The sequence below is a fragment of the Macaca fascicularis genome, chromosome 9 (assembly GCF_037993035.2).
Source record: "Macaca fascicularis isolate 582-1 chromosome 9, T2T-MFA8v1.1".
NCBI classification, from domain to species: domain Eukaryota; kingdom Metazoa; phylum Chordata; class Mammalia; order Primates; family Cercopithecidae; genus Macaca; species Macaca fascicularis.
In genome coordinates this window covers 18,636,384-19,789,816 of record NC_088383.1, presented here as the reverse complement: position 1 = coordinate 19,789,816, position 1,153,433 = coordinate 18,636,384, and the positions used below count along the sequence as shown (strand labels likewise).

At 40.0% G+C, this 1,153,433-nt stretch overlaps 6 protein-coding genes, 1 long non-coding RNA gene and 1 pseudogene across 33 annotated transcripts; 2 read left to right on the top strand and 6 right to left on the bottom strand.

Annotated features, from left to right (window-relative positions):
• Positions 1-137,278: 137,278 nt before the first annotated feature.
• On the bottom strand, positions 137,279-140,165 carry LOC102136148 (apoptosis-inducing factor 1, mitochondrial-like; annotated as a pseudogene).
• Positions 140,166-195,472: 55,307 nt separating this feature from the next.
• ARL5B (ARF like GTPase 5B) lies at positions 195,473-218,277 on the bottom strand. The gene is made up of 6 exons (XM_005564762.4): positions 217,992-218,277; positions 211,514-211,574; positions 209,302-209,449; positions 204,948-205,031; positions 203,262-203,413; positions 195,473-201,906 (listed from the first exon to the last, which is right to left on the bottom strand). The coding sequence occupies exons 1-6, from the start codon at positions 218,038-218,040 to the stop codon at positions 201,858-201,860; spliced, it is 543 nt and encodes a 180-aa protein (XP_005564819.1). The 5' UTR covers positions 218,041-218,277; the 3' UTR covers positions 195,473-201,857.
• A 7,839-nt stretch (positions 218,278-226,116) lies between these two features.
• Positions 226,117-336,613, top strand: NSUN6 (NOP2/Sun RNA methyltransferase 6). 7 transcript variants are annotated; one of them, XM_074001154.1, is made up of 12 exons: positions 226,117-226,608; positions 229,100-229,255; positions 232,400-232,476; positions 249,543-249,652; positions 251,216-251,369; positions 256,471-256,552; positions 261,635-261,754; positions 278,786-278,930; positions 330,246-330,394; positions 333,949-334,074; positions 334,814-334,929; positions 336,032-336,613. In XM_074001154.1, exons 1-11 carry the CDS (start codon positions 226,534-226,536, stop codon positions 334,907-334,909), a joined length of 1,290 nt encoding a protein of 429 aa, XP_073857255.1. In that variant the 5' UTR covers positions 226,117-226,533; the 3' UTR covers positions 334,910-334,929; positions 336,032-336,613. The 7 variants fall into 7 exon arrangements, 6 of the variants coding, with proteins under 6 accessions (XP_073857255.1, XP_005564818.1, XP_045217788.1 ...); XM_005564761.5 differs by having other exon boundaries at positions 232,397-232,476; XM_045361853.2 differs by lacking the exon at positions 334,814-334,929 and adding an exon at positions 228,123-228,349 and having other exon boundaries at positions 232,397-232,476.
• A 2,402-nt stretch (positions 336,614-339,015) lies between these two features.
• On the bottom strand, positions 339,016-745,646 carry CACNB2 (calcium voltage-gated channel auxiliary subunit beta 2). 12 transcript variants are annotated; one of them, XM_005564746.5, is made up of 14 exons: positions 745,214-745,646; positions 735,139-735,231; positions 480,753-480,872; positions 383,837-383,959; positions 381,437-381,573; positions 375,910-375,986; positions 368,049-368,182; positions 363,997-364,077; positions 363,446-363,504; positions 354,741-354,850; positions 347,600-347,751; positions 345,936-346,031; positions 343,741-343,926; positions 339,016-342,892 (listed from the first exon to the last, which is right to left on the bottom strand). In XM_005564746.5, the coding sequence occupies exons 1-14, from the start codon at positions 745,331-745,333 to the stop codon at positions 342,398-342,400; spliced, it is 1,983 nt and encodes a 660-aa protein (XP_005564803.1). In that variant the 5' UTR covers positions 745,334-745,646; the 3' UTR covers positions 339,016-342,397. The 12 variants fall into 12 exon arrangements, with proteins under 12 accessions (XP_005564803.1, XP_005564806.1, XP_005564804.1 ...); XM_005564749.5 differs by lacking the exon at positions 368,049-368,182 and adding an exon at positions 367,888-367,907; XM_005564747.5 differs by lacking the exon at positions 368,049-368,182 and adding an exon at positions 367,375-367,436.
• LOC102134003 (uncharacterized) lies at positions 595,818-617,994 on the top strand. 5 transcript variants are annotated; one of them, XR_010577855.1, is made up of 5 exons: positions 595,818-595,927; positions 608,035-608,198; positions 611,429-611,527; positions 612,614-612,708; positions 617,051-617,994. It is a non-coding gene; the product is annotated as an uncharacterized lncRNA (long non-coding RNA). The 5 variants fall into 5 exon arrangements; XR_280474.4 differs by lacking the exon at positions 608,035-608,198; XR_012417521.1 differs by lacking the exon at positions 608,035-608,198 and having other exon boundaries at positions 595,853-596,240.
• Positions 745,647-849,444: 103,798 nt separating the features above from the next.
• SLC39A12 (solute carrier family 39 member 12) lies at positions 849,445-930,039 on the bottom strand. Of its 6 annotated transcripts, none has more exons than XM_005564744.4 (13): positions 929,934-930,039; positions 928,429-928,775; positions 920,063-920,344; positions 916,178-916,385; positions 905,621-905,793; positions 902,221-902,392; positions 895,978-896,150; positions 892,294-892,446; positions 890,327-890,437; positions 887,892-887,958; positions 882,892-883,050; positions 882,139-882,326; positions 849,445-850,028 (listed from the first exon to the last, which is right to left on the bottom strand). In XM_005564744.4, exons 2-13 carry the CDS (start codon positions 928,687-928,689, stop codon positions 849,900-849,902), a joined length of 2,076 nt encoding a protein of 691 aa, XP_005564801.3. In that variant the 5' UTR covers positions 928,690-928,775; positions 929,934-930,039; the 3' UTR covers positions 849,445-849,899. The 6 variants fall into 6 exon arrangements, with proteins under 6 accessions (XP_005564801.3, XP_045255584.2, XP_045255585.2 ...); XM_045399649.2 differs by having other exon boundaries at positions 890,327-890,434; XM_045399650.2 differs by lacking the exon at positions 890,327-890,437.
• Positions 930,040-969,320: 39,281 nt separating this feature from the next.
• Positions 969,321-1,066,965, bottom strand: MRC1 (mannose receptor C-type 1). The gene is made up of 30 exons (XM_005564743.5): positions 1,066,788-1,066,965; positions 1,052,623-1,053,024; positions 1,049,892-1,050,065; positions 1,043,946-1,044,110; positions 1,036,767-1,036,880; positions 1,032,182-1,032,328; positions 1,027,826-1,028,011; positions 1,024,449-1,024,606; positions 1,021,253-1,021,363; positions 1,015,946-1,016,061; positions 1,013,483-1,013,631; positions 1,010,183-1,010,382; positions 1,006,653-1,006,780; positions 1,006,091-1,006,178; positions 1,004,896-1,005,040; positions 1,003,242-1,003,283; positions 1,001,794-1,001,957; positions 999,007-999,074; positions 997,124-997,224; positions 996,280-996,425; positions 995,766-995,880; positions 991,416-991,582; positions 983,055-983,157; positions 979,120-979,352; positions 976,423-976,588; positions 975,558-975,707; positions 973,375-973,488; positions 972,677-972,841; positions 970,994-971,035; positions 969,321-970,269 (listed from the first exon to the last, which is right to left on the bottom strand). The coding sequence occupies exons 1-30, from the start codon at positions 1,066,846-1,066,848 to the stop codon at positions 970,019-970,021; spliced, it is 4,371 nt and encodes a 1,456-aa protein (XP_005564800.3). The 5' UTR covers positions 1,066,849-1,066,965; the 3' UTR covers positions 969,321-970,018.
• Positions 1,066,966-1,081,778: 14,813 nt separating this feature from the next.
• On the bottom strand, positions 1,081,779-1,129,415 carry TMEM236 (transmembrane protein 236). Its single transcript, XM_005564742.5, has 4 exons — positions 1,129,084-1,129,415; positions 1,110,019-1,110,091; positions 1,104,423-1,104,564; positions 1,081,779-1,083,826 (listed from the first exon to the last, which is right to left on the bottom strand). Exons 1-4 carry the CDS (start codon positions 1,129,338-1,129,340, stop codon positions 1,083,243-1,083,245), a joined length of 1,056 nt encoding a protein of 351 aa, XP_005564799.1. The 5' UTR covers positions 1,129,341-1,129,415; the 3' UTR covers positions 1,081,779-1,083,242.
• Positions 1,129,416-1,153,433: the final 24,018 nt, after the last annotated feature.

The following is a 1,153,433-nucleotide window of genomic DNA, read 5'->3' as shown; positions in this document are numbered from 1 at the left end:
GGAGCACCCAGATTCATAAAGCAAGTCCTTAGAGACTTACAAAGAGACTTAGACTCCCATACAATAATAATGGGAGACTTCAACACTACACTGTCAACATTAGACAGATCAACGAGACAGAAAGTTAACAAGGATATCCAGGAATTGAACTCATCTCTGCAGCAAGCAGACCTAATAGACATCTATAGAACTCTCCACCCCAAATCAACAGAATATACATTCTTCTCAGCACCACATCGCATTTATTCCAAAATTGATCACATAATTGGAAGTAAAGCACTCCTCAGCAAATATACAAGAACAGAAATTATAACAAACTGTCTCTCAGACCACAGTGCAATCAAACTAGAACTCAGGAATAAGAAACTCACTCAAAACCGCTCAACTACATGGAAACTGAACAACCTGCTCCTGAATGACTACTGGGTACATAACGAAATGAAGGCAGAAATAAAGATGTTCTTTGAAACCAATGAGAACAAAGATACAACATACCAGAATCTCTGGGACACATTTAAAGCAGTGTGTAGAGGGAAATTTATAGCACTAAATGCCCACAAGAGAAAGCAGGAAAGATCTAAAATTGACACTCTAACATCACAATTAAAAGAACTAGAGAAGCAAGAGCAAACGCATTCAAAAGCTAGCAGAAGGCAAGAAATAACTAAGATCAGAGCAGAACTGAAGGAGATAAGAGACACAAAAAACCCTCCAAAAAATCAATGAATCCAGGAGTTGGTTTTTTGAAAAGATCAACAAAATTGACAGACCACTAGCAAGACTAACAAAGTCATACTTCTACCTAACATGATAAAGTATTCTGCGTACAACCAAAAACATACTCTTTCCCCAGAAGAGGATACCAAGTTCTAGAGTGATGTTAACTTTTCTCCTCCATATTCTATAACTTAAATACTGTGTTGTAAAATTAAAGAGTACCAAAATACTATAAGTCAGTATCTCTTACACTACATAATAACAGGATAACAGAGGGAAACAAAACAAAAATGCACAAATGTATTCACAACAAAATAAGGAAAAAATACTCGTAACAATTACAGTCTTCACTTCTGTAACTGATCATGTGGTCATAGCTGATATTAATATGTATAGCTACCTTCTCCCATTACCCATTCTGTATTTCTTTTGCCCTCAGCAAGTACCTCAAGTGGTCATGATTCTTTACCAGGTAGAGTGATCCAAGCTTCTTTCCTGAAGAGTCTGGGCCATTAGTTCTTCCTGGATTGGGTTGTTGTCATTTTCTATTGACTATAATCACAGGGCATAACAATAAGACACACCCTAAGTGACTTCCTCTACTCCAGATATACTCTTTCTTGCTACCATTTTAGCACAGCAGTCCAATTTCCCTTTGACAGTTGGGATCAGTTGTGCCAGCCAACACCATAACACCCTGCTTAGCCTGTTGACTCAGAGATATGAGGAGTCCAAGGGGTCCAGGTGGCAGTCTTAACTTCCCATTGAATGGAATAATTGTTTTAGTTTCTGGTGAATGCATTCCTCCCTCTGCAATTAAGACCCCTGCAGGAACAGGAAGCAAAAAATTTGCTAGCAGATTACTAGGAGTAATAGTGAGTAGTACCATTCCCATTTCCGCTCCTTGATACCTGGACCTGTGACTCCTGTCTATGGGATAAACAGCACCATAGACTGGATTCTGATGCAGAGTATATAAAGCCTCCTGGAGAATGTTGACCCAGCCCTGCAAGTTTTTGCCATCTATCTGGTGCCATAACCGAGTCTTCAAAATGCCACTCCATCATTCTATCAAGGAAGCCACTTCAAGATGGTGAGCAATGTGGTAAATACAATGAACTCCATGAGCATAGGCCCATTACTACACTTCATTTGCTGTGAAGTGAGTTCCTTAGCCAGAAGGAATGTTGTATGGAATACCATAAGGGTGCAAAGGCACTCTGTAAGTCTACAGGTGGTAGTTTTGGCAGAAGAACAGTGTGCAGGGAAGGCAAATCATATCCAGAAGGCCTATTCCAATAAGAATAAAACACTATCCCTTCCATGATGGAAGTAGTTCAATGGAATGACTTGCCCCAGGCAGCTGGCTGATCACCCCAGAGAATGATGCCATACTGAGGATTCAATGTTGGCCTCTGCTGCTGGAACACCAGACACTCAACAGTAGCTATAATCAGGTTGGCCTTGGCAAGTAAAAGTGGATATTGTTAGCCCATCCCTAATCTCTCTCTTTGCTGTGATGGTCATTTTGTTCATGGGCCCATAGGGTAGTGACAAGAGTGGCTGAGGAAAGAGATTGGCTGGTATCAAAAGAATGGATCACGCTGTCTACATGATTATCAAAATCTCCCTCTATTAAGGTCATCCTTTAGTGAACATTCACATAGTATACAAATATCTTCATGTTTTTTGCCCATTCAGAGAGGTCTATCTATGTATCTCTCTCCCAGATTTCTTTATCATCAATTTTCCAATCCTGTTCCTTCCAAGTCCCTGACCATGCAGCCAAACAATTGGCCATGGCTTCTAAGTCAGTCTGTAATTGCTTATCCAGTCAATTCTCCTTCCAAGCAAAATGAACAACCAGATGCACTGCTGGAAGTTCTGCCCAGGGGTAAGATTCCCCTTCACCGCTGTCCTTCAGAGGTGTCCCAGAAAAAGGCTGTATTGCGACAGTTGTCCAGTTTTGGATATTACATGCATATTATGCAAAACTATCTGTAAACCAGATTAAATTTACCCTTCCTCTGTTATTTGATCATATGGAACTCTCCAAGAGACTATGGGTTCAGGCTGAAAGAGAAAAGAAAGTTGTAGCAGGAGTGGAGACCATGGGCATTTGGGCCACTTCTTCATGTAACTTACTTGTGCCTTCAGGGCCTACTTGGTCCTGATCACATGTACATCACCTCCATTTGATGATGGAGTGCTGCTATGTACATGCTATATATGCCCAACTTTATGGCTTAGTATGAATTTTGGTGTACCATTTTTCTAGATCAGATAAAACCCAGTTCATGATGGACAGCTCAGCTTCCAAGGTAACATGATGGCCCATAACTCTACTAAGGCCCAGAAGCAAGTTAAGAATTGTTTATGAAAAAGAGAGTAAAGGCCACGGGCAATGGCTCACGCATGTAACCTCAGCACTCTGGGAAGCAAAGGTGGGAGGATTGCTTGAGCTCAGGAGTTCAAGACAAGCCTGGGTAACACACACACACACACACAAAACGCCAAAAAAATTAGCTAGGCACAGTGGTACCTGTAGTCCCAGCTACTCAGGAGGCTGTGATGGAAGGATTGCTTGAGCTCAGTAGGTCAAGGTTGCAGTGAGCTACGATTGCGCCACTGCAATCTTGCCTGGGCCACAGAGCAAGACCTTGTCTCATAATAAAATTAAATTAAAATTAAATAAAAAGGAGTGTAGTTATCCTCTTCGATTCTCCCATAAGGGTCAGCCAAAGGCATCAAACAGCATTCCTACCTACCACTGACACCTCAAACCCCACTGGATCTGCTGGATCATATGGCCCAACTGGCAGAGCAGTTGGCAGAGCAGCCTGGACCTGTTGCAGAACCTTCTCTTTTTATAAGCCCAACTCAAAACTAGTAGCTTTTTGGGTCACTTGGCATACGGCTGGAGTAACACATCCAAATGAAGAATATGTAGCCTCTAAAACTTAAAAGAGGCCCACTAGACATTGAGCCTTTTTTGTTATAGGAAGGGCCAGAGGCAAACAATATATCCTTCACTTTAAAAGGAATATCTCCAGAAATTTCACTGAACTAGAACACTCCCAAATTGTAGACTGATTTATATCCCACCCTCTCACATGCAAAAGTCTTACCAATAAGTCTAGTGTTGTTTCTACTTCTTGCTCTCTAGGTCTAATCAGCAAAATATCATCAATGTAATGGATCAGTGTAATATCTTGTGGAATGGAAATTCTAACAAGATCTCTGCACTGTAAATTATGACACAAGGCTGTAGAGTTGATGTACCACTGAGGTGGAACAATGAAGATATATTGGTAGCATTGACAACTAAAAGTAAAATCTTTCTTATGGACCTTATGGGCAGGTATGGACGAAAAGGCACATTTCAGATCAAAAGCTACATACCAGGTGCCAAGTGTTAATTTGCTCAAATAATGAAACCGCATCATCTGATATAGCAGTTGCAATTAGGGTCACCACCTGGCTAAGATATAATAATCCACTGCCGTTCTCCGAGATCCATCTGTCTTCTGCACAGGCAAAATAAGTGAACTGAACAGGACTGTGGTGGGAATCACCACCCCTGTCTCTTTCAAGTCTTTTCTGGTGGTACTCATCTGTTGAAGCTCTCTAGGAACATGATATACACTTTCATTTACTACTTTTCTAGATAAAGGCAATTCTAGTTGCTTACACTTATCTTTTCCCATCATGATGGCCCTGATTCCACAGGTCAGAGAATCAGTGTGGGAATTCTGCCAGTTGCTGAGTATGTCTATTCCCATTATGAATTCTGGAACTGGGGTAATAACCAAGATGGCTTTGGGGATCCACGAGGCCCACAGACCTCAGCTAAAACTCCACTGATGACCTCTAGAAGCCCCTATTGGCTTACAGACCACAGTAATGGTTTGAGTCTCTTGAAATCAGTACCACTTCAGTCAGTGTCCAGTAGTCCCCTCAAGTCTGATTAGTTCTTTTTCTCTTGTGCATAGCTACCATAATAAAAGGCTATAGTCCTTTGGGGGAAAGCTAGAAGAAAGGTAACAGTATAAATTTTTAGCAGTAGACTAGAGTTCTTCCTCAAAAGGACTTAAACACCCCTTCATTCAAGGGGCTTCGTGTCTATAAACTGGTTCAAATCTAAGAATTGACATATGGGCTATGACTCTCTGTTTTTGTGACTCAGGTTAGACTTTTCTTCTCTTGACCTAGAGCTTTCTTACTTATATAGATCAAGGATGAATTTAATAGTCTTCCTATCTATTTCACCTCTGATAAAATAACATTTAACTAGCCAATCCCATAGCCAGCATGAGTCAGACTAATGAATCACTGCTTTGCCTCTACTGTTCATTACAGTAACTGTATCTACCTGCCTCGGGTTGTTGAGTGCCACCACTTAGCCCCTACCACCCCAGGATGCAATTATTCCCATTGCATTTAGTTTTCCTAATTCAGTGGCTGTAGCTCTCACTGTAAGTTCTGGCCTACAGGGAACAGGGATCACAGAGCTCTTCAAGAATATTGGGGCTCCTCTAACAAATTCATTTCCCATCATTGTAGGGAAAGCTCCCAGGGCAGGTAAGTAGGTCTTAGATGACAAATTCATTCTAACATTCCAAACTCCCTAACCCTTTGAATGGCTTCCTCTATGGTAAACCAAGGCAGATATGGTATTTCAGGTTCAATCAGTATGGGCCTCCTTTTGCTCCATGTTCAAATCAACCAACCAACCAACCAATCTGTGAGAATTCTTTCTAACTCCCTGAACTATGACTTTAAATGCAGAATGTCTGATTAGCGGACTCAAATCAATCAATTCAGCCTGATCCAACTTTATTGGTTCCTTCCACCACTATTCCACACCCTTAATATTCATTTCCACACATATCTACAGGTTCCAGTTTGTATAAATTAAAAAATAAAGAAGTTCTTCTGGACAGTATCATACTTATGCATGACTCACACTTTGTAATTCACCTTTGGGGACCTCTAAAACTTCAGTCTAGTTATAGGCTGAAAAGCAAAGATGGGTATTTGGAATGAGTCCTAAGGAGTCTGAGCATTGTCCTGCTTGGCAACTGCCTCAAGGGAGGCTGTTGCAGTTTCTTCAGGCAATGCAGGGTTAATCTCCTCAATTGTGGTGAAGAGGCTGCTTTTACAGGCAAGGGAGATGCATGCAAATTTAGGGGTTCAGTGTCCCCAGCTTTTCCATGGTTTTCACACACACACATTCTCCAACTTCCTGAATCCCATTCCTTTCTAATCAATTCCCTCACCTGAAGAGCAGACAACCTGTGAGAATGATAATTCAATTTGCTTTGTAATACAGTCACTTACAGGTTTGGTCTTCAGCAATCTCAGCCCCACAGCTGTAGAAGTTAAGTGTTGCATTCTGGGCAGACATAGAAGCTTTCGGTTCATTCATTCTATGCTTGAGTTAGGAACTTGTATCCCTGAGTTCATCCTTTTCTTTTCCCACTTTTACCAGCAACATTAGGAGCAACCAGCCAATCTCATTACACCCAGTTTGACAAAAATGTTCAAAGATATCCTATGCCTCATCACCTAGATCTTTGCCCTTTTACGGTGTTTAAATTAGGAGTATCCAACGGTGATATTGTGCTTATGTCCATTGCCACATCATGCCAAGGATGGTTAGACAATGATATTACATCTAGGTCAAATTTCTTAGGGTTGTTTTGTTTTGTTTTTTGTTTTTGAGATGAAGTCTTGCTCTGTCACCCAGGCTGGAGTACAGAGGCACAATCTCTGCTCACTGCAACCTCCATCTCCCAGGTTCAAGCAATTCTCCTGCCTCAGCCTCCCAAGTAGCTGGGACAACAGATGCCCGCCATCACGCTTGACTAATTTTTGTATTGTAGTACAAGGCTGGTCTCAAACTCCTGACCTCAGGTTATCCACCTGTCTTGGCCTCCCAAAGTGCTGGGATTACAGGCATGAGCCACCATGCCCAGCCAAATTTCTTAGTTTTGATCACTGTTCTATGGTTATTGTAAGATATTCCCATAATTGTAAGCTGAATGAAGGTCATCTGAGAATTCTCTTTACTATTTCTGGAACTCTTCTGAAAGTCTAAAATAATCTCAAAATAAAGGGTTAAATACTAATTTTTAATTTGAGGTTAAACCCAAAACCTCAACTTCCACAGTTCTTTGCCTGACCTAGATGGTTATATGGACACCAACAACACAAAAGAAAAGTATTTTTAGTTTGTAGCTGGACCGTATAATGGAACTTTCAATATTCAAAGACAATACATTTTTTAATGTCTGAATTAACAACAATTTAGTATACATTGGATTTTTGCCTGTATGAATTTTTTAACCAATATTTTGCAGCAATTCAAAACCAACAGAAAACTTAAAAGCAAACATATCAACATTTTGTGTTACCAAAATACTGAAAGTAAAATTCTAGAAAATGTTAAAGAACAATATGGAGTAATTCCTGCCCCCAACCCACCATCTGCTCTTTGCCTGGGAACTTTTCCCTTAACCAATCACAGGCCCTCTTGCCATGGCTAACTGGGCCTGGAATACACACTTGAGCTTGAAGGCCACAGTCAGCTGGCTGAACCAATCAGGTTCTCTCCAGGAATTCAGAATCTGGACACCAGACACTCTAGTACTGTATTCTGTTGATGCTAAATACATATTTTTCACATATTTTTATTTCCAAAATCATAATGCATCTTACAACAGCTTGTGCATTACATTTAATAGACAGCATTTTTCCTTAGTAATACATTAAGCAATAGTGCATGTTAGCATATCTGAGGTACAGGATCTAGCATGTGCCTCCTGAGCATTTTAGTGGGAGACCACATATGTCTGTTGCTGCCACTTCTCTTTCTGTACACATAAGCAAACAAGACAAGCCTATGAAGAGAAAAGAAAGGATGAAGCAAGGATACAGAGGAAAAATGAAGAGGAGAGACTTGTAGCTATAGAGAGAGACAAAAGATTTACATGGAAGAGTAAGATTTGCTGCTTTGGCTTCAGACAATATTTCATTTTGTTTATCTCATTTTTTGTGTGGCCAAATGGTACTTTCATCCTTAGGCTCTCCAAATTGCTTTTGTATATTCATAATAAATCCTTCTTCATTAAAAATTATACACTGAAAGATATAGGTTACTCAAAGACACCACAGAGATCAGTAAATCAGCCAAGTTTTCTAGAATTTCAAAAAGAAATTTGTCATTTGTATTGAATGTGTTTAATAGGAAAGGTGCTAGTGTTCCTTAAACATTCTAGCAAAGTGGCTTTCACCAGGCCAAAAGAATAAAGATTACAAAAGAATGTTTAAAGAGGAAATCAGATCTCATTAAGAAAGGACAAAGGAAAAATAAAGAAGAAATTAAGAAGACATGCAAGCACATAATCATCTTATACACAAATCCAATTAAACTGCTAAAATGAAGAACCGAGACATTATATGTGTCCTCCTTTGCAAAAACATCCCTGGGATAGTATATTCTTTGCCTCCTATATTTTCATCATTTTTCATAACAGCAATGTTTCTAATTTATGTCATGATTTTAGTATTTCAATTCTATAGGCATGGAAAGTGAATTCCTTATAAGTTTGCCTATCTGGTATCACCATTTTTATTGACTGACTTGCCTACTTGAATTTAGAATTTGGCAAAAATATATATATAAATAGGACACGAGTCATTGATACTACAGACTAATTTTTATTACATACTTAAATGCTCACTTGTAAATACCTAAATGAGATCATTACCATAGAAACTGAGGAAGTGTTATGCAGCACGTTCTTTTGCACAGAATACATTTTGCATAACAAAATTTAAAAAAACAGCATTTCAAAGGCAATGAGGGAGAGGCAAGTGAACTACCAAGGCTCTCCATGTTGGGGAGTACTTTTGGTACTTTCCTGCTTTTGTCTTTTTTTCTGATATCTTGAGTCAGGTTGCCCCAAAGACAAGAATTTGTGTACAGGTAGTTTATTCTGGGAGGTGATCCTAACACACAGGAATGGGGGACTGGAAAGAGTAAACAGAGAAGGAAAAGCACATCACAATGTACATTTTTGAAATGTGGTACATATACACAATGGAGTACTATGCAGCCATAAAAAAATAATGAGATCCTGTCATTTGTAACAACATGGATGGAATTGGAGGTCATTATGTCAGATGAAATAGGTCAGGCACAAAAAGACAAATTTCACATGTTCTCACTTATTTGTGGGAGCTAAAAATTAAAATAATGGAACTAATGGAGACAGAGAGGAAGAGAATGGCTACCACAGGCTGGGAAGGGTAGTGGGGATAGTTAATGGGTACAGACACATAGTTAGAAAGAATAAGACCTAGTATTTGCTAGCATAACAGGGTGACTATAGTCAAAGATAACTGTACATTTTTAAATAACTAAAAGAGTACAGTTGGATTGTTTGTAACAAAGGACAAACGCTTGAGATGATGGATACCCCATTTACCCTGATGTGATTATTATATACTGTATGCCTGTATCAAAATATCTCATGTACCTCATAAATATATACACCTATGATGTACCCACAACATTTTTTTTTTTTAAGTGCATGTTTGACCTGAGCACCCCTGCGGGCAACTGGAGCTGGGTCCTGCTGCTCTTATTGGATGCACTTCATAATGTCTGAATGAAGGACTGAAGAAGAAAGTATTCATGTACAGGCTCCTGCACCATGGGTCAAGGGCTAGCCCATGAAGTGTTCATGTTCTCACTCTTCCATTTTTATGCATAGCTTAAAGGAGTGGGATAGATTTCAGTGGACATCCTACAGAACAGCAGCAGAGAAGTCCTGGGGCAGTAATATGAGATCAGCTGAGGCAAAGTGTTATCAGGTTATGCCTGCATATAGCTGGTTGCCACAGCAACAACTGTAGTACAAAGGTCATGATGGTATCAGGAGGAGAAGACAGAGGTTGAGCAATACTGCTGAGGTCCTATTCCTCTTCATATGACATAAATTCTATACCCTGGCCAGGTGCAGTGGCTCACACCTATAATCCCAGCACTTTGAGAGGCCAAGGCAGGAGAATCACTTGAGCCAAGGAGTTTGGACAAGCTGTGCAACATAGTGAGACCCCCATCTTTACAAAAAAATAAAAATAAAAAAGTAGCTGGACATGGTGCACGCCTATAGTTCCAGCTACTCAGGAGACTGAGGTAGTAGGATCCCTTGAGCCTCAGAGGTTCAGGCTGAAGTGAGCCACGTTCACACTGTTGCACTCCAGCCCAGGCAACGGAGTAAGACTCTGTCTCAAAAGAAAATGTTTTTAATTTAAAAACATATAGATAGATAGATAGATAGATAGATAGATAGATAGATAGATAGATAGATAGATAGATATAGATATGCATGCTGTATTTATTTAATAAAGTTTCAAATTAATGATTTAAAAAGTGAATTGGTTATCTATCTTATTGTCCAATAACAAAAGCAAAAATAAATAAGTAGATCTTTCTTTTTAATGGGACAAATATCAAAGCATTTACTCTTAACATCATTGTGCATGATGCTGTGGTTAGCAATTGGCTGAAAGAACAATTCTAAATTATTAGTGGATATGAGTATGATTAATCAATTTATGATTCACATGGTCCTTTCAAAAGATGATTATATAAGTAAATTTATTCTGTTAGGATAAAAGGCAGACACAACCCTACTGTAATAGTCAGGGTTCTCTAAAGGAACAGAAGTAATAGAATAGATAGATAGATAAAGGGGAGTTTACTAAGGAGTATTAGCTCACCACAACGTGAAGTCTCAAACAGGCCGTCTGCAAGGTGAGGAGCAACGATGCCAGTGTGAGTTCCAAAACCTCAAAAGCAGGGAAGCCAACAGTGCAGCCTTCAGTCTGTGGTCGAAGGTCGAAGAGTCTCAAAAGCTGAAGAACTTGGAGTCTGATGTTCAAGGGCAGAAGGCATCCAGCACGGGAGAAAGATGGAGGCCAGAAGACTAAGCCAGTCTAGTCCTTCTATGCTCCTCTGTCTGCTTTTATCCTGGCCACACTGGCAGCTGATTAGATGATGCCCACCCAGATTGAGGGTGGGTCTACCTCTCCCAGTCCACTGACCCAAATGTTAATCTCCTTTGGTAACATCCTCACAGACACACCCAGGAACAATATTTTGCCTCCTTCAATCCAATCAAATTGACACTCAATACTAACTTCAACCATGTAGAAGAACAAAAAGGTGATTTCATGCCAATAATGAAGAACAAGTAGATTTAATAAAGTAGCATGAAAAGCTCCATATTCATTCAGTCATTATGGTAAAAAAGTACATTAAGTGAAGGAGATGCACATGCAACCCAATAATCTGCAACAGACATAAAAGAGCCATCTGATGAAGACTAACTGTCAAGACAGCAGAAAAGAGTATGAAGGTAGCAGAAAAGAGTATGAAGGTATTAGTGCTTGGGGAACCAGGGAGGTCCTCAGAGAAGGTGTCCGGGATACCAGCTACCTCACGTGGCCACCTCCTTCTTCCTCAGGACCCCTCGAAGAAGATGGCCAAAACAGATGCTCTCACTATTACAGGAGTCTTGAGATTTTGCTTTGGCTGGTATTTTTAATACCTAATGTTAATGTAACCTTCCCCTCTTTGACTCATATTTTCTCCTACAGAAAAAAACTCATCCCATTTTAGACCATTTCATATCAGGTTTATTTATCTTCCCACTTTAACTGTTCTAAAGCTGTACTTGTGCTCAAGCTTCCGAAATTGCGCCCCAGTGAACGTTGTAAAGGACTTGTGGTCATTTTATCCATTTAGTGTCTCTACTCTATCTTAATATTCTGGAGCTATTTAGAAATCCTCCTATCTACCCAGAACTACTGTTCACAAAGCCTTCTTTACTTCAATGTGTAGAATGCTTTCCCAACCTTGATAGGAACTCCTGCCCTTTCCTGTTGAGGATGTGTATCAGTGACATTGATTAAATAGTGAGAGTGTTCTCATACAACGTGTATTTGTGTTACAATTTATTTATTAGACTGACTGCCACTAGCTCTATTCTGACTTTTTTTTTTTTGTTTGTTTTTTGTTTTTTGAGACAGAGTCTTGCTCTGTCACCCAGGCTGGAGTGCAGTGGCGCAATCTCGGCTCACTGTAAGCTCCGCCTCCCGGGTTCACGCCATTCTCCTGCCTCAGCCTCCCCAGGCACCCGCCACCACGCCCAGCTAATTTTTTGTATTTTTAGTAGAGACGGGGTTTCACCGTGTTAGCCAGGATGGTTTTGATCTCCTGACCTCGTGATCCGCCTGCCTCGGCCTCCCAAAGACTTTTCCTTTTAATGATACATTGATGTCACTGATTGAGAGTTTCTCAATATGTTTTATTTTTCTGAATTAAGTTGAATGATAATTTTAAATTAATTTTTCTGAATTAATTTATGAGTGTTTTAATACTCAGAGGTAGGTGACAACAAATTTTTCTTCTCTCTTCTAGTTCTTTGTCCATTTGCTTCATTAGAAATTCATATATATATATATGTATAATAACTATGGTGAGGAAGTTTCAAATTCAGAGATATAGGCTATCAAGGGGAACATTCCTATTTTAAAGAAAAAAGTTAAACATAGGAAATGCTACTTAAAAGGATGCATGATAAATTGTCAGTAGTTCAGAAACTGTCTACTGGTGTGGTGGTTTTAAAATGGCCTCCACTGAGGTGAGTAGATTGCCTGAGGTCAGGAGTTCAAGACCAGCCTGGTCAACATGGTGAAAGCCCATCTCTACTAAAAATACAAAAATTTGCCACGCATGGTGGCACAGGCCTGTAATCCCAGCTACTCAGGAGGCTGAGACAGGAGAATCGCTTGAACCCGGAAGGCAGAGGTTGCAGTGAGCCAAGATCACGCCACTGCACTCCAGCCTGGGTGACAGAGCTAGACTCTGTCTCAAAAATACATACATACATAAATATATAAACAAATAAATTAAAATAAAAAACTTAGATAAATTTATTTAAATTTTTTTTTAAATGGCCTCCAATTTTTTTTGACACACCTCTCACTGAAAGGTAGCCTCTAGGTTCTCTCCTCTTGAAATGGAGCTTTGTAAAAACTTTCAAAACAGAATATAGCCAAAGTAACACTATACCTGTGTGTGACTCCAGGCTTTAGGAACTGGCAGCTTCCACTTGTCTCTTGGGGTACTTGCTCTTGGAACCTGACATCGTGCTGTGAGGATCTACAAACAGCCCATGGAGAGGTCCAGCTGAAGCAGAACCAGACCCCCAACCTACAGCACTGAGGTCCCTGCCAGTGGCCTGCACCAATTTGCTAGCATCTTAAAAATGGATCTGGGCCAGTCACAGTGGCTCATGCCTGTAATCCCAACACTTTTGGAGGCCAAGGCAGGAGGATCACTTGAGCCCAGGAGTTCAAGACTAGTCTGAGCAATATATTGAGACCCCATCTCTACCAATGAAAATGTTTAAATGAACCTGCTAGCCACCATCATGCAGCCCCAACTGGTACCCAGCAGAGATGAGCTCCTTGCTGTCAAGCTCTGTCCACATTTCAGATCCATAAGAAAAAAAAGAAGAAAACATTACCATGCCAAGCCACTATGTTTCAGGATTATTTATTTTACACTAATAGAAACTGGAACAGAGAATTTTATATAATATCTTAATAAATTCTTATATGTCACACAAAGTTAGAAGAAATAAAATTAACAAGTAATAAAAGACGTTATATGCACCTATCAGTTTTAGAGATATTCAGGTGCTCTCATTATAAATGGAAAGATGGTCACCAAAAGGTTAAGAGATTTGCCCAAAATTAAGAACTTAATGAGAAGAGGCATTAGGATTAAAATGCAATCCTTTGGCCTCCAACTTTGGATATTTCAATGTCTTGCCAATAGCCTGTGCCCCTTTGCTGGCAGCCTGTGTTTGAAAGGAATTTGTTTTCTAGGGCAGGTCTGCACTTAATTGGCATTCTTGAAAAGATAACCCCAGAGTTAATCAAGTTAAAGGAAACTCACATTACATTGAAAGTCAAATGCATGTCCCAGATGTAAACATTTATTTTAGAATCAAAGTTCTTTTCTTAAGCCTCAAGTGAAAGTATTTATTAATTACTGGCAACAAGACTGTCCAAACACCTGGGTAGTACAGTCAATTATACCAACAAGCAAGGAACACAGAACAGCATAAGCTCCAGCAATAACAAAAACAATGGCCAAATGAAAATGTTAACTCTTAGCAAAACAAATATGTCATGTGACAGGCTGTGATTGGATGCCACTTGAGAATCTAAATGACCCATCACTGAAAATAAATTAAAAACAGAAATATCCACTTGCCATCTTTATTAGTCCATTCTCATGCTGCTAATAAAGACATATGCAAGAGTGGGTAGTTTATAAAGAAAAGAGATTTAATTGACTCATATTTCAGCATGCCTAGGAAGGCCTCAGGAAACTTACAATCATGGTGGAAAGGGAAGCAAACATGTCCTTCTTCACATGGTGGCAGTAAAGAGTAGTGCTGCACAAAATGGGGGAAAGCCCCTTATAAAATCATCAGATCTGGTGAGAACTCACTAGCATGAGAACAGCATGAGGGTAACCACCCCCAAGATCAAATTACCTCCAACTGGGTCTCTCCCACGACATGTGGGGCTTATGGGAACTACAATTCAAGATGAGATTTGAGTGGGGACACAACCAAACCCTATCACCATCCTAGAATATATCACTTGATGTTTCCATTTCTATCACAAATGTACTGAGAAGGGATCCTATGTAACTGGTATTTTCTACAGTGCTTGCATGTGATTAATGCCTAGTAAATTTATACCAGCAACACCAAAGAAAACACTGAGTGGTAGAGATGAGACAAACCTGATAAAGCCAAGCACACATTGAGAAAATGTAAGCATACAGTAAATCTCATGTGTATACTCAACCAAAATACCTAGAGCACTGCTCAGGAGTCCCTTCTACACCAAGACAATGAAACAGAAAATTTTCTGCTCTTCTGACTTGCAAAATAAAATAAATAATTCTCCACTCTTGTCCCTGTTTTTTCTCCCGCTTCGGCAGATATGAATCAAATGAATATATAAATCTGAATTATAGTTCACATTCACTGGCTGTTATAGCAAAACAATTTCATTAATTAACAGATAATGTCCATGCCCAGAGGTATGACAATTCCTTTTTTATATCAAATTTTTCTCTGAAAACAACTTCTCTAAGGGCAATGACAGATGTCTGTTTTCTAGGGATGTTCTCTACTTTGATTTCTCTGATGTTAACACAACTGTATCTTTGTCTGTTTCCAAGAAATAGTTCAGAATTCATTTTGGAAATCTGTTGACTTCTATAAATTCTAACTACTAAATTATGACTACTAAATAAAAACACCTATTATTAACTACACAAGGTACTTTACATCTTTGTCATAATAAAGTAGTTAAGAATCAGGAACCAGGTAGACTTGGGTTTCAGTCCTGATTCTCTTCTGTTAGCACTATGACATTGGGAGAGTTACCAAAGCTCTTCGATCTGATGTGTTTTTGTAAGGATTAAGTTGGATTCAACAAAGAAGCAATATTTTTGTTTTTTGGTTTTTGTTTTTTGTTTTTGAGACAGAGTCTCACTCTGTTGTCCAGGATGGAGCATGGTGGCGTGATCTCCGGCTCACTGCAACCTCCGCCTCTGTGGTTCCAGTGATTCTCCTGCCTCAGCCTCCCAATTAGCTAGGATTATAGGTGCCACCACCATGTCTGGCTAATTTTGTATTGCTAGTACAGACGAGGTTTCACCATGTTGGCCAGGCTGGACTAGAACACCTGACCTCAAGTCATCCGCCCACCTCAGCCTCCCAAAGTGCTGGGATTACAGGCATGAGACACCGCACCCAGCCTAAGGGAGCAATTTTGAAGATTTTTTTTTTTTTGCCCATGGATGAAGAATTGACCCAATGAGTGATAAAACTAAATTTTGTCTGTCTCCAAAGCTCCTACTTTACCTACCATACAATACCATTTTGAGGACCACGTATGAATTATACATTGAAGTGCACAGAGTTATTGTTCTATGCAGTGATGTTGTAACAACAGCATTTAAATATATTGTCACTGTAAAACTTTACACAAATCACCACATCTTCTGAAAAATATTACAACATCACCATATGTGTTTTCATGAGGAAATAACCCCTCATAACAATTGTTGGAAGACAATTCTCCAGGAGTCCCTCTGAAACAGACAACAGCCATGCTTTCTGCCCATTAAAAGATTCAGGTTCCCTAAACTCAGTATCTTTCTCTCATAATGTAATCCATTGAGTGTGCAAATGTCATCTGATTCTCTTCACATCACCAAGTGGGAAGTGGGGCTTGGGCAATGGATGCCAAAATGCTGGTATTTTGACTACTCCTATTGCTATGGTTAATAAACTCTCCTTCATCTTTGACCCAAGATGTGTATTTGTTCTGCCAGCATTCATAAAACTGTGGTAGGTGAAAAAATAAACTCTTAGGAGATACAGGCACTATAAACACCAAAAAGTAATTGGGTCTAAAAGGAATATCAGCAGGCTTCATCATTTCCATCATCATTGTGAGTTGAATTGTGTCCCCTAAAACATGTTGAAGCCCTGGTCCCCAGTATTTAGAATGTGACCTTATTTGGGAATGGGGTGGTTATGAATGATTAAGATGAGATCATACTGGAGGAGGATGGGTCCCTGATCTAATATGATTGGTGCCCTTATAAGAAGAGGAGACGACAGGGATGCATAGGAAGATGACCATGTGAAAACAGGCAAACACTGCAGTGATATATTAATATCTACAATCCAAGAAAAACCAAGGGTTGCTGGCCACCATCAGAAGCTAAAAAACAAGGGAGGATTCCACCCAAAGTCTCAGAGGAAGCATGACAATGGCAAGTGAATGACCAATCTGAGGCTTGGGGAGTAGCCCATGAGAACAGCAAATATGAAGGCTGCATAAAGCCCAAGCTGAACTCTCCTCAAGAGTCTCCTCCCTCCCATGCCCACACACTCCATCCTACAACCACCTCAAAGAGACAAAAAGGAAATAGAGTAAAATGTATTGCTCTTCTGCAAATCAGAGAAGATAGCTCTTAGGTTGATCTGTTTTTCTCACATCACACACCCAATCCATCATGAAATCCTACCACTAGCAATATAGATATCTAGAACTCCGCATTCCTCACCAACTTCCCCACTATCACCTCCCCCCAAGTCCACCACTGTCTTTCAACTGAATTATTGTAGTGCTTTTTAAACTGAAATCTCTTACTTTCTTGTGTCCCTACATTCTATCTCCACACTGCAATAAGAGTAATCCTGGCCAGGTACAAGGGCTCATGCCTATAATCCTAGCACTTTGGGAGGCCAAGGTAGGCAGATCACTTGAGGTCAGGAGTTTGAGACCAGCCTGACCAACATGTCGAAACCCCATCTCTACCCAAAAAAAAATAGAAAACTTAGCCAGGCATGGTGGCATATGCCTGTAGTCCCAGCTACTCGGGAGGCTGAGGTAGGAGAATCACTCAAACCCAGGAAGCGGATGGAGGTTGCGGTGAGCTGACATCATGCCATTGCACGCTAGCTTTGGGCAACAGAGTGAGATGTGTCTCAAATAAAAATAGAGTAATCCTATTAATTGTAAATCAGATTACATCTCTCTGCTCGAAATCCTTCAATGGCTTCCCATTTTTCTCCATATTGAAACCTAAGTCCTTTGGGAGGCCGAAGCAAGAGGACTGCTTGAGGTCAGGAGCTTGAGACCAGCCTGGACAACATAGTGAGATCCTGTCTCTACAGAAAAATTTAAAACATTAGCCAGGCACAGTGGTGCACACCTGTACTCCTAGCTACTTGGGAGGCTAAGGCAGTAGGATTGCTTGAGTCCAGGAGTTCAAGGCTGCAATGAGCTATGATTGTGCCACTGTACTCCAGCCTCGGTGACGAGAGTGAGACTCAGTCTCTAACAACAACAACAACAACAAATTAGAAAATTTCTAATCTAAAATTCTTAGATTAGAACAAACAAAATCTAAGTCTTAAAATAACCACAAGGTTCTGTATAATCAGGCTACCTGCTACTCTCTCCTATCCCTTCCTACTGCTCCTTCTCTACAGTGGCTTCCTGGAAGATCCTTAAACATGTCAAGCCCACGCCCATCATGGCATGTTCCTCTGCCTAGAACAGAATAGTCTGTTCTCTTGTATTTCACAGATCTCTGGTCCAAAAAAAAAAATCTCTTATAAGAGAGGCCTCTCTTAACCACTCAAAAACAGTAACACTTTCTTCCTTAACGCTTCCCTACCCTGCTTTATTTTCCTAATATATGTTTATCTATATCCACCTAAGATATAGAAATTGGTTTATACATGATTATTGATCTGTTGTCTGTTCCCCTATTAGGTTGTAAACCCCTTAAGGTAAAGGGCTCTGCCTATTGTTTTCACTGCTATATTCCCAATGCCTAGAATAGTTTTTTAAAAACAATACCCACTGAACACATATTTGTTGTTAAATGGGTGAAGATGAGATCCATGAATTATTTAGTGGATATTTTTGTAAAAGTAACTGAAAAGTCTAGACAGGCATGCCCCACATGAACTAAAATAAAATGTGCTTCAGTTAAAAAAAAATTTAAGGAAGTCTTAGGCTATAGTCCCCAAAAGAGAGATGACAAAAAAGAGAATATGTCTTATGTCTCTTCAAATCACAATTCTTACTTAATATATACCCATTTAATTAACTTTATCAGTATAGAAAATTTTTTTCTTTCTATTTTCTATTATAGCAATAGTCAAATCATTGGGCAATTCATATTTCCCCTTCCTGCGGTCTATATATGATGGTTAATTTTATGTGTCACCTTGACTGGGCTAAGGGATGTCCAGAGAGCTGGTAAAAAAATTATTTCTGGATGTATGTATGAGGGTGTTCTGGAAATGATCAGCATTTGAGTCAGCAGGCTGAATAAAGATCTGTCCTCACCCATGTGAGTGGGCCCCATCCAATTTGCTGAGGGCCTGAATAGACCAAATGGAGAAGAAAGGGCAAATTCTCTCCTCTCTTTGAATTGGGACACATTCATCTTCTCCTGCCCTCAGACATCAGAGCTCCTTGTTCTCAGGCCTTCAGACCTCCATCCCCACCCCCAGGCTAGCCACCCCCAACATCCCCAACTCAGTTCTCAGGCTTCAACCTCAGACTGAGAGTTATATCATTACTTTTCCAGTTCTCAGGCCTTTGAACTCAGTGTTTCGAATCCTAGCATTTCTGTTTCTCTGAAGAACCCTAATATACTATAATACAACTTTTCTTTTCCAGAAAACAACCAATATTTATAATAATTCAGTTATAATCCCATTCAGTCAGCGACAATATGAAAAAACTAATCCTCTACAAAAACTGATTCTACCAGACAATGCCACGAAAATAATCTCAGTATCTAAAATGAATGCAAATTCAGCAAGTAGTTCTCTTTCAAATTGGATATTTAACTCAAACATAGAATATATTGAATGTTTTCATGATATTGATTAAAATCCCTAGTGGGTTAAGTCTCACTAATGGTACAATTCATTTTTCTCTCAAAGTCAAATTTACCTTTTTAAACTTTCATGCTTTTTAATAACTATATATAGTAAAACTATATATAGTAAAACACGTTAATATTTCACCATGTCTTCTCCTCATTTTCATTAGCCACATAATAATTCATGGTATTGCACAACAATAATTTTGAAAGACATATACTCCAAACTCATCAAATTGTACATTAACTATGTACATATGTCAAGCACACCTCAATAAAGTGATTTTTTTTTCAAAGAGGCATGCAATGTAAGGAGTAGAATTTGCAATGATGTTCTTCAAATTCTGCAAATTTTTGAAGAGTAGAGCATTCTTCTAAATAATGATTTCAAACCTTGAGATTATGCAAACTAACAGAATTCTAATGTTTCACTAGCAATATATGACCAACGGGATGTAAGCAAAATTCCTATTGCCCAAAGTTAATGCATAAACTTGTCAAATACAGTAATGAGCTCTATACAACCATGTACATCACAAGCCTAGCAAGGCATTTACAAGTGCATAAACTGTTGGGATAAATTATTTCCTTCACTTCTTGGATTACAATGTTATTGGAACTTGGCATGTGGGGGAACTGGAACTTAATGAACTTTAGATGAACTGGGATATGGGCGGTTGCCTCTAGTGAATCATTGTGACAGAGGCTGCTTTCCTTCTTTCTTTTTTATTTTTATTTTTAAATAGGAAAGTGAGCCTACTGAGTTACAGTCTCTTTCCATCAAAAGCTCAATGAGAATTTGGAAGGTGAGTGGGAGTGTAAGAGTTTGTTTTGATGAATAACTAAAATGGTTTGCTTACTGAACACTACTCTCCAGCAGCTTGCCAAGCATCTAGAAAATACAGCCTTCCATAGAGTTTTACAAAATAAACTTGGAAGCAATTTAGAGTATAACATGTCTTCAAGCCAGTTCATCAGTCAGAAGCGACCTGACTTCCCACTGGCACACTCTGAATCAGCCAAGAAGACTGCCTTTCAGTTACCAGGATGAATAGAAGGTTTGGCTTGAATTTCTAAGAAATAAATTTTCAAGACAAAGTAAGATTGCAGCAATTGCACAATTCTGGACTTCAAGTCAGGATATAAAAATTCTAACATCAACTGATTCCTCTAAGAAGAATTTCATTTGTAAGGGATCATTCTCATACACCCAATATTGTGATTCTTAACAAAGGAGAAAAATTGTATTCTACGACCTACTCCTTTCATTTCCTCTCTTTTCTTTTCTCCTTTCCCTCTTCATATCAGCACTGCAGCTATAAGTTTGCATCCCTATCTATTTGCCTTTGAATTGCAGGGTAACAGAGCTGCCGTTTTAGTCTCCAGAGCAGGGGCAAAAATCGCTACTAATCACATAAGCAATTAATCTGAGTGCTTGTCACATAATAACTGAATATCCATGGGGAGCTAAGAAAATAAATCAAGAGGAACGTCTTCTTCCTAATGCAATTTTTCTACTCTTCACTACTCCAGATGAAAGAATAATGCTTATTAATGACTGAGATATTATTTAATTTAAAGTAACATGATGATACGGTGAACAAGCTGCCGATAAAGCCCAGCTCTTTGGAATTCAGCATAGCTGAAACAATGTCTAGCTGGCAGTTAAAAAGCAGTCCCAGTTTCATCCCCCTGAAGGCTTTTCAGAGGCCGGCCCTGCTAACTTATACTAAATGTATTCAGTCATACACATTATTCAGTTAACACCTTCTGAGAAACCAAGCAGGCCAAAAAGTCTGTCATTAACTTCTGAATTTTCTCTACTTTCACTTTGACTTGGCTGCACAAACTACCAAAGAGATAGACCCAGCCAGGCCATGGTTCTAATGATGTGGTGGATGCCGTTATACAAATGTTTGCTTACCTTGCAGGATTTTATCTGGAGATGAAGATGAAAAAGGTAGCAGAGAAGGTTACCAGTTGGCCAATGTCACCAAAAGGATGAACCTTCCAGATCCTTTCCTCCTATCACCACTAATCATTCCAAATTCTTTATAGTTTGCTCTCCCTACCTGACTGCACCAGTTCTGGAACCAGATCATCTGGGTCAGAATTCCAGCTTTCCCATTCTTGGGTGGGTCATTTTATCCTCTCTGTAACTCAGTTTCCACATCTGTAAGACAGCGGTAATACCAACCTTATGGGATCATGGTAATTATTAACTGAGTTAATTCTCACAGAAAAATGGCTAGCAAACACTTGTTGCTGTTTGTGGTCATACTGGAAGGGACCAGATATTCCGTCTATACTCTCAATTGCTCATTTAGTATTTAACCTGTAGAAGATATTTATAAAGTCTGTTGGTTGAGTGGACTTGGGCAAGGCATATAAATTCTCCAAGCTGGTGAGAAAGAGATGTATCTGGGGGTGACAGAGTAGGGGTAACAGAGCTGAAACAAGATGGGCAGATATCAGTAATTCTTGTATCTGGAATCCATAGGGGTTATTCGCACTATTTTTCTATACATTTAAATATTTCTATGGTAAAATTTGAACCAAAAAAAAGAATTAATTTGAGCTTTAGTTCTTTCACCTATGAAATAATAATAGCCTGCTTGCAAAGTTACAGAAAGGATGAGAAATATGTGAAGTACAAAGTGTGCAACAGAAGGGCTATACAAACAGTAATTATTATTTTTATTATTTTTATTAACTGAGGAACTAAACCATTATCCCTATTTGAACCAGTGATACTTAAATGCAGGCACCTTGTTCTTCAGTCTATACCTTAGTTTTTGAAGGTCCATAAACTCCATTATATCCACGTACCCAGAAAACTTCTCAAAACCCAATTAAAATTAACTCAACACATAAAAGATTAATAAATAAACCTCGGCACCAATTTATTAACTTGCAGTGGAGATGGTGGGGAGACTTAATTAGTAGTGAGAGAAGCCAAAACTCAGGAGCAGTATTATCCCAATAGGCATTTCTTTCATCTACGAAATGCACAATAAACTGGAATTCCTTCTAACTTCAGCCTCTCCCTCTCTCTCTCTCTCTCTCTCTCTCTCTCTCTCTCTCTCTCCTTCTCTCTCTCTGCAGAATAAAAGTTGCCAGATCCTTAATATCAAATTTCCCTTTTCCCAGGCTACAGATCACCTCTCTTTCTTCAGATAACTTAATGCTACCAATTAAGCTATGATTATATTTCATTGCTCCATCTTTCCTAGAGTGAAAAATAGGAAACCAACAAACTAAACTCTCACCTCATCTCCTTCCTCTTCCAGGTACGGACCTACCCTCTCTCAGGCTTTCTTTTCATGCCGTCCCCTTAAAAGATTGTCTGCATATGCCTCCATTCTCTCACTTCCAATTATTCCACCCATTCTAATTTGGCTTCCACAATTGATCAAAGTTACTCTCCACTTAAGGAAACCAGCGACCGTGCTGTCTGTTTAATGTCAAGAATAAAATAATTTAGTCTTAATCTTTGTGCTGTGAAGGTATGAAATATCTTAGTTATGAAGTTATAAAAAAAATCTTCACAACATTCTACACTGGTACACTGATGATTCCTTCCCTCCACCATTTCTTCTTTTTTTCATTTATTTATTTATTTGTTTGTTTATGTATTTATTTTTGAGACAAAGCTTCATTGCTGCCCAGGCTGGAGTGCAGTGGTGTGATCATAGCTCACTGCAGCCTCAGCCTCCCTAGCAGCTGGGACTACAGGCATGTGCTACCACACCTAGCTAATTTTTTATTTTTTGTAGAGATTAAGTCTTGCTATATTGCACAGGCTGGTCTCAAACTCCTGGCATCAAGCAATCCTCCTGTCTGGGCCTCCCAAAGTGCTACGATTTATAAGTATATGCCACCATGCCCACTCCCCATTTCTTTCTAAAGCCTTCTTTTCCCTGATCTCAAATTATTCTCTACTTTCTGGCCTTGCCTTTGCTGGCCCATCACTCCTCATTACGTTTAGATGCTACAGGTTGTCTAGATTCATTTCTGCCCCATTCTTTCACCATTATATGCTCTCTTCCTAGGTTTACGAAAGTTTCCTAAATCAGGGTTTTTCACCCAGAGTTCTACTCTAAATTTTAAATCTATGTAATAAATGCACACTTAACATCTCCTCTAAGATGTCACAAAGTCGCTTTAATTGCAAAATGTACAAAAGTGAATTCATCCACCTTGCCTTGACCCAACTTGCCTCGTGTGTTCCTCAAAAGATATCTGGGCCTATATGCCAGAAAAAGCAGTAGTTTCCCTGACATCTCCTTTTCATTTATTTCTTCATTTCCTATCTATCTATGAATTACATGTACTTGTGCAGGTATGTGTATGTGCACTCATGCCTCCTGGGGGATTGTTGGGTACTTTTCAGTGCCTGTTTAGGGTTTACTATAACTAATTCAAAGTGAAATCAACCAACAAGGTTGGGTGATTTGCTCTAGAAACATTCAGCTGCTCAGAGCAGGTACAAAGGTCAGATCATAGAGTTTAATTAGGATTGAGTTATTCCAGGTTGTGGGAAAGAGAGTTTCTGTGGTGCCAGTTGAGTTGGTCTCCCCTGTGTGAGACACCTATGGGGAGCCATGGGCAGCCTCTGAGGAGAAAAGTCTCCTTATTGCCTTCATGTCTTTATGCCCTGAGAGCATAACTGCTCAGCGGCATTCCACAGGTTGCTCAGGGAGATAACACTCCCTTGAAGCAGTGGAGTATAATCAAACATCTCGGTTCCTTCTGAAACCCGCTCCCACCCATTTCAGTCCCCATAAGTTAAAGATTTTAAGTAGTTTAGACACACATCTTTGCTCAAGGAAATTCACAGAAACTGCCATTGCTATGCATCTTATTGAATGACTCACGAGTTCTCCTACAATGATTAATCCTTTTCCTCATCCCTCCCTCCCTCTCCCATCTGCCCTAAGAACAAAGAGCTTGTAAACCAATTAATTGGGCGGAGCCCGAAAGCTCTGGGCCTTGAGTAAGCCTCTGACACTCCGGTCCCCTGGACCCGCCTTTTAAATGCTTAATCTGTCTCTTTCTAACTCCTTTGTCTCTGCTGGACTCAGGGTACCAGCTGAGTGATGAGGGGCTGGTTTTCCCAACACAGATGAGTATATAGAAGAGAAGGACAAGGAATAGAGGGTTATTGCAAGAAAGTGATTATAATTATGAATCATAAAATCTATGATGAGTAGTAGAGAAGTTAATCTAAAAGGCAGTGGTGATTGATAAAAATAATAGTGGAATCAGTGGATGAAGGTCTCAAGAAAGTCAAAGAAAATGAATGGAACAGATTGGAGGTCAAGAATGAACTGCTAGGCTGGGTGCGGATAGCTTATGCCTGTAATGCTAGCATTTTGGGAGGCCAAAGTGGATGGATCACCTGAGATCAGGAGTTTGAAACCAGACTGGCTAAGATAGTAAAACCCCGTTTCTACTAAAAATACAAAAATTAGCCAGGTGTGGTGGCAGGCACCTGTAATCCCAGCTACTCAGGAGGCTGAGGCAAGAGAATGGCTTGAATCCGGGAGGCAGAGGTTGCAGTGAGCCGAGACTGCACCACTGCACTCCAGCCTGGGAGACAGAAGGAGACTCTGTCTAAAAAAAAACAAAAAACAAACAAACAAACAAACAAAAAACTGCTAAAAATCAAGGAATTGAGGGCCAAGTTTTGAAGGAGAAATATGTTAAAATAGGGGATAAAGACATCACCAAATTCTTACAATTTTACTTTCTAAATATCTCTTTAATCTATTCATTTGTTCCTGCCAACTCAACCCTATTCAATGTTACCATGTATGGGAATGTCTAACAATTCACTAATTTAATACAATACATATAATTGTTTTAAATTTTATTTCTAAATTGTCTATAATTGAGAGCACTTTTCTAGAAAACAGAAAACAATAAAAGGTATATCCACTGAAAATATCAACGTTTACTAGAGCCTTATATTTAAAAAATTCATAAGCATGCACATTACAGAACAGGCATAACCTATAATATGCACATTAGTTAAATTCTGTACTTGTAAAAAGTCTAGGGGAAGTAACTGAAAATATAAATTTTAAAATATTTCTGTAGTCACAGATTAAAAGGTAAATGTGGATAAGCAATATAATTCTCAATGTATTTTATTCTTCAGAAATACCTTAAACAACACTGCATTGTCAAAGAATAATATGTCTTCTACAATTAAAAACAAATACAAGAAATTGCATTCTTAATAAACATGGCATTGTGGCATAAGAGGATGTAGCTTAGTGCCTCTTGCAAGGCAATGGAAATATCAGAGTTGACAAATGAATCTCGTAGTAGAAACTCTATTACAAAACAGGCCAAGACATTCTGGCATATTGTGAAGATATTTCAAAGGTTCATAACTATTATTTCTGGTAAACTGTTGTAATTATATTTTTATATTTAAAAAGATATTTTATAAATATGCTTGGTTGTGTATAATGAACATATAAATATAAACATCTTTATTAATGATTACATAACAGTTTAACCATATAACTTGCAGACAGAATTATTAGTTTTACATGTTTGCAAAATGCTTCTAAAGAAGGACTTTTTAAGTTACCCTGCAAGCATATCCTTTTAACTAATAGTCATCCTTCTAAATGGCCAGAACTGGGTGATAAAATATGCCCTGCCAAATTTCACCTTTACAGATAAACTCTTCAAAATATAAATTTTGCACTGCTTTAAAATATTTTATTTTATTAATATAACAGTGACAGACAAAGAGCAGGTACAAAAATCCAAAGATGTGAACACCATATCTTATCACTGCTTCCCTTGAAGTTTCATCACAGAAATGGCTGTGAGAGCACACAGATTGATCTTTCTTACTTTTGAGACTGCATGAGGAAAAGACATTTTTCTAAGGTAACTAAAGCCCAATGGTAACATTTTTTATTTCAACTCAACATCTAGAATTGCAACCTGGAGGTGAATCACAAACCCTCCATAATGCATATAAGCCTCATAATTCTCAGGGAAATTGAGCAAAATGTCTATCTTAAAGGAAGGGTGCTTTAAAGGACACCTTATTCCACAGGTGTCATAAGGCCCTTGCTAAAACAGAAAGGAAAAAGCCTGAAAATGCAAATGATACTTTGTGTGATTTTTTTTAAGTACTATAAAGGGGACTGAGAGAGGAAATTACAGAGATTATGGAAATGAGAAAATAAAAATGAAGTAATAATACTAGGTTATTTATATGGTTCCTATCCTTAGATGATAGCTATCACTAATGTTACTGATGATAGAGTATTAATCATTCAAGTAATTCTTTTTAAAAAAACATATTCTTAAATTTTTAAATATAAAATTTAGAGAAAAATAGTGTTTCAAAGTACAGATTACTGTTCTTTTACCTTTTGGTCATTCTGCTACTCATTATCAGAGAATGGAGGGAGAAAAGCTGACTCCCAAACCAGATGCATTTTGCTACTTACTTCTAGTTCTCAAGAACATTTCAGTGGCCAGGGCCAGGTGTATCATGGAGGGGCAGTAATTTACAACTGGAAGCTGACTGAATGAGAGTAAAGTAACTCATTGTTCTGGCCCACATCTTACTGTAGAAATATCATAGAAATACTGTCTTGATTCTACTTACTTGATATTTAAAGAATGAAAACACGAATGTCCTACTAGATAGCACTAGTACTATGTAGCTATGTACATATGTACTATGAAGCTAGTGGATGTTAACCACAAGGTATTACTATTGTGTAACTGTCACCAAGTATTGTAATAAAAATCTCTGACTCATTAATGATTTTAATAAAATTGACTCTAATTTTTTTGAGACAGAGTCTCGCTATGTTGCTCAGGACTCAAACTCCTGGGCTCAAGCAATCCTTCTGCCTCAGCCTCCCAAATAACAAGGACTACAGGCACACCATCACACCTGGCTCTCTTTAATTTTGTTACTCTGAGAGGTTCAAGCTAAATTCCCTAAAATAACATGGAAATAGGGAATGCACTAAAATATAAATAAAGTCTCCAAACACATTTGATTCAGATCCGTGTCATATCCATGCTAATTCTCTGGGAATAGATTATTTTGATTCACTATGTCATTAAAATTTTTTCAAAATTTGTGTTCTGGTCTTACTTCTAATCATACAGATAACTGCAATGTGACATGAAAATGGATGTTTCACTGAGATCCTAAAAGTGTGGTTTCTTGGTAGAGAAACAATTGATATTTGAGGTAGAATAATTCTTCAAACCTGGTTCACCAAGTCCAGCTTTGACATCTCTGAACTAGAGCAGAAGCCATGGTGATAAAATCCCAGAGGACTGGGCATTCAAGGGAAAGACATTTAACCAGCACATCACTCCCTGCTCTATCTCATTCCTTCAAGTCCTCCACCACACCCCCAGGCAACCACTGATCTGCTTACTGTCACTGCAGTTTGCATTTTTAAAAATTTCATATAAATGAAATCATATAGTGTATAATATTTTTATCTAGTTTCATTTAGCGTATTTTGAGATAAACTGACATTGTAGTATGTAACAATAGTTCATTCTATTTTATTGGTGAGTAGCATTCCATTGTATGGATACACCATAATCTGTTTATCCATTCATGTGCTGGTGGACATTTGGGTTGTTTCCAGTTTTTGACTATTGCAAAATTGGACACATGTTTTATTTTCTTGTGGTTATATGGCAGGTAATGTGGTAGGTTATATGCTACGTATATGTCTAAGTTTTTAAGAAACTGACAGTTTTCCAAGGTGATTATCATATTTTTTATATTCTTACCAGCAGTATATGAGGGCTCCACCACATCTTGATAAAATTTGCTTTCTAATTTTATTAATTCTATCAGGTAAAATAGTGGCATCTCACTGAAATTTTACTTGCATTGCCCTAAGCACAAATTATGTTAAGTGTTTTTTATGTGCTGGTATGCCAAACATACCTTTTTGGGTGAACTGTGTTCTTACTCATATGCAATCTAACAGATAATAGTTTATTCAAAACAATAATAGCAACAATGAATTTGGTGACTATAGCTTACGAATAAGTAAAATGAATGAGTCAAAAGAAACAGTATTTTCTTCTTTGTGATAAAAACTGTTATCCCATCAAAATAACCTGTTACGACAATAAGATGGTTTTTGTAAACTTCCTGGTAACAACAAAGCAAAAATCTGTAATAACTACACTAAAAACAAAAACCAAGGAATCAAAACATACTGAGAGAGAAAATTGCTTAACAACACAGGACGACAGTAAGAAGGAAAAAAGGAAGAATGGAGCTACAAAACAACTAGAAAACAAATAATACGGCAGTGCCAAGTCCTTAGCTGTCAATAATTACCTTGCATGTAAATGGATTAAATTTTCCAATTAGAAAATAGAGTGGCAAAGGCCGGGCTCAGTGGCTCACGCCTGTAAACCCAGTACTTTGGGAGGCCAAGATGGGTGAATCACAGGGTCAAGAGATCAAGACCATCCTGGCTCACATGGTGAAACCCCGTCTCTACTAAAAATACAAATATTAGCTGGGCATGGTGGTGCATGCCTATACTCCCAGCTACTCAGAAGACTGAGGCAGGAGAATTGCTTCAACCTAGGAGGCGGAGGTTGCAGTGAGCCGAGATCGCACCACTGCACTCCACCCCAGTGACACAGCAAGACTCCGTCTCAAAAAAAAGAAAATAGAGTGGCTGAATGAATAAAAATGAAGACCCAACTATATGCCACCTACAAGAGACTCACTTCATTTGGAAGGACATGCTTAGACTGAAAGAAAATGAATGAACAAAAGATATTCCTTGCAAATACAAACCAAAAGAAAGCAGAAGTAGCTAGCTATATTTCTATCAGATAAAATAATCAGAAGTTTCTTTTTAAACTATAAAAGGAGACAAAAAATACCATTATGTGATGATAAAGGGGTCAATATAAAATGATATATAACAATAATAAAAATACATGCACCCAACATCAGCACACTCATATCTATAAAGCAAAAGTAGATCTAAAGTGAGAGACAGAAAGGAATGTAATAATAGCTTACTTCAACATTCCACTTTCAGCAATGAACTGATCATCCAAACAAAATCAGCAAAGATATATCAAATTTAAAATGCATTCTAGACCAAATGGACATAAAAGATATTTACAAAACATTATATCAAACAGCTATAGAGTTCACATTCTTCACAAGTGCACATGGAACATTCTCCAGGACAGAACATATGTTCAGTTACAAAATAAGCCTTAACAAATTTGAAAAATCAAAATCAAGTATCTTTTCCGATCATAATGAAATAAAACTAGAAATCAGTATCAGGAAGAACATTGAAAACAGTATATACAGAAATTAAACAAAATGTTCCTAAACAACAAATGGGTCAATAGAATTTTTTTTTATTTTTAAAATTTCTTGAAGCAAATAAAAATGGAAACACCAAAGCTTATGGGACACAACAAAAGCAGTCCTTAGAGGGAAGTTGATAGCAATAAATGCCTACATCAAAATAGAAAAGAATCTCAAATAAACAACCTTACAATACATTTCAAGGAACTAGAAAACAAAAACAAAGCCCAAAATGAGTAGGACAAAAGAAATAATAAATATCGGAACACACATAAAATAGAGCCTAAAAAATACAAAAGATCAGGAAAACAAAGTTTATTTTATAAAAGACAATCTCAGAGTCAACAAACCTTTAGCCAGATTAACTAAGAAGAGAGACTAAAAAAAAAATACAATCATAAATAACAAAAAAAGACCTTAAAACTGAGACTACAAAACTTGAAAAAATTGTAAGATTCTGCTATGAACAATTATGTCAACAGATGGAAAGCATCGAAGAAATCAAGATTGAAGCAGTAATAAAAAGTCCCCATCAAAGAAAGTTTGGCACCTAATAGCTTCACTGCTGAATTCTACAAAAACATTTAAAGATGAACACCAATTATTTACAAATTATTCCAAAACAGTAAAAAGGAGGAAACTCTCGTAAACTTATTCTACAAGGCCAGCATTACCCTGACATCAAATACAGACAATAAAACAACTACAAAAATTACAGCCCAATATCATTGATGACTGTGGATGCAAAAGTCATCAACAAAATACCAGCAATCAGAATTCAATAGCACACTATAAAGATCATCCACTATTATTATCTATGATTTATCCCAGGCATGCAAGAATGTTTTAACATACACAAAACAATAAAGTGATGCATCATATTAACAGAATGAAGGGCAAAAACCATATGATCACTTTAATAAATGTAGAAAAAGCATTTGACAAAGTTCAACACCCTTTATGATGAAAACTATCAACAAATTAGGTATAGAAGGAACATACAACATAAAAAAGGTCAAATACGATAAACCCACAGCCAACATCATAGTAAATGGGAAAAAGTTAAAGATTACAACAATGTGTAAAAATAATTATACACAACAACTTAGTGGACTTTAATTCAGGTAAGCAAAATGGGCTCAACATTCAAAAATCAATTAAAAATCAATTAATGTAATCCACCCCATCAACAGGCTAAAAAAGAAAAAAATTACATAATCATATAAACAGAAGAAGAAAAAGCATTTGTTGAAATCCAGCACCCATTAATGATATAAACTCTCAGCAAACTAGAAATAGAGAGTAACTTCCTCAATCTGAGGAAGACCATAAAATAAAAACTACAGCTAACATCATACTGAAATCTGAGAAAATAGGTGCTTCCCATTAATATCAGGATGACAGCAAGGATGTCCACTTTTAGCACTCCTATTCAACATTGTACGAGAGGTCATAACTAAGGCAATAAGACAAGAAAAGAAAAGAAAACATATACGGATGAAAAAAAAAATCAAACTGTCTTTGCTTGCAGATAACATGATTGTTTATGTGGAAAAGCCAAAAGAGGCAACAACAATAACAAAAACTCCTGGAACTAATAAACAATTACGGCAAAGTTGCAAGACACAAGATTAATATTAAAAAGTCAATTGCTTGCCTATACACCAGCCTATACACCAGCAATTATCAATTGTGATTTGAAATTGAAAACACAATACAATTAACATTAGCATCTTTAAAAAAGCTTATGTATAAATCTAAGAAAATATATACAAGTAAGGAAAACTACAAAACTCTGATGAAAGAAATCAAAGAATGAATAGAGAGTAATTTCATGTTTATAGATAGGAAGACAATATCATCAAGATGTCAGTTCTTCCCAGCTTGATCTACAGATTCAACACAATCCCAGTCAAAATTCCAACAAGTTTTTTTTTTTTTTTTTTACAAGTGAGTTTTACACAGTTGGATGAGTTTTAGTAATTGTGTATGCTCATGTAACTACCACTCAATTCAAGACATGGAGTATTTCCATCATATAATCCCAGAAATTGTTTTCATGCTTCTTTCTCATAAATTCCACTACCACCTCAAGTCATTAACTTCTGATTTTTACTACCATAAATTAGCTTTCTCTGTTCTTAGGTTTTTAAATTTTTATTTTATTTTAGATTCGGTGATAATGTGCAGATCTGTTACATGGGTATATTGCAGAATGGTAGAGCCTGGGTTTCTAGAGTACCCATCACCCAAATAGTGAAGATACAATTGATTTTTGCATATAGATGTTGTGTCTGGAAACTTTGCTAAATTCACTTATTAGCCCTATTAGGTACTGTTTGTTTGCCTGCTTGCTTGAAGAGATTCCATCAGATTTTCTAAATGGACACTCAGGTCATGTGTAAACAAAGATGTTTTAATTATTTATTTCCTTTATCATTTGCTTTTCTTTCATTTTCATGTTTTTTTGCACTAGTAAAAAGTTCCTGTGTAGTGCTGAAAAGAAGTGGTAAGATCACACCTCAAGGAAAAACATTCTGCCTTTCACTATCAAGTATGACATTTGTAAATTTTCCTAACTGCCTTTATCAGTTTGAAGATGTTTCTAGTCCCACTTACGGAGAGTATTTATAAGGAATGGATGCTGAATTTTGTTTAATGCTTTCCCTGTATAAATTGATATGATCATATGGTTTTTCTCTTATAGTTTGTTAATATTGTGAATTACACTGACTACTTTTCTAAGGTAAACCAACCTTGTGTGGCTAGCAACCACTTATCCAAGCTATATTATCCTTTTCATATATTGTTGAATTTGGTTTGCTAATATTTTGTTTAGGGTTTTTACATCTATGTTCGTAAGTGACATTTGTAGTTCTCTTTTAATGTCTTTCTAGTTTTGTGATAATTATATTCTTGATCTCTTGGAAACAGTTGGAAAATATTCCTTGTTCTTCAATTTTTTGGAGATATTTACTTCCTTAAATGTTTGGTAGCATTCACCAAGGAAGCCATCTGAACCTGTGATTTCTTTTTGAGAAAGTTTTTAACTACAAACTCAATTTCTTTAATAAACCCAGGACTATTCTGGTTGTCTATTTCTTCTTTATTTTTACCATGGCAAGATTTCATCATGAGTCTGTTTCTTCTTGAATGGTATTTGTAATTATGTACTTTTCCCATTTTTTCTAAATTGTTGAATATATGAGGATAAAGCCGTTCAGAATATTTCCATATTATCCTTTTAGTGTCTATAAAATCAACACTGATGCTCCCTATTTCATTCATTGTGTATCTCTTTATCTCTTTCTTCTTTTTTCCCCCAGTTTCTCTGGTTAGAAATGTATTGATTTTATCAATGTTCTCAAAGAATCATGGATTTCTGCTCTGAACTTTATTTTCTTTCTTCTGCTTATTTTGAGTTCAGCTTTTTTGTTTTTCTAGTTTCTTAAGGAGGAACTGAAGTCACTGATCTGAGAAATTTCTTCTGTTACAGTAAAGACATTTGGGGCTATACATTTTGATATGTTGTACTTTTAAGCTTTTTTTTTAGATGGAATCTCACTTTGTTGCCTAGGTTGGAGTGTAGTGGCGCCATCTCGGTTCACTGCAAGCTCCGCCACCTGGGTGCAAGCGATTCTCCTGCCTCAGCCTCCCGAGCAGCTGGGACTACAGGCACCTGCCACCATGCCCGGCTAATTTTTGTATTTTTAGTAGAGACAGGGTTTCACCATGTTGGTCAGGCTGGTCTGGAATGCCTGACCTCAACTAATTTGCCCACCTTGACCTCACAAAGTGCTGGGATTACAGGTGCGAACCACAGTGTCTGGCCCAGCTTTTATGCTTATTTAGTTTAAAACATTTTCAAAAACTTTTTTAGTTAGTTCTTTGACTTACGGGTTATTGGAATTATGGTATTTAGTTTCCAAATATTTGAGAATTTTCTAGAGAACCTTCTGTTAGATTTGTAGTTTAATTCTGTGTGGCCACAGAATATATCTTGTATGACTTAAATTGTTATAAACTAATTTAAACATGTATTTTGAACCAAAATATGACATATCTTAACAAATGTTCCATATGACTTGAAAACATGCATTCAAGTCTTGTTGTGTGGTAAGCTCTATAACTGACAATTAGATCAAGTTGGTTGAGAATGTTTATCAAGTCTTTTGTATTTTTGCTGATTTGTTTTATCAAGCGTTTTATCAATTATCCAGAGAGGTACTCAAATCTCTAATTTCAACTGTGAATTTGTCTATTTCTCCTTATAGTTCTATAAGGTTTTGTCCTGTTTTACTTTGCTTCACATATTTTAATGTTTGTTATTTGGTTTAAAAAAACATTTCAGAATGGCATGCCTTTTTTATACAATGATCATTTATTCTTTTTTGGTAATATTCCTTTCTTTGAATTTTATTTTGTCTCTTATTAATAAAGACACTTTCTTTTGACCAGTGTTAGTACTGCATATCTTTCTTATTCTTTCACTTTTAAACTATCTGTGTCTTTGTATTTAAAATTGATTTATTGAAGGCAACATATAAATGAGGTCTTGCTTTTTTATCCAAGCTATCAACCCTGCTTTTATTGGGCTGTTCATAACACTTACATTCAATATGGCTATTACTATAATTAAGTCTATCATCATGCTATTTGTCTACTATTTGGTTCATCTGCTTTTTTCTTTTTTTCATCTTTTTCTTGTTTATTTCAGATCGAGTATTCTTATGAATTCATTTTCTCTCCTGGCATATTAGCTATAAACTTTTGTTTTGATATTTCAGTGGTTGTTTTAGGGTTTATAGACTACATTTTTAACTTACCACAACACATCTTCATCCATACTATTATATACAGTATAACAAAATTTCCAATAATGTACTTCAATTTCTCCCTTCCTTGTCTTTATGCTAGTTTTTACATTTTTACTTATATAGGCTATAAGCCCCATAATACAGCTTTTGTTTTAATAGTCAATTATATCTATAAGTGAGATAAATAAGGAAAACATCACATGCATTAACTGATACAGTTACCATTTCCAGTGCTCTTTATTCTGCTGTGTGGAGTTTGAATTTCTGGTTCTGTGGATCTACAGTTTTCATCATATTTAACAAATTTTCAGCCTTTTTTTTTTTTTAGTATTTTTCTCCTCACCCACCTTGGGGCAATAACATGCACATTAGTGTACTTGAAGTTGTCCTACAGCTCACTGATGTTCATGTTTTTACATTTCTTTTTCTCTGCGCTTCAATTTGGATAGTCTATTACAGTACTATGCCTTCAACTTAATTCATCTTTTCTGCCATGATATCAAACCTTACATCAGTCCAAGTCAGTGTACTTTTTATCTTCCACATTGCGGTTTTGATCTAAAATTCTGACTTAGATCTTTTTTATATCTTTCACATCTCTACTTAAGTTTGAAAAACTGAATATTTAAAACAGTGTTTAACAGTTGGTTTACTTATTCCACACTTCTGAGGGAATACCCTTCTAAATACTCTACTCAATGTCCTATTAATTGTGTAGTTTTCCAGGCTGGCTAATAAGGAAAGTTACCCTTCCAACCTTGATGGATTGCCACAGACTGACCTGCTATTCCTTTCAGATACTTATTTCCCTGGACTCAAGTCTATTGTTTGCTCACATGCATATGGTGATAAGCACTTGGCTAAATATCCTATGGAGTCCTCATGCGGGTCTCAAGGGTTCTTTCTTTGTGTAAATCTCTCTTTTCCAGGACTCTGTCCTGTACACTACAGATGATTTTGTCACCTTGTACTGTCAGCTCCTTGTCTTCAATTCAGGATGTCTACTGGGCTCTGCTCACATTCCTGCTTCCTGCACAGAAGCCTGGAAATTCTCTCAAGGCAATCTTGTGTGTTTCCTGTCTTTCAGACATCACTGTCTTTCATTACCTGACATCCAACATCTTCGAAACTGTTGTTTCATATATTTTGTCCAGTTTTTGTGTCAGGAGGTAATGTAAATTCAGTAGAGTTAAAACATTTTTAATTTCAGAAACGAAATTTTGCTTATGACTTAAGTGACAGTAGGACTTCCTATTTCCTAAGAGTAATCAGACAAGGACTGGTTTTCAGTCAGGGAAGAGGACAAAGTATACCCACCAAATACATGTAGAGACATTACTAGAGAAAAAAATAAAATTATCTTTTCATTACATCACAGGTTGTTCTTGTTCATTGTACTAGTTATTCAACTACTGAAAAAATTTCATGCCCAGAAGTATGGGGTTTACTCATCCATGCCATCCTTTACTGCTATTACTATAACTGTAACCTCTCTTTATCAAACAATAGTTGCAAAACATTGTCACGGAATGAGACATTTACTTTTCTCCTTGGAAAGTTTTCCAGTCAACATTTTCTGTCTATCAGCTGTCACTGGAGCTTAAAGAAAACCTGCTAGACCCTGGGCATATTTACTGCTCTCACAAAAGAGCTTGATAATGGAATCGGGATTCACTCTGCAAGTTGCTTCTGCAGCGCCACAGACACTGGAATATTGCCGAATTGGATGTGAGCTCTCCAGGCACTGTATTTGATAGTACTCTGACATAAACCTAACTGGCCTGTCTTAGACTACATGGAACTCCTGAATCAAAGGTTTTAATCCAGAACTTTTTTGTACTACAGCAATAAAAATGTTTCTAAAAGCAAGAAAAACATTTATTGTCATTGAATATGTCCTTATTTCTAGACTTTTGTCAAAATTTCCATGCATTTAAAGCAGCCTAAAAATGTTTAAACACTTGATGCTTCAATTAAAATATCTATTACGTACCTATTTAGTGATGGGTACTGTGCTTTGGGAATAAAGAAATGAAGTAAATCAGTTCTGTCTTCAGAATGCATTGAGGCTAGAATGGGTCCCAGAGTTATACAGACAGACAAAAATCAATTAAAGAGGCCAGGCACAGTAGCTCGTGCCTGTAACCCCAGTACTTTGGGAGGCTGAGGCAGGGAGATCACCTGAAGTCAGTAATTTGAGACCAGCCTGGCCAACATAGTGAAACCCCGTCTCTACTAAATATACAAAAATTAGCCAGACATGGTGGTGGGTGCCTGTAATCCCAGCTACTTGGGAGGCAGAGGCAGGAGAATTGCTTGAACCCGGGAGGTAGAAACTGCAGTGAGCTGAGATCGCGCCACTGCACTTCAGTCTGGGCAACAAGAGCGAGATTCCTTCTGGAAAAAAAAAAAAAAAAGGCAATTGAAGATTTGACTTGTTTCCACAAAAGATCATACCTATAATAAGCTATTATAGAATGTTTAGAACTGTAGAATAATCAAGGTTTTTTTTTAAAGTCACAGAAATGATAACTTTTTATTTCATTTTCCTTAAACCCTATCAAGCAAATTTTCATGTTTCCCACAGGAAAGTAATCTCAAACTAGGGGTCAGGAAACTATGGCCCAAGGGCCAAATCCCTCCTGCCTCATGTTTTTAAAAATAAACATTTATTGGAACATAGTCATGATCAGTCATTTACATATTGCTTACGGCTGCTTTCCTCCTGCCACAGCAGAGTTGAGTACTGCAACAGAGGTTACATGGCCCCGGAAACTGAACACATGTATCGTCTGGCCCTTTACAGAAAGTTTGCTGACCTCTAGATTAGAGGATTAACTTCTCAGCACGGCATCTCAACAAAGAGCTCTACCTAAACTAAGATAAACACTTGGATGCTCTGAAATCTGCAATAAAAAATATTAGACAACCCAACAGATTATTTCATATTTAACAATTTGATAACTTTTTACATGTCACCCACATCATTTTTGTTTGCTTATATGAAGCCAATTAATTGCCTTTACTCCACCTACAGAAAAGGTAGAAATCACCCGACCATTAAACCCTTCATTTTCACGATATTGATTCTTCCTATCCATGAGCATGGTATGTTCTTCCATTTGTATGTGTCCTCTTTTATTTCACTGAGCAGTGGTTTGTAGTTCTCCTTGAAGAGGTCCTTTACATCCCTTGTAAGTTGGATTCCTAGGTATTTTATTCCCATTGAAGCAATTGTGAATGGAAGTTCATTCCTGATTTGGCTCTCTGTTTGTCTGTTACTGGTGTATAAGAATGCTTGTGATTTTTGCACATTAATTTTGTATCCTGAGACTTTGCTGAAGTTGCTTATCAGCTTAAGGAGATTTTGGGCTGAGACAATGGGGTTTTCTAAATATACAATCATGTCATCTGCAAAGAGGGACAATTTGACTTCTTCTTTTCCTAACTGAATACCCTTGATTTCTTTCTCTTGCCTGATTGCCCTAGCCAGAACTTCCAACACTATGTTGAATAGGAGTGGTGAGAGAGGGCATCCCTGTCTTGTGCCAGTTTTCAAAGGGAATTTTTCCAGTTTTTGCCCATTCAGTATGATATTGGCTGTGGGTTTGTCATAAATAGCTCTTATGATTTTGAGGTACGTTCCATCAATACCGAATTTATTGAGCGTTTTTAGCATGAAGGGCTGTTGAATTTTGTCAAAAGCCTTTTCTGCATCTATTGAGATAATCATGTGGTTCTTGTCTTTGGTTCTGTTTATATGCTGGATTATGTTTATTGATTTGCATACGTTGAACCAGCCTTGCATCCCAGGGATGAAGCCCAATTGATCATGGTGGATAAGCTTTTTGATGTGCTGCTGGATTCGGTTTGCTAGTATTTTATTGAGGATTTTTGCAGCAATGTTCATCAGGGATATTGGTCTAAAATTCTCTTTTTTTGTTGTGTCTCTGCCAGGCTTTGGTATCAGGATGATGTTGGCCTCATAAAATGAGTTAGGGAGGATTCTCTCTTTTTCTATTGATTGGAATAATTTCAGAAGGAATGGTACCAGCTCCTCCTTGTACCTCTGGTAGAATTCAGCTGTGAATCCATCTGGTCCTGGACTTTTTTTGGTTGGTAGGCTATTAATTATTGCCTCAATTTCAGAGCCTGCTATTGGTCTATTCAGGGATTCAACTTCTTCCTGGTTTAGTCTTGGAAGAGTGTAAGTGTCCAGGAAATTATCCATTTCTTCTAGATTTTCCAGTTTATTTGTGTAAAGGTGTTTATAGTATTCTCTGATGGTAGTTTGTATTTCTGTGGGGTCCGTGGTGATATCCCCTTTATCATTTTTTATTGCGTCTATTTGATTCTTCTCTCTTTTCTTCTTTATTAGTCTTGCTAGTGGTCTGTCAATTTTGTTGATCTTTTCAAAAAACCAACTCCTGGATTCATTGATTTTTTGGAGGGTTTTTTGTGTCTCTATCTCCTTCATTTCTGCTCTGATCTTAGTTATTTCTTGCCTTCTGCTAGCTTTCGAATGTGTTTGCTCTTGCTTCCCTAGTTCTTTTAATTGCGATGTTAGAGTGTCAATTTTAGATCTTTCCTGCTTTCTCTTGTGGGCATTTAGTGCTATAAATTTCCCTCTACATACTGCTTTAAATGTGTCCCAGAGATTCTGGTATGTTGTATCTTTGTTCTCATTGGTTTCAAAGAACATCTTTATTTCTGCCTTCATTTCGTTATGTACCCAGTAGTCATTCAGGAGCAGGTTGTTCAGTTTCCATGTAGTTGAGCGGTTTTGATTGAGTTTCTTAGTCCTGAGTTCTAGTTTGATTGCACTGTGGTCTGAGAGACAGTTTGTTATAATTTCTGTTCTTGTACATTTGCTGAGGAGTGCTTTACTTCCAATTAAGTGGTCAATTTTGTAGTAAGTACGATGTGGTGCTGAGAAGAATGTATATTCTGTTGATTTGGGGTGGAGAGTTCTATAGATGTCTATTAGGTCTGCTTGCTGCAGAGATGAGTTCAATTTATGGATATCCTTGTTAACTTTCTGTCTCGTTGATCTGTCTAATGTTGATAGTGGAGTGTTGAAGTCTCCCATTATTATTGTATGGGAGTCTAAGTCTCTTTGTAAGTCTCTAAGGACTTGCTTTATGAATCTGGGTGCTCCTGTATTGGGTGCATATATATTTAGGTTAGCTCTTCCTGTTGAATTGATCCCTTTACCATTATGTAATGGCCTTCTTTGTCTCTTTTGATCTTTGATGGTTTAAAGTCTGTCTTATCAGAGACTAGTATTGCAACCCCTGCTTTTTTTTGTTCTCCATTTGCTTGGTAAATCTTCCTCCATCCCTTTATTTTGAGCCTATGTATGTCTCTGCATGTGAGATGGGTCTCCTGAATACAGCAGACTGATGGGTCTTGACTCTTTATCCAGTTTGCCAGTCTGTGTCTTTTAATTGGAGCATTTAGTCCATTTACATTTAAGGTTAAGATTGTTATGTGTGAACTTGATCCTGCCATTATGATATTAACTAGTTATTAGCTGGAGGCATCACGCTACCTGACTTCAAACTATACTACAAGGCTACAGTAACCAAAACAGCATGGTAGTGGTACCAAAACAGAGATATAGACCAATGGAACAGAACAGAGTCCTCAGAAATAATACCACGCATCTACAGCCATCTGATCTTTGACAAACCTGAGAGAAACAAGAAATGGGGAAAGGAGTCCCTATTTAATAAATGGTGCTGGGAAAATTGGCTAGCCGTAAGTAGAAAGCTGAAACTGGATCCTTTCCTTACTCCTTATACGAAAATTAATTCAAGATGGATTAGAGACTTAAATGTTAGACCTAATACCATAAAAATCCTAGAGGAAAACCTAGGTAGTACCATTCAGGACATAGGCATGGGCAAAGACTTCATGTCTAAAACACCAAAAGCAATGGCAGCAAAAGCCAAAATTGACAAATGGGATCTCATTAAACTAAAGAGCTTCTGCACAGCAAAAGAAACTACCATCAGAGTGAACAGGCAACCTACAGAATGGGAGACAATTTTTGCAATCTACTCATCTGACAAAGGGCTAATATCCAGAACCTACAAAGAACTCAAACAAATTTACAAGAAAAAAACAAACAACCCCATCAAAAAGTGGGCAAAGGATATGAACAGACATTTCTCAAAAGAAGACATGCATACAGCCAACAGACACATGAAAAAATGCTCATCATCACTGGCCATCAGAGAAATGCAAATCAAAACCACAATGAGATACCATCTCACACCAGTTAGAATGGCAATCATTAAAAAGTCAGGAAACAACAGCTGCTGGAGAGCATGTGGAGAAATAGGAACACTTTTACACTGTTGGTGGGATTGTAAACTAGTTCAACCATTATGGAAAACAGTATGGCGATTCCTCAAGGATCTAGAACTAGAAGTACCATATGACCCCGCCATCCCATTACTGGGTATATACCCAAAGGATTATAAATCATGCTGCTATAAAGACACATGCACACGTATGTTTATTGCGGCACTATTCACAATAGCAAAGACTTGGAATCAACCCAAATGCCCATTAGTGTCAGATTGGATTAAGAAAATGTGGCACATATACACCATGGAATACTATGCAGCCATAAAAAAGGATGAGTTTGTGTCCTTTGTAGGGACATGGATGCAGCTGGAAACCATCATTCTTAGCAAACTATCACAAGAACAGAAAACCAAACACCGCATGTTCTCACTCATAGGTGGGAACTGAACAGTGAGATCACTTGGACTCGGGAAGGGGAACATCACACACCGGGGCCTATCATGGGGAGGGGGGAGGGGGGAGGGATTGCATTGGGAGTTATACCTGATGTAAATGACGAGTTGATGGGTGCTGACGAGTTGATGGGTGCAGCACACCAACATGGCACAAGTATACATATGTAACAAACTTGCACGTTATGCACATGTACCCTAGAACTTAAAGTATAATAATAATAAATAAATTTTTAAAAAACCCTTCATTATAGCCCTCCATGTGTGTTTGTATATATCACTTCTTTCCTCAAAAACCAAAATATTTTGAGAATCTTAGTGTATCATAATGTAAATGGCATAATGCAAATGCAAATTAACTCATTTTACCTGCACATGACTTCCCAAATACGCAACTTTTGTTAAATCTTTTCTTTTTATTACCTTGATTGGGTGAATTTTATTTAAAAGTGTCAGCTATCTCTAGAACTATTTCTTGAGAGGTTTTCTTGGAGTCTTTTTGTAATAAGGGAACTAGTTCCTCAAAATCAATTTCTCACATTCTGCTTTTTCACCTTTACCTTTTACAAATAGCTATTTACAAATAATTTTTTGAGCTACCTAACAGTTTAGCCACAATATAGCACATCTCTTCAAGTCATTCCATTTGGAATTGCTTGCAGGATATAAAGTCACATTAAAATGTTATCAATTACTCCCAAATAGATTATTAGGCAGCTAAACAGACTATGGTAACTTCAAATATCAAGAAATTTAGAGAACACATGTTCAGGAAAAAAAATAATTTGGAGCCAGGCACGGTGACTCACACCTGTAATCCCAGCACTTGCAAGACCAAGGCAGGCAGATCACCGGAGCTTAGGAGTTTGAGACCAGCCTGGGCAAAATTAGCTGGGCGTGGTGGCACATGACAGTGGTCCTAGCTACTGTGTTGGCTGAAGAAGGAGGATCGCTTAAGCCTACGAGGAGGAGGTTGCAGTGAGTGAGCCAAGATCATGTCACTGCACTCTAACTTGGGTGATAGAGTGAGACTTTGTCTCCTTGTCTCAAAAAAAAAAAAAAAAAAAGTGTTAAACAGGGATTTTTCAGCCTCACAGGGGTCGGTGTTCCTAACCTCAGCATTTTGTATGGGTCAACTGTATAAATAAGTTTCCTTAAAAATAATAAGCCCTTGGCATTAACATATGTATCGCTCATAAAACAATAGTGGAGAAAATATTATTTCTATTTAGATAGATTCAAATTGGTAGTAATTAGCTGCTACAATGAAAATACATTTAGACAAGAAATATTCATCCCTATAAACCCCATTATTATAGGTGAGCTTTATTTCTACTTCAACTAACCTACTCCCTCCCCAAACTTGTTCTGGAGTCTCAAAGCCCACTTTAGGCAAAATGAAATTGTCTAAAGTTTCCTGAGCTGAAGTAACGACTTAGAAAGAGTCCAGATTTCTGTTTAGGAATTTGAGTGGGTCAGTGAGTGAGCTGACAAGCTCAGCTGAGTCATTTCCCAGACCTCGCCACTGAAATCCTTCAACATAATTAGGGACTTTAACCATTTTAACAGCATTATGCAGTTTTAACCATTTTCAACAGCATTATGCTCTATCCCTGAATTATTCATGTTACTTCTTAGAAAAGTCAAAAATCCATTCTGAAGTATCCAAAATAAAAAGGCAGAGCTACTTTTCTAATTTAGTTTTTTTTTTTTTTTCTTATTTCAAGACCAGGTAATAGGATGCAGTTCAATTCAATTTTTTTATTTGTTTTATATTTTTACACAGCAACATTTGCACATATTATATGTAATAATATGCAATAAGAAACTGAATGTCATTACTCCAACTCCATCTTAATTAAGAAAAAAACTTATTCCTCCATGGTTTTACCCCTAAAGTACATTCTGCTTATTTGGCAATCAAGTTAACTTTCACTATTGCTTCTCTTTTGAACTCCCATTTTAAAGTAAATATTTATATTTTTTAGTTTAAGTACCATTAGAATATCTATAAAAGTCCATTGCTTTGTCCTAGTTCTGGAGTTATTTCAGAAATGACTAGATAAAGATCACCAGTGTTTTATATATATATATATATATATATATATATATATATTCATTCTCTTGATTTGGCCTTCTGAGAACAGATATAGAAGAGTAGAAGGAAAATAAGAGGCAGGGGCTACTTTTTCTCTAACAATTTCAAATGCAAGGACATGGTATCCATGAGAAAGAAAATACTGCATAGACCAGAGGTCCCCAACTCCTTGAGCCATGAACTTGTACCAGTCTGTGGCCTGTTAGGAACCGGAAGTACAGAGCAGGAGGTGAGTGGCAGGTGAATGAGTGAAGCTTCATCTGTATCTATAGCTGCTCCCCATCACTTGCATTACCACCAGAGCTCCACCTCCTGTGACATCAGTGGCAGCATTACATTCTCATAGGATCACGAACCCTATTGTGAACTGCACATGCAGGGGATCTAGGTTGTGTGCTCCTTATGAGAGTCTAATGCCAGATGACCAGTCACTGTCTCCCATTACACCCAGATGGGACCATCCAGCTGCAGGAAAACAAGCCCAGGGCTCCCATTGGTTCTACATTATGGTGAGTTGCATTATTATTTTACATTATGATGTAGTAATAACAGAAATAAACTGCACAATAAATGTGATGTGCTTGAATTATCCCAAAACCTTCCCTCTCTTCTCTGGTCCGCAGAAAAACTGTCTGCCACAAAACCAGTCCCTGGTGCCAAAAAGGTTGGGCACCACTGATGTAGACTACTTGAAATATCAATGCTTCTGTGCAGTTCCTCCCTCTAAACACCGACCACTTCAGAAACATCAAGGCATCACACATATATGGCTTTTGACATTAACGATTTCCCTCAAGCTGACTTTTTAAGTGCATAGCGAATCCACCCAATCCACTTATACAGGATTCATATTCTAAAAGACTTCTCCAAAAGATTTTATTGAAAATATTAGCAAAATATATCCATATTGAAAAATATCAGCCTTTGTGTTTCTACTATTTACTTATGAAACTCTGAAATCATAGCTTCTGTTTCAGAAATTATTGTTGTATCTAGAAAAGATGAAATTGAATAACAACCATAGCTATACCTTAATGAGCACTAAAATGTGCCAAACCTATAATAGATACATTAAACATAATATATTTAATGTCTATAAAAATCCTAATAATAGTTTCCTTTGAGAAATCCAAGATTTCTTTTAACAAAGGATCAAAAACAAATAGCTGGCCAGGCACGGTGGCTCACACCTGTAATAATCCCAGCACTTTAGGAAGCCAGGCAGGTCAGGAGTTGGAGACCAGCCTGACCAATATGGTGAAACCCTGTCTCTACTAAAAATACAAAAATTAGCCAGGTGTGGTGGCACACACCTGTAGTCCCAGCTACTTGGGAGTCTGAGGCAGGAGAATCACTTGAACCCAGGAGGCAGAGGCTGCAGTGAGCTGAGATCATGCCACTGTACTCCAGCCTGGGCAACACATTGAGACTCCATCTCAAAAAAAAAAAAAAGAAAGAAAGAAAGAAAGCTAATAAGCCACTGAGCTAGACTATGCATCAATGTCTGAGTCCCAAATCACGTCTGAGTCCCAAACCAAAACCTATGCCCACCACTATAGAATATGATCTCTCATTAACAATGAACTCACTTAGTTTTAGACTTTTAGTAGTTTCTATGTGAATACCAAAAGGTTCTGAATGTGAATCTCACTAAAATTAGCACTTGAGCTAAGAGTAGGCTAAATATTTCTGAGCAGAATGTCTATTATTTAATGTCTTAAAATATCTATTATTTTAAATAGTACCAACTACTGTAGAAAGCTCAAATGACAAGTTTACCTTCAGAAGAACCACAGTCTACCATGAACGCCTCGCACTTAGTTTATCATACTGAGTTCTTAAGAAAAATTTAGGATGTTATGGTTGAGTGTCTCTTATTTGGAGTTTTAGAAATTTCTTTAAACCATGGGACAATTAGCAGCCCCTCTGGACATATCTCCTGCCCTGAACTGTTTTGCTCAGATTCTCTTCTAATTCTCTAGAAAGCTATCTTCTAGATCATTTCCATCGAATCCTAAAAGGTACCATAATAATCTGTAGATTCACAAAGCACTAAGCATTGAATGTAGTGGAATAAATAATGTGTCTTACACATATACTTGTTATTACATTTCAAATTTATGAAGATTTTACTGATTAACAAATTACAAGTTATATGAAAATATTTTCATAGCATTTTTGTTATGTCAACCACCATGAAAAATACTATTAAGTAATAAAATGTGAATGTTTCCATTAATTTGTTTCTTACTTTAAAAAGAATTTCTCATAGCTGAAAAAGCTAGAAACCACTACACTAATCCTTAAACAGTAAAATTTCCATTCTATTAGGTTTATTGTAATTTGACCAGGAAAAGTAGTGTAATATCTTCTTCATAAGTGTTCAAGATTATAATATCAGACAAAGAAAAAACTCACAAGGAAAACATGAAAAGCCCCTAAAATATAATACTTCATCACCTGCACCTAAGAACTTAAGCGAACAAAAAGCTCCAATACTGACATTTAGGATACCCTTCCATTCTCTCTTCCAGCATAAATAATATCCAGTTTTGCAGCCTCTTAATACAAATAACTGAGATAAAGGGCCTGAAAATAAATGTAGTCTGGCCTTTGTTTCTTCCCAGTTATTGGCATGGGTTTTTGAAAGAATTTAGCAGTATGAAAGTGATGCATGGATATTTTGAGCAAAATATGCAAGAGTCACTCTTTAATTAACATCACCAAAGATATTCAAACACCATACAACAGTAATTAGAGTGTGGAGCTATTTGTCCTGTAGTATTAAAGAATGTCAAGACTTCCATTATTTATAAAGCTGTATTTTTTCAGCCCTTCATTTCACTTGCTCAAATTGATTCTGAAACGATCTAGCTCCACCGTAAAACAAAATCGTTTTAAGACCCCAATATGTTGCCGTTGCTAGAAATTGCCTAGATATTTACTTTATAGTCAGAAGTGATTAACCTTGATGAACTCTGAATTAATGTCCTTCCAAAAGTGATTTGAGAAAAATAATTCTGGCTGTTGGCTAAACCTTTGACCCACATAATTTCCCTTAGTTTTTTATCCTGAAACAGTAGAAAGAAGTTAACTTTGAATATATACCTATCAGACAATCTCAGCTTCATTTTCTGCCATTATATTATCTAATGCAAGTTGTTTGACTTCTTTGAATGCCCACCAACAGACTTCCTTCACTGTCTAACGAGAATTACATCAACACTGTTTCTTTATGCACAACTGACATAAAGTAGGATTTCGAAAAACAACCTATACTCATTTTCCTATAGGCTTTTTATTCACATCTCCTCTTCAGCTCTCAGCACTTGACTTTGACCTCTAGGCACATGGATTTGACCAGATCCATGAAATCTGGGGCTTACCTAGTATCAGCAAGAAGGAGGAAGAGCCAGTGAAATCATGATCATGGATCTAGCCAGTCTGGTTTGCAACCGTTTCTCTTCATTTGCTTAATTCATCCTCAATGGATATGTTTATTTTCAAGAAACTTGTAAGTAGTAGTTGCTAGTCATATGACAAGAAGAAATTCACATTTTTTTCAAATCCAGTCAAAAAGCTAAAACATATATCTATAATATTTTTTCATCTGTAACATCATGCGTTAAATTACAAAAACAAAACGGTTGCCATCAATAAATGTTGCTGGAGTTCATGGAATTTAAAAAGTTAAATGTTTGGATGCTGTGAATCAGCTATGCAAAAATCTTTCATAAGTTTGTTTTCCCTGAATTTTCTCTGAAATGGAGCCTAGAGTGTTAAAATATCCTTCCAGAATCCCTCACAGCTGGGTTTAGCCATGAAACTCACTTCCAGCCAGTGAAACTTAAGCAGAAGTCATTAGATAGGTTTTCTAAAATGCAAAAGGTATACGTTTTGGCATTTAGCTTTTGCCATTTATTCTTTCCCTTTCTTCTGCCTGGAACATGGATACAATGCCTAGAGGTACAAGAGCCTTTTGGAACCATAGCCATAAAAAACACAATTTCAGCACAAAAGGAACCGAGGTATGAAGCTATTATACTGTTCAATTAGCCTAAGATATCCTACTTCCAAATTTCTTGTTGTATGACATAAATAAACTTCTTACTCATTTTACCACTATCAGTTGAGTTTTCTGCTATTTCTAATTAAAATTTATCCCAGTGGACGCAGCCTGAGTAGAGAATAGAATTTTGTTCAACAGAGAAGAATGAGAAAAAAATCCAGGTGGGAAAAACAGGAGGAAACATAGCCATATCCAAAAATGAACATCCTGTATTTGGGGGAAAAAAATGAATGCAACAAATTCACTGACGTCAAGCATATATAGGAAGTAGTAACAGACAAAATAGGTTTGTATCTATGGGAAGGGGTCCAAATATAGTCTCTGAATGTCCACAAAGAGTGGGAAATAGAGATTCATTGAAGGGTTGATGGGGCAACAGAGGAGGGGATTTAAGACATGTATATAGTAGTCTGCAAGGAATTTTTCAGTTGCTTAGTCCTCATATACATAGGGCTGGCATATGTCATTTTTAAAGACCTAGAATGGCACATCTATTCAGCATGTATTTCTAGTAATTTGCTCTATGTATTCTGTGAAGCAGTCCTGATACTTGATCCATAGTAAAACTAGGAAGAGGCCTCAAAATAAAAAAGCAAGGAAGTATTTATCCCTTAGGCACTTTTTTTTTCTTTTGAGACAGAGTCTCTCTCTGTCACCCAGGCTGGAGTACAGTGGCACAATCTCAGCTCACTGCAACCTCTGCCTCCTGGGTTCAGGAGATTCTCCTGCCTCACCCTCACAAATAGCTGGGATTACAGGCATACACCACCACACTCAACTAATTTTTTGTATTTTTATTAGAGATGGGGTTTCATCATTTTGGCCAGGCTGGTCTTGAACTCCTGACCTCAGGTGATTCACCTGCCTTGGCCTCCCAAAGTGCTGGGATTCAGGTGTGAGCCCTTTAGGTACTTTTGTTCTTTACATGGTATAAAAACTCTTTACTTTATGTTACCTCTCATATCACTTCTGTCACCAACTGATTTAGTCATTCCAGACTGCTATAACAAGATACTCTAAATTGGGTGGCTTAAACAATAGAAATTTATTTCTCATAGTTCTAGAGGCTGGGAAGTTCAAGCCCAGAGTGCTGGCAGATTTGGTGTCTGGTGAGGGCTTTTCCCTGGTATGAACTCACAGGGCCTTTGCTTGGTGCATGCACAGAGATTGGCAGGGGGCGCGGGGGAAGGAGGTTCTCATCTTTTCGTCTTCCTCCAAAGGCACTAATCCCTCCATGAGGGCTCAACCCTCATGACCTAATTACCTCCCAATACCCCACTTCCAAGTACCATCACATTGGGGATTAGGGTTTCAACATATGAATTTCAGCAGACACTCACATTCAGTCTATAGCACCAACTAATGCTGTAATGGTGGCAACTAGTCCCCAGTACCTGCTGCACCTGCAGAACAGATCAAATTGGACTTTATCAGTCCAACCTTTATACAATGGAAGAACCTGTAGGCCTAAGCATGGGTTCCCCTGGAAGCAGAAGCTGATATAAGTATTGGAGCCCAAGTCTTTTACTTGGGGAGGGAAAGAACACCAGTTAGGGAGTGGAGAAGTCGGTGAAGGAAGGGGAGGCATTCAATACAGAGAGTTTCTAGAGCTCAATCCCACTGGAAAAGCCCTAGATTTAACCTGAGAAGGAAGGAACATGGTGTATTTATTAGTCATTGGTTGGGCAATGTCATTTCTCGTGCACTTTGGGCCAGTCATGGGTACAGGCAGAGGTGCATTCTTTAGTAGGAGAGAAAGTCCTCTCTCCTCCAGCAGGCCATAGTGTATGGAAGTCTGATGGCAGGCACTAATGTAGTAAGGAAATAGGAGTGTAGAAATATGAGTGGAGAACTGTATTAGTCCATTTCCTGCTGCTGATAAAGACATACCCAAGACTTAGCCATTTGCAAAAGAAAGAGGTTTAATGGACTTATAGTTTCATGTGGCTGAGGAAGCCTCAAAAATATGGTAGAAGGCAAGGAGGAGCAAGCAAGTCACACCTTACATAGATGGCAGCAGGCAAAGAGAAAGAGCTTGTGCAGGGAAACTCCTCCTTATAGAACCATCAGATCTTGTGAGACTTATTCACTATCATGAGAACAGCACAGGAAAGACCTACCCCCATGACTCAATTACTTCCCACTGGATCCCTCTCACAACATGTGGGAATTCAAGATGAGATTTGAGTGGAGACACAGCCAAACCATATCAAGAACCAACAGCACGCTTGGGCTGGCCAATGACAGTCCAGGGATGATTTTAAGCAGCAAAGTTCTAGTTCTGCAGACTATAAAATGACCCAAACACAGGAATTGAGGAGAGACAGAAAGATTAAGGACACACCAGCAGAGCATAAGACTCTAGTTTTCCTTTTCTTTGCTGTATTTCAGAAACCAGATTATGAAACCCAAAATTCCTCCAGAAAGTAGCTAAGAGGGAATATTCAAGTGGGACTTGCTTATACTCTAGAAAAATTATAATATACCAGTTGTAAAAAATGCCCTTTTAGATAAAAGTTAAAAAACAAATACTGGTTAAAATAACAAGGTTTACAATTATTCCTTTCACTTTTGACAAACCCAGGATGTAATCAATATGATAAAGAATAAGTCAAATATTAAGATCAGAGTCTAACATCTCAATACTAGGCAAGAATCAGGACAGGAAGCCGTGCTTGGAAGCCTCCAATGTGCTAAGAACTTCCACCACTATAACTTTTTTTCCCCTCAAACAAACACCAATATAAGACTATGTGCCAGGCACTGTTCTATAAGTAAAACAGAATAAAATTAAAATAGAACTAAATAAACAAAACAAAATAGAAAGAAAAATAAAACTCAATTCCTTCTCCTGTATATATGAATTACTTACTATGATTTATCCCCATTTTACAGGTAGAAGCATAAAGAGGTTAAGGAACATCCTGAAGGAAAATCTATCTCCAAAGTACATGGTTTTAATCATTATAGTCTTCTGACCTCCTCTAAATAATAATTTGATAGATACTGGAGTATATGGCTATGCCTAAAATCCGTATTATTAAGACAAGTTTTTGCCTTCTTATTACTATCAATGGCCTATCATTAGGCTGCAGGGGGAAGGCCAGGAGAGAAGAGCTGAGTCTGCTGGGCTAAGTGTAACAATCACATCATCTCTATCTTCCAAATGTTTGGTATACCAGAAATAAGCTCAACTGGCTAAAGTAAGAGTACAGTAACTGAGACTCACACTAGACAATCTTGAATGCCAGCCAATAAGTTTCATCTTTATTATCCTGGAAACACAATCATAAAGAACCATTGAAGAATCTGAGCACGAACTTACAAGCCCTTACATGTGATCAGGTGTCAGACTGAGCAACACAAATAGTGGCCATGTAGTAGTAAGTGTCAGGCAAGAGGGATTCCAGAAAATCACAACTATCTGAAAAAGTCTACCTCCTTCTGAAGGTCACAACATAATTGCTACTGTCACTCTAGTCTTCTAACATGCAAAATCCTATAAAGCAATAACAGTTGGGTTCACATTGAAGAAAAAAAGACAGCTCGTAATTGTCATGTAAACCTTCATCATCACAGAAGCCAATTATGTTCTCTGGATCCTTGAATTCATTCTCAAAGCAGAGAGAAAAATGCTATTTTCTTTCAATAAGAGCCACCCGGAATGACAAACATTCTTTCCTCAAGGTTGGGTTCCAGCTAGACCCAGAAAGGTATTCAACAGCTGGTTTCTCACATCTCCATTTGACAGCCCAAGGCTTTTAGAAAATACTCATTTTGATATTAACAAGTTCAGGGATTGGTAGCTTGAATTATGTGTCTCTAGTCATCTAATTTCTATAGGAGATCGCCATTCACACTTATCTTCACATTTTTCTACCTACAAACATATCCCAGAACTGACTGCCTCTCCAGATCCCTGTGGTTTTTTTTCTATGCATGCCCACTTTCCAGTGCCAGAAGTTTTGCTTAATCGGTATGGGTTAGATCCTGAGGATGTACATTTTTTCAGATACCGCAGGTGACTCTGATGCAAAGCAGGCTTGAGAACTACACCACAGCAATAAAATGATGATGGTTGTTAACACTGTGTGCATTCCTGCATGTGCCAGGGACTTGGCTAAAGGATTTAAGTGTCTTAACTCATTTTTATCTTCACTGCAACCTTCTGAGGTTGGGACTATTATTACCTCCATTGTTAAGAAATCTGAGGCAGAAATAAACTGGGTAACTTTCCCAAAGTAATACAGTGGATCCAGGATTTAATACCAGGCAGTCTGCCATAAACACATACACATGCTCCTTACACCAGCTAAGAAAAAGCCATTATTTCTATAGCCCACGCAGTAGTTTAAGATCTTAATTCTTAAAGCTTAAATAATATTTAAATGAAATTGACTTGAATTATCCATATTATATTGCATACCTGAGATGTCTACACGGGGCTGACAAGTGGTCAGGTGTGGCTTTCACTGAATTAGCTCAGTTCAAGCAGCATCCTGTCTACTGCATTCACTTGCCCATGTTTCATTCAAATAGAAATAAAGAAAAAACTAAACTAAATGGTAGGTTTTATAGGGTAATGTATAGCAAACTTCTTTACCGATTTCTTAGGTGAAACAGAGAGTTTATTACTTTTTAAGTGTAGCAAGATAACTTAAAATTGAATAAGGATGCCCTTTTATTAAAATTTCTCCAGCCACCTAAGCTGGTTGCTCAGCCACACCCCACTGTCTTGTTTTCTCTCTCAGTTTCCTTCTATCTTATCTAGTCTTTGCTTTCCCATCACCCCTGCATTTCTCTTCATTCTGAAGTAAAGGCTGGGTGCAGTGGCTCACACCTGTAACCCGAGCACTTTGAGAGGCCGAGGTGGGCAGATCGCTTAAGCCCAGGAGTTCAAGGTCAGCCTAAGCAACATGATGAAAACCATTGCTCAAAAAAAAAAAAAAAATACAAAAATTAACCAGGTGTGGTGGCGTGCACCTGTGGTCTCAGCTACTAGAGAGGCTGAGGTGATCAGATCGATTGAGCCCAGGAGGTCGAGGCTGCAGTGAGCCAAGACTGTGCCATTGCACTCCAGCCTGGATGACAGAATGAGACCCTATCTCTAAAAATAAAAATAAAGACATTTAGCAATTGCACTGACTGTCTCAGGTGTAGTCTTCAGCCTTAGTGGCCCACCATCAAATACTTACATTCAATTATAAGTGGCTTATCAAAGTTTTTTTTTTTTTTTTTTTTTTTTTTTTGAGAGGGAGTCTCGCTCTGTCGCCCAGGCTGGAGTGCAGTGGCCGGATCTCAGATCACTGCAAGCTCCACCTCCCGGGTTCACGCCATTCTCCTGCCTCAGCCTCCCGAGTAGCGGAGACTACAGGCACCCGCCACCTGGCCTGGCTAAGTTTTTTGTAATTTTTTAGTAGAGACGGGGTTTCACCGTGTTAGCCAGGATGGTCTCAATCTCCTGACCTCGTGATCCGCCCGTCTCAGCCTCCCAAAGTGCTGGGATTACAGGCTTGAGCCACCACACCCGGCCCTATCAAAGTATTTTCTTACATAAAAGTAGCACTTTCCCTGGATGATATTGTTTGTTTTGCTTGTTTTCCATCTTTAAGAATGTTCTCTTTACCAGGGACAGGGCTGTGTCTTTCGTTTTACAAAATAAATATGAGATATAGTCCCTAATCAAAGGTGGTGAGGTAAGACCATATGATTTGATTATGAATGACACAAGAAAATCTATAATGATAATATTATAAAGTACGCTAAACATCAGTCAGGATATATGACTGAATATAAATGAATGAAAAATGTAAAAACATTAAAAGTTGAATTAAGAAAAAAAAAAGATGATTTAGTAAGAAATGAGTATATACATAAGAGCCCTGGGAGTATTGTAAACTTGGAAATTCAGAGAAGAGAAAAAATACAGTCCAGAGACGTAAAAGAAAATATTACAGAGAAGAGGACACCTTGACTAAGTAGGATTCAGAGGATCAGGAATATGAAGTGGAAGACATTTGTATCTCACCCCAGATCAATTCAATCAGAATCTCCCCAGATGGGACCTGAAGCATGATCTATTGTCCAAACCCTCCAAGTGATTCTAATACATATCCTTGTTAATCATCATGTTTCATCTAGTGCCTCATGGCTTACCTACTGAGAAAAATGTCAGTCAGGGTAACGCAATTCATGACAAGGGATTATCTAATATGGGATGGTTTGTCAAATTTTCTAATTGTCTTTACGTTATACACACGATAGGCTCGAAATACTGCATCTGGACAACATGGCAAAACTCCGTCTCTCCAAAAAACTTTTTTTTAATTTTTTAAAGATCTAGTATATTCTAAATTATAACCAGAAGATGGGTTAGGAAATGCTCCTGAATTCTTATCACCTTATCTTACTGTGTGTCATTCTTCTAGTTATACATTAGCAGCAGCAGCTTTGGAAGTGGGTACCTGTCAACTGCCTGTCAGATGGACAAAGCTTACCCTGTAAGAGAAACACTGTAGAAGCACTACATACTTCCAGCTTTCATGGACTGTGCATTGTTATTGGTAGAATACAGGTAATAACCAAATCAATGTGATTCAAAATAATACTGGAAATTGCTTCCAGAACAAACTCAAGCTTCCAGAAGGACTCCAGGAAAGACTTCCACTTACAGTTATAGAGGACTACCTGCAATCAGCCATCTGTTGCTGAAAACAGCTAGAAATCCTGGATATAAAAAATATTAACTAATTAATTTAAAACCTGAAGGCAATGTGCAACCAAAGTTTCAAGGACTTGACAGTTAACATCCCTGAGAGAAGGGAAGTACAGAGAGTAACTCCCAAATTCATCATCATATTTTTCCTCAAGTCATTTGACTTTTTAAAAAAATTCTATTTTTTAATTGACACATAATAATGGTACATATTTATGGCATACATAGTGATTTTTTGATACATAAAATGTATAGTGATCAAATCAGGGTAATTAGCCTATCTATTATTCAAATACTTACTATTTATTTGCTTTGAGAACATCCAATATCCTCTTCTAGCTATTTGAAAATATATATATTATTAACTACAGCCATCCTTCAGTGTTATGGGACACTAGAACTTATTCCTCCTAACTAGCTCTAATTTTGTATCTTTTAACAAATCTCTCCCTATGTCCCCCCTCCCCTCTCACTTCCCAGCCTCTAGTATCCTCTGTGCTACTTTTTACTTCCATGAGATCAACTTTCTTAGCTTCCACAAATGAGTGAGAACATGCTGTATTTATCTTCCCAGGACTGGCTTATGTCACTCAACGTAATGTCCTCCAATTCCATCCCTGTTACCATGGATGACAGAAATGACAGGATTCCATTCTTTTTATGGTTGAATGATATTCCACTTTGTATATATATTACATTTTCTTTACCCATTCTCTGATATTGTATACCTGGGTTGATTTCAAATCTTGACTATTGTGAATGGTGCTGCAGTAAACACAAGGGTGCAAATATCTCTGATAGACTGATTTCCTTTGCTCTGGACAAATACCCAGTAGTGGGATTGCTGGGTCACATGGTAGTTCTATTTATACACATAGACTTTTTTTTAAAAGTGCTGGCTGAGAGACTAAAAAGCTACACAGGAAGCAGCAATTCAAAGGCTGAAAAGTTGAGCAGAGTTCAGCAGGGAGTTCAGTGGTTCATGGGACTGGGAAAACAAAAACTGGAGAGGGAAAGAGCTTAGTAAACACTCCTAACTTTCACCTGGGACTCACAAAGGGATATGCTACTGGATCAAGGGCAACTAGAAATAGAACAGCTCTTCTAAAAACTTAAAATAGAGCTGCAAATCAACTTAATTTCTGAATAGACTGAATTGTTCTTCCCCAGACTACCTGCATACCAGAATCAAAGGCAAATTCTCTGTGGAAGGACATAACATTGTGCAGAGTCCCAAAACTGTTCTATAATTTTCACATAAGACTACAAAAAAGAGTAATTTCTGTAAAATAGGGATAACAAAATTTATCCTATACCATAATTATGAAGATTGTAGAAGTCTGTAAATTGTCTGGTACACTGATGCTCAACAAATGAAAACTCTAAGAGTGGGCAACAAGAATATATTTATAGAATATGTAATTTTTAAAATACTTCCTTTTATTCTTTCTGCAGGAGACACTGGGGAGCTGATTAATAACTGTGTTATATGAGACAAAGGTGTGCTGGTTTTATGATTAGACTAACACTAGTATTAGAAACTACAGACAGATACTTTCTCTTGTCAGCACCTAAGCAAGAAACCAGAAGTCAGCAAAGACAGCAATTCTGCATGAATGAAGCGAGCACAGCTTGAAAAGCACTTAAGCCTCACTTTTCTAACCATTGTCACCATGTCAAATCCCAAGCTGTTATGTTTATCATTAAACAAAATTTCTGCATATAACATCACAACCTAATGTTTCATAATCAAGGGAAACTACCCTTTCACTATGGGTGTTCCCTTAAGGACTAAAAATGGAAATGCATTATCCACACTTTTAAAGATTCTACATTGTACCGCTCTTAGAATGTCAGAAAATAGGCCAGGTGTGGTGGCTCACACCTGTAATCTCAACACTTTGGGAGGCCGAGGCAGGTGGATCACCTCAGGTCAGGAGTTGGAGAAACATGGCAAAACCCCATCATCACTAAAAATACAAAAATTAGCTGGGCATGGTGGTGCACGCCTGCAATCTCAGCTACTCAGGAGGCTGAGGCAAGAGAATTGCTTGAACCTGGGAGATGGAAGCTGCAGTAAGCTGAAATCACGCCACTGCACTCCAGCCTGGGTGACAAAGACCCTCAAAAAAAAAAAAGTCAGAATAGTGTTGAATTAGGAATTAAATGTACCTCGAATTTATTAAGTGCTTGAAAACACGAGTTCTTGTTTTTATATTTTTAAAAATTGATATAAAATTTTTATATCAAAAAATGATAGTTTCTTTTGCTATGCAGAAACTCTTTAGTTTAATTAGATCCCATTTGTTAATTTTGGTGTTTATATACTAGTAGCTAAGAATATAAGGCATAAGAAACCTAAGTGCCAACAACAGCCAATGTAATACTAAATTATACTAAATTTAGGTAAACTTAAGGCTGAATTTAGTAGAACTCCTGGCTTCAATTTTACTTGTGCCATTTAGTCATCAGATTTGAAATATCCAAATGCTACTTTCTAGGTTGTACCCAAGAAATAACTGTGCCCAGAATAACTATGTCCAAGATTTTAGAAACACCACAACATAGAACGTATATTGATAAGATACACAAGATGCCAAAAAAATTTTAGATTAAAATGTTTTTATAAATAAACAACTGTTTACAACTATTATGCCACAAACACTGCACTGGTGGTGACACATTTGAGAGGACGCACTAAAAAGGGTTGGGAAAATTATGATTTTTCAAGTCAGATTTTTCTTATAGCCTGCACTCTTGAACTCTAATAAGACATTCAAAGAAGTAAGATGTTCCTAAGTACAATAAAATTACTGTACTCTGTATGATGAGTTTCTTTCCCCCAAAGGATGGAGAAAAATTGAGAGATGCATGGAAAGTTCATGACTTCTGATGAATGCCAATAACAGACAAAACGTGGAATACAGAACAAGAAGATTGAATAAACAGGGAATGACAATGACATATATTGACAGTTTCAAACAAGTATCAAACAGGATTTTTTGATCACAGAAAAATGAAATACTAGATCCTTGATTTTTAAACAATTTTCAAAACCACTTCCACCTTAAAATGTATTCTGAGACTGGCAAACGAGACATAACAGCCGTTGAATATTTCAGCAAATGGACAACAATTTTTGGCTGAAGCACTCTTTTTACTTTAAGAAAGATTCAGTTTATAATAGTAACGAAAACTAGCACAGACCTAAGAATTAACATGAGACTATTCAAGAGATACATAAACAAAGTTATTATATTTTAAACCTTGTTCACGGGCATAAGATGAGACCAGAACACAGAGAGAGGAACACCATGTTTTGGATTGAAGGGAAAAGTACCATAAGCCTATTTATTTTTCTCAAATAAATCTATCAAACCAATGTAATTTTCATCAAATGCAAACTTAAATTTTATAGAACTTTACAAAGTTATTCTACATTCAATTGAAAAAGTAAATGGGAAAAATAGGCAATAAAATCTTAAAGAAATAAAAAAGAGTAAAGAATGATTCACTTGACCGCTCAAATACCAAAACATAACAGCAAGTTTGGGAACCCCAAAGAAGGGTGAAGTAGATAAATCACCCTAAACAGTACAAAACAGGCCTATGCCCATACAAGGAATTAATACATGATCACAGTGCTATTTCAGATAATTGGGGAAGATTGCATTAAAATAGTCAGCTATACACTTGAAAAACTAAAGACAGATCTCTATATCACTCATATAGAAAAATAAATTCCTGCCATGTTAAGGATCTAAATGGTCTGGGAGTGGTGGCTCACACCTGTAATCCCAGTACTTTGACAGGCCAGGACAGGAGGATTGCTTGAGCCCATGAGTTCAGAAACAACCAGGGCAACACAGTGAGAACCTATCTCTACAAAAAAGAAAATCTAATTAGTAAGTCATGATAGCATGTACTTGTAATCCTAACTACTCAGGAGGCTGAGGTGGGAGGATCACATGAGCCCCAGGAGTTTGAGGCTACAGTGAGCCATGATCTTGCAACTGTATTGCAGCTTGGATGACAGTGAGACCCTGACTCAAAAAATAATAATGATAAATAAATATCTGAATGTAAACAATAAAAATACAAACTTTTAGAAGAAAATCTAGGAAATTATATTTTGATAGGAAAGGCCTTAAACAACTAAATCCCAATACCATAAAAATTTCTAATTTGACTTCTAAAAAGCCAAATTTTGAATCACAAAAATCCCTTAATTATACTGTATAGAGAATGTCTATAAGTTATTTTTAAATAAATACAATGTCTCTGGGATATATGAACAAGAAATTAACAGAAGAAATACAAATTTCAAATAAACATTTGAAATGATAAAATCTTTAGGAATCATAGGAATTCAAATTTATCATCAGCCTAGCATAAATTTTAATAACTGATAAAATTTACTGTTGTCATGTCTTTATACTACTGACAAGAATATAAAATATCACAACCATTTTAGAGAACATTAAAATGTGCACAAACATAGATCCAACGATGTCACTGCTATAAATTTATCCCTCTGAAATACTTGAATATGTGCACAAAAGCATTTATTAAAGCATTGCTTATAACAATAAAAAGATAAGTGACTCAATTTAAAAAACTGTATATATTATGATGATCTACTATGTGGAATTATATTTAGATGTTAAAAAGAAAATGGAAGGCTTAGTGTTCTAACATAAAAAATTCTCCCAAAATATAAGTAAAATAATTAAGGTGGCACACCATATATACATTCAAATAACATTGTGTTTGAGAAATACAGACATATTATGCATACACATGTAGATTAAAAGAAAGCTATCTGAAAATATAACAGTCAATATTAATAGTAATTAACCTTAGGAAGTAAGAGATAACTTCCTTTAAACTATGCATAGAGTAAGTGGCAAAAAATTATAGCCAACCCACTGAATTACATTGTAATATGTACTTAACAAGTCTATACTGTCAATAAAATAATTTGATACATAATAAATATGTAACTAACCTTATATATTGACATTTTTTATTAACACAGAAAAAAAGCAATACTAACATGCATTCACAGAAATGGAATTTTGAGTTTTCATTTACATTCTCAGTCTTATAGAAACATACTGGTGACAGTAGGCTCCAGATGTATAAATGCCAAACTATGGAATCAAAATGAAGCCAAGCTTAAAATTATCATTCTCCTCATCAGTTCTATAGTATTCAGGATCAAAATTAATCTTGCAGAAGGTAAAGAGATACCATATATTTATTTTTTAATGGTTATTTTGCTTTTGCAATTTGCATACATTCATAGGTAAACTTTAATAACACTCTGGTTTCATGTAGTTATTTATTTTAACCAGTATTTTAATGCATTTCAAAGAGACCAGCTATTTATGCTGTAATAACAGTCTGAAACTGGCTAGAACAAATCCTCCAAATCTTTATAGTAAATACAATCTCAATCCAATTTCTAATACATATTTATTTTTTGACTGGGGAATAGCATACTGATTTTAAAGTTCATGAGGGAAACTAAGTACTCAAGGAAAACCCATACATTTTTGAAACAAAAATAGTAAAGAATCTCAAAACTTTAACAATAAAGACTCAGTAATTAAAATGGCCTATTGTTAATTCAGAAATAAGCATAAAAATGAACACATGCTTATAATTTCACATTCATTGAGAATGTGATATATAAATTATTATCAATAAAGAAATAGAAAGCCATTCAGTAAATGCTATCAGACAATTGGCTATTTGAGAAAAAATAAGTTGTACTCACTTAAACATAAGTTCTAAGTAGTGAATACAAAACAAATATTCCAACAAATACAGTAATAATTTATAAGATTTAGGTGAAGAACTTTATAAGCAAGATAAGAACCATAAAAACTAAGGTCACCAAATTTAAAATTCAGTTAAACACAAATACCATAAGCAAAGGTTAAAATTTACAAAAACATTGAAGCTATATACACTCTATAAAGCAAGTAAGTAATATCTGTATTACATTAAAAGTTCCTATAAAATTATAAGAAAAAGACAAGCATCTCAATAGAAAAAAATGGACAAATAATATAAATTGGCAATTTAGCTAGGAAGAAATATAAAACCTTATATGTGAATAAACTTTAAGCCAGCCAGTCTGCTTCTGGGATACTATTCCACAGAAATATTAGAAATTAGTACCAGCACAAACACGAAGTTTCCACTGACATCCTACTTGTCATAGAAAGAAATCTTTGTCCTTTAAAATGAAAATATTCTGGATATTAACCTTTGTCAGATGGATAGGTTGCAAAAATTTTCTCTGATTCTATAGGTTGACTGTTCACTCTGATGATAGTTTCTTTTGCTGTGCAGAAACTCTTTAGTTTAATTAGATCCCATTTGCTAATTTTGGCTTTTAGAACTTAAACAAATTTACAAGAGAAAAAAAAACCCCATCAAAAAGTGGGCGAAGGATATGAAAAGATACTTCTCCAAAGAAGACATTTATGTGGCCAACAAACATATGAAAAAAAGCTCATCATCACTGGTCATTAGAGAAATGCAAATCAAAACCACAGTGAGATACCATCTCATGCCAGTTAGAATGACGATCATTAAAAAGTCAGAAAAAAACAGATGCTGGAGAGGATGTGGAGAACTAGGAATGCTTTTACTCTGTGGGTAGAAGTATAAGTTAGTTCAACCATTGTGGAAAACAGTGTGGCGATTCCTTAAGGATCTAGAACTAGAAATACCATTTGGCCAGCAATCCCATTACGGGGTATATACCCAAAGGATTATAAATCATGCTACTATAATGATACACGCACATGTATGTTTATTGTGGCACTAATCACAAGAGCAAAGACTTAGAACCAACTGAAATGTCCATCAGTGATAGACCGGATAAAGAAAATGTGGCACCTATACACCATGGAATACTATACAGCCATAAAAAAATGAGTTCATGTCCTTTGCAGGGACATGGATGAAGCTGGAAACCATTATTCTTAGTAAACTAACACAAAAACAGAAAACAAAACACAGCATGTTCTCATTCATAAGTGGAAGTTGAACAATGAGAACACATGGACACAGGGAGGGGAACATCACACACTGGGCCTGTCAGGGGGTAGGGGATAGGGGAAGGATAGCATTAGGAGAAGTACCTAATGTAGATGACGGGTTGATGGGTGCAGCAAATCACCATGGCACATGTATACCTACATAACAAACCTGCACATTGTGCACATGTACCCCAGAACTTAAAGTATAACTTTAAAAAAAGGAAAATATTTAACCAAATTAAACAACAAACAGACTATCATGAAATCATTTAAGGAATGAGGAAAATCATATACTACACCCAAGAGGGGAGGATTTAATTGGCCAAGCCAAAGTCACATAATCAAAAGCAAGTTACTGAAGAATATCATTATATAATATCATTTGAAATATCCAAATGGCAGAAAACCAAATACCATATGTTCTCACTTATTACTGGCAGCTAAATGATGAGAACTTAGGAACACAAAGATAGAAACAACAGACATTAGGTCTACTTAAGGGGTGTGGGAGGAGGGAGAAGAACAGAAAAGATCACTATTGGGTACTGGGCTTAATTTCTGGGTTATTAAAAATAATCTCTACAAAAACATTGGGATGAAATTGTACTGCTGTTGAGTTCTTTTAAAGATATAAAAACTAGACAATGTCCATAGTGTTTAAAATATTTCAGGAATAGACAAAATGGGAAGCACCCGAATTCTTATTATACAGCTCAACCCATCTGGAAAATAAGATTAGCAGGCAATAAGCAAACAGACAAAAAAAGTCAGATTAATTTGACATATAATACAATCAAACAGACTAAATACCTTACAAATCAAATCAGAAATGTATAAAAATATAATATATAATGAATAGCTTGTTACTAGTTTTATATTAATATATCTACCAATAAATGTATTAATAAGTAAAATAGAAAGCATAGGATTATCTTGAGAGATGCTGAAAAGTCATTTGATACAAATCAGATTTTTTTAAATCTCAATAGAACAAAATAGAAAATACTTTTGTGGTATATCAGCAGACCTCATTGGTTGTTTACACATTAGCCATTCTTTTGTCCTTCTTTCCTTCCTCCAGAACCACCCCTCCTTCCTCTGGCCTTTCATGTTTCATTCCTTAATCAGCAAAAGTCTTCACTGTTTCTTTCTAGGGAAATAAAATAAGTGTTTTCCATTCTCCCCTTTTATGAATGTATAGACAATACCAATGGATTAGCATTTCTAATCCATTAATGTACCTGTGAAAAAGAAGATTAAGTTCTATTTTCTCTATAAACCTGAACTATGGGGAACCAGATTGATACTTGAGGGAGAAAAATTATACATCATCCAAAGACACTGGGCATGGAGTTAGATGCAATAGCTGAATAAGATCTTGGAGTCCGTTCCTGTGAGAAAGATGTTAACAAGTTAACAAGGTGTGCAATGAAACAGTTGGCCATTTAGCTGAGTCCTTAAAAAGACATTTCTCAACAGAAGACGTACAAATGGCCAACAGGCATATGAAACGTTGTTCAACATCACTAATTATCAGGGAAATGCAAATCAAAACAACAGTGATATATTACCTCACACTTATCAGGATGGCTATTACCAAATAAAACATTAGATTTGGTGAGGATGTGTAGAAAAGAGAGCCCTTGTAGACAGCGGAAATGTACATTGGTGCAGGCACTGCAGAAAACAGTATGGAGGTTCCTCAAAACGTTAAATATAGAACCATATGACCCAGCAATCTCAGTTCTGGATATATACCCAAAGGAACTGCAGTCAGGATCTCAAAGAGACACCTGCACTGTCATATTCATTGCAGGATAATCAACAATATTCAAGACATGAAAACAACCTAAATGTCCACCAATGGAGGAATAAATAGAGAAAACGTGAAATATACATACAGAGGAATATTATTCAGCCTCAAAAAGGAAATCCTGCCATATGCAACAACATAGGTGAACCTGGATTATAATGCTAAGTAAAATAATCCATATAGTGAAGGACAAATACTGTGTGATCCTACTCAGAAGAGGAATCTAAAATAGTCAAACTCATAAAAGCTCAGCAGAGTGGTGGTTGCCAGTGGCTGAGGGTGGAGCGATGGGGCAGTATTGGTCATAGGGTACAAGAGTATGACGTTTCAGTCATGCAAGATAAATAAGTCTTAGAGATCTACTGTACAGCATGAGACCTATAGCCGACAATATTACATTGCATACTTTAAAAAATTTACTAAGAGACAGATCCTATATTAAGTGTTCTGGAAGGCAGGAAGGCAGGGAGGCAGGGAGGCAGGGAGGGAGGGAGGGAGGGAGGGAAGGAGGGAGGGAGGGAGGGAGGGAGGGAGGAAGGAAGGAAGGAAGGAAGGAAGGAAGGAAGGAAGGAAGGAAGGAAGGAAGGAAGGAAGGGAGGAAGGGAGGGAGGGAGGGAGGGAGGAAGGGAGGGAGGAAGGAGAGGAAGGGAGGGAGGGAGGGAGGGAGGGAGGAAGGAAAGGAAGGGAGGGAGGGAGGGAGGGAAAAGAAGAAGGGAGGAATGGATGGAGGGAGGGAGGGAGTGACAATGAGGGAGGATGGGAGCAGAGAGGAAGGATGGGAGGAAGGAAGTCTTTGGAGATTATTGGAAAGTTTACAGCATTGATTGTGGTCATTGTTTCACAGGTGTACACTTATCTCCAATCTCATCAAGGTGTATACATTAAATATGTACAGCTTTTTACATGCCCATCATACTCAATGAAGTGGTTTTGTTTTTAAAGGGTGACAGGAAGTTTCAGCCTCCATTTAATCCAATATCTTTAACCAGAATTTTTTTTTTTTTGAGACAGGGTCTCACTCTGTTGTCCAGGCTGGAATGCAGCGGTGTGATTTCAGCTCACTGCAACCTCCGCCTCCCTCTAACTGGAATTTTATAATATCCACTCCTTTTTTATTTAACCCCTAATGCATTATATAAAAAACAATTCCCTTAATATCCTATAATAACTTGTTGTATCATAATAGCTCACTTCCTAATGAAATCGAAATTTTTGCTTCAACTCATGATGGAAATTAAAATCACCAAATAATTACTGTTCAATAATACAGTTATAAAACATGTGCCTGGGATACCGCACTACTCCTGCTTCCAAGCATAGTTCGTGTGTCTTATAAAGCTAAAAGGTAAATTTCTCTGACTTGTGAAGGGTCTATATTAAGGTGATTTCTAACAACAAGAATGTACTCCCTGTAAAAATAAAATTGATTGCCTCAAGTCTTCATGATGAGTCAATTTAATTAAATAAAATCCCTCCTGAGTGAAATACTTAATATTCCACCTCAAAATGTATTTAATTACCTGTGTTACCATTTTTACTTTCTGAATAATACCCATAAAAAGATGAGAGTTCCAGAACATTATAAAATTATAAATCCATAAAGAAAACTTTATTTGGGTTCAACTTGGAGAGTAAATGCCACCGACCCACAGGAGTTATTAGAATGCACGTACTTGCTATTTACTTTAAACTATAATGGCATTTTCTAGGCAACATTAGAGCAGGAGACAGTAAGTCATTTTCCTTGAGAAAAATGCAGTTTTACTCTGATGGTTTTCAAGCCCAGTATTTCCTCAAAGGATGAACACTCTGCTTTCAAACACAATTTGTGATTGTTCCCAAAAGAATGAACAGTGTGAAACAGGAAAAGATTATTATTTCTATTCTGACCATTATTCTCTCCATTTATCCCACTAAATGCATAAGAAATGAAAGAATTTTAAGCAGCAGCCATTAAACAAGCACAGAGAGTGAAGGAACTACACTGAAAAATAATATCCAGAGGGGAAATTTTTTCCTTACAATAAAGGTTCCATTAAAGTGCTGTCTAACTTTAAGAGTTTAATAATTGAAGAGCATCTTTTCCATTATCTTACCAACTATCAAATATACTGTCCACATTATGTACCCACTGAATACCAAAAAGCCCAAGCATCTCCTAGGATAAGTAGACCAAAGTCTTAGGGGATGACCATTGTCCATTTTTCTCTGAAACTATCTCCAAAATAGAAAATGAATAAGTATTAGACCATTCATTCTTTAATTATTTGAGATTGTAGAATTATTTTCAAAGTCCCAGAATAGTCTTGATCTAAGTTATTATGGAACTCATAATCTGTCCCATTAAATACAAGGGATTTAAATACAAAACCAAAATGAATGAAAGATCATACAACCAGCCCCTTACAAGCAAGATTTTTCTTTTTTCCTTTTTCTTTTTCTTTTTTTCTTTTTTTTCTCTTTTTTTATTTGTTGAGACAGAGTCTGGCTTTGTCACCCAGGCTGAAGTATAGTGGTACGATCATGGCTCACTGCAGCCTCAACCTCCCGGGCTCAAGAGATCCTCCCACATCAAGTAGCTGGGACTACAGGAATGCACCACAAAGATCAGATAATTTTTTTTATTGTTTTGTAGAAATGGGATCTCTCTTTGCTGCCCATGCTGGTCTTGACCTCCTGGGCTCAAGCAATCTTTCCACCTCGGCCTCCCAAAGTGCTAGGATTACAGGCACGAGCCAACATGTCCAGCCTTTTTGTCTTACTCTTTAGTGTATCCCTACTGCCTTGCACAGAATTGAGTTGCGTCATTAATAAATGATGTCTGTTTTTAGAAAGAAGTTTTAACTGAATTGACCCAAATAAATAGGAAAATAGAGAATTCTCTTTCCAATTTCCATCTCTGTCACACACACACACAACACTCCACGGAAGGGGAGTTAGCAATAATTATTTTACTTCGTTCATTCTCTCTTCCTTTAACACTGCAGCTATATTTCCATGTTTCCTCACATGCAACTTTCTACGTTTCTCTTAATTATGCTTCCAGAGAGTTGAGGGAAAAGAGATTTGTGTGGAGGAGGATGTCTGTTTGACGTGCACTATAAATTGCCTCTGACAATAACATTTATACTTGCCAGAAATTCAGTTGGGCAATATGACTGCTGCGGCAATGTAAATTTATGCAAACCTATATAATTGCTGATGATGGGGGAAAGACAATTGATCTTCATATTTGATGAGAAAGACAGAAAAAACTATGATTCCTTCCAGTCCCCAACATGCTGAGTTCCCAATTATCAGGATTTGAAGCTTGAGTGCCACACTAAAATGAAAAAAAAATAACAACAGTGATGAGTATCATCAAGAATTATAAGTGAACCAGGGGAAGAGATTGAAAGCCGCTAACAACAGGTGAAGAATTAGTCTAGGAAACTCAGCCTGGGTCAGAACCAGAATACTCAAAGTGTGTCTAAATCACAAACTTCAGGTATTGTAGATAAGACTGAGCCTGTAGGACAAGGACAGTGAAGGGATGGGGTAATACTAGGAGCAACCTGCATGCTAGGACAACAAGAGCAGGTAGTTTTGAGCCAGTGGAGCACAGAAGGTTTCTCATTTCCATTTCAATCCACCGCTGGCCAGCATTCCCAGTCTGTCTGTGTAACAGAACCCAGCGTCAACAACTGGCTGCTGTACTCAGGTGTGATAAAATCAGCGTGGCAGTTCCAAGGGGCTTCACTCCAGAAATGCTGGACCATCCTTGGCCTCATTATACAGGGATGTATTCCTCCTTGTGGCCAATTCAGTCAGGGGAGAGTCTTTAGTATTAGCAAAATCTCACCTCCCTGGGAAAAATACCATCTTATGCACATATCCATTCAGTTGAGCCTCACTAAGCCTTTTCGATTTTGAAATGAAGATTTTGCTCTTACTCAGTGCTATAGCATCACAAGCAGGAGCTTTGTGGTATGAATGGGAGCTTAGAAATAAATAAAATTTAAATATCATTATATGGTTGTGACTGTAGAGAGAGTTTTTTCTCAGCCAAGACATTCTAGCCTTCTCATATTTATTCAGCACCAATTTAAATATGTCCAAATTTGCTTTTATACAGTGCAAATTTCTGCTAAAAGAGAGTAAGATACTTTTTTTTCTCTTTTTTTGTTACCCTTTCAGTCTTTAGTTAGGGCCCTCGTTGAACTAATTTACCTGATTATTTACTTCTCTTGCAGTGACATAAAAGTTAATAATGACACTGTCATAATTCAAACAAAACACTAAAACATACATTGATAGATATAGCTGACAGACAGATGGCTAGATAGATGGATGATTTTATCCATCTCTGTTTGTATAGATATAAAAGTACATTTAGTGGCTGAGCACAGTGACTCACACCTGTAATCCCAGTGCTTTGGGCGGTTGAGGCGGGCAGATTACTGGAGCCCAGGAATATGAGACCAGCTTGGGAAGCATGGCAAAATCCTGTCTCTACAAAATATACAAAAAGTAACCAGGCATGGCAGTGTGCACCTGTGGGCCCAGCTACTCAGGTGACTGAGGATGGAGGATCATTTGAGCCTGGGAGGTCAAGGCTACAGTGAGGCATGATGGTGCCACTCCACTGTACTCCAGCCTGATCAAGACCCCATCTCAAAAATAAAAAAATCAAATAAATAAAGTACATTTAGTTTATCTCCACCTGATCACAGTTGACTCTAACCTTATATTCAAGACAGAGTCCATGACACAAACAATATTTATCTGTGATAAAAATACAATCTTCCCTTTTGATTTTGCTCTCCCTAGACTATGTGGCCAGAGTTGCCTCAAATTTGAGGGAAAATCTCAACGTAATTGACTGACAAGGTAGTATATCAACTTCATAATCGCTTTCCACTCTCTCACCTTGAACACCACTGCAATTGTTCCTATTACTGGCTCCAAGATCCACCCTCTCATGTATGTTTCCTCCTGTAACCGTGGCCTCCTGAGAAATCCTAAAATAACAAAGCTAAAATAGAGCTGAGTCTGCAGGCTGAATCTGAAGAAATGCTAAAGATACTACCTTGATTTTCCAGTTTTGTGGAAGCAAGAAAAATGGTCTCAAGCCCAGATCAATGATGCAAAGTTTGAAAAGTTTAACTATTATTCTCTTTACTTGCTGGATTAAATTCCTATGGCTGCTACAATTACCATAAACTTAAAGCATCAGAAATGTGTTTTGTCACAATTCTGATACCAATCACTGAGTTCATATATATCTTTACAACAATCCAAATCAAACTGGTTAAAGGCTAAAATCCCTCCCCTGCCCTCTGCAACTAGTTCTAACTATCTATATTGGAAATTACCAAAGGGTTTGCCACGGACTGCTTTGACCCTAAAATGTTAATAGATAATAATGAGAAAAAATATGTCTCATGATGAAATCAGTTTGGGAAATCCAGGGTTAAATACCAATTTTATTCCAAGCCTACTGAGAGCCTTCAGTGGACTGACGGATGCTGAGGCTCCGCTGGAGAAGTTTGGTGTCTGTAGCGCGTTCCAGTTGTCGGTCCCATTTAGGGGGGATTAACCTCAGGAAGCAATGAGAGTGTATAGATGGTAGTTTGCAAAACACTTCACTAGACCACACAAACATTACAAAGTTAACATGGGAAGGTCGTATCTATAAAGGAATGCAAGATGTTAGAGAGCTGTAGCCATATTCTCCTGGGAGCTGCAGAGAAGGAGAATGGAGTCTAGAGAAAGTCTGAAATTATATCCTGACATCAGCTTTCCACTTCGTTCAATTTGATGCTCAGTGTATCTACTCAATTTTGTTTAAGCCACAACCTATTTTAACTTGGCATAGGTGGTGTTGACTCTCCGTAAACAACAAAAGTAATCAAATTCTAATCACTACCAATATTACAAAAAATATGTCCTACAGTATATCAATATATAGGACTAGATAAATGCCTGAAAGAAAGTATTTTCTGAGTGATCTTTAGGGCAGCATGGCTGGTTTTTACTTTATGGTGCAAGAGAGGAGTAAAATGTTCAGCAGTCTTCTGTACCTCCAAACACAATCCATCTTAGGGCATACACAGCTGAGTAGAGCTGGTCCAATTAAAAAACTGTAGGAAAACCAATGAGTGACCTTTTTGTTATGCTTCCAGTGGCAAGATTTTGACTATAAGATTATGTTGCTAATAAATACAGACAATAACAAAAATAAGTATGGAGCATTACAAACATAACAAAAATATTTTCCATACTAGTTTCTTAGATCACCTGGAATTAAAAAAAAAAAAATCCAATAGGCTCTTTCAAAAAGACATTAATCCCTGAAGCACTTAGAACAATGGTCTTTGTAAGAAAGTGTCATTACAGCTCTTGTGCCTAGGGGTGGATATGAACAGTGAAAATCACAGTAGAAGCACTCAGATGCATGGGGAAAAGAGAACAAGGAAAATGTGAGGATATTTTTATTCTATCCACACATTTCAAAAGAAAACAACCTGATAGCAAGGAGAAGACAGGGAACATCACTGAGTAACAGACAGGGCCAGCTGCATAATTTGCGAAGCCCAGAGCAAAATGAAAATGCAGGGCCCCTTGTTAGCAGCACTGACAAAAAGCTTTCTCCCCTCTTTCCAAGTTTTGTCTATTGACCTGCCACAGTGGGTTTTTGGGTTTTTGGGGGTTTTTTTTCTTGCTATTTAATGTTGCATAAGTCCAACTTTAACCTCTGACATATATACAGATCCTACTTGGGGGTGGGGTATAGGTCACAGGTGGTGTTGGGAGGGGCAGGGGAGCAGGTGCCTGAGAATCCATCCTGGGAAGAGTGAAGGAGGCAGGAGGTGCAATCCCACCTGCACTGAGGCTCCAAGCCCCTAACCCATACTCAATTGTCCAACTGTCAGACCTCACTTGCATAGCACAAATGGAAAAACTAAATTGTTCAGAATTTCAAGACGGCAATTGCATGTGGAGCATTTGGTATGGTTTGGCTGCGTCGCCACCAAAATCTCATCTCAAATTGTAATCCCCACATGTTGAGGGATGGACCTGGTGGGAGGTGATTGGATCACAGCGGTGGTTTCCCCCATGCTGTTCTCATTATAGCGAGTGAGTTCTCATGAGATCTGGTTGTATGATAAGTGTCTGGTGCTTCCCACCCCCGTCTCCTGCTGCCATGTAAGAAGTGCCTTGCTTCCCATTCGCCTTCCACCATGACCGTAAGTTTCCTGAGGCCTCCTCAGTCATACAAAACTGTGAGTCAATTAAACCTCTTTTGCTTATAAATTACTCAGTCTCAGGTAGTATCTTTATAGCAGTGTGAAAATAGACTAATACAGCATTAAGCCCTAAGTGCTGTGAGCTGTACTGGTGGCATGTCCATGAAGCCCATCCTGATAACAGAGGAGGGTCAGAGCCCAGGGCATATGAACTGATTAAATGATGATAAACTAGAGCCAAAGGCACTGGTGGAAATGGCTCCTCTGGCACCCCAAGTCCTCCTTTCCATATTTTACCTTATTCTGCTAAGCTGCTGGGTCAAGACAAATGAGATTTAACCAAATCTGCAGTGAAAGTAAGACTTTCTGGGAAGTGCTCTGAATTGGTTCATGTTTATTATTCCTGACATATTTAATTAGCAGCTTTGCTGTCACTGGATATGAAAATGTTTAGGAAATAAATATATTTTTCTTTCTCAGTTTCTACCTATTACTCAAGCCAAATTTACTTTTTTAGTCACTGTACTGCCATGGAGATCCACAAATCTTAATCTAATTTCCATTAAATTTAATTCCCCACTACTTGCAAGTTCATTGTTAAAAAAGAAGTAGAAGAAGGCGGTGGCCAGGCGTGGTGGCTCGCGCATGTAATCTCTGTACTTTGAGAGGCTGAGGTGGGAGGATCACTCGAGCCCAGGTGTTTGAGACCAGCCTGGGCACTATAGTGAGACCCTGTCTCTATTTCAAAAACAAAAATTATTTTTAAAAAAGAAGATGTAGTAGAATTATGTATATGTTCTATGATAAGGTAATTGGAATAATTTTGCCTGGTTATCTTGTAATATCTGCTGAAGTTATCTAACAAGATTTTTCTATATTGCTGAATTCATTTCTTCCATTTGGTAAAAATTCACCATACAGTGATTGAGACCCATCAATTTCACAAAGATTGCCGTTAATTATTTTTTTAATTGAAAGTTTTCTTTGCCAAAGTCAGAGAATCTGGAGCACATTAAATAAGTCATCAAAAGATTAAGTCCTCAAAGCTAGAGGAGACTGTCGGTAACAAAGGGTTGCTAATGAGAACAGCAAAGTTTTATTATAACTTCCTGCAATACTTTCAAAATTATGAAATAATTTATAATGTTCTGACAAGAGAATAATATAGCATCCAATGCAGTCTTATTAACTGGAAAGCATCTGATTTTTGAACAGATGTACTATCCCTTTTCAACCACCTCCAGGGACTAATTCAGAACCACAGGGTGTAATTTGAAGGAAAAGGAGAGTACTTTTTTCTTAATAATATCACAGTTTCAGCTTGCTCTGCTGCAATTTTGGGAAAAGGACAAAGAAAAATTGTGCTATTTGTATCCCAGCAGCAAAAACACCTGAAGCCTTCATAGGGCTTTTGTCTGTTATTATTTTCAACCCAACTGTAAAGATCCGGAAAGATCAACATAGTGTCTAAAGTGGATAAAAACAGAGTGAAACTGAGTTTCTAATGGGGCGAACATTCAGCAAAACACAAGATTCATGACCTTTGCAGGTTCAGCTAATAACACAGATTTCTACAAAGAAAAAGTAGAAATTGCACTCTTTAGAATGAGCTCTTCAGAGGAGCCTTAAATTGTTTCCTGTTAATTTCAACCAGAACAATCAGAGTAAACAGATTGTTGACTTACCTTTGGTAAGATGAGCACACCTATAAAGACAAATAAAGGTGAACTTCAGCTGTTAGTAGCTGTTTCTCAAAGAAAACATACGTTTATTGAACAGCTACGTCTCCTTAATCAACAGCATGAAGGAGATATTAGGTAGCCCTGATTATAAAGCACAACTTTAAAGCTTAATTATTCTTGCAGGGCTTCACATCCCCCAATTCTGACACAGAATCATTTATTAACTGTACTTTACCCTGTGGAATATATTACTCCAATGACTATACAAATGTTACAGAATTCTTCATGAAGGCCTATAAGATAACATTCCCTCAGACCCATGTATATAAAAAAAAGAATATATTCTATTAAGAAAATTATTTCTTTTTATCCTGTGATCATTAAAGATCATGTAACACCATCATGAGTCATCATGAAAATGCAAATCAAAATCACAATGGGATACCACTTCACATCTACTAGGACAGCTAGAACCAAAAAGTTCAGCTAAGTGTTGAGAAATATGTGGAGAAATTGGACCCTAATACACTGCTGGTGGGAATATACAATGGTGCAGCTCCTTTGGAAATCAGCCTGGCAACTTCTCAAATGATTAAACATAGAGTTACCATAGGATCCAGCAAGTCCACTCCTGGAGATGTACCCAAGAGAAATGAAGACATGCCATGTGCAAGTGTTTATGACATAATTATTCATATTAGCCAAAATCTGGAAACAAACTATATGTTTACATGTTAATGTATGGATAAACAAAATCTATATGAATAATATAAAATATTATATATGAAGGAATAATGTAAAATATTATCCATCCATAAAAAAGAATGAAGTTCTGGTAACATGCTACAACATGGATAAACTTTGAAAACATTACGTTAAGTGAAGGAAGCCAGCCACAAAAAAGAATACATGCTTAATATTTTCATTTTATGTAAAATCCTAGAATAAGGAAATCTATAGAGACCAAAAATAGATAAGTGGTTGCTTATTGCTGAGGGGTAGAGGATACTCAAGGATAGAGAGGAAAAGCCAGGTTGTGCAGGGTTTATTTTTGGGGTGATGAAAGCTCTAAAACTGACTACAGTGGTAAGTGTATGTATTTATGAATATACTAAAAACCACTGAATGATATACTTTAAATGTGTGAACTGTATGCTACGTGAATTCTATCTTAATGAAGCTGTTATTTAATTAAAAGGAAGAAAATCACAAAGCATATTTTAGCTCCTACTTTGAAGGAGTCAGAATCAAGGTTCTGCACAACTTTGGCAAAATGTATAAACTTTATAGATTGCTTTTTTCCTTTTCTACTTCTATTTCAGGTTCAAGGGGCACATATAGAGTTTTGTAGGTAAATTGCATGTCACTGAGGCTTGTGTGTAAATGATCCTATCACCAAGGTAGTCAGCATATTACCTGATTGGCAGCCTTCCAACACACGCCTCTCTCCCACCCTCCCTCCTCAACAGCCCCCAGAGTCTATTGCTCCCATGTTTGTATCCATATGTGTTCAATGTTTAGCACTCCACTTATAAGTGAGAACATGTATCATTTGGTTTTCTGTTCCTGATTTAGTTCACTGAGAATAATGGCTTCCAGTTGCATTCATGTTGCTGCAAAGGACATGATTTCATTCTTTTGTATGACTGCATAGTACTCCATGGTGTATATATACCATATTTTCTTTACCCAGTCCACCCCGATGGGCATCTTGGTTGATTCCACATCTTTGCTATTGTGAATAGTGCTGCAATGAACATACATGTGCATTTGTCTTTTTGGTGGAACAATTTATTTTCCTTTAGGTATATACCCAGTGATGAGACTGCTGGGTCAAATAATAGTTCTGTTCTAAGTTCTTTGAGAAATCTCCAAACTGCTTTCCACAGTGGCTGAACTAATTTATGTTTCCGCCAGCAGTATATAAGCGTTCTCTTTTCCCCACAACCTTGCCAGCATCTGCTATTTTTTGACTTTTTAATAATAGCCAGTCTGTCTGGTGTGAGGTGGCATCTCATTGTGGTTTTGATTTGCGTTTTCTCTAATGATTAGTAAAGAATATTTTTTCATATATTTGTTGGCTATGTGTGGGTCTTCTTTTCAAAAGTATCTGTTCATGTCCCTTGCCCATTTTTTTATTGGAGTTGTTTTATGCTTGTTATTTTGTTTAAGTTCCTTACAGATTCTGGATATTAGGCCTTTGTCAGATGCATAGTCTGCAATTACTTTCTCCCATTCTGTAGGTTGTCTGTATACTCTATTGATATTTTCTTTTGCTGTACAGAAGCTCTTTAGTTTAATTAGGTCTCACATGTCAATTTTTGTTTTTGTTGTAATTGTTTTGGTTTTGTTGTAATTGTAATTGTTGTAATTAGTCATACATTCTTTGCAAAGTACAATGTTCAGAATGGCATTTCCTAGGTTTTCTTCTAGAGTTTTTATTGTTTTAGGTTTTACATTTAACTATTTTTTTTTTTTTTATGAGACGGAGTCTCACTCTGTCGCCCAGGCTGGAGTGCAGTGGCCGGATCTCAGCTCACTGCAAGTTCCACCTTCCGGGTTTACGCCATTCTCCTGCCTCAGCCTCCTGAGTAGCTGGGACTACAGGTGTCCACCACCTTGCCCAGCTAGTTTTTTTGTATTTTTTTAGTAGAGACGGGGTTTCACCGTGTTAGCCAAGATAGTCTCGATCTCCTGACCTCATGATCCGCCCGTCTCAGCCTCCCAAAGTGTTGGGATTACAGGCTTGAGCCACCGCGCCCGGCCTTAAGTCTTTAATTTTGTCTTTATTTTTGTATATGATGAAAGGAAGGGGTCCACTTTCAATCTTCTGCATATAGCTAGCCAATTATCCCAGCACCATTTATTGAATAGGGAATTCTTTCCCCATTGTTTGTTATTGTCAGCTTTGTCAAAGATCAGGTGGTTGTAGGTGTGTGGCTTTATCTCTAGGTTCTCTATCCTGTTCTATGGGTCTGTATGTCTGTTTTCATACCAGTACCATGATGTTTTGGTACTGTGGCACTGTAATATAGTTTGAAGTCGAGTAGTGTGACACCTCTAGCTTCGCTCTTTTTGCTTAGGATTGTTTTGGTGATTCGGGCTTGTTTTTGGTTCCATATGAATTTTAAAATAGTTTTTTCTAATTACGTGAAAAGTGTCATTGGCAGTTTGATAGAAATAGCATTGAATCTATAAATTGCTTTAAGCAGTGTGGCCATTATCAATATTAATTTTTACATTTGTTTGTATCATCTCTGATTTCTTTCAGCAGTATTCTGTAATTCTCATTGTAGAGACTTTTTACCACCTTGGCAAGCTACATTTCTAGCTATTTTATTTTATTTTATTTTATTTTTTATTTTTTTTTTTTTTTGAGACGGAGTCTCGCTCTGTCGCCCAGGCTGGAGTGCAGTGGCGCTATCTCGGCTCACTGCAAGCTCCGCCTCCCGGGTTTACGCCATTCTCCTGCCTCAGCCTCCCGAGTAGCTGGGACTACAGGCGCCCGCCACCTCGCCCAGGTAATTTTTTTGTATTTTTAGTAGAGACGGGGTTTCATTGTGTTAGCCAGGATGGTCTGGATCTCCTGACCTCGTGATCCGCCCGTCTCGGCCTCCCAAAGTGCTGGGATTACAGGCTTGAGCCACCGCGCCCGGCCACTATTTTATTCTTTTGTGGCTATCGCAACTGAGACTGTGTTCTTGATTTGGCTCTGAGCTTGAACTTTATTGGTGTATAGAAATGCTACTGATTTTTGAACACTGATTTTGTATTCTGAAACTTTGTTGAAGTCATTTATCAGTTCTAGAATCCTTCTGGCAGATTCTATGAGGTTTTCTAGGTATATAATCATACTGTCCGCAGAGAGAGATAGTTTGACTTGCTCTCCTCCTATTTGGATGACCTTTATTCCTTTCTCTTGCCCAATTGCTTTGGCTAGGATTTCCAGTACTATTTTGAAACAAAGTGGTGAAATTGGACATCCTTGTGTTATTCCAACTTTCAAGGGGAATGCTTACAGCTTTTGCCCATTCAGTATGATGTTGGCTGTGGTTTTCTCTTAGATGGCTCTTATGATTTTGAGGAATGCTCCTTTGATGCCTAATCTGTTGAGAGTTTTTAACATGAAGGGATGCTGAATTTTATTGAATGCCCTTTCTATGCCTCTTGAGAAGATCATGTGATTTTTGTTGTTAATTCTGTTTATGTGATGAATCACATTTATTGATTCATATATGTTCAACCAACCTTGCATCTCAGGAATAAAGCCTACTTGATCATAATAAATTAACTGTTTGATGTGCTGCTGTATTCAGTTTGCTGGTATTTTGTTGAAGATTTTGTATCTATGTTCATCAGTGATACCAGCCCAAAGTTTTCCTTTTTTGTTGTGTCTCTGCCAGGCTTTGGTATCAGAATAATGCTGGTTTCATAGAATGAGTTAGGGAGGAGTCCCTCCTCCTCCATTTTTTGGAATAATTTCAGTAGGATTTCACATCTGGTACAATTCAGCTGTAAATACATCTGGTCCAGGGCTTTTTCTTTAGTAGGCTTTTTACTACTGATTCAGTTTTGGAATTTATTGTTGGTTGACTGAGGATTTTAATTTCCTCTTGTTTCAATCTTGGGAAAGACTGAAAGAATTTACTCATTTCAAGAATTTATTCATTTCTTCTAGGTTTTCTAGTTTGGGTGCATAGCAGTAATAGTCGCTGGTAGTTTTTTATTTTTAAAATTTCTGAGGGGTTGGCTGTAATGTCACCTTTGTTGTTTTGTTGTTTCTGTATTTATTTGGATTTTCTCTCTTTTTTTCTTATTAATCTAGCTAGTGGTCTATCAATTGTGTTTAATCTTTTGAAGAACAAATGTTTGGTCCCATTGATCTTTTGTACAGATTTTTGTGTCTCAATATATCATTCAGTTCAGCTCTGATTTTGATTATTTCTTCCTTATGATAGTTTTAGGGCTGGTTTGCTCTTGTTTTCTAGTTTCTTTAGGTGCAGCATTAGGTTGTTATTTTGAGATTTTTCTAACTTCTTGATATAGGTGTTTAGTGCCATAAACTTTCCTCTTTAACACTGCTGTAACTGTGTCCCAAAGATTCTGTTATGCCGTGTCTCTGTTTACATTTGGTTTCAAAGAACATTTTTATTTCTCCCTCAAATACTGTTTTTTATCCAAAAGTCATTTAGGAGCAGGTTGTTTAACTTCCATGTAATTATATGGGTTTGATAGATCTCTTTGGTATTGATTTCTGTTTTTATTGTGCTGTGGTCTAACAGTGTGGTTAATATGATTTCAATTCTTTTGAATTTGTTGAGACTTGCTTCGTGGCCAAGCATGTGATTAACATTAGACTTTGTGCTGTGTGGAGATAAGAATGTATATTCTGTTGTTGTTGGGTGGAGTGTTCTGTAGTTGGTTATCAGGTCCAATGAGTCAAGTGTCAAGTTTCAGTCCAGAATGTCTTTGTTATTTTTGTGCCTCAAGATCTAACACTGTCAGTGGGATGTTAAAATGCCCCACTATTACTGGGTGGTTGTCTAAATCTCTTCATAAATCTATAAGAACTTGTTTTATGAATCTAAGCACTTCAATATTGGGTGTACATATATATTTGGGATAGTTAATCTTGTTGGATTGAGCCCTTTATCATTATATAATTCTCTTCTTTTTCCTTTTTCATTACTGTTGGCTTAAAGTTGGTTTTATCTGACATAAGAATAGCAAGCCCTGTACCTTTTTGTAACCTGTTTGCTCTATAAATCTTTCTCCATCCCTTTACTTTGAGTCTAGGGGTGTCATTACTTGTGAGATGGGTCTCGAAGAGAGGGTCTTGCTTGTATATTCAACTCGCCACTGTATACCTTAGCCAATTTACATTCAGAATCAATATTGAGATGTTAGATTTTGATCCTGTTATCATACTGTTAGATGATTGTTATGTAGACTTGATTGCATAGTTGCTTCATAGTGTTAATGAGCTATACACATCAGTGTGTTTTTGTGGTGGCAATTATTTTATTATTCTTTCATTTCCGTGTTTAGCACTCCTTTTAAGACTTCTTGTCAGGTAGTGCTCATGGTAATAAATTTCCTCAGCATTTGCTTCTCTGAAAAGGATTTCCTCTCTCCCTCGCTTATGAAGCTTAGTTTGGCAGACTATGAAATGTCTTCTATTTAAAGATGTTGAAAGTAGGCCCCCAATCTCTTCTGGCTCGTAAGGTTTCTGCTGAAAGATCTGTTGTTAGCCTGATGTCATTCCCTTTGTAGGTAACCTGCCCCTTCTTTCCAGCTGCCTTTAAGATTTTTTCTTTGCATTGACCTTGGAAAATGGTGACTATGTATCTTGGGGATGGTTATCTTACATAGTATCTCACATGGGTTCTCTGAATTTCTTGAATTTGCATGTCAATCTCTCTAGTGACACTGGGAAAAATTTTGTAAATTATATCCTCAAATATGTTTTCCAAATTGGTTACTCTCTCTTCTTCTCTTTCAGAAATGCAAATGAGTGACAGGTTTGGTCTCTTTATATAATCCCATATTTCTTGGAGGTTTTGTTCCTTTTTTGAAATTAAGTTTTCTTTATTTTTGTCTGCCTGTGTTGCTTCAGAGAAGTGGTCTTCGAGCTCTGAGATTCTTTCCTCAGCTTGGTCTATCCTGTTGGTAATGCTTACAATTGTATTTTGAAGGTTCTTTCTCATTCGTGAATGCTGATGTTCCTTTATCCTTTGGAATTGCTGTCCTGTGGGTGGGCTTTTTGCTTTTACAATCTTTATTGACCTTGAGAGTCTAACTGTAGTGCAAGTTGGGTATAGTTGAATGGCTTCCTTTCCAATGCTTGGAGAGAAGCAAAGCTCAGCTCTGCACTCCTGGCCTGTGTGCTCTAATCCAGGGTGGCTGGGACTGGGTCCATGGCTCTGTCTTCTGGTCCCCCAAGGTCAAGCCCCAGCTAAGCTGGAAGGGCCAAGGTACTCCCAGACTGCCGGCAACAGCACTTCATAGGAAACAACAAGGAAGGGCCGTGGACATAAGTGCTCCAGCAGGGACAGCAGGAGTGCAGCAGACGGGAGGCAGTCCAGCAGGGGTGCCACAGGCAAACGTGCTTTGGAGGGATGGTGGTGGGGCTGCAGGCAAACATATTCCAGTGGGAGGCTGTCAGCAAATGTGCTCAGTGGGGCGGCGGGGGCCGCTGCCGAAAGCACAATGGCGGTGGCTGTTGGCAAAAGCATTCCAGCAGGGTAGCAGAGACCACAATGGATGTGTCCCAGCATGTTCAGGCAGGGACTCTGGCAGGGGCTGGCATGCACATTACACTCATCCCTGTCCCATGGGAAACAGCCCTGCTTTCTCCAGGTCAGGCAGATTACATAGGTCAGAGCCGCCCATTCCTTTAGAGCTGTTCAGGGCCTGGAATATGTCCCAGCACTCAGCAACCCCATGCGTGGTTCCCAGCTTCCTCCACCTTCACTCCTGGCATCTGCACCATCTCTACACCCTCTCTCAGTGTGTTCTCTCAGATGATCTGTTTGGAGTATGCCCATCTACTCAACATTCTGGTCTGTCTCGAGGAAGTGTCTAGCCAGCCATCTTACCCAGGTCCCTAGATTTTTAAAACAGTTATTTTAACCTAGCTTCATCTTCCATTTCCTAACCCTTATACTTCCATCTCTCCTCTCACAAACCCGTTAAGCCTAACGTTTTCACTTACTTATTTTGCATCTAATTATTCTCTAGATAAACTTGTACACTGCCTCATTTTTCTCTCTGGAATGATGTGTACTATTAATTATCAATTAAACTTGTTATTATTAATTTAATTAAGCTTTGTTCTTTTAACCAGTTGGCTTGGGCAAACCTGGTCTTATAGTAACAATATATACCAGATTTGAAATTTCTTTTTCAAGGAGAGAAAAATTAAAATGTATGTAAAAATTTAATTTGTTGAGTTTCACCTATTTGAAAAATCTCATCTTCATTTAATTACAGAGCAATGTTTTACCTTTTGTGGCTTATTTTTTAAGAAACTGGTTAAGTCTGTGCTATTTCAGGGATTTCTTTATATCTGAAACAGAAGGACTGAAGAACTGTCAAAAGTATTTATCTGAAAGCAACTGATAGATTGCTTAAACTACTGTTATTTTTGCTGTGTTATTTCACACATTCATTTTTAGCAGGCAATGCAAAATGAGCACAGCCTTCTTAAAATCAGTTTTCTTTCATTCTAAAAGTATTGTGTAAAGTTAACCATACCCTTCAAGTAAATGTATAGTGTATAAAACTTCAATGGAAGACAGATTGACACGATCCAGTCCTTTCTTAAAGAAAATGTTACCCAAGGATATTTTAGTCAAAAATGTGAACCTACTCATTGCCACACATCAGTTCTTGAAAATCAGACATCCCTTCCAGGATTCTGGCAGAAAGCAGGAAAATCTATGAACTTCACAAAAGTAAACAGGAACAAAACAATATTTATTATCATATTTTCTTTAGTTTGTCGATTTCAGTCTCATATCTAATTTCATAAAAGCATGATACAGAGATTCTCCTGAAAAAAAAAGTAATTGATCCTAGTTACTAAGTTAGACGGCACACTTATAATTTTGATTTTTCACCCTATCAGAGTAAAGCTTTTAATATCACTCAGTCACTTGTGCAAAAAATCTTAACACTATCAAAAATCCAGTTAACACACTCCCTCTGCTGGTTAACAGCTGTCTTCCTCAAGCTTAAGGACATCCTAGCTCATCATCTCTTCCTTGAATATATGGTTCCCTGACACACAGATTTCCTATATTATACTTCTTTTTAAAGAACCAAGTTACCTAATTCAGCTATGAATGAACAGATAAATAAAAACTTCTTTAAAAATAGATTTTTTTTGAATGGCTTATTACTAAACTAATGCTAACTACAAAACCTTCCTTCTTTCTAAATTCAAACCGTTTTTGAGAAATTTGATAGCACTGAATATATTTTTACCCTCCTCTCTTTTATCCTTCAAATTAATCTGGTGAAAAATACTATTTTTTCTTCATTTACAATGATCACTTCTAAAAATGATTACTACAGTTTTACTGCTTCTTAAGATAGCTAACTACATAACCTTTGATATCATAGAATACTTCCTAAAATATTTGGAACATTAAATGTAAAAATTAAAATGCACACAAAAAAGTATTAATTGCATTCTATCTATTCAAAAGACTCATTGTCAGCTAATTAATGTACAATATCTTTATTTTATTGCTTTAATCTCCATCCTGACAACTGCCTTCCCAGTCTAGGTCACAATATTCCTCCATTTCCAGTTATTTCCTGGCTCTGATGCTTATAATTACACCAATACAAGGAAAGTTTCCCCAAACCAGGAAAATGTCCCTAAACCAAGATAATAATCTCACTTCCTTGCCCATAAATCTATAGTCATTTTGAAAAAGAAAGAAAAAAAAAACACATAGTTTATTTTCTCCATTTGCTTTTAAGGAAGCTGTAAATCCCCTAAAATTAGTTACAAAATTTTGCCTCTTTATATATATGTATACATGTGTATATCCTTCCTCTGGAGAAAGGGTTGCATGGACTTCATTCAGTTATCAAAAAAATTAATGACACCCCTCCAAAATATGAGAACTTATTTCTTGGCCGGGCACGGTGGCTCACACCTGTAATCCCAGCACTTTGGGAGGCCGAGGTGGGTGGATCATGAGGTCAGGAGATCAAGACCATCCTGGCTAATACAGTGAAACCCTGTCTCTACTAAAAATACAAAAACAAAATTAGCCGGGCGCGGTGGTGGGCGCCTGTAGTCCCAGGTACTTGGGAGGCTGAGGCGGGAGAATGGTGTGAACCCAGGAAGTGGAGCTTGCAGTAAGTGCAGATCACGCCACTGCACTCTAGCCTGGGCGACAGGGCAAGACTCTATCTCAAAAAAAAAAAAAAAAAAAAAAAAAAAAACCTTATTTCTGTGTCTGCATATACCTTGCCCTGCTACACATACAGGTGATGTATATCCTTATTGGATAGGTCCAATATCCTTATTGGACCTATGCTCTGCTAAGTCCTATGCCTGGAATGGCCTCCCCTTCCACACTCATCTAGCAAAGTCTGTCCTTCCTTCAGGACACAGTAAAGTAACACCTTCTCCATGATGCTTACCCCAACTACTCTAGCCCATATTGGACGCTATACTTTCTGAAGTCCTATTACACTTTAAACAATGGCACTTTATTTTAGCACTTAATCATTCTCTAATTATTTTCCAATTATGATCTAATAACAATTTCCTAATATTTATTTCATAAGTATTGATTTTATTTCCCCAACTAGACTGCACATATCTTCTTCGTATCCCTTAGTATGTCTTTTTCATTCATTTGGTTGTGAGTTTCCTATGGGAATTCCCATAGGAATTTCCTATACCCATTCCCAATGTCCAGCAACACACCTAGCACAGAGATTCCCTAAATGTTTGATGAATAACTATAAATTCTCTGAAGGAAACTGATACGGTTTGGCTGTGTCTCCACCCAAATCTCTTGAATTGTACCTACCGTAATTCCTACATGTTGTGGGATGGACCCACTGGGAGTCAATTGAATAATGGGGCTTCCCCCATAGTGTTCTCGTGGTAGTGAGTAAGTCTCACAAGATCTGATGGTTTTATGAGAGGTTTCCCTTTTCGCTTGGCTCTTATTTTCTCTCTTGCTTGTGACCATGTGAGATGTGCCTTTTGTCTTCCATCATGATTGTGAGGCCTCCCCAGCCACGTGGGGCTGGGACTGTGAGTCCATTAAACCTCTTTTTTTTTTTTTAATAATTACCCAGTGTCAGGTATGTCTGTATCAGCAGGGTGAAAACAGACTAATACAGAGACAAACATCTCATTATTATGCTTCCTTCAATTTACAGGTATTCAAATAATATTTATGGATTTAAAAAAGATTTTGTTAAAATACTCACAATCTAAGCTTTTCCTTACTTGGAAAATAAAACAAGAGGATATGCCACAGCATGTCTTGGAAGTTATAAGCACTAAATACTTCAGACTCTAAGGAAGATGCATAGTTCCCTACAAAATATTTATAATTATACAGGAAAAGAAATGGACAAAAGAAAACCCAAAATCTTAGTTTTATGGGGATAACATCCATATTTTCCATACATGATGTCAGAGCCTGATGGTAAGTTTTCCTATTACAAGATATAAAGTAATGTCTCATTACATGGTTTTCTCTTTGGCCTCAATGCAACAGTTTACTGTCTCATTAGAGGCTATCCAATATAACACAATTTTTGCATTAAAAAGATACAGAGGTGAAACAAAAAAGGCAGAATGCAAAATACCTCAGTTCAAGTTCAAAAACTTGAATGCATTAATGAAAAACAAAATAAACTAGTTGTTCTCAAGCCTGAACACCATTCAAATTAACTGGAAAACTTTCAGAAAAAATACACATACCAGGATCCCAACCCCAGACTTAATTACCGTAAGGTGAGGTTTACATATTTTAAAGCTCCTCAAGTAATTATTTTTATGTATATAATTTCAACATTTATTTTAGATTCAGGGGGTGCATGTGCAAGTTTCTTATATGTGTGTATTGTGTGATGCTGAGGTTTGGGGTACGATTGATCTTGTCATCCAGACGGTAAGCATAATACTCAACAGATAGCTTTTCAACTCTTCTCCCTCCCACTCCCACATCTAGGAGTCCCCCATATCTATTGTTGCCATCTTTATGTCCATGTGTATCCAACATTAAGTTCCCACTTACAAGTGAGAACATGCAGTATTTGTTCCTATGTAAATTACATGTTCCTATGTAAATTTACTTAGGATAACAGCCTTTGACTGCACCTATGTTACTGCAAAGGACAGGATTTCATCCTTTTTTATGGCTGCATTGTATTCCATGTGTACATGTACCACCTTTTCTTTACCTACCCCTGATGGACATCTAGGTTGACTCTATGTCTCTGTTCTTGTGAATTGTGAATAGTACTGCATGTGCCTTCTTGGTAGAATAATTGATTTTCCATTGGATATATACTCAGTAATAAGACTGCTGGGTCAAATGATAGTTCTATTTTAAGTGCTTTGTGAAATCTCCAAACTGCTTTCCACAGTGGCTGAACTAATTTACATTCCCACCAGCAACATACAAGCATTCCCTATTCTCTGCAGCCCCACTAGCAACATCATTGTACAAAAATCAGCAGCATTTCTATACACCAATAACATTCAAGCTGAGAGCCAAATAAAGAATGCAATCTCATTTACTATAGCCCCCAAAAAATAAAGTACCTAGCAATACATCTAACCAAGGAGGTGAAAGATCTCTACAAGGAGAACTACAAAACACTGCTGAAAGAAATCACAGATGACCCAATAATTGTAACATAAGGTTAGATTTGAGAACCTCTGCCATGAATTTAATGAAAATTGTATCTCAACAGTGTTTTCTGGGATAAATAATATAACATAATAAACTTTAAATTCTGTAATATATATTCCAGACATGAATGAGAAAAATGAGGGAGGGAGTTATGAAGGGAAACAGGGAAAGGAAAGACTAGAGGAATCACAGAGGAAGAGAAAGGTAAGAGAGATATGATATGGTAAAACTCAACCTTAGCCATCCTCAGATCAACAATTAGAAAAAAAATATAGCTCTAGAATTTTACAGGCTCCCAGATATTAGTTAGCAGGATACTGGCCCTTCCAAAGATCATTTAATTAAATTGTCTCATTGTCTCATAAGTCCTTTATTCCAAAGTCCCTTGATATTCACATGTGGTTCTCAAATATAGCTGATAACGGATGCAATTCAGATTTTTCTTTTAACTATAATTTTCCTATTCCACTCCATAGGATTCTGATTCAATAAAACCACCATGGGGTTCAAAAGTTTATTTCATAATAAGTTTTCCAGGGATGTTACCATCAGGATAACTGATCTAGATTATTAGGTAATGAACTCCTTGAGGGTAAGATCATGCCCACTTCAGGGTTTCTCAAGTACAGCATACTAAAATGTTAATGCAACCCTACTGTATTAGTCTGTTTTCACACTGCTGATAAAGACATACTGAGACTGGGCAATTTACAAAAGAGGTTTAATGGACTTACAGTTCCACATAGCTGGGGAGGCCTCACAATCACAGCAGAAAGCAAGGAGGAGCAAAGTCACATCTTACATGGATGGCAGCAGGCAAAGAGAGAGAGCTTGTGCAGGGAAACTCCTGTTTTTAAAACCATCAGGTTTTGTGAGACTTATTCACTATCACAAGAACAGCACAGGAAAGACCTGCCCCCGTGATTCAATCACCTCCCATTGGGTCGCTCCCACAACACATGGGAATAAAAGGTGAGATTTGGGTGGGGACACAGCCAAACCATATCACCAACCATGTCATCTACTTAGCAAATCAGATTTTTGAAACAGGGGAGGGTGTCTTGAGATTGTGTATTTTTAACAAGCATTTCCAAGGGATTCTATGATTAGGGAAGTTTTGGAAACACTGAACTAGGGGGAAATAAATGCAATCTAGGAATAACCAAATAATATTTAGACCAATAAATACACAGAAGCAGTTAGTTAATGTAGATTGAAAGGTATGAAAACAGTGCCTCAGATGTAAAAAACAAGGAAGACACTATTTCACCAGAGCATATGGGAGAGTAGTTAAGAAGCATAGCTTTTAATACTAATCATTCTCATTAAATCTGCTTATTCCTTCCACTTCAATTAATGATTTGAACTGGCTAACAATAAAACCACAAATATACTGATATCAAATAAAACAAAAATGCCAATTTATAAAGATGGAAGGTAGAAATTACATCCAGAAAACTCTGACTAATGAACACTACCACAACTGAACTCAAAGCTTTGCCCTGAGCTTCCTAGCAGCCTAAGCAAAGGGTAATATGATATGTTACACAACTCTCATTGTCTAGTAGAAGAAATCACACCAGTTCATCAAGAGAAACAAATATTTTTTAAACCTGTGTGTTAGAAAAAATTTGTCCCAAGGGTCTTAATAGAAGGAACATTGAGAAGGTAATGGGCCATGACCTCTAAAGCAATAAAGAACAAAGAATGTCATTCAACATATGGCTATTTTTTATATCAAAGCCTTAGTAAAAACAAAGGTCACAATGATTTTGTAATGCTATAAGGACTTCTGGTAACTTCCTCCAACAGAATAATGATTAATATCACATAATAACTCAAGAAATCTTAAGAATTAAGTTCATTAAGCCTGTAGTTTCCGAAATTAATTTTTCTGCTAAGAAATGGAAGTTCCTATACTGCTAGAACCTCTGAATTGGGACCAGGAAACTATATGTAGAACAAATGATTCTCAGATGATGGTGGAGGCACCACCTCCTAGAAATGTCAGTCAAAAGTCAGTTGCTGGCTGGGTACGGTGGCGTACATCTATAATCCCAGCACTTTGGGAGGCTGAGGTGGGTGGATCATGAGGTCAGATCGAGACCATCCTGGCTAACACGGTGAAACCCTGTCTCTACTAAAAATACAAAAAAAAATTAGCTGGGGGTGGTGGCTGGCACCTATAGCCCCAGCTACTTGGGAGGCTGAGGCAGGAGAATGGTGTGAACCCAGGAGGCAGAACTTGTAGTGATCTGAGATCGTGCCACTGTACTCTAGCCTGGGTGACAAAGCAAGACTCCATGACAAAAAAAAAAAAAGTTGCTGCTGCTTCAGTTGCTCTGTTTCGAGACAGCAGAAACTAGCAAGGGACTGGCAGGTACACAGTTGAAGGTAAGAGGAACCATGGTCTCTGGGATCAGTTTGTCCAAGTGCGGCCCATTCCCTTTGGTAGCCTGCTAGAAATGCATATTCCTTTGACCCACCCCAGAGCTGAGGACTCCTTCTCAGTGGTGGAATAGAGGAATCTGTATTTTAAGTAATACAATTGCACAATAAAGTTTGAAAACCTCTATACTAGCTATTGACCATATTAATGGAGAAGAAGGAATAAAAAGATAACTTAATATGAAAAGTGACATTCCTGGCCAGGCACAGCGGCTCACGCCTGTAATCCCAGCAATTTGGGAGGCGAAGGCAGGTGGATCACCTTAGGTCAGGAGTTTGAGACCCTCCTGGCCAACATGGTGAAACCTCTTCTCTACTAAAAATACAAAAATTGGCTGGGTATGATGGTACACACCTGAAATTCCAGCTATTCAGGAGGCTGAGGCAGGATAATCGCTTGAACCCAGGAGACAGAGGTTGTAGTGAGCCCAGATCACACCACTGCACTCCAGCCTGGGAGACAGAGCAAGATTGTCTCAAAAAAAAAAAAAAAAAAAAAAAAAAAAGAAAGAAAGAAAGAAAACAAAGAAAAGAAAAGTGACATTCCCGACTTGAAATATAACTATGGGGGAGGCCTGCTGGAGGAGTTTTCACAAGGAAAGTCAAGATCTCTTAGCAATTTCAATTGTTTCAGCCCTCAAACCAGAAATCAACTGAAAGTTGCATCATGCATGATGAATAATTAGTTTCCAGCACCTTTCAGCTCCAGGAAATGTCCTAATATAGTATCAACTGGCATCCCAGACCTGTGCTTCCAAATTTAATCATCCTTCCTCAGAAATCCTTCTTAACACCAGAGCCAGAAGAGAATTTTTAGTTCATCTAATTAAATTTTCTCAGTTAAAAAAAAAAAAATCTGAAGGTAAGGTCATGCCCAAGGTGACACAGCTAATTTTGGCACATAGAGCTCAAAACATCAGGTCCCTAATACTACCATAGCCAGTTATTTCTATTACAGACTTGCTAATTCAAATTAAAGTCATTGGTTTTTTAATGAAAGGCAGAACCTAGGGGTTATGAAAGCAAGAACTTAATTCTTTTAATATACTACTTTTTATATACTAGGAAGATACTGGCCTGTCCCCCTTAAATGTTAATTTTTTAAGGGAGGGGATGGGACTTGGCTTAATACTAGCTTTGATTTTGGTTTTTGTTTGCTGTTTGTCATGTTGTGTTTTGGTTTGAGCGATAATATATTTGCTGATCCAGCCAATATCTTTACCCAGACTCCACATTTATCAGGTTACCACTTTGAGTGGGAGTGAAATACAGGCCTTTGAAAAAACTGACCCTAAAGGGCTTCTTGTTGATCCGGAGTACTGCCTTGACATTTGTGGTATAACGTTATAAAAGTCCGGATGCCTCTGCATCAAGCAGAAACCTACCCCATGGTAAAAAGAGTTCCTTCCTGAGATTTTCTAACAATACTTCCCAGCCTTCCTGGTGTGAATTAATCCCGCCTATAAATGAGTTTAGCCCAAATAACCTAAATATAGATCTAACCCTGAAATGATACATTTTGACCTTATATTCAATACTAACACAGAAAGAAATAACACTTTTTCACTAGAGTTTTTATCTACTACTGTTATTCAGAAGCCTTCCTAATGATCTACAAATCTGCTTCTAAAAAGATGCTTTCGAAGTGAAAACCTCAAAGTAAACACTAATTATTTTTCTGAAACTTTTCATGAGTATATATATGTATGTATATACACTTTTTCTTTTTCCTTCAACTTACATTTATCTGTGCATCAGCCTTGTTAGAGGTTGATTGGAGTGGTCTTAAAAGCCTACTAGTGGAAGCTCTGAGTAAGAGAAAAGATTAGCACACATCTCGAGAAAACAGGCTTAGCAAACAACTCCTGCACTTACCAGAGGCTGGGAAACTCTGATGGGAAGTGCTGTTTTACCTGAGATTCTATTCCGGGAAAGAAAGTGTTTACTAAAACTTAATGCAACTAACACTGTGAATAGATGTGTCTTGTTTAGATTTGTGGAATTTTTAAAAAGTTATCAAATGGGACAATCATAAAGAACAAATTCCACCCAAAAAAAAAGTTGAAGTTTGGTGTAATTTCTATCGTCATGATGCAACATTTGTAAACTACTATAGATGCAACATTTGTAAACTACGATAGGTAGAGACATTCTTAAGAATTTTCATTGATTATGATTACATTTTTAAAAGACCCCTTACACTATATCTCCTGAAGGAGATATAGCCAAAATAGAAGCCTTTCATCTATTGGCCATACAATGCACATCAATTAATTATTTACTAGATGGAATGCATTGTTTTCTGTACCACCAATTGGAAAGAATTCTTTGTATTCATTCAAACATTTCCTATAAGTCTTCTTTGATTCTAAGATTCAGAATACAAATAACAATAATAATAATAATAATATTTGAGTTTATCCTCTCTGGAGTCTGTTGACATGTAAGAAAATAACTACAATTCTTCGTGGTAAGTGCTAGAAGATGTTTAAATGCAAACAAGCCTTTGAAATAATTGACTCCTTTCCTAGGATGAAAACAGATTTATTTCAAAGCCCTCTCCAAACTGAGGTTTATAAGATGAAGATTTGTGCAACTCTGAGAAGGCCTTCCCAGCAAAGAAAATGCAAGACTATGGATGCAAAGGCAGGCTTTAGCGTGCTGAGATGATGATAAATATTTTGGTACGTGTGTTTGTGTGCATGTGTGTGTCTCTATGTTTGGAGTGGGAATGGAAAGAGATTAGGGCAGAAAAATGGAAGCCAGATTCTAAAAGGGCTTATATGTTCAGTGCTCTATGCAATGGCCTTTTTCTAAAAATGTATTCCATAAGTGCTGGGAGTTACAGAGAATCAAAACTAAAAGAGTGGGTGAGTGGATGTGGGGACAAAGATAATGAAAAATATACACAGTATAGTTATCTGACTGTTACATGTGATAATCTGTAGAGTTTAACCAGAAATATGTCTCTGTTTCTGGAGTTAACATATCTGTGGACAGAGGTTTGAAGCAATTCTTAACTTTTAGAATCATAGTGAATTTATTATAAAACAATAAATTTTGGAATGTTTTAGGGCCAATATCTATGCTGTCTTGAAGTTAGTGTTTATGCTTTCACTGAATTTAGATGTTTCTATCCCTTTTTATCTGTAGTCTCTATCTCTGTTCCACATTTTTATCTTCTACATTCTGACTTCTACCCATGTCCAGCTGCAATGGGGCTTCAATGGGTCCTAAGCCATTACTCTTCCTTAGCAGCACGTAGAGACTTCTGTAAAACAGCTCAGGTGCATGTCAACTGAACACTTGTCTAAAAATAAAATAAAAATACATAAATATGAATTGAGTGCTTTAAACACAGAACTATAAACAACCAATGCTAAAAACAGAACAGAAATATAAAAATGCAATTTGTAAGGGCTTTTCAAGGTCTAAGAGAAGTAGTGCTCATAGAATATAGATTGATGAAAATATTGACTTCCAATCAGCCCAATCAGTCCACCATCAATTGTCTCACTTTCAAAGTATGAGGCTAACCAGAGCAATGAAGCAAGAGAAAGAAATAAAAGTCATCCACATAGAAAGAGAGGAAGTCCAACTATCTCTTTTCAGAGAGATATAATTCTACGCCTAGAAAACCCCATCATCTCTGTCCAAAGGCTCCTAGAACTGATAAACAACTTAAGCAAAGTTTCAGGATACAATACCTACTAATAAAGCTTACCAAGGGGGTAAAAAATCTCTACAATGAGAATTACAAAACACTGCTCAAAGAAATCAGAGATGACACAAACAAATGGAAAAACATTCCATGTTCACGGAGAAGAAGAATCAATAATGTTAAAATGGCCATACTGCACAAAGCAACTTACAGATTCAATGCTATTCCTATCAAACTACCAACATCATTTTTCACAGAATTAGAAAACAAACTATTTTAAAATTCATATGGAACCAAAAAAGAGCCAGAACGGCCAAAACAATCCTAAGCAAAAAGAGCAAAGCCGGAGGCATTACAGTACCTGACTTCAAACTATACTGTGAGGCTACAGTAACCAAAACAGCTTGGTATGGTATAAAAACAAAAACAAAGGCCAATGGAACAGGTTAGAGAACCCAGAAATAAAGTTGCCCACCTAAAACCATCCGATTTTCAACAAAGTTGACACAAGCAAGCAATGGGGGAAACTCCTATTCAATAAATGGTGCTGAGATAACCAGCTAGCCATATTCAGAAGATTGAAATTGAACCACCCTTTCCTTTCACATACAAAAATCAACTCAAGATGGATTAAAGACTTAAATGTAAAACCTAAAACTATTTTTTTAAAAGCCCTAGAAGAGAAGTTAGGAAATATCATTTTGGACGTTGGCAAAGAATTTATGAGTAAGTCCTCAAAAACAATTGTAACAAATACAAAAGTTGACATGTGGGACCTAATTAAACCAAAGAGCTTCTGCACAGCAGGAAAAACTATCAAAAGAGTAAACATAAAACCTATGGAATAGGAGAAAATATTTGCAAACTATGCATCCAACAAGTGTTTAATGTCCAGAATCTATAAGGAACTTAAATGAATCACAAGCAAAAAACAAACAACTGCATTACAAAATGGACAAAGGACATGAACAGATACTTCTCAAAAGAAGACACGCATGTGGCCAATAAGCGTATGAAAAAGTGCTTAATGCTAATCATTAGAGAAATGCAAATAAAAACACAGTAAGTTACCATCTCCCACTAGTCAGAATGGCTATTATTAAAAGTCAAAAAATAGCAGATGCTAGACAGGCTGCAAAGAAAAATGAATGCTTATATACTGCTGATGGGAATGTAAATTAGCTCATCAGTGAAAAAAAGTAGTTTAGAGACTGGAAAGCTGTTTGAGAATTTCAAAGAACTTAAAACAGACTACCATGTGACCCAGCAATCCCATTACTGGGTATATACCCTGAATAATATAAATCATTATACCATAAAGACACATGCATGGCATATGTTCATTGCAGCATTATTCACAATAGCAAATACATGGAATCAATCTAGATGCCTATCAACCTATCAATGATGGACTGAATAAAGCAAACATGGTACATATACACCATGGAATACTACTCAGCCATAAGAAAGAACAAAATCATGTCCTTTGCAGCAACATGGATGGAGCTGGAGGCCATTATCCTAATCTCAATAGTGCAAGAACAGAAAACCACATATTCTCACTTATAAGTGGGAGCTAAACATTGAGAACACTATGAACACAAAGACAGTAACGACAGACAGTGGAGCCTACTTGTGGGTGAAGAGTGGAAGAAGGGGGAGGGAGGGAGGAGAGTGAAGATGGAAAAACTACGTATCAGGTACTATGCTTATTTCCTGGGTGACAAAATAATCTGTACAGCAAACCCCTACAACATAAAATCTACCCATGTCATAAACCTGCATATGTATCCCCTAAGCCTAAAATAAAAATTGAAAACAAAAAGTGAGGCTATCATTCATGGTTGACTTCCAGGTGTGTGTTAAACTGAAGCAATTTGTCATTAGTCCACTAAAGAGGTTTGAAACTACATCTGATTATTACTTCATACTACGGCTATTGAACTGTCATTGGATGATTAAACAGGTTTAGAACCAATTTTGTTCATTTACTGGCTGCCAGGAGCATAGAACAATCAGTCTTTTCCTTAAGTTTATCTAAAGACAAACCATATTCTAAGACTTTTGGCTCCATGACTTCCCAAATCACATCAGCATGGGCTAAAGACCCATAATCTCCTCTCGTAGCTAAGGTGTCCTCTGCCAAGTTTCTGAAATGATTGCATTTCTTCCTGGCCATAAAACTGATCAGAGTGGTAAGTAAACTTCACGTGAAAGAAATAGCTCTAATTTAACACAAACTCCTTAAAGACAATTGAGCCATCCACTTGTCCCTGACACAAATCAGCACAAATGCCAAAAATATTGCCCCTTTAGCAGCAACTCCTGCTCCCTAACATCAAAAGATCACATCTTCTGCTACCACCTGGTCCACTTCGATGACTGCCCAACCCTTAGCTAAGCCTCCAACAAAAAGATAAATGGACTGTGGTTCAGCAAGTGTAGAAGAGGCTCAATACCAAAATCAGTAGGTCCCTCAAAAGGAAGGAGGCCATAAACCAGAGAGAAGTTCTAGAGAGATGTTCATCTCAGAATATCTGCTCTTTACAACCCTGATGGAATACCAGTGTTTGACTAAATTAGAGAAAGCATGGTGTTCTGCCTCATGCTCAGTCCTTGCGTATCCATCCTGAGTTCCAGCAGACCCTCTAAGTCTGGGTCCACCGAAAGACTTCTTTACAGTTACAACCCCTTAGTAGAAATTCCATTATAAAATACTGAGAATCTTAAGGCAGTAAGTTGTCAAATAAGCTTTAGAGATTTAGAGGATTTTGGATCCTACCTTTCTATCATTTTCTGTCCATTCTTACATTATTAGTAGAAACAAATTCAGCTTCATAAACTGCTACTAGTTTATCTTGCCAATTAATAACCATTAAATATTCTTGTAACTTAACAGTACAGGAGTCACCAATGTCATCAGTCAAAATAACCCATCATTTTGCCAAGTCAATGCATGGCTCGTCAGCCAAATGAATCCTCCACCACAGATCAGTATCCAAACCTATGGGTACGATGCTCGTCGGAACAGCTTTGTGCAAATGATACAGAGATCTCAACTAAATCCTGTAGGTGATATAAAAGCAGCATTGTGAAAAAATTACAGAAATGAAAGCCTAAGTTAAATTACTCTCAAGCCCATGATGTTCCTATAAGTCATTTGCAAAAGGCTAAGCAGGACTATGAGCATAAATATGCTCTATATAGTTATTCAAGTGAAATAGAAAAGCCATTTTCTGGCCTAAAGCAGCATATAATTAAACGGTAGAAAGTGAACGAACAAATTAAAAACTAGATACTACGTAAAAAGAAAACCTAAGTATAGCTAATACAATTACTCATCCTTCAGTTCTCAACTCAAATACCAGTTCTTCAGACAAGTTATCTTGACCACAATCAGTGTATTCTTGCTCTCAGAGAACTGTTATGACCTCCTTCATCTGGTATTCCCAGTTGTTGTTTTATGTACATGCAGGATTACTTGATTAATGTCTGCCCCTGCACTGGCCTGTAATCTCCATGCAGGTGGAACCCATGCCTGGTTTTTGCTCACTATTGAACCCTCAATATCTAGTCTAATCCCAGCACCTAGTAATATTTCTCAATATATATTTATGAATAAATGATTGATGTAAAATGTCTCCATTATATTTTTATCACTAGTTATAACTCTGAAAAAGTATGGAAAAAATCCACTAGTGGACTAATATTAACTTATTAGGAAATCATATGTGATGGTTAATATTATATGCCAACTTGACTGAACTAAGGGATGCCCAGATAGCTGGAAAAACATTATTTCTCAGTGCATCTGTGAGCGTGTTTCCAAAAGAGACTATCATTAGAATCAGCAGACTATGTAAAAAAGATCTGTCCTCACCAATGAGTGTGGGCACCATTCAATGCCTGAACAGTCAGAGCCTGAAAAGAACAAAAGTGTGGAGGAAAGGTGAGTCCTCTGTCTTCTTGAGCTGGAACATTCATCTTCTCCTGCCCTTGGACATCTCAGGGCTTCTGACTCAGGACTTATAGCAGCACCCTACCCAACCCTTCCCACCCTCTGTTTCTCAGGTCTTCAGAATCAGATTGAATTATACCAAATACTTTCTTTGTTCTTCACTTTGCAGATGGCAGATAGTTGGACATACCAGTCTTGCAAGTGCATAAGCCAATTTTATATATATATTAAATATTTTGGGTGGTTTGTTATGTAGTAATAGGAATTGGAACAGCTACCATATAAGGAAAAGTAGATGGGTTAGACATTTTATTATTGTTTAAATTTTTAATGTATATAATTTATATATATCATATACAACAAATTATTATATATAATTTAATAATATATAATTTTATATATGTGTTATATTTATATATGTATAGAGATACACACACACACATATCTCCATCCTATTGGCTCTGTTTCAATAGAAAGCCCTGATTAATACATCCAGAAAATGCCACTCCCCTCTCTCTCTCTTTGCCTGTATTTCCTGAGCATCCTAAAATGTGGACTAGAAATACCTAACCATTTATAGCAATAGAAATACAAAGAAAAAATTTAAACAATAATAAAATCTCTAACCAATCTACTTTTCCTTATATGGGAGCTGTTCCAATTCCTACTGCTACATAACAAACCACCCAAAACTTAGAAGCATAAAGCAACACTATTATATCATGCACAGGTTCTTTAGGTCAGGAATTCAGACAAAGCAGAGTGCACTTGGCTGTTTCTGCTCCAAGATATTTACAGCCTCAGCTGGAAAGACTAGAAGGTTGGAGGCGACTCAATTCCTTGGAGCCAGAATCACGCAGAGGCAACTTCACTCACATATTTGGCCATGGGTGCTGGTTGTTGACTAGAACCTCAGCTCAGCGGTTGGCTGAAAACCTACCAGTAGCCACTCAAAGAGGGCTAATTTGGATTTCCTCACATCGGAGTATCTGAACTCTAAGAATGAGCATCCGAAAAAAAAAAATCCAGGCAGGAGCTATGGCATCTTCTATGATTCCTCTTCAAAAGTCACATGGCCTGGCTGCACAGTCCCCAGCCCACCCAGATTTCAGGCCGTGGAGTCACTGACCCTAGCACTTAGTGGGAAGGTGTCAGACTCATGGTGCAGGGTGGGGAAAGCTGCTGTGGCATTTTTGGAATACAAAATCTTCCACATTTTGCTTCGGTTACCAAAGAAGGCTACCAAGTGAAATGCCAAACATCATCTTTAAGCATAATTTGTCACCCAAATCTTGTCACTTTGTGAATCTAAGAAAATCTATGAATTGTGCATTTCTGAGGCTTCTTCATGGCCCCTATTGATAACTTTGCTTTTGTATTAGCTTTTAGCAGAAATGCAAATCCTAAAGGAATTAAAAACTGAAACCCTGACAGAAAAATGGATAAAGGTAAATCACCATTGGAAGAAGAAAAAAAAAGATTAATAAACATGAGAAAACTATCAACCAAAATGTACAAAGTAAAACAATAAGATGATTTTTATCTGCCAAAATAACTGGAAAATGACAATGTCAGCAAGGATTCTATTACAAATGCTGACAGGAAGGAGTATTAGTTATCTACTGATGTGTAACAAATTATCCCCCAAATGTAGCAAATTAAATATTTATTATCTTACCATGTCTGCAGGACAGGAATCCAGGAATGGCTTTGCTGGATGGTCCTGGCTCATCAGCTCTCATGAGGAGGCCATCAAGATATTGGCCAGGGCTGCAGTCATCAGAAAGCTAGGTGAAGATTGAAGGATCTGTTTGCAAAATGGCTCACGCTTACAGTTGTTGACTGGAGAACTCAAGTCCTTGCTGACTCTTGGCGGGAGGCTTCGGTTCCTCATTCACCACGTGGACCTCTCCTTAGTGATGCTTACATGTTCTCATGATATGGCAGCTGGCTTCTCCCAGGGCAGGAGATCTAAGAGGAAGCAAACCAGATGCCATCATGTCCTTTATGACCAGTCTGTGTTTCTGTAACCGCATGTTGGTTTACATAGGTTGATGCTATTCATTATGAAAAGGACTACACAAGGGCATAAATACCAAGAGGTAGGTATGTTTGGCATAACCACCAATAAGTTGGCAGAGTCACTTTGGATAGCAATTTTACAACATGTATCAAAAGACTTAAAAACGTTTTATTGCAAAAAAAAAAAAGTGTGTGTGTGTATATATGTGTGTGTGTATATATATATATATATAAAATATATATCTCCAGGGTAGGCAGATTCTAGAAATGGAAAGCTCATGGTTTCTGTGCTTTACAGGGGATGAGGAAAAGGCAGAATGGACAGTGACACTTGAATGGGTATGGAGAAGGGAGGCAGCAGAATATATTTCTGAGGATTTGAAAATGTTTAAAATTAGATAGTGGTGATGGTTGCGTAACTTTGTGAATAAACTTTAAAAACAGCTGAACTGGAAAAAACGTTTTATAGCACAAAGTTAGCACTCGAAAATATTTTTGTTGCAGGAATTTTTACCAGTCATGAATCCATACAGGTCTGAGGCAACCTCAATTCTTGCCTCCTCAGAAGAAAGAATTCAACTGAGAGGGGTAGGGCAAAAGGAGAGACAGAGGCAAGCTTTAGAGCAGAAGTGAAAGTTTATTAAAAAGCTTTAGAACAGGAATGAAAGGAAGGGAAGAACACTTGGAAGAGGACCAAACAGTCGAGTTGAGAGATCAAGTGCCCCATTTGACCTTTGAGGTAGGGTTTTATATGTTGGCATACTTCCGGGGCCTTCCATCCTTTCTCCCCTGACTCTTCCCTGGAGGTGGGCTGTCCGCATGTGCAATGGCCTGCTAGCGCTTGGGAGTGAGCATGCACAGTGTCTTTACTGGAGTTACATGCACGCTCACTTGAGGTGTTCGTCCCTTACCAAATGTACTTAGGAGGCCATATACCAATTAAACTCTGCCATTTGGCCTCTTAATGGGCATGCTTGCGCCCACTCACCCTAATCCTGAGATCTTATTGGGAACCTGCTGATCACCAGTTTCTGGTGTTTTCTATTAGGAGGCTGCCTTTCCCTGGCACCAGCTGTGACCAATTATTATTTTAGAAAAATAGTGTAACAACGGTCTGACCACCACCTGATGGTCGCCTGATATTCCTGGTGGGGGTGGGGGGCCTCTCCTGACCTGCTCATTCCTGACTAGTTACCTACTGTAACAGAATTATTAAATGAATAAATAATCCAGTAGTTCCAATTCTAGAAATCAACTCAGAAGAAACAATGAGGTGAAGATGACAAAAATGTATACATCTAGATGGTCATTATCCATTATTTGTAACTAAGATGAAGTGGAAGTTGAACCAAATGGGCAAATAAAAGTCATTGAATAAATTATAACACATTATATCTTGATTATTTTGCAGCTATTAAAAATTAAATGTCCAAAAAATTTTAATATGGTCCTGATATAATGTTAAGTGAAAAATGAATAAAGAAAAAAATATAATTAAATATGATTCCAATCAGTTGTATCCATATGGCAGAATAAAGAATGCTGGAAGGAAATATAATAGAGTTAACAACAGTTTCCAGGTTGTGGGTTATAGGTAGTTTTTCTTCCTTCTTTCTGCTTCTCTGTACTTTCATGTTGTTGATATTGCCAATGTGTTGTTTTAATAATTGGAAATATAATTTAAATATTCATTTATTACTTTTCCTCCCAGTGTACTTTCTTCTTACCAACTCATGCAGCCCTGTACAACTTTAGCACTAAGGTCATAACTAAACTTCTGCATTTTCCTATCATGTTAATATTGAAATATTATGCATATGGAGAAACTATATTCCTTATCCTAAGATCTACAATGACTAGAAAGTCATCAATATACATAGCAACTTATCAGACTATATTTTTGCTATCATAAATCTGGGCTGATTTTATTTGCACATCACAAAACTTGCAGCATAAGTCACAGCAATCACTGCTTGAGTAAATATCAGATGATATTACTGCTTGAGTAATATCATTTGGAGACAAACAGATCTTTCGTTTTGTTTTATTTCTTTTTCTTCTTCCTTCCTTTAGGTAAATCTAGTGAGTCAAGACTTTACAAAAATTAGTGTGATGTTTTATCTCCTTGCAACTCTGAAGTTACCTTGCCTGTTGTGTTTACATATAGGAACACTAAAGTCTTTCGCTTAGAAATTCCAAGTGTTGTTACAAATGGTTTATTAAGCCACATATTCCTGCATGGAAATGAAATAACTTGATTACATTAGGTAACACAAACAAGTGTGAAATAACCAACAAAACTTCCAAAGCAAATTCTGAAAATGCCTGGAAAGAGAAGTGTTTTTCCTGAAAAGACAGGCTTCTTTTGTCAAGAGTCTTGAATATTCTTCTCCTGTTTTGCAAATAACCCCAAACGTAAGAAAGAACTTGAATCTTTGCACTAAAACATCTAACACGTCCAAAATTATCTATACAGCAAAGAAAATTTCAATTCTCTTAAAAGTAAAAGTTACCCTGATCTATTACACTTTAATAAGACTATTCTCCATTCTTCTTCAAACATTAATTAAATAAAAGTCTACTCCTATGTATCCACCTTGTTTGAAGTAAAATATGCTTTAAACCAAGAACAAAGATAAAAAGAAATTATAATTAGGACAAGATCAGTAAAATGTTTTCATACATTCATTTTGAGATCTTTAATATTTTATCTCTCCCATCATTAAGCTCAGAAACACAAATCCAGTCAAATATTATATTAATGGAAATGTTCTTCCAGGGTTGGTTTGTAATCTAATAAAACTACTAGAGTTTATAAAACAACTTAAAATTTTCCCCCAAAGAAAGATGAAAACTACATACTTAATAACCAATGCCGAATGAGAGATTGTCTTTTCTTTAGAAATGTAATTCCCCACTTAAACAGTAAGAACTGAGGAAGTAATAAAAATCTTCTTCTCTATAGGCTTTTTATGTCTTCAAATATAAGGATAGAGTATTCTTATGACAGTGGAGCTAAAAACAGGCTATTTACTGGCACATTAGCAAGTTACCCAAAAGCTTTGTGGCAAATTGCCCACCATGTAAGGAAAATGTGTGGATTTTGCTACAAATCCTACAATCAACTAATGTGTTATGAACAGAAGGCCTCCTTTGGGTTCAAGACATAGTATAAATCAATCATTTACACTTACAATTCCAAATTGCATTTCTGACAAATCAACACCTAAAAATGCACAAGTTATTCCTGGAAAATATAAAAACCTATCACTTTAGAAGCATTTGAATAAACAGATTTAAGTTTTCTCTATTCCTTTAAAAGCAAATCACATAAATTTTTAAATTTATCTACCATCATTCTATTTTAAAAGTATATTACATATCTTTAATTCAAATAATACACTATGTTAAAAAAAAAAACAGTTAAAAGCTATCCAGAAAGTGATGCTGCCATTATAGATTTTTCAAATAATATCTGTGTTTCTTCACAAACATCTCCTCTACCCATCCTGGAGGCAAAGGGATTTAGCAGTTAAGAGTACAGACTGTGTCATCAGTTTGCCTGATTGGATCAAGGCTCTGCCACGTGCAATGGAAAAGCTACACAACTGCTCATGGCCTCAGTTTTCCGATCTAGTAAATGGGTGAGGTATGTACAATTATACCAATGTGGGAATGATTACATTGTACATACCTCATTAAGAGTTTTTCCAAGGAACAAATAAGTAATATAATTATGGTAAAAGACAGAAATGCATCTGGCACATCATAGTGCTATGTTTTGGGTTTTTTTTTTTTTCTTTTTTTGAGACAGGCTGAAATTTTTGTATTTTTTGTAGACAGGTTTCCCATGTTGTCCAGGCTTACGTTATTTTCTTCTAATCATTTCTGTCCTCATTGCCACAGCTTGAATCCAAGAATATTTCATTCCCTTAAAACTGCTAAACCAGTCTCCCTAGCGCCTTGCTTCTCAGCATCTAAAGCACTCCTTTTTTCCAATAAATTAATAAGTAAATTTATCCATTCACAAAACTCTTGCTCAAATAACTTCAAGAGTTTCTAATTTCTCTGGGGGAAAAAAAAAAAAACAAGAGCAACCATCTCATCTTTATAGTCTCCCGTAATTTAGTGGTAACACGGCACTGCCAACATTGTCTTTCCCTGCCCCACTTAATTCAATCAGGCTGTGTCCTTCTCTCCTTGAGCTTCATGCCCATGTCATTCTCCCAACACTCTGCTGTGCTGCTTCTCCTTCTGGAATGTCCTCCCACCAACCACTCTGTCTACCCAACTCCTATTCATTCCTCAAAACCAAGCCCCAATTCATTCACAAAACCTTCCTGTATTATACCATGAACCCACACTGATCTGATGTACCCCACACATACTAAAATTCCTTCTCTAGCAGGTTCATTTGGGTCCTTTGCTATGTATCTTCCTGAATTTTAGTGTTTTGGTGTAGAATTCCCCTGTAAACATAAGACTCCTTCATGCTTAATTTTTAGCATCCCCTCTTTTCCCCCCGCAAACAATTACCCTGTTTCTCTGAGGATCACAGCTATGTTTTACTCATCTTTTGTCAGTGCCATAGCTGAGCACATAACAAGTACTACATGGAATTGATCTGAATATTTATGATCCCTGTCTAGGCAGATGCCATCCTATTAGCATCTTTCAGATAAGGCAGTGTCTTGGAGCTGAAAAAAGTGGAATAATTCTCTGCTGGAGAGTTCATGAAAAAGGGCACAAAATTAGTTTGTCGATTATCCCAGGTTTGTATCTGGGGCCTAAGGAAAACAATAGCGTAAACGTGGGAACCGGGAGCTCAGGCAGCTATCATGGTGTCCTATAGGGAATTACTAATGGGATAGATTTCACCTGTTAAAATCCTGTCAAAGGGGTGAGGCTTGATGGTGACTATTTTAACTTTCTCCTGTCAAATGGCTTGGTTTAGAATGTCTTGGTTTTTTCCTCCCAGTAATTGGGTCTGTTTGATTGAAGGAAGGAATTACTTTATTGTAATGAAGGTGGCAACTTGGAGTTCTGTCCATGCCCTGACCTCAGGCCCCTTGGAATGGCATGGGAAAGTTTCACTCCAATCACTCCAGCCCCTCCACCCTCCTGGCAAGGCAGGTGTTCTCTCTCATCTACAGCCTCAAGGATGGAGATGCAACACTTCCCTCCCTTCTGAAAGCCTCTCTTCACTGTCTTCCCACCTCAGTACCCTCCTCTGCTCTTTTCTAATCTCAACCATGAGCTTCCTCCCCACTACCTTGCAGTTGTCTTTCCTCTGTGTGCTGGTACTACTCACAGTGTAGCAGAGTTACATATTTATCACCACTCAACAGGCAGTTCCTTGAGGTCAGAAATGATAGTTTTTTCATCTGTGTACCCCCAGAAATGCCTTACATATTGTACATCCTTTTTTTTTTTTTTTTTTTTTTTCTGGAGATGGAGTCTCACTCTATCGCCCAGGCTGGAGTACAGTGGCACTATCTCGGCTCACTGCAACCTCCACCTCCCGGGTTCAAGCAATTCTTCTGCCTCAGCCTCCCAAATAGCTGGTATTACAGGCACATGCCATAGCATCTGGCTAATTTTTTTGTATTTTTAGTAGAAACAGGATTTCACTGTGTTGGCCAGGCTGATCTCAAACTCCTGACCTCAAGTGATCCACCCGCTTCAGCCTCCCAAAGTGCTGGGATTACAGGTGTGAGCCACCGCACCTGGCCACATCTTGATAAACAAATAAGTTAATCAACAAATAAAATAATGAAAGGACGAATGCATTCTTCAGCATTTGTCATTTTAGACAGAGAGAAAACTGCTATTTCTGAACACTGCTAGGACTGAGTCAGGCTCTGGCAAGTAGGGTGAACTGATGATACTAAATGCAGCCTTCTCACTGACCATGAGCACAGAGCAAAGCTGCCTGCAGACACCAAAATGTACATTCAGAAAACCAGGGACAACCCTAGGAGAGACACAAGGCTGATCCCCCTCTCATAACAGTAGGACCTCTCAAGGAACTAAAATCTCTTTCCAACCAGAGTTAGGGAATAAGTCACCGGGCACTGCTGATGTTTCTCACTTAAGATATTTTACACTAGAATGGGCTTTCCTGCTTAGGTGGTAAGCCCTTTGGGAAATGACTGCAACAATATTGTGTGCAGCAGAAAGCCCGTTATCACCACAGAGATAATAGCAAAGCCACCTCCAAGGGTAGCGATAAGAAGTCAGTTTAAACTCTTACGAAAGGACTGAGATTAAAGACAAAAATAATTGCAATCTTTGGGGGCAAATCTGTTCCACAACCTTGAATAAAGGAAAGAGAAAAGATAGCAGGTCGTATCTCTATGGATTACTAGTCTCTGCAGTCAATGATTTGAAGTGCAGCAATGGTGTTTTATCCTTATCAATGAATTAATTCTTACATTATACATAGGCCTAAATTAAAAAAAAAAAAAAAAGTTGGGTTTTATAATGAAGAGAAGGGAAGACTGCTGCCAACAAGTAAGATCCTGATTCTTTCTCACTTACTAGTTTGCTCAATGTTTTTCAGAAATCATGCTTAGGAACTTATCTGATGCCCCCGCTCAGAAAATACAATTGACTTTTGTGCTTTCAAACAAAAGACATCTCATCAATGTCAAAGAAATTAATAAGTCTAGCAATACTGACAAGGCTAAATTATAGAAACAAATTAATGGTATTTCAAGCCGTGCCATTTGCATATATTTCTTCATTTTTCCATGAACTAAGAGACTCAATGTTTAAAAGTTTTTTAATATTTTAACTTAGAACATATAGAACCAATAGCAAAGTATAAATATAATACATGCTGTTCATCTTCAATCCAAAACACTCTCTAAAATGAAATATATACATATAAAATCTTCTTTGATTATAACAAAAATACATTTGGTATTTGGTATTGTTACTATGTCTTACAGGTTAGAAAGCTTAGGTGCAGAATTATTAAGCAGAATGTGCAAAGTCATATAACTCACATGCAGTAAAACTCACATTCGAACTTTTCATTCTTGAATTAATAAAATGCAAGTAAGGATGCGTGTGGTGGCTCACGCATGTAATCCCAGCACTTTGGGAGGCCAAGGCAGGTGGATCGCCTGAAGTCAGGAGTTCAAAACCAGCTTGGCCAACATGGTGAAACCCCATCTCTATTAAAAATACCAAAAATCAGTCGGGCATGGTGGCAGGCACCTGTAATCCCACATACTTAGAAGGCTGAGGCAGGAGAATAGCTTGAACCCGGGAAGTGGAGGTTGCAGTGAGCCGAGATCACGCCACTGCACTCCAGTTTGGGCAACAAGAGTGAAACTCTGTCTCAAATAATAATAATAATAATAATAATAATAATAATAGAAGAAGAAGAAGAAGAAGAAGAAGAAGAAGAAGAAGAAGAAGCAGCAGCAGCAGCAGCAGCAGCAGCAGCAGCAGCAGCAGCAGCAAATAAATACGGAGATCTGGTTGATGAATTAATCAACTTTTATTGGCCAGGTGCAGTGGCTCACGCCTGTAATCCTAGCACTTTGGGAGGCTGAGGTGGGTGGATTGTCTGAGCTCTGGAGTTCAAGACCAGCCTGGGCAACATGGTGAAACCCTGTCTCTACTAACAATACAAAAACATTAGCCGGACATGGTGGTGCACACCTGTAGTCTCAGCTACTCCAGAGACTGAGGCACGAGAATTGCTTGAACCCAGGAGGCAGAGATTGCAGTGAGCTGAGACTGCGCCACTTCACTCCAGCCTGGGTGACAGAGTGAGACTCTGTCTCAAAAAAAAAAAAAATCAACTTTTATTCAACTATTATTCAAATATTCTAGGGTTTTTTCCTCAAAATAAATAAGAACATGATTCATCATAAATGTTACAAATGACATCAACAAAGCTCTCCAAATGATGTGAAAAAGCAAATAAGCTGAAAGAAAGATTTTTCCAACAGCAATAACAACAAAAAATATCTCCCTTTGAGAGGTATTTCCAAAGCTTATTGTTTTGAGTAGTGAACTGTGCTTTTCAGAACACCAGTTTTAAAGGATGTTGAGGTATTATGTGGGAATAAAAAGAACTCAACAAAAATCCTTTGCTTCCTATACACTAACAATGAACAATCCCAGAAGGATATTAAGAAAGCAATTATATTTACAATAGAATCAAAAGAGGATAAAATGCTTAGTAATAAACTTAAGTAAGCAGGTGAAAACTTGTACACTGAAAAAATGTTATTGAAAGAAATTAAAGAAGATGTTAATGATATGGTTTTGATTGTGTCCCCACCCAAATCTCACTTTGAATTGTAATAATCCCCATGTGCCAAGGGCAAGGCCAGGTGGAGATGATGGAATTATGGGGGCGGTTTCTCCCATACTGTTCTTGTGGTAGTGAGTAAGTCTCAGGGGATCTGATGGTTTCATGAATGGGAGTTCCCACACACACACTCTCTTGCCTGCTGCCATGTAAGAAGTGATTTTGCTCCTCATTCACTTTCTGCCATGATTGTGAGGCCTCCCCAGCCATGTGGAACTGTGAGTCCATTATACCTCTTTTCTTTATAAATTACCCAGTCTCAGGTGTGTGTTCATTAGCAGCGTGAGAGCAGATTAATACAATCAGCAAGTGAAAGACAACTCATGTTTATGAATTGGAACAATTAATATTGTTAAAATGTCATTACTACCCAAAGCAATCTATAGATTTAATACAAGTCCTATCAAAATCCTAATTGGACTTTCTGAAGAATTAGGAACAACCATATTAAAATTCATATGGAATCTCAAAGGACCCCAAACAAACAAATCAATCTTGAAAGAAAAGAAAGAAGTTGTAAGTTTCACAATTCCTGGTTTCAAAACTTACTATAAATCTATAGTAATCAAAACAGTGTGGTATTTGCAAAAAGACAGGCATATAGAGAGCCCAGAAACAAACCCTGACATATATGACATATATATATGGCATACATAGTCAAATGATTTGGACAAAGGTGCCAAGGCCATTTGATGGGGAAAGAACAATCTTTTCAACAAATGATGCAGGGAAAGCTGGATGTCCACATGCAAAGGAATGAAGATGGACCCTTACCTTACACCACAGACGAAAGTTAACTCAAAATGGATCAAAGATCTAAACATAAAATCTAGAACTACAAAGCTCAGAAGAAAACATAAAGGAAAAGCTTGATGACATTGGATTTGGCAATGATTTCTTAGATATGACACCAACAACAGGCAACAAAAGAAATATAGATAAACAAAACTACATCAAAATTTAAAATTACTGTGCATCAAAGGACAGAATCCACAAAAAGGCAATCTAAGTAAAGGGAAAAGTCATCTGCAAATCATAAATATCTAGAACATATAAGGAACTCCTACAATTGAACAAGAAAAAAATAATTAAAAATAAGCAAAGGACTTGAATAGATATTTCTCCAAAGAAATTATACAAATGGCCAGGAAGTACATGAAAAGATGTTAGACATCACTAATTATTAAGTAAATGCACGTCAAAACCACAACGAGATACACCTTACACCCTTTGGGATGGCTACTATTAAACAAATGAAGATGAAAACACAAAATAACAAGTATTGGTGATGATTTGGAGAAACTGGAACTCTCGTGCGCTGTTAGAGAAATGTAAAGTGATACAGCCACTATGGAAAGCAGTATGGCAGTTCTACAAAATATTAAACAGAATTACCAGATGACCCAGCAGTTCTACCTCTGTGTATATACCCAAAAAATTAAAAGCAGGTTCTCTTTCATAGGATGTTTGTACATCCATGTTCATAGTTGCATTTTTCATGACAGCCAAACATTAGAAGCAACCCATGTACCCACTGATGGGTGAATGGATAAACAAAATGCAGTACATACAAACGATGGAGTATTATTCCACTTTAAAAAGAAAAAACATTCTGACAGATGCTACAACATAGATGAACCTTCAGAACATCATGCTAAATGAAAGAAGCCAGTCACAAAAGGACAAATACTGTATGATTCCACTTACATGAGGTGCCCAGAACAGTCACATTGACAGAGCCAGAAAGTACGATCATAGTAGATGGAGGTGAGGGGAGAGAAACGAGAAGTTATAATTCAATGGGTAAAGTTTCTGTTTTACAAGATCAAGAGTCCTGGAGATGGATGGTGGTGATGATTGCACAACAATATGTATGTACTTAATGCCATTAAACTGTATACTTAAAAATGGTTAAGATGGTAAACTTTAATACTATGTGTATTTCACCCTGAATTAAAAATAATAATACAGTAAAAATAAAAAGAATTCAGTTATCAAGTTGCTTGGGAAATACAAGATTATACTAAGAAAAACTGATATTTTTTATTATAAGACTTCTTGCTATGCCTGTGACTCTGCAAAAGAGAGACAGTATACATAGTGTTTTTCAACCTTCTTTTGTCCACACAGCATTTAATTGGCAGAGTTCCCATCTTTGTTACTGTTCTGTGGAAAACTTTTGAAAACATTGCCTTGGGGGATATTGGGGAAACGGCATTCAATCAGAAACAGAATTTTAATATCTAAAAATAAATTAATTTTATTAATGGAAGAACTGGTACAACATAGGTAAGTAGAGATAGTCACTAAAATGATGAATGATAGAGTTGCGTGTTGTATTGAAGCAGCCTTGAAATGCTGAAGAATAAGTTATGAAGCACAAATTCACATGTATGAGTCCTTTGGGATCCAATTAACTTCCCACTATTCTGTGCCATCTACCATTTTCTAAGTGCCTTCCGTATATCTCACAAGGTGAGGCACATCACCAATGTTATCTAACTTGATTCGATCCTCCCAACAACCTCATGAGAATTATTTTATGGTCACCATTTTCTGGATGAGGAAACTGATGCTAAAAGAGTTTAGGTACCAAGTTACTCAGTACAAAAGTGAGGAACTGATCTCTGCCCCCATCTATGGACTCCAGAGGCCAAGTGTTCATTCATTACTTTGTGTACCTGAGATCACAGTAGCACTGACATTAGCAGTCACACATGGACTAAATCCCTAGGCACAATGAGTAACAAGAACAAAACAATACTTTACATTAATTATTGTTGTGATAAAAAGATAGACGTGAATGAATATTATAAGTATATATACATGTTTCTACTTTATCCAACATTAGATTTTTGGTTTTCTGTTTTTTTGTTTTTTGAGATGTAGTTTTGCTCTCATTGCCCAGGCTGGAGTGCAATGGCATGATCTCAGCTCACTGCAACTTCTGCCTCCCGGGTTCAAGCAATTCTCCTGTCTCAGCCTCCTGAGTAACTCCTGCCACTACACCTGGCTAATTTTTTGATATTTTTAGTAGAGACAGGGTTACACCATGTTGGAGGCCAGGCTGATCTTGAACTCCTGACCTCAGGTGATCCACCCACCTCGGCCTCCCAAAGTGCTGGGATTACAGGCATGAGCCATTGTGCCCAGCCCCAACATTAGTTTTAATTACCATAAATAACGTTTATAATACAAAAGATAAATGCTTGAGGTGACAGACATCTCATTCATTTACTTTGATGTAACTATAATACATTGTATGCCTCTATCAAAATATCTCATATACACATAAATATATATACTTACTATATACCCAAAAAAAATTAGAAATTAAGAAAAATAATAGGTGAATATAGTATTTTTCTTTTTAACATTTCAAAGCTGAAAAATCCATCAATCAAAAGAGTCAACACTATACCTAACTCAAAAATTTTGAAACTTGCAGTTGAAAGTGAGGTAGTCATTTTCCAAGTTAACATAGCAATTGTAGAACATACCCAGATATAGATAACAGAGACATTCAAAATGTCTTCATAGGCCGGGCATGGTGGCTCATGCCTGTATCCCAGCACTTTGGGAGGCCGAGACAGGCGGATCCCTTTGAGCCCAGGAGTTCAAGACCAGCTTGGGCAATATGGTGAGACTCCACCTCTATAAAAAAATGCAAAAAATTAGCCCGGCCTGGTGATATGCACCTGTAGTCCCAGCTACTTGGGAGGCTGTGGTAGGAGGATCACCTGAGCCCAGGAGGCAGAGGTTGCAATGAACTGTGTCCATGCCACTGCATTAGAACCTGGGCGACAGAGCAAGGTCCTGTCTCAAAAAAAAAAAACAAAAAAATAAGAGACAGTCTTTAGGTCTTCAAATATTTGCCTTATCTGTCCAATTTCTATTAATCCTTCGGACACTTACTAATAATTGTAGTTCTAGAATGTCTTCCTAGTGGAGGTCTTGTACAGATATCTATTATTTACAAGAAGCCGATGCAAGATTGGCTTGATGCAAGATTGGCTTGATGCAAGACTGTCACATAGTCTCTTTTTCTCTGATGCTTGTCTTGTTCTATAACTGGACCTGCAGCATCCTAGAACAGGAGAGAGATGGCTTGCATCCAGTGGTACCCTAATAGATGGTAAAAGCTGCAACATTGTGTACCACCACTGAAAATCTCATGACCCAAAGACTGAAGAAGAGCAACCCTTAAGACTCATTGGAGGTGAAGCTGATGCAGACAACTACAGACAAAACCCTTCTTCCCCTAATACCAAGAAAGCTGAGGCTGGTGCTGATTGACAACAGAATTTAGGCTAGCTGTAAATCTCATCTAGGATGTAGTCAGACACCTGTACGGAAACTATCAAGGATTGTTCCTGGACAATAAAATTTGGAAAGAAAAAACAAAACTTCATATGTAACCTTCCTAATAATGCCTTTTCCTATTTAAAATTATAAAGCCAGTCTCATTTTCCTGGTCTGTTTTTTCTAAATACCACCATCTAGTATATATTTTACTTATATTTTTACTGTCTGTATCTTCCCTACAGAATGAAAGTTCCACAGAATTTTTTTCTTTTTTGTTCACTGAAACATCCCCAACACAGAGCATAAAGGCATACATAGTAAGCATTCAGAATGAAAGAATGAATGAATGGCCATCAATATCATACAGAAATGTTTTATCCAAATGGATGACCACGTTGCATTTGTCTCATGGATTCATAGAACGTACTTCTATTCGGTACAATTTATTGAGCTCCTCAGTTGACTGGTCTGGAAGGATAATCTTACAGGTCCCTTTCTATATCCTGCTAAAAGGTATCAGATAAATAAACAAATTGTAAAATAAGTGAGTACAGTAAGTCACAGGGGATTAAGAAACACTCCCAGACAGATGGGTCAGTGTGTCTAAGGGGATGCCCATTACAATCTTCTGGATCGTCATTCAGGGTCCCCTGTTGGCCACACACTGCTGTCTGAATACTCTGGGACGTTCATTTTTCATTCCAGGGATCTGATTACTCAGTTTCGGTCTTTGCTGATTGCATTAGTCCATTCTCACGCTACTATAAAGAATTTCCCGAGACAGGGTAATTTACAAAGGAAAGAGGTTTAATTGACTCAGAGTTCCACATGGTTGGGGAGGCCTCAATCATGGCAGAAGGGGAAGAAGGCATGTCTTATATGGCAGCAGGCAAGAGAGCAAGTGTGTGTTAGTGCAGGAAAAACTACCACTTATAAAGCCATCAGATCTCATGAGAATTCACTCACTATCACGATAGGAACATGGGGGAAACCACCCCCATAATCCAATCACTTCTCACCAGGTCTCTCCCTAAACACCTGGGGATTATAATTCATGATGAGACTTGGGTGGGGACACAAAACCTAATCATATCACTAATGCTCCTGCTTTATGAACAGACTTAAAATATTTATATTTCCAGAACAAACTTCTGAGCTTTAGATATATCTTAAACTGCCTATGCAAAATCTCCATTTAGATGGTTAATAGGCATCATGAACTCACACGTCCCAAATCAAGCTCTTGGTCCCAGCTGCACCCATACCACACTGATTCTTCCACACTCTTCTGTATTTCAGCAAAGGGCAACCTCAGCCTACCAGATGCTCAGACCAGAAGCATCAGTTGTCCTTGCCTCTCACTTAACATGACACTTTACTGTCTGAAGACCTAACAGCTTGTCCTTCTAAATACATCCTGAATCTGACCACTTCCACCATGTCAAAGCCACAATTGCCTCTTTTCTATAGATTGCTCACAGGCCTCTCTTTTTCTGCTCCTCATCTTTATATTGCCTATTTTCCACACAGCAGAGTCAATCTTTTAAAACAAACCAGGCATGTCCTTCCTCTGTTCAAAACCCTGTAATGGATTCCTATTTCACCCTGGGTGAAAAATAATAATAATAATCAAAGTAGTCTAAAGCTCCTATACCATCTGCACCACTAGCCTCCCAACCTCCCTGTCTCCTCAGACCACTCCTAACCTCAGTCACTCTGCTCCATTCCCACCTGCCTCATCACTTTCCCTGGGCGATGCCCAGAATGCTTCCACAACACCTTGGGACATGTGACTCTTTCACCTGGAGCATCTTTTACCTCTTAATGGCAGGCTGGTTCTGTCTCCTCTTTAGGTCTTGATTCAAATATCTCAAACTTGGAAAGACCTTCTCTGACCACCCTATATGAACCAGGTCTTCTTCCAGTGTTTTTAGTTTTATTTTTTACTATACATTCAAAATTGGAAATTGTGTATTGTATTTGCTTGTTTCGTGTCTGTCACTCCACTAGAAAATAAACTCCATGAGGGTAAGGACTTTGTTTTATTCACCACTTTGTTCCCTAAAATAGTGTCTGACACACACAAAAAGCTCAAAAAATATTTTACATGAGTAAATGAACATAATTACTGCGATATTTATACACACGATTTACAATTCATGTAATTTACAATTTACTTCATTGCTCTAATTAAATCCTTAAAATTGAGTGTTATCATTTTGGTCATAAATGGCCACTGCTGGACATAGGTGAACAACAATTAGTTTTTAAATTATAACACAGCCATTAATGGAAAAAGATGTAATTTAATTGCTGCTTGTATACTGCCTTACAATTTAAATGAACCCTTGTTCCAGTGATGTCTTAGTCATTTGGACTGTGAAAGAATCTGAAAAAAAATAGATCAGTGTCTAAAATCTTGCTAGTCATTGTTATTTTCCTCATGATTTAATGACAAACAACGGAACTGACAAGTGCAGCTCTGACTTTACTGATTTGAACCACCACATCACAGTCATGTTCCTGTGTTATAGTACATTTAGGATTAGGTAAATTTATTATTTTTCAGCCCACACTATGATATGCATTGTGAATCAGTAACATCTCCTTAAACTTCTTTCAGCCCAAAGACAGGAAAAAAAATATTTATAGCTATTTATTTTCATTTATAAAGTTTTCATCTACATAACACCAAACTCCATAAAAATTGTACAATTTTTATACCTTGTCCAGTAACAGATTTTATACTGCAAATGAAGTGTCCCCTCTGACCCTTGGGGGTGTCCATCCTTACTCAAAATCCTTTCTCAATGTCAACCCATCGGATCTGGTCTCCCAACTTGAGCCTAGGTTCAAACCTTATTGTTGTGTCTTCTCTGTTCAAAATGTATTTTTTATATTTGGCTGGAACCAACATGCTAACTGATCCAGGCCAGGGTATAACTTAACATGGAAACTCTGAAATGAGAAATCTCTTTTGTCATTACTCCAATCATACCACATAGCGAGTTATTATAACTAAATATTGTGAGTGCCTACGCAGAAAGCAAACAGAAAGTGACTGAGTACAGAATTAGAAAAGTAGTTTAAGCAAATTCCAGCAATCTCCTGAGTGAAATAGCAAGTGATCACTAAAAATGATATTCATGGTCAGGCGCAGTGGCTCATGCCTATAATCCCAGCACTTTGGGAGGCTGAAGCAGGCAGATCACAAGGTCAGGATTTCGAGACCAGCCTAGCCAACATGGTGAAACCCTGTCTCTACCAAAAATATACAAAAATTAGACAGGCATGGTGGCATGCGCCTGTAATCCCAGCTACTCAGGAGGCTGAGGCGGGAGAATTGCTTGAACCCAGGAGGCGGAGGTTGCAGCGAGCCGAGATTGCGCCACTGCACTCCAGCCTGTGCAACAGAGCGAGACCCCATCTCAAAAACAAACAAACAAAAAATGATATTCATAAAAAGTCACGTAGCAAGATATAAAAATATATATGACTTTAAGTGAAAATTATAGCTATAACATAGCATGTACCTTATGACTATGTCTGTTAAATATGTGTATGGATTTAGATAAGTACTAGAAAAAATATGAAAAATAAATGTAATTTATGTGTCAAAATGTTCACATTTCTTTCATTTAAATTTTTAAATTTTATAGTAATTTTAAATTTGAAATAATTTGATTTTACACACTATCATTAACAGTGTTTCAGTAATGTGTTGTCTTCTAGGTTTCCTTCTGTAATTATTCTATATTCTTCAGAAAAAAAAGTTTTATATAATATTTTTTGCTATTCTAACCTATCATATTTTATAATACATTACCAAGTCTAACAAATGTTTTCCCTACTAAACATGGAATATTTTTAATGAATGAAATAGCAAATAGCATTAATTTTTTATTAATTTTAAAATGTACAAAGTTCCTATGGAGAATTTTAATCATCTTCCTGTTGTAATATTTATTCCATTATGACTTTTCTGTCATTAGCTTTAATGGTATGTTTTCCTGAAAGCAATTCTGATCTCAAATAAGCATTTAAATTATTTATTTATTCTGACTGTGGCATTCACTATTAGAGAAGAACATATCTTTATCATTTATAAAAATTATTTATAATTTCTCCATCTTCAGGATTCATCTGAAAATGGCAGATTTAATGCAACTTCTGTCAAACTGTAACTTGAAGAGATATACATCACAAAACTCCTGTAAAATGTTAATCCAATGAAGTCATGAATTTCTACCAGTAAAATGTATCCCTCTGATTGATGTTTTATTTGGGCTGCAAGCAATTTTGATAAGCCCTAAATATTCAATAAAAATGTTGACTCAAGGCCAAGCATGGTGGCTCAAGCCTGTAATCCCAGCACTTTGGGAGGCCAAGACAGGCGGATCACGAGGTCAGGAGATCGAGACCATCCTGGATAACCCGGTGAAACCCCATCTCTACTAAAAAATACAAAAAATTAGCCGGGCGAGGTGGCGGGCACCTGTAGTCCCAGCTACTCGGGAGGCTGAGGCAGGAGAATGGCGTAAACCCGGGAGGCGGAGCTTGCAGTGAGCTGAGATCGGGCCACTGCACTCCAGCCTGGGCGACAGAGCGAGACTTCATCTAAAAGTTGACTCAAAAGTCAAATTTGGACAAGTTCCTTTACAGAGAAAACACTTCCAAAGTGTCCTTATTTTAGAGCAATTTAAATACCTTTGCCCAGTACCCCCACTGTAAAATAACAGTTCTGCAAAATAAGGTTCCAGCAAATAATTACATAGAGTTAAAAATAAATCCTGCTCTTGTGAAGAAGTGACCAAAGAATATGGCTCGTGCTCAACCTCTAATCTATTCTTGAAGGAGTGAGAGTGATCATCAATGGTGTTGCTGTGGAAACTACATCATGTTTCTCAGCAGTAGTAGATCAGTTTCCCAGGAGAACTCCAAGCAGCAAGATACTGTTCTAGCAAAAAGCATTTAGAATGACCCTTCCATTACCTCTGCGTGGGCTCACCAGAGGAATGTGGGATGCCCAGGGTGAAGCATCATCAAGTTGATTAATCATATAGCCACAACCAGCATTTTATGGATACATAAGAATAGCAAACACTTCCATTCCAACACACTAAAACCCATTCATTACTTCTTCCATTCATTCATTGGAAACAACATCTGTTGAGTACCTGCTATATACAGGTCAGGCACTCTTCCAACACTGAGGATATACTTTCAAAAAACACAAAGGCAACATCTCTGCTATTAGGGAGGCTACATTCTACTGAAGAAATGTAGCCATCAGTCAACTGAATCAATAATTAATATTGATAGGTGACTTAAAGTAGGGGTCCCCAACCCCCTGCACCATGGACCAGTACTGGTCCACACAGCAGTTAGGAACAGGGCCACACAGCAGGAGGTGAGAAGTGGGCAAGCGAGTGAAGCTTCATCTGTATTTACAGCCGTGTTCATGGCCGCTCACATTACTGCTTGAGCTCTGCCTCCTGTCAGATCAGTGGTGGCATTAGATTCTCATAGGAGAATGAACCCTATTGTAACCTGTGCATGCAAGGGGTCTGGGTTGCATGCTCCTTATGAGACTCTAATGCCTGATGATCTGTCACTGCCTCCCATCACCCTCAGAAGGGACTGTCTAGTTGCAGGAAAACAAGCTCGGGGCTCTCATTGATTCTACATTATGGCGAGTTGTATAATTATTTCATTATATATTACAATGTAATAATACTAGAAATAAAGTACACATCAATGTAATGCACTTGAATCGTCCCCAAACCATCACCCCACCCCTTTCACCAATCCATGGAAAAATTGTCTTCCAAGAAACTGGTCCCCAAAAAGGTTGGGGACTGTTGCTTTAAAGAAAATAAAGGTGAGTAAGAGGATGAGTAGTGAAAAGGCTGGCAGGTCCCATGTTTTTGATTGAGGGGCAGGGAAGGACTCTCTGATTAGGTGGCATTGAGAAAACACCTTGATGAAGTAAGAGTGTGCTAACAGGTTATCATGTGAAAGTACTTCAGGCAGAAGAAGCCCCATATGCCACAGCCCCGGAAGACTTAGCATGACTAATGATATCACAAAGAGGCAAGTGTGGCTGAAGTACTATGGGGGAGGTCAAGATTGCTAAGAGATGCAGAAAGAGAAATAAGTCAAGTTCATTTCATAGAGGATATTAAATGTCATGGTAAGCACTTAGGTTTCATTCTGAATGAAACTGTAAGCCATTGGTGGCCCTAGGGTGAGGAAAGCAAGAGAAGAAACTGGAAAACGCAATCAAAACTGATTGCCATAGACCTAGTAAGAAATGAAACTGCCTTGAACTCAAAATATGTCATTGATAGCTCAAAGTTAGGATATATTTTTAAGGAAGAGCTGACAGATTTTCTGATATTTTGAAGTATAGGGTTTAAAAGAAAAGTTGACAACCTTTGACAGCCAAATCTCTGTACTCAAGATGTATCCTCCCAGAGGAAAAGAAGTCATTATACAAAAGATACTTTGCACACATGTTTATAGCGGCACAATCAGCAACTGCAAAAACGTGGAACCAACCCAAATGCCCATCAATCAACAAGCAGATAAACTGTGGGGCGTGTGTGTGTGTGTATATATATACACACACACACATATGATAAAATACTACTCAGCCTTGAAAAGGAAGGAATGAATGAATGGCATTTGCAGCAACCTAGATGAGATTGGAGCCTATTATTCTAAGTGAAGTGACTCAGGAATGGAAAACCAAACATCACGTCTTCTCACTCATAAGTGGGAGCTAAGCTACGAGGATGCAAAGGCATAAAAATGATGCAATGGACTCTGGGGACTCAGCAGGAAAGGGTGGGAAGAGGGTGAGGGATAAAAGACTACAAACTGTGTGCAGTGTATGCTGCTCGGGTGATGGGTGCACCAAAATCTCACAAAGCACCACTAAAGAACAATCATGTAACCAAACACCACCTGTTCCCCAATAACCTACGGAAATAAAAAAATATAAATAATAATATCTCAACAGAATAAGTACAGATAACTTAAAAAACTAATGTATGCCTTAATTTACTCTTTAAGTTTATTAAAATATCGGCTTTATTGAGATATAATTTACATAAATAAAATGTACAAATTTTGACTTTAAAAAAAAAGATGATCCCAGCACTTTGAGAGGCCGAGGCGGGCAGATCACAAGGTCAGGAGATCGAGACCACGGTGAAACCCCGTCTCTACTAAAAATACAAAAAATTAGCCGGGCGTGGTGGCGGGCACCTGTAGTCCCAGCTACTTAGGAGGCTGAGGCGGGAGAATGGCGTGAACCCGGGAGGCGGAGCTTGCAGTGAGCCAAGATCGCGCCACTGCACGCCAGCCTGGGGGACAGAGCGAGACTCCGTCTTAAAAAAAAAAAAAAAAAAAAAAAAAAAATGAGACAACCAAGTGAATGAATATAGACAGAGAAAAGATCCAAAGGCTATCCCCTGCAAGGCTGCAGTATTTGAGGTCATGATAGGCTGAGTAGAATCCAGTAGAGAAAACCGCGCAGCAGCCACCCAGTGAGGTCCATATAAAACAAAAAGGGAGGGCTATGGTGGTGAATAGGCGCGGACACAGCTTCAAAGAAGGAAGCAACCAATGACGTCAAATGCTGTTACTCAGTCAAGTTAAGATGAGGACTGGGAATTGGCCCCTGAATTTAGCTACACAGAGGACATGGAACATAAACACTTGTATTAATAGAAGCACAGAAAGGAGGCCCTAATGGAGTGGTCTCCTAATGGACAGAAATTATTTATAACCATTTCAAAGAAGTTTGCTAGTGAGGAAGGTAGTGACATTAGACAAGAGCTGATAGGAGACGAGGGGGTCAAGAGAAGGTTTTGGGAATGGGAAAGATTTCAAATAGCCTTTATATTCCAAAGTTGTAAAAAGATTCATATTATCCCTTGGCAAATATCAGTTATGTAGCTTCATTATAAAATCAATACGCAGCTTCATTATAAAGTCATTAGAAAGTCAAAGGAAAAAAAGCCAAATAGTTATTTTTCTCAATCTTACCATTTCCATGGCAACCTTTAAAACATACTTTTTAAGGACTCTTTAAGGTATATTTCCTTTATAAAACTGTCAGAAAGAAACTTTTTTTAAATTCTTGGTAGATCAGCTAAATATAAAATTTAACATTTGGCTTCCCACAAAAATAGTAAAACTATTCATGAAATGGAAAGTAAAGAAAGAAAATGATTATTACCTATTGCACTTTTCATTTTCAGGAGAGAGGCTCCTGCCAGTTACTTTATTGAGAATATTTAACAACATAATGAAAGCTGTTAAATGTAAGTATCTTCAATAACAATTTATTTCATGTGGCTTTTTTTAAAAAATAATCTTCTAAAAGCAAAAGCTTAGGATATATGTTGTCATTCTCTGAGTGACTATCTATGTCAAATTAATGTCACCTACAATGCCAATCTAAGTTTCTGATGAGCTAATATAGTATCAGTTCATATCTTAGAAAATCCAAAAAATGAATGATGGTCAGGCACAGTGGCTCACGTCTGTAATCCCAGCACTGTGGGAGGCTGAGGCCACGGATCACCTGAGGTCAGGAGCTAGAAACCAGCCTGGCCCAACATGGTAAAACCCTGTCTTTACTAAAAATACGAAAATTAGCCAGGCATTGTGCTGGGTGCCTGTAGTCCCAGCTACTCACTCCTCAGGAGGCTGAGGCAGAAGAATCACTTGAACCTGGAGGCAGAGGTTGCAATCAGCCAAGATCATGCCACACTGCACTCCAGCCTGGGTGACAAGAACAAAAAAAAAAAAAAGAAGTAGTAGTAGTAGTATCAGATTCTAACACATCCACTTTTAGGAGAAGTGCTGCCAATGGTTTAATGGCTTATAAATCCCAATGGGAAGAAGAACAAGAATCCCCATGAAAATGCAATTGTTGTCTTCATGTACGTCTATATTCCACCATATTATCAGCGCTTAGAAAAGTGCCTGGCTCAAAGTAACTGCTCAGTAAATATCACCTACAAAATGTATCAAGAATTATTCATTCACTAAAGCTTTTATTCAGCTCTTACTACACACTAGGCACTGCTCTATATAGCAGTTTAGGAATAGAACACTGGGAATGGGTTGTGTATTATGGAAATCTTATACAGAAAATTATACACCAAAAAATTTTTTGCCATCATGGAATATTGTAATACTATCTGAGAACATGTAGCCTACAGGATATCTTGCTTTATTAATAAGCTTCTTCAGATTTATTTGCTTCAACCCTCATCACAACCTAATTCTTGAACCTGCCTGGATTAGGACTTACCAACTTCCTTGGTGATCACTGGCTTACCCTTCCACACAAATGATTGCTGCTATGATGTTACCATTTTTGTTGGAAATATCAAAAATCTTCTCAAAACAGAATATAAACCAGGTGCAATGGTTCACAACTGTAATTCCAGCACTTTGGGAGGCCAAGGCAATGAAATCACTTGAGCCCAGGAGTTCGAGACCAGCCTGGACAACATGGCAAAACCCCATCTCCACAAAAAATACAAAAATTAGCCAGGCGTGGTGGTACATGCCTGTGGTCCCAGCTACTCAGGAGGCTGAGGTGGGAGGATCGCTTGAGCCCAAGAGGTCGAGGTTGCAGCGAGCCAAGATAGCCCCACTGCAATCCAGCCTGTACGACAGGGCAAGACCCTGTCTCTTAAAATATATATATATTTTTTTAATTTTAAAAAATGTTTTATTCAAAATATAAAACTCCAGTAGTTTCTCCTAAAGTAACAACTATTAAACAACGTCTTATTTCATTTTCCTATGGAGAGTTTTTTTTGTTTGTTTAGGCTGTACTCTAAAATGAAGTAAGTATGCCTCCCATGCTGTTGTATTTCTTCAGAAGGCTTACAACACTGGGGAAAAATGCTCTACTTAACTTTCTAAAGCCATATAATTTTCTCCCCAATAAAACCAAAAGTGAGAACCCAATAGGATGCAAAGCCTCTTCAATGTAATGATTATACAAAGACAAAAAGAAAACAGAAACATCTGCGGCAGTTTGTTACGTGCTGATGGAGACTGCTAAGGTCAGGATTCCAAATGAAGTTTCTTATTTCAGGGTACTTTGCTTGTGCTGGGAAAGCCAGAGGAAGAATGAGAACCCAGCACAGAAGCTGAGAAAGGATGAGGTGGCTATGAGAAGACTGTTATTTACACTCCCAGAACAAGTTTATTTCTTAGTCCAGTGAAGCTAAGAACACCCACAAAAATGAAATACCATCAATGCCCAGAATTTAGTCAAGTATATTTTTATCGAGTTCTACTACTCAATGTGAAATGAACTCACAGTAGGGTTATAATCCAGGCTCAGACACTTTAGATCACCAATTTCCCCAGGGCTATGAAAGGGCATGATTTTTATACCATGATGTTTTACAGCAGAAGATTTTTTAAATATGCAATTTCTGGTAAACTTGGACTTTGACATTTCTTCACTATTAATATATAGATATGGTTAACAAGAAAGTGTTATTAAGAAACAGGGTCAGGTGCGGTGGCTCATGCCTGTAACCCCAGCACTTTGGGATGGCAAAGTGGGAGGATCACGTGAGATCAGGAGTTCGAGACCATCCTGGCCAACATGGTGAAACCCCGTCTCTACTAAAAATACAAAATTTAGCTGAGCATGGTGGTGCGTGCCTATAATCCCAACTACTCAGGAGGCTGAGGCAGGAGAATCGCATGAGGTCAGGTGTTTGAGACCAACTTGGCCAACATGCTGAAACCCCATCTCCAGTAAAAATACAAAAATTAGCCAGGCATGGTGGTGTGCACCTGTAATCCCAACTACTTGGGAGGCTGAGGCAGGAGAATCGCTTGAACCAGGGAGATGGAGGTTGCAGTGAGCCAAGATCACACCACTGCACTCCCGCCTAGGTGACAGAGCAAGACTCTCTCAAAAAAAAAAAAAAAAAAAAAAAGAAAGGAAAAAAAAGATAGAAAGTGTTATTAGGAAACAAACTTTATCATTAAAAAAATAAAAGCAAGACTTTTTCTGGATTTTATACTATCTCTCAGGATAAGCATATTATGTCACTTAAAAACTGATGGTCTTGATTCCTTAATACTTACTTGGTCAAAGCCTAGTTACTCATCAGCCCCATAACCATGACATAAGCACACACATACACAAGCACACAACTTAGAATATCCACTATCACATTACTGGTAAACTTTAAAATACAGAACATTTAGGAACAAAAAACTAAAAGACAATCTTTTGGAAATCATTCAATTCAGATTTAGAAAGTTAATGTAAGCACGAATGTCTTCTTGACAGAGAAGCAATCCTATTAAGTATTATTTTCAAGGCCCCCAAGTTCTATTGTCACTTGATTATGGGGAGACTGGAATGGTCCAGTGACAGACAGGCACTGTGACTCGAATGCTTTTCTCTGTATGTGAATCATGTTTGTACACTTGTAGTACCTTACCATGTGAAGATCGTATTTAATACTTTTTTAAATTGCACAGAATAGTCAATTGTGACATAAACCATTTATAGATGATGAAGTTTGTTTGAGAAAGGCTAAATAGGCCTGACGAATTAGGATCAAATTCAAAACCAAACCATTTGTCAACATTTAGTCACGTAAATGTCCATGTCTTTTGTTTTTGTTCAGAAAATAATATCTTCACAATAAACTGCTGGAGATTTAAAGACCTTGCCCTAATGGCCGTGGAAAGTTTTAGAAACAGTTTCTACAGGGATGGAAAAGTGTAAGGCTAAATTTAAGCCAAAGCCAATAATCCCAATGATCTCTAAGTTCTAAAGGGTAGCCACATTTGGACAGAGTTCTTTCCACTACCATTTAGAGGCAGGCAAGCAATGTAGATTATATCTTCATGACTGATTAGATTGGTCCATATGAGCCCTTGTTGAATATCTTTTTTTCAGACAAAATTATATACTTTTAATTGTAGTTGTTTTGGTTATGTAGGTTATTTCTTTTCTCATTGTTGATATTATGTTCATGAGTGTTGTAAATTTTTAAGATATTTGTATCCATTAACTACTAATGAGTAACAAACTACTCCAAAACTTTGAGTCTATGGAATTCTGAGCAGTTCTGCTTATCTGGACCAAACACTGCTCATCTCTGGACTTGCCCATGCTTCTACTGTCAGCTGGCAGGTCAGCTAGGGACTGAATGATCTAATGTCCTCAGCTGGGGCAGCCTGGTAGTCTTCCAGCAGGCTACCCTGGGCTTGGGGATTATTCTCCTCATCAGCATTGCATAATGAGGAGTGTGTCCTATAACTTCAGGCTGCCCCACAGAAAGAGAGAGAGCCATCAGTCTCTTCCTTTGATATGGTTTTGCTGTGTCCCCACCCATAGTGAAGCGGCGTCATCGTCTGGGGTAAACACCCGAGGTTCGTCATCTCACGCCAAGGAAACGAAGCACAGGGACACACAAGAAGTGAGTTTAAGAGCAGAGGTTTAGCAGGCCAGAAAAAAAGAGAAAAGCTCTCTCTCCTGCAGAGAGAGCAGGGCTCCCAAGTGGGTCTTCCTGTTCCATGGTTGTATGGGGTTTTACAGGTGGGCTTGAGGCGGCAGTGTCTGATTTACATAGGGTCCAAAAGATTAGTCAGACCGGGTGTTCCATTTACATAGCACACGAAGAAGCTAGCCACCCCACCCTAATCTTTAATTATGCCAATGGATTCTCTTCCTGACCAGTGCCATGCTGCCTGCTTCTTTACTGTACACGTAGTTGACAAAGAAAAGGGAAGATGCAGCCACCATGGTGAACATGCCTGGTCCCCAGGTAGCCTTTTCCTATTGACACAGCTGCCAGCATTCACCAGTGCAAGCTTCTAGCTTGCTTTTCCATGTCTGCAGCCTGATTTTTCAGTCTGCTCTTTGTTAGAAAAGAAATTATTTTGGGGCTGCTTTTTGTTAAAAAGGTAGCCTTACTGAGGATCTCTTACCCTCACTAACTGCCTAAATAATTTCTTTTTAGCTCCTGTATCAAAATCTCATCTTGAATTGTAGCTCCCATAATCCCCACATGTCCCCTTGTTGAATATCTTAGGTCAGGTAGATTAGATTTATCCATATGAGCCCTTTTTTAATATCTTATTGTTATATATAAAGTTCCAGTGCCACAAAAGAAATAGCACTCAAATATAAAATTTTCTTTTTAATTCTCAGCAAGGTAAGGTACTTCTGTAGAATGGTGCACCCTTACAGATGGAGCAATGGTGAGAGCACACTTGGACAAGGGAGGGGAAGGGGTTCTTATCCCTGATGCACATGGCCCCTGCTGCTGTGTCGTTCCCCTATTGGCTAAGGTTAGACCGCGCAGGCTAAACTAATTCCGATTAGCTAATTTAAAGAGAGTGACGGGGTGAGGGGTTTGGCGCGAAAAATGGTTCTGACAGAGCATGTAATGAGTCAGGGTGGAGTAGATAATCGGAATGAGTCAGGGTGGGGCAGGTGATCAAAAAAAGTTGCTTTATGAGGAAGTTAAGTTTAAAAGTAGAAGGCAAAGAATTGAACACACTGACATACTGATTCTTTGAAAAGAAATTTAGAACTCATATCTAACATTATCTTAGGTCAGGTATTCATTTCGGTTGTGGGTACCAGAATAGCCTCTCACCTGAGTTACAGGCCACTTGCCCTTCAGTCTTCCTGCTCTCTTCACCAAGTCTGTTTTTCGTATGGATACACCTGGACTCAGCATAATCCTACTAAGGACTGCAAAGTTTCTCCACTGCCAGCAGTGTGAAATCCAAATTTGTTACAGAGATAGACATTTTTGGACTAATTTAGTATTTCAACCTAATTTCCCCAGTCTTAAATATAGGCACACATATTTATCTCCAGTCTCCTCAGATTTCTCAGTTGTTTCCCAAATGTCACAATACTCCTGCTTTCAAGCCTTTGTTTGTGACATTTTTCTCCCTAGAAAGGCTCTCCCCTCAAAACCTAGAAAACACTGTCTCGTTCTTCAATGCCCAGATAAACATTGTGCCCATTGTGGTAACTGACGGATTCTAGGCAGAGACAAATCAGTCTTTCCTTTGTTTCTATGACTCTTGACATCTTTCTCTTGTAGTGATATATTACAGTTGTCTATCTCTCTTTCTAGCTTGATTTTTAAGTTCTTGAGAATAAAGAATTCACTCACTTGAGAAATCATTATTATTATACTTTTATAAGTTTGTGATCCTATTTACTATAATTATTATTTAGTACCTACTAAACGACAGGTACTAGTCCTAGGGCAGAGGATACAGCAGTGAACACAACAGACAAAATCCCTACCTTGTTGGAGTTCACATTCTAGTCTGAGGAGAAAAACAATACACAAAATAAATAAATAATATGACAGAAGTGATAATGCCTAGAAAAAATTAAGCAGAGAAGCAGGATAAGAATGACTGAGAGTGATCAGGTGTGGTGGCTCACACCTGTAATCCCAGCACTTTGGGAGGCCGAGGCCAGTAGATCACTTGAAGTCAGGAGTTTGAGACCAGCCTGACCAACATAGTGAAACTCCATCTCTACTAAAAATACAAAATTAGCCAAGTGTGGTGGTGCATGCCTATAATCCAAGCTACCTGGGCGGCTGAGGCAGGAAAATAGCTTGAAGCCAGGAGACAGAGGTTGCTGTGAGCCGAGATCGCACCACTGCACTTCAGCCTAGGCAACAAGAGCAAAACTCCGTATCAAAAAAAAAAAAAAGAGAGAGAGAGAGAGAGAAAGAATGACTGAGAGTGCTGGTTGTAATTTTAAATTGGGTGAACAGACATGAACTCACTGAGAAAGTGGTATTTGAACCAAGATATGAAGACAGTGAGGCAGAAAGCCATGCAGCTATGTAGAAGAAACATACTACAGGGAGAAGAAATAGCCAGTGCAAAGGCCCTGAGGTGGGAGCATGCCTGGCACATTCAAAGACCATCACAGAAGTCAGTGTGTAAAACAAACCAAAAAATGAACAAAAAATAAAACAAAAACCAACCAGATCTGTCATTTGCAACAACATGGATAGAATGGAAGATCACTATGTTAAGTGAAATAAGCCAGGCACAGAAAGACAAACATCACATGTTCCCACTTATTTGTGGGATCTAAAAATCAAAACAATTGAAGTCATGGAGATAGAGGGTAGAAGGATGGTTACTAGAGGCTGGGAAGGGTAGTGGGAGGTTGGGGAGCAGTGGGGATGGTTAATGAGTACAAAAAAAAGTACTTAGAAAGAATGAGTAAGACATATTTGATAGCACAACAGGGTGACTGTAGTCAATAATTGCACATTTTAAAATAATGAAGAGTATAATTGGATTGTTTGTAACTGAAAGGATAAATGCTTAAGGGAATGGATGCCCCATTTTCCATGATATGACTGTTACACATTGCATGCCTATATCAAAATAGCTCATGTACTCCATAAATATATACACCATGTACCCACAAACACTAAAAATTAAAAAAAAAAAAAATTAAAAAGCCAGTTTGACAGGAGAAGAGAGAACAAGGGGAAGAAAAGCAGAAAAGCAGGAAATAAAGTCGAAGACCATGTAGGGTTCCATAGCCCACTATACAGGTTGACTTGTTTCTTTTTTTTTTTTTTTTTTTTTTTTTTTTTTTTTTTTTTTTGAGAGAGAGAGACAGAAAACATTGGAAAGTACTAAGCAATAAAGCAATTTGATGCTTACATTTTAACAGGATCACATGACTGCTATGTGTTCATCAAATAATTTTATTGCTTCCCTTAATATATAGCTACATGCTATTTCCCAGTTTCCCTTGCTAGATAGGACCATGGAACTGACTCTGGCCAAAAAGAAGTAGTCAGAAATGATGCTACTCTACTTCCAGTCCCAGCCCATGAGAAAACACATGCATACTCTCCGCCAGATGCAGAAAATCCAATACAGAATTAATTCCATGTTGTAGAGAAAGGTGGATCCACTATATGGAAAAATTCTGGGACCCTGAATGGCCATGTAGATCAAAGCTCCTTCACCTACTCACTCTCATATGAGAAAATGATAAACATTTATTGCACTAAACCTCTGAGACTTCGGAGTTGTTTTCTAAGCAGTTAGTGTCATCACTAACATAGGAGGCTATTGCAATTATCCAAGTCTAATACGGTGGTGGTTTGGATCAGAGTGTTAACAATAGTTATCAGTCAGACTCTTGATATATCTTGAAAATGAACCAATAGGAAGACTGACAGATGGCACTTGGAATGTGAAATTAAAAGTGGAGTTGAAGATAACTCCAAGATTTTTGGCCTGAACAGCTATCTGCATTTACCTGACTTAGTGAAGAGTCTGAGAGGATCCAGCTTTGGAAATAATTGTGAGCTAAGTTTAAGAAATGGAAGGGTTGACCAGTTGCAGTGGCTCACGCCTGTAATCCCAGAAATTTGGAGGCTGAGGCGGCCGGATCACTTGAGGTCAGGAGTTTGAAACCAGCCTGGCCAACATGGTGAAACTCCATCTCTACTAAAAATACACACACAAAAAAAATTAGCCAGGCATAGTGGCACATGCCTGTAATCCGAGCCACTCGGGAGGCTGAGGCAGGAGAATCACTTGAACCCAGGAGGTGGAGGTTGTAGTGAGCCAAGATAATGCCACTGCACTCCAGCCTGGGTGACAGAGCAAGACTCCATCTCAAAAAAAAAAAGAAGAAGTTTAGGGGCAAGGTCTGGAAATATAAATTTTGAAGTTGTCAGCATAATATATTTAAGCCACAAGACTGTGTGAGGTCTCTTAGGGAGCTGGTCTGAAGAAAAGCACCCAAGGAGTATTCCAGTTTTCAAAGACCAGAGAGGTTTTTTTTTTGTTTTTGTTTTTTTCTACCAAGCAGGTAAATTAGAAAGGAAAGTCAGTGAGGTAAGAGAAAACCAGGACAGAATGGACTCCAAATAAAGAATTTCGGGCCGGGCGCAGTGACTCACGCCTGTAATCCCAGCACTTTGGGAGGCCAAGGCAGGCCGATTACCTGAGGTCAGGGTTGGAGACCAGCCTGACCAACATGGAGAAACCCTGTCTCTACTAAAAATACAAAATTAGCCAGGCGTGGTGGTGCATGCCTGTAATCCCAGCTACTCGGGAGGCTGAGGCAGGAGAATCACTTGAACTCAGGAGGCAGAGGTTGCAGTGAGCTGAGATCACTCCATTGCATTCCAGCCCGAGCAACAAGAGCCAAACTCTGTCTCAAAAAAAAAGAATTTCAAAGATGATAATTAACGGCACACCCCTGTGGTAGATCACCTAAGAATATTATCATCCTTTTTCTAAAGACAAAAAGGATGATACACAACTAAAAAATGAATAAATATTAAGAAATTTTTGATGACTTCAAACTATAGCTAAGATTTTCTTCAAGCAGTGAGATTACTAAGAGTTCCATAAGGGACACATCAGTCAAGAATTATGCTTATGGGAAGTGATCAAATGAAATTTGCTTTAAAAAGTTTTCTTTAATTAAATGGCAGTTTCATCAATCCCCAGAAGCAAAGCATATTTTTATTATCTAAATGGTAGAAGAAAATTGCTTATTTGTGAGGAAGGAAGTTAGGGGATTCACAAAATACTCAATTGTAAGCACTGTGATTTATAACCTCAGAAATTTTCTCTTTTGAGATGTATAATATTTTTATTTTTTAAAAAATGACAATTATTTATTAAAAGACTGGCTCTTTGAAACTATAAGGAATACTGAATGTTATGTAAGTAGGTAATAATTATTTCCTTCACATCACTGTCTTCCCAAATAGCTACAACTATTAAGCTTTCCCATGTTTACATAATTCCAATTTCTCTTCGTCCTCAATTCTTTTTAATATGTTAAAAATATGACCCTTAGTAGTAAACTGAAAAATATGTCGGGAATTAATACAAAGAGTAAACTAGCATTGACAGAATGTTGATAATAAAAGAAATGTTCTTTAGAGGAATCACCTATGTACATACACACAAAGACACAAAAAAATATGAGGAACTGACAAAACACTGATGAAAGACAAAATTAATTCAACAAAATAAAAAATAAACACATGAAAATAAAACAAGACAAACCATGATATATCTGAACAATAAGACCAACCACTAGTATATAGTTATAGATATCATAGATATTATTATAATTTACTAAAATTATAAAATTGGACCCAAGTTAAGTCCAAGTTGCTGATGGCCAACAAATCCTCCAAAGGAGTGATAATTAAATCTTTAATTTCCATATGTGTCTTGGATCTTCTTACAAGGGCCACCGTGTTACATGGTAGTTGACAACTTCAACTGCCTCCCTAAAATAAACACAAGAATGGGCTGCATTACAAAAATACATGCATCCAACAATGAAATTAACTGGAGGGGCATATGCAAAAGAAATCTAGAAGGAATTTGGGGAACAAACCAAATGAAGCTAGGCATGTGGCTCACGCCTGTAATCCCAGCACTTCAGGAGGCTGAGGCAGGAGGATCACTTGAGATCAGGAGCTCAAGACCAGCCTGGCCAACATGGTGAAACCCCATCTCTACTAAAAATATAAAAATTAGATGGGTGTGGTGGTGGGTACCTGTAATCCCACCTACTTCGGAGGCTGAGGCAGGACAATCCCTTGAACCCGGCGGGCAGAGATTGCAGTGAGCAGAGATCACACCACTGCACTCCAGCCTGGGTGATGGAGTGAAACTCTTGTCAAAAAAAAAAAAAAAAAAAAAAAAAAAACACCAATATGGACTACTGCATAGCTTTTTGATATTCCAGTTTATTTCACAGAAAAGAACGGGCTGCTTCAAACAGAAATCATGTTTCAGTGGGGCTTAGAAAAATACTAAAACTACAAGGATCTTGACTAGGCGCAGTGGCTCATGCCTGTAATCCCAGCACTTTGGGAGGCAGAGGCAGGAGGATCACCTGAGGTCAGGAGTTCGCCACCAGCCTGGCCAACATGGTGAAACCCCGTCTTCACTAAAACTACAAAAATTAGCCAAGCATGGAAGCACTTGCCTGTAGTCCCAACTACTCATGAGGCTGAGGCACAAGAATCATTTGAATCCTGCAGGCAGAGGTTGCAGTGAGTGGAAATCTCACCACCGCACCCAGCCTGGGTAACACAGTGACACACTGTCAGAGGGGAAAGGAGGGGAGGGGAGGGGAGAACTCACTGTGTGCTGCCCTCAAGTTAACACCTGTCTTCACTGTGCTGTCTATGGTTGCAAATTCCTTGGAGATGGGAAATCTGCTATTTTACTTGTGTACAGTGCCTAGCATGGCATCTTGCAGAAACAAAGATTTTCAAATGGCAAAAAACATTCACTCTTATATAAAGATTCTCTGACAAAAGGGTGATAGAGTGCTGCCTCTAAGCTGCAGAGGTTCCTTTCCTCATTGTTCACAGTTGTGTGGATTGTATGATGTTCCTTGATTGTCACCCACTGGAAGTAAATGGAATAAAGACAGACCTGGAAATTAGCATTTCTCCTTGCAGACCTTTAGAAACTGCCACTAAATGTTCTAACCACCAGCTGTATTACACAGCTTTAAGCATAGGTTGTAGAGTCTTATAATCCTTGCCCCACAAATTAAATAAATTTGAAATAATCTGCAGAGTTGACCCAAAAATAGTAAAGCTCATTTTTAATACCTATGTAATAGTCATCATACACATTATACTTAATTGAAATGCATTACAACTCTGTTGGGTAGACAGTATTCAACTCATTCTAGCTTTGAACTAATGAATATTTGTAAAACACTTTTTCTGGTGTGGACATAGCCAGTGAATAGTACAGCCACCCTCAAACCTCAAAACTGTGTTCATTCTACAATATCCAATATTGTTCTCTATCTTCCATATTATTTTTTGCTCAGAAATTTAAAGCAATGTTTATTAAATTAATGGATACTTTTTTTTTCACATTCAGGATAATTTATTGATGTTTTTCTTACAAGATTAATTTTTGACCTGAAATCTTTTTTTTTTCCTATCATTGATACTTTTTATTTATTTATTTATTTTTTATTATTATTATACTTTAAGTTCTAGGGTACATGTGCATAACGTGCAGGTTTGTTACATATGTATACTTGTGCCATGTTGCTGTGCTGCACCCATCAACTCGTCAAATTACAGCCTGATGTAAGTCCATGCTCCTTTCATAATTCAACATGGCTCTAAAGTTTCCAGTTGATATTCTGTTTAGAAATTTAAAGTAGTGCTTATAAAATAATCCTTTTTCACAACTATAGCACGACATAAAATTATGCATCTAAAATATGAATGCAGAAATAACAAACTCTAGAATGCACTGGAAAAGGTGACAACTTAAGAGATATTTTGTCCAAAAAAAAGAATCTCTTCTAGAATGACACACAATGAGATGTAAATTCAAGGTCTCCTTCATATTAACAAACCAGTCACATTTAGGACACTGATATCAGTAATAAAAATAATACAGAGATATAAATTAGTTCATTTAAAATGTTTATATAAATATTTCTGGACTAAAAATAAACACCGAAATGTGAATGCATATTTCATTGATACATTTGTTTTTGTGTGTCTATGTGATCAATTATATAAGCTAGAAGTACAGTAATTTACCTTACAGATTTGGAAAACAGCTAAAACTGGCAAAAAGATGCATAAGATAAGATGTGTTCAATGCACATTAGGAATGCTAGTGCTCAAACCTGATTAACACCACCAAAGGATCTGAAATTCAAAGGTGTTAAAATAAAGTAAAATGGATTATAAAGTCAAACTAGGTACCAAATTCCAAAATATTAAGAATAACTGGTCTATTGAATACAGGCTTAACATTGATATGAGTTGAATAATAATAAAGTTAAAGCTTTTGATCTGTAAGATCTGTCATTTCTGAAATATTATTTCACTAACCTAAAGAAAAGAAATGAATTGTTCCTTTTTCTTTCAATATCACAACTGCCTCCAAACGTTCTCTTTACAGCTACCAAATTTTGCTTTTTATAATTCTGAGACCATTTTGAAATGAAGACACATTTTCTAAAGTGAATCATTAAGAAATAATGGACTCTTAACAATGTAATCTCCTGTTCAATTTAAAATGTTTTAGGACTCATTGCAATCTCACTGTAAATGAGCCTCAGATTATCCAATACCATCAAAGCAAAATCTGTCCAGGAATTTCTCATGTGTTTTGTATTTATAAACTTTTCTTCAGCCTGTAGAAACTATTTTAGACCTTGAGCTTTTTAGTGACTAAAGAATAATTGCTAAATAATTTAAATATTAATAGATATATCATAATACAGCTTTTAAATGGAGCGATATGTACCATGCAATTCTATTTTCTGATAGTACAGACCAGGTTCTATAACTAATCCTCCAACCAAAAACAAGTTAAAATGCCAAGTGAAATATATTTGTAATCTTTTTAAATGTCTATAGCTTGCTAGCAAGAAAAGTAAGGAATATTCAGATGTCAAAAATTAAGTGAGGAAAGAAACGCATCAAGGTAAGCAGAGAATTTAAAACAGATCATTCCTTAAAGGACAGCAATTTTTAAATTTGGTAATTTTAATATTTGGAATTTTTCATGACTTTAAACATACAGGAACAGATAACAATGTCCAAAGCATATCCAGTGAAGTTTAATAGAAGGAGAGAGGAAAAAGAATGATATAAGAAATATTTGAAGTAATAATGACTTCAAGTTCCTAAAATATCTGGAAGATCCCTCTCCACAAATTCAGAATCCTCACAAATAACAAGAAAGATTAAAAAGAGAAATATACATCATAAAGAAATTGCCAAAAAACAATGAAAAAGAGAAATCCTAAATAAAGCTAGAGAAAAAATAGATATCACATGCAAAGGAATTGTAATGACACTGACAGCCAATTTATCCTGTGCAACAATGGGAACCAGAAGAAAGTGGAATTATATGCACACTGAGACAACTTAGGTGTAAGAGTTCTAAACCTAATGAAAAAAATTAATCAAATGTATTAAGGTATATCTAAAATAAGCTGTATTAATGTGTGCAATTCAGTGAGCTTCGACAGATTATTATTACCATGAAACCACTGCCACAACCATAATACAGACTATTTTATCACCCCAAAACTACCTCACGTGCTTTTACATTACATACCACTCTACCACTGGTACCAGACAATTGTTGCTATATATTTTTTATAGTATAGCATTTTCTGCACTTTTTTACATGAATGGCATCATATAATGTCCATTTCTTGTGTCTTGATTCTTTTACTTAGAGTAATTCTGAGGTTGATGCATATTGTATTATTAATCAGTAGTTCATTCTTTATTTCCGAGGACTATTCAATTGTACAGATATACCACATTTCGCTTATCCATTCACTGATATTTAGGTTGTGTCCACTTTTTGACTATTGGGCAAAAAGCAGTCATTAACATTCATCTTTGTGTAGATCCATGTTTTCATTTTATACCTAGAATAAAATGCCTGGATCCTATGGTAGGCATATGTGTACTACTTAAAATGTGACAATCTTCTAAAGTAATCTGAAGTGTAGGAGAGTTCCTGTTGCTTCATATTCTCACCAATATTTGTATTCCCAGAATTTTTACCATAAGCATTCTAATTATATGCAGTGTTATCTTACTGCAATTTGGACTTTTATTTTCCTGATGATGTCAAGCACCTTTTCATGTCTTATTGACCATTGTTTCCTAAAGCACCTGTCCAAATTTTTTGCCCATTTTCAAATTGGATAGTTTGTCTTCTTACTTTTTAATTAAAAGAGTGTTGGCCAGGTGTGGTGGCTCACACCTATAATCTCAGCACTTTGGGAGGCCAAGGCAGGCAGATCACCTGAGGTCGGGAGTTCCAGACCAGCCTGACCAACATGGAGAAACCCCATGTCTACTAAAAATACAAAATTATGATAGTTTGCTGAGAATGATGGTTTCCACTGCATCCATGTTATGCACATGTACCCTAGAACTTAAAGTATAATAATAATAATAAATAATAATAAAAAAATACAAAATTAGCTGGGCATGGTGGCACATGCCTGTAATCCCAGCTACTCAGGAGGCTGAGGCAAGAGAATCGCTTTAACCCGGGAGGTGAAGGTTGCAGTGAGCCAAGATCACATTACTGCACTCCAGCCTGGACAACAAGCGCAAAACTCCATCTCAAAAAAATAAACAAATAAGTTCTGATTTATCAATTTTTTTCTTTTATGAGCCATGCTTTTTGTGTAATGGCTAAGAAAATTTCCTACTCAAAGTTGCCAAAAAATTTTAACCTATGTTTCCATCTAAAAGTTTTACTTTTTTAACTTTCCCATTTACATCTATACTTCATCTCCAGTTAATTTGTGTGTGTGAGGTAAAGGAAAGGTTGATGTTTATTTTTTTTTCCATACAGACATTCATTTGCTTCAGCACCATTTGTTGAAAAGACATTTCTTTCCCTGTGGAATTGCTTTAGCATCCTGAAGAAAACTATTTAGTAGGAATAGGCATGAGTGTATTTATAGATTTCCCATTCTGTTCCATTGGTCTATATATCTACTTCTTCACTAAAATCATACTGTGGATGAAGTACATAAAAATCATAAAAATAATAAAGAGTATTTCAAATATATTAATTTAAAAACTTATGGAGCAAATGTTCCCATTTAAGAAAGAAGAAACTTATAAACTGTGTTTTCTAAATCCAGCTATATTTTGTTTATAGACAATATATATCTGTAACATAAAGATATAAAGTATGAAAGAAGAAAAACTGTTATGTATGTCAAGCAAATACTGAGGAAAGCTTGTATAATTCCATTAACAGCAAACAATTTGTTTATAAATGAAGAGAATTGATAGAACAGATCAATTCATAATGATAAAAGTTTCAATACACATGGAAAACTATCAGTCCCAAAATTATAAGCAACTAATAATATAAGTTCAATGAATACAAAGCAAAAAATTATGTAAACACAAGAAAGAAAAATACACTCTCAACATAGAATATTTTAATCTACCCCTTCCATTAATCAATGTATAAATCAGACATCTTGTTACAGTCCAGCTCAAATGAAAGTACAAAAGTGTTTCTAAAACCCATAGGTCAAAAAAACTACCACTGAAAAAATGCCACATCCACAAATACCTGAAGCTCTCCAACCTCAAGGATGAATCACCCCATTATCCTTTTACCAAAAATTCCAACCTTTTAATATGCCTTAACAGGTAAGGAAGTGCTTGTTCCTGTTTGGTTTAGGCTAAGTAATACAAAGTGCTGTAACAAAGAAACCTAATAAATTTCGGTTGGCTTAACAAAATAAAGGTTTATTTTTTATTCATTTTACAATCCAATTGAATGACCACCAATTGATATGGTCACACAGTGACCCAGATTACTTCCATCTGGAGGTTCCACTATACCAGAGAACCTCAACTAAAGAACCTCATAGAACCTCATGGTTTCACCATGCCATAGAACCTCAACTAAAGAACTTCACAGAACTTCATGGTTCCACCATGCCATAGAACCTCAACTAAAGAACTTCATAGAACTTCATGGTTCCACCATGCCATAGAACCTCAACTAAAGAACTTCACAGAACTTCATGGTTCCACCATGCCATAGAACCTCAACTAAAGAACCTCACAGAACCTCATGGTTCCACCATGCCATACAACCTCAACTAAAAAACCTCAGAGAACCTCATGGTTCCACCATGCTATAGAACCTCAACTACAGAACGTCATGGTTCCACCATGCCATAGAAACTCAACTATAGAATCTCATGGGTCCACCATGTCACAGAACCTCAACTAAAGAACCTCACAGAACCTCATGGTTCCACCATGCCATAGAACCTCAACTAAAAAACCTCAGAGAACCTCATGGTTCCACCATGCCATAGAACCTCAACTATAGAACGTCATGGTTCCACCATGCCATAGAAACTCAACTATAGAATCTCATAGGTCCACCATGTCACAGAACCTCAACTAAAGAACCTCACAGAACCTCATGGTTCCACCATGCCACAGAACCTCAACTAAAGAACCTCATAGAACCTCATGGTTCCAACACGCCATAGAACCTCAACCATAGAGCCTCATGATTTCACAATACCATAGAACCTCAACTATAGAACATGGTTCCACCAAGCCATAGAACCTCAATTATAGAACCTCTTGGTTCCACTATGCCATAGGACCTCAACTATAGAACCTCATGATTCCACCATGCCACAGGACCTCAACTATAGAACCTCATGGTTCTATAATGCCATAGAACCTCATGGTTACACCCTTCCATAGAACCTCAACCTCACAGAATCTGTTGCTGGATCTTGTGCATATATCTAGAATCTGGGGGAAGTGAAAGAATGGAGGTTCGCAAGAGGTTTTAATGGATCAGTATTGGAATGGCACACATAACTTCACAAGATTTAGTTACATAGCCAGACATAATTACAAAGGAGGCTGGGAATTATTTTGTAATAGTGTGTACCCATGAAGTAGATAAAATAGTTTTGGGGAACACATAGAATACAATAAAACCACCCTTTTTAGTGGACAGCTCTGTAAGTTTTGAGAAGCACATTTAGTTGTGACATCTGTAGCAAAATCAAGATATAGGATAGAATTACCCCCAAAAAAAATTCCCCTTTCCTCTTCACAGTCAACTCCTCTGCCCCAACTCCCACCTCTAGCTCCTGGCAACTATAGATCTATTTTCTTTCTAGTTTTGTCTTTTCCAAAATACCAGATAAATGGAATCATACAACATGTAGCCTTTGGGGGCAGGCTTCTTTCACTTAATTTAGCATGTGTGTGATTCAACCATGCTGTTCTGTATATTAGTAGTTTGCTCCCTTTTGCTGCTGAGTTATACCCCATGATACATGACACCAAAATACCAATTCATAAAGAAAAAATATAGATGAATTTGACTTCAAAATTAAGAACTCCTGCTCTATGAAAGACACTTTCAAAAGAAGAAAAGATAGACTATGAGACAATATTTGCAAACAGCATATCTGATAAAGGACCTATATCCAGGATATATAAAGAGTTCTTAAAACACAATAACATTGTTCCTGTTTGGTTTAGGCTAAGTAATACAAAGTGCTGTAACAAAGAAACCTAATAAATTTCAGTTGGCTTAACAAAATAAAGGTTTATTTTTTATTCATTTTACAATCCAATTGAATGACCACCAATTGATATGGTCACACAGTGATTTATTTAATGGGCAAAAGATTTGAACAAACACTTCATCGAAGACATATGGATGCCAAGAAGCACGTGAAAAGATGCTCAATATCAGTAGTCATCAAGGAAATCAAAATTAAAACCATAATGAGATATCACTGCATACCTATTATAATGGCTGTTTTTTTGTTTGTTTGTTTGTTTGTTTGTTTGTTTTGAGATGGAGTTTTCTCTTGTCACCCAGGTTGGAGTGCAATGGCACAATCTCGGCTCACTGCAACCTTTGCCTCCCAGGCTCAAGTCATTCTCCTGCCTCAGCCTCCCAAGTAGCTGGGATTACAGGCACCTGCCACCACGCCCAGCTCATTTTTGTGTTTTTTTAGTAGAGACGAGGTTTCACCATGTTGACCAGGCTGGTCTCGAACTCCTGACCTTAGGTGATCCGCCTAAATGGCTGTGGGCTGTGATATTTTAAATTGGCAATACAAAGTGCTCAAAATGATGCTGAGCAATTGGAAATCTTTTCAATTCCTAGCAGTAATATGAAATATATATCCACCCAATTTGGAAAACAGTCTTGCAGTTTCCTTAAAATTAAACATACATTTACCATACAATCCAGCAATTCTATTCCTAGGTATTTACACAAGTGAAACAAAGACTCAGGTTCACATAAAAACCAGTAAAGGCCGGGCGCGGTGGCTCACACCTGTAATCCCAGCACTTTGGGAGGCCGAGGCGGGTGGATCACGAAGTCAGGAGATCGAGACCATCCTGGCTAACGGGGTGAAACCCCATCTCTACTAAAAATACAAAAAAAGAAAGCCGGGCGTGGTGGCAGGCGCCTGTAGTCCCAGCTACTCAGGAGGTTGAGGCAGGAGAATGGCGTGAACCCGGAAGGCGGAGCTTGCAGTGAGCCGAGATTGCATCACTGCACTCCAGCCTGGGAGACAGAGCGAGACTCCGTCTCAAAAAAATAAATAAATAAAATAAAATAAAATAAAATAAAATAAAAAATAAAAACCAGTAAAAATGCTTATAGCAGCTTAATTCATAAACACCAAAAACTGGAAATAATCTAAATATCAATCTACTGGTGAAAGGATACACAAAAACTATTGTTTTTCAATGCTAAATTAGGTAATGTATGGATATATATTAAGGGCTCCAAAGTTTATTAGATGAACAAGTCTATTTTATCTCACATTAAACTGTAATCTTAGTTCTAAAACACTATTGTTTTAGAAAGTAAAGATTGTTATTTTGTTTTTATTTTCTCATTCCAGTGAACTATCAGTTCTCTTCAAAGAAACAGTGAGAAGAAACAAAGCTGAAGTCTGGCAAATGTGTGAGACTGAAATATCTATTAGGCCAAAAAAGATTGTGAGAAAGATTACTCCAGATGAGACAGCCAGTCATTGGCACTAAGCAATTTCAGCAGTGTCCTAGATTCCAAAAGTAAAGTCAATACTGAGAACAGTGTTTCTTCAAAAGCCTACGGAAGGTTCTCACACAACCCTCATAATGCGTATCTGTTTCCCAATCTTTAGGCAAGAGCTGCATTCAACATATTCTGAATAAAATAGGCCAATGGCCATTTTAAAGACATTATATGTGAATCACTCAAATTTCCAACGTGCCTGGCAATAAGCCTAAAACTACATGGTTTACAAGAAATGCTTGTGAAATGTTATCTTGGTCACCCCTAAGTTTTAATGTCATTTTTTGTGAAGTTTCATTGTTTAATGTCTAATTCCTAATTCTTTAATTTTTTTAAGAAGGATCAGATTTTTTTCATGATGTGAGAATTAAGAATTTGCCTACATGGTTGAAAATATTCACAAGAGACTTGATTATTCACATTCACATACACAGAGTAAGTTTGCTGAATTTAAAAAAAAAAAATGCTCTTTTACCCATGCAACCCACTCTCAGGGACACTGAAGTGCTTGTCTGTTCCTCTGTGGGCTTCAGTTTTCATCAATGTTGAATAGTTTGGCCACTTCATTAAGATCTTCAGATTGCTCACCATCCTCAGTGGTCTTCCTTGCTATTGGCATTCGGTTAAATATGTTCCATATAGCATGATCCCCACAACCACTTTGTCCCTGGAATGGAAAATGCCACCTTTGCTGTAGTCCTCCAAGGCTCCTGGGAGAGGAGCCTTGGAACTGCAGGGGTGCTGGGAGGAAGAGTAATTTCTGAGGCCTCGTACTCTGTTTCACTCTCTGATCGGGTAACAGCTCCTGATTGCTCTGTGGCAGATTTTGGGTTGTCTTGTGCAGCTGCTTTTGCAAAAGCACCAACTGTGGGCCAAGAGCTTCACAGCCAGCATCAGGGCTCAAATCATTCCAGAACACTGACTGATGCCAGTACGACTTAGCAGCTCCAGTTATATTTTCCCCAGCCAATCTTCCACTCACAAAAGCATGATCGTGGTGCTCTAACCGCCTCCTCCCAGATTTATATCATAGAAGCATGCAGCATCTCCTGCTGCCCACGTTTGAGCATGCGTATAGCTCTACATTTACGCAGAAGCCACCAAAATCTGGGTCTATTTCCAGCCCACCAGTTCTCTACCAACTCAACACTGCGCTTCAGGCTCATGGCTGTGGTCAGTTTCTACCATCCCACCATCTTTCAACCTGATGAGTAACTTGACACTGCACCGACTCCAACCTACTGCACAATAGCAATGGGCATCATCTTAACCCCATCTCATCTGACTTTTTCCATGGCTCAGTTGCAGAGCGATTTGCAGAAGACCTTTCCCATATTTCCTTTCTCAGAAAACAGTTGAATCACTTCTGCCCCCAAGGCTCCAACCCTTTCTGCCAAGAGCACAGGACAGTTCACCACCAAGCAAGCCCCCACTGATAACCGTAATTGACTTTAATTCCATGAAATCTTTGGAGTCCTACAGTCTCCAATCATTCTAGAGAGTGTTGCTCTGCTCTTCACCTCTGATCCAGCTTCATCAATGTCAGACAGACTTCTTGGAGGACCTCTTGTTGCAATCAAGCAGTTTTCATAGGCTATTTGAGAGCCATTGTTAAGTTTCACTGTGTTGCCTCTCACTTTCAGCTATACCACCTTCTACCTGGTGAGGATAGCCACAACACCATTCTCGATGTGAGGCAAGTCCTGAGCAGAGACACAGAAAGAGGTGGCTGGAAATACATGCTTCTCTCTTTTTCCATTCCATTGTCTGGATCACAGCATCTTTGTGACATCTGAGTCATCTGAAAACCACAGTTCTTTTGGAATTTTTGTTTTTCACTTTCATTTTAGGTTCAAGGGTACACATGCAGGTTTGTTACACGGATAAATTGGATGTCATGGAGGTTTGGTGTACAGATTATTTCATCAGTCAAGTAATAAGCATAATACCTGATAGTTAATTTTTCGATCCTCACCCTCCTCCCACCCTCCACCTTCAAGTAGAACCCAGTGTGCATTATTCTCTTCTTTTTGTTCATATGTACTCAATGTTTAGCTCCCACTTATAAGTGAGAACATCTGGTATTTGGTTTTCTGTTCCTGTGTTAGTTTACTTAGGATAGTGGCCTCTAGCTCCATCCATGTTGCTGCAAAGGACATGATTTCATTCTTTTTATGGCTATGTAATACTCCATGGTGTATGTATATGTACCACATTTTCTTTATCCAGTCTACCACTGATGGGCATTTGGATTGATTCCATATCTTTGCTATTGTGAATAGCACTGCAATGAACATATATGTGCTATGTGTCTTCATGGTAGAATGGATTACATTCCTTTGGGTATATACTCATTAATAGGATTGCTGGCTTGAATGGTAATTCTGTTTTAAGTTCTTTCAGAAATCACCAAACTGCTTTCCACACTGGCTGAACTAATTTGCACCCCCACCAACAGTATATAAGCATTCCCTTTCTCTGCAACCTCACCAGCATCTGTTATTTTTTGACTTTTTAATAACAGTCATTCTGACCAGTGTGAGATGGTATTTCATGGTGATTTTGATTTACATTTCTCCAATAATTAATGATGTTGAGCATTTTTTTATATGCTTGTTGGCTGTGTCTTCTTTTGAAAAGTGTTTATTCACATCCTTTGCCCATTTTTTTTAATGGGGTTGTTTATTGCTTGTAAATTTGTTAAGCACCTTATAGATTCTGGATATTAGACCTTTGTTAGATGCATAGTTTGCAAATATGTTCTCTCTTTCAGTAGGCTGTTTACTCTCTTGATAGTTTGTTTTGTTGTTGCTGTTGTTGTGCAGATGCTCTTTAGTTTAATTAGGTCCCGTTTGTCAACTTTTGTACCATGGTTCTTTTGAAAGAGGAGATCGTATGTATGACAGCTCAGGATCTTCAGACATAATCAGGACCCCAGCCCCAGCATCCCAAGCCCAGATGGGTCTGGCTGCAGCAAAAGCAGCAGTTCTTCCGCCAGTGAGCAGGAGAGGGACATGATTTGGTACGCTGGCTTGAGGAACTGGCTCTCCACCTAGAGCAGATAACATGGTCCTTTTTTGCTTCTCTTCTGATGTAAGCCCTAACCCTAGCATTCTTTCATTATATCTTTTTTGGTTATCCTTTATAGTCATGTAGGTATATGCACTAGCTCCTACTGTTGATAAGCCCACAATAAGGACTTAACACAGAATTATCTGTTCTGCCTCCTGGTGCTCCAGAGCTAGCCATTTGTCATGTTATCTGGAGTTCTAGAGGAATTAGAACTTGTGCCATTGCTGGAACAAGTTGCCTAGAAGCCAGTTTCTCTGCCTCGGGGTGCAGACGCACACCATCTGCACCAAGGGCACCAGCTTCTCCTTCAAAGTACCCACCACAAGGTGTCCACACCAGAACATTTCAGCAACTGCTACTCGGAACTTCTTCCTTTAGTTTCCTTGGATTCACATCAGACCAACGGGTCAAACGCCATCTAATGTTTATGTTTTTACACTTAATTTTTTCCCGAATGATTGTGGAATACTCTTAATTTAATTATTCACAACATACTTGCAAAAGTCTACATTGTATATTAGGAAGTACAAAGCTAGTCACCTACTTGTTGTAAAAGCTTTGAGAAGACCTACATCTCATCTGTTGGCAGAATCTTAGGGAGATTATTGGCCAAAAATATATATAAATAATAAAGGACCGAGTTCCAGAAAAGAAGTGGAGCTGATGCAAGATGGAAAGATCTCAATCAGAGTTGAAGTCTGTGAGAAGGGTTCAAGTACACATACTGAGACTGGAGGATTAATTTTCCATCCTAAAAACCATTTACAGAGCAGACTGCAAGTATATAAAAAAGGATCAAGGAGGCCAGGCACGGTGGCTCACGCCTGTAATCCCAGCACTTTGGGAGGCCGAGGTGGGTGGATCATGAGGTCAGGAGTTCAAGACCAGCCTGACCAACATGGTGAAACCCTGTCTTTACTGAAAAAAAAAAAAAAAAAAATTAGCCAGGCCTGGTGGCGCACACCTGTAATTCCAGCTATTCGGGAGGCTGAGGCAGGAGAATCTCTCGAACCTGGGAGGCAGAGGTTGCAGTGAGCCAAGATCACGCCACTGCACTCCAGCCTGGGGAACAGAACGAGACTCCATCCCAAAAAAAAAAAAGGATAAAGGCTGCCACCTGTTGTAGGAGTCTGAATTATGCCAGCTCAGTGGCTGATCTCAGCCACTCACAAAGAGGCTCCTTGCCCAGATAACATCAGCAACTGGGCCACAGAGAAATGCTCACGATATCCACAAGAGCATTAGTGCAGCACTGCCATTAGCTCCAAGCTTCAGATTCTTAGAGGACCCCTTCAGTGAGCATTTCAAATCTGACATCCCTGACATCAATAAAACAAAGAAAATAAATGGCAGTTTGCATAAAATTGCAAGGACCACTAACCCCACTCCAGATAGAGAAGGACAGAGGCTATGCTCAAGCAACCCCTAGAGGACATGGTGGGCTGAGCTGCAGAATTGCAGGTTCATTTATATCTGTCTGTTAGAGTCTTATAATCTTATATGGCCAGGAGCAATAGCTGTTAGAATAATATTTATGGCTACATAGTATTCAGCAAAAAAGCAGACAGCTCATTCAATTATTTACTTTGACTATATACATGGTAAATAGCTCTCAGAAAATGTCTCTCAGAGTGACCTTGGGCTTTTAGTCTCCACCAAAAGAACTTCAGATTTCAAATGGAATAGCATCCAATGTTAAGTTTCCCTTGTCACTTCTTATAATTTCTTATTAGGTTGGTGCAAAAGTAACTGCAGTTTTTGCCATTGACAGTAATGGCACTTTGGGAGGCCAAGGCGGGCCAATCACCTGAGGTCGGGAGTTTAAGACCAGTCTGCCCAACGTGGAGAAACCCCATCTCTACTAAATATACAAAATTAGCCAGGCGTGGTGGCACATGCCTGTAATCCCAGCTACTCGGAAGGCTGAGGCAGGAGAATCGCTTGAACCCAGGAGGTGGAGGTTGCAGTGAGCCAAGATCGCACCATTGCACTCCAGCCTGGGCAAAAAGAGTGAGACTCCGTCTCAAAAAATAAAATAAAATAAAGAGTCACAGGTAATCAACTATATTTTGCCAAGCTGAAAATGTATTTATTGAGAGCACAAGACAAACAGAGTAAGTAAACACTCTAATCCCTTTTTAAAAGTCAACTACAGGCCAGGAATGGTGGCTCATGCCTGTAATCCCAGCATTTTGGGAGGGTGAGGCAGGTGGATCATTTGATCTCAGGAGTTCAAGACCAGCCTGGGTAACAGGGCAAAACCTCATCTCTATAAAAAATTAGCCAGGTGTGGTTACATGCACCTGTGGTCCCAGCTACTTGAGAGGCTGAGGTGAGAGGATCACTTGGGCCTGGCAGGTGGAGGCTACAGTAACATAATTGTACCACTGCACTCCACCCCGGGCAACAACAGCGAGACTCTGTCTCAAAAAGAATAAAAATAAACAACAAAAACTTACGACTTCTAATTCACACCAACTTAGGATTTCTCCACAAATAAGACAGCAGAGGTTTTTCTACTGTGGTTAACTTTCTCTTAGTATTTATTGGATAAAATCATACAAGTAAATGCAAGCATCATTCTCTGGATGGAGTAATATTTTAGAAATAAAAATGGAGTATCTCATATCGCCAAAATAATTTGAAATTAATTGTAAATTGCATCCCTGTTCGAAAACATCGTGTTTAGAAATCCTAATCAACAGAATGACTTTTTTTTTTTTTTTTAAACTGGCTAAAACCAACAGAAGAGCAACTCGGTTCCATTTTGAGGAGGTAGAATACCATAGGGGTTAAGGACAGTCTTTGAGGTCAAGGACAGTCTTTGAGGTCAGTAGATTTGAGTGGAAATCCTGCCTCTCAGAAGCACCTCAAACCATGTGTGTCTTCTTTAACAATTTACTTCTTTCCTTTAAGCTTTACTTTCCCACCAGTAGGAAGACAATATTAATAACTACCTCAAAGCAAAGCAAGTCAAGTAATCTATATGAACTATAGTTCCTCCTGCTGTAAAAATGAGCTGTTAATACTGACCTCAGAGACTCATTGTTCGAACTTAACAAAAAACCTGCTGAAACACATGAAATGTCAAGAACTACATAAATATCATAATTAAGTTGCTTCATATCATTTGTGGAACGTGGCGGTATATAAATTAAGTAATTAAATATATAAGTATTAACAACAATTAGTCTGTAGAATTTTCTAGTCAATTCTCATACCAGGGTCTCGGGCTCTTACACTGATTGGAAAACCACATTTGGACATGGCTTGATACACAGGATCCTTGCCTTTATATCACTGAGTGAGCTTGTTGTGGAGACAAATGTCCAACAGGCATAAACAGACAAACTCATTTCCCTTCATGACTACACAATCTGAATATGGGTGGACAAGTGAGGTCAAAACGTAGCTGAACCTTGGCACTATTCTTGCCTCATTGGTTTTCAGCCCAGGTTTCTTAAGAAAGAAAGCTTCTTTTTTATTGCATCATCTCAGCCTCTCAAACCCCAAAGGGCAACATTTCTAGAGATTTCTGCACAGCAAGGAGGGTTTTCTCCCACCCAAAAGCAATGTCTCAAACTTTTGCTGCTGTTGTCCTGACAGACTCCTTATATCTTTTTCTCCTTCAGAGACCAATGCTAAACTCGAGGGTGGCTTATTTAAACATTTTTTACTCACCTTATTAATATCCAGTGGAAATTATCTGGACTGCCTTTCAAAGAAAGTTCTATTAGTGTCAGGTAACAACATGCTCTGCAGTTTAAATGCAACTTTTAAGCATTTCAGAATTGATGCTTAAGTAATCACAGGATTTGCATTTTAAAACTTATGCTAGCATAATGAAGTAAAAGAGAGGCACAATACCTGTGTTCTAGTCCTGATAGTCATCAAATTCTACAAACTTCGGCTTTCTTATCTACACACGGATTTTTGCCACGATCTAATGTGTGTGCGTGTACACACACACACTCCAAATCCGTGGGTCCCGTGGGTCCCATGGGTTCTGCATTCATGAATTCAACCAATTGCAGATCAAAACTATTCAAAAAAAAATTGTGTCTGCACTGAACATGTACAGACTTTTACTTGCTTGTCATTATTCCCTAAACAATATGTGACAATAACTATTTACATTGCATTTGCATTGTATGAGGTATTATAAGTAATCTAGAGATGATTTAAACTATATGTGAAGGGCTGGGCGTGATGGCTCAACGCCTATAATCCCAGGACTTTGGGAGGTGGAGGGGGGTGGATCAACTGAGGTCAAGAGTTCAAGAACAGCCTGGCCAACATGGTGAAACCCCATCGCCACTAAAAATACAAAAATTAGCTGGGTGTGGTAGCGGGAGCTACTCAGGAGGCTGAGGCAGGAGAATAGCTTGAACTTGGGAGGCGGAGGTTACAGTGGGCCGAGATGGTGCCATTGCACTCCAGCCTGGCAACAAGAATGAAACTCCATCTCCAAAAAAACAATATAAAATAAGGTATATGTAAGGATGTGCATAGGTTATATGCAAATACAAAGCCATTTTATATCAAGGACTAATGCAACTACAGATTTTGATATCTGCAGGACATCCTAGAACCAATGCTCACAGATACCAAAGGATGACATTATAACATAAATGTGATTTTGTATACAAAGGTAAGGTTAAAAGGGATTTGGTTATCTCTAAAATTTCCAAATTGCTTTTCAAATACCACAAATTATTCCCAAGTAGTTATGATAATAATGCATGGGGGAGAAAAAGCCACTTGCAAACATCAGAATTCATGTTTTTAGCACCAATTGTGGACAGCCTCTGTCCCTGGACCAGAAAATGTAAAACTGAATTAGATACCTATCTACATTCAAGAAGCTCATGGCACATCATAAACATTATCTCTGGTATTGCTGTAGATACTGCAAAGGTTTGCAAGGATTGCAAACAAACCATCTATTCCTTAGGTAGCAAGATGAACCATAATAAAGGACTTAACGTCTATAACTTTCACAATATTTCTGCTTGACCTCTCCATTACGGAGCAGCACACATTAATTTCAAGAGGATCTTCCCATGAATAATCTGGCACACCCTTTTTTCCACCCTCATGATTAATAAAAGGCATTCTACGAATGTTTTATAGCAGTTCCCAGAAGGAACAACTCATCTGCCCTGTGCCTGAGAGCTGACTGTGAAAGACCTCAGGGCTAGAGAAATGGCCTGGGATCTTCACCTTTTAGCAGGAAAACTTCCAGGGAATCCCTTTTTTCTGTCCACAATTCATTTTGACCCTCTGCTGCTTCATCATCCCCACTCATTGCCTGGGGAGTGGGAAAAGGGATGGCTATGAATTGATCTATGTCTCCCCAAAATTCGTATGTGGAAGCCCTAACCTCTGATGCTATTGTATTTCAAGAGAGAGTCTTTTTTTTTTGGCGGGGGGGTGGGGTGGCGGACAGATCTTGTTCTGTTGCCCAGGCTGGAGTGCAGTGGTGCAATCGCTGCTCACTACAACCTCCGCCTCCCAGGTTCAAGCAATGATCCCGCTTCAGCCTCCTGAGTAGCTAGGATTACAGATGTGCACTATGACACCCAGCTAATTTTTGTACTGTTAATAGAACGGGGTTTCATCATGTTGGCCAGGCTGGTCCAAACTCCCGATCTTAGGTGATCCGCCTGCCAGGGCCTCCCGAAGTGCTGGGATTACTGGCATGAGCCATGGTACCCAGCCACAGGATAGTCTTTAAAGCGGTAATTAAGGTTAAATATGACCATAAGGGTGGGGCCCTAATCCAGCAGGATTGCAAATGCACACAGAAAGGGGTATGTGAGGACACTGTGATAAGGCAGCCATCTGAAGGCTGAGGACATAGACTTGTGGGAAAGTAAGATGCTGACACCTTAATCTTGGACTTTCAGCCTCCAGAACTATGAAAAAATAAATGTCTATTGTTTAAGCCATCCAGTCTGTAATATTCTGTCATGCCAGTCTTAGCAGACTAATATAGGGGATTCACCAAGCTTTGGAATCAAAGTGTTCTTCCGACAGACACAAACACTTCCTCTGTTTTCAGCCCCAGGCCTGTGTCACCATTTCCATAGAAGCCAGTGCCTTCCATTCCTCTGGGCTGCAGAGCAAGTGGGCAAACTTTGCATTAGTATCCCACAAACCTTAGGCAATTAGCTATTAACATCACCCTTTTCTTCTCTGCTAAATCAATTTCTATTCTTATTTCTTGTGATTTATAGCTAATGGCACCTCTGATTGCCATCAAAAGTGAAATTCCACCCGTAGCTCCAGCTACTAGGGAAGCTGAGGCAGGAGAATGGCTTGAAACCTGGAGACAGAGGTTGCAGTGAGCCAAGATTGTGCCACTGCACTCCAGCTTGGGCAACAGAGCAAGACTCCATCTCAAAAAATAGTAAGTAATAAATAATAAGTAATAAAGTTCCATGTCACCACACTGAAGGTAAGTTATACATTATACATCTGAACTTTCAAGAAATCAGGGAGAGAGAATATAGCCACATCTCCAATTAGGCCAGTCTCAGTTGGCATGACAAGGAAGTCCACCTGCTTTAACCTTTACAAGAAAAGTAACTTTGAAACTATCAATCTGCATTTCGTTTTCTGTTTCTGCTTTCTTCAGCTCTTTTCTGTCTATAAAACCAAAGTGCCCAACTAAAATATTTAAACTAAACTTGCTGGCCGGGTGCGGTGGCTCACACCTGTAATCCCAGCACTTTGGGAGACCGAAGCGGGCCAATCATGAGATCAGGAGATCAAGACCATCCTGGCTAACACAGTGAAACCCCATTTCTACTAAAAATACAAACACTTAGGCAGGGGTGGTGGCGAGGGGTGGTGGCGGGTGCCTGTAGTCCCAGCTACTCAGGAGGCTGAGGCAGGAGAATCGCATGAACCTGGGAGGCGGAGTTTGCAATGAGCTGAGATCACACCACTGCACTCCAGCCTGGGCAATAGAGTGAGACTTCATCTCAAAAAAATAAAATAAAATAAAAAAATAAAAATAAACTAAACTTGCTATGATTTTGTCTTTTGCCAGTCTGGCGATCCCAAAGGGACCCAGGGTACACTGCTGATCACCCCCAAGACTCTTTGAGGAATGCAGGAAAAGCACCACTGACCCCTTTTCAGGTTTCCTGTCTTCCTCGTGGAGCCCTGACAGTCGTAAGTAAGTTTCTCTCAAGTCAGACTCTGCTCTTTTTGCATTGCACCCCTGGTTTTTTTTTTTGGCTTTCAAATCCAGTTAGTTTGTGCTATGAGAAGGGACTTGGCCTTTGAGTTTGTGGTGGCTGACAAGTAACTGGCAAGAGCTGCATCTTTCTGCTCCCACTTTGGAGATGTCTTGGTTAAAGTTATAGAGGCTTATTTGTTTTGGTCTTAAGCCCCCAAGAATACGGCCAGACAGAAATGTGGGTGTACCCGACGTGCAGCTAGTGTATTGACTGCTGCCAGCTCTCAAGGAATTGTCTAAGTCTTCCTGTCTGTTGGTTATCTTTGGGAGAAGCTCTGGATCATGAAAGAGCTACAATTTTAAAGGTAACTGACAGCAGTTGCAATAAATGGTTGTTATTGTACGAGGCATGAACTCCTCAAAAATCTTAAGTATTTGGGTTTCTGTCCTCTTCTTTTTTCTTGAATGCCTCAGTAAGGGAGGCTTCAGGGTACTGACTGGGTCAGACAAAACTGGGTATTGGCTAAATTGATCAAGGGGATCTCAGAGCCAAAGCTACAACCTGACTGGTGGGCATAGTTTGAGCAAACTTAAAAGCTATTACAGCTGTGGCTGGGTGCAGTGGCTCATATCTGTAATCCCAGCACTGAGGCCGAGGCAGTCAGGAGTTCGAGACCAGCCTGGCCAACATGGTGAAATCCTATCTCTACTAAAAATACAAAAATTAGCCTAGTGTGGTGGTGCACACCTGTAATCCCAGCTACTCGGGAGGCTGAAGTAGAAGAATCACTTGAACCTGGGAGGCGGAGGTTGCTGTGAGCCAAGATCGTGCCACTGTACTCCATCCTGGGTAACAGAGCGAGACTCTGTCTCTCAAAAAAAATAAAGCTATTACAGTGCTCACCACTAAAAAAATAAGACTTCCATGAAAAAATAAACTGGTAACAGAATGGGCTAACTGACATTAGGTTGCTCACCACCCTCAAGAATATTTTCATGCAATGAGGTAGGCCATGAAAGCATTACACGACACAAGCCCGTGGTGCTTTCTTCAGGCTTTAATCTTGGCTCTAAGACAGCCAAAATTCAATCTACAAATTTCACCCTTAATTTCTAAAGACCTGAATACTCCATAGGCCTACCTTTTAGATGTGTAAATACTAGGTCCCAGAAGCTGCTTACAAAAATAGCAAAATCATACTACAGATAATTTAGAATTATGATGGCCATGACATGGAATTTTCCAGATGAACCACACTGCACTTTAAGAAATGCATTTAAAAATGAGAGTCTCTCATGGGGGGACTACCAAGGGTTGTCTATTGATGTGTATACTCTTCCAAAAAGGAATTTAAAATTTTTTATACTTTTTTAAAAAGACTCCTTACAAAGGCAAATGGAAAGCTTAAGTGACTAATTGATGAGAAAAATTGAATCTGTTAACCTTTTCACGTAGTTATTCTCCCGTCCCTAAGGCAAAAAAAAAGTGAGATAAAGTATTTATAAAGGTCAGGGTGGATCTGCTGCTTGTTCAGAGCTATCCATCCTGAGTTCATGTGTAGAAAATGCTTTTTTTGCCCCATTTGTTAATGGGCTCCAGCCTGAACTCAGTAAATTCAGTTGAGAAGCAAGCACTGGCCAAGGGCAGTGGTTCATGCCTGTAATCCCAGCACTTTGGGAGGCCGAGGCAGGCGGATCACCTGAGCTCAGGAGTTTGAGATCAGCCTGGTCAACATGGTGAAACTCCATCTCTACTAACAATACAAAAACTAGCCAAGCGTGATGGCGTGTACCTGTAATCTCAGCTACTCAGGAGACTGAGGCAGGAGAATTGCTTTGATCCCAGGAGGCGGAAGTTGCAGTGAGCCGAGATCGTGCCACTGCACTCTAGCCTGGGTGACAGAGCAAGACTCCATCCTAAAAAAAAAAAAAAAAAAAAAAAAGAAAAGAAACTAACTCAAATGCTTTTTAAGTTCACATGACTTCAGTAAAATTTCGTAAATAAGAATACTGTTGGTTTAATTAAAATGAGATGGGGGAAGGTGACGATGGTTAATGGGTACAAAAAAAATAGAATAAGACCAACTATTTGATAGCACAATAGTTTGAATACAGCCAATAATAACAACTGTGTATTTCAAAATATATTAAAGAGTGTAATTGGATTGTTTGTAACTCAAAGGATAAAAGCTCTATGAAGGATAGATACCTCAATCTCCATGATGTGCTTATTTCACACGGCAAGCCTGTATCAAAACATCTTACATACCCCTTAAATAAAATACCTACTACGTACCCACCAAAATAAAAATAGAAAACAAAAAAATGAAAACAGTCATGTCTTCAGAATTGTCGGCATCAAATATAATGCAGAAACAATCTTTATTTCTATTAGATCATTCAGATCATAAAATTACGAGTTCGACCTCAGAAAAAATGTGCGAGAGGATAGTGCAGTGTCCGCTACTTTGTGTGTATCAAGCACAGAAGCAAAACAAGGACCCATATATTTAATTTTGGGGGCTTTTAATGATACTTGCCCAATATGCATGTGCTATGAGACAGTTCATGAGAAAATGGCTTGAGATGATGGCTAAGTCTGTCAAATGTCTCAATCTTTATGAATAATCTAAGTGTAATTGTTAAGGACAAAGGAAATAAACGTGAGATAAAACTTTACAAATGAACTTGCCATAGTTATCAAAATCTTTTTCAGCAACTTGAAATCTTAATCTCACGTAATATTAACAGATATTCATGAAATATGAGTCATTTCTAAGTTAAAATATTAACGTTAATTGCTGAACATATGTTTAAAGTATATACACTTTGGCATCTTATTTTTACATGATATAAAGAAGCTAAATATATTTGAGTCTGTTGGTAAACATGAAAAAATTGTTCCATGAAGAAGCACATGTTTTTGGAAGTTATAAAATGTATATTCATAAAATGTTGATATATGACAGTTTAAAATTGCTTATTCCCTAGGTTTTCATTAGAAATTAAGGTTATTAAGAGTCAAAAATTCGCCGGGCGCGGTGGCTCAAGCCTGTAATCCCAGCACTTTGGGAGGACGAGACGGGCGGATCACGAGGTCAGGAGATCGAGACCATCCTGGCTAACATGGTGAAACCCCGTCTCTACTAAAAAATACAAAAAAAAACTAGCCGGGCGAGGTGGCGGGCGCCTGTAGTCCCGGCTACTCGGGAGGATGAGGCAGGAGAATGGCGGGAACCCGGGAGGCGGAGCTTGCAGTGAGCTGAGATCCGGCCACAGCACTCCAGCCTGGGTGACAGAGCGAGACTCCGTCTCAAAAAAAAAAAAAAAAAAAAAAAAAAAGAGTCAAAAATTCTAATCAACATATGGTAATTAAAACTAGAAATAAAAAAAGAAACACTTCATACGGTAAGGAAAGTAAGACATGTTTCTGCTAAGTGAAGCTATGTGGTATGGAAGATGTGCTCTGGCTAAGAGAAAAAGTGAGTAATTTTTGTTTGGAAGTAGAATAACTGGTTTGTCCAAAAGGAGAAAGAGGAAATGTATAGGACAAAGGACTGAAGTAATATAAGAAAGTTATAGATTTGTGGAAGATAAATCTTATGAGAGAAATTTTATGTGTAATCAAGTTGCCTAAAATTATAGAATTACTTGTAAGTAACTGATGCGCTTAAGCATTCCTCCTGCCTCAGGCTCCCACCCAGGCATGAGCCCCCGCACCCAGCTCTTATTTTTCAGAATACTTGAGCACTTTGTTTGATTCCAAATATGATTAATAAAATTTCAACTTGAGGGGAACAATCGGAGAAGTCCATGAAGTTCACTCAGATATTTTTCAGGCATGACTGGAACCATTAGAGGGTGCTGTCACAGATTAATCAAATCCTGACTCTGATACATACAAAAATTCATCCACTGGTGGCCTTAAATATAAAATAATTTACTCAGCTTCCTAAAATGAATAAATCATTCCCAGTCTAAACACAAAGAAAATGATGATTTATAGGATGTCATGTCTTGAGATATTTTAAATATAGGTTTTTGAAATTTTTTTGGAGACAGGATCTCACTCTGTCACCCAGGCTGGAGTGCAGTGGTATAATCATGGCTCACTGCAGTTTTTAACTCCTGGGCTCAAGCCATCCTCCTTCCTCAGCCTCCCAAGCATTCAGGACTACAGGAGCATGGCCACCACATTGGGATTTTTGGGGTTTTTTTAACTTTTTGTGAGATGGGTTCTTGCTCTGTTGCCCAGGCTGGTGTCAAACTCCTGGGCTCAAGTGACCCTCCTGCCTCAGCCTCCCAAAGTACTGAGATTATAGCCATAAGCCACCGTGCCTGGCTGGTTTTTATCTTTATGTAGAATTCTGATATTTCTTAATGGATCCTGAATCACCCTTAATATTCTTATTTTTAAATTTGACAATTCAAATTTAGTCACATTTTAATAGATATCTGAGTCAGTAGGTAGGTTTCTGTCCCACCTTGTCCCACCTGTGTGTGGAGATAAAGCACTTTCTACATAAAGCTGCCCAGAAGGCCAGGCGCAGTGGCTCACGCCTATAATCCCAGCACTTTGGGAGGTCAAGGCAGGTGGATCACCCAAGGTCAGGAGTTTGAGACCAGCCTGGCCAACATGGCAAAACCCCATCTCTACTAAAAATACAAAAATTGGCCAGGCGTGGTGGCGCACTCCTGTAGTCCCAGATACATGGGAGGCTGAGGCAGGGGAATCACTTGAACCCAGGAGGTAGAGATTGCAGGTGAGCTGAGATGGTACCACTGCACTCCAGACTGGGTGACAGAGCAATACTCTGTCTCAAAATAAATAAATAAATAAAACTAAAGCTCATAAAAATAAATGCCCATAAATCTAGCCACATTGGCAATGGTGTTAGGAAAAACAATCTCAGATTTGACAAAGTTCTCCTAAAGCTATCCAAAATATTATGACTGATAAATGGTTGTATAGAATTATCAAATTTGTAATGTGTAAATAAATTACCTCAGGTTTTCTCAGAATAAAATGTTCTAAAGTTGGCTGGGCGCAATAGCTCACACCCGTAATCCCAGAACTTTAGGAGGCGGTGGTGGGAGGAACACTTGAGGCCAGGAATTCGAGACCAGTCAGTCTGGGTAACATACTGAGACCCCCATCTCTACTTTTTTTTTTTTTTTTTTTTTTTTTTTGAGAAAGAGTCTCACTCTATCACCCAGGCTAGAGTACAGTGGCATGACCTCAGCTCACTGCACCTCTGCCTCCCAGGTTCAAGCGATTCTCCTGCCTCAGCGTCCCAAATAGCTGGGATTACAGATGAGCACCACCATATCCGGCTAATTTTTGTATTTTTAGTAGCGACAGGGTTTCACCATGTTGGCCAAGATGGTCGTGAACTCCTGACCCCAAGCAGTCCACCTGCCTCAGCCTCCCAAAATGCTGAGATTACAGGCATGAGCGACTGTGCCAGCCCCCCAAAAATATTTTTAATTGAAAAAAAAAGTTCTAAGAAGGTAAGATTATGACTAAGAATGCCATATTTTAAACTGAAATTTTCATTTTAAAAATGCATAAAAGAACTAGAGTTTTGTAATACAATAATCATCTAACATGTGATAAAGTGGGCCTTTCATTCTAGAATTCAGGATATCAATTTCTTCTGGATGGCACATGTACGCCTAAGCACATGAACAAAGACATGCACATACATGTTCTCTCACACCTGTCTCTTTTTTTCTGTGTCTCCCAGAGAAAAGCAGCAGAGTTAATAAGCAATAGGTTTGGTGTCTGCTCGAACTTAATTGCTGGAAAGTAAGTACTGGGGATTATTCTCACGTTGGCCATACATGATCTGGGGAAGAAAAGTGACAACAGCAAAAGTTCTCAGAGAAATGAATACAGGAAAGTAGGAAGGTTACGTCCTTGGAAGTCAGAGTGTTCAGCTTTGTGAAGACATTTCTAAACTTTCCACATTCTGGAATGCTCTCTGGGTTCTGCAAGGAATAAGTAGCTAAAGTGAAGCAGAGAATGACAAGGTGATGCAGACACTTGAGAATAAGAAGGTGACAAAATCTTGATGTCTAAAGATCAGCAAAAGATAAGTGGCGATGGAGTAGCAAAGCACAGGAAAACCTCACTGCAGATTCATTGATCCAGGGAGCCAAGACAGGCAGTGCTATTTTAGACAGCACCATGAGGGCAGCCTGGCAGATCTGCGCTGATAGGGCACCCTTAAGGCTGGCTGGAATGGAGGGAGTTTGAGTGACAGTTGGCTTCTCAATATAAGTCCTTTCTTATCAGATAATAATACGGAGTGAACAGCCCAAAAGGTCTCCGCAGAGAGAACCTGCAGTGTACATTAAATGAAACGTTCGCATTGGTACATCAGAGCCCCTCTGCAGTGAGAAGGGCCATCTGAGAACATGAGCTGAGGAAATTAAAAAAGAAAAGAGTGGTATAAGGGATTTTCAGCTTCTGCTGACTCAGATTAATGGAATTGGCTCTCTTTTTTCTACTTTAAGTAGGTCACATTTAATATAAACTCATTGTTATATATATATAACATATATATTTAAAATATATACATTTAAAATGTATATATGTATATATGTGTGTATACATATGTATACATATATATGTGTGTATATATATATTTAAAATGCCCACAAAATTCAAAAAAAAATTCAAATCCAAATTGACCCTCAGGTTACACAGCTCTCAGAAAAGAAAAAGTGTGCTTTTCTTATCTGTTATTGAATTAGGTGTGCTGTTTTCCTGTCTTATCTTTCCAGGATAGGTAAAGGATAACAACAAGCTATATTTATGAAATCTGATTTGCCCAGTGTCTAGGCAGCTCCCTGGAAGAAGAGGCATGGACTTTTTTCAGGCTTACATGGCAATATTTATTTAAAGACTCCCTAAAGATTTTTAAAGCTAATGTATCACCTGCAAATACCAAACAGAGTAACTGAATTTAAGGAGCCACAAGGCATCTTGGTACTTCTGATGTCGGGCTAGAACAATTCATTCTACCCAATAAATCAACATTTTTGAGCCCAAACCCTAAGATAATAAGCACCCCATGTTTTATAAAGAATTCCCAATAAACACTTGAGTTTTCACAAAACAATATTTCACAAAAATAGTTGTTTAATCATTCTAAATTGCAACAATAATTGAAGTTACAAGCCCCCTGAAACCATGTATTACCAAGCCAGTATGTACCCACCATAAAATGCAGATTCACAAACCTTTTGTGCTTACAGTGAATTTTGAATCTGCTGACTTTTCTTAGACAAGGGTAAGAATAAAAACATTCTTTTCTCTGCTTACAGTGGCAAAAAAGAACAGGGAGAAATAATACATTTTCAAAAGTACTTCCATCATACTTTCAGCTCCTAATAAAAGCATCTGCCCACAAAGATGACATTTTCTCTTTGTTTCTTCCCTTTAAATTGTTTGCTATCACACTGTCAATCAAAAGCAAATTTACACCCTAGACAGATGCAAAGCATAGCCTTTTCCATAGTAGTTTTAAAGATAGTGAGTCATTTGTCTATCAGCCAAAGCCTACAGAGTCTCATTGATTCTGCAACAGGAATGCTCTTTTCAGAATTACTGAAAGTCACAGCTACCTTCAGCCTAAAAGGTTGAAGCCTTCCCCTTGGCTACAAATTTACTAAGCTATAGAAAGTTTTTTTAGTACCAATTTTGTCCCCTTGGTGGATCTAGGATTCTTCCTGATTGCTGCTACCTAAGACAGAAGTGGCAGAGTTTTCTCCTAAAAAGTGTACCACTGGGCAGGGCATGGTGGATCATGCCTGCAATCCCAGCACTGTGGGAGGCCAAGGCAGGATGATCACTTGAGCCCAAGAGTTCCAGATCAGCCTGGACAACATAGTGAGATCCCATCCCTGCAAAAATAATAATAGTAATAAATATACAGGTATAGTGACACGTGTCTGTAGTTCCAGCTACTCAGGAGGCTACAGTGGAAGGATCACTTGAGGCCAGGAGGTCAAGGCTGCAGTAAGCCATGATCACACCACTGCACTCCAGCCTGGGCAACACAGTGAGACCCTGACTCAAAAAAAAAAAAAAAAAGTATACCACTGGACAGAGCTATCCAACAGAGTATCTTCCCTTTTAAAATTCACAGACCCCTTTGAAAATCCAAGAAAAAGTTACGACTGATTTTCCGAGAAATAAATACACATAAGGGATCATCATAAACATGTGTGATATGTGGGTTTCAGGATTTCACATATTCCTGGAGTTTACTCATGGAACCCAGGTTAAAACTCCTGCCCATGGGTTTTGGAATAGGTTCACCTGCCCAGGGAGGTAATTGTTTGTCATTTCTTTGCTGCCTGCATCTGCAGAGGCTGACGAAGGTGAACCAGTGGACAGAAAACATTTGACTCTATTGACTGGTTTCAAATGGCTGGAGTTTCATTTCCCTGCTATCAGTCTCCTTACACTACACTCCATTTCTCCTCCTTAATTATCATTAAGGACAAAGTTTGAGAGAGTAGCTTCCTCCTTTCACACACAATCTTACCTTCCTTCTCAGAACCTAATTTCCAGGAAGGCCACACACACAGGCAGACTCATTCTCTAACATTCTATCAATTGCTGCATCCTCCACTTTTTCTTTTGTGGAAAACTTGCCCTTACTGAGTATTTACCTCTAGTTAAATACACAGATTGGGCAGGCACAGTGGCTCACACCTATAATCCCAGCACTTTGAGAGGTCAAGGCAGGTGGATCACCTGAGATCAGGAGTTCGAGACCAGCCTGGACAACATGGAGAAACCTCGTCTCTACTAAAAATACAAAACTAAGCCGGGCATGGTGGTGCACCTGTAATCCCAGCTACTCGGGAGGCTGAGGCAGGAGAATCACTTGAACCCAAGAGGCAGAGGTTGCGGTGAGCTGAGATCATGCCAGTGCACTCCAGCCTGGGCAACAAGAGTAAAACTCTACCTCAAAATAAATAAATAAATACACAGATTGGCTTTCTCACTGTGTGCCTCACATTGTGCAGTTTTCCTGGTATATCCAGAGAGCATCACAGGGTCACCGCGAGGCTCTCTGTCAAGGTCCTTTCAGGTCACAGGCCTATCTCCAGGCCTTGGCAATGAGAATAAGCATATTCTTGGCTAATCTGGGTCAGGCATGGTGACCCATGCCTGTAATCCCAGCACTTTGGGAGGCCGAGGTGGATGAATCACTTGAGCTCAGAAGTTCTCGACCAGCTTGGGCAACATGACAAAACCCCATCTCTACAAAAAAAAATACAAAAATTAGCCAGCCATGGTGGAGTGTGCCTGTAGTCCCAGCTACTTTGGAGGCTGAGATGGAAGGACAGCTTGAGCCCAGAAGGCAGAGGTTGCAGTGAGCCAAGATCATGCCACTGCACTCCAGCCTGGGCGACCAGACCCTGTTCTGGGGGAAAAAAAAAAAAAAGAATTTTCTTGTCTAATCTCTATACATGCCCACCCTACAAACTCAGTTGAATTCCCTCCTTAGCCCCCTTTTGTAATTTTTATTGTCTGATTGATTAACCCAATGAAAACAGACTTTTAATAAACTCGTTTTTTTTTTTTTTTTAAACACACAAAGGCTTACTCTTACTAAGTCAAGATGCGCCTGATCTCCTAATCGTTGATAACCGTGATGGGGTTCAGAACAGGCTACCCTAAAATATAGCACCTTGGCATACTGAAGAAAACAGCAGGAGCAGAAAGTTTACTCTGACCTTCTATAACCTTTTCCTAAAGGAGGTCATAAAACCTAGGAAAGATGTTCTGACCTTTCCCTGAAGCAGTTCATAAGACCTTCATATGATTGTCAGGAAATAATACTTTAAAAAAACACCCTCGGCCAGGCGCAGCGGCTCACATCAGGAATCCCAGCACTTTGGGAGGCCAAGGCAAGTGGATCACCTGAGGTCAGGAGTTTGAGATCAGCCTGGCCAACAAAGTGAAACCTCATCTCTACTAAAAATATAAAAACTAGCCGGGCGTGGTGGCAGGCGCCTGTAATTCCAGCTACTCGGGAGGCTGAGGCGGGAGAACTGCTTGAACCCAGGAGACAGTGAGCCGACACAGTGCCAGTGCACTCCAGCCTGGGTGACAGAGTGAGACTCTGTCTCAAAAAAAAAAAAAAAAAAAAAAAAAAAAAAAAAAAGACCATCTTATGAGATAGACTTTCCCAATTTCTGGAGGAAAAGAACATCCTTATCTCTGAAGATGGAGAAAGGACAGAGAGAAGGATCTGAATGAACAGGCCTTGCTAAGCCTCCCGTCTACTGCCATTAGATCGTACCCCTGTCGTTCAATCAAAATTCTCCATGACTGTCCACTCTTCATCAAACTTAGCATAAAAATATAAAAGTTTCACCATTTCTTCATGTCTTCATTGCTTTATGAAGGCTCTTGTGTCACATACAACTAATAGTCAATAAATCTGTAGGCTTTTCTCTTATTAATCTGTCAGTTTTCCTTTCAGACCCAGCCAGGGACTCTGGATCAGGGAAAATTTTTTCTTCCCCTACACTAATTTGCCAAACTGTGGATATAAAGTAGTTGAAACACATCTAGTTTACTGGTGCATAATATTGGTGGGTTGTGAATTAACCAACCAAGAAGAAATAATTTGCTCATTTAAGAAATGTTCAAATTATTTCTTCTTGGTTGGTTAATTCACAACCCACCAATACTATGCACCAGTAAACTAGATGTGTGAAATGTTGGCCGGGCGCAGTGGCTCAAGCCTGTAATCCCAGCACTTTGGGAGGCCGAGACGGGCGGATCATGAGGTCAGGAGATCGAGACCATCCTGGCTAACACGGTGAAACCCCGTCTCTACTAAAAAATACAAAAAACTAGCCGGGCACGGTGGCGGGCGCCTGTAGTCCCAACTACTCAGGAGGCTGAGGCAGAAGAATGGCGTGAACCCAGGAGGCGGAGCTTGCAGTGAGCTGAGATCCGGCCACTGCACTCCAGCCTGGGCGGCAGAGTGAGACTCCGTCTCAAAAAAAAAAAAAAAAAAAAAGAAATGTTTATGAAGGCCAGGTGTGCTCACTCCTGCCTACAATCCCAGCACTTTGGGAGGCTGGGAAGGGAGGATCAGTTGAGGCCAGGAGTTCAAGACCAGCCTGGACAACACAGCAAGACCCCATCTGTACAAAAACTAAAAATTAGCTGAAAATGATGGCACACACCTATCATTCTAACTAAAACTAAAAATGGTGGCACACACCTATCATCCCAGCTACTCAGGAGGCTGAGCCAGGAGGATTACTTGAGCTTAGGAGTTTGAGGTTGTAATGAGCTATGACTGTGCCACTGCATTCCAACCTGGACAACAGCGAGACCCCGTCTCAAACATTAACCAGGCATGGTGGGGCACCTGTAATCTCAGCTACTTGGGTGGCTGAGGCAGAAGAATCACTTGAACCTATAAGGTTGAGGTTGCAGTGAGCTAAGACCATGCCACCACACTCCAGCCTGGGCAACAGAGTGAGACTCTGTCTCCAAAAAAAAAGGAAATATTTATGTATCTCCTACTCTATGTCACACTTCTGTTATTAGTCTGGAAGCACAGGAGGGGGAAAAGGTGACAGATAATGCCCTTCATCCATACAGATTACATTGTTATGAAAAATGACACAAAATAAACAGAGGCTTGAACAAAATAATTTCAGATAATGAAAAGTGATATTTAAAAACAAATAATTTTAGAAAGCCAGATGTCATGATATTGACTACGATCCAGGTAACCTTAGGTTTGGAAAGCAAGAAGACCTTACAGGGGAAGTGACATGTGAGTGGAATCTGATTGACAGAAGCAGCCATGCAAAAACCTGAGAACAGAGCTTTCTAGGTAGTGTGAACAGCGAAGGCAAAATTCTAAGGTAGGGAGGAGGCAGGCAATTCATCAAGAAACAGAAAGATGGTCTGTGTAATTGGAACAGACTGAGCCAGTGGGAAAGTATAGAGAGAATGGGTTTATTTTTTTAGCTTCGGGGGAAGAGTAAGGGAATTTGGATTTCTTTTTCTTTTTTGTTTTTTGAGACAGAGTCTTACTCTGTTGCCCAAACTGGAGTACAGTGGGGCAATCTCGGCTCACTGCAACCCCGGTCTCCTAGGTTCAAGCGATTCTCCCGCCTCAGCCTCCCAAGTAGCTGGGATTACAGATGACTGCCACCACACCTGGCCAATTTTTCTATTTCTAGTAGAGACAGGGTTTCAGCATGTGGGCCAGGCTGGTCTCAAACTCCTGACCTCAGGTGATCTGCCCACCTCAGCCTCCCAAAGTTCTGGGATTACAGGCATGAGCCACTGTGGCTTGCCAGAATTTGGATTTTAAATTCCAAAAAAAAAAAAAAAAAAAGGGAGAATTTGAAGCAGAGGGTGGCATAATCCTATTTGCATTTCGAAAAATTCACATTGCATAGTTGTCATATGCAAATAGATTGTAATGGGGTAAGAGCAGAAACAGGAAATGAGAGAAAACTAAGTTGACATACAGTACTCTAAAGAAAAGAGTATTATTCCTCACCTAATTTTTGAAAATTGATTTTTGTTGGCATCTTAACAATTCAAATCCTAACAACAAAAGTCACTACCAAATCATAGCACTATAAAGATTAAAAGCTCAAGTTGGTACCACTGTCTAATGAAATGTTGTTGAATATCACATCTAAAGAGGGGACCCTTTTTGCATGACCTTGCCCACTAAGTGTTCTTTGCAGTTCTTTGGAGCATTTAATTTTTAGATGTAGACAATTACCTAAAGCTAACGGCTGCTTCTAAGGTTTTATTACTTGATTCATTTTAACTAAAATATGCATAATGTAATATTTCAGTTGTGTTTTGCCTACAGCATTGAAGCTTTAAATAACAGTAGATTGCTTATAATATTATATAATTAGAGAGAAATTTTTTTGGAGTCACCTGGTATTTATGCAGAACTGGGATCAACTGCCTAGGAAAAAATGGTTTCTACTGATACCACTATGCTTCAGTCATATTAAGTGCGTTTCAAATAAAAGTAACAGCAAGTATGGCTAATAGTAAAAGATAAATAAAAGGGAAACAAGAAAATAAAAAATATAAGATTGTACTCATGACACAAAGACCTATTTTTCATTCAGCACATCTAGGTATCTGAATGTTCAAGATTCACAGTTGAGCTCTTGCTCTAGAATGTTTTGTATATTTGTTTTTTTGCCTCTTCTTCCACTTTCAGGAGAACTATCCCCACTTTCGTAATCAGTTACTGTCCAGAGTAACCCATCCCGTTTTAGAAGGTTTTTCTCAGTGCTGGCAGGTTAGCTGCGGATCCAGAATTCTGATAATTTTTCTTCTTTTTTTGTCACTCTTGTCACCCAGGCTGGAGTGCAGTGGCACAATCATAGCTCATTGCAGCCTCAAACTCCTGGGCTCGAGTGATCCTCCTGCCCCAGCCTCCCAAAAGCTGAAACTACAACCATGTGCCACCACACCTGGCTAATTTTAGGATTTTTTTTCAGAGATGGAGTCTTGCTGTTACCCAAACTGGTCTCAAACTCCCAGCCTCTAGCAATCCTGCAACCTCTACCTCCTAAAGTGCTGGGATAACAGGTATGAGCCACTGCATTCAACCTTTGGTGGCTATTAATGTTTAAGATATTTCTCTGTTCTGATAACCAGAGCATTTGGAACCCCAACCTATGATACAAAGTCATAATTGTTATTCTAATGGGAGAAATTTTGAACACCACTGAAAATTCTAGAAGCACAGTGATGTGGGCAGGTCCCAGGCACCGCACAGATCCCACCAAAGAAGTCCCACCCATCTCCCACATGGAAAGTTATCTCTGTCAATCATCATCTTCATCACTATCATTCGAACACAGGGAAAATGTTCCATATTTTTGAACGTGGACCACCTAAAGGAGAATCAACCATGCGGTAAATACTACCAGCTTCTTCTTCCTTGTAAGTTTAAAAGGTGCTATCTTGGAAATGTAATGACTTCTTCTTCTCACCTTCTTTTCCAAAGATCCTCTTTCTGAAATCTCAATTCTTACTATGCCAAACAGTATATTTTCAGCATGGTAAACTTTTAAAGCTAATTTACTAGCAATTTTCAGCATTCAGATTTGACAGGCCCAGATTTTTAAAAATTCAATTTCTGTCTCTGATGATATCTAAGGAAAATCAAACTATAGTGAGCCATTGGCCTTGTCATTGTTTAATGAATACCACCACACAAAAGGAGTATCCTGATGTATTTTTTCTCAGTAATCGTTAGGCTCCATTTATTAATCCATTCTGCATGATGACCTAGAAATTGCAGATTAAGGCTTTCGAGTATCTGTACTCATTTTCCATCCTGTTCTATTTGGTGATGTGTTCCTTACAGACATTGAGCAGTTGTCACTTGTCCCGGCATTTCACCAGCTCCCTGCAAACAAGTTATCTGCTGACATGCCGATCTATTATGTAACGTAAGAGAACCGCAAGCTTGTATTTCAATGAGTCATAAAAAGCTTGAGAAAGCCCAGCAAAACATAGTAAGCAAAGAAAAACTTAATTAGTTCAAGTGATACTGACTCAGACAAACATGCTAACTTGCCAACTCCACCAAGATCTGGTTTTCAGAACAGGATGCAGAGGCTATGTCACTTGTACTCAACTCTGGACTTCTAAGCCACGTTTGTGACTGTAGATTGTCACAGGACTTCAGAGCCAGGGTCAAGATGGTTTTAACAACAGTGAGGAGCATTCAGACAGGAAGGTATGGTGAGAAAGCGTTCATTTATCCAGCTTCATAGCATAAGTGAGGGAGTTTGGAGTTTTTTGGTGGGTGGGGGGGGTTAGGGGTTTTTTTTTTGAGACAAGGTCTCACTCTGTCCTCCAGGCTGGAGTACAGTGGTACAATCTCAGCTCACTGCAACCTCCACCTCCCGGGCTCAAGCAATCCTCCCAACTCAGCCCCCCAAGGAGCCAAAACTACAGGTACATGCCACCACACATGGCTAATTTTTGTATTTTTTGTAGAGATGGGGTTTTGCCATGTTGCCCAGACTGGTCTCGAACCCCTGGGCTCAAGCAATCCGCCTACCTTGGCCTCCCAAAGTGCTGGGATTACAGGCGTGAGCCACTGTGCCCAGCCAAGTTTGGGTTTCAAATTCAAGGAAAACCAAAAGTCTGAAGCAGAGGGTAGCATAATCCTGTGTTCTTATATCACACAAACAGATCTTCTACTAGGAAGGGAGGCTGTTGCCTCCTACCCAGGAGCAGCTGAGAAGACACACCAGGCTGATAGCAGAGTTGGTCCTAACCAGGATAGGATGTCAGAGTGCAGGTCTGGGCTAGTTAGTGAGATCACAAGAGGAGTCAATGCGGGGTTGGCTTGGGATGAAAGGCTTTCCTCTGCTCACCATGAAGTGATCTCAGGAATCACCAATGATATGACAATTATATTTTGGTCTGAAGTAAATCCTTTGCAGTACCTCTGAAGCAGCACCTGCCTTGCTAAGTGAGCGTGTCTTGGGGGCAGGCTAACAGGAGAAACCCTGGAACTCCAGAATTAAGATCTAATGAACATCTGCCTCAGAAGCTTTCCTGGAAAAGACAGATTCAGTGGGTGGCTTTAAGCTCCCAAGACTGAATTCCAAGACAGCCGTGTGGTCCCGTCTTGATTCCCATCTGTGAAACCTGCTTCTTAAAAATAAGTTGCTCCTCTCCTTTCCCTTTCCTGCGGGGACAGCAGCACTGAGGTCACTGGAGGGGAGAAGGGAGGAGGTGCCAAAATGGTGAGTTGTGATAATAGAGTGTGGTCAGGAGATAGGGATCACAGAGGGTCATGTGTAAGCAAATTGATATATTTGGGTTAATGGGAGCCAGGTTTCTCACTGTCAAACAAGGAATGTACAAATATAGAAAGTTGAGAAGACATAAAGAATTCAGGTGTTGAATTGGAATGAGGTTGAAGGAAATAATGTATACAGTGGTCCATTTCTAAGACAAAGCACCTAAGTTGGCTTATGTCAGCAAACTATTTAAAAAAAAAAAAAAGTATACACTAGACTGGGTGCAGTGGCTCACGCCTGTAATCCCAGCACTTTGGGAGGTCAAGGCCGGTGGATCACGAGGTCAGGAGATCGAGACCATCCTGGCTAACACAGTGAAACCCCGTCTCCACTAAAAATACAAAAAATTAGCCTGGCATGGTGGCAGGCGCCTGTAGTCCCAACTACTCCGGAGGCTGAGGCAGGGGAATAGAGTGAACCCAGAAGGCGGAGCTTGCACTGAGCTGAGATCGCACCACTGCACTCCAGCCTGGACGACAGAGCGAGACTCCGTCTCAAAAAAAAAAAAAAAGAAAAAGAAAATATAGGATACACAAGGCCTCTGCTTGGATAACCAACACTTGCTTGTCCGCCACCCCACTTAGCTGTCCTCACCGGAACCAAAGAAGTTTAGTCTAAGATGAAAATTTACTAGCCTGCAAAATAGCTTGCTTTGTCTGTTCTTATCAGACTGCCCAGCTACTTAGGTCATAAGTCAAATACTTAAAGAGCCCCTGAGCTAACTAGAATTGCTATACACTGTGGGCTGCAACAAAATGCAGCAAGACAACCCTAAAATAAAAACATCTAAAGCCCCAACCCAACAACCGATAGGCAATGTCCAGGAAGACCGTGACCCCGTAGTACTCAGCCTGTGAGGAACCAGTGGAGGGACCTGAGAGGATGAATTGCTTGTTTTAACTGTGCTGGGTATGCCTACCCATCAGACACCCGATCTTGCAAGACCGTCATTAAGTCTCACTTTCACTGTTCTTCGGGTCTCTGAGTCCATTCTTTGGGTTTGGACTGGTGAGTTTGTTTCTCACAGGGTGACTGGTATAAATTCATGATTTGCAATTGAGAGAGACAGATGGAGACAGATGTGCCGTAATCCCCCTTAGTCACCACGATTTTTATTTCCAGACGTTCAGTTATCTGCGGTCAACCACAGTGGGAAAACAGGTGTGTACAGAGGGAGAGGGAAGGGGAGGAGGAGGGAGAGACCACATTCACATAACTTTGGGTGGGGGTTGGTGGTTGTTTTTGGTTTTTAAATTGCAACACCTGGGAACAGTGGCTCACACCTGTAATCCCAGCACTTTGGGAGGCCAAGGCAGGCGGATCACTTGAGGTCAGGAGTTCAAGACCACCATGGCCAATATGGTAAAACCCCATCCCTACTTAAAAATACAACAATTAGCCAGGCGTGGTGGCACGGGCCTGTAATCCCAGCTACTTGGGAGGCTGAGATAGGAGAATCGCTTGGACCAGGAGGGCAGAGGTTGCAGTGAGCCAAGATCTGTGCCACTGCACTCCAGCCTGGGCAACAGAGCGAGACTCCGTCTCAAAAAATAAAATTAAATTAAAATAAATGGCAACACCTGAAATGCCTAAAAACATAATAAGGAAATGGGTTCCCCCACTATTTCTGAGAAGGGCAAACATCTATAGTAGTTTCAGGACGCGTAAAGTGATGAAGTCGAGCTAGAAACAGGGACGGGCTCGGTCCTTTTTTCAGCTGTCTCTCACTGACTAGGGGAGGAGGCCGCTCTGTGTATTTAGCTGAATGCACGCTGGAACAGGGAGAAGAGAAAAATGGGGCTGTGGAGTGTAATTCCATCTGTCCAAGGCGGGGAGGCTTAGACTTGGGGCCTCTGTGTTGGAAGTGAACACCAGTGTGACACACCATGCTGCCCGGGCCGGGGTCAGCGTCCTCGGCTCCACGAAGGTGGGAGGTGGCAGTCCTGACTGGTGGCATACCCTTGCCCTGGGCCCTACTGCAGGGGACACCCACCAGCGGCAGCAGGAGCTTCCCGGGGGTCCCCTCCCTGAGGAGGGCAACGTCTGGGGTCGCTGTGGGGCCAAGTGTCTGTGCCCCCTTCCTCCGCGACCACCCCTCCAAACCTGCCTGCACGCCCGGGTAGGGGACCTGGCTCCTGAGGCTAAGGCACCTGGGGCGAGCGCTGTTCTCTGCGGGCCACTCACCAGGCCGAGGGGTCCTCCCAGTGCTTCTTCAGACCCCGGGGTTAACAGCGGCTGAGGAAAGCGCGCGACGGCGACGCCGCGGAGCACGTAGAGGGGAAGCCGCCTGGTTTCCCGCGCCTTCCCGCGCAGCCGCAGAGGAGGCCGAGCCTTCCCGCGCAGCGGCAGAGAACAAGGCCGAGCCAGCAGGCAATGCTCTTCAGTTTCGTTACCGTTTAATGTTAGTATTGTCTTGTTTTATGATTAGTTATTGTTGTTCATCTCTAATTTAATTGTGTCTCATATATATAAATTAAACTTTATCATGAGCGTGTATGTATAGAAAAAAACAATGTGTGTGTATATATATAGGTTTTGGTTCCATCTGTGGTTTCAGGTATCCACTGGGAGCCTTGGAACGTGTCCCCTGCAGATGATGGGGGAACCACGGTTGATAGATATGCATATAAACATCGCTATATTTGTGTGTATATGAGTCCATATATATGCACATAGACATGGATTATATTCTCTAACTGATTCTAATTCTGGGACAGGAAAAATATAAAATGGGCATCTTTAGGTGCCAGAAAGTGAGGAACTGCTCCAAATACGTTAAAAAGGCGGGGGGGCGTGGTGGGGAGACATGTGAAAGGGATAGAGGAACCAACCTGAAAAAGCTCCCAATGTCCAAAGCTAGAACAATTAGGGCAATAAAACAGACAATAGTAGTGGGTTATAACCCAAAGAATAAAATAAATACCCATAAGTAGGTGATTGAACACATAAACAAGTGGGAGAGAAGGGACAAATCTTTTTTACAGAAGAATTCTAAATAATAAATGTGGAAGAATGAGAGGAATAGAAAAGCAGCATTAGAATTCCACAGTAATTATCACTGCAGGCAAACTTCATTGATGAATGCTAAAATTAGCAGCCAAAACTTTAAGGGGACATAGAATATTTGCGTAGGAATGGGAAAAATGGTAACTTTACAGGAGAGAAATGTGGCGGACACCACCTTAACCAAGTAATCAAGGTAAACATCACTGGTATGAGTCAAGTACACATTACATCTTCAGTATTCTTCCTGAAAGCCTGTATCATGAAATATCAGACAAACACACATTGTGTCTACAAAAGCCCTGACTGATCCTCCTTAAATGTGTTGAAGTCATGAAAAACAAAGACAGATAGAGAAAGCATAAAAGATCAAAGGTTGCTAAGGAGATGTGACAACTAAAATGTAACATGGTATCCTGGATTCAGTTCTGGAACAGCTGGTCAAATCCTAATAAGGCCTGTAGGTTAATAGTGTTGCTCTAATGTTAATTTCTTTATTTTAATCATTGTGTCATTGTTACGTAGGATGTCAACATTAAGGGAAACTGGGTGAAGGATAAATTAGAATTCCTGGTACTATGCAATTCTTCTGAATGTTTAAAATTATTTTGAAATAAAAAGTTGTATTAAATGACTAGAAAAACAAGCTACTACCTCGGTGTTTTATAGTAAGCACATACACACACACAGACATACACACACAACCTTTTTTGGCTGTTCAAGCACTGTTTCTTGTCACTCTCTGGTATTTTCTTTTTTATTGTTATTATTTTTATTTTTTGTAGAGACAAGCAAGGTCTCACCATGTTGCCCAGGCTGGCCTTGAACACTTGGGTTCAAGTGATCTGTCTTCCTTGTCCTTCCAAAGTGCTGCGATTACAGGCATGAGCTGCTGCATCAGGCAGTGGTATTTTCTAACTTAAAAATTTTTTAGGGCCAGGCACAGTGGTTCGTGCCTGTAATTCTAGCACTCTGGGAGGCTGAAACAGCAGATCACTTGAGGTCAGGAGCTTGAGACCAGCCTAGCCAATATGGCAAAATTCCATCTCTAATAAAAATACAAAAATTAGCCAGGCATGGTGGTGCACACCTGTCATCCCAGCTACTTAGGAGGCTGACGCAAAAGAATAGCTTGAACCTGGGAGGCAGAGGTCGTAGTGAGCTGAAATCACACCACTGCACTCCAACCTGGGCAACAGGGTGAGACTCCATCTCTTAAAAAAAAAAAAAAAAAAAATTTTAAATAAAAGATTGGCCTGGATCAAGAAATGAGAAGACAAGTCACAAACTAAAAGAAAATATTTGCAAGAGATATATATGATAAAGGACTGATATCCAAAATATACAAGGAATTCTTAAAACTCAGTAATAAGAAAATAAGGAAACAAAGAACCCAATCTAAAATGAGCAAAACACCTGAATCGGTACCTCATTGAAGAAAATGTACATATGGTAAATAAGCTTATAAAAAGATGCTTAGCATCACATGCCATCAGGGAAATGCAAATTAAAACAACAATGACATACAACTATACACCTATTAGAATGACCAAAATCCAGAACAATGACACCACCAAATGCTGACGAGGATGTGGATCAACAGGAATTTTCATTCATTACCAGTGGAAATCCAAAATAGTGTATTGGAAAAACAATTTGGCAGTATTTTATAAAATTAAACATATCTTCACCATACAATCCAGCAATCGAGTCCCTTGGTGTTTATCCCAATGAGTTGAAAACTGATGTATACCTAAAAACCTGCACCTGGATGTTTATCCATAAACACCATAAATAGGCCAGGCACAGTGACTCATGCCTGTAATCCCAGCACTTTGGGAGACTGAGGCGGGTGGATCACTTGAGGTCAGGAGTTCAAGACCAGCCTGACCAACATGGTGAAACCATGTCTCTACTAAAAAAAAAAAAAAAAATACAAAATTAGGCGGGAGTGGTGGCAGATGGTTGCAATCCCAGCTACTTGGGAGGCATCCCTGTAATCCCAGCAACTTGGGAGGCTGAGGCAGGAGAATCACCTGAACTCAGGAGGTGGAGGTTGCAGTGAGCTGAGATCGTGCCACTGCACTCCAGCCTCAGCAACAAGGGCAAAACTCCATCTCAAAAAAATAAATAAACACCATAAACATGTAGCAGCTTTATCCATAATTGCCAAAACTTAGAAGCATCCAAGATGTCCTTCAGTAAATGAATGGATAAACTATGGTACATCCAGACAATGAAATATATTCAGTGCTAAAAAGAAATGAGCTGTCAAGCCATACGAAGACATGGAGGAACTTTAAGTGCACATTACTTTTTTTTTTTTTTTTTTTTTGAGACGGAGTCTCGCTCTGTCCCCCAGGATGGAGTGCAGTGGCCGGATCTCAGCTCACTGCAAGCTCCGCCTCCCGGGTTCACTCCATTCTCCTGCCTCAGCCTCCTGAGTAGCTGGGACTACAGGCGCCCGCCACCGCGCCCGGCTAATTTTTGTATTTTTTTTAGGAGAGACGGGGTTTCACTGTGTTAGCCAGGATGGTCTCGATCTCCTGACCTCATGATCCGCCCGTCTCGGCCTCCCAAAGTGCTGGGATTACAGGCTTGAGCCACTGCGCCCGGTCTAAGTGCACATTACTAAGTGAAAGAAGCCAATCTGAAGAGGCTGCATAGTGTATGATTCCAACTATGTGGCATTCTGAAAAAGGCAAAATCATTAAGAGATCAGTGGTTGCTAGGGATTAGAGGGAGGAGGGATGAAAAGGTGGAGCATAGAGGATTTGTGTGGCAATGAAGCTTTTTTTTTTTTTTTAAACAGAGTCTAGGCTGGAGTGCAGTGGCGTCAGCTCACTGCAACCTCCACCACCCGGGTTCAAGCAATTCTCCTGCCTCAGCCTCCCAAGTAGCTGGGATTATAGGTGCATGCCACCACGCCCAGCTAATTTTTGTATTTTTAGTAGAGATGGAGTTTCACCGTGTTGGTCAGGCTGGTCTTGAACTCCTGACCTTGTGATCTGCCCACTCTAGCCTCCCAAAGTGCTGGGATTACAGGCATGAGCCACCACATCCAGCCTCTTTTGTATAATACTACAATGGTGAATACATATCATGAAATATTCTTGTTAAAACCCATAGAATGTTCGGCACCAAGGGTGAACTCCCATGTCAACTATGGACTTGGGGTGATAATGATGTGTTCATGTAGGTTCATTGATTATAAGAAATGTAACCACACCAATGAAGGACGTGATGGTGAGGGAGGCTGTGCATATGTGAGGGAGGGAGATTTTAGGGAATTCTATGCTTTCTGCTTAAGCTGTCTGTGAGCCTGAAACTACGTTTAAAAATAAAGTACATTTTTTAAAAATTGACCCACCCAGGGTAGGCTGGGCACAGTGGCTCATGCCTGTAATCCCAGCATTTTGGGAGGCCAAGATGGGCAGATCACCTAAGGTCAGGGGTTTGAGACCAGCCTGGCCAACATGCTGAAACCCTGTCTCTACTAGAAGTACAAAAATTAGCTGGGCATGGTGGCACACGCCTGTAATTCCAGCTACTCAGGAGGCTGAGGCAGGAGAATCGCTTGAAACTGGGAGGCAGAGGTTGCAGTGAGCTGAGATCAAGCCATTGCACTCCAGCCTGAGCAACAAGAGCATAAATAAATAAATAAAAATAAGAACCAGAGTAATGAGTGAAGAAAATGTCTAAGAAAAGAAAGCAGCTTAATCCTTTTTAAAATATACATTTACTGAGACACAAAATTTGCTATGTATCACACATATTCAAAAAATTTTATGTACGTAATTACACTTCATAATTACATTTCTGTGAGGTAGCTGCTTTTATTCAGTGAGGATCAGTAACTTGCAGAGAAGGTACAAACACATGGGTGGTTCTTGCTTTCTGGGAAAACAAAAGATAGAACTGTCCTTAAAAAATTAACTATTGGCCGGGTGCAGTGACTCATGCACTACAGGTCATGCCTGTAATCTCAGCACTACAGGGTGGACCACTTGAGCCTAGGAGTTCAACACCAGGCTGGGGAACATGGTGAAACCCTGTCTGTACAAAAAATAATAATAATAATTTTAAAAATTAGCCAAGCATGGTAGCGCACACTTGTAGGACCAGCTACTCTGGAGGCTGAGGTGGGAGGATCACCTGAGCCCAGGAAGGTCAAGGTTGCAGTGAAGTATGATCATGCCACTCCACTCCAGCCTGGGCAACTTACTGAGACCCTTTTCCTAAAAAAATAAATAAAAGTAGCTGGGCACGGTGATACGTGCCTGTAGCCTCAGCTACTTGGGAAGTTGAGCTTGGAGGATCACTGAAGCCCAGGAGTTCAAGACAACAGTGAATCATGATTGTGTCACTACACTGCAGCCTGGGCAACAGAGTGAGACCTCATCACACAAAAAAGAAAGAAGCGAGAAAGGAAGGAAAGAGAAAGAAAGAGAGAGACAAAGAGAGAGGGAGGGAGGGAGGGAGGGAGGGAGGAAGGAAGGAAGGAAGGAAGGAAGGAAGGAAGGAAGGGAGGGAGGGAGGGAGGGAGGGAGGGAGGGAGGGAGGGAGGGAGGGAAGGAGGGAAATAGCAGAAGGAAGGAAGGAGGAAAGAAAGAAAGAAAATAGCTCAATCTGGGGGCATTAGAGTCTTACTCATAATAACCACCTTGAAATTTTATATTCCATATGCTAAATTATAATACTAACAAGAATTTTAAAGTACATGGCAGTATGATAATCTCAACAGAAAATTACATTGCTTTTCATGGATCCACAATGCAATTTTTCTTCATATAGCATTACCTTAAACTTGAGCTTTATATAGATTTGTAATGCAAGTACTTAAAAAGCGAACTCTATTTCAAAAGAAACCCAATTTTATGCTAATATAAGAAAGCATTTACCAATTAGTTTACATTATCAACATTTGACTCAAAGCAAACTTGATCTATAAGGTATTTATTCCAAACTAATCATGGAAGAAGCTGAATTCATTAGAAGACACATTGCATCGCAAATAATGTTCCCTTTGCATTTGTCATTTAGAAAATGTAAATATAAGTTAAGAGATCACAGCAAAGGGTAAATAACCTTAACCGAGGATACTCAGAACTCCCTCCCTAGGATTCTGGAAAATCTAGTGTTAAGACAAAGGGTAAAGTTAGGATGGGTTCATCAAGTGCTCTTAATGAAAGCAACTCTTTCATCAGCGGTAAAGAAAAAGACATGGGTGGGGCACGGTAGCTCACACCTGTAATCCCAGCACTTTGAGAGGCCAAGGCGGGAGAATTGCTTGAGCTCAGAAGTTTGAGACCAGCCCAGGCAACACAATGAGACTTCCATCACCACAAAATAAATAAATAAATAAATAATAAATTAATAAATAAATAAAAATTTAAAAATTTTAAAAATTGATCAGCTGGGCATAGTGGCACATGCCTATAGGCTGAAGGAGCACTTGAACCCAGAATTTCGAGGCCACAGTGAGCTATGATCACACCACTACACTCCAGCCTGGGTGAGAGAGCAAGACCTTGTTTTAAAAAAAAAAAGTGAACAGAATGACAGAATAGGAAGAAAGAAAGAAAAACACTGGCTTCGCCCCTCCTTGTTCTTCTTTTCTGGTGGCTTCTCATTACCAGTAAAATAAATACCAACGTCTTTAGGATGTTATGCTCGTCCTTCTGTCACTGATTCCTAGGCTGCATTTCCAGGCATGATTCTCTAGGTTCCAACTTGACAGAATCACTCAGATTCTCCAGGCTCATTCTCGGTTTTCTGGCCTCAGTGCCATTGCTCACATATTCCGTCGTCTTACAATGTCCTTATGCAAGGACAAATGCAAAGACCACAGTGACTGAAAAGCTTTCTCAGATCTTATTTCATTCTCCAAATTGAAATTTAGCTCTCCTCCCTCTTCTTGTATTACCAATTCATTTTAGACACAGGTAAGAGCACTTAATGCATTCTGTGTGGTGCTACAATTAGCTGAGATGGTCGTATCTGCTGTGCGGGGCTGTAATCTAAGGGCAGAGACCACATCGTATTCATTTCATACTCCTCACCTCCAGCACATCTATTACAGTCCTGGAGTCATAAACTCACTGTTGGAAGGAAACTTAAAGAGCTATTAGCAAATGTCATAAGGTGTCAAGAAACGTTTTTGCCGGGTGTGGTGGTGGGTGCCTGTAATTCTCGCTACTCTGGAGGCTGAGGCAGGGAGAATTGCTTGAACCCAGGAGGCGGAGGTTGCAGTGAGCCGAGACTGCGCCACTGCACATCAGCCTGGGCGGCGGAGTGAGACACTGACTCAAAAAAAAAAAAAAAAAGAGAAAAGGAAATGTTTGCTGCAAGAATGATGGAGTGAAGATTTAGGAGAAAGGCTAGGAAACGCGAATTAGAAAGAACAATCATAATTTTAAAATATTTATTAAGAACTTATCTGCCACACAATTCCAAGCCCTTCACATATATTATCTCATTTAATTTGTACAACAATTCCATAAGGTAGGTATTGTTATTCTCATTTTAACAGAGAAGCAAACCAAGACACAGAAGGGTTAAATAATTTGCCCAAGGTGATGGAACTAAGGAATGATGGAGCCAGAATTCAAACCCAGGCAGTCTGACTCTAATATCTATGCTTGTCAGTAAAATACAGTTTAGATAAGGGGCATTTCATACAGAGACAAGGAACTTTCAGGAAGTATATAAAATGTACTTTCCATCCTGCTAATCTTTGAATACCCACAGAGTACACTGGGTGCGATTACCTTGAAGTTAACATCATTATCCGAAATGGTTAACATGCACATAATGTTATAAAATATTCACATAACTTACTCAGAAAGCACCTTCCTGTGATTTTTAATGCAAAATCTCCATGAAAGCAACACATTTAGCAGCCAACCCAAGCATCACAGTCACAATGCAGAAAACTCAGTGAATTTAATCAAAAGCATGTACCCCGTGGTCAGGGTCCCGTGAGGAACACTTGCTAGAAAAACCACATGTAGTTTTCATTTTCTATCATCTGGCCCTAAAGTGGCCCTTATTTTTTCTGCTTAGGCATAATTCAAAACAAGCTGCCTACAGGAACAATTTGTAAAAGGACTAATTTTTTTTATAACTTCAATGCTAGATAAATATTTCAAAATTTCCCATTTCAATCAAAGCTCAATAAAATATTTATAAACTACCAAGGCTAATAGTTTATTCCTTTTCAATTTTTAACCAGAATGGAATAACATCAAGTATTGATGCCATATACATTCTCTGTGGCCCCAACATAGAAGAGTTGTTAAGTCTATTTGACTTTAGGAAATGTGTGGATCAATTCAGGTTTCTGGAACCTTCATAAACTCAACCCAGTGTAATCAGAGTGCAAACTCTTTGTTGTTGTTGTTGTTGTTGTTGTTGTTGTTGTTGAGACGGAGTCTCGCTCTGTCGCCCAGGCTGGAGTGCAGTGGCCGGATCTCGGCTCACTGCAAGCTCCGCCTCCCGGGTTCACGCCATTCTCCTGCCTCAGCCTCCCGAGTAGCTGGGATTCACCGTTTTAGCCAGGATGGTCTCGATCTCCTGACTTCGTGATCCACCCGTCTCGGCCTCCCAAAGTGCTGGGATTACAGGCTTGAGCCACTGCGCCTGGCCAACTCTTTTTTTTTTTTTTTTTTCCGAGACGGAGTCTTACTCTGTTGCCCAGGCTGGAGTGCAGTGGCACGATCTCAGCTCACTGCAAGCTCCACCTCCCGGGTTCACACCATTCTCCTGCCTCAGCCTCCTGAGTAGCTGGGACTACAGGCACCCGCCACCACACCGGGCTGATTTTTTGTAAATTTAGTAGAGACGGGGTTTCACCGTGTTAGCCAGGATGGTCTTGATCTTCTAACCTTGTGATCTGAGTTGGCCTCCGAAAGTGCTGGGATTACAGGCGTGAGCCACCGCGCCCCGCCCAGAGGGCAAACTCTTACAGTTGATCATGGAAGTGCCTTGGAAACTAGTATAAGAAGTGTTTGACAAGGAAGCGAAGTATGTCCTTGGTTCCTCTTCAATTAAACACACACACACACACACACACACACACACACACACACACACACACTTTTCCTGGACTCCCTGTCCACCACTGTGTTGAGAATTTTCTGGGAACACCATTCACAATGTAGTCTAAATAACTTGTTCCCATTCTGAGCTCATTCTTTTGCTTGCAAATAGTCTCTTCCGTTAGATGGTCTCACAGTATTTCTTGAGAAAACCAGATCCCTTGCCTGTCATTCATATTACAAATTACAAATACCAAAACTGATTTATGAATTAAAGATGTACCCTTCCTGCATTTTAACGACAGGAAAAAAAATATTTAGGATTAGAGTCTAATGCTTAAGGCCCTAGAATTTCAGCATCAGTTGGCAGATAACAGGAAAATATCTGGGGAGATCCAAGCATTTCATCCTTCATGATTAATCACATAGAAGAGCATCTCACTCTCTTATTTTAAGCCAATCCTGCTCCTTATTTTTCATGAAACCTCAAAAGCCTTTAGTCCTGGTGTTTCCCTTGGTGAAATGGAAATGTGAGGTAGCATAAAAAGAAGTAGGTGGAGAATGAGAAGCCTGAGGCTTAAGGGTCACTTCTTGTCAGTAGCCCTAGCCTCAGGTTTCCCATCCCTGGACATTGTGCTGGTGGGTTCATTCATTTCTTCAGTTCATACTAATAAAGCTCCAACTGTAAAATGAGAATGACAATAACACCATCTCACAGGGCTGTGATGAGTGTTCAGGGAGTTGACACATGTAAACATTTGGCATACTGTCTGTGACATTCCATAATTATAACCAATTGTATTAGCCCATTCTTGCACAGCTATAAAGAAATATCTGAGACTGGGTAACTTCTAAAGAAAAGAGGTTTGGCTGGGCACGGTGGTTCACGCCTGTAATCCCAGCACTTTGGGAGGCCGAGGCTGGCAGATCATGAGGTCAGTAGACGGAGACCATCCTGGCTAATACGGTGAAACCCCGCCTCTACGAAAAATACGAAAAAATTAGCTGGGCATGGTGGCAGGCATCTGTAGTCCCAGCTACTCCAGAGGCTGAGGCAGGAGAATGGCGTGAACCCGGGAGGCGGAGCTTGCAGTGAGCCGAGATCGTGCCACTGCACTCCAGCCTGGGCGACAGAGCAAGACTCCATCTCAAGGATCTAGAACTAGAAACACCATTTGACCTAGCCATCCCATTACTGGGCATATATCCAAAAGATTATAAATCATGCTGCTGTAAAGACACATGCACACATATGTTTATTGCAGCACTATTCACAATAGCAAAGACTTGAAACCAACCCAAACGTCCATCAATGACAGGCTGGATTAAGAAAATGTGGCACATATACACCATGGAATACTATGCGGCCATAAAAAAGGATGAGTTCATATCCTTTGTAGGGACGTGGATGCAGCTGGAAACCATCATTCTCAGCAAACTATTGCAAGAACAGAAAACCAAACACTGCATGTTCTCACTCATAGGTGGGAATTGAACAATGAGAACACTTGGACACAGGAAGGGGAACATCACATACCAGGGCCTATTGTTGAGTGAGGGGACGGGGGGAGGGATAGCATTAGGAGATATACCTAATGTAAATGACGAGTTAATGGGTGCAGCACACCAACATGGCACATGTACGCATATGTAACAAACCTGCACATTGTGCACATGTACCCTAGAACTTAAAGTATAATAAAAAATAAAATAAAATAAAATAAATAAATAAAAGACTCTGTCTCAAAAAAAAAAAAAGAGAAGAGGTTTGATTGGCTCATGGTTCCGCAGGCTGTACAGGAAGCATGGCAGCATCTGCTTCTGGGGAGGCCTCAGGAAACTTACAATCATGGCATAAGGCGAAGGGGAAGCAGGCTCATCTTACATGGCAGGAGCAGGAGGAAGAGAGTGAGAGGGTAGGTGCCACACACTTTTAAACAACCAGATCTTGTTAGAACAGCACCAAAGGACTGGTGTCAAACTCATTCATGAAGGATCCACTCCCATGACCCAATTTCCTTCCACCAGGCTGTACCACTAACATTGGGAATTACAATGGAACCTGAGATTTGGTAGGGACACAGATCCAAACCACATCAGTAATATTATTAAGTATACCTAGTTATATGAAATTTATTCTCTAAAGAAATTGTCCCACAACTTCCTTCTCGTTTACAAAAGCTTGCATTTACTCTGCCCCAGGTTTTCATTACTCTCTCCCACCAATATGACAAGGCTCCAGATGTTGTTTCCCCTTTCTCAAATTGCATAATACCTCTGATGCTTCATTTTCAATCAGGCTGAATAGGCTCTAATTGCAAACATTATTGATGTGAATGGTGCTACTTCCTGATAAATGAGCTGCCAGCACAGGGTGTCCTGCCACCCCATGTAACTGAGCACAAAGAGAAGTGTCATTCCACAGTTCTCTCTTGGCACCTAGGACGTGGCTGATGGCACCTGGAAGCCTCCTTTTTGCAGGCCACATTGCTTTACCAGCCACTGATTGTCATCAAAGAATACACTCTAGTATATTCTATGGTTTGCTTTTGAGAAGAAATTATTTCTAAAATGGTCCAATTGATTGATTTCCAAGCTACTGGCAAACAGAGTTACACAGTGCAGACAGAATAATAGAACATTTTAGTGGCTCTCACATTTGTCTGGGATGAAATTAAGTAAAAGACTGTGTTTTGACTCAAGTTTCAGAATGAGAGTTTCTAAGATCAAAGGGCAGACACACACGTGGCTCTATGATACTTTTTGCAATAATTTTGAGTGACTCCTTTGATTAACATTCACACAGAAAATTAAACATTATCTCTACCACAGAATCTATTCTACAATTGTTTAAAGCTTGAGCACTTAAGCTCTCAACTTTCCTTACATGTGAATATGTTACAGATGATTCTAAATAAATAGAATTGCCAGAATGGAGAGCTTGAAGCAAATACAGTACATTCAGTCATCAGTAAAACTTGAAAAAAAAAAAAAGAAAGAAAATAATGCATTTGATCAAATTCATTCCACAGAACATGGACAATCCTAAAGAGAGCTGTCAAAATCAGAAAGAAAAAAATTCTTTTCTTTTTCCTGTTGGATTTGGGAATCTCTAGCCTGGGAATGTCTTTTCTACAAAGCTTCGCTGACCATGATAAGAGGCTGTTGTTAAACTTGGGCCCTGGAAGATCACTTGCCTCCAGTCATCCTGGTCTTACTTTAGATCCTCTAACTCATTCAGCTTTTCCTCACCTCAGAGCCTTCACATTTGCAGTTCACTCCGTTGTGAACATTCTCCATGCCTGTCCCCCTCCCAATCTAACTCCCACTTATTCTTCACTTTCTTTTTTTTTTTTTTTTTTTTTTTTGAGACGGAGTCTCACTCTGTCACCCAGGCTGGAGTGCAGTGGTCGGATCTTGGCTCACTGCAAGCTCTGCCTCCCAGGTTTATGCTATTCTCCTGCCTCAGCCTCCCGAGTAGCTGGGACTACAGGTGCCTGCCTCCTTGCCTGGCTAGTTTTTTTGTATTTTTAGTAGAGACGGGGTTTCACCGTGTTAGCCAGGATGGTCTCGATCTCCTGACCTTGTGATCCGCCCGTCTCGGCCTCCCAAAGTGCTGGGATTACAGGCTTGAGCCACCGCGCCCGGCCTATTCTTCGCTTTCAACTTGAACATCACTCCCTCACCAAATCTTCTCCAACACGGTGTCCCTCACTCAGGTTTCCTTCTCTTGCACCCTTAAACTCTCACTCCTTCCCCACACTGCCTTCATAATGCCCTTCACGCTTGTTATGATTTTCAGCACTGGTCTTCTCCATGGCATAGATATTCTATGAAGACTGAGATGAGGTCTTCTCCATCTTTGCGTCTTAACACTTAACATGAGGGCTGGCATATTTTTAAGTACTCAATAAATGTTGAATTCATTGATTAATATATGAATGAATGAATCCAGGCATTTCAATGTACTTTTAAAGGATCAATGTGAACTGGAACCAGGAGATTGTTGCCTTAGAAATGTGACTGCATGGGGATTTTCCCAGCCTGCTCCATTGAATATTCCATGTCTAGATTCCCAGGTATAGATGTGGCTTATAAGACAAATGTGAAACCAGAAAGCTCATCTTATGAACTGGGCTGATTCCACATCAATCATCAGGACTAAGGAGTAAGTTGTTCTTTATTAAAGCACATATTCTTGCAATTTGTCATTTTCTAAGGAGTTGAAGGAATAAAAAAAATGTATCTAAAAGAAAAACCAAAAGGCATACAAAATTGACTAAAAATCCTGTATTAGTCTGTTCTCATAGTCTGTTTAACTACATGAGACTGGGTAATTTATGAAGAAAAGAGGTTTAATTGACTTACAGTTCCACAGGCTGTAAAGGAGGCATGGCTGGGGAGGCCTCAGGAAACTTACAACTATGGTGGAAGGCAAAGGGAAAGCAAGCAGGTCTTCACATGACCAGGAGGAGGGGTCGAGGAGGGAGTGCTATATACTTGTATACAGGCAGCACTAGGGGGATGGTGCTATACCATTGGAAACTGTCCCCATGATCCAAACACCTCCCACCAAGCCCCTCCTCCAACACTGAAGATCACAACTCAACACGAGATTTGGGTGGGGACACAGAGCCAAACCATAACAATCTAAGTTTCAAACTAAGTAAGCTGGCCATCAGGGTTAGATGGCAGGTGAAGGGGATCTGTAAGTAGCACTGATTTCCACGGGCACAGACTGCAAGTAGGCCCCTCTAGACTGTATAACTGGACCACTGTGGAGGAAGAGAAATCTCACTGGGGCAGGGTGGTAGGGGTAAAATGAAAACACACAAAGAATTTGACCTGAAATTGGGATAGTTTTATTGTCTGTATATGGAGACAGCAGTCAGAATACTTAAAAACTGTTATTCTAATGTCTTTTGCATTATGACTGTCAGTGGATATGGTAGCCAACATAAGATGAACTACACTGTGGTAGCAAATAAAACCTGAAAGCTTGGTGCTTAATACAACACAAGTTTGTTTTTTTTCCTCTCTCTCTCTTGCTACATACCTCTTCCACCTGGAGGTCCCATCATCTTCTGGTTTAAAGTTTAGCCAGAATATAGGGGGAAGAAAACAACCTGGAAGGAAAACAATTTACTTCCACTTACAGTCCACCGAACAGAACTAGTCACAGGTGAATGTAACTGTTAGGACGATGACAAATGTAGAGGAAAACACAGATACAGTCTCTTCCATGATGTCTGTTGGCATTATAAAGCCATTCTGCTTTTTGGCACATGGGTTTGTTTTTGGTTTTTTTTTGTTTTGTTTTGCTTTTTGTTTTTGTTTGTTTGTTTGTTTGTTTGCAACTGAGTTTCACTCTATCACCAGGCTGGAGTGCAGTGGCACGATCTTGGCTCACTGCAACCTCTGCCTCCCAGGTTTAAGCGATTCTCCTGCCTCAGCCTCCCGAGTAACTGGGATTACAGGTGCCTGCCACCACACCCAGCTAATTTTTGTATTTTTAGTAGAGACAGGGTTTTGCCATGTTGGCCAGGCTAGTCGCAAACTCCTGACTTCAGGCAATCTGCCCACTTCAGCCTCCCAAAGTAATGGGATTACAGGTGTGAGCCACTGCACCCAGCCTGACACATGGTCTTAATGTTTAACTAAAAGGTCTATATACTTTATGATAATTGAATTTAGCCCAGATGCTTTTAAAATATACTTTCAGAAACTCAGAGCTTTGCATTTATATTCTTTGGCATTGTGCTCCAGGATATGCTTAAGATACTATATTATTTATTTCTATATAAACGATCTCAAAATTTAGCAGCTTGAAACAGCATGCATTTATTATAATATTTCACAGTTTCTATGGGTCAGGAATTTGGATGTGGCTCAGCTGTATACCTCTGGCTCAAAGTCTTTCATGAGGTTGCAGTCACACTGTTGTCTGAGGTGAGGTCTCATCTGAAAGCTCAGCTGAGGGAAGATTCACTTCCAAGTCCATTCATATAGTTATTGGCAGAATTCCGTTCCTCACAGGTTGTTGGACTGAGGGCTGTGGTTCCTCACTGGCTGTGGGTCAGAGGCCATTCTCAGTTTCTTGCACAAATGCCCCTCCACAGAGCAGCTCACAACACGCCAGCTGGCTTCCTTCGGAGAAAGTGAGCAAAAGAACAAGACAGGACAGCCAAAGAAGGAAGCTACAGTCTTCTGTGACCTAATCTCAGAACTGACAGTTTTATGTGTCATTTGTCATATTCTATTAATTAGAGGTGAATCACTAGGTTCAGCCCACATTCAAGGGGAGGGGACTATACAAAGGCATGAATACTAGGAGGCAGGAATCATGGGGCTATTTTAGAGGCTGCTTACTACAGACGTTCTTCCGGGCTACCTCATTTTGGCCTCTGTTAGATTCTATTTCAACTCTTTTATTTCATTGAAGGTTATTATTTTTTTCTCAAAGTTAGTCCAATGAGGGTCACTTTAGTGCTGACAACTAGATTAATTTTAGTACATTAGGTTTAGATTTCTTCTTAATTCATGATGTTGAACATGGCCATAGATGACAGAAAGATTGAAGAATAATATGTGAAACCTGTAGTATAGCCAAGGTGTGCCGTCATTGGCAGGGCATGGTGGCTCATGCCTGTAATCCCAGCACTTTGGGAGGTCGAGGTGGGTGGGTCACCTGAGGTTGCTCACAGGAGTTTGAGACCATCCTGGCCAACAGGGTAAAACCCCGTCTCTACTAAAAATACAAAAATTAGCCGGGTGTGGTGGTGCCTGCCTGTAATCCTAGTTACTCAGGAGGCTGAGGCAGGAGAATTGCTTGAACCTAGGAGGTGGAGGTTGCAGTGAGCCAAGATTGCACCACCAGCTTCGGCAACAGAGTGAGATTCCGTCTCAAAAAAAATCCAAGATGTGCAGTCATCAAAAAAGGAAAATGCACAGGGTTTCTTCAGCTGTCTAGTGTTTTGTATGTATACTTTCCTAGTTAACCTCTTATATGACTTGCTGGGGCGTTTTAAAATTCCACCTGGTGTTACACTGCTAAAATATCTTTGGATAAGTGAAAAGGCCTATTATTAAATTTGAGTACAAACATGCTGATTTATTAGCAATGGCATTAGAAGGGCATTTCCACTCATAGAGAACTTTGTTGCCTGCATCAGGGGCTAGGTTAGACTGAGTAACAAACAACCTTAAATATTAAGTGGCAAAAAACTACCAAGATTTGTTTTCTACTTCTGCTACCTGGAGGGCATGGTGAGGGTGGGGAAGAATTTGCTCCTTGTGATCCAGAGGTGCAAGCTGGTTGAGGAGCATTATCCCAAATGTTGGTCATGATTCCAGAGAAAACTAGAGGGTCTTACAATAGCAATTAAAGATTTGGTCCTGAATTGACAGATGTCATTTCCACTCTCCAATCACTGTCCAGACCTCCATGAATGGCTTCCCAACCAGAAGGGATCAGGATATTCAGTATTTCCATTTTCCCAGAATTGGGAGAACCAGAAATGTTTGAAAATAACTCTAATGACAACCCCTCATATTCCCCATCAAATATCACCATATCACTATAAGAAAATCTTTTGGCCGGGCACGGTGGCTCATGCCTGTAATCCCAGCACTTTGGGAGGCCGAGGCGAGCAGATCACGAGGTGAGGAGATTGAGACCACCCTGGCTAATGCAGTATAACCCCATCTCTACTAAAAATACAAAAAAAAAGATTAGCCGGGCATGGTGGTGGGTGCCTGTAGTCCCAGCTACTCGGGAGTTTGAGGCAGGAGAATGGTTTCAATCCAGGAGGTGGAGCTTGCAGTGAGCCGAGATCACACCACTGCACTCCAGCCTGGGTGACAGTGCGAGACTCCGTCTCAAAAAAATAAAAAAGAAAAAAAAAAGAAAATCTGTTTCTTTTCAACTTGAAGTTCAAGCAATACTATTAATATATTCAGATTTCATTGTGTAATAATAACAATTAATATTCTTTCTTCAAGGTTGGGCACGGTGGCTCATGCCTATAATTCCAGCACTTTGGGAGGCTGAGGAGGGCGGTTCACCTGAGGTCAGGAGTTCCAGACCAGCCTGGTCAACATGGTGAAACCCCATCTCTACTAAAAATACAAAATTAGTCAGGCATGGTGGCAGGTGCCTGTAATCCCAGCTACTCAGGAGGCTGAGGCAGGAGAATTGCTTGAACCCGAGAGGCAGAGGTTATAATGAGCCAAGATCACGCCACTGCACTCCAGCCAAGGCGAGAGAGGGAGACTCCATCTCAAAAAAAAAGAAAGAAAGAAAGAAAAAGAAAAAGAAGGAAAGAAAGAAAAGAAAAGGAAAGGAAAAAAACGACAGAGAGATCTTCCCTGAGCAGCCTTTTGCTTCCTTTTTTTTTTTTTTTGAGACAGAGTCTCGCTCTGTCGCCCAGACGGGAGTGCAGTGGCGCGATCTCGGCTCACTGCAAGCTCCGCCTCCCGGGTTCACGCCATTCTCCTGCCTCAGCCTCCGGAGTAGCTGGGACTACAGGCGCCCGCCACCTCGCCCGGCTAGTTTTTTTTTTTTTTTTTTTTTTTTTGTATTTTTTTTAGTAGAGACGGGGTTTCACCGGGTTAGCCTGTATGGTCTCGATTTCCTGACCTCGTGATCCGCCCCTCTCGGCCTCCCAAAGTGCTGGGATTACAGGCTTGAGCCACCGCCCCCGGCCAGCCTTTTGCTTCTTATTACCTTGTCCTGCTTTTCTCTATAGTATGTAGCCCTGGCATTACACTATATATTCATTCATTTATTATTCCTGATAAAATGAAAGCCTTCTAAAAGCAGGAACTTTATTGTAGTCACTGCCACCTAGAGTAACAGATGGACTCGTTAAGAGTCAAGAGCACTTAGAAGATCCAGTCAACAAAGTAATTATAGCAGAACTCAAATCCAGAAAGGCAAGAAGTTTTTGTCTCTAGCACTTTAAACTCTCTTACCTAACAAAGTGCCATACTGTGCAATCCTTTATAAGTATCTGTTGTTGAAATTTATGAATTAATGCCCAAAGTGAAAAGAATTTGTGTTGCCGATTCTTCAAAGGAGTAATAAAATATTTTTCTCAGCTAATACCTTCTAACTGCATGCCAGCCAGGAAAAAAAAACAAAAAAACAAAAAAACATGCAATTGCAGAGAGACCTGGTAGAGCCTTCTGAAAGTTATAAAGAGATTAGAAATTCAAAATTGCTCATCTCTGGCCTAAATTATTAGCAGAGTGGACCTGAAAAGACCTCTTAGTGGAGCTAGCCTAATTCTGCAGTCTAAAAGCAACATTGCTACATTCCTTTGAAGAAATGAACTTGAAATTTTCTATCACTGTCAGAGCCTAGAGGAGAAGGCAAATACCTGTGCACCTGCACTAATCATTATTCCTCCAACATGACAGAAAATGCTTGTCAATGGTAACCTCTTTTCCCTCTGAACCTAGCCTCAACCCCAGATTCCTCAGCAGGACTCTATTAGAAGCCATGACAATCAGGACTTGAATCCGTCCCCCAGAAGTTCAAGTTCTCATGAATGGATTGATGGATTAATGAGGGTGCTGCCTTCATAAATGAATTAATGTCCCTATCACAGGGATGAGTTTATTATCACGGAAATGGCTTTCTTTTTCTTTTTCTTTTTCTTTTTTTTTTTGAGACAGAGTCTCAGTCTGTTGCCCAGGCTGGAGTGCAATGGTGAGATCTTGGCTCGCTGCAACCTCCGCCTCCCGGGTTCAAGTGATTCTCCTGCCTTAGCCTCTCAAGTAGCTGGGACTACAGACATGCACCACCACGCCTGGCTAATTTTTGTATTTTTACCAGAGATGGGGTGTCACCATGTTGGCCAGGCTGGTCTTGAATTCCTGACTTCACATGATATACCCACCTTGGCCTCCCAAAGTGCTGGGATTACAGGTATGAGCCACTGCACCCAGCAGAAATGGCTTTCTTACGAAAGCAATCTCTCTATGGCTGTCTTGTATTTGCTCTGTGTCTCCATGTGATGCCTCCTGCCATGTCATGACACAGCAGTAAGGTCCTCACATGACCCCAGCACCATGCTCTTGAGCTTCCCAGCCTCCGGAACCATGAGCTAAATCAACTTTTATTCGCTATAACTTACCCAGCTGATGATATTCAATTATAGCAACCAAAATGGTCTAAGACAGTACTCTAGATGACATATTTCATTGTTGCTTATACAGTCATGTGTCACTTAACGACAGGGATACATTCTGAGAAATCTGCCCTTAGGTGATTTTGTTGTTGTGTGAACACCATAGAGTGTACTTTCACAAACCTAGATGGTCTCGCCTACTACACACCTATGCTGTATGGTATAGCCTATTGCCCCTAGGCTATAAAGCAGTACAGCATGTGACTGTGCTGAATATTGTAGGCAACTGTAATACAACAGTAAGTATTTGTGTATGTAAACATATCTAAACATAGACAAGGTGCAGCACGGCCAGGCGCGGTGGCTCGTGCATGTAATCCCAGCACTTTGGGAGGCCAAGGTGGGCGGATCACGAGGTCAGGAGTTGGAGACCAGCCTGACCAATATGGTGAAACCCTGTCTCTACTAAAAATACAAAAATTAGCCAGGTGTGGTCGTGCGTGCCTGTAATCCCACCTACTCAGGAGGCTGAGGCAGAAGAATCGGTTGAACCCAGGAGATGGAGGTTGCAGTGAGCCATGAGCCGAGATCATGCCACTGCCTCCAGCCTGGGCAACAGAGGGAGACTCTGCCTCAAAAGAAAAAAAAAAAAGTCAGGGGGCGGGGGTGGAGGCAGGTACGGTGGCTCACGTCTGTAATCGCAGCACTTTGGGAGGCTGAGGCAGGTGGATCACCTGACATCAGGAGTTTGAGACCAGACTGCGTCCAATATGGCGAAACCCCATCTCTACTAAAAATACAAAAGTTAGCTGGGTGTGATGGCCTGCGCCTGTAATCCCATCTGCTCGCAAGGTTGGGGCAGGAGAATCGCTTGAGTCCAGGAGGGGGAGGTTGCAGCACTCCAGCCTGGGTGACAGTGTGAGACCCTGAAAAAAAAAAAAAAAAAAAAGTAAAAAGAGAAAAGAAATAAACAGAGAAAGAGAGAAAGAAGGAAAGAAAGAAAGAAAGAAAGAAAGAGGAAAGAAAGATAAAAGAAAGAAAAAAGAAGAAAGAAGAAAGAAAAGGAAGGAAGGAAGGAAGGAAGGAAGGAAGGAAGGAAGGAAGGAAGGAAGGAAGGAAGGAAGGAAGGAAGGAAGGAAGGAAGGAAGGAAAGGTACAGCAAAAACATGGTATAAAAGATGAAAAATGGTACACCCACATAGGGCCCTTACCATGAATGGAGCTTGCAGCACTGGAGATTGCCCTGGGTAAGTCAATGAATGAGCAGTGAATGAATGTGAAGGCCTAGGACATTACTATACACTACTGTAGATTTTAAAAACACTGTAAACTTACATTACACTGAATTTGTTTTTAAAAAATTTAATAATAAATTTACCTTAGCTTACTTTAACTTTTTTACTTCATAAACTTTTCAATATTGTTAACTTTTTGCCTCTTTTATAATACACAAACATTCTACAGCTGTACAAAACTATTTTCTCTCTATATATCCTTATTCTATAAGCTTTTTTCCTATTTTAAATTCATTTTATTTTATTTTTTACTTTCTTTTTTTTCTTTTTGAGACGGAGTCTCTCTCTGTCACCCAGGTGGGAGTGCAGTGGTGCAATCTTGGCTCACTGCAACCTCTGCCTCTTGGATTCAAGTGATTCTCCTGCCTCCGCCTCCCGAGTAGCTGGGATTACAGGCTTGCACCACCACACCTGGCTAACTTTTGTATTTTGGGTTTTTTTTTTTTTTTTTTTTTTTTTGGGGTAGAGATAGGGTTTCACCATGTTGGCCAGACTGGTCTCAAACACCTGACCTCAAGTGATCCGTCCACCTTGGCCTCCCAAAGGACTGGGATTACAGGCGTGAGCCACCACGCCCGGCCTATTGTTTGGTTTTTTAAATGTTTTTATTAGAAACCGAGACACAAACAAGCATATTAGCCTATGCATGGTCAGGATCATCAATATCACTGTCTTCCAGCCTCCTATTTCATCCCACTGGAAGGTCTTCAGGGGCAATAACACGGACGGAGCTGTCATCTCCTATGATAGCAATGCCTTCTCCTGGAATATCTCCTGAAACACTTGCCTAAGACTGTTTTACAGTTAACTTTTTAAAATCAATAGAAGGAATACACTCTCAAATAACAATAAAAACTATATTATAGTAGATACAAGAAGTAGTAATATAGTTGTTTATTATCATTATCGTGCAGTATGTACTCTATGTAATTATATGAGCTTTACTTTTATATGACTGGAAGTGCAGGTTTCTTTATACCAGCTTCGCTACAAACCTGTGAGCAATGCTTTGTGCTGTAACATTATGATGGCTACAATGTCACTAGGCAACAGTAATTTTTTAGCTCCATTATACTTTTTTCTTTTTTCTTTTGAGATAGTGTCTCATTCTGTCACCCAGGCTGGAGTGCAGTGGCGCCATCTTGGCTCACGGCAACCTAAACTTCCCAGGTTCGAGTGATTCTCCTGTCTCAGCTTCACGAGTAACTGGGATTACAGGCACATGCCACCACGCCTGGATAATTTTTGTATATTTAGTGGAGATGGGGTTTCACCATGTTGACCAGGCTGGTCTCAAACTCCTGACCTCAGGTGATCCACCCGCCTCGGCCTCCCAAAGTGCTGGGATTACAGGTGTGAGCTACCGTGCCCAGCCTGTTCCATTATAATCTTACGGGACCATAATCGTATATGCAGTCCCTTGCTGACCAGACCATTGTTTGCAGCACATGGCTGTATCAATCACGCATAGGCAAAATTATCAGAGTGAGAAATCATAAATCATTACCTTGCTCTGTTGCTAAAACAAAACACACAGACCTCAGATCTCAATACGGTAAATCTAAAATTCAGAAATCAGTTTTTGTTACTTCATCCCTGTACGAGTGGATAAAGAGTGATCTTCATTTGGGAGGCATGTCATGCAGGCTCTTTGTGGGGAAAAGATGATCCCTTTTAAAAAGAAAGATGAAGTTTCAACCCTTGAGTGTATCTTCTTAGATGTTTCAGATCAAAGTTGGGAATGTGACCTGTATTCAAATCAATTCTAATTCATAAGTATTTCTAGAGTGTCTTTTATGTGGAAAATTCATTTTCCGGTAGAAACAGGTTATTGAGAAATGGAAGGAAACTAATAGATCCCCAATAGCAATTGTATTCAAAGACAACACTGCACAATATGATAAACTCTTATAAATAAATAATGATTGCTAAGGGACCTGATTTGAATTCCATCTTTCAGATACAATGAATTCAAATTTCTTAATAACTAAGCCAAGTCTATTCTAGTCTATTGAAGTAAACTCTCAAAAAGTTTATTTTTGAAATTTCTATGGGGAAAAAATGTGGTAGTAAACAAATTTGCAACCTAAAGGCAAATGTAACAGTGTATTTCACCAGTAAACACATTTGCAACATGAAAGTAAATGCAACAGCGTATTTCACCAAATAAGAGGGTAATTTTCAAGGACTCCAGCAACATTCGTTGGGTAGCAATAATAAATGTCAGTTAAGGAGTCTCATCTACCCATTAAAGCCAGTGTAGTGGGATCTCTATTTTGGCAAAGTAACTAGCAATGTACTCAAGATAGCATAGCTTTGATTATCAAACATTCTGAATTTTTTAAAAAATGTATTATTTAGATTGATCATTTGTATACCTAGGCCTATTCTTCCTGTGATTTTAGGCTGGCCAGCTGTTATCTGTACAAAGAAAATTTTAAATATATATTCAGTTACCAAATAACTAAAAACCTTCTGTAACAGGAAATGTTCAGTTAACCAGCCAAGAGGATTCAACAGTGCAAAACAAAATCCTATTCTGCCATCTAGAGGAAACACAATATCTAGAAAACTAGTTTACCTCTTAATGGCCCCTGAAGCTTAAAATTAGAAGAAATATTCTGTTTAAAATGAGAGAGGAGGAGTTATGAGAGGCTGTATTTTTTTTTCTATGCCACCATATCAGATTTTATCAAAGAGAAGAAAATAATATTTCAGAAAGCACTTTTTAAAAAACAGCACTCCCCTATGTTCCTCTTCTGATTCACATTTAAGTTACATTCACATTTAAACTCCTCTGGAGTTCTTTATTAAATGACAAATAAACAAAAAAGAGAGAGAGAAGGAGAAGAACAAGAAGGTCGAGAAGAATAAGAAGATCAAGAAGAACAAGGTCAGCCGGGTGCAGTAGCTCACGCTTGTAATCCCAACACTTTGGGAGGCTGAGGCAGGCAGATCACTTGAGGTTAGGAGGTCAGGACCAGCCTGGCCAACATGGTAAAACATCACCTCTACCAAAAATACAAAAATTAGTCTGGTGTGGTGGCACATGCCTGTAAACTCAGCTACTTGTGAGGCTGAGGCAGGATAATTGCTTGAACCCGGGAGATGGAGATTGCAGTGAGCCGAGTTCACGCCACTGCACTCCAGCCTGGGTGACAGAGTGACACTCTGAAAAAGGTAAAAAAAGAACAAGAAAGACATCCCTTAACTTATTCTGTGACATGGGCTTACTGACTGCCAGCACTAGGGAATAGAAAAAAGGAGAAGGCAGGAGAGAGAAAGAGAATGATGAGAAGGAAGAGGAGGAAGAAGAGGGCACAGGGAAGAAGAGGAGAAGTAGGAAATGAAAGAAGAGGAAAGAGAAGAATGAGGAGGAAGGAAATAAGAAAGAGGAGAAAGAGGAGAGAGAAAGGATGAGAAGGAAAACAAACCCCAAAGCCTCTCACTTACTGATTACATATTTTATTGCTAATGCTTCAGCTTAAACTATCTTTTTGTGATTGTTTAGATTTCCAATACCATATTAAAATTGTTTTCTTTTTCTTTTATTTTTTTCAGATAGATTCTGGCTCTGCTGCCCTTGCTGGAGTGCAGTGGTGCAATCTTGGCTCACTGCAACCTCCGCCTCCCAGGTTCAAGCAATTCTCCTGCCTCAGTCTCCCGAGTAGCTGGGACTAAAGGCATGCACCATCGCTCCCCGGCTAATTTTTGTATTTTTAGTAGAGACGGGGTTTCACCATGTTGACAGGTTGGTCTCAAACTCCTGACCTCAGGTGATCCGCCTGCCTCAGCCTCCCAAAGTGCTGGGATTACAGACATGAGCCACCGCACCTGGCCCAGATTTTAAAATTTTCTTAGCCAATATATACCTACTGTTAAACAACATTACAAACTGCAATATATCTGTTACAGGTACATTGTATTTGATTTTCAGAGCATATTACATATATAAATTTTTAAAAATCAGGAACAAAGGGCATCCTGTATAATCAAATAACTTCATAACAGAAAGGAACATTAAGAATAATCTATGTCAGCCGGGGGTAGTGGCTCACGCCTGTAATCCCAGCACTTTGGGACGCCAAGGCAGTGGATCACCTGAGGTCAGGAGTTTGAGACCAGCCTGGACAACACGGTGAAACCCCATCTCTACTAAAAACACATACAAATTAGCCGGGTGTTGTTTTATTTGTTTATTTCTTGTAGAGATGAAGTCTCACTATGTTGCCCAGGTTGGTCTCAAACTCCTGGGATCAGGCAATCCTCCCACTTCAGCCTCCCAGAGTGCTGGGATTACAAGCATGAGCTACCAGGTTGTTGCACAAGCCACCTGGCTTGTTCTCCTGTTCTCTTTCTTGATCAGTGTGCTGCTGACATGCATAGTTTGGATCTGTGAAAATTCCTGAACTGTCCACTTCTGGAATGTGCACTTTCCTGTACCTATATTACCCTTCAACTTAAAAACTCACAAATAAAATGAAAAGTTAATTTGGGGAAAGAAAAAAAAAAAAAGAGCTGTCAAGCAATGAGAAGACATGCAGGAAGTTTAAATGCATATTACCATGAACGAAGCCAATCTGAAAAGGCTACATACTCTGTGATTCTAACTATATGACATTCTCAAAAAGGCAAAATTATGGAGACAGCAAAAAGATCAGTGGCTGCCAGGGGTTAGGTGGAAGGGAAGGACGAACAGGCAGAGCAGAGGGATTTTAGAACAGTGAAAGTATTCTGTATGATATTATAATGGGGGTGTATGTTATTATGCATGCGTCAAACCCCATAGGATCTACAATACTAAGAGAAAACCCTATGGACTTTGGGTGATGATGATGTGTCCTGTAGGTTCTTCAGTCATAACAAATGCACCACTGTGGTGCAGGATGTTGATAGTAAGGGAGGCTGTGTGGGGTGGGAAGGAATGGCAGGTGGTATATGGGTATTCTTTATACTTTCTGCTCAATGTTTCTGTGAATCTAAAGGATAAAGCCTATTTTAGTCCAGGTGTGGTGGGTCACGCCCATAATCCCAGTACTTTGGGAGGCTGAGGTGGGTGGATCACTTGAGGTCGGGAGTTTGAGACAACATGGTGAAAACCCATCTCTACCAAAAAATACAAAAATTAGCCAGGCGTAGTAGCTCATGCCTGTGATCCCAGCTACTCGGGAGGCTGAGGCAGGGGAATTGCTGGAACCCGGGAGGTGGAGATTGTAATGAGCCGAGAGGGTATCACTGCACTCCAGCCTGGGCGACAGAGTGAGGCTCTGTCTTAAAAAAAATAAAATAAAGCTGGATATTGCCATTTTCCAGGCTCTCAGATTGGAGTTTGTAGGCTCTTTTTCCTACTGTAAATCCAGCAAGCTTGGGTTGCTGTGGCTAATGTTGACGTATTCTATCTGAATTCCCAATCAATGTTCAGCCCAGGAACCCTTCTTTTCCTTTCTCAGGGTTCTTCCCTGTGACTAATGACCAGCACCCTGTCCCCTCCACCAGCTTTCTCCCCGCACAGTGTGTTCGGTCCATCTCTTGACTTTTTCTGCAGAAATAATAATGGTCTCACTTTGTTAAAGCAGAAGGCCACCAGTAAACATCTAAAACAGATATTTCTTCCTCAGCAAGGAAGAGTTGGGTTTATAAGGCAGTGGTTCTCAAGCTTTAACCTGCATAGGAATCATCTGGAGGGCTTGTTGAAATAGATTTCTGGGCCCTTACCTTGAGAGTTTCTAATATAGAAAGTCTGGGATGGAATCTGAAAATTTGCATTTCTAACAAGTTCCTAGTTGATGCTGACAGCATTGTTTGAGAACCACTCTAAGGGTTGGTCTCTATGAGCAAAAATATGGTTTGAATGGAACACAGGGAATTGGAAGAGTTTCAAGCTCCTTACCAAATTCTCCCAAAGTGGAAGCACGATCATTCACTGACTGGCTGACTTTCTGAAGCATTGACTTGTCACTGATTGTCAGAGACGTACGCATTCATGTGAGGCTGTCGTTCTTACCTGTAAGGATTATAGCAAAAAGACAGTCTTTTTCCTTTCTTGAATCTGGAGTACAAAACCTTTTCATTCTCACTTTTATAGGCGCATATCCATATTGGCCCTTCCCCATCAAAAGCAGGGATATTAGTTTCTCCCATTAAAAGGTGCACCAAAATGTGTCTTAGTAGTAGGTAATCATCAAAGGAGTCTCATCTGGAAATGTAGGGGCCGGTCTACAGAGTGGGATTCATTGGAGTCACTGGAAGTTTTAACTCTACTGAGGATTCCATCATTCAGTAAAATTTATCAGGGCCAAATTGTTGTAATTCTCTGTCTTTCCTTATTAACTCAGACCTGAACAATCTGTATATAACCATCCAACAGGTGAATTTGCCTTGCTTGCTGCCTAGACAGAGATGACTTATCAAGACAGGAGAACTGCAACAGAGAAAGAGTAATTCACGCACAGCCTGACAATTCAGAGATTGGAAGTTTTAAGGATAATTTGGTCGGTAGGGGGCCAGTGAATCGGGGTTCTGATTGGTCAGGTCAAAGATGAAATCACAGGGAGTTGAAGCTGTCCTGAGTCACTTCCTGGGTGAGGACCACAGACAAGAGCCAGTTTATCAATCTGGGTGGTGCCTGCTGATACATTGAGTGCAGGGTCTACAAAATATCTCAAATACTGGTCTTAGTTTTTAAAATAGTGATGTTATCCCCAGGAGCAATTTGGGGAGGTTTAGAATTTTGCAGCCTACAGCTGCATGACTCCTAAACAATAATTTCTAATCTTTTGGCTAATGTGTTAGTCCTACAAAGGCAGTCTAGTCGCCAGCCAAGAAGGGGATTTGTCTCGGGAAAGGGCTGTTACAGTTTTTGTTTCAAACTGTAAACTGAGTTCCTCCCAAAGTTAGTTCAGCCAGCTCCCAGGAATGAACAAGGACAGCTTGGAGGTTAAAAGCAAGATGGAGTCGGTTAGGTCAGATCTCTTTCACTGTCTCAGTTATTATTTTGCAATGGTGGTTTCATGTATGCCACGGGCTCCAGGAAATAAAGCAGATGAATGGGAAATCAACATCTCTTTTTCCCTATCAAATTTCTCCTTACCACAGTCATACGCATAACACTGGGGCATTCTGTGGGTTTTGGAGGGAGAATCAGCCACAGCCCTAATCTCATCCTGGGAAACTCTCAGAGGTGGAACATAGTCTCAAGCACTTTTGAATGAGGGTGGTAACTACAACCACATGAAGCCAGCCATTTCCAGAAAGCAATACTAGATACGATAATAAGTGGTGGGGACATATGTTCACTTTGATTTGTTAAATTGTGCACATTGTTTCAGGCACTTCATGTAAGTTATAATTTTCTCAAAGGAAATTATAACTTTGACAAGGAAAGAAAAAACAGGTTTGAAATGGAGCCACGTTCTTGTTTGCATGTTTTTGTTTTTTGTTTTGTTTATAGGCGAGGGAGTTAGAGTTCCTATTTAGCTTGGGCAGGCATATAGCTAAGATTTCCCTCAGAATGTGAAATCCTTCTCCAAGCCTTTTCTCTCCACCTCTTCTGAGCCACAGGGTCCCTGTTCTGAATACAAATTGCCTTTGCTAGCCAAGTGACTTCCATTATGCCTATGCATCCCCTGAACTTCCTTTTTGGGCAAAGCATATCTGGAGGAAATTCTTTCATTTCCCTTTCATTCTGTTAATAAGAGAAAATGAAGCCAGAGCTCAAGTTTCTTGAACCTTTCTCCACGGTAGTCAATAGCTTTAGAACCACATGCATCTGGGCCAGGCGTGGTGGCTCACGCCTGTAATCCCAGCACTATGGGAAGCTGAGGCGGCCAGATCACCTGAGGTCAGGAGTTCGAGACCAACCTGGCCAACATGGAGAAATTCCCGTCTCTAATAAAAATATTTTTTAAAAGCCTGTAATTGGTGCATGCCTGCAATCCCATCTTCTTGGGAGGTTGAGGCACGAGAGTTGCTTGAACCCGGGAAGCAGAGTTTGCAGTGAGAGTTGCAGTGTAATTTTAAATTGAATACAAAAATATCATAATTCAGAAGAGTCAAAGAATATATTAGATGATCCCTATCAAGTATCTTGAGTTATACAGTGTCATCTGCCAAAATAAGGTGATTAATTTGAAAGAAGCGATAAAATAGCCAATCCCATTTTGGAAGACAAGGATTCATTGTTATTATCGAACTCAAACTACATTTGTTTTGGTGGCAGAGGAATCCTCAAGTATAGCAATATCATCAAGTCTCCAAGTCCTCACAAAAATGTCAGGTCAAAAATCTCAGATGGGAAATTTGAGATGGAAATTCAAATTTGCTGAGGAGTATACATTTGTTTTCTTAGTGGGAAGGGTCTTTTAAACAAAGAAAGGTTTGTTAAATCAAGAATCAGTGTATGAGCCAGGCACAGTGGCTCACGCCTGTAAACCCAGCACTTTGAGAGGTCAAAGCGGGCAGATGGCTTCAGTCCAAAAGTTCAAGACCAGCCTGGGCAACATGGTGGGACTACATCTCTACAAAACGTACAAAAAATTACCCGGGTGTAGTGGTACATGCCTGTGGTCCCAGCTACTCGGGAGGCTGCAGTGGGACGACCACTTAAGCCTGAGAGGCGGAGGTTGCAGTGAGCCAAGATCGCAACTGGCCACCTGCCAGCATGCGAGGTTTTTGTTCAGGATGCTCTTTTAGCTCACATGAAGTAGAATTCCCCAGGACATGTGAATGTGTTACCTAACTGGCATAAGGGCCTCAAGATGGGAAGGTTATCCTGGATTATCAAGGGAAACCTAGTTAGAAACACAAGGGTCCTTAATATGAGAAAAGCATAGGATGCTCACAATGGGTAGGAGATGTGTTGACAGAAGCCAGATGGTGGAGTGATGTGGGGAAGGGGCCATGAGCCAGCCTCTGAAAGCTGAAAAAGGTGATATGAATTTTCTCCTGAACCTTGAGGAGAAACACAGCCCTGCTGGCACCTCAATTTTAGACTGTTTTAAACCACAAAATTGGTGGTAATTAGTCAAAACCAGTGATTATCTGGGGATGGGGAGTGGAGCAGAAGGGAGGATTACAAAGCAACACTAGGAAACTTTTGGAGTGACGGATATTTTCATTACCCAGATTGTGGTGATGATTTCGCAAATGTATACACATCAAAGCTTTTCGAATTGTACATTTTAACCATGAACAGTTTAATGCATTCATTATACCTACAAAAATACCTACACATACCTACATAAAACATGCTTTAAAAAATAGATATACCAATCTTAAAATCGCTGATTAAAAAATAGGCAGAATGAAATGTTTTTAGTTTCTGGTGTCTTTCAGAAGAAATCTGAGTGTTCTCTGTGTAGCAGAACTCTTAAGCCTAGGTACCTGAAATTCCTAACCTTCCACTCAAAATTCCTAACTCCATAAATATGAGTAATTTTTCTATGTAGGCAACTTTTATCACATTCCCCAAGAAGTCTGTGAACAAAAACGGTGGGAGTTAAAACCACTACTTTAGAGGAATCTGAAGAATGAACATAGTGAAAATGTTATCCCACTCATTATCAGATCTCAATTCTATTTTATTTTTTACAAGGACACAACTTAGGTAGATGATCCCAATTACATCCCACAATGGAGTACACACCAATCTGGATCACCTTCCCAGGCCAGGGATTCCCGTTCTCTGGTAAATGCACCTTTCACTTGGCCAGCTGTTTAGATCAGAGAGAGGAAATGACCCAATGCTGGCTAATGAATAATTTCCCTGGGGAATATGGAGTTGTAACTAAAAATCTAACAATAACCTGACTTCTTCCTTGCATAAATTTAGGAGGCTACTGGACTTGGGACATTATCTGTCACGTGGATCAGGAAACAGACAAATCCAGTCAGATGAAAGAAACAGATGAGTAGGAGAAAAGGTAACTTCCTGCTTGTTCCTAAATGGTCCAGTCTCTAGTCCCCTTCTCTTCTACAAATCCAGTTGTTCCATGGGTTCCGTGAGCCCCCACCACCTCACACCTGTAATAAAATTCTCCGCTCTTTGTTGGCATAGGTGGGTTTCTATCATTTGCAAACAAGACTGTTAAAGCAGATTTTATCTTTAAAAGAAAACACTGGGTTCACTTTGTATTGGAAAAGTAATTATTTATTATGACAAAAATAAAACTGTTGAATGAAAACAAATGAAAGTTACACTATATTGCACCATGATTGGAAATGAGCCAAAACCTGTCTAAAAGATGAACATTCCAGAGCAAATAGCATCCTTTTACTTGGGTTAAATAGGCATGCAAACAACTCATTATAACATAATTGCAGAAATAAAAATTACAAGTACTGGCAAACTAAACTTAACATATAAAAGCACTTCATAACAGTAATAAAGTATTAAAAACTTTAAAACATGGCATTTAAACAATCCCACCATCAGGAAAACATGCTTTGAACCATTTTCAAGAAGTGATAATGTGAATGCATTAATTTACTTGCTTTAAATTTTTGTTGTTGTTGTTAATGCTTATATATTGGACCAATGGAACACATCTGTTTGGCTGGGGTTCAGATGTGCAGTCTGTGGTGTAAAAGATATTTTTCTTTCCTCTGCACAATACCAGAGGACCCACAGAGCGATCCAATTCCTAATTCTGACCTATTAATACCATCTTCTAGTTGACCAAGCATAGAAACTAAAATATTCTTAGAGCTTTCGCAGAAAGTCTGAAGCTTGAGGAGTAACAACAGTTTGTATTTAAATCTTAAGAAATGCACATAAATATGAATACAGACACTTTAAAGTTGTTTTGCATTCTGAGGCAAGAAATAATAAATATTGAGTACAGGGCCTGCTGCTTCCTCTTTAATGCTCTAAAGCACCAATTTATGCTAAAATAGTAAAGTGTGATTATAATGATTCACTCTGATTACAATAAACCCAACACCGAGGTTGTAATTGCTGTTAGGTTTTTGTTGTTGTTCTTGTTGTTTTTAACATGCTCTGTGGAATAGATGAACATGGTAAAATCTGTAACTATTCTGTAATTGAAAAAAAAATGACCATTTTATTTCACACTTTCAATGAAATAGCAGTTAAACTTTTTTAAAACCATAAATACAAGTTTTTGTAACTACACTCAACAGTTTACTCCAAGAGAACAAAATAGGGGCTTTCGGAGTCCCTACATTTCCTGAGGGAAAATATAAAGATTAAAATGATTATGGTCTCTTGTGAATGGGGCTTACACATGCAAAAAAGTCACTGATGACTGGGATCAACTGATGGTCATTTGATATCTTACCAACACTGATGGAAATATATTCACAGTACAATAGAATCAATCCAATTTAGGATTTCTCCTTTTCCTTATTTAATTAAACTAATTAAATATTGACTGAGCACTTTCCTATGTGCTTTAATGAAAACCATATGTGTATCTGATATATATACCATGTTGGCCCAGCTGGTGGTAAACAAGAGTAAAACAAAACAAAATCTCCAAGGAATGCTATCCCTTAGTTATGAATTCTGCATATTTCAAATACAGTTTGGGTGAAGGGGGTTTTTATGGGATGGTACAACATCCCACAAACTTGAGCAAAGCACCTTATGGGTAGAAAAATGAGGTAATTTTTTAATTAAAATTTTACAAGTTGTGCAAGAAAACACATCCATTCTTTTAAAACTTTGTTTTCTATTCCAAAAGCTATACACAGCACATTTTATATTTCTCCATTTCCAGGAGAAAATGTAGATTACTGGTTTAAGAAATGCAAAAGATGCCTTCATGTGACTACAGTTCCAAATTCTAAATCCCTAATCAGTCTTTACTCCTTTGGCCACATTAATAATAATACAGGCCATCTAGCTCTACGGTAAAAAGACTGTATTTTCTAGTAATTTTAAGTACCCTAAATACGGGGAGAGGCAGAAATTCATTGCTTTCATTCACATTTTCTCTTATCTAATATCCTTTTGAAGATTTTTCGACCCCATGGTATTGTCTTTACTTGCAAGTGCTTTGAATTTGTTTTTCGGTATGCTTCTAAACCTCCAAATTAATATTTCTCAAATGTTTCACCAAACTATATACACTTAAAGCTGCCTTTAGGTCTGATGGGCACAATTTTTTTTTTTTTGGTCTGCTTTAAATTTAAAATGGAATAGTTGAAGATTTTTTTATATTAGTCTTTTTCTATTTATTTTGGTAACCTAAAATTAAAAAAAAAAATACTTTTGGGGGGAACCTGGCTTTTGGATTTCACTTTTCACAGTAATAGTGAATCAATAAGGATGAGACACTACTGAAAAACTAACCTTGAATATAAACCACTTTCAGATTTATGTAGACATTTGTAAAAGATTGACAACCTGGCTACTGACCCTACTCTTTCAATATGGAAAGTCACACAGAACTGTAGTTTGGGGTGGCATCAAAAGGCAATAAACTCTGAACAAACTAACCACTTACATTCAATTAGTACAAGCCAGGAAAATAAGGTAAATTCTCTAGAAGAGAATTACTTCCAACACAGGCTGGTTCTCTCTAAGCAGCTTACTATCCTTCTCTTAGCAATATGGCTTGTTTTCTCTTTTGCATTGTCATTAGCTATTCGCTGAATTTAAGTTGAATAGCAGTTACTGATACTTTTTTCCCTACTTGGCTGTATTCATAATCCAAATAAAATAACAGGTGGGAATCAAATAATGGATAAAGATACATTTAATTTCATATTACATGTATTTCCCTACTATTTGGGGGATTTTTAATTTTTAATAGTAGTATATAAGAATTCAGAATTTTAAAACCAAAAGACATTTTAGAGCTGTAGTTTAAGTTCCTCAGTATGAGAAAAACAAAAGGAAAACCGTGGACACGAATTGTCTAAGGTCAACCAGACAACTGAGAAACGGCCAAATTAGAGCTCAAATCCACTTTTTTAGATAGCACAATATTCTACTAGATACAAGACACCATGCTGTATCTTGAAGTCACTTTACCCCGGCAAAATGTAAAATAGCCTTTAGAACTGAATCAAGGTGAAGTTTTTTTGGTTCCAAAGCCGTAGACGAACAGTCTGCCTCATAAAGTTAGTCTTCAAAGATAAATTCCAATGAAATTTATCCATCTTTAGACATGACACCAGTACATTTTTCTACTGATATGGTTTTACATAGTTAAGGACTAAATAAAAATTGATTATTCAGAACAATTATATTTATAATTTGTCCTAAGAAACTACAAAGATTTTTTTTAAAAAGCTTCTATATTCTTTAAAATTTTCTTTGTGAGCCCCACAACTTTTCAGAGAATATTGTTTACAGCACTGCCTAGCACTGTTTCCATAGTAAAATAGTTATTTTCTGTTTATGCTATAATGAAAGTTAAATTATGCTTAATCAAAATGACTATGGCTATGGGGTGGCACCCACTGAAAATTTTTCAGCAATGAAACAAATTTCTTACCTTTCTTCTAATGAATATAGAATAAAAATATTGATACCTTTAAGCATACTAACACAAGAAACTACAAGCAAAAATTACATATTTCATCTTCAGTTTTTAATAGATTATATATATTAATATTCCAGGTTTTAAGGAATTAAGTTACATTAACAATAAAAAATATTCAGTATATTCCCTTATAAAAGGTTCTATTAATTCTAAGAGTTCTCAAATGGGCTTCAGTATGACTGATGGGTTTAAAGATGAAGGACATGACATGCTCAAAATTAAGAAAAATGCTGTATTTGAACTTGCAAGGATAACTGAACACTTTGGTTATAACATACTTAAAAGATTTCTGTTGAAATTTAATTTCCTTTTCAAATTAAAAATAAAAGGTAGAACAGTCTCCTGAAGGTAATGTAGGTGGGTCCCCTGCTTTTCACTTACTCTAAACTGTGCTAGCCAATACATGGAGGTGAAGGGGGATATGAAACACAAATTATTTCATCATTGAAATAATTAGCTGCTAATGTGACTTCCAAAGAACAGGTATAATATAAAACTAAGAATGTATTTCAAAATATGAATAAAGGCACTAATTACAAATGTACATTTTTCAGACAGTATCTTATAGTTCATTGATTTACAATGAATGGCAGAACCAATGCTCTAGTATTAGATACTTGCTTGGGTTAAAACATTCTCTTGGAGTAAAGAATAATTGGTTTTCACGTTACTGTAACAGGAAAGATTAAGTGAAAACCTAAAAAATACTCTTAAAAAGTCTTACATGAATTTCCTAATCATGAACTTTTCCCAATCAGCACAGTCTACACTGATGCCAATTTCATCTTCAACACATGGCTAACATAAATCACTTCTAATCCAAAACTAACCAAATATTTTTTAAAGGATTTAGAAAATAAATTGTATTTTAAAAATTAAATAGCAAATTTGAGTCTATACTAGTAGTTGGCAAAATACAATCAACTATTAAAAACACTTTTAATATAATGCTGATGTGGCAATATAAAAAATAACCATATAATCTGACAGAAGAAAATTGAGCCAGCCAATCTTACTAGATACAAGAAGGCAGATAATCATTTCATAAGAACAAATACAGGAGTACTAAGTATGCTTTTTCTCAGGACAGACTTAGGGGAATTATCCTCAGTACTTATGGTAAACAACATAACCAAGTAGAAATTCAGGCAAACTGCGCTTAGGTAAATGGCATTTTCTTAATTCCCCCACACCGCACAGACACCACAAAGTATCCATATTGATTTATGTCTGCTTTTTGCTCATGTTCTTGATTATGGGTTATATTAAAAACTAAGTTAAACTAAACTTATCCTCTACTTGATATAGAATCACTAAGAAAAAGGTTTAAAACAAAGTTAACTGCTTTCCAAAGCCCAGAAAGCTTTCCTCTGGCCACTGTTCAGTTCAAGAGTGTGCTACAGCTAAAGATAAATCAGAAAAATGTTACCACATTCGACTAAATTAACTTGACTAAATATAATAAATCAAGAACACCTGAAAAAAGAGCAAAATTTAAATCAACCTACAAAAATATTAAAAATAAAATACCAATTTTGAAAACATATTTTGAGATTACAAACACTGAATCTTTTTCATCAAAATTAAAAAATACTGCAAAAATGAAGTATTATACTCTAAGTATTCATTTTATCCCTTTCATTTCAGCAAAATCACACATTTGAATAAACAGGATCGAAATACAACACTTGTCTTTCCTCTTAAGGAATATACTGTCTAGATTATTGTTCATATTAGACAACTGCCTCAAAAACATTTTAATGCCATCCAATAAACTTTTGATAGATGATGACTTTTTAATTTATAAGTTGTTAAGAATATTAACTTTGAGTCTCATATTAATATTCTAAAAGCTAGGATTAAATTCAGCAGTTTCTGATACGATTTTAGAACCCAAGGCGTAACTACAAAGATGGCAATTGTTTCAAGTCTATTACATAATACCGTCAAATAAATTCAAGGAAACCCATGTAGTTTTTTTAAGTAATATACTGTTGGTGGTAAAAATGTTATGACAGACACAACTTCAAATTGTAAGAAACAAAATGGACTGTTCATACTTCAGCTTTAGCTACTGCCCAAAGTAGCTGTGATATATCTTGCAAAGAAAAGAGCTAAAATTTCTGTTGATAATAAAGTTGTAAACTGAGACTAAAATATATTCCAATTGTCTTATTTTTAGTGCTGGTATGCTTTACTAACTTCTGATAGTTTTATATGCATTGAATAATGTGACGTTCTTAAAATATCAGATTTATTCAAGAATATTTAACATCAAAGCTGGGCTTTTCAATAAATATTTTACCTTGGTTAGTTTTTGACCAAATGTTGCAGGCAGAAGAGTGAACTTGATTCCTTTAGAAAAATAAACAGCCTACTTAATTTCCATGCAAATAACAACTTAAATATTATTCCATGACTCGCAGTAATGTGGGGGAAGTTAAAAGGCAAGCACTCATGATGTGGAATCTTCCTTACATATATCTTCTAGGCAGATTTCTTTCTTTGTAGTAAGTTCTGTCCGAAAGATGAATGGTTTATAGAAGGAACAAATATTTAGTGCTGGAGAAGTTTGCAGACAGTACCTGATGGTTTCCATGACTACTCTATCAAACCAGTAATTCTCTGGTTGGGAGGGCGTGGTGGTCAAGAATTGAAAGCAATTGGTCATTAAGGTTATAAGAATATTTCAGACGACATCACGCATATGACAAACATTTCTTACAAGGTAGTCACTGAATAATTAGAATAAACAGAAGAATTGTTGCCGAAAACATAGTTATACATTATGTTCATCCAACTCAAGATTAGTGTATTAAAAAAAAAAAAGTTAAGAAAAAACCTTTTATGTTCCAGTTCAGCTGCACTTGATTCAAGTGTTGCTCTCAGAGGTTTGTGTTGTTATAAATTAAACATGCTGCTGCCTTAGCAGCCAAAGGTACTAGGAAAAAATGTTCCTGTCACACAATAAATAGAGCAGTCTCTTTCAAGCAAAAAAGTTATCTCACACCAATCCGGGAGGTCATCCACTCTAGACCTTGGCATAACCTGAACAAAAGATAGAAATATTTTTAAAATTAAAAACTTTATACTTAAAAATTGAAAGGATACTTATTATTTTTAAGTCTTAACCAAAGGCTGGTAGCACAATCATTATTTATATACATCAGTGTCAACATTTAAGCCACACTATAATAAGTTAAATTTTTAAATGGAATGTTTTCTTAAATATTCTTAATCAGTTTGTGGGAAACTGCTTCAGTCTCATCTGGAAGACACAACTTTGCCAGTTTTGCCATGAATATTGCAAATACTCCCCGCCTTTTAAAATTAACTGAGACTTAAACGACTAGGGAAAGTTAACAGGAACTTCACCTTACCCTCCTCAATTCTAAAGAATGGAATACTTACGACTCAGTCTTAAAAGTATGAGTCAAAAAGGCCTACACACAGCTATTACTGCAAGCTATTTCTGATAAATACTAAGAGAAAAATTAAGAAGGTGAGGTTGATTTGTGGATAAGTTCTCTGGTATAAACTGGGTAATACATAAATAATATTGGGTTCTTCTTGGCCTAATACCCACATTTAAATTGTTAGAAATGGAAGAATAGACTATATGGCATTTGTCTCAAATGTTTATTGTCTAGAATTATGCTTCCCAAAAGACCTTCTAATAATAAAGATGTTCTCTTGCAGAAAGCTGACAGCTTAGGTTTAAGTCCTTGCAGAAAATGTGAACTTCCTTTCAAGCTTCCTCTTTAAAAGAAAGGTGACACTACAGTTTTTTTCTCAGTATATGATAAAGGCAACAAAGAACATCAAAAAATTTGGATTATGAAAACTTAATTCGGCTGGGCGCGGTGGCTCAAGCCTGTAATCCCAGCACTTTGGGAGGCCGAGGCGGGTGGATCACGAGGTCAGGAGATCGAGACTATCCTGGCTAACATGGTGAAACCCCGTCTCTACTAAAAATACAGAAAACTAGCCGGGTGTGGTGGCGGGCACCTGTAGTCTCAGCTACTTGGGAGGCTGAGGCGGGAGAATGGCGTGAACCCGGGAGGCGGAGCTTGCAGTGAGCCGAGATCACGCCACTGCACTCCAGCCTGGGAGACACAGCGAGACTCCGTCTCAAAAAAAAAAAAACAAAAAAACAAAAAAACTTAATTCAATAGTTTATTGCTTTTTGGTAAAACGTTATATTTACATTAAAGTTTTTAAGTTGCCAGTGATTTTAGAAGAATTATTTCTATGTTGTAAGCCTGAGACACATTATAAAAATCACCTTTAATTAAGAACAAACAAACAGAAAAGGAACAGGACCTAAGAAGAAAACAAGTTGGCCTAAAAAGTTGGAAGAAATCTGAAAGAAGTCCCACCTCCCCTCAGACCGATGAACTTACCCTTCTCCTGTGAGAGCACAGCAAGATTGAATGTGCCATGGATGATCCTTAATTGAACTAAGGGTGAGGTATTTCGAGATTTCAGCTGCTGTCATACACCCTTTCATATCCTGTTTATTTGCAAAGATAAGGACTGCAGCCTTCCGTAAATCCTGCAATCAAGAAAAAATATTTCTAATATGTGAAATACCACAATTTAAATTTAAATTTAACCAGCTGAACAGTTATAATGAAATGCTTCTACTTTAACATAATTGGGCACTAATATTTAATATAATCTCAAATATCTATAATTTCAGTATTCATTCTAACAGATAAATATTAAATAATTATTTTTTATTTTTGAGTCAAATCAGACAAACTGAAAAAAAAATACATTTGAATTTTAAATACTGACTCAAAACTACATAAGTAATATTCTAATAGGTAAATATGGTAGTACGTTGCCAAACACTAGAGTTTCTCCAAAACTTAAAAGTAGAGTACTGGTGGTAGGAGCTGGGCAATACTTCTTACTTACTAGTCTTTGTATAACATAAGCCCATTGGTTAATATTCACTTCAGTATTGTTTATACTATGAAAACATTAGAAGAATAGATTGACTGTGATATATTCATACTGTGGAAAACTATACAGTTGTTAAAAGGAATGAACTAAAGCAGTACATATTAACATGGATAAATCAGAATGTATTATCATGGATAAGTCACAATGTTGTACAAAAACAGCAAGATTCAGAAAGATATATATTATATAGTATTAGTTTTAAAAACATGGAATACAGGCCAGGCACAGTGGCTCACACTTGTAATCCCAGGACTTCGGGAGGCTGAGGCAGGTGGATCACGAGGTCAGGAATTCAGGACCAGCCTGGCCAAGATGGTGAAACCCCATCTCTACTAAAAATACAAAAATTATCCGGGAGTAGTGGCGGGCACCTGTAATCCCAGCTACTCAGGAGGCTGAGGCAGAGAACTGCTTGAACCGGGAGGCAGAGGTTGCAGTGAGCCAAGATCGCGCCATTGTACTCCAGCCTGGGTGACAGAGCGAGACTCTGTCTTAAAAAAAACAAAAAACGAAAAACAAAACAAAAAAACATGGAATACAATACTCTGTATAACTTCAAGACATAAAAATGTAGTAAAAGTATAAAAACATGCATAAGAATACCAATCACTACTTTTAGGATAGTAGATATCTCTGAAAGAGAAGGGAGGAAAATCAGATTGGGAAGGTATCTTAAGATATTTCATATCTTATGTTGATATGGTACATGAATGTGTTTTACTAAGTTTTCTTAAATATCTGAAATACTTAGAATTGAATTAAGTGATCTTGAGTTATTAAAAAACTTTCAGTTACTATAAACTTTTGGGGAAAAGACCCTCAAGTTTTCCTTTTGTTTATCTCATTTATCAGACTTTTAAAGGCATGCTTAAGTAACTTTAGGTTTGAACATTTTTTGTAATAACAGTAGTAATCTACAATTAATGTCTTAGAGTTTTTTAAGTTTGAAAAAATAATGAGCATTTTTTTTACCTCAAAACTTTCATCAGTTTTGTATGTAAAGTTGTGTTAATAATAAAATAGCCAACATCATATCACACTAATCTTTGTAAAAAAGCAAAGGCAATGTACAGATACTTTACTACATTGTTTTTTAAAGATTTACTTTAAAAATTTACCTCATGAGCCAACATTCTGTATAATTCTTCTTTTGTAATAGCTAGTCGTTCCCTGTCAATGCTATCAACAACAAGAATGATGAACTAGAAGAAAATTAAAAGGAAAGACAGAAAATTGAATGGGATGCTGAAAAGTTTTCTGTAAAACCACTCAAGTAATCTAAGTACTTTTCTACACAGCATCATCATTACTATAAAACATTTACTGCTTTTTCATCATAAACAGCTTTTACAATACTGAATCACATCAAGTAGTAAAATCCAAATGTTAACGATAAGAAAATAACTCAAAACTTCAACAAATAAAAACTGTGCCCAACTTGATTTTTTTAAAGTGATGCCTGAATACATAATACTATGATTTGTTTTCAAATGCTGGTAGTAAAAAGTAATTTTTTAAAAGAAACATATTAATTTCAGTAATATTTTCCACTAAAACTTCAAAGTACTCCATTACGTTCATATAAACAGTCAATAATCACTTACTTCTATGTACCACAATCTCCTAACTCTTAGAAAGAAAAGCTAGTTTGAAAGAAAAAGATAAATGCATCTTAAAAATAAGACAATTTTATAAAACAATATCAACTACAAATGCTCAAGATTGAAACATAGATACTTAGGCATTAATATACTGGAGATGCAGGGGAAATTAAAGGCAAGAAGCCAGAAAAAAGAGGAGAAATCTGTCGGTAAAGCTATACATGAAAAAAGGTAGATCTTGCATATTAAAAAGTAAGAAGATATAGGCCAGGCATGGTGGCTCACACACATGTAATCCCAGCACTCTGGGAGGTGAGGTGGTATGATCGCTTGAGCCCAGGAGTTTGAGACCACCTTGGGCAACATAGTGAGACCCTGTCTCTCTACAGAAAATTAAAAATAAAAATTAGCCATGCATGTAGTCCCGCCTACTTGGGAGGCTAAGGTGGGAGGACTGCTTTGAGCCTAGGAAGTTGAGGCTGTACTGAGAATCATGCAACTGCACTCCAGCCTGGGTGACAGAGAGGCCCTAACTCATTTTAAAAAAATGTGGAGGGGTGGGTGAGAAGGAGGAGATGGAGGAGACGATGCAGCGAAAAAGGGCCCTTAAACCGAACACTTTATACAGAATAAAAAGTTAAGAAATGAGATGAAATGATGCTATTACAGCAGGAGATAAGATGCAAAATAAACAGACATGAAGGGTAGAATTAGATTACAGAGATGACTTTAAAATTAGGGAAACAGGCTAGGCGCAGTGGCTCATGCCTGTAATCCCAGCACTTTGTGAGGCCAAGGTGCGGGGATCACTTGAGGACAGTTCAAGACCAACCAGGCCAACATGGTAAAACCCTGTCTCTATTAAAAATACAAAAATTAGCCAGGTATGGTGGTGTGTACCTGTAGTCCCAGCTACTCAGGAGGCTGAGGCAGGAGAATCCTTTGAACCTGGGAGGCGGAGGTTACAGTGAGCTGAGATCGAGCCACTGCTCTCCAGCCTGGGGGACAGAGTGAGACTCTGTCTCAAAAAAATAAATAAATAAAAAATAAAAATAAATAAAATTAAGGGAACAGACAACTAATCTGAATATAAACTGAGTTGGGCTTACAAGGGAATAAATGGAAAGAATGTCATATGGCAAAGGAGGAATCGACAGAATACGGGGATGCAACTGTGAGTTAATGAGAGGAAGGTGTCAGGAATTACTTAATACCTGTAACTTCTTGTAATATAGTGGACATACTGCAGCTTTTAGGGGACTCTTCCACATGAAGAATTTTCAAAAAGCAAACTGACACGGGCCACTGTTCTTTGTAGTAATTTTGATATTCTTGTAGAGATCACTTATTAAAAGAACATTTCATGCAAATGGCATCAGTAATGGGTATCTCTTTCTGGACCCATGCTAAGTCCTCCAGAGTTTCCGTCATTTCAAGAACTACCCTTTTGAAACACTTTAAGTACATATGGATTCACTAGGATCAACTTTGACCTATTCATTAATGATAACTGTCCTTTTCACAGCTGGAGTTAACTGTGAGCTTTGAACTACTAACAGCTCTGATGTTTAAATTAATCATATGCTACAATGTCGTTTGTCCCTTACTTACTTTTTTTTTTGGAGAGCCAGCGAGACTCTGTCACCCAGGATGGAGTGCAGTGGTGCTATCTCAGCTCACTGCCACCTCTGCCTCCCAGGTTCAAGCTATTCTCATGCCTCATCCTCTCGAGTAGCTGGGACTACAGGCACATGCCACCATGCCTGGCTAAGTTTTCTGTTTTTAGTAGAGATGGGGTTTTGCCATGTTGGCCATGCTGGTCTTGAACTCCTGGCCTCAAGCAATCTGCCCACCTTGGCCTCCCAATGTGCTGAGATCACAGGAGTGTGCCACTGCAGCTGGCCCTTCCCTTACTTTCTAACTTATTCTAGTTTCAGAACATTATTTTACTGTATAAACATGTAAGCTACCCTTTAACGACACTATTTGCTTACCAACATCTTCTGCATACCCAATAAAATAATTAAGTGCTACCACAAATTCTGAGTATCTATGATATGCCATCTTCGTTTACTACTTACATATTGCATTGGAATATATACACATATGCTATTATAACATAAATCTAGAACAATACATGTTTTTTATTTAAAAAGGCAACTCTGTTCACCAAAAATTCTTCATATTACATCCTTTTCTACCTCCTCCTTTCCAACTCCTTTTTTTTTTTTTTTTTTTTTGAGACAGAGTCTTGTTTTGTCACCCAGGCTGGAGTGCAGTGGTGCCACCTCAGCTCACTGCAAACTCTGCCTCCCAGATTCAAGTGATTCTCCTGCCTCAGCCTCCTGAGTAGCTCAGACTACAAGTGCACCCCACCACGCCTGGCTAATTTTTTATATTTTTAGTAGAGACGGGGTTTCACTTGTGTTAGCCAGGATGGCCTCGATCTCCTGACCTCATAATCCGCCCGCCTCGGCCTCCCAGAGTGCTGGGATTACAGGACTGAGCCACCGTGCCCGGTCCAACTCCAATTTTTAAAAGGTCTCGGCCAGGCGCAGTGGCTCACACCTGTAATCCTAGCACTTTGGGAGGCTGACGTGGGCGGATCATGAGGTCAGGAGATCGAGACCAACCTGGGTAACACAGGTGAAACCCCACCTCTACTAAAAACACAAAAAATTAGCCAGGCATGGTGGCGGGCACCTGTAGTCCCAGCTACTCGGGAGGCTGAGGCAGGAGAATGGTGTGAACCTGGGAGGCAGAGCTTGCAGTGAGCCAAGATCGTGCCATTGCACTCCAGGCTGGGTGGCAAAGTGAGACTCCGTCTCAAAAAAAAAAAAAGGTCTCATTTTAGAAAAAATAATTGGTTAGGTGTACATCTTTGCAAAGAACAATTAAATGGATGCAATTGTGAACTCATACTCTCAAGGATAAATCTCTCTAAACTATACTGAATGGTCTTAAAAAAATATCTGCCTCTAAGAAGAAATAAAAGCGGAAATAAAATATGAATATATCCAGGTTTGTTCCCCAAGTTAGCTCTGAACTCATAAGCGGCAGAGAACTTTGAGAGATGATTTGCAAATCCACTTTTTTTAACTAAAAAAAAAAAAAAAAACTACCAACATTTTTAATGTTCATGTTATGAAAAATTTTTAAATTAATAAAATACTTCATTCCTCTCCCAGTCAGGGTCTCTTAGAAAGTTGTGAGATGATGGGGAAAGCTATATAATTTCTCCATGTGTCAGATCTCTCCAACCCTGGAGACATTAAAATCTTGTGAAGATGAACAGAGAAAGCCTGGCCAAACAGTAAGCACTCAACTAACAATAGCTCCAAACAGTCTTTCTATTCGCCTTTTCTTTTATTTGAAAACCCAAATTCTTAAGTCTCATTTATGAATTTTTTTTTTTTTTTTTAATAAAACAGAAACCCAAATTCCTTACAAAAAAGGATCTTATTAAAAGGCAACTGTCAGGACGGCTGCAGTGGCTCAAGCCTGTAATCCCAGCACTTTGGGAGGCCAAAGAGGTCAGATCACGAGATCAGGAGTTCAAGACCATTCTGACCAATATGGTGAAACCCCACCTCTACTAAAAATACAAAAATTAGCTGGGAGTGGTGGCACGCCCCCTTGTAATTCCAGCTACTTGGGAGGCTGAAGCAGGAGAATCGCTTGAACCCAGCAGGCGGAGACTGCAGTAAGCCAAGATCGCGCCACTGCACTCCAGCCTAGCGACTGAGCAAGACTCCTTCTCAACAACAACAACAAAAAAGGCAACTGTCAATACACCCAGGTCCAGCCTATCTACTTTCTAGGTTTACTCTTCGGACCTTTTGATTAAAATTCAAAATTCATCTTAGCATACCTCTGTGTTTGAGTAATATGTGTTCCAGGATGATCGCAGAGACTCCTGACCACCAATATCCCACATGAGAAAATGAGTGTTCTTCACAACTATTTCTTCAACATTGCTTCCTATGGTTGGAGAAGTATGAACCACTTCATTCATTAAGCTGTTGAAAGATACCATAAAAGCTCTTGTAAATCTTGAGAATCTGAAGCAACTTTTATCTCTGTATTTTTAAGATCAATGAACCTTCTGCACCAATGATGATAATCGTTAGCATGAAAATGAGAAACCTGGAGAACATTTGTGCAAATAAACATCTAGACAACAACTCCAGAAGAAAGACTTGCTTTATTTATTTATTTATTTATTTTAAATGGGAGGAATTGCAAGCTTGATGGAAAAGAAAGGAAACAATGTGGTGTGAATTTGCATTTCTGTGGCCAAAAATTCCAATACTACCATGCCCTGTTATCGGTGAAATAAGACCCAATGTCCCATCCCATCCTGAAAAGCAAGTTTCTAGGCGACTGTGACACCAATACTTGCAAAAGAGAAAATATTGGATAGTAGGCTATCCGTAATTTTGAAGACTGTCTAAATTGAGACTTAGCCACAACAATTAGTTCAGGCTTTTTAATCTAAAGTAGTCCTAAAAAGACGACGATGGGCAAGTGAAAATTTAAATTAACTATAAACATATTTAGAAGGCCAGGCGTGGTGGCTCACGCCTGTAATTCTAGCACTTTGGGTGGATCACTTGAGGTCAAGAATTTGAGACCATCCTGACCAACATGGTGAAACCGTCTTCACTAAAAATACAAAAATTTGCAGGGTGTGGTGGCGGATGCCTGTAATCCCAGCTACTCAGGAAGCTGAGGCAGGAGAACCGCTTGAACCTGGGAGGTGGATGTTGCAGTGAGTGGAGATCACGCCATTGCACTCCATCCTCAGCAACAGAGCAAAACTAGGTCTCAAATATGTGTGTGTGCGCGCACACACACACAGACACACATATACATATATTTAGAATACTGATGCTCATACCTCTTGTATTATCATAATCATTGGTAAAGCTACATTAATCAATTAATTCAACAAATATGCCCTTGTTGGTAACACGTCAGTTCTGTGTTGGAGGAGGCTTGCAATTCTCTCTTGCATTTTATGTATATTTTTGAAGCCATATGTAAAATTATTTCAACAAAGATGACAGGTTTCTGAAATGTTTATATGTGATGTTTAAAAGCTAATTCATATTTAAACACATAATCACCAATGAATGAAAATGTTTTCAATAGAAATAAGTAGTTACGCAACTCTGAAACAACAAACTTTAAGTCAGTAGCTTTTTAGCAAAGTAGTTGAAAAATGTGTTAATTGCTGGCTAATGAAGTACTTCTGGCGAGCTGAAGTACGTCTTCAGCTAAAGGGCTGTCTTCTAATGCAAGATGAGTGGGAAGGAGTACACAATGGTGCAAAGAATTGTAGAACTATTTTGTTAAAGTGATTGGTAGATCCATTTCTATTGCTTAATAAGGATCATTTCATTGGCACTGAAAGGATAATGGAAGGTACTCTGACAAGCGGAATGATGAGCTGTGAAAATGTCCTAAGGTATTAATAGATTTCTCTGAAAGTCTCAAGGCTTTCCCTCTTGCAAGCTACTACAGCAATATTTTCAGCAGTGATCACATTTCTTTTGACTTGACAAGTCTGGCTATGTTAAAAAATTCCAAAGCTATTAGTCAGGAGGGTAGCAATGGCTTTCTAGAGCTATCAATTTATTTACATAAACCCAAGTGTGGGTAGAACTAAGTGAAATCCACTCTATCACCTCATCCCAGCACTTTAATATGCGCTTTATTTATTTTAGTTTAACATTAATTTCTTTCAAGGCCAGAAAACAGTAAGTGTTTGTGAAGGGTTTAGCAAATGTTTATTTCACTCACTTTTCTATAGATTGTGTTTGGTAAAATTAAAAACAAAACCAGATGAGTTAATCGGTACAGCACACCAACATGGCACATGTATACATATGTAACAAATCTGCACGTTGTGCACATGTACCCTAGAACTTAAAAGTATAATAATAATTTTAAAAAATTAAAAAAAAACAAAAAATACATATTTAAGTTTTTCCATCACTATTATAATGCATCTCTTATTAATTATAAACACATTAGTTTCAATAACTAGTGAAAACTGTTTAATAAACACCCATACTTACAATTGGTAAAGAATGGTGGTTTTCCCTGCATTATCCAGTCCCACTATAATTACTTTGTGTTCTATAAAAAGAAAGCAAACCATAAACATTTAACATTACTGCAATTACATGCGTTCAACAATGATTATTAGTTAGCTCATTAAGGAGAATCATTCACTGAGTATCTATTACTAGACTGTTAAAATACAGAAAGAAATGTTATGATGTTAAGGCTACCCAGGTTAAGTAACACAATCAATTATCATTGATTCTCTGTCTAGTTCTCTTGTAAAAGAATGTGGGAGATGGGTAAGCAGGAAACACCAGCAAAGTTGGTCACTTATATTGCATCTAGGGGAGAGGAGATCCAAATATTAATCTAGGCAAAAATTAAAACCTAAAATGTAAGTTTTCTAAAAAGCCTGTTTTACAGACCTTTTTAGCTCTGTAGCAATCAAGTTAGCTTTTTATCAAAATGTTTTCATATCTGTAAGTTTTCCCACCTATGGATACCAGGATCTGTTTCTTCCTCTCACTTAAAAATCCCATGTGAGCTTAAAATGAAAATGTTTCACCTGTCACAAAGACAAACGTATACTCTCAAGTTTTTATGCAATTGCTCATTGTTTAACAATTTTTCAATCGGCTTCTACAGTTCTTTCAAGCAGATTCTGTTTCTGCTCTTTGTACAACAAAAATCTCTTCATTTCTTTCCTTCTTTGGGTGCCATGCACTACATATTCATCTCTTTTTTTTTTTTTTTTTTTTTTTTTTTTTTTTTTTTGAGACGGAGTCTCGCTCTGTCGCCCAGCCCAGGCTGGAGTGCAGTGGCGCGATCTCGGCTCACTGCAAGCTCCGCCTCCCCGGTTCACGCCATTCTCCTGCCTCAGCCTTCATCTCTTTTAATAAGTGGTTGCTAAAGTTCATCTTATTATTCTGTTAAGCGGTACATATTCTGCAATGTCCTTTGAATATAGAAAACACCCCAGATACCATCTTTCCTAGATTTTAACTTATGCCAAATACACTAAAGATCCCCTTCTCCAAGGCAGAAGAATGCTCTAAAAGTTACAAGTTAACATCAAAGGGATAAGTAGGGAAGTTGCCACAGAATCACAACACAGTTGATTTAAAGGCAACGACTGGGCACATCTCATAACAGAACCCCACTCTTCTTGATGACCTCTGGTGAATGTCAACATTCTGGTCATACAATCAACTATCAGCTCATATTCCTAAAGTTGTAAAACTTTATCAGCTAAAAAAAGAGGGACCAAGAAAAGTTAAGTTCTTGAGACGTGCAGGTCTTCTAATGACCTACACACTCTAGGTACAGCCTATAACAGTGCAGGATAAACAGACATGGTCCTCTAGAAGGGCTATTTTCACTATGGTAGAAGCTGCTTTGTAAAACAAAACAAAACTTGCCTGCTTAGTATAACCCACTATAATTCTCCTTATTTATTTATTTATTTATTTGAGACAGGGTCTTGCTTTGTTGCCCAGGTGGGAGTGCAGTGGCATGATCAAGGCTCACTGCAGCCTCGACCTCCCAGGCTCAAGTGATCCGCCTACCTGAACCTCCTGAGTAGCTAGGACCACAGGTGCACGCCACCATGCCTGGCTACATATTCTCTAATTTCTAATGAAGCCAATCTTTTAAGTATTACCCTGTTTGTTATCCCTTAAAGTACAAGAACTTGTATCAGTGAAGGAACAAATGGACTGCCTGGCACTGAGCATTCTACATTTTGGTGACAGCTAGAAGCTCCACCTACCAAGCATCTAGAGAAAACAACATGTCTGCAGTGGTGAGAAGGAAGCCATTAGTTTAAAGATAAGCAAAACTTGAAGGCAGATAATTCCACTGGGAGAAAGGAATGGAGGGATAGTACCAGATGGCTCCTTGTTGAAGCAACTCAAGTGAATACCCAGGTCATTTTCAAACAATCCTACTCCTTGCTTCACATTTTGCATTGTGATGCTTCACACCATACTGAAGGCCCATGATGGTAAAACTCACCAATTATGCATCACTTTGAAAGGCAGGTCCCAATGTGAAGTAATTTTAGGTTAAGACACTACTGTTACTATCAGTTATAGTAAATCAGAATGTTTTAGGCCAGGCACAATGGCTCGCACCTGTAATTCCAACACTTTGGGAGGCCAAGGAGAAGTGATCAGTTGAATCTAGGAGTTTGAGACCACATTGGGCAATACAGTAAGACCCCATCTCTTTAAAAAAAAAAAAAAAAAAAAAAAAAAGCCAGGTTGGGCATGGTGGCTCACACCTGTAATCCCAGCACTTTGGGAGGCCGAGGTGGGCGGATCACAAGGTCAGGAGTTTTACACCAAGCTGGCCAATATGGTGAAACCCTGTTTCTACTAAAAATACAAAAATTAGCCAGGCGTGGTGGCAGGTGCCTATAGTCCCAGCTACTCGGGAGGCTGAGGCAGGAGAATCACTTGAACCCAGGAGGTGGAGGTGGCAGTGAGCCAAGATCGTGCCACTGCACTCCAGCCTGGTGACAGAGCAAGACTCCATCTCAAAAAAAAAAAAAAAAAAAAAAAAGAATAGTCTGGAAGACAGGATGCAGATAGATGATAAGTTTAAGTTTGGTGTGAGTGAAACTGGGTTAAAGTCCAGCGTTAAGGCAGAAAAAGCTAAAAGAAGAAATGTGAGCCACAAGATTTGAGATCTGAGCAGTCAGAAGTAAAGGACAACAATCATACACAGTTGGCAACTAGTATTCAAAATAACATGAAATTCATGGATTTGAAAGAAATGATTAAATTATGAAATTAAGATGTTACTGTTACATAGTTCTGAAAATGAACTACAATTAAAACTGTATTTCATTTGTTCTTAATTCTGGGTAACACTAGAAATAACTGGCCGGGTGCAGTGGCTCACGCCTGTAATTCCAGCACTTTGGGAGGCCGAGGTGAGCAGATCACCTGAGGTCAGCAGTTCGAGGCCAGTCTGGCCAACATGGTGAAACCCGTCTGTACTAAAAATACCAAAATTAGCCAGGCATGGTGGCAGGTCCCTGTAATTCTACCTACTCCAAAGGCTGAGGCAGGAGAATTGCTTGAACTCGGGAGTCAGAGGTGGCAGTGAGCCGATATCATACCATTGTACTCCAGCCTGGGTGACAGAGTGAGGCTCCATCTCAAAAATAAATAAATAAATAAACAAAATTTAAAGACATAACTAGGCCAGGAATAGTGGCTCATGTCTGTAATCCCAGCACTTTGGGAGGCCAAGGCAGGCGGATTACCCGAGGTCAGGAGTTCAAGACCAGCCTGAAAAACATGGTGAAACCCCATCTCCACTAAAAATACAAAAATTAGCCGGAGTGGGGGCGTGCGCCTGTAATCCCAACTACTCAGGAGGCTGAGGCAGGAGAATTGCTTGAACCCGGGAGGTGGAGGTTGCAGTGGGCCGAAATGGCACCACTTAACTCCAGCCTGGGCGACAGAGCGAGACTCCATCTCATTTAAAAACAAACAAGTAACAAAAAAAGAAATAACTGATGACAGGTTTGTACAGTCATAACACTGAGAGAAAAAGACTATGCCTACGAAAGTTCAAAAGAAATTTAAAAAACAATGCAAAACTTTAGAGATGAGCTATCATACACACATACGTATTTCATAGAACTACACTGATACATAAAATGTTTGCAAAGATAATCAGATTTTGAAATTATTTCCTTGAATAATAACTTTCGAAGTAAACAGTCTTCTAGTTTAAACAAGACAATATTGCAGGAATTAATGTACTTTTAGATTGCTTTACTTAGACAACATATGCTTTAGTATACTTATTCACAGAAAAGTATCTAATTTATAAGATGCATGAGACTCTAAAATGCTACAGAAAAAAAAAAGATGAGAATGTGGAAATATTGGAAGAAAGACAAGGGAAAGGAGTACATAAAGTAAGATCAGTAGTTCACTGGCTGCACATTCGATTTACCTTGGCACTGATGCCCAGGCCACCTCACCCCATTCTGATTCAGTTGGTGTGAGGTGGGGCTTTCAGCCTGTTATTCTAATACATCTAATTCCACTGAAATAGGTATATATAGTGACAAAAATGGAAAATGCTGAGATTGGTAGTTAAATTTGTTGACTCAGAAAACAAAAATACAGGCTAAGAGACATCTGTGGATTAAACTCTTCAATGAGTCCCATTCCTTGCTCTAGATAGTTTAATGTCCTAGTCAACACTGGAGGCCCTCTGTGATAAGGTTCTCCTGGCTGTCTTTCCAATTTCATCTCCTCTTCACTCCTCTCAAGCAAACTAACACACAGCCAAGCTCAACTATTTTCAGCTTCCCTAAAAGTACCAAACTAGCTCATTCCTCTCCCTTTTGCATATTAGTCCTTCTGCCTAGAATAACATGTCCCTTCTACTCGGTCTGTCTAGCATGCCACCCAAATTCCTAGTCATCTTTACATTACAGTCCAAGTATACCTTATGCTGCAGCCAACGTTATATTTTTACACATATCTGTTAAATAATTTACCACACTGCATTTTTTTTCATGTTTGTCTCGTTTATTGATGTTTGAGTACTTTGCCAGGAAGTAAGACATCTTTCTTCTTTAATTTTGTATCTCCTATGTTAAACTCTGAAGATTGGCCTATGGCTGTATGAATAAGAACAAAATAACAGAATAACCACTGGTTCTAAATTTTCCAACAGGAAAGTTAGAGGAAAAGAAAAATTCTAAGTAGAAATGGAGATTTAGGAGGCCTGAACAATTATGTGATTATAAAGGGAGCCATTGAATGTCTTTCATCATCTTCTAAATTTTCACCTTATATCTTTTATTCCCTCTAGTCTGAGTAAGGACGCCTCCAACGAAAAATCAGCGCAGCCATGTAACAGAAAGGGCGAAAGGAAAATGGGAAAGGATATACAGGGAAAACCAACGACTTTGGTAATGTTTCAATTCTCCAGCTCAGGGGAAAGAGAAAACTGGTGACTTTTGTATTAATCTTTATACCTTTAAGCACGTCTTAAAATGCTGCTTTACAGCCGGCCGCGGTGGCTCACACCTGTAATTCCAGCACTTTGGGAGGTCGAGGCCGGTAAATCACCTGAGGTCAGAAGTTCGAGACCAGCCTGGCCTACATGGCGAAACCCCGTCTCTACTAAAGATACAAAAATAGGCCGGGCGTGGTAGCGGGCGCCTGTAATCCCAGTTTCTTGTGAGGCTGAGGCATGAGAATCGCTTGAATCCAGGATGCAGAGGTTGCAGTGAGCTGAGATCGCACCACTGCACTGAAGACTGGGCGACAGAGAGAGGCTCTGTCTCAAAAAAATAAATAAATAAATAAAAATATGTTAAATGTATGGATAATACCCACTAAGTGTGAAGCTCTGCTCACTTTGAAATCATTTGATAAGTAATACTATCTCTGGTTACTGGATACAGGCACATACATATACACATGTGGGTGCCTGAATCTATATTTATAACCTTGAAAAAGACTATTTTAGTGTTCTTATCAATCTACAGAACAAGTCAACTAAAGCCATTCCATTACCTCCACAACTTCTTAAATCCAGAAAAAGATTAGATACCTACATTAGCAGTAACAAATTGGTACCAACATAAAAAGAAATAAAACTGGCTTCTTAATTATGTCCGGCTCTTAAATGTAAAATGAAACGAGTTGATTTTCAAAATTGGTTTCGATTACTAAGGAACCATTCTGTTTAAAGGACGCCTAAAACTTCTTATCGTCGGCCCCTTTTTTGGTCTGGGTTTTTCTCTCTTCAAAAGTCATCACATCTCATTCTGACTCAGAACAGGTTTTGCAACTTCTCGGCCCTTTGGACCTGCCACTTCCAGGTGTCTCATTACCTGTTCTAGACTAATTACGGACACGTAACGTCTTACACAAAACAGAAAAGCATTTAGTTTCTGAATGCCTTAAAAAAAAAAGTTTAGAATGAAGATGCTGGAAAACTCGTGTATCTGAATAGGACAACTCACTCCCAAGTCCTAGAAGAAAGGGGAAGAAATCAGAGTGAAAGTGCCCTGGCTTACGGCTCAAAGGGCAGGGCGGGAAAACAAAGCACCAACAGTATTTTTTTAAAAAAGTTATAGGTTTCTGGCCGGACACTTATCCTGGAGCTACACATAGATACAAGTACGCTTCAATAACGACAGGAAAGGCCCTCCATACGCCTCCGGGCATCATTAACTGTATCCCGCTTTACTTCGCCAATATCCAAACAGTCTCAGTTTGGATTCTGGGACACCAAATGCCTTCTCTTCTGCCTCCCTGTTTCTCCCACACGTCAGGTCTCTCTTGTACGTCCTCCAGGTCTAAAACACAGAGTTTCTGCCCACCCCCTGGCCTAAGTCCCTTCCTCCTCCGCTTCTCCGAACGCTCCGTCCCCTGCCTCCGGTGTCCCCATCGGCGGCCGGACCCTCCGCCTCGGATTCGAGCCGCCGCGCAGCTCCATCCTTCTCACCTTGGTTACAGAAGAGGCTCCACAGTTTGGCGAAGATCAGCCCCATCATGAGCACCGGGGCGGGCCGCGGGGTCCCTTGGCAGCAGGTGCCGCTGCGCCGGGCCCCCCACCGCGGCGCGGGCTGCGGGGAGCCGAGGAGAACCCGCCTGAAATCGCGCAGCTAGGGCACTGCTAGGCCGAGAAGCCTCGACCTGACCCGTCAAAAAGCGCCGCGGCGAGTCCCCACCGGATAGCCCTTTGTTTCGAGCCCACTGAGCCCAACGCCGACCCGTAGTCCCCTCGGTCTGAACCCACCTACCCACCACAGCCTCTCTCAACCCCAAGCCCCGCCTCCACCCCGCCTCCCCTCCCGATCCCAGGACCACCCATCGCCGGAAGCTAGGCGCGTGACGTCGGCGCGCTTACGGCAACACACGCCTTCGACGTGGCGTTTTCTTCGGTTTCACTTCCGGTGGGAGAACCCCAAACTGCCAGCGACTGCGAATTTGCGGTATCACAGGGAGGTGGGGAGTTTCCCTCGGTGCGTGCTCCCTCTGATGTCAGCCTTCAAAGCGTTTGTGGGACTCCTCTTTGATTTGAGTCTCTCTGCTGCTAGCAGCTGGGGACCTGACCTCTAAAGCCAGAAAAGACCATAGGTTCTCTAATTGAGCAGCCGCCGTTTGCTGCCCTTAGAAATCTCACAGAAGTGAAGAGTGTTTCTTTCTTGACTTCTTCCTGTTCCTCTAGGCAGGCGTGCTAGGGATTAGGAGTTCTGCCGTGATTCTTTTTCATTCATTTATTCATCTATTCATTCACGTATTCATTAATTCGCTTATTCATTTATGTACTCATTGATTGACTGATGGATTGCAGACGAGGTAGGGCTGTGTTGCCCAGGGGGTTTCAATCTCCTGGGCTCAAGCAGTCTTCCTGCCTCGACTTCCCAAAGTGGTGGGATTACAGGCGTTGAGCCACCGCGCCCGGCCCCTGTCGTGATTCTTAATTCTGAAAAGAATTGATTGGGAGACGAGCCATGGAAGGCCTGTAGCCACAGAGTTCAGTTATGTGATTAATAATAACACACAGTGCCCCTCCCCATTTTGCCAAGCATTAAGTATGTTCGTGGATCCCAGATCGAAATCCACGCATAAGCCAATTCGCTATATAATTGTTTTCAATTCCACTTTCCATGGTTAGGTTCTAGCATTGAAAAGAAAAGCTTCACAGCCTGGAATGAAACGAAACTGAATGTCCTTGAAACCATTTGACGGAGGAGCAACCTTAAGAGACTATGACTTCAGTCAGATAGTTGGATTTTAACCTTGGCAACGTGGCCTTTTAACATGCCAAACTGTTGAGTTAACTTGTACAAGGAGAATGTATGACTTATGTCCTCCCAGTGCTATAGTTTAAAGACTCTTTAAGACTTAGATGCAGGATAATATGCTCCAACGTTACGACAATGAAGGCAAGTTTCATCCTCCTATGTAGAGGAAAAATAATGTACTGAGCCTATGCAAACGTAACTGTCATGACTATCAGTTGAACCGTAAATGTGAATAATTTTGTGTTTATGTAAGTAATGGCTTAAAAGGACATTTTTAGTCCTAGCTTCATTATCACAAAACAAACTAGATTCTTTAACAGCTTCTTCAGCTTCTTGTTAGACATGGATGTAAACCACATTCTGCTTTTTTTTTTTTTTTTTCTGGCTTTCGGATTTCTAAGAAACCATTTCTGAAAAGCAAGCATTTTGGTATGCAAATGCAGACATTTGGCCGGGCGCCACGCTTGTAATCCCAGCACTTTGCAAGGCCAAGGCGGATGGATCACGAGGTCAAGAGATGGAGACCATCCTGGCCAGCATGGTGAAACCCTGTCTCTACTAAAAATACAAAAATTAGCCGGGTGTGGTGGCGCGTGCCTGTAATCCCAGCTACTCGGGAGGCTGAGGCAGGAAAATTGCTTGAACCCTGGAGGGAGAGGTTGCAGTGAGCCGAGATCACACCACTGCACTCCAGCCTGGTGACAGAGCAAGACTCCGTCTAAAAAAAAATACAAAAAAGAAAGAAAATTCAGAGATTTGAAGCAAAAAATCTATAGATTGCTTAAACATTTTTATGATATTTTAGAGACCGAATTATCCTTCTACTTTTAACTAAGTGGAATGAATGTATTTATTTGAACATGGCTCTTGATATTTTTATTGGTTTTGCTTCTTTGAAATTTCAGAAAACTTTAGTGTTGAAGTTTTCAATTTGTTAAAATTTACTTTTAACTTACTTTTAACACCTTTCTTATGAACAATTTACCTGACAATAGGACTGTTCTAATATTTTAAAAATATTTTTTCATATTTAAAAGTTTTATTTGCTGATTTGGAAATCTAAAATTTTTAGAAACTGAAGGGAAAGAAAACTAGCCACAATTATCGAAAGTAATATGATTGATTAACAGAATATAGTCGTGTATTATCTAAACAGAAATCATACTGATGTACCTGTTGATCTATTAGAAAAAATACTTTCTTTTTTTTTTTTTTTTTTTTTGAGACGGAGTCTCGCTCTGTCGCCCAGGCTGGAGTGCAGTGGCCACATCTCAGCTCACCGCAAGCTCCGCCTTCCGGGTTCACGCCATTCTCCTGCCTCAGCCTCCCGAGTAGCTGGGACTACAGGCGCCCGCCATCTCGCCCGGCTAGTTTTTTGTATTTTGTTTTTTAGTAGAGACGGGGTTTCACTGGGTTAGCCAGGATGGTCTCGATCTCCTGACCTCGTGATCCGCCCCTCTCGGCCTCCCAAAGTGCTGGGATTACAGGCTTGAGCCACCGCGCCCGGCCAGAAAAAATACTTTCAATTACATTTTGTAGGACAGGCGCGGTGGCTTATGCCTGTGATGCTAGCACTTTGGGAAGGCCAAGGCAGGTGGACTGCTTGAGTCCAGGAATTTTAGATCAACCTGGACAACATGGGGAAATCCTGTCTCTACAAACAATACAAAAATTAGCTGGATGTGGTGGTACACATGTGTAGTCCCAACTAATGGGGTGGCTGAAGCAAGAGGCTCATTTGAGCCAAGGAGGTCAAGATTGCAGTGGGCTAAGATCGTGCCTCTGGACTCCAGCCTGGGTGACAGAGTGAGACCTTGTCTGAACACCCCCCCCCCCAAAAAAAGGGATTATAACTAACTAAGTGTTCACTGGAAATAACTTCCTTTAATTAAATTGGAATTCCAGTAAAATCTCTGTCCAGTTTAACAAAATATTTTAAAGAGTTCAAGGAAGAAAAATGTCAAACAACTCGGGAATTTAAAAAATAAAACTATAGTATGTTTTTAAAAGGAACTATTATAAACTAACTTCAAATAATACTTGGAAGAGCTAGCTGTAGCTGTAATTGAATTCAATTTATTACTCATACAACTCTGATCAATTTGTCCATTACTTTTTTTAAATGGAATCTCACTCTGTACCCTAACCTGGAGTGCAGTGGCGTGATCTCAGCTCACTACAACCTCTGCCTGCCAGGTTCAAGCGACTCTCCTGCCTCAGTCTCTTGAGTAGCTGGGATTACAGGCACGCACCACCATGCCCGGTTAAGTTTTGTATTTTTAGTAGAGACGAGGTTTCACCATGTTGGTCAGGCTGGAACTCCTGACCTCATGATCCACCTGCCTCAGCCTCCCAAAGTGCTGGCACCATTTTTTAGCTTTTCTCAACCTTTAAGGTAATGCCCATTGTGATTTTAGTTCAGTTGATCAGTCTCCAGACTAGGTGTGACTGATACATTTCCCATCAGAAAATTCTCCCTGCCATATGGTCGGAAATCAATATGATCTCCTTCCGTAAATATCTATTGAGAGACCAACAATTTTTTGATGTTGTAAGTAATATAAAAGAAATTCACGTCTCACTCCTGTCATTTTGAAAAGTATGTTGATAAGTTTCTGATAAAGTTGCTTTATGTTTACAAAGAGAAGCCATAATATCCTGAGTTTCAAAACATCTACTAGATCAAAATAGCCATAGGTCTGTGACTTTGGTCATAATTCAACCAATAAGAATTGACATCTCTTCTGTAGTTTAGGGCTCAATGTGACCAGCCTTCCTACATTTGATAAATGCTCTTTCCAACAGGTACTTCAAAGCTTCCATCATCAACACATGTAGTCCTTTAAGGGCTTGGCTGCTCAGTGGCAGTCATGGTGGCTTATAAATTACCCATTTATAGTAGGTTTTTGGCTTTTGAAGCTGAGTCAATTTCTTGAAGTTTCTGGTCCTCTCTTCTCTGGAAACAGCTTTGCCCCTCTTTACTACAGTCCCATTCCTTCGGGTGGAGCCTCTTACATTTCCTAAACACCTGAAATCTTCACTCCTCCCTTAGATAAAAAACTCTCTTGATATGTCAGAATTTGGGTCACTTTAGTTCTTTCCTCACAAATGACTTCACTGTCTTATAGCCATTCCTTCAGTACATGTATGATAACACTTGTATGATGATACTATCTAACATTTACAGAGGACTTTGTTCTAGCACCGTTTAAAGCACTCTACCTAATTTGTTTGGTTTATAGTAAAATTATGAAGCAGGAGCTATTATTTGTATTTCACAGATGAAGAAATTGAAGTGCAAAGAACTTTAATACTTTGCCTGAGGTTGCAAGAACTGGAATCTGCACCCTAGTAGCTTAACACCAGAGGTCAAATTCTTAAACATTGCAAAGATATAGACTGCCCAAGAACCTTGCTAAACTTCAGTCATACATTAATACCATTTTCTTTGCAAGAATCTATGTTGTTTGTTCCTTACTTAAGTGGGAAGGATATGTGCAAGATAAGGTAGCCAGGGATTTAAGTCTGGCAACAGTTGGACTGCTGGGTTTTCAGAGAAGTGTTCCCCAAAGCAAATTATGGTGCTAATTTCCAGTGTTCCATAAGCACAGCAAGAAAAATGGGAAGTTCTCGGTAAGGTATATAGTATTATTTCTAGAAATAAAGATGAACCAATCCAAGATTGGTTTTTTGTTTGTTTAATCCTGGCAGTATTCTGAACTAAATCATATTTATTCTTCCCTTTACCTTCCATTTTTTCTTTTTCTTTTTTTTTTTTGAGACAGTCTCGCCCAGGCTGGAGTGCAGTGCCGCAATCTTAGCTCACTGCAACCTCTGCCTCCCAGGTTCAAGCAGTTCTCCTGCCTCAGCCTCCCGAGTAGCTGGAACTACAGGCACGCGCCACCATGCCCGGCTAATTTTTGTATTTTTAGTAGAGATGGGGTTTTACATATTGATCAGGCTGGTCTTGAACTTCTGACCTTGTGATCCACCCGCCTCAGCCTCACAAAGTGTTGGGATTACAGGCGTGAGCCACTGCACCAGGCCACTTTCCAGATATTATAGGCCCTAATTTAATGTGTCTCAAATGCCAAATAAATTTGAGAAGCTTAGACTGGAGCTGCCGTACTGATACAGATTTGGATTTATGGGTGAATGGGTGACTATAGGTGTCATGTTATTTTCATAGAACCACGCAGGGTTGAAATTAGGAAGGAAAGAAGTTTCCTTGAATGGAGATAGCCAGAGTCAGAATTAAGACCTTTCTTCCAGGATCAATCTGAAATAACATTTTGACAAGTAAAAAGAGGCATGCCTGTCATAGAAGAAATAAAAAGGCAACCTGGAAGAATAGAAAAAGGGAGGTCTACATAGAAATTAGTTACTGTCTACCTGGGCGTGGTGGCGGGCACCTGTGATACCAGCTACTCAGGAGGCTGATGCAGGAGAATCACTTGAACCCAGGAAGCGGAGGTGCAGTGAGCCAAGATCATGCCATTGCATTCCAGCCTGGGTGACTTGAGGGAAGTGATCACCTAAATCAGTGTTTTATCAACCTTTTAAAATTATCATCCTCCTAAAGAGCCTTTCTAGACATTTTTTTCCCATTAATTCTCCCATACCCCCACCACGAAATTAAATGCTCAGGAATGATTGTTTTGGTAAGGTTAAGCTTTGGAGTTCCACAAACTAAAAATTAAGAGTGAGATTATATCAAAGATTGTTTCAGTCCCCACTGAGTTCCCCACACCCTAGGGAGCCATATCACCCATATTAAGAACTTGTAGCCTAAATAAATCTTATATGGGTGTATTATTCATGGAGTTGTTTTCCACTGCTTACATAGCACATATCAACTATGCCAACCTCTGATTTGTAATATGCTTTTCTTGGATCCAGCCTTAGGATACCAAGAGATATCTTCATCAACATTAACTGTCATTACAATAACATCTAGTCAAGAATAGTCTAAATGGCCGGGTGTGGTGGCTTATGCCTGTAATCTCGGCACTTTGGGAGGCCGAAATGGGTGGATCACTTTGAGCTCAGGAGTTCGAGATCAGCCTGAGCAACATGGTGAAACCTCATCTCTACTAAAAATACAAAAATTAGCCAGGCATGGTGGTGGGTACCTATAATCCTATTGGGGAGGCTGAGGCAGGAGAATCACTTGAATCTGGGAGGCGGAGGTTGCAGTGAGCTGAGATAGCACCACTGCACTCCAGCCTGGGTGAAAGAATGAGACTCCATCTCAAACAAACAAAAAAGTCTAAATGTCCTCAATACTGTCTGTGTGTGGCACTAGTGAAGTAATTTCTGGCCATTAGTGGTGCTATGTTCACCATGAAATTGAGGCTACAGAAATTCCTTTGGAAATGTCTGATTTAGACATTTATCACTTTCAGATGTTTTAGCCATGAAAGAATCTCATGGATTTATTGCAGAAATATGCGATGGTCAAAGACAAGGTATTGGCTCTAGAAGCCAAATTACTAGTCTTTATTCTGGCTTTTTATTTGTGAGACCATGGAGAGTCGTTTCAACCCTGGGAACCTTGATTTACTCTTTAAAAACAGAGAAAACAGGCTGGGCGCGGTGGCTCACGCCTGTAATCCCATGGGAGGCTAGGCACTCAGATCACTTGAAGTCAGGAGTTTGAGACCAGCCTGGTCAGCATGGTGAAACCCTGTCTTTACTAAAAATACAAAAATTAGCTGGGCCTGGTGGCACATGCCTGTAATTTTAGCTACTCTGGAGGCCGAGGCAGGAGAATCTCTTGAACCAGGAGGTGGAGGTTGCAGTGAGTCAAGATCCCACCATTCCACTCCAGCCTGGCGACAGAGACTCTGTCTCAAAAAAAAAACAAAAAAAAGAGAAAATGATAAACACCTTGCAGGTTGTTGTATGGTATAATGGTCATACATTATTTTCTACTCTTTCTGGTAAAGAGTTGGTGTGTCATAGAAAGTACCTGTTCTGTGTGTGTGTGTCTGTGTGTATAATTCGGTGTGAAAAAGAGAAACAATAAGAAAACCCCTTTCCTATAGTTATGTGTAAATTAGCATGGTGTGCTGCAAAAAACATGTGTCAAGGTGATAGGAGAATTATTTTGACTTTCCTGTACAATTATAAAATGATTCAGTGAGTTTGGTTAGGTATCCTCGTTCTCTGAATCTATATCCCTGTCTGCTTATGACCAAAAAAAAAAGAAAAAAAAATCATGGCAAGGGTCTCTCAAGCTCTAAAGAATATGTCAACTATGATACAAGTAGCAGTTAGCCTTATAACTAACTGTAAACACTATCTGTGGGTTTTAAGTTTTACCTGAGCATTGGCTATTAACACACCATTAACCCAACTTTCAAAAATATGAACTCTATAAACTTCACAACTGAAGTCAGATCTGTATGCCTGAGAAAGGTAAAATCATTTCATGAAATCAAACGGTGGTGTTGCGCCCAAATTCTGGCCTCATCCTTTAATTGGAGGACATCCGGCAGGACATCAACTGGGCCCTGCCTTTTTTCAGGCAGCAACATCTTCCACTCAACCCACACCATTTGACAGTTCCCCATTGCCCCTGGCACCCAGCCCTCCGGTACCAGGAACTAAATATCCTTGTCCATTCCGCCAGCGGCCACTGCCTGCTTAACCCGAGGCAGGTGAAAGCGCCTCACGCAGAGTGTGGAACCTCGAGGGGCGTGGCGTGGCGTGGCGTGGCGTGGCGTGACGTAGCGTAGCGTTGGGGAAACTTGGGCCTGCCGATTGGGGGACCGGAAAGGGAGGGGTGGGCCGCAGGCGCTGGACGTGACGTAAGCCGGAAGCGACTTTCCGCCGAGAAATAGGGGCGCGTGTTTGGAAATTGATAGAAAAGATAAAGCGAGCGAGCTGCTGTCAGCCTGGCTTACTGGTCTGCTTCCGTTTCACCACAGATTCAGTTATTAAGCATTTTTTTCTTTTTTTGGTTCTTTGCAATGTGAGCGGCATTGGCTCAGTGATTTCCGTGAGCATCTCCACGAGAAAACATTGCCTCGATGAGGTGCGGTGGAAGCCAGGCAGCCGCTTCTAATCGGCTAGGCTTGAGAAAGCGTGTACCTCTGCCTTTCCGAAATTAACTCAGCGTGATCGGCAGGATTTTCCGGAGCATCTGGTGTCAAGACACTCGTCACTATTAATTCGGAAAGAAAACACCGTTTTCCAGCATTTCTCTTGGTGGAGAACTAAACAACAGGAAAAATGTCTATTTTCCCTAAGATATCTTTGAGACCCGAGGTTGAAAACTATCTTAAGGAGAGCTTTGTGAATAAGGAGGTAGGTCAGGTAAAGATGTTAGATGATGTTTTGCAAAAACTCAAATATTCACACACTCTAGAGAAATAGAAAAAAGTGTAAAGGGAAATCTTGACAGCCATCGTTTCTTACTACTTGTCTATCAAGTGTAAAAATACCAATATGTTTCTACAGGTATTAAAGCTTACTGAGATTCAAAGTGAATAAGGTATATGTTTTAACATTTAGGAGTGGAAAAGAAGGGAAAAAATGCATGTGCCTGTCAAGCATGACACAAAGGGTTACAAGGATGAACAAGAAAAAGTCCTTGTCTTCAAGAACTCAAGTCGAATTTTAAAAGAGCGCTCGCTCTGGCACTCAGGTGAAAAGGATTCTGTAATTTTTTGAGTGCCTCTTAAATGCCAACAGTTGTGCTAGGTTATTTGCATCTTTACTCTTCACAATCTTTTTTTTTTTTTTTTTCGTAGAGGTTTGTTCCTATTTTAATAGATAAGAAAACTGTTAAAGGAATTGTGTAACTGACCCAAGTTGACACGGCTATCAAGTAACTATTGAAATCTGGAGGGAAAGGGTTCAGGTGTAATGAACAAAGGTACAGCTTTTGAATCTCAGGCACTTGATTTGCCTTCTAGTGCCTTGTAAATTACTTTACGTGGCTTAACCTCGATTTTTCTCTTCTGTGAAAAATTGAGAATGGTTAAAAATATCTTACCAGGTTGTTTTAGGATCTTAAACGTAAGTAAATACAAGTAGCATTGTTTTGGCATGTAAGTCCTCAAAAAATGTTAATGTTGTTTGCTGAAGTCCCCAGTAAATGTTGCTTGTCTTTGATTGCAAAGCCTGCTGTCTATTCCACTTTACCATGCTGCCTCTGAACAACTTTGTTTTTTCCAAATCTTTAATTTTTTAGTCAAATTAAAAGTATTTTACCAGGTTGTTTTAGGATTTTAAACGTAAATGAAAACAACTAGCATTGTTTTGGCATGTAAGTCTTCAAAAAATGTTAATTTTGTTTGCTATTGGCAGTGCCTGCCACAGAAGTCCTCAGTAAATGTTGATTGTCTCCGATTGTAAAGCCTGTCCTCTCTTCCACTTTACCACGTTGCCGCCAAGCAAAATTTTTTTGAAATCCTTAGTTTTTTTTAGTCAGGTTAACACCACTTAAATGTTGCTCATTTTTGAATATGTTATTGAAGCCATGCCTTTTAGATTTGATTTCTGTGTTTCATTTCCAAAGATTATGTTGAGAAACTAGACTGTATGGAAAGATAAAATATATTCTGTTGATTTCAAGGGACTTAAAATATAAGGCACATATTAAGAGAAGTAGGGGCATTCTACAGTTTTTTTCAGCTGATTTTAAAATGGAGAACATTGTTTTATAAAGAATATCCAAACATCTTTCTTTTGACACTCCTTCTGCCTCAGAGCCTCATCAATGGTATGGTTTTACAAAATGGAAAGCTATGTCTTTGTGAAAAGTATTGAAGGGAAAGAATATTAAGTTTTATGCCTTTTTTTTTTTTTTGAAACAGGGTCTCGCTCTGTTGCCCAGGCTGGAGTGCAGTGACGTGATTACAGCTCACTGCTGCTTCGACCTCTGGGACTCAAGTGATCCTGTCACCTCAGCCTCCTGAGTAGCTGGGACCTCAGACAGGGGCCACCACTCTGGCTAATAATATTTGTATTGTTTGTAGAGATGGGGTTTCACCATGTTGCCCAGGCTGAAAGTTCAGCTTTGATAAGACTAAACCTTGAGAAAGTATGAATACTTTTAAGGCTAGTGGATGAGTAGGCTAACAAGTGGTTTGTGAAGATTCTGTAAAGCAGGGTTTAGTCAAATAGGGAAAAAAAATATGTTATTTGAAAAGGTTCGGTTAATTACAAGGGAATATTGTTGTTTAAGTCTTTATACCATCATATCTGACAGGTGTCTTTGCTACTCATCTTTTTTGGACAATATATATTTGTTACATTTAATAATACCGTATTAAAAAGCTGATGTCCTAGGGGAATCTTTGTATGACAGTGACTATATCAATGTTACTTACTCTTTAAATATTGGTGTTTTAAAAGGATACCACCCAGTTTGCTGTTGGAGATGATGTTAGCTAATTAGCAACATCTAGCTAACTTGGATATAATATTAGCTCTACAGAGATACTGTAATGGTAATGCATTATAAATAGACTGAATTTTTGAATTTATGTGAGTAAATGTAGCAGATATTAATATTTGGAAAATGTGCATAATGCTTTGAAGTTTAGGCAATGTTTTTCTAAGCCCTTTATTTCAGGCATTTTCTTAGATGTTTATTACCACGTTTAAGCCCAAGAACCCTGTGAATTATTACTATTTCCTTAGTGCTGTTAACATATAAACAATACAGCAAAAAAGAATGGAGCTGAACAATTGCTAAGCGATGTTTCATTAGATGGAATTAATATATAAGCATGTTCTGCTGACTGTTTTTAATTCTCAGGAAATTTAAACATTAACTTCTTCTTTTTAGATTGTGACGGCTTTAGGTAAACAAGAAGCAGAAAGGAAGTTTGAAACTTTGTTAAAGCACCTGTCACATCCTCCGTCATTCACAACTGTCAGAGTGAATACACATTTAGCCTCAGTACAACATGTGAAAAATCTGTTACTTGATGAACTTCAGAAGGTTTGTGGAAATTTTCTGTCATTTGTACATAATTACATTTTTGCAGTCTGCCATGTTCTCCATTAAAATCTTATGAATGATAGAATACACTTCCAATTTTATAGATAAGGAGATTAAGGATCATGAATGGTAAATTCTTCAAAATTATCCTAGGTGGTAATGCTAGAACTTGAACCTAGTACTTCTGATTCTAAATTTATTCATTTTCGGTGACTAAATAGCTCTTAAACCCCTTTGGGCTGCATTAAACTGGGCCTCAGTAGCTTCATCATTAAAATACATGTGAAGAAGTCCAGTCTAACCTTAAAAACCTGTGGCTTTGTGATAAGTAGCATATAATGACCAGGAAGACAGATGGTATAGCTGAGATAAGCCCAGAGATAAGGAGGTACATAATAAGTACCTGTGAGATTATATTGTTAATTGACATAAAAAATAGATGTTCGACCAGGTGTGGTAGCTCACGCCTAGCACTTTGGGAGGCTGAAGTGGGTGGACTTCAGGCCAGGACTTTGGGACCAGCTTGGCCAGCATGGTGAAACCCTGTCTCTACTAAAAATACAAAAAAATTAGTCGGGCATGATGGCACATGCCTATGATCCCAGCTACTCAGGAGGCTGAGGCATGAGAATCCCTTGAACCCAGGAGGTGGAGGTTGCAGTGAGCCAAAATTGCGTGACTGCACTCCACCCTGGGTGATGGAATGAGACTCTGTCTCAAAGAAAAAAAAAAAAAAAAAAAGATGCTGAGCGCCTTATGTTTCATAAAACCAGGAAATTACAACAAGATAATTAATCTGAATCTATTTTCAATGTAAAACAGCATGAGACTTTTTTTCATCCAAACAATAAAATAGTTTTGGCAAAATATTCCTCTTACAGATGAAAACAGTATTATAAAATGGCATTTATGACTTCTAAGAAGAAAAGTATTTGAGTTATCTTGTTTGTATTTTTTTGAGTTACCTTGTGTATACTTTTTTGCTTTTGAAAGCTTTGCCTTATGTGTTTCTTACACTGTACACTGAAATTTACCTCGGAGGAAATGTAGGATGTGGAAAAATAGATGCTGAGAGGTACCACATAAATTGCATATTGTAGTTATTCAGTGACTTGTAACATGTAACTGGTGGGCGTCAGCAGACTCATTTCTGCCTTATTTGTATCTGAACTAAAAGCAAGAGGCAACCATCATTAAAGGGTTTCCATTTGTAAATCACAAGCTGTGTTTAGTTATTTGGGAAACTTCAGAAAATTATCACTGAGTCACTTATCCCCTTTTAAAAAATCTCTCTATTACATTTATGGACTCTTTGTCATACTCTCCTTAAGAACAATTCTATAAGTACCAAGTTGTAAATAGACGACCATGTCATGAGAAGAACCAGCTATGGCATCTCAGTGTATGACACCAAACCTTAGTATAATAATTAAATAACACTTTAAAAAAAGTAATCTGATTTTTATTGATAGTGATAATCTTATTGAGAGTAATCACAGGCATAAAACATAAGTAGTTGCCCTAAGCAACTAAAATCATTACTTTTCCATAGTCATGCGTATGTTTTCAGCTAACAAAAAGGAAACTGTTCTGAGGCCCGCTGGAAGTATCCATAACTCAGATCCAGATTTTTTTTTTTTTCTGAGAAGGAGTCTCACTCTGTTGCCCAGGCTATAGTGTGGTGGCGCGATCTTGGCTCACTGCAACCTCTCCTTCCTGTGTTCAAGTGATTCTCCTGCGTCAGCCTTCCAAGTAGCTGGGACTACAGACGCCCACCACATTTTCGTATTTTTAGTAGAGGTGAGGTTTCACCATATTGGCCAGGCTGGTCTCGAACTCCTGACCCGTGATCTGCCCACCTCGGCCTCCCAAAGTGCTGGGATTACAGGTGTGAGCCACTGCACCTGGCCTTATTATTTTTTTTCGTAACAAATGATTTCCAGAACCTGGATATTTTAGTATTCTAGTCTGGATATACAAGATCCCATGGGCTAGGATCAGTCACTCTGGGCTTTGGGCCCCTTTCCTTGAAGGTTAACATTGTACAGGGAAACATGGGTCAAAGTCACTAGACAGGAAACTAATGGTAAAGCAGTACCCAATTCTAGCAAGAAAGAGTACTTGGAGGAGGCTTTAGGCTGTAGATTTTCTTTCTCCTTTCATGTTGAAAAGTTCACGTGTCCTAAAGTAATGTTTGTTGATTTCTGTGGTATAAATACTCACCAGGTTCCTTGGTAGTTACACGCATGACCATGGAATTGGAAAGAGATGCATGCAGTGACTCTCCTGAGCTGGTGTGAGCTGGCTCCCATACGTGTACCTGCTTTCAGTGTGACAGTCTTCTGGTTCCCTTATGATAGAGAATACTGAAAATCCCAAACCTCTACCATAAACATTTCTTTTTTTTTTTTTTTTTTTTTTTTTGAGACGGAGTCTCGCTCTGCCGCCCAGGCTGGAGTGCAGTGGCCGGATCTCAGCTCACTGCAAGCTCCGCCTCCCGGGTTCACGCCATTCTCCTGCCTCAGCCTCCCCAGTAGCTGGGACTACAGGCGCCCGCCACCTCGCCCGGCTAGTTTTTTGTATTTCTTAGTAGAGACGGGGTTTCACCGTGTCAGCCAGGATGGTCTCGATCTCCTGACCTCGTGATCCGCCCGCCTCGGCCTCCCAAAGTGCTGGGATTACAGGCTTGAGCCACCGCGCCCGGCCAACATTTCTTTTCCTCACCAAAACTGACGTGGATGCCAGTGTTAATTGTGTATATTAGGTAGTATTTATTAATAGTAATCTCAGTCTTTAACATCCTATTCAGAAATTTTTCTTAAAGGAATACTACATGTAATTCTATATTAAATAAAAGTTTTTAAAATAAATCACTTAAGGTAACCATGGTTTGTGTTTATAATGCCAAATAGTAAGCAAAATTGAGTCTTATAAAGAAGTCAGGATACTTCAGAATTAAAATAGAGAAAACACTGTTGTTTTGAGGTCTTTTGGATTTTTACAGTATCCCGTGGAATAAAGTGAAAGTGCCCCAGAGCTACTAGGGCTTCATGCTGTGGTAGATGATGATACTGAAAAGTTCCATAAGTTGAAATGTATCAGATGTATGAATTGCTTTATAATCATGTTTATTTTTAACAGCAGTTTAACGGATTAAGTGTTCCTATTCTTCAACATCCAGACCTTCAGGATGTCTTACTTATTCCTGTTATTGGACCCAGGTTTGTAAGAACTTCATTTCCAAATTATATTCTTCTCAATAAAAGTTTGTCACAGGGAGCTTTTTAACTGTTCGATGATAAGACTAAGTTTCCCCATTGTTAGCAACTTTCTATAGATAACAGGAATTCAAAAATTTAGAAATGCAGACTTTAGACTCTGTCATGGAAAATAATACAAAAGAAGACTAGGAATGGGCCCAACGACCTTGAGAATAATGTATTTTAGGTCCATTCAGTGCAGTGATGTTTTTCCCCCCCTCTTTCTGCGAAGTTTTATTTCATTTGTTTACTTGTATTTTCATATGAATTTTCAGTGCTAAATTAAAACCTTTTTTTTGAGCTGCAGCAAAAATATAGAGTAACCTATTTTCTACTTTCATAGTTGATATGTTTGTAAAATTTTATTTTTTGAGACAGTGTCTTGCTCTGTTACCCAGGCTGGAGTGCAGGGGCACAATGATTGCAGGCTTGAACTTGTGGGCTCAGGCAATTATACCACCTCAGCTTCTGAGTAACTGGGACTACAGGTGTGCACCACTGCACCTGGCTAATTTATTTTTTATTTTGTAGAAACAGTCTCACTATGTGGCTGGTATTGAACTCCTAGCCTTAAACAATGCTCCCACCTCAGCCTGCCAAAGTATTAGGATTACCAATGTGAGCCATTTCGCCCAGCCTGTAAAATTTTATTCATAATTCAACAATTATGTGTAATGCCATTTATGTTCTGCTCTTTTATGTATTTGGAAAGCATATGTTTGAAAATTGGAAAATAGGTTTTTGGGCTGGATCCAGTGGCTTACTTACGCCTGTTATCCCAGCACTTTGGGAGGCTGAGGTAGGAGGATCCCTTGACCCCAGGGTTGGAGACCAGTCTGGGCAACATGGCAAAACTCCATCTCTACTTTAAGAAATTACAAAACTTAGCTACAGGTGGTGTGCACCTGTAGTCATAGGTATTCAGGAGGCTGAAGTGGGAGGATTGTTTGAGCCTGGGAGGTGGAGGCTACAGTGAGTCATGATTGTGCCACTGCAATCCAGCCTGGGAGACAGAGCAGGACCTTGTCTCAAAAAAAAAAAAAAAAAGGAAAAATAAGTTTTCATAGTATAATGATTATAATGGAATTTTATTCCTATGGAGCGTTTTAAAGTTCCTAATTATGGTCTAAAATCTTTTTAAACTCCTAAGAGTTATGATAAATATAGAAATGCTTTTGTTAAAACTTTAATTGAGTGGACAGCAATAGAGCAGTGGTTTAATAAACTATGATTTGTCCATGCAATGGGATAGTATATGGCCTTTAATATGGGAGAATTATACATACCAATCAGAGAAGATGTTTATGATCAGTTGTTAAATATCAAAAACAAATTGCCATACTTGGGATAATTACTTTTTTTGCAATTAAAGAAAGTATACAACTATGCCTTTATGTGTATTTATATACAGGTAAAAAAAAGTCTGGCACCTGTAACATACCCAGCTTTTAATAGTGGTTGACTCTGAGGAAGTTAGATTGAGAGAGAGGGGAAAAATAAAAGGAAATTTTTTTTTTTTTTTTTTTTTTTTTTTGAGACGGAGTCTCACTCTGTCGCCCGGGCTGGAGTGCAGTGGCCGGATCTCAGTTCACTGCAAGCTCCACCTCCCGAGTTTTTACGCCATTCTCCTGCCTCAGCCTCCCGAATAGCTGGGACTACAGGCGCCCGCCACCTCGCCCGGCTAGATTTTTGTATTTTTTTTAGTAGAGACGGGGTTTCACCGTGTTAGCCAGGATGGTCTCGATCTCCTGACCTCGTGATCCGCCCGCCTCGGCCTCCCAGAGTGCTGGGATTACAGGCTTGAGCCACCGCGCCCGGCCGGAAATTTTTATGTGTAATATTTTCGTTTTATTTTTTACTGTAAGAATGTATTTTTGCAATTAAAGTTGATTTGTATAGGCTTCTCATTCTATTTAGTTTAATTTTTAAAGTTTTTCATCTTCTATTCAGTTTTTTAAAGGTGAAATTTACATACAGTGAAACAAAGAGATCTTAAATGTATAGTTTGTTGAGTTTTGACAACTATATACAACTGTGCAGCGAAGACACACCCCAGTCAAGACAGAGCATTTCCATTATCCCAGAAACATCTCTTGTACTCGGCTACCCTACCAGGAAATTGCTCTTCTTATTTCTGTCATCTCGTAGTTTTGGACCAGTTAGTTGCTAGTATAATAGACAATAATCACAGATCTTTGGAGGTTACTACACTCCTTATGAGGATGCAAAATTGTACTTATTTAGGTTCAAACTTTGGACATTTCTTACTCTGTAAAACACCTCTTCTTTATTCTTTAGTTTTGTTTAGTTTTTTAAAGATAGAGTTCAATTAGGTTTTTCTTTATAGAAGTAAGTAAAAATTAGAGTTGTACATAAATATAAAAGTAATCATCTGTTACATCTCCTGTCCCATCTCCCAGTTTTGTTTCTCTGAGCATCAAATTTGATTTTTTCTAGACCGTCTCTATGCTTATATCTGCATACATGAATGCACATGTACAGTCATTTGTACTCATTTTTAGAAAATAGAGAAGATTATAATGTTCTGCAATTTGTTTTTGTGTTTACTTAAAAATATATAATGGATATTGTTCTACGATTATGTAACATTTCATTCTTTTTAATGGCTGCATAAACAGTATATTTTATCATTTAGCTCAGTTTTAATTTTTCTATCCTCCATTGATAGACATTTAGTTTTTTCCTGTTTTTCATTATTACCTGGTAATAATAATAATAAGTGTTGGAGTGAGTATTTGTGGACTTGCATAAGCATGTCTGCATAACAAAGTGGATATGACACAGAATAACCAGTTCAAAGGTCTGTGCTTATTTTAGTTGGAGACATATTACCAGATTACTCTTTACAAAGTTTTACCAGTTAATGTTTCAGCAGTATATGAGAGATTTTGATGCTTGCATTCTTGCCAATACGGGCTATTTTAGGTGTCTAAAATATTTGGATGATTTAACTTTAATTATTTTCAATACTTACTTTTATGTGACCTTAGTCATCCTTTCATTCTGTTCTTTGTAGTGATCTCGGCTACTCATCAGAACATGAGTGAATGTATAAATACAAATGGTGAGCTATTGCAGGGAAGCCTGAAAAAATTATTTAGAATTGTAAATTCACATACCTACCTTTCATTCCTAAAATGAATAAGTCAATTCCTTTTTGTTTGTTTAACTCCTGATTTTTATTAAGTATCTTTTTATTATTTATTTTTCATTTATTTATTTTTTTGAGTCGGAGTTTCACTGTTGTTGCCCAGGCTGGAGTGCAATGGCACGATCTCAGCTCACCACAACCTTCGCCTCCTGGATTCAAGCGATTCTCCTGCCTCAGCCTCCTTAGTAGCTGGGATTACAGGCATGTGCCACCATGCCAAGCTAATTTTATATTTTTAGTAGAGATGGGGTTTCTCCATGTTGGTCAGGCTGGTCTTGAACTCCTGACCTCAGGTGATCTGCCCGCCTCCGCCTCCCAACGTGCTGGGATTACATGCTTCAGCCATCATGCCTGGCAAGTATCTTTTTTACAAATTTTTTTGTTTTTATGTTTTTGAGATGGAGTCTCAGTCTGTCGCCCAGGCTGGAGTGCAGTGATGTGACCTTGGTTCACTGAAACCTCAGCCTCCCAGGTTCAAGCAGTTCTCCTGCTTCAGCCTCCTGAGTAGCTGTGGCTACAGGCGCGTGCCACCACACCTGGCTTAATTTTTGTATTTTTAGTAGAGACTGTATTTCATCATATTGGCCAGGCTGGTTTTGAACTTCTGACTTCATGATCTGCCTGCCCCACCCTCCCAAAGTGCTGGGATTACAGGCATGAGCCACCGTGCCCAGCCTATTAAGTCTCTTGAACTTTCCATTATGACAAATGAGGAGGTTCCTGGAGTTAAATTTTCCCAAAAATTCCTACCAGCTAATTTGTATTTACTGTTGTTTCTCTGGTTTTTTTTTTTTTTTTTTTGAGATGAGGTCTCGCCGTGTTGTCTAGGCTGGTCTGGAACTCCTGAGCTCAAGTGATCCACCCTCCTCAGCCTCTCAAAGTGCTAGGATTACAAGTACCACCCACCATGCCTGGCCAGTTTTTTTTTTGTTGTTTGTTTGTTTGTTTTAACATTGTCAAGCTTTATAACATTGTTATTTCCCAAGTATCATTCACATGAATGCAGTGCTTGCTTTCAGTCCTTATGTCACAGTTTATTTCTCATTTCTTTATTAATGTCTTTGTTGGTGAGTACAGTCACTTAGCAGATCTCCTGCACCCTCTGCCCTTTCCCAGAGTGTGCCTCTTATGTACTGCATTACTTTCTTGGTTGAGAATGTCTGCCTGTTGCCTTTATATTTATACAACAAGTTGGCTGAGTCTGGTTGTTCCAGGCCACCTAGTATTTCCCTTAGCACTTTGTAGACATTGTTTTTATAACCTGTGGTATCAAATGTTACTGTGAAGAGATCTAAGACCCACCAAAAACTTTTCCTCTTTCTAACAGTACCTTGTCTTCTGCTTGGAGATCTGAGGAATTCTTACTTATTGAATTTTAGACATTTGGCCAGTGTAATGCTTGGTTTTGATTATTTCCTCTTAGTTCTTTCTTCTTCTTTTTTTTTGTTTTGAGACAGAGGCTCACTCTGTCGCCCAGGCTGGAGTGCAGTGGCACGATCTTGGCTCACAGCAACCTCTGCCTCCTGGGTTCAAGTGATTCTCCTGCCTCACGCTCCTGAGTAGTTGAGATTACAGGTGCCCGCCACCACACCCAGCTAATTTTTTGTATTTTTGGTAGAGACGGGATTTCCCCATGTTGGACAGGCTGGTCTCAAACTCATGACCTCAGGTGATCCATCCGCCTCAGCTTCCCAAAGTGCCGGGATTACAGGCGTGAGCCACCTCACTGGGCCAACTTTGGCCATTTCTTATTCTTAAACATTTCTTAAACACCTCTGCTTTATTCTTTAGTTTTATTTAGTTTTCCTAAAGATAGTTCAGTTAGGTTTTTCTTTATAGAAGCAAGTGAAAACTAGAGTTGTACATAAATGTAAAAGTAATCATCCATTACATCTCCTGTCCCACCTCCCAATTTTGTTTCTCTGAGCATCAAATTTGATTTTTTCTGGACTGTCTCTGTGCTTACATCTGCATACATGAATGCACATGTACCATCATTTGTACTCATTTTTAGAAAATAGAAAAGATTATAATGTTCTGCAATTTGCTTTTGTGTTCACTTAAAAATATATGACAGATATCATCTCATGATTATATAACACTTTCGTTTTTTAATGGCTACATAAACAGTATATTTTATCATTTAGCTCAGTTTAAATTTTCTATCCTCCATTGATAGACATTTAGTTTTTTCCTGTTTTTCATAATTACCAGAAGTGTTGGAGTATTTGTGGACTTGCGTAAACATGTCTGCAGAACAAATATATCATGTTATGAACACAGAATGACCAGATATGACACAGATGTAACACAGATATGACACAGCATAGCCAGTTCGAAGGTCTGTGCTTATTTTAGTTGGAGACATACTACCAGATTACCCTCTACAAAGTTTTACCAGTTTATGTTTCAGCAATATATGAGAGATTTTGATGCTTTCTTCATGCCAGTACTGGCCATTTTAGGTCTCTAAGATATATGGATGATTTAACTTTAAATTATTTTCAATACTTACTTTTACATGACTTTAATCATCCTTTCATTCTGTTCTTTGTAGTGATCTAGGCTACCAGAACATGAGTGAATGTATAAAATACAAATGGTGAGCTATTGCAGGGAAGCTTGAAAAAATCATTTAGGATTATAAATTCACATACCTACCTTTCACTCCTAAAAAGAGGCCAGGCGTGGTGTCTCACGCCTGTAATCCCAGCACTTTGGGAGGCCAAGGTGGGTGGATCACCTGAGGTCAGGAGTTCGAGACCAGCCTGAGAAACATGGTGAAACCCTGTCTATACTAAAAATACAAAAATTAGCTGGGTGTGGTGGCGCATGCCTATAATCCCAGCTACTTGGGAGGCTGAGAAAGGAGACTCGCTTAAACCTAGGAGGTGGAGGTTGTAGTGAGCCGAGATCGCGCATTGCAGTCGAGCCTTGATGACAAGACTGAAACTACATCTCAAAAAAAAAGTCAATTCCTTTTTTTTTTTAACTTCTGATTTTTATTAAGTATATATTTTAAAATTATTTTTATTTTTTTGAGATGGACTCTCGGTCTGTCGCCTAGGCTGGAGTGCAGTGATACGAGCTTGGTTCATTGCAGCTTCCGCCTCCCAGGTTCAAACACTTCTCCTGCCTCAGCCTCCCAAGTAGCTGGGACTACAGGCATGTGCTACCACACCCTACTAATTTTTGTATTTTTAGTAGAGATGGGGTTTCACCATATTGGCCAGGCTGGTCTCAAACTCCTGACCTTGTAGTCTGCCTGCCTCTACCTCCCAAAGTGCTGGGATTACAGGCGTGAGCCACTATGCCTGGCCCATTAAGTCTCTTTTGACTTTCCATTTTGAGAAATGAGGAGGTTCCTGGAGTTAAATTTTCCCCAAAATTCCTAACAGCTAGTTTGTATTTACTGCTTTTTGTTTTGTTTTGTTTTTGAGATGGGGTCTCTCTGTTGCCCAGGCTGGTCTCGAATTGAGCTCAAGTGTTCCACCCTCCTCGGCCTCCCAAAGTGCTGGAATTACAAGCACAAGCCACCATGCCCAGCCATTTTTTTTTTTTTTTTTTAAACATTGTCAGGGTTTATAACATTGTTATTTCCCAAATATCATTCACATGGATGCAGTGCTTGCTTTCAGTCCTTATGGCACAGTTTCTCATTTCTTTATCTTTATTAATGTCTTTGTTGGTGAGTACAGTCACTTAGCAGATCTCTCGCATCCCCTGCTCTTTCCCGAAGTGTGCCTCTTATGTACTGTGTTACTTTCTTGCTTGAGAATGTCTGCCTGTTGCCTTTATGTTTATACAAGTTGGCTGAGTCTGGTTGTTCCAGGCCACCTAGTGTTTGTTTCCCTTAGCACTTTGTAGACATTGTTTTTATAACCTGTGGTATCAAATGTTACTGTGAAGAAATCTAAGACCCACCAAAAACTTTTCCTCCTTGTAAAAGTACCTTGTCTTGTGCCTGGAGATCTGTGGAATTCTTACTTATTGAACTTTAGACATTTGGCCAGTGTAATGCTTGATTTTGATTATTTCCTCTTAGTTCTTCTTCTCCTTTTTTTTTTGTTTTTTAAAACAAAACCCCCCCGGGCACCAAGCCCAATAAAACCCCTGGGCACCAAGTCTCTGATGAGCTTTTTTTTGTTTTAAAAAAAAACAACAAAAAAAACCAGAGTGTCACTCTGTCGCCCGGCTGGAGTGCAGTGGCACAACATCGGCTCACTGCAACCTCCCCATCCTGGGTTCAAGTGATTCTCCTGCGTCAGCCTCCTGAGTAGCTGGGATTACAGGTGCCCGCAACCCTACCCGGCTGATTTTTGTATTTTTAGTAGAGACGGAGTTTCACCATGTTCGCCAGGCTGGTCTTTGAACTCCTGAACTCAGGTGATCCACCCACCTCGGCCTCCCAAAGTCCTGGGATTACATGTGTGAGCCACCACACTCAGCCTGTTTCCTCTCAGCTTTTGATGAGCCACAGTGTAGCTTTTCAGTTATAGGTCTTCCATTATTTCTTTGAATATTTTTCTCTTACATTTTCTGTATTCTCTGTTATGAAGACAGCAGGACTTTGTGTGCTGCGTTTCTAGCACAGATATTCCCTGCATCAGGGATTCCCAAGACAGTGATTGGCTAGGACTCACAGAACCTAGCATACAGACACACTAATGGCTAAGGTTTATTACATGAAAGCATACAAAAGCAAAACCAGCAAGGGAAAAGAAGCATGGGGCAAAGTTTGGAAGAAACCAGACACAGGCTCTCTCAGTGAGGTCCCATAGGACGTGCTTAATTCCTCCAGCACCTAATTGTGACATGTGAAATAGTCGCCTAGCAGAAAAGCTCATCAGAGACTTGGTGCCCAAGGGTTTTATTGGGCTGGTCCCATAGGCACCCTCTGCCTAGCATGTACCAAATCCCAGACTCCCAAAAGGAAAGCAGGTGCTCCAAATAAGCATGCGTTTGTACCTTTCTTGTACAGAGTTTAGGAATTGTGAGCCACTCTCATTGATCATTAGGGAAGGTTTTATGTCACCGCTGGGAACTGTTTCTCATTCCACTTTCTAGCTGCTTAGCTAGCCAAGACCCAGCCTCTCAAGCAAGCCTTTCTAAGAACCGCAGTCTCAAGCCTTGTTACTGTAACTTTTTTTTTTCTGTTAACACATTCTTGAACTCCATTCACTGATCTTTTTCTTTTGCATTCGTTCTTTTTTGTTTGTTTGTTTTTCTTTTTGAGACGGATTATTGCTCTGTCTCCCAGGCTAGAGTGCAGTGGCGCAAGCTCACTGAAAGCTCTGCCTCCCAGGTTCAGGCCATTCTTCTGCCTCAGCCTCCCTAGTAGCTGAGACTATGGGTGCCTGCCACCAAACCGGCTAATTTTTTTTGTAATTTTTTTGGTAGAGACGAGGTTTCACCATGTTAGCCAGGCTGGTCTTTGAACTCCTGAATTCAGGTGATCCACCCTCCTGGGCCTCCCAAAGTGCTGGGATTATAGGCGTGAGCCACCGCGCCCAGTCTGTTCCTTCTTAAGCCTGTCTTGGTCACGGGCTCTGTTTAAAAGTGGGTGTCTCGTCAATAGTATAGGAGATAAGTTTTATCTTGTCTATGCTTTGCTTTTCTTATCTCTAAAATGGGGATTCAAAATCCTATCTAGTCATAGGGATGTATTACCTCTCTCTGCTTCTAAATCTTTATTCAGAGGTTTTATTGTTCTTTATTTTCTCAGCTGCTAGTTTACTTTGCCTTTGTTCTTTTATCCCTCTTTTTTTTTTTTTTGAGACGACTCGCTCTGTCGCCCAGGCTGGAGTGCAGTGGCCGGATCTCAGCTCACTGCAAGCTCCGCCTCCCGGGTTCACGCCATTCTCCTGCCTCAGCCTCCCAAGTAGCTGGGATTACAGGCGCCTGCCACCTCGCCCGGCTAGTTTTTTGTATTTTTTTTTAGTAGAGACGGAGTTTCACCGTGTTAGCCAGGATGGTCTCGATCTCCTGACCTCGTGATCCGCCCGTCTCGGCCTCCCAAAGTGCTGGAATTACAGGCTTGAGCCACCGCGCCCGGCCTTATCCCTTTTTTAAGGTTTTTCCTTTAATTGCTCTGAAAATACAGAGGTACTTGAAATAGTTTTCCTTTTGTTTGGTTTACATTTTTAAAATCTACCTTCTGCCTACTAAGGCTTTTTGTGTATGTGTGTGCCACCAATGAATGCAGAATGAATTCTTTCTGCTTATCATGATTGAATGGAAACAGTTACAACCTCGTTTGCAGTTTGCTCAATGATGATCCAGAATGGGGGAAACAGCATGCCTATGGGACTAATCGGATATGTTTTCTCAGAAGTACTGCAGATCTTCTCTGCTGGCTCATCTCTAGTGCTGGTGAGCAGAGTGGAGGCTGTCTGTGAAGGTACCTTTTTTTCTAGGGGGCGGGGAAGGCTTTCTTTTTTGTTTAATCTCTGCTTAGTTAACTTAAGTCAGGAGCAACAAAGTTGGTTGCTATTTCTTTTCTCTTTCTTGGGTTGCTTTTAGGCAGTTGATCCGGGTTTGCTAAAGAAAATAACAGATTGTCTGGTTATGCCATTTTTGACAATCCATTTCTTCTTTCAGACTTGTCTCCTCTGAACAGGACACTGACAAGACATTCCTAGATTCTGATTATTTTCCACCAAGCGTTATGGTCCTGCTCCTAAGTAATAAAAGTTTGATTAGGCCCCCAGGAGCCTCTCCTTTTCAGAGACTCTACACCCTGCTGAGAAACTAGGTTTGGCTCAAATTTCACTATCAGCCAATTATTTCTCATCATTGGGATTGTAGCTGTTTCTTAGTTTTATTGCAAATGGAATTTTCTCCTCAAGTTTTTATTCTTTTTCCCCTTTTTTCATTTCCATGGGATTTAGAAAAACGAGTTTTCTTCCTCTGATTTTTTAGTAGAACCTCAATATCACAGTTATTTAAAATATAAATGCATCAGTTAAAGTTTATATACAGTAAACAATTTTAAAAGTAATGCATCACTGAATTACTGGTTTCTTCAGTTTGCTTAAAATGAGATTTAAAATAAAGTTTTGGTTTCTTCAGTTTACTTAAAATGATATTTCATGTGCTGGTGAAATATATTTTAATTTCTGGAGGAAGATTTTTGTCTGGTAAATTAATTACTTTAGGAGATAACTAAATGCCAGACTTCTCTCGATACAGGAGCCTTTAAAACATCTCAACCAGCGTTTTCTAAAGTCTACATTTGGATCAGTAGAAGTTCTTAGGCCAAAAATCAATTTGTAATTTTAAGGAATTTCTGTATTCTCTCAATTAATGCTCCTTCCTTTTTGATAAAAGTCTCAAAATAGAATGCCAGAAAATTAATTTTCTTTTTTTCTGTCACAATTGAATACGTAATTCAGCAGCATAAATCTCTTGAAATCCAAATGAGACTGGATTCGTCTTATCTTTCAACCTTCTTGATTTCCATCCTTTTTCCCCCCACCCAGGAGGGAGTCTTGCTCTTGTTGCCCAGGCTAGAGTGCAATGGCGTGATACCCCCTCACTGCAACCTCCACCTCCGTGTTCAAGTGATTATCCTGCCTTAGCCTCCTGAGTAGCTGGAATTACAGGTGCCTGCCACCACGCTGAGCTAATTTTTGTATTTTTAGTAGAGACAGAGTTTGACCATGTTGGCCAGGCTGGTCTTGAACTCCTGACCTCAGGTAATCTGCCTGCCTCGGCCTCCTAAAGTGCTGGGATTACAGGTGTGATCCACTGTGCCCCGCTGATTTCCATGTTTTGTAGTTGCCATGTAACGCATGTCAGTACTGTCTTAGATTGTTTCTCACGGTTCTGGAGGCTGGAAATCCAAGACAGGTGCCAGTATGCTTGGGTTCTGGTGAGGGCCCTCTTCTGGGATGCAGATAGCTGACTTCTCATTGTATTCTCACATGCCAGAAAGAAAGTGGGTGGCTGTTTGATCTCTTATAAAGGCACTGATCCCATTTATGAGCATTCTACCCTCATAACTAATTACCCCCCAAACACATCTCCAAATACCATCACATTGAATTCGGGTTTCAGCATGTGAATTTTGGGGACACAAACATTCCATCCATAACAAGCACTTTAAGATATATATATATATATGGTTATTGCAATAGAATATTGAAAAAATGCTGTTGCACAGAAACTACTGATTAAGTAAAGGTGGCAGTCCTGCTGCACTGCAAGGAAGTATTTGGCATATGCAGCAATATCATGTGTTGTTTCAGTTTCATCCATCACCTTCCATTTGGTGTAGGGTTGTTAGTATGTGTAGGGTTGTGAATGTGTGCAGTTAAAATACCACATTAATAAAAATATATGCTTTTAGATTCCTTAACAGGACATTCCCATAATCTGTTTTTAATTCCTTAGCAACTTCATTTTTTAGCTATTCTAATACTTTTCTCTTAATCTAGGTGTATTTATAGTTGTTTTCTCTAACCTGTATTACTAAACTATTGGAACGTCATCTTTCTTTAATGTTGTTGATGCACTCTATTTGGAAACATTTCAATAAAAATCAAGCTTTTAGCATGTTTTATGGCCCTGCACCAACTTTTACATTTCCTCTTTTATTTTCCTCGTGAAAACTCCCTTTCAGCAAAGCTGACTTAAATATTGATACTTGCATGTGACATACTATGTTTTTATGTTGTCAGTCCTGGTGTCGGTGGATCCCCAAAACCACTCCTTGGTTCTGTGATTCTCTAAGAGGACTTAGGGAATTCAGCACATAATTGTACTTACGGCTATGATTTGTTGCAGTGAAAGAATATGAAGCACAATCAGCAAAGGGAAAACGAAACACAAGCTTCCAGAGTGCTCTTCCAGTGGAGCCACACAGGACTCCCACAGGAAATCCTCCACTGATGAGTTGTGACCACATAGACTCACTGCCAAGATTCCTATTCAGGGCTCATCATGTAGATTCCCACTGCCTGGTACATACCCAAATTCCAGATTTTCAGAAGGAAAGCTGGTATTTACCATAAATCATAGTTTGTTCAGTAATTCAGGCACAGTGAGCCACTCTTACCAATTAATAAGGAACCCTCCTGAAATCTCAGTTCCCAGAGGTCAGTCAAGGGCCAGCCTTATAAGCAGGCTTTTCAAAGATAACAGATCAGGCCTACTCTGTTAACTCTTTTTCTCCACAGTTCTCTGTTCCGGAATTCATCTTTTCCCCTCCCTGTTATTTTCATAAAATCTAACACCACAGATTTCACTTTCACAAAACATGTTTTTGAATTTGTGCTATATGTGAGATGTGTTGGTGTTACAAAGATGAATGAGACATAGTTCTGTAGTCTTAAGTCGGGAGACTTTGGTATAAGTCAAAGTGTTATGATAGCCACAGTGGAAGTGTAAATTAAATGCCATTGGAGCATAGAATAGGAAGGACTGAGTACAAAGAAACTGTTAAATATTTTCTGCAAGCAGGTATTATTTCATCTAATCCTTGAAGGTGAGGAGAAATTAGGCTGAAGGGCTGTTAAGGTGGGCAAGGTTGTGCTAGGCAGAGAGAAGGCATGAGGAAAGACATGAATGCATGAAAATATGGTGGCTCCTGATAAAAGTGATCAGGTTTGGCTGTTCGTTTTCAGAGTTGGGGGATGGGTGAAAGATGAAACTGAAGAAGTTGGGAGAGGCAGGTATGAAGTATGCATAATTTTTTTTTACTAAGGAATTTTTCATAGACTTTAGAAGCTACAGAATTTTTATTTTCGGGCGCAGTGGCTCATGCCTGTAATCCCAGCACTTTGGGAGGCTGAGGCGGGCGGATAACGAGGTCAGGAGGTCGAGACCATCCTGGCTAACATGGTGAAACCCCTCTCTACTAAAAACACAAAAAATTAGCCAGGTGTGGTGGCGGGTGCCTGTAATCCCTGCTACCCAGGAGGCTGAGGCAGGAGAATGGTGTGAACCCGGGAGGCAGAGTTTACAGTGAGCTGAGATGACGCCACTGCACTCTAGCCTGGGCAACAGCGCAAAACTGTCTCAAAAAAAAAAAAAAAAAGATTTTTATTAGTAATGACTAGATGTGTATTTGTGTATTTTAGAAATATAATAGTGGTCGTAGTCTTCCAAACTGCTTAGAGATCATGACCCATTAGTAACTTGTGAAATCAATTTAATGTTTTCAATGAATATTTTAAAAAATAAATGGGATGTTTTATAATATATTGCATTGCACGTAGTAAAAATATTTAATGAAATGTGAGTGATACCACACACATACAGACATGTATGTGTAGCTTCTTATATCAAGTTCTCAAATGATGTAAGAACTTGAAATGAGTTCTTTTATCAGGCGTGTTTCTTATATCAACTTACAGTCAAAAGTTTCAGAAACTTTTTCGAAAGATGAATTGCAAACCTGGAGAAAAGTTGGGAAGGTATTTCAGAGTCTTTTAGCTTCAGTCATATGTATGGTGAATTAGATAACATGAAAATGTTTTCGCTACATACACCTAGGAGTGCTAAGTGAAAAAGAACATAGTAGGCCACAAAATGATGTAGTTGAGTGATTAAAAATGTAGTTGATATATTAGAGGTTAGAAATGCAGAATAATTGAAAAGAGAACAGCAAGCATGTGAGCTAATATTGGGGGGTTGGAAGTATGGGAAAGGAGGTGGTCTGTCTTCTAAATTTAGGCTCTTTGGTTTTAAACAACAGAGTGTTAATAGTAAGGATGAGAAATACCCAGTAGTCAGTACAAGGCAGTAATGAAAAGTAGGTCTTTCTTGCCTTAGGATATAGGTTGGAGAAAAACGTGTTACTGAGAATACACAGCCGTAAGTTCCCTCCCTCATAAAGGTCTGGAATGCAAATTGCTGCAACCTAAATTGTCTTGGAACTTGCAAACTGGGAAATTAACTATTTGATCCCAAGCCAATTCCTGGGTGCTTGGCAAAAACGAAGTAACATCACTCTGGAGCAGCACTCATTCAATCTAAGCCAAACACTTCGCATTGTTAAAAGCTACACTAGGAATCAAACCACGGTGAGAATCAGCATATATAATAAGCTGCAGGATTAGATTTCCCTCAGAGCTTTTAACAAATAGACCTCTCTGGCAGGGACTATAAAAATAGTTTTCTTCCAAGATCACATGAGATCGGGCATTTTCAGAGTGGTACGGCCGTAGACAAAACAGTTTTCTTAAAATGATTAAAAATGAAAGAATAAAACATAAAAGACCCTAAGGATAAAAAGGTAGAATTGAAAACAAATTTCTGGAAATAAAAATATCATCATTAAAATTAAAAACTCATACAATGAATTAAACAGTAGATTAGACCCAACTGATTAGAGAATTTTTGAATTAGGAGATGACCCTTAGGAAATTATCTAGAATGCAGCAGAGAGAAATTAAAAATATGAAAGTGAAATTGAGTCATGAAAAGAGCACTTTATATTTCCTTTTTTTTTTTTTTTTGAGATGGAGTTTTGTTCCTGTTGCCCAGGCTGGAGTGCAGTGGCACCATCTTGGCTCACTGCAACCTGCGCCTCCTGAGTTCAAGTGATTCTCCTGCCTCAGCCTCCCAAGTAGCTGGGATTACAGGCAGGCCCCACCATGCCTGGCTAATTTTGTATTTTTAGTAGAAACGGTTTCTCTATGTTGGTCAGGCTGGTCTAGAACTCCCAACCTCAGGTGATCCACCAGCCTCTGCCTCCAAAAGTGCTGGGATTACAGGCATGAGCCACTACACTACACCTGACCAGCACTTTGTATTTTTAATGAGTCCCAGGTATAGAGAATAGGAATAATGGGGGAAAGACAATAATCACAAATGTAATGACTTTGAATTTCTATCGTTGATGATAAATTTAATAAATGTGAGCTTGAAGCCAAAAGTAAAAGTAGGTTCATATCTACATACTTCAGAGTGAAACTGCAGAACACCAAAGACATAGAGAAAATCTGAAACCAATAGTAAAAGGCAGGAAGCTATTTCAGTAATCACAAAGAGATATGTGTCTAACATCAGGAGATAGGCCCACAAGACCTATCAGAACTAGAAGATAGCATGATTCCTAAATCAATCAATGTCAAGGCTTAGGAGGGCTTTAAGATGATGCTGAGTGTCTTAGTTTATTTTGTGCTGCTGTAACAATACCTGAGACTGGATAATTTATAAAGAACAGACATTTACTTTTTATAGTGTTGGAGGATGGGAAGTCCAAGATCAAGGCAGTTGCATCTGGTGAGGGCTTTCTTGCTGCATCCGTACATGGTAGAGGGCACAAGGGCAAGAGAGAGCAAACTCACTGTTGCAAGCCCTTTTTATTATAGCGTTAATTCATTCATGAGGGCAGAGTCCTCATGACCTAAACTGTTCCCAGTAGGCCTCACATTCCAACACTGTTGCACTAGGGATTAAGTTTCCAGCACATGAATACTGGGGGACACATCCAGACCGTAACACTGAGGCATCTAGTTTGGTTATCTGGGCAGATAATGATGACTCATTCAAGATTGGAAACAGGATGAAAAGATTTGGGATCCTGCCAAGGAGTGGAAGAATGGATGAGGGAAAACTAACATTGTTTAGGACTTGCTGAGTTTGAAGTAACTGTGAGACATCTCTATATAGCTGTCCATAGGTAATTAGAAATATCAACTAAGAGTCTAGGCCGGGCATGGTAGCTTATGCTTATAATCCCAGCACTTTGGGAGGCTGAGGCTGGTGGATAACCTGAGGTCAAAAGTTCGAGACCAGCCTGGCCAACATGGTGAAACCCCATCTCTACTAAAAATACAAGTTAGCCAGGTGTGGTGGCGGGCACCTGTAATCCCAGTTACTCAGGAGGTTGAGGCATGAGAATTGCTTGAACCCAGATGGCAGAAGTTACAGCAAGCCAGTATTGTGCCACTGCACTCCAGCCTGGGTGACAGAGCAAGACTTGGCTTAAAAAAAAAAAAAAAATCTAGAAAGACTAAACATTAGAATTTGTGGATTGTTTTGTGAGTGATTACTGAAATCATGAGATTGCCAAGGGATAGAATGCAAGGTGAGCACAGATGGTCGCATGTTTTGGAAGCTGGCGGGGAGGGCCTCTAAGAAGTAGGCAGAGAATGAGCAATGAGAATGTTTGGGAGGGACCAGGAAGGAGTAGGTATAAAGCTGAAAAATTAGTAAGATTTGATGATTTGGCGATCATGGAATAGAAGACGGGATGCACTTAATTCCCCTAGCAATGAGTTGTGACAGCCATCCAAGGAAGCTTATTAGAGACTCAGTGTTAAGGGTTTTTATTTAGGACTGATCACATTCGGTCCCTGATCTTTGGAACCCTGAGTGTTAGAAGTAATACAGATTTTAGTGGTCTAAAAAAATGAATAGAATGTGAGAAATTGGAAAAGACTCAAAAAGGTGGGGCAGCAAAGGAAGGAAAAAATGCTTATCTTCTTTTCCTGTCTTGTTGAAATTATTCATAATTTACCGTGCAACAATTTACTACTTTAGAAATGTTTTTGTAATTCCTTGTGTATTTTTCTATTTTAGTCTTTGAAGACAGAAAGTCTATTTTTCTTCTAATGCTATGAGAAACAGTAATGCTTGTTAAATGATTAAGCAATTTCTGGTGCCACTGTATTGCCTTCCACCAGATGGACCTCTTGATTTTTCCTTCCTCTCAAGTGCCCATCTCTGTGTTGCTGTTTTTTTCCTGTTTCCTCATTATGTATGCCTCTTTTTTCAGCTTTTTCTTATGTATTCAGGACAATTAAGACTAAAGAGGCTATTCGCGTTCAGACAGAACATGGGAAAAATTGGTAGGCATTGGAGGTATGTTTACTATTAAACTTCTTGTGTCTTACATTTCTAGGAAGAATATTAAAAAACAGCAGTGTGAAGCCATTGTTGGAGCCCAGTGTGGCAATGCAGTTTTAAGAGGAGCCCATGTCTATGCCCCAGGAATTGTGTCAGCATCAAAGTGTAAGTATCATGTTTATATTTGTCTTTAAGGTTCTCTAAAATTTATGTGCATTTTCAAATGGAAAATTTATTGATTTGTCACTAAGATGTATTCCAAATTAACCTTGGTCGGATATTTTTCCAGCTTTGCATTTAGGGTTTTATCCGATGAGGACTAACTAGTCATCATATAAGGTTTTCTGACAGTTTTTTTTTTCCTTCCAAATAAGGATATATTTGATGACGGTTGTTTTAGTGGATCATTACTGATGAATAGAGAGTACGTCAGTGAACTTCTGTTTTGTTTTCTTGACTGCATTGCCTTGAAACCTCAGAAAGCTGTCGTATCATTAGTGAGAGAACATCCAGAACCTGGAATCTGAACATTGGGATGAAACTTAGTATTCTTAATGTATTCACACAGTTGGCGACATACCTGTATTGCATATGCTTAGTAAGCTAGTCACTGTGGTTCAGTGGTACCTTATTGGACTTGAAATCAAGAAACATTTGCTTTGATCTGTAGAAAAGATATTCAGTATCTGGGCCTCAGTTATGGTGTCCTTGAAATGAATGATTTGATCTGTATCAGAATTGGGCCAACTACTGCCTGCTGGCCAAATCTGGCCTATGTCTGTTTGTGTGTGGCCCATAAGCTAAGAATGGTTTTTTCATTTTTAAAATGCTGTGAAAAGATACATATATAAAGAAGAATATGCCGCAGAGACCTTATGTGGCTACAAAGCCTAAAATATTTATTTGCCCTTTGTAGGAAAAGTGTATTGACATCTTATCTACATTATTTTAACAGTTTTCTTAGCTCTAGCTAATAGGCTGTTCACTACTGTTGTCAGGTAATAGGCCAAATAAATTTATGATAGATTAGCTTTAAAAATGTTTTTTGGAAGTGGAATATAATTTCCCATCATAAATACCACTGGGAGTTGTTATAGAAAATATTGAAATGCCTACAAAAACTGGATTTAATCAGCCATGTAAAGCAACTCTGTACACTGTATACTGTAAAAGGTATTCTAAGTGTATACACACACATATATATGTGTGCATGTGTATGTGTATATATATATGAATGGCTTTATATGTTTATCATTAAAGTCTCTGCCTTAATTGTGCTGTCACAGCAAAATAGCAAAGAAATACAAACAGGGTTATGAGAAGATTTCTTTGAAGGATTTTAGGGTACATATTTGACGAATCCTTTTGAAGGAAACTTAGAACTTCGAGGTTTGAGTTGAGATGTCAAGATTTATAAGAACTCTTTTAAGACGTGGGGGAAATAATTTGGATCAGCTACAGATTTCCAGTTGAGGGCAGGATGTTTTGAAGCTGTTCTATTTCTTTGTTTTCACTGAAAAAGATTCTTCAGTGAGTTTTATTGTTAGGGAATATTTTAAAGTAAACGTCAGATTTTCTATTAAAGATTATATTGAGATAATGAGCCAGTTTGAACTGCTTCATGCCCACTATTGATGCCTCTAGAGATCGCCAGTGTAGCTCAAAGAATGTTCACAATTCTTCTGCCAAAGTATAATTCAATGTAATCTGATTTTCTTCCTTCTCTAGTTATGAAAGCTGGAGATGTTATTTCTGTATACTCTGATATTAAAGGAAAATGTAAGAAAGGAGCCAGAGAATTTGATGGAACAAAAGTATTTCTTGGAAATGGGATTTCTGAACTAAGCCGCAAGGAAATCTTCAATGGATTACCTGAACTGAAGTATGTCATCAGGTGTTTTGGGGAAATCAGCATCCTTTTTGTGGGTCAATGAAAATTACAAATAATGTAAAATGTATCTAGTTGCATTATATGAGGTTTTTTTTTTTGCTATAAATCCAACTGGAAAAAAATTGTTTTACCCATATATCCATGATTTTTGTTCAAAAAGGGTAACTGATCAAATTAAAGAGCCACATTAGGCAACCAGTTACATTTTAATTGTCAAATCATTTTACTTGTCCTTCTGAATTTTATTGTTTTTGAAATATTTTCATCTTTAAAAAACAATGTTCATTTTGATGAAGAATGAATTCGATGATCGATCTAGATCATTTTTTTTTTTTTTTTTGAGACGGAGTCTTGCTCTGTCATCTAGGCTGGAGTGCAATGGCATGATCTCAGCACACTGCAAGCTCTGCCTCCCAGGTTCACACCATTCTTCTGCCTCAGCCTCCTGAGTAGCTGGGACTACAGGTGCCTGCCACCACGCCCGGCTAATTTTTTGTATTTGTACTAGAGACGGGGTTTCACCGTGTTAGCCAGGATGGTCTCGATCTCCTGACCTCGTGATCTGCTTGCCTCGACCTCCCAAAGTGCTGAGATTACAGGCGTGAGGCACTGCGCTCATCCTATCCAGATCATTTTTAACATTCTTATTTGTCAAGAAAAAGTTTGATTTTAATATAAATTAAACATATTTTTTAATTAAAAATAAATTTTACCAGAAACCTAGCACTCACATGAATATTTGTGGTGAAAAATGAATGTTTAGGCTTGTTCAAACTAAATTAAAATACAGTCTGTTGTAAATCATTTCTGATTGCTAGTGGCCCTAAATAAATTGGTGGAAAGTCCAGGCTCTTATTTTACTTAGTTTTTTCAGGCTGTTTTGAGTTCAGTGGACAGCTCCATTACTCCAAAGTTCATGGCTGACATAGACATGCTAAAAACTGTGAATTTCTCTATTTACAATTGGACAGTATCCCTGATTGGTAGAACAGTTGTTCATGTTGTAACAGTTTGGGTTTGTAGTTGAAATTCATTCGTTCTTCTGAAGTTGACTGTTGGATTCCCTAGATCTAGGTAGCAGCACTTTCCAAATGACCAAGAACAAAGATTTTATTCTCCTTAGAAGGCTTCATGAATATAAAGATTATGCATATATCTGCTATGTTTATCTTTGGACCTGTAATAGGTAATTGATATTTTGACTGCCTCCATTAGTTCATTGTTAATGGTATACTCTTCATTCTCTTAGGTTATTTGATGTGGTTCCAGTTATTGTGTTGAATAATGTTTTCTGAACAATGTTGTGAATAATTTTTTGTTATTGGAAGTTAGGAGGCAAACAACTTTCAGCCAACTTTTGGCCGAGCGCGGTGGCTCACTTCTGTAATTCCTGCACTTTGAGAGGCCAAGGTAGGCGGATCACTTGAGGTCAGGAGTTCAAGACCAGCCTGGCCAACACAGTGAAACCCCCATCTCTACTAAAAATACAAAAATAAGCTAGGTGTGGTGGTAGGTGCCTGTAATCTCAGCTACTCAGGAGGCTGAGGCAGGAGAATTGCTTGAACCCAGGAGGTTGCAGTGAGCCCGAGACTGTACCACTGCACTCCAGTCTGGGTGACACAGCGAGACTTCAGAATGTCAAAAAAGGAAAAAAAAAATCGATGTTTAAACTCAATGTATTCAGTTACACTTTTGCAAGTTTTGTCTCTTCCTGTGTGAGAAGCAGGCTGCTATGACAGAAATGCTACATGTACACCCTGTTTCTTATTTATGTTCCTTAAAAATTTTTAAACCAACACAACTAATGGTACAATTGTTTTTCAGTTAGTGAATTTGAGCCTTTTGCTTTCTTGAATTCCAGGTGGGTTGAATCATTCATAGATTCATGAAGGCAGGTTAATTTACTAACAGATTGCATTAATATATGCAATCTTATACTTTGCATTATAATATGGAGATATGTGGCTACAGAAATTTTTTTTTTTTTTTTTTTTGAGACGGAGTCTCGCTCTGTCGCCCAGGCTGGAGTGCAGTGGCCGGATCTCGGCTCACTGCAAGCTCCGCCTCCCGGGTTCATGCCATTCTCCTGCCTCAGCCTCCCGGGTAGCTGGGACTACAGGCGCCCGCCACCTCGCCTGGCTAGTTTTTTGTATTTTTTAGTAGAGACGGGGTTTCACCGTGTTAGCCAGGCTGGTCTTGATCTCCTGACCTCGTGATCCGCCCGTCTCGGCCTCCCAAAGTGCTGGGATTACAGGCTTGAGCCACCGCACCCGGCCTACAGAAATATTTTTTAAAGAAACATGCAATCTCATACCTGAATAATAATTGGCTTAAATTATTCTTTATTATGTTATTTTGAGTTCAGTAATTTATAGCACTCACTTGTTCTGGTAGGCATGTTCAGAAGGAGATAGTCAAAGAGCACCAGAACCTAAGGTGGCAGTTAGGAACTGAGTAGGATGACAGGTGTGAACATTTGCAAGTTTCAGTATTTTTTTAGAGGACTGGAGTCCTGCAAGTCAGAAAGTCATTTAAATTATGGAGTGATCAGACTCTGGAATTCAAGATATTCAATAATAGCTGTAGATTCTGGGTGTTGATCAAGGTAAGAGTACCAGGTGTCACAACAAAGGACTGACTTGCTTTGGTTTTTCTTTTAGAGACAGGGTCTTGCTCTGTCACTAAGTCTGGAGTGGTGCGATCAAAGCTCACTGTGACGTTGAATTCCTGAGCTCAAGTGATGCTCCTACTTCAGCCTCTGAATAGCTAGTTCTATAGGCACATGACACCATGATCAGCTGATATTTTATTTTTATTTTTTCATACATATGGGGGTCTTGCTATGTTACCCAGTCTGGTCTTGAACTTCTGGTCTCAAGCAGTCCTCCCACCTTGGCCTCCCAAAGTGCTAGGATTATAGGGAGGAGATGCCACACCCAGCCAGGACTGGTTATCAAATGTGAGTCAGTGACATTTCAGAAGCTTCGTTTGTATATTTTCTGCTCAGGGGCAGGGACTATTTGCCTTGGAAGTGAATACAGTGGTTTAATTTGTTCCTGACTTGAGCAGTGACTGAGTTTTAACCTCTGATTAAAAGTGCACATTCATGGATTTCAAGTGGTAAACAAATGAGTAAGGTGGTAAAGGGGTGGGAAGAGGAGGAAAAGGAGTCAGCATTTATTATATGCTAAAGGCTGTTAGAGCTGAGGGAGCCAGGCATAGTGGCTCATGCCCATTATCCCACGAGCTCCGGAAGCTGTGGCAGGAGGATTGCTTGAGGCTAGGAGTTTGATGCCAGTCTGGGCAACATAGTAAGACTCTGTACACACAGACACACACACACACAACATAGTGAGACTTTGTCCACACACATGCACGCAAACACACACACTTACCTGGCGTGGTGGTGTGTGCCTGTAGTCCCAGCTACTGGGGAGGCTAAGGTAGGAGGATCACTTGAACCCAGTAGTTAGAGGCTGCAGTGAGCTATGATTGTGCCACTGCGCTCCAGCCTGGGTGAGAGAGTGAGACCCTGTGTCTAAAAATAAATAAACAAACAACAAAACCAAGGGGAGTTTATAATCATACACTTCAGTAATAGTCCACAGATATCTACTGACGTTATTTTACTGTAAAGACCAACATAAACTTATCCTGCCAACATTAGAGTACACACCATCAGTGTAGATGCATCTCTGCCAAGATCAACTCATAAGCTGTTCTATAAGCTAGCTATGAACTTGTCTACTATACTGCTTCTAAGACTTATCTTTGCTCATCCTAATGGGTCTCTCCTTTGATTGTACCCTTAAACCAGGTTTAAGTCATGATTTTTAAAAATCATTTTATAAAAATTGTATTTATTTGGGTGCTCTGCCGCCCAGGCTGCAGTGCAGTGGCAGAATCATAACAAACTGCAGCCTCCAACTCCTGGGCTCAAGGGATCCCTCCGCTTCAGTCTCCCAAGTACCGAGACTACAGGTACACTCCACCATGCCTTGGCCATTTTTTAAATTTTGTGTAGAGATGTTGCCCAGGCTGGTGTCAAACTTCTGACCTCAAGTGATCCTCTTGTGCCAGTCTCTCAAAGTGCTGGGATTACAGGCATGAGCCACTGTGTCGGCCTAAATCCTGATTTTTATACTTAGACTGTACTTTTTTCTGTGCTGTCCTAATCCCCGGAACACTCTTTGAATTTCTCCTTTTGCTTGTTCTCTCTGGTTTGGCCTGACACACGAGGCCAGGCTTGGCTTTGTCTGACAGGATTTGGGTGTTCTTTCTCTGCTTCAGTAGCCTCTGACAACATCTCTGAGATTGTGATGTTTGTCTTGATGAGTCACTCTCCACCAGGCCATCCTGAGTCCTGGCCCTTCCTGTTCTGATCAGTTCCACTGCCACTCCTAAAATGGGCCAAAGTGGAAGAGGTTATCCTTGAGATTGTGTCAGTACTGGGCAATTATTCTATAAAGAGCTGACAGGAAGTAGTAAAGAATGAGGTAGTGTTTGCTTTTTAGTCTGTTCAAGTCTCTGTAGACATTTGTGCTTAAATGAAAAATTTATGTAACTTTTTCCTTTTAAGTTCTGATGGCTTCCTATTCTGCGGGTAAAAATTCAAAAACAATTAACAGGACTACTTTATGTATTTTGTTGTTGAATAAAAGAGTTCTTTTTTTTATTTTTTTATTTTTTGAGACAGAGTTTCACTCTTGTCGCCCAGGCTGGAGTGCAATGGTGCGATCTTGGCTCCCTGCAACCTTTGCCTCCCAGATTCAAGTGATTCTCCTGTCTCAGCCTCCCAAGTAGCTGGGACTACAGGCACCCACCACCACGCTCGGCTAATTTTTTGTAGTTTTAGTAGAAACAGGGTTTGTCCATGTTGGTCGGGCTGGTCTTGAACTCCTGACCTCAAGTGATCCTCCCGCCTGTGCCTTCCAAAGTACTGGGATTACAGGCTTGAGCCACCGCACCCGGCCAAAAGAGTTCTTTAGAAGAGCATCTTATGTTTGACAGGCTATTTGAGAATGTTTCTGGAAACATAGTTTGTATAGACCCTGGAATTTATACGACTAATGTTAGATTTCCTATTTTTCAGAGGCATGGGCATAAGAATGACAGAACCAGTATATCTCAGCCCTTCGTTTGACAATGTACTGCCCCGTTACTTATTTTTACAAGTAAGTATGTATAAAAGTAAAATATTTAGTGACATTGAAACATACATCAGTGAATTATTTGAAATCTGGGATTTTTTAAAATTTAAGATTTTTTTTGGAGTCTGCTTATATACACTGATCTACCTTTGGTTAAGCAGTAAGAAAAAACTTTACAAGCATTCTTCTTTCTTTAGTTTTTCTCTGTTGATTTTTAAACTATTTTTTCTATCTTTCTTTGCCCAAAGGTGATTTAATAACTGATTAAATATACCGCTTTCCATCTCAAAATATTAATCCCTGAATATTGCATGCATTTTATATACATGTGTAGTGTTCCATTAGTAAATCATTTGATTTGTTATAGTCTGTTAGATGGGTAGTGTTATAACTCACAATATAAGAGGAAGATAACTGAAGACCAGATCTGTTAGGGCTCTTGTCCTATGTCACACTACTGGTAACTGGTGGTATCTGAATTCAAACCTTAAGTCCAAATGTTGTGTGCTGCCCCACCTTCTCTGTCCAGTAATTATTATTATTATTATTTTGAGACAGGCTCTCTGTTTTCTACGCTGGAGTACAGTGGTACAGTCATAGCTCACTGTAAGCTCGAACTCCTGGGCTCAAGCAATCTTCCTGCCTTAGCCTCGCAAATAGTTGGGACCACAGGTGTGCACTACTATGCCCCACTGATTTGTTTGATGTTTTTGTGGAGATGGGGTCTCACTTTGTGGCCCAGACTGGTTTCAAACTCCTGGCCTCAAGTGATCCTCCTGCCTTGGCCTCCCAAAGTGTTGGAATTGTAGGCGTGAGCCACCATACCTGGCCTTTGCCCAGTATTTAGCCAACAGACATTTTATGAATTCAGAGATTATTTCTGGTGTGAACAAATGGAAAAACAGATGTTTATTATCTAATTGCACATTGGTGATGTTCTAACACATTAGAATATGTAATCTAACATATAATTGTTTATGAATCATTTTGGGGATTTTTGTTTGCTAATTTTAGTTTCAGTGTTTTTTTCGTGGTTGTTTATTATATAATTTATTTGAAACACTTGTTTTCATTTGGCAACGTAGCCCTGAGTCATTGCTAGTGGTACCTGCACTCCTTCAAGTTAGTAATGTTTAATGCAATGTTAGTTTTCTGTGTGGTTTGACAGTACCTGCTCATCTCATAGTTTAAAGTGTGTGTGGGTTTTGTTTTTTTGTTTTTGTCGTGTTTTGTTTTTTTTTTTTGAGACAGAATCTTAATCTGTCACCCAGGTTGGAGTGCAGTGGCATGATCCTGGCTCACTGCAGCCTCAACCTCCCAGGCTCAGGTGATCCTCCCACCTCAGCCTCCTGGGTAGCTGGAACTACAGCATGCACCACCACAGCCAGCTAATTTTTTGTATTTTTAGTAGAAATGGGGTTTTGCCATATTGTCCAGGCTGGTCTTGAATTCCTGGGCTCAAGTGGTCATCTCGATTTGGCCTTCCAAAGTTCTGGGATTACAGGCATTAGCCACCGTGCCTGGTCATTATTTAGTTTTGAGTTTATAAAAAGAAATCTAGTATAGTGCAAATTTTCTTTTTACATTTTTTGCTATCTGTAGCAGCATTCTTTCGTCTTAAAATCAGTTTAATGATGACTTTATGAAATATTGTGAGTCATTTTGTGATTCATACTGTCCAGACTACCATAGAGCCATATTCTTTGTCACCTAATAGCAAGGGACATAAGAATTTCCTGCCAGAATAAAACTTTTGTGTCTGAGGGCAGAGTTTAACTTTTTGTCATTTCTCTAGTGAAAGCTGTTTTATTTTATGTAGTCTATTTTGATGGGCAGTTTCTGATGGCCAGTGAAACTTATAAGGGATACTAATGGTAATCGCAGCTAACACTGACTGAGTGCTTATTATTGTGGTCCATGTACTGAGCTGAGTGTTTTACATATATTTTTTCATTTACTTCTTACAAACCATCAGTTTCATAGAGAAGGAAATAGAGGCTTAGAAAATTAAAGTGCGTGGTAGGCATTAGTAGTTTTTGGGCGATTAGAGGAGTGGTTTGCTGTATGCTGCATAGGTAAAAATTTGCAGAGTCAAAATTTGAATCCAGGTCTTTCTGATTTCAAGCCTGTATTTTTGGCCCCATGCCAGTGCTCCAGAAGTAACCCATGGAAGATCTGCATCTGAATCACCTGCAGGGCCTTTTGAAAATGCAGTTCTTGGGTCCTAAGTTAGATTTACTGAGATCCAAGTTCAGGGGGTGAGGACTTTAAACAGTTCACATATTACATTAAATTTCTCAAGTGCTTCTTTGACAATTTCCCAAAAACTCTGTGGTCAGTGTTGAGTTAGTATTAGTTGATCTTTTTATGTTATATCTTCCTTTTCAAACTGGTTCAGGACTACCAGATTCTTAACTGGGTCTTATCCATAAAATCTAAATAGCTTAATTCAGTGCAGACCAGAACCAGGTGATACTCGTTTCTCTAAGGAAAATTCTGAAAGAACGTGCAGAACAGTACGTTTAAGAAGAATGTGGAATTTTAAAAATTTATTATTATCCTTAAATTTTTACATACGTAAAGATTCTCACAGATGGAACAAGTTTCACATTTACATATAATGGTAATATAAAACGCATTTGGAATGTTTCAACAAGTTGCCTTTCTTTTCAGACAAACCTACTTGAATATTCAAGTGACTATAAAGTGGATTAAATGACAGTGTCTAAAAGTACATCATGTGAGAGGCATCATTTAAATGAAGTACTTTTCAATAGTGTTAAATCATTGCAATAGTTGCTGATACTTTAATAACAAATTGAAAATTATTTTTGCTTTTGTCAGTATCCATGCTTTACTTCTCTAATAGCTAAGAAGCTCCTGGTAGCCATAATTAGCAGTTTTCATTTTGGTTTTAGAAATTGATTAACTTAGATCTAATATGGAAGATGCCCAAGCCTTTCACAGGTCTCAGCCAACAAAGGGAGCCTCGTTATCTCATAAATTTTATAATGTAATCACGCCATTCACCAAGACTGCAGTACATTTGTATGTATCAAATCACTTGGAAAACTTGTGCTATAGGTACCTACAGTCTATTCCTGGATTTTTTTTTTTTAATAAAGATTTTTTTCCTACTTTCTCTCATAAGGTTGAAAAGTTTTTATTTTAGAGTAATTTCAGAATTACAGAATAGAATTTTAGAATTATAGATTTGCAAAGATAGTCATTTCTATATACCCTTCACCTAGTTTCTCTTAAGGGTAATATACTACCATGGTACATTTGATAAAACTTAGAAACCAACACTGGTGTGTTACTATGTTACGAATGTTGTGGGCGATAACTCCAAATGCTGTGAATACCACATTACCATAAACTCCAAGTGAATTCAGATTTCACCAGTTTTTCTCATAATGTCCTATTTATGTTTAGGATCCAATCCAGGATCCCACACTGCATTTAATCATGATGTCTCTTCTGGCCTGTGATAGTTGCCCAGTCTTGCCTTGTTTTTAAGACCTTGACAGTTTTGAGACTGAGGTATTTCGTTGAATGTCCCTCATTTTGGATTCATCTAGGCTGGGGTTGTTGGATTTTTGAGAAGAATACCACAGAGATGAAGTGTCCTTATCATATTAGGGGGTACATGTCATTTGTATTTATTTATATATTTTTAGACGGAGTTTTGCTCTTGTTGCCCAGGCTGGAGTGCAATGGCCTGATCTCCACTCACTGCAACCTCCACCTCTTGGGTTCAAGTGATTCTCTTGCCTCAGTTTCCTGAATAGCTGGGATTACAGGCATGTGCCACCACATCCAGCTAATTTTGTATTTTTAGTAGAGACTGGGTTTCTCCATCTTGGTCAGGCTGGTCTCGAACTCGCGACCTCAGGCGATCTGCCTGCTTTGGCCTCCCAAAGTGCTGGGATTACAGGCATGAGCCACCACGCCTGGCCATCTCACAGTTCTTGAGGGTGTACTCATGGATGTATTGTTCAGTCTTTTGTTAAGAATGAATTGAAACCTTTAAGCTTTAAGAGGCACAATTGGGAGGATCCCAAATTTGAGCCCAGCCTAAGTAAAATAATGAGACTCTGTCTCCAAAATAACCAAATAAATAACTCCATGCTTATTAGACTCTCTTTTTCTTACCAAGTAATTTTAGAAATGAGTTATTTTATGATACTATTCCATCTGTTTTATTCAAGGCTGTCATTCTATAGTAAGTAGTCCTTATATAATTAATACTAATAACAAATTAATGATTTAATATGACTTACTGCTATAGATGAGGTATGTTTTGGTCATATAATCTCATAATATATTTTTAGGTGCCAGTCAGAAACAGCCAGGTTTGGGGGTTTTTTGTTGTTGTTGTTTGTTTGTTTGTTGCATTTTAATTCGTTTCCTATTGAAATGTGGTGGAGGCAGGGACCCAAACATGCCTTTTGGATGATTTAGCAGCATAAAACAAGGCGTCTTAAATGAGAGTTAGATGACAAGGTGGCCAAAATGGCAAAGTTATATTCTTGGTTAACTGGAAGAAACCAGTTATTTAATATTTATGTGTTCCCAAGTGGAGTTTAAATTATTAAAGTGAACAGTGCTGAGACTGAAGTACTCTCAGATGGTATGCCTATATGAAAATGGCATGCTTTTGCACTAAAATGTTGAGTAGTGACCACTGAGACCAAAATTTTGTATGTTTTTTGGGAAAAAGATCCAGAGTGGTCGTGTAATTTTAGAGGTCTCTGGCTTCCAGAATGTTGAGAACCGTTGGGATTCAGAAAAGGAAATAATGTGGGTTATTTATTTATTTATTTTTGCTGGTACCCAGAAAATACTGATAAGGCAGAAACCCTGAGTTGAGTGAAAAGTGTGTCATGTATGTTTTTGTGCAGGTGGTATGTATGTAAGTCCTGGGAGATCATAGGATATTCTAGGAAATTGTGAATTTCCTAACCTGAGTATATTTATGAAAACCGTCCTCTTGGCAGACGTGAGGATGCTATAGTGGATTACCCCCAAAAGATTCTTTATATTCTCTGGTTCTCAGAAATGCTTTAGGATTATTGATAATCAATTACATTTTTTTCCTTATAGAATTTGCCATCTGCCTTAGTAACTCATGTACTAAATCCTCAACCTGGAGAGAAGATTCTAGACTTGTGTGCAGCACCTGGAGGGAAAACAACACACATTGCAGCACTAATGCATGATCAGGTGAGACCGTCTTCACAGCAAAACCACTCTCAAAGTAGTGTATATTTCACAGTGTGTAATTTCTGAAACATAGAGCCATTCACAGTCTCATTTAGTTCAGATTCAGCCAAAATGAAAACTATTCAGTTATGTCTGTCAGTCATTACATACTAAGCTCAGTAGACAATGATCATTTATGAAGACTGTCTCAAGACCTTCTTGAATTTTACAATTTCCTAATATGATTATAGACTTCTGTTATAAAATTAAATTTAATACATTTAGAGATTATTTCATATTCTTATAAGATTTAGTACTTGTTTAAACTATTAATATATATTCTGCCATTAAAAACTAATTTCACAGTACATTATCAAAGTGTGAAATATGTGTATGTTAAGATATATAAACAGTTCTATAATACATAAACATACACATACATATAGAATATTTGCTATTTAAAGTTATCATTTTGGTCTAAGAAATATCTCTAATAGAAAAGGATATTTTTTAAATACTGAGAATGAGAATCAAAAAAAAGAAAAGGATATTTGTTGTTTAAATTTTGAGGAATGTAATACTCATTAGAGAGGATATGCCTGTCTGCTTATTTATACTCTTTTTTGCCTGAAAAGAATTTAAGGTGGTAACAAAAACTCTTGAAGGAAAAATGCATTAAATACCACTAGGGCCTAAAATAAAGCACCTGAAATAAGAAGAGTTGATTTTTGTGGAGTTGTGATGTTTAATGCAAATTGTTTTTCAGTTTATATGGAAGATTAAAGATTGATCATGATAGGAATTGAGAAAGTGTTAATTCTCCATTAAATTATGGCATATTTATTGTATTTGCTTGAAGGTAATTATTCACAGAGATTTGATTCCCTCTTAGTAAAAAAGTCTTTCCAAAGGGAGTCTGGATATTATGGGTGTATCAATTTTCTGTTGGTTTTATGATATGTGAAGACACAAAATTGTGGCGGCATAAAACTAAACATTTTGGGGGCTCAGGAGTCTGTGGGTTTCAGCTGATCGCTGCTGGGCTCACTTGTGGACTGGTCAGCTGCAGGTGAATTAGGTGTTTTTGATTATCTTGGCTGGGCCTATTCACCTGGGCTTGGATGGTTGTTGGCTCATCTAAAGTGGCCTCAGCTGAGACGACAAGGATGCCGATGTGTAGGTTCTCCTCTGGCTAGGACCAGCAGACTAGCCAAGCAGAGGGCAATAGTTGGGGTCTGGTGATGGCAGAGAGCAAAACAGAGCAAGTCCAGCTGTTCAAGTGCTTTTTATGGTATTAAAAAATATCTCTGTTTACATCATATTTACTGTCATCCTGTTTATTGGCCAAAACAAATCACATGGCTGAATCCGATCAGAGTGGCAGCATATTGGGTATTGCAGGATTATCTAGTGAAGGAGGAATGTACATTCAAAGTTGAAGAATTGAGGCTATGTAGGCAGTCAGCCACAGTGGGGCAGCAATGCAGCCACAAACAACCGGAATAGAAATATTTGAGCCAGAATTGGATTATGAGGTTAAGAGATCGAGACCATCCTGGTCAACAACGTGTGAAACCCTGTCTCTATTAAAAATACAAAAAAAAAGTAGCTGGGCGTGGTGGCATGTGCCTGTGGTCCCAGCTACTTGGGAGGCTGAGGCAGCAGAATCGCTTGAACCTGGGAGGCAGAGGTTGCAGTGAGCCAAGATCACGCCACTGCACTCCAGCCTTGCGACAGAGTGAGACTCCATCTCAAAAGAAAAAGAAAATTTTGAGCCAGAAATGAATCGTAAATTTTGTTGCTGCTTTTGTTGTTTGTTTTAGTAGGTAAGGAAGTCTTTTGTGACTGCAGCCTCCAGGCTTGTAGTTTTATAGAAGTAGCCTTCAGCTAGTTTCTCCTTTACTGTGTAATACGTTTGAACCTTATTCTAGCTGTTGACCACTTTTCGAGCTCAAATCACTTTAAATGGTTTTCCTGCTCATCAAGATATTAATTGAAAGTGTCTATCACTAAACCTGGTAGTATTTGAGGAATATTTACAAATTTTCTGCACTGTAGGCTATGCCATTGCTGCATATGGCATACAAGGGCAGTATAAAAGAAAGGGGAAAAAAAGCAAGAAAATACATAGAAGAGTCATTCTCACTGTATTTGCAATTTCATTTCATAGAATGTTTTAAAATATATGAATGTCACAAGGCTGGCTGGCTGGCTGGCTTTCTTTCTTTCTTTCTTTCTTTCTTTCTTTCTTTCTTTCTTTCTTTCTCTCTTTCTCTCTTTCTCTCTTTCTCTCTTTCTCTCTTTCTTTGTTGCTCTGTTGCTCTGGCTGGAGTGCACTGTGGCCCAATCTTGGCCTTACTGCAACCTCCGCCTCCCAAGTTCCAGTGATTCTCATGCCTCAGCCTCCCAAGTAGTGGGAATTACAGGTGCATACCACCACGCCCAAATAATTTTTGTATTTTTAGTAGAGACAGGGTTTCACCATGTTGGTCAGGCTGGTTTCAAACTCCTGGCCTCAAGTGATCTGCCTGCATCAGCCTCCCAAAGTGCTGGCATTACAGGCATGAGCCACTGCACCCGGCCCACAATGCATTCTTAACATTTTGGCCTCTGTTTTTTTTTTTTTTTTGAGACGGAGTCTCACTGTGTCACCCAGGCTGGAGTGTAGTGGCTGGATCTCAGCTCACTGCAAGCTCCGCCTCCCGGGTTTACACCATTCTCCTGCCTCAGCCTCCCGAGTATCTGGGACTACAGGCGCCCGCCACCTCGCCTGGCTAGTTTTTTGTATTTTTTAGTAGAGACAGGGTTTCGCCGGGTTAGCCAGGATGGTCTCGATCTCCTGACCTTGTGATCCGCCCATCTCGGCCTCCCAAAGTGCTGGGATTACAGGCTTGAGCCACTGCGCCCGGCCTGTTTTTTTTTGTTTTGTTTTGTTTTTTTGTTTTTTTTTTGTTTTAAATTGTGCTTTAAGTTCTGCAATACACCTGCAGAATGTGCAGGTTTCTTACATAGGTATACATGCGCCATGGTGGTTGGCTGTACCTATCAACCCGTTATCTAGGTTTTATGCCCCACATGCTTTAGGTATTTGTCCTAATGCTATCCCTCCCCTTGCCTCCAACCCTCCGACAGGTCCCCGTGTGTGATAGTCCCCTCCCTGTGTCCATGTGTTCTCATTGTTCAACTCCCACTTATGAGTGAGAACATGCAGTGTTTGGTTTTTTGTTCCTGTGTTAGTCTGCTGAGAATGATAGCTTCCAGCTTAATCCATGTCCCTGCAAAGGACAGGAACTCATTGTTTTTTATGGCTGCTTAGTATTCATGGTGTATATGTGCCACATTTTCTTTATCCAGTCTGTCATTGATGGGCATTTGGGTTAGTTCCATGTCTTTGCTATTGTGAATAGTGCTGCAGTAAACATACGTGTGCATGTGTCTTTATAGTAGAATGATTTATAATCCTTTGGGTATATGTCCAGTAATGGGATTGCTGGGTCAAATGGTATTTCTGGTTCTAGATCCTTGAGGAATCGCCACACTGTCTTCCACAGTGGTTGAACTAATTTACAATCCCACCAACAGTGTAAAAGCATTCCTATTTCTCCACATCCTTGCCAGCAACTGTTGTTTCCTGACTTTTCAACTGACATTCTAACTGGTGTGAGATGGTATCTCATTGTGGTTTTAATTTGTATTTCTCTAATGACCAGTGATGATGGGCATTTTTTCATGTGTTTGTTGGCTGCATAAATGTTGTCTTTTGAGAAGTGTCTGTTCATATCCTTCATCTACTTTTTGATGGGGTTGTTTTTTTTCTTGTAAATTTGTTTAAGTTCCTTGTAGATTCTGGATATTAGACCTTTGTCAGATGGGTAGATTGCAAAAATTTTCTCCCATTCTATAGGTTGCCTGTTCACTGTGACGATAGTTTCTTTTGCTGTGCAGAAGCTCTGTAGTTTAATTAGATCCCATTTGTGAATTTTGGCTTTTGTTACCATTGCTTTTAGTGATTTAGTCATGAAGTTTTTTCCTATGCCTGTGTCCTGAATGGTATTGCCTAGGTTTTTTTCTAGGGTTTTTATGGTTTTGGGTATTATATTTAAGTCTTTAATCCATCTTGAGTTAATACTTGTGTAAGGAAAGGGTCCAGTTTCTGTTTTCTGCATATGGACAGCCAGTTTTCCCAGCACCATTTATTAAATAGGGAATACTTTCACCATTGCTTGTTTTTGTCAGGTTTGTCAAAGATCTGATGGTTGTAGATGTGTGTTGTTATTTCTGAGGTCTCTGTTCTGTTCCATTGGTCTATATATCTGTTTTGGTACTAGTACCATGCTGTTTTGGTTACTGTAGCCTTGTAGTATAGTTTGAAGTCAGGTAGTGTGATGCCTCCATTGTTGTTCTTTTTGCTTAGGATTGTCTTGGCTATATGGGCCCTTTTTTTGTTCCATGTGAAGTTTAAAGTAGTTTTTTTCTAATTCTGCTAAGAAAGTCAGTCTTTGCTTGATGGGAATAGCATTGAATCTATAAATTACTTTGGGCATTATGGCATTTTCACATAATTGATTCTTCCTATCCATGAGTGTGGAATTTGTTTCCATTTGTTTGTGTCCTCTCTTATTTCCGTGAATAGTGGTTTGTAGTTCTCCTTGAAGAGGTCCTTCACATCCCTTGTAAGTTGTATTTCTAGGTATTCTATTCTCTTAGTAGCAATTGTGAATGGGAGTTCACTCATGATTTGGCTCTCTGCTTGTCTGTTGGTGGTGTAAAGGAATGCTTGTGATTTTTGCATACTGATTTTGTATCCTGAGGCTGCTGAAGTTACTTATCAGCTTATGTAGTTTTTGAGCTGAGATGATGGGGTTTTCTACATATACAGTCATGTCATCTGCAAACAGAGACAACTTGACTTCCTCTCTTCCTATTTGAATACTCTTTATTTCTTTCTCTTGCCTGATTAGCCTGGCCAGAACTTGCAATACTGTGTTGAATAGGAGTGGTGAGAGAGGGCATCCTTGTCTCCTGCTGGTTTTCAAAGGGAATGCTTCCAGCTTTTGCCCATTCAATATGATATTGGCTATGGGTTTCTCACAAATAGCTCTCATTATTTTGAGATGTTCCATCAATACCTAGTTTATTGAGAGTTTTTAACATGAAGGGATGTTGAATTTTATCAAAGGCCTTTTCTGTATCTATTGAGATAATCATGTGGGATTACGTTTATTGATTTGAGTATGTTGAACCAGCCTTGCATCCCTGGGATGAAGCTGACTTGATTGTGGTGGATAAGCTCTTTGATGTACTGCTGGATCCGGTTTCCCAATATTCTATTGAGGATTTTTGCATCGATATTCATCAAGGATATTGGCCTGAAATTTTCTTGTTTTGTTGTGTATCTGCCAGGTTTTGGTATCAGGATGATGCTGGCCTCTTAAAATGAGTTAGGAATAATTTTCTATTGTTTGGAATCATTTCAGAAGAAATGGTGCCAGCTTCTCTTGGTACCTCTGATAGAATTTGGTTATGAATCCATCTGGTCCTGGGCTATTTTTGGTTGGTAGGCTATTACCGACTCAATTTCAGAACATGTTATTGGTCTATTCAGGTATTTGACTTCTTCCTGGTTTAGTTTTGGGAGGGTGTATGTGTCCAGGAATTGATCCATTTTTTCTAGATTTTCTAGGTTATTTGCATGGAGGTGTTTATAGTATTCTCTGATGGCAGTTTGTATTTCCGTGGGATCAGTAGTGATATCCCCTTTATCATTTTTTATTGTGTTGATTCTTCTCTCTTTTCTTCTGTGTTAGTCTAGATAATGGTCTATCTATTTTGTTAATCTTTTCAAAAAACCAGCTCCTGGATTCATTGATTCTTTGAAGGGTTTTTCATGTCTCTATCTCCTTCATTTCTGCTCTTAGTTGTTTCTTGTTTTCTGCTAGCTTTTGTTGGCTCTTGCTCCTCTAGTTCTTTTAATTGTGATGTCTGGGTGTTGATTTCAGATCTTTCCAGCTTTCTGATGTGGGCATTTAGTGCTATAAATTTCCCTCTTAACACTGCTTTAACTGTGTCCCAGAGATTCTGGTACATTGTCTCTTTGTTCTCATTGGTTTCAAATAACTTCTTTATTTTTGCCTTAATTTTATTATTTACCCAGTAGTCATTCAGGAGCAAGTTGTTCAATTTCCATGTAGTTGTGTGGTTTTGAGTGAGTTTTTTGTTTTTTTTTTTTAATTCTAGGGTACATGTGCACAACGTGCAGGTTTGTTACATATATATACATGTGCCATGTTCGTGTGCTGCACCCATTAACTCTTCATTTACATTAGGTATATCTCCTAATGCTATCCCTCCCCACTATCCCCTGCCCACAATAGGACCCGGTGTGTGATGCTCCCCTTCCTGTGTCCAAGTGATCTCATTGTTCAATTCCCACCTATGAGTGAGAACATGCGGTATTTGGTTTTCTGTTCTTGTGATAGTTTGCTGAGAATGATGGTTTCCAATTGCATCCATGTCCCTACAAAGGACACGAACTCATCGTTTTTTATGGCTGCATAGTATTCCATGGTGCATATGTGCCACATTTTCTTAATCCAGTCTGTCACTGATGGACATTCGGGTTGATTCCAAGTCTTTGCTATTGTGAACAGTGCTGCAATAAACATATGTGTGCATGTGTCTTTATAGCAGCATGACTTATAATCCTTTGAGTATATCCCCAGTAATGGATTGGCTGGGTCATGGTATTTCTAGTTCTAGATCCTTGAGGAATCGCCACACTGTTTTCCACAATGGTTGAACTAGTTTACAGCCCCAACAGTGTAAAAGTGTTCCTATTTCTCCACATCCTCTCCAGCACCTGTTGTTTCCTGACTTTTTAATGATTGCCATTCTAACTGGTGTGAGATGGTATCTCATTGTGGTTTTGATTTGCATTTCTCTAATGGCAAGTGATGATGAGCATTTTTTTCATGTGTCTGTTGGCCATATGAATGTCTTCTTTTGAGAAGTATCTATTCATATCCTTTGCCCACTTTTTGATGGGGTTGTTTGTTTTTTTCTTGTAAATTTGTTTGAGTTCTTTATAGGTCCTGGATATTAGCCCTTTGTCAGATGAGTAGATTGCAAAAATGTTCTCCCATTCTGTAGGTTGCCTGTTCACTCTGATGGTAGTTTCTTTTGCTGTGCAAAAGCTCTTTAGTTTAATTGGATCCCATTTGTCAATTATGGTTTTGTTGCCGTTGCTTTTGGTGTGTTAGACATGAAGTCCTTGCCAATGCCTATGCCCTGAATGGTATTCCCTAGGTTTTCTTCTAGGGTTTTTATAGTTTTAGGTCTAACATTTAAGTCTCTAATCCATCTTGACTTAATTTTTGTATAAGGAGTAAGGAAAGGATCCAGTCTCAGCTTTCTACATATGGCTAGCCAATTTTCCCAGCACCATTTATTAAATAGGGACTCCTTTCCCCAATTCTTGTTTTTGTCAGGTTTGTCAAAGATCAGATGGCTGTAGATGTGTGGTATTATTTCTGAGGGCTCTGTTCTATTCCATTGGTCTATATGTCTGTTTTGGTACCAGTACCATGCTGTTTTGGTTACTGTAGCCCTGTAGTATAGTTTAAGTCAGGTAGCGTGATGCCTCCAGCTTTGTTCTTTTTGCTTAGGATTGTCTTGGCAATGCGGGGTCTTTTTTGGTTCCATATGAACTTTAAAGCAGTTTTTTCCAATTCTGTGAAGAAACTCACTGGTAGCTTAATGGGGATGGCATTGAATCTATAAATTACCTTGGGCATTATGACGATTTTCACAATATTGATTCTTCCTGTCCATGAGCATGGTATGTTCTTCCATTTGTTTGTGTCCTCTTTTATTTCACTGAGCAGTGGTTTGTAGTTCTCCTTGAAGAGGTCCTTTACATCCCTTGTAAGTTGGATTCCTAGGTATTTTATTCTCTTTGAAGCTATTGTGAATGGGAGTTCATTCATGATTTGGCTCTCTGTCTGTTACTGGTGTATAAGAATGCTTGTGATTTTTGCACATTGATTTTGTATCCTGAGACTTTGCTGAAATTGCTTATCAGCTTAAGGACATTTTGGGCTGAGACAATGGGGTTTTCTAAATATACAATCATGTCATCTGCAGACAGGGACAATTTGACTTCTTTTCCTAACTGAATACCCTTGATTTCTTTCTCTTGCCTGATTGCCCTAGCCAGAACTTCCAACACTATGTTGAATAGGAGTGGTGAGAGAGGGCATCCCTATCTTGTGCCAGTTTTCAAAGGGAATTCTTCCAGTTTTTGCCCATTCAGTATGATATTGGCTGTGGGTTTGTCATAAATAGCTCTTATTATTTTGAGATATGTTCCATCAATACCGAATTTATTGAGAGTTTTTAGCATGAAGGGCTGTTGAATTTTGTCAAAGGCCTTTTCTGCATCTATTGAGATAATCATGTGGTTTTTGTCTTTGGTTCTGTTTATATGCTGGATTATGTTTATTGATTTGCATATGTTGAACCAGCCTTGCATCCCAGGGATGAAGCCCACTTGATCATGGTGGATAAGCTTTTTGATGTGCTGCTGGATTCTGTTTGCCAGTATTTTATTGAGGACTTTTGCATCTGTGTTCATCAAGGATATTGGTCTGAAATTCTCTTTTTTTGTTGTGTCTCTGCCAGGCTTTGGTATCAGATTGATGTTGGCCTCATAAAATGAGTTAGGGAGGATTCCCTTTTTTTTTTATTGATTGGAATAATTTCAGAAGGAATGGTACCAGCTCCTCCTTGTATCTCTGGTAGAATTCGGCTGTGAATCCATCTGGTCCTGGACTTTTTTTGGTTGGTAGGCTACTAATTATTGCCTCAATTTCAGAGCCTGCTATTGGTCAATTCAGGGATTCAACTTCTTCCTAGGTTAGTCTTGGGAGAGTGTAAGTGTCCAGGAAATTATCCATTTCTTCTAGGTTTTCTAGTTTATTTGCATAGAGGTGTTTATAGTATTCTTTGATGGTAGTTTGTATTTCTGTGGGGTCGGTGGTGATATCCCCTTTATCATTTTTTATTGCGTCTATTTGATTCTTCTCTCTTTTCTTCTTTATTAGTCTTGTGAGCGGTCTATCAATTTTGTCGATCTTTTCAAAAAACCAGCTCCTGAATTCATTGATTTTTTGGAGGGTTTTTTGTGTGTCTATCTCCTTCAGTTCTGCTCTGATCTTAGTTATTTCATGCCTTCTGCCAGCTTTTGAATGTGTTTGCTCTTGCTTCTCTAGTTCTTTTAATTGTGATGTTAGGGTGTCAATTTTAGATCTTTCCAGCTTTCTCTTGTGGGCATTTAGTGCTATAAATTTCCCTCTACACACTGCTTTAAATGTGTCCCAGAGATTCTGGTATGTTGTATCTTTGTTCTGATTGGTTTCAAAGAACATCTTTATTTCTGCCTTCATTTCGTTATGTACCCAGTAGTCATTCAGGAGCATGTTGTTCAGTTTCCATGTAGTTGAGTGGTTTTGATTTTCTTAGTCCTGAGTTCTAGTTTGATTGCCCTGTGCTCTGAGAGACAGTTTGTTATAATTTCTGTTCTTGTACATTTGCTGAGGAGTGCTTTACTTCCAACTTTGGAATAAGTGCGATGTGGTCAATTTTGGAATAAGTGCGATGTGGTGCTGAGAAGAATGTATATTCTGCTGCTTTGGGGTGGAGAGTTCTGTAGATGTCTCTTAGGTCCGCTTGGTGCAGAGTTGAGTTCAATTCCTGGATATCCTTGTTAACTTTTTGTCTTATTGATCTGTCTAATGTTGACAGTGGGGTGTTAAAGTCTCCCATTATTATTTTATGGGAGTCTAAGTCTCTTTGTAAGTCTCTAAGGACTTGCTTTATGAATCTGGGTGCTCCTGTATTGGGTGCATATATATTTAAGATAGTTAGCTCTTCCTGATGAATTGATCCCTTTACCATTATGTAATGGCCTTCTTTGTCTCTTTTAATCTTTGATTTTTTAAAGTCTGTTTTATCAGAGTCTAGGATCGCAACCCCTGCTTTTTTTTGTTCTCCATTTGCTTGGTAGATCTTCCTTCATCCCTTTATTTTGAGCCTATATGTGTCTCTGCATGTGAGATGGGTCTCCTGAATACAGCAAACTGATGGGTCTTGACTCTTTATCCAATTTGCCAGTCTGTGTCTTTTAATTGGACCATTTAGTCCATTTACATTTAGGGTTAATATTGTTATGTGTGAAGTTGATCTTGTCATGATATTAGCTGGTTATTTTGCTCGCTAGTTGATGCAGTTTCTTCTTAGCATCGATGGACTTTACATTTTCGCATGTTTTTGCAATGGCTGGTACCTGTTGTTCCTTTCCATGTTTAGTGCTTCCTTCAGGATCTCTTGTAGGGCAAGCCTGGTGATGACAGAATCTCTAAGCATTTGCTTATCTGTAAAGGATTTTATTTCTCCTTCACTTATGAAACTTAGTTTGGCTGGATATGAAATCTGGGTTTAAAATTCTTTTCTTTAAGAATGTTGAATATTGGCCCCCACTCTCTTCTGGCTTGGAGAGTTTCTGCCGAGAGATCAGCTGTTAGTCTGATGGGCTTCCCTTTGTGTGTAACCCGACCTTTCTCTCTGGTTGCCCTTAACATTTTTTCCTTCATTTCAGCTTTGGTGAATCTGACAATTATGTGTCTTGGAGTTGCTCTTCTTGAGGAGTATCTTTGTGGCGTTCTCTGTATTTCCTGAATTTGAGTGTTGGCCTGCCTTACTAGGTTGGGGAAATTCTCCTGGATGATATCCTGCAGAGTGTTTTCCAACTTGATTCGATTTTCCCCATCTCTTTCAGGCACACCAATCTGACATAGATTTGGTCTTCACATAATCCCATACTTCTTGGAGGCTTTGTTCATTTCTTTTTCTCTTTTTTCTCCACACTTCTCTTCTCGCTTCATTTCATTCATTTGATCTTCAATCGCTTTCTTCCAGTTGATTGAGTTAGTTACTGAAGCTTGTGCATTTGTCAAGTATTTCTCATGTCATGGTTTTCATCTCTATCAGTTCTTTAAAGTCTTCTCTGCATTGATTATTCTAGTTATCCATTCATCCATTCTTTTTTCAAGGTTTTTAGTTTCTTTGTGCTGGTTACCTAGTTCCTCCTTTAGCTCTGAGAAGTTTGATCGACCGAAGCCTTCTTCTCTCAACTTGTCAATGTCATTCTCCGTCCAGCTTTGTTCTGTCACTGGCGATGAGCTGTGTTCCTTTGGAGGGGGAGATGCGCTCTGATTTTTTGAATTTCCAGCTTTTCTGCCCTGCTTTTTCCCCATATTTGTGGTTTTATCTGCCTTTGGTCTTTGATGATGGTGACGTACTGATGGGGTTTTGGTGTGGGTGTCCTTTCTGTTTGTTAGTTTTCCTTCTAACGGTAAGGGCTCTCAGCTGTAGGTCTGTTGGAGTTTGCTTGGGGTCCACTCTAGACCCTGTTTGCCTGGGTATCGGCAGCGGATGCTACAGAAGATGCTTGGGGTCCACTCTAGACCCTGTTTGCCTGGGTATCGGCAGCAGATGCTACAGAAGATAGAATATTGCTGCACAGCGAATGTTGCTGTCTGATTCTCGCTCTGGAAGCTTCATCTCAGCGGTGTACCCCGCCATGTGAGGTATGAGGTGTAGGTCTGCCCCTAGTGGGGGATGTCTCCCAGTTAGGCTACTCAGGGGTGAGGGACTCACTTGAGCAGGCAGTCTCTCCGTTCTCAGATCTCAACCTCCGTGCTGGGAGATCCACTGCTCTCTTCAAAGCTATCAGACAGGGGCATTTACCTCTGCCAAGGTTTCTGCTGCTTTTTGTTTAGCTATGTCCTGTCCCCAGAGGAGGAGTCTACAGAGGCAGGCCGACCTCCTTGAGCTACGGTGAGCTCCACCCAATTGGAGCTTCCAGGTGTCTTTGTTTACCCACTTAAGCCTCAGCAATGGCAGGCGTCCCTCCCCCAGCCTTGCTGCTGCGTTGCAGTTAGATGTCAGACTGCTATGCTAGCAATGAGGGAGGCTCCATGGGTGTGGGACTCTCCGGGCCAGGTGTGGGATATAATCTCCTGGTGTGCCATTTGCTAAGACCCTTGGTAAAGCGCAGTGTTAGGGTGGGAGTTACCCAATTTTCCAGGTGTTGTCTGTCTCAGTTTCCCTTGGCTAGGAAAAGGGATTCCCTTCCCCCTTGTGCTTTCCAGGTGAGGCAATGCCTTGCCCTGCTTCTGCTCTTGCTGGTCGGGCTGCACCAGCTGACCAGCACCGATTTTCCGGCACTCCCTAGTGAGATGAACCCGGTACCTTAGTTGAAAATGCAGAAATCACCCTTCTTCTGTGTCTCTCATGCTGGGAGCTGGAGGCTGGAGCTGTTCCTATTCGGCCATTTTGGGCACGCCCCCTTGAGGAGTTTCTTAATCCTGAGTTCTAGTTTGATTGCACTGTGGTCTGAGAGACTGTTATTTATTTCCATTCTTTTGCATTTGCTGAGGAGTGTTTTACTTCCAGTTATGTGGTTGATTTTAGAATAAGTGCCATTTGGCTCTGAGAAGAATGTATATTCTGTTGATTTGGGGTGGAGAGTTCTGTAGATGTCTATTAGGTTCACTTGATCCAGAGGTGAGTTCAAGTCCTGAATATCCTTGTTAATTTTCTGTCTCATTGATCTAATATTAACAGTAGGGTGTTAAAGTCTCCCATTATTATTGTGTGGGAGTCTAAGTCTCTTTGTAGGTCTCTAAGAACTTGTTTTATGAATCTGGGTGCTCCTGTATTGGGTGCATATATATTTAGGATAGTTACCTCTTCTTGTTGCATTGACCCCTTTATCGTTATGTAATGCCCTTCTTTATCTTTTTTGATTTTTGTTGGTTTAAAGTCTGTTTTACTAGAGACTAGGATAGCAACCCCTACTTTTTTTTCCTTTCCATTTACTTGGTAAATATTCCTCCATTCCTTTATTTTGAGCATCTTTGCATGAGATGGGTCTCCTGAATACAGCACACCAATGGGTCTTGACTCCAGGCTGTGTATTTTAATTGAGGCCTTTAATCATTTACATTTAAAGTTAATATGGTTAGGTGTGAATTTGATCCTGTCATCATGATGCTAGCTCATTATTTTGCACATTAGTTGATGCAGTTTCTTCATAGTGTCATTGATCTTTATATTTTGGTGTTTTTTTGCAGTGGCTGTTACTGGTTTTCCCTTTTCATATTTAGTGCTTCCTTCAGGAACTCTTGTAAGGCAGGTCTGGTGGTGACAAAATCCCTCAGCATTTGCTTGCCTGGGAAGGATTTTATTTCTCCTTTGCTTTTGAGACTTAATTTGACTGGATGTGAAATTCTGGGTTGAAAACTCTTTTCTTTGAGAATGTTGAATATTCGCCCCCATTCTATTTTGGCTTGTAGGGTTTCTGCAGAGACATCTGCTATTAGTCTGATGGGCTTCCCTTTGTAGGTGACCTGACCTTTCTGGCTGCCCTTAACCTTTGTTTCAACCTTGGAAAATCTGATTATGTGTCTTGGGGTTGCTCTTTTCGAGGGGTGTCTTAGTGGTGTTCCCTGTATTTTTTGAATTTGAATGTGGGCCTGTCTTGCTTGCTTGGGGAAGTTCTTCTGGATAATATCCTAAAGTGTGTATTCCAACTTGGTCCATTCTCCCTGTCACTTTCAGGTATGCCAGGCAATCATGGCTTTGGTCTTTACACGTAGTCCCATATTTCTTTAAAGATTTGTTTGTTCCTTTTCATTCTTTTTTCTCTAATCTTGTCTTTATGCCTTATATCAGCAAGGCATAAATAGTCTCTGATGTCCTTCCAGTTGATCGATTTGTTTATTGATACTTGTGTATGCTTCAAGAAGTTCTCGTGCTGTGTTTTTCAGCTCCATCAGGTCATTTATGTTCCTCTCTAAACTGGTTATTTTAGTTAACCATTCCTGTAACCTTTTATCAAGGTTCTTAGCTTCCTTGTGTTGGGTTAGAACATGCTCCTTTAGCTCGGAGAAGTATGTTATTACCCACCTTCTGAGGCCTACTTCTGTCAGTTTGTCAATCTCATTCTCTATCCAGTTTTGTTCCCTTGCTGGAGAGAAGTTGCGATTATTTGGAGAAGAGGCATTCTGGTTTTTGGAATTTTCAGCATTTTTGTGCTGGCTTTTCCTTATCTTCATGGATTTATATACCTTTGATCTTTGAGGCTGGTGACCTTTGGATGGGATTGTTGTGGGGGGTCTTTTTTGTTGATATTGTTGCTTTCTGTTTGTTAGTTTTTCTTCTAAGAGTCAGGCCCCTCCTCTGGAGGTCTGCTGTGGTTTACTGGAGGTCCACCCCAGGCCCTGTTTGCCCGGGTATCACCAGTGGAGGCTGCAGAACAGCATGCAGATTGCTGCTTGCTCCTTCCTCTGGAAGGTTCATCCCAGAGGGCACTGCCCTGATGCTAGTAGCCAGAGCTCTCCTGCATGAGGTGTCTGTTAACCCCTTTTGGGTGGTCTCTCCTAGTCAGGAGGCATGAGGATCAGGGACCCACTTGAGGCAATCTGTCCCTTAGCAGAGCTGGTACACTGTGCTTGGAGAATCCCCTTTGTCAGGATCAGCTTCTCTCTTCAGAGGCGGCAGGCTGGAAAGATTAAGTCCGCTGAAGCTGCACCCACAGCCACCTCCCCCTGCAGGTGCTCTGTCTCAGGGAGATGTGAGTTTTATCTGTAAGCCCCTGAGTAGGGCTGCTGCCTTTCCTTCAGAGATGCCCTGCCCTGTGAGGAGGAATCTAGAGAAGCAGTGTGGCCACAACCGCTTTGCTGCACTGTGGTCAATTCTGCCGAGTCCAAACCTTCCAGTTTTCTTAGCATTGTCAGGGGAAAACAGCCTACTGAAGACTCATAATGGTGGATGCCTACCAAGCTCGATCGTCCCATGTTGACTTCAGACTGCTGTTCTGGCTGTGAGAATTTCAAGCCAGTGATTTTTAGCTTGCTGGGCTCCATGACAGTGGGACCTGCTGAGTGAGACCACTTGGCTCCCTGGTATCAGCCCCCTTCCCAGGGGAGTAAATGGTTCTGTCTCACCGGGGTTCCAGGTGCCACTGGCATACAAAAAAAACTCCTGCAGCTAGCCTGGTGCCTGCCCAAATGGCTGCCCAGTTTTGTGCTTGAAACCCAGGGTTCTTGTGTAGGCTCATGAGGGAATATCCTGATCGGTGGATTGCAAAAACCATGGGAAAAGCATAGTACCCAGGATAGGTAGCATAGTTTGTTCCTCACAGCTTCCCTTGACTGGGGGAGGGAGGTCCCCCAGCTGCTTGCACTTCCTGGATAAATGACGCCCAACCCTACTTCTGCTTGCTCTCCATGGGGCACCCACTGCCTAACAGTCCCAATGAGATGAACTGGGTACCTCAGTTAGAAATGCAGAAATCACTAGCCTTCTGCGTTGGTCTTGCTGGGAACTGCAGACTGGAGCTGTTTCTATTTAGGTATCTTGGCCCTCCGAAATTTTTACCTCTTATCTTTATTGACTTTGACTTAAAGTGTTACTACATAAAATTTTCTTGAACTGCGTTTTATACCACACCAGAATATTTTGCTATGCTATACAGAGGTTTTGGCTCATATTTTTCCAGTTTTGGTTGCCAGAATTCACAGGAATTTTATGTGGCTAGCTGGAAAATATTAAAATGACCAATTTTACAAGTAGCATTCATTTGCATCTCAAAGCACTTTAAGGCCGTTGTCTAATAGCATTAGCTCGTGTTTGTCCAGAGGTGAACAAGGCACATCATATTGGTGATTTTTAATGTTTGCCTCCAGTGGGTGTTTTTAAGTTTCTTTAGAAGATTACAAATACTTCTTGGTTTTGAGTTTTGTTGATTAAAAGTTGCTAGTCATTATAAGATTATTTTTCTGGCAAGAATGTGTATTTTCTTAATGGAATGACACAAGTATTTAATGTAAATTGGATATACATGAGAAGTGAAGCCAGCTGGACTTCCTGGGTGGAGTGAGGACTTGGAGAACTTTTTTGTCGAGCTAGAGGATTGTAAACGCACCAATCAGTGCTCTGTGTCTAGCTAAAGGATTGTAAATGCACCAACGCACCAATGGACCAGTCAGTGCTCTGTAAAATGGACCAATCAGCGCTCTGTCAAATGGATCAATCAGCAGGATGTGGGCAGGGCCAAATAAGGGAATAAAAGCTTGGCCACCTGAGCCAGCAGCGGCAACCCGCTGGGGTTCCTTTCCACGCTGTGAATGTTTTGTTCTTTTGCTCTTCATGATAAATCCTGCTGCTGCTCACTCTTTGGGTCTGCACTGCCTTTATGAGCTATAACACTCACTGCGAAAGTCTGTGACTTCACTCCTGAAGTTAGCAAGACCACGAACCCCCCCGGAAGGAAGAAACACTAGACACATCTGAGCATCTGGAGGAACAAACTCCAGACACACCATCCTTAAAAACTGTAACACCATGAGGGTCTGCAGCTTCTTTCTTTTTTTTTATGTTTTTAAAAATTATTTATTTATTTATTTATTTATTTTTTTGAGATGAGTCTCGCTCTGTCGCCCAGCCTAGAGTACAGTGGTGCGATCTCGGCTCACTGCAAGCTCCATCTCCCGATTTCACACCATTCTCCTGCCTCAGCCTCCTGAGTAGCTGGGACTACAGGCGCGTGCCACCACACCCGGCTAATTTTTTGTGTTTTTAGTAGAGACGGGGTTTCACCTTGTTAGCCAGGATGGTCTCAATCTCCTGACCTCATCATCTGCCCGCCTCGGCCTCCCAAACTGCTGGGATTAGAGGCGTGAGCCACCACACCCATCCAGTGGCTTCATTCCTGAAGTCAGAGAGACCAAGAACCCACTGGAAGGAATAAATTCCGGACACATATATTTGGTTAATGGATAGAGGTTTTAAAGTAGGGATGGGAGGATGGTGGAAAAGGCCATAATTTTTCATCAGTTTTTCTCATTGATTTTATGACTTGACTGCTTTGGATTTATAGTGTTCTTTTTTTTTTTTTTCTCTGTGTGTGTGTTTTGTTTTTTTTTTTAGGGAGAAGTTATAGCACTGGATAAAATCTTCAGCAAAGTAGAAAAAATAAAGCAGAATGCCTTATTGTTAGGGCTGAATTCCATCAGGGCATTTTGTTTTGATGGAACAAAGGCGGTTAAACTTGATATGGTGGAGGACACAGAAGGTGAGATATTTTGATTTTCTTACTTTTTAATTGACAAATCATATATATTTGTTGCATACAGTGTGTTTTGACATGTATATGATTTTGTATACAATGTGAAATGATTAAAGCAACCTAATTAACATATCCATCACTGTACTTATCCTTGTCTTGTGGGAATTTGAAATTTACTCTCTTAGCAGCTTTGAAATAACAAAATACATTAGTATAGTCACCATGCTGTGCAGTAGATCTCAAAAACTTACTCCTCCTGTCCAACTGAAACTTTGTACCCTTTAAACAACTTCTCCCCATTCTTTTCTCCTCCTTCCTCCCCCAGCCTCTGGTAGCCACTATTCTACTCTGTTTCTATGAGTTTGACTTTTTTAGATTCCCCACTTAAGTGAGATCCTGTAATATTTGTCCTTCACTGCCTGGCTTGTTTCACTTAGCATAATATAATGTCTTCCAGGTTTATCTATTTTGTTGCAAATGACATAATTTCTTTTTGTTTTAAAGGTTGAATGGTATTCCATTGTGTATATGTACCACATTTTCTTTATCCATTCATTTCTTGATGGATTCCGTATCTTGACTGTTGGGATGAGAGTGCAGATATCTCTTTGACATGCTGATTTAAATTCCTTTTTCTGTATACCCCGTAGTAGGATTACTGGATAATATGGTAGTTCTATTTATTTTTGAAGAACCTCCATACTATTTTACATAATGGCTGTATTAATTTACATTCTTACCAACAGTGTAAAAGAGTTTGCTTTTCTCTGCATCCTTGCCAGCATATATTATTTTATATGTGTGTTTTTATGATAGCCATTTTAACTGGGGTGAGGTGATATCTCATTGTGGTTTTGATTTGCATTTTCCTGATGATTAGTGATGTTGGGCATTTTTTCATATACCTGTTGGCTATTTATATGTCTGTTAGGTCCTTCTCTTTCTCTTTTTTTAAAAATAGGTCTTTACTTTTGAAAGACCTATTTTGAAATAGGTCTTTATTTTTGAAAGATAGTTTTACTGAATATTAAATTCTTGGTTGACAGGTTTTTCTTTTTTTTTTCTTTCTCTACTTTGAATATGTCATGTTACCATCTTTGGGGCTCCATTGTTCTAGATTAACCATCACCTGCTAATCTTTTACACTTGCCTAGTACATGACGAGTTGTTTTTCCCTTGCTGCCTTTAACATTTTCTCTTTTCTTTTGACTTTCAACATTTTTACAATGATGTATCTGGTTGTGGATCTTTTTGCATTTGTCCACCTCAGAGCTAGTTGTTCCTTTTGGATGTGTAGATTGCTTTTCATCAAATATGGGTCATTTTCAGCCATAATTTTTTGAATATTTTCCTACCTTTTTTTCTTTCTTTCCTTTTGGGACTACCTAAGTTGTGTTAATAATGCCTAAGTTGTCTTAATAATGTCACACATTTCTCTGAAGTTTATGGTAATTTGTCTTCATTGTTATATCTCTCTGACCTTCAGATTATAACCAAAAAGCAGGTTAGCTGCATGCTGCATTTAGAGTCTGATTAACAAGAGTAAGATCTGGTACAAGGAAAATGGTTTATTCCAAAGCTAGCTTAGGGAATGAGGCACAAAGCATCCTGCCTTTATATGTGCTGCTTCACCTTTGGAGCAGAAAGCAGACACTTTTATAAGATAAATGGGGAAGTGAAGGAGGGCAGGGCTCCCACTGCTAGCTGGTGCCTAATCTAACAGTTTAATTGGCACCTTCCTGGGCAGAAATAAGTTGTAATAGTGGCCAAGCCGGCATGATTTGGATATGTTCTCCTGGTGGATGGAAGTCCCCCCTACTCCCCACAAGAGTGGCAACCCCTCGAGGGTGGAAGTTTCAAGACCACCTCCTGGGGGTGAAAGTTCGCTGGCCAGTATGGTTTGGTCTGCAAATTAACTGTTAATTCTCTAGGAGAGATGTGTCTTGGAGGCTTAGTTAGAAGAACTTGCCCTGCAGAGAATGTCTAGTGAGGGGAAAGTGTGTAAAAGGTTAAATTTGCATTTCTGAAGGGCTAAGTAGGAAACAAACAGGAATGGGGAAAGGAGAGAAGATAACAGAAAATAAATTTTAAAATAGTAATTCATTCCTTTTTTCTTGGAAAAATGCAAGCACTCAGTTACAAGAGTACGTAATCTGTATTCATCTGTCTTCAAGTACACTCATTTTTTTCTGTCAGCCTGTTTGAGCCCCTCTAGTGGAATTTTTAAGAATTGTACTTTCAACATCTTGATTTCCTTTTTTAAAAATTTCCCTCTGTCGATATTCTCTATTTGATGAAACATGACGACCATATCTCCCTTTACTTTTTTAAGCATGTTTTCCTTTGCTTTAATTCTTTGAACATATTTTTATTGGCTGCTTTAAAGTTGTTGCCTACTAAATCTGGCAGCTAAACTCTCTCAAAGTTAACTTTTGTTTGCTGCTTTTATTTCCCCTACCAACAGGTCACACTTTCCTTTTTCTTCGCGTATCTCTTATTTTTTTTTCGACTGAAAACCGGCACATTTTAGGTAATACTGTCAAGTGCATCCGTGTGAAGAGACACCAAACAGGCTTTGTGTGAGCAATAAAGCTTTTAGTTCACCTGGGAGTGGGTGGGCTGAGTCCAAAAAGAGTCAGCAAAGGGAGATGGGGAAAGGGTTGCTTTATAGGAGTTGGGTAGGTAAGGGCAAATTACAGTAAAAGGTGGTTATCTATTGTTAGCAGAGGAGGGGTTGCAAGATGCATGGTGGAGAGATCATAAGACTTATTGTCCAGAAGAAGAACGTCACAAAGTTCATCAACTAAGGTAGCGCAAGGACAAGTCACAATAGTAAAATAGTATAATTTTAGTTAATCAGTTAAGGCAGGAACTGGCTGTTTTACTTCTTTGTGGTTTTTCTTTGCTCCAGACTTCTTGGCTCCTGCAGGCCACCTGGATGTGTATGTGCAGGTCACAGGGGTTATAATGGCTGAGCTTGGGCTCACAGGCCTGACAAATACATTGTAACAACTTGAATGCTAATTCTCCTCCTCCCCAGGCTTGTGGTGATAGTTTGCTTATTTGTTTACTGTCATGGCTCTATGACACTATTTTGGTAAACTGTATTCCTTCAGCATGTGCAGCTGAGATGTCATTCTTCAGTGGCTTTTTTGACATGGGCATAGTAATCCTGGGATCACAGTGGTTTTAGTTTTAGCAGGGCTCACTTTGTCTCTTTCCCTGCTCTTTGTGTTTAACTGTGTGCTTCAGTTGGCATTACAAAGCACTGTTACCCTCCACTAATTGCAGATTGATTGCTTTATTCTTTTCAACAGTGCCCTGGGACATAAGTTGCCCCACCATCTGATCCAATGAATATGAGATCCTTTGCATTGGTCATCTTTCTGACCAGTCTGTGAGGTTTTTCCCAACCTAGAAGGCTCTTCTCACTGTCTCATACCTTGATTCTCTCATAAACTTCTCTGGTCTTTGGTTTAGCTGATTCTTCTCATGGAGCTCGTAGTGTGTCCGGAATTGGTGGGTTCTTGGTCTCGCTGACTTCAAGAATGAAGCCACGGACCCTCACAGTGAGTGTTACAGTTCTTAAAGATGGTGTGTCCGGAGTTTGTTCCTTCAGACGTTCAGATGTGTTTGGAGCTTCTTCCTTCTGGTGGGTTCATGGTCTCGCTGACAGGAGTGAAGCTGCAGACCTTCGCAGTGAGTGTTACAGCTCTTAAAAGCGGCGCGCCTACTCGGGAGGCTGAGGCAGGAGAATGGCGTAAACCCGGGAGGCGGAGCTTGCAGTGAGCTGAGATCCGGCCACTGCACTCCAGCCTGGGTGACAGAGCAAGACTCCGTCTTAAAAAAAAAAAAAAAAAAGCAGGGCACCTGGAGTTGTTTGTTCCTCCCGGTGGGTGGGTTCGTGGTCTCGCTGGCTTTAGGAGTGAAGCTGCAGACCTTCGTGGTGAGTGTTACAGCTCATAAAAGCGGTGTGGACCTAAAGAGTGAGCAGCAGCAAGATTTATTGCAATGAGCAAAAGAACAAAGCTTCCACCAGTGTGGAAGGGGACCCGAGCAGGTTACCACTGCTGACTTGGGCAGCCTGCTTGTATTCCCTTATGTGACCCCACCCACATCCTGCTGATTGGTCCATTTTACAGAGAGCTGATTGGTCTGTTTTACAGAGAGCTGATTGGTCCATTTTACAGAGAGCCGTTTGGTCCGTTTTGACAGAGTGCTGATTGGTGTGTTTACAATCCTTGAGCTAGACACAGAGTGCGAGACAGAAAAGTTCTCCAGGTCCCCACTAGGTTAGCTAGATACAGAGTATCAATTGGTGTATTTACAAACCCTGAGCTAGACACAGTGCTGATTGGTGTGTTTACAATCCTTTAGCTAGACACAGAGTACTAGACAGAAAGTTCTCTGAGTCCCCAATAGCTTAGCTAGATACAGAGTACTGAATGGTATGTTCACAAATCCTGAGCTAGATACAGAGTGCTGAATGGTGTCTTTACGATCCCTTAGCTAGACATAAAAGTTCTCCATGTTCCCACTAGACTCAGGAGCCCAGCTGGCTTCACCTATGGGATCCTGCACCAGGGCTGCAGGTAGAGCTACCTGCCAGTCCCGAGCTGCGCCTGCACTCCTCAACACTTGGGTGGTCGATGGGACTGCGCACCGTGGAGCAGGGGGCAATGCTCGTCGGGGAGGCTCAGGCTGCGTGGGAGTCCACCACGGGAGCTGGGCGGGGAGTTTGGGCATGGCAGGCTGCAGGTCCTGAGCCCTGCCCCGTGGGGAGGCAACTGAGGCCCGGCGAGAACTTGAGTGCAGCGATGGTGGGCCGGCACTGCTAGGGGACCTGGTGCAACCTCCGCAGCTGCTGGCCCAGGTGCTAAGCCCCTCACTGCCCTGGGCCGGCATCACCTGCTGCTCCATGTGCGGGCCCGCTGAGCCTGCACGCGCTGAAACTCGCACTGGGCCGTGAGTGCCTGTGCCTCTCCTTCCACACCTCCCCGCAAGCAGAGGGAGGTGGCTCCAGCCTCGGCCAGCCAGAGAGGGGCTCCCACAGTGCCGTGGTGGACTGAAGGGCTCCTCAAGCACTACCAGAGTGGATGCCGAGGCCGAGGAGGCGCCAAGAGCAAGGGCTGCTAACACGTTGTCACCTCTCAATCCCCCTCTTAACAGGACACCCCAACTGCTGTTGGGAATTTGGCCAATGATCCCTCTAGCTACTTCCTGCTGGATGGGGTGATGAAGGGGCCCTGCGTTGTGGTGTCCTCCAGAGGGGAGCTCTCTAGGCCAGTGAAAGTGCCAGCGGGTTGGTCCAGGGGTCCTTGGTAGAAGTTGTTAGTTGAACTCATTTGGGGTTCCATTTGTAAGACCATCTGTTGCTTGATGGCCTTGATTCTAGAGGAAACAAATTTAACAAGAAGGTTAAAGATACAGGGCCCAAAGGGGAGTAACAGCAAGATGGCTGCCATGGGACCTAGAAAGGGGAGAAGCCATGTTGCCCCACTCCGGAGGTTGGTGTAAGAATTTGAAAGGCATTGTCTGATTTCAGAAGCCTCCTGTAAATGCCGGGCGACATCTCATACTATCCCTGACTGGTTAGTGTAAAAACAACACCCTTCCCCTAAGAAGGTGCAAAGTCCTCCTTTCTCAGCAGTGAGGAGGTCTAGGCCTCCGTGGTTTTGGAGAGTCACTGCTGCTAAAGAGTCTATTTGGGATTGTAGAGTAAGGATCGATTTCGTTATTTCTTGCAAACTGTCTGAGAAATCCTTTGAGAGTGTGTAGTACTAGGATAATCAAGTAGATAAACTGGCTATTCCGGTTCCTGTAGCAGTAGCCTTTCCTAAACCTATAAGTAGGGGTATTAGTTGTATGGCTCTGTGCTGATGGACTTGAGCTTTGAGGGGTACTGATAAGGTCTGATTTCCTGGGGCAATATTAATGTTGGGATTTAGACTAAGGGGCAGGTGCCTGTCCAGTTAGTGGGGAGGCAGATACAGGTCGATGTTCCACATAAGAAGAATATACCTTGGCTGGGTAGATAGAAATGTACCCTGGCTTTTAAAGGAATAGGGTACACTGTTTTTTCTTTACTACTTCCATCTCTCTTTCTTTCTCTTCGACTTGTCCTTAGTCTCTCTTTCTCTCTGACTTCCTCTTTCTATCTTCTTTGACTCTCTGTCTCTTTGTCTCTCCTGTTTCTTCCTCTCTCTTTCTCTGACTTGCTATCTCTTTCTCTCTTTCCTTTCTGCTGGTCTTTCCCTGCTTCTGCCAGCTGCTTATGCTGCTGTTCTCCCCTCTCCTTCCCCTTTTGATGGCTTCAGCAGTGTAAGCCTGCCATCTCCTTGGGTTTTTGCACTGAGTGCAAAAACTCTATAATTTCCTTGTAGTATTTAATGAGGGTTCCCCCAGAGGTTAGGAACTCCCTTTCTTTCCATATTGCAGCATGGGCATGTAGGATTAGATAAGCATAATTGCTATCTGTATACACATTTATTCTTTTTCCCTTTCCCAGTTCTAAGGCTTGGGTAAGTGCCACTAGTTCTGCTAACTGGGTGCTGGTCCCTGGGGCAAGAGGCTTACTTTCAAGTACGGTTACATCACTAACTATGGCATAACCTGCCCTTCGTATCCCATTCTCCACAAATGAACTTTCATCAGTATGTAGGTTAAGGTCAAGATTAGCTAAGGGGACTTCTAAGAGATCATCTTGGGCAGCGGAAGTCTGGACTATAATTTGGTGGCAGTCAGGCTTGATTGGTTCCCCATCCTCTGGGAGAAAAGTGGCAGGGTTGAGGGCCATCCATGTATGCATTTGAAGCACCAGTCCCTCAAGGAGTAGCGCCTGGTATCTAGGTAGGCAGTTGTCTGATAGCCATAAACTTCCTTTGGCACCAACTTTGCCATTTACATCATGAGTAGTCCAGACAGTGAGATCCTTTCCTTGTATTATCTTGATAGCCTCTGACACTAAGACGGCCACCGCTGCAACTACCTGTAAACAGTGAGGCCAACTTTTTGCTACTACATCAATTTCCTTACTTAGGTCTGCCACTGGTTGTGGGGTTGTCCCCTGAGTCTGAGTAAGGACTTCAAGAGCTATCCCGGCTCTCTCTGTGACATATTGAGAGATGTCCTGTGGGAAGGCTTAAAGTTGGAGCTTGTACTAGGGTCTGCTTTAAAGTTTTGAAGGCTGTTTCTGCCTCTGGTTCCCATTCTGCTAGATGAGTAATTGCCCTCTGGGTTTCCTTGATTAAAGTATAGAGGGGCCTGCTATCTCGCTGTATCCAGGAATCCATAGTCTACAAAAGCCAGTGATTCCAAGGAACCCCCGCAACTGTTTTAATGTCTTAGGGTGAGGATAAGCCAGTATAGGCTGTATTTGTTCCTTGCTGAGGTCCCTGGTCCCTCTGGTTAAGATTAGGCCTAGATATTTGACCTGCTGTAGGCAAAGCTGGGCCTTCGACCTAGACACCTTGTAGCCTTGATTAACTAGAAAGTTCAAGAGACCTAGAGTAGCCTGCTGGCATGAGGCTTCCAAACTGGTAGCCAAAAGGAAATCATCCATATACTGAAGGACCAGAGTGCCTGGACTTGAGAAGTGGCCTAGATCTTGGGCCAGTGCCTGACTAAACAGATGAGGGCTATCCCTAAACCCTTGGTGCCAGCGGCAACCCGCTCAGGTCCCCTTCCACACTGTGGAAGCTTTGTTCTTTCGCTCTTTGCAATAAATCTTGCTGCTGCTCACTCTTTGGGTCCACGTCGCCTTTATGAGCTGTAACCCTCACTGCGAAGGTCTGCAGCTTCACTCCTGAAGCCAGCAAGACCATGAACCCACCGAGAAGAATGAACAACTCCAGACGCACCGCCTTTAAGAGCTGTAACACTCACCACGAAGGTCTGCAGCTTCACTCCTGAAGTCAACGAGACCACGAACCCACCAGAAGGAAGAAACTGCGGATACATCTGAACATCTGAAGGAACAAACTCCGGACTACCATCTTTAAGAACTGTAACACTCACCACAAGGGTCTGTGGCTTCATTCTTGAAGTCAGCGAGACCAAGAACCCACCAATTCCGGACACACTAGCCTTCTCTCAATTGCTCACCACCACAATCTCCGTTATTTTCAAGAGTGTGCTGAGGCTGAAAATCCCCCACCTTCTGTTCTAAATAAAGTTGGTTTGTTACAGTAGGTAGCTAGTCAGACATAAACAGGGCAGGAGAGGGCCTCCACAACCAGGAATGTCAGGCAAGCATCAGGTGATGGTCAGGTGTTGTTAACTGTCTCTCTAAAATAATAATTGGTTGCAGCCAGTGCCAGGGAAAGGCAGTCTCCCAGAAGACAGAAAAAACATGAAACTGGTGATCAGCTTTCTGATAAGATCTCAGGAGTTGGCCGAGCGGGCTCACACATGCACACTAAGAGGCAAAGTCATGGATGTTTAACTGGTATATAACCTCCTAGGGACTTTCGGCTGGTAAGGGAAGAACGCCTCAGCGAGAATGCACACAACTCCAGTAAACATGTTACTGGAAAGGGGTCCGGATCCAGATGCCAAGAGAGGGTTCTTAGATCTCCTGCAACAAAGAATTCAGGACGGGTTCATAGAGAAAAGTGAAAGCAAGTTTATTAAGAAAGTAGAGGAATAAAAGAATGGCTACTTCATAGAGCAGCCCTGAGGGCTGCTGGTTTCCCTTTTTTTTTTTGAGATGAAGTCTCACTGTGTTGCAAGTCTGGAGTACAGTGGCGCTATCTTGGTTCACTGCAACCTCCAACTCCCAGATTCAAGCGATTCTCCTGCCTCAGCTTCCCGAGTAGCTGGGACTGCAGGCGCCCGCCACCACACCCAGGTAATGTTTTGTTGTATTTTCAGTAGAGACGGGATTTCACCATGTTGACCAGGATGATCTCAATATCTTGACCTTGTGATCCGCCCATATCGGCCTCCCAAAGTGCTAGAATTACAGGCGTGAGCCACCGCGGCTGGCCTGTTTGCCCATTTTTATGGTTATTTCTTGATTATATGCTAAACAAGGGGTAGATTATTCATACCTTCCATTTTTAGACCTTATAGGGTAATTTCCTGTTGCTGCCATGTCATTTGTAAATTGTCATGGTGCTAGTGGGAGTGTAGCAGTGAGGACCACCAGAGGTCACTCTCATCGCCATCTTTGTTTTGGTGGGTTTTAGCTGGCTTCTTTATTGCAACTGTTTTATCAGCAAGGTCTTTATGACCTGTATCTTGTGCTGACCTCCTGTGTCATCCTGTGACTAAGAATGCCTTAATTTGCTGGGAATGCAGCCCAGTAGATCTCAGCCTTATTTTCCCCAGCCCCCATTCAAGATGGGTGGTTCAGACGCCTCTGATAAACACACTGTGCGTGCTCCCCTCCCAAGTGCTAGCAGGCCACTGTGCATGCTGGCAGCCCACCTCAAGGGAAGAATCAGGAGAAGTAACACCAGACCCCAGAAGTATGTCAACATAAAAACCCCAAGTCAGACGGTCAGACCATGCACTTGATCTCGCAAGTCACCCAGTTGGCCCTCTTCCAAGTGTACTTCACTTCCTTTCATTTATGCTTTAAACTTTTAAATAAACTTTCACTCCTGCTCTAAAATTTGCTTCAATCAAGATCACTCTGCCTTACACCCCTTGGTCAAACTCTTTCACCCAAAGGGGCAAGAATTGAGGTTGCTGCAGACCCACACAGAGTTATTCCTGCTAGCAAGTTCACTTGGGGAGACCTTCAGAACTCTGTTCTTCCTTTCTGCCTCTTGGGTAAAACCTCTGGGCCACTGCTCCAGAGATGGGGGCAGGGCAGTGGTTTGTTTCTCTTGGAGGCAGACTCTTGATGCTGGTCTCGGGTGGCAGCCTCTAGTCTTCTTGGCTTGTCTCTCCTGGGATGGAACCTCTTCACTTTGCTCTTGGGTGAGGGCAATCAGGGCTTAAATATTCTCAGCCTACTGTGCCTGGGGTAGAGCTTCCCCATATGAATGGGGGCTGGGTGGAGGAAGATAGCACCAGTTCTCTGGCTCTTATCTGAAATTATAGCCTGTGCGAGGTGGAGCTGGGGCAAATGAAACAAGCTGACAAGCCTGTCCCTCTTAGGGAGAGACCACAGTCCTTGCATTCCTTGACTGGGAGCTTAAGGAGAGAGGGAGTCTTGTGTTCTTGGCTGCACCCACATGAACTGGATCTTATTCTGAGCTTCAGAGAAGAGGAAGGCAGTTGGGAAAGGGAGAAAAGAGTGGGTCATAGCACAAATGCACAGATTCTCACTGTTCTTATTAAGATGTAGTTGATTTTCTTAAATAAATGTATCTTCATTTGTTGTATGGTCTTAGGACATTTTCCAGAGACTTCAAAGGGTTGTTTTTGTTTTTGCCACTGGAGAGAGGGTCTGCAGAACTCCCAGTGCCCTTATTCCAGAAGTCACGTCAATATCATTTAACAAAAAATTGCTCCTAAATTACACACCACCTCAAAGTAATGCAGTTTTAGAGATCCCTAAGTGTAGTTTCAGGTGCGAAAGGAAAATAAATCTTGGGACCCAAATCACTAAGCTAAAGGGAAAAGTCAAGCTGGGAACAGGTTAGGGCAAACTTGCTTTCATTCTATATCAAAGTTATCCCTCTGCTCACCTGAGACAAATGCACATCTGATTGCCTTCTCTCCCCTGTTTATGTAAAAATGCAGATTTATTGAGCCAGACTAAATTGTGTATTCAGTGGAAGGCTGATCAAGACTCAAAAGAATGCAACCCTTTTTCTCTTATCTACTCGTAACCTGGAAGCCACCACTTACACCTTACCAGAGAACCAATGTACATTTTACACATATTGATTGATGTCTCATGTCTTCCTAAAATGCATGAAAGCAAACTGTACCCCCAATCACCTTGGGCACATGTCTCAGGACTTCCTGAGGCTGTGTCACGGATGCGTTCTTAACCTTGGCTAGATAAACTTTCTAAGTTGACTGAGACTTGGTTCAGATATTTTGCATTCACACAGGACTATATATTATGTGAAGAAGCATTTAATAAATACAAATATGAGGCCAGGCAAGGTGACTCATGCCTGTAATCCCAACACTTTGGGAGGCCGAGGTGGGCAGATCACGACATCAGGAGATCGAGACCATCCTGGCTAACAGGGTGAAACCCCGTCTCTACTAAAAATACAAAAAATTAGCCAGGCATGGTGGCGGGCGCCTGTAGTCCCAGCTACTTGGGAGGCTGAGCAGGAGAATGGTGTGAACCCAGGAGGTGGAGCTTGCAGTGAGCTGAGATCACGCCACTGTACTCCAGCCTGGGCGACAGAGCGACGTTCCATCTCAGTAAATAAATAAATAATAAAAATATGAGTATTCTTAAACTACAAATAATCCTTAGTATATATCTCATGCCTTTCTAATTTTGAATAAAGAAACTTCACTTACACCAGGTATGTTTGGGGGTCATTTTGGTGATCCTAGCCTGTTCTAAGAAAGGTCTGGAATATTTTTAGGAGTTTCATAATTTAATGTGTGTATAATCATCATCTGGTACTTCAGTGAGAATATTAGAAGTGGTGAGTGCAGAGATGACAATTACTATTACCTTTCACAGGTTCACTATTTACAGTTGTGTCCTATATAAAAGACATACGATTGAGGGTGAGTGGGCTGAAATGCAGCCCATAGTTTCTTCGTCATGGTACAAGACCATTGATATGGAGCTTGGGCACCTTACTCATTTTTAACACAGGTACCTTGTGGGCTTTCAGGTAGCCTGGGCCTTTAAGGAAATGTTGTGAGTTATGTTTTACAGGAATTCAGCTGGCCACAGGACTAAAAGACAACCAGAAGGTATTTCAGTAGAGAGAATTTAATACAAATTTATGCCAGAGAGAGATAATATAAACCAAGAGTCTAAGGAACTAGTTGAATCGATGTTGGCGGGCTATAAAGCAAAGGAGAGCCCTGGGGCAACCTAAAGCTGATGAGTGCAGGGAGCAGCCTTTTCCCCTGAGCCAGAGAAACGAAGGGAAGGGCCATCTACCACAACTGAAAGGCTTAGAGGATTCAAGACCAGCCTGGTCAACATGGTGAAACCCCCATCTCTACTAAAAATACAAAAATTAGGTGAGCATGGTGGCATGTGCCTGTAATCCCAGCTACTCAGGAAGCTGAGGCAGGAGAATCGCTTGAACCCGGGAGGCAGAGGTTGCAGTGAGCCAAGATGGTGCCATTGCACTCCAGCTTGGGTGACACAAGTGAAACTCCATCTCAAAAAAAAAAAAAAGCTTGGAGGAGAGACTCTGTGGAGCTAGGCTTCTCATCTCAAAGGTCCTTTCTAACTGCAGCTTTTTCCGCGGGACTCAGAGCAGGGCACCTCCTGGAACTGTGTTATAAGTAGAGTTTTGGTGCCGCAAAAGAAATAGCTCTCGAATATACAATTTTCTTTTTTTCTTCTCCGCAAGGCGATTTACTTCTATAGAAGGGTACATACACCCTTACTGATGGAGCAATGGTGAGCTCACACTTGGACAAGGGAGGGGAAGGGGTTCTTATCCCTGATGCATGTGGCCCCTGCTGCTGTGTCATTCCCCTGTTGGCTAGGGTTAGACCACACAGGCTAAACTAATTCCGGTTGGCTAATTTAAAGAGAGTGACAGGGTGGATCAGAATGAGTCAGGCAGGAGCGTGTAATCGGAATGAGTGAGGATGGAGCAGGTGATGGGAAAAGGTTGTTTTACGAGGAAGTTAAGTTTAAAAGTAGAAGGCAAAGAATTGAACATACTGACATTGATTCTTTGAAGAGAAACTTAGAACTCATATCTTATAATTCCTTCTTCTCGCATTTTCCTTACAGCTCTTTCTCTTCAAACTTCTTTAACATGTCTTGGCTTAGTTGTTCTGCTTGATTTTCCAAAAGAAGAAGCTTCTCTGGATAAGGTGGAGATAGTTAAGGGAAATTTTTATTAAGTGTCGTTTCTATGAGCATCTGCACCAACCCACGGATGCATGATACGGCACAGCACCCAACAAGAAGTACACCCATTATGGCTGCGAGGGAAGTAAGAATTGAGGCTGTTATTCCTATTTACCGAACCACTTTTCTAGCCATCCTGTAAAAGGGTCATTTACCCTTGAGTTCTTGGCTAACTCAGAGCACTCAGACCTTGCAATGCCTTTGTTGTACTTCCATCAGGGGCGGTGTTGTTTGGGATGAAGGTACAACACTGAGTGTTAATCATGAATCAAACTCTTCCTCTTTCTGCTAGTATCATGTCTAAGGCTATCCTGTTTTCCTAAGCCATCTGACTAGTAGCCCCTAATTGCTCAGCTATTCCTTTAACAGCATGTCTAGCGTAGTTAATAAATCGCCATTGGTTGTAATAGATGTAGTTTATCCAATCTACATTTTTGTTAATTGTCACCCACCAAAATATTGACTCAAATCCTGCAGCTATTTGATTTCGGGCTTTAAATTGATCTGGTATTCCCCATGGGACTCCAATTGCGTCTAAATAGACATGAGAGTCGAAGGACCCATAAGGGGCTTCTCTTGCTTTACGATGTCCTATTTTTTCTTCCTCTGGTTGATGACATGCCAGGGTGAAAGGGATAGCTAATTGGACTAAAGCACAAGTGCCACTCCAGTTACTCAGTAGAGTGTCCAGTAAAGGTCCACCACAATACCACCACACATCGACTGAGGGACGAACAAGGGCTGACTGATTGGTAAGCTCTTGAAAATTCTTAAGCTCACTGCATCCCTTCAGGTCTTCAAGGAACACTGTTTCCTCCTTGTCGTGAGAGACACAAAGTGAACTTAGTGTTGGGGGATGACCCATGGGGTGTCAAACTTCAGGATATAGCAGAGAGAAAGCTTGGCATGACTTGTTACCCCAGGCTGTAGAATCCTGGAAAAGATCTACCATGCATCCCATGCCCGGTCAACTGGAGGACCACCCTCGTGGAAAGGGGGCAGTCTGGGCCTCTGGCCTGCCATGCACAAGCATAACAATTGCTTTTGTTTACCGTGCGGATGGAATATTTGACCCATTCCAACCAGGCATTTGCATCTTGGTATCCTGTCTCAATTGCCAAAGTTTAAGTCTTTAAATTCTACAGTAGCTGTCTTGGTCTTGTCGTTAGATGGAGGAGAAGCAATTGTTCCCTTGTGAGAAGTTTTGGAAGAAGGCTTAGAGGAAGGTGCAGGCGGTGGGGGGATCAAAGAAACTCGTTTCAAAGAATCCAACAGAATCTGTCCCTGAAACATCAGCCCCCATACCATAAAACTTGCTTAAAGAAGGGAACCGGCTTAGAAAGGGGTAAGAACCTTGAGGATTTGAGATAATAAACTGTATAGGATTGCAGTGGTTTAGCTGAGAGTTGGCGGGGGAGGGGAGTGTCTCTTTAGTAAGATGAATGTATGGTTTTAGGAAATTACAAAAACAGATTGGACCAACTACGACATAAAAGCTCTACATTGGGGCACATGACACCTGGTTGACACCGGGGCCTTTATCGAAATCTCCCCAGATTAAGTGGTCCAAATTCACTAATACCCAGTCTGAGGAGAGCCAGGAGGGACAGAGGTACTTTTCTGAAGAGGAGAGCTGTCTTTGACTTGGGAAGTCCTCACAGGGTATAAGGAGACAAGCATCAAATGCAGTAGTTTGAGGTGAAATTGACTTGCTTATGTTAATAACTAGGTGGTGAGCAATAGAGTGAGGAAAGAAGAAAGAGTAATAGATGAAAGAGTTAAATTCTTCTTAGTTTTTGTTTGGTAGGGTTTTCCCCTGGGACTATGGTCCATGACTCTGGATGGGGAGGTGCTTTCTTGACTCAGGTGTGATGAGTGCATCCTCTCTCTGCTGTACGGACTGCAGTTTCAGTAGTTAGGAGCACTAAGTAAGAACCTTCCCAGACTGGCTCGAGCTTCTCCTTCCAGCTTTTGATGAGGATGTGATCCCCAGGCTGATGTTAATGCACCAGGAACTCCAAGGGTGGCGCCTGTACTAATAGACCTTTAGTTTCAAGAGAAAGGAAAGTAAAAGATAGACCAAGTATATAATTTTTAAGGGATTGATCTTTTGTTTCAAAGGTAGGAATATCAGAAGCGGAGTGTAAATAAGGCAATCCATAGAGCATCTCATAAGGAGAAAGACCAATATCTTTCCATGGCATAGTTCGAATTCTCAGCAGGGCAATTAGGAAGACACTTGGTCCATGGCAATTGAGTCTTTAAGACTAACTTGGTTAAGTGGTTCTTTAAAGTCCGATTCCTTCTACTCTCCCTGATGAGGCTCAGTGCCAGGGAGTATGGTATTGCTATCTAATGTCTAATGTTTGGGATAGCTTTTTAACAATGTGTGTGGTAAACTGAGTTCCATTGTCTGAATCAATGTTTTCTATTAGTCCAAACCTGGATACTATATTTTCAATTAGGGCCTTAACTACATTATTGGCTGTCGCATTTGAAACGGGGATAGCTTCGGCCCAGTGAGTGAGGTGGTCTGCTATCACTAGTAAATATTTTAGACCGCCTATTGGAGACATTTCTGTGTAATCAACTTTGATACTTTGGAATGGACTTAAGCCTGGATTCCTTCACCTGAGAGGTAATCTTTTTATAGTCTGTTTATTAGTTTTCTTACACACTAAGCAACTATTTATATCCTGTTTGGCCAGGGTATAAATTCCTATACAACCATATACTCTGAGAATTATGTCACAAATGGCCTGGGGCCCCCAGTGAGTCCCTTGATGTAGCTGGGATAAGACTTCCCTCATAAGGGGTTTAGACAACATTTCTCTCTGGTCTGGCAATATCCATTTTCCTTCTGAATTTTCTTTAGCACCTATTTTTATTAGTTTTTCCTTTTCGGTGGAAGAGAAAATGGGGATTACAGTAGGAGGAGGGAGGTGGGGAGTTAAGTGAAAAGTACGCATTTCAGAAGACACAGCAGCCTGATTGGCTACCTGATCTGCTAGGTTATTTCCTCGACTTTCAAAAGAAAGGCTTTTCTGTGTCCAGGAACGTGGACAATAGCTATTTCTTCTGGCAACTGAAGATTATTTAATACTTGGGTGATTAGCTCCTCGTGAACAGGGTCTTGGCCTTTACTATCAGTGAGACCTTGTTCAGTCCAAATTTTCTCAAATGTATGAGCCATTCCAAAGGCATACCTGGAATTGGTATAGATGGTTCCTTCCTGGTTCTGTAAGCACTTTAAGGCTTGGCTGAGTGCAGACAGCTCACACGTTTGAGCAGACCAACTGTTGGGCAAGTTTCCTGACTCTATTTCTGCAAGAGTTTCTCCATCAATCACTGAATGCCCATTGTGTCTTTTTCCCTAAATCACCCGGGAGGAACCACCTATGAATAAGTGCCATCCAGTCTGGAAGGGAGTTTCTTCTAGGTCTGGTCAAACCTTTGTATGGTAATAAATTAAATCTAACGTGTGTTCCCTCCTTAGATTTGGATTCCCAGTTAGGAAACCTGCTGGACTGAGTGAATTTTCAGTGGTCAATGTTAAATCATTCTTTTCTAACAGAATGGCTTCATACTTTAAAATTCTCGACTCAGTAAGCCATCTCTCTGCTTTCTGGTTTAAGATATTCTAACTTAGTGAGGCGTGCTTGCTGTCAATTTTCCCCCAAAGGTTAACTTTCTGCTTTCTTCGACTAATACTGAGGTAGCTGCGATGGACTGGATGCACTGAGGCCATCCACAAGTGACTGGATCTAAGACCTTTGATAGGAAGGCTATGGGCTGCTGGCGGCCTCCATGTTCTTGAGTCAGCACTCCTAAAGCTACTCCACTGTCCACATTAACAAAAAGGTGGAATGGCTTTTCTTGGGAGGATGAGGCTAAAACAGGGGCAGTTATGAGCCTTTCCTTCAGCTCCTTGACTTGATCAGCTTCCTCAGAAGTCCACAAGATATGATTAGGCTTCTCCTGGGCAAGTTTTTGATATAACAGTTTACTGTACAGTGCATATGAGTCAATCCATAAGTGGCAGTATCCGACTAACCCTAAAAATTTCCTGAGTTTGGGCTGGGCATGGTGGCTCATGCCTGTAATCCGAGCACTTTAGGAGGCCCAGGCAGGCAGATCATGAGGTCAGGAGATCGAGACCATCCTGGCTAACACGGTGAAACCCCATCTCTACTAAAAATACAAAAAATTAGCCGGGCATGGTGGCGGGCACCTATAGTCCCAGCTACTCAGGAGGCTGAGGCAGGAGAATGGCATGAACCCAGGAAGTGGAGTTTGCAGTGAGCCGAGATCGCGCCACTGCACTCCAGCCTGGGTGACAGAGCGAGATTCCGTCTCAAAAAAAAAAAAATTCCTGAGTTGTTTAGTTTGAGGCAAGGGTAGGGACATGAGTCCCTCAATTTGTTCAGGCTTTATTCTTCACTTGCCTGCACTTATTAAGTGGCCTAAATATTTAAATTTGGACTCTACATACTGGAGCTTTCTTTTTGAGACTCGTAGCCCCTCAACCTGCAGATGGTTAAGAATATGTGTAGAGAAGTCAGTTAACTTCCCTTATCCTCACCAGACATAAGAAGGTCATCCACTTACTGGCGAATGCATATTTGTTTTGGGATGACAACTTTTTCTAGAACTTGTTCTAAAATTTGGGCAGAGGGAGAATGCGGTGGAGAATATGGAATGGTATGGAGAATGCAATGGAATGGAGAATGGAATGGAATATGGAATTGAATGGAATGGGGAATGGAATGGAATATGCAATGGATGGAATGGAGAATGGAATGGAAGAGAGAATGTAATGGAGAATGGAATGGAATTGGAAATGGAATGCAATGGGAAATGGAATGAAAAGGAATGTAGAATGGAATGGAATGGAGAACAGAATGGTATGGAGAATGGAATGCAGTGGACACTGGAGAATGGAATGGAAAATGCAATGAAATGGAGAATGCAATGGAATGGAGAACGGAATGGAATGGAGAGTGGAATGGAATGGAGAATAGAATAGAATGGAATGGAATGCAGAATGGAAAGGAATGGGGAATGGAATGGAGTGGAGAATGAAATGGAGAATAGAATGGAGGATGGAATGGAACAGAGAATGGAATGGAGAAAGGAATGGAATGGAGAATGGAATAGAGTAAAGAATGGAATGGAATGGACAATGGAATCCAGAAAGCAATGGAATGGAAGGAAATGGAGAATGGAATGGAGTGGAGAATGGAAAGGAATGGAATGGAGAATGGAATGGAGAGTGGAATGGAATGGAGAGTGGAATAGAATGGAGAATGGAAGGAAATGGAGACGATAATGGAATGAAATGGAGTGGAGAAAGGAATGGAATGGAAAATGGAATGGAATGGGGAATGCAATGGAGAATGGAATGGAATGGAGAATGGAATGGACTGGAGAATGGAACGGAGACTGGAAAATGGAGTGGGGAATGGAAAATGGAATAGAGAATGGAATGGAATGAGGAATGGATTGGAATGGAGAATGGAAAGACAATGGAATAGAATGGAGAATGGAATGGAATGCAGCATGGAATGGAATGAAGAATGGAATGGAATGGAGAATGGAATGGAATGGAGAAACAGAATAGAATGGAATGGAATGGAGAATGCAGTGCACAATGGAATGGAGAATGAAATGGAGATGGAATGGAGAATGGAATCGAATGGAGAATGGCATGGAAAGGAATGGAATGGAGAATGGAATGGAATGGAGAATAGAATGGAGATGGAATGGAGACTAGAATGGAATGGAATGGAGAATGGAATGGGGAGTGGAATGGAATGGGGAATAGAGTGGAAACGGGAATGCAGTAGAGAATGGAATGGAATGGAGATTGAACTGGAATGGAGAGTGGAATGGAATGGAGAATGGAATGGAATGGAGAATGAACTGGAATGGAAAATGGAATGGAATGGAGAATGCAATGGAGAATGGAATAGAATGTAGTGGAATGGAGGATGGTATGGAGCATGGAATGGAATAGGGAATGGAATAGAATGGAGAATGGAATGGAATGCATTGGTGAATAGAATGGAATGGAGTATGGAATGAAATGGAATGGAGGATGGTATGGAGAATGGAATGGAGTGGAGAATGGAGTAGGAATGGAATGGAGAATTGAATGGATTAGAGAAAAGAATGGACTGCAGAATGGAATGGAATGCAGAATGGAATGGAATGCAGAATGGAATGAAATGGAGGATGGAATGGAATGGAGAATAGAATGGAATGGAGAATGAAATGAGTGGAATAGAATGGAATGGAATGGAAAATGCAATGGACAATGGAATGGAATGGAAAATGGAATATGCAGTGGAGAATGGAATGGAATGGAGAATGGAAAGAGAATGGAGTAGAATGGAACGCAATGCAGAAGGGAATGGAATGGAAGGGAATGGAGAATGGAATGGAATAGAGAATGGAAGGAAATGGAGAAAAGAATGAAATGGGGAATGAAATGGAGAATGGAATGGAGGATCGAATGGAGGATGTAATGGAGTATGGAATGGAATGGAGAATGGAATGGAAAAGAGATTGGAAAGGAATGGAAAATGGAATAGAGAATGGAATGGAATGCAGAATGGAATGGAGAATAGAATGGAATGGAATGGAGAATGAAATGGAATGGAGATGGAATGGGGAGTGGAATGGAATGGGGAATTGAATGGGGAATGGAGTGGAAACGGGAATGCAGTGGAATGGAGAATGGTTTGGAATGGAATGCAGAATGGAATGCAGAGTGGAATGCAGAGTGCAATAAAATGGAGAATGGAATAGAATGGAGAATGCTATGGAATGGAGAATGGACTCGAATGGAATGGAGAATGAACTGGAATGGAGAATGGAATATAGAATGGAATGGAGAATGGAATGGAATGGAATGTAGTGATGAATAGAATGGAATGGAGAATGGAATGGAATGCAGTGGTGAATGGAATGGAGAAAGGAAAAGAATATGGAATGCAATGGAGAATGGAGTTGAATGGGGTATGGAATGGAATGGAGAATGGCATGGAATGGAATGCAGTGGTGAATAGAATGGAATGGAGGATGGTATGGCGAATGGAGTAGAAAGGAATGGAAAGGAGAATGGAATAGAATGGAATGCAGAATGGAATGGAATGGAGAATGGAATGGACTGCAGAATGGAGTGAAATGGAGAAAGGAATGGAGTGAAATATAGAATGGAATGGAATGGAATGAAGGATGGTATGGAGAATGAATGGAGTGGAGAATGGAATGGAGTGGAGAATGGAATAGGAATGGAATGGAATGCAAAATGGAATGAAATGGATAAAGTAATGGAATGAAATGGAGAATGGAGTGGAATGGAATGGAGAATGGAGTGGAATGGAATGGAGAATGGAATAGAATAGAGAATGGAATGGAATGGAGAATGTAAAATAGAATGGAGAATGGAATAGAGCAGAGAATGAAATGGAATGGAGAATGTATTGTAATGTAATGGAGAATGGAAGGAGAATGGAATAGAATGGAGACTGGAATGAGGAATGGAATGGAGAATGGAATGGATTGGAATGGAGAATGGAGTGGAATAGAGAATGGAGTGGAATGGAAAATGGAATGGAGATGGAATGGAATGGGATGGGTAATGGAATGGAAAGGGGAATGGATTGGAATGCAATGGAGAATGGAAGAGAATAGAGAATGGAGTAGAATGGAATGGAGAGTGAAATGGAATGTTGAATGGAATGGAAAATGTAATGGAATGCAGATTGAACTGGAATGGAGAGGTGGAATGAAATGGAGAATGGAGAACGGAATGGAATGGAGAATGCAGAATGGAATGGAGAATGGAATGGAATGTGCAATGGAATGGAATGTGGAGTGGAATGGAGAACGCAGAATGAAATGGAGAATGGAATGGAATGTGCAATGGAATGGAATGTGGAATGGAATGGAATGGGTAATGGAATGCAGTGGACAATGGAGAATGGAATGGAATGGAGAATGCAATGGAATAGAGGATGGAATGGAATAGAGAACAGAATGGAATGGAGAGTGGAATGGAGAAGGGAATGGAGTCGGGAATGGCATGGAATAGAATGGAGGATGGAATGGAATAGAATGAAGCGGAGAATAGAATGGAGTGGAATGGAATGGAATCGAGAATGGAATAGGGTGAAGAATGGAATGGGATGGAGTGAAAAATGGAATGGAATGGAATAGATAAAGGAATGGAATGGAAGGGAATGGAGAATGGAATGGAATAGAGAATGGAAGGAAATGGAGAAAAGAATGAAATGGGGAATGAAATAGAGAATGGAATGGAGGATCGAATGGAGGATGTAATGGAGTATGGAATGGAATGGAGAATGGAATGGAAAAGAGATTGGAAAGGAATGGAAAATGGAATGGAGAATGGAAGGGAATGGAAAATGGAATGGAATGGAATGGAGAATAGAATGGAATGGAATGGAATGGAGAATAGAATGGAATGGAATGGAATGGAGATGGAATGAAGAATGGAGTGGAATGGAATGGAGAATGGAAGGGAGTGGAAAATGTAATGGGGAATGGAGAATGGAATAGAAAGGAGAATGGAATAGAATGGAGAATAGAATGGAATGGAATGGAGAATGGAATGAAGAATGGAGTGGAATGGATTGGAGAATGGAAAATGGAATGCAATAGATAATGGAATGGAATGGACAACAGAATGGAGATGGAATGGAGAATGGAATGGATTGGAGAATGGAATGGAGAATGGAAAGGAATGGAAAATGGAATGCAATAGATAATGGAATGGAATGGACAGCAGAATGGAGATGGAATGGAGAATAGAATGGAATGGGGAGTGGAATGGAGTGGGGAATTGACTGGGGAATAGAATGGAGTGGGGAATGCAATGGAAAGGGGAATGCAACGGAATGGACAATGGATTGGAATGGAATGGAGAATGGTTTGGAGTGGAATGGAAAATGGAATGGAACGGAGAATGGAATGCAGAATAGAATGGAATGGAGAATGGAATAGAATGGAATGTAATGTAGTGATGAATAGAATGGAATGGAGAATGGAATGGAATGCAGTGGTGAATGGAATGGAGAAAGGAAAAGAATATGGAATGCAATGGAGAATGGAGTTGAATGGGGTATGGAATGGAATGGAATGCAATGGTGAATAGAGTGGAATGGAGAATGGAATGGAGGATGGTATGAAGAATGGAATAAAAAGGAATGGAAAGGAGAATGGAATGGGATACAGAATGGAATGGAATGGAGAATGGAATGGACTGCAGAATGCAATGAAATAGAGAAAGGAATGGAGTGAAATATAGAATGAAATGGAACGTAATGGAATGGAGGATGGTATGAAAAATGAATGGAATGGAGAATGGAAGGAATGGAGTGGAGAATGGAATAGGAATGGAATGGAATGCATAATGGAATGAAACAGATAAAGGAATGGAATGGAGAATGGAATGGATAATGGAGTGGAATGGAATGGAGAATGGAATAGAATAGAGAATGGGATGGAGAATGGAATGGATTGGAATGGAGAATGGAGTGGAATAGAGAATGGTGTGGAATGGAAAATGGAACGGAGATGGAATGGAGAATTGAATGGAATGGAGAATGGGATGGAATGGGATGGGTAATGGAATGGAAAGGGGAATGGAATGGCGAATGGATTGGAATGCAATGGAGAATGGAAGAGAATAGAGAATGAAATGGAATGGAGAGTGGAATGGAATGGAAAATGTAATGGAATGCAGATTGAACTGGAATGGAGAGTGGAATGGAATGGAGAATGCAGAATGGAATGGAGCATGGAATGGAATGTGGAATGGAATGGAGAATGAACTGGAGTGGAGAATGGGATGGAACAGAGTGGAAAGGCACCGAACAGAGAATGGAATGGAGAATGGAAGGGAATGGAATGGAGACTGAAATGGAATGGAGAATGCAGAATGAAATGGAATGTGGAATGGAATGGAGAATGAACTGGAATGGAGAATGGAATGGAGTGGAGAATGGTATGGCACAGAATGGAGAATGGAAGAGAATAGAATGGAGAATGGAAGGGAATAGAATGGAGAATGGTATGGGATGGATAATGGAATAGAATGGATAATGGAATGGAGAATGGAATAGAATGTGGAATGGAATGGAATGGAGAACGGTATGGAGAATGCAATGGAATGGAAAATGGAATGGAATATAGAATGGAATGGAATGGATTGGAGAATGGATTGGAATGGAGATTCAACTGGAATGGAGAGTGGAATGAAATGGAATGGAGAATGGAAGGGAATGGAATGGAGAATGGAATGGAATGGAATGGAATGTGGAATGCAATGGAATGGAGAATGAACTGGAATGGAGAATGGAATGCATTGAAGAAAGGAATGGAATGGAGAATGCTATGGAACGGAATGGAGAATGGAATAGAATGGAGAAAGGAATGGAGAATGGAATGGAAAATGGAATGGAAAGTAATGGAATGGAGGATGGTATGGAGAATGGAACGGAATGGGGAATGCAATGGAGGAAGGAATGGAGAATGGAATGGAATGGAGAATGGAAAAGAGCAAAATGGAATGGAGAATGGAATGGAATGGAGAATGGAAAAGAGCGAAATGGAATGGAGAATGGAATGGAATGGAGAATAGAATGGAATGGAAATGGAATGGAATGGAATGCAGTGGAGAATGGAATGGAAAGTAGAATGAAATGGAATGGAGAATGGAATGGAGTGGAGAATGGAATGCAGTGGAGAATGAGCTGGAATGGAGAATGGAAGGGAATGGAATGGAAAATGGTATGGAATGGAGAATTGAATGGAATGGATAATGGAATGGAATGGAGCAGGGAATGGAATGGAGCATGGAATGGAATGAATTGGAGAACGGAATGGAATCAAGAATGGAATGGAATAGAACAGAGAATGGAGTGGACTGGAGAATGGAATGGAATGGAGAATAGAATGGAATGGAGAATGGAATGCAGAAGGGAATGGAATGGAATGCGGAATGGAACGGAATGAAGAATGGATAATGGAGTAGAATAGAATGGAGAATGGAATGGAATAGAGAATGGGTGGGGAATGGAATGGACTAGGGAATGGTACGCAATGGAATGGGGAATGGAATGGAGAACAGAATTGAATGGAAGGGAGAATGGGATGGAATGGAGAGTGGAATGGAATGGGGAATGGAATGGAGAACAGAATTGAATGGAAGGGAGAATGGGATGGAATGGAGAGTGGAATGCAATGCAGAATGGAATGGAGAATGAACTGGAATGGAGAGTGGAATGGAGAATGGAATAGAATGGAATGGAGAATGGAATGGAATGGAATGCAGTGGTGAATAGAATGGAATGGAGAATGGAATGTAACGGAATGGAGGATGGTGTGGAGAATGGAATGGAATGCAGAATGGAAAGGAATGGAATGGAATGGAAAATGGTATGGAAGGGAGAATTGAATGGAATGGATAATGGAATGGAATGTGGAATGGAATGGAGTAGTGAAGAGAATGGAATGGAGAATGGAATGTAACGGGATGGAGGATGGTGTGGAGAATGGGATGGAATGGAGGAAGCAATAGAATATGGAATGGAATCGAAATGGAATGGAATGAACAATGGAATGGTATGCAGTGGTGAATAGAATGGAGTGGAGAATGGAATGGAGAATGGAATGTAGAATAGAATGGAATGGAGAAGGGTATGGAAAAGAATGGAATGGAATGGAAAATGGTATGGAAGGGAGAATTGAATGGAATGGATAATGGAATGGAATGTGGAATGGAATGGAATGGAGCATCGAATGGAATGGAATAAAATGACGAATGGAATGGAGAATGGTATGGAATGGAACAGAAAGTGGAGAATGAAATGGAATGGAATGGAGAATGGATTGGAGAATGAAATGGAAGGCAGAATAGAATGGAAGGGAATGGAACAGAGAATGGAGAATTGGAATGGAATGGAATGGAGAATGTAACGGATGGAGAATGGAGTGGAATAGACAGTGGAATGGAATAGAGATGGAATGGAGAATGGAATGGAATGGAGAGTACAGTAGAATGGAGAATGGAATAGAATTCGAAATGGAATGGAGAATGGATTGGAAAGAAATGGAAAATGGAATGGAATGAAATGGAGAATATAGAATAGAAGGGAATGGAACAGAGAATGGAATGGAATGGAGACTGGAATAGAGAATGGAATGGAATGAAGAATGGAATGGAGAATTGAATGCAATGGAGAATGAACTGGAATGGAGAATGGAGTGGTGAATGGTATGGAATGCAATAGAGAATGGCATGGAGAGTGGAATGCAGAATGGTATGGATTGGAGAATGGAATGGAATTGATAAAGGAATCGAGAATGGAATGGAATATGGAACAGAATGCAATGGAATGGAGAATGAAAAATTGAATGGAGAATGGAATGGGAAGGAGAATGGAATAGAATGGAATGGAATAGAGAATGGACTGGAATGGAGAATGGAATGCGGATGGAATGGAAATAGAATGGAATGGAGAATAGAATGGACAATGGAATGGAGATGGAATGGAGAGTGGAATGCAATGGAGGATGGAATGGGGAATGGAGTGGAATGAGGAATTGAATGGGGAATGGAATGGAAAGGGGGAAAGGAATGGAATGGAAAATGGATTGGAGAATGCTTTGGAATGGAATGGAATAGAGACTGGAATGGAATGGAGATGAAACTGGAATGGAGAGTGGAATGAAATGGAGAATGGAATGGAATGGAGAATAAAAGGGAATAGAATGGAGAATAGAATGGAATGGACTGGAGAATGGAATGGAATGCGGAATGGAATGGAGAATGAACTGGAATGGAGAATGGTATGGAACGGAATGGAGAATGGAAGAGAAAAGAATGGAGAATCGAATGGAATGAAGTGGCGAATGGAATGGAGAATGGAGTGGAATGGAGGATGGAATGGAATGGAGCATGGAATGCAATGATAGAGAATGGAATGGTATGGAACAGAAAATGGAGAATGGAATGGAATCTAATGGAGAATGGAATGCAGTGGCGAATAGAATGGAGTAGAGAATGGAATGGAATGGGGAATGAATGGAGAATGAAATGCAATGGAGGATGGAATGGAATGCAATGGTGAATAGAATGGAATGGAGAATGGAATACAATGTAATGGAATGGAATGGAGGATGGTATGGAGAATGGAATGGAATGGAATGGGGAATCGAATACAATGGAGAAAGGAATAAAATGTGAAATGGAATGGAGAATGGAATGGAATGCAGTGGTGAATAGAATGGAGTGGAGAATGGAATGGAATGGAATTAAGGATGGTATGGAGAATGGAATGGACAATGGAATGGAATACAGGATGGAAGGGAGCAGATAAGGGAATGGAATGCAGAATGCAATGGAGAATGGAATGGAGAATGGAGTGGAATGCGGAATGGAATGGAACGAAGAATGGAATAGAGAATGGAATGGAATGGAAATAAAAATAGAATGGAATGGAGAATAGAATGGAATACACAATGAAATGGAATAGAGAATGGTATGGGGAAATGGAATGGAATGGAGAATGGAATGCAGTGGAGAACAGAATGGAATGGAGAACAGAATGGAATGGAGAATGGAATGGAATGCAGAATAGAATGAAATGAAGAATAAACTGGAATGGAGAATGGAATTGAATGGAGAATGATGTGGAGTGGAATGGAGAGTGGGATGGAATGCAGAATGGAATGGAATGAAGCATGGAATGCAGTGAAATGGAGAATGGAATGGAATGCAAAATGGAGAATGGAATGGAATCAGTAATGGAATGGAGAATGGAACGGAAAGGAATGGAATGCAGTGGGGGAATGGAATGGAATGGAGGATGGTATGGCGAATTGAATGGAATGGGTAATGGAATGGAATCGAGAAAGAAATGGAATATGGAATGGAAAGTGGAATGAAATGGAATGGAGAATGGAATGGAATGGAAAATGGAATGTTGAATGGAGAAGGGTATGAATGGATAGAGAATGGAATGGATTGGAGTGGAATGAAAGGGAGAATGGAATTGAATAAAGAATGGAGAATGGAATGGAGAATGGAATGCAGTGGAATGGAGAATGTAACAGATGGCGAATGAAATGGAGTAGAGAACGGAATGGAATAAGGAATGGAGATTGGAATGGAATGGAATGGAGAATGGAATAGAATGGAGAATGGATTGGAATGGAATGGAGAATGGAATTGAATGGAGAATAGAATGGAGTGGAATGGAACGGAGAATGGAGTGAAATAAAAGGAATGGAGAATGGAATGGAATGTGGAATGGAATGGAGAATGGAGTGCAATGGAGAATGAACTGGAATGGAGAATGGAATGGAATGGTGAATAGAAAGGAATGGAGAATGGAATGAAGAATGGTATGGAATGCAAAATGGAATGAAATGGTGACTGGAACGCAGAATGGTATGGAATGGAGAATGGAATGGAGAATGGAATGGGATGTAATGGAATGGAGAATGGTATGGAATGTGGAATGGAATGGAGAATGAAATGGAATGGAGAATGGAATGGAATTGAGAATGGAAGGCAATGGAATGCAGAATGGAATAGAAGGGAATGGAGAATGGAATGGAATAGAGAATGGAATGGGGAATTGAATGGAATGGGGAATGGAATGGAATGGAGAATGGGTTGGAATGGAATGGAGAATGGACTGGAATAGGGAACAGAATGGAGAATGGAGTGGAATGGAATGGAATGGAGAATGGAATGGAATGGAATGGAGGTTGAACTGGAATGAACAGTGGAATGAAATGGAAAGTGGAATGGAGAATGGTATGGAATGAAAGGCAATGGAATGAAGAATGGAGTGGAATGGAATGGAGAATGGAAAGGAATGGCAAATAGAATGGAATGGAGAATGAATTGGAATGGAGAATGAAAGGAAATTGAATGGAGAATGGAAGGGAATTGAATGGAGAATGGTATGGAATGGAGAATGGAATAGAATGAAAAATTGAATGGAGAATGGAATATAATGTGGAATGGAATGGAATGGAATGAAGAATGGAATGGAATGGAGCATGGAATGCAATGAAATGGAGAATGAAATGGAGAATGTTATGGATTGGAAAATGGTATGGAGAATGGAATGGAGAAAGGAATAGAATATGGAATTGAATGGAGAATGGAATGGAATCAAAATGGAATGGAGAATGGAATGAATTGGAGAATGGAATGGAATGGAATGCAGTAGTGAATAGAATGGAATGGAGAATGGAATGGAAGGGAGAATGGAATGGAATAGAATGGAGGATGGAATGGAATTGAATGGAGAAAGGATAGGGGAATGGAATGGAGAACAGTGAATGGAATGGAATTAATGGAATGGAGAATGAAGTAAAATGGAGAATTGAATGGAATGGAATTGAATGGAATGCAATGGTGAATAGAATGGAATGGAATGAAATGGAGAATGGAATGAAATGGAAGGAACTGGAGGATGGTACAGGGAATTGAAATAATGGAGCATGGAATGGAGTAGAGAATGGAATGGAATGGAAAGGAGAAGGGAATGGAATGGAGAAGGAATAGAATAGAAAGGAGAAGGGAATGGAATGGAGAATGGAATGTTATGGAGAATGGAATGGAATGCAATGGAGACTGGAATGAAATGGAATGAAATGAAATGAAGAGTGGGATGGAGAGGTATGAATTGGAATGGAGAATTGAATGGAATGGAATGGAACGGAGAATGGAATGGAATGGAGAATGGAATGGAGAAATGGAATGGAATGGAGATTGGAATGGAGTGGAAAATGGAATGGAAAATGGATTGGAGTATGGAATGGAGAATGGATTGGAATGGAATGGAGAATGGAAAAGAGAATGGAATGGAATGGAGAATAGAATAGAAGGGAATGGAACAGAGAAAGGAATGGAATGGAACGGAGAATAGAATGGAATGGAGAATGGAATGGAATGGAAAGGAGCATGGAATGTTATGGAGAATGGAATGGAATGGAGAATCGAGTGGAATAGAGAACGGAATAGAGAATAGAATGGAATGCATTGGAGAATGGAATGAAATGACACGAAGAGTGGAATGGAGAATGGTATGAAATGGAATGGAAAATGGATTTGAATGGAGAATGGAATGGAATGGAATGGAACGGAGAATGGATTGGAATGGAGAATGGAATGGAATGGAGGTTGGAATGGAGTAGAAAATGGAATGGAATGGAGAATGGAATGGAATGGAAATGGAATGGAGAATGGAATAGAGGATGGAATGGAACGGAGAATGGAATGGAATGAACAATGGAATGTTATGGAGAATGGAATGGAATAGAGAATAGAGTGGAATGGAGAATGGAATGGAATGCAATGGAGAATTGAATGGAATTCAGTGGAGAATGGAATAAAATGGAGAAGGGAATGAAATGAAATAAATGGAATGGAGAATGATATGAAATGGAATGGACAATGAATTGAAATGTAGAATTGAATGGGTTGTAATGGAATGGAGAATGGCATGGAATGGAGATTGAAATGGAATGGAAAATGCAATGGAGAATGGAATGAAATGGAGAATGGAATGGAGTATGGAATGGAATGAGGAATGGAATGGAGAATGGAATGGAATGGAAGGGAGAGTGGATTGGAATGGAATGGAGAATGCAATAGAGAATGGAATGGAATGGAGAATAGAATAGAATGGAATGGAATGGAGAATGGAATATAATGGAATGGAACAGAGAATGGAATGGATTGGAGAATGCAATGGAATGAAAAATGGAATGAAGAATGTACTGGAATGGAGAATGGTATGGAATGGAATGGAGAATGGAAGGGAATGGAGAATGGTATGAAATGAAGAATGGAATGCAATGGATAATGTAATCGAGAATGGAATGGAATGCAGAATGGAATGGAGTATGGAATGGAATGGAGCATGGAGTCGAATGAAATGGAGAATTGAATGGAGAATGGTATGGAATGGAATGGAAAATGGAGAATGGAATGGAGTGGAGAATTGAATGGAGAATAGAATGGAATTGAGAATGAAGTGGAATGGAGATTGGAATGGAAGATAATGAAATGCAATTCAGTGGTGAATAGAGTAGAGTGGAGAATGAGATGGAATGGAGAATGGTATGGAGACTGCAATAGAATGGGGAATGGAATGGAAAGAATAATGGAATGGAATATGGAATGGAATGCAGAATGGAATGGAGAATTCCGCATTCCATTCTCCATTCCATTCCATCCCATTTGCCATTGCATTCCATTCCACTCCTTCCTCCATGCCATTTCATTCTCCATTCCATTACAGTCTCCATTTCATTTTCCATTCCATTCCATTCTCCAATCCATTCCATTCCATCCTTTATTCCGTTCAGTTCTACATTCCATTCCATTCCATTCTCCATTCCATTCCATTCCATTCCGCATTCAATTCTGCATTGCATTCTCCATTCCATTCCAAACCATTCTCGATTCCATTCGATTCCCCTTTCCATTCCATTCCCCATTCCATTCCATTGTCTATTCTATTCCATTCACCATTCTATTCCCATTTCCATTCCATTCCATTCTCCTTTCCATTTAATTCCGTTTTGTTCCATTCCATTCTCCTTTCCATTCCATTCTACTCTGCTCCATTGTCTATTGAATTCTCTATGGAATGGAGTGGAAAATGCAGTGGAAAGGAGAACTGAATGAAGAATGGAATGAAATGGAGAATGGAATGGAATGCAGAATGGAAGGGAATGGAGAATGGGATGGAATGGAGAATGTAAGGGAATAGAGAATGGAATGGAATGGAGAATGGAAGGGAATAGAGAATGGAATGGAGGATGGAGTAAAATGAAGAATAGAATGGAGGACGAAATGGGATAGAGAATGGAATGGAATGGAGAATGAAATGGAATGGAGAATGGAAGGGAATGCAATGGTGGACAGAATGGAATGGAGAATGGTATGGAGACTACAGTGGAATGGGGAATGGAATGGAGTGGAGAATGGAATGGAATATGGAATGGGATGGATAATGGAATGGAGATTGGAATGGAAAATGGAATGGAATTGAGTGGAATAGATTGGAATGGAGAGTGAAATGAGGAGGGGAATGGAATGGAGAATGGAGAGTGGAGTGGAATGGAATGGAAGATAGAATGGAATGGAATGAAGAATGGAATCGTATGAATGGAGAGTGGAATGGAATAGAATCGAATGGAATGGAATGGAAGATAGAATGGAATGGAATGAAATGGAGACTTGAGAATTGAATAGAGAATGGAATGGAATGGAATGAAGCATGGAATGGAATGAAGAATGGTGAATGGAATGGAGAATGGAATGGGATGGAGAATGGAATGGAATGAAGAAAGGAATTAAATTGAATGGAGAATGGAATTGAATTGAATGGAGAATGCAGTGGAGAATGGAATGGAGAATAGATTGGAATGGATTGCAGAATGGAATGGTATGGAATGGAGAAAGGAATTGAATGGAAAGTGGAGTGGAATAGAATAGAATGGAGAATAGAATGGAATTGAGAGGGAAAGGAATGGAATGGAGAATGGACTGGGAAATGGAATGGAGAATGGATTGTCAAATGGAGAATGGAAGGGAATGGAGAATGGAGTTGAGAGTGGAATGGAGAATGGAGTGGAATGGAAAAAGGAATGGAATGGAACAATGAATGGAATACAATAGAGACTGGATAATTGAATCAAATGGAAAATGGAATGAAATGAAGAATGGAATGGAGAATGAATGGAATGGAGAGTGGAATGGAAAAGAGAATGGATTGGAATTGAATGGAGAATGGAATGGAGAATGCAGTGGAGGATGGAATGGAGAATGCAGTGGAGGATGGAATGGAGAATGGAATGGAATGGAATGGAGAATAGAATGGATTGGAATGGAATGGAATGGAATGAAATGGAGAGTGGATGGATTGCAATAGAATGGAGAATGGAATGGAGAATGGAATGGAATGAACTGGAGAATGGGCAGGGAAATGGAAGGGAGTAGAATTGAGAATGGAATGGAATGGAGAATGGAATTGATTGGAATGGAGAATGGAAGAAATGGAATAGAATGGAGAATGGATTTGAATGTAGAATAGAATGGTATGGAATGGAGAACAGAATGGAAAATGGAGTGGAACGGAATAGAATGGAGAATGGAACAGAACGGAGAATGGAATAGAATGGAATGGAATGGAGAATGATATGGAATGGAGAAAGGAATGGAATGGAGAATGTAATGTCATGTAATGCAGAATGGAATGGAATGGAGAATGTAATGGCATGGAGGATGGTGTAGGATGGAATGGAGAATGGAATGGTATGGAATGGAAAATGGAATGGAATGGAATCAAATGGAATGGAATAGAATGGGAAGGAATGGAGAGTGAAGTGAAATGGACTGGAATAGATTGTGGAATGAAACGGAGAATGTATGGAATGGAGACTTGAGAATTTGATGGAATGGAGATTTGAGAATTTAATGGAATGGGGAATGCATTGGAATTGAATGAAGAATGGAGTGGAAAATAAAATGGAATTGAGAGTGGAATGTAATGGAGAACAGAATGGAACGAAGAATGGATTGGAATGGGATTGAGAATGGAATGAAATGGAGAATGGAACGGAATAGAGAATGGAATGGAATGGTGAGTGGATGGAAAGGATTAGAATGGAGAATGAAATGGAATTGAATGGAGAATGGAATTGGAATGGAAAATGGAATGCAATGTAATGGAGAATGGACTGGGAAATGGGATGGAATGTAATGGAGAATGGAATGGAATGGAGAATGGAATAGAGAGTGGAAGAAATGGAATGGAATCAAGAATGGAATGGAATTGAGAATGGAATGAAATGGAGACTGGAATGAAATGGACAATGGACTGGAATAGAATGGAAAATGGAATGGAGAGTGGATTGGAATGGAGAATGGATTGGAGTGGAATGGAGAGTGGAATGGAAGAGAGAATGGAATGGAATGGAGAATGGAATGGAACAGAGTGGAGAATGGAAAGGAATAGAAAATGGAATGGAGTGAAGAATGGAATGGAATGGAGAATGGAAAGTAAAGGAGAATGGAATGGAATGGAGTGGAGAATGAAATGGAGAATGGAATGGTATGGAATGGAAGACGGAATGGAATGGAGAATGGAATGGAATGAAAAGGAGAAGGAAATGGAGAATGGAATAGAATGGCATGCAGTGGTGAATGTAATGGAATGGAGAATGTTATGGAGAATGCAGTGGAATGGAATGGAGAACGTAATGTAATGGAATGGAATGGAGAGTGTAATGGAATGGAATGGAGAGTGTAATGGAATGGAATGAGAATGAAATGGAACGGAGAATGGAATGGAATGGAGAATGGAATGGAATAGAGAATGGAATGGTATGGAGAATGGAATGGAATGGAGAAGGGAATGGAAGGGAATGGAGAATGTAATGGAATAGAGAATTAAACAGAATGGAATGGAGAATGGACTGAAATAGAATGGAGAATGGACTGGGAAATGGAAGGGAAAATGCAATGGATGGAATGGAGAATGGAATGGAATTGGAAATGGAATGGAATGGGAAATGGAATGGAAAGGAAGGTAGAATGGAATGGAATGGAGAACAGAATGGTATGGAGAATGGAATGCAATGGACAGTGGAGAATGGAATGGAAAATGCAATGAAATGGAGAATACAATGGAATGGAGAATGCAATGGAATAGAAGATGGAATGGAATAGAGAATGGAATGGAATGGAATGGAGAGTGGAATGGAATGGAGAATAGAATAGAATGGAATGGAACGGAGAATGGAATGGAATGCAGAATGGAATGGAATGGAGAACGGAATGGAGTGGAGAATGGAATGGAGTGGAGAATGAAATGGAGAATGGAATGGAGGATGGAATGGAACAGAGAATGGAATGGAGAAAGGAATGGAATGGAATAAAGAATGGAATGGAATGGACAATGGAATCCAGAAAGCAATGGAATGGAAGGGAATGGAGAATGGAATGGAATGCAATGGAATGGAGAATGGAGAATGGAATGGAATGGAATGGAGAATGGAATGGAATGAAGAGTGGAATAGAATGGAGAATGGAAGGAAATGGAGACAGGAATGGAATGAAATGGAGAATGGAATGGAGTATGGAATGGAATGGAGAAAGGAATGGAATGCAAAATGGAATGGAATGGGGAATGCAATGGAGAATGGAATGGAGTGGAGAATGGAATGGCCTGGAGAATGGAACGGAGACGAAAATGGAGTGGAGAATGGAAAATGGAATGGAGAATGGAATGGAATGCAGAATGGAATGAGGAATGGATTGGAATGGAGAATGGAAGGAGAATGGAATAGAATGGAGAATGGAATGGAATGCGGAATGGAATGGAATGGAGAATGGAATGAAATGGAGAAACAGAATAGAATGGAATGGAGAATGCAATGCACAATGGAATGGAGAATGAAATGGAGATAGAATGGAGAATGGAATCGAATGGAGAATGGCATGGAAAGGAATGCAATGGAGAATGGAATGGGAATGGAGAATGGAATGGAAAATAAAATGGAGATGGAATGGAGAATAGAATGGAATGTAATAGAGAATGGAATGGGGAGTGGAATGGAACGGGGAATTGAATGGGGAATGGAGTGGAAACGGGAATGCAGTGGAATGGAGAATGGTTTGGAATGGAATGGAGAATGGAATGCAGTAGAGAATGGAATGGAATGGAGATTGAACTGGAATGCAGAGTGGAATGGAATGGAGAATGGAATGGAATGGAGAATGGAATGGAATGTAGTGGAATGGAGGATGGTATGGAGCATGGAATGGAATGGGAAATGGAATAGAATGGAGAATGGAATGGAATGCATTGGTGAATAGAATGGAATGGAGTATAGAATGAAATGGAATGGAGGATGGTATGGAGAATGGAATGGAGTAGAGAATGGAATAGGAATGGAATGGAGAATTGAATGGATTGGAGAAAGCAATGGACTGCAGAATGGAATAGAATGGAATGGAATGCAGAATGGAATGAAATGCAGAATGGAATGAAATGCAGAATGGAATGAAATGGAGGATGGAATGGAATGGAGAAGGAAATGAATGGAATAGAATGGAATGGAATGGAAAATGCAATGGAGAATGGAATGGAATGGAAAATAGAATGTGCAATGGAAAATGGAATATGCAATGGAGAATGGAATGGAATGGAGAATGGGATGTAATGGAGAATGGAAAGAGAATGGAGTAGAATGGAATGCAATACAGAAGGGAATGGAATGGAAGGGAATGGAGAATGGAATGGAGAATGGAATGGAATAGAGAATGGAAGGAAATGGAGAAAAGAATGAAATGGGGAATGAAATGGAGAATGGAATGGAGGATCGAATGGAGGATGTAATGGAGTATGGAATGGAATGGAAAATGGGATGTAATGGAGAATGGAAAGAGAATGGAGTAGAATGGAATGCAATGCAGAAGGGAATGGAATGGAAGGGAATGGAGAATGGAATGGAGAATGGAATGGAATAGAAAATGGAAGGAAATGGAGAAAAGAATGAAACGGGGAATGAAATGGAGAATGGAATGGAGGATGTAATGGAGTATGGAATGGAATGGAATGGAAAAGAGATTAGAAAGGAATGGAAAATGGAATGGAGAATGGAATGGAATGCAGGATGGAATGGAATGGAGAATGAAATGGAATGGAGATGGAATGGAATGGGGAATTGAATGGGAGTGGAAACGGGAATGCAGTGGAATGGAGAATGGTATGGAATGATACGGAGAATGGAATGCAGAGTGGAATGCAGAGTGGAATGGAGAGTGCAATAAAATGGAGAATGGAATAGAATGGAGAATGCTATGGAATGGAGAATGGACTCGAATGGAATGGAGAATGAACTGGAATGGAGAATGGAATGCAGAATAGAATGGAATGGAATGCAGTGGTGAATGGAATGGAGAAAGGAAAAGAATATGGAATGCAATGGAGAATGGAGTTGAATGGGGTGTGGAATGGAATGGAGAATGGAATGGAATGCAGTGGTGAATAGAATGGAATGGAGAATGGAATGGAGGATGGTATGGAGAATGGAATAGAAAGGAATGGAAAGGAGAATGGAATGGAATGCATAATGGAATGGAATGGAGGATGGAATGGACTGCAGAATGGAGTGAAATGGAGAAAGGAATGGAGTGAAATATAGAATGAAATGGAACGTAATGGAATGGAGGATGGTATGGAGAATGAATGGAATGGAGTGGAGAATGGAATGGATAATGGAATGAAACGGATAAAGTAATGGAATGAAATGGAGAATGGAATGGACAATGGAACGGACAATGGAGTGGAATGGAATGGAGAGTGGAATAGAATAGAGAATGGAATGGAACGGAGAATGTAAAACGGAATGGAGAATGGAATAGAGTGGAGAATGGAATGGAATGGAGAATGTAATGGAATGTAATGGAGAATGGAAGGATAATGGAATAGAATGGAGACTGGAATGAGGAATGGAATGGAGAATGGAATGGATTGGAATGGAGAATGGAGTGGAATGAAAAATGGAATGGTGGAATGGAGATGGAATGGAGAATTGAATGGAATGGAGAATGGAATGGAATGGGATGGGAAATGGGATGGGTAATGGAATGGAAAGGGGAATGGAATGGCGAATGGATTGAAATGCAATGGAGAATGGAAGAGATAGAGAATGGAATAGAATGGAATGGGGAGTAAAATGGAATGTGGAATGGAATGGAAAATGTAATGGAATGCAGATTGAACTAGAATGGAGAGGTGGAATGAAATGGAGAATGGAATGGAATGGAGAACGGAATGGAATGGAGAATGCAGAATGGAATGGAGAATGGAATGGAATGGGATGGATAATGGAATGCAATGGACAATGGAGAATGGAATGGAATGGAGAATGCAGTAGAATAGAGGATGGAATGGAATGGAGAGTGGAATGGAGAAGGGAATGGAGTGGGGAATGGCATAGAATGGAATGGAGCATGGAATGGAATAGAATGAAACGGAGAATAGAATGGAATGGAATGGAATCGAGAATGGAATAGGGTAAAGAATGGAATGGGATGGAGTGAAAAATGGAATGGAATGGAATAGATAAAGGAATGGAATGGAAGGGAATGGAGAATGGAATGGAATAGAGAATGGAAGGAAATGGAGAAAAGAATGAAATGGGGAATGAAATAGAGAATGGAATGGAGGATCGAATGGAGGATGTAATGGAGTATGGAATGGAATGGAGAATGGAATGGAAAAGAGATTGGAAAGGAATGGAAAATGGAATGGAGAATGGAAGGGAATGGAAAATGGAATGGAATGGAATGGAGAATAGAATGGAATGGAATGGAATGGAGATGGAATGAAGAATGGAGTGGAATGGAATGGAGAATGGAATGGAATGGAAAATGCAATGCAATAGATAATGGAATGGAATGGACAACAGAATGGAGATGGAATGGAGAATGGAATGGATTGGAGAATGGAATGGAGAATGGAAAGGAATGGAAAATGGAATGCAATAGATAATGGAATGGAATGGACAACAGAATGGAGATGGAATGGAGAATAGAATGGAATGGGGAGTGGAATGGAATGGGGAATTGACTGGGGAATGGAATGGAAAGGGGAATGCAACAGAATGGACGATGGATTGGAATGGAATGGATGATGGTTTGGAGTGGAATGGAAAATGGAATGGAATAAAGAATGGAATGGAATGCAGAATAGAATGGAATGGAGAATGGAATGGAATGGAATGGAATGTAGTGATGAATAGAATGGAATGGAGAATGGAATGGAATGCAGTGGTGAATGGAATGGAGAAAGGAAAAGAATATGGAATGCAATGAAGAATGGAGTTGAATGGGGTGTGGAATGGAATGGAGAATGGAATGGAATGCAGTGGTGAATAGAATGGAGTGGAGAATGGAATGGAGGATGGTATGGAGAATGGAATAAAAAGGAATGGAAAGGAGAATGGAATGGGATGCAGAATGGAATGGAATGGAGAATGGAATGGACTGCCGAATGGAATGAAATGAAGAAAGGAATGGAGTGAAATATAGAATGGAATGGAACGTAATGGAATGGAGGATGGTGTGGAGAATGAATTGAATGGAATGGAGTGGAGAATGGAATGGAGTGGAGAATGCAGTAGGAATGGAATGGAATGCATAATGGAATGAAACAGCTAAAGGAATGGAATGAAATGGAGAATGGAATGGAGAATGGAACGGACAATGGAGTGGAATGGAATGGAGAATGGAATAGAATAGAGAATGGGATGAAGAATGGAATGGATTGGAATGGAGAATGGAGTGGAATGGAAAATAGAATGGAGATGGAATGGAGAATTGAATGGAATGGAGAAGGGAATGGAATGGCGAATGGATTGGAATGCAATGGAGAATGGAAGAGAATAGAGAATGAAATGGAATGGAGAGTGGAATGGAATGGAAAATGTAATGGAATGCAGATTGAACTGGAATGGAGAGTGGAATGGAATGGAGAATACAGAATGGAATGAAGCATGGAATGGAATGTGGAATGGAATGGAATGGAGAATGAACTGGAGTGGAGAATGGGATGGAGCAGAGAGTGGAAAGGCACAGAACAGAGAATGGAATGGAGAATGGAAGGGAATGGAATGGAGACTGGAATGGAATGGAAAATGCAGAATGGAATGGAATGTGGAATGGAATGGAGAATGAACTGGAATGGAGAATGGAATGGAGTGGAGAATGGTATGGCACAGAATGGAGAATGGAAGAGAATAGAATGGAGAATGGAAGGGAATGGAATGGAGAATGGTATGGAATGGATAATGGAATAGAATGGATAATGGAATGGAGAATGGAATAGAATGTGGGATGGAATGGAATGGAGAATGGAATGGAATGTAGAATGGTATGGAGAATGCAATGGAATGGAAAATGGAATGGAATATAGAATGGATTGGAATGGAGAGTGGAATGAAATGGAATGGAGAATGGAGAATGGAATGGAATGGAATGTGGAATGCAACGGAATGGAGAATGGAATGCATTGAAGAAAGGAATGGAATGGAGAATGCTATGGAACGGAATGGAGGATGGTATGGAGAATGGAATAGAATGGAGAAAGGAACAGAATATGGAATGGAATGGAATACAGTGGTGAATAGAATGGAATGGAGAATGGAATGGAAAGTAATGGAATGGAGGATGGTATGGAGAATGGAATGGAATGGGGAATGCAGTGGAGGAAGGAATGGAGAATGGAATGGAATGGAGGATGGAATGGAATGCAATGGAGAATGGAATGGAATGGAAAGTAGAATGAAATGGAATGGGGAATGGAATGGAGAATGGAATGGAGAATGGATTGCAGTGGAGAATGAACTGGAATGGAGAATAGAATAGAATGGAAGGGAATGGAATGGAAAATGGTATGGAATGGAGAATAGAATGGAATGGATAATGGAATGGAATGGAACATGGAATGGAATGAATTGGAGAATGGAATGGAATCTGGAATAGAATGGAACAGAGAATGGAGTGGACTGGAGAATGGAATGGAATGGAGAATAGAATGGAATGGATTGCAGTGGTGAATAGAATGGAATGGAGAATGGAATTGAATGCAGAAGGGAATGGAATGGAATGCGGAATGGAACAGAATGAAGAATGGATAATGGAGTAGAATAGAATGGAGAATGGAATGAAATAGAGAATAGGTGGGGAATGGAATGGACTGGGGAATGGTACGCAATGGAATAGAGAATGGAAGGGAATGGAATGGAGAACAGAATTGAATGGAAGGGAGAATGGGATGGAATGGAGAATGGAATGCAATGCAGAATGGAATGGAGAATGAACTGGAATGGAGAATGGAATGGAGTGGAGAGTGGAATGGAGAATGGAATGGAATGGAGAATGGAATGGAATGCAGTGGTGAATAGAATGGAATGGAGAATGGAATGTAACAGAATGGAGGATGGTGTGGAGAATGGAATGGAATGGGGAAAGCAATAGAATATGGAATGGAATCGAAATGGAATGGAATGAACAATGGAATGGAATGGAATGCGGTGGTGAATAGAATGGAGTGGAGAATGGAATGGAATGGAGAATGGAATGTAGAATAGAATGGAATGAAGAAGGGTATGGAATGGAATGCAGAATAGAAAGGAATGGAATGGAAAATGGTATGGAAGGGAGAATTGAATGGAATGGATAATGGAATGGAATGGAGCATCGAATGGAATGGAGAATGGAATGGAATAAAATGGCGAATGGAATGGAGAATGGAATGGAATGGAACGGAAAGTGGATAATGAAATGGAATGGAATGGAGAATACAATGGAAGGGAATGGAACAGAGAATGGAGAATAGAATGGAATGGAGAATGTAACGGAATAGAATTTGGAATGGAATGGAGAATGGATTGGAAAGAAATGGAGAATGGAATGGAATGAAATGGGGAATATAGAATAGAAGGGAATGGAACAGAGAATGGAATGGAATGGAGACTGGAATAGAGAATGGAATGGAATGAAGAATGGAATGGAGAATTGAATGCAATGGAGAATGAACTGGAATGGAGTGGTGAATGGTATGGAATGCAATAGAGAATGGCATGGAGAGTGGAATGCAGAATGGTATGGATTGGAAAATGGAATGGAATTGATAAAGGAATCGAGAACGGAATGGAATATGGAACAGAATGCAATGGAATGGATAATGAAAAATCGAATGGAGAATGGAATGGAATGGAATGGAGAATGGAATAGAATGGAATGGAATGCAATAGAGAATGGACTGGAATGGAGAACGGAATGCAGATGGAATGGAAATAGAATGGAATGGAGAATAGAATGGACAATGGAATGGAGATGGAATGGAAAATGGAATAGAGAATAGAATGGACAATGGAATGGAGACGGAATGGAGAATGGAATGCAGTGGAAGATGGAATGGGGAATGGAGTGGAATGGGGAATTGAATGGGGAATGGAATGGAAAGGGGAAAGGAATGCAATGGAAAATTGATTGGAGAATGCTTTGGAATGGAATGGAAGAGAGACTGGAATGGAATGGAGATAGAACTGGAATGGAGAGTGGAATGAAATGGAGAATGGAATGGAATGGAGAATAGAAGGGAATAGAATGGAGAATGGAATGGAATGGAGAATGGTATGGAATGGAATGGAGAATGGAAGAGAAAAGAATGGAGAATCGAATGGAATGAAGTGGTGAATGGAATGGAGAATGGAATGGAGCATGGAATGCAATGATAGAGAGTGGAATGGTATGGAACAGAAAATGGAGAATGGAATGGAATCTAATGGAGAATGGAATGGAATGGAAAATGGAATGCAGTGGTGAATAGAATGGAGTGGAGAATGGAATGGAATGGGGAATGAATGGAGAATGGAATGGAATGCAATGGTGAATAGAATGGAATGGAGAATGGAATACAATGTAATGGAATGGAGAATGGTATGGAGAATGGAATGGAATGGGGAATCGAATACAATGGAGAAAGGAATAAAGTATGAAATGGAATGGAGAATGGAATGGAATGCAGTGGTGAATAGAATGGAGTGGAGAATGGAATGGAATGGAATTAAGGATGGTATGGAGAATGGAATGGAATGGACAATGGAATGGAATGCAGAATGGAATGGAGCAGATAATGGAATGGAATGCAGAGTGCAATGGAGAATGGAATGGAGAATGGAGTGGAATGCGGAATGGAATGGAACGAAGAATGGAATAAAGAATGGAATGGAAATAAAAATGGAATGGAATGGAGAATAGAATGGAATACACAATGAAATGGAATAGAGAATGGTATGGGGAAATGGAATGTAATGTAATGGAGAATGGAATGCAATGGAAAATGGAATGGAATGGAGAACAGAATGGAATGGAGAATGGAATGGAATGGAGAATGGTGTGGAGTGGAATGGAGAGTGGGATGGAATGCAGAATGGAATGGAATGAAGCATGGAGTGCAATGAAATGGAGAATGGAATGGAGACTGGTATGGAATGGAATGCAAAATGGAGAATGGAATGGAAAGGAATGGAATGCAGTGGTGAATAGAATGGAATGGAGGATGGTATGGAGAATGCAATTGAGTGGGGAATGGAATGGAATGGAGGATGGTATGGCGAATTGAATGGAATGGGTAATGGAATGGAATTGAGAAAGAAATGGAATATGGAATGGAATGGAGAATGGAATGGAATGGAAAATGCAACGGAGAATAGAATGGAATGGAGAATGGGATGGAATGGAGAATAGAATGGAATGGAATAGAGAATGGAATTGACTGGAATGGAAAGTGGAATGAAATGGAATGGAGAATGGAATGGAATGGAAAATGGAATGTTGAATGGAATAGAGAATGGAGTAGAGAATGGAATGGAGTGGAGAATGGAGTGAAAAGGAGAATAGAATGGAATGAAATGGAGCGTGGAATGGAGAAGGGTATGAATGGATAGAGAATAGAATGGATTGTAGTGGAATGGAAGGGAGAATGGAATTGAATGAAGAATGGAGAATGGAATGAAATGTAGTGGAAAATGGAATGGAGAATGGAATGCAGTGGAATGGAGAATGTAACAGATGGCGAATGAAATGGAGTGGAGAACGGAATGGAATGAGGAATGGATAATGGAATAGAATGGAGAATGGATTAGAATGGAATGAAGAATGGAATTGAATGGAGAATAGAATGGAGTGGAATGGAACGGAGAATGGAGTGAAATAAATGGAATGGAGAATGGAGTGCAATGGAGATTGAACTGGAATGGAGAATGGAATGGAATGGTGTATAGAAAGGAATGGAGAATGGAATGAAGAATGGTATGGAATGGAGAATTGAATGAAATGGTGAATGAAATGCAGAATGGTATGGAATGGGAGAATGGAATGGAATCGAGAATGGAATGGAGAATGGAATGGGATGTAATGGAATGGAGAATGGTATGGAATGTAGAATGGAATGGAGAATGAAATGGAATGGAGAATGGAATGGATTGGAGAATGGAATGGAATTGAGAATGGAAGGCAATGGAATGCAGAATGGAATAGAAGGGAATGGAGAATGGAATGGAATAGAGAATGGAATGGGGGAATTGAATGGAATGGAATGGAGAATGGGTTGGAATGGATTGGAGAATGGACTGGAATAGGGAACAGAATGGAGAATGGAGTGGAATGGAATGGAATGGAGAATGGAATGAAATGGAATGGAGGTTGAACTGGAATGAAGAGTGGAATGAAATGGAGAGTGGAATGGAATGGAGAATGGTATGGAATGAAAGGGAATGGAATGAAGAGTGGAATGGAATGGAGAATGGTATGGAATGAAAGGGAATGGAATGAAGAATGGAATGGAATGGAGAATGGAAGGGAATGGCAAATAGAATAGAATGGAGAATGAATTGGAATGGAGAATGGTATGGAACAGAATGGAGAATGAAAGGAAATTGAATGGAGAATGGAAGGGAATGGAATGGAAAATGGTATGGAATGGAGAATGGAATAGGATGAAAAATTAAATGGAGAATGGAATATAATGTGGAATGGAATGGAATGGAATGAAGAATGGAATGGAATGGAGCATGGAATGCAATAAAATGGAGAATGTTATGGATTGGAGGATGGTATGGAGAATGGAATGGAGAAAGGAATAGAATATGGGACTGAATGGAGAATGGAATGGAATCAAAATGGAATGGAGAATGGAATGGATTGGAGAATGGAATGGAATGCAGTAGTGAATAGAATGGAATGGAGAATGGAATGGAAGGGAGAATGGAATGGAATAGAATGGAGGATGGAATGGAATTGAATGGAGAAAGGATAGGAGAATGGAATGGAGAACGGCAAATGGAATGGAATGGATGGAATGGAGAATGAAGTAAAATGGAGAATGAAATGGAGAATTGAATGGAATGGAATTGAATGGAATGCAATGGTGAATAGAATGGAATGGAATGAAATGGAGAATGGAATGGAATGGAGGATGGTACAGGAATTGAAATAATGAAGCATGGAATGGAGTGAAGAATGGAATGGAATGGAAAGGAGAAGGGAATAGAATGGAGAAGGAATGGAATGGAAAGGAGAAGGGAATGGAATGGAGAATGGAATGAAAAGGAGAAGGGAATGGAATGGAGAATGGAATGTTACGGAGAATGGAATGGAATGCAATGGAGAATGGAATGAAATGAAATGAAGAGTGGAATGGAGAGTGGTATGAATTGGAATGGAGAATGGATTGGAATGGAGAATGGAATGGAATGGAATGGAGAATGGAGAATGGAATGGAGAAATGGAATGGAATGGAGATTGGAATGGAGTAGAAAATGGAATGGAAAATGGATTGGAGTATGGAATGGAGAATGGAGAATGTATTGGAATGGAATGGAGAATGGAAAAGAGAATGGAATGGAATGGAGAATAGAATAGAATAGAATAGAATAGAATGGAATAGAACAGAGAATGGAATGGAACGGAGAATAGAATGGAATGGAGAACGGAATGGAATGGAAAAGAGTATGGAATGTTATGGAGAATGGAATGGAATGGAGAATCGAGTGGAATGGAGAACGGAATAGAGAATAGAATGGAATGCAATGGAGAATGGAATGAAATGACATGAAAAGTGGAATGGAGAATGGTATGAAATGGAATGGAGAATGGATTTGAATGGAGAATGGAATGGAATGGAATGGAACGGAGAATGGATTGGAATGGAGAATGGAATGGAATGGAGTGGAAAATGGAATGGAAAATGAAATGGAGTATAGAATGGAAAATGGAGAATGGATTGGAATGGAATGGAGAATGGAAAAGAGAATGGAATGGAATGGAGAATAGAATAGAATGGAATGGAACAGAGAATGGAATGGAATGAAACGGAGAATAGAATGGAATGGAGAATGGAATGGAATGGAAAGGAGTATGGAATGTTATGGAGAATGGAATGGAATGGAATGGAGAATCGAGTGGAATGGAGAACATAATAGAGAATAGAATGGAATGCAGTGGAGAATGGAATGAAATGAAATGAAGAGGGGAATGGAGAATGGTATGAAATGGAATGGAGAATGGATTTGAATGGAAAATGGAATGAAATGGAATGGAACGGAGAATGGATTGGAGTGGAGAATGGAATGGAATGGAGGTTGGAATGGAGTAGAAAATGGAATGGAGTATGGAATGGAGAATGGAATGGAATGAGAAATGGAATGGAGAATGGATTGGAATGAAATGGAAAATGGAATAGAGGATGGAATGGAACGGAGAATGGAATGGAATGGACAATGGAATGTTATGGAGAATGGAATGGAATGGAGAATAGAGTGGAATGGAGAATGGAATGGAATGCAATGGAGAATGGAATGGAATGCAATGGAGAATGGAATGGAATTCAATGGAGAATGGAATGAAATGGAGAAGGGAATGAAATGAAATGAATGGAGAATGGTATGAAATGGACAATGGATTGAAATGTAGAATTGAATGGATTGTAATGGAATGGAGCATGGCATGGAATGGAGATTGGAATGGAGTGGAAAATGGAAAGGAGAATGGAAAGCAATGGAGAATGGAATGGAGTATGGAATGGAATGAGGAATGGAATGGAGAATGGAATGAGGAATGGAATGGAGAATGGAATGGAAGGGAGAGTGGAATGGAAGGGAAGGGAAGGGAGAGTGGATTGGAATGGAATAGAGAATGGAGTGGAATGGAGAATAGAATACAATGGAATGGAACGGAGAATGGAATATAATGGAATGGAACAGAGAATGGAATGGAATGGAGAATGCAATGGAATGAAGAATGGAATGAAGAATGTACTGGAATGGAGAATAGTATGGAATGGAATGGAGAATGGAAGGGAATGAAGAATGGTATGAAATGAAGAATGGAATGCAATAGATAATGTAATCGAGAATGGAATGGAATGCAGAATGGAATGGAGTATGGAATGGAATGGAGCATGGAGTCGAATGAAATGGAGAATGGTATGGAATGGCATGGAAAATGGAGAATGGAATGGAATTGAGAATGAAGTGGAATGGAAGATAATGAAATGCAATTCAGTGGTGAATAGAGTAGAATAGAGAATGAGATGGAATGGAGAATGGTATGGAGACTGCAATAGAATGGGGAATGGAATGGAAAGAATAATGGAATGGAATATGGAATGGAATGCAGAATGGAATAGAATGGAGAATTCCGCATTCCATTCTCCATTCCATTCCATCCCATTTGCCATTGCATTCCATTCCACTCCTTCCTCCATGTCATTTCATTCTCCATTCCATTACAGTCTCCATTTCATTTTCCATTCCATTCCATTCTCCATTCCATTCCATTCTCCAATCCATTCCATTCCATCCTTTATTCCGTTCAGTTCTACATTCCATTCCATTCTCCATTCCATTCCATTCCATTCCGCATTCAATTGTGCATTGCATTCTCCATTCCATTCCATTCTCCATTCCATTCCATTCTCCATTCCATTCCAAACCATTCTCGATTCCATTCAATTCCCCTTTCCATTCCATTCCCCATTCAATTCCATTGTCTATTATATTCCATTCACCATTCCATTCCCATTTCCATTCCATTCCATTCTCCACTCCATTCCATTCTATTCCATTCCATTCGCCTTTACATTTAATTCCATTCTGTTCCATTCCATTCCATTCTACTCTGCTCCATTCTCTATTGAATTCTCTATGGAATGGAGTGGAAAATGCAGTGGAAAGGAGAACTGAATGAAGAATGGAATGAAATGGAAAATGGAATGAAATGGAGAATGGAAGGGAATGGAGAATGGAAGGGAATAGAGAATGGAATGGAGGATGGAGTGGAAGGAAGAATAGAATGGAGGATGAAATGGAATAGAGAATGGAATGGAATGGAGAATGAAATGGAATGGAGAATGGAAGGGAATGCAATGGTGGACAGAATGGAATGGAGAATGGTATGGAGACTACAATGGAATGGGGAATGGAATGGAGTGGAGAATGGAATGGAATATGGAATGGAATGGATAATGGAATGGAGATTGGAATGGAAAATGGAATGGAATTGAGTGGAATAGATTGGAATGGAGAGTGGAATGAAGAGTGGAATGGAATGGAGAGTAGAGTGGAATGGAATGGAAGATAGAATGGAATGGAATGGAGAATGGAATCGTATGGAATGGAGAATGGAATGGAATGGAGAATGGAATGAAATGGAGACTTGAGAATTGAATGGAATGGAATGAAGAATGGAATGGAATGAAGAATGGAGAATGGAATGGAGAATGAAATGGGATGGAGAATGGAATGGAATGAAGAATGGAATTAAATTGAATGAAGGATGGAATTGAATTGAATGGAGAATGCAATGGAGAATGGGATGGAATGGAGAATGGATTGGAGAATGGAATGGTATGGAATGGAGAATGGAATTGAATGGAAAGTGGAGTGGAATGGAATAGAATGGAAAATGGAATGGAATTGAGAGGGAAAGGAATGGAATGGAGAATGGACTGGGAAATGGATTGGAAAATGGATTATCAAATGGAGAATGGAATGGAATCAAATGGAGAATGGAAGGGAATGGAGGATGCAGGAAATGAAATGGAATGGGGAATGGAATGGAGAATGGAATCAAATGGAGAATGGAAGGGAATGGAGAATGGAGTTGAGAGTGGAATGGAGAATGGAGTGGAATGGAAAAAGGAATGGTATGGAATGGATGGTAGAATGGAATGGAATGAAACGATCAATGCAATATAATAGAGACTGGAGAATTGAATTGAATGGAGAATAGAATGAAATAAAGAATGGAATGGAGAATGAATGGAATGGAGAGTGGAATGGAATGGAGAATGGATTGGAATTGAATGGGAAATGGAATAGAGAATGCAATGGAGGATGGAATGGAGAATGGAATGGAATGGAGAATAGAATGGAGAATGGAATGGAATGGATTGGAATGGAATGGAGAATGGAATGGAATCAAATGCAATGGAGAGTGGATGGATTGCAATAGAATGGAGAATGGAATGGAATGAACTGGAGAATGGACAGGAAAATGGAAGGGAGTAGAATTGAGAATGGAATGGAATGGAGAATGGAATTGATTGGGATGGAGAATGGAAGAAATGGAATGGAATGGAGAATGGATTGGAATGTAGAATGGAATGTAACAGAATGGAATGGTATGGAATGGAGAATGGAATGGAAAATGGAGTGGAATGGAATGGAATGGAGAATGGAATGGAACGGAGAATGATATGGAAAGGAATAGAATGAAATGGAATGGAGAATGATATGGAATGGAGAATGGAATGCATAGTGGAATAGAATGGAATGGAATGGAGAATGGAATGGAATGGAGAATGGAATGCATAATGGAGTGGAATGGAGAATGGAATGGAGAATGTAATGTCATGTAATGCAGAATGGAATGGAGAATGTAATGGCATGGAGGATGGTGTTGAATGGAATGGAGAATGGGATGGAATGGAATGGAGCATGGAATGGTATGGAATGGAATAGAATGGAATGGAATGGAGAATGAAATGAAATGGACTGGAATAGATTGTGGAATGGAAAGGAGAATGTGTGGAATGGAGACTTGAGAATTTAATAGAATGGGGAATGCATTGGAATTGAATGAAGAATGGAGTGGAAAATAAAATGGAATGGAGAGTGGAATGTAATGGAGAACAGAATGGAATGAAGAATGGATTGGAATGGGATTGAGAATGGAATGAAATGGAGAATGGAATGGAGAATGGAACGGAATAGAGAATGGAATGAAATGTAGAGTGGATGGAAAGGATTAGAATGGAGAATGAAATGGAATTGAATGGAGAATGGAATAGTATGGAATGGAAAATGGAATGCAATGTAATGGAGAATGGACTGGGAAATGGGATGGAATGTAATAGAGAATGTAATGGAGAATGGAAAGGAATGGAGAATGGAAGAAATGGAATGGAATCAAGAATGGAATGGAATGAAATGGAGACTGGAATGGACAATGGAATGGAATGGACAATGGATTGGAATAGAATGGAAAATGGAATGGAGAATGGATTGGAGTGGAATGGAGAATGGAATGGAAGAGAGAATGGAATGGAGTGGAGAATGGAATGGAACAGAGTGGAGAATGGAAAGGAATCGAAAATGGAATGGAGTGAAGAATGGAATGGAATAGAGAATGGAAAGTAAAGGAGAATGGAATGGAATGGAATGGAGTGGAGAATGAAATGGAGAATGGAATGGTATCGAATGGAAGATGAGATGGAATGGAATGGAGAATGGAATGGAATGAAAAGGAGAAGGAAATGAAGAATGGAATGGAGAATGGAATAGAATGGCATGCAGTGGTGAATGTAATGTAATGGAGAATGGAATGGAGAATGGTATGGAGAATGTTATGGAGAATGCAGTAGAATGGGGAGTGGAATGGAATGGAGAATGTAATGGAATGGAGGATGGAATGGAATAGAAAATGGAATGGAATAGAGAATGGAATGGTATGGATAATGGAATGGAATGGAGAAGGCAATGGAAGGGAATGGAGAATGGAATGGAATGGAGAATTGAACAGAATGGAATGGATAATGGAATGGAATGGAGAATGGACTGGAATGGAATGGAGAATGGACTGGGAAATGGAATGGAATGGAAAAGAGAATGGAATGGAGAAGGAAATGGATTGGAGAATGGAATGGAGAATGGAATGGAATTTAATGGAATGGAATAGAGAATGGAATGAAATGGAATGGAAAATGGAATGGACTGGGAAATCAAATAGAGGATGGAATGGAAAGGAGAATGGAATGGAATGGAGAATGGAATGGACAGTTGAGTGTAGTGAAACGGAATGGAGAAAGGATTGGAATGGAGAATGGAATGGAAGGGAGAATAGATTGGAGAATGGAATGGTATGGAATAGTGAATTGAGAATGGAATGGTGTGTAGAATGGAATGTAATGGAGAATGGAATGGGATGGAGAATGGAGTCGAATGGAGAATGGAATGGAATGAAATGCAATGGAGAATGGAATGGAATGGAATGGAATAGAGATGGAATGGAGATGGAATGGAGAATGGAATGGAATTGAATGGAGAATCGAATTCAATGGGGAATAGAATGGAATGGAATAGAGAATGGAATGGAATGGAGATGGAGTGGAGAATGGAATGGAATGGGGAATGGAAGGAATGGAGAATGGAATAGGGAATGATATGGAATGGAGAGTGGAATTTAGATGAAATGGAGAATGGAATGAAATGGGGAATGGAATGCAATGAAATGGAATGGGGAATGGAATGGAATGGAATGTGGAGTGGAATGGAATGGATTGGAATAGAGAATTGAATGGAATGGAGAATGGAATTGATTGGAGAATGGAGTGGATTGGAGAATGGAATGGAATGGCGAATGAAATTGATTGGAGAATGGAATGGAATGCAGAATGGAATGGAATGCAGAATGGAATGGAATGCAGAATGGAATGGACAATGGAATGGAATGGAGAATGGAATGGAATGGGGAATGGAATGCAGAATGGAATGGGAAATGGAATTGAATGGAATGGAAATCTTGCTTGCAGGTAGACAGCCTAAATATATAAACAGACCACTTGATTTCATACCTTCCTCCAATAACATTAAATAGGTCAGAAGTTAGGGAAAATTATTCAAGTGAATGCAAAGGAAACCTTCGTGGAAGATTGAATCTAGGGGTGGTACTGACTCATTCTACCTATTCTAGACCATAGCCCTTCTGATGGCCACAGAAACAAGGAGACTCAGGAACACCAGAATCAGCATGTTTCACAATGATTGAACAGGCATTTTTTCGGGGGCTGTCTTCAGTAGAAATTACCAAGAGAAGTATCAGTTTCCAGAACAACTAGAATTAATTCCAAGTCCTAGCTTTGATAAATTGTGGCTTCTGAATTTGGGGTACAAGGTCTTGTGTGATTAGGCCTTGGTTTGTACTGTATCAACAGAATAAATTTCAACTATTACTACATTTTTAACCTTTTTACCACATCAAATCTATATTAGGTATAAGTCAAAATTAGTTTAACCAGCTGCTTGATTGAAGGGAGAAATTGTTTTATTTTTGATTCTAGATTATGATTTTAAATTCCTGATCATCTCAGGAGTTTTCTAGTTTAAACCTATATGGCAGATAGTAAACATGTTTATAATTCTCTTTATAGGGGAACCTCCATTTCTACCAGAATCCTTTGACCGAATTCTTCTGGATGCACCCTGTAGTGGAATGGGACAGAGACCAAATATGGCCTGTACTTGGTCTTTGAAGGAATTGGCATCATATCAGCCATTACAGCGAAAACTCTTCACTGCAGTATGTGGTGGTCTGTTGTTGTGAAAGAAAGTTAACTTTTGCTACTTTGGTGTTTAAACCACTGAGAGCAATCTCCATAGCAGCATTCATTACAATAGCCAAAAGGTGGGAACAACCCAAGAGTCTGTTGACAGATACATGGATAACAGAATGTGCTATATCCATACATGGAACATTATTCAGCCTTCAAAGGAAGTGAGATTCTGATACATGCACAACATGGGTGAACCTGGAAAACATTATGCTCAGTAATATGAACCAGACACAAAAGGAAAAATGCTGTAATATTTTGCTTATATGAGTAGCTGGGAAATTCATAGAGACAGGAGGAAGAATAGATATTACCAGGCATTGTGGGGCTGGAGATTGAGGAGCTATTGTTTAATGCATATAGACTTGCAGTTTGGGACAATGAAAAAGTTCTGGAGATGGATGGTGGTGATTGTTGCCCAACAATGTGACTGTACTGAAGGTCATTATTGACTTAAAATGACTAAAATGGTAAATTTTATGTTATTTATATTTTACTATACACACATACACACAAATACAACTGAGAGGACCTAGTTTTAAATATAGAAGTTTTCCTTTAAGTTGATTCACCTTTAAGATATACAGGCAATAGTAGAATTTCGTCACATATTTAATAAATTTCAAATATTCTGCTCTATTTGAAAAGTCACTGAATTGTTAACTTGTAGTTACTAATTGATGTAAAGAAATAGATATAAACTAAATTACTCTTTTTTAAAAAAATAGAGTTCTTGCTTGGGTATGGTGGCTCACACCTATAATCCCAGCACTTTGGGAGGCCGAGGTGGGCTAATCACCTCAGGTCGGGAGTTCGAGACCAGCCTGGCCAACATGGCAAAACCCCGTCTCTACTGAAAATACAAAAAGTTAGCCGGGCGTGGTGATGTGCACCTATAGTCCCAGCTACTCAGGAGGCTGAGGCAGGAGAATTGCTTGAACCCAGGAGGCGAAGGTTGCAGTGAGCTGAGGTCACGTCACTGCACTCCAGTCTGGGCAACAGAGCAAGACTGTCTCAAAAAAAAAAAAAGAAAGAAAGAAAAAAAGTAGATTTTGGGGTCTTCTTTAGAAGAAGAAGTTCCAATAGGAAGCAAAACTCATTGATAAAAACAGGAAGAGACAGTGGCCAGTGTAGGATATAGGAGAACCATAAAAACTGTACACATTTAACTTGTCTCTAGTACTTTCAGAAGAAGCCCAGATAGAACATTTGAGGATTTCTCCTAGTCTTGCAAAAATGACTCAGTGGATTTCAGAGTGTATAGACAGTGTTTGATCATAGATGAATTCATTATTTCATCCCAGCCCTCCAAAATACAAGGCTAGAGCAACAATGGATGTTCTGTAATGATTTAGTCTCTAAAACTGTCTTTGAGTACATTCCGATTCAACTCTCTTGGTGTTTCCTTTCATACACAAAGGTAGCACTGGTTGTGGATTATTTGACTTCCTCTTTTTCTGTGAAGTCTTCAAAGAACTCATCCTCAGAATTAAAACAGCAAGCAGCAAAAAGGAAGCTTTACTTATAGCTGAAACCCACTTTGACTTGAGAATAAAATTAGGATACTTCTGTAAAGGACTTGGATTTCTGTTCTTTGTAGGTCATAGCAAAAATAGTATTTTAAAAGGCTACTAGGAGTAGACGAATGATCTCAATGAGAAGGAAAAGCTGACAGTATATGAGAGAGAACTTGAGAATATAGCAGGTGTGCCATTTGGCCTGGAGAGAAATCGAGAATGTGGATGTTAGAGTCAGACACATGTTGACTTGAGCCATGGCTCCTCCTCCTAAGTGACTTTATGTACATTGCTTTCTATATCTGAGTAGTAGGGATAACAGCTCTACCTACTAGGAATACATCTTTGGTGATAGTCATCTTACTTTGTGGTTGTTATAAGGATTTGTTGAGAAAAATTCATGTACAGTGTTTAACACAGTAACTGGCACATAGTAACAAAGTTTAAATTTTGATCAGCATACTCTGATTTAAAAAGCACAAGTGTGTACACTCTATTTTTAAAGATTTCCTTTAAAATTTTAAAAATCAGGAGCTTGAAAAGTTGAACTTTAGGTATTTGAGACAAATCTATTTTAGCATAGCACCTTATCTCCTGATTCATCTATTCAACAAATACTCATAGAGCACCTACTGTGTGTAAGATGCTATTCTAGACATTGACGGTACAGTATTGAGAAAGTAGACAACATTCCATGCCCTTATTCACGAGGTTTCTGTTCTAACTAGGAGAGGAAATAAATGAGTTTTTTAGTATATTAGAAGGCAATAATGCAATGGCCTATGGAGCAAGCCAAAGGAATTGGGGATAGGAGTGTTGGATTGGAATAGTTGAAAATTTACAGAGTGCCTGGGAACGTGACATACATGCAAAGATAAGGAGAAAGCAGTGCAGAGAATTAAGAGAGCTTTCCCAACTGCTGCAAAGATTCTGAGGTGCCACTGTGCCTTGTGTGTTCCAGAAACAGCAGAAGGTCAGTGTTGCCAAAGTAGAACGGGCCAGGGTAAGAGGTATACAAGAGGAGGACCAGAGAGGCAACAGGAGACTTGTTTATGTCTGGCCTCAAAGGCCTCTGTAAGGACTTTGTCTTTGACTCTAAGTGATCATGGAGGACATGTGAGGGGCTTGGGGCTGAGAAGGGACAAGCTTAAAAGGACTGCTTTGTCTGCTGTACTGAGACTAGATTGCAGGAGGGCAGGGAATAAAGCAAGCTGATGAAGTTGAGGCAGTTGCAATAATCCAGGCAAAAGATAAAGAGGCTTGGACCACAATGATAGCAGTGGAAGTGGAGAGAAGTGGCCAAATTCTGGCTAGAATTTGAAGGTAGAGCCAATAGGACTTGCTGATGGTTGGGGGAGTCAGAAAAAGAGGCATAAACGATCATCTGAGGTTTGGCACGTGAGATTCTGGAAAGATAGGAAGACTCCTGCAGTAGGTTTCAGAGGGAAAGGAGGAGTTCATTTTGGCACATGTCAAGTTTGATAGGATTATAGAAATGTTGAGAAGGGCCAGACCTATGGCTCATACCTGCAATCCCAGCGCTTTGGGAGGCCAAGGTGGGAGGATTGCTTGAGCCCAGGAGTTTAAGACAAGCCTGGGCAACAGTGAGACCTCATCTCTATTTAGAAAAATAAGAATGAAAAAGAAATGTTAAGAAGCCAACTGAATGTTTAAGTAGGGAATTTAACAAGGAGGTCTGGCCTAAAAATGTAAATTTGTGAGTTTTCAGCATAAAAAATGGTATCGGAAGGCATGAAGGTGAATGATTGTGTTTGGGGAAGTCTTGGTCCATATGGAGTATGACAGTTCCAAGATGATGAAATGCACCTAGTCTAGTCTGCAAGTATTGCTCTTGCAAACTCTAATTACAGAAGGAATCCTTGTCACATAGAACATCATTTTATTTATCCCAAACATTTGAAAGATATTACACCTTATGCTATGAAATTCATGCAGATGTTTATTTGGTTTTGTGCTGTGTGTGGTCTAATCACAGTTTTCTTTAGGCAGTTCAGCTGCTGAAGCCAGAGGGTGTGCTGGTTTATAGCACATGCACTATAACGCTGGCCGAAAATGAAGAACAAGTTGCCTGGGCCCTGACAAAATTTCCTTGCCTTCAGCTTCAGCCCCAGGTAGGACTAATTTCATTTTTCTCTGTGTAATAAGATAAATCACAGAAACTGAAGCACTGTGGTAAACACAGGGTGTTAACGAAGAAAAAAGTAAAACTTCCAAAGTGAACACTGTAATAAACAAGAATGCTTACCTAATTAGATCCATTTTAGACTGCCCATAATTTGCATGTCCTGACAAAGTTTTTTCTCATCTTTGTTCCTTGCCATTGTGTTAAAATGGCACAGAGCTTGGGAGTATTTTTGTTATGTGTTTATTCCACTTGTAGCTATTCATGTTACTCGGCACCTTTTTTCTAAAAAGACTTTTTTCTTCTTTCCCAGTGCCGTATTTTTCTGATGTGGAAAATGTTGAGCATTTTCTCTCATGTCACATCAAAGCTCAAATGAGCTTTAATAACTGTGGGATATCAGAAGACCAGCCGAAAGGGAAAAACATGCTTCTGGATTATCGCTTATTATATACAATGTATAATATTTAAAAAGCTTTCTTATACTTTCTTTTACCTAACACAACTCTTTCTGTTATGGTCTTTATTAGAAATGTATTTTTGATTCAGTTTTTAGCCCAGGATATTTGAGATTAAGTTTAAATCTGTAATAATGCTCACATACATTCAGATACATTGAGCATCTAACTTTAGTACCTTTCTATACAGAAGTAGGTAATGGGAATACATAAATATAGATAATTCAGAGATGGTTTCTAGACTCATAAATTAAGGTAATTACATTGTAGATGAAAGGAAGACTTCAGAATTCACTTGGAAACATACACACTCAAAATATATACCTAAAAGAGATGGGAAGTTTTCCCCTGACCTCCATGGGATAATAAACGATCTGTTTTCTTAAGTATGTATCTAAAAACCTATCTTCATTAACATGCAAATGATTGTCTGTGATGGTGACTTAGGATTATAGATCTTCTTCAAGATCTATAGTAGTTTGCAAGTATCACTCAAGGCCTTATGATTCCTCTAAACTAATTAATACAGCCTTAAATTATGTATCCCTTTCTAATGTTTGTTTTTCTAGAAACTTTTCTCACTCACCTGGTATGGGTCAGAGAGAGGTACCTTAGATGCCTGAAGACCACCTTTCAGTTTTGGAAAATGTTAAATAAAGCTGAGTTTTTTCTGTTGCTTTCTTTTTTTTTTTCTTCTTCCCTTCCCCCTCCCTGCTCCCTTCCTTCTCTTTTATTTTCTTTTCTTTCATTTTTTATTTTTTGAGATGGAGTGTCACTCTGTCGCCCAGGCTGGATCGCCCAGGCATGATCTTGGCTCACTGCCACCTCTGCCTCTCGGGTTCAAGCAATTCTCGTGCCTCAGCCTCCCGAGTAACTGGGATTACAGGCGTGCACCACCACACCTGGCTAGTTTTTTGTATTTTTGGTAGAGACAGGGCGTCACCTTGTTGGCCAGGCTGGCCTCAAACTCCTGACTTCAGGTGATCAGCCCGCCTCGGCCTCCCTAAGTGCTGGGATTATAAGTGTGAGCCCCTGTGCCTGGCCTCTTCTGCTTTATTGATAATAATGTTCCATTTACTGAGTTCCTGCTATGTGCCAGGTGTGATACCACCTTCTTTGCTTAAGCCTTGTTTAATAGATGAGGAAATGTGGTTAATGTTACCTAGTCATACAGCTAAAATGTGATAGACCTGCAATTTGAGTCTACTTGTTTCCAGCTAAGAAGCTCAGGCCTTTAGTAATGTCACAGTGCCTGATAAGCATGTAATCATAGGTATTTGTTCATCAGGTGACGCATAGTATTGCTTTCCCACTTTACTGTCTGGAAAGCAGCACGTATTTTCCACCAAAATGAAACGCATTTACTCATTTTGCTATTTTTGGAAGATGTAGTCGTTACAGCCCAATTTGTCTTTTAACTTAAATAGTAGCAGGCATACTTGCTATTTATGGGATGTTCATCCATATTGATTCACTTTCTCCAAACAGGAACCGCACATTGGAGGAGAAGGAATGAGGGGAGCTGGTCTCTCATGTGAACAATTGAAACAGCTGCAGCGATTTGATCCATCGGCTGTGCCATTACCGGACACTGACATGGACTCTCTCAGAGAGGCCAGAAGAGAAGACATGTTGCGTCTGGCTAATAAGGACTCTATAGGTTTTTTTATTGCAAAATTTATAAAATGCAAAAGCACATAGGAGAGGATGGATGCTCAGAAATGAAAATTCCAAACATTTGCTGTCTGTGCTTTTTTTTTTTTTATACCAAAGTGTTGTCAGGCCAACTGAATGATGACGTAGTTGCTAAGGAAACAGAAAGGGCTGCCAGCTGTTTTACCAGGGATCCAGAGACACAGAGGAAGTAGGGGGTGGTATGAGATTATATTTTCCGTTTTTAAAAGAAATTTTTGCTTTATGTATTTGGAGTATAAAGAAAAACAGATGCCTGTATATGTCTGGAGCATATTTTCATTTGCGAGCTAATGTTTTAATTTGTGAAGAATACAAGTCATTTTTAATGTTAAAAATTAGTGAATCTAACAAAAGGAATAAATTAGCAGCATTTGATGTGGTTATGAAAAGTGGTTTTTGTTCCCAGGTTCCTAAATAGTAGTTTCTTAAGGATTCAGGGCATGGGAAATCAAACATTGACTATGTGCCAATAATGGAGGTAAGTATTTTACCTGACTCTCTGCTTATTTAGTAGGTCAACCCCCTTTCAAATGAAGTCTGGACTTCCTCTAAATGATAGTGTGAAGTGATAGTCTAAAGACTATCACCGTCTAAATGATAGTCTGTTTAATGTTTTTCATAATTTTAAAAAGTAAAATGAATATTTTCTTTGTAGATTTAGAAAATGAGATTGTTCCACAATTTGGGTAACTTATCATGTGTTTGAAACATGTAAGTTATTAGAAAATGGTTGGTGAGAGGAAAATTTAAAAAAAACCCAGCTCTGGCAGCTGGGAAGCAGCCTGGCCTGACCCTTATAGCTGGGCCTTGGTGTTCTCCTGTTGAACATAAACAATTTCACGTAACACCAGCATCAGACAAGGCAGCTGTACCTATCATAGATTCAGACAAAAAAAGACCACAATCAAATCTGAACTCAGACAAAAAGCAGATCATCCTTCGAACTGCAAAAATACCCAAGCATCCCACTGTAGTGGCCAAAATAAGTGACTGCTTTTCAATTTAATTTTACTTTTTAAAGACAAGGTCTTGCTCTGCCGCCCAGACTGGAGTGCAGTGGCATGATTTCATAGCCCTCTGCAACCTCAAGCTCCTGGGCTAAAGCAATCTTCCTGCCTCAGCCTCCCCCACAGTTGTGTGCTACCTTGCTTGGCTAATTTTTTTTTTTTTTTTTTGAGAGAGATGGGAACTTGTTGTGTTACCCAAGCTGGTCTTGAACTCCTGGCCTGAAGCAGTCCCCCCGCCTTGGCCTTCTAAAGCACTGGGATTACAGATGTTAGCCATGCACCCAGCCAGCTTTTAAAAAAACATTACAGCCTTAGGATTTTGCTTTTCTATTGGCTTTTTAGACCAATCAGAACACTTAGTACCCAGCCATAGTTTTAAGGCTGTCTCATGGTGTTTAAATCCATCATACGGTTTTGTTAGCTTTTATTCAAATCGCCCAAAAGTTATCAGGCCTTGGGCATAAGAAATGGACAATTACTTAATAGTCTGATTTTTTTTCCCCCCTCACAGGTTTTCTTTAGGAATTTCTCATGACTATTTATTGTATCCATAAGGATTGCAAGGTCTCTTAGATCAGGTAAGACCGATAGATGGCCTCTTCTTTAAAGAAGGCTTTCTTGAATACCCTTCCCTGAGGTTGGATAGGCACTGTTCCCCTTCTGTGTGCCCCTGGCACCCACATCTAATGTTCTCCTGGCTTATGACACTCTCATTCAAATTTTCTATCCATGCCCCTTAAGCCCCAGCTTCACACCTAGGAAACATCCTCCAGGCAGAGACCCTGTACTGCCTTTTCTCTCAGTCACAGCTTCAGAGCAGTCAATAGATGCTTATTGTTTAAGAGAAAAATTATTTCAAGCAAACCTGTGTCTTTTACATCCCTCATTCTGCCTTATATCCAGTAGATGTCATTTGACTAAAGAGAAACAATTTTCCTGTGCGACTTATCTTTTTAGGGCTCAGCATACCTCCTTAAACTTTAAATGTGTTTTAAAAAACTCTACAAAAATCATTTTCTGTAATGCTCGCTGCACATCCTTATTTGCTAAGCTGGGATGAAAATGGCAGAAAATCAGCCTAGCAACAAACTTGTACTGGTGTAAATGTTTGATTAATACCAAAAAATGTCAAAATACAACCAATGCCAGAAAATAGAAGAAAAATATTTACATATTGGAAACAGGACAGAGAATACTATTCGGAATTTTTCCTTGAACGTGGCTAATTTTCAGTGGGTTTCTTCCTTTCAAAAATTTAAGCAAATTGGAAAATCACATAAACTTAAGGGACATAGCAATATAAGAAAAAAATGCAGGAGGAAGGTGAAAAAATCAGGGAAATGTGAGGGAAAATTAATATATATGTTAACATATTTAGTATTAACATTTCTATGAAACAGAAAAAGTACTTAAGTTCAACAGTGAGTACATTTACTTCAAAACCCTGTGTCATGTTTTAGTTTAAATAATGAATCTAAGTACAAATAGTTAAAAGTACAGCGTAGCAGAAATTAAACACTTGATCCAGAACCCATAACTGACCCAGATTATTCTACTAGAGCTCACATTGAAAAAAAAAATGTTTCTACATGGAGCTATCTTTTTTTTTTTTTTTTTTAATCAGACATAATAGGAAGATTACTAAAGGAACATAAAGTGTTTGACATTGCCCCAAGAAAGATGCCCCACAGATGGGAAGTGTTGAATATTTAATATAGTCTCAACTACATGAATCATTTCTAACATGGCAATTAATACTACTACTAATAAACAGTGCAGAAGCCAGCTCTTTATTTGTTTTATATGAATTACTTTAAACCAGGTTTGTTAGACAGTTCAGTGTAGCTGACAGTGAATGTTGAACAGGAATGCATAGCAGACCATGTTAAAAATGTGGCATTGTCCCAACGTACAACATGACTAAGACATCCTACATTTAGCAGCACCTTTTTGTAACAGTAACTTAAATGAGCAGTAGAGAAAGAGCATAGGAAAGACTGAAATGGGTATGACCAAAAAAAAAAAAAAAAAAAAAAAAAAACTATTAAATACATTTCCAGCATTTTCTAGGTTGACTACAAAAATCATGGTTCTACAGCTGAGTGGGTTAAGATTAAGCCTTTGTTGTGTGAAAAGACTATATACATTCCACAGGTCAGTAAATATCGCATTACCATTGGGATTATTTCCTCATTTACAGATTTACTACACAGTTTACACATATGTCCACTATACAGTTTTTCACATATAGATGCTCTTATGTCAAATCCTTCAAGCTAGTTTTTTGAGGAATATTCTAATTTGCACTCATACATTCCACAGTAAAGTGCAAGCTAAGAATCTAGATACAAAATTAAAAAGATGGCAACTCTAACCACTACTTTTTGAAAGGGATTAATGATAGCAGCAAGTAAGATAAATACTAGCTGTGTTTCAATAATTTAAATATTCCAAAATAATTAATTGGGATGAAATAGTAAAGGATTGAACCTAGTAATTGTGAATCTCTTACCATGACAAAAGTTTTATCAGAAATACTTTATAAAAGCAATTTTAATTAGAATATGGTTTCCTACTGGTAGGACAATGTAAGAATTGTCAAGTTTATTATGACTACTGTTTTTATACTCGGTAAAATAAATTCATGTAAACAGTATAGAGCTAATTAACAAATTGAGGGAAATTTTTCATATATAAGCTGATAAAACATTATATATGTAACTAATTTTTATTTTCGTTTTTTAGACATCAGGTTGTCACCAGGATAGAGTGCAGTGGTACAGTCACGGCTCACTGCAACCTCCACCTCCTGGGCTCAAGGGATCCTCCTGTCTCAGCCTCCCAAGTACTGGGTCTACAGGTACATTCCACCATGCCAGCTTAATCATTTTTTAATACTGAGTTTTCTTGGGGATAAGGAAATAAGGTGTTAAATGTAAAACAGTTTTACTTATAAAAGTCTAAGAATATTTGGCAAGAACTTGGAATAATCAAGGAAGCAAAATAATTGATTTTATAACTATAGTTTTGCTGATTAGGTTTGTTTGTTTTTTGAGATGGAGTCTCACTCTGTCACCCAGGCTGGAGTACAGTGGCACGATCTTGGCTCACTGCAGCCTCCACCTCTTGGGTTCAAGCAATTCTCCTGCCTCAGCCTCCCGAGTAGCTGGGATTACAGGTGTGCACCACCATACCTGGCTAATTTTTTGTATTTTTGGTAGAGACGGGGTTTCGCCACATTGGCCAGGCTGATCTTGAACTCCTGACCTCAGGTGATCCACCTGCCTCGGCTTCCCAAAGAGCTGTGATTACAGGCATGAGCCACCATGCCCGGCTGATTATTTTGTTATATAAGTGAATATGTAGATCTGAAGTTAGGCAGTTAAACACAGGCATTTTATTGGGACAAACTTCAAGTACCAGGTACTTGCACTCTTAATACTGTCTTACCATCCAGTTATAACTGGACAAAATAAACACGAGACATGGAAAAGGTCTTAGCCTTAAACATGATGACATTGTAAGCTTCTTACAGCAGTGTAATTGAGGCATGGAGATAATGTCTTCAAGGTTCCCCTTCCATGTAGATGTCTTATGTAGGATAATATTCTAAACATTTTATTCACTTCAAGTCACCCCATGTTGCCCTGATTACTTCTGAAAAACAGAAACTTTGGTTATAAGAAGCACTTCTGGGTTCTGACAGACAGTGAACCTGCTGGAGTCGGTGGTGGGGAGGAATGGTAGGTAACTGGGAGGTAAACAACAGGAACAATAGGCAAGGTTAGAAAATGAAGTGGGAGAAGTTATAAAAATTTATTTTCCCACGAAATAATTCCACAAGCTGTGTAAACATTTCTTACTAAAACAAATACTCTAACACACAAAGATTGTACATTTCCAGTGAAACACTCACAGTAAAATTGCCTGTATTTTTACTCTCTACGAGCAAAAACAAGGAGGCAGCAGATGAATGCTTTCCTAGTTACCTTTGGCAGCAAGCTTACTCACATTCCCTGACTGCTCAATGGGTTATTAAAGCAACATATAGCACAATTAAATACAGAGCCAGGTGGGCAGAATGCTCGATATCAGTCTTTAGTTTCTTCACTAGTCTTCAGCATTTCAATTCATCTCAGCCATTCAGTCACTCGTGCACACTCTTACATACGGACACACACACGTGCATATAGCGAGTTCCGGCTCATAGACTCCAGTGCAGTGACTAGAACAGACACTAGCTACTAAGAATGTGTCACAATCAGTGTGAACTGTATGGAGTAGAACAACCTCTGGAGTTTTATATTTACCATAATTTATGGTGAAAATTACAAACTTACAAGGATGGTATAACATTCAGAATTCAAACCTTTTCAAGTCAAGCAATCACACATATTTACAGTATGTACAATCTTTCTACTAGAATGAGGATAGGTGTCTAGACAATGTTATTACAAATTTCCTGAATGTGGGCATTTCTAGTCCCTGTAATTCATAAAGCAAATCTGCTGACTTGGCATTAAGACTCTAAAATAGTGTGATCAAACTTATATATATATATATATAATATAATAAGAAGGTGTTTGCAGAAATAACATTTACAAACTGTCTATACAGTACACAGTACTAGTACATAGAAAATAGATTCTAACTTTATGATCCCCTTTGTGTAAGGCAAGACTGAATCTGTCCCCAAATTTAGTCAGCCAGAGGTACAAGCAAGAAACAGTGGTCCATGAATGAATATGCAAATCAGGTGCCTGCGTATTAAAAATCTGGAGAAACGAGAGATTCCACTTTTTATCTGTGCTGATTCTGGCTTGTTGGATACATCAACTACATTTCTTAAAACACCAACATCACCTGGGTGGCAACAGATTTTGTTCAAGTGGCAGCTACCCAAAACAGTTTTTGAAGAGTCCAGTATACAACCGGAGGACTGCAGCCATACCAGGCCAATTTATGTAGCACTTACAAAAGAAAAAGTATCTTAATACTCTATTCATGCTATTGCTATTTAAGCAACAGCAATACAAAATATTACAAGACAGATCACATATGATTGCAGTGTAGACCCCAAAGGCTTTGTTTTGGGGATGCTGTTATACAAGACTTCAAAAAAAAAAAACAAAAAAACACAAAAGGGCAAAAGTCATTGGCGGATGTAAACATCCCTGTTCCACTCCCCAGCCTCATTCCGTTTTTTGGATATCACTTCTCCATCCTTTTCACAGTAGCGATCCTTAGATTTATGACGGCTGCGCTGTTTGTTGCACTCATTGTGGTCCTGCTCTCGATCCACGTCTCGGGAACGGTGCCGAGACTCCCGGTGTCTGTGGTCACTGCTCCCGTGGGTCTCGTCTCTGTGGTTGTGGTCACGGTGTGAGGCATAGTGGTCCACGTGGTCATGGGAATAATCTTCCTTTGGCTCTATGTAGGCAGAGTCTCGACTCTCCTGGGTTTCCGAGTCAAATGTCTCTTGCCTGGAGAGGCCGCGACTTGTCCCACCGCGATGGTTGTGGTGTGGGGCTGAGGAGGAAGAGCGGTGCTGGGATTTTTTGACTGGTTCCACACTGGGTTCGTCTTCAGCTTGGGAAGCAGAACGGATAGGAGCGGAGCGATCAGTCCTTTGATCACCTTGAGAACCCTGGCAGCAAAAGGAGCATACCAGGCATTAACCAAGGTCAGTGTGTAAAGAACATGTCCCAGAGCAAGCGCATTCAAGTGGAGTCCTTTTTAAGCATCCGAAATGAAGTCTAACCTAGCTTCATCCCTTTGGTAACATCCAGTGGCATTTATAAGGCTTGTAGTGTATTAAACTGGACTTTGTAAGTGCCTAGAACAGTGTGCATGGTAACCTTTTCCTTAAAAAAAAGAAAAAAAGGCAGGGCAAGTGTTCTTTTATATATTCTCCTGCAGCTCAAATATAGATGCAGGTCCCTGAGATTTTTCTATACAGGGGTGTAAACTTAACTATCTCTGCTTGACTGTGATAATATTAAAAATAGCAAATCCTTATATGATACAATGATACAATATGGGACAGGCACTGTTCTAGACCGTTTGTATATAATAACTCATTAATACAATAGCCCTATAAGATCATCTCATGAGATTACTAATTCCAGCAGCCTCATGGACAGGTTGCCATTATTATTCCTGAGGTAAGAACAGTTAAGAAATTTGCCCCAGGTTATCTGCCCCACAAGTGGTAAGAGGTGGAGCCAGGATTTGAATCCAGGTGATCCGCTTCCACAGTCTATATTACTGTTTAAAGTAGAAAGTTTCTACTGTAGAAAGTTTCTGTAATCTATGTTTGTTCTGTCAATGGTGCTTTTCTTACAGGTACATGGCTCATGCTGGACTTGCTTTGAGTTAATATACTAGAACAAGCCCCAAGCAGGCTACTGGGCTTGGATCCTGGAGGTGTCACCATAGGCTACCTTTTTTCCTATGAAGATTGTATATATAGATATATATAAAAACTTCCCTTACCTGTGAATTAGAGGCTAGGGTGGGGCTAAGAGGCAGACTTGAAGTGGCTAATGTACGGCTAAGGAGAGGGTTGGGGAGGCTGCTGCTGGGAGGATGGGTGGCCTTCCAGTAGGCCTCCAGATAGTCGGCAAGGTGCTCACAGGCATCCTCAAGCTGGTTCTCATCCAAGATCACATCGAACAACTCCTGCAGAGGCAGACATTCCAGACCACATTGATGCAGCCCCTTCCCACCTCCATAAGAGGAGGAAGGGGCTCATGAGCTGCACCCCTTTGTACTTCCTCCTGCTTCTATAAGCGCTGCTACTATCTCCTTTTTTATTTAGTTAGCAAGTGTCTGACTACCTCAAATCATTGTTTAGGGCACTGAATGCTTAACTAATAATGGCCAGAAAGGTAACAGTTGTTAAGGGCATGGCAGCACAGAAAAGTTGTCTATCAGCAATGAAAAAAGGCATGGATACTATGATACAAACGAGATGTATATATATTTGAACAGAATAGGATAGAAGCCTATTCTTGACATCAAGATCATGAAATCTTTTTTCTTTTCTTTTTTTTTTTTTTTGAGACAAGAGTCTCACTCTGTTGCCCAGGCTGGAGTGCAGTGACCTGATGTTGGTTCAGTGCAACCCTGGCCTCCCAGGTTCAAGCGATTTTCCTGCCTCAGCCTCTCAAGTAGCTGCGGTTACAGGTGCCTACCACCAAGCCTGGCTAATTCTTGTATTTTTAGTAGAGATGGGGTTTTGCCATGTTGGCCAGGCTGGTGTTGAACTCCTGGCCTCAAGTGATTTGCCCGCCTTGGCCTCCCAAAGTGCTGGTATTACAGGTATGAGCCACCATGCCCAGCCCAAGATTATGAAATCTGAATTTAGAAATTAATAAGGTAAGATTAGGATGTGAAATTTGGCAGAAGCAGCCAAAACCACTGATAATTTGACGTTGTCCAAACTTCACAGTTGAGAAGAAAAAAAGTCACTTTTCAAAAGATTTTTTAGTGTTTATTATAAATTTTAACATACATTAAGCAATCAAATATTCATAGTGCCTGAAATAGCTATGCTTGAAAAAAAAGCCTGGCGCAGTGGCTCATGCCTGTAATCCCAGCACTTTGGGAGGCTGAGGTGAACGGATCACTTGAGGTCAGGAGTTTAAGACCAGCCTGGGCAACATGGCAAAGTCCCATCTCTACTAAAAATACAAAAATTAGCAGGGCATGGTGGCGTGTGCCTGTAGTCCTAGATACTTGGAGGGCTGAGGTGGGAGGATCACTTGAGCCCGGGAGGCAGAGGTTGCAACAGTGAACCGAGAGGCCACCACTGCACTCCTGCCTGGGCGACAGAGCAAGACCCTGCCTCCAAAACTAAACCTAGGAAAGCTCTATAGCCCCAAGGCATTGTATGTAAAGCATAGACGACAAGTGAGAATCTAGTTAACTTATTCCTTAGAAATTGATTTAAGACCATGTGAAAATATGTCTCAGTTACTAAGAGCAGACAACTTGCTCTCTATGATCAGAAATGAATAATATACCAACTCCAAATAGACTCATCATACAAGCCAAATTTTTGGAACCAGGATCTTGTGTTAGATATTAACAGCGTGAAGTTACTGCAGGATGTACTGAAGCTTTTTGTAAGCTATAAGCATCATTTGGATTACTTGTGCGCAAAACACATGATCATGGAAGGAACATGATCATGGAAGGAGGGAGGACAGTTTACTTTGGAATGAATACCACTTTAAGTGATGAGGATTCTCTTCTGTGACAGGTGTTTGACGGTTTTTTTCAAAATATAATGCCAGTTCTGGCCAGACATGGTGGCTCATGCCTGTAATCCTAGCACTTTGGAGGGCCAAGGCAGGAGGATCACTTCAGGCCAGGAGTTCTAGACCAGACTGGGCAACACAGGAAGATTTAGCAGGGGGGAAGGACAAAGATCTCTATAGGGGGGAAAAAAAAGTTAGCCGATCATGGAGGCATGCACCTATACCTATAGTCTCAGCTGCTTGGAAGGCTGAAGCGAGAGGATCCCTTGAGCCCAGGAGTTCAGGGCTGCAGTGAGCTGAGACCATACCACTGCACTCCCAACATGGGCAACAGAGCAAGACCTTGTCTCAAAAAAAAAAAAAAAAAAAAAAAAAACCAGGTCTGATCTCTGTAACTGGATTATGCTGTATATAGAGATAACTTACTGGAGGACACTGAGCCAGTTTATCAGCTGCTACCATCTGGACGTTGAGGTGTTTAGCTTGAGATTTCCCTCGAGATTTTATTAACCTTTGTAAAACCTGTAAAAGATAATGAGTTTTTAACAGAGTAGTAACTACACCCAGGTAAAGAACAAGGTACATTATTGACTCCTTTCTCTGGGGCCTTTTTATATACAGCACAAGGGGCTTGTAATAGATGGAGCTATAAGATTATCTGTAAAATTAACATGTTAACGTAAATCACAGTTGCAAGCTTTAAGCACTCACATTCTTTTTTCTAAGCTAGCAGATCTCAAACATTTTGTCTCACAACCTCTTTAAAGAAGCTAAAATGGAAAACTATTACAACATTTAAAAATTCACAATAAATCTGCTACATGTTAAAATTTTTTTTATAAAAATAGCTACATTTTTTATAAATCTAACAGCTGGCTTCATAGAAGACAATTGCAGTCTCCTGTTTGCTTCTACAGTCAACCTGCTGCAGTGTCTTGTTTTGGTTGAAATATGTGAAGAAAATCCAACCTCTTACAGATTTGTAATTGAGAAAAGGAGAAACAATTTAGTATAGTCTTCTTTGATACTACACTAAAACTCAACAAATGGTAGTTCCGTTGTTATGTGGAATCTGAAACCTGCAGTGAAATTTTCTTACTCCATGACATTCCATTGGTCTATCTTGAAATTAACATTATTCATTGATCATACAAACAATAATGGTTCACTGACTTCAGATCTTCCAAATGTTGACATATTTCATTATACAGTATTAAAACATCATATTCATTAATATTACCATTGATTTCATCAGAGAAATCTTTATTGGGAAGCTTCTAAGTCCTCAGAGGTGCATACAAGTTTTCTAAAATTCTGATTGTTGTCTGAAAGCTTGAGTTTTATCATTGGCAACACATGCTGTTCTCCTTGAAGTGACAGGCTTATTTTGTCCAAGAAAATATCTGCTACACCAAGTCTGAATAAGCATAGCCTGACAGTTGTTGTTGGAGATAAAAATGGCATTCCATGAAAAACATGGCTAGTTTAGTTCAAAACTCAATCACACCAGTGCTTGTCCTTCAGACACTTTTTGGTATGCAGCAGGAGCTTTGTGTGTACTTTATTACACTGAATATTAAAAGTCAAGATTTAATAAAAGTAATAAACTATACTACTTAATCAGGACAGTAAGTGAAATTGGCTTTTTTCCCCCTTAAACTGGGAAAGCACAGTGGTGATGAATACATGAACTTCTGGTACTTTGATACCACAGTCTTGATTCATGCTTAGATGCCAGCAGTTTTACCCACCATTGCTTTTGCATCAGCCTTGCAAATGTCAAAACAGTGAAAATGTCAAATAGTGTCCTAGTATTATCACGGAAGTAGTTTTGACTAATTAAATGGACCCTCTAAAAGTGTCTCAAGACCCTCCAGGGATCCATGGACCACACTTTGAGAACAGCTGTTCTAAGCCATGAAACTAACCATGCCTTGTTTATATCAATTTAAAAATTGTTGACCATCATGTCTCTTCAAATTCTCTGTACCTCATAAAGGCTATTACAATAGCCTAATTATAGAAAGCAGAACATAAAATACATTTTACTAAAATTTGATTATAGAGAAAACTGTAGCAATCCTACTTACCTTAGGAGAAGAAATCTTTACATATACTATAATAGGGGCCAAGGAGGTTTTACTGAGTTGAGCTGGATGATTAATCGTATCTGCATCAAGGACCACCAATTGCAATGTTCTTGCAAGTTCAAAAATCCTTTCAATTTCACTCTGAACTTCCGCTGTAAAGGGTGAAACGGTTCAGTTAAAGTGCAGTATTTTTAAGATAAAGTAAAATGGTATGCTGTTTCTTCAACAGAAAGGTGAGTAGGTCAGCCATTATGTTAATGCTTATAGGCAACAGAATTGATAAAAGTTTACAACAGTAATTTATCCTCTTAGAAAGGGCTCTTTCTCCACACATCATTAGGATGTAAGGAATTTTTCTCTCAACCGGCTGCAGAATTTACTTTTAGTATAATACTTGGATTGTGGAAATTTTTAGCTCTCTGCTGACATTCTTTGTGCTTCCACTCTATGAAATCATTTCATAAAACTGCTGTAAAATAAGAACCTTGAGCTATCTTCCATGTGTTCATTGCAGACCACATTGCACTAGCAACCATGACAAGTTTTCCTTTCAGTGCATGGGCTGATCTATGTTTACATGTCATCTGTATGCCGTCTAGATATGTTTATTAATAAGATGAAATACAAAATCAAACAGGAAAGACATGAATGGCACCAGTAACAAACTTATCCAAAAACACACCTCATATTTTCCAATCAGAGGAATACCCCTTTAGTAGTCACGCTTTAAAAGGGCAGTTTTCAGAGGCAGCACTACAGAAATCTAAAGTATAAAATTTGTAGAAACTTATCACAAAACATTTAAATATCTACTTGAACTCCAAGAAAATTACATTCAGTTCATTTACTGTTCCATGATCTCCAAAGAGTCAAAAACAGGACTGACAGAATTTTCTGCGATGAGGGAAATATCCTCTATATGTGATCCAGCGTGGCAACAGCTAATGGGCTACTGAGCATTTGAACTATAGCTAGTGTGAACAGGCAACTAAATTTTTAAAATTCAATAAATAGCCAGAAGCTACTATTACTAGGCAGCATAGGTCTATAAAGCAGAGTACATAGCTTACAGTTACCACTGCAGTCATGCAGGTTGAATTCCATGAGACTTTTATGCTAGCAAATGTGGATTTACAATTATGTTTTAATTCCTCTTAGGCAGTTTGATTCATGCCAGAAGCTTCCTGGAGATAATTTTAACTAGTACATTATTGAAGAAAAGGTATCTCTCTGGTCACTAATCCATCTGCCTCACGGTATGTTATGACTTGAGTCCTTTTGTTTACCTAGATATCTTTAAAAAATCAGGGCCCAAACTACATGAGATACTAGCTTTAAAATGACATTGGGCCACTGAACCCCAGTCAAGTTCCAACGTAAAATAATGTTTATTGTAAGAATTAACAAATCTGATCACAAAGATTTTCATCTTTGTTTCATCTGTTAATAATAAGTGTTCAGATAGTCACAGCATCCCATGTAACTCCTTGCTTTTAAAGGATTGAGCACTATTTTTATTGATTATAAGTTTAATATGTGTGTGTGTGTGTGTTTTTTTTTTTGGAGACAGTCTCGCTCTATCTCCCAGGCTGAAGTGCAGTGGTGCAGTCTTGGCTCACCTCCGTCCGCCTCCCCAGTTTAAGTGATTCTCTCACCTCAGCCTCCCACATAGCTGGAATTACAGGCATGTGCCACCAGGACCAGCTAATGTTTTGTATTTTTAGTAGAGACAGGGTTTCACCATATTGGCCAGGCTGGTCTGAAACTCCTGACCTCAAGTGATCTCCCTCCTCAGCCTTCCAAAGTGCTGGGATCACAGGCATGAGCCACTGCGCCCGGCCCTAATATGTGCTCGTTGTATAAAATCTGGATAACCTTAAAAAATATTACATATACAGATATTATTTCTATTATGTCAATATATTAACATATGTTTTAATATATACACATATATAAAGATATTTCTGGTAGCCTTACATACATACTTTATACTCCTTTAATTAAAGGGAAAGATTTTTTAAAAGATTTTAAAGTGGACTTTCAGAATCCTGGTGGAACACCATATTAGTAGATACAACCTTAAGGATCAATGACAAATTCTGATAATACTTTTGACTTCAAAGTAAAAATGATGCTTTTAAAAAGGAATATATCCATGCATGGAATTTTCCTTTGACAGAGTATATCATGATCAGAATTTACTATAATAAAGAAATGTCAGAAACTCCCCCAATGTTTGTTTCTGAAACTGAAAGTCAATTTGATTCTTTTGAGTTGGCCTAGTGTCAGGCCTCTGAGCCTAAGCTAAGCCATCATATCACCTGTGACCTGCATGTATACATCCAGATGGCCTGAAGCAACTGAAGATCCACAAAAGAAGTGAAAATAGCCTTAACTGATGACATTCCACCATTGTGATTTGTTTCTGCCCCACCCTAACTGATCAATGTACTTTGTAATCTTCCCCACCCTTAAGAAGGTTCTTTGTCATTCTCCCCACCCTTGAGAATGTACTTTGTGAGATCCACTCCCTGCCAGCAAAACATTGCTCCTAACTCCATTGCCTATCCCAAAACCTATAAGAACTAATGATAATCCCACCACCCTTTGCTGACTCTCTTTTCAGACTCGGCCCGCCTGCACCCAGGTGAAATAAACAGCCTTGTTGCTCACACAAAGCCTGTTTGGTGATCTCTTCACACGGACGCACATGACCCTAGCTAATGAAAGAATGGACCTCAGCATCTTGAAGAGGGGACAAGCTTTCCTCAACTCCCACTGTTTCGTATACCCACTGAATTAAAACAAACTGAAAAATGAATAATACCTTTCCATGCTTTATATCTCTAATATCTATAAACAACACCCAGGAAGAATCAATGTTTCCTCTAAGATACAGAGGAGAAGCTACAACACTGATCATGAGAGAAATGCAAATCAAACCACAGTGAGATTTCATCTCCCACCAGTTAGAATGGCTATTATTAAAAAGTCAAAAAATAACAGATGATGCTGTTGAGGTTGTGGAGAAAAAGGAACGCTTATACACTGTTGATGGGAGTGTAAATTAGTTAAACCATTGCGGAAGACAGTATGCCAATTCCTCAAAGACGTAAAGATAGGAATACCATTTGACCCAGCAATCCCGCTACTGGGTATATACCCAAAGAAATATAAATCATTCTGTTATAAAGATACATGCACGTATATGTTCACTGCAGCACTATTCACAATAGCAAAGATATGGAATCAAACTGAAGGCCCATCAATGATAGAGTGGATAAAGAAAACATAGTACATATACACCATGGAATACTATGCAGCCATAAAGAACAAGATCATGTCCTTCGAGGGACATGGATAGAGCTGAAGGCCATTATCCATAGCAAACTAACGCAGGAACAGAAAACCAAATACCACATGTTCTCACTTGTAAGTGGGAGCTAAATGATGAGAACACATGGACACATAGAGGGTAACAGTACACACACTGGGGCCTATCAGGGTGGGAGGAGGAGAAGACTCAGGAAAAATAACTGATGAGTACTAGTCTTAAAACCTGGGTGCTATGAACTTAAAAAACAAAAAACAGAAGTTAACTTATTTAGAAGGAGGTTTCTGTAGTCAAACAATACTGTAATAATAGAGAGTGGAGATGGTTACTTTCATTGTGGCTAGTGTTGAGGGACACCTAAGTGGTCAGTTAGGAATTAAGACCTGGAGATACCTCTAGTATAAGTTATTTAATGCCATATGTGTTATTCCAATGCCATTTTCATAATTACTACACACAAAACTCTTAATTTTGACCAGTACCTGCCTTATCTTACAAAAAATCTGTAAAGCCTTCTCTAACTACCTTTCTCCCCACACTAGTAAATTCTGCTACTCTGTCCCCACTGCTACATATCAAAGTGACTTCGGGGGGCAGAAGTGAAGCGTCATCACTTCATAGAGCTGTAAGGTCATTGGGTAACATATTGAACCTCTTAGAACCTAAGTATTCTTATCTGTATTATGGAAATGAGGACTAAATGAATCCATACACAAAGCTTCCCTTACAATTATTACAGTACTTGGCCTACAGTAAGTGCAGACAGTCCATGACTTATGATGGTCTGACTTAAAGATTTTTCAACTTGAGAGAGTGTGAAAGCAATATACGTACAGTAGGAACCGAACTTTGAGTCCCCATACAACCATTCTGTTTCTCACTTTTAGTATTCAACACATCACATGAGATACTCTACACTTTATTATAAAATGGGTTTGGTGTTAGATCACTTTATCCAACTGCATTTTTTTTTTTTTGCATTTTTGTACTTTTTGCATTTTTATTATAATAAAATTACAGCCTCCTCCTTGGCTCACTCTTTACTCCTTGATCTGCTGCTTTTAGAATTCTCAACCACTGACCAACCATCTGTCTGTCTGTCTATATATACAAGATTTTGTCCATGTCTTCCTGTAAAACAAACACTCTGAGAAAGAGTACTTTGTGTCCTTTACTTTTGTGTCCCTGGCACCAAAATAATGCCTGGCACATCGTTGGTACTCAAGTATTTGCTAAATGAATGAATCCCTCTGGTCTGTACATGGTCACCTACCAACTTAAGAATAATCATATGGTTTGGCTGTGCCCACCCAAATCTCATCTTGAATTGTAGCTCCCATAATTCCCACGTGTCATAGGAGGGACCTGCTGGGAGGTAACTGAATCATGGGAGCAGGTCTTTCCCATGCAGTTCTCCTAATAGTGAATGAGTCTCATGAGATCTAATGGTTTCATAAAGTGAAGTTCCCCTGCACACGCTCTCTTTTGCCTGCTGCCATGTAAGACGTCACTTTGCTCCTTCTCCACCGTCTACCATGATTGTGAGGCCTCCTTAGCCATGTGGAATTGTGATTCTGTTAAACCTCCTTCCTGTATAAATTACCCAGTCTCGGGTATGTCTTTATTAGCAGTAATTCTTGTGAGCATCAGATGATGTGTGGAAGGAGTTTTAAGTGTGACAGATAAGGACATAAAAAAGGAAATTGCTATAAGCAAAACACATGATCACATTTTTTTTTTCCTGTGAACAGACTAATACAAATAAGCTCCAAACTTTTCACATCTTACCCCTGCCTATCTCCCTGGTGTCATCTCGCATCTCCCTCTTTTTAAAACCATATATTTTAGCTTAAATGAAGCACCTACGTTTTTCAGAAGACTGTAGTGGCTTTCACTGTCTCGAATCACTGTCACCCGTCTGCACACGTTTCCCTTTTTCTTGGCTAAATCCTGTCATCTTTAAGTCTCAGCTCAGGATCAGCTCCCTGGAAAAGCCTTTCCCTGTGCCTCCTGCAGCATCAGCTCTTTGGCAGCCAGTTCATGGCTGGACCACTTTGCTCATTACCCTCTATTCGATGGGCTCTTCAATGATTCGCCTTATGGCTACACCCAGCTCCTTGAGGGAAGGGGCTTCATCAGTTCATTTTTTTATTTGTGGGCTTTCGCGTGATATTTGGCATCTAGTGTATGCTCTATGAAATACATAGACTGGAAGATTCATTTAAAAACAATGTATAATCAGTAGTTGCAAAAAAATCTTGGCAATCTAAGGAAATCTGTTAAGTAATTGATTCCACTAATGAGTCTAAAAAATTACCTGACTTGGTTAATTCAGTTTAATCTATGAAATGAGCATTTTAATAATAATTCTTGGCCAGGTGCAGTGGCTCATACCTGTAGTCCTGGCACTTTAGGAGGCCAAGGCAGGGGGACTGCCTGAGCCTGGGAATTTGAGACCAGCCTGGGCAACACAGTCAGACTCCATCTCTTTAAAAAATTAGCCCGATGTAGTGGCATGTGCCTGTAGCCCCAGATACTCAGGAGGCTGAGGTGGGGGGTTTGATTGGGCCTATGAGGTCAAGGCGCAGTGAGCCCTGATCCACACTACTGTACTGCAGCCTGGGTAACAGAGTGAGACCCTCTCTCAAAAAAGCAAAATAAAAAGTAATTCTTGTGAGCATCAAATGATGTGTGGAAAGAGTTTTAAGTGTGACAGATGATAAGGACATAAAAAGGAATTGCTGTAAGCAAAACACATGATTACATTTTTTCCTCAAATATATTTCTAAACCTGTTACTGAAGTTTTGCCAATGAAGGGTTGTTAGGTGAGAAACAAAACTGAGTTCTATAATGTATCATGCTCATTGCTAACAGATAAAGCTTATTATTTATAACAGTTTTTCTATTATTTATATAATCATACTTCAGAGTAAATGAAGAACTTCTATGTTAGAAACCAGCCTCTCAGAGGATTTGTATATCTAACCTATAAACAGAGAAAAATTAAGCTCAAAGATCTGACACAACTCTCAGAAAGTTTACTTTATAAAAACAGAAACCCAACAATCCAATAAGCAACTTGTGTAACAGTGATTAACCTAAAACTCCAAGCACATACCAAAAAGATTAAATAGCAGCAGAAGGGTTTCAATTTGATCAATTCAGTACATGTTAATAAGCAGTATCCACATACCACCCTGTAAACACAATAACTCCCTACACTGTTTTTACAAATAAAACATATCGATATCTATCAATAAATATTTATTTATCAATAAATAAAAATTGATTTCATCCTTTACCGATTTCCAAACACACAAATTATACTCTCCGAGTATGATTTCATTATTGATATACATCAGGAATTAAGGAATATTTAGCATAATAATGGCTATCATTTATTGAGCACGTATCATGTTTAATCCTTGCAATAATTCTAGGAGGTAGTTATTTCTTTTTTTAAGATGAGGAAATGGAAACTTCAAAAGGTTAATAAACTTGCTCATGGTAACACTGATGCAAAGCCAGGAGATCTTAGAGTCTGCAGACACGAAAGCTCACATTAGTGAAAACAAACCACAACCAAAACATTAATGCTGACAGCCTGTGGAATTCTTAACTTCAAACTATCATAACAAATCCTTCCACACCATGAAATCAGTAAGACCATAGCAACAGCTACTGGCAGCACACGCCTGTTTTTCCTATACTCTGTGACACATAGAATTATCATCTTGTTAGATCTTCTCATCATCAACATCAGGAGAGGAGAGTTTAAAAAGCGTAAGCTCATTGCACAGACTTACCTAAGCTTGACCTTGTGTTGGATCTTTCTATTATTGCGTGCTTACTGGGATTGTTTAATACTGAGCGTTTGGCAAGCGAGATGTCAGCGGTGACCCTTGTGATGGATATCCTGTTGGAGAAAAAAGTCACAGAAGACCCTAAGGTTATTGGTCTAATCAAAGGGCATAGAAGTATATGCCCCCAATTCATCTAAGTTTGAAATATATATAGCGACCATATTTTCAAACCATATGTGTTAGGATACTTACTCATTTTTTTTTCTTTTGACTTACTCATTTCTGTTTATCTTACACCTGCCTTACTTTGTTGTTTGTTTGTTTGTTTTGAGACAGAGTCTCGCCCAGGCTGCAATGCAGTGGCGTGTTCTTGGCTGACTGCAATCCCCACCTCCCAGGTCCAGGTGATTCTCCTGCCTCAGCCTCTGGAGTAGCTGGGATTACAGATGTGTGCCACCACACCTGGCTAATTTTTGTATTTTTAGTAGAGAGGGGGTTTCACTATGTTGGCCAGGCTGGTCTCGAACTCCTGGCCTCAAGTCATCCGCCTACCTCAGCCTTCCAACGTGCTGGGATTACAGATGTTAGCCACCACACCTGGGCCTGTCCTGCACCTGCTTTACATTGCATTTATTGGTTGCTTACAAGTGTCAGATAAGTACTAAACACTTTATTTGAATTATTAAATCATCCAAAAAGCTCTAGGAGAAACATCTATTATTATCTCACTGTTGCTGATGAAGAATGAGAACCACAGAGAGATTATTTATCCAAGGGTATGTACTTACTAAGTGGGAGAACTGGGATTTGAACCGAGACTCCTGACCCTATATTCCTAGCCTCTGTGCCATAGTTCAGTGCTGTGATAGGCATGAAGAATAAATAAGAACCGGTCTTCCCTCAGAGAGCTAATGGTCTAGTGGCAGAGATAAATAATAAAGGAAAATAATTAAAGATGATGATTGTTGTGGAAAGAACATACAGGGTATTATGAAAGACAATAATGAATTGGGAGTATCATTTTAGATAAGGTAGAAATGAGAGCAACAAAATTTGGGAGCTGGAAATAGCAAATGACTTAGACTGGAGAAAGCTGAATATTCAAGTCAGCAGTAGGAAAAAGCTGTGAAGCAAAATTGAAGGCTCACAATATTTCTAAAGAAGGTAGCAAATGAAGGTGGGGCGAAAAGGAAAGGTTTGGTTTAAAAGTCTGTTTCAGTTACAGCCCTCCACCGCCCCTTCACAATACTAAATAGCCAGGTGACAGTTCTTTTCCTGTGTGGTACAAGACCCCAGATTTGTTACCTTGCAGGCAATACAAGAGGGCCTCTGACCAGGAGACCCTAGACAGAACAGGAGCAGGGAATATTGGATGGAAAAGAAAGGATTCTGAATGTTGAGTCTTCAGCCTTTTTCCTCATTGCACAATTTTGGTAACCAGGCTTATATTTATATCCCCAGGGGTCAGAATGGATGATTCTTCTCTGGGGAATCTGACTGCCAAAGAGTAAAGACCCAAAGGTAATGATATTGGAGGTTTCCTATGTAAATTGTCTAGCAAGATTGCCATACACAGAAACACAAAGTTGACAAGCTCCACCTATGAGCACAGAACTTCTGATTAATTATTTTATGCTTTATTTTAAAATTCGAGCGCAGGACTTTTGTCAGGCATCTTCAGAAGACCTCTAACATGAGAGACCAAAACAAACAGAAAAATCAACTATGACAATTATTCATAGTTAAAAGCTAAGAGATGGTTTTATCTATGAAACTAGAACAAATTTATATTTAAAGACTTAGAATAAGAGCTTTTGGAAATAACGTGATAATAGAAATAGAAAAAAATCAAAAGAAGGGTTAAAAGAAAAGTAACATCTCCAAAGGGTAAAACAAAAGAGTTGGAAGACCGGAGAAGAAAGGTAAGAAAAGTAGAGATCACCCAAGAGGTTCAAATTCCAAATTACAGTAGTTCAGAAAAAGATAATAAAGAAGACAGAGGAAAGAAAATAAAGAATTAATTCCAGAATTAAGGGTCTGATTTTCCGAATTGAAAGAGTCCGGCACACGGGTTGAAAGATCCACACCAAGACGTATTTTTATAAATTTCATAACACTGGGGACAAAGAGAAACCCATAAGGTTTCAGAGGAAAAAGACAGGTCCCAAAGGGTCAAGCACTAGAATGCTTTGTACTTCTCAAAGCAACAATGGAGGCCAGAAGATAATGGAGAAAAAAGGCTTCAACATTTGAAAGGAAAACTATTTCAATCAGAATACCATAAGCATTTAAACTAGCAATTAAACAGAAAGGTTTGTAAACATTCAGGCTATTGAAAAAAACATGTATGTACTCTTCCTAGGGAAATTACTGGAGAAGGTTTTTGACTCAAATGACAGGAAAGCTTGAAAGAAATCAAGGGATCTGGGAAAGAGGAGCTTCGACCCAAAAGAAAGGTGAAAGGAATCCCCAAGGACATAACACAGAATGTTCCAGAATGACACCCAGCACAGAGAGAAACAGTCTAGACTGCAGCAGGCTAGAATGTCCCAGAGAGATTCAAATAGACAAACTGTAATTTTGGCTGCCTCCATATTTAATATTTATTGTAATTATGTAAATAATAGTCAAATGAACTATGTCATATAATGTGTGTGTGTGTGTGTGTGTTTAGACAGCATCTCACTGTCACCCAGGCTTGAGAGCAAGGGTGTGATCATAGCTCACTGTAGCCTCAACCTCCCAGGCTCAAGTGATCCCCCGGCTCAGCCTCCCAAGTAGCTGGGACTACTGGTGCATGCCACCACACCTAATTTTTTTTTTTTTTTTTTTTTTTTTTTAGTAGAAACAGGGTCTCATTATGTTGCCCAGGCTGGTCTCAAACTTCTGAGCTCAAGCAGTCCTCCTCCCATGGCCTCCTAAAGTGCTGGGATTACAGGTGTGAACCACTGCACCCAGCCTAATGTACTTTTTCTTGTGTATTTTCCTCGTGGTTTCCATGAGATAAACAACTTTTTACATTTGCTTAAATTTTTTTTTTTTTTTTTTTTTTTAAAGACAGAGTCTCGCTCTGTCACCCAGGCTAGAGTACAGTGGCACAACCTTGGCTCAGTGCAACCTCCGCCTCCTGGGTTCAGGCGATTCTCCTGCCTCAGCCTCCTGAGTAGCTGGGATTATAGGTGCCCACCACTGCACCCAGCTAATTTTTGTACTTTTAGTAGAGACAGGTTTCACCATGTTGGCCAGGCTGGTCTCAAACTCCTGGCCTCAAGTGATCTGCCTGCCTCAGCCTCCCAAAGTGCTGGGATTACAGGTGAGAGCCATTGCGCCCAGCCCTGGGATTATTGATTTCTAGTAAGATTGTACTGCAGAAGATTCTGGCAATGGTATATTTATCCCTATAGCAATTCAGTATGCATTCCAAACACTTCAGGGCTGATTGCTGATGTTTTGAAAGTCACTGAATTAAAAAAAAAAAAAAAAAAAAACAAAAGAAACTTGACTTTATCCCAGGTAGCTTTCCTTCTTGTTCTCAATTTCCTTGTTAATTTACCTGTCACCATCCTACAAGGTGAATCTGAAGATTGCTTTGTTTACATGACACAGTTGGTTACTGTGAATCGAGTTTTAAATGGGCTACTTTATTACACACAACAGAAGGAGGAGAAGGATTTATTTCTTCTTTGATCTGACACACTGACACTACTTAACCAGAATGTGATTCTCACAAGCCCCCAGGGCTTCTGCATATGAATATAAGTGGGTTTCAGAAAAGAAAAGGAATTCTTGACTACTTAGAACCTTTTGCATAACTAACATTTCCTTTCATATTTTCTCCTCTTGGGCTTAAACTTTAAAAAAAATAAAATAAATTTAGCTTATTTAATAGATGATTAAGGAATAATTCATTTTTCTCTTTTAGAATGTCATGTGTGCATACACACCTGATGCTTTTGATGAATTTTCATCCTCTACTGCTGTCTTGCCTTGCTAAAAGCAAAAACAGTCAATAATTCAGTTACTCTAGATGTCTTGCCATGGGTAAAAATGTTAAATTTGTACGTGGCTTTTCAAGTCTGCCTTACCGACTCGTTTCTTCCTCTGAGGACTGTTAACTGGGGACAACAGGGCTAGAATATTGAACCCCAATCTCTATAAGTCAAGATGAGCCAAGACAGGTCTATTAAACCATACGGAAATTACTTCTGGCTAGAAAAAAAACAGATACTTTAAGATATTTTGTTCATCTGTTTCTTAAATAAAACCAATCTGGGTGGTTGATACACTTGAACATGGGTCCAAAATCCACCCTCTCTGGCTGGAATGTGTCTTCCAAGTTCAAAACTTACTCAGGTTTAAGTACAAGTTGTAATCCAGGAAATTCCATCCCATTTCCCCATCTTTGGCATTTAGGAAAGGGCAGTGGGTTGACTCAGGCATGGAAAACACAATGCCTTTGTTAGCAGAATTTTTTTAGTGTTCAGGCTCATTTGACAATTCCAAATTGTGATAAATGACAGAGCCAAGGATAAAGAAACAAAAGCTAAATGGAGCGGATTAGAGGTACGCCTTTTATACTTGGCCAGTGTCTGGTAGCCTTGGTCCAAGCTAAAGGTTCTATGTTCCTGGCACAAACTGAAAAAATATTTCTTAAAGATATGGAAAATTTAAAAATCTAATTAGGAATATTTGGTTATGAAGTCCTTGATTATAAAGCCTTTTCATACCTTGAAACTTATAATAGTTTTTGTTTTCCTCATTCTCTCCTTTCAGTTCTTTGCCTGATCACTTTTTTTGTTGTTGTTTTGTTTTGGTTTTGGTTTTTGAGACAGAGTCTCACTCCGTTGCCCAGGCTAGAGTGCAGTGGCATGATCTCGGCTCACTGCAACGTCCGCCTCCCGGGTTCAAGCAATTCTCCTGCCTCAGCCTCCCAAGTAGCTGGGACTACAGGCACCCGCCAATGCGCCCAGCTAATTTTTGTATTTTTAGTAGAGACAGGGTTTCACCATGTTGGCCAAGCTGGTCTCGAACACCTGACCTCGTGATCCACCCACCTCCCAAAGTGCTGGGATTACAGGCGTGAGCCACTGTGCCCAGCCTGCTTGGTCACTTACTAACAATACTTGTCCTCCTACAAGTTTCCCTCCTGCCCTTGCATCCCCTGCCAAAAGTCAATATAAATTAGAAATGGTTGTAGTAGTAGGTGTGGTCTAGAAAGAAAGTACTATACTAAGAAATGTAAAAGAATCCTGAAACCAAAAAATACTAGCTACTGCAGCAGTCCCCAACCATTTTGGCACCAGGGGCCAGTTTCATGAAAGAATTTTTCCATGGACCGGTTCAGTCGGAGTGGGGAGATGGTTTTGGGATGATTCAAGCACATTACATTTATTGTGCACTTTCTTTCTATTATTATTACATCAGAATAGATAATGAAATGATTCTACAACTCACCCTAATGTAGAATCAGTGGGAGCCTGAGCTTGTTTTCCTGCAACTAGATGGTCCCTTCTGAGGTTGATGGGAGACCGTGAAAGAACACCAGACATTAGACTCTGCTAAGGAGCGTGTAACCTAGATCCTTCGCATGCACAGTTCACAGTACAGTTTGTGCTCCTATGAGAATCTGATGCCGCTGATGATCTGACAAGAGGCTGAGCTCAGGCAGTAATGTGTGAGTGATGAGGAGTGGCTGTAAATACAGATGAAGCTTTGCTCACTCCCCTGCCACTCACCCCCTGCAGTGTGGCCCCTAACAGGCCATGGACCAGTACTGATCCGTGACCCAGGGGTTGGGGAGTCCTGATCTATTGTAGTTGCATTGTTAGGATGGGAGGAGGAAAGGAATGTGGAGAAGAAAAGCACTGCATTTATCTGGTTAAAAATACAGAAATATACACTAGCCTGTGTGTTCCAGGTCCCCTGTAATAAGCTACTCTTAAACTTTGAGGTTTCCATTTTGGACTCTAGTCATGTCTTTGATGCTTCAGGAGCTGGCTTAACATTCAATGATGGCACCCATCAATTATTTGATTCAAGACTGACTTTCAATAGACTTTAAGCTTCACAAAGCCAAGGCCCTTGTCTATTTTTGCTCCTCACAATGCCTGGCACACAGAATATACTCAATAAATATTTACTGAGGCAAGTTGAATAGTGACGGGGGAAGAGGAGGAGAGAGAAAGGATTAAGTCCAAGCCCATTGGCGTGACACACTAGATATAACCCTTGGATTTGTTAACGGTCACATCTTGCCCAGGTCCTTAAGATCTGGGTGTGAGTTGCCTTACACATAATGCTGTGTCATACCTCAAAACCTTCACACACTATATACCATCTGCTGAACATACCCTTCTCTCCCCTGTAATCCATTTGGTCAAATCTTAGGCACCATTTAAAAACTCTTCCAGGATGTGGATGTCCTTAAGTTGGTGTTAATTACACCTCCCTTTATGCTACCTGTACCTTATGCATGCATATACCAGGTTGCCCTTTTACTTATATTCAGTGTTACTGCTACAGGTTTCAATTTATGGTTTCTATGAGAGCTCTTCATAGGGAGAGACTGGCTTCACCATCTCTGCATTTCTCTAGCAGAGAGTATGCAGCAGACATTCATTCAAAATTCATCTGGCCACTGCTCATGTTGAGTACTGCTCCAGGCACTGAGAACACAACAGTTCACAAAACATTCTCAAACCCTGCCCTCATAGAGTTTATCGTCTAGTTATGGGAGAATGACAATAAACAAAAATAGTACTGGAAATACATAAAAGAGCACTAGAAAACAAAGTCAGGGAAAGGAGAGACACAGAATGAATGTGTGCATGTGTGCATACGTGTATGCACTTATACCAAGAAGAATATCTGAGGGAAAAGTGTTCCTGCAAAAGGAACCGCAAAGTGCCAAGGCCCTGAGGTGATTGTGTAATCTGTCTGGAACACTCATAGAACAGCAACAGAGTAAGTACGGCAGGGTGAGAATGAGCGAGGGAAGAGCAGCAAGAGAAAGTCTAGGTACGGTTGTGTGCAAGAATAGACCATAGGAGGTCAGATAGGCCACTGTAGGACTTTGGTTTCTACTCAGATAAAAAGAAGTCATTGGATGGTTTTGAGTAAAGGAGTGGTGAGCACTAGCTCACATCTTAACAGGGTCATGCAGCAGCTGACCTGAGCACAGTCTTTAAGGAAACAACCACAGAAGCAAGGAGATGAGGCGGGAGGCTGTTGCAATGATCCAGGGAAGAGATGAAGATGTCTCAGACCAAAATAGTGGCAGAGGATGTGTGAGAAGGGCTTCGATTCTGAATATATTTTGAAGATACAGACAACACCATTTGCATGTGAAATATAACAGAAAGAATAGTCAAGGATAATGATCTGGGCTGAAGGGTGTCGGGACTGAAAGATAAGCCATTAATTGAGATAGGGAAGACCATAGGAGGAGTAGGTTTTGGGGGAGGTTACGTTTGAAAAGTCCATTAGACATTTTAGTAGTGATAATGAATAGGCAATTGTATACATGGGTCTAGAATTTAGAGGAAAGACTGGCAAAGGAATGGAATTTAAAAATCTGATGCTGAATGAAATCACTAAAGGAATGTAGATAAAAGACATCAAAGAATTTAGCCCTGGGCTGTCCAAGATTTCCAGTTGATGAGGAAGTACCAGCAAAGCAGAGAAAGGAGTAGTCAGTGTGACAGAAGGAAAACCAGAAAAGTGCGGTTCCAGAAACCAAACAAAGTATTTCAAAGAGGTGGAATAATCCACCATGTCAACTATTGTTCATGGTCAAGTAAGATTCTGGCTGAAAATTTATCCCTAGATTTAGCAATGTGAAGGTCATGGGTGATCTTGACTAGTTTAGCTGAGTGGTGTGGGTGAAAACATAACTGGGGTAGGCTGAAGAAAGTGGAAGGAAAGCCAGTACACTCAATTCTTTCAAGGAATCTTCCTGTAAAGAAAAGAAAAAAAAATGACACACCTAGAGCAATATGAGGTCGAATGTGAGAGGAAGTAACATTTTTACATGGTGATGGAGTTTCCATTAGAACAGGAAATACTGATGAGAAGAGAGCAAAGGATGATTACGGCTGTGTATGGATACTTCTAGCAGAGAGGCGATGGGGAATGAGATCCAGTACCCACATGGTGGGTTGGCCCTTGCTGGGAACATAGTCATTGGAGATAAAGCAGAGCACCCAGGCAAACATGCAACTCCACAGGCAGAGTTGTGGAAATGCCTGGATGTTCTCCTCCATTTGCCTTTATTTTCTCAATGACACAGGGAGGCAAGTTCACTGGGGGATCGTGAGATGAGAAGGGGTTAGCAGAGCTTTAAGGAGGGGGAGATGACACAGAAGTCTTTTAGAAGAGTGGAAAATTGAATGGAAAAGGGATATTTAGTGCAATCCCTGGGCAGCAATAGAGGGCCAGTTGACCATGCATTGAGGATGAGACCGGCCAGTGGTGTCCTGCCCAAGGTCTGCTTATGGATGCAGGTACAGGAACTAGACATCAAGGGTTAAGGATGTACAAAGCAAATATGATAAATATTGATTGAATCAGACTAAATTGAGTGAAACTTATTTCCTGTCATTGTATAGACATCAGAGGGCTGTTTTCTCTTGGAATCACATGCCTGTCCCACCAGGGTTTTGCTATCTTTAAGACAAAATCCACAAAACCCAGTATGCTGAAATACTCACCGCCCTTCAAATCTGTGTTTTAAAAAATCAAACAGCGCTTTTTGCATCATATCTGTGACCTGCAATTGAGCAAGGAATAAATTAAGATACGACCAAAAAAAATTACTAATGATGATAAAATAATTTTACTTCTCTCAGGAACACTTGAAAACCTGAGCTTTACATTTGGAAAGAGTGGCAATATGAGGTTGCCGCATTTTTCTGCTTCTGAGTTCTGATGCAATGACAATTAAACTGAACTTATCATGATATTTTAGGGACAAGACTGCAAGTGGTTTCAATCGGTCTCCATTTGACACTATTTTCTGGACTGAGTACATTGCAGCTAGCAGAAATCTTCAAAGCAACAGCCAGGTAAACAAAACAGAAAAAGGACGAAGCAGTGTATTCCACAGCTTGCAGAACAACATGCTTTGCTGCTATGAGCTCTCTAAGCTCTAAAGTTGGCTCCTTAAGCTTTAAAATTCAGAGAGAGGGTCAGGAGTAGGAGGCAGCATCACAAAGAAGTTAAGCATGCAAAAGTCAAGCTTATGTTGAAGGCTGCTACCCACCTCATAGCCCTTCAGAGAAGGGCCTACTAGGACCACTGGTCGCATGGAAGGTACCACATCATATGGAGGAGTGTGCTCTGTCTGCAGAGAGAGGAGAGGCTTTAAGACGTTTCACAGGCAGGTGGAACATAAATATTTTATGTATAAGGTACTCTTTCTGAACTCTGTAATATGAGGCACTGGCTTTCCAGACATTTTTTTTTTCCCCCACTTGTCTCTTTTCTACATACACCCAATCAAAGATTGGTGGGTTCATTTTCCTAAAGTTTCAAGTTAATGTTGTCTACAGTTTTCTTGCTCATCTCAAGAAATGCTACAGACCTATTCGTTCCTAAAGCAAGAGATGCTGCTTTTGAACAAAAACTAGTTGATAGAACAAAGAGAAACATGCCTCATGCAAGATAGGTGCTTTAGGCTTGACTAGAAGTTAATATTGCTTTTTGGCTGCATTTGAATTTTCTAAAGAGTTGTAGTGATTAGACCTAATATGGTTAATTACAGAGGAAAGAAAGATTTCATTACCTTTGCATCTTACGTGTTTGTCTTACCTGTGTAAAACCTAATTTCAAAATATTGTAACTCTCACTACCAATACTTTTTACCTACTCTCAAAATATTGTAACTCTCACTACTGTCAAAATTCTATTTTATTGCAAGAGTGTAAATGAGCATGCATGCTTATTCTAGTAAACAGTAATCATGATCCCTGCTCACAGCTTAGAGATCAATGCTTTTGGATTTTTTGGCTTCTATGCCTTGGTACTTCAAAGGTAAGGTTTATGTGTCTTCGAGGGTAGGTGATTAATGTATAATAATATATTCAACCATGCTATAGTGGTCTCAAAAGGTTCATTATCAATGTGCGTATCTAATATGATTCTCAAAAGTAGTGTTTCTGTTAGATAACAGATCATGTCTTTCTGCAGTAATTTCTTTTTAATAAGAGGGGAGGAGCTAAATTTTGTAGCAATTTCTAAAACTGTCAACACTTTTCAGGTTAATTGCTTCAAATAAAATGGTTAAATAACATCTTTCAAAAATTAAGTAACAGCTAATTGGTTTATATTAAAATTAACTCTTTTGATAGCATAAAATATTAAATTGACCCAAAGATGACTTTTTTAAAAAGAATGCAGAAGAGCAATATGCCCTTAGACACAGGGATAAGCAAATCATTGCTATATGAATCTTCCTGGCTAAGGAGTGTCAAAAAATATAACTTGAGAATGACACACACCAACAGAAAAATGTTGTGTAAACGATTTTAAGAAATCAATACACTGATGTGCAGATATGAATGTCATTTTTCCATCTGCCCATCACTCAAGAACATTTTATTGTTGCTTAAAATTGCCCATTACAAACTTTTCTGGCTTCATTTGAATTCACATTGCCTCAGGGGGGAATTAAAAAGCATTTCAAATTCAAAAGCTTCCATCTGAGATATCACCCGTAGTCATAGACGATATAATCAGAGGGGAAAAAAATATTACCATGACTATGCTGTCAAATTTCACTGCCTAAAATTTCATCTAGCATTCAGAATTCATTTTAATTGACATAATCAAGGTAGAATACAGTTTTGAACAGAAAAAAAAAACAAGACGAACATAATATAGTGACAGCACACATATACCACACAAGCATCACTCTAAAAGCAACCTAAAACACAGAAAACAATCTTCTCATTGAATCTTAGGCCATTGTTTTGCTTTTGAATTCTACATTGATTTTAACCACATTATTAATAACATAAGAAGAATGAATACCAGTGCCGAAGGCATCATAAGCATATTTCTTAAATTATTTCATGTCTACCACCTGGGATCATACTGAAAATGTTTAGAAGCCAAGTCCTTATAACTATGCGGTGTAAGAACACCTTTTCCACCGTTGAGATTAGGAATGTAAATTTCCTGCATTTTAGTAACAGCTACCAAGAAATTTTATCTCAAGACTTTAATTCTGAAGTGGCCCAGTGTTTGATAGGTCTTTGGTTCCTTCGATCTATAACTTCCAACTAGCAAAGGATCACCCATTGCTGGTAATCAATCAGCTTCTTAATCAATAGGGTAGCTACAGAAATTACCTTATTTGATGGAATATTGGTGCGTTGTGCCCTATGAAGAATGACACCATCATTTTTATCTACTCTTTCCTGTTAACCCTATTTAGCTGACTTTTTTGTGGGGGGAGGGGGAGACAGAGTTGTCTAGCTGTGTTGCCCAGGCTGGAGTGCAGTGGCATGATCTCGGCTCACTGTAATCTCCACCTTCCAGGTTCAAGCAATTCTTCTGCCTCATCCTCCCAAGTAGCTGGGATTACAGGTGCCCGCCACCATACCAGGCTAATTTTTTGTATTTTTAGCAGAGACGGGGTTTCACCGTGTTGGCCAGGCTGGTCTCAAACTCCTGACCCCAGGTGATTCACCTGCCTCAGTCACCCAAAGTGCTGAGATTACAGGTGTGAGCCATTGCGCCCTGCCTGCTCAAATTATTGAAAAAAATTGTGATAAACGTTTTTAAAGTTTTAGAATTTAAAGGTAAGCAAACTTCAAAAACCTATCTTGACAAACATGGTTTTAGTTCACATTCCTGCTCTGTCAAGTCCAGAATGTCTTAGCGATGCCAATTTTCTAAGCTTCTGAATGATGGACACTGTTAGTCGCTTGGCTGCAAGCTTTAGCTATAACAAGAAGATCAGACCTGAGAGATGGGCCCACTGTTGTGGATGAACATCAAGCTGAGGCTTCTGTGTTAACGCAAATTTCCAAGTGTTGCAAATTTGGCCTGGAGTGCTGAAGTCTTCCCTTGTTAAAGTAGTCATAGCTGATTCAAAAAAGCCAACTCTACAGTTCACTATCTGACACCTCATTAATGACTTTAGAGTTCCTCCACAAACCAAAATACTTGTTTGCAGAGGAAAAGTGTTCATTATGTGGAGAGTTTGAGGGCAGAGGATAGACAGACTTGACATCACATCTGCGTGTGAGAATATATCCACGGTTTTTCCAGACTTGGCGACATTAGTATGACTCTAAAAGACAGCATGGTAGCTGTAGAAACTGATGGGTCAAAGAGGGAAATAAAAGGGAAATTTGGGGGGAGGGTAGTGGTCCTTAAAAAATAATGCTATGAAGCTACAAAATAGGTAAGAGGAAACAGGCTTTGTCTGAAGTAACGAGAGCTCAGAAATACCCTATAGTTTCCATGTAGGGGACAAGGAGCCTCACTGTGTAGCATCTTGGATGGCCAATGGCAAAGGCTCTACGCGTGACCACCGGCTGCACTGTCCAATGGGTGAGATGCTAAAATCTGACTGATGGAGAAGGCAAGAACATGGGGAGAATATTTATATATGACAATAGGAAAAACTCACAGTAAACCGCCAAAACAAGCCTGCAGTTTTCCACTGGTCTTGTTCATCTGCAGATTTTGCACCTAGTGGATTAGAAGTTTAAATACTGACTAAATTAAAACTTGAATACTTTTGTTTAGTACAAGCTATGTATCTGGATATCATAAGTCAGAGTTTAATAACTTCTTTAATATGTTTGATCATAAGTTAAATTTCTGGATAAAAGAAAGAGACAGACAGAATAAGCATGCACAATTTAGGTGCATTATGTGGAGCTGTCAGTGTTTGACATCCTTGAATGTTGAAACAAATTCCCTTGGTGGTAGATATTATTCCATCAAAAAGGATAAGTACTGTAATAGTGTTTTAACAGGTCACTCCCTGAATTTAGTTGGTTTGAAATGCATGAACTCAATTAGCTGTTGATAAGTTCTTTGCTTGGGACAGAAATGATTGTATTTAATACAACTGTGGGAATTAATGCTAATGATGCCAGTGGCAGGATAAACACAGCTTATGTCAATGTAAACTTACCGATTTCTGCTTCTGCTTAGCTACAGCAGCGTGGAAAAGAAACAAATAACAGAGCATGCACGTTATTGGCTTGTCAAAGGACGCAGACAGTCAACAGGACTAGAAATGTGACGCAGTGCAGTTGAGCAGGTGGACAATGGGAGCTTGGAAGTTAATGTTACCTTCTTAAAGAAGGGCATTCGTTTCTCTTTGGAGTGGGGTGACGTTACACTGTTTGCACTGGGTTTAGGGGAGCGGTGGTTTGCTGGAATATCATTTTCTTCTGCATCTAAGCCAGTAGCATCTATGTCTACAGCTATATACAGACAAACAGTTCAAAAATCAGGTGGACAGGAGAGGAAAAATAGGTTATAAAGAAAATAAAATGAAAGCAAATAAAACTAACCATAGTAAAAAAAAAAAAACTATCATGAATACTCAACACAGTACGCAAAGAAAATAAAATTTAAAGGTAAAGCACGTTAAGAATGCAAGGTAATCAAATCTAATGAAACTGAAAGATACCCTTATAACCTGTTTGCTTGAATGAATCAGTTTCATGCTAGATCTCTCGAATATTTTCAGAGAAACATTTTAAATCTGTAGTTTCAAATATAATGTTGATATTCTCTGTATCAACTATATAAAAGTGCAGTACAGGACATTTGACTTCAGATCTTACAATATCTTAAACCAGCTTTGAGATAACAAGTGACTAGTTTGAAAACCTTTATTATAGGTGAATGCAAAAGTAACTGCGGTTTTTGCATTGTTGGAATTTGCCATTTGATATTGGAATACATTCTTAAATAAATGTGGTTATGGTATACATAATTTTAATGGGCATTTCTCGTGTTATGCATTTTTTGCTAATGACTTATTACTTGCTGTTAATGTGTATTTTAGACTATGGAAATGATGTCAGACAAAAAGCGAATTTGAGTGACTTTCTTATTTTAGTTCAAAATGGGTCGTAAAGCAGTGGAGACAGCTTGCAATATCAACAATGCATTTGGCCCAGGAGCTGCTAATGAACGTACACTGCAGTGGTGGTTCAAGAAGCTTTGCAAAGGAGAAGAGAGCCTTGAAGATGAGGAGCAGAGTGGCTGACCATTGGAAGTTGACAACGACTACTCGAGAGCAATCATCAAAGCTGATTCTCTTACAACTGCACGAGAAGTTGCTGAAGAATTCAACATCGACCATTCTATGGTCATTCTGCATTTGAAGCAAATTAGAAAGGTGAAAAAACTCGATAAGTGGTGCCTCATGAGCTGAGCAAAAAAAAAATTGTTGTTTGGAAGAGTCATCTTCTCTTATTTTATGCAACAACAATGAACCATTTCTCAATCAGATTGTGACAGGCGACGAAAATTGGATTTTATAAGACAACCAGTGACAACCAGCTCAGCTGTTGGACTGAGAAGCTCCAAAGCACTTCCCAAAGCCAAACTTGCACCAAAAAAAAGAAAGGTCATGGTCACTGTTTGGTGGTGTGCTGCCAGTCTGATCCACTCTAGCTTTCCGAATCCCAGCGAAAACATTACATCTGAGAAGTACGCTCAGCAGATGGATGAGATGCACCGAAAACTAGAATGTCTGTAGCCAGCATCGGTCAACAGAAAGGGCCCAATTCTTCTCCATAACAACTCCCAACTGCACGTTGCACAATCAGCTCTTCAAAAGTTGAATGAATTGGGCTACGAAGGTTTGCCTCATCCACCATATTCACCTGACCTCTCGCCAACCGACTGCCACTTCTTCAAGCATCTCGACAACTTTTTGCAGAGAAAATGCTTCCACAACCAGCAGGATGCAGAAAATGCTTTCGAGAGTTTACCGAATCCCAAAGCATGGATTTTTATGCTACAGGAATAAACAAACATATTTCTCATTGGCAAAAATGTGTTGATTGTAATGGTTCCTATTTTGATTAATAAAGATGTATTTGAGCCTAGTTATGATTCAAAATCCATGGTCCAAAACCGCAGTTACATTTGCACCAACAATAAAATGTGCAAAAAAAGATTTTTCTTTTTGCAGATTTTGTGTAAAATTAAGGACAGTGTGAAAAGTTTCACTAAAATTGCAACAGACATTTGAGAGAAAGAGAGAATGGAAAATTCTTAATCCAGTCAATGCAAAGGAGTCATACACAAGGCCAGTGATTCAGGGAGGGCTCCAGGAAGGACAGGATTAAAACGATTTTAGGCTGATTAAGACTAATGGGAAAACACTGGGACCCAAGATATCTGAATGAAATCAGTCTAATAAAATGACACTGGAAGACTTCTGGTGACTTATGCAAAGCCACTGGGTTTAACAAAAGAGGCAGAGTGAAAGGGCACGAGGACCCAGGAGGATATGCCACTGGTTTCCTCATCTGTAAAATGAAGGGTTTAGCTTTGTTGCTTGACATGCTTTTACTTTTCCCATTGTTCCACCTGAAAATACAGTACTTAAAAAGTGTTACAAGAAAAAAAGATGCATAATCTCACTTCAAATTTTACAAAATGCTTCCACGTGCAACCGTAATAGCTACAGAATTTTATCAACTGCAGAATCAGAGATGGAAATACTTTAAAGATCAACTTCAATGCTCTTATTTTTAAGATTAAAAAACTCAAAATTTAAGGGACTTGTTCTTGGCAAAAACTCGGCAGTCAGGATTCAGACCTACTCCTCCTGTGTGAGTCTATAACCCTCTGTATACCACACTGCCCACCAAAGTGAGCCTGTAACCGTCCCTATACCACACTGCCCATCCAGGCGAAGTCCCTTCTCAATCAGGGTGCCCTCTTTCAGTTCCCTTCACATCCTGAATGGGGTCATGTCCTTGGTGACAGGATTCAGGATGACATCATAGAGCTGGGCTAGCTAGAAAATTATTCTATGATTAAGAATCAGTCAAGGAGAAGAAAAAAAATTTACTCACCCCAGGAAAGCATCACATTATACATGTTAGCTCTCTAACAAAAACCACGGTACATTTAGATTGAAGGAAGGAACAAATTACCACTTCGAAATAACAGACAGCTTGGTGTTACAATACAGCTACCATTCCCTGTGATACACAAGCTGAACTGCTCAAAACAGTTCTAACCTTTTCAAAGGATGGGAGATCATCTGACAGGCATCACAATATTTTTCGGTTTTGAAGTTGTTATGGATATTAAATACCAGCCGTTTGAAAACTAGGATCTCTTATTATTCCTTTTCATTTGATTAGGTAGGAAACCTGTGATGGAGTGAATACCTGCCACTGTTTGTACACTATTACAAATATCAGCTATTGCTTGCATAATGCAGGAGGTGTGATTTTCTATCAAAAGAAGGTAATAATGGCCTGAATTAATTCCAAATAGGTAGACTTAACATAGTAAGTAGTATGTTTTCTTCTTTGCCCCATCTATGCATACTGATGTGCTAAAAGGTTTAGCATGTGGTATGTAGGGAAAACATAAAATGTGCCTAGGGGGTTAACCAATGCTGACTTGTATACCATCCTATAGCTAATCCTTTGCTCATATAGGAAAGTTTCCTTATGGGGCTTATGGAATGGCATAAGCCAGGAAAGAGTCTCAGAAAAGTCTTCAGGAATGGTTTTCCTTGAATCTCAACTCAAGCGGCATGTTGTTAGCGCTTTCCTGGATATAAAGGACAAGATCTGGGTCAGGATTTCATTATTCCTACAATACATGTTAACCAAAATCAAGAGTTTCCTTTCTGGTGGTAAATTCCCATATGTTTTATCTTTCTCATCTTTTATTGGGCTTATAAAGACCACATTCAAGGGACAGTACCCTTTGAGGGCTTTTCTAAAATTGAAGATAACCAATTAGATGTCAGAATTTACAGGACCCTGGGATGGTCACATTCATGAGTTGGACTTTGTGATTTGCCCATTGAATCTAGCCTTCTGTGATCACCAGGTGTATTTTTGTTTTTTAAAGAAAGGGTGAGGCTGGGCGTGGTGGCTCATGCCTGTAATCCCAGCAGTTTGGGAGGCCAAGGTGGGCAGATCACCTGAGGTCGGGAGTTCGAGACCAGCCTGGCCAACATGGTAAAACCCTGTCTCTACTAACGATACAAAAATTAGCCAGGTGTGGTGGCCGGTGCCTGTAATCCCAGCTACTTTGGATGCTGAGGTGAGAGGATCACTTGAACCTGGGAGGTGGAGGTTGCAGTGAGCTGAGATTGTGCCACTGCACTCCAGCCTGGGTGACAGTGAGACTCCATCTCAAAAAAAGAAGAAGGTGGAAATGCATAAATCTTTGGCTGCAACATTGCCCAGGTGTTTGGCTTTCCACACACATAGCCTGAGTCAGGTTTGAAATTTACCTGTATCTGGACATGAGGACTGGAAATCCAAATTGAGAACTTTCTATAATTTACTAGTTCTGACATTTGGTTAACTCAGGTCTAAAAACATCTTGAGTTCATTTTGAAATATGTAGAATTCTGAAACATGTGGTCACTTTCAAAACATACTATAGAAACTTATCAAGACAGTTAAGAAGCATTTTCAAATCTGTTTGGCTACATGCATTGTATTAGACTCGGATGGTTCTCCTTTTTATAAGAGATGTTACCTTTTTTAAATTTCATACTTCTATTTCCATACTTTAACAAACATTAGTATTTACTTGGAAAGAACTGCTTTCATATATTTGAAAAGTCTCATTCCTCACTAGCATGCATATTATTATTATTAGTGATAGAAAGCCTTGGGAACATTCTATCTATCTATCTATCTATCTATCTATCTATCTATCTATCTATCTATCTAAGACAGGGTCTCCCTCTGTTGCCCAGGCTGGAGTGCAGTGACATAATCATGGCTCACTGTAGCCTCAACCTCCTATACTCAAGTGAACCTCCTACCTCAGCCTCCCAAGGAGCCGGTACTACAGGCACACACCACCATACCCAGCTAATTTTTTTTTTTTTTTAAAGAAACTGGGCCTCACTACATTGTCCAGGCTGGTCTTGAACTCCTGGGCTCAAGTGATCCTCCTGCCTCAGCCTCCCAAAGTGCTGGGATTACAGGCGTGAGCCATGGCACCCAGCACATTGTTTTGAAATTTAAGTTTTGGTCTTAAAGGCTTGGGTCAAGTTAAGCAGAGCTTGGGGTTGAGACGTATGTACGCATGTGTGTGTGGGTGCGATGTACGTGTTCTGCAACTGGCTATGACACCATTGCCCAGATGTCAAGTGGGAAATTTTCCAAGTTCTTGACAGCATCCAAACCTATATACTTTAGGTAGATACTTATATTCTTTGGTCTGGCAATGGGTGAGGGGAATAGTAGACAGGACCTCTAGAAACAAGATGAAAATGATCATTCCAGGCCCATCCACACTTGATAGCTGGAGCAGTTGTGCCTGGAGGTGGATTGGGAGAACTTCTCTTTAGAGCTCTCTGAAGGTTTCCTTTAAATCAGTTGAGCTATTGATATAAAAATTATCTCAGAGTCCTGATATGCTTATTATACATTTTGTAGTTGGTTATAGCTCCAATTGACTCAGTCACCAGAAAAGTCACTTGAAAGTTGGTGTATCTCTACAAAACCTTGGTGAACATTTAAATCACCTTTTTAAATATTGCACTCTTCATGGAACTTTACTTTTAGTAATGTCAAACATCTGCCTACAAAATGGAATGTTATTTTACAAGTATATGAACTTGTTCTTCAAAATGCATGCACCTCCTTTCATTATACAGACGGTCCTTGACATACAATGGTTCAACTTAAGATTGTGCAAGCTTATTACGAATTTTTCAGGACATAACTTCATCAGAAGTCAAGGAACGTCTGAACTTTACGATGGTTCGACTTAGGACTTTTTACTGGGTCTGTCCACATGTTAAGTGCATTTTGAGTTACGATATTTTCCATGTATGAAGGGATTATTGAGGTGTATCTCTATCATAAGTGTAGGAGCATCTGTGTTGCCAAAACCACTGGAGGGCTACAATATGGCTGGAGGGAATGGAAGAATTTTTCTGATATATAGAAAGAAGTGAGGCTGACATTTGCGGGCAGAACTGCTGCTTTATCGCAAGGTGACATAGTCTTTTTCCATTTTAGGAGCCTAGTAGCAGTCCCTAGAAATCACCGAAATTGTCTTTGAGATATATAAGAAGAGTGTAAGGTTTATATAGGAATCCCTGCAACTTCACACATCTGAGAAGGAGCAGGATAGGCCTCCCTTCCTCTGTGGATTCAGGGGCTCCTTAATTATCAAGGGAAGGTATAAGCTTCACATAATACCTACAGGGGCTTTCATTTGCATTTCATGCATACTATTTTACTTAATTTTGAGCATCTTAGAATTGCTTGCTTCAAGTTATAAGTAGGTAGGTTTTGAATTAATTTGCTTCCTAAAGCAATTCATTTATTGTGCTCAGATTTTGCTCACTTAAAAAGTCCTATGTTACTGTGTAGAACTGGGAATTCCAAATAAACAGGAGACCAATGGTTTGAATTGCAAAGAAAGCCCATGATCAGTATCTTAGTTTGCTAAATGGCTGGGCATGCCTGTCATCCCAGCAGTTTAAGAGGCTGAAGAAGAGGATCCCTTGAACCCAGCAGTTTCAAGACCAGCCTGGGCAACATAGTCAGACTCCTTCTCTTAAAAAAAAAAAATCCTGTAGTTTTTGCTAAGAAGTCCTTGATTGGTCTCTAGAGGCCACCATCATTCAGGAATGAAGCTGATTATCAGTAACAGAGAAATCTTGTCCTTGAAGCACCTCCGTCACTGTGTGACTAGTTCCTTGATTTTTCCATAGTTGTGCAACTCTCTGTTTTTTATCTCTTCCCATTTCCAGCTTTCTAGAAATCACACACCGTATCATTTTGCTGAAATGCCCTGGCAGCCAACCTTTACAATCTTACTCTGATTCCCAAGTACAATTCTCTTAGCAAACTGAGATACTGATCATGTGCTTTTTTTGCAATTCAAATCATTGGTCTCCTGTGTATATAGAATTCCAAGTTCTACACAGAATAGGAGAGTTCCCAGATTTAGCAAATATAAATGCAGTTAAATCTGAATTTAAAACAATGTTTTAATATAAGTACGTTCCATACATTTTTAGTGTAAGTATGCCCCATGCAATATGTACTTAAACTAGCAAATTATTGTTTATCTGAAATTGAAATTTAAGTAGGTGTGCTTTATTTTATCCAGCAACCATTAAGATGAACCCACCACTTTGGAAAGACAACAGTAGTTACTCTTCCCACAAACATTTTCCTCTTTTTTCTATACTTCTTGTCTGTGTCTTCCACAGAACTTCCCTGGAAGAGCCCATGGCAGGCCAATCCTCTATCTTCAATTTACTCTCTGTTCCTTACCTTTCTAAAGCTTTTATCCTTCTATTCAATGTTAAGATTCTATCTCACATTGTGCTATGGTTGTTGGCGAGTATTCACCCATTAACTGCCCATGACAAGCGCCGTCACAGGGACTAGGGATTAAAGGTTAAATATGGCTGGGTACGGTGGCTCACACCTGTAAACCCAGCACTTTGAGAGGCTGAGGCAGGTGGATCGCTTGAACTCACGAGTTTGAGACCAGCCTGGGCAACATGGTGAAACTCCGTCTCTACAAAAAATACAAAAATTAGCCAGGCATGGTGGTGTGCACCTGTAGTTCCAGCTACTTGGGAGCGGAGGTGGGAAGATCGCTTGAGCCCTGGAGGCAGAGGTGCAGTGAGCCGAGATCATGCCACTGCACTCCAGCCTGGGCAACAGAGCGAGACTCTGTCTCAAAAAAAATTAAGAAGTTAAATACATTAATCACTTTGATCATCTACAGCAATGTAGAGTAAATACTTTGACATACTCTTTTTTCCAGCCAGAAAAAACATTTCCCCATATTGTTTGTAACTCCAAAAGGGCATGCTTACTTCTGATTCCTTTTAATGTCTGTAGGGTTAACATAGTGATTCAGTGCATATGTAAATTCACAAAATTGGATAGGACTGGGGAAAGCATGAAATGCAATATGTATTATTTAGCATTTATCACCTACTTACCAGACGATGGAGGTGTTGATTTTCTGGAACTAGGTACTATGTCACCCAAACTGGATGATGAATTTCCTCCTGATTTACTGGAGTAAAGCAAAAATTTCTATTAAATCTGATACTTATTTCAGATCCTCAAACGTTTGTGTTACTCAATAAACATGATAATTCATTGTGTTTTTATTCAACTTTAAATTTATCTTTCATTTAAGGAAGAAAACAGTATTTCCCAGTGGAGATTCCTGGAGTACTTGAAATAGGCACATGATGGTCTCTGATTTCAAATTGAAGGTTTAATTTTAAAAGGCCCTGAGAGAATGGAAGAGAACCAGTGTAATTTCTGCAGCCCTCAAATTATCTGCCCAGATCACAGATAGCGAAACAGCACAGATTTATTTTGCTTTTTATTTTAGAGACCCTCAGAGGTGATGCATAGAACCTTAAGGCTAACACCCAAGATTAATATTTCCTTCTTGTTTGGTTGCAGCTCCTCTGTTTTAGGCTTATTTTATTAATAGTATACTAAGATTGAAAGCACGCAAGCTTTTATGAGCAACCTATCAAAGAACAACAGAGCCACATGAAAACTTGCCAACCACTAAAAGACACACGAAGAGACACGACTAAACAGAATTGATATGATGCAGTCATCAGATAGTGCCCAGAATATTTCTCAAGCATGACTCACATGGAGAATGAAACTTGGTTAATTTAGGAATAATCTGAACATCATACATTTCAGAACTACCAAATTCGAAAGTTTGATGTAAGATAAACTTCAGTGTCTCAGAAACATTGGAGTTAATATTAGAACAACAGCATTTGTGTTTTTCACCAGCATACTGGCATGCTAAATAACATGTTACTGAATGACCCCTCTCTCAGATGAAGATGAGAAGAACATTTTAAATTTGGGCAAAATGATCTCACTGCCTAATGTTTATTATTATGGCCAAGCCAGGGTCTAGTTGAAAGAATTTGCTACAGCGTTTATGCATCAAAGGGCAATATTTGCTTATGTAAATATTAATATGAAAATAAAAGTTTTATTAAAGTATCAGTAACAGGCTGAATGTTATTGCTACTGTTCTAGCATTTTTATGCATAAACATCAAAAACTATTAGGCAATTAGCAAGAGGGCTCTATATCTGTTTAAGGTTAAGAGATACTCAAATACATTTAGTAAGGGCATCAGACAGTATGTGAAATTAATGACAAGTGATATTTATAAAAGCAGTTTCTGGCAGTTATACAAGGACCTATTACCAAGACCAAAACATTTTTTTTTCCCCCTAAAGTATTAAGTCTAATTTCAGTTCAAGTTCATGGGTTTTATATTTCCTTTGAATTTTAGTAACAGCCAAATATTATTTGAGTTATATAAAATTGTGACAAATACTGCAAACGGTGACCATGGCTAGGATGCAGATTTGTCCTTGACTTTTAATTCTATTAAAATGCCAAGTTCTTGAATTGTACCCCAATTCCATTTCCATTGAGTTCTGTCAATTTTTATAATTTCTGTATCAGAGTTTTTAAAGACTGCCAGATTCTGGTTATATCCTCAAAACAAAACTGCATTTAAAATGTTAGGAGAGGCCGGCACAGTGGCTCACGCCTGTAATCCCAACACTCTGGGAGGCCAAGGTGGGTGGATCACCTGAGGTCGGGAGTTTGAGACCAGCCTGGCCAACACAGTGAAACCCTGTATCTACTAAAAATACAAAAATTAGCTGGGCGTGGTGGCGCGTGCCTGGAGTCCCAGCTACAGAGAGAGAGGCAGGAGAGGGACTGAGGCAGGAGAATCACTTGAACCCGGGAGTGGAGGTTGCAGTGAGCCCAGATTGTGCCACTACACTCAAGCCTGGGCACAGAGCGAGACAAGGGGGAAAAAAAAAAAAAAAAAGAGAAATGTAAAAACCTGTGAAAGCAAGTAAAAGTATTTTCATATACTTAGGCAAAATCTTGAGACAAAATAAAATGAAGAAAATCAAAGAAAAAGATATATGGCTGTAAGAAAAGGTAACCTAGTTCTCTGGAGTAAGTTCTGAGATGTTACATTTCCCCAAATACGGATAACTCAGAATCCTAAGGAAAAAAATGCAAGAGCAAAACAACATATCTAATCAAGTAAATAGTAACAGATGGCAATAACCATTTGTCCTGGGCTTGCTGTGCCTGGCAAGACCTGGCTCCTTAATTTGCAGTACAGCATGGAGGTCTGTACAGCATGGAGGTCTGTACAGCATGGAGGTCTGTACAGCATGGAGCTCAGGTTGCCATCTTGGTTCTGACGCTTACTAGCTCTGCGACCTTGGTCAAGTTCTCTAACTTCTCTTAACCTGTTTTCTCATCTGTGACCTGTAAGATCTAATACCCACTGCTCCCACAGGTCCTTATAAAGAGGAGTGGAGCACTAATGTTAGCCTAGGGAAGCCCATTTGGGAGACACAGGAGACTACATTTCTCTGACAATTTTGGGAAAAATTTCTACTCCCTTTGAAGTTGTTCTCATTTCTTAGTTTCTGTATGAAGAGGCAGAAAAAGACACAAGCCTGCCTCTGCAAAAATCCATCCCAAATTTTCCAAAATGCGTTCTACAAAACACTCTTCCTAAGACATCAACCAGAGGAGTTTTGATGAGAAAGTAATTTTAGTAAATACTTAAAAAAATTCCCATTCCACCAGAGATTCACGGTGTCCATGATCACATTAAAAGGCTCTGAAAAATCCTAAAGTAACTTTCTATTACCTAGAACTATCCTAAATTTATTTTATCTTGGAACCCCTTTCTCAAGTGATTTGACAAGAAAATTCTGAAAAATGCTGAATTGTCCTAACTAAAAACAAAACATCCCCCAGCTGGGATAACTTCAAACCTCAACAAACTATATACTACCTAGTTGATAAGAGCAATGTCTACACCCTATTACAACAACATTTTTCCATATAAGGTGGCTTTTGTTTGTTTGTTTTTTCAGACGGAGTTTCACTGTCGCCCAGGTTGGAACATGATCTCGGCTCACTGCAACCTCCGCCTTCCAAGTTCAAGTGATTTTCATACCTCAGGCTCCTGAGTAGCTGGGATTACAGGTATGCACCACCACGCCCAGCTACTTTTGTATTTTTAGTAGAGACGGGGTTTCACCATGTTGGCCAGGCTGATCTCAAACTCCTGGCCTCAAGTGATCCACCTGCTTTGGCCTCCCAAAGTGCTGGGATTACAGGCATGAGCCACCGCACCTGGCCATAAGGTTTTGTTAACTAGTATTATGATACTATTTTCAATACAGAGGGTAGGAAAACACAAAATAAGGTCAATGGAACATTAAGAATTGAAAGAATACTATCAGGTCTTCGAACACCCTGCAGGCAAAATGCAGATACGTTATTTATCTACATGCCTCTACTTTTTTTTCTCATTAAGAAATGCATTTTCAACAAAAGTTTAATATTTAATATTGCATATAAAATATGCATTATATATATGTTGGCCTAATGAATAATTTACTGCTGCTAATGATAATAATGGTACATGTCCAGGTTTGTTACACAGGTAAATTGCATGTCTCAGGGATTTGGTGTACAGATTATTTTGTCACCCAGATAATGAACATAACACACCAGGAGGTGGTTTTTCTGATCCTCACCCTCCCCCGATCCTCCACCCTCAAGTAGTACCCAGTATCCAGTGTTCCCTTCCTGGTGTCCGTATGTTCTCAATGTTTAGTTCTCACTTACAAGTGAGAACATGCAGTATTTGTTTTTCTTTGTTTGTTTGTTTTTGTTTTTTTGAGATGGAGCCTCACTCTGTCGCCAGGCAGGAGTGCAGTGGCGCGATCTTGGCTCACTTCAACCTCCGCCTCCAGGGTTCAAGCGATTCTCCTGCCTCAACTTCTCAAGTAGCTGGGACTACAGGCACATGCCACCATGCCCAGCTAATTTTTGTATTTTTTTTTTTTTAAGTAGAGATGGGGTTTCACCATGTTGCCCAGGATGGTCTAAATTTCTTAACCTTGTGATTCGCCCGCCTCAGCCTCCCAAAGTGCTGGGATTACAGGTGTGAGCCACTGCGCCCGGTCCCCGTATTTGGTTTTCTATTCCTGTGTTAGTTCGCTTGGGATAATGGCCTCCAGCTCCATCCAGGTTGCTGCAAAGGACATGATCTTATTTTTTTTTTTTTTTTTTTGAGATGGAGTCTCACTCTGTCGCCCAGGCTGGAGTGCAGTGGCACGATCTGGGCTCACTGCAACCTCTACCTCCCGGATTCAAGTAATTCTCCTGCGTAGCTGGGATTACAGGTGCCCAACACCACACCCGGCCAATTTTTGTATTTTTAGTAAAAATGGGGTTTCAACATGTTGGCCAGGGTGGTCTTGAACTCCTGACCTCAGGTGATCCGTCTGCCTCAGCCTCCCAAAGTTCTGGGATTACAGGCATGAGCCACTGCGCCCAGCCAATCTTGTTCTTTTTTATGCACGCCTCTACTTTTATCTGACTGAATGCATCTCACCATCTGAGCACTCTCAATAACCCAGGAATTAATGAAAGTCAGTTCTGGGGTGGAGGTCTCAAAACACAGAGGAATCCATCTGAACTAAATGAACTTGACAATTATAAAAAGCCAGTTAATGAGGATGGGTATTCCAAACCACAAAGCATATTCTGTTTCACTCATCTGCTGATGCTTGAAAAAAATACTTGCTAACATTAAAGTATTATCACTGACAAAGGGATTTGCATCTTAGATAAACAAATAAGATGTAAGATGGCGAAAACAGAAATCCAGCGATTCACATTTAAGAAAGGCCTTGCCCATGTCCCATTCTTTCACATAGGGAGAGGCATGCTGCATCCCTAGACCCGTCTGCATATGATTCCATGTAAAATTCAGTATGTGTATGAGAAGGCTTTCTAGCGATTCTTTTAGAGAGGGGCAGACAACCTCACGAATCCTAGGAGGGATTATTCAGCCCCAGCTTCTTACATAACTCATCTAATTGCCATCTGCACAGGCAGTTTTTACTTGTTTCATACTTTGCTTCTCTTTAAGTGCTTAACAGTGGGTAGAACTGAAAATTGAGTTTCTCAGGTGAAAATGAAACTAACAGATGACAAGAGCTGCCATTTCCTGATGATGTCTGAGACTGTCATCTCCCAAACATCTCCTAGCCATACCGGGCAGCTACAGACAGTGGGATTAGTCACCAGGGCTATTCTGTGCCAGACTGTTTTTCAGTAAACGATTAAGGTTTCAGAATTTTCTCAGCACTGGAGCCTGGATTTAATACTCTGTGACCTTAGCTCTTTTCATTAATGATAATAATTTGATACTTCCCCAAATAGGATGAAAATCAGGTGGTGGATTGAAGTTTTTTAAATGCAGGAAAATGCAAGATTTGTGATGCTATCAATAAACCATATCACCAGCCTCCTTGTTAATACATAATAAAGGATATAGAATACAGCAGACAACAGTACACAGATAGTGGTATAATCTAAGTTTTATGCAAACACTTGACATCTGTCTCATACCTGGAGTAGAATTTCCCTTGCTTGGCTCTCTGTTCATGCTGCAGCCTCATATTTTCTAGTTTTACTGGGCTTGGAATGAATCCGATTTCACAGCCTTCTTTTACCAGTCTCCCTATCCACCAGTCATTGTTAAATTTCTAAACACAAAATCAAAAGCATTAAAAATCAGTGCACAGAAGGTCAAATCCTTGTTCTTCCACACTATTTTCAGTGGAGAGAAATATGGCAATGACAACGAACTATGCCTCAAATATTATCATTCAAGAAACCCTTTGGCTCATGGGTTTCACATGTAAGAAATGTTTTTAGTGTCCTCAGCAATCTGTCAAAGGCTCTTCGTTCCTTGTCTGTCCTGGTGCTGCCATAGGACCAGGCTGAATTCCATTGCAGCAGCTGCTGTCACCTTGAGTAGGGATAAGCTCTCTGGGTTCAAAGAATAACAGCCCATCCTACCAAGAGATCTTTAGGAAGTAGTGTTACAGAAATATTCCCCTTATATAATCAGAAGTATTGAGAGAAAGAGATAAATATTGAAGTCTACCTTAAATATTTCATGTCACAGGACAATTTACCTTTGTGCAAACAGTTTTATAATTACACAGTGCGATGTTCACAGATGATTTCTCTACTTGTGTGATGTTGACAATTTATCTCTTGCAGGTGGAATATGTATCTTAAATCTTTATGATCTGCCTTCATTTTCCTTGATGGAATAAATCTGTCCTTGAACACCTCAAAGAAGAATATACATTCTGTTTTTCTCCTTTCCCCTTTCAGCACCAACCATCAAGAAGAGGCCCCGTAATAATCTAACTTCCCGGTGTTAAGTGAGATTCTAGGCACAGCATCACTTCTGATAACTTTTTCTATTGTTCCCACCAAGCCAGTATTTGACATCTCTTTTCAGAGGTTACCAAAATGGTAGGCTCTAAATTCTCTAGGTTGTTTTATTTTTAATCGAGATAGGGTCTTGCTCTGTCGCCCAGGCTGGAATACATTGACATGATCCCAGCTCGCTTCCGTCTTGAACTCCCAGGCTCAATCAATCCACTGGCCTCAGCCTCCTGAGTAGCTGGGACTCCCAGTGTGTGCCACCATGCCCAGCTAATTTTTTTTTTTTTTTGTAGAGATGGGGTTTTACCCTGTTGCCCAGGCTGGTCTCAAACTCCTGGGTTCAAGAGATCAGGTTTCCTTGACCTCTCAAAGCGCTTGGATTACAGGCATGAGCCATAGTATCCAGGCTTCTAGGTTCTTTTTTTTTTTTTTTTTTTAGACTGAATCTCACTCTGTCGCCAGGCTGGGGTGCAGCGGCGCGATCTCGGCTCACTGCAACCTCCGACTCCCTGATTCAAGCTATTCTCCTACCTCAGCCTCCCGAGTAGCTGAGATTACAGGCATATACCACTACACCCAGCTAATTTTTGTATTTTTAGTGGAGACAGGGTTTCGCCATGTTGGCCAGGATGGTCTTGGTTTCCTGACCTTGTGATCCGCCCGCCTTGGCCTCCCAAAGTGCTGGGATTACAGGCATGAGCCACTGCGCCCGGCCCTAGGCTCTTTTAATTGGCAGTCATCAACTCCTTTGCTGACAGCCTTTAGTGCAGTGAAGAGATTAAATTTACACATGCTTCCTATAACATATTATACCCTACATGGAAGGGCTCCAAGTATAAATTCCTCCAGGTCCAAGAAAAACCTCAGGATCACACACTGAGAATATTCTACAGGGGAAATTTCTGGTCAGTTAACACAGTGCTCCACAAGGCAGGCATTTGATAAATGTTGACTCCAAGCAAAGCTTAATTAAGGATGAATGTTTCCAGTTTGCAGGTTGTATCATTGCTCACTAAAAGGTGGAGACATTTAGCATGTGGGAAAAGGACTTTTCCTGATACCTCTTTGTTGCCTTACTGGCATCAATGCTTACCATTCTCTCATCCACTGCAGAAATTTAGCATTTAAGGAGGAAAAAGGGCATCAGTAGTTTGAGTTTAGACACTGCCAGCAGAGAGGAGTCACGAATTCTAGATATTATTATTAAACCTTCCCCAGATGGCTAGACTTCAGGCATCAGAAAACTACACCTAGTCAAGGTGAAACATTAAAAGAAGAAGTACAGGGTAAGTATAAAAAAGGATCATCTACTCTAGCAGTTCCCAATTTCTGGGCCACAGAGCCCCAGGGAGCGCTGAAGTTATTGCAAGAGGCCCGTGACTTCTTTCCACTTTAAAAGGTATATTTATATTAGCAGAGGTTGAGAGCCATTGATTTAGTATGTATGTTATACAACTGCAGTGATGTGTGATGCTGCTTCACAGAAATGGCATCTGAATAGGAAATAAGAAATGGTATGTCAAGGTGAAACATCATGCTGATAGAAAATGAAATTATTCTCCTTACTTCCTTAACATGCAGAAAATCTTTTGCTTCGAATGAGATGGCCATGCCAGGCACTGGAACATCATCTTCATGGGCCGCACTGTAGCTGACATTTGTCCGAACCGCAAATGCCACGGGCTTTGTCTAAAGTGGGAACAGAAAGAGGGAAAAAAATAAGAACAAAACAACAGTGTCCCTCCTTCTTCCCCTCAAATACAAAGATACACTGAATAACTGCTGTAATCGATGTTGGTTTCCCCGCTGCATTGGTTCTTTATCACAAAACAGTTTGTTCATATTCACAACACGTGAAATCTCCTAGCTCTGAGCTACGTAGCACCCATTTCTGAACTAGAAAAAGCCATTGTTCTCTTTGAAAGCACTACAAGTAAAGACGGCGAAGATGAGCCACAGAAATATGTGTTTTCAACATTGGCGCTTGTAGCAACTGTAAATCAGGAAACACAAACGTGAATAAAATGCCCAGTTCTTCGGTTTCAGTGGAAAGGACTTAGTAACTGCCTCACTACCCCAAACATCTACTTTAATTAATTCATCATTAATGACATAATTCCGAAAGGTACAGTCTTTTGAATGAAAAAAGAACCGGGGAATATATGCTATAACTATAGCAGCTCTTACTCATGGCTGCAACGAATTATGAAAGCCATGACCTTTTCTTCTATTATTTCTCCTCCTTGAGTTCGTTCAACTACTAAAGATGATATTAATTAAGCTCTCTTTCCTTCTTTGATGCTTCGAAATTTTACAGATAAAGGGCCGGAAGTGGTGGCTCACGCCTGTAATCCCAGCATTTTGTGAGGCCAAGGCAAGAGGATTGCTTGAGCCTGGGAGTTCAAGATCAGCCTGGGAACACAGCAAGACCTCTTCTCACTAAAAATCAAAAACAAAAATTAGCTAGGTGTGGTGGCAGGCACCTATACGCCCAACAACTTGGGAGGCTAAGGCAAGAGGATCACTTCAGCCCAGGGGGTCTAGGCTGCAGTGAGCTGTGATCACGCGACTGCACTCCAGCCTGGGGGACAAAGTCAGTCCCTGTCTCAAAAAAAAGAAAAAAACAAATCAAACCAAAAGAATTTACAGATAAGCATTTATTCTCTCTTTAGCTAATATCTATTTATCCACAAGGTGGAAAAAACAGGTAAGCTCAGAAATGGTGAAAATTGTATTGTTCTAAGTGGTATTGTATTTCTTTCCCCATTATGGGCAAGTGGATTGCTTCTATATATTTCTTTCTTTCTTTTCTTTTCTTTTTTTTTTTTTTTTGACAGAGTCTCACTGTGTAGCTCAGGCTGCAGTACAGTGGTGCAATCTCAGCTCACTGCAACCTCCTCCTCTGGAGTTCAATTGATTCTCCTGCTTCAGCCTCCCGAGTAGCTGGGATTATAGACGTGAGCCACCGCACCCAGCTAATTTTTTGTATTTTTAGTAGAGACAGGGTTTCACTGTGTTGGCCAGGCTGGTCTAGAACTCCTGACCTTGGGTGATCTGCCTGCCTCGGCCTCCCAAAGTGCTGGGATTACAGGCATGAGCCACCATGCCCGGCCTCTTCTATATATTTCTTATATACACCATATATACAAAGTAACATAGTTTTTCATGTGATATTCCTTTTAACCTATTTTTTTTTCTTTTTTTTTTTGTGGAGACAGAGTTTCGCTCTTGTTGCCCAGGCTGGAGTGCAATGGTACGATCTCGGCTCATTGCAACCTCCACCTCCTGCGTTCAAGTGATTCTCCTGCCTCAGCCTCCCAAGTTGCTGGGATTACAGGTGCCCGCCACCACGCCCAGCTAATTTTTTGTATTTTTAGTAGAGATGGGGTTTCACCATGTTGGTCAGGCTAGTCTTGAACTCCTGACCTCACGTGATCCACCTGCCTCGGCCTCCCAAAGTGCTGGGATTACAGGCGTGAGCCACCACACCCGGCTTAACCTATTCTTTAAAAAAATTATTTCAACCTCTCAGGAGGAGGGAGCAGTTTCTCCCTACTCAATGAGCTTTTTACCTGGACTTGCCAGAGAAGACAAGGAGCTGGAGTAGAGAGAACCCATGTTCATTTCCAAATTTTCCAAAGTTAATTTGTTCTACCTGACTGTTGTCTGGGTTGAAGACTGAGTTAAGGGCCCTAATGTTACTAAGGTCTAGTCACAATTTGCGGATTGGGAAAGGAGGACCAAATTCTGGATACAGGCACAATCGACATGAGGTGAATTTAAATATTTGGAAGCCAGTTCTTGACCTCCACTATAATTTTTTTTTTTTTTTTTTTTTTTTTTTTGAGACTGAATCTCACTGCGGCGCCCAAGCGATCTCGGCTCACTGCAAACTCCGCCTCCGAGGTTCACACCATTCTCCTGCCTTAGCCTCGCGAGTAGCTGGGACTACAGGCGCCTGCCACAACATCTGGCTAATTTTTTGTATTTTTAGCAGAGACGGGGTTTCACCATGTTGGCCAGGATGGTCTCGATTTCCTGACCTTGTGATCAGCCTGCCTCGGCCTCCCAAAGTGCTGGGATTACAGGCGTGAGCCACTGTGCCTGGCTGACAGTATGATGTTTCTATTTTTTTCTAGAAATTTTCTTAAATATATGAAGTTTACTTCTAGAACTACAATCATAATATATTGCATTTCATCCAATATTAAACAAAAAAAATGAAAAAACAAAACATATATATTTTTAAAAAAGGCCAGGTGCTGTGGCTCATGCCTGTAAATCCCAATACTTTGGGAGGGCATGGTGGGAGCATCGCTTGGGCCCAGGAGTTTGAGACCAGCCTGGGCAACAAAGTGAGACCTTGTCTCTTACACACACACACACACACACACACACACACACACATACACACACACACACACACACACACATACACACATACACACACACACACATACACACACACACACACACACACATACACACACACACACACACACACATATACACACATACACACACACACATACACACACACACATACACACACACACACATACACACACATACACACACACACACACACACAGTTTTTCAAGTGATGTACTTTTAAAAATATATTTTGGCCGGGTGCGGTGGCTCATGCCTATAATCCCAGCACTTTATGGGAGGCCGAGGCAGGAGGATCACCTGAGGTCGGGAGTTCAAGACCAGCCTGAACAACATGGAGAAACCCCATGTCTACTAAAAATACAAAATTAGCCAGGCATGGTGGTGCATGTCTGTAATCCCAGCTACTCAGGAGGCTGATGCAGGAGAATCACTTGAACCTGGGAGGCGGAGGTAACAGTGAGTCAAGATCGCACCACTGTACTCCAGCCTGGGCAATAAGAGGGAAACTCTGTCTCATAAATAAATAAAATAAAATAAAATAAAATAAAATATATTTTAAAACTACCTTGGCCAGGTGCAGTGGTTCACGCCTATAATCCCAGCACTTTGGGAGGCCAAGGCAGGCGGATCACATGAGGTCAGGAGTTTGAGGCCAGCCTGGCCAATATGGTGAAACCCAGTCTCTACAAAAATAGAAAAATTAGCTGGTCACAGTGGCTCATGCCTGTAATACCAGCTACTCGGGAGACTGAGGCAGGAGAATCGCTTGAACCCAGGAGGCAGAGGCTACAGTGAACAAAGATCATTGCGCCACTGCACTCCTGCCTGGGTGACAGAGTGAGACTCCATCTCAAAAAAAAAAAAAAAAAAAAAAAAAGATTACCTCAACCATTCACCCTTCTTTGATACTTAGATTCACGACATTATTCAGTATGAAAAATATTCTGCTTTGAAAAATCTTTGTACAAAAGCCTCTATTTAGAATTCTTTCCTTGGGATGGAGTCCCAGAGGTAGCATGTGTCAGACATGAATTATTAAGACTTTTAAAATCGTATTCCAAACTACCATCCAAATGGGCCACACTGTTTTATTCTGCACCCAGCACTAAAGCATGGTGCTCTTTTTAGTGAGATGTAACCTTAAAAATATTTTATTTACATTTTATTAAAAAAAAAAAAACTTTTTAGAGACAGGGTGTTGCCATGTTACCCAGACTGGTCTCAAACTCCTGGCCTCAAGTAATCCTCCCCCCTCAGCCTCCCAAGGATGTAGTCTTCATCAAACTCAGTTTTACCACTAGAAATACAATTTCCATGAGTAGATCCATCCATTATTCAGAAAAGTTTCTGATCACAAAAGTATAGATTCAAGATTAAAAAAAAAAATAATAATCCTAGCATGGCCTTTTACTTCTTTCAGATGTTTCTTTTACTCCTTGGAAAAAAACAGAGTTTAAGCATCACACATAGTTTTTCATCAGTGCAAGACAAATTTTTAATGCCTGACTCGACAGAAGACCCCAGAGAAAATCTTATGACTTTTACCAACTTTATATCACTTTTCAATCATCTGAGTATCAGAAAGAGGGGACTGAAAAAGTAAAAAGAAATCAAAATGGTGGTGGAAATTGGTGTATAATTCCAGGGATCATAGGTAATAAGGTTATACTCTTAGATTAAGATGTCAAGTTGGAACATGCCTCCTTTCTTGCCTCATCTCCTGTAACCAATGATGTTACCATTAGATGTGGTTTATATAGAATTAGCTTTACAGAACTAGGAAAGAAGAGCAGCAGATACCTATTCCTCAGTATCTTTACTTCAGGAACTGTATTTCTAAAATTAGACTAGAGTACAGTCAAGGAATGCAGGGGACAGACGTAGCCAAGATAAAAGACCCCAGGATGCTAAACCAGAGAGGCCCATGACAATGTCACTTCTGATTCCCTGGTCTCACTTCAGCTTGCAGTGTGTCTACAATGTGGAAGGTATTCTCCATATTAATTTCATTCCTATGGGTTCAAGAATAAGGGATTTTAAGTGGACTTGGATTTGAATGTTGATTCTGCCATTTATTAGGTGAGTGGCCTAGGCAAATTCTTTAGTCTTATTGAGCATATTTTCACATGGCTAAAACTAGGGTAAAAGCACCATTCTTTAAGGTAATGAGAATATAGAAAATGGATTGCATCAGGCTAGGCTAGTATTGGGTATATAGTCATCCCTTGATATCTGCCATGATATTGTTTCCAGGACCCCCAAAATCTAAAGATGTTCAAGTCCTTGATATAAAACAGTGTACTTGGCTGGGCTCAGTGGCTCACACCTGTAATCCCAGCACTCTGGGAGGCAGAGTTAGGCGGATGAGATCAGGAGTTTGAGACCAGCCTGACCAACATGGAGAAACCCTGTCTCTACTAAAGATACAAAAATTAGCCAGGCGTGGTGCGGACCTGTAATCCCAGCTACTCAGGAGGCTGAGGCAAGGGAATTGCTTGAATCTAGGAGGCGGAGACTGCAGTGAGCCGAGATCGCGCCACTGCACTCCAGCCTGGGCAACAGAGACTCCATCTCAAACAAACAAACAAACAAAAAAACAGCGTACTATCTGTGCATAACTGCACGCATCCTCTGTATGCTTTATCTCTAGATCACTTGTAATACCTAAGACAAGGTAAACGCTACACAAATAGTTATTCAATTGTATTGCTTTTTATGTCTATCATTCTTATTGTTGTAACTTTTCTTTAACATTTTCAATCCACAGTTGGTTGAATCCATGAATGTGGAACCCATAGATAAAGAGAGTTATGAAAGTGCTTATTAATAGGCATTTGCTATATACCAAAATAAATGCTACACAAAAGTAAATATTTCTCCATATTTACCCCTCATTAAGACCCAGCACAAGTCATTTCCTGTGTGCTCTTCCACTGTAAACGTCCTCAAACCAAACTCATCAACACAGTTTAATATCTGCCCCATGCACGACAGAAATTGACTCGCTGTTAAAGATGCTTTTCCGTAATACAGATTCTTTCATATTCTCTGGGACTTTAGCAAATGGTAAGGTTTTCCCATATTCATTTTCTTTTCTTTCCTTTTTTTTTTTTTGAGACGGAGTCTTGCTCTGTTACTCAGGCTGGAGTGAAGTGGTGCGATCTTGGCTCGCTGCAATCTCTGCCTCCCGAGTTCAAGTGATTCTCTTGCCCCAGCCTCCCAAGTAGTTGGGACTACAGGTGCATGCCACCACACCCGGCTAATTTTTGTATCTTTAGTAGAGACGGGGTTTTGCCACATTGACCAGGCTGGTCTTGACCTCAGGTGATCTTGACCTCAGGTGATCCGCCTGCCTTAGCTTCCCAAAGTACTGGGATTATAGGCGTGAGCCACCGTGCTCGGCCAGGTTTTCCCATACTCACTTTGTTTACAGTGTTCTATCTTGATAGGGTTTGAAATTGTGTCCCTGGCCAAAGTCGTGTCAAATTGTAATCCCCAGTGTGGGAGTGGGACCTGGTAGGAGGTGATTGGATCATAGGGGTGGATTTTCCCCTTTGGTGCTATTCTCATAAGAGTTCTCACAAGATCTGGTTGTCTAAATGTGTGTGACACCTCCCGCCTGTCTCTCTCTCCCGCCAGCGCCAGCCATGTATGACATGCCTGCTTTCCCTTCACCTTCTTAGATGACTGTAAGTCTCCTGAGGCCTCCCCAAGAAGCCAGATGCCAACATGATTCCTGTACAGCTTGCAGAACTGTGAGCCAATTGAACCTCTTTTCTTGTTACTGAGTCTCAGGTATTTCTTTATAACAGTGTAACGATGCAGGAATGTACTGATACATATCTCTTTAATTCTGATTTTCTTTGATAGTCCTCAAATGCTGAGGTTTTTATTTTTGTTTTTGTTTTTGTTTAAACCAACTTGAAGTTCCAAGGGAATATCCCTTAAGGAATCATTGAATTTTTATCCATGAAACCATTTGTTAATCAAATGTACCCTGTTTTTTTTGTTTTGTTTTGTTTTGTTTTTTGAGACGGAGTCTCGCTCTGTCGCCCAGGCTGGAGTGCAGTGGCCGGATCTCAGTTCACTGCAAGCTCCGCCTCCCGGGTTCACGCCATTCTCCCGCCTCAGCCTCCCGAGTAGCTGGGACTACAGGCGCTCGCCACCTCGCCCAGCTAGTTTTTTGTAGTTTTTAGTAGAGATGGGGTTTCACCATGTTAGCCAGGATGGTCTCGATCTCCTGACCTGGTGATCCGCCCGTCTCGGCCTCCCAAAGTGCTGGGATTACAGGCTTGAGCCACCGCGCCCGGCAAATGTATCCTGTTTTAAGTTGACATCTTCATTTTTGGCTTAATCTCAAATGGTAAAGAGCCACATGGAACTCTTTCCATTTACCATCCAGGGCTCTTGCCCTTGTTCACATTCCAAAATTTACTTTTAGTCTGGAAGCCTATCAGATTGTTTTTTCCCCAGACAGGGTCTTTCTGTCACCCAGACTGGAACGAAGTGGTACAATCATGGCTCACTGTAGCCTCAACCTCCTAGGCTCAAACAATTCTCCAGTCTCAGCCTCCTGAGTAGCTGGGACTACAGGCTCATGCCACCATGCCCAGCTAATTTTTTTTTTTTTTTTTTTTTTTTTTTACTTTTTGGAGAGATGAGGTCTCGCATTAATGCCCAGGTTGGTCTTGAACTCCTGGCCTCAAGTGATCCTCCCACCTTGGCCTCCCAAAGGGCTGAGATTATAGGTGTGAGCCACCGCACCCGGCCCTATCAGATTTTTATGATTTTCCAGCATCATGGCCCTGGGGCATGGTTCAGCTCATTCCTAGTTCACTCCTACATGGTCCTTCATAAATACTGATGAATATAAGTGATTCTTGGATATGAATGTTTGAGGCCAGTGGGCCACTCTTTCTTCTTATTTTGCTTTCTCTTTAAGGTAAAGAAAAGTCCCAAGAAGCAAGAACAAACAGAAGCCAAGAAATCTTGGTTTTCCAGAGGCTTTACAGGAACACCAGGAACAGTGGGGACTGTGATAAGACACCGACACAGTGCTCTGGGACATGCTGGGACACAAGAGGTGCTCTGGTTCTTGAGGAAAGCAAACCTATTCCAGATTCCAAGGCCAAATGTAACTGCGGTCCACTCTAGTTAATAGGTTCTCCTTCAAGCTGTCCTTTTCCTGCCACCCTCTAACTCTGGGGCCCCACAGGTTTGTCTGAAAGCCTTGGTCACAGCTGTAGGGTAAGATGGGGAAGAAAAGCAGAAGGCACAGATACAGATATAGCCCACAGCCCTATGTAGGATACTGTAGAAGGAGCTTCAGGGATGGCTGTTGTGGAATCGTATTGAAATCCACATTTAGATTTAGATTCATCCTGCTCTACAGAATCATTAGGATACTACATTGGTTGGGAGACAATATGGTCCTTCATTTCACTTCCACTGAACCTCTATTAACATCCTAAGGACTTTATCGCCAGGCCAGTGTCAGAGCTGGAGTCTGCTTTTGCAGATTCTACCTGGATTCCTGGCCAACTTGTTTTGCGGCTATGGAGGGTCAGTCCCATGAGGTGATGTCAAACTTTTCTACCAGTTTTTGCTTCTCCCTGTTCCAAGCCAAGACAAAAAGGAATTGATTCCTTTTCCAGTTTCTGCTACTGTCGACATGGCATATGAGGGGTTACACAGCATGAGGGTGACTGGTCAATCACCTATGCATTGTGGCCCCCTCTTTGGGATAAAGAATTAAAAGTTTGCTGCATATTGGTTTGTGGACTAAACCTGAACAGATCCTCAAAATAAATTCGTAAATACCAATTTGCAGAAGAGTGGCAACTCTTTATCTAGACAGTAATGTAAAAGTGCTTTAAAAAACACCAAGGTTGGTCATGTGCAGTGGCTCACATCTGTAATCAGAGGCAGGCAGATCACTTGAGCCCAGGAGCTTGAGACCAGCCGGGGAAACATGGTGGAACTCTGTCTCTACCAAAAACACAAACAAGAGCCAGGTGTGGTGGTGTGCACCTGTGGTCCCAGCTACTCAAGAGGCTGAGGTGGGAGGATCGCTTGAGCCCAGGAGGTCAAGGGTGCAGTGAGCCATGATCACGCCACTGCACTCTAGCCTGGGTGACAGAAAAAGAACCTGTCTCAAAACCCAGAAACTAAAAACCAAGGCCATGTCTTGTTCAACACTGTGTCTCCAGTATGTTTCCAATCAATATTTATTGAGAATGGAATGTGTAAGTGTTAAAAGATGTTAAGAAATTCATATTCTCTTCTTTCAGGTCCTTCTTTACCTTGATATGACATTCCTACTTTGGGAATGTCTGCCAATGGACAAGCAGTGTGCTGTATATTATACATAGATTGCTGCATTTCATTTCACCCCAGCTACAATCGTTTTATTCCAAGGTGAAGAAACTGAGGCTGAAAAAAGTTCTCCCAGCCATTCATTGTGGCACACGCCTGTGGTCTCAGCTATTCAGGAGGCTGAGGCAACAGGATGGCTTGAGTTCAGGAGTTTGAATCTAGCTTGGGCAACATCACAAGATCCTTTCTCTGAAAAAATAAAAAAGTAAAATTTTAAGACAACATTTGTGAATTTTTTTTTTTTTTTTTTTTTTTTTTTTTTTGAGACAGAGTTTCACTCTTGTTGTCCAGGCTGGAGTGCAATGGTAAGGTCTCGACTCACTGCAACCTCCACCTCCCAGGTTCAAGCAATTCTCCTGCCTTAGCCCACCAAGTAACTGGAATTACAGGCACCCACCACCATGTCCAGCTAATTTTTTGTATTTTTAGTACAGACGGGGTTTCACCATGTTGGCCAGGCTGGTCTCAAACTCCTGGCCTCAGGTGCTCTACCGCCTTGGCCTCCCAAAGTGCTGGGATTACAGGCATGAGCCACCGCACCTGGCTGAAGATTTTTTTTTTTTTTTTTTTTTTAATGTTCTCCCAGGCCATAAGCCTTAGAAGAGGTGTTAAAATCTCTCTCTAAAGCCTGTGTTCCTCCTATAGTACTAGAGTGCTTTTCATTTAAAGAGGTGTGCAGATGGCAATTCGACAGCATTTACATGTTTATGTGAAATTTTGAAGACTTGAAAGTTATAATCTACAAACTGCTAAAAATTGGTTGGTAAAAAGAAAGGCAAAAAACGATTGGGCCCAGGTCTGCCTTGTAGTGTGACACTAAATGAGTACATGTTAGAACGATGGGTGTCCCTCACAAAGGTAACCTATTCCTTTTAAGTGCAAATATGTACTTAAAAAACTTGAGGTTCAGGAAATCAACAGCAATGTCAAATCATGAATTTTTTTTTTTTTTTTGAGACAGAGTCTTTCTCTGTGGCTTAGGCTGGAGTGCAGTGGCACAATCTTGGCTCACTGCAAGCTCTGCCTCCCAGGTTCACGTTATTCTCCTGCCTCAGCCTCCCGAGTAGCTGGGACTACAGGTGTCTGCCACCATGCCCAGCTAATTTTTTTGTATTCTTAGTAGAGACGGGGTTTCACTGTGTTAGCCAGGCTTGTCTTGATCTCCTGACCTCGTGATCCACCCACCTCGGCCTCCCAAAGTGCTGGGATTACAGGCGTGAGCCACTGCGCCCGGCCCAAATCATGATTTTTATTTATTTAGATCTACCATTTCTCTCTTTACACCTCTTTTTCACCATCTATAAAGCTATATTTCATGAATGGCTGGGTGCGGTGGCTCACACCTGTAATCCCAGCACTTTGGGAGGCCAAGGCAAGAGAATCACCTGAGGTCAGGAGTTTGAGACCAGTCAGGGCAACATGGTGAAACCCCGTCTCTACTAAAAATACAATTTGCATGACTTTTTGCTCCCTCTTTAGAACTAGGGTTGCTGTGGCCTTTCAGTGTTTCCTGTGCAGGGCCCTTGGCGTGGAACTTTATAAACTATGAAACCATGTATGTCTTTTTTCTTTTTTTGAGACGGAGTCTCGCTCTGTTGCCCAGGCTGGAGTACAGTGTGGCAGGATCTCAGATCACTGCAACCTCTGCCTCCTGGGATCAAGCGACTCCCCTGCCTCAGCCTCCAGAGTAACCGGGACTATAGGCGTCCACCAACACACCCAGCTACTTTTTGTATTTTTAGCAGAGACAGGGTTTCACTATGTTGGCGAGGCTGGTCTCTAACTCCTTACCTCAGGTGATCCACCCACGTAGGCTTCCCAAAGTGATGGGATTACAGGCGTGAGCCAGCACGCCCCGCCACAAGTCAGTCATCTTGAGAAGGCTGCTGAAGAGACCAACCACCTGGTTTCACCACCTCCCTTCCCACCCTGACTCCAGCACCATCACTGATACATGAGCTAGAAATAAATTATTTTGGCAAATAGTAAGGGTAAGAGAGTCCTCGGTAAGGCTTCCTTCTAATAAAACGCAGACCCCAAATCGTTTGTTTTCTAACAAAAAGCAGCCTGAAAAATCAAGCTGCAAGCATAGATGAGCAAGTTAAAAGCTTGCATAGGTAAATGCCGCAGCTGTGCCAATAGACAAAGGCTACCTGGGGGCCAGGCACGTTCAACCTGGTGGCTTCATCTTCCCTTTTGTTTGCCAATCACGTGTACAGTGAGGAACAGACAACACGGTGCTAGCCAGGTTGAGATCCCATCTGCATAATAGAAGATTAGGGTGGCATGACCAGCATCTTCATGCACTATGCAAATGTCACACCTGGTCCGAAGAATCTCTTGGGCTCTATGTAAAGCAGACACCGCCTCCTCAAGCTCAACTATGAAACCCCGTGCATTTCACCATGAAACCAGAAGACGCACTCAGGAGCCCCTCTCTCTTCCCGAGAGAGAGCTATTCTCTTTTCTCTTTCTTTCACCTATCAAACCTTCACTCTTAAACTCACTTCTTGTATGTCCACGTCCTCGATTTCCCTGCCATCAGACAACGAACCTCGGACATTTAGCCCAGACAACAATGCTTCTTTACTATCTGGCCTACAGACCCAAAAGGAGGGCCCAGAAACATCTATTCAAGCTCCCCAAACTTCCCATCTTCTAGATGCTTCTGCCCTGACTCATGCCCTCCATCCCCTGGCCTTGAAGTCCTTTATCTCACTGCCATATGCTCTATTCTGCCTAGAGACAGATGCCTGGACCCCGTCATTAACAGATGGGCATACGCAAGAACCAATCTGGCAGGGCTGGAAGGATATTAGTGGACAGCTTTTTGGCCACAGGACTTGCTTTTTCTCACATCCAAAGGAAACTCTATTTGTTCCACAGAGGCCTGGTGTGTGGAGGCCCACAGGCTCCTGTCAGAGATGTGGGTAATGTTTAGAGCAGGAACAACTTTTATTTTCGTATAGCCTTCTGGAATCACTAGGCCTAAGGCTGCTAAGCACCAATTATTACAAGAGGAGATAATTAACTTAAAAATATCTTTGGTTATGAAATAGAATAAACACATTATAATTTCATGGCACTATAGTTCTAGCTTTCTTCCTAAACAATGACTAATGAGTTAACAGTGAAGCTAATAATTTGAATGCTATAACACAATGCATACCTTAAGTTTAATAAAAATGTGCCAGTGGTAGAATGAATACCTACTATTAAAAAGTGAAATGAAATTCACTCAAGGATAGAAATAAACTTCTGATCATGATTAATATAATTACTTAGATTTTTATGCATTGATTTCATTTCCTAATACGAAGGTGAATTTTACTATGCTAAATAGCAAAGTATGATTTTCAATTTTCATCCTGAAACTGTCAATCACTAATAACATAAAAGGAAAATTCATAGTTTGTTTTAATGTCTATAATGGATTTGTCTTAAATATTAACTACTTTCAATTTGCTCTTTTTAGAGAAAATTTTAAAAAATGACCCAGATCCCTATTGTAAGAGACTACAGAGGCCAGGCACGGTGACTCACACCTGTAATCCCAGCATTTTGGGAGGCCGAGGTGGGCAGATAACTTGAGATCAGGAGTTCGAGACCAGCCTGGCCAACATGGTGAAAACCTTCTTTAGTAGACCTAGGAACCAGGTCTACTAAAAATACAAAAGTTAGCCAAGCATGGTGGCAGGCACCTGTAATCCCAGCTACTTGGGAGGCTAAGTTGGGAGAATCACTTGAGCCCAGGAGGCAGAGGTTGCAGTGAGCCAAGATCGTGCCACTGCACTCCAGCCTGGGTGACACAGTGAGGCTCCATCTCAGAAAAAAAAAAAAAAGAGAGAGAGACAGAGACTATAGAGAAGACAGGTCAAGAAGATCGAATCCGATTTTTTATCCGCTTTCTTGTTGTGTACAATAACTTCTTATAAAACTTGTTCTACTCTTTTATTATATTAAATGCCTCAGGTGGGAGTACAGCTATCCAGTCTTATATAGGAAGCACCCAGGAACTGAAGAGATACTGACTGTACTTAAGGAACCAGGTCATAGCCATCTGCTTTATTAAGCACTTACTGATATCTTACTTTCCAGTTATCTTTATCTGATTATAACTTCTCAGTATCATCTTGCTAACTCTCAATAATAAAAAATCCTTCCATTATAGAAGGAAATTTTTCAACTTCATTTTATTCTTTATATATGGGAAAAAATTCCTACAATATATTTTGAAACAAATATACATATATTTTTTTAAGACAGAGTCTCACTCTGTCACCCAGGCCAGAATGCAATGGTGTGATCTTGGCTTATTGCAACCTCTGCATTCCATGCTCAAATGATCCTCCCAAGTAGCTGGGATTACAGGTATGCACTATGGTATCTGGCTACTTTTTGTGTTTTTTGTAGAGACAGGGTTTCACTATGTTGTCCAGGCTGGTCTCCAACTCCTGGACTCAAGCAATCTGCCTGCCTCAGCCTCCCAAAGTGCTCAGATTACAGGTGTGAGCCATCGTGCCCAGCCAGGACTTTGTTTTATATGATCAACATGTATATATGTAAGTGCAAGTGTACATACATATTTATTAAATTTAAAATGATTAAGAATTAAGCAAAGGGGTAAATACAACAAACATTTTACTTTGCACCTGTTTAAAATCCAGCATTGCGCAGTTGAAAGGACAGAGTGGCACAAGAGACAGGGCTTCAATCCTTAAGTCTCCTGAGACCCCAGTGAGGGAGCTTGTGTCTACACCAGGCCAAAGAACTTTAGCTACAGCGATTGAAAAGTTTAGATTCTCAGGTGTCTGTGTTCAAACTAATTTGCTCACTCTCTTCTTCCCTTGGTTGGCTCCCATTTCTTAGTTGGTTTTCCCTAATACTGTATCTTTTTTTTTTTTTTTCCTTTTTTCTGAGATGGAGTCTGGCTCTGTCACCCAGGCTGGAGTACAGTGGCATGATCTCAGGTCACTGCAACCTCTGCCTTCCGGGTTCAAGTGATTCTCCCGCCTCAGCCTCCCAAGTAGCTGGGACTACAGGCATCTGCCACCACACCCGGCTAATTTTTGTATTTTTAGTAGAGATGGGGTTTCACCATGTTGGCTAGGTTGGTCTTGAACTCCTGACCTCAAGTGATCTGCCCACCTTGGCCTTCCAAAGTGCTGGGATTACAAGTGTGAGCCACTGTGCCTGGCCTTGTTTTTCTTAAAGTACAACATTTCAAAAACAAAATAAAAAGCAGCCTGATATAAGGCTATCGTGCTAGACACCAGCGACATCATTTTTTGAAGAGTCTCAGCCCATGAAATGTGACCCAGCGAATATTCACAGTACCCTGAACACTGAGTTGTTTTAACTTTTTGCCACCATGGTTCCACTCAGTAGTTGTATTCTGTGGCAAGGACAGTAATGAAAAGTTAAGAGACTCCAACAGTGGTATCCCTTTTAAACTGATGCTGGCATTTAAATTGTTATAAAATGTCTATTCTGTACTTATTTAGAAAATTATACGCTACAAAGAATTTCCAAGGAAGCATTCTAAACAAACACCAGGAAAGTCTTTACAAAGTACATGCTGACAAGCACAGGGAGACACATAATATTTTATGTTAATTCAGTAATCTTCACTTTCTTCTCCACTACAACAGCTGTGGTTTTAGCTAAGTTCCCAGAGGTCTAGTGATCAGAAGTTAGACAAATTTCAGCATGTTTATTTCACTATTTATTTTACACTCATGTTTTCATTTTCTTTTCTTTTTTCTGAGACAGAGTTTCACTCTTGTTGCCCAGGCTGGAGTGCAGTGGAGTGATCTTGGCTCACTGCAACTGCAACCTCTGCCTCCCGGGTTCAAGCGATTCTCCTGCCTCAGCCTCCCAACTAGCTGGGATTATAGGAACCCGCCACCACGCCCAGCTAATTTTTGTACTTTTAGTAGAAACGGGGTTTCACCATGTTGGCCAGGCTGGTCTCGAACTCCTGACCTCAGATGATCCACCGGCCTCGGCCTCCCAAAGTGCTGGGATTACAGGCATGAGCCACTGTGCCCAGCCTGTTTTGGTATTTTTTAAACTAATGTGATTGAGCTGAGCATCTCCATGACCCAAACCAAAAGTTTTGGCAGGGATTAGATTAGTGCAGAGAGAGTTGTGGGTGGTGAGTTCTGAACATGAAACCCCATATGATCGCTCACTCTCTAGAAACTCTTAAAACCTTTGCTGCTGCCCTTACGTCAGTGTTGAGAGACTTTCTGAAGGAAAGCTTTGTGACCAGTTGTTGCTCTGTTGGAAGGGACAGAAACAAGGTCCAAAGAGGAGACACTGGAGGAAGGCACAGGTGAGCTGAACATATGAAAACTTTTCTAAAATGACAGATGCTCCACTATGACTGGGGTGCACTTTTAGAGGCAAAGTTATCATTGGAACATCTACAAATAAACTCTGAGAATAACTTGTAGTAACTCTAAAGGTCTTTACTAAAGACACCCCAGACCTGGCGTGGTGGCTCATGCCTGTAATCCCAACACTTTGGGAGGCCGAGGCGGGCAGATCACTTGAGGTAAGGAGTTCAAGACCAGCCTGACCAACATGGTGAAACCCTGTGTCTACTAAAAATACAAAAAAATGGCCGGGCATGGTGGCAGGCACCGGTAATCCCAGCTACTTGGGAGGCTGAGGCAGGAGAATCGCTTGACCCCGGGAGGCGGAGGTTGCAGTGAGCCGAGATCATACCACTGCACTCCAGAGTGGGCAACAGAGCGAGACTCCATTCCCCCCTACCCTGAAGAAAAAACAACAAAAAAACCCCCAAATATCTGCTCAAAGCATCTTCAGTCTAGCCAGGAGATATTCTAATTTCTGCAGGTCCCTCTGTCAGTTGACATTTCAGAAGCAGCAGTTGGTTCTTCGGTACAAATCTAAACTTCCCTGGGGTATACCTGTGGCAGTATACAGATGTGATTCAGCTTGATAAACAGACTTGTTTTTTTCAGATACTATTAGACTGTAATAATTAATAATTTCCTTAATTTGCCACTCTATTGTGCTTACTATGTAGAAGGCCTGGTGCTTAAACATACTTCAGTTAGTCGCTGTAAAAACTGATAAGAGACAAGGTGTGGTGGCTCACGCCTGTAATCCCAACACTTTGGGAAGCCGAGATGGATTACTTGAGGCCATGAGTTTGAGACCAGCTTGGGCAACATGATGAAACCCCATCTGTACTAAAAAAAAAAACCCCAAAAATTAGTAGGGCATGGTGGCAGGTACCTGTAATCCCAGCTACTCAGGAGGCTGAGGCAAGAAAATTGCTTGAACCCAGGAGGCAGAGGTTGCAGTGAGCCAAGATCACACCATTGCACTCTAGCCCTCCAGCCTGGGCAACACAACAAAACTCTATCTCAGAAAAAAAATTGTGACCAGCTTATTTCATTTATTGCCTTTTCATGTCAATTGTAATGGTTGTCCATATCTGTAGCCACTCAAAACATACTATAGCTTACTTAATCAATAAGACAACTTCTTAGCTCTCCAGATAGCAGATACTGAGGCACTGAGCTTATATTAAGAGTACAATCTCAGGGAAAAGAAGTGAGGGGTCAGAGAAGGAATAAGGGAAGGAGAGGAAGAGACCATCTGAGGGACTGTAATAGACTTGGCTGCCACTAGGTGTGATTGACTGATGGCTCAATCCTTCTACACTATCTTCTGCGAAGCCATAAGACACATCTCAAGACACTCTGTTAAAGGGAGGATGGGCCAGGTACGGTGGCTCACGTCTGTAATCCCAGCACTTTGGGATGCCAAGGCAGGCATATCACTTGAGATCAGGAGTTTGAGACCAGCCTGGCCAACATGGTAAAACCCTGTCTCTACTAAAAATACAAAAATTAGCTGGGCGTAGTGGTGCACACCTGTAGTCCCAGCTACTCAGGAGGCTAAGGCGAAAGAATCACTTGAAGGCAGGAGGCGGAGGTTGCAGTGAGCCGAGATCATGCCCCTGCATTCCAGCCTGGGAGACAGAGAAAGATTCTGTCTTTTAAAAAAAGGAAAAAAAAAAAAAAAAAAAAAAAATATATATATATATATATATATATATATATATATATAAATTTAAAAAGGGAGGATGTAATTTATCAGTTTTGTTCACTCCTTGGTAAAGATTTTCTGCACTGGGTGCGTCTGCCCAGTGCTTTATGTACACAAGCATGATGAGCACAGCCTTACAGCACACCACCTGTGGCCAACAAGGAAAACCTGTTGTCCTGACGCAGAGGAATTGCCACAGAGAGGGGTGGAACAGATAGGTGAGGCTGAGAGGACCTCAAGGGGTGCCAAAGAGGGGTCTACACTGTTATTAGACATTTCTTTTGATATTAAAAACATATCTAAAACATTTTATCCTTATTTCCTTAGACAAATTATTGACCAAAAGATGTTTCTATAAGTCTCCGATGTGGTTAGAAAAAGCGTTTATGTCTGAAAAGATTTCATACATATTACCAAGTTTTCCTCCAGGGAGATGTGCTAATTTTCATGCCCACCAGCAGGGGATAAATTCATCTATTTTCTCTTAGCCCTAACCATAGTTCCTAAGTGGTAAGAGTCAAAATGATGCACTGGAAACATAAGAGTTCTGGATTCTGTTTTCTGCAACTGAACTAGCTACACTTGGTAGATTTAGTTCTGTAATCAAATCATTTCCTTTGTAATTCATTAAGTGCTTAAGTAAGTGCCTCTTATGCTCATGGTACTTTCTTGGCAATGGGAACACAGAACTCAACAAGACAGATTTTGCTCTGTGAGGCAAGAGAGAAACTCGTTGGACTAGTAACAACATCATTCATTGACCTTAAGTTTTACAAAGGAGACACACTGTGTTTGATGGTACTTACCACAGATAATTTAAACCAACAGGCTTGTCTACTCTGGATGCTCAAGGAGAATCAGCCTGTTAGTAACCAGGCTGACAACCAAAAGAGAAAAAAAACAAATCCCACATCTTCAATATTTAAAAAAAATTAAAAATGAATTGTGATCCTAAAACAATTTGAGTAATTTTAAAAAGTCAAGCATATACAAACTTATCCAAGTGAACGTGAACCCCTTCAAAAAATACTTGGAAAAAAATGAATATATATTTGAGGGTTGCTTCTATCATTTGAAAATTATTTAAAACTCACTTTTTGAAAGTATCATCAGAACCAAAGTCATAAAATTTTGAATACCCCTAATATTCATAACTCACTTTCCTTTGAGGACAGGTTAGTTTTAGGAAACAACCCAGAGTCATTCAAAGCCAAGCTGAATGAATACAGCTTATGATCAACCTGGGAGATAACATTTTTAAATTAAAAACACTGCTTGACTCTAAAAATAATGAGTTGCCTTCCTTGTGTACCTCATATACTGCATTAGTCTGTTCTCACACTGCTATAAAAAACTACCTAAGACTGGGTAATTTATGAAGAAAAGAGGTTTAATTGATTCAGTTCCTCAGGCTTAACAGGAGACCTCAGGAAACTTACAATCATGACCAAAGGAGAAGCAAACATGTCTTACCACAGCAGTGCAAGAGAGGGAGAGTGAGAGAGAGCAAGAGACAGAGACAGACACGCACTTTTAAGCCGTCAGATCTCATAAGAGCCTCACTATCATGAGAACAGAAAGGGGGAAATCCACCCCCATGATCCAATCACCTCCCACCAGGCCCCTCCCTTGATATGTGGGGATTACAATTCAATGTAAGATTTGGGTGGGGACACAGAGCCAAACCATGTCATGTACTATCTGAGCAGACAATCTCAACAATTTGTCAAGATTTGTGAAGAGAAAGTTAGTCCCTACTAGAGATCCTAGGAGTTTTCTTAAGTTTTTTTTATGGTTCTCAAAAGTCATCTAACTAGAATTTTTATTAAGGACTCCAGGTATACCTACAGTAATTTCTCAGCACAGATCTGTTAAGAGATAAGATCACAGATTCTGTGGCTCTTTGCATTTATCTTGGCAGAAAAGAATTCAGGGAATGGGTGTCAGGAAGGATAGACATATAAAAAGATATATACATATACACACAGATATATATATTATATAATACAGATATATGTATACAGATAACATATATACACACACAGATATGTATATTATAAAGGATCCATATTACATAAAATATATATTATTTTGATGAAAGAGTCAAACTCTGTCAAAATTTGAAGCAATTTCTTCTTTTTTAAAAATTTATTAGAGACCGGGTCTCACTCTGTCACCCAGACTCGAGTGCAATGGTAGGATCATAGCTCACGGCAACCTTGAACTGCTGGGCTTAGAGCAATCCTCCCGACTCAGCCTCCTGAGTAGTTGGCCTGTTGAAATGAAGAAGCCGCCTCAAGGTCCCCCACATCCCTCCCACAGCAAAGGCTATATCTGCCCAGGACCCAGAGGCACCAAAGAGACCAATGGTTTTTGCTTCCCCTCCCTGTTAAGACCAAGAATGCAACCAAACCTGAACTGTCAAGAAACTATTTACAAATTTATCTCTGTTCCTGGATCTATTCATTCTCCCTAGTAATCCCCTCAATGGAATTCCTCTTCTCCCTGCTCCCATAATTTGTTTGGCCACGATGCTGTATAAGCTTCTGAACTCTGTTAGGGAACAAGTAATCTGAGATTCTCCCCATGTGCATGTTAAATACATTTGTGTGCCTTTTCTCCAATTAACCTGTCTTTAGTGAGTTGCTTTTTCTGCAAATTTTCACAGGGTGAAGGGGAAGTTTCCCTTGACCCTTAGAGCAACAGCTTCAGAAGTTCACTACTCATGCATTTCACACTCAGTATCAAGTGGTGACACCACCATTCTACATATTTTTCACCATATACACTTCAGATATATTTATCACGTTCTGAAGAATGTCACAATTGGAGACAATTCTTAAGGGAAAATGAAAATCACAAAACATGTAAGAATTGTGAGCTGTGGTCAAATAGAAGTCACGGTTCTACTCCAGTAGTTTTCCAGAATGTTCTGGGGGAAAGTAGAAGAGGATGCAGTTGTAAAAGGAAAATAAAAAATCCAGACAGGTGCAGTGGCTCATGCCTGTAATCCTAGCACTTTGGAAGGCCAAGGCGGGCAGATCACTTGAGGTTAGGAGTTCAAGACCAGCCTAGCCAACATGGTGAAACCCCATCTCTACTAAAAAAACAAAAATTAGCCAGGCGTGGTGGCCACTGCCTGTAATCCCAGCTACCTGGGAGGCTGAGGCAGGAGAATCGCTTGAACCCAGGAGGCACTTGGCAGTGAGCCGAGATGGCGCCATTGCACTCCAGCCTGGGCAACAAGAGTGAAACTCCGTTTCAAACAAACAAACGAACTCCAATTCACTCTACCAAAAGAAAAAAAAATGAAGCTGAAAGCTGAGCCATGCAAGAAGTTGCCTTCCCTTTTGTTCCTAAGCAGACAATTACAACTAAAAGGTTAAATATTTCCTACTCTATGTCCACCTTATCTTTGTAAAGTGCCAATTTACTGAGAGCTGGGGGAATATATAATTGACTCTTCCCCTACCTGCCCCTTTTCTTCTGCAATATGTGAATTACCACACCCTCCATCTTCCCCCTGCAGCCCCACTCTTCCCCTTTAAATACTGAAGCCCTCAAATTCACCTTTGGAGAAAGGCCCAGAACACAGACTGTTTCTGTGATTCCATGTTCTTTTCTCCTGGGCATATCCTTAATCTTGGCAAAGTGAGCTTCTAAATTGATTGAGACCTGTCACAGAGACTTCTGGATTTACACAGTCATGGCATTACTCAAAAGGCCTTGGATGAGTCCAGCTGTCGGAGACATTCAAACAACAGCGACTCCATCTTGAACAGGGAACAAGGGCTGGATAAAATAAGGCTGAGACCTACTGGGCTGCGTTCCCAAGAGGTTGGGCATTCTTCTTCACGGAAGGTCAGCACAAGATACAGGTCTCAAAGACCTTGCTGATAAAACAAGATGCAGTAAAGAAGCCGGTCAAATCCCACCAAAATCAAGATTGTGATGAAAGTGACCTCTGGTCGTCTTCCCTGTTCATTATGAGGCAGGAGAATAGGGTCTGGAGGCAGAGAACCTAAGGCTGATTCACTCTGACTTCCTAAAACTGAATCAAAAGGAAAACCCCAACTTTCCATGCTTAAATAACAAAAGGACCAAAGGCTACGCCCTTTGCAATACCCTCCCCCTCCTTTTTCTGTGTGGCAGATGAGATTTGTTTTGAGACGGAGTCTCACTCTGTCACCCAGACTGGAGTGCAGTGGCACAATCTTGGCTCACTGCTACCTCTGCCTCCCAGGTTCAAACGATTCTCCTGTCTCAGCCTCCTGAGTAGCTGGGGATTACAGGTGTGCGCCACTACACATGGCTTGTTTTTTAAATAAATATTTTTGGTAGAGATGGGGTTTCACCATATTGGCCAGGCTGGTCTTGAACTCCTGACCTCAAGTGATTGGACTGCCTCAGCCTCCCTAAGGGCTGAGATTACAGGCATGAGCCACCGGGCTGCGCCACTGAAATTGAAAGTACCTCTGTTTAGGACCCTCCTGCAACCAATCAGGCTGGTCTGGGGCCAAACTCATTTGCAAAACAGTATATAACTTTACAACTTCACTTCAGCCTCTGATTGGTCACTTTCTGCAACCAACCAGATGTTTGCATAGGGTGTAACTTTGTAACTTCGCTTCAGCCTCTGATTAGTCTCTTTCCACAACCAATCAGACTGATCGAGAGCCGCTACTTCATTTACATAGGGCTTATACCAGGTAAACAACAGGAAACCTCTAAAGGGTACGTAAACCCCAGAAAATTCTGTAACTGGGCTTTTGAGCTGCTTGCTTTGGCTGCTCTTACCCTGTAGAATGTACTTTGTTTTCAATAAATCTCTGCTTTTGTTGCTTCAGCATTTCCTCGCTTTGTGCGTTTTGTCCAATTCTTTGTTCAAGACACCAAGAACCTGGACACCCTCCACTGTAACAATTATTAACTAATTACAATGCATTAACATGCTAAAAGACACTCCTACCAGTGCCAGGACAGTTTACAGATGGCACGGTAATGTCAGGAAGTTACCCTATATAGTGTAAAAGGGGGAGGAACCCTCAGTTTCAGGAACTGCCTACACCTTTCCTGGAAAAACTCATGAATAACCCACCACTTGTTTAGTATATAATCAAGAAATAACTATAAGTATATTCAGTCAAGCAGCCCATGTTGCTGCTCTGCCTATGGAGTAGCCATTCTTCTTCTTTTTTTTTTTTTTTTTTTACTTCTCTAACAAATTTGCTTTCACCTTACTCTATGGCCTTGCCCTGAATTCTTTCTTGCACAAGGTCCAAAAACCCACTCTCAGGGTCCGTCTTGGGATCCCTTTCTGGTAACACGACATCCTTTTGTTATTTGGTCCTTTTGTTATTTGAGCATGGAAAGTTGGGGTTTTCCTTTTGATTTAGTTTTAGGAAGTCAGAGTGAATCAGCCTTAGGTTCCCTGCCTCCAGCCCCTATTCTCCTGCCTCATAATGAACAGGATCCCTTTCTGGCCAGTGTACCTAAACCATTTCAAGCCCAGTTCCCACATATTAAAGAGGGTTTTGTAACTGTGAAGTGAGTCTGAACACACAAAGCTGTCAGCACAGTGCTTGGCACAGGGCACACACTCAAAACAAGGTAATCATCATTATACAAAGTTTCAGAGGGTCTTTCCTAACCAATCTTGAGTTCTGCCAGTTTAGTAGTAGTATGATTTGTTATTTGGGGTAAGGTCAGAGAGAGGATCAATAAGGTACCCCTTCATTCAAAGATCAATAAGTAGAGCCATACTCTTGGAATGTGGTCCAACGGTGAGCATCACCTGTGATACTGTGATACAATAAGAAATGCTTATTTGGTCTGCACACCTGTTTACTGGAATGCAGCTCCTAAAACTCTTATACTTTCCAAAGTGTTAAGTGTCTGTTGGCATGCTAATGAATGACTGGTGGCTGGGGTCTCCTGGAGAGCCTTGTGAGGGGGCCTGGGTGCCAGAGGAACCAACCCTAATATTACAGGGTTTGAAGTTTCCGTGCCAACACCCTGACCTCTAGAGACAGGAAAAGGGTTGGAGATTGACTTAATCACCAGTGGCCAATGATTTAGTCAATTGTGCCTAAGTAACAAAGCTTCCATAAAACCCCAAAAGGATGGAGATCTGAGAGCTTCCAGGTGTGTGACCCCAGGGCCGTGCTGGAAGGGTGGCTGGCGCATCTGGATAGGGCATGGATGTTCTGCACCCTCTCCCAACCGTCTCCCCTCTGGCTGTTCCTGAGTTGTATTCTCTTATAATAAACTAGTCATCTAGTAAGTCAGCTGTTCTCTTGAGTTTTATGAGCTCTTCTACCAAATTATAGAACCTGAGTAGGGGGCCTTGGGAACCTCTGATCTGTAGCCAAGTTGGACAGAAGTTGAGGGTAACCTGGAGACTCATTACTTGTGCGACTGGCATCTGAAGTGGGGACAGTCTTATGGGACTGAGCCTCCAACCTGTTGGGTCTGCACTAACTCCAGATAGATAATGTCAGAATTGAATTGCAGGACATGGCATTGGTGTCTGCAGAGAACTGGAGAATTGCTTGCTGTTGGGGGAAAAAAACAACCCACATCTGTTGTTGGAAGAATTGAGAGTACTGGGAGAGCAGAGAGGAAACAGTTTTCTTTTCGGTGCCCCAACATTGAGTGGCATGGGGTTAAGGAAGCCAACACTGAGTTGGATCTTTCTCAAGGCAAGGTAGACATGCTTCACAGCTATAAGGTCACCCACCCAGGTCAGGAGCCATGAGCTGTTAGTAAGGAGAAAGTGCATACATGGGAACACAACCCCCAGGAAAACAGTTGGGTAGTTGGCATTTCCACCTTTGTACAGTCTAACAATCCATGCTGATTGCATAATGGCACCTTAGTTTAGGAGCCTGAGCACCTGGCTTGGTGCACCTGTCTTAGTTTAGGAGCCTGAGCCTAGGCATGCCCTTAATGTTGGCAAAATAAGCTTCTCCATTGATTGAGACCTTTCACAGAGACAGGTCTTGCTTGCTACCAGAAGGTGACCGTGGAGCCAGAGTCCACTGTCACTGAGAGTCCCCCTGCCCCTCCAGCCCTAGGCTTCCTTGTATGTTAAACAGCAGGTCCACAGGGTGCCTTTCAATTCTAATACATTATAATCCCGCCAGCTGCGTTCATGTTCAGATTTGCAATGTTCCCCTTCACCACCATGACAGCTTCTTCCTACCCAAAACTATAATTATATGTTTTCAGAAGGCCCATTTTCTATGTGAGAAATTTCAGCAAAACATCTCAAAACATCATGTTCCCTCATCTTAACTATTAGAGATAAAAGAGCTCTTAGCGAGCAAATCCAACCCTCGCATTTTAAAATGAAAAACGGAAGCCCAGCAATTTTGTGTCTCACTCAAGGTCACAGAGAGCAGCGTGGCGGGGAGCTGCACCTGCAGCTTCTAGCTCCTTGTCTGGCACTTAAATCCAGTTACATCCTGGCCCTGGTTCTGATACATGAAAAACCCTATTGGAACCTTTGGAAATTATTTTTCATGTTAGATGGCAGTTTTCAAGTGCTATTTTACAGCTAAGAAAAGATAAGTCTATTTTTTAAAGAAATAAACACAACTGTAAAGTCCATCTCCTTCTTCACTTTGGCTATTTAAAGCAAGTTACGTTAATTCTCCGGGTGACTGATAAGAGAAGGCATGCATTTCTGGCATCCCTTACTAACACACCAGTGCACCAGTTGAGTATTGACTGATGGCTCCAGACACTAATAAGTCCAGAGTCTGTTCCTAGGAAAATGCTCTGCATGCGTCAGTAAGGCTATTTTCAGGCTTGCTGTCTTGAATTGAAAGTAAACTAGCGCTGGTGATTCTGAATTTAAATGTGATTTCAGTAAGGGAAGGAGAAAGTGTAACATATTTTCAGGGCTTGGGGCCTGGCAATAGTTTTTAAAAGGCTGTAATAAATCTATAGACGTTTACAAGACACTAGTTTTATAAGTTCTTTGAATAACAACTCAAATATCACCTGTGTATTTATCAATTCATATTAACTTGAATCGAAATACTATCTGAAACAGGCATTTGTTTCCACTGCAGATGGGTAATACCGTATTCTACCAAGTAGAAATCACCTGTGATACGTTAACAGGTGAGCTGGGCCCCACCTGAAAAGTATTTCACATAATTGCCAGTGGGTGGAGCCAAAGCATGGACAATTTTTAGTGATGACCTTCAAAAGCGCCACAGTTGATTCTCATACATGTCTTTAAGAACCACTGATATTACCGAACAACAATGCAAATTTGGCTGCACCATTTCAACATCTCCCACATTCAGGAATGGAACTCTCCATTGGAAGAAAGAAAGAATGTACTCTACAGCAGCGATGCTCAAATTCGATTTTGCATCATTTTCAGCAGCTGGGGTGGGGCTTGTCGAAAATACAGATGGCACATCTCACCCCAAACCTAATCAACTGAAATGGCTACAGAAAGGTGAGCTCAGGTAGCTACATTTTGAACAAAGGTATAAAGAATATTTAGAAGCACACAAAATTGGAGAACCAAATCTCTCTGAAAATTTTCCTGAAAGGCTCCTTGTTTTCTCAAGATTGAACTGAAAATAGTAAACCAATATATTCATTAAAGAGATGTAGTTGTATCAGACACAATTTTAAAATAGACCCAAATTTAAACCAAAGACACTTTTAAAGCTCTTCTACCCACTCCCTAAACCTCCATTGTATGGGTTAACAGGCTAAGGAGGTGGCTTTTATTGTGGAACCAAAGTAGGCAAGAAGAGTAGAAGAATGGGCTGGGGACCAGGCACAGGGGCTCATGCCTGTAATCCCAACACTTCGGGAAGCCAAGGCGGGCAGATAACCTGAGGTCAGCAGTTCAAGACCAGCCTGGCCAACATGGTGAAACCCCTCTCTACTAAAAATACAAAAATTAGCCATGTATGGTGGTGTGCGCCTGTAGTCCTAGCTACTCGAGAGGCTGAAGCAAAAGAATCACTTGATTCCAGGAGGTGGAGGCTGCAGTGAGCCGAGATCGCAGCACTGCATTCCAGCCTTGGTGACAGGGCGAGACTCCATGTCAGTTAAAAAAAAAAAAAAAAAAAGAAGAAGAAAAGTGGGCTGGCTATTAAAGGAATTAAGACTCCTTATTCAAGAATGGTTTAGCTGATCAACCATGGGGCTCAGGACAGACAGAAAAGAAAGCAAAGCCAGGAAGAGAAACTGAAATCTCTAAGGTGCGTAAGACATCAAAGACCAGATGTATAGGAATGGGGGCTGTGAAGGGGCCAGAGAGATGACTAATAAAAAAGGGAGATATGGGAGTCTAACACATCTGGGGTGAGACATATTTGTTACTTTACATGCAGGTCTTCCAAAGGCAGTTAAACAGAAAACAAATGCCTAGTGATGTTAGGATGTTGCTTGACTAGTATATGATATCTGTAGAGGTATTTATAATTGTTAAAACATCTTTATAGATTTCATCATTTACTACATACATTTCCCTACCCAGCCATTTCTTCTTTACCTCAATTATAAAAGGACATTTTTAAGATCCCTTCTGAGTCAGAAAGTCAAATATTTTCAACAGGTATATTAAGTACTATTATGCCCACTTTGCAAATGAAGAACATCAGATGGCAGGCCATAGTTATATATGGTAGAGACTGGATTCTAAGCTGTAATTCCAACTCCACTGCCCCATAATTTCTGCTCCAATTTTAGACTTTGGCTAACTAGTGCTCCAGAGAACACGGGGAAAAAATACAAAGGCGTAAACCATGGGCAGTTTCACAAACACCAGTGGCTGCAGGATAATAGCTTCCTATCTTGCAGAAAATGATACTGACAAACAAAGAAGAATTTTTGGGGTATAAAAATATTTTAATTACATTCTGTAGAGAAAAGGGTAGTCTTTATTATGAGCAAATAATTTCTTAATTTTAAAGTCTTCCAGAAACACTCATCTGACAAACTTTTCAATTCTGTTCAATACCTTTCTTTATTTTTTGAGATGGAGTTTCACTCTTGTTGCCCAGGCTGGAGTGCTGTGGCGTGATCTTGGCTCACTGCAACCTCCTCCTCCTGAGTTCAAGCTATTCTCCTGGCTCAGCCTCCTGAGTAGCTGGGATTACAGGCACCCGCCACCATGCCCAGCTGATTTTTTGTATTTTTAAGAGACGGGGTTTCACCATGTTGGCCAGGCTGGTCTTGAACTCCTGACCTCAGGTGACCCACCCACCTTGGCCTCCCAAAGCTCTGGGATTACAGGTGTGAGCCACCGCACCCGGCCCTGTGTAACACCTTTCATTTGACCACATCGATGGCTGTGGGACTTGAAATGGCATCTACCATAAAATTAATGCTGCTGTTGGGAACCAGGAGAATGGACACTGGCATGCTTGGCTCATACATTCATACCCTTTCCCCTTGCATGTCAGTCTCTGTGACCAGGGTGAGTTCCTTTAAGGACAGATGGCTTCCTTTATCTTTTAATTCTGCTGCTGACACCACCACCATCCACACCCAGTATTTGAGAAAGATTGCAACAGACATCTCAATGCCTACCAGGTGCCAGACGCTGAAGACACCAAGCTGAGTGCTTGTGAAAAATTGATTTAAAGGGGGAACAGACATAGTGTAATAGGATCTGGTGAACTGTATGTATAGTTTAGGGGTGAACAAACTGTATGTAAAGGCTCCATGCAATGCAAATGAAGCAGGTTTAGAGAAGAAAGGCCAGAGATACAGTGTATATATAATATATACAGTATAACATAAATAGTATATATAATATATACAGTATATCATAGTTTATCTAGTATATCATATATAATACATACAATACAGTGTATCATATATAGTCTGTATATAATATGTATCACATATATAATATATACTATATGTAGTATATGTAACACATGCTGTATATCATAGTCTATATATAATATATGCAATATATCACAGTCTATATGATATATACCATACATCATATACAATGTATATATTATATACATGTTGGCCAGGCTGACCTAGAACTGCTGACCTCAGGTGATCCTCCCACCTCAGCCTCCCAAAGTGCTGGGATTATAGGCATGAGGCATCATGCCTGGCCCTAAATACATTTCTTTTTAATGTATATTTTACACTTTTTTATTCTGGCTAGGGCAATTATTTGGTTTCCTTAAATAAAGATGAAAATGCATTCAATAAATATATTTCTAGGCATCAATTCCTAAGGTGAATACTTTATTTTAAATGTTCATTAATTTTCATAGATATTAATTGCAAAGTGGATTTATAGCACGATGAAGAAAAATATTAGTATAATTAATCTATGGTTTTGTTGTTGGGGTACATTCAAAGATGAATAGAACCAGGACTCTTAACCTCAAGATCCCAGGACTTATTGGGGTGGAAAACATTGTACATAAACATGTATAAATGTGGCTAAATAGGTTTTAATAAAGAGTAGGGAGGATTTAGAGAAACTGTATCAACCATTAAATTTATTATTAGTAGTAACCAGATATTCCTTCCATGGATGTGGTTACGATTTTATAGTGACTTTTGGACCAAACCATGAAAACACTGTTGAACTTAGTTTATTATCACTAACTCTCCATCTCAAGAACGTCATCTCTCTCTGAGCCTCAATTTGTACAAATGTAAAATTAAGACGTTAGAACCGAACAATTTGTAATACTGTCTAAATAAGTTTTCCTAAGAACCACCCCACATAGGGGTCAGAATTCTAGATTTGGATATGGTTTAAGGAATTTGCTAGAATTAAGCAAGAGAGACTTGGAACATGAGGTTGGTTTTCATTCGAAATATAGCTGCTAAAAAGTTCAGCTATCTGCCATGCTTGCCAACAACATATTAAATACATACATCAAGTGGGATGACACTAGAGAGGCATAAATATTACCAATGAAATAAAGGAAAATGGGGTAACTGACAGACTGGTGTGAAGGAAGGAATGATAAAAACCAACGCATCCAATGGCGATGTCCATGGTGCTGACCTTGAAACCCCAAGGGTGATATGCCAAACTAGGTCTGCTTTCTTTTTTTTTTTTCCTCCCTGTCACCCAGGCTGGAGTGCAGTGGTGGGTGCACTTATAGCTCACTGCAGGCTGGACCACCTGGGCCCAAGCAATCCTCCCACCTCAGCCTCCAGAGTAGCTGGGACCACAGGTGTGCACCACCATGCTTGGCTGATTTTTTAATTTTTATTTTTGTAGAGACAGGGTTTCACTTTGTTGCCCAGGCTGCTCTTGGACTCCTGGGTCAAGCAATTCTTAAAATTATTAAATTTTAAAATATTTGCTTGTTCACAGCAACCAGTGCCAGTTATCTGCAAACATTTTATCGTAACCACCTGCCCCAGGTGGCCCAGCCTGCAGTGAGCTATGAGTGCACCACTGCACTCCAGCCTGGGTGACAGAGGGAGACCCTGTCTCGGGGAAGAAAAAAAAAAGAAACCACAGAGCCTAGTTTGGCATTTCACCCTTGGGGCTTCAAGGTCAGCACCATGGACATCGCCATTGGATGCGTTGGTTTTTATCACTCCTCCCTTCACACCAGTCTGTCAATTACCCCATCTTCTTTTATTTCGTTGCTAATATTTATGCCTCTCTAGTGTCATTCCACTTGATGTATTTAATGATGTCGTTGGCATATCAGTGTGGAATTTCTCATTCCCAAAAGCAACAACTAAATAAAATATTTTTGTATACCAATGATTTTCATACTTGGCTGTACATCACCTATGGCACCTTTAAAAAATTCGGATGCGGCCGGGCGCGGTGGCTCAAGCCTGTAATCCCAGCACTTTGGGAGGCCGAGACGGGCGGATCATGAGGTCAGGAGATCGAGACCATCCTGGCTGACACGGTGAAACCCCGTCTCTACTAAAAAATACAAAAAACTAGCTGGGCGAGGTGGCGGGCGCCTGTAGTCCCAGATACTCGGGAGGCTGAGGCAGGAGAATGGCGTGAACCCGGGATGTGGAGCTTGCAGTGAGCCGAGATCTGGCCACTGCACTCCAGCCTGGGTGGCAGAGCGAGACTCCGTCTCAAAAAAAAAAAAAAAAAAAAAAAAAAAAATTCGGATGCATGGCCAGGCATGATGGCTCATGCCTGTAATCCCAGCACTTTGGGAGGCTGGGGCGGATGATCACCTGAGGTCGGGAGTTTGAGACCAGCCTGACCAACATGAAGAAACCCCTTCTCTACTAAAAATACAAAATTAGCCAGGCGTGGTGGTGCGTGCCTGTAATCCCGGCTACTCGGAGGCTGAGGCAGAAGAATCGCTTAAATGCGGGAGGCAGAGGTTGCAGGGAGCCAAGATTGTGCCATTACCCTCTAGCCTGGGCAATAAGAGTAAAACTCCATCTCAAAAAAAAAAAAAAATTCAGGTGCTCAGGTTTCATGCCTGCAGATTCAGATTTACTAAGTTTGGGGTGAAGTTTATATTTATCTGTACATTTTAAAGGTTGTTTGTTTTGCTTTTGTTGTTGTTGTTGTTGTTTGAGACAGGGTCTGGCTCCAGGCTGGAATGCAGTGGCGTTATGTCAGCTCACTGCAACCTCCACCTCCCGGGTTCAAGCGATTCTTCTGCCTCAGCCTCCAAAGCAGCTGAAACTACATGTGCATGCTACTATGCCTAGCTAATTTTTTAGTGTTTTTTGTGGAGACGGCGTTTCGCCATCTTGCCCAGGCTGTGCTCAAGAAATCTGCCTGCCTTAGTCTCTCAAAATGTTGGGATTGCAGGCGTGAACCACCACACCTCACCTGTATAGTTAAGTTTTTAAGTAACCCTGAGAAAAATTGGTGTCTGAGCACCCCAGTTCTACAGGTTACTTACTTTCATTTATTTCTGATCAACGTGTGCCTGGTAAAGGTATGGTGTTTATTAAATTTAAAATGTAGGAATGCAATCTTCCTCAAGGCCCAAGTCATACATTGTGAATTCATTCATTTATTTAATTCACGCACACACAAAAAATACTTTTTGGAGGCACTAACAATATTGTATGTATCATATTAAGCAGTAAGGGAATTCAAAGATGAACATAACAAAACAGAAATCAGAATCTTGTAGAGAAGACAGGCTTACAAACAATTGCAATGCACCGTGAGTACTTTAGCATAGTTAAGAACAAAAAATGGAAGTATTGCAAAGAAGGGGTTGATAGATTGTGCCTGGGGAGGGGTTTAGAAGAGGAGCAAGTTGATAGCAAAGTTCTTAAAGGAGAACTCATTTGAGTTGGGTTGAGAGGACAAATAAGTAGGGATCCAGGCTCCTGGCTGCCGCTGTCAGTGGAGAATAGTAAATTATTTTCCAATTTCTCCTACTGCAGCCCACCAGATTCTCCTTCCCCAGAAATCCTGCAGCACTTAACGTGTATGTTACTCAAATGGCATCTGACATCTACGGTTTTGCATTGCTTTGTATGTTTTATGTAGGTCTGCTCTTACTAGACTGTAAATTCACCAAATTGCAAGCTTTTTGAGGTAGGAACCACCTCCTATTCATTTTCCCAGTTGCTGGCATACACCTGACACCAATAAGTATTTCTGAACTTCAAAGTTAGACTTAACACCCTCTGGGAACACAGACAGTCTTCAAGTGTGAAATAGCCAGTACTGAATTTGAACACCAGTGGTGACCCCAGTTAGTAAATATTTGGATCTTGTGGCAAAAGGAGAATGCAAAGTGATTTTATCATTTCAACTGAATTACTTTAGAATAGATTATTTCAGACTTTTCAAAAACTAACAATGTTTTTCTGCTTCATCCTGTTTCATTTATTTATTTAACAAACACAGAGTCTTGCTCTGTCGCCTAGGCTGGAGTGCAGTGGTGTGATCTTGGCTCACTACAACCTCCACCTCCCAAGTTTAAGCAATTCTCCCGCCTCAGCCTCCCCAGCAGCTGGGATTACAGGCACCTGCCACCATGCCCGGCTAATTTTTGTATTTTTAGTAGAGACAGGGTTTCACCATGTTGGCCAAGCTGGTCTCAGCTCCTGACCTCAAGTGATCTGCCCGTCTCAGCCTCCCAAAGTGCTGGGATTACAGGTGTGAGGACCACACCCAACCTCATCCTATTCCACTGAAAACATTATTTCCACATTATTCAGACATTATTAAATTCCATAGTTTGTTTAGACTTGCTTCAATCTGGGGCCAAGTTTATGAACATATATTTCTAACAGTTGTGGGTCTGGAACTTGTCTCCCCACCAGGGAGCTAGAATTTTTAGATGAAAGATTGTGAAGTCCCATTAAAGTGTGTATCTCTTATTCCTTCAGAAATTGCTAGTATCTACAAGAGATTCTCCAATTAATGGCTACAAAGGAAATCAATTTTCTTACATCTGCCAAAACACCAGGAGAGAACCCTCTATGTAGGACTTTCATATAATGCAAAAATTAACCATGATCAAAAAAACCAAGCTGATGAGAAATATAGGTAAAATATTGAGAGGCTGAGGCAGGAGCTTTACTTGAGGTCAGGAGTTCAAGACCAGCCTGGGCAACATAGTGAGACCTCGTCTCTACAAAAAAATTTAAAAAATTTAGCTGGACATGGTGGTGTGCACCTGTAGTCCCAGCTATGCAGAAGGCTGATGCTGGAGGGTTGCCTGAGCCCAGAAGTTTAAGGTTGCAGTGAGCTATGATCATATCACTATACTCTAGGCTGGGTGACAGAGCGACACTGTCTCTAAAAAATAAAAAAAATATAGATTAAATGGACAAAAGACGAACTCCAGCTTTAGTGCCTGGAAGTTATAATTCTACTTTGATGGTTGAAAGGTTTTATTTGCTGCTTTGGGATTCTTGGCTTCGTGTACCATAACTGGAATGTCAGATAAGTCATTCTGGGGTAGGGAGGTGTGCCTGGATGTGTTTGTCAAGCGTTGTCACTCTCTTGGGAGGTTTAGATAATTTTATTAAGTGCCAAAATGTTCAGCAACAAAACCTTTATAAAGAAGTTGGGGCTGGGCGCAGTGGCCCACGCCTGTAATCCCAGCACTTTGGGAGGCTGAGGCAGGCAGATCAGTTGAGGTCAGGAGCTCGAGATCAGCCTGTGAAATATGGTGAAACCCCGTCTCTACTAAAAATACAAAAATTAGCTGGGTGAGGTGGCGGGTGCTTATAATCCCAGGTACTCGGGAGGCTGAGGCAGGAGAATCGCTGGAACCCGGGAGGCGGAGGTTGCAGTGATCCGAGATCGTGCCACTGCACTCCAGCCTGGGTGACAGAGTGAGATGCTGTCTCAAAAAATAAGAAAAAGAAAAAAAAAATCGGAAGTATGGGTTTATCTCTGGGATCAACAATACTGAAAGGGAACACGGAACACTGTGCTTCTTTTGCATACATCCTGGGAGGAAGTAACCAGGACTGCACGAAGGCGGTGTAGTGCTATAGAGAGAAGAGGAGCATACGCTTAGGTCTAGAAGATAGAATGAGGGTGCTGCAAAAAGTCAACCTGCGACGAGAAGCGGGATTCCTCTCTCATCTTTCTCATCTTCTCATTGCTACATTCTTTTCCCAGGTGGATTGTATTCGCTTCCGTGACTTCAGGTACATCCTATCATGGATGATTCCTATGTGTACATATTTAGCCCTGAAGTCTTGTTTCTAGTTTTGTTTTGGGACAGAGTCTTGCTCTGTCACCCAGGCTGGAATGCAGTGGCGTGATCTTGCCCACTGCAACCTCTGCCTCCCTGGTTCAAGCGATTTTCCTGCCTTAGCCTCCCTAGTAGCTGGGACTACAGGTACATGTCACCATGCCCAACTAATTTTTGTATGTTTAGTAGAAACGAGGTTTCACCATGTTGGCCAGATTGGCCTTGAACTCCTGACCTCAGGTGATCTTCCTGCCTTGGCCTCCCAAAGTGCTAGGATTACAGGTGTGAGCCACAGTGCCGGGCCATTTCTAGTTTTCTACATCCAACAACCTCCAAGAATATCCATGTGATTCTCCCACAGCTCAGCAAGTTCCAAGACGAAGTCACCTGTTCAAAGCCTGGCCTTCCTATCTGTCCCATTCTGTGGAATATCCCTTTAACTTGGACTCCCTCCTCTTAGTACCTTCCCACTTTACACTGATTCACTAGAATCTGCATGTTCTACCACTAAAGACATAGTTTTAAAATGCCGCCCCGCCTCTCCCACTCCTACTGCCCCTGCTTAAATGCAGATGCTGTCAATTTTCTCCAGTTTAATTGTTTGAACAAGTTGGAAAGGAATAAGAGCAGAAGCAGAGCCCATGTGAGAGTGGACGGTGGCTTGGAGCTGTGCGGTAGTGGTGAAGTGGGGTGTATTTTAGAGCTATTACAGAAACAACAGGGCTTATGGATGGCTAGGGCCGTTATTGAAAAGGCAGAGCCTGAGAGAGGAATATGTTGAGGGGGTAGAGGTGGGCAGTCAAGTGTTCTGATTTGGGTAAGTTTGAGGTCCATGTGAATATACAAGTGGGGAAGCTTGGAAATAAAAATTGAATTACAGAGTGGGAAGTAAAGAGAAAGGAGCCAATTTTTTTTTTAATGTTTGAGACAGGGATCACTGCTCACTGCAGCCTTGACCTCCCAGGCTCAGGGGGTCAGCCTCCCAAGTAGCAGGCATGGACCACCACACCTGGCTAATGAAAAGAGCCAGGTTCTAAGTGCTAAAGAACCCTAACTTTGAGAAGTTATGTAGAGGATAGGAGTCTGTCTCTCCCTACCACTCCCTCCCCAAAAGGAGGAAGAAAAAAAAAAAAAAAAAAAAACCCTGGAAAGGGATGTCCAGAGAACATGATGTCACAGAAGCCAAGAGCAGAGAACATGTCAAGTTGGAGGGAGGGTTCAACTATTCTGAAGGCCGCTGACAGCTTGGGTAAGATAAGACAATGTTTATGACTTCTCTGACAGCACAGAGATTGTTAGTGGCCTTGTTGGGAGCAATGTGTTGGAGCTGTGGGAGGAGTATGTGGACATGAAGAGGAGAGGAAGGGAGAAGTTAAGTGCAGACTACTCATTTGTCAAAGGCCTGGCTGAGAAGGGGGTAGAGCTAGGAGGCTGCATGGAGCTGAAAGAGCTGGGAGGTGGTATTTTGGTCTCTGATGATGGGCCACCCCATAATATCCATAATATGTCATGCTGATGGAGTGATCCAGTAGAGAGGGGATGACGAGATGCTACAGGATAGTAAGTCTTGGGGCCAGGCATGGAGGCCCCCACCTGTAATCCCAGCACTGTGGGAGGCCAGGGTGGGCAGACCGCTTGAGCCCAGGGATTCCAGACAGCCTGGGCACCGTGGCAAAACCCCATCTCTACAAAAACAAATTACACAAATTAGCTGGGCATTGTGGTGTGCACCTGCAGTCCCAGTCCCAGCTACTCAGGAGGCTGATGTGGGAGGATCACTTGAACCTGGGAGGTGGAAGCTGTGAACCTGCAGTGAGCCATGATTGTGCCACTGCACTCCAGCCTGGGAGACAAAGCAGGACCTTGATTCCAAAAGAAAAAGAAAAAGAAAAAGAAAAAAGTCTTGGAAGGTGAGAAACAAAGAACAACAACAAAAAAATTTTTTTTAATAGATAAGAGGTCTTCTATATTGTCAAGGCTGGTCTTGAACTCCTGGGCTCAAATGATCCTCCTGCCTCTGCCTCCCAAAATGTTGGGATTAGAGGTGTGAGCCACCATGCCTGGCCAAGAACAGAAGGATTCTGACAGGAGAAGTGTTTCTTCTAACAGGAGGGAAGGAGGAGAACACACAAGGGGCACAGATGAAGGCAGGTTTACAGATTTGGTGGTGGCAAGATGAGGGTGTTGCCATCTGCGAAGTTTTTATTTCTTAGTGGAGCATGAAGTGAGGTCAATGAATGAAATAAGTGGCCGGGCATAGTGGCTCGCGCCTGTAATCCTAGCATTTCGGGAGGCAGAGGCAGGCGGATCAGGAGGTCAGGAGTTCGAGACCAGCCTGACCAACATGGTGAAACCCTGTCTCTACTAAAAATACAAAAATGACCTGGGCGGGGTGGCATGCACCTGTAATCCCAGCTACTCAGGAGGCTGAGGCAGGAGAATTGCTTGAACCCAGGAGGTGGAGGATGCAGTGAGACTAGATCATGTCACTGCACTCCAACCTGGGCGACAGAGAGAGATTCTGTCTCAAAAATATAAATAAATAAATAAAAATAAAAAATAAAATACATAAGTAAAAAATACAAAATACTAAAAAATGAAAGAGATACTTTTCACTTTTTAAAAGTAAAAAGAGATGCTAAAAATACTAAAAGCAAAAGAGCATACAACGTTTGAGGGAGAGGGAAAGGTACGAAAGTCCTCTCAGATTATATGAAAGTGAACACTGTTTACATTTGCTTAATAAATAGTTCCTAGACCAGGTGTAGTAGTTCATGCCCATCATCCTAATACTTTGGGAGGTCCAGGTGGAAGGACAGCTTGAGCCCAGGAATTACGAGGCCAGCCTGGGCAACATAGCAAGACCCCATCTCTACCAAAAAAAACCAAAGTTACCTGGGTGTGGTGATGTGCACCTGTAGTGCTAGCTACTTGGAAGCCTAGGTGGGAGGGTCGCTTGGGCCCAGGAGTTCAAGGCTGCAGTGAGCTGTGATTGTACCACTGCACTCCAGCCTGGGTGACAGAGTGAGACCCCATCTCAATCAATCAATCAATGCCCCTATTTGCTGTCTTACAGGCAGTGTAAAAGCTATTTCTGTTTTTAGAGAGCTTAATAATGTCTTATGGTGAATATTCTGTCCCAGAACTTTTTACAAAGTTCTGGAGAAAGATTATGAAATCAAGCCTGCTGGGAATCTCACGCAAGAAGTTTGTGTGCGCAGGGAAAATGAGCAAAACAGTACCGATTCTCTAGAACTGGATGAATTCCTGGCTGTGAGGGTGGAGAGGTATCTCTTCTTAAAATAAGTGAACATCCAAGATGGAAAAAATAAAATTTCAGACATCTCTCCAGAGCTCCAGGAAGGTTTTCAGATGCCAAGGCAGCTATGTCTTGTCAGATACTGGGTAAACTCCCTCCTGGAGTGCCAAAGGATAGATTGGAAGCCACTGGCATTTCCCACTCATACTATTCGAGGAGTTCCAGAGTTGGGTGATGGTACAATGCCAAAAAAAATTAAAAAAAAAAAAAGAAAAGCTTTATCAAAATGCCTAAAGCAGGGGTCGCCTGCACAGCGGGGGGTGAGCAGTGGGCGAGTGAGCGGCATTAGATTCTCATCGCAGTGTGAACCCTGTTGTGAACTGCATATGTGACTGATCCAGGTTGAGACTCTAACTAATGCCTGCTGATCTGAGGTGGAACAGTTTCAGCCCAAAACCATCTACTGCCCCTCCCCATCCGTGGAAAAACTGTCTTTCAGGAAGCTGGTTCCCTAGCGCCAGAAATGTTGGGAACCACTGGCTTAAAGGACACACATTCAAAAAATATAAATATATCTCGATAGAATCAGGGAAAAGTCATGAACACTGGATTTGAAAGTAACTGAAAAGGGACAATGCTATCAAACAAGAAAGTTAAAGCCTCAAAAGGGGTCTGTCCAGAGAGTAATCTGTTACAGCAACAGAGTCACTCCGGACAAAGTTCAAAAGATAAAGGTGGAATAATGCCCAGGAGCTTGAGGATAGGGATCGAAAGAATTGAGGGTAATTGAAGAAGGGATGCTGGTGTAAAGAAATAGAGCAAGAAAAGCTGGGCGCAGTGGCTCACGCCTGTAATCCCAGCTCTTTGGGAGGCCGAGGCAGGCGGATCACCTGAGGTTGGGTGGCCAACACGGAGAAACCCCGTCTCTACTAAAAATACAAAATTAGCCGGGCGTGGTGGCACATGCCTGTAATCCCAGCTACTCAGGAGGCTGAGGCAGGAGAATCGCTTGAACCTGGGAGGCGGAGGTTGTGGTGAGCCAAGATCACGCCATTGTCCTCTAGCCTGGGCAACAAGAACGAAACTCGGTCTCAAAAAAAAGAAAGAAAGAAAGAAAAGAAAAAGAAAAAGGAAAGAAAAGAAAAAGAAAAGAAATAGAGCAAAAAGCAGATTTTTTTTTTTTTTTGGAAAGGTCTTGCTTTTTCACCCAGGCTGGAGTGCAGTGGCACTATCACAGCTCACTGCAGCTTTGACCTCCACAGGCATGCCCCACCACACATAATAATTTTTGCATTTTTTGTAGAGATGGGGTTTCACCACATTGTCCAGGCTGGTCTCGAACTCCTGGGCTCAAGTGATCTTCCCGCCTTGACCTCCCAAGGTGTTAGGATTACAGGTGGGAGCCACCATGTCCACCAGAATCCTTTATTTATTTATTTGTTTAAATGGGAGGGTTTCAAACACTTTTTAACCTGCCATAAAGAAAATCTTCCCTGGCACCATCACTGAACTCAACCTCTAGGTTTGTATACATCAGAACTCCCACAGGAAAAAATAGAAATAATTTTGAAATATCCCTACATATATTAGAAAAATCAGTCTTACTTAAATATCAGAGCTGTATGTATCAATGTTGTAAGCGATGAATTTGAGAAAGCCTTCCCTTGGAACTTATCCTACTAAACCTCTGAGAGCTCATCATTGAGAGAAAGAATGTAAATGTGCAATTGGAAGTTGAATACATTGGGCTGGAAGATAATCCCTGGTTCTTTCCAACACGCTTTATGTTAATCTACTGACAGCCACAAACAAAGAGGTAAAACACGAATTAAAACAACACTCGTAATCTCTCCCAGGCCTTTCTTTTATGCACTATTATAGATGTCCATGATCCCACTTGCCATTTGAGAATATATGTGTGTGTATATATGTATGGACATATACATACATATATAATAATGTAAGACATTTTCTTAAAGGAAATGCAGATATGTTAGTATTTGACTTTTTTTTTTCTTTTCCATTTTTTCTTTTTTTTTTTTTAGATGGAGTTTCGCTCTGTTGCCCAGGCTAGAGTGCAGTGGCACAATCTCGGCTCACTGCAACCTCTGCCTCCTGGATTCCAGCAATTCTTTCATCTCAGCCTCCTGAGTAGCTGAGATTACAAGCACCCACCATCATGCTCAGCTGATTTTTGTATTTTTGTAAATACAAAAATACAGGCTGGTCTTGAACTCCTGACCTCAGGTGATCCACCCACCACGGCCTTTCAAAGTGCTGGGATTACAGGCATGAGCCACTGTACCTGGCCAGTATTCTACTTTTACAAACAGCTGGAGAGTAAGAACTGCCCAAATAATTACACAACTATCTGGAACATTACAGATCTTTTTAGTTAGCAATAATATGATACATAATAATAAAAAAGGGAGAAATAACTATTTGCTCTTTTTGGTGAATTTCACCACATGCAAATTAATAGTAAAACATGAAAGTGAACTAGAATAAAATTTTCACATTTTCTAGACGTTTACAATACTTGATTTGCCAAATTTGTTTTCTAACTTGGATCTCAATATTTTTATCTTAAATCATGACTCCACAGGAAGATATAAATTTATTTGCAACAGAAAACCTTAATAGATTTTATTACTTAGTTTCAAACAAGTTTAAATGTTTGCATAGTCTAAAATACTTGTATATTTTTAAAGGGAATGTTTCGTAAAAGACAACGAAGTAGCAGAATTGGTTAAATGATTTCTCTGCATCATCAAAATATTTCAAAAATAATTTTCTGGCTTAGTAAAATGTATCTGTAGTCCAAGGCTGGTAATTATCTAAAACAATTAGCTATGTTGAGAACAAATACATTCTACTAAAAATAAGTTGATTTTTATATTTAGTACTTTTCCAAACATTTTCTCCTAATTTTTTTTTTTTTCTTTTTGAGACAGAGTTTCGCTCTTGTTGCCCAATGGCGTAATCTCGGCTCACCAAAACCTCTGCCTCCCAGGTTCAAGCAATTCTCCTGCCTCAGCCTCCCAAGTAGCTGGGATTTCAGGCATGTGCCACCACACCAGGCTAATTTTGTATTTTTAGTAGAGATGGGGTTTCTCAATGTTGGTCAGACTGGTCTTGAACTCCCGACCTCAGGTGATCCACCCACCTCAGCCTCCAAAAGTGCTTGGATTACAGGCGTAAGCCACCACGCCCAGGCCTCTCCTAATATTCTTTTACTCTAAAAAGTTAATGTAAAAGATCGCTGCTGTGCTAAGGAGAGCTGGGATATATTTAAACTAAGGACTATGACCCAGCAGCATTTTTAAAAGGAGGCATTGATGTGTGCGAGGAACTTAATTTATGCCATACAGCCTCAGGTGATAGCATTGAGTTTTCTGAATATAATTAATAGAGTTTCTTTCAAAAGTTCTTGGAGGGCCAAGTGTGGTGGCTCATGCCTGTAATTCCAGCACTTTGAGAGACTAAGGCAGGAGGATACTGTGAACCCAGGAGTTCAAACTCAGCCTAGGCAACATAGAGATATCCCATCTCTACAAAAAATGAAAAATTAGCCGGTCGTGCTGGTGCATGTCTGTAGTCCTGGTTACCCAGGAAGCTGAGGCAGGAGGATCACTCAGCCCCAGGAGGTTGAGCCTCCAGTGAACCATGACTGCACACTGCACTGCAGCCTGGACACAGAGTGAAACTCCGTCTTTAAGCATACCCCTCCACACAAAGTTCTTGGAGGTGTATTTGTGCACCCATGCTTATAGCACCATTACTGACAGCAGCCAAAAGGAAGTCATGATCTGTGTGTAGACTACGCCCAGTGGTAGAAGGCAGAGGTCTGAAGGGCCCTTCAGGGGAGAAAGAAGACAGGAGGAAGGCTGCATTATTTACAGTAGCCAAAAGGTGGAAGCAAGCCAAATGTCCACCAACAGATGATCTAATAAACCCAACTGTGGTATATGCATACAGTGGAATATTGTTCTGCCTTAAAAAGGAAAGAAATTCTGATAAATGCTATAACATGGGTGAACTCTGAGGACATTATTCTAAGTAAAAAAAGCCAGTTGCAAAAGGACAAATATATGATTCCACTTTACCAAGTAGTTAGAATAGTCAACATCATAGAGGCAGAAAGTAGAATAGTGGTTGCTAGAGCTGGAGGAATGGAGAGTGATACAGTTTGGATCTGTGACCCCATCCAAATCTCACGTCCAATTGTAATCCTCAATGTTGGAGGTGGGGCCTGGTGGGAGGTGATTGGCTCATAAGAGTGGCTCATGAATGGTTTAGCACTGTATCTTGGCGTTGTTCTAGTGATAGAATTCTCATGAGATCTGGTTCTTTATTTTATTTTATTTTTTTGAGATGGAGTCTTGCTGTGTCACCCAGGCTGGGTTGTACTGGGTGTGATCTTGGCTCACTGCAACCTCCACCTCCCAGGTTCAAGTGATCCTTCTGCCTCATCCTCCCAAGTAGCTGGAATTACAGGCGTGTGCCACCACACCCGGTTAATTTTCATATTTTTAGTAGAGACAGGGTTTTGGCCAGGCTGGTCTCAAGTGATAAGCCTGCCTCAACCTCCCAAAGTCCTGGGATCACAGGTATGAGCCACCGTGCCGGGCCAAGATCAGTAGGAAGTTTCTTAAGGGAGAGGCATTATGAAAGTGGTCATGTACACTTATCTGTCAAGAAAGTGAAGATTCCATTAAATAGAGGAAGAAGAAGAATTGACAACAATGAGACTAGTTCAGTGGGAAATGGAAAAAAAGGCAAGCATGTACATGTCTGTAAATGCAGGAAATATCTTATTTCTGGTGTAACTGCACAAACTATCCTTGGTATAAATAGAACCATCAGCTTTAACGGAACAAAATGTCACCCTCAGTGAACATCCTTCATGGACCATCAAGCTAGACCATGCCTCATTTCACTGCCAACCACTGAAGCTCAATTCTACTCGGCTAATGAAAAGAAATTCTGCTAGAAGGATAGAGTTAGAAGCCCACCACTTTTGCTGGGTTATGCCCTTCTTATTATCATACTAAAGCAGAATCCATTTGCAGTTGCAGAATAGCAGCTGGAACACAGATGGGACCTGCAGAGTTAAAACACTTAAGGAACCTTAGTGCCTTAACCTTCTTAAAATTCCTGAAAGATAAGCAAGTGAAAAGTGTTGAGTGATACACAATTTGCCCTCGGGCTAAGTTCCATTATGAAAAACTCCTTCCCCAGCATTTTCTGCACCAACTTTATACACTATTTATCCCGTAAGGAAGAGCCAGTTGGTATTTACCTGTGTGAATGCGGGTGTTCCAAACAGAATTAACCTCTAACAACAGCAATAGCGGAATGGAAACCAGATTACTCACTCTTTCTCTGAAAATGCTTTCTTATCTCCAGGAATCTTCAAACACAGCTTCTCCTACCTCAGTTCTTCCAAGTAACTCTATCAGCACTCATCTACCTAATAACTTAAGTGCCATTTCTAAATCAAAGTTTTAGGCAATACTTTCTTACTAAGTCACCAACCCCATGTGTCACCAAGCACTCTTGGAGTCAACGGGCCCCCACACGTTCCTTTCCAAACTGTGCAATGGCTGATGTGCAATTGTCTGTCACACTTTTTCCTAAAAATATAAGTTCCTCTGATGTACCTTTTAATGCTCTTTACGGAGGGACATATTGGTGGATATTATTATGTGAACTCTCATTATGACTTTGGTGTTGACTTTTCACTTCAATGAGTATGAGTATCACCTTTTATTTTTATTTTTTTAAGAGATTGGGTCTCACTCTGTCACCCAGGCTGGAGTGCAGTGGCACAGTCATAGCTCACTGCAGCCTTGAACTCCTGCACTCCAGTGATCCTCCCACCTTGGCCTCCACAGTAGCTGGGACCACAGGTGACTGCTATCACATCTGGCTAATTTTTTGCTTTTTTTGTAGCAGGGGGCAGTCTTTCTATGTTGCCCAGGCAGTCCTTGAACTCCTGGCCTCAAGAAATCTTCCTTGGCCTCCCAAGCCTCCTGCCTTGGCCTCCCAAAATGCTGAGATTGCAGGTATGAGCCACAGTATTCATCAATATCATGCTTTAAAAAAAAACCTATATCATCTTTCTCCTCCACTGGAAAGAAAACTGTGCATGTGTGTGCTTTTTAAATAGTACACAGTCCATTGACATTTCAAGTGCAAATACTGTGCAGATGTACCAACTGCATTTTCCTTAAAACTTGGTCCTATGATCGATATTAAATGCTTTAATGTATGAATTCTCAACAGGGGGAATTTCATCCCCAAGGGGGCAAACATTTGTTCTTAGGGGGTAAAAATCAATCTTACTCATTCTGAGTATAAAGTACAGATACACATACAGCACCTAGAAACTACACAGTGGTATAGACATGTCTGTGGTATAAAATTTTATGGAGGGAAGGATGGTGATTAGGAAAAAAATTGCCTAGAAAAGGCTCCTTAAGGGGGCAATAATGACAAAGGTTGAAAAACGCTGGTCTTAAATGAAACATTAATGTTAATACAGTAACACAATATAGTTACTTATTACAGATCCTTGAAATTTGTAGATATCATTTTCTGTCAGACCCTTTCTCTCATTCCTGAGTATTTGGTACTACTTCTCCTGAATGTTCCTAAGGGACAGAACCCTTCTTCCATCAAAGCACCCATCACTCTATATGATTACTGTCCATTTTATTTTACCCCTCACTATCCTGTTTGCATTTCAAGAGAATAGAGACTGTCTTCATTCATTCATTATTTATACAATACCTGTTGTGGGAAAGGCAATGGGCTTGTTCCTGGGAGTATAATCAGAAACAAGTGAAACACAAACACAGACCTCCCAGCACCTCCATGCTATTTGTTTAAAAACAGACAAAGAATCAGCTGGCCATGGTGGCTCACGCCTGTAATTCCAGCACTTTGGGAGGTCGAGGCAGGTAGATCACCTGAGGTCAGGAGTTCGAGACCAGCCTGGTCAACATGGTGAAACCTGGTCTCTACTAAAAATACAAAAAATCAGGCAGGCGTGGTGATACACGCCTGTGATCCCAGCTACTTGGGAGGCTGAGGCACAAGAATCATTTGAACCTGGGAGGCAGAGGTTGCAGAGAGCCGAGATCACGCCACTTCACTCCAGCCTGGGTGACAGAGCAAGACTCTATCTCAAAATAAAATAAAATAAAATAAAATCGGACAAGAAAGTGGTAAGTACGTGCATGAAACAATCTATAAACTCTTTCATCAATCTATAAACATTAATGAAATAAACAGGGTGACAGGAACAACAGTGCTCAAGAAGTCTCTGAGGAGGTGACAATGAGTTGGGACATAGACAACAGTGAGTAGGTAGGAGGTAGGAGAGATCGCAAGCCTCATGGAGGGACAGAAAGAGCTCAAAGGAGCAGGCCTGCGGAGGCAATGGAGGGAGACAAGAGTACCTGCTAGGCAATGAGGTGGGACTGGCAGGAAAGGACACTGGAAAGTCAGGCTGACACGAGCTAGTTTACGCACTGCCTTTTAAGCCATGAGAAGTAGTTTGATTTTTCTAAGAGCAGTAGACAGTCACAATAGGTTTTTAGGCACGACAGAGACAGGACCCAATTTAAGTGGTAAGAAAATCCCTCCAGCTGTTGTGGGGAGAGAAAATCAGGAAAAGCAACAGAGACAGGAAGAGACAGGTCAAAAGGTTGTTCTAATATTAAGAGTTCCAGGGAGACAAAACATGGCTTGGACTAATGAGGTAGCAGCAGAGATGGAGAAAAGGAGATCGTACAGATCATCTGAGCAGGGGAGAGAAGCAGAGAGGAATCAAGGATGCTTTCAGCTTCAGCAACTGCATGGCTGCTACGGTGTCGCGGAGATGAGATTTTTATCTTGGTTTTATCCCTGACTCTGCTTTGTGTTGGCCTCTTCAACCAGGTCTGCTGTCAAGCGTGGGATATTCTAATATTCTCCTGCACGAAGGTGTAGTCCAGTAAGAAATCTACCAGGTATACTCATTAAGGAATGACTAGAGTCAGCAAAAGCAGCCAGGGTGCTGCTAGTGGGCCAGGAAACCTTTTTTGGTGAACAGAAATGTATAAATCATCCTAGATAGAGAACTTCCGTTTTTAAGGCCAACCTTGCCTGGTGTGTTGGCATGCACCTGCAGTCCTGGCTACTCAGGAGGCCAAAGTGGGAGGATTGCACAAGCACAGGAGTTTGAGGCTACAGGGGAGCTATGACTGTGCTACTGTACTCCAGCCTGGGTAACAGAACAAGACTCTGACTTTAAAATATTAAATTTAAAAAGGTCAACTTTGATAACCTTTATTTTTGCAAAGATTAATGGAAGACAGTCTTTCGATGTGATATTAGCTAGATAATGATTTTTAAATGTGCTATGGTTCTACTTATTATTATTATTTGAGACAGGGTGTTGCTCTGCCACCCAGACTAGAGTGCAGTGGCGCCATCATGACTTACTGCAGCCTCAGCCTCCTGGGCTTATGCAATCCTCCTGCCTCAGCCTCCTAAGTAGCTAGGACTAGAGGCATGCTCCACCACGTGGGCCCATTCAATTTTTCTTTCTCTCTTTTTTTTTTCCGTAAAGACAGGGTCTCACTCTGTTACTCAAGCTGGTCTCGAGCATCTGTGTTCAAGCAATCCTCCGCTCAGTCTCCCAAAGTGTGGGGATTAAAGGTGTGCACCATGGTGCCCAGCTGTATTTTTATTATGACTTGTTCTGTAAGGCCATTAATTTACTAATATAGGAACAATTCATTAAGATGCAAACTTTTTATAGGAGATAGAATTAGGGCATTAAGAAAAGACAGGTACACGAGTGTGGGAGGAGAATACAGCCAGATGGGAGGTTGGGTCACCTCTTTTACCCTTGGCAACCTGAATTTATACAGCTGTTAGAAGCTGAACTGAAGACCACAATAGATTATGAAGATGACATAACGGCATATAAATAGAGCCCTATCTAGATGTAAGCTATGACATTAGCACCTAGCATTCTGTTCAACAGATGTGTGCCTTCAAAGTTAAACGCAATGAAAATGCAAGTTTCACTAGCTTGTCAATATCTGTAGTGGTGATAACGAACTACGTGATGAGTGAGTGTAAGACGCACCCCAGAGCTGTGACACAGCAGAATATGTGGGCGTGAAGGGAACTGCAGAGCAAAAAGTCCTTGCAGGTGAGAAGTTCCCTCTCCTCTGGGAGAGGAGTAACAAAGAAAATGGTCAAACATCCTCTGTAGGGGAAAAATATGTTTATCAGAAAAACACAGTCGTAAAGACATTGAGCTTAATATACACCCAATCAGAAAAACTTCACATTGAACAAATTCTGTCACAATCTAGTTTAGAACAGTGCTAAATTGACATGGCAGATTTGATGTGTCTTCATGACAGAAACTGTCTATCCATGACTGCGACAAACAAAATTTGAAACAGAGCAGGGGGCAGGTGGGAGGCAAGAGCTTGTGGGTCTACCTGGTCCAGGAACCTGAGACCCACTACTAGGCTTCTAAACCTCTTCTTAAAATTGCAACTGGTTATTTATAAGATTAAACTATCCAGATGGCTGTTTTTTTATTTTGGATCTCTTCATTAAGTAGTTACTTTTCTCACATCAGGAGGCTGAGAAACAAGGAGAAATGCAAGAACCACTGAGGAAATGCTCAAATGTTTCCAATTCCCACCATCCTTCAAATTCCAGCACTAATTTCCCCCCAAGAGCTGCTCCAAGATTCAAGCAATCTAGTTCCGACTTTAATAGATTTTTATCACGTGTGTAGGTAAGATGACAAAATTTGCCAGTGATTCCCCAGTTATGTATTATCCTGGCTGCTGAAATATGCCCCAAGTAACACGTTAAAATACTGGTAGTGATTCTTTTCAGAAAAAAAGCAAACATGGCTGGGCGCGGTGGCTCACACCTGTAATCCCAGCACTTGGGAGGCCGAGGCTGGTGGATCACCTGAGGTCAGGAGTTAGAGACCAGCCTGGGCAACATGGTGAAACCCATCTCTACTAAAAATACAACAACAACAACAACAAAAATTTGCCGGGCATGGTAGTGCACACCTGTAATCCCAGCTACTCAGGAGACTGAGGCAGGAGAATCGCTTGAACCCAGGAGGCAGAGATTGCAGTGAGCCGAGATGGCACCACCGCACTCCAGCCTGAGTGACAGATTGAGACACCTTCTCAAAAAAAAAAAAAAAAAACTGGAGCTGGCGAGGGTCATTATTACACAATTTTGCCCCCTCTCCCTTTCTCTGACAATGCTTTCTGAAGAAGCAGTGAGAAGGAACACCCAGTCCTGGGGGGTTCCTTACCACCCACGTCTTCTCTGCCTTCAGCTGCAACCGTGCGTGAGCTCCTCCATCACACCGTTTCGACGTTATTCACCACAGGCTCTTCTTATTCTTCAATAATTACTAAAAACACAGGCTTTTAGGTGATACAACGGTAGTGTTTTCCCCAACTCAAACCCTGTGATTTAGTAAACATGCACTTTCAGTTTTTAAAAGACTGACGTAAAGAGAAATACAGCACACAGGCATTTTACATACCATTTATGCCTTAGGCTGGTTGGAACTGTACATTAACCAGATAGTTTTGGGCTTTACAGACTTCTCATTTTGAGAATGATATAGACCCAAGGGATATACAGAGGAAACAGCAAAACTTTTCCACTGAAGAGATTTGGTGCCACTGAGCCTGATGAAGTGCTCTCTTTCTGCCTCACGCCACCAGCCCCGGGTCCTCCACGCTGGTGAGAATGGGCTCCTTCGTGGGCTCTGAGCTAGCCTGCCTCATCCTACCTCTTGTTCTCAACACTGGTCCTGATGTGTGACCCTGCTGAGGCCCCTTCTCTCCTGTAACTGGCCTGCATCCTCAATCACACAGTGCCACTCTGGGAACAATCCTATGACACACAGTGCAGCCCCTGGGATGTGCTCCGGGTTCCTTTAACCTGGTTAAAGGAAGTGGGGAGTTCCACATGCCAATAGGCACAGAGAGATTCTATCAAGTTCCTACAGACTGCTCGGATTCCGTTCCTGGCCTCATCACTCAGTAGTTGTGAACTTAGCAAGTTACTTTATTTCTTTAACTGTAAAATGGGGATAATAGCAGGAATCCCACAGGGTCCTTGTGAGGACAGAAAAAGTGGGTTTATGCAAACCACGATGTAAGTATTTACGGTTCTTATCAACCCCCCCCCCGACTGTGCCTTGGCTTAAAGAGAAATTTACCTTCATCATAGCAAGTTTCTCCAGACTTGTTGCGGTGGAGGTAGAACTTGCATTCTGTTTTTTGTTGTTGTTGTTGGTGGTGGTGTGTGTGTGTGTGTGTTTGTTTTGGACAGAGTGAGATGGAGTCTCGCTCCGTCACCCAGGCTGGAGTGCAGTGGTGCCATCTCGGCTCACTGCAAGCTCCGCCTCCCGGGTTCACACCATTCTCCTGCCTCAGTCTCCCAAGTAGCTGGGACTACAGGTGCCTGCCACCACGCCTGGCTAATTTTTTGTATTTTTAGTAGAGATAGGGTTTCACCATGTCAGCCAGGATGGTCTTGATCTCCTGACCACGTGATCTGCCCACCTTGGTCTTCCAAAGTGCTGGGATTACAGGCATGAGCCACTGTGCCCGGGCACGTTCTCTTTTTAACATAAGGAGTTTGGTAGGGGCTCTGCTGCCCCAACACCATTTCCAGACCACAGGACATGATCTATCTTCATAAGGTCCATTTGTTCACTTCTAGTCACCTTCCTGGATGGTTTCAGTACTGAGCTCAGTGTCATCTCTACCTGTCCCTCTTCACTGTCACAACTTCACAATCTACAGTGACAACTTTCTGGACTCTAGGACATAATTCTCCAATTTCAGTGACTATCATCTCTCTTCTAACCCTACTTCAAATTGTTATGTATTTTTATTCACCCTTTCTTCTTTCATTCCTGGTAACTTCGTGACAAAGATGTGCCTTTTCTTTCTCCCAAGGCACACCTTGACCTGCAACCTCGATTCTACATTTTTCCCTTCTCCGGCGTGGAGGTTGTCAAATTGTCATCCCCAGGTCAACTGCATCAGCACCACCTGGGAACTTGGTAGAAAGGCTGGTTCTTAGGTTGTACCCAGTTTCTGCTAAACAAAAACTCTGGGGCTGAGGCCGGGAAGTCTGTATTTAAACAAGTCCTGCAAGGAATTCTGATGCAGGCTTTTTTTTTTTTTTTTTTTTTTTTAATGAGACAGAGTTTCACTCTTGTCACCCAGACTGGAGTGCAATGACACAATCTCAGCTCACCACAACCTCCACCTCCCGGGTTCAGGTGATTCTCCTGCCTCAGTGCTCCCCAGTAGCTGGGTAATATTATAGACACTCACCATCATGGCCCACCAATTTTTGTATTTTTAGTAGAGGTGGGGTTTCATCATGTTGGCCAGGCTGGTCTCAAACTCCTGACCTCAGGTGATCCACCAGCCTTGGCCTCCCAAAGTGCTGGGATTACAGGTGTGAGCAACCGTGCCCGGCCCAGGCTAACATTTAAGAACCACCGTTCTAGGGAATTTAGTAGTAGGTCCGGGTACAGTGGCTCACACCTATAATCCCAGTACTTTGGGAGGCTGAGGTAGGAGGATTGCTTAAGCCCAAGAGTTTGAGGATACAGGGAGCTGTGATTGCACCACTATGCTCCAGCCTGGGCAACAGAGCAAGACACTGTCTCTATTAACAAACAAAAAGAAAGTGTCTTTCCTTCTCCATTATCCCTTCTTTTCTGCTTCTTTTCTTCTACTTAATCCTGTTCATTTTGCCCATGCCCTTAAAAGAGAAAACAAAAATAGCTCTTGGGTTTGGAGGCAAAGGATTTCCCTATGTTGAGCAAAACGTAAAGATTTTTTAAAAAGAAATCTGAATCTTGTTCTTCCTCTAAACTTTCATTAAATCCTTATTTTATATCATTAACAATGCTCTAACCAGGGATGTGATGTACTTTCTGTTCATGCTTTTTTTTTCAAAGTCACTCCAAGATTTCTTAAATTGGGCTTCCACACCTACCATGTTCTAGTAAAACAATTCTTTCCAAAGCCAGTGATCATGCCTTATTTTCCAAACTTTAAAGCTCCCCCACTCCTCTTTGTGCAGCATTTGACATTACTGAACCCTCCCTGACTCTGCAAAGTCCTATTCTAGTTTGCTGAAAGTGCAAGATCCTAGTTCTCCTTCTTCCTGACCATTTGTTCTTAGCCTTGCCAGTTCTTCTTCTGTCTCTCACGGATCTTTCCCAACATTCTCTCGTTTGCTCCACTCATATTCCTTCCCTACTATTTCACCTTTATGAATTCAATGATCACCCCCTAGGTGATAACCCCAGATTAATCTTGCTATCCAAATCTCTCATCTTAGCTCTACTTCCACAAAACATGCGACTTCCTCCATACTTCCAAATACATGGTCTAAGGTACCTCAAATTTAACACATTTTAACATCAAGATAAGGTGATGTCAAATTATCTTCAGCTGAAACCATATTCTAATGTCAACTTCCCAGTTTTTATAAATCACACCGTCATCCTCCAAATGTAGTACACCACGTCTCAAAATAGTGTTCCAGAAAATCCTAGATCCTTTAGACATTCACTTATCGACTTTTTTTTGGGACAGAGCCTTGCTCTGTTCACCCAGGCGCTCTTTTCACCCAGGCTGGAGTACAATGGCACAATCACAGCCTCACTGAAGCCTCAACCTTCTGGGCTCATCCAATCCTCCTACCTCAGCTTCCCAAGTAGCTAGGACCACAGGCACACACCATCACACCTAATTTTTTATTTTTTTTAAGAGACAGGGTTTCACTGTGTTGCCCCAAATGGTCTCAAATTCCTGAGCTCAAGTGATCCTCCGGCTTTGGCCTTCCGAACTGCTGGGATTACAGGCATGAGCCACTGCGCCTAGTTTATTTATTTTTAAAAAAGTGTTTCTGTGGACAAATAAGTATGGGAAATGGGACAACACCATCTTCTTGGAGTATCACAGTTCGTATTAGCATATTATAGGCTCTGAGAAGTCTTACACAGAAAAACAGGGCATGCAATTACAAGTTGACTTGAGCAAAGACTCAGTATCATTTGTGATACTAAGTAATGTCACTGGAAACATCTACCAATACACATTAGAAAGCACTGCTTTTATCATCCATCTCCTCTCTTGTCTCCAATTATTTGTCCAGCCTCATTGATTCCTTTCCTTGCAGAGATCTTGTTTCCAGCCTTATGGTCACCTTACCATGTCAGGCCCCTGCTACTTACTGCCCAAGTATCGCAACAGACGACCTCACTTGCACACTCTTGAACCTTTACTCCAGCCTAATTAGTTTCAAGCCAGATTAGTTTACTTAAAATTCTGCTCCAATGATTTCATTTCCTGGTTCAAAACCTTCACTCAATGAAAGAAAATAGTCAATCATACAGAAGATACCATTTCAGGTCCTTTCTCACCCAGACTGCCATCCCTTTCCTTCCCTCCATTCATCCGTGTTTCATGCTTCATCCAACAGGACCCCTGGTCCTTAAACTTCCTCTCATCTGAGCTCTGGCTCTAGCTGTTTCTTTATTTCATCATGGAAAGTCGTCCTCAGGTATAACAACTTCTCCAAGTCTTATTTATTCTCCAAGGCTCAGCTATAATCCCACCACTTCTTCTTCTTTTGAGTTGGAGCTTCACTCTTATCACCCAGGCTGGAGTGCAATGTGCGATTTTGGCTCACTGCAACCTCCGCCTCCCGGGTTCAAGCGATTCTCCTGCCTCAGCCTCCTGAGCAGCTGGGATTACAGGCATGTGCCACCATGCCCAGCTAATTTTTGTAGTTTGGATAGAGACAGGGTTTCATGATGTTGGCCAGGCTGGTCTCAATCTTCTGACCTCACATGATCTGCCTGCCTTGGCCTCCCAAAGTGCTGGGATTACAGGCATGAGCCATCACACCTGGCCCAATCCCACCACTTCTACAGAGCTTCCTGGTGCCCTGGTCATAAATTATCTCTGCTCTCTTTGACATCCCAGAGCACTGTATTCATTGCGCTTGTTACATTTGGCCTTCCGTCTTCAGAATGAGGCATCAAGAGGACACAGAGCGGTCTCTTGTTCATATTTATCTCCCCAGCTGTACTAAATGCAACATCTTGCTCAGAGAGCTCTAGAAGTAACCTGAATCATGAATAACAATCACATGATATACCTAGGAAATTTCCTGTATATAGGAAAGGAAACTCATGGTTTTCAATTCAGAGCCAATGGCACTGGAAACTCTGTTGCCAAAAATGGCCAGTACATGTGCAATGGAAAAGAAAATTCTCCACATTCTTCCTTAAAGTGCGAGCCTCTTTCAGTACTAAGTACTGTAATTTTTGTTAAATTGATGTACTGTTGGTAGTTACAAACACCATAGTTCAAGAAAAACTATCAGACATAGTAATTTGTACCAGTTCTCAGGGTGCCAGCTGCTAGACAATTTCCCCTCTTGTTCCTGAGTGGAATCAGATGTGTTCAAATTCCCCCAAACGACTTTAATAATGAACTGAAAAAATAACAGAATAATGTGAGCATGTCAGGTATTACCCAAAAAACCATGGGCAGAAGCAAAACACCTGTCTCACTATATTAGATACTTGTAGTAAGGAAAGAATGGGACAAATTCAATTTATGTAATAAGTGGGCAACAAACACTTGGTAAAAACAAAATTAAAAGCTTGGAATTACCAGTTCAACAAAACCGTTTTTAATCTTTCCAGAAAACAAATGGTAAAACCATAGAAACTCAGTACAACTGCTAAAGTCAAAAAAAGTCCTTTTTGCTTCTCATGACATTATTATTTACTCTGTTCCCTCAATTTACGATTCTAAATGCCATCATCTTTCACAAATACTCAAACCAGTGTGTTACTTTACCCTCTCTATGAAATGGAAGAGAAGGAAGCTAGCTTGCATTGGCTGAATTCTCACAGTGATCTTTGTCAAGCTGTTATGTTACAAATTACTTACAAATTACTGAAATCTAGAGTAGCATAGCAGAGCAGATTAAGTGAACTCACTCTGGTACTAAACACCTCTAGTACTAAATATGTGGGTTGGAGTCCTGCTTCCTCTTTTCCTAGCTATAGGACCTTGCACAAGTGATTTCATAGTCTCCCCATGGCTCCCGCCATAAAACTTGGATACTAATAGTTTCTATTTTTTGCAGTTATTGCAAGCATTAAATGAATTATCATCTGTGAAGGACTTGGAATAATGCTTGGCAATGGTAAGCTCTTTGTATAAATATTTGTTAAATAAACAGAAAATACAATCAATTCAGTAACTTGCTGAAGGACACACAGTGAAATAAATAATAGAATTGGGATGTTAACGCGGATGGTTCTGGCTCTTTGCACTCTACTGTCCTCAGTGGAAAGAATGACACCCTCTCTCTGCATCCTCTCCTGGTGGAAAGGATGAAGGAGCTCTCTGAGGCTTCTTTTCTAAGGGCACTAATCCCATTCATGAAAGCTCCACCCTCATGAGCTTATTACCTCCCTAAGGCACCCCCTCCTAAAACCATCACTTTGGGTGTTAGGATTTCAACATCTGAATTCTGGGGACACAAACATTTAGACCACAGCAGGTAGAATCCTTAAGGGCAGTGGGAGTGATGAAAAGGGACTTTTTTCAGGGTCTAGTCTAACAAAGGGCATGGCTGGGCTTGGTGGCTCACACCTGTAATTCCAGCAATTTGGGAGGCCAAGGCAGGCAGATTGCTTGAGGTCAGGCATTCGAGACCAGCCTGGCCAACATGGTGAAACCTTGTCTCTACTAAAAATACTGGGTGTGGTGGCAGGCACCTGTAACCCCAGCTACTTGGGAGGCTGTGGCAGGAGAATCTCTTGAACCCAGGAGGTGGAGGTTGCAGTGAGCTGAGATCATGCCACTGCACTCCAGTCTGGGTGACAGAGTGAGACTCTAAAAAGAAAAAAAAAAAATGTACGTAGGAATTTAATCATCTAGTTCCTTCCCTGCACCTGGATAAGGGCAGAAGGCTCTCTTCTATTGTTATACTGAGTGATCCTGGGAGGAAAGGAACAATAAAGGATTCTCAACCTTTGGAGAACAATATTTGCTCAAATTACTTAATGCTCATTAAGTTACTCAAATTACTTTAAGACAATCTGAGGAGTTGGGTCTACACCTTCCTCTTATGCCAGTCAGGAAACAGAACTCAATAACCCATAGCAGCAGAAGCCCAGCAGAACAGCACAGCTTGCTGGAAAGGCAGCCTGGGCTCCTGCTGGCCCTGCACCCAAGTTCCCTGCTTGTCAGAAGCCTCAGTGGTCCCCTAGTCAACCTGATAGCGCACCTCTGGGACTCCAGGTGAACTGATGAGCGTGCTGTCACTGGAAATGGCCTCTGCCTTCAGTTACGACACTAGGGTGTTTCTCACTGGCCCTCGTTTGCACAGACCCACTGATTCACTCTCCGGGTAGCACCAGTCAGCATTCAGGCACTGAGTTGGGGATTAAAACATAAAAAAGCATATCTCATACCCTGAAAAACTTCACGACTCAGTAAAATGCATGCTAAAGTAAAACAAAAATGTGTAGAAAAAGAATTAAGATCTGTTCAGCCCTTATACTGCAGAAATTATGTATCGTTAAGTTATTTATATATATATATATTTTTACATGTAGACCCAACAACATGGATACACTTAAGCTCTTTAATAGTCTCCACTATACTTATTTCCTTCCTTCCTTCCTTCCTTCCTTCCTTCCTTCCTTCCTTCCCTCCTTCCTTCCTTCCCTCCTTCCCTCCTTCCCTCCTTCCCTCCTTCCCTCCTTCCCTCCTTCCCTCCTTCCCTCCTTCCCTCCTTCCTTCCTTCCTTCCTTCCTTCCTTCCTTCCTTCCTTCCTTCCTTCCTTCCTTCCTTCCTTCCTTTCTTCTTTCCTTCCTTCCTTCCTTCCTTCCTTCTCTCTCTCTCTCTTTTTTTCTTTCTTTCTTTCAGGTGAAGTCTCACTTTGTCGCCAGGCTGGAGTGCAATGGTGCCATCTTGGCTCACTGCAACCTCCGACACCCTGGTTCAAGGAATTCTCCTGCCTCAGCCTCCCGAGGAGCTGGGATTACAGGCACGCACCACCACACCCAGCTAATTTTTGTATTTTTAGTAGAGACAGGGTTTCATGACGTTGGCCAGGATGGTCTTGATCTCCTAACCTCGTGAGCCGCCTGCCTCAGCCTCCCAAAATGCTGGGATTACAGGCGTGAGCCACTGAGCCTGGCCTACTTATTTCTTAGAGAAGCATTATCTTCTTTATTTTATGAACAAGAGAAAATGTAATACGATTACTCTACCTGAGCTAAATAAGAACCAGATTTGGCCAGGTGTGGTGGCTTACACCTGTAATCCCAGCACTTTGGGAGGCCGAGGCAGGCGGATCACCTGAGGTCAGGGGTTCAAGACCAACCCGGCCAACATGGTGAAACCCATCTCTACTAAAAATACGAAAAATTGGCTGGGTACCTCCAGGTACCCAGGAGGCTGACGCACAAGAATCGCTTGAACCCAGGAGGCAGAGGTTGCAGTGAGCCGAGATCGCGCCACTGTCCTCCAGCCTAGGCAACAAGAGTGAAATTCTGTCTCAAAAAAAAAAAGAATAGTCAAGCCGGATTCAAACAAGGTGTGTCCACTACAAGGAACAGATCCTTTCCGCCTCCCTCATCCTGTCTTGGTATGTCCACCTCATTCAGGGGACTAGCTTTTCAATCAAGGAAGGTCCTAGAAGGAATTATGAGGAGAAGTGCTTGCAAATACTTAGAAAATAAAAGCAGATATATTAATTACCTTAATTGTATGTGTATACAACACACATGTATATCAAAACATCACACTGAGGCTGGACGCAGTGACTAACACCTGTAATCCCAACACTTTGGGAGGCCAAAGCAGGCGAACCACTTGAGCCCAAGAGTTCGAGACTGGCCTGGCCAACATAGTGAAACCAAATTGTCTCTATTAAAAATGTAAAAATTAGTTGGGTGTGGTAGTGTGTGCCTGTAGTCCCAGTTACTCGGGAGGCTGAGGTGGGAGGATGGCTTGAGGCCAGGAGGTCAAGGCTGCAGGGCTCTCTGATTGTGCCACTGCATTCCAGCCTGGGCAACAGTGAGACCTTGTCTTTAAAAAAAAAAAAAAAAAAAAAAAAGCAACAACAAAAACCCCACAAAACTACATACACTATGTATCGTAAGTATATACAATTTCTGTTTGTCAATTATACCTCAGTAAAGCTAGCAAGAAAAAGAAAAAAGGAAATTTTGTAATAACAAAAAGAAAAAGATGAAAAGCAGAATTGCTAGGAGCCAGCAAAAGATGATGAAAAATAAACCCCATCAAGGAAGCTGTATTGCTCAGTTTTTGGATAGTTATTTTTTTGAGATAGAGTCTTGCTGTGTCACCAGACTAGAGTGCAGTGGTGCGATCTCGGCTCACTGTGACCTCTGACTCCGATTCAAGCAATTCTTCTGCCTCAGTCTCCTGAGTAGCTGCGATTATAGGCATGTGCCACCACGCCAGCTAATTTTTGTATTTTTAGTGGAGACGGAGTTTCATCATGTTGGCCAGGATAGTCTCGATTTCCTGACCTCATGGTCTACCTGCCCTGGCCTCCCGAAGTGCTGGGATTACAGGTGTGAGCCACCGTGCCCAGCCGGATGGTTATTAAACTGGAGTAAGGACTGAGGTCAACAACACCCCTGAACTACTGGCCACCTGACCTATTTCCCGCTTTCACACTGGTTCCCAATCTCATGCTTTTTCCCCACAAAGCAATCAGTGCTTTTCTTTTATGAGGGTTTTTAAGATTTAAAGTTTATATCAAATCATGCCACTCTTGCTCGGCACCTTCCATCAGACAGTCTAACATTCACAAGATCGTCCAAAGGCTTCCCCATGGTCTGCATCTCTGGCCTGCAAGTCCCTGTGTGACTGTCAGCCTGCTTCTCTTTCCCCTTTCTCTGCACTCAGACACACTGGGCTCTGGGCTGTTCCTAGAATGTGCTTCAGAGCTTTGCCTTTATTGTTTCCACTGCCTGAAATACTCTCTCCTCAAATATCCACATGGACACATTCTCACTCCATTCACAATTCTCATCAAATGTCTCACATTCTCACAATTCTCATCAAAAGCTTTTTATTGGGAGGTGGGGGATAGGGTCTTGCTCTGTCGCCCAGGCTGGAGTGCAGTGGCACGATCACAGCTCACTGCAACCTCTAAGTGATCCTCCTGAGTAGCTGGGACCACAGGTGTGGACCACCATGCCAGTTAATTTTTTGATTTTTGCAGAGTGAGGAGTCACGCTATGTTGCCCAATCTGGTCTCGAACTCCTGAGCTCCGGCAATCCTCCCACCTCAGACACTTCCAATGCTGGGATTACTGGTGTGAGCCACTGCGCCTGGCCCACAGAAGCCATTTCTAATCACTCCCCAACTCCTCATCCTCTTGACCTTCCTAGTTTATACTATGGACTGAACATGTTTCCCCAAAATTCATATGTTGAAACTTCATCTCCAAGGCAATCGTTATCAGCAGGTGGGGCTTTAATGAGGTAGTTAGGTCATGAGTGTGGGGCCCCCAAGAATAAGATTATGCCTTTATAAAAAGGGACTGAAGGAGCCTGTCCATCCTTTTTTGCCCTTCCACTCTCTCTCCCACATGAAGACACAGGAACAAGGTGCCATACGTGAAGCAGAGATCAAACCTTCCCCAGACACTGAATCTACCAGTGCCCTGATCTTGGACTTTTCTGCCCCCAGAACTGTGAGCAATAAATTCTTATTGTTTATAAATCACTCAGGTGAAGATATTTTATTATAGCAGCAGGAACAGAGACTATTTTTTTAGCACTTACTGCTACAACACATTATCTACATATATATTTGCATGTGGCCTATTTCTCCCAGCTAGACTATAATCCTACTGATGGCAGGGGTTTTGCTTTGTTTACTCTGTTCCTGGTGGCTGGGAGATCACTGGCACACAGTAGGCGGAAGGAAGGGAGGGACGGAGGAAGGATGAGCGAATCTGGATTTCAGCCGAGTATCAGATGAGTTTTCTTATTCTTGTAGAGAAGCTATTAGAAGCTGGATGACAAATAATGAAGCTGATTTACACCTGCAAAGACAACCAAACTTTAAAGATCCCGATTTATAGTGTGATAATCTGAAGGGCTACTTAGAGCACGATTTCAAAGGTAATAGGGGGAGGTGGGGAAATTAATGTCTCCAGAGGAAAGCAATTCAGAATTCCTGGAGAAGGTTTCAAATAGTACCTTGAAGGGGATCAGAATAGGTCATCCCCAGAATATGCGACCTTGCCATAAGGATTATTTTGAACTGAAGGCGGCTGAGAATCTACAAGTGCAGGAGAAATTCTCTGCCTTCCCCTCATCTGCCTAAACCCAGGACTCCCAATTTCCCTTGTAAAATTCCCCTCCGCTGTACCAGGAACAGAAAAGTTGAGTCCTATTGCTGGAGATGGTGAGTTGGCATGGAGATGAGATGCAGAAACGCACCTTACTAAAATAACCCTCATCTTCCATTAGCTTCCCCATATTCTTCCTAGTCACCTTCCTGCAATTCAGCACCCCGTGAAACACAGACATGCTTTTCTTTGTTAGAAATGCTATATAAGCCCCCAATCCTCCCACTTCGACTTTCACTCCTTTTCTGTGAACTCCTGTGCATGTAAAATATTAATAAAAGTGCATGTCTTGTATCCTGCGAGATGTGTCTTTTGTTAGTTTAATTCACTGGCCTTAAATACTACACCTAAGAGGGTAGAGGAGAAGTTATTTTCTCCTCGATGACCTTCACTTTACCACCGACTCACGTGCTGGCCTACGCCATTCTATTCCGTGCCCTGCCAGATCACAAGTATTTAATCTGATGTGTTCTGCTTTGGAAGAGCTATATTTATAGCACACTCACATGGGACGAAATCAGGTAAGAGGGCATAAAAACATGTCACATGAGGACTTCGGGATTTTTAACCCAGAGAAGAAAAAATCTAAAGAGGAAGAAGGTGATTGTATACTCCATAAAGCCCAGAGAGAACAGAACTGGGATCAAAGAATTGATGTTTTAAAGCAAAGTAAACCTTCGTTCTATATAAATCTGAATGCTCGAACAGAACTGTGAGCAGAGGGCACAGGCTGCCAGCCAAGAGGAGAAGAAACGGCCTTTTTGGGAAGATGTGGTGTGGGAGAACAGATGGATAACTGGCTTGAATCGCTATTGGCGGCACGCAGGGTAAACACAAGCAGAGCACAGGTGGTGCGGGACCTGGAGGCTGCGCTACCACCCATTGGCTGTGGGGCCTTGACTGCCAATCAACAGTTTTGGGCGTAAGTTCTCTCCATCACAGCAAGATGCATTAAATCGGTGGTTGGCCAGCCCAGTTCCTGAGAGCCCAGGGTTCAGAGCAAATGGCACAGGAATGCTTTAGTAGTGGTTGGAAATAAAAATCCAACCAGGAGCCAGACCCAGTGGCTCACGCCTGTAATCCCAGCACTTTGGGAGGCTGAGGCGGGCAGATCATGAGGTCAGGAGATCGAGACCATCCTGGCTAACACGGTGAAACCCCGTCTCTACCAAAAATACAAAAAACTAGCCGGGCGAGGTGGTGGGCACCTGTAGTCCCAGCTACTCGGGAGACTGAGGCAGGAGAATGGCGTAAACCCGGGAGGCGGAGCTTGCAATGAGCCAAGATGGCGCCACTGCACTCCAGCCTGGGAGACAGAGCGAGACTCCGTCTCCAAAAAAAAAAAAAAAAAAAAAAAAAAAAAATCTAACTGGGCCAGGTAGCCAGATACTCCCAGACTCAGGACCATTCCCCTGAGTTTTAATATATTTCCAGTTATAATAAGTTTCCAAACATTTTAAATAAATTTCCATGTTCTATGTCAATTTGCCTCGATTACAAAAACCCTTTAAAAGATCTAGCCATAAATAATTTTCTATGACTTTGAAGTTTTGAGGCAACTGCTATATATGCCCAAATAGAAGGAGACTCCAAATATAAGGTGATGTCACATTTTACAAAGAATAAATATCTTGTGGCTGACTCTCAGTGCTGTCAGAGAGAGTCAAATACTGTGGCAGAGATTCAAGATGCTTACTAACTCCATTTTCTTCCTCAGAATATAGACAACTAAATGCCTAGCCTTCCTTGCAGTTAGATTGGCCCAAGTGATTGAATTTTGGCCAGTGAAATATGTGCAGAATGGTGTCTGCCATTTTCCAGCCTGGCAACAAAAGGATCTGTGTGGTCTTCCCACATTTTCTCTCTTCTCTGGGGACAGTATACAGTATCTAACACAACAAATATGTGTTAACCAACTTTTTATGATATTGGTAAAGCTTTGGGTCAACAGTATGCTATTCAGTTAAATTTCTGAGGAGTCAAAAGTTACACATGGATTTTGGCTGTGTGGGGGTTTCGTGCCCATAACCTCTCATTGTTTGAAGGCCAACTTCACTAACTTAGAAGTATCCTTCTCTCCAAATCCTTATTTATATTTAACTAAAAAAAAGCCATCTGAAAATTTCTCACCTGTCTTGTGGATATCACTAGAGATACTGGGTCACCTAACCCCTTTCTAATGGAAACTTCTATTCAACTAATTGGAAACAGTATTTGTTTTGAATATTTGAGTTTATCATGGCATCTAATATTTACAATTGTGACATCATGTCTCTAGAAATAAATGTTAAATCTCTATTTAAACATGTAAGTTGAATGTATCAGGTGACTTATATAAACACACCAAAATAAGATTGATTGACATCATGCAGGCCAATGTATCTCCAGCAAGGAGCACACTGTTGTTCAAAATAAAGTAATGGAAAATGTACTTCTTGTGCCATGGGAGATCTTGTGAGATTTCAAATATAAGGTGACTCTCTCTTTTCTGAAGAATAATTCTGAGGGGAAAAAAGCCTCATCTTATATTCAGGCATATGTGGCAATCTTTGGCAAATTTTTATTTCTGAACATTTATTTTTGCATATTCTCTAAGTGCATATGGAAAAAATAAACATGATTTATTTTTGTTCAGTTGTATAAGCTCATTTGGCTTTGGCATCTACATGGAATGGGAACCCAGTAACATTTTATAGGTACAAAAACCTCTGATTATTTTTTCAGGTGCTTTTGAGTTAAAAAAATAAATAAACAAATATGCTTTGCAAGCAACAGTACTTCTGACTATAAAGTCACATGTAAGTCAAATGAAAGTAATCCACACATACCTTCTCAAGGGCCAATTTTTACCTGCAAGTCCTATTCTAATTTTGATCTATTGATGGAGGACAGGGAAGAGAAATGTGGCAATGATTAATAGAAAAGAAGTAGCATTGTTCTGATTGATTAGATTTTTGTTTTCACTATTGTTCTCTGCTTTGTTCTCCATGAATAGATTATCCGATAAGGCTCAAGTTTATACTTTCTTGCCAAAATTGCTGGGTTAGCAAAGTATACTTGAAATGGCCTCTAGGATTTTGTTCAAAGTTGAAATGAAACAAAAGTTTCTAAACTTCGCTACCAAAGAGGGGAAGAACTCTTACTGGCAAACTCATCATTAATGACCATACATTTTAAATTAATTAATTCACTATTTGTGAGTTATTGCACCCAGCTTAAGATTTTCAAGGTAATAGCTAACAACTTTTATCTTTTAAAACATTCCTCATAGAAGGTGGAAAAGTCATTTTCATTCCGAAATTCTCCTTTTGTTAAACTTATCAATTCTCTAAAAATGATCTAAGCACTTTATAGTAAAGTTATCATACTTTCAAGAGTTCATTTATGCAAAACCACTAGTGTTCTGGGCTCACAGATGCTCTGAGCCCTCCAAAGAGGATCAGAATTGGTCGGGCTCCATGTAGATCTCAATAATTTTGATGAGTGATTGCACATATAGGTGCACACAAAAACAAAGTTTCAGGATAAACAAACCTACTAAAAATTTTGGGTTGGTTGGGGGGCAGGTGGAGTGCCTCATGCTTGTATTCCTAGCACTTTGGGAGGCCGAGGTGGGTGCATCCCTTGAGTCTAGGAGTTTGAAACCAGCCTGGGCAACATGGCAAAACCCCATCCCTACAAAAAAAATACAAAAATTGTCTGGATGTGGGAGTGTGTGCCTGTAGTCTCAGCTACTTGGGAGGCTGAGGAGGTGGGATCACTTGAGCCTGGAAGGTTGAGGCTGCAGTGAGCTATGATCACCCCACTGCACCCCAGCCTGAGTGACAGAATGAGACTCTATCTCAAAAAAGACATGCAGGGGAAAGCAGTCAAAGATTTATTTGATAGTTATTTCATGATCTTATTACTATCAAAGATGTGATAGTAATCACTATCACTAAGAAGTGATCACTGGAAAGGAGTAGGGAGTTTCAGGAAAAGTGAAGACCCTACTCTCAGAAATTTTTCTGCTCACATAGATGCCACCTATTGTCAACTAAGGTGGATTTTCACAGTTTTTAATGAAATATGTTGGAGTGTCTATTGCCAACTTGGCACTATGCCTCCACCTGCCTCATACTCTCCCATCTATCAAACGGCATGAATTCCTAGGGATGATATTTTCAGAGTCTCTGCCAACGGGGTTCCAGGTTGGACTCCTTGCAATGAGAAGCACTTGTGTGACATGCAGAAGGCAGGGGAGAAGCCAGATTATTGCTCCACTATCAGCAGAATGCATCTACGTGGGCTCCAGCAGACCAGAGACTTTCCAGTTCCATTAGGCCAGCAGTTCTCAAAAGTGTGGCTCAGGAACCCCTAGAAGCTCTAGAGTCCTTTTAGGGATTCCACAAGGTTAAAACTATTTTCTTAATGGCACTAAGACATTATTTGCCTTTTAATACTCTCGTTCTCTCATGACGGTAGAGTGGAATTTTTCAAACACTACGTGACCTCTGATGATGTTATCACTCTGATGGCTAGGGGAGTGCCTGCTTGTATATGCTTGTGATTTAAATTTTTCTGTTTTAATTTCTAACGCAAAAAATACCAATAGGTATAATCTATATAAGCAAAAGCTCTCTGAGGTGTTCAATAAATTTTTAAGGGCCAGGCACAATGGTTCATGCCTGTAATCCAGCACTTTGGGAGGCCAAGGTGGGTGGATTGTTTGAGCCCAGAAGTTTGAGACCAGCCTGGGCAACCTAGCAAGACCCTGTCTCTATAAAAAACATAATAATCATCATATTAATTTTTAAGAATGTAAAGTGGTCACAAGACTGAAACACTTGGGGAATGCTATTCCAGGTTATGTCCTGAAAATCACCCACCCAATGCTTTAGGTCACTGCAATTATCAGCATTGATTTTTAGTAATTCTGGCAACTTCTTGATTCCCCAAAAGATACTGGCAACCCTAAGAACTGGCAGCTTTCTCTGACTTTATTCCTTCAGTCCTTTCAGATTTTGTACATTCCTAATTCCCTGTGTTAAATCACTTTATCCCTGAAATATTTGAAATGGTTTCTGTCTTCCTGACTAAACCATGAATAGAGTTCAATGCAAAATACTATAAATTTGTTTTTAATATATCTTTAAAATCATACCATATGAGAAATCTCTTCCCCACTCTGATAATGAATTAGAAGATCCTATCTTCAAACCATTTTCTTTAAGTTTATGGCCAAAATTCTCAGTGTTCTATGTTTTAAAATGGTTTTTCTGTATAAAACATGCCATATGCTTTTCAGAGAAAGCTCAAAATTAACTGGTAAAGCTTTATGTACAACTCTACTGAAGCTCTTGCTGGAATGGATAGGAATACTGTAGCACAGTATGTTCTAACACAATTGTGTTCCAAGAAGTTCCAAGCTATTAAAACAATAACAACAACAACAACAACAACAACAAACATCTGATTTAATAGTTTTGATGGTAGAAAAAAGGATTAGGGGATAGACAGTTTCAAACTTGCCATAACACGTTTACTGTTCCCTATAAGTATTTACATAATTCTTAAAATTATTTTTGTAATGTAGCTACAAGTTACAGATTGGACTCCTTGTTCCACTCTTTCCTCCTTCTCAACACTGTACTTGACTAGCTTAAGAAAAAAATATAGTTATAAACCCTAAATATCGCTCACAGACCCATCGTTTCATCACATCTAGTATTTGCATGAGAAAGGGCTTTTCTTTACCAAGACCAGCTATCACCAGCACAGACAGATTCTTATACCTTCTTAACACTCTATAATAAACCAAAGCAACTCATACAAAGCTTCTGAGTTGCAGAAACATCAGCTATTTTTCCTAAGTGCTTGGTCTTGGATCACAACAGCACTACAATCAACGGAGGTCTGTGCAGGGCAGAAATGGATGCTTAATCCATCACCTGGTCTCCACTAAAATTGAATTATGAGAAATGCTGTAAAGTAGCCTGGCTTTATAGAAGACAAACTGGTTCTTTGTGGTCGCTGATACAGTTATATTAAACTGCTTGCCATTTCTAAAACCAATCTTGCTCTTTCTCCTGCTCTTGGGAATATGCTGGTCCCCTTGCATGAAATATTCTATCTTGATCATCTTGCTGTATCTACCCGCATGCGGCATTGGCATACTGCCTTGTACCTAATAAGATCTCAAATAAATCTATATCAATATATGCATGAACATATATTTATTTTAATGAATAGTGTTATCTAAACAGTCACTTTCTAATAAGGCAAAAAACTGTAAGCACAGAGACAGGAAGCCCGAAGGGAAGCAATATTTGGGCAATCATAAAAGATAGCTGACACCAGTCATCTCTTTTATCTAAAAGGTGTTAAAATATTTATTTTGGCCATATTTCCTGTTGCTTTGAAATACAATGAATTTCTTTTTACCAGAGTTTTTTGTTTTTGTTTTTTTTGTTTGTTTGTTTTTGTTTTTTTTTTGAGACAAGGCTGACTCTGTCACTCTGGGTAGAGTACAATGGCACAGTCTTGGCTCATTGCAACCTCTGCCTCCTGGCTCAATCCATCCTCCCACCTCAGCCTCCCAAGTAGCTAGGACTACAGGTATACCCCATGATGCTGGGCTAATTTTTGTAATTTTTTTGTAGAGACAGGGTTTTACCATTTTGCCCAGGCTGGTCTGGAACTCCTGAGCTCAAGCAATTTGCCCGCCTTTGGCCTCCCAAAGTGCTGGGAACACAGGTGGAAGTCCCTGGATCTGGCCTGGAATGTTTTTGAAAATGTATTTTTCTATTTTTGTTTTTAACAGTAGTATTGAGGTATAGGAACAGCAACACACACACACACACACACACACACACACACACACACACACACACACACACACATCCATCCCTCCACAGAGTGCAATTTGTGTTAAGTTTTAACTTATATGATTACCTGTAAACCATTACTACAACCGAGATAATGCGCAGATCAGGATATCAGAAGGGGCAGGAGGGAAGGATTATCAAGGAGTGTGGAGAAGCTTTTGGGTGACAGATTTGTTGTCACATTTAAAATTTTAAATCTTACTTCAAATAGAATATATGTGGTATTTGTTTAAACTGAGGCTAGTTACAAGTCAAGGGAAAAATCTTAGTGAGTAGCTTGACATTTTCGATAATTAAAACAGAGCTTTTTTTTCCCCTAAGACTTGGAATCACCATCTCTATTTCTAAAATTAATTGATATTTCTTTAAAAACATAAATAATAGTCTTGGGCTGGGTGTGGTGGCTTATGCCTGTAATCCCAGCACTTTGGGAGACCAAGGCAGGCAGATCACGAGGTCAGGAGTTCGAGACCAGCCTGGCCAATATGGTGAAACCCTGTCTCTACTAAAAATACAAAAATCAGCCGGGTGTGGCGGCATGTACCTGCAGTTCCAGCTACTCGGGAGGCTGAGGCAGAAAAATTGCTTGAACCCAGGAGGCAGAGGTTGCAGTGAGCCGAGATTGTGCCACTGCACACCAGCCTGGGCGACAGAGCAAGACTCCATCTCAAAAAAAAAAAAAAAACCAAAAAAAACCCAAAGAAATGAGATTCAATGGGGTCAACAAAGATATCTTTGGGGCTTATCCATTTTGTTTCTTGAGTTTTTTATCAAAGGAGAAGACAATAATTCCATCTCAATTAATTTCCTCGTCTTGGCTTTTTTAAGGAGAAAAATATTGTAATTTATATGTAAAGCTCTTAAAGCAAAGAAGCCTAATCAGCTCTTGATTTTTCATATCATAGATTTTCAGAGGAAAAGTCTATGTTTATGTTGACATTTTCACTAACTTTGCTGAAGTTCATTCTAGATATAAATCGAGTTCGTTTGTTCTCACAAGCAGTAACCATAGGAAAAGGCAATAGATTTTTATACACTTATAAGAAGAGCTTGGGACCTACTTGAGGCATCAGTAGAAAAGCAGATTCTTTCTGGACCCACATGCAAATGTGAATGGACGAGAATCAATACTGTGTGGTTGTTTCAAGTCTTACAAAATCTCAGACAGGCCAGGAATGGTGGCTCACACCTAAAATCCCAGCATTTTGGGAGGCTGTGGCAGGAGGATCTCTTGCCTATGAGTTTGAGACGAAGCTGTGCAACACACCGAGACCCATCACTACAAAAACATTTAAAAATCAGCCAGACGGCCGGGCGTGGTGGTTCACACCTGTAACCCCAGCACTTTGGGAGGCCGAGACAGGCGGATCATGAGGTCAGGAGATCAAGACCATCCTGGCTAACACGGTGAAACCCCGTCTCTACTAAAAAATACAAAAAACTAGCCAAGTGAGGTGGCGGGCGCCTGTAGTCCCTGCTACTCGGGAGGCTGAGGCAGGAGAGTGGTGTAAACCCGGGAGGCAGAGCTTGCAGTGAGCTGAGATCCAGCCACTGCACTTCATCCTGGGCAACAGAGCAAGACTCTGTCTCAAAAAAAAAAAAAAAAAAAAAAAATTAGCCAGACGTAGTAGTACACTACTGTTATCTCAGCTACCCAGAAGACTGAGGTGAGAGGATTGCTTGAACCCACGAGGCTGAGATTACAGTGAGCTACTATGTGATCATGCCACTGCACTCCAAGCTGGATGACAGAGTGAGATCCTGTCTCCAGATTTAAAAAAATATATAAAATCTCAGATAAAGGAGGCATCAAATAGAAATATAAATACAAAAGCATCTCACCAGACCCAAATATAAATGATAGAGATTATCTTCTTAATCCCTTTTGTTGACATTAACTGCAAATACAAAAATGGTTTCCATGTGAATAAGTAGGAATCAAGTAATATGTACTTTTCACCTTTCCCTCAACACATTTACATGTTAGAATTATATGTACCCCTCTTAATAGTTTCTTGTTAGGATTGTATCAGAGCAACACAAATCACAGGACAGAAGGCTTCCTTCTACTCAGTCCTATGTTGAGACATTGAACTGTAATGAGATAACTTTACTACTGATTGACTGATGGATTGAGACAAGGTCTCACTCTGTTGCCCAGGCTGGAGTGCAGTGGTGCAATCACGGCTCACTGCTGCCTCAATTTCCTGGGCTCCAGGGATCCTCCCATCTCAGCCTCCCAAGTACTTGGGACTATAGGCCTCCAACACCACACCCAGATAATTAATTTCTTTTTTTTTTTTTGAGAGACAGGGTCTCCCTATGTTGTGCAGGTGGCAGAAAACTTTAGAAGTTAACCTGCACCTTCAAAAGAAAAAAAAAAGAAAAAAACTCCTGATATGTAATTTTAACTAAAGGGGATAAAAATAAATGTCTTTTCTCTCCCTCCTCACTCCACATTTCATGGAAATATACAATGCAAACAATGCAAAAATAATGAGATGTGTCTAAACACACAAACCTGTGACTAGAGGTTCGAAGACAGGTTTGTGTGTTTAGACATGTCTCATTATTTTCTAGTAGCCTGGATGTCTGTTGACATTTGGCCTATTTTACTTATAAAACAGTTTCTTCTTCCCTAGTATTTTAGGTAATATGTCCCTTTTTAATTTTTTTTGCATTTTCTTGATTTTCTGCTTAAGCAAGCAAATAATTGTAAAATAAATAGAAGATTATACCAAAATTTAGATAAAATAATGTGGTGTAAAACCTCATTAATGTATCTGCAAATTCTGGCAATGGAGCTAAGTTGACTTTTTTTTTTTTTTGAGACAGGGTCTTGCTGTGTCATCCACAGTGGAGTGCAGTGGCATGATCACAGCTCATTGCAGCCTTGAACTCCTGGGCTCAAGTGATCCTCCCACTCCAGCCTCCTGAGTGCCTGGGACTACAGGTGTACAACATCATGCTTGGCTAATTTTTTTTTTTTTTTTGGTAGAGATGGAGTCTTGCTATGTTGCCCAGGCTGGTCTTGAATTCCTGGGCATAAGTGACCCCCTGCCTTGGCCTCCCAAAATGCCAGGATTATAGGCATGAGTCACCATGCCTGGCCTAACTTGACATTTTGAACAAACATTCCACCGAAGAATACCTAACAATGCTGGATTACTTCATTTACTTTTCAATTTTTAAGAGTTAATGGTTGAGGATTTTCCAGGGTTGACAAAATACTCAAATCCTCATATTCAGGAGGCACAATGAATCCGAAGCAGGAAAAAGTGAAACATAAACCTGTACCTTGATGGATTACAGTGAGATGACACCACACCAAAGACAGAAGACTTGAAAGAGTTAGAAAGAGAGACTGCATACGAAGAACTGATGTGGTTATAATGAGAGTTGACTCCTCAACAGTCAGAAGCCAACTGTCAATCAAATACCATCTTTCAAGTTCTAGGAAAAAGTATAAACCTACAATCATTTTCAAGCAAAACTATCTTCTATAAATAAATTTCCTTCAGACACATAGAGACTTCATTGTCAAAAATTTTCTCATGAAAGAAACTTGTCAATGACAAGCTTCAAGAACAACAGTGATATCAAAAGGAATCTTTGATATGTGGAAGAAATGGTAAGAAAAGGGAGTAGTAATTTAGTGAATAAATGTAAACAAATACAGACTTATTTTTAAAAGATAAATGGTAAAAATATTTGGTGTGTAAGGTTAAGAAAATATAAAACCAAATTATTGGCAAAAATATAAATCAAGTAGGAGTTATCAGGCTTAAATGCTCCAAAGTCCTTAACTGGTTAACTTTAGATTTTAAGAATGCATGCTGAAATTTCTAAGGTATCCATTTAAACAACCCCAGAACTATAATGTATAACTTCCAAACTAATAAAGGGTAAAAATCTGATTAAAATAAATAAATAAAATCATTCCTGGATTTTTTTTTTTTTTTTTGACAGTGTCTTTCTCTGTCACCCAGGCTGAAGTGCAATGGCGTCATCTGGGCTCGCTACAAACTCTGCCTCCTGGATTCATGCAATTCTCATACCTCAGTCTCCAGAGTAGTTGGGATTACAGGTGTGTGCCACCACACCCATCTAATTTTTCTATTTTTGTTGAGAAGGGGCTTCACCATGTTGGCCAAGCTGGTCTCAAACTCCTGGCCTCAAGTGATCCACCCACCTTGGCCTCCCAAAGTGCTGGGATTACAGGCGTGAGCCACTGTGCCTGGCCAGAAAATAATTCTTAAAGAAAGAAATGGGGAGCTGAGAGGTGATGAAGAAAAACTACAGCATGCAAAAAGGACAAAATAGGTTTGTAGTGCAAACTAAGCGCAAATGTGTAATCACAACCAAAGTAAGATGAGCAAATGCTACATTTTAAAAAGATAAATATTGTCCCACTAAACTAAAAAAAAAAAAAAAATTGAGCTATCTCCCATCTGAAATCAACAAACCTGAAATCAGAGACAGAAACAACAGTAGGATCACCTACATACCTTTGGAAATTAGCACACTTATAAATAACTCACCATCCCAATAAAAAAAACAAAATGAAAATAGAAAATACTTAGAACTGAATAATAATGAAATACTACATATGAACTTTTGTGAGATACAGAAAACCAGGTTCTCAAAAAGAAACGTAAATAGCTTGTGTGATTAACAAAAGAGACTTTGAGAAATAATGAGCTAAGTACCTGACTTAAATGAAAAAGAAATTAGAATCAAATTTAAAAATAAGTTAATGAAATAGAAAATAGAATTAAAACTACATTTTATTCTCTGAAAATATTATTCAAAAATATCTAGTAAGATTTATCAAGTAAAAATTGAGAGAAGGAAAAGATGTAACTGTAGATACCGCAGAGATTCCTAAGAAAATGAGATAATAAATTCATGCCTAAAATTCCGAAAATCTAGATGAAATAGAAAAAGAACTAGGAAGCTATAATGCCCAAACTGGCATGAGAAGAGAGTGAAAACCCTAAAGCGTTCTGTTAAAGAATTTGAATCAATAGTTAAATCTTCCCAAAGTACAAAAAACGCAGCATGTTTAGGAATTTTCCCAATGAGTTATAGAAAATACTCATGGAATCCATAATCAGAACATAACAAACTCTTCCCGAGAAGAGAGATCAAAACAAAGAAACATACAAAAACTTCATGACAGTAGCTTCAGTGTCAAACAGCTTGAGGAAAGGATAGGAAAGGAAAAGTAGAGGCCAGTTTCCTTCATGATCATACATACAGTAAGAACCCCACCGTCCTCTCAAAATCTTCAAGAGTCAAATCCAGTGACATGTTAAAAAAGGTGATGTTAAAAACATCATGAAAATGTTGTTTATCCAATTAAACAGTTCCATGTAGAAAATCTATTAATAGAATTTGCTGCAATAAGAAATTCAACAAAAAAAATCATATGATCATCTTTAAAGATGTAGAAAAGGGATGCGGGCAGATCACCTGAGGTCAGGAGTTTGAGACCAGCCTGAATAACATGGAGAAACCCTGTCTCTGCTAAAAATACAAAATTAGCCAGGCATGGTGGTGCATGCCTGTAATCCCAGCTACTAGGGAGGCTGAGGCAGGAGAATCGCTTGAAGCTGGGAGGTGGAGGTTGCCGTGAGCCAAGATTGTGCCATTTTGCACTACAGCCTGGGCAACAAGTGCAAAACTCGGTCTCAAAAAAAAAAAAAAGAAAAAAAGAAAAAAAAAAAAAGATGTAGAAAAGGAACATTTGATAAAATTCAGTATCAATTCATAATTTTTTTTTAAAAACCCAGCAAACTAGAAATAGAAGAAAATTTCCTTAACAGGATAAAGTACCTCTACAGAAAACCCAAATCAAATACATGCTTTTAAAGAGTATCACTAAGACAAGAATAACCTAATGTTGCAGTGAAGAGTCTAGCCAGTATAGTAAGATGAAAAATAATTGACAAGTTAAAAGGATTGGAGTGGAAGAAACAGAATTTTATTTTTTAATTTATTTTTTATTTTTTTACAGACAGATTCTCACCATGTTGCCCAGGCTAGGCTTGAACTCCTGGCCTCCAGTGATCCTCCCAGCTTGGCCTCCAAAATTGCTAGAATTACAGGTAATTTTGAGACACTGTACCCAACCAGAAACAAAATTTTCATTACCCACGTGCTATGACTGTCCTATCTACGTCTGATAGAAAACCCAAGAATCTACAGAAAATTCATAAGCATTTAATAAGTTTAGAAAGACTAATAAATACAAAGCTTCTCAGACAAAAACAGCTGAATTTCTCTACATTAGCCAACAGAAACTGTAACTTGAGAGGGAAAGAAAGGTAAGAGAGAGAGACTGTAGTAACTAAGAAATTAAGATATTGAGAAACAAATCGAAAAAACATAACTATGACCTTTATAGAAAATATTCTAAGACATTCAAGAGCTAAATTAATGAAGAGATAGTTCCTATTTGTGGATAAGATGACTCAATATTATAACAAAGGCATTTTCCTCCAAGGTGCTTTACAGACTTAAATGCAACCCCAAACAAACTGTCAGCGGGGTGTGTTTGTTTTTTCTTTTTCTTTTTTTGTTGGACTTCATACATGGTATATACAATTTACATGGAAGAGAAAGGTCCAAGAATAGTCAGTTCAATCCGGAAGAATATGGTGGGTTGATATGTCCAAACTGTATCAATATTTATTTTAAAACTACAGAAATTCAGGTAGTATGGCATTGAAACAGGAATAGCAGCCCAGATACAGACCTACTCATATGTGGAAAATTGATTTATGACTGAGCAGGCATTTCAGACCAAGGGGAGATAACAAGTTATTCAAAAAATAGCTCTGGAACAAACAGGTATCCTACATGAAATCAGATTGCTACCTCACTCCATATACAAAAGCCAGTTCCAGAAAGATCGAGGAATTAAAGATGAAAGATGAAATGTTAAAACTATTAGAAATATAGATAGAAGAACTCTTTCTGAGGCTAAGGTAGGAAAGAATTTCCTTTTTGCTTTTTGTTTTGTTTTGAGACATGGTCTAGCTCTGTTGTCTAGGCTGGAGTGCAGTGGCCTGGTGCAACCTTGACCTCCCGGGCTCAAGCAACTCCCCCAACTCAGCCTCCCAAGTAGCTGGGACCACAGGTGTCTGTCACCATGGCCAGCTAATATTTCAATTATTTGTAGTAACAAAGTATTGCTACATTGTCCGGGCTGGTTTCAAATTCCTGGGCTCAAGCAGTCCTCCTGCCGTGGCCTCCCAAAGCATTGGGATTACAAGAATGAGCCACCACGCCTGGCCAGAAAAGAATTTCTTAAACAAGAGGCCAAAAGCACAAATAACGACAGAAAAGATGGACACATCGGACTTGATTGGTATTAAGAATGCTATATAAATATGACAAGAGCAGCTACAAATTAAACCCTTTCAGCAATATGAATAACCAACAAAAATAATGACATGCAAAATATAGGAAGTCCTGTTGTACATTTATAGAAAAATACAATTTAGGCCGGGCGCGGTGGCTCAAGCCTGTAATCCTAGCACTTTGGGAGGCCGAGACGGGCGGATCACGAGGTCAGGAGATCGAGACCACGCTGGCTAACACAGTGAAACCCCGTCTCTACTAAAAAATACAAAAAAAACTAGCCGGGCGAGGTGGCGGGCGCCTGTAGTCCCAGCTACTCAGGAGGCTGAGGCAGGAGAATGGCGTGAACCCGGGAGGCGAAGCTTGCAGTGAGCTGAGATCCGGCCACTGCACTCCAGCCTGGGCGACAGAGCAAGGCTCTGTCTCAAAAAAAAAAAAAAAAAAAAAAAAAAAGAAAAATACATTTTAATAATTAAAAAATAGTCCAAAGCCATGCACTGTCATTTCATAGAAGAAAACAAAAGGTTAAATGCGAAAAGCATTCACTGTAAGTAATGGTGAAATAAAACTCTCCTACCGTGATAGTGTGAGTATAAATGAAGGCAACCACTTTAAAAACTGCCCAGTAAAGGTAAAGATACACATACTTTATCAACCCACAATTCCACTGCTAATTACAATATCCAAGAGAAACTCTTGCACACATGCGTCAGGAGACACGGATAAATGCTTCCAGAGTGGGATTATTTGCAGTACCTCAAATGCCCATGGACGGAGAACAGAGAGACTGTGCCACATCCCCTGCTGGAAGACCACATATTGGTAAAAAGAAATTACGGTGACACAAATCAACAAGAATGAATTTTACACATTCAATGTTGAACCAAAAAAGCAGTCTCAAAAGAATACCTTGATTATTCTACTTAAATAATGGTTTGAACACAGAAAAACTAAGCAGTATGTCATGTAGAAAATAAATATAAGTGGTAAGACATAATATAATGAACAGGAAGGGAGTGGGAGACACCACATTCAGCATAATGATAAACTCTGATAGAGGGGGTTGAAGTAGGAGGTGGGTCTCAGACACCCTACCAGATTGAGGACTAGTTAAAACAGGGCCCAGGTGAAAGCAGCTTTCAATCAGACACGCCCACCAGTGTGCCACGTCAATTTACCATTGCCATGGCAACACCCAGGCGTTACCACCCCTTTCCATGGCAATGACCCAATGATTACTACTTCTCCCTTAGAGATTTCTGCAGGAGCAGCCCTTTAATCTGCATGCAATTAAAAGTGGGTATAAATACGACTGCAAAACTCCCCTCGACTGTTACTCTCTGCCTACGGGGTAGCCTTGCTGTGCAGGGGCAGCAAAGAAGCTGTAACACTGCTTCTTCAGTAAAGCTGTTTTCCTCTCCCTCTGGCTTGTCCTTGAATTCTTTCCTGGGCAAATCCAAGAACTCAGTGGGCTAAGCTCCACTTTGGGGCATCTCTGCTCTGAATCAGGGTAGGTTGGGGAAGGATAACATGAGAGCCTTCAAAGCTATTAGTGACACTCTCTATCTGTAATTGTGGAGGTAGGTACATGAGTTTTTATTATTGCACTATAATAAATACACATATATTATTTAATTTTTCAAAAAAATTGAGAAGATGACATCCTACTTTCAATAAATTTTTGTTATATAGGAATATATTTATAGTCAACACCTGCAGAAAAATGTTATTACATATTGATCTCCAATGATGGCAGATTTATTGGTAAATAAGAGAAAAAACTCTTTCCAGTAATCATGAGGTTATGTCATTGCATTATTTTCTTCAGCCATATTCCCATATTACAAAAGCAAATGGAATAATCCAATAGTCTGCACATGAAGGGGAACATTAGACATTTTTATGTCTGATGCTTGAGTCCTTTATGTTACTGTATATTTCATATAAGTATAGTATAATATATCCCTATATATAACATATCCCTATATATATAGTATAATATATCCCTAATTATTTCCAAAATTGCAATAATCAAACTTCACATGGACCAAGAATTCAGGACATTTGCTTGTGGAATGCATATAATGTGCATTTTAATATACAGAGTTAATTTTACTTGAAAGATACCCCAGTGTATTTATAATTTCATCTTTATATAACAGAACAGCTTTGCGGGAACTGGGCTTGAACGGACCGTTGCTTATGGCAGGACACAGAAAGCCTTGGCAACTGCTAGTCAGGAACTTGGCTTCCTAGAGGGGGAGTTCTTTCTGCTGGGAGAGACCGCCTCCTACTATATCTTCCTCCAACCCATGCCTTGGTATCGTACTGCACTAACAGAAAGTTTTCTAAAAACATCTCTTCATGTTACCTCCACCCCAAACCATTTAATCACTACTTTTCACTAAAGAGTGTACTAAGGCAACCAAAAGTCAATTCTACGTATCACTCACTACACTGGGAATGGAGACATAATTGACAATCCTGATTCCCCACTGAGGTCACATGTAATTGTGGAAACAAGACATAACTTCATAAAACAGGTAAGATACAAGATAAAGATGGCAAAATATGATGACCTCCAAACATTTAGGATTCCATTCACACATTTCCTATCACTCAGATCATGTGATTCATTCAGTCCACACACATTTATTATGCCTCTACAAAGAAATTAAATTGTAAGTGTTGGCCAGGCGGGAAGGCTCACATCTATAATCCCAGCACTTTGGGAAGCCAAGGTGGGTGGATCACCTGAGGTCAGGAGTTCGAGACCAGCCTGACCAACATGGTGAAACCCCATCTCTACTAAAAATACAAAATTAGCTGGGTGTGGTGTCGCATGCCTGTAATCCCAGCTGCTTGGGAGGCTGAAGCAGGGGAATCGCTTGAACCTGGGAAGTGGAGGTTGCAGTGAGCTGAGATCGTGACATTGCACTCGTACTATAGCCTGGGCGACAAGAGTGAAATTCCGTCTTAAAAAAAAATTTTTTTTAAGTGTCAACAGGCCACTCCTCAGTCCCAGGTACACCAAATTGTACATGTTTGGTGAGAGAAACAAATAACCCAATACACTATGAAACAGGCTGTAAGAGGAATGCGCAAACAAGATATTTGGGGTGGGAAGTGATGAGTGAGGAGAGACAGAAAGTTGATGAGAAAGAGCAATAGCATGCTAGACCAGGAAATGTGTCCATGGAATCTTAAACCTTTGGGCAGGAAAGAGTCTTGCTGCTGCAAACGTTTCATATATCATTTATTTTCCCAAGAAGCCAGAAAGATGGCAAAAGGTTTCTTTTTAATCCAGGGAAAAAGGACAACTGGGTATCAGACAGCCTTACCCTTCTGTAATCTACAGGTAGAAGTCCCTCCAGAGAGCTACTGAGTGTTCTAGTTATCCAAATGGAATAGATCACCCAGGCAAGAATAAACAGAAATCAATACGGAGATTGTATCTGATAGACGTTAACACAAGATAAAGCAACTCAGAAAGTCACAGACTAGTAAACCAACCTAATGCAGGTGACCAAACCAAACCACAGAAAAGATTAGCTCCTACTATCTGCTAAACTTGAAACGATTCTTTTGGTTTTGTTCATGTTCGTCTAGACCATTACAAAATCTTAAAACAGAACATCAAAATCGCTAATCACTGACAACTGTTTAAACTAGAACACGCTTAACAGCTATAGCACAAGAAAGTATTTAGAGTAGTGTTATATTTGCCCAACCTCTGCTTCGACACTAGACTAAACACTATAGCTAAACCCAGAACTCTAAGAATTTATGTGGTAATCTTCACAAGTATCTGAGAGCAAAGAAATACACCCCAACGTTCCATAGTTCTTCAAGCATCAGCCACTCTAAAAGGATAAAGGTTGGGCTTATTAACAAGAGATTCTTGTACTTTGTATACCCTTAGGGTATATGGGTTTGTTTCCGAGGTCTGTGGAGACCCTGGAAACATAAACCAAGCTGTTTACATAGAAGCTATTTTTTGGAGAGGGCTCACAGATTTTTATCATATATTCAAAAATATTCATGAGTCAGAAAAAAATAACCACTTAAAAAACCTTTTAAAAATACCATACTGAGCCAGGCGTGTTGGCTCAGGCCTGTAATCCCAGCATTTTGGGAGGCCGAGGCGGGCAGAACACCTGAGGTCAGGAGTTGGAGACCAGCCTGTCCAACATGGAGAAACCCTGTCTCTACTAAAAAATACAAAAAATTAGCTGGGCATGGTGGTGCATTCCTGTAATCCCAACTACTCGGGAGGCTGAGGCAGGAGAATCACTTGAAACTGGGAGACAGAGGTTGCGGTGGGCCGAGATTGCACCATTGTACTCCAGCCTGGGCAACAAGAATGAAATTTTGTCTCAAAAAAACAAAAAAACAAAAAACAAACAAACACATACTGGTAATACTACTCTGAACATTTTTCAGCCAATGAAACAAATAAAATATATGTATTTCAGAGAAATTGAAAGAAAAATTTCAAGGTTAAGATGATTAACTGTTTTTCTAACTCAAATTGATAGTTTTCTTGGACCAGAGTTAACAAGGGCAAATGGACCTTTACTAAGATCAAGATATTTTACATACATATGAATTTTTAGGGGAAAAATTCTTCAAATTCCTCTCTTAAAAAATACATTTCCTTCTTTTGTATTTTATCAAGTCATTAATCAAAAGTATAATATTAATAACAAATGGTTGATTGGTAAACTTTAATTTCTAGAATATTTAGGAAAAAAGTTAAAGTATTATTTTGAGGCATAAACACGACTATAGTTTAAATTTAAAAAAAAATTCTTTTCAGTTCTTCTTGTATTTCCTGGAACCCAAATTCCTATGGATAACGGTCAAACTCAAATGAATGTCTAACTAAATTCTAGACTGAAGATGGTCATATAAGTAGAGTAGAAACTTCAATTAGCAGACTGTGATGGCTAATTTTATGTGTCAACTTGATTGCACCACAGGGTGCAAACTTAAATGTATTTCTGGATATGTCTGTGAGGGTGTTTGGGGTGAGATGAGCATTTGAACTGGTGGATTTAGTAAGTTGAGTGCCTTCTCCAATGTGGATGAGCTTGATCCAATCTGCTGGGGGCTTGAATAGAATACAAGGTGGAAGAAGGAGGAATTCACCCATTTTCTTGCTGCCTGCCTGCTTGTGCTGAGACATCTGTCGGTCTTTTTCCTGCTCTTGGAGTGGGAATTATACCATCAGCCTTCCTGGGTCCCCAAAAATACAGTTGGCAGATCAGATCGTGGAACTTTTTAGCTTCCATAATCATGTGCACCAATTCCTTATAATAAATCTCCATATACTTCTCTGTGTGTGTGTGTGTGTGTGTGTGTGTGTGTGTATCTCCTATTAGGTCTGCTTCTCTGGAGAACCCAGACTAATACACAGACTCCTACTTAAAGAATAGGTCTTGGTTTCATAACAAAAGATTAATGCTGGAGTATACATTCATCAGTGTATTAGGCTGAGATAAAACATTCAAGTTTTGGATATGTCCTTTGGTCAAAGGCATCCTAACCAGAGTGACTCCATCTTGAACAAAGGCCAGATAAGGCCAAATTGGCTGGGTTACATTACCAGGGGGTTGGGCACTCCTGGTCATAAGATACTTACAGTTGAGGGAACGAATTAATGATGCTAACTAAATAAAAACCTAGAACTTATAGAAATGTCCTGACATTTTAAGAACAAAAAGCATTCTTAGTTTAATAGAAGTTTTGCTTTAAAAATAGTAGTACACTCCTAAACTCTTGCTGAAATCAATAGTAACATAGGAAAATAACAATACTAATAGCCTGTCACAGCTGATCACGAGCTTTTGTAATGAAGTTCACTATTCTTAACGTTAATAACCCATATAAGCCAGCATTCCATTTAAGGTAGGGACATTCCTCCTCCTGCTTTCTGAGGCTGCTCTACTCTGTAATAGAGCAGTTGCTAATAAATTGTTTTAAATATATTCTGTGACTTTCCCTGAATTCTTTCCCATGTGAGATTCAAGAACCCGCTCTTGGGGTCTGGACAAGACCTCTTTTCCAGAGACACCTTTATCGGACTTTTGATCATTTGAATAAGAGGGTCCTGACTCAATTACCACCCCTGAAACTCCAACTCAGTAGGTGGACCATGTGGTAAAATGGACACTAGTTCATAACCTTAGTCCAGTCATAGCTGCGTGACCTAGGGTTCCGTGTCACCTTCTCTCTCTCCCATTTTAAAGTAAAGAGTTGAAGAGAATGGTCATGTACATTATAATACAGTTACTATTTCATTTTCTATCTCTTAGCCTAACATACACCACAATGTCGGGGATCCATGCAAGTGTGCTGAATATAGCACGTGGAGATTTTTACTTACTAAAGGATTTCTATACTCCATTTTGCGTATCCATTATGTGCTCTATTGAGTCCTCAGGCTACTTAAACTCATAGAATTAAGCACGTCACAGCATGCTCAGAGGAGAAGCAAGTAGTTCTTACCATCTAGTTCAACCATGGTAACTTTCCTTGTTCTGTCGTAGACAAAGATCTCCTTTAATTCTGCCTGGGGATGCGTGTCACTGGGTTGCCTCATAAAGGATCCTGTAACTTAACTCTCATCCGTAAGGAATGTAGGTTGACTCAAATGTAAGGTTACAACTGGTCCAATAAATATTTCATTCAGGGATGACTATAGTTCTCTCAGAAGACAAAGGGATAGTTGGTTGTTTAAAAATCCAGGGAATGAAACAAGAAAGCCAAAGACAAGATCAGAGTTTACATTTTACCTACTTCCTGTTGAATTCACTTCCTGTCCAGTCTAGGGAGGGCAGGATGAGACCATGATACTGGTCTCAAACATTCAAGAATTGACCCCCATTTTTTTTTTAAAGCAATGAGTGTGTTAAAAAAACTTCAACCAAATTACATGTAAAGGAGTTTAACTAAGCAGTGAACAATTCGCAAATCGGGCAGCCGCCAGAATCAGCAGATTGAGACAGACTGCAGGGATGCCCTGTGGTCAGAACAAATTTACAGACCAAAAAAGAGAGGAGTGACATACAGAAATTCGCAGCAAGCTACAGAAATAGCTGGATTGGTTACATATTGGCATTTGTCTTATTTGAACACAGTTTGAACACTCAGCAATCTGAGTGGTTGAAGTGTGGCCGCTGGCAGTGGCCAAGACTCAGTTACTGTTACAGGCACATACTTCCAAGTTAGGTTTTCAATCTTATCTGCCTATTGAGCTAGGTTACAGTTCGTCCACGAGGACTCAACTGTAGAAGTATGGAGTCCTTCTCAGGCCATATTTAGTTTGCTTTCACAGGTGTTAATCCTGCAAATATCAGTCAAAATAATTTTTAGCAGGAAATCAGAATAAACAACTGACAGCAGATTATGTGATTCATTTTCCTTTCTTACAAATAGGGTCTAGTAAGGCGGGCGAATCATGAGCTCATCCTGGCTAATATGCTGAAATCCCGTCTCTACTAAAAACATAAAAATTGCTGAGCGTAGTGGCGCGCACCTGTAGTCCCAGCTACTCAGGGAGGCTGAGGCAAGAGACTCGCCTGAACCTGGGAGGCGGAGGTTGCAGTGAGCCAGGATGGTGCCACCGCACTCCAGGCTGGAGACAGAGTGAAACTCCATCTCAAAAACAAACAAAAAACCACAACCTTGCACTCCTGCACTACAGCAGTCTCCTAATCTTCCTTTATAACTCGTCCTCATCTTTCTCTAGTCAATTGTTACATCTAACTTTATATTTTTGGCTGCTTTAATTTTTAGTTCATTTTTTTCCCCTTAGGAATAGGCAACACTTAATAAAATCTTTTTTTTTTTTATCGTTTTATGGTAACTTCAATTTTCTCTTCCTTGCTCTATTTAAATTGTTTCTTCAGCATTCTTCAATCTGTTTCCTATATGTTTGATTATTTTTCCATTTCTCTACAGGAAAAGGCATATTTGAATAGTTTTAAGTACGTTCCATTTGTATCTCCATTTAACCATGAAAAGGGTATACACAGACATCCTGGAAGGTCTTCCTTTAACAACATATTAAATTCAAGAATTTTTATCTCCACTTTGGGAGGCCGAGGCAGGTGGATCACCTGAGGTCAGGAGTTTGAAATCAGCCTGGCCAACATGGTGAAACCTGTCTCTACTAAAAATACAAAAATTAGCCGGGTGTGGTGGTGTGTGCCTGTAATCCCAGCTACTAGGGAGGCTGAGGCAGGAGAATTGCTTGAACCCAGGAGGTGGAGGATGCAGTGAGTCAAAATCGCGTGACTGCACTCCAGCCTGGGCAACAAGAGCGAAACTTTGTCTCAAAATAATAATAATAATAATAATAATAATAATTTTTAGCTCAAGATTTTTGTTTAAATAATGTTGAAGTGTAAAAATGGACTTGTTTCACATCAGTGGTGTTATGACGATAAACTAAACTTTAACAAGCAGGACAAAAGGTGAGTTTTTTGCTTGTAAACTCTATCCAGACTCAATAGCAAAAAAAGTTGCACGATGGTGTTTGTACTTTTAAAATTGTCTTAATAGCTGCCCTGCTTTATTTTTGCTTTTATAGTTAAAGAGGAAAAAAAGCTTTTATTTCCTTAATCTCTCTAGACCATGAAACAAAGAGGAAACATTAATGTATTCTCAGCTGGTGCCTTTTTTTTTTTTTTTTTTAAATGTACTTTCTGCTTTCATAAGCCTGTGTCTTTCTAAAAGCGGCTCCTTGATGAGGTGAAAGAACATTAAAAAAAAAAAAAAAAAAAAAAAGCCTTTGAGACAGAAGCCTGGGTCCTTGCCCTAATTCTGCCACTTACGAGCTCAGTGATCTTGGGCAAGTTCCTTCAATATCCACCATCAGTTTGCTCACCCATAAAATGGGGTAACTATATCTGCTTTCCCTTCCTCACTTAGTACTTGTAAGGACCAAGCAAAACAATGCAATGGGAAGTTAAACACTGAGCCACTGTGAAACATACTCTATAGTTCCCACTTGCTGATGGTCCACCTTCACAGACTCATTGAAAAAAAATTCAAGATTTAAAAAAACTTTGCAAGGCTGTCACTGCTGGATCACCTGAGGTCAGGGGTTCAAGACCACCCTGGCCAATATGGCAAAACCCCGTCTCTACTAAAAAAAATTAGCTGGCCATGATGGCGTACACCTGTAGTCCCAGTTACTCAAGAGGCTGAGACAGAAGAATCGTCTGAACCCAGGAGGCGGAGGTTGTAGTGAGCTGAGACTGTGCCACTGCACTCCAGCCTGGGTGACAGAGTGAGACTTTGTCTCAAAAAACAAACAAGCAGACAAAACTTTACGGCATTATTCACAGTAGCCAAGAGGTGGAAGCAGCCCAAATATCCATTGACAGATAAATGGATAAAGAAATGTGGTCTATACATGTAATAGAATATTACTCGACCTTAAAAAATGATGGAAATTCTGTCACATGGGACAACATAGATGAATCTTGAGGAGATCATGCTGAGATAAGCCAGTCACAGAGGGACAAATACTGAACATGTGGAGATAAAGAGTAGAAAAATAACAGAATGAAAAGGGTGAGAAGGGGGTGCCAGGAGGAGGAAGAGAAGTGGGTTAAAGGGTACAAGCATACAGTAAGATGGAAGGAATCAACTCAGAGTTTGACAGCAGAGTAGGATGACTTGATCACAATGCATTATATACCTGTAAAAAATGTCTTAGGTAACCCATAAATTTGAGCAGACAAAAAAAGGAAAAATATTGTAGCATGGTAGTTGTCAGGGGCTGTGGGGGGTGGGGGGATGAGGAGTTGTTCAGATGATGTAGAGTTTCACATTTGCAAGATGAAAAGGTTCTAGGGATCTGTGGCACAACAGTGTGAAATACTTAATACAATTGTACACTTACGAATGGTTATGAGGATGAAAAAATGCTTGGGCCGCCGTTAAGTAAATTGTGAATTGAGATTTAAAATGAAATTAAACTAAAATAACAGCCTTTGTTGGACCCCACAGTTAGCAATCATCTTGCTAACTTTAGAGACAATCACACTGCTGGTTAACGTAGGCTCTTCCTCCAGAGGGACAGTCACTAACAGTGGGGGCTTATATAATTTGTGCCCTTCTGTGGTCATCAGCACTTCCTTCTCCAGCAGTGCTGGTGTCCACCCATTTGCCATTTGGCCTATGATGCTCTTTTTTTTTTTTTTTTTTTTTAAGAGACAGGGTATTGCTCTGTCACCCAGGCTGGAGTATATTGGTGCAGTTATAGCTTATTGTGGCTTCTAACTCCTGGGCTCAAGCAATCCTCCTGCCTCAGCCTTCTGAGTAGCTGGAACTACAGGCATGTACCACGATACCTAACTAATTTTTCTTCTTTTTTGTAGAGATGAGGTCTCACTGTATTGCCCAAGCTGATCTCAAACTCCTGGCCTAAAGCTATTCTCCCACCTCAGCCTCTGAAAGTGCTGAGATTACAGGCATGAGCCACCAAGCCAAGCCTACAGTGCTTTAAGTCTCATAGCTACCACATTACTCAGTGATACACATTTTTAGCAAGACCATTAGACCATGAGCTTCTTGAGGGAGAAACCACATCTAACATCTCCAATTTCCCTTCCTTAAACTCCTAGCTCGATAGCATAATACCACTCATCAAATGTTTGCTTATTAAACAAATTCTACTTTTTTCCAGAGTTTTCAACATCTTTTATTTGGCCATTGATCAGGCGAAAACTCATAAGAACAGAGAGGGTTCACTGTTTTAAGCTCTGCATAAAAGTCTTCATGTCATTCCTTGTTCATATCTGGTGGAGAAAAAGGGAGGGAAGAATTGCATACTTATAGCTGTGTTTACAATGATACAGCAAAGATACTCAGTTATCGTGCTCTAAGATTAAAAAAAAAAATAAGCTTGAGCTGCAAAGTTTATAATAATCCTTCCTTAATCCATGTATGGTTTTGAAAGAGCCAGAAGTCTATGAGAGCAGCCTGGCCAATACAGTGAAACCCTGTCTCTGCTAAAAATACAAAAATTAGCAGGGCGTGGTGGTGCACGCCTGTAATCCTAGCAACTTGGGAGGCTGAGGCAGGAGAATTGCTTGAACTCGGGAGGCAGAGGTTGCAGTGAGCCGAGATCACGCTGCTGTACTCCAGCCTGGGCGACAGAGATTTTGTCTTAAAACAAAAAAAAAACAAAAAAACAAAAAACAAAAACAAAAACAAAAAAAAAAACAGTAGTAGTAAACAGTCCTTACAAGGATTCTGGAACAAGAACAGTTTTAAATCTGGGCAAATCTCAGCCTTCTAGAACTTCCATTAATAAAACCCACAAATCCATGTCAAAGAGCACAGAACCAGATAGAGTATCAGGTTCCTTTTAAAACATGTGATTGTTACCCATAAGAAAATTAAAACTAGCTTAACAGGTAGATTGCCAAGATAAATATAACAATAAATAAACAGACAGCAATGTATAATTTTTTCCCGAATACTTGGTATTACTCAGGAAAGAGCATGTGAGAACAAGAGAGAGTTCAATTGCTCTTGATAACTAAGACAGAGATCTGCACCCGTGCGACTAAGAAGCAGAGAACACATCTCAAAGTTAGAGTACAGAAGACAAGGGCTGTGCCTTCATCACTGGGATGGATGGGGATGCAACCTGACTTGCCACGGCAACTGCTGTGAGATCAAGCAAGTGTGTGAATGCCAGTCACATCCCAGGCAGGTCTGCAGTCCCTGGACATCTCAAATCTACCTTACAGCACTCACCACCAAGTGGCAAACAACTAAGCTGATAGTGACCATGTAAAATAGTGTAAGACCACACCTAACTACAGAAGAGGCAAAGACACTTGTTTGATCACTTCCCATTCAGATTCCTCACTACACCCTGAACTGCTCCACGGCAGGTGCTGTGTGTCCCAGTTTCCTGTGCCCATCACAAGGGCCAGAGTAGGGAAAGACGGGTCTAGGAACCTTGTGCTTTGTAAGTAACAGCTTACTCAATTATCACTGGAATCCTGTGAAACAGAGGTTAGTGTCCTTTTACAAATGGCAAAACCGAGCTTCACCTGTAATTTATCAACAAGACAGGCAGCCAGTCCATGGCAGAGATGGAATCCAAATCCAGGTTTCTGAGTAGTTGCAGTAGAGACAGCATGACCCGTGCCCCTAAAATATTTCCCTTCTGATAATCCACAGGAAAAGATTTGCTGACCCTTCAACAAAGGTTTCAGGTTTGGAGGGATGGAGGTAATGTGAGTGGAAATGGAAAATGCAGAGAAGAAAGGGTTTAAAGGAAAAGACTGGGAGCTCGATTTTAAGTGGGTGGCAGAACCAACAGAGATCCAAAAAGAGGACCTGAGATCCAAGCACTCAGGAGAGAGGCGAAGACCAAAGGGACCAACTACAAGTGACGGCTGAAGCCTGGAGAAGGATGGCAGAGCAGAAGGGAAGACGGCAGTGGTTTAAAGCTCGCTCTGGAGGTGAAACTCTTTACTCAAAGGAAAAGGCACATAAAGGTCCCAATACATAAAATACGTGTGACTGGGCACAGTGGCTTATGCCCGTAATCCCAGTACTTTGGGAGGCTGAGGTGGGTGGATCACCTGAGGACAGGAGTTTGAGACCAGCCTGTTCAAGAGGGTGAAACCCCATCTCTACTAAAAATACAAAAAATTACCTGGGCGCGATGGCATGCGCCTGTAATCCCAGCTACTTGGAAGGCTGAGGCAGGAGAATGACTTGAACCTAGGAGGCGGAAATTGCAGTCATCTGAGATCATGCCACTGCAATCTAGCCTGGCCAATAAGAGCAAAACCCCACGTCAAAACAAAACAAAACAAAACAAAACAAAGCATGTGAAAGTAGCACTGTTCTGGCTGAATCCTGGATACAATGCGCAGACCACAGCCGGCTGGGCATTCCCCAAGCCTCTGCAGTGACTCCAGAAAAATCCATGGATCTCTTGGGGCTATACAGAGCTCAGTCTGGAAACCAATGGCATGCCTAAAGCAACAAACATCAGGAGGCCAAGGCCCGAGCATTTAATTGAATGGACTTCCACATTTCAGGTGAGGGAACAAAAAGCTGAAACAGAAGGGACTGAACAGGAACCACCGGAGTAGTAGTAGGAGTGGACTTTGTGTGTAGCCAGCACCTGCAGGACAAAAGTACTTACCAGAGAAGAAAAACAAATTGAGGTTTGCAGAGATGTTAAGGGAAGGCTCAATAAAAGGTCAGTGGCTTTGTGATTAGGAAGTCACTAGAGACCCTCAGTAAAGAGATGGAGACAGAAATCAGTTTCATGGGGTTAAAGAGTAAGTAGGGAAGAAATTGGAGCAGGAGAATAAAGCCTGGGGTGATAAGGTTGGCAGCAGAAAGAAGGAAAAAAAAATAGGATAGAAGGGATGACAGTGTTGTTTATTTCACAAGGCATGGAGACATTTCTTCTTCCAAAGGGGTAAGGAAGAAAAAAGATGAATGTGGCAGGTTGTTTGCAGAAAGTGGTTGCAACATATCCCACCTGAATCCACACCCTTGGTAATTCCCATTTGACTCCAGGCTTAGCCCTGCGACTTGCTTTGGCCAATGGGACATTAGCAAACATGACACAAGTGGAGAGGTGATTATCACCCCCCTTGGAGCTTGCTCTCTCACGAAGTAGCCCTGAGACCAGCATGCGAACCCTAGCCAGCCTGTTGGAGGATGAACAACCATATGGAGGAGAACCAGATACCCATGCTGACAGCTATCAGCCTCCAGACACATGTAACAAGCCATCCCAGGTCACCTGGTCACCAACTAACCGGACAGCTGGCCAAGGATGTGTGGCAGAGAATTGTAACCTAAATAAAATGGTGACTTAACACCACTAGGCTGAGATCTGTTCGTTTTGCAGCAAGAACTTCGAGAGTAAGGATTTTGCTAACAGTGTAGTCATCAATGCTGTATGTATTGTATGGTCATGACTGCTCAAATAATTTCAACATGCTTAAAGAGGCTGGGCACAGTCGCTGACACCCGTAATTCTAGCACTTTGGGAGGCCGAGGCGGGCAGATCACTTGAGGTCAGGAGTTTGAGAACAGCCTGGCCAACATGGTAAAACCCCATCTCTACTTAAAATACAAAAATTAGCCCACGTGGTGGCAGGGGCCTGCAATCCCAGCTACTCCGGAGGCTGAGGCAGGAGAATTGCTTGAACCTGGGAGGCAGAGGTTGCAGTGAGCCAAGATGGTGGTGCCACTGCACTCCAATTTGGGCAACAGAGCGAGATTCTATCTCAAAAAAAAAAAAAAAAAAATGCTCAAAGATACAAGTTTTGCCTTTTCCTTTTATATCTTTCAAATTGTCTATAATGAGCAGCGATTGGGCATTAAGTGCTATTACTGTTGTCATCATTAATATTATCATCAATTAACATTAGCGGTGAGTAGAAGAATGACAGTACCAATGTGTGTGATTGTTACCTACCCAGTCATAAGTATATGTCAACAGGGAAGAGAAGCCTAACACAGGTACAGCAGGCTTCTGCATATTTCTTCTTTATCACACGTAGAAAAACGCCATCTAAGCTAATGCGTATTTGAACAATACACAAACTAATGCTGCTGGAAATTAGACCTATTCAGCCAGTTTTCTAACTCTACTTGAAAGGTATATGCTATAAGCAAAGAGTTGACAATTTTTTAATGCAAGAAGCATGAAAATGTACATTGTGAAAATAATTTCAGCCTAAAATATTTTTCATAAGAATGTGTGACATATTTTGTGCTTGTGTTTTTCATAAGATATTGCTGCTGGATTTTTATCTTAAAATTTTTTTGGAGACGGAGTCTTGCTCTGTCACCTAGACTGGAGTGCAGTGGTGTGATCTCAGCTCACTGCAACCTCTGCCTCCTGGGTTCCAGTGATTCTCCTGCCTCAGTTTCCCTGTAGTTGGGATTATAGGTGCCCACAACCACGCCTGGCTAATTTTTGTATTTTTAGTAGAGATGGGGTTTCATCATGTTGGCCAGGCTGGTCTCAAACTCCTGACCTCGTGATCCGCCTGCCTTGGCCTCCCAAAGTGCTGGGATTACAGGCATGAGCCACCGCGTCTGGCCAACACATTTCTTTTCCTCTGTAAGTAGCCCTCTAGTTTCACACCTGCCATGTATTCTTTGGATTCTCCAGTAGTCTATCTTGTAGGTTTAAGAACATATGCATTGTAGACATACGTGTATATTTCTCTCCTACCTCCCACATAATGTTCGCAGTAAGACATATTTTTAAAACATGTTTAATATTTTTTTGAAATAAAAAAACTATCTTCAGGCTGATGGGACATAAAGATGTTCATGTTTCTTCTTTCTTCTTCAAAGGCTAGTTAGGGGAATTCTCTCAATCTGTAAGGCATTTATGAACTAAGGCAAGATGAGAAATATTTTTTCTTTTTTGTAGTATGTTTATTGAAAACTATTGGGAATGAAACACGGTCAACAGAACTAATGCTTCCTCCTGAAAATATGTTTTTAGAAAAAGTATAAGCCCACAGATACAAAGAACAGGAAACCAGATGAGAGTATGTGGAAACATAGAATATAGAATGCAACGAACAAGCAGTAATTAGCAGAGTAGAAAGAGTTAGAATGAGAGTACCTGCAAGAGGCAGGCAGGAGGGCTAAGGAGTAGAAAGCCTATTGCAGCTGCATGGCTCTGGCAAGGACGAGGAACTGGAGGTTCCAGGCACCTCTGAAGGAAGAAGTATGGCTGGGGCTGAAAATAGCACTGACTGGACATTGGACTTATCAGAATCCATTTTCTCTCTCCCCTCACTTCCGGAAGACCAAAGGTTTTTCTCTGGAGAGGATGACCGGGAGATTTCAGACAATCAGAGGGACAGCTGAGAGTAAAGGCGAGTGACATACTGAACATAGGAGGATTAAATAATTTTAAGATCTCCATCCTAAGTGATGAAACTTTAGCCACCTTTTCCTGGACTACTGCCAGAAGCCTGTGACCGGTCCAACAGAGCCAGACAGGAGGCTGGGGGAGTCCTGTCTGGGGCATTGGCCAGATTAAAAGATAATGGTGCCCCCTCCCACCAGTTTTTCGGTCCCTCCCCAATTACCCTATACGAGATGACCTGTCAAGAAGCTTTGCCACTGCATTTAGAGCTTCCGATCAGCTTAACAATGTCTTCCTCTTAATTATGAATAGATGATCAAAAATTAAACATTTGAACCTTGTCCAGAGTCAGACAGAGTCTCGGCCCAGCTGACGGCCTTTCTGGAAACTTCAAGTCTTCAGGCTTTCTTTTAGTCAAGATAAATGATAAGCCGGACTTGTTGAAAGTAGAGAAGTTTGATAGGTCAAAACTGAATGAACTCCAGGGCATAGTGGCTTGCACCTGTAATCCCAGCACTTTGGGAGGTCGAGGCAAGAGGATTACTTGACCCCAGCAGTTCGAGACCAGCCTGGGCAACATAAGGAGACCTTGTCTCTACATTTTTTTTTTTTTTTCCTGGAGACAGAGTTTCACTCTTGTTGCCCAGGCTAGAGTGCGATGGCATGACCTCGGCTTACTGCAACCTCTGCCTCCCAGGTGCAAGTGATTCTTCTGCCTCAGCGTCCGGGGTAGCTGGGATTATAAGTGCACACCACCACACCCAGCTATTTGTTTTTTGTATTTTTCGTAGAGACGGGGTTTCACCACATTGGCCAGGCTGGTCTTGAACCCCTGACCTCAGGCGATCTACCTACCTCGGCCTCCCAAAGCACTGGGATTACATAAAACTTTAAAAAAAATGTTAGCAAGGCATGGTGGCACATGCCTGTGGTCCCAGCTATTCTGGAGGCTGAGGTGGGAGGATTGCTTGAGCCCAGGAGCTTGAGGATGCAGTGAGCCACTGCAACTTCAGCCTGGGCAACAGAGTAAGACCTTGTTTAAAAAATAATAATAATAAACAAACCTGAAGAAAACAAGTACTGAAGAAAAAACACTCCTCCCTTCAAGGAAAAAATCTGCATCATAATATCATCCCTAAAGAACCTTGTAGACTCTGCAGTTTTGGCCGTCTGTATCTGATGACATGTGATCCAGCAGGAGAAAGAATGTTTTCAAACATCGTGAAACTGGGATTTCCTCCCAAGAGCAAATTTCAGCACTGCCTGAGCATCTTGATTTTAGGCTTGTGTTCTGTAAACCTATATGTAAGAGATTTTCAACATCTTCTCATGTCTTCTCACCTATACTCCCTAGCTAAGAAGTTGGGGGTATGGTCAGGCACAGTGGCTCATGCTTGTAATCCCAGCACTTCAGGAGGCCAAGGTGGGCAGATCACTTGAGGTCAGGACTTCAAGACCAGCCTGGCCAACATGGTGAAACCCCGTCTCTACTAAAAATACAAAAATTAGCCGGGCACGGTGGTGCGCACGTGTATTCCCTGCTACCCCGGGAGGCAGGAGAACTGCTTGACCCCGGGAGGCAGAGGCTGCAGTGGACTGAGATCGTGCCATTGCACTCCAGCCTGGGTGACAGAGTGAGACCCCATCTCAAAACAAAACAAACAAAAAAACAAGTCAGGATAGTGAATGTTTCCTTAAGTTCATTTGAAAACTTCTCGTTGGTGTATAAATTCCAAATAGCAGTCAATAATTTCTCCACTGATGACCTTTGTGTAGGTAGTCCTTGCACTTCCCACAGGAAAACCCAGTTTTAACCCTCTACAATAGGTGCTTCCAATTCATAATCTTCATGAAGTTGCATGCTTTTGCAGCTTCTTACAGTTTATTTTCACTTCAAATATACCAATGAAATAATAAATATAGTCATTAAAAATCAAACATTTGAAGAAAGTCTCCATTATGTAAAAGTAACATCAAATATTTAAAAAGCTTGAAAAACAGTGACAGTACAGGAAACTCTAAGAAAATTAGTATCTTAAGAGACATAAGAGAAAATATTATGGCTATGGAATAAAAACAAGAAGCTATAAATGAAGAAAAGAAGAAAGCTCTTGGAAATTAGACATTTTGACAAATATAATTTTAGCAGATGGGTTAGAAGTTGGGAAAAATTCAGGTACAACAAAAAGATGGAGAAAAACGATTACAGAGGGGCTCAAATCAAATACCTCACAAACCAGAGAGCCAATGAAAAGAGGAAAATATAGGGGAAGAAATTATTCCGAAAAAAAAAAAAGACGGTTTCCAGAACTGAACTAATCAGCCCTTCACAATGAATGTATGAGAAGCTGAGTACAATACACAAAAAGGCACAAACCAAGGCATGTCATGTCAAAATGTCAAAATACCAAAGGAAGAACAGTTCTCAAAATATTAGAGAATTTTAAAAACCAAAAATCACACTTAAAGACAGAACAGGCCGGGCATGGCGGGTCACATCTATAACCCTAGCACTTTGGGAGGCCAAGGCAGGTGAATCACTTAAGGCCAGGACTTTAAGACCAGGCTGGGAAACATGAAGAAACCCCATCTCTAGTAAAAATACAAAAATTATCTGGGTGTGGTGGCACGTGCCTGTAATGCTAGCTACTCAGGAGGCTGAGGTGCGAGAATCACCTGAACCCGGGAGGTGGAGCTGCACTGAGCAAAAAAAAAAAAAAAAAAAAAAAGAGAAAGACAGAACAGCAGGGCTGGACTTTAGAAGACCATGAAGTAAACCTTCACAAATCTGAAGAAAAATGTTTTTCATTCTTGAATACTATAACCAGCCAATTTGTTAATTAAATGTGAAGGTAGAGTAAAGACATTTTCTCAAGAAACTAACCTTTCTCTGGAAGGTTCTATGTTTTCTTGCCGTGGAGCCTTTACTTATACTGACTGTTATATACATTGTATTCCAGGGTCTGGGAGGCATTTCTCACTTCATATCCCCCTTTGTAACTTCAAGAGCCAAACTTAATCTCTCCATCCTGTAAGGCAGCATTCCTCTACCTTTTTGGCACCAAGGAAAACAGTTTTTCCATGGACTGGGGTCTGGGGATGGTTTCGGGATGAGTCAAGCACATTACATTGATTGTGCATTTTATTTCTGTTATTATTACATTGTAAAATATAATGAAACAATTCTACAACTTACCATGACGTAGAATCCGTGGGACCCTGAGCTTGTTTTCCTGCAACTAGATGGTCCCATTTAGGGGCAATGGGAAACAGTGACAGATCGTCAGGCATTAGATTCTCATGAGGAGTGTGCAACCTCGATCCCTCTCATGCACAGCTCACAAAAGGGTTTGCACTCCTGTGAGAATCTAATGCTGCCATTGATCTGACGGGAGGTGGAGCTCAGGTGGTTATGTGAGCAGTGGGGAGTGGCTGTAAATATAGATGAAGCTTCCTTTCTGGATGCTGCTGTTCACCTCCTGCTGTGTAGCCTGGTTCCTAACAGAACACGGACCCCTACTGTGAGGTCTACTTTTAAGCCACCACCTCCTCAAAGAAGGATTTTCTGTTCCTGCCAGTAGGATGCAGTCTAAACCTGGGTGCTCACAGACCTCTCTAACCCTCCCTTCCCCACAATGTATTGTATTCCACCTTTTATGACCACGACTTTCTCCTGAAACAATGGAGGCTTCTCACATGCAAAAGACCTGCCTATTTCTTCTTTGTGGCTCTGGCCTTGCAGTCCCTTCTACTCACCAACTGGGTCTCACATTTTCTTTAATATAGGAGATACTCAATGATAAAAGAACAATGGACTCAAGATTGAAGGTTATTCTATTCGGCTAAGAAGATCACATTGAGTCCATCGTTGCTTTTTTTGTTTTTTGTTTGTTTTTGACAGAGTCTGGCTCTGTTGCCCATGTGAGAGCAAGAGATCTCAGCTCACTGCAACCTCTCCCTCCCAGTGTCAAGTGATTCTACTGCCTCAGCCTCCCAAGTAGCTGGGATTACAGGCATGTGCCAACAAACCCAGCTAATTTTTATATTTTTAGTAGAGATGGGGTTTCACCATGTTGCCCAAGATGGTCTCAAACTCCTGACCTCAGGTGATCCACTTGCCTTGGCCTCCCAAAGTGCTGGGATTACAGGCATGAGCCATCATGCCCGGCTGAATCTATCTTATCTCTGCTTCAATTCCTTCTACATCCAGATTTCCCAACTCAGAGTCTCTGTATATAGGGCAGAAGACAGCGTTTTTTGAGAATTAAAGGAGAAAAGAAGAAAATTATTATTTCAATTAAAAAGAGATGATCAGGTGACCCAGCAATTTCACTCCAAAGTACATACATATGTGAAATGAAAACATATGCCCACACACACAGAAAATATATACAGGAATGTTCATACTAGCATTATGCACAATACCTAAACAGTGGAAACAACCGAGATGTCCAAAGGCAGCCACTCACAAAAAAACCTATTGTAAGATTCCATTTATATGCAATATCCACAATAGACGAATCTGTAGAAACAAAAGCTGAATAGTGGTTCTAGGCCTGGGGACGGGGGTGGTTGGGGAAAAAGGAGAGTGACTGCTGACAGACTTGGAATGTATGGGGCAATGAGAATGGTCTACAACTGATTATAGTGATGGTTGAACACCTCTGAACATACTAAAAACCATTGAATTATACACTTCAAATGGGTGAATTATATCTCAATCAAGTTGTTTTCAAAGAGAAGATCAACATGGGAATAAATTAGATTCATATATGACTTGTCTTTAAGGTAATATCAGAGAGCACAAACTGAAAAACCAGGATTTGCCAAGTATGCCATAACTGCACAATTTCAAAACACACATTGGGAACCAGAAAACACCACGTTAAAAAACAATGTCATGTCAGTTGGTATGTATTGGCCTCAAAATTAACATCTAATCTGTTCACTGCAGAGTTTAGTCATTAAGAAAAGCCTTAACAAAGTGGTAGCGGAGAGTATTAGGTTTATTGACAGCACAGAGTACTTCGTTATATAACCTTTTGCAGGTCACTTACATTTTAAAAGACAGTATCTCTAGTCTCACTTCTTGCTAATCACGTTCTTTCATAGAGGTATTATTAGGCAATTAGTGGATAATGTGTTTGTATTTATACAGGACCAGGTCTGCTAAGGTCATCGGCACAGACTTATTTATTACATGTGATCTGTAAGGTGAGTAAAAGCACTGACTTGTAAAGTCCTTCTGTTTGAGAGATGCTTTGATGGTTATAAAGTAAATGTAGAAAATGTCTGATTCTTCCAAAATGGCTGTGCAAAGTGTTTTTAACCATTTAAAGTTAAATAGCGTGAATTGTTATGTTTTTAAACTTTAAGGCTTCATTTTGAAGGTTTCATAAAGGCACAATGATATTTTGGCAAAGAATGAGGCTATTTTAATAGATAAAAGTAAAAATTTATAGAGGGAGCTAGCACTCTACAATCCCTATTTTGCATTATTTCTTCAAGAATATTGGGATTAATAAACCAGACCTACCAAACCATGATTTTAATATAAAGGAAAATTCAATCCTCATCTTTGTATTTTTCAGACACATTTAAATTCTCACTTACCCTCGTGTATGTCATTTGAATACATCAAAGGTTTAAGATATTGACCTAATTTTAAAGAAAAAATATAAACTACTTAAAATAATTTTTGTGGGTACATAGATGTATATATTTATGAGGTAGATGAGATGGTTTGATACAGGCATGCAATATGAAATAAGCATACCATGGAGAATGTGGTATCCATCCCCTGAAGCATTTATCCTGTGAGCTACAAACAGTCCAATTACATTCTTTATTTAAAAATATACAATTAAGTTATTATTGACTTTAGTCACCCTATTGTGCTATCATATAGGTTTAATTCATTCGTTCTATTTTTTTTTTTTTTTTTTGAGACGGAGTCTCACTCTGTTGCCCAGGCTGGAGTGCAATGGCCGGATCTCAGCTCACTGCAAGCTCCGCCCCCCGGGTTCACGCCATTCTCCTGCCTCAGCCTCCCGAGTAGCTGGGACTACAGGCGCTCGCCACCTCGCCCGGCTAGTTTTTTGTATTTTTTTAGTAGAGACGGGGTTTCACCGTGTTAGCCAGGATGGTCTCGATCTCCTGACCTCGTGATCCGCCCGTCTCGGCCTCCCAAAGTGCTGGGATTACAGGCTTGAGCCACCGCGCCCGGCTATTTTTTTTTTTTTGGTACCCATTAACCATTCCTATCTCACCCATTAAATAAACTATCTGTCATTAAACACAGGAAATAGTTTTTCAATTATTTTGCCTCTGTTTTAAAGTCTCTTCATTTTCTTTTGTCTTCTACATCATTCCTAACTAGCAACTTTTTAGGCAGTAGAACAAGTAACATGACCCTGGTTTGATTTAGGAGCAACATTTCGATCCATGCTTGGTTGAAATATATTTTAAAAGGTCTTTGCAGCAGTGTCATTTAACTTATGACGTAGCCACAGAGTCAGGAACAAAAATGCCCCAATTAGATAACAATTGAGAACCAAACCTACAGTCTATTGGGCTGTATCATGATGGGACATGAGCCCGAGAAACTGTTCAATTTTGGTATGTGAAACTTACATGAATAAATTAGCCACAAATAGAACAATCTTATTTTCAGAATACAAATTGTAGTTTTTTCTTACTTTTCTTTACACACAATGCAAAATATAGAATATAGAATTCAGACTCTCAGCTGCAACCTATATTAACTACAGTGCTGACTGTCATACATTATTTAATGTTCTTCATTATTTCATTTCAACTTCACAATGTTCTAAGTGGCTAACATTGGTAGAGCAGATTCGTTGTTGGCAACTGGGCCACATCCAGTTTTACCAGTTTCCACCATCACAAAACCCTCCCTGCATCTGCTATTTATGAACTGCCTTTCAGAGAAGACTGTCAGTCCTGGAGAAAATTTCCCTGCCAGTTGAGGTAAGAACATCATTCTGATATACAGAAGTACTGCTTTTTAGAAGTCAAGGTCTCCTGGCAGTTCCTCAGTAGACTAGGATGGCAGCCGCGCTAGAGGTCATGAATAATGTATTACATAAGGGCTGTCCATGCATTCAAACCAGAATCTCCTAACCACAATTCCCATAGCAACACACATAGATTCTACTCATCTCAGAGATGAAGCAGCCAGCAGAAATGCTATCCTGGTATTTCTAGCACGATCAACAAGGCACTTAGCCTTTTTCAAAACAAGTTTTTCAAAGGAAAATCAACAACCATGTTAAAATAGGTTCATTGGGAAGCGACTGAGTATCCCAAAAACCAAGCTACCTTCAACTCGAACAATCTATGCCTTAGAAATCGCCACTATTCCAAGGACAGCATGGGAAAAAGAATTCAAATCGTTGCAATGAGTTAAATGAGACAAGACCTGAGATAAATCCTGGAACTATCTATTTCATAGCTGCTTTGCAGTCTCCCTTCCATATATACACACTTTATCCTGCAGAAGAACATGTTCTAAGAGAAGAAACTTCTAAAAATCAATAAAATCCTCTGTTGCTCTTTGAAAAGCATAATGTAATCAATTTTGAAAGTAAGAGGATACTAATATAAAACACCTATGAAGTAAAATTCAGGGGAAAAACTGTTCAAGTCTAAGAAAATAAACAATAGCTTGAAGTCAGTCTGTTTTTTTTTTTCTTAACAGAGATATAATTTACTGGGGAAATGAAGTAAAATGTGTTGGTATTAGGTGCCGTTTTTCCTCTTTGCACATTCAGGGATCCTTTCGTATGTGTCCAAATAAGCCATCCACCCACAGAAACGAGTTGCTTGGATTATAAAACAACATAGACGACCAGTCTTACACAACACACTTCCCTTTTCTACTAAGGGAAGAAACTAGGCTCCATTTCTTGTACCTTTCTAAAACCCGACGATGAAATGCTCTAATAGATCAAACAAGCTTTAGGGGAAACTTCCACAGGTGGTCTATCAGGGGCACAGCACAACTTGCAAAGAAAGATCTTGGCAGGAAGGAAATGATTTTACCTTTGCTTTTTCCAACTGTGCCTGGGCCTGCCGCTCCGCTTCTCTGCGCACTGCTTCCCGGTCCTCCTCCAGAGATACATCGGAATCGGATGGACGGCTAGTGTAGGAGTCTGCCGAACCCTGGAGAGGAAAATGTACATTTTAAAGTAGATTCAATCTATGATGTTTGCATTGGAAAAGTCTCATCGACACAGCAGTTAGCTTCCCGGATTGTGCTATACGTTCCTGAAAAGAGGAGAAAATAATTCATTTTGCAGCAACCTATCTAGAAAACCATGCTCTGATTTGCAGACATTAAATAGAATAGTTGTGTCTACTGAGTTGCCATTCCTTCCTAAGCTTTATATTCCAAAAAACCACCCTTCCTGGAAGCCAGAACAAGTTGCTTTTATAATTAAACAGCTTGATGGTGCAGTGCAGAACTGAAGGACAACGATGGGTTTCAAGGATAGCTTCAAGAACAATCTACATGCTAAAGCAGGTATTTAAAACTAGAAAGACATTAAGCCTAACAAAAACATGAAAGAAAGTCTGAGTTATCAACTTGAACTCTCCCAAATGTCACTACCATGACATGATTCCCACTTTAATCTGAAGAATCCTTGTTTACCTTTTTATACACCTGCTGTTTTCTCTGATAAAACTGTAAGATACTAGCAGCTAACTTCACTCCATCTTCCAGCAACACATTTTAAAATACCTTTACCTAGATTTAATAAAAAGCCGTCTACAGAAAACACCTGCCTGGGATAGCTCATCTGGCAATTAATCATAACACAGGGAAAGGAGCTCAAAAAACGAGATGAATCTCCCTAGCTTCCCTCTCTTGCAATCTTGATCCGATTAACCAAATCAAACCACCCTCTCTACCTGCACTCACTGCAACAACAGAAAAGCAGAACAAAATAACCTCTCCCCCCAAACGAAAGCCCTTGCGCTTACACAGATATCAGAATTCTTCAGCCTTCCTCCCTTGGCTCTTTTCAGAAGCCTGATCCAGGTGGCCTTCATGAGCCAGACAGCGCCTTTATCGTCCGCAGCTGCAGCCCCGGGCACAGGTTCTCAGTGCGCGCTGAGCCCCGGAGAACCCCAGCTCCTTTCCTATCCATGCTCTGGGCAAGCCCCTCTGCTCCGTCCCTTTCTGCCTCCGGGGCTTTCACTCCCTGCCCCAGAGGACTCCCATCCAGGGAAATTCTTATTTTCCCTTTCCAGGAGGGGCTGAAAACACACACTCGAGTGCTTTATATTTCTTTAAAAATAAAGAAGACTTCAAGTGCATTCAGAAGCCGGGCATCAACTCGTTCTAAACTTAATGCATCTCATAACCCTAAACATTCTCTTCCCTGCGCTCAAATTGTTAAAGGAAATTAGTTGTAAAAGAATCGCAGGAAAAAAAAAAAAAAAAAACTAGTGCAAAAACGTATGCAGTGACATTTGCAAGTGCAAAGTTCAAGCCTTATCTTTGGAGATCTCGAGGGGAAGGGGGGAGGCGGAGGGAGGAGGACGCACTCCCACACTGGGCATGCTCCATATGTCGCCTTTTTACGCAGATGCTCACATCACACTGTTAGTCTATGTCAAATTGCCATTTTACATCCGAAGTGTAAACAGCTGGAAAGGTCTCTTCGGTTCTATAGTAACCGGGCTCGTGGTATGTGTGTCTGTTTCTGTTTCAGATGAAACCTTCTCTCAAAAACAAAGCATGAGATCGTTTCCTTTAATAATCCCTTTCCATTACCTGCTCCAGAAACTGTGTCCTATGCTGAAAGCAGGTTCACAGGTAGTAAATATCATATGCAATATTGCATAGCAAAAATCAAATAATGCTCATCAGTCATAATATAACACAGTTCTTTATTGCTTGTGACTTTCCAAACAAGATGCGAGAGAGAGACGTGGCCATTTAATTAGGACATGAAAGTAATCACAGCTCTATAAAGCAATGAGTTTAACGGAGCTCAAAATGACTTCGAACTGCTTCTCCAACTGAGAAACTACCATTTGAAATAAAGCCACTGGCATAAACAGCAATGTGAATTGTTATAACCATACTTACAAAGAAATTTCAAAGCTTGGTTAATTTATTAGTTGGAGTTAAAATTCACAGAATAATTGAGTCCCAACTCTGCTTGTAGATGAGGGGAGTGAGGCTGAAGAAGGAAAGACACTAAAGTTATTAATTTCCTGTACTAATGAAATTGCATTTTCAAAGTTTACTTGTAAAGAAATACACTTTGTTTTCTTGACATAAACAAAATGCTATCACTGTAGTCTAAACTGCATTTGTTTGAGGGTGGTGGGAGAAGATTTTGTACAAATAAAAATGAAAAAAAAAAAGTGTTCTTAAGAATACTTAAGAACCACGGCTGGGTGCAATGGCTCACGACTGTAATCCTAGCACTTTGGGAGGCCGAAGTGGGAGGACTGCTTGGGCCCATGAGTTCGAGACCAGCCTGGGCAACATAGAGAGACCCCCATCTCAAAAAATCTTCCTCCCTCCCCACTTGGCACTCTGCACTAATATAATCTTCAAGAGCCAAATGCTAGAAACACATAGAATAGGGGTTTCAGAATGAAAGTTAGTGATTAATTGTACCTCCATTGTGGTATCTTGATGTAAATTAACAGATCACCTATTGCTATGATGTGAATGTAAAATGCGTGGTGGGCAAATTTACAAAGGAGAAATGAGTGTGTCAACACAGACACACCTGGTAGGGGATTCCTGATCTTCCTAGAGGACTTCTTACAGTAATAGTAGCACAGTAGAAAATTACCAGGAAGCATAATTATACTCCATAAGGGACCCTTGTTCCCACTGTCACCAGTCTTGCCATGTTAGAGCCAATCACCCCACTACAGGTTCAGGTCACACCTCAATGAAAAGACGAAGCTTCTATCAGTAGGAACCCAGCAATGACAGGAAGTACATAAAGATAGGGTCGCATAACACCCACACATAATTTTGTGTGGTCTCATTCCCTTTTAAATATAATATGATATAAAAAGTCCTTTGCTAATATTCAGATGGAGCTTTTACATTGCATAGTCACTTTGAGACCTGTTTCCAGGTTTAAATAGCAGTTAAAAACAAAAATCTCTTCAATGACTTTTGGCAATGCCTTGACTATTTTATAATACAGGATGTATTGATCTTTAGAATAGTTCGCAGAAGCTTAGAAAGAGCCGGATTAGTTTCATTCCTTGTATCTCTGATAGTACATACTTTCACACACAAACAATTTTTTTTTTTTTTTTTGAGACAAGGTCTCATTGTCACCCAGGCTTGATAGAGTGCAGTGGTGCAATTATGGCTCACTGCAGCCTTGACCTCCTTGGCAAAAGTGATCCTCCCACTTCAGCCTCCCAAGTGGCTGGGAATATAGGCATGTGCTCCCATTCCTAGCTAATTTTTAAATTATTTTTTGTAGAGATGGGTCTCACTATGTTGCCCAGGCTGACTGGTCTCAAACTCCTGGGCTCAAGCAATCCTCCCCCCTCAGCCTCCCAACGTGTTGGGATTACAGGTGTGAGCCACCTCACCCGGCCTCAAAATATTTTTCATTATAGAAGTTATATGCACCCAGCATTGAAAGAGACACAAATAACCATCCCCTGAAAGTCTCCCATACAAAGACAGCCACAGTCAAATAGTAGCAAGTTTCATTCTCTGGAGCTGTTGCATGTTTGAAAGTCACCCTCCTGACATATGCCTTACAGTTAATCTCCTTTCTTCTGGGAGTGTGGATTTATGCAGTTAGAAGTGATATATCTAATTAAGCTTTTGCCTTTGGAACCATATGGACTTTCTGGGTCATCGTGCCTCAAGTCGTCTTCAGTCGGGAACAGCTGGCGGTCATTTCCATAACTCCAGAATAGGTTCATTACAAGATGTACCCTTGATCTCTACGGCTGTTAACAACGTGATTAGCTGGTCTTTTGCAGTGTTTGTCCTTGCCGGTGCATCACATTTCAGCTACCCAGTGTTCCTTTTCTACATCTTAATACCTGCATTTCTATTTGGACATTTCCAAAAGTGTAACTTGTACTACTATGTACTAATAGTTCCTCCCAGGATCATCACCTTTTATCCTCAGAGCTCTCACTTTGTGGGTTCATTGCTCATAGGAAAATTCCATATCGTTGGATTAATTTATGCTTTTATCTACTCTTCAGTTTCTTTTTCCACTTTTATGTCTAATGTTCACACAAGAAAGCGTCACCCTTTTTTTCTTTTCTTTTTTTTCTTTCTTTTTTTTTTTTTTGAGATAGTCTCACTCCAGCCCAGGCTGGAGTGCAGTGGCTCAATCTCGGCCCACTGTAACCTCTGCCTCCTGGATTCATGTGATTCTCCTGCCTCAGCCTCCCAAGTAGCTGAAATTACAGGCGTGTGACACCACTCCCAGCTAATTTTTGTATTTTCAGTAGAGACACGGTTTTGCCATGTTGGCCAGTCTGGTCTTGAACTCCCAATCTCAGGTTATCTGCCCACCTCGGCCTCCCAAAGTGCTGGGATTACTGGCTTGCGCCACTACGCCTGGCCACCCTTTTTCTTTAATACTTTAAAAAATGTATATAGTTTGCTGTTTTGATGCTATACTCTGCTGTTTCACAGTCATCTATATTTTCAGCATCAGTATTTTGGAGCGTTCTTATATTTTTCTCTTTTAAAGCCCAAAGGATAAGAGTTGTAAGCCTATTTCATAGCGGCATCTTGGATCCTAAATTGTGTCTGTGTCTTCTCCTGCTGCAGGAAATCTTTATATGAAGCCTTAAATCCACATTCTTGAGCAAAATCAACTTTTTATGTATCCAAAAGCCAGTCTGATTCTAGACAAAGTTGTAACTCATCAAAATCCTCAAGATTTTAGACCCCCTCCTCATGCATAGGATGATGCTAACCCAATGGCAAATTCATTGCCTACTGGTCAGGCCCACATCTTTTAAAATAAAGCAAAATGGGACCAGGCATGGTGGCTCACGCCTGTAATCCCAGCACTTTGGGAAGCCAAGGTGGGTGGATAACCTGAGGTCAGGAGTTTGAGACCAGCCTGACCAACATGGTGAAACCCTGTCTCTACTAAAAATACAAAAATTAGCCAGGCGTAGTGTCACATGCCTGTAATCCCAGCTACTCAGGAGGCTGAGGCAGGAGAATCGCTTGAACCCAGGAGGTAGAGGTTGCAGTGAGCCGACTGTGCCACTGCACTCCAGCCTGGCGACAGAGCGAGACTGCATCTCAATCAATCAATCAAAATGGGATAGACTTCAGAGGGCCAGGACCAAGGGGAAAGGGTTCTATCTTGTATTGTCTTTGTGGGGAGGGAGATAATTCTTTCATTTTTCATGGTGTTGTCATCTCTTTTCACAGTTTAGAATCAACTTCTGTTCTCTGGTGCAATTTAGATGTAAGAAATCTGAATTGCTATTCTCTGCTTTACTGGTTTCTTCATAAATAAAATAAACTATGGGCTGCATGCTGGCTCATGCCTGTAATCCCAGCACTTTGGGAGGCAGAGGCGGGCAGATCACTTGAGGTCAGGAGTTCAAGACCAGATGGGCAATATGGTGAAACCCCATCTCTACTAAAAATACAAAAATTAGCCAGGCGTGGTGGCAGGCGCCTGCCATCCCAGCTACTTGGGAGGCTGAGGCAGGAGAATGGCTTGAACCTAGGAGGCAGAGGTTGTAGTGAGCAGAGATTACAACACCGTACTCCAGCATGAGGGACAGACGGAGACCCTGTCTCAAAATAGTAACAATACAATCATCAACTATGTGCTGATGAGAGATCCTGACTCTAAACATTGAAAAATCCAAGATGAGGTACAGTTGCATAAACATTGTATACCTTAGTTTGCAAATTGTCACGTAATTATTACTCAAATTCATATGATGATGAGAATTTCAAATGCGATTGACCTATCATTTAGCTGAGTGTCAAAATAGTAACAGAAGTGATAGCAATACATGGCTGCAGGGTCATCCCTGTGTGATACTTTTATGATCCTGTAAAAACCAAAATGTCAGTTTCAATTTTCTCAAGACACGATGAAAATTTATAAACATATAGCTACAGGATGTACTAATGAAGAGATTAAATTTTATTTAACAACTCCCCAAACCACATGCGATTATTGAGTACTGATTACTTGGAAACTCTGCTGTAACTGTAAGCTAAATACTGAAAACAGGACTGTGAAAAAGATTAAAGCTTTCTGTCATGAAACTTAGTATCTCAGTGAAGGAGACTGATTTTTTTAAAAAGGCAGCAGAAAAATAATGGCTATGAGAGACAAGAAAAAAAGCTGAGATAATAAAATGATGGTGGGAGGGATGGTATTTTAGTTAGAGTAATGAGATGACAATCTGAGATGACACTAAGCTGAAATCTAAACGATGAAAGAAAAAAGTCAGCCCTGCAACGCACTGAGAAGAGGGATGTCCAGGCAGAAAGAACAGCATATGCGAAGGCCTTGTGTACAAGAAATGCTTGCATGTCTGAGGAATTGAAAAGAGGTCAGTGTATCTAACATGCTAACATTAATTTTTAGGAAGATTTATTTAAACTTGCTCAGTCTCTCTCTTTCTCTTCTCTTTTTCTCTCACTCTACGTGTGATATATACTCAGGTACTCCTGGAATACACATGTGAGACTCCACTGACATGGATTACCTCCCAGAAAAACTCCTTCAGCGTGTTTGAGTTCCTTAATTTGGAGTTACATTTAAGTTATTGTTAGCGAACTCCACGTTACTGGAAACATGACGTCTCCTGAGAAGGTAAACAGAGGTCTTGTATTTTCTTCCGTCTCAGTCCAGCACAATTACTTATAGGCTAAAAGAGTGTGTTTTGAAGATTGTTCTATATTATGCTTATAATTAGGATAATCAATTAAGATCAGGCTATGCACATATTAATACATCTTATTAATGATGATAATTGCAAATATTTCATAAATGCTTACACTGTGTCAGGCACTGTGCTGATTCACCAGTATTACCTAATGTAATTTCAATTATCTTCATTTTTACTGATGAGAAAACTGAGAGACATAGAGAAGCTACCTGAGCAAGGCTGCGAAGCAGGGGACTCATTGCATAGCCAAATGCAAATCATATAAATAACTCCCTGGTTAATTCCTCCCTTTGTAAAATGAGTATAACAAATTGGATCCATAGAGTTAGGAGTAAACCTTTAGCAGTCAAAATTCAAGTGCCATGCATGCATCAGCTCGTAAAAAGAAAAGCTAGGACAAATTCCTACATGCATCTGATGTTTTTGTTAATCAAAAGCATATATTTTTTCTGTTTGTTGGTCATAGATATACCCATTTCTAACAATCATAAAGGCATTGTGATGGTTTCCTAATGCTTAGTTATGTCTTTGCTAAGCTTTAGGCATGCTCGCTCGCTCGCTCTCTCACACACATCTTTATAAATTCTCAAAATTGGGCCAGGCGTGGTGGCTCACGGCTGTAATCCCAGCACTTTGAGAGGCCAAGGCAGGCCGATCACCAGGTTAGGAGTTCGAGACCAGCCTGGCCAAGAGACCAGCCTGGCCAAAAGGGTGAAACCCTGTCTCTACTAAAAATACAAAAATTAGCCAGGCGTGGTGGTGCATGCTTGTAATCTCAGCTACTTGGGAGGCTGAAGCAAAAGAATTGCCTGAACCTGGAAGGCAGAGGTTGCAGTAAGCCAAAGATCTTGCCATTGCACTTCAGCCTGGCAACAGAGTGAGACTCCTACTCGGGGAAAAAAAAAAAAAAAAAATTCAAATTTGATCTTTCCAAAAAGGCACAATGAAAGTAAACAGTATGGCGATTCCTCAAGGATCTAGAACTAGATGTACTATATGACCCAGCCATCCCATTACTGGGTATATACCCAAAGGATTATAAATCATGCTGCTATAAAGACACATGCACACATATGTTTATTGCGGCACTATTCACAATAGCAAAGACTTGGAATCAACCCAAATGTCCATCAGTGACAGACTGGATTAAGAAAATGTGGCACATATACACCATGGAATACTATGCAGCCATTAAAAAGGATGAGTTCGTGTCCTTTGTAGGGACATGGATGCAGCTGGAAACCATCATTCTTAGCAAACTATCACAAGAACAGAAAACCAAACACTGCATGTTCTCACTCATAGGTGAGAACTGAACAATGAGATCACTTGGACTCGGGAAGGGGAACATCACACACCGGGGCCTATCATGGGGAGGGGGGAGGGGGGAGGGATTGCATTGGGAGTTATACCTGATGTAAATGACGAGTTGATGGGTGCTGACGAGTTGATGGGTGCAGCACAGCAACATGGCACAAGTATACATATGTAACAAACCTGCACGTTGTGCACATATACCCTAGAACTTAAAGTATAAAAAAAAAAAAGAAAGTACACTGAGGGTTCACTTCACATTCATTAATAGAATGCTGTTTTGTGGACAGACTTGGCTGCTCCTCTGAAATTTTCCTCACTTCAGAGTATCTCAGCATCATGAAGCATTCTTTTCATTACTTATCTACAAGGGAAAGTAGATCAGAATCGGAAAACAATAGAAGCCAAGATACCAGCTATTTAAGTTTTTCTCTCTTTGCTGAAAATGAATAGAACTTTGGCAAGCTGGCCTTCAGTAGTCTGGTCGGCAGCTCGTCCTGCCTGAAACTGGCTAGGATTCAAGTGTCTTCTTTCAGTTCCAAAGGAACAGTTGCTGGTTTTCAGTACTGAAGCTGAAGTCATTATAAAGTGCTAATAGTAGGTAAAAAGTTCAGAGATGTGACTTTCATTTTTTTTTTTAAATGAACATATCAAAACACTGTCACCACCAAATTATTCCTTACTGTGAGGGTATGATGGCTGTTTACAGTTTATAGAAGAGCCTCTGGTCAATATTTGCAAAATTTGACATTGTCCAAAAGAACTATTTTGGAAAAGTTAAAATTAGAGGGGCAATTTTGATATTGAGTTTTGGATTTCAGTCACAGGCTAAATAATTTTTTTAAAAATTAGAACGTTATGTATGTATATGTGTGTGTTGGGAAAATTTTCTAGGCCTTTAATATGTACCTACTGATGATGATAGATGACACGAATTTTTTTTTTTTTTTTCAAGATGGAGTCTCACTCTGTCGCCCAGGCCGGAGTACGTTGGGTGATCTCAGCTCACTGCAACCTCCGCTTCCCGGATTCAAGCGATTCTCCTGCCTCAGCCTCCTGAGTAGTTGGGATTACAGGTGCCCACCACCATGCTCGGCTAAGTTTTGTATTTTTAGTAGAGACAGGGTTTCACTACGTTGGTCAGGCTGGTCTTGAACTCCTGACCTCAGGTGATCTACCCGCCTCAGCCTCCCAAAGTGCTGGGATTACAGGCATAAGCCACCGCGTCCAGCCAATGACAAGAATTTTTTCATGCTAATATAATTTCTTATATAAAAACTACCTTATCAGTTATGAAACTGAAAACAAGTAGGCAGGGAGCAGAAAAATAGTAGCTTGGGAGAGTTGAATTGTCTCAATATATAGCTGCAGAAAATTCAATTAAATGGGAGAAAAGGAGTGAATAAATTGTATGTAGGGAATTTTGGGTATAGAAATTCATGCTGGCTACAGGGACTCCAGAAACTGCACGGACGTCACTACACTTAGGCTTTTTCTATTGAATCATTCGAATCAGCACATGTGATTATTTCTCTCTTCCTAAGAAAACCTTTCCTTGACTCCATTTTCTCTGCCAGCTCTTGTGCACATTTCTCCTCTCCTTTGCAGAAAAAAAAAAAAATGCATAGAAAAACTTGGCTCTACTCCAATTCTTCTCTTCCTGTTCTCTCTTAAATATACTTCCTCCTGTTCCTCCTACCACTCCACTAAAACTGCTCAAGGTTATCAATGATGTCTCAGGCTACATCGATGGCTGATTCTCAGTGTTCATCTTACTCCAGCAATCAGCAGCCTTTAACATCAGTGATCATCCCCTGTCCTCTCTTCGTTTTTCTCAACTTGACTTCCAAGAAACCACTCCCTCTTGGTCTTTCTCTTTTCCCATTGGCTGTTCCTTCTAAGTCAAGAAACCACTCCCTCTTGGTCTTTCTCTTTTCCCATTGGCTGTTCCTTCGAAGTCTCCTTTGTTAGTAACTTCCTGTTCCACTGATTTCTACACCCTCTCCCTGCCATCTAGACCTCCCTTCTTTCTGCTGTAACCTTGTTGGGCCCCTTGATGTTCCTCAGAGGCACCAGACACTCTCCTCCCCTAGATTTCTACCCTTCTAACTCTATCACCTCCTCTAAATTTTTGCTCAAAAGTCTGTTTCTCAGTGAGGTCTTCTGCAACCATCCTATTTCAAATTATAATCCTCACTGCCTTGTGGTATTTCCAGTCTCACTTACCCTGTTCTACTTTTTAAAAAATAGTGCTTTTACCTTCTTCTTCTTCTTTGACAGGGTCTTACTCTGTCACTCAGGCTGGATTGCAGTGGCACAATCTTGGCTCACTGCCACCTCTGCCTCCCGAGCTCAAGGGATCCACCCACTTCAGCCTCCTGAGTAGCTGGGACTATAGGTGCACACCACCATACCCAGCTAATTTTTCGTATTTTCTGTAGAGATGGAGTTTTGCCATGTTGCCCAGGCTGGTCTCGAACTCCTGGACTCAAGAGATCCATGTGCCTCGGCCTCCCAAAGTGCTAGGATTACAGGTGTGGCCCACCATGCCCAGTCTATTAGTGTTTTTACCTTCTAACATATAATTTACTTATAATATTGTTTAGTATATGTCTCCCTTGATTAGGATATAACACCCACGAGGGCAGATTTTTTAAAATGTTTCACTTACTCGTATATCCCAAGTGCCTGGAATAGTGCCAGACATGGAATGCACGCTCAACAAACATTTGTTGAATGAATGAATAAGGACAGAGAGAAAACCTCTTCTCTCTTATATCCTATATTTTAAAGCTCTCCCAGTCTACAGGAGAGCTCTCCCACTCCCTTTTAGCATTCCTAAACATTCTTAAATATTCCTAAATGTGCTCATGTCTCTTCCTTAATTAAAAAACACAAACAGAAATGTGACTTTCCATGATGAATGGATGATAAATATTTATAATGAATAAAGAATAAAACAAAGGCTTCAGCTTGAAGCCATCCCCAGTGTTTTATCACAAACCTCCACAAATGCCAACTTCATTAACTTTGTGCAAATGTCAACTATAGGCCAGTTGATTAAATAACCATGTTCCATAACAAGCAAGCCACTCCAAAAACAGTCATTATACTTGAAATTTCTTTAGCATCCTTTTTCCAATGAATCTCAGAAAGACTTTATATTTTGAAAATATGATTACAACTTATTTTCTGTGAAGCTTCTTTTCCCATTAATTCTACTTCTTCATTCCAGGAACTTAAAGTTCCAATCCTAAAAGTACCAGTGACTCATAGCCAAAGGCAAGGCATGTAAATAATTCCCTGGCTAATTCTCCCATTTGTAAAATGAGTATACTAAATTGAAGCTACTAGAAAGAATGCTCTTGCAAATTTTCTTACAGATGGTTGCGAATATATTGTAAATATAACATATTGTGTGAGTGATTGTTGATTTACTTCTTATGCACTACCCCTGACATTCCTATAGAGATGGAGTTCAAATTTACAGCACAAAATATGACTACACATATAACTTATAATAATTCAGAATGTTTAAAAAAATCAAGCCAGTACAGGGAGAAGATACGTCTTCAAGCAATGTTGGGTAACATCATTTAAAGGAATGCAACTGAATAACTGGGCAAATACATATAAAACTCTGGAATATCTTAATAGGCTCTCTACTACCAAAGAAAGACCATGTTGGCCGGGCGCCGTGTCTCACACCTGTAATCCCAGCACTTTGGGAAGCTGAAGCGGGCAGACCACGAGGTCAGGAGTTCGAGACCAGCCTGGCCAATATGGTGAAACCCCGTCTCTACTAAAAATACAAAAATTAGCTGGGCATGGTGGTGGGTGCCTCTAGTCACAGCTACTCAGGAGGCTGAGGCAGAAGAATCACTTGAACTCAGGAGGTGGAGGTTGCAGTGAGCCAAGATCATGCCACCGCACTCCAGCCTGGGTGAAGGAGCGAGACTCTGTCTCAAAAAAAGAAAGGCCACGTCAAAAGATGGTACGTTCAAGTGCCAGGCCTTTTCTCGAGCAGCAAAACAATCAAACAAATGAATCTGGGCTCTTTCCTTCCAAGTTGAGTTCTCGCAGGTGGCAATGAACAATTAATCTACAGGCGCGAATGAATAGCTAACTTATGTGTTCTCCAGGGAACTACACACCTGTGAAAAGGGATATGGCTTCAGTCCTTAAATATTTCACGTTTAACATTTTCTTTGCATATATAAAAGGCACACTAATTGATAAGTAAGTAAAACAGTAAGAGATGAATTGATAAATAAAGGCTATGAATAGAAAATTCACCAAAAAATCAATTAGCCATAAGCATCTGGAAAAGGTGTTCAACCTCATTAAATTAAACACAATACCATTTTCCCTCATTAAACCAATGCTCTTTGCAAAGTCCCAATTCACAATGTCAGGGGGACGCACTTCAACTGATACTTTCACACCTTGTTGATAGTTTTTGGCTTTCATGCAACCCTTTGGGAAGACAATTTGCTTTCTGTGTGTATCTAGACATGCATTTAGATGTACCTAGGCTAATAATTTCACTTCTGGGAACTAGTTTAAGAAAATTTTTAAATTACGGTTCACATATTTAGTAGACTATTAGATAACCTTAAAAATAGTTACAAAGACTAAAGGTGATTACAGGCAAATGTTTATGATGACTATATTTGATAAAACCAGAAAACAACAACAAAAACAAAACGGAATCATTTCTATATATACATACATTCAGGTATGTAAAACAAATAACAGAGGCAAGGCACAGTGACTCATGCCTGTAATCCCAGCACTTTGGGCGGCCCAGGTGGAGGATCGCATGAGCCCAGGTGTTCAAGACCTGCCTGTGCAACATAGGGAGACCCTATCTCTACAAAAAAATTTTAAAAATGAGCCAGGCACGGTGGCACACATCTGTAGTCCTAGCTACTTGGGAAGCTGAGGCAGGAGGATTGCCTGAGCTCAGGAGTTCGAGGCTACAGTGAACTCATTATGCCACTGCAATCCAGCCTGGGTGACAGAGTGAGACTCCCACCTCAAAAAAACAAAAAACAGTAACAGAAGAGATAGGGTTGGATTCCCTGTTCTCAAAAAAATGTTGGGAGCTCAGTTAAATTCTTTTTCTGTAATGTTCCTATGTTTGTGAATAAAAGGCCTTTCCTATTGCAACTGAAATTTCTCACAAAGCACTCTGAAAATATTTTTGATGTTGCAAAAGAGATGATTTATATATACATATTTTCTGTAATTGATTGATTTGACCTTCATAGTTGTTTGCATATGGGGAAGGGAGGCAAGGACCAGGTCTCCTGAAAGCCTCTTTAAGCACATTAAAAACAATAGAACAAAGTAAAGGGTGCTATGGGAATTATGACAGGTAAGAAAAGAATTAAAAGAAAATTACTTAGACATAAAATTTTATGATGATGAAGTAAATTTCTCTGTGTATAATGTATAGAAGTGATTATTTAACTGTCCACCTGAAATACTGGATTTTTCTCCTATGATTGCTTAAATAATTTGTTGGTACTAGGTTAGGTACTTAAGCGGGCCAAAATGACTCAGTAATTTGGTAGTAAAATATTAATATACTGTTCTAAAAGTCTAACCTTCCAGAAAGATATGACTTTGGTTCAGACAGACTTAATATTAAAAAAACAGGCTACACCATCAGGGATTTGTCTGGAAAAATGCCAGTGGTGTGGAGTACTCAGAAATAAAGCACTGGAAAGTACCCTAGGGACCTAATATAGTTAATACATCCCTTAAGCAGCAAACCCGCCTTCAGGAGGTGATTTCAGAACTAGAGACAATCTGGTTCATTCACCTCTGTGTTTTAAAATGGCTGCAAATTTTAAGATTATTTAGCTGCAAATGTGCCACTGATATATAATATTAATGTTAGAAAATCTAAACTATGTTCAGAACACTTAATAAAATACTGGACATATACCATTGGTCAAAAGTAGTTTATATCCTATTTTTTGTCTTGCAAATGAAAAAGCATCTTTTGTTGCATGAAACTATCTGCTCTATTTTGCATTTGAAGGTGTAATGGACTTTAATGATAGCAAAACTTCCATCGAGCAGGGCAAAAATGGCCTGACAGTTCGCTAAGACGACAGTGTGGGCAAGGATGAGAAATGGCTTGGGCCAGGTGCAGTGGCTCATGCCTATAATTCCAGCACATTGGGAGGCCAAGGCAGGAGGACTGCTTGAGCTTAGCAGTTTGAGACCAACGTGGACAACATAACGAGATCCCGTCTGTACAAAAAATTTAAAACTTAGCTGGGCATGGTAGCATACACCTGTAGTCCCAGCTACTTGGGAGGCTGATGTGGGAGGATCACTTGAGTCTGGCAGGTGAAGGCTGCAGTGAGCCTTGACTGTGCCAGTGCACCCCAGCCTGAGTGACAGAATGAGAGCCTGTCTCTAAAAAAAAAAAAAAAAGAGAGAGAAAGAAATGGCTTGGTGACTATGCTGACAGCTGCCTGTTGACTTGCACGAGGGTGACCACAGTCTCACAGCCTGGTAGTGTATGCATATGTTATGTGCTAGATCCTTTTACTATTCACACACCAGACTCAGATACTCCAAACCACAAATGCATCTACTGGCTTTTCTGCTTCATTTAAATGACAATCATTGGATATGATGCACAACTCAGTATTATTATTATCTCCTTTTCCCAGCACATATATACAGTAGAATGTAATACTCATAGGAGGGCAGGGAGCTTGTTTTGTTTACCTCTGTTCCCCAACCCCAGAGCACTCCCAGTGGACATGAAGGAAGAAGAAGTGACTGGGGTTCCCAGTCAACTGAGGGAGACACATCACAGAGGCCGTAACACAAAACATTATTTTATGACAGTTTTGATAACTACTATAAAGGAAAGGTATGGGGCACTATGAGGGAAGATGGCAGGGAGGTGGAGATGGGACTCAGAAGAAGCTTCTAAAAGGAAATAGATATTTAGGCTGTGTTTTGCAGCTGGCAAGAAACAGTCATAGAAACAGGTAAGGAAACAACATTCCAAGGCAGAAGGACCAATGGGAAGAGGTGGAGGATCTTCGAGTTTCTAAGGAGCAAGAACTTACTGACCAAGATGACGGCTCTGAGATGAATCTGAGATGACTCAGCCAGATCTGCCTTCTGAAACTCAGTACTTCCAGTTTGTATCAGAAGTATTAGACACTGTTATTATACACTGGAACATTTAATTATGAAGGGAATTAAATGACGATAATACTGTTGCTGCCTTAATTTCTTCTGGATGAATACCTGGGATCAACTTTCATGATCCTTCATCATCATCACATTTACATCCAACCATTCTGTCAACAAATATCTACCATGTGCTGGGCACTGAGGATCTAAGAATATAGATGACATATTCTCTGTTCTCCAGTAGCTTCCAGTACCTAGCTCTCTTACCAACTGATACTTGAAACACTCCAAAACATAAAAGCTATCCATTTTACATCAGATTAAAAATCATAAATAAAAGAGCAACAGTAAAGTTGTTCATATACTGTTGATATATATGGAATGTGTCATCATATGCTGTTGACAAAAGTCTGATGCCTTCATATATTAATACGTCTTATAATCAATAAGAAAACACCAACAACCCACTAGAGAAATAGGCCAAGAAAGCAGGGGAGGGAGAGAGAGTCACAGAAAAGGAAATGGTTTTAAGCTAATAGAAAATGCCTAAGTTTAGTCCTGATGTTAAAATGGCGCAAAATCAAAGACAACACTAGCTTTAATTTTTATTGGCAAGATTACAAGCAAAGTGAACGCACAGTTAGCGTGGTCCTCTCACACACTGCCCCTTATGGATAAAATTTGGTAGAATTTATCAAAACTGAAAACTTACCTTTGATCCATAATTCTAATTCTGATTCTGGGACTTTTATACATATACACAAATATGTACATAAGGATGTATATATAAGAATGCTTATTTGTTATGGCACTATTTGTGTTAACAGATTACATTGAATAACATAACTGCTTATCAGTAGGGGACTGATAAAATTATGTTGCATCCATATGATGGCATGTCATTCAGACATTTAGAAAAATAAGTTATCGGCCGGGCGCGGTGGCTCAAGCCTGTAATCCCAGCACTTTGGGAGGCCGAGACGGGCGGATCACGAGGTCAGGAGATCGAGACCATCCTGGCTAACACGGTGAAACCCCGTCTCTACTAAAAATATAAGAAAATTAGCCGGGCGAGGTGGCGGGCGCCTGTAGTCCCAGCTACTCGGGAGGCTGAGGCAGAAGAATGGCGTGAACCTGGGGAGGCGGAGCTTGCAGTGAGCCGAGATGGCGCCACTGCACTCCAGCCTGGGGCACAGAGCAAGACTCCGTCTCAAAAAAAAAAAAAAAAAAAAAAAAAGTTATCTTTAGCTATACATGCGAATGTGAAATAATCTCCAAGATATATTTTACAGGTGAAAAAGAAAAAAGCATCAGAAAAAGAAAAAAACATCCGAGAGTTTTTTGCCATCATTTGTAGAAATATACTGTTGTGCTGTCATTTGAATAAATACTTTTTTTTTTTTTTGAGATGGAGTTTGCTCTTGTCACCCAGGCTGGAGTGCAGTGGCACGATCTCGGCTCACTGCAAGCTCTGCTTCCTGAGTTCAAGCGATTCTCCTGCCTCAGCCTCCCTAGTAGCTGGGATTAGAGGTGTCTGCCACCACACCCAGCTAATTTTTTGATAACTGCATTTTAAAGAATGCATACATTTATGAGTATGTAGGCTAGCTCTAGAACATTTAAGTAGCTGCACATTTTTAAAAACTGCTGAGCAGGGTGGGGGGTATTTCAAATCTCTATGGTATATTCAAAAGCAATTTAATTAGAGCCTCTGGAAGTGGGATAAGGCAATCGTTCATTTATTTTTATTTTTATTTTTCTTATACAGAGTCTCCCTCTGTTGCCCAGGCTGGAGAGCAGTGGCACAATCTCGGCTCACTGCAACCTCTGCCTCCCGGGTTCAAATGATTCTCCTGCCTCAGCCTCCCAAGTACCTGGGATTACATGTGCCCGTCACCAGGCCCAGCTAATTTTTTTTTTGTATTTTTAGTAGAGATGAGGTTTCACCAGGCTGGCCAGGCTGGTCTCGAACTCCTGACCTCAGATGATCCACCCACTTTGGCCTCCCAAAATGCTTTATAGGCGTGAGCCACCGCACCCAGCCGGCAACTGTTCTTTTCAAAGCTCTGCATGTGATTCTACTGTTCAGCCAAGGTTGAGAACCACAATGCCAGAGTGACACCAAGAACCTGGTCACCGTGGTTGCTTTAGGGGAAGAAAACTGAGGAACCTGCAGCCAGAGATGGGAGGGACTTAACTTTGCACTGGGTGACCTCTTGTAATGCTTGATTTTTCTTTCTTTCTTTCTTTTTTTTTTTTTAACCATACTCATATTACTTTATTTTTGGTTTTGTGGGTTTTTTTGTTTTTTGTTTGTTGCTGTTGTTTTGAGACAGGGTCTCACTCTGTCACCCAGGCTGGAGTACAGTGGCACAATCTTAGCTTGCTGCAACCTCCACCTTCCAGGCTCAAGTGATCCTCCCACCTCAGCCTTCCAAGTAGCTGGGAGTGCAAGTGTGCACCATCATGCCCAGCTAATTTTTTTTTTTTTTCTTTTTTTTTTTTTTTTTTTGTAGAGACAGGGTTTCACCATGTTGCCCAGGCTAGTCTTAAACTCCCGAGCTCAAGCGATCTTCCCTCCTTGGCTTCCCAAACTGCTGCCATTACAGGCATGAGCCACTGTGCCTGGCCAACCATATTCGTATTACTTTAAAAAGAGACATTTAAAAGGAAAATTTCTAGGTCATTTTCTATGAGAGACTTGTGATACCCTTCTCCACTCTCGATTTCTGTGGTAATTTTTCATGTAATATACACAGCCATTACTTGGAAATTGTTTCATTAGGGAAAAAGAGGTACACTGTATTTTTATCATGAAAAATATTCAAGTTGCTCTTAAAACATGGCCGTAGATCCTGACGATATGGCCTAGACACCGGACGCCGGTCCCATTGATCTTCAGGAGTCTCGGTACTGACTCTACCTGTGACTACAGGTTCCTTGGGAACACGGTGCCTTTTTGGCCCTGACAGCCTTGCTTCTGGACTCACTTTTTACTTTCTCCTAACAATGTGAAAGATCATAGATTTTTACATAAATAACTGTGGCATTTTAAACAGCACTCTATGGCTGGGCATGGTGGCTCACGCCTGTAATTCCAGCACTTTGGGAGACCAAGATGGGTGGATCACCTGAGGTCAGGAGTTCGAGATCAGCTTGACCAACATGGGGAAACCCCGTCTCTACTAAAAATACAAAAATTAGCCGGGCATGGTGGCGCACGCCTGTAATCCCAGCCACTTGGGAGGTTGAGGTGGGAGAATTGCTTGAACCCAGGAGGCAGAGGTTGTAGTGAGTCGAGATTGTACCACTGCATTCCAGCCTGGGCAATAGAGCAAGACTGTGTTTCAAAAACAACAACAACAACAACAACAACAAAAATGGCACTCTATCAGCTACTCTGTATTCCTCTTCTCTGCTTAATATCTTCCCAACCTTCTGGTGCACCATATATGTACTTATGTATTTATTTATGGTTTAATTCTTGCTGCTAATATGAAAGCTTCATGAAGGCAGGGATTTGTGTTGCTTCTGTCCCTGTTGAATCCCCAAGACCTAGCACAGGCCTGGCACATGAAGATGATGTTGCTCTGTTATTCAACTCTATGAAAATGTCAAGGCTCACTCTTTCCACTTCACTACCACAACCCTAGTCAAGTCACTCATCTCTACTGTGAAGATTCTTACAGTGCCTTTGTAATTAGTCTCTCTGCTTATACCCGCTTCCTCTAGCCCCTCTATATTCCAGTGGCCAGGTTCATCTTCAAACATACAGCAGATCATTTCATTCCTCTGTCTAAAAGACTTCAATTTCTTTCTATTCCACTTAAAATAAAATCCAAGCTCCTTACCTGTATAATGTGGCCTTTGTCTACGCCTTTAAACATGTCTTGTACCAGAATAAATATTTGTAGCTAACGGAATAAAGTATGTGTCTGTCATATCAAACCTTGGATGATACCAGCTGTTAAGCAGGTAAAAAGACAACTTTTGTGTCTTCGGTGAGTGTTCTATGGATTTTGTAGCATATAATATAACACACATATTTCCTACCAATAGGGAATGCCATCATGAGTGAAACAGCACCCGTGCCATCCTGTGGGCTAGGAAAACACAGAAAAGACACCAAGCTTGTGGCAATTCCTTAAAGATCTAGAACCAGAAATACCATTTAACCCAGCAATTCCTTTACTGGGTATATACCCAAAGGAATATAAATCATTCTATTACAAAGACACATGCACACATATGTTCGTTGCAACACTATTCACAATAGGAAATCCATGGAATCAACCCAAATGTCCACCAATGATGGACTGGATAAAGAAAAGGTGGTACATACACACCACGGAATGCTATGCAGCCACAAAAAGGAATGACATCATGTCCTTTGCAGGGACATGGATGGAGCTGGAAGCCATCATCCTCAGCAAACTAACATAGGAACAGAAAACCAAACACCGCATATTCTCACTCATAAGTGGGAGCCAAACAATAAGAACACATGGATACAGGAAGGGGAACAACACACACTGGGGCCTGTTGGTGGGTGGGGAAGGGAGAGGGAGAGGATTAGGAAAAATAGCTAATGTATACTGGGCTTAATAACTAGGTGATGGGTTGATAGGTGCAGCAAACCACCATGGTACAATTACTTACATAACAAACCTGCACAACCTGCACATGTACCCAGGAACTTGAAATGAAAGTAAAAATGTTTTTAAAAAGAGGCACTGAGCAAACTCACCAAAGGATACTCAATACAGAGAAAGACACAACTGTCAAAGCAGAGAAAAATGCAGTTCTGGAATGATATACATTCATAGAAATTATCAGAAGAGACAGCCCTCCTGAAAAATCTGGAAAATTTCAGACAATGCTGGAGGACACAAGATCCAGACTGAGCAAGTATATTTTATTATTATTGTTGCTGTAATTTTGCTATGTTTAAAATTAATTTTTAGCACTCTTTGGTGACTTGAAAAACACACACAAACATCAGTGGTCCACCGTGTACCATTTATAACATATTTAATTTTGCTTAAGATGACGATATTATAAAAACACATAAAAGTCTCATTCTAATGTAAGTTCAATCCTTTTCAAGTTATGCTTTTGTGCTTTTCACCAAGAACCAAGTAAAAGAACACGTCCATACTATATCCCAAGCAATGCCAGAGATAAGTGTACCCTACCTGCTATGGCCAGCAGGATTTCGGAGCCCCGGATGAGCCACATCATGAATGTGCGCTGTTAGAGAATGCATTTCTTAGCACCTGTTTCTGTGGGTATAGCATGATGTAATACTCGAACACAACACTCATTAATACAATCCTATCCCTTCACATTCCAAACTCTACAGTCAATCAGTCAATTAAGTTACATTAAAATGAACCTTTATTTTTGAGATGGAGTCTCACTCTTGTTGCCCAGGCTGGAATGCAGTGGCCTGATCTCGGCTCACTGCAACCTCCACCTCCCAGGTTCAAGTGATTCTCCTGCCTCAGCCTCCCGAGTAGCTGGGACTACAGGTGCAAGCCACCACGCCTGGCTAATTTTTGTATTTTTAGTAGAGATGGGGTTTCACCATATTGGCCAGGCTGGTCTTGAACTCCTGACCTCATGATCCACCTGCCTTAGCCTCCCAAAGTGCTGGGATTATAGGCATGAACCACTGTGCCAGGCCAAAATGAACCATCTATGAGGCAGGAGAGGTGGGACTTGTGACCTGCCATTACTGACAACAGAACCAAGGAATGGCAGCCAGCAGTAGAATTTCCCCAGCTGGCACTGTGTCTGGAGATTTGGTCTCTGCAGTTAGTATTCACAGCTCTGTCCATCTCACTTCTGTCTCTCAGAACACCTGCTGCTGTCATTCTTCAGAAGGGCTCCTGGGGGTGCTTTCAAAGCAAGGCAGCCTACCACAGATGAAGGGCATTACAGATTTCCTCACATAGGAGAAATGTGCTAATTAATATAAGATCAAGATTGTATGAGGATTGCATGGAGAAAAGTCTACACGTTTTCTTAAAAAGTAGGATCCCCCAGTTGGGATATTATCTATTTCCTTTCCTATTCATCTTTACTTTAATGTGCTAAAAAATTAAGGATATTATGATGCATCTTTCTCTAAACCTAACCTCAAAAATACATGTTTTGGCGGGGCATGGGGGCTCATGCCTGTAATCCCAGCACTTTGGGAGGCCGAGGTGGGCGGATCACCTGAGGTCAGGAGTTTGAGACCAGCCTTGCCAATATGGTGAAACCCTGTCTCTATTAAAAATACAAAAATTAGCTGGGCATGGTGTCACGTGCCTGTAGTCTCAGCTACTGGGAAGGCTGAGGCAGGAGAATCGCTTGAACCCAGGAGGCAGAGGTTACAGTGAAGCGAGATTGCACCATTGCACTCCAGCCTGGGCGACAGAGCGAGATTCTATCTCAAAAAAAAAAAAAAAAAAAAAAAAAGGAAGAAAAATACATGTTTCAAGTTAGCAATTTCTCATTTATTTTAGAAAGCAAAGCAGAATTTATTCTTGAAATAGTTCCTGACCCCCATGCAAAGAATACACTTTGGTTCTCCTAGTTAGACTGTGATATTCAAGGGTTTTCAACCAATAAGACCTTTTATTTTATTTTTGCTAAGACAAAAACAAAATGAAAATGCCATTTGGTGGTTCAAAAAACATTTTTAAAAATATGTTAAGAAGGAATGAGGAACACTGTTCATTCTTGAGATATAACCTTTCACCTGATGGACTTAAAACTAAAAATTTTCACTGAGAAAACTTTTTAAAAATGTAAAGTTTCTGACGAACCTTGAAGACATTATGCAAACTGAGATAAGTCAGTCACAAAAGGGCACCTACTGTATAATTCCACATATATGAAATCCCCAGAGTAGTCAAACTCATAGAAACAGAAGGTAGAATAGTGGGTCAGGCACGGTGGCTCATATCTGTAATCTCAGCACTTTGGGAGACCAAGACAATAGAATTGCTTGAGCCCAGGAGTTTGCGACCAGCCTGGGTAACATGGTGAAATTCTGTGTCTACAGAAAATACAAAAATTAGCCAGGAAACGTGGTGCGCGCCTATAGCCCCAACCACTTGGGAGGCTGAAGTGGGAGGATCACTTGAGCCTGGGAGGTTGAGGCTGTAGTGCGCTATGATCACCTCACCGCACTCTAAGCTTGGGTGACAGAGTGAAACCCTGTCCCCTTGTCCAAAAATGTAGAATGGTGGGTGCTGAAGCTGGGGAGTGGTGAGAATGGAGAGTTAGTGTTTAATGGCCATGGAGTTTCAGCTAGGAAAGATGAAAATGTTCTGGAAATGGGTAGTGGTAATGGTTATACAACAATCTGATGGACTTAATGCTGCAGAACTGTACACTTAAAAGTGGTTAAAATGGGGCCAGGTACAGTGGCTCATGCCTGTAATCCCAGCACTTTGGGAGACCAAGGCAGGCGGATCACCTGAGGTCAGGAGTTCGAGACCAGCCTGGTCAACATGGTGAAACACTGTCTCTACCAAAAAATACAAAAATTAGCTGCATGGTTGTACACGCCTGTTGTCCCAGCTACCAGGGAGGCTGAGGTACGAGAATCGCTTGAACCCTGGAGGCAAAGGTTGCGGTGAGCCAAGATCACACCACTGTACTCCAGCCTGGATGACAATGAGACCTCTGTCTCAAAACAAAACAAAAAAAGAATAAAAATAAATAAAAGTGTTTAAAATGGCAAATTTTGTTATGTATGTCTTACCACAATAATTTTTTTTTTTTTTTTTTTTTTTTTGAGACGGAGTCTTGCTCTGTCGCCCAGGCTGGAGTGCAGTGGCACAATCTCGGCTCACTGCAAGCTCCGCTCCGCCTCCCGGGTTCACACCATTCTCCTGCCTCAGCTTCCCAAGTAGCTGGGACTACAGGCGCACGCCACCACGCCCGGCTAATTTTTTGTAATTTTAGTAGAGACGGGGTTTCACTATGTTAGCCAGGATGGTCTTGAACTCCTGACCTCATGATCCACCCGCCTCGGCCTCCCAAAGTGCTGGGATTACAGACGTGAGCCACCGCGCCCGGCCTACCACAATAATTTTTAAGAAAAGACAAACCCAAATTTGATTCCAGTTGGAAAACTCAGAGTAAGCCTCAAAATTTACAATAAAAAACTGACACACAGAAGAAATTCTCTCTAGTAAGCAAATAGATGCATTATAATAAAAGTCTGCTGGAGGAAAGCCAGGATTCTTGGCTTTGGAACACTGATCTGTGCTGTTGGCTCCCAGCACCTAGAACAGCCCTGGGCTGGGCAGGCACTCAACGCAAATTTGTTCTAAGGAGTTGGGAGCAGAAAGAGGAAGTGAGGTAATTTTTGGTTTAAACATTGAAGTTTATAATTCTGAAGAGCCCCTTTCAGAACCCCCTGACCTGTGAATTGGCTGATTTAGACAGACTTAACCGTCAGGCCACCATGGAGTTTATTTTCTATATATTGAGACAGGGTTTTCCCAGACTGGAGTGCAGTGGTGCCATCATAGCTCACTCCAGCCTCGGCCTTCTGGGCTCAAGCGATCCTCCCACCTCAGCCTCCCAAGTAACTGGGACCACAGATGCACACCACCACTCCTGGATAATTTCAAAAAATTACTTGTAGAAACAGGGTCTCACTATGTTGTTCAGGCTGGTCTCCAACTTCTGGGCTCAAGTGATTCCCCTGCCTCAGCCTCCCAAAGTTCTAAGATTACAGGCATGAACCACCATGCCCAGCCAACTGTGGAGTCTAATAATTACAGCTCTGATTAATTGATGTACATATTTTGTATAAAGCAATTAAATCTAGAGAAAAAAATTTTATAGGTGCTACACAATTATAAAAAGCAGAGAATGTCAGGCTGTGTGTTATCGGTAACAAATAATTTCAAGCACTAAAATACCCAATTAGCACTCATTCAGAATGAAAATGTTGACATATCACCAAATACACTGTCACTGGTTGAGTATAATAATTCCAATGTGAAAACTGACAGGTTCCAAACTTTGCATGCAGGCCTAGGGGGAAGTTTATTATAATTATCGGTTGGGTGTCCCTGTAATTCAACCTCTCAGGTTTCCTAGCCTCCAGGCCCACACCCCACCTCCCATGCAAACTCTTGATTAGATCATTTCCCTAATGATAATGCCTTCCCAACAAGCAGCTGAAGCAGAATGTTCCTGGCTCCTAATTAACATGAAGACAACGACCTTTCAAAGCAGCCAAAAGAAAGAGTTCAAGGGCCATGTGTCTATCATAATTATAATTTTACTCAGTTCCCAGGTCTGGGTAAAAATTTAAATGTAACACCTGAATAAAGGAGCGAAGGTTAATGTTTGTGTTGGCAAGTCTAATTTTCAGAAACCTTAATAAAAGAGCTTTCTACCAAGTAGCATCTGTAGCACATTCCCAATTTTTATACCAGGCTTGTGGAGAAAGCATAACGTTTTTGCTGGTATAAAAATACCTTCCCTGCTCTAACCACACAGACTATATCAGAGATCAGCCAACTATAGCTCATGGGCCTAAGTTGATCCACTGCCTCTTTGTATGCTTCTTGAGCTAAGAATGATGTTCACATTTTTAAGTAGTTGAAAACAATCAAAAGAAGAAGAACATCTCATGTTGTGAAAATTACATGAAATTCAAATTTCAGTGTCCCTAAATACAATTTTATTGGAACATGGCCACACTTAGTCTTATACAAATTGTTCATGGCTGCTTTTATGGAGAACTGAGTGGTTGCAATACAGATCTTATGGACTCAAAGCCAAATATATTTACTACCTGGCCCTTGACAGAAAAACTCTCAACCTCTGTATTATAGGATACAACAGACATGATATTATATAGCTCACAAAATGTCGATACAGATATTGGTAATATTGATATCAAGTCATTCCTTACTCCAATTCTTCTTTCTATAAAAGTAATGGAAGAGTTTAACTTTAGAAATCATCTATGTGGTACAAGAAATTTCCTCCCCTTCTCACATACCCACTAATTAAAATGATTTACACTTAAACTGGTATCTTAGAACAGGTGGTTTTGGTTTTGCATTTTTGCAGGTGTATATATTTAGGTGGTACATGAGATATTTTCATACAGGCATGCAATATGTAATAATCACATCAGGGTAAATGGAGTATCCCTTACTTCAAGTATTTATCCTTTGGGTTAAAAACAATTCAATTATGCTCTTTTAGTTATTTTTTAATTTACAATTAAATTATTATCGACAGAGCAGGAGCATCACCATCTTGGACAAGCTTCTTATTCTAAAGTTCACCTTAATCAAAAACCGCCTAAATCCAAAGGGCATCAGCCTAATGGCTAAGGTCAGCATGACCATAAACCACAAATAACATCTCCCACCAGAAACATTCCATACTCCTCCCTGACCAGGGACATGCTAGCCCTGAGATAAATCCCCTGGGAAGATGCCAGCCTTGAGATAACCACCCCCACTCTGCCCCACTGGCTGAAAAGATGTCTGCCCCAAGATAACCTCCCTTCCATGCAGAGATATTCCAACTACACCATGAAACTTCTCCCTCACACAGAAACATTCCAAGCTTCTGATAAGCCTCCTCACCCTAAAAGCACTCCAAGCCTGTAAGAGAAAGTGCTCCTGACCAAAATTGGCCGGAAGCCCCCTCAGGTTTATTTTCTCTAAAATAAATCTGTCTTTAACTGTTGATCCACATTTTGTGTTTCTTTACTCTTTCATTAACTCTTACAATTATTGACAATAGTCATCCTATTGTGCTACAAAATACTAGGTCTTATTCATTCTATTTTTTGGTAACCATTAATCATCCCCTTGTCCCCCAATGTCTGCCCCCACTACAACCTTTCCCAGTCTCTGGTAACCATGCTTCTACTCTCTATCTCCATGAATCCAACTGTTTTAACTTTTAGCTTCCCACACATAAGTGGAAGCTAGAACATGAAAAATTTGTCTTTCTGTGCCTAGTTGATTTCACTTAACATAATGACCTCAAGTTTCATCCATATTGCTGCAAAAGACAGAATCTCATTTTTTATGGCTGAATAGTACTCCATTGTGTAAATGTACCACATTTTCTTTATCCATTCATCTGCTGATGGGCATTTAAGATGCTTCCAAATCCTGGCTATTGTGAATAGTGCTGCAATAAACATAGGAGGGCAAATATCTCTCCCCAATACTAATTCTCTTTCTTTTGGGTATATATCCAAGAATTGGATTGCTAGATCATATGGTAGCTTTATTTTTAGTTTTTTGAGCAACCTCCATCTGTTCTTCATAGTGGTTAGTAAAGGTGGTTTTTAATCCAGTGACTATGTCAACTGATGTAGAAATATTTCTGTTGTCCAAATCTATGTCAAAGGCATTTAGAGGCAATTTCATGGTGGTTTTCAGCATATCAACAAACCAGTAACATTGAACCATCCTTCAACTGTAGACTCAGGCAATACCATTTGTTCAGGCATTTGCTGTCTGGGCTTCAGATGTACCAATAAACATGCTCAGGCCTACGATTATCAGAGATGTCACTCAGAGAATGGGCTCCTGCACAACTCCAACAAGGGTCCTAGAAAAATTAAATTTTCACTTGCTTGCTAGAAGTATTTTTGTGACAAATAATGTCCTTCTATTTCCCAGCTTTAAGGAAAAAGAGGCTACTCAGGGAAAAGAAACACAAAGGTCTTCATCAATTAAAAGCTACTTTTTCTAGTTTAAATGGCCTGACATTTTCCCAATGCACAGGTCTGAAAGCTCAATCCAAAGAGTAAATACTACCTTTCAGAGGACTTAGAAAATGATGAATTTAACAACAGACTTCATCCCCATTAGCACATTGAGATTATCTTTATCTTAATAATGACACATGTATCTTTTTCCTTATGGCATTGGTGCAGGATTGGGAGGGAGAAATCATAGAACAAAATAAAAGAGAAGAAGACACTTGGACACATTCAGCTCCCAATTATTTTTTATTTTTTGAGACAAGGTCTTGCTCTGTTGCCCAGGCTGAGTGCAGTGGTATGATCATGGCTCACTGTAGCCTCAACCTGCTGGGCTCAAGCAATCTTCCTGCCTCCCAAGTAGCTAGGACCACAGGTGTATGCCACCATTCTTGGCTAATTTTTAAAATTTTTCTAGAGTTGGGGTCTTGCCATGTTGCCCAGTAGGCATTTTTAAGTTTTAAAACCAGAGAAAGTAGAAATTTCTCCTTAGGCTAAATCTTAGGGACACAGCCTTTTGCTTTTACTAAAGTACCCTGTCTTTAGTGGGTAGTGTGACAAATACTAAATCTGAGAATCTGGGGGCCACTGGACAAATTACATTACAGCTCTAAGGCTGAGTTTCCTTATCTGGAAAATGGGAAGGAGGCTGTACCCTGTGCACAGAGCTGATGCTAAGTAACACATTAAGGATAGTGGGTGAAATGTCCTTGTCTGCCAGCTTTGAAGAGAGTACTGGTTCTCCCAGCATGGAGTTTGAGATCTGAGAATGGACAGACTACCTCCTCAAGTGGGTCCCTGACCTCCGTGTAGACTAACTGGGAGACAGCTCCCAGTAGGGGCTGACCAACACCTCATACAGGCGGGTGCCCCTCTGAGGCGAAGCTTCCAGAGGAAGGATGAGACAGCAACACTTGCCGTTCTGCAATATTTGCTGCTCTGCAGCCTCTGCTGGTGATACCCAAGCAAACAGGTCTGGAGTGGACCTCCAGCAAACTCCAACAGACCTGCAGCTGAGGGTCCTGACTGCTAGAAGGAAAACTAACAAACAGAAATGACATCCACACCAAAACCCCATCTGTACATCACCATCATCAAAGACCAAAGGAAGATAAAACCACAAAGATGGGGAGAAACCAGAGCAGAAAAGCTGAAAATTCTAAAAATCAGAGTGCCTCTTCTCCTCCAAAGGAATGCAGCTCCTCGCCAGCAACGGAACAAAGCTGGATGGAGAATGACTTTGACGAGTTGAGAGAAGAAGGCTTCAGATGATTGGTAATAACAAACTTCTCCTATCTAAAGGAGGATGTTTGAACCCATTGCAAAGAAGCAGAAAACCTTGAAAAAAGACTAGACAAATGGCTAACTAGAATAAACAGTGTAGAGAAGACCTTAAATGACCCGATGGAGCTGAAAACCAGGGCACAAGAACTACATGACACATGCACAAGCTTCAACAGCTGATTCGATCAAGTGGAAGAAAGGGTATCAGTGATTGAAGATCAAATGAATGAAATGAAGCAAGAAAAGAAGTTTAGAGAAAAAAGAGCAAAAAGAAATGAATAAAGCCTCCAAGAAACGTGGGACTATGTGAAAAGACCAAATCTACATCTGATTGGTATACCTGAAAGTGACTGGGAGAATGGAACCAAGTTGGAAAACACTCTTCAGGATATTATCCAGGAGAACTTCCCCAACCTAGCAAGGCAGGCCAACATTCAAATTCAGGAAACACAGAGAATGCCACAAAGATACTCCTCGAGAAGAGCAACTCCAAGACACATAATTGTCAGATCCACCAAAGTTGAAATGAAGGAAAAAATATTAAGGGCACCCAGAGAGAAAGGTCGGGTTACCCACAAAGGGAAGCCCATCAGACTAACAGCAGATCTCTCAGCAGGAACTCTACAAGCCAGAGGATAGTGAGCGCCAATATTCAACATTCTTAAAGAAAAGAATTTTCAACCCAGAATTTCATATCCAGCCAAACTGAGCTTCATAAGTGAAGGAGAAATAAAATCCTTTACAGACAAGCAAATGCTGAGAGATTTTGTCACCACCAGGCCTGCCTTACAAGAGCTCCTGAAGGAAGCACTAAATATGGAAAGAAAGAACCACTACCAGCCACTGCAAAAATGTGCCAAATTATAAAGACCATCGATGCTAGGAAGAAACTGCATCAACTAACCAGCAAAATAACCAGCTAACATCATAATGACAGGATTGAATTCACACATAACAATATTAACCTTAAATGTAAATGGACTAAATTCTCCACTTAAAAGACACAGACTGGCAAACTGGATAGAGTTAAGACCCATCAGTGTGCTGTAATCAGGAGACCCATCTCACGTGCAGAGACACACATAGGCTCAAAATAAAGGGATGGAGGAACATCTACCAAGCAAATGGGGGGAAAAAAAAGCAGGGGTTGCAATTCTAGTCTCTGATAAAACAGATTTTAAACCATCAAAGATCAAAAGAGACAAAGAAGGCCATTACATAATGGTGAAGGGATCAATTCAACAAGAAAAGCTAACTATCCTAAATATATATGCACCCAATACAGGAGCACCCAGATTCATAAATCAAGTCCTTAGAGACCTACAAAGAGACTTAGATTCCTGCACAATAATAATGGGAGACTTTAACACCCCACTGTCAACATTAGACAGATCAATGAGACAGAAAGTTAACAAGGATATCCAGGAATTGAACTCAGCTCTGCACCAAGCAGACCTAATAGACATCTACAGAACTCTCCACCCCAAATCAACAGAATATACATTCTTCTCAGTACCACATTGCACTTATTCCAAAATTGACCACATAGTTGGAAGTAAAGCACTCCTCAGTAAATGTAAAAGAACAGAAATTATAACAAACTGTCTCTCAGACCACAGTGCAATCAAACTAGAACTCAGAACTAAGAAACTCACTCAAAACCACTCAACTACATGGAAACTGAACAACCTGCTCCTGAATGACAACTGGGTACATAACAAATGAAAGCAGAAATAAAGATGTTCTTTGAAACCAATGAGAACAAAGATACAACATACCAGAATCTCTGGGACACATTTAAAGCAGTGTGTAGAGGGAAATTTATAGCACTAAATGCCCACAAGAGAAAGCAGGAAAGATCTAAAATCAACGCCCTAAAATCATAATTAAAAGAACTAGAGAAGCAAGAGCAAACACATTCAAAAGCTAGCAGAAGACAAGAAATAACTAAGATCAGAGCAGAACTGAAGGAGGTAGAGACACAAAAAAACCCTTCAAAAAAATCAATGAATTCAGGAGATGGTTTTTTGAAAAGATCAACCAAACTGATAGACTGCTAGGAAGACTAATAAAGAAGAAAAGAGAGAAGAATCAAATATATGCAATAAAAAATGATAAAGGGGATATCACCACTGACCCCACAGAAATACAAACTACCATCAGAGAATACTATAAACACCTCCACGCAAATAAACTAGAAAATCTAGAAGAAATGGATAAATTCCTGGACACAAACACCCTTCCAAGACTAAACCAGGAAGAAGTTGAATCCCTGAATAGACTAATAACAGGCTCTGAAATTGAGGCAATAATTAAAAGCCTACCAACCAAAACAAGTCCAGGACCAGACGGATTCACAGCCGAATTCTACCAGAGGTACAAAGAGGAGCTGGTACCATTCCTTCTGAAACTATTCCAATCAATAGAAAAAGAGGGAATCCTCCCTAACTCATTTTATGAGGCCAACATCATCCTAATACCAAAGCCTGGCAGAGAAACAAAAAAAGAGAATTTTAGACCAATATCCCTGATGAACATCAATGCAAAAATCCTCAGTAAAATACTGGCAAACCGAATCCAGCAGCACATGAAAAAACTTATCCCACACGATCAAGTGGGCTTCATCCCTGGGATGCAAGACTGGTTCAACATACGCAAATCAATAAATGTAATCCACCATATAAATAGAACCAAAGACAAAAACCACATGATTATCTCAATAGATGCAGAAAAGGCCTTCAACAAAATTCAACAGTCCTTCATGCTAAAAACTCTCAATAAATTTGGTATTGATGGGATGTATCTCAAAATAATAAGAGCTATTTATGACAAACTCACAGCCAATATCATACTGAATGGGCAAAAACTGGAAGCATCACCTTTGAAAACCAGCACAAGACAGGGACGCCCTCTCTCACCACTCCTATTCAACATAGTGTTGGAAGTTCTGGCTAGGGCAATCAGGCAGGAGAAAGAAATAAAGGGTATTCAGTTAGGAAAAGAGGAAGTCAAATTGTCCCTGTTTGCAGATGACATGATTGTATATTTAGAAAACCCCTCGTCTCAGCCCAAAATCTCCTTAAGCTGATAAGCAACTTCAGCAAAATCTCAGGATACAAAATCAATGTGCAAAAATCACAAGCATTCCTATACACCAATAACAGACAAACAGAGAGCCAAATCATGAGTGAACTCCCATTCATAACTGCTTCAAAGAGAATAAAATGCCCAGGAATCCAACTTACAAGGGATGTGAAGGACTTCTTCAAGGAGAACTACAAACCATTGCTCAACGAAATAAAAGAGGACACAAATAAATGGAAGAACATTCCATGCTCACGGATAGGAAGAATCAATATTGTGAAAATGGCCATACTGCCCAAGGTAATTTACAGATTCAATGCTATCCCCATCAAGCTACCGATGACTTTATTCACATAATTGGAAAAAACTACTTTAAAGTTCATATGGAACCAAAAAAGAGCCCGCACTGCCAAGACAATCCTAAGCAAAAAGAACAAAGCAGGAAGCATCATGCTACCTGACTTCAAACTATACTACAAGGCTACAGTAACCAAAACAGCATGGTACTGGTAACAAAACAGACATAGAGACCAATGGAACAGAACAGAGCCCTCAGAAATAATACCACACGTCTACAGCCATCTGATCTTTGACAAACCTGACAAAAACAAGAAATGGGGAAAGGATTCCCTATTTAATAAATGGTGCTGGGAAAATTGTCTAGCCATATGTAGAAAGCTAAAACTGGATCCCTTCCTTACACTTTATATGAAAATTAATTCAAGATGGATTAAAGACTTAAATGCTAGACCTAAAACCATAAAAACCCTAGAATAAAACCTAGGCAATACCATTCAGGACATAGGCGTGGGCAAGGACTTCATGACTAAAACACCAAAAGCAATGGCAACAAAAGCTAAAATTGACAAATGGGATCTAATTAAACTAAAGAGCTTCTGCACAGCAAAAGAAACTACCATCAGAGTGAACAGGCAACCTACAGAATGGGAGACAATTTTTACAATCTACCCATCTGACAAAGGGCTAATATCCAGAATCTACAAAGAACTTAAACAAATTTACAAGAAAAAAATCATATAACCCCATCAAAAAGTGGGCAAAGGATATAAACAGACACTTCTCAAAAGAAGACATTTATGCAGCCAACAGACACATGAAAAAATGCTCATCATAACTAGCCATCAGAGAAATGCAAATCAACACCACAATGAGATACCATCTCACACCAGTTAGAATGGCTATCATTAAAAAGTCAGGAAACAACAGGTGCTGGAGAGAATGTGGAGAAACAGGAACACTTTTACACGGTTGGTGGGACTGTAAACTAGTCCAACCATTGTGGAAGGCAGGGTGGCGATTCCTCAAGGATCTAGAACTAGAAATACCATTTGACTAAGTCATCCCATTACTGGGTATATGCCGAAAGGATTATAAATCATGCTGCTATAAAGACACATGCACATGTATGTTTATTGTGGCACTATTCACAATAGCAAAGACTTGGAACCAACCCAAATGTCCATCAATGATAGACTGGATTAAGAAAATGTGGCACATATACACCATGGAATATTATGCAGCCATAAAAAGGATGAATTCATGTCCTTTGTAGGGACATGGATGAAGCTGGAAACCATTATTCTGAGCAAACTATCACAGGGACAGAAAACCAAACACTGCATGTTCTCACTCATAGGTGCGAACTGAACAAGGAGAACATTTGGACACAGGGTGGGGAATATTACACACCAGGGCCTGTCCAGGGGTGGGGGTAGGAGGTAGGGATAGCATTAGGAGATATACCTAACGTGAATGGCAAGTTAACGGGTGCAGCACACCAACATGGTACCCGTATACATATGTAACAAACCTGCACATTGTGCACATGTACCCTAGAATTTAAAGCATAGCAAAACATAAAAAAAAAGAAATGATAAAAAAGAAACACTTGATGATCTCTATCAGCTCAATCAATATTTTCATTCCTTTTTTGAAAACAGTACATTAAATATACTTATTTCCTGAATAAAAGCAAACACAGCACCCTCCCCCCCCCAAAAAAAAAGGATAGTGGGTGTGCATAAGGAAAGTGGCATTTAGTGCTACATTGTGAATCTGCTGTTGCACAGGACATGAAATGCTAAGTGAGTGCTGAACTACTTTAGAGAATATGAAAAGCCTGTCTAGGTGACAAAGGACTTCAAAAGATTATTCAGACTACACCCCCTTAGCCTTGACTAATTTCTTTTAAATTTTCTTTTTTTTTAAAAATAAAGACAGGGTCTCACTATGTTGCCCAGTTTGGTCTTGAACTTCTGGGCTTAAGCTATCCTCCTGCCTCAGCCTCCCAAAGTGCTGGGATTATAGGCATGAACCATTGCACCTGGCCTTGCCTTGACTAATTTGATATTGCCCCTGGTTCAGCTCTCAGGTCACCTGTTCTCCTTTGTACTCATCACAAGGGACACTTCTCTTTCTTATTAATTTAGGATCAACCCCTCTCTCTTCAGCCTTTGAAAAGTGATCTTGTGATTCCCTTTTTCCGTCTGGTCTACTTGGCATCTCTTCATCCACTGACTTTCTCCTAAGCCTTCCCTATTCTGGAAACCTTAGAGGCAACACCTCATGTTCAAATCTTTTCTTGCTCATCCACTGCTCTGGTTATAGCTTTGTGAATCATCTCGGCAGACTTTTCCACCTCAATCAGAACAGTACTTTGTGTCTTTAATCACTATACAGCTTCTTCTTCCTCTACCAGTCTATCTATCCCTGATATGCTGGTAATTATAATTTTTTTTCTCTAAATCAATACAGTGTTACAATGCAATATGGGAGCGTGAAGGAGGGAGGGTAATTTATTTATTTTGTTTACATTTGCTTCTATTCCTCTACACAAGTTTTCAAGATTTCCTCCCACACTGTAGTCTCTGTCTTTACATCTTAACTTTGTTTTGAAAATGTGGAAATCAGTATTGTCTTGGAGAGAGAACCAGTATAAGTACCAATGACATGTAGACTTCAGTAGAGATTTACTGGATAAATAATTCCCCCAAAGCAAATCACATACCAACTGCATTAACAATTCTAACATCTTATGCATTCGCTAAATATAAATCAAAAAATACTAATGAAAAATCTGAAGGAACATCTAGGCTAACCTCAGAGGCTTGAGAGAACAAATCAGAAATTGTGAGGATGACTTCACGGGAGGAACAAAGTAAAGCAATGAAGAGGCTTGGATTTTGCAGTTGGTTGGCCCAAGTTTGAATTCTGGTTCTACCTCTTATTAACCATGTGTCTTGAGTGCATTGTTCAAACTCATTAAGCCTCAAATTCCACATCTGTAAATTTTGGATATAAAAAATTGCTTGGAATAATATATGTACATCACTTAATATAATGCCTTACCATAAATATTCAATAAATAATAGCTCCTATCATCATGGTGGGTTGAAAGCCCTTAAGGAAGGCTGTCTTACCTTGTTTGGGAGACCAAAATATAGCAGTAGAATCAATAACAAATCAACATTGAGTTCGGAGCAGCAGAAAGCAGTGCCTGGATTACATAAAGGTTTAATAAATCCCTGCTGAATAAATGAATGAAAGGAGAGGGGTATGTTTCTGCCTCTATCACAGATAATAGGAACCCTCAAAAAGAGGCTTCCTTCTAACCTCCCAACAGTGCAGCCTAAGGTGAGGTCTGCTAGTCTTTAGGGAAATATGGGACTGGGTGCTGGGGCTCACACCTGTAATCCCAGCACTTTGGGAGGCCATGGCGGGAGAATCGCTTGAGGCCACGAGTTTCAGACCTGCCTGGGCAATATAGTGAGACCTCATTCCTACAAAAAATAAAAATAAAAAATCAGCTGGGTGTGGTGATTCACACTTGTAGTCTCAGCTACTCAACTGAGAAAGTGGACAAAAGTCATAGTAGCTAAGAATTTATACAGCACCTGCATGTGAAATATACTAACTCCCAGCATGTGAAATATACTAACTCATTTGGTCTTCAGCGACCTTAAAAAGCAACTTAAGATGAAGACAGTAAAGTGCAGATAGTTTAAATAACTTACCTAAGGACACATAAATGAGGAAGAAGGAAATATGGCTTAAAGATATGAAAACAGGGTTGGGCACAGTGGCTCATGTCTGTAATCCCAGCACTTTGGGAGGCAAAGGTGGGTGGATGACCTGAGGTCAGAAGTTCAAGACCAGCCTGGTCAACACGGTGAAACCCTGTCTCTAATAAAAATACAAAAATTAGCCAGGCATGGTGGCAGGCATCTGTAATCCCAGCTACTTGGTAGGCTGAGGCGGGAGAATCACTTGAACCTTGGAGGGAGAGGTTGCAGTGAGCTGAGATCACGCCATTGCACTCTAGCCTGGGTGACAACAGCGAAACTCCATCTCGAAATAAAAGTAAAAACAGTAAACTTAACAGTAATCAGAAATATGCAGATGTTTAAGAATGAGATAATATTTTTGTCTATCAAATAACCATTTTTAAATGATAGTAATACAGTGGAACTCAAACATTGCTGGCTGTTAGAAGTCTAAATTTAGCACAACCTTTCTGAAAAGCAGTATGTGAGTATATATTACTCTTTTAAAAGTAAATACTCAGTAATTCTCTTTTTTTCTTTTTGGAATCTTTGTGAAAGAAAAAGTTGCACGAAAAATATGTAGGTAAGACAATGTTCCCCATGTGATATATACATGTGTACATTGAAATATATACACATATATGTGTGTATCTATACAAATATGTGCCTGTGTGTATGTGTAAAACAACCTAAATGCCCAACAGTGGGAGAAAGTTTAATTATAAAGAGTACTTTAAAAATTATAATATGTAAGCTTGGATTACTCTTTTAATGCCTAAAGAATGATGGAAATTTTAAGGAAGCATGAGCTCTACAAGGCTGCTCCTCCGCCCTATGGGGACTCCTAAATGGTAATGGGCGTATGAATTCACCTGGGGGTCTTGTCAAGTTGTGGGTTCTGGCTGGGCACAGTGGCTCATGCCAGTAATCCGAGCAGTTTGAGAGGCCGAGGTGGGAGGATCACTTAATTCTAGGAGTTCAAGACCAGCCTGGCCAACATGGCAAAACCCTGTCTCTACTAAAAATACAAAACAATTAGCAGGGCGTGGTGGTGCATGTCTGTGGTCCCAGCTACTGTGGAGGCTGAGGCAAGAGAACCACTTGAATCCAGGAGGCGGAGGCTGCAGTGAGCACAGATAGTGCCCCTGTATTCCAGCCTGGGTGACAGAGCAAGACTCCGCCTCAAAAAAACAAACAAGAAAAGATGTGGGTTCTGAGACTCTGCATTCCTAACAAGCTCCACGGTAACGCAGGCATCCCTGGTGCAGGGAGCACATTTTGGATAGAAAGGAGTCTAGCAGAAGCCACATGTGTGGCTCTATTTAAATGTGACTCAATATTCAATTGTTTAGTTGCCACATTTCAAGTGCTCAATAACCAGGCAGGGCTAGTGGCGACCATATTGGACAGTGCAGATATAAACACTGCCATTATCAGAGACACTTCTATTGGACAGTCTTAACTAGTGCATGCCAAAAGCAAGATAGAAGCCTTCCAGAACTGGGAGGTTGGCACCTCACTTATTAGTGGGCTCACTTATTATTTTCTAAACAGAAAAAAGACATACCTTGTCCCTTTTTATTTTATTTTTATTTTCTGAGACAGAGTCTCACTCTGTTGCCAAGGGTGGAGTGCAATGGCACAAGCTCGGCTCACTGCAACCTGGGCCTCCCAGGTTCAAGCGATTCTCCTGCCTCAGCCTCCCGAGGAGCTGGGACTACAGGTGTGTGCTAGCATGCCTGGCTAATTTTTGTATTTTTAGTAGAGGCAGGGTTTCCCCATGTTGGCCAGACTGGTCTTGAACTCCTGACTTCAGGTGATCTGCCCGCCTGAGCCTCCCAAAGTGCTGGGATTACAGACATGAACCACCATGCTCAGCCCTCTTGTCCCTTTTGTCCACGACTGGCCCAGTTCCACCCTCTAACAAGACACAATAAGGAAATACACCTTCTTAAATAAAGTAGTCCTTTCAAAGGCAGGCTATTTTTATCCTATTTTTATATTTCTTATTGATGCATGTTTCTTCTTAAATATAAGACCACATCAGTGACCTCAGGGGAAAATAATGATTCTTATCTTCCCACAAAAATAAAAATCCTGATGTGAATGCATTAAAAAGATCAAGGTTTAGACTACTGCCACCTATACTACAGCAAAATACAGGATATTTTAAATATTCAAAAATAATGACAAATCCACAAAAAATTACTATATACCACAAACAATTTTTGATTCACGGGGAGAAAAACAGAATAAAAGAAATCAAAAATTAATTTTTAAATTTGACAGCTTAATTGTAATTTAAATAGTATACCTCTGGCAAATTTTATTATAAGACTTAGAAGAATTACCAGAGTCAATTTTTAAAACAGTTATGTAGACCTCATTTTATAGAATAAACACACTCAAATTTATGTCCTAATACTCTGATCTGGCTTACAGGGTTTTTAAACATTTGAATAGTTAACAAAAGAAAAATTTCAAATTTGATCTCAATAACCAGAATGACCTAAGTTAATGAATTTACAGTGACGTTAAATCACCAGCACATTTCAAATGAACACCAGATCCTTTAAGTTCTTGTTGTCACGTGCAGACTGGTTCTTTTTTTTTTTTAAATAGTGACTCATGCTGTAACTGTTTAACATGATTACATACTTTAAATATTTTTTCTTCATTATAGAGCATATGGTTTCTGAAATTATGTAAAAAAGACAAATTATTCATGAAAAACTGGCTTTTGTGCATAATCATATATAACAGGTGTATATTTTAAACACATGAGGGGTAATTAATGAATGTTTGTATTCCTAAAATACTCCTTCGAGTATATCCTAGGAAATAATTTCTGTATACATTTACATTCTCTATTAAAAAAATAACAAAACCTGGAACTCATTTTCAGGAATGCTTTCTCTAAAATGTTAACACCATTCTTCAAAATACTTTTTTCCTTTTTGGTAGCATATGCTTAAATGCAACTCTTAAATAGTTTGAAAATTCTGTATAAGCCACATGCGATGCAGACAATAAAAATAGAGAGCAAGACCTAAATATTGGATGCATTTCTGCATTAGTTGTTTTGTAGAAGTTTTCTCTGTGTTATTCTGAAAGCTTATAATTTTGCAATCACTTTCAGTTCCTGGGAACACTTGAATGGAGTCATATCCTACTCTTTTAAAAGTTTTTTCCATACTGACAGTGACCCAAGGGTGAAAAACAAGAGACTGAAGTGCGTCTTTAGAAAAATAATGGCCACATTAGTAGAAATGACCATTTCAAAATTTTTAATGAGAACGTTTAACTCTCAGAATGTAATCATAGCAATTGTTCATAATCTTACTCCAATGACTGAAATAAAGACACCAAATTAGGAGCTGTGGGATTTCAGCTTGCTGTGTTTACAGGAGAGAGCTCGGTTGCTTTTCAAGAAATTTCTTTCCTCCTGGTCATATGACAAAAAGTGAAATCATCTCATTCTATTGTACCCCCAAACGCACCTAAAAAGGGAATTTCGTTTTTAGTGGAATATGACCAGACAGCCAAAATATATTATTTAATACAGGTTTGTTTCTTAACAGTCAAACTTAGAGTTCTTAAGTCTTTCTAAAATCAGATCAAATTACCATCACAATTCAATAAGATATTAAGGAAGCAGAAACATAATTATTAAATTTGAATTGAATTATATACTATTTCAATGAAATATATGGTTTAATATAGCTTTCTACAATTTCGAAAATGTGTCCATAACTCTTAAAGTTTAGCTTCATCTTTTATTTGCATATAAGGAACAGCTGACATTTACTGTCAGTTTTGCTATATGTATTGATAAATGTAGACTTTTACATAATTTTATGGCTTGAGAACAATGCACAATCCTAGTTATATAATCCTTAATTTAGGAGAAACATTCCTTAAAGTGAGGTTTCACTAACAGTTTACTAAGTATTCACAAATGATCCAAAGTTTTATAACATATACAATTCTCTGTAACTATCTTTAACAGATATAATTTCACTAGGAAATCAAGTTTTTAAAAAAGAATCTAAATTGTCTATAGTTACACTTACAAAACCTTTTAAAAATACCTTTCCAGAAGACGTTTGAAGATACTGAAAACTATTTAAAATCCAAATTCAAGCACAAAAAATAATTCCACATATAACAAATAATTATAAAATGTGTTCATTTCAAACTTTGTCCCAAAGTATTTCAACATTTGTGCTAGTCCCTAAGGGAAAAAAGCCCATTATTTGTTTTATATTACTGTTAGTGAAAGCAAGCACTTGAGTGGAAAGTTTAAAAACAAACTTGGAAATGGTTAAAAAAAAAAGATGAAAAATGTCAGATGTCAATGGGTGTACGTTTCTTACTACTTCAGAAGGCTCATCGTCATCGTAGTACATGTTTCGTACACACCTCGAAGTAAATTCTTAGCATGTCCGCTAAGAAATCCTTTCATAGGAAGTTAAAGTGCATTATGACAGTGATATACTTTCCACAGCTGGAATATAGTGATACTAGTTTCCCACGCTTGGCAATGCTCTTAAAATAGGCTCTCAGACACCAAAAGACAAAAAATGACTATTTGTAAGCACTTCAGGAAATGATGCTCTGGCAAACTGACTGAAATTTCCATAAATAGCCAAAATCAGCTTTTTTTTTTTTTGAGACAGTCTTGCTTTGTTGCCCAGATTGGAGTGTGCAGTGGGTGGCACAATCTCTGCTCGCTGCAACCTCTGCCTCCTGAGTTCAAGTGATTTCTGGTTAATTTTTATATTTTTAGTTAGAGATGGGGTTTCACCATGTTGGCCAGGCTGGTCTTGAACTCCTGACCTTAAGTGATCCATCCACCTCAGCCTCCCAAAATGCTGGGATTACAGGCGTGAGCCACTTTGCCTAGCCCAAAATCTGTCTTTGATGGACTATATTAATTGATTACTAAAAGCAAAATAAACCAAAGAAAGTGCTGGGCCAGGAGAATTTCATTCAAGTTTCTGTTCAGTGGTTTACTCACATGACCCAGACCTAGATGTGGAAAGGCCCCTACATTTGAATGGTTGAACCAGCCAACATTCCAGTAACCCAGGTAGATGGGGAAAGAACCCTAGTGAACCAGAATGAAGTAAGTCAGACTTATTTCTCATTTATTTAAACGGGTAGATTGATTTTCTACGAATTTGAAAGGAATGTATTTGTGAGGTTAGAGGGCTGAGAAACTTCCTGGAATGCCTACCCTTCACAGGCCAAATTGACAGATTCTTACATCCTCAACAAAGATACTTCTATACATTTATTTTCTTTCTTGATCTGAGTTTGCTTCACATTGTGAATAATTTGTGTGAGAAAGTATTCAATGAAATCAATGAATGGTTAATACTATACTGTTCTCCAAATAAGGAAGAACGGAGGCTCTCTTTTTCAACATTCAGGTAGTATACACTAAGAATGTTGCACTGTTCTGTCCCAACATTATAATCCAGAGAAAATATTTCAGCAAAATATTTAATCTTCCTTCAGCCTCTTAAAAAAATAACAAAAACCTTGCCAAACATCCTCGTAGTACAAGGGCAGGATTTCTGCCAAGAAAGTCATCATGTTTTAATTAGAAATAATTTAAACAAATACTGGAGAAGCTTAAGAGGTTGTATAGATTAAAATACAGTAATGTGCAAAAGAAAGCCAACCTTGGGTGGCATTTGGAATAAACCGTGAAGGCAAACAGAGTGTAACAGTCCAAATCGCTTTTATATGTAAATAATTGGCCGTCACCAAATAATTATCAAATATGGATGAAGAAAGGTTGAAAATTAAAAAGAGGCCTTAAAGAATATCTATCTGGTCCTCTCATATTCTGATGAGAATATCAAGGCCAGAGGGGTAAGTAAATAACTTGTCCAAAGCCAATCAGCTTGATTGCATGCTGAAAACAAACTAATTCCCAGATGGTGCCCTTAACCGAACCCTGGGGCAGGAAACACAATACAGCGGTTAGCAAAAAATGAGACAAGAGTAAGTTGAACCCAGGAAACGGTCTTAACTATCAACTCAATCAGTAATTAACTTTGAGGTCCAGGACAAGTGCCTTAACTTCTCTAGACATCCACTTTCATCCTTAACCCAAGTAGATTGGATTAGATTAATTTATACACGTCTCTCTACTACTAACATTCCAAAATTCTGTGCCTACAAATAAAACAGCACTTGCAAAAAATGCTATCCTAAGTGCAAGAGAAATTGCCTAGACTTCTAGATTTTATGATAATTATTTAATCTCCTATCACTTTTAAATCCTATTATACATACTAACAAGAAAGTAAGCTAAAGAATAATGAAGAAAGAAATATCGCATGGAAAATGACATTTTGGCAGAAAGACGAAGATTGGGAATGAAGATGAAAGATATCTAAAGCAAGGAGAGGAAAGTAAATTGATACACACAAAAGAAATGGTGGCAACAAATGCACGTCAGAGGTAACAGATGTAGAACAAGTAGGTAATGAAAGAAGAGGCTGAGAAACGGAGAAAGAAAGAGAAGACCAGACCAGAAGAAAAATTAAACTGCCTTGGATGGGTGCAGTGGCTCACGCCTGTAATCTCAGCACTTGGGGAGGCCAAGGCGGGTGGATCATTCGAGATCAGGAGTTCAAGACCAGCCGGGCTAACATGGTAAAACCCCTTCTCTACTGAAACCACAAAAATCAGCCAGGCATGGTGATGCACGCCTGTAATAACAGCTAGTCAGGAGGCTAAGGCTGCAGAATCGCTGGAACCCGGGAGACGGAAGTTACAGTGAGCCAAGATATTGCTACTGCACTCCAGCCTGGGTGACAGAGCCAGACTCTATCTCAAAAAAAAAAAAGTTAAAATTCCATAACAAATATTGCTATAGAAAACACACGTAGAGGCCAGGCACCGTGGCTCACGTCTATAATCCCAGTACTTTCAGAGGCTGAGGCGAGTGGATCACCTGAGGTCAGGAGTTCAAGACCAGCCTGGCCAACATGGTGAGATCCCCGTCTCTACTAAAAACACAAAATTAAGCCTGGGTGTGGTGGCAGGTGCCTATAATCCCAACTACTCAGGAGGCAAGGCTGGAGAATCACTTGAACCTGGGAGGTGGAGGTTTCATAAGCTTAGATTGTGCCATTGCACTCCAGCCTAGGCAACGAGCAAAACACCATCTCAAAAAAAAAAAAAAAAAAAAAAAAAAAAATTAAACTGCCTTCAATGCTCTACTATTCACAACAGCAGTAATAAAAATACTGCCAGTATTAACATTATTAAAGCAGTTTATGATATAGAATGCACTTCTCCAAAACGATTTGTTCTTAAACCAAACCTCTTTGATTGGTATTATTATCCTTACTATTTAAAGAAAGAAAAAAAGAACCAATGTCGAGAGATGTTAGGTGCTATACCCAGTGTCACACAGCTATAATGAGTATGTTAGGCAAAGACCTGAATTCAGACCCTCTGGCTCAAACACTTTGGCCACACTGTCTAGTCATACATATTTTTTAAAGATGCTATTAAATACTAGCTTTGAACTGCTAGCTTTGAACTTACTAGAATAGAAGACTGAAGGGAATGCAAGGTACTGGTAGTTTCATGCTGAACCTTCAGAGAGTGTACGCTCTTTGAAAGCATAAGACAGACGTGTCAAGAAATAACCAGCACAACAAATGCCATGTGGCACTGAGGATCAGAGGATGAAGCTTCCATGGGGATCAGAGAAGTCCCCACGGGGTGACAGGATTTGAACCAGGAAGAAAGCCGGGGTGACTGGGTACAAGACATCCTCAAGTGAGTAGACCTGCTGCTTGGTGCTTGTACAGAAACTGTAGGCGTTATGTCTGAAAAGCCAAGCCTGAGCCATCCATCCTGTTGAGAGCCTGGAACGCCAGGCTAACACTTTTGTAATTGATCTTGTAAATGATGAGCCATCCCAGATTTTAACACAGGGGACTGGGATGTTAAAATCTTTATTTAGGAAACCTATTGTGCTGTTTATGGGAAGAAAAGCCAGTGAGGAGCTTCTGAGATGTCTGAGCAGAGAAGAAGGGGGAGAGGCAACGTGTCCATGTGACCAAGAGGAGAGACAAGTGCATAAACTGTCTTCAACAGGGTCAGTTTTTGTTCACAGGTAGAGCCAATTAGCCCAGAGTTAATAAACTCACTTAATGAAGGCCCGGCCTAACATTCTACATGCATTTTCTTTTCTTTCTTTTGTTTGTTTTTTTTTTGAAACGGAGTCTCACTCTGTTGCCCACGCTGGAGTGCAGTGTCTGCGATCTCAGCTCACTGCAACCTCCGCCTCCCGGGGTCAAGTGATTCTCCTGCCTCAGCCTCCCGAGTAGCTGGGACTACAGGCATGTGCCACCACTTTTGTACATTTTTGGTAGAGACAGGTTTTCACCATGTTGGTCAGGCTGGTCTCAAATTCCTGACTTCCTGAAGTGCTGGGATTACAGGCATGAGCCACGGCGCCCAGCCTCTACATGCATTTTCTATAGCAATATTTGTTATGAACTTTTAACATTCTATGGACTTAAAAAATTGATCATCCACTTCACAGGTTATCATTTTTGCTATTTTTCTTATACTTAAATGATTGAGTCAATTCACCTAAGGTGACTTCTGTGTCCATTCTCTAAAATGACAAAAATAGAATACTAATATAATCACTTAGAGGGAAAAAAAATGAGGAAACAGTAATCGCATAATGTAAAGAAGTAATTAGAAAAAAACTAGTCAAATTTTCATAAATTTTACAAGTATCTATTGCTCCTAACAAAACATTTTGAAGAAAGGGTCTTTAGATAACCCTTAATAGCTGTAACTGAAACAAAATTCATCATGACTTTTTAGAAATACAAATTAAGTTGAAAATGTTTCCATAAGCATGCTTAAGAAGTCCTTAACAAGAAAAACAATATGGCTAAAAAGAACAGGATGCATGCATGTACACAAAAACACTCAAAAGAGGCTTCAGTCATTAGGTGAACTACTGCTAGATAAACTGAGTGTTAATTGTTAAACAAATTGTCCTTTATCTGGGTAAATGTGTACCGGTAATAATATGGAAGTTAGAAACAGAGGTTGGTTTTGGGAAATAGCAATTAGGAATTTTATCTTAGGCTGGGTGTGGTGGCTCACGCTTGTAATCCCAGCACTTTGGGAGGCAGAGGCGGGCAGATTGCTTGAGGTCAGGAGTTCAAGACCAGCCTGGCCTAGGTGGTGAAACTCCAACTCTACTAAAAATATGAAAATTTCCCAGGCATGGTGGCATGCCCTGTAATCCCAGATATCTGGGAGGCTGAGACGGGAGAATCACTTGACGCGGAAGGCGGAAGTTTCAGTGAGCGAAGATCATGCCACTTGTACTCCAGCCTGGGCAACAGAGCAAGACTGTTTAAAAAAAAAAAGAAGAAGAATTTTATCTTAGACAAGATAACAGTAATAACACAACCATGGAGAAATGTATAATAAGCAATTGGACTTATATGACTGGAATTTTTTTTTTTTTTTTTTGAGACAGAGTCTTGCTCTGTTGCCCAGGCTGGAGTTCTGTGGTGGCACCATCTCGGCTCACTGCAACCTCCACCTCCTGGGTTCAAGCGATTCTCCAGCCTCAGCCTCCCGAGTTTCTGGGACTTCAGGCATGCACCATCATGCCCAGCTATTTTTTTATTTTTTATTTTTTGTAGAGACAGGGTCTCATTAAGTTGCCAGCTGGTCTTGAACTCCTGGGCTCAAGTGATCCTCCCACCTCAGCCTCCCCAGTTGCTGGGATTATAGGTGGAATTTTTGAAAAGTCTATTTTAGGATGGCTACATAAAGGTAATGGATGAGCCCAGGAAGTAGAGGAGAATGCTAACACACAGGTGCTCCAAGCAGATAGAAGAATAAAGAGAGTTTAAGATAAAATTTCAGGGAACACACACATTTACTAGATGGGGGAAAAGTCAGACAAGAATGAGAGGTCATGCTCAGAGAAGTAGGACGCAGGAAAAAAAACCACAATGAGATGAAGGAGGGATGAACAATGAACAGAAAAGAAAGGTCAGCAGGAATTCGAATTGTGGACAAAATCTCTTGGCTTTGATGATGAGGAAGGCATTCATGCTTCTCCCACAGTGAGTAGGGAATATCACTGGTTTTGCAGCTAAGGATAGGGGAAAGGACATGGATTTTGGAATCAGACAGTCCTGTTCTGCTCCTTGCTGGCTGTGTACTCAGCAGGTGCCTAATCTGACACCCCAGATGCAGGGGAATACACAGCCAGCAAGTCATCTAAGAGGACAAGCTGCAGAGCCCGCTCTCTTCACTCATGACTACCTGTGGCCACCATATCTCAGCCCCGTGATCAAAGCTGCCACTTAAAGTTCTGTGCCTCAGTTTCCTTCTCTGTGAAATGAAAACAATAGGTCTGCCTCACAGGACTCTTGTGAGTGATGAGTTATTAGAAACATAGCATAAATATTGCCTTAAAAACAAAATAAGGCTGGGCTCAGTGGCGCATGCCTGTAATCCCAGCACTATTTGAGGATGAGGCATGAGGATCTCTTGAAGCCAGGACTTTAAGATCAGCCCAGGCAACAAAGTGAGATTCCATCCTTACAAAAAATAAAATTAGCCAGGTATGGTGGTGCACACCTGTAATCCCAGCTACTCAGGAGGATGAGGCAAGAGGATTGCTTGAGCCGAGGAGTTTGAGGCTGCAGTAAGCTGTAATTATTGTTCCACTGCACTCCAGCCTAGGCAACAGAGTGAGACTCTGTCTCTTAAAATAAAGCTAAACTGAAGTCTTTGTGCCTCAGTTTCCTCCTCTATATAAGAGAGGAAGCAGCACCTGTTTCTGAGGTTGTTGGAATAACTGATGTCAAAGAAACTTCAAAGTTCATTTCCCTGTTCTTACAATGTTGATTCATCGGCAGTTTATTGATGTCTTTCCTGAGCACCCGCCCTGTGTGACGCTGGATCACCCTATGCTCCTGCACTGTTCTTACCCATCCTCCCCAGTATACAGTCAAGTTCCTATGTTTATGGCTTAATTTGAATATAGAACGGTTTAATTTCCTTTTTGCACTCGTGGCTCAATTTACAACCCAGGACTCTTTAGTACCACTCACGACAGCAATAAGCATAAGCATAAAAGTTAATCTTAACATCAAAATAATTCAAAGTACAATAATTATAATTCAAGAGCTGTGGCCAAGAAACATGCCAGTTTAAGAACATCACACACCGGGGACTGTTGGGGGGTAGGGGGCGAGGGGAGGGAGAGCATTAGGAGAAATACCTAATGTAGATCACAGGCTGATGGGTGCAGCAAGCCACCATGGCACATGTACACCTATGTAACCGCATGTTCTGCACATGTACTCCAGAACTTAAAAGTATGAAAAAGAAGAAAAAAAAAAAGAATATTACTTATAAACTCCAGGCTGGGTGCGGTAGCTCCCAAAATCCTATCACTTTGGGAGGCCAAGGTGGATGGATCATTTGAGGTCAGGAATTCAAGACCAGCCCGGTCAACATGGTAAAATCCCATCCCCACTAAAAATAAAAAAAATTAGCCAGGCATGATGGCACACACCTGTAATCCCAGCTACTCTGGAGGCTGAAGTGGGAGAATCACCTGAACCTGGAAGGCAGAGATTGCAGTGAGCCGAGATGGCGCCACTGCACTCTAGCCTGGGTGACAGAAGGAGACCTTGTGTCAAAAAAAAAAAAAAAAAAAAAAAAAAGAACGTTACTCACAAACTCCAAATATCATTCCCACATCTATTTATTTTCTGGGGGTAGGCTTCTCAAAGGACACGAGCTATTTTAGTTGAAGGTTGTGCCTGCAAAATAGGTCCCTAAATAACATAGAAGTTAAAAAAAAGAAAATAGCTATCAGTATTTCAATGGTTATTAAGACCCCCAAAATGTTACTTTTCCATCATGACAATTTGTGTCACTGTTTTCCAGTTAAATTCAGGCCTGTATTAAACTGACATAAGATTTCCCAGGAAACTGCGACGTAAAAAAGATTGCATAGGAGAAAAACGTCATGTAAAGTTTTTCTAATATGGCCCTATTTATGAAAAGAACAACAACAACAAAAAACCCTGAATTTAAGTGTTTTGGTCTGTGATGCTGTATTGACAGATACAAGGAATCTATAAATAACCAAGTTATTTATTTTCAGGCTTTCATTTTATTCTATTGTTTGTTTCTTAAGCACAATTCACACTTCTTTGTCATCAACCTGAATTCCTTCCACTGCTTTTTATTTCCTAGCCAGCTTTCTCTATCATACTCTATTGTTCTATTTATATGGTAAGTATTCTGAGTTAAAAAAAAAAAACTTGGCATGTCACAAGTACAGCCACCTTGTAGCTGTATAGGAAAACCAAATGTCATACTGCAATCACAAAGTAGTCCTATAGAGAAAGAGAGAGAGCTCATTATAGAGAGAGCTCCTACAGAGAAAGAGAGCGAGCTCATTAAAGAAGGAATTTCCCTCATTCATTGCTGTATTCCTAGGTTCTAGAACAGCAGGTGGCACATACTAGTTGCTCAATAAACATTTATAAATTGAATAAATGGGCCAGGCATGGTGGCTCACACCTGTAATCCCAGCACTCTGGGAGTCTGAGGTGGGTGGATCACTTGAGGCCAGGAATTTGAGAACAGCCTGGCCAACACAGTGAAACCTTGTCTCTACTAAAAATACAGAAAATAGCGGGGCATGGTGGCGTGCATCTGTGGTACCAGCTACTCAGAAGCTTGAGACAGGAGAAACACTTGAACCTGGGAAACAGACATTGCAGTGAGCTGAGATCATGCCACTGCCCTCCAGCTTGGGTAACAGAGTGAGTCTCCAATCAATCAGTTGAATGGATGAATGTGTTTTCCTGTTTCTGCATATTCCCTTCCATTCACTCATTCTTTTCTTCCTTCCTTAAATATTTGCCATGCACTGCGACAATGTGCTGGACGTTGAGGCTTCTATAATAGATGAGGCAAACATGATTCGTGCCCTCCATGCAGGAGGAGCTTACGGAGCTTATCGTCTAAACCAGTGGATCCCCAAAAGGAGTGTTCCAGAAAGGTATTGCTGGATTTTTGGTTGTTTCAACAATTGAGAGGCATTACAGATGCTTGTACACAGCGGCTAGGAATATACATGTCCTGCATTTTACACAACAATCCTACATGATTATAAGATGGATATGCACTTCCTCTCACGATCTTTGACTATCCTGCTGGAATTCATGTAGGTGAAAAATATAAAATTATCTGAACCTAGAATCTAAGTGTTTTTGGGATATGAAGACTTTTTTTTTGCATAGTTGTAAAATATACTGAATTTTCCAGAAATGAAAGTACTGTGACAATCAATGAAAGACTGTACTTTGTTTGGAAATTTACCAGGAATTGTTAACTATTAATAGCCACACACCTGTAGGTGTACATCACCATTAATCTGCAAGTGCACTGGCCTCATCCATGGGACTGCTTCCTCACATTTTCTAGTGTGGTTATACCAGCATAATAACCCATTGAAATATACACTACCTGAGAATAAATTAAATATTTTTATTCATTGGTCAGTATTTTGACCCAAATGGTTTTTGAAATTTGTGTGTTGGTTGTTTGCATTAACTATAAATTTCACTTCAGGATGATAAAGGAGGAGTGCTGAAATACACATAAAAGAAATTGAGTTTGGGCCAGGCACAGTGGCTCACGTCTGTAATCCCAGCACTTTGGGAAGCTGAGGCAGGAGGATCGCTTGAGCCCAGGAGTTCGAGACCAGCCTGGGCAACATGGGGAAACCTCATCCCTACAAAATATTAAAAAAATTAGCCAGGTCTGGTAGCATGTGCCTGTGGTTCCAGCTATTGGGGCTGAGATGGGAGGATTGCTGGAGCCCTGGAGGACAAGGCTACAATCATGTCAGTGCACTCTAGCCTGGGCAACAGAGTGAGATGCTGTCGTAAAAATATAAAAAGAAAGAAGAAGAAGAAAAGAAAAGAAAAGAGAAAACAAGGAAGGAGGGAAGAAGGAAGGAAGGAAGGAAGGAAGGAAGGAAGGAAGGAAGGAAGGAAGGAAGGAAGGAAGGAAAAAGAAAGGGGAGGGGAGGGGAGGGGAGTGGAGGGGAGAGGAGAGGAGAGGAGAGGGGAGGTCCAAAATGTGAACTGCTGGTCAAATAATTACATTTATATGAAGCAAACTGGGTGAGGAGAATAATGGGAAAAGTTCCTTTGTGCAATGTAGTCAGGGAAAACTCTTCTGCAGAACCACAGTCTGAGACATTTAGGCTCAAAGTAAAGGGCAGGGAAGAACATTCCAGGTTAATAATAATAATAATAATATCATCATCATCATCATCATCATCCAGCAAAACCAGACAGGTGGAAAGAAGTTGGCTTGTTGGAGAAAGTGAGGAAAATAAGCAGTGATGATGAGGTGAAGTGAGAGAGACAGAGGACAGGGTACAGGCAGTGGGCTTCCTGATGGTGCCCAGAATTAGCATGATGCAAAGTGGGTGCTGGGCAGTTGGGACAGTTGCATGAATGAAGCATCAGAAAAAAATGCAGGAGCAGAGGCCCAGCGTATGGCCGCTTCATCCTTGAAGGAATCAAGATGTGTAAGCAGTATCACAGTGGGGAAGGCGAGAAGGGAGGGCTGTGTCAATGCACAGGGCAGTGGGTAGAGATCCAGGTCTCCTGGGACCTCCAGGGGGCTGCAGACTTGGGGTGCCAGAGTCTCCATGAAGCAACCCTCACAGAAACCTTCCAGAAAATTGTGGGGTTTTTTGCATATTTTACCTGCATGTTAAGTTGACTCAGACATTACAGAGGAGAAAGAAAAATCAGAGGCCGGGCGCGGTGGCTCATGCCTGTAACCCCAGTTGGGAGGCCGAGGCAGGTGGATCACGAGGCTAGGAGTTCAAGACCAGCCTGGCCAAGATGGTGAATTCCTGTCTCCACTAAAAATACAAAAAAATTAGGCAGGCATGGTGGGCGCCTGTAATCCCAGCTACTTGGGAGACTGAGGCAGAGAACTGCTTGAACCCCAGAGGCGAAGGTTGCAATGAGCCGAGATTGTGCCACTGCACTCCAGCCTGGGCGACAGAGCAAGACTCCCTCTCAACAACAACAACAACAGCAAAATCAGATCAAACTTGCAGAGCCTAATCAGCTGGCCTTATGGCAGATACTTCTGTGATTGTAACTAGGACTGAGTGTTAGCAGCAGCTCTGCCATCGCATCAAAAAACTAAAGGCTACAATCTATTCAAGTGTTGTAATCATTTGTGTGCTATCATTCATCATCCCAAGAACAAATCATAGCTAACACTAACACCAAATCATTAGTTACATATGGAAGCCCCATTTTTAAAAAAAGGACAATAGATTTTCCTTTTTGTTTATAACAACTTTTTTCTACCTAGGTTTATATCTGGAAAAGAACAACTACAAGTAATGTTTGTGAAAGATAAGCTTCTTATCCAGAACTCCAAAATCTAGAAAGCTCAAATAACAAGAAGTGATAGAAGTACTATGTTAAGCACCCTGAAACACTAAGAGTGTACATGCTGAGTATCCCTTATCTGTAATGCCTGGGACTAAAGTGTTTTGGATTTAAAATTTTATTTGGATTTTGGAATATTTGTATGTACATAATGAGCTATATTGGGGATGGAACTCAAGTCTAAATACAACATTCATTAATGTTTCATGTATACTTTATACATATAGCCTCAAGGTAATTTTACATGATATTTTAAATAATTTTGTGCATGAAACAAAGTTTGTGTACGTTGAACCATCAGGAAGCAAAGGTGTCTCTAGCCTATGGAAGTACTCAAAAAGTTTTGGATTTCAGATTTTTGGATTTGGAACGCTCAACCTGTAATATTGAGCTTCAGATGTGACTTTGAAGAAAGAAACCACACATGGTTTTGTGGTCGTGCTTTAGTTTAATTCTCTGAACCCTGATGACCCCTGTGTGATTATGCAGATATTTTCAGAACCAGAAAAGCCACTGCCCACCGCTTGCTCTGCCAGACTTCTCATAAGTCCCCGCTCCTCTGTTGTTGAGCATGTTGGGTCCTGAGACTCCTCTAAAGATAGTTCCCCCACCCCTACAGCTGTAACTGAAAAACAAACACACAAGCAAAACAACAAAACACAAACAAAATAACCCTAGCATCCCTTTCAGCCTTCATCTTCTGTGATCTCAGCTTCATCCAACATAATCAACCACACCAGGGCAACATCTGGTTCCTCTCCAGGTCCCACCATAACTGTCTTCGGTTCCGCTGCCATGTTTCTCTCCCCAGGACTCTTCCAACAGCCTTCTGACCTTTTCAAGGCCAGCACAAGTTGGTGGAAGGGTGGAGAGTTGGGTGGTGGTTGGGACCAGGCACAATGGAAAGTTCTCATAGGACCTCACCAAGGACACTCTTCCCAAGACAGGCAAGCAGTTTAAGGGCCCAAGTCAGGAGGAAAAAAAAACGAGCTAACACTTAACAAGTGTTTGTTAAATGATTAATACTTCATTATCATACAGTGTTTTACTATTTTTAAGACTTTCAAATTATATTTGAGCCTTGAGGTCTATAGGGGTCATACATCCTTATTACTCCAAATGCAAAGATAAGCAAATTGACTCTCAGGGATTTGACTCTGGGTGATTTGTCCAATGTCACTCAGCTAATTAAGGCCTGCTATAGTTTTTTGACAGACTATACATTCCATTTAAATGCCACCGAGTACTCATCAAACTGCTAGACACTTGCTGGTATTAATGAGTGCCAAGCATTTTCAAAATATTTACCAGAATATGAGTTTGCTCAATGCCTAGTAAGATTTACTGTTTATACTAGAAAGAAAACTTTACTCATAGCGTTTCCTTATAATGCCTTTGGGCAAAAAAATAGATAATGGCTTTTGTCAGAGTTAACAGACTAAACAGATACAAGTAATGAACTGGAAGCCCTCAGCTGCCATACAGCAGTATCAAGTTTTTCAGAACTAGGCTGATAATCCAAATTTATACTCTCAAACTGGATTGCCATTAATTAGAAATATTAATAGTTCATAACCCCCGGAATGCTGTATTCTCTCTTATCAAGCATTTGCTTTATTTTTCCCTCATATTAAAGTCTTTTGTGGTTAATTTTACTTTGATGTGTACCTTATACTGAATTAACATACATCAGTGAACTGTAAAGAAAAGAAATGCTTACATAGTTCATTTATATCACAAAGTTACAGAGTTGAAAACAGTTGAGAAGGCCTTAACTAAGATTTTTACAAGTCCATACAAACATACGTTTCATATAGAATCATAATTTTTTTTTTTTTTTTTTTTTTGGAGAAGGAGTCTTGCTCTGTTGCTCAGGCTAGAGCGCAGCAGCATAATCTCAGCTCACTGCAACCTCCGCCTCCCAGGTTCAAGTGATTCTCATGCCTCAGCCTCCAGAGTAGCTGGGATTAAAGGTGCCCACCACCATGCCCGGCTCATTTTTGTATTTTTAGTAGAGATGGGATTTCACCATCTTGACCAGGCTGGTCTCGAACTCCTGACCTTGTGATCCACCTGCCTCGGCCTCCCAAAGTGCTGGGATTACAGGTGTGAGCCACCACACCCGGCATAGAATCATAAATTTTTAAAGCCCAGTTCTAATTTTAAAACATGTAGAATTAAATGTAGGCCACATTATTGTATAGCAATCATATTTCTCTAATAAAAAATAAGATTTATTTCATTATCCTTTTTCTGAACAGATCACATTTTCCTGCTACCAGACATAATATTTCATGAATAAGAAAAATAACTTTATTAAAGTATTCTATAACTTACAGCTTTACTAGAGATGATGTAATATATTTGATGGATTCAAAATATGCTCACATATTGTATTCACAGCTTTTATTGATACAAACATATACGTTCCTTCATCTGCCCAGAACATGAGAAAATCCAATATACTAATAATTCCAAATTGTGCTAAATATTACATGTAAAGCATTCTCCCTTAAAAATGTCATATACTATGAAATGCTATGAAGCATGTTTCTTCTAAGTATTACTTGAAAAACATTTCTGCAACGAAACCTATGCAGTCCATTGTAATTCATGTAACAATTAAGTACGCACATTTGAAAAATGATGTCTAATTAATAGAAACTCTTCCAAAGCAACAAGTGGGTAGCAAAACTAAGCAAGCAAGAGTGCTTCAAAATGGAACTCCTGGAATGCTTTTAAACCATGTTACTTGCTTATCATTCACTGATTATTCCTGGTTTCTCTTTTCTTTCTCGATTTATCAATCCTACTGTTCCCTATTTCAGTAGTCTTCCATGATAACATTAGACCAAATTCCACAACCTAAGAGCTTTCATACAGTGGTGACATGTGCTATCTTCATAGCTCTGTATGATAAAGCAATTATGTTCTCTCGGTGTTGTAAGAATTAAGGGGATCAGATGCCATGCTTTTTCCCTGCTTCACAGAGGAGCCCTGTGTCATGGGACGTGATGCATAGAAGTTCGCTCAACTCATGCAATCAGAAAGGTAACATGAATATCAGAATACCAAATATCTTACTCTTATATAAGGCTAAGAATGAAGTATGCAGCAGAGGCTGGCTTGTATGCAAAAATGTACTTTTAAATTGTACTTTTAGAAGTTGAATGCCTATTCATCTTGGGCATAGCACTGAACTCACAGAAGAAAGAGACTGTCAAAATATCATCTGTCAGAGCTCTGCAAACAGGTCAAACATCCTTTTTAGGAGACTATGAACAGGCCCTGAGAGAGCAGCAGGAGTGTAGAACATTTGAAATTCTCTATGTCTATATATGTATTTTAAATGTCATCACTCTCTTTCTTTGGTTTGCAAAAACTGTCATCCATTTTTGACTTGTTGAATCAATGAATTCATCAGGAAAAAAAGCCTCTAATAGAAATCACACTTTAAAAGAGACTTTCTCTAACTTTGAAAGCAATACAACCAAAGAATCTTAAATTATGTGAAAAACTTTCCTAATTCTGTAATTAAGAACTGATCTGGTTTATTATGTTGAACTCAATTCATTCTTTCCTTTCGTTCCAGATTAAGGGCAGAGAGGAAATTATGCAAATACGCTGGGTTGGAAATTATTTCTCTCGGCTTGTACAGACCATCTGGTTTTCCGTGGTAGAGTGAAAAAGGCAGAAAATGGTAACAATAGAATAACATGTGTTTCCAACAAAATCCTGAAGAATGCTTTGAAATTTCTGGATGTAGCAAGTCATTTTCCAGTTCATCATCTTACCCAATTAAAAAATATAGGTAGAGGAATGTAAAGAGACAGTAATCATTGTATATCACAGATCACTGAATATGTTATATATAGCAGAATCAGAAAAGATCTCTAGCACAGTCCAATTTCCCCAAGCACCTTCTTTCTTGCCTTATGAGACTTTATCACAGAATTAATTGTCTTCTCATCTGTAATACAACAAGATGACGGGATACAGAATATATTTAGTTCTAAACCTATATTTGCAAAAGAAACATATTTTAAAGATCCCAAGAAAGCCTGATGAGAAATCTGGTTATAAACACACATTTTAGCAAAAAAAAAAAAGAAAAGAAAAGAAAAGAAAGGGTGGTCTCTAGAAACATATTTACTTTGTTTTTATATACATTCCCTTGTGGGAATGACTGTATGCTATTGCTTTTCTGAAAAACTAGCTGGCATCTAATAAGAAAAAAGCAGCTCATTAAAAAAAAATTCTAATTGATCCTCCTAGAAGACTGAAAACTCTGTTAACAAAAGTTACTTGTTTAGAGAAGATTAAACACGGGTTTTAACTGTGATGGGAGGATGGCTTGAGCTCAGGAGTACCAGGCTACAGTGAACTATGACTGTACTCCACTGCACTCCAGCATGGATGACAGAGCGAGACCCTGTCTCAAAAACCACCACCACCACCAAACGACCAAACAAAAAGTGGTTTTTAAAACACAAGTTCATTTTAAGATGATCTTGGTATCAGACCCATGGGGTGATTTTCATTAACCCTGCCTAGGAAATAAACGGCTGGCCTTTTGTTCTGCTGCGTAAGGCCTGCCAGGCCTGGTGGACTCCTGGAGGGCTGACGGGCAATCTCACCTCCTGCTACAGGACCCGCAGGGCTCAAGGTGAAGGAGATGCCCCTGGGTGAAGATTCAGGGAACCTAAAGCCCTACTCCTAAAGGAACGCCGGCTGCTCTAGCAGCTGGGGCCATAAGAAAGAGCAGTCACCAGAGGCGAAACAAACAAAAACAACAAGGAAGCACAGGCAGTGCTGCGTGTGCTACGTGCACGGAAGACGCTGCCCTTTTGCTTCCAATTCCTGCTTTTGCCACTGACACCTGTGGTTCCCCATGCTAGTGACAAACTTGACTGTGCTGTGATTCTTCATCTGCCAACTAGAGATGATCATGTGTCTATTTCACTGGGTTGTTATGAGAATTATTATTATTATTTTATTATTTAAAAAAATTTTTTTCAGACTGAGCTTCACTCTTGTTGCCCAGGCTGGAGTGCAATGGTGCGATCTCGACTCACTGCAACCTCCAACTCCCGGGTTCAAGCGATTCTCCTGCCTCACCCTCCTGAGTAGCTGGGATTAACAGGTACCTGCCACCACGCCTGGCTAATTTTTTGTATTTTTAGTAGAGACAGGGTTTCACCACGTTGGCCAGACTGTCTCAAACTCCTGACCTCTGTGATCCACCCACCTTGGCCTCCCAAAATGCTGGGATTACAGGCATGAGCCATCGTGCCCAGTTGTTATGGAATTAAAAAATAATAATAGATATAAAGCATTTGGCCTTATGCAACATACATGCGCAATACAGGTGGGTTTTTATTAAATTGCATTTTAAGCATTGTGACAAAATATGCATACCATACAATTTACCATTTGAGCCAATTTTAAGCATTCAGTTCAACGGCATTGAATACATTCACATTATTGGGTAGCCATCACCATCTTCTATCTCCAGGACCTTTTATTTTTTATTTTTTAAATCATCCCCAGCTGAAAGTCTATCCCCCATTAGACACTAACTCCCCACTCTCCTCTTCTCCTGGCAACCACCATTCTAGACTCTGTCTCCGTTAGTCTGTTCTAGGTCCCTCATATAAGTGGGGTCATTCCGTATTTGTCCCCTTGTGTCTGGCTCGTCTCACCTAGCAGATTGTCGTCAATTTTAATAGCATTTTGAATGCCAGGTTTATGCTGCTGGAATGGCAAGTGGTCCCAGAGAAGTCAGGCAAACTCAGTTGTGGAAATTAAATCAATATACATTTTCTTAGCCTAAAAGCAGATACCGCATCAACAATTGGACCCATTATTCTTCACACATGCTGTGTGTGACCATTAACTTTGGTCACTGTAGTATGCTGGAGCTCCGGGAAAATGGTTATTTTTAGGTCTCTTTAAACAAACGAGTTTCAACAACATTTTCACCAATTAGTTGTTCCAGCCACAGCATCACATCCTTCAAAAGTCATACAGAAGCGGTCAAGTGGAGGCTGTATGGGGAACTCTGAATCTTATACACCTCCTGCAATGTCCTGTGAATGTCCACCCTTCATATAAAATACAAAGAAGTGAAGAAAGGCTGAGGTCTGTTTGTTCTGTCTGCTGGGTCTCATTCTGTCACTCGGGTTGAAGTGCAGAAGCACGACCACAGCTCACTGTAGCCTCAACGTCCGGGGCTCAAGTGATCTCTCACCTCAGCCTCCCAAAGAGCTGGGATCACGGGCACACACCACCACATGAGGCTAATTTTTAAAAAATATTTATAGAGACAGGGTCTCATACGTTGCCCAGGCTGGTCTCAAACTCTTGAGCTCAAACAATCTTCTCGCCTTGGCCTCCCAAAGTGCTAGGATTAGAGGCATCAGCCATCTTGCCTGGCCTAGTTCTGAGGTCTCTTTAAAATATAAACTTTTTATCTGGGCTCGGTGGCTCACGCCTGTAATCTCAGCACTTTGGGAGGCCAAGGCGGGTGGAACACCTGAGGTCAGGAATTCCAGACCAGCCTGGCCAACCTGGCGAAACACCATCTCTACTAAAAACACAAAAATAACTGGGCATGGTGGTGCACATCTGTAGTTCCAGCTACTCGGGAGGCTGAGGCAGGAGAATCAGGAGGTGGAGGTTGCAGGGAGCCGAGATCAGCCACTGCACTCCAGCCTGGGTGACAGAGCAAGACTCTGTCTCAAACAAACGATCTATCTATCTATCTATCCATCCATCCATTCATCTTTTTTCTGAGTTCAAATTTAGCCCATCTAACCACCTTGGGCCTCTGTATTCTAGCTACAGTGCCAAACATATATATCTTAATTAAATCATTTTATAGAGACAGTTGACAAAATTATTCTCTAATTGTTGTCATTCAATAAGTATACTAAATTGAACTGAATTCCACAATTTCCAAATTTTCAACTGATCTTTTACCCTGAGAGTTCTTTAAATATTTATGTCTATAATACAGAAATTTATGATTCCTCAAAATGTACATGGTTGCAAACGTGTTTTTATCTTGCTATGTTATCCAAGTAAGTGGCAATTTCCTCAACAGAGGCTACATTTAACTTCACCTAGATAGTACTCAACACGTATCACATGTGAGCCATTAACATTTTGGGCAATATCATGAGGCTCTCCTTTTTTCTATATTGTTATATTTGGGTGGATATACGCGTTTTTTTAAAGAATGCCCAGATATCAAATCAGCATTAATTATTCACAGTCCACTGTGAAAGACTTGGAAGCTGAGCTGTGCATGATGTTCAAAACCTTCTGATGTGGAATTTAGCCTTGAAAAATTCCTTTCAAGTGTTTACATTGACCATTAAATCTGATTAAGTGAAGTCACAAAAATAGCCATCAACCCGGATCCAACAGAAAGGAGCTCAGGCTCATCAGGTTTCGCCTTGCAGAAATACCTGTGTTGTTAGAAACGTGGTCTCAAGATTGAAGGTACATTCCTTAAGTAATTACTCGGGCTTCAAAGTAAAGACAAAACTAGAAACAGCTATTCTCAGATGCTTTAAGGATACTGCATTACTGTTACAGGCTTTTACAGCCTCCCAGAGCAGTGGAGAGATAAGAATTAATTGCCTTCATTGTATAGGAGGAAAAAAAAAAAAAAAGCCTAGAGATGTTAATCAACTTGCTCAAAAACTAAGGAGCCAGTGCTAGAATTAAGAATAAAATCTTGGCTGGGTGAAGTGGCTCAAGCCTATAATCCCAGCACTTTGGGAGGCCGAGGCGGGTGGATTGCCTGAGCTCAGGAGTTCGCGAACAGCCTGGGCAACACAGTCTCTACTAAAAAAAAAAAAAAAAAACTAGCCGGGTGTGGCGGCATGTGCCTGTAGTCCCAGCTACTCAGGAGACTGAGGCAGGAGAATTGCTTGCACCCAGGCACAGAGGTTGCATGAGCCAAGATCTCATCACGGCACTCCAACCTGCCAGCCTGGGCGACAGAGTGAAACTCCATCTCAAAAAAAAAAAAAAAGAATAAAATCTTGTTCTTGTCCTTTCAGTGCAGTCAGATATGTCCATTCTATCATGTTTTCAAATCAAAGCCTGTTTCTTCTATTAAGAAGATTAGGAGGCACAGAATGGTATGAAACTGACTTTGTGGAGAGGGCGCTTTTATCAATGAGTATGGCCCTTTCTGACTGATGGCGGCAGGTCTGTTTTGTGCGTTGGTAGCACAGTTAAAGATCTTAGATGTGATTTCATGGGTCAGGTTTTTCTCTTCTCTGATGTCCAAAAAGCCACTAACAAGCCAGGTGCAGTGACTCATGCCTGTAATCCCAGCACTTTGGAAGACCAAGGCAGGTGGATCACTTGAGCTCAGGAGTTTGAGACCAGCCTGGGTAACAAAGTGAAACCTTGTCTCTACAAAGAATACAAAAATTAGCCGGGCGTGGTGGCACACGCCTGTAGTCCCAGCTACTTGGGAGGCTGAGGTGGGATGATGGTTTGAGCCTGGGAGGCGGAGGTTGCAGTGTGCTGAGATCGTATCACTGCACTCCAGCCTGGGCAACAGAGTGAGACCCTGTCCCTCCCCCAGCTCCCCCGCCGACTCCCCCAAAAAAGCCACTAACATTAACAAAGCTAGGTAACTGAACAAAGGTTTAAGGAAAAGTGACAACTATTTGTGAGTTAACAAATGACACGATATTACATTAAGATCAAACTGCTAGCAGATCCCTTAGCAAAAAACCATGTACAAAGTTGCAGTTCTGGCTGGTCTCAGTGGCTTACACCTATAATCCCAGCACTTTGGGAAGCTGAGGCAGGCGGAACTTGAGATCAGGAGTTTGAGACCAGCCTGGCCAACATGGTGAAACCCCATCTCTACTAAAAATACAAAAATTAGCCAGGCGTGGTGGCACGCACCCATAGTCCCAGCTACTCAGGAGGCTGAGGCAGGAGAATTGCTCCAACCCGGGAGGCGGAGGTTGCAGTGAGCCAAGATCATGCCACTGCATTCCAGCCTGGGTGACAGAGTAAGACTCCATCTCAAAAAAATAAAAGAAAGTTCCAGTTCTCCAACTCTTAAGAGGAGAGTGGAAGATCTCTGAATGACCACTGGAGGGGGAGCCCTGCAGGAAGTTACAAAGGCACAGTGTCCCTGCCAGGCCCTGCCAGCCCTGAATCAACAGAAACGTGATGGTATGTTGGCTTGTGCTGTCCCTGACAATGTCAAATCTACGAACAGAAAGGTGAGACAGAATTCACTTTTCATATGAAGCGTGCTTCGGTCAGATGTGCCCTTTTCCTTATTCTACGCAATGGTTATTAGCTCTCTGTCAAAAATAAGTGAGATGTCTGAATAAAGTCAAAAGGTTTTTGCTCCATATTCCGAAACTGAGGTTTAAACTTGTGACTAGTCTATCTGTTGATTTCTAACTACACGAATACTCTCTTTCCTCATGCTAGCCTCTAGAGATATCAGTAGGGTATTACAATATAAATGTAAGATAAATTTATATGAAAGACAGTATTTTGATAGCATAGTATTGGATAGGGGAAAAACTATTCCACAGTTAATTCTGTAAGGAGCTACTCATTTTTTGTTTGTTTTAGGGAGCAGAGCATGTTTAATAGGGAAGAAAGAAGGAAGAAGCTCCCCCCATACAGAGACAGAGGGAGGGGAGTTCCAAGGCGAGAGACGGAAAGCCTGTTAATATCTAACAAATAAAAGTAACCTTTTAATCTAAATACAGGAAGCCTAATGAAACAATTTGCATAGAAATACAAAGAATATGTAAATATTCACCTTCAGTAATAATCCACTAAACAGAAATTAAAACAATGCTGTATAAGTATTTACATGAGAAGCAATCATTAATACCTAATGCTGCATACATTGTGATAAAATTAGTATATGAATAATGTTGGCATTGTCCACTGGTAGAATTATCAAAGGCATAGCCAGAGACTTATAAGAACATTTAAACCCACTCACTGTACAAATAATTCCATATCTGATGATTTATCTCAAATAAGTTATTTAATGGAGCTGAAAACCATATGTTCAAATTTGTTATTATAGACTTGTCTATAAAAACAAAATTATAAAATCAATTCAAAAGTCCAACAATAAATGGCCATTTTATTGGACAATCAATGGCAGATCTGCACAATGTTATATTATGCTGATTAAACAGTGATCTCAAAATAAGGTTGAAGGAAAAAAGGCAGAACCCACAGTTGTCTGAACACTACAGTTGCAACTATAAAACTGTATGTATGCTTGTAGAATACATACTATACAAACTATAAAACTATGTATGCTTGTAGAAAAGAACTGTAGTCCAATATGCCAACATAACAATATCTGACCACAGCATGGTGAGACTGTGGGGTATTCCTACACCCACATTCTTTTCTGTTTTATTTTATTTTGAGATGGAGTTTTTGCCCAGGTTGTTGTTGTTACAGGCAATGAGCCACTGCACCTGGCCTATTTCTTCTATTTTTAGTAGTAAAAAACTTTAATTACTTTGAAGGATAAAGCTCTCTTTCACGCCTGTAATCCCAGCACTTTGGGAGGCCGAGGCGGGTGGGTCACCTGAGGTCAGGAGTTCAAGACCAGCCTGACCAACATGGTGAAACCCCGTCTCTACTAAAAATCCAAAAAAATTAGCTGGCGGTGGTGCCGCACACCTGTAATCCCAGCTACTTGGGAGGCTGAGGCAGGAGAAATACTTGAATCCAGGTGGTGGAGGCTGCAGTGAGCTGAGGTCACGCCACTGCACTTCAACCTGGGCGACAGAGTGAGGCTCCATTTAAAAAAAAAAAAAAAGTGTTGTCAATTTCAATAATGAAAATAACTGGAAATCTCGATTGCGACTGCACAAAACGACTGTCTGCACAAACTGATCGTTTTATGGGGCAACGTACAATCAAACAGGATGGCACCTCTTGATGCTGAAGCCAGCATCTCCATGTACATACATTAGCCACCAGGCCTTATGAACATTATACTTACATTTAAATACAAATTATCTGAAGAGTGATGTAGAAGCCTGAAGCCTTAGATCATTATTTGTCACATGCTAACTTTCTCTCTCTCTTTTTTTTTTTTTTTTGATAAATGCTTGAGCAATATAAAAGTAAAGCGGAAGAAAAAATAATCAACTCAAAATTACTAGCCTTCTTAGAATACTTAATCACCATCATCTTACTTGTTCTCTCAGGCTTACGTCCATTCAGGATTTATTTATTTATTTATTTATTTATTTATTACCACTTAGGAGTTGAGGACCACTTTGAGAACTGACAGAAGCTAGAAAATGTTCACATATGCAGAGACTGAAATATTTGCACACAGTTTTAGAGCATCTATATTTGCTTTCTCCTCCCAGCCCTCTGAGAGCTGACCCACAGGTCTCCAATTAAGAGTCACACTTCACAAGGGTGACATTTAATCCCTCCCTGTCCTCCAATATGCAAATAAAAAATCGCTTTCCTTTGCTGCCTATCGGAAATATCATAGTTTGGGATTTCAGAGCTAAGTTCTTTCATTCCTAGCCACTGCAGAAAATACAGGAAGGCATACACCTTCCCTTAATAACTCTAGGAACTATGTTAAGCCATCTATCTACTTATATTCTATGTATGTACTCTGATCTTTAAAAAAATTCTCACAAATATCTTGAAACACAGCTATTATTATTCCTAATTTTACAGATGATGAAACTGAGGCTCAGAGAAGACAAAATCTGCCAGATCACACCATTATTTAGGAGATGGTTTAGTATTCAATGTCAAGTCTGACTAGATCCAAATACTTGGCTCTTACCCACAGTCAGAAAAAACAAAAATGATGGGTAATAATAATAATAATAATAACCTGCCCAAATCAGAGAGATCATTGTTATCTGGAGGAAGGGAAGAAAGAATAGAGAAGAAGTGACCATCTGGGTCTAAGAATAATGGCACTCAATTGCAGTTATTAAAGATACTATGTTCAAGAAATTTACAATGCAACAATACCAGGATTCATAAATAAATTGCGCACTTAAAGCTAGTAAGACTGATCTATATATATTCGCCTTTGGCAGTAGAAAGTAATTACACCAAATTGCATTGGTTTATTGATTTCATTTTAATGCACAATGAGAATTAAATGGGTAATTTCTAAATGTGTTTTCTGCATTTGGGGTTTGGAATGGCATTAGAAGGTACTGAAATAAACTGAAACTGATATAAAAACTGAAATCATACTTGGGATTAGAACAAAAATAAAGACCACACAGTTTATTCAGCATTCTAAAAACCTATCCCACAATGCACAGGCACACATAAATATACATATATAAATATACATATGTATAATTTTAAAAATTCTCTCCATTTATATTCTTGTCCAAACTTGAAAGAAGCATTTCTGTCATTATTGGAGAACTTTGAGAAAGACTGAATTTAAAGTGTTGAATGGTTACAGAATAAAAACTTTATAAAGAGTTATTTTAAACTTTAACCATTCAAAAATCCAAAAATCCATGTATTTATAAGCCCTATTCAAGCATAGTTATTAGTTAAAATGAGAAGTGGCCAGGCCATAGGAAACAAAAAGTCTATTTTTAGGGAAGAAGTAATTTAAAAGAGTAAACATCACTGTGCAGATTCCCCATAATACTTAAAGACAGGTCTAAAATTAATTGTAGGATAAATTATTCATGTGATTATTATTATTTTTGTAGACACGGCTCTTGCTATGCTGCCCAGGCTGGTCTCTAGCTTCTGGCCTCAAGCCATCCTCCCATCTCGGCCTCCCAAACTTTTGGGATTACAGGTGTGAGCCACCATACCTGGCCTTGTGACTATTTAAAATCATACGCATTGCCATTCTTATTAAATAACTGTGACATAATTGTGATCAGTTTTGTTGCTGAAAATATTCAAAATGGCCAATGGAATGTATTTGGCCATTTGCATTTTAGGTTATACATGTTTTTGTAATTCATAGAATTCCTCTGCAGGAAAAATATAGCAGTTATTTCATGTTTGTTAGTATTCTTAAAAAGCAAGCAAGTTTACAGGAAGTAATTCCAGATGTACTCAAACAGGTATTGAATAATTTATAAATTGGATGTGAATAGCATTTGATAAGTGGGTGGGACGTATCTAATGCCCTGAAATCGTTGATAATTAGTATATACATTGCCAGCCATGTCAGAACCTAAATAAATAGAATTGTTGCATATAATACTTAATGAGGGCCAACTCAGGAAGTCAAATTCTGTATCTTCATAAAACTTAAAGTGAAATCTAATAAAAGAATCATCAAAATCACATAGATTAAGCAAAGTATCTCAGTTTCCAGTTTTATACAATACAACACAGAAGAAATGACCACAAAGGTATTTCCTAGCAAGTATTTTTTTTCTCTATTATACTAAATTTAGTATAGTTTGGAACAATTAGAAACAAAAGAAGTACTTAAAATAATGTTTAGACAAATTAAAATGGTATTTTCATGTCCTATTAGCACAAATATTTCTAACTTCATGATTTTTATTTTTACAGGCTCTGGTTTAGTTTTAGGTTCAGGATTCTTCTGTGCGTGTTTTCATCCTTTCCTAAAAAGGCACCAATAAATAATAATATGGTCTTTTCTTTAAAAGTTCTAAACCAAATCCGAAGACCCAGTCAGTCAGTCCTCGTGTGGCAAAGCTTTATGTTTAAGTATTTTAAACTTTAGACTCTCGTGTTTGTATTTTATTAAATTCAAAATTTCTAAAGTGACGGAGAATAAAAAAATCTTAATTTGCAGCAACACAGCAAGTCAGACCATCGTGATTTACACAGAAAAGTCTCAGACACACAAACAGTTCAGTGGCTAGGCTGTCAGAATGACACTCAAGACAAGTGCTGGTCTATAGCTGGAAAAAGCATTTCCATTTTCCACTAAATTTGTCTGCACCTGGACTCTCTCTCCAAGCTACTAAATGAAGCTCAGTAAGGTACAGTTTAAAACCAGAGTTCCAGTTTCACTTGCTTAAATCACCACAGCATTAAAGTAATAACACTGTGAATGGCAACATTTCTGGCAAGATAAGAAAGTCTAAAAAGTTAAGTAACTAATATGATTTTAGCTCAAGCTCAGCAACAGTTCTATGCATTCCTGTTTTCTTTAAACCACACCGTGCATCTGGCCGGCTTCTCTCCCGTATGCTTACCCCAGGAATAATGTATTTAGTTTGAGGAGCTATAAGGCGTCTGTCAAGCATGCTAGACCAATTCCAAGTGCGCCCAGCACTCCAGCAGGAATTTTCTTCACAGGAGCAAAAATTCAGGACTAGCTAAAGGCAGCCAAGTCTTGCTTTGCTGAACAGCATAGCAACTGCTTTCCTTCTTCTTGCTGGCTTGGGGTGTGTAGTATTAGTTAGTGTGACTTTCTAAAGTTCGTTGGATCACAACAGCTTTCTGTTCCAGAACCACTTAGGCAGAGCAGAGGAGCTCATCAAAGTCAATGAACAAACGCAAGTGGGAGGGTCTTATACTCTTCTGAATTACGTCAGCTGGCTTGGAAGACGGACGGACGCCTGCAAACTTGTCAAAGTAGAGTAACACTTCATTAGTATCAGATGCGACAGGTCCCTCGGGGCAGCCAGGACTCCAGCCCTGCTTGAGAATCCTTTCTTCAGAACAGAACAATAGGTTGCATAACTGGATAAGCTGTTGGCATTCAAAGAAACTACTGCCCTGAAAAAGTCTGGAATAATAGTAAAACTATTTTTCTACTCCCACTCACTGAAGAAATATTTTCTCTTTTGCACACAAGAAAGCGATCTTTCTTTTTTTTATCGCCTTTCAAGTTCTCAGTGTGTATGGAAAATCTAATTTTTTTCACAGTCAAATGAGTATCACTTGGAGATATTTACTTTTTTAAATTAAAAGCTTATTTATATTAAAAGACAGCATTAAAAGTTGAAATAATAAACACAATATTCTGAGAGCATGCTTGCAACACACACACACACACACACACACACACACACACACACACACGGGTATTACTATCCAGGAAACAGAACTCCTATAAATCAAAAGACTCACAACTAAAAGAAAATGGAAAACAAGACATGAATAGATAAATCATAGGAGATAAAATTCTAGTGGTCAATAAACGGGACTTCCTTTCTAATCAGGAAATACAAACTGAAATCACAGTTTACCATTTTGCATCCATCATGGTGGAAATATTTTTTACAAACCTGAAAATCTCAGATCTTGGTGAAAATGTCAAGAAGGGGATGGCAAGCTATGGCCCACAGTCAAACTCAGCCAGCCACCCGTTTTGTATAACCTGCAAGCTAAGAATGTGTTTTACATTTTTTAATTACTAGGGGAAAAAAAAAAAAAAACAGAATGGTATTTTGTGGCACATGACAATTACATGAAATTCAAATCAATGTTCTTAAATAAAGGTTTATTGGAACATATGGGCTTGTTGGTTTATGTATGCTCCATGGCTGTTTTTGTGCTACAAGAGCAGTCATTGCAACAGTGACCATGTAACTCACAAAGCCTTAAATATTTCCTACGTGGCCCTTTACAGAAAAGGTTCATAAGCCTGTGATGCAGAGCAACTAGACTTTCACATTCTGTTGGTGGGAGTATACCTTATTTATTTATTTAGAGACGGAGTCTTGCTCTGTTGCCCAGGCTGGAGTGCAGTGGCACGATCTCGGCTCATTGCAACCTCTGCCTCTCGGGTTCAAGCGATTCTCCTGCCTCAGCCTCTTGAGTAGCTGGGATTACAGGTGAGTGCCACCAAGCCTGGCTAATTTTTGTCTTTTTAGTAGATATGGGGGTTCAGCATGTTGGCCAGACTGTCTCGAACTCCTGACCTCAAGTGATCTGCCCGCCTTGGCCTCCCAAAGTGCTGGGATTACAGGCATGAGCCACTGTGCCCAGCCTGCTGGTGGGAGTATAAACTGGAACAGTCACATTAGATATTTAGCAGGATATAATGAAACTGTTGATGCCCAAGTACTTAGACCCAGGGATACCCTCACATGAGTACATAGGGAGGTACATGAATGAAATGTCCTTAGCTACACTGAGGGGCTGTAGTAAAAAAACAGGAAATAGGCTGGGCGTGGTGGCTCATGCCGATAATTCCAGCACTTTGGGAAGCCGAGGTGGGAGGATCATTTGAGCCCAGGAGTTTGAAACCAGCCTGGACAACAAAGGAAGACACCATCTCTGCAAAAAAATTTTAAAGTTAGCTAGGCATGGTGGCATGTGCCTGTGGTCCCAGCTACTCGGGAGGCTGAGTTGGGAGGATCATTTGAACCTGGGAGGGAGAGGCTGCAATGAGCTATGATCATACCACTGCACTCCAGTCTGGGTGGAGTGAGACCCTGTTTCAAAAAAAAAAAAAAAGAAGGAAAGAAGGAAGGAAGGAAGGATGGAAGGAAGGAAGGAAGGAAGGAAGGATGGAAGGAAGGAAAGAAGGAAGGAGAGAGAGGAAGAAAGAGAGGAAGAGAGGAAGAAAAAACCTAGATGCATATCAACAGAAAAGTGGATAAAATTTTGGATACTATTCAGTAGTGAAAGTGAATGGTCCGGAAGTTACCTACTTGAGTAAATCCCTACAAACACAATGTTGATAGAAACAGCAAGTTTGGGAACTGTAAGGTACCTTAAGAACCTGTGTGTACAAGGGTTCCCTTTTCTCCACGCCCTCACCAACACTTGTAATCTCTTGTCCTTTGGATCGCAGCCATCCTAACAAGAGTAAACTAGTATTTCATTGTGATTTTGACTTGCATTTCCCTGATGATTAGTGACGTTGACACTTTTACATATATTTGTTGGCCAGAGTTTTATGTCTTCTTTGGAGAAATGTCCATTTAGGTCCTTTGTATATTTTAAAATCAGGTTATGTCTTTTTTCCATTCTGTGAGTTCTTTATATATTTGGGGTATTAGCTCCTTATCAGATACGTAATTTGAAAATATTTTTTCCCAACCCACAGGCTGCCTTTTCATTTGGATGACTATTTCCTCTGCTATGGGAAAGCTTTTTGGTTTGGTGTAATCTCACTTGTTTATTTTTGTTTTTGTTGCCTGAGATTTTGGTGTGATGTTTTAAAACAATTATTACCAAGGCCAGTATTCAGCAGCTTTTCCATAATGTTTTCTTCTAGGAATCTGATGGTTTCAGGTCTTTAATCCACTTTGAGTTGATTTTGTTTATGGTACAAGATAATGATCCAGTTTCATTTCACTGTGTATATGAGTATCAAAACATCATGTTGTACACCTTAATATATAGAGACATTTTTTAAAAAGAACCTATGACATGATTTGCAGCAAATTTGAAAATATGCAGAAATACTATATATTTTATGTAGGTGATAAAACATGTAAAAAATAAATATGAAAATAATGAATACCAAATCCAGGATAGTGGTTATGTCTGGAGAGGAGTATATTTGGAAGGGTTAGTGAGGAGAAGGGGCAGTTTTATCAGTAATATGTTTTCAAAACTAGGTCATACCTACATCACTGGTCATTATAATATTTTCTATGCTTCTTTATATTCCAAAATAATTTATAATAAGTGTTTAAAATTAGGAAAAACTGTTAAAAATTTTTGATACAAAAAGTGCTAGACCATTGTGGCCATTAAAATGCTTATGAGACACTTCCGTTATATAACAAATGCTACAATAGATAAGAGTAAATAAAAGAAAAAAGTAGGCTGGGCATGGTGGCTCACACCTGTAATGCCAGCACTTTGGGAGGTTGAGATGAACAGATCACATGAGCTCAAGAGTTCAAGACCAGCCTGGGCAATAAAGAAAGACCTCAGGCATAGTGGTGCATGCCTGTAGTCCCAGCTACTCAGGAGGCTGAGATGGGAGGATTGCTTGACTCCAGGAAGTCGAGGGGGCAGCGAGCCAAGATTATGCTACTGCACACCAGTCTGGGCAATGGGAGTGAGACTTGTCTAAAAAAAGAAAAAAGAAAAAAAAAAAGAAGAAGAAGAAAGAAGAGAAAAGAAAAGCAAAACAAAAAAGTGGACTACCAATTTGTTTTTACAATAAATATTCCACTGTTAAAAATATTTAGAAGAAACTTGTAAGGAAGCATATGAATTATATTAACAGTGGTTGTGGGTTACTGAGTAGTGGTTTGAGGGTATTTGCTTTTTCTTTCCTTTTAAAAAATTTAGTACTTTTCAAACTTTCTACAGTGGGTTGATATTGATATTACTTTTCAACCTCAAATAAAGTTTCAGTGTCTAACACGCAACCAAGGATTATCTAATTTTCTAGGGAAATTAGAACCCTTTGTTTAACTCAGCATTTATTATGGGTTAGGATATTTTTTATCTCTGTGAGGATAGACTTTAACTTGTCAAAAACTGACAGACATGCAAATGAATTCGTCCAATATAAATAAATTGGTCTAGAAGAAATGCAAATGATTGCGGTCTTGTAGGAAAGATTATTCCCTAAGTCATCTTTTTTTTTTTTTTTTTCTGTTTTTGAGATGGAGTCTCGCTCTGTTACCCAGGCTGGGGTGCAGTGGCACGATCTTGGCTCATTACAGCCTCCGCCTCCTGGGTTCAAGCAATTCTCATGCCTCAGCCTCTTGAATAGCTGGAATTACAGGCACTTGCCATTACACCTGTCTAATTTTTGTACTTTTAGTAGAGATAAAGTTTTGCCATATTGGCCAGACTGGTCTCAAACTCCTGACCTCAGGTGATCTGCCCACCTTGGCCTCCCAAAGTGCTGGGATTACAGCATCAGCCGCCGCATCTGGCCCATCCTAAGTCGTCATTTTATTGTTCTGGGGAGTACTAACCAGTTCTTGTATCTAATTGAACAATCATAGCCCACTGTTCTTTCTTTCAATGACTATAAATACTTAAACCTTTCCCATAATCTTTCAAACTGGCTTAACCATGCTGGCTCCTTTAATGAATTAAAAAAAAAAATTCTTTGGCCTGTATTCAATCTATATTTGTTTGAAAGAAATGTTCTGAAAGTTTGGAAACATTATATTTGGATGCCAGTTTTAAACTTGAAACCATAGTTCCTTTCTCTTCTGACAATGGCATATTTGAGTATTAGCTTTCCAAACCCAGCCCACTTTAATTTATAATGCCATTAAAATATATTTACAACAGAAAAATGTTAACTAATAATGATTTCAGGTAACCAAAAGCAACTGAGGTTTGAAGAGAAGGATGAGGATGTAAATTCTAAATGGAGCATATAGGACTTTCAAAGCCTTTCCAAGCTTCTATAAATTCTCTACTACTAAATAACTCTGTGTGTGTGTGTGTGTGTGTGTGTGTGTGTGTGTGTGTGTGTGTGTGTGTGTGTGTGTTCCTTGCTCTCAAATGAGACTGAGAGATATTTTGTTGAGGTCTTTGGGAAGAGCATAAAGAGAAAAACTAATGAGGAAAAACTGAGGAAAAAATGTACGTGTCAATGAGAAATAGACTTGAGATTGAAACCCAGAAAAGTGAATAATTGAGGTTCAGGTGAGACAGGAAGTGATGGACTTAATTTTTTTTTTTTTTTTTTTTTTTGAGATGAAGTATCGCTCTGTTGCCCAGGCTGCAGAGCCATCTTGGCTCACTGCAACCTCTGCCTCCTGGGTTCAAGCAATCCTCATGCCTCAGCCTCCTGAGGTAGCTGGGATTACAGGCGTGTGCTGCTATGCCTGGCTAATTACTTTTGTGTTGTTGTTTGCTTGTTTTTACTAGAGATGGGGTTTCAACATGTTGGCCAGGCTGGTCTTGAACTCCTGGCCTCAAATGGTCTGCCCACCTTGGCTTCCCAAAGTGCTGGGATTATAGGTGTGAGCCATCACACCCTGTGAAAATGATGGTTTAGATGAGAGATAATTTGTCATGGCTGATACCAGAACAAATAAGAAATCCAAAACAATTTGGTCACTTGCCAGTTTAAGAGAATAGAAAAAGAAAGGCAACCTTAATTTAAGTGGTTAAGTCCATGTCCAACAGTATTTTTTTTTTTTTTTTTACTTTTCATACTTCTGACAAATTTTCACATTAGATGTCTGTAACTTAGGTAATGAATGTCTGAAATGCATAGTCATATTATGGGATAAATATATTAAAATAGCATGTTTTCAGGGTTCTTTTCCTAGGTATAAAATAATTTTTCTGGTTATATTTTCATTGTTGAGTACCAGAAAATCAGTAAAAGGAAAGCACAAACAAAACAGCAGTTCTCCTTGTCATCTCCCAGGTCCTAATCCATAAAAAGAGGATAAGACTTCAAAGGATAATTGCCAGAATTACATAAAACATCTAGTACACATCTGGCACACCAGAATTGCCAAATAAACGTTAATTTCCTTTGCTGTAACTCAGTGGTTCTGGACTGGGGGTGATTTTGACCCCTCAGGGGACATTGGGCAATTTCTAGAGTCGTTGTTGCTTGCCACAATGGGGACGGGTGAGGAGTTTACTGGAATCTACTGGGCAGAGGCCAGGGTTCCTGCTCAGCATCCTACAACGCACAGGAGAGCCTCTCATCACAAAGAGCAACCCGGCACAATATGTCCAGAGTGCTGAGAACGAGAAACCAACCAGAATTGAAAGTGCCCTTCACATCAAAGCTGTCAATATGAAGTGCTTTCAAGTATAACCTAAGATCCCAGAAGGTGAAATTCAAATTCTTTCTCCATCTTGTTGACGTTGCTTGAAGGTAGGACAGAAGACTGGAGAGGCAAAACGCAGGAGAAAAACCAGACCACCGTGGGTCTCAAAAGCAGCTCCTGGGATCTCAGTAAAGTGCCCAGTTATTCTGTGATTCTGGGAGAAGCCCACAGAGGCCACTGGAGTAGCTGGGTGTCAGATTTCAGATGGAAGGACCTGAGGTTTCTGCAGTCCCAGCTTATATTCACACCGTGGAACATTTGTCCTTAGCTTGTTTCCAATTTCCTTCCATCCCCTGCTCCCGTCACTTGCCCCCAAGTTGTCTTTGCTAAACGGTGAAAAGGGCTTAATGAAAATGACACTAGAACTAGAAAACTCCTGGAGTGCTGTTTTAATAACTAAAGATGCATGCTCACTAATCTGAAAAGAGAAGGGTTCTTTCTGTTGATTTATTTGTACCCAGCATTGCTGTTATCTGTCGACATAAACAGAAAGCAGAGAGGAGAGCTTCAGGAATTCCGAACCTTCAATAGAGACGACTTTCTCATTTGTTGTTTTAAACTTTAAAACAGCAGCAGACCTTTCTGGAAGGGGAGGTGGTGGCCAAAGTATAAATATGTTATGTTGCCAGGAGACGACAAAAAAAATTCAGAATTTTGGAGGTCACATACTTCAAGTGGTCAGTCCAGACTTCAAAGTCCAGACTATTTATCCAACCATACAGGATTGTGAAAAAATTCCCTTGATCACACCCCAGTTTAGAGTTTATGCCTCAACAGTGTCATCTTTGATTATATAAGGCCATGCTATGGGTACAAATATGGATAATTATGGTATGTGTGAGCCAGACAGTGAATCATAATAGCAAAATAAAACTCTAGTGTGTTTACACACTAAGGCTCACATGTGTTTTTGGTAAACAACAGCTAACACATCCTTTTCTCAAAAAAATAAAAGTAGGAAACAATTTCACATGCCATAGTAAAAAAACAAGACGGAAATAGTCACAGACATAATAGAATTTTCTTTCAACATAGCAATCTATGTTGTTGCTAACAGTTTTTTTTTTTTTTAACATTAACAAAATTTCCAACTGAGCTATTGCTATTGACTGAGAAGAGCAAAGCGCTTTTGTTCCAAAGCTGTACTATTTAAGGCAAGTAGTTGTACTGTGGAGATCTCTTCCTCAGATTTTATCCCTCTAAGAAGCCATGATCAATCCTGCCTCCAATTCAGCAGCTTCAGATAAGATGAGACTCTTTATTCAAATCAGAGCCACTCAAATAAGTGAGCCTTTTTGAGACAGCATGTTGGTTTCAAGCATATTACAACTAACAGCAAAAACTGAAAAGGACTTTTTCCCATCCCCCCATCCCTACTGCTGAATGAGATACACTTGAAAATGAGAACCTACTGTTATTAATGAAGAGGCATAGTGATTTTATCTTCATGAAAGCTGCCACTTCAAACAATTCTAGAAATAATGGGAGGAGAGGGTATTTCGGTGCCGCCTTTGACTCCTTTACTCCCCAGCCCCATAGATCAGTTGTATGGTGAATTTGACACTGAAAATCATAGCTTGTAATTTTTTGGTACTTGTAACCTGCATTTAACATGGTAAGTCCCTTTTTCATACCATTAAAATGAATTAAACATCGTTTCAGAGTTAACTGTAAATGAATTGCAGATTATGTTCTATAGTAGTTAAATGACTCTAATTCAATGTATTATGTATAATGTTTCAATATTTCTCCTTAATACAATTTCCACGGAATAATACAAGGTGTGCTGGGGACTAGGGAGGTTACACAAAGTGCTGTTTTTGTCCCACTGTGTTTTTTAGATACCCCCTCTGGTCCCGTTTCCTAATCTTCTTCTCCCAGCCTTTCTCTGGCCTGCCGTCCAAAGGAGCTTTCCTCCTGAAATGTTCACATCTCACCTATGCTGAAGGAATACTTATTCTGTAGTCCTGGAATACTCTTCGTTTCTGCAAGGTCAGGTTTTCCTAAATATTTAAGGTCTCTGAGTTCCAGATTGTTGCATTTAGTGCCAATTTGATGACTCTGCATGGATTTCCAATAGACTTCTTGATCTTTCTGTGATCAAAAGAGCTACTAATTCCTCATACTACAGCAAACAGCACCCCCATGCTCCCCCATCCTCCCAGCTAAACATTTACCAAGTCCTGTCCATGCTAACTCCGAAGTATTTCTCAAATCCAACCCTTGCCTTGCCACCTCTCACCACCACTCCCTTTAGCAATATCCCCAGCTCATCTCTGGATGCTGTCCAATCTCCATAGAGCAGCTAAAGAGGTCTTTTGTAAGGCACGGACCGCTTGCATCATCTTGCTGCTTAAAATTAAAGTCCTCTGCTCATTTCTTGCCGCAGCTGAGATAACTGTGGCCTGCAGGACCTGGGGAGATATGGCTTCCACTCACGTCTCAGACTTCCTCTCCCCTCTCTCTGCTCCTTCCTCCCCACACTGCAGCCATATTGGCGTCCTGCTGTCCTCGGACTGAGCCAAGAGCATTCCTGTGTTGGGGCCTCTACCTGTCTCTTCCATCTGCTTAGAGTGCTTCCCCCTCACTGCTCCCCACCCACCACCCCCAATCGACTCCTGCATGGCTGCCACCATGCCACACACTTGGTACTTTTAGAGTGATATGATTTGGCCCACAATCCAGGGAGAACTTGAAGTTCATTCAGTACAGTGAAGAGTACACCAGATTTAGATTTGGAGATCTGAGCTAGGCCCGGCTCTGTTGCCTCTAACTAACTGGCTAAGTTACTTGATAGGCCTGAGGCTCTGAGTATTCTGCTGTTAAGAGAGGATGTTCAACTCATCACCTAGAGAGAGGCTAGTGACTTAGTCTTCAAACCAACAGTTCTAGAGCTGTTATTCTACTAAACATGTTGGAAGAACAAGACTTTATGCAAGAATCTCAAGCAGTTAGAGGTAACAGTTATAATCTCTAGGGCTTCGCAGTTAATTTAAGTTAAAAAAAGTCAGAAGAAATGGTGTAATTTTCACTCCTTGACCCTGTTTTTTTTTTTTTTTTTTTTTTTTTTCAATGAGACAGCATCTAGCTATGTTCTCCAGGCTAGACTGCAATGATGCAAACATAGCTCACTGCAGCCTCGAACCCCTGGGCTCAAGTGATCCTCCTGCCTTAGCCTCCCAAGTATCTAGGACAATGGGTGTGTGCCATTGTGCCCAGCATCACCTAATCAAAAAAAAATTTATGGCCGGGCGTGGTGGCTCATGCCTGTAATTCCAACACTTTGGGAGGCCGAGGAGGGTAGATCATGAGGTCAAGAGATCGAGACCACCCTGACCAACATGGTGAAACCCCGTCTCTACTAAAAATACAAAAATTAGCTAGACATGGTGGCACATGCTTGTAGTCCCAGCTACTTAGGAGGCTGAGGCAGAAGAATCACCTGAACCCAGGAGGCAGAGGTTGCAGCAGGCCGAGATCACCCCATTGCACTCCAGCCTGGCGACAGAGCAAGACTCAGTCTTAAAAAAAAAAAAAAAAAAAAGGCTGGGCGTGGTGCCTCACATCTGTAATCCCAGCACTTTGGGAGGCTGAGGAGGGCAGATCATGAGATCAGGAGTTCAACACCAGCCTGGCCAACATGGTGAAACCCCATCACCACTAAACATACAAAAATTAGCCAGGCGTGGTGGTGGGAGCCTATAGTCCCAACTACTCGGGAGGCTGAGGCAGGAGAATTGCTTGAACCCAGGAGGCAGAGGTTGTAGTGAGCCAAGAGTGTGCCACTGCACTCCAGCCTGGGCAACAGAGCAAGACTCCATGTCAAAAAAAAAATTAATTTTATTTTTAACCTTTAGTCATTTTGCAGACAGGGTCTTGCTCTGTCACCCAAGGCAGTGGCACAATCATGTCTCACTGTAGCTTCAACCTCTTGGGCTCAAATGATCCTCCCACCTCAGCCTCCCAAGTAACTGGGATCACAGGAGCACACCACTACACCTGGCTAATCTTTCCATGTTTTGTAGAGACGGAGTCTTGCTATATTGCTCAGGATGGTCTTGAACTAACTCCTAGGCTCGAGTGTTGCTCCCACCTTAGCCTCCCAAAGTGCTGGAATTACAGTCATGAACCACTTCACCTGGCCATCTAACTTCTATTTAAACTAAAGCTTGTTGATGTTGTGAGTTTTGGAAGGAATAGACCTGATAACTGTATCCACACTACATTATATAAGCATATGCATCTAATGTGTAATTACCTATATGAAGTCTGTCAAATATTTTGAGTATTAAATAATGAATGTGATTTTTAGGACTTCTTTGTGTTATCTTTATAAATAACTGAATTTTTAAAACATAAATCTGACCGGGTGCAGTGGCTCACGCCTGTAATCCCAGCACTTTGGGAGGCCAAGGCGGGTGGATCACTTGAGGTCAGGAGTTCAAGACCAGCCTGGCCAACGTGGCAAAACCCCTGTCTCTACTAAAAATATAAAAATTAGCTGGGCATGGTGGCGCGAGTCTGTAATCCCAGCTCCTTGGTAGGCTGAGGCAGGAGAATCGCTTGAAACCAGGAGGCGGAGGAGGTTGCAGTGAGCCGAGATCACACCACTGTACTCCAGCCTGGGTGACAGAGCGAGACTCCGTCTCAAACAAACAAACAAACAATAACAAAAAAACATAAATCTATAAATTCAATATAATATAATAAAATAAACATAAAATATTTTGTTGGAAACAATGGATTTGGGATAAATGTACTACAAAACAGGACATACAAGACTGTTAAAAATAAGATCATGAGGTACAAAGCAATGGTTTTTACAATGTGATTTCATCTCATTAATTTCTGCGGTGAAGTAGTGAGATTAATCCTACTTTCTAAATGCACACTTAGCGTAAATCGCAAAACTAATTGGCTACTCCCTGATTTTGACTACAGTGACCCATTACTTAAGCTTATATCTTTCTTCTTATTCTGCCTTTTTTTTTAATTGTAAGAGGTGATTTGGGACTACCAACTCGGAAAAAATATTCACAGCCACATTATAAAAACATTATAGGCAGGATTCATCTCTTGCTCCTTTGAGAATAAGAATTTTCATTTGTGGAACTTTGGAATGTACAAGCAAGATGTTCATTCATGTTTTACAATGCTGATTAACAATTGCTTAGCACTTTACCAGGGAGAATCTTTTTCCTGAGTGTTTATCACCCTATTCTGTAATACAGTTGAGGGCCCACATCAATGGTACCTATTCCTTCCTGGCCCAGAGGAACACACACATTTAATCTGAATGCACTGAGTACCACAGCTGAGTGGAGAAAGGATTAGGGAGGCAATTAAGAATAAAAATAAAATCCTTGCAAGTGAATGACACAGCATCTATTTCCCTACAAATGAAAATGAGAAAATAATGCATCTGTGAACTTGCAGCCTTCACTTCTTTCACTATGCATATTCCTCTTATGAGGGGTTCTCCAAGTGTAGTCTGAGAGCCCTGAGAGCAATCGGGAGGTCTGCAAAGTCAAAACTATTCTCTGAGTATCAGATGAAAAACTGGATATACCCCCAACATAAATACAGTCTTTGGGAGATGCGGAGGTTTTGTGTTTCCTTATTCTCTACATATCCAGTGAAATAATATACAGTTCTACAAATCTCTGACCTAGGGTTTGTTTGGTTCACACAAATAGCTCGGGAGCCCTGAAGCTTGCTTAACCAACCCCTGATAAAACAGTAATTCACTGAATTGAGTCAAAAATCTGTATCGACTTTAATGTACAAGTCTCTTTAGGATGAATGTCTTGCTACACTGGTTTGTTAAATTAGGGGGACTAAAACTTTACAGAGGTTTCAGTCTTTGATGATGGGAATTGAACCCTAGCAAGCAGGATGCTTTAAGTGCATGTATAGACAAACAGTCTAAGTGTAATTTAAGTATATTTATACTTAAGTATCATAGTGGTTAATCTGTGAATTATTCTAACTATGAATATAATGCATATGATACATAAGTGGATAAACCAGGCCAAAAGTACCCAGGTAAACACTCCCGTTCACTTTAAACCAGTCTTTCTCAGCCTTGCTGCAAAGTGGAGTCACAGGGAGCTTTAAGTTATACCAACTATTGAAGTCCACCCTATGAGATTCCAACTTAATTGGTCTGGGATGCAACGTGGTTAAGCATGTGGATTTTTTTAAGTTCCACAGATGATTCTAATGTGTGGCCAAGGTAGCAAATTATTGCTTTAGGGACATGTAAATTCTCCTCTTTTCTCTGCATGTTTCATCATTGTTCAGTCTTGACCCTTGAATTCTTGCAGCTCTTGAACTTCTACCATGAAACCCAGCATTCGATGACTTCTAAGATTCTTAGACCGCTACATGGAGGTTGGATCTTTTCAGGTCCTCTTTCCAGAACTGGCTGCAAAAGCTCGCCACTTACCTCTAAGGCAGCCCATCTTCTCATATCCTATCTGCTTCAATAATTTGACACTACTGATCTGTCCTCAACTTCCACTCTGCCTTTCCTCGGGCATTTGACAAAAGTTCCCCTTGCCCTAAAGTCTTGAACCAGCCCTGCCAGGACACACCCACCCCTCCCCTGCCATCCTCAGTCCTGGCTCCAGAGACCCTAGTGTGCCAAACCCTGCTCATCTGTAAGAAGAGGTTAGTCGGATACTGCCTTAAACTTCTGTCTTCAGCAGAATACAGGGCATAAATGTGGTCACTGAAAACATGACTGGGGCTGGGCGCAAAGGCTCAGGCCTCACCTGTAATCCCAGCACTTTGGGAGGCCGAGGTGGGTGGATTGTTTGAGGTCAGGAGTTTGAGACCAGCTTGGTCTCATGGAGAAACTCCGTCTCTACTAAAAATACAAAAATTAGCTGGGCACGGTGGCATGCGCCTGTTATCCCACCTACTCAGGAGGCTGACGCAAGAGACTCACTTGAACCCAAGAGGTGGAGGGTGCAGTGAGCCGAGATTGCGCCACTGCCCTCCAGCCTAGGTGGCAGAAGGAGACTCCATCTCAAAACAAACAAACAAAAAAACAAAAAAACCATGACCGGGCAATTTAGGATTTCCAGATGTGCATATTTCTACAAGAAAGCATTTAGGTATATCTGATATTTTTGGAGGCTGAAGAAATAAATAGAAAGAAAATCATGTTATTTTTATTGTGAAAATATAATGGATATACTTATGAAAAACATGTTCTTTATATAATTAATAGGTATGCTATTTTGTGGTCACTTTACTTGGACCCTCAAATCCACAGGTGCTCTGGAATAACATCCGAACATATTTCAGATCTTTAACTCAAACAGAATGAACCAATTGGAATGTTCTAGGATGCCATTCTTTAATATCATGGAAATTTGACTTATTAGTCTTCAAGGAAGGGTGACCTATGGGAGTGCTTTTAAAAATCATTACTTTCACTGGGCACAGTGGCTCATGCCTGTAATCCCAGCACTTTGGGAGGTTAAGGTGGGCAGATCACTTGAGTCCAGGAGTTCAAGACCAGCCTGAGCAAGATGGCAAAAAACCCTGTCTGTATTAAAAATACAAAAAATTTGCTGGGCATGGTGGCACACGCCTATAGTCCCAGCTACTCAGAGGGCTGAAGTGGGAGGATTGCTTGAGCCCAAAAGGTCAAGTCTGCAGTGAGCCGTGATTGCACCACTGTACTCCAACCTGGGCAACACAGTGAGACCCTGTCTCAAAAAAAACAAAAACAAAAACATTACTTTCTACTTCCTGAATTACCATGAAGGAGCATAAATACAATTTTGAAGAGGTTCCTGTGGTCAGAGGGGTAAACTGTCATATTCCAAAGCAAAGTAAAGACATCTTAAAAGTAAAACTTCTTCCAAGTGAGCTGTGTTTATTAAGTACCAAATGGGATCCAATTTATTTGCAGTATTTCATCTAATGCAGTCAGAGGGCATAGCAGTTCTGACGATGTCTGATGAAGGAGGATCTCTGTTTACTTCCACCACTCGTTCTCCCTGGATTAAAACACCACGAACTTTCTGCTCTTTGCTTTTCTTGAATAAGTTACCAAAAAAGAGCAGAACTGAGTCAACACCAAACTGCCCTTTGGATAACCATGATGGAGCAGATTTACCTTGGAACATGATTTTGAATTCAAGCCATGAACTACACTGGAGGAATGCTTTACATCTCTAATTATTCATTTTGGATTTCCAATTTTGACACAAGGTAATATTCGCATGTTTCATTTATTACTAATCATTCAGTCCATTTTTTTCCTTTTTTAAACTGCTTTTTTTCCCTTTCTGTCTCTGTACACTAACTCTGAATAACTGTAGTAGCCCCCTATTTCTGTTAATCATTTATCTTGAAAATGGAAGACAACAGAGTCAGATTAGCACAGAATTAACACAGTAGGAATCAACATGAAGAAAAACTAGGTTTCAACTAGGCATAGTGGCTCGTGCCTATAATCTCAGCAACTTTGGGAGGCCAAAGTGGGAGGACTGTTTGAGCCCAGGAGTTTGGGACCAGCCTGGGCAATATGGAGGAACTCCATCTCTACAAAAAATACAAAAATTAGCTGAGCATGGTGGTGTGTGCCTCTGGTCCCAGCTACTAGGGAGGCTGAGGTGAGAGGTTGGCTTGAGTCTGGGAGGTGGAGGCTGCAGTGAGCTGAGATTGTGCCACTATACTCCAGTCTGCGTGATAGAGCCAGATGAAAGAAAGGAAAAGGAAGAAAGGGAAGGGAAGGGGGAGAGAGAGAGAAGGAAGGAAGGAAGGGAGGGAGGGAGGGAGGGAGGGAAAGTAAGAGAAAGGAAGGAAAGGAAGGGAAGAAGGAAGGAGAGAGGGAGGGAGAGTAAGAGAAAGGAAGGAAGGGAGGGAGGGAGGGAGGAAGGGAGGGAGAGAGAGAGGGTGGGAGGGAGGGAGGGAGGGAGGGAGAGAGAAAGACTAGGTTTCAGCTAGGTATGGTGTCTCAAGCCTATAATAGCAGCAACTTTGGGAGGCCAAGGCAGGAGGATCGCTTCAGACCAGGAGTTCAAGACCAGGCTTGGCAATGTAGTGAGACAGGCACTATCTCTACAAAAAATTTTTTAAAAATTAAAAAAAAAAAAAAAAGCTGGTCATGGTGGTGCATGCCTATAGTCCCAGTTACCTGAGAGGCTGAGGCACGAGGATCCCTTGAGCCCAGGAGGACAAGGTTATAGTGAACTATGACTGAGCCACTGTACTCTAGCCTAGGAGACAAAGTGGGATCCTGTCCCTAAAAAGACAAAAATCAACTAGGTTTGAGGCAAATGACATTGCTTTGTAGGTCAGTTTCTGCAACTAAAATATGGAGACACTCTGGACTGGCTCTGACTACATGACTGGGGGGTCCAGTTCACACTGAAAATGTGGTGTCTCTTGTTCCAAATTACGAAGGATCACAGCAGAACCGTAGCAGAGCATTAATCCAAGTGTGCAGCGCTTCTAAGCACAGGTGACATGCCCATGAAGCTAATTCTAATAGTACATCTTTCATGGCATAAGAGTGAGGAACAAGTAACATATGTAAAGTGCTAAGTATAGTGTCTGGCACATGTAAGTTTTTTTTTGTTTTGTTTTGTTTTGTTTTGACATGGAGTCACGCTCTGTTGCTCTGATATCCAGGCTGGAGTGCAATGGCACACTCTTGGCTCATGGCAACCTCTGTCTTCTGGGTTCAAGCAATTCTCCTGCCTCAGCCTCCTGAGTAGATAGGACTACAAGTGCATGCCGCCACGCCCGGTTAAGTTTTGTATTTTTAGTAGAGATGAGGTTTCGCCATGTTGGCCAGGCTGGTCTCAAACTCCAGACTTTAGGTGATCCACCCACTTCGGCCTCCCAAAATGTTGGGATTACAGGCGTGAGCCACTGCACCCAACCCCACATGTAAGTTCTTAATAAACATTAACTATTTAAAACATACTATTTCTGTTACTTTGCATTCCATATTATGGACTTCCCAGTTGGCTTGTTTATGTCTCCTTGCACATTCCTTTACCAATACCATCCATTCATTCTGTAAGTATTTGCAACTGGCAAGGCTAGCAAAACTTCTGCATTCTGAAATGGCCTCCCTCTTTGTCTCCCTGGCAAACTCCAATCCATGTTTTAAATTCAATGGAAGCTTCCCTTCCTTTCAGATGCCTTCCCTGACCTTATTAGACAGAAAGCTTCTCTTCATTATCCATTGCATATTGTTTATAATAGCACCAGCCACCCCATGTATGCAAATACTTATCTAATATATAATTCTCCTCCCTATAACTCTGAAGCTCCTCCTGAACAGAAACACATAGATGGTACCTAATTAATAGTTGATGGATGAGTGAATGATTTTTTAAATTCCTTGCAAGTGTATCATCAAAGATCCATTTGCCTTCCTAGCCATTACACTCATTCATATGATCAGTTAGATGTTTAAAATGGTATTTTCCCCTACTATTTTATATAATGTTCTATCTGTTGTACATCAGCAGGCTATTCATGGAATATAACATGCCATTTTCTACAAATGACTTTAAGATGGAGATGTCTGAATTTATGTTGTCTCATTTTGATGTGTTCAAAGAACTGTAATCATATTGTAACAATTTAAAACATGCCTGAAAGAAACTTACTACTTATTTTCTGGATGGAGAAAATAGATAGGAAAATGTATTAGTAACATTTAGCTTTCCAACTTTTTGCTTTCTGTTCAGTGGAGTTATTGAATATGATTATCTCTTTTCATTAGGACATTCCAAGTAAGTGAATTTTCCGGTATTGAAACTCACTCTTAACTGCTCAAAAATATCACATTGGGATCCATTCCGGGGAGAATAATCTCTAATTCCATACAATCTTACACTGGAAATGTGGAATCCAAGTCAATCTTTTTTTGATGATTCAGATTCATAATTAGGAACATTACTATACTATGATTCGATGAGTGTTCCAAAATCAAACAACAGACTAAATGTTCAGCAACAGTAGAGTGGATAAATCGTGATATAGGTTCTAAAATGGAATATTATACAAATACCACAGACCAACTCTAGAAATGTAATATTCAGTAAGAAAAAAAAAGCAAGCCCTCAAAAATATATACATAGAATACGATTGCATGTACATACAAAATACAAAAATAGGCAAAATCACTCTAGTTTGCTTAGGGATGTGTACAGATATGGAAAACTAATAGAGAAAAACAAGGAGAGGCCAGGAGCAGTGGCTCATGCCTATAATCACAGCACCCTGGGAGGCTGAGGTGGGAGGATTGCATGAGCCCAGAGTTCAAGACCAGCCTGGGCAACATAGTGACACTCCATCAGTACAAAACGAAAAAAAAAATTAGCTGGTGACATGTGCCTGTAGTCCCAGCTACTCAAGAAACTGAGGCTGGAGACTGCCTGAGCCCAGGAGGGGAAGCCAGCGGTGAGCCATGATCATGCCACTGTACTCCAGCCTGGGAAAGAGAGCAAGACCCTGTCTCAATAAATAAATAAATAAATAAATAAGGATATCACCATAAAAGTTAAGGTAGTGGCTATCATTTTTGTTGCAATTTTCTATAGGCATCTCATTTCCAAAATTTAAAAAAGAAAATTAAAATATTTCTTGATGTTTTTAGGCAGAAAGTAAAACTTTTAAATTTAATACACTGTCACTACTGCACATGTAAAAGCATTATAAGTCTATTAATGTAAATGACTTTGCCAGCTGTGGTCTCTAATGCAAAAATAAAATGCTTTAAGAATTTACTCCTTTAATGTCATGTTTTGACAATTAATCATCTACCTTCGTTTCACAAATATAGTCATTATTTCTTTCATGTTCACTTTGAAATCAGAGGTTAACAGAACATTAAAAGCTACTCTATTTTCCTGAGGAAATGAAATCATATAATTAGAGATATCACATTGCCCTCAGATCTTTGTTTCTAATCGGCTTATTCCATCTAATTCAGGGTAATTTTGTAAAATTATGGAAATGTGGGATGTTTTGTAGGACAACAAACTTGTTACATATAAAAACAACAAAAACAAATTACTGACTGAGTTGGTGAACAGCAAAGAACCTTGATCAACAAACATTAACTGTAAAATATCTGCTCACTGCCTGCTTATTACAAATCATGCAATTTCATCCATGAAAGTTGATTTGCATTATTTTTTGAATGTTATTCAGCTCATTTTAATTATTCTTGTCATTAGCTATGTTCTCTGATTTCCAAGATGTTAATTTGGAAATCAGAATTAATGCTCTCTGATTTCTAAGATTTCTGCTTGAGGGATTTTAACATCCTAGAAAGGTTTCTCTCTTTGTGGGGACAGGGTCTTGCTCTCTTGCCCAGGCTGGAGTGGAGTGGTGCGATCATAGCTCACCACAGCCTCCAACTCCTGGGCTCAAGAGCTCCTCCTGCCTCAGCCACTCTAGTAGCTGGGACCACAGGCATGCGCCACCATGCCTGGCTAATTTTTTAATAATTTTTTGTAGAGACAGGGTCTTGCTATGTTGTTCAGGCTGGTCTTGAACTCTTGGCCTCTTGTGATCCTCTTGCATTTTGGAAATACTTCAGTTTGTGGTGTTTGAAATAAAGTGTTTACTAATAGTTGCCTTAGAAGGAAAAATGTGACCTTTCTGTCCCCTTGCATGTTATCATCAGTAGTTCTACCTGCAAATCAAGTTAGTTAAGTAAGACAATTATTTCTTCTTCAAATCCTTGGTTTCTTGGATATGGTTATTCTACTTGTAATGAAATGACTATTAAGAACATTCCAAAATGTGCAAAAAAATCAGACAAATGTTGCTGGACAGGAAGTGAAAATCAAGTACACTCTTTATAAATGACTACCAATGTGCACTACAGATTCTTCAGCCCATCAATAAGTAAAGAATAGCCAAGAGTTACACAGTTCTAACTATGTTCTTTTCTAGTGTTTTCCATGCATGAATTCATTCAACCTTAAAAATAACTCTGTGGGTTACATACAACTATCGCCATTCTACAGATGAGATGACAATGGCATGAAAGGTTAAGTAACTGGCCCAAGACCACAGTAAGTGGCAGGGCTGGGATTATGCCCCCGCAGTCTAAATTCAGACTTCGTGCTCTCAAGCATCACATTCTACTGCCTCTAATAATCGTGTCCTTTTTCATGTAAAGACTTAATTCTAAGCTATGTTTTCAGCACTAGTTTTTCAAAATTTTGCCAGAACAACATTCATTAAACATATGTTCACTCATTCCATTAAACGAAAAAACTTTTGTTTTGTACTTAACTATGTCATAGACCACAAAACCAAAGCAACGTGAATGAAACAAACATAACAACGCAGCTACGAAGACTTTGCCCTCACTGACGATGAGTAAGACAAAAGCTCCCTGTGCTCAAGCAGCTTCCAATCTGGTAGAAAAATTGGAGAGTACATAAGGATTGGGTATAAAAGGGTCAACAGAGTTTGACGTGTGAACCAAAGAGGGAGAAATGAATTCGAACCGATGAGATACCAGTTTATGGAGGAACTGACAGGTCCTTGGGGTGGTGGGGTCGCCATGAAAGTGGATCAGGGAGTGAGTGGAAGGGAAAGTGATACTCAGTGGAATGATGCCTCTGGAAGAGGCCAAAGAGCAGAGCTATAGGAGCAGGACAGTGACTCTTCCCCTCCTTGTCTATCTGGCCTCACGTCCTGCTATCCTCACCACTGGCCTCCACTTCAGCTGCCCTGGCCTCTCTGTTCTTGGGTGCCACCAGACTCACTCTTCTTCAGGGCCTTTGCCCTTGCCTCTGCGCAGAACTCTCTCCACCTTAGCTCACCCTGTGGCATGTCCTTGTCATACAGGTCTCAGCTCAAAGGTTACCTTGTTAGAGAGTCCTTCATTTTATTGCAAAACACCCACACTTCCCCTTAATTTGTCAGTGTATTTGGTTTAGTTACTGTCTTTCTCAGTTACGATAGATTCTTTTTTAAAAAAATTAAATTCCTTCCCTTTGTTGTGCCTTTTTATTTTTTAATTATTTATTTTTTTAAATTTTACTTTACGTTCCAGGATACACGTGCAGAATGTGCAGGTTTGTTACACAGGTATGCATGTGCCATGGTGGCTGGTTGCACCTATCAACCCATCACGTAGGTTTTAAGCCCCACATGTGTTAGGTATTTGTCCTAATGCTCTCCCTCCCCTTGCCCCCCCAACCCCTGAGAGGCCCTGGTGTGGGTTGGTCCCCTCCCTGTGTCCATGTGTTCTCGTTTTTCAACTTCCACTTATGAGTCAGAACATGCAGTGTTTGGTTTTCTGCTCCTGTGTTAGTTTGCTGAGGATGATGGCTTCCAGCTTTATCCACGTCCCTGAAAAGGACATCATCTCATTCTTTGTTATGGCTGCGTAGTATTCCATGGTGTATATATACCACGTTTTCTTTATCCAGTCTGTCATTAATAGGCATTTGGGTTGGCTCCACGTCTTTGCTATTGTAAACAGTGCTGCAATAAACACATGTGTGCATGTGTCTTTATAGAAGAATGATTTCTATTCCTTTGGGTATATACCTAGTAATGGGATTGCTGGGTCAAATGGTATTTCTGGTTCTAGATCCTTGAGAAAGTGCCACATCATCTTCCACAATGGTTGAACTAATTTACGTTCCCACCAACAGTGTAAAAGCATTCCTATATCTCCACAGCCTCAACAGCATCTATTGTTTCCTGACATTTTAATAATTGCCATTCTGACTGGCATGAGATGGTATCTCATTGTGGTTTTTATTTCCATTTGTTTATCAGTGATGATGAGCTTTTCTCATATTTTTTTGCCTCATAAATGTCTTATTTTGAGAAGTGTCTGTTTATATCCTTGGCCCATTTTTTGATTTTTTTTTTCTTGTAAATTTGTTCAAGTTCCTTATGGATTCTGGACATTAGACCTTTGTCAGATAGGTAGATTGCAAAAATTTTCTCCCATTCTGTAGGTTGCCTGATGATAGTTTCTTTTGCTGTACAGAAGCTCTTTAGTTTAATTAAATCCCATTTGTCAGTTTTGACTTTTGTTGCAATTGCTTTTGATGTTTTTGTCATAAAGTGTTTGCCCATGCCTATGTCCTGAATTATATTGCCTAGGTTTTCTTCTAGGATTTTTATGATTTGGCGTTTTACATTTAAGTCTTTAATCCACCTTGAGTTAATTTTTGTATAAGGTGTAATGAAGGGGTCCTGTTTCAGTTTTATGCATATGCTTAGCCAGTTTTCCCAGCATCACTTATTAAATAGGGAATCCTTTCCCCATTGCTTGCTTTTGCCAGGTTTGTTGAAGATCAGATGGTTGTAGATGTGCAGTATTATTTCTGAGGTCTCTATTCTATTCCATTGGTCTATATGTCTGTTTTGGTACCAGTACCATGCTGTTTTGGTTACTGTAGCCTTGTAGTGTAGTTTGAAGTCAGGTAACATGATGCCTCCAGCTTTGTTCTTTTTGCCTAGGACTGTCTTGGCTATGTGGGCTTTTTTGGTTCCATATGAAATTTGAAGTAGTTTTTTCTAATTCTGTGAAGAAAGTCAATGGTAGTTTGATGAGAATAGCATTGAATCTATAAATTACTTTGGGCAGTTTGACCATTTTCATGATATTGATTCTTCCTATCCATGAGCATAGAATGTTTTTCCATTTGTTTGTGTCCTCTTATTTTCTTGAGCAGTGGTTCGTGGTTCTCCTTGAAGAGGTCCTTCATGTCCCCTGTAAGCTGTATTCCTAGGTTAAAATAGATTCTTTTAGAGTGTAAAAACCTCATTTTCTTTATTCATAGCTGATTTCCCGATGTCCAGAGCAATGCCTGGTGCAGAGGAGCACTCAATAAACATTATGGAATAAATGAATAAATAAATGTCAGAAATTTTCAAGAGAGAATGGATGTTTCTTAGGGTCATATCAGTCTACCAAAAGACACCTGCACTCACATGTTCATCACAGCACTGTTCACAATAGCAAAGACGAGGAATCAACCCAGGCACCTGTTGGTGGTGCACCAGATAAAGAAAATGTGATACATATACACCCATAGAATACTATGCAGCCATTAAAAAGAATAAAATCATGTACTTTGCAGCAACATGGATGCAGCTAGAGGCCAAGAACCTAGGCAAATTAATACAGCAACAGAAAATCAAATTCCACATGTTCTCACTTACAAGTGGGAGTTAAACATTGGGTACACCTAGACCCAAAGAAGAGAACAATGAACACTAGGGTCCCAAAAGGCGAGAGGTAGTAAAGGCTGAAAAACTATCTATTGGGTCCTCTGTTCACTACTTGGGCAATGGGATCATTAGAAGCCCAAACCTCAGCATCATAGAGTACACCCATGTAACAAACCTGCACCTGTAACCCCCAAATCTAAATTTTCAAAAAAGAAAAAAAAAAAAAAGCTAGGGAAAAGCTTGGTAGGATGAAGGCCAAAAGGAAGTCATTAGCTTAAGCAAGGAGAAGGTTTCTGGAAAGCTTTGAGAGGCTGGTTTTTGTAAAGCAGGTTTTGTTGTGGGGGGGCAGGGGGTGGTGTAGGGGAATGGGGAGATAGCTATAGGTTTATGAGTGCATGGGAGGTAAGAATGTGTTTCCTTTCATTCTTGCTAGATTGTGGAGGTGGCAGAGGTAAAAAGCAAAATTTGTTCTTGTAAAAGGAGCTTACCTTTTCTCTTCTTCACTCTCCTAAGAAGCGTGGCTTCCTTGAGGGTAATTATAAAAAGAATACCCAAGGATAAAGTAAATTAGCAAGGTCTGCTGGGGCCAAGACAGTGCGTAGGGTTTGCAGGATCCTAATAAAGAAAAGGACAGAGAACCTGGAGGAAAGCCACTTATTTCTTATAGGCTCCTTGTGTAGTTTAAGATCTTTCCTAGGGACCGGGTATGATGGCTCATGCCTGTGATTCCGGCACCCTGGGAAGCTGAGGTGGGTGGATTGCTTTAGCCCAAGGGTTCAAGACCAGCCTAGGCAACATGGTGAAACTGGCACTACAACAAACATAAAATTTAACCAGGCACGGTGGCATGTGCCTGTAGTCCCAGCTACTCAGGAAGCTGAGCTGGGAAGATTGCCTGAGCCTGGAAGTTTGAGGCTGCAATGAGCTATTGCCACACCACTGCAGTCTAGCCTGGGTGACAGTGTGAGACCCTGTCTTAAAAAAAAAAGAGAGAGGAAAAAAAGAAAAAGAAAGATCTTTTCTAGTTATCAGTACAGATTTTTAATTCAGAGATAATTTGAGATAATACAGGCTAACTGAACTTTCCTTTGATTTATCAGGTCTATTTCACATTGTTAGGATTAGGTAGTCACCCAAAATTATTGAGAACTTAGTTTATACCAGCTCCTGTTTTAGATACTAGAACTAGGGAATAGAATAAGTGGATGCTAATGCTGCAAAAAAATGACTTTAAAACACCTGGGAAATAGATGTTTCAAGTACCTATTAACCTTTAGAAAATTTACATATATATGTAAATGTAAATGTAAATTACACACACATATATATTATGTATCTCAGAGGTGTGCTCCTGGAGCTGGCCTGGCTGACTGTTAAAATTTTGGGAATTCTGAGATTCAGTTATCAAACACAACCATTACTAGAAGTTACTAAAACCTGTGACTAAATAAATTATGCTAAAAACAAAGACAATACTCAAAACTCATAACTTCCTAATGATTTTGCTACTGTCTATACTCCAAAGGTCATTACGTGTAAGATGGAAACTGCAGAATGGTGTCAGCAGCATGACTTTTCAGCTCAGCATTCAGTGAGGTAACACGGTAGCTTGAAGTTGTCCACGGTGCAAGTGCTACACATCAGAACTTATTTTCTTCTTTATTTTTTGGATAGTGGAGTATTAAACATTTACCAACACAGTGCTCTTTTTAGTTTCATTTTGTTTTGTTTCTTTGGGACATGATCTTAGTCTATCATACAGGTTGCAGTGCAATGGCGCCATCACAGCTAACTGCAGCCTTGAACTTCTGTGCTCAAGTTATCCTCCCACCTCAGCCTCCAGGGTGACTGGGACCACAGGTGTGCACCACCCTATCTGGCTAATTAAAAGAAAAAAAAAAATCTTTTTTTTTTTTTTTTTTTTTTTTTTTTTGTAGAAACAGTCTCATTTTGCTGCCCAAGCTGATCTCAAACTCCTGCGCTCAAGCAATCTTCCTGCCTTGTCCTCCCAAAGCGCTAAAATTACAGGCGTGAGCTACAGCGACTGGCCCACTGTTTTTGTTTTGGTTTGTTTTGTTTTGATGGAGTCTCGCTCTGTCACCCAGGCTGGAGTACAGTGGTGCGATATCAGCTCACTGCAACCTCTGCCTCCCAAGTTCAAACGATTCTCCTGTTTCAGCCTCCCAAGTAGCTGGGATTACAGGTGTGTGACACCATGCCCTGCTAATTTTTGTATTTTTTAAGTAGAGACGGGGTTTCACCGTGTTGGCCAAGCTAGTCTCAAACTCCTGATCTCAGGTCATTTGCCGGCCTTGGCCTCCCAAAGTGCTGAGATTACAGGCATGAGCCATGGCACCCGGTCCCACTGTTTTTATTTCTGAATTAGAAACTACTTTATGCATGTTTATTTAACTTATAAACATGTTTATTTAACTCTTAGGTTAGAGTTAGTATGTGAATTTCTAAGGGCAAGTATTTTTTTTTAAAAGAAACAAAACACCACTAGAATTCCAATTGCTTTCCCATGAGTTTTTCTGAGTTAGTAAGTTTTTAGTGTAAGTGTTTTTTAATCTTTTCCTGCGGATTTCCAGAGGTTTTCAGGATGAAGTAATACTTTTCAGATGCACTGGTATTGCTACTGTATCAAACAAATATCTTTTATTGGGCCTTGGAAAGCTTTTTATTATGTAACATTTTTGCTTTGTTACAGTGGTACTGTAGGGTTCATGTGTATGAAGAAATGCTTTACTGTATGGCAGACAGTTTTTGAGTGGTGACTGATGGCAACAGTAAGAGGCTGATTTGGCTGTTTTGGTTATTTTACAGTGGCTCACTTTTTTTTTGCTCACAAATGTGGGACGATGAACTGTGGAATTTCAATTGTCTGAATATGTTTCCCCTTCTAGGCAAATAATTTTTCAGACTTGAAAAAGGAGGAAACACAGGAAAAAAAAAACCCCTCATATTTACTGATGTAACGAACAAAAAGTATATTCTATTGATAGTTCAGTCTCAGACAGTCCAGTCATTTTCCCTATGTGGTGAACATAGTCAAGCATCTTTGTAATCTCCTTATCCAAAATGAACAATTCAACTAACATTCAAATTCACTAACAATAAAAATATTAATTAGGATGATTTTTTGGTAGGTGAATTAATTATACAGCTCTTTCTTTTCCCCGAATCCCAAGTTTTAACAGTAGTACATTATGGTTTTATAACAACTCTTTTTTCTAGAAAGCTATTAACCACAATATTGGGATCATAGTATCATAATTATAGAGTTTCCAAGTGATAAAATCCATGTACACGTGTGTCCAATCATTCATTCACTCAACAATCAATATTCATTGACCAGAAAAGGCTAATAATGGCCTGAAGTTACTGTGTAATTAATTTGGTGTTTCACACTTCAAGTTAAAATATTTACTGATTGTCCAGAATCCTTTAGTGTGTTTTCTTTCCTTCCTCTGAAGTCTACAACATTTCAATGAAGCGGAATTTACTTGATCATAAATAGATGACCTGCAGGCCATTATTTTTGTAGTAACCACAAATAGAAACAGCTCTTTGAAAATGATTAACTAGAAGAATACAATGTTTTTCACTAGTGTGGGAACATACCACTTTCCTCAATGGAATACATCTGCAATCCTCTTAACCAGCAACAAACCGAAAAAACAAGTCAGGCTCCCAAGAAGGAGAGAGATCCGATGGCTTTATGGCTTTAGTGGAGCATATTTTCCCCCCTAATAGATTGATTATTTATTTAAATAAAGCTTTGGATTTAATCCTAATTACATTCTCCTCTTTAGACCCCGAGCTGGGGAGAAAAAGGAAGTGTTGAGATATTCCATGCCACTTTTAGGTCAAAAGATAGAAAGCTCCAAAGATTTGCTTCTCTTTCAGAGAAGCAAATAGGAAAATAGATGTTTAAAAAATACAGCAATTGGCATGGTCATAAAATGGTGGTAATTTTGCCTTTCCCAGGAGACATCTGGCAGGTTCTGGAGACATTTTGGGTTGTCACAGTTGGAGAGGAGTGTTACTGGCGTCTAGCAGGTAGGGGCCAGGGATGCTGCTAAGCATACAATGCACACAACAGCTCCACAGCAACGAGATATCCAGTCCCAAATGGCAACAGTGCTGAGGCTGAGAACCTGCTATAAATCTAAACTGTTTTTGTGATACTAGATTCATAAAACATTGCTCAGAGCTAACGGGAAAATACCGGAGGTGTAAAAGAAAACACCCATTATCTAAATATCTTCTTAAGGGTTTCTTTCTCATCTAACTATAAATAATTTTTAGGGATAGTTCTTTACCTAATGCAACTATTAAAAATGATCACAGTCACCATATTCTTAGTGCATGCTAGGCGCTGTACATTTGCTTCGATCATCCTGTTTAAATTTATTACAACCATATGATGTCAGTGCTATTATTAGCAGAGAAAAACAATCATTTATTGCATTGAGTATCCTCTAGAGGTCAGTAGTCACTTGCTCTTCTCTTGGTCAGTAATCGTCAGTAGCATGACCTTGAAATGGGACAAAAAACGTCAATGTCATGAGAACGCACTAAAACTCTGGATGTCATTTGAATGCACCTGCCCCCAAAAGTTCTGTAGTCCTAAGTGTTACAAAATACAGGCAAAGGAGGCAGGACTTATCAAAGGTATTTAGAGTTAGATGGAAAAGGCACACATAAATCTTAAAAGCTAAAGAAAGGCATTCAGTGTACAAAGAAAGAAAAGAGCAGATTAGGGATCTGAATGACCTGGGCTATAAGAGCTCTTCCTCCCTGCATCCTGCAACCTCACACCCTCATACATACACGCTTAAAGGACACCGATACAGTGACCTTAACAGAGCTCTGTGAATCTCCTCATAGTCATTGACAAGGATTTATTCAGCATCTGGGCCAATATTTCTGGCTGTTATATAATCTTAACTGGCTGAGCTAGGATGATATAAATTATTCCTTTGTGGGCAAGTCCAGAAAAATTCAGAATTAAAAGCAGAGCTATTTCAATGACTAAACAAATATAACTAATATTTTTTATGTAAAGGAGCTTGTGCATATTTCACATTTTACATATTTTTAGTGTTTAAGAGAGTTTGGCCCAATAGAAAGAGCTCAGTCATTTAATTCCAATTTAAAATGTGTAACTGAGTAGTTGGTTTAGATTTGAGATTTTAAGTTGCAAACTTATGAATTTTATATACTTTATTAATCATTCAGAAGGTCTTAAATTTCACCATATTTATCATCTTGTTTCCTAAGATTTACCTACTTGCGAAATTCTGTTAGTCAGACAACTTACATATTTAAAAAAGATAAGAAGTATCAAATATATAAATGCATTTCCAAAGGTGTGGGATTGAAAGAGGAACAGAGTAGTTTATAGTGACATACCCAGAAGTATAGAAGGGGACTCTCATTGAACAAAAGGCAGCTCTGCCCAGGAGTAAAAGAAATGAAGTGCTCCATCCCCAAGAGTAACAGCCTTCCTAACTCAGGTGACTTTTGGGGTCCCTACCAGGTGGTTCCCTGACTACACACCTTATAGGGAAGTCTAACTGCCATCTATAGTTAACCCTTGAACAACACAGATTTGAACCATGTAGGTCCACTTATGTATGAAGATTTCCTTCGTCCTCTGCCACCCGAGACAGCAAGACCAACCCCTCCTCTTCCTCAGTCCACTCAATGTGAAGATGATGAGGATGAAGAACTTTATGATGATCCACTTCTCCTTCACGAATAGTAAATATATTTTTTCTTATAATTTTCATAACATTATCTTTTCTCTAGTTTACTTTTTTGTAAGAATACAGTACATAGTACATACAACATAACATATGTGCTAACTGACTGTTGATGTTATTGGTAAGGCTTCTGGTCAATAGCAGGCTATTAGTAGCAAGGCTTTGGGGAGTCAAAAGTTGTATATGGATTTCCAACTGTGCAAGGGGTCAGCGCCCCTAACCGCCACGTTGCCCAAGCTTTGTCTATACTTCTACCTATCTACATGGAGCCACAGCTGCCCTCTCATTTAGAGATAACAAGCCTACTAAGAAAAGAAGACTAAAAGATTCCAGAGGAACCCATGCCACCTGCCTAAAATGAACCAGAGTAGTCAATCAATTCACAAATATGGATGGACAAATAAGTAAAAGCAGATATTTGGAAAATAAAAAGAAAGAAGAGCCTAAAAGAGAAGGTCCAAAATAAACAGAAAAACCAATTTCAGGGAAACAAAAATACAAGGAACTTCAGCAAACGTAAACAAACAAGCAGAAAATCCAAGTTGGTATCTTCAGAGAGTCAAGAGATTATTGCATTTATAAAGCAAGAACAAAAAGCTAGGAAAAAGTACTGATGAGGCAATGCAATGTCCTTGGAAATTAAAATGTATTTGCCAGCATAAAAAAAATCCAGTGGTCAGGATAATTAATAAAATGAATGTATTTGAAGACTAAAGTGGAGGTTTGTAAACCAAAACAGAAAATGAAAGAAAATAGTGGGCACGGTGGCTCAGGTCTGTAATACCAGCACTTTGGGAGGCCAAGGTGGGTGGATCACTTGAGATGAGGAGTTCAAGACCAGCCTGGCCAATGTGGTGAAACCTCATCTCTACTAAAAATACAAAAAGAATTAGCCGGGCATGGTGGTGCATGCCTGTAATCCCAGCTACTAGGGAGGCTGAGGCAGGAGAACTGCTCAAACCCAGTGGGTGGGTTTCTTTTCTTTATAATTTTCTTTTATTTATTTATTTTTTTATTTTTGAGATGGATTTTCGCTCTTACTGCCCAGTCTAGAGTGCAAATGGCATGATCTTGGCTCACCGCAACCTCTACCTCCTGGGTTCAACTGATTCTCCTGCCTCAGCCTCCTGAGTAGCTGGGATTACAGGCGTCCGCCACCCCGCCCGGCTAATTTTGTATTTTTAGTTGAGGTGGGGCTTCACCATGTTGGTCAGGCTGGTCTTGAACTTCCGACCTCAGGTGATCTGCCCACCTAGGTGTCCCAAAGTGTTGGGATTACAGGCATGAGTCATCGTGCCCAGCCTAAAAAAAAAATCACTTTTTAAAATTGTATGCTTTCCTTAGTTTATCAACACAGTAAACCTAATTATTACCATCAAAGTAGACTTAATTTTAGAGGGGATAAAAGATGTTAAGAACTACAAAACCCAACCTTAATTGACAAATTTTAGAATTTCAAAGAATGAGCTTTAAAACATTGCTGAAAATACAACAGAAAAATAAATTTGTACTACGCAAGTTGAAAAAAAATTTATTTGAGACTAAATTAAGAAACTGTAACTGAGTATTTACATACAGCTTAGAAACAGCAGCACTGCCATCATTTTTAGTTGGATATATAAATTAAGTCCTCTGATAATATTTCTTCATATAATAACTAGTATCAGAAATAACTTCATTTCCAAATGGCAAAATCTAATGTTAATTTTAAAATTAGCTTTCTATCTCCATTCTAATAATCTTATAGTCTTTTTGTTATGTGCATGTTTGAAAACACACACCTTCCTCATTCTCAGGGGACTGTTTATCGGGACATCTATTCTGAAACAAACAGAAATACACCGGATCAAATAAAACCCACGTTTTCTGGGCTGGGCGCGGTGGCTCACACCTGTAATCCCAGCACTTTGGGAGGCCAAGGCGGGTGGATCATGAGGTCAGGAGATTGAGACCAGCCTGGCCAACATGATGAAACCCCGTCTCTACTAAAAATACAAAAATTAGCCGGGCGTGGTGGCGCGGGCCTGTAGTCCCAGCTACTTAGGAGGCTGAGGCAGGAGAATAGCTTGAACCTGGGAGGCAGAGGTTGCAGTGAGCTGAGATCACACCATTGCACTCTAGCCTGGTGACAGAGCGATACTCCATTAAAAAAAAAAAAAAAAAGTTCACATTTTCTGAAGAGTCTACCCTGTCGAAGACCTGAACTGCACCAGGCGGCCCCGACCCAACCACCTGTGTTCTCATGCGATGTGTACATCTACTTCCCAGTCAAGCTATGGCTTCAGTGTAAAAATTTTTGGCAGTCTGGTGGTTAGGTAACTGGTGAAGACGTGTTGACTCTATTGGTCTCCCTCTCTGTTTCTGAATCGTCCCCTCTTTTTCTCCACGTCACAAATACAAGAGTCATTTTTTCTGCTACCTTTAAACATATCAAAAATAAGATAACATATTTAGTTTGAAAGTAACCATTCAATATTTTAAAATTTCAGACACATATCAAATGACAGCTTCACTTTTACTTCACTGTTGACAATATTCATTTTACTGAAAAAAGTGGTAATGATGAGGGGAGAAGGACAGCATCACTTCCGAGGAATAAGCTTTTTTTTCTCTTTTAAGGGCAATTGTGCAATGCTTCCAAACCCAAATGAGAATCCGTGGAAGTTAATATTCAAATGTGACTGCTTTAAAATTGCATTTTTTGCAATTGCTTCGTTTTCTGGCTGACATCAGCAAATACACATTAGTGAGCTGATGACATTTGATACAAAAGGGACAACTTGTTCACCCAAAAAAGTTGTCAAGTCATCCCCTTGGCTCATTTTGCCAAGAGCCAAAGGTGTCAGGCATACCGTATGCCTTCCGTAACGTTGCTGGCTCACATACTTGGCACACTTGGGGTTGTTTTTGGCAGGCTGATGCGTATCCAACGTACAATTCATTCTGACCCCAAAAGCCAGCTCTCATGAAAGTGACCTTGTGGGGAAGCTGAGTGGTAACCCAAGAAATCACTGTGAGTGCTTTTACAGCATTACAACTTTAAAACATACTTGCCACTTTATAATGATCTTTCAAGAAATGTGAGGAATAGAAAATTTTGGTGTAGGACACTAAGATGGGAACACAGACACCAGGGCCCACCGGAGAGTGGAGGGCGGGAGGAGAGCGAAAATGGAAAAATCGCCTATAGGATGCTATGCTTATTACCTGGGTAATGAAATAATCTGTATATCTAATCCCTGTGGTAGCAATCCTTCCCTATACAGCAAACCTGCACATGTACCCCTGAACATGAACGTTTTTAAAAAGAAAATGTTGATGTAGGCTGGGCGTGGTGGCTTACGCCTGTAATCCCAAGAGTTCAAGACCCGCCTGGCCAACATGGTGAAACCTGGTCCCTACCAAAAATACGAAAATTAGCCTGGCATGGTGGCTGGTGCCTGTAATTGCAGCTGCTCAGGAGGCTGAGACAGGAGAATCGCGTGAACTTGATTGGTGGAGGTTGCAGTGAGCCAAGATCGCATCACTGCACTCCAGTCTGAAGCGACAGAGCAAGACTCTGTCTCAAAAAAAATAAAAAAGTTGGTGTATATTATTTTAGACTTAAGTTAATCCTACTTTTTATTTTCTCTGACTGAAGCAGTGTAATACACACATGCTACTGGCAGAAAAATCAAAGCACCTTCTTCTTTCTTGCCTTCTGCAGGGTAAGCAAATGTTTGAATTAATTATATTTATTTCATTATCATTGATTTGAACATTTTTATGTTTTTCTATTTTTATCAAGAGATAAGCTCCTTTGTTCCATTGCCAGAACATTTCCCATTTATTTTATTCAGTGACCTCACATTTTTTTAAGTCTGTGACATCAAATGATATGTTCACTTTCCCATCCTTGGTTCTGTCTTTTAATTCATGCAACAAATATTTATTGGACATGTCTACTATATAAGCCATCACTGTGCTGGGAACTTGGTATGAACAAAATAGATGAAATATAGTCTGCCTTCAATTTAGTAGGGAAGTGGGGATTAAAAAACAAACAATTGTTACATATAATAACTGCCATGAAGGAAAAAGTATCACATTTATTTATTTATTTATTTATTTATTTATTTATTTATTTGAGACAGAGTCTTGCTCTGTTGCCCAGCCTGGAGTGCAGTGGCACAATCTCAGCTCACTACAACCTCCGCCTTCCAGGTTCAAGCGATTCTCCTGCTGCAGCCTCCCTAGTAGCTGGGACTACAGGTGTGTGCCACCAAGCCCAGCTAATGTTTGTATTTTCAGTAGAGACGGGGTTTCACCATGTTGACTAGGCTGGTCTCGAACTTCTGACCTCATGATCCACCTGCCTCGGCCTCCCAAAGTGCTGGGATTACAAGCAGAAGCCACTGCAACTGGCCCTAAAAGTATAGCATTTATTTACCAACCTTTGAGGTATTCGCCCGGTTTTTCAAACACGATTTCACCTGGCTCATTTTTTTTTTTCCTCTACCATTTTCTCTGCCATCATTAGGATGTGAAATACAAAATCCTGTCTTTACCCTTGAACCTTGGCTTTCCTCTTCTAGAGGAACTTTCACTTCCTAACCGGGAACTGACAGGCATCATCCTTACCTCCTCTTGCCTTTACCGAATATTCTTTTAACCCAAGGACCTCAAATGTAGACACTTTTCTCAGATCACAACCTTTTATATTTTCACCCTATCTGCTACTTCTTTTAAAATAAACCTACACTTAGCTTTTCTCATGATCTCTAACCCTCTGCAGTATCTTCAGTCCATTAACCTACTGGAATCACCTGCTTTTCTCCCTGGCCGACTTCCTAAGGTCTAGAACTTCAACAGCTCCCTCTTTGGCAACCCAGAAGCCCTCACTCCTTAACTCTCTTTGGCTCCTAGCTACTAACCCTGAAAAGCATGTCAGACATTTTCTCTGGGGTTATTGCAAATTACTGGAGAATGTCCATACATAACACTTTATCCAGTTTCACCCTGACCCCACCGTAATGCTGATGATTATTTTACAATAGACTCTTTTTCCTTCTTCTGCCTCTCTCACGTTGCCTTCTTCATTTTCCAAGGACCTCATTTCTACTCCAACAAGACTGATGGGAACCAACATGGAATCTACTCAAAATCTTTGTCATTAACCACAGGAAACCCTTTTCATATTTATCTACGTGTTCCGCTACCCTTTAATTCTTAATTCTTTCAAAGCCTAGACTTCTGTATTTGTCCTATCTTCTACTTTCTCCAGAAATTTGTTCTGTGTCTACAAATATACCTACATCTTCCCTCAACTCACTTCTCCTCAAGTGATTGTGGCCATACTTCCTCCTTCTAGAAGTAGGCTATATTTGCTTGTTTCTACTTTCATCACCCACACGCTCCTTATAACTCACTGCATCTGTGCCTGACTTCCACCATCCTCTTGAAATTCCTCTCCCAAGATCGCAATTAAATGCCTGTTTAACTGAATTCTGTTTTGGTCCCCTGGCTGTCTCTTCTCTTCCTCCTGAAATGTTCTCCACCCTTACTTATCAAAGTGTGAAGCAGGACCCTGTTTCTTGTCTGACCTCCCTGACAACTCATCACTTTACTTTTCCTTTTTTTAGAGACAGGGTCTCAGTCTGCTGTACAGGCTGGAGTACAGTGGCACAACCATAGCTCACTACAGCCTCCAGTTCCTGGGTTCAAGCGATCCTCCCACCTTGGCCTCCCAATGCTTATCATTTTTATATGCAGCCTCTTAACATGTGAGAATTCCTTAGAATTCCTCAGTTCCCCTTCTTCTCCCCCTGTACCTGGGGTCGCAAATGTCAATCATGAGCATAACGTGGCTTCCAGATGGGTTCTGTTTGACCTACAGAGTGAGGCTGTTAATTTGTACTGAAGGCAACACTTACGAATTAGGAAATGTTACTTAAAATTTGGACTTCCAGGTTGTCTTGAAAACTCTAACTCACACCAGCTATGGAATAAGGATAGAAGAAAGTAGAATGTGAAATAGATATAAATGGCTATTAGATGGCAAAGTAATAATGAAAGATGCCTTCTTTCATGACTTAGGAATCAAAAGACACATTCATTGCAGATTTTGAGGATTTGTGCTGAGATATTACTGAGTTAATTTTCTCTGTATTCTGTTCTCATTTTTGTCATACTTAGCCAAATCTCCACTTCAACAGCCCCAGTTACATGCTTTATCTTATCTTATCTTTATCTTATCTTATTCTCCAATCTTATTTCAAAAAGGATCTGCTTCAGAGTCCTTCAGTTCACTTTTCCTCTAAATATTGAACTTAGCCAATAAAAGCTGCCTTCTGAAACAAGTGGCATAATAAAACAATAGATAATGTAAGCTTTAAATTTCAAATTCTGTCTCAGTCTCATAACATTTACTCTCCATGAGGTAGATGACATTTATTTCCTGTAACCCAAAGGCTTTCCTTGTTCTTAATTTTTAAAGTGATGAAGTTCCCGCGGGGGAGAATATAAGAAAGGGAGTGAGATAAAGGTGGAAACATGGAAGAATATGAATAAGAAAAGTCATTTTCATTCATTCCTCCTTTTACTTCCTTGTATAAGATACAAAAATACATGTTTGGCAGTAATGAGTCCTAAACTTCTATTTCTCAAAGTTGACATTTCAATTTCCATTACATCTTATTCCAAGAATAATGCACACATCTTTCTGCAGAGGAAATAAAAAGTGGGATTGAAACGTACAGCATGACCTGCAAGGAAAATGACCACCCCGGTTTTAATTAAGGAAGAGCAGAGAGAGAGAGATTTCTTCCTGCTTATTTAATTATGTTGAAATGTTATCCCACAAACCGTAAGTTTTAAACTCCTAATAGCATTGAGCTAACATTCTTGCAAGATTTACTTATGTTTTGGAAATAGAGCTTTATACAGAATACAGGGAGGATGATCGTCTGAGCAGCGGCAGGCAAAGTCAAGGTTGTGTTCACTGCCTGTGGTTCCTTGCCTTGGTGTTTCCCTAGCCCACGAAGCCTGGTTGCCAGGCAACCAGGACAGCTTTGCTGAATATAGATATTAACGGGTTTAGGTTACATCGGGAAAAAAAAAATGGAGTGAAAATGAGCACCGGCTTATCCTTCACCCAGAAATTTGGGGAAACAAGCAATGTTTTCAATGCAATATTTGAAACAAAATGCATTTAATACCTTTATTAAATTGAATACCTTTTTTAAGCTCCACAACTCTTAGGTGGTATAAGCATAGTACACTTCCTCGTTTGAGATAATATACTTGCCCATTGTGTACTGAGAAATAAACTTGTCCATTGCCACCATGACTTGCAATTCTCCATATGAAAACACTGATTAGACCGGGTGCAGTGGCTCACGCCTATAATCCCAGCACTTTGGGAGGCTGAGTCAGGAGGATCGCTTGAACCCTAGAGTTTGAGATCAGCCTGGGCAACATAACGCAACTCTGTCTCTACAAAAGATTAAAACATTACAAAGGTGTGGTGTCACAAGCCTGTAGTTCTAGCTACTCAGGAGGGTGAGGTAGGAGGACCGACTGAGCCTGGGAGTTTGAGGCTACAGTGAGCTGTGATTGTGCTACTGCACTCCAGCCTGGATGACAGAGCAAGACCCTGTCTCAACAAATAACAATAATAAAAAATAAAAACACTGGTGGTTTTTCTAGAACTTGAATGAATTTTAATCTCATTTTAATAAAACAAGAACACTGTAATAATGTTGCATAATGTCAAAACTCTTACACAGACATCATTTTACTTGCAATTCATTGTCTGAGGTGGGTAGGACAGGTTTGACGGCCCCCCGTTGAACAGACTGGAAAACACACTTCATGAAGGTAAGTAACTAGTGCCACAACTAGCCAAGGGCAGCGCTGGACGTGCACCCCCAAGGACAGCCTGCCTCACCAGGTGTTGCCTCTCAGTATTTTTTCCAGGATTACTGAAAAAGTAGCAGAAAATGAAAATCCTCACATGGGTTGCCTTCGTATAGGTTGCACAGCTTCTAAGAATTCAGTACCGGCTCTTATGAAGAGAAATAATAGTGACATCTGAGACACGTGGCCTTGGGCTGTGTCTCTTTTTTTCTCCCTTTTTTTATTTTGGTTTGAGATGGGGTCTTGCTCTGTCATGCAGGCTGGACTGCAGTGGCATGATCATGGCCCACTGCAGCCTTCACCACCTGGGCTCAAGCAATCCTTTTACCTCAGCCTCCTGAGCAGCTGGGAACAAATGTGTGCGCCACTATACCTGGCTAATTTATTATTATTATTATTTGCAGAGATGAGGTCTTATTATATTGGCCAGGCTGGTCATGAACTCCTGAACTCGAGTGATCCTCGCACCTTGGCCTTCCAAAGTGCTGGGATTACAGAGATGAGTCACTATGCCTGGCCTTCTCCCTTTTTCTTAAACCTTTCTCACATCCTAATCTTTTTGCCAGCACTCCCGTACAGCCATGAGAGAAAAGCAAAAACAAGAATAAACTCTCGATTCCTTCATCTCCAAAGGTGACACCAGTAGCCAACAAGGACATCCTCCACTGTGAGTGCCACCATGAGACTAACGAGTCTAAGGAGATCCCCGTGAAGCTTCAGAGTTTAAAGGACACCTGCTTACAGGTGTGAAACTATAAAAGAGCTTTATGAAGACAGAAGCAATCTCTGTTCCGCACGGATTATACGAAGCTGCAATATGCCTGCAAGTCTAGAAAAGTCTACCGTACACCTGTCATTCACATTTTTATTTTTCATTTCCATAGGTTTTAGAGAACAGGTGGTGTTTGGTTACACGAGTAAGTTTCTTTAGTGGTGATGTGTGAGATTTTGGTGCACTCATCACCTAAGCAGTATGCACTGAACCCAACTTGTAGTCTTTTCTCCCTCACCCCCTTCCCACCCTTTCTCCCTGAGTCTCCAAAGTCCATTATGTCATTCTTAGGCCTTTGCATCCTCATAGCTTAGCTCCCACTTGGGAGTGAGAACATACGATGTTTGGTTTCCCATCCCTGAGTTACTTCCCTTAGGATAATAGTATCCAATCCCATCAAGGTTGCTGCAAATGCCATTAATTCATTCCTTTTTATGTCTGAGTAGTATTCCATTGTATACATATACCACAGTTTCTCCATCCACTCGTTTATTGATGGGCATTTGGGTTGATTCCACATTTTTGCAATTGCGAATTATGCTGCTATAAATGTGTGTGCAAGTATCTTTTTCGTATAATGTCGTTCACATTTAAATACAGGTGCTATTGCCTCTGCCGCTGCTATGCTGCAGAACTGTAAGTGGCTTAGAAGACTGCTACAGCAACAAACCACCCCCCGCCCCGCCCCACCAAACTCCCCCAACTGCTGCCATTCAGGATCTGGGCATCACTGGGACAGTATCTCAAAGTCTGTTCTACAACTTTGATTGCTCAGTGAGTGACTGCATTCTGATTTCTTCGCGTCAAGTTGGGAGGCCTGATGTGGGCAATTTTGAGAAATCAATTACTATGCTATTTCTTCATTCTGCTTGGTAAGATTTTTCCTCCTAGCCTTTCTTAAGGCTATGTTTACTTTTATAGAATGCAAAACTTGGGTTATTTTCTAGGGTTCCAGGAAGTGTGACATATTCATCTCCTTCCTATGTATTAGAAAGAGGTGGCTGGGCGCAGTGGCTCATGCCTTTAATCCCAGCACCTTGGGGAGCCAAGGTGGGAGGATCACGAGGTCAGGAGTTCAAGACCAGCCTGGCCAACATGGTAAAACCCCATCTCTACTAAAAATACAAAAATTAGCTGGGCATGGTGGCACACGCCTGTAATCCCAGCTACTCGGGAGGCTGAGGTAGGAGAATCATAGGAACCCAGGAGGCGGAGGTTGCAGTGAGCTGAGATTGTGCCACTGCAATCCAGCCTGGGTGACAGAGCAAGACTCCATCTCAAAAAAGAAAAAAAAAAAAAAAAAAGAGAAAGAGGCTTAGTGGATTTACCTGAACAGCTTGTTTTGTTTGTTTTTGTGACAGGATCTCGCTCTGTCACTCAGGCTGGAATGCAGTGTCATAATCATACCTCACTACAGCCTCAAGCCCCTGGGCTCAAATGATCCTCCCACCTCAGCCTCCTGAGCAGCTGGGACTACAGGCATGCACCACCATGTCCCACTAATTTTTGTACTTTTTTTGTAGAGCAGGGTCTTGCTATGTGGCCCAGGTTGGTTTCAAACTCCTGGCCTCAAGCAATCTTCCCACCTCAGCCTCCCAAAGTGCTGGCATCACCGTGGAGCTTGTTTATCCAGGCAGAAAAGATGCCAGAACCATGTCATTCACCTGGTGGGGCTTTCCTTCATGCTATCAGAGAGCGCAAAGTCAGCTGACGTCACTCCCCTGGTTTGACTTGGGAAGTTAATAACGATAGATATAAGAGTTCAGAACCAGCAAATGGTCTGAACTAAAACACCAAACCTCTGTGGTCCCAGGAACACTGCTATGTTTGCACTTCCTTCTGATCACGAGCCCCCTTTTTGGAAAGGAGTGGGGGTTTACTCTCTACCTTGAGAGTTTTCATGTCACTTTCACTTTTGGGTAACGTGCAAGTTAAAATAGTGTTCTTTCCTTACTCATTTTCTTGAGGACTGACACTAGTCCTTATGAAATCCTATTTTTTTTCCCCCAGAGTACTCTGAATATTCTGTTACTTTTTTCCCCAGAAGTCATTGCATCATTGTTGATTTGGATTGCGTTTTTTATTTTTTATTTTTATTTTTTTTGAGATGGAGTCTCGCTCTGTCACCCAGATGGGAGTGCAGTGGCTCGATCTCGGCTCACTGCAACCTCTGCCTCCTGGGTTCAAGTGATTCTCATACCTCAGCCTCCCGAGTAGCTGGGATTACAGGTGCCCACCACCATGCATGGCTAATTTTTGTATCTTTAGTAGAGATGGGATTTTACTATCTTGGCCAGGCTGGTCTTGAATTCTTGAACTCATGATACACCCGTCAGGTTGCATTTTTTAAAGGTGTTAATTGCCAAAAGGCATAATAAACAACTGGAGTTTTGAAATACGTTGTCATTGCTGTAATATGTTCTGTTAGGTTTAGTTACATAAACACAAATGTATTTTAGACAAGGGCTACACATCTATATCCACGGTGAGAGTATTTCCAATGATCTCTTTTATTTCATATCACTTTTGCTGATAAGACTTACTTTTGATCTTGGCTTAGACGAAGTAGCAGCAATGAAATTTCAGGAGTGTAGGAGTCAACTTGTTACCCAAGCACGGCAACAGACGTACAGAGGTAAGAATGCACAACATGGCCAGGCGTGGTGGCCCACGCCTGTAATCCCAGCAGTTTGGGAGTCCAAGGTGGGCAGGTCACCTAAGGTTAGGAGTTTGAGACCAGTCTGACCAATATAGTGAAACCCCATCTCTACTAAAAATACAAAAATTAGCCAGGCATGGTGATGCACACCTATAATCCCAGCTACTGGGGAGCCTGAGACAGGAGAATCGCTTGAACCCGGGAGGTGGAGGTTTCAGTGAGCTGAGATAGCGCCACTGCAATCCAGCCTGGGCAAGAAGAGCAAAACTCTATCTCAAAAAAAAAAAAAAAAAAAAAAAAAAAAAAAAAAAGGCAACATGCATTCACTGGGTAGAGGCTCTACTTATGGAAGTGGTGGAGAACAGGGTTGGAAATGTAGATTGAGACCGAGTATACATGCTCTTGAAGTCCAGACTAAGAAATCTAGATTGGCATCAGAGGTGAGTTTAAGTAGCATGGTCAGGCATAATCCCAACTATTCTTTCTCATGACATCTCTTATCATCAATATACATATTATTTGCGTTCTTATGATTCATTCTCACAAACATCAGCAACGTGAGTTATAATGATCTCCATTTTGCAGATGAAGAAAGTGATTTTTTTTTTGGAGACAGGGTCTCACTCTGTCACTCAGTCTGGAGTGCAGTGGTGCAGTCACTGCTCACTGCAGCCTCAACCTCCTGGGCTCAATTGATCCTCCCATCTCAGCCTCCTGAGAAGCTGGGAATAAAGGTATATGCCACCACGCCTGGCTAATTTTTGTATTTTTTGTGGAGATGGGGTTTCACCATGTTGCCCAGGCTGGGAAAGTGACCCTTAGAGAGACTTTGTCCAAAGTCACAAAACTGATGTCTAAAGCCAGAACAGGCCAGAGGTGCAGCCACGCTCCTGCTGCCCTGCTCCACTGAATTTCCGAGTAACCGCAGTGGAGCTTTTCCTTGGGAAAGCTCACACCTTCTCAAGCCCTACTTCTCCCTACTCCTTCCCACCATGATCATCCACCCATACTCTGTTATGACAGGGTGAGCATGACATGTATTGTCCAATCCTTCTGAGAAAGAAAGGGAACTATTAAAAACTGTAGGCAATAGGCATTATACGTGACTTCTGGTCCTCCTAGTTTTAATGAATTCTTGCAAAAGGGTTAATATTGAGTTGGTAACTTGATTTGAAGCCTCTCACAGTGCAAATCTCTCCAACCTTTTCTCCAAAAGCACCATCCCTGGGCTTGTCTCCATCTAAGACCTCAAAGGGGTGTCCACACAGCCCATACAGCAGTTTTTGCAGAGTGGAAGAAACCCTCCATTCTTACTACCTCTGCTTTACCTTTTACCTTTAAATGAAGGATTCCCTATCTGCCCCTCTCACAATGCAGTTGAACTACAAGAATGTGGCATGTTTTCTCTGAAAGGTCCGGTGACCTGCTGGCCAAGACATCTAATGTCCACCAGGGCTGCAACTCACAGCCAGCCTGCACTAAGGCTGAAGTAGTGGACACAAAATCCCCAAACTAGATATAGACTCAGATCTCTTTGAACTGGCTATGAGTTGGTAACACATTGCACATTGTATCACTTCTTGATTTTAGGGAAAGATTCGCAACTGGTTCTCCCATTCCTGGGCCCTCAAGGCCTCACCTGTGGCATTTAAAATGATCTATGACATAGATGAATATCTTCTCCTGGAAATGTCACACTGTACATTCTCTTATTGTTTAGTCTGGATATAGTGATCTCAAGGTTAGGTTTTTTTCTGAGACACAGTTTCGCTCTTTCGCCCAGGCTGGAGTGAAGTGGTGTAATCTCAGCTCGCTGCAACCTCCGCCCCACCAGGTTCAAGTGATTCTCCTGCCTCAGCCTCCCAAGTAGCTGGGGTTACAGGTGTAAGCCACCACGCCTAGCCTCAAGGTTAGGTTTTAAATGACATTTTTCCTGCGCTGGCTCGAGTTCTTTTTACTTTCACTCAAATAGAAAAAGCAAGAGTTCAGCAAGAGACTTAATGACTTAGGGGGCATTATTTGATTCTCCTCCCCTTTCTTTATCCACATTCTTCAGCCTTCACTCCATGATCTTCATACTCAGAAATACCAGGGCTAGATGCCTGTCCTGGGAGGAAGCACGTTTGCGCTGCAGGGTGAAGCACTTTTGTGGAAGGATAGTGCACCCCAATGCACTTTAATCTCTCCTTCAACATAAGAACTAGAGTTGTCATCACACAAAATGGAAGAGAGATATTCCACCAGCTGAAAGCTCATTTCACCTAAAACCTGGGCTCAAACCCAAGGGGAAGAAAGTAGAGAGCAGGGAGTGGAGCAGCCCTGGGCTCAGGTTGGTTCTGAATCCCTTTCCTGTCTTCTCCACGGAGGAATTCAGTCAGCCTGGGAATGTTTAATCATCTGTGGATGGTGAGAAACTTTTCTTTTTTTAAAGACACAGTCTCGCTCTGTCATCCAGGCCAGAATGCAGTATCATGATCATAGCTCACTACAGCCTCCAACTTCTGGGCTCAAGCGATCCTTCTTCCTCAGCCTCCTAAGTAGCTGGAACTACAGGCATGCAGCCACCACACCTGGCTATTTTAAAAAAATTATTTTAAATGTTTTTGCAGAGGCAGGGTCTTGCTATGTTGCCCAGGCTGGTCTTAAACTCCTGGGCTCAAGTGATCCCCCTACTGTGGTCTCCCAAAGTGTTGGGATTATAGAAACGAGCCATTGTGCCTGACCTGAGGAATTTTTAAAGGATTTTGATGTGCTTGGAAATTGATGAAAATCTGGGTTAAAGGAAACATATTGAATACTAGAAGTGCTTGGAATGGAATGGAGAAGGGAAGTTAGTGATTGGTATGGAGGCTGCCATAGTGTCTAGTAGATACAAGACAATAAATCCCTGAATTACTGTTACAGCTGTAGGATTGGAAAAGAAAGGGCAGACAAAAGGAGCAAACGATTTTAACAAATTACTTGTATCTGCTGGCACTACAATATGTACTTTCTACACATTGTCTTTAAAAATACTCCTACAGGAGAAGTTGTATTATCTTCATTTTACAGATGAATGACGTAAACCTTAGTGGTTAATAATTTGTCCAAAGTCAACCACTACTGGCAGAATCAGGATTTAAACTCAGAATCTGCCTCCACCGCATATACTTTCTCACTATAGTACATTGTCTGCAATGCTGTCAATGTTGGAGTATGAGAAAATAATTTTGTTTCCAGGATCAGAAATGAGAAAAGGGAAAGAAGGGGAAATGGTCCAATTTTGATATAGGAAATGATGACTTGTTCCCTTTTAAATTTCTAAGTACCCTGTAAGTTTCAACTTTGATTTTTTAAAGGTACACATTTGAATATTAAACATAATCAGTACTAACAGGCTGTATACAAGCACATACTTCTTAATGCTTTATGGCTTGCTAGTGAATATTCATATTCACTGAAGCCTCCTGGTGTGATCTTTCAGGTTTACCTACACATAGAGTTAATCTATTAAAAATACATATATATATATATATATACACACTCATTTACTGGAGAAGAAAATACTGTCTGAATGTATGAGTGTCTGGAAAAACCTTCGTAGCTATGAGCATAACTAAATAACATATCTGTATCACCAGACACACTATGATTTCCTATCATGAGTAAAGTTGAAAAAATTAAACTCTTCAGAGATGTTTGAAAAAGTTCAGTAAACCTTCTAATGTAACCCAGAAAGGGAACAGAGGAGAGTAACAACAGGGGGGCTATTTCTGATGACAGTGGCAAACATTCAGAGAATAAAATAGAAAAATATAAAATCAGTTATTTTTAGAAACTGTCATTGTCGGAAAGACCAGTAATCTGTATGTTGCAGTGAAACTTGCATATCAAATGAGGCAAAAGCAACAAGAGACAGATCTCTGACAAAGTCATAATGTGTCTGGAATTGGTGGGTTCTTGGTCTCACTTACTTCAAGAATGAAGCCGCGGACTGTCAGGGTGAGTCTTACAGTTCATGAAGGCGGCATGGACCCAAACAGTAAACAGCAGCAAGACTTACTGTAAAGAGTGAAAGAACAAAGCTTCCACAGCGGGGAAGGGGACCTGAGCCGCTTGCTGCTGCTGGCTTGGGCAGCTTGCTTTTTTTCCCTTATCTGCCCCCACCCACATCCTGCTGATTGGCCCATTTTACAGAGTGCTGATTGGTGTGTTTACAATCCCTGAGCTAGACACAGAGTGCTGATTGGTGCATTTACAACCCTCTGGCTAGACATAAGAGTTCTCCAAGTCCCTACCAGATTAGCTAGGTACAGAGTGCTGATTGGTGCATCCACAAACCCTGAGCTAGACACAGAGTGCTGATTGGTGCATTTACAATCCTCTACCTAGACATAAAAGTTCTCCAAGTCCCTACCAGACTCAGGAGCCCAGCTGGCTTCCCCTAGTGGATCTCCCGCCAAGGCCGCAGGCAGAGCTGCCCGTCAGTCCCGCTCCGCACACCCGCACTCCTCAGCCTTTGGGTGGTCAATGGGACCGGGCGCCACGGAGGCTCGGGCCTAAGGGGAGCCCACCGCTGGGGGGGGCTTGGGCATGGCGGGCTGCAGGTCCTGAGCCCTGCCCCGTGGGGAGGCAGCTGAGGCCCGGCGAAAATTGGAGTGCTGCGTGGCCTGGCGGCAGTGCTGGGGGACTCCGCGCCCCCTCCGCAGCTGCTGGTGCTAAGCCCTTCACAGCCCGAGGGCCAGTGGCGCACCGGTCAGCCCCTCCGAGTGCAGGGCCCGCGGAGCCCATGCCCACCCGCAACCCGCGCAGGCCCACAAGTGCCACATGCAGCCCTGGTTCCTTCCTGCACCTCGCCCTCCACACCTCCTAGCAAGTAAAGGGAGCCGGCTCCAGCCTTGGCCAGCCCAGAGAGGGGCTCCCACAGTGCAGCGCGGGCTGAAGGGCTCCTCAAGCAGGGCCAGAGTGGGCACCAAGGCCGAGGAGGCGCTGAGAGTGAGCGAGGGCTGCCAGCCCCTTGTCACCTCTCAATAACGTAAAGCCATTCAGTTTGAAAAAAATTCATCAAGACAGATACAGTGATCATGGAGGGGGGAAAAAAACACGCAAAAAGAATAGTTACTTTTGACAACTTGAGAGAGACATCTACATGGAAATAATGTTCAATGACCAAGGAAAGGTGATGGACTCCTGTCCCTGGAAGAACCCTTTCCTTTTCCACTTCAAAAATGAGTCAATGTCTCATCATCTATGCATTATGTTTAATTGTCATGTTAGTCTTTTAGCCAATTTCTAGTAACATCTAATTTTATAATAACATGTACATACTTAATGTATTTGCTAGGAGTATCTCAATCAAGAAACAGAAAGCAAACCCCAACATTCTGAGTTCTTATTTAATCTCTAGCATTCTTTGTTATGTGAACCTAAGTCACTCATTTATGTTCTTTACAGCTTCCTTTCATTTTCTTAAATAAGTGGTATTAATGTCTTATGGCACATAATTAAAAAAAAATTTAAGAACAACCAATGAAATGTACCATATACAAGTAATCATTGATATATGTAGGACCATAGATTTGGAATACAGGGAGGTTCAGTGTGACTGACTTCAGCTCCTGAGAATTAAAAGAACAGCAAGGGAGTTTGCCCAGCGTCAGAATCCTAAGTGGAGTCCATTATTTTTGTATTGCTAAGGCAAAGTGACTTTTCAGCAAAGTCGGTTAGTGTGGTATAAAGTCAGGTCTACAGCCCTTAGGGGTCTATGCAGTTGTCAAGAACAAGTGGCAGCAGGATCATGTCTCAAAAAACAAACTTCAAGATGGATTTTTATAGTCAAAGAATATATGGAGATTCTACAATAAAGTTTGGAATTGTGTACCATTTTCTGACAAAAAGTATGCACTGTTATTGGAAGCGCTGTGTCCCATTAATCTGTATCCTTAAATTCCCCTTTTTAATACTCTCTTTAATATTAACTTAAAATTTCTCCTAACTTCTATTATAAAAACACCATAATGCTTATTTGTAAAACTGCCTCGATATCTGTAAAAAAATAAAAATAACAAAATTCTTAACTCTTCAGGGCTGGTTATGAAGTTTGACTGTGTCAGGGTGATGAGATGGGCACCCGCTGTGCTCTGCCTCCTCCCTCCTGTCACCTATAACCTTCATTGGCAGGCGCTGGTGTGCACTTTCTTAGGAAGTTCCTACATGTCACAATTCTCTGGGGATTTGAACAGAGGAATTGAGGCCAGTCTTGGAATCCCCCATGAAAAGCTACTAAAGATATGCAAATACATACGAGAGACATAGGAAACTGAAAGAATACCACTACGGTTCAGCCGTATTAGCCTTCCGGCCATTCCTCACATTCCAGGCAGGCTCCTGCCTTTGCATCTGAGCATTTTTCCTTGGCAGAGAATGCTTGAGTCCCACATTTTCCCATGGCTGACTCTGTTACTTTCTTCAAGTCTCTGCTCAAATAGGTTTAACAAATCAATTGGCAACACTGCCTCTCAATTCCTGGCACTTCCTAACCCCTTCCCTGTTCTATTTCATTCACCATCTTTCGTACTACTTATGTATTTGCTTTTTGTCTTTCTCCCTTCCCTAGAACGTAAGCTCCATGATGTTAGAGATTCTCAAGGATCTTTTTCACTGCTGTGTCCTTGGTACCTAGAGGATCATAGAAGAGGCACTCTGTGAACATTTGTTGAATGACTGTCAAACCCTTGTACCAGGATGATCTGATAACCCTCAGCACATCTCAGAGAAAATGGTGGTTGCTATCATCTTTTCCATTGCACAGACAGTGACGCTGTCAAGCGCAGTTTAACCAGTTGCCTAGATACCATGCTGACCAGGCATGAACAGGAGAAAGAAGGTGATGGTCTACTCTGGGGCTTGTGGTGTTCCGTTAGATGTGTTCACGTTTATCATATGGAGTGAAGCAGGTCTCGGAAACGTGCCCGAGGGGCCAGGGAGGAAGAGTTACATGACCTTCTTCCACCACTGGGAAGTGTACTATGTGCTTAAAGAAACAAGAGGAATCATTTTATTCTCCTCCTGAACTCAAGTCTAAGTAAATGTCCAAATGGAAACCGGCCAATGGCAAAAGCAGGAAGTCTGGATACATTTCACTTCACATAGCCAAAAAATGCAGAGAAACGTCATTCAATACCTAAAACAACCACGACTGGTGAAAATCGAAGCAATGATCAACATTTCAAAGTCTCTCTCCATGCCCTAAAGTCAAACTAAGGAATTTTATCATAGTCATTAACATGAATGATTGGACCACTGCATCATCAGCACACACCAACCAAATGACCATATTCCCTGTAATATGGCAGTCATTAAACTCATAACTCAACTTTGGACAAACCCTGGTACAGAGGCATTTTGTAATAACGTGGGACACACGGGGAATTTTTAACCTGAGGAAATGAAACTATGCTGACTCTCTTGAAATAAGTGCTCCTAAATTTTTAGCCAACAACTTGAACTTTTCAAAAAGTATTAGCATAATTGAGTATGAAGTAAACCCAACCCAAGGGTAGTCTGAGCTTAACGTTTCAAGTTTTGCTTTCATGGTAGAAACATGCCATTAGGCAGGCACTACTTTGAGAGAATTAATCTTTTAGGAAGATTAATCAGATGAAGGAGGGGATGTACTTCTGAAACGACTCTTTCTTTAATGTTTATGTGCTGGCAGAAAGTAGAAAACTCTCATTTGGGCATCAGAACTAGCCCTTGGACCCATCCGTATAGGGAGAGAAAGAAACTCACCAGTTAGGCCAAAGGTCCCTGAATCCTATGTCTTGGTTTTACTAAGAGGAAGCAAAGAATCAACAATAACAATAATATCAAGACAAAAAGTATCCATTATTAAAAGTGAATTAACTTCAAAAATTTTGTCAATTTTTCTGAAATAAATTTGAGAGTTGTGTTTCAAACTAAGATATACCTCTTTTAATTAAGTACTCTTAAACAATAACTGCCTATAACAGAAAAAAACCATCATAACCATTTTTTAGACAAATACTGTGCTATTTCATATAAAGTAAGAATAATCTAATTAGTGAATTTCAAATTAAGGTAGTAAAAATTATTTCTTGACCCAAAAGATGGAATTATTTATTTTTCCTACATAATTGTAAGAAAACCATAACCATAATCTAATAATAAATTCTATGATGAGTATGGTCGAGGTTGCATGGGCTGATGGCCAAAAATTTGGTGTTTAGACACACAACTTTCAGTAGAGAATAGAAAGGAATCCATTTGCCTATTAATTTTAATGTATCAAGCTCACTTAACATGATAGCAGGAAACTAAAGCCCTTGTTTTTTAAGAGTTTACAGATTGTTCTCGTTATTCTGAGCTCAATCTGGTATGTTTTGTGTTTTTGGTAGGAAACTACCTTGAACCTATATATATAATTTTTTATTTTTATTTTTTTATTTTTATTTTTTTTTGAGATGGAGTCTCATTCTGTCTCCCAGGCTGGAGTGCAGTGGCCCGATCTCGGCTCACTGCAACCTCCACCTCCTGGTTTCAAGCGATTCTTCTGCCTCAGTCTCCTGAGTAGCTGGGACTACAGGCAGGCCCAGCTATTTCTTGTATTTTTAGTAGAGACGGGGTTTCACCATATTGGCTAGGCTGGTCTTGAACTCCTGACCTCGTGATCTGCCTGCCTCGGCCTCCTAAAGTACTTGGATTACAGGCATGAGCCACTGCCCCCAGCCACCTTGAAATAATATTAAGGAGTCAAATTTGATTAGGATTAACATGCCATTATTATTACTGAAATGTTAAACTTTATACATGTCTATCATTGATTGAGGAAAATTACTTAGATATGTAAAATTAAGAAATAGCTATGCTATCTTGTTTCCAAGGAAAAAAGGAACATACCAACAATATCACTGAATAATGAAAATTGCATATTCTACTCTTAACATTTGACTTACCACCAAAAAAGAAATCTAGACTATCTTTACCCAACACAAACAGTTTTGGAGTTGAAAACATATTAAAATCATAACTTTGACTTTGTATGAATGCATTTTAAATTATTTGTGTGTATGCGAAGGTGAAGCAAACCTAAAAACCTAAAAATGGCAAAACAAATTGAGTGTTTACATGTCTTATAGTTCATATTTTAGCAAGCATGCCACCATGACTTTGCCAAAGGATTTCTAACACTTACAAAGATATTTATATGCTTTTCTAAGACGAATGCTTTCTGAAGGTTTTCCAAATACTCTTACCATGAAACAACTAGAGTCTTTAAGTTCTTAAAGCATGTGTCTCTGCTTAAAATATATTTTTTAAGCGATATAAAATCATCATCTACTTACCCAGGAGACATTTTTGCCCTTAGGTGATTTTGGCATGGCAACATATAGTACTGAAGCGGTCAACAATAGTTTCACCAACATGGAAAATCCAATGGAGTTTATTCCAAATGTCTTTGTTACCCAAATGCAAAAAGTTCTCTAGTTTGCCAGACACAGATATCATAAGTAACAGTGAAAGTAACCTTTCCATAGCCCATCTTCCTTCTGGGCATTAAGCGTGTGAACACACACATCACAGATTGCTACTCTGATCACTATGGAGGCAGAATCTGCAACATGTTATCTTCCATATAGCCACAACATCCAAAGTGGAGTAGTCCCTTAAAAAAAAATTAAAACTTGAGTCCACGTGGAAACGTCCAAAATCACAGAGGTGTTCCTCTCTCGGCTGTTCAATTGCAATTCCCAGTTACTCTCCAAGCTCTAAGAAGAAGCTTGGTAACTACCACTTACTATTAAGAAAAATAATGAGAGCAAGGAGCATGTAGGAGCTCCTGTAGATTAGCTGCTGTTGGCATCCATTTTAGGAGGCACTCGTGCCGCTCAGAGGATAAAGATAATTCAGGGCTCAGTTTCAATAAATAATACATAGTCTCAGGTACAATGAGTACCTGTAAGTACCTTCTGCGCAGCCTCACGACGTAGGTTATCGCTCTCCCTGCAGTTCCAGAAGCTCACTGCGCACCTGTTGTTGATGAAACCGCTCCGTGAAAGGCTGGTATCCTAACAACCAGGAACATTTGTTTATAAGGTAAGAAAAATAGAAGCCCCAAAGGGGAGTAAATTAGAAGCCCCAGACGGAAGAGCAAGGCTGGAAATCAGTGCTGGCGCTCCGCCCTTTGTTCCTGTGCCCTTGCGTTCCTCTCCTTTTACCTCCTGTCAATCTAGATTAACAGCGCAGATCCAGGCTAAATTTTGCTACTATCAGTAGTGATTAGTGTGAGTTGATGAAATCGGATTATACAGGCGGACCTCTGCCTTCCCCCTCAGCAAGCAACACTGTGTGATTAGAAAGCCTGTTGTCCTTCTCTTCACCGGACTGAAGCGTTCTGGAAGGTTCTACGGTAGGGAATATGCTACCAAGAAAACATGTGGCCCCCAGAAGCTGCTCAGAAACAAATAGAGGTGGAAGGAACCATCTACTTCACTTTTTACTTTTTTTTCCAAATTCTGATGTTCTTGTAGATTGAAAGGTCAATTACTACAGAAGAAATGCAGGTTATTATTTTATTTCATTGAGATTTTTTTCTTCCAAGGAGAATGGTCACTTTGACCAAGAGATTGAGGTGATGGGAGGTGACAGAGGGAGCCAGAAACTGGGTGTCACTTTTCTTGAGCTTCTATTATATGCGCAAAGAAATTTATATATACTCAGGCTCAATCAATGTGGAAAGTAGGTATTAACATAAATACTTTAAAGAAAAGGAGGCCAGGCTCAGTGGCTCATGCCTGTAATCCCAGCATTTTGGAAGGCCAAGGTGGACGGATCACCTGAGGTCAGGAGTTCAGGACCGGCCTAGTCAACATGGTAAAACCTGGTCTCTACTAAAAATACAAAAATTAGCCAGGCATGGTGGCGCGTACCTATAGTCCCATCTACTCGGGAGGCTGAGGCAAAAAAAAAAAAAAAAAGAAAAGAGAAAAAAACTTTAAAGAGAAGGAAATTAAGATACAGAGATGTCATATACCTCTCAAAAAAGATCTATTAAGTCAAAGGAGTGCTTTTTAGACTCTTCTCTCACTGAAATCAAATGGCATCTGGATTTTTTTCTTTCAGTCTCTTTCAACCTACTCTAAAAGAATTGCTCATCTATATATTTTTAAAGGACCATATGTTGCCCTTATGTGTCTAAGAATTCTTTGGAATTATGGTTCCTACTTATTTTAAAAATAATAATGTTCCAGGACTCCTCAAAAAACATAGTTTGGAGTAAAATTTTATAAAGGATGAAACAACTAAAGGGGGCCACACAGCTAACCACGTAGATATCAGTGCTATCAGGAGGGGCTTAAGCCACTGATAACTCTGCACCATCCATCCAGCATCTACAGTCAATTATAATAGCTACCATTTGCTGAAAATGTTCTCTGTGGTATTTTACATTTTAAAAAAATCTTACTCAAAATGAAGACAACTTCATAAGATTGATTTTGAATGATTCCGGATTTCTTTTTTTGGAGGGGGCGTAGAGGCAGTATTAACCAGCATTTAATTAAAAAACAGTAAAACCTGATATTACAACTAAAGTTGCAGATATGAATGAAATTTTTAATCAGTTCAAAATCAGAAGAAAAAATTAAAATAGACACAAAAGTGGAGAAAAATTTTTTTACTTTACTTTTATTTATTTGTTTTGAGATGGAATCTTGCTCTGTCGCCCAGACTGGAGTGCAGTGATGCGATCTCGGCTCACTGTAATCTCCGCCTCCTGGGTCCAAGTGATTCTCCCACTTCAACCTCCTGAGTAGCTGGGAGTACAGGCATGTGCTGCCATGCCCGGCTGATTTTTGTATTTTTAACAGAGACAGGGTTTCACCGTGTTGACCAGGCTGGTCTCGAACTCCTGACCTCAAGTGATCTGCCCACCTCGGCCTCCCAAAGTGCTGGGATTACAGGTGTGAGGCACCATGCCTGGCAGAGAAAAGGATTTTTTAAATAAAAGAGTGCCTTGATTCTGAATCTACTGGGTATCTATGTGTGTGTGTGTGTATGTGTAAATCTCATTTGCTGCATTTTGCTATAGGTGCCTAAAAACTATGTTTTTTTCTCCTCAGGAAGTACAGTACTCATGGGTTGTTAAATAACTGTTGTTGACTAATTGGTTACATTTCCATTATGAAATTTGAAACAGTATTTTGAATATAATTTTCAGTTAAAATTTTCTGCAACACTACTGAAAAATGAATAAAGCAATTTGGAGCCTGATGTTTTGCCTAAAATATGAATGCAAGAGATTACTTATTTGTACTTTTTACATTTCAGAGTGCTTAAAAATCATAAAGGGATATCCAGAACAAACATAGTGTGTTAGCAGAGAGTTGTATGAGAGTAAGACCAGACCATGTAACTCTAGACAAATTTAATTCTAGAAATATTTAGTTTCAAAGTACACCTGAATTTGTGTTCCATTGAATTACAATGTTCTGATGTGACGGGTTTGAATTGTGACCTCACAAAAAGCTGTGTTGAAATTCCAGGCCTTAGGACCTCAGAATGTGGCCTGATTTAGAAACTAAGGTCTTTACAGAGGTAATCAGGTTCAAATGAGGTCACTAGGGTGGGCCTTAATCCAATATGACTGGTATCCTTATAAAAAGAGGAAAGTTGGACACAGAGACAGACCTGCACATAGGGAAGATGATGTAAAGATACAGGAGAAGACAGCACGTGATTCCAGCGATACAGCTAGGAACTAAGGATTACTAGGACTGTCAGCAAACACCAGAAGCTGGAGTAGGCAAGGAAGAATCCTCCCCTATAACCATCAGCAACAGCATGGCCCTAACAACACCTCTGCTTTCCTGTTTTGTTTTTGAGATAGGGTCTTACTTTGTCACGGAGGCTGGAGTGCAGTGGAATGATCATAGCTCACTGTAGCCTCAACCTCCTGGGCTCAAGCAATCCTCCCACCTGAGCATCTCAAGTAGCTGAGACTACAAGGGCATGCCGCCATGTCCAGCTGATTTTTGTATTTTTTGTAGAAACAGGGTTTTGCTATGTTGCCTAGGCTGATCTTAAACTCTTGGGCTCAGGTGATCTGTCCACCTTGGCTTCCCAAAGTGCTGGGATTACAGGCGTGAGCCACTGCACCTGGCCCTGTTTTTGAATTTCCAGGCTTCAGAGCTGTGAGACAGTAAATTTCTGTTGTATGAAACCACACCATTTTTTGGTACTTTTGTTACGGCAGCCATAGCTAACACAGATGTCAAATCACTAACTGTCCCTTCTCCTTTTCCATGACTCTTTGAAGTATTCTAGGCTCCTTTCATTAATGTCACTGTAAAATGTTAAAGGTAAAAATGTCAGAATTTATATTTGTGACTTGAGTTTTTTGAGAAAGAGTCTCGCTCTGTTGAACAGGCTGGAGGGCAGTGGTGCGATCTTAGCTCACTGCAACTTCTGCCTCCCATATTTAAGTGATTCTCGTGCCTCAACCTCCTGAGTAGCTGGGATTACAGCCACACGCCACCATGCCTGGTTAATTTTTTTATTTTTAGGAGAGACGGGGTTTCACTATGTTGGCTAGGCCGGTCTCGAACTCCCGACCTCTAGTGATTTACTCACCTCGGCCTCCCAAAGTGCTGGGATTACAGACGTGAGGCACCACACCTGGCCTATGGCTTGATTTTTAAAGTATGCCTATATTAGTTTATATATTTGCCTTGAATTTTAACTTAGTCATAGACTGTCTGTACATTTCATTTATTAGGTCTCCTTAACTTGGAGATCTTGGACCCTATGGGGTCTATTAATAGGTAGGGTCATGAACTTGAATGTGAACAAATTTACATCTTTATTTTCAGTAACTTCTTTTTTTTTTTTTTTTTTTTTGAGACGGAGTCTGGCTCTGTCACCCAGGCTGGAGTGCAGTGGCGCGATCTCGGCTCACTGCAAGCTCCGCCTCCCGGGTTTACACCATTCTCCTGCCTCAGCCTCCCGAGTAGCTGGGACTACAGGCGCCCGCCACCTCGCCCGGCTAGTTTTTTGTATTTTTTAGTAGAGACGGGGTTTCACCGTGTTAGCCAGGATGGTCTCGATCTCCTGACCTCGTGATCCGCCCGTCTCGGCCTCCCAAAGTGCTGGGATTACAGGCTTGAGCCACCGCGCCCGGCCTTCAGTAACTTCTGACTAAAAATTAGCATTGCTTTAAAATATGAATACTGTGAAAATATGAAAAAGCCACAGTGATATTAGCAATACCTAGTAATGTCAGCAATAGGAATAACAGACATTTTCTGTCAGATTACAATAGTTTCATATATATCACAATTACAATCTTATGTCCGTCTTCCAGTTAATTATACACACTCTGAATTATTCATGGAGAATTGCAATTTGCTTTGCAATTTACATGGAAAATGCATAAAAACATTAGGATAGTTTGATGATGGATGATCAGATACATCACATGATAAAGCAAGCATAAGTAATGTTAATGAGAGAATCTAGGCAGTAAGTATATGGATATTCTTTGTGGGATCAACTTTGCTGCATGTTTAAAAATGTTCATACTAAAATGTTACAAAATGTTAGAAACAGATTATGTTTATTGGTGCTTCAAAATTATGATAATTGTGCCCATCACTAGTGTTGTTATTTAATGTATTCATAGATGTACCTATATTACTACACCACAGATTTGGGTTTTAAAGTATTTCAAAAACTGTGTTCCCACAGTTTCTTTTGTGATTCTACAAATTTCTTATTATTCACTTAAAAATAAAAGACTTCTGTAGGCTTCACCAGACTACAAAAGGGTTGACAATACACTTAAGAATTTCATCTGTAAGGTTATGATTTAAAAACTAATGAATAGCAATATTATTCCACAAAGCTATTTGAAAGGATCAAGTTTAGAGTATGTCAAAAGTAAAAAAAGCAAAAACAAAAAAATGGAGACTTCAAAATGTCATGTAACAACTGTGAAAAACATTAAAACCTTGCTGATATTTAAGACATAAATTACATTTTGTACCAGTTATCAACCACTGAGTAACATACTCTCCCAAAACTTAATGGCTTAAAAGAACAACTTATTACCTTATGGTTCTGTGTATTCTTTGAGCTCAGTTGGGCAGTTTTCATTTGAGGACTCTGACATGGTAACAGTCAGCTGCTGGGGCTGCCATGTGAAGGCTTAATCAAGCCTTAGCTGAACATCCATGATGGCTCCCGCACGTGGCTGACAGAGCTGGCTGTCAGCTGGTAGCTCAGCTGGGGATGGTGACCACAGAAAAACATGTGACCACTGTGTTTAGCTTGAGCTTCTCACAGCTTGTCTTCTGGGTTCCAAGAGACAGAATCCCAAGAACAAGCATTCCAAGAAACCCTAAGGAGTTGCAAAGCTTCTCACCTAACCTTGAAAGTCACATGGCATTACTTTCACCATGTTAGACCTGCCAAAAGTGGGTCACGGAGGCAGCCCAGATTCAAGGGAGAGGACTATACAAAGACAGGAATACAGAGTATGTGGCTCATGGGTTGGGAGAGGGGCATCTCCGGAGACCAGATGTGCCACCTCCATAAAACCACCGTACATATCTAGGAGAAGGACTGCACATAACCTGGATTTGATGAGCATAGAACTGCTGACTGCTGGCCTTTCTCACTTATGTCTCCAATACGTTTAGCTCATTATTTCTCAAAGAGCCCCAGGTGAATTCCTTTCCCACTGAATTTCTTATGCTGGCCTTGGATAAGTAAAATTGAGGCCAAATATTTGATTTAGTACTCCCTAGTTCCCCATTATCTCTAAAAGCTCAACCATTCTCATCCAATTCCTTCAACCACAATAGTCTTTTTTTGTAGACAAGAAATGCATTCTATATATTTTTTGTTTTTATACCCTTCACATTTCTAGGACCAAGCATACTGCCTCATACACAGCAGTTCCCCCAAAATAATCTAACAATTTTCATCATCATAAGAATCAGATGCAAGAAGCTATCCTGGCTCTTGGAAGTGGGTTGGAGGAATAAACAGAAGTTGTCATCAGTATGCACTCACCACAAAGAATATGCAAACCCTTCTGTGACTAGTTTCTGGGGACAGAATGGGAGAAAGTTTTGTTCCTTGATGGGATTCAGCATTCTCCTTTAAGTGCACATATTTCCAATAAGGGAACTGATTTTTATTGTGTCCAACCAGGTATATCATATCAATCAAGGATATTTTAGCAAATCTGAATTGACCTTTTAGTGGAATAAAAACTGAAAACAGATAAAGTAGGTGATATGGTTTGGCTGTGTCCCCATCCAAATCTCATCTTGAATTGTAGCTGCCACAATTCCCACGTGTTGTGGGAGGAACCTGGTAGGAGGTAATTGAATCATGGGGGTGGGCCTTTCCCTGTTGTTCTCATGATAGTGAATAAGTCTCATGAGATGTGATGGTTTTTAAGAGGGAGTTTCCCTGCACAAATTCTCTCTTTGCCTGTTACCATCCATGTAAGATGAGACTTTGCTCTTCTTTGCCTTCTGCCATGATTGTGAGGCCTCCCCAACTATGTGGAACTATGAGTCAGTTAAATAACCTCTTTCCTTTTTTTAAATTTACTTTTTATTTTTTTTAGGCTTTAATCACATTAATGTATTTTTGAAAAAAGGAAAAACTTATTCTTACATATAGGCTGGAATCAGTGATGAATAATAATAACACTACAATTTCTGTTTTGGAAACTTCTCAAAAGTCCATGTCCATTGTCAAAATCAATCTCCTTTGCATATTCATGGTCAGTATTCAGGGGAGCTATATGTACTAGTCCATCTTTACTCATAGTTTATTGAAGAACATTTTTATTAATTTTAATTTTTTTAAATAGTTTAAGTTCTAGGGTACATGTGCACAAAGTGCAGGTTTGTTACATATGTATACATGTGCCATTTGGTGTGCTGCACCCATTAACTCGTCATTTACATTAGGTATATCTCCTAATGCCATCCCTCCCCACTCCCCCCACCCCACAACAGGCCCTGGTGTGTGATGTTTCCCACCCTGTGTCCAAGTGCTCTCATTGTTCAAGTCCCACCTATGAGTGAGAACATGAAGTGTTTGGTTTTCTGTCCTTGTGATAGTTTGCTCAGAATGATGGTTTCCAGCTTCATCCATGTCCCTACAAAGGACATGAACTCATCCTTTTTTATGGCTGCATAGTATTCCATGGTGTATATGCGCCACATTTGCTTAATCCAGTCTATCATTGATGGACATTTAGGTTGGTTCCAAGTCTTTGCTATTGTAAATAGTGCCACAATAAACATACATGTTCATGTGTCTTTATAGCAGCATGATTTATAATCCTTTGGGTATATACTCAGTAATGGTATGGATGGGTCAAATGGTATTTCTAGTTCTAGATCCTTGAGGAATTGCCACACTGTCTTCCACAATGGTTGAACTAGTTTACAGTCCCACCAACAGTGTAAAAGTGTTCCTGTTTCTCCACATCCTCTCCAGCACCTGTTGTTGCCTGACTTTTTAATGATCACCATTCTAACTGGTGTGAGATGGTATCTCATTGTGGTTTTGATTTGCATTTCTCTGATGGCCAATGATGATGAGCATTTTTTCATGTGTCTGTTGGCTGCATAAATGTCTTCTTTTGAGACGTGTCTGTTCATATCCTTCGCCCACTTTTTGATGGGGTTGTTTGATTTTTTTTCTTGTAAATTTAAGTTCTTTGTAGATTCTGGATATTAGCCCTTTGTCAGATGGGTAGATTGTAAAAATTGTCTCCCATTCTGTAGGTTGCCTGTTCACTCTAATGGTAGTTTCTTTTGCTGTGCAGAAGCTCTTTAATTAGATCCTATTTGTCAACAACCTCTTTCCTTTCTAAATTACCCAGTCTCAGAACTGCCTTTATCAGCAGTGTGGAAACGGACTAATACAGTAGGTGAATGAACAAGGCAGACAATAAAAGGAAAAAAACACACTTAAAAAAAGTAACTCCTTGTCCCATCAATATAAGCCTTTTGGGATCTCTGTTTCCCAACAAATTGAGTACTCATATTTGCCAGAAAGAGTGCTCAGCATTCTGTAAAACATTTTATCACACTGAGTTAATAAGTCTTCCTAACAACCTATAAGGCAGTTACTATTACTCTTTCCATCTTATGGGAAATGGAGACCAAGAAACTTTAAGTGACTACTGGTAAAACCCGGCTTTGACCATTTCCCAGGCTGATGCCAGTGCCTCCCCAGGTGGCTGGTCTATCTTTCATCTATGACAAGGGCAGCCGTCTAGTGCTCACACACGGAGGGGGTTGAAACAGATTTGCAGCAGACAACTCTGTTTCTCTGCATTCCATTCTGTCAACCCACCTCTGAACCCAGCCACAGCTGCAGCATCCTCTGTCCTACCTCAAGCCTAAGCCATGGGACTCTTCACTCTGCCCCGGGGTCTTACGACCTATAAACATCCATTATTTTCACCAGCCAGCTCAGAAACGTGGGGTAATGACTGCCCCAGAGACAACTCTCAATGAATCAGGGACGGAAGCTGTGAACAAATCCTCCCCAGTGCCATCCTTAAAGTGGACAGTTCTGGAAGGTTTTGGTACATCTTCCAGGGGGGTGTAATGGAATCCAGACCCCTTATGTCCACAACTTTAATAATATTTCCCCTCGCTTTTTTGTTTTGTTTTGTTTTGTTTTGTTTTGTGACAGGGTCTCACTCTGTCACCCAGGCTGGAGTGCAGTGGCATGATCTCGGCTCACTGCAACCCCCACCTCCTGATCTCAAGTGATTCTCTTGCCTCAGCCTCCCAAGTAGCTGGGACTATAGCCATACACCATCATGCCTGGCTAATTTTTTGTATTTTTAGTAGAGACATGATTTTGCCATGTTGGCCAGGCTGGTCTTGAACTCCTGACCTCAGGTGATCCACCTGCCACAGCCTCCCAAAGTGCTATAATGTTCCTTTATTTTAGCGTTTCCTCCTCTGTCTCCCAGAAACATCCACTCCAAGAAATTACCTAGACTAAGTCCTTGTCTCAGACTGCTTTTTGGGAACGAGGTTTGTTATTATTGGACACACACAACAGTAAACAGTACCCCACCATTCAGTAGGGAGAATGGAAGGGATGCTCCCAATCTGTGTGTGTTTCTTCTGCAAATTCACTAAATGAGTCCCTACCGAAAGAGGTCCTCGGAGATTACTAAGTAGCTGCAGTGTTCACATTCAGGCTTGTTAGTTATCTTACTAATTAGACGGTGATCCCCTTGAGGGTAAGTGGTTTGACTTTCAGTGTTGTTTCCGACATAGCTCCTAAATGGCTGCCAAGCATTTAACACGTGCTCCATTAGTATGTGCTGATCAACAAACTAAGTGGCTCATAATCTTGAGTGTGACCTCTTTTTGTTCTAGCTTATTAAAAAGCAGTCAGTATCTTCCCTAGGGTATCTTCCCTGGGCAATTTTCTCTGCTTGAGCCACGCTTTATCCTAATCTTCAATTGTCTAACACTAATGAGTATTATTTTGTTTGAACATGTCTACCCCAAACAATCAGAGAGACTCGAATAGAGATGGAGTAAGAATGGTGGAAGGAGCATAGATTTCAAGCCAGATAGCCCAGGGTTGAATTCAGACACCTCAACCTACAAAATATGGAAAGCCTGGCAAGGCAATTCACTGTACTGAAGCCGTTTCCTTATCTGCGTACAGGCATTAGTGATACCCTACCTCGTAGGGCTTTTGTGAACAGTAAATTAAATCGTGGGCAAAGCATGTAGTATAGTAAAGCACACAGTGAGTGGTTCATACCCAGGATCTTTCCTGCCCCTGGGCCACTGCTTGGTTTTTATGATGTACCTATTGTGTGATCAATATGTCAATACATAAAGAGAATAGATTTCTCTTTTGTAAGGGAAAGGTAATTAACTGTCATTTTTATTTCATGTGACTGAAGCCAAAATCAAATAAGATCATGGATGTCAAAGTTAGTTGACATTTGTAAAGGTAACGACAGGTAGTGAAGACAGTGAAGATAGGGCTGCCATGTACAGTTGTACATTCTGTGCACTGTTCAAAAGGCCAGGCCAAAGGATGAGTTAGGGGTGAAATAAAGAGAGGCTACATCCTCCCTGTGAGTGTGCATTTTTCTAATTTTCCTACTCAAAGAGAGTACCTTTTTTATAATACACACAGAGGGGCCACAGTGACTAGGAGAGGGATGAAGTGTATGAATTCAATAGTAGACTTTAGGACTAGGCTCATCGGGTTCAAATCTTGGCTCGGGCATCCTTGGACACAGTGGCCTTGTGCCTCAATTTCATCAGCTACAAAATAAAAGATTTTTATAGTGCTCATAGGTTATGAGTATTTCATGAATATATGTAAAGCACTTAGGCTAGTACCTGCCAAATAGTAATTGCTCAATAAATACTCATGGTTAATTTTTATAGTTTTTATTCTTGTAAATGTAACTCATAATCCCCATGTGTCAGCTATGGTGAAACAACATACAGTAGTAATAATTCAAAGTAGAACTTGTTCTACTTTGAATAAGTGGCCACCAGAATTTATTCTCTTGGGTGGAAAATTTTTATTTATTTATTTATTTATTTATTTATTTATTTATTTAGACAGTCTGGCTCTGTTGCCCAGACTGGAGTGCAGTGGCGCGATCTCGGCTTACAGCATCCTCTACCTCCCAGGTTTAAGTGATTCTCTTGCCTCAGCCTCCCAAGGGGCTGGGATTACAGGCACATGCCACCATGCTCAGCTGATTTTGTATTTTTGGTAGAGATGGGCCAGGCTGGTCTTCAATTCCAGACCTCAAGTGGTCTACCCACCTTAGCCTCCCAAAGTGCTGGGATTACAGGCATGAGCCACTGCGCCGAGCTCTCGCGTGGAAAATTGTTTCATTTAGCTCAAGCCAGGCTTTTAGTACCAATGACTTTGAAGAGCTCTGTATTTAGTTTAGACCAAGCTGAGTATTTCTAACAGGTTGCCTACAATTTTATCAATAGGTCATGATATTTCTTATGATAACTTCTCTTTTGATGATTTAGTAACTAAATGCCGACCCTTGTTGGATTATAAACTCTTCAAGGGCAAAAACTATATTCATCATTTTAGTATATATTACTCTGGCATATCATATGCAAGAAAATGCTGCTAAAATGATAATACAAATGTCTGCCAAGTGAACTTCAAAGACACATCCCAATAGAACACGCTGCAGTGACAGAACCCAGAGATGACAAAGACATGAATAATGTTACAAACAATCGTTTCTTAAGCAAGGGTCTAACCACAGCATCCTTCCCCCTTGGTGGGAGTCATCAACAATGACTTGTCATTATTCATAAGAGTTACAAAGCCATTTCTGGCTCTTCCTGGCTGTGATCATTGGGGAAAGGTAGAGGAAAAAGGGAATGGGGAGGTCCGGGAGGGAGGGGCTCTCTGAACTCCTTCCAGGAAGAAAAGAACCATTTGTTTTACCAGTTCTGGGATAGCTTTCAAAAAGACAGCCACATCCTTTCAGATTTGATTAATTTGGCCAACCAACTAAATTAAAATGTCCTTGATAAGAAATGGGTGAAGGAATGTATAGAGGAGGTTTCCAATATGCTCAATTTCAAACAAAACATACTAAACATATATATATATATATTTTTCTTTTTTTTTTTTGAGACAGGATGTCTGTCTGTTGTCCAGGCCGGAGTGCAGTGGCATGATCATGGCTCACTGCAGCCTTGACTTTCTAGGCTCAAGCAATCCTCCCACCTCAGCCTCCCTAAGTTGCTGGAACTATAGGCACATGCCACCAGGCCTAGCTAATTTTTGTATGTTTTTGTAGAAGAGGAGTCTCATCATGTTCCCCAGGCTGGTCTCGAACTCCTGGACTCAAGTGATCCACCTGCCTCGGCCCCCCAAAGTGCTGGGATTACAGGTGTGGCCACAGCGCCCAGCCTAGAGATTTTTTTTTAAAAATTTATTTTCAGGGATCAATTAACCCAAAATAGGCTGTGAAAAGCAGAATGACTATCTTTTTCTGTCTTAGCCATTTTCGATCTCCATTTCCCTTATTGCAAAAAAAATTTTAGTCTAAATAAATCATGTTTTGTGAGTAAACTAGAAGAAGATAGAATCATCATATTTATATTTCGTTTTCTTTTTTTTTCTCTTAATAGCGCCTGTCACTGCGACTTTTCTCATCCCTTGATCACCTCACCTGGGGAATATATAAGACTGTGGCCTTCCTGATGGTCTCCATTCAAATCCAATTGCCTACGTTGCTAGAAGTCTTTCTGGAGTGCCTCTTGCCACATCAGTGCAGACTCATGATCATGATGAGGCCAGTTCCTTATTACTCACCACATCAAATCTTTTCTGGGTAGAGACAGGGTCTCACTATGTTGCTCAGGCTAGTCTCAAACTCCTGGACTCAAGCTATTCTTCTGCCTTGGCCTCCCAAAATGCTGGAATTACAGGCATGAGCCACCGTGCCCAGCCACCACATCAAGTCATAAGCCAAATCCTGCATTTCTTTGGTCATGATGTATGCATAGCAGTTATATAATTAAGCTTAAAATTAATCTACATAGTAACAGCAATATTAAGGACAATCTTTTCCTTGTAACTTGATTTACTGGAACACAAATCTTTATCCATTAGCCCAAAAAATATCCATTTCTGTATAGTACCTAGGTTACTCACTTAAATCCAAGATCTGAGCCAAAATATAAGTACAATTAATCACATTGTGTTATAGCTGGTTATAGGAAACTGGTTCCCAGACAAATTCCCATACACGATCTGCTTAAGTGAGGATAACAGATTGACTCAGGAATCAAAAGCAATCCATTTTTTAAAAAAGAAAAAAATGAAAGAGATGTCTCATTCTAGCTGCCAGACTATGATTTCCTTGAAATAAAAGATTATTTGATTCATCTTTACATCCCGCAAGAATAACATAGTGTCTGAGACGTGCTAGGCATTACATAAATATTGATTAAATGAATAAATGTAGACATTGTTAAGCTGAAGATTAAGTATGTCTCACTTCATAATTTATGAGATATGTTTTAATTATCATTTGTGTTTTAGAAACCTCTGCATATATATTTCATCTTTATATTGATTTATCATGTCACATCATTTAAGCTTATGCTAACATTTAGTGCTCACTCACTTTTGTCTCCTTGTTTGATCATATTTTTTCCCAGGTGTATTAGAGTTTGGGCCACCTGGTGGAAAAGAACAGAGATCACTGAAGTCCCCACAAGGGGCAGGGCCCTTACTTAAAGAATATACACCTGTGGTAACTCAGAAAAGCTGGACCATAAGACTTCAGAAAAACCAGAGACAACTTTTGATTTTCACTCTGGTGTTCTGCCATGAACATAACCTTCTGTCTATAAAGAGTGTCGCCTTTATAGGCCACTCCTCCTGCATGCTCTGTGGTCTGCACCCGGTGCCACCTGGCTGACTCTCTCCCTTTCCCATGCAGACTCTTTCTCACATAGCTTCCACTTCCTCACGGGATTCTTTACTCAAAATTTGGCTTGCCATGACTCTCCATGACTTTTTTCTTCTAAGAGACAAGGTCTTGCTCCATCCCTCAGGCTGGAGTGCAGTGGCATGGCTCACTGCAGCCTCGACCTCCCAGGCTCAAGCGATCCTCCTACCTTAGCCTCCCAAGTAGCTGGGACTGCAGGTGTGTGCCACCACACCAGGCTAATAATTTTTTAACTTTTTGTGGAGATGGGGGTTTCGTTATGTTGCCCTGTCTGGTCTTGAACTCACGGACTCAAAAGACCCTCCTGCAAGGCTGGCTGCGGTGGCTCACACCTTTAATCCTAGCACTTTGGGAGGCTGAAGTGGGTGGATTGCCTGAGGTCAGGAGTTTGAGACCAGCCTGGCCAACATGGTGAAACCCTGTCTCTACTAAAAATACAAAAATTAGCCGGGCATGGTGGCACATGCCTATAATCCCAGCCACTTGGGAGGCTGAGGCAGGATAATCGCTTGTACCCTGGGGTCAGAGGTTGCAGTGAGCCAAGATCATGCTACTTCACTCCACCTTGGGCAAACAGCAAAACTCCATCTAAAAAAAAAAAAAAAAAAAAAAAAAAAAAAAAAAAATTCCTCTTGCCTTGGTCTCCCAAAGCTCTGGGATTACAGAGCTGGGTGTGTGCCACTGTATCCAGCCCTCTATGACTTTAATTCTCATACATGGTAATCTTTCAGCTCCTGCTCCACTGCGAAGTGATACTGTGAATTCTCCATTCAAATTCCTAAGTCAAAGTGCTCAACCAAATACATTTTGGCTGCTTGTTTGTGGGGTGAGGGTGCTGTCCATGTAGTTTGTATATACAGAGCTGCCATTTGGCAGTGACTCTGAGTTGGGCGGCTTCATGTAGTAGAAGGCTGTAGGCTAGCAAGTACATGATTGACGTTTCCAATAAGATTGGCCTAATCATCCACTTCTTAACGTTGCTTATTCTGGTTTCACTCTTTGATTCTAAGTTTACTTTATCATGAAGTTGTCTGAGATCACCACTTTTGCCCAAAGTCTGTAATGGTTCTAATCTTTTATATCATGTGAAACAGAAAATGTTGCATGGTACAGAGATGTTCTATGTTTATTGATTAGTTATTATTTGAGAGTACTATAAAATATATATTAATACTTTGACTTGTTGAAATGTATGAAAGATAGAAAAGGAATAAAGAAAAGTTAAACCAGAATTTCCTCATTAAATCTGAACAAAGTTTCATCACTCTCGTGGCAATTAAGTTAGTATTTTGAAACCAGAGAAATTGGTTCAAATTTCGAATAACAACTGATAGTAAAGTCCTACTTCAAAATTTAAAATCTTGAGCTTCTCTGGTCTGCATGGTAATTTAGAAACCATTAATAGAGCACTGATTGTATTATTCTATGCAGTTTACAAAAAGTAGAGCCATTATTTAACAAGAAGAAATTTTTAAAACCATGATGAGTTGCATGGGAGAATAAAATCCAATTTTATTTTCTTCACGAGCAACTCATTTAATTTGAAACCTTCTCTTTTTTTAGAAAAATAAACGTTATTTTTCTTTTTTTAAATCTTCAACTTTTAGTTTATTTTCAGGGGTACATATGCAGGACGTGCAGGTTGGTTACATAGGTAAACGTGTGCCATGGTGGTTTGCTGACCAGATCATCCCTTCGCCTAGGTATTAAGCCCAGCATCCACTAGCTATTCCTCCTGATGCTTAATATGAGACTAATTTTCTGTGCATACTCTTCTATCAGCTCCTAGAAGCTGATATTCAAAACCACGTGTGTATGTAGTCTCCTGCATCTATTCCCTTATTATGAAGCTAACCTTCCACCTTCATGAAGAAGTTTGGCATTAACAGGATAAAGTTGGGAAATGAGTTCGGAAAGCTGGTATTTAGATGGCACATTGGTACTTAAATCTGACCTATCAGAGGCCTGGCAGAAAACTAAAGTCTATAGCCGGAAATCAAACCACAGGGGAAACTGTAAGAACTCTGAGCTGCTGCCATTTTCTCCATTTTCTCCATTTTCTCCAGATAGCGATGGAGCACAGCTGTCAGAGTGAAATCCTGGCTGACTGACTGACTGCATAAAATGCCATGAGAAACACCTGTCTCATCAAGGACATTAAAAAGGTAAACACGGAACATCCAATCAAGTCAGAAAAAGCCAGCTTTCATCTCCTTTTTTATGGAGTAGAGTCCAAATCAGTGTCTTTTAAAAGAGTATCCTTCAATCTGATTGTAGTGTCAATCATGGCTCAAAAGTTAAGTTCATTGGAAAAAAAATAAAACCGTGCAATAAGAAGTCATACAAAGAAAAAAAAAAAAAGAAAAATCAGAAAAGGACCCTCCAGCCCTGATGGTTTTTCCCTTTGAAGTGGGGATTCATTTTGAAATTTTAAGTGTTTTTTGGTCTGCAGAAATAAGAATCCTATAATTTTTAAATGGTTATAAGCATCTTGTAATTATAGTTCAGAAATGAAAATTCTATGAAATTGGTGCTTTGAGGAGGATTGACTGAAGGTTATTTAAAATAATACATTTTTGAAGCCATAAGACTAAATTAAGTGAAGGTCTGGACTATATGAGAAAAAAAAATTGTGGATTTCTCTTTTAAAATATTTACAACCTTGAAGGAAGAGAGGTCGTGACATAGAGAAGTTCTGACCCTCTCTTCACCCATCTTTAATCAAACAAAAATTCATAGGCAAACCTTGCTTAGAGCGCTTACACACACAGTGACAAATTCTAGGGTCTTTCTGAGCTGCTGCCATATTCAGATTTGAGAAGTAGGCGTTCAAGAGTAAGTTGAGGAGCCTTCTTGCACAACCTTAAGTCACTTTTTAAGATATTTTCAGTGTTCTTTCAGATAAAAATGGGTGCTGACGGGTGCCGATAGTTACTCACAGTGTGAACAATTTGCAAAATACTTTTCTTATTCCTTTCCACTGAAGGTGCCTTATCTCTCCTCTTTTTTTTTTTTTTTTCTGGACTGACATTTATTTTCATCAAAATAAGTAGTCAGGTTGATTTATTTCACCCGAATTAACCTTATATAAGGGAAGTTGCCAGTAGGCTTCACCATGTAGTCCATTGCGCACAGGACATCCGACTTCCTTCTGCAGCATCCATAATGATGTCAAAGTTAGAGGTTAGTAGGACCCCCAAGGAGTGGAACTTTCTGGAAAAGCAAAATCCAAATCGTATCTTTCCTTCTAGATATTCACCAGAACTGTGTCTGTTCAGACCTGTGGTTCCAACAAGAAGAAATTCCAACAAGAAGAAGAAATTCCAACAAGAAGAAGAAATAAATGGTATGAACTGGATCTAATAGTTAAAGTTGTACCTTGAAAGGAATTAAAGAGTATATGGTATTTCATTTTAGCTATTTTATAAATATGTTCTTCAAAGTGTTGCTCAGTCAATTCTGCAAGCTTCTACTATAATTCAGTATTATAATTCAATAAGTTGCCAACACTTACTGAATATCTGAGTAAAATCTTTATTGCCATGACTACTTAAATTAATTCAAATACTGAGTCCCTACTTTGCAAGTTTTTGCCAGGTACAAATCCTACTGGAAAGGCAATTCTGTCTTTTGAATTCTGGATGTTTCCTTATAAACTCCATCACTATTAGTCACCATTTCCATCATCTCCATTTATGTAATGAGGAACATCAGCATTGCTAAGCTTAAATATGTTAATTCTTCACTTTCTAAGCTTTCACCACTGGAGAGCATAGTTCATTTTTTAAAAACAGTATCATTAGGTTCTATGTATGTGCAAAAAAAATCTGTGGTTTTTATCTGCCCAGGATCCATTTCCCTCCTCTTTTTTTTCTTTCTGGAAAACAGCACTTGGATTTTCCTCAGGGAAATCCTCCTCATCCTCCACTGTCTGCAGGCTTGGTGAGAGAGCCAGTCAAGCAACCCTCCCCTCTCCTGGCCTGGGGAGATCAAGCCAGGTCACTCTGATCCCCTCTCCTAGGAACTTGAACCTTGAGACACTTGACACCAGTTGACTTGAGGTGAAGCTGACTCACCTCAAAAGATAGACTCCAAGCAGCCCAGCCACAGTTCCCAATACTGAAATTCTCAGCAGCCCTGATCCAAACTTCAGCTTTCCTTCCATAGCTCTGCTATTGGCCAGTAGCCCTCAAACGATAGTGATGCACAATGAAGTCACATTGAGAGATTATTAAACATTAAATTATCAGGATCCATCCCTGAGATTCAGAGTCTATGGGTCTAAGATGGTTCCCAGAGATCTGCATTTGTTTTTGGACAAACATCCCTGGGAATCCTAATGCTAATGACCCAAAGAACACATTAAGAAGCTGTATTAGTCCATTCTAATGCTGCTAAAAAAAAAAGACATATCTGAAACTGGGTAATTTATAAAGAAAAGAGGTTTAATGGGCTTACAGTTCTTCATGGCTGGGGAGGCCTCACAATCAATGGCAGAAGGCAAAGGAAGAGCAAAGGGATGTCTTACATGGCGGCGGGCAAGAGAGCTTGTGCAGGGGAACTCCTCTTTATAAAACCATCAGATCTTGTAAGACTTGTTCACTATCACGAGAACAGCATGAGAAAAATCTGCCCCCATGATTCAGTTACCTCCCACAGGGTCCTCCCCATAACTCGTAGGGATTATTACACTTCAAGGTGAGATTTGGGTGGGAACACAGAGCCAAACTGTATCAGAAGCATTACTACAAACTTCCAATGAATTCCATCTTTTACATTAGAAAGAGGTGATTTCTGGTATGTACCACCAAATTATGTTATCCACCCTCTCTGAAGTTTTGGAGGGTAATTATGGATATAGAGGCATAGAACCTTGGAGGAGAGGAAGGGAGAGATTCCACATCTTCCAAGTAGATTCTTTTAGCTCACCATTCCTTGACATCTTGCCTTGTCTCCCTTAACTAGGAGCCTTGAAAATCATTAAGAAGCCTTTTTCCTATGAAAACTATGTCCCACTCCTCTTTGTAGAAAAAAGGTTGTGATCCACTCTTTTGAATAGCTATCACATTGTTTCATAATATCATATCTGCTCCAAAGAAAAAACTGACTCACCCAATAATGAAACTACCATAGAGAAGTCAATGGGACACTTTGGGGGAAGTTTCACAGACTCACTAGAAATATTACCAAAAAAAAAAAAAAAAAGAAAAGAAAAGAAAAAAGAAAGGAAGAAAGAAAAACATGGTAAGAGATGGAAATTGCAACAGAACCCTTGTCCATTCTCTTTTTATTCTGGTTTATTGTTTGGAAATCAGGGTAGGTTACATAAATTATATATTCCTTTGGTGATAGGGAGGAGAATGGTGACCTGCTCATCATAAAAGTGCAAGGAAGAAAAAATCCTCAATAAACAAAAAATAAAGCTACTTCTGATGATTCAAACAGAAGAGAATTGGCTGTTAACTCAATGTAATACCAAGGAAGAGAACACACACAGGAGTCTGGCTCAATGGGAAACAGATCTATTCAGCAGAAAGGTCAGCTGGCAATGAAAGCCTCTAAACCAACAACACAAAAGGCTGCTTCAGAGAACAGCTACCTGCCTGTGCTGCAACAGGGGGAAGGAAGGAGGAAGGACACATCTCCTAAAATAGGAGCTGCTTGTTTTATATACGGTAAAGATGTTAGGGAAGGTTTCCATACATATAGCCATTAAAGCCCTTAACTCAAGGCTTTAAATAATCTGGTGGTGTTTTTATTTTTAAATGGTTGTGCTTGAAGATAGGTTTTTGTTTTTAAATATGTTTTTGTTTTTAAACATATGTACCTACTTTTGTAACTGCTGTTTTAAAACGAAGTTAGTTTGTGGGCTTTAGTCAATGTCATGCTTTCAATGAGAACTCAGATCTCCTCTGCACTTCAGCAGGTCCTTGTTACGGGTAAATAAGCTGCCTCTTGCTTTAAATTCTTAAAGGAAATACAAGGAATATCATCTAAATCGGGAAAAGAGGCCAAAAGAGGAAATGACTACATAGTTTCAAACTCTAGCAACCAAATTTCTCTTCTACTTTATGCATATCAACCAAATTTCCTTCACTTTATGCATATTGACGAGACCAAGAAACATTTATACCATCACAAAGCTCTGTGTATGTGTGTTTATACAAACAAGTATATAGTGAATTTCACATATATCACATAAATCAGTGAAGTATCTGGGGGAAGCTTCATAGACTCACTGAGAGCATTACCTCTATCCCCCAAAATGACATACTATAATGACAAGTAGGCATAAAGGGGTAGTAATGAAAAAGTAAAAATTTGATATCTCCCCAGCATTATGTATATATGTCTTGAGGGTCTGTCATTGGCCAGGCATTCTTGCTGGGCAACAGAGATACAACAATCAAAAAGGGAATGAAAGAAACTTAGGTTCAAAGATGGGCAGACAACTAAAGGGATAATTAGGATAAGGTAGGGTAAGTGTTACAATAGGGGAAAAGCAAGGATACCTACCCAAGACCAGGGAACAGCCTCTGTGGAGGAGCACAGGCAAATGAAAGAGTGTTGTTTGTTGGGAAACTGTATGAAACTAAATGCCACTGGGACTTCAGAGGATGAAGGTGCTGTGAGTTGAGGCTAAGGAGACAAACGGTGGCTTGATCAAGAAGTGTCTCATAGCAACATTGCTCAGATTGCACTCATATTCTCAGAAAATGGGAACCAACTGGGGCTTTAAGCAGAGAAATACCATGGTTGCTCTTGAAAAAAAATCACAATGGCAGTTCCAATGTGGAGAATAGATTGTTGGAGGATGAAGATTAAGATGGGGTGACCAGTTAGGAGGTTGCTGATATGGTTTGGCTTTGTCCCCACCCAAATCTCATCTGGAATTGTATTCCCCATAATCCCCACTTTCGAGGGAGGGACACAGTGGGAGGGGCCTGGATCATGGGTGCAGTTTCCTCCATGTTGTTCTTGTGATAGTGAGTTTGTTATGAGAGCTGAAGGTTTTATAAGGGGTTCTTCCCTCTTTGCTCTCTTCTCTGTCCTGCCACCATGTGAAGAAGGTCCTTACTTCTCCTTCTGCCATAACTGTAAGTTTCCTGAGGTCTACCCAGTTCTGGGGAACAGTGAGTCAATTAAACATCTTTCCTTTATAAAGTATCCAGTCTTCAGTACTACTTTACAGCAGGATGAGAATGGACTACTGCAGTTACTGTGGTAACTTGGGAAGGAAATAACAGCCTGCACTAGGATTGAGATAGGTGGAATAGAAAGAAAAGATTCCAGAGCTCTCAAGGAAGTAGCAATGATTGAACATGAGTGAATGGATCAGAAAGTAAAGAAGAGGGACAGGGACTATGTTTCTGGCTTGGAGAGTATAACAATGTCATTTAATCTAACCGGTAAATGAGGAGTAGATGTAAGTAGTGGTGGGAGAGTGGAAGGGAGGAACAGAGAGAGGGAGGAACAGGACCGCAAGGATGGAGCTCAGTCTTGCATAACCATGTTTACAGTGCCTGGAGAGTTTCCAAATAGAGATGTCTGGAAACTTTTGAATATGGGTCTAAAACTTGGAAGAAAGATCTGGGCTGGGATTTGGTAGCCATCAGCATATGTGCAGAAAAGTTAACTTCAATTTCTCTAGCCATTTTTTCTAAGTCTATTTTTTTTTTTTTTTGCAGATTTTCTTTCTTTTGAGCATTCCTCAAATGTTATGTTGCCATTCACCAGCTTCTCTAGAGTTGAGGATGAACTCATGACCACTTGAAGGAATAGCAATATGGCAAGACATTGAATATGTCATATGTAGATGAGGACAAATAGGAAGAAAAAAATGGATACACGAGAATGTGGTATTACAGAAGTGAAGTGAAAAGTGTTTTAGACAGTGGGATGGGGCCATGTCCAAGAGATGTGACCATGTGACCATCATGAGTGGTGTGTATCTTTAGTGGAGGATGATAACTCAGTAGGCTAGCACAAATTAATGGAAATATCTCTTAAGATGATGTAAATTCACCTGCTTAGATCTCATATATTCCTTCTGACCTTCATTTACTTAGGAAATCTGCCAGCAACCAAGGCATTTCCACAGTGCAAATCAATTCAGTAGGACTTGATCACCCTTCATGAAACAGGTTCTTATCATGCAAAGCAAAGGACTTAACCCTAACCCACAGTTAAGCACCTCCACATATAACATCCCATGAAGTCCAGACCTAAAGAACCAGCCAGACCTTGCCCTTCTTTATTCAAAAATACTGTGAGTACACATGACAATTTGTCAATCAACAGACTCCTCAATTTATGAATTAATTTTGCTCAATGCATTTCAGGTTGAGTGTTTTCTAGTGAGCTAGGAGATAACATATAATTAAATTTTATAAGCCTTTCTAGAAAAAGGTGAAAGAGAAATTAATTTTAAGGCATTTGTCACATTAAATATGTATTATTAAATTAAAACATACTTATGACAACATATATAATGATGTAAAAGGTAAAATCCTGCCTGTTCCTCTATAATCTCATTTTCATGTATATATTGGTAAAGTCTTTTAGACCTCTACTCATGCAAACACCAATATAAATGCAAACACATGTAGAATAAATGCAATCATACTATCTACATTGCTCTATGTCTTAATTTTTATATAACATATTCTCAGAATATAAACCTCCTTCTACGTCAGTCTATACAAATCTAGCCTTTTCTCTTTAATGCCTATATGCTATTTCCTACTGTAGGTGGTATACCATTTATTTATTCCTATTGTCAGATAATCCTGTTATGTCAAACACATTTTAATGTTCTAGAAACTCATATATTTCCACCACTAGACTTTTCTGAGAACAGAGATGAAAGGTTCAATTCCTCTCTACATTTCTAACTTTCAGAATAGCCTTGGGCAAAGAGCAGGGACTCAGTAATTGCTTCATGAATGAACAGTTAGATGATGACCATTACAGCCCTACATAACTCAATACGCTTTACAAGAGCTTTCTTTAAAACAATGAAGGCATCCTTCTAAAAGGGACTGCTCTTTTTCAGTGTTGGAGAAGTTGTGCTCAGATGCAGAGGGAGGTGGGAATAAATCACAATTAAAACAGTACACATTTACTTGAGTATTTACTATGTGCCAAGTGTTTTCATAGTTTAACACATTTAATAATCATAGAAAACTTAAGAGTAAGACTCTATTATTATCCTTGTTTCATAGAAAGGGAAGTTGAGGCACGGAGTGATGGAGTGACACGCAAGAGCTTCTCCAGTGTGCAAAGGCTGGGCCCCTGCCCAGAAGTGTCATTCGCTCATGAAGCTGCCTCTCCAATGGGAAGAAAAAGTGATCAGTGTTAACTGGGGACGTGCTGGGAGGTGCTAAGGCAACCAGAGGGGCCCATGCCCCTGAACATGCACCAACAAGCTCATTCTCTACACATGCCCAGAGGTTGCCAACCACCAACTTAATTTCATTTTCCCGCCTCTGTGCTCCTTAATGTTTATATGAGCACAGAGGCGGGAAAATGAAATTAAGTTGGTGGTTGGCAACCTTACTTTCTTTTTTATTTTATTTTATTATTTTATTTCTGAGACGGAGTCTCACTCTGTCACCCAGGCCAGAGTGTAGTGGTGTGATCTCGGCTCACTGCAACTTCCACCTCCTGGGTTCAAGTGATTCTCATGCCTCAGCCTCCTGAGTAACTGGGATTACAGGCGCCCCCCACCACACCTGGCTAATTTTTGTATGTTTAGTAGAGATGGGTTTTCACCAAGTTGGCCAGGCTGGTCTTGAAATACTGACTTCAAGTGATCCACCCACCTTGGCTTCCCAAAGTGCTGGGATTACAGGAGTGAGCCATCGCACCCGGCCTCTTATTTTCTTTTAATAAAATGACATTATGTAGTGAGGTTTATAATTAAAGCAAAATTTAAAGCTCTGAAAAAATTAAGGATTTTAACATGGCCAATATTAAAAGCTATTATTAACAAAAACACATGCAGTTCCAAATATGGAAAGTTAGCAGTTTCTTCCAAAATATACATGTGAACTTGACATTCAAAGATACAGAGGTCTTAAAAGCCAAATATCACCCTTAAAGGACATCTTAAGACATATCTGGAAAAGCTCTGAGTGATTTAAGGAGACAGATATATACACACACACACACATATATATGTACACACACACACATATATACACACATAGTATATATACACACATATATACTCATGTGCCTTTAAAAATCATTTACTGTGAAAATATATTTCCCAAGGCATATATAAGTGTATAGCTCATACTTATTTTATTTATTTATTTAGAGATGGAGTCTTGCTCTGTCTCCCAGGCTGGAGTGCAGTGGCACGATCTTGGTTCACTGCAGCCTCCACCTCTGGGGTTCCAGTGATTCTCCCACCTCAGCCTCCCAAGTAGCTGGGATTACAGGTGTGCACCACCACACACGGCTAAGTTTTTGTATTTTTAGTAGAGATGAGGTTTCACCCTGTTGTCCAGGCTGATCCTGAACTCCTGACCTCAAGTTATCTGCTCATCTTGGCCTCCCAAAGTGCTGGGATTACAGGCGTGGGCCACCGTGCCCAGCCTGCTCATGTTTATTTTAACTGGTGGGACAATTCTGATCACTTGTGAAAAGTATGAATTGTGAGTGAAAAACCACAATTAAAAAAAAAAGTATACTACCTATATTCTGCTAACCAGAAATCTCTGTGAACTGGCACTTCAGCACTTCTCTAGCCCGGTGATAATTGATTTTTATATCAAAAGCACTACAACATTTTCATGTTAATTAAATTTAATTATAATCCCATTATTTAAACTTGGAAAGACATTCCAAACAAGATGAACAAAGCACTATACATGGAATAAGAGTCAATTTCAGCTTGAATCTCAGTTTGACCATCCTCAGACTCTGTGGCCTTTGACAGCACAGTTTATTTCCCTGATGTGAAAATTTCTTATCCATAAAATGAAGATATCATCACTTCCTTTGCCTATCCCTAATGATTGCTTTAATGTCAAATGAAATAGTGGGCATAAAAGTATTTTGTAAACTGTGAAGGACTACGTGAATGTGCACTCGGTAATTGTAACAATCAGAATTTAACTAGAGTACCGAAGCTTAAGTTATGGTATATATACAAATGCAAAGTCACTTGGTGACATTTAAATGCTCTAAAAGCTCAAAGGTGATCACACCCTATGGAAAGTGTGGATCTTATAAGAGATTAGTGACATGTGGACTACGTTACCTTCCAGCATCTAGTCATTTATTAAAGCTTTTCAAGACTATTAGTAGTTAGCAACTAACACAGGCAGCAACCAAGTAGACAGCAAATTCCCCTGCTTCATGATCTCCTGTCACAGTAACTACTCATTTTTGAAAAATGACTACATATCAGGCCAGAAGTAAGTGCACACAAACATTATTTCATCTTAGCTCTCACAATAAACTTTTGAAATTGTACTATTATCCTAATTATATGGATGAGAAAACTGAGGCTCAAAGAAAGAAAAGAACCCCACTATCACATGGTAAGTAAATGATTATTTCAAAATTCAAACCCAGGCTAAGTCTGATTCCATTTGTATATATCTCTGTCTATAACATTTGTCTTTAATGATTTTGTTATGCTAATTACTAGATGCTTTTCTCCTTGCCAGTTCTTTTCTGAAGGATAATGCCTCAAAAGACAGATAACCTAAGACAAAAAGAAGCAAGATACTGGAACAGGTACTTCACAAAAGAAGATAGCTAAATGGGCAGGTGTGGTGACTCATTCCTATAATCCCAGCACTTTGGGAAGCTGAGGTGGGCGGATCACAAGTTCAGGAGTTCAAGACCAGCCTGGCCAATATGGCGAAACCCCGTCTCTACTAAAAATACAAAAATTAGCTGGGCGTGTTGATGGGCACTTGTAGTCCCAGCTACTCAGGAGGCTGAGGCAGGAGAATTGCTTGAACTCGGGAGGTAGAGGTTGCAGTGAGCAGAGATTGCGCCACTACACTTCAGCCTGGCGACAGAGTGAGACTCCATCTCACACACACAAAAAAAGAAGATAGCCAAATGATCAATAAATATATGAAAACACGCTTGACTTCATTAGTTATCAGGGAAATGCACAGCAAAGCCATAATGGGATACTCTGACATACCAGACAGGCTAAAATGCAAATGACAATACTAGGTGTAGCGGGGAGGCACGCAGGTGGGAGTGAACATTGATCCGATGTTTCAGATCAACTGAGAGTATCAACTGGTTTCAGAAAGCTGCTGACCAGCATCTACTTGAGAACAATGTATTTATACTGTACCCTATGACTTGGCAATTTCATTCCTTGATTCGCATCCAAAAGAAATGCATACATAAACATTCACAATATGGCATGTCCCAACTGTTTATAACAGCACTATTTATGATAGCCCCAAACTGGAGACTACCCAAATGCCCATCAACAGTAGCATGGAACACTAAGTCGTCATAGAGCCACACAATGGAATACTGTATAGCCATGAGCACGAGAAACTGCAGGTTCAACTATGTGCAGCCACGTGGCTTAACATCATGATACATATGATACAATAGTGAGCAACACAAGCTGGATGAGAGGAGAGTACATGCTGTTTGAGTTCGTTTGAATAAAATTCAGAAACAGGAAAAACCAATCCACCATGTTAGCAGTCTGTTTAGTGGGTACCCTGGGGGAGGTGGGAGACAGCTGGAACCGGAAGGGAGGAGAAGGTCACTCACAATGCTTGGTTTCTCGATTTGGGCGTTGGTTGCACAGGCGTGTTCACTTTGAGAACATTCTTCAAGCTCAACACTTACAATTTCTGCACCTACTTTTCTGCATGTATGTTATACTTCAGTAATAATACATTTTAAAATTACTAAAAGGATATAATTGGATTGTTTGTAACACAAAGGATAAACGCTTGACGGGATGGATACGCATTTTTCCATGATGGGATTATTACGTGTTGCATACCTGTATCCAAACATCTTATGTACCCCATAAATATATACACCTATTATGTACCCACAAAAATTAAAACATTTTTTCAAAAAGCTTACCAAAAAGAGTTAGTATCTCTGCTCTCCAAAGCCTGCAAATGTCAATACTTCGGAAGTGTTTCACAGAAATGCACACAGAGCTTACCATGTTTATATATCCTTTTAAATTTAAGAGTATTTATTCAGCTCACAGATTTTCATGTCCTTAAAGAAATAGCAAGACAGTTTAGGTAAACACAGGAATTACTTCTGAGCTGTGAGGCTGAGTTCTAAAAGAATGATGGTTAGGAGTAAACAAAAGAATGAAGACTAGATATTGAACATCAATAATAATGTCAAGAATAAAAGCCTTATGCATTGAGTTTTAAAGAGCAAGACAGGGCTACAGCCTACAGCCTACTTCTGCGAGCCCAGTGCTCAGAGAAGTTTTGAACCTGAAGGTAACGTTGAACAAGTGAGGGGAGGGAACCTAATAAAAGCAACAGCTTAGAAAGGTAAAAACCTAGAAATAAAGAACTATGGCATATGCATATAACTTTCTTTGAAACCCACATAACTTTCATATTCTTTCTGAGAGACAATGTTTGAGTAGGAGGAATTCTTAAGAAAGCTGTCATACTAAAAAGAAAAAGTATAAGAACTAGTGAAAGATTAAGATACACACACAGATGCAAATTTGTCAATTGATTTATATTGTATCTAAAATATATTCTCTATATAATTAGATCTAACAGATACATGCATACATGTATGTATATACATATTGGCATTTAGTTCCAGTATTATCAGAATTGTGATTCCCTGAAATTGACAACAGATTTGAGAAAGGACACCAGGACAGCCCAACCAGTGTGGTGAGGTCCTAACCACTAGCACCCCATAGGGTTCTGGCTACCCTTTGTATTCCATGAGCAGCCTCTAGACTCATCTGCTTTGCAGACAAATCTAAAGTCTCCATCACAGATAGATGCACAGTGGGTTCTTTTCCTCCAAGGAAAAAAATAGGTTTCAGATTTAACCTATCTTCCACTCCGGGTTGGCCATCTGTAAAGAAAACTGCAATCCATAAAGTGTCAAAGAAGAGAGGTTAGAACAGCAGCACGTGGGTTAGAGGTAAGGCTTCCCAAGAGAGAAACGCTCTAAAGTACAGGAAAATGTATTTCTAGTGACCAAGGTTATGCATGTCTTTTACCTTTAAAATACATTCGTGCTCTACATATTGTGGTACTTTATTCAAAATACAGGGTAAAAATATTTGAGAATGAGCAGATGAACCAAGTCTCTGTATCTTTCAATCAAGACTTCAAAAATCCAGATTATGCTGTCTCTTCTTTCTATTTATTTACACGTTCGATGTAAGAAGAAGAACTAACATAAGTAGGGTAAAAATTTGTTGCTTTGTTGGAGGCCTTGTTTGAGAATTTCTGTATTCAATAGGCACACATAACCATGGATTTCTTCTAATTCATTGTACGAGAATAAACAGAAACACAGAAAGCTAAGAAATTCTCACTCTTCATTCTTCTCGTAACTATGGATTTTTAAATTAAAATTTTTTTTGTTTTTAACTTACGGTTTTCTTTAGGCAGCTAATCTTATACTCTAAAAAGTTTGTAACACTTATTCCCAAATCTTATTAAAAAAGCAATTAATTTTTTGATTGGATGAAAACCATCTATCCCTGCAGATGTCGTCTTTAGAAATCTTGGCTGGCTACCTCACTACTCCATTGATTTCTGATATGTCAACTGTTGCATTCAAAAGACAAATGGCACCAAATATGTAACAATTACAAAAACCTTTAAATGAAAGGGGTTTTTCAGGCTTTTACTTATTTAATCGAATTGATCACTCTCTTTAAGATTCGACAGTATAGTTATCTCTTCCCTGCCCTCCCACCCCGCCCCCTCACCGTTTCCAACTTTATTATTGAGATCATATCAGATTTTGACCTTGTTTGTCCTATAAGTCTCACATATATCTCTTTCTGTGGCCAATTTTCCAAGGTCACAGGTTTCTTTACCTTCAACACTTTAAGTATTGATTAGCTTGCTTTGTCAATTTTCTATTTGTTTTGCAGTCAGGAATGTCAAACCAGTGTTAAGCAATTCAGCACTGCAGTTTGCCCAGCCTGCATAAACCTCCTGTTCCCTTTTGCATCCCTCCCTGAAAATAGAGTAGCTGCACGCAAAAGGAGTATGAAAATCAAGCCAGCGCTTGCTCGGAGCTGGTCGGCTAGTGTACGGCACAGCATATTTCAATTAGCATCCAATCAAGTTAAGTAGTGATACTTCAATATTTGTGTGAGCCTGCCTTGTAGAATTTAATACTCAGACAGCCATTTTGCAAAACACAGCAGGGCCATGAAATAAGGGCTATTTCAGTGAAAGAGTCACAGGATGATAAAGCTGTTGCAACAGCTGTGTCATCCATCCAGTGATTATTATCTACTATTTTTCTGAAGCTGCTCAAAATAGGATTTAGTGTTAGCCTCTGTGCCTATCTATAATTTGTCAAACTCCGTGGTATTTCTGCCCCCCACCATCCCATCATTCAAATATGAAAACAGGACTACTGTAGGTAAAAGAGAGTATCAACTGGTTTGAATGAGACAGATCTCTGAGACAATGGACTTCTCAAACCAATCCCTGTGCAAGTTATTTCCAACCTTATCAAAGTCACAAGGCACAAAAGATAGATAAAAACATCTCTGGGAAAAAATAAATATGTCAGAATCTCCTATACCTCAGATTCCTTGAAAACTCATGGTACGAGATGATCGACTGTCTGGTTGGTTCAGCACAGGGAATAAAAACAGCTGAAAGAGGCAACATGCACCAGACAGACACGAACAGTATTTTCAGCTCCCAGCTGCAATTCTACAGCAATAGAAACTTACATAGGACACCCGTACTCGCCGGCGATGCACCAGCCCGCAGCACTGCATGAAGAGGGGGCAGAACGCAGTCAGCGTGTGGCTTCACCAAGCTGCACTGTGCCTTGTCTTCTCGTCACAGCCTCGGTCCATTTCTTCCCACCTTCTACTCCCAGGTAAGAGGCATGAGCAAATCGCTTAGCTTCTGCCTCCTAGGTAGTTTCTAAAAAAGCCACCGTTCCTGCAGGCATGCCAAAACTTTGTTCTCCCCTGTTTTGTCTTTTTTTGGGGGGTGGGGGGCGTAATTTGAGATCTTCTTCAAGGGGGTTTCCTATTTGCAAAAATCTACAAGAAGTAGCATTAATTTTCCAGAAGTAAGTATTGCTAACACAGAGTTAGGACTGTCCAGATCATCAGAGTTTCTTGGTGACGCTTTTACAGTAGCCATTCTCAACTCGGGAGATTTTCAAACATCTGAGAATCTTGCATTTCACGACCCTGCAGTATTCTGCTTTTAAAAAGGAGGAGGCCTACTCCTGCTGCTGTTTATGTGACTGCTTCTTAGCACGCTGCTGCTCCTGCTTCCGCGGCTGCTCAGCTATGATTGCCTTCTTCACAATGCACAGGCTGACAGCAGCATCCTGGATTCACTGTTACCTCTGTAACGTTTTGGGCATATCTGATTTGCTACTTCTCCCTCCTCCCCTGACCCTGAAAAATGACTGAGTCTAGACTCGAATTCACTGTGGATTCCTAGGACTACAGAAACATCCTCCAAACCATCAGATGCTTTGTCCTGCAGTAGGTATTTCACATGAATTGTAAGGAGGATAGCCAGAGTGGCCTCAGGACCTGACTCGCTCAAGCACTGCGGCGCACGGCTGTTTGGTGCTCACTGACAAATATTCATTTTCTGGGTTAAAGCATGTTAAATAAACGTAACTCTGGAAGGCGAATTTGATCCGACTCAGACCTCATTAATTCATTAGATCACATACCACCTATGATTTAGATATAATAAACTACATAAGGCTGCCTTCCAAGTGTGAGAGCTCCCAAGTCAATATTCTTTGTAAGCTATTATTTAGCTCTTTCCCTAAAGACCCAGTTTTCAGGGGCTGAGTTGATCCTAATATTCTCCCTAAAGACCTTGTGCATGTCACATATAAAAAGATGAATCATTAAGACATGTGGAGATTCAGCTGTTCATTTGTATGATATCAGCCATTCTAATATGCAATGATTCATAAAACACTTTAGTGTGTCATAGATATTGATCCAAATTTGCCCCCATGCCCAAGTCATTCCATATTCTGCTGAGACCTAAGAAGGTATGTTAATGATTTCATGTCACAGATTAACCACCACTACGTTCTTTAGGTTCCTGGAAAAATAAAAGACAATTAATTCTCAACAATTTACCAGTATTTTCTCAAGGCTGTTTTGAGATAGGGTCTCACTCTACTGCCCAAGCCGAAGTGCAGTGGTACAATCATGGCTCGCTGCAGCCTTGAACTCTTGATTGCCTTGCTCAGGCAATCCTCCCACCTCAGACTCCCAAGTAGCTAGGGTTGTAGGTGCATGCCACCAAACTGGTTAGATTTTTGTTTTTTGTTTTGTTTTGTTTTGTTTTGTTTTGGAGACAGAGTCTCACTCTGTCACCCAGACTGGAGTGCAGTAGCACAACCTCAGCTCACTGCAACCTCCACCTCCAGGGTTCAAGCAATTCTCGTGCCTCAGCCTCCTGAGTAGCTGGGACTGTAGGTGTGCACCACCATGCCTGGCTACTTTTTGTCTTTTTTTTTTTTTGGTACAGATGGAGTTTCACCATGTTGGCCAGTTGGCCAGGCTGGTCTTGAACTCTTAGACTCAAGTGATCTGCCCATCTTGGCCTCCCAAAGTGTTGAGATTACAGGTGTAAGCCATAGTGCCCAGCCTAATTTTTAAAAATTTTTTATAGAGACAGGGGTCTCACTTTGTTGCCCAGACTGGTCTCAAACTCCTGGCTTCAGACCATTCTCCTGCTCCAGCCTCCTGAAGTGCTAGGATTACAAGTGTGAGACACCATGCCTGGCCTTAAAATCTATGATTTAAAGCAACAGTTTTATATTGTTATTAATAGTCTAAGAGGTTGATAGAGCTGAAAAAAAATTCTGCCTTAATCTCCTTATTTAACTGATAAACCAGGTCCCAAAATGATTCCATGTTCTGTTTATCAGTAATATAAGCAATAGCATAATTTAAACCCTGTAACTTATACAATCTACATAGTCTGTGAAAATTCTATGGTCTTATCATATACCAGTCAATCCTTTGTGGATTTGAAGGTCCATAAGGAAAATAACAGATAGTCTATAGATAGACAATAAGGACACTTTAGTGATTAAATCAGAAACCTAGAGTAAAACAAAATTTCTGAATTACACTGCAAATTGGCTCTTGAAGTAAATCCTGGAAAAAAAAATCCCTCACCATTTTCTGAACCATACATGATATATTTCTAGTAGGTAGGATTTCAATTTGATTTTTTAAAGAAACTTTAGTGAGAAGAACACTAAGTAATATAAAAGAACACATAATTCAAATTCAAGTTTTTTCTTTTTTTTTTCCTTTCTTTTTTTTTTTTTTTTTTTTGACACAGAGTTTCGCTCTTGTCGCCCAGGCTGGAGTGCAGTGGCGGGATCTCGGCTCACTGCAACCTCCGCTTCCCAGGTTCAAGTGATTCTCCTGCCTCAGGCTCCCGAGTAGCTGGGATTACAGGTGCCCGCTACCAGCCTGGCTAATTTTTTATATTTTTAGTAGAGATGGGGTTTCACCATGGTAGGCAGGCTGGTCTCGAACTCCAGACCTTGTGATCTGCCCGCCTCAGCCTCCCAAAGTGCTGGGATTACAGGAGTGAGCCACCATGCCTCAAGTTTTTTCTTAAGACCCCTTCATCACCTCCATCACCACACTTTTACTAGAATAACTGAATAAAGAATAAAAATTCAGCTTAAAGTTAGAATACGATGAAAACACTGGGGAAATGATCTATCCCTTCTATGATTCTGAATTTGATTTGGAATTCACTTAACTTTTTATTAACTATGATATTTTTATATACAATATAAGAGAGATTCCCCCGTTCATTAGAGATTCCACCCACCTTGTCATTCAAGAATCCACAAAAGGATTCCAAGCACTAACTAATTTGATTCGGCAAACATTTATAGAGCACCTTCTGTTTGCTCAGTGCTGTGCTAAGGTGCTGGGGATATGAAATGAATAAAATACAATCCATGTATTCCTCTAGGCACTTATAACAACTGAGGAGGCTGGGTGCGGTGGCTCACGCCTATAATCCCAGCACTTTGGGAGGCCCAGGTGGGCAGATCGCCTGAGGTCAGAAGTTTGAGACCAGCCTGACCAACATGACGAAACCTAGTCTCTACTAAAAATACAAAAATCTGCTGGGCATGGTGGTGCATGCCTGTAATCCCAGCTACTCAGGAGGCTGAGGAAGGAGAATCACTTGAACCTGAGAGGCAAAGGTTGCAGTGAGCCGAGATCACGCCACTGCACTCCAGCCTGGGTGACAGAGGGAGACTCTGTCTCAAAAAAACAGAGGAAAGAGAACACAGTATTTAAGAGCAAAGGGAACACCAAGGAAACAACTCCTAACCATCCCTGGAAGGAACAACAGAGACTTCACAAAGATGAGGACATGGGCTAGCCTTGCAGAATGGATAGAATTGCGTTCAGTGGAAAGTGGGCGGAGAAAGAATCCCAGGCAATGGGCAGAAAATGCAAAAACACAGAAAATTACGTACAGACTATACACAGAACAAATTGCATTTCTATAGTGTATATGAAGAAGGGTATCTTCAGACAACAGGGATCTACCCCAAGTCCTCATTCCAAACTCAGTTCTACCCCAGATTCAGTCTTTACCTATCTCTATATCCCTAGCACTTAGTACAGTGACTGAAACATAGTAGGTATCACAAAGATTCATAGTTGTCCCCTCCTGATCCATTCTTTACTTCATTTACAGTAATAGAAATAGACATTGGCTGCTGGGCTAAGACTAATGTCCCAGCTTCTCTTGCAACATGGATGGCCACAGGACTAGATTCTGGTCAATGGGCAGATGCAGAAATGGCATGTGCCAATACCCAAGTCATGTGTCATTGCTGAGAGCTGGGACAGCCATTTATAATGAGAAGAAGGCTGCACATTCAGGAGAATAGAGCGACAAGACAGAGCCAAATCCCTAGGACAGGGGAGCTGCAATATTGGCCCAATAGTGCTTACATTTGGACTGCACCAAGAAAGAGACATAACTCCTATATTGGCACTTTTGCTCTCATTTCAATTATAGATCCTAAACTGGTACTATTATTGCTATTATGATTATTAATTTTTGAGACAGGGTCTCTGTCACCCAGGCTGGAGCGCATTGGTGCAATCTTAGCTCACTGTAGCCTCAACCTCCTAAGCTCACGGTGATCCTCCCACCTCAGCCTCCCAAGTAGTAGTTGGGACTACAGACGTGTGCCAACATGCCCAGCTAATTTTTGTATTTTTTGTAGAAATGGGGTTTTGCCATGTTGCCCAGGCTGCTCTTGAATTCCTGAGCTCATGCAATCCACCCACCTTGGCCCCTCAAAGTGCTGGGATTAGAGGCCTGAGCCACCACACCTGGCCTAAACATGTATTTTAAAAGCACCTCAAAGTGCTTCTGGAATGAATGATGAATTCACAGATCCAAGCCTGTGGAGGAGGAGGGGGAGTGGAAGAGGGGAATAAGAAAAGGCAAGAGTGGAGAGGAAAATCAGGATCTCAGGCTAGGACTACCTGGGTCCCATCAAAAGAGTTTAGATGCAGAAAAGAGTTTAGAATTGAACTGGTAGTACATACAGAATTATTGAAACTTTTAAATGTGAAAATATCTGTAGTTTTATTAGGAAGTAGAAAAACAATTTCAGACTGTTGAGTCTGAAAATAACCTGGTCAATAGTTCGGCAAGAAATCGAAAGGTTTTGAGCTTGTATATTTGTCTGTGATAACTGTTCATTTACTAAATAATCAAATAAAGTCAATAAAAACTAGTTGCTTGGCTCATGTAGCTAAATTACAAACCTAATGAACTGCTAAATTAGCTGTTTTGTTATAATATGAGATATCTTAAAAGCAAAATATTGAAAAGTGATACAAAGAGGCTCAATGACTAAAGTCAACAAATTGAAAATAATCAAAGATAAATGTAGATAATATTGATGGCAGATACATATTTTTTAATCCAAAGGATTTATTCCTGGAGAGTCATTTGAAAGTATGAGGATTACTGTTTCTTTACTATTCACTGTCCACGTTACTATTAGTTAGGAGTGGCAAGAACACAGTCAAAGTTAAACATCAGATGAAGTGCTTCCTCCAAGAAGAGAACTCTTTGATAATAGGAAATGAAAGACCTAAAGAAGCCTTCTGTGGCAGAACTGAAGGTTTTGTGTCAGAGTTGACTCTGCTGAAGTGTTTCTGGCTTTTCTGTGGCTGTGATTTCAGGAAAGAAGGGTCCCTCCTCCGACAGACACATGCTCATATCCTCATTAGACTCTCCCTTCATAGTACGTCTGCAACCATGAAGAGCCTAGTGTCCTTAAGTTGACCGAAAACTCTTTTGCTAATTTCAGTAAAAACAGAAAAAAGGACCAACTGTCTCTATTCATCCATCCGGCCAACAATATCAACTGAGGGCTGCTCACCAAGCGCGTGTCTTTGCTGGGCACCAGTAGGATGACGACAAGTAAAACAACTAAGGTCCTTGCCTTCAAGGAGCTTAAAATCCAGGGGGCAAGGCAATTTGAATCCAATAATCATATAAGCATATAATTATAAGCTAATAAGATATTTGCATGAAAGTACAGAATACTATGAAAATGTAGAGCAGGTTGACATCTTCGAGAATTAGAAGGGTCAGAAAGGTGTCTCTGGGGCACTGCTACCTGAGCTGAGGTTGAAGGGTGCGAAACTAAATGCAGGGGAGATAAGGCAGGAAGAGGGAAGGTATTATTTACAAAGGTCCTTGTGGTAGAAAGGAGAAGGCTGAGTTTAAGCAGTTGGAGAATAAAGCGAGAGAAAGAGAAGATGAGGTTAGGGAGGCAGGTGATACCAGGCAAGAACATGAGGACCATACTGGGGATCTTTTCTCTTTCTACAAAGAGCAGTGGGATTTCTTTCCCTCAAAAGGCGTGATCAGATTTGTACCATTTAAAATCCACTTTGGCAGTAGAGTTGAAGACAGATTGGAAGACAGCTAGAGAGAAGCCAGGGAGGCCAACTAGGAAGTAATTTTATCCAAGCAAAAGATGATGGTCTCGTGCTAAGGAGCTGAAGACAGGAGGTAAGGAAAATGAACGAATCTATTAGATATTGAGGAATTCAAGTAGGTAAGTGCAAATACAGAAAACAGAAAATGAAACCCAATGTAATACATACACATTCCCGTGTTCTCTCATTCCTGAACATTTCCATGCATTTCTGAAGTTCAGTCTTTGGTAATCCAATCTGTGATAAACCTTTATTTTCATGTCAGTGCCAGTTTGCTTCTATTTCTTGGTCCAGTCCTCATTTCTCTTCTTAGGGTCGTGAACAAAATCCTTATCTGGCTGCTTGCAGCTTCCACCGAATTCCACTTCTGTAGCCACCAAACTGCACACTCTATTTCATTCCAGCTTCTACAGAACTGAAAACCTTTCTCTAGTTTTCCTTTATTTCTCACCAAAGTGTCTGGGTTCTCTTTTGACCTGCTGGATTTTCTTTTTTTTTTTTGGTTTTTGTTTTGTTTTGTTTTCCAGACCAATAATCTATCATTTTTTTCTCAATAATGAGAGTGGCAACATTTGTTTATTTACCACCTACACGCAGATAGCAGGAGAAGTAAATAAGATAACGAAAAGCAATGTAATTAGGGAAGAAGTCATACTTTTGAAATTACTAGTAATCATGGAATGCACACTAAACCTCAATGATAAATTTAAAATATATTTTGTATTATTGAGGTAGACTACACTTAGCACACTTAAGATTGTCAGAACAAGCTTGCACAACCCTAATAAATCCCAGTTCTCTGATAGCTCAGTCATACTTAAAGGAATACAATGTAGCAACGAAAACTTGAAAATCAAATGCCAATCTTTAATTGCATAGCTCAAAGGATGTAACACAGGATCCTATAACCCACAGCAACACTTCTCAAATATCCTTTTTCCTTTCCTCCCTGATTCTCTCATAATCAAAGCCATTTGAGGACCTATACTTTCTAGCACAAACAAAAACATCAAAAATGGACTCTCCCAGGTACAGAGCTTCCTGACACTCTCTCTCCCTCAACCTACATCCTTCAGCTTTGTATGAGGTAAATTTGCTTAGTTTCTGTGCTTTTAAAAATTTTCTTTACATTTGCCCTATTGTACTCATCATTCAGATTCTAAACAAGAAAAGCCAGGAAACAAAAACCTGATTCCTTTTATTTTGTATCTTCAGTCAATTTTCTTCATGCCCAAACTTCAGGTTTCATGCTCCAGAGTGGAGGGCAATGATAGAACGTTATTAGATGGGGATGAAAGGAGAAGTGCTGAGTAGAGAAAAGTAAAATTCTCTTTATTACAGGGAGTGGAGGAAATGAGGATGGAGAGGGGAAAAGGCGAGGCATATTCACGTCTTAAATTTTCCACACTCTCAGAGAATCCATTTGACCCGTTCATTTCATTCATTGTAGATCTAAGAAAATGCAACATGTATATAAGAAAGAAAATGGTAGCTCTTTGGTGGCAAAAGACAAGAAAGGCTATTCATAGTGTAACATTTCATGAACAAATCTAGGATGATAATAGGATAAAATATTTCCCAGCAGCAATTTTGATTTCCTCTTTGTTTGGAAAGACCACGAAAGAGAAACATACTTTTCTCTGAAGTTGCCATAAAATACTCCTGATAGATTTTAGAATTCTATGATGTACCTAATAAACTGTATATATTTTTATTAAAATTCATACTTATCATAAATATTGCTGTGTACTCAGCCCCACCAGTATCTAACTTACCTTACTATGCAATTCATTTAAAAACTGGACAGTTTGTAACTTTTTAAAAACCCAAGAACTCAAGCAAAGAGGTAAAAAGAGTTGCACTGACTCCTGCTGAGTTCTAATCACTATTCTAAATACATCACGAGCTCATCCTCTGATTCTCGTGACAACTCCATGAGCCCTTCATCTCCATTCCATAAACGAAGAGATTGGGGCACTGTGAAGTCAGGTAAGTTGCTCAAGGCAATGGCAGAGTCAGGACTTCTATCTGGATGTTTGACTCTTGAGCCCATGGCTTTAAACCTCTTCCTATCTTCTCTTTGAAAGGTGAAAATTAATTTTATAAGCTGACCCTGGAGGATCACATAATGGTTAATTAATTAACCAATCCAGTCATACAACAGACGCTTTTCCACCCGAGCCATCCTCTGTCTACCTTTCAGGGGTTCCCCTTCTAGCAGTTTTCCAAATCACCTTTCTGCAAAAACATTTCCACCTTACACTTTTTCCTTCCCCTTTCTTGCAAAGTGTGAAATTTTACCAATTGGAAAATTCATGTTGTGCCACAAGTATCTTCTTATAAAAATTAAACCTCTCTTAAATATAAGCTCTATGACAAATTATTTAAAACCATATTTTACCTACCTATAGCTGCGTATCTATCTATTCCTCACCTTGTTTCAGAAATAATTAAAGGCAATTTACAAGGATACATTTTAAAAGGACGTTTAAATAACATAAAAGAGGGGTTAAAAAAAAAAAAAAGCAAAGCAAAGATGGCAATACAAAACGCAGAAACCAGGCTCGAAATGCATCCCATAATAATGGAAGTACTTCCTACTATGAGCCATAGATCTGGCTGTAAGCTTTCGAGCAGCCAACTCAAAAAGGGAAACTCGGTCGATTATGTAATTTACCATCCATAAGCTTAAAATAAACCAAATGCTCAGAAGAACGACTCTGTTTGGCACTAACACCAGACACCAATTTCTCCTGGAGGCCTCATAAAAAGGAACATTGTGTAAACTTATGAACAGCATTCCTTCCGGTAAATGCCACAGTGGGTTCTGAAAAGCTGTTTCTTAGACTGACGGTCAGGGGAAGCTAAAGGTTTCCCACCATAGCAACATTCAGTAAAATAATCTGGACAGAGAGAAAGGAAAATAGGTTAGATAAGATAATTAACTCCTTATAGATTTGGCTTGAACCAAGAATAACAACAAAAACAAAGATAAAAAACATGAACATTTATTTACTGATACAGGCACCCAGTGAGCATTATTCCTTTAATCCTCTTATCAATTATGAAGAAGACTATTACTCTTTCTCCCTGGGTGATATGGTTTGGCTCTGTGTCCCCACTCAAGTCTCATGTTGAATTGTAATTCCCCCAGGGGAGGGACCTGGTGGGAGGTGATTGGATAATGGGGGCAGATTTCCCCCTTGCTGTTCTTGTGTTAGTGAGTTCTCACGAGATCTGATGGGTTAAAAGCATGTAGCACTTCCCTCTGTGCTCTGTCTCCCATTCCACCATGGTAAGATGTGGTTGCTTCCCCTTCACCCATCCGCCATGACTATAAGTTTCCTGATGGCTTCTCAGCCATATCTCCTGTACAGCCCGTGGAAATGTAAGTCAATTAAACCTCTTTTCTTCCTAAGTTACCCAGTCTCAGGTAGTTCTTTACAGCAGTGTGAGAACGGATTAATACAGTGGGTTACAAATGAGGAAACAGACTTAAGAGTTGAGTCCAGGCATGGTGGCCCATGCCTGTAATTCCAGCCCTTTAGGAGGCTGAGGCGGGTGGATCACCTGGGGTCAAGAGTTCGAGACCAGCCTGGCCAACATGGTGAAACCCCATCTCTACTAAAAATACAAAAACTGGCTCGGCGTTGCGGCAGGCCCTTGAGACCCCAGCTACTCAGGAGGCTGAGGCAAGAGAATCACTTGAACCCAGGAGGTGGAGATTGCAGTGAGCTGAGATTATGCCATCGCATTCCAACCTGGGCAACAGAGTGAGACTCCATCTCAAAAAAAGGAAAAAGAAAAAAAAGAAAAAAGAGTTGAGAGACTTGCTTAAGGCTATGAAATTCATACACAGCAGAAATAGGATTTGAACCCAGATTTGTTGAACTGTAAAAATCTAGCTCCCAATCAGAGTTTTAGACAGTGAATGGATTGTGTCTACTAAACAATCCCACTGAGTATTGTTTCTCATCAATGAGCGTCAGATAAATATTTGATGGCAATGACCTTAAGACTACTCAACACAGATGCATATGATTTACCAATAAAGCTGGAAGGAATAAAAGACGAAGACACTTAGGGGAAGACCGTTCACCTTAGCTTGCAGCTGTAGTTAAAGCAAATGGCTTTTCCTCCGAACACCTAACTACCAATGAGAAGTTCCAGAGACTGGAGAGAAGAGGATGTAGGTAGCTCTGGTGCATGGACACTTCAGGAGTAAGACCAGACCTGGGAGGGAGTTGGAGGATAAACCTGCACAGTATTGGATATTTGGGTGAAGACTTAAGAAAGTAGAGATGAGGAAACGGAAATGGAGGAAGTCAGAGATGGATCTTGTCTCATTCAAAAGCAATTTGCGTTGGTGTTGATTCTAATACTAGGCTGTATGGTGGTCGTAAGTATCTAGATATCCTAAATCTTAAATATTTAATTTTCCAAAAATAAAAGACACCTGTCCATAGTCATAGGTGGCTTAGGTGCCCTCTACATTTAGAATAGACAACTTTCAAAAAAAGAGATAAAATTGAGGGTAGGCAGACCTCCTTGACCTCTTAGAAAGATGAATTTTGAGCAGAACAAAGTGAATAAAGTGAAGGACCCAGACAACATGGCAGAAGAAAAGTCCAGGCAAATGCCCTGAGGCAGGAACACACTTCACCCACAGAAAGGACAGTAAGAAGGTGCCTGTGGATGAAGCCCATTGAGTGGCCAGATCATGTAAGTTCACCAAGTTACAACAAGGACTGGATTTTCTTCTAATTGGGAGGAAAGCCATTGGAGGACTTTAAAAAGGACACCTAGCTTGATTTATATCTCAGAAGTAGCATTCTGCCTGCTGTGTGGAGACTGCCAAGGGCTAATGAGGAAACACAGAGATTATTTTTTAGACTATTGCAATAGTTCAGATCAGAGAGAAGGGCTTGGTCTAAGGTGTTCATGGGAGGACATCTTGAGAAGTGGTAGGATTTTGGATATATTTTAAAGTCCAGGGTGACAGAATTGACCTATAGATTGATGTCTTATTGGAGAGAAAGAAAGAATCCAAGACTGAGTCCAACTGGAAGCTGAAAGGGGGAGATGGGGCTGAGCAACCATTCACATGGTTGCTCCATTGCCTAAAAAGAAAAACATTTAGGGAGAAGCAGGCTCAGAGGAGAAAACGAAAAATACTTTGCAGGGATATTAATTTTGAGAAGTCTATAGGACATCAATGTGGAGCAGTCAAGTAGGCAATTTTGTATGTAACCCCAGGGTCCAGAAGGGCGGTGTGAGTACAGAAATAAACTTGGAAGGTGGCATATAGATGGTCTTGAGAACCACGAGCTTTCGGGAAATTCCCTTGAGAAATTTCCCAAGAAAGAGGAGTTGACAACTGATTCCTGGAGCATCTCGCCCATTAGAGGTGACATCAAGTAAGATGAAGACTGAGAACCGATCATCAGATCTGGTCGGGTAGAGGCCACTGGTGATAGCACCTCAAGTGAAGTCATTGGAGGGACTGGGTCAAGAGTCTGAAATGAGTTCAATAAAGAGAGGGAGGTGAACAGTTTGTTATAGTGGGTGGACACACGTTTTTCAAGGAGATTTTCTTTAGCAGAGAGTAGAAATATTAAAACAAAGCTGCAAAGAGATGCAGGAATAAGGCATTTTTTTTCTTGGAATAGGAGGTATTACAGGAAAGGAAAAACAAAATACTCTTCAAAGGAGATCATAGATAATTGTAGGAACAAAGTCCTTGGTTGGGCCAAGGGGCTGGAACTCCACGTATGAGCGGAGTGGTTGGCTCAGATAGACTCTTAGTTGGTTCACCCACTGTCGAAGGAAGGAAGCAGAGGATTTGGGTACCAGTGGGTGGATTTAATGGTAGCAGTAGTGGGAAGGTCTTTTTAGAGAGTTGCTATTTTCTCAGATAAAATTAGGAGAAAGATCATTAACCAAGAATGAGGAGAAGGGAGAAATTGTTGCAGATTTGAGGACAAGGAAGGTGTGAAAGAGACCTCTTAAGGGTGGGTGAGTGGACTGGGCAGGAAAACAGAATCAACAGGTAGAACTGAGTGCAGATGGATATTTGTGGTCATGAACTTCCAGGAAAATAGTCCCCAGAGTGGTCTTTTTCCCCCACTATGTTTGTCTGCTGAAATTCAAGGGCAGAGTGAATGACAGTCAGGTTTAGCCTGATGTCAGATTTCCCAGGAGAAAAAGACAGGGAGAGGAACAGAGAGTTGAGAATGTCTGCCTCCATCACGGGAACTCAGATAAGGAAGGAAATGAGGATCTGAGGAGAGGAGGTGATGGGCTCTCAAAAGATGTTGGTTACAAAGATATAAAATTACAGGACAGAACAAGAGGAAGGCTTCTCAGAGAGTGATATCGGATATGTCAAATGAGATCATAGACATTCTCTTTTAAGATATGTTTAAAAGAAGCTTATCTTTCCTAATATTGAATTAGCTATGAGCTACATAGTGACAAAGAAATGTATGAGGAAAATCTCAATTTTTCTTTTCCTGTTGGATGTAGTTGAGAACACTATAAGAATGACAGATGCAACAGAAAAAGTTCTCAAATTTAAGATCGGAAATGGTAGAACTTGGGGAGATTCATATGATTTATGAAAAAATACTTCAAAAAAATGTATTTGCCCAATTACTTTTTAATTATTAGACCACAGAAGTATTCTATGATTCTTACTTATGAATCAGACACTTACCAAAGGCAAATTAATTGAACTATGAATTTTCAATTTTTGAAAGATCCAACTTATTATGTTTGATACTAACAGTATGTTCTTTACTTCCTCATAAAGAACAGTCCATTTGGGTCCTAACATCAGCTTAATTAGCTTGGAAAAGTGGGGCTTTTCTACTGAATTTGAAGGCTAAAGTTTGTGGACTTCAATTTCTCTTTTCTGAATTGCTAGATACTGTGGTCTGAATCTTTGCATTCCCCTCAAAATTCGTATGTTGCAACCTCATCACCAATGTGATGGAATTGGGAGGGGCCTTTGGGAGGTGATCAGGTCATGAATGGGACTAAGCACCATTATCAAAGAGGTCCAGAGAGATCCACTGCCCCTTCCACCATGTTAGGACACAGTCAGAAGGCACCATTTATGAAACAGGGGAAGCTGTGTGTTACTGTACCATCATTAGAGGTACTTTATGTCACATGCATTAGCATCAAGAATGAAATGTTGGTTTCCTCTACCCCCGGAAAGGTGGTCCTCACAGATACTATGAAGGTAATGGAGTAAAAGAATGTAAAATTTATGGAAACTCAGAGGGGGAGAGTTTGTCACCAGACACCAAATCTGCCTCAACCTTCGACTTCCCAGCTTCAGAACTGTGAGAAATAAATGTCTGTTTTTGATAAGCCACCCAATTGAGGCTATTTCGTTACAGCAGCCTGAATGGACTTAGACAAAGTTATTTTGCGAAGTACCAATAGATGTGCCTAAAATCACAGTATTTTTTTTTTAAGAGATGATGGAAAGAATGTAATCATTTGGGATATTTGGCAACCCTGACAATCTGCCTATATCCAGCTGGCATTTCATACCCGCTATTGGGCAACTCTAAGGAAAACTAAGACATTGACTTTTCTGTCTCTTGGTTCTATTTTGGCTTATGATGAAGCAGAGAAGTAAAAATATGTTTGAATGGTCCTTTATTGGGAATTGGTGTTAGTTGGACAAGAAGAAGATCCTGAGGGATTTGGGGACTGATCAAGGAAAAAGACACGAGTTCTAGGAGGTGGCTAAAGCACACACAGCTTTATTGGGTAATTATGACAACTCTGCATGGGAGGAAGCCCCTCACAGCAGGATTCTGTGCAGAGGCTATGGCACACAGAGGTTGCTACTTAGAAGGGGAGAAGGGCCGGGGAATTCCCAGGAGAGGAGATAGCAGACAGCTCCCATGTATCGAGGTGATGTCATTCAGCAGTAGGGTGGGAGTCTCCGGGTCAGAGAGCTCTGAAGGCCCCAGCAGCTTACGCCTTACAACCACAAGCCTGCATCTTACCTATGGTCAGTAGATGGAGATAAGGTTTCACAGGGTATGCAAGGCAGACTAAAGAACTAAAAATCTACTTATTGGGGCTAGGTTTAAAACAACTGGATAGGCTGGGTCTGGTGGCTCATGCCTGTAATTCCAGCACTTTGGGAGGTCAAAGTTGGAAGATCGCCTGAGGCCAGGAGTTCGAGAACAGCCTGGGCAATTTAGTGAAATCCTGTCTCAACAAAACAAACAAACAAACAAAAAACAAAACAAAACCCTGAAAATTAGCCGGGCCTGGTGGTGCATGCCTGTATTCCCAACTACTCAGGAGGCTGAGGCAGGAGGATCACTTGAGCCCAGGAGTTGGAGGCTGTAGTAAGCTATGATTGCACCACTGCACTCCAGCCTGTATGACAGAGTGAGACCCTGACCGTAAACACAAATAAATAAATAAATAACAGCTGGGTGTGTAAAAATTTGAGTTTGGTACCATTGGGCTTCTGAGATAATGCATTTCAACTCCCAGTGAAGAAATAAACAACCTGGGTACCAATACACAGAGTCTATGTTTAGCTCATTTATGTAACAGAGGCAGTAGAGAAAATATTGTAAAAATGTATTTTTAAAAAAAAAGAAATAGAGAACTAGGAGCCTTATCCTCCTCTCAAAATTTGGAAATTCCGTAAGGTTATAACACTATTAATATAATACTAGTTTAACATTTATAGAGTGCTAGCTATGTGCTAAGCACTTCACACTTAATTATTGTAACCATCCTTCAAGATAATATTTTTGTTATTTAGCACACAGGAAAGCTGAGCCTAGAGAGGTTTCCTAACTGGCTTAGGCTCACAGAGCCAGGGGAAGGGTAGTGGGCTTCAATTCTAGGCAGTATGAATGGGGAATTGGTGTGTTTAACCCACTAGACACACAGTCTTTCATCTGAGGTTTTTTTTTTCCCCTCGGGGATCAAGAGGGTCACTGCACCTTTTGACCTGGAGCTGTTCTCTGGATTCCAAGAATAGAAGAGCCAACAGAATCCTTTCTGACCATTTATTTCCAGTGCTTCAGTGCTATTTCTTCAGTCCTTCCCCAGCACCTACCCACTGATGACCATGGATTGCTTTCCAACTCCTGATTAACATAAGCACTCTGCACATTTAAAAGCAAGGTCAGATTAAAAATAAATGAAAGGTCTTGTACAGAGAGGAACATAGGAACATTTCCCACCCTATACCTTCACCTACCCAGGACTCTGAATCTCGGATTACTAGACTACCCCTTGCTGGAGAGGAGAATGACTAGTGACTGCTGACCTCCTGTCTTGGTGGAGCAGAGGTAATCACATGGCTAACCCAAAAGGCCAGACGCATTTTGTGCTGTGGTTGGCAAAAATAAAAACGAACATGAGGAGACCAGGTGCGATGGCTCATGCCTGTAATTCCAACACTTTGGGAAGCTGAGGCAGGAGGATTGCTTAAGCCCAGGAGTTTAAGACCAGACGTGGGAAACATAGTGAGACCCTATCTCCACAAAAAAAATATTTAAAAAATAAACAAATTAGCCAGGTATGATGGTGCATGCCTGTAAGTCCCAGCTACTCAAGAGCCTGAGGTAGGAGGATCACTTGAGCCTGGAAAATACAGAGGCTGCAGTGAGCTCTAATTATACCAGTACACTCCAGCTCTGTGCAACGGAGGGAGACCCTGTCTCAAAAAAAGAACAACAACAACAACAACAAAATGAACATGGGCAACAATGTTGCAGAATTCCTTACAGCACTTCTACGTTAGTTCATCTGGACACACACAAAAGACACACAGAAGACAGTTCTACACACTGTGTGCCTGTATATGTTTGCTATTGCTGCTGTAACAAATTACCATAAACACAGTGGCATAAAACAATACAAATGTATTATCTCACAGTTCTGGAGGTTGGAAGTCCAAAATGAGTCTTACTTGGAAAAACAAAATCCAAGGTATTAGTAAGGCTGTGTTCCTTCTGGAGCCTCCACGGAAGTTTGTTTTCTTGCCTTTTCCACCTGTTAGAGGCTGCTGTATTCCTTGGCTCGTGGCCCCTCCACACCTTCAAAGACAGCAATTGCTGTATCCTTCTGACCTCTGCACCTGTTGTCAAATCTCCCTCTCTGACTCCAACTTTCCTATCTCCCTCTTCTACTCATAAGGACCCTTGTGATTACACTGTGCCCATCCAGCTAATCCAGGATAATCTTCCTAGCTCAATATCTTTAACTTAATCACATCTGCAATCTTATTTGCCACATGAGGTAACATATCCATAGGTTCCATAGATTGGAACATGGACATCTCTGGGGGGGCAATTACTCAGCCTACTCTAGTGCTCCATGTCTGTGTGTGCTTGGTAGGGAGCCATCCTTCTCTAAGGATACCTCCCTATGGAGCCCTAACAACTCTCAAGTCTTCCTACATAAGGCTGATACAAGAATTCAAAGAGCTGTCCAGAAATTTGAAATTAACATCTGAAATCAGAACTCTCCAACAAAATTGTTAGGTGCACTTAACAGAATCTCTCCTATAGGCAAGAATCAGTATTATGCTTCACCTGAATATATATATATCAATCTTTTATGAGAGACTGTTTTGCACGTTAGGAAAAGCCATATCCTTTAGGGATCCCCATAATCACTGACATGTGGTGGTTGATGATAGTAATTTTAGTTTTTAAATGATGTTTTTAAAGATAAAATTTGATGTCTGAAGTCCATTGCTAAATTCAATGATCTTATTCTATATGAATCTCAGCAAAGAAAACAGACATCTGTGGTTCCAGAATGAACTCTTTTTTGATGGGGTTTTAAAAAGTCTTGAAATCTCTTTTCTGATGTACCCGAATTATAGCCAACATCATTGCAGTAAATATCAAAGACACTGCACTATGGAGAAGCAGGTCTGGCATTGCCTGATTGATTGCGTGCTTTTAAATAAAAGCCAGCAACATCTACCTTGCCACATTGCATTATTAGTTCTCCCCAGTAATGCAGCACTACACTTAGTGGTAGCTCAGTTGCTGGGTTATTTACAAAGAAAAGAGGTTTATTTGGCTCATGATTCTGGCGGTTGGAAAGTCCAAAATTGGGCAGCTGCATCTGGTGTGGGCCTCAGGCTGCTTCCACTCAGCAGCCAGAAGGGGATCAGGTGTGTGTAGAGATCACGTGCCAAGAGGAAAAGCAAGAGAGAGAAATCGAGGAGCCAGATGCTTCTTAACCATCCTGCTCTTGCAGGAACTAACCTATTCCCAAGACAGTGAGAACCCACTCACCCCCGAGGAAGTGCATTAATCTATTCATAAGAAATCTGCCCTCATGAACCAAACACCACCCACTAGGCCCCACCTCCCAACGTTACCTCATCGGGGATCAAATTTCAACATGAGTTTTGGGAGGCACAAACTACATCCAAACCACAGCACTCTTAAACTCTGCCATGTTGTCTTGAGTTGAGTCTCCTTCACCATTCTCCTTGTTTCCATAGTCTTGAGCATGATCCCTGTAAACATCCATGGTGACCCCACCCTTAAACACAAAATTCTCCAACTTACCGGGGCCTAACCAGGACTCATAAGAATCATCCTTTTTAATGAGAACTTTGTATTTATTCTTGATCAAATTTAATACAACAGTGTATCTAGATTGCTGTTGAAATTTAGGAATTCTGTGTATTACTAGTCCTGTGGGTTCTAAAATAGTCTCTTTTAATATCTACCAGGATGTTTCATAAATTTTTGTTAATTTTATTGAAAATATAACAATATTGACAACTTAGAAAGTATCAAATAAAATTCAGTCTTTATCTCAATATATGTTCAAGATTTTTTGCATATTTTCTTTAAAATTTCACTACTTTTAATTGTACTTCTAATATAGATACTTCTGAAATCAGTTTCCACATTGCTGCAGCCTTACCAATTTGTAGAAAGTATTTATGTGATATTTTGATTCTTCATTTATATATTTGCTTCAAATATTTTCCCAACATACCTTTTCATCTTTTCTTGTCATGCAGTTTACTATTTAAAAATAACAATATGTGTTGCTTTGCGAATATTTTTATTACATCAAAACTAAGAAAGACCTTTCAACCTTTCCATTGTTCTAATAAATCAACACATTTATTCTAATCATGATTTGTTTTACATCCAACTCTCTACTCAAGTATATTCCATTTAACTCTCTAATCGGTTCTGACACAAGGTGTGGGCCTAATTCTTTAAGTACTTAACTAGTTATCCCAATACAATTTTTATATTGTTTGGTAAATAATTTTTGCACTGTTGTTTTGTGTGTATATATATATATATATATATAAAAACATAAATTGAAAGTCAGCTGGGAGTCCAATTTATAACAGGATATTAATTTTAAGTGTCGTGTGTGTGTGTGTGTGTATATATATATATACACACACACATATATACATGCATTTTAAAACATGTATCCTTCTCTTTTGTTACTTGAATATGTACTTGAATTTGAATATTTAAATAAATATGAAATTGGTGGTTGAATATATATGCACTTGAATATTTATTGTTACTTGAATATTTTGTTTGTTGTGACTTGAATATAACCAAGATGATTAATCCACTTACAATTCTTCTCTTCCAAAATATTACATGACATAGAAGCTCATTTTAGCTGACACTATTTGACCAAATATTCCAAAAGTCACTTCTCTGGCTTTTCAGCAGAATATAAAGATTAAAAGTTCAAAAAAAGTTCAGTAAATATAGACATAAATAAAAATAATTAAAATATAATCTAAATTGCCCAGGTTGACTTCAAAACCACTTTAGTTTTTACATTTCTTTCCTCTTGTCTCATTTTTGTGCTCACGGTTAATTTCTTACTTTGTTTCCCATGTACCTCTTTGTAGGTCACCTGTCTCTTTTTTTATATATATACTTTAAGTTCTGGGGTACATGTGCAGAATGTGCAGGTTTGTTACATAGGTATACACGTGCCATAGTGGTTTGCTGTACTCATCAACCCGTCATCTACATTAGGTGTTTCTCCTAACGCTATCCCTCCCCTAGACCCTGACCCACTGACAGGCCCCAGTGTGTGATATTCCCTCCCTGTAGGTCACCTGTATCTTTAACGGAACAAAGAGCACAAAAGCAAGCACTTTCTCGCCACTTAAATGTAGTCTCTTTAATGCATTTTATTTATTTATCTTTTTTCAGTCAATTTAAGAAGTTTATTTGGCCAAAGTTAAGGATGTGCACCCATGACACAGCCTCAGGATGTCCTGGCGACATGTACCCAAGGCGGTCAGGGGACAGCTTGGTTTTACACATTTTAGGGAGACACAAGACATCAATCAATATATGTAAGATGAACATTAGTTTAGTCCGGAAAGGCAGGGCAACTCAAAGAGACAAATGGTTGCATTTTTTTTTTGAGTTTCTGATTAGCCTTTCCAAAGGAGGCAATCAGGTATGCATTTATCTCGTTGAGCAGAGGGATAACTTTGAATAGAATGGGAGGCAGGTTTGCCCTAAGCAGCATTGTAAAACTCATTATGGCAACATCTTCTGTGTTTTTCTTTTCACTGGGAAAAGATTACTCTGGGTAAGTGCAGCATGGGAAACCAGAGTGAGGGAGGGAGAGTGGGGGCCACTGACCAATGCCATGGGCAGGCAGAGGAGATGCTGGCTTTGAGTAGGCAGGCAGGATGGGGGAGAGAAGGGAGGGAGGTATCTGCTCAGGATTCTTAATGGTGAGACCAAAGGATTGGCCGATAGACTGGTTCTGCATCTGAGGGAGAGGAAGGTCATTGAGAATGACTCTGAGGTTATTGGTTTGCGTAACCAGTTAGAGAGAAATGCCTTTTGCTGAAATGCTGGAAATGTGCCAGGATATGGAGAGACAAGATCGCAAGTTCAATTTTGGATGTGTTGAGTCTGAGGTGTCTTTGAGAAAACCAAGAGGAGATGTCAAGAAAGAAGTTGGATTTGTTCTTTCCCCAGCTAAAAGATTAACAGCGAGTGGACTGGTTACACCCTTCACTTTCTCAGTATCTCCCTGCAGGCAAATTATAAAACTATACAGTTTAGCCAGACTAGTTTTGAGTACACCATCACATTCCACGCTGCTGTGGAACCAAATCCACAACCTGCATGAGACTTTAATCAAAGCTTTGGTCAAGTTTTATACAGGAAGAAAAGATGTTTAGCAGTTGGAGTCACTCTGCGATTGTTTTGCAACATGTTATTTGGATTGTAGACTAATATTGTCCGAGAGAGTCCAAGTACGGTGGAACAAAATGTCAAGTAGAATATGTTTTTAGGCATTTGTCTAATGTCAACAGAATACTCATAGTTTTTGTTATGCTAGTTCAAAGCGTGAACTATTTCTATTATTCCAGTCATTCAATATTTTAAGAAAAATAGTACATAAGTTGCCATACTGAAGATTTTTTAAAAACTTTTTAAATATGAAGCTACCGAAAAGTTATGTGAGATTGTTACAGCTGATAAGGCCGAGAGGCAGCTATCTGCCTTATCAGATATGAGAAGACATGATAATCCAAAGGAATCAGTAAAGATAAGGCAGTATACATATTCCTTGATATGTAATTCCAGGACTTGGATTCCACAAAGCCCTTATTTGAAACACATAAAAGCAATTAGTGCTTGATAATCTTTGGAGCTGGGGAGGGTGATCTAGAAACTATAAAGAAAATCTAGAACTAAGACTCAGGATTAACTGATATTTAGAACACTACTTTTAAAGTAGACTCAATTCTTCAAAACTTAATTAATATAATTGTATTCAACAGTCTATGAAACTTAGGTAAGGACTATTGCATAAAAAAGATACTTGCAGTTGTGTATTTATTGCAGCACTGTTCACAATAGCAAAGATATGGAATCAACCTAAGTGTCCATCAATGTATGACTGCATAAAGAAAATATTTGGGGTGTATATATCTACTTATACACGCACATACACATATACACACACTATGGAATACTACTCAACCCTTAAGAAGAATGAGATCATGTCTCTCGCAGCGACACAGATGGAACTGGAGGTCATTTCTTAAGTGAAATAACTCAGAAACAGAAAGTCAAACACTGCATGTTCTCACTTATTAGTGGGAGCTAAACAGCGTGTACGCGTCGAACCATAAAGTGGAATAATAGACACTGGAGACTCGGAAAGGTGGGAGGGAGGTGAGGATGAGAGATGACCTAATGGGTATAATGCACACTATTTTGGGGATGGTTACACTAAAAGCCTAGACTTGCCCACTACACAATATATCCGTGTAACAAAACTGTACTTGTACCTGCTAAAAATAATAAAATTAAAAATAAACTGGCCGGGCGCAGTGGCTCACGCCTGTAATCCCAGCACTTTGGGAGGCCGAGGCGGGTGGATTGCGAGGTCAGGAGATCGAGACCAGCCAGACCAACATGGTGAAACTCTGTCTCTACTAATAATACAAAAAATTAGCCGGGCACAGTGGTGGGCGCCTGTAGTCCCCCAGCTACTCAGGAGGCTGAGGCAGGAGAACGGCGTGAACCCGGTGGGCGGAGCTTGCAGTGAGAGGAGATCCCTCCACTGCACTCCAGCCTGGGCGACAGAGCGAGACTCTGTCTCAAATACACACACACATACATACATACGTACATACATACATACACTTAGTCAAGGAGTCTTCTGTACAACGCTTTAAACAAAGCCCCAGTTAGTCCTGGCGGCCACTAGATGGCAAACTTTGCTAAAGAATACTGCCCCCAGTGAAAAGATTTTTGCAAGATTCAAATCTTTCTGAAAGCATTTGGGTTCCAGCTGTCATCAAATCTTAAAACACTTCTTCAGGGTTCACATCGCCTCTGTAATTAAAAAGTAAATTCGTGACGTCACAATTGTAGGAGTTTAGAAATAATCGAATCAGGTCTTTTTTCATTTTCTGGAACCTGAAGCCAAAAATAATTGAATGGTTTACTGTTGTATTAGTTAAAGGCAGAGATGGGCTCTCACTCAGGCCTCCAGCCTCTTCCTGTAGTAATTTTCCACATTGTTTTTTAAAACTGTAGCACTGTTATAATTACTATTATCGGAATGAAGCTACTCTGGCAAATAAGAAGTCATTCCTAGAGAGATCGCGAAGAAATTTTGAATCACTACAATCCCATACTCCTTGGCAGTCAACTCATTCATGTTATACTATTTAAAGCAACTTAGAAGCTCAAAAGATTTAAAATAATCCTTTAAGAAAGTGTAGCAAGTAGTTCCTTATGTTGGATTGAGATTTTTTTCTTATTTTTAGGTTCACAATGGATGGAAAACATATTAGTCAGAAAATATTTGGAAATATCATTAATGAAATGAGAAAAAGGAAAAGAATGAAGTGGGTGTCTGATAAGAAAATAAGAATTGGAAAATGGAACCAAGGTAGATCTCAAAACGATGGTTTTCATCAGTACAGAATCAGGGCATATGAGTAAGACAACCTTGGAATACTTGCTATCAAAAACTTTGGTTTTATTGAGAGGACCAGGCTAGAACTGGAAGAGTTTCACGAAACAGTGCCAAGAATTTGCAAAACAAAACAGACTTTAATCATGGTTTGGATTCGAGTACATTATATGCCAATCATAAGGTTATGTCTGGGGTGGACATGGGGAGTTATAAAACCACATGCCAAATGCAAGCGGGAGAGATGTTTCAGAAAACAGTCTTCATAGTTCCCATCCTAAAGCCAGTCTACATCTGGCCCAACCTTCCATCTGGAAGGACTCCAGAGAGCAAGACAACGTGAGGTCCAAACTAGGATGTGCTCCACGCTATGGAGAGAGAGTGGGGAGCAGTATGAGTGAGGCTATGAGAGCCTTTACAATCCTTCATCCATGAAACCCTCAGTGAACAAAGTCCAGCCTTGTTAGCATAGCAAAAAATCCCCTGTCTGGGCTAATTCCTGCCTACCTTTCTACCATCATTCCAGAACACAACTCAACTCCATCTATGGTATACTGGGGTACACAGGTGCATACCATTACCCCTGTTGGGTATACCACACTGAATCTAAGCTGCTTTCTGAACAGCTCTTGCCCTTGTCTAGCCCCTATCTCTTCCTGTCTTTGTTGATCCACCTGAAGAACCATTCCAATGTCAAGACCAAGTTCAAATGATACCATCTGCATTTGTTTCCAGGGGTTGCCACAACTATGCACCATAGGCTAGGTGGCTGAAAGCAATGGAAATACACTCTCTCCAGTTCTGGAGGCTAGACATTCAAAATCAAGGTGTTGGCAAGGCCATGCCATTTCTGATGCTCTAGGGGAGAACCTATTCTACACCTTTCTCTTAGCCTCTGAGGTTGCCAGCAGTCCTTGACATTCCTTGGCTTGTAGATGCATCTGTCCCATCTCTACCTCCACCTTTGGATGACCGTCTTTTCTCTCTGTGTGTCTGTGTCTTGGTTTTCTCTTCTTATGAAGACATCAGTCATATTGGATTTGGAGCAACCCTAATTGAGTACGATCTAATCTTAATTTGATGATATCTTTAAAAATCCTTTATTTCTAAATAAGGTTACATTCATAAGCACTGGGGGTTAGGACCTCGACATACTTTTTGGGGGAACACAGTTCAACCTGAAACACCAGGTTTTTCTATTCCTACTCCAGACCCCAAGAGTAGGTTGCTACCTCTATGCATTTACCCTACAATAACGCTGACCACATTGAGGCAATTGCAATGCACTCCCCCTTTCACCTTTGAGATTCTCCGAGTAAGCAGAGCCTCTTTCTTTCTATTGTCCATGTTTGTGCCTGCCTTGCTTGGCACTTCGCCTGGTGCATAGTACTCCAGGCCCATGAATGAACATAATTCTCTGCAGTTTAATTCTGGAATATCCCCAGCTTCCTAGCATATTCCCTATAGATAAGCCAGGATGTCAGATTGAAACAATCCCCCAAAGGAGATCTTTAGCCAAGCCGAGAGGAGGCTCAGACTGCATAGTTCTGAATAAGAAAGGGTGGGGGTAGGGAGATCAACGTTTGGATCACTGATGCAAGCATTTCCAAGGGTACCAATGGCTTCAGGGAGTGGCAGGTAGGGGTAAAGGGCAGGTAGGTTATGAGCCAGAGACTGTCATTTGGGGGGAACTACCTTTTTTAATAACACAAACACATGTCTTCTGGTATGACATGTCTTTTCTGGAATAGCTTGATCTCAAACTAGTAAGTTTCATTCTCTTTCTCTACTTTGGCTAATACCAACACTTGGCATTTAAGTTTCTGCAGAAGGTGGCCCCTTGCTCTTGGGGGGCCTACTGAGGGGCTCCAGAAACACAGCTAAGATAAGATTGTCCAAGATGTGTAATGGGAAGCTGTAGGTACCTGCAGACTTTCCTTCTTTTTTTCTTTACCTCACCTGTTTTTTATGGATTTGTGATCTCCCATCAATACAGAAAAGTCCATACCTTGGGCTTGCACCCTCTCCTGCCATTTTAGAGACTACGTGGTGCTGTAGCAGCTGACCTTGCCTCTGTGATTGGTTTTAGCTTATGGAGAATGTCTTTGCTTGTAAGTAGACAGAGTGATAGAATGGCATCAGCCAAGTGTGGGGTCCCCATCAGGCTGCAGTCACACTGGAGCCACAGGCTCAGAAGCCCTGTTCACTAGTCTGTTCTCACACTGCTAGAAAGAAATACTTGAGACTGGGTAATTTATAAAGAAAAGAGGTTTCATTGGCTCATGGTTCCACAGGCTGTGCAGGAAACATGGATGAGTCTGCCTCAGGAAATTTACAATCATGGCAGAAGGGGAAACAGGCGTGTTACGTGGCTGCAGCAGGAGGAAGAGAGTTTAAGGGGAGGTGCCACTCACTTTTAAACAACCAGATCTTGTGAGAAATCACTCACTCAGTGGCATGAGAAGAGCAAGGGGGAAATCCATCCCTGTGATCTAATTCCACACCACCAGCCCCCTCCTCCAACAATGGGGATTACAATTATACATGAGATTTGGGTGGGGACACAAATCCAAATCATACCTCCCTGGCTGCTGTAATATCTAACCAACCAAAACCTCATTGCCCCTCTTGTTGATAGAGTCAAAGTCAGTTTGCTCCAACCAACTTGCCTTTGGCTGTTGGCAGATAGAGAGCAGCAGCAGACCCCAGCCTGAACAGCATCTACTCTCAACCACTTTGTACCACGTCCTTTCTATTTAGCCAAATAGACCTCTTCTTTCTTCTGGAAAAGAAAACTGTATTCTATTCTTATTCTTATTCCTTTTATTATTGCTAAATATACATAACCTAAAATATACCATTTTAACTATCGTTTTAATTAAAAAAATTTAGAGACAGGGTCTTGCTTTGTCACCCAGGCTGGAATGCAGTGGTGTGATCATGGCTCACTGCAGCCTTAACCTTCTAGGCTCAAGGGATCCTACTGCCTCAGCCTCCTGAGTAGCTGAGACTATAGGCATGCACCGCTGTGCCTGGATAATTTTTTTAGATTATTTTTTATAGGGACTGGGTCTCGCTACATTGCCCAGGCTGGTTTTGAATGCCCAGCTTCAAACAATCCTCCTGCCCCAGCCTCCCAAAGTGCTGGGATTACAGGCATAAGCCACTGCGCGCAGCACCTTTTCACTATTTTTAAGTGTGTAGCTCAGTGGCATTAAGTCCATTCGCATCATAGTGCAACCATCACCACCATCCATCTCTAGGATTTTTCAGCATTCCAAACTGAACTCTGCACTCATGGAACAATCACTCATCTTCTTCTGTTCTCTTCATTCCCTGGGAACCACCATTCTACCTTCTATTTCTACGTATTTGTCTTCTCTAGGTACCTGAAGTAAATGGAATCATGCCATATTTGTCCTTTTCGTGACTGACTTGTTTCACTTCACATAATGTCTTCATGTGTCAGAAATTCCTTCCTAAAGCCGAAGATTATTCCGTGTATGTATAGACCACGATTTGCTCATCTTTCCTTTGCTGATGGACAGCTGGGTTGCCTCCACCTTTTTGGCTATTGTGAATGAGGCTGCTAGGTCATGCCTGTACAAATCTCTCTCTCTCGGTCCCTGCTTTCCGTTCTTTTGGGTGTATACCCAGAAGTGGAATTGCTGGATCACATGGTAATCTAACGCTTAAGATGTTGAGGAACTGCCATACTGTTTTCTGCAGCGGCTGCATCTTTTTCCATTCCTACCAAAGTTGCTTTCTTTATTCTCGTTTTAAGATATCTTACATAAGAAAAGTGACCCAGACACCTCCATTCAGCACAAAGTACATCAGAGATGAAGACCCCAGCCATGTTCCCTGACCACCTCAGACCAAGGTGGAAGAGCACATGTCTCCCCTAGTTAGAGAACGTGGCTCAGTCATGAACCAGCCTCTAAGGCCAGGATCTAACCTCACAGCTGCTGCCTCACTGCCCAGCCCTGCCTGTCCCGGTCTCTGGTGGGTCCAAGTACCATCAGGAACCGGAATTGCTGGTCTCCTTTATTGGATTGCAGTCTTAGGTTTGCAACAGTAGGGGACACCTATGCTCTGAGCAGGAACACACTGGAGATTTGAGGGATTTCAGTTGATTGAGCACTCAGTGGCAGTGACCTCTCTCTACATGGCTCAGACACTGGTTGACCCTCCTAAAAGAGGGTATTCGTGTGTTGATAAATAAGCTCTTGGGAGCGGGGATCTTATTTTTTTATCCTTTTGTGCCCCACAGTACCTAGCCTAGTACTTTATTCACACTCAGCAGGAGCTTGAAAGATGCCTGCTGATAAAAGTCAAAACAGACAATGCACCTAGCACAATACCTACCTACCAGCACTCAATATTCAATATTTGCTTGTCTCTTCGAACAACGAAGATGTTCAAAGTGCTGATGTGACTTGCTTCAATTCACAGCTCTGGCAGAGCTTGTGATCAAACCCCAATCTGTAATTCTCAGCACAGTACCTAGTTTTTAAAAAATAAGGACATCATTCTTTTTTTTTTATTAACCTAACAAAAAGGAACTCAGCTAGCAGAGCAATAGAGAGAGAGGAAAAAAAAGATGTTTCCTCTAGAGACTAGCTCCCAAGTCTCAAGTGCTTACAAGTTTTAAAAGTGATAAAAAATTACCAGCTAAGGCCACCAAACATAGAAAAGTGGCAACATTGCTCATGGCTGGAGAGAGGAGACTTAAGCGTCCCATCCTCGAGCATAAACTGTAGAGCAGCAGGAAGCTGCCTTGTGCGACGTCCGTGTCCTCTGGGATGACAGTAAATCTTGAGACAGTTGATCTGATGCTAATACGATACCCGGACTTATCTGCCACCCTGTCCTAGACTCTCATCTATTTCATGGCAGAAGTTTGTGTGAGGAACACATCTATGTTTTTTCTCAAGCTCTCTGAACTATTTATTTATTTGAGACAGGGTCTTGCTCTGTCGCCCAGACTGGAGTGCAGTGGTGTGATCATGGTTCACGGCAGCCTTGATCTTCTGAGCTCAAGACATCCTCCCACTTCAGCCTCCAAAGTAGCTGGGATTACAGTTGTGCAGCACCACACCCGGCTAATTTTTTGTACTTTTTGTAGAGATGGGGTTTTCCATGTTGCTGAGGCTGGTCTTGAAAGATAGCTCAAGCCATCTGGCTGCCTCGGCCTCCCAGAGTGCTGGGATTACAAGCGTGAGCCACCACATCCAGCCTCTGCTAAGCTATTGAAAAGATACTGGGAAATTTGGACTTATGCTTGCAATGAATACACAAAAAAGAATTTTCAAAAACTGTTTCCAAAAATTACAATAGCAATGCAAACAACAGTTCATATCTTTTATGATAGCAAATTTTAGGCACAGCTGACATAACGTGGCTCAGCTATGCAACCCGATAACTCAAACTCACCCTATGGCCAGTAGTTAAAGGAAGAGATTAGTATCATTCTGACCCCCAAAAAGTCTATTTTTAAAGATCCACAGATAATTCAATCAACTTTCTCACTATATTAAACAGTGAAAACCACAAATTTGAGATTTACATTATTCCTTTCCTATACCTTTCTTAACTATCAAAAAGGCTATATGGTTAAACCTGGGGTTTGCAGTTAAACCTATGATCTGTGGAGCCAGGTTTGTGCTCAGATCTTGGATGGGTAACTGTGAACAAATTACTTGGCTTCTTACTGTTCCTAAGTTCAGTCTTCTGCACATTGATAATAATAATAATAATGATCTAGTGAACAGACTGGTCATGAGAATTAAATGAGTGATTGCATATAAAGTGCCAAGGACAGTGTTAGAAATACTATTCTATCTTCTTTCCTTAAGGCAAATTCTTCTCACTGAAGCTTTAAATATTTCCTCCAATGATCAACCCCAGAAGAAAAACAAGTCAGAAAATATGTATCATTGTTACCTTCAAAAGAGACCTAAGAATGTTTCACATAAATACCTTTGTGGTCATTTTTATGTGCCTGGGGAAGGAAAATAAAATAAAAGCAATAAAGGACAACTTCCAAAAGAAGGCATTAGTACATTTTGCATGGAGGTCTGATGCATTCCAAATATGTATTTATACAGATTATTATCACCATCACTGCTAAGAGTTTTATAAAAGAAAAGAAATGCTTCTTGTTGCTTACAAAGGGGTTTCAGCAGGGGAGTGATGAGGGCTGAAACTACTTTGAGATATACACAGTGAACAATGAGTCTTGAATAAAAGAGCAATTAGAACTCTCAGAGAGACTCAGTGAGCAAAGAAGAATCTGATTTAGAACTTATGTCTTCTTCACGCTTTACCTCTGAATCACATAGAGCCAGAACAGCAAGTTTCTATTTTAAAGGTGCTGCTGTCAATCAATCACTAACTGTACTGTCAAGTTTCTATAAGGCGCCACTTTATGTGCCAGTGAAGGTGCAATGGATAAGAAACAGATGATAATAATAAGCCATATTCTCTAGAAGTGATTGCAGTCTAGTTGTGAAGAGGATTCGAATACATAGAGATACATAAGACATAAGGAGTTGAACATGGCCGGGCACGGTGACTCACGCCTGCAATCCCAGCACTTTGGGAGGCCCAGGCGGGTGGATCACCTGAGGTCAGGAATTTGAGACCAGCCTGGCCAACACGGCAAAACCCTGTCTCTACTAAAAATACAAAAAAAATTAGCTGGGTGTGGTGGCACATGCCTGTAATCCCAGCTACTTGGGAGGCTGAGGCAGGAGAATCACTTGAACCTGGGAAGCGGAGGTTGCAGTGAGCTGAGATCGGGCCATTGCACACTAGCCTGGGCAACAAGAGCAAAACTGTCTCAAAAAAGAAGAAAAACAAAAGAGTTGAACACGATACCACAAGTCATGCATTATGGTAACCAAAGACCTAAGATGTAGGGCAATACTTTTTAGTTGCATGTGGATCATTCCTAGCCAAGGCTATTTCTGTACATGCTATTAGAATACACAAAGTACTGAGAAGTATCCTTTCATTTCAGCCTACTAACCTTCTTTCTCTCCTCCCCTAACTGACACAAGCTGCAGAGTATGCACATTGCCATTGAGAAATTTCTGGGTTTTTCTTTTTGTCTGGAAAGAATTTATGGTTCATTTCCATCTCTTCCTGTATAGAACTATTAACTAGAAGCTACCAAAAAAAAAAAAAAAAAGCTACAAAAAATGACCTCCTTCTTATGGTCAGTTTTGTCTCACATGGGACTTGAAATGATCATTTATCATTTACATTAAAGAAATAAAAGACATATCCCCATTTAGTAAGAAGTGAGGACTTTCGGTGACATGATCTTTAATATTGTCTAGATCTAAATGTCTATGATTCTTTAAGAATGACATATTTTACTTCAGTAATCATTTATAGATTTTTCCAAGAGAAAACTCATGTTTTTCTTACCTCCCTTCATTCTTGTTCCTTATTCCTATTTAGTATCATATATCTTGAGGTTTTTAAACCTCAAGGAATTTAACTTGAGGTTGTTAAATCTATAACAACACATACTGTACATGCACGCTATTAGATGCCTTTATTTTCTGGTACTAGTTCCAGTCATACCATAGTCTATAAACTTTTCCCCATATGAGTTTATGTTCATGTGTTTAATAACAGTACAAAAAAAGATCGAGGGAACAGGACACTTGAGTGTGAAAGAAGATGCTTTCTGCAGAAGAGAGGGTTCATTCTTCTTGCTTTTATTTTCTAACAACAAGGGAAGTTCATTGCTGCAGAAATGTATGCTGTTGGTTTGATTTATTTCTGACATTTCTATTACTTTTTCTTCTATCAATTCTACCTTGAAGAACAAAGGAGTTGGGGACGCTATCTCTGTCTCCTGCACGCTCATGAGTTAGCCCTTTTGAACCAACTACGTAAAATATGATGCCAAGAATTTCCTGCGTTAGGTACAGATGCTGCTGTAATATTCACGGAATGCAATCAGTGAACTAAGAATTGGTCATTGACTAATTGAAATTAAAATAATTGCTGTCACCAAAATTCATGAGGCTGACTTATGGAGGAATAAATCACAAGATTTTTCTATGCTTGCTGCTTTGAAAGTGGGTGTCGAGTTTCGATACTAAAGATCCAGTTTCGCCAAATGGTAGGAGTAATGCCGTATATAATTTTACTGTAGTAAATCTTAATTTGAATGTATTCAACCACATAAAAATAACCATAAACATCTTTTTTTCAAAGGACTCTAACATCATAGCTTTAATACTTCATTGCCAAACATAACTAGAAACTAACCTATAAATGTCTGAATCTATAGCTAAAAATTAAGACTGTTTACCACCGAAAAGTGTTTTCTTTTGATTTAACAAATGTGATAACTACTAAAGAACTCTCCTTTGAAAAAGCCTGTCATTTTGTTAATACTTTAATATTAATACATTTTTCATGCTGCTAAATATTTTAAGGATTATCATAAAAATATAAATACATTCCTTAAATGATTTTGATATCTTACCAAGTAAAACTGAAAAAAGTTTAAAAGTGCATTTTCGCTTTGTACAGTTCTACTTTGAACTATTTAACTCCATGAACTTTAAAATCCCACATTAAATTTGGCTGGGTACATATCTGTGGTCTAATAAGACTAATTTTAGATCTCTGCTATTTTCCCAAGCAGAAATACAACTAAAGTTTTGAACTTCTGCCTCAACCCCTCAATATGGGAATAATGATTCTTGTTTTCTAAGATTAAATAAAATCATGTAATTGAAATTATAGATTTAGTCTTCAGATTGCCAACATGCTGGGCTCCTTTCCTTAATTAATATTCCAATATTACTCATACTAATAAATAATACTAATTTCTCACACTAATTACACTATAATTACTTACATGGCCAAATAAGAAACACAGTTGAGATAGTTTATCTTGCTTGCATATATATTTGCTGTAACAATGCTTTCTAGAACTGCAAAGAAATCCATTAAGAGAGCCAGGTGCAGAGGCTCATGCCTGTAATCCCACCACTTTGTGAGGCTGACGTAGGCGGATCACTTGAGGCCAGAAGTTCGAGACCAGCCTGGCCCACATGGTAGAAGCCCATGTTTACTAAAAATACAAAAATAATTAGCCAGGCATAGTGGCACATGCTTGTAATCCCAGCTACTTGGGAGGCTGAGGCAGGAGAATCCTTGAACCTGGGAGACAGAGGTTGCAGCAAGCCGGGATCGCACCATTGCACTCCAATCTGGGTGACAAGCGCAAAACTCTGTCTCAAAAAAAAAAAATCCATTAAGAGGGAAGAGGATAAAACTAAGGCACTCACAACAAAACTGACACAGGCTGTATTTGCAAGTCATTGAGTGATCTTTGTCCCATGTGCTCTTCCAACTGTCCTACGGACACTAACTTGTCCAAGATCACACATCCAGGACATGGAAGACCTGGATTCAAATACAGTAGGTTGTCTTTTGAGGATACATCCTTCACTATTCTTCTTTCGTGTCTCGTAAGATCAATAAGATGCTTTCCGTCTTTGCCTAAAAACAATGTATTACTTTTTTTTTTTTTTTTTTTTTGAGACGGAGTTTTGCTCTTGTTGCTCATGCTAGAGTGCAATGGCACCATCTCGGCTCACCACAACCTCTGCCTCCCAGGTTCAAGTGATTCTTCTCCTGCCTCAGCCTCCCAAGTAGCTGGGATTACAGGCATGTGCCACCACACCTGGCTAATTTTGAATTTATTTTTTTTAGTAGAGATGAGGTTTCACTATGTTGACCAGGCTGGTCTCGAACTCCTGACCTTAGGTGATTCACCCACCTCTGGCCTCCGTAAGTGCTGAGATTACAGGCGTGAGCCACCAAACCCCCAGGCTTTCCCCCCCACCCACCCAAATGAACCATCAACTAATCCAACCTTGTGAGGGTGAGGTTTTCATTTGTACACCAAAAGACAGTCTGTGGAAAAGCCTGTCCCCTACCCTGAAAGAATGTAGAAATGTTGGCTGCAAATTTTTTTTTCCTCCTTTCAGAGCACGCACTGAAGACAGCACTAGCCTCTTCTCACTCTCTCAGTCATCAAATTTATGATGCTGGAGTGGAGACAAAAGTGACTCTGTCTTGGATGTTAATTCACCATGTTGACTTCTGATGAGCCCCAGTCCAATGAATGCCTTTGGATTCCTACTTTATTTACTGGCTCTTGTATGAGAACATGCCAACCTTGATGTCATTGCACAAATGATAGGCAATGAGGCACATAGCATTCTTGCCTATTCTGGAGGGTGCCTTTAATCGTCTTGCTGGAGTGTGTACACCCTTTCCCTATGGTAGATAAGCACTGGGTCTGGGAAGTAACAGTGCAGAGATCTGCCTGTCTTGTGGCCGCCCAAGACCACCTTTCTGTTGTTAAGTTCCCTCAGTAATTCACCCAGTTCCAACAAACTGCCTCTTTGATTTCTTAGCTCCTTTGGCATTTGGGTTTGCTTTGCCTATAGGGGCCGTTCATGGAACACTACTGAATTGAAATAACCTTAGTATCCCATCTCTGCGCTTTCCTCCTCCTTCCATCCATCAGTTCATTCTGAGCTGGGGCATTTTTTTCTCCTACCTCTCTTTGACTATATACACTCTGGCATGGAAGCCTCCAGAGCCTCCAGCCACTTCCTAGCCCACACCAAGTCCTCCCCCTGGCTATCCAGCAACCAGGGGCCCCCAATCTGTGCTTCTTGATCACACCTGAGCCTGTGCTTCTGCTCCTCCTCTCGTGCAGAAGGCACTGCCCCTTCTCCTTCTTTTGCTTTGATCTGATGCACTCACCAAGACCCAGTTCTGCTGACTTCACTTCTGAGAAGTGCCACTGACCCCATTATGATATTCGACATAAAATTCTTCCTATCATTTCAGAAAACATGCCATTTTATCATTATGGTCTTTTCAGAAGGGAGATTTCTTTTTCTGCCTCTAATGTGGGCTGCTAATGCCATCCTTAGAGCTATGGGTGAAGAAATAGTTTCATTTAAGTGGTCATTCTCGTTGATTTGAAAATGCAACTAAGTAACCCTCACTCCCTCCTCCCCCGCCTTTTTTCCATATTCCCAGGCTGGACAGTAGCAACATCTGAAAGAGATACCAATAACCCAAGAGCTGTACCATGTGGCAAAACCAGGAGTTAAAAGATAGGTGTGTCCTGGCTCTGTTCTGCCTGTGTCTGACGAGTGGTTTGATATTTCCTGGGTTACTTCTTTCCTGTGTTTCTGGGTAAGATTAAAACGAGATTATACCTGTGAAAACTGTTTGTAAACCATAAAACAGTCTACGCATGTAAGACAGAATAGACATTCACTTGATATTGATTGAGTTAATTCATTAGTGATCGTGTGGCCACACACATGAATCTCAAGAAGTGCTGGCAGATGGTAGGAGCAACAAACAGGAAGATCAGGTTTTAAATCCCGTCTCTGCCTCTTACTGGCTGTGCAGCCTGGGGTCATAGCAAATGAAGGAACCACAGCAGGGGACTGGTTTACAAGGGGCATTAAAGCATCACTAGGGTAATTTGAGAAAAGGAATAGTTAACTCAGGTCTCACTGTAACTCTTGCAAAGCTAACAAAATGTATAATGGATCCAGCTTCTGCTGAAGTAGCCGATGCCAGTCAATAGAAACTTAAAAGCATCCGGCTGGGGGTGGTGGCTCATACCTGTAGTCCCAGTACTCTGGGAGGCTGAGGTGGGTGGACCATTTGAGCTCAGGAGTTCAAGATTAGCCTGGGCAACATGGCAAAACCTCTACCAACAATACAAAAATTAGCCAGGCGTGGTGACACACACCTGTAGTCCCAGCTACCAGGGAGGCTGAGGTGGGAGGATCACTTCAGCCCGGGAAGCGGAGGTTACAGTGAGCCTAGATCACACCACAGCACTCAGCCTGGGCTACAGATCAAGACCCTGTCTCAAGACAAAAATAAATAAATAAAAGCATCTCTCATCATGCTAGCCTGCCCCCCACTAAGAACATGTCTTAAATATTTGAAAATTAGGCCAGGCACAGTGCTTCACACCTGTAATCCCAGTGCTTTGGAAGGCTGAGGCAGGAGGATCACTTATGCTCAGGAGTTGGAGACCAGCCTGAGCAACATAGTGGGACCCCATTTCTACAAAAATTTAAAAAATTAGTCAGGTGTGATGGTGCACACCTATAGTTCCAGCTACTCAGACGACTGAGGCGGGAGGATCATCAGAGCCCGGGAGGTGGAGGTTGCAGTGAGCTATGATGGCGCTACTGCACTCCAGCCAGGGTGACAGAGGGAGACCCTGCCAAAAAGAAGAAAGAAAGGAGAAGGAAGGAAGGAAGGAAGGAAGGAAGGAAGGAAGGAAGGAAGGAAGGAAGGAAGGAAGGAAGGAAGGAAGGAAGGAAAGGAGGGACGGACAGAGGGAGGGAGGGAAAGAATAGAAAAGAAAAGAAAAGAAAAGAAAGATAAAGAGAAAGAGAAAGAAAAGATAAGGAGAGAAAATTATTTGAATGAAGACTAACACAGAGCCTGCCTGTGGTGTCACATCCTGGTTCAGTCCTGGACCCAGGCCGCACTTCTTAAACCCTCGGTTTCTTATATTGTAACATGGGGCATCTAATATTTATCATGAAAGGCTGTTGTAGTATTTTGAGGTGACATATGAAACGTTTTCATCAAGTAGGGACTTAATAAACTGGAAGTGAGTGGTGTGGTTTTTAAGCTGCTTGTCCTGTCTCCCCAGTCTTTACCCTCCCCCAACCCCACCTTCTGCCAGGGATTTTGTAACATCTGATATTAAAAAGGTTCTGCCGACTCCTCCCAGCTCAACAGAACATGGAAAAATACAATGGATCACTTAAAAAAAAAAAAAAAGCTTATTATACACAGCCAAAAGCCTGAGAAACAGCAGGTCACATAAAATGAAGGAAATGAAATGTCCATGCTAAGTAATCATGTAGCCTTGGCCTTGAGCAAACAGAGGGCTGGCTGACATCAGAAAAGAACAAAGGCCATGGAGAAAAGGAGCAAAACACACGGACATCTTGGTGCCCACAGTAAGCTCATCTGGAAAAAGGGAGTGGAAATTGATGGGCTGGGGTATAGATAAATGTGCCTGTCAGGATGTAGCAGGGAGGAGGCGGAGCTCAGGCCAGCTCAAGGGAGGCCTGAGGCCCTTTAACCTGTTTCTGCTCCTGCAATCTGGAGACGGGGTGACTACGGTGTGACTTCAGTTTGGCTCAGCAGGCTGTGAAAGTCTGCAATAAAGTTATTACCTTGGACGAGTGCTCCTATATTGGACTGAACTCCCACAAACGCTGGGCTGGTCCTGGCTGTGGGACATAGGCCTTCTGTCCCCAACCATAACCTCCTACTCTCTGACTCAGGAGACTAGGGGGTCCAAGTTCTCACCCAGGTTCTATCAGAACGAGCTTCTTAACCTGATCCAAGGTGCTAACTAAGCTGGGCTAAAATGAGACTATGAGCATCTGTCCCAACCCTTCATGGGTTAGAGAAAGAAATTCTTTGGAAAGTATACAGTAGCTACAAAATGAGGAACTTTAAGGAGCCAGGCAATTTTCTTCAATAAAATGGATTTCCTTTAATTTTGTATGAAACTCACTTCTCAAAATCGATTTCATATCAGCTGAGCTTTGAGACTAGAAAGCAAGTGGAAATGTTTTTCAATGTTTTTGAAGGGAGAAGTTGAAAGAGGGAGGGAAGAGGAGGGAGAAGGCACAGGAAGGTAGGTCTCAATCATATTTAAGCCCATTAAAAAGGAATGAGAACGTTTGCTGTGTTTAAAGTAGTTGTTCGTGGCCCTGGAAACCATTCTATGCAAAAAAGGACAAGAAACTGAGGGGAAACTGACTAAGAGGTTTAAGGAAAGCAAACATTGCAAAAGAGTAATATTTTATTTTATATCTAATTTGTCCTTATTACTCATCTCTAGGGCCACCTAAAAGCAGTCCTTATCAAACTAAACCTTATTAATTCTAGAAATGAAACTGAGTCCACTTTTCCCAGGGCAAAAAAAAAAAAAAAAAAAAAAATAGGCCCCGTAGTTTAAGATGCAGTGATATCTTAGTGGAAGGGGTAAACTGCCTATTATCTATTTTTCTGTACATATTTCACTAGATGGAAGAGTTCCCATTTTCTAAGAGCCTAGCAGTTTCTGTTTTATTGGGGGAAAAAAACAACACAAAGGGGAAATTTAAGAATAAAATTTCTGCAATAGGATTCTGTCTCTCAAATTGAAGACAAAAATGCTTCTTAATATTACTACAGCTTTATTTTTAAAAACTGAAAAGGAAATTGAAATATTAATAGTGATTGTATCTGGTGATGAAATAAAAAGACTTTAGTACTTTTAAATGTTTCGTTAGTTACCATATAATAGTTTATACAGAAAAATCTCATTTTTAAATAAAGGAAAGAATGTTTCTTAATGTAAAAAGAAGGTAACATAGGAGCATTCTGTTTTATGTGCTTTTCTGCAAAAGTATTATAAATTACATTTTTACTATAACAATTGCTCCTGAAAATCGTGTAAAATACATTAACTAATCAATAGTTACTCATGGAACAAGAGGAATGTATTAATAGTATAACACTCTTTTGCTTTCACAAAAATCAAATATGCTAAATGAAATTTCATTTATTCATTCAACAAACATTGGCTGGATGTATATTACTGACTAGCCTCTTTAATGACATTCTCTTCTGCAGTGCTGTGGAGTTGTAATTATTTATGCCAATTATTAATATTCAGTATTATATTCAGTATTATATAGAAGATGTTGGATATATGATTTAATAGTTCATATTTGAAGATCAGATATGCAGGGATTAAGCAAAAGGCATCAAAATCAAACAAATCTTTCTGAAGCAAAATTAGCAATGCTCAAAATCCTATTTAAATGGCTCACCTGTGTGTGTGTCATGCCCATAAATATGCCCATGACTGACAGCAAAGCAGAAAGCCTGCTGGGGCTGTGTCAGGTGGGATTTTTGAGTCATTTATGTAACACACAGAACACTCAAAGCAACAAAGTTAACAATGGAATGAAAGCTTATGTTTGAGGCAAGTTTCACATCTTTTATTTTTCTTTTTGAGACAGAGTCTTGCTCTGTCGCCCAGGCTGGAGTGCAATGGCACACTCTCAGCTCACTGCAACCTCCGCCTCCTGGGTTCAAGCAATTCTCCTGCCTCAGCCTCCCAAGTAGCTGGGATTACAGGCGTCCACCACCACGCCCAGCTACTTTTTGTATTTTTAGTAGAGACAGGGTTTTACCATGTTGGCCAGGCTGGTCTTGAACTCCTGAACTCAAATGATCCACTCACCTAGGCCTCCCAAAGTGCTGGGATTACAGGCATTAGCTGCTGTGCCTGGCCATTTCACATCTTTTATACTCAATGTATTTTGAATCCATTGTCACTTTTTGCATGTCATCTGTGAATATTTCAGCAGGCATCTCTAAATGATTGGTACTACCTAAACAGAATCTAATAACAATACCCATTATCACAAACAAACAAACAAACAAAAAACAGTAACTCTTGAATATCAGCAAACATCAAGTCTGTTCTTATTTCACAGAGTGTCTTACAGAATTTGTGTGTGTGTGTGTGTGTGTGTGTGTGTGTGTTTTAAATCATTTGTTTCAGTCAGGATCCAAATAAGATCTAAACATTGCAACTGGTTGCTGGGTCTTATGTTTTTTTCATCTGCAGGTTCCCCATTTCTTCCCATTGTCCCCTTAGCAATGGAGTCATGAAAGAAAACCGGTCATTTGTCCTACGGAGTTTCACACAATCTGGGTTCTGCCTCCGTGTGGTCATTTAACATATTCCAGTGCAGGCTGCTGTTCCGATCTACAGGTTGGATCAGATTCTGATGTGAATGCGGCAGGACATGTCATAGGTGGATTGTGTACTCCCACCAGGGATACACGTTGCCAGGTTCTTCCTTTCCTTGTAACGTTAGCAACTACTGATATCACTGTCTTTCTCTGGCAAGTTTGCCAGCCAATCACTAGGATTGCAGGATGCTGAAATCTTTATTCCTTGGTCCCTCCTTTGCATATTAGATGAAATACTTCTATAAAGAGAAACTACCTCAATACCAATTGGGCCAATACTACTTTCCAAAAGGAAATATTGCAAGCTTTTGATAAAGACAGAACACAAAATACCTCCCAAAATTCTGGATTGGCTTCCATGGATAAAAGGAAAACTATACTAGAGGAGAGAAAGATATGATTTTCAAACATTTTACTTCTTTTGGAATGAATTTATAAAGGTCTTTTAAAATGGTTTTCAGGGCTCATGAACACAAAGATTTTTATTTTTTACTTTTATTTTTTGAGATAGTCTCGCTCTGTTGCCCAGACCGGAGTGCAGTGGTGCAATTTCGGCTCACTGCAACCTTCACCTCCCAGGTTTAGGCAATCCTCCCACCTCAGCCTCCCAAGTAGCTGGGACTACAAGCAAGAGGCACCACACTTAGATAACTCTTGTATTTTTAGTAAAGACAGGGCTTCACCATGTTGGTCAGGCTGGTCTCAAACTCCTGGCCTCAAGTGATCCTCCTGCCTCAGTCTCCCGAAGTGCTGGGATTACCAGCATGAGCCACTGTGCCTGGTGCTTTTTTTTAACTGGGACTTGTGAACTATCTAATGAATTCTGAAAGAACAGTAATAGGTCCAGGAATTAGCAGATGTGAGTGTTTGTATGAGTAACCGTCAATTCTTAACTCCCATATTGTTCCATGACACCGTCAATAGTACTGCTACTTGCCTTTGGAATGAATTTATATAGTCATGCTAGGATAGAAGCAGGTGTCAAGTTCTGAAAATTCTTAAGATTTGAGGAAAAAGATGAATACCTTTCAGAAGAACCTCTTACCAAAGTCATAAAGTGGCCTGGCTGCCCCCTGCCCTTCTCTCCTCCCTCTTCTCTGAGCCTCTCAAACTACAGAAAAGAGCCAGGCAGGAATAATTGCCCAGCCCCCATCCGGGTTGATTTCTTTACATCACAAGCATGAGTATTTGTATTTTTCTATAAAAGGGAACAATTCAAACGTCATCCATTTAGGGCCCTCTAGACTAGTGGTCCCCAAACTTTTTGGCACCAGGAGCCGGTTTCATGGAAGATCATTTTCCCATGGACTAGGGGGGATTGTGGGGAATGGTTTTGGAATGAAACTGTTCCACTTCAGATCATCAGGCATTAGATGCCCATAAGGAGTGCGCAACCTGGATCCCTGACACGTGCAGTTCACAGTAGGGTTTGTGCGCTCCTATGAGAGTCTGATGCCGCTGCTGATCCGACAGGAGGTGGAGCTCAGGCGGCAATGCTTGCTCTCCTGGCGTTCACCTCCTGCTGGGTGGCCTGGTTCCTAACAGACCACAAGCTGGTACTAGTCTGCAGCCTTGGGTTTGGGGGCCTCTGCTCTAGCCTACAGAAATAAACACAGATAAGTCTGGGTGCAGTGGCTCACGCCTGTAACCCTAGCACTTGGGAGGCTGAGGCAGGCAGATGACTTGAGGTCAGGAGTTTGAGGCCAGCCTGGCCAACATGGCGAAACCTTGTCTCTACTAAAAATGTATATAGAAAAAAAATTAGCTGGGCATGGTGGCAGGCGCCTGTAGGCGCAGCTACTTGGGAGGCTGAGAGAGGAGAATCACTTGAACACAGGAGGTGAAGGTTGCAGTGAGCCGAGATCAAGCCACTGCACTCCAGCCTGTGCGACAGAGCAAGACTCCATCTCAATATATATATATGTATGTGTGTGTGTGTATATAAAATATATACATAAAAGATAAAAAATAAAAATAAAAAAAGGGGAAGAGGAATTAAGATGGAAAGACTTGGCCAGGGGTGGTGGCTGACACCTGTAATCCCAGCATTTTGGGAGGCCTAGGAGGGCAGATCACTTGAGGTCAGGAGTTCGTGACCAGCCTGGCCAACAGGAGGAAACTCCGCCTCTACTAAAAATACAAAAATTAGTCAGGCATGGTGGCGGGTGTCTGTCTCAGCTACTCAGGAGGCTTGAGGCAGGAGAATTGCTTCAACTCGGGAGGTGGAGGCTGCAGTGAGCTGAGATTGTGCCACAGCACTGGAGCCTGGGTGACAAAATGAGACTCTGTCTCAAAAAAAAATGAATGATTTGTCAGAGAAAAGCCAGAAAGCCAGAGATAAGCTGAATAACAGTTGGAAGCTATTGAAGTTGAGGGAAGTGTAAGTGTAAAAAATGACTAGAATATTGTAACAGTAGAATTTCCCCAAGTTTTTGTATTTTAAAGGAGGCCCCAGTTGGCTGTTTAATCTACAAGTCATATACAGAGCCAGATAAAATTACTAATATGTTCCTCTGTGCAAGTCCACTTCTGGTCCTGGACAACTTGTCCCAGGGCTATAGGCATTAAGAGGACTATGGTAAAAGGATTAGGAAAAGCATTCTCTAGAACTATATTTAAAAATTAACAATATTTAGTCTTTGGAGGATGACTTTTCCCAGAAGGTCAAACGACTTTGCCAGCAGCACATGGAAACTGAATTATCAGGTCATCTGGTTCTCTCCTATTTTTCATCACCAGCTCAAGTCACTTCATTCCCCACCCTCAGAGAACAATGACTGCTGAGTCATTTAATATTTGAGGCAAAAAAAGGAACATGTTATAACCAGCAAATCTTTGAAATTCACTGGTGACAAGAATGGAAAAATACCATTCTGAATTCTGGAGGTAGAAGTATTTTTTGTGTCTTTCAGACAGGGTCTTGCTCTGTTGCCCAGGTTGGAATGCAATGGCATGATCATGGTTCACTGGAGCCTTGACCTCTCAGGCTCAAGCAATCCTCCTACTTCAGCCTCTGAAGTAGCCAGGACCACAGATGCACACCACTACACCTGGCTAATTTTAAAAATTTTTTTGTAGAGGCAGGGTTTCTCCATGTTGCCCAGGCTGGTCTTAAACTCTCGGGCTCAAGAGATCCTCCCGCCTCAGCCTACCAAAGTGTTGGGATTACAAGCGTGAGCCACTGTGCTTGGCCAGAAGTACTTTTTTTTTTTTTTTTTTTTTTTTTTAAATGGAGTCTCGCTCTGTCACCCAGGCTGGGGTGCAGTGGTATGATCTTGGTTCACTGCAACTTCTGCCTCCAGGGTTCAAACGATTCTCCTGCCTCAGCCTCCCAAGTAGCTGGGACTACAGGCGCGTGCCACCACACCTGGCTAATTTTTTTGTATTTTTAGTAGAGACAGAGTTTCACCGTGTTAGCCAGGATGGTCTCAATCTCCTGACCTCATGATCCACCCAAAGTGCTGGGATTACAGGCATGAGCCACCACACCCTGACCAGAAGTATTTTTAGTAGGAGATACATTTCAGACAGACACATACATACATACACACACACACACACGTACACACACAGCTCATTGAATGGCAGTGCTACACATACACATTCATACACATCTCTGGGCCTCCATTTTCTCATCTGCAGAATAAAAATGTTATAACCAAGAACATTAAATGTCTCTGGGATCTAGATTGTGAAAAATCTGTACTCTTACTATGTCATATTAATGGTATGGAATTCGAGTGATGGCAAGCAATCAATAATCTGGAAAACCAATCAGTTCTTCTGTCTGACTTAATCAACAGCTTGTTTAATTGAATTGATTTGTCAAAATATTATACTGTCACTCTAGTAAGGGCAAAAATACCTTCAGAATTCAGTAAGACCAATTCTCACAAACAATGTACATTTGTTACAGATTAGTCCAACAAGAAATATTTCTATTAAATCGGTAATGACATGTTAGACCAAAGTGGTCTGCCTCAGGCCTTCGTGATCACAACAGCAGCGTGCACCATCTGTTAGAATTCAGTTCTCCCCCAAACCTTTAGAATGTCCTGCAAAACATAATACAGGGAATGAAGGACGTATCAGTCATGACCCAGTATGGTACCGAAGATACAAGGGGCTCTTCCCAGTAGTGTGAAATTCCTACTGCAAAACTAAAACACGCGCCACCATCTCAACCAAGAAAAGGCTACCAAGGGTAACGCAGGGGCAGGCATTTCCTGGGGTGGAGACAGGGTCACAAGACATATTTTAGTGCATGAACTGGCCTGGTTCCCCTTCCCACCTCTCCTCCTTCCCTCTTTCTGTTCCAGCCACACTGGCCTTGGTATTTCTAAACACACCAGTCACACGGTCTTTAGACCTTCACAATGGCTGTTCTCTCTGCTTGGAATTTCTCCTAGACAAGCACGTGATTATTTTCTCACATCGAGTTTTACTCACATGTCACTCTCTCAGTGAGGACCATCTTGACCTCCCTGCTTAAGATGGAAATGCACACTCTGACCTCCCTTGTCCTCATCTCTATTTCCTTTTTTCCTATAACATTTACACGATTTTGCCATACTAAACAATTGACTTGTTTTATTTTTCTTTATTTATTTTGAGAGGGAGTCTCACTCCGTCACCCAGGCTGGAGTACAGTGGCACGATCTTGGCTCGCTGCAACCTCTGCCCCCTGGATTCAAGTGATTCTCCTGCCTCAGCCTACCGAGTTGCTGGGACTACAGGCAAACACCACCCTGCCTGGCTAATTTTTGTGTTTTCAGGAGAGAGGGGGTTTTACCATGTTGGCCAGGCTGGTCTCGAACTCCTGACCTCAGGTGATCCGCCAGCATTGGCCTCCCAAAGTGCTGGGATTATAGATGAGAGCCACCTTGCACAGTTAACTTGTTTATAATATTTGTTTATAGCTTTATATACCAACCAAAATGGGAGCCCCAAGTGGGCAGCAGATTTCCTGGGGTGCATACAGGGTTCCAAGAAATGTTTGCTCACCAGTGCACCTCATATGCCTGCCTAGAGCAGAGGTAAAGTAAATATTTATTCAATATATCTATGAAAAGATAAATGAATAAAAAGTTTCTATTTATATCCTAGGAAGGATCTCTGGGTTATCACTAGGAAATAGTTCAACTTGGCCCAAATAAATGAATTGGTTAAACAATGTATTTATAGCACCTCCATTCTGACCTGGTCTCACATCTAGGTTGTCATTGGTCCTGTGACCCGGGCAGAAATGTATAACTCAATGTATTTATTTATGCTTGCTTTTAAGGAATTTTTCATGAGACCTCTGTTTTGGAATTTGGAGAGATTAAGGAATAGCTGAATTTCATGTAACGAATTTTTTAAAAAGCCATGAGGGGTTATGAGAGAAAGGGAAGGAGCCAGCAGATGGCACTCTGGCCTTCCTCTCTCCAATCTCAATGAACAAGTTTCGCATTTACGTTCTTCTGCATGAGTTATCACTGAAAAACAAAGAAAGAAAAACAAGTGTTCTACAAAACCTAAATCTCTATAAACCACCGAAATAGAGGCATTCCAGAGCTGTATTACTGCCATCTCTAACCAAATCAGGTGCTACGAATGTTGTACACGCTTCTACTCATGGGATATGTCCACTAATAATAATAACCATGTAGTTTTTTGGTTTGCTTAAGACTGAAGGGGCTCAAGGGCTCTACAGAAAAGCTCTTCTTTTGATGGACTCTACCAGATAGTGCTTAACTCAATAATCTCAGAGAAGCATTCAAGACTTAGTTTATTTATTATTATTTATTATTATTATTTTTGAGATGGAGTTTTGCTCTTTTTGCCCAGACTGGAATGCAATGGCGTAATCTCGGCTCACTGCAGCCTCCACCTCCCGGGTTCAAGCAATTCTCCTGCCTTGGCCTCCCAAGTAACTGGGATTACAGGTATGTGTCAACATGCCTGGCTAATTTTTTTTTTTTTTTTTTTTTTTCAGTTGAGACGGTGTTTCACCGTGTTGGTCAGGCTGGTCTCGAGCTCCTGACCTTAGGTGATCCACCCACTTCGGCCTCCCAAAGTACTCAGATTACACCATGCCCGGCCTCAGGATTTATTTTAAATTAAAATAACAGGAGAGAATTATAGAATGACAATGACCAAGGATTCTAAAAGTCCACATAACCGTGAGCACAACTGTTCACAGAGCATCTAGAACCAATCTCAGGAAGAAACAATGAAAGCACTGACTTGGCACCAACACGAGACTAAAAATCCAAACCACAGGCTTCTCTTAAACATCAACATGGCCTTGGAGTGGGTGGTGGAGGGATGAGAATTTGCAGCCTCCTAAAAAGACCTGTCTCCTTTCGTAAATTCTTCACCTCGCTTAATTCCTTAGTGCTGTGCTCATCAAAAAGTACAAATAAAATACATATTCAAGACATCCTAAGTATAAGAAAAATTATCCGACACAGAGCAGCAAAGGTCAGAACATGCATAGCCATAAATGAGTTTGGTGAGTTTTCATTTTCATTTCTTAAAAGGTTTCTAATCATATCTAATTCAAAATGACCATTTTGTCAAAGTGTGTTAGGAACAAAGGCTGGGCTTGAGTTTGTGCCCTCCTTTTTCATCAAAAGTGTTGTGCTTACTTAAAATTCTTTGCAAATCCTCAGATTGGTCCCAGAAATGCCCTATTTCCAGGGGGCCCCCCGAGTTCAGCCCTAGCTGGAGCTGAACCAGAAATACCAGCAAAACATCTGGCCCCACCATCAGACCTGCTCCGACGGTCATGAAAATTTGGAACAAACCAGACCCCCTCACTTAGATGACTGTGACATACTTTCAAAAACGGTAAAAGTCAGGCCCTGGATGAAGTAACTGAGTTTGTAGGCTACTTCTGAAATAAACACACTGACTTCATTCAGAGTTCCTGCTATCTTGGGAGGGAACGGTAGATGTCACTGCTCCCATGAAATGCCATACTGGGAATCTGTGTGAAGGGAAAGAAAGTCTCAGTATTTCTTGTTTTCTAAGTGTCTTAATTTTTGCACATGGGTTCAGCACTTCACAACCAATAAGGCCCAAGGATTTTTAGCCAATAATTTTCTTAAAAACTAAATCCATGTAAATGATTAGTATTACTCTTATTGTGAGCATAAGCATTACATTCTACCTTCCTTCTATGACAAACTGGGCAAAAAATCCCTGGCGTGGACATGACACAGGGACATTCAGCCTGTACACACAGGCACAGCCATCCCAGTTGTTGCCACACCAAAATGCTTCCTTGCTAGTTCATAAACAGCCATTGTTACAAGCCCCCAAATGTGTCCTATCACATCAACTGCCACAAACTCTCACTAGGATCCTACAATTAAAGGAGTTACAAATCTGTTCTGATAGGGCAACAGTGAGCAACCTCCCTGACCAGCTGTTGCCATGCCATACAGCTGTTATTTTTTATTTTTATTTATTTATTTATTTTTGAGATGGAGTCTCACTCCATCGCCCAGGCTGGAATGCAGTGGCACCATCTTGGCTCACTGCAACCTCCACTCCTGGGTTCAAGCGATTCTCCTGCCTCAGCCTCCCGAGTAGCTGGGATTACAGGTGTGTGCCACCATGCCTGGCTCATCTTTTATATTGTTGGTAAAGATGGGGTTTCACCATGTTGGCCAGGCTGGTCTCAAACTCCTGACCTCAAATGACACTCCTGCCTCAGCCTCCCAAAGTGCTGGGATTACAGGCATGAGCCACTGCACCCAGCCACAGTTGTTAAATATTTTTAAGAGTATCCCTGTGTAAGGTACAAATGGATGCAGAAGTAGAGATCTTCTGTTTTTAATCCAATACAGGCAGCAATGCTTGTTTTCAAATCAGAACCGGGATGTGCTACACCTGTTTTAAAAAATGAATTTGAAACCCAGTCATGGAAACTTTAACTCGGGTCCCTTTTGGAAGAATTTATACTTCTATAAAAATTCACCTTTCCCACACCGCTCCCCCCACCAGTTGTGTAGGGGTAAATTTAAATAAGAATTTTTTTTTTCAGATACATGAAGTAAACTGGGAATATTCTGTAGCCAGTGGAAAGAATCAGCACAAGTTGAATCTGTAGAATAATCTTTAATAAATACAAATAAATCAAGAATTAGAGAACTTAAACAACAAGTAGCTAGCATACACTGATCAGATACTATGCAATCTAAAACTCAGTAGTTTACATGCATTATCTCATTAAAAATTCAGTTATGTGAATAACTTCTACAGGGTCATCCTGCTAATTCTTGGCCATAGATACTCTGATCTGACTCCAGAGATGGCTCTTCCAGCCATTCCATTATATTTCTTTGCAAGTAGACTAAAATAGATCAAAGAATAGCTTCGCACTCCATATTCCACAGCAATTGCACTCACAAGAGTGGCTCTGAAAGTTTGATGTGTATTGTTGAAAACACATCAATAATGCTAAACACATTTCTAGCAGTAGAAATTTTTACCAAAGTGCTTTTGTTTGCAGAATAGTTCACATTATAGAAAGAAGTAGGAAAAATAGTCAAGAAACAGGAATTTTTGAGCCCAGAAAAATTAACACAGATTCCCAACATGACTTTCTGGCATCACGAAATGGAACAGTACCAATCTTTCAAAGAGCAAAGACAAAGCCACTAACAGATTCTGAAAGCTACCAGCCAAGCTCTGTGGTTCTACAGTGACTGTGATTTCCAGTTATGCACAATTCTATTCCACATACTCTTAAAAATCAAAGGCATGAGAAATCACCTACTCCACGTCCCGAGCTTAACAAATGAGAAAACCAAGGTCAAAGAGGTTAAAGACTTGCTTTTCTGAGTTGAGTCTCTGCAACTCCAAGTCTAAATTCTACCAAGGCGCAGGCCCCTTATAAGGAAAGCAGTACCAGGGGCCTCCTCTGTATCAATGGTCAGGCTTTATGTTACAGGACCTGTCGCCAAAGGCCACAGGTGTAGGAACCAGGAATGAGTTTTGAACACACTTCTCCCACACGTGGCACGCTGCTTGCATGAGGCCAGGTGATTATCTGCAGAGGTGGGATCCTCTATTCCCTTACTACCTTTATGTGCTTTCTCACAAACCCACAAGGCAGAGAAACTTAAACCAGTGTTCAAAGGCAAAAAGTGTAACACGTTTGATCTGAGGTCATATATCATAATTAACTATTGCCAGGGCTCTCACTTCCAATTTCAGAATCCAAGTCTTCTTTTAATCTGGTGATTTTTAAATGTTTTATGGGCAGAAGAGGGAATTCCAGGTTTTACTTTTTTATTTATTCTGATTTTATGTTTAAGTCTGATAAACTTAACAAATAGTTGTTCGATATATGACAGGGTTGCCCTTGCAGATCTGTGGTGCGGGCAAAAACGTTCTGTAAATGACCCTGGAATAATTCCTTATCCAAATAGAAAACCGAAAATTAGATTTCTCCTTCGTATTATAAACAAAAATAAGCTAAAATTTTTTTAAAATGTTAGCAGTAAATACAAAAGAATATTTCTTACAAGATGAGAAATGGAAAACATAAAGGAAAAAATGGTTCAAGTTGACATCACAACTTGGTATACATCTTCATCAAAGTGCAGTGGAAAACCAACTCATAGACAGGGAGTAGATATCTGCAAACATAAAACTGACAAAGGATCACAGTGAGTATATATATCTTCTACAAATCAATATAAAAAGCAAAAAACACAATATATACCAAAAGATATCAAGTCAAGGTATAAAAGCAGAAGAGGATCAGACTGACAAAATAGTCAAAGTCAAATATTTCCAAGTGTTCATAAAACGTGGGGGAATGAGAACTCAGATGCTGCTGGTTGAGATGTAAAAATGGCATAATGATTTTGGAGAATTGCAATAGTGAGAAAAGGTAAAAGTATGCACACCCTACAACTAAGCTATTCCACTCCAAGGGTGGCCTTAAGCAGAACCTCCCCATTGATCCACTGAGTTCCAGGTGTGCCTGAGATATCAATCTATTCAGCTGTATGAACACCTGAGGCCTGGAGGATTTGGGCCTGTTGGTACAGCTGTGAACAGCCTGAAAATATTATTTTCTACATATGTCATAATTCAAAAAGATTGAGAAAGCACTGCCCTAGAGAAACGTCTGCACATTTGTACCAGAACTAATGTGTCTGCATATTTATAATATCATTGTTGGTAATGGGGAGGAAAAAAAAAAAGAAACTACCTAAATAAATATTTGTCAACAGAAAATGTGATAAGTGAATTGTGTTGCATTCACACCACGGAATACTCTACTGCATGAAAATGAATGAACTGCCCCATGTGTAACATTACAGATAAATTACAACCATCAGGTTTAGCAGCAAGAGAGGTGTCAGCAGCACACTATAGTATTCAGCTATTTATATAAATCTGAACCCTGTAAATACATCTTACAGGAAAACATGTAAGAATACTCAGTACTATACATTACTTAAAGAGATACACGTATATCATAAAAGTATTTTAAAATTCACAGAACTGGTTTAAGAAATTTAAGGTAGTGGTTTCTGCAAGTAGGGAAAGAGAGTGCTACACAAAGGGCAGCAACTCTATTGGCAATAAAAATGAACCCAGCTCATTAAGCTGGGTGATAGGTATGTAATGCTTTACTTGATTATTCTTTGAGCCTTTCTGTATATCTTAAAAGTTGGATGATACATTTTTAAAAATAGAACCAGTCAAGCTACTTACTCATAAATGATTAAATAAAGAACGGGGAATTATGAACTTCAAAGACTAGTTTCCTAGACAATGGAAATGTCCAAGCCTGATGTCACATATACAATGACCATAAGCTTCTAAACCTACTTACTGAGCACCCTTCTTCCTGTTTTCCATCCTCCTCTTTCTTTACTCCTCTGTTTCTCTTACCCTTTACTGCTCTCCTTCAAATCAACTTACTGCATAGCCCTCCTCCTCCAAGTCTGTTTCCAACATCAACAGCAAAAATAATACTAACAGTCATGGAGGTCTTCCCATGAGCAAAGCTCCATGCTCAGTGCTTCAGATGCTATCTCATTTAATCTAAACAGCAATTCTACAAAGTAGCTGCCCCAATGGTGTCCATGCATACACGAGGAAGCAGGAATTTACAAAGGTTGAGAAACTTGACTGAAGGCATGCAGATAAGAAATGGTAGATGCATGATCCCTATACTCATATTCTGAGTCCAAAAGTCATACTCTGATCAACTACCACTCCACTTTCCATAATGCGTATGCAATATATTATACATATTTCACATTTACTTAAAAGCATTTAAGTTCCTCGATCTCAACGATGAGACAGGTTGAGGGGAAATATTCATTAAGTTACTTACAGATTTGGGGTCTGTAATAATTACAGACACATTAATGCTACTGTATTTGATGCTAACAACAAATCTAGGAGGTAGAGTCCTTTATTGTAACCAACTTTCAGACAATGAAACTGAGACTTAGAAAGACAAATAAATATAATTCAGAGTTATACAGTTGGAGAGTGGCAGAACTAGCACTCAAACCCAGGTCTTCTGCCTAATCCCTGGATTCTTAACTATGACATTCTATTTATCGCCTCTACAGATTCATCCCACACCCCAACCCCCGCCAGCTTCTAAGGTCTATGGGCAAGAAAATCATTCTTCACCTTTGTTCAAAGACAGTTACATAAAGAGTGGCATGCAGTTTCTAATCTCAATCAATTATCATGCCATTGATAACTATTCTAAAATTGTTATACGTATACATACACACACACATGTACCTGCATGTATATACATTTCTCCCCATTCTAGAGCTGTGTTTTCTCTTCAACACACTTAGATTGGCTTAAGACTGACTATAGTCACCACCTTGAGTATATTTTAATACAATCTAAAAACCTCATTACTCACCTGGCAGATATCAACCCTGTCCTGCTACGCTCCCAAGTGGAAACACTGGAAATGTGGCATTGGCAGGAAGAGCTGTTCACTTTCAAACAGGGACATGACAGTCCCTCCTCCTGTAACTTGAAGGGACACCTCTTCTCAAATGTAGCAATGCTTCTCTGAAAACTTAGTCTTAAGGGCCCAATAGTATTCAGAAAGACATCCTTTTCTTTCTCCCATCCATTTCAAATCTAGACATCTACCAAGGAGCTTTTGATAGTTTGTCATTGAACTATCAGACTAGTATTTTATCTTCACAAAAAAATATAGGTCTGGAAGGAGGTTTTTTTTGGACTATGTTTGGTTTGTCCTATTAAACCTGTCCAGAGTAATATTCAACATGTAAATGTCTCAAAACAATCAATTATTTTAGAAATACTAATTTCTAAAGTCAGAAAAGACCATATTATGGGCCCTAAAAGCAAATTTGTTGGCACACTTAAAATGTTCAAAACATCAAGTTTTGGGTTATGCTACATATAAAAAAAATCAAGAGCTAATATAGTCAATTCTTCCCAAACCAGTAAAACATATTTAATTATAAGTGAAAAAATGTCAATCTGTTTACAAATTTTCAAACAGACCCCTTCACTGCCTGTGTAATACAGCTCAGAAATATCCCAAATGTAAGTATCAAGTTGTAGAACCACACAGCTGATGAAAAAGCAAGCTGGAAACGTCTGGAAAGCACATCCTTACTTCTATTTCCTGCTTCAAAACTCTAAAAATAGACAGACTTTGAGAGTTAAGAGAATACCTTTCTTGAAAATTTAATAACCATTTGTAAGTTAAAGCAGAAAGCCCCTGGAGAAACACATTCATCCATCAAAATAAATAAATAAATAAATCCAGTGCTCCATGCAGTTGACGTTGCCATTAAACCATTGTTTGCCTAAGGCATATGATTAAAAAAAAATTAAGCCACATTTTTGTGTGTGATAAAAAGTAATTTTTAAGGCAGATTTCCTGGATGCATTAATAAGACATAACATTTACATTATGTTTCACATGCAGTCAAGCCCATTACTTATAAAAGAGGAAGGAAGCAGTTCTGCAGGTGACGTGGAACGGCAGCTAATCTGGAAAAGACTGTATTAGTTTGCATTGCATCCTTTAGTTTCTATTTAAATGTGCACATTCAACTTTCAGCGATTTTACAGTCATCAAACACAATGATGATGTGCCCCACGGAATCCCACCAGAAGGACTCCACATTGCCCTGGGTTCATATGCAGATGTACACTCATCAGTTCCTCAGAATTCGTTAGAATTAATATGCGTTCAGGGGCTTTCTCTCTCTAAACATCGTATCTTCTATGGCTCAGCCTTTCTCTAAAACAGTGTGCTTAAGAGCTGCCTTTCCAGTAGCTGAGATGACAACAGAAAAGGACTTCAGTCCTTCTTCAGGCTGGGCTCCAGTCTGTGAAAATTTAACAAATAAGGTGAACAAGCAATGAGGAATGAGGAATATCACCAGATTCATTAAAAACAAAAACAAAACAAAACAAAAAACCCTGTCATTAAAACAATTTTTTTTTTTTTGAGACAGGGTCTCACTCTGTTGCATAGGCTGGAGTACAGCGGCATGATCATGGCTCACTGCAGCCTCCAACTCCTGGGCTCAAGCAATCCTTGTACCTCAGCTTGCCAAGTAGCTGGGACCATAGGTGTGCACCACTGCACCCCATTAATTTTTTAGTTTTTGTATAGATGGGGTCTCACTATGTTGCTCAGGCCGGTCTCAAGCTCCTGGGCTCAAGTGATCCTTCTACTTTAGCGTGCCAAGTAGCTGGGACCACAGCCACACATCACTACATTTCACTAGCTTAAAAAAAAAAAAAAAAAAAATGTGTGTACAGACAGAGTCTCACTGTGTTGCCCAGGCTGAATTTGAACTCCTGGGCTCAAGTCATCCTCCAGGATCGCCTCCCAAAGTGCTGAGGTTACGGGCATGAGCCACTGTGCCCAGCTAAAACAGCCTTTTTGAAGCTCCTTCTTAATGGCTAATAAAAGGGCTTATCAGTCCATGGACTCATTTACATGTTTGGGCTTTAGGTTTTAGCATTTGTGTTAAACTGTTCTTTTACAGTTCCTCTGACTAGAAAGATGCAACTAATATTTGTAGGTTTCTAAAATTCAGGGTTTAAATAGAACCTTGAGATTTTTTAAAAGCTGCACATACAAAGCATACATACATCATCAACTTATACTATGCAGAATTCTACATCAAAACTGTTAATTTGCTCTCCTTTTTGCTAGTACAATGATAACTCCTTTTTCTTTTTTTCTTTTTTTCTTTTTTTTTTTTTGAGACGGAGTCTCGCTCTGTCGCCCAGGCTGGAGTGCAGTGGCCGGATCTTAGCTCACTGCAAGCTCCGCCTCCCGGGTTCCCGCCATTCTCCTGCCTCAGCCTCCCAAGCAGCTGGGACTACAGGCGCCCGCCACCTCGCCCGGCTAGTTTTTTCTATTTTTTAGTAGAGACGGGGTTTCACCGTGTTAGCCAGGATGGTCTCGATCTCCTGACCTCGTGATCCCCCCGTCTCGGCCTCCCAAAGTGCTGGGATTACAGGCTTGAGCCACCGCGCCCGGCCAGATAACTCCTTTTTCATAACAATGATTTTTATTTCTTTGTAAACTATTTTTTTTAAATGACAAATAGAAACTGTATATATAGTATACAATATGACGCTTTGAATAATGGTTAAGTAACAAATGAAGCTGAAGTTTTGCTATGCGATGTGCAACATGCAACATACTCCTTTTTCATAACAATGATTTTTATTTCTTTGTAAACTATTTTTTTTAAATGACAAATAGAAACTGTATATATAGTATACAATATGACGCTTTGAATAATGGTTAAGTAACAAATGAAGCTAAAGTTTTGCTATGCGATGTGCAACATGCAACATAATACATCATGCCCATTAGAATGTACATGTTAAATATATTTGAAAAGAAAGAACAAAAAAGAGTCAAAAGGTAAACGAATGTGTGCAAACAATTTTCTAAGCTTTACAGTACTGCCGGTGTTTACATTATAGATTTAAGTGACACGTGATTTCTATATGTTACAAAGTTTAACATATTTTGTAACACTCTAGTAATGCTTATTAGCTAAGATGCACAGTTGCCTCCCCGCCCCACCTTATCCATAAAGGATGCCATCAAAGACCTCCAGTGGGTGCCTGAAACCATGGATAGTTCCGATACACTGTTTCTTCCTATACATACACACCTATGATACAGTTTAATTTCTAAGTCAGACACAGTAAGAGATTAACAATAGCTAAAAATAAAATAGAACAATTATTGGCTGGGTGCAGTGGCTCATGCCTGTAATCCCAGCATTTTTGGAGGCTGAGGCAGGCAGATCACCTGAGGTCAAGAGTTCAAGAGCAGCTTGGCCAACATGGTGAAACCCTGTGTCTACCAAAAATACAAAAATTAGCCAGGTATGGTGGCTCATGCATGTAGTCTGAGCTAATGGGGAGGCTGAGGCAGGAGAATCACTTGAACCCGGGAGGCGGAGGTTGCAGTAAGCTGAGATCACACCACTGCACTCCAGCCTGGGCAACAGAGTGAGACTCTGTCTCTAAATAAATAAATAAATAATAAAAGAATTATAACAATATACTGTAATAAATGTTATGTGAATGTGGTCTCTCCCTCTCTCTCAAAATATTTTATTGTACTGTACTCACCTGTTTTCAGACCAGAGTTGACCTCAATTAACTGAAACCTTGAAAAAACCATAGACAATGGGGAACTACAGCACCAATCCCTGCCCCACAGTGGACTCAGAACTTTGGCTTAATGCTTTCACTGGCATGTCTTACTTCACCTTCCAACGAAAAATGGAATCCGGCATCACCCGGCCCACTTTGCTTGCCAAGCTGCAGTGCAGAAGGCATCATTCCTGCCCCAAGCAGCATGCTTTTTGGAGAGGACTGGAGCACACTGGTTCATTCATGCGAGAATCTGCATGTGCCCCTCTCTGGAATTTAAGGGAAGTACATGGATGCAGCCTGCGTCTTGCTCCTACATTTCCTTAGACACGTCTGAAAGCCAGAGAGTGGCTGGCTGGAGCAGCTGGTCCCATCAGGGAAAAGAAGGAACATGCACAGCATGAGGGGAACGGGAGAGAAAGAAGGGGCTGCACCGTGCTTCCATTTCTGGGGTTCCATGTGACACAATACACAGGTGGGAGGATGAGGTGGATGCAGCAGGGATGTCCAGGCAGCGGCCCAAGCGAGTGGATGCCCTGTCTGGAAAGAGGAAGTCCGGGGAGAGGACTGCCTTCAGGAGACAAAGGAGACACGGCTGTCCGTCTCTAAGAATCCTCATGGATGGTGGCCGTGAGCAGTGGCTCACACCTGTAGTCCCAACACTTTGGGAAGCTGAGGCGGGTGAATCACCTGAGGATGGAGTTTAAGACCAGCCTGGCCAACATAGCAAAACCCCGTCTCTGCTAAAAATGCAAAAATTAGCTGGGCGGGCATGGTGGTGCGTGCCTGTAGTTCCAGCTACTCGGGAGGCTGAGGCATGAGAATCACTTGAATCCAAGAGGTGGAGATTGCAGTGAGCTAAGATCGCACCACTGCACTCTACCCTGGGTGACAGAGCAGGACTTCATCTCAAAACAAATCAAAACAATTCTCATAAATGGAGAAGGCCTGGGGAGACTGAAAACCAGATTCTGTCTCCCTGGACCCACCCCACAGAGGTCAGCATCAATAGAGGTGCAAATCAGAGCAAGAACAGAGATGCCTTCCTGCCTCTGGGGAGTTGCAGAAACTCTTTGCCTCCTTGACTTCTGTCTGCTCTAAATCACTGGAGGAGTTAGGTTTTGATAAGGAGCAGGGAACAGTGAAACATCACCCTCTTCTCTCCACTCCAAGAAGCTGGAATAGAAGAAAGAATTGAAGACCAGGCCAAGCCCCCATCCAATTCTGAGACTCAGAAGTGTGGCTTGGAGGTCGTGGAGATCAGATCTCATTCATATTTGTGATTGGAATTTTAAGCTGCATAGGACTTCGTTGTTTAAATCCAAAATGACTGGTACATTAAACAATACACCAAATGTTAAGAAAACATGCTCACCCAGCGGAAAAGAAAAAGCTGTCATGGCACAGTTAGACACATTGAATGGAAATATAAAATGGTAAAATTCACAGATTTTTGACTCTTCAACAAACTAGTCAAGCACATTCTCTATGCATATATAGACAATAATAACAGCTACCATTTACGAGCGCTCACTCTGCTAATTGCTGCACTTAGTACTTTATAAATCCCATTCAATTCTCACAATAACTATATGAGGTAGTTATTGGTGTCCCCATTATATGGATGAGAAAATTGAGGTTAGCAATGGGATGTGAGCTTCCCAATAGTGCAGAGGTAGTAAGTTAATGCTCAAATGTGTCTGATTCAAAGGATCATGCTTCTAACCACTGGATCGATAACTGTCATGTTAATAACATATACTGAAAGGAAAGTCCAGGAAATTTCTATTCAATGATACATATCTTAAGAACTTTAAAAAAAAAAACCCTCAAAAACAAAAAACACTTGACATCTATAAATGTATAAAAATTAGAGAGTTTAGAATATAGAGTCTTGGGCATGAAAGCCAGATCTTCCCCCCCCCCCCCCCCCCGGTAAAGTGTAAGGAATCCAGCAAGAAGTGAAGCATTTTACCACTAGTAGGAACTCATTAAATATTTGTGGCATCAAAATGAAATGAAGCCTCCTCTTGAAATTGACTCTATTCAGGAAGTACAGTATGGAATGCATGTGTGATCAGAAGCAATAACATGTATATTATTCATTTACTCAAGTACTTTTGAATGTTTACTGTGTTCTAGGCTGTTTGTCGGGACACCACCACGTTCTGAATGTATAACGGTAAACAAAACAGGCAGTATACTTGCCCTCGTAGAGCTTAACACGTACAAATCTATCATGCCATAGTTTTATTATTTCACTAAATCCAGAGGTTACATGATTTGCCTGAGGCCACACAAAAAGCAGAGCAAAAATTACAAAGCAGGAAATTTCAATCCTATGACAGATTTAACTTTGAAGAAACTAAATTTTAGAAGAAAAACTATCACTTTCAAGAAAGAAAATAAGAACAATTGTCAATTAGAGCAAGATTTCTTTATCCCACTGACATTTCAAATAGCCTGGTTAACAAAGGCACAATTCACATCTACAAATAATGTTAGGTCCACCTATTCTGCTTAGTAATGGGTGTTTAGTGGTGATGTGCCATTTCATGCTATACTTTGTTGGTTAATGCGTAATCAATATGTTTCATTATAAGGTCAGTCATGAAAAGCATAAATAACACTTTATACAAAAGTTTACATGCAGTGGCTGCAAACACACCATAGCAACAGGGAGAGATTGATGAAAAAGGTTTGGTTTCTATAGCAACTATCATAGGGACCATCTGTAAGCTGAATTGCAGCAACGGAAGCAAAATGAACACTTTAAAAGTCTGCAGTAGGTCTCTTTGTCTATTTAAACATAATGTTAAAATTAAACGTTTCTTCTTCTATAAGGATAAGCTTCCTCTTTTATTTGCCATTTTGCAATCTGATTGCTTTTTTGTTTGAAAGAGCCTGTTTTTATTGAAGCTTATAAATCCAACCTTTACAAAAATGACTGTATTTTCCTACTGAAACTTCCATGCACAAATGAACAAGCACAAACACAATTGGCAAAAGCAGAGAAACATGGATTGTGAAAAATTTTAGTATACTTCAAAAGACAGACTCTACAAAATGCTATTATAAGAACTACGGTTCTTTATTTAGTATCTTTTTTTTTTTCTATTCCAGCAATCTGCTTTTCATAATAGTCATCACTAGCAAAAAGCAGAGAGAAATTACAACACAATTACTTGTTCATTCTTCATTACCATATATGTAATTGTGTTGTTCACTCTACAGCCTCTGCTAAAATAATCAACGTTCACTCTCCCCATTATGTTTCTCTATGTATATACACACATACATATGTATGTATATGTGGGTGTTTATTTATTCATGTTTCCCCCTCGTTAAGTCATCTTTTTTTTGAAGGTACTCATAAATGTAATGTAGAAAAATAGAGCATTTTAATCTTGAATAAAATTGCTACCTCTATAAGGAGAGCTTTTCTGCTCTCATTCATGGTGTGTTACCCAAAGGATACATGTAGGACAAGAGAAAGCCGTAAATATCAAACAAGGAAAAGTGACTAATACCAGCCAAGGTACAAAACCCTTTTTCAGATAGAGGGGTCACATTTCACAGCATCCATTCTAACCTGCCTGGCTTATAAAGTTGGCACTCTCCAACCACAGCTTGGCTGGTATTTAACTACTCTGTGATATAATTGTGCTATAATTTCTACTCTCCAAGCATCTGCCTGTATCTACTTCAAGCTGGCTGACCAGAATACAGAAGAAAGAACAAAATTTTCACTGAGAATTGGATCTACATGCTGTAGCATATTCTGTGTCTCTTTTGTACCCATGAGATTCTGCAGAATATTGCAGAAACCTGCTTCAGAGCCCTGTAGTCTGATCTTTTCAAAGAGTGAGTGACAGAAGCTTAAAGCATCAATCAAGGAAAATGATCAGTGATGGCTCGGTTAATGGGGACTCTGTTAACAGCTTTCCCAGTGATGAAAATCCAGGCTTGTTTAACAACAGAGATAATAGGAAGCTGACTGAATTATACAGTGTCAGTCTATATGTCAAGAAAGGGAATTTCAACATAAAAACGTCACAGATTACAAAGTACGTGCTTCCTGAAACAAAGACAGAAAGGCAAAGAACTTGCTGTTTCCTGAAGTTACAGCATTCCAGATGGATCTTACTCTCCAGCCACAACACAGAATAGATAAACATCCCAAAATAGGACCTGAGAATGGTTCTGGAACTATAGACACTGGCTCAATCTTCTCAATTCATTCCACTGGGCGGCCATTGACTGAGAAATTACTCTGTTCCAGGAACGATGCTAAAGCCTTAATCTATATCATCTCTAATTTGCTTAAGCCCTTAAAGATTGTGTATTATTATCCTCACTTTACAGATGAGAATGCAAAGTTTTTAAAGGAGTTAAAAAAAAAAAACAAACTTGAGGTAAATAGGACAGCTGATACTTACTTACACCCAGGATATTTTTGACCCCAAAATCCCATGGTCTGGCCCTTATAATATACGGTGGCTCATTTGAGAGTTAAAGAAACCAAGGCCCAGAGAAGATCAGTGTATGTACTCAAACATAGCCAGAGAAGAAACCAGAAATTCGATCTGTGTAACCGAGGATCCTCGTCATCCAAATCATGCGAGATAACCTTCACAGTTCTGCTTGACACCACCCAAGGGAAAGTCAATAAGGTTATCTCCAGCAATACCGTGACGGCTTCCAAATTCACCTCTTTTTGTGTGTTGTCAGCCAACTTTTTCACTGACTTCCTTCATCAAATAAAGTCAATTCCATTTTAAGGTTCCAAAGCCTGTACTCTTCCCTCTCTAATCAAACTACCATCAAAATAGCGAACTGTCTATTATACTGCGCTGGTAAAGGGCACTTTCATAAAAATTAGAATCTTACTCAGTTTTTTCTTGGCTACGTAACGAAAGATTTTATCACTTGTTGAAGAAATTATGAGAATTAAAGATGAGAAGGTAGAGAACAGGGATCATTGAAATTCCACCTGTTCTATAGCGTTTGGCTCTCAAATTGTACAAGATGTACAGCTAGATGGGAGGAATACATTCTAGTGTTCCAGAAGACTGTAGGATGACTACAATTAGTAATAATGTGTTATACATTTTAAAATAGCTGTGAAGAGGAGATATTGAATATTCCCTACATCAAAAAATTAGTGTTCAAGAAAACGGATATGCCATCACCCTAATCTTTCTATATTTTATGTATTGAAACATCACTGTGTACCTTATAAATATGTAAAATTATTATGTATCAATTAAAAACAACACATAGAAAATGATAGTGGGCCGGGTGTGGTGGCTCAGGCTTGCAATCCCAGCACTTTAGAAGGCCAAGGTAGGCAGATCACCTGAGGTCTGGAGTTCCAGACCAGCCTGTCCCACATGGTGAAACCCCGTCTCTACTAAAAATACAAAAATTAGCTGGGCCTGGTGGCGCATGCCTGTAATCCTAGCTACTTGGGAGGCTGAGACAGGGGAACTGCTTGAGCCCAAGAGATACAGGTTGCAGTGAGTCGAGATCGTGCCACTGCACTCCAGCCTGGCTGACAGAGTGAGACTATGTCTGGAAAAAAAAAAAAAAACCAGAAAAGAAAAAAGAAAAAGAAGATGATACTGGAACCTGTTATAAGGCAGGTTGGTGAGAAATCAGTCGGGACTACTGTTTTGAAAATTCTAATGAACAACCAACCACAGTGGCTAGAAAATGATAGTGCTCACTATACTTCCATTGAATGAATAAAATAGTAATGCATAGATAAAATGTTCCAAGTAGTAAGTTATTAAGTAATACACAAACACATAACCCTCCCAGAGGGGCATTAAAATGATCACCCAGTAGATTTAATTGGGCCATAAAATGGAAGCCAATGAACATTAGCCCTATTATACTACTGAAATCAAATTCTTACCCCACATACAGAGTTGGTATAGAATGGAGGTAAATTTCAACACAAAAAATAAATGCAGTGCAAAGACCTGTTTCTAGACACGAAGGCATTCCAGATGGAGCTTCCTTCAGATATGTGGGCATTAGAAAATAACTTATAAATGACAATTACTCATTTCCCTATCTCTTAAATTTTTCTTACTTAAGAAATGGGGGCAAGTGACTGCTACTTGGCAACTATAAAATTATTATAAAAGTGAATAAATTTGATAAAGTTACAAGTTTCTTAGAAAAATCTGGTATAAGAATACTAAGTGCTTCAATTTTGTAAGCAGTACTTTTTCCAGGGGAAAAAGATAGACTAATTCCTCTAAGTAGATAAAATAATAAACAATCCAATTGTATAGAAAACATTCCTAATAGTAATGAACAAAATGCATCACTTTTACCTGAAGTTTTAAGTTGTATTATTTTAGAATATTTATTTTTTATAAAAAATTTATTGTATTTATGCTCATTCTTATGCACTAATTCAATCAAATTCCCCTTTCCCTTCATGAATGGAAAGGAGACATATTCCAATTCCAATTTCAGGTAAATCATATGATATACCAAAAATTATACCAAGTAGAAAGAGTTTTAAATTGGTACAATATATGGATTACAGAAGTCAAAATATCCTCAATTCATTCACCATTGCAACAATGAAGATTGTCAACACAAAAAATTTTTTAAAAGTATAATTAATGTAATACCTACAAAAAGATGTCTAAATTAATGGCACAAATGCAAATGATCACCCTAAGAGCTTTTCAATTTTTGTCACGAATTTAGTATTTTTAAACAATGTTGGAACTTTTTAGTAATTTTTAGAAACAATGTTTTAAAATGTCTGCCGTTCAAGGATGTCTGTCTGATTTTCAAAAACAAAAACTAAATGAAGTGTTTGATTTGAGAAGCCACTATTATCTTACTTGATTCTTTTTTGCTTATCTTTGTTTACAATACAGACACACACACACACACACACACACACACACACACACACACACACAGAGTTTCACATACAACGCATTGCAAACTCTATAGGTTGCTTCTACCTTCAAATGCATACAGATCCCAACCACTTCTTCCCGATTCTCCACCAAGGTCCTAGACCAAGCTACCATCACATGTCACCTGAACTATCCATCCTGTAACAGCCTCCTCTCTGGTCTTCCTCCCTCAAAATCTCTTCTCCATACAGAAGACAAAGTGATTTTCTTACAGTATATATCAAGTCAGATGATAACCCTAATCAAAGTCCATCAAAGCCATTCTATTTCATTTAGAATTAAACTGAACATCTGGTATACCCTATAAGATCTGACATTATCCAAACCCTTGTCCCTTGACAATCCCTTTCTTCTCCATCAGTGCACTCCAACCATGCTAGCCTTCTGGCTCTCTCTCAAGCCTACTAAGCAACACTTCTTCCCAGGGCTTTTGCTCATGGAGTTCCACCTGCCCCATGTCATCTCAGGGAGCTTTATTCAGAACTTTTGCTCAGAAGCCTTCTCTGGTCACCCTACCTTCAAAATATCAGCCCAATGTCCTCTCACCTTTCTCTGATTTCTTCCTAGAAGTTGGCATTACCTGATATTTTACAAAATATTAATTTGTTTATTGTATGTCTACTAGAAATATAAGCTAAGCTCACTGACAGAAGGGACTTGGTATATGCTCTGTTGCAATTTCTAGAACCTTGAGCAATGCCTGTGCATAGTAGGTTCCCAGTAAATATTTGTACTGATTATTTAATTTAGACTAATTTTCAAAGACCTGGATGGTACCTTCACAGTTTTAATGCACCTACCATGCTTTTTTGCTAGTACTTTTCTCAGCTGACCCGTATCAACATACTTATTAGCACCTATGAGTTGCAAGGTGCTAACTCAGACATTAGGAGAATCACGAATGCATCTAACTTTACTTCTAGGGAGACTGAAAAAAGATAAATTTAAATGAGACATTATCCAACAATGCAAAACAATCTAAGTTGAATGCCATGCTATATTAATGAATGTATTTTAATATTTGTAATATTTACATTTATATTTGGAATAGAAGTAAATTGATGCAAACTAGAGTGGTCATGCAACGCATCAGGGAGAATGGAAGGTGGATCTTGAAAGCAAGGTTAGAACTTTGACATATACAGGGAAGGAAAGTAGTCATGCTGGGTGGAGGAAATGAAAGCATGGAAGTAATGGTGTGGGCATACATTATTGGAGCATGAGTAGAAAACCAATTTTGCCAAAACCCAGCTTTACTTTCCAAGAGGGTTGGAAAATGAATCTGCAAGAACAAAATAAGATTGTCTTGAACAGAGGTTTCAATGTCAGGCTATTTTCCAGTAGACAATGGGGAGTCATTTAACATTTTTCATCAATGTCATATCATAAATGTTATGCTTCAGAGCAATGACTCCAGTGGCAGAACATGGAAAGGACCAGAACAAGAGATGCCCAAAAAAGTAGGACCAACCGGGAAGCTTTGCAGAGTGTAGCATGATGAAGATTGATGGCTGCTAGCCCCAAGAATCCTCCTATGAGCTTTACATATACCCCCAGGTAGCCCCTGTATGAGCTTTACATATATTAACTACTATATGAAATATAGGGTACTGCTGGGAACATATGAGCCTTGTATGTATTATATATTAATTATTAACATATATTATTGCATATATTAACTCAAATATTAATTCAATTGAGTTAATATATGCAATATAGTAACATAATATATATGTAATATATTGACATATATTATGTCATGTGAATATATTACATGTCAATTATATATGCTAATACAGTGCATAATTAACATTTATCATTTCTGTATATTTTCTGTATTGTATTACATAAATTTATATTGTTACTAATTAACATAAAATATACAAAATATATAAATAAATGTTATTTATAATTAATTTATTGATTATAATGTAATTGACTATATATTATTAACAATTAATATGTATTCCTATATAATTTATAAAATATATAAATAACATGTTAATATAGGCAAAGCTCATATATTTCCAGCAGTACCCCACCTTTCAGGCATCCACCCATCCTTTGTAAGAGGCCTCATGCTCCAGGAGACGTTGACCCGACTGTTTTTTTGTCTCAAAGGAATCCATTCTCCATGTCACTTGTCTGGTCCGCAAATCCAGCTGCAAGTTACTCAGAACATGGCAATGCTCTGGCTACGGGAATTGGTTCAGGAAACGGCATGTGGCCCAATTTTAATGATGAAATATAAAGAGAGGTTTCCTAGAAACTTCCAGGAAAATTGCCCTTTTAAGATGCACTTTGGATGTCATCGTGGCCTAATATGAGGATCTGAAATCCTATAACCATCACACCATTGGTTGAAGGAGGACAGAGCCAGGAGAATCACGAAGAAACATGCTGGGGTGCTCAGATTAAGCTTGTCGTGGGGCCTGCTTTATCTCTGGACTTCAGTTCTGTCAGCCAATAAAATTCCTTATTGCTTAAGCCAGGTTGAGTTGTCTTTTCTGTTCCTTGCAGGCAAAAACATTCTAGCTGATATAACTTAGGCATGAAATAATAATGAGTGTCTGGAGTAGGTTATAGGCCAAGGGGCAGAGGGGATGAGAAGAAAGGGATTTGCTCATTCAGGAAGCATTTACTGAGTGTTCCCTATGGGCCAGGCCCAAAAGCTAGGTGTTAGAAGAGCAAGACAACGAACGAAACACAGGCCTGCCATCCAAGAGCTCCGTATCTGAGAACTATCAGCCAATGTCATGATCATTCTAGGGAAGCACTGCCCAGGGGACTAAGAGGCATAATGAGGTTCCCTGTGGGGAATGAAGAGAGAGAATGAGAGGCAGAGAGGAGAGAAGAGAAGAGGGAGAAGAAAGGGGGAAGAGAGGGGAGGAGAGGAGGGGAGAAGAGAAAGAAGCACAACACAGCATCCTGAATTCAAGAATAGCAAGAAAAACTCAGGATGGGCTGGATCAAAAGACACTGTACTGAAAAAACCAGGAAGCTAAGGAAACTGACAGGTAATTTAAGCCTAGTTACCTGGAAAACAATTGTTCTAAAGTCTCCCTAAATTGCTTTTAGGGCAAAGTGGGACACGCACACAAAAGGCATTTCAGTCACAGTGATGGCATTAAAGAAAAAGACAACCCCTTTTGGAAGGAAGATGAGTTTGTTTTAGACACCAGTGAAATGAATGGATGTGATAAAAGTTAAGTCTTGCATCAGTAAGTGATTGGCACACAGGGAGCACTCAAAAATGTTTCTTTGACCAGTGTGGTGGCTCACACCTGTAATTCCATCACTTCGGGAGGCTGAGGTGGACGGATCAGTGGAATCCAGGAGTTCGAGACTGGATCACTGGAGTCCAGGAGTTCGAGACTATCCTGGGGAAGGGAAAAGTCCCTTCTCTACAAAAAATTCAAAAACTTAGCCAGGCATACTGGAGCACCCCTGTAGTCCCAGCTACTTGGGAGGCTGAGGTAAGAGGATCACTTGAGCCCAGGAGGTAGAGGCTGCAATGACCCATGATCAGGCCACTGCACCCCAGCCTGGGCAACAGAGCAAGAACCTGTCTCAAAAAAAAAAAAGTGTTTTGTTGGTGGTGCTGCTGCTATTGTATTGTTAAACAGCTTAGTAGAGTCGGTTTAAGTCAACTTTGAAGCCACACAGTGGGTACAAACCCCACAGTTTATAAGCTATGTAACTATAAGCAATTTACTTAATCTCTCTGTCACATCTATAAAATAAGAATAGTCATAATAATATTAGCTTCCTTTTGGCAGGGTTATGTTGTGGATCAAATGCATTAATATGTGTAAAGCTCATGCAAAACAGAGCCTAGGAACATAGTAACTACTCAGTGTTGGCCATCACTAGGGTTACTATTGTTGCTGATATTCACAGAGAGAGAAATAAGGAATTTTAAAAAGGAACCACAGAGATCCAGATCAAAGTTTGTTTTGAAGACTACAGATGCATTTTAATTAACGAAACAAAGAAGAGGATGCTCTGTACCAAAGAGTTGACTCTGATGACAAATGCAAGTTCATAGATATTACACAGAAATCAACAGTTTTTACTACTTTTTTCTTCTTCTGCAGCAACTCAAGGAGAAACGGACCAGTGTCAGAGCCAGTCTGCAGATTGAGGGGTGAGCCCCACCACTTATCACCAAACGCAGGTATCACAGTGACAAAGACCCATCTCTGCCTGCTCAGGCACTGACAGTCCGAACAGTCTAAAGAACAGAGAACATTCTTGGCACGTGCATCTGAACCTTGCTGCGCATCTCTCCGGCCGAGAGCCAGGAGCTCATAATCCACGCTCTCTTGACGAGTGGAATGCATTTATGAGACATTTACCAAAAGCTGAGACACAATCTGTAACCCCAGCACAAACTGAATCTCGTTGACCCACTCAGAACTAGAACTGGGATCTCGCCTGGTTGGTCCTGCTTACTACCCCCTAAGAGATCAATTATCCCAGAACCTCTCTGATGGCTGGGGCTGGTCAATGTGTGTTGATGGGCTTGTATGTGCAAGCATTTCCTCGACTGGTATGAGAATACAGTGCTGGGCGCTTCCGTTGGAAGCACTGATTCTATCTTCCTCTGTTTACACTGGAACTTCTCCTGTGGCATGTAAAGCCTCAAAATATGCACTTTTATATAAACTTACTAAACTGCTAACAACTGTTTAATGACTGCCTAAAATAACTGGAGTGAAAAAGAGCAAAGCCCATTAAATTTTGGAAAAGCATTCCTGAGGCCATCTTAAACTCTCCTTTGCAGTAGTTGGGTGTTTAAAGAAATGCCGTATCTTCATTATACTTGGTCATATATTTTTAAACTCAAAGGAAAAAAAATTTGAGACCCTACACATCCTAAGAGTCAGCCTAATTGCAGGTCTCCAAATGCTGAATTTAGAGCTAAAAGTTTGAAACCAGAAGCAATTCTTATTTCTGAAATGAATCTTCTGAGAAACTAGAAATCAATTATCACTACAAAGTGAATGGACATCATGATGTCGAAACTGTATTCCATGTCACGTGACTGGAACTGCTCAAAACATAATTGTAGGAACATTCATTTCATAAAACAGACTTCAGCACAGAATTTTGTAAAAGACCTGCTAAGATAAGGTCGAATCTGGATATTTTCTCAGAGAAAAGAGACTCCAATTCTCATCTTTCAAGTGAAAATCTTCTAATGGGAGACACTAAACAAAATCTATCTCCCCTATAGCCACCCATGCCTCAGCTGTGATTGCCTGTCCCAGAATGAACAGGTCTGATTTAAAGGAGAACGTTATAGACAGGAACCTGATAAATTTAAAGCCTTTGTTGGTTGCCCTCAGGGCACAACACCAGAAGACCAAGGGGTATCTGAGAATTACAAATTTTCTGAGTTATAAAGATGTCCAGAATCTTCTAGAAGCCCCTTCTAGAGGATTCTAGAATCCCTGAACAAATTGAGCTATAGCCTACAGTCTTTACAATTTTCAGTCTCAATGTCAGGTAAATTGGGAAGATTTGGTTCACTCCCATCTGGCTTCCTTCAGCGGGGGGCCTGGAGTTGCTGACAGCCAACAGCCCTAGGGGCCTAATTTTCACCATCATTCATTAACCAGCTGCAACTGCAAAGACATCTTAGTGAACTGAGCAAAGTGAAGCAGACAGATGAACATCAAGAGATGACTCTGAAAACCTGGAAGAGCAGGGACTCAGATGACAGGAAAGGAACCACAGCAGTGAGCTCAGAGGCATGGAGCATCTCTGTCTGGGTAAACTTTGATTTGGAGAATCCTTCATACTCAACTCCTTCCAGACTGTGCTCACACCACAGCTTCTCCAAAAAGTCTACCCCACTTTCCCCAACCCAATACTCCAGAAGCTTTCTATCCCTGTCTACTTTTTCTTTTTATTTTTTTCTGTAGCACTTATCACCTCCTAACACACCACAGGATGTATTTATGAGGCTTATTGCTCAATGTCTATCTTCCCCTACAGAATGGAAGCTCACAAAAGCAACAAGCTTCATGTGTTTGAGTGGCTGATGTTTCATGAGCACCCAGAGGAGTACCCAGCATATAATTGGGATGCATAAATATTTACTGAATACATGAATGAGTCTAAGAGTTTATCTGTTTGTCCAGAAAGCTTTAGTTTCCTTTCTACAAATGCTCCTCCATAGCCCACCAGCTCACTCCATCTTTAAGGAGAGAGGGCTGTAGTGAGCCCCTCAGAGGTAAAACACACATCAACCCGCCACACTAGAGTGGGGAACTCAGATGCTGGCCAAGAGAGTATAGCCTTGGGTTACAGAAGGGAGTACTGCTCTGCAGAGGCCCTTCCAGAATCTATCTCTTTGGAGATTTCTTCTCCAACAGCTAACATAATAAGGTGGGCCTGGTTTTCCTTCTACATTAAAGGGGCCTTTTCCTCGAGCAGAAACCAGGAATGGCCTAATAAAAAGAAGCCACCTGCACTTCATACCCACAGGATGGCTATATTGGAAAAACTAGAAAACAATAATGTTGGCAAAAATGTGAAGAAATTGGAATGCTTGTTTATTGCTGGGGAAAATGTATAATGATTCATTCGCTATTAAAAAAAAAGCTTGACGGCTCCTCAAAAAGTTACACACAGGATTATTACATAATTTATTATGTATTGCAACATACATAGAAGATTTGAAATGTTCCCAACACAAAGAAATGATAAATGTTTGAGGTGATGAATATGCTAATTACCCTGATTTGATCATTATACATTGTATTCAAATGTATCAAAATATCACATGTACCCCACAAATATGTACAATTATATGTGAATTGTAAATAATTATCATATGACCCTGCAATTCTATTTCTAGGTATATATCAAAAAGGACTGAAAACAGGGACTCAAACAAGTACAGATACATACATGTTCATAGCAGCTCAATTCACAATAGCCAAAAGGCAAAAACAGCCCATGTCCATCAGTGGATAAATGAATAATTTGTGGCATACAATTATTATAATAATATTATAAAATATTATTCAGTCATAAAGAATGAAGTATGGCTGCAATGTGGATGGTCCTAAAAATTACGCTAAATAAAAGCCAGACACAAAAGGTTACATGTTGTATAATTTCATTTATATGAAATACCCAGGATAAATAAATCCATAGAGACAGAACACAGATTGGTGGTTGCCAGGGCCTGGGGGATGGGAAGGATAGGAAGAAATTGCTTAAGGGGTAATGAATTCTACTTAGGTGTGGTGGAAATGTGTTGGAACTAGAAAGAGAGAGTAGTTACACAACATCATGAATGTATTAAATGCCACTGAATTGTCCACTTTAAAATGGTTATAGGTGGTGGCTCACACCTGTAATACCAGTGCTTTGGGAGGCTAAAGTGGGAGGATCACTTGAGCCCAGGGGTTGGAGGCTACAGTCAGCCATGATCACACCACTCGACCCCAGCCTGGGTGATAGTGAGATCCTGTCTCTGAAATAATTAATTAAAATAAAAATAAAATGATTAATTGTATGTTACATAAATTTCACTTCAATGAATTATAATACATGAATGAATGAATGAATGAATGAATGAATGAATGAATGAATGTCTGATGCCATTTAGGCCTGCCTGGTACAGACAAAGAATCCTTGAAGTTTCAGGTGATGAAATTCCCTGGTGCTTTGATCCAAAGCTATACCAAATAACAGACTGCACCTTTGTCTGGCTTTGTTCTTGTTGCCTCTGCATTCGTTGGAGATCAGAGGAGACTATTTGTTCAGGATTCAGTTATTTACCATCCTAGATTCCTGCCTCAAGTCTTTCCATCTCACCTGTACCTTATATTGATAGGAGAGCACACTTTAGTCCTTTTTACCACTGTGGACATCACCATTTGATCCAGCAATCCCACTACTGGGTATCTACCCAGAGGAAAAGAAGTCACTATATGAAAAAGACACTTGAACATGCATGTGTATAGCAGCACAATTTGTAACTGCAAAAATATGGAACCAACACAAATGTCCATCAATCAACGAGTGGATAAATAAACTGTGGTATATTTATACAATGGAATACTACTCAGCCATAAAAAGGAATGAATTAATGACATCTGCAGTGACCTGAATGAGATTGGAGACTATTATTCTAAGTGAAGTAACTCAGGAATGGAAACCCAAACATTGCATGTTCTCCCTGATATGTGGGAGCTAAGCTAGGAGGACACAAAGGCATAAGAATGCTACAACGGACTTTGGGGACTTGGGGGGAAGGGTGGGAGGGAGTGAGGGATAAAAGACTACAAATAGGGTACAGTATATAATGCTCTGGTTATGGGTGCACCAAAATCTCACAAATCGCCACTAAACAACTTACTCATGTAACCAAATACCACCTGCATCCCAATAACTTATGGAAAAAAGAAACAAAGAAAGAAAGAAAGAAAACTAGATTTGGAGGTGTTTCAATCTTCTCCCCACCTTCGTCAATCACTGAAACAAGAAGCACAGGGCTGCAAAAGCAGCAACACAGGGGCCAGCTGGTGTCAAGTTCTAGTTCCTTCCCCAGTTCTGTGTCACGGGACAAATCCTTTAGCTTCTCTGAATCTCAGTTTTTTCATTCATAAAATATAGATAGGAATGCTTATGCTATTTATCTGTAGGGTTATTTCAACTGTCAAAGGAGAAAAGAAACATAAAAGCACTTAGTAAATATCCAGCTACTGAGTCCTGTCTGTTTCTTCCTGCTAATATCGTTTGAATGCATTTATTTCCCTTCTCCTCCACTTTCATTCTCCCGGTTCCTGACATCATCATTGTCTTGCACCTGGTTTACTGTAACCTTTTAAGGCAGCCTACTTACAGTGTGTGCTTTTCCCATGCAAGCCTGCTCTGCCAGGAGATGATCTTTCAAAACCAAATCTAATGATACCACACCTCTGCTTAAAACCCTTTTCTACTTTCCCATTGCCCTCGGAGCAAACTCCTAATATGGCTTCAAGACCTTTGCTGATACAGACTCATCTTATCTGTCCTGCCCTTCCCCTGTCAACACCTAATCTGGAGTTTCTTGAACTATTCATGCTGCTTGAAATAGTTTCCCCACCTCTCCACTTCCCACCACTCCCACTGCTACCACCTTCTCAAACTCTTGGCCTGAATAAATTCGATCACATTCCATCATGAGGTTTTGATAGGACATAAATCAATATATGCATCCCAAAAGTCTGGAAAAATATCAAACCATAATATTTGGGAGGTTGTGGATTGGACATTTGCTACTTTTATCTATATTTATTTTTGAATTTCTCTTCAACGAATAGGAATTACTCATCAAATAAATTAGTAACTATTGTTAACAGCATGCTATGAGCATTAAATTCTTATTGAAGCAACTGTTTGCCTCTTCCAGGAAGTCTCCCATGACCATTCCCTCCAAGTCTAGATTACATGTCTTCTTAAACAAAAGGGTTCCTCTCGGGGCAGGGTGGGTAGAAAACACATGACAGGTGCGGGACTGGGTCCTCTCCTGTTGGAGTAGTAACTGAAGGGAATACACTGAGGGACTGGAAGTGACCCCTGTGCCATCATGTTCTTGAACCCTCTGTGTCTGGGAAAACCTACATGATTATGTCTGTATTACTAGATGAATCTTCTTGCCTGAGGGTCATAGGTGAAAATCCCAGAGAGCATGTCCCTTTCTGATAGTGTCTGTTGAGAGCACGTGGAGCATGTGGACATGAGCTAAACATTGCCAGGGGTCTCAAGGAGTTCCATCCATGAAGCGGTTCAGGGGGTAAGAGAATCAGCTCCTTGCTTCTCTGTCCATAGCACATCCCCAGTGCCTGTCCAAGTTCTGTGAGATCATCACTCAAGTGCTGAAGATTAACAGCATTTGCTCACAGGCTTTCCAAACATACTTATGAACTCAACTGTCTAAAAACACGGTATCTTCAAGGTGCCCAGGGTGTTGAGAAACAAATTAAAGCCAACAGTCACTTTTCTTTGCCAAGTAAACACGCAAAGATCTAAAGGAATAACATCCAGTGTTGAACAAGATGTGATGGTAAACGCAGTGGTGATCTAAACTGGTCCAGTGTTCTAGGAGGAAAAGTTGGTAATATGTAACAGAAGCTTGAAAAGTATTCACACTGCTAATGCTGAATAATTCAATTTCTAATAAGATATCTTCAGGCAATAATCTGACACCAATGCTAACCATCGCACTACTTTTAATAATGGAAAAAATAAAAATGACACAATTTTTATAACAAAAAAGCATTTCAACTATGGTACTACTATAAAATCAAATAGTATCCTGCTATCGCAAATGCTAATAGAAAATTCTGTTGAACAAAATAGAAAAGGGTTCACAGTATTCAACTTAATCAGGAAAATAAGCTACAGAACAATGCAAATAATATGATGTCATTTTGCATAATATATATATAGATGTATATATATATATACCCCCGATATAGATATATGCATCCAAAAAACTCTGGAAGAATGTAAAATTACAATATCCAGGAGATTGTGGATTGTGCATTTATCACTTTTTGCTATATTATGTTTGAATTTCTCTTCAATTGATATGAATTACTCATTAAATAGATTAGTGCCTATTTTTAATGGCATGTTCATGAGCATTAAATTCTCATTTAAAAACCCTGAAAGCCACAACTGAAATTACAAAATCAGAAGTCTGACAATATCAGAACACTATCAAAATGTAAAAGCCCAAGATTTTCAAGAAGAAACTACTTTGAAGAAATATTTTTTTAAACAGACAATCCCTAGTTGGGTACAGTAATACACACCTGTAGTACCAGCTACTTGGGAGGCTGAGGAGGGAGGATGACTTGAGCCCAGGAGTTGGAGGCTGCAGTGAGCTATATGATCAGTACACTGCACTCCAACCTGGGTGACACAGTGAGACCCTACCTCAAAAATATAAATAAATAACAACAGACAATCCCCTTAAGTGTGGTTCTTATCCCTTCTCAGAGTCTTTCCTGGTACTGATGTGAGTTCGAGTTTCATACTATGATCCACACACACACATAGAAGTAGTCCGCATTCTTAACAGTGGTGATCTCACTATATAATTGTCTTTTTTTTCTACACTAAGTAGACATTATTTTTGTAATCACAGAAAATCTATGTTCATTCAAAATATCCCTTTCATGTGCTATAAGGAGATGATTTCATTATGAGATTGAAAATGTGTCTCCTCATACTTTCCTGTATTTCCTAAATTTTCCAAAATAAGCACATACTATTTTCATAAATTAAAAAATTATCAGAAATACACAAACAAGGCTGGGCACAGGGGCTCATGCCTATAATCCCATCACTTTGGGAGGCCAAGGCAGGAGGATCTCTTGAGCCCAGGAGTTCAAGACCAGCCTGGGCAACACAGTAAGACCCTGTCTCTACAAAAAAAAATAGCCAGACATGGTGGCACTTGTGCATGTCTCTACTCCTAGGTGCTTGGGAAGCTGAGGCAGGAAGATTGCTTGAACCCAGGAGTTGGAGGCTGCAGTGAGCTATGATTGCACCACTGCATTCCTGGGCAACAGAGTGGAACTCTGGGAAGGAAGGCAGGAAGGCAGGAAGGCAGGAAGGCAGGAGGACAGGAAGGTAGGAGGGCAGGAGGGCAGAAGGGCAGGAAGGCAGGAGGGTAGGAGGGCAGGAAGGAAAGAAGGCAGGCAGGAAGGACAGCAGGAAGGAAGAAGGAAGGCAGGAAGGACAGCAGGAAGGAAGAAGGAAGGCAGGAAGGACAGCAGGAAGGAAGAAGGAAGGCAGGAAGGACAGCAGGAAGGAAGAAGGAAGGCAGGAAGGACAGCAGGAAGGAAGAAGGAAGGCAGGAAGGACAGCAGGAAGGAAGAAGGAAGGCAGGAAGGAAGGCAGGAAGGACAGCAGGAAGGAAGGCAGGAAGGACAGCAGGAAGGAAGGAAGGCAGGCAGGAAGGAAGGAAACAAGCAAGCAAAATGGCCCTTAAAGTTTGCTAAAAATTTTGAAGCTCTGAAAGAGCTATTTAAAAATATTTAAAATAATAAATAGAATTTATGGTGGTATATTTGTTGTTGATGTCAACTAACAGAAATACAAAACAGTATACAAATGTCACCAAGCAGATTCTACTCTCTACCTTAATCCAAACAATATTTCAGCAGCTCAAGAAACCCACACTGCCGCCATCGCTCTCAGCCTCGTTCGCCACCACCACTGTTGTCAGCCCTTCATTTAAGACTACACCACAATTACATCTGGATTTTCCTAAAAAGGCAGAAACATTTTGAAGGCCAGAGATTAGGCATTTTTGCATCCTTAACAAAAGCATCGTTCGGTCTTTATAAAGTCATTTGTCTCTGAGCGTGTCATATCAAAAACACTCTTAAAAGATGATGCACCACATTAAGTAACTGAATGTACTAGAAGAACAGCTTTAAACAAAGATAATTCATTTTATTAGATTAAAAAGCATTCCCCAAAGGCTGTTTTGCCTCTCAGGACCATGGTGTATAATACAGTTAAATGCCTTCTCTAAAATTTCACTTAATGATAGTTAAAAAAAAAAAAAAGAAAAATATAAGAACTCTCTCTGTCTTGACTTAAAATCTGTTTTCCTAAAAAGAATCCTTTGTTTTTCTTACTAACACAGTCACCTTTAAAATACTGCCATAAATCTATTTCTTCTCATTTTGGTGATTCAAACAAAGTATTACAAATTTGATACATAACAGCCTATTTTAGCTTACCTTAGCAAAATCTAACGCATAGTGTACATTCTAAAAATGTCAAGGCAGGTCAATTCAATGGACTTTTCCAGATTAATGTATTCTCACTTACTACCATTTACTAGGCATTTTATAACGAGACAAATATCAAATTCCAATAACAGAATGTGCCCAGTGTTAACTGAGGTTCTCCTAGCTGCCATCCCCACGGTAGGGTCTTCTCAGTTAACCCCACTTCTGCTGCCCAGACTCACTGGGCTTCCTCCTGATCCATCTTGATGGCTGTTAACTCTACCTCCTGTGTTGCCTCTCAGCACAAGCGTCACTTCCACCAGGAAGACTTCCCTGACCACCCAGCTTAGACTGATTTCCCTCTCATGGCTCATAGCTCCCTATACCCTCCATTCTTAGCACATTCCATGGTTTGTCACCCACGGGCTTATTTCAGTTGATTAACATCTTGCTCCTGCTCAAGGCCATAAGCTCCACGGAAGCAGACAATGTGTATCTTACTATTAAACCCCTAGGGCACTACACAGTGACAGTTGTATAAAAGCTGCCCCATTGGTTTTTTTTTTTTTTTTTTTTTTGAGATGGAGTCTCGCTCTGTCGCCCGGGCTGGAGTGCAGTGGTGCGATCTCGGCTCACTGCAAGCTCCGCCTCCCGGGTTCCCGCCATTCTCCTGCCTCAGCCTCCCGAGTAGCTGGGACTACAGGCGCCGCCACCACGCCCGGCTAATTTTTTTGTATTTTTAGTGGAGACGGGGTTTCATTGTGTTAGCCAGGATGGTCTCAATCTCCTGACCTCGTGATCTGCCCGTCTCGGCCTCCCAAAGCGCTGGGATTACAGGCTTGAGCCACCGCGCCCGGCCATAAAAGCTGCCCCATTTGTTTTATTGACTGATTTCATCTGAACACATGATAGTAAGTGATATGGTTTGGATCTGTGTCCCTGCCCAAATCTCATATTGAATTGTAATCCCCAGTGTTAGATGTGGGGTATGGTGGGAGATGACTGGATCACAGGGGTGGATTTCTCATGAAATGGTTTAGCACCATCTCTCTTGGTACTGCCCTCATGATCATGAGTGGGTTCTCATGAAATCTGGTCTTTAAAAGTGTGTAGTACCTCCCTCCTCCCTCTCTCGCTTGCTCCTGCTCTGGACATGTAAGACATGCCTTCTCCCCCTTTGCCTTCCACCATGATTGTAAGTTTCCTGAGGCCTTCCTGGAAGCCGAGCAGATGCCAACATCATGCTTCCCGTACAGCCTGTGGAACTGTGAGTCGATTAAACTTCTTTTCTTTAGAAATTATCCAACCTCAGGTATTTCTTTCTTTTTTTTTTTTTTTTGAGACAGAGTTTCACTCTTGTTGCTCAGGCAGGAGTGCAATGGTGTGATCTTGGCTCACTGCAACCTCTGCCTCCCAGATTCAAGCAATTCTCCTGCCTCAACCTCCCAAGTAACTGGGATTACAGGCATGCACCACCACGCCCAGCTAATTTTGTATTTTTAGTAGAGATGGGGTTTCTCCATGTTGGCCAGGCTAGTCTCAAACTCCCGACCTCAGGTGATCTGACCACCTTTGCCTCCCAAAGTGTTGGGATTACAGGTATGAGCTACCATGCCTGGCCTCAGGTATTTCTTTATAGCAATGTGAGAATGGTCTAATATAGGAAACACTCTTAAAAGAGAACTTCCATGTGGCAGACACACATTTATTCAAATATACATTTGTGTCTCTGTTCACATGTCAACTAAAAGAAGCTTTCTTTGAGTAAGACCTCCCAGCAGCCACTCTTTATCACCTTACCATGACTTACACTTCCTCAAACCACCGATCACCCCTAACTCACACTTACCTGTTCACTCTTTTGGCACCGTCAGCATGTCATCTCCACAACAACATGATTTTGTTTGCTTTGTTCTCTACCATATTCCAAGCACCGAGAACAGTTTCTGGCACGTGGTAGGCACAGAATAAATATTTATTAAATGAATGAATGTGCTGGGTATGCAAAGAAAGCTATGCAAATGGGAATCCCACTCACACACCCTATTTCTACTTTCTGATCATCTCTGCCATTGGTTGCCAACCTTTTGTCAAGGTAGAAGATGTATTTTCATTTCTGTTTTCCAAATGCAAGCTACTGACCTCAGGACTATTTCAGTTAGTATATAAAAACAAGTACCCTGCTAGAAACTGTGTCCAAAACAGTCCAAGATGCCAGAACAAATTCATTCCTTTCAACATTTCCAGGGCAACAGCAAACCCAAGATGACCTTCAAGTTTGCTTTTGCCAAACTGCATTATAACCCTGCTCAAATAAACGCTCACCAGAAGCATCTGAGCTCACCAGATAAATGGAATTTAAATAACACATTTCCTATCTGGAAATACTCTGTATACAATTTAACTAATCTGATTCTGTTAATAAATTTTAGGTTGAACAGAATCAAGCTACCAACAAACTATTTCAAATTTTGAATTTCGTTTGCTGTATACTTTTTAAAAGGTGAATTTTAAGGTTTGTGAATGATATCTCAATTTTTAAAAAGTACTAACGGAAAGAAATTCTACAAAATACCTGACTGGTAATCTTCAAAACCGTCAAGGTCACCAAAAACAAAGAAAGTCAAGTGCGTGTGGTGGCTCATACTATAATCCCAGTACTTTGGGCTGGGCCAAGGTGGGAGGATCGCTTGAGCCCAGGAGTTTGAGACCAGCCTGGGAAATAGAGTAAGATTCTGTTGCTACAAAAAATGAAAACACCAGGCATGGTGGTGCATGCCTGTAGTCCCAGCTACTCAGGAGGCTGAACTGGGAGGATTGCCTGAGCCTGGGAGGTTGAAGCTGCAGTGAGCCATAATCAGGCCACTGCACTCCAGCCTGGGCAACAGAGAGAGCATCAGGAAAAACAGCTAATGCTGGCTGGGCTTAATACCGAGGTGATGGGTTGATAGGTGCAGCTAATCACCATGGCACACTACCTACATAACAAACCTGCATGTCCCACACCTGTACCCCAGAACTTAAAATTAAATTAAATTGAATTAAATCAAATGAAATTAAAAACAAACAAGCAAATAAACAACACTGAAAAAAAAAAAAAAAAAGTCTGAGAAACTGTCCCAGCCAAAAGAAGCCTAAAAAGGCAACTAAATGTAATGTGACATTCAGGATAGGGTCCTGGAACAGTAAAAGTAACTTAAGGAAAAACTGAGAAAATTTGAATAAAGTATGGACTTTAGTTGGTTAGTTTATCAATATTAATTTATTAATTATAACAAATGTACCATACTTAGATAAGATGTTAATAATAGGGGAAACTGAGTCTAGGGCTTATGAGATTTCTGTACCATCTTCACAATAATTTGGTAAATCTAAACGTGTCATAAAGTAAAAAGTAAATTAAGAAAAGCATTTTTCATTTCCTTTTGTGTTTTAAACTTAGGTGCTTAATACTTCCCATAACCATGATGCCTCAGAAATAAAATTGTAGGTTTGTTATCATCTCAAGAATTCCTGCCTTTCTCTTGCAGTTTTAAATCCCATGCAACAAAGTTCAATGAGTATAAACTGAGTATCTACCATAGATCTGGCACTGGGGTAAGTTTAGAGTGAATACAAAGATGATTAAGATTAAATCCATACTTTCCTAAAAGATGAATGCAGCATCCACATAACCCCAATGCAGCAAGTTCTGTTAATAATAGCTAACCTTGGCTGGGCACTGTTTTAGCATTTTTCTTGGATTAACTCCTTTAATCCTTTCAGCAACTCAATGAGATAGGTACTCTAATTATTTCATCTCCACAGAGGAGCAATGGAGCTCTAGAGCAATTCAATAACTCTCCCAGGCTTGCAGAACTGATGAATAACAGAGGTGGCATTGAAGTTAGGGCATTCAGTGAAGTACCTGTACTATGCACCACTACACCATTGCACCACCCAGCCTCCTAGGGCAGCCACAGGTTCACATCTAGGAGAATCCCTGCACTTGGAAAGTTTCCATATATGTGGCTGCTATGCTTTGGGTTTGTCCCTACCCAACTCTCCTCTTGAATTGTAGCTCCCATAATTCTTACATGTCACAGGAGGGACTTAGTGGGAGGTGACTGAATCACAGGAGTGGGCTTTTCCCATGCTGTTCTTGTGATAGTGAATAAGTCTCATGAGATCTGATGATTTTATAAAGGGGAGTTCCCCTGCACAAGCTCTCTCCTGCCTGCTGCCATGTAAGACGTGCCTTGCCCTTCCACCATGATCGTGAGGCCTCCCTAGCCATGTGGAACCGGGAATCAATTAAACCTCTTTCCTTTATAAATTACCCAGTCTCGAGTAGGTCTTTATTTGCAGTGTGAGGATGGACTAATACAGTGGCAAAATGTGACGCAGACTTTAAATGACCAGCAGGATTTTTTTAATAAAAAAAAATAATAAAAAAGAACAGGCAGGAGAGGACAGAAAACAAATGTTATAGAGGCAGAAAAGCCTGATGATAGCTGTCTGCTTCAGCTATAGTTTAGAGAACTCAGACTATATGGCAGACATAGTCCTAAGCACTTCACATATAATATCTCATTTAATCCTGGTGTGTGGGTAGATACTGGGATCTGCATTTTACAGATGAGAAGGAAGAGCCTTGAAAAGTTACCTCCACTATCAAATAATACTTTGCTGCAAAATGAGGATTCCAACAGGTCTGCCCAGCTGCATAAATAATCTCTCAGCCACATTGCTCCTCTGCTTCTCCTAATTTAAAAAAAAAAAAAAGATGCTACATTCAATTTGTATACTGTTTTCTCAGCTATTGTATATGTATGTAATAATTACATATACGTGAGTGTGAGAGATTGAGATAAAAGGATTTGGGTAAAAAGACCTCAAGATATTAATAATGGTTAAAACTTCAGGTGAAGGAAAGTATGGGTGATTTTTTTTTTTTTTTCAAGACAGAGTCTTGTTCTGTCACCTAGGCTGGAGTGCAGTGGTGCGATCTTGGCTCACTGCAACCTCCAGGTCCCCGGTTCCAGCAATTCTCCTGCCTCAGCCTCCCGAGTAGCTGGGATTACAGGTGCACGCTGCCACACCCAGTTAATCTTTTATATTTTAGTAGAGACAGGGTTTCACCATGTTGCCCAGGCTGGTCTCGAACTCTGGAGCTCAGGCAATCTGCCCATCTCTGCCTCCCAAAGTGCTGGGATTACAGGCGTGAGCCACTACCCCTGGCCTGCGTAATTTTTTTTTAATCTTCTTCCTGAAATGCTTTTCCGTTTTTAAATTTTCTATTACAGGCCTGTGTTACTTTTGTGCTTACAAAAATTGCAACAAAATAAATTATTATTGAATTCAAAGTTTTCAGATTGCTATAAAATGTTACCTACTTTTTTACATTTTACATTTGTACCCTTTCTACCTTACTTCAAATTTTGTTGTTGTTGTTGTTGTTGTTGAGATGGAGTTTCGCTCTTGTTGCCAGCTGGAGCGCAATGGCACGATCTCGGCTCACTGCAACCTCCGCCTCCCAGGTTCAAGCAGTTATCCTGCCTCAGCCTCCTGAATAGCTGGGATTACAGGCACGTGCCACCACGCCCAACTAATTTTTTTTTGTCTTTTTAGTAGAGACGGGGTTTCACCATGTTGGCCAGGCTGGTCTCGAACTCTTGACCTCAGGTGGATGCCTGTCTCAACCTCCCAAAGTGCTGGGATTACAGGTATGAGCCACTGTACCCGGCCCTTATTTCAAAATTGATAAACACCCCAGACATAATTGGGCCAAAGGGAAGGTGGCTTATGGTATGCTCAACGGAGGTTGCTTCTGCCAGTGACCCAGTAAGGTCCTCTTCAGATTCATACAGCCTTTCATTGCCCTACAGACCTATTCTTTGCTACAAAAATCAACCCGTACAACAGAGACAAGCCAAGTACGAAGAGAACCCCACATTGTCACTAATCATTCTGAGGATTTGTTTGGAAGCTATCTAAAGTTGACCTCAAGGCCAGGCACAGTGGATCATGCCTGTAATCTCAGAACTTTGGGAGGCCAACATGGGAGAATTGCTGGAGGCCAGGAATTCAAGGTTAGCCTTGATAACATGGCAAGACTCCATCTCTATTAAAAAAACCCACAAAAATTAGCAGGATATAGTTGCATGCACCTACAGTTTCAGCTGCATGGGAGACTGACGTGGGAGGATCACTTGAGCCCAGGAGTTCCAGGCTGCAGTGAACTATGACTGAACCACTGCACTCCATCCTGGGTGACAGAGTGAGACCCTGTCTCAAAAATAAAATAAAATTAAATTAAAAAGTTATCCTCAAATTTCAAAACTCTGACTACCGGGCATTTTTTCAAAAAATGGCAAAAGAGTACTGCAAATAGGTAATTTTCTCTAACGGCTACCTTTAGCAGAGTTCTATAAGGAAGGGTACCAAGTTCCTAATGGGTAACGAGGTTTAACGAGGGCTACAGTCTTGTGTCTCCTCACTATTAAGATTGAGCTTCTTGTGAAAAACTTAAGTCAATGGAAAGAAAGAAAGAAAGAAAGAAAGAAAGAAAGAAAGAAAGAAAGAAAGAAAGAAAGAAAGAAAGAAAGAAAGAAAGAAAGAAAGAAAGAAAGAGAGAGAGAGAAAGAGAGAGAAAGAGAGAGAGGAAGGAAGGAAGGAAGGAAGGAAGGAAGGAAGGAAGGAAGGAAGGAAGGAAGGAAGGAAGGAAGGAAGGGAGGGAGGGAGGGGAAGGAAAAGGAAAGGGAAGGGAAAGGAAAGGAAAAGAAAAGAAAAGAAAAGATTCAGCTTATTGATTTGTGAGAATGTCTTAAAATTCTCTTCGCTTTTGCTAAGAGGGAAGTTTTATGGGAGAAAGTAGGGATTCAGGTAAGGTCATTCCAGTGCTTGCATTTACTCAGATGGACAGTTCTAGAGGGCAAGGTGACCCTGGGTCAAGGGATACCAAGGACAGAGACAGAAGAAAAGGGAAGGAGAAATGGATCCTCAAGATATGCCTGACCTTTTTTTTTTTTTTTTTTTTTTTTGGTTGTTGTTGTTTGTTTCCTATTTTGGCTAAAAGCATCAGTGTAGATCCTTGAGGGAAAAATAGCCTCTGCTCCACTTTCTTCTATTTCTTTTCTTTGTCTTGTTTCGTTTTTTGAGACGGAGTCTCGCTCTGTTGCCCGTGCTGGAGTGCAGTGGGGCCGATCTTGGCTCACTGCAACCTCCATCTCCCAGGTTCGAGCAATTCTCCTGTCTCAGCCTCTTGAGTAGCTGGGATTACAGGCACGTGCCACCACGCCCAGCTCATTTTTTGTATTTTTAGTAGAGATGGGGTTTCACCATGTTAGCCAGGATGGTCTCAATCTCCTGACCTCATGATCTGCCGGCCTCTGCCTCCCAAAGTGCTGGGATTACAGGCGTGAGCCACCGCGCCTGGCCTCTTCTATTTCTTTGACTGAGTTTTCAGGATTTTCTCAGCATCTGCTCTGTGCCAGACATTGATGTGCAGTTTACACTGTCCCTAATCCTCGTAATGGCCTCACGAGGGAGGGATACAATTTTCCCATTTTGCAGATGAAGACAGTGAAGATCAAGGAGGTTGACCTTTGTGACGCAACAGGATTTGTGACTGTGGGACCCAAGGTTAAAAGGCAGCCTTAACCAGCCCACGCTCTCCCATTATATCATCCTGCCTGACGTAAAAGAAAAAGACAAGGAGATTTGAAGTACTGCCCACTTACGAAAGGAATTAAACATTTCATCTAGTGCAATGGATCGAACAGTCTTTCCATCGGGGAAGATGGCCCCATCACAGGCTCTCGGACCACCCCCGTCTGTTGCAGAGGCCAGGGTGATGCAGTGTGTCATTCCCCTCCAGCCTGTTACGGTTCTATGTTGGCAGAATCCAAGATCATTCCTCTCCCTCCGGAGAGCAAAAGGCAAACGAGGCTAGTAGGTTTCTAAACTACAGTCTTATATGGCCTCGGAGTTCTCCCTTGCATAAATACACGCTGATATGCTAAATCAGAGGCCAAGAAGAGAAACTATAAATAGCCCCAGCTCCAGCCAGCAGAGGAAGCAGACCTGTAGTCATGCCAACTTGTGCATATAAGCACAGGAATGGAATTTTCAGGACACGTCCTTTCTGCAAGCCTCATCTATACCCAAGAATACTATGAAAATTAACATGCCCCTCTGTCACCAGCGAGCTGCAAGTGAAATTCTGCAAGTAAGGGAAAAGTAAAATTCACAAGTTAGACTCCTGGAGAGGAAATTTCGTTTGAGTGACTTGTCTGAACTGAAAGAGTTTTAATATTGTTCTTTCTGTTTAAAGTACATTTTAAATATTGGCATGCATGTGTTTACTCACAAGCAAAAGGAAAGAACCGGTATGCAATCAGGCATCATACAAGAAGTTAAACACCAAACTAAAACACATGGTGCTAAATTAAGCACTTGGAAGAAATCCCTGAATTAAAAAAAAAAAAAAAAAAAAAAAAAAAAAAAAAAATCTGCTGATTTGAGCTTATCTTCACCCGAGGATCCTAAAAAATGTAATGAAAAGATAAACATGCATGTCTTATTATAGCACTTTCAGAATCATTTGGTTCCAAAAAAACTGAACCTGACCACAAAACTCAAAGTTTTATTCAACAATGACCAGGTATGTTGTAGACTAAATGAAAAGAGAGTAATGGTAGGGGTGGGATGCAGGGAGAAAAACAGAACAAGAACAGGGTAATTGACTCTCACTGTCCCTTTTACCCAGAGGCACAGAAGTCCCTTATTAATGGTCTTAGGAAAACTATCACCTCTCTACAGTTTCCCAGATAGCAAGGGCTGCTATGTCTGCTATTTATTAACCCTTTCTTTCTCTGTCCAGACTTCCTAATATATGTTTACTAATATTCTGCAAAAGGATTATTCCTTTTGCTAAAAAAATTAAAGTTATTGACATTTATTTTATAGTGTTTAGTTTACATTGCAATAAAAGTGTTTGTGGTTACTCAACTGGTAAAAGCCTGTTCAGCAGTAAGGCCTAGAAAATTCTAATTTGTTTATGTGAATATCTCACCCGGAGCACAGACCTGCCGGAAGGTTTCTGTCACTTTAAAAAGAGAGGCTCAAGTGCTTTCTGTAGACCCAACTCCTGCTCTATGTTTCAGCTATCCTCCACCTCCACCCTGTCCCTACAAGGTTTGGCAGCAGAAACGCGCAAGGATCCCCCAGGGGTCTATTACCAGACCTATCCCACCTTTCTTCCTTGGGGCTCAAAGGTTCACAGAGTTTCAAAGAGACTTGCTAATGGCGGCTCTCCTAGCAGTCTCCATCCCCATGGCAACACAAACTTCAGAACTGAACGTAGCAAAAGCAGGAACACTGATTCATATTTCACCAAATGTCTGCTCAACCTTCCATCTAAGAGGCACCCTTGCCAGATGTTTGCTTTTACCCAAAGATGTTTCTATCACCCATGCTGAATGAAACAAGCAAATGGGCGAAAGAACCTTCCCCCAAATCACTATCTTTGTGTGACTTTTCTCTAATCTAAAAAAATAAATAAAAATAAAAGGAATCAAAAAAGAAGAAATCTATGGGTCAATTGGATCCTTGAGGACAGGACCTCTATCTGATTAATCACTGTATGATTTTCACTATTTACCATGTATTTAAATTATGATATACAAGCACAATGCAGATATTTAACCAACATTTCTTGAATTAAAAGGAATCTGAGAAGATTAGGCTCTAACAAAGCCTAATAAGGTAGAGTTAATGCTAAAAGTGCCATTTAAAATGACTTTTAAATCTCTCTGAAGATCTCTGGCAGCAAACATCACTAAAAAAAGAAAAAGCAAAGGCTCATTTCAAAGGTAAAGTCCCCAATCCCTACAGGCTTATGACCTAAGGAGATAATGTTAAAGTCGCATCATACTCCTGTCTACGTTACCCAAATTCAACTCTACATCCTCAGTAGCAACCACCAAGAAAAGCAGAAGAACTTCAGGAGTTCAGGAGAACTACAAAACCGAGATAGGAGAGGAGGCACCACTATTCTGCAATCTGCTTCATGACTGTATTTTTCCCAGGGTGGTCACTGTGCCAGTGGATGGGAGTCTAGCTTCAAAATGCATGATATGCCTCTTGAATACCTACATATATATTGTGAAAGGAAAATAGAATCTTGGCACCCCAAACTCACTACGCCAAAAGGAAAGTTAAGCTTAGAAACTGAGTCACGCAAAAACTGCCTTCCTTTTCGTTCCCAAACAGCTGTAATTCCACATGCTTACTTTATCTTATGTAACATGTTAAAACGTAGATTAACCAAGCAAGAGAAGAATGCAAAACTGGCTTTTCCTCTACTCCCTTCTTTGCACATGTAACATGTAGATTCACTGAGTGCTAATCAGAGCCTCCCAAGATGGAACCGCTTGCCTCACTGCCTACTTGTCCTCCTTTTCTTTTTCTTCCCCAAATGCTTGTTCTTTGTCCTTCTTCTTCTTCTTTTTTTTTTTTTTTTTTTTTTTTTGTGAGATGGAGTCTCACTGTGTCTTCCAGGCTGGAGTACAGTGGCGTGATCTCAGCTCAAGAGTTGGGATTACAGGTGCCTGCCACCACACCCAACTATTTTTTATTTATTTTAATAGAGATGGGGTTTCACCACGTTGGCCACGCTGGTCTCAAACCCCTGATCTCAAGTGACCCACCCACCTTGGCCTCCCAAAGTGCTGGGATTACAGGCATGAGCCACTGTGCCCAGCCTCTTTCTTGGTTAAATGCCGAACTTCCCAAAATCCTCTGTGGATAAAGCGCAGGTCGCAGATCCTACTGAGGCACGTGTTTCTTTTTCTCAGGTGCATCTTCAACTATGGTAAAATACACCTCTGACGGATTGAGATCTGCCTCAGTCACTTTTTGGTTTACTGTATGTATATGCACATGATTTGATGGGTGATCTGTAGGACTCTAACAGGCACTTCTGCTTCTGTATGTTCTCCTTGCTAAATGTCTTTACAACCTCAACCCCAGGTAAACTGAGGCTGCACACTGAAAGGAACAGTTTCCCTCAGTCACTACCTAAAAAGTGGGATGTACCTCCCTCACTCACCTCTAGACGCTTTCTCACTGTCACCACTATCAAGTTCTGGAATTCTCTATCACTAACCAAAGGTCCCACTCATTTCCTCCTTATCTTCACTCATTCCCAGCATACCTTCTCAATATCCCCTGAAACTCTGAACTGCAATGAACTACTACCCCCACATCCTTCACCTCTTCAACTGAACCATGCCTGCCCACCCAGCAATCTCTGAAACATGGCTGCCCATAGGCTAGCACCTCTACAGTGGTCCTCTCACATAGAGATTGGTACGTGGAGACCATTTCACTCACACCCTGTAAATTCTAACCTCCATTTGGCATTCTAGATCTTCGCCGTTTGCTACAACCCACCTTCGCAGACTTACCTTCCAATCACTTTCAATGTTCCTTCAATGCCAGGAAAAATATTACTCAACTATAGGAATTGTGCCTTTCCTTCTTCTGTAGCTTCACTTACCCTGGTCTCCACTCCTAGAACACCCTTCCTTCCCATCCCCACTGTTGGAGGTTGAAATTTAATTTCTTCTGCAATGCTTTTGTGATTCCCTAGTAAGAACAAGATCTTCCTACACTGAACTCCTAGAGCACTTTCTCTATTTCCCTATTAAAGCATTCCCTCTTTCTTCTTTTAAATACATTGTGTGCACGTTGTAGCTCCTCGTTCAAACAGTAAGCTTCCTGGAATCAGAGACTGTCTCTCTTTCATAATACTGTTCACCCTCGTCAGTGTCTTCTATTATATATCGATGGGTTACTGACCCCCACAATAACTGGTACTTTTCTTGTCCTAATCCTGTTTGTACAAAGCCAAATATGCACTGGTACAATTGTGTGGTGAGTACTATGTGGTCATAAATGGAAGTGCACCACTGTCTTTGGCATACTAGAAATGATACAGGTGAAGGGATGAAATGTTCTCATGTACAACAGGCTGCATTCAGAATTCATTCTAGTTACAACATGCTGTAGGTGTCTTTCATACAAGAACAAGCACTCACTGCTCTCAGGTTCCTACCATAAATACATATAATGGGCTTTCTTTCTATTGAACACCACGGTAATTCTGGGGGAAAATGTTCTGAATCTAAAAAGCTAGAGGCCGGGTGCAGTGGTTCATGCCTGTAATCCCAGCACTTTGGGAGGCTGAGATGGGAGGATCACTTGAGGTCAGGAGTTTAAAACCAGCCTGACCAATATGGTGAAACCCCATCTCTACTAAAAATACAAAAATTAGCAGGGCGTGGTGGCAGGCACCTGTAATCCCAGCTATTCAGGAGGCTGAGGCAGAATTGCTTGAACCCGGAAGGCAGAAGTTGCAGTGAGCCGAGATTGTGTCATTGCACTCCAGCCTGGGTGGCAAGAGCAAAACTCAAGAAAGAAGGAAAGAAGGAAGGAAGGAAGGAAGGAAGGAAGGAAGGAAGGAAGGAAGGAAGGAAGGAAGGAAGGAAGGAAGGAAGGAAAAGGAAGGAAGGAAGGAAGGAAGGAAGGAAGGAAGGAAGGAAGGAAGAAAGGAAGGAAGGAAGAAAGAAAGAAAGAAAGAAAGAAAGAAAGAAAGAAAGAAAGAAAGAAAGAAAGAAAAGAGAGAGGGGGAGGGAAACAGAGAGAAAGAAAAAGGAAGAAATGAAGGAAGGAAGGAAGAGAAAGAAAGAGAGAAAGAGAGAAGGAGAGAGAGAGGGAGGGAGGGAGGAAGGAAGGAGAAGGGAAGGATGGGAGGGGAGAGGGAGAAGAGGGGAAAGGAAGGGGAGAGGGAAGGGGAAGAAGAAGGGGAAGGGGAAGGAGGGAGGGAGGGAAGTGAGGAAAGAAGGAAATGTCTCAAACTCCTATCTTTAAAGGTGCCAAGTTTTCACTTTTCTCAAACAATGGTAAGATTAAGGAAAGACAAGAAAATTTTTGCAAATTATTTAAAAGGAACTATTAGAGAACAGAGTCTGTTTCTATTATCTCTTACAGAATGAATCCTTGTTTTCACTCTCCATAAGTTTTTGTTACTAGAGTTGCACCAGTAAAGTACTCATTTAGTAAAGGCCATCTGAGGCTCACCAACCTTTTACCACCAGTTTCCCTGAACTTAGTAATTTGCAAGAATATTTGTGGCACTTTTATAGAAATGTAAAATCTAAACATTGAAAAGTTTCTAAACGGCCAAGCATTTTAAAAACCTACAAAAATATAACAAGACACAGCCTTACTACCAGACACAAACTTAATATCAACAAAACATACAATGTCCTGGCCTTTTATGCTTAGAAAACATATCATACTAAAAGGTTAGAAGAAGTAGAAATGTCTCTCCATATTCAGAACCCACAGTGATTCATTATATAATGCTAATTCCAAGAGCAAAAAAATACTAAACCACAAACTTGATATTGGAAGGAACCCTAAACCCACCACCAAACAAGTCAAAACCATACTCAAAGTTCTTACAGCCTCAGCTCTCAGGAATTTCACTCATAATGGGTCCCAAAATCTCTCACCCAGGAATACATCTCTCACCTGTGGTTTTCCTGGAAGTATATACAGCGCCCTAACAAAAGCCACTGGCCTGGATGTTTTATTAGCACCATTTGAGCCAACACGTATAGAGTTTACCATCACTAGGTCGTGTACAAATGGCCCTTGGAAAGGCGATTATGACAAGTTAAGACATTTTGGTTGTGAATGGCAGAATTCCATTAAAGAGTGTTTAATAAATTATTCTTACTTCATCTCCATTATCTCTTTCATTTCTCAAAATAGCTTTATAAGATAGGCCTTATGGCCAGGTACAATGGCTCACGCCTGTAATCCCAGCACTTTGGGAGGCTGAGGCAGGCAGATCACTTGAGGTCAGGAGTTCTAGATCAGCCTGGCCAACATGGTGAAACCCCATCTCTACTAAAAACACAAAATTAGCCAGGCGTGGTTGTGCACTCCTGTAATCCCAGCTACTCAGGAGACTGAGGCAGGAGAATCGCTTGAACCTGGGAGGTGTAGGTTGCAGTGTGCCCAGATCGTGCCACTGCACTCCAGCCTGGGCGACAGAGTAAAACTCCATCTCAAAGAAAACAAAAAACAAAAAACAGGCCTTATTATTTTCCCCATTTGAAGATGAATTGAAACTCGCAAGGGTTAAGTAACTTGCCCAACGTGAGATGACAGAACATTAGAGAGTTCAGGAGCGTGAATCTGAATTTAGGCTTGGAGTCTGTGTCTGTAATGACTAGGGAATTCTTGTCATTACATGCAGGACAAACACAGACATGCTAGTCTTATACTTGTCCATTAGCTACACCCTCCACTGAAGATAAAATAAAATAGGTGTAGGCTTTTGGCAGTGAAGGCTGATGACACTAATATTAATAAAACCTGGATAGCAAGGGCAGCCTGGAGTGGGCTAGTGGGCACAGGACAAGGGTTTCAAGTCCTGTCTCTGCCATTTCCTAGCTCTGAGACCTTCAACTCTGAACATCTCTTTCTTCCCTACTCTCAGGGATATTGTACAGTTTGAAAAAACATTACAAAAAAAATGCATGGAAAACTAGAAAACACAATCAAATGGCATCTCAGGGAAACAGTAAAGATTCAGGAGAAGAGAAAAGCATTTCCAATCAACTCTGCAGATGGAAGTGCTAGCTTTCTGCCTCTTTTGAGAAGGAGTCTTGCTGTGTTGCCCAGGCTGGAGTGCAGTGGCATGATCTTGGCTCACTGCAACCTCCACTTCCCTGGTTCAAATGATCCTCCCACCTCAGCCTCCCATGTAGCTGGGACTTCAGGCACTTGCCACCACACTCAGCTAATTTTTGTATTTTCAGTAGAGATGGGGTTTTGTCATGTTGGCCAGGTTGGTCTCGAACTCCTGACCTCAAGTGATTCGCCCACCTCAGTCTCCCAAAGTGCTGGGATTACAGGCATGGAGCACTGTGCCCTGGCACTTTTTGCCTCTTGAAACATGCCAAGATCCTGGTTTTGTAATCCCACAGGGTCCTAGACTTTCTACCTTCTTAGTTTCCTCCACTATTCTTCTAGATATATGCCTAAAGGAGGATCGGTTAGCTCCACAGAGAAGACACAGAGTATTTATGAAATGTCTGCTTTTGCTCTGCACGTGGTGGGGTGGGGGGTCAGGGGCAGACACTGATGTAAGCATTGTTGTAATAATAGAAGTGGGTTACTGCCATTAATAATCTGCTTGCCCAACATCTTTATTTATTGTATTTGACTTCTCCCAGTAACAATTCCCACCCTCCTTTCTGCATTAAACTCAGATCTGCACCCTGCCGCTAACTCTAATGGTACCTGATCCCAGCTGGTTCATAATAGTGCTTCATCCTTGTCCAAACAGATGAGTCCAAACGGTGGTGTGTGAATGGCGGTGTGTGAACTAAGTGAATCAAATAAGAGTCCTTCCTTGTGTTTTTGAAACCTGGAATTGAGAAGGATGAAGAACAACAAACAACCTTTTTTTCTCTGCTATCAAAGCTGGGACGCAGGAAATCTGCAGCTTCCAACCGCCATGTTGCTGCCTGCATGGGGAAATATTATTTGGGTTATAGAGAATCAAATATCCATGCGGGGAGACACAGTCCAGGCAGCATCCTGCCCCCAACCCAGGAATACCCCTGACTGTTACAGTTATGGGTGGCAACAAATCTCTTGTTGCCTATGCAACTTTGAAATGGGATTCTGATACTTAAAACCAAAATATCCTAACTTATCACAATCCCCCTTCCAAAGAATAACCCTGCACTTCTCGGCAGGAGAAATTGAGAGAAACGTGTTAGAAGAGACCCTAATGCCTGGCAGAAGACAGGACCGAATGTCCTTAACAGATCTACCCAATTCCACTTGCAAAATCTCCAGTGCTGTTAAACATAATAGACAATTATGACTACAAAGATCTGAAAACAACAAGAACAGCGATTTTTCTCTGCAGGTAGGTGGAGTGTGCGTTTAGTGATGGAGCCAGCAGTACCAAAGAGAGCACACACGGTCTTGAGCACCTTGCAAGGCGGTAAATGAATCTTCCCTTCCATTGAATTAAGATTCCATGCAAGAGTTATCATTATTACTTTAAAAAATATTTGCAGAATCTTAATATGTTAATTTCCCCCAATTAGTAAGATTTCCGAACACGTTATTAAATTTCTCTAAGATGTCTAGTATTGTGGCAAAATGTAACAATACTGTATTCAAGCTTAAAAGAACATTGTCAAGAATGCAACGTATTGGTTTCTAAAACCAACATCACTCTGTTTTCCCTCTAGCACGTCAGTGCTGCTTTATAGTCTGTTATTAAGACTATAAAAATTCGATTTAGCTGGTCTTCTTGTCCTCACAAGGGATTTTCAACACACACACACACACACACACACACACACACACACACACCCCCACCCACCACAAAATGTTTTTAATGGCAATGGGGCATGGTTTTATCACAAAGACTAAAAATTGAGAATTTTAAAAATATAAAGGCAGTACACATGGCTCTGAATGCATGTTCTGATGCCAGTATATTTACATGTATATTCCCAGGAAGATATATTTTCACAGACTCACTCTCAATGCCATCAGGAATCCACCTCTACTAGACAGAAAAGGGCACACTATAGACTGAAAAAGGTTGGAGGGATGGCAAGGACTTATTCTTTCACCTGTCCCTGGAGTCTGGTATTTTCCTAAGCCATCTGTAGGAATCTGAGAGCTCACAGGTCAACTTCATTCTTTCATTCTGTAAAGTGGACCTCAGTTTTCTTTGTTACCAACCTACATCCATTCATTCTTCCTCCAGTAATAGTGGGGAGGAAAATCCGTCCTCATTATTAGCTTTGTGTGGAGTTGATTTTTCTCCCACCTCTAAAGTGAGCTTATGGCTTGGGCCAGCCCCATCAGTGGGTCACAGATCCCTAGCCTGAGTGATTAGTTCATGGACATGCAATCATCCAACCAGAGCCAATGAGGAGCACTGCAGTATGAACCTGGAAGGATGTCGGGAACCATCTTGTCATCACCTAGAGCTGAGAGTGGAACCAACACGGAAGAGAGTAGAGGCCAGAGATGGAAAGACATCAGCTGCCCAATGACATCAATGAGCTATAGACTTCTGGGCCCTGCAGTTACATGAGTCCATAAATGTCCTTGTTGCTTAAAGCCAGCCTGAGTCACGTTTGTGGTCTCCTGCGACAGAGAATTCTAACTGATGCACCCCGTTTTCCCTCTTTTAGACGATCAGCATATGGAAATTCTGGGGGAAGGATGTGAAAAAGTGGGCAGATTGGTTCTGTAACTACAAGTGACAAGCATGGAAACAAACACTGTGACCCAAGAAGTACGAGTTCCCAATAAAGTATTAATCTCTGCTACCTAGTATGACACACCCACCTTATAAAATATAAGCATTTGGTCAAAAGCCTAAAAGTGACTGGGCAAAGTACCCTAAATTGAGGTTGCACTCAGATGACTTTATTGAGAGAGCAATATTTTTACCATACAATTATGCCTGTTATCACCAATTTTCTACATTTTATTTTAAAATGTAAATAGATCTGTGTTGTGAGGTAATGGGCAATCTTTATTTTCTGAGTTATTTTCAAGGGAGCATTACATGCATTTTATAATCAGAACAAAATCTGTTTGTAACCATAAAACAAGAATGAGAGTAGCATAGATTTTAAATTAAATCATCTGGTAAGCATGTAAATTATTTCCTAAACAAAAGAATTACTCATTGCACACAAGACTTTTCTAGTCCTACCAACCCACAGCCATACCACTGACTTCTGGTCATCTTTACCTCAAACTTATTTTTTAAAAAATATGCCAAAAATATAATAAAAAAGAAGAATCAGTTTCCTTTTAAATTACCACCAATGCAACAGTATGATCATGCTCGATTTTCTTTGTAATTGTATGGTATTATAGCTATTATTAGTATAATAAGGTTATTTAGGCTAGTAGCTAGTCACCATTTATTATGTATACTTAATAAGATGAGGTTATAAATGAACTAAACAGAAGAAAACAGTTTGTTTTGAAAATTTCTTGGCTGTAAGTAGACTGTATTAAAAAGTCCCAGGATCAAGTACATTTTATAAGGTCTTTGCAGGGAAACACAAGCCTTAACCAAATCAACATCATTGGCCTATGTCAAGGAACCAGTTAAAATCATTCACAAGGAACTTGTATTTGGGAAAATAATACATTTGCTTTTCAAAACAGAGTTCTATAATCTGGCTAATTTTCCATTACATGCCCTAAATCCATCTTCCAGGATCACACAGCATCAGAAGAAAAAACCCACTGATAAAAAGAACCTAGAGCTTGGTTTTCAAATGTTTCAGTAAAATGTGGAAATTGTAATAAACAAAATGGATGTTTAGCTCCTGAGAGCAGAGAACAAAAAAGTGGCAGTGTGAGGTGATTCATATATTCAATATTTAGCTTCTTACTCCAGAAAGCAACAACAACAACAAAACACACACACACATACAAAAAGAAGGAAGAAAGATGTAAATCTAGATGAAGATATTATCAAGAAATCATCTGTTTTTGCAGAATGCAGGCTCTTTTAGGTAAGATACTGACTCCATCAATTTTCAGGGGAAAATCACTTAATTATCTGATGATTAATAATTCTTCTCCTACTAGTTGGTTTATTCAGCAGCAGTTCTTCAAACCTGATTAACAGCCTCCCAAGCTTTCTTTCTTTTAGTTATTTTTTTTAGAGACAGGGTCTTGCTCTGTTGCCCAGGTTTGATCATAGCTCACTGCAGCCTTGAACTCCTGGGCTCAAGGGATCCTCCTGCCTCAGCCTCCCAAGTTGCTATGATTACAGGCATTAGCCATCCTGTCCAGCAATGCTTGCTTTTACAGGAGAAGTAAAAAGGAAACAAGAAATGCAAACACACAACAATTATTTTTAAAATCCAGCAATATGGAACACAGAATGTCTGCATGATTACTCATTAAGATAGAGAGGTATCTATTCACCAGAATTTCCACACCAAAGGGGTTTCAAGGCAACAAACTGCTTGGAATGGGGTTGGAGTTGGGGGTCACCTGGGGGAACTTACTGAGAAGCTTCACTGGTGTAGTAAACACAGGGTTTTCACTCAGGCTGTAAAATTGCTTGAATATATGACACCTGTGTTAAAGTTGCATTTACATTTACCTGGCGAATGTTTTGGTTTTCCTTAAACTATAGATTTGTTTGTGATGATAGAGATTATGAGCAAGCTGAACTACTTCTCCCATCCATGGCTACCCCCTGGGCCATTCTGTATTATTATCCTCACTTTCCAGAGGAGCTAAGAGTTGGGGTTGATAGAACTTCCCCCGATCATGCAGGTACTGAGTTGCAGGATCTCAAATAAAATAAAGACAAATTTTCACAGTCAACATGAGCATTTCTGAGATGAGATGCAAGGTTGAATAGCCCAATAAAAGGGAAAATGGTGAACATTTCCTGCCCCCCCAACTGGCCCTCCTCCCCCAAGCTGTATCACTGTGTCTTTATCCTTTATTGTTTCTTATTTTAGATTCAGGGAATATTCGTGCAGGTGTATTACATAGGTACGTTGCATGATGGTAAGGTTTGGGTTTCTATTGAACTCATCAGCCCAGTAGTGAACAAAGTACTCAATAAATAATTTGTCAACCCTCCCCTCTCCCCTTCCCCCACTTTTGGAGGCCCCAGGGTCTACTATTTCCATCTTTATGCCCGTATGTACCCATTGTTTAGCTCCTACCCACTTACAAGTGAGAATATGCACTGTTTGATTTTCTGATTCCCAGTTAGTTCCCTAAGGATAATACCCTCCAGTTCCACTCACATTGCTGCAAAAGACACGATTTCATTCTTTTTTAAGCAGCTGAGAATTGTTCTAGGTACCCTCACCTTGAAGAAGAGGGTGCAGGTGGAGTAGCAAGGGAGGCTGGAGGGCCAGCCCAGGGCTTTCCAGGCTTTCCAGTCTTATTCTCAATGAGCGGGAGAGGAAACGGGAAGACTTGCTTTAGAGGCCTCAAAGCACTTCCCTCCTCTGCTCATTTCTTTTCTCCTCTCTGCATTCTAGAGCCATCTGGGACCCTCAGTGATTTTTATTCTCCTCTACTCCATCCTGGACTAGACTTCAGAAGCCGATAGAAATGGCGGTCAAGTAACTATCCACAAAATAATAAAGGATATCTAATCTCTTAAGCATATCTAGGAATATTTATGAGTTTAGAGATTAAAACAAAAACCTTGACCAGGTGCAGTGGCTTACGCCTGTAATCCCAGCACTATGGGAGACTGAGGTAGGCAGATCACCTGAGGTCAGGGGTTTGAGACCAGCCTGGTCAACGTGGTGAGACCCTGTCGCTACTAAAAATCAAAAATTAGCTGGGCGTGGTGACACACACCTGTAGTCCCAGTTACTCGGGAGGCTGAGGCATGGGAGTCACTTGAACCTGGAAGGCAGAGGTCACAGTGTGCCAAGATAGTGCCACTGCACTTCAGCCTGGGTGATACAAGTAGACTCTGTCTCCAAAAAAAAAAAAAAAAAAAAAAAAAAACCTCATAAATATCTGTATTATTAATTGAATCAGGATTGAAGTGTCTCAATTTTTAAGATTTGTCACTGTTCATTTATCCTAGAAATACTTATGACCTTAATAATAACAGTTTATATAAGTAATCTAAATTCATTCTAAATGTAAACCTAAAGTCATCCAAAGAAGGAAATAGATGTATACTTGTACATATATAGTCATATATATTATGAATATAAGATCAATTGACATTTACAGCCTGATTTTTAAGCTATATAACTTTCTTAATAGACTACTTTCGATCCAAAATCTAAAATGAAATACAACATTTTAGATCCAGAAACTTACAACTTTTCAAACCATAGAAATGCAAACATCTATGGTCAATCTAATGTCAGTTGCAAAGGAAATAAAAAGCCATGTGGCATTTGTTAATAAACATACTGCCCTTTAAAATGTTCCACACTAACAGAGCAAGCTATAAAAATACACTCTTATTTGATGTTTACTGGGATAGACTATTTCCTGTACAGGTTATTCAGAATTGGTATATGTAAATAAGGTGTTTCAAAAGATGCATAAACATCTTCCCTGGCAAAAGAGTGGTCTTGAGAACAGCAACATGATACCGCAGGTATACTACCTATACTTGGCCAACATGGTGAGACCCTGTCTCTAATAGAAAACAAAAATTAGCTGGGCGTGGTGACACACGCCTGTAGTCCCAGCTACTCAGGAGACTGAGGCTCAAGAGTCGCCTGAACCTGGGAGGCGGAGGTCACAGGGAGCCGAGATCGTGCCTTTGCACTTCACAGATCCTGTGACAGATCCTGCTTTGCACTTCAGCCTGTGCCTTCTTCCAAAAGAGGGCACAGGTGCAGTGACATCATTTCTCTCCATTTTGACGTCAACACCCTCAGGAGTTGGCTGCACTGTGCCTATCTGGACTCAGTCAGCCACCAGCCGCAGCAGATGGAACTCTTCACTTTCCATCCTTCCTCTCTACCCTTCCACACAATGAGCTCTCAGATGACGTACTCCTTCCCAATTTCTTCTCCTAGAACATTTCAACTCATTCTTCAATATCCAGCTCAAATATGACTTTCTTGGCAATGCTCCCTCTTCTTCCCAACAGTAGAATTAATCAGTCTCCTCCCCGAGTACCCACAATATTTTTGTATTCACCTCTTTTGCAGAACTCCTAATGCTGGACTTTACATCATGAGTACATCAATACTTTAATATTTTAATCTAGGAACCATGTTATTTTATTCTACATTTGGCCCACTGCCTGGCAAAGGCACTCCATATGTTGGTGAAAAAAAACTGAATGAATAAATGAATGAATGAGTCAGTGAGAACCTGTAACAAGAACTTAGTACAAATAAAGTCTAGCAGAGTCAGGAAGTCCATGTATTTTTGGCCTGTTTCCCACGCAGTTTTCATACACACACGCACACAAAATGGTCAGAGAATTAGTTTCATAATAAAATGTAGACACCTCCAAGTCCTGAATCCAGAGTTATTCTTCTGCTTTGAATAAAAAAGACTAAACACAGATGTCCAGGCTGAAACATCTGGGTTTGAAAATCAGGCTGCGTGTAACCTACCATCATTATTATACAGTTTATCTCGTTTGCATTATAGATCACAGCTTCAGGATGTTCATGCTTCTTATATTAATTGCAAGAGCCAGAAACAATGAAAAATGCTAATAAAATTGTTTTGGCCTCTTTTCTAGGAATATTGTAAACATCTCCCAAAGACCCTGCAGGGTTGTCTAACACACACTAACCAATTCTTCTTCCAAAAGAGGGTAATTACTCAGGGTAAAGGGCAGTGTCTCTTGGTAACCAAATAACCTAATTTCTTCCAACGACTGCTCTCCCACAAACAAATGGCCTGAGGCAGAGAGAGAATGGCTGATTTTCAACTTATATGACCACTAATGACCACTTCTGTGCAAGGGAGAACGTCTGTTAGTCAGCGGCACTGGTTTAAAGGGGTTTACATAAGTTCACAGAAAAAAACCACAATATGGACTTAAGATAAACAGCTGTCTGCAGCTCTAAACCCTGTGACCTTCATCTTGACATCTAGTAGAAAACCTGTTTACATTGTGATTGCACATGGTGGTATTTTATCTGTTGTAAAAGTTTACAAAGATCGTTTTAAAACTGCAAAGCTCTGTAATAACTTTACCAATAGAAAGCATCAATCTCTACCTCTCAACTCTGATCTAGTCATGCCCTTTGGCCCTCAAAACATCTCTGAAGAGGCAGATAGGCAGGACATCATCTAAGGAATCTTCCACCAACTCCCTTCCTCTTCCCACAATTCCACTCTGCCTTAGGATGAGTGAAGGCACTGCTTCTCCACGTACCTTAGTAGATTACACAGTCAACCAAGCACCACCCTTATAGCCCTATAACCCTGCCCTGGGGTCTTGGTTTCTCTCACAGAACTCCTGCCCTTTATTTGACCTAGACCCTGTCCACTCCCACCCACTCTACCACTTCCTCCTGCCCCACACTATTAATTTTGAAAAGTTCCAAACCTGTAGAAAAAGCAAAAGAATGTTCCAATGAACACCTATATAATCTTTCTGTAGGTTCACTAACTGAACACCTCTGTTTCTTGATATATACTCAATACAAAACAGATGACCCCCTGATTTCTTGATGCCAGTGATGTGGCCCTGCCTGAGGCCAACTCAGCTCTTGGGATCCAACCCTCTTCCAAGGTATTGCCAAAGTCCTGGCTCAGGGGCCAAGACTTAGTGCTTCATTCCCATGGTCATGATCACTGACTTTGCACCTAAGGTTCTAGAATCACCACCCCCTTTTCTACCAGATCTCAGGTCTCACCGTTGTTGAAAAGTCTCTTGTTGCTCAACAACACCTAAACATTCCCAAGAGTAAACCCATTTGATATGACAAACACTACATATTTATAAGGGTATATACTCAGGCCAATTCATTAATCTATCAAGGTCTTCATTCATCATCTGTTAAATGTGGATACTCACACCACCCATCTCACTGAGTTGTGCAAATGATCAAATAAAGTACTTATTAGAGTGACTGGCACATGGTCAGCATGCGTCCACTATTATTACCACCTTTTATCAAACGTTTGCTTTACAATGCTTGATTTTCCAACTCTTCGACCTCTCTGTGTATGCTGTAAGCCTGTCATACCCTCCAGCACACTCCTTCATGTATATCCGGGCTTGGAGGTCCTTCCTGGCCTGGTGCCCTTGTAAGCTTCCAACCTCCATGCACCCATCCTTCCATCTCTTCTATCCATTTCTCCATGAACCCAGAATCCAAGCCTACAGGTATTTACCATCCCAGAAACACACTGTGCACCCCCATTGTTTTACATTAATGTTGGGATCAGTGTGCAAAACCTATCTATGCTCACTATTCAGAGTAAAACTTCATTTCCTCTGGGCTCACACAGGGCTTTCTTTTGCACCTCTGTGAACACATATTTGCTCAGGTTCATGAATGGCTGATGTTATGTAAGTAAGTCATGCCTTGGTTTACTAATTCCCTAGGAGCTGATTCTTACCTAAGGTTTTTATGACCCAGTCTGACCCCTTGAACTCTTCCAGGTCATAGAGAATCCACTGGGAATTGGTTTGAAAATGGACGTGTTCAGATCCCTGATGTTAATAATAATCTAATTGACAGAGAAATCTTTATCCTAGAGATTTCTAGACTTTACTCCTTAAGCACATTCTGTTCAGAAAGGAGCAAGACTGGAAATCAGACCTTGAAAACAGTAAACAATGTTCTTCAATATGATCCACACATTGGTGAATGAGTACACATCATCAAATAAATCAGCCAGAGATGACATCGGATCCTCGATTTTTTTTTTTCCTGACAAGTAATAAATCCACAGCAGGGCATTCGGGCTTACCATGTGGGTTTTCTCCTTGCTTCAGCTCTCCTTGTAATTATCAGAGAGAAGCATTAAGTGAGACTCTTTATTTCTCATTCTTTTGGGTGTTAAATTTCTATAAGCTTAAAGTAATAACTGCAAGAACTCCATAGATGAGGTAATGTGCTATGAGAAATGGAAGTATAAAATTACTTCTAAATAATCTTAGCATACTGTGAAGGATACTGACTTAGGGATACAATTACAGTGTAAAATATAGCCTTGTTTTTAAATATGAGAGAGAAAAGAATAAAAGGAAAACCTAAAACCTAAAAGTTATAGAACATGTACTCACACACATATAATGCACATATACGTAAAAATGAATGTGTTTATTCATGGCTGTCGTGAAACTAACACAATTCATCTATTGTATTATTTTTTATTTTATTTTATTATTTTATTTCTGAGATGGATCTCACTCTGTCACCCAGGCTGGAGTGCAGTGGTGTGATCTTGGCTCACTGCAATGTTCGCCTTCCAGGTTCAAGTGATTCTCACGCCTCAGCCTCCCGAGTAGCTGGGATTACAGGTGCCTGCCACCATGCTTGGCTAATTTTTTAAAAATATTTTTAGTAGAGACAGGGTTTCACCATGTTGGCCAGGCTGGTCTTGAACTACTGACCACAGGTGATTCGCCTGCCTGGGCCTCAAGTTTGCTTGTTTGTTTTGATGGGAAGGGGGAGTTGTTATACAAAAAATAAAAGAGAGTAGCCATGTTCCAACTTTCAGATGCAGCACCTGGACCACTGAGAAATCAACAGATCTTTCCATGGCAATGAGAATGGGGGTCATAAATAGGACTAAACTTTAAGGTTATACCTACGAGAGAAAGAAGACCCCTGGCTCAGAGACGTGCTTTCCAAGAAGGAAAAGCTGGTAGGGTCATAGTGTTCAGACTCTGAGATAGGATGAAGAAGAGAAAGTAGGGTCAGGGCAAAGTAACCTTGCCAGAAGTCTAAACTATCACACGATCCCCATACTATAAGTAAAAGAAGAAATGGAGGCTGGCACTTTTCTACAGATACTAAGGACATAAGAAAATATTAATGGAGTTGTCAGACTTGAAGCCAGAATAATTTTCTAGAACCTGATGACAGTTTTGGAAGGATAACACAGATGGCCAAGGCAATGGCAGGGGACAGGACTTCCTGAAGAACTTTTACTACATTTTCTTAAATATGAATTAATGGAAGACTCTACAAAACTTCTTCCATCCTTCTGGGATTATCTTCTTGTTCTCCCCTCTTCTTTATTCTCAAACTACAATAAATAGATGGCGAATGGGAGCATGATCAGCTCTGAGATGGGTAGGGTGAGACTCCGTTCCTTTTTTGCCAACTAAGGTCTTTGTAACAGACACACAGGCTAGGTCACAGTTGCAGACTAAAGATGAGATAAAAATTGGAATACTTACTTATTGAACTAAGCCATAGCAAATATTTTTGAGATTATGTCTCAATGTTGAACCCTCAAAAATGACTTCTCCAGCATGTGATAATCATCAAACATGAAGATTTCCAGAAACAGAACAATAGAGAAAGGAACTGACTATATTTACATCCATAAGTGACAGAATAGGGAAGAGGGAAGTATTCTTTGATCATACTAGACCACCACCTTAGATGCCGTATCTGGGAAGACCTGAGACACATGAATAATTAACTTTAAGCTAAGTAAGTAATCTCAGTAGTACTCCTAAAAGTTTACGGTTCATCTGAAACACATGCTTTTCTTAAATTCAGAATTTAAGGAAATTCTATTTTCCTAGTCACGCTAGTTACTTTATATTAGATAATCTAGATAAACTTTCAACCAATCTAGTCGGGTTAATTCAGTTTGCATGACTTCTAAGACTTTATATGGCTTAGCCAAACAGAAGATGAATAAAAATGGAAGAAAATGAGGTATAGGTGGAAAGTGTGATTCAAAGCCTATCTGAGAGAGTTGAAAAAAGCAACTTCAGAAAGAATTCTTGGTTTTAAAATGATGTATCTTCATAGAAAAGTATATATGCAAACATAAAAAAATCTCAATTCACAAAATTATTTTAATAACTACAGCACTTAATCAAGCCTAGTTTATAAAGTGTTCCAAATACCTAAAAATAATATGTGAATGAGGAAGATTTTTTCTATAATCAAACCCTTGTTCTCCCACAAAATTACATCCAAAGAGACATGTTAAAATTAATTATGTGTTGAAGTGCAAAATCTAAATTTTGTTTTAATACTTTCTAAAGAACATACATCTCCTAAAAAGAAAAAAGCAAAACGTTTTAATAGTATATAGGCTTATCCTATAGAAAAAACAAGGAACTTCTTTATTTTAAAAGGTCAATATCTTTATACTGTTATATTTAAGACAAGTTCTTAGGACACCAAACAGACTCTGCCATTCACAAAATCTAAGTGAATCCATAATAAGATAAAAAGAAATGTACAGGAAATCACAGTGGTAATAAATCTACTGAATTATTATTTATAGTGTGTTTGTGAAGAATACAGCATAACAAGGCAACAGGCCAGTATTTAAGGGCTGAAAGATTTATCCAACCTTAAACATATCAGTCTACGCAGGCCTGGAGTCTGTAATCATTATTGCAGTTTAATCTGTCTTTGCAAAACAAAACTAAAAAATAGACTGTGTGCTTCTGTGATTAATCATTTGCATTTAACACCAATCTGAACTAATATAAAAGATCCAAAAAGGCAGCATCAAGAACAAGGTACGGAGAGATGATGGAATTTGTTTAGAATACCATGTTCTGAAAGTGTCATGCCACCTTCTGTTAAATATTTGGTTCATTCCATTTTGTCATCCTGATTTGTATTCCGGAAGCCGTTAGAGGCTACAGGATTATTTCATTACAACCACAACATATGTTGGTGAGCAAAATCCCTGATCAGTTGCAAACTTCTTCCCCGTTAACCCCAAAGAATAATGGCACTTGAAAATCCCAAAAAGAGTTGTGGATTCCTAAGTCTCAACTTTCTGCACAAAGGACACCAGTGTGCAACGCGGCACCCTACAAAAAAAAATCAGTGTAAACAGTTTGTGAGTCCATGCTATACACGGCAGAAGCATGGAGTAGAAAGCTCAGATGACAATGTACTTTCAATGAAAATGGCCCTGCTGTGGAATCATAAAAATAAAGCAAAGTTGGCAGTCATCCTCTCAGCATTTGGTGTTCAACTTTGGAATGCTGCCAGGTACGTAAATGTAGCCAAGGAGAACACATGTCTTTAAGAAAATGAAGACATTTTCAAAAAAGAAAAAGAAGAGAAAACAGGGAGAGAGGGAGGAAGAGAGAGAATGAGAGAGAGACCAGAACTGCACTAAATAAGCAGTTGTAGTTACTAACACTGCCTCCTCTACCTCCCCCCTCATCAAAGCTGCTTTAACTTTGATGACCAGTACTTATCTGCAGATGTACATATTTTTCCCTGACCTTGGGAGCATCAAAGAATTTATACACTTAGCAATTCTTGCACAATCTCTTGAAAAGAACAGCACAAATGTTCTACCCATCCATGCCAAACAGGACTTGTTACTCTTCTCCACCTATTTTTCTTTCAGTAAGTTAATTTATCTGCTTAGATTTTGGTTCTAAAATAAACTTCTAAGACAACTAACCTTAGGGATTTTTTTTTCCTTCTTTTGATGAAGTTAGGAGAAAAGAAGTTATAGGAAAAACTAATTCACCTAATAGGCTATAAATTTTTGCAGAGTACTAAATACAAAAGATTAAGAATTATAGCTTTTCCAGGCTTATGACGATGATAAATGAAATTTCTTCATTCATGTATCTGTTCTCAACACATAGCCAAAGAGTTTATACTGGAATCAAAGACAACCTCGATAGCTACAATAATCTTAATAACAAGTCCAAGATAACTATACTTTTATGTATTAAATATCTTATAGCACATAAACGATTTGAAAATAATATTCATTCGTTCTAATAACAGTGCTTAAAAGTCATGTTTAACACCTGGTTCTCCTTAATAAATTAAAATTATGACAACTTACAAAGCAAAAGCCCCTGTGAATTGCAACACAGTTTCTAAAGGGGTTACTGTAAAACTAGGTGCCATAAATATGCCGAACTTTACCCAGATTCACAGCAGGGGTGATTCATGGGCCCACATCGGCCTCAGCCAAACCTCAAAACAGGTGATTCATACTTGATTTCATTTCTGTTTACTTTTCTTTTAAATAAAGGACTTTCAGAATTCCAAAAAGTTATGTTCCTATGACTTTTGCAGGAGAAAGGAAAAAAGTAAATGCTCCTCCAATTCCAGTTCCACTTTTCATGACCAGCAAAAGCGGTGTAGGATGCCAAACAGTATCACAAACTAGGAGTCTGAGGAAGTTTTCATGAGAGAAGGGAATTATGCTGATCTAAAAAAAAATCATGATGCCTAGTGAACATTTACAACGCTGAAGACATTCTCACTTTCCGGGACAGAAGGAAGTTAAAAGTAGAAGACTAACTTTTATCTTTGTACGTATTTGTCGTAGGACTTTTTCTTCACGTTTTCCTTAGACGAAAGAATGAAATGGTTATTATCATTTATACGTTTCCTTCAGCTACAAGGAAGTATAGCATAACCAATAAGGACAAGAATCTGGAGTCGACCACTTAGATTCAGATTTTGACTCCAACCTTACATGTAATGGGACTGTGGAAAAGTCATTTTACCTCTGCGCCTCCGTTTCTTCATCTGTAAAACAGGGAGACAGAACTTATAGTAAGCATTTAATGAATACTATTTTTTCCCTCTGCCATAGTCTATTTCTTATTCGGGTTTAAACTAATGTTACAAACAGGCAGTAATATTTATAAGTAATAGTAATAAACTCTTAAATAATGCATATTAGGTATGGTTCTAAACAAATTACAAGTCATAACTCATGTAATCCTTACAACTAACTTTTGAGGTAAGCATTATTTTCCAGAGGAAAAGGCTGCTGTACAGAAAGATTCAGTTACTTGTCCAAAGGCCAACTAATAAATAGCAAAGCTGGAATTCAGACTCATGTAGCCTGGCTTTCGAGTCCAGGCGCTTACCCCTAACCAGCTTCTTGAAGAAAACTGTTTAAATAAATCTTATAACGTCATAACTTACATAGAAGATAAATAGAGAAATTTTGCATTCAGTATATAAAGTATGTATTGCATCTAGGTAACATTTTTGTCTGCAACTTAAAAGAATGACATTTAAAAAGCAATCAGAAAAGCCACAGTTAACTTTTTTTTTTTTTTTTTTGAGATGAAGCTTCGCTTTTCTTGCCCAGGCAGGAGTGCAATGGCACAATCTTGGCTCACCGCGGCCTCTGCCTCCTGGGTTCAAGCAATTCTCCCGCCCTAGCCTCCCAAGTAGCTGGGATTATAGGCATGCACTGCCATGCCCAGCTAATTTTTGTTTCGTTTTGTTTTGTTTTAGTAGAGACAGGGTTTCTCCATGTTGGTCAGGCTGGTCTCAAACTCCTGACCTCAGGTGATCCTCCTGCTTTGGCCTCTCAAAGTGCTGGTATTACAGGCATGAGCCACCACGCCCAGCCCACAGTTAACTTTTGTTCTAATTAATGTTTTAGGAAACTGCAAGGAAGAACAGATTCTGTCTTTGAAATATTTGATATACTGTATAAGATGAACTGGTTTATCACTTTACAACAAGTTTATATGGAATAGAACCAACAGCAACCTCATCTTCCACAGTTCATGGGAAATCCCACTAACATCTGCCACGCACAATCAATGATCCCTATGGACAGACCCCTTCCTGTACTACTGGGTCAAGACTCAACCCTTTCCCCAAAAGGTAACATGGAGCCAATGTCCGGGGAAAATTAACTAACTTCTTGAGGTATGCCATTTCCCCAATTCCTCTTGTAACATATCACTGACTTCAGATAAGTTGATAATGTCAAGGGCCAGAAGACTAATTAGTTGACTAACTAATGGTGAACTGATTTATTAACAAAATGGAAACTTCATCTATATAACTGCAAAAATTATTTTAAGGTAGCTGCTATTCTGCTTTAGAGTCTAACACAGAAACATACCCAGAAGAAAACTTTCCTTAAGACCATTCTTAAGGTAAATTTTCTTCTTAAAGGTAAATTTTCATTAGCTAACTATACAACTAAAAGTTTGGAAAGATAAAACCACTGGTAAATGCTTTTTACCCTTTTACTGTGTAGCCTTTTTCTGCTGATGTTACAATATATTCCAATATGTTTCACCACATTCCAATAACTATAATTTTAATCAAATTGCTACAGAATATGACTAATGAGAAATTGACTACAGAGTGATAAAATGTTCTCATAAAACCTTTCATGTATATAATGTGATATATACAGTATGTATATGACATATTGACATATATATGACATATATATGTATATGTGTCTATATGATATGTTCTCTCTCTCTCTCTCTCTCTCATTCTCTCTCTCTGTTCTCTAGCTGTTCCCTAGGTCTAGCCACAGTTAAATTGTGGGTTAGATATCAGAAAAATGGGTATTAATACCACAATGAGCTACCACTGCGCTGTCATAAAACTGACTGTAATGAAAAACATTGACACTACTATGTTTTAGCAAAGATGTAAGACAACCGAAACCGTCACCCACTGCTTGTAGAAGTGCAAATTGGTACAACTACCTTGGAAAACTGTTTCACGGTGTTTACTTTAGTTGAACACAGGCATGCCATATTACCTAGCATCCACTCTATTCACTGAACAAAAACACATACATATGTCTATCAAACAGGCACATAAGAACGTGCATAGGAACATCAGTCTCAGTTCCCTCAGCTGGAAACAGCCCAATGTCTACCAACAGAGAGCACATAAATCAAATGTCTTTCCACACAATGGAATGCTGTAAAATCACACCAACAAGCCAAAATCAACCAAAGACAATCCACAAATTATTAAAATGTCCAACATAGATAAATATAACAGCCATAATGTTCAGTGAAAGAATTTAGATTCCATTTATATAAAACTGCAAACACAGGTCAAACAAATGTATGGTACTGGAAGTAAGGATGGTGATTATCTTTAGTGAGGAAAGAGGGAATATGATTGAGAAAGGTCCAAAAGGGAACAGGTGGGGCTGAATGCTTATTTCTTTACCTGGGTGGTAGCTCCACAGGGGTTGACCTTATGACAACTCACCAGACTGAATACATGATTTGTGCACTTTTTGGCATATATGTTACATGATCAATAAGAAGGTTGATTTTAAAAGGCCCATTTTCAAGCCTAATTATATATTAATCTCTATTGTTCTGCTCAAGCTGCCATAACAGGTTACTACAGGGTGGTTTCAACGTTAAGAATTAATTGTCTTGCAGTTTTGGAGACTAAAAGCCCAAGGTCAAGGTGCAGCGGAGTTGGTTTTTGGTGAGGCCTCTCTTCTTAGCTTGCGGACTGCTGCCTCCTCACTGTGTCCTCACATGACCTTTTCTCTGTGTGCACGCATCCTCATCCTCTTTTTGTCTTCTTAAAAGGATAAGAGCCAGGTGCGATGGCTCATGTGTGTAATCCCAGCACTTTGGGAGGCTGAGACAGGCGGATCACCTGAGGTCAGGAGTTTGAGACCAGCCTGGCCAACATGGCGAAACCCTGTCTCTACTAAAAACACAAAAATTAGTCAGACATGGTGGTGCACACCTGTAATCCCAGCTACTGGGGAGGCTGAGGCAAGAGAATTGCTTGTAGTGAGCCAAGATCATGCCACTGCACTCCAGCCTGGGCAACAGAGTGAGACTCCATCTCAAAAAAAAAAAAAAAAAAAAAAAACCAGGATAATAGTCCCATTGAATTAGAGCCCCACTCCCAGAGGCCTTATCTCCAAATATAGTCACACTGGGTGTTTGGGCTTCTAAAGATGAATTTGAGAGTTGGATAGGGGGACAATTTATTCCATAACAAACTCTCTGATATTCTCCAAGTTGATATTTTTTAAGTTCTTAATTCGTTTCCTTTATGTCAAATTTTCACATTATCTAAAACTTTTAAATCTTAGTATTATAAAGACTACCTAAAAGTATACCTAGTGTTTCTGAATATTTTACTTTTTAAATTTCTTACAAATAATATACTGTTTATAACAATAAAATTCTAAGGTTTTAAAAATTATATAGGAATTATTTTTAATTAAAGTGCAATAGTAGACTCTAACTGCAAGATATTTTAAAACAAAATCCATTTCTATTGGGCAAATACCTTTGTAATACCAATTATATATGCTCCCTAGCTACAGACAAGTAAGCAGTATGTGTCGATGCAAGTCACTCATTTAAAAAATATACACTTATATGAAAAAACAACATGTAAAGGGTATTTTTTCCAATTATTTAATAATCCAATGTGCTGCCAGGCATGGTGGCTCACGCCTGTAATCCCAGCACTTTGGCACACTGAGGTGGGTGGATCACCTGAGGTCAGGAGTTCGAGACCAGCCTGGCCATCATGGTGAAACTCCATCTCTACTAAAAATACAAAAATCAGCTGGGCGTAGCTTGTGCCTGTAATACCAGCTATTCACAAGGCTGAGGCAGGAGAATCACTTGAACTCGGGAGGCAGAGGTTGCAGTGAGCTGAGATCATGCCACTGCACTCCAGCCTGGGTAACAGAGTGAGACTCGGTCTCAAAACTAAATAAATAAATCATCATCATCATCATCTAATGTGCCCATTGTTACTATCTGCCATGCATTCCTGCAAACACTCCAGGAAACCATTTCTATTAAATATCTGGCTATCTTATGGTAGCTTTTACTTATTTTCAAATGGCAGCAAAATAGGAACGCTGTTTTAACAGAATAGAGATTAAATTACCAAAGGAGAAATACAATTTTAACTCAGAACTCTTGCCAAAGACACTAGTTTTCCTTTTGTGACAGATGCAAACCAGCATTTAAGGGTTTTCAATGATATGCCTGTGTAATCATTACCCCAAAACCCATGCCATAGCAAACACCTCATCCTATTGATATTCTAAGAAACAGACCTGTATATTTACCCTTTGGGATAAATTTCCTTTGCCTTCTTACGTGCTCATGTATGTTTTGGCAATATGTATCTAAATTTACATTAAATCATTTAACAACTCTTGTTATCACTTATAATAGTGTTTTAAGCTACATACATTACTAAGAACACAAAAGAAAATTACTGTGAAGAAAAACAAATTCCAGTTTACTTATACACACTATGGTAATCCCTCCTTGCCATGTGAATTGAGTTCTCAAAACTCTATGAAAAAGGAATTCACAGTCAAAAATATAACTTGAAAATGGAGTCCAGCGATTGCCTTTACGTGGCATTTCTACAGGGATTAAATGAGTAATAATGGGTTCTACACTATTCGTTTCTGTTCATTATGTCTTGCTTACTTGAAACATATCAGTTTTGTTTCCATACAATTTCAACAAGCAGCTTGGCATTATTTGTTGCTTTGCTGCAGCTACTATGCACACTAAGGAGCTAGTTTTTCTTCCTTTTTTTTTTTTTTTTTTTTTCTGTATCAGGTCCTGCGTGATGACTCAGAGTTGTAGATTCTAACTCTAGCTCTCCAAGTTCAATCTTCTTGTCTCAGAGGCAGAATAAATATGCACACTTGAAATGGAAAAGGCATTGGGTAACTTTCCTTTAACTGAGACACCCAAGTCACTATGTCCCAAGGCCCTCCCTTCATCAGCAGGACCATGATGCCTGGATTCTGCCCACTATAACATTAGGCCAACACACACATCTTCCGCTACCTGAGAGCCTTCCCAGCTCCTGCTGACACCATTAGAACATAGCTCTAGGGCTGGGCCTCACTTGGCTTCATCTTCTATTTTCTTTCTAAATGTTTCTAACCAAAAAAGCTTTGCTTTGCCCCTTCTTAACTCTTTTTCTCACTTCCTGCAACCACAACAATTCCCAATTGGCATGGGCCAGGATCCATTTTTTTCCAGTTGCCAAGTTACTTGGGTGTACCACTGGCATCCTCAAACGTTGCAAGCGGGGACTGATGGCTGGGGACAGATCATCCTTTGTCTAAGGACAGTGCAAAGCAGCAGCAACCAGCCACGATCAAAATCCCCACCAATGCTGCAGGTGGACAAGTTCAAGTTCAACTGCGGCTAACTGTGGGAAGGAAACAAGAGGGAGACACCTGGGGAGTGCCACAAGGAGCCAATAAGGGTAGACGGCTAGTGAAATGTAACAGTCCCCCACAAAAATAAAACCCAAAACGTGATAAAGGATTTATAGGAGACCCTCCTGCCACACAAACTGGGGGCAGGGATGGAATCCATGGCCATGATGACGGACTCAAGCAGCACTGGGGAAAGTGGCATCCAAATGACACAGGGCAGCTTTTCCAGTTGACGACCACTGTTCTGGGGAGTGAGCTGTCATTGACAAGAGATGAAGAGAGCACTGGTCAGACACTGGCCATCCCTGAGCCACAACAGTGGATTCTCTGCAGCATGCTCCTCCTCTACTTTCCACTCCATGGAGAGGGGTTAGAGGAAGAAACAAGCTCACTCGTTCCTGATGAGACTTCATTCTCAACACGCAACCACAACCCTCAGAGGTCCAGCTGCCTCTGTGCCCTTCCTCTGGTAACGGAATTCCTTTCTGTTACCATATATAAGTGTGTTTATATGTTAGGGAGCCTGGCACTGTCTGTTTAGGGGACCATTCCAGGCTGCTTGGCAGGAATATACTACACGTTAAATGAGACGAAGGCTATGTCTCCAAAGGCAGAAATGGTCTAAATTATGTCTCAGTGATACTGCATGTTCTATTTAACCTCAGTAGCCTCAACCATTTCGAGACCAAGAACGATTTTCTAGTTTTCAATTCAAGCTCGAAGTGAGAAGAAAACTCAACTAGAAGAACCCCAGCATCTCATAGATGGAGATACAGACGCACCACCAGCTCTCTGTCCCACTAAAAAAAAATTCGCCCCAAATCCAGAATCATTTCTGCTGGAGTTCTCTCACTCTGTTTCAAAGAAATCCTCTGTAATGAATTCTACACTTGTCTTTCCTCAACTTGCCAGGAAAGAGTGTAATTATTACTTAGTCTCACTTAAAATTAAAATATTTTAATTATGACATTAAACAGCACAGTTTTCACTTCAATTAAAAGTAAGTACAATCATACTACATAAACCTTAAGGAAAAGAGTGAAAAACCGCCTTTAAAAATCTAAAGTCATTTTAAGATACGTTTCAAAACCATGAACTTAAAACTGTCTTACCTGGCGAACAAAACTATTTGAGGTAGTGTCAGATGATGTGCTTCCATCAGATCCTTTAAATCTGTTTTTCCTTCTGGCTCCTTTTCCATATGACTACAAAAAAGACAAATAAGATTATTATAAGACCCTTTAACAGGAATGTAGGCCTAGTTGTAGAAAACGTCAAAGACCAAAAACAAGTAATATATTGCCATCATGTAAGCATCATTAGAAAGTTAATATTGGTGGGATTCCACAAATCTATTTCCAGTCAGTGATGATGTAGGGAGGACAGTTTTCTTTTCTGTTCTTTTTTGAGACAGAGTTTCACTCTTGTTGCCCAGGCTGGAGTGCAAGGGCACCATCTCGGCTCACCGCAACCTCTGCCTCCCAGGTTCAAGTGATTCTCCTGCCTCAGCCTCCTGCATAGTTGGGATTACAGGCATGTGCCACCATGTCTGGCTAATTTTGTATTTTCAGTAGAGGCGGGGTTTCTCCATGTTGGTCAAGGTGGTCTCAAACTCCTGACCTCAGGTGATCTGCCCACCTTGGCCTGCCAAAGCGTTAGGATTACAGGCATGAGCCGTCGGGCCCGGCCGGCGAGGAGAGTTTTCTTGGCAAAGCACTGAATAACTAGTGAATTAAAACAATGGATGTTACCTGTTCTAAATATGTTAGCAGGCAAGAGGCAAAAGCCTGTAATGATAAAGCATTTAAAAATAAACATTTAAAACAAGAAGTTAAAGGTAAGATGGTTTGTTTCAATAATAGGATTGGGCCAAGCACAAACATCTAAAAATGAACTTGCTTTTCCTATTACATTTATAGTTTACATTCAGAACCCTAAGAATAAACTACACATCAATCTATGTTTAATTCTAAGCACAGATACAGTAAGTGCAAATATTAAACATTAAAATATAAATGAACAATAGCTTAACACTGAGTTTAGAGTTAAATGCAGCACACAGGTTAGAATCCTGGCCATAGCAAATCTTGACCAAGTTTCTTAATTTTTTCAATCTTTTCATCTTTAAAATGGGGTTAAGTATTAGATGAAATAATACCTCATAGGATTAAGTATGAAATGAAATAATGTATTTATAGCATTTAGCCTAAGATCTAACACATGGTAAGGACTCAAACTAATACATAAAAAGTGATACCTATGCAGGGGTTGGAAGACGTGGAAATGAACTGGACAAAAGTGTATATAACACGTTGAGAATTATTAGGCTCATAGAGACTTCATTAGATGATCAGAAATTTACACCATTTATTTTTAAAATCATCACATTCAGGTTTTGAAAATGCTATTTGGTTATGCTTCCTCTATTCATATGGTTTTCATTAAAATATCTGCCATAGTGTATGTAGCACTTAGGCAAGCTGAAATCTATTACAAACATTTGCGTTATGAGTAATTTAGATGAATTTGCAATCATTGAGAGGGTGGTATAATCTTAAAGCAAAAAATTTTCTTATAGATGTTTGTTCTGTTCAGAGTATCTAAGGGATTTATATAATACAAATGTGTTTCCATGACATTTAATTAACTCTCAACTTCATAAATGGCAAGAAAGCTATGCTGGGCTTTCGTAATGTAATATACAAGGTTCTCCTCAGTTAACAGCTTATTCTTTTTACTTATGTAAACATTATTCAGTAAACTGTTGAAAAATAACATTCTTTTAACCACTTTTTTTCTTTTCCAATTATTATGTAAAGTTTTGGATAGATGCATTTTCTAAGGCCTAAGAAAGGTAAAATAAAGTATGAAAATCTCTTTAAAATTTTCTTTTAAATATATATTAACCCACGTGCAAAAGTACTTATTACCTTGAAAGTATTTTTAAGGCCTAACATGCTTCTTTGGGGGTGTAGGGACAATCTGTGTTAAATTCACCATTTACCCTCATGAGTAACATAAATTATCTTTGAGAACAAAGACAAAATACAATCTTTTCCTTTTTTGCGGGGGGGAGGCAATGTCTTGTGCTGTCACCCAGGCTGGAGTACAGTGACATGATCATGGCTCACTGCAGCCTTGACTACCCCCACACCCCCTGGGCTCAAGCAATCCTCCCACCTCAGCCTCCCAAGTAACTGGAACTACAGGCACACATTGCCATGCTTGGCTAATTTTTTTGTTTTTTGTAGAGACAGGGTCTCATTGTGTTGCCCAGGCTGGTCTTGAACTCATGACTTTAAGCAATCCTCCCGCCTCAGCCTCCCAAAGTGGTGGGACGACAGGAGTGGGTTACCATGCCCAGCCTCCAGTACCATTTTTAAATGAACAGAAAAGAATATCTTCACAATTCTATTGTCCTTTAATTTTAGCATTTTAGTGATAAATATGTTTCATTATTCAGCTTCTTAGATGTGTAAGGTTTTTTGTGGTTGCTCACAGTTGTACATCAGGCACTGTGAGAGCCACACAAAGTTAAAGACAGTCACAGAGGAGGTGGTCGTTCTCTGCAAAAAGTTGGACACATTTAAAAACTCACATTAATTTTTCCAGGCCCCTGGGAATCCTGTTCATAAACGCTATTTCAGGCGTACTTAGCTACCTATGCAAAGGATATGTAATGAAATTATTACAGTTTTCAACTGTACTAAGACAGTTTACACACTAAACAACTATGGCACACTGAACTGCATGCATGCTGGTGATAGTTTTGAGAATAAAAATTGTTCTTCCATTATTTAAATGTGTAAGTGATGATTTATTTAAAGTATTCATTTGCTCATGCCTTAAGAGTGTTAGATCAACGCTCTATCATATATCATAATTATTAGAAGACAAAATAAATATATATGCTTAATTGTATCTCTATTCTGCGATTTTACTAATTTCCACAGTCATTTCTCTTCTAAAGTTTCTCTTTTTTTTATTAAACTATAGAGTGACTACTTACTGACCACTTATATTTTTTTATAATAACAGTCAGGATCAAAAAACAAAAAAACATTTAAAGCATCTTTGGAAAGCTAATAGCCCATTTTTCATATACCTTTAAAAATGTTAATGAGAATTCATCCTGCCATTACGAAATTAAATTTCTTTTAATCTAATGCATATTTACAATTAAGTCCATCTTGCTCGAAAGATTCGGTTTTCAGTTACTTGAAATCGTTGAAAATAAGGACTAGACGACTTCTTCTGAAGGAATTAAGGGGGAAAAAATGGGAAGGTCAAACCTCTCCCAGATGGAGAAAATATTTAGCTGACTGAATTTGAAAAAATATATATATATATAAATGTGTGTAATTGTTTCAAGTGCAGCCACTTTTGTGAACAATGGTTTTTCTAAATATTTTTTACCAACATTAAATATACGAACACCCGATATCTGAAACAGTTCATCATTAGTGTGGCCCAGGTTGTACGAAGAAAAGGGGAGACAGGAAAGGGGATTTGGCTCTAGTACAAGGTGTTACCTATAGATTCTTCCTGACACGTGCAGGGCTCTATGTCCTTCTTGAAAAAGGAGTCCCAAAAGTCGCTAATTTCCACTAATTGCTATTAGCTACATGAAGCATAATAAAAACAAATTATGTCACTATAGTAAAAAGAAAAAAAAAACTCTTATATTTATATTACTTTATTTGTTTCAAAATATCAGGCTAAGATTTCAGAAACTAGGGGAAAAAATTCTTAAGACATTTCCAAAAATATATTAATGACTTATTAAAAAGACATTCAAAATTCATCATGATGTTAATGTCAGCTTAGTGTGAATGAATATCTTTCTTGACACTAAATAACTTAAGAGTGGACTCCAGTCTTAAAAATCAGCAAATAAATGTTGACCTTTTCACAAGTAATGAAAATCTAATTTCTGTATGATTGAAGGAGACAGGAGTAATTAATTATAGAAGTTGTCAGTTAACTGGAGATTTTAGCCGTGTACACAATGTTGGCAGCCCCTGGGGACAACCTGAAGAATGATATGACTTCTGTGCTTTGATGGTTATTGTGACAGCTCTCCTGCCTACAGATTACTTCCCGTGAGCATAATACTGACACTTAAAATTAGGCCGGGCATGGTGGCTCATGCTTGTAATCCCAGCACTTTGGGAGAGCAATGTGGGCGGATCACCTGAGGTCAGGAGTTTGACACTACCCTGGCCAACATGGCGAAACCGTTTCTACTAAAAAATACAAAAATTAGGCTGGGCGCGGTGGCTCACGCCTGTCATCCTAGCACTTTGGGAGGCAGAGGTGAACAGATCATTTGAGATCAGGAGTTCAAGACTAGAGCGACCAACATGTTGAAACCCTCTCTCTACTAAAAATACAAAAAAGTTAGCCAGATGAGGTGACTGGTGCCTGTAATACCAGCTACTCAGGAGGATGAGGCAGGAGAATCGCCTGAACCCAGGAGGTGGAGGTTGCAGTGAGCCAAGATAGCACCACTGCACTCCAGCCTGAGTGACAGAGCGAGACCCTGTCTCAAAAACAAAAACAAACAAAAAATTAGCTGGCTGTAGTGACATGTGCCTGTAGTCCCAGCTACTCAGGAGGCTGAAGCAGGACAAATGCTTCAACATGGAAGATGGAGGTTGCAGTGAGCCAAGATTGCACCACTGCACTCCAGCCTGGGCTACCGAGTGAGACACTGTCTCAAAAAATTAAATTAAATTTAAAAAACTAGTCTCCATCTCTCTCAGTTCATATTCAGTGATGTTTATCCCCTTGAATTTCCAGACTTTCCTCATCTTATGACCAAAGACAAAGCCAAAACTATCCATAGAGAAATCATGTATCAAATCTCCTCATTTACCAATAGCTTAGTGTGAATAAGCTAAGGGTAAGATCCTTTACTAGGCAAGAAGTAGCTAAATGACATTCCTAGAAAAAGGAGTTGCCTTTTATATGGCTCAGTTCACACAAAAGCAGAAAGGAACAAGAAGCCTGCATAAATAGAGTTCTTGGGGATGGGGGTGGGTGTCTAGCAGGTAGAGGAGGGAGGAGGGAGGAAGAAGGCCAGGAAGCAGAGATCTATCTGCCCAGTAAGGAGGAGCACAGGCAGGGAGGGCAGAAAGCCAGGAACAACACATGCCTTCTTCACAATCTACCTCCTGCCAGGCTTGGAAAGATCAGTAAGACAGGCCCGGTTCCTTCAAGTGATGTCATAAGTAGTTTTCTCTCTCTGTTATGTTGTGAAATAATACATTGTTACAATTAGTTTGTAACGTGGTTTTTGACCTATACTATGTGTAGGATAGAGACAAGCTACACAATTGCAGAGTATCACCATCCTCTATGGGGTTAACGTATTTTGTTTAGCTTCTCTTGAACGGGCCAAGGCTACATAATTCAAAGGAATTAAATACAGCAACAGGTAAACCGAGTCTTCATATAAAAAGAGAGACAAAAAAAAAGAGCATGAGACTGTAAGAACAACAAAACCTCAAATCACTCAGATAGATTTCAAATTCTAAAACATACTCAGAAATTCTGATTGGCATGTCTGTAAATTTCTCCCATGCCACATCAGGAAAAAAAAAAAAAAACAAAAAACAAAAAAACAAAAAACCATTCAAGAGGAAAGTGATGGTGTGGTTAGAAGTGAAGATTTCAGCAAAATATAAAGCACAGGACCTATGGCCACCAACTTTGGAGACTGCAGAAAACTCATTTGGACATGGAACCTAAGACTATTTCAGGAAAATAGTGTTGATTTAGTTCGAGAGCCACTAGAAAACAGCTGCTACTCTTTTTCGATAAAGCTCCTTGCTACAGCCATTCAGGATGTTGCCATCACATGCTTGAAAAGCATCTGGCAGACTCGGCTGGGGTGGGACCAGCTGGGACCTGTTGCTAGGAGCAAAACAAACAGGCCCCCTGGTTACTGTCTGTTCAGTTTCAGGTGTGACTGGAGGTGCCACTGACAATCTCTCTGAGGCCTAGAGTGCTGAGATACTGTTCTTGTTACTCCTCCATTTCCTTTTCTGTTACCTATCAATCCCTGTCACCTGCTTTCCGTTCACCCAACCTTCATGCAGGAGCTATTCAATTCCCCGGAGAATTACCAGTTTAATGTTGCCCCATAGAAATATCATATGAGCCAAATACATCATTGAAATTTTCCAGCAGCCACATTAAAAAGGTAAACAGTAACAGGTGAAATTAATTGTAACAATGCATTTATTTAACCCAGCATATCCAAAACATGATCATTGCAACATGTCATCAATTTAAAATTTACTAATGAAGATGTATTACATTCTTTATTTCATCTTAAGGCTTTGATAGCTGGTGTGAATTTCACATTTACAGCACATATCAGTTCAGACTAGCCACATTTCAAGGGCTCAAAAGCCACAGGTGGCTAGTGGCTACCACAGTGAACAGCACAGATTTGGAGCTTGGAGAAAGGGTCCTCCGTGAGAATCTGGACTTTGGAGGCAGACTGTGTCCAAGTTCACACTGAAACTGTTTAACAGTTTACCTAAAAAGCAATGCAATTTTCTTAAATTGGAACTTTCAAGAATTTGCAGTTAGATTGCCACTCATTTCTTATGAAAGAAATGGATCCATTTTGGGCCGGGTATGGTGGCTCACACGTGTAATCCCAGCACTTTGGGAGGCCAAGGTGGGCAGATCACCCGAGTTCAGGAGTTTGAGACAAACCTAGCCAACATGGTGAAACCCCATTTCTACTAAAAATACAAAAAAATTAGCTGGGCATGGTGGTGGGCACCTGTAGTCCTAGCTACTCAGGAGGCTGAGGCAGGAAAATTGCTTGAAACCAGGAGGTGAAGGTTGCAGTGAGCTGAGATAGTGCCACTGCACTCCAGCCTGGGTGACAGAGTGAGACTGTCTCAAAAATCAAAACAGAACAAAAACAAAAACAAAACAAACAGAAACCAGGGCTCTGAGAAATATATCATTTTGTTTATGGCAATGTACTGGGGCAAATGGACCGGAATGTATCAGGGTGCTCCCTCTCTCTAGGCAGACTGATTGATACAGAAAAGGAAAATGGCAGAGTTTGCAAATCTACGTCTTCTGCTTTCTTCATACAAATATAATAATATAATCCAGAGGTGAAGTAGAATGATTCCTAAAACCAATGATCGCTTTAGAGGTTCCATTTGTAAATAGAAACTCCATTTCTAGGTAGAACTGCCTAGTAATTCTGAGTAGAATTAATCGGTACCACACAAACGGAGGATGCTTTAGAGCCAGCCTCCTTACTCAGGCAGTTTTTACTGCTGGTCTGTTCTGCCCAAACAGAGATATGGAAGAGATGACTTTGCCAAGCCTCACACAACCCTATGATGCCATGATTTATTAGATAGAAAATAAACAGGCAATGGTTCCCTCAAATAATGGATGTGAGATGAACGCAATTCAAGTCAAATTGCTTTCATTTTTGGAAGGCAGAGAAAGCAAGGAGATGAAATGTTGATGCAGGTGAATATTTCTCTCTCTTAAACTTGCTTGTAAAATCCATTCTGCCCTCTCTGTTCTCTCTCCTTTATCTATGCAATCACTCGCTAATTCCTGTGAATTGAACTTTGAGATGTTTGATACACAGAACTGTCATATCCATTATCTTTTCATCTCTTTTTCTCTTAGGCCTGATTACCCCTGGCCCAAACTGTTACATCTGTCTGCCTCCTGGTAACTTCACTTCTGGACTCCTGAGATTTGAAACTATCATACAGAACATTTGCAAGTGAATATTCCCAAATGAGCTGTTAAGGGGGTCCTGTTTTGAACTCCTTCCACAGTTCCCTGTCGCTCAATACACTAAAGGTTCCAAGTCCCCAAGATGTAGTCTCAAATTGCTTTGTCAGTTTTATGCCTAACTGTGCCCGATCTTGACCTTACCATGCTCCTTTTAAACTAGAAATGATAAATATATACTGTAATATTTCTTACTTCTGGGGCTTTGTTTTATGTACGACTGCTTACCAACTGTCTCGAAAATATCTGGTGTAATCTGACCCATCCTTCGAATCTTTTTGCAAATGCCACCTCATCAGTGAAATCCTTACAGATTTCTCCAAATGGCATGTTTATTATCTTTATTCCTTTGAAGCCGTATACTAGTCAGAACTTCTCTTACAGCCCCTATACATACATCCTAATTGCTGCTACTTCAAATATAAATTCTTTGAAGGCAGAAATTGTGTCTTTCCACATCAGAATCATTTCCACATTGCTGCTGTACAATAATTTGTTGACTTACATTTAATCATTATACATAAATCACAAAGTAAATTAGTATCTCTTATCTGAATGCCAGCCCTGACTTTGATCTCCAGGAATTTAGGAACTCTATTTTTATCATAAGAATAAAAACTTTTCTAAAATATCCCTCAAGGAAGATCAAAGGCAAATGAGGGTCTAAACGTCCTTTCCTTTGATGGAGGACTCGAATATTGATAGTATTCAAGACCTTCATCCTAGAATAACCGAGGTCTCCGGGTACATTTTTCATTCTATCTAACCTGGCAAGCGTCTAGATAAAAATCAGGAGTCTAGAACAAATGCAAACTCTATTGGTTAAAATTCAGATCCTCTGGCAGAGACCAGATGGGAATGTAGCTGGTTCATTACATGTCCCCACTCGGCTTGTGAAGCAAACAGCCCAGGGCGGACTAAAATCTAGCTGTTTTACCACTACAAAAGAAATAGATTTCTGATTACACAAGTCCTTGGTTTCCACATTCTTCCCCTTCTCGAATCAAAGTGAATTATGTGTTTTAAGTTAGCACATTAATTTCCCAATGGTAAAAGAAAGTTCAATAAAGCTAGACTACTATGCCACTTGGAACTGCCATGATTACAATATCAAAATATCTAGAGCACTCAGGTTCCACCTATGGAAACAACAGCAAGAAAACATTTGCCACCTTTATTAGGTTGTCACACTCCTGCCCCCACGACTACAGCAAATGATACTCTAACATGCTCTCTCTAGTGTGTGTATGTGTGTCTATGTATTAATATATGTGTATACACACACACTATATATATAATACCACAAATTAAAATCTGGCAAATATAGGCTTGAAATCAACAAGCCAATACCGTTAAGCAAAGAGACATTTCTCCAGAATGCTTCCTGAAATGTAACAATGACCTCTTCACATCACTGGCCAGCCAACAGCCAGCCCGCAGCTAGGAGTCTGAAGTCATTTCCCTGCTGGGAGAAAAGTTGAGCGACTCCTCACTGCTGAGACCTGGAGGTGTCTGTAACCCAAACTGTACCTGCTGAAGCCTTACGTAAAAAAAAGCCACCTTGTCATTGCCCAGCGCCTACAACTGACATCTCCAATTTCACAACAACCTGCAGCGAAGCTGACTTTTTCCAGAAACCGCGAATACTTATCGGAGAGAAAGGGGATCCTGGAGATCCCTGAAATGGCTAACATTTCAGGGGAGACGGAAGAATAAAAACTTTCTTGTCCCCAGCTTGCTCGCTTCTTACGGGAAAGGCACGAGGTGGGACAGGCAAACCTTGGCAAGTGCCCGAGGGACTGGAGAGCTGTCAGCCCCAGGTGCGCAGCGTGGTCCGGGCAACTCTGGGGGGAAATCCGGCAGGGCGCCCCCACATTCGCTCCCCTCCTGCCCACCTCCACCCCATCACCCTCATACCCACGCCCATCCCGGTTCCGAGCGTGACTAGGAGGGTCGGCATCGTAGAAAGCGCTGCGATGGGCCCCCTCCCGCCCACCCGGACTCACGATCTTCAGCAGGTCCAGTCCACTAGCCTGGTTCATGTCTCTCCATGTGCCTCTCCCGGGAAAGGGCGAGGAGGGCCAGCTGGGGCAGCCCGGGAGAAGTCTGGGAGGACGGGCAGGTCTCCCCCGCCCTTCCCCACTGGCTTTTCGGAAGCAGAGAAAAATGGAAGCCGAGGCAGAGCCAGGAAAAGGCTCAAAGGGGCAGGGTTCCCAGCGCCAGGAGAGGAGCAGAGAGTGGGCAAGCAGCGAGGGGAGGAGGTGGCTGACGATACCCAGGCAGCGGGGAGGTGCGAGGCTAGAGATCCCTGGAGCGGAGGTGCCGGGAGAGCCCGAGGTGGGTGCCCTGCCCGGCGGCTCACAAAGCAAGGAGAAAGCGCCGCGCTCTCGCTACCTGTGCGGCGGCTCCGAGCGCCCCCGCGGGAGCCACGTTCTCCAGCAGTTCCATCTGGATCTCCGGCGCCACCGCCGCCGCCGCTGTGGGAGGCGACTTGGACATGTCGCTTTGGACCATTGGCGAAAAGTCGGCTCGGAGCGAAGCAGCCAGCACCGGCGGCGGATCCCCTCCTCCTCGCCCCCGCCTCCCGGCGCTCCGATCGGCTCTGGGGGACGCCCAGGGCTCAGGCCCGGCTGTTCTCGGCGCAGCGCCCCGCAGCGCCCCGGGACTCGGCGCCGCGCTGCCAGGCGCTCAGTGCGCGGGACCGGGCCGGGGCATCCGGCGAAGCGAGCAGCGCGGGAGGCGGGACGCGGGGGCGCAGCTGCGGTGCTGGGGAGAGGGGCGCCCTCCGCGGGGCAGCCGGGGCCGGGCAGAGCGGGCGCAGCGCGGCGGGGATCGGAGCCGCGGGCGCCGGGAAAGGTCCTCGCCAGGAGGGGAGGGAGCTCCGGGAGCGCGAGCCAGGGGGAGGTGCGTCGGAAAGCGAGAGTGACAAGCCGAAAAGTTCCTCGCGGGAGGCGCGCGCCGCGTGGGCTCCGGTTCAGCTGCTGCGCGTCGCGGTGGCGCACAGGCTGAAAAGTTTGCGAAGCCGCAGAAGCCAGGCCCGGCGCTCGACCCGGGCGGGGGGCGGGCGCCGTGGGGGCCTTGATCCTGTTTCCATGGCCCCACACCTCCTCTCAGGAACCCTAAAAGCAGATCTCTTAACTTCGGAGGGGAAGGACGACAGAGGCTGGGTTCCTACACTTAAAGTTTTAAATTTGTAAAGGCTGCTGGCAGCCGGGGAGAGCAAATGTCTGCAAAGAACATCCCCTGGGCAGCTGAAAGGCCTTGCTGATGTCAGTAATAAGGATCCAGAAAAAGAAATGGCGTTGATAAAGATCATCTGGTGATCCCACCTGAACCTGCCACTGGCCTGGTCAACTAGGTGGGAATCTACCCAACCTGAGACGGAATGTTTTCCTTTATGACTCCTGTCTTCATCTTTGCCAAATTAAATTAGCACTACTTTCCAAACTGAATTGAAGTTTGTTGTTGTTTTAGACGGAGTCTCACTCTGTCGCCCAGGCTGGAGTGCAATGGCGCGATCTCGGCTCACTGCAACCTCCACCTCTTGGGTTCAAGCGATTCTCTCGCCTCAGCCTCCCGAATAGCTGGGATTACAGCCACATGCCACCAAGCCCAGCTAATTTTTGTATTTTTAGTAGAGACGGGGTTTCACCATGTTGCCCGCGCTGGTCTTGAACTCCTGACCTCAAATAATCCACTGGCCTCCGCCTCCCAAAGTGCTGGGATTACAGGTGTGGGCCACCACGCCCAGCCAGGATTGGAGGTTTTCCATAGGGGTGAAAACTCTTAGTGTCACATTTTTGACAAAACAAGCACTTAAGATCCAGAACTCTTGATAACAGGGTAGTGACTACAGTGAGGGTGTTTCACTTAACATTCCGTTCAGATAGTCCCAAGGAGGCACATTTTTACATGATTCAGTGCATCTCATTTCAACAAATTTTACTACAGTGGAAACCTCTGTAACGAGTTTTCCAGGTTTTTTTTTTTTTTTTTTTTGAGACAGAATTTTGCCTTTATCACCCAGGCTGGAGTGCAGTGGCACGATCTTACCTCACTGCAACCTTCGCTTCCTGGGTTCAATCGATTCTCCTCAGCTTCCCGAGTAGCTGGGATTACAGGTGCCCGCCACCACACCCAGCTAATTTTTTTGTATTTTTAGTAGAAATGGAGTTTCACCATGTTGCCCAGGCTGGTCTCGAACTCCTGACCTCAGGTGATCTGCCCGCCTCTGCCTCCCAACATGCTGGGATTACAGGCATGAGCCACTGCATCCAGCCTAATTTTTGTATTTTTTAGTAGAGACAGGGTTTTGCCATGTTGCCCAGGCTGATCTCAAACTCCTGACCTCATGATCCACCCATCTCGGCCTCCCAAAGTGCTGGGATTACAGGCGTGAGCCACGGCACCAGTCCAGCTCCAGGCGTCTATTAATATGTTATTTTGTAACAACAAAATGCAAGTTTGGTATATTGAAATATACATGCAAAAATTTACTGTAATAGGCTTCAACTGCCTTCTGTATTTTACTATGATATATTAAATTATATGAGATATAGTATTTGTTCTCCTCAAAGATAAGCATAGACATTTTAAACCTATTGTCTCCACCATAGCACTGATTTGAGCCAGGCTTAAAGAATGGGTCTTGACACAGTTAAAGATTTAGGCATAAAGCGTCATTGATTTTCCTAATCTTTGGTATTAAAAATGCCGCTTTTATGGGCTATGGACACTAATAGACAATTCTCAAAAGAAGATATACAAATGGCCAACAAACATATGAAAAATGGCTCAACATCAAAAATGATCAGGGAAATGCAACTCAAAACCACAATGTAATACCGCCTTACCCCTGTGAGAGTGATCATAATCAAAGAATCAAACAACAGGAGATGTTGGCATGGATGCAGTGGTCAGGGAACACTTGTGCACTGCTGGTGGGAATGTAAACTAGCACAGCCACTATGGAAAACAGTGTAGAGATTCCTTAAAGGACTAAAAGTAGAACTACCATTTGATCTAGCAATTCCACTGCTGGGTATCTACCCAGAGGAAAAGAAGTCATTATTCAAAAAAGATATTTGCACATGTGTGTTTACAGCAGCACAATTCATAGTAGCAAAATCGTGGAACCAACACAAATGCTCATCAATCAATGAGCTGATAAAGAAACTCTGATATATATGATGATGAGATACTACTCAACTATGAAAAGAAATAAATTAACAGCATTTGCAATCACCTGGATGAGATTAGAGACTATTCTTTTTTTTTTTTTTCTTAGAGACTATTATTCTAAGGGAAGTAACTCAGGAATAGAAAACCAAACATCATATGTTCTCACTGACATGTGGGAGCTAAGCTGTGAGGATGCAAAGGCATAAGAATGATACAATGGACTTTGGAGACTTGGGGGGAAGAGTGGGAGAGGGGTACGGGATAAAAGACAACAAATATGGTGCAATGTATACTGCTAGGTTGATGGGTGTACCAGGTTCTCACAAATCTCCACTAAAGAACTTACTCATGTAACCAAATACCACCTGTACCCCAATAACTTATGGAAAAATAAAATTTAAAAAATTAAAATACCACTTTTTTTTAAATTTTGCTGAACATTAAATAGAAGCACTTAAGTATTGGTTTGTATTAGTTTCTAAATAGGGAATATTTTGAATAGCAACAATCACCCGTGCTTTTATATGTATGCCTGTGGGTATGTGTGTGTGAAAATGGAAAAGAAATTGTATTGAAAGTTTTTGACTTATAGTCTACTTTCGCCCCATGATCTGTTGATAATATCACTCTTTTAGGCCTACTCATTTAATCAAACCCCGGAGTCTTCTTGAGCATGAGTTTAATTCTTAGGGATAACATTAAATCCATTTCAGACTCCAAACTCTGTGTGGACAGGAACCAACCGCACTTATATTCTAGGACACATTCAGAATCTGGCAAGCTGCCCTCTGAGTTCTTTCAACATTCATTCAATAAAGTATGAATCAAGCTTCTATTTTGTGCCACTCAATGAGCACAGCCAACAAAGACCAGGTCACTAGCTCCATGGGGCTTACAGTCTTGCTAGTTAGCACTTAAAAGTCAATTAATAAATGAAGGAAGGAAGGAGGGAGAAAACAAAAGAAGGAACATTATTTAAAAAACAAAACAAAACAAAACAAAAAACCAGACTTGGTGAAACTGAGTGTTTTCTCATGATAGCTGTCCAATTTCTTATAGCATGCTTATTCGTGCATTCGCTTTCAATTAGGACCATTTGGAAAGTAGAATTTCATCTTTCATCAGATGTTTAAAGAGACCGCAGAAAAATCAAAACCTTGAAAATAATTTTAATAATGCTTATAACCAGAGGGCAAGTTTGAATTAAATGTTCAAATGTAATACAATATATTCATTTCATATAATTTATAATATGAACTCCCTGTTTTTTATGTTTCTCCCTACCACTAGACAGGGTTCCTTGAGGGTAGTGATGGCGTCTTTTTCATCTTAGTACCCCAGCACCACCCAGCATGGTGTCTAGCACTTAGTTAGAACGTGAAAACATTTGTTGTCTAAATGAATGAATGAATGTTGAACGACTTCTTACGTCTTAAAACATAGCATACAACTCATACAATGACAACATTTACCTAATCCTGACTGCCATGAGAACGTTATACTAATTCTTCCTTTATAACCCAGACTAGTTTAATTAGCATGTATTGAACACTAATCCAATACAATGTACCCATTCAGACTCTTGTCTGGCTTGTAAAAGATCTCAAATACAGAGTAACTAAGTGTTACTCCTGCAAAAGGGAGCAAACTCAGAATAAACAGAATAAAAAGACTTGGAAAATGTATGGATGCCTTCGATCATGGTTGATCTTTTTAAGATACTTTGACTTACACAATATTTAAAAGCCACAAACGAAAGCAAAAATTTGGTGAGTAAAGCCTAATTCTTTTAATGTTAAAAGTTAAGCAGATGCAAGAGACTCCAGCAATAATGGATGTGCCATCGAGGCATTCAAATGCAGATGACTAATTTCTTCAAGCTGTATGTTAGCTTCCTCGTGCTCATTAGTTGTTGTAATGGACAGGCATATTCTGAGAACTACTAATGCTCTGAAATAGGAACAGGGGCTGGTAAGAAACACTGGCTAAGGAAGCCACACATTTTAAAAGATTATTTTTTCTGTAAGTGGAAGAAAACAGTGATTATGAGGGCTTTATTCTTCCTCTCCTGCTTGCAGATTTGTGACTGCGTTTAACACCTTAAAAAGCAAGCTTTTTAGGACAGATACACATGTATGATTTCTCATTTTACTCAGTAAATCATTTTTCACCTTGCCGAAAGCCTTGGATTTCCGCCACTATTAACAGCATTTTCATAAGGATATATATCTGTATCGGCCACTGGCCTGACTTAGCATGATGCATTCCATGAAGTTACATGTTTGCTTTTTGTAAACCTACACTGTAAAGTGAATGCCCTGAATTACAGATTGTTATTTAAAAGCATATAAAGATGCAAGCAAATCCATTATAACGGGATTGAATGTTTCTATATGGATGGTAAAAGTTTAAAACTGCAATGTACAAGTGTTCGCAGAAAGTTTAATTCCACTTTCAGAGAAAAGATTTGACAGAAATGGGATTCCTTGAGTTCCTAAAACTACCCAGGAGAGCACTCTGGAATATTCAATAGTATATAGCACTTTTTAGTTTATAAAGCACATTCATTTGTGATCTATCTGATTTATTTCTCATCTAAACCTTGTTATAACAACTGATACTTTTGCTTACATATGAGGTGCCAGGCTTCCTATTAAGAACTTAAAAGCATTATCTTTGCCTGTGACGTAGATATTACTATTCCTCCATGTTAATTAGGGCAAGTCAAACTGCTATAATAAACAGTCTGAATATTCAATGGATTTGAAAGAAATGTACGCTGGAGTAGGAGTTCCCCATTAGAAATAGCTCTGCATTGGCCAGGCGTGGTGGCTCAAGCCTGTAATCCCAGCACTTTGGGAGGCCGAGGCGGGCAGATCACGAGGTCAGGAGATGGAGACCATCCTGGCTAACACGGTGAAATCCCATCTCCACTAAAATAAAATAATAATAATAATAATAATAATAATAATAAATACAAAAAATTAGCCGGGCATGGTGGTGGGCGCCTGTAGCTACTCGGGAGGCTGAGGCAGGAAAATGGCGTGAACCCAGGAGGGGGAGGTTGCAGTGAGCCAAGATCGCACCACTGCACTCCAGCCTGGGCGACAGAGGGAGCAGAGCGAGACTCCGTCTCAAAAAAAAAAAAAAAAAAAAGAAAAGAAAAAAAGAAAAAAGAAATAGCTCTGCATCATGCTGACATTTAGGAACCAAGGCTTGAGTAACTAGCTACCATCTTCACAATGCAACTTCCAATGTCACCATGTTATTCCCACTGGGGTTACTTGCAAGGAGGAAAAAGAACATTAGTGCCTGAGGTGATGGTAGATGGTAGTGCATGCAAGTTTTTATTGTCCAAACTTGGAAGTGTTACACATCTCTTCCACTTATATTTTATTGGCTAGAACTCTGTCACCCAACTAAAACTGCAAGACAGGCTGAGCAACACAGACCAATTGTATGCCTTAGGAAGAAAGGAGAGTGGACTTTGAACAGTTAGCAAGGACTGACTTAACCAAACCTGAATAGCTAAAGGTGGCAGAGGCGGGACTTAACCGCACGTCTTTTAAACCCCAACTCTCAGACTCCTTTTCCATGCACCACAGCCGTCTCTCTGGTAGACCTCAAAGAACCCTGCCACTCAGGTTAACACTGGGTTGACGGTTGGAGAAACAGATTTATACAGTTCTTTTGCGTGCATGCTGTGATGACTACAGCAATGTACTTACTAGAAGTAGGGCTCATCTCACAAATAGCTATGAATAGCAGAAATGTTATTAATTTACGGCATCTTGTATGTGTGTATGCCTGCTATGACCCAGGCAATAGGGACAAGACTACTGAACAAGGAGTGGCTCCCGTATTATATAGAGCACAGATCAGGGAGGACACAGATAAGTATGATGAATATGAGCGCAAAATACTATGGGAGAAATTTTTTTTTTTCTTTTCCGAGATGGGGTCTCGCTCTGCCGCCCAGGCTGGAGTGCAGTGGCATGGTCTCAGCTCACTGCAATCTCCGCCTCCCGGGTTCATGCCATTCTCCTGCCTCAGCCTCCCAAATAGCTGGGACTACAGGCGTCTGCCACCACGCTCGGATAATTTTTTGTATTTTTAGTAGAGATGGAGTCTCACCGTGTTAGCCAGGATGGTCTCGATCTCCTGACCTCGTGATCCACCCGCCTCGGCCTCCCAAAGTGCTGGGATTACAGGCGTGAGCCACCGTGCCTGGCCACTATGGCAGAAATTTTAAAGATAAGGAAAAACGTTCTGGCCTAAAAGAATATTCAAAGATGGAAGGGAAGGAATTCAGTACAGCTTGAAAGTACAGTAGGAAGGTGGAAAGATGGGTAGGCATTGATTATGAAAAATGTACAACTTTTCATATCTTTTGCTCTCCTATGGATCCAACCTATCTTTTCATAGGAATGTTCCATTCACGGGCATTGTCTCTGACCTCCCATGCCTTTTCTTATCAAGCCATCTTAATTTTTTCTTATGGAAGATACCATACTCACACCCATACCCATGTGTGTGTTCATGTCATAGGTATGAACACTAATGAAACCCACTTTATTAAGAAACACATTTGAATTTACTTATTCAAAGTAGTCAGCTATCTGCAGCTGATATTCCTAGTTGCTCATGCTTCCTTGTTATAAAAACTGTTTTTAGCTGAAACGGTTGTCAGGTGGAATGTCAGACAAACGGAAATTACATTATGTTGCTTAGAGTGTTTTTCTACGTTTCTATATCCTTATAGTTTTTTGTTGTTGTTTTTGATCTATTTGTTCTATCAGTAAGAAAGGAATATTGAAGTCTCCAAGTAAAATTCTGGATTTGTATTTTACCTTTCAGTTTTCTCATTTTTGCTTCATGTATTTTGAATCTCTGTTATAAAGATTATTATAGCTTTGCCATGAATTGACTCCTTAATGATTATGTAGTGTCTGTCTTTATTTCTGGTAATATTCCTAGTTCTAAAGTCTACTCTGATTTTAACAAAGCCATTTTAGGTTTCTTTTGATTACTACTTACATGGTATATTTTTCTATCTTTTTACTTCCATGCTATATGTTTATGTTTATAATGGATTTCTTGTAGACAGCATACAGTTGTGTTAGCCTTATTATCTAATCTGACAACGTGAGTTTTAAGGGGCTTGTTAAATACATTTACATTTAACATAATTATTGATATAATTTGATTTAAACATAATATTATACTATTTGTTTTCCATATTCTCATCCATTATTGGTCTTTTTTCCTTGTTTTCCTGTACTCCTTTGTAGTAATGAGTACGTTTCAGAACTATTTTTAAAAATCTCCATGACTGGCTCATTAGTTACACTTTACGTAAACATTTTTAGTGGTGGCTTTAGGGTTTACCATATATATTTTTAACTTATTACAGTCTACATTCAAATAATATATTTCTTTTCCAATTGCATAAGAATCTTTAAATAGTATACTGCCAAGGATGGTGGTTTCCAGTATCAACCATGTCCCTGCAAAGGACATGAACTCATTCTTTTTTACGGCTGTGTAGTATTCCACGGTGTATATGTGCTACATTTTCTTTATCCAGTCTATCATTGATAGGCATCTGGGTTGGTTCCAAGTCTTTGCCATTTTAAACAGTGCTGCAATAAACATACGTGTGCATGTGCAGAAAACCAAACACTGCATGTTCCCACTCATAAGTGGGAGTTGAACAGTGAGAACAGATGGACACAGGGAGGGGAACATCACACACTGGGGCCTGTTGGGGGATGGGGGTAAGGGGAGGGAGAGCATTAGGACAAATACTTAATGCATGTGGGGCTTAAAACCTAGATGACGGGTTAACAGGTGCAGCAAACCACCACGGCACATGTATACCTATGTAACAAACCTGCATGTTCAGCACATGTATCCCACAACTTAAAGTAAAATAAAATTAAAAAATAGTCTACCTCCAAATGTTCCTTCCATTGTGTTATTCTGTGTTTTATTTCTGCATATGTTATAAACCTGCTAATGCTTTATTACATGTTTTGCTTGAGCCATTGATGCTTTAATGATATTAAACATTTTAAAAATACTTTATATTTACCATTTTTACCATGCCTAGTATCATATTCTCTTATTTTGGTGTGTACACCCAAATTTCCAGCTAGTATCATATTCCTTCTGCCTAAAGAATTTGCTTTAGCATTTCTTATAGTACACATCTGCTGGAAATGAATTCTCTCAGCTTTGGTTTGAAAAAATATTTATTTCACCTTCTTTTTAAAATATATATCTTCTCTGGTTATAGAATTCTGCAATGACAGTGTTTTTGTTTTGTTTTCCTTTTAGTACTTTAAAGATATTGCTGGCCGGGCGCGGCGGCTCACGCCTGTAATCCCAGCACTTTGGGAGGCCGAGGCGGCCGGATCACGAGGTCAGGAGATCGAGACCATCCTGGCTAACACATCCTGGCTAAGACGGTGAGACCCCGTCTCTACGAAAAATACAAAAAAATTATCCGGGCATGGTGGCGGGCGCCTGTAGTCCCAGCTACTCGGGAGGCTGAGGCAGGAGAATGGCATGAACCCGGGAGGCGGAGCTTGCAGTGAGCCGAGATCGCGCCACTGCACTCCAGCCTGGGCGACAGAGGGAGACTCCGTCTCAAAAAAAAAAAAAAAAAAAAAAAAAAAAAGGCGGGGGGATATTGCTGTGGCTTGTGTAGGTTTTCACATGATATCTGCCATAATTCTTATTTTTGTTCCTCTATAAGTGAAGCTTCTTCTTTATCTGAGGTTTTTGGCAGTTTAACTATAATGTGTCTAAGTGTTTTTGTTGTTTTTAACTTTTATTTATATTATATTATTTTCTATATTACCTGGCCATTTCTAATTTATTAACGTCCACTCCTATCTTTATTGTTACCATTAGCCTACATACTTTGGGTTTAAGTTGCTTTCTTCTAGGTACTTAAAGTATAAATTTAGATCATTGATTTTTAAACCATTTAACTTTTGAGCTATAGTTTGCCAACACTTAATCAAAAGGAATAAAAAAAATGTATAAAATTTAAATGTTTCATTAGAAAAGAAAAATAAGGTAAATATTAAGATACAAAAATTATTTTGCATATGATTTTAAACCAGATATTTTTCTTCTAAAATTTAAACATTTTCTATTAAAATGTAAATGTCAATATAAGTTGTAACTAATGAATATGAACTGTTTTAAGTAAAATTATAAATAAAACCAAAGTGTTACCTACTGTTTTGAAGTTTAATATTAAGATTTTTAATTAAAACTATTTGCAATTCTCTTATTTGCAATCTAATTACAAATGCAAAGAATACATATCATGTTTCACACATTACATCTATGTATATAAATTTGGTAACATTTAGTAATTTAGTAACATTAAGCAACTCATTTAAAGCATAAAACCAGTCACTCAAGGCTACTAAATGTCCACAGTCACCCTGTGCAACTATTTCAAATAACAAGCTAATTGGTTAGCATCTTCAGAATCAAGAAATTAACTAGCACACACGTAGTAAATTACACAGGCCATAAATGGCTAATGTTTCTGGATAAAGAAAGTTGTACCTTTGAAGTTCCTCTCATGGATGGGCAGTTACTTCATATTTGGTTACTCTGTCGTCTGTCCTGTCACTAGGCTAACTCCAACTTCTGTCCCAGAAGCTTACCCTCACCACCCTAATGTGAGATGAAAGCCTTCCTTTACTATTTTTATTTTTATTTTGCATTTCCCATATTAAGTAAAAATGACCATTTGTCTGTCTTCAGCACTATACTGGCTGAGCAGGGAGCTTCTTTCATTTTTACACTCCTTGATACCTAGGGCCACGCTAACAATTCATTACACTAAAGCAAACATATGCAAACATAGTTATTTAGAATGAACTAGAGAGCATTTCTGTCTTCTTAATCTGTTACCAAAATATAAATGAAGTCAATATTTGATTTTAATTATTTGCCTGCTTTTCTGCATATAATATATGACCTAATCTCTAGAGCACTGTGCTATAAACAGGGGAGAAGGACAATATATAGCCCACTCACACTTGATAAATAACACATTCAAACTCTCATAGCCCTACAGGGGAATAAATCGTTTGGACTTAGGATATGGGGATGTAAAGATGAAAAAGTCCCAAGATAAAATTCTGTTTTCCTCCCAAACACAGATGCCTCTTTGTTAACGTGTCTTTCACCACCTGCTCACTGCTGCTTCAGAATCTCTCTCGTCCCTCACTGTCCCCTGGATCATTCTTGGCCTCCCCAGCCAGAAATAAACAAAACATCCCAGGAAGCACAGCCAGCTGTCTTTTCTTCAGGTTCTCTTTTAAGACCACAAATAGGTATTCCCCGGACCTCTGCATTTAGCAGTCAGTTTTCACATTGCTAGTTTGTCATATTATAAAATCGAGGAAGGTCTTTTAAGCAGATTACCACCAGAGTGGTATACTAGAACTGTTGTTAAGTTTTGTCTACCTTGTTTAGACTGCACATAAAAAGAAGCTCTAGTCCGGGTGTGGTGGCTCACACCTGTAATCCCAGCACTTTGGGAGGCTGAGGAAGACGGATCACTTGAGGTCAGGAGTTCAAGAGCAGCCCCATGCTGAAACCTCATCTCTACTACAAATACAAAAATTAGCCAGGTGTGGTGATGCATGCCTGTAATCCCAGCTACTTGGGTGGTTGAGGCAGGAGAATCGTTTGAACCCAGGAGGCGAAGTGAGCCAAGACTGTGCCACTGCACTCCAGTATGGGTGACAGAGAATCTGTCTTAAAAAACAAAAAAAGAAACTCTATATGACTCATCACTAGGGAAATGCAAATGAAACCACAATCAGATACCACTTCATACCCATTGGGATGACTGTTATCAAAATAACAGAATATAACAAGCATTGGTGAGGATATGGAGAAACTGAGACCCTGTGCACTGCTGATGGGAATGTAAAATGGTGCAGCCACTATGGAAAATCATATGACAGTTTGTCAAATAATTCAGAGAAAATTACTCTATGATCCAGCAACTCCACTTCTAGATATACACAAAAAATTTATTTTAAAAGCAGGAACCCTAAGAGAGATTCATACGCCCATGTTCATGGCACATTAGTCACAATAGACAAAACGTGGAAACAACGCATATTCATCAGTGGATGAATGGATAAACAAAATATGGCATATACATATATTTGTATATCCTCTTTGGAGAACTGTCAAGTCCTTTGCTCATTTTTAAACTGCAGTATTTGTTTTTATGTTGTGAGTTGCAGGGGTTTGTTTTTGTTTTGTTTTTGAGACAGTGTCACTCTGTTGCCAGGCTGGAGTGCAGTGGCGTGACCTCAGCTCACTGCAACCCCCGCCTACCGGGTTCAAGAGATTCCCCTGCCTCAGCCTCCTGCATAGCTGGGATTACAGGCGCCCGCCACCACACCTGGCTAATTTTTGAAATTTTAGTAGAGACAGGATTTCACCATATTGGCCAGGATGGTCTCAATCTCCTGACCTCATGATCCACCCGCCTTGGCCTCCCAAAGTGCTGGGATTACAGGTGTGAGCCACTGAGCCCAGCTAGGAGTTTTTAATGTATTCTGAATAATAATCCTTATCAGATATTTGATTTGCAAATATTCCTTCCATTCCATGGGTTAACTTTTCATTCAACAAAGTGAAAAATGTCCTTTGACCACAAAAGCATTATAGTGTCCTTCGATGCACAAAAGTTTTCAATTTTGATGAAGACCAATTTGTATATTTTTTCTTTTGCTGCCTATTACCAATCCAATGTCGCGAAGTTTTCCCCTGTGCTTTTAAACAGTTTTATAGTTCTAGGTCTTACATTTAAGTCTTGGTTTCCTTGCCAAAAATCATTTGACCATATATTCAAAGTTTTATTTCTGGGCACCCTATTCTGTTTCACGGGTCTAAACGTCTGTCTGTATGCCTGTACCACACTGTTTTGATTACTATATTCAGTGTTTTAAGACTATGGTGCTATCTTTCTGCAAAGACCCTAGAAGGCAATGAGCACATTTTGTGTGTGTGTGTGAGAGAGACACAGTCTCATTCTTTCATCCAAGCTGGAGTGCAGTGGCGCGATCTCGGCTCACTGCAACCTGGGCCTCCGGGGTTCCAGCGATTCTCTTCCTCAGCCTCCCCAGTAGCTGGGATTACAGTCGTGTGTCACCACAGCAGGCTAATTTTTTTGGTTTTTTCTTTTCTATTTTCAGTAGAGACAGAGTTTCACCAGGCTGGCAGGCTGGTCTCTACTCCAGACCTCAGGTGACCCGCCCACCTCGGCCTCCCAAAGTGCTGGGCTTACAGGTGTGAGCCACCGCACCTGACCAAGTACATCATTTTTATGGGTGAAAAGCGCCATAGACAGATATTATATTTATCGTCTGAGAAAAAAAGATAAGTAGTTATTATTGCGTGAAAATTCAATACCTGCAAAATAACCTGTAGTCTTAGTTTCTCTTACCAACTCTATTTTTAAGCAGTTTAACTTGCTGTCAATTAATAATTTGAAACTGCATATATAACATGTAAAAAATTAACTCAAGACCGGGCGCGGTGGCTCACGCCTGTAATCCAAGCACTTTGGGAGGCCGAGGCGGGCAGATCACAAGGTCAGGAGATCGAGACCATCCTGGCTAACACAGTGAAACCCCGTCTCTACTAAAAGTACAAAAAAATTAGCCAGGCGCCTGTAGTCCCAGCTACTCGGGAGCCTGAGGCAGGAGAATGGTGTGAACCCGGGAGGCGGAGCTTGCAGTGAGCCGAGATCGCGCCACCGCACTCCAGCCTGGGCGACAGAGCAAGACTCTGCCTCAAAAAACAAACAAACAAACAAAAACAAACAAACCAAAAAAATCTGAACTCAAAACATTCACAATTACAGACATTTAAAATGAGTATCTTTACATTCCTTTGGAATTCATGATCTCAATTGTAATAATTGTCAACTATTTACCCACCTAATTTTAAAAGATGGACTCTAACTTCATTAACTTTAACAAAATAATTTCAGAATAATCAGTTTGTAGTAGGTCTTTAATCTCTTTATAAACCTCAGTTTCAAACTATTGGAAAACCACCAATTCTCACAGTGCTCCTGGAAGACAACTGAGTCTTTCCTTTTTTTTTTTTTTTTTTTTTTCGCAAACAACAGGAGATTGAGTTCCGACATAAAGCCGCAAATGAGGTAAGCACAGAGAAAATACTTTGCATTCCCAATTTTTTAGTCATGTATCTTCTTAGATAATTAGTAATTAGAAAACTGTATCTAGGAGAAACAGTAATAGGAATGGAGTGATTTAGAGATGGCCCTTTATGATCATCTTTAACTGTATAAAGAATTTTATATGGAATACAGGCATTAGCTTATCCCTTAAAGCATGGAAAAAAACTCATGTTTATCTTCAAAGCACCATGGTACTCTTCTTTGGGAAGATCCATTTTTCAGATAAGTCCTCTTACCCCTACCTTTCAAAAACCTAAAACATGGTAAAATTATTAAACAAAAACCTCACTGAGATGGCTTTATGATAGAGATTTTTTTCTTTAAATGGGAGAACTGTTTGATAATTGTTTACTCTGTGTTATGCAGTCAACTGTATATAAATAATCTCATGCTATCTTCCTCATAAGCTTGGAGTTATTACCACCTTACAATTAAGGAACCTGAGACTCAGAAAAGACACATTTTTGTCTCCAAACATTCAGTTAATAACCAGCAAAATTCTTATAAAATTAAAAACTTTAACCCCTATTTCAATAGGAAAGGAATACATACTAGTGTCAACCATGAAAGGAGCTTATTTTTGTAATTCAGCTACAGTCGTATTACAGATGTATCCCTAGCATTTGTTATGATTCCTTCCTCATGTCTATTTTTAGCTGTTCCCACCATATTCATTGGCAAGCAGATCCACAATAAAATGCCACTCAAGTTGTCAGGGTAACATTCTTAATTTTTCTGTTATGTTTTTACTTTTAGTTGCTGCAGTTCTAGCACATTTTACTGCATGAGTCTTTATTTAGGCTATTGGACTAAGGTTTTCGTCTTAATAAGAGGATATGGGAGCAAATGTTCACCATTTTCCAAATCGCAAAGACATATTTAGAACAAAAATTATCCAGCAATTCCTACAGTATTTAATGACATATTTGTGAACCTCTCTTTTTTATTTTAGGCTAGCAAATAACTTGATATTTTAACTTGTTTATTGATGTAAAATTTACATACCAAAAAATTTTAAAGTGTGCATTTTAAAGTATACAACACTCAGTACCTTCAGTGTTATACAACCACCACCTCTACCTGGCTCTGAAACATTTTCATCACTCCAAACAGAAACCCCATTTTGATACATTGGAAAGTGTGACTTCTTTAACTTTGTTCTTTTTCAATGTTGTTTTGGCTATTTGGGCTCCCTTCTAATTTCATATGAATTTTAGGGTCAGGTTTTCCATTTCTGAAAAAAAGCTGTTGAGATCTTGATAGGAATTGCATTTAATTTGTAGACGGCTTTGCGAAACACTGACCTCTTAATGACATTGTTTCAATCCATGAACATCGGATATCTTTCCATCTATTTAGGTCTTCTTTAATTTCATTTAGCAATATTTGGTATTTTTCATTGTTCAAGTATTATATGCCTCTGTGGTTAAATTGATTCTTAAGTATTTGTTTTTATAATATTCTACTGTACATTTTTTTCCTCAGTATCATTTTCAGAGTACTTACTGCTAGAGTATAAAAATACAACTGATTCTTGTATGTTGACATTGTATCCTGCAACTATGCTGAATTTGTTTATTAGCCCCATTAGTTTACAGATTCTTTAGGAGTTTTTATATATATGATCATGTTATTGGCAAACAGATAATTTTGCTCTTCCTTCCTGATTTGGATGCTTCATATTTCTTTTTCTTGCCAAACTGCTCTGGCTTAGACTCAAATATAATGTTGAATAGAAGTGGCGAGAGTGGGCATCTTTGTCTTTTTTTCTGATCTTAATGGAAAAGCTTTCAGTCTTTCACTAATGAGTATGCTGTTAGCCATGGGTTTTCATGAATGCTTATCATATTGAAGAAATTCCTTTCTGTTCCTGGTTTAATTATTTTAAATATTATAGCTGCTTCAAGGTCAGCCCTATAATAATAAGACCATTCATCTGCATTCTGAAGCAATTTAAACCTACTATCTTTATAATTTAAATCTTAGTTTACAGTGTGGGTAGCCTAGATCATATTATTATTATTCCTATAACCTAGGGATATGTAAGCTCATGGAAATAGGTCCATGACTGTGTTCATATAACAACCTTCATATTTTTGGAAAAGGACAGAAGCCTACTTTAATAACACCTTCTTGAATATTCTGAATAATTATTTTTCTGTTGACTATGCCATAAAGTGTTTTGTAGGATAATGCTTTTATTACTGTGCAGATCCAGTTTTCCATCAGAATTACAAAAAAAAAAAAAACATGCAATTCATAAATAATTGTTCATTTAGCATCCTAATAATTTGGGAAGGGAGAGAAATTGCCCTATGCATCTAAAAGCAAGACACATTTACAATCGTAGATCTGGGCTTTCCCAAATTATTAGCTAAGTTAGTAGTATTTTGCTTCATTTATCTCACCAAATTAGGCCATAGAAATCTAGTCTTTTTTTTTTATTCTTGGTCATAGAAAAGTTAATAAAATTGGAACTTCGAAGTTTCCCCACAATAGTTGAGTTATGGAATCTTCCAGATAGGCCAGAAAAAAAGCATTTGGCTATTATATAGAACCTTGGCTCACTGAATACAGCTTTCAGTATATCATTCTTAGAACTATCAAAGATTCAAAGTAGACAACTAGTAAAGTAGGTAATTTTTCAAAAAATAATTTGGGGAAAATAGAAAGTTGAAAGGATTAATCTGTCTTGACCAATTTTTGCAAGTGCTAATCTGGAGACTGATTTGGCCTAATTTTCTTCTCAGTCCTGACTCCTACCAGCTGAGACCACATAGGTAAGACTTTCAACACCCTAGCTCTACAATAAGGGGTCTGCCCAGGTGATATAAAACCTATTCTAGATGCCAGGACAAAATTTGTACTAAGCATATGGCCTTTGATTATGTGGCCTATGTTTATAATTTAACACAAAGAAATTATTTGTGATGACTTAACAAAAGTAAAAATAGTTAAGTTAGAATTACCAATCCAACTTTAGTGGATAACTCTGGCTATATATTTTACTTGTTATCATCTTCTTTAAAGTGTATCAAAATTAAAGCGTGAAATGTTGAAAATAAAAAGCCATTGTCAGAAAACTCTATCAGTCAGAGTTCTCAGGGGATGTACTACTTTTATTTATTGAATTCAGAGGAAAACTGAGGAGACACTGAAAAAACTTTCAAAATAGTTAAGTACTTTCTGACCTTGAAGTCCCAGAAGTATCATCACTATGAACAATTATGATGGTAAAACTAGCCAGGCTCTAGGTGATTTTATGTAGTGTTACTGTAAATAGATGTACTGAATCGATTCTCCCACCTCCCCGGTTTTCTGCCTTTTTCTAAGCATGTAGAAAAATGTTTCCAGTTAGATGACGGTTTTAGGCATTGAAAGTTTAAAAGTGACACGTCTAAATCACCAAACACAATAGGCAGTTTCCCATGGTAATCTAGATAGTGTTTTTAAGATGACAGCTTGCCCGCTGTGGCTCATTAGATTTAAACACAAATGGCCTTTGCCACTTAACCTTAATGTCCTTCATTGTCAAATGAGGAAGTTAGAGTAATTTTTTATTACTTTTCAAGGTTCCTTTCAGCTCTGAAATCCTATGCTTTTAAGAAGAATAGTTAATTTGCATTTCTCTGATGGCCAGTTGATGATGAGCATTTTTTCATGCGTCTGTTGGCTGTATGAATGTCTTCTTTTGAGAACTGTCTGTTTATATCCTTTGCCCACTTTTCGATGGGGTTGTTTGTTTTTTCTTGTAAATTTGTTTGAGTTCTTTGTAGGTTCTGGATATTAGCCCTTTGTCAGATGAGTAGATTGCAAAAATTTTCTCCCATTCTGTAGGCTGCCTGTTCACTCTGATGGTAGAGAAATGCAAATCAAAACCACAATGAGATACCATCTCACACCAGTTAGAATGGCGATCATTAAAAAGTCAGGAAACAACAGATGCTGGAGAGGATGTGGAGAAATAGGAACACTTTTACACTGTTGGTGGGATTGTAAATTAGTTCAACCATTATGGAAAACAGTATGGCGATTCCTCAAGGATCTAGAACTAGAAGTACCATATGACCCAGCCATCCCATTACTGGGTATATACCCAAAGGACTATAAATCATGCTGCTATAAAGACACATGCACACGTATGTTTATTGCGGCACTATTCACAATAGCAAAGACTTGGAATCAACCCAAATGTCCATCAGTGACAGACTGGATTAAGAAAATGTGGCACATATACACCATGGAATACTACGCAGCCATAAAAAAGGATGAGTTTGTGTCCTTTGTAGGGACATGGATGCAGCTGGAAACCATCATTCTCAGCAAACTATCGCAAGAACAGAAAACCAAACACCGCATGTTCTCACTCATAGGTGGGAACTGAACAATGAGATCACTTGGACTCGGGAAGGGGAACATCACACACTGGGGCCTATCACAGGGAGTGGGGAGGGGGGAGGTATTGCATTGGGAGTTATACCTGATGTAAATGACGAGTTGATGGGTGCTGACGAGTTGATGGGTGCAGCACGCCAACACGGCACAGGTATACATATGTAACAAACCTGCACGTTGTGCACATGTACCCTAGAACTTAAAGTATAATTAAAAAAAAAAAAAGAAGAAGAATAGTTAAAAGCCAATGAAGCACTCTTTCCGTTACCATTTGTTTGGAGATGACTTCTTCAAAGGAAATAGTTTCTGAAAGTAGATTCCCAGATCATTCAATATTTTTAGATCGCATTCGAAAGAAAGTATCAGAGAGAATCTAAAACCTACATTATCATGTTCAATAATAAGATGTGTGATGTATTGGGGAATATAAAAGAATATTTCCTTGAGCCTAATCTCTTACTACAGATTATAAGGAGTAAAGACATCACACATTTAGAAGTGTTTTATGTTCTTCTCATAAGCCATCCGATGCCAGGATTACTAGCTCTCCAAATCACATACTTAAGGAAAATGTCTCAACCATACTTAAAGGCACCATAAAAAGCCTTTAATTAGAGTGCTAATAACAGTATTTTCTGCTGATATAGTACATTAAATGCAAGTGTTCCAAAGGACTCTACAAATTAATGTAGCCTAATAATATTCAGAAACTAGATTTCACACTGCACATGAAGGACTTTGGGGGGTGTGACATACTGTTGTCACTTAAGTCACAGAAATAAACAGACACAAAATGCCATATAGCAATAGTAATATAGAAAATGCTTTTCTTTTGTCCTGAAAAACCCCAAAGGGTTTGGTAAATGTAAATGAATATACCAAACACAGCCCCCCTCTAGACTAGAACACAGAAGTGTACCTTTGATCACACATGTTAGCACTACAGAACAGTTTGAGCAAGGGTTGTGTTTACTTGAAACTGCAGTGAAGCATTCCTCAATGACAGAGATAAAGATCATGTTGGAATGCTGATAATGCAGGACAGATGAGCCCCCAAATTGGGGCATAGCCCAAGAGGATTCTTGGCTTTGCCCAGGAGAGAATTCAAGCATGTGGCTGGGCGCGGTGGCTCATGCCTGTAATCCCAGCACTTTGGGAGGCTGAGGTATGTGGATCACAAGGTCAGGAGATTGAGACCATCCTGGCTAACACAGTGAAACCCTCTCTCTACTAAAAGTACAAAAAGTTAGCTGGGCATGGTGGTGGGCACCTGTAGTCACAGGTACAAGAGAGGCTGAGGCAGGAAAATGGCATTGAACCCGGGAGGTGGAGCTTGCAGTGAGCTGAGATTGCGCCACTGCGCTCCAGTCTGGGTGACAGAGCAAGACTCCGTCTCAAAAAAAAAGAAAAGAAAAAGAAAAAGAAAGAGAATTCAAGGATGAGGCGGTGGTGTTAGGCAGCAGCCTTTTATTGAATGGTACTGTTCCTTATGGAGCAGGGCTAACTCACAGGTAGTGCACCCAGTATGGGCTGCTGGCAACTATATTTATAGCCACTTATATTCACTTTCAATTACATGCAAATTAAGGAGTGGGTTAATGCAAATGGAGGTTTGGGTTATTTAGAACTTTCTAGAAAAGGGGTGGTACCTTCTGGGTTATTGCTATGGAAAGGGAAGCAACTTCCAGGTTGTTGCCATGACATTTGTGAACTGTCGTGGCACAGGTGGGAGTGTTCTAGGCTAATAAGCATTGAGGGCAGCTAGGGGTCACTTTCCTTGCCGTCTGCTGGTTCCTGCTGGTTTCCAGTGTCTTCTTCCCTTCATCTGGTGGGGACCGGAAAATTAGCCCTGTCAGTCTCCTACCTCACTAAGAAATAATAGTTTACAAAAATAAGTACACAAATTAAACATAAAACAGGAGAAACATAATATTTCAATGAAATGTATGCACAATTTGAATGTTTTACATGTAGTAAGTGCTATGTACCAGGCGCTGTGCAACTGCTTTACAGATTTAATCCCCACAATACTTCTGTGAGGTGGGCCACATTATTATCCCCACTGTACAGATGTTCAGCAAGATGAGAAATCTTGCCCAAGGCTAAACAGATGATTGGCCACAAATATTGATAAGAAATGTATATATGGGTGTTTATATATATCTATGTATGTATATGTATTGACTGGAGTGTCATCATTTCTGCTATTCATATTAGAGATCTGTCTTGAAGTAATTTAATTTTAAAATGGATAAATAGGAATTCAAAATGGCAGAATTTTATCATCAGCCAGCATTGTAGTTGAATTTTAACTTATGAAACAAAAGAATGTTTTGAGAGAAGGAAGGAAGGAAAGAAGAAAGGGAGGTAGGGAGGGAGGGAAGGAAAGAAAGGAGAAATAGCAAAAGGGTAGGAGATGAAGGACAGAGAACAGTCTGCTGAAACCTTGTTGAATCAAGGCAGTTATTTAACTAATGTCATAAGCCTGCTTTAAACAGGCCAGGTAGTCCAAGCCCTCACATATGAATAAAACCACCGTGTTCAAAGTGGTTCAATACTTCAGGGCACTGGCTATGGTCTGGGTTTGGATACCCACAAATAGCACCCCACTCCATGTGGCTTTGGAGGAGTGCCGCTCTGAAGATAGGTCAGGTTTCTTACCTGTAAATTAGGAAAAATAATCTCTTCTTCTTGAAGTTGTGGGGATTAAGTATATTAATAAACAAAGAACTTAACAAATAGTAACCGGCCATAAATATTCATCATTCTTTTTCTTTGCTTTCCTATTGGAAGGGAGAAGAAATGATATTCTCTAAGGTTTGGTTGATTTCACTGACATGTAGAAGCAGTAAGGAGATCAGAGTGGTGGAGGTGAAAGAACTTCGCAGTTGAAAAGCTCATGTTAACAGTTCTGCCATAATTATTTCCTTCAGCGTCTTATCTGAAAAACTGGCTGGTAGCTGTGAACCCTTCAAATGCAGGGTTTTTATACAGTGGCCCTGGAGCCCACTTGCTTGTGATGTGCAGGATAAAACTACTGCCTCCTTTGCACCCAGCAATGAACATGGCTGTCCAAATAACACACATGCTTCACACACCACACAAATAAACACATACAACACAGATACCTCACACACCACACACACCTTACACACACACCTCACACAAAATATATAGCTTACAAACCACAAACACACCGCAACCACATACCACACACACCATACACACCTGCCTCACACACAAACACAACACACACACACCTCACACACACCACATACAACACACATACATCACACACTACATGACATACCCCAACCACATACCACACACACACACCATATACAAGACACATGCCTCACACACCTCACCCATGCACAGAACTCACAGATGCCACACATAACACATATACCTCATACACCATACACAACACACATACTTCATACACCACACACACCACACACATTACACAACCCAACTACACACTACACAACACACACACTGCACACAACACATACACAATCCTGAGGGATGAGAGCAGGAAAAAAGACATTCATAAAAAGCAGAAGGCTGAAGGCCAGCACCATGTAATCCAAGCACTTTGGGAGGCTGAGGCAGGAGGATCCCTTGAGCCTACAAATTTCAGATCAATCTCGGCAACATAGTGAGACTCTGTCTGTATAAATTTTTTTTTTTAATTAGCCAGCTGTGGTGACATGCACCTGTGGTGCCAGCTACTGGGAAGTCTGAGGCAGGAGGATCTCTTGAGCCCAAAATGTTGAGGCTGCAGCAAGCTATGATTGTGCCACTGCACTCTAGCCTGGGCAAAGAGCAAGACCGCATCTCAAAAAATAAAAAATAAAAAAAAAATGTAGAAGGCTAATATTCTTAACAATTTTTTCCCACATGTAAAACAAAAAGGCAGACACCAAGTAACTGCAAATAGAAAATATTCATTTTGATTAAGATATTGTCACAGGAGCCCTACATTCAGATCATAAAATACTGCATTTCTATCTTCTTGCTGATGAACAAACTTATCTCTGACATTAGTGCCATCTAAACAAACATACCAAAAGAAAAAGCCCTGAATAGATCTAAAATGAAACCTTGTCACCAAATGTCTTGACTTCCTTTTCCATCTTAGAAATACTGTTCTCCTAATCCCTTCGGCTGGAATCTTCCATGCTGTCATTCTTCTCTTCTGTCTGTCCATCCAATCAGATAGGAAATTCTATTAATTTTCCCTTACATATATCTTTCCAAGAAGTTCTATTTTTTTCTCTTCTGTCATCATCCTAGTCAACAACATAAAATCTGGATTTCTCACTTTACATCTGGAAACCTCTGCAGTGTGGTGGCCTGGAGGCCTCTTTCTCTATCCACACCTGAACACTGACAGATTTGTTTAAAACAACAACAACAACAAAACACTTCTTGTGCTGATAAGTCTGATCAAGTCCTGACCAGTCTCTGATATGTAGAAAACTTTTTAACAAGTTCTGCCTGCTGGGAGTCTCAGCCTCTCTTGCCCCTAGTGGAAGTTCTTCTTGCCATTATCATTTCTCTCCAAAGTCCTGTGATCTCTAACTTGAGAAACTTAACTCTCTTTCCTCTCTGTTTGTTTCTAGCATTATATCTGCCATATAGTAGTGATATATATATCTATATATTTATATATCTATATGCATATATGTGCATATGTTTGTATATGAATGAATGAGCTCATTCTTCAAATTATCCATAAAGAAAAAGCCTGTGGCTCTTTCCTCAACTTTGAAAAGTAAATGCTACACAGAGTCACTTTGCATATCTGAGTGTTCACGCTTTAACTTAATCAATGTGAGTCTGAGGGGCAATGATGACTTAAAAATGTCTTAGGAAGTCAATTTCAGTTTTATTATTGCCTTAATAAATCATTCTATTAGTCCATTCTTATGCTGCTTATCAACACATACCTGAGACTGGGTAATGTATTTTAAAAAAGAGTTTTAATTGACTCACAGTTTTGCATGGCTGGGGAGGTATCAGGAAACTTACAATCATGGCAGAAGGGGAAACAAACAAGCCCTTCTTTACATGGCAGCAGCAAGGAGAGGTGCTGAGCAAAAGGGGGAAAATCCCCCTGTAAAACCATCAGATCTCATGAGAACTCACTCACTATCACAAGAACAGCATGAGGGTAACCACTTCCATGATTAAATTACCTCCCACCAGGTCCCTCCCACAACACATGGGGATTATGGGAACTACTCAGGGTGAGATTTGGGTGACGATACAGCCAAACCATTATCAATTATGTTCTGTTTTTCAGAGAATTTTACAAGAGGATGGCTTATAAAAAGTAGATGCGTATAATTTAAATGTGTTACTAATGTAGGGCTTTAGAAGTATTCGTTATTATATTTTTTATGATAGTAAGAGCAAAGTAAACAAGTGAACAAAAATTCTAGCAAAAAAGAACAAATTGAACCCTATGAAGGACATTTGATGGGGTACCCCAAGACTTCAGAAATCTTTCTGTTGCTACCTTGTATGTACACGTTTGGTTCAGGAGTAAAAGTCCTTAAAATAAATTGTTATGCACTGAATGTATCTCTCTAAAATTAATATGTTGAAATTCTAATTCCCAATGTGATGATATTAAGAGGTGGGGTCTTTGAGAGACGATTAGGTCACGAGGGTGGAGCTCTCATAATGAGATTAGTACCCTCATAAGAAGATACAGGATCAATACTTGTAGAACTATGGAAACCCTTTGGTTTTTCAAGCACAATTTTTAAAGATTATTTAATCCTCTTTTGGGCATCTCTTATCAATTTGGAAGCAAACTTTTTTTTTTTTTTTGACAGGGTCTCATATTGTTCTGTCGCCCAGGCTGGAGTGCAGTGGCATGATCTCAGCTCACTGCAGCCTCAACCTCCAGGGCTCAATTAATCCTCCTGCCTCAGCCTCCCAAGTAGCTGGAACTACAGATGCTTGTCACCACGCCTGGTTAATTTTTTATTTTTTGTAGAGATGAGGTCTCACCATGTTGCAGAGACAGGTCTTGAACTCCTGGGCTCAAGCAATCCACCCGCCTCAGCCTCCCAAAGTGTTGGGATTACAGGCATGAGTCACTGTGCCCAGTGCAAACTTTATAAAAATTCATATTACCTCAGGTAAATTAGCCATCTTATAACTTAATATGTAATCTAGTAAAAATTATCCCAAAACTCTTTTTACATAATTTGCTCATTTAAATGAACAAAATCATTTAATTTTTATTTTAAAATCTTCTCAAAAATAGTTCTATATCTTGTTAAAAATAAGGATTAGAAATACACATGAAGAATTTCCCCTACACTGGCCCCACCATGAGCCAACAGCAGAAAGCCTTAAAAGTAGCACACCAAAAACAGCATTATGAGAAATGTAATTACTCCCATTTCCTTGGTATTATGCAATGTAAGAATACATTGTAGCCTCAAAAAATAAGGATTTTTAAATAGAGTAAATGAACATGACATTGTTTATAGATGACTCTGTACTGCCCACTTCGACAAGCTTGGGTGAACTTTGTGTTGCCACCCTCATAAAACATAGTATTAAATAGCAAAAGAGTCAGAACACAAACAAGCAAGTATTATGGGGGAATCAATCTTTTTTGAAGTCTTGCAGAGCAGGAGGTTTTGAGGGAATGATGGCAATTTTCAGTAATTTTTCACTTGAAAATTATTCTTTAAATTCTTCTTACCATGATGGGCTGTTTTTCATAAATGACTTTTGCTACATTTATTTCAATATATTGGTGATTGATGATGTAGTTGTAATGTTCCTTAAAGTAATAAAATGGTTCAAGTATAATGCTTGAGGAAGGAATGTTTATGGGGTTCAAAGATGATAAAATTCCATGGGGCTGTTGTGAAGATTAAATGGAACAATCCCATCAAAGATTAAGGTTGCTCTGAAATAGTGAGCCCTCAGCAAACGTTACTATCTAACAGTAGGATTTTAGTCATTATTACTAAAGTTATGTGATGGATTTTTTTTAAGCTCTAAGCAAACTTGACTTAAGTAAATTTCTTATTTTTTATCTTAATGAATATAACCTACATCAGTATCATTCATTCTATAACATATTTCAACATTTCAAATTCAAATTGTGGATTACACACCAAAAAAACATTTAAACATAAAAGTATTTCATTTTAAAGTGACTTTAGTATTATGGTTGTTTTCTTTATGGAATTTTTAAACCAAGTCCTCCAAACCCATTGGGACTCTAAATTATGCTTAGTCATGAATGAGGTAACTATTAGACAGAATTACTATCTTGACATAACACAGTATGCCAACAGGCCTCAGAGTTATGTGTTTTTAGTCTTTTAATTGAAAAGCAGCATAAGCATAGGGAAATATACAAATCATGTGTGTATAGCTCGATGCATTTTTCACATAATGAACACACACTTGTATAACCAGTACTTATTAAGAAATAAAACATTATTAGCACCTTACAAAATTCCCTCAGTCTCCCTGCCTATCACTAACCACCATCAGAGAAAACCACTGTCATAACTTTTAACACTAATAGCTTTTCTATTTTGGAATATACCACAGTAGGTAGTCGTTGGCATATGATTCCTTTCACTCAATGTTATGTTGGGAAGATTCATTCAGATTATAGTGTATGGATGGGTATGATTTAGAAAGAATGGTGGAGTGTATACAATATGAGAGAAATGGAAAAATTCCTGATCAATGTATTTGAACAGGAAGAAGGTATAAGATCTAACACATAAGCACTGGCTTTATTAGTTCATCTACCTTAACAGGATCAAGATTTATCTTTGTTTGCCTGAACTAGCACAACGCTTTGCCAAGATGGATATTCAATCCATATGTGTATTTAATTTCCCTTTGTTGTGTGTAGTTGCAGTTTGTTCATCCTAATTTCTGTATCATATTCCATAGTGTGAATATGTGATGATTTATCTTCCCACTCTATGTCAATGAATATTTGGGTTATTTTGCATTTGGGGCAATTGTGAAGAGTGTGCCTGTGACCATTCTTGTTTTCTGGCAAACATACGGATACATTTCTGTTGGACATAAGCCTATGAGAGCAATTTATTTAGTTATTGAGTATGACATTCAGCTTTCGTAGATACTGTAAAATGGTTTTCCAAAGTGAAAGTGCCTATTTATAGTCCCCCAAACACGGAGAGTTCCAACTGCTTCACATCCTTTCCAACACTTGGTATCATCAGTCTTTTTATTTCTAGCCATTGTGCAGGATGTACATTGTCAAGAACTAAAAAGGGTCTGAGATTTTTATACTAAACTCAGGCTAATGAACTTACCACAGCTTTGTGGAGCTTGGAAGAAGACTTGATACTTCTGGGTCAGAGATGAAGGATAGTTTATCACTTCACAGCAATAACAGTAACTAGAGTGTCAACACTTTTGCACTGGCTCCCCAAGCCTCAGTGACCACAAGGCAAAGCAAAGAACACCAGATGGCACCTGCAGGAGCAGTGGGTTGTGTTACACGGGAGAAATCCTGAGTTTACGGAACCTGAATCTTTTATAGCGGGTGATAAGCATGCCTGCTTTGCTCCAGACAGAGACACCATCTTCATTGTCTAAGGCTGTCCACGATACAGATGTTTTTGAGAAGGTAGTCGACAACAAAAAGCAGACTCTCAAAGCATGTCTTGCAGACATGCAGAAGCATGAAAGACCTATGGAGAATGATCTCTCAACAGTGGTGGTAGCACATTATGGTTTTAATTTGCATCTTGCTAATAACTAATGATGAGTGCCTTTTCATGTCTATTGACCATTTGAATACCCTTTTTTAAGAAGCGCCTGATCAAGTGTCTTGGCCTATGTTTCTATTGGTTTGTCTGGTGGTGGTGGTGGTGGTTTTTCTCATTTATTTGTGAGAATTCTGCATATGTTCTGAATACTAGTGCTTTGTCTCATATGTTTTGCAAATATCTTCCCCTCGTCCTGTGGCTTATCTTTTCATTCTCTTAATATGCCATTTGACAAAGACATTTTCAATTGTGGTACTGGCCCAAAAATAGACAAATAAAACAACGGAAAAAATAGAGTCCAGAAACAGAGACCTCACTGTCTCAGTCCATTAGAGATGCTAGAAAAATACCTTATACTGAGTAATTTATAAATGACAGAAATTTATTTCTCACAGTTCTAGGGGTCAGGAAGTCCAAGATCAAGGCTTCAGGAGATTTGGTGTCTGATGAGGGCCTGCTCCTTATAGATGGTGGTTCTGTGTGTCCTCACATGGCGAAAGGGCAGAGAGGACCAGAAATTTCCATTCTTTTCTAAGGGCACTAATCCCATTCATGAGGGTGGAGCCCTCATAACTTAACCACTTCTCAAAGGCCTGCCTCTTAATATTACTATGATGGGGATTAGGTTTCAACATTAGTTTAGGAGGGATGCATTGAGACTACAGCACTCACGTTTGCATGATTATTTGATGTTCTGACAACGCTGAATGGGAAAAGTACTCAACTTTTAAATAAATGGTTTGGGTCAATGGGATAGGTGTAAAAAATAAATATGGAAAAAAAAATCTTGATTCCTACTCTTGCACCATAATACAATCCTTGATAGACCCTAGAGAAATATAAAAGGTAAAACAATAAAACTTTTAGACTAAAACAGGAAAATATCTTTATGACTTTAAGAAGGGTAAAGTTATATCAAAAAGGACCTCTATATGTTAGCCATAAAGAAAATTTGATAAATTTGACTACATTAAAAAGTTAAGCTGGGAAGCAGTGGCTCACTCCTGTAATCCCAGCACTTTGAGAGGCCGGGGTGGATGGATCACTGGAGGTCAGGAGTTCGAAACCAGCCTGGCCAACATGGTGAAACCCCATCTCTACTAAAAATACAAAAAATTAGCCAGGCGTGGTGGCAGGTGCCTGTAATTCCACTACTTGGAAGACTGAGGCAGGAGAACAGCTTGAACCCAGGAGGCAGAGGTTGCAGTGAGCCAAGATGGTACAACTGCACTCCAGTCTGGATGACAGAGCAAGACTTCCATCTCAAAAAAAAAAAAAAAAAAAGTTACAAATTGGAATTATTAAACTTAGTCTCATATATGCATCAAGTTTAAAGAAAATGCATTCTTCTTGATACCTTTTAAAAATATTTTTCTCTCTAGGCCCCTTTCTAATACTATAGGAGACTTAGGTTCTAATAGAATAAATAATGTGTAAGAAGAAGCTTGAAACCTCAGAATGTAACCACAAAACCACAACAGCTTAGAAGGTAGGGTATTCTAATAATGGAGACTTGATTTATATACCTTGTTAATGGGAGAGAAAACCTAGATAATTTATCATGAGCGGATTCAGTATTTTTTTCTGTTGCCACAATGATCAGACAAAAATACATCTACTAATTTGTCAATACAGTTGATGGACACATTACATCTTTTAATCAAGCTTTCTGTTGCAAAAAAGCACCTCACAAAAGTTAAATGTTTATTTTGAGGACACTCACCAACTGGAAAAAGAAAGATCTGAACACCATCAGACATCAACCCTGTTTAGTGATTAGCAGAGATGGGTATTCTGTGAACCCAGTAAAGCCTAAGCTTCAGACCTATGACTGGATCTTTACCAAGAATCTGGGAGAGCCTGCAGCGATTTTATATTTGTAACTGTATATTCTTTTTCTTATACAAGACCCTTGGAATTGTGTAAACTTCTGGCCCTGGATGCCTGGGTCTGCCCTTGGTTGCCAGTTAACCCTTTCATTTCCACAGTAAGGCTTATCTTTTTGTCTACAAACTGAGGTCTGATGATTACCCAGATTTTCTGCTTTCTGGTGAACTCAGTCCCCACAGCCTGTGATGATTTCTTTGGCCACTCTTGCTTTCATGATGAAAAGTCAGATTCTCTCCTATTAGCAACTGTATAATTCTTTCAATGTTTCCCAGTTAAAATACAAGAGTAAAATGGGGATTGGCTCAGCTTGTCCTTTTGTACTAGACTACATCATAAATCACTGAACCACCTATGAAATGATTGCTCTTGTGTCAGGCGTCCAGCACAGACACAGGAGGGCCCCACGGGCCACACCACCGCCATCTACTCCTTCAGCAGGGGCTCTGACCGCCATCTGTTACACTCACATCTCTCATTCAACAGAGAACCTCAGTTTTTGATTGAAAGTCCAGACACTAAAGTACAGGACATGCAAACTTCATTGCGAAAATTAGGTAAGGCTATGTCAAGATTCTGTAACTTTTAAGTATGGAATAGAAAGTTCCAGATCCATAGAAATTGGGCATCAGCTTGTGCTCTCTGGGCTTACTGTTGGTCTCAGAGGGTCCTGACTTAGGGAGGCCTTAAAATAGCCCCAGACCAGCTCTTCTCTGGAATTTCATGGCTCACCCTGTATGGAGGGGTGGGGGTATCACAGATTTTCCTAGAGCAATCAGATTTCCAGTGTGTGCCACTCATTAGGGGACCCACAGACATGGAAAATCAAACACATTTATGATGAGTGAGACATCCCCAATTATTACTAAATTCTTCTTTAGGTAGTTTAGAGATGGTCTGATTTGCTTCATTAGTAGAGATTTAGATCAGAAAAACAATAGATAATTAAGATTATTATTATTATTATTATTATTATTATTATATGAGATGGCTGCAAGCTCTGCCTCCTGGGTTCATGCCATTCTCCTGCCTCAACCTCCCAAGAAGATACTTAATTATTAAATTACTAGAAAATGTCAGGAAGGAGAAATTGGAGTGTCTTTCTACACTGGGTCAGTTCTCACCAGTGTTTAGAACAGGCCATGTAGACATGGGACAGAAAGAGACTGATTTAGCAACACAAAGTACATTAAAGTCTTATAAGAAAAATAAAGTTTGTCTCACAGAATGAATCAGCCTCTCTGTAGGTGGAGAGACAGTTGGGTACATCAGGACAGAGCCAAGGAGGTCAAAACACTGTTGCATCCGAATAGAGGAACGGAAAGTGGGCAGGAAAACAGTCCCTCTTTACTAGAGATGAAACTGCAGGAGAGAGGGGACATGGTTGATTCATGATGAGGTTACCCTGAACACTGCCGAGCGACATAATGTCAGGGAGGGACAGAGAACACAGCATTTCCATAACTGTTTGACTTCCATTTGTCAAATAATTGAATCATAAAGTTTTACGAAGTTTTGCAGGTTGTGTGATACAAGGAAAATAAACTTCCCTCTATTTCTTTCCTGGTTTTTATTTATTTATTTATTTATTGAGATGGAGTCTTGCTCTGTTGCCCAGGCTGGAGTGCAGTGTGGCAGGATCTTGGCTCACTGCAACCTCTGCCTCCTGGGTTCAAATGATTCTCCTGCCTCAGCCTCCCTAGTGGCTGAGACTACAGGAGTGCGCCACCATGCTGGGCTAATTTTTACATGTTTAGTAGAGATGAGGTTTCACTATGTTGGCCAGGCTGGTCTGATATTGCTGACCTCCAGTGATCTGCCCACCTCGGCCTCCCAAAGTGTTGGGATTACAGGCGTCAGCCTCCTCACCTGGCCTCTTCTCTATTTCTTTCTCCCTCTACTCTTCCTCTCCTCTCTCTTCCCCTCTCCCTGCCTCTTCCACTCTCTCCCCTCTCTCCCCACCTCTTCTACCTCCTCTTGCTCCCCCACTCCTCGTGCTCCCCCTTGCTCCCCTCTCCTCTTGCTCTCTCTCTTCTTGATCTCCCTCTTCTCTTTCTTCCTCTCCTCTCCCTCTCCTCTCTCTCTCTCTGCCCCCCTAATTCCCCATACTACAGTCTTTTTGCTCTTCTTATGAGACTGTTCAGTGAATCGCTGGAATGAGCTATAGCACAACATGGTCCAGATAGAAGAGAGAAGGAATGGAGGACAGCATGCTTTCCTTTCTTCTCTACATTAATGAAAGAGCAAACTGGCGGGCGCAGTGGCTCACGCCTGTAATCCAAGCACTTTGGGAGGCCGAGGTGGGCGGATCAGGAGGTCAGGAGATCAAGACCATCCTGGCTAACACGTTGAAACCCCAACTCTACTAAAAATACAAAAAATTGGCCGGGCATGGTGGTGGGCGCCTGTAGTCCTAGCTACTCGGGAGACTGAGGCAGGAGAATGGCGTGAACCCGGGAGGCGGAGCTTGCAGTGAGCCGAGATCGCGCCACTGCACTCCAGCCTGGGCAACAGAGCGAGACTCCGTCTCGGAAAAAAAAAAAAAAAGAAACAGCAAAGCATTAAATATACACTCATTGAACACCCATCATGGACAAAGTATTGTGCTAGTTCAGGAAAACAGATAAATCTTGATCCTGTTAAAACAGATGAACTAATAAAGCCAGTGCTTATGCATTAGAACTTATACCCTCTCACCTGCTCAAAGACATGTATCCAGCAATTCTCCCATTTCTTTCCTATTTCATCCATCCGCACCACTCCATCTGCATCATTCCCAGCAACACAAAGACATATTTTCCTCTCAAAACTAACAAGACAACAAACAAATCAACAATTCCCTCCCAACCCCTTCCTCCGACCTGTTTCCTACTCACTTCTCTGATCCCCTTACAAGATTCCTTAAAACAGCTATCTATATTGTTTCTCATTTCTCCCCACTTCTCTCTTAAACCCATTTTAAGCAGGTCTCTTCTCCCCACATTCTACAGAAATTATTCTTGTATCTTAGCCCACATCTTATTATCACTTCACTTGCCTTCCAGGCACCAGACTGTCGTGGGTTTCTTCGTACCCTGCTGGGGGCTCCTCAGCCTCCTTTGCTGATTCTCCCTTGTGTACAGACCAGTTAATGGTGGAGGGTGTCAGGGCTGTGTTTGGTCCCATTCCCTTTTCCATTTACATTCACTCCCATGATCCTTTCACCCAGTCACATGGGCTTTAAATACCATCTATGTACTAATGATCCCCACATTTTCATCTCTAGCTCAGACTTCTTGCTCATGCTCCAAATCAAAATACCCAAATATCTACTTGGATATAGAGGAGACATCTCTAAATCATTATTCCCCAAAATAAGATGCTGATATTCTCAAACTTACTTCATCTGAAGTCTTTCCTAAGTCAGTAAATAGAAAGTCCTTTTCAGTTGCTCAAGCCAAACAATTCAAGAGTCGTCTTGACTCCTCTTTCTCAAAATCGTTTTCATCATACCGTCAACATATACCTAGAATCTGCTCATTTTTGCCATCTGAATCCCTACTACCCTGGACTTAGCAACCACCATTTCATCTGAATAACTACAATAGGCTCCTACCAAGTTCTCCTGCATATTATCCTTGTATGCTTAGAATCAACTCTCAACACTGAGAGAAGTCAAGAAGTGAATGACTCTGCCTTCTATCCTCTTTTTTTGTTTTATTTTTCTGCTTAGATACTGGACTCTGTTGAAACAGCAGAGTTCCCCGATCCACCTTGCCTGACGTGCGACAGGGGTGTGGCTTGTCTGTTCTGTCACTGCCACTGCTCAAACCCCTGAGGGAAGTGGGCGCACATAGATGGACAGATGCAGGAGCCCAAGTGGGTCTGTGTTACAGTGTGCCCTTTCAGCCCTGCCATCCGCAGATGGCTTGAGTGTTAACCGGCTCAGTGGACTCTCTGCCTTTCTGCAAGGGCAGAGGGCCAGTGTGACAGCTCTCTGTATCTCAAGCTCTTCTTGTTCAGCGTCCCGGAAGAATTGGGTCACACACAGACTTGAAGGATGGATGTGGGGTTTTATCAGGTGGTGGAGGTGGCTCTCAGCGGGATGGATGGGGACAGCGAAGGAGGGATGGAGTGGGAAGATGATCTTCCCCTGCAGCCTTGCCATCCAGCAGCCGATTCCACTCTGACCATCCCCAGCTGAAGTCCTCTCGGTGTTCAGACATTCCTCCTTCTTTCTCTGCCACATCATTCACCCATTCATCTACTTATCTCGTCTTGTCTGCTCCTCTGCTTCTGAAGCCTGGGGTTTGGGGTTTATATGGGTGCAAGATAGGGCGTGTGGCAGGCCAAAAGGCAACTTTTGGGGTGTGAAAACAGGAATGCCTGTCCCCATTTAGGGATGTGGATCTCCAGGCTTCAGGGCAGGGACATTGCTGGGGAACTGCCCTCTTCTACCCAATATTTCCCTGTCTCCTGTCGGTGTCACTGGTGGATACGGTTGTCACTATAACTCCTGAATTGAATAAGTACAAAGAGGCCAACATTACTGCACAAGATAAAGGAAGGAAGATATTCAGAAAGAGAGATCCGAGAGATGGTAGATGAAGCTAGGGGTGATAGTAGGGACAGAGCCAAGGAAAGGAAGAGGGAGAAGCTGGCAAGACTTTGAGCTGCAATGAAGGCTGCAATATTAGAGAGAAAATATTTCTCTGAGCTATGCAGTGATTTCTTTTACTTCTTCTTCTTCTTCTTTTTTTTTTTGTTTTGACAGAGTCTTGCTCTGTCACCCAGGCTGGAGTGCAGTGGTGCTCACCACCACACCCGGCTAACTTCTGTATTTTTATTAGAGATGGGGTTTCATCATGTTGGCCAGGCTGCTCTCAAACTCCCAACCGCAAGTGATCCACCCTCCTTGGCCTCCCAAAGTGCTGGGATTTTTCTTTACCAGAAAACTTCGGTAAAGTACAACATTGTAGCCAATGCATTTTGGAATCAATTTGTGTTTGTTTTCAATGAAACACTGAGCTGAGGCAACTCAGTATAGTATTTGACTCACTGAGCTCAAGGCAACTCAGTATAGTATTTGGTTGTACTGGAGAATGACAAAGGCTTTGAAGCAATTAGAGTACAGGTATGTAGAGGACAGAGCATTGGCAGATAAGTCTAGAAAATATACTATAGCCAGGGGTAAAGAGTTGGGTATGAAAGCTAAGGGATTTGAAGTACATCTTACAGACATTAAGGAGACATTTCACTTTAAGAAGGGGAATCAATAACGAGATCTATGCTAAATTTGGTGAGAAACTGGAAATAGATAGTCTGGTGGAGGAAATTAAAGAGGCAATTTTTCCAGTCATAAAGAAGGAGAGATGGTGAAAGTTCTAATCTAGGGAAGAATAAAAGATAGGTAAGAAAAGCCATGTTTGGGCTGGGCGCCATGGCTCGTGCCTGTAATCCTAGCACTTTGGGAGGCTGAGGTGGGCAGATTGCCTGAGCTCAGGAGTTTGAGACCAGCCAGGGCAACAAGGAGGAACCCTGTCTCTACTAAAATACAAAAAAATTAGCCAGGTGTGGCAGTGGGCACTTGTAGTCCCAGCTATGTGAGAGGCTGAGGCAGGAGAGTCACTTGAACCCGGGAGGCAGAAGTGTAGTGAGCTGAGATCATGCCACTGCACTCAGCGAGACTCTGTCGAAAAGAGAAAAGAAAGAAAGAAAGAAAGAAAGAAAGAAAGAAAGAAAGAAAGAAAGAAAGAAAGAAAGAAAGAAAGAAAGAAAGAGAAAGGAAGGAAGGAAGGAAGGAGAGAGAGAGAGAAAGAAAGAAAAGCTGTGTTTGATACGCACGTCTCTTCAGAGACATGTCACTCTTGTCACTACCGAATTTCACCCAATAAGCATTCCTACAAAGAAATCAGAGATGATGTAAAAGTGGAGGTAACAGCCAACCTGATTTCGAAGATCAGGTTCAGAATGACTCCAAGGTTATTAAGCTAGAGGTTTGGAGTAGATAAAAACAGCACTGACCAAGAAAATGAACCCAGGAAGAACAGGGTAGCAGCTGAGAGAGGGGGTAAAAATCATGTGGTCAGATTTTTAAATGCTGAGTTTGAACAGCCTATTGGACATTCAAAGGCAATGCTCAAAGAGCTATCTGACTACCAATCTTCAAGCTTGGAGGGGATGGAGATAGAGATTTGGGTGCCGTGAGCAGAAGTGTGAGTGCTGAAGCCGTGGGTATGGATGTGATCATCTAGGGACAATGAGGAAAACAAGAGATGCAAGAGCAGACTGAAGAGGGATGGACAGAGAAAGAGAAGCCCTTGAAAAGATGGAGACAACCAAAATGGACTCCAAAAAGCATGGACTGCAATGCTGTTCTGTATATGTAAAAACCAAAGGATATTTAGAAGCTGTGTCATAGAAACTAAGAGAAGTTTCAAGATTGCTTCTTTTTCTCTCTTGCCTATCCCCACCACCCTCTGCAACACACACATACACACATTCCCCTTCTTTTATGGTAAAATGAGGTCCCAAGTCATCAAAGTACTAAAAGCTGCAAAAGAACACTCCCCAACTCCCCACTTAGCCTACTCCATCACACCTTCTTGACATTTCTGCTAATTCTAGAGTGTCAGATCCTTAGTGGAGATGAGGAAACAAAAACAGCAATAAAAACTAACCATTGCCAGGCACGGTGGTTCGCGCCTGTAATCCCAGTCCTTTGGGAGGCTGAGGCAGGCAGATCACAAGGTCAAGAGATCAAGACCACCCTGGCCAACATGGTGAAACCTTGTCTCTACTGAAAATACAAAAATTAGCTGGGTGTAGTGGCACGTGCCTGTAGTCCCAGCTACTCAGGAGGCTGAGATGGGAGAATCACTTGCACCCGGGAGGCAGAGGCTCCAGAGAGCAGAGATTGCACCACTGCACTCCAGCTGGTGACAGAGCAAGACTCTGTCTCAAAAAAAAAACAAAAGCAACGGGTATTGCACTAAGGCTTTACATCCACTCCTCTTAACAGTTCTACGAGGGTTTTAACATTTCCATGAAGTATATAAAAACTGAGGTCCAAAACTTGCTGTCCAAAGGTCAGCGCTTTTTAGCAAGTGACAAAGCTAGGATTTGAGTCTGAACAGCCTGTCTACCTCAGTTCCTGCCTTACATTCAACCTCAGTGACATGCCACTTGGTGAGTATTCAATTGGATGAAAAACATTAAGAATTTCCCTTACTATCTTTTTGTAAGAAAGTTAGAAGATCTAAGACAAAATTTTAAGATTCACAGTGATAGAAAGCAATGCTGGTGATTAAGAATAAACCTGCATATAATAAAAGAGACATTAAAATATGAGTAGATTGATGATGGGGCCATAGTAATATAAACAAGCCCAAGTGTTGGAACCTATTTATTTTATTAAAAACATAGAAAGAGAAACATCTGAAAAGCACTCAAAGAAAAAAAAAGCTGGTCTTCATTCCTATCCTGTAGATAATTTCGGGCCACATTGCTTCATCTCTCCCCTTTGTCAAACTCCTAATCCAGATAAATGCTAAGTCATTTTCACTTATCAGAGAATGTCAGAGTACCTGCCCCTGAGCCCTCACTAGGTGTCCAAAAAAGGCTCCCATTTCCCGTGTTATGCTGGCTATTTCTGACGGAGGAATCTTCGGCTACGTTCCTCATTGGTCCCATGATTGAAGTCTGTTTTTAGATGGACATTTTCCAGTTTAAATAAATTAAGAGCAATTTAACTTCATCTGCTATTAGAGATCTGGGATAATTCTGCAGCACACAAACTGAACATTTATTTTCTATAGTAAGGGAGATGATAAATGGATGTCATAAGGGACAAAACAGAACGTTTTAGAACTCAGAGAACTAGTCAAGAGTGTTAAGAAGGCCCATTGATATCTTCTTTCATTAAGCTGGAAGTTATTGAGTTTTTCACTTAAGAAAATTCCAGAGCCATTAAAAAACAAAACAAAACAAAACAAAAAAACACTAATGTGGTATTTTTAAGAAAAAATAGCAATAGGGATATTGGAGCCATGGCTATGCTAAAACCAAACCAACAAAATCGGGGTGAATTACGCAGGCATATTCTTCTCAAGTATAAGAGAAAAATTGGTTAAACTAAGTAATGATTAATGAAAATTTCTAATTAGAGAACAAAACACCTACTTATATTGCTTTAATCTTGCATTTATAAATAGTTTAATTGGACTTTAAGAAAATTGAATTCTATCATAGAACAGGAAAAAATGGGTGGAAAGCCATAGAGTTTGACTCAGTTAACCAATATCTTTGGATCAAGATTCCATTGAATAGCAAATACTCTAACTTTTCAAAAGTAAAACAACCAGGAAAAAACAATAGCCCCTGGGATTCTGATCTTGCAGCTTCATACCTTCAAAGTATAGTTAAGATGAAGACTCTTCTCATCACCATTACCTTCTCAGGCTCAACCTTTCCCCTGACCTCACACAACCTGTATTCCTACATACTTCAAAAATAGATGAGTTTGTGTCCTTTGTAGCGACATGGATGCAGCTGGAAACCATCATTCTCAGCAAACTATCACAACAACAGAAAACCAAACACCGCATGTTCTCACTCATAGATGGGAACTGAACAATGAGATCACTTGGACGCAGGAAGGGGAACATCACACACCAGGGCCTATTGGGGGGAGGGGGGAGGGGGGAAGGATAGCATTAGCAGATATACCTAATGTAAATGACGAGTTGATGGGTGCAGCACACCAACATGGCACATGTATACATATGTAACAAACCTGCGCGTTGTGCACATGTACCCTAGAACTTAAAGTATAATAAAAAAAAATAGTTGGAATAAAATTTCGGCCATACTTTTAACATAATCACAAATGATTCATTTGCTATTCTCTGAGCTTTAACCAACCAAATTATATCGCTGATGTGATTTTCTCAAGAAAGAAATATTGGTCCAAAGCAGCAGACTAACAAATGTATTAGAACATTGGGTGGCTGTTCTAGACACACCTTAATGATGTAAAATATCTCTACAACTGTGGGCTGAAAAATGGCGCCCAACCACTCACCATATTTTATCCATATCCAATTTGTTAGACAGGCATCAGTTAGCATGGAACTTCCAAATAATGAAATAGATCTACACCTAAAGGAAATGTGAATTGACATAAATCTTATGATGCCAAATTTGTGGTCAAGTGCATCAAGACCAGGATATGGCCTTTTTCTTACACCAACAGAATAAGTAAGATCTATAGTCACAATTAGGAAGAAAATCAACACTGCATTACCCAGATGTGGGCATTTTCACCTCTTACTATAACTACTTGTTTACGAGACCATCCTGCCTGCTACGTTGGAAACTTCTTTAGCACAGGGTATGCAATTTGTTCATTGCTATATTCTCAGTGCCTACATTGCCCGGCCACGAGTCAGGGCTCCATAGGTGTTGAATAAATGGCATTTTAAAATTGATAGACTTGTGGGCTGTATTGGAAGAGCTGCAATCAATGGTCAAGTCCAGAGGATTCTGAGGATTCCCTTCCTAACATTTTAAGTTTTCAAGGTTCTGTGTCAGTAAATACAGTCCGGGCCAGCAGAGGGCAGTGTGACAGACGATGGAACTAGTTTCATGGAGAACGTATTAAAAATGACACTGGGTGGGAAGAGATTATCGATCTCGTCGATGGTGGTGGGACTCAAGGTTATTGTCATTTGCCTGGTACAGAACATATAGTGCTCGTTCATTTTTCGTAAAAAATAGTTTTGACACATGGTGTCAGTGTGCTGTCATATGTCCAGTAGAATGTTCAGGCAAGAGAGAACCCCCAGTTTCTGGCTGAATGCCCAAGTCAAGAAGAGGACATCACTTTCCGGAAGTGATTTGAGTCCCTCAAGACCATGTGATGCGCATACTAAGGTCCATCACAAATTAACATATTGTAATATGGCTTCTGAACAGAAAGTGTTCTCCAGGTCCCGAGGAGACATTCTGTGCTCATAAAAACAGGACCAAAAATAGATGAAGTTACTTCAAACAATCCTGAATGATTTAGTGTGTTTCTGACAAAGGGAAAGACAAAAGCCATTTATTTTCCCTGTCATGAGCACCAGAGAGGATTAACATTATTTTGGGCAATGGAGAAGAAAATGCAAACCATTGTTTATAGTCATCCTCAAAACCCTGTATGCCCATCTCATTTTCTAGAACATGTGGAAGTATTTCAACTGTTTGGTTCCTTTTTGAAACCAAATACCAAAGGTCATTACGAAAGCAACTGTTTGCCTGAGAATATTATTAATTTATGGTAACTTCTAGTGGTTATGCTTTTTCTTTTTTTTTTTTTTACCATCTCATTTTAATAATTATGGAAATATTAAAATCTGATACACTGGTGACAATGTACTTTTTATGGCACTCCTGAGTACCCTCAATATAATATTTCTTATCTACAATATGTTATGCAGTCTACTAGCCCAGTCATTTGTCCCTGTCCTTAGGGAGCTCCATCTAGTTTCTTAGCATCTATAATGAGAATATAGAAAATAGTTGACTTGATGGAATCTATTGTCACCCTCCTCCTCAAGCTTTTCTTGTCCCTGATATTAAAAGAATTTCATTTCAGCAACATTCATTGATTCATTACTAAGGGCCCAGCATTGGAAAGTACATAAAAGCAGCTTATAACTCATTCTGCCTTGGGGAAATTCTGCACACTTGGGGACTAAGCATTCAAATATATGGAGTCTAAGGTGCTTCACTCCAATATTGACAGGAAACCTGGGTCAGGACTGAAGGAATTAATGTCATTCACTACCTACCCAAGGGGAATTCAGCATTTCAGTTTCAGATTGAAATTGAGAAAAGTAATGACTTGAAAAAAATAGGATGGAGTTTACTTCCCACAATCACTGTAATAAACCTACTTTAATACTTGAGAATGTCATGTTCCAAAAATCTAAACCACTCTCTAGAGTTCACTAGCAAACAAGAAAGGAGATTTTTCTCTGTTAGAAAGGAAAAGGATTTGAAGTGAAGTCAATCTGGCTGTTGATGCTTTCTATAATTTTGTTTTGTAAATCAACTCAGATTTTAATAGGTTGATGTTCTTATCATTTTGTCTAGTGCAAAGAGAATAAATTTGATAGCCTTAATTCAAACAATGTAATGGAAAAGTAGGCAGAGTGAATGCATTGTACAAAATCAGCAAATGCTCCCCCAGAATGACACCCCAAAGATTGTCTTATCAAATCAGTTATGTTCCTCAAATCAGGTTTCCTGAAACTGAACTTGGCTTGATATCTGAAAAAGAGACTGTGTGTGTCTATTTGTGTGTATGTGTGTTTGTATCTTTGCAATGTGAGTGTGTTTTTGTGTGTAGGTATGCATATGTGCCCTATGTATGCATGTGTGAGTGTATGTATGTATGTATGTATGTTGGAGCAAAGAAGGTGTTGGAAGATTTTTCTTTGCCCAATCAGTAGTATCTCTAAAGAATAAATGAAGATGCAAAGAATGATTATCTTAGAGCTTCACATAATCTACTGGTTACTGAAAAGACCACAGTGTTATTTCAGTTCTCGATACTTGATGTTCTTCTAAAAGAGAAAAATCCTTATTTTCTAAAAATGTACCCCTGCTTCTGAGAAGCTCTAACTTGCCAAACTTTCATTGACAAGAAAAGGTACTCCAGCAATAATTTCAGATACCACAATATCTGCTGACCCCATCTCTCCTTGAGGAATATGCTTTCTTGAGGAGGTAGCATAGGTGGAAGATGAGGTCAGGAATTAAATAAACCTGGATTTTAATCCTGGCTCTACGGTTTACTAACTATGTTTGGGCAGGTTCCTTAACCTCTTCCTAAGCCTTAGTTTCCTCTTCTATGAAATGGATTTACCATGGTACCTACTTTACAGAGTTGTTATAAAAAGGAATTGAGATGATGTAGTCATATGAGTAGTACAGAAGTAATCACGTGGTCAGTTTCAGTACGTGTTGATGATAATGATCTTGTTTGCAAATGAAACGTACACACCGTAACAATTAAACACCATTATAGAACAATAACGAGCCAAAGCATATGGGATTCTCCATCTCCTGAACTTCAGAAGACATATACCATCTTCTCAACTCTACTATCACTTATTTAATATTTTATTATACAAATAAATTTAGCTTTGTTACAAAAATAGTATTTGTGAAATCACAGATTTTATGTGCTAGTTTGGTTTTTTTCTCTAGTTAACAACATAATACTGAAACATTTAGAAATGTTTGCCTGTGTATCACTTAGAACTATCTCATGTATCCCGAGTGGTACACACCACACATTTTGGAAATAAAGAAATAACTAAGTGGCTGTAAAGTAAAACAGACAAATATAAACTGAGGAAGGCTTTATGTAGGAGGTAAATTTGAGCAGGGGCTTGAAGGATGAATAAAATCAGAGGACTCACATATGAAACAATTGTTAAAGGAAAGAATTAATCAATATATCACTAGGTTAATCAGACCTCTGTATCAATGAAGCAGGGTAATAGAAATTATTAACATTTTTAACTTGATTTGTAGTACTGTAACTGACCAGAAAGACAATAACATATACAGAAAACTGACAAACATTTTATTCTCTTCTTTTATGCAGGATCACTGAAAATTAGGAAAAAAAAAACCCATAACACTTATTTGTATAAATACTCTCCAATTCTGCTAGTTTCTGGAGGTTTGTCTTGGCCAAGTTATTTCCCCTCTTGAAGCCTCTGTTTCTCACTGTAAAATGGGGATAGTACTTGCTTCACAGGTTATTATGAGAATTAAAGGAGATAATTTATGTAAAATCTTATTCATTGTACTGTCAAGACCTCAACAAATGGTAGCTATATCAAAATTATAATAGATTCATAATTATTATAATGATTTATCACAGTAGTACCTGTAAATTTTAACAAATAATACCAAGAAAAATATAACAAGGACTTCATATCTGGCAAAGGAACTATTTCTATTGACTGTATATCAGTACTCAGAGATGTAAGTAAAAAAACGTAGTTGCCCCCCCGCCAAAAAAAAACCATGATTAATCTTCACATCTCTGAAGCTTCAATGACAGTTAAGATCCTGTTTAGACTTTTTCTTCTCTGAAGGACCCTGGGCATTTTCAAATGGAAATCCTGCTTAGGAAATAATAGATTATGCACCTGAGTGTGTTCATATTTGCTCCACATCCTGAAAGTTCACTTATTATAGCAAAAATCAATTTTTCAAGGATGTAGCAAGGTGTGGTTCTTCTGCACCTATAAGAAACTGATCATCCATAAGAAACATGGATGACCCATGCGCTCAGGGGACAATTTGTAGTGGACATAATTACCGTCTGTTTTCATTCTTAGCTGTAGTAAAACAGCAACTATATTTGTAATTCGGTTTTGCTGCTCTTGATTTTTCACAAAATACCATAAACATAAAAATTCACTTAGAGTAAGATTTAGAGTAAGACCTTAAAATCTGAGAATGTTCACATGTGCAAATATAGTTTACTAAAAAAAGAGTATTTTGCTGCTATGTTAGAAAAAACAGTCTTAATATTTTCAGAGCTTCTCTCTCAGAAAAACTCAAAATATTTTGTGAAAGAAGAGCTCTTAATATTCCTGCAAGACAGATTGAGGACAGTATCCTTGTTTTGCAAAGGGGAATACCAGGTTCAGCTCAATTATGTGGTTTTCTGCAATCTTTACCTCCCTCCAGGGTTTAATAGCTTGAGAAATATGTTTCCTGTAGCATCTCAATGATTTAAAATTTTCACCAGCAGGCCACGAACACAGGACTGTTACCTTTTAATACAAGATCAGTGTGACTTTTCTAGTCTTCCTACAATGCATAAAAGGAGTCAGTGGACTGCTTTTCTTTGGGCGTCGATGCACCTTGTTTGTGAAAGACCAATGCTCACAGAAATCTTGTTTCACCTTCCTTGTTCTTCCTTCTTTCTACAACAAACTCTTTGGTGCTTTACATTTCTGTGACAACAAATCACTCACTTTTTAATAGAAGAATGAATAGTACAGAAAGTCAAGTCATGTCACTATTTTGGAGAGTTTAAAATATAAGATTTAGAGTTTGTACCTTCCATATTTGGGCATTTTATGGTTATAGAAAATATGGTAAATATTCCTCAAAGCAAAAGGTGCTTGTTGCTTGGTCCTAAGTCCACTCTGTGGTGTTCAAGCTTTGCAAGTGACCTGTATCTGGGATACATCCACTTATTGAAGAACCGGCTGGAACGACATTCAGCATTGGTCCATCAGTAATTCAATTCAGGTGTTTATTCAAATGCCACATCAAAGAATCTACTCCAGTTAACTTTGTTTTGCAGTGTGTGTAGTCTGGAACATCTCTCTCATTTGTGGACAGGGGGTGTTGGCCCAGGACCAAGACTACGAAATAGAAATGATGCTTTAGTCATAGCCTCACTTAGCCTCTGTGTCTGGTGTAAGCTGCCTAATATTCAGGCAAGACAGAACAGTTCTTACCACAGGAAGTAATCCTCAAACTAGTCTAACTGGCTCAGATAGTCCATATATGTATGATCAAAACCAGGGACAGAAATAATAACTCATTCTTAATTCTATATGAATTGCTTACAGTCAGGCTAACTCATGGTATATGCCTCCTAGGACTTCCATTATGGTTTTGAGTGTCTTAAGTTTGCTCAAGAGTCATATAAAGGAAATTACTGGGATTCTTTACTGGAATTGAGAGGTTTTTAGTAAAGTGAACAATCCTTCCTGTTGACTGACTCTGTGATGCTACTAAGAATTTGGAAGTAAGGAAGGTCTCCCTCTAAGAGTTTACCTATGAGACTAACTCATAGCAGAACAGAGATATGCAAAATCACCTTTAAGAATCTGATTTTATCCGGTGGGCGCGGTGGCTTACGCCTGTAATCCCAGCATTTTGGGAGGCCAAGGCAGGCGGATTGCGAGGTCAGGAGATTCAGACCATCCTGGCTAACATGGTGAAACCCCGTCTCTACTAAAAATACAAAAAAAACTAGCCGGGCGTGGTGGCAGGCGCCTGTGGTGCCAGCTACTCTGGAGGCTGAGGCAGGAGAATGGCGTGAACCCGGGAGGCGGAGCTTGCAGTGAGCTGAGGTCAAGTCACTGGACTCCAGCCTGGGTGACAGAGTGAGACTCCATCTTAAAAAAAAAAAAAAAAAAAAAAAGAATCTGATTTTAGCTCCCTAGACCTTGCAACCAGACTGAATATAGTAAGAAACTAAAAGAAAAAAAAGATCTGTTGTCAACTGGATGTGGTAGAGAAGAGGAGGTACCTGGAGGTAAGAGCACAATGAAGAGCCACAGGCCAAATTAATATACACTGCATGCAACAATTTCCTAAGTTTGCTCATTTTTTTTTTCATATTGAATTCTTAGGTTGAATTACCTCCTTTTGACCTTCTCAGATTGCTTATTTTTCAATTTAAGGTATTCTTGATTTTTAGCTATTAAAGAGAAAACTGGAATAAAATACTCATAGAACATCTTTCTACTGAATGAAAAACAATAAGGAAAATAACAGAGTGAATGTTTCATTATCAAGATGCATTATCACATCTTATTCCTTATAAGCTTAAGCAAAATAAAAGTAATTTGATGCACTTAGGACTTTTTAACTGTGTGAATTTGGGTAAGTCAATTGACCTCTCTGAGCTTTAGTTTCCAGTCTAAAATCCTGAGGATATTTCACATACAGATTACTATATGGATAAGTGTTCAAAGGTCTATATAGGGTTAACACAGTGTTTGGCATATTCTGATAAAACTTCATCACTTGGTAGCTAACCCTAGCTTTAAAACTCCTATATTACAAAATAGCTTTGTAAAAATGATGTTGATAAACGTAGTGCTGTGAGAGCAGACTAGAAAATGACATTTTCCTTCCACAAACAGGAGCCCCCACAGTGCCAGTCTTTTCAGTCTTCTCTACTCCCCCAGAGTAGAGGTAGAAATATTTCACAAGGAGTGTTGATGCTGAAGGGTGAATTGAGCCAATATACCGAGTGCTCTTGGCCATGCCTGAAAATCCCTTTAAGATATGACCTTCTCTGATGGATTCCATGGCCCATGCTTGTAATTCCCACACTTTGGGAGGCCATGGTGGGTAGATCACTTGAGCGCGGGAGTTCAAGACCAGATTGAGCAACACGGTGAATCCACGCCTCCACAAAAAAATACAAAAAGTAGTTGGGCATGGTGGCATGCACCTGTGGTCCCAGCCTCCCATCTATGTGGGGGGCTGAGATGGGAGGTTTGCCTGAACCCTGGGAGACTGAAGTTGCAATGAGCCATGATCATGCCACTGTACTCCAGCTTGGGTGACAGAATGAGACCTTGTCTAAAAAAATTTTTAAAAAAGCTTTCTTATGTTATTCTGGAATTTTTTTTTTACCTAGCCTTGGCTTTAAGATGTCACTTTCTGAAATAGCAGTGCATTTGTAGATGGTATTATGATGAGAAAAGGAATGTTACCAGGGTCATGGCATTATACTACGTAAGTCAAAACTACAGGAAAATAATCAGAGACAAAAAACCAAAAAACTCACAGCTGAGTCAACTATGCTGATTAAGAGGTGGCATTATTCCCAGCTAAAGGCAATTCTGTGGGTAGAAGTCAAACAGATGATTAGGTGTGGGGGTGACAGTCTTGAAGCTGAGATTACCTGCCCACAAATAAAATCAGAAAATCTTCGTATTGAATAATGAGTGCAAAAGACAGCATTTGCCTCCCCCTTCATTCGTGACTCTTTTATGTAGATGCTCAAAGGTTAGAATTCTAGCAGCCTAAACCCCTTCCCAGTGAGCTGGTTGGTAACTAATGGAGGGCAGACTATGTATTGATCAATCAAGATGCTTTTGTTACCACAATGGGGGCAAAGAAGGTTAGAAAAGAAACCAAATCCACTGCCACTGAGAACTATATATTTGTTCCTGGATGCAAACCTAATTTCAGAAAGACAGGAAACCCCAACCCCCAAATCTTTTCTCTATGTTATGTCTCGTAAAAAAAATTATTGTTTGGAAATCTCATTTTTCCTTTCCTTAAATTCCTTTGTAGAGTTTCAGATCTTGTTCATTCTCTTGAGTTGACCAAATAGGGCAGTGGAAATGATGCTGAACACTCACCCTATGCCAAGTTCTTTGTATTGTCTTATCTACATCTATTTATCAACAAACCTTCAAGGTTAGCATTTTTATCTCAGCATTTCACATATGAGGAATCTCTTGGGAAGTTAAGACATTTAGTGCAAATTTGAACAGTCAGTAAGGCATGAGAGTAGGAAGAAAAGGCAGGTCTATCTGACTTCACACTTCTTGCTATTTTTACCTGATCACAAAGCCACCTCTAATTTTGGTATTTGTAGCTAGGATCCCTCTAGCAGGGGCTCCATAAATTTGCTCCTAAGGTAAAGCCAACTGCGATGGTATTTCCCCATGAGTACTGAGCGGGGTTGCACAAAGAAAAGGAGATAGCCCTGCAGAGTCTGAGAAACGATGTGAGGTTTTCCTTTGCAGAGTAATTCACCAAACCCTACTTCTTAAGCACTGCCCCCACAAGGAGGGTTCAAGCTCCTTGGAGAACACAAGTGTCATGTCTCCCTTTTCCACAGTGTCATTTCATGCACGTTTTATTTGGAGGGAAGGGGCATCTTTTCTTCCTCTAACATAGGAAAAGATACTGTTACTCTATTTAAAAAAAATATGACCAGATCAGGGACTTGAATGCACTTTTGCTCATGTTGAATATAGATGAACAGAGAGGAAAATGTATTTAAAAGAAATACGAGAAAAGAAAATGTGAAAGTTTTACAAGTAGAGGGATGGAATGTAATGTTTAATGTTGATGTCATGGAGTGACAAAATGGCTTTGCTGGCACTCAAAGCTCCTCATTTGGCTATGTTCTAAGACTTTTAAGAGTTATAACTATAAAACTAATTTTTCTTATACACTAAATGGGTGTTATTTCTTCAAAATAGTGAAGTTACGGCTTCACATTCGTTCCAGTGGGATATGGCTTTTATGCAAAACATTTTTAGAACTCCAGTTTTCAAATCATGTTTGAATCTACATTCACTTTTAAAGTCTACATAATGGTGGTCATTTTTTTCCTTTTAGAATACATTAAATGGTTGATTTGGGGAGGAAAACTTATTCTGAATATTAACAGTGGTGAAAAGGGGACAGTTTTTACCCTAAAGTGCAAAAGTAAAACATACAAAATAAGATTGATTTTTAAGAGTAACTCAGTAATTTCAAAATACAGATTTGAATAGCAGCATTAATGGTTTAAGTGTCTACTAAAGGAAAAATTGAATCTGATAAATAAAATGAAGGTCTGGTGTATATGTTTTAAAATACTCTGATACAGTTACACATTAAATGAAGCCTTATATTAGGCCCCTCTATTTTCAGGATATAATTCTTAACTATCATTATTTACCTGATTTTAATCATCAAATTTGAAATTCTGTGCCATGGCATATATGTTCAAATTCAAACCATTTTAAAATGTGACAGATGGACTTCATGCAAGTTGGCAATGGTTCTGGTACTAAAAATTGTGGTTGTTTTTTTCTGTTTACGTAACCTGGTTAGTATTGATACTCCCTACCAAGAGGGTTCTCCTAAGAAGAATGCTGTCATTATTTCCTCTTGTGAACAACTTGTGACATAAGATTTTTTAAGGGCTTTATGTGAACTATGATATTGTAATTTTTCTAAGCATATTCAAAAGGGTAACAAAATTATGTTTATGTACTAAATCTAATCAGGAAAGTAAGCCAGGAAAAGTTGATGGTATTCATTAGGTTTTAACCGAATGGAGCAGTTCCTTATATAATAACAATTGTATAGTAGGGATAAAACACTAACTTAATGTGTATTCATTTTAAATTGTTCTGTATTTTTAAATTGCCAAGAAAAATAAACAACTTTGTAAATTTGAAAAAAAATCTGTTAATATTAGGTAGGTAAGGGATTCTCAGTTACTCTGACAATGTTGAACTATGACTGAAAGTAATAGTTTACTTTTACTATTCTTTCTTTTCCTTTCTTCCTATTTATTGCTGTCTAATAATATTGCTACTTTAAGTACTTAGACAGGAAGGGAAGAAAAGAAACAGATAAGATAGATTAGATGTAGAGAAATATAGATATTTCTTATTTTAGTTCTGAAAACTTGATTTAACTTTTGAATATGAATGGAAATTTTAAAAAATGTGGGTGATATAGTCAAAAGATTTAGGGGTACTTGTTGTGATTTCATGAAACCTGCAAACGTCTCCAATCTGACAATTATCACACTGTTGTAATTATGTGTTTACCAGTGTATTTGTTAGACTCGAGATCTCTCACTTTACTGAAATTACTCTTCAATATTGAAAGAGAATGTCTTAAAATGCCCTTCCTTTGTGAAAACTCTAGCACACAGTCCTAAGAATTCTACAGACTCTCCGTGAAGGGCAGTTGTTTTGTGAATACATTGAGATATATTGAGAATGTATCAGGCATTAGAACCAATTTTTTTCCAATGGGCTCTAATACCTGATACATTCTCAATTGCTGCTCATTTACTTTTCTTTGATGTTCACAGTTTGCACAGATTTTCTCAAAATCTGGCCCCTACTGAAGCAGCCTCATTGTCTGGGATGACACCCAAGGTTTGTTGTCTCATGGCCACGAAGATCAAGGATGTGGACACACAAAGAGTGAAGTTAAGAGCAGAAATTTTATAGGCAAAAGAAAGAGAATAGGGCTGGGCATGGTGGCTAATGCCTGCAATCCTAGCACTTCGGGAGGCCGAGGCTTGTGGTTCACTTGAGGTCAGGAGATCAAGACCAGCCTGGCCAACATGGTGAAACACTGTCTCTACTAAAAAGACAAAATTAGCCAGGCATGGTGGCACACGCCTATAATCCCAGCTACTCAGGAGGCTGAGGCAGGAGAATTGCTTGAACCCAGGAGGCGGAGGTTGCAGTGAGCCAAGATCATGCCATTGCATTCCAGCCTGGGTGACAAGAGCATAACTCTGTCTCAAAAACTGAAAGAAAGGAAGGAAGGAAGGAAGGAAGGAAGGAAGGAAGGAAGGAAGGAAGGAAGGAAGGAAGGAAGGAAGGAAGGAAGGAAGGGCTCTCTCTTACAGAGGGGGGTCCTAGAAAAATGGGTTGCCAGTCTGCAGTGAAATGCAGGAGGTTTCATAGATGAGCTGGTAAGGAGGTGGTATCTGACCTACATAGGGCTTGAGAAATTGGTTAGGACCAGGTGTGCCATCTGCATAGGGCACAAATCCCTGGCAGCCCCCACCCCAATCTTTTATTATGTAGGTGGGTTCTCTGCCTGAGCTTCTCCATGTTGCCTAGTTCTTTCTTACTGTGCACATACTAACAAAAATGGGAAGGTGGAGCCCCATGGTGGACAGGCCTGATCCCCAGGTAGCTCTTTTCTATCAGTGTAGCTGCCAGCATTCCTCCATGCAAGCTTCTGGTTTCCTTATCTATGTTTGCAGCTCGATCTTTCAGGCTGATCTTTGTTAGAAAAAAAAAAAAAAAGATTTCTTGGGCTGCTTTTTGTTAGAAGCAAAGGTCTGCCAAGGACTCTTTTGCCCTAACTATCTGCCTAAATAACTTCTTTCTATCTCCTGTATCACTATCTTCCCTCTTAAGTGCCTTCTCCTCTGCCTTCTTCTCCTTTGTTAAAAGATTTTTTTAAAAAAGGTTAAATCATGATGCCTAGAACAAACACAAGATGAACAACACCAAAGATTTTCTTTAACCTATTAATGAGGAAACTAGTAAGATGTTACCACTGCTACAAATGAGAATTTTTAGAAATGAACAACGCCAAAGATTTTCTTTAACTTATTAATGAGGGAACTAGTAAGATGCTACCACTGCTACAAATGAGAATTTTTAGAAATGAACAATGCCAAGGATTTTTTTTTAAACTTATTAATTAGGGAACTAGTAAGATGTTACGACTGCTACAAATGAGAATTTTTAGAAATACACACATATATGCTAAAAAAAATTTACAGCCAAAGCAAAAGTAGTCAGTATCTACATGACAGTAATCAACTAAATCTCCATACAATTTGCACTTTTTTAAACAAGCAGCATTTGCATTGCTACTGTTTTCTGCCTTACAGAGTTGAAAAATGGCCCACAGAAAATGAAAGGTGAAAGTAATGAAAAAGAGCATGTTAGACTGTTGGACACTCAGTCATCGTTTTTGCCCATTAAAATGTTCTTCACTATTTATCTTGTATTTTCCCCTTTATTCTCCAAAGAAAGTTGTTATTTTTAAGGTATTTCATTGAAGTTTTAGGACTTTAAAAATGTGGGACCATAATGGATAATCGCAAAACATAGAAAAGCTGAAGATAACTTAGAATATTGAGCACCACTTTACTTTGAATTCCCATCATCTATAGCAAAGAAATTCTCATTGGTCATCTTTCTCCTTAGAGAAGGGTCTTCTTCACCCACGTCCACTCTTCTCCATATCTGGACATTTTCCTTCTCTTATCCACTGGGAGGTCAACCTCTCTCTCTCTTTCTCATTCAGACTGGCACTAAAATGTATTCATTGAATCTAAAGACCTATTAGGTATCTTCCCACAAAAAGGCTATTTTTCTACATTAAGCAGTATTCTGTGCGCACCACCCTGCAAGCCCAGGACAGTCTGCACAAAACTCTCAGCTTTGAAAATAAGAGGACTTTTTTCTACTTACACAAACATTCACGTTCTTTGAGAACAGCCTTTGAATTTTCAGCCCTAGCACACATTGAGTCTTCAACAAAATGCTGTTATTGGCCAGGCACGGTGGCTCACACCTGTAATCCCAGCACTTTGGGAGGTCGAGGTGGGCAGATCACGAGGTCAAGAGATTGAGACCATCCTGGCCAACATGGTGAAACCCATCTCTACTAAAAATACAAACTTCAGCTGGGTGTGGTGGCATGTGCCTGTAGTCCCAGCTACTCGGGAGGCTAAGGCACGAGAATTGCTTGAACCCAGGAGGCGGGGGTAGCAGTGAGCTGAGATCGCACCCCACTGCACTCCAGCCTGGGTGACAGAGCGAGACTCCATTTCAAAAACAACAATGACAAAATCCTGTTACTGTACAACTTAGATAAACAAAACCATTAGATTTCACATGAAACTTGGAAGTCTTCCTTCCTTCTACTCTAGACCCTCAGCTTTCCACATCAAGATCTGGCCTGGCTCATGTCTCTCTACACCTTGTGGAGTTTGCATTTTTCTTACCAAAGAGAATTCACTCTTGATTAATACAAAAAAAGACCTCTTCTCCCATCCCAAGTATACTTACAACAGTGTGCATTCCCTACCCAGGCTGTGGCTGAGTAAGAGTTAGACAGAAAACCTGGCTGATAATTAAAATAATGACAATTAGAAAGCTAAAAAATAATTCAAATGCAATGTTTCTTGTACTTTATTGTTATTTGATGTATTTCCTGAATGTGAAAAGCTAAATGCAGAAGTTTTATATTTTTGTAAGAAAAAATAAAACTCACTCATGAAAAGATGAATTCATTTATAAGATACTTGCAGCAAATACAGAGACATTGTTGATAGGAAGCTCAAATCGATACCTAATAAAAAGAAGAGCCACTGGGAACTGGAAACCAAGGATTAATTTTGTTCCTAGATTTGTGTTTTTACTTTTTTTAAGTTGCAAATGTTAAAAATTAAATGTATAAAGTGGGGCTTGGGACACGTGTTCGTATAGATTATATAAGTGGTGGGATGTTGGTTTTGCACCTTGAGAGGCAAAGGCCTCTTATAAGGTCTGTGGCTGGTATTTGGTGACCTATGGCCTATAACTTGGGGCTACACATCCCAGAAGTTCTTTAGGTTTTCATAAATTCTCTGAAGATAGACAAGAGAAGGAGCTCCCTGTCACACATTGCTCATAACTATCTTAGGGAGAATTCTTATTTTCAATTTTCAGATGGTAAAAATTTACTCAAAAAAGTGAACTAGCTTGCCCAAGGTCACATCACTAAGAGCCCAGGTTGGAATGAAGGTTTCTATGGCTCTAAGTTATCCTATACTCATTCTGTCTTCTACTGTATCATGCTATAACTATATCATTAGTCAAAAAGCATGTTATCTTAAAAATACTCAGAAATTCAGAAAACATTATGTTACAGGATTGTTAGAGCATACTTTAGGATGAAGAAAAACAAGAAGTAATAACGAACAGCTCTTCTATTCATCATATATTTTCTATTTATTTTCCTTTCAGATATTTCAGTGACCTCAGCTTATTCTCCATTCCCCTTTTCAGCATCCTCGTCCAAGCCCTAACCACTGTATGCTTGAATTGCTATAGCAACTCCCTGGGCTCTGTGACCCAGTACAGGTCAACCCTTGATGTCCCCCTCAACACACACACTGCCTAGACCATCCTCCCCCAGCACCATATACCTTCTGACACCTTCTCATCCTACCATGCCTGTGCTCTAGCTTGGACTACCCCATCCCTCATGAATACCCCTCTGCATTCCTGCAGGACTTAGGGCTCTCCTGTATTCATTCTGTTTCCTTAGTTAGATGATAACTCTCTTTGAAGGGATGGAGTGTCAAGATTGATAGGCAGAATGGTCTCTCTAGTATCCAGCACAGCCCTGAGCTCAGAGCAGGCAGTCAGTGCATCCCGAGGGACTCTGATTAGCGTGAGAATGTTCACAGAGGACAAAAAGATTTTGAAAGTGAATAAAACGCCTTTGTATAAAGGAGAGTATGATATACAGAGGAAAAGAAATAGAAATTTTAATATTGGTCAAATGCAAAAATAAGTGAAAATTACTTTGGAACTAGTGACCCAAATCTCAAGGATGCCAATAGAAAATATTTTAGAAAATTGCCCTTTTCAATGACTCCTCAGGGTTACTGTGGACCCTCCCAACCTTACTGTCCCCCTCATAATTTCTTCCAACAAGACATAAGTAGACCCTGGCAAAGTATGACTTTTTGTAACTGAATAATCCAATTTTTCTAAGAGATAGTTTATTTTTTTATCTCTTCCTTTCTTTTTCTTCCTTCATCCCAGTTTCTACTTAGCTCTTCAGAAACGCAATTATAGCCTCTTACCTCCCCTTCACCAGATACTCCCTTCAGGGTGAGTTTATCTAACCATGTGCTTCGAAGTCCCAAAGTGGAACTCTCACCCACCAGGAGGTTGCCTCAAGAAACAACAGTCCTGGCCAGGCGCGGTGGCTCACGCCTGTAATCCCAGCACTTAGGGAGGCCGAGGCAGGTGGATCACCTGAGGTAAAGAGTTTGAGACCAAACTGGCCAACATGGTGAAAGCCCGTCTCTACTAAAACGACAAAAATTAGCTAGACATGGTGGTGCATGCCTGTAATTCCAGCTACTCAGGAGGCTGAGGCAGGAGAATTGCTTGAACCCAGGAGATGGAGGTGGCAGTGGGCCAAGATCATGCCACCGCACTCTAGACTGGGTGACAGAGCAAGATTGTCACAAACAAACAAACAAACACCCAGCCCATCTACAACCCAAAGTATGCCCAGAGTTTTCAGCCACATTTACAACCTAGTCCTGCCCAGGAAGGCACCAAAAGTCACCAGCTTGACCACCTGGTAGATAGGGCCTGACGCCGATATGTGGACTCTCCACCTGCTTGATTCCTCCTCTGTATGCCGTTCATGCCAGGCTTCCCCCGTTAAAGACACCCACTTTCTGCTCCAAAAGTGAAGCAGGACCTTTCAGGCAGGAAGCCAGTGCTTCTTCCCCTAAGCTAACTACGGAATAAAAAGTCACTTTCTTTATACCAGACCTTGCTCTTGCTAACTGGAGTTTGTAAGCAGTGAGCAACTGAACCTGTGTTTTGGTTAATTTTAAGGTCCACATCCTTCATGCAAGTATAGACCTCAGATCTTAAACATACGGAACACCAGAAACGACCAGTTCACTGAACGTGGATGACTATGGACCCAAGTCAGTCACAATATGGTAAACAACAAATGACACCTGAGATACACAGGCCTGAACTTGCTTGTCAGGTCCATCTATTAGCAGATGGGACATCTAGGCAGGTTGTGGGCACCTGCTGGGTGGCAGCCCATGCCAGGCTGCCTGGGCTAAGGTCTGCTACAAGAGCCCAAGTAGTTGATGTTGCCAGTTCTAACAAGCATGGGGGGAAAAAAAAGCAAATAAGAATACAAGGTTCAAACCTGTGCAGGCTCAGAATACTAGTCAGTGCAAGCTTATTTTTCAGGAGTTCTAGGGGAATCCTTAGCTAAGGTCTTAAAACTAAAAAATATGTTGAACTAACCCCGAATGTGCATTCCCATGTATATTTGCCCAAGAAAGTCCAAGAAATGAGACTCACCTTTTCTGAGTTGTCTCTATTTAGGAGCTTTCAGTATTTTCCCAATAGTCAGTAGACATCATGTGACCATACTCAATCTATTCCAGTTCCCATGTCTTACCTGACCTCAATGAACTGTGACTCAACTTATATTGTGTACCTCATTCTCTGTCTCTTCCCAACTCACAACCAGTTCTCCCAACCCAACTGCTCACTGGGCTACTGGACAGGTTCTCCATTAGTGATTTATCTGAACTTTCCAAACATATAGCCCTTCCAATACTGTTTTAAAATATCATAAGGATTTTTTTCTCTTATAGTCCTTAAAAGATTATACTAAAAAATATTCTTTCATGTATTCATTCTTTCAATAGACACTTAGCACTTACAACTTGCCTGGCACTGTGCTAGGCTCTAGGAAAACGATCCACTGAGAAAATGATCCATGTGTTCAAAAATGAACACAATTACTATTTTCCTGGGGGAACACAGTAATTCCCCCAGGAGCTTACACAATACCAATTAAAGAACAAAGCTTCCAGTTGTCTTATTATATTCCTTCATCCTCATTAATACATAAAGAATCACTCGAATTCCCTCCCATATTACTCTAATGTTGCTCATAAACTTTAACAACCAAATGCTGAGTGGTAGATTATTATTGTATTTTGTCTATATTTAAAGAAAGGAGGCAAAAGTCTGGGGAATCTCTGGAGATATCAAGTTCAATTTGGATGAAGAAATTTTACTTTGCCCTCACGCAACTTGATTCATTTCAAAACCAGTAATCCAGTCTGAACTTCTGCAAATACACCAGGTCGGAATCCTATCATTTGGGGTAACTTTCATGCTGGGAGTTTATATAAACTGCTCTTTCTACATAAAATCTTCATTCTAACTACTATGTAATTTCTAAAGTTATTACATATTTTTTAAGCCCACCCAAAATACAGCCTGAGGAAAGCTGATGACTAAAGGAAACAGACATGGACAGTAGGTACAGGGAGACCAGCACATTCCAGAATATTTCGAGATCAGGCCACTGAGTAAAACGGCCCAAGTCTTTTCTAAAGTGAGGATGGCCTTTTATCTGCTGGTACTGAGAATCTGTTCCAAAAGGGAGCTTTGAACTCTTGCGCTGGGCACAATTCCCAGGAGTCCCACATTTCTTCCTCTGGCCAAGCCCCAACAAACAACAGCTTGAAGATGAGGCTGGGCTTTGTTTGTTTGAAGCGTTCCATGTTTTCTGGCTCTAGGTTTTGGGGTTGTCCGCCATGTTGTGAGTTATCTTTTCAGCCAACTCAAGAGCTTTCTTCCAAAAACAGTTTCAGCCCAGAGTTACGAACCATAGTTCGGGTTCCAATTCTGCCACTTCACCTTCCTTAATCGTTACTAAAAGTTCCAGAGAAAGTAACAGCTGGGTCTCCACATTAAATTAAGTGCCTGTGATAGGGTGTCCCGCTCTGTGGTTAAATATTTCTTTTAAAAACAGAGCACAACCTGAAGGCCATGATCATCAAACACTACACTTTGAAACTAATGAGGAATTTTAGCCAAAAACAACTGCATAATTATGGCCCTGCTCAAATGCTACAGGAATGACTTTCCCTAAAAAAATGATACTTGGAAAAGCATATGCATATATATGAAATGTAAAATTGAATAACATTATTTGGGGGACCTATTGCTATTAAAATATCAACATAGCAACAAGTTGCCTTTTATGGATCTTTTAAGAAGCAATTCCTTATTTCTGAGGGTTTAACAAACTTTCAAAGTAAGGCATCCATGTCATTCTGTCACAGAATTGGATTGTGTTCCAAAGAAAGCCTGGGTCCTGCAAGATGCTCCCTAGTCAAAACTGGCTTCCCTGTATGATCTCCCAGTTCCACATCTGTTTGAATTAATAAAAAAATCATCTTTTAAGATGCAAACAGCCTGTGAGAGGAATAAACACAGCAGATTTTTTACCTATAGTGTTGGATGTATGGATACATTTATATATTATTTATATTTTATTATATTTTATTTTTTAGAGACGAGTTCTTACTCTGTCACTCAGGCTGGAGTGCAGTAGAATCATCATAGCTCACTGTAACCTCTAACTTCTGGGCTCAAGCCAGCCTCCTGCCTCAGCCTCCTGAGTAGCTGGGACTACAGGTATATGCTACCATGTCTGGCTAATTAAAAAATTTTTTTCTTATAGAGATGAGGTCTTGCTATGTTGCCCAGGCTGGAGTGTCAGATTTATTAACTCAAGAACTTAATTGCTCTGAGACAAAGGAGGTGAGGACGGAGTGTGGGGATGAGGAGAACAGACTGGACAGGCACTTTCAGATGTGGCAGACCCGTGAGGCTTCGCCCTGACCCAGGCAAGCATTCACACACCGGCTTCCTCACAGGCAGCTTCTGGGATCAGGAAAGCGGGCATGAGGAAGTCGATAGGGGAGGTGGAGCCATTCTAAGCCAAAGTTTCTGCCTTGACATTTTCCTAGGACCTTGGTGGCTGCCATTCCTGCTCCAACACCACAGGAAAGTGTGCACAATGAGTATTTTCTATAAGCAGAGAAATTATTCTTTAAGTTTCGGTGACTGACATGGAGCTTCCTAAAGTTGACTGAGAAGGAGATGTCTGAGCAAAGGAGAGAAAGGGAGTGAGTGGCGTGGCTCTCTGGGGACGAGCTTTCCAGGAAAAGACAACACAAGTAGACACCCTGCGGGAAGCAAGCTTGGTGAGTTAGGGAGTACATAAGAAATGGAAAGATTGGGCTTAGAAGGAAGGTCAGATCTTGGAGAGTCCTGGATGTGATTGTCAGGGCTTGCATTTTTATTTTGCGTGAAATGGGCAGCATTGAAGGGTTTTGAGCATGGGAGTGTCGTAATCTGTCATCAGTTTTAAAAGGTTCTTGCTGCTGTGTTGACAACAATCTTTCCCAAAGAGCCATTCTTTGTGAGGAATTTCTTTCCTCTATTAAATCCAAAGTTGTCTCACCATATCCACTGGCAACGTTATTCTTTAGTAACCCCAAGAATGCATGTTTCAAAAGCACCCCAAACAAAGTACAAATCATGATCTGTGTTATATTTGTGTAGCTATACTTGTATCAGTTGACTAAGTCAAGTATTGGGGCTGGGCACGGTGGCTCATGCCAGTGATCCCAGCACTTTGGGAGGCCGAGGTGGGCAGATCACCTGAGGTCAGGAGTTTGAGACCAGCCTGGCCAACATGGCGAAACTCTGTCTCTATAAAAGCATACAAAAATTAGCCAGGCATGGTGGCAGGTGCCTGTAACCCCAGCTACTTGAGAGGCTAAGCCAGGAAAATCGTTTGAACCTGGAAGGCAGAGGTTGCATTGAGCCAAGATCGTGCCGCTGCACTCTAGCCCGGTGACCGAGGGAGACTGTTTCTCTCATCAATCAATCAATCAATCAAATGTTGGGAAAACACTTATCATTTACAAATGTCCAATAAAACCCGGTTGGTCATCACATCAACCTGGCCTCAGTTTCCTTACCTATCAATCAAACAAAGCATTTGAACTAGTGTATTCATTCATTTTATCAAATATTTATTAATAATTACTTCTATGAAGAGCCAGGAACTACAGTGGTGAAAGATCGTCTTTTTCTCTGAGGAGTTCATATTCTACTGGTAAGAGATCATAAACAGCCTACAAAAAGGAGGCAGGTTTTTTTGTTTTCTTTTGGTGAGCAGAAGTACATATTTTAAAAATTTCAACAGAAAAGAGCTATTGTATAGGAAGAAGTGGAAGATTACAAAGAGGAAGAAGAAAATTCATAGATTATGCTATCTGAAAAGGATGGGAGATGACTCTCAGACCCTAGGGAAAGAAGGTCAAGGTGTAAGGTGTACTAAAGATGCAAGGCGATCATAGGATTTCACGTTGGAATGTGAGAGAACTGTCGTATAAAGGCTTCAGTTTTCCCTCTGAAGTAGAAGGCGCAGCCCTGCTGAGAGTGAGGAGAATTCTATGGGGTAGGAAGTCTGCAAAAAGCAGTGAAGTCTGGAACTAACCACTGCAAAGATGGGAGAATGAGATCCCAAGTGTTAACGCTTAGTGGTAGCAATCTGCTTTTGTGAGGTTTTTGGTTTTGTTTTGTTTTTTGTTTGATTATTTTCCAGAGAGTAATAACAGGTAGAAAGTAAAAACAATTTAGTTGGTTCAAGGTTGGGGGATTGCTGCACGAACATGATGTGAAGGCTGAGGAAGCAAGAGGGGGAAGAAATGGACAGAGAGCAACTGACACAAAGCAGCATTCATTTTTGGCTGAATAGGGAGGTAAGGGAGGAGCGGGGGAGATCACAGCAGGGGTGGAAGTTGGAGAAGGAGCATTAAGGGATCAGATATCTCAACGAGACAGTGGCAGGTAGTAGGACAACCTGAGAAAGCTGGACCGAGGATGACAGCATTTGGTACTCTCAGCAACAGCTGAGGTCAACATTACTATTTCCACTTTACAAATGAGAGACTCGTGGAGAAGTTAAACCACACAGATGATAAATGGTTAGTCAGATTGAGACAGAGACAGAGAGAGAAGGTGTAGTCAGAGAATGTGATTGTCACGGCTTGCATTTTTATTTTGCGTGAAATGGGCAGCATTGAAGGATTTTGAGTATGGAAGTGTCATAATCTGTCATCAGTTTTAAAAGGTTCTTGCTGCTGTGTTGACAACAGTCTTTCAAAGTGGATGTCTAGTTTGAGTGATATGATATCTGGGGTATGCACAGATGAGAGTAAGAAGTGAGAGAACGAGGAAGGATCAGAATTCAGGTGGTCCAAGAACTGAGAGCTACAGTATAGGATGTAAAGGTGCTTATGCAGACAGTGAAGGCAGTTGAGATTCTAACTGGGTTTGGGGCTACAGAAGATCATGTCTCAAGGTCCCTTGTAGCTCTAACATCACATTATGTGGTTTTATGAAAGTAACCAACAATTAAGTGATGACTTTTTAGTGACATCCAGTGTGTAATATTAGATAACAATTGGTCAAGAATTCCTTCATTTTACTAAAGCAACCCAGTGTTTACCTTCATCCAAACATTGTGTCGTGTCATTGTGGGAAGTGTGATTTGGAAATTAATCTGACCATTTATCATCTGTGTGGTTTAACTTCTCCAAGAGTCTCTCCTTATTTGTAAGGTGGAAATAGTAACGTTGACCTCAACTGTTGCTGAGAGTATGAAATGCTGTCATATATATGAAATGGATACCTAAGATGACCTTCCGGGTACCCACTCCTTTCTGTCTGCTTCTCCCTGTCCATCCCTGGATCCAAACGGGAGTTACTACATTAATAAAACAAGTTCCTGTGTCTGGTCCCAGTTGACTAGTCCCAGTGTGGGCACCTGGCCCAGGTGAGGCCAAAAAGCTTCATGAGACAAAGGCAGGTAGTATTTTGCACATGAACTAGAATGAATACAGTTCATCTTTCTCTCCTGGTTGAAATCCTGGAGTGTGAAATACAAACGGTATTAGCTTTCTGAGAGAAGTGGAGTTCATCTACTGACAGGAGCCAGGAAATTCCCTCTTTTGCCTGAATGACAGGGCTGGTTTTCTTAAAAGTATCATGAAATACAGAGTGCAAAAGTTAACAGCAGAGCACCTGACATATTTCATGAGTTTCATAATTGCTGTTACTTTTTAAAAGTGTTGTTATGTAGGATAGAAATTGGGAGTCAAAAGTAATCTACGTGATTTGTCAGACATGACCCGGGAGTGAGAGAGACAGAGACAGAGACAAGACAGAGACAGAGAGAGACAGAGAGACAGATACAGAGAGACAGACAGAGAGAAACAAAGAGAGACAGATACAGAGAGAGAGAGACAAAGAGAGACAGAGGCATAGAAGGACAGAGAGACAGAGACAGAGATGGAGAGAGACAGAGACAGACTGAGAGAGAGGGACGGAGGGAGGGAGGAGAAAGAATAGGAACACAAACAAAGTAGAGGGGCAAGAAGGCAAGAAGTAACAAATGAGAAGGGTACCCAAGCTGAAAAGATAAACAAGTCTATACAGCCCCTGAAAGATCCAGAACATGCTTCCCATCCTCCTATTTCCACCCTCTACTTTCAGCTGAGATCTAAGGGGCTTCGGAGAAGACGTGATGCCAATGTCAGCTATCTTAAAACCAGAAGGATACAAGAAAAGAGACTTGGTGATCTGGAGCTGAAACACAGCCACAAGGAGCCAGAAAAATGGGGGAGGATGATTCTTGAGCTGAAAAGTGTACCTTATAATTCAGAAACCTTAGTCACCAGGCTCTGAGAACAGATAACAAGAGTGGGAGGAAGGATTGGGGAACAGCATGGGGAAATATTTAATAACGCTTTGGAGTGCTACAGCCTCAGTCGCAATGCTCTTGACAAACTCCCAGCCTTACGGAACCATCAGAAAACCAAAGAACCAACTCACAGGATAAACAGACCCATGTTGTATTTTGCAGTGCACATAGAACTAACATCCAACTGATTTGAGATTTTTGGCGTTGGAAACTATTTTTGCTACTCGGGAGGCTGAGTCAGGAGAATGGCGGGAACCCGGGGGGCGGAGCTTGCAGTGAGCTGAGATCCGGCCACCGCACTCCAGCCGGGGCGACAGAGCCAGACTCCGTCTCAAAAAAAAAAAAAAAAAAAAAAAAAAAAAAGAAAATCACCTACCACTGGGCATGATTATGTTCAGTCTTCACAGAAATCCGTAAAATGTGGCTCAATTCTGAACATACCCATGTCCTGTCCAAACAGCCCCTCCAAAACTTGCTCCATGGGTTCACTCTATCTCAAGGTCCTTATAGCTCTAAACACAAGTTTAAGAGCAACTGAATTCGCCTTTTAAAAATTTGCTCTATGAGGGACAATGCAAAAAACAAATGTGAATGCTGAAATCGTCTGTCCACACTAATGATTCCATATTTATATTTTACATGTTCTCATCAAAATTATGACACAAACATTGTTCAACATTTCTAGAAATTCACAGAGCCCTGAGAAGACATCCTCAAATGCCTCAAGGTCTGTGAGCCCCAGTTTTCGGTTCAGGGAGCCATTTCTCAGTTTGGAACATGGTCAAACTACTTTTTGCTGACACTGTGTGGGAGGAACTGGTTGGGTGAGGGAGAAGCTAGAGGCAGCTGTAATTTAGTAGCCGCGGCAACAGTTGAGGCAGAAGATGAATAGGCTAAAAATCTAGGATTGGAAGGAATGGGAGGACTTTTGAAAGAAGGGTGGAAAGCAGGCGGGATTCACAGATCCTCATGGCTCACAAGGGGTGGAGAACTGAGAGAAAAGAAAGAAACAGTGGTTCCAAGTATAAGCCACATAATACATACACATTTAGGTTCCAATGAACCTAATTAGAACTACTGTAATGTAGCAAGACGTTTCTGTGTACAATTGATTGAACAAAAATCTCTAGAAGGACTACTTAGTCCCACTTCAAGTGGGATTTGTAATTAGAAGCCTTGGATCCTGTGTGAGCAGCTGGAGGGCCTTGAGGCCACTATTCCGGGTCCCTCTGTTTCCTCCTCTGTAAAATGGCCAGTGGGGTGGGAGGGTGAATTAGATGCTCACAATCACCCAGCAAACTGACAGAAAGATCTAGGGGAAACCACAATGGCCCCAGACACAAACGCATTCTGGAAATCCTTTTCACAAAATGTACCAACTAACATGAACTTAGCTTTTAAAACAGAGAAAGATGAAGTCAGAGATAAGATTTTTGAAAGGTAATTTAAAATAATTGCTACGTTCTCTGCAAACTGAGGTGAGCAGCTTGACTTTCAGAATAAATGGCCACTTACGGCTGTCATGTCCTAACAGGGCCACCTGCACAACCACGTCGATTGTGTGTTTTTCTGTTGCCCCCATACACCGCAGACTGCCCCACATCACAGAAAGAATTTCCACACAAAAGAACCTTTGTTCTGGCACTAGCAGCAGTTGAATTAGATAGTGGTCGGAGATCAGCACATTTATATTACTGTCATACTGAGGTTTGATTTTTCTATTGGCACAAAGTCTTCTAAAAAAGAATGGAAAATTACCCCTGTTTACTTCAAAGAGTCATGCTGATTTCCTCGAAATATGCGACACTCCAGTGTTGCTCAGGGCAACTAATCTAATTCACAGAGTTCCTGCCTATGATTGATAGCTTAAGAAAGGGTAAAGTTTATTTGTAATAGACTTTAGATTGGATTATAATAGCTATATAGAAAGACATCAAGCAGTTAGGACAGCAGCCACGGATATGAGATCTGTTTAGCTAGTTGAGAAAAGCCTATTGCGTAAGTTTAAGCTCTGGTGAGAAGTTGCATGTGAGCTATTGGATAACTTCTAAGAAAACGATTGACTGGAGGCATAGAAATAACTAAACAAATCCAGCTAACGCATTTTCTCACAGTGAACAGATGTCACTACATAAAATTCCATCCAAAGCATTTCATCAAAAGGCTCCCAGACTAGGTTAAAAGTAAGTCAGACACAGGTATTTGGTGTATGTTAGTGCAACACACAGTCTGAAGGAGATTGGAGATTCCATTAAATCTGCCCAAGACCCCAAATTATATATATATATATATAAATGAAAATATATATTTATAGAATTGTATGATATATAATTAAAATATAAATATTTACAGTGACATATTACTGTATATAGCTATAATTACTATTGTTTCATTGATTTTGCTTTTGAAGAAAATAAGCAATGGTTTTAAAGACATAGGTTTTCAACTAAAGTAATACCTCCAGATGAATTATTTATTGAACATAGCTTCCAGTAAACATAAATTTGCTAGCTAAGTCTGCTGTTTGACAGTAATCACTGCTGAGTCACAGAGTGACTCTGATTTCTGATTGCACTCAGAGTTGGTCAGAAGCCCTGGAAAATAACTGCAACATTCATGTTTTCAGTATTTTTTTCCTCAGATGAAATAGACAATTTATACTATTGGGTTCCTTTTGTATCATGCACATACTTATATCACAGCCACCTGGCATTGTATTTTACTTAATTAACCTCCATATCTGACCCCTACCAGCTTGAACACCTCTGAGAGCAAAGAATGTCTCCATTTTGAGCTCCTGGCCAGGTGCCTGGCATACTCTTAGTATTCAATAAATGTTCATTGAAGGAATTAATAAATGAGTGAATAAGTGCTTTCTTCAATTTTTGCTGATCTTCACACATCAAAACCTAATACAGTTGTAAAAAGTCATTGCAGGGGATGAGAATATGTCACCCTAACATACGCCATTTTGGCATAAAGATTATTTAGAGCTGAAGGCAATTGAGAATCAACAGATGCAGGAAGAGTTATCTACCTACCTAAAAGTAGGGCACAAATTTCCCTTTGTGAGGGTGTTCCCTCTGCCCTTGCCAGAAAGAGGAAAAATTCTTATCATTGACTGGGCATTGACACTGAGACAAGTCTGTAAACTGATCTTACTAAAATAACTATTATTTTCCATCAGTTCCACTATATCAAGCTTGCTCAACCCACTGCCCATGGGCCACACAGGATGGCCTTGAATGTGCTCCAACACAAATTTGTAAACTTTCTTAAAATGAGATGTTTTGGCAATTTTTTTTTTTTTTTTTTTTAGCTCATCGGTTAGCATTAGTGTCAGTGTATTTTATGTGTGGCCCAAGACAAATTCTTTTTCTTCCAGTATGGCCCAGGGAAGCCAAAAGATTGGACATCTCTTCCCAATACATTTCCTAGTAAATCAATTCCCCACAATTTGTTGTTCCTCGAAGCCCTAACAACATTTCCTTTGCTAAAAGGGCATAAAAGCCTGAGTCTGCTTCTTTGAATTTTACTTCTTTTCTGCGAACACCAATACATATAGCTATCAACACAAATTGGGTTTTTCTCCTATTAATCAACCTTTTGTTACTATAATTTGCAGGCCACTAGGTACTGAACCCAAGAGGGTATTTTTTCTTTGATATCATTATTTTTATTCTTATTTCTTTTTATATTCATCAACAAAATCTTTGTCCTGGCTGTACTGACTTTATTTCTCATTCTTTATTTCCTCTTTTAACATTTCAAAGTATAATGGAAAAGTAACAAACTTCTACCTTGGTCACATGGGATGCTGTTTAAAGACGTTTTCTTCTTGTTAATATCTCAACCCAGAAAACAAACTCGAAAAGTCTCTGCTTCTTACCCCACCTTTATTATATCCTTTACTTTTTCATATTGGAGGACTGCAAAGCACATTTTCACCTTTATATTACTTTTGTCTGTTATCCTGTCAATTTTCACTGTCTTGGAGAACTTTTGATTATAGATTTGGCAATTTTCTTCTTTCCAAAGCCTCCTCTAAATTCTCTTTGCTTAGGTGTATGGGGACCAGTATCTTAAAAGGGACATTTGGCAAAGGAGCTTCTCATTTGTCACTCACTTTGCCCTGCTAAAGTGTAATTTTTTTTTTTGGTAGACACAGGATCCTGCTCTGTCACTCAGGCTGGTGTACAGTGGTGTGATCTCAGCTCACTCCAGCCTTGACCTCCTGGTCTCAAGTGTTTCTCCCATCTCACCCTCCTGAATAGCTAGTACTACAGGCACATGCCACCATACCTGGCTAATTTTTATGTTTTTTGTTTGTTTGTTTGTTTTGTAAAGATTGGGTCCCTGCTTTGTTGCCCAGGCTGGTCCCAAATGCCTGGCCTCAAGCAATCCTCCTGCCTCAGCCTCCCAAAGTGCTGGGATTACAGGCAAGAGCCACTGCACCTGGCCTAAAGTATAATTTTTAAAAAGTTAAAAACCTGATTCTCATTCCTCTCCATCAATCATCTGGCAAGGATCACCACAACAGATCATAAAACGAAATCCCATTTTTGCAAATAATGTTGAATGGCTTAGTGGCTTTGCATGAACAAGAATCAAAACAAATACATGCACAAAACCCCAAAAATAGAGAGGATAAAAGAACCTAAAGTAACAGAGAGCCGGGTGCGGTGGCTCAAGCCTGTAATCCCAGCACTTTGGGAGGCCGAGACGGGCGGATCACAAGGTCAGGAGATCGAGACCATCCTGGCTAACCCGGTGAAACCCCGTCTCTACTAAAAAATACAAAAAACTAGCCGGGCGAGGCGGCGGGCGCCTGTAGTCCCAGCTACTCTGGAGGCTGAGGCAGGAGAATGGCGTAAACCCGGGAGGCAGAGCTTGCAGTGAGCTGAGATCCGGCCACTGCACTCCAGCCTGGGTGACAGAGCGAGACTCCGTCTCAAAAAAAAAAAAAAAAAAAAAAGAAACAGCAAAGTTAAAATTCTAATAATTGTTAATATTCAGTATGGGAGCCAAGAAAAGGCAGAACTGGGCTTGCACAGTCCGTGAAGCGTCGTGCTCAGGCAACGCATTTTAATCAGGCTTCTAGGTGAGTCCACTTGAGTATCTTTTTTTTTTTTTTGAGACAGAGTCTTGCTCTGCCGCTCAGGCTAGAGTGCAGTAACGTAATCTCGGCTCACTGCTGCACCTCCACCTCCTGGGTTCAAGCAATTCTCTGCCTCAGCCTCCCGAGTAGCTGGGATTACAGGCACGTGCCACCACACCCAGCTAATTTTTATATTTTTAGTAGAGTCGAGGTTTCACCACCTTGGCCAGGCTAGTCTTCAACTCCTGACCTCGTGATCCACCCACCTTGGCCTCCCAAAGTGCTGGAATTACAGGTGTGAGCCACCATACCCGGCCCACTTTGGTGTCTTACTGCAGCCTCCAAAATACCCAAGGTATAATTTTTATAATGTTAAAAACATACATCTCATGCATACATAAAAATTAACGTTTGAGATTTTATCCAACTCAATCAATGAAAGAATTAGTAAGATTCTAAGACATATTCAAAGAGACTTTGAAGAACAGAGATCTAGTCAGTTAAGAACACTAAAATAAATTTACTAATAGACACAAAATGTGTTAATATCTTATGGGGCAATGAAATGTAGTATTTGAGATCTTTTGTAACAAGCTGAAATGAATGGTTTCTCTAGTAGAACAAAGTTTATTTGCATCACTGCAGGCAAGAATTATTTGCATTTCTATCAGCTTTCTGCATGTTAACTTCCTCCTTTATAGAGCTGGAAAATTGCCTAGATAATAAAAAGTCAGTCAAGCTGGGCACGGTGGCTCACACCTATAATCCCAGCACTTGGGGAGGCTGAGGCTGGCGGATCACAAGATCAAGACCATCCTGGCCAACATGGTGAAACCCCATCTCTACTAAAAATACAAAAATTAGCTGGCCATCATGGCACGTGCCTGTAGTCCCAGCTACTCAGGAGGCTGAAGTAGGAGAATCATTTGAACCCGGGAGGCGGATGTTGCAATGAACTGAGATGGTGCCACTGCACTTCAGCCTGGCAACACTTAAAAAAAAAAAAAAAGTCAGTCAAAGGTGCATAGTCCCATAGAACCCCCAGAGGATTTTGCCAACCCTTTGCTGGAAGGACACTCAATAATCTCTTTTGCTCATTTCCAAGTCTTAGACAATTTTTCCTGATACCCTTTGAAAATCAGAGTGATCTTCCATCCCTCCTAATTTTCCTCTCTCCTTTTCTTGTTTTTTCACTCTTCAGATATTATTGATCATTTTCTGCATTCTAGATCAGCACTGACCAGTAGAACTTTCTGTGATGATAGAAATGTTCTGTGTCTATGCATCTATTAACCACATGTGGCTTCTGAGCATTGGAAATGTGGCTGGTGTGACTCAGGAATTTTTAATTCGATAAATTTCAACTGACTTAAATGTACACAGTCACATGTGGTGGTGGCTACTGTAAGGAAGGGGACTATTCTAGCTACTGTGTGGGATTCATCACAATGTAAGCTATTGTTTCCTCCCACCCATTTTTCCCCTCCAAGGCTTACATGCTTATAGAGAAGCTAAGGTTTGTATGAAAATCACCGTTCTAGAAGGTAGCAGATGAACAACAGTATGGCATGCTCTGTGAACTCAGAAGGGAGATGGCTTCTAGCTGGGGTGATCTGTAAAGGCTTTTGACAATGCTGGGTAAGACTCAGACTCGCTAAGATGTCAGAGAAAGACATTCTGGAGGAGGAAACTGCAGAGCAAAAGGAAGGAGGCGGGTGGGTGCAACTTATGTTTTTGAATGACGGGGTTGCCCTGGTGGCTCAGAGCATCCAATTTAAGTAGGCAGGCTGTAAAATCTCCAGTTAGAAAAGAAAGGGGCTTGAAACAAACAGAAAAGTCCTTTGAAAATCGCTTAGGAACTTCAGACTTTCTCCTATAAGTGATGGGGAAACACTGATGGCTTTATGTTGGGGGGCGGACATAACCAGATTTTTCTTTCCAAAAGTCACCATGGACACAGTGTGGAAGATGGATTGGAAGGCAGTAGCCACCGAGGTTCATGATACTGGTTGGAAGTCTTTTCAAATCATCCTTGTGAGAGGTAATGGGAGCCTGCACTAGAATGACAACCAATAAGATAGGGTTACATCCATTTGGGATTACTATATCCCAGGAATAGACTTACTTGTCTATGAATTAGAGTGGATACATACATACATACATACATACATACATACATACATACATTTTATAACACATTTTTCAAGTGCTTTTCAGGCAGAACAGCGATAGGGGTAAACCTGGACATGACAATCCCAAATGATAAATACTAAGAAGTATTTTAGTTTCTAAACCCAGCTCTGTGAGTTTCTATGTGGTTTTAAGAGCAGGCCTTTGAGGACCTCCACAGGGTCAGCTCTGGGCAAAACTGTGAAAGATTAAGTTTTCTTTAGAAGCATTCAGGATTTTTCCTATTTATCCTGCATAATTAACATTTGATGATTATTGATGATTTATTATGTACCCAACATGTCATTACGAATTTTAATACTTCATTAGTTTTCTATGGCTGCTGTAATCATTTACTTTCAAGATTTAGTGGCTTAAAATAACACAATTTTATTTGATAGTTCTGTAGATTAGAAGTTTGATACAGTTACCGTGGGGCCAAAATCAAGGTGTTGGCAGGGCTGTGTTTATTTCTGGAATCTCTAAGGGGAACATTTTCTTTCCTTTTCCAGCTTCTAGAGGCCACCCGCATTCCTTGGTTCATGGCCCCTTTTTTCATCTTCAAAGATAGCAATGCCAGGCCAGTTCTTCACATCACACTGGCCTCTCTCTGCATCCCTCTTCCACTTAGAAGGACCCTTCTGATTACGCTGGGCCCACACAGATACTCCAGTATAATCTTGTTTAAAATCAGCCGATTAGCAACCTTAATTCCATCTGCAAACTTAGTTCCCCTTTGCCATCTCAAGGTCCTTAATAGCTGCAAAGCCCCTTTTGACATATAAGGCAACACCAACATATTTATAGATGCTTGGGTTTAGGACATGGGCATCTTTGAGGGACATTCTTCTGACTACCCCAAATATTTCACTTAATCCTCACCATACTATTACTATTATTTCCATTTTCCAGAGCCTCACGACCCTAGGACTATCACTCTTCTACGCTATAAATAGTGAACCTAACACTGAATGGAGTTAGATGCAATGACCCCTACAACACACAGATGTTATAGTAGCCAGGCTAGGATTTGAACCTATGTCTCCTGTGATGGATCTTTTAACCACTCAACTGTACTAATTCTCACAGATGTCACTTTTTCCCTGCCTCCTCCTTTTCTCCCTGAGAGTATTCATCTTTCTGTGATACCCCCTCAAAACAATACAGCAAGCAAAGATGTAAAACTTGAATTTTTTAAATACAGTGGCTTAACTGGTGCATTCAGTGGTGCCCAGGGACACTTGCCTTTGTAAAGGGTAAGAAGTGTTCAAGTTGCTGGGCAAGGTGGCTCATGCCTATAATCCCAGCACTTTGGGAGGCCGAGGCAGGGGGTGTTGCTTGAGCCCAGGGGTTGCTTGAGCCCAGGAATTTGAGACCAGCCTGGGCAGCATAGTGAGGCCCTGTCACTACAAAATTTTTAAAAATTAGCCAGGCATGGTGGTGCATGCGTATGGTTCCAGCTATTTAGGAGGCTAAGGTGTGAGGATCACTTGAGCCCAGAAGGTGGAGGCTGCAGTCAGCTGTGATAGCACCATTGCACTCCAGCCTGTGCAACAGAGTGAGACCCTGTCTCAAACAAACAAACAAACAAACAAAAACAAAAAAAACGAGTCAAGGTAGATAACACTCGAGCTAAAGAAACTGAAGGAAAATCTGACAAATTCAGGAGGGACATTTTGAGCTGGAGAGTTTCTCGGCACTTCTGGGGCATAGCTGTTTATCTGCTTTGCTTATTGTAGGGAGTGCCTGGACCCCAGGACAAAGGCTTTTGAGAATCAGAGGTGACAAGGTTTTGAGAGTGTTATCTAAGAGTAAGGTCAGATAGTGCCTTGCTGTCCTTCTTGTCCCAGGAGCCATCCACTTATAATATCAAAAGGCAGAATGGCCACATGTATTTAAAATTAGCTCTGACTTAACAAACTAAGTTTATTTTTTAAAAAGAGAGAAAAGCTAAAATGCTAGTATAAGTTGCATCCCAAGTATGGGCACAAGAAATGATTAGATGTGCTCATTATGGCAGTTCAGGAGTATCAGGCACATATTTCAGTGAGAGCTCATCTTTTGAAAGAGAGCCTTGTTTTAGCTAAAACAGGTATTATTCTACGGCCCATTTATTTTGCCTTGGCCTCCTCTGCCTGCTCCTTTGCCTTCTGGGTTGTGGTTCATTTCTTTATGTGAGCGCTGGTTATCCAGGTGTGTTTACCTTGTGAAAGTCATTGAGCTGTATGGTCTTTTTTTTTTTTTTTTTTTTTTTGAGATGGGGTCTCACTCTGTTGTCCAGGCTAGAGTGCAGTGGCGCGATCTCAGCTCACTGCAACCTCTGCCTCAGCCTTCCGAATAGCTGGGATTACAGGCGCCCACGACCATGTCTGGCTAATTTTCGTATTTTTTTAGTAGAGACAGGGTTTCACCATATTGGCCAGGCTGGTCTCAAACTCCTGACCTCATGATCCACCTGCCTCAGCCTCCCAAAGTGCTGGGATTATAGGCATGAGCCATTGTGCCCAGCCTACGGTCAAGATTTGTGTGCTTTTCTGTATGTGTGCTATACTAATACAACTTTTAAAAACTATGATATATTTTAACTTTAAAAAGAGAAAAAAGAGGGCAGGTCCTCAAAAGCTAAGTTATTCTTAAAAGAAAATCTAAGGCTGGGCATGGTGGTATACACTTGTAATCCCAGCTGCTCAGGAGGCTGAGATGGGAGGATTGCTTGAGCTCAGTAGTTTGGGATCAGGTGGGCAAAATAGCGAGACTCTGTCTCTAAAAAGTAAAGAAATATATAAATAAATGGAAAAAAAATCTATAAAGGGAACACATCATATCAATCATTAAGGTTTACCAAAGAGTCACATAATTTTTTTTTTTTTTTTTTTTTTTGAGACGGAGTCTCACTCTGTCGCCCAGGCTGGAGTGCAGTGGCCGGATCTCAGCTCACTGCAAGCTCCGCCTCCCGGGTTCACGCCATTCTCCTGCCTCAGCCTCCCGAGTAGCTGGGACTACAGGCGCCCGCCGCCTCGCCCGGCTAGTTTTTTGTATTTTTTTGGTAGAGATGGGGTTTCACCGTGTTAGCCAGGATGGTCTCTATCTCCTGACCTCATAATTTTTTAAAGTATGATTCTGGCAGCAAAGTAGATCAATAAAACAGAAAAGAGATCACAGGCAGACCCACATATCTAGGGGAACTTAATATATCATAAAATATCACCACAAATCATTAGGGAAAGAATACATTATTTAATAGCTAGTATTAGGAAAACTAGACCACTACCAGAAGAAAAATAATGCTAAATTACTGTCTGGCACCAGATGAGTGAACCCAAAATAGGTTAAAAGTCTAAAGCTATTAGAAAATATAAAGAAATATTTCTGTGACTTGTGATAGGGGAATTTTTTTAACAAAATCTCAAAAGCACAAACAACAAGGCTAAAACTTGATGAGTTTGATTATATTAAAATTAAGAACTTCTGTTTAGTCAAAGACATCATAGAAAAAAGAGATTGAAGGAATGGAGAAAGTGATTTGCAGTACCCAGAACTGACAAAGGACTAATATGTAGAAAATACAAGAGGCATTTTATATTAACCAAGAACAAAATAAGTCCAGCAGAAACGTGAGCAAGAGTCTATAAAATGAGATTTACAGCATAGGAAAGCCACGTGGTAATAAGGCATGTGAAATGATGGTGAAACTCATTAGTAATCAAAAAAATACAAATTAAAGTGACAAAGAGGTATCACTTAATAAAATGACTGGCAAAACCTAGTAAGCTGTAAAATGACAAATGTTTACAGGGATGTGAGAATACCTGAATTCTTATGCATTGCTAGGAAAATGCACTCAGAGGTCATCAATCTGGAGATGATCAGGTACTTGAGCATACTTTATGACCCAGGAATTCCATTCCAGGAATATATTCAAGGAACTCCTCACATGGGTTTATATGGAGAAGAATTTTACTTTAATTATTGCAACATTGTACCTGTCAGCAGGAAGCCATAGGCAATATTGGTGCATGATTCTGACAACAGATAAGTCAAATGTACTCTTTTTATAATTCACACATGCCCACATATGCACGTACAGACAGTTACGAAACTCAGTTATAAAACTCAATAACCTTAAGAAAAACTAAGTCTTTCTTTCTTTAGATTTGATTTGCTGAACCTATTCCTAATTCCAATCAACAGGAAATCTCATGTTGTTCTTGAGTCTTAGCTCACCCACTGCACCCATAACTTACCATGCTGGGTTTGGATAGCATGGTTTTTTTTGTTTTTTTGTTTGAGACAAAGTTTTGCTCTTGTTGCCCAAGCTGGAGTGCAATGGCATGATCTCGACTCACTGCAAACTCTGCCTCCTGGGTTCAAGCAATTCTGCTGCCTCAGCCTCCTGAGTAGCTGGGATTACAAGCACATGCCACTATGCCTAGCTATTTTTTTTTGTTTGTTTGTTTGTTTGTTTTTGATAGAGACGGGGTTTCACCATGTTAGCCAGGATAGTCTCGATCTCCTGACCTCGTGAACCGCCTGCCTCGGCCTCCCAAAGTGCTGGGATTACAGGCATGAGCCATCATGCCCAGCTGGATAGCATGATTTCTAAAGCTGGCTTTCTCCCAAGATCCTCAGATCATAGGAACTATGCCTTCGCATTTTTTTTCCCACAATCTGAATTTCTAGTGCAGGAGCAAGCTGGTTCCTCTAGGTATCCTGAAAGCCTTGAAGCCACATGTAGCTCTTCTCTGTCCTCCTTCAGAGATCCTGGAACTGCTTTGAAATGAGAGCTTAAGCAGGAGCTCAGGCCCTATCTACAGACTCCCACGGCGGCTGCTCACTGGAGTTTCAGAGCACTGGCCACCTGGATACTTATCTCCTTTCCTTCCACTTTGAGCCACTTGTAATTTCAGTTTAGAGTCATCACCAGCCTTTGGTTTTGATCAGGATAGGAGCCTGCTGAGTTCTGCTGGACCCTGGATTTTGTGTAGTGGGATGTGGTCTTAGTGGCAGTGGGGCACATTTTTCAGGACGCTCCTATAGCTGACTCACTGATTGCCAGGTTCTGCCCATCCCATTTGTCTTTTATGCTTAAAGAATAAGTAGCCACATTCCCCAGAGTCATGGTTGGCTGAACAATGGCCTCAGAAATATAACCTTGTCCTAATCCTGGGAACCTGTGAATGTTTCCTTGTATGGCAGAAGAGACTTAGATGATGTGATTTATTTAAAGATCCTTAGAGGAGGAGATTCTCCCAGATTATCTGATGGACCTCATGTAATCACAATTGTCCTTCAAGGGACATGAAGGAGTCACCAAGTGAGAGGAGATGGCAGTGTGGCGACAGAAGCAGTGATTGGACTGACATGCTTTGAAGGTGGAAGAAGGGGCCTGCTAGTGAAACAGGAGAGTCCCCCGATTCCACTCACAGGATATGCAACAGGGTATGGCTTGCCTGTTTGGTTGCCCTGCAGCTCAAACCCCTAGGGGTACATGCAGACAGGGAGGCACAGAGGCTGGGATGAGTGCTTTGGGCTATCAGTCCTGCGGTAGTGTTTAAGGGGTGGGTGCCTGTAACTCCAGTGTTCCCATGCTCTTTCAGCTTTGCCATCTACAGATGGCTTGTGTGTTAATAAGCTCAATGGACCCTCTGCCTTATCGCAAGGGCAGAAGACCAGTGTGACAGCCTTTTGTATCCCAAGCTCTTGCCCAGTGTCCCCAGAGAATTGGATCACACAGGGCTCAAAGGCTGAGTGCAAGGTTTTATTATGAGGAGGAGGTGGCTGTCAGCGAGATGGATGGGGAACTGGAAGGGGAATGGAGTAGGAAGGTGGTCCTTCCCTGGAGTGCCAGACTCTTCTCCAACCGCCCCTGGCCAGACTCCTCTCAGAGTCCAGGCATCCTTTCTCTTCTCTCTTTCTCTGCTGCATCGTTCTACCATCACTGGTCTGCTGGTCTCTCCTGGTGCTTGGGATTTGGGGCTGATATGGAGGAAGGATTGGGGGAATGGGGGGCCAAAAGGCCACTTTTTGGGCATAAAAACAAAATGCCTGTTCTCATTTAGTGCTGTGAGTCTCCAGACTTGAGGGTGGGGCCCTTGCCAGGGAACCACTCTTCTACTCAGTATTCCCCTGCCTCCTGTCCATATCACTATGGTTTTAAAGATGGTGTCCTCTCCAAAAGTCATGTTGAAACTTAATCCCCAGTGCAAGATTATTAAAAGGTGTGGTCTTTAGGAGGTAATTGAGTCGTAAGGGATTCAATTCCATGAATGGGATCAGGCACCCTTATGAAAAGGTTTGTTTGAGGGAGTTTGTCCCTTTTCACTCCTATTTCTTCTGCACAGAAAGACACAGTACTCTTTTCCTCCAGAGGATGCAGCAATAAGGCACCATTGTGGAAGCCAAGACGGAGCCTTCATTAGACACTGAACCTGCTTGGTGCCTTGATCTTGAACTTCCAGCCTCCAGAACTACAAGAACTAAGTTTCTCTCCTTTATAAATTACCCAATCTGTGGTATTTTGTTATGGCACCACAAACAGACTACAAATAGGCTAAGACTGAGCCACAAGCCAATAAATAAAGATAGCCTCTTTAAGTTGGGAAAGGCAAAAAATCCCACATACTCTCCAGCAGAGCCTCGAGAAGGAACCAGCCCTGCCAGCACCTTGGCTTTAGCCAGGGAAACTTGCTTTGGAATTCCGACCTCCAGAACTGTAAGAGAATAAACTTGCATGGATGTAAGCCAATAAATTTATAGTAATTTATTACAGCAGCAATAGGAAACTAATATACCCAATAATCACTCTCAAGATGTTACACCAAAGACCTCCTAGCCATAAAACCCAATGGACTTTTCCTTTCCTCTTTCTTAGCAGCTCTTAAGAGGCTGCCAGATACAGTCATGGAAAGAACATGAGTTTTAGGGGGAGGGGGAACCCACACCTGGTTCTAATTACTATTTCTATGCAAGAATTATTTCTTGGCATTTCTCAGAAAATTTAGATTTTTCCAAATCCTGAAAATCAGTTGAAAACTTGGGGAAAGTATTATAATTCTCTAGCATGAAGTGAAGCTTATCAATCAATATAGGAGAGGCACGTTCACAACTGAATCAGTTTGGCTTGCGGCTGTTGCCATGTTGTGAGTGTATGTTTCTGGTCTTGCGTGATGCTGACAATGAGTCACATTGGCACAGGAAATAAATGTTAATACGTTTATACCCATCTCATGCTCCATTTAAATTCTATGAATGCTGTTCTAAGAAATACCAAGTTTTAGAAGCACATAAATCCTTACACTGGCACATTTCTACATGGGATTCTGTGTAGTTCTGTTAAGCTTGCTAGAAAATCCAAATGTTACATTATTTGAATACCAGTCAATACCATTTCCTAGCATTTTCTAGTATTTGAACATTCACTATAATTCATAAATGCTACTAAATACTTCTCATTTGTCAAACGCACCTTCCAAAGACAGACATAATCATGAGTAAAGTGTATGAAAATGCTGAAATCATTTTTAAAATAACTTATGATTGCGGAATTCCTGAGAAATGTTGTAAATTATGATATCTCATTCCTGAACCCTCCAAATTAGTACCTGTTAGGAATTTGGAAACACCAGTTCAAATCTCTGCCCTACCATTTTACTAGTAGTAGAGTCTTGAGCAAATTATTATAAGGTTAGATATCCTTATCAATCAAAAAGGGACAATAATATCATTTGGGTTTGTTGCAAGGATTAAGTAAGATTATATATGGGAAGTGCCTGAGAGAGACGTTTAAAAAAAGAAAAAACAGTTCACAAAAGTATGAGAGTAAATTTTCATGACCTTAGATTTGGTAAACAGATTCTTACACACCAAAAACATAACCAACCAAAGATAAAATAGATACACTGAATTTCACCAAAGTTAAAAATTGTATGCATCAGAGATTATCAAGAAGGTGAAATAACCTGTAGAATGGGAGGCAATATTTGCAAATTATAAGGGATGTATCTGATCATCAAACCAGAATGTATGAAGAACTCCTGACTCCCAACCACAAAAACACAAACAACACAATCAAAAAATAGGCAGAGGGATTTCCAGTTTCCTGTTCTGCTTGAAGCTGGCACTGTGTCCTAACAAGTAAAAAGGCTGAAAAACTGAAACATCAACAACTCTTCCTAGATCCATAAAAGAAGTGAGGCTTCACAGGCACAGCACTGCCCCAGAAATGGGAGAGACAGAGAGGCCAATGCAGAGAATTGCAACTTACCAGAGCAGAAACCAGTGAGTGTCCCGCCTAACTGTAATTGACAAATTCCTGGAGACTAGGTATGAACAAGCCTGAACATTAAAAACTCCAGGGGACCCACTCAAAGGGGTCTCCATCCCTTTGTGAGTTTTACCTCCAGGAGTTTGACCAGGTTCTTATAGTAAAGGGAAAAGAATCTCTTCCCGCTTCTGGGAGTGGGAGAGAAAAGGAACCATTTGAAACACACCAGAACACTGTGTTCTTAACAAGGTCCACACTCAGAAAAATCCAGTTAGTTAATCAGAGCCCAGGCTGCTGGGGCTTTATCAGAGCCTAACTGCCCTAGGGGAAGGGAAATACCAAACGGTAGCCATCAACCGCTCAGGCCTTCCACCTGGGAGAGCAAAAACACCAAAATCCAGCCCACGCAAGCCATTCAGCCTCACCTAAGAAGGAAGAAAAACACTGAGAAACACTTGTGAAGTTCACAATCAGAGGCGTCAGCTCACTAAAAGTCCTAATCAAAGAACTATAAAATCATCCTCTTTCCTCTTCATCTCACCACCACATTACTAACGGCCTATGTACAGCAGTTCCTGTTACAATAAAACTGACAAACTTCTAGTCAAGTAAACTGCAAGGAAAAATAGATGCATCAGCTATTAGTGTTGGAGATTTCACCACCTCTCTATCAGAAACAGACCCAGCAGGCAGGCAATCAGTAAGGACGCAGCTGAACTCAACACACTATCAATCAAGTGACTATAATTGACAAATTCCTGGAGACTAGGTATGAACAAGCCTGAACATTAAAAACTCCAGGGGACCCAGTCATAGGGGGTCTCTATCCCTTTGTGAGTTTTACCTCCAGGAGTTTGACCAGGTTGTACAACAGCCGAATACACATTCTCCTCAAGCTCACATGAAGTATTTACTGGATTTGACCAGATTTTAGGCCATAAAAGTATACATTAACAAATTTAAAATAAATCATAAAATGTCTGCTTTCAGGCCATAATAGAATTATACTAGAACTCCAGAACAGGAAGATAACTGGAAAGCCTCAAAATCCTCAAAATAGAGATTAAACAACACACTTCTAAATAACACGAGTCACAGAAGAAATTGCAAAAGAAATTTTAAAATGTTTTGAACTAAATGTAAGTCAAAACCCAACTTACCAAGACAGAAATGTGCAAAAATTTATAGCATTGAATGCATATGATAGAAGAGAACAATCTAAAATCAATAGTCTAAGCTTTGATTTTAGAAAACTAGAAAAAGAAGAGCAAATTAAACCCAAAATAATTTGAAAAAAAGAAATAATAATTAGAGCAGAAATCAGTGACATTGAAAACAGGAAATTAATAGAAAAATCAATGAAACTAAAAACTAATGCTTTGATAAAATCAATAAGATTCTAGGCTTTTTTCTTAGGCTAGCGAAGAAAAAAAGAAGATCCAAATTACTAATATCAGAAATAAAAGAGAATACATTACTATAAATCCCACGAACATTAAAAGTATAATACAGAAATATTATAAACAATTTTATGTCCACAAATTGTATAATCTAGATGGAATAGATCATTCCCCTGAAAGACACAATCTGCCAAAACTTGCACACACAAAGAATAGTATAAAGAGTTCTAGGTATGTTAAAGAAATTGAATCAATAATTAATAATCTACCAAACACAAAAGCACCAGGCCCAGATGAGTTAACCAGTGAATTCTACCACACTTTTAGTGAAAACATTATACCAATTCTCTACAATATCTTTCAGAAGCAAGAAGCAGAGGAAATACTTCCTATGCCATTCAATGAGACTAGCATTACCTTAAGAACAAAACCAGACAAAGACATTATAAGAAAAGGAGACCACAGACCAATATCTCTTATGAATATAGATGTAAAAATTCTCAACAAAATACTAGCAAATCAAATCCAACAACATATGAAGGAAATCATACACCACAACCAAGTATAATTTATCCCAGGTATGCAAGGCAGGTTCAAAATTTGAAAACCAATGAATATCATCCATCACATCCATTGGATAAAGAAAAAAAAAAAAAAACATGAGCATATGAATAGGTGGAGAAAAGGCATTTCAAAGAATCCAACACCCATTCATCATTAAAAAAATAAAAACTCTCAGTAAATGAGGAATAGAGGAGGATTTTCTCAGTTTGATAAAGAATATCCACAGAAAACCTATTGCTCACATCATATTTAATGGTAAGAAACTCAAAGCTTTCATGCTAAGATCAGGAACAACGCAAGGATGTCCTCTCTCACCATTCCTTTTCAATATCATACTGGAAGTCCTAGCTAATGCAATAAAACAAGAAAAAAAAAAAAGAGAAAACTTTTATTGATTAGGAAGAAAAACTTAAAACTGTCTTCGCTTGCAGATGACATAAATGTCTTTGCAGGAAATCCAAAAGTAAAGTATCAGCAAAAACAAACAAACAAACAAACAAAAAACAACAACAAAAAAAAAACCTCCTGGAATTAATAAGCACTTACAGTAATTTTGCAGGGTACAAGTTTAATATAAAAACTTTTTTTTGATATTGGAATATTTGCAGTCTACTTACCAGTTCAGTATCCCTAATCCAAAATTCTGAAATCTGAAATACTCCAATGAGCATTTCCTTGGAGCATCATGTTGGCACTCAAAAAGTTTTAGATTTTAGAGAATTTTGGATTAGGGATAAGCAACCGGTATAAACTTACAGATAGATCAATGGAACATAAAAGAGGGCCCAGGAATAGACCCACATAAATACAGTCAACTGATTTTGACACAGGAGAAAAGACAATAACATGGGGCAAAGATAGTCTTTCCAACAAGTGGTGCCAGAAGAACTTGGCATCCACAGGCAACAAAACGAAACAAAACTAAACAAGAATATAGACACAGACTTTACACCTTTCACAAAAATTAACTCAAAATGGATTGTAGATCTAATTATAAAATGTAAAACTATAGCACACTGCTAGAAAATAACATAGGAGAAAATCTAGATGATCTTGGATTCGGTGACGACTTTTAAGTGCAATATTAAGGGCACTGTCCATGAAAGAAAAAATTGGTAAGACAGACAGTATTAAAGACTTCTGCTTTCTGAAAGACACTGACAGGAGAATGAAAAGACAAGCTGCAGACTGGGAGAATATGTTTGCAAAAAACCTACTTGATAAAAGACTGTTACCTAAAATATACAAAGAATTCTTGAAGCTCAACAATAAGAAAATGGACAACCTGATTAAAAAGTGGAGCAAAAGATCTGAACAAATACCACACGAAGGAGGATATAGATTGAGTATCCCTAATCTGAAAATCTGAAATGCTCCAAAATCTAAAACTTTTTCAGTGCTGATATGATGCTCAGAGCAATTGCTCATTGGAGCATTTCAGATTTCAAATTTTCAGATGAAAAATGCTAAACCAGTAAGTATACTGCAAATATTCCAAAATCTGTAAAAGAAGTCCTAACTCTGAAACACTTCAGGTACCAAACATTTCAGACAAGGAACATGCGACCTGTGCACACATGGCAAATAAGCATACGTAAAGATGCCCCACATCATATATCATCAGGGAAATGTAAATTACAACAACAATGAGATATCACAGTATACCTATTAAAATAGCCAAAATTCTCAACACTGACACCACCAAATGCTGGTGAGGACGTGGGGCAACAGGAACTCCCACTAATTGCTAGTGGAAATGCAAAATGGTACAGCCACATTGAAAGATAGTTCGGTAATTTCTTACAAAACTAAACATAACATTACTATACAATCCAGCAATCACGCTCCCTGTTGACCCAAAGGAGCTGAAAACTCATGTACACACAAAAATCTGCACACACATGTTTATAGCCTTCTTACTAACCATTACCAAAACTTGGAAGCAATCAAAGTGTCTGTCCTTCACTGAGTGAATGGATAAACTGTGGTACACTCAAATAATACAATATTATTCGGTGTTAAAAAGAAATGAGCTATCAAGCCATGAAAAGACATAGAGAAAACTTAAATGCATATTACTAAGTGAAAGAAGTCAACCTTAAATGGTTAAATACGGTATTTCTTCAACTGTAGGAAATTCTGAAAAAGGGAAAACTATGGATACGAGAAAAAAATCAGTGATCGCCACAGGTTAGGGAGAGGAAACGATGAACAGGTGAAACCCAGAGGATTTTTAGGGCAGTGAAACTACTTTGCAGAATACTGCTATGGTGGATACATGTCATTAGACATTTGTCCAAATCCACACATTCTATAACACTAGGAGAGTCATAGTGCAATACTGATGTTATTCTATGTAGAATCCTAATGTAAAGTGTGAATGCTGGGTGATAATGAAGTGTCAATGCAGGTTCAACAGTCCTGATAAATATACCACTCTGGTAGGGAATATTGACAGTGAGCGGTGACAACGTGCCAGCAGCCGTCGCTCGTCTCCGCGCCTCCTTGTCCTCCGCCCTGGCCTCGCTCGAGGAGCCCTTCACCCTGCCGCTGCGCTGTGGAGGCCCCCGTCTGGGGCTGGCCGAAGCCAGAGCCGGCTCCCTCTGCTCGCAGGGAGGTGTGGAGGGAGAGGCGAGGGCGGGACCCGGGGGCTGCGCGCCGCGCGGGCCGGTGCGGGTTCCGGGTAGGCGTGGGTTCCGGCTGGGCGCCGGCTAGGCGGGACCCGCACTCTGCGCGGCTGGCCGGCGCCTGCTGGGCTTGATGGGGGGACGAGCTCCCTCTGGGCTGCTGAAGTGCCCGGGCTGGGTGCCGCAAAGTCCCGCCGCGAGTTCCAGTGAGAGGTGAAGCCGGGCTTCTGGGACAGGTGGAGACTTGGAGAACTTTTCTGTCCAGCTGAAGGATTGTAAATGCACCAATCAGCACTCTGTGTGTAGCTAAACGTTTGTAAATGCACCAATCAGCGCTTTGTGTCTAGCTAATCCGGTGGGGACTTGGAGAACTTTTCGGTCTAGCTAAAGGATTATAAATTCACCAATCAGCACTCTGTGTCTAGCTAAAGGTTTGTAAACACACCAATCAGCCTCTGTCAAAACGGGCCAATCAGTTCTCCGTAAAATAGACCAATCAGCAGGATGTGGGTGGGGCCAGGTAAGGGAATAAAAGCGGGCCACCCACGCAAGCAGTGGCAACCTGCTGGGTCCCCTTACACCCGGTGGGGTCTTTGTTCTTTTGCTCTTTGCAATAAATCTTGTTGCTGCTCACTCTTTGGGTCTGGGCTGCCTTTATGAGCTTTATAATGCTCACGGTGAAGGTCTGCAGCTTCACTGCTGAAGTCAGGGAGACCACGAAGCCACCAGAAGTAAGAAACTGCGGACACGTACAAACAACAGAAGGAACAAACTCGGGACACACCATCGTTAAGAACTGTAACACTCACCACGAGGGTCTGCGGCTTCATTCTTGAAGTCAGCGAGACCAAGAACCCACCAATTCCGGACACAGTAGGAGAGGCTATTTATGAATGGAGGCAGGTAATACATGGGAAATTTCTGTACTCTTCACTAAATTTTGCTGTGAATGTAAAATTGTTCTAAAAATCAAGCCGATCTTTTCAAAAATAGGTAAAGGATTTGAATAGATACTTCTACAAAGAAGACATACAAATGGACAGTAAGCACATGACAAGATCCTTAGTATCCTTAGTCATTAGGGAAATGCAAATCAAACAGTGAGATAATTTCACACCTACTAGAATGAGTATAGGAAGAAACAAACAGAAAATGGAAAATAACAACTGTTGTCAAGAACATCAAGAAATTGGAGTCTTCTTACATTGTTGATGGAAATTTAAAACGGTGCAACTACTGCGGGAAACAGTTCTGTGGTGCCTCAAAAATCTAAACATGATGTTTCTATGTGATGTAGCAATTCCAATTCTAAGTATGGTATATGCCCAAAAGAATGGCGAGTGGGAACTCAAACAGATACTCATTGCAGCCTAGTCACATAGCCAAATGGTGGAAAGACCCAAGTGTCTTCTAACACATAAATGGATACACAAAAAGTGGCACCTACACAATGGAATGTTATTCAGAAATAAAGGGGGAATGAAGTTCTCAAATATCCCATTACATGGATAAATCTTGAAAATATTTATGCTAAACGAAATATGCAAGACAAAAGGACACATTTTGCATAAATCCATTTATATGAACTATCTAGAATAGACAATTCATGAGACAGAAAATAGAGGCGCCTATCAGAGAAGTTCCAGGATTCCCACCACACTCCTATAGCCAGAAAAACCTCAGTGATGGTCGGACTTTGTGAGATTTTGCTTTAGCAAAGGGTTCCATGGTTGGGAAACTTGGAAGCCACCTTCCCACCAGAGCTGTCCACTGAGTATTAACTATCCCGTGTTAGCAAAGATACTTTTTACCTTTACCCAACAGGGTTTCTTTTGTTGTTGTTTTTTTTCTCATAAAAGAAGACTTGAAAAAAGGACGTGTAGAAAACCACATCCATTCTAATGCAGCATGAGATAGCGATCCCACAAACAGCATTCTCTCTCTTGTTTTTGTTGTTGTTTTGAGATGGAGTCTAGCTTAATCGCCCAGGCTGGAGTGCAGTAGCACTATCTCGGCTCACTGCAACCTCCACCTCCGGGTTCAAGCGATTCTCCTGCCTCAGCCTTCTGAGTACTTGGGATGACAGGCGCCAGCCTCCACGCCAGGCTAATTTTTGTATTTTTTGTAGAGGTGAGATTTCACCATGTTAGTCAAGCTGGTCTCACATTCCTGACCTCAGGTGATCCACCTGCCTCGGTTTCCCGAAGTGCTGGGATTACAGGTGTGAGCCACCGTGCCCAGCCACAAGCATCGCCATCTAATGCTACATCCACAGAATGTAATCAGAGAGCCCCACTCCCCATGTTCCTTTAATTTTACGTGTCCTCAGTCCTAAATTATAGGGCAGAAGGAAGGGACACACACTAGATGTCTGCAAATGAAGAGATGTGAGAGAAGAATGGGATTTCAGTCGTATTTAAACAGCGGCAGTTCAACCTGGCGGAGTGGGAGGATTCCGGAGGGAAGACGCTACCTCTTTCTTTGTTTTTCTATATTCAAGGAGTCTTAGTTTTTAAATTTTTAAAATTTCGATTTTTAATGTTTATGGGTACATAGTTATACATATATATGGGATGCTTGTGACATATTGATACAGGCATACAATGTGTAATAATCAATTTTGGCCGAATGCGATGGCTCACACCTGTAATCCCAGCACTTTGGGAGGCCGAGGCGGGCAGATCACGAGATCAGGAGATGGAGACCATCTTGGCTAACACGATGAGACCCCTTCTCTACTAAAAATACAAAAAAATTAGCCAGGCGTGGTGGCAGGAGCCTGTGGTCCCAGCTACTGGGGAGGCTGAGGCAGGAGAATGGCGTGAACCCGGGAGGCAGAGCTTGCCGTGAGCCAAGATCGCGCCACTGCACTCCAGCCTGGGCGAGAATTTTAAGTCATTGGGTTATCCATCCGCTCAAGCATTTCTCTTTACTTTGTGTTAGGAATATTCAAAATGTACTATTTTGAAATAAACCAAAATTTTTATTGAGCTGTACTGCTCTTTTAAACGCTGTATTTTATTCTATCTAACTATATTTTTGTACCCATTATCCAATCCCTCTTTATCCCTCCTCCCCACTACTCTTACATTCAGAAATTCTTTTTGCTTTTTTTTTTTTTTTTTTTTTTTTTTTTGAGACGAGTCTCGCTCTGTCTCCCAGGCTGGAGTGCAGTGGCATGATCTCAGCTCACTGCAACCTCCGCCTTCCCGGGTTCAAGCAATTCTTCTACCTCGGCCTCCTGAGTAGCTGGGATTACAGGCATGCACCACCATGCCTGGCAAATTTTTGTATTTTTAATAGAGACGGGGTTTCACCATATTGGCCAAGCTGGTCTTGAACTACTGATCTCGTGATCTGCCCGCCTCGGCCTCCCAAAGTGCTGGGATTACAGGCGTGAGCCAACGCGCCTGGTCCAGAAATTCTTACATCCCTCCAGTCAGGGGTGGAAAAGAAGTGGGTAGTTCTGAGTCAGCCTTGACCAGACAATGGCAGCCACTGGCCCAGGTTTAGCCTGAGAAATGCCAAGTACGGGCCCCGCTACCCTCAGCGGGTTGACTTTTCTGTTTGCTTTTCCTCACCATAGATTCATTGCAATGGGAGACTGTAGCCAGCTTATCTGTCACCATAAAATACTCACACGAGGCAGGGCCTACTGCAGCGTTAACCTTATCAGAGAGGCATTATGTGATCAAGGGAGGCTTGGCAACCTTCCTGCGCTCTGCTCCGCGGAGCAGGCTGAAGTGCTGATTTTCACTTCTCCAGCTCATTTTGACTCAGCTAAACGAAGGAATAGCAAACACGATGTCAGTGTGATGACTGAAAGGACAGAAACCAGATACGGACTCGCTAAGTACATTCAAAGGAGAAATATTTATATTTTACATTTTAAATAGTCCCCGAGGGATGCACAATATGTTTTCCATCTCGCTTGTGTTTGAGAACTTATCGTACATGAAAAGCAGAGCAGCCCTCTCGAGCTGTGGACTCAAATGATAGTGATTTTCTTATCGTATAGCTCAAAATATCAGACTCAGAGCACGAACAGAGCTTTCCGTGCAAACACACCGAACACAGACCACTCAGAAGACAAGGTAAACGATGGCGCTCATTTTGAGCCCACATTCTGCCGTGAGGCCTGGCTTTTTGGATGCAAGCTGCTAAAAGGTAACATATGTCCCCACACTTCTCCTGCATAATCATGAAATGCAAATACACATTTTCTGGAATGTGTTTCCTGAGACTCTGGGGGAATGATATCCAGATTTGGGCAAAGGGGGAATGAGGAACAGTCTGGGAATCTCACAGAGGGAAGGAAAAAGGCAGGAACATTGGTAATAAGAGGGTTGACCTACCCCATACGGTGTGAAGGGAAATGAGGTGGTTTGGAACGCAAGTCTCTCCAGAGAGAATGGGGATTTTTGAAGGCCCCTCTGTGGCCAGAAAGAGGAAAGGAACCTGTGTCGTTGGGCTGCTCTCTGTAGAAACAAAGGACCACCCAAGCAGATGAAGAGGGAGAGAGAATTGGATATTAGGGGATTGAAAGAAATTATTATCGGAGGAAAGCAGGGAAATAGGTAACATGCAGAACAACGCAGCGGTGAGTCACACCCCTCGTTTCTGTCATGGGGTGCATCCATGGAAAATACCAATACAGTTTGCTGTGACACTTAAGTGTAGGGGCGGCAGGAGTCAGCCTGCTGGGGTTGGGTCCCAGTCCCCTACTTTCTAGCTGTGTGACTTGGCTGAGTTCCCTAATCTCTGTGATTAAGAAAACGTAATCTCTGTGATTAAGTAAATTGAGGAAATACTAGCATTGACCTTTTTTCACTTTAAGAAACACATCTAGCACTTATGATATGCCAGAAATGATTCTAAGTACTTAAAAGTGTGTCATTTAGCTAGGGGGACATATTCTGAGAAATCCATCAGTAGGCAATTTCGTGGTTATGTGAACATCATAGCCTGTGCTTACACAAACCTAGACAGTACGGCCTACTACACACCTGGGCTAGATAGCATAGCCTATTGCTGCAAGGCTACAACCTGCACAGCATGTAACTATACTCTGTTCTGTAGCAACTGTAACACAATGGTAAGTACTTGTGTATCTAAACTTACCTCAACATAGAAAAAGTATGGCAACAATATGCTATAGAAGATTTTTTTTTTTCCCCCGAGACGAAGTTTTGCTCTGTCACCCAGGCTGGAGTGCAGTGGCGTGATCTCAGCACACTGCAACCTCTGCCTCCCAGGTTCAAGCAGTTCTCCTGCTTCAGCCTCCTGAGTAGCTGGCACTACAGGCGCCCGCCACCAAGCCTGGCTAATTTTTGTATTTTTAGTAGAGATGGGGTTTTACCATGTTGGTCAGGCTGGTCTCGAACTCCTGACTTCATGATCTGCCTGCCTCGGCCTCCCGAAGTGTTGGGATTACAGGCGTGAGCCACCGCGCCCGGACTTGGAAGATTTTTAAAAGTCCACCTCTCTGGGGCACTTACCGTGAATGGAGCTTGCAGGACTGGACTTTGCTCTGGGTCAGCCAGTGACCAGATGGTGAGTGACTGTGAAGCCCTAAGACATTACTGTTGTGAAAGGAAAATAAATCTTGGAGCCCCCACATCACTAAGCTAAAGGGAAATGTCAAGCTGGGAACTGCTTAGGGCAAACCTGCCTCCCATTCTATTCAAAGTCATCCCTCTGCTCACTGGGATAAATGCACATCTGATTGCCTCCTTTGGAGAGGCTAATCAGAAACTCAAAAGAATGCAGTCATTTGTCTCTTACCTACCTGTGACCTGGAAGCTCCCTCCCATCTTCAAGTTGTCCCACTTTGCTTCCAGTTGTCCCACCTTTCCGGACAGAACCAATGTTCATCTTACTTATGTTGATTGATGTCTCCTGTCTCCCAAAAATGTATAAAACCAAGCTGTGCTCGGACCACCTTGGGCACATGTAGTCAGGACCTCCTGAGGCTGTGTCACCTCAACCTTGGCAAAATAAACTTTCTAAATCAACTGAGACCTGTCCCAGATATTTGGGGTTCACACTGTACACTATTGTAGACTTTAGAAACACTCTATACTTAGGCTACACTAAATTTATTTTTTTAAGTAATTTTGCTATGATGTTATGATGGCTATGATGTCATTAGGCAACAGAAATTTTTCAACTCCATTATAATCTTATGGGGCCGCCATCATAGATATGACATGGTGTTGAGTGAAGCGGTGTTGTGAGGTTCATGACTGTGTTTACTCATCAGTTCTCATAATGATACCATGAAGTGGGTAGTAAAGGTTGTTGTGAGGATTAGATGAGATAATATAATCATTTATAAACAATGCTCCAAATATAGAAAATGTTCAATAAATGTTGCTAATGTTATTATTATGACGATTGCTTTTGAATGAACTCAATTTAAGCTTTACTCGTTTTCTAAAAACCAGGCAGATAAATAATATTAACAGAAGTGACAATATAATGGTAGCTATGGTTTATTGAGTACTGATTACATGGAAGGAGCTGTGTTAGGTTCCTTACACAGATCTTGCAAAGCAGAAAGTGTTAGATCCGTGATGGAAACTGAGGCTCAGAGAGGTTGAGGAATTTGCCCAAATTAACACAGCAAGGTTGTGGCAGGCTCCGAAACCTACGTTCTTCCCATACTTCATGCTGCAGAGGGTAGAACTAATAAACAGATTTCACCATCAGTAAACAGACTACACGATGTAAGTTTATGAGAATTGTTGAATGATCCCTATATATGGCTGTGTCTGCTTTCTAAACACCAATGTGTCCATGTAAGAATAACTACCTCAAAGTAGTGGATAGCTGCATGTTGCCTGGCACAATGCCAGGTACACAGTTGGTGCTTGACAAATGGAGGTTTGCTTGTAGTGCTGGCAGTCTCTGTTTGATATGGAGGGAGTAGCTACTCCCATTATGTGATGTGGACATATTCATTCTAGAGTTGCATAAATAATATTGCTAATCTTTTTACAAGGGAAGTTCTTGCTTAAGAGGAAGACAGTTGAAGTCTAAAAAGAAGATCAGAGTAAAAGACAGAAAACAAATTCAAAAAGTGGTCAGGAGGGCTGGGTTTAGGGTGCAGCTCTGCCCCTCACCAGCTGCAGTGCTGTGGTCAGGGCCATCCTGCTCCTTGGTTCCCATGCCCTGGATTCCCAAATCCTCTGATGAGCCCATGGCAGGAGCAGGAGCAGGAGCAAGCGGTCTAGCAGAGCTAACCTTGGGGTTGGTGTTGGAATTCAGACACACTCCTCTAGGGCTGAGGTGCAGGGACCCAACCATGATCCTGGTGGGAACCTTGGACCACAGCCTGCCAGACTCTGAGATTTGGATCCTTTGAGGTCATGTGGAAGGAGAACTTCTGGAATCAGAATTGAGGCTGTGGCTCCTCTCTAATATCATGTTTGAACAGCTTGTATTCCCTCTCCCAACTTCCTCCTTTCACCTCAGCTAAGCCAGCCTCTGCAAACCCCTTTCTGTTGCTTTCTTTCCTTTGCTACTAGCCCCGTGTCATCCAGAAACCCCCAACAACATACTTCTGATCTCACCACATTGAGCTGTAGGTTATCAAAGCTTCCTTTGATAGCAGCCCGTGATTCTGTGTAAGAAACTGTATCTGCTCACATCACACATGTATTTCAGAGAAAAATTCTGTTTAACTGTTTAGGCTCTAAGGGACCAGATTAACAATTGTCTTGATGCAGGACATAATTGGACAGTCAGACAAATATTAATACCTGACCTCAAATTTGATTGTGTCTTTTCTTTAAATAAATTGTCAGCAATAAAGTCATCTTATGTTTTGTACAGAGAATTATGGTTTGCACATACTCTTGAATGCATTTTCTCTTGTGTTCCTTACACTGAACCTGTAGATGCTATTAACCCCTTGCCAATATCTTATAAACATCAGTGGACTCATGTAAGATTAACTACCTCAAAGTTGCATTAAAGAGTAAAGGAGATGATACAGTGCCTTGCACAGTGCTGGATACAGAATCAGTGTTTAACATATAAAGATGACTCTAGTACCGGCAGTGGTGTGGTTGGGGGGAGTTATTTTCATTATATCATATGATGTAGATGTGAAATTTATCATCAAAGCTCACTTTTTCTAAACTAAGATAACTAAACATAGATACTGTCATTTATTTTTTATTTTTAAATTTTTATCTATTTATTTTTTTGAGACTGAGACACCCAGGTTGGAGTGCAGTGGCACAATGATGGCTCACTGCAGCCCCAACCTTCTGGCCCAAGTGATCCTCCCCCCTCAGCCTCCTCAGTAGCCAGGACCACAGGTGTGCACCACCACCACACCTGGCTAATGTGTCATAGTTGTTACCTAATTTTTTTTTTTTTTTTTTTGAGACGAAATCTCACTCTGTCGCCCAGGCTGGAGTACAGTGGCCGGATCTCAGCTCACTGCACGCTCTGCCTCCCAGGTTTATGCCATTCTCCTGCCTCAGCTTCCCAAGTAGCTGGGACTACAGGCGCCCACCACCTCGCCTGACTAGTTTTTTGTATTTTTTAGTAGAGATAGGGTTTCACCGAGTTAGCCAGGATGGTCTCAATCTCCTGACCTCGTGATCCACCTGTCTCGGCCTCCCAAAGTGCTGGGATTACAGGCTTGAGCCCCCGCGCCTGGCCTTTTTACCTAATTTTTAATGTTAACCATAAAGGAAGTGTCTGAGCAGTAGCAAGTCAACAATTGAGTTCTGGAACTAGCCGTAGCCTAAAGAATCTGTTACTGACTCACTATCATATTAGTTCCATGAGCTTTTTTGTCCATTTTTTTCAGATTCTCTACATAGATAATCATGGAATCTATAAGCAAAGGCGATTTTACATCTTCCTTCTCAATCTGTGTATCTTTTATTTCCTTTTCTTGTCACATTGCATTGGCTGGGACTTCCAGGGTCATCATGCAAAAGAGTGGTGAGAGGAGACATCCTTGTCCTATTCTTGATTTTAGTGGGAAAACTTCAAGTTTCTCGCCATTTAAGTGTGATGCTAGATGCAGGAGGGTTTTGCAGATGTTCTTTATCAAATTGAGGAGATTCCTCTCTATTCCTAGTTTACTGAGAGCCTTTTTTCCCTTTTTTAATCAGGAATGGGTATAGGATTTTGTCAAACGCTTCTTCTGGATCTATTGATATAATCACTTGATTTTTCCTCTTTAGCTGATATGATGGAATAATCAATTTTCAAATGTTGAACCATACTTGCATACCTGTGATAAATCCCACTTGGTCATAGTATATAGTTCTTTTTATACATTTTTGAATTGTTTGCTAATATTTTGTTAAAGATTTTTATATCTATATTTATGAGAGATATTGGTTTGTTATTAGGGTAATGCTGGCTTCACTGAGTGAGTTAGGGAGTAGTCTCTCAGCTTTTACCTTCTGGAAGAGATGACAGAGAATTGGTATAATTCCTTTCTTAAATGTTTGATAGAATTTACCAGTAAAGTCATCCAGGCTTGGTACTTTCTGTTTTGGAAGGTTTCTGTTTTGGAAGGTTATTAATGTTTGTTCCAATTATAGGCCTATTCAGATTATCTCAGTCTCTTTGTGAGTTTTGGCAGATTGTGTCTTTCAAGGAATTGGTGCATTTTGTCTATTGTGAGCATAGAGCTGTTCATGGTATTTCTGTATTACCCTTTTAATAACTGTGGGATCTGTAGGGATGTCACCTCTTTTACTTCTGATATTACTAACTTGTGTCATTTTTCTTTTCTTTTTCTTAACCTCATTAGAAATTTATCAATGTTATTGCTCAAGAACCAATTTTTGGTTTCTTTTATTTTCTCCATTAATTTCCTGTTTTAAATTTCAGTTACTTCTTTTCTTTTATTATTTTCTTCTGCTGAACTTTGTGTTTATTTTTTCTTTTACTAGTTTTCTAAGGTAGCATCACAGATTTATTTTTTTTCTAATATATTAAGATGATAATTTCTAAGTACTACTTTTACAGCACCTCACAAATTTTAATAAGTTGTATTTTCATTTTTATTTAATCAAAATACATTAGTTTCTCTTGAGATAACTTCCTTCATTCATGTGTTACTTAGAAATGTGTTACTTAGCTTCAAAGAGAATAAAATACCTAGGAATCCAACTTACAAGGGATGTAAAGGACCTCTTCAAGGAGAACTACAAACCACTGCTCAGTGAAATAAAAGAGGACACAAACAAATGGAAGAACATACCATGCTCATGGATAGGAAGAATCAATATCGTGAAAATGGCCATACTGCCCAAGGTTATTTATAGATTCAATGCCATCCCCATCAAGCTACCAATGACTTTCTTCACAGAATTGGAAAAAACTGCTTTAAAGTTCATATGGAACCAAAAAAGAGCCCGCATCTCCAAGACAATCCTAAGTCAAAAGAACAAAGCCGGAGGCATCACGCTACCTGACTTCAAACTATACTACAAGGCTATAGTAACCAAAACAGCATGGTACTGGTACCAAAACAGAGATATAGACCAATGGAACAGAACAGAGTCCTCAGAAATAATACCACACATCTACAGCCATCTGATCTTTGACAAACCTGAGAGAAACAAGAAATGGGGAAAGGATTCCCTATTTAATAAATGGTGCTGGGAAAATTGGCTAGCCATAAGTAGAAAGCTGAAACTGGATCCTTTCCTTACTCCTTATACGAAAATTAATTCAAGTTGGATTAGAGACTTAAATGTTAGACCTAATACCATAAAAATCCTAGAGGAAAACCTAGGTAGTACCATTCAGGACATAGGCATGGGCAAAGACTTCATGTCTAAAACACCAAAAGCAACGGCAGCAAAAGCCAAAATTGACAAATGGGATCTCATTAAACTAAAGAGCTTCTGCACAGCAAAAGAAACTACCATCAGAGTGAACAGGCAACCTACAGAATGGGAGAAAATTTTTGCAATCTACTCATCTGACAAAGGGCTAATATCCAGAACCTACAAAGAACTCAAACAAATTTACAAGAAAAAAACAAACAACCCCATCAAAAAGTGGGCAAAGGATATGAACAGACATTTCTCAAAAGAAGACATTCATACAGCCAACAGACACATGAAAAAATGCTCATCATCACTGGCCATCAGAGAAATGCAAATCAAAACCACAATGAGATACCATCTCACACCAGTTAGAATGGCGATCATTCAAAAGTCAGGAAACAACAGGTGCTGGAGAGGATGTGGAGAAATAGGAACACTTTTACACTGTTGGTGGGATTGTAAACTAGTTCAACCATTATGGAAAACAGTATGGCGATTCCTCAAGGATCTAGAACTAGATGTACCATATGACCCAGCCATCCCATTACTGGGTATATACCCAAAGGATTATAAATTATGCTGCTATAAAGACACATGCACTCATATGTTTATTGCAGCACTATTCACAATAGCAAAGACTTGGAATCAACCCAAATGTCCATCAGTGACAGATTGGATTAAGAAAATGTGGCACATATACACCATGGAATACTATGCAGCCATCAAAAAGGATGAGTTTGTGTCCTTTGTAGGGACATGGATGCAGCTGGAAACCATCATTCTTAGCAATCTATCACAAGAACAGAAAACCAAACACCGCATGTTCTCACTCATAGGTGGGAACTGAACAATGAGATCACTTGGACTCAGGAAGGGGAACATCACACACAGGGGCCTGTCATGGGGAGGGGGAAGGGGAGAGGGATTGCATTGGGAGTTATACCTGATGTAAATGACAAGTTGATGGGTGCAGCACACCAACATGGCACAAGTATACATATGTAACAAACCTGCACGTTATGCACATGTACCCTACAACTTGAAGTATAATAATAATAATAAATAAATTTAAAAAAAAATAGAAATGTGTTACTTAATCTCCAACTATTTGGGGGTTTTTCAGCTATCTTTCTATTACTGATTTCTAGTTTGATTCCACTGTGATCTGAGAACAGACATTATATAACTTTTACTGTTTTAAATTTAAGGTGTGTTTTATGGCCCATAATGTAGTCTGTTTTGGTAAACGCTCTGTGTGTGCTTGAGAAGAATGTGTATTCTGCTGTTGTTGGATGAAGTAGTCTACAGACGTCATTAGATCCAACTGATTGATGGTGTTCAGTTCAACTACGTCTTTACTGATTTTCTGACTGCTAGCTCTATAAATTACTATTTCTCTCTTCTATCTACTGATAGAGGCCAATTGAAGTATTCAACTACAATAGTGAGTTCATCTATTTCTCTTTGCAGTTTTATTAGTTTTTGGCTCACATATTTTGGCGTTCTGTTGTTAGGCACATACACATTGAGAATTATTATGTCTTCTTGGAGAACTGACTCTTTTATTATTGTGTAATACTCCTCCTTATCCTTGACAATTTTCCTTTCTCTGAAGTTTTCTTTGTCTGAAATTAATATAGCTACTCCAGCTTTCTTGTCATTAATGCTAGCATAGACTGTCTCTTTTGTTTTTATTTCTATTAAAGTAAAATATACATAACATAGAGTTTATCGGAAGTGTACAGTTCAGTGGTGTTAAGTACATTCACATCATTGGGTAGCCGTCACCACCATCCATCTCCAGAATGTTTCGTTATCTGAAACTGAAACTTCGTACCCATTTTCCCCTTCTGCAATCCCTGATGACTAGCATTCTATTTTCTATCTCTGTGATACCTCTAGATACCTCACATATATTGAGTCATGCAATATTTGTCCTCTTGTGTCTAGTTTATTTCACTGAGCATATCTTCACAGTTCACCCATGTTACAGCATTTGTCAGAATTGTATTCCTTTTTAAGATTGGATAATATTCTTTTGTATATGTACACCATATTTTGTTATTCTACTCATTGATTCAGTGAAAAATTTTCACCTTTTTGCCATTGCAAATATGTGGATATGAACACTGGTATACAAATATCTGTTTGAGTCCCTGATTTCCAAATTTTGGGGTACATACCCAGGAACGGAATATCATCCCTTTAATTTTAAATTTAATTAATGCATTAAATTTTTTATGTAGAAATCGTGTCTTGCTATATTGCCCAGGCTGGTCTTGAACCCCTGACCTCAAGAGATACTCGTGCCCTGGCCTCCCAAAGGACTGGGATTATAAATGCGAGCCACCACATCTAGCCGCTTTTAATTTTAATGTTAAATCTGTGTCTTTATAGTTAAACTGGCTTTCTTTATATAGTTGGGTCTTAGTTTTTGTATCCACTTTGACAATATCCGGTCTTTTAATTGATGTATTTAGACCATTGGTGTTTAAAGTGATTCATACAGTTGATTTAATATCTATCACATTTGTTACTGTTTTCTATTCATGACCTTTTTTTTACTTGTTTTGTTTTGGTCTTCCGCTTTTTTCTGCATTCTCTGGTTTAAATTGACCATTTTGTATGCTTCTATTTTTTCTACTGTTAGCATATCAAACTTCATTTAAAAATTTTTTTAGCAGTTGCTCTTGACTTTGCATTATACATTTACAGCGAATCCAAGTCTTCTTTCAAATAACACTGCATCCCTTCCCATGTAGTGCAAGTACCTTAACAGAGTACGCTTTTCTGTACTCTTCCCATTCCTTATAACACTGCTGCCATTCATTTCAACTACCTGTAAGCAGTAATTACCAAATACATTTTTGATATTATTTGAAATAAATGGTTATCTCTTAGACCAATTAAGAATAAGAAAAATGAAAAATTTTATTGTGTCTTTATTTATTCCTTCTTTAGGGCTCTTCCTTTCTTTATGCAGATGCAACTGTCTACTTCATTTTCTTTCTGACGAATTTATATTTAACACTTCTTGCAAGGCCAGTCTACTGGCAATGAATTCCCTCAATTTTTGTTTGAGAGTCTTTATGTCTCCTTTACTTTTGAAAAATAATTTCTTTAGATGTAGAATTACAGGTTGGCAGCTTACTCCACATGAAACATTAAATATTTCATGCCACTCTTTTTGATGGCATGGTTTCTGAAGGGAAGGTCAATATAATTCTTATTTTTCTCCTTGCTCCTGAAAAGGTAAAAATATGTTTCTGTTGGCTTCTTTCAATATATTTTCTTTGCCTTTTTCTGCTGCTTGAAAATGGCATGCTTAGGTATTTATTTTTTGATATTTATCCTGCTTGGTGTTCTCTGAGCTTTCTAGATAGGGAGTTTCATGTCTATTATTAATTTTGGAAAATTTTAAGTCATTATCGCTTCAAATAGTTATGTTGTTTTTTCTTTTTTCTCCTTCACATTCCCATTACGTGTGTGTTACACCTTTTCTAATTGTTCTACAGTTCTTCAATATTCTATTTTATCTATTTTATTATCTTTTCTCCTTGTATTTCAGTTTTGGATGTTTCTGTTGACATTTTTTCAAGTTCAGTGATTCTTTCATTGGCCATGTCCAGTCTACCGAGGAGCCTTTCAAAGGCATTCTTCATTTCTGTTCCAGTGTTTGGGATTTCTGGCATTTCCCTTTTCCTTCCTTCCTTCCCTTCCTTCCCTCCCTTCCTTCCTTCTCTTCCTTCCCTTCCTTCCCTCCCTTCCTTCCTTCTCTTCCTTTCCTTCCTTCCTTCCTTCCTTCCTCCCTTCCCTTCCTCCCTTTCCTTCCTCCCCTTCCCTCCCCTTCTCCTTCCTTCCTTCCTTCCTCCCTTCCCTCCCTCCCCTCCCCCTTCCTTCCTTCCTTCCCTCCCCTTCCCTTCCTTGTTTCCCTCCCCTTCTTTCCTTCCTTCCCTCCCCTTCCTTCCTTCCTTCCCTCCCTTCCTTCCCTTCCTTCCCTCCCTTCCTTCCTTCTCTTCCTTTCCTTCCTTCCTCCCTTCCCTTCCTCCCCTTCCTTCCTTCCCTTCCCTCCCCTTCTCCTTCCTTCCTTCCTTCCTCCCTTCCTTCCCTCCCCTCCCCCTTCCTTCCTTCCTTCCCTCCCCTTCCCTTCCTTCCTTCCCTCCCCTTCCTTCCTTCCCTCCCCTTCCCTCCTTCCTTCCCTCCCTTCCCTTCCTTCCTTCCCTCCCTTCCCTTCCTTCCTTCCCTCCCCTTCCTTCCTTTCTTCTCTCCCTTCTCTTCCTTCCTTCCTTCCCTTCCTTCCTTCCCTCCCTTCCCTCCCTTCTTTCCTTCCTTCCTTCCTTCCTTTCCTTCCTTCCCTTCCTTTCTCTTCTCCTTCTCCTTCCCTCCCCTTCTCCTTCTCCTTCCTTCCCTCCCTTTCCCCTTCCTTCCTTCCCTCCCTTCCCTTCCTTCCTCTTTTCCTTTCCTTCTTTCTTCCTTCCTTTCTTCCTTCCTTCCCTTCCTCTCTTTCCTTCCTTCCTTCCTCCCAGCCTCTTTCCTTTCCTTTCTCTTTCTTTCTCTCTTCCTCTCTCTTTCTTTTTTCCTTCCTTCCTTTTTTTCTTTCTTTTCTTTTCTTTCTCTGTTTCTTTCTCTCTTTCCCTCTCTTTCTCTCTCTCTCTCTCAGACTGAAGTGCAGAGACATGATCATAGCTTACTGCAGCCTCAAACTCCCAGGCTTACGCAGTCCTCCCACCTCAGCCTCCAGAGTAGCTGTGACCACTGGCACATGCCACCATGTGCAGTTAATTTTTAAATTATTATTTGTAGAGATGGGGTCTCACTACATTGCCCAGGAGAGCCTCGAATTTTTGGGCTCAAGTAGTCCTCTCACCTCAGCCTCCCAAAGTGCTGGGATTATAGGCATGAGCCACCACACCCAGCCTTTTTGTCCTCTCTTAAAGTTTCTACCTCTCTGCTTACATTTTCCATTCATTCTTGCATGGTGTCCACTTTTTCCATTAAAGGCTTTTGTCTTTCAGTCCTAGTCACAGCTGTTTTAAATTACTGGTCTGATAATTCTAACATCTTTGCCATATCTTAGTCTGGTTCTGATGTTTGCTCTCTATCTTCAAACTATGTTTTTGGTCTTTTAGTATGCCTTGTAATTTTATGTTGAAAGCCAACAGGATACACAAAATGAAAGGAACTGAGGTACTAGTCCTTTATCTGTCCAGGGGTTAGGCTATAACTAGTGTTTGCTGGAGCTGTAGTTGTCAGAGGCTAAAATGTCCTCTGGCATCCTTGTTCTTGTCTCCCATGTTGTCTTTATATTTCTCCAGAGCCTCTTCCAAAATCACATGTGAGATGCACAGTGCTTACAGTTGCATGCCCTTGTTATTATACAAGAGCCCTATTGATGTGTTGATAAGGTGTAGGGGAGGGGAAGTGTTCTAAAATCCTATGATTAGGGCTCATCCTTTTTATGAGCCCGTGTCCCTGGGCTGTGACCTCAGTTTTTATTTTCTCTCTCTTAGGTAGACAGAAAGGTTAGAGGGAGCTGGAGTTGGGCACTTCTCTTTTTCCAGGCTGGTAGTCTCTGGTATTTTTATCAATTAGGCTCTGACAAAGTGGCTTCTTTTGAGGGCAGGCCTTGTTAAGAACAGACTGCTCTGGTGTATTTCCAAATGGCTACTTCCCCCGTCCCCATGCCAGAAGCACAGGGTGATTTTCTCCAGTCTTCACTGTGAGAACCTGTTAGGGCTCCTGGAGGTAAAAATCACGCAGGTGAGGGCCCTCCACACAAAACTGGGCCATCCTGGAGTTTTTAGCTCTCAAACTTCTCTACAGTACGATTCGAGCAACCAATCAATGCCAATCTAAGTTGTTTCTACCTTGTTATTGGATACTGGTACTGGGCTTCTGCTTTGGTAAGTTGCAGTTCTCTGTATCTGTCTCGTAAATTTTGAGGCCAAAAATTCCTCCGAGACCTTGCTCTCTGAAGGACCTTAGAAGCATTGTTGCTTTCCCGTGTGTTTGACTTTTTTCTTGTCATGATTTCTAAGCTCCTTACATGTCAGAGTGGAATCCAGAAGTCACATATGGCAGATTTTCGAACACATAGGCGACTTCATTCATTATCTTTTTGAAATTTTAGGTTGTTTAATAATGGCCCAATCTTCCAGAATTCTTACATATTTTTTTAATTTATCTTACTCATTTCTTATTTCCAAAGCTAAATATAACATAGCAGTGCCAAAAATAATGAAATATAGGTTGTTTTTTAAAAAAGCAAAAAACGTATCATTTAAATACCACCCCTTAGGCAATAATTATGAACATTTTAGTGTATAGTCTTCCAGAAAATTTTCAATCTGGATATATATGTAATATATAATACTGTATATTCACAACACTGGAATTATACGCTCAGTTGGTAAATTGCTTTTTTACTCAATGGGTTGTGAAGACTTTTTATAACTATAAATATTTGAAATATTTACTTCCGGTGCAGCATTTTATTTTTCCAAGAATATTAGTAGGGATCCCTTGGAGACTTCTACAGAAAGGGAAGGGAGAGACCAAAACATTAGGGTCCTGGTTTCCATTCCTTGGCTTTCACCAAGGCAGTTTTAAGAGCATCTGTGCAGATTCCGCACACATTTTTATTTAATAAAAAGGTCTTATTGCTTAAAATATAAACCTATATATTGAAAGCTGCTGCTCTGTATGTAGATTTCTGATCCGTAGTGTCATTCTCATAGGCTAAAGGGCATTCTGTGTGAGGTTTACGTAACCCTATCATCCATCATTTAAGTTGCTTTCAGCTTGTCACTTTTTTGGAAGCGTCATTCTGTTGTAGACATAGTTACGTGTCTTCTTGGTTTGGGTCATCTACAAAGGTAATAGCCATGTTCTCTATGTTGGGTCCAGTCTGTTGAGTTTGTTGAAGAAAATGAACCTAAAGAGAGAGTGACCCTTAGAAACACCTTCTAGTTTGCAGTCCTTAACCTAGGTTTTATAAATATAATTCTTCAAATATTTATGCCGAGGAGAATCCCAAGGGCTTTAATGTTTGGGAATATTCTTCCTTTAGAAAGTTCATTAGTTTCCCAGCCTGGCATGGGGGCTCATTTCTGTAATCCCAGCACTTTGGGAAGCCAAGGCTAGTGTATTACCTGAGGTCAGGAGTTCGAGACCAGCCTGGCCAACATGGTGAAACCCTGTCTCTACTAAAAGTACAAAACTTAGCCAGGTGTGGTGGTGGACACCTGTAGTCCCAGCTACTTGGGAGGCTGAGGCAGGAGAATTGTTTGAACCCGGGAGGTGGAGGTTGAAGTGAGCCGAGATCATGCCACTACACGCCAGCCTGGGAGACAGAGCGAGACTCTGTCTCAAAAGAAAAGAAAAAGAAAAGAAAAGAAAAAAAGTTCATTAGTTTCCTACAGCTGCTGTACAACTAGTAACCATAAACTGGTAGCTTCAAATGCAGAAATGTACTGTCACAATTCTTGAGGCTTAACATCCAAAATCCAGGTGTCACCAGGGCCAGGCTTCCTCTGCAAGTGCTAGGGAAGGATCCTTCCTTGCCTCTTTCTAGCTTCTGGTGGTTACTGGCAATCTCTGGCATTCCTTGGCTTATAGCTGCATCATCCAATCCTCTGCCTCTGTCTTCCCTTGGCCATCTTCCCTGTGTGCGTGTCCTCTCCTCTTCTTACAAGGACACCAGTCATATTGGATTTAGGGTCCACCTAAAACCAATACAATCTCATCCTCCTTAACTAATTATATCTGCAGAGGCATTATTTCCAAATAAGGCTACATTCTGAGGTTCCAGCTGGACGTGAATTTTGGGGAAATACTATTTCAACCTACTGTACTAATGGCTTCTACAAGAACAATAGAATCTGCCGTAAGCTGTGTGCTGTTTGATGTGCGGTGGAAGATACAAACCACGCCTTCCACTGGGGAGAGAGTCCTTAGCACAAGATTGAATGGCCTGTATTCATTGAGATCTTAAAGGATCATCTAGTCCAATCTCCCATTTTTCAGGGGAGGAAGTGGAAGCCTGAAAACTCACAGACAGTTGCTGCTAGATCCGGAGCTAACTCCTCTGATCACTTTCTTTACCATCCCAAAAATCAACAATTAGAAAACCCAGAAGGCAACGCAAAAACTTACTGCATAGGTTGCAGGTCCCGATAGGGGGATATTAACGTGAACTGGAATAGTAAAAGTGACCTCAGATGACTAAGACCTTATAGGTGAGAAGGCTTGATTGAGCAGGACCAGGGAAGATGGTAAAGATTGTTAAGATTGCTGGACTAGAATTCAGAGATCTAGAATTTAGTCTTAGGTAAACTCCTTTCCAGAGATAAGAGCTTGGGTAATAATTCAGACACGTTGAACCTCAGTTTCTCTCTGCAGAGGGAGTGGGAGGTAGAGATTAATGTCACAGACTCTGGAGCTTACTTCAGCTCTGTAAACTTGAACAAGTTAATTAACCTCTCTGGGCCTCAATTTCTTCGACTGTAAAATGGAATTGAAAAGCATATTACACCTATAATCACAGGGTTCTTAGAATTAAACGACTCTCTTACAGCACTATTAGCAGTATCTGGTATATAATAAGTGCTGTAAAAATACTTGCTATTACATCACCATTATAAATCAAAGAGTCGGATTAAATCTCTGAAGCTGGTTCCAGGGCTAGCACTATGTGATATTGTGGGCTGTCTATGATCATTCTGCATACCCTGAAATTTAACGGAAATGCTGAGACCGTGAGACCCATCTAGTCAGTAAAAAAGAAATCCCGGATAGTCTCCAAAATGTCTGCTCTCCCACTGGAGTGCTGTTTAAACAAGACCAGGCCTCCAGTGAGCAGATGCCCTGCTTACCTTGATAGTGTTGGACTCTTTTCAGAGGTGGTTTGATTTCCTCAGCAGGTGCATTGGTAATAGGAGAAATTAGTTGAACTGCTTTTTGTCTTCCCTGAGTTGAAATCAAACTGTGACAATAACAATGACCTCAGACAGTTTCTTCTCTGTGAGTCTCCGTTATTCAACCTGAGAAGTGTAACTGCAGTGGAATATAATGAATTTTCACTTGTCATGAGCGATAAAGAAGAAGAGAGGGTCTCACGCTGCCTGTAAGCCCGGAAGGATGGGCAGAATGGGGCACACCAGAGGGGACCCCCATGTCTCCAGCTCTGGAAGTGAATCAATATGAAAAAACATTCAGGACAACTTCAAAGGGCTGGTGGGAGCTGGTTTGGAGACCTTATTGAAGATTGCAGTTATATAAAAAGGCTTGATCTCCATTTTCCACCAAGAAAAAAAAAAGTCTCATTGACCAAAGGTACTGCAGTGAAAGGTAAACTGTGAAACTGTGATGACAGAAGGGAAGACGGATGGTGGTGGTGATGATGATGTTAGTGATAACAAATTAACATTTATTGAGCCACTGGTATTTTCCAGGCACAGTGCTAAGTGCTTTATGAGCAGTATCCCATATTGATCTTACCACAATTCTGTGAGGGAGCGTCTCTTTTTAGCCCTATTTTACATAACAAGAAATTTTTGTTCTAAGAAGTTACAAGGCTGTTAGGCAGTATAGCTGGGATTTGAACCAAAATTGTAGTTTAGAGCCTGAATTCTTAATGACTGCCTAGAACCCAACTGATTAGTGCCATCTACCCAAGTGGTTAGTAGCCTCATGACCCAGCCCTTCCTTTCCAGTTTAGGTGGGGAAAGGAAATTGTCAAAGTGCAGAACCCAGGGAGCTGTGTCTCATAAGAAGAGGCACAGTCTCACCTCCAAATCTGGTTCTGGGAAGCGGGGGCGGGATTTGTAGTGACCACAATTGATGGACACATTTATCTAAGACTTCTGTCCTGTCCAGCATGAAGCAGCGGAACCAGCTTCCCAGGCTCTGCTCTCAGCACTACAGAAACACGGGCCAATTCCCCGTCCCTAAAGATGACCTTGTCTATGGGTGATAGATGTTCACATAAGATTTCTGTGTGATATGCACTTTGATTTTTCTCCAGAAGCATTTCTAGTTCAGTGAAGAAAACAACAACGGCAAGTCAATCACCAAGTGGAAATACAGTGGAATGCTAAGTTTAAGCTTGGGAAACATAAATACCCGAATGCTATTGAGAAATCTGGTTTCAAGGAAAACACCATTCACCCCACCGATCAGTGAGTAACACATAACTTAGATAGCTTAAAGCAGTGACGCTATGGAGAGTCAAATTTAGACCCTGTGCATATTTAGAAAGCAAATAGTTCCCATCATCCTTTTATTCTTGCCACTCAGTTTTGAGGAATAGTGATTTTCTAGCAATTCTAAGACTGCTTGTGGCTGGAGGTCCATCTCAGGCTAGGGTTTGTTATCTGGAACCTGAACTACTTAGAACACAAAACCAGTGAAAAGGCAGAGGAGGGGAGAGATGGTGATCTAGAAAGGTATCCTCAGGGTCCAAGGCAGCACACTGCTCTTCAAATGACTCCTGCAGATGACCACAGGTTTCTGCTTACAATAAAGGCTCTTTGGTGACAGGCCTGCAAACACCCCCTGAGGATGTCCTTCTGAATCCTTCTGACAGCTCACTTCCTTTAACCTTCTCTGCATCCTATTTCCAACCTCAGCAGAGGGTTAAATTTAACTTACTCTAACTTGAAGGTGAGCAGCTCATACCAAAAATTTTAATTTAGCCAGCTCTAAATGACTCCCAACTTGAACTTGGAACAAAGTCGTCCATCAGAACTTTTCTAATTAAAATGGCATAAATTAAAGCTTACTGTCAAAATCAGAACCCAGTCATAGAAACCCAAACACAGACAGTGCCAAGTATTTTGACCTCCACACCATGCTGACCTGTACAAAGAGATTTTTGTTCAGTTGCAGTTTATCCTCTAAAAAAAAAAGGGCAAAGCTCTGTGTGTCAAAGCTGCTTACCTTTTAGGGAAAATATGAATATGAGAGAAACTGCTGCATGGAGTCCTAATCCAGTAATTCCTGGGATTGATCTGATGTCCCATGGCAAGCAGACAAAGAAAAGAGAGTTTTAGCCCAGGAACTCGCATCTAGCACATGGTTTGTAGACGTATTAGCCTACTTACTCCAAAGCACATGACTTGACTCTTGGGCAACAGAGGTGTGTGCCTAAACTTTCTTGAAGCCAAGTCGGCCCAACGTCTATCACACCAGTGGTACTGAGTGGTACCCCATCCAGCAGAAGCAGCGTCACGTGGAAGTGGTTCAAAATCAAGGTCACAGGCCTCACTCCAGACCTACAAAATCAGAATTGATGGATGGAGCCCAGCAAATCTGTGTTTTTGTTTAGTGCTTGAGATAGGATCTTGCTCTGTTGCCGAGGCTAGAGTACAAAGGTACCACCATAGCTCACTGCAGCCTTGAACTCCTGGGCTCAAATGATCCTCCCACCTCAGCCTCCCTGGCAGCTAGGACTACAGGCATGCACCACCACACTTGGCTAACTTTTTTTTTTTTTTGGTAGAGATGAGGTCTTGCTATGTTGTCCAGGCTGGTTTCAAACTCCTGGTGGTCTCAAATGATCCTCCTGCCTCGGCCTCCAAAAGCATTGGGATTACAGGCATGAACCGCCATGCTTGGCCAATTTGTGCTTTTCATACGTAAGTATTCTGGTTAATTCTTGTTTGTGCCAAAGTTTTAGAACGATTGCACTATCCGATGATGATGCATGGCCCTTGCTTAAATTAAGCTCTAAAGACAACTGGAGAAGAAATCCACCTCGTTTTGAAATCAAAGAAAGGTAGTTGAAAAAAAAATATTGTGTTTGCGTAGGGCATAGCAAAACAACAACAACAACAAACAAAAAGCAAAAACAAACAAACAAAAAAACCTACTGGCGAGTAAGAGATAGGAGAGAAGTTTTTGACTAAGCACCATGAGTCATTTCGGCAGTAAAATGGACTTTTCTCCCTTGTCAAGACATATCATTTAAAAAATAAGAAAAATATAAGGCATCCATTTTCTAAGAAAAATGACTAAAGCCAGTGTTGTTTTCTGTTTTAATACTTTCGTTAGGTTATCAGTAAATTGCATGTTTTCATGAACTTACCTACTGAAATCCTGTTCAGGATTCTGTTTCCTCAGAAAGAAGATAAAATATATCTCACTTGTTAGTGAGATTATTCCCATAAATATCCTCTGTTAAATCTGTGAGAGTTTAGGCATTCATCTACTGCCTGACTCCAGTTTTGTTATTTTAAAAATTTTGAACTTCATCTTATGTTTCCACCTCCCCTTGCCTGGAACAGATTTCATTTGACGACTTACATGGAAGAATGCTGACATGTTATCCTTTAGGCCTCCCAAGATGGCTTGTTCATGAGCGCTCTAGAGTCAGTGGGTGAACTATATATTGGGTTTTTAAGAGATGACTCAGAATCTGACATCCAGTAACAGAAGGTAATAAAAACCACCATATTAAAACTAGTCTTTATTACATTTGCTTGTCACTTAACTTGCTTACAGTTTATAATTGCACAGGGAAAAAAAATTAACATCAAAGAAGTAGCAGTTGATTTTATCCCAACAGGCATCTGTCCCCTTTAAATGCTACAAACAAACATTCTTTCTTAGGGAAACAGTCTATTTTTTAAAAATTTACTAGAATTCATGCAGAATTTACCAACTACTTTTTAAAAAGCAAGAGTTTCATCACGGTGTTGGAAACCAAAGACAAAATTTCAGTTAAGAACAGTCTGATACTTATATGTTTCCAAAAATAAAACTGCATTATAAAATTAATAAGTTAATGAATTGAAAGATACACACTTTGCCTAAGACAAAAAATTCTTAATTTAAAAATCACTATAGAGTGCAATGAAAGAAACAAAGACTATATAAATGCATTTTTGAAAGACGTTGATGATCCCAACTTATATTTTAATATTTTGCTCATATATAGCCAAGAGTAGGAGAGAAAGCCAACCTAGGATCAATCCAAAATTTTGCAGGAGAAACATCATCCAGGGTCGTTGTGTTTGAACATGAGTCATTTCAGGAAGCTAAAAAAAGAATAAAAAACCAGAATAAGATCCAGATATATTCAACTGCTGGGAAAAGCTTGGTGGGAAAACATGAGCGACTGTTATTCAGAACTTAATAACCTTTAAAATTCCCAAAACAGTTACAAAATGCTGAATACCTACTCTACCATGACTTGGAAATGTAAGCTAAAATTAAGCCATTTGATTGTGCTTATGAGGATCCCAGAATTGGCAGTCTTTTTTTTTTTTTTTTTTCTTTTCTTTTGAGGCAGGGTCTTTGTTCTGTCACCCAGGCTGGAGTGCAATGCCTGTGATCACATTTCACTGCTACCTCCTGGGCTCAAGCGATCCTCTCACCTCAGCCTTCCAGGTGCGAGCCACCGCGACCAGCTAATGTTTGCATTTTTTGTAGAGATGGGGTTTCCCTATGTTGCCCAGACTGGTCTCGAGCTCCTGGGCTCAAGCAGCCTGCCTGTTGCGGCCTCCCAAAGTGCTGGGGATTATAGGCATGAACCACTGCACCTGGCCTTTGGCAGAAGTCTTAAAATGACATAGTTGCCAACCAAAAACAAGCCCAACTCTTACTTTTCAGAAAATGTTTAAATGTGAAGTAGATAATGCATGAAAGGTATTATTTTGGACTGTTCTTTTAGGTTTATAAAACTACTATATGCACGGGTTGACGTAAGGCATATATGTATATATGACCAAGCATATATACATATATATGGGGGGAAGGGAGGAAGGAAGGGAGGAAGAAAAGGAGAGAGAGGGATGACTAAGGTCTTCCTGATCTTTAGAACAGTGAGGACATTATCCCCTGTGGCTATATATATATAAACATACACACACACATATATATACACACATATATACATATATACACATATATATGATGTGTGTTTATGTGTATATATATCTATATATATATAATTTATTTTTTTGAGACAGAGTTTCACCCTGTCACCCAGGCTGGAGTGCAGTGGCAGGATCTTGGCTCACCGCAACGTCTGCCTCCCGGGTTCCAGCGATTCTCCTACCTCAGCCTCCTGAGTAGCTAGGACTACAGGCATGTGCCGCCACACTCGGCTGATTTTTTGTGTGTTTTGGTAAAGACAGAGTTTCACTGTGTTGACCAGGCTGTCCTGTGGCTATATTTTATTCTCAGAGAAACACATGACAACTATTTCATGTTTGTGAAATGCCCTAACACCATTAAGAGGGAAAGGTTCACTCAAGCACGTATGTGAAGTGCCCCAAGGTGTATTTGTCTCAAATTATTTCAAAGCCCTCGCCCTGAGGTCAGAGCAAGCATACCTCTTTCATTACACAGTCGTTTCTATTGGGGCACAGGCTCGGGTCAACGAGGACTGGAGATTTAACTCAATCTTGCCATTTTGGACCAGATAATTCTTTTTTGTGAGACCCCTCTCCTGTCCATTAGAGGATGTGTAGCAGTATCTCTGGCTCCTACTAGATGTCAGCTGTACCTCTGCCCCCAATCATGAAAACCAAAAATGCCTCCAGACATGGTCAAATGTTCCCTGGGGGATAAAAATCACTTCCAGTAGAGAACGACTCAGATGATTTTATGGTTCAAATGAATGACCACGGACTTTAGGTTTATGGCAATAGAAAATGGTTTGACCCTTTTTTTTTTTTTTTGAGATGGAGTTTCACTCTTGTCTCCTAGTACAGTGGCACGATCTCGGCTCACTGCAACCTCTGCCTCCCGGGTTCTGGCGATTCTCCTGCCTCAGCCTCCCGAGTAGCTGGGACTATAGGCATCCACCACCATGCTTGGCTAACTTTGTATTTTTAGTAGAGACAGGGTTTTGTCATGTTGGCCAGGCTGGTCTTGAACTCCTGACCTCAGGTGATCCACCTGCCTTGGCCTCCCAAAGTGCTGGGATTACAGGCATGAGCCACCATGCCCGGCCAGGTTGACACATTTTTAAGTACATGGAAAGGAGCATCCTGAATGCTCTGTTTGAGATATTTCTTCATCTTAGGTAGTTACTTCAATGGCATGAGTGTGGTTTACTATGACCCGCCATCTCACATCCCAGCATGCAGCAATGGACTCAACGACAAAGTAGGTTCCAGAACTGCTCTCCTGGGTGGACCATTTTAAACAAATTATATGCCCTTTTCATGTCTTTATGCCATGTTTAAACATCCTATACATTAGAAAAATCTTATCTAATTCATCAATTATAAATTCAAAATGACATTTTGGAAAATCTATGGAATGTGGATAAAACATAGTCTATATTTTCAATTTTGTAGTAAAATGCCTTGGCAAGAAGCAGCTGAAACATTTGATTTTATGTTTTATATATTACATATATGCTTTAAATTCCATTTATTTAATGTTTGAACTAGATGTAATTGTTACAAGTTGCTCATACAGTTAACAATGGATTTATGATGAACTTTCCCCATTTCTTCCTATGTAGTGAATGAGTATCTTTCATTTAGTAAATGCCTTGATATTAGCTCAACATTCACAGTGTTTTGGTTTCTAAATGCCTTGATATTAATTCAACATCCACAGTGGACATGGCAGAATTCTAGGTTATATTAAGGCTTATATGTGTAGGGAAGAAATAATATTTGTTCTCAAAGAGCTTGCATTTGATGGTACTCTTGAGGGATTAACAAGGTACATGCATTGGAATTTTCCAATACTTTTTTTTTCTTTCTTTTTTTTTTTTGATTCAGGGTCTCACGGTTGCCCAGGCTAGAGTGCAGTGATGTGATCATAGCTCACTGTAGCCTTGAACTCTTGGGATCAAGCAATCCTCCCACTTCAGCCTCCTGAGTAGCTAAAACTGTAGGTGCACACTACCCTACCCAGCTAATTTTAAAATTTTCAGTAGAGATGATCTCTTGCTATGTTGCCCAGGCTGATCTCAAACACTGGGGCTCAACTGATCTTCCCGCCTCAGCCTTCCAAAGTGTTGGAATTACAGGCACAAGTCACTGCACTCAGCCCCAATACCTTTGCTTCTTAACAGTTTTAAGTATTTTTTAATAGTTTTCTCCAAAGCCAGACAACATAGGCCACCACCTTCCTTTATCCCAGTAAGCTGCATCTCAAACTGCATCTGTGAGGAGATGCAGTTATACCCTCTGTGGTCATTTACAGGCTCAAACTTTGATTAATCTAATTTCCAAATATGGAATAAGACCTTGGGTAGTTCCCTCTCCTCCTCCTTCTCCTCATTTTTCAAACAAGATTGTTAATTATCTTTGATGAAACATGGCTGAATTAACAGCATATCCCATCTCTGTCCCCACTGCCACCTGGCTGTTGTGAGTCTTTGATAAAGTACACAGTAGAAGCGGTTTCTGGAAAGGTTTTGTTGGCAATGACTTATAAAGTATAGGTCATCTATTGAGCCATCATGCTTATTTCGGGTGGATTATTACAGAGAAAAATATTTCAGGCAAGATAGAAGCATGGTAGTAAAAATGGTTCTGGTTCAAGAGATACAATTTGAGATGAATTTTCAAATCATCAGTATCTTCATGAACCTACATTTTAGAAAAGCTCAGTTTTGAATTTCCATCTTTGCCTCACACTTCCAGGAAGGGTCTTTGGCTGGGGAGAAGTAGACCCTAGATTAGGGTCGATTTAATCACCAAAATGTTTTAGGTACAAAAGCACAGAGCTAGAATTAATATCTTGGAAATTATAGCAGAATTTCAAGCTGTTTCTGTTTTGACTAAATTCAAAAAATGTCCCAATTATTGTTATTTATTTATTTATTTATTTTTGAGACAGAGCTTCACTCTTCTCGCCCAGGCTGGAGTGCAGTGGCATGATCTCAGCTCACTGCAACCTCCCCACCTCCCAGGTTCAAGCAATTCTCCTGCCTCAGCCTCCCAAGTAGCTGGGATTACAGGCACATGCCACCACACCTGGCTAATTTTTGTGTTTTTAGTGGAGACTGGGTTTCACAATGTTAGCCAAGCTGGTCTTGACTCCTGACCTCAGGTGATCTGCCCACCTTGGCCTCCCAAAGTGCTGGGATTACAAAATTGTCCCAAATTTTTAAAACAATTGTTCAATCTATTATTTTTCTCACTAGCCTAAGCTTATAAACCTGCTGCTTGCTTGGAGGGTTTAATACCTATCAAATTGAATGTATCTTTTATGAGAGTCAGTGACCCTACTCCCAGTGAGAAAATCAAGAATTCTTTATTCTTGTATATAGATGACAGCATTATCCACCAGAAAACATCATGAATATTTTCACAACTCCAGAGGCAACATTTACATGGAATCCAATGTCTTCAGGAGTTGCAACAGGCTCCTGTGTTTTTTTTAAATCAAAATAATGGACCCTATAACTTGCCATACAGTTAGCTGTGCCTTCTTCTTTTTTTTTTTTCTGAGATGGTAGTCTCACTCTGTCACCAGGCTGGAGTGCAGTGGTGCGATCTTGGCTCACTGCAATCTCCACCTGCCGGGTTCAAGCAATTCCCCTGCCTCAGCCTCCCAAGTAGCTGGGACTACAGGCACGCACCACTATGCCTGGCTGATTTTTTGTATTTTAGTAGAGATGGGGTTTCATCATGTTGGCCAGGATGGTGTCCATCTCCTGACCTCGGAATCCACCCACCTCGGCCTCCCAAAGTGCTGGGATTACAGGTGTGAGCCACCGCACCTGGCCTAGCTGTGCCTTCTAGCAGCACTTCTTTCCTGCCAGGTCTTTCAGGTTGTTCTGGCTACAAAGTCTTATGTGATACTTATTTGCCTTTCATTTACATCTATTTATCACATCCTTTCTTATATATTTTTCCTCCTTTTACTTCTCATAATCCTGCAAGTGATAAAACTATTCACTCCTCTCAGTTTTGAAGAAACATTAGCTCAGAGAGGATAACAGCTCACCCACAGTCACATTGTTGTGATGTCAGAAGGAGGACAAGAAACCAGGTCTCCCCGTAACTGTAGTGAACATACAAATAACTGCAAAGAACAACTCTCTATCTGAAATTCACCCTTTCTATCTGAAATTCATCCTTGTCTATTATGACCAAGGGCAAATTGGTCTAATTAGAAAAAAATGGAAAATGTCAATGGCAGAAACGTCCCATTAGGCATAAAAGTGTCACTGCACTTAATGAAAATTTGATAAAATACATGATGCAATCAATAATGAATTAGTTATCAATAATCAATAATTAACACTTAATAAATCAATAAACAATAACAGCAAACACACCAACGGAAAATTAGGCAAAAGATACTAAACAGGTAATTCAAGAGGATGAAAATTAAATGGTCCAAAAAATTTTGGAAAAATGTACAATCTATAATAATTTTTAGGCCGGGCACAGTGGCTCATACCTGTAATCCCAGCATTTTGGGTGGCCTAGGCTGGCAGATCATTTGAGGTCAAGAGTTCGAGACCAGCCTGGCCAACATGGTAAAACTCATACTCTATTAAATAATAAACACAAAAATTAGCCAGGCATGGTGGCAGGTGCCAGTCATCCCAGCTACTTGAAAGGCTGAGGCAGGAGAATCATTTAAACCTGGGGGGCAGAGGTTGCAGTGAGCCAAGACTGTGCCACTGCACTCCAGGCTAGGTGACAAGAGTGAGACTCCGTTTCAAAATATATATATATACACATATATATATATTTTTTTTCTATTATGCTATTATGCTGCCTTTGTTGTAAAAGATATCACAGTACTGGTTCTATGTTTTCAAGGCAGACAATATGTGTTTGAAAAGACTTGGCTGGGCGCAGTGGCTCATGCCTGTAATCCTAGCACTTTGGGAGGCTGAGGCGGGCGGATCACGAGGTCAGGAGATGGAGACTATCCTGACTAACACAGTGAAACTCCGTCTCTACTAAAAAAATACAAAAAAATTGACCGGGTGTAGTGGTGGGCACCTGTGGTTCCAGCAACTCAGGAAGCTGAGGTAGGAGAATGGCGTGAACCTGGGAGGCGCCACTGCACTCCAGCCTGGGCGACAGAGCGAGACTCCGTCTCAAAAAAAAAAAAAAGAAAGAAAGAAAAGAAAAGACTAGTTTGCAACTAAGTTTGCAAGCTCATAGATATGGACAAACAGTGCAAATCAACATTTCAAAAAAAGTTTAATGAGATTCTCATCCTGATATAAAAGTTTCAATTTCAATTTCGGTGGCCTATGTGAACTTTCCATGTTCACACGTAAATCAATTTGGTGGGAAACCCAGCTAAACCTGCTTTTGTGACAATACTTGGCTCTTTTTAGTATGATTATGGATGAACATATGAACCATAATATCTCCTAGATACCAAATACCAGAGAGTCCTACAGAAAGTCTTTCCAAGAGCTACAAATATGAAATGCCAAAACTCAAACCACATCTAATTACAGCTTTCCACCTTCTCTTAATCTCCATACATGTATATATTTTTCCATCATTTTAGCCAGTAAATTTTGAAGGAAAATAAAGGTTCTTATGAATCAATTTTCAAGAGTATTTATTTTATTTCTTTGTTAGAAATTTAAAATTTCTGGCAAGAGTTTGAATGCCACCATTTCCCTCCTGAATTGCAAAAACAAAAGAAAAATCCCGTCTTCCTCCAGGGCAGTTAAGTCCTGTTATTGGGCAATTTTACTGATCTTGATTTATACTCTAAGAGTAGAGGAGGGAAAATGATGAATAGAGCATATTAACAATGACGTAAAGGTACAGAGAAAAAGGAGGACATTTTAGCAAAGTGTCTTGCGCAGAGGTAGTGCTAAGATAAATTTTCTTCAGATTTCTGCCAGAAACTTGGAAACCTTAAAGTAGAGAAGTAACTTCCTTTCTTACCACTATGTTTCACAAGTTGTCCAACCCAGATCAGTAGATACAAAGAGTTGTTAGTCAAGTAGTTGTAATTTTCTGGAAATAAAAAATCTTTAGCTAAAGTGCATCCCTTTGGTCTGCTATTGTTGAGTTCTTTTTTCAATTGTGAATCAAGGCACAGGTAAGAAATGCCTTAAAATGAAGCAGAGTCCACAAACTATGACTTATCCACAGAGAATGGTCCCCACAAGTTCTGTTACCTAATTGAAAACTACTTATGATGGCTAACAGCTAAGTAGCATTTCTGAACATTTTAGAAAGTGACATTAAGAAAATGTTTTGGTGGGGCGCGGTGGCTCACACGTGTAATCCCAGCACTTTGAGAGGCTGAGGCGGGTGGATCACCTGAGGTCAGTAGTTTGAGACCAGCCTGACCAGTATGGTGAAATCCCATCTCTATGAAAAACACAAAAATTAGCCAGGCGTGGCGGCAGGTGCCTATAATCCCAGCTATTTGGGAGGCTGAGGCTGGAGGATTGCTTGAACCCGGGAGGTGGAGGTTGCAGTGAGCCAAGATCACACCACTGCACTCCAGCCTAGGTGACAGAGCAAGACTCCATCTCAAAAAAAAAAAAAAAAAAAAAAAGAAAGAAAATGTTTTAAACTTGAGTCAATCCCTAAAACTGCATTCCTAGTCAAGTCGAAGCTTTAAAATAAATACTCATGAAGAAAATTAGGAGAACCATCAGGAAAGAAAGTAGACAAAATACCAGCATCTGGTCCTATGTGATAACTGTAAACTTGGGAGAACGTGTCACAAAGAAGGATGATCTATAACACATCCTCTGGAACTTGTATTTTGTCCCTCTTTCTTGTACATCTGAGTTTCAGACTCTCATGACAAGCAAAGGCTTCACTCTCCATTTCCATCGTAATCTGAAACTGGTTTCCTGTTGGCATCACTAAAGACCCATTATCAAATATTTCAACATTTACCTTTATTCATGATTCATAAATATACACACTGAAGAAGAAAGATCAGCCTCCAACGCTTCCAAGATAAAGATGTCAAAGAGCTTTCATTGATAAAATTTGCAATTCAAATATAGAAACAATATTCATTTACTGATGACATTTAGAGACGTCTCCCATGAAGGTAAGGTTGTACTTTAAGTATTTTTCTCTCTCAGGAATGCATAACTTTTGGCATTATGAACGTTTAGAAGTGATTTGCTTCTCCATTCATAAAGTTCACTTAACTGACGTATGACATCTGTTTCCAAGAGAGGTCCTAAAAGTCATTGTGCACACAGAGGCAGGTATATATTTGCATTTGATAAGCAGAACCATGTTTGTTTCTAAGAAATGTGATAAAGAAGAAAACTCAAAAACTTCTCCTGAGGGCATTCTAAATATGCTTAATTTCTGGAGGAACACACATTCTGTGGGAGTCTCTAACTCCAGCCCATTTGTAAATGGCTTAGTTTGTCCTTGCAGAAGGCAAGCATTTAAGAACAAAATGGAACTGATGGTGCAAGTCACCATTTGGCTTACAAATGAGCAATTGCCACTCTATCCTAACAAGTAAAGCTGATCAACTGAAAAATCAACAAGTCTTTTTAGATGCATCAGAGAAAGGTACACACTGTCTCAGACATTAGAGAGACAGCAGGTAGACTTAGACAATCACAACTTACCAGAGCAAAAGCCAAGTAGCAGAAACCTCTGCTAGAACCAGTCAGTGGAAGGTTAAGAAAATCTGACTGTAAAGAATGAATTGCTGAAAGCTCAGCCTGGACAACTCTGAGTTTAAAATTCCAGAAGACCCAATCATAGAAGGCCCCTAGATTTTGTGAGTTTTACCTCCAGGAGCTCCACGGGTTCTCACAGTGAAAACTGGAGAAAAATCTTCTTATACTTCTGGTAGGGGGAGAGGGAAAATAATCATTTTGAAATATACCAGAGCATTCTGCTCTTAACAAGATCTTCCCTCAGGAGAAACTGGTTAACCAGAACCTAACTTGTTGGGGTTTTATCAAAGCCTAATCTACCTGTGGAAGGAAAATACCAAATTTTAGCCATTTCTAGCCATCCTGTCTTACCTGGGGGAAGAGATAATGAGAAACACTAATGAAGTTCATAGTCCAAGGCACAGGCTTACTAAAAGACTGAGATCTACCAAAGGACTATAGAGCCTTCCCCTTCCCATATGTATTCCTTAGTACCACATTACTAATGGCCTATTTAGCACAATTCTGTTCACTCAGTACAACATGTCTACCTTTCAAACTACAGGACATGTTAAAAGGCAAAAAACAGTTTAAAGAAACTGAACAACCATCAGAATCAAAATCAGACGTAATAGAAATGTTGAAATGATTGGACCAGGCGTTTTAAAATACTATGATTAGTATGTTAAGGAATTTAATAAAAATCGAGACAGTATTCAAAACAGAAGGAAAATGTAAGCAGAAAAATGGAAATTATTAGAAAAATAAAAAATAAATGCTAGAGATTAAAAACACTGTAACAAAAATGAAGAATGTCTTTGACGAGCTAATTAGTAGATTAGACATGGTTAAAGAGAGAATCTTTGATCTTGAGGATTTTACAAAACAAACTTGAAAAACAGAAAGCCAAAGAGAAAAAAAGGACTGATAAAAGAAAACTCTGAACAGAATATCCAAGAACTTTGGGACAACTGCAAAAGGCATAACATATTAGAAAGAGGAGAAAGAGGCAAAAACACCAGAAGGAATATTTGAAACAATACTGAGAATTTCTCCAAATTAATGTCAAATGCCAAATTATAAATATAGGAAGCTCAAAGAACATCAAGCAGGAGATATGCTTTAAAAAAAACCCTATATCTATGCATATCATCTTTAAACTTCAGAAAACCTTGAAAGAAACCAGATGAAAAATATATCTCACCTTTAAAGAAGCAAAGATGAGAAGCATCTGACTTCTCGGAAACTGTGCAAGCAAGAACTTAAATATTTAACTAAATATTCAAGTGAACTAAAATATTTAAACTAAACTAAATATTTAAAGTGTTAAGAGAAAAAACCACCCACCTAAAAATCCTGCACCCTACTAAATTATATTTCAAAAGTGAAGGAGAAATAAAGACTCTCTCAGAAAACAAAAATAGAGGGAATTTGTTTGTTACCAGTAGCTATGCCTTATGAGAAATGTTAAAAATTCTTCAGAGAGAAGGGAAATGATACTGGTCAAAAACTTAGATCTACATAAAAAAGAATAGCACTTGAGAACGAATAAGGGAAAGTAAATAAAAACCTTTATTTTTCTTATTCTTAGTTGATCTAACAGATTACAGTTGTTAATAATTACAATATTGGATTCAATTATGTATGCTCATGTATAAGTGAAATGAATGAATATGTGATCCAAGAGACAGGAGGGAAGAATTAGAGATATTTTATACAAGGTACTTGCACTGCTTGTGAAGTAGCATATTATTTGAAAATAGACTTGGATTAGTTGTAAATGTATAGTGCAACTCTAGCACAACCACTAAAATAAATTTTAAAAGAAGCATGATTTATATGCTAAAAATAAGAGAAAATAGAACCATGTAAAATGCTTCATTAGAAACCAAAAGGCAAAAAAAAGTGGGAAAGACAAAGACAGCAACAGACAACAAAGGTAATGAATAATAAACAGTAACAAATATGGTAGATATTGATTCAACTAAGCAGTCACTATAACAATTATCTAAATATACCAATTAAAAGACAGAGATTATAAGAGTGCATCAAGAAATGAGACCCAACTACATGCCATCTATAAGAAACATGCTTTAAATAAAAAGAAAATATAGATTGTAAGTAAAGGGTTGGAGAAAGGTATATAAGTGGTTGTAGCAATCTTAAATTTTGGACTGAGCAGAGTTCAGAGCAAGGATAGTTATGAAGGATACATGGTGTATTACATAATGAAAAAACGATTTAATACTCCAGGAAAACATAAAATCCTTAATGTATATGTATGTAACAAGACAGTATTAAAATATGTGAGACAAAAATGGATAGAACTACAAGGAAAAATAGATTTATTCACAACTAGATTTGAAGACTTTAGCATTCGTCCATCAGAAATGAACAGAGGGATTTTGGGTCAAGATGGCTCACTAGAAGTAGCTAGTTTGTGGTTCTCTGACAGAGAAGACATAGAGTGGCAAGTAAAGACTAGCTCCTCAACTAGATCATCCAGGAGAACATGTTTAGAATCATCAAGTAAGTAATGAGAGCCATTTAGAGTGGAGAAGAGTGAGAAAGGATAGCTGCCCACTAGGGATGAAGTGGAGCCAAGGCAGGGTCCCCACCAAGGGGAACATTAAGTGAGCAAGAGTGCCTGGGGACCCACACTTCTTCCATGGACCTTTGCAATCCTGGGCACAGGAGATCCCCCTGGCCTCCCCTCAGGTCCTCCAGACTGACATGGAGAGCTACATGGAGTCTGGGCAGAGCCGCTGTTCAGGCCCATGAGGAACCTCAAGGGCTTTAGATTCCTGAACACCATGGCACCAGCTGTCTTAGCTGCACCAAGAAGGGAAGCCAGGCTCTCTTGCAACCACAGTGCTGAGGAGCAGACAGACTACAGGCCTCACTTCCATCAACACCTTGCTGGGCAAAGCCAACTGACCTGGGACCCAGACACAGCCACCCCACCTCCACCTGGGCACTAGGGCCAGTAGCCACTCTGCATTTCTCTGGGATGCTGATCCCAGAGGTAACCAACAGGCCTGTCCTTTTTGACACTGCTGCAGCCCCCACCCCTACTGCCCTCAGGCTGCAGTTAGAGCAAAGAGACTAAGACTTGTAGGCCTCCAGTAAACCACAGTTGCCTTATGGAAAAGTGGTCAGACTGTTTTCCACACGGGTCCCTGTCTCTGCTACTCCTCACTGAGCAGCACCTCCTGACCTGGGTCTACAGCATAGCCTCCCTGCCCCAACCTGAGTACTTCAGTTGGTGGTGGCTCTGCATTTCTCTGGGGAGGAAATCCCAGAGACAACCCAGACTCTCAGCCATTGCTGCTACAGAGGAACTACCCTTGCTGCCCTTGGGCTGGAAGGAGAATAAAGACCCTGATCACTTTGCTCCTTTACCAGGCAGGGCCCCCAGATTGGGCTTGCAGTACGGCCACCCCACCCCAGTGAACATTCCCATTGGAAGTGGCTTTGTGTCTGTCCATCGTGGAGTTCCCAGAGGTAACTGACAGCCCCTCTGCCACTGCTGCAGCAGCAGAACCTTCCCTTACTAGTGCTACCTGGTCCCCTACCACCAGTCTGTGGAAGAACAAAATGACTGAGTGCTTTACTCGCTCCTCCAGCATAACCCAGCTGCCCTAGGAAGGAGAGGCCAGACTGTCTTCCCCATGAACCCTCTGACATCCCTGCTCTTTACCAGGCAGCTTGGGCTTGCAATTCAACCACTCCACACTGGGCTGATCATTCTAATTGACAGCAGTTCTATGCTTCTCTTGGGTGGAGCCCCAAGAGACAAGTGAAAGGGCCTCCGTCATTGCCACTGTCAAGGTCCCCATCCCTGCTGCCCCCCAGCTGGGGAAGGAACAAAAAGCCTGAGCTTGCCCCAGGGCTGTGATGCACAGCCCCAGAGGGCCAAGCTGAGATCTGTGACAAGCACCCATGTAGGAGAGGAGCCTACATGCTCAGCACTGAGAAGGGGCATGGATGCAAACACAAGGAAATACAGAGGAACCAAGTGGCTAAGAGCCTGTCTACTGGTCATTACTCTTAAGCACCATATACTGGATTAGAGCCCAGATTTCAACACCAAAAATACTATGCTAATATAGACCTCTGTGAAACCAAGGACTAGAATTCAGCCACAAAAAAGGACCCTGCACAAAGCCTTGGCCCTCTGGAAACATCCAGAAATGAAGCTAACTGACCAGGCTCAAATTACACCACAGTTAAAGAAACATCAGCCCACACGGATGCAAACGAACCAGAACAAGAACCCTCGCAACTCTAAAATCAGGAGTGTCTCCTTACGTCCAAACTGCCATACTAGCTCCCCAGTAATGGCTGTTAACCAGAATGAAATGGCTGAAATGAAAGACCTAGAATTGAGAATCTGGATAGCAACAAAGATCATCGAGATTCAAAAGGAAGTTAAAACCCATTCCAAGAAATCTAAAGAATCCAGTAAAATGATTCAAGAGAATGAAAGATAAAATACCCATTTTAAGAAAGAATCAAAGTGAGCTGATAGAACTGAAAAACTCACTGTATAAATTTTGTAACACATTTGGAAGTATTAACAGCAGAATAGACCAAGATGAGGAAAGAATATCAGAGCTTGAAGAGTGGTTCTTCGAATTAACTCAGTCAGACAAAAATAAAGAAAAAAGAACTAAAAAAAATAAACAAAATCTCTGAGAAAAATGGGATTATGTAAAGAGATAAAATCTATGACTCATTGGCATTCCTGAAAGACAGGGAGAAGAAGCAAGCAAATTGGAAAGCATATTTGAGGATACTGTGCATGAAAATTTCTTCAACCTTACTACAGGGGTTGACATTCAAATTCAGAAAATTCAGAGAAGAAAACCCTTGCAAGACACTATATAAGACAACCATCCCCAAGACACATAGTCATCAGATTCTTCAAGGTCAATGCAAAAGAAAATATATTAAAGGCAGCTAGAGAGAAGGGGCAGGTCACCTACGAAGGGAAACTCATCAGACTAACAGTAGATTTTTCAGCAGAAACACTACAAGCCAGAAGATGTTGGGGGCCTAATAAAGAATCCTTAAAGAAAAGAAATTTCAACCAAGAATTTCATATCCAGCAAAACTAAGCTTCATAAGTGAAGGAGAAATAAAATCCTTTACAGACAAGCAAATGCTAATGGAATTTGTAACTACCAGACCTAACTTACAAGAGGTCCTTAAGGAAGGGCTAAGCAGAAATGAAAGACCATTACCAGACACCACACAAACACACTCAAGTACATAGACTACTGACTCTATAAATCAAATACACAATGATGTCTACATAACAACCAGCTAACAACACGATGACAGGATCAAATCCATACATATCAATATTAACCTTGAACATAAACAGGCTAAACGTCCCACTTAAAAGGCACTGAGTGGTAAGCTGGATAAAGAAGCAAGACCTAAATGTATGCTTTCTTCGAAGAGACCCATCTCACATGCAAGAACACCCACAGACTCAAAGTAAAGGGATGGAGAAATATCTATTAAGAAACAGAAATCAGAAAAGAGCAGGGGCTGTTATTCTTATCTTAGACAAAACAGACTTTAAGCCAACAATGATCAAAAATGACAAAAAAAAAAAAAAAGGGCATTACATAATGATAAAAGGTTTGATTCAACAAGATGTAATTATCCAACCAATGGAACAGGTTAGAAAACACAGAAATAAAGCTGTACACTTACAATGATCTGATCTTTGACAAAGCAGACAATAACAAGCAGGAAAGGACTCTATTCAATAAATGGTGCTGGGATGACTGGCTAACCATGTGCAGAAGATTGAAACTGGACCCCTTTCTTTCACCATATACAAAAATCAACTTGAGATGGATTAAAGACTTAAATGTAAAACCTAACACTACAAAAATTCTAGAAGAAAACCTAGCAAATACCATCCTGCATATCAGTCTTGGCAAAGATTTCATGACAGAGACTCCGAAAGCAATTGCGAAAAAATTCAAAAGTTGACAAGTGGGACCTCATTAAACTAAAGATCTTCTGCACAGCAAAATAAACTCTCAGCTGAGTAAACAGACAGCCTATAGGATGGGAAAAGTATTTGCAAACTATCAATCTAAGAAAGGTCTAATATCTAAAATCTATAAGAAACTTAAATAAATTAACAAGCAAGAAACAAATAGCTCCATTAAAAAATGAGCAAAGGACAGGAACAGACATATCTCAAAAGATGACGTACACATGGCCAACAAGCATATGAAAAAATGCTCTATATCACTAATCATTAGGGAAATGCAAATCAAAACCACAATGATACACCATCTCATACCCATTAGAATGGCAATTATTAAAAAGTTAAAAAACAGCAGATACTGGTGAGGTTGCAGAGAAAGAGAATGCTAATATACTGCTGGTGAAAATGTAAATTCGTTCAGCCACTGTGGAAAATAGTCTAGAGATTTCTTAAAGAAGTTAAAATAAAACTACCATTCAACCCAGCAATCCCATTACCGGCCATATATCCAATAGAATATAAATCATTCTACCATAAAGACACATGCACCCATATGTTCATCACAGCACTATACACAGTATCAAAGACATAGAATCAACCTAAATGCCTGACAATGGTGGAGTGGATAAAGAAAATATGGTACAAATACACCATGAAATACTATATAGCCATAAAAAAGAAAGACTGCATCTTTTGTGGCAACATGGATGAAGCTAGTGGCCATTATCCTAAGTGAATTACAACAGGAACAGAAAACCAAATACCACATGTTCTCACTCATAAGTGGGAAATAAATACTGACACAAAGAAGGGTATAATAGATATTAGGGCTTACTTAAGGTGAAGGGTGAGGATTGTAAAACTACCTATTGGGTATTACGTTGATTGCCAAGGTGACAAAATTATCTGTATACCAAATCCCCACAATATGCACCTTACCCATGTAACATACTTGCACCTGTATCCCTTGAACCTAAAAAAAATTGGAAGATAAATAAATGAACAGATCTAGCAGGCAGAAAATCTGTAGACATAGTTGAATTCAGCAGGACATCAATCAATTGGACATAATTGACATCTATAGACTACTTTATCCAATAAGAGCAGATTGCAAATTCTTCCCCAGCTCATGTGGAACATTACCAAGATAGACCACATTCTGGGCTATAAGACTGACCTTAACAAATTTAAAATAATAGAAGTCATACAATTTCTATTCTTAGGTCATATGGATTAAACTAGAAATCAATAACAGAAAGATAGCTGGAAAATACCAAAAGAACTGGAGATTAAATAACATACCTCTAAATAACACATGAGTTAAGAAAGAAATCTCAAGAGAAAATAAAACAGTTTTGAATGAATGAAAATAAAAATAAAATTTATTAAAATTTGTGAGACAAGAGTGAAAGTGGTGCTCAAAGGGAAATTCAGAGCATTGGATTTCAGAAAAGAATCAGAAATTATATATATCAGAAAGCAATAAAGATCTAAACTCAATATTCAAAGCTTCCTTCTTAGGAAACTGGAAAAAGAAGAGCAAACTAAATCCAAAAGTAAGCAGAAGAAAATAATGAAAGAGCAGAAATCAATGAAATCAAAATCAGGTAATCAATATAGAAATTCAACAAAGCCAAATCTGGTTCATTGAAAAGATTAATAAAATAGATGAGCCTCTAGCTAAGCTAACAAAAAAAAAAAAAAAAAGGAGAGAAGATACAAAGTATTGATACTGGAAATCAAAGAGAGGATGTCACTACAGATTCTGTGAACATTCAAGGATCATAAAGAAATATCAGGAGCAAATCTATGTCCCCAAATTTGATAACATAGATGAAATGGACCAATTCCCTGAAAAACACAGTCAGCTAAAACCCACACAAGAAGGAATAGACAATCTGAATAGGCCTTTATCTATTAAAGAATTTGAATTAATAATCAATAACCTCCCCAAACAGAAATCACCAGGCCCAGATGGGCTCACCAATGAACGAAACACTTTAGGAAAAAATTTTACCAATTCTCTAAAATCTCTTTCAGAAAGCAGAAGTAGAAGGAATATTTCCTAACTCATTTTGTGAGACTAGCATTATGCTGAGAACAAAACCAGGCAAAGACATTACAAACAAAGAACACCAACAGATCAACCACAGAGCAATGCTTCTCAAAAATATAGACGCAAAAATGCTGAGCAAAGCATCAGCAAATCAAAACCAACAATGTACAAAAGGAATTATAACTACAATCAAGGGGGATTTATTCCAGGTATGCAAGGCTGATTCAACATTTGGAAATCAGTTAACATAATCTATCACATCAACAACTAAAGAAAAAAAATTACATGATCATATCAATAGGTGTAGGAAAAGAATTTGACAAAATCCAACATTCAGTCATGATAAAAACTCTCAGTAAACTAGGAATGAAGGTAATTTCCTCAACTTGATAAAGAACATTTACAAAAACCTATAGCTAACATATACCTAATTGTGAGAAACCAGAAGCTTTCCCAGTAAAATCAGAAGAAAGGCAAGGATGAGCCCTCTTACCGCTGCTTCTCAATATCATACTGGAAGTTCTGGCTAATGCAATAAGATAAGAAATGGAAATAAAAGACATGCAGATTAAAAACAAAGAAATAAGACTGCCTTTGTTCACAGATGACATGATAACTATAAAGAAAATCTAAAAGATTCAACAAAAAAGCTCCTAAAACTGATAGTCAAGTATAGCAAGATTGTGGAGTACATGGTTAATATTCAACAGTCAACTGCCTTTCTCTACATTGTCAGTGAACAGGTGAAATTTAAAGTTAAAAACCCATTACCATTTACATTTGCACTTCCAAAAATGAAACACCCAGTTATCAATCTAACAAAATGCCCAAGATGTATATTAGGAAAACTACCAAACTCTGACAAAGGATATCAAAAAACTAAATAAATGGAGAGGTATTCCATGTTCAAGGATAGGAAGACTGTATATCCTCAAGATGTCAGTTATTTCCAATTTGATGTATAGATTCAATTCAATCCAAATCAAAGTCCCAGCAAGTTATTTAATGGGTATCAACAAACGAATTTTAAAGTTTACATGGAGTGGAAGAAATCCATAGTAGCCAACTCAATATTAAAGACTGACACTGAAAAATATTGGAGAGCTGACACCACCTGACTTCAAGACTTACTACAATGTTACAGGAATCAAGACACTGCTGTGTTGCTAAAAAAATAGACAAATAGATCAATGGCATATAACAGAGAGTCCAGAAATAGGCCTATATAAATACAGTGAGCTGATCTTTGATAAAGGAGTAAACACAATAAAATGGAGCAATGGCCTCTTTTCAAAAAATGGTGCTGGAACAACCTGAAATCCACTTACAAAAAAGTGAGTCTAGACACAGTCTTATATTCTTCACAAAAAGGTGGATGGATCATGAGGTCAGGAGTTCGAGACCAGCCTGGCTAACACGGTGAAAGCCCGTCTCTACTAAAAATACAAAAATTAGCCGGGCTTGGAGGCATGCACCTGTAATCCCAGCTACTCAGGAGGCTGAGGCAGCAGAATTGCTTGAACCCAGGAGGCAGAGGTTGCAGTGAGCTGAGATTATGTCACTGCACCCCAGCCTGGGTGACAGAGCAAGACTCCGTCTCAAAAAGAAAAAATTAATTCACAATAAAGCATAGACCTGAATTAAAAATGCAAAACCATAAAAATCCTAGAAGATTATGATAAAAGAAATCTAGGTGACCTTAGGTATAGCAATGACTTTTCAGACAAGATGCTAAAGACATGATCTATGAAAGAAAGAATTCATAAGCTAGGCTTCATTAAAATTAAAATGTATTTTTAAAAATATATAAGTAGATAATTTATTTGGGCCAAGCTTCAGGATTGCGATCCAGGAGCATAGATTCAAGTTACCCTAAATATATACTCCCAAAATTAAAACCTCAGTTCGGTGAAAGACAATGTCAAGAGAATAAGAAGATAAGCCACAGAATGGGGAAAAACATTTGCAAAACATTATCTGATAAAGGCATTGTATCCAAAATAGACAAGAAACTTTTAAAAGATAATAGGAAAACAGACAATTTCCAATTAAAAATGGGAAGACCTGAGTAGAGACTCCCCAAAGAAGATGTATGATGGCAAGTAGTCATATAAAAAGATGCTTAGCATTTTATATTATTAGGAAATTGCAAATTACAACAACAATGAAATACCTCTATACACCTATTAGAATGGCCAAAACCCACAACACTGACAGCAACAAGTACTGGTAAGGATGTAGAGCAACTGGAACTCTCATTCATTGCTGATGGAAATGCCAAACAGTACAGCTACTTTGGAAGACAGTTTGGCAGCTTCTTACTTAACATACCCTTATCATATGATCCAGCAATCATATTTCTTGGCATTTCCTCAACAGATTTGAAAATGTTTGTTCACACGAAAACCTGCTCACGTGTATTTATAGCAGCTTAATCCATAATTACCAAAATTTGGAAGGAACCAAATTTGGATGTCCTGCAGTAGGTAAATGGATAAATGGTGATGCATCCAGACAGTGAAATATTATTCCGCACTAAAAAGAAATGAACTATCAAACTGTAAAAAGACAGAGGAAACTCAGATTTGTATTATGAAATGAAAGAAGCTAATTTGAAAAGGCAGCATACTGTATCATTACAGCTATATGACATTCTGAAAAAGGCAAAACCATGAAGACAGTAAAAAGAGTAGTGGTTGACAGGGATTTGGGGGAAGGAGGAATAAACATGCAGAAGACAGGGGACATTTACGCAGTGCAACTATTCCGTATGATACAATGGTGGGTATGTGTCATCGTCCATTTGTCAAAACCCATAGAATGTATAAAACCAAGAGTGAAATCTAACATTAACTATGGACTTTGAGTGATAATGTGTTAAGGTATGTTCGTGAATTGTAACAGATGTATCATTGTGTTGCAGGATGTCTATCGTGGGGTGGTTGTGCGTGTGTAGAGACAAGGGACTTAAAAATAAAGTTTAAAAAAAATCAATTTTTCAGTCACACTAGCCTCATTCAAGGCACAATAGCCACATGTAACTACTGGGCACCATTTGGATAGTGTAGGTAAAAAAAAAAAAAGTTGATTATTTATCTTTAGAAGCACTCTTAACTAGAGTTACACATCCACTTTGAGAAGAATCATCATGATTATGATTCATTCTGTACTTTTTATGTCTCACCCATATAGTTCTGTTACTCTAAAAATTTGTTAAAAATAAAAAATAAGGAAAAACTGAAGCATATTTCAAGTTACTGGAGTGTTTGATGTCTAGGGCCCAACTAGACTGTGCTTTTTCACAGTCTTTTGTTGATATTCAGGACAAGATTTAGTCTAAGTACTTTCCACAATATTATACCACCAATACACCTAGATTTTTTTCCCAAATGTGATCACTATTATGAAGAGTCACTGGAACATCTCCCTAATATCAAACACACAGAAAAAAATGAAAAAAGTATTTTGAGTATTCACTTATTCACATATTGAGAACAATGTTAATAAGGCATTCAGCTAATTTTTATCTCAATTTTTAGAGTCTTTTGATGATTATTGATAACATGTCAACTATAAATGGTTACAAAGAGACATGTAATAGTCTTTCCATTAAACAGATATATAGGTAGGTAGATTTAATACAGTTCTTAGTGGCACCCAAAAGTTTATACAGTTTTTGCCCAACCTAATAATCTGTATAATCCTTTATCCATGCAATATCTCCAAGAAAATTTACTGAAAAATTCATCTATGAGATCACAACTTGCTGAAAAATTGGTAAGTTAGGAAGACTGTTTGGCCTTTATAAATCCAAAAAGTACATGAACTGGCTGAGTTCGTCTTTCTTCTCCCATACATCCTCTAGCCATCTTGCTAGTTGTAGTGCTTCACCATTAAGTCAATCACACTACTTTTTTACTTTTCTTCCAGATAGTTAGAAACATGAAACCACACACAGGTTGTCTCTTCACAGCTGTGATCATCATGACACTGAAACTATAGATGCATTAGATTTGTAAATCCATATTAGTCCTAACAAGCAAGCCAGTTTGTACCTGGCATTCACTATCACAAACTTTAAGGAAATACCAGAAAAGTTGCTCTAGTGACCAACAAAAACATTCATGTAAGGATTGATTTTGTCACACAGCACAAGGACTTAAAAAGACATGATCATTTCTAACATTGAAAGACAATAGAGATTTCCTTTATTTATTGTCATAAATGCATATTTCTCTATTCATACAACTTAAAATTGGAGAAGGGAAAACAGACCCTGAATGAGATAAATTTTGATTTCTGTTTCCAGTGGGTTTCAAAAACAAAACAAGAGAAAAGGGCTTATGTGATTGTTGGGGAATCCTTTTGACTTGTAAATGTGTCTTTAATGTACACATTTTTATGCATTATTGCATTATATTTTTAAAAATACTGCTTGTAGAACACATCTTCCTGTTAAATAATAATTTAAGCAGTAGGTATATATTTTTTCACTCCCAAGATGTTAAAACAAAATCCAAATATATAAATTTAGCAAAGTTGAAAGACAAACACACAAAATTAGTTGCATTTATAAACACAAACAACGAACAATCCAAAAAAGAAATGAAAACAAATTTACTTACAATATCATCAAAAAGAAAAAAATACCTAGAAATAAAATTAACCAAGAAAGTGAAAGACTTGTACACTGAAAACTATAAAACATTGCTGAAAGAAATTAAAAACAAATAAATGGAAAGACATCTCATGTTCATGGATTGGAAAATTTAGTATTATTAAGATATCAATACTACTTAAAGTATAGACTAAAGGTAATCTCTAGCAAAATCCAATCACTTTTTAAAAAAAAAATAGAAAAATTAACCCTAAAATTCATATGAAATCTCAAAGGATCCTCAAACAGCCAAAACAATCTTGAAAACTAGTAAATCTGGAGATCTTACATTTCCTGATTTCAAAACTTAGTACAAAACTAGAATAATCAAATGAGTGTGGTACTGGCTACAGACAGACATATAGACCAAGAGAATAGAATAGAGAGCCCAGAAATAAAGTCCTGCACACGTGATCAATTGATTTTCAACAAGGGTGCCAAAACCATTCAATGGACAAAGGACAGTCCTTTCAACAGATGGTGCTGGGGAAACTGGATATACACATTCAAAAGAACATGGTGGCTCATACTACAGTCTCAACACTTTAGGAGGCCAAGTCAAGAGGATCACTTGAAGCCAAGAGTTCAAGACAAGCCTGGGCAACATAGTGACACCCCAAATCTACAAAAAAAATTTTTTTTTAATTAGCTGGGCATGGTGGCATGTGCATATAGTTCCAGTTACTTGGGAGGTTGAGGTAGGAGAATCACTTGATCCTAGGAGATCAAGGCTACAGTGAGCTATGATCATGCCACTGCGCTGCAGCCTGGGCAACAGAGCAAGACTCTGTCTCTAATAATAATAATAATAATAATAACAACAATAATAAAGTTGGATGTTTACCTAACACCATATACAAAAATTAACTTAAATTGGATCAGACCCAAACATGATAGCTAAAACGCTAAAATTCTTAGATTGCTTTAACTGTTTAGGTTTTTAGCTTATTGTGATATATTTTGCTTATTGTAATGTGCTGATTAACTACTTATCTTTTTAACTTATTGTAATATCATTGTTTAGCTTTTTAGCTTATTATAATATAAAGATTATAGTATTACAATATTTTTAATAAAGCACCATTTAGGGTAGATCTAAGAACCTATGTGACAATAAGAGATGTCACTTGCTGCCTGGTAAATATTCATTGTCATTACTTTCCACTATAAAACATGAAATTCTGAGTTTTGTTTAGATCTCAAAGTCCCTGAGCGTAAACTCAGTTCTCATGTCCTCACGCTTCATTAAGAACTAAAAACTAATCAATTTTTGCGGGATTGAAGTCCCTTTTTTTGACTGAAGCTACTTTGGAGGCTGGAGTGCAGTGGTGTGATCTTGGCTCACTGCAACCTCCGCCTCCTGGGTTCAAGCGATTCTCCTGCCTCGGCCTCCTGAGAAGCTGGACTACAGGTGTGTGCCACCACGCCCAGCTATTTTGTGTTTTTAGTAGAGAAGCAGTTTCATTATGTTGGCCAGGATGGTCTCGATCTCTTCACCTTGTGATCCACCTGTCTCCGCCTCTCAAAGTGCTGGGATTACAGGTGTGAGCCACCGCGCCCAGCCACCCTTTCAATAGACTGCAGGGTTTTCTACTTCTAATTTATTTGTGATAGTTTGCTGTAAACAAGATGGAGGGAAGTCTGGAGTGTCTTTCTTTTCATGAACCTGGCTGACCCTCTAATTGGACCTTGGTGGAGACGGTTACATATGCACAGAGATGAGCTTTTATCAGCCACAGAGTCTTAAAAAGACCCTCCAGGATTTCTCTTTCTACAACATTCTGGAGAATAAACATCTTCTCTGGAATGTTTGCTTACAAATACTATATCAATTCTTGCTTTTAACAATCTTCTGAGAGTTGAATCCAAATAAAAGTTTGGTTATGGCTATCTTGTGCTTTTCCTTTTTTTCATGGAATTCATTTTTTTGGTTGTCCCTTTTGACATCAATCAAAAGAGGGATGTTACACTATGTTCTATTTTAGAATCATATTTGATTAGTAATAGTAGAATCCTCAACACTCTGTTGACTCAAGAATTTCCTGAATTTGGGAGGTTCGTTCCCGCTGTTTTGAATTTAGGTCTTTTTCAACTAGTATTTATGTTCAATAAACAACTTAACATAGCTGTTTTAACCTTCCTTATTATTCACGAAAGCAAAGACCACAGCTCTCAGCTTATGTGGGACAGCCAACCTGGAGGCTTTTCTCAAGGTTATTTTAAAATCTTCAGCTTTAAAAATTGTATTTGCTGAATAATTCAAATGCAGAATCTTATATGTCTATCACTTCCCAATGGGATCTTCCCAAGGCAATTCATGAAGCAGTTTGCAGCAGAAGATAAATTAAATTTTTTTTGAAAACTGTGAGTTATAAGATAAAGAGCACATCACTGTCACACACAATTAGGAGAGACAAAGATGTTACCTGCTTTAAACTTGTATTTAACAATTCTCTTCTCCTTTTTTTCCTTAGGGGAAGTGATTCAGTTAGACAAATTCTTAGTGGTAAAGCTCAGCAAAGACAGACGTCAGTCAGCTTTAGTTCAGTTGAACAATGTGGGGGTTAGGATGCTGATCCCCGCACAGTTGAAAATTCATGTATAACTTTTGACTCTCCCAAAACTTAACTACTGATAGCTTCCTGTTGACCAGAAGCCTAACCAATAACACAATTAACACATATTTTATATGTTCTGTGTATTATATACAACATTCTTACAATAAAGTAAGCTAAGGAAAATAAAATGTTATTAAGAAAATCATAAGGGGGATGAGTGCAGGGGCTCACGCCTGTAATCCCAGCATTTTGGGAGGCTGAAGCAGGTGGATCACTTGAGGCCAGGAGTTCCAGACCAGCCTGGCCAACATGGCAAAACCCCGTCTCTACTAAAAAGAGAAAAATCAGTGGGCATGGGGCACATGCTTACAATCCCAGCTATTCCGGAGGCTGAGGCAAGATAATTGTTTGAACCTGGGAGACAGAGGCTGCAGTAAGCCGAGATCGCACCACTCACTCCAGTCTGAGTGACAGAGTGAGACTGTCTCAAAAAAACAAAGGAGGGAAGGAAGGAAGGAAGGAAGGAAGGAAGGAAGGAAGGAAGGAAGGAAGGAAGGAAGGAAGGAAGGAAGGAAGGAAGGAAATACCTGGAGGGGGTACTTTGTATTATTTTGTTTGGGGAAAGAAAAGAAGAAAGAAAAGAGAAACAAAATGAAATGAAAAGGAAAGAAAATCATAAAGAAGTGAAAATACATGTACTATTCATTAAGCAGAAGTGGATAATCATATAGGTCTTCATCCTCATCTTCACATTGAGGGGACTGAGGAGGAGGAGGAGGAGAAAGAGGAAGGGTTGGTCTTGCTGTCTCAGGGGTGGAAGAGGTGGAAGAAAATCTAAGGGTAAGTGAACCCATGCAGTTCAAACCTATGTTGTTCTAGGGCCAACTGCATTTTTAAAATAACTGCTTTGGAAGATCTGTGTGTATGTGTGTGTATGATCTGAGAAATTAGAAGAAAAGAGGAATGAGGAGTAGAAAAATACCAACATTTCTGATGGTCAATTTCTTTTAATTACAGAGAGAATTCAGTCTTCACCAAAGTTGGCTTAACTTCTCATTTTCTCAGTAGACAATTTCTAAGTGTGGGGTTTGACTGATTTTTACAGAAAGAGAATAGAAGTCTTTCAAAATTGTTGGTAAGAATGATTCACCCTTCTTGCTTTTGTTAAGAAATAATTTTCAATGTTAAATTACATTAATTTTGCTGCCTGAAATGAGTTTTGAATACTTGCTATTTCTTTCTCAGTCAAAGGATATTTAAAATGATGCCAGTGGAACTCACTGATTTTAACTACAATATTTGTTGAAAACAAATACGTATATCAAGGTTACTTCATATGTCTTTTTCAAACAAACTCTCTTCCTGTGGGTGGATGTTTAACAGAATTACAGTTAGGTATTGCCAAACTTCAAAGAAAGGAAGACTTACTCATCCTTTGGATGGAGAAAGGATTCATTTACCAGACCCACCTTGGTAACTGTAGATCTTTGACTGAATTGCCTTGGAGTCTAGATTTCCTTGATAAAGACTCATTCAAACTCAATAAATTACAAGAAAAAGAAAGAAAAATGGGGAGGAGGGAATAGGATCAATATTCTAAAAGTCTAGGATTCTAGTTTAGTTTAATTTTATACTCATATGAAGAAGAAGAGAGGAGAAGCCTGGCTAGAAAGGTAAATGTTTGTCACTCAATTAATTTTTTTTTTTTTTTTTTTACCCAATTCATGTTCTTGAAGCTGCTACATTTACTAACCTACAATAAGTGTAGAGAGGATGAACTATACTGATAATCCTATTTATTGACCGGATTTAATACTCAGGTTTGATTTTTGCATTTTTGGATATGTTTTAAAGGTAGAGGATCTTAAATTCATATTTAAAATACTTTCTATCCTGCCTTTCACATAAGGAAAATTATCTGGAAATTGTAAGTGCTCCAGGCAAAAGTCTGGCTGTGATATGACTTCTGGGAGACACTTCTCACAAGAGGGAAGATAAGTAAATTGCTCTAAGTGACTGCTTTTTGTTCTTGAGGTTCCTGGCCCCCCCAACCCCCCACCCGCCAGTTATTAGATAAGTAAAATAAGGTTGAAGAAACATAAGGGATAGTCTTGGAGAGGAAATGAAGTTTTAAAGAGCATCCAAAAAAAGGGAGGGTTGGGGGAAGAGATCTAGAACCCTATATGGTGAGAGAGGTTGATGGGGGAAGTGGGTTTGAAATTGGGTATTTCCCCTATTCCAACTCATTTGCCTTGGATACACCTGGAGGGGCACCTGGGCTTTGTTTTATTTTGTTTTGGCATGAATTGGACAGGTACTTCCTTCCCCATTAGCTCCCTCCCTAAGTTACAGCTCCTCCACCAGCCTGGGTTCTATCAGTGTACTAAATTCCTGGGCAGTTGTCCAGCTCCCCCCATTGCAGGGACATCTCTGGTTACATCTACAGTGACAGTCCCTTGAGGTTTCTATAGTCCTGTTGCTATGGAAACACCATTTTGGCAGGATCTAAAAACCTTAAGAAAAATGCCTAAAGGTTTGAAACTTTGCTTCAGATCCAAAATAAACCTTCCTTTGGCATAACCCATTTATGTTTTTTTTTAATTAACTAATTTATACTTTAAATAACAAATTATATTAGCTAAAAATATAGTCTCTCTTATCCAAACTGCTGGAAAAAAACAATACTTCGAGGGCTTTTTTTTCTAGTTGCGCCATTTTTATAAACTTTAGAGAAGCTGGATTTAAGAAATCCTCTAGATTTCCAATTCTGAGAATTTTCTTAGAAGGAACGTTCAGCTCTCAGACAAAATGAGATGCTCTTACACAGCAGCAAGAAAGTAAAGAGAAAATTAAATGCAAAGTAAGAAGGAAGGAAATAACAGAGATTAGGGCAGAAACAGTACAAAATTATAAAGCAATTGATAGATAGGTGTTGCTAGTTTTTTCTCTTGGGGAATTTATGCTCCCTGTTCCTGTAAACTCAGGTACTGTCAGACCACAGATCCCTGTTCCCGGGGAGCATGCACCAGGGAATACAGGAAAGCGGTGGTCCACAACCTTTTTGGCACCAGGGACCGGTTTCAAGGAAGACAATTTTTCCATGGACCGAGGGTCGGAAGTGAGGGGCATGGTTTCAGGATGATTCAAGCCCATTACATTGGTTGTGTACTTTATTTATATTATTATTACATTGTAATATATAGTGAAATAATTATGCAACTCACCATAATATAGAATCAATGGGGGCCCTGAGCTTGTTTTCCTGCAACTAGTCGGCCCTATCTGGGGTTGATGGGAGACAGTGACCAATCATCAGGCATTAGATTCTCATAAGTAGCGTGCAACCTGGATCTGTCACATGCGCAGTTTACAAGGTTCATGCCCCTGTGAGAACCTAATGCCCCCGCTGATCTGACAGAAGGCAGAGCTCAGGTGAGCAATGCAGAGCGGCTGTAAGTAGGGATGAAGGTTTGTTTGCTCACCTGCTGCTCACCTCCTACTGTGTGGCCTGGTTCCTAACAGGACCAGGGGTTGAGAACTCCAGCAATAAAGTTTCCAGTGAACTTGAAACTATCACTACCACCTACTCATTTGGGGCTCCCTATATTAATGGATCAACCAACAGTGAAGAAAGTTACTCTAATGGTAAGAGCAATTGTTAGTGATTATGTCAGATGCATGTGAACAAGAGCAATCCATCTTGAATAGGAGCTGGGTAAAATGAGGCTGAGACCTGCTGGGCTGCATTCCCAGACAGTTAAGGCATTCTACATTACAGGATGAGATAGGAGGTCAGCACAAGATACAGGTCATAAAGACCTTGCTGACAAAACAAGTAGCAGTAAGGAAGCCAGCAAAATCCCACCAAAACCGAGATGGCGATGAGAGTGACTTCTGGTCGTCCTCACTTCTACCCTCCCGTCAGTGCCTTGACAGCTTACAAATGCTATGGCAATATCAGGACATTGCCCCAGATGGTCGAAAAAGGGGAGGCATGAATAATCCACCCCTAGTTTGGCATATCATCAAGAAATAACCATGAAAATGGGCAACCAACAGCCCTTGGGGCTGCTCTATGGAGTAGCCGTTCTTTTATCCCTTTACTTTCTTCATAAACTTGCTTTTTCTTTGCACTGTGGACTCTCCCTCAATTCTTTCTTGCACAAGATCCAAGAACCCTCTCTTGGGGTCTGGATTAGGACCCCTTTCCTGTAATAATTACCTTGAGGAGTTAGGGGTGCTGTTGCGTGGTGAGAAGAGAAGGAACACAGCTAGAAATTCAGATTTCTTGGAGCGTCTCTTGGTGCTTCTTGATGCCTGGTAACAATGGTCACCAGGCAACTAGAGGATACACAGCCTAACAAGGACAAAGCAGTGAACATTCAGACCCTTCAGTGAAGACCTAAGTTGCCTCTCCCAGGAGAACAATGTAGATCAACCCAAGCAAGTGCTGCTTGGAGCTCTGGAGGATCAGGATTGGATGCTGGAGAGCAGAGATGATGAATATCAACTATGGCCTCAGGGCCAGCAGGGTTTGGAGCTTCTCCCACTTATTATTTTGTATTAAGTCTTTGTGGTATTTTGGCTGGCTATCACCATGAAGGGACTTGGGGAGACATGGGTGTTAAGAGGAAAGGAGGGCATTTGAGGAGTGGAAGGGGTCAACCGTTGATAGACATCACACGTGTGCTATTTCAGATGCACTCATTCCCATCTCTGACCCCAATCACTGTTGCAGAGACCCATTCCAAGGAGGTGTTGATTGGTTTTGCAGAGTCTTGCTTCTGGTCTACACAGCATTCCTCTTTCTCCTGCCCTGGGCTTCTTTGATGTGAGGGCTTGAGCCCCTTTACGGGAATGCTCTTAGTACTCCAGTGTGTATAACCTGGAAGTGGAGATGGCGAGGTAATGCTGGCGGGGCCAGTGTTGAACACAGGGACAAGAGCCTGTACATAAAGCCTCTTCCTTTCCCAGGTAAACTATTCTGAGATATATTTCTTGAGCCTCATGAGAAGGTCCTGTGTGATCGTGTTCCCATAGTCCTGGTCAACTTAAAAAAAACACAGATGGTATTGACTTTTCTTCCTTCTCTGTTTCAGTTCGCCGGCCCTTCACTTCTGCTCCCTGGGATCACCTCCCAGATGAATTGCTTTCACCCTGTCCTTTGTCTTCCCAGCTGCTTTGAAGGAAACCCAGTCTAGGACACTGATCTTCATAACAGAGCATTAATTTCCTCTGGCCACCCAGAGCGGCATTCATTCTTAACTTCCTTTAGACATGCTTCAATGCAATTTGGAGTTAGTGTGCTTGAATAAGCCAATTCTACTTTGGAGAATTAAGGCTGGCACTTTTCCCTGCAGAGGACTTTCTTCTTTGCTGACCTCATTGCTAATGGCCTCATTTATGTCTCTAGTTCTTGTTCTCTGGGGGCTTTGAAATAACACACCCAATTTCTTTAAAACAAACAAACAAAGATCTAGCTAGTCTTTTGACATTAACCTTGTTCAGAAGGTGCCTGGTTAATATCCAGGATTTAGCAATTAACTAGTATATTCTATCTAGTATTCCGCTTTACCCTTTTGTTGCTGCATTTATTTTATTTGCTGTTTCACAGAGTCTTTGCAACCTTGTTTTCTTCCCTTTAAATGACCGACTATTTTCTTTGGCATGGCCCCAGAGAACAGTAACAGTTAAACTTATTGCTATGTGAAAGTGCTGCGTTTGTTTAGAAGTTGCTCTGAAGGCCGTGAGAGCAAGCGACCTGGATGATAGGAAGTAGCCCCGGGAAACTCACAAGTTTTTTTTTTCCTGTCTTTCTGCCAGGATGCTGGTTTTTCCTTGGCTAATAGTCATTTGCAATAGGGTCAAGATTTATGCCAGTTGGAATCTCACAGGATATCAGTCACATTGCTCTCTTATAAGCAATTGCTTACCCTTATAAGAAAAGGAGCAGGAACATTGAAAGGAAAATGACATATTTAGCTTAGGGTTCTGCATGACAAATGGCTCTTGATAACCTTCCCAGGTCAATTCTGGGAGAGTAGACAAAAGCAAAGAAAGCAAATCGACTACAGACATTGACATTCATCTACTCAAAGAGAGAACCAGTCTGTGTGAAAAACAGAGTAAACTTCAAAAGAATCCAGCAATTGCCCTGAACTGAGCCATAAAGAGAAATTAGAAATCGAAAGTTGAAAATTAGGAAGCTCAAGAGCGAATCTGAGGACTGATGTGTTCCACACATTACCTTCAAGAGTGTTTAGTTTAAACAAAGGATAGCTCACATCATTAAATGGTGAGTGACCGTGGTTTCAAAGTCACAAAAAAACTGTAAATACAGATTTCTCAAGTTGAAAGAATCGCAGGATTCCGTAACATTGACCTCAGGTTGGGGGATAGGTTCAGAAAAAGGGGTAAAATTTGCTCCGCTTTATTTTATTTTTTTAAGTTCCTGGGTACATATGTAGGTTTGTTACATAGGTAAACATGTGCCATAGTGGTTTGTTGCACCTATCAACCCATCACCTAGATATGAAGCCCGGCATGCATTGGCTCTTTACCCTAATGCTCTCCCCACCCCTACCCTCCCCCGACAGGCCCCAGTGTGTGTTGTTCCCGTCCCTGTGTCCACATGTTCTCATCGTTCAGCTCCCACTTATAAGTGAGAACATGCAGTGTTTGGTTTTCTCTTCCTGCATTAGTTTGCTGGGGATAATGGCTGCTAGCTTCATCCATGTCCCTGCAAAGGACACGATCCCATTCCTTCTTATGACTGCATATTATTCCATGGTGCATATGTATCACATTTGCTTTATCTAGTCCATCACTGATGGGCATTGGGGTTTATTCCATGCCTTTGCTATTGTGTATAGTGCTGCATATATCTTTATAATAGAATGATTTATATTCCTTTGGATATATACCCAGTAATGGGATTGCTGGGTCAAAATTTGCTCCACTTTTCACCTTATTATCAAAATTAGAATGTTCTCAGAGCACCACAAATAATATATAAGAACATTTCTAAATATGGAAGGACATTTGGTGTTTACCTCATCTGCATGCATCTCATAAGAGTTAAGAAAAACCACCGGAAACTCAGAAGCCTTAGAGTGGGGTTTAAAAATGGCAGGGTTTGCTTTGAGAATCCCCTTATTAAGACTTACTTCAACAACGCACTGCTATTCTGGTTGTATTAGCACAGGTTTCTGCCTCCTATATTTTTTTCCTTATGAAACATTTCTTTTACTTCCAGGACAATGGTTGGATTCTGCTTCACTAGTAGTCCATCTCAATGAATCGGTTCCACATATTGCCTTCAAGATTAATTTACTTTTTCTTCTCCGGGACACAGGTAATAACATATCTGACTTTTATTCAGCTTGATTTCAGCCTTAAATCCTTCTTTGGTTATTTTATTTCATTTTTATTTGCCATATTCCAACCCATGAGAAGGGATAATCAATATGATTTTACCTTAAGATATTTTTAAAGTTGTAAACAAGCCCAATAAGGAGTGACCTTCAAAAAGACTTTTATCTTATGGAGACCAGAATTTAAGAAGCAAGACAATGTGAAATTTCCCAGGTTCAATTCCCTCACCAGGTTATACAGAAACACAACCAATGACTGAGTTATCATTAGGGTCAACAAGGACCTCTATAGGAAACATAGGTTGCAATTTTAGAGACCAAATACTATAAAAATCTTTCTTTCTCATTTCATCAGTGCAATGGCCCTTTGGCAATTAAAACTTAAAAGATGTAATCATTATTTTAAAAAATACGTTTGGTTAATTAAGTCAGTGATTTAATTCAATGACAAATTCAGTTGAATTATTTTCCATTGTGTAAATAAAATAACTGGCTATTTAACAGAACTTTTGCATTGTAAAAATAAAGTAGCTGGCTGATTGACAGAACTTTTCATTTTTCAACTGGAAATACAGGCATCATATATAGATACAAAGCTGGAATCAAATGAGCTGATGATTACTTTTTGAAGATTACAAACATTTCATTCTTTCCACTTAAATTCACTAAAAGAAAAAAGTTTTACATGCAACTGCTATCACACGCCTGTCACTTTAACGCTACAGAAAATATCAATATTTTCTTTACCTCAAATTACATTCTTTCTGCCTAGAAAGCACTTTCTGGGAGTACAAAGAATATTTCCTTAATGGTTTATACTGTTTTATAAATTCTTCTCTTCTACTCATTTATCCTTCCATTTTTACCAGGTTTTTTTCTCTGTTTTACATTTTCAGCGTTCAGAAAACCCAAATAGAAAAGCCACCAAGCTTACCATTTCAACCAACGATAAATATAAGAACATCCCAGCAGTGACTGTGAAGATCCAGTCTTGAACGCATGGATCAGCTGACACGGAAAGGCCAATGTATAATCCTATGAAGGCAGTTAGGGAACTTATAAAATTCATCAGGATGGCAGTCTTCATAGAAAGTCCGGAGCTTAAGAGCACAGCAAAGTCTCCTGAAGTTTAAGAGGAAAGGAAAATATAATTATCATTTAACGGAAGATGCCTTTTACCCTGTTGGTCAGGCTGGTCTCGAACTCCTGTCCTCAGGTGATGCACTTGCCTCGGCCTCCCAAAGTGCTGGGATTACAGGTGTGAGCCACCATGCCTGGCTGGTTTTAATTTAAATGTGATTTTATCTTACTGGCCCGTTTGCTGACGTGATGGATAAAGTTTCCCTCCTAATATTTTTCTCACATTTAATATGTAGATTTTAAAGTCCTTGTCAAAATTCTTTAAAGTATTTCTCTGAATGACTCTCTCCCATATGGAATTCTCTGGAATCCAAATAGAGTCATTTCTGGCCCTGGGAAACATCATAAAGGAGTTTAACTGGATTTTATTCCAAGGTACAGGAGTTATTTTTCTAGTCCTCCTCTTCTTATGGTTTAAATAAATTACAAAAGGAAAGTGCTCATCTTTCAATCCTAGGTGAGAAAAAGAATCCTAGTAAACCATAGCTGGAAAGATGTTATTTCTTTCTCAACAAGCCAGAAACAGTAATTCCATTGCCAAACTTACCCATTTCGTGTGGGATTTCATGACACAAGATAGCAATCGTGGTGGTCACTCCTGACTCGGATGATGAGGAGAAGGCTGCTCCTATGGCTAGGCCATCTGCAAAATTATGCAGGCTGTCCCCAACCAGAATCATGATTGCTAACAAGCTAATAACTTTACCTAAAGAACCAAATAAACACAGAAGAAGCATTAACAGAGCATTACATATTTCACCAAATCCTTCAAAACCAACCAGCTTTCCCACCTACCCTTGACATTCTTATATTCCATCTAATGAAATACCATCACTTTGTTTCAGCAAAAGTCAGGACTAGAGGTTTAAGTGTGATAACCAACACACTTGAACGTATGGTCACTGTATTGCTAACTGGTCTAATAAGATAAATTATATGCTGGCATTCCTTATTTTAACATCTTATGCAGTTATGCCTAAAGAAGAAGGTAAAAACCATGTTGTAGCCTCCCCAAATACCACTGATGACCTTCCCGTCTGTCTTTTGTAATGCATTTCAAAATAATTTAAGAACCTTGCTATAGACTAAATGTTTGTGTCTCCCCAAAATCCATACGTTTAAACTTACTCCTCTAGTGTGGTGGTATTAGGAGGTAGGGCCTTTGGAATGGAATTAATACCCTTATAAAAGAGATGCCAAGGAGTTCCCTTGCCCCTTCTGCCACTTCCCGCTGTAGGAAGGCGCCATCTACAACCAGAAAGTTGGCTCTTGTCTTGCACCTTGATCTTGGACTTCTAGGCTCCAGGACCATGAGAAAGAAACTTTTGTTGTTTAGAAGCCATCCAGTAGCTTTACCTAAACTACTTTGGTAGTTTGTTGTAGCAGACTGAGTGGGCCAAGACAAACTTCCCAGGGGAATGTCATTAAAATGGAGTCTATTTCGCAAAGCTGTTCATGTGAGTTAGACTTTCTGTGTCAATCTAGGGCAGTGTGCTTTCTGTCATTGTGTGATTGTTTTGTTTCCCTTTCTGGTGAGTGCTAATGACTTCCCTGAAGCACCCCATTCACTCCCCACTGTGACTTCAAGAGAACCACAACCAACATTTCTGGCCCCATAATTAGCTTTGCAATAATTACTCAATGTTTTCATCTTCCTGCAAGATAACTTTCAGCAGTAGGCCAGTTAGATGTTGAACAAGATAAAGAGAAGCTTCCGTCTTCATGGAATTCTATTATATAATATATATTATCTGGTCAGGAGAGAGCCAATGAAATAATTTTGGTCATAATTGGGTTCAGCTTTTTAATGGACAGAATTTCTGTTCTGAAAAATCTAAATTGCATGTTAGTATAACTCAATTGTAGAGTTGAATGACTCACAAGCAGAAAAAGTATTTCAAGCACAGTACTTATTTTGGTAGTAATCTGCCTAGGTAGACCATTTGATAAGAATAGTCATTAATCAATTGTCATAGTCTAAACTTTCATTAATTATTCGGTTGCATATATATTGTGTGACAGGTGTAAGTAGTAGTTATTGTTACTGTTAGAACTGAATGCATAATGCTTTTTTTTTTTTTTTTTGACAGAGTCCTGGTCTGTCACCCAGGCTGGAGTGTAGTGGCGCAATCTCGGCTTACTGCAAGCTCTGCCTCCCAGGTTCACACCATTCTCCTGTCTCAGCCTCCTGAGTGGCTGAGACTACAGGCACATGCCACCATGCCTGCCTTGTTTTGCTGTATTTTTAGTAGAGACGGGGTTTCACCATGTTCGTCAGGCTAGTCTCGAACTCCTGACCTATGGTAATCCACACGCTTCAGCCTCCCAAAGTACTGGGATTACAGGCGTGAGCCACTGCACCTGGCCTGAGTGCATAATTCTAATAATTGTGCTCAATAAAAATAGAAAGAGGATACTTCCTGGTTTCTAACTGTTACACGGCCTAAGACTATAAGGGAGATTGCATTTTTTTTTTTTTTTTTTGAGACGGAGTCTCGCTCTGTTGCCCGGGCTGGAGTGCAGTGGCCGGATCTCAGCTCACTGCAAGCTCCGCCTCCCGGGTTTACGCCATTCTCCTGCCTCAGCCTCCCGAGTAGCTGGGACTACAGGTGCCCGCCACCTCGCCCAGCTAATTTTTTTGTATTTTTTTTAGTAGAGACGGGGTTTCACCGTGTTAGCCAGGATGGTCTCGATCTCCTGACCTCGTGATCCACCCGTCTCGGCCTCCCAAAGTGCTGGGATGACAGGCTTGAGCCACCGCGCCCGGCCGGGAGATTGCATTATAATGTGGTTTGCCATCTTATTTGGGGAGTATGAATTGATTCATATCATATCCCACACTGTGATATAAATAACTTCAGTAAATTGCAGATAGAGCCCAAATTAACATCTAGAAGATAGCTCCATTTACTGTGTTTCAAAGATGGCCTGTGCATTTTACTTCTAAAAATCATGGATATTTAGAAATATCACTGTAAGACTAACTTACATCCTTCTTGTGGTTCACTAACTTATTTTAGTCTTTGCTAAAAAGGGGAAAATTTCAGGCAACAGCCATAAGAACAAAGAATAAATACTGAATTATTGAATTCAGGGAGTTCTTATTGACATTGCCTGGAAACGCTCAGAGTCCAGTAATGCTACCAGATCATTTAACTGCTCCTGCCAATTTTCAGAGATAAAGCTCTTCTTTGTGAAAGGAAATTTTAAAAAAACTTGAAGTGATACATTTGACAACACTGCAACATGCAAATAAACTTGTAATTTCCACATGCCTACATGTAGTCCTGGTATTAATAGCATATATTCCAAATGAGGATTTTTAGCCAATATTATACCCTGCTAGAAACCAGTGTGGCCTATTTTTGCTGTTGTTTTATTATCTCTGATCATGGGTTTCTAAATGTCAGATCATGGATAGGTAACAAGCCACAGGCAAATATAAACATTTGCATGTAAGCCATAAAGAATATGCTGTGTCTATTTCTTAAAATAATTTAAACATTATTTAGTGGGAGGCTGAGGCAGGAGAATCGCTTGAACCCAGGAGGCGGAGGTTGCAGTGAACCAAGATCGTGCCGCTGCACTCCAGCTTGGGTGACAGAGAGTTTTCGTGTGAAAAAAAAAAAAAAAATTAGTGGAAGACAAGTATTCACTGGTAATTTAATATACTCATTACAGAATTACCTATAGTATTTTACCTTTATTCATGTACTTGGCAATCATATTGAGTTCCATGTTTCTGAACTATCAGAGGTTTTCCATGGTAAAACATGGGAGCTGGAAGTGGTATCACTGTGCTTTTTTAAAATTTAAATCAGACTGTGGATTGAATTTTTGCATCTTGTCTTTTGAAACACAAGTTGAGTTCCACAGATGAGGTAATATAAAACAAGTCATCAAATATTTGAAGCTTAATTCAATATGTCCTGGCAAAGGGGCAGTTGAGTAATGTAATATGGATGTGTTTACTACTCATTCTGTAAGCCAAGCTCGACAGGAAGTAAGCAGGTAAATAGGAGGCCTACAAAATGTCTGAAGAAGACCATCGTTACTCCCTAATCTAGCATCCTCTTTCAGCTCCTGGTTTGACTGGGCATATCCTTCTTTCAAGACCACAACCAAAGAGAAAAAAAAGTCTATTGCAGATCTACTATGTGCCCAGCATTCTAAAATTACTCTTGGAACTAAAAGTTTAGAAGGAAAAATATTACTAGCAATGTTCTAAAAGCAGAAATGGACAAATTTTGAATCAAATAAATAAATTACATGAGTTAATGTATCTAAAACATTTAGAACAGTAGTTGTTATAATGGTGTTTGTTCTTAGTAGTATTTCTATCCCTGACTACATCCCAAGCTAAGGATAAAGACCATTCTTATTTTATTCTGCACTGATCAAGACCATGCTTATTTTATTCTGCATTGCATAAAACATGCCTGAAACGGCATATCTTCAAACATTTCTTCAATGAATAAAACAATGTGAAAGGATGCATTGACGCATGCATGAATGAATGAGCACAAAACAATTGTTGATACATTAGCATTTCTTTAGTTCCCCAGTGCTAGGGTTGACTAGCTATATAATCTTGAGCAGTGATTTAACCTTTCTAACAACTAGTTTCTTCATCTATATAGTTCGATAATATTTATTCTTACTTAAGTTGTAGGAGAATTGAATGAGATCACATCAACTGTGCAGCCCTGTGCCTAGCATATAAGAAGTGTTCAATACATGTTAGCTATATTTATTATTTGCTAAGTTATTATGGTAAAATGGGAATAACTAATCATGATGCATAACATTAAAACCTTAAGAAGTTTGTGTCACAAAAGGGTAAAATAAATGAGAAAAAATAGGGCAAAACTTCAAGAGTAACAGATGAAAACCAAAACAGACAAAAAAGAAAAAACAAACAAACAAAATCTTGCAAGAATTACTCAGAAACATAAGCACAGGTTAATAAAATCCTATCCAAAATTGGTCAATTAAATGCAGAAGAAGAAAAAATCATAGCAACAAACATCAACCTTTGTTAATTAAAAATTAAATGAACAAATGAGTTACAGAATAAGATGTGAATAAATGAGATCATTGATTTGAACTCTACCATCTCAATGACAGTGTGATAAATAAGACGTATTTGTGATGAATTTTCAGTAGACTGATAGAAGATGAGAAAACAAAGATATATCCACACTTCACAGTGAAATAAAAGCCTCAACCTTCACACAAATATATTTAGAAATGAGCTATGATAAATACATAAATGTTTACATTAATTGAAGTTTCCCCTGAAGGGAATTAGTTTAAATCAACTAAGAAAAACTTCATTTTTAAAGGAAAGAGTAAAATTGATATGAATATGTAGTAAATTTGAGAGCTGGATAGGAATTAGTTTTTATTACAAATCCTATTGCAAAGTTTTTCATAATAAACTACATACCCAATATGACATCTACATGGTTTTGACATTTTATTTTCAAACAGATATAACTGTTTTCTATGGCACTTTCTACATGTAAAGTTTAGCTTGGTACTCACATTTTCGGTTGGGGGCTGTCATACTGCCTATAGGCATTTCAGCTGCCTGTGAATCTTCTGGGCTTTTCTATTTTAAATTAAAAAATAACTGATGAAACATAAGTAATAGCCACGATTTTGTTGGAAAATGAAACATCTGGAGAGTTATATTGGTTTTTAAAAGACATTTTAATACTCTAGATGTGTATTAGAACCTCTAGGTTTCATAGACACACACGATGTAGAACTGAAAGTCTGTGGGCAAAGCAAGTCTTTTGCACTCTTCATATTTAGATGAAAATAGCACTCTCAGGTAGATCAGAATCTTCCATAGAGAGCTGAAGGCTACTGAGACAGTCTGTAATTCAGACTCATAAATTATGTAAACCTTTATGAAATTCAAAAGCTATTAAAAAAATTATTCTTGGCCTAACTCGGCACTTCTCCTGTAAGGTGGATTGTGGATTTAGGATTCATCCTCTAATCTGTGAGCAGTGGATGTATGGAATCCACTGGATGGAAAAGAAACCCATGCCAACTCAACACCTCATTTCATTCACGGCAGCATAATATTCTGTGTTAACTGCTCTGCCAGTCAGTAAAAGAATCTTGCCCATTAAGAAAGTAGACCCACCGATTTATAAAAGACAACAATAATAGATTCAAAGTTTTTTTAAATCCTTTTATATGACAGAGAAGTGAGATTTTGAAATTGACTTTATAAGTATAAAGATTACATTTTATTTCAGAGACTGACTTATAGTCCAATTTCTGAAAAGATATTTTCCCTCTTTGCGCCTCTGATTTCAATTCTATAAAAACCTTTTTATCTGCATATTAAATATGTCCTCTTAAAAGCATATTCATAGAATTCTATGACCCAAAATTGTACAAATTTTGACACAAATGTAATGAGTCAAATGCATTTTGTGTGTGTGTAAAAGAGAAAGTAAATTTTACATATTAGTAACATTCACATATTAGAATAATAGCAGCTATTCAAAAGATAATAATAGGCTGTTTTTGGAGAAGGATGGCTGAGAAGTAAGGCAGAGCCTGTAGGATACAGAGAGCAGGAGGCAGATCTCTCACTTAAAGTTGGGTGTATACAGAAACAAAAAACAATGTGATCCCTTTATGTTACACCAAAAACCTAATTATAATCACAATGCTTTATAGTTCTGTTAAAATACCAGAATTTAGATATTTATTCTAGAATGTTTTGTCTTGTTTTTCAACAAAAGCTATTTATTGTCACATTATGTAAAGTAATTTAGAGCCAAACATTCAGGACTTCTTATTGATTGGGAAAAAAATGTACGTTCTTCTTTATCCTTGAGTTTCTTGAAAAAACAAGAAATTAAACTCATCAAACACTCCTAAAAGTTTGTACAATTTCTATTATGCTGTAGGTCAAACTTGCAGCTTAAATAACACGAGGAATTATGCATATATTAGTGAGCTGGAGTGTTCAAATAGCTCAAGACTCACTAAGGTACCTTCAGAGATTTGGTTACATGCATCTTGGGGCTCTGGACACTTCAAAGAGAAGGAATAAGGTCAGTATTAAAGTGATTTTTGAAACTAACCCCACCTGAAGTTATCTTCTTTCAAATCACATTTAGAATATCTAAGCAATAAATACAATTAAGGCTCTTAAAATCGTATTTTAAAGGAAATTTCTGGCTCCTATCTCTGAGTTAGCACAAGATCTGAAATCTACTCCTCGACTTCTATTTTGCTATGTCAATATCTCAGGAATAGCCTCCTCATTTCTACTGAGGAATCTATCCTTACACTGTAAACCCTTTACCCCAAGGCCATGGTTCCAGGAGGCAGGGATTTTAACAATTAAACATTACTTTCATATTTTTCCCATTCCTATACTTACTTAAGAATTTGAATGGGAATATTGTTTTGAACATGATTGGGCATTGTGCTTTGAGAATTAATATAGAAGATTTTATTGTGGAAAAGTTAGTAGAATGAAGGCACTTAACTATGAAACATCTCATTAGGCAGAATCAGTTCTCTCCTGCGTTATGAAATGAACACCCCAGTCCTAGGTGCACTGGGTAATCCCTTGCTCAACATCTGTTTGCATTCACCTAGTCATGGCTAAGGATTACTCAGAATGCAAAACCCAAAGGTCAACTGGTTTATGAAAACTTGTAAACACAAGGATTAAGGACGTGTCTACGATGTCAGTCTGATCCATACATGTTTGAAAGTGATGCAGAGAGCAATGATTTGAATCTGTGGAGGGTGCTTGTTGCTCTTTAAAACAGCTTTCAGGTGCTTGGCCGAGTTTTCTAAACAGTATTTATCATAGTTAAGAATAGGTAAAGCAGGAGTATGGAATCTGTTTGTCTACCCTACTGATTTTCATTTGTTCATTGAGGAATAAAGGAGAGAAGATAATCAGATGAGTAGAATGCTTCAGATCAACAACCTACCAACTGGATAGTTGAAGCAGATTTGCCTCTGCCTGCCTGGTCACTTAATTCAGAGTTGAGTGCAAGATGGTGGGAATGTCCCACGTGCCCATTAACCAATGACAGGCCCTGCTGGATGAGGATGATTTAAAATTAGTGTTGAAGCCAGAAGAACACAGGTGTAGTATTTGTCAATGCCATGGTTCCATTCTATTGCCTATTGGCCAAAATGGTAGTTGCCACAAAAGAGAACTGGGATGCTTTAAGAATGGAATGCAACTTCAAAAATGTCTAGTGATGATTGAAGGAGTCTTGAATAGTAGTAGTTTTTATACTGTCTTTTTATTTACTAAAAAAGTTATATTCACACAAAATTAAATTTGAATTCTTTCTGGAGATACCACAATGATAATAATCAAAAGTATATTGTACCCTGTGACTACTAAAATAACGTCTCTGGAAATATATTCATCAAGGAAAGCATTTGCAGTTCCTAAAACATATGCATTCCTTTTATTTTAGGCAATATTATAAATCTTGAAATTATGCTCTTAAAACTCATGTGCTCTTAAACTCCCTGACAAGCCCATAAACAATCTGAATAAACTCTACATTTTTGGATGTTCAGAATTTCTTTCACTCATTACCATACTGGATTTCTAACTACTGAGTTATTGGTATGTTGGCTTTCTAATTTAGTTTTCCCAACCCAGAAATGTTAATCCATTGGGTATAAGTGGGGATTTGTTATTTTTTTAATGCTTCTTGAGATTAGCACTTCTTTTGTGAAGGGTAAGTTCCTAAACTTTTAGGGTAAGTACTGTAATAGAAGTTGGCATTCCTAATTTCCAAATTACCATAACATCCTAGTTTGAGCCCCAGGCCAAAGAAAAGTCCTGCTTTATTAGAAAACTTTTACAAAAGGTGATTTGTAGTCTATTTGAATTCATGACATCTATTTATTGCTGAAAAGTTTTCAAATATATAGAAAGCTGAAAGAATTGTATTGTAATGTAAATATAGAGCTATCCACTTCCTGGATCCTATGATTATTTTATTAAATCTATTTTATCATGTATCCATCTATCATCCCTCTATCCATCCATAAATTCATTTTATTTTTTGATGCATAAAACAGAATTTTGAACAAATTTAGGAATGATGAACAATACGTGCTATTTATTTTTTCCTTTTTTCTCTTTTTTTTTTTTGAGATGGAGTCTTGCTCTGTCACCCAGGCTGGAGTGCAGTGGTACGATCTCGGGTCACTGCAACCTCCGCCTCCTGGGTTCAAGCAATTCTCCTGCCTCAGCCTCCCGAGTAGCTGGGATTACAGGCGCGCAGCACCACGCCTGGCTAATTTTTGTATTTTTAGTACAAATAGGGTTTCACTGTGTTGGCCAGGCTGGTCTCAAACTCCTGACCTCAGGTGATCCGCCCGCCTCAGCCTCCCAAAGTGCTGAAATTACAGGCGTGAGCCACAGCGCCCGGCCCATATTTGTAGACATTTATCAGCTACTGGCATAATAAAAGAAATTACTAAAGCTGAAAAAATATTTGCCACAAATTTCAAAATTTCTAACCTACTGATTTTTGTAATTTTAAATGCCTTTAAGATAGAAAATGACATGTGATTTTGTGGCTTTTCCAAGTTTTTGTTTGCTTATTTGTTTAGGTTAAGAAAGACATCCAAAACGCTGATTAGTAGCTAGAATGTTGGACCCCTTCGGTCCCCAGACATAAAATGGTGCCCAGTTCATAAACCAACCATGAAGGTTAAACAAAAGGTCGTAACAAGTACACTAACTACTCAGGAATAGATGTTTTAAAAAATTAATATCTTATTAGAAGGAGCTGTGTATTCTTGAAATCAGCATTCCATTAGACATCCCTTACACAGGTAACTTCATTACTTTTGAACAAGTACTTCTGAAGTAACAGATGAATGTATTATAAGACTTTAAAGCACAAGACAAATAAAAATATACCTTGTCATTTGGTGATACAAGAAGAATAAAACATTTTTCTATCAAGAAAAATCCATGGATGCCTCCAATTAATCCCAACAGTTTCCAAATATGACCTTTGCTTTCATGGAAATGCCCAAATTCTGGGGCTTCCTGCTTATGTAAACCAAGAACCTTCAGGAAAAAAAAAAAAAGGCAGAAAGAAAGAAGGACATAACTTTTGATGACTTAACTATCAAATATCAGGCCCAGTGTTGAATATATTTAATTTTCACTCTGGGAAATGCCATGACAAGTATTAACACAATCACTAAAAGTCCAGTTTGCTTTTGGGTGTGTGAATACTTCCACTATACGCTTTAACCAGGGTCAAATAAAATGTGTACAACAGAAAACAAAAGAGAATTTTGAATAGCCTGTGCTAATGAACAGAATGAAACCTAAGCTTTATTTCTGCAAGTACCCTAGATTTTTATACAAACTCAGTCCTTTGGCCAAATTGTTTTTCAGAAGTCCAATCTGCATCTGTTTGTACAACAATGCCTCATAAAATATTAATAAATTTTATATTTCATCTGGGGTTTATTCTCATGCCCCATTGTAATCAAAGTAAACTTTTATTAAATATCAGATAAGTAAGAAATCCACCTTGAAGACTTGTTCCATTGGGAGCATACTGTATGACTGATAATATTTGTCAGGAGTCTGGGACACAAAAGAATACAAGAAATGTATTGGGAATTCTTCTGTAATTGACTCGTCCTATTGGTTGAGTCATTCCACTGGTCAACCTCATGAGTTCTTGTGAGCCAGTAGATCATTCTATACCATATCCCTTCTCTTAGAGAAGGCAATTTATGAAGTAGCTCATAAATGGTTTCCAGATTTAGAATGTTACCATTAAATTTTAAAAAGGAACAAGAAATAATATGTGTAGAGATTGTATGTATATACATTCATACATATATGTATATAGGCATTTAGGTGTGCATACATATATGTACGTGTGTATATGTGAGTATACATATGTATCTACATAAATACATTGTGTATGTAAATATCACTAAAAAACAATATATGTTAGTCAACTTTTTCTCTTCCTAAGGACATTAAAGGATACCCATCTAATACTTCTAATGATTATTATTGCACAAAATAGAGAACATTTGTAATATCATAAAAAAAAAACAGAAGAAAAACCCCAGATCTCAAAATAAAATGTAGATCTTTCAGTTGAACAAATTTAGCTGACTAAAAAAGGCAATCATATGAGTAGCGTTTTTCTCACTTCTGTGCAGACGTTTGAAAACTTGCCACAGATCACTGATTTTTCTAGCATGCCACCACACTTGTCCTGCATCTTTCCTTGTCTCTTTTGTGTTTTCTTTTTTTTCTCTCTCCCTTTTTTTTTTTCTCTTGAGACGGAGTCTCGCTCTGTTGCCCAGGGCAATGGCATGATCTCTCGGCTCACTGCAACCTCCACCTCCTGGGTTCAAGCGATTCTCCTTCCTCAGCCTCCTGAGTAGCTGGAATTACAGGCGCCCACCACCACACCCAGCTAATTTTTGTATTTTTAGTAGAGATGGGGTTTCGCCATGTTGGCCAGGCTGGTCTCGAACTCCTGACCTCAGGTGATCTGAAGGACTGCCTTGGCCTCCCAAAGTGCTGGGATTACAGGCGTGAACCACTACGCCTGGACCTCGTCTCTTTTCTTAAGCAAAAAAAACTGTCTACAAAATTTGGTGAAACCCAGCTAATCTCTTAAGTTCTCCTCTGTAACATGTTGTGGCCATCCTCAAGTCCACCTTTGCTGTGGGCTCCCTGTTTGGGGGAGACTCAGCCTGACCTGAGAGCCTTTTTCTGCTTCCTAGGCTCCTGGGCAGTAAATAATTCTGCTACCACTGCTGTGACCTAGAAAAAAGGCCTCGGCCACCGCCTCTAGTCGATCATAAGCCCTGAAATATTTCCAGGATATTAGATTATGAGGGCAATTAAAACTCATAATGGTTTTATTTTTCCAATGCTCCCTTTGCGATTTTCAGAACATTGAATAACAATTGAGCCTCTAAGCAACAAGAGTGACCCTGCAGGAAATTGCCAGAGGCTTGTGGAAAATTTTAACCAGCTCAGGCTTTGCTGGAGTGGGGATCATTGGTCCACTGTTATTATCCCCGGTAAGAGATTTCAGAGGGAAGAGAAAACCTCGTCTGTAGATGACCTCAACTCAGGTTTTACTCCTTTCTTTTCTGAAAAAGAGCCTCAGCACATGTTAACAGGAGGCAGCCTCCTGATGCTTACCTGTTCCATAAGAGAAATTTAGACACTGTTAGGCAAGAAGGAGAATTCCACTGTAGTGGCTCAAATAAAGAGACATGAAAGATAAGACTATTACAGAGGTGGGCAGGGTCAAGGGTATAAACAAGGGATAATGAGGCACCCAGAGGCATCCCAGGAAAGCATTGCCACCCTTAGGGGTGCAAGGGGAAAGGGAGGAAGGCCAATGAGCCACAGAGCTGTGGGGACGCTGTCCACTGGAGACGTAGCCCACGGCAAATCAGCCACTTCCAGAGCAGATGCCGGAGCCGGGAGGGAGCTGGGCACAAACACCTCTGCCCCTGTCTCCTCCTTCCCTGAGTTTTCCATTGCTTCCCTCATTGGCTGACCACAAACAAAAATCCAACCTGCAAGGTAGCTGAGGAGCTGTAGCCTTCTGGGCAGAATAGAAAGAAGGACAAGTGAATTAGGCCATTTTTGTGTTGCTATAAAGAAATATCTGAGGCTGGGTAACCTACAAAGAAAAGAGGTTTAATGGGCTCCTGGTTCTGCAGGGTGTACAGGAAGCATGGTGTCGGCATCTGCTTCTGATGTGGGCCTCAGGAAGCTTCCAATCACAGCAGACAGTGAAGGGGAAGCAGGCACATCACATGATGAGAGAGAGAAAGCAAGAGAGAGGGAAACGGGGAGATTCTGGACTTTTAAACAACCAGGTCTTGGGTGAACAACCTGAATGACAACTTTTTTTGAGACAGAGTCTCGCTCTGTCACCCATGCTGGAGTGCAGTGGTATGATCTCTGCTCACTGCAACCTGTGGTATGATCTCTGCTCACTGCAACCTTCGCCTCTCGAGTTCAAGCTCCGAACTGTCTCAGCCTCCCGAGTGAGTGGCTGGAATTACAGGCGCATGGCACTACGCCCAGCTAATTTTTGTATTTTTAGTAGAGATGGGGTTTCACCACACTGTCCAGGCTGGTCTCGAACTCCTGATCTCAAGTAATCCACCTGCCTTGGCCTCACAAAATGCTGGAAGTACAGGCTCATGCACCATGTGCAGCTAATTTTTGTATTTTTAGTAGAGATGGGGTTTCACCACGCCAGCCAGGCTGGTCTTGAACTCCTGGGCTCAAGCAATCTTTCTGCCTCAGCCTCCCATAGTACTGGGATTACAGGTGTGAGCCACCATGCCCTGCCACCTTTTCTTTTATTTCAAAAACACTACTACTATGTGGCAAGCCTAATGTTGGGGCATCTCTTCTCTTCTACAAGTGCAGAGAGGCTTTGGGGAAATAATATTTCTTTCTAAGGAAAACACCAGCCACCATATTCTCTCTTCGAAGTCTCAGTAAAATTTGGCGTAAATACCCCCAGAGGTTAAATGTGAAGAGAAATGAAGCGAACTTTATCTGAAATGGAAAAGAGCAGATTACCTGAGGGATAAGGTGGAGCAGAGCATCCCCAGACAGTGTCCCGACGGCCAAGCCCACAAACAGCTGTAAGATAAGTCTGTAGTTCTCCTCACAGCTGTGGAAAAGGACCAGCGCTGTCCCCAGCATGGAGCCCAGTGTGAGAAGGGTGACAGCCACCGTGCTGTAGCCATATTCTAAGTCAAAGGAGATCATAAACACAGTAAGTGCCCAGTGCCCTCCATTCCGGCCTCAGTTGGCAAAAATGCCAGAAGAATCAGTCTTACAGTAACAGCCAGTAGGGATATGGAATTTTTAAATAAGTGTTTTGTTTTTATTTTGAGACAGGATCTCTCTGTCACCCAGCCTGGAATGTAGTGGCGCTATCATAGCTCTCTGCAACCTCCACCTCCTAGGCTCAAGTGATCCTCCTACCTCGGCCTCCCAAGTACCTGGGACTACAGGTATACACCGTCATGCCTGACTCATTTTCTGTTTTTGTTTTTTTTTTTTTTTTTGGAGAGATGGAGTTTCGTCATCTTCCCCAGGCTGGTCTTGAACTCCTGGATTCAAGTGACCCACTCCTCTCAGCCTCCCAAATTGCTAGGATTACAGTTGCGAGCCCACTGCTCCCAATTTGGAATTTTTAAATAAGCGTCTTGTTGTTTTTGTTCTTTTTGAGACAGGTTCTCACTCTGCTGGCTTGAGTTGGGCTGGCTTGAGTTGGGGTGCAGTGGTGTGATTATAGCTCACTATAACCCTGAACTCCCAGGCTCAAGTGATCTTCCCACATCAGTTCCCTGAACAGTTGGGATTACTGGCAGGTGCCATCACGCCTGGCTAAGCTTTTATTTTTAGTAGATATAGGGTCTCACTGTGTTACCTGGGCTGGTCTCAAGCTCCTGGGCTCAAGCAATCCTCCTGCTTCACCTCCCAAAGTGATGGGATTACAGGCATGAGCCACAGCACCCAGTCTTATGAGTGTTATATGCAGTAAAAAGTTTTTAAATTTTTAACAAAAAGAATGAACAGATTTTCTATGGTCTAAATGTTTGCATCTCCCCAGAATTCACGTGTTGAAACCTAAGCACCAAGGCGGTAGGTTGTATTAGGAGGTAAGGCCTTTGGGGTGTGATTAGGTCATATACTCTTCACCCTGTTGAATGGGATTACGGCCTTTATAGAGGGCTGAAGGGACTGGAGTTCTTCCCTTCACCAGTCCATGAACCAGGAAGCTGACCTTCACCAGACACCGAATCTGCTAACGCCTTGATCTTGGACTTCCCAACCTCCAGAACTGTGAGAAATAAATGTCTGTTGTTTATGTAAGCCATCTGTTTGTGGTATTTTGTTATAGCATGGACTAAGACAAGACTTTCTTCAAATAATCCTGTTGTTTGGAAGTTACTCTGACTACCCCTTACTAAAAATTGTTGTGGCAAGCCAGGACTGAGCTCACCTCCAACCCTCAAAGAAATTAATTTCTCTCACTTGAAACTACAACATCCACTGACAGTCACTAGTAACAATTCTCACTTAATCATATCTTAAACTTCTCAAAGGCAAAAATGTAGCTCTTACATAGGAAGCGTAAGGTTTGGCCCTGTTGTAGACCTATGTTTGTGTACAAAATGAGTACACGTTTTGGAAGAACTTCCTTCCAAAAGCTGTCTGAATTATTTGTAATGTCCAGAATGATATTATTTTCAGTGACTAAAATGAGTGATGTTATTGGTGATAACTGACCAATGAAAGTGTTACAGTTGATAATAAAAATCTGAATAATCTACATTTTGGATGATTGCAACGATTTTTATAATATTTAGAATTTCATGTTTCTAGGCTTCCTTTTTAAAAACATTTATAAAGTATAATTTGTAAGGTTATTCAAAAGAAAAACATATATATACACACATATGTACATATATATGTGTGTGTGTGTATACATATGCTGAGGTCATTCCACAGATATATATGTGGAATCATATATATGTATATGACGGGAGAAGAAATAAAGGAGAAAAGGGAAGAGATAAGATTAAAAGAGAAGGAGGAAATGGCTTTCAGAGTCAAGTACAGATAACATAGAGATTTTCATCGGCTTGTGGATATTCAAAGCAAATGCTTATTTCTCTACCTATTTAGAAATTACTAACAAGTCATGGCAAACTAGTTAGTAAACAATGAGGAAAGCTAATTACGAAATTAAACTGTCACTTTCTTCAGTGACTATAGATATATAATAAGTTAAATCAAACAATCCTGGTGTCAAAATACTTAAAATTCATTGCAATTAAAAAAAAAAAAAAACTATCGTCTTAAAGTTTGTTAAAGTAGAAAATATTTCATTCCCATCATTCTTGCATTTTTCTAAAAGGTTCACTCTTTAAATTAGATCATTTTATTTTATTTCCTTTTTTGAGACAGAGCCTCACTCTGTCACCCAGGCTGGAGTGCCGTGGCACAATCTCAGCTTGCTGCAACCTCTACCTCCCAGGCTCAAGCGATTCTCCTGCCTCAGCCTCCTGAGTAGCTGGGACTACAGGTGCCCACCATCATGTCTGGCTAATTTTTGTATTTTTAGTAGAGACAGGGTTCCATCATGTTGGCCAGGCTGGTCTCGAACTCTTGACCTCAAATGATCCACCACCTTGGCCTCCCAAAGAGCTGGAATTGTGGGCATGAGCCACCAGGCCCAGCCTAGATCATTTTAATAATATAATTGGTAACAGAAAAATAGTCTTCTGAAATTAAGAGGACCTTTACTGAACTGTAAGTTCTAAATTACCCAGGGATCTAATATTAAAATAGAGTTGGTAGTGTACTCAGAAGAGGTAAAAAACTTTTAAGCATCTATTCCCATACCCCCACTACCACATTTTCATTGCTATGGAATCTCTATGAAATGGTTTAGAAGCAAGGTGAAATGAAGAGTTGTTCTTCTATGGATATAGAATTTTAGTTTTGCTAGATGAAAAAGTTCTATTATCTATTGCACAACAATGTGAATATACTGAGTTGTGCAAATACAAATGGTTAAGATGGCAAACTGTATGTCATGTATTGACCAGACACCTACATCATCATTTCTTTCATCATTCTAATGTAATAAAAATACCCATGTTATAGAAACTTCCCTGAAAATCTTCAACCAAGTTTCATATCCCATTCTTCCCCAAATAGACTCTATGTGGAAATGCCATTCTTTTCTTTTATTACATAAATTAAAGATATTTGAATATTAACATGGGCACCTGGACATCTAATAAAATTTAAAGCCGTCCCATTTGAAAAGTGGTAACTGCAAAAGGCCACAAAATGCCCAGAAAGCACAATGACAAATCAGGGTATGACATTTCCCAGGCAAAAGGCAAAGTTGAAACTTCTTCAGTTATTTTGCTACCCCCCACCCCTGTGGGCTCCTACCCATGCAGGAAAATGAATTTTTCATAACTTCAGAGGTTAGCAAATCTTTTTAGATTCTCTATGGGTCGTATTTCACTGGATTTCATGTAGGAAGGACAGCCTCGAAACCATAAAGTATCTGACCTATGGTCACAGGACTCTGCTAATTTACCCCAGGTCCCTGCATAGGTGCCATGAAGTCTTGATTGGCGTGAGGCAACTTGCAGACAGGTTCTAAAGTTTCCCATGATTACAATAGAGCTTGACCTGGCCACTAAATTCTTAGCCACTTCTGAGCAGCTACTCTGAATAGATCTGAAACTTAATTTGTACATGGCCATAAAACTCCTGGAAATTCAAAGGTGGTGCTTAGTGGTTGAGTTTCAGTATACGGACAGTATTTTCTTAATAATGTCTCCCCAAGTCCTCCTCTCTTCAGTGTGATATCATACATTTCTATAATTTCAAAAGAACTTTTGAAATTAAAGCCTTTCCCTATTCACATAATGCAACATTTTCGATTGAGGACAGGGATGTTTTCCTAGGTTTTTTTTTTTTTTTTTTTTTGAGATAGAATCTCACCCTGTCGCCCAGGCTGGAGTGCAATGGTGTGATCTTGGCTCACTGCAACCTCTACCTCCCGGGTTCAAACGATTCTCCTGCCTCAGTCTCCCGAGTAGCTGGGATTATAGGCGCCCACCACCATACCCAGCTAATTTTTGTATTTTCAGTAGAGACGGGGTTTCACCATGTTGGCCAGGCTGGTCTCGAACTCCTGACCTCGTGATCCGCCCACCTCGGCCTCCCAAAGTGCTGGGATTACAGGAGTGAGCTGCCGCGCCAGGCCCAGGTTCTTGTTTTTAAGACAGGGTCTCTCTATCACCCAACTGGAATGCAATGGCATTGTCATAGCTCACCACAGCCTCAAACTGCTGGGCTCTAATGATCCTCCCGTCTCAGCCTCCTGAGTATCTGAGACCACAGGTACGTGCCACCATGCCTGACTAATTTTTCTTTTTGTAGAGATGGGGTCTCTCTATGTTGCCCAGGCTAGTCTCAAACTCCTGGGCTCAGGCAATCCCTCTGCCTTGCCTCTCCCAAAGTACTAGGAGACACTGCACCTGGCCTTTCTAGATTCTTTTTTTTTTTTTTTTTTGAGACGGAGTCTTCCTCTGTCACCCAGGCTGGAGTGCAGTGGCACAGTCTCGGCTCACTGCAAGCTCCGCCTCCCAGGTTCATGCCATTCTCCTGCCTCAGCCTCCCGAGTAGCTGGGATTACAGGCGCCCACCAGCATGCCCAGCTATTTTCTTTGCATTTTTAGTAGAGATGGGGTTTCACCACATAAACCAGGATGGTCTCAATCTCCTGACCTCGTGATCCAACCGCCTCAGCCTCACGAAGTGCTGGGATTACAGGCGTGAGCCACCGCGCCTGGCCTCTTTCTGGATTATTTAGTGAGTGTGACATGTTGGGATGTTTCCCAGGAAGGCTATTCCCCAGAAGTGTCTAGAAGTTCATTCGAGAGGAGATACAACTTTTTTCATAGGTCTTAATTTCAAAACCCTTTTCCGAGCAGCCTATACATTCCAGCCCCAAGCCAGGTGGTAGGAATGTCAACATGCCCAGGGATGCTCCTAGGTGCCACCGTGCTGTCTTCATCCGTGTTCTGAGCCTCACTGAATGACCACCAAGTGCTGAGTTATTTAGCTGCTCACTATTAATGAAGCTCTTTTTCTCTTAGTGAATGTGGAATCTTAGATATTTAGGCCTGGCATGTTTTTGTTCACCTAACATTTTCAATTAAGCCTCTTGATGTTACAGAATCCACTGTGAGTTAGAGGTGGGTAGCTGAACAGCTCAGCTATGATTGGTATTGCAGGTTATCTCAAAGAGAAAGAAACACAGCTCTGAGAAAATAATGTATCTAAGGCCCTCATATCAATGGTAAGTTACTTGTCACATTTTTACTAGATAACATGGATTGTTCTCAGACAACCATTTTTTTTTTGTCTTTTAAATATACAGAGCTTTAAATTTACTGAAGACATTTTTGTCCACGTTATCCCATTTGAACCTCACGGGTACCCAGTGAAGCCCTCAGAGAGATCTCATCTATTGCAATGACTCAGTGGGATACAGGTAACTGCACATAATGATCCCTTCCCTTCCTGGGACTGACAGCTACGTCTGGGAGGCTGGTATCTCCCTGGATGGGTCACCTTCATCCCACAGCAGCCCACTGAGCTTTGGTTTCTCATAATGTGTTTTCATTTTTTATACATGCCATGATGTGAGAAAGGCAGCCCTATAGGATATCACTGCTTTCTACTGGGCTGGAAAAGAAACCATCTTGGGGAGAAATTGCTTAAGATCACGAAGTATCTGAGGAAAGAAGGCGTGACTCAGTTCTGCGATCCAGATTCCAATGCTATTGCTTTCTCTTTTACCATGCCACCTCTCAACTATGGCCTTTTATGTTGATCCACGATTGAGTCAACTATAGAAGGCATAATTAATTCATATAAACCATATACAAATATAAAATATTCATTGAAGAGTAGTATGTATTGTGGTTAGAAACAAGGACTCCAGGGCCAGCTTGCCTAGGTTTGAATGGCAGCTCCATCACCTCCCAGCTGTGTATCTTTGGGAAAGTCACTTAATCACTCTGTGCCTCAGTTTCCTCATCTGTAAAATGGGAATAATAATATCTACCTTGTAGCATTGTTAGGAGGATTAAATGAGTTGATAAATGTAAAATGTTTAGAACTGTGCCTGGTATATAATAAGTATCCTGTGTTTACTATTATTATTGCATACATTGTGCACATCAACTTTCTGAAGGAAGATCTAGAACTTACTCTCCAGAGTGGTGGGTGGCAGCTTTGCTTGTTGGTCCTTGGGCAAGTGGCAGGAGCAGCTGAGGAGTTGCTGGATGATCCCTGGACTCATTTGCTTAAAGTCCTCCTTAGAAATGGGTGAGAGGCTCTTCTGTAGAAATATCTCCACCAGCTGCCTAGCAGAGAAGCAAGTCTGTGTGAGGAAAACATATAACATTGTTACTAATCTCAGCATATTTAAACTAGATTCTCCACCAGTTGTCATTCTTGAGGAGTGAATTCTAGATGGAATGGCTAGAACACACACATGAAGCCCGTATGACACGTGTTTCCCTGCAAACTTTCAGCTACATGTGATTCCTAAGGATATTTTAAATCTCTGACCAAAGTCTGCAATATCTCATTTTCATTCTGAGCATTATTTCGTACGAGTTTTGCACACTTTTTCTTTCCCAGAAAGACACATTGTGTTTTACAATGTGTTGAGTGGTGTTCTAACCAGCAGCCTTAGGATACTTTGATGTTTTTGTTCTTTTTCAATGAGGATAGATTTGTGTTAACAAAGACTTCATACAATAAACAGAAGTCCTACGGTAATGAGGTCACTGTCTTTAATACTGTTTGATTTAGTCAGCCTGTGTAGGAAACGTGTACTTTCAGAAGTCCTAAAAGTAACGGTAAAATTTTTGAAAGTAAAGCTATGTCAACCAGCTGCTGTGTAAATACCAAATGATATAGCTACCTCTCTCAATTGGCATCCCTTCTTCACACACACACACACACACACACACACACACAGTTGAAAACATCATTATTTCTTACTGACTTTACTAATTTTTACCTAAATCTGTACAATTTGTTTTCATACTGTATAGGCATATTTATGAGAGAGAAGAATAAGTAAAGAACAAATGCCACAGTCTCTAAAAATGGCCACAAGACATTTGTCCATCTCAGAATAAAGGTTGACATTGTCAAAAATTACAATTTAGAAGTTTTAATAGGTGAATGAGAGTGGTATGTAGTTTCGCTCTCACAAATGGATGTTTTCTATTGAAATAAGACCCTGATGCAATGTCTTTGTGATCTTTAGTTGCGATCAGTAAGGTATTGTTTTAAAAATCAGTGGTTTGCAAAGCTGAGTTGGTGTGCCACGCTGTATAATTTAGAGATGTTTTAATAAAGGCACTTTGCTAATCTGTAAATAATGATGACACAGTTGCTGTTTGTCTTTTTCCCCCACATAAAAATCTTTAGAGATGATTTCATGGACAAAAAGTTTTATCTTGATCAGGAAATGTTTGGGTGCATGGAACAGAACCCACTGAAATCAGAAAATCAAGAGGGGATTGTATTAGAAAAGCACAGATGGTCTCAAAGAATCCAGGGACTGAAAGAATGCCCACACTTCATAAGGAATGACAACTTGAAGCTGGGAAACCAAAGATGCATGATCTCTGCCCACAACCTTCTTCCCACCCCCGCCCTCCACTCCCTCCCTGAGCCGAGTATTTTCTTGTTCCTGTTTCCCTCTCCATAGATCTATTTCCTTTCACAGTTTGGCCCTCTCTCGTAAACTCACGGCCATATAAGCCCCAACTCTAAAGTGACTTTTCACTCCAAGAGCCCAAGAATGCTGCATCTCTAAGTCCTGAGAGAGATCTGATGATTCAGCAAAGCCGCAGATGGTATCTCTTGGGGTCAGGAGTCCATTTAGTTCAATCGGTTTTGCCCAAGTAGTAGGAGATGGAATAAAGATGTTCAAACATGGGTGCCAACCTCACTCCTGTGGGTGAGGAAGGCATTTCTCAGTAAGGGATTGGGCAAGAACTCCAGAAAGTTTCTGCTACAAAAAGCATCCACAGAAAGCTAAACTTGTGGGTTTTTTCCCTTTATCAAAATAATGTACGCCAAAGACAAGATTCTCTTTTGCACCACTTGTTATTGACAGAATTTAATTATTTCATCATCAATAATATTGACAAAAATAAAAGGACACTGGCAACAAACTTTTGATGATAGTTTCATAATACAATTCCTATCAGAAAATGCCTGACTGGTGAATAAAGGAATGGAGAAAGAAACAAGAAGAGAATACTATGCACCTTCCTGCAATTTGTTGTCAAGAAGTTGAATAGTTTCTAGTTTTAGAATACCTTCTCACAGAGTAAGTTTATTCTATCACAAACTTCTGTGCCCTTAATCTTCGCTTGCTGCTCTTGTGCCATTTAGGTCATTAAGTTTCTTCTGAAATCACTAACATAAATGTCCTTACTGGGGACTCATTATATTCTATAAAATTTTGAACATGACCTATTTTTTAAAAAGAAAATGAATATTTAGATTATGCAGGCAATAATCTTTAAAATATCTTTATTCCTTCCTCTGTAACTTTGAAATATGTTTGTACTTGTGTTGATGTTATCAGATTTCTATGGAAGCTTTACAAACATATTCAAAAGCAGTGGTTTCTAATCTTTAGTTTTGAGAATTACTTGCAGGGCTTGTTAAAAGACAGAGTTCTGGACACTACTCTTGGGGTTTATGATTCAGTAGATTCCGGGTTGGGGCCTGAGGATGTACATTTCCAACAAGTTCCCAGGTGATGCTGCTGCTGCTGGCCTAGGCACAACCCTTGGAAAACCATTGACCTAATAATATAGGCAGAGTCCTCAAATCTGGTGTCCCACTTTAGAACCCCATCAGGAATCACAGAGAAAGACATGTGTTGGAATAGAGAAGAATTATTGGAGAAGAGATTGTGTTTGTTTTGCACAGAAAATGATTATCAGCATTCTTAGAAGATGCATGCCTTAAGTAACCCCAAAATTTTAAGAAATAACCTTTATTCTTTATTCAAATAAGATCTCCACGAAGAGACCCTATTTGCTCTCTTCCTGAGAGTTGGCCCTAATTAAGGAAACTTCAAAAACATGGATTAATAAGGAAATCAACTCTTGTCACCTGCAGTTGAATACAGTAAACATGAGTTTGAAAGAGTCGGCTGCAACAGATGCCTTTTATACATGGCAGAAGTAACAGAAATTAACTTTTAAGATACGTAATAGAAAAATACGTGCCTATTTTTGTTCAACATTGTATCTCTCGTGCCCAGGATGATTAGTGGTGTGCATAAAATGCTCAATATGTTTTCTGAATTAATTATTAATTCATTTGATCTGAACTCAAGGGAAGAAAAAGCAATATATTTCATTCCCCTATATACTTTGGCTTTGTTTTTATGTCTACAGAGATACACTTTAGAGAAAGAAAACTGTAACTACGTGTGGAACTAGAATATTTTTACTTTTCATGATAATACACAATATTCTTTAAGTTTTCTACAACTCTAGTAAAACTTTCACAGCTGGGCTTCCTTTGACAGTAGCAAATACTTGCATAAGAGAAACAATGGCAATACCTGATCCCAGGAAATTGGGCCATCCTCAGACTCTTCGTCCATGGATGAAGAGAAATTAGAATAGTCCTGATCAGGGGTTATTATGCTGTTTTGTTTCCTTTGAAGTTGATGGATTTTATCCTTTTTGATACAAGTACTTCTGGTCCAGAGAGTGTTGAGGAGTTGGTCGAGTTCTAGAAATTTCATATAAAATCTGGTGTCACATAGAATAGATAAGTTCAGAGTAGTCACAATGTCACATAGCTACAGCATAGATATTCCCTTACAAAGAATTCTTATCATTTTTAAGCCCTAGAGATGATGGAATGGACATTTCCACCAATGAAAATGCCTTCCATGGCGGAGCTTGCAGTGAGCTGAGATCTGGCCACTGCACTCCAGCCTGGGCGACAGAGCGAGACTCCGTCTCAAAAAAAAAAAAAAAAAAAAGAAAGAAAATGCCTTCCATTGAGTCAAGTATTTTCTTTTTCTATAAAAATGTAAATTAAAGATGAAACTGGCCTTATCCTTAGGAAATTATTCCCTGGAGGCATTATACATCCATCGTAGATTAATTATTACTTTAGTCAAGTCAATCAAATTGTTTTCCTTTTAAGTGTATATGCAAAAGAGAGAAAAGTCGTGAAAGGGATAAAAGATTCTAGAAACAAACTAGATCTTGTTTTCTAATGCAACTATGGTATGGCAGTCAGTTTAAAGATCGCAGATTAGTTTCCCTCAGTATAGCTCTAGGCTTTTAAAAAATAATTTGTACAAAGAAGAAATAAATATAATAGTAAATTTATATGGATTTATGCATCTTCTTACTTATGATTAAAATGGAATTTTCCTAAATGTTATCAACAGTGATAGAAATAAAAAGCAGTCAATAAATACATCTCAGTATTTCCAGATGTTGGAACTAGCAAATATAGACTTTGAAGGAGCTATTATGTTTAAGGAACTAAAGGAAATTATATTTAAAGAATTAAAGGAAAGTTTGACAATAATAAATCAATTAATAGCAATTTTTAATAAGGAAATCTAAATTATATAAACGTCCAAATGAAAATTCTGGAGTTGAAGAATATTGAGACAATAAGTGAAACAAAAAGTTTACTAGAGGAACTCAACAGCATATTTGAGAGGGCAGAAGAAACAAATCACTGAACATGAGTATAGATTAACAGAAATAATTCATTCTAAAGAACAGAAAGAAAAAAGAAAAAGAACAAGTGTCGGATACCTGTAACAAGAGCAAGTGTACCAATGTATACATATTGGCAGTCAGAGAAAGGAGAAAGAGAAAGGATTAGAAAAAATATTGGAGGAAATAATGGCCAAAACTTTCAAAATCTGATATAAAAGCCTGAACATACATGCTCAAGAAGCATATCAAACACCAAGTAAGATAAATACAAAAAGATTCACACCCAGATACATTACAGTCAAACTGCTGAAAGTCAAAGACAAAATCTTGAGTCCTGGCCTGGTGGCTCAGGCCTGTGATCCCAGCACTTTGGGAGGCTGAGGCGGGTGGATCACCTGAGATCAGGAGTTCAAGACCAGCCAGGCCAACATGGTGAAACCCCCTCTCTACTGAAAAAAAAAAAAAATACAAAAATTAACCAAGCTTGGTGGCAGGCACCTGTAATCCAAGCTACTCAGGAAGCCGAGGCAAGAGAATCGCTTGAACCCAGTGGGTGGAGGTTGCAGTGAGCTGAAATGGCACCACTGCACTTCTAACCTCGGCAACAGAGTGAGAATCCATCTCAAAAAAAAAACAAAAACAAAAACAAAAATCAACAACTACAACAGAAGATAAAATCTTGAAAGCAGCAAAAGAAAATGACTCATCACTTACATGGGAACATGACTACAGTTAATGGCTGACTTCCCATCTAAATAATGGGGACCAGAAGGTAGTGAAATGATATATTCAAAGAGCTAAAGAAAAAAACTGGAGGAGACAGAGCAAGATGGCAGAATAGAAGGCTCCACCAATCACCTCCCCACAAGGACACCAATTTAACAAACATTTACACAAGAAAAGCACCTTCATAAAAACTAAAATTCAGGTGAGCCCTCATAGTGTCTGGTTTTAACTTCATATTACTGAAACAGGCACTGAAGAGGTAGAAAAAACAGTCTTGCATCTCTGGCAGCAGCAGTGTGGTGCAGAGAGCATCTCTGGGCACTGACAGTGGGAGGGCACAGAAATTGTGAGGCATTGAACTCAATGCTGTCCTGTTATAGCAGAAAGGAAAACAGGACCAAACTCAGCTGACATCCGCCTATGGAGGAAGCATTTAAACCAGCCATAGCCAGAGGGGAATCCCTGATCTTAGCAGTTAGAACCTGACTTCCCCCACAAGCCTTGCCACCTCAGGCTAAAGTGCTCTGGGGTGCTAATAAACTTGAAAGGCAGTCTAGGCCACAAAGACGGCAACTTTTACATGAGTCCTAGTTCTGTACTGGACCCAGAGACACTGGACTTGGGGAGTGCGGCACATGACCTACAGAGACACCAGCCAGGACAATGCTGGCATTATCCCTTTCCCAACCCCAGGCTGCACAGCTATCATCCCAAAAGAGACTTCTTACTCCCACATAAGGAAAGGAGAGGAAAGAGTGGGGAGGACTCTGTATTGCATCTTGGATACCAGCTCAGCCACAGCAGCAGGATGGGGCTGTGGTTAGAGTTGCTAGAGTTGCAAGGTCCTGTTTTCGGGTCCTAGCTGTCAGACAATATTTCTAAACATTCCCTGGGCCAGAAAGGAACCTGCTTCTTTGAAGGGAAGGACCCAGTCCTGGCAGGATTTGTCACTTGCTAACTGAAGAGCACTTGGACCTTAAACAACCAGCAGTGATACTCAAGTACTATGTCAAGTGCCTTGGGTGAGGCTCTGAGATTTGCTGTCTTCAGGTATCAGCTGAGCCACAGTGTGTTAGAGCACCAAACAGACTCTTAGAGCCAGGGGGCAGTCCCAGATTCCAGGACTTGGCTCTTGGATGGGATTTCTGGACCTGTCCTGGGCCTAGGGGAGTCCACTGACTTGAAGCATAAGTCCAAGGGCCAGGCAGCATTCACCAGAAGTTGATTCAAGAGCCCTTGGGCCTTAAGGGAACATTGGTGGTAGTCTGGCAGCCCTCCCCATGGACCTGCGGTGGTGTTGGCCACAGGGTAAGGCTCCTCTGCCTTCGTAAAGCGGAGGGAAAAGTAAGAAGGACTACGTCTTGTGATTTGAGTGCCAGATCAGCTGCAATACAGTAGAACACCAGGTAGACTTCTAAGGTTTTTGACTCTAGATCCTGGCTCCTGTATGGCACCTCTGGACCTTGCCGGGGAACTGGGGTAACTTGTATCTCTGAAGAGTGGAGCACAAACCTGGCTGGCTTCACCACCTGCTGATTGTAGAGTCCCAAGGCCTTGAGCAAACATAGCCAGGGAGTGGTTACAGTGGGCCTTGGGTGAGACCCAGTGCTGTGCTGACCCAGTGTGGTCATAGTGGTGGTGGGCACAGTGGTGCTTGTGTCAGTCCACTCTCAGTTTCAGGTGGCTCAGAACAGAGAGTGAGAGACTCCATTTGCTTAGAAAGGGAAGAGAACAAGAGTCTGTGCCCGGTAATCCAAAGAATTCTCCAGGATCTTGTCCAGGACCATCAGGGTGATACCTGTATGAGTCTGCAAGAACTACAGTGTTACAGGGTTTGGGGTGCAGATACAGCAGATCTGTATCCTAAAGCAGATACAGCATAGATCATACACCTAAGTCCTTCGGACTATCTGGAAAGCCTTCCCAAGAACAGTGGATACAGACAAATCCAGACAGTGATGACTACAATAAACACCTAACTCTTCAATGCCCAGACACAAACAAATATCTACAAGTATCAAGATATTCCAGGAAAAAATTACTTCACCAAATGAATTAAATAAGGCACCAGGGAACAATTCTGGAGAAACAGAGATATGTGACTTTTCAGATAGAGTATTCAAAATGGCTGTTTTGAGGAAACTCAATGAAATTTAAGGTAACACAGAGAAGGAACTCAGAATTCAGATAAATTTAACAAAGATAGAAATAATTTAAAAGAATCCAATAATTTAAAATAAAATATTTTAAAATATTAAATAGTTAAAAAATAATTTTAAAAATTCTGGAGCTAAAAAGTGTAACTGGCATACTGAAGAATTCATCAGAGTCTTAATAGCAGAACTGATCAAGTGGAAGAAAAAAATAGTAAGCTTGCAGACAGGCTATTTGAAAATACACAGTCCAAGGAGACAGAAGAATAAAAAAAAAAAAAAAAAAGCACAACTACTGAATCTAGGAAACAGCCTCAGAGGGGAATATCTGAGTTATTGACCTCAAAGAGGAGATAGGGAGAGAGATAGGGTTAGACAGTTTATTCAAAGGGATAATAACAGAGAACTTTCCAACCCTAAAGAAAGACATCAATATCCAAGTACAAGAAGGTTATAGAACAGCAAGCAGATCTGACCCAAAGACGACTACCTCAAGGCATTTAATAAGCAAACTACCAAAGATCAAAGATAAAGAAAGGATCCTAAAAGCAGGAGAAAAGGAACAAATGTACAACGGAACTCCAATATGTCTGACAGCAGACTTTTCAGTGGAAGTCTTACAGGCCAGGAGATAGTGGCATAACATATTTAAAGTGCTGAAGGAAGAAAACTGTTACCCTAGAATAGTATATCCTGTGAAAATATTCTTTAAACATGAAGGAGAAATAAAGATTTTCCTAGACAAGCAAAAGCTGGGGAATTTTATTAATTCTAGACCGGTCCTATAAGAAATGCTTAAGGGACTATTTCAATCAGAAAGAAATGGATGTTAATGAATAATAATAATCACCTGAAGGTACAAAACTCACTAGTAAGTACACAGAAAAACCCAGAATACTATAACACTGTAACTGTTGTGTAAACTACTCCTATCCTAAGTAGAAAGACTAAATGATAAATCAATGAAATGCAATAACTATAACAACTCTTCAAGACATAGACAGCACAATGTGATATAAACAACAAAAAGTTTAAAAGTTGGGGGACAAAATTAAGGTGTAGAGTTTTTATTAATTTTCTTTTTTCTTGGTTTTTGTTTATACAAACAGTGCTAAGTTTCTGTAAGTTTAAAATAATGGATTATAGGATAGTATTTGCAAATCTCATGGTAACTTCAAACAGAAAACATACCATGGTTACACAAAACCTAAAAGCAAGAAACTAAATCATATAACCAGGGAAAATCACCTTCACTAAAGGAAGAAAGGAAGGAAAGAAAATGACCAGAAAACAAATAACAAAATGGCAGGAGTGAGTCCTCACTTACCAATAATAACATTGAATGTAAATGAACTAAACTCTCCAATCAAAAGATATAGACTGGCAGAATGGATTAAAAAAAATAAGACCCATTGATCTATTGCCTATAAGAAACACACTTCACCTATAAATACACATATAGACTAAAAATAAAGGGATGGAAAAAGATATTCCATGCCAATGGAAACCAAAAAAAAAAAAAAAAAAAAAAAAGCAGGAGTCACTATCCTTATACCAGACAAAATAGATTTCAAGACAAAGACTGTAAGAAGGGAGAAAAGTCACTATATAATGATAAAAGTGTCGATCCAGCAAGAGGACTTAATTATTTTAAATATATATGCACCCAACACTGGGGCACCCAGATATATAAAGCAAATATTATTAGAGCTACAGAGAGACATAGGCCACAGTACAATAACAGCTGGAGACTTCAACACCCCACTGTCAGCATTAGACAGATCTTCCAGACAGAAAATCAACAAAGTAACATTAAACTTAATCTGCACTATATGACCAAATGGATCTAATATATATTTACAGAACATTTCATCCAATGGCTGCAGAATGCACATTCTTCTCTTCAGCACATGGGTCATTCTCAAGGACAGACCATATATTAGGTCACAAAACAAGTCTCAAAGTATTTTTTAAAAATTGAAATAATATCAAGCATCTTCTCTGACCACAATGGAATAAAACTAGAAATCAAAAACAGGAGGAATTTTTGAAAACTATGCAAATATATGGAAATTAAGCAATATGCTCCTGAATGACCAATGGGTCAATGAATAAATTAACAAAGAAATAGAAAAATGTCTTGAAACAAATGATAATGGAAACACAACATACCAAAACCTATGAGATACAACAAAAGTGGTATTAAGAGGAAAGTTTATAGCTATAAGTGCCTACATTGAAAAAGATGAAAGATTTCAAATTAACAATCTAACAATGCATCTTAAAGAACTAGAGCAGCAAGAGCAAGCCAAACCTAAAATTAGTAGAAGCAAAGAAATAAAAAAGATCAGAGCAGAAGTAAATGAATTTGAAATGAAGAAAACAATACAAAAGATCAATGAAACAAAAAGTTGGTTTCGTGAAAAGTTAAAGAACATTGACAAGCCTTTCGGCAGACTAAGAAAATAAGAGAGAAGATCCAAATAAATAAAATCAGAGATGAAAAAAGAGACATTATAACTGATACTGCAGAAATTCAAAAGACCATTAATGGCTACTATGAGTAACCATATGCCAATACATTGGAAAAATCTAGAAGATATGAACAAATTCCTAGACACATACAACCTACCATGATTAAACCAGGAAGAAATCCAAAACCTGAACAGTCCAATAACAAGTGATGAGATTAAAGCCATAATAAAAAGTCTCCCTGTAAAGGAAAGCCCAGGACACAGTAGCTTCACTGCTGAATTCTACCAAACATTTAAGAAGAACTAATACCAATTCTATTCAAACTATTCCAAAAAATAGAAGAGGAGGGAGTACTTCTGAACTCATTCCATGAGGCCAGTATTGCCCTAATACCCAAACCAGACAAAGACACACCAGGAAGGGAAGGGAAGGAGAGGGGAGGGGAGGGGCAGGCCAATATCTCTGATGAATATTGATGCAAAAATCCTCAACAAAATACTAGCGAATTGAATTCAACAATCCATTAAAAAGATCATTCATAATGACTAAGTGGGATTTATCCCCTAGCTAGGATGCAAGGTTGGTTCAACATATGAAAATCAGTCAACGTAATACATCACATTAACAAAATAAAGAACAAAAATCATACGATCATTTCAATTGATACTGAAAAACCATTTGATGAAATTCAACATCCTTTCATGATAAAAACTGTAAAAAATGGGGTATAGAAGGAACATATCTCAACATAATAAAAACTAGATACATTAGACCCACAGCTAGTATCATACTGAATGACCATGATGATCATATGACCAAGGATCCCACTGCTGGGTATATCCCCAAAAGAAAGAATTTAGTATATTGAAGAGATATCTGCACTCCCACATTTGTTGCAGCACTGTTCATGATACCTAAGATCTGGAAGCAACTTAAGTGTCCATCAACAGATGAATGGATAAAGAAAATTTGGTACATATACACAGTGGAATATCATTCAGCCATAAAAAAAGAATGGGATCAAGTCATTTGCAACAACATGGATGAAACTGGAGATCACTATGTTAAGCCAAGCAGAGAAAGACAAACATTGCATGTTCTCACTTATTTGTGGGATCTAAAAATCAAAACAATTCAACTCATGGACATAGAGAATAGAAAGATGGTTTCCAGAGGTTGGGAAATGTACTTGGGGGAGGGGGCCAGTTAATGGGCAGAACAAAATTAATTAGAAAGAATAAGACCTGTTATTTGATAGCACAACATGGTAACTATAGTCAATAATAACTTGATTGTAAATATTAATATTAAAATAACTAAGAATATAATTGGACTGTTGGTAACACAAACAATAAATGCTTGAAGGGATGGATACGCCATTCTCTATGATGTCATTATCACACATTGCATGCCTGTAGCAAAATATTTCATGTACCCCATAAAGATATACACCTACTATGTACCCACAAAAATTTGAAAAAAGAAAAAAGAAAAAAAGATCAAGAATTTTATGTCTAGCAAAATAATCCTTCAAATTGAAGGTTTAAAAAAAGCCATTCGCATATATACGATGAATGAGAAAATTTATTGCTAGCAGACTTGCCTTGTAAGAAATACAAAATGAAGTTCTTTAGGCTGAAAAGAAATGACTCAAATTTACCACTTGGGTAAAGTTCCCATTTTGATTAAGTCCACTGAAAGAAATGACCAGCACTGGAGATGTAAAAATGTGGGTTAATATGAAAGACTCTATAAATATATTTTTCTCATTTGTTCTCTAAACTTAATGAGAAAATATTACAGGCTTCTCTTTCAAAGTCAGAAACACAATAAGGATGCAGATCATCCCCACTACTATTTAACATTATATTGAGATTATTAACCAATGCAATTAGATGAGAAAGTAAATAAAAGCATGAGAATTGGAAATAAAAATAGGCAAAACTATATGTATTTAGAGAAATTAAATATCTGAAACTCCTAAAAATCAATACAAAAATAATCATGAATCAGGTTATAAAATTAACCTATAAAAATTAGAAACATATATACGTATACACACACACACACAAACAAAGATCAACTAGAAGATAGATGAAAGAGGACCTCATTTAAGAGAGCAAAAAGAATGTTAAAGGCATAGGTATAAACATAACAACAAATGCCCACAATCTATGGGAGGGAAATTAATATTTTTAAAAGCAAATTGTTCTCTTTTGAAGAATGCATGGCCAAATTAAAGTGTCAAGAATTTATATTTAACTACCCTTAAGAATCTCAATAAAATGAAGTAGTGAGGAGAGGAAGTTTTTCTATTATAAGATTATTACACTAGACAGGAAGAAATGAGAATTAGAAGATCACCATTTTATAAGCCCTAAATAATTAATCAGTCTAGGCAACTATCATCAATAGCTTATAACTTCTGAAAAAGAGATGACCAGATGCTATATGCTTTCTAATGGAAGGTACTAACATAAAACAGCTAAGCAACCTTATCAAGTCTCTACATATAACAGCCCCTACGCAAGAAACACAGTGAATAGAAATGCGTGATAGATGACTAGGACTGCAATCAGCAAACTCCAGATGGAAATCAACCCCCTTTGTTTTCAACCAAAAAAACTCGCAACAAAATAGAAAAGATGGAAGAAGTGTGACATGCATAAAAGAAACCTAAGGGATATACCAACAATTTGCATTTTATGGACTTTATTTTGATCATAATTCAATAAAAATAATTTTTTAAAAATTATGAAAATATGAACAGTGATTGAATTTTTTTTTTTTTTTTTTTTTTTTTTTGAGATGGAGTCTCGCTCTGTCTTGCAGGCTGGAGTGCAGTGGCTCAATCTCGACTCAGTGCAACCTCTGCCTCCTGGGTTCAAGCAATTCTCCAGCCTCTGCCTCTGGAGTAACTGGGACTACAGGCACGTGCTACCACACCTGGCTAATTTTTTGTACGTGTTTTTAGTAGAGATGGAGGTTTCATCATGTTGGCCAGGCTGGTCTCGAACTCCTGACCTCAAGTGATCCACCCGCCTCAGCCTCCAAAGTGCTGGGATTACAGGCGTGAGCCACTGCACCCAGCCTGAATTTTTTATGATATTAAGGAATCGTTATCAATTTTTTACTCGTGATAATGAGGTGCTTAAAAAAAAAAAATCCAACTGGGCACAGTAGCACACTCCTGTAGTCCCAGCACTTTAGAGGGCCAAGGCAGGCAGATCACTTGAGGCCAGGAATCAGAGATCAGCCTGGACAATATAGTGAGACTCCTGTCTCTACAAAAAATAAGAAAACTAGCTGCGCATGGTGACACACACCTGTAGTTTCAGCTACTCAGGAGGCTGAAGTGGGAGGCTTGCTCAGGAGTGGGAGGTTACAGTGAACTATGGTCCCACCACTGCACTTGAGCCTGGGCAACAGAATGAGACCCTGTCTCTAAAAACAACAACAACAACAAAAAATCCATCTCAGGGGCGTTTTGATGTATATTTTAAGAATTAGCCATTTCATTTTTACTGCCTTGTCAAGTACAAAGAAATGTGCAAAACACACATTCTAATTCCAGTTCTGACATCCCATTTCATCCTGGAGCCCCCAAAACCAGGTAGTCACGAATGCAGCAAGAATGGCTATTTCACATTACTTCTGTCTGAAATTAAATGACTTTCCTGATTGCAAGGAAACTGCTGCCAAATGTCTTGCACAATTTGGAATACTATTCTTTCATTCTACATGACAGTTTGTTAGGCCTGGCCCAGCATTACATCCCAAATAAACTATTCAGTTAGCATTTATGGCAGATCATAAAATCTCCGCCTCCCTCTACATCCACAACTCCAATCACTTAGAAATAGACCAAGTCCATGCTTTTGCCTCATCACCACATACCTTTCATCGCACACTTGCCTTGAAAGGCCACCTAAGCTGTGTGGCTTTATGACTCAATAAAAATCGTATTTAAACATACCTGAACGAATTCAGTCATCAAGAGCTTCGGCCTTTGTTTTTGGCATAGTTTACTTAGCAGGTGTGACTTGGAAGTTAAATTCGTGAAAACATCCTTACCTGATAGGCGGAGGGTATGCGTACGATTCAAGGAACTGAAAATATACTCTGTAAAGTAGTCTGGGGAAGGCAAGTTTCCTTGTCCCAGACAAACACCCTGAAGGGACAAAGTAATGATCGTGGCTGCCAACTGAGGAAGTGTATTTTCATTAGCACCTTCACTGCTCACTATTCCAGATTTTTTCTGCAGTGTTTTGGTTTCCATACACTGAAATCAGATACAAAATAAAGAGAAAACTGTAACTTCTGAAGTCATTTTGATTCGAACATCTCTGAAATATCCCCCCCCCCCACAAAAAGATAAGGAATAGTTTGTCTAAAAGAAAATGGAATCATTTGGAGGAATATGACTATCATCTTTCTCCTGTCTCAGATACAACTCAATTTGGAAATTACGTGTTTATCTATTATGGCACTGAATTTTCTAACTCTCATCCCACTAGTCCTTATTTATGCAGCCTTTCTCACTATCCTCTTTTTCATTTTTTCTTTTTTTTTTTTTTGAGACCGAGTTTAGCTCTTGTTGCCCAGGCTGGAGTGCGGTGGCACAATCTTGGCTCACTGCAACCTCCGCCTCCCAGGTTCAAACAATTCTGCTGCCTCAGTCTTCCAAGTAGCTGGGATTACAGGTGGTGCCTGCCACCACGTCTGGCTAATTTTTATATTTTTAGCAGAGATACGGTTTCACCATGTTGGCCAGGCTGATCTCAAACTCCTGACCTCAGGTGATCCACCTGCCTCGGCCTCCCAAAGTGTCAAGTGCTTGAGTCACCACACCCAGCCTCACTCTCCTCTTAAAGATGTGTTTTCTCCAAGGGGATCTCCTGCTCTTATTGTTTAACATCCTTAAAACCGGTGGGTTGTTACTCTGTCCTGGCTTTCAGTGTAACCTGCAGGAGAATGATTTTCCAGCCGACATTCCCTACCCTGACTTCACACAGGCTCTGCTGCCTTGTGTCATCACAGGGCCCCTCTACTTCTCATCTGCCTCTGGTCCCAAGGTCAATGTGTGCTCATTGCACATCAGACCTAGCACACTGTCCATGTTCTTTGAACTCCCAGAGGACATCGGACCTTTTTAAATGTGCATATCAATTTTCCTCCATTAAATTATAAGCATCTTAGAAGCTCTAATTTTGCTTTATATCCCATTCATATTCCCATTTAGACATTTGAGTGCCTACAATGTACCAGGCGCTATACTAAACCCATTTCATACGAAGTGAAAGAGAAAATAAATTCATCAAAAGAGAGATCAAGGGAAGGTTATCATGTCAAGGTTGCATTCTAATGACTTAGGACAAGGAGAAAAAGTGCCCATTGAGCTTATTTTTTTTTTAAAGTCTGTAATTGAAGAGCTTGGCAGGAGCATATTTATAACCATGGTCCAGAGCAGAGTGGAAGGCTAAGAGTCAGTTACCAAAATTTTGATAAATTTGGACAAGTAGCCAGAAGTTCCATGGGTGAAAAGAACAAGTTGAAATAACAGAGTTTGAACCTCAAAGAAGCATGAATGTTTCATGCAGGTTGTGAAAGAACAACGGTCTCAAAACACCATTGAGGATAAAAGAGAATTCCAACCATTGTTCCAATCCCTGAAGTCCTTTGCATGAACACCCGGCCTCCATGCAGTAGGCAGGGCTACGGGAACACTAGGGAGAGATTCCTGTTCATTTACCATGGAATCAGCCAACAGTGGAGAGAATTCAAGAGGTGGGAACATTGAGAGATTGAGTCAGGAAGATAAAACACAGACAGGTTTGGACAAAAGAGATTGAAGGAATGGAGAGATGTTGCTTTCTGAGCCATTTGGGGAGCTTGCCTGGATTAGGGTATCAAGTTGATTCTCTTGGGGATCTGGCTGAGGCCCACTTGGAGCAGCCATTAGTGACTTGATCTGTGGAAGCTGAGTACCGTGCAGACCAAGACCTGGAGATTCAAGTAATGATGGGCCTGGTGAGCCAAAACCTCATCTGACCTCACGCCATCTAGTGAGAAAGAACAGCTGATGTGGTGCAGTGCCAAAAGCCCCCTGCAAAGTCTGAACTGATTGACTTCCTAGAGAATCCTAGCCCAGTTGAATGAGCTCACGGACCCTTCACAGGAACTAGAGACAGTGATGTCATCCAGGTGTTCACAAGTCTGAGGCCTAGCAAAGGTTTATGACTCAGCAGGTGTTCAAGCCTTAATGACAAAGGGTGTTCAACCCTTAATGACTGAAACTAGCTGGAAAAAGGAGTTCTAGATGTACTACTGATTTATTCTGTTCTGGGGCTGTTTGATCTCAGAAATACTCAGAAACCTGGGTATTCGCAGTATGTGTAGGATAACCAGAAACCTGGAAATACACACCACACCACCTTTTAAGTGCTGTTTCCATTTCGTCTCCATCAAAAGGCATTAATGGGTAGGATTAAAATCTTAGCAGTCAATTTGAATCAAACTTGGATTATATAGATGTTGCACTGAAGAAATTATATGTAGGCATGACTCCTGGTTTAAGTAGAAAACAGTTCTGTAAAAGAACCCCTTTTTCTTTTCTTTTCTTTTTTTTTTTTTCTTCTTTTTTTTTTTTTTTTTCCTTTTAGAGATAGGGTCCCATTCTGTTGCCCAGGGTAGAGTATAGTGACACAGTCATAGCTCATTGTAACCTTAAACTCCTAGGCACAAGCTATCCTCCCACCTTAGCCTCCTGAGTAGCTGGACTACCAGCTCATGCCACCACATCCAGCTAATTTTTTAAATTCTATTTTTGTAGAGACAAGGTCTTGCTATGTTGCCTAGGCTGATCTCAAACCCGTGGCCTCAAGTGATCCTCTTGCCTCAGCCTCCCAAAGTGTTGGGATTACAGGTATGAACCACTGCACTGGGCCTAGGAATCCCTTTTCCTAAAATGAAAATAGGAATAAAAATATGTTCAAATTTTGAAATTAATAGGATTAGAGCTACGGATGTGATATTCACAAAGTCCTTAGCAAACAGCTTCTCCATTTGCTCTGCCAATAAAAGAAATTAAACATATTTACAGAAAATTGGAGGATAGGTTTGCTGGTTGTTAAGCTGCAGAATGCCAGAATTGAGAGCAAGAACTAAATTTGTCTATACATGTTTATGAATAATTCAAGAAAAAAATGATTTCCCCATACTCTTCAAAATGTAGTAATGGCTTCTTAATTAATTCTTTAAAAAAAAAAAAAAGTGACTTAAATAAACCTTATGTTCAGAGAACTTTATCTGCTGAGATTTCTCACTGCAAACCAGAAAGCAAAAACCTAACTGAAAGGCCAGTTTTGCTAGAATAGTAATGAAGGCAACGGAGACCAGGTGGGAGCTGGGAGAGAGGAGAGGTATTTGAATAGACCCTCTACACAGGCAGTACAAGTCAAAAGCCACAAAGGGATACCATCTAGGGCTGGCAACCATGAGTAATGCTTTTGGCAAGCTGCTTCTTCAGTGAAAGAACTAATGATAATTTATCTCTTTCAAAATGTCTCTGCCTTCTCCTTTCCCAGCCAGAAGGCAAGGCAAAAAGAAACATTGCTCTCCACCACTACAGCTCAGTCCTTGGAAATTGGTCAAAATGCCTTGGGGTCACACTGATTTGAGTACTCAGAGGGACTCAGAAGAAGACAGCTGCCGTTTCACCTGGAGTGCCTGTCCACCCACCCAACTTCTGGCAAAAACTCCTCTTCCAATTAGTCATTACATTTCCTCTTTTGGACCTGGAATTTTAAATTATGTCATTTAACATCTCATAACCAAAACCCACAAATACTTACCTCCCTTAGAAGTTCTTGAATGTCTTTGAAATAAATAAGGAACAAACAATAAGGCTCTAGGACTGTATCTCAGTAGCAGAACCAGTTAGCCATTTTGCCTTCTTACCTGGCTTTGAGAAGTGTCAAAGTACTGCCTGGTGAAAGCCAAGATATCTTCTGTCTCATTCTGTGAAAGGAAAGAGGAGTCTTCATCCTGCCTGAGGCTCAGTAGGCTGTGTAGGTAAAATTTATACTCTTTATTACTCATGTTGAGCTTTGAAGAACAGATCTCTTCCTGATGAATAATGTAATAGAGAAGGAGAAGAGAAACTCTCTGTACTACTTCTTCTCTAAGCTGATCTTCAAAATTTCCTCCAGCTATTAGTAATAGTGCATCTGGTTCAAAGCACTGTGGAAGAAAACAATGACAGCAACAAGAGAAACAAAACTTAGCAAATAGTTCCAGAACACTAATGACCACCAGGGTCTTTGCTACTTATCATTTTATAAATAGAAAGGAAAAGCAGGCAGGATCAATAGCCAGATTCAAAGAGTTGGACTCCCATATAACAATGATGCCCTTCCATGGAACCCTCTTTTTCCACTAAGAGTAATTCCTGACTCCAACTAGGGTGGCCACAAGTTGTTGACCTGTTGCCTGTGTAAAACAGATTATTCTTTGGCTTTTAAAGTGATGCCCATTTGCTTTTAGAACAAAATCCAAACTCCTGGCAATCTTCTTTTTGTTCTGGCTCCTGTCTACTCTACCCTTCCTTCTCTTAGCCTTAGTCCAGCACCTCACTTAACTTCTGCCCCTGTGATTTTATGTCAATTTCACCAAGTTCTTTCCCACAATCTTCCAGGTCTCCTTGTTCCCCTCATTCTTCAGGTTTCAGGCTAAAATGTCACCCTCTCACAACACCTTCCTAAAGATTCCCAACCTGCGTTCCCTAGTACAGAACTATCTGATAGAAATACAAGTCACACCGCAAATATGAGTCACATATGTCATTTGAAGTTCTTTAGCAGCAAGATTTTAAAAAGTAAAAAGAAACAGCTAAAAGTAACTTTTGTAATATTTTAACCTTATGTACCAAGATTAAATTATTTCACCGTGTAATCTAAATTTTTAAAATTAAAGATATTTTATATTTTTCTTCTTGAACAGTCTTTGAAAACTGGTGTGCATTTTATGCTTACTAGCACATCTCAGTTTGGATGAGCCACGAATCAAGCGCCCAACAGTTACATGCAGGCTAGTGATTACTGTGCTGGACAGCACAATTCTGGAATACATCATTTAAAAATTTTTCTTCATAGCACTCGTATTGTAAAATTGCTTTGTTTACTTGTTTATTCTCTCTCTTCTCTATGAGAACCAGTGGTCCATAAAGAGTAGATTTTGTCTGCTTTTTGCATAGTTCTATCCTCAGCATATAGCACGATATCTGGCACTTAAGAGGTGTAAAAATTTTACAAATGACTTCCATCTGCCCCTCTTCTAGCCTATTTAGGGAAATTGCCAAAAATGATTTTGTTGAAGGGAATCAGAACATACTGCCCCAAAATATGCCACCATAGCATATTGATTATTTTGAGCTGAAGGCAACTGAGAAACAGCAGGCATGGGAAGGATTCTCTGCCCTGCCCCTTACTATCTAAAAGCGGGGCATAAGTTTCCCATGAGAAAGGTATCCTTGCTGTATCAGGAAGAGGAGAACGTTCTTATCACTGGAGATGGGGAGTTAATGCTGAGATGAACCTATACAAACGAACCTTGCTAAAATAATCCTCCATTGGTATAATTGTTAAAAAAAAAAAAAAAATTTGGTTTCACATATATATTTCCTAGTCACTTTCCCACAATTTACCATCTCTAGTCCAAATTCACTTTTTTTCTTACTCTTGTCAGATCCCCACAATTTATTACTCTTTGTTTAAATGATTTATAACCCCCTGGGTCTAACCACTTCTTTGGAGTTTTCACTTTCTTTATGATGCCCCTATTCCACATAAAAATATTAACATCAAATAAAATGTGTGTGCTTTTTCTCCTGTTAATCCATCTTTTGTCCATTTAGTTCACAAGCCCCAGCTACAGAATTTAAGACGTTAGAGGAAAAGTCTTTCCTCCCCTGCACTGTGCTGCCTTATTGGTTTCACAAACCACAAGCACATGCCCAGCTCCTGCAATCTGAGAAGTTTATGTGGCATAAGGGATTTGGATAAGTGTTGTGGGACAGTGAGAAAAAGACACAGGAATCGTGGACCAGAAGCTTTCTCAGCAAGAGGGAAGCTGCCTTTCTTCAGAGACAGTTGGGGAACTCCTGAGAATTCTCACAGGATCTGAGAAGCAGCCCCAGGACACAGCCACAGAGTGAAAGCATTGAGAAACGCCTGTCCTGACTCCCAGACAGATTTGTGCCATGGTGGGGATATTGTACTACAATATATTTTAATCTAGTCTTCTTTGAAGTGGAAGTTTTGGGGGTTCTAATTTCAGGTCTGCTGTACAACCCACTGTGTAGCATCTGCTATGTAATCATCTGAGTCAGGAAGAAACAAATGTCATCCATCTCCAAATCAAAGCATAATCACATTCTTCATAAAACCACACAGACTTTAATCCCTCCTGAACCCAACTGCAGGGGGTCAAGTACTCAAACAGAGGGGACCCAGGGGTTCCACTAAGACCAACTCTCAATGTGGATATTAGGCTCCACTTCTAAAACCTCGGCATCCATTTTCTGTTCCCTAAGTAACCCAGAAGAAAAGTCCACACCTTGGTAGCTGATGGCAAGGCTGACACCAAGACCCAAAAGGCGAATCCATTGAAATAAAAGTGTAATAAAGCTATTCTCCGTACCAAATAACCTCCTGAAACTAAACTATTGGTACCATTAACTACAATTTGCTGGTAGCCATGTGCCCAGCAATGTGCAGAGTACCTTTTACATTCAGTTATGCCTTGCTGTATAATCTCATTGGTTCTGAAAAATGCCCAAAGTAATGAATTTTTTAGTAATAAGAAACCTATTTTATTATTTTAAGTGTGAGAAACAAAATGTCTCCGGCCTATGTAATAAGCCACCAAATATTTCTAAATATTTGTTTTTTATAATATAAAGCAACTAGAAGACCAATTACTCAATTATTTAATGCACAACGAATTAATGCATACATTTGTGTACAGTATGCAAGGATATTGCAAAGAACATATGAGTTACATCTTTCTTCATGAGAAAAGTTTACCCATAGAATATGTGAAAACCAAGACTAAAGTGGTAAGAAACTTGCCCAAAGCTACACAGCTAATGGTGGAGAGCACTGTCAGTCACAATTCCTGCTCTTCCAAGAACAGGACCCATTCTTTTATTCCTTCCTTTTGTGCCATGGAGAACACAGGCTGTGGACCCATTGACGTACTTGATGGGCAACCCCTCAACCAGTAATTTTCTCTCTCTCCTATTTGATGGGAATAGAGGTCAGTTAGGTGGCTAAGAGATTGGTCCAAGCCTAACATCAATAAGAACAAGGATATGGTACAACCAGAGCATGGAATGAGTTTATGTTATACTTTCAAGTGCTGCTCAGGTTGTTTGATGGGGCTGGGTAGGTAGTAAGAAGAGTGTCTATGTCTACAATGCAAGGAGTAGCACGCTCATGAGGCCATGAGACCACAACCATGTGGCAAGGCTTGGTGTATGAGCACATGACAGAACATGTGGCCACATTTCAACCCATCTGAGATGCGGAGACTCCTGTCCATGCATCACTCTTCCTCAATGTCTTTGCCATGTACCTTTCCAGGGTTGGAATTGGAATCCATGGCACAGAACAGCAGAGAGCAGGGTCTGCATGTAATCGTGTGGGTAGGCATTCCAGAACTGTGTATAAAAGGTATACAATATGGAAGGTACAATTGGTTTCTAGCTTTGGGAAGCTTGAAACAGTTGTAGAAGCATCTTTTGTCTGAACAGAGATTTTGGTAACCTTGAATGCACAGGTGTTGTGTCACATTTGCTTTGATTTTTTGAGGCCTGCTACACTAAAGCTTAATTGTGAATCAAATGACCATGGGCTGGAAACCTTTCTCCCATTTATAATATTTGAATCTTGAAGAATGTATTTTAATACAGAAGGTGGTGGCTTGAGGAAAGAATACAGGTGGAAGCCTCAGAAAAGCTAACATAAAATAAGAATTCCTCCCCTGGACATAGATATGATGAAAAGCACACTACTGGGACTGTTGGATGAGGACAGAGCTAGAATTTTCAGTTCATCACCACTAGATTTATTTTGTTGTTAATGTTTTTAGAAGTTGGCTCAGTTGTGTTTGGGAGAGGATGTTTAGCAAAATGTTGCAAATACTGCCACCCCACAGGCATCAGTATCTGTCCAAGGCTGCCTTCTCTGGTGAAGCAATTCTTTGTTTAAGAAGAATGGACTCATTCAGGAATAATCCATTGATTTTCCTTTTAATCTTGTCAGGTGGGGGAATAAGGTTTAAGGAGGGGAAAAAAACCTCAGAGATTCTGGGAATTAGTTTTAATGACTTTATAAGGAAATAAACTTTGGGAAAAGACTGACTAAAATGCAAGGAGAGGCTCCCCTTACAAGCTAAACAGGCTACTAGGATACTTGGTAGTAATGGTCCACCACACCCTGTCACCGCATCACATGGCCTTCCCCAACCTTGAAATTCAACTTTGCTTATGATCTTCACCAGGTGAGGGACTCAGTGGACAAAAAGCAACATGGTAGCTATCTTCTCCTACATCAATAAGACAGCTGTCAGGCCTCCAGGATAAACTCTAGGGTTTTAGACTGAAAGGTATTTAACATTTGATTTTGAGTAATGGGTAAATCTTATATTATAGAAATCTAAGAACTTAAAAGAGACTGTCTTCTTTTAAGTTCTTAGTTCTATAAGGTCTTTTTTTTTTTTTTTTTTTTTTTTTTTGCAGGGGGGTGGTGGATGGGGCGGTGGCTGATAATTGACTGTAAATATAAGAGAGAAAGTGTATTTCTTTTTTTCCTGACGAAGAGCTAGAAGGATGTTGCTGATGGCAGGTACTGGCTCTTTAGGGTCTGTACTAGATTTAGTGGGTCTTCTGACTGACAAAAAGTTTTTAACGGAGAAGAGTTCAGATCAAATTGTTAGATAATAAGACAAAGCTGGGTGTTTTCCACACTTTATTCCATGACAGTTATGACAAGAGAGTCAGGGGCTAGGGCTAGGTGTGAATTAAATGGAGACCCTTAAAGCAGTGGTTCTCTGCTTTGAATGTGTCTAAGAATCGCCTGGAGAACTTGGTTTAAAATCCTCAGAATGTAGGACAGTGGAGGGGGGCCTAGGGCACAGGCGGGTGGGAGATTCTGAGGAATGGCGCTGCTCTAGTGTCTCTGGAAAAGGAGAAATCAGACATTGCCGTGAGATACAGGGAACAGAAGGAACTTGAGCTCCTATATCTGACTTTCTGCGTATGTATCCATGAGATTCTCATAGAGATCTGATTCCTAAGGAGAACATGCATATCCATGAGATCCCCCACAGAGATCTGATTCCTAAGTAGAACATATATGTCCATGAGATCCTCAGAGATCTGATTCCTAAGAAGAACAAGTATGTCCATGAGATCCTCACAGAAATCTGATTCCTAAGGGGAACATATATGTCCATGAGATCCCCACAGAGATCTCCCTGAGGAGCAAGTGTCAATGAGATCAACAGAGATCATCCTGGGATGTGATACATGACTCAGACGTGACTCAGAGATTTGTTACCTGAGAACATATGTGTCCATGTGATCCTTGCAGAGATCTCCCTGGGGAGCACACATATGTCCACGTGATTTTCACAGGTATCTCCCTCAGGGGCATATACACAACCATGTGACCCTCACAGACATCTGACCCCTGAGGAACATGGGTTTGTCCATGTGGTCCTCACAGACCTCCCTGAGGAGGGGCTCATGATCCCAGCCTTCCGGGTGAGGAAGCTGAGGCTCCACATGTCTCAACACTAGAAGGTGCCAGAAAAGGGCTCTTTTCCTCTCAGAAACCTGTGTAGGGTTATGGTTCTCATAGTTATTGAAGAGGAATGTATTGTTTTTGGAGTTATTTAACCCCTCATGAAGTTCATTGAAACTATATTCTAACCATTCTCATTAAAGAAAGAAAAAGCCAGGATCAGCCCAGAACTATTCATTTTCAAAGACTGCAGCGTGACTGAATTTATTTTAAATGTGCAGTGCTCTCAGATACTTCAGATTGACTTTTTAAAAATTTCACTTCTTATACAGACCTAAAATTGGAAGCATTTTTCCTCCCAACAAATCCAAGATACCTACTTCCCTCTTTATTCAGACATTTAGGGATATGAACAAACCCCCTTAACCTCTCTTTTTACCACAGAATTTGTAGCATGAACCCTTCCTGTCAGCAGACAAAGTCCTCAAATGACAGAACAGACTCGGCCACAAGCTGAAGCCCTGTGGTTTACGCCAGAACCGGGGCGTTTGTGAAATCCAGAGGACTCTGTTTCCTCTCTCTTTTCATGAATGATGGGAGACATTTCCTAAGTTCCTTCCTGGTGGGTGACTGGGGTGAACTGAAGGCTCCTGAGCAGGTAAAGCTGAGACTCACTTCTGCTTCACCTGCATTTCTTTCACAGAGAAGGAGGGTGAAGCTATTAAAGATGGTGTTTCAAGTCCTAGGAATGGAACTGATTCAAATGGAGACCAAATTAGCTAAAGTCCTGATACTGTCACAGAAAACAATAAGTGCTCAACAATCCTTCCCCCAGCCCTGAAAATGGAGAACAATTTTGCATATTTACCTTCCTCCCAGCAAAACTACTATTCAAGCAGCCTTAATAAGGCACTTCACGTCATTAAAGGAGAACATTCCCCTGAAGCGAATCCTCAGAGGACATGAATAAGAGATGACTTCTGGTTATTTCCAGTGGGACGTCTTGTGTTGCTATCTATATATATTAATGTCATCACAGATGAGTTGCCTATTATAACACATTTCCTCTGGGAACCATTGGGTATTTTAATAATTACTGAATTATTTATTGCTCACACAAAGCAGAGAAAAATTCTCTATGAGCAAGACCTCTTCTGTTACGAAAAAACAAAACACTTGGTCAGAAAATATTCCCCTCCCCTCCCTCCCTCACCTCAGAGCTATGCATGATTGAGAAAGTCTGCCAAAATGTATTTTGGAGACAGCTTTTGTTTTACTTATTTATATATGCTTTCATTTATGCATTTATAGGTTCATCCTAAAAAATCTCATGGGTCAGGAATGGGATGGAGCAGGTTTCATTTTTTCTTTTGTAGTCATTTAAACACATGAGTTCTCACCTCCTTCCATCCTACCCCACCCTTCCTAATGAAGAGAGTCTCAGCCACCGCTGACATCATATTAAAGTGACCTGGAGTCTGGGCACCGCGGCTCACACCTGTCATCCCAGCACTTTGGGAGGTGGAGGCGGGCAGATCAAGAGGTCAGGAGTTTGAGAACAGCCTGGCCAACATAGTGAAACCCTATCTCTACTAAAGATGCAAAAAATTAGCCGAGTGTGGTGGTGGATGTCTGTAATCCTAGGTACTTGGGAGGCTGAGGCAGGAGAATCACTTGAACTCGGGAGGCGGAGGTTGCAGTATGCCAAGATCATGCCATTGCACTCCAGCCTGGGCAACAGGGCGAGACTCTGTCTCAAATAAAATAATAAAATAAAAAATAAATAAAATAAAATAAAATAGTGACCTGGAGAGACTTTAAAAAGTTCTATCCTAGACAAGTAAAATCTCAGTCTCCAGAGGTTGAAGCCCAAACATGGGTATGCTGGGAAACCTACGCAGCTGATTCCAGTCAGGGTTGAGATTCACTTTGTAGGCTAAGATCAGGCTGTGATTCAGGCCTCAGGAGCCATGGGTGCAACTTCAGCTCCACCTGCAGCATCTGTCTCCCCAGCTCAGATTCCTCATTGTTAAGATGATTATCCAATCATTAACTACCCACCATGCATAATATTAGAAAATACCATGCCAGGAAAAAGTACTCAAAAATCCAATTTTGGACAAATATCAGATCACATTATGCTCCAGCAAACAAATAGCATCTAAAACTAGTCACATGCAAGTGCACTGAAGGCTTTAAAAAAAGATTAGTCAATCAAAAAAGAAAAGAGGACTAAAAGTTCACGCTCACAAATAAATACCTCTATATATGCAGAAGGATTCTAGAAAGACTTACATAAACATCATCCTTTCAACAACAAAAATGTCCCTAGGTGCTATACATAGAACGCTGAATGATTTGCTGTATCCCAGATATGGAAATTATTTTGCCAGAATGCATTTCCCAATTGTATATTGGAAGATTAGCCTGTGATTTCACGTTACTGAAATAAATCCCTATAGGATCCATTGCTTTCTTTTGGACATGCCCTGATACCTGACCCCATTCTATTTCACTAACCAGATGGCAATCTCCTTGCATTCCGTTTCTCCTCCGTGGGCACCCAGTTTTCTCCAACAATGTTTTGATGAGGCTTCTTGAGTGGTTGTGGGGTGGGTGGTCACCAGCAGAGAGAACCTGTAGCAGGTCTGCCAGTTGGCCTGAACTCCCACGGCCTCTGCTGTCCTGGGCTGAGGGTTTGTCTGTCTCAGTAGAAAAAACACGGCTGAGTAGAAGAAACAATGGCACCCAGGATATTGAAAGCTTTGTCTGGAAGCACATTTCCACGCTTCCTCCACCTTGAGTCTGTCTTGGATGGAGATAAGTATGTTGCCGTGTACGGGGTAAACTTGTAACCAAAGGAATTTCTGTGGTAAAGGGGAAAAATAAAGCCTCAATTATTGTGCCTGCAACATGTTTGAAAGGATTCATTAATTGGGTGGCTAAGCTGATTTGCAATGACAAGCTGTTTCTACACAACAGGCGGTCTGTAGGTAATTTCTAACCCCAAATGGCAGGAAAGTTCCATGGCTGTAGACTTTCAAACTGCACAGGCAGCCAAAAAGCTTGTTAGATTGCCTCTCCCTAAACATAGTGTCACATATTAGGAAGAATAAGCTTCTCCATTTTCCAACAGGTGGTACAAGCTATAGGACCCAGGTTGGGAAACACCTTATGTTTATCCCATTATAAAGAACTCCAAGTGATTTGTGGTCCTCGCCCCTAAATAAAAAGAGGCAATAAATTCTACTAAATGACCAACATGATGTTGAGTTTAAAAGTTTTAGGCCAGGCGCAGTGGCTCACACCTGTAATCCCAGCACTTTGGGAGGCTGAGGCGGGCGGATCATGAGGTTAGGCGTTCGAGACCAACCTGGCCAATATGGTGACACCCCGTCTCTACTAAAAATACAAAAGTCAGCCGGGTGTGGTGGTGCATGCCTGTAGTCCCAGCTACTCAGGACGCTGAGGCAGAAGAATCACTTGAACCTGGGAGGTGGGGGTTGCAGTGAGCCGAGATCGTGCCACTGCACTCCAGCCTGGGCGACAGAGCAAGAGTCCATCTCAAAAAAAAAAAAAAAAAAAATGGGGGGGTTAGACAAGGAAAAGTATTAGAAGAAAATAGTAATGTTCAGAAAACGCAGGTCTGTTTTTTCAGTTTATTAAGAGTTGAGATTCTAGAGTAGGAAGCATCTTAGAAAAATAGAATTTCAAGACCTCAAGAACATGACACACGCACTCACTCAGTGGTGACTAAAGGAGTGGGGGATGACTTTAGAGCCAATCAACTTCCTGGAAAAAAAAATTATCTTTCTGTTGATGGCTTGAGGCATCTAAAATGTTAACAGCATCTCATGTCAGATCCTGGCCCAGAGATGAGCTGGTAAATGACTGTGGGCTAGTAACGAAGGTACTGGGATTACTTTTATGAGTTAAAAACAACAACAACAACATTTTCAGGTTGTTATGTTAGCAATTTAAAAGTGACAGAGGATGATGCAACCATTTCTAACCCCAGTGCTTACCTTCAGAAGAAAGATAAATGATTCTTTATCTGGAGCTCCACAGCCTTTTAAATCCTGGAGAGTATTTCACAGTCACAGAGTTCCCTGTTTTTAAAATTCTTTGACTGTGCACTGGGAGCTAGAGAGGATTATTTCAGGCCAGAAAAGTTTTCAGTTGCTATGGAGAGAGCTGCTCTGAAGGTAACAATGAAGGTGGATAAAAGGGAGAACTTTCTGTCTGGTAGCTTTTCAGGGTAATCAAATCAGGGTGGTTCATGAATTTAACTTTTTAGATCAAGATTTAACCAATTTTCGTAGGCTCGCCTACTGTCACTCGCCTTTCAAGGGACAGAATCTAGGTCAAAGGATTTCACCTCGCAGAATAGAAAGACTTTAGCGTTAGATGAAGATCTTTTTTTCTCTCCGGTTGATTCTGTAATAACTGTTTCATCCAGGCTCAAACCAAGGATGTGTTGAAAAGATAGGCTCTTTGGAACCCTATTTGTTTTGCAAGATGCAGAAGCCTAAAAGATTGAAGGCTTTCGTAATGAGATGTTTTCAAATGAAAAGTATTGGTGAAGGAATGAAATTCTTACCAGGGAAGTAGGTAGTATAAATGAGAAACTTTAATCAGCTGCACATATTGTGATCACCAGCATCAGTGGTCGGAGTTATTATGTCAGATCCTTCATGCTCCACAAAACAAAGCCTTTCAACAAATTATTAGTGAGTAAATAACTGAATGAACAAAGTGGTTCATTTTCTAGGAGGCAAGAGAAGTTAAATCCTAAGATTTCAGAGTGGGAAGAGTACATGCCCACAGTATAGGGGTTTAAGTCAGCTGGTGGGCAGGTAGAGGAAATTCGAGATCAGGATAATTAGCCTCATCACTAATTGGATATGAAATCTGGGAGCCATGGGATGGGATGTTCCTGACAGAATGCTGGTCACTGATGGAAATACAAAGGCAAATATTCCTAGAAAATTCCAGGCTTTTTTTTTTTTGAGATGGAATCTTTCTTTGTTGCCCAGGCATGAGTGCAGTGGCGCTATCTCAGCTCACTGCAACTTCCGCCTCCTGGATTCAAGTGATTCTCCTGACTCAGCATCCCGAATAGCTGAATAGCTGGGATTACAGGTGTGCGCCACTACGCCTGGCTAATTTTTTTGTATTTTTAGTAGAGACAGAGTTGCGTCATTTAATGGTGGCCAGGGTGGTCTCAAACTCCTGACCTCAGGTGATCTGCCCACCTAGACCCCCTCAAAGTGCTGGAATTCCAGGCATAAGCCACCATGCCCAGCCAGGGCTCCTCTGTGATAAGCCCTCAGGGAACAGTTGGACTCAACTAAACTGTCAAGGAAAGGGACTTGGCTTGTGCCTTGTGAGCTCTGTGCTGAGATTAACTGAAGTTAGAGTCTGGAATCAGCAGTCAAAGAGAGGAGCAGGGAGTTAGGAATGAAAGTCACGCCCTTTAAGCCGAGAGTCTAGTTGAGGCAGAGAAGTGAGGAGGGAGCAGGCTCAGGACCAGAGTGGTGCCCGACCACCGCTCCCTGCCAGCTCCTCTCAATGCCAGCTCTCATCCCCATGGTGGGGACCACTTGAGCATCTTTTTTTTTTTTTTTTTTTTTTTTTTTTAAGATGGAGTTTTGCTCTTGTTGCCCAGGCTGGAGTGCAATGGTGCAATCTTGGCTCACCGCAACCTCCACTTCCCAAGTTCAAGCAATTCTTCTGCCTCAGCCTCCCGAGTATCTGGGATTACAGCGTGTGCCACCACACCCAGCAAATTTTTTGTATTTTTAGTAGAGACCAGGTTTCTCCATGTTAGCCAGGCTGGTCTCAATTGAGCATCATTTATTAACCATGTCCCAGTCTCTAAGACTTAGTGATGAGATCACTAAGGAAAAATAGTCCAATCCCTATTCAGCAAGTTCTCTGGTCCTACTATCACCTATGTTAAGTTGAAAAAAAGTCACACAAATTTAGAAAAGAGACTTTATTTCTTACAAATGGGTTACAGCCTGCAAGGTGGCCATTCTGATAGGCTGGGAATCACAGCGTCGGCCATCCACCATTTGCAGGCACTTCAAAGGAGGAGGCATTGGGGCAAGAGCTTTATGCTGAACAGGTTAGCAAAGCATACATATTCAACAGGTTACAGGAGGTCCTATGAATATTCATTAAAGATCATCCTGATGCATGGATATTGAACATGCATGTAACACACAACTCATGTTCACCTTGAGGTGGAGACTTAACATTTAAGTGTATTACAATTAGGTCCTATATGTCAAAAGGTGAAGGAGAGACACAAAGGCATTCAGTGTGTAGCTTCTGAAACTGGCTAGAACCAGTCCATGGCCAGTGGTCTTCAATCAGGAGAAGTTACTGAAATCAGTCTCTCATCCAAACAAAGCTGTAGTTCTGGCTGGTAGAATGGGGTGTCAGTCAGTGCCTGCAGGCTGGATGAGTTGTAATTGTTTTCATATTGCGTACCTCAAGGTCAGAGCTTGTTTAGCTGCTAGAGAAAAATAAAAACCTAGTGGCAGTTAGAACATAGCTTAGGGTATGGTATTCAACCCTTGTATGGTGTGGCCTTAGGTCCTGTTCATAATTTGACATCTTATTGCCACAAAGAGTCCATTCCAACAGTCTTACAGTCTCCAATGAGCAAATCCTGAAATCTGCTCAAGTCTCACTGGATAACCTGACTTGTTGCTGCAGGACTGGATCCTGATTGGCTTTGACCAGTGCACTCCTGAGACAGTGGGGGCTTCTCCTCCTCAGCACCCAGCCTACCTCTTGTGGGGCCTTCTCTGGCAGTTGTATGAGATCCCTCAAGTATGATCTACCTCTAGGCCTGGCTTCTCCCCATATCTCCCTTTATGCTGTCATCTTCCCTCTTCTCAAAGGCACTAATCTTGCTAAATAATTATAATAATGTTTATTAACATTGATCATCTCTTACGTCTAGGCACTCTGCTAAGTAACATTATGTTTTCTCAATAATAGCAATGAAACCTAGTTTACTTCTCATGGTACAATTCAGAAATGCCCAGGGTCACACAGCTAGTAGGTGCCACCAGAAATCCAGGTCTCTCTGCATCAATTGGTGCCTGTACTACTGGGCAACTATCTGTTGCAATGGGACCCCATATTTTTATCTGTAATCTAAGATTCTTTTTACAATGCTGTATGGACACACAAATGACTCAGATGAACACTCATCAAAAAGGGAAATAACCTACTACATTTTAATTTTTGCATTCTCTCCAAAGCCTCTTCAGCCCAAAGTCTCAGAAAAAAATGAATTTTAAAAAAATTGTAGAACTTTGTTAGTCTAGCTAGTGGTCCTTCTTTTAATCTTTTCAGAAAACAAGCTCCTGGATTTTTTTTAAAGAATTCTTCCTGTCTCTATCTCCTTCAGTCGTGCTCTGATCTTAGTTATTTCTTGTCTTCTGCTACCTTTTGAATTTGTTTGCACTTGCTTCTCTAGTTCTTTTAATTGTGATTTTAGGGTGTCATTTTTATATCTTTCCAGCTTTCTGTTGTGGGCATTTAGTGCTATAAATTTCCCTCTTAAAACTCCTTTAATCATGTCCCAGATATTCTGGTACATTGTCTCTTTGTTCTCATTAGTTTCAAATAACTTCTTTGTTTCTGCCTTAATTTTGTTATTTACCCAGTAGTCATTCAGGAGCAAGTTGTTTAATTTCCTTATAGTTGTGCAGTTTTGAGTGAGTTTCTTAATCCTGAGTTATAATTTGATTGCACTATGGTCTGAGAGACTGTTAATTATGATTTCCATTCTTTTGTATTTGCTGAGGAGTGCTTTACTTCCAATTATGTGGTCGATTTTAGAATATGTGCTATGTGGCACTGAGAAGAATGCATATTCTGTTGATTTGGGGTGGAGAGTTCTGTAGATGTCTGTTAGGTCCACTTGGTCCAGAGCTAAGTTCAAGTCCTGAATATCCTTGTTAATTTTCTGTCATGTTGATCTGTCTAATATTGACAGTAGGGTGTTAAAGTCTCACACTATTATTGTGTGGGAGTCTAAGTCTCTTTGTAGGTCTCTAAGAAGTTGTCTTATGAATCTGGGTGCTCCTTTATTGGGTGCATATATATTTGGGATAGTTAGCTCTTCTTGTTGCATTGATCCCTTTACCATTATGTAATGCCCTTCTTTGTCTTTTTTGATCTTTATAGGTTTAAAGTCTGTTTTATCAGAGACTAGGATTGTGACCCCCTGCTTTTTTTTTTTTTTTTTTTTTTTTGCCTTCCATTTTCTTGGCAAATACTCCTCCATCCCTTTATTTTGAGCCTATGTGTGTTTTTGCACATGAGATAGGTCTCCTGAATACAGCAGACTGATGGGTCTTGACTCTATCCAAAGAAGAAAAGAGAGAAGAATCAAATAGACACAATAAAAAATGATAAAGAGGATATCACCACTGATCCCACAGAAATACAAACTACCATCAGAGAATACTATAAACACCTCTATGCAAATAAACTAGAAAATCTAGAAGAAATGAATAAATTCCTGAACACATACACCCTCACAAGACTAAACCAGGAAGATGTCGAATCCCGAATAGACCAATAACAAGTTCTGAAATTGAGGCAGTAATTAATAGCTCATGAACCAAAAAAAACCCAAGACCAGACAGATTTACAGCCAAATTCTACCAGAGGTACAAATAGGAGCTGGTACCATTCCTTCTGAAACCAGTCCAAACAATAGAAAAAGAGGGACTCCTCCCTAACTCATTTTATGAGGCCAGCATCATTCTGATACCAAAACCTGGAAGAAACACAGCAAGAAAAGAAAATTTCAGGCCAATATCCTTGAGAAACATCAATGCAAAAATCCTCAATAAAATATTAGCCAATCGAATCCAGCAGCACATCAAAAAGCTTATCCACCATGATCAAGTAGGCTTCATCCCTGAGATGCAAGACTGGTTCAACATGCACAAATCAATAAATGTAATCCATCACATAAACAGAACAAATGATGAAAACCAAATTATTATCTCAATAGATCCAGAAAAGACCTTCAATAAAATTCAGCATCTCTTCATGCTAAAAGCTCTTAATAAACTAGGTATTGAAGGAACATATTTCAAAATAATAAGAGCTTTTATGACAAACCCATAGCCAATATCATACTGAATGGGCAAAAACTGGAAGCATTCCCTTTGAAAACCAGCACAAGACAGGGATGCCCTCTCTCACCACTCCTATTCAACATAGTATTGGAACTTCTGGCAAGGGCAATCATGCAAGAGAAAGAAATAAAGGGTATTCAAATAGGAAGAGAGGAAGTCAAGTTGTCTCTGTTTGCAGATGACATGATTGTATATTTAGAAAACCCCATCGTCTCAGTCCAAAAACTCCTTAAGCTGGCAAGCAACTTCAACAAAGTCTCAGAATGCTAAATCAATATGCAAACATCACAAGCATTCCTATACACCAATAACAGACAAACAGCCAAATCATGAGTGAACTCCCATTCACAATTGCTACAAAGAAAATGCCTAGGAATACAACTTACAAGGGACATGAAGGACCTCTTAAAAGAGAACCACAAACCACTGCTCAAGGAAATAAGAGAGGACACAAACAAATGGAAAAACATTCCATGCTAGTGGGATAGAAGAATCAATAACATGAAAATGGCCATGCTGCCCGAAGTAATTTGTAGAGTCGATGCTATCCCCATCAAGCTACCACTGACTTCCTTTGCAGAATTAGAAAAAACTACTTTAAATTTCATATGGAACCATAAAAGAGCCCGTATAGCCAAGACAAACCTAAGCAAAAAGAACAAAGCTGGAGGCATAACACTGCCTGACTTCAAACTATACCAAAAGGCTACAGTAACCAAAACAGCATTGTACTGGTACCGAAACAGAAATATAGGCCAGTGGAACAGAACAAGACCTCAGCAATAACACCACACATCTACAACCATCTGATCTTCGACAAACCTGACAAAAACAAGCAATGGGGAGAGGATTCCCTGTTTAATAAATAGCGCTGGGAAAACTGGCTAGCCATACGCAGAAAACTGACACTGGACTTACTACTTCTTTAAATTTTTTTTCTGAATAGATGCAGAATAATCAACTGAAAAGGCAGCTCCTGGATGTGGAATCAGTCTTACATATCTTCTGTCTCTGTGATCCTTTCAAAATAATATTTTCATCAATTAAAAAATGTCAGTTCTGAATGTAGCCCTTTGTCTTTGATTTGGAAGCTGATAGTAAATATGATTAGATAAAAACTATAAATTTTATGTGCAACTCTCAAAAAAATATTCTTATAAAAGTCCTATATGATCACTAATAGAAGACTGTAGAAAATATCTAAGAGTTTTAAAAAAGGCAATCTCTCCAGAGGTAACCGATATTATCTGTTATTAGGTTTCTCTCTCTTTAGTCTCTTGGCGTATTTGGATTATGTGTGTAATTTTGCAGTTTGTTTTTACTTTTTACAATGTTATGTCATTCTCATTAAATATGGATCTGTTTTATTGTCAAGTTTTTTTTTTTTTTCTTTGAGACGGAGTTTCCCTCTTGTTGCCCAGGCTGGAGTATAATGGCACAATCTTGGTTCACTGCAACCTCCACCTCCCAGGTTCAAGAGATTCTCCTGCCTCCGTCTCTCAAGTAGCTGGGATTACAGGTCCCTGCTACCACACCTGGCTAATTTTTTGTATTTTTAGTAGAGACAGGGTTTCACCATGTTGGCTAGGCTGGTCTCCAACTCCTGACCTTAGGTGATCCACCGAACTCAGCCTCCCAAAGTGCCAGGATTACAGGCTTGAGCCACAATGCCTGACCTTGGATCTGTTCTATTAATCATTGCAAAAGTTCACCTTTCAGAGAAGGAAAAGGAAAGGAGGGGTCTGGGCCTTGAGGAACATCCAACTCACCCTGTGAGCTCCTGGCTACCTATCCTTGAAGTTTTGGTTGAATGAAACCAATAAACTCCTATCCCCAAGAAATTGTTTTCATCAAATTTTCTGTTGATGTGAGCCAAAGGCAAACACTCGCAGAGCTTGAGACAATGATATGAAATCTTGTTTCTTAAAGTGACACTTTCAGGCATAAAAGAGGCTGGTGGAAATGGAGAGTTGGTATCAAGATGCCTGGTGGGTGTGGGCACTTCATCTCATAGCTATTCTGAGTCACTCTGAGTGAATCATTGTGCACACAGGTGTATTCATGATCTATTTCTGCATGGAAAATTGACACAAACTTAGTCACTTACAACAAGTCAAGTGGATTATTTCATAATTTCTGTGGGTTAGAAGTCCAGGCACAGCTCAGCTGGGTCCTTTGCTTCTGGGTCAGAAGCCTGCAATCCAGGTGTCAGCCATGGCTGGCATTTCTTCTGAAGGCTCCACCGGGGAAGGATCCCCTTTCATGCTCATATGATTGTTGACAATCTAATGTAATCTAATCACAGAGTGACATCCTGTATTTTACTGGTCAGAAGTGAATTGCAGTCCCCACTCACACTTAAGGGGAGGGGACACCATATAGGCAAGAATACCAGGAGGTGGGTGCCATAAGATATTGAGGGTAGGGGTAGAAATTATGAGTCAATATGACAATTTACATTCCAAAGCCTGTGTTTGTTACCTGTACTCTCTTCAGGGGAGGTAGATGGAACTTCTAATGACATTTTCTTTCTCTCCTAACCCACTCTCTAACCTTGTCTTTAAGTCCCCCGAATTAGCTACAAATATTACCAACCAAAGGACGTCTTCAATGTTTGATATTTATTCAGAATCTTAAGTATTAGTGTAAAATACTGAAAATTTTTTTCTTTTTAAATTAGCCTTATTTGCTTGATCCTAAAATTAAGAACTCTTATTTCATATTAAAGGATATTAACGTACAGGACTGTCAGATGTAGATTTTTATACCACAAACCAAAAACAGTGCTGTTTTCAGAAATTTTTTAGAAAAACAGAGGGATTATATTTAATGCTTTATCCTGCTTTTAAGATTTTGGTATCAATTGATAGATGTATCAAAACTGTGTGACTCATGCTAAAATTCCTATCTTTTAAATAGCCTTTAATGATACTTTTTAAAAAATGAACTCAATTATTTCCAAGAAAGAATAATTTGATGTTATTTATGTGGATTGAACTAATGGCATTGACAGCATTCTACCAAATAAATTATTCAATGATTATTCAACGGATTTTAGTTTCAATATAAAAAGGGATCACTCTAATATTAATTATTAGCACAATATATTAAATGTAAAGCATTTATGCATAATACACAGATTAAAACTATGTAAAATATATTTATGGCAAAAACATTGGGTATCAATAAAGTATTAATAGTAACCCACTGGTGGTAGGAATATAGGTGATTTTTCCTTCTGTCTTTTATATTTTCTAAATTCTATTGAAAACTTGTATAATTTAGTACAGCCAGAAAAAAATCATTGTCTATTTAGTGCTGCTATAACAGAATACCATGGATTGGTAATTTAAAAATAAAAGAACTTTATTTGACTCATGGCTCTGGAGGTTGGGAAGTCTGAGTTTGAGGGTCTGCATCTGGTGAAGCCCTTCTTGCTGCATCATGACATGGCAGAAGGCATCACATGGTGTAAAAGCATGAGAGCAAGAGGATTGACCTTGCTTTTATAACAAACCCACTCCCATGATAGTGGTATTTATTCATGAGGGCAGAGCCCTCATAATCTACTTCCCTATTAAAGGTCCTACCTCTCAAACTATTGCATTGGCAATTAAGTTTTCAACGTATAAATGTTGGGGGACACATTCAGACTATAGAAATAATTTTTTAAAGATAATTATCCAAAATCAATGGTATTTATTGCTTATTTGTTTTAGCATCAAAACTCTTCTTTTAAAAGACATCTTGAACTCTAGTATATAAATTTGAGAACAATTATTGTATCCTGGAAAGTATTTTTTGTTTGTAGAACTCCACAAAAACGACTGGCCAGAGGGTTTCTAAAGTTCCTTAAAACAGGCTGTAAGAATTCTGTGCTCCATAATATTTTGTTTTTAATCCTACTTGTCCCATGGTGTAATTTATACGTTCATATCTATATCTCATCCATTATTGGGGCATGAGTCTCAGGCATCTTTGTGTCCCCTGGAATCTAGTACTGTATTTAATGGCTAGTAAGTATCCATGAATCAGAAATAATGGCCACTATTAGTTGTAATATAGACACTTAACAGCATTAGACAGACTATTACCAGTTTGTGTGCGTGTGTTTTGTTTTTTTTGTTTTGTTTTGTTTTTGTTTGTTTGTTTTAAGTACGAGTCCAACAGACCTAGGGAAAAGAATCCCGGCTCCAGGTAGGACATATTAAGGGGCCTCTGAGCCTTATTCTCTTCATTTTTAAAGTGTGGGCATCATCTTTCCTTATGACATCTTGGTACCTAGCACATCCATGAGCTCATCAAATAGGACTATGATCACACTGCAGTTATCATCCAAGCTCTACGGCATTATTCTAGACAAAGATCCCACTCTTTGGCTCCTTCTCTAAACTCTTTCCCTCTGCTTCTGCCACACTGAGCTTCTCTAGACTCTGGTATTCATATCTTCTCTCAGGCTGGAATGGCCTCTTCTCCCCTCAGCTGCCAAATCTATATGTTTTATTTCAAGGACCAGCTCAAACACTACTTCCATTTAAAAGATGTCCATGATTCCTCTGCAGCAGTAGAATCCCCATCATCTGTGCTCCATAATACTTTGTTCTTAATCCTACTTGTCCCATTGTGTAATTAAATGTTTACATCTGTATCTCACCTATTAGTGAGGCATGGGTCTCAGCCATTTTTGTGTCCCCGGCATCTAGTACTATATTTGATGACTAGTAAGTATCCATGAATGGGAAATAATAGCCACTATTAGTCAACTGTAATGTAGATACTTAACTCCATTAAACAGACTATTACCAGTTTTTACAAAAAGAAGAGGCAAGTCAACATTGTTGGTATCTACTGCTAAATGTAGAATCAGAAGATATCAATGAATGAATGGAATTCCTACTATTAGGGGAAGGGCTGGAACCAGCAAATGGAAGATTCTAATACAACGATAATACAGAATTATCAAAATGCCCTTGAGCTGCAGAGGTAAGCAAAAGCCCCACACTATGGACATGGACCTCAAGTGAATCCAGCAACTTTTCTTACAAGATGTTAAATTCATTGAGGAAATGGTACTTCCCAGTGAGTTGGTTAAACCCATCTATCCAATATTGAAGAAAACCATTGCTTTCTCAAATGGCTAAATCTGTCAGTCAATAATTACCCACAGTACTATGACAGAACAGTAAACTCATGTGAAAAATGTGGCTTTTCTTATGTCACCTTCAGTCTAAATCTGAGCCTTCATGGAGGCTGATGGTGGGGAATTCCATCCTCAGGTCAAAAACCAAGGAAACTCATCAGTGGTGCACCTGAGTAACTGCTGAGACCTCTCACATCTTAATCCCTACAGTCCGGTTTCATTCATGGCCTCTGCTATTTCCACTCTGCACGTGGGGCTCAGAATCTTTGCCAAAACTGGACATTTGTCTCGGTTTTAGGCATTCCTCTGAGGCCTGGCCTCAGAGGTGGTGTCACCCGGGGCACAGTTTCAGCACAGTGGGTTAGGCTCTGGTTCTCACTGGAACCAATGCCTGTGTGGGTGACATTTCCTTTCCTTTTCTTCCTCTTCTTAAAGATGCTTTCATCTCTCCCCTCATCCTCAGGGCCCCTGGCATCATCTCTTTCATGAAAGTTGGCTGTTATAAAAGCCAAAAAGACCCTTTGATATCAATCAGTTCTGCTTGCTCTGTGCAAAAATTCCCAAGGCAAAAGAACACTAAGATTCTAGCTACTGGTTTGGAACAGGAAAGGGAGTAGAGCAGTTTTTTTTAAAGAGATAATCCCAGAATGGTTAACATTATAAAAGTCTATAAAAATTATTCTTAACATTTATTAAAGAAATGCTTCCCTTAATATATTTTTCAGAAATAATTTCTAGAAAAACTTTAATTCAACAAATTATTCAGCAAGCACATGTTTACAGCCTGTGAAGTGAAATGTACTGCTATAGCCACAGTGTTGTATAACACAAAGATGTATAGCAGCAAGACCCTGTTCTCTCATGTGCTTGGTCTAGTGGGAGATCCTGGCCCATCCTAACACAAAAGGGTTGAGGATATCCTGTGTTCTACCAGTAAAGAGAATTTTCCTTTTAATTGAACTTTGGAGAAATGAAAAGAATTATAAACAGATAAAACCAACTGGGGGTTCATAAAGACCCAGAGCCACTAAATGAGGCAGCCTTACCTTAAGCAGTCGGTCTTGATTTTGTTTTGCCTCTGCACCTTCTTCCCACATACTTTTCCCAAACTACTTCCCAACCTTCCATTCTCCATTTCTCTGAACTGACTCATGCATTATCATTCAGTTTATGCATTACTTTCTCATGCCTTGCATAATTCCCATTACACACCTTCATGGCTTCCTGTAAGTTTCCTTCATTGTGTTCCATTCAATAAAAATAAGCTATTTCTGTTGTTATTTGTTTAAACTCTGTCTACCCAGCAGAGCTATAAAGTCTCCAAGGATAGGGACTATATCACTGCTATATCCCCAGTTTTCACATCATGCCTGGCATATAGTGAGTGATCAACGTATATTTGATAAATAACTGAATATATGAGCCAAAGGAGGGAAAGTTGATTAGAATTGATTGATTCTTGAATGGATAAAAGGGAATTGATGTGATCAGGAGATCTGAATCTAGAAGAGGGGAGGGCTAGCTTAGAAAAATATGACTCAACCACTGAAAAAAAAAAATTCCATGAAAAAGATAAGGTGCTGAATAGAGAAAATGGTGACATGAGAGCCAGGCCTTCATCTCTTGTTTCACTCACAATCCCCTTCTTCTGAAGAGAAAAAGTAGCTCTAGCTAATGGCTGTGCCTCACTTGCTAAACTAAGCACCTTTGTTTAAATAGCCTTTGTCTCCCACATTCCTGCTACAAAAACTGAGATCAGATCTTCCTCAAACTGGAGGGTATTGTGTATTATAAGGAGGGATCTCATTGGGATCCCATAACTACTAGTAAAGAGCCCTACATTCATGAAAGTAAAGGTAAGTAGCCTCATAGACTGCATAACTACTAGATGTCATTCACGTAGTCCACAATGTATGTGGCACCCCTGAGAGATATGTGATACAGTGTTCCAGCATGCACTTTGGGAGGGCCAATCCAATTGTATTAGTTAGGGTTATCCAGAGGAATAGGAGACGTAAATATAGACATAGACACAAATAGACATACAGACATAGATAAAGATTTATTATAAGGAATTGGCTTTTAAGACCATGGAGGCTGAAAATTCCCAGGATCTACAATGTGAAAGCTGAGACCCAGAAGATCCCATGGTATAGGTTCCAGGTCCATTGCAAAGGTGGAAGAAGACAGATGTCTCAGCTTGAAGACCACCAGGCAGGGGGAATGAATTCACCCTTCTTCTACATTTTGGTTCTAGTCCAGCCTTCAGTGGATTGGACGATGCTGACCCACACTGGGGAGGGCCAAATGTTTTAGTCAATCAGCCAATTCAAATGTTTGTCTCACCTAGAATTATTCACCAATTATCTGGGCACCCTGTGGCCCAGTGGACACTAAAATTAATAATCACACCAACGTGATATTATTAAAACCCAGCATCCTATTATATTAGAACTTCTGGAAATTTAAGCTTCTATTTGGGGATACACAGCATTTCCCATTTGATATGGTGTGACTCTGTGTCCCTACCCAAATCTCATCTCAAATTCTAATTCCCATGTGTCAAGGGAAGGAGGTAGTTGTATCTGGGGGCAGTTTCCCCCCATGCTGTTCTCATGATAGTGAGTTCTTATGAGATCTGATGGTTTTATAAGCATCTGGCATTTCTGTGCTTGCACTTGTCTCTCCTGCCACCATGTGAGGAAGGTCCTTGCTTTCCCTTCACCTTCCAACATAATTTTAAGATTCCTGAGGCCTCCCCAGCCATGCAGAGCTGTGACTCAACCTATTCCCTTTATAAATGACCCAGTCTCAGGAAGTTCCTTATAATAGTGTGAAAACGGAAGGGACTAATATACCATCTGAACCTCTTTAGACTTTAGAGTCTAAAAAGATATAAAATGATGAAGGCCAATCTAGGGGAATACTGGAGGTACAGTGTGTTTAGGATGGCACTGGAAAACATGGATGGAATGTCATCAAGTAGAACTAAACAAATTCATTCTTATCAACCAGTTTCTAAGTTGGCACTGTTTTTATTTCTTAAATGCCATTTGAGGAGAATAGACCCTGGAAATCTGCACTGAGCATCCTTCTCTGGCATACACTGTTCACCAAACTGAAGTTTGATCCTGAATCTATTCTTGGTCAGGAATCTGCCATAGGTGTAAGTAATAAACAGGCCCAAGAGTTAAATGTTTCAGGCAGATGTAAATATAAGTCCCTGCCACTGTCATTCATAAGATTTGTGACCTTGGAAGCCTTCTGAGGTTCAATGTCTTTATCTCTAAAAGGCGGATAATGATTTAGTACCTATCTCATGTGAAGATTAAATGATGTAGACCATGTGAAGTATAGCATCTGGCACTGAAAATGCTAGACATTATTAGCAAAGCCAGAGTTTTGTTAGATTCATTTATTCTTTAAGTTGGTTAAACATCCATAGATAACCAGGATAACTGCCCAATTCTGGGTCCAATTTCCAGTTGTGCTACATCAATACCATCAATACCTCTTTTCAGGTTACAAATATGTAACAAGACTTCTGGTTAACGTGATATATATTTATCTCAAATCTTTCCTCCAAACATATTTATAATGAAAATAGGGGATTATTAAAAAGCATAAATAATTGAATAAAGAGAACAGAGAAGGGACAACAGGAATAAAAAAAAACTAAAAGCTGAAAATGGATGAATAGACATGGCTTGACATACCAAATTGGAAATCTACTTGCATGAAGAGGAGGGAACTGAGAGATTGTATAATAATTTCTTCAAGAGAAACTAAATCCTGTATCACAGTCCAACAAGGAGGCGCAGGAATGGAGCACCTGGTACCTTTGAAGACCTGGACTAGGGTGAATGTAAAATGGAGACTGGCTGGACGCGGTAGTGTGCCGATTTATGTGTAACTGATGTGAAAGGTGAGGAGCGCCTCCCAACAATGGCTGAGTTCTGTAGTATGATTACTCCTACCGTGGCTCATTTCAGGCTACCAGTAAGAGAACACTGAACCGTCTATTGGGAAGAGCCGGGTCTGAGCCAACTCTAGCACACCACTAGCTGAAAATCATAGCAAGAAGTAGTTAGACTCTAGTCCCTTTCTCCAAGCCACGCCACTGCGTAAGTACTTTTCCCTCACCCTGGAAGAAGGGTCAAAGTTTACTGTCTGGAAAGGGTGAGTCAGAAGAATTCTGAACTTAGGGATAATAGATGTGCTTGGATGTATGTGGGAGATGGGGGTAGGAGAGGAGGGTAACTCTACAAAGAAAGGTATAAATGTAATACTGTATCCTAAATGTTGGCTCCATTCAGGGACAGCTTTTATTCCTAGAGAAGATATTGTATCTATGAATCAGGAACAGAATAATGTAAAAAACTTTCTCAAAACAAAGAGCTCTTGAATATTACTAATGTGATAGCAGTAGTAAATATTTCAATAATAGGGTTAGAAAAGAAGTATTATAGATGAGCAGAGAGAAATGAAAAAAACAAAGATAACAGGTCTAATTTTCGAATAGTAAAAGTTCAGAAACAGCAGAGAAAAAGAGATGAAATTATAAACAACACAAAAATATTTCCTAGAGTTGAAGGACATGAGTTTCCAGATTGAAAAAGGCTAGTAAGTCCAGCATTGTAAAATTACTGAGCACTGGAGATGAAGAAAAGATCCAAGTCACCTCCAGAGAGGGGAAAAAAAATATGTCATACAAAAAAGGTACAGAATTGGAATAGCACCAGACTTCTTGATAGCAACTCTGGATGCTGAGATTGTATAATAATTTCTTCAAAATTCTTAGGAAAACCAATTCACAAGAAAGGAGAAAAGAGTTTAGAATGAATATCTCCTAGAAAAATCGTAAGTCTAATAGATGGCGCTATATGTTTTGGTGAAGATGAAATTAATCATTAAGTATTAAAATTAGATTAGGGACAGAAACTTCGAACAAAGCAAAAAGAGAACATTTTAATGGAAAGCAAAACAAAGTCATACAAAACATAAAAGCCTTTATATGTGGCTTTATATATGCTCATGATAGCATAATAATCTTTAGATATCACTCATGACAGTGTAATGTAATAGCACTAAATATAGGTTTAACAAAAAGAAGTGGTAACTTCGTTGAGAGGATGGAGGTAAAGGAACTCTTGAGGGCAATGGTTGAAAGAGCTGCTAAATAAAATGCTTCTGGTTATAGATCTCAGAGAAACACTTACATCTTTCTCTCAAAGAGGCAGGAACATGTTAAACGATCTTATAAAAATCTAGAACCTCCTAGTTGACCATCAACAGGGCTTTAGAATTTATATTTTTCAGTTGACTATATGTAGCAAATAAATAAAGTCATTTTATATGTACTAATAAGAAACAATCACTAAAAGTAATCATAGGTTGGGCACAGAGGCTCACACCTGTAATCTCAACACTTTGGGAGGCTCAGGTAGGAGGACTGCTTGAGACCAGAAGTTTGAAACCAGCCTGAGCAACATAGTAAGACCTCCATCTGTACAAAGTTAAATAAATAAGCTGGGCACAGTGGCTCAAACCTGTAGTCCCAGCTACTTAGGAAGCTGAGGTGGGAGGACTGCCTGAGTCCAGGAATTGAAGACTGCAGTAAGCTGGGATTGTGCCACTGCACTCCGGCCTGGGCAACAGAGCAAGACCCTGTCTATCTATCAATCATAATCATAAGCACAAAAATAAGGCACTTATTCTTGCATTTGTGTAAAAAGAAACATGAGGGAAGGTAAAGCTTGCTTTCTGTCTCTCTCCATATGTATGCATATATGTATATATACTACTGTTAAAAGTTTACTATATTCTGCCAAAATGTTATATACACACAAATATGAGTGTATGTATGTATATCTATATATTATATACACAATTTGCATTTTAAAATGTGTATACCATGTATTTGCGTCATCTATTCGTTGATGATGATAACTATAACAAACGTCGTAAGATACCTAATTTGTTGTTCTCGGGGCTAATATTGGAAAAGCAGCCTGAAGCTCTTGTATCACACTCTTCCCTCATGGGAAGGCCTCAAGGACCAGCCATATCCAGGCAGGAAGAAGTGGAGTGGCATTGGGAAGCCCACGAGCCCTTGCCTGTCACCAATACCCCCACCCTCACCACCAACCCTTTGCTCTGGGTCGCTGCCTCTGGTGAGTACAGCTTTTGCTCTGGGGCCTTTGGCCTGTGCTGGCCTTCAGTCTGGTTTTCACCAGGGCTCTATCCCAGGGCTGGTTCTGTTTCTGACCTAGCCTACCTTCAGTGACCTGGGCTCCCTCTTGCCTAGGAAAAAAATTCAGACAGAGAAAAGTGCTGGTTCTCCTTCCTTCCTTTTTCCTCTTTCTTTCAAAATCCACTTAGTGACTCAAGAGCCAGAATCCCCAGGCTCAAATTCTGGTTCTGCCACTTGCTGGCTGTGGGATGAGCTTCTGAAATTTTCTCTCAGTTTCCTCAACTCTAAAGTAAAGGTTATAATGAAACTTATCTTCAGAGCGCTGTTGTGAGGAGTTAAATAAATAGTAATGAGGCAAGGGTCAGTGGCTCATGCCTGTAATCCCAACACTTCGGGTGGCCAAGGCAGGTGGATCACTTGAGGTCAGGACTTCGAGACCAGCCTGGCCAACATAGTGAAACCCCATTTCTATTAAAAATACAAAAATTAGCCAGGCATGGTGGTGCACACCTGTAATCCCAGCTACTCGGGCGGCTGACACAGGAGAATTGCTTGAACCCAGGAGGCAGAGGTTGCAGTGAGCCGAGATCATGCCACTGCACTCTAGCCTGGGCCACAGAGCAAGACTGTATCAAAATAAATAAAATAAATAGTAATACAAGTAATGACATACATCTCACACAGGAAATGTTCATGAGGCTTAGGAATTATGTATACATTTACATAGTATCATACTCAGCTATTTGAGCATCTACCTATGTTACTAGGTTCTAGGTGCTGGTGATACATGGTGAACAGGACAGTCACTGCCCACACTGAGTTCGCAGTTTGTCAAAGAAAGCCTGGTAATCAGTCAGCCAGAATGTAGCAGGGTCAGTACTATAATATGGGATATTCAGTGTTTGCTGTGGGGATCCCTAACCCAGTACCAAGGCCACAGGAGACAACACAAAGCAAGCTGGCTTTTAGCACTGTAATACAATGTAGAGGTCTCTATGACATCAAATGCAGCAGAGAGGCTAGAAGTGTCCGTGAACAAAGTGGTTATCACTGGACACGAATCACCATCTAGCTACAACCCAAGGTTTCCTCTGGTGACAAATAAATAAGACCTTCAAAATGACCCACGCATGAGGAGTCACAGCTGATACTGACTCAGCAGAGACCTCTGGGCGCCTACTTGGTTTAATGGCTTGGGCTGTGCAGGTTTTTCCTGAGAAGAGAGAGAGGGAGTGTTGAGAAAGGCACATGAGCTTGAATCTTGAATTCACATTGGGGTTCAGATTTCTATAAGTATTGTGCTGGCACACTTTAGAATGTCTCTTGGGCACAGGAACGTGCCCCATAACATGAACTTTATGGGTTTTTTTCCATCTATAAAATAAAATCTTCCTGCTCACTGAAGCAGGAACTTGGAAAGGTTTTTGTTTTTGTTTTTTTCCTCTCATTTAGATCTTTAATTTTAAGATCTTCACAATATAGGTTTATTTTACAAAACCCACTCATTGTACAAGTACTTAAAAAAAAATTTTAGATACTTGCATTATTCAAGGTTCTCCAGAGATACAGAGCTAGTAGTGTGTGTGTGTGTGTGTGTGTGTGTGTGTGTGTGTATGATTTTATTTTGTTGTTGTTGTTGTTGGGATGGAGTGTCGCTCTGTCACCTAGGCTGGAGTGCAGCGGCACGATCTTGTCTCACTGCAACCTCCACCTCTGGGGTACAAGCAATTCTTGTGCCTCAGCCTCCTGAGAAGCTGGGACTGTAGGCGCCCACCACCACACCCAGCAAATTTTTGTATTTTTAGTAGAGACAGGGTTTCGCCATGTTAGCCAGGCTGGTCTCAAACTCCTGATGTCAGGTGATCTGCCCGCCTCGGCCTCTCAAAGTGCTGAGATTACAGACCTGAGCCACCATGCCCAGCCAATGAAGTGATTTATTATTAGGAATTGGCTCACGAATTGTGGAAGCTGAGAAGTCCCAAGATTTGCCATCTGCTAGCTGGAGACCCAGGAGAACAGGTGGTGGAATTCAGTTTGAGACCAAAGACCTGAGAACCAACAGAGTCAGTGGTGTAAATCCCAGTCCAAGGGCAGGAGAAGACCCAGCTCCAGCAGGCAGGAAGAATCAAAAGCCACAAACTCCCCCTCCATTCTTCTGCCTTTTGTTCTATTCAGACTTCAACAGATTGGATGACAATCACCCATACTGGGGAGGGCAACCTACATTACTAAGTCCAGCATTTCAAACGCAATCTTACCCAGAACCACCCTCATAGACACACTCAAAGACAATGTTTAATCTGGGCACCCCATGGCCCAGTCAACTTGACACATAGAATCAACCATCACAAATACCAAATGTCAAGAGGGTAGGGATATTGCTGAAAATATCAAAACTAGACTTGGGGAGGGCATCATTTTGAGGTCTCTGAGTGTCAATACAAGGTTTTCAAATAGACCTAAAAATGTACAGTTTAATGAATTATTTTCTGCCTAGGTCATGAATCTTGATGTGGAATCACAAAGCAATCACCATATCTACTCTCATTCCTAGTCAAGGAGTACTTAGATGCAAGCGTCAAGCATCTAGCTGAAATAAGTTGCAAAAGAACGAAGGATGTCTTTTTTTTTTTTTTTTTTTTTTGGCTGGGCGTGGTGGCTCACACCTGTAATCACAGTGCTTTGGGAAGCTGAGGGGTCAGATCATTTGAGGTCAGGAGTTCAAGACCAGCCTGGCCAACATGGCGAAACCCTGTCTCTATTAAAGTGTGAAAATTAGCTGGGTGTGGTGGCTCACGCCTGTAATCCAGCTAGTTGGGAGGCTGAGGCAGGAGTATCACTTCAACCCAGGAGGTGGAATTTGCAGTGAGCCAAGATTGTGCCACTGCACTCCAGCCTGGGCGGCAGTGAGACTCCATCTCAAAAAAAAAAAAAAAAAAAGAAAAAGAAAAGAAAAAAAGATTTTTTCTTTAAAGGATCCAGAACTATCTCATAGACTCTAAGAAAGCATTGAACAGGCCGAGCGCGGTGGCTCGCGCCACCCAGCACTTTGGGAGGCCACGGCAGGCGGATCACAAGGTCAGGAGTTCAAGACTAGCCTGGCTAACATAGTAAAACCCTGTCTCTACTAAAAATACAAAAAAAAAAAAAAAAAAATAGCAGGGCGTGGTGACGGGCACTCTAGTCCCAGCTACTTGGGAGGCTGAGGCAGGAGAATCCCTTGAACCTGGGAGGCAGAAGTTGCAGTGAGCCAAGATCGCACCAGTGCACTCCAGTTTGGGTGACACAGCAAGACTCTGTCCAAAAAAAAAAACCAGCCTGGGCGACAGAGCGAGACTCCATCTCAAAAAAACAACAACAAAAAAAGATATATATATATATAATAAAAGATATATATGTATATATATAAAGCATTGAACCCTCGGGCCTGAGAAACCAAAGCCCTATCAGGGTCTTCCTCAACAGGAGGCTACCGAGCTGCACCCCCGTGCTGCACCATTACAGCCACTTAGCTCCAGTTCTCTCTTGCTATGTTCAAACTCCAAAAAAGATATTGAGTCTGAACTGGCCGGTCAACAGAGGGCATAATAGAGTACTGGTTAGGTAACCAGAATCTGGACACAGACTTGGGTTGAAAGCCTGTCTCTACCATGTACTAGCTGCATGAACTTGGGCAGAGAATAAAGACCCAGTTTTAAAAATCTATGAAACAGTATGTATATCATAAGTTACTGTCAAAATGTGATGAGATAAACCATGTACAGTTCTCAGCAGCATTTCTTTCACATATTGGACATATGTATTTTTAAAAATCTCTACTCCTGAACCCGTCAATAGGCACTCTTAGTTTTCTCTCCTAGCCCGATGCAATTCTGCAGAGATAAGGCCAGAGAAAGAGGTCAGTAGCTTGGGCCCCCTGTTCCCTTGCACACTTTGTTAGCCTCTGGCCAACTGGACCCTGTGAAAACTTAGCAGCACTGAAAAGTAAAATCTCTTTTCCTGACATGTGTAGAAGTCCAGGGAAAAATTTTCCTGTTATCCTCTGAAGGTTTTCTTAAAAATAAAATTAAATAAAATAAATAAATAAAAAGCTGACAAAAGGAAGATTAAAATGAAAAAAAAGTCATACGAATTTATGTGCTTGGGTAAGAACCACAGAGTGATTACCCCAGCCTCTAATGGGTTTCAGAAACACATATACCATCTTGAGGTTACGGAAAGAATGAGAGCTTGGAGCGTGGCTGGAAAAAGATTATGGTGGTAAATCAGGTTATACTGGCAAGGCAGGTTATGGGAGAAAGACCACAAGGCCTGGCTTGCACAGGTGGTCTTCTTATGTAGATGAAAGCCCATAGGTAGCTGCTCTCAGAACAGATGGTAAATGTTTCTTTCAGACCTTTGAGGTGTCGGACTCTCAGTTAATCTTTCCTAGATTCAGGAAAGGGAAGGCCAGGCTGTGTCAGTGCAGATTTTCTGTAGAGATGCAAGTCTCCCCTACAAAAGACAGCTTTTCAACTACTCTTATATTTCCCCACTTCTGAATAGCCGTCTTGAAATATTAGGTTGATACAAAAGTATTGCGGTTTTCTCCATTACTTTTAATGGTGAAAACCACAATTACTTTTGCACCAACCTAATATGTCAAAGTGGTATATTTGGGGGCAAAATATTTTGGTTTCCTTCACATATCTCTAGGCTTTAGAATGAGAGACAACTTTAGAGAAGACTATGTGTACATGTCTTCCCCAGAGAGGGAGAATCTGGTGGCAGGAGATAATTGGCAAATATATATATACATTTATATATATATATACACACACACACACACTTACCTGTCGCCAGACTGGAGTGCAGTGGCGCGATCTCAGCTCACTGCAACCTCTGCCTCCCGGGTTCAAGCAATTCTCCTGCCTCAGCCTCCCTAGTAGTTGAGACTACAGACATACACCACCACACTCAGCTAATTTTTCTATTTTTAGTAGAGACGGGGTTTCACCATGTTGGCCAAGATGGCCTCGATCTCTTGACCTAGTGATCCACCCACCTCGGTCTCCCAAAGTGCTGGGATCACAGACATGAGCCACCGCGCCCAGCCTCTTTATTTTCAAAACATCAGAAACTTCAACTTAAAAAGGGGAAGGGGGAAGAGCCAGGACATTGCTGAAGTCCAATGCCCCTTCTCCTGGTCCTCCAGAGAGTAGATGGTCATTGGAAAATGCAACAGCACCCACCACACCCTGACTCAAGGAGTTTAGAAAAAAACTAAACCAAAAGAGAAGGGATGCAACCACCACACACCCATTAGGATGGTTATTACCAATGTTTTAAAAGAAACTGGAAAATAACAAGTGTTGGCAATGATTGTAGAGAAACTGGAACCCTTATGCACTCTTGGTGAGAATGTAAAATTGTGCGGCTGCTACGGAAAACAGAATGGAACACTTCCTCCAAAAATTAAAAATAAATTTACCAAATGGTCCAAAAATTCTATTTTGGGGTACATACTCAAAACAGTGTAAAGCTGGGTCTTGAAGAGATATGTGTATAACCATGTTCATAGCAGCATTGTTCACAATAGCCAAACAGTGGAAGCAACCCAATGTCCATCAATGGATGACTGGATAAACAAACTTGTCCACTCATACAATGAAACAGTTTTCAGTCTTAAAAAGGAAGCAGGCTGGATGTGGTGGCTCATGCCTGTAATCCCAGCACTTTGGGAGGCCTAGGCAGGCGGATCCCCTGAGGTCAGGAGTTCGAGACCAGCCTGATCAACATGGAGAAACCCTGTCTCTACTAAAAATACAAAAATTAGCCGGGCGTGGTGGCGCATGCCGGTAATCCCAGCTACTCGGAGGCTGAGGCAGGAGAGTTGCTTGAACCCGGGAGACGGAGGTTGTGGTGAGCTGAGATCGAGATCATGCCATTGCACTCCAGGCTGGACAACAAGAGCAAAACTCCATCTCAAAAAAAAGGAAGGAAATTCTGATATGCTAGAACATGGATACACCTTGAAGATATGCTAAATGAAAGTAGCCAGTTATGAGAGGACAAATACTATATAATTTCACTTCTATGAGTTTCCTAAAGTAGTCAAAGTCATAGAGACAGAAAGTAGCACGTCGGTGGCCAGGTCTTGGGTGGAGGAAAAATGGGGAGTTGTTTAATGGGTGCGGAGTTTCAGGTTTGCAAGATCAAGAGTTCTGGAGATGGATGGTGGTGACTGTTGTGCAAAAATGTGAATGTACTGACAACTGAACAGTATGCTTGAAATTGGTTGAGATGATAAGTTTTATATGTATTTTATCACAATTATAACAAAATGAATGTGTACATGGACTCCAGGCAGCTTGGCTGGGTGGAGGTAAAGGTAGCTACCAGCTTCTTTCCCACTTCCTGCTGGTGAATCTGCCCACTACCCTAAGTTAGAATTTGTCTCTCTTACAAGGCCAAATCCCTCTTTCCGACAGTTGTTTCAATTAAAGAAAACACTGCCACCACCAGGAAGATGGTTATTTAAACCAGTGTTTCAACCATGGGCTGCCACTGGATGAGCCTGATGTTTTATAAAAATACCATCTCCAGACTCTACCTCCAGGGATTTGACTTAATTGTATTGGGGAGGGGTAGTAGTTTCACAGAATGGGACCCTAAAGGAAGTCTCTTCTTTCTTCCCCGCTGGGCCCCGGGCTCTCCTCCCACCATCCCAGGGAGGCCACGTTCTAATGATTACAGCCTCCCACCCATGGGTCCTTACACTTTGCCCCTCCCCTGGCTCCTTTTCCGTACTCAGGTATACTGAAACCTTTCCCTTTAGCTGCTTTTGCTTGGTCTGTCTCCTTCAAACTTCTTGAAACTGCTTTTGGCAAGGTCACGATGACTTTTCTAATGTTACATCTAGTAGACACTCTCAACTCCTGTCTCCCTGATGCAGGGCAACCTTTGGCAGACACTCTTTCCTTGGCTTTTGGAAAACTCTTGTAGAATCCTCCCTGACTGCTTCACCCAAGTTTCCCTGTAAGTTTTTTTTCCTGCATCTCAAATGGTAATGTTAGTGCTCTCCTAGATTCCATCTAAAGCCCTCTTTTTATTCCAATTCTTTCATTGATTCAGTAGAGTCGATAAATACTATCAAGCACCATCATGTACTAGACACTGTCAAAGGCTCCAGACATTTCACTAATTAACCTAATTAGACCTGGTTCTTGCCTTCATGGAATTTACATTATGTTGCAGGGGAAAGGAACAGAGCAGAAAAAAAAAAAGAATTAAAGAATTCTGATCAGTGTTATGATGAAAATAATCAGGGGGCTGAGTTGAACAACAGGGTAGAAGGCTGCCTTAGGAAGAATGACCTGAGAGATCAAAAGGGTTGAAGATCTTGAAAAGTGAGGATAAATATATTCCAAGAGTGGAAACAGCATGTGAAAAAGCCCTGGGGGAAGAGTTCAACTGGTTTGAGATGCTGAGGGAGGACCAGTGTGGCCAAAGCATAGAAAATAAGCATGTTGCAGGCCAGGAGCCAGTGACACAGGTCCTCTAGATCGTGGTAAGAAGGTTGGGTGCTCTTCTAAACGAAATTGGAAGATATTGAATGGTATTAAATTGAAGAGTGATATCGTGTGACTCACATTTCAGGAAGACCACTCGGTGTACTGTGGGGAATTATTGGAGGGTGATGGAAGTAAAAGTAGGGAAGTAGAAGGTTGTTGTATTTCAGGCAAGAAATAATGGCGGGCTAGGGAGTGGCCAGGGAGAGACAGACGTGGACAAGTAGAAGTGAAAAGTAGAATTGAACACACTTGGTGATAGACGTGGAAGGTGAGGAAAGAGGGAGCAAGAAGGGCTCCAAGTTTTCTAGATTCATTGGCTGGGTAGATCATGTTGCCATTCACTAAGATGGAAACCATCAGAGTGGTAACCACATGGGGAAAATACCGCGTTCTCTTTGGTTAAATTTCAGATGTCTATGACGCATTTAAGTAGAACAGTCAAGTAGGCCAGTTAGATGTTCCAAGTAGAAGCTAAAGCTAAAGATGTAAATATGAGGTTCATCAGCATGAAAATTACATTTATTCATTTGTACATTTTTTAGGATCTTATTTTTCTTTTAATTAAATGACTATTTTTAGAAACAAAACCTATTACTCATCTTGCATGTCTCAGGCGTTCTAACTAGAATGGAGTATAAACATTACATTATATCAAGAGAAAGGAAAATGTCAAACTCCCCAAGAATTTCCTTTTTAGATCTCATCAAGTTGAAAAATGACCCAATAAACAAAGTCCACAGTGAGGTTAGGAACACCTACCACCTACCCTGATGGAATTATTTCCTGTTTCTGGTCAACATCATAATTTTAATTTTGAAAAGAGAAGGAATGATTCAGTAATAAAGAAATAATTTCGTGTCTATTATCTGTCATTTTTCTTAAATTGCAAATAATTCATAAGACAACATTTGGTTTAGACTTACAGACCAAAAAAGAGAAATACCCTCAAATCTTTCAGGCACACTTAATACAGAAGTAGTCATTTGGCTAAATGTCCTTCCAATGACTCCTTCACTATCTGTCTACATATAGTCACTACTTAAGTACTCTGATGGTTATAGTCCTACTTGTAGCTTTTAAAGGTAACTATGGCAAGGGAATTAAGAGGGTCACCAAAGGCAAACCTGTTTATCAAGCACCATTCAGAAGTTTTTGTGATAAGGAACTGGCACTGCCTGATGGATCTGCACTTCCTTGGGTTTGCCCCTGGCACCTTCAACTTCTCTATAAGCTCTGCCATGACAGTACTGAGTGGGCCTTCCACCTCAGACTTTTCTGTCATCAACAATCTGCATAACATCTCAAGTTTCTTCTTGAAAGGTTTAAGTTTGGCAGTGTCCATGTGATACTGAACACGACCTTCAGCTCTTTGATCAGAGCAGGTGGCACAAATACTGTTGACTCAACTCTTCATGTCTTGGTGGTAATCACTGATGTCTTAGATATAGACTATAGAGGCAATGGTGTTGATCACCCCTGTGGTTATAGTTTTGGTCCCAAAGCTCGAGCAGGTGCATTCAGAGCTGCTTTCTGTGCTAACTACAAAACAGCCTGCCAGGACCTCTAGGGTGATAGTGTTTGCTAATTATCAAATGTTTGAGGAGTTGTGATGTTATAATTGTTTTTTTAAGAATGGAGTGCATGTATTTGACCACTTGCTGTCAACTAGGGCCCAGCAATAGCTTTGGAACTCATAGCTTATGCTACTATCAGTCTTCTGTTTTGGTTCTTTACAGAATTTTACAACTTGACACTTCAATATTAGATGCAGTTGGAATGGAAGTTCCATTAGTCAAAGAGACAAAATCAGAGCTGAAAAACGCATGAATTATAGATGTTGTTGGCTACCCAGGTGTTACACCCACTATAGTCCTTGAAACACATTTTCACTTTGATAGTCTTTTTGTGAGTTCCTAGGGGTGGATGGCAGGTACCTAAGGATATTTGGTAGGTGGATAAGGGGAACTGCTGGAGAATGAGTGACTGTAGCTTCTCCAGTGACTGTAGCTCATGGTCCTCGAGCATTTTTCAGTTTGTGTCTTAACCTATGTGAGATTTATTGGCAGGCATGCCCTCTTGGCTAAAACATTCTTTTTCTTATGAAGGAACACATATTTTATAAGTAGTTCTTTGATATCCTGAGGCTTGGCACCAGGGACTATGCCTGGCTGAAGATCATCCAAATGAACCCGGTGGCTTGGATGCTCTGAGGATCAACTTCAAGAAGTGGTTACCTGATACCGCCTGGCCTCCCTAAGCTTGTTCCGCCTGCTCCTCTCTACCCACATGGAAAACCCAGAGATTTCACTGCCTTTCAAGGAAGAAAACTGGCTTTTAAACAAGAACAAGGAAGAAGCAAAACAAGCCCAATGACTATACCCATGTTGAGGGGGAGCTCAGAGGAAAACTATGGCTTCAGAAATACCAGTTGGCTGAGACATCTCAGAAACTGTGCCAGATTCCTGGCTGCTTGGCAGTGGAGTTAAGTCAGCTGCTCAGGCGAAGGTCCCAAACTGGTTCTGCTTCCTTCTTCATGCTCTGCAAGTCTAGCCTGGGCATCTACACTGGCTGAGGGATGGCCGTGCAGATAATCAAAGCAGGAATCCCAGTACCTGCTTCATGACCAGTAAATCACAGGTGCTTGAGACCAGTAGCAGGTGTATCCAGCCAGGCTGCAACTCACACAGGGAGAGGACTCACAGCAGAGGTGCTGGGCTCCAGGACACATAAAATACTGGAACAGCCTCTTCTGACAAAAGCATTTCTTACATAATCCATCTCTAGTTACAGCCTACTGACACACGGCAGCAAGGGCCCAGAAGGGAGCCTGGCACGGCCAGATAAAGTCAGGGTTTTCTTTTTATTATAAGACTCAAGATCAATAACACAAAAAGCTCAGAGACTGTAGAAGCTTAGCTCCTCTTTTAGCCTAGAACTTCCTTGAGGGAATCAAGCCTTGCCAGATAAACCATCATATTCAGAGAACTGGTTGCAGCAGATGATCAGTCCCACACCCTCCCTTCTTCTCTGCTGGAAACTTTAAATCCACCTCCTGTCCCCATCCACTCAAGAGCCAGGACCTCTGAGTTTTGGAAGTAACCCTAGGGTCTTACATGGCAGCCAGCAGAACACACTTGGGGAATGTATGAAATCCCACTTGTTTGCACACCACTGTGCCTGGTATATGATAGGCACTTAGTTTCCCTATTACTTTTATAGCCAAGTGTTACTCTGACTTTCAGAAAATTGAGGGAGAATAAGAGATGGAACTCTCTTCAAAATATTTATTGCAATTTTCCTCCAAGAACTGGATGTATTTTCTTCTACCCTCTAACTTTGGGAGAATAAAGCTGAATTACCTAGTTTTGATAGTTACGAGTATCAGAAAGTTTCCATTAACTTCCTTTTAGAAGGTGCGCAAACCTTGGCCCAAGGAGACTGGCACTTTTTATGATGGGTATCCCCATGGGTTAAACTGATACTGTTGGGCTGGGTGAGGTTCCCGACTGCCGGTGGGACCTCAACTCCAGTCAATGTCCAGGCTCTTGACACCACCATGGGAAGAAATTCAAGGATGATTCAGAAAATAGTGCAAGTATGGCGATTTACTGCAAAGTGTAAAGTACACACTCCAGACAGGAAACGCTGTACTTCCTTCCGTATACTCAAGAAAAGTCACGCAATGGGGTTTAGGGTTGCTACCTCTATGGGTTTTTTTAACCAAAGGGTGGACTATTCATGAGAATTCCCGGAAGCAAGTGATTTCTCTGAACTGTGGTGCCAGCCATTTTTACATCAAATATGGATATTCTCAGAACTGTCATAGTACTAGTGGGTACGTCATTTGTATGCTAATGAACATATAATGAGGTCCCAGGTGAAACCTAGGTCAAATCCAGCGCCATGTTGAGTCCAGTCTGTCTTAGTCAACTTGGTTCACACCCTGGTTTTTCAGGATCTTAGCCCCTAGCCTCTAGTCACATGAAACTGCTGCCTGGAATCTTTTGATTCTCCTGTGACCATCGTGTATTATTCCTGTCTCAAACCAATATACTGTTATTATTCGTAGCCTGGAAAGATGGTTCTTTTCACAAATACCTAGGGTTCTGCCCAGGGCTCTATGATGTCTGGCCTATGGCATCCGACTCTTGGAGTTCATATTCTAAGATTGGATAGGAGAGGGAAAGCTTCACTCACACATACTCATTAATGGTGATTACGAAGGGTATGTGAGGAGTCGCGCACTGGGAGAGAAGTAGGGGTTTAGGGCAAAGTGCGGGAGTGGATTTTAGTATCTGTGATTCCTGATTAATAGAAGCATGGAGAAGCTGCAGCTTTAGTTAATTCCTATGCTCTTGAGCTCCTGCTTTTACCTCATGGATTAGGTGAGATTTCTAACAAGCAGTTTGGGGAAATGCAATTTCAATGCAAAAGGGTTCCACAACTGAATGCTCCTCAAAGTCATAGTCTAAGGGCTGTGCGCCTCACAGTCTTTTGAAAAATTTATTCAGATGCAGATTCCAGGGCTCCACCCCAGGTCTACTTAATCAGAATCACGAGCATGGACCCAGAGGAATCTGAGCTTTAGAATAAGCTTCTCGTGTGGTTCTTAGGCCTAGCAGTGTTTGAGAATTCCTGCTAGAATCCTCAGACAGGGACAGGCCCACAGAGTCTTAAATTTTCTTGCACTTAAAGAAAAAAAAATAATAAATCCATGGGAAAAAAAGAAAGAACACGGTACCTTTGTAAAGTTCTTTAAAACTCTAAGGCAACTGTGTGTACATGAGCTATAATCACATCAATAAGGAGAATGCTCCCACAAAGCTAGTTGAACAAGATCAATAACCACTGTCAAAACCTATTCTTGCAGAGCTGCCATGAATAGTGTTAATATTTTAAAGCACCACAGAAGAGTCGGATCTCCAGCCAACTCAAGGAGCCTTTCCAATGTCACTGTCACTTTTAAAGAAAGTGCCTGTCAGGGAACATTTCCGAATAAAGAACATTTACAGAACACCAAAGAAAGACCAGTACCAAAGTATGTGTTTCTGGTATGTCGTGGAGCAGTTTGGGTGGAATTACCAGGGGAAGCGGTCTCCTGATACACTGTGTAACACCTATTGCAGCTTAACAAAGAACAATATTTTAAGGAAGTTTTCTTATTTAGTATTTAAATATAATCCATATTTAAAGCCATGCTATTTTCTATTTAATATTTAAATATAATCCGTATTATATAATCCATATAAATATTAACTGAGCAAATTAAATACTAAGCAAACTTTTAGTTTCTTATTGAAAACTTCTAGTTTCAATAAGAAAATTTAATTCCAATCACCTCTTGAACACCCCACCTATCAATATTATTGCACTGACCTGTAAGTTTCAACATCTGAGTTTTAAAAGAAACACATACAAAAACTAAAGATTTTAAGAAAACTAAAAGGTTTCTTACTATTTAAATATGGATTTTCTTTAAAAAAAAATCACAGGAGCATGAAAAGGTGATAATGTGAATTTTTTTGGTTATATCCTCTCTTTGGTTAAAAAAGATTTTGGGTAGCCATTCTACATCAGAAAATTTACCAATTGCTTTTCCACAATTGTGGGAGAGATTTACTCTATTCATGTTCTGAAGAATTTGTACCAAAGAGAGAATACTGAGGATTAATACCTTCAAACCAGTACCAGTTAACTTTATTTCTTCATGTCTCAATCTACTTGTGCTGCAGATACAGGGGTGACTTATAAAGAACAGAGATTCATTTTCTCACAGTTCTGGAGGCTGAGAAGCCCAAGGTCAAGGCACCTGCATAGGTCAAGAACCTTCTTGCTGTATTCTCTGGACGAGAGAAACGTCATGTCCTCACGTAGTAGAAGGCGGAAGCGGGAGAGAGCTGAATGCTCCCAGAAGCCTCTCTTACAAGGGCCATAATTACATTCAGGAGGGAGGAGCCCTCATGTACAACCTAATCACCTCTCAAAATCCCCACCTGTCAATACTATCACACTGACCCTTAAGTTTCCACATCTGAGTTTTAGAACGCACTCAAACCATAGCCCTCAGGACCCAGTTCATAGAAGCACCTGGAGTTTGTTGGTTTGATCTGTTCTGTTAATTAAGAAAATGCCTGAGTCCTACTCCCAGATTCTGATTTAATGGGTCTATAACCACCCAGTAGGTTCTCCTTGCCTATTGCCTGGATAGTGAAGATTTATCAAGACAGGGGAATTTCAACAGAGAAGAAGTTTAATTCATGCAGAGCCAGGTGAATGAGAGACCAGAGTTTTATTACTTAAATCAGTCTCCCAGAAAAGTCAGAAGATGGAGTTTCTTAAGGATCATTTGATGGGTAGGGGCCAGGGAGTAGGGTGTTCTGATTGGTCAGGTTGAAGATGAAGTCACAGGAGATCGAAGGGGGTTCTTCTTGCTGTCCTCTGCTCCTCGGTGGAATCATAGAACTGGCTGAGCCAGATTACCAATCTGGGTGGCACTAGCTAGTGCATCAGAATGCAAGGTCTGAAACAATATCTTGAGCACCAACCTTAGATTTTACAATAGTGATGTTATCCCTAGGAGCAATTGGGGAGGCTCAGAATCTTGTGGCCTCTGGCTGCATGAGTCCTAAACCATAATTTCTAATCTTTTGGCTAACTTGTTAGTTTTACAGAGCAATCTGGTTCCCAGGCAAGAAGGGGGTTTGTTTCAGAAAAAGGCTGTTATCTTTGTCTCAAAATTAAACTATAAACCAAGTTCTTCCCAAAGTTAGTTCAGCTTATGCTGAGGAATGAAGAAGGGCAGCTTGGAGGCTGGAAGCAAGATGGAGTTAGTTAGGACAGATCCCTTCACTCTCATAATGTTCTCATTGTTTTAATTTTTGCAAAAGCCGTTTCAGGTCTGGGGTGAGGTCAAGGTGATTACAATGGGTACCAATGTTGAGAACACTCATTTATAGTCAATGAAGTAGATTTTCCATAAGTTATCAGCAGAGAATAAATTCTCATGAATATAGATATTCTTTATAATCTTAATAATACAAAGGTTTCCAAGTTAAGACAGAATTTTCCAGCTCCAGTTTTGTTATGGAGAGAAGTCAGTTGTTCAATGCATCCCATAGTTATGTGGCCTAAGCCTTCAAGGGTCTCTAATTCTTCATGAGTTTACTTGAGTAACTTTATGACCTCACGTTTGAATGTCTGTGTATTTGTCCATTCTCACACTGCTAATAAAGACATACCTGAGACTGGGTAATTTATAAATGAAAGAGGTTTAATGGACTCACAGTTTCACATGGCTGCGGAAGCCTCACAATCATGACAGAAGGCAAAGGAAGAGCAAAGTATCATCTTACATGGCAGGGGGGCAAGACAGCTTGTGCAGAGGAGCTCCCCTTTATAACCATCAGATCTCATGAGACTTCACTATCATGAGAACAGCCCAGGAAAAATCCACCCCCATGAATCAGTTACCTCCCACTGGGTCCCTTCCTTGACACGTGGGAATTATGGGAGCTACAACTCGAGATTTGGGTGGGGACACAGCCAAACTATATCAATCTTCATGTAAAGGGGTATGATTTCTGCTCTCTTTTAAATTAGGCCAGATGACATGTGTAGCTTTGATTATGTAGTGAAACATGTAATCTCCTTGCTCGAGTCACATGGGCACAGCCTGACACCACATCAAAGGGCCCTGAGTGCAGATGAAGTAGGAGGAGGATCGAATGGAAGAATGCCTCTTGTCATTATTCAAGTGCGTGATCCCTTGCTCACCTCTCAACATTCATCTCACTTTATGTCTTACATAAACCAGCTGTTTCTCATCCCAGTGGCTTTTCTTAAGCTTCTCTGCCCAGCGTCCATTCCGGCCTTCCTTTTTCCCTTATGATGCTTTCTTTTCTACTCGTCATTGAATGTCTGTTCTGGTTTCACTTCAAGTGGCTTCGCTCAGAAGCTGTCCTTGGCATTCAGAGTGATTCTATAGTGACGCTACTGAGGCTTAAGTTTCAGGGCCACTCCATTGCACGGGTCCCTTCCAAGACCCTGGGAGGGCTTCAGCAGTGTTTTCACATGGCCATGTTTTTTAAAATAAAATCTGTAGTTAATACTTTAACCATAATTGTTTTAGACTCTCCATGTCAACTACCCTTCCATCACACTTCCTCTGGTGAAGGGTGGCATTGGAATGACCAAGGACATTTTGGGGAATCAGGGTAAAGAGGTGTTGACTTTGGAATACATTAGTTTGAGTTTTAGTGGAATAATATATTTATGTGGTTGTTAACATAGAAATGGTGTGGCCAGGCGCAGTGGTTTATGCCTGTAATCCCAGCACTTTGGGAGGCCGAGGGGGGAGAATCACATGAAGTCAGGAGTTCGAGACCAACCTGACCAACATGGTGAAACCCTGTCTCTACTAAAAATACAAAAGGTATCCAGGCGTGGTGGTGTGCACCTGTAATCCCAGTTACTCTGGGAGGCTGAGGCAGGTGAATCACTTGAACCTAGGAGGTGGAGGTTACAGTGAGTTGAGATCGCACCATTGCACTCCAGCCTGGGCAACAAGAGTGAAACTCTGTCTCAAAAAAAAAAAAAATTATATATATATATATATGAATGGTGTATTAATGTGGTTGTTAATAATGGAATGGTTTATTAGAGTTCAACCAAAGAAACCGAACAAGTAGGAAATATAAAAATAGATAGACTGATGATCATTAATACATTCATAGATACACATATATAGAGACATATTACAAGGAATTGGCTTATGCAATTGTGTCAGACTGGCTAAGCAAGTCCAAAGTCTGTAAGACAGGTCCTCAGAAAGGGAAGATTAGGCCAGGCATGGTGGCTCATACCTGTAATCCCATCATTTTAGGAGGCCAAAGCAGGGGATCGCTTGAGGCCAGGAGTTTGAGACCAGTCTGAGCAACACAGGGAGACCTCATCTTTACGGAAAAAAAAAAAAAAATTAGCCAGGTATGGTGGCACATGCCTGTAGTTCTAGCTACTCAGGAGGCCAAGGTGGGAGGATTGCTTAAGCCTGAGAGTTTGAGGCTCCAGTGAGCTATGATCATGTTACTGCACTCCAGCACAGGAAACAGAGATCCTGTCAGGAAAGAAAAAAAAGGAAAGAAAACAAAAGGAAAGAGGGAAGAGAAAAAGTAAGAAGGAAAAAGAAAGGAAGGGAAGGGGCGGGGCGGGGAGGGGACGGGACGGGAGGGGAGGGGATCAGGAGCAAACTGGAACTGGAACTTCATGTGGAACTTCTTGAGCCAAAGCTGTGGTCCATAATCAGAAACCCTCACCCTCAGGAAAAGCCTAAGCCTAATTTTAAGACCATTCGACTGATTAAACCGGGCCCTCTCCAGATAATTTCCCTAATTTAAAGTCAACTGATTAGGAACTTTAATTACTTCTGCAACATCCTTTCACAAACCACATAGATTTATCTTGACCGAGTCACTGGGTACCATACTTTAGCCTAGTGAAATGAACACATCAGAAAGCCACCTTGTGAATGGGCTCTAGCAATACACCTATCATTCCTTTTGCAAAAGCATCCAACTATATTACTAGAAGGTTGAAGGCCAGATTTTACAGAGTAGTATTAGTGTATCCTAGAGTACCCCTGAGCAAAGCAAGTGGGGATTAGAGGAGGAACAAGGTTTGAAATACGGGAAACATGAAGCTAGTCTATAGAAACTATTTTACTCACCAGAGTGTAAAAAATGTAAGTAGAAATTTCAATTATCAGTTCAAGACCAGCCTGGCCAACATGGTGAAACCCTGTCTGTACTAAAAATAAAAAAAAAGTTAGCCTGGCAGGGTGGCAGGTGCCTGTAATCCCAGCTATTCAGGAGGCTGAGGCAGGAGAATTGCTTGAACTTGGGAGGCAAAGGGTGCAGTGAGCCGAGGTGCGCCACTGCACTCCAGCCTGGGCGACAAAGTGAGACTCCATCTCAAAAAAAAAAAAAAAAAAAAAGAAATTTCAATTATCATCAATGCTTAATCAAAATGGAAGGTTTAAGTAACACAAAAAGAAGGTCTAAGTAATTAAATGAAAGGTGTATTATTGTCTATAATAGACAATTATAAAAGAACCGCATATGTTTCTTTTTTCTGTTTTGATAGGAATGTGGTATTGGAGTTTTGTCAAGTATGTTATTTTAACTGCAACTTGGAAAAACATTTTTGGAACATTTCAACTAAAACAATTGAGAAGTTCTTCTATAAATACTGGCAGACTGAAGGTTTGGATGTATAGAAAGCATATCTCATTTTTTAAATTATTAAAGAAATAGCCGGGTGCGCTGACTCATACCTGTAATCCCAGCACTTTGGGAGGCCGAGGTGGGAGGATCTTTAGGTCAGGAGATCGAGACTATCCTGGCTAACACGGTGAAACCCCGTCTCTACCAAAAATACAAAAATTAGCCGGGCGTGGTGGTGGGTGCCTGTAGTTCCAGTTACTCGGGAGGCTGAGACAGGAGAATGGCGTCAACCCGGGAGGTGGAGGTTGCAGTGAGCAGAGATTGCGCCACCGCACTCCAGCCTGGGTGACAGAGTGAGACTCCGTCAAAAAAAAAAAAAAAGGAAAAATGCATATGAGATTAATAGGGATGTAAAACAGCAAAAAATTGGCCATGAAACCAATATAAATTATTCTGAGATCAAAAAGGAAATAGTAAGAGAATTTTCAGCTCATTTCCAAAACAATACTTTGTAACAAGAAAGATGTTTCAAATTGAAGTACTGAAGAGATTCTTAGATTACATAATTTTAGCTCCTAAAGAAAAGTAAAGCATACGAACATATTAGAAAAAGATTTAAATTTTTAGCTGATTTGACATAAAATAACAGCCTTCCCCAAACTCATAGGCCATTATAAAAACAATATCAATAAACTGATTAATATCATCACATCAAAAACTGTTTAAGATTACTTATTTCTCTCACACCCAAACTCGAAATTAATGTCCTAAATTATTAGTGCTCATATATGAAAATACGTGATAGTTCTCCCATATGTGATAACAATCCTAAAAATTAAACATTATCAGTAACAAGTTGTATAGTTGAAATTAGCATTTCTAAACTATCAAATATTTTTAAAATGTCTGATTGACTGTGCTAAAGATGGAATTATCTTTCTATTCCCTCTACAAAAAATATTACAAAATCATTGCCATATAAGAGAGTGTGATGGTTAATCTTATGTGTCAACATGGCTGGGTCACAGTGCCAAGATATTTGACCAAACATTATTTTAGCTGTTTCTGTAATGGTGTTTGGGTATTAAGATTTTAATTGATGGATTTTGAGTAAAACAGATTACTCTTCATGACGTAGGTGGGCTTCATTCAATCAGCTGAAGGCCTGGCCTCCTGCAAGCAAAAAGGAATTCTGCCAGCAGACTGCCCTTGGACGTGAACTGCAACCCTTCCCTGGGTCTCCAGCCTGCTGGCCTGCCCAGTAGACTGTGGACTCCTCAAACCTCCACAATTGTACAAGCCAATTCCTCAAAATAAATCTCTCTCTAGGAAGAGAGAGATACACACACACACACGCACACATATATATACTGTACATACACATATACCATACATACACATATATATACCACACATGCATATACTGTACACACACAGGTATACTGTACAAACATATACTGTACACACGTCACACACACTATACATGCATATATACTGCAAACTTACTGTACATACACATATATACTGTATATACATATGTACTGCACACATGTATATACTGTACACACATACTGTACAGATATAGAATGCATGCATACACATATACTGTGTACACACACATACTGTACACATACATATATGCTGCATACACACATACTGTACAGATATATACTATACACACATATATACTGCACATGCACATATACTATACACACACTACACACGTATACATGTCTACACATACATACTGTACATGTACACATATATACTGTACAAACACATATACTGCATGCACATATACTGTACATACTGCACACACATAGATATCTACTGCATGCACACACATATACTGTACACAAAGATGTGTACTGTATACACACATATACTGTATACAGATATACTGCACAGATATCTACGGCATGCACACACATATATACTGTACACATGTATACTACACACATATATACTGTACACACCCATACTGTACACACACATATCTACTGCATGCACACATATACAGTACACACACAAATATGCTGCACACATACTGTACACACATACTATACACACCCATGTACACACATATACTGTACACACACACACTATACACACATACGCATATTCAATTGTTTTCATTTCCCTGCAGAAGATATTGGAAAATATCTCTCTGTTGTTTAAGCCACCCAGTCTGTGGTATTTTATTATGACAGCCCAAGCAAAGTAATAGGAAGTACATCAGGAAGGTAATTACTAAAAATAATGTGTAACTGTCCCCAATGTGTGATGTTTGTTGCAGTTACCAGCTTTTAAGAATTTGCAATTTCTCCTGATTTCTTGTTCTGAATACATTTTCACTTTTGTACCTATTTTTTAATATTCTTTTTCTTTGTTTTGTTTTTGTTTTTGTTTTTTTCAGAGACAGGGTCCCACTCTGTGGCCCAGGCTGGAGTGCAGTGGTGTGATCACAGCTCACTGCAGCTTTGAACTCCTGGGCTCAAGGGATCCTCCTACCTCAGCCTCCTAAGTAGCCAGGACTACAGGCACTTGCCACCATGCCCGACTAGCTTTTTAAAAGTTTTTTGTAGTGACAGATTCTCACTATGCTGCCAAGGCTGGTCTTGACCTCCTGGCCTCAAGCGATCCTCCTGCCTCAGACTTCCAAAGATCTGAGATTGCAGGCATGAGCCACCACATCTAGCCCTTTTCTTAAAGAGGGCCCTCAAGAGCAACATCTCCAGGCCACACAAAACCTGGTTCTGCCCCTGCCAATAGCCATCTCTACATTTCTTGCTGCTCCATTAATACCTTAAGCACATTCTACCAATGCATCTGCCATATGGTTATTAAACGGTCTGGATGGCCACTAGACTGCACTATGTGGATGGACCCTGCTTCTTACCTATATCTGAACATACAGGGGTGAGTGCAATGTCTGGCACATGTATTAGATGCTCAAGAAATATGTAATGAAAAAATGAATAAAGGGATAAATGGATGCAGGAGTGAATACGGAGAAATGGATGCGTCATGTGTCCACCAGTCGGTACTGACATCTCCATTATTTTCAGAGTTCAGCTTACACACAATCCACACTGTCTGAGTCCAACTGGGAAAAAACAGCCTTAAGAATCTTCCAGCTCCTGAACCCTGATGAAAACCTCAAGCAAGTGCAATCACATAAACTACAACCACCTAAACCAAAAACAAATGAATAAATGAACAACACGGAAACTGCTCTTCTCTACCCAATACCTCCTCCCGGCTCCACCAAAAAATATCCTTGCTATTTTAGTACAGTACTAAAGAGATACACACAACTTATCTCGTTGAGTATGTGTTTGGGTGGATAATGTGAGAGTGTGAAATACAATACTCAGCAACCCTGTCAAACACAGACTGTTTTCTGAAATAAGACATTTAGTCTGAGATATATGTTGCACGGAGTCCAAAATATTTTCTGTGAAACTGCAGCTCTGAATTATAATGAAAAAGATTTGTGTAAAGAATTTGTAAACCATACTCACTCAAGCATTTCTTCTCATTCCATATTTCTGTCTTTTATCTTTGAGGGGAAAAAATTAGATAGTTAGCTAGCTAGACAGACAGAAGGAAAGGGATTGCCTTAGCGTAATTCACCACATACTGCTTTGACACTGCAGCCACTGCTTCTATTGGAACTTCTTCAAGTCGAACTTGCTTTGTTCTTATCAAGAAAATGAAAAGCAACTTGATTGCTATTATTTGAGGTGTTGAAAGGAGTTGTTTGTGCTCAGAAACCTTTCCAACAGTTGCCCACTTACTTTTTTTCGTTTTGTTTTTGAGACAGATTCTCACTCTTTTTGCTCAGGCTGGAGTGCAGTGGCGCAATCTCGGCTCACTGCAACCTCTGCCCCCCAGGTTCAAGTGATACTCCTGCCTCAGCCTCCTGAGTAGCTGGGATTACAGGAGCCCAATACCATGCCCGGCTAATTTTTGTATTTTAAGTAGAGATGGGTTTTCACCATGTTGGCCAGGCTGGTCTTGAACTTCTGACCTCAGGCAATCCGCCCGCCTCGGCCTCCCAAAGTGCTGGGATTACAGGTGTGAGCCACTGCACTCAGCCTACTTCTTACTTCCTATTTGTTTCTAAGTTGGAGTATTGGAAACTCCACCCTATCCCAAATACTATGCCATTTCTTATTCTTTTTTGAATGATTGACTTTCTTGAGAATCTAGCTGTTTTCTTTCCAGAAAAATAAAGGCACAAAACAAACATGACATTTTGCCCTGCAATTTGGGGGCCTTCCTAGATCCCTTAATGCCATCCAAGGAGTCCCATCCAGTGATTCCAGGTAAAGACTTCTGCTCGTGGGCAATCTCATAAAAAAGTGAAGGTGAGCTGGCAGTGTGGTACCTGTGCGAGACACTGATATGGTTTGACTGTGTACCCACCCAAAACTCATCTTGAATTGTAGCTCTCATAATCCCCATGTGTTGTGGGAGGGACCCAGTGGGAGATAATTGAATCACGGGGACAGTTTCCCCCATACCGTTCTTGTGGTAGAGAATAAGTCTCATGAGATCTGATGGTTTTATGAGGGGAACCCCTTTTGCTTGGCTCTCATTTTTCTCTCTTGTCTGCCACCATGTAAGATGTGCCTTTTGCCTTCCACCATGATTATGAGGCCTCTCCAGCCCCGTGGAACTGTGAGTCCATTAAACCTCTTTTTTTATAAATTAACCCAGTCTTGGGTATGTCTTTATCAGCAGTATGAAAATTGACTAATACAGATGTAAAACCTCACAAATATTTCACAATACACCTCAAACTTTAAGGCAAAATTGTTAAGTGAAAAGAAATCATTAAAGGGAGAAAAGGATATTCTGAATTCTGATTTGCAATAGTATTAGTGGCTTTGATCGTTGAATTCTGATTGAGTCCATGTTATGGGGAAGATCTGGCAAAATCATTATGGTAAAAAATTCATTTTACACACAGCATTTTAGCAACACTCCTTTTCAAAATAGTTCATGAGTTTCATTTAAAGAATTTCTCTACAAGTAATATCATAAGCGTCAAGTTAAAGTGTAAAGTGAGTGGATAAATACATCTCATTTAAAAGCAAATTTATACTAAGATCACCAAAATGCAAATCTATTAAAAATAGACCTTGTCTTTAATGTTTATTTCACATTATCTAAGTACATCCAGTTATGCAAATTTACATTTTTATTTCACATCCTTGTATTCCTGATATACATATAACAGGACAAAGAACACATTTGCAATACTCAGCCTGTAAAACTCTTGGGGGAAACAAGATTCTCAGCTGCCTTATTTTTCTGCACATGTACAAATAAAGTTCTAAATAATTGGAGTAGAAATAAAAACTGGTAAAAGAGAAAACTGACTACATTTTTATGCCACCTGAGGATATTTGTACCTGATTTTTCAAATGGTCTTCTACTTGCCGAGTAACAATTGAATAGGTAACACATTTTCAGAGCTCCTTAAAATATGCCAAGAAGCCTCATCGTTTCTAGAGTGCTTAAAATCCACGTGAAGCTGACATCAGCTACACATCACTAGTGCCTAGATGTTGGTATTGTGGTGCTGTGCGTTTATCTAAGATATTTTAAAAGGTAGTAATCAGCATTATTATCCCTCTTTTATGAGAATATCTTGCCAGGCTAGAAAACAAGCAATTATTTCTTCAATTAGGCAAAGAAAAAAAGGACAGAACAGTACAATTCAGTACTCATTTTAAAGAAAACAATCACATCGAACTAAAAATTTTTAATTTCAGTTACAATTTTATGACATTCAAATATCTCAGAATCGCATTGAGGTACTAGATGACTGCGTGTTCATTCTGTTCAATGTTGCCCACGAGATCTTTCATATCACTAGTTCCTGGGCTTGACTGACTATTGAAATACAGAGTGTTTTCAAAGGCGCCCTCTTGAGGTAGGTGCACACGTCTTTTCTTATAAAAGAAATAGGCAGCAAGGCCAGCACCCGTTAAAATCAGGAGGATCACAATGATGACTACTCCAGCCACACTGGAAGACGGTTTGGAAGGGTCCATCTTCCTTGTGTCAGCTATAAATAAATAAAATCATTGCGGAAAAGGTGGAGGGAAGCAGAGGGTTGAATGCTATGCAGAACTTTGCTTGTTGAAAAACTAAAAGGCATAAATATTCTTTCAAGTGACATTTGTCAAACAGAAACGAAAGATGTGAAAACAAGAGTCCCTTTGGTATAGAGGATTATTCAGAATAGTAAGATGATTATTCAGTTGCAAGAATAATCCATCTGTCTATGTAGCAGTGTGCTAGCTCATCAATATATTAAAATATATATACCTTATTTCAAAATAATTTAAGGCTGTTAAATATATGGTATAAGAAGATAAATAGATTAGTAATGATATTAAAAGAAAATGAAAAATGAAGAGAAAAAGAAAATAAGAATACTGAAAACTTGAACTCATGGATGTAATTAGTAAACAAATAGCACTCATGACGTTAATAAGGAGGTTACAGGAAAGCCATAAATCTCACTTTCAGTTTTTTTTAAGCAGTCAATAAAATGAGTGAAATGGGATCAGTTACCTAATTCAAGTAGTCTATAAAAATTAAAACAAAAAAATTCTAATAAAAGAAAAAAAACCCACAGAGATTTTTAAGAGAAATTTCTTCCATGGGTTCAAGGCAAATTCTACTGAGAGAGCAGGGGAGTTGGAAGGGATTACTATTATGCCTTTCAGAACAAACAGTCCAAATGTATTACTAATACAGAACTTGAAATTTTGCAGTGGCCTTACCTTTTGTTGTAAGTAATTCATGAGTAGGTTTAGCATCAATAACTGTGTATAAAAAAATAAATAAATATTTATAAAAACCCAGAATAATTGCAGGTAGATAGCAAATATTATTGGCTCACAAATACATGGAATCCTCCACATGTGATCTGTGCTTGACATGATATATGATATTCTGATATGATAGATATAAAAATACAGGTAGAAAAAAATCTGTATCTTTATCTATGTGTCTACCTATCAATCATCTATCTATCTCTCTGTCTGTCTAACCTATAGCAGTCTCCTATGGCTGTATGGTGAGTTTGAGTATATTAGAAGATCTGGAAATGTGATTCTCCAAGTTGCATTTGAGCCAATGATACTCACCCTTAAAATCTACCAATCTACCCATAATTAAAATATTCAAGGCTAGGGGTTTTGAAATTAGCCCGCTGAAGCCTAAGATGTTACAAAGCATTTGAATGAAAAGTAAAATAAGACTCCAGGTCTGGAGCGGTGGCTCATGCCTGTAATCCCAGCACTTTGGGAAGCCGAGGAGGGCGGATCACCTGAGGTCAGGAGTTGGAGACCAGCCTGGCCAACATAGTGAAACCCCGTCTCTATTAAAAATACAAAACTTAGCTGGGCGTGGTGGCGTGCACCTGTAATCCCAGCTACTTGGGAGGCTCAGGCAGGAGAATTGCTTGAACCCAGGAGGTGGAGGCTGCAGTGAGCAGAGATTGTGCCACTGCACTCCAGAGTGGGCAACAGGGCGAGACTCTGTCTCAAAAACAAAAACAAAAAACAAACAAACAAAAAAACAAAAACAAAAACAAAACAACTCCAACATTGCACCAGAGAGTGTGGTGTGTCTTAGAACAGTTAGAGAAGGTTAAAGACCTGCCAAATTTTAAAATGGTAAACTCTACCCCATCTCTACTAAAAATACAAAAATTAGCTGGGCATGGTAGTGTGCTCCTGTAATCCCAGCTACTCGGGAGGCTGAGGCAGGAGAATCACTTGAACCCAGGAGGCAGAGGTTGCAGTGAGCTGAGATAGCACCAAGGCCCTCCAGCCTGGCGACAGAGCAAGACTCTGTCTCAAAAAAAAAAAAAAAACAAACAAACAAAAAAACAACTCTACTATCTAATCAGTAATTTATTGGGAGGGATATTATGCGACATGGCATGGCAACGAAATAATTTTAAATTCCAAATAGAGGTACCTTGTGAGCACTCAACACTATCAATTCCCCGGTCCGTTCCTTTCACGGTCTCGCTTTCCATCTTAAAAGGAGACTGAATTAGTCTGACATGACTCATTCCACAATCAATTCTGATCCCTCTCCAGAACCTTGGTCTCCTCTGGTTTGGGCTGGTACTGGCTTTACCACCTTTTCCCTCAAGCAGTAAGGCTTTGCAGATGAGCTCTCCTGACTGTTTTCAGCTTGGCAAATCCTTCAGATATCCCATTACAAATGCATTGATAAGCAAAAATCATTACAACAGTTAAGCAGACAGAGAGTGTCTCTCAATCACGCAGAGCTGCAAACAGTAATGAACTGCAATGGCAGAATGGATTTTTCACGGATGAAAAGAGAGAGCTTGCAATGGCCTCATAATCGCATTATGATTCCATACCTGATATCTTACCATTTGAAAGAAATGGCAGTGATTTGCACCATGCAATGAACTTCTTACTTACTTTTTGGTCTTTTACAAATATATCCTTTGTAGGAAGAACAGTGAATATTACTCCAAAACCCAGAAGATGCATGTAAAGCTACACAATCGTTCCGTTCACCGGAGGGATCTCCTGTGTTCCAGTTGACAAAGGAGACTGGACTATTATTTATCCACAGCCACATTCCTGATCATCAGATAAAACGAATAAAGACAAAAGTTAAATATAACCCGTCTTAAAATAAGTTCAGCCAATTTATGCAAATTTCTAAGCATATTCTTTTATACTAGAATCAACAGTCATTTATAACCAGACTTAACAGGCGAGACTATAATGACTAATTATTACAGGGAAGGAAACCAAAAAGAATAGGTTTACTATATAGCTTTAGTTAAAAATGTATTTCTAATTAGTACAAATATTTATACTTATCCTTTCCTTAGCATTTTTTTCCTGGCCCCATGAAAACATAGAAAATGCTTTTCAAAGCTTCTGAAACTATCTCAGCTACAAAAGACATTTTTTAATTAGCAACTTTGAGGATAGCATGATATGAAAGTCATTTTAAGTTTCAGTTCTTAAATAAAAATATGAGTTTGAATTTTCAAATTCTTCATGAATTAATCATTTTTGAGGCAACACATTTTGGAAACGAAATCTTGTTTTACATATAACATTTTACAATATTTGTGATTAAATAAGCATGCTGCAAACATTACCTTCAACATTTCTGAACAATCCTATCCAAAAATTGGTTTTACTTTTAAGTGGCTCAACCCGATATGACAGAAAACTGGATTCTGCAGCACTTTCAATGGAAACCAGAGAGGAACCTGGAAAGCATAAAAGGATAAATGCAATAGCTGCACATTTAAGTAGCTGAAAATATTTTTGTAAACAGCACTGCTATTAAGAGCAACAAAAATCAGTCTAACATCTGCACGTAAGGGGAAGAATTTCAAAGGGCAGATGTTTGTCTTCTCAGAATTTTAGTTTTCATTCTGAAATATGTTTTTAAGCATCATTAGCATCATTTGAGTACAAGCACTGAACTAGTTCCTGCAGGATATTCAAAGATTAGTAGGATGTAGAATATGTCTTACAAAAGTTATGGTTCAGTGGCCAGTAATAAGAGTACAAAGAAATATTATAGAAGGGGAATTAAGTGTCATATGCTATGGACATGTCAATATTCATTCTTGGTGAAGCAGCTAAAAGGGAGGATAGAGGAAACAGAATTTCAGTAGAGAGAAGAACAAGATTTCAAGTAAAAAGGATAGAAAATAATTCCAGGAAAAAGAGGTGATAAGAGGAAAGACAAAGAGGAAGGGAAGCATCAGGAACAGAGAGAACTTGGTTTGACTGGAGTGTGGCACCAATCTGGTCCATCGGCCCCACCACCCCCCCCAAAAAAAAAGACATGAGTTAGGTCGCATTACAGAAGGCTGGAGGTTGGTATTAAGGGCAATGTGGTGATAAAGAACACTTAGTTTTTTTTCAGGCAGCTGAATGATGCAATAACCCATCGTCTTGCTTTGATTGGTCCTATACATAACAGTTAGATTCTCCACTTAAGAATGGTCCTATATTAGCTATTATTAGAATCCAGCTGTTGTGTACAGGACCAGTCAAAGCAAGGAGATAAAACAGGAAGACCAGTTAGATGGCTATGGAGGTGACAACCCACATTACATTGTGAACATTAAATTTTAGAGTAAAAATCTCTAGCTTTTTAATAATAACTAATATCTTTTAAGTGTTTCATGCCGAACATTTTGCTTTGGACTTTACGAGCATTAACCCATTAAATTTTTACAATCACTTCGTTAAATATGTACCATCTTTGCCCCATTTTATAGATAAGGAAACTAAAGCACAGAGGATGAGTAATCTGCCAAGATCCTAGCACTAGCAGAGGGAAGCTCATGCTATGACCCAGGCTTTCTGAACCTTGAGGGTCCGCACCTAACCATATGCCTACATCCCATATTACTGAGTTCTGAATTGTCGCCTTGTTTTCACTGCATGATTACATAATCCATTATTAAATATATTTCACAAACATTAGCCATTTCAAAATATTTGTGACTCACATTTTGAGAATGAGAATGAGAAGCATTCATTTTATTTACCAGAAAAGAGTCACCTAAAATGGAAAACAAAGTTCCTACTTTTTTTTCAAAAAAATACTTAGCGATATGAAGAAAAACATTTTTTTAATTACAAAAGTTCAAAGATGGCATCAGGTGGCATCATGAGAAATGTTGACTTTCGAAAGAACCTGGAGGATATGAGGCTATAACCTGTGCATATCACTGTTGGATGAAGAACTCTTGAGTGAGGGCATTAAAAACATGAAGTAAAAATAATTCAGTAAAATATTTAATGGGATTTAACTGACTTTTAAATATACCCTAAAAATAAACTTTATTTGACATTTTTTACTTCGGGGGAAAAATCATTCATCTTTGTAGTGTCTATTTGAGTTTTGTTTTATTTGTCTTCACAAAACAATAACTAAATAGAAATACTTTTCTATTAATGGTAAAACAAAATGGTTCCTGGGCACTCGTAAAACTTCAGCTTATCAGTGATAAGAGGTGAGTACAACGCTTGGAATAACTGAGAATGAGAATCCTAACAATTTAGAACATGAAGTCTGAAAGGAAGAAACCATTTAGAACATGCTGTTTTCTACCTGAATTCTCTAAATTCTTTAAAATTTGAGGCTACAAACTTAGAGATCACATTTGGGAAGCATGATATTGGCCATTCTGTTATAAAATACATCATTAAAAGTATAAACAGGTATTTTTACATTCTTCATATATTTCATGTATAGTGTCAATGGAGCCCAGAATAGATGGTTACAGCGTTTTCCTTCAGGAAATGTGGCACTCACCCATTCGAAGACATTCCAGAGAAGCTTGGCCCCAGTTTCTTGTATATGAGGACTCAATATAGTAACAGTGACCATGGAAAGGAATCCAGGCCGTGTGATCTGACTCCGGACATCTGCCAGGCAGTTGTGGGGGTTCAGTAGCAGGGATTTCTGTTAATAAAAACACATTTTAAACAAAGCAAAACCTGAAGTTCCTGTAGTATGTAGCATCATATATTAGCAGCTACAACAATTGATCATTGATCATTATTTTTTAAAAAATCTTCCAATGATTATCATTCGGATCACCATATTTATTACTGGGTTTCTTTTTATCAATTTTTCCACTTTGAATATATTTCAATAGAATGTGCTACAGTATAGTGGCAGTCAATTACACTCATCGTTAAGACAACACATCCATAGATACCTACAAAGATAAATGTTTTAAAAGTCACCACAAAGTAATTTGTAAAGTGACTTCCTTTTTTAAGTCCCTGTTTTCCTTTTCTGGGATCCTAATCCCTATAACCCTTTCTTAGCTATTAGTAGCACCTGGGATATAACTAAATGCTATATTTAGAATTCTAGTATGGTGTCCATCATTGACTGTAATGAATCTACATGTATTCTGGTAAAATTTCTTTGATATAGATGTGTTGTCAATATCAAATGTAAGCAAAATTTCCTGGGGAAATGTTTATCTCCATTATTTTGATCTACGTATATTGGTTTATAAAGATAGTCTTTTGTTAAGTGAGGCAGTATGTTTTATATTATTCTTAGCTATCCAAGATACATTACTGTTTAATAATATCAACAGTGGTAAGTAGTAGCTTATTCAGAAAATTTCAGATCCCCTGATTGTTTTTACATATTCAATTACCATCTGATCTTTTGCAGAGAAAGTAAAAACTTTCATTGCAATATGCTGTCTTCCAGTAGCCATCGAGATCCAGATAAGCACATGCTGATTTCAATTTAGGCTCATCAGCAGCCCAGTTAGTGTACCTCACCCTCCACTTATCAGTCCAGGTGTACTGACTATCAGTCTGCAACAACAAAAACAAGCATGAACACGCAGCCTTGCTTCACTTAGAAAACACTAAAAGAACCAATCCAAGAATACAAAGTATATTTAAGACTGTGATTTGACATAGAACCTGGAACGTTTGAGAATAAAAAGAACACTATAAATCATTTCTGTCCACTCAAATTCAGTAAATGCAGCGTTTCTTAGAAACAGTTATTTCTTAGAGATCCCCAGGAATACATCCTTGGAAGTAATTTCAAAAAATACTGACAAAAAATATATATCTCTTATTCCATGAAACTCTCTTTGTTTGCAGGTTTTCAGGGCAAAAGAAAAGTTTTATCTTCACAAAGAATAAGATAGTTCTTATATGATTACTGAAATTATAATAAAAATTAAGTAATTTTCATTAAATTCATGGTCCCCTGAGAGAAATACTAATCTCTTCATATCTTCTCGTTATTCTGCTGTTGAAACAGCACCAATGGTAAATGGCTTAGCTAAGGTCATATGGGTATGGAAGAGAGAAGCCTTGGTCTCTTGATGTCTAGTGAGGCAGTCTTTCAGCTATATTCTAGTGAGATGGTCTTTCAGCTATATTCTAGTGAGGTGGTCTTTCAGCTATATGACATCATATATATATGATGTAAAAAGTCAATCGTTTTAGTCTACTTGCACAGTCTCTTTCTTTCTGTCTGTCTTTTTCTTCCTTCCTTTCTTCTTTCTTTCTTCTCCTTTTTTTAAATTTTTTTTCAGAGAAGTCTCACTCTTGTCCCCCAGGCTTGAGTGCAATGGCTCGATCTAGGCTCACTGCAACCTCCACCTCCCGGTTTCAAATGATTCTCCTGCCTCTGCCTCCCAAGTAGCTGGGATTAAGGGGTCTGCCACTAAACCTGGCTAATTTTTGTATTTTTTAGTAGAGACGGGTTTTCACCATGTTGGTCAGGCTGGTCTCGAACTCCTGAACTCAGGGGATCCGCCTGCCTCGGCCTCCCAAAGTGCTGGGATTACAGGCGTGAGCCACTGTGCCCAGCCTGCACAGTCCATTTCTTATTAAATTTAGTGAAACAAATTTATGATCACATACAAAATATTGATAAACATCAAACATATTATTTATCAATAATATCCTTTTAATAGTCTAATAGAGATTTTACAGGTATTGTCTAAGAATAGATGATAGATAACATTAATCAGAGGTAGCTGAATTTTTCAAAGATTCAAGCAATTATCACCCTTTTGACTGCATTATTTAATTTACCAAGCCAATTGCCAAAAATCCAGTGACAAAAATTAGAAGTATGTGTTATCTCAAATTAGAATTTTGTAGTATTATACCATGTTTAATCAAATAATGCTTGTATAATCATTAACTCTATAGACATAAGGAAGGTAATACTGTTGTAGTGATAAATATTGCTATAATGAAAAACTAAGCTTTCAAAAAATAAAAGCTCACTTTAAACTCATAAGAGAATTGTGAACATGTCTGTGAGAAGAAAACAAATGACTTATCAAATGACTTAATTATAAAAACTTAGTCAACAGGGACATAAAAATGTCTTGCCTAAGTTTAATCACAGAAATCATTCTGGAACTACTTACTTTTAAATATACACTTCCCTACTTAGGAGATACTCATTGTATAAATTGCAAATTTCTCTCTCTGCATCATGGCCTTGGAAGCTCTATAACATCTGACACTCATCTACTCTCCAGTTTATCTCCTATTTTTTTCCCCCTTCTTGATATTCCTTCCTTATGTTCTACCATCCTAGACTGTATCTATAAACTTTGACTTTTTCTGACGAACCTTCTTGGTCCTCCCCACTAGCCCAACTGGTTCCTTTTCTCTCTTCTCATGACACTTTCTATATGCCTCTCTTTGATACGTCTTCTACTAGGAAGCTTGCTGGTTGGCTAGCTAGAAGGATGAATAGAGGGAGGATAGATGGATGACCAGGCATCAGAGACAACTCCTTTTAGGAATAATTTGGCAACTCTGTCAGCATTCTTAGTTTTGTGCTTCATCCCTAGTTTTGTCCAAACTTTGTCTATTATGGAATACAAGGAACGGACTGCAATGAAATATTTCTCACAAATGGATGGGAGCTCCACAACCTCAGAACCTACAACAAGTCTAGAATGTCTTGCCACAAAAAATAAAAAGTGTCCCCATCACTGGCAACTGTGTCCCTAACCTGCTTTCTTAATTCTCATGCCATAGTTATAGTCATAACCTTGGAAGCAATAAGTGAATAAATTAAACTGTTGAGATTTCGAATATAATTTTTATAGACTAATGCAATAGGAGAGTTAACATTCGTCAGATAATTCTTACTTTGATTTCTGACACACATCACCAGCTTGCCAGATTCTTAAAGGCATCACATCCCTGAAAGATTGGATCTTGTTGACGTTAGTATCATTCACGTGGCCTAGCACAGTCTCTTACACATGACGAGTATTCAACAGAACAAACAGAAAGAGAATCATATTCAACCATAATTTACTGATCATGTCAAGTTGCACATATTTCCAGCATCTTACCAAGTTACTGTTCAGGGCAATCCACACACGTTCATTAGATGTTTCCATCTGCAGCCACGCAAATGCATTACTGTAGGGATCCAGAATGCTAGCTATAAGGGAATTGTGAAGCTTGCAGTATATCTCTGCTTCATGCCATTGAAATTTTTGTCTCATGAGTGAATAGCTGCTTTTGCCATATTTAATAAAGCCATCTGTTTGAATTGTTGCTGGAGGATTAGTCAAGGAAGGATCTAGATAAAAACATTATTTTCATTAGCATTATCAATAAACAGTAATTGAGCCCTATCAGTAATGACAAGTGGATCTCATCTATCAAAAAATAAGCAAAATAGCATAACTTCAAACATTTAGCTATTAGAATGTTTATTATTAGCTATAAATGTTATTAGCTATTTTATAAGCCATTTCACACTAGAAAACAAACATTTTTTCATCAGTATCCCCGATCAAATTAAATTAATTCCAAACTATATTTAGAATATTAAGGCAAATATATGATCAAGTTTCTAAACTAACAAACAAAACATATGACAAATTCAATCCAATCTAGTATCTTGATGAAAGAAATGTCGTAGTTTAATCCCACAAATTAAAGAACATAGATGACTGCGTCATTGTTAATCTTTATTTTTCCATGTAGGTTAAAAGTCAAGGTCAAGAAAAGTCTTTCTCTTCCTCCCTCATTTTTTCTACTTGATCCATGAGTTTGTATCTGTTTGACTTCGCTTTTGAGTAATGCACCTTCGGGTGACGGGTTTAGGTTCAGGAATGAAGCCATACACAAATCCCTGGCTTGTTTAACCTTGATCTCAGGATCAAGCTTTACTCTTGATGATTTTCTATGCCCTTCGCCTAGGGGTAAAGCCTCCCATAATCTTATCCAAACTGGCCTAGGGGTTAGAGCCCCTACAAGACAAATCGCTTCAGCTTTCTGATCTTTTGTCTTCAAGCTCCTAGCATGTGTTTCTAATCACTGCATTGTGCCCCCTGAACTCTGAGCCACTCCGTGTCAAGACCCCCAAAAGAGCTTGTTTCTGCCTGTCTTAACTGATGCCTTAGAAGTCAGCAAATAACAGCCAGAGGATGAAATCTGATGTGTTGTCTGTCTTTGTATCCTATGAGCTACAAAAGTTTTTTAAATGGTTGGGGATAGAGGCGAATCAAAGAATAATAATATTTCATGACGTGTAAATATTACATGAAATTCAAATTTGTGTCCATAAATAAAGTCTTACTGGAACACGGCCACATTCATTCGTTTATGTATTGCCTGTGACCATCTGTGACCACAGCAGAGTTGAGTATTTGCAGTAGAGACTGTATGTCCTGCAAAACCTAAAATATTTGAATCTGGTTCTTTTCTCTGGTCTAGGGATCTAGATATTCTGGCTTACCAGTGTGTATCCTGGCCAATTCTCCAACGTGTCCCATTTTATGCCTCATGACCTGCCATCGGCCTTGTCCTGCACTACAGAAGTGCCAACTTCTATGTTTCATTTCATTTCATTTTATTTTATTTTAGAGTCAGGGTCTTGTTCTATTACCCAGGCTGATCTTGAACTCCCGTCCTCAAGCAACCCTCCTGCCTCAGCCTCTCAAAGTGCTAGAATTACAGGCATGAGCCACCACACTTGGTGATAATTTATAGTTTATAAAAGTTTATATGCTACCTTTTTTCACTTTAATACTGTGAATCTTTCCTTAAGTCATTGAAAATTTGCAAGCAATTTTTATTTGTGGCAACATATTCTGTCATGTATGTGTATAAGGAAAAGAAAGAGAAGATTTTAAAATAAGTGTGTGAATCACCATTCACTTCTGGAAGGAGTGTCCCCTCTTGGCCCAAAGAACAGAGGCAAAGATGGTATGCTTTGGTATTACTGGTGACCTAAGATTCTGGTGCTATAGAGTGTAGTATAGGGAGAAAAATGACATGCACTGGGATGGCTTTTGGATTAAGAAAAGGTTAGGATTTCTGGAGTACTTCTCAACCATCTGAAAATATCTTAGATGGTTTTCAATTATTGTCATGAGTTGACATTACTTCCCTGATTTCCTAAATAGTATAGAAAAATTCATTAGGTCTGGGAGAATAAGGACCTTCCAACTCAAACCCATCCTTTAAGAACTCTCTACTCAGGATGACAGCAGCCCTCCCCACCTTCAACCCTCTTGTCTAATCTATTTTTAAATTTCTGACCTTTTTGTGTAGCTATGAGGTAGGAGGCAGGACTCGCTCCAGACCAGATTGAAGACTGGCTGAAACCTCTCCATAAGGCACACCCACCACTGCTGTGGCAGCCCTCAGAAGTTAACATTCCTTTTCCAAAAATTTGGATGTAATTAAAAGTGGGTATAAATATGAGTGCAGAACTTAATGTCTATGGCATAAGCTCTGCTCCACAAGAAGCAGTATGTCTGCTGCTGCTGTGCACTGTTTCTTTAATAAAAGTTGTCAACACCACCAGCTCGCCCTTAAATTCCTTCCTGAGTGAAGCCAAGAACCCTTCTGGGCTAAGCCCCAGTTTTGGGGCTCACCTTCCCTGTCAACTAGGCATTTTTATTCTAGTTTCTCTAGAAACGAAAATGTATTTAAACAACATCTTAATTGACAGCAAATATCTGCATATTGTGTTATTTTCATTTAACCATATTCTGGCTTTCTAAGATGAAAAAAGAAACTCAGATCATATATCCACATGTTTAAGGCACACAAGATACAGGACAAATAATGAGGCATATAGGATGCTTTATGCCAAAAGTTCTCAAATTACCTGAATTAAACGGAAGTATTCCTATTCTGACATTTTAAAAAGGTACAGGCAAGCAAATATCCCAAATTTCTAATAGAAAGTTTTAGTGACAGGTTTAGTCTGCCCAAAACTGTCTGGTTAAAAAAAAAAAAAAAAAGAAAGAAAGCAGATTCCTGAATTAAGTACAGAAAATATCACCCTTTTTGTCTGTCACAGGCTTCTATGGATTAAAGCAACAATCAAACCTGTTGCTATGGAAGGGAATGATCATATATTTTATTTGTTTGTTTTTGTTTTTATTTTATTTTTGTGAGACAGGGTCTCACTCTGTCACCCAGACTGGAGTGAGTAGCATGATCATGGTTCACTGTAGTCTCAGCCTCTCTGGCTCAAGTGATCCTCTCACCTCAGCCTCCCAAGTAGCTGGGACTACAGGCACAAGTCACCACACCTATAGTCCCAGTTAGAAAAGGAAAATAATTTTGTAAAAGTACAAAATAATTTTTGTATTTTTTGTAGAAATAGGATTTCACTGGGTTACCCAGGCTGGTCTCAAACACGGGGGCTCAAGCAATCCACCCACCTCAGTCTTCAAAAGTGCTGGGATTACAGGCATGAGTCACAGTGCCCAGCCATGATTATATATTTTAAAGTACATTTAAAAACATAGCTCTTCATCAGGACAAATAGCTAATGCATGTGGGGCTAGGTGATAGGTTGATAGGTGCGGCAAATCACCATGGCACATGTACACCTATACAACAAACCTGCATGCTCCGTACATATATCCCGGTACTTAAAATAAAATAAAATAAAATAAAATAAAATAAGTGAGGTTGGGCACAGTGGCTTACTCCTGTAACAGCACTTTGGGAGGCCGAGGCAGGCAGATCACCTGAGGTCAGGAGTTCAAGACGAGCCTGGGCAACATGGAAAACCCCATCTCTACAAAAAATACAAAAATTAGCCAGGCATGGTGGTGCGTGCCTGTAATCCCAGCTACAAAGCAGAAGAATTGCTTGAACCCAGGAGGCGGAAGTTGCAGTGATCTGAGTTCATGCCACTGTACTTCAGCCTGGGCAACAGAGCGAGACTCTGTCTAAAAAAAAAACAAAAAGAAAAAAAAAGTGAAAAAAAACCCCAGCTCCTTCAGGAAGGTGAGGTTTTGGTAGAACTTACCAGATCGTGTCTGGCATATGTAGCCTCGTTTACCGTCACAGGTATCATCCATCCATTTTCCGGCTTCGTTTGATGCACCTCCAATAATAACAACACAGTCAGCCTGTATATTTATGGAGAATGAAAAAGAAAACAATCATGAATCAATGACTATTGAAATCAATTCATTAATATGCAAAAAATCTTCCATTATCCCTGATTTCCAAATTTTAAGATTGTCCTAATTTAAAATATGCTGAATCCATCATTACTTTCTACCCAAGTGTACCTACTATGCATATCCTCCGCATTTGAACTCTCGCTATATGAATTGAAAACCCAACCGATTTGGATAAATTTTGGAGACAGGCCTTAGAAATTTTGCTATCAGACCTTTTATTAATCACTTTCAAAACTTAGAAACCAAAGAAACTAGGAGAACGCAGTATCTTCTCCATACACACTACTAGTATCCAAACGCAAAAGTAGGCAACATCTTTTTAAAGGGAAATGAGCACAATCTATATATTTCATTGCTAAATTTATAAAAGTATTATTACAGATTCATAGTATGTGACTGGTATAGCCAGAAAGTTTCACATCTTATTTATAATCTTACAGGGGAGTATGCCAGGACTGGAACAATATTGTATTTGTTTGGTTGTGAATGTGTTTGCCATTCCAAATCCTTCTTTCCTTTAAGTACTAAATATATCTCAGATTTTTGTTTTTTGGGTTTTTTTTCCCTGAAATGCCATTATTTCCATCTAATCCTCATATCTGGTCCTGTTGGAGTAGAGGTGAGCGAAACACATGCTGCCTGCCCCATTTCAATATGCAATCTGAACTTTAATTTGAAATATGGTATTTTGCTCATGTAAAGTAAGAGAAGGCCAGGCGCAGTGGCTCACAACTGTAATCCCAGCACTTTGAGAGGCCAAGGCGAGAAGATCGCGTGAGCCTGGGAGTTCGAGATCAGCCTGGGCAATATAGGGAGACCTCAACTCTACAAAAAATAAACAAAATTAGCTGGGCATGGTGGTGCATGTCTGTGGTCTCAGCTACTCAGGAGACTGAGGTGGGAGGATCACTTGCGCCTGGGAGGTTGAGGCTGCAGTGAACTATGTCCATACCACTGCACTCCAGCCTTGCTGAGAGAGCAAGACCTTGGGAAGGAAGGAAGGAAGGAAGGAAGGAAGGAAGGAAGGAAGGAAGGAAGGAAGGAAGGAAGGAAGGAAGGAAGGAAGGAAGGAAGGAAGGAAGGAAGGGAGAGGGAGGGAGGGAGGGAGGGAGGGAGGGAGGGAGGGAGAGAGGGAAGGGAGGGAAGGGAGGGAGGGAAGAAGGGAGGGAAGGAAGAAGGGAGAGAGGGGCTGAGGGAAGTCAGAAATAAAGACAAGAGACCTAGTCAAATCATTTTACTTTTTTGCTGGAGCCCCCAAATTTCACTATGTTTATTTTCACAGTTATCTTCATTTTTTTTTGTTTGTTTGTTTTTGTTTGTTTGTTTTTGAGATGGAGTCTCGCTTTCTCGCCAGGCTGGAGTGCAGTGGTGCAATCCTGGCTCACTGCAACCTCTGCCTCCTGGGTTCAAGCAATTTTCCTGCCTCAGCCTCCCAAGTAGCTGGGACTACAGGTGTGTGCCGCCATGCCCAGCTAATTTTTGTACTTTTAGTAGAGATGGGGTTTCACCATGTTGGCCAGGATGGTCTCGATCTCTTGACCTCGTGAACTACCCATCTCGGCCTCCCAAAGTGCTGGGATTACAGGCATGAGCCACCGCACCTGGCCAGTTATCTTCTATTTATGGTGACTATATCAATTTTCCACTTTCTCCTAAAAAGAAGTTTTCTTTTAAAGTAAACTTAAGCAAAAAAATAAAAGGAGTACACTTAAAGAAAATGTTGAGGACTTTAAGTTTCTAGTTTGATATATAAGGAGTTTGGAAGTTGTCACTCCCATCCACAATGCAAGAAAAAGGCTAGAAAAGCTGAAAATCAACAACTTCTTTTAAATGCATTGGAAAATGGAGGTCACAAGACAAACAGCTGCCCCCCAAATTGGAGAAACAGACTGATGGATACAGGGAATCAGAACTGACCAGAGCAGAAGCCCAGGAGCAGAAAACGGGAACCAGTATTGAGGCAGGAGATACTAAATGTCATTGACACATTGCTGGAGGTTCAGTGTGGACCAGTTTGAAAATTAAAAACTATTGGCAGAGGAGTACATGGGGAGGCAGTCCTAGGGAGATTCCAGAGTTTTGTGAGTTTTCCTTCCAGGAGCCCTACCGGATTCTTACAGTGCAGACTGGAGAAAAATCTCCACTTGCTTCCAACAGGAGAGGTGGGAGAAGAGCCATTTTTAAATACGACAGAGCATTCATTCTGTTCTTAATAAGACCAGCACTCAAGAGCGACAACTTTACCCGTGCTTAACTGACTGTGGTTTCACCACATAAACTAACCTAGGAGAAAAGAAATACTCAACTCCAGCCTCTCTAGCTTTCCTGTCTCACCCAAAAGGAAAAAACAATAAAACAAAACTGAGAAGCACTTTTGAAGGTCACAGCACAGATTCCCTAAAAGTTCGAGTCCCCATCCTAGGACTACGAAATACTTCCCCTCCCCAATATCTTACAGCCATATCCTTGGGGCTCCCGTATGACAACAGGCAGATACAGCCGAAGAACTGTGCCTCTCTGACATTATTTAAGAAGTCTTTAGGAGAACCCAAACACAACAGGAGAGACAGAAACAAGGACACCAGAGATTTTAACCTCTGACACCTAAAGCGACAGCAAACAGCAAACACAGCCTAACTCGTAGCTAAATAAACACAAAACCTCACACTAAATGTCTATTTACCTCTGTTCCCTTTATCCACTACATCAGCAGTTCCCAACCTTTTTGGCACCAGGGACCAGTTTCATGGAAGACAAACTTTCCACGGACTGGGGTGGAGGGTGGTTTCCAGATGATTCAAGCACATTATGCTTATTGTGCACTTTATTGCTATTATTATTACATTGTACCATGTAATAAAACAATTATATAACTCACCATCACGTAGAATCAGTGGGAGCCCTGAGCTTGTTTCCCTGGTCAATCTGGTCCCATCTGGGGGTGATGGGAGACAGTGACAGATCATCAGGCATTAGATTCTCATATGGAGTGCGCAACCTAGATCCCGCGCATGCACAGTTCACAATAGGGTTCACGTTTCTGTGAGAATCTAATGCCGCTGCTGATCTGACAGGAGGCGGAACTCAGGCAGTGATGCGAGTGACGGGGAGTGGCTGTAAATACAGATGAAGCTTTGCTCACTCGCCTGCTGCTCACTTCCCGCTGTGAGGCTCAGTTCCTAACAGGTCATGGATTGGTACCCATCTGCGGCCCGTGGGTTGCAGACCCCTGCACTATAATATATACGCAGCTTTCAACATAAAAATATAAGACGCACTAAAAGATTTTTTAAACATAACACACACAGTTTGAAGCGAAGAGCAAGCATAATAAGCAGACTCGGATGTGACAAAGATAGTGGAATTATAAAAAATTTAAACAACTATGAATAATATGCTAAGGACTCTAATGTAAAAAGTGGATAACAAGCAACACTGGGTAGCTAACATAGGCAGAGAGATGAAAATGCTAAGAAAAAATCAAAAGGAAATTCTAGAAATCAAAAACACCTTAACAGAAATGAAGACTATCTCCGATAGGCTCACTGGGTGTGTCCCAGGAAACGAGAGAAAGGAACAGAAGAAGTATTATTTGAAGCAATAATGACTTAGAATTTCCCAAAATTAATGACTGACAGCAAATCACAGATCCAGGAAGCTCAGAGAACATCAGACAGGATAAATACTAAGATACGACATCTAGACACATAATACTCAAATGGCAGAAAATCAAAGATGAAGAGAAAATCTTGAAAGACGCCTGAGGGAAAAAAAACTCTTATCCATAAAGAAGCAAGGATAGTAATTACATTGGATTTCTTTTCAGAAACCATGCAAGCAAGAAGAGTGGAATGTAATATTTAAAGTGCTGAAAGAAAAAACCCACCAACCTAGAATTCTGTCTCCAGTGAAATTATCCTTAAGAAGTGAAAAGAAAACAAAGACTTTCTCAGACAAACAAACATTGAGAAAATTTGTTGCCTGTAAACTTAGCATGAAAGAAATGTTAAAAGGAAAAAAGAAGGAAAATTATATATGTCAGAAACTCAGGTCTATATAAATAAATGAGCATTAGAGAAGAAATAAATGAAAGAAATAGAGAATTTTTCATTTTCCTTATTCTGAATTCATCTAACAGATACCAGTTTGTTCAAACAACTATAGTTGTTGTTAAACAACTATGAATAATATAGTAAGGACTCTAATGTAAAAAGTGGACAACAATGTATTTGGTGATAATGTATTTGGTGATAATAGCTTATAGATAAGTGAAATAAATTATAGCAATGTTACATGGGAGAGGAGGAAGAAGTAGGAGATGCTTTCTTACATGCTATTTGAAAAAGGACTCGAATTAGTTGTAAATGTATACTGTAAACTCAAGAGCAACCACTAAAGAAAGTTTGTTTTTGTTTTTGTTTCAGGCCAAGAATGGTGGCTCGTGGCTGTAATCCCAGTACTTTGGGATGCCAAGGTAGGAGGATTGCCTGAGCCCAAGAGTTCAAGACCAGCCTGGGTAACATAGAAAGACCCCATCTTTATTTATAATAAAAATAAAAAAGAAAAGAAAAAAGTTTTCTTAAAGTATAATTGGTATGCTAGGAGTGGAGAACAAATAAAATCATACAAAATATTGAAGTAAAACCAGAGAAGGCAAGAAAGAGTAGAAGACAAAAAACTGAAATACAGAATAAAAACAGAAAACAATAACAAATATGATAGGTGTTAACCCAGCTATATCAACAATCATTTTAAATATTAGTGGTCTAAATACACAAATTAATAGCGACTCATATTGGTACAAGAAATTCACTTTAAATATAAAGATACACATAAGTTAAAAGTGGAGAAAAATACACTATACTAACACTAATCAAAAGGAAGCTGGACCAGCTATATTAATTTCAGACAGAGTAGACTGTAGGGCAAGGAAAGTTACCAGAGGTAAAGAGGAACATTACATAATGATCTAGCAGACAATTCCCCATGAAGACATAACAGTGCGTATTGCGTATGTGGCCAACAGTAGAGCATCAGAATACATAAAGTGAGAACTGATAGAACTGCAAAGATAAATAGATAAATCCATGATTAGGATTGGAGACCTCAATACTCTTCTATCAAAAATAGACAGATCCAGCAGGCAAAAAATCAGTAAGAACATAATTAAACTGGACAGTACCATCAATCAAACAGATCTCATTGACATCTGTAAACTACTTCATCCAATAACAGTAGAATATATATTCTTCTCAAGATCACATGAAACATTCACCAAGATAGACCATATTCTGAGCCATAAAACATGCCTTAACAAATTTAAAAGAACAGAAAACACATAAAATATTCTCTAAGACCACAATGGAACTAAACTAGAAATCAGTAACAGTTGGAAAATTCCAAAATACCTAGAAATTAAAGAAAATGTTAAGTCAATAATAATACACTAATAGTGATACACAAAGACAACCAAAAAAGGTGACTGCAGTTTTTCTGAATGAAAGTACATAAGAGACGTGTCACTGTGAAGTCAACACATCTTTAACCCATCCCTTGAGCTACAGAGAATCACAGCCTACACTCCTGCCACAGACATCTTGTCAACCTGCAGTGTCTTCATCCCATGTGATACAACTATCAGGCAACCTGAAACTTACATTTCAAAAGTTCTTCACTCACCCCATTTCCTTTCTTAACTATTTTTATCCCCCATTATCCTGGCTCAGAGTCTCTGATCCAGAAAACCTGTTACAATCCAAGCATGTTTCCACCACAAAACACATATTAAAAGTTCTCTCCCATTCTCCTTTTCTAACTATATTCATCTTCTCCATTTTAAAGTCCTGAAACTGTTTTTAAAAAACTATTGCCGGGAGCGGTGGCTCATGCCTGTAATCCCAGCACTTTGGGAGGCCGAGGCGGGTGGATCATGAGGTCAGGAGCTGGAGACCGGTCTGGCCAATGTAGTGAAACCCCGTCTCTACTAATAGTACAAAAAAAATTAGCCAGGTGTGGTGGTGTGCTCCTGTAATCCCAGCTACTCAGGAGAATCACGTGAACCCGGGAGGTGGAGGTTGCAGTGAGCCGAGATCGCGTCATTGCACTTCAGCCGGGTGACAGTGCGAGACTCCATCTCAAAAAAAATAAAATAAAATAAAAAGCATTATGTGTATTTTGATTCCATTTTTGTGAAATATAAACTTTATCTGTTTATATGCACTGCGAAAAAGTCTGGGAGAAAAATTCAACAAAAAATTAGCAGTGTTTTTTTTCTGAATTGGTGAGATTACAGATTTTGTTTGTTGGTTTGTTTTTATTGTTTCTGTCTTTCCTTATGTTCTAAAAACAACAAAAATGTGTATGATAATGAATGCTTTTGATTTACAAGAAATTCACCTCTCATCCATTAAATCTGTCTAAGCAAATACTGTCTCACTCCATTCTACTTTCACCTCTTCAGTAAGTCTTCAGTCCTCACCGGTGTCATGAAAATGAAAGAATTTCTCCACAGAAAATTATTTACCCATCACCAGTTATTTTTTATCTAGAGTAGTAAAAGCAAGTTTATTCAAGAAGTAAAGAAACAAAAGAATGGCTACTTCACAGACAGAGCAACCTACAGGCTGCTGTCTGGCTCCATCACCAAAATGTATTCACCTGGCAAATAGCTACCAAATTATTAATGGTCATAAAAATGCCATGTTGAGCAGGTCATTTTCCAATTTTTGTTGTTGTTGTTGTTGTTTTTTTGCTTATTTGACAAAGTCCAAACTCCATCATAGGGCATCTACATTTCTCTAAATTCTACTTTCCACCTTTTGTAGCTTACTCCGACTTCTTTTTCTGCATAAAACTCCTGCTACATTCAAAGCCATTTACTCCATTTGCCCAAACACATCATGTATCTCTTGCTTGAAGACTGCCCACCTTGACCATCTAACATGGCCTTTTCATCCTTTTGCTAAGTTCTCCTGATTATTATGTTTTAAATTTCTTGAAACAAAACCCTGGATGGGCGTGGTGGCTCATGCCTGTATTCCCAGCACTTTGGGAGGCCAAGGCAGCTGGATCACTTGAGGTCAGGAGTTGGAGACCACCGTGGCCAATATGGTAAAGGCCCAACTCTACTAAAAATGCAAAAATTAGTCAGTCATGGTGGGGGACACCTGTAATCCCAGCTACTTGGGAGGCTGAGGCAGGAGAATCTTTGAACCTGGGAGGTGGAGATTGCAGTGAGCCGAGATCATGCCACTGCACTCCAGCCTGGGCAACGGGGTGATAGACTGAGAGAGTGAAAGAGAGATAGGGAAAAAGAGAGAGAGGGAGAGGGAGAGGGAGAGGGAGAGGGAGGGAGGGAGGGAGGGAGGAAGGACCCATAGCTGATTCTTTTTCATATTTCTTTCCTCCATCATGGACAAAGACAATGTCCAGCACATAGGACACCATAGATGTGTGTCGCCTGATTAAGTCACCACCTTCCACAGTGAGTTTGTTTCCTCTTAGCTGCTACAGTTTTTATAGCTGATCCTGTCATTAGGCATGTTCATTTCTTTCCTATCTTCCTTCTTATATAAGACTTGTGGTCTAGTTTAAGTGTACACACTTTTAAGGTAAAAACAAAATCTTCCATTTCATCACACATTTTACAATCCCTAACATGGTGTTGATGTTGATAAGTTGGTTGTTCAATTATATAAGAAAAAAAGTAGTAAAATAAAGTAGCAATCTGTCTCCCAGGTTGGCGTACAAAAGCATCTGGCACATAATAAGCAGTCTACAAATATTAGCTCATGATCATGATGGTGATGATGATGGATGATGATGATGTGATCTTTAGAAGCAGTAGTAGCTTCCAGGCCTACACCCCAACTACTACAGCAGCTGCAAGGGATAAGGGGAAGGTGACACAAAGAAAGTTGATAACTCTAGGTTGAAGTGTTTCTTTTGACTGCAAGTTAGGCTTAGAATGGAACTGGGTTTCCTGACCCCTCACTATCGCCACTTCCCCAAGCTAAAGATTTTTTAACTGAATATATACTCCCTCCCCCCAAGTCAGCTCAGTCTGAAATAGGTAAAATCTGCAAGCATGGACCAGACCAAGGAGTATTCTGGTAGATTCTTTCATGGAAGAGTAATCAATAAGATGATAACCCTATGCAAGCTGACTGTGTGTAGAGAGGTGACCTGAATCTGATATTTACATCTTCATAAGAAAGACTGCTTCTTCTTCCACCGGGGTAACCTTTCCCCCAGTTTGTGTAATGAACTCCTCGTCCATCCGTCCAAAGGAACGTGTGTTCTGAATTGACATCATTCAGCCCAGTCCAGGCACTGAAAGTGGAGTCCTTCATGTGATAGGTAAGAAATGCTGAAAGAAAATTTCATGAAATAATTTTAAACTTTGAGGGTTAATACTCAAAATATGGAAAATATTCAAAATATATGAATTTCAAAATACTGAGCATGTGATTTGTGTCACTGTTACTTAAAAACACTTACCATGAACACACGAACATTCTAATATCAGCATTGTGTTATCACTTGAGCTTTGGACTTTGAAAAGTTTCATACAATAGAAGTCTAGGTTTTATCTAGGCCATTGAAGACACTTGTGCAAGCTGCACCCTGCCTGAGGGCTCCATTCTGTGCACCCTTATCTGGGTTGTGGCTGCCTACAACCACAACTTTTTCTAATTCATAAAAAGTCACCATATGGATTAGTGGCTGTCCTGATTCTGTAAATAAGATAATCTGATTTATATAATAACCATGGGACAAAGGACTCTTAACCCAGACAGTTCTGAAAAAATAAAAACTGTCATAACAAGAATCATTAGACTGTTGATATGATTTGGCTCTGTTTCCCCACCCAAATCTCACCTGCAATTGTCATAATTCCCACATATTAAGAGTGGGACTAGGTGAAGGTAACTGAATCATGGGGGATGTTTCTCCCATTCTGTTCTCATGATAGTGCATGAGATGAGTTCTTACAAGAGCTGATGGTTTTATCTTTTAACGCTTGGCTTTGCACTTCTCTGTCCTGCCACCATGTGAAGAAGGACATGTTTGCTTCCCCTTCCACCATGATTGTAAATTTCCTGAGGCCTCCCCAGCTACGTGGAAGTGTGAGTCAATTAAACCTCTTTCCTTTATAAATTACCCAGTCTTGGGCAGCTCTTTACAGTAGTGTGAGAAGAGACTAACACAGCTGTCAAATTCTCAGTATCTCAGATTGCCAAACCAAAAGTTTCCCAATTGAGATTCCTCCTGGGAGGTGGGGTAGAAATCCCTGGAGATCAGTTGTCCATCTACTCAGTGTGCTTGGATCCAGGGGACCATCCTGATGCTAAAACGCTCACATCAGGGGCTGGGGATGGTGGCTGGTGCCTGTAATCCTAGTGCTTTGAGAGGCAGAGACAGGAAGATTGCTTGAGGCCAGGAGTTCAAGAGCAGCCTGGGCAACATGGTGACACCCTGTCTCTACAAAGAAATACAAAAATTAACAAAGCATCGGTGGCATGTGCCTCTAGTCCCAGCTTCTCAAAAGGCTGAGGCAGGAGGATTGCTTGAGCCCAGGAGGTTGAGGCTGCAGACAGCCATGGTTGTGCCACTGCACTTCAGCCTGGGCAACAAAGGGAGACCCCATCTCTACACAAATCAATCAATAATAAATTGCTCACATCACTGGATGATACTATAGAATATGGCTTCTTGCTTATCAATTCTGTGACCAAGCGGATGGTGGCAAACATCCAAGAGACATAAAAGGTTGAATTGTACATGTGTCCCTCCCCTTCCCTCGGCCCACCACCAGGCCTCCCATGGCAGCTGCCATCTGGGGCCAGAACCACCACCTGAGCCATTACTTCCAAGACCGACAAGTACCTACTCTACTAAACAACAATTTGCAAACATTTACACTTAAACACGTCTCCTGAATGTAAATAGGAAATAGAATGACTAAGCACTCAGGGTTACTAATAGAAAATACAAAATAGAAATCTGCAGAGATGTAATTATCTGTGTATTCATGAACAAACAAGTTCATGGAATTTCAAGCAATTCCATTGCTATACGCTTACTCTTTCTGCAGAGTAGAAGAGGCAGCTACCATCTCACTCAGAGACTTCTATTTTTCTCAATTAACTAAAGATTTTTTTTAAAAAATTCTTCCAACTTTTTCAGAAAAGAAAAAAGAGCATAAGTACAGCTAGATATGGTGGCTCACACCTGTAATCTCAACAATTTGGGAGGCCAAGGAGGGAGGATCACTTGAGGTCAGAAGTTTAAGGCCAGCCTGGGCAACATAGAAAGACCCTCTCTCTACAAAAAAATTTAAAAATTAGCCAGGTATGATGGTGCACACCTGTAGTCCCAGCTACTTTGGAGGCTGAGACATGAGGATTACTTGAGCCCAGGAGTTGGAGGCTGCAGTGAGCTATAATCACATCAATGCTCTCCAGCCTGGGTGATCAAGCGAGACCCCGTCTCTAAGAAGAAAAGAGCATGGGTAGATAGTTGTTTTGGTTTTGTTTTGTTTTCCAAATAAGACCATAACTTTTGCCTCATCCCCAGCTTGAAATGAAACATGGAAAAGCTCTACCTGCCAAGATTCAGCACTTTTTTCTGCCAACAACCACAATAAGAACTCAACGACGTGTGCCTGTTTTGCCAGGAATAATGTTATTTTATCTGAAAATTGTTTCCTTCTGCACATCTCTATTATCCAGTTTCAGTTTCATTGTGCCAGGAATCAGCACTTTGTGGTTAACAGGGGAAATCAATTATTGTGTTTCTCTGCTGGGTAGCTAAGCCCAAAATGGGGTAGGCCAGTTGGAGAAATGTGAATGTTATGTTCTTGTACTGTGTGCTTTGGTTTGACCCTTTTCTTTCAGTGCCTGACAAATTGCTCAACTTGTCAAACGTTCTCAGTGAAAGCTTGGTTGGGATTTATTGTACAATGTGTTCTCAGAGAGCACATGGCGGCATTCACAAAGCCAAATAAGACTTTTGAGAGAGCACCCTACATGTTTCTAGTGCCTTTCTTACTTCCTATGTTTTTCTTCTATTTTCTTTCTCGCACCATTTTTGAAATAAATGATTCTAGAAGTCAAAGAATCTCAGAACCAAAAGAGAGCTTACAGAATATTCAGTCCATATGTCTCCTACCATGTCCTTATAAAGTTATATATAAACCAAACAACTGTTGAGCATCTTCTGTACTACATACCAGCTAACATACAGGATGCTCTAGCATCCATCTGAGTATCTTCCAGTGTAAGCATTTTCACAGCCCTTTAGAAACTTCACCTTCCTCACAAAGCAGTCTATCCAATCAATTCTGTAACAATGGCCCCTAACCCCTAATTTTAAGCCTAAATCTATTTCCCTGTGACCATCGCTCATTGGTTCCGGGTCTTGTATCTGAGGCGACACAGGGTGATCCTTCAAAATCCACATCCTCTCTTTTCCAAGTTGTATAACCTGAGAGTCTTTCAACACTGACTCACTTGCAGTGATTTCCAAACCCTTCATCAGTTTAGTCTGAATCTCCTGCAGTTGGTCAAAACTCTCCTTAAAGGGCAAGTCACAATTTAACCTAATACCTATTTCAGTGGATGCCTCCACAGAAAGATCAGGTACAAATGGTGGGTACCTTTCTTTTGATGACAATATCATGATTTTTCCATCTTCTCTATGAATATGGTGAATATTCTCCTTCATAGTTCTTTCTTATTTTCATGTTTTATCAAAAAATGTTTCAAAGCCAGGTGTGGTGGCTCATACCTGTAATCCTAACACTTTGGGAGGCTGAGATGGGAGTTAAGACCAGCCTGCGCAACATAGTGAGATTCTATCTCTACAAAACAACAACAACGACAACAACAACAACAACTTTAAAAAAATTAGCCGAGCATTATGACTCAGGCCTGCCCTAGCTACCCAGGAGGCTGAGGCAAGAGGATTGCTTGAGCTTAGGAGCTCGAGGCTGCAGTGAGTTATAATCCTGGGCAACAGAGTTAAGACCTTGTTTCAAAAAAAAAAAATCAAAATTTGTTCAAACTTCATATTTAAAATATCAATTGTGTTGCATTACAAGTTATACGATCAAGTGACTAGAAGAGTAATAAATGGGAAAGCAGCAATTTTTCATCTTATTACTAGAAGTACTCTTCTTTGACTCTTTGGGAGCAAACTGGTTTGGTAGAAAGCTGGACAAGCATAGGTTTCATTCCCAGCTCGACTGCTTAACAGGCAAGCTCCTTCACTCAAAGCTGTCTATGCACCATTTCCCCACTCACAAAATGGGGTTATAATACCTGCTTCTTAGAGTTGTGATGACTTTATATAAGGACTTTATATAAAATAAACAGCTTAATATGCACTATAATTGAATAAAATAGTTTTCAATAAGCATTTGATTTTTTCCACTTTCTTAGCTTTTACACTGGAAAACCAAAAAGTCATTTACTGTCAGCAATATTTTACCATTTTGCAGTCAAAATTCGATATTTAAATGCACAACTAATTGCAAAATGGCCGCATACCTTGCTCTTTTTCATTTTGTATGGAGACCAGATTCCCTCCAAAGCCTATACAAGCTTTTCGTGCCTCTTGCCAAGTTTTTCTTTCTTCTTCAACAAATCCAAAGATTTTGAAACACTGGGATGGAAGTGGGGGCAGAAAAAAAAAAAGAAAAACCATGGGGGTTAACTAAAGATGATCAACTTTGCTCTACCAAAAGCAAAATTATTCATGAAGATTATAGCTAAATCAGAAATTTCTCACCACCAACTAGAGATTTAAAAAACTGTTAGTTTTATGACCCACTCACTTTCTTTGCAAAGTTTTATTTGCCCTCGGGAGAAAGGGTACATCAATGTGGGTAATATCTCAAGTATGCTCTCAATTTCCATAGAGAGTTTGTCATGCAAATCTTCACCTAGTCTTGCCAAAAATTTTCTAAAGTGATGAGGCTAGCAAAAGTTAACTTTGAGCTGAAAGATTTGCGTCATTCTCCATACTGATCAGTGCCAAGATTGCAACTAATTCTCCTAGTACCTTGTTGTTGTAGAAATTCCAGCCTTCCTTGCACCCTGATGGGACCGAGGGTTTCGTAGGCATAACCGTGGTAGCATTGATACTACTGTTATGTCGCTGGCAAATGAAGGCATTTGGATAGCCACAGTTAATGTCATTCCAAAACCCTAGCAAAGAGAAAAATAGTTAAATTAGATTCACATGTGTATGTTTTAAAACATTATTTAAAAAAATATATTTATATTTTACAAGAATTCTCAAAACTTATTTAGACTGTAATCAAACTTGGCTTTTACATATGACTAGAGGTATGCAATATCCTTTTGCTGTTTTACTTAAACTAATAATAGTTCCACTTTATAGAGAGCATCCTATGAAGCAAACAGGTACTTGATGTTGCAGATATATTACCTAAATGGTAATAGCTAATAATAATAACCTAACAATAGCAAACTTTGTATACACCAAGCATCTACATAGTATTTTAGATGTATGATTTCATTTCATCTTCTCAACAATTGATAGATTCTGTCATTATTCCCATTTTGCAGAATAATAAGGAGCCAGAGAGAAATAAAGGAGATAGATAAACAAATTCTGGATAATTTTTTTCAAATCAGAACATGAAAAAGTGGTTCCTAATTTGGGAAGAAGTGAGAAGATGAACTATGTCATTTACTAGTGTAAATGTTAAGCATCCATTCTCCTTATAAATTGAACTGCTATGTTGCTAAAATTAGAATTATCCTTTATTCTCTCTCCTTATCTTGCCTGACATAGCGCACAACTTGCTACTTTTAGTCTAGGCATGTGGCAAATGACACGCCATGCCACAAAGCAAATTCAACATGCATGACTTGCCTACCTGAATTTGAATACATGGTCACACAGTTTTCATCCTCATTTGCAAAATTGGGTTCACCTGTGGCCCAAGACACGTAATCCACTTTGCTTCCATCCATCCAACTGGAAAAGAAAATTCAGGCATTTTGCAATGATCCAATCATTAGAATAATTGGATACAGGTCAGGAGCAGTGGCTCACGCCTGTAATCCCACCACTACAGGAGGCCAAGGCGGATGGATCACCTGAAGCCAGGAGTTTGAGACCAGCCTGACCAACATGGCAAAACTCCATCTCTACTAAAAATTAAAATTAAAAAAAAAATTAGCCAGGCATCGTTGTGGGCTCCGGCAATCCCAGCCACTCGGGAGGCTAAGGCAGGAGAATCGCTTGAACTGGGAGGCAGAGGCTGCAGCGAGCCAAGATCACACCATTGCACTCCAGCCTGGGCAACAAGAATGAAACTTAGTCTCAAAAAAAAAAAAAAAAAAAGTTGGCTACAGCCTACTGGTGGGGCAGGACAAGTCAACCCAGAATAGGGAGACCTCCAGAGAATGGCAGGAAAACCCCCAATGCCTGAGTATTTGGTGTGTTCCATGCATCGCACTCAGCAGTGGGAACCCTCATGCCATGTCTAGGCTGTCTTCTTTTCCCTCCCAGGAAGAAACCACCTTTAGTCGCAAAGTGGAGACCCTGATTACTCTGGAAATGAGTCAGAGACAAAAATCCTCCCATCGCGTTCCCCGGGCATGATTCCCACAAAACCAAACCACCCATGGAGAGGCAGAGCATGTAGAATTTCTCATTAGGCTCACTCTCTGATTCTCGTGTTTACTCTAGTTTCTTGTAATGTAGGTGGCCTAAACTTATGTCTGCAAACTACAGAAATTCAGAGACCGTGAGAGCCAGAAGGGGACCAGTCATGAGATCATCAATTTGACTTTTTCACATTAGAAATGATAAAATGACGTTCCTTGTCCAAAGGAAGATCCAGCATTTGTACTCTTTAAAAATAATGACCCTGTGGGGTATGGTGGTGCATGTCTGTCATCCCAGCTACTTAGGAGGCTGAAATGGAAGGATTGCTTGAACCCAGGATTTCAAGGCTGCAGTGAGCTGTGATTGACCCATTGCACTCCAGCCTGGGCAACAGAGCGAGACCTGTCTCAAATAATAATAATAATAATAATAATAATAATAATAATAATAACAATAAGGACCTTGAATTTAGGTCTCTATTGCTCAAAGATGACAATAGCAGTCCCCTGGAATACATGAGGCTAAAAAAATCTGTATATGAGCCAGGAGGACATATATGCCCTTCAAACTCTAGAGGACATATGTATTAATGTACAAGAAAAAAAAACTTAAATGTATTAATTTCCTCATGTCCCTACAGCTTTTTCTGGCTCCTATATCTAATAGAAAATGGGACAATCACTCTTTTAAAGGGAAAGTATTTCCTGCAATTTGAAAGTGTGCTTCAAAATAATGCTGCTAACACGGGGAACAGGGCAATAGGAAAGGATACTGTGGTTCCCAGCAGCAAGGTTAGCAAGGTTCTCATCCCAGATGGGATTACAATGTTTTAAATAAGTTCAGTATTTGTATATGTCTAACACAACTTTTTAGTAGATGATTTCCTGACAGATGATGACATCTCAAAACAAAGAAAAGTGTAGTTTTGCAAAACTGAACCCAATTTTGAGTTGTTTGTTTGGCATTTGTAGTGCTGAAAATATTTAATAGAATTATTTTGAATTCTTTTTTTAAAGTTGCTATTTCAATTGAGAATGCTGCAGGATTTTAAAAAATGCATTCCACAAAGAAAAATCCCAAAATAACTCCTAGGTTTCGGTCAGAACACTAACCCAAGCAGAGCTGTTTCCAGCTTGATTTACTTACGCAAACTTTTTATCCAAGCTGATCAATAAACCAATGAAATACGCGGACTGTGCATCATTTCTGTTTACCTGAAACAAGGAAGTTTACGTATAATTTAATTTAGAATCACACAATCGGCAAGTTCTTGAACAAAACATACATATTGATGAGGCAGCCTAATCGAAACCTTTTCTAGAGAGGAATTTCTACAGAAATGTAGGACATTCTATATGACGTTCTTCCTAGAAATAAAAAAAAATATGCACACAATTTAATACTTTGAATTTGTAAAGCAAGAGTCTTTTCTTTGATGCGTAATCCTATAATCCTGACTGGCTACTTTGTTTTAAAGAATGTCTTCAACAATGTAACTATTGTAGGCATTTAATATTATAGAGAATGATTTAAGGCATTTGCTTTACAAATTCAAGTTATTAAATTGTGTACAAATTTTTTTATATAAAAAAGAATCATATATTAGATTTATTTTATACATATCATGTTTATAATTTATCATATGTTTATAATATATCATATGTTTATATTATAAATGTAATAAATATAATTATATATGTAAAATAAATCTATATGTCAAATATATATACAAAATATATATATGAAAAATAGTCACCCTGTGGGAGATGGTCGTGCACACCTGTAGTCTCATCTACTTGGAAGGCTGAGGTGAGAGAATTGATATGTATAATATATATTATACATATATTACATATATTTCCTATATATATTTTACATATAGATTTATTTTAAATATATTTATTTCATATATATTATTTAAATATTTGTTTTTATACATTTTTATGTATATATTACATATATAATGTATATCTGTGTATAAGCAAGGAGGATATATCTGTTTTTCAAACTTGGGAGAATATGTGTATTCATGAGCAAGGAAAGGAACCCCAAAATATATTAATTTCATTATAACGTACTATTTCACTATATATAGATATATTTGATTTTCATATATATATTTGTGCAATATTAGAAAACATCTTGAGAATTTCAAAGCAAGCTATATCCACAAGATGATGGTAAGCCGGAGTATACTCTAGTACCTTTATAAATCAAATGCATTTTTATTATTTCAGTACTGTTCGACTTATTTTTTCCTGCTTCTCTCTGTTACCTCCTCTCTGGCAATGAGGCCATGAAGAATTTTAATCAGAAAGATACTGAACAAAGCACTCTTGGAAAAAATAAATTATAAAAATAAATTATACCTTCAGTGATAGGTATATTGATGGTATCACAATTTTGTTACAACCAAGAAAGATGATTATAATAAATAATCAAACTGTGTTATATGTTGGCCAACAATTTGGGCCAAGTAAGCCAGATTTTTAAATTAAAAATTAAGCTATATGATACACAAAGGGTCCAGGACTGACATATAACAACTAGTTAAGAATTACAATCTTTGCAAATCAAATTAGTGAACTCAAAGCCAACAAGTATGGATCCTCACAAAATCCAAGCTAAAAAATGGTTCTGGGACTGGGCACAGTGGTTCACGCCTGCAATCCCAGCAATTTGGGAGGCCAGGGCAGGCAGATCACTTAGGGTCAGGAGTTCAAGATCAGCTTGGCCAACATAGTAAAACCTTGTCTCTACTAAAAACACAAAAATTAGCCAGGCATGGTGGTATGCACCTGTAGTCCCAGCTGCTCAGAAGGCTGAAGCAGGAGAACTGCTTGAACCCAGTAGGCGGAGGTTGCAGTGAGCCAAGATCACACTACTATACTCCAGCCAGGGCAACAGAGCGAGACATTGTCTCAAAAACAAACAAACAAAAAAATTATTCTGAGTTCTGCAATTCTGCACTAAATATTTAAACAATAGGGCATAACTTGTGTTATGACCTCCTCCTCCTCCTCCTGCATTTCCATCTTTACCTGGACCTTTGGAGGTGCAAATTCAGCACATAATTAGAAATTGTGCTAGGGGGTACCAATGGTAGACATTATGTTTATCATATGTCACTGTTCCATCCTTAAATCACTGATGCTCTATGAAAAAATGCTCAACATCACAAATTATCAGGGAAATGTAAATCAAAAACCACAATGTGACACCACCTTACTCCTGCAAGAATGGCTATAATTAAAAAATAAAAATATAATAGATGTTGGCATGGATGTGGTGAAAAGGAAACACTTTTACCTTGCTGGTGGGAATGTAAACTAGTACAGCAACTCTACAAAACAGTATGGAGACTCCTCAAAGAACTAAAAGTAGAAACACAATTTGATCCAGCGATCCCACTACTGGGTATCTACCCAGAGGAAAATAAGTCATTATATGAAAAAAACATTTGCACACACGTTTTTAATATTTGCACAATTTGCAATCACAAAAATATGGAACCAGCCTAAATGCCCATCAGCCAATGAGTGGATAAAGAAAATGTGGTATATATATACTATGGAATACTACTCAGGAATGAAATAATGACATTTGCAGCAACCTGGATGGAATTGGAGACCATTTTTCTAAGTGAAGTAACTCAGGAATGGAAAACCAAACATCGTATATTCTCACTCATAAGTGGAAGCTAAGCTATGACGATGCAAAGGCATAAGAATGATACAATGGACTTTGGGGACTCAGGGACAGGTAAGAGGGGGGTGAGGGATAAAAGACTACACATTCAGTAGAGTGTACGCTGCTCAGGTGACAGGTGTACCAAAATCTCAGAAGTCACCACTAAAGAACTTTTCCATACAACGAAACATCACCTGTTCCCCCCAAAACTGTTAACTTTAAAAAATGTATTGATGCTCTTACATATTTCCATAGAAATTTCTTTTCACTTTCACTTTGAATAGAAACAAGATCACCAAAATTCCTCTTGCAAAACGCTCGTGCATTGTCCATGGTTTCCTTCTCTTTGCTGAAATAATACTGGTAGTCTTTGTAAATAACCCACCCATCTTCAGTGACTGGTGGATCTGAAAAGTTAATGAGAAAAGGCCATGAGTTTTACACAGACAAATTCAAGAATTTGGTGTGTGTAGCACGCAAAGGTGAAAGGGATAGAGCTGCTATATCAAGAGGCGTCTGCAACTCTGAGAGACCACAACAGCAGAATGTCCATGTCAAACACAGACATTTGAATCCTCAGCCAAAATATCCACTTTCTACCAACCCAGTAAAAAGGACCCATTTTGTATTCCCAGCTAAGTTCCATATGTCATTACCGGGTAAAAGAACTCTGGGTGTCACTCTCATCAATATGATAGCATAGCTGCAAGGATTTATATACAACGCACCCATAATGTTCTAGATCAGAGGAGTGGGAACTATGAGAAAGCAGCTTTTACCCCAGTATAAGAAGGAAAAAAGAAAAAGCAAAACTTCTAATAGATGGACTTGGGTGCCTCAGGGTAGAAGCAAGGAATTCTCTTATCAAGTGGGCCCCTCAGGCTTTTTCCACCACATGGGGTTCCATAGTTCTGTGCTACAGTAGGTTGAATAAAAGCCCCCAAAGATATCTAGTTCCTAACCCCTGGAACCTATGAATGTTAGCTCATATGGAAAATAGGACTTTATAGTCATGATTAAGTTAGGATCTTGAGAGATGGGAGGGTTCTCCTGGATCGTCTAGGTGGGCCCTAAATGTAATAACAAGTATCCTTATGCAGAGGGGCGGAGGGACATTTGACTAAAAGAGAAAGAGGCAATGTGATCACTGGAAGAAGATGCTACATTGCTGGTTTTGAAGGAGGAAGGGGCCACGAGCTGATGAGTTCACAGAATGCAGCTCTAGATGCTGGTTTATAAAGGCAAGGAAAGAGATTCTCCCTTAGAGCCCCTAACGGGAGCGTGGTCCTGCCAACATCTGGATTTTGGCCCAGTGAAATTGATTCCAGATTTCTGACTTCCAGAACTGTAAGGGAGTAACTGCGTGTTATTTTAAGCCACCAAGTTCCTGGTAACTGGTTACAGCAGCCAGTGGACACTAATATATGTGCTAAAGAAGAAGAACCCGGGACCTTGGAATTGACTCATGAACCCTTGAGAAACTGTATTAACATGCCTTATGTTTGCGCATATGAGCTTCTGTCTGGAGAGGAAGACTCAAACTTCCATGACATTCTCACTCATAGGTATTAAGGACTTCTGCCCTCTACCTTCCTAGGGCAAGTAATTTTTCATTGAGAAAAAAAAAAAAAAAAAAAAAAGGCAGGGAAAGGGTTATCAGTACAGAGATCAAAAAATAAGAAAACACCTACTGTCTTGAGGAGCTGGCGTTGGCTCAGGTTTTGGCGTTTGTCCTGTAAAACAAGAGCAAAGTAGAAATAAAGCGTACTTAAACTTCTGCTAATTACATTTCCTTCTATATTCACTATTTTCATGAGTCAATATTGCTAAAAACTTAGTTGTTCTCTTTTTTCCCTTCCCTTTCTTTCTCCAATTTGTACATCATGTTGTGGAGAGCAGAATGAAGGAAAAGAGAATTAGAAGTGAAGACTTAAACAAATCAGGTGCAATCAGAGCCACCAGAAATTACAGCCACCACAGTTTTCAGGCACAAGTAGCGTCACATAAAGGAAAGGAAAAAAAAAAAAAAAAAAAAAAATGAGTTTTAGAATCAGAAAGCCTAGCTTCAAATCCCAAGCCTGGGTTTCAATCGTTTAGCCTTAATTTTGTCAACTAAACCAAATAGATTAGTTTGTGAAAACACGTGAGTTATTGGTATGTAATAGGTGTTTAACAGATGTTCGTTTTTCAGTCAGACATCTTATAATCTGTGAAAATTATTTATGATTTCATTAGTTGAAATGACTAAATGTGAACTATTTGTTTATAAAATATTTATAAAATAGAAAATGTATTTTCTTTAAGAAAATCTGTTTTTCTGAAATATATGATTTACTAAAAGTTAAATGAAATATTTTTCTTTCCAATTACTTAATGACATATCTGGATGTTGTTGAAAGCTGATAAAGGGACTCAGGTTACCTAGCTTTTGGGTTGCTGAATTTAACATCTGCAAGAGCAGAGCTACAATAATGCAAAAAGGATACTAGCCATTGGTAGCTAAGAGACCGTTAAAGGACAATGGACCACCACTGACTACTTGTATTCTAGAAACTCTGAAAGCAATAATAAGCAAGAGGATGGAAAATAAACAAAGCAGTAAGTCATCTCCAGCTATAGAGCTGAAATGGTTGCCAAGATTCCCCAACAGCAGAGGGCAATGTGGTTCCATTTATCCATTTACAACGGAGGTATTGAGGTATATTTTGGTTTGAGGGTAGGTTTGTTTATTTGATGGTTGGTGTGTTGGTTTCTCTTAACATTAGAACTCGGATCCTCTGGCCTGACTTGGATATGTAGAACTTTCTAAGTCCCAGATAATGACTGTCAGCATGCATATTGTTTGACCATCAATAACATGGTGGGGCTCATAGCATCAGAGGCCACTCCAAGGTGATTGTTCACTGTGTTGAACGTTTATCTGAGAAATCAATACTGAGAATATTCAGACTTGGGGAAATGTTCCCCTATTTGATGATTAACGTAGGTCAGAAGGTGAAAATTCCAAAACGGCAGTTGCATTTGCATTATTCTGCTTACGGCGTAGGACACCCACAAAATTCTACTGCTATGGAACCTGGGCCAGGATCAGAGCTGCTCTTGGGAACTATTTGGGAGGATGTGACTCTTGCCCAGAACTCCTGGGTGGCCTTTTGATCTTCTCTGTTCCTTTGGCACATTTATCTGTGCTTACCAACTTCATGCTTATCCTATGCAATCATGGCCACTGACAGTTCCCTGGTTCTGTTATTTTGTTTGTTTGCTTCTGCTAATAAAGGAAAGACACTGGGGTGTCAGGAGGTTAGTCTACCAAGCTGAGATAAAGGAGAGAAGAGCTGATCATACCTTTGTGTATCTGGCAAATCCAGTTGTTAAGGTGTTCACAATTAATATCATTCCAAGACATGCTAGGGTCTCCTTTCAGCTCACCACAGTATTCAACATTCTGATAATTATTAGGTTCTCCATAAGCCCAGTTTTCATATGAAACCTATATTAGAAACATCAAACTACAACCATTAACCATTTGTATCAAGCCAATGCCAATCATTCATTCAAATAGAAAACGAAAGACATATTTGCATTGTTTTATCAATTTACTTTTTTTCACAATAGTTTTGCTTTGAAAGCACAGTTCACAAACACGAGTAGAAAAGAAACAGCTTTTATCACATGGAAACTTGCGACGTTGAATTGCGTACACAATTGATTATTATAACGTTTTCTTTACTCTTATTAAATAGAATGGATCCAAGGGCCACAAATGGGGGTTTACATATAGGAAAAACTTGGCAACAAAGTTCCACTTCTCAGTGTTGGGAGTTCCTAAATTTTACAACCCATTGGAAAGGATAATATTTCAGTGTGTTATTTGGAATTTTTCTCTTTATTAAATGTGTAGGATAAAGAAATAAAACTAATTCTTCTTGCAAAAGAAAAAGACCCAGAAAATATTGCTAACAGAGCTACTAAACTTTGCCAAAATGAACAGCAGAAACAAATGGAGGCCCTGGGTCTAGGACCTCGATGGAGTTTTCAGTGTGGAGTCATAACCCACAGGGTTTTGGACGAAGCACAATGATGTATTTTCCAGAGATGTAAATATAAAACCCAAATGTCAATGAAGCCATCAAATAAACCACCTCATTAAAGTTCCTTGAAAAGTTGCTGGTGGAGGCAGAACTGAAATTAAGAGGTAGAACTGAAATTATACAAAATCACTTCTTGTGATGACTAGGGCTTCTAAATATTGCCAGCACGTGCCAGAAGCTCTCACTTCTTCATTCCTGGAAATGGAGAAGTCCGACGAAGCCTAATCATTATTAGTGGGAATATCAAAAATGTCTCCATTTCTATTGTTCTAGAAGAGGGTATAAAACATTCAAGTTTTAGGAAGTTTACCTGCACATCAACTTTGCATGGCAGGATAGTGGCTATCATAATGACCTGTCTTACTAAAAGTTTGGATTAAATAAAAAGATAACATCAAAATAAATACACGATAAAGTAAGAAAGTTATATAGTAAGTGAAATTACTCACAGGAGAACCATCACTCCAAGTAAAGCCTTCTGAAGGGCTCCCATATGTCAATCCCAACCAAAACAGTTCGTGGTAGCTTCCACTAGCTCTATGAAATCCAAAACATAAAGAAAGCATATGCTATTGCATGAAGCAAGTTCAGTAACTTATGAGGACTAACCACATTTGAAAGTTACCTCCAAAACATAAATTAATAGTACACAAGTAAAGAGATTCAACAGCTAAATAGAAGACGTATGCAATAGATGTGCATTTTGGTATGTCCCATAAATATCTTAAAAACAGGCCACTGCCTGAGAGTAAATAATTGTATAGTATTGAAAGACAAGTATGTATTAAGCATCTTGAACTTTTATAGAGCAAGTCATAGCAGAATTTACACTTATAAAATTAAAGGATTTGAAAGTAAAACTAGATCAAACAGAGCCCACAGATTTGGGAGATGATACAGGTGCTCAAACTAGCATCCTGAGACAACAATTTCAGAAACAGACAAATTTTCTCAACTTCATAAGCACCAACTAGATAACAAAAAGGAGTAATCCATAAAAATACCACTTACGTTATTAATCGCCATATCGTTTGCTGTTCCTCTTTGTTATTGATGCTAGCTAAGTCTCCACCCAGAGCTCGACAAAAATCTCGAGATTCAAACCACGTTTTCTTCTCGTGTTTTCCTTTTGCATACAGCTGACAATGATATGGTTACAAAAATTATTTTACACTTTGTAGTTAAACAAATTAAGAGAAACAATTATTTACTTTTGATGAGAGTTCATTTACAGACAAACAAAACATTGTAATGACCCAAAACAATGTAATTCTTTTGCTTTAAAATCAATTTATGAGTGAATACTTGGGTAAACAAAACTTGGGGGATTATTTTGTTGAGAAAACCTTAGAAAATAAAATTATTTTATAGCATAAGAGAAATTAGATGAAAATCTTAGGAGCTTTAGGCATGTGGGTTATGTATACAGCTCTTTGTAGAAGCCAAGATTAATTTGGTTAAGTGTAAAAAGTGGCATTGAGATGGAAAAAAATGAAAGAAGCTTTTGATACAAAGAAAGTAAACATGAATAAAAAGAATTTTAAGGAAAATAACTTTCCTAAAACTGTGCACGGTTTGTTATTGTGTTCAGCTTAAACAATGAATAACCTGGCAATGTTTCAACATTTTGTTGGTGATGTCCTTCAATACCGCCTTGTATTTTTCATTGTGGTTGTACATTTCAAGAGCTACTGAAGCACATGCAACCACAGACACCCATCTGGCAGGGAGTTATGAGCTAAATTAAATTTAAAAGATTATATGATTTAGGAATTGGGTCATAACATTCAGAGGACTGCAGAGAGAATAGTGAAATGCAGTCAACAGTGACAGTCTGGGACACACCCCCCAGTATGTAAATAGAAAGGAGGTATTTGTGGCCATTGACTTTTCTAATTCTCGTGCATTGGTCCTCATGAGTTATGACCCCCACATCACAGGCTTATGGGAAAAAAAATTTGTTTCCAAGGCACTATGGTTGCCCAAGTTGTCATTAAGCAGCCGAAGACAACCTTCACCTTGACCCTAACTTGACTCAAGCTATCTGGACAAAGGTGTTTAAGTAAGTATCTACATCAGTATATCCCAGACTCCTATGATGCCTCAACTTGCTAGACTATGATATAAGATTTTATTTTTTTAACTAAATTTACTATCAGCTGAATTTCATTAATAATTCTCACACCTTAATATTTATAAAGGTGGTCTATATATTTCCAAACAAACCCTACCCCAAGTACCTCTAAAACCATCTAATTTCTAGTCAAGCACATATTTTGATTTGTTGAACATCCATCTGAAAATTCTCTCTACTGAAGCCCCTGGTTCACTTCTCAGCTCTGGGTAAAACTGCTGATTCTCTCGAAAAACTGCAATAAATCTCCATAGCCTAACATCCTCAGGCAAAGGCTAGGAATAAGATGAATCCAACCTTTGTGTAGTAACCCAAAAGTTTCCAGAGGTAACAATAAAATACTTGATTTTCTTTGTGTTAGTCCTCAAATAATCCATTTACAAATCTCTTCTGTCTTAGCCCAATACATCGCCTTCTATTTAAATTGTGTTATTAAATCTGATGGCCAATCTGGACTGAAGACTTCCTGGATTCCTATTTCTATTAGTGGGAGTGACCAGCTCAATTAACCATACTCCTCTTGAGTTAGAAAAGACTACATAGCCTCATCCTGATGCAAATTCTTCATCAGCCTTGCCAAACTGTCTTACAGGGCATGTCATGGCCATATGCCATTCAAAGGGATTGAATAAAAGAAGTACAGAGAGCAGGACTATTACAAAACGGTATCATTAAGCAGTAGGTAGGTAATATGGTTTGACTCTGTGTCCCCACCCAAATCTCATCTCAAACTGTAATCCCCACATGTCGAAGGAGGGACCTGTAATCCCCACATTGAGGGAGGGAAGTGGAGTACGACGGCAGTTTCCCCCATGCTGTTCTTGTGAATGACTTCTCAGATCTGATGGTTTTATAAGTGGTAGCTTCTCCTATACTCTCAAGTGGTCTTCTCTGTCCTGCCACCCTGTGAATAAGGTGCCTGCTTCCCCTTCCACCATGATGCTAAGTTTCCTGAGGCCTCTCCAGCCATGTGGAACTGGAAGTCAATTCAACCTCTTTCCTTTTTAAATTACCCAGACTCAGGCAGTATCTTTATAGCAGTGTGAGAACAGACTAATACAGTAGGTACATTTCTGTATTTGGCTAAGTCTAATTTTCTCTAGAAAGGATGTGACTTATAAAAGAGAAAGAGTAAAAGACCCAAATCCTTAATTCATTGGGGTTTTTGTTTGTTATTTTCTGGGTTTCTTTTTTTGTCCGGTTGTTGGCTTTAGTGAATTTGATTGCATAAAGAGGAAAGGAATGGCCTAAACTCTGAATGTATTAAATAGTGGTAGAATATTGAATTGTCATTTAATGGGCATTGAAAAGCCGTGTGCCCCAACGTATCATTTCCTTTCCTCGCCCATCATTATACTCATCAGGGTTAAATCAGAAAAAGGGATACCTTTAGAATACCTCTGTGGCATTATTGTAGAACAGTTTATCAATTTTGTTAGTTAAAACTTGGGCTCAAGAGCATGGAAAAAAATGAATTGCAATATAACAGTGTGACAGGAAACTGAAATTTCTATCAAGACAAAAAGAGGCTGGGTGCAGTGGCTCATGCCTGTAATTCCAGAGCTTTTGGAGGTCTGTGTGGGAGGATCAACTGACGCCAGGAGTTTGAGACTAGCCTGGGCAACATAGTGAGACCTATCTTTACTTAAAATAAGATTTTCAAAATTAGCTAGGCATGGTGATGCATACTTGTAGCTACTTGGGAGGCTTAGGTGGGAGGAGCACTTGAGCCCAGAAGTTTGAGGCTGCAGTGAGCCATGATTGTACCACTGTATTCCAGCCTAGATGACAGAGCAAGACCCCATTGGAGAAAGAAAGAGAAGGGGGGGGAGAGAGAGAGAGAGAGAGAGAGAGAAGGAGAAGGAGGAGGAGGAGGAGGAGGAGGAGAAGGAGAAGAAGAAGGAGAAGAAGAAGGAAGAGGAGAAGGAGGAGGAGGAACGGGATGGGGAGGGGGAGGAGGGGAAGAAGGGAGGAAGGAGAAAAGAAGGAACGCAGGAAGGAAGGAACAGAGGAAGGGAGGAACAGAGGAAGGGAGGGTAAGAGGGGAAGAAAGGGAGGGAGGAAGTGGGGAAGAGGGGAGAGGAGGGAGGTAGATCTAGAAGTCCTGGGAGAAAGGAGAGAAGCAGAGAGGAGGTGATAGTGGCAAAGCAGGTGAGAAACAACTTCTGTGCGCTGTATTTACGTTGTTGGTTACATTTGTGGGTCTAAATGCATCCACCCAAGGAGCTCTTCTAAAACACCTGATCCCCAAGTTAATCAAATCAGACTTTCTAAATACCTACAGGTGGAGTCTGGGCACAGTGTTTTGGTTTTTGTTTGTTGTTTGTTTGTTTTTTGTGTCCTTAGGTGATTCTTTAGGCTGAAGCATACTCCAGATTCTCTTATCAGCTTTATAATTGATACTCACCTTGAAACACAAACTCGTTCTACTGCTGGCGCCCCAATCCTCCGGACATTTGGGTTCAGGAGTTGTCGTGGGCTTCGGCGGGTGGGTTACTCCTTCTGCCCAGTGCTTGCACACAAATTTTGCCTTTTCATCACATTTCAAAACATCCCATAAGCCCCCTGCAATCCCGGTTCTCATGGCAACACACCCTGGCTTTCGGCCTGTATTAAATATATAAAGTAGAATTCACTTGACGAGTGCCTGCCGAAGGCCTGCCGTGCTCGCAGAAGGCACTCAGAACCCAGTGTCAGGGATGTGGTGAAACCTGCACGTGACGAGGAGATGCAGCCGGCCGCGCCAGGGGCATTCAGCAACTGGTCTGCGTTGTTTAGAATCTGTTTGATTTTTTTGTGTGTGGTCTACAACCCCAACCCAAAATGATCTCAAATGTTGGAGGGTTTTTAACACTACATTTCTAACATTTGGCAAAGTGCCCTACACACAGGCATTTAATGATAAGATATTTTATATTATCAAATTCACCATAATGGCAAAAATAGTAGTTTACTCTTTCTCTCGCTCCCTCCCGCCTTCCTTCCTCCCTTCCTTCTTCCCTTCTTTCCTCCTTTCGTTCCTTCCTCTATCCTTTTGTTCCTTCCTTCCTCCTTCCCTCCCTTCCTCCCCTCCTTCCCTCCCTTCGTCCCCTCCTTCCTTCCTTCTTTCCTTCCTTCCTCCCTTCCTTCTTCCCTTCTTTCCTCCTTTCGTTCCTTCCTCCCTCCTTTCTTCCCTTCCTCCCCTCTTTCCTTCTCTCTTTCCTTCCTTCTTCCCTTCCTCCCCTTTTTGGTTTTCTCCCTTCTTTCTTTCTTTTTTAATTCTTTAAGATTCTTTTCCTCCCACTAAGGTCCACATAGGTTTTCCAGCACCAAAGTTTTTCACAGATTTCAAAATGAGACACGCCTCAACTAGAGATTTTAGGTAAGTTACTCAAACAATCTGAACTTGCTTTCTCCTCTTCAAATGCAAATGCCAAGACCTGCCTCACAGAGCTTCAGGAATGCCAGCTTTAACAAAGAAGTCCATAAAACAAAATGAGGATGCACCGAGCTGAACAGTTTATAATTCTGTCTTACAGTCAAGGTTATTTCCAAATAGCAATTAACTAAGACAGAGCTTTGAAAGCATCAGGATTCCTCGCTGCTAGGATGAAGTCATTTTTTTTTTTTTTTATTAGACTTTGAAAGAACAGGAAGTGCTGAGAAGTCATTCATGAAGTTCCGGGGAGGTACACCTTTTTTAGAATATTTTCTCTGAAATCGCTGATTCCCTGACACCTCAAGGGTTTTCCCTGATTCCGAAGATTGTCTCTTTCTCTTTGCAGCACCCAGTTAAAACCTGGTAACTGTGGAATAGATGACTACAGAGGCTATGGCGTCCCGTTAACCATCAGACTCAGTTCAGTTGACCTGATGCTCAGGCCCAAGCCCCAGGCTCCTTGCCCACTCCTCCTGAAGCTGTAAACTCAGCCAAAGAGGCCAACCACCGTCCTTGTATCAAAGATATACCATGACAACGGTTGCAACTGAGTTCTGTTCCAGTTCCAACCATTCTGATTCCCTAAGGACATTCCAGGGCTCGCTCCTCAGAATCCTGCTGCCGGATGATACCACAGGCAAACTTAAGCAGTTTCACTTACAGAGTAAGCCATAGTTCAGAAAGTTCAATAATTCCATAAACAAGAATCACACTATTTAGGTTACTGATCTGTTTCCCTTATTGAAAACTGAGAATGCAAATTATAGAACACTGAAGATGAGGACATATTAGGTCAGGTAGTAAATCGATAGACTTGAGCTATTATTTTTTAGCTTTTCACCCAAGCACAATGAAATATTTGCTATAAGGGATGTTGAAATTTCTCTGTGTGTGGTCATACTAAACAATGTTGTGTGCTAGTGATACCACTGTATAAAAAGTCAAAGAATCTTTCAGATACTATTTCAGAAACAACTTACAACATCTTACTAGAGAAGGTAAATCAAAATATAGAGAAAGGCAGGCAGGGTGGTGCGAGTGTAAGTAGTACAGATTTGGGGATGACACAGATTAGTGTAAATCCAAGCTTGGAAACTTTCTAGTCACATAAACTTCCTAAGTCTTGAGTTTCCACTTTTTTTTTTTCTTTTAATGGAGTTTTGCTCTTGTCGCCCAGGCTGGAGTACAACGGCACAATCTCAGCTCACTGCAACCTCCGCCTCCCAGATTCAAGTGATTCTCCTGCCTCAGCCTCCCAGGTAGCTGGGATTACAGGCATATACCACTGCACTCGGCTAATTTTTGTATTTTTAGTAGAGATGGGGTTTCACTATGTTGGCCAGGCTAGTCTCGAACTCCTGACCTCAGGTGATCTTCCTGCCTCCGCCTCCCAAAGTGTTGGGATTACAGCCACCACGCCTGACCTCCACTTCTTTTAAATGAAGATACTGAAGCCAGGTAACTGGCAGGGTTTTTATGAGGATAAAATAAAATCCAAGGCAAATAAAAGACTAAACATGGTAGCACATGGAAGATACGGAAATAACAAGTTCTGCATGAGCAATGTCCTTTGCTGCACCACCCAAGCACTCTAATATTTCAACTCCTAATTGCACTGAAAAGTTTTATGTCCATTTAATATAGTTTTAGGTTTCCAGAAATAAGTCAACCAGGACAGGCACAGTGGCTCACTCCTGTAACCCCAGCACTTTGGGAGGCCAAGGCAAATAGATCACTTGAGGCCAGGAGTTCGAGACCAGCCTGGCCAACATGGTGAAACCCCATTTCTACTAAAAATACAAAAATTAACCAGGCGTGGTGGTACATGCCTGTGGTCCCAGCTACTCGGGAGGCTGAGGCACGAGAATTTCTTGAACCTGGAAGGTTGAGGTTGCACTTAGCCAAGATGGTGCCACTGCACTCCAGCCTGAGCGACTGAGGCTCTGTCTCAAAAAAAAAAGAAAGAAAGAAAGAAGTCAACCATTTGAAACATTTGTGACCACTGAGAATTTCACGAATGGGTTTTAAGTAGACCAGTACCACATAACCTAGCAAGATACCTAGCAAACTTTTCTTCCTTTTTTCTTTAGAACACTAAACTTATTAGGAAATTTTTGGGGAGAAAAGAGGAAGAAAAGAAAAAAAACAAAAAGAGAATGAAATATAAACTGTTACTAAAAGCATGATTAATTTACCTAGTCTATTTGGAGAGGTACCCGGAGGAATAACAGACTTTATCCAACAGATTCGTAGGGTGAATGCAACCCTCAACCTAAGTGCTGCCCATACCTGGCATATCCGAATTCCAGTGGGTGAACCGAACCTCTTCCTCGATGGTCCACTGAAAAGTCCCTTTGGTTTGTATATCTGAAAGTCCTGTCCAGAAATATTTTTCAGGCCTTAAGCCAATGAAACTAGTCAGGAACGCTTGTTCATATCTTTAAAAAGAAGAGTTAACATTCAATTAAGTTTTCAAAACATTTACACCAATTTTCAAAATTGTCAATATGAAAACTATCTCAGTTCCATGTTTCAGCTATAATTGAATTGGTAATTCAAACATATTGTGTTATATCTGTATGTCATCTACATTATACACATTTTCACTAAGGAAATGTGAGCTTATGATGGAAAAATACCATATAGCTGAGTTTATAAAATCCTTCAGATATACTCAAACCAACTCCCTCTAGCCCTCGCCAGCCCCTCTGCCTCTTCTAAAAATATCAGAGAATTTTGAGAATACAGAGAAGAAAACTATTGCATTTTAAAATACAGTGTTTTAAAAAATCAGTCCACTCTTCAAATAGTTCTACTGAATTATTGATTAAGCAAGTTCAAGGTTAGTAACATTATTAAGGATAATATCCATGGAATAATCTGCATGAATTTCCCCCCTCAATTTTATTCTCTCATATCTCAGCTCCGAAACAAAAGAGAAAATTATCAAGACATATAGAGAAGGAGAGACTGAATCTCCAGAAAGAATGAGAAGCAGAGGCCGGGCGCGGTGGCTCAAGCCTGTAATCCCAGCACTTTGGGAGGCCGAGACGGGCGGATCACAAGGTCAGGAGATCGAGACCATCCTGGCTAACATGGTGAAACCCCGTCTCTACTAAAAATACAAAAAAACTAGCCGGGCGAGGTGGCGGGCGCCTGTAGTCCCAACTACTCGGGAGGCTGAGGCAGGAGAATGGCGTAAACCCGGGAGGCGGAGCTTGCAGTGAGCTGAGATCCGGCCACTGCACTCCAGCCTGGGAGACAGAGCGAGACTCCGTCTCAAAAAAAAAAAAAAAAAAAAAAAAAAGAATGAGAAGCAGAATCATGAATTCCAACACTGTCTCTCCCTTTGGATTTTTGTCTGTGCATTTGGCATTAATCTGGGAACAATAAAATTCGGTTGACAAGGCACCAAAAATGTGTCTGAAATGACAAACAAAACAATGGAGGCAAAATCTGTCTTTCGAGAAAAAGAAAAATGGTGTCCGAAGTTTCCAGGAACGAAGAGAGTTGTAGATGACTTCAGGGAGAGCAGGAAGAGAATACAGAGAAACCTAACAGCAATACAACGTTTTATTTGACCATAGTGTAAATAATTTTATTCCCTAAACAAAACAAACCAAAAAAATTAAAAGTTCCAAACTCGATTCAGTTTCCTTAAATGTCTCTAAACCATATTTAACAACAGAGTTAGTGAACTCCTGAGGATAAATATTACAGAAGATACATAAGGAAAAATAAATGTAAAATATAGTGAAATCGTGTACATAATACTCCAATAGACCAAAAGATCAACTATAGTGCAGACCAGAGTATGATCTCATGGTACCTAAAGGTGAGCAGTTCGCCTCACTCACAGAAGATAAAAAGTACCTATGTTCTGAGTTTCAGATGTCAGCATCGTATTATGGTGCTACTACCATATATTAGACATTTCATTATACATGAAAGCAGCATGTGGATAGAAATACAGTTCTTTTATAAAGACTATGAAAGGTTATGACATCTCTCATTTTTATCCAAAGATTTTTAATATCAACAGTATCCCCTACATGTTATTCGGTCTGCCTCGAAACTCCAGTAAATATAACTTATTGTACTAAAACTCCATAATTTTGTTACTTCTTTACTGCAAGTGAAATAGATACTTCTCCATTTTTGGAAACTTTCTTCTGTGGCTAATCTAGAGCTTCGCGTAGAGTAGGTGAAGAGTAAATAAATAAATCTTTAAAATAGATGGGACCGTAGAGATAAAAAAATTACATAAATTTTTCTATGTCCATGTGATTTTCCTAACTGATGAGTCTGTTAACCTAGCAAAGCAAAGAATGGAAGAATGGAAAGAATGAATGAATTATTCAGTAAACTTTTTTGCCTTCTTTTTTGGTGGACAGAGTGGTAAAGATATAACGTGATTTTGAGCTGGTAACTTTTAGTTACTTTCCTGTTTTAAAAACTTCAACATATAATGGATCATTAAAAAGTTAGCTCTATAAACTACATTTACTAGATTATTATTTGTAAACTGTTCTGAATGTTGCTTTATATTACTAAATTTAGCAAAAACAGTTTATAATGTTTGCAATGAGGAATCCAAATAAGAATATTATTTTTAATGTTTCTACCTTTACAACTCATACCTCAAGATCACACATAGTTTACTCAGAAATTTAGAGTACGTTCATACTTGGGCTTTTCTGAAACTTTTTTCTATTTGACATATTTTTTAATGAAATTAAAATAGTTACGTACCTGTCTTCAATAGTTGTTAAATAAGCATTCTCATTATTACAGGTTTGGTTTGCTTCTGCAAATGTTGAAAGCATATGTCCAATCATATAGCAGTAAAAGTGATGCTTTTTCCAGCCCTATTAATGTTATCAAGCAATGAATAAATGAACAGAGTTCATGCATATATATTGTAAAATATTATTATTATTATTATTATTTGAGATGGAGTTTTGCTCTTGTTGCCCAGGCTGGAATGCAATGGCGCAATCTTGGCTCATTGCAACCTCCGCCTCCCAGGTTCAAGCAATTCTCCTGCCTCAGCCTCCAGAGTAGCTGGGATTACGGCACATGCCACCACACCCGGCCACTGTGCCCAGCCTTAGAAAATATTATTTTAATACTTTTTCTATCATGAAACTATTGGATAAACAATAGGAATGTCTAAAGAACACAACTCTGAAGAATCTGAAATGCAATGAAAATTATATACATAAACGAATAAAAGAAACAGTAGTACATCATTCCTCTTATGACAAATTATGTACATAATTGGGGGCAGTCGTTCTCTCCGCTTCTAATGTATCCTGCAACAAAAACTATTTGTGAAATGTTCACTGAGGAAATTGAACAGAATGTCTAAGATACCAGTTTTAGAATAGGTAACCACAGGAAAGAATTTGGGGAAGCGCAAGCCTAGCTGCCTATGGAAGACAATACTAGAAGATGGGTATAAAGCTACATTATTTGGTCATAGGAGACCACTTTTCAAACTTCAGGCAGCATGATTTAGCATTGTTCCTCCTCCCAAACTCCAAGTACACAGAAATGGCCAGGCATAGTGGCTCATGCCTGTAATCCCAGCACTTCGGGAGTCCAAGGTGGCAGGATGACTTGAGCCCAGGAGTTCAAGACCAGCCTGGGCAACATAGTGAGTCTCTATCTTTACAGAAAATTTTATAAAATTAGCTAGGCATGATGGCTTGTGCCTGTAGTCCCAGCTACTCGAGAGGCTGAGGCAGAAGGATAGACTGAGCCAAGGAGGTCGAGGCTACAGTGAGCCACAATCAATCACATCACTGCACTCCAGCCTGGGTGACAAAGTGAGACTCTGTCTCAGAAAAAAAGAAAGAAAGAAATGCTAAATAAAAATATAACAGTAAATGAAAAATCCATACTAGAGTTTGAGAGGAAGAAGGGGGAAATCTCCAGATACCCAAATTTAGTTGAATACTAAAAGCTGAATGGAAAATGCACAAACTAAATTGTTGTTGGCCAAGGACAGATGAGATCCTAGATTAAGGTCCTAGGGGCTGTGGTGTTAGTGCCCACACAGAATATGATATTTGGCCTTTGTCTCATTTGAGGCAGGGAGTTGGAACTGAGATCCTTGTATAAAAATCATACCACTAACCCCCATAACCCCTTGGTTAAAGGAGAACTAGAACATTCTGCCCACAGAACCAGGAAATGACAGTGTCTTGTCATCTACCTGGGGTTCTGAGTACTGGAAAAAAACAATTCCTGAGTCTGAAAATAAATACCAAGTTTGTGCCGCAGATGAGTGACAGTTTCAAGTTTATGCTATCCACATTGCATGGGAATCCACAGCCAAAAAATTAAAGTCATACTTAATCTGTAAAAGGGGAATCTCTAAAGCACTCCAAGAAGTAGAATGCAAAACCACACATCAGAAATATGCCCACCAACCAGGTCAAGAGAGACTGTGACGTTTGGGGAGACGGGTGGGGATGGAGAGGTCACTAAATCACAACCAAAACAACAAACTGGCCAGGAGCAGTGGCTCACACCTGTAATCCCAGCACTTTGGAAGGACGAGGCCGGTGGATTACCTGAGGTCAGGAGTTCAAGACCACCCTGGCCAACATGGTGAGACCCCGTCTCTACTGAAAATGCAAAAATTAGCTGAGCGTGATGGCATGCGCCTATAGTCCCAGCTACTTGGGAGGCTGAGGTAGCAGAATTGCGTGAACCCATGCGGTGGAGGTTGTGGTGAGCTGAGATCGTGTCACTGCATTCCAGCCTGGACAACAGAGCAAGACTCTGTCTCAAAAACAACAACAACAACAAACAAACCATATGAGAAAGCGTCCCATTTTAAGGAAGAGTCAACAACTGAACATAATAAAACAAAAAGTTCTTATAAAAAAAACCCAGCATGTTTGAGATGACTTTGTAACAAAAGAGTAAATCCAATAACCAAAGATCAAAACAGTATGCACAAAGAACAGGAGGATGTGAACCAAAATATGGAATGTCTATAAAAGAAAAACAGCAATGAAGTTAAAAACTCAATGGTCAGATTAAATATAGTAATCAGGGTTTCATAGAAAATTAGTAAATTGGATGAAAAGATAAAAAGATAGCAAGATAGAAAAGATAGCATAGGAAGAGACAGAGATATAAAAAGAGGTTAAGGCCGGGCACGGTGGCTCAAGCCTGTAATCCCAGCACTTTGGGAGGCCGAGGCGGGTGGATCACGAGGTCAGGAGATCGAGACTATCCTGGCTAACATGGTGAAACCCCGTCTCTACTAAAAATACAAAAAACTAGCCCGGCGTGGTGGCGGGCGCCTGTAGTCTCAGCTACTTGGGAGGCTGAGGCGGGAGAATGGCGTGAACCCGGGAGGCGGAGCTTGCAGTGAGCCGAGATCACGCCACTGCACTCCAGCCTGGGAGACACAGCGAGACTCCGTCTCAAAAAAATAAATAAATAAATAAATAAATAAAATTAAAAAAAAAGGGGTTAAAAAAAATGTTGATAGAAAGCATAGACAATAGGATGAGAATGTTGAACAACCACCTATGACAAGTTTCAGAAGTTTCAGAAGCAGTGAATAAAACTAATGATGGGTCACTTTCAAGAACTGAAAGATGGCTGTGAAACCTCAAAGAATCACGCTGGGCCTGGCACAATGGCTCACACCTGTAATCCCAGCACTTTGGGAGGCCAAGGCGGACAGATCATGAAGTCAGGAGTTCAAGACCAGCCTGGCCAATATGGTGAAACTCCACCTCTACCAAAAATACAAAAATTAGCTGGGCATGATGGCACGTGCTGATAGTCCCACCTACTCGGGAGGCTAAAGCGGAAGAATTGCTTGAACCTGGGAGGCGGAGGTTGCAGTGAGCCGAGATCACGCCACTGCACTCCAGCCTGGGTGACAGAGTGAGACTCCATTTCAAAAAGAAAGAATCACACTGAGTAGCAAAGGCAACAAACAAAATAATTCCAAATCTAGGCACATGTAGTAGAATGCTACACTGCAGCATTCCACTAGGTACTTGGCATTCACCCAGGCACTGCAGAACACCAAAGACAAGGAGAAGATTTTAAAACCAATCAGAGAATCACCAGCATATCCACTTCAAAACAGAAGAAGAATTAGTGTGACAGCAGGAATTCCAGTAGCAAAAATAAGGCCAGGAGAAAGTATAATAAAATAATATGTAAATTGCTGTCGGAAAACAACCATCAATCTAGAATTCTAAACTGACCTAGGTAAACTATTATTCAGGGTGAGGATGAATTTAAGACATTCTCAGACAGTTTGGTGGCTGAACAATGGTTTCATTTCTGTCTTTTTCTGTAAACATTTTAAAACACATTTTAATGTCATATCTGTAAATTTTCCCCATATGAAGATCCTGGTGGTATACCTTATAATTTGGGGTTTCAGTCTCACCTGTGGGGTTCCCACACCTTGAATAATGAGACTTCTTTATAATGAGGATTTACATTTCTACATGTCAGGCATCCTGGAATATTAGAAACTCATGGCCACTTTAGGTTGATTTCTTGGTTTAGGATTTCCCACACTAATAGCATTGAATTGAAAATTAAATCCCAGGTCTGTGCGACAACAAGAAGACTGTGATTTTGAATTCTTAGAAAGACCCCTTGACACCACTGCATGCCCAGGCCCAGAGAAAAAAAACATCTTATTATCTTCCTTTGTTGATGAGTAGATTTTTTTCTTCCCTAGTCTTCCCAGCCCAGTAAGGAAGGCACTGCCTCAAACAGGTGTTTTTAAAGTGGTAAAGTTGTTTAAACTCTTTGTGCTTCAGTTTCCTCTTCTTTTTAATCAGGACTATAATATTCATCCTGTAAATCTATTAGAATGCAATAATTGTACTTGATAAAGGACTGCTATTATTTTATTGTTATTATCATCCTAATGATTAAACAGGATTATTATCAAGATTTTAGGTGTGTAGGAAAATAGAAAAAATAAAACTTAGATTGATTAAAAGTAATAAAAATGTAAGGTTTGTTATTTTAGAAAATGACAGTAATATACAAACTATTGAGTAAGTATATGATCAGGCAAAGAATATGAACATATGCTGGAATTGAAACAAAGATCATGGTCTAGGGACAGGAGACCTGGGTTCTAGCCTTGCCTCTGTTTCTATCAGAAAGCTACATTGCTTCTCTGAGCTGAAGTTTCCAGAATTCAAAACTTAGAAGAGGAACTTTGAAATCACCCAGGTCCTTTGTGCCTCTTCCATGCTATCATTTTCCATTATCTGCTCTATTTCTTTGTGGCTTATTTTTATAGTACCAAATTATCCGCTTTCTGGTACGTATTATAAGATTATGTGACCACAACATAATACTCTCGGGAAAAAAAAACAGCTTCTACTTCGTTTTTATTCAAAGAAAATGAGAAAGGAGAAAAGAGGAAGTAGTAATCAAACAGAAAAATGATAACCATAAACCCTGTGTTTTCGTAGCTTCTGTGTGCTTTAAAAAACTATTTCACAGGGACCACTGAGTTACTGCGGGTACCAGTTGGAGGTTGGATTTCCTACCTCCCCACTGCAGTGACCTACTGAGAAGAATCCTCTCCAGGAGATGCCTCATCAGAAATATTATAAATGGGAAAAAATGACTAAGGATCGTTTGCTATCAGCAACTTGGGGGTATCTACCGGAAATGTTCTTAACAACCCATAGGATGACAGACTGTAGTAGACTATGGATGACACCTTCTCCCATGGCCTGTCCTCAACTTAGCCAGACTCCCTCTGATGTGCCATTTTTAGTTCCTGTTCTCTCTCTTCCAATTCCCGAGACATCCTGAAAGGACCTACTGGCCTTGTGTACCTCCATATCAACTCTAGAGAATTTCCAAAGAAAGCTTTAAGGAGGACAGTGAGATCAAACACTAACAATAAGCCACTGAAGACTGAGACGGCGGAAACCCTTGGCTACTGCAATAACAAGGCACTTTCACACATAAAAATAAAGCCAACTGTATCAATTCATATGTGCTCAGCTTAAGTCACTGTGGGCATGGCGCACTCACTTTCTTGCAGCCTTCTTCGACTTCCACTATTTCTGGACCTTGGCTTCGTGATTTCATCTTGCAGATGTAGCCAAGAGGCCACTCACAGCCCCGATCTGCCCAGTACCCATCCTGCAGGGAGCAGAGAGAAAGAAAACAAAGGATTATCAGTTTTTGTTTTTTTTGTTTTTTTTTGAGACAGTCTCACTCTGTCCCCCAGGCTGGAGTGCAGTGGCACGATCTTGGCTCACGGCAACCTCCGCCTCCCAGGTTCAAGTGATTCTCCTGCCTCAGCCCCCCAAGTAGGTAGGATTACAGGCACCCACCACGACGCCCTGCTAATTTTTTGTATTTTTAGTAGAGACGGGGTTTCACCATGTTGGACAGGCTCGTCTCAAACTCCTGACCTCAGGCAATCCGCCCACCTTGGCCTCCCAAAGTGCTGGGATTACAGGTGTGAGCCACTGCGCCTGGCCAGTTTTGGACTTTGATGTCATTTTCTTGTAACTGTGCCTCAGAGGAGGAAAATTAAGATCCAAGGTTATTGAGAGAAAACGGCATCTACCAAAAGGAAAGGTAATTGACATGTTCACATGTAAACAGTAATTTTGACTCTGGCTACAAACATGTAAAAAGAGATTGGAATCCCAGTATGATTTTATATCTGAGATGTCCAAGCCACTGTTTAGAGGAATCCAGGGAGAAATTAAAAATGTCTGTAAGTCCTTAGATGTTGGTGCTCACAAAAGGTTTGCATGCAGCCTCTTCATCAATCTCTGCAGTCAGCTCTGTCTTCAAATTAATCAAGTTCATATAAGCCATCCAGAAAAATCTCCCACACCCAACACACCAAACTTGAAAACATCATGAAACCGCACTCATCTTTCCTCCCTTCTTCTTATTTCTACCGATGAGTTTTCTCCTGGATCTGAGGCTCAATCTTCCATTTTATTTCAGATTCTATCCCCTCCCTTTTCCTTTGAGATTTCATGTTAACAGGACCTCTCCTTTCCTTCCCTTTGCTGCTAAACATCTTGAAAAAAATGTTTTCTGGGCCAAGCACGGTGGCTCACGCCTATAATCCCAACACTCTGGGAGGCTGAGGCGGGTGGATCACCTGAGGTCAGGAGTTCAAGACTAGCCTGGCCAACATGGTGAAACCCTGTCTCTACTAATAATACAAAAAAATTAGCTGGGTGTGGTGATGCACGCCTGTAATCTCAGCTACTCAGGAGGCTGAGGCAGGAGAATCACTTGAACTCTCGAGGCAGAGGTTGCATTGAGCCAAGATTGTGCCATTGCACTCCAGCCTGGGCAGCAAGAGCGAAACTCCATCTCAAAAAATAAACAAATAAATAAATACATAAATACATAAATAAAAATGTTTTCTGTATTGTCTGTCTTTAATGCCCCATCCCTTAGTTGGTCTCAGCCCAATGCAATCTAATACAGAAGCCTTTAGCCAGAGTAATATTTATAAATTGCCACTTTGGTCTTACCCCTCTGAGACAATTCATATTTCTTGAACCTCAGTTCCTACCCACCCTTCCGGCTCTAACTTCCCGATTTCAACCACACTGACCTTTCACCTCCTCCAAGCATGCTGCTTTCTGGTTTCTTCTGTCTACTCTTTGGATAGTTAACACCTAATATGTTCTTAAACTTTCAATCCATCACGATAAAAACAACCACAATGACAAAAATAATAGCCACAGTGACAAAAATAAACAACCATAATGACAAAAATTACTGAACAATAAATATGGGCTGGGAACTGTGTACTATACATGCATTATTTAATACTCACATCCTGGGCCTGGCACAGTGGCTCATGCCTGAAATCTCAACACTTTGGGAAGCTGAGGTGGGCGGATTGCTTGAGCTTAGGAGTTCAAGACTAGCTTGGGCAACATGGCAAAATCCCATCTCTACCAAAAATACAAAAACTTAGCCAGGCGTGGTGGCATGCACCTGTAGTCACAGCTATTTGGAAGGCCTGAACCCAGGAGGTCAAGACTGCAATGAGCTGAGATTGCACCACTGCACTGAAGCCTGGGTGACAGAGCAAGACTCTGTCTTAAAAAACAAACAAACTACAACAACAACAAAACACCTCGTATCCACAGGTGAGCTGACTACAGCTCTTATTTCCACTTTGCAAATAAAGGTGTCAGTCATGCAGCAAAATCCAGCCTCTTAATCACTGTGTTTATTGTCTATTAATAAAAGATAAATTTGATGACATTTTTCAGTCACTAAGGTCATATTTTAATCATAAACACCATCATTTCATATGACATCTCCAAATAAACTGAAAAAAATGAACGTAGCTCCCCAAGTACAGGTTCCAGGCCTCAACTACCATAGTTCTAAGTAGGTCTGCATCTACTCAGTGTATATGTATCTCTTACATCTATACAGGGCTATGATCTCTTTTTACATATATATACACACACACACATATATATCTCTTTTTACATCTCTTGTAATCATATATATGGCTTATAATCACTTTTTACGTGTACATACATAATCATATATATATGGCTTAATTGGTCAAATGAGAGCTTTGGTATATATATACACCATTATAATATGGCATTATATATGTGGCCATATATATATATATATATATAGTGCCATAGCAACAATATGAGTATTTGTTATAGGCCAATTTCATCCTTGAACCAAAAGTTTCTGTCTGTTGCTTCAGTGATCCTCTTGAAAATTTAACTTTGGGCCGGGTGTGGTGGCTCACGCCTGTAATTCCAGCACTTTGGGAGGCTGAGGCGGGCAGATCATGAGGTCAGGAGTTTGAGACCAGCCTAGCTGATATGGTGAAACCCCGTCTCTACTAAAAATACAAAAATTAGCCGGGTGTGGTGGCACGTGCCTGTAGTCCCAGCTACTCGGGAGGCTGAGACAGAAGAATCACTTGAACGAGGGAGGTGGAGGTCACAGTGAGCTGAGATCATGCCACTGCACTCCAGCCTGGGTGACAGAGCGAGACTCCGTCTCAAAAAAGAAAAGAAAATTTGACTTTGCTAGACAATTGAGAGGGATTCAAGAAATCAAATCTGAATTTTGGTTCACCTTTGATCCATGCCAATTTACGTAGAATAAAAACAATCTAAACAAACATATGTAACTGAGTGGGACAGAAGGAAAACTCCCCTGTGACTTTCATTATAAATATCAGTAATTCAAGCGGCCTTACCTTGCCTTTCATCACCACACAATCTTCCTGTCTGTTGTTTTCATGGCTTGGTTCTCCACGAAGCCATTTGGTAAATGTTACAGGGGTCCCATCACTCCACTCAAAGTACATTTGAATCTTAATGTCGTTTAAGCCAATCCACAATTCATCATTTGGCTCTAAACAGGAAGAAACACACAGTAGTATATATAAGGGCTGCTTTCCAAAGGTCGGCGGGGTAAAAGGAACGGAAGGCACTGTGCTTCATCAACAGGGCTCTACTTCCCTTGATATGATCACCATCGTGAAAGATAGTCCTCATGTGTATTCATCTGAGCTACATGCTGTCGACTTAGATGCCAACTACATTTTACCTTGTTAGTTTGAGGTTGTGTAGTGTACCCTTTACATTGTGAATATGACTGTATTCTTTAGCGGAAATATAGATTATATCTCCTGGCAGTTACAAAAACAAAATTGAGGTAGGTCTATTACTATGCTCTATCTTATGAAGCTGCTTTTATTGTTACAAATAATTTACCATGTCAACTGCACTCATATTATTGGAAATACAGTGGCCTATTTATATACATCTATTTGACTATGATTAAATTGATGAATGTTTTAAAATAATAAAAATTTTAAACTGCTTCTATTTTACTGACTGTTGTTATCAAGAACATTCTAGGTGCTTCCGTTAAAGATCAATCAGTGTACTGGGAGTGTAAAGTATCTATATAGTGAAAGAATTATAAACCAAGAGGTGAGACTTGCGCCTGACATTTGGTAGCTACTTCTTAGGCTGTACACACAAATGAATCTGTAATCATTTTCACCATGAAATGCCATGAAATTCCAGCAAAACTTCAATAACAAATGAGGTTAAAACCAAAACAACCAATATAGATTTAAAATGTGACCATTTTGTTTTGAAATTCCATGGAGAGCATTATTGATTTTATAAGTAGGTGCCATGCTAAAAATTCCTAAATATCACAACAAAAATGGGACAACGTTAAAGTCAATGAAGGTTAAAGATGTCATGGCTAAAAAATAAACTTGTCTAAATAAAAAAAAAAAGTTAAAGTGAACACAAATCAGTATCTATCTAATTCACACAACTGGGAGTCCCATCGTGAATGCTTCATGTATGATCATTTAGTGGTATAATAAAATTAGTTGCCAAAGTATTGTAAAGATGATGTTGTGGTAGAAAATGAGGAAAATATCACAATATATAAGAATCTCCCTAAGCGGTTTAGTCTCTTCCTCCTGAAAGTTGACATTCAACTTTGCTTTTGGAGAAGTCTCTGGCTGGCCTGGCGCCAGCCCTGGCAGATGTTTCCAGTGCCGTGGAGAATGAATGACATTGCCAAGATGATCCTCTTCTCCTTTCACTTGATTTGCAGATCGTGATCTCTTCAGCAACAAATACAGGCTTCCAAGTGACCTCATGTACCCCTCAAAGATTTCAATTGAAGATCAAAGAAAAACTAACCTCCTAAGTCCCATAATTAGAGTATAGTATTAAGAGTTTTTTATATACATATTTCTCACTAAATTGTTCTTCCCCTATAACTCCTTCAATTTCTAAGCACAATCTTGATCCTAGAAAAATATATAAGATGTGAGTATAAAGTTGTTATGCTGATTTTCATCAATCAGTTGGGGAAGTTGTATTCATTGGTATAATCACAACTTACTTGTACAAGTCTCAAAGTATTCACTTGAAATATACTTCCATGATTAATACAAAAGGTATCATCTCAACTATCTAAAAAAAATTTCTAGGCTTTTTTTTAGAGACAATAATTTTAACTCTACAACTTTACTTGTATTAATATTATTTTATTGTTTAAAATAAAACCTTATCAATAATTTTAATGAAAGGTTTTCTAATTTATTAATTCACAAGCTGAATTTCAAAGCAACTTTGGCCATCCAATTTCCTGAAATAATTATAGCAATAAAAACATCAGGTTTCTTTCTTTTACTATAGTATGTTATAGAAAGTAGAGTTAAATGTGCACTCTAGTTCTATAGCATCCTAACTAACCTGTTTTCTGCTAAATCATTTGCAAACTTTACTGGCTATGATAAGTGCCACACTAAATTTAAGTAACTGTTATTCAGACGTATCAGTTCTGATTCCATTATTATCTTCTAGTGTGAATTTTTCAGGATAGGTAGACACAGAATACCCAAGAAATTGTTCATAGGCTGCAGCTGGGCTATTCTCATGGCCTAAGACACTCAATGGGGTCAACACAGGAGGATGGATACCATTTGACAGGTGCTAGGGGTAGGAGTGTTTCGGGGTCTTTTAAGTCTTTCTCTTGTACTACTCGGTTGTTTTCTCATCTATTTGTTAATCGCTTTTTCCTCCCCTCCCCCAGCCCCCAGCAGTTTCCAAGCACTATGTGTCAGGAAGCTGTCTCCACCATCTCCACCATCCATTTCCTCTTGTTTTGCTGGGGGGAAATGAAGAGCAGCTGCAGCTATGCAGCAGCCTCATCAGTGGAAGATGAAAATGATCATCATTTAATCAACAAGCACTGCTGAGTGCCCATTATCATTATGCTGTTTCTCAAGTCGCTCGTCTTCGGGACAAGCATTCGCAACTCATTTTATTCATCTATTTTTTTTTTTTCTGGTTAGTACATTTTCTATGTATTTTTAATTATGCACCTAAAATTGAGACATACATTTCTTTAGAAAAAATTTTTTTAGTAGAGACAAGGTCTTACTATGTTCCCTGGGCTGGCCTCAAACTCTTGGGCTTAAGCTATCCTCCCACCTTGGCCTCCCAAAGTGGTGGGATTATAGGCGTGAGCCACCATACCTTGGCCAAGAAATGTATTTCTTTAAAAGGTTTAGGTTGACATCTAACCATTTCAAAACAAAAATCCTGTATTTTTCACTGTTCAACACCCTCCCAGCATCAGCTAAATTCACAAAGAAGAAAGAAATCCAAAGTCTGAAATAGTCCATTTAGAGATCTTTTTTAGGAGATAAAATATGGACCTAAAAAAAGAAGATACATACATACACACACATAGATAATTCCAAGGAATTAATCATTATTGACAAGCCTAAGGTAGACTGCTCTGAATCCAGATAATACATTAAAAAATAATGTTTTAAAACTATCCATAAATGGATTACACATTAAAAGAAAAAAATTGAATCATCTTTCAGCGATAAGAATTCTTTCAATTATTATACAATTTTCACATTGTGGCATTTTTAGCATTTGTGATTAAATTCACATGTTGTTCATTGAATTATTAATTTACATTGATTAAATTTGATGTTTCCAATAAAATTTTCCAGAAGTGGGTAGAGAGGGGTGCTCCCAGGATTAAAGCCAAGTATATTATCACTGTCAGGCTTCTCACCATAGCCTAGCTGTGAGATAATAAAGTCAAATTCCTCGATGGTGTGGATACTTGCTAGGTCACCGCCTTCCTTCCTGCATGCGGTCAGAGCATCTCTCTGGATTTTCTTCTCATTTTTGTGAATCTTGTAACAGTGGCCGGCATATGGCCACCACTGACTAGGACAGTGAGTAGGCACATCACTTTCTGGAAACAAAAAGCGGGGGTGGAAAAAAATTTTAAAATATTTGATTAAAACTATAACAATATTTTAATCATTTTATATAATACATGAAACAGCTTATAGTCATTAGGCAAATAAAGGTAATATTTAGTTTTAATTTTTGCGGCATACATATTCACAAAAGATAGACAAGCCATATACTATTTTGTTGGTTTTTAGACAAAACAAAAGAACGTACTTTTTAGTCAAATGGGATATGATCTTATCAATTTTCTTTCTTTCTTTCTTTTTTTTTTTTTAAGAGACGAGGTCTCACTCTGTACCCCAGGCTGGAGTGCAGTGGTGTGATCAGGTTCTCATTGCAGCCTCAACCTCCTGGGCTCAAGCAATCCTCTTGCCTCAGCCTCCTGAGTAGCTGCAACTACAGGGCATAAGCCACTGTACTTGGCTATGGGAAATTTCTTTGTAAAAAGTTGTACCTATAACAAAACTATACTAATATATATTAGATTATCTAAATCTTGTCAGCAAAGCTGAACTAAGCATATGTTATGCACTGTTTAAATGCTGGAGGCCTGACAGCTTTGGGGGACTAAACACATCCCCTAAAAGATTTGAATTTACTTTATTCTATGGACATTAGGGAGCCAATCACTCTTGAGAGGCAGATTAGTGTTGAAGTAGGCAGCTGGAATGGTTGGGGGACAAATGGTCCCCAAGGAGCCTCCGCCACCATAGCCACACAAGTCAGCCACCTATTGCCTCAGAACAGACCCACTACCATTTACTTGCTCCCCGAAACTGATACGTGCTCTTGTAACTAGGAGAGGGATTTGGAGTCAGAACTCGTAAAACCTGAATGTGCGGTGAGTTGTGTGATCTTAGGCAAGTCACATCACATGAACAGAAGTATCCATACAGGTGAAAATTTTTTAATGAGATTAATACTAACACGAATATCAAACCACCCACCCTGTGTTCTTCTGAACTAGAAAAGAATAGAGACAGTGTGCTTGTAAACCACAAACACCACACAATCATTATTTAATTAAACCAGTTGTCAACATCCTCAGGATCGCTACTAATAGCATCGAATTGTATAATCTTGATTATACACTACAAAAATTTACTTTAATAGTAATGAGCTAGGGGAAAGTGACAATAAAGACATTTGAAAGCAGAAACTCACTTTATTCATCCCTATTGCCTTGAGCCTGGCACGGGGCCTGATACATATAGATGTATTGAGTATTGGAGGAGAAAAAGAACTGAATTGAAGTTATAGCTGATATATGGCTGCTTGTTATTACTATTCTAGAGATACTATTTCAAACAGTAATTTGGCAACATGTTTTGCTTAGAGGGGGACTATATTACCAAATGAAAGTGAACTTATATATTATTTAAGCTCATATTAAATGTTTTCAAATGGCTGCCTTAGTATATGTTCATTATAGGGTAACTTTCTTCACTATTCCTTTAATTCCTGAATTGGTCCTATCTTCCCTTAAAGGTGGAGAGTATCTGAAATATCATTGTTTAAGCCCAGGATTCTGTGCCCCATAGTCATACAAGGAACTAATCAGTCATGAGGCTCAAATGGTGTACAATTGTAATAAAAATGCATATTTTAAAAAAAATTATATTCCCTCAATACAATTTAGATTCTTTGCACTTCCGGTGGTTTAAAAAAAAAAAAAGAAGAAGAAAAAGAAAAAGAAAGAAAAGTTAGCACAGCTTTGGAGCCCTCTGGTGGTTTATTTTAATTTTGCTACCCAGGAAATTGACAGTAGGATCAGCCAATGCTGAGTCCTTCAAAAACTGAACCAATGAACTTTAAAAATATTTGAAAGCATGAAAACAACCGACTTGAGTGACATGAAGGGGAGTTCCCTGGGGCAGCCACAGAAGATGGTTTGTTCCTCTAGCCACAGCTCATGTGCTCAGTGCCCACATGTGGTTAGTGCCTGTTAAGCCAGACCGTACAGCCCTAGAGACCTGAGGGTTATGGATGAACGGGTTAGTGTTACAAGAATTCACAGGGTTTGAGGTTGAATTCTTGCCTAAGGATGTTGTCAATCCTGTATGTTGCATAATTTGAACTCTGATACGCTTTTCCAGGTTCTGGTTTATCTGAGTTTATAGATAAAACAGAATCATTAATCCAGGGAGTATAGAGATGCTCAGAAACTCACGTCAAGCGGTTAGCAAGTGAAGGAGGCATCACAGAGAAATAAGAATGTACTGAGTGTTTGATGAAATGAACAAAATTTTATCTCAGGAAGAAGAGTCATGAATATTTCCATTTTACAGATGAGGATCCCAACACCGGCAGGTTAAGCAGTAAGGCCAAGTTACAGAATTCTCAGTGCTGTACCAGAGAAACTATAAAATAACTATTCTCCTCTTTGGCAACATGGAAATTCCAAGTCTTAGAAAGAGAATTGTATGAAGTCTTCCAAAAAGGAAAAAATACACTATTTCTCCTAGAGGAGGAATAGTGGAGGTAAAATGCAAAAATGATGGGCTTTCCCTGAAGATACCCACTGTCATTATGGAGAGCCTGTAAAGTATAACCAAACCCAACATCCATGACCCTCATCTATATCTATTTAAGATCTTGGCCAAATCTACAACAATTAAAATCGCAAATACATCTCCTCCCTAATCCAACAAGTCCACTTCCAGGCATTACCATGTGCATGAAATGATGTGCATACAATGTATACAGTTATTCACTTCAGGACTGTTTGTATTAATAAAAGATTGGAAGTAAATTAAATTAAAAATCCATTAATAGGAGACTGGTCAAAAAAATATATGTGCTGTCTCTGCAATAGCTTTTGGACAGCCATGAAAATACACATAGAAGCTATTTATATTCTATATGGAATGATGTCCAAAATTGTTATTAAGTGGAAAACTTAGGTTAGAAACTAATACAGTATGTTGTCATTTGTATGAAACAAAAATCATTATAAATGTATATGTTTATATAGTCACAGAATAACTAAGGATACACACCCAGAAACAATTATTCTCCAGGAAGGTAAACTGGGTGTTACAGGTAAGAGGTAGGGAAAACCTTATTATTTATCATGTTGTACCTTTTGAATCTCTAGCCATGTCAAGCATATTTTAAAATACATGAAATTGTTTTCAAAGCCAATGAGAAAAAAAAATCAAGAATGTCACATTGTCAGTTTCCTCCAGCAGAAAAACAGAAATAAATTAAACTATTTAAAGCATTAGTTATCCCTCCAAAAACAGGTAATAATAAAAATATGTAGTTTGTCTTTCATCAATTTGAAGAAATAATTCTTGTCTTAGTAGTTTATTCTCCTATAAAATTGTAAGGGACAGCACAACTGATTTTTTTTTTTTCTTGAAGTCTAGCCGACATTTAAAATTCAGTTACAGGCCAGACATGATGGCTCATTCCTGTAATCCCAGCACTTTGGGAGGCTGAGGCGGGTAGATCACCCGAGGTCAGGAGTTTGAGACCAGCCTGGCCAACACAGTGAAACACCGTCTCTGCCAAAAATACAAAAATTAGCTGGGCATGATGGCACACATCTGTAATCCCAACTACTTGGCAGGCGGAGGCAGGAGAATCACTTGAACCCAGGAGGCGAAGGTTGCAGTGAGCTGAGATCGCGCCATTGTACTCCAGCCTGGGTGACAGAATAAGACTCTGTCTCAATAAATAAATAAAATTCAGTTACAACTTTTTAGATATTTTATTCCAGTCTATGAAAACTTCCGTATAAGATGCTACACTGAATAGCATGGAAGCCCAAAGAGAGCCGTAAGGACCTAATATAAACATCCCGCCCAAATATTGACTTTCTCGCTTGGATTCTGGTTTTGCCAGGTGTGCAAGGTTTCTGTATCCTCTGAATATCTTTTTCCTCAACAATAGCATGTGAATAATGACACCTACCTCAGAACACTGCTTGTGAAGATAACGTTTTTATTTAGGTCAGAGGGTCTCTACAATGCCCAGACACCGCCGCACACTCAGGAAATGTTAGCAACCAGCACACAGAAATATTGCAGTAATATCATTCAGTTTACTCCATTTACTATCCACAAAACCTCTGGAGGCATTCCAACAGTCACACCTAAGCTGTAATGGTACTTATCTTTCAATTCTAATAGTTTGGGCACTTCAGACCCCATAGACCACTTACCTGAGGGAATAACAAAAGAATTCAAAGTAGTGTTGCCCTTTTTGCAAATATAGCCTAGTTTCTGAACACATTCCAGATTTTCCCATTTAGCATTTTTTCCAGGATTTAGTGACACACAGCTTTTTCCAGGTTCAGCTGATGGACTTCCTTTGAGGAAAAGGAAAAGTTAAAGTGGACTATTATAGCTATTCCCAGCAGAGAGCATCCCTCCCACGTGTCCTCATGTCTTCATCCTGGAGATTCAATGGACCCCCATTCTGTCTTTTGCTACACATTCACAAAAAAATATTTACTGACTGCAGAGCAAAAGACAAGGTGGGTGTCTATTGTTTTCTTATTGTTGGATCACTCCAATACTTAGAAGGTTGATAAAGCAAATATACTTCTTTGAAACAACCTTTTTCCCCATTATCAACTAATAAAGTTACACCTTAAAACTTGAACAGTTGTCACAATGGATTACATTATCAAAGAAAGGTACCTAATGAAAAGAATGCATGATTATGCAGCCATAAAAAAAAAACCGAAATCATCATGTCCTTTGCAGCAACATGGATGCAATTAGAGGCCATTATCCTAAGCGAATTAACACAGAACAGAAAGCCAAATAGCCACGTTCTCACTTCTAACTAGGAGCTAAATATTGAGTCCTCAAGGACACAAAGATGGCAACAACAGAAACTGGGGACTATGAGATGGGGGAGGAATGGAGGGTAATAAAGTTTGAAAAACGAACTACTGGGTACTATGTTCTCTCCCTGGGTGATGGGATGGATCATTTATATCCCAAACCTCAGCAACATGCAATTTACCTAGGTATGTAACAACCGTTTACATGTATCCCTGAATCTGAAAGTAGAAATTATTAAAAAGAAAGAATACATGATGTTCCAAACCAACCATGTTAAACATTATTAGGGCCGGGCACGGTGGCTCACGCCTGTAATCCCAGCACTTTGGGAGGCCAAGGCGGGTGGATCAACTGAGGTCAGGAATTTGAGATCAGCCTGGCCAACATGGTGAAACCCCATCTCTACTAAAAATACAAAAAAATCAACCAGGGAGGTGGCAGGTACCTGTAATCCCAGCTACTTGGGAGGCTGAGGCAGGAGAGTTGCTTGAACCTGGGAGGCAGAGGTTGCAGTGAGTGGAGATCACACTACTGCACTCCAGCCTGGGTGACAGAGTGAGACTCTGTCTCAAAAATAAAAATATAAAATAAATGGTGGAGAAAAAGCTAATGAGAGAGCTAGAAGGGCAACATGCTGTGCTCCCAGAACTAAAACTCTCTCACTATCTTCAACTCAGCCTATTGAAGAATACTTTCAGCAGCTATGCCTTATCCATTTCTTAGTGGAAACTGACTAAAGAACCTGATAAAGTCAGTGTTGCTAGTGGTATGAATACAGGCATTGATATATTTCACATGTGTTTTGCTATTCTAATATATGATTTAAAAACCAGTATTCCCCAAACTAGCTTCACCGTCCACCTGAAGACAGTGTGAATGAGCCACATTCTGCTCCACAAAGTCTGGAGCAGGTAATAACCTAAATAAAGGGTTTTTTAAAAAAAAGGTTTGGTGGTAATGGTTAGTAATAAGCATAAAGTAACCATAAATAATGGTTGGTAATAAGCATAAAGTTATCTTTTTTTTTTTGAGACGGAGTCTCGCTCTGTCATTCAGGCTGGAGTGCAGTGGCACGATCTCGGCTCACTGCAACCTCCTCCTCCCAGGTTCAAGCAGTTCTCTGCCTCAGCCTCCCGAGTAGCTGGGATTACAGGCACCCGCCACCACACCTGGCTAATTTTTGTATTTTTAGTAGAGATGGGGTTTCACCATCTTGACCAGGCTGGTCTTGAATTCCTGACCTCATGATCCACCTGCCTTGGCCTCCCAAAGTGCTGGGATTACAGGTGTGAGCCACCATGCCCAGCCAAAGTTATTTTTAAGTTAGTAATAAGCATAAAGTTATCATAAAGTTAGTAATAAGCATAAAGATATCTTAAATATTTGTTGATACAGTAACTAAAATAACAGGATAACTGAACTAACATATAAGGTATCAGCACTAAAAGGAAACTTTCAAGAAAAAAATACATTTTCTAGCTATTAGTTATTAATGTGTTAATTAGAAAATCATGTTATACATTTATTTATCAATACCTCTCTCAACTTTGAGACATTAATTAGTAGTTTTAATGTTTCCCATAGTTATTATATATTTGAATTCACGCTTACACATCATTTATGCAAAATATTCTCACTTCAAAAGGGAATATATTTTAATAGATTCACTACTTGGTAATTATTCAATTGAATGCTTGACTGAACAATTTATGTGAAACCGATTTTTAATTTCCACAAGATCTCTAATTTTCATTGGAAGAAACTCTCATACCATTTCGCAAAGCAATTTAATCTTGCGCCTACTTCTTAGGAATTGAGGTTTAATTTAAAAAAGCATTTACTTCCCTTTCTTAATCATATTCCACTTTCATTCTTTACTTCACCCAAAGTTAACTCAGAAATGTTCTCCCTGAACTTGTAGGATCCAAGTGGTTAAATATCATAATCATCACCCCTGATTGAATAAATTAAATGACTGCCTACTGTGCATAAAAATTTAGCAACACAGAAAAGAATACATTCTAGTCCCCTAATAAATTTTATTGTCTAATAAATCAGATTCAGCACAACCAGTACTCTCTAATTGCATCTGGCTGAATGGGTAGACAGACACCTAAAATCTTCACCCACAGAAAAATAATATTTTATATGTATTCTCTTGCCGTAAGTCTTCCCATATTCCAGAAATTTTGACTTCCCGCATTCCAGAAAAAAATAGAACTGATTATTAGCTCAAGACTTGTGTGACAGCACTGTAACCATCATTTGTTGAAGTAATGCTTTGAAACTGGAATTTCATAGTAAAATATAATTTATTTAAACCAAAATATGTTCTCTAAAAATTTTCTCTCATGTTTTAGCATCTATTTGAAATGTTGTTTTATTGCAGTTTTTCTTCTTGTAATACAATAAACCAAATACAGAAAATGGAGAGTTTGGCCAGGTGCAGTGGCTCACGCCTGTAATCCCAGCACTCTGGGAGGCTGAGGCAGGCCACATCACCTGAGTTCAGAAGTTCCAGAGTAGCCTGGCCAATGTGGGGAAATCCCATCTCTACAAAAAATTAAAAAAAAAAAAAATAGCCAGGCATGGTGGTGCATGCTTGTAATCCCAGCTACTTGGGAGGCTGAGGCACGAGAATCATTTGAGCCAGGAAGGCTGAGGTTGCAGTGAGCCGAGACTGCGCCACTGCACTCCAGCCTGGGCAACAGAGTGAGACCTTGTCTCAAAAAAAAAAAAAAAAAAAAAAAAAGGAGAGTTTAATTTTCTACGTCAAATACAAAAACCACTCAATGGCTTTAGAAAAGAAGTCTGACTATCTGAAGAATGCCGTATTATAATAGTATGGCCCATAGGAGAATTGATAAGTAAAGATGTGACCAATATGATACTTCCATCCTTTCCCACATCCATGGCAGACATCACTAATCATTAATTGCACTCTTTCCTAAAAAAAAAAAAAAAAAAAAAAAAATGGCACTGGGGTGGGATTGAGGGGTGGGGATTGGATTCATACCCAATAGAAGGCCTCAAGTGGCTACTAACATTAGTTGATACTGGTGAATAAGATAAAAACTTTATATCTTGTTTTTGTTTTCTCTAAACAGTTGCTCAATATGTAAACTTATTTATTTCTCTAAACAGTTGCTCAATATGTAAACTTATGTAAACTTATTCTGTTACTTTTATGTTATGACAATGTGGAAACAATTAGCTCACAGCATTTTCTATCCTCTAAAAAATGAGAAAGTTGTTGTAGGTTTTATCATCCCCAACTGTTTTTCTATAAACTACAAACTGTCAAGAAACCTCTAATGAATTTTTATGCTAATATGGAATATCATAGGCTGTGACTGAGATACTATTTTTAATCCAGTGCTACTAAATCAAAAACAGGAAAGGGGGCTGTTAATGTAGATGTTAAAATCATTGTCACAAGGACAGCAAAATTGCAAATAGCTCATGACTCAAGGTACAGTCATAAAAAATTCTCCAACCCAAAATAATTTCAATCCACTTGTTCAACTTTACAAAGAGATGTTGGCCAATCCTCTCAAGGATGGTGACAAAGTCCACGCAACAGCAAGTACATAGTAACAACGCAGCTAGCATATTTAGGAAGTCATGTTTAAGAGTAGCTACAACATCTGCTTTTGAATGTAATACCCAACAAATCAGGGATACACTGAGAATTGAAACTTTAAACAGAGACCTTTATTGATTTGTGTGAGAATCCTGGCAGACAAATCCCTATCCCAGGAAGCTGGTATATAACCTTAAGGTTTAGTATATGGAAATCTAGCTGGTAGATTTCAAAGCAAGGTGAAATGAACTGTATTTGATGAAGTCTAACAATTCTTCTCTTTGAGATCAACAGGTGAGATAATAAAGGTCTTCAAGGCATCTAGATGACTTAAATTTGGATTAATTCAGCACAGACAGGCTTAACCCTACCTGGTAACCAGTTCAAATATCGGAATGGACTGCGGTCACTCCACTGCCAACCGCTGTTGAAGCTCAGACTGTTAAGTCCAATCCAGAGTCCTGAGGTCAAGGAACTGGTTAATCCTATATTTTTAAAGAAAGCAAAACAAACAAATAAGAAACTGCCATTCAGAAAACAGTTGAAATTAAATTCAGAATTAAGTGTTTGACTCAAAATGTAATTGAGGGAAGTCACAATAATCATGCCTACCATGTCTCCTTCGATTCTCCTGACAATCTAAGGCAAGTAAAATTATTACCTTCATTGATAGGTGGGGAAAATGAGGCAGAGGGAGCATAGGTAACCTGGAAAGATTTTTAAGGTTCCAACCCAGATCCAATGAGGCTTCAAACCCTATCATCTTAACTATTATCTACTTTCTCAAGGATAGTGTCAAAGATAGTGTTGTGTGAATATGACTAAGTATTACCTCAACTGCGTATTTCAAAACTTATTTTAAGAATTTTATTTTATGATTTTTTAAAGTCAATTTCTCTTCTTCATTAAAATGATGATTAAATACAAATCACTAAGGGCTTATGCTAACACCAAGGATGCTTTGCTTAAGCAGTTAAGAAATCAAAATTACAATTACAATGTTTCAAATTCTGTACTACGACTGATGTGGAAGTCATAAAACTACAAACAACACGGACCTCATTTCTTCAACAGGAAACACTCTAACCTATTATTACCACTATCATTTTTTTTTTTTTTTTTTTTGAGACAGAGTCTCACACTGTCACCCAGGCTGGAGTTCAGTGGCACAATCTCCACTCACTGCAACCTCCGCCTCTCGGGTTCAAGTGATTCTCCTGCCTCAGCCTCCCTAGTAGCTGGGATTACAGGTGATGGCCACCATGCCTGGCTAATTTATTTTTGTATTTTTAGTAGAGATGGGATTTCACTATGTTGGTCAGGCTGGTCTCAAACTCCTGACCTCAGGTGATCCGCCCACCTCTGACTCCCAATGTGCTGGGATTAGAGGCGTGAGCCACCGTGCCCGGCCACTTCTATCTTTTTTAAACCATCAATGAGAATTCTCTGTTCTGAGTTATTTTAATTGATTAAAAGCAATTAATTAAAATAATAACTCTCCTTTGGCTTTTAAAAACATTTTTAAAATTTATTTTTATTTTTTAGAGATGAAGTCTCACTATGGTGCTCAGGTTGCTCTCAAACTCCTGGGTCCAAGCGGTCCTCCTACCTCAGTCTCCTAAGTAGCTGAGACTACGGGTTGCACAACACTGTACTCAACAACCTTTAAAAGAAATTCTTTAAAATAATTTTCACAAATTATTTAAAGTTGTACTAACTTGAATAATACTTATCTCTCTACTTGCAGAGATGTATTCTACAGGACATGCTCCTAAAAGTAGCATTTTCATACTAGCTATTCCCAAAACCAATTACTCTGGGATTTTAAAAAACTTAGTTAAGAAAATAAGTGTATTTAAGTTTTAAAAATTGTAAATAATTTGCTGATTAAAGAATTGAAGTCAGTTTTGTCTGAGATTACGTAACTAAATTACTGTGTTTGGCATAAGAAATGATAATAGCTCTTTAAGAGAAATATCTTTTGACATTTTTTACCAGCTCTAAGTACTTATAAACTTGTCTTGAAAAATTGAATTAGTTAATACTTTTTAAAACAAGGCCTGACATACGGTATGTGCCCAATAAATGTTAAGTTACTACTGTTATTATTACCATTATTATTATTATCAATAGCTTCATATTGAATTAAGGTTGGCAAAAGGTGTGACTTCGAAACAAAATTCAAACCTTGGATTAAAATATATCTCTTAAAGCAGATGAGTGTTGTCCACAAATAATTTTCTCTAATATGCTTTTGTAATTTTATAAAAGAACAGACCAAAATATTTTAGTATTGCCTCACAAAGCAACAATTCCATGTGCTAAATTTTTGTTGTTTGTTTTGTTTTGTTTCCAGACACCAACTCAAACCAGAAATTTTTTTGTACAGTTAGGGTCTTGCTATAGTGCCCAGGCTGGTCTTGAACTCCTGAACTCAAACAATCCTCCCACCTCAGCCTCCCAAAGCACTGGGATTACAGACCTAAGCTACCACGTCCAGCCTCACATGCTCAAGGCGTAAGTTTTCTGCATACGTTGTCTGAACTTGTTAATTGTCTGAAATGGTTATATACCAACTTTGAACTTAGATGTGATAGAAGAGACACAAAAGTCCAATATTACACTGGTATTTTTATTTTCGTGTTTTTTTTTTTTTTTTTTTTTTTCTTATTGAGGTCCAATGTGTTTTTCAGGCAGTACCAAAGGAAACTGGTAAAAACAATCGGGAAACAAGTCAAATTTCACTTCCTATATCTTATTTCAGTTCTGTAAATCCTCATCCTGCACATAAGGAGTCATAAATCTGATTCAGGACTCAGGGACTCCATAGAGTGTCCCAACATTTTTCAGGGTAGAAACAGAAGGGAAGATGATAAAACAGCTGTGGGTAGTGCACAAACGTGTTGCCAGGCAGAAACATTTCACCCGGCAGATAATATGAAATCAGATCACCACCAATCTGGAATACATTTACTGGAGCCAGGAAATGTTGACAAAATTAAAGGTTCTCATCAGTGCTTTGGGAACCAGCGGATCCCCAGGTGTTCTGTGCGTGAGACACAGGCAGAGTGAAATGAAAGATGGCTGAATTCCAGTTCAGCTATTTTCTAAACAGTAGGCATTAAGCAAGTTCCCTAACTTCTCCCTCCTAGTCTGTTATCTCATCTATACTGTGGGGCTAATAATATTCATTCATGAAGTTGCTGTAGGCTTTAGAACTAAAGCCCAGAATCTACTACATGGTAGCTCTTCAGTAATGGCAGGCAATTTAATCACAGAGTCATCAAACCAGGTTCTACATTTTTAAACAATGACCCTGACTCTGGCCGAGCGTGGTGGCTCACACCCGTAATCCCAGCACTTTAGTAGGCGGAGGCTGGTGGATCAGCTGAGCTCGGGAGTTCAAAACCATCCTGGGCAACATGGTGAAACCCCGTCTTTACTAAAATACAAAACATTAGCTGGGTGTGGTGGCACGTGCCTGTAGCCCCAGCTACTCAGGAGGCTGAGGCACAAGAATTACTTAAGCCCTGGTGCCACTGCAGTCCAGCCTGGCGACAGAGTAAGACTCCATCTCAAAAAAAAAAAAAAAAAAAATACTGACTTTTCAAAACCCTCATATAAAAGAAAACTTATTTAAAAGTGTAAATATTTTGTAGGTTGTTTTTTCATTTTAATGGCATGTTTTCCAAAAGAGAGTGGATCGCAATCACACACTCACACCACTATTTTCGATTCTTCCCCAATATATCTCAATCAATGCTGAGTGTCATCCCTTTCTTTCAAATAAACAGTGGGGAGAGAACATCTTTCCCCTATTTTTTAAATTCCCTGTCAGATTTTTTCTTGTTCTAATGTCTGATATTTTTTACTTAAAGAAAGGCAGGAAGTACTACAAATCTCATTAGAGATGCCATTCTTATCCAGATGCCAGTGAAAATTTGCTGACTGAAATTCCAGAGGCTTGGATAAGATTCAAGTCAGTATCTGAGGTGAACCCAGCCTCTGAATCTCCTGGGGCTTGTTTGCTGTCCTGATGGACACAAGAATAGCCCTTGCTGATTAGGGAAGCATTTCCTGCAGCCAGAGACCGATAGCAGAGTCCGGAGACCAGGAAATGAGTCTGTGCCTGGGCAAAGCCGCTGTCGGCTCAGATCCTTCGTTCCTTCTGTGTAGCTGGTGGAGAGAGCACAAAGTAACCTGGGCTCTGTCCCCGGGCTTCCAAGAGATAACACACCCCATAAACAAATTCAAACACAAAACCAGAAGCACACCAACTGAAACCATTTCACCTCTGCATCTCTGATATATATATATTTTTTATTTTCTTTTTTTTTCTTTTTTCTTTTTTTATTTTTATTTATTTATTTTTTTGAGGCGAGTTTCACTCTTGTTGCCCAGGTTGGAGTGCAATGGTGCGATCTCGACTCACTGCAGCCTCCACCTCCCAGGTTCAAGCCATTCTCCTGCCTCAGCCTCCCAAGTAGCTGGGATTGCAGGAGCCTGACACCACGCCTGGCTAATTTTTTGTATTTTCAGTAGAGACAACATACCACCATATTGGCCAGGCGGGTCTCAAACTCCTACCTCAGGTGATCTACCCACCTCGGCCTCCCAAAGTGCTATGAATAGAAGCGTGAGCCACTGTGCCCAGACCACCTCTGATACATTTTCTCTCGTGCCTGCAGGTCTGCCCAAATAACCCCAGGACTGCCTCGAATCATCTTTTCTTTTCCTTCATCATCTACATAAATTTACTTTTGTCTCTTCTGTACTTTCTCCTCTTCCTCCTTATTTTTGTGCATGGTTGTAAATATGAATCACTCCAATCCTTTGTGTTCCACTATTAGAACGGTCCTAAAGGCCAATGCAAAACAGGATAATTGAGTAGACAGAGGAAGAACCCTATCTCTAAGACTATGAATGCACAGTGACGCCATACTGCTTTCTATCCTCAGTCTCCTTAACAATAACTTATAGGAGAGAGGTGTTCTGGTTGGTGACGGGTGTCATCTGAAAATAGCTGGACAAAGGTAGGTGCTAAGAAATGAGGCCAGGTAGGGAGTATGCTCTTGCCCTTACATGGGTTCACACACATTAACTCCTTTAACAGACAAGGTCACCAAGGCACAGGTGCCTCAGGAAATCCCCACGAGCTCCCCCAGTTTCACAGAGCTAGGACCTAGGCAGTCTGGCTCCAGGATCTTTGTTCTTAGCCCCTCTGCTCCGCTGCCTGGTGTTGGCACCTGGATGCAGCAGGAACCCACACAGTGTTTTACCAGATAATGGTCTTTCAACCAGCTGCCTCAGAATCACCTGGGAGTTTGATGAAAGGCAGATTCTTGTGCCCTGAGTCACACCTACTGATCTAGAATCTTCGGGGTCTTGGCCCAGGCATCATCACTTTAACAGAATTCTAAGGTGATGAATAAGCCACTTCCCACAGAAGAACCACTGCATTTACTGTCTTCTTGCCATGAACTCTCTAGTTTTCCAAACAGGAGATTGATTTTCTAAGTATTTTTATTTTGCTGCACGTGTCAGTCAGCAAACGTTCAGCGAGACTCTTCCTTGGAAGGCTCTGTGTGAATCTCCTTGTGGGAAGAGGGGACATAGATATTCACAAGACATTCCCCATTTTCAGCTATTTCCCCCTCTGACACAATCTCCACATGGCCTTCAGTTTGCTTTCCATGCAGGACTTGTTGTAATTGGTACCTATTCATTTGTTTGTTTTCTTGTTTACATCTGTTTTTTCCCATTGGACTTGAAGCTGCATGTGGACAAGATAGGGTCAGCTTTGATGTCCCCAGGACCTAGCACAAAGCCTGGCACATGGGTACCAGGTATCTTGGGAATGAGCGAATGAATGAGTAAATAAATAATAACAAATTAATGTATTTATAGTGTTGTCGAGGAAGCAGGACATATGTGTGAGTAACTATTATATTAATAAAAGTGGTAATAAGCAAATAAGAGAAATGCAGATGGAAACAGAATTGCATTTCAACTGTATACAATTGTGAGAATTCCAGCCAAAAGAAATGACATGGGAAAAGATGTGAGGGTGAGAATGGATGAGGAAAATCAAGGAACCCAAGACTTCTCTTTTGTCGGGACTGCAAAATGCAAGACCGGGAACTGTACAGATGTTTGGCAGATGGCAACCTTGAATGTCAGGCAAAATGTATTTTGTTAATTATTTGATGGAAAATGAGAAGCCACAGGGATTTTTTGAACACGGCAGTCATAGGAGCAGAGACAGATTAATATTAATCTAGCCATGTCCCAAGAAACCGGAGGGAGGAGATTTTGGGGGCAAGAAATCAGGGATGCTTTTGCTCCCACACTAATTTCTGGTCCTAATCTCTCTGTTTCCCCAAGTGTATATTTTAGAACCTAAGACAGATACTCTCTTCTCAAGCAAACTTTAACTCTTTTAGTCTTCACAATCTAATAAGAACAGATGTTTTAAAAACAAACACATTGGCTGGGTGCAGTGGCTCACGCCTGTAATCCCAGCACTTTGGTAGGCCAAAGTAGGTGGATCATCTGAGGCCAGGAGTTCATGACCAGCCTGGCCAACATGGAGAAACCCGGTCTTTACTAAAAATACAAAAATTAGCTGGGTGTGGTGGCAGGCGCCTGTAATCCCAGCTACTTGGGAGGCTGAGGCAGGAGAATCACCTGAACCCAGGAGGTGGAGGTTACAGTGAGCCGAGATCGCGCCATTGCACTCCAGCCTGGGCTACAAGAGGGAAACTCCATCTCAAAACAAAACAAAACACAACACAACAACAACCAAACCAAACACACTGTGGAAAGAGTATCAATAAAAACCGAAAACTGGTAGAGCCTGGGAGTTCAAGGGACGGGAGGCAAAAAGAACTCAGGGTTTCAGGATTTCAAAGCAGCCTTTGACTTGTCCCTGCCAGTGGTAGCGCTGTTTTAATTGATCATTTTGACCTCTATGAGGCTAATGAAAGACTTGTGGCTTCAGGTTAGACCTGGATGATGGATACTTGACCAAGAGGCTTCAGGTTAGACCTGGATGATGGATACTTGACCAAGAGGCTCAGGTTAGACCTGGATGATGGATACTTGACCAAGAGGCTTCAGGTTAGACCTGGATGATGGATACTTGACCAAGAGGCTTCAGGTTAGACCTGGATGATGGATACTTGACCAAGATTGTTCCACTGCCTTGCATCCAAGAACGACATCATTAATCGACTGTGGCATATTTTACTCTGATTCTAGATTAGCCCTCAGAATCCCTCTTAGCAATTTTTTGCTAAGAGACTCTAGCCTCTTTTGTAAGAGGCTCTAGAGACTCTTACAACCAACAGTTGACTCAGGAGATGAGAGCTATTTGCCATTCCTGGTGTCCTTTTCAGAGTACAGATTTGCATAACATCTGCATAAACTGCTTAAGAACTGCTTCTGTCATATAACATCTATAAACACTTGTGCTGTTGACTTGTAAGTTAAATTATACAAAAATAAAGCACTCTTGATTTTACTTGTGACTTTTCTTTTCATGTCATTACCTGTCAGGTATGTTTGTTCATGTATCTCTGTGATGCTCAGGAGCTCAGCGTTTTGCTGTTGGCAGCTTTTCCTTGCCTGGTGCCACATTAAAGCGGATTTGGAATTTATCTGGTAGGAAATGCTGGTCAGCGGGTCTTTATTCCATAAGCTTTCACTGCCCTCAACTGTGAAAGAAATCAGATGGAATTTGATGCATTATGCATGGAAAACACTTTCAGTGAATAGCATTATTTAAACCAGCCTAGGAGTATTTTTGCCTGAAGCACTTTCTTTCTTTCCTTTCTTTTTTTCCCCTGCTTCTACTTCTTTTTCTTTTTCTATTTTTTGAGACAGAGTCTTGCTCTGTTATCCAGGCTGGAGGGCAGTGCTGTGATTTTGGCTCACTGTACCCTCCAACTCCTGGGGTTAAACAATCCTCCCACCTCAGTTTACCGAGTAGCTGGGACTCCAGGCATGCACCACCATACCTGGCTAATTTTTTAAATTTTTGCAGAAATGAGGTCTCGCAATGTTGCCCAGGCTAGTCTAAAACTCCAGTTCTCAAGCCATTCTCCTGCCTCGGCTTCCTAATGTGCTGGGATTACAAATGTGAGCTACCATGCTCGGACTGTTTTACTTGTTTTTAAGGTGGCTTTGAGATTTTCTTTACTCCTGAAATGAAGTAGGAGGTGGGGGATGAGGTTTCAAAGGATCAACCACATCCAGTCTCTTCCCCCTTCCTAAAGAAAGAAAGAAAGGCAGGCACCATCTCCCTTTCAGGATCAGTTGAGTTGGGAAGTGAGACAAATGGAAAGACAATAGACCTTGGATACTACAAAAGGTGGGAGGGTGAGGATTGAAAAATTATCTGTTGGGTACAATATTCACAGTTCAGGTGATGGGTACACTAAAAAACCAGACTTTGCCATGATGCAATATATGCATGCAAGACATCTGCACATATACCCCCTAAATATATAAAAATAAAAATAAAACTTTTTTTTTGTTTGTTTGTCTGTTTATTTGTTTGAGACGGAGTCTCGCTCTGTCGACTAGGCTGGAGTGCAGTGGCGTGATCTCGGCTCACTGCAAGCTCTGCCTCCCGGGTTCATGCCATTCTCCTGCCTCAGCCTCCCCAGCAGCTAGGAATACAGGCGCCCGCCGCCACGCGTGGCTAATTTTTGTATTTTTAGTAGAGACAGGTTTCACCGTGTTAGCCAGGATGGTCTCAATCTCCTGACCTTGTGATCCACCCACCTCGGCCTCCCAAAGTGAATAAAACTTGTTTTAAAAGAACAGACACCAGCCCAAATTCCTTGATCTAGCAAAGTAAGGCAGGGAAAGCAAAGAAAATAAACGTACATCTTCTCGGCAGGTAGATATTTTGCCTTTGCCTGCACATTCTAGTTTGGTCTTTCTGGAAGCCTAAGGTTGTCAGCAGGGAAGGTAACAGACTCCTGCAGACAGACTGGCCTGGACCTGCACCTGAGGTCCTATAGCTCACTGGAGACTTGACTTCAGATAAATTATTAACTTTCGGAGTCTCGTTTTCTCATTGCTAGAATATATTTAATACAGGTGGAGCTCTTAGCAATAGCAAACGTTGCTTGTAACTTTTTCATTCCACAGAGTAAAAAAATCACAAGCTGATTTCTTCCTTTGCTGTGTTATGATTCCTAATAAATTCCATAAACCTGATTGTACTCTATAAGCAGCCAATAATATATAGATAAATATTATTGATAGTCTTTCACATATATGATGTTTGTGAAGCCAGTAAACAAATGAAAGGTTTTTGCATGCTTCGTATAGTGCATATTTCTTTTTTCTTTTTAATAATATAAAATTCTGCTTACAAGCCATGTGAAGTAATAATCTTTTCATTTATTTGTAAGGAGAAAAGGAAGTATTATATAACTTCTCTGAAAATGTTCTGAGAAATACTCAATTTGCTAAGAAATTAGGCAATTTTCCATAAGCACATAGCCTACACTCTTGTAAGTCTTAACTGTATCTAATTGCCCTTTATATCTGATGAGGAAGTGATCATAGACCTTTTTGTAATATGCAAACCACACACCATGATATGAAACTTGTGGTCCCATGACATATCGAAGAGGAAGAAAACATATCAAAATTTGATTCAGGCAATAGCATAGAAATTTTTAAGATGCTTTAACTACAAAATCATCATATGTTTACATAAAAATAAATTTGAATCAGTAATACTAAATTTATAATGATCTGAGCTCTTGTTAGTTTCATGTCTATGTCAGTGAGACCATTCAAATAAGATTAATTTGGGGTATATTTGAAGATAGAGATGTTTTAAACAACTCGTTTTAGACACGTGGAGGAAGGTTTTGTTTATAATATGGTAGAAAATGCCGCGCGCCCTGGCTCATAATTGCAATCCCAGCACTTTCGGAGTCTGAGGTGGGTGGATCTCGAGGTCAGGAGTTCCAGATCAGCCTGACCAACATGGTGAAACTCCGTCTCTACTAAAAATACAAAAAAAAAAAAAAAAAAATTAGCCAGGTGTGGTACAAAAAAAATTAGCCAGGTGTGGCGGTACACACCTGTAATTCCAGCTACTCAGGAGGCTGAGGCAGGAGAATCGCTTGAACCCGGGAGGCAGAGGTTGCAGTGAGCCGAGATCATACCACTGTACTCCAGCCTGAGTGACAGAGCAAGACTCCGTCTACAAATATATATATATACACACACACATACACACACACACACACACACACACAGAGAAAATATATATAGAGATATAGAAAATATATATAAATATATATATATATAGAAAATGTGAGATATAAAAAAGGGTTTTATTGTTGTTGTTGTTGTTGTTTAACCTAGGAATGGAGGCAAGTGACATAAATTACATAAGAAGGAAACGCAATTGGCTTTTCACTTAAAGAAAGTATATTTTAAACCAAGGGATTTAAACATATTTCTCAATGAATGTATAGGTTTGCTGATTGCATACCATCTCCCCAAGGAGTTCAAATTCCCACAGTGAACCAACACAACTGATGTTGGAAGCTAAAGTTGCTACAGAGAATTGAGAGAACCAAGACTTTTCCTTTTCCTGTTCTCATGATACTTGAAAATAATGTCTCCATGGAAGGAAAGCATTACAATAAATGATGCAACAGACAATGGAGAGCATCTATTAAGTGTTACTAGGTTAATAACTAGTTCCTCATCCTCCTGTATAAAACCTGCCAGTTTTAAAGCTGATCTAAAATAAAATGCTTGGCCAGGCGCGGTGGCTTACGCCTGTAATCCCAACACTTTGGTAGGCCGAGGTGGGTAGATCATTTGATGTCAGGAGTTCGAGACCAGCCTGGGCAACATGGTGAAACCCCATCTCTACTAAAAATACAAAAACTAGCCGGGCATGATGGTGGGTGCCTATAATCCCAGCTACTCAGGAGGCTGAGGCAAGAGAATCACTTGAGCCTGGGAGGCAGAGGTTGTGGTGAGCCAAGATCATGCCAATGCACTCCAGTCTGGGTGACAGAGTGAGACCCTGTCTCAAAAATAAATAAATAAATAAAATAAAAAACTCTTTTGAAAAGAACACAAAATGAAACAGATTGTAAGACTATAAAGCCCTTTAAGAAAGATATTAAATGTACAAAATGTGCTCTAAAATTCTAATGCATATTGAAATCAAACAATTTATTTTCTATGATTATTTTACATTTAACAGGAAAAAATATGTAATTTGACAGTGAAGGCATAAATACAAGTAATAAGACTAAAAAATTATTCCACTGAACAAACTCAAGATATGTCTCCAACGTACATCCAAGGATTTCCAAGGTTGTGAGTTTTCTTTGTGATTAGTAACTTAGCATTTGTCCTCCACATTTCATTCATGAAATCACACGTTCATCTAACTCTTTTGTCAATTTCACTTATGTGGAGGATGCTATAGTTGGACCTGTGAAATAGAAACCCTTAAGAAACTACATGAAACAGATTAAGAAAATATCATTCTTATTAAGTAAAGGAGAAAGGCACTTTCAATCACTTGAAAACCAAGTATTGCTTTATCTTAGGAAAAAATTGCTCAATGTGTTTCGGACAAAAATATTTCAAATACAAATATTCGACATCTATAAACCTTCAATGGACATCAAATGTCTTTCTAAAGATTGACATTAGAGAGACAAATAGAACTACCTCAGTTAAGACCGAGAGAGCAGTGTTGCTATGAACAGAAAGCCTGTGGGCTTTTGTGAGTATTCATTCGGAATGGAGAGACTGCACTCTGAAGACAATTACAATAGTATACAGGTATCAGAAATTAAATTTACTTTTAATGGGATAATTAGGGATTATAAATCCAGAGAGACAAATAAGGACAATTCTTAGAATTCTGGCTTTCATTTGTCAAACTCAGATATTTTTGTAAGTCGTTCTGTTTTGCAATAATGCTTGAAATAGTGTGATTACGTGTGGGGTTGTGGTCTGGAAAGGTGAGTTGTGATTCTATTGTGACTCAGGCAGTGTCATAATCATTCCAGACCATATCGAATGCTCTTTGCTCTGCCCAGTGCCTTTGCAGGGCAGCAGGAGAAAGAGTTCTGGATGATACCAGGAAACAAGAGCTGCTCTGATCTGGTCTAAAGTAGCAGGTGAGAGGTTGGGGGTAAGAAGTTTGGGAAGGGTGGAGCCAGTGTCAGGAAGAGGGTGTCTGGTGATGGGGAACGTGAAGCACAGAGGAATGCTTCCTTTTCCTCTTTTCTCAGTCCCAGCTCTGCCTCGCAACATGATGCCCTTCTCCACCCCACCTAAAATTGGCTTCACTATTTGCTTACAGATTTTTCAGCGTGGAAGAACACCAAGAATTCATCTGCTCTGGTGCTTTCCCACCAAGATAATGCAATACTACTTATTTTGCATCCTTGCAATTAAACTTGAATTTTCATTTTAAGAATCCTTGAAGCATATAAATTACCCATTTCCATTGATTTCTAGCTGTGTGAAACTAAATGGCACTCTTCTTAATTTAAACGTAAGAAGAGTATCATGACTACCATTTTCACTGTGAAGAACGCTTTTGACGACATTGACACAAAATTCAGGACCTTCATGTCTTTCTCCATCAAACCACATGCTTGTGGCTTCCTTTGAATTCTGTTTTTGATCTACGGTTTCAAAAAGGTAAGGCATTTCAGAGATGAGGGAATAATAGCATGCCTACCTACCTCCAGTGTTAAGTATATATTATATGGTGTACAGGATAATTTTCACTGAGTAACTGATAGTTGGCAAAAATACAGAGGTCATGGCCAGGCGCGGTGGCTCACGCCTGTAATCCCAGCACTTCGGGAGGCCGAAGCAGGCAGATCACGAGGTCAGGAGATCGAGACCATCCTGGCTAACACGGTGAAACCCTGTCTCTACTAAAAATACAAAAAATTAGCCGGGCATGGCGGTGGGCTCCTGTAGTCCCAGCTACTCGGGAGGCTGAGGCAGGAGAATGACGTGAACCCGGGAGGCAGAGCTTGCAGTGAGCCGAGATCGCACCACTGCACTCCAGCCTGGGCGACAGAGCGAGACTCCGTCTCAATAAATAAATAAATAAAGAGGTCACTTGATAGAGGGAATGTTGGGACCATGGGGGTGCAGTCTAGTCCTCTTAGCATGATCTCAGAGAATGCTGAGATAGTAGGGGTGAGTCTACTCTTGCTGGCAAAATCAAAATACACATACAAAGACTACAGTAGAAAGTCCAACATCTGTGTTCTAGTCCTCAGCCAATATAGATCATTTTCTCCATTGAAAAATGGAAATAATGACATCTGTAAAAGGCTGTAGTAGGTACAATGAGGTTGCAAACGTGAAATAACTTTGGGGGAAAATGCTCTAGATAAATTCAAGGTCTTTCACTACATTCTTAGACTAAATGTACCCAACTTTTCTTGGTGATAAACAGTACTTACATTTCAATGGACAATATCCAAATAGCTTGTCTGTGTCATAGTCAGTAGTGGTTCCACACCAGAGCCATCCGTCTGACCGCCCAGCACTCGTGCAATCTGCATACCACTTGTTTTCAAACTTGAATGGGAATGCACAGGTTGCTCCATTGGCGTTGCCCAGTAGTGTATACATGGCTGGAAAAACACATTGACTTGAACTTGGAATGTGAGTGATATTTCTGAACATTGACTTTCCAATCAGAAGCCTACTGAAGGAATTGGTCTTACTCTTCTGATCACACTTGGTGCACCCACACAGGGATGTTTGTTGTTGTTGTTCTTATTTTTTTTTCCTCCTCCTTCTACTCTAGTCTTTTGCTGGGTACATAGAGCAGTCTGTACTTAGCAAATAACTCTTAGTGCCACTTCATTTCCACTGTGTTTTGGAACATTTTCAAATGAGACTAATTTGTTAAGTTATACCTTTTGAAAATGTTCCAATGGTACAATTCAAAGTGGTACCAATAACAGTGGAAAATGAAGTGGTACTAGTTAAAGTGGTAATAATAATTCATAGTACCACTTCATTTTCTACTATCTTTTCCGTCTTCCTCTATTGACACCAGCTTTAACTTCTGAATTTCCTCTAAAACAGTTCTCTATCTTGATTAGAATCATTAAGCTTTGGAATCTCTAGATAAAAAATAACTCCTGAAATCAAGCAATCCTCTCTCCTTAGCCTCCCAAGGTGCTGGGATTACAGGGACGAGCCACCACGCCTGCCAGCTTTATTAAGTAACTGTATTTAATAATTACTGAGCCATTCTATACAACCAACACTGATGAGGCCAAAAGAATCCCAACTACCTCACTGACACATCATGTAACTGCCGTCAATTTACTCTTCTTACAGTCTGAACTTCCAAACAACCATCAAATCCATCTAAGTATACAATTCTGGTTCCATTCTTCTAAAATAATTCCTATTTTCAAAAAGTTCCACCATTCCACCCCCTCCCCCATGTTCTCATCAGAGATAAAGAGACCCTACAATACATCCTCTCAACACTGTCTTCAATGTGTGTTCCCAATCTCATGGTCACACTGAGGAGCTAGAACTGAGAGACGGGATCATCTTAAGTGCTGGGAGATCTTTGGAGAGTTTGCAAAATGTAGTCAATGGACCCTATGCTGCAGAATCACCCAGGTCTTCATAGAAATCATTGAATAGATTCCTGGGCTTTTTCCCAATATACATATTAAGAATCTAGTAGAACGGGGAGCTTAGGATCTGTAGTTTTAACTAACTCTCCAATTGATTCTTAAGCATATTAAAGTTTGAGAACTATCAGCCCAAACCCTATGCATATTTGTCTCAAAACCAGTGGGGAAACAGAAACGGTAGGGGGTGAGGGAAGTATATTATATTTTAAAATAAAATAAAAATCCAATTTCTTAGCACCAATCTTCCTCAAGTTCAACTCCTCAATTAGCACAATTGACCCATCTGTGGAATTTGACTCGGTCAAGTTTAATTCACCCTTCTCCTTCCTTGTAATTTTCTATTGAGTTTTTCCTGAAAGGTTCTTTTGTGTTCACTTAGCTTGCCTCTCATATCACTTCTAAAGCTATGTTTGAAAAATGCTTCAAAATAACTTCTTTCTGAGCCCTTCTCTCACCCTACTTCAACTCCTACTCTCCCCTGTTCTGCATGTAAATAGAAAATAGAAAGCTCACAAATTATTACAAAGAACTAAATTGCTCTGCTCAGTCTTAGCTGAGATAAGCTAGGTTCAACCAATCTTAGTAGCCCAGTAACATAGCAATTTTGGAAACAGGTTATCTCTTGCCCCCAAAAGTGGGCTCTTTCTCTGACCTTGAGGTTGTTCTAGATAACATTTCACAATAACCAAGTATCCAAACCTAAAATGTGATTATAACATCATCTGACTAAAGAGACCAGCCTTTGTAACAAGGCTGCAAGTTGTTTTGTATTTTTGTTTTATTTTCTGTGCAGCCACCAGATAATGAAATTTGGTCAATATAAGAAAGAACTAAATACTCTGATTTTATTTAACCTTCAAGAGGTCAAGAAACCAACTACATATAAGAGGATTCCTCCCACCACATTGGTGGTATCACCTTCTCTGATGGCTAACTAAATAGACTGCATATTAATTTACAAGCTAATCCTTCACATTTTATAATCGTCTAATTTTTACAGTCTCTAAATACCCATAACCTGACAAAACAAATCAGAAACATTTAGAACCCCATGTTGTCAAGGGATCTGCCAAGATTTCATCTTAGGCAATCTGAATTAGGAAAGAATGTTCTATGGATCATTTTTCCAGGGATAACTTAAATCAAAGGAAAAGAAATATTTGGCAAAAATTCATTTATCACTACAACTTTATAATGTTAACCAGGAGGCTTTGGGTCAAAGACTACAAGGAAAAAGATTTTCTGAAAAATGTAGCCCATAGTTAAAAGAATAAAACCTCAGAGAAGGTTAAAAGAATGCTTTCCCATTAATTAAAAATAGCTGAAGTATCATTCGGGACTTTTTACCACATTTATTCACCATCATGTCTTCAAAAGAGTTCTACAGAATAGTTGAAAACACAAAGATGCTGATCAATTGATATTTCTAGTACACACCAAACAAGAACATGATGATTTTCTTGAATTAGGTTCCAACTAAAAAGATGAGAAAATTTTGACACGAAGGTAAACATTCTAAGCATCTTACCTTCATAACCTCTAGAGCATAGATTGTCTGTGGTTCCGTAGATCTTCCACCTGCTCCATAAACCCGATCCCTTGTAGAGCATAACATTCTTTTCCTGTCTATTGCCATAGTTAAAAAACAAGTCTTCTCCTTTAATCCCCAAAAGTGTGTCATTTTTGCACTCCCATTTCTGAAATTCACTTTTTGAGTCACAGGCATAGAGAGTGATAGCAACCCAGTCAGTTTTTGATGGCACTCCCAGGCATAATTTAAATGCAACACTCATAATCTGAGATTCGGACACCCATCGGAATTTCTGTGATTCAGCATCCTGGTTGCAAGCCGCGGTTTGGACGGCACTGGGACTTACTGCTTCCACACAGCGCTTGTGATCTTCATTATAGATTAAAAATTGCCTGGTGTCTGTTTAAAAAGAAAGAAGCAGGAAAAGAAGAAGAAAGCAAGCATGGGTAAGTGGATTCGTGTAACAAGGACAATATTTTAGGTCGAAAGTTTCCAACTCTTCCATTTCCCTAAAGTCTTAAGATTGCAGGAAAAGAGGTACTGATGATTATACCTGGGGCCAGCTCTCTTTAAGGATCCCTGAAGCTGGAGGGAGAACCTGGACTGAGGACCTGCCAAGGTGCCAGCACTCAGCTGGATGTCCTCAAAATGTCCTAGTTCACTATGAAGAGTCTCCTGAAAAGGCCCACCTTACATGCCCAAGGATTGTCCAGGAATGGAACACACAAGGGAGATAACAGAAAGGAATAATATCAATGGGGAAAAGAAAATTTAGGTAAAATGAATACAATAAACTGTAAAATTAAATGCATGTCTGTCCTAGAAAAGATGTGTGTTTGCTTGTTGTTTTTAAAGGACAAGGTCTCGCTCTGTTGCTCAGGCTGGAGTGCAGTGGTGCAATCATGGCTCACTGTAGCTTCCAACTTCTGGGTTCAAGTGATCCTCCTGCCTCAACCTCCCAAGTAGCTGGGACTACAGGCTCACACCACCATAATCAACTGATTTTTAAATTTTTGTAGAGATGGAGTCTCACTGTGTTGCCCAGGCTGGTCTCGAACTCCTGGCTTCAAGCAGTCCTCCGACTTCAGCCTCTCAAAGTGCTAGGATTACAAGTGGGATCTACCTCGTCCGGACTAGAATAGGATTTTGAAGTATTACACATCTCAACACATTTTGGTATTCTTTGTTAATAATTTAATAGTGAAGTTTGCAATAAAGGACAAATAAACGTAAATTTTATATCATTGGAGATAATATTTTTATGAGAATAACTTTAAAAATAACATTTTGTATATTCATAATTTGGAACTGGTGATTTAAGTAAATATGTAACGATGGCTTATACTTAACAGCACATAGCTGCTAACTGGCAGAACGGAACTTCCTCTTGCAAAAGAGGAAAAAAGGATCTGGTAAGCATTTTTTTTTCCTTTAATTAAATCAAAATTGAATTCATGTAAAGGTTTCTCTTTTTTCTTTATTGTTAAGGAATATAGAAATGAAAGTAACTGAGTGCTTTACTTTTGTGACATAAACATCCAGAAATTAAACACATCTTGTGACATTTTCCTAAATTCCATGTACTCACCTTGTTCTTTCAAAATGAGCTGGTAGTAGTGCAGATGTTTGAGGTTCTGACTAAATGAGCTCATTATTTTTAATTAAATAACTCCAGCGAAACTAAAAGAAGTTAGAACCACACCACTAGCAGAGTCCTTCAGTGTTTCCAGAGCATTTTTGCAAGGCGTATTCTGTTTCCTGTTCCGAACGCCGCAGGGAAGTTAGCACCCCTTACACTCTGAGATCAGTTCTAGACCCATAAACTTAACGCTTATAATAAATTCTTGCCTCAAAAGATTTTCTCCTGACACGCTTCTCTATATGCTCTTGTCCACACTAGTTCCAGACCTCCTACCTCTATCCTACCTTGAAATGGTCATCTTTAAAAAAAAAAAAAAGAAACCTTTATAGCAACACCCAGTCTGGTGCTTGATCAAATATCTGGGTGCCAAGACCCAGCCGTGTTGACACATAAAATTAACTACTGCAGTGTATTTTTGGGTACAGTCGATAGACTTCACTATTGTTTTAGAATGCAAAAACAAGCTGAAAATCCAGGAAGACGCCTATACTTTTAGCTTATGGATCTTGGGGGATGGTGGTGCCAAGAATGAGAGAAGTCTGGATGTTACACATTAAATGCTGTCTTACTTAGAGTGAGTAAGACCTACTCTCACTGCCTCTATGCTACCTGGGTTCCTAGTTCTCTGCAACTTCAAACCTCTGCCTGGGCTCCTCTGCTGGGTTACTCATTCATGCTGTTTTGATTTCTTGGAATCGGAACTCAATAAAGCCTGGATCCAGACACCTGCCTCTGCTGGCTTCTCTGCAGTTGACATCTGCCCACTGAACATGCAATACCTGTCCCAGTCTCCTTCCATCTAGCTGAGCTTCCCTCCACACCTGATCTCATTTTGTAACTGCTCGTGACCTAGTGGGGCAAAATGAGTAATTTTTTACCTTGGCAATAAAATAAGGATGTTGATAATATAGGGCTTTGCTCACCATGAAACACAGGAAATAGGAAAATGAAAACGGTTTTTTAAAAAACAGTGACTATGATCATTTACTTTATGCAAAGGTAAATTATCTTGTCAAATCTCAAAATGTAACAAACTCTGAAACTTTTGCCATAGATATCTGCAAACTCCACTATACTAGCCTCTAAATTTAATGTCATTTGTTTGTGTTATTCCACCTACTGTTTTGTTTTTTTTTTTAACCTGGACTTATCTTCCACTTTTCAGATAGCTTTGCTTAGTAATACCTCATTGTTAATAATAGTAAATATATCTTCCACCTTATACTTTGGCCATTTTCATTGCATTTTCAAACAACAGCCTTGTTAACTGGTCAAATTCAGTCAATTAACCGGTTGGTAACCAGTCTTTGAAGAGAAGACATTCAAAAATCTTTATGCATGAATAGTGTTCCCTCTTCAGATGTTTTTACACTTATTTGACTTTTGTATGTTTAATTTTTATCTGCAGTCCATCTTAATTTCACTCTAAGACAGACAGCATTTAATGAGTAACATCCAAACTTCTCTTTCTCATTCTTGGCACCACCATCCCCTGAGATCCGTAAGCTAAAAACCTAGGAGTCTGCCTGGATTTTTAGCTTGTTTTTGCATTCTAAGACAATAGTGAAATCTACCAGCTCTACCCAAAAATACACTGCGGTGGTTAATTGTATTTGTGTCAACATGGCTGGGTCTTGGCACCCAGATATTTGATCAAGCAGCAGACTGGATGTTGCTATAAAGGTATTATTTAGAGCCGAGATGATCATTTCAATCAGCCAACTTTAAGTAAAGCAGCTCACCCTCCTCAGTGTGGGTGGACCTCATCAAATCAGGTGAGGGTCTTAAGAGAAAACAAACTGAGGAAAAAAAAGAAGGGGAAATTCCCCAAAGAACCTTGGCAAAGAACGAATTATGCCTCTGGACTGCTTTATTTCTGTTTTTGTTTGTTCATTTGTTTTTGAGACAGGATCTTGCTCTGTCACCCAAGCTAGAGTGCAGTAGTGCAATCACAGCTCACTGCAGCCTTAAATTCCTGGGCTCAAGCGATCCTCCCACTTCAGCCTCCCGAGTAGCTGGGACTACAGACCTGTGCCACCACACCTAGTTAATATTTTTTATTTTTACTGGAGACAGCGGTGTCACTTTGTTATCTAGGTTGGTCTTGAACTCCTGGGCACAAGTGATCCTCCTGACTCAACCTCCCAAAGTGCTGAGATTACAGGCCACCTCGCCCAGCTCTAGACTGCTTCAGTCTCAAACTGCAATATCAACTTTCTCCTGAGTTTCCCGCATACTCCTCCACCCCTGCGGGTTTTGGACTTGCCAGCTTCCGCAATTGTGTGAACCAATTCCTTAAATAATTCTCTCTCTCCCCCTCTCTCCACCTTCTTTTCTTCCCTTTCTGTGTGTACACACACACACACACACACACACACACCTCTGACTAATACACATACCTTAATTCATTCTCTTTGCTCCAGCTCCATTTCCATCACCCCAGGCCAAGCCACCATGGTCTGGCTCTAGTCTTCCTCTCTTAAAAATGGAATCATCAAAAAAGATAATACCTGATCACCCAGTTTTTTGGGAGGAGCGGGTCTGACTTTTCACCTAATGCCAAATTGCAAAACCTACCTAATATAATAGGTGGCCTTCACTGAGCTACCTAAGAGAGTGAGATTTCTTTCTGTTTTTCCCATCTCTCTCTCTCTTTTTTTTTTTTTTTTTTTGAGATGGAGTCTCGCACTGTCGCCCAGGCTGGAGTGCAGTGACGCGATCTCAGCTCACTGCAAGCTCTGCCTCCCGGGTTCACGCCATTCTCCTGCCTCAGCCTCCTGAGTAGCTGGGACTACAGGCGCCCACCACCACGCCCGGGTAATTTTTTTGTATTCTTAGTAGAGATGGGGTTTCACCATGTTAGCCAGGATGGTCTCGATCTCCTGACCTCGTGATCCACCCACCTCGGCCTCCCAAATTGCTGGGATTACAGGCATGCACCTGGCTTCCCATCTCTTTTGCAGATTGCCTGTGATGCACACCACATTCTGGTTGAATGCTTACTCAATAATAAAATTCTTTTCTTTCTCATCTACCTTTATAGAGAGGTTTCCTGGGTGGGAAGGAGATTAGGTTTCTAACTACAAGTCCTCAACAACTTAAACCCTGTAAAAGGGAACCACTGTACCCAGGAAAAATACATCCAGCCCCTATATCATTGTTTATTAGAAAGGGCACAGTGACCCATCTGCCCTCACCACCAACTACACCACCTTTCAGCTCCTCAAACCCTCCAGGCTCACTTCCACACTGGTGACTTCATGTTTTGAGTTCCCTCTTCTTGGGATGCTCACTAAGACCATAGCTTAAGTGTCAACTTTTCTTTTCTTTCTTTGAGACAGACCCTTGCTCTGTCACCCACGCTGGAGTACAGTGGCGCCATCTTGGCTCACTGCAACCTCAGCCTCCTGATTTCAAACGATTCTCCTGCCTCAGCCCTCCGAGTAGCTGGGATTACAGGTGCATGTCACCACATCCAGCTAATTTCTGTATTTTTAGTAGAGGTGGGGTTTCACCATGTTGGCCAGGCTAGTCTCGAACTCCTGACCTCAAGTGATCCGCCCACCTTGGCCTTCCAAAGTGTTGGGATTACTGGCGTAAGCCACTGCGCCTGGCCAGGTGTCAACATCTTAGAAGGCTGATCATCCTAACTCATTCTATTCTTTTATTTACCATACAATATCCATAACCATCTTAAAATAAATTCTTCAATTTGTTTACTAATGTTCTGTCCGTGGCACAAATTAGATGGGTCAGAAAACGAATGCCCTGTAGGAGGAGGCCTTCATCAGAGGCCAAGGAGAACTGCTGAAGGCTCCAAATCTCTTGCACCTTGGGTGGGATGAGTCCGAGGCACCCAATCGCCCAGTCCCCTACTGGAATATAAATTTCACAACAAGGGTGACTTCAGCTTTCTGATTTAGTGCCGCAGTCTCTCTTTGGGGAGCATAAATAATCTCTCAACAAATAATTAGTTGAATGAATGAAAGAATATTTATTAAAGCGGAAGCATCTTGACTAGTAATCCAGATAAATTATTTATCTAATGATAGATTAATGATTACAGGTGTATTGAATATTCGTTTTTCCCCTGAAAGCTTATTTTTACTGAAGAGCAATTTAGAAATGTGTATACTTACGAAAAGAGTACTTGGAAATGAAAAGGTTCTATTTCAATACACACTTATCTATTCTTGTTTCCTTTATTTATCTTTTGCCATTAGGAAGCAGTGTAAGTTTGATATTGCCTTTGCCAGACAATACAAGGAAATGTAAAATTATTGCTCTATGGTGATACATTCATCGTGCATTATTCTTCTCCCCAAATAACCAGCACGTCATTTTGCTTTTATCATCATCTCTGCAACACGTCTGACTTAAAATGTCATACTTCTTCCTCTGAAGGTGTATTCAAGACGTTGGCCAAAAGGCAGCTTGTGGCATTTTTACCAATATTAACCACACTAACATTTATAAACATCCTATTTTTGTCCATACTGATTCTGTTTTTGTAATAGAAATAAGGCAAAGATGAATGGATGGGCACAGTGGTTGCTGTTTTCATTTCTCTGCAATCTCATTTGTAGGATCTAATATGTGAGTTTCTTTTTTTAATACTTACATATCAGAAATTTATTTCCAGAATTGCAGTGATTCTCCCACCATCCTAACTTGATCTTACTAATCTCATATTTATTTTTCAACAAATATTTGACAAACATCGACCACATGCTACATGCTATGCTAATGACAAACAAAAGAGATAAGTTTCCTGCCACACTGAGTACACTCTCTGCTGTGGTTAACTCAAGGGCAAAAATATCAAGGGTCAAAATACATTTAGTGAAGAAGCGATAAGTTTCAACCCAATGTCTCAGGTTAAAAATGATTAAAGACTAAACATCCAGTAACATAGGTGTGGATTTCTTTTTTTTTTTTTTTTTTGAGACAGAGTCTTGCTCTGTTGCCCAGGCTGGAGTGCAGTGGCGCGATCTCGGCCCACTGCAACCTCCGCCTCCCAGGTTCAAGCAATTCTCATGCCTCAACCTCCTGAGTAGCTGGGACTACAGGCATGTGCCCCCACACCCGGCTAATTTTTGTATTTCTAGTAGAGGTGGGGTTTCACCATGTTAGCCAGGCTGGTCTCAAACTACTAATCTCAAGTGATCCACCTGCCTCGGCCTCCCAAAGTGCTGGGATTACAGGCGTGAGCCACCGCGCCTGGCCTGGATTTCTTTTAAGCATTTTAAAAATTATTCCACAACATAGAGCAAGTCATTAAATTTCCAAGCCTGCTAGCAAAGAAAATTAGCTTATTAAAGGTGATTGTTCAGGGAGATAAGTATGATATGCTACATTTTCTTATACATTTTTAGATTTTCCTATCAGTAAATAAAATGCTAACATTAAAACGCAAAAGAAAGTAACTTCTGGAAGACAGAGAAGCCGGATAAGAGGAAAAGCAGCAAGTAGCTGTAGCAGATGCCACCAGATTTATACTATTTCTCCTTGGCCTTCACTGATTAGGTGCACGCAGGCCCCACTCCCAAATGCCAGCACCATGTCTTTTGGCCTGGGGGCTTTTTCTGGTTATCAGAACCCTCTAGGCTCAAACATGGCACAAATTAGATGGGTCAGAAAATGAATGCCCTGTAGGAGGAGGCCTTCATCAGAGGCCAAGGAGAACTACTGAAGGTTCTAAATCTCTTATACCTTGGACGGGATGAGTCCGAGGCACCCATTCACCCAGAGCTCCTACGCTCCATCACCCACAGCAGTCACTGGGTGTCCACACACCTTCCCTTTCTGTCTCACTTCCCCATTCCCCTGCCAGTGTTTCCTGGGCTCACTTCCCAAATAAACTAACTTGCCCTCAAACCAAAGTGCAACTGTCTGAGGACAGCTTCTTGGGGAGCCCAAACTAAGAAATATGCTCACCAGCCTCAGTTAAATAAATGTACCTATGTTTTCCCCAAAGAACCCAAATTAAGCGAAAAACAAATATTTACCCTGCACCTAGTACATTCAAGAAGCTATGCCAGGTGCTGGGGGCTGATGGGGGGGTGTTAGTCAGAGTCTTAGGCTTAGAAATGTTGAACAGGAGGCCAAGGCAGGTGGATCACCTGAGGTCAGGAGTTCGAGATCAGCCTGGAGAATGTGGCGGAACCCCGTCTCTACTAAAAATACAAAAATTAGCCGATGTGGTGGCGCATGCCTGTAATTCCAGCTATGGGAGGCTAAGGCAGGAGAATCTCTTGAACCCACAAGGCGGAGGTTGCAGTGAGCCAAGATCGTGCCACTGCATTCCAGCCTGGGCGACAGAGCGAGACACGTCTCAAAGAAAAAAAAAAAGAAAAGAAAAGAAAAGAAATGTTGAACAAAAGAAAAAAAGTGGAGAGTTACTTCATTTGTCACTTTGATCATTCAGACCCAAAATATTCAGGGAAACTACTGATTTAGGTCATTGCAATTGGTCTTTTGGAAAAGTACAGAATATGAACCCAGTATGGGTCTGAACACAAGGACAAAACAGAGGCCGAGAAACTCTTCCAACTTCCCTCCTACTACCTTAAAGATATGAATATCTACACCTTCCTGGGGCCATTCACTCCCACGTCAGTAGAAGAGGCTTCCTTCCTCCTGCCCACCGCTCTACCTGTGTCCTGGATCCTGAATCTCCTACCTCTCCACAGCTAGTTTCTCCTCTCACTCCTATTTCTTCAGTCTGAATGCCAGCCTCCCCAGATCCCCCTTAAGATAAATAAACAAAACCCTTTACTAGGTAAGAAGCTGACACTACACTGCTCTTTCTTCTTCCATGCATAGCACCACTGATTAATTAGTTCACCGTAGGTATGTATCAAGCCAATCTGATCATGACATAATCAGAGCTCTAGGGTTTGGCTCCCAGGTAACAGACTCCACTGCTCGCTGGCTGTGTGACCTTGGCCAAGTTCAACATTACTCTGTGCTTCCACTTCCCCATCTGTAAAATAAAGGGGGAAATAGCAGGACCTCCTCATCGTCGTGAGAATGAAATTAGATCATCTAAATAAAGGGCTTAGAAGAGTCCCTGACACAGGAATTGCTTAATACATGTTCATTATTATTATTGTTAACTTGGCAAACTCAATCGTACAGTGTGAAATGTTTCAGAATAGGATGAAATGAAAGAGCAGAGAACTGTTGCAGCAGTCTAGAAAGAGGGACCGGCCCGGCGTAGGGGTTCACGCCTGTAATCCCAGCATTTTGGGAGGGCAAGGCAGGAGGGATCAACTGAGGTCAGGAGTTTGAGATCAGCCTGGCCAGCATGTACTAAAAATACAAAAATCAGCCAGGCATGATGGCGCACGCCTGTAATCCCAGCTACTCGGGAGACTGAGGCAGAAGAATCACTTGAACCCGGGAAGCGGAGGTTGCAGTGAGCCAAGATGGCGCCACTGCACTCCAGCCTGGGTGACAGAGTGAGACTCTGTCTCAAAAAAAAAAAGAGGGACGGAACGACAGAGAACACGGAACCACGGGGTTTCCAGCCTCAGGGGGCTAGGGGCGTGGCTAGGAGGGTTATGTTCTTTGGGGCTGATAGACTTGCAATCAAATCCTGGTTCCACCATTTTTTAGCTGTGTTGCCTTAGTGCTATTAGCCGTTCTAGCCTCTACTTCCTCATCTGTAAAATGGGGATAATAATGCTGTCTGGTAAAGCTACCGTGAACTTCTAAATGAGATCATTTATGTAAAGCATCCAGCATATCATTTGTATATAATACACACTTGATAAATATTAATTCCCTCCTTTCCCCCTCTTGAAGTGAAAAGTCTAGAAAAATTGATACAGATAAAGGGATCAAAATCCTTCTTTTAACATAGTGTTATTTGAACCACATTATATCCTTCGTGATCAACACACTCCAGGTAGTAAATATCTCCTTCTTAGCCTCAGAGTCTGAAGATCATAATGAAGAGTTAGCTCTGTTCCTTACTGACTACCTGACTTCTGCAAGCCACTGAATCTTCAGAGCTTCAGCTTTCTTACCTAGGGAAAAGTACACAGTGACATCTTCCCATCCGCTTTATGGAAGCTATGGGCCCCTGAGGTCTAAGTTTCTACCACAATTATTCACGTGCAATATTTGTAGATTAAACCAAAAGTTGCATAACTGTCAAAACCTAAGGTTGAGCACGGTGGCTCATGCCTGTAATCCCAGCACTTTGGGAGGCCAAGGTGAGCAAATCACTTGAGCCTAGGAGTTTGAGACCAGCCTGGACAACATGCAAAACCCCATCTCTACAAAAAAACGCAAAAATTAGCCAGGCACGGTGGCATGCACCTGTGGTGCCAGCTACTTAGGAGACTGAGGTGGGAGAATCACTTGAGTCCAGCAGGTCAAGGCTGCAGTGAGCCATGATCATGCCACTGTACGCCAGCCTGGGTGACAGAGTAAGAGCTTGTCTAAAAAAAAAAAAAAAAACCATATATATGTGTGTGTGTGTGTGTGTATGTGTGTGTGTGTGTATATATATGTGTGTGTGTGTGTGTATGTGTGTGTGTATATGTATATATTCCAAAGCATAAAAGTTAGCTCAGCCTTCTAGATACAAACACTGAGAAAGATGGAGACCACATTTAAAAAGGAGAAAGGCGCTTGTATTTTTCTCCCACTTAATTCAGTTTTGTGAAAAAATACATTGGAATCAAAGTTTTCAAGAGTGATTGCGAAAAACCACTACTGTGATAATTACAAAATAATTATCTTTCTTAGCATTTCATTGAGGGAAATGAAATAGAGGAGTATCAGGATTATACCATTAGTGTGATGTCAATGTCAGAACCAGTTGGATCCCTTCCAGCCAAATGGGAGCTCCACAAATGGCAACAGGAATAACCTAATTTGCCCTTACCTGATCTAACAGCGCAGCAAGAAATCTAAGGGGAGATGGAAAAGTACAAGCTGTTGAGCAAAGTCCTGGATCTGTGTCTCCCTGCTAAACAGTCACCTTCTGGACATTTTACCTCCCTGAGCCTGGTGCTTCATCGATAAAATGATGTAAAAATGCATTACCTCCAACTTCCTTCTTGCTTTAATGCTCCATGATTCTAAGGCTTCTCTGTCCACCAAGTCTCTCATTTTCATTTTTTGAAGATGTTCTAGGCTTTTCGTGATACTGCCTGACCCACTGTTTGAGTGCCTTCCCAGAGCCTAGAAAGCCTCCATGTTGCCCAGGGACTGATGGCAGCAGCTAGTAAGAGCCTACTGTTGGCCGGGCACGGTGGCTCATGCCTGTAATCTCAGCACTTTGGAAAGCCAAGGTGGGCAGATCACGAGGTCAGGAGTGCAAGACCAGCCTGGCCAACTTGGTGAAACCCCGTCTCTACTAAAAATACAAAAAAATAGCCAGGCGTGGTGGTGGGTGCCTGTAATCCCAGCTATTTGGAAGGCTGAGGCAGCCGAGTCGCTTGAACCCAGGAGGCAGAGGTTGCAGTGAGCCAAGATCACACCATTGCACTCCAGGCTGGGTGACAGAGAGAGACTCCATCTCAAAACAAACAAACAAACAAAAGAGCCTATTGTTGGCATCTCTTCCCAACTCTGTCCCCACTGGCATCAAGTCAGTAGTTTGAAATCAACCATGGTGGGAATATTTACAGCATGGACATCAGTAAACAGCATAAATCAAATCAGTGCTTCCTTTCTTTTCCTTCTTGGAACCAGTAGTTACAGTAGTTAAGTTTGCCAATACACCACTACCCGTGAGCCAAACCCTCCCATTTCCAAGTTAAACTCCTTTGCTGTGTTCTCACCTCTGTGTCCCACCAGCTCTCATGGTACATCTACCGTGATTATAACCCAACTGAGCTCAAAACCTTGCTGCTGAGTGATAAAAAGATAGCATGGCAAGAACAACAGTAGGAAAGGTGAGCGTCTAGCCCTGATAACCTCTAGCCTCCTGTACCCCTCCAGATAGAACCAGCCCATCCGTTGGCAGCAGCCCACAGAGACTTATGGTGCTAATGCTGTGGGATGCTCTCCTGAAGGTGGAAGGAAGGATTGTGGATTGAAAAGAAATAAACTGATTGTAAGTAGGGAGACCTTCCCATGGGTTTTCCTGGTGGGCAGAAGTCAGGGGAGAGGTCTTGAGACTTCACATAGCTTTAACCTGCTGCTAAGTAAGCAGGTGCTCTGCCTTTACACAAATTCCTCCAATCACATGCTTCTTGGGCCAAGAAAAGATAAAATAAAAGTTACAGGCTGGGTGTAGTGGCTCACATCTATCATCCTGCACTATGCGAGGCCAAAGTGGGAGGATCGCCAGAGCCCAGAAGTTTGAGATCGGACTGAGCAAGTTAGTGAGACCCTGTCTCTACTAAAGTCCCAGCTACTGGGGAGTTGGGAGCGGGCCAAGGCGGGAGGATTGCATGAGCCCAGATGTCAAGGCTGCAGTGAGCTGTGATCGCACCACCGCACTCCAGCCTGGGAGACAGAGTGAAACCCGTCTCAAAAAACAAAACAACACAAATTACAGGCTTTCAAGTAACGGGCTCCCTTGAATCTTTTGTTTGTTTATTCTCCAAGTAAACAGATCTTCAGCATCCCCCCTCTCTCCCCAATATCTGTGCCTATGAAAAGGAAGACATTAGTCAGAAGAGGGCATCCTGCTGTCAGGAAGAGGGAAACACTCCTGAGCAAACCCAGAAACGCTATCGCTCAGAAGCATTATCGAGTCAGTTTAAAGAAAATTAGGCACTGTGTCTGTGCTGCCCAATATGATAGCCAGCCACCTCGTGTGACCACTGTACACATAAAATGACACTACTGTGAATTGAGACGTGCTATAAGTATACAATACTCACCAGATTGTGAAGAGTTAGTTTTAAGAAATGAATGGGAAAATATCCCAAATCAATTAAATGTTGAGTGGTAATATTTCTGAGTTACTGGGTGGAATAAAATATATTAATAAAATCAGGGCCGGGCGCTGTGGCTCACGCCTATAATCCCAGCCCTTTGGGAGGCCGAGGAGGGCAGATCACTTGAGGTCAGGAGTTTGAGGCCAGTCTGGCCAACATGGCGAAATGTCATCTCTACTAAAAATACAAAAATCAGCTGGGTATGGTGGTCTGCGCCTGTAATCCCAGCTACTTGAGAGGCTGAGGCATGAGAATCGCTTGAACCCGGGAGGTGGAGGTTGCAGTGAGCCAAGATCATGCCACTGCACTCCAGCCTGGGCAACAAAATGAGAGTTTATCTCAAAAATAAAAATAAAATTAATTTCATCTATCATTTCTATTTGGTCTTTTTTTGTACTTCTTTTCTGCCACTGATTTTAATAGCTAACACTTACAAGGCGTTTACTATGGGTCACACTCTGTTCTAAACATTTAACATATTGTTACTCATTGAATCGTTACAAGAACTGATGGGGGCAGGTAATAGTATTCTTTCCATTTTATAGACATGGAAACTAAAGCACAAAGAAATAAAGTAGCCTGCCCAAGGTCGCCAAGTTAGTGAGTGAGAGAGACAGGGTGTAAACCATACCGCCTTCACTTGTGTTTTTATAATCACTGCTACTCAATACTTATTATGATTTAAACTTTGTGGTACTAAAATACTCTCTTCCTAGGAAACTTCCTACCCACCTTCACATCAGTGCATAGAGTAGATCATAGGCACAAACCATTCTCTTCAAGTGTTTGTTGATATCACAGAAATAAAGGGGGATTGGAAACCAAAAAATCAAATTTGAAATCTCTTCTATATCATCTCCAAATAGAACCAGGAATGAAAATCCCCCAAGGCCCTCCCATCCTGAAGTTTAAGCAATTGAGTCTAGAGACTGGCAAATGTATTTGAGAATTTGAAAAACTCTGGAGCTGTTCCTAATGAGTAATCTCTAATCTCCAGAAAAATAAGAAAAACAGGAATCGATGTGCTTATGCGGCAGTTTGAACAGTCTAGAATACAGATAAGGATGAACTTTCTAACAATCAAGTGTATGAATGATTCTGGCAGAAAAAAAAAAAATGAGCATGGAAATTGCTTAGAATCCCTTTTGGGGGGATGATCTGAGTTGATATCCTTGGACCTAAGACGCGGGGAGACATCAGGGCTGCCCCCCTTCCAGCCAGAGACACTCAGAAGGTGTTTGTTGGCAGTGAGAGAGAAATAGTGTGAACTGAAAACCAGAAAGAGTAAACCACAGAGCAGGAAATTTCTGCACGAAGAAAACAGGGAAGGAACAATGAGCGATGAGAGAAGTCAGGAGGAGACTGAAGGTCTGTAGGACTCCAGACTGGGCAGCAACCGAGACCTGAGACGCATCCTCCTCCCTCCTCCAGCTCCAGGCCTTCCATGCCTGGCCAGGTGAAGGCAGCAGGCTTAGCTGTGGACTGCGTGGTGCAGGGGAACCCCGTTTCCTCCTCACAAAGGTGTTGGAAGGAACCCGTTCACAGTAACCCACAAAACGAGGGTGTGGTTCCGGCCCCGCAAGTCAGAAAGCCCTGCCTCAGAGCGGACTTACCCAGCAGCAGAACAGCACCCGGAATCACAGAGGCAAAAACCAGGAGCAGCGGTAGCCTCATGGCCCAGGGGTTATCCTTTCCTTCTCCTGATGGAGAGGAGGGCGGGACAAAGACGCAAACAGCGGGCCCCCCGACTGCCTCTCCACCTAATCCAAGTTCCCAGAGCTGCCCAGCTGAAAAGAACTAGAGAGGAAGCCCTCCCTTTTAAAGGGCTCCTGAATTTAGGGAAAGCCTCCACTAAGGAGACATCCTGTCACATGAGGGTGGCTGGAAAACAGGAATTCAGAGTCGCAACTTTGCTTCGTAAGCTAACTTCTGAGAAAAGCAGACGCAGAGGAAGGGGAGAAAGGGACACGTGTGGGAGAGGAGTGGCGGGGTGGGGAGGAGAGAGGGCGATGGTGATGGTGAGGAGTCAGGAAGGAGAGAAGTGAAACAGCTGGGAGCTCCCGGCCTGCTCAGATGGGGCTGGGTGGAGATGAAGCTGCAGGCCATTACCTGTGCCGGAAGACGGAGCTTCCCCTGGGAGGCAGCCTGAGTCAGGGGTCCCTCAGCAGACAACCTCCACTCTGAAGTGACAGCCCCACGGGCCCTGGAAAGGACAGTTTTACGCTGGAAACAGTTCAGAGTTGAAGCTCATCCCCCTGTCTCCACATTCAGTGCTTAGAGCTTTTCTTTTTTTCTTGGAAAGTTTCAAGAGAAAGGTCCATGGAGCTTCATTTCCTCCAGGCAGAAGAAAAGTGAAAGGGAGGCTATGCATAAAAGGGAATGTCAGTTAGGCCAGGAAGGAGAAAGTTCTAGAAACCTTTTGCTAGAAAGTTCTCTAGAAAGTCAGAAAAAACAGTGGCAAAGGATTTGCAGTAAAGCCTTGCTGCCCAGCCTCAACCATCGCGGTCCTCTTCAAGTTTAAGAGGCTCCCCTTGCTAGAAAAAGAAAAGCTGGCCCGGCACAGTGGCTCATGCCTGCAATCCCAGCAGTTTGGGAGGCCGAGGCAGGCAGATCACCTCAGGTCAGGAGGTTGAGAACAGCCTGATCAACATGGCAAAAACCTGTCTCTACGAAAAATACAAAAGTTAGCCTGGCGTGGTCGTGCACACCTGTAATCCCAGCTAGTCAGGAGGCTGAGGCAAGAGAATCGTTAGAACCTAGGAAGCGGAGGTTACAGTGAACCAAGATCGCACCATTACACTCCAGGCTGGGCAATAGGCAGGAAATTCCATCTCAAAAAAAAAAAAAAAAAAAAAAAAAGACAGAAAGGAAAAGGAAAAGAAAAGAAAAAGAAAATCTGGTTGTTTGGTCAAACGGTATATCTTTATTTAAAGGCAAGTGGAATTCTTAGAATAAAAAATGTTTCTACATCTTTCATTAACCCTCCAAACATCTACGTTGTCATTTTTCAAAAGTAAAACATGAATTTAGAACAGTTTAAAGCAGAAACTGACGATTAGCTGGCCAAACCATTACTAGAGTGTGGAATATGTTAGTAATTCAAAAAGAAGCTACTGGAAACATTGTAATTTTTAAATTTTTTTAAATGAATAGTTTTATCTTCAAACGGAAAGCCTCCACATTCAATGTGTTTGTGATAAAGTTGAAAAGTTTCCATCCTAATAAAAATGTGATATAGTTCTCTTACTGATTGTTTTTAACATGTAAATTTGAGATTATTCTGACCAGAGGGAAAAAGATAGTGAAAATGTAGGACAGAGAACCAATGTTTCTTTGTCACTAAGCCTGTACGTGACTGAAAAAAAAAAAAAAGAAAAAAAAATGGTGGTTATAGAACAAAACAGAGAAAACAAAAATGTTTCTTTCTAAGACATTGTTTCACTGACTTATTAAAAAAATAGTTTAAATGGGTCATTTGTGGCTTTCAAATATAAATAAATCATATACAAAAAGTTACTGCCTAATTTAGATTTATATGAATTTCAGAAGGAAATACAATTTAATTGAATCATGTATATAATCACATTCAGGGTTTATTTTTTGAGACAGAGTCTCGCTCTGTCACCCAGGCTGGAGTGCAGTGGTGCAATCTGGGCTCCCTGCAACCTCCACCTCCCAGGTTCAAGCGATTCTCCTGCCTCTGCCTCCCAAGTAGCTGGGATTACAAGCATGTGCCATGATGCCTGGCTATTTTTTGCATTTTTAGTATAGACGGGGCTTCACCATGTTGGCCAGGCTGGTCTCAAATCCCTGACCTCAGCTGATCCACCCGCCTCGGCCTCCAAACGTGCTGGGATTACAGATGTGAGTCGCCATAGCTGGTCCAGGGTTTGTTTTTGAATTATATAAGTGTGTATATCACGTTAGTAAAATTAAAAATTAAGATCGGTACTACAATCTGTGAAGTTTAAACAAAATGCAGTCAAGCACCCCACAAAGAATTTACCCCATGACCTTGACCTCGTTGAAACAAAGATTTATCAGGCTACAAGAGGCCACCAGGGCAAAAAAGAAATCCGAATCTTGGGGAAGGGGTGTCACAGAAGATGGTGGTGTAGGAAGCTCCAGGAATTCATCCCTCCATCTAAGCAGCCATCAAACGGGCAGAAACTAAACTGAAGCAACTGAAGATGCTCCTCTACTCATGATTGAATTAGGCCCTGATAAACTCATTGGGATGTGAAATATGGTAAGTCACAAATGCACTTAATACACCTGACCTACCAAACATCACAGCTTAGCGTAGCCTACCTTAAACGTGCCGAGAACACTTACGTTAGTTTCCATTTGGACACAACTGATATGGACAGGAGACAGAGAAGTGCTAGGTAGAGAAAGGCGGGATCCCTGGCGAGGGCTCCACCCTCAGACCTGGGCCCACAGACCTAAGTGAGAACAGGCACTTCTGTTTTCATGCCCAAATGTTACATTTCCAAGACCACTCTGGCTCGCCACACCCTGCATCCTGTGCCCATAAAAACCTGAGACCTTAGCGGGCACAGACACAAGCGCTGAACATTGAGAGGAGTGAAGGAACAGAGCAGTGGAGAGCAGTGGGGTGGCACAGCAGAGAAAGAGAGAAGAAGGACATCTGGACGCCAAGGGGAGTTTGGCCAGGGATGGTTGGAGAACAGTCCGGCTGCTGGGCGGCCTGGCTCCAGGGGAAGACCACCTTCCCACTCCATTCCCCCATTTCAGCTCCCCATCCATCTCGCTGAGAGCCACCTCCACCACTCAATAAAACCTTGCACTCAACCCTCCAGCCAACATGTGATCTGATTCTTCCAGGACACTGGGCAAGAACTCAGGCTGTCACACTACCTCTCTGTCCTTGTGATAAGGCTCTCTGTCCTTGTGATAAGGGTCTATTGAGCTGACTAACACAAGCTGTCTGCAGATGGTATAGCTGAAAGAGCACACTGTAACACACGCCCACTTGGGCTTCAGGAGTCCTAGATGCTGCCATGGGGCCGGAGCCCAAAAGCACTCCCCACAGCTTCTGCACCTGCCCATCTGCATGCTGCATGCTCCCCCTAGGGGTTTGAGCAGCAGGGCACCGAAGGAGCAAGCCTCATTCCTGTCGCACGCCCTGCGAGGGTCATAAGGGAACTCTTCTATTTCAAAATCATCTAACTCAAAGCCTATTTTATAATACAGTGTTGAGTATCTCATGTCATTTATTGGATATGGTACTAAAAGTGAGAAGCAGAATGAGTGTATGGGTATTCGAAATACAATTTCTACTGAATGCATTTCTATTTTCACATCATCATAAAGTGTCTAACCATCCTAAGTCAAGGACCATCTGTATTTTGGAACTAGTCTAGTCAAAAACTTGGAGCGTCCAAGGGAGAACTTGATAAAGAGGCTGGTACATTTCAGTGAATTTCAGCCTTTCCCTGTGGTTATGGCTGTGTCAGGCAGCTGTGAGGGGAAGCAGCCCACACGCCCAGTGCAGCTTGGTGAGGCCAGGCCGGGCAACAAGAATTTAACCCTCCAAATGTCAGGGCTGTGTGTTCTGATTGGTGCTTTTATTTGCTTTTATCACTTCTCTTCAACCTAGTACTCAAAGTTCTAGTAAGAGCATGTAGGAAAGAAAAAAATAAATAAAAGCATCCAAATTAAAAAGGAAGAAGTGAAATTATCTCTGTACACAGATGGCCTGATTCTAAATATAGGAAGTCCTAAAGCTTACACACACATGCGCACGCACACCACTCACACACAAATACACACCACACACACATACACATCACACACACACACACCACACACACACCACACACACACATACACCACACACGCACATACACACCACACACACAAACACAAACTGTAGAGCTAATAAATTTAACAAAGTTGTAGGACACAAAATCAAAACACAAAAATCAGTTGAATTTTGATACACTTGTAATGAACAATGTGAAAATAAAATTAAGAAAATTCCATTTACAATAGGATCAAAAAGAATAAAATACTCAGGAATAAATTTAACTACATAGCCAAAGACTTGTCCACTGAAAACTACAAATGGTTGCTGAAAGAAAAAGACCTAAATAAATGAAAAGATACCCTGTATTCATGAAATGGAACACTTAATATTGTTAAGATGTCAATATAATCTATAGATTCATGCAATCCCTATCAAAATCCCAACAATTTTTTTTGCAGAAATGAAAAACCCCATCCTAAAGTTCATATGGAATTTCATGGGAGTCTGCACAGCCAAAACAATTTTGAAAAAGAATGAAGTTGAAGGAGTCACACTTCCCGATTTCAAATCATACTACAAAAAACAGTAATCTAAACAGTGTGGTACTGGCATAAGGATAGCCATATAGGCCAATGGAATAGAATAGAGAGGCCAGAAATAAACCTATGTGGGCAGTTGATTTCCAACAAGGTGCCAAAAGCATTCAATGAGGAAAGAACAGCATTTGTGCTGGGAAAACTGGCCATCCAAAGGCAAGAGAACGAAATTGGACTGTTACCTTATACCAAATACAAAAATTAACCCAAAGTGGATCAAATGCCTAAACATAAGAGCTAAAAACTATAAAAGTCTTAGAAGAAAACGTCAGGAAAGAAAATCTTCACAACATTGGATTTGACAATGATTTCCTGGACTGGATACCAAAAGCACAAGCAACAAAAAAGTAGATAAATAGGCCTTTATCACAATTAAAAACTGTGTCCATCAAAGAACACTATCTAGAAAGTGAAAAGACAGCACAAAATAGAAAATATCTGTAAATCACATATCTGATTAAGGAATGAATATCCAGAATATATTAACAACTACAACTCAATAACCACAACAAAACCAAATACAATATGGTCAGTAGACCTGAATAGACATTTCTCCAAAGAAGATATACAAGTGGCCAATAAGCTAAGCACATGTAAAGACGCTCAACATCGTTAGTCATTAGGGAAATGTAAATCAAAACTACGATGAGATATAATTTCACACTCAAAAGAATTATTATTTAAAAAGAAAAAAAACAGAAAATAACAAGTGATGGTCAGAATATGAGAAATTGGAACCCTCGGATTGCTGGTGGGAATGTAAAATGGTGTAGCCATTGTGGAAAACAACTTGGAAATGCCTCACAAAGTACACATATAATTATCGTATGATCCATCAATTCTACTTCTAGGTATATACCCAGAAGAACTGAAATTAGGGACTCAAACAGATATTTGTACAACAATGTTCAAAGAAGTATTACTTAGGATAGCCAAAAAGTAGAAGCAACTCAGGTGTCTGTTAGCAGATAAACAAATATGGTATGCACATACCGTGGGATATTATACAGCTGTAAAAAGGAATCCTGATACCTGCTATATGTACAGCCTTTCAACATTTTGCTAAGTGAAATAAGCCAAACATAAAAGGACAAATATTGTGTGATTCCACTTACGTGAGGTACATAGAATAGGTAAATTCAGAGAGATAGGAAGAAGAGAGTTTACTAAGGGGTGGGAGGTGGAGGATGGAGGAGAAGGGAGAGTTATTGTTTAATGGGCACAGAGCCCACTGGATGTTGGATGATGAAAAGTTCTGGAAATACAGAGTGGTGATAGTTAAACAACATGGTGAATATATTTAAAGCCATTGAATAGTACAGTTAAAATGACTGCAATAATAACTGTGTTACGTATCCTTTACCACATTTTTTTTTAAATCCAACTCATGCCATCCTGTTTACAGCCTTCTACTAAGTTCTGGTTCTGAATTTTGGTTAGCTACCGATGATGGTGGTTATTTTTAACTAGTCCTTTCTTCAAGCTAAAATATAAAGGAAATTCTCATTTTTTTATTGGCAAGACAATCAACTGTGTCATTTCCTCCTAGACTTTCTCAAACATCAGCCACCTCCTACCTACTCAGTTTCATGTAAAATGAACTTAGTGTCTGCTTTGCTCTGAAATAGTTCCGAGAAAAACAGCTGGGCAAATTTTTTCATAACCTGTTACATCATTTCTCACAGATAAAACTGCTAAGCCATTCAGAAATGGTGTTTTCAGTAAGGCTATCTTTTAATGAACAAATTTATTCAAATTTTATCAACATAATTCCTATTCAGCCAAAAGAAAAAAAAAGATATTTTTGAGTAAAAATTTTAAAATTTAGATATTCTTATACCTCATATTAAGAATATGGTTTTTTCGGAACTATTTTTTCTGAAATAAATTTTTTCGGAGCTGTTTTTCTCGGAACTATTTCAGAGCAAAGCAGACACTAAGTTCATTTTACATGAAACTGAGTAGGTAGGAGGTGGCTGATGTTTGAGAAAGTCTAGGAGGAAATGACACAGTTGATTGTCTTGCCAATAAAAAAATGAGAATTTCCTTTATATTTTAGCTTGAAGAAAGGACTAGTTAAAAATAACCACCATCATCGGTAGCTAACCAAAATTCAGAACCAGAACTTAGTAGAAGGCTGTAAACAGGATGGCATGAGTTGGATTTAAAAAAAAATGTGGTAAAGGATACGTAACACAGTTATTATTGCAGTCATTTTAACTGTACTATTCAATGGCTTTTCAATCCTTACCAAAATATAGCAAAACATCAACAATGCATTTACAGTTTAATAGAAAACGACTATATCATAGCAATCCCATTTCTTTGCATTCAATTACTTACTTACATAGAATTAGGCTTCAATTGTAACTGTCTTCAGATAATATATTTAGATTTATTGTAATCTACAGTGTGTAGATTCATACTATTTGAAGGACCTTTGAGTTTTGTATTTCTATAACCAATACTTTGTTTCATTTGGTTCTGTTTGTCTTGGCACACATCGTTTTAATATACTAAATTTTACAATGTAATTTAATTGAAAGGCTATTTGACCCATTTAATTTTTAAAACAATTTTTTTTTTTTTTTTTTTTTTTTTTTTTTTTGAGATGGAGTCTCCCTCTGTCACCCAGGCTGGAGTGCAGTGGCGCAATCTTAGCTCACTGCAAGCTCCGCCTCCTGGGTTCATGCCATTCTCTGGCCTCAGCCTCCCCAGTAACTGGGACTACAGGCGCCCACCACCACCCCCGGCTAATTTTTTTTATTTTTAGTAGAGATGGGGTTTCACTGTGTTAGCCAGGATGCAGGATGGTCTCGATCTCCTGACCTCGTGATCTGCCCGCCTCGGCCTCCCAAATTGCTGGGATTACAGGAGTGAGCCACCGCGCCCGGCAGAAACAAATTTTAAGAATAAGATTAAACGTGTATTTATAATCTGAAAATGACCTATACTTTACAGATGGAAACCAAGACACAAAAATGTTGGCCTGATTCTTCAGAACAATACTAACTATGTAAGGTTATGTATAATTTTTAGCAATTTGAAATGCAAATTTTCTATTTGTTCACTCATATATTCTGAACACCTCTAAGGCATCTGAGTTAAATATTTAAAAGAAAAAAAGTTTTGTGGCAAAAGAAGGCATTCCTTAAAAATCCATTATTTCCTTTTCAAAATAAGAATAATTATTAGTTAAAATAAAAAATAATCTTATTAAAAATAGGCATATCTTGGGAAATTAATATTTGTGTGTATATAAATGCAAACTTTCACAGCAAGTGTTACTTTAGTAAATATTATCCTCAAATTCATATAAAACCATACCTAGTCTATAACGGGCACTCAAATTTGTCAAATGATAAATTAATGAAATTTCCAAAAAATAATCTTCAGAATAGATATGGTAATATTTGTAAAAGCTCTTGTAAATAATTGTTAATACAAATATCTCATGTTACTAAAGCTATTAATCACTGGTATTCAGGGATGTAGAGGTTGTGCACTGTTCAACCTGAAGGGGCGCTGTATGATTTAGAATTCATTCATTAATCTTGCCTTGTAAACAGTGGAAACACCTTTCTAATGCAGTTGGATCTGGTTCTCAGTGTCTCTATGTGGGCAGGTGTACATGGCTCTCTGTTTCTCTATTTTTTCATCTTTTGACTCTACTTTTGTGTGTTTGGATTCGATTACTACAGAGCACAGAAGGTGGATGTGAGACAGGCAACCAAGAAGCTGAAAATTGTATAAAGCCTGTGACGGTTAATATTGAGTGTCCACTTGATTGGATTGAAGGAGGCAAAGTATTGTTCCTGGGTGTGTCTGTGAGGGTGTCACCAAAGGAGATTAACATTTGAGTCAGTGGATGGGGAGAGGCAGACCCACCATCAATCTGGGTGGGCTCCATCTAATCAGCTGCCAGCATGGCTAGGATAAAAGTAGGCAGAGAAACGTGGAAGGACTAGACTTGCTGAGTCTTCTGGCCTCCATCCTTCTCCTTTGCTGGATGCTTCCTGTCCTCCAACACTGGACTCCATGTTCTTCAGCTTTTGGACTCTTGGACCTACACCAGTCGTTTGCCAGGGGCCCTTGGGCCTTTGGCCACAGACTGAAGACTGCACTGTTGGCTTCCGTATTTTTGAGGTTTTGAGACTCGGACTGGCTTCCTTTCTCCTCAGCCTGCAGATGGCCTATTGTGGGACTTCACCTTGTGATCGTGTGAGTCAATACTCCTTAATATACTCCCTTTCATATATACATCTATCCTATTAGCTCTATCCCTCTAGAGAATTGACTAATACAAATGCATCCCCTCATAATGAAGCAGACATCACAAGAGATTTGCTTAAACATAGAATTTTAATTAACATGTAAAAATAGCCCCATTGTAAAACAAAATGTCTTTAGCCATTTCATTTTTTTTCTTCTATTATTTACTATATGGAGTATAAGTAGCTATTTTTAAGTTCTGTAGCTTCTAAGTGATATGTTGCTCTTTTTGTGAAAAGCATTTGATATATTCACTGTGTAAGGTGCTGCTCCAAGGTACGCAGCACAAGGCAATTATTCGGCAAACAGCATAGTGCACAGCACATAGTAGGACTTCAGCAAGCAGTTTCATTTCCCTTTTCTTTCCTATGCCTCATTGCAATTGTCATTCAGTGAAATAGGGCCCTAATAAAAACAAGACGATAACATTTACACATTGTAATTTCAAACATTAACTTTTAGAAAGAAAAGACACTAAAAAGTCTATTAGAGGTATTAGAATTTTTTGTAAAATTATAAAATAAATAAAATTTTATAAAAATTATAGCATCAATAAAATTTTATAAAATTATTAAATTATTTTATAATTATAATGCAATAAATTATTAGACTATATATTAATAGCCTAATCATAGATTAATTTTTATTTTTTTATTGCTTCTATGTTTATTTTTACCCTGTTATTTTATCTAGGCATTTTATAGTTTTCTAAGTGAATAGAAAGGATGGAAAAATGAGTGAGCCTAGCAAACCCCTACTCAAATGTAACTTCAATTCTCCATCCACAATTATTAGCTCTATCAGGAATTTTTTTTCATCCCTCAAGAGTCTTTCCTCCAAAATTCAGTATCCCGTTAGAGTAACATAACTCTCTCTGTTAAAGAAGATAAGAACTATTAATAATAACAATAATGTATAATACTTCATTTTAACGTTGCTCTGATTTTCTATCTTTTTTTTTATTATTATACTTTAAGTTCTAGGGTACAGGTGCACAACATGCAGGTTTGTTACATATTTATACATGTGCCATATTGGTATGCTGCACTCATTAACTCGTCATTTACATTAGGTATATCTCCTAATGCTCTCCCTCCCTCCTCCCCCCACCCCACAACAGGCCCCAGTGTGTGATGTTCCACTTCCTGCATCCAAGTGTTCTCATCGTTCAATTCCCACCTATGAGTAAGAACATGTGGTGTTTGGTTTTCTGTTCTTGCAATAGTTTGCTGAGAGTGATGGTTTCCAGCTGCATCCATGTCCCTATAGAGGACATGAACTCAATTCTTTTTTATGGCTGCATAGTATTCCATGGTGTATATGTGCCACATTTTCTTTTTTTTTTTTTCAATTATACTTTATGTTCTAGGGTACATGTGCACAACGTGCAGGTTTGTTACATATGTATACATGTGCCATGTTGGTGTGCTGCACCCATTAACTCGTCATTTACATTAGGTATGTCTCCTAATGCTATCCCTCCCCTCTCCCACTACCCCACAACAGGCCCTGGTATGTGATGTTCCCCTTCCTGTATCCAAGTGTTCTCATTGTTCAATTTCCACCTATAAGTGAGAACATGAGGTGTTTGGTTTTCTGTTCTTGTGATAGTTTACTGAGAATGATGGTTTCTAGCTGCATCCATGTCCCTACAAAGGACACGAACTCATCCTCTTTTATGGCTGCATAGTATTCCATGGTGTATATGTGCCACATTTTCTTAATCCAGTCTGTCATTGATGGACATTTGGGTTGGTTCCAAGTTTTTGCTATTGTGAATAGTGCCGCAATAAACATACATGTGCATGTGTCTTTGTAGCAGCACGATTTGTAATTATTTGGGTATATATCCAGTAATGGGATGGCTGGGTCAAATAGTATTTCTAGTTCTAGATCCTTGAGGAATCGCCACACTGTCTTCCACAATGGTTGGACTAGTTTACAGTCCCACCAATAGTGTAAAAGTGTTCCTATTTCTCCACATCCTCTCCAGCACCTGTTGTTTCCTGACTTTTTAATGATTGCCATTCTAACTGGTGTGAGATGGTATCTCATTGTGGTTTTGATTTGCATTTCTCTGATGGCTAGTGATGATGAACATTTTTTCATGTGTCTGTTGGCTGCATAAATGTCTCCTTTTGAGAAGTGTCTGTTCATATCCTTCACCCATTTTTTGATGGGGTTTTTTCTTGTAAATTTGTTTCAGTTCTTTGTAGGTTCTGGATATTAGCCCTTTGTCAGATGAGTAGATTGCAAACATTTTCTCCCATTCTGTAGGTTGCCTGCTCACTCTGATGGTAGTTTCTTTATGCTGTGCAGAAGCTCTTTAGTTTAATTAGATCCCATTTGTCAATTTTGGTTTTTGTTGCCATTGCCTTTGGTGTTTTAGACATGAAGTCCTTGCCCATTCCTATGTCCTGAATGGCATTGCCTAGGTTTTCTTCTAGGGTTTTTATGGTATTAGGTCTAACATTTAAGTCTCTAATCCATCTTGAATTAATTTTTGTATAAGGAGTAAGGAAGGGATCCAGTTTCAGCTTTCTACTTATGGCTAGCCAGTTTTCCTTCCCCATTTCTTGTTTTTGTCAGGTTTGTCGAAAGTTAGATGGTTGTAGGTGTGTGGTGTTATTTCTGAGGTCTCTGTTCTGTTTCATTGGTCTATATCTCTGTTTTGGTACCAGTACCATGCTGTTTTGGTTACTGTAGCCTTGTAGTATAGTTTGAAGTCAGGTAGTGTGATGCCTCCAGCTTTGTTCTTTTGACTTAGGATTGTCTTGGCAACGCGGGCTCCTTGTTGGTTCCATATGAACTTTAAAGTAGTTTTTTCCAATTCTGTGAAGAAAGTCATTGGTAGCTAAATGGGGATGATATTGAATCTATAAATTACCTTGGGCAGTATGGTCATTTTCACAATATTGATTCTTCCTATCCATGAGCATGGAATGTTCTTCCATTTGTTTGTGTCCTCTTTTATTTCATTGAGCAGTGGTTTGTAGTTCTCCTTGAAGAGGTCCTTCACATCCCTTGTAAGTTGGATTCCTAGGTATTTTATTCTCTTTGAAGCAATTGTGAATGGGAGTTCATTCATGATTTTATGTGCCACATTTTCTTAATCTAGTCTATCATTGATGGACATTTGGGTTGGTTCCAAGTCTTTGCTATTGTGAATAGTGCTGGAATAAACATACGTGTGCATGTGTCTTTATAGCAGCATGATTTATAAACCTTTGGGTATATACCCAGTAATGGGATGGCTGGGTCAAATGGTATTTCTAGTTCTAGATCCTTGAGAAATCGCCACACTGTCTTCCACCATTGTTGGACTAGTTTACACTCTCAACAACAGTGTAAAAGTGTTTCTGTTTCTCCACATCCTCTCCAGCACCTGTTGTTTCCTGACTTTTTAATGATCACCATTCTAACTGCTGTGAGATGGTATCTTATTGTGGTTTTGATTTGCATTTCTCTGATGGCTAGTGATGATGAGCATTTTTTCATGTGTCTGTTGGCTGCATAAATGTCTTCTTTTAAGAAGTGTCTGTTCATATCCTTTGCCCACTTTTTGAGCATCAAATATAGCATCAACAAAATTTTGTAAAATTATAAAATTATTTTATATGTATAATATAATAAAATTATTAGACTATATATTAATAGCCTAATCATAGATTGATTTTTAAACATACTTTCCTATAATTAACCATAGTGGACTTTTTTTTTTTTTGAGACAGAGTCTTACTCTGTCACCCAGGCTGGAGCATAGTGGCGAGATCTCAGCTCACTGCAACCTCTGCCTTCTGGGTTCAAGCAATTCTCCTGACCTAGCCTCCTGAGTAGCTGGGATTACAGGTGTGCACCACCACTTTCAATGTCAAAAACCTCAACTACTTTTGCACCAACCTAATAATTTTAATAATATATATGATATTTAATTACACTGTAGAACTATCAATGTTTTCCCAGTGTAATCTGTTGTAATATCTATTAAATCCCATAGACCTGCACTCTGTAAACATGTATAGAGTCTAAGTAAAATATTAATTTAAATTAAATTAGCTACTCAGTTTTCCTCCTACACATAATCTTTTGTATATGCCTTCATTATTTGTATAAAGTGTTGTGACTTCCAAAAATATCAGGAACATTCATATTAAAATATCAGATAAAAGTGCATTCTAAATTCAAGTAATACTTTTGAGTTGATCTGAGCACTGTTGCTAAGTTCTAATATAGAGATAAATGTATGCTTACATAAAATATTTTCATATTTAGGAATATCATAAATGAATCCCTTGATTATAGACTTTTCTTAATAATAAAAAGACACCCATGGCAGAATTCAAAAGAAATTACTTGTATTATAATGTTTTTTTTTTTGAGACTCTTGTCACCCAGGCTGGCTTGCAGTGGCACAATCTCAGCTCATTGCAACCTCCACCTCCCAGATTCAAGTGATTCTCCTGCCTCAGCCTCCCAAGTAGCTGAGACTACAGGCGTGTGCCAGCACACCCAGCTAATTTTTGTATTTTTAGTACAGACCATGTTTCACCATGTTGGCCAGGCTGGTCTCAAACTCCTGGCCTCAAGTTATCCTCCTGCCTTGGCCTCCCAAACCGTTGGTGCATGAGCCACTGCACTGGGCCTTGTATTATAATTGTTTTAAGTTATACGTCTTGTAAGCTCCTGCAGGGTTGATTGATGAAGAGAGAGATGCATTGGTAAACAAGATGCCCTCAGGCTCTCCTTTAAGGAATAAAGATTAATACGCCACTCAGAAAAGTAAATACATAATGTAAATATGAATGAAGTGCTGTAATTCAGATTCTATGGGAATTCAGAGGAGAGACACTCAAATGTCCGATGAATGGAGGCTTGTGTCCATTTTAATCTATATATTCAGCAGATTGATCACTTTTGAATACAATACTGCTCGATGAAAAAGCATAGTCTGAAGTAACCTTCAGATTGTATGTATTATTTTTCACAAATGCAAGGTTTAAATGATTATTCCCAGAGGGTGAGCAGGGCCACAGAAAGAATAAAACAGGAAATTTCTAAAAATGCACTGAGATACTTGTTTCTTGGAGACTTAGTACCATTCCAATACTTAGCATTTATCAGATTATTATGGTTTGCCAGATAATGTGCTCAAAGGATTCTTTACCCTTTAACCCTCCTAACCCTATTAATGTAGTACAAGTATTATGTTCATCTTTTAGATGTGGAAACGGGGACCCACAGAGGTTAAAGTACCTACCTCAAATCAGAAAGCTGGAAGGTAAGCTTTTAACAACTCTGAGTAGATCTTCTTTTACAGTGTGAGAAAAATCCTAAAACAGAGGGAAAGGCAGACAGGGCGGCAGGAGGAGAGGTATTTGGTGGAGCACAGAATAACACAAGGTGAAATTCTCTTTTATTTTTTTTTTAGATGGGTGTCACTCTGTTGCCCAGTCTGGAGTGCGGTGGCATGATCATAGCTCACCGCAGCCTTGACCTCCTCGGCTCAAGCAATCTTCCTGCCTCAGCCTCCTAAGTAGCTGCGACTATAGGTGTAGATCACCATACCCAGTTAGTTTTTGTAATTTTTGTAGAAGTAGGGTCTCTCCATGTTGCCCAGGCTGGTCTCAGACTCCTGGACTCCAGAGATCCACCTGCCTCGACCTCCTAAAGTGCTGGGATTACACGTGTGAGCCACCATGCCTGGCCATATGTCAAATTCTTAAGCTATTTGTTATCACAGATCATTGAAGAAACTGGCTATATAATCATTACTCTTGCACATATAAGCCTCTCACAAACCTCTCCAGCATCTGAAAATTTCTATCAAATGAACGGCGCTGACGGGGAATATCAGAGAGTGTCCCAACAGGGTGAAAGCAAGTTGCATGACTTCGTATGTAATTATCTTATAACATCAATATATCCATGATATGGTATCACATAAGACACTGATACATTGGCTATTGTATTTGTAAGCTGAACTTTTAATTTTAAACAGGGCTCGTACTTTAATTATTTATCACAGTATCAAATTCCACAAATAAAATATTCTTTTACTTTGAAAACTCTGTCTTCACTTTATGGCTTTTTAATATGAAATTTTATATTGGTATTACTGATGTACCTTGACTTCATTTTACTAAACAACACTCATATTAGTACTTCAGTACTGGCAACACAGCTAAGCCTTAAACTGAGCCAAATATCTATTAAAGTGAATTGCTTTTTATGCTGAAATCAATTTATTGAATAAAAGTCCCTTGCCACAATGGAATAAAGAATATAATTCCATGTTTGAAGGAACAACAATTTTCAAATTTTTAAAAAATATAATCTGGCCAGGCATGGTGGCTCACTCCTGTAATCCTAGCACTTTGGGAGGCTGAGGTGGGCGGATCACCTGAGGTCAGGAGTTTGAGATCAGCCTGGCCAACATGGTGAAACCCCATCGCTACTAAAAATACAAAAATTAGCTGGGCATGGTGGCGGGCGCCTGTAATCCCAGCTACTCAGGAGGCTGAGGCAGGAGAATCGCTTGAACCTGGGAGACAGAGGTTGCAGTGAGCTGAGATTGCGCCATCACACTCCAGCCTGGGGGACAAGAGCGAGACATTGTCTCAAAAAAAAAAAGCTTAGTCTAAAAATTATTCAATAATTTCAGGTGTGTTCTTTAAAACTAAATTTACTCAATCAATTCATATAATCCTCTCTATATAAAAGATAAAAATCTTATTCTTGGGCTAACTTGATGAAAAAGCTTCTTAGTTTTTTAAAAGGCTCTATTAAAGAGTATTCTTAGAAAAAGTGTGGTGTACATCAGTGGTCCCCAACCTTTTTGGCACCAGGGACCAGTTTCGTGGAAGACAATTTTTCCACGGTTGGGGGTGGGGGTGAGGGTGGGTTCTGGGATGAAACTGTTCCACCTCAGATCATCAGGCATTAAATTCTCATAAGGAGCACAAGCTAGATCCCTCGCATACACAGTTCACAACAGGGTTTGGGCTCGTATGAGGATCTAATGCCGCTGCTGATCTGACAGGAAGTGGAGTTCAGGCGGGAACGTTCAGTTCGAGGCTCACCACGTGCTGTGCAGGCTGCTTCCTAACAGACCAGGGACAGGTGCTGGGACCATGTGCCAGGGGTTGGGGACCTCAGTATACCTAACTAACTAAAATTAACTGCTAACCCTTTCTAGAAATACCTGAAAGCCAACTTACAAGAATATTACTTTACTTAAATTTAGCACCTTTTGTATATGTAAAAAACAAAAAAAAAACCTGACATGCTAGAGTTAGTAAAAATGGCTTATTCTCTACAATCTAGTCATTTCCTTTATAGTGCAAAAACCTACACCCCAAGAAAAAAAGAAGGATTACAAATGTGTACACAGGTATCACAAAGAGGCCTTACTAGATCCCATTTTCTTTTTAAAATGGAGACATTTCAAAAGCAGAAAAAAACCTGAGTCTGGTTAGGTAATTGAAGTAAATGTAAGAGAGAGTCACGAGGATATTTTTACACAGGCCCAGCACGGGTGTGATAGTCCCCAGGGCAATGATTAAACCAAGTCTAACAAAAACAAATGGTAAATCTTGCAGCAGGATGCTCAGGGAATTGAGAAGAGGGTTTTGGGGAGTGAATGTAATTCGAAGGAGAGAAATAAAACTGAATATGTAGACTGGGTATAGCCAGCTTGACTTGTACACTTTGGGGTGACCAGCCACACGCACCATTTCTATTGTGTCAGACCACAGGAGAAAGCTCCATAAGAATAATTCTGCCCGGACATCTCGCCGGGACATTGTTTTCAGGATTCCAGAGTCACAGGAGGGCTCCTGGAGTCCCGTGAACACAGACACCTGGCTCCATGTCATGGCTCCTGATGGCTGCGACAACTGGGTGCTGTTGGTTGCCTGGGGAGATGCAGCATTTTCTTGACTTTGCCTCACTTGCTCTGTCACCGTTTTTATGTGTTGCAAAGAGCTTGAATGGGTGTGCCCATTTTGGCTACCTGCAATGAACAGATTTATTTACATTTTAGTATTTTAAAATGTATCCATTTCAGCTCAAATGTTATTCAAATTTAAAATTCCATTTAAAGGTGGAATTCTCCATATTCTTTTGTTTTTCACTTAATTTAATTTAATTTTATTTTAAGTTCCAGGATACATGTGCAGGACATGCAGGTTTGTTACATAGGCAAACGTGTGCCATGTTGGTGTGCTGCACCTGTCAACCCATCACCTAGACATTAAGCCTCACATGCATTAGCTATTTATCCTGATGCTCTCCCTCCCCACATATTCTATTATTTGAGGCCATTTTACCCATGGAATTTCAAGATAACACTGAAGTAGCACACTGAAAAAACATAGAGGTGGAGAAGGCTCTTGGTGTCTTGGTATTTTCCTGAATTCAGATCCGAAGTCATTTTTTACCACTCCATAATAACAAACATTATTGGTTTCTAAGCTATACACTTTCACACATTATTATCTCATTTATTCCTCAGAACAAAGCTGAGAAATAGGGATTACTATCCCATTTTACAACTATAGAAACTGGGTCTTGAGAGGTTAAAGAACGCTGATATTCAAATGCAGTTAGTATTGGGCAGAGCTGGAATTCACACCTAGATTTGTTTGACTCCGATTGACAAACTCTTAACTTTATGGCTGCTATTACCTGTCTAGATACAATAGATCATGAGTTAATTATAAAACATTTGAGCGTCATAAAATCAAATGAATCTAAAAGTCCCCCAATCCAACCCTGTCATTTTGTAAGACAAACACCCTGTCATTTTCTAAGAAGGGGCTCACAGAGATGACCATACCCCAGAGCTCCAGGTATGAAGTTTGGTGCTAAGAGGGAATCCATTGTTTTTTTGTGTGTTTTGTGTGTGTGTGTGTGTGATAGAGTCTTGCTCTGTCACCCAAGCTGGAGTGTAGCAGCATGATCTCAGCTCACTGCAACCTCCAACTCCTTGGTTCAAGCGATTCTCCTGCCTCAGCGCACGAGTAGCTGGGATTACAGGTGTACACCACCATGCCTGGCTAATTTTTAGTAGAGACGGGGTTTCCATGTTGGCCAGGCTGGTTTCAAACTCGTGACCTCAAGTGATCTTCCCGCCTCGGTCTCCCAAAGTGCTGGGATTACAGGCGTGAGCCATGGTAACCGGTCTAGAGGGAATCTATTTGACCACTAGAGATTCCTAGTGAAGAGTGACATGCTGAATCCAAGGTTTTTAAGCTGTTCTTTTGCAAAGATTCTTGAAGTGATCATTAGGATTGGTTAACCTAAAGCATTTCTTCTGTGGCCATGGTCAACACACCAGTGATCTGAAAGAATAAGGCACGTGATGCAACACCATTGTGTGTGTGTGTGTTCCTCTCCGTGTATACATGGGTATTGAGGTTGGATTATGTACAAATTCTCAAATCTCAAGACCTAAAACAATGTTGATGGCATTGTTTTTATGCACAGAAGGGATAACGTGTTCTTTTTCAAACATTTATCCACTAAAACACCATTTTGGTTGCTAAGAAATTATCAGGACTTGACAAAGTTTACTCAGCAAACATGCTGAGCTGCCATATGACGTGATAAAAAAGGGAGTCATTAGACTGAATAGCTCTAAAGGTCAAAGAGACAAAGTCAATAAAAACTTGTTGAAGCGCATGGAGCTGAACATGAAAACATTTTACAATAAATAAATTATGATTGATAAATAATAAAATGCTTGACTACTATAAGTAGGAGTTTGTTTAAAGGACACAATACATTTCTAGTTTCTTTTATACAAGTAACTAATTAGTTTTAAAGTTTAAGTGTGAATTGAGCATTTTTATAAACTAAAAAGATAATCTAAATTCTTGATGACACATTACTTCCAGTATGAATCATTGATAGGTAAATGTCAGCACCCATGACTTTAGAAACTTCTTTATCAATATTAGAATTCAGTGGCCTGAGTGGGAATCATCTTAATAAATAATACTCAAGTAAGGGAGAAAAGTATATAACAAGTTATTATTCTTAAATTCATAAAACCATCTTTTTAAACTCAGATGCTCATTTGTATCTATTGCACTTCTTATATTATTTAAAAAATTAATATAGAGCCAGGCGTGATGGCTCATGCCTGTAATCCCAGCACTTTGGAAGGCCCAGGCAGGTGGATCACCTGAGGTCAGGAGTTTGAGACCAGCCTGGCCAACATGGTGAAACCCATCTCTAGTAAAAATAAAAAAATTAGCTGCGAGTGGTGGTGGGCGCCTGGAATCCCAGTTACTCTGGTGGCTGAGGCATGAGAATTGCTTGAACCCGGTAGGAGGAAGTTGCAGTGAGCTAAGATCGCACCACTGCACTCCAGCCTGGGCGACAAGTGAGACTCCATCTCAAAAAATAAAATAAATAAAAATGAATTTAAAAATCAATATAGAAAATATTGCCTTAGAATATGTCATGTCCTAGAGAACTTTTGTTCCCCTCTCTTGATAGGTGAAACTGTCATAATGAAAATCCAAACGGCTTTGTCAACATTCAGAACACAGTGTGTAATTTGGGCTTTTGAAAGAGGATTGCAAATTCAGCATTGTTTCAAAGCCAGGAAGTGGAAACCCCAAAAGTGACACATTAACATTTTTTTAAACAGTCGGTGAGAGTCTTAACATTTCAGATGCTAAGAGCAGCTGCTATGAACAATGAAGTCTTAGCTGGAGTTTGGTTTTAATGAGATACATGTGTATGAGGTGAAATTAGGTCTTTGAACTTCGTATCTTTACACAGCTCAAATTAAATCAGGGGGTACACGGATTCTGCTTCCTCTTTCCAAGTAAGAAGTACTAGAACTATTAACTGGAAAGCTTTGATGGCCTCCCAGGGGACTGGGGAGAGTTAAGGAAGCTGAGAAATCTTTTGGTCATTGGAGGGGACGAGCAAGCACATCTCGGAGCAAAGTACAGGCTCATGGATTTGATGCTATTCCTGTTAGCTCCAGGATGAGTTTGCTCTCCACATGACTTTCTAAATGTCCACTTAGAGCTGGAATTCTTTTTCCTGTTGTTGTTAGTTGTTATTTGTTCTGTTTGGGTAAAACGATATTCATTGGCACGAAATCCATAGAAGACATAAGCATAAAGAGAGAGCTCTCCTCACCTCCTGAGAAGCGCACATTGCCCTTTAAAAAGTAAAAATAGGCCGGGCGCGGTGGCTCAAGCCTGTAATCCCAGCACTTTGGGAGGCCGAGACGGGCGGATCACGAGGTCAGAAGATCAAGACCATCCTGGCTAAAACGGTGAAACCCCGTCTCTACTAAAAAAAATACAAAAAACTAGCCGGGCAAGGTGGCGCCTGTAGTCCCAGCTACTCGGGAGGCTGAGGCAGGAGAATGGCGTGAACCCGGGAGGCAGAGCTTGCAGTGAGCTGAGATCCGGCCACTGCACTCCAGCCTGGGCGACAGAGCGAGACTCCGTCTCAAAAAAAAAAAAAAAAGTAAAAATAGCAGCCTCTTGATACAGTTTCCCACATCTGATTCTAGTTGCTGAAATGACATTTGATCATTACTCTGTAAGCTAAATGACCAAGAAAATGTCATTTTGTTAGCAGACAAGAGGCTAAGTAGGCAACTGTAACATACTTTACTTAGTTGTTTATTTATGGATTTATTTTTACCTCTAACTTTTTCCCCAAAAGTTTTGAACACCTAACGGGGGGAGGAGGGGAGGAAACAAGGCACATGGTAACAATTCAGTAGTGAGGCATTTTCTAGAGTGTGCATTCCTCTTGCGAAGAGAACAGGAAAACAGTATGTTATCCAAATAAAAACAGATGCAGGTACAATGGCTTATGCCTGTAATCCCAGCGCTTTGGAAGGCCGAGGCTGGGGGATCACTTGAGGCCAGGACTTCCAGATCAACCTGGCTAACGTGGTGAAACCCGTCTCTACTGAAAATACAAAATATTAGCCGGGCACGTTGGTGCAGGCCTGTAATCCCAGCTACTCAGGAGGCTGAGGCAGGAGAAATACTTGAACCCAGGAGATGGAGGTTGCAGTGAGCCAGGATTGCACCACTGCACTCCAGCCTGGGCAACAGAGTGAGACTCCATCTCCAATAATTAATTAATTAATAAAAGAAGAAAAGAAAAAGGAATCACAAAGCACCTAAAAACATCCAGGAAGAAAGCTGATGCTAAAAATGCATTCATTAGACTCCCAACGGCCTGCAATGAGCAAATATGAGAGTACCGTACCAAGCCTGGGCTAGACATTGGCAAATGGCATCCTAAATAGCATGGAAGTAGTTCCTAGCTTCGTGACTCTGAGTCTCCTACAGTCACACCAATAAATATGGAATAATAAATGGTGGCCGGGCTTTAAAGGAAAGTAAATTCTGTGATGAGAGATAATCAAAGGGGATTCACTGGGAAGTCAAAGGAGGCTCGTCTGAGACGTGACAGTTAAGCAGAGATAGGAAGCATGAGTAGGAATTGATTCAGTGAGGAATGGAAGAAAGAACTTGCAGGTAGTGGGAGTGGCCTGTGTAAATATCCTTCAGCTAGCATGAACTGAAGGAAAGGAGTTTGGTGAAAGGTGGGGGATGCAGAGAGGAAGTGGGAGAGGAAAAGAGCTGGTGACTATTAAGACCTTTCTACGTATCAGGCACTGTTCCAAACCCTTTATATGCTTTAACTCACTTATTAAAACCCTATGGTTTTCCCGTTTTATCTTACTTTATGTTATTTTAGAGACAGGGTCTTGGTCTGTCGCCCAGACCAGAGTACAGTGGCACAATCATAGCTCACTACAGCCTCCAACTCCCAGACTCAAGCGATCCTCCTGCCTCAGCCTCCCAAATAGCTGAGACTACAGGCTTGCACCACCACACCTGACTAATTTTTTTTTAATTTTTACTTTTAATAGAGACATGGATGACTTGCTGTGTTGCCTAGGCTGGTCTCAAACTCCTGGACCCAAGTGATCCTCCTGCCTCAGCCTCCCAACACACTGAATTACTACAGGCATGAGCCACTGCATGCCGCCTATTTTCCCATTTTAATGATGAGTAAACTGAGGCACAGAAAGATTATGCACTGTTTCCAAGGTCATACAGCTAGCTAGTAGAAAAAGCAGAACTTGAGTCCCAAACCCTTAACCCTTGTACCACACTCTCTGTGGCAGAGACAGATGATAGAGCATCCTATGGTCCAGGATAAAAGTTTCGGATTTCGTTCTAAGTTTATTAGGTTGGAGCAAAAGTAGCTACTTAGAGGCAAGTATGAGGCAGTAGAATGAAGACACAGAAGTCAGCAGAGGCAGCTGATGTGCAAAGAGATTGTTACCAGTTCACATCAGTCAAAACATAATTACTCAGAAACAAATAGGGCTAGTCTTAATTAACAATCCCCCAAATCTATTTCTCCCGAGGGGAAAATGGTTAGAGCAATCTAAAAACGAATGATGTAGGCATAACACTGAGAAAACTATCTGGAGCAGAAGAAAATTACCAGTCCTTTTAAAATGATTTCTGAAAAAACATGCAGCACACAAAGCACCGGTAGTCATCATAATTTCAGAGGACAAGGGGAAAAAGGCAATAAATTAAAACACACCTCAAGGTAAATTAGAAACACTGTTATTTATTTATTTATTTATTTACTTATTTACTTTAGAGATATGGTCTCACTCTCTTGCCCAGGCTGGAGTGCAGGGGCACAGTCATAGCTCACTGCAGCCTCAAGCTCCTGGGTTCAAGCGATCCTCCTGCCCCAGTCTCCCAACTAGCTGGGACTGCAGGCTCACTCATTCATCCATTCATTTATTTACTGTCTCAAACACTTAGAATGTCTAAGATCCTGTACTAGGAATTGTGGAAGACACAGCAATCAACAGGTAAGATTCTCACCCTTCTAGCAGCTTCCATTCAAATACAGCACTCCGGACTAAACCTTAGAAAGCAGAGCTTCAACTTCATCATTTATTTATTTATTTATTTATTTATTTATTTATTTATTATTTTTGAGACACAGTCTTGCTCTACCCAGACTGGAGTGCAGTGGCACAATCCTGGCTCATTACAGCTTTGATGTCCTGGGCAAATGTGATCCTCCCACTTCAGAATCCCAAGTAGCTGGGACTACAGGCATGCGCTATGACTCCTGGCTCATTTTTCAATTTTTTGTAGAGATGGGGATCTCACTATGCTGCCCAGGCTGGTCTTGAACACCTGACCTCAAGCAATCCTTCTGCCTCAGCCTCTCAACGCTCTGGAATTACCGGCATGAACCTCCACACCCAGCTAAACACTGTTATTTTGACATACTCTCACTGAGGTAGGGAAGACAAGTCATATTGCCAAGTAATAAATGATGACATGGGACATCTACCTCACAGGTCGGTTCTAATGAAGGAATACGTCAGTAAAGCACTTAAAAATAGTGTTTGGCGGCCGGGCGCGGTGGCTCACGCCTGTAATCCCAGCACTTTGGGAGGCCCAGACGGGCGGATCACAAGGTCAGGAGATCGAGACCATCCTGGCTAACACGGTGAAACCCTGTCTCTACTAAAAAATACAAAAAATTAGCCGGGTGTGGTAGCGGGCGCCTGTAGTCCCAGCTACTCGGGAGCTGAGGCAGGAGAATGGCGTGAACCCGGGAGGCAGAGCTTGCAGTGAGCTGAGATCGCACCACTGCACTCCAGCCTGGGTGACAGAGCAAAGACTCCGTCCCCCCCGCCAAAAAAAAAAAAAATAGGGTTTGGCATATAGAATGATCATTTATGTGTTAAATAAATAAAAAGTAGCAATAGTGAAATAATTTATTGTTTTAAATTAATTGGGACAGAATAGAATATATTAGAATGCAGTAAATAGTAAGGGTGACTGTAATTTAACTTTGGCTATAGTTCCACCATAACTCATTATCTGGTATATCAGGGGAAGTCACAAGTTTGAGAAACACTGTCACACTACAAAGACTAAACAAGATCATGAGTTTAATTCTCATATTTGCCTGTTCACATCACAAAGAAAAATGCTACCCTACAGATATAACCCACACAAGTGAAGGCAGCTTACACCAGCTAAGAAGAGCCTCTTGTACATCTCTCTTCCTAATTCCATGATCAGTGTTCAGTGATATCACTGGTAGCTTGAAATTGGTCATGGTGGGAGAATTTACACCACAGACGTTGGCAAATGCTACAAATCAGGACTTCCCCACTCCTCAACCCTACTCCACAAAGGTAACTGATTAAACACTGACCAGCATACTACTGCCTATGCTCAAAACTGTGTACAAGTTTTCACCAAATAATAATAATGAATTCAAGATGAATATTCAGCCATCATCAGTTCTGGAAAAGCCTGTGGGCATACATTCTCAGCTGTGAAATAGTTGTGGCAGCTTTCTTTACAGAAAGCATGAGATTGTTGTCTAGTAAATTCAAAAACCCTAAGATCCTATTTCAGTTCCTTGCCACTCATTGCATAAATCTGACAATAAATAAATTTCCATATTTTATACAATGTAAATGTTAAGAGAGTTATTTTGTCAGAGGACACAACTAGAAAGCTGGATGGTTTAAATTTTTTTAACTTTTTTTTTTTTTTTTTGTAGAGATGGGGTCTTGCTATGTTACTCAGACTGGACTTGAACTCCTGGACTCAAGCGGCTCTCCCACCTCAACCTCCCAAAGTGCTGGGATTACAGGTGTGAGCCACCATGCCCAGCCCACTGGATGGTTTAGAGATCATTTTTCCCTCTACCGCCGCTTTACAGACTTATCTAACACTGGACAAGTATTGCTAAAATCTTAATATTATCCATTTTTAAATATTCTATTTTTAAATATTGAAAAAATGTTCCCATCTAAAATTCCTAATCTTCAGTTTTTCAATCATATTGTGGTCCTCCTCCCCAAGAGATATATGGTTAGACTAGAAAATGTTATTTAATTTACAATATATTTTATACAAAGGTAATTATATTATTTGTGTGACTTATGACATATATTTCTAGATATATTTTACTCAAAATATATAATATATAAATAAATGCATGCTGAATTCTTCATGTTCTGTTATTCTTATCAACGTCCCTGAAACGTTTATTTATTTTATAATATATATAAAAATAATATACTATTGAATATGTGTAAAGAAAATATATACAGTAAGGTAGAATGTCAAGATGCATATGGTTATCTCATTGCCAAAAAGAAATAATCCTACACTTTGAAATGGTCTGAAATGCCTCTACCGTATTTCCTCCTTTATTCCAAATACTCAGGAGTTTTAAGTGCTTGGATACAGACAGGAGCTAGCAATCCCAGCAGGAGCTGGATGACAGGAACTGATGCCTAATGGATGAAACTTGAGTCATTGCATTCTGAAGAACCTCCGTCAGCCCAGTTTACGCATATTTATTAGTGTAGTTTAAGAGCCCTGGAGCGTCTAGACCAGGAGCTCCCCAAAAGGCAGCATCTGCCTGTTTCTGCTCAGCTTTGTACCCCCAGCACCGGTGGAGTGCCTGGTATTGGTATGGCACAGATCCACCATAAAGATTTGCTGAATAAAAGGTGGGAGGAAGTTCTTTTCTGAAATCTATTAGCATGAGGGAGCAATGAGCATCCTGGGGGAAAAACCTGCACTAAGGCAAGGAAGTCAAAGCATGAAAGCTCGGCCCAACCATTGACTCTGGTTCCCACAGAGTCAATGGGTAAAATGTGGAGCTCTGCACAGAGTCTACCACTCAGATGCCCTTCTGGCCCAGTCCTGGAGGGAGCCCCTTAAGCAAGGCCGTGAGGATTGATTCCACTAACACACCCTGGAAGACATCAGAAGCACCTGGCAGCACAGGCTGGGGACCTGCATAGCTCAACAGTAAGAGAGGATGTAATGCGATATTAGGCCCCACAGAGGGTGCCAGTGCAGTCTGGCATGGCACAGTCCGCAGTGCTTGGGCAGACAGCACCAACAGCAGCAGCAGTGCTTCAAAGCATGCCAGAGACCATCCAGGTACCAGTAGCATCAGGGGTCACCAGGCAGGAGGAAGAAAGGGCATGTTTTAATCCGTTTTCATGCTGCTGATAAAGACATTCCCAAGACTGCGAAGGAAAGGAGATTTAATTGGACTTACAGTTCCACATGGCCAGGGAGGTCTCACAATCATGGCGGAGGGTGAGAGGCACTTCTTCCATGGTGGCAGCAAGAGAGAATGAAGAAGATGCAAAAGTGGAAACCCCTGTAAACCCATCTGATCTCATGAGGCTTATTCACTATCATAAGAATAGCATGGGAAAGACTGACCCCCCATGATTCAATTACCTCCCCTGGGACCCTCCCACAACACGTGAGAATTCTGAGCAATACAATTCAAGTTGAGATTTGGGTGGCGACACAGCCAAACCCTATCAGGGCAGATGTGTGATTTCAAGAAGATTGTGTTTATGATCTCGTAAGAAGTCCCTGAGAACCTCCAGCCCCCCCAACTACCCACCTACCCACCTATGCACACACATCCAGAAACAGAAGGATTTAGGGTCCCAAAATAGCAAGTGGAAGCAGAGCATGAGAAAAGTGGTGTTCTTCTAGATAGGACCTTACTATTAGTATACACACAATGTCAACAACAAATGATCAAGAACATCAGCTAAGCCAGTGGCTTATGCTTGTAATCTCAGCACTTTGGGAGGCCGAAGCAAGAGGATCACTTGAGCCCAGGAGGTTGAGGCTGCAGTGCACTGTGATCATGGCACTGCCCTCCAGCATGGACAACAGAATGAGACATTCTCTCAAAAAACAGAAGAGAAAAAGAACATCCACACATTATGCAGGTGATCAGCTCTCTTTGACCTAAGATATGAAAATGTAAATATTGAAAATCAGTGACCTATGCCTTTAATTTCAAACTGGGGCCATAAGCTTTTCTTGGTCCATAATAATATGGAACACAAGGCTTGGTATTATAAAGTAACACATGCTGAATTCTTTTATTCCCTTATTCCTATCAGTCTCCCTGAAATATTTGTTTCCAAAGTATTCTGTGACTTACAAGTGTCTCATTTAATATACTAAAATTATTCACAATTATTTTGACCACTTAGAAAGAAGAAAAAAACAATTTAATGCCAAATTGTTAAAATCATATAAAGCTGTCAAAATCAAAGGGAGCCTTCACTGAAAATTTTTATAGCACCTGACATGCTACGTCTGTTGGCACCCAACTCACTCCAATATAGCTTTTGGCCCAATCTGTGTAATCCAGACAGCTGGCACTTCATTAGAAGATATAAATCAGAAATTCTACCCTTCTCTTACCCCAGTCTAGTAGATGGCCACTTATTTCTTGAGAAGAGGAAAAAAAATCCTAGAACTAACACACTTTCCTGAAACTTCCTTCTTCTAAATAGCAAAGGGAGGGTAGGAAAGGAAATACCCTCCTCCCCAGTTTGGCCCCGGACACAGTGTTCCTCATACTCACCCCTGAGCACATTGCAAAATAACACATTATGGAAATCCAGCTCACACTCGGGACTCATCTTGTATAATAAGCTATTTCTTAAAAAGAACTAAAGAGGAACTCAAAATGCCATTCATTTTATTCAGAAAAAAAAGCTGCATCCTTTGTTTTTTGTTGTTGTTGTTTTTTTTTTTTTTTTTTTTTTTTGGTTTATTTGCTTGTTTTTGTTTTTTCCTTTTAACCTCTATGACATCTCTTACATACTATTTGGTTAAAATGCCATGAGTCACATTTCAAGAAAATTTGGAAAGCCAGTTCCCTTAAGAATTTGGATTGACCTGTGCTTGGATTGACCTCTCTGCTTTTAACTTGATATTTATGACAGCTCCTAGTACTTCCTATATTAAGGGGTTCTCAGAGTGGGCATCAGAATCGATGGCAGAACTTTAAAAAATTACAGATGCCAGGTTCTGTCTTCCAGTCTGTTGAACGGTAGGTAGAGCTCATGCATATGGATTGCAAAGACACTTTGATGATCTCTGGTGGAAATCCATGGCTAAGAATCCCTGTATTTGTGATAACCAGTGGCCCCCGATTCAATGACAATAGCTTAGACGTTCAATAAAAATTATAGTTGGCATTCATTTTCAGAAATTATATTTTGGTAAGTCAATACCAAGAAGAAATAACTCAGAGAGAAACAGTTCCTTTTCCTTCTTCCTTCCTGCTCTGCAAACTCCCAAACCTGGGTCAGTCCTAAGGCTTCTATCTTTTCAACCTGCCAGGCCCAGATTTCTGAACCTCAGTGAGAAAAAACATACAATCTGGATCGGCTGCAGAACAAATTCCTGGTTCCAGTTTGTGCTGCACACTCAACATCACTCATCCATCTGTCTCCCTGTCTCTAGCCCACTTCATCTCCATTCCCCACAGCAGTTACCCCAGAGCGTCCCCCATTCTTTTGGGTCCTCTCCCTTCCATCCATCTCCATTGTTCTCAGCAGAAAACTTGCTTCCTATTTCTTGAAGAAATTGCAGCATTATCTGGCGTAAATTCCCCTTGCTTGCTTTCTCCCTATCCACTCCTATTATTTTCCCAATTGTCAATCATCTGGGAATTGCTAATTTTAAAGATTAGTAGTGCCTGGGCCTCACTCCAGAAAATTATGATTTCATTAACTGGGTGCATCCTAGACATCCAAACTTTCAAATTTCCTTAGTTGATTTTAATGTACAGCCAAGGGTAACAAGCACTGCTCTTAATTAGAGATATAAATCAGGGTCTCTCAACGAGGTTTCCTTTTTTAAAATCCAAATATGCCTAATCCCATCCCCAGAGATCCTGACCCAGTTCATCTGGGGCAGCTGTGTTTGGCACTGATATTTTTAAAGAACTCTATTAAGTGCTTTTTTATATGTTGGAAATACCAGAAGAAATACAATAGAAACAGAAGTCGAAAAACTTTGCTAGCTCAGGTAAATAAACATGTTGACTATCTTGTCTAATTTATTGGTTATTTATAAATTAACCAATCTGTACCCTATAGATAATTCAATTTTTCTTCATTAAACATTTAAATGTTAACTGCTTTGGGAAAATAATTGGTAAATAATTTTTACTTGTAGTGCAAAAAAGGCTTTTTAAGCATAACTACACCATACAGAAATACTAATAGCTTGGATGACATCAAAATTTTAAATTCCCTATATGAGAAACACCATAGTAAAATTAAAAGGCAAATGAGAACCCTGAAATATACACTCTACACCTATGACAGGCAAAACTTAACATCCTCACTATTTATAGAACTCATGATTCAGTAGAAAAAAAAAAAGGAAGTAGAAGAAGAAGAAGAAAAGAAAAGAAAAATGGCCATACCAACAGAAAACCAGATCAAGGACCTAAATATATGATTTTTAAAAACTACAAATAGCCAATAAACCTATGAGAAGATGGCAAACACAACTACTACTTTCAAAAGCAAATTATAAAGGCGGCAAGGTACTCTTTTGCCTATGCCTACGATACTATTTTGAAAGAGAAGAAATGGAATAAATTTCCACTGTTGCAAGGTTGTAAGGTTAAGGAGAAACAGGTATTTCCTTACATTGCTATTTAGAGGGTAAGTTCTTTAGAGGAAACAGTTTAACTACACATTGCACAAACCTTAAAACCTTGCATGGACTTTGAGCCAGAAGTTCTGCATCTAAGCATTTAACCTAAGGAAATAAATAATCATCTATACTGCTGAGGCGCCTGCAGGCACTGACTCAAGTTTCTGGTATTAAAAGACCATGCAGAAGGCATTGGATGAGGGCCATTGGGAGCAGATTTATTTGAAAGCCTTACCCTGCCAACATCATAGCCGGCAACTCTCGCTGATGTGATAGTGGAAACCGCCTCCTTTGCAGGGCGCTGAGGTTTTCCACTCAAATAGCCTGTTGACCTCACCTCTAGCCAGCCATCTCTGAACATGCAGCTCTCCCTAATGCGGCCAAACCCCTCTTGCCACACCGCATGGTACATACGATCCCTTTATGGGTCCCTCTACATTCCCAGCATGTGTAGCCAGTCCCTAGTAGTCACTTTCTTCTGGCAGTGTTCTTGCTGAGGAGTCCGGGCATGAGCAGATGCTCCAGGTCTTCTGAGGACATTCTGCAGTCATCATCCTGATATCATTCGGCTCCCATCCAGAGGCAGTTAACTCTCTCCATACCCAGCTTCTGTTTTGCCAGTCACCTCACTGAGAGGTTTCTGACTCCTACACGTAGCCCAGGGCGCTTTAAACACAGCCCACCTGCACTACACATGGACATGTGCTTTAACCGTGACTTGTCTGCCCTGCTCAACTCAAAAGCACATCGCCTTATGCATTCTAACCATATCCTTGTCCTTCTCAACCCTTTTACTTCTGAACGAGACTTATAATAGCAAGGTTTATCATAACTAAAAACTGGAACAAATCTAGTTGTTCAACAACTGGGGATCTGCTAGCTATATTATCATGGTTCATTAACATAATGGAATATAATTCGACCAATAACACCTTCTACACAATAGAAGATGTAATAACGAGGCTGGGCACAGTGGCTCACACCTGTAATCCCAGCAGTTTGGGAGGCGAGGTAGGTGGATCATTTGAGGTCAGGAGTTCAAGACCAGCCTGGCCAACATGGTGAAACCCCATCTCTACTAAAAATACAAAAGTTAGAGGGACATGGTGGTGCACGGCTGTAGTCCCAGCTACGTGGGAGGCTGAAGCATGAGAATCGCTTAAGCCCAGGACCAGAGGCTGCAGTAAGCAGAGATCATGCCACTGCACTCCAACCTGAGCAACAGAGCGAGACTGTCTCAAAAACAAAACAAAATAAAACAAAAAGAAGATGTAATAATGAATGATGCCCACCATACATTAAGAAAAAAAAAAAAAGTTGCAGAATAGGTTTTCTTAATAGATGAATGTACATCAAGATGCTAGCCAGTTATAAATTTCTATTGTAGGGTTATGGTTCGTTTACCTTTTCTTTTTCGTTTATCTCTATTTTATAACTTTTTAAAATGAGTATGTATTCTTTTGGAAAAATGAAACATTAGAAAGAAAAAATTCAATATGGCATGTTAAAAGGGTTATCTGTTTTTCAAAGATGTTGAGCCTCAAGCCAGTGTGTACCCCACCAAGATCTGCCTTCAAAGCTGAAATTGCCCAGAGCAGCAGCAGCAGTCACAAGACCTTAGATGGGGGCTCACTTTGCCTCTAGGTGGTGCAGTCATGATTGCCAGGGAGCCGGGCCTGGAGAGAGAGTTGGCAACCTATCTATCTCTCCGTAGAAATGGTAGCGTCCTAGAAACAGGTATGGTTACAATGCTAAATGAAGCCCTAGATTAATGATTTTTAAACATTTAGCAGAGGAACCTTTTTTTTTCCCCCAAATGAAATCTCACATAAAACATCAACACTTAAACACACAAAAACATTGTTGATCATGATGAAGTTCTCCCTTCTCCCAAACACACACATACAACACACACACACACACACATACACACACAACACACACACACACACACACACAACACACACACACACACACACAACACACACACACATACAACACACACACACACACACATACACGCGCACACACACACACACACACACCACACACACACACACACACACAACACACACACACACATACAACACACACACACACACACACATACACGCGCACACACACACACACACACACACACACATACACACACACACACAACACACACACACACACACACACACAACACACACACACACACACACACACACACACACACGCATGCATGCAAATTTTCTTTCCTTTTTTTTTTTCTTTTGAGACAGAGTCATATTCTGTTACCCAGGCTGGAGTGCAGTGGTGCCATCTCAGCTCACTGCAACCTCCGCCTCCTGGGTTCAAGCGATACTTCTGCCTCAGCTTCCCCAATAGCTGGGATTACAGGCGCCTGCCACCACGGCTGGCTAACTTTTTGTATTTTTAGTAGAAATGGGGTTTCACCATGTTGGCCAGGCTGGTCTCAAACTCCTGACCTCAGATGATGCCCCCACCTCGGCCTCCCAAAGTGCTGGGATTACAGGCGTGAGCCACCGCGCCCGGCTGCATGCAAATTTTCACAGTTACTCTTGAAGTGACATTATAGGTTTCTGAAACGACAAGTTAATGAACAGTAGTCGGTATTAAGAAGGCAACTTGCCTCCCAGCACCAGGTTTGTTGATTCAAGGTGTGAAATCCAACCAAGCTTAATTTCGATATAGGAGTTAAGAAGAAGTTATTCAGGCAGATATGAGGGTATGGGAGTCCTTGGTAAAGTTTTCCTTTTCATGAAAAGCAGCCCCAAATCATTTTCTTTTCTAGGAAAGAGCAGCCTGTAAAATCGAGCTGCAGACATAGACCAGCAAGCTAGAAGCCAATAGGAATGGCCAATAGGAAAAGGCCACCTGGGACTAGGCATGGTCCAAATGGTGGCTCCATCTTCCTTCTCTTTGCCAGCTGTGTGTACAGTGAGGAGCAGGCAACATGGCACCAGCCAACTGGAAAGCCTATTTGCATAATAAGATTAGGGTGGGGTGACCAGCCTTTTCTGGGCACTATGTAAACATCACACCCAGTCCAACCAATCTGTGAGCCCTATGTAAATCAGACACCACCTCCTAAAGCCTGTCTATAAAACCCAGTGCACTCTGTCATGGGCCGGAATTCCCATTGAGAAGCCCCTCTGTCTTGAAAGAGAGAGAGCTGCTCTCCTTTCTTTTGTCTCTTAATCCTCCGCTCCTAAACTCACTCCTTGTGTGTGTCCACTTCCTTAATCTTCTTGGCACGAGATGATGAACTTGGGTATTTACCCCAGACAACAACACTGCTTCATTTTCACTTCCCAAACATGGCCATTTGCTACATACACACCTTAGTTCTTGGAGGCCCAACCTTTCTCCTATGTAGAAAGCTTTCTTCACCATGTCTACCTGTAAGCTCCCGCAAATCCAAGATCTTCCCTTTAGTCTTTTCTTACCTTCAACACCTTAGATAAAATGAAGTTTTCCTTCATCTGTGGCACCATAATCCTTTAGCTATTATAATCTATTGTACCACTTTGTAACAGGGTGTCTGGCCTACGCTGCAAGTCCTATTCAAATGAGTCTCGACGGTAGGACTGAAATCTCCCTCTCTAATCATGGACACTCTCATGGGTCTGTTTGCACCCACTGGTTTTGATGGGGGTTGAGGAATCTAGGTGGTGATAGGTAGAGGACTCTAATGGTGGCCAGGAATGAGGTTCAGGCCATATAGCTAAGCCTGATCTGAGGATCTATGAGACCCCCATGAAGAAAAGCTGCCTCAAAGAAGGAGTCTGGCTCTGCCACATTCAGCCACAAGGTCTATAAGTGCGAGGGGAAGTGGTGGTTTGCCGGGGAGTAGAATGGCTGTTATCTGAAATCACTGAAGCCCAGCCAATCTGTTGGTACATATACACTCTAAGGGCTAAAAGGCTGTTGTTTCCAAGCAAAAACAGTTATTCTAGTGCTCTGTTTGAGACCTCTTTAGAAAACTAGAACTCAGTGGCAGGAAGCCAGTATTCCCACTAGCAGAAGAAAGGAAGTCAATCTAAAGCACCAGCAGCACATCCACCAATATCCCAGACACAAGCAACCGCAGCACCAACAGCATTTAGAGCAGAGCCAAGCAGGAGTGGTAGAAAACAGCATACGCCGAGGGGTTTGCACATGAGAGTAAGAAACTGAGTGCAAAGCAGATGCAGCAGGGTCGCCAGCGGTCTAGACCAACAAATAAGGGCACAGGAGACCCACCGTGGGTCTGGTTTAAAATGGGAGCAGCAGGTGGGCACAGTGGCTCACGCCTGTCAACCTAGTGCTTTGGGAAGCTGTGGCAAGCAGATCACTTGAGGTGAGGAGTTAGAGACCAGCCTGGCCAACAGGGCGAAAACCCATCTCTACTACAAATACAAATATTAGCCAGGCATGGTGGTGCCCTCCTGTATTCCCAACTACCTGGGAGGCTGAGGCAGGAGGATCACTTGAGCCCAGGAGGCAAAGGCTGCAGTGAGCTGAGATTGTACCACTGCACTCTAGCCTGGGCACCAAAAAATTAATTAATTAATTAAATGGGAGCAGGAAGAAGACAGTGAAGAAGAGGAGACAGAAGTCCTCTTCTTTCACAGGCTATTCTTTGTATTCTTATTATTTGTACACGTGACTGGGGGTTGGCATTCCTAGGTACCACATACATCTGTGAGATTGCCGTGCTGCAGAGATCCACACGTCAGAAAAATGCTCCCATACGCGGTGCAACCACCATGAAACGCGGCAGTTAGAAGCTGCTGCATGATAATTACTTGATACTGAGAAATTTCCACTGGTAATAGGAGGTTCGTAAAAAGGATTCCTTGGTCCAGTGAAGACTGTTTTAAGCATAAGCATATTTCATCTGCAGAATAACTTTTATTTAAAATTTTTGAAAAGGAAAAGCTACACAAAGATAAAAGTTTTGTAGCTTGGAATGAAAATGGTTAGGATGCTGTAAGAGTGTCCATAAATCCATACATTGTAGATGATGTTAGTTTCATCTAACGTAAAGTCCAGACTGCTACTAGCTAACAGACATGGATGCATTTCAGACTATCTGGAAAGAGCAAAGAACATATTCACTTTTCCCACATTCCTAAAGGGAGTCAAATGATTCTAGATCTTGTTCATCCCCCACCTCTAGTCAATTTTTTTAATTTGCAAGTACCACCTGTAGTGAAACCATATTTATGGTATACTTGCTTAGGTTCAGAATTATGTATTTAAGATTTACACGTTAATGTATTTATATATTAATTCACATTCCAAGGAATAAATGATAAAACCTCATGGATTCAAAAATTACATAATTTATATCATTAATCTCATGTTGAAATCAGTGTAGGAGACTATTTGGGTTTGAGGTTTGCATAAAAATTTAAAGTATGTATCATTCATATTTACAAAGGCATTTCAAGTGACTGCTAGTTTTTTTAAGTGTAAATTTATTAAACAGCTGAACTATCAAATCAGACACTAATCTTCCTAAATTTTGATGGAGAACAGCTCAAGAAGAAGGCTCTTCAAGTGAGAAGCAGTTGTACAAAATATTCTAGAGTCTTCTCCCCCAGATCCACTTCTTCTTTGTCTTATTTCAGTTCTCAGTGTCATTGTTGAAGTTATTTATACAAGGAAAATTCCCCTTTCCAACTAATGGCTGGCCACGGTGGTTCACACCTGTAACCCCAGCACTTTGGGAGGCCAAGGTGGGTGGATCACCTGAGGTCAGGAGTTCGAGACCAGCCTGGCCAACATGATGAAACCCTGCCTTCCCTAAAAATACAAAAATTAGCCACACATGGTGGTGCATGCCTGAAATCCCAGCTACTCGGGAGGCTGAGGCAGGAAAATTGCTTAAACCCAAGAGGCAGAGGTTGCAGTGAGCAGAGGTCATGCCACTGCATTCCAGAGCAAGACTCCATCTCAAAAAATAAAAATAAAAAAAAATAAATAATTCATCACTAACAAAAATAAAATGTCATTAACTTATTCCCGAAAAGATACACGTGTCTTTCTTTTTTAAAAAGACCTTTAAACTTGCACAGGAAATTTATATTAATATAGAAAATACAGAGTCATCAGAAACCATCCAATTTAAAGCTGGGTGCAGGTGTGCACACCTAGAATCCCGGCTACTCAGGAGGCTGATGCAGGAGGATCTCTTGAGCTCAAGAACTCTAGATCAGCCTAGGCAACACAGCGAGACTCCAGCTCAAATTAAAAAAAAAAAATCAAATTTAAAAATAGATTTGAATTTCTAAGGAATCTAGAGATGTAGCAAAGGATTTGGAGATTCCCAGCTCTCCTGAGTTTAAGACAAATACTCCTAACTCTGGAGGGCAGATGTGACTTGGGTGGGCTTTCTGCTCAACAGATGGCCCCAACTGCCATCTTATCAACCTACATGTCACCTGTGTTATGTTAGACATAACAGACCGTCATCTCCCTCCCAAGGATGAAGTAGAAAGTGACAGGCTCAGATTCTGCAATTTCCTAGTGGCCTCCACCTCAGTTTTGTTTTCCATCTGAGCAGCAAGAGTGACTGGAAGGTACTGGTATCTGACCGATAAATGACTGACGGGCTCCAGTGGTGACCCCGTCACTCTGAAGCTGTCTCCTGAGCCTCACTCAGTTGACTCCATTCACCCCATCAGAAAACAACTGACAAACCTTACCCATTTCAAATGCACAACATGACAAAATCTTAGCCACAAGGTAACTAGCATACAAATATTGCCAATTAAACACAGATACTACTGCATGAGATTTAATAAAAGTTGGAGTAATTTATGACTAAATAAATAAAATATTCTGTTAACAAAATACCTTTTTGTAAGGGCCAATCTGTATTTAGTTTCAACTCATCACTTTGGAGGAGATGTGGCATATCTTGTTGGGTTTTCTTTAAATTTTATTTTTTTTATAGGGATGGCATCTTGCTATGTTGCTCAGGCTGGTCTCAAACTCCTGAGCTCATGCCATCTTCTCATCCTGGCCTCCCAAAGTGTTGGGATTACAGGCATGAGCCACCACACCCAGCCATAGCTTGGTTTTATTAGTGCGATCTTTGGTATTTTTATAATTCACAATTAAAAACACATAATTGGGGAGGGGGGAGGGACAGCATTAGGGGATATACCTAATGTAAATGACGAGTTAATGGATGCAGCACACCAACATGGCACACGTATACATATGTAACAAACCTGCACATTGTGCACATGTACCCTAGAACTGGAAGTATAATTAAAAAAAAAAACACACACACACACACATAATTATCTAGGACACAACTACCACAGTCATATTAATTCCTGTAGTAAAAGTCTCCAAACTAAACTTTTTATTAATTCATTTAAACATATGGTTTAGGCCGGGCGCGGTGGCTCAAGCCTGTAATCCCAGCACTTTGGGAGGCCGAGACGGGCGGATCATGAGGTCAGGAGATCGAGACCATCCTGGCTAACACGGCGAAACCCCGTCTCTACTAAAAAAATACAAAAAACTAGCCAGGCGAGGTGGCGGGCGCCTGTAGTCCCAGCTACTCGGGAGGCTGAGGTAGGAGAATGGCGTGAACCCAGGAGGCGGAGCTTGCAGTGAGCTGAGATCCGGCCACTGCACTCCAGCCTGGGTGACAGAGCGAGACTCCGTCTCAAAAAAAAAAAAAAAAACATATGGTTTAAGAGACTTCCTAGAAAAATATACATCTAAATAATTTACTTGGATAATTTCTTGCTGGAATAAACATTAAGGTTTTTGGTATTAACTATTTGATAATTTTTAATTTATCAGTACTACCAAAATGCAGATAGGAAACAAAAGCAGCTATCTAGCTATCAAGGTAGGTTTAAAAATAATTATGTTTAGATATCTTCGTTTACAGTCTTCTATCAGTAATGTTAGCCCTAAGAAAAGGTATCGTTAAACATGTTGTCACATAACAGAGTGGCAGAAAGGTGAAAGATATATCAAACTTTAAAAAATATTCATATTTAAAAGAACACTTACTCTTTTGACTCCCTCTAAGAGGATATATCCTGAGTTTTTCAATAATATCAACCACGATCAGGGATAACAGAACCAGAGACACGGGTAGGTCAGGTAACATATCAGGTAAGACATCAGGGGACCCATTAATGCTCTTTTGAACCTGTTTAGAGAAAACCATTCAGAAGCATTAAATTATTGTGCTTTGTTTGCTCAAAATGCTTTCAATAGTCTTAATGCAGCACTAAATTAATTATAATTACATTTACTAAAAAACTAGAAGGTTGGTTTTTAACTTGTCAGGTTTTAAACTCCACAAGATATTGAACCATTTCTAAAGCAATCATAAAGATTCATATCAATGGAAGCCTATTTTCAGTTAAAGACAGACCTTGGTAAATGCATGTAAAAATGTAGTAGTGGGCTCCCTGTAATATTGAAGGGGTAACTCCTTCCAACTCTACTGCTGAGCAGAGTTTCTAAGAATCCAGTCTCAAAGAGCTAAGGGAACAAATTTTAACATTTAGGATCTTCCAAGAAGACAGAACTCAGATAATTCCGGCTAGACTTTGGGATACTTCCTTCGCCTGCTTAAAGTGTTTACAAAAAGCTATGGCAAGGCCAGGTGTGGTGGCTCACACCTATAATCCCAGCACTTTGGGAGGCCAAGGTGGGAGGATTGCTTGAGCCCAGGAGCTCGAGAGCAACCTGAACAACAATTTTCCATGTCTATGAAAAATTTTCCATGTCTATGAAAAATTTAAAAATTAGCTGGGTGTGGTGGCACACACCTTTGGTTTGAGCTACTCAAGAGGCTAAGGTGGGAGGATCACTTGAGCCCAGGAGGTTGAGGCTGCAGTGAACTGTGATTGTGGCACTGCACTCTAGCTTGGGTGACAGAGCAAGACCCTGCTCCACCAAAAAATAGAAAGAAAAACAAACCACAATAACAAAAAACTATGGAAAGCATTGTATTAATGATGAAATATTGAAAGTTTTCCCTCTGAAATCAGGAATAAGACAAAGATGCCACTATGGCCATTTCTGTTCAACATTGTCCTGGAGGTCTTAGCCAGGGTAATGGGCCAGAGAAAGAAAGAAACAGTGTAGGCTGGGTGCTATGGCTCACACCTGTAATCCCGACACTTTTGGGAGATGAGGTGGGTGGATTACCTGAGGTCAGGAGTTCGAGAACAGCCTGGCCAACTTGGTGAAATCCCGTCTCTACTAAAAATACAAAAAAATTAGCCAGGCATGGTAGCACATGCCAGTAGTCCCAGCTACTCAGGAAACTGAGGCAGGAGAATTGCTTGAACCCAGGAGGCGGAGGTTGCAGTGAGCCGAGATCACACCATTGCACTCTAGCCTGGGTAACAGAGTGAGACTCCGAAAGAAATAAAGAAAGAAAGAGAGAAAGAGAGAAAGAGAGAAAGAGAGAGAGAGAGAGAGAGAGAGAAAGAGAGAAAGAGAGAAGGAAAGAAGGAAAGAAGGAAAGGAGGAAAGAAGAAAAGAAGGAAGGAAGGAAGGAAAGAAAGAAAGAAAGAGAGAAAAAAAGAAAGAAAGAAAGAAAGAAAGAAAGAAAGAAAGAAAGAAAGAAAGAAAGAAAGAAAGAAAAGAAAGAAAGAAAGAAAGAAAGAAAGAAAGAAAGAAAGAAAGAAAGAAAGAAAGAAAGAAAGAAAGAAAGAAAGAAATTAACAGTGTAAATATTGGAAAGAAGAAAAACAAAATGTCATTATTCATAGACTATTTGACTGTACACAGAGAAAATCTCCCCCAATGGATAAATTATTTCTAAATACCAAAGACAAAAGAGTTCAAATATATGAGTTTTTTTTAAAAAATGATACTATTCAATGCCACTTCAATCAATATTGCAACTTTTTGTGGAAAAAGACAGGCTGATACTAAAATTCATATGGAAATAAAAAAGGCAGGAAATTCTAGAAGAAAAAGAACCAGCTAGGAAGATTTACTCTTCTGGATACAAAGAACTAGTAGAAAGCTGCAAGAACTAAGACCGTGTAGTGTTGGCATAGGAATTATGTATATCTGCACTTGATTTATAACAAAGGTGGCACAGCAGAGAAATGTGGGCAGGACGGACTTTTTAGTAAATGGTGCTTGGTTCATTGAATGTTATATGGTGAAACAAATTAACTCACTGCTGCACAACATACACAAAAATCAATTCCAGACGTATTGTGAATCTCAAAAAGAATGAAGAAACAATACAGCCTTCAAAATATAATTAGAAGGCTGGACACAGTGACTTACACCTGTAATTCCAGCACTTTGGGAGTCCAAGGCGGGTGAATCACTTGAGGTCAGGAGTTCGAGACCAGCCTGGCCAACATGGTGAAACCCTATCTCTATGAAAAATACAAAAATTAGCTGGGTGTGGTGGCACACACCTGTAATTCCAGCTACTTGGGAGGCTGACAGGGGAGAATCACTTGAACCCAGGAGTTGGAGGTTGCAGTGAATAGAGATTGCACCACTGCACTCCCACCTGGGTAATAGGGCAACACTCCATCTCAAAAAAATAAAATAAAAGAAATAAATTATATATATATGTGTGTGTATATATATTTTATATATATAAATAATGTGTATAATATATATTATATATATATATAAAAAAAATTAGGGAAAGATGTTAAGACTTTGAAGTTCAGATTCACAATGACAAACTCTTCTGCAAGTGACCCAAGCACTATCCATAAAGGAAAGAAATAGATAAACCACACTATTTTTAAGTTAAGAACTTCTTTTCATGAAAAAGATATAAAAGTGTGAACACAAGTTACAGAGAGGAAAGATATTTGCAATACATATAATCAAAAAGGGCTTGTGTAATCTGAATATGAAAATGAGTCTTCCAAATAGATTTTTAAAAGATAAGCAACACAATAAAAAATGGGCAAGATGAAAAGATGCTCAACCTCATTAATTACGGGAGAAATGTAATTTAAAAGTACAATGCGATTCAGGATCATACCCACCAGAAGAGCTGAAATAAAAAGACACGATGATGCCGGGAGTGGTGGCTCACACCTGTAATCTCAGCATTTTGGGAGGCCGAGGCAGATGGATCACGTGAGGTCAGGAGTTCGAGACCAGCCTGGCCAATATGGTGAAATCCCATCTGTACTAAACATACAAAAATTAGCCAGGCGTGGTTGTGGGCGTCTGTAATCCCAGCTGCTGAGGAGGCTGAGGCAGGAGAATCGCCTGGATCTGGGAGGCAGAGGTTGCAGTGAGCCAAGATCACGTGTGCCACCACACTCCAGCCTGGGCAACAGAGCAAGACTCTGTCTCCAAAAAAATAAAACACAACGCAAGTGTTGGTGAATGCTCCTTCTCTGCTGGTGGGTTCTATAGAGATGCTATAGAAATCAGCACAATCTGTGTGGAAAGCTGTTTGACCTTATCTCTCACAATGTAACATTTCAGTATCTCACGATTCATCAATTCTGCTCCTGCATATGTAACCAACAAAAATGCTTGCATGTGCACACCAAACGACATATTCACAGATGTTCACAGCCGCATTATTTGTAATTGCCAAAACTGGAAGCAACCAAGATGGCGACCAAGAGTAGAACACAGAAGTAAATTATGACCTTTTCATAAAATGAAATACTCTACAGCTGAACACGAGTGAGCTTCAGGTATTCCCAGAAACACAAATGACACTTACAACCATATTTGAAATAAAAGAAGCCAGACATCATTTGATTTCTCCTTGGAAAAATTTCAAAAACAGGCAAACTAGCCTGCAGTATCAGAAGTCGAGTTAGAAGTGACTTCTGGAAAGGAGGGAAAGGGAGTCATTGAAAGGAGCATGAAAAAAGAATGAGCAAGCAATGGGTTTCTGATACAAAACTAAAATAAAATACTAAATGCAAATAAAGGAGCGTGGGCATGGAGCTGGCCAAGGTTTCCTTCTTGACCTTGACCTGAGCGATGCTTACCCAGGGATTGTTTTGTGGTATTCCATTGTTACTGTACTTTTTCCTTTCGTGTACTTTTCTGTTTATGTGTCATACTTCGGTGAAAATTAAATAAGAAAAAAAAGGAAAGGAAAGAAAAAGATGTAACAATGGATGAGACATCATAAAAAAGAACCAAAAAGGGCTATCGAGCTCCAGATATGCCATCAGTTTACCGCAGTGATGTTTCTTAAAAGGTTGTAAACTAAATTTTTAGTTTTTGGGAACCTTCCAAATGATTTACAAGGTCTTTGGGAGGGGAAAAGACAGCTCTACATTGAAATATTCATCTGTTGCAGTTCACTGGATGCAAAGCACATCTGTGTGACCTCCCAAAATGATTCTGTGCATTCATACATTGTCCTAATGTAGCATCTATGATGTATTCTAGCAGCACCTATGATGCGTTCTGACAACCATGTAATTTCTAATGTCATACGTTACTTGGTACTGCCCTGTCTCACAACACTTGTGATACTTGTTCTAATTGCCTGTTTCTATTTCTTTTTTTTTTTTTTTTTTTTTTTTTTTGAGACGGAGTCTCGCTCTGTCACCCAGGCTGGAGTGCAGTGGCCGGATCTCAGCTCACTGCAAGCTCCGCCTCCTGGGTTCACGCCATTCTCCTGCCTCAGCCTCCTGAGTAGCTGGGACTACAGGCGCCTGCCACCTCGCCCGGCTAAGTTTTTTTTTTTTTTTTTTTTTTTTTAGTAGAGACGGGGTTTCACTGTGTTAGCCAGGATGGTCTCGATCTCCTGACCTTGTGATCCGCCCGTCTCGGCCTCCCAAAGTGCTGGGATTACAGGCTTGAGCCACCGCGCCCGGCGCCTGTTTCTATTTCTAATGTCAGAAAATTCTACCAGAGACCTGCCATATTTCCTGAGTCCCCTATGCCCTGTACCTAACAGTGCCTGGCCTGTAATATACACTTAATGAATATTTGCTTCACATAAAAGTGAAATATCACAAAGTAAATTAAGTCATTTAAGTAAATTAAGTAGGCTTTGGGAAAACAAAAGTTATCTTTCACAGCACCTTGCAAATCAATAGGATTAGTGGGGCATTCTTCTCTGACCTTCTTGGATAATGAAGTACTTACAGCCTGAAAATTCTGCCTAAGATATTCCTGCCCTGCAGGTATCTATCCAAGACTTTTTGAAGCTATATATAGTCAAAACATAAACTCATCATTATTTTCAAATAAATAACACATGCAAATTATTATCAATGGACATCTTATCAAAGGTATTAAAGCCTAAGCGGTCCTTCCCTTAGATCCTGTTGTATTCATTTAGAGTTGAGGACAATCGTGAAAAACATCAGGTTGACAGAAGAAACAAATACAGATCAACTTTCACATTTTTCACTTTTTAAATGTTCAAATATCATTTCTGTCTCTCACACACAAACACAAAATTAATTTTTAAAAATTGGCTATTGGACTTCCGTTCACAATCACAGAGGTAACAACGGTCTTAGTACTTTAAATAACGTATGTTGTAAACTGGAAGAAGACTGGATTACATAAATGTCAAGAACTTTGTTGAGCACGCTGCTCTATCAAATTCCAATAACAAGAAATTATAAAATCTCATAATCTTGTAGCAGAAGAAGTCAAAATTCCATACCTCAGTCACTGCTATGGAAAAGGTGAGGCAGGGCAGTGTGGTGAGGACCACACACATCATCAGAACAGGTCTCCTAGCAAAGGAGAAAAAATAAGCCAAAGCAATCATGGACAAGATCGACAGTTCCTCTTACATTCTGCTAATTTTGCAGTTCCTGTTCCATTCATCTATAGTTTTTCTAAGAAGCTGCTGCTTCCCTATTTCCATTTCCCAAATGTTTGCGTATGGCAAAGAGGAACCCACGCAGAAACCAGAATGCTTCTTCTAGAACAAAGGGGTGAGAGATTTCCAAATAATTAGCAAACCACAAACTATTAAAAGCATCAAATCACAAGTCAAATGACATTCAGCATGTTCATAATTCATTAATTAAAATCCTGCCCAAGCGGTGAGGCTGTAGTGACCAACTGAATAAATGAACAGCATGACTTTCAAGTTATATTATATCCCATGTTGTAAAATTTATTTTTCAAAAGTACATTTAGAGATGATAAATTATTGGATATTTAAAGATCACTTAAAAACATTTAAATTTTTTTACTAGAACCAAAAAAACTATACATACATAAAAATGACATAATTTTTCAAACTTGTTTTTGGACCACTTCTTAAACCTTGCATGATCAACCAATCCAATAGCTATTGAGATATAGTACATAGAAAATAGTATATCTTATGACACAGAAAATTTAAATGTGGCCGGGCACGGTGACTCACTCCTGTAATCCCAGCACTTTGGGAGGCCGAGGTGGGTGAATCATGAGGTCAGGAGATCGAGACCAACCTGGCTAACACGGTGAAACCTCATCTCTACTAAAAATACAAAATATAAGCCAGGCATAGTGGCAGGCGCCTGTAGTCCCAGCTACTTGGGAGGCTGAGGCAGGAGAATGGTGTGAACCCGGGAGTCGGAGCTTGCAGTGAGCCAAGATCGCACCACTGCACTCCAGCCTGGGCAAAAGAGTGAGACTCCGTCTCAAAAAAATAAATTAATCAAATAAATAAATAAAATAGAAAATTTAAACGTATGTTTAGCATTCTTAATTTACGGGACAACAAAGGATACTTATTCAAAGGTTTTCTACAATGAAATATTTACCTTCTTTTTGATTCGTTAATATGTATTATGTTAATTCCATTTATATAATGTTTTCTACGTACAAGCAGTGTTGAATGCTTTCAAATTATTAGTTTCTCCACATTCATAAAAAGAATGAAATCATGTCCTTTGCAGCAACATGGCTGTAGCTGGAGGCCACTATCCTAAATGAATTAACACAGGAACAGAAAACCAAATACTGTATGTTCTCACTTACAAGTGGGAGCTAAACGTTGGGTACTCGTGGACCTAAAGACGGGAATAGGCACTGGGGACCATTACAGAGGGGAGAGTGGAAAGGGGGCAAGGGTTGAAAAATTACCTATTGGGTACTATTCTCACTACCTGGGTGGGGGGATCAGTCACACCCCAGACCACAGCATCATACAACATACCAGTGTAACAAACGTGCACACGTACCCCCTGAATCTAAAATACAAGTTGAAATTATAAAGAACAAAATAACAGAGAACAATTTCTCTTTGGTGCTGTCTTGCCTCCCCCATCCCAGTGCCATCTTAGACGTCCTAGGTGTAAATATAAGTTAGAAGATGAGATTACCCCTCTCTCATGGCCAGACCTAGTACAACCTGGCTAAGACTAGTCTGATGGAATTTTCAACTGGTAGCTTTCTCTGTTTGTCTGAGCTGAGATCCAAGTTCCTACAACACTAAGTTCTCTAAGTAAGATTGGAAAAGTCACTCATAAAGATCTCTTCTTCTCAACTTGACCTCTAAACGATGACAATGCCCCAGAGACTATTCCCAGGCCTGTTCTTTGTCTGTATTATCTTCCTGGATTATCTCATCCTGGCTTCAAATACCACTTATTTGCCCAGGACTGCACAATATATTCTGGTGCTTTTCCCTGAACCCTGACTTGTCTACCCAATTGTTAGACACTTCCACTTGGCAAAGACACAAAGACACAACTCAGACTTACCATGTCCGAAACAGAACCCAAGTCCTCCTCCATACTTGTTCCAGTCCATCATCTAATCCTGTCTGATTTACTGCCAATGTCCATTTCAAACTCCTTTTCTGCCAACACCGTAGTTCATCCACTGTCACCTCTCATCTGCCATATTTCCTAACTGGTTTCCTGTTGGTGGTTCTATTCTTGCATAGCAAAAACATTGTCTTCATGTTTTTTTAATGAAATCATGCTTTTAAAATGTAAAACCCATCTTGTCAATGCTCCAACATTGGGGAAAGGAAGGAGGTTATTGGTTAATGGGTATAAAGCTTCAGCTTTGCAAGATGAAATGAGTTTCATGGGTGGATGGTGGCAATAGTCACACAACATTGTGAATGTACTTAATGCCACTGAACCATACCCTTAAAATTATTAAGATAGTAAATTTTACATTATATGTTTTTTATCATAATTTTAAAAAATCTTTGATGAACACACAATGTGATTAGAATCAAATTGAATCTTATTATCCTAGTCTACATGCTGTGCATGATGTGGTTTCTCTTATTGCTCCTACTCTCATATATAGTATAGGAAACACACACAGGCACACACACACACACACACACACACACACACACACACGAGTTGTATACATAGCCCTTATGACTACCTAGAAAACTGCTGATTCTTTGTTTATTGTTTGTCGTCTTCCTCTTTCCTCATCCCCCGAGGTAAGTTCTGTGGAAGGAGGGACCTTGTCTGACTTGTTTGCTACTTTATTTCCAGCATCTAGAATAATGTTTCTGAATCATTTTTGTGTGATGAAATTTCTGAGAGTCTAGTGAACCCTATGAACCCTTCTCAGACAACATTTTTAAATGAGTAAAATAAAATACACAGATTTTTAGAAGATAAATCAATTATATTGAAATTATTCAAATGTTAAAAATTACCTAAAGTCTTTCATTAAAAATTGTATACAGTTTATGGTTCTTTCTTAAAGAATTATGTAGTAATCCAGATTCTTTTTAAAGTTTAAACTTGGATGAGAAAGAATTTACATCATTTCTTTCATTAACCTCATAACAATATATGTGTCTATCTATGAACATGTCTTTTTTTATTTTCTTTGGAGCAGGCCAGGCCTGGTGGCTCATGTCTGTAATTCCAGCACTTTGGGAGGCCAAGGTGGGTGGATCACTCGAGCCCAGGAGTTCGAGACCAGCCTGGACAACACAGCAAATCCTCATCTCTATAAAAAAAATATAAAAATTAGCCAAGTGTGGTGGTGTGTATCTGTAGTCACAGCTACTTTGGAGGCTGAGGCAGGAGAATCTCTTGAACCCTGGGAGTCAGAGGTTGCAGTAAGCCAAGATCGCACCACTGCACTCCAGCCTGGATGACAGAGCCAGACTCCGTCTCAAAAAAAAAAAAAAAAAAAGGAGTACTTAAGATCTAGTAAAAATTGTAATCACTCATAATTTCAAGATAGTGAAGATCATAAACCATATACTGAAGTCTCTCCTACAACTGTTGTGTCATACGAAAAGATCTGTGATATATGGTCTGAAAAGCTCTATGTAATAAACTTACAAGTCCTACTAACACTACTGTGGTTTGTTACCAACATCTACATCAGAAAAGACTGGTAGCTTTCAATTAGAGGTTAATGAAAGAAATAATGTAAATTGTTTCTCATCCAAGTTCAAGAACTTCATGATGCTAGAGAATGTCCAACACATAGTAGGAATTCAATAAATACTAAATGAATGGACTCATTAGTAATTAAATGACAACCCAAGTTTATGTTTTATTTAACCAGAAGTTACATTAACCTGTGTTTGAAAATCTTGACTAGGATATGCTTTTATATATATATGTATTTTTTTTTTTTTTTTTTTTTTGAGATGGAGTCTCGCTCTGCCACCTAGGCTGGAGTGCAATGGCTGATCTTGGCTCACTGCAACCTCTGCCTGTCAGGTTCAAGTGATTCCCCTGCCTCAGCCTCCTGAGTAGCTGGGATTACAGGTGCATGTCACCACACCCAGCTAATTTTTGTATTTTTAGTAGAGGCGGGGTTTCACCATGTTGGTCAGGCTGGCCTCAAACTCCTGACCTCGTGATCCACCCGCCTCAGCCTCCCAAAGTGCTGGGATTACAGGCATGAGCCACCATGCCCAGCTGGATATGCTTGTAATTTATTGAGTATTATGGATCAAATGGTGTCTCCTCAAAAAGATATGTTGAAATCCCAAACCCCAGCACTTCAGAATGTGATCTTATTTGGAAATAAGATCTTTATGAAGATAATCAAGTTAAAATAAGATCATTAAGGTGGGTCCTAATCCAATATGACTGGTGTTCTTATAAAAATGGGGAAATTTGGTGACAGAGTTGCACAGAGGGAACTCTATGTGAAGAAACCCATGATGTGTACCATGTGATGATGAAGGCAGAAATCAGAGTGATGCATTTACAAGCCAAGGAGCATCAAAGATTGCCAAAACCACACCAGAAGCAAGGAGAAAGACATGGAACAAATTCTTTCTCATATCCCTCAGAAGGAAGCAATCCTACCAATATCTTGATCTCAGTGTTTTCACCTCTGGAATTTTGAGGCAATACATTTCTGTTGTTCAAGCCACCCAGTTGGTGGTACTTTGTTACGGCATTTCTAGGAAACTTACACCAATTTTGCAACTGGAATGTGGAATGCTGCTGTAACAAACACCTAAAGATGTAGAAGTGGCTTTAGAATTGAGTAATGAATAGAGACTGGGGGAGTTGTGAGATGCATGATAGAAAAAGCCTAGATTGCCTTGAAGAGACTGTTGGTAGAAACACAGGTGTTAAAGGACATTCTAGTGAGGGCTCAGAAAGAAAAAAGGAGGGATATAGAGAAAACTTTTAGCACCTTAGAGAGTAGATATATTGTCATGAACAGAGTATTGTTAGAAATATGAATGCTAAGGTACTTCTGGTGTGGTTTAACCTGGAAATGAGGAACATATTATAGGAAACTGGAGGAAAGGCAATCTTTTCTATGAAATGGCAGAAAATTTGGCTATACTGTGCTCTGTTGGATAGAAAGTAGAACTTGCAAGTAATGAACTGAGATATTTAGCTGAGGATGTTTCTAAGCAAAATGTTGAAGGCACAGCCTGTTTCCTCCCTGCTATTTACAATAAAATGTGAGTGAAGGAAGAGAGATAACTTGAAAAAAGGAATTTTTAAGCAAAAAGGAATTAGAACTTGAAGATTTGGCAAATTCTCAGGCTATCCATATTGCAAATGATAAGAAAGCATGTTTGGAAGAGAACACCAAGGTTGTGGTTTGTGAATCCAGTCAACCATCTCAGCAGAAATACTGCTGGCCTGGACTGAAGGTGGCAGAGATAAGATGAAACGAAGAAACGCTGTTGGACTTCCAGGACTCTAGGGAGCAAATGGGTTGATAGAGCTATTTGGCTGCAAATGTGTTATCTTTCAGAAAAGAAAAAAATGACTTTGACAGTGGTTCCAAAGCCAGGGAGACTGGTGCTATAACCACAAACCCAGAGGTGATCAACCTAAATCCATAGGGCAGAGCCATCACCATCCAAGGCTGAGTGGTTGGGGCCGCTACCCTCACAGGCCTGGATGATGGGTTCAGAGGAATCAGCATCAAGACGCAGAGGATTATTTTTAAACCTTAAAAACTAACGGGATTTTCCTTCCTCGCTTTTGAACCCCCTTTGCGTGGGACCCATGACTCCTCTTTCCTTTCCAAATTCTCCCTTTCGGAATGGTAATGTCTATCCTGCCTCACCATTGCATGTGGGAAGCAAGTAACTTTTTGTCCAGCTTCACAGGTTTGCGGATGGAAAGAAACTCTGACCCAGGAGGAATCATATCCCACGTCTTGCCTATAACTTGTTTGGATGATTTAGAGGGAAAGTTTTGGGATTTTGAGTTGATGGTGTGTAGTCGAGATTTGGGACTTAGAGTTGATGCTGGGATGATTAGGACTTTTGGAGGTGTTGAGATGAATGAGTCTATTTTGCACACCAAAAGAACATGAATTTTGGGAGGGTCAGAGAGTGAAATCCTACGGGTTGAATTATATACCCCAAAACAGACATGTTTAAGTCCCAACCCCCAGTGTCTCCGAATGTGATCTTATTTGTAAATAGGGTGTTTATAGAGGTCATCAAGTGAAAATGGGGCATAAGGGGAGACTCGTATCCAATATGACTGATGTCTTTTTAAAAAGGGAAAATCTGGGACCAGGCGTGGTGGCTCATGCCTGTAATTCCAGCATTTTGGGAGGCCAAGGTGGGAAGATCACAGGTTCAAGAGATTGAGACCATCCTTGCCAACATGGTGAAATCCCTTTTCTACTAAAAATACAAAAATTAGCTGGGCATGGGGGCGCACGCCTGTAGTCCCAGCTACTCGGGAGGCTGAGTCAGGAGAATTGCTTGAATCTGGGAGGCAGAGGTTGAGGTGAGCCAAGATCATGCTACCACACTCCAGCCTGGGAGACAGAGCGAGACCCCATCTCAAAAAAAAAAAGGGAGGGTGGAAAATCTGAAAACAGACATGCAGGTGGGGAAGACTAAGTGAGGACACATAGGAATAATGCCATGTGAAGACGAAGGCACAGATCAGAGTGATGCATCTACAGGTCAAGGAACACCAAAGATTGCCAGCAACTACCAGCAGCCAGGAGAGGGGCATGAACAGAGCCTTCCTTACATCTCTCACAAGGAACCAACCTGCCGTCACCTTGATCTTAGACTTCTCACCTCCAGAACTTTTAAGTATTTCAGAATTTGAAACAAATTTCTGTTGTTTAAGCTACCAAGTTTGTGATACTTTGTTATAGCAGTCCTAGGAAGCTACTACAAGTAATAGAATTTAGGTTAGAAATATCACAGACACTTCTTTGAAAGACTTTTCATGCTGCAAAGAATGCAAGTTTGCGACCATGGTACGATTGGCTAAAGAAAAGGACACATGGGCATGGTGTAATTTCCACATGAAAGACCAAGTTAGGGTACTGCCCATAGACCTCTGTGTGCATCATAATAAACTGGCAATGAGAAGGACCCTCCTAGGAATGGGACCCATTAAGGATGAACTAAGTAAGCTCAGCCACATTGGGTTAAAAACTCTTGTTTGTGCAGCAAGCATCCTGGCCCTGAGATTTCTCATAGACGAAGCATGGTGGGTGGAAAGGATCAGATGAGAACTTGGGAAATGGCTCTCTGCTCAGAAACATAAATCCTTTTACCAAACTCATGAAGTTAAAGTTTCCGTGCCCATCTTTCAAGGCTCTCCAAAATCTAGTATTAACGTTCCAACATATAATAACTCTCGGCTCTTTACGACAACTCAGTGAGCTCATATTATACCACAGGCTAAGCGCTACAGGAAAGAATTTTACCTATGACAACCTCACAACAACCCTCTGAGTGAGGTATCAACCCTATGGCAATTAAACTGATGTTGAAGGCTGAATTAATTTGCCCAAGATCCCATGGCTGGGAAGTGAAAGATGAATTCTAATCCAGGTCTTGTGAGCTCCAAAACTCACGGCCCGAACCACTCTGCAATGCTGCCAACCCATTTCTCACCACTCGCTCCTTTCTAAGCAAGTAGGTCTTTTCCAACCCCTTAAATAATTCACTATGTCCACTCATTCCTCATATTCATCCTCCACCTCTGGATGCCCTCCCACATCCAACTTTCCAAGCTCAGTGCAAATCAAGTTTTCCTTACGAGACTTTCTCTGATTACTCCAAAGCATAGTGCTTTTCTAATAAACCTGAGTCCATAAACCACATGTACTGAAAGGCTGCTGAGTTCAAGGCACTGTGGTGGGCTGATGGGGCAGGGTGGAAAGGGACAGGTAAGAAGGATGAATCAAAAAGGGCATCTCCCTTACTGTCAGTATTGAGGGTTTTTTTTTTTGTTTTTGTTTTGTTTTTTCTTTTTTTAATAGAAAGACAGGGTCTTGCTATGTTGCTGAAGCTGGTTTCAAACTCCTGGCCTCAAGTGATCCACCTCAGCCTCCCAAGTAACGGAGACTACAGTCATGCATCAGCATGCCCAGGTAATTTTTTTTAAATTTCCTGTAGAGACAGGGTCTCGCTGTGTTGCCCAGGCTGGTCTCAAACTCCTGGTCTCAAGCAATCTTCTTGCCTCAGCCTTCCAAGGCTGTGCCCAGTCACTACTAAGTTTTGATGATGCTCTTCTCTGGGATAATAAAGGACTAGTTGTGGGCCACATAAAATTTGGTGATTTGTTGTACAGTGGTTTATATCACTTTCTAATTTTTTCGTGTACAACTATCTAGACTCCACAGTGGACTACAGAGTCCCTGAGGATGGAGGCAGTACCTGAGAACAAAGGCATGTACCTGCAGTAGCCTGGAAATAATGTTGGCTAACATGAAGAATTCAGGTAGGGAGGCTGGGCATGGTGGCTCATGTCTATAATCCAAGCACTTTGGGAGGCTGAGGCATGTGGATTGCCTGAGTCCGGGAGTTCGAGACCAGCTGGGCAACCTAGCAAATCCTGTCTCTACAAGAAATTTAAAAATTAGTCAGGTGTGGTGGTGCACACCTGTAGTCCCAGCTACTCAGGTGGCTGAGGTAGGAGGATCACTTGAGCCTGGGAGGTTGAGGCTAGAGTGAGCTATGATCATGCCACTGCACTCCAATCTGGGTGACAGAGCAAGACCCTGTCTCAACAAAAACCTAAATATATATATTTATAAATATATATATGATGAAACCTAAATATATAGATATACATTTACCTACCTGAATTTCTTTTATATATATACACACACATATATATTTAAATATACCTATATATATTTAGGTTTCATTACATATATTTATAAATACATATATTTAGATTTTGTCTTTTATATATATAAATATATGTGTGTTTTGTCATATATGTGTGTATATATAAAAAAGAAATTCAGATAGGTAAATGTAGACCCATTAAACAAACCCATAGAGCGGACTCATGGATCACTATTAACCTGGAGGATTTCTAGTAAAACTAGGTTTAGTCAATCATACACTCTGTTATGAAATAGGTGACATCATTGCAATGGAAGCCAGTAGCATTATATCAATAGGTGAAGTCAGTAGCTGCATCAGGAGGACATCAGGGTGTCACTAAGATAATATCCAGGCATTAAAAATCCAGCCAGCATCCCAAGGAGACTTTCAAAAGAGTCAAAGGTCGAGAAATCATGGGATAGGAATGGCTGATGGAACTCTGCCCATTGGAGAAGAGAAAACTTAGCAGACTGAGATGTGGCGTGGTTGAGATGGCAGAATGATGCCACTGCCTTCAAATGTTGCAAAAATTTAACACAGATACAGTAAGCTCAGAGAAGTCACCCCTGGAGACACAATTTGGGGAGTTGTCATCCTACAAGGGGCAGTTTACATTATGCAAGCTGATGGGAGTGCTCAAAAAGCAATAGAAATGGGGAATAGGCAGTGACGGGCACAGATCCTGGCCATGGAGAAAGAAAGGGCAGAGGAGGCGAAGTCTACAAAGTGGATGGGAAAGAGAGCTACATAGTGATAGGTTTCGTTTCAACATAAGGGAATAAGGAAGGCTGTACTACGCAGAGCCACAGAAAGTAGTGAGTTCTCTGTAGAATCAGAGGTATTTGCATTGTGAGAAATCATTTTGTAGATGAACACTAAGAGTTTGCCCAGCTCCAGGATGCTGTGGAATAATGTCAATATTTGATTTACAAGCAAGGGGAAGAGGACATTTTTAAGGACTGGGGCTGAGATACAGAAAACTTCTTTTTCTTTTTTTTTTTTTTTTTTTTTGGAGACACAGTCTTACTCTGTTGCCCAGACTGGAGTACAGTGGCATGATCTCGGCTCACTGCAAACTCTGCCTCCTGGGTTCAAGCGATTCTCCTGCCTCAACCTCCTGAGTAGCTGGGACTACAGGCGCACGCCACCACACTCAGCTAACTTTTGTATTTTTTAGTAGAGATGGGGTTCCACCATGTTGGCCAGGCTGGTCTTGAACTCCAGACCTCAACTGGTCCACCTGCCTTGGCCTCCCAAAGTGCTAGGATTACAGGTGTGAACCAGCATGCCTGGCCCAGAAAACTTTTTTGAAGAAGAGAATTACCCTATTGACAAGGATTGGGAGGGAACGCGTGGGGAGAAAAGAAACAAAAAGTAAGACCAGTGGGTGAAGGTTGCCAGAGTCCAAGCGTTAGTTAATGAAATGGTCTTCATTTTTTCCTTGAATAGAAATGATCAGGACAAATCAGGTCTGACACTGTATTTGAATATATGAAAATTTGGGGGACCACATCAGAAACTGAAGTTTTGATGGTCTGGAAATAAGGGCCTAATTGGGATGAGAGAAACAGTCATGGAGAACAAGGAGCTGACACAAGAGAGAGGAAGAGGAAGAATTACCACAATGTGGTGACTTCCTGCATAGGATGAGGAGAGAAAAGAAAAAGTAAACATAGTCCTGCTGGTTTATTGTGTGATATGGCGTCACTGGGTCTCCACCCAAATCTCATCTTGAACTGTAGCTCCCAGAATTCCCACATGTCATGGGAGGGACCTGGTGGGAGGTAATTGAATCATGGGGCGGGTCTTTTCTGTGCTGTTCTTGTGATAGTGAATAAGTCTCATGGATCTGACAGTTTCATAAAGGGGAGTTCCCGGGCGCGTGCACTCTTGCCTGCTGCCATGTAAGACACGACTTTGCTCCTTATTTGCCTTCAGCCATTATTGTGGGGCCTCCCCAGCGATGTGGAACTCTGAGTCCATCAAACCTCTTTCCTTTATAAACTACCCAGACTCAGGTATGTCTTTACTACCAGCATGAGAACAGACTAATACACTGGATTTAGTAGGGCAAGGAAGATAAAGCCTGCAGTCAACTATGACAAAATTATTTATCTTTTTCATGTATAATGCCTCAGACCAAACTGTAAAAGAAATATGGATAGCTTAAACTATATGAAAAATAAAAATTCTCCATATCAAAAACACCAAAGTAAAATTAAAAGACTAATGATAACTCTGAAATGTATGCTACATCAAATTCAACATCCTTATTGCTTGATGATCTTGTGCAATTAAAACAAATGAACATCCTTAATGTTTATAGAATTCATAAATCAGTAGCAAAAAAAAGGACATACCAACAGAAAAAGAGATCAAGGACAAAAATACATGATTTTTAGAAAATACAAATAGCCAATAAATCTATGAGAAAATGTTAAACACAATAGATAATAGATTCACTAACGGAAACTGGAATGTTCTGAGAAGTAAACTGGTAAGCAGCAGTGTTTAGTTAATGGGGTCTTACCAATTAATTATCTCTCAGAGGTGTTGAAAAGTGAGCTGCATTTCCTTCAGGTTAGCCCGTGTGTCCAGGAGTGCACAGATGTCACTAGTGCTGTGTGTTTCAGTTGTGGGGGCCAACACGGAGTAATAAGGTGCTCAAGGCTCCCTTGGGGTAGTCTTGGCTCAACTGCTCATTGGCTCTGTGATCTTCTAACTCCTGTGCCTCAATTTCCTCATTTGTAAAGCGGAAACTATCATTGTTCTTGCATATCAAGATTAGAAAATCAACTAAAATAATACAGACAATGTGTCTAAAATTATGCTTGATACATAGCACTTGCTCAATAACAATTTGTTCTTACTTTACTGCAACTACAACAGCTACTACTACGATGATCACCACCACCACTACCTAAAGCAGATCAATAGCAAAATCTCATGGAATATATCAAAAACTTAAGCCAGGTAAAATGTTGCTCAAAATGGTCGGGTCTTTCAAACTTGCCCTGCCCAGGATTCCTGATGTGTTCATAGTCTGAATTAATCGTACTCAAAAGGACTCAAATGAATGCCCGAAATATAGCTCTAGGTCCCAAGACAGTTTGGGAATCTCCACAAATATTCTAGGATTATCCTGCTGCCAATGTACCTTCTCAATGAAGATCTGCTCCCGTTTCAGGCTAGCCTTGTATGTAGCTCAGTGTTATCACACATTTTCTGATATTCCAGGAAAAGAACCCTCTTATTTCCTGGAATACACAGTTTGGTGTGTCTATAAATAGCTTTCTTCATTCCCCCAAGCATCTCCCTTGTTATGAATTTTGGCAGGCATCCCTAGAATGGAGCCATAATTCCAGAAAAATCAGGAAGTGTTAACAAGAGAAGGGAAAGTACTGGATTAAAGTTCAGCCTCCAGTACATTTTAAGCTCTCTGAAATTGTTTGCTCCCTCACAAAATGGGAATTATGTCTGCTTGGTCAACTTTACAACACTGACATGTAGGCCTAGCGAGAAAATGAAATGAAAAATGTAACACAATAAAACATAAATATGACATAAAATAAAACATAACAACTCTGTGAATGTAAAACATGTCTGAGATACTAATGATCTCACCCTATGGGTGTTCATTCTTCTCAAAGAATAAAAGAAACCTGCAAAATTCTCCAAAATTGAGGAATATTACTGACAGCATATATTTTCCTTCAGTTTTATTGTCACTTCTACCACTTTTCAGAGTCATTCTGGAGATTTAACATGATCACATTTTTAATGAAAACAGTAAATTCAGTCTGAGGTCATAACACTTATATTCATTGAATGATTACTACAGACCAGTTGCTACGCTAGGAACTTTACATGCATGATCTTACGAAGTTTCTTGAAACAGCACTCCAAAAAAGAAACCTAAGTTGTCTCTGTTTTGCCCAAGAAAAAATTAAGGCTCAAAGAATTCAGATAACTCACGTAAGGTTTCACGGTCAATGTCAAAGCTAGGATTTGAATCCAGGCCAGTTTTCTTTTACATATATTCCTGGGCACACCCTTTGCTGACTGATGACTCACTCCCTCCTGAAGACCAGCCTCACAGGGCTCATGACACCAGTCTGGACCTTCAGGGAAGCTCTCAGATGAGCCTCATCAACATCAAATCATGAATGTTCAGGGTCTATGAAATTGCACATAAACAACTATTTGACTATTTGACTCAACTATTTGACTCAAAAATACTTCATATGCTCAATCCTTACTTTCTCTAACAGCAATTATTTTTGCATTATCTTCATGTAGCAATCAAGATATGACGCTCCATATATTACGCCATGTATTATAAGAGCCAAATACACCTCTGGGTGAAATGTATGTTAATGACGTTAAAAGCATTGCATTTTCTGGCTGGACGTGGCGGCTCACGCCTGTAATCCCAGCACTCTGGGAGACCAAAGTGGGTGGATCACTTGAGGTCAGGAGTTGGAGACCAGCCTGGCCAACATGGTGAAACTCTGTCTCTACTAAAAATAAAAAAATTAGCCAGGCATGGTGGCGCACGCCAATAATCCCAGTTACTTGGGAGGCTGAGATGAGACCACAGCTTGAACCCCGGAGGTGGAGGTTGCAGTGAGCTGAGATCATGACACCGCACTCCAGCCTGGGCAACAGAGTGAGACTCCATCTCAAAAAACACAAAAAACAAACAAACAAAAAAAACCACATTGCATTTCTCTTGAAACACACTTGGCATTCAAAGTCAGAAAAAATAAAGGAAAAGAAAGTTGCATGACATAGAGAAAATTGCATGGAATTAGACCCAGGCTCACAAATCCTAGCTCCCCCATTATGTAGCCTTTTTTTTTTTTTTTTTTTTTTTGAGACAGGGTTTTCCTCTGTCACCCAGGCTAGAGTGCAGTGGCATGATCTCAACACACTGCAGCCTTAATCTCCTGGGCTCAAGTGATCCTCCCCTTTAGCTCCCAGAGCAGCTGAGACTACAGGCACGCACCACCATGCCTGGTTAATTTTTTAATTTCTTTGTAGAGATAGGGTCTCACTACATTGCCTAGGCTGGTCTTAAACTCCTGCGCTCAAGCGATCCTCACACCTCAGCCTCTCAAAGTCTTGAAATTACAGGCATGAGCTACCATGCCTGGCTCCACCTGCTAGCTTTATCGGTTGACAAAGTTAATCACTTCAAGTTCCAGTGTCTTTGTCTGTAAAATGAGAACACTAGCATCTACACTTCACTGAGTTGTTGTAAAGTTTAAACTCAATAGTACAGAAAGTGTAAAGTTCCTAGAACAGTGCTCAGTAACTATTTTCTCTTCTGTGCCAGTAAAAGATAACTATATGATAATGCTCACCAATGTGGCCAGAAGGAAACAGTTTCAGTTTCACTGAAATTACAGATAACCTGTCCACTGTCTAAACACTATTTAAAACACGTGTAGCCAGCCACACCCGCAAACAGAAACTAAAGACTGGAAGTGTATTTCCCAAAAGACATCACTGAGAGATATAGTTACGACAAAACACTTTAGCACAAGGGAGGTACCTGAGCCAGATGTACAAAATGAAATCTGAGCAGACACCAGAGGTGACTAATATACCACGTGCACTGAGGGGCAAAAACGAAAGCCTACTCTGTTCCTTAATCTCAATTGCCCCAGGAGAATGGGACCTTGTCCTTCACAGAGGCAGTCTGGGACAGTGGCTAGAAGTATCCATTACGGAGTCAGATAGACCTAGGTCCAAAGTCTGCCTCTTCCACTCTCTCTAGTTCACTGACTTCGGGAGAGTTGCCGAACCTCTCCGATCGGCAATTTTCTCTTGGGAATAATAACGAAAAACTCAAACATTCTACTTCAGGCCGGGCACAGTGGCTCATGCCTGTAATCCCAGCACTTTGGGAGGCTGAGGCAGGCAGATCACTTGAGGTCAGGAGTTCAAGACCAGCCAGGCCAACATGGGGAAAACCTGTCTCTAAAAAAGAAAAACAAACAAACAAACAAACAAATTACTCAGGTGTGGTCGTGCACACCTGTAATCACCGCTACTCAGGAGCCCGAGGCAAGAGAGTTGTGTGAACCTGGGAGGCAGAGGTTGCAGTGAGCCGAGATCACTCCTCTGCACTCCAGCCTGAGCAACAGAGCTAGACTCCATCTCACAAAAAAAAAAAAAAGTCTACTTTATAATGTGAAGCAGATATTTCTCTCTCTTTTTGTTTTTCAGAGTTGGGGGTCTCAGTCTGTCACCCAGGCTGGAGTGCAGTGGCACAATCATAGATCACTGCAGGCTCAAACTCCTGGGCTCAAGTCATCCTCTGGAATAGCTGGGACTACAGGCGTGCACCACCACGTCCTGCTGATTTTGTAATATTTTGTAGAGTCGAGGTCTCACTATATTGCCCAGGCTGGTCTCTAACTCCGGGCTTCAATCAATCCTCCCACCTTGGCCTCCCAAAGTGTTGGGATTACAGGTGCAAGCCTGGCCTATGAAGTACGTATTTCTGTACCACCTCATATCAGTACTTACATGGGACATAATCAATGACCTGTAAAGAATCAATTATAGCCTAATAATAACAGTAAGTTATATGTGAAAGTTTGCTGCCTAAATGACATTCAGAATCTAGAATCCTAGAGATTTCAGTCAATGTGAAAACAAACAACCAAAACACAAAAAAACCCAAGAGCTTATTCCTGGGCTGTGGCGGGCCAGTTTCCCATTGGTTTATTCCTGTTGTCAGTTGAACCTTCTACCATTCCTTTAAAAATTCCAACCCAGCCAGGAGTCTTGGATGGTCAAAGCCATCCCTACAGGGTGTGAGAGGTGGAGGGTCAAGCCCAGCTCCAAGCTATCTCTTTGGTGACCCTCGGGCTCTGGTCAAGGTTTGGAAAGCCCCTAAACCCTACTGATAAAAGCACTGCCTACAACAAAATGCTTTATTTCCGGAAACCCCTTAAGACCCCTGCTCTTGGGGAAAGTCTCCTGGCGAGGTTCGCAGAAGCGGCCACATCCAGGAGCCGTACCTAAAGAGAACACCATGAACTTCACATGTCAGCTCTCCCTCAGCATCCTCCCAGCCTCAGCAATGGTATTTCTAGCTCTCTTGCAGAGTCTATTATTCTTACATTTCTGCCCTTGCGTATGAGCAAATTCCCAGTGCCTCACTTTTCACATGTGTTCTATGTTGTTCGCTTTCAAAATAAACTATCAGCCGGGAGCAGTGGCTCATGCCTATAATCCCAGTACTTTGGGAGGCTGAGGCAGGCGGATCACCTAAGGTCAGGAGTTCAAAGCCAGCGTGGCCAACATGGTGAAACCCTGTCTGTACTAAAAATAAAAATAAAATAAAATAAAATAAAATAAAATAAGCCAGGAGGCCAGGCGCGGTGGCTCAAGCCTGTAATCCCAGCACTTTGGGAGGCCGAGACGGGCGGATCACGAGGTCAGGAGATCGAGACCATCCTGGCTGACACAGTGAAACCCCGTCTCTACTAAAAAATACAAAAAACTAGCTGGGCGAGGTGGCGGGCGCCTGTAGTCCCAGCTGCTCGGGAGGCTGAGACAGGAGAACGGCGTGGGCCCGGGAGGCGGAGCTTGCAGTGAGCTGAGATCCGGCCACTGCACTCCAGCCTGGGCGACAGAGCGAGACTCCGTCTCAAAAAAAAAAAAAAAAATAAGCCAGGAGTGGTGGCAGAACCCTGTAATCCCAGCTACTCAGGAGGCTGAGGCAGGAGAATCGCTTGAACCCAGGAGGCGGAGGTTGCAGTGAGCTGAGATTGTGCCACTGCACTGCAGCCTGGGCAATAAGAGTGAAACTCTGTCAAATAAATAAATAAATAAAACATCAGTATGAAAGAAAAATTAACTTATCAAAGAAAACGGAGAAGTCCAAGATGAGTAAGAATCAGATCTGAAGATCTAAAAGGAAAAACACATTGATATCAGAGACTATTTTGTCCTCAATACCCTTAATGTGGATCAGTACACCCATTAGCTGATCTGCTAGTTAAATCAACATTCAATCCTGATTTATTTAAAATATCTCTGTATTGTTATTGAAGTACTTTCCTCCCCTACAAGGGTAATAGAATTTACCAACATAGTAAATTATTTGTTTTTAAAGTCTAAGTAGGCCAGCTTTGGTGGCTCATGCCTGTAATCTCAGCACTTTGGGAGGCCAAGACGAGTGAACTGTTTGAGCCCAGGAGTTTGGAACCAGTCTGAGCAACACGGCAAAACCTCATCTTTATAAAAAACAAACAAAAAAATTAGCCCAGTGTGGTGGTACACACCTGTAGTCCCAGCTACTCAGGAGGTCGAGGTGGGAGGATCACCTGAGCCCCCTGGGGATGTCGAGGCTGCAGTGAGCAATGATCAAGCCATTGCACTCCAACCTGGGCAACAGAGCCACATCCTGTCTCAAAATAAAGAAATAAGTAAATAAAAAGTCTAAAGGAACCAGTTGTTTTAAAAATCTTAGTTAATAGTCAAAGTATGCCTTAGGCCTGCAAAATGCAATGTGAATAATTAAAAATAGACTTACTTTCAGTTTTATGCAAAATTAAAATTTTACATTACCATCTTCTGATTATGACTTGTGTAAGCGCACTCTGATGAGTTTATGTAGTCTAGTGTACAGGAGAATTAGGTCCAACATTTACTACTGAGAATAGCATGAACTGGCATAAACTCCAGTCTTACCCATCTCATATGTTATTATCACTCAGTATAAATGACTGTAGAAAAATAATAGAAGATACCATAATATCCATACGTTTACAGAAGCAGTAATTGTAGCCTCCCATTAATGTCACATTCTATCCTTATGCTCTGCTCACATCCTTACCCACCGTATGTTAGAAATATCTTTCAGCAATACTTATACACTGTTAGTGGGAGTCTAAATTAGTTTAACCATTGTGGAAGACAGTGTGGTGATTCCTCAAAGACCTAAAGACAGAAATACCATTTGACCCAGCAATTTCAGTACTGTGTATATACCCAAAGAAATATAAGTCATTCTATTATACAGACACATGCATCCGTATGTTCATTGCAGTACTACTCACGATGCCAAAGACATGAAATCGACCTAAATGTTCATCAGTGATAGAAGAATGGATAAAGAAAATGTGGTATATATACTCCATCGAATACTATGCAACCATGAAAAAGAACAAGATCATGTCCTTTGCAGGGACATGGGTGGAGCTAGAGGCCATTATCTTTAGCAAACTAACACAGGAACAGAGAGCCAAATACCCCATGTTCTCATTTATAAGTGGGAGCTAAATGATGAGAACACATGCGCACACAGAGGGGAACAACACACACCAGGGACTTTCAGAGGGTGAATAGTGGGAGAAGGGAGAGGATCGGGAAAAACAACTGATAGGTGCTGGGCTTAATACCTGGGTGATGAAATAATCTGTACAACAAATCCTCATGACATAAGTTTACCTGTATAACAAACCTGCACTTAAAAGTTAAAAGTTAACAGACAAACAAACAAACGTACCTTTGAAAGCATCACGGGGATTCCCTGCTAAAGAATTCTTTTATGGGCCAGGCATGGTGGCTCACTCCTGTAATCCTAGCACTTTGGGAGGCCGAGGTGGGTGGATCATTTGAAGTCAGGAGTTTGAGGCCAGCCTGGCCAACATGGAAACCCCATCTCTACTAAAAGTACAAAAATTAGCTGGGCATGGTAGTGCATGCCTGGGAAAGAATCTGTACAAACAAACCCCTAATGACACAAGTTAACCTATGTAACAAACCTGCGCTTGTACCCCTGAACTTAAAATAAAAGTTAAAACAAACAACAAACAAACGTATCTTTGAAAACATCACAGGGATTCCCTACTAAAGAATTCTTTTATAGGCCAGGCATGGTGGCTCACTCCTGTAATCCTAGCACTCTGGGAACCTGAGGCAGGCAGATCACTTGAGGTCAGGAGTTCAAGACCAGCCTGACCAACATGGCGAAAACCCATCTCTATTAAAAATACAAAACTAAGCTGGGCGTGGTGGTACGCAACTATAATCCTAGCTACTCAGGAGGCTGAGGCAGGAGAATCACTTGAACCAGGGAGGCGGAGGTTGCAGTGAGCCAAGATTGCCCTACTGTACTCCAGCCTAGGTGACAGAGCAAAACTCCATATCAAAAAAAAAAAAAAAAAAAATTCTTTTACTTACCATCCTTTAATTTTTCTGTAAATATAACATTTCTTGTGCAGGAGAACTTTTACAGGAACCCAGATCAGTAGAGTCACTAACGCAACATAGGCAATAGCACAGGAGACGATCAGCCAGTAGGGTGTGTTATCAGATCTAGCCATTGCTCCCTGGTAGGCGGTGGCAAACTGTTCCGTGATCACCAGTGTGGGGATGGAGAAAGCGGCAAACTCTAGGAGCTCAAAAACCACGAACTTAATGAGCCTTCCAGAAGCCATCCTGAGGAAAGGCAAGCTGCCAAGGACCTGGGACTCCCTCTTTGACTGTGGGCAGCATACGGACCCACAGATACTGAACTGGGATCAAGTTCCTTGTCCTCGGATCGCTAACCAGTGACTTTTTTTTCTTTTATTGACCCTCACATGGTTCAATGATCTCCTAACTTAACAACCGTGGTCTCTTAAAGGAACAGGGCCATTGTGGAAGTGATCACTCAACATATTTGCACATCCATTATTAGAAGTCAAATGAACTTTAGAGCATGCCTGGGAGCATGGGTAAAAGCAGGGTTTTAAAAAGGTGTTTATTGCTTATATTTGTGTAATAGTCAACACTTGTTAAGTAAAACTGCTGGAATAATATAATTTTAGAGTTAAAGGGGAATAGATAGAATCCAACTCTCTATTTTCACATAAAAGCAAATTCAGGCAAAGGGAGATACTCACACCCAAGTCTTCATCTTGGAAAACCACCCCTCCCTTTCAAGTGCTTGAAAAGGGAGTTTGAATTCACTTTATCAACTTTCTAACCAGGATTCTCCCTAATACTTAAGATATTCATTCATTATTGTGCATTAGTTGCCATATAACACAAATTAATGCTATTTTTGTTTTGCTGCCCAGCAAACTGAAATGATGACATTAGAAGCCTATTATCAGGATTTACACATTAATAGCTATCTGTGACTGGCTTAAACGCATATCAAATATTTAAAGGATGACAATTGTCTCCATGAATATCCTTCCTTCGAAAAACATACTTAAGACCGGGCACGGTGGCTCACACCTGTAATCTCAGCACTTTGGGAGGCCGAAGCGGGCAGATCACCTGAGGTCAGGAGTTCAAGACCAGCCTGGCCAACATGGTGAAATCCTGTCTCTACTAAAAAATACAAAAATTAAGGCCAGACACAGTGGCTCACGCCTGTAATCCCAACACTCTGGGAGGCTGAGGCAGGCAGATCACCTGAGGTCAGGAGTTTGAGATCAGCCTGACCAACATGGTGAAACCCCATCTGTACAAAAAAAAAAAAAAAAAAAATAGACAGGTGTGGTGGTGCATGCCTGTAATCCCAGCTACTTGGGAGGCTGAGGCAGGAGAATCACTTCAACCTAGGAGGCTGAGGTTGCAATGAGCCAAGATCATGCCACTGCACGCCAGTCTGGGTGACAGAGCAAGACACCTTCTCAAAAAAAAAACCAAAAGCATATTTGAGCACTTACAATGAGCATTTTAGTATGTGTGGGGGTATGAAGATGAATGAATGACAGAAGTTCCTGTTCTGAAAATGCTTGAGGTCCAATGGAGGCGATAAACTGAGGAACCACAACAAAAATAACCGAGGTCAGAAGACTGTAAACGAAGTGCTACAGGGACACAGGTGAACTGCACCTTGCTCCACCTTGGGGTTGTGGGAAGAGGATGGTCACATAAGCACGGTCAGGATGGACAGGGGCACTGTGGTGTTGGTGACATTTCAGACGCAGCCAAGGAGGCTGCAGTGGTTAGTGAGAATCTGGTGTGGCACAGCAGGAAACAGGAGGAGGCAATATTAGAAAAATAGTTTGGGGAGCCATTTGGGGTGGCTCATACCTGTAACCCCAGCACTTTAGGAGGCCAAGGTGGCTTGATAGCTTGAGGAGGCCAGGAGTTTGAGACCAGCCTGGGCAACATGGTGAAACCTCTTCTCTACAAAAAATACAAAAAATTAGCCAGGCACAGGGTCTCATGCCTATGGTCTCAGTGACTCCGGAGGCTGAGGTGGGAGGATTGCTTGAGCCTGGAAGGTTGAAGCTGCAGTGAACTGTGATCGTGCCACGGCACTCCAGCCTGAGCAACAGAGCGAGACCCTACCTCGAAACAACAGCAACAAAATAGGTTGCGGTAAGAATGTCGTGTCCCATTAAGGATTTGCGGGGGGCAGGGGGCGTAGCCAGCAGTGAAAAAGCAAAGTTTTCTGAACACAGCAGTCCTTTGGTCATCTGGAAAGGAGGCTCGATGCTGATGTGGAGGAAGGACAGAGCAGTGCTACCCTGGAGGCAGGAGGCCAGCTGGGAACCAGAGAGGAGCCTGGGCTAGAGGTAAGAGCCCCCCAGCCAACACAAATGGAGCGGGAGTGATGAAGCGGGGTCACACCAGCAGACATTGAGCCCCGTCCCTTCTGTGGCCTTTCTTGTGCCTGCTGTCACACTGATGCAGACCCATATTTCTCTAGGCTTCTCTCTCTCAAGGTCCTCGGCAGAAGGGGCCCTGGGCTGCTGGAGTTCCAGGGTGCATCGGAGGCTCCTGGTGTGGCTCTGAGGATTGATGCTTTCTGCCCTACCACTGCCAGACAATTAGTCAGCTGGTTCTTCAAGCCATCTAGTTATTTTATTTGAACTTGGATTTTGAATCCATTGAAGTTTAGCAGAAATTCTTTCAAGCCAAAGAAGAGACTTGGAAGAACAGTGATAAAATATGAAAGGATGGGGTGGAGTCCCATCTGAGCAGCAGTTCTGTTGTCAACTACTTTTTTTTTTTTTGAGGTGGAGTCTCGCTCTGTCACCCAGGCTGGAGTGCAATGGCGTGATCTCAGCTCACTGCAACCTCCACCTCCCAGGTTCAAGCAATTCTCCTGACTCAGCCTCCCAAGTAGCTGGGACTTCAGACGTGCACCACCACGCCTGGCTAATTTTTGTATTTTTAGTAGAGACGGGGTTTTTCTATGTTGCCTAGACTGGTCTTGAACTCCTGACCTCAGATGATCCATCTGCCTTGGCCTCCCAAAGTGCTGGGATTACAGGTGTGAGCCACTGCACCCAGTTGCCAACTACTTCTAATAACTTACCATTGACATCAATGGTCAGTATCATTCCTGATGAAAATGCCTATTTAAATGGTACTGGATATGAATTATATTTTAACCTCCTAACACTCCATCTTGAGTCACAGCGCTCTGTTGAATCATAACATCAGCGACACAGTTTGTGTATGAATAGGAATTATTGAGCATTTGAAGAGTTATTGAATAGCTTGACTCTTGAGAAAGGTCTCTTCCCCAGGTCTATAGTTCCATTTTGAACGCTCAATTTTTATTTCCATTTAGAAGAATTTAAAACTGACACTAGCTTTCTATTTCTCACCTGTGACTTTCCTCTGGTTCAGAATCTTCCTCCACCTTTATTTTTTAATTTTTTGAGACAGAGTCTCGCTCTGTTGCCCAGGCTGGAGTGCAGTGGTACGATCTTGGCTCACTGCAACCTCTGTCTCCTGGGTTCAAGCGATTCTCCTGCCTCAGTCTCCCTAATAGCTGGGACTACAAGCACCCACCACTACACCTGGCTAATTTTTGTATTTTTAGTAGAGATGAGGTTTCCCCCTATTAGCCAGGCTGGTCTCAAACTCCTGGCCTCAAGTGATCCACCTATCTCGGCCTCCCAAAGTGCTGGGATTACAGGCGTGAGCCACTGCTTCCAGTCACCTTTACCTTTAAAGATGACCCCAAGAGTGTTAGCATTCATGTGACATGACCTGTGACCTGTGTTTTCTACCTCCTGGAATGCTCTGGTCACTGGCTGTGGTTTCTTTAGGAGAAAGGCTGTGATTCTCGCTTTCTGCCTGCAACGAGCCCAACTCCATGTAAAGAAACAATTGAGTGTGTCCACATTGTCCTTTGAACACTTCCTGCGTGCAGATCCTGGCCGTCCCTGTTAACTTACGCTTTGCTTAGGAATTTAACACAAGTGCCCCGCGAAGACCCGAGGACGTTGTTGGAGTAAGTACACTGGGCAAGTTAGGGCTAGGAAGGGTGACCTACCCACAGTCCATCTCCCTTCTCCAGCCACATCTTCTTGAATGAATGGGTCCTGGGCCATAGAGTGTCCAGCCATCTAAGTGTAGCCTGGCACAAGCCAGGTCAATTGGATTCTCACCCTTAGGAATTTGAACTGAGAAACATGGGGAGAATTTGGTAAGTGGAGCAAAAGAAGGTCATGAGTTTGAGTCAGAATTAGAGCAAGCCAAACTCTACGGGCTGGAACCTCCACTCCTGGCATGTTGTCAATTCTATCTGATGAATGAACAAATAGAAGCCAGGCAGTGAGGGAATAGAAGAGTGAGTTGAGCAAGGAACCTGGGAGTGAGAAGGCTAGGACAGATCAACAGGGAGAAGCAATCGTACCAAGAAAGACCAGTCTTTACAGGCGCCTGAGCTGTTGAACCTTCCAGCTCACATGTGTCCTTACAAAAGGTGGTCTTTGTTCTTTGCAAGAGAAAGGGCTTGAGAATAAGACAAAGGAGTGTGTTTGTGAGCAGAGGCCAAATACCACTCAGAAACCCCATGGAAAATCACCAGAAAATACAGGAGAAAGGATGGAAAAAACTCAGAGTTAATCAGAGAAGGCTTCTCAGAGGAGGGAAGCTTTGTATCGCTCTTTCTGTTGACTCAAAGCGGTAGCTGTATACCGCTACAGCAATTTTCTCTGCATAGTGTAATAATATTTCCTTTGAAAAATTGTTCTGGCTGGCTGCAGTGACTCACACCTACAATCCTAGCATTATGGGAGGCCAAGGTGAGAGGATTGCTTGAGGCCAGGAGTTTGAGACAAGCTTGGGCAACATGGCAAAACCTTGTCTCCACAAAAAAAAAAAAAAAAAAAAATTAAAAATTTAGCCAGGCATTGTGGCATGCACCTGTAGTCCCAGCTATTCGGGTGGGAGGATTGCTTGAGCCCAGGAGTTCAAGGCTGCAGTGCACTTTGATTACACCTGTGAACAGCAAATACATTCTAGCCTGCGGTAACAGAACAAAACCCTGCCTCTAAAAATAATAATGATTTTTGTCAAGGAAAAGTAGTTCTAAGAATGTTTATGATGTAGTAAGACAGGGAAGAGGATGGGAGAGAGAAGCAAGCTGTAGATACTATGTCTAACAACATGAATGGTACAATCTTTTTGCTTTCAAATATTGTAGTTGTAGGTTTCTACGTAAATTTTAAAATCCAGGAAGATACTTGTCAAACTGTTCACAGCGCTGTCCCTGGAGAATGGGTGAAGTGGGGTGGAGGGAGTTTAATAACAATTTTGTGCGTGTTTTTTTTTTTTAACCTTTCCTCCACCAGTTTGCTTTCCCTTAGTTTACAGAAGCCAAATAATCTGGCGTGAACCCGGGAGGTGGAGCTTGCAGTGAGCCGAGATCATGCCACTTCACTCCAGCCTGGGCGACAGAGCGAGACTCCGTCTCAAAAAAAAAAAAAAAAAGGAAGCCAAATAATCAAACTGCCCTTCAATTATTCTTTTAATGGTAGTACTTAAGAGCAGTGAAATAGTCAAGAGGCAAGCAGAAGACAGCCGACAGGCTTGAACCACTGTTTTCTGGCTGGGCCTTTGGGTAGAATTGGATTGTCCTCTCCTGCTTTCATAGGAAAAGGCTGAAAAGGGAAGCTTCATCCTTCCACAGACACTTGTTTTCTCTTCTGCTCCTCTGTGCAACCTTTCCTAACTCTCCTTTTCCAAGCAGAATTAAGTCCTCCTTCCTTTCTCAAAACACCTTTTTTTTGAGACAGAGTCTTGCTCTGCCACCCAGGCTGGAGTGGAGTGGCACAATCTCGGCTCACTGCAACCTCTGCCTCCCGGGTTCAAGGGATTCTCCTGCCTTGGCCTCCTGAATAGCTAGGATTATATAGACATCCTTCACTATGCCCAGCTAATTTTTATACTTTAGTAGAGACGGGGTTTCGCCATGTTGGCTAGGCTGGTCTTGAACTCCTGACCTCAGGTGATCCACCCGCCTTGGCCTCCCAAAGCGCTGGGATTACAGGCGTGAGTCACTGTGCCCAGCCTCAAAACATCTTTCAGATGCTTGTAGGGTAGCACAAATGATAAAAATGTTCTTATATCATTCACTTACACACTGGGTCCCCTACAAAACCCTGAGCTCCTGGAAGGCAGAGAGCATCTGCTTTTCATCTGTGTCTCCTCATTTCTCAGCACAGTGTCAAGCGCACAACAGTCCGTTAATATGTATTCCTGGAAAAAAGGAAAGCACAAATGAAGTATAAGAGAAGTGAAGGCGGCCAGGCACAGTGGCTCATGCCTGTAATCCCAGCACTTTGGGAGGCTGAGGTGGGCAGATCGCTTGAGCCCAGGAGTTTGAGACCAACCTGGGCAACATGGCAAAACCCCATATCTATGAAAAATACAAAAATTATCTGGGCATAGAGGTACACACCTGTATTCCCAGCTACTCACGAGGCTGAAGAGGAAGGATCGCTTGAAACTAGGAGGTTGAGCTATGACTGTGCCACTGCACTCCAAACCTGGGCAACAGAGTGAGACCCTGTCCTCCTCCCAACTCAAAAAGAGAGAGAGAAGTGGTGCGTTACGAATAAAAATTAGAAAAAAAAATTTTAAAGAAACAAGAATACAGCAGAGAAAAAAAAAAAAAGAGAGAGAGAGAGAGAAGTAGGCAGCAGAAGGAATGTGCAGGGATTTGACCATGGCTAACTCTTTTTTTATGCCAAGGGAGAGTCAGCTGTGTCCCACGCTGACATTTCAGAAGGAGAAATCATATTCTATGAGTCTCAATTCAATCTACTCACTCAGTCTACAGGCTTCAATTTCCTCTCTCGCTCCTCCTTACCCTTGCAATGCTTGGCTCCAAATAAAGCTACCAGATCTCTTTCTCCATAGCCTGGCTCCTTGGGGTCTCAAGGTAAAAGAGAAAAGACAAAGTCCCCATGGATTGCAGAATTGATTAATCTCGTGATGCCTGTTGAAAAAGACTATGACCCTTTCCAAGCCTTCCCCATAGCTTCATAGATGTGAATGCTACAATATTTCCCCAGCCTTCTCCAATCTGTGGGCCCTCAGAAAATGCACACGCCCTAATGGGTCTGCACCATTAATGAAGGAGACTGGAGAGGACTGTCTGGTATTTGACTGACCCGAGGCATAGCCTTCAATTATTTCAGAGTCTTCAGCCCTTTTGAGGTGTCATTTGCCTGAATTTTACAGAAAGGATCAGGAGGCAGTGAATGTTCCTTCATGAGGGACAGAGCAACTAGTGAGCTTGGCAAAGAAAAAGAAAGCTACTATGCCAACACTAAGCCACCGGGAGGAAATAATCCCAGACCCCTGACTTGCAGACAAAGACAACGGGAGATGAAAGAGGGTTTAAGATCACCTACCTACCCTTCAGCTGGGACCCGTTTACTCCAATCCTGATTCCTGCCCTTCTAAGTCCTCTGATGAGTGTGCCATGCAGTTGCACTGAGGTAACTGGAAAGACACAGAAGGGGACATTTTCAAACCACCCAGATTCTTTACTTGGATTAACCCAGTACTGATTCAAGGAACTCTGCGCCTTAGTTTGCTCTTTAATGCTGGGTTTAACAACTTCCTGGTAGGAAACAGATTTGGGTTTCTGAAGCTGGATCCGTGGTGAAAAGACTGAGCCTTGTGGTTAGAGTTCACTTCCATGTACGAGTGTTGATGCAGTGTTTTTTATTTTAGTAAGCAGAAGATATCATTCTGTTCAGGGGAACACCTGTTCTCCACACTTCCAACTGTCACTTCCTTCCTGCAGGCAGGAAGTCAAAAATTGAGTCTCTAAAATTGTTAGGAAGATCATTTGTAATCTCAAGGTTTGCTCATTGTTTTCGGCGTAGGGTCTGTGAAACACAATGTGCAAACTGCCAGGAATGTTCTGGCATATCCGTGGTTTGTTTCCTGTGATCTTATGATGTGCAAAAAGGCAGGAGCTAGTGGAGTGAAACTGCTCTTGGGATGGAGCTGAATGTACATAGAGCCTAGGGAAGAAGTGAAAGTAGGTTCCGGGGCCTGGTTTACTGTTCATTTAATAAAATTTCCACAGAGTTGCTGATCACCGTACGCAGGCGTGACCAAGTAAATCATTTGAAGTGAATTTAGTAAGATGATGTCACTATCCAATATAAGCCCCCTTGACCAATTTTATGCTATCATAGTCCAGATTATGCTAAATATATACTATAGGAAAAAGTATTATTTCATCTGTTTGGCTATCAAATAAGCAACTTTGTAAAAGCAAAGATGACAGCGTATTCACTTTTGTGCCCTTTTATAACTGGTGACTTTTTTTTTTTTTTTTTGAGATGGAGTTTCGCTCGGTCTCCCAGGATGGAGTGCCAAAAAGCTCCGCCTCCCGGGTTCACGCCATTCTCCTGACTCAGCCTCCTGAGTAGCTGGGACTACAGGCGCCTGCCACCAAGTCCAGCTAATTTTTTGTATTTTTAGTAGAGACAGGGTTTCACCGTGTTAGCCAGGATGGTCTTGATCTCCTGACCTCGTGATCTGCCCACCTCAGCCTCCCAAAGTGCTGGGATTACAGGCGTGAGCCACCGCACCCGGCTGACTCTGTTCTTGAAATTAACAAAATGTATATGAAATCCTTAAAAAAAAATTACGCTCCCTTAAAATGTCATTCCACTAAAATTTCCCAGATCCTAAAAGAGAAAGAAAGTGAATTAAAATTTCCCACTCCACTATGTAGTCATCACACACATTGTGGTGTGGTAATGTGTAAATGAGCTAGAAATGTTTTTAAAACTGTATTAAAGGAAAAAAGGAAGTCACCTCACTGTTTGCAACAATTCTCAAATTTTATTTTTCAAGGGACTAAAACACGTGAGCCTTTTGGTATTGCAGAGTAACAAATTTAAGCAGAAAAAGTGTAGGTACAGGCCTAATCAATTAGCATAAATTCATCCCAAAGTTCACAAGGATGCTTTAACCTAAATTTCCCACATCTTCACTGTTGAGGATTTGATAAGTTTACAACTCTCCAATTCTTCCTTAGGTAAGTTAAAATATCTTGAAATAACTATTAGTAGTCCTGCCCACCATATATTCACAAAATAACAACAATGTTCATTGTGCAGTTAATGTGATCACTGTAGATAAAAGTTAAAATAAAATTTCTAGCCGGGCGCAGTGGCTCATGCCTGTAATTCCAGCATTTTGGGAGGCCAAGGAGGGCGGATCACCTGAGGGCGGGAGCAGTGAGCCAAGATGGCGCCATTGCACTCCAGCCTGGGCAACAAGAGCAAAAATCCATCTCAAGAAAATTCCAAGTGATTTGCCTGTATGCAGTGCTTCCTAACTCCACTGGGTGGTGCAGGTTTGGTTTTGTTCTGTTTTCATCACAATTTTTGAGTTGATATCTATATACACATAAATATTTTTTTTGAGACACAGTTTTACTCTGTTGTCCAGACTGGAGTGCAGTGGCACAATCTCGGCTGACTGCAACCTCTGCCTCCTGGGTTCAAGCGATTCTCCTGCCTCAACCTCCCGAACAGTTGGGCGCCACCATGCCCGACTAATTTTGTATTTTTAGTAGAGACAGGGTTTCACCATGTTGGCCAGGCTGGTCTCGAACTCCTGACCTCAAGTGATCTGCCTGCCTTGGCCTCCCAAAGTGTTGGGATTACAGGCGTGAGCCAATGTGCCTGGCATTGAGTTGATATTTTAGAAGATATTAAAGGTTTGGAATCTTCCAACCTAAATTATTCCTTTTCAAAATTCAGGCTATTAAGTTGTGAGTCTTGTGGAGATAATATGTCATGTTGAACTATGTAAATTTGGTTCATTTAGTTTGATATTCAGTGAGGTAAGTCAGAGCTCATCTCAAAAGCCACTTAGATCAACGCCCTAGGCTTCACCATAATTTTCTGGGTCCTCCACAATCTCTCCCCTACCACCTTTCTCTCTGACCAAATTTCCTCTCTCATTGTCCTCCTCAATATTCTTCAAACACACGAAGCATAAAGGCTTCTGTTTGACTTTGCCCTGTTGTTCTCTTGGCCTGGGAAACTCCCCAGGGATACCCAAAAAAGCCAACCACCTCCGGTTCTTCAGGTCTTTTCTTAAGTGACATTTTCTCATGAGACAACTTACCTAAAATTTCAACACCTCCCCAGCTTCCTATCCCTCTTTCTGCCTCATTTTTATCGCTTAACATTAACTAATGTAATATTTTACTTTTAGGTTAATTGCCTTGTCTCCCTCAAACAGAAATGTAAGTTTCTTGACAGCAGGAATTTTTACCAATTTTTTTTTTCCTTGAGATGGAGTTTTGTTTTTGTTGCCCAGGCTAGAGTGCAATGGCACAGTCTTGGCTCACTCTAACCTCTGCCTCCTGGGTTCAAGCAATTCTCCTGCCTCAGCCTCCCAAGTAGCTGGAATTACAGGCGCCTTCCACCACACTCGGCTAATTTTTTTGTTTTTTTAGTATGTTCACCATTTTAGCCAGGCTGGTCTCGAACTCTTGACCTCAGGTGATCCGCCTGCCTCACCCTCCCTAAGTGCTGGGATTACAGATGTGAGCCACCATGCCTGGCCACCAGTTTTTTTTTTGAGACAAGGTCTGACTCTGTTGCCAGGCTGGAGTGTCGTGGTACAATCCTAGCTCACTGCAGCCTTGAAATCCCGGGCTCAAGTCATCCTCCCACCTCAGCCTCTTAAGTAACTGGGACTGAGGTGGTGCATATCACCACCTTAGCCACCTCCTGCCTAATTTTTATTTAGTAGAGATGGAGTCTCACCATATTGCCCAGGCTGGTCTCAAACTCCTGTCTTCAAGTGATCCTCCCACCTCAACCTCCCAAAATGTTAGGACTATAGGCATGAGTCTAATTTTGCTAGTTAGTTTGTTTTTAATACAGTTTAAGCACAGAGAATGTGCCAGTTGTTATTCAGGAAATTTTACCTGAACCTCCAGGTTGAGCACATGAGTTCAAGACCAGCCTGAGCAACATGGTGAGACCCCCCATCTCTACACAGTATCAAAAACTGGCCACATGTGGTGGTACACGCCTGTAGTCCCAGCTACTCAGGAGGCCGAGGTGGAAGGATTAATTGAGCCCAGTAGGTCAAGGTTGCAGTGAGCTATGATCATGCCACTGTATTCCAGCCTGGGCAATAGAGTGAGATCCTGTCTCAAAAAAAAAAAAAAAAAAATTACAACAAAATTCATTTAAAAATTGAGCAGATGTTTATTGCAATTCATGAATCAGGACAGCATCTCATTCGATAAAATAGGATAAGAACCTTGATGAGTAGAGCAAAAGATACTGGCTGAACAGACAGAAAAGGGCTGAAGAAAGCAGAAATAAGAAATGAATAGCAGATTAGTCTTTTAAAAGTTACTTTATAAGTTTAGATCCGAGGGGGCTTCTTAGCATGTTGGCTCAGGTACACTGGGCCCCTTCTGATTGGCTGCACAGGTACACTGGGCCCCTTCTGATTGGCTGTACAGGTACACTGGGCCCCTTCTGATTGGCTGCCATAAATCTCCAGGTGTTTGGAAAACTTCTCAAAGTTCAATTTGATGACATGGCACTTTGAACTTTCAACCGATGACTGCATTTGGGTTTAGTCTGATCTGCTGGGAGCCTAGATCAAAATAATGGCCTCCCATAAACTTAATTTAACACTAGTCTAGCTGGATTCTTTCAAAGCTCCTAATCGAGATACACTAAATTCACTACAAAACACTGAGATAACGGCAGACTAGATCTAATTACCCAGCTGCAAGCAATATTGGTCCCTATTTCTTCTTATCATACTTAAGATGCTAACCTTGTGCTGTAGTTTCAAATGCATATTTCTCTTATTCATTTTACTTCCTTAAAGGTGGTGACAGTATCTTGTGTTGGGGGAGCCCCAAGACCACCACCCATTTCAATAATTGTCTACGACTCACAGGAGTCAGATATGATTGTACTCAGGGCTATGATTTTTTACACTGAAACAACTTGAAGGAGAATCAGCAAAGGGAAATGGCACAGGCGGTGAAGTGCATGGGAAACGGGGTGCCAGTCTGCACAGGTCCTCTCCCAGTTGAGTCAAACAGGACATGCTGAGTTCCCACAGCAATGGGCCATGACAACACATATGAAAGGTTGCCACCAGGAAAGCTCCTCAGACACTCAGTACCCATGGTTTTTACTGGGCGCTGGTTGCCAAGGCACCTTCTGCCTGGAACCCACCAAAATGCCAGGCTCCCAGAAGGAAAGCAGGTGTTGAGCATAAACCACATCATTCATGCAAATCATTTAGGCACAGTGAGCCACTCTTATCAATTCTGGGAATTGTGGGAACCCTCCCGAAATTTAAGTTCCCAGACGCCAGCCAAGGGCCAACTTTGTAAACAGGCCTTTCAAAAGATAGCAGTCCACCTGCTCGGTTAACTGTTTTCTGTCCACTCACTCAGTGTTAGATCCCGCTAGTGGTTAAACATCTGCTGAATTCTATTTTCACCTTTATATCATTGTTAAAATGAAGCAATGGGAATGAAATGAAATCATCATACATACCAACAATTAGTTACATTTTTAAACTGTTCACATGGATATTTTTTAAAACTGTGTCTTGCCATTTCATTTGAGTATATTTTTTGTTCCTATATTATTTAAGCATGGATAAACCAATTTAATGTAAATAGTCATCATCGTAAGTACAGAGATAAACAAAATGTAATGGTTTAAATCACCACCACAGAGGTAGTGGCCCAGGTATGACTCCTATTTTCAACATTTATGTATGATCTGACTTAAGGTATTTAAATTAATCTATATGACCCTCCTCTGTAGTAACAATAATACTTTGAACTTATATTTCAAGGCCAGTATCAGACTGTTGATAGATTGACTCAGGCTAGTAGTAAACCTACTAGTCTCAATAATTTAAAATACTTGACTGACTGGGAGCTGGGTGTGGTGGTGTGCCCCTATAGGCTCAGCTACTGAAGAGGCTGAGGTGGAAGGAATACTTGAGCCTACGAGTTCAAGACCAGCCTGGGCAACATGGCAAGACCCTGTCTCTTTTAAAGAACAAAATTTTTTTGAGTGACTGGACAACTCTAATTGCTGGTAGGATCCAAGCCTACTGATGCTAACAGATATTTCAGCAAGACTCTGGTGGAGTCTGAAGCAAGCCCCTGTGGCTCACCAGGGGGTTGTAAGAATGACTTCTGCTGTGCCATGACGGGGCCCAAAATGATACTCTACAAATGACACACTGTGTCCTCAGGAATAGAAGAAAGTGAAGTGAGATGTCTGCCTTGGCAGATCACCAGTGACTTTTATCATCTTTTTTTTCCCCCGGACGATGCCAATGACTGCAATCTATGAGATCCTGCCTAGTATGTTTCCTTAATAGACTCCACTCTGTATTGAAAAGGCCTCATATATGCTTAAAGGAAAGCACAGAGGTTCCTTTGATTTCAACTTGGAATATAATTGGTTCCCCTTCACAGCTCCTCGTTACCATTGAGACAAGAGGTTCAACTGGTAGAATGGGGCAAGGGGAAGCCTTGAAATTTAGGCTGGGGAGTTTTAAACCAAGTCTAAGACAGAGGGTTGTAAGAGAGGCTACAGAAAAGAGTTCTAGGCTGGGTGTGGAGGCTCATGACTGTAATCCCAGCACTTTGGGAGGCTGGTGGATCACCTGAGGTCAGGAGTTTGAGACCACTCTGGCCAACATGGCAAAACCCCATCTCTACTAAAAGTACAAAACAAAATTAGCCAGGCATGGTGGCGCGCACTTGTAATCCCAGCTACTCAGGAGGCTGAGGCAGGAGAATTGCTTGAACCCAGGAGGCGGAGATTGCAGTGAGCCAAGATCACGTCACTGCACTCCAGCCTGGGTAACACAGCAAGAGTGTGTCTCAAAAAAAAAAAAAAAAAAAAAAAAAAAGAGTTCTAAAGGGTTCCTGAAGCACCTGAAATTATACGAAAAACTCTAGGCAGTACTTTTCTGGTGAAAGGGTCCATAGCTTTCTTCAATTTTCAAAAGTGATCTTGACCTCAGAATGTCTGTGAAGCTTTAGAGCAAGAAGGTGAGGACCCTTGTTGGAAAGGAGGAGGCTGCATGGTATCAGTGTTTCTCAAACTGGTGTGACCGAAGGACTCCCGGGGGGCGGTGAGGCACTTAATTATAGCTTTCCAGTCCCATCCCAGATTGACTCAATCGGAATCTGCAGGCAAAAGGCCTGGGAATCTGTGTTTTACCAAGTACCCCTCTGATGTTGTTTGGAAAACAGAGGACTTGGGCATCTTTAAAATCCATGCCAGGTTAAACATTTCACAGTTCCAGGATTTTTATGGGCCTATTTCTATTGGTAAAGGCCTATAGTACTCTACTTCTTGAGGGTTGCTAGGAAAATGGCCCCTCAGGGCCTCACTTCTGATGCTTTCAGAAGACACGGCTCTGAAGTTCCTTGCATCTAATTCTCTCCTCCAGAAAATTCAAATTCAACCATTTTAAAAACCTTGATACACATTATAATTCATTATGTGAACCTCTAACAGGAAAGTAAGACATAAAGGCAACAGCTACCCCTTGTCTACCATATGGCCTATAGCATGACCATCCTTCTAATTCTGCAGAGAAACATCAGCTCCGGCTCTTTTGATTGTTGAGAAAACCCAGAATGGTCCACATATGAAGGAAATAAAATTGTAAACATTGGTGCGTTCCAGATGTCATGGAAGAACAGTGAGTCATAAACGAACTGTCCTGTAGTGTTACATTTTTTCCCAAATAATCTGTCCGAAGTCTAGATCATCTTCCATTAAATGGCTAATTTGGATTTTTCAAGAGTCAATCTCAGCAGCACCACCTACTGATTAATTCAGTACTTTATGTAAATTCTTAGCAATGTACACAGCAAACAATTAACTCGAAAGAACCTAGAACATGTTTTGAGTTTTCATAAAATAATATGCATGGTAATATAATTGTTAGAGAAAAATTTAATGTTTTTGCAGGTGGTGAGTTAAACAATGCCTGCTTCAATTGAGTATGTCTCCAGCATGCTGGCTCCCCTCCACTTCTCTCCCTGTCCTCAATATTTCCCCATCACTCTGTATTCGAGTTGGGTTTGGCCAGTGAGAGGACTGGCAGGAGGCCAGTGGGCAGCAGCAGAAGCGAGGGCGTTGATTCCCTCGTCCCTCTTTCCCATTCACTGTGCCAGTTTCAGCTGTCAGTCCGTCCCTCCCCCTAGGCCCAGCAATCACCGTGCACACTTGCCGCTGTACACTTGTTCCTCTGGGCCCAGGGCGGTAACAGTTGAGGGTGTCTGTTCCCTTGACCTTCAGTAAGTCGTTCTTTCAGAAAAGCCTGTCCCCTGAAGCTCATCAGTGTGATTCTCCAGGGCTCTGGAGACCCAGCTTGCAAATGGTGAAGCGGAACCGGCCACCCACTCAACATTTATTAAGTGAATATTGCAAAAATGATTGCTCTTGGTGTAATAGTAGATAATAAAGATTCCATTATTTTCCACAAGAAGCTCAAATTTACACACATGAAGGGGATTAGCGTTGACAAAAAACCATTTTTAAGGCATGTGATTCAGCATAACTACTTAAATTTCTATACACAATTATATTAATCTTAGGTATTGAATAGGTAGAACTTTGGACCAGTTATGTCTCTACAGTTTCCCGCAAGAGTCTGACATCGTTTACTATCATCAGATTAGAACCCTAAGGTTTATTTAAACAATCTTCAATAAGCAAACTAAAAACCTGGAACCAATTCTTTAACCCACACATAATGGAGACTTCTGCATTCTAATGGGGGCATTCTTACATGCAAATGCTTACCTTGGAGTCCTTCTGTGGGACACGCACACACACACACGGAGAGAGAAAAATACAAAATTCTCCATTAGTGCAAGACCCTGGAGAACAAGAACCTGCTTTATTCTCCCCTGTGGCCTCCAGCATTCTCAGGAGGGGCCTCCCATGCAGTGGAGACTGAATCAATTGTTCGATGACAAGATGGGAGACAACACAGCATGGCAGACACAAGCACAAAGGTTGCCTAGGTTTGCACCCCAGCTATGCCACCTGCTAGCTGGATGACCTTGGCCAAATGATTAACCTCTCTGTGCCTCAGTCTCCTCACCTATGGCGGGCGTTATTAGTATCATCCTAGTTTAAAAGAGTTATTTGAAAAGCACTTAGACTGGTGCCCGTCCCATAGGAAGGACAAGAGCTTGTTGAATAAATAAAGTGATGGTATTTTTCACATCACCTGGAGCCACTGTAGCTGGAAGGGCCTTTAAGAGATATAATTTTCTCATTTTATTTTATTTTTATTTATTTAAATATTTATTTTTGAGACAGAGTTTCGCTCTTGTCATCCAGGCTGGAGTGCCATGGCATGATCTCGGCTCACTGCAGCCTCCGCCTCCCAGGTTCAAGCGATTCTCCCGCCTCAGCCTCCTGAATAGCAGGGATTACAGGCACGCACCACCATGGCTGGCTAACTTTTTTTTTTTTAGTAGAGACGGGGTTTCACCACATTGGCCAGGTTGGTCTGGTCTTGAACGCCTGACCTCAGGTGATCTGCCTGCCTCAGCCTCCCAAAGTGCTGGGATTACAGGCACGAGCCACCATGGCTGGCCAATTTTCTCATTTTAGAGATGATAAACCTGAGGCCCAGAAAAGGTGAATTCAGTAAGCCACCGCGAAAGGTGTGGTCACCTCTCTGCTGGGAAGACCTGCTTGTTGATACACATATTTTATAAATCAGTGGGAGTCATTTTATCCAACCAAACAAAAATCCCAGCCCCTGACCCTAGGGAATGAAAAAACGTGGGCTTCCAAGCCTATTCTGGGAAAGGTTTAGTCATAAGTGGGTTAACTTGGGTTCCACAAGAAACGACTTTTTGACTTTATTATTACCATCCAATGTAACTGTCAAGACCTATGAAGGCAAGCTGCAAAGTCAGTCAGCCACAGTTCCCGGAATGCTGACAGAAGGCACAGAGGCATGGCTCCAAGACAAAGAACTACGTAACCCACAGCGTTAGCAGGGGCCGGAGCATCATTTCCTGTGCCAGTTCCTCAAGCACAGGGGATATAAGAAGGGCAGGTGACAAGGGCAAAGGCAGTGAGCTGCAGAACAAAACAGGAGCCCTGAGCTAGATCTCTCAGTCTTTCATCATGGTCAGCCTGCCTGCGCTTTGCTCTAAAGAGACACCAACTCCATCTTCCAAGGGTGTAAACAAACCTGCCCTTTGCTTCAGAAGGAGACGCTGTCTGTATCTCCCAAGGCTGTGTGCCATACAAATATCCTGGAAAAGATGGCCTAGAAAAATCACTGTCATCGTCTCTGCTTGCAAGATGTGCAAGAACTATGGAGGATTATCTCCCAATAATTTCTACCTTCCATTTCTACACCATTAAGCTTTTGGCAAATGTTTCCATGCATACGCCAATCCGTCAGCCACTATGATTAATCCATCTGACAGATGTTGGGGCCCAATCTGTTCCATGGCACATTTAATTAAAACTACCACCAACACACTGCAAGCAGTAGGATAAGGCCAACTTCAACCATGCCCCAGTGGCCTGGACCCAGCCACTTAACTCTCACAAACAATGAATTTACCTTCAAAAATCAGCTAGACCTGAACTTCCTCTCCCTGAAGCAGACCAACGTAGGATGCAAGTAATCATCACCAAGGACAGGCAGCTAATCAGCACCAAAGCCACATCGGTCAGCACCTGAGAAACAGCTTGTTCATGGGACCAGGATACTTAAGTGACACCAACTAAGATTTCACTCTCATCGGCAGATTTTCCTTTGACTAGATTACCTCCTTTTTCCTCCCAACATTTTTTTGTTTTGTTTTGCGATAGAGTCTCGCTCTGTCGCTCATGCTAGAGTACAGTGGTGTGATCTTGGCTCACTGCAACCTCCACCTCCCGAGTTCAAGAGATTCTCCTGCCTTAGCCTCCCGAGTAGCTGGGATTACAGGTATGCACCACTGTGCCTGGCTAATTTTTGAATTTTTAGTAGAGACAGGGTTTCACCATATTGGCCAAGCTGGTCTTGAACTCCTGGCCTCAGGTGATCCTCTCACTTTGACCTGCCCAAGTGCTGGGATTCCAGGCGTGAGCCACTGCGCCCAGCCTTCCTCCCAACTATTTCAAGTTCGGGAGTACATATGCAGTTCTGTTACATGGGTAAATTGTGTCAGGGGTTTGGTGTACATTAATTCATCACCTGGGTGGTGAGTACAGTATCCAGTGGGTAGTTTTTCGGTCCTCACCCTCCTCCCATCCTGCACCGTCCTCTTGCTGGATTTCTATAGTTCTCCACATGCCCCACCCCTTCTGGGTCACGTGTTTTCTATTGCTGCATAACAAATTACTACACATTTAATGGCTTAAAACCACCTACACTGATTATCTCACAGTTTCTGCTGGCCAGGAATCTGGACACGGCTTAGCTGAGTCCTCTTCAAGGCTGTGATCAAAGTGTTGGCCAGGGCTGGGTTCTCCTCTGGAGGCTCGTCTTGGGAAGGGTATGCTTCCAAGCTCAGCCTGCCAGCAAAACCATGACGTAATAATGTCAGCAAGGAGTGATGGCCCATCACATATGCCATAGTCTATTGGTTTTCAGCAAGTCACATGTCCTGCCCATACTCGAAGAAAGGGAATTAAATAAAGGTCTGAACATCACAAGGAAGGGCCCATGGGGACCCACTCCAGAGTCTGTCTGCCGAAGACACATTCTTTAGGCTCACGGCCAGGTCCTAGAAGCCATAGTCCAGCACTGTCCAAGAGAAACAGAATGTGAACCATGTGTGTAATGTTAAATTTTCTAGCAGCCATATTAAAAAAAGTGAAAAGTGCATACACTACAATACTATTTTATGGATGCAACGGTTACCGTGAAATACAGTCCCACCAAAACAGCTTACAAAATAGCTTACACTGCTGGTTTTTAAATTTAAATTAATTCAAATGAAATCAGATTTAAAATTCAGTCCCTCAATTGCACCAGCCCATTCCAAGTGCTCAATAGTCCAAATGAACAGAGAGGTCTTAGATCCACCCTCTCTTTAAAGCAGGAAACAATGCTTCAAATATCCCCTGGGTCAGGTAAAAATGAAGTGGTGACAAGATGCTCTCCTTGACCTCTAAAACCTCTTCTCAGGCTTCGATCTTGGCCACTGTCCTTATCAGGCCTGCACAACCCGGTTTTAGCAAGAATCCTGCTAAGTCAGTTTAGAGAGAAGCCCTCCTGCCCTTGAGATCTGATCAAAGCCCTCGCCCTCCACCCTGGCTAGCTGATCACCCTGGCCTGCTCTTAGCAAGAATCCTCTCTATCCCCGAGGTCTCCTCTTAGTGATTTTCCACCTATGGACTACTCCCCACCACTCTTGGTTGTAAGTCCCCATCTGTCTTTACTGTATTCCACTGAGCCCAGTTCTGGACGCAAGTCTCTTTTCCCTATTGCAATAGTTTCTGTGTAAAATCTCACAGGCCGGGTGCAGTGGCCCATGCCTGTAATCCCAACACTTTGGGAGGCTGAGGCAGGCGGATCACCTGAGGTCAGAAGTTCAAGGCCAGCCTGACGAACATGGAAAAACCCCGTCTCTACTAAATATACAAAAAAATTAGCTGGACATGGTGGCACGTGCCTGTAATCCCAGCCACTCAGGAGGCTGAAGGAGGAAAATCGCTTGAACCCGGGAGGCGGAGGTTGCAGTGAGCCGAGATGGTGCCATTGCACTCCAGCCTGGGTAACAAGAGCGAAACTCCATCTCTAATAATAATAATAATAAATGTCTCTTTACTGCTTTGACAAGAGTCCATTTCTGATTCTCCCCAACAGTTGGGAGGGCTCAGTAGCAAACTGGAGACAGCACGGATAGTTGTGGGAATGCAGGCTTCATGTTTTTGGATCTGGGATTTTTTTTTTTTTTTTTTGAGACTGAGCCTCGCTCTGTCGCCCAGGCGGGAGTACAGTGGCATGATCTTGGCTCACTGCAAGCTCCACCTCCCAGGTTCATGCCATTCTCTTGCCTCAGCCTCCCGAGTAGCTGGGACTACAGGCAGCCACCACCAAGCCCAGCTAATATTTTGTAGTTTTAGTAGACAGGGTTTCACCGTGTTAGCCAGGATGATCTCGATCTCCTGACCTCGTGATCCGCCCGCCTAGGCCTCCCAAAGTGCTGGGATTACAGGCGTGAGCCACAGCGCCTGGCCTAGATCTGGGATTATTGAAGGAGCCCAAAGTCTGTATTTTTGGTGGGAAATCACTTAGACATAAAATACTATCTATTGAAAAAACATTTTTTAACCCTGCGGGCCAAATAAAACATGTCAGACTGATCTGGCTGAGCCAGCAGCGCTTAACCCCAGCTTTAACGTACCCATCTCCTACTGTGGTTCCTTCTCTACTATTTTGTCAATTTGAATCACACCGGGTAATCTTATTTCCTGAAAGTTTTGGGGAGCTATAGCACTGCAGTCTTTAAGAAATGACCACACACAGGGAGAATCCCCAAGACCAAGGCCCCTCCTGGGCAGTGGGAGTTCCTCTTCCCCAGTCTGTCCCATGCCATCCCACCTACCCTTGCTTCCCATTTCACTCGAGGGATGGTTGGACAGCAAAGCAGGAAAGCGAAGATCTCTTTTCCCATCAGGCTCTTTTCCAACTCATAAATGTCCAGAAGAAAAGAGAATATATTTTCCTGATTAGTTATACTCATTCTTTTGTATATTTGCATTTTCCCCCAGTTAAGAATGAAAAGCAAGACAGGGCAAAGGTTTACCTAGTTTACCGTGGTGCTTCCTACAGCAGAATTAAGATAAAACATGCCATAAAATTGCTGGAATCATAAGGAAATGAAAATCATAATGAAATGAGCATTGACTTTGAAACCCTGAGAGCGCATTCAATGAAGATTACTTAATGAGGCGTTTAGGGGCGAAGAAAATGACCACCTTCCTTTCTCCTGTCCCCTCCCCACCACGGGCCCTGCTCCAATAACTGGTTGCTCAACTGCCTCTAAGGATGGGTGTAGGGCTTCGGATTCCTCGGGTGGATATACAAGGTGTAGCCGCTCAGAAAAAAGTAACAAATTTAAGGATTATCATGATAAACAGGTATCAAATTAGCCTACCTATGGCCTCTGTCCGTTTCAGTTGGGCCTTCAATCCACAGGAAAAACCACAAAAAGTTGCTTGAGAGAGAGAGAAAAGGAGGGGCTGAGAAATTGTCTTTAGTCTTTCCATGGATCAGGTAAAGTTACCAAAGAGGAAAGAAGGCAGGTAGATTTATCTCTGGGACTCCCAAAAAAGGACGACAGCACACTGGCCTACACCAGGTATTCTGAGGGTAGCGATGGGAAGCCCCACCGCTTCCGGGAAGGTGGAGGAGCCTCAGAACCCACGGATGGCCACGAGGAGATGCGTCCCTGGCAATCGCCCTTGGACTTGGTGCACCTTCCTATAAAGCACTCATGGGATATGAGTCAGACACACCAGTAACGCCACGCTACATTCTGGTTATATCATAGGTTAATTGGGGTTTAGACCCCAGCCTGGCATCCCAGTCACCAAATTCAGCATTGTTCTAAAATGTTTCCTAGAACTTACTATGTTACAAATGAGCTTGTGGAACATGTAAATGAGGGAAGACTTGTGCAAAAGACCTTATAACATATGGTGTAACAATTAAATTTTAACAGTAGAGTGGACTCATCGCTATGTTTCCTTACTGTTCATTTTTCAGTAAGTTTACATGTTGATATCAAAATGAACTTATAAAAAGACCTGGGATCAACTTTTCTGATTTCTAAAGGTACTTAAATATTTAAATAAATGCCTGCCATATTTAGTGCTATGAAATGTAAAACTTAAGAAGGCAGTTAGTGTATCTTGAAAATAGTATAAACACTTAGGCAAATGAAGAGCAAACCATCAACAGTTAATAAACAAAAATAAATTAAGGACATAATGGCTGTGACCACTCATCTCAAAAAGTGATGTTTATCCTTTTTTCTTTCCTTGTTTTTTATTTATTTATTTATTTTTTTTTGTTGTTGAGATGGAGTCTTGCTCTGTCACCCAGGCTGGAGTGCTGTGGCTGGATCTCAGCTCACCGCAAGCTCCGCCTCCCGGGTTTACGCCATTCTCCTGCCTCAGCCTCCCAAGTAGCTGGGACTACAGGCGCCCGCCACCTCGCCCGGCTAGTTTTTTGTATTTTTTTAGTAGAGACAGGGTTTCACTGTGTTTGCCAGGATGGTCTTGATCTCCTGACCTTGTGATCCGCCTGTCTCGGCCTCCCAAAGTGCTGGGATTACAGGCTTGAGCCACCGCGCCCGGCCTCCTTGTTTTTTTGGGAGAGGCAGGATTGTAGGGTACATAATTTCTCACGGGTTTTATGTGTTTTGTGTTTTCTTACCAGGTTTATAGGGCATTTAATTTCCCACGGATTTTAAGCATTTTAAGCAGAACATATCAAATAATTATTTGAATCTAAATGTGTTTACGTGTTCATTTGGGATCATTTCTGATCTGGTAAGGAGGAAGCAGGAGGTTTTTTTTTTTTTTTTTTTTTTTTGAGTCGGAGTCTCCCTCTGTCGCCCAGGCTGGAGCACAGTGGCTGGATCTCAGCTCACTGCAAGCTCCGCCTCCCGGGTTCATGCCATTCTCCTGCCTCAGCCTCCCGAGTAGCTGGGACTACAAGCGCCCGCCACCTCGCCCAGCTAGTTTTTTGTATTTTTTAGTAGAGACAGGGTTTCACTGTGTTAGCCAGGATGGTCTCGATCTCCTGACCTCGTGATCCACCCGTCTCAGCCTCCCAAAGTGCTGGGATTACAGGCTTGAGCCACTGCGCCCGGCCAAAAAGGAGTTTTGTATCTTAGATGTTGTCCACAATTCTTATTCATTTAGAAGTAGAAAGAGTATATTTCTAGGTAGAAATAAATGGTAAATAGCCACCCATTCTCCACCATGAAATATCTTTTAAAGTCAATATTGATACCACATTTGTTTGGAAAACACAAACTTGTTCCGGGAAATTACTAAACCAAGGAATAATATGAGCAGAACACAAATTTTGCAATTTGCTTATGCATGGTTTCGTCCAGGAGCAACGCTAGGTGAAATGTGGAAAACCACACCTAGCATCACAACACACGGAACATGAGTGGGCAGCCTCCATTCACTGCCAAGTGCTGAGTCACACTTACCCACTCCTGCGATTAGAACTCACCCTCTGATTCCACTTGACTCTCCTTCCACAGCTGCACCTTAAGGCAACCCTTCCTACGCCCACTTCTACAGGCACACCTCAGGTCTTTTCCAAGGTAAAGCACCACATTTATTAACCTTTTAACATGTGTCAAACTGTGCTGCTCTTAGTAGGTTCCTATCTTTATTGTCGGGTATGTCACTGCTGAAGTTTTTGGATGTTGAGCCTCTAACCCAGTTTTCCCCATAAATCCTAAGGCCTCTTTATTGTGCAATTTTGCAGAGCATTCTGATTTTCTGAAGGCAAGTGTGCATTAACAGCAGGATTCACTGCATTCTATTATGAGCATCACTTCATCAACATTATAGCAATTAAAGTCCAATATCCAAGAGATATCTGCTAGAAACCACCCCCAATGTTCAGAGTTCTCTTGATTTTAAGCATTCTGTATAGCATTTTACATTTCTCAAATGACAGCTCTTGGAATAAACATCTAGAAACAAATGAGTTATAAACAGCATTTGATTAGTAAGCCATGAATTAATATTTAGAAATGTCATTTTCAAAAGACATTAAACAGTAATTTAGATCATGCTACTCACTTTTAATTTAGTGATGTTTACCGCTTGGTCAAAAACGACCACTAGCACTTCAAAGTTTTAATCTCAAAATATTGACTTGTGACAAAACTACTAAGACATATCACCTAAACACCACTCCTTTAGCTTTTAACACCACGACCTTCGTTTAAACTTTGAAAAATATCCCGAGACCATTTTAAATCACTACGTACATAAAACAAACATTTAGCATAAACCAGGCACTTATTCAATTTTACATTTTCCCCACTGCAAGCATAAACAAAATCATGTTTCAACAAATATGCTCTGACAAATAAACATCTGGAGGCTTTTTTTGCCTTTCAAATATACAACGCAGCACAGTTAAATATCTACAAACGTTGGTGAAAAGTTAAAACAAAAATGGAATTTGCTTCCATCGTGCTAAAGATCTTAAGAAAATTATTCTTTTTCAAATACAAGAGAGGCAAGAAGAAAAGTAGAAAT

Bases quoted from the DNA above. Each gene is read 5' to 3' on its own strand.
- ARL5B (XM_005564762.4), bottom strand. From the start codon at position 218,040: ATGATGGGGCTGATCTTCGCCAAACTGTGGAGCCTCTTCTGTAACCAA. The intron at 211,575-217,991 runs GTGAGAAGGATG...TTCTTTTTATAG, and splicing joins GAGCCTCTTCTGTAACCAAG to AACACAAAGTAATTATAGTG. The intron at 205,032-209,301 runs GTATGCTAAGAT...ATTTTCTTCTAG, and splicing joins CATATTACTCAAACACAGAG to TTCATCATTCTTGTTGTTGA.
- NSUN6 (XM_015455620.3), top strand. From the start codon at position 226,534: ATGTCTATTTTCCCTAAGATATCTTTGAGACCCGAGGTTGAAAACTAT. The intron at 251,370-256,470 runs GTATGTCATCAG...CCTATTTTTCAG, and splicing joins AATGGATTACCTGAACTGAA to AGGCATGGGCATAAGAATGA. The intron at 261,755-278,785 runs GTGAGACCGTCT...TTTTTTTTTTAG, and splicing joins CAGCACTAATGCATGATCAG to GGAGAAGTTATAGCACTGGA.
- MRC1 (XM_005564743.5), bottom strand. From the start codon at position 1,066,848: ATGAGGCTACCGCTGCTCCTGGTTTTTGCCTCTGTGATTCCGGGTGCT. The intron at 1,021,364-1,024,448 runs GTAAGGCCGCTT...TGCTCCCTGCAG, and splicing joins GTGTGGTGATGAAAGGCAAG to GATGGGTACTGGGCAGATCG. The intron at 1,001,958-1,003,241 runs GTAGGTGTTTTC...TTAACTTTTCAG, and splicing joins AACGCCAGCTCCTCAAGACA to ATCCACCAGTCACTGAAGAT.
- SLC39A12 (XM_005564744.4), bottom strand. From the start codon at position 928,689: ATGTGCTTCCAGACAAAGCTTTCAATATCCTGGGTGCCATTGTTTCTT. The intron at 916,386-920,062 runs GTAAGAAGGCAA...ATCTGATTTCAG, and splicing joins TTGACACTTCTCAAAGCCAG to TGTATGGAAACCAAAACACT. The intron at 850,029-882,138 runs GTAAGCTTGGTG...TTCTTTTTTTAG, and splicing joins ATTTATCGTTGGTTGAAATG to CTTCCTGAAATGACTCATGT.
- CACNB2 (XM_005564746.5), bottom strand. From the start codon at position 745,333: ATGGTCCAAAGCGACATGTCCAAGTCGCCTCCCACAGCGGCGGCGGCG. The intron at 383,960-480,752 runs GTAAAATCATTT...TTCCCACTTTAG, and splicing joins CACAGTTGGAAAAAGCAAAG to ACAAAGCCCGTGGCATTTGC. The intron at 381,574-383,836 runs GTAAGGAGAATA...TTTTGTGTTTAG, and splicing joins ATTTTCTGCATGTTAAGGAA to AAATTTAACAATGACTGGTG.
- TMEM236 (XM_005564742.5), bottom strand. From the start codon at position 1,129,340: ATGGCTTCTGGAAGGCTCATTAAGTTCGTGGTTTTTGAGCTCCTAGAG. The intron at 1,110,092-1,129,083 runs GTAAGTAAAAGA...CTCCTTTGCTAG, and splicing joins TACAGAAAAATTAAAGGATG to GAGACCTGTTCTGATGATGT. The intron at 1,083,827-1,104,422 runs GTAAGTGTTCTT...TGTTCATTGCAG, and splicing joins TCTTAGAGGGAGTCAAAAGA to GTAGCCAAAATGGGCACACC.